The 1,055,000-nt window shown below is 39.7% G+C and overlaps 6 protein-coding genes and 1 pseudogene across 15 annotated transcripts in view; 4 read left to right on the top strand and 3 right to left on the bottom strand.

Annotated features, from left to right (window-relative positions):
- Nucleotides 1-9,881: 9,881 nt before the first annotated feature.
- On the top strand, nucleotides 9,882-13,299 carry irx3a (iroquois homeobox 3a). Its single transcript, XM_060837727.1, has 4 exons — nucleotides 9,882-10,377; nucleotides 11,003-12,032; nucleotides 12,719-12,785; nucleotides 13,005-13,299. The coding sequence occupies exons 1-4, from the start codon at nucleotides 10,165-10,167 to the stop codon at nucleotides 13,057-13,059; spliced, it is 1,365 nt and encodes a 454-aa protein (XP_060693710.1). The 5' UTR covers nucleotides 9,882-10,164; the 3' UTR covers nucleotides 13,060-13,299.
- A 98,561-nt stretch (nucleotides 13,300-111,860) lies between these two features.
- fto (FTO alpha-ketoglutarate dependent dioxygenase) lies at nucleotides 111,861-524,104 on the bottom strand. Its single transcript, XM_060837726.1, has 10 exons — nucleotides 523,980-524,104; nucleotides 436,688-436,765; nucleotides 430,879-431,524; nucleotides 429,259-429,408; nucleotides 412,023-412,102; nucleotides 401,064-401,207; nucleotides 377,898-378,017; nucleotides 349,067-349,191; nucleotides 132,608-132,753; nucleotides 111,861-111,994 (listed from the first exon to the last, which is right to left on the bottom strand). Exons 1-10 carry the CDS (start codon nucleotides 524,019-524,021, stop codon nucleotides 111,975-111,977), a joined length of 1,551 nt encoding a protein of 516 aa, XP_060693709.1. The 5' UTR covers nucleotides 524,022-524,104; the 3' UTR covers nucleotides 111,861-111,974.
- A 462-nt stretch (nucleotides 524,105-524,566) lies between these two features.
- On the top strand, nucleotides 524,567-764,796 carry rpgrip1l (RPGRIP1 like). 5 transcript variants are annotated; one of them, XM_060837720.1, is made up of 26 exons: nucleotides 524,567-524,602; nucleotides 567,771-567,858; nucleotides 573,344-573,488; nucleotides 579,977-580,275; nucleotides 588,071-588,176; nucleotides 597,451-597,594; nucleotides 606,811-606,916; nucleotides 607,869-608,015; nucleotides 611,049-611,122; nucleotides 619,332-619,471; nucleotides 625,193-625,299; nucleotides 625,561-625,611; nucleotides 635,074-635,253; nucleotides 645,959-646,076; nucleotides 649,101-649,553; nucleotides 655,646-655,797; nucleotides 660,958-661,306; nucleotides 663,972-664,177; nucleotides 665,696-665,770; nucleotides 670,823-670,924; nucleotides 686,139-686,277; nucleotides 688,927-689,006; nucleotides 719,523-719,709; nucleotides 727,969-728,053; nucleotides 736,890-737,023; nucleotides 764,476-764,796. In XM_060837720.1, the coding sequence occupies exons 1-26, from the start codon at nucleotides 524,582-524,584 to the stop codon at nucleotides 764,571-764,573; spliced, it is 3,786 nt and encodes a 1,261-aa protein (XP_060693703.1). In that variant the 5' UTR covers nucleotides 524,567-524,581; the 3' UTR covers nucleotides 764,574-764,796. The 5 variants fall into 5 exon arrangements, with proteins under 5 accessions (XP_060693703.1, XP_060693706.1, XP_060693708.1 ...); XM_060837721.1 differs by having other exon boundaries at nucleotides 524,591-524,639; XM_060837722.1 differs by lacking the exons at nucleotides 524,567-524,602; nucleotides 567,771-567,858; nucleotides 579,977-580,275 and having other exon boundaries at nucleotides 573,355-573,488.
- LOC132824089 (U6 spliceosomal RNA) lies at nucleotides 536,104-536,198 on the top strand (annotated as a pseudogene).
- A 67,149-nt stretch (nucleotides 764,797-831,945) lies between the features above and the next one.
- On the top strand, nucleotides 831,946-871,338 carry aktip (akt interacting protein). 2 transcript variants are annotated; one of them, XM_060837718.1, is made up of 10 exons: nucleotides 831,946-832,031; nucleotides 855,548-855,655; nucleotides 856,405-856,613; nucleotides 857,066-857,130; nucleotides 857,219-857,319; nucleotides 858,981-859,069; nucleotides 860,286-860,384; nucleotides 867,116-867,223; nucleotides 869,211-869,271; nucleotides 870,321-871,338. In XM_060837718.1, the coding sequence occupies exons 2-10, from the start codon at nucleotides 855,614-855,616 to the stop codon at nucleotides 870,426-870,428; spliced, it is 882 nt and encodes a 293-aa protein (XP_060693701.1). In that variant the 5' UTR covers nucleotides 831,946-832,031; nucleotides 855,548-855,613; the 3' UTR covers nucleotides 870,429-871,338. The 2 variants fall into 2 exon arrangements, with proteins under 2 accessions (XP_060693701.1, XP_060693702.1); XM_060837719.1 differs by having other exon boundaries at nucleotides 831,949-832,023.
- Nucleotides 871,339-873,498: 2,160 nt separating this feature from the next.
- On the bottom strand, nucleotides 873,499-1,017,637 carry rbl2 (retinoblastoma-like 2 (p130)). Of its 3 annotated transcripts, XM_060838134.1 has the most exons (22): nucleotides 1,017,346-1,017,637; nucleotides 1,006,586-1,006,716; nucleotides 1,005,416-1,005,619; nucleotides 984,133-984,197; nucleotides 952,527-952,655; nucleotides 923,126-923,286; nucleotides 922,124-922,188; nucleotides 921,124-921,310; nucleotides 916,464-916,630; nucleotides 911,994-912,106; nucleotides 906,703-906,806; nucleotides 904,609-904,746; nucleotides 902,937-903,101; nucleotides 896,823-896,934; nucleotides 896,103-896,369; nucleotides 895,309-895,568; nucleotides 894,862-895,038; nucleotides 893,527-893,598; nucleotides 882,160-882,262; nucleotides 880,640-880,854; nucleotides 878,359-878,523; nucleotides 873,499-877,264 (listed from the first exon to the last, which is right to left on the bottom strand). In XM_060838134.1, exons 1-22 carry the CDS (start codon nucleotides 1,017,484-1,017,486, stop codon nucleotides 877,094-877,096), a joined length of 3,312 nt encoding a protein of 1,103 aa, XP_060694117.1. In that variant the 5' UTR covers nucleotides 1,017,487-1,017,637; the 3' UTR covers nucleotides 873,499-877,093. The 3 variants fall into 3 exon arrangements, with proteins under 3 accessions (XP_060694117.1, XP_060694118.1, XP_060694119.1); XM_060838135.1 differs by lacking the exons at nucleotides 984,133-984,197; nucleotides 1,005,416-1,005,619; nucleotides 1,006,586-1,006,716; nucleotides 1,017,346-1,017,637 and adding an exon at nucleotides 978,143-978,182; XM_060838136.1 differs by lacking the exons at nucleotides 984,133-984,197; nucleotides 1,005,416-1,005,619; nucleotides 1,006,586-1,006,716; nucleotides 1,017,346-1,017,637 and adding an exon at nucleotides 964,102-964,172.
- Nucleotides 1,017,638-1,041,794: 24,157 nt separating this feature from the next.
- Nucleotides 1,041,795-1,055,000, bottom strand: part of chd9 (chromodomain helicase DNA binding protein 9) — a 250,190-nt gene continuing 236,984 nt past the window's right edge. For all 3 annotated transcript variants that reach the window (XM_060838133.1, XM_060838131.1, XM_060838132.1), the window contains 2 exons: nucleotides 1,049,593-1,049,697; nucleotides 1,041,795-1,042,959 (listed from right to left, as the gene is read on the bottom strand). In XM_060838133.1, the coding sequence (XP_060694116.1) occupies nucleotides 1,042,096-1,042,959; nucleotides 1,049,593-1,049,697 (969 nt within the window). In that variant the 3' untranslated portion in view covers nucleotides 1,041,795-1,042,095. The remainder of the gene's footprint in view (nucleotides 1,042,960-1,049,592; nucleotides 1,049,698-1,055,000) is intronic.

The following is a 1,055,000-nucleotide window of genomic DNA, read 5'->3' as shown; positions in this document are numbered from 1 at the left end:
CTTTATTTCTCTAAGTTTTATCCTGTTCTTTACTGAGGACTGGAGTACAGTTTGCCAGATGCTGACTACCCTCTGGTTCACCACTCAGTTAGTAATTCTATAGATATTGGTCTAACATAATAGGTGTCATTGGGCTATTTGACTTGATGAAGGGCTTTTGCTTAAAACGTCAATTTTCCTGTTCCTCGGTTGCTGCCTGACCTGCTGTGCTTTTCCAGCACCACTCTGATCTAGACTTTGGTTTCCAGCATCTGCAGTCCTGGTTTTTATCTATTTGACCATAAAGGTAAACTCAATTGAATCCAGTGGTTTCCTTGTCCACTGTCCATATATTCACATTTGTCGGCAGGGATTTTTGTGCAACAATCAAGTAAATGAATTTGTCCAGTGCTAACTAACAATTAAGTCTATAGTAATCTCAACATTGACCAAATAATGGACATTGGTTTCTGCATAACACAGTTAAATTTCTCCCTTTGCAGCAATGAAAATGAGAGCAGAGACTGAAAATTATATTCATTTTACTGAATCATTTTATAAGTCTAATATAATTCACACGCCAGCAGTTATACTATTAAAGCCACAATAGCACATCTGAATTTTTTTGCAAAAATGTTGAGATTTTCATTTACATATAAGGCCAGATTTGAAGAGAGTTCAGAGGAATGCAACCCATTGTGGTTATCAATGATGGTGTAATATGTACTTATATGTAGGAGATATGATATTCACTTCTTTGTTTATCATTTATTATTTGCCTCTTAAATGTGAATATATATATATATATAATACATAAAATGTATCATAAAATGGTTGCTTAAATTGCAAGAATCAGCAATTAATTTATTTTGATAGCCAGAATAGGTGAGGGATAAGTGTCAAAAAGTAATCACATGGTTCATTCTATTCTGTTTGATATAGAGGTATATAACTTTTTTGTGTGCATTTAAATTAGTTGGAGTTATATACGTATTTGGCTTATAATTGAAACTTACTTTCCCAAACAGATTTGTTCTCAGTGAGCTTGAAAAGAACCTACTTTTATTGCCCTAGACTATGTTGTCCATCATTTGGGGACTTGCCTGGTTAGAGGCTTGATTTACATCAAATTTACTCTTTACTGCAAGCTTATCACTCAGCTTAATTCCAGAAACACTCTTTCAGTGAAGCTTCAAAATTAAACTTTCATTTAACAAAGCAAACATACAAATACAATAGGGAGAATGAGGGGGTGCTCAATGTTTTGGAATAGAGGGGAAGAAATGAAGATATGAATTGTTCCAAAATTGGATTGACTTAGATTTCCAGTTTCTAGACAAGGAATTTCCCAGTTATAGATTTGTAATGGGCAGTTTAACAAGAAATCACGGAACAACAGGGTTTGAAGTATGGACAACCACCATCATAAACCCTAAAGCTTGCACCTATGCACTGTAGGTCTTGCATTCATGTTTGCCTTTATGTTATGTATGTATATATTTGTGTACCTGTACTTGAATATATATATCCCTATAGGCTGGCAAATGTTTGGTTGTGCCAATGCAGACTGTACGTATGTGTGCACATTTATGAATATATGATGCATCCCTGTACTGCCGATGTAACTTGTGAGATCTCCACAAACTGAATATCTGAACATGCTTCTGAAAAACAGAAATATAGAATCATAGAAATCAGAATAGTTTCAGAGATCAGTTTGCTTCAACGAAACTAGTTGATGTTTTGTCACAATCATAATCTTTATGGATTTACACAAATGTCAAAATGTATCAATAAACATGCCTAAAAGTTAAAGAATTGAAAGTGGACAGTTTATTGGGGTAAAAAGTGGACAGTCCAATGATGTTGCATGTAAGTTCAATCAATCAACAGTAAGTTGTTCAAATTGTATCACAGAATATTCTGGTTTTTCACAGAAAGATTTTCTTTTATCCAATCCCATCCAAAAAATCCAATATTTGCTTTGAATCTAATGAATAATATATATAAAACAAAGACGAATAATCATTAATAGACCAAAGGTAACTACCCTAAGTCTGGAAGGCACTCCCTACATTTAGATATTACTGGTAACTGTGTTGACCCTATGAAGTCTAGCAAATGAGACACTGCAAGGAATGTTCAGTTCTGGAAGAGTCAAAGGTTAAGTGATGCCTGTATCACAACAGAAATGAATCTACTAGGTTTTATTTGATTCGTGTTATAATTCTGGAAAATTTCGAATGCCAAACAGAATGGAGAAAGGTCCTTTTCTCACCTGGTCCTCCAAACCCATGCATTCTCTTGTCAACATTCATTCCGCAACCCCCACTGTTCAGCGTTCTCTCCTTAATTCGACCCATCTTTTGCATCCAAATCCACCTTTTACACGCCCTTGACCTCAGTTGATATCGTGATTTTCTGTCAGCTATTCTTAACTTTGCCTATTTCTTCATCCTCTTTTTCAGTTTCACTCGTTCATTTTCTTTATGTTTCTTTCTTGCGTACCAGCTCACCTTCCCTCTAATGCTTCTCTGGTCTCCTTCTGCCGGTGTTTTCTTTGTGTCTGTCCTCAAACGGTGTATTTGTTTCACCCCCACCCCCATCCCCACTCTCTCTCTCTCTCTCTCTATTTCTCTGTCTCCCTCTCTCTCTCTCTTCGTTTCTCTCTCAAGCACACACACATTCACTTTCTCTCTCACACACACTGGATTCAGGAACTCTCTCGTCCTAGCAGCCCACTCCTAAGAGCTGTGGCTAATAAAGGGATCATAACGAAAAAAGAAACGCTTGTCTAGGTGTCTGCTCTGAGAATGGAGGCAAGAAGTGCCATTGGAAATCAATTCATGTGATGACTTCAATAATGATACTGAGGGCTGTAAAAACTAGCCATGTAGAAAAGGGAGATAAATTGGGTCAAAGGCCGTCACTGGAAGGAGTCGAGTCACATTACTTTCTTTTCAGTGAAATCACTTTTCCCTTTTAATATTGTTAACTCCTAGGATTTTAAAGACCTCTATAAACTCAGCAATGATATATGTAAAATCCGGCAAAGGAATCCGGCATCCAACTAATCCAAGTATAGTTTGACGACTCCCAGGTATCGAAACAGTACCACGATAAAGAATCATTGTTCTAGATTATAGCTGATCTCTATCAGGACTCATTAAATTTGTAGGATAAAGGAGGCAGCCATTACACAAATATGGTATTTTCCCAACTGAATAAACTGTTGTCACTTAGCCCAGAAATTGCCAGTGTTAAGCCAGTTTGCATTTTAATTTGGCCCTGAAGTTACTTATTTCATTATTGATCAAACATAATGCTGAATCAATGTTCATCTTGTTACCTGGGACATTTCCATGTAATACAGTGATAGCACTGCCCGGAGTTACTCATTCCAATTCAAAACTGACTTTACGAGAAATCAATGGTTATTTGTTACTGATATAAGACTTTGTAAAGAGTGTTAAGACTCCAAGAAAACAAAAAAAAACCTGCACAGTCAATGAATTTACGTACTTTATGGGTTCGCACCACGAAACCGCCCAAATCAGCAGAATAAAGTCCCATTTCAAAATAGATTTCAACCTACTGGAAGGTTTTAGTTCAATCGATCAATAACTCTCTACACCCATCCATCTATCGGTGATCGTGTACAGTATCTCCGTTTGTAGATTAGACCAATTAAAACAGTTAGCATTAAATATTTCGCAAAACAACCCGGTAAAAGTTAATTACAGCATATATTTTTGTAAAGTTGATATTGTCAATAGGAGATGGGAGTAGATTTGAAGGTAAATAGGTGGACATGTGGGAGTCGCAAATATACCTTTCAGTTTGAAATCACGGTCTCCAAGTAGAAGGAAAAAGGTAGTAGGTTCGAAATCATTTTGTATTCGAAGAATGTTCGCAAACTTCTTTGTTTTAATATGTTTGTGCCAAGTTCCTTTTTTTAGATCAATTCTGTTTGGGGAAAAAAAAGCAAATCAGAGCAAGAGAGAGAGAGGGCTGTTTGTCAGGGTTTGGCTCTGTTTGGATTGATTAATTAACACGTCCCCGTGGCATTTGTCTAGCCAGAGAGCCCGCGAGTATGCGAGAGGAAGTATTCTCCAGGCGATCATTTTGCATTGAGATGCCCACTCAGTTCGGGCCCGGTTTCAGTGAGTAAAGGTTCAGTGTAAATAGCATTCAAATAATCAGACGGAAAGCCTATAATAAAACACATGGAAGCCCCCACAGGATCGACAGCACAATATTTACTGAAGATTCGTCGGCAGCGAAGCCACTAACAGCAGCCGGCTGCCTGCACCAGGAGCCCTGACCTCCCTAATCAATTACTATACAAACTCCAGAATTTAACCACAGGACCATTATTTATGTGTTCCTTTTAACGTTCACCTCGCAGTTGTTTCCCCTTCCCAGTCCCGTGCTCAGTTTTCATCCTTCCTACAATCTAATGACAAACAGCAAAGACTAGAGTCGTGTTTGCCTTGTAATTCCGCGTTGTGTTTTAGACAAGCTAGCTGTGCAAAAACAGTGGCTTACGCCATGAAACCCACAGCATTTAGTGAACAAAACAACATCGGATCAATCAAAGGCAATCTGTCACCATTATGCCATGGAGATATGATGTTTGTGGTTTGTAACTGCTAGCTGGTCATTTTGTTTCAGAAATCTCTTCCTTCTTGATTGCAATGTTGCTCATCTTACATCGAATCTAGTATTACAGGGAGTCACCGTTATTTCATTTCAAAGTCTAACGGTACATAAGAGTGTCCGGTTTGATCATAACTTCGAAATAACATTACATATCTGCGTGAGAGTTATCCTGCAACGCGCCATCCTCATTTAAAATAAGACGAAATCTGTGTGTGTTGAAGGGGACTCTGCGGAGATCTAACAGGAATGTCGATGCTGTGTTTGCCCATTCCTAATCCTTGCTTGCTGGTGTAAAGTCGCTCACAGGTGCCTGATACTGAGGCTTCCCATTCGATAGCGCCGCATGAGGCCAGAGACCATGCTACGAAAGAAAACTGAGCTGTTTGTCAGCGTGTTCCCATTAACCCGTTTCGCACGTCTTAAACTAGAATTTCTGCATTTTCACCTCAGATGGACACATTCTCCTGGGGCGCTAATTTTCCTCCCCTCGCAGAATAAGCCAAGAGAAACAGTAACTGCTCCCACCCACAAATCCATATGATAGAGAAGTGCCTAAGTTTCTATAATTCATCAACTTATCTTGGCGACATCACAGCAGCCCCATTGTACTCATCAATATTGTATATAGTTGTATAACTAATTATAAACACTAATTACTGTCACTAAATGTATAATATTTACTTTACAGTAGCTAAGTACAAGAGATAAAACAACCGCTCGTTAGGTGCAACCTATTTGAGGAAATCTTGCTGCCAGGACATAACTAGTTTTTATTCAGAAAAGCGAAGTAATTACATTATTTGAGCTCTCCGGTTGCCAATCTCCATTTTCCTGTTTGTTCGAAATGTTGAAAGGCTGAGTCTTATTTTGAACTCTGGGCAATGGGGAAGCAACAGCAGTATCTAATTTGAAATCCCTTGACACTAACACGCTGTCCCTTGGCTGCAATGAAACTTAAGATGTAGAGTCTTAGGAGACACCCCGGGCTTCCCAAACGCCCCGATTTTATTAACGTCTCCCTCCAAGAATTTGCAAATAAAAGTTCATGTTTTGAAGTAGTTAAAAAAAAGTAACCGAGACCCCGATTTTCAGCCCCATGCGTGCTCCAAACATTGAGGGCCATTAATTCTGTTTTCTTTTCAAATCAAATGTCGGTGCAATTAACAGATTTGATCAGAGAACTGCAAAAGATTGATTCCATACGCGATAAGGAATGTGCAACTTGTTATCTGTCGCCCCGGAATTACGGGAAAGCTCCAAACGTGTAATTGGAAGAGTGTTGGCTGTGCTTTTTTCAACACTTTGATCTCTCCAGCTCTTTTATTTTTCTCTCTAACATTTTTCACCTCGGCAGTTCCCACAGATTCTCGTTTGGCCGAACTTGCATTCCAACATTATTGTAAATTGAGTATGTTTCTTGATGATCGATTTCAACAATTATCTCGCAGCAGCGTTCAAACAGCTTTTTTGGAGTTTAGTCTTCAAAAAAAACATCCTATATGGTTCAGATTAAAACTAGCTGCCAACAAGTTTGATTTTTTTTGACACTCAGACAAAGCTGCAATTGAAACGGCCAACACTGGTTTCAGTTATTCGCTAAGAACGCGACAGGTTTAAGTTATATTGTAGGAACGATATAGGTGTTATAAACCAATCCTAAACTAAATATCTGGAAAGATATATCTCGCCACGGATTTGAATGTGACGGATCTATTACATACATGTAATGCATATTCCTGTGGGATTTTCCACCGTGGTGTTCAACATTAGAGAAATATAAATATTTTTAAATGGGAAAATAAAACTCAATCATGCTTTGCGATCATTAAAATCTATTTACAGTTCACTGCGGAAGTCTCAGACAGGGACAAGCATTGGTCCAACTTTGTTTTACAAAAAAAAAGGATCGGTTTCAGATTATGGAAGATTTTACTGCGCTCACTTTAACCACGACTTTTTTTTCCCCCATTCCCTGAAGAGGTTTATAAGTGTAAAAGGAGTAACGATTGTTAAAGAGGGGTAATAAATCAGCAGCCGGCCAGCGGGTCCTGACACCGCCCGGAGATGCGGCACGTGTCATGGCCGGGCTCCGAGTGCCTCCGAGCGGGAAACTGTCCCAGGCAGGTCCGCTGGTTGAGACAGCTTCATCTACTTGGCCGTTTTAGAGCGCAAACCAGGTCCGCCTGACCTTTTAACTTGCGTTCGGTACTGTTCAGAAGCCAATTTTACAAATGTACATGAAATAATAAATAAAGGTGTTTATAGTTTGATGGCTCCTCTGTAATGAAATCCCGACATGAAGCTTTTGCCCCGAAGCAAACATTGACCCTAATAGCGTGATAGCCTTCCTATTAGACGATTGACGAAAGTATACAACAATTTCTTGCTAAGCATGTGGACTGGTACCAAAGGTATTGTGCCAAATTAACTGAAGTATTACCGTTTTGGGGTTTTTTTGGAAAAAGTACTTAATGCTTTATTACTTAACAATTGTCATTATTCTTTGCACAAATATTTTTTTTCAAACGACAAGGTTTTGAAAAGCACAGTAATCTGAGGCTGGGACATCAAAGGGTTAAAGACAACAATATATTCAGTACCGTATGTCCCCTAAAATCAAGAGGCTGGTTTATTCACTTGACTAATTGATTTCTGTACAGTGTGTACTTCAGTCGGTAAAGTTACTCATTAAATTAATTGATTATTAGAGCGTTGGTGCTGTTGTAGACGTCAATGATGAGGAAACACGTTTCTTACTGAGCACATTTAAACCAGTCACAATCCACGTGTCTTGCAGTAAGTAATAAACATCTAAATTACTGATAGCACGATATGAAGTACGCTCAGTGACACGGGCCAAATCACATTAGCATTACAATATAGAATCTATAGAAAGGCAGCGTCCAAATGCTCGGTGCCGTGACCCCCAATTCTTACTGATCCTGCGAGTTGCATCACCTGAGTTCCAACATTTGCTCTTTCCGCCTTTTTTTGCTGCTTTTTGTTCACTGTCTTCGCTCATGTCGCATTCTCTCACCTTCCTATCCCACTAGTTTCCTAGATTTAATGCTCCGGACTTCTGCTCACTGATTTACACATTTGTTTGAATTCACTTTTAAGCGCTCCCCTCCATGTACTCCTTTTCTCTCCTTTTCCACTCTCTATCCTTGTGATCTGTTCTCTTTAATCTCGGTCTTTCAGTCTGTTTATTTCTTGTCCTTAGTCTGCTTCCCTAGTTCTATTTGCTTTAGATTATCATATTTTTCAGCCTGTGGTCTTGGTTTTTCATTCTTACTTTCCCGCCTGTCCTTTTATCATCTCTACCTTCTTTCCTTTCAGCGTGTTTAATCTTTTTTTCATGTTTCAAAGGATTTTCTTGACACTTTGCTCTCCATCACCACTTTCTCCTGCCTTTTATGGACCGATTTCTATTCTTTGTCCTCTTTCGCGCTAATCTGAACGCTCCCCTTTTTGCCCAATATTTACGAGTGAAGAATTTCCTGAATTTCCTGAACCACCCCTCAGTCTAAAGACGCGGGACGGCAATATTGAATTTTTTTCAAGATGATTAGAATTCTGTCGACATGACACACGGCAATGTATTTGAGGTAATTAATAAGCTAATAATCCTGCCCGCGCACACGCTCCCGCTGCCAACTCCCCCACTCCCCATCCACCTCCATCATCTCTGCCAATACTCCGCTCACAAACTGGACTGAGGTTGATTCCACCTCAATTCCTGTGCACTCAAACTTAAAGAGCACGCAGTTTACCAACGTGCTCCCACGCCGGTCTATCACCAAAGATGTCGATGGGTCTTTGTCCTTATAAGATCCCGAAGCTTCCAGAAACCCTTCCCTGCATCGAAACCTGTCCTATTAAAAATAATGAAGAGTTTAATCTAAGAATTTGGAAACTCTGCGGCACCAGGGATTAAGAGTGGGCAGCATCGCGGCCAAGTCACTATCGCATCATCGTGAGCACTGGGCTGGTGTTTAAAAACTTATGAGTGCAGATCACTGAGTTACGTTTTGTATTCTCTCTGGTTTAACTCCTCGAACCAATTAAAGAACAAAAACAAGTCTGATCCCCAACACCTTTCTCCAAAGGCAGTCAATAATTCGATTTCTAATTTGTATTTGCACTCAATTCAATAGACGAGTTTATCACCGACCGTCACTTAACAAGGCCAGAGAAAAAAACACAATCTCAAATTTTACTCTATTCTCCAAACAATGGGTGGGCGATTATCTAACATCAAATACCAGAATGATGAGCCATAAAGCGATTAGATGTGGTACATACAGATTTAATATATTGATTCGGAGAATTTCAATCCAGGGACTTGCTTCGCGCTAATCCGCATTTATTACAATCTCGTGCCTTGTTTTATCATGCAGACCTATCGTTTCAGAACACCACAGCATAGCACGGAACAGGGAATAAACAACGTGCGGTCATAAATTTGCTAATTACAGTTTAGGGACGGGACAGAAAGTGATAATGAGTTTGGTATGAAGGTGCTGGCGTTTGTGCAATTCACACCACTTCTGTACCATGTAACCACGGGAAGGGCAACTCCTGGATTTGCGCCGGGTTTCTTTATGTGTTTGAAATTAGCTCTAGTCCGCTTTGATGTGAAGTGGTGACTCTATAACCGTTTGAAGTCCATTATTAACAAAGAATTAACTGGATCCTGAACTGCGCTGCCCACTCTCAGCCTCCGCAGAGGAAACACCAGCTCATTTTAAATCAAACAAACGAACGCATTGGGGATGCCAAGCGAACTTTCTTTAATAGGGCAAATAGCAGAATGCAAGCCGATGTATATGCATTCGGTGTCGACGTCACCAAAAAAAAACTAAGCATCTGTTTAGCAAAGTTAAAACAATAGGTTAGCGAGAATAAAGTTTTGTCAAGCGAGCTGTGAAAAAAAAACTACATCAAAGCGATCTCAACTTGTTCAGATTCCGTTTTGTCTTACTGAGGTCGGCTTTCTTTCTCTTGTTTGCTTTTGGTGCCAATTATAGTTCTACAAATGCGCAGCTTTTAAAAGAAACCCCCGTGGCAAAAAAAAAGTGGGAGGCGAATGTTCTTCTTTAAAACATTTGGGGCGGGCGTGTTTTTTTTTGCCGGAGAACTGGTACTGATTGGCGATCGCAAACTGCGACTTGAAAGCAACTGAAATAAAAGATCGCGACGTCAGTAAATAGATTTGGAAAAAGACACGCTCTGTGACAAAGGCAGAGATTTGAGTAAAAGCTGCGGCGGACCCTGAAGAAATAGGAGGGGCTTAGCTCATGTCAGAAATGTCAATCAGGCCATCAACTCCGAATAATCTCTACGAATCTGTTAGGACCTGACCTGGGCACCCTCAGATCAATAGCAACTTGAGGGAGCGATCGGATCGGTTACAGTGTGTCTGCATGTGGAAACGTATACTTCCAGCTGAGTCTGTAGCGTTAAAGGTGGCTACCCCGGCTCCTTCTGCACCGCGATTTCTCCCCGCACTAGCCACTGGCCATGTCTTTCCCACAACTGGGATATCAGTACATTGCTGCGGCTAGGCCACTTTACCCCGATCGCCAGGGTCTAACATCTTCCAGGGCTGGGAGCGATCTCACGGCGTCCGGAGCAGCTTCCACTGTCCTCACCATGTATGGCTCCCCTTACGCCGCTCAAGGATACGGCGCCTTCTTGCCTTATGCCGCCGATCTGCCCTTGTTTCCTCAACTGGTAAGAACATTTACGTCAGTTTGCTCTCTCTCTCTCCCAGTCCCCCTGATCGCCGGTAAATCATTTCGATACAACTTCCATCAAACTCCACCACCACCAGCCCCTCTCAAAAAAAAAGTTTGCAAGCGATGAACAAAGCAGCACGCGGGGGCCAGGAACAGTGTGGGACAAGAGGTTTTTTTGGGGAGGGAAAAAAAACATTAAAAAGGAAATAAATAATTTATTTCAACCGCTTTTCTTTTCCCTGCTGACTTTTCTCCCGAAAAACTTTCCCGTCAGTTTCTGCGTCGCGTTTGTCAGTTTCACTGCTGCTACCTTGTCAATTTCACTTGTGGATTTGGGGGTGCTTTTTTTTAAACCATATGTGTGTGTGGGTGGGGGGGGGGGGTGAGGGGGATGGAAGCCCCATTTTTTTTGCTCGGCTTCTTGCGTGGTTTAACTCCACAAACTTTCCTCTGGCCCAACTTACTTTCTATTCACCTTAACACGGGCGTTTTGTGACTTTAGAATGTATTTGAAACCATTCCTGATCTTATTTTGGGTTCTAAACCAGCACTTTCGCTCTTCCTCTGCTTCCCCCCCACCCCCACCCCCCCCCACATCCCCCACCCCCTTTCCTGTTTAGAGTGCCCAGTATGAATTGAAGGAGAATCCGGGAGTACAGCACCCCGCATTCCCACACCACCACGCCGCCTATTACCCTTACGGCCAATACCAGTTCGGGGACCCGTCCAGGCCGAAGAACGCCACCAGGGAAAGTACCAGCACTTTGAAAGCTTGGCTGAACGAGCACCGCAAAAACCCGTACCCCACCAAAGGAGAGAAGATCATGCTGGCCATTATCACCAAAATGACCCTGACTCAAGTGTCGACGTGGTTCGCCAACGCCAGGCGGAGGCTGAAGAAGGAGAACAAAATGACTTGGACCCCGAGGAACAGGACGGACGAGGAGGGCAACTCGTATGGGAGCGAGCCAGACCTGGAAGGGGAGAAAAAGGAGGAGGACGAGGAGATCGATTTGGAGAATATTGACACGGAGAATATCGAGAGCAAGGAGGACGAAGACGGGCAAGACCCAGACTTCAAACTGGACGCCAGAAGTGACTCGGAAATCTCGGACACTTTCGACGACTTGAACGGCCCGGAGGCCGGCTTCCTGAAATCGGTGGTGGAAGACAGCCGGGTGGGTGAAGACAAACCGGGAGAGCTGTCTCCGCCGATCCCCGGGCAGGCCAGCGGCGATCCCACCAAAAACAGCAGCGAGAGGAAAAGCCCCGGCTCGCCCGCGCCCGACAGCAGCCTGTCGGTCAACCAGAAACCGAAGATCTGGTCTCTGGCTGAGACGGCCACCACGCCGGACAATCCTCGCAAGTCTCCCCAGATCAGTAACCCTCCCGCGGGCCCTGCTGCTGCTGCCGCCGCCGCCGCCGCCGCCTCCTCTCTCCTGGGCCAGCACAGACTTTTCGCCTGCCCCATAGGCAAATTTCAGAACTGGACAAACCGAACGTATTCTCACCACCCGCTGGCTTTAATTAATTCTAATCATTTCCTCGGACTTAGTACAGGCCAAGCTGCTCCGACTGCCGGCGTCCCCGCATTTTGTACAGTCAGGGGAGGCGAGGAGCGGGCGCAGTCTGCAGAACCCACGGTAACAGGTACATTGAACTCAAATCCTATGAAACATGCTCCAACCAGACTCTGAGAACACCTTACACAATTTGCAAAGGGACTCCATTATATATATAAAAAAATAACATTTGAATAATGCCGAATTAGCAGCCTTAACAGTTGGGCCTTTTTTTCCTAAAAAAAACAATAAAGTTCAAAGTTAAAAGGAATGATTAACTCAGCGATGAGCTCCAAAGGTATCCCAACGATTGCGAATTAATTATATTTGCTGGTTAATTTCTACACAAAGCCCACTTCTTCATCTTTTTCAATCGATCCTGAGAGATTTTCACATCCTGATCGCGAAAAGAAACGCTACCCCATTGTAACCAAATCCAAGGTAGAGCTACTCAAAGGTGCAATCAAAGTAATGGGATAATGATTTTTTGATGGTCAAAATTGCATTTATTATAAACTGATCTTCAGCACCAGTTGAAAATATAATTTATAATTTGATTATAATAACTTTTTCCAGTAAGTATTAGATGGGAAAAAAGGGACCGGTGTAATAAGATAACACTTACCCTGTATTGCATTGATATCACTTTATCCTTTAACTGGTCTAATTGGTAACGATTCCATGCAAAGTTGAATTTCAGCGTCTGAATCTAAGTAAAAGTGACCTCCATAAAGGCGAACAATACCAATTATCAGAACTCGTTATTATTTACAGATCGAAGCAGTGCCTTGGAAGTAGAGAAAAAAATAGTAAAGACAGCTTTCCAACCAGTTCCGAGACGGTAAGAAACATGTTTCGTTTTTGTCCGTATCTTCCCACCATTTTACACCAGCCTGGAGGTCTTTGCAGTAACAGGCGTGTAGGTTTTTGTGTACTCCTCACCGTAGTTGACCTACATTTAAAACTGAAAACCACACAACATCTTATACAAAATGTGGATGTCAAACGTTATGTTGGGAAAGAATCAAACACTGATCCACAATCATTTTATTCGTTTCAGACCCCAGAATCAACTCGATGCAGCCATGGTTTTGTCGGCGCTCTCATCCGCATAGTCAATTATGGCATTTTTTTTTAAAAAAAGAAACTTTATTTTGTAACCATTTTCTTGTTAAATGGTATGTAAAAATATTTTTTCCCTGTATAGTTTAACCTGTAAGCATGTATGTGTACTAAACTAAACCGGTAATGTATTACGCGCCGACAAGGCGTGTATCAATTAGTTGCATTTGTGAGATAAAAGTGAACCCAGTTTTTTTTTGTAAGTCCAGTGAGAATTAGTTATCACCTGGTGTTCGAGATGTTTTGTATATACTGCAAACAAAAAAAATGTACATACGTGTGAACGAAATTGTACAAGAAAGTATATATTTTTGGCTAATAAATGAACAGTTACGACTTTATCTCCGTCTTTGTATTTTGAAAGCTGCCAGTGTTGTTACCATCCCCACAGAACAGTTCAACACTCTGTTCACCAAACCTAGTGAGTTTGATGATTATGAATTGACAATTCCATCATCCCAAAATATATCTACTGTTCGGCTCCGAGTACTTTTAAAATATCTATTGATCCCAGCCAAAGGAAGATTGTCAGCGGCTTAACTCAAAACTTTTAAATATCTTTTTGATAAAAAGGAATTCTATCAAATCAAATGACATTTGATACAACCCTCGTCACTTTGTTTCCACCTACGGTTCCATGTGATGTCCTTTTCTTTAAAAATGAAACATGCTGGTTTCGTTTTTTAAGCGTCAACCTTCTGTCATCAAAAATAATCTTTTGTTTTCATAGCCAATACTCATAGTAGTCCCAAGTGTCCAAGCGGTGTTAAAATTAAACCGCCAGACTTAATTTTCAAATATTATAAAGGTTGCCAAAATATTGCACCCAGGTACAGTTTCGGCTTTTGATTTGGTACGATATCTGTAAAGCAATGTTTTGGGGATCACTGTGGTGTAGGTTTTAGTCGCTGCTTCACTGGTTGCAAGATATTTGACGTTATCGTTAAAAGTAGTTCAAACCACGACAATATTTTAATGCGGGCTGATTGTAGATGTTTGAGACTCTTATACAGTATAATGACTAAATGACTTGAATAATATCAGACCCCCGAAGGCCCAACACTGATGTGTTGGAGTTTGGATTGAATGGGGGAAGGGAAGAGTCGGGCTAAGAGCGCCTCCTACAGGCAGACATTCTGAAATGCCGTAGTAATAACCAGAAGGAAGCAACACAGATTAATGTGGTACATCATGGGGAGAAAGAGTCGTAAAACGCAGCTGTCTAATTTACTCCTGCTACGTTCAAACCGTTCATTTTGTAAAATTTGATGGTCTGTGCGAAAACTGTATTAACTTTCATTCACTTTACGGCTTATTTTCGAGCTGTGGGATTCGACCAAAACTGTAATTTTTCTTGGTGTTTTGCTAGCTCTGAATTATGAAAGGTTCCAAGTCAAGCTTTAATCGGTTTCCAACTTTGTACGGAAGTTGGCGAGTGTTTTCTTTGCGAGTAAGCCTGCGTCTTCCCTCCCATAGTCACTCACAGGAGAGGGAACATTTACACGAATGAAATGTACAGAATCTCTCCAAGAGCCCCTGACTGACACCTTGTAATTGTTGTGAAAACCATTTATTGAAAGCGAACTGTTCAGTGCGTTCGATGATGTGTTCGTTTCTATAAAAGAAAGCCTTCCGATTGAATTATGGCGTCAACGTAATTGCTCCAAGACCCATTTTCAAGAGAAAATAAAAACCGATGCAGGTCGCTTCCTTTAGAAGGAATCCATCATCAATAATAAATGATGCTAAAAGCTCTTTTTTTACATATTTATTCGAAGTTGTTGCCAGATCCTTTGAAATATTTCTGGTCTTTCGTTGTGGTTGCAAATAAGTCTCACTGTCATCAACCTAATGAATTTCGTTAATTATTCTCTCGTCAAATAATAACCTGATGACTCTCGAGTCAGAAATACTGTATCGTTAAGTGTTATGTTAAACAACAACAGGGATACCCCAGTCCTTCAGATGAGGCGGATGGTGGTTTGGCGGGGAGGGGGTCTTGGGGCGTGGAAGCATTGATTCCAACCCCCCACCCACCCCCCCATATCATTTAACGACTAAACTCTTCACTGGGCGGATCTTAAGGAGCATTCCACAGCTTGCATGATTAAAGCTTATTCAATAAAGTCTTTCGGCATCGCATTCATTCACAACATAATAATGTAAAATTGCTGAAGTGCAATTGATTAGGTTCAGAGCAGCTGAAGGTAAAATAGAAAACCATCAAAATAAAAACAGGTAAAAAATGAAATTTCTTTCTTGGATCATATAAGAGTTTTACAGTTTTCTTTGGGAGTGAAAAATGATCGTTTGGCTTAAAAGTGTGATCAAGTACGCCTTTTCCGCCTGCAGCGACATTGCGGCTTTGAACATCAACAGTCACTGGATCACGAACCATTGCTATTTTGCCCCTCTTTAATTCCTGCAGTTGGTTCACTAAGTGGTGCAAGCGAACTACATTTTAGCTTTGTTTCAATTATCCCGCATCTTGTGATAGTTGCGATTACGACATTTATTAAAATCATTTTTGGGGGGTACAAAATTAGTTCAGAGTTTTGCAATGCTGTTTTAATTAAACTATTTGGAAAATAAAGGTTTAGCTGTTTGGCCAAGTTCCCACTCCCTTTCATTACGGTTCTGTGATTGCACAGCTCAGTCAACAGGACAGCATTAAATGCTGAATCTGTGTCTGCTAAGGGTTTCCAACAACATGCAGTCAGGCTACTGACAGCTTCCCTTGGTTTGCTCAAACCGCATTGATACTTCTGTTTTATTTTCTGCGTCGTACTTTAGAATAGGTTAAATAAGGTAAATATATGAATAGGACTTGAGTTTTTGGACAATTTGCCAGATGAGGTTATAGGGGCTGACAATGGCTCTGTCTCTTGAAACACCCCTAAGCAGGACAGAAAGTTTCACAGTCTTGTGGCATCACTCGTGTCACATTCTGTGTTGTATTTGCACTTTCTGTTTTCTTTTCCGGATAACTGCTCACAAGTTCCCTTTCGAGAACACTCAGCTCCTTACAGGCGAAGGAACCGTTATATGTATCAGGGAAATCACAATTTACATTACCGTTGTTTCATTTCTTTCATTAAAGACGTTGCAGAATATATTGAGGAACTGTTTGTAAACCAAGGAAGTGATTATAAGGAAGCATAATCTGAGCTAGATTGGACTCAGGCATTTAGTATTTCTGTCCTCCTGCCGATGCATGGCATTTCTGAGCATGATAATTCTCTCCTTAAGTTCTAATGGCACCGATCTATATCAGACTTTCCCCATCTCCTCTCCCCCGAATACCCCTCCCCATCCCTTTCTTTCAGTAAGCTCTTTTCCCGTCTGATCAATTGTCTATCCACTCCTCCGTTCACAAGTGGTCATGACGCACATTCATAAATGATAAAGTATTTAATAAAAATACACGGATTTCAAGAGCAGGTCGGAATCAAAAGGACTTTAGCGGTCATAACTTTAACACTGGACACCAATCGAATTTGTTCAAACTTACGAGTGGCTGAGTAGTTAAACAGTTCAAACTTTGCAGCATGACCCTCGAACTTAAAACACCAACCTGGAAAGATTCGACCGCCATATTATTTCAATGTGTTGTATTTCGCCACAGTTAGACAACTTAGCGCCTTGACCTTTTTGAACACGGTGTTCCTGAGCTTTCCAGTAACTTTTAAAAACAATGTTTTAATACCGGCCACTTTTTACTTTGGATGAAATCTTGCGAGTGATTAAAAACATTGTCTTTTAATGTTGAAGTACCTCGAACGTTCCAGAGTGAAAGTCACCTGATATTTACTGCGAGTCGCAGTTTTGCCGAGAGAAAAAAAACTTGATCATCGTAGAGATTATATATTTCTTTTATAAAATGTGAAATTCTCCAGGCGGCACATGTGTTTCAGGGTAATGGGGGAAATTGAGACTAACCGGCAGATGTGCCAGCTACTATATTCCATCCCCCAGGTAACTACACACCTTCTAGGCCACCGGAACTTTACATCTGAGGGCCCCCCAGTTAACCAGAAAAATCTAAATCACCTCTTCAGGTCGCATGCAGCAGCCCTGGGTAGATTTGGTTTTACATTCTTGAATGCTAAACGTATTGCAGACGATTGTTCCAGTTCTGTTCGTTCAGCGCAAGTCACAGCTACATCTTGTATGTATCGCATTGGCAAGTCAGACGGGAGTGGAGTTGCTGATGGAAATAATTTAAAATCTGGTGTTTTTTTTAAAAAAGTATGTTAATAGGTTTTTGGCTTGGTTGGAATACTCGGACTGGGATGTACTCCTAGGTGCCATAAGCTGCCAGGCCTCTTAGCCACTGTTTTATACTGAGATCAGCTTAGAAGGCCCATGCCCAGAGGTTCTGTGCGTCATGTTGGTCGTACTTGGGGGATGTCATGACCAATTGTTTGGCACCAATCTATAAAGGGGAGTAAAAGTTTCGGAATATCAGTAGAATCTTGTTTTTTCCAAGTATATGTATTTTTCAGATGTTATTTATGTCTTTTGCTTATTGGGAGCATTCGGTAATATAAGATTTTGCTGCCTCTCCCTCCAGAAGTTAGATGTCTGTATTTCGGAGGTAGTGGAACCAATTGCAGGCTGCACAGTGTGCGTTACCCGGAAGAACGACTAACCCGTCTCTGCCCCAGTTTGGGTCTCTGATTGGTTGGAGATGAGAGGACTATCCTAAAAAAAAGGGGGAAAGGTATGATTTGGAGACGCCTGTGTTGGACTGGGGTGCACAAACTGAAAAATGACACAACACCAGGTTATAGTCTAACAGGTTTATTTAGTAGCACTAGCTTTCGGAGCGCTGCTTCTTCATCAGGTGGTTGTATGCAAGTCTACAAGAGTTTGCGAATAAGTTCACTTTCGATCGCTCCTTTTTCGGGATCCAAAACCAAAACAAGAAGCGACTGTGGTGCAAGTCTGATTTTGTTTGGCCAGAGAGCGCAAACTTAAGTTAAATTCGTGTGAGAACGGAATGGTGCTGTAAAGTATTTGAGTCTACAGTGGATAAGATTTGTGCTTATTAAAGATAATATTTCACAGCAGCTTCTGAATCATAATGGCTAAGCTGGATTGATTAAAATAAAATGCTCAGACTTCATTCCCAAGTTGAATTTAGTTGAACCCTCAACGAAATGATAACCCTATAATCTCTCTCATGGTTATTGTAGATGTAGGACTACAATTATAATTATACTTCAGGTTGCTAAATCAGATAATTGAGTCAGGAGCAATGGAGTGTATTACTGTAATGACTCCTTCTTAATTGTGAACACTAGGCATTGTGCCCTTATATGGTCCATGGTCTATTCTGGGTGAACATTGGTTTTAATTTTCCATTTGTGCTTTAGGTTTTCATATCTGTCAAGATTTATGTGGGTATAGTTTAATGTTGCTTCAAACAAGTTCAAAGCCTGGGATCCTCCGTGTTAGCTTATTTACAAGTTGTTTGTTGATGACTTCTTGTGAACTTCATTCACCTTCCCAAACTTCATCAAAGCTGAAGACACATTGTCAAAGACTCAAAGGAATGCAACATCAGTGTTCAGGGGGTTGTTGAAGCATAGTAAGATGGCATGATTGGCTTTAACTGTTTGATTCCTTTGCTGCAGTTGAAATGTGTATTGATTTGTGATTCAAAATATGTCACACATAAATGAATGTTTTGATGACTTACGAGTTTAGAAATTTCTGAATATATTAAAAAATCAGACTATCCAGTAAGTTTCAGTCTTGGCACTGTTGTGGCACTCTTACCTCAGGATCAGAAGGTCATTGGTTCAAGCTCTACGTGAGAACGTTTGACCATATAATCCAGGCCCGACACTCAGTGTATCATTGAAGAGTGCTGCATTGTCAAATGACACTCTAAACTCAGGCTTATCAGTCTTTTCAGGTATATGTAAAGATCACACAGCATTCTTTGAAGAAGAGCAACTGAGTTCTTGCAATGTTCTAACCAACAATCAGTGTATAAAATAGATGCTGAAAATGTGTTGCTGGTTAAAGCACAGCAGGTCAAGCAGCATCCAAGGAACAGGAAATTCGATGTTTCGGGCATAAGCCCAAGTTTCCTGATGAAGGGCTTATGCCCGAAACGTCGAATTTCCTGTTCCTTGGATGCTGCCTGACCTGCTGCGCTTTAAACAGCAACACATTTTCAGCTCTGATCTCCAGCATCTGCAGACCTCACTTTTTACTATAAAATAGATGGTCAAGTTATCTAGTTAACAGTTGCTGGATTTTGCTATGTCTGCATTGGCTGCCACGTTTCTGTCATTGTGAAAGTTAACATAAAAGAACTGTAAAACACTTTGAGGCACACTAAGGTTGTGTAAGGTGCTAGATAATTGTAAGTTGCTTCTTTCTGGTCAAACCAACAGGTGGCCCTCATGCACACACACACACACATTGTAATAATGAAAATATGCAGGGCAGTTCTTTATAAGCATTGTATTATAATTACTTAGCAAGACAAGTGAACTTGTAAGTCACTTGTATTTATCATTTAGTTTCCTGAAAGCTATGTCTTTAGCAATTGAAAGCAACAGGTCATCATAAATGTCTACTTGTAAAGCCCCCAAAACAGGGTCAGAAGTCAGATGACACCAGGTTATACTCCAAACAGATTTATTTGTTATCACAAGCTTCCAGAGCATTGTCCCAAAAACAGAATTTCAATGTGCTCAATTAGAAAGAGCTGTTCATTCAATAATTAATATATTTGCTTTGGGTTCAAGGTACGTGACCAAACTTTGGTGTTTGATTGGTTAGCAGTTGTATTCCATTGAATATTATTGCTCGTGTGGAAGATCATGAGATTGAGAATTGATGAGACTTTGATTTCTCATTGAAATATTTGTTGGTAAATTAATGTTGGATAGGCTTTCGATTGGTGTAGTTGCTTTCTATGTTAACATAAATTGAGATTTTGCACTTTAGTTATGCTTTGTCAAATAGTCGAAGCCATTTTCCAAAGCCACTAAATGCTGGTGAAATTTCAGTTGTGGTCCAAAGGCACAAAGGCTATATCTTTAGGAAGCTTGTGCTAGCACAGTAAAGGCTGACATGTTTGTGAAGAAGTACAATGTCATTCGTTGAACAATTGGGTGGAGTATTTGGATGAAACAGCACAGTGATTTATAAGAAAAAAATGAACAAAATCACTGAGTACATAATATACAGAATTCTCTGCAGTTAATATGGTCACCTTGGTCTGCAAGTTGAATTCCATTGTAAAAAGTGTTCCTGAAATTGTATCACTAAAACTTGGCTGCTCCTTGATATATAAAACTAATATTGTCATATAATTTATGGATATTCCTTTAATAAACGTAGCAGGACTACTGATGGCAGAATTAATAAAGTGCTACACATTTATTGCGGAGTCTCATAGTGCAGCAGAATTGAAGTACATGATAAAACATGTAGATATTCACGATTATACCCTCATAGTCTTTTCATTCTGGCAGCTTCACACTGGCAGCTCACCAGCCACAAATATTAGGTTTATTTAATCACACTGGTATTCAATGTGTTATTGTTTGGACTGTCGCATTGCAATAGAAAACAGTTAGAAGTTGCTTCACAAACAATGCATCCCATCCAGGCCTTTCCAAGCATAAGGTGCAAGATGACAGTATACGTTTCATGTGTGTGAATACTGTGTCAACAAGATCTGCTATTCAGATTTTTGTATCACTGATATCTATAGTGGAGTGAAGCTTCTACCTTTTTTGACATTACAATGCTTGTTTGCTGTTACAATGTTCTTTTATTTGTATAAAGACATCCCACACATCCTGTACATAGCAACCCAGCTTTGAGTTCTTTAAACAAAAACCAGACACATCATCTGATAACATGGCAATGACAAGAAGGCTTTCTAAGCACAATATGAAAAATGCGTCAAAATTCTATATACCTTACAAGTTAAATAGACCAGAAAGTAACAATTCAAAGGTTAAGGAGTTACTCTGGTTTTAAGCATTCCCTCAATAATTCATAGTTAACTTCATTGTTTGTCAGTTAAGAATAACTCAACAGTGATCAAGGAATGGCAATTTGGCCCAACCAGCTTATTCTGAATAATCAGAAGTATCAAGTTACTGCTTACTCTCAGTGTAAATTCAATACACTTGTTGTACCCTTTCTGGAATATATAAACTACATTGCACCTGCAGGCAAAGGCATGTGCTCTAAATACAATAGGACAGCAATAAGGCCTGACTTTTCTATTCAAGCCAATCAAGATTAAATTGCATCATTTATTATCATAGAAGCTGTTCAAAGATACAAGACATGGCACTAGTTATTCCATTTAATTTAATGTATATTGTCAAGTGGCAAGGCCTATACTTGTACAAATTCCACACTTTATTTCTATTGTTCAAAATTATTCTTAAATGCAAAGTTTCTCACTCAGACAGAAAGCCTTTTGGGCTTCACTGAGGGCTGGTCAGATTTATCAAGTGATTAAATTAACCAAAATAAAAATTGATTCATGGTTTATCTAACTTGGCAACTCAGTTGTCCTAACTGTTGGTTGATTTCAAAGTACTTGATCCACATCCTGCCAAAATTGAATGCAAGTGAATGGTGGTGAGAACTAAATTGGATCAACTAGACTACAATGATGCTATGGTCTGATATAGTACAATGTTCCCTGTAAAGTGCACACTTGTTCAGTTTGTAGCAAACTCAAAATTCCCACACAGCCATACAAAAATCAACTCTTTTAAGTTATCTCTTATATGTAAGCATGTAAAACAAATTTAAAAGATTCATGCACCTGAACAAATTAACCAAGAAACGAAGAAAAGGACAAGACATGAGAGGGGCCATCTAGGAAAGCATCACATGCCTACAGAACAATATTCCAATGTCAAGTGGATAACTCAGAAGTGGACGAGGATTCTGGGTAATCCAGGATGGAGGACGGGAAAAATTTCTGGCTGTAACTGCTGCTCCCTTTTTTGAGGTATTTTAGGTGCTGGAGGTGATTTCCTCGAATTTCAGGAGCAGCAATTGCTGTTTTATATGCTGTTGTATTGTCTTGGAACTTTGGAAAAAAAAGTCAAAACAACAGCAGTTTTAAAATGGAGAAGAACAGACCAAGGAAGCACATGGTGAGGACAGTACAGGAGAGAGAGAAAGAGAGAGAACCTGCACAGTTACTGCCTTTGCTGTTTTTGAATTCATGTATCGTTGGACATTAAAGTGCATCTGGGAAAATTAAGAAACAGTGATATTCACAGCTAATCTTGGAGGAACCTATTGGGCGAAGTTCACAGCACAGAATCAGATAAGTTAATCATTGTTTTAAGTCTGTCCAATAGAAAGGCTGCAGTAGTGAGTACAGTGGGTTCTTTCTCGATTATATGTTTTTGGAGGTAAGTCTCTTAATTAAACTTAAAATATAAGCCATAACTATTCATTTAACCTGGTGCAGTGTTTTGTAGAGGAATAAGACAGTGTTATTTTCTGGGTCTGTAGATTGTGAGGAACAAAAATGGCCTTTGCAATGATATATACTTCTTGTCAGATGTGGGAGTTTAAAAAGAGTTTAAGGGTTACTGAGGATTATATCTGCCATAAATGCTGTTGGATGAGAATCTTATCAGATCAAATGGATCGGTTGGAGACAGTTAGAAGCGATGAGGAATTTGCAACAGCAATAGAATGTGATGGATGGTAGTTATAGGAAGGGGGGAAAGTCTCAGATACAGTCACATAGGTGGGTTAAGTCCAGGAAGGTTAAGAGAGGTAGGCACCTAGGGCAGGAGTCTTTTGTGGATACACCCATTTCAAACAGGTATGCTGTTTTGGAGAATGAAGGGGGTGACGGATTCTCAGGGGAATGTAGCACGATCAGCCAAATTTCTGGTATTGAGACTGGCTCTAATGCAACAAGGGGTACGTCGGCTTCTGAGAGATCAATTGTGGTTGGGGATTCTGTAGTCAGAGGAAAAGACAGACGTTTCTGTGGCCAGCAGAGAAAAAGCAGAATGGTGTGTTGTTTCCCTGGTGACAGGATCAAGGATGTCTCAGAAAAGGTGCAGAATATTCTCACAGGGGAGAGGGGCCAGCAAGAGGTCATTGTCCACATTGGAACCAAAGATATAGGAAGGGAAAAGGTTGAGATTCTGAAGGGAGATTACAGAGAGTTAGGCAGAAATTTAAAAAGGAGGTCCTCAAGGGTAGTAATATCTGGATTACTCCCAGTGCTATGAGCTAGTGAGGGCAGAAATTGGAGGATAGAGCAGATAAATGCATGGCTGAGGAGCTGGTATGGGAGAAGGATTCGCATTTTTGGATCATTGGAATCTCTTTTGGGGAAGAAGTGACCTGTACAAGAAGGACGGATTGCACCTAAATTCGAAGGGACCAATATACCAGCAGGGAAATTTGCTAGAGCTGCTTGGAAAGATTTAAACTAGTAAGGTGAGGGGGGTGGGACCCAGGGAGATAGTGAGGAAAGAGATTGATCAGAGACGGGTACAGCTGAGAACAGAAGTGAATCAAACAGTCAGGGCAGGCAGGGACAAGGTAGGATTAATTAATTAAACTGCATTTATTTCAATGCAAGGGGCCTAACAGGGAAGGCATATGAACGCAGGACATGGTTAGGAACATGGGACTGGGATATCATAGCAATTACGGAAACATGGCTCAGGGATGGGCAGGACTGGCAGCTTAATGTTCTAGGATACAAATGCTATAGGAAGGATAGAAAGAGAGGCAAGAGAGGAGGGGGAGTGGTGTTTTGATAAGGGATAGAATTATAGTTGTGCTGAGGGAGGATATACATCCAGGGAAGTTATTTGAGTGGAACTGAGAAATAAGAAAGGGATGATCACCTTATTGGGATTGTATTATAGAGCCCCTAATAATCAGGGGGAAATTGAGAAACAAACTTGTAAAGTGATCTCAGCTATCTGTATGAATAATAGGGTACTTATGGCAGGGGATTTTAACTTTCCAAACATCGACTGGGACTGCCATAGTGTTAAAGGTTGAGATGGAGAGGAATTTCTTCAGTGCGTACAAGACAATTTTCTGATTCAGTATGTGGATGTACCTACTAGAGAAGGTGCAAAACTTGACTTACTCTTGGGAAATAAGGCAGGCCGGTGATTGAGGTATCAGTGGGGGAGCTCTTTGGGCCCAGCGACCATAATTCTATTCGTTTTAAAATAGTGATGGAAAAGGATACACCAGATCTAAAAGTTGAAGTTCTAAGTTGGAGAAAGGCCAATTTTAACGGTATTAGGCAAGAACTTTCGAAAGCTGATGGGAGGCAGATGTTCGTAGGTAAAGGGACGGCTGGAAAATGGGATAACTGAAATGAGATAACAAGAATCCAGAAAAAGTACATTCCTGTCAGGGTGAAAGGAAAGGCTGGTAGGTATAGGGAATGCTGGATGACTAAAGAAATTGAGGTTTTGGTTAAGAAAAAGAAGGAAGCATCGTCAGGATCTATCCTGTCTATACCTGTCTATATATCAGGTATAGACATGATAATCGAGTGAATTCTTAGAAGAGTATAAAGGAAGTAGAAGTATATTTAAGAGGGAAATCAGGAGGGCAAAAAGGGGACATGAGATAGCTTTGGCAAATAGAATTAAGGAGAATCCAAAGGGTTTCTACGAATATATTAAGGACAAAAGGGTATCTAGGGAGAGAATACAGCCCCTCAAAGATCAGCAAGGCAGCCTTTGTGTGGAGCCACAGAAAATGGGGGAAATACTAAATGAATATTTTACATCAGTGTTTACTGTGCAAAAGGATATGGAAGATATAAACTGGAGGGAAAGAGATGGTGACATCTTGCAAAATGTCCAGCTTACGGAGAAGGAAGTGCTGGATGTCTTGAAATGGGTAAAGGTGGATAAATCCCAGGACCTGATCAGGTGTACCCGAGAACTCTGTGGGAAGCCAGAGAAGTGATTGCTGGGCCTCTTGCTGAGATATTTGTATCATCGATAGTCACGGGTGAGGTGCTGGAAGACTGGAGATTGGCAAACGTGGTGCCACTGTTTAAGAAGACCGGATTATGACAAGCCAGGGAACTATAGTCTGGTGAGCCTGACCTCAGTGGTGGGCAAGTTGGTGGAGGGAATCTTGAGGGACAGGATGTACATGCATTTGGAAAGGCAAGGACTGATTCGGGATAGTCAACATGACTGTGCGTGGGAAATCATGTCTCACAAACTTGATTGAGTTTTTTTGAGAAGTAACAAAGAGGATTGATGAGGGCAGATCTATATGGACTTCAGTAAGGCATTCGACAAGGTTCGACATTGGAGACTGATTAGCAAGGTTAGATCTCATGGAATACAGGGAGAACTTGCCATTTGGATACAAAACTGGCTCAAAGGTAGAAGACAGAGGGTGGTGGTGGAGGGTTGTTTTTCAGACTGGAGGCCTGTGATCAGTGGAGTGCCACAAGGATCGGTGCTGGGTCCTCTACCTTTTGTCATTTATATATGATTTTGATGCCAGCATAAGAGGTACAGTTAGTAAGATTGCAGATGACACCAAAATTGGAGGTGTAGTGGACAGCAAAGAAGGTTATCTCAGATTACAACAGGATCTTGATCAGATGGCCAATGGGCCGAGAAGTGGCAGGTAGAGTTTAATTCAGATAAATGCGAGGTGCTGCATTTTGGGAAAGCAAATCTTAGTAGGACTTATACACTTAATGGTAAGGTCCTAGGGAATGTTGCTGAGCAAAGAGACCTTGGAGTGCAGGTTCATAGCTCCTTGAAAGTGGAGTCGCAGGGAGATAGGATAGTGAAGAAGGCGTTTGGTATGCTTTCCTCTATTGGTCAGAATATTGAGTACAAGAGTTGGGAGGTCATGTTGCAGCTGTACAGGACATTGGTTAGGCCACTGTTGGAATATTACATGCAATTCTGGTCTCCTTCCTATCAGAAAGATGTTGTGAAACTTGAAAGGTTTCAGAAAAGATTTACAAGGATGTTGCCAGGGTTGGACAAAGTTAAAAATCACACAACACCAGGTTATAGTCCAACAGGTTTAATTGGAAGCACACTTCAAGCCAGGTTTGGTGGATTTGAGAGGCTGAACAGGCTGGGGCTGTTTTCCCTGGAGCGTCGGATGCTGAGGGGTGACCTTATAGAGGTTTACAAAATTATGAGGGGCATTGATAGGATAAATAGGCAAAGTCTTTTCCCTGGGATGAGGGAGTCCAGACTAGAGAGCATAGGTTTAGGGTGAGAGGGGAAAGATATAAAAGAGACCTAAGTGGCAACTTTTTCATGCAGAGGGTGGTGCGTGTATGGAATGAGCTGCCAGAAGAAGTGGTGGAGGCTGGTACAATTGCAACATTTAAGAGATATTTGGATGGGTATGTGAATAGGAAGGGTTTGGAGGGGTATGGGCCGGGTGCTGGCAGGTGGGACTAGATTGGGTTGGGATATCTGGTCGGCATGGCCGGGTTGGATCAAAGGGTCTGTTTGCTGTACACCTCTATGACTCTATGAGTGGGAGAAGGTTAGCTAGAAAAATAAATGCAGAAAAGTGGTTTCATAACACCATTATGGCCCTATGATCTGTTTGTACATTTACAATGAGAAAGTGCCAACATAGCTAATCACTAAATATTTGGAAGACTAAAGCGAATGTATTTGGTTCCCATCATTAAATTCATTTTTTTGCTACTGATTGGTCCCTTTCCCTGGAAGCTGAAGCTCAATCTAACTGTTTGTAATCCTAGTGCCTTATTTCATAGTCTCATGGATCCATAATAATAGAAGCAGGAGTCAGCCATTTGGCCCATTGAGTCTACTCTGCCATTCATTAAGATCATGGCTGATCCATCCACTGTCTCAGCTTCTCCTACCTGCATTATCCCCAAAGCCCTTAATTCCCCTTTCATGCAAAAACCCAATTCAACTGGGTCTTGAAGTTGTTTAATGAAGCTGCCTCTACTGCTTCCTTGGGCAGAGAATTCCATAAATTCACTACTCTTTAGGAAAATCCATTCCTCCTCATCTCTGTCCTAAATTGTCTCCCCCTAATCTTGAGGCCTTGACCCTAGTCCGAGCCTCACCCACCAGTGGAAACACTTGTCTGCCTCTATCTTATATATCCCTGACATAATTTAGTATGTTTCTGTAAGATCCCCTCTCATTCTTCTGAATTCTAGAGAGTACAGTCCCAGGCGGCTGAACCTCACGTCATAGAGTAACCCTCTCATCTCTGGAATCAGCATGGTGAACCCCTTCTGTACCACCTCCAAAGCCAGTATATCTTTCCTCAAATAAGGAGACCAGAACTGCACATAATACTCCAGGTGCAGCCTCATCAACATCTTGTACAATTGCAGTAGAACCTCTCTGCTCTTAAATTCAATCCCTCTAGCAATGAAAGTCAATACTCTGTTTGCATTCCTGATTACCTGTCGCACCCTCAAATCAACTTTGAGCGATTCATGTACGAGCACTCCTCTGCACAACAGCATGCTGCTGCAATTTTTCAGCGTTTAAATATTATGAAGACCGATCATTTTTACTTCCAAAGTGGATAATCTCACATTTACCAACATTGTACTCCATCTGCCACACCCTTGCCCAAGTCTCCTCTTCTAAGTCATTTATATACTTTGTGAACAGTTGAAGGCCCAACACCGACCCCAGCGGCACCCCGCTCACCATTGATCTCCAACCAGAGAAACACCCATTTATCCTCTGCTTTCTATTGGTTAACCAGTCCTCTCTCTATGCTAATATATTCCCCGCAACTGCATGCATTCTTATCTTATGGATGAGTCTTTTTTGTGGCATCTTATCAAATGCCTTCTGGAAATCCAAGGGTGCAACATCCACCTGTTCCCCTCCATCTACCACGCTTGTTACATCCTCAAAGAACTCCAGTAAGTTTGTCAAACATGACCTTTCCTTCCTGAATCCATACTGCATCTGCCTGATGGAACTTAATGTTAGCCTCCAGCATTTTCCCAACTACAGATGTTAAGCTAACTGGCCTATAGTTACATGCCTTTTGCCTACACCCTTTTTAAACAATTGCATGACATTCACTGTCTTCCAGTCCAGTGGGACCTGCCTAGAGTCCAGTGAATTTTGGTAAATTACCACTAACGCATCTACTATAAATGCCACCATTTCTTTTAGCACACTGAGATACATTCCATCAGGACCAGGGGACTTATCTCCCTTTCATTCCTTAAGCTTGCTCAACACTATCCCTTTGGTGATAACAATTAAATTGAGGCCCTCACCTCCATCATATACTTAACATTATTCTTTGGCATGTTCGACACATCTTCCACCGTACAAGGCCTTGGCCATTTCAGCATTGCCCAATATTAATTCTCCTTTCTCAGTCTGCAAGGGGTCAATGTCCAATTTAGCCACCCTTTTCTGTTTTATATATTTACAAAACCTTTCCTACTATTTTTATATTCTGGGCTAGTTTGCATTCATAATCTGTCTTTGCTTTCTTTATTGCTTGCTTCATGGTTCTTTGTTGCTTTTAAAGTTTTCCCAGTCTTCCTGTTTCCCACTGCTCTTGGCTACATTGTAAGCCTGAGCTTTTAATTGGTTGCCTTCCTTTATATCATTGGCTATCTACCTTTGCTTTCCCTGCTTTTGACCAGAATATAATTTCCTTGAGCATTGTGAAAAATCTCTTTGAAAGTCCTCCACTGTTCCTAGATTGTTCCACCATATAACTTGTGTTCCCAGTCTAATTTAGTGAATTCCCATTATCGTCTCCCTTGTTTAAGCATCACACCCTGGTTTTAGATGATGCTATATCACCCTCCATTTGTATCCAAAAGTTAACCATACTCCGATCACTCTTTCCAAGAGGATCCTTAACTACGAAATCATTAATTTTACCTGTCTCATTACACAGCACCAGATCTAAAATTGCATGCTCCCATACAGGCTCAATAACATGCTGTTCAAGAAAATTATCACAGATGACCCATGAACTCTTCTTCAAGACTGCCTTTGCCAACGTAATTCGGCCAATTAATGTGCATGTTAAAGTCCCTCATGACTACTGCCATCCATTCTTACGTGCCTCAGATATTTCTTGATTGATTGCCTGTGCGACTGCAGCCCTATAGACTACTCCCATCAGTGACTTCTTCCCCTTACTATTCCTGATTTCCACCCAAATGTATTCAAGATTTTGCTCCTTAGATCCTATATTGTGTCTTCCTGTCGCTCTAATCTCATCCTTAATAAAGAGTGTGACCCCACCTTCCTTACCTTCCTGCTTATCTTTCCTAATTACCTGATACCTTTGGATATTTAATTCCCAGTCATCACCACCCTGCAACCACGTTTCTGTAATGGCAACTAAATCATAACCCTTTGTACTGATTTGCACAACAAGTTCATCGACGTTGTTTCAAATACTACGGGCATTCGGATAAAGTGCCCACACTCACTGTCCCTTGAGAATCTAACAATCTCCCCACATTTTGCATATGATTCTGTCACCCAATGATTTATTTTTCCTTACTTTTGCTCTGGTCTCTGCATTGCCTCCTTCTGCCTGGACTCCTATCCTCTTGCCATTTTAGTCCACCCTTCCTTACAGTCTCTCTGCTGGTTGCATCTACCATTCCACTAACTGTTGCATCTTCTGACCTGACGCTCTGATTCCCACCCCCCTGCCAACCCAATTTAAGACATCTCCAACAGCTCTTGCAAACTTGTCTGCAAGAATATTGGTCCCCCTGAGATGAGCAACAACTTTTTACACCAGCCTGTTTTCACCATCTTCTTTTGCCAGCCCAGCTTGCCACATCTGCTGCTAAACCCTTCATCCATGACTTTCTCCCACATTCTCACCTCTATAAACTTGAAGTCATCCAAAATTCTGGGCTGGCCTTGTCTTAATTCATATAAATTCTAATTCAGCCATCACTTCTATAAATGCTGGTCTATATTTGCTTTCTATTAAGCAATATGTGAACTTTAAACATTCTTATACATGTTTTTAAATTCCTCTGTGGACTCAGTTCATCCGATCCCTATATCGCCTACAGCAATTATGGTAATGTTCAGGAACTCACTGTCTTTGAGTGTGGTGAAAGCAGACACTATGAATGACTTCAATCAGAAATTGGATGGGTAGTTACAGGGTTACATGCAAGATTACAAAGATGGAGCAAGGGAACAGAACTGACTGGATTTCTCTACAGCGAGCCAACACATAATCAATGGACTGAATGATTTGTTCCCATGCCACTATGACTCAAAAACCCTCCTACATATTTCTACGCCAATGCTTGAGCATTCTGATTTGAATCAATCCATCACTGGCAGCTGTACATATAGACATAGAATTCCTTCTGCTCGATATCCACACCTCCCTCCTTCTATTTTCTTCTTCTGGACACTTTTTAACACCTTCCCTTCGATTACACTTTTGATTATCCCCCTAATATTGTTGTATGTGACTCAGTGCTAATCATTATTTTCTAATGTCCCGATGAAAATATATGAGACATTTTCTTGTGTTAAATGGACCTATTTAAATGCAAGTTATTGTTATTGCAGCGATTCCAATGAGATCAGCCAGGCGGACCTTATAGAATATGAGATCCATAATTGGGGCTGTTAACCTGATCCAATCAGAGAGTCCCGCTGATAGATATAAATAGGAGTGTCAGACATTCTATGCACTCTGAGAGCTGGCTCGAAGGAAGTATTATACACAAGTAAATAAAGTGTGAATTGATAATGGGATACCAGCTTCCTTAGAGTTATTTCAGTGGTAACAAGAGAAAAAAAATGCTCCTGAAGAAATTTGCTTGCTGTAGGGTAAGCAATAATGCTTTTACTTGGGAAACTTGACTTGTTCGATCCTGCCATTAATGACTATGCCCAGTATGTGGAAAGAATGTGTTATTTTCTCTGGGGAAATGACATTGGGGAAGATGAAAAGCAATGAGTAATTCTCCTGATAGCTTGTGGACCTGCAGCTTTTTTGGTCATTAAGAGCTTAACATTTCCTGAGGCACCAGATTCTAAAAACTTTTAAGAGTTGACGGATTTAGTTAACAAATTAACAAGTTTTGAGAAGATTTGTAGCTCAGTTTGAGATTCTCTATGTAAGTTTGCTCACTGAACTAAAAGATTCACTTTCAGACATTTCATCACCATACTAGGTAACATCAACAGTGAGCCTCCAGTGAAGGCCAGAGCTTCACCGTAGGCTCACTGATGATGTTACCTAGTTAAGGAATATTACGACCCCAAACCTTGTCTGATTCTGAGATGCTATCGGTTTTACTCGGCAGTTTGAGAACTAGGGAAATCCATGTTGGGATTTTTGACGAGGTTAAGAAGTTTGGCAGAGGCATGTATCTTTGGTTTAACCCTTAATGAGATGCCATTTGGTATGTGGGATTAATGATGTAACTATGCAAAAGTGCTTACCAGCTGAAGCCCAACTGGACTTCAGACAGGTACTACAACCAGTTTTATCATTAGAAAATGCACCAAATGGAGCAAATGAGTTACAGGGTGTGCTGATGGAAATGGATGCCTCCGTCAATCTGACTGAGTTTAGGACATATCCTGAACAGAGGGACTCTGGATCAGCTCACAGCAAAACCCCAAAACAAAGCCAAGTCTCAGCCAAGTGGTTAACATTTTCTTCAGGATCTGGGCTGGCAAGGGATTATAGTTGCTAAGTGAGGTTGTGAAATTGCCTTCACTCAAGTGGTGTGCCCCAAGCTCAGTCGGATTGGCGGAGGCATCCATTTCCATCAGCACACCCTGTAACTTATTTGCTCCATTTGGTGCATTTTCTAATGACAAAACTGGTTGTAGCACCTATCTGAAGTCCAGCATCTGCAGTCATTGTTTTTACCTAGTTGATTTTAACCCTACTGCGAATCCTCTTGCAAGGATGCCTGCCTTGAAGAAGTTTTCCTCCTTTCTCTACAAGAATCTCAGGGAGTCCCTCTCCCACTGCAACTCCCAGGTCATTTCCTCTGCCCTGAAACTCTTCAACCATGTCGTGAAACAAACTCGGTACCACAGCCCCCCATGACTTGTCCGGACTTGTCCAACCGGCTTATCTTCTTTTCCACCTATCCACTCCACCCTCTCCTCCCGACCTATCACCTTCATCTCCTCCCCCACTCACCCATTCTACTCTATGCTACTCTCTCTCCACCCCACCCTGCTCTAGCTTATCTCTCCATGCTTCCAGCTCACTGCCTTTATACCTGATGAAGGGCTTTTGCCGAAACGTCGATTTCGCTGCTCGTTGGATGCTGCCTGAACTGCTGTGCTCTTCCAACACCACTGATCCAGAATCCAGCCATAGTTTCAGGTCATCTTCAGCAGTGAGCTCTCATTTTAAGTGCTTACAATTACACATTGGAAGGTCATGTAGCAAACGTGGATGCCATGAGCCACCACCTGCTGGCATATACACCACCAATGGTGCCTCTACAGGAAAAGTCTGTTCTGGTTTCCATTCTGGACGCCGTCCCAGTCACCTCTGACAATATCAGACTGCCGATGCAAACAGATCAGTCCCGGCAAAACAAAAACAGCTGGTGGGTGATGGGGGGAACAAGTGGCCACAACCAGGACTGAAACCTTTCTGGGTGCAGTGAGATCAGATCACCATAGAGGAAGGCTTATGATTATGAAGAGCAAGAGTTATTTTCCCAAGCAAAAGTTGCCACTAGATACTGACTGAACGCCATCCAAAATGATGATGTTGGTGAGAAGTTATGTCTGGTGACCAGCATTGTATGCAGACATAATGGCATTGGTGAGACAATGCCTACAAGTACAAAAATTCACATCAGCAGCTCCCCCACATTTGTGGGAACGGCCAGTAAATCCTGGTTCTGTTGATATGCCAGCCTGTTCATGGGTTCATTGTTCTTGGTTATTGTGGATGTCAACTCAAAGTAGTTGGACATGCGTAGAGTTCATTTGTCAAACTCAGGGACAATAATCGAAAAGCTGTGAGCTAATACACAAACCCCTGGAAGTGTTGGTCACATGCAACAGGCTATCATTTATCAACAGGGAATTAAAGTATTTTCTAAAGTTGAATGGCATTTGGCATATAAGGATAGCTCCATGTCATCCATCGTCCAATGGTCTGGTGGAAAGATCAGTCCAAACTTTGAAGACAGACTTAAAGAAGCAGCCTATAGCGTCACTCAATACCAAACTGTCCCGGTTTCTATTTGATTATCGGACCACCCTTCATGCAATAGCAGGGATAACTCCAGCAGAGTTGCTAATGGGGAGAAGACACCAAAGCAGGTTAAATCTGATCTTCCTAGACCTGAGGGGAGGGTGAAACAGCATGAGGAATGCCAATATCAGACACAAGAATCTTCTAAGCGAGAGAGACACTTTACTTCAGAGGACAAATTTGATACTGAAACCATGGAAATGGGTAAGAGGCATGGTCGACATGAGGTCAGGTCTCGTGACGTACAAAGTTCAAGTAAGTGAAGCAGTCCTGAACAAGCATGTGCACCACATAAAAGGTGCAAAACACACAAATGGGGCAGGGGCAAAACATACCCAACTCCTCTGAATAGCCAGAAAGGCTGTCAGAACCCCTGGGTTCTCCCCCATCCATCTAGTGTTGAAGAATCCCCAGAGTCTAAAGTGGGTTTGGTGAATGTTGCAGTCTCAATGCCTTTATCATCTGAAGAAAAGGATGAATTTCATCTGAGATGCTCTGCGAGCAAGAGGCGGCCTATGGTCTGTACATATATCCAGAGCTGAGCCAGAGGAACCGGACCGGTGCAAAAATGCCTCAGGAGAGGCTACAAGAGAAAGAACAGGCCTATGTCCACACATTTAGAGGGGGGCAGATGGAATGATTGTAACAAGGTCAGCCAGGTGGACCTCGTAGAATATGAATTCCCTGATTGGGGCTCTTAACCTGGTCCAGTCAGGGAGCCCTAGCTGACAGATATAAGCAGGAGTGTCAGAGGTTACGTTCACTCTGAAAACTGGCTCTGAGGAAACTGGACCAGTGTTAAATACTATGCACATGTAAATGGTGATGGGCTAACAGCCTCTGTGAAGTTAATTTAGTTATGATGATCATTCTTGCTAAAACAAAAAAAATCCAATGTCTAGAATTCTAACGAAAACTCAAATCTAGTTTTTCTTTATGACAGAAGTTTGCAGATACAGAGAACCAGTGCTGCTTTGCCATGCAAGTTTTACTTTTCTTCCATGTATTAACCACAGTGATGACAAATAAAGACATTTTTCTTCCATGAACCATCTCTCTTTGCCCTATCTTCATTAGCAAGGATCAGTCCTGGAAGTTCTGTGACATCAAGCCCAAATTAGCAGTGTGTAATTCATTCATGCGCAACATAGATCCACATCAAGAAAACAATTGGTTTCCAACAGTGCATACACATTTGCAGGTATCGGTCCAGTCAAGGATAGTAGTGGGAAGTTGTGTGTGGAGGCGGAGGAGATTGGAGAGACACTAAATCAATACTTTTCATCAGTATTCACTCAGGAACAGGACACTGTTGCTGACGTGAATATGGAGTCACAAATGATTAGAATGGATGGCCTGGAAATATGCAGGGAAGAGGTTCTGGGAATATTGGAGAGGATGAAAATAGATAAGTCTCCTGGGCCTGATGGCATTTACCCTAGGATCCTATGGGAAGCTAGGGAGGAGATAGCAGAGCCATTGGCCTGGATTTTTATGTCGTCATTGTCAACGGGAATAGTACCAGAGGACTGGAGGATAGCGAATGTGGTCCCCTTGTTCAAGAAAGGGAGTAGGGATAGCCCTAGTAACTATAGGCCAGTGAGTCTGACTTCAGTGGTGGGCAAAGTCTTAGAGAGAATGGTAAGGGATAAGATTTGTGAACATCTGGATAATAATAACGTGATCAAGGATAGCCAGCATGGTTTTGTGAAGGGCAGGTCGTGCCTCACAAACCTTATTGAGTTCTTTGAGAAGGTGACTAAGGAAGTGGACGAGGGTAAAGCAGTAGATGTTGTGTATATGGATTTTAGTAAGGCGTTCGATAAGGTTCCCCATGGTAGGCTAATGCAAAAACTACGGAGGTATGGCATTGAGGATACATTAGAGGTTTGGATTAGAAATTGGCTGGCTGGAAGGAGACAGAGGGTAGTAGTTGATGGACTAAGTTCATCTTGGAGTGCAGTTACTAGCGGTGTACCACAAGGATCTGTTTTGGGACCAATGCTTTTTGTTATCTTTATAAATGATCTAGAGGAAGGGCTTGAAAGCTGGGTAAGCAAGTTTGCGGATGACACAAAAGTCGGTGGAGTTGTGGATAGTGAGGAAGGAAGTGGTAGGTTACAGCGGGATATAGATAAGTTGCAGAGCTGGGCAGAAAGGTGGCAAATGGAATTCAATGTAGCTAAGTGTGAAGTCATTCACTTTGGTAGGAGTAACAAGAAGATGGATTACTGGGCTAATGGTAGGCTACTTGGTAGTGTGGATGAGCAGAGGGATCTTGGTGTCCATGTACACAGATCTCTGAAAGTTGCCACCCAGGTAAATAGTGCTGTGAGGAAGGCATATGGTGTACTGGGCTTTATTGGTAGAGGAATTGAGTTCCGGAGTCCTGAGGTCATGTTGCAACTGTATAAGACTCTGGTGCGGCCTCATCTGGAGTATTGTGTGCAGTTTTGGTCGCCATACTATAGGAAGGATGTGGAGGCATTGGAACGAGTGCAGAGGAGGTTTACCAGGATGTTGCCTGGAATGGTAGGAAGATCGTATGAGGAAAGGCTGAGGCACTTGGGGCTGTTCTCTTTGGAGAAGAGAAGGTTTAGGGGAGATTTGATAGAGGTGTATAAGATGATTAGGGGTTTAGATAGGGTCGACACTGAGAACCTTTTACCGCTAATGGAGTCAGGTGTTACTAGGGGACACAGCTTTAAATTAAGGGGTGGTAGGTATAGGACAGATGTTAGGGGTAGATTCTTTACACAGCGGGTTGTGAGTTCATGGAATGCCCTGCCAGTAGCAGTGGTGAACTCTCCTTCTTTATGGTCATTTAAGCGGGCATTGGATAGGCATTTGGAAGTTATTAGGCTAGTGTAGGTTAGGTAGGATTCGGTCGGCACAACATGGAGGGCCGAAGGGCCTGTACTGCGCTGTATCTTTCTATGTTGTATGTTCTATGTTCTATCCTTTTACGTTTGGTCTCCGCGGATCTTTGTAATGTAAAATTGTCTTTGTATGCTCTTATCTTTAGTTGATGTAGTAATTACTTATTAATAACTTCTAGATACATAATAAAGAGACAGCTCGGGGCATAGAGCTTAGTACTGCTGCCTCACATTACCAGGACCTGGTTTGAAAGGGATGCTCTTGGAGGGTTGGTGCAGACTCAATGGGCCGAATGGCCTCTCTGCATTGTCGGGATTCTATGATTCAATTCTATGACAAAAAAAAAGCCACAGTCTCTTTACTAGTCTCAGTGTTAAAAGCTGTGAATAAGGCAAGATATCTATTAACTTCTGTAGGCTAGGCTTTCCAAGAAGTATTTAGGTGTCAGCTCCCACATAATGTTTGTATTGGTTTTAAGAAACAATTGCACTGTAGTTTACAGATTAGTTCATTTTCTGTCAAATCTGCTAAAAGTAATTTACCTCTGCATGAAGTCCAGATTACAATTCTGTATCTTGTAAGTATAAAACTCCATCAATTTTTAATCTTAAAAATGCCACAAATTATTTTTTTCAAATTAGAAGCTTTGCTGAAGGGCTGATGATTGTAAAGAAGGACTCTGTTTTATTCATTCATGGATCTTGAGTGTCACTTGCAAAGTTAGTGTTTATTTGTCCATTCCTGGTGGTGGCGGTGAAGTACGTTTTGAACCATTACAGAATGTATGGTGTAAATACATGTACTGCAGTTATGGAAGGAATTACAGTGTTTTTACCTGATGACAAATCAAGTTCCAAGTCAGGATGGTGTGTGATTTGGAGGAGAACTTGTGTGTAGTGATATGTTGCCCATGTTGCCCCTGTTCTTATAGGTGGTAAGAGTCACAGGTTTGGAAGGTGTTGCCAAAAGAACATTTGCAAATTGCAGCAGTGTATCTTATAGATGCTATGCAATATTACATTATTATATTATATGGCATTGTTAGAGGAAGTGAATCGTTATGATCGTGGATGAGCTGCCAGACAAACGGTCTGCTTTGTCTCGAATGGTGTTGAGTTTTTTGAATGACGTTAGAGCTAGCAAATGGAGAGCATTCTACCATACTCCTGAATAGAGCCTTGCAGATTGTGGACAGGCTTTGGGGACTTAGGAAGTGAGTTACATAGAATACCCAACTATAGCTCAGAACAAAACAAATATGAGTAAAAACAAGTTCCATTAGGAAGTGATAATTTAGTGGTGTTGAAAGTGATTTTGTTGATCTTGTTCATTCTGTGAGACAAGGGTTAAGATATGATTTTAAAATTTTAGAAATTTATTTAACGCAAGTCTAATACCCCAAAGAGATAAGTTTATGAAAAATAGCTATCTTTGAAAGATATGTCATAATTTTAAGAAGTGTTGCTGTAGTTTATCCATTAACAGCTGTGTTTGAGGTTCCAGAAAAAACTGCTGTAAATTATAGGGATATGGTTTACAATAATCTCCCACTCATTACAATAGATATACCCACTTATGACTCATCAATTGTGGCTTATTAATTATGATCATCTGTGAGATATTTTGTAAAATCATGGTTCTAAATTACATTTCTTTGATGTATTTTATGAAACATTGGAAGACTGTGGCAAGACTTGACATCAGGAGCTAAAGTAATTATTGCTATAATCACTGGTGCTGTGTTATCTGTCTTTGTTTTGGTTTGGGTGAGTGAACCTACAAGTGTGAAATATGCACAAAATATATATCATAAAAGGTCCAAACTGTGTGCTGAGCAGAGAGGTGCTGAAGGAGTTAGGAGTGGGGGATAAGATAGACTAACTTACCTTAATATCAGCAAAGCATTAGTTGCAGCTATTTCTCTATTGAATGGGATGGTGTGGATTCAACTTTCATTCCAGAAACTTGATATAACATTCATGTAATATAACATTGCAGTGTAGTTTTGAGGAATTGTTGGGGATATCATCTTTCCAATAAAATGTTACATCAAGGCCTTGGATTCACTTTCAGGTGTACTTGAGAGATTCCCTCGCCCTATTTTAGAAAGTAAAAGGGTTTTCCTGATGTCTTCAATTTGCCAACATTCATCCTTCGACTAACATTTACAAACATTTATTTCATTACCGTTTGTGATACATTGCTGTGTGAAAAAATAGTTCTATCACATCAGTAATGGTATTTCAAGAATACTTCTTTTGTTGTAAATTACTGAGGGCTGTTGTGAAAAGTGATATATAAATGCAAGTTTTTTTTTGTTCATTTGTTCCTAAGCTGAGACCCAGACTTCAAAAACATGTATGAGATTGTCATAAAAATATAATAAACTACCAATTGAATGTTTTGTTATTATGATTATCTGTTTGTGCAAGCAGCTAATTTGGCAGCCAGTTACTCTGAAATTCATTCTTTTCGTTGTGCAACAGAATATTTTCTGTTTGGAGATATTGTTGCACATGGCATTAGTTGGTAATGTCAACCCCTTCATGCATCACTCACAACATGGCACAAGATCAGAGCAGTCAGCCAAATGGGAAATTGGCCAAGAAAACTAAAAATTTTAAGAAGAAAAATCGCTGGGCAGCAAGTTTGATAAAAAATGTTTGCAGCTGTAATTTATTCTGTGAAATGTCTTTTGCTTTCCTAACATTGGAGCTTTGTTGGCAGTTAATTAGTGGAGGTGTTGATTTTGTCAGGCTGAGTAACTCTGCTGCCAAGCCAGATAGGGTCTATAACATCAGGAAGAAATCCTTTTCAAGGGATAAACACCTACTTCATGCTCTCGATGCTGTCTTTTCATGACAATTAATACAGAAAAAGACAGCAGTGTCAAGGCACTTTTGTGACATCAAGTGTCTCTGCATTTCAATAATTTGAACATCCATTGGATCAGTAAAGAAAGAACGAAATTGGATGTGCAATTTGGTTTTCAATTTGGATAATACACAAGTGAAGTTGATAATCTAAAACTAATTTAAATGTTTTCAAAACATTTGTCCTGGATAAAAATGTACAAAAGTTTAGAAAGAGACATTTCTTACTGTTGATTTTGTCGGCAATTACTGTATATCACAAGTTTTGAAAAAAAACTCTTCAAGAAATTGCACAGTTTCAGTTTTCAACTTTTATTGTTTGAGATGTCAAATTCCTTTGCCTCATGTGTTGAGGATGTTGTACAATTTTTTAAAAAAGTAACAACTCCCAAGTTTCAAAATGTCCCAGCCTTTGGTATTCCAGTCTGCTTCTCTTTGTCTGCTTCTCTTCATCTACCCATATACCACAGTGTTGAGGACTGCTAGTAGCGATGAGGGCACAGCAGCAATTAACTCAATCATTCATGTCGGTTTGGATTTTGCAGTCACTGGACAAGGATCAGTGTCTGCTGCCGTCCTTGAATCTGCCCACAAAGATCTAGCAAGCTCCATTTTGTCAATGTCCCCAATTCCAATGCCAATTTTATCCTGGTCCCAGCTACATTGAATCTCTAGCCTCAAGAACAGTGAAAGCATCAAGCAAACTGAAGAGCGTACCAGACAGAAGAATTCTCACAAACAGCAAACCAGAAAGCTGAATGTAATGATGAACATTTATTTTGTACTAATTTTTCAAGAAGGGAAAAAAATATTGGGACAGGCACATAAATAATATATTTTATTTATTATTAAAATAATAATAGTTTATTACTTTTAAAATCTATCAATTTTTTATAATGAAATGGGGATTATCATGTCTGATTGGAACAGTAGATTTTCAGGACCAAGGACAGATTGTGACTTCCTACAGTTTAAAATGTAACTACATCTTATACAATAAGATATGGCAATTTCAACAGATTACAGCAAAAATAGTGCATAACAAGCTGAAGTTCATGTCAAGTCATGTATTTCTATGTTTACTGCATCTATCAATACTCCAGTGGGGTGGCAGGGTATTCCTCTCAACCAATTTCCAGGTTTCTACAGGTAACTGCACATGTACGACTGCCAGAAAATGCTGCAAGTTCCACAGAATATTGATACAGAAGCCACTCCATTTTGTCAGCACTACAATTGCAAAATGTGAGCCAGTAAGAGTATTGGGTCAGATGGAGTTTCCAGCAGCCTTATTCCAGGGGTTTCCAAACTGTGATTCACAGCCCCAAAAGGGGTTGCATTAATAGCTTTTGAGATTGTAAGCAACCCTTCCACCAAGCCAGAAAAGTTAGCTGTTGGGGAAATTGACCCATTTCATAAGTGCTGGCAGGAGACTCCTGGATCCAATGGACCAATACAGCTGAACAGCAAGGTGGGACCCTTAGCCCAAAGAGCTCTTTAACCTCAGAAACCACTTTAGCAGTGAGAGCTGAGCAAGTCTGAGATTTTTGTGTAGTGACTTGATACAGGCAGAGGCCAGTATGTGTAGCTCAGTGTGCAGGGAAGTTGTGTGGCTAAGCAGGAAAAGTCAGTGCCAACTTCAAATATTGGATTTTTTCCCATTAACTTTAACACATTATATTTGCTTGATGCCTGTACATTGTGTTTACTGCATAAACTTCTGGCTTGTGCTCTAGCTCTGATGTTGGTGTGGCACAATGCCATGTAGTCATATGTCCACCCCATGTCTGATGGATAGATAGGCTTTTAATTGTCTCGAGCTACTTGCCTGTCTGTCTGTGACCGAGTTAAAAAGTAAGCTAAACTGAAGAGGCTGGTAGCCTGTAACTCAGTTGTAAAATCAGCGCATTCTAAAAAAGTAATGTGAAGCAGACAAGAGACTGGCAGCCCCCCCCCAAGTAAGAGCTGAAATGAGGGAACATTATGAAAGTGACCTAAAGCACATTAAGAGGTGTGTGTCCATGTCAGTGCAAAAGAATCCTGTACAAATGCATGAGAACGTGACTGTCCGTATGTGCAAAGCAGGAGAAAGTGAGGACTGCAGATACTGGAGATCAGAGTCAAGAGAGTGGTGCTGGAAAAGCACAGCAGGTCAGGCAGCATCTGAGGAGCAGGATAATCGATGTTTCAAGCATAAGCCCTTCATCAGGAATGAGGGGCATTCCTGATGATGGGCTTATGCCTGAAACGTCGATTCTCCTGTTCCTCGGATGCTGCCTGACCTGTTGAGCTTTCCCAACACCACACTCTCAACTATGTGCAAAGCGTCATGAAAGTAGGATGCAAGTCAGAGGGGTCCGTCAACACCAAAGTAAAATATTGAGATCTGAGTCACTCTGAGGACAGACATGACAACATGTTGAGGCTGGTGGTTTGTATGGATTAAAGATTGAGGATGATGGTGGCCATGGACGATGGAGGTACATTATGCAGAAGAAGCAGTTGGATGATGGCCAGGGCAGGCATTCAGTGAGGTATTAGGAAAGTGAGTTAGGAATTTAATGACATAATGATATAAATGCATGCAAACAAGATAGGCACCACTCAAGGTGAAATTCTGAAATTGGCATTTGAGGCTTGAGGGGAAGTTAGGACAATGTTCTTGATGCCAAGAATCTGATTTTTTTATTTTCCCCCTATTTTGTCTCCATATTCACCATGACTCTCGCCACACCAAGGAGGGAAAATTCCATGCACATTTCTGTCTATTGTACAGGAACTGACAGATAGACTGAAAAAGGGTTGGTGATGGTAGTGACAGTGGAGGAAAAGGGGCAAGTTTTCTTTTTCCTTTTTTTCTCAGAGAAGACAGGATGTCTGACACTTCTGTTTTTTTTAACCCCCACACTACTGCCTAACTGCGGTTGTGTTTATTTTTTCCCCAGCACCCATGCAGGTATGAGACACAGTGAAAGGCACAAGGTGCACGAATCTTTATTCAGTTTCCACCACCAGGAAGAAAGGAAACACCCCAGTGGCCTGTGACAAGCAGTGCCCTTCACATCAAATGGCAATGCTGTGTGATCTAACAGTGAAGTGGAGGGCAGGGATTAAATCAAAATAGAGTTGGAGGGGGAAATAATGCACTCCACTCCCTTCGGTGCCCACCTCTCCCTGAACAATTTCAGGGTGTTGGTGGACACCGCGTGCTCGTTCTCCAAGGACACCCGGGCTCTAACGTAACCGCGGAAGAGGGGCAGGCAGTCGGCCCTAATTACCCCCTCCACAGCCCGCTGCCTGGACCTGTTTATGGCCAGTTTGGCCAGGCCCAGGAGCAGATCCACGAGGGGGAAGGGGCAGGTTATTGAGTGTGTGGTGGAAATGGGAAGTCAGCTGATATTGAGTGTGTCAGGCAATGGAGAACTAATGATTTCATATAGCATATGGAAAGGATCGATTATCGTGGATGCAGAGGAGAGGGCTTTCACTGAGTCTTTTCTTACCAGGGAACATGGAGAGCTTGGCTGAAATATATATGAGCACATAAATATTTTTACAAAGTACTTTAAATGTACAGATTTTCATATTTATATGATGTCTCACTCTATGTTGATCCATAATAGGCACATTTTCTAATTATACACTGAATGTTATTATGCTTTACACTGTTTTGACCTTGCTGGCTATTGGGATCATGTTAATTTTCAACTGCTAAAATATGCATATTGGAAAATAGTTTGAGAAACACTATTTTAATCATTGTCTTTATAAATATTTCTTTAGCAAATCACTATTTTTGCTATAGCCCCAGCAAATCCTGTCTACTTTGTACTACATCTTTAATACTTGAACTATCCATGAACGGTTCACTGTGGTTATGAGGAAAGATGAACTTCCATTTATATGTAACCCTTGTACATCTTCATGATTTCATTAAATCTTCATTAAATTAATGAATTAGCTTATGAACAGTATTTTCCAATGCCTTGAGAGACGTAGACAACAGCCAGAAATATGGGAGTATACTCAAAGAACAAAAACACTGATTCTCAATGCCAAACAAATGCCAATTTTACCCTTGAGGTTTCAAGGATGAGATCAGAATCTCACTGATATGCAGTGATTACCTTGTTCCCATGTATTTACATATCATCAATACCCCAATTTGCCATATTTATGTGCCCTTGCAATTCTTCCCTATTCTCCTGAGAAACTAAACAGTGACAACTCCTGATTTGAAACTCAGAGCGGTTAAATGGCAGGTGCGACTTGCTGTTTGCTTCTCTTGGTTTCCAATTTAATGTCTCTTCACCAACACATTCCTCAATGCTCCATGGACAGCATTCTCCTCAATCCTTTGTCCACTGAAATCAGCACCACCAACTTTACCACATCATCCGAACTCATCTCAGACCGACTGTAAATGCACTTCAATCCTTCAAAACCTCGCTTTGGAGCTCAGGGATAGCTTGACTTTTATGTTCCATGCCAGGGCACTTTGTGCACAGGGACAGATAACAATATCACACGTCTACACATAACGCATCCTATGGCTCTTCACTTCGTTTGTTAGTGCTCACTCACTTTGTACTTAGTTGAAGTCTGCCAGTGTCTGTGGATTGCATATTTGTTTTTAGCCAGAGGGTAGGAAGCGCTTGTTGTTTTTCAGGATGAAGTGGGCGACAGCCATTGAATGGAGATGCTGGCTGCACTAGCAAGGTTGGTAGTCCACGACATTAGTGAGGTTTGTGTGCATTGGCAGACTTAGAGTCAGTGGTGACTCTGTGAGTGTGATGCTTGTGGAACATAAAAGACTATTGATCTCTATTAATCATTTTGCTATGCAGTCCTTCTGACCCAGAGAAAGCACTCACCAAGCTGTTATCTGTGTCCAAGACATCTGTGTTCAGTCCTCTCAGTCTCCACCCAATCAAATCTCTCCAGGATATTATGTGTTTCAATAAGGTCAACTAACATTCTTCTAAAATCCAATTTATATCCCCAACTTACTTAACCTTTCTTCAAAACACAACCCTTTTATTCCGGGTAGGAGCAAAATACTGCATGTGCTGGAATCTGAACCAAAACAACAAATACTGGAGGTCACAGTGGATCAGGCAGCATCCATGGAGAAAGACCAAGCTAATGTTCCGAGTCTTGGTGACTCTTCATCAGAGCTGATATGGAGTGTGGAGTGGAGGGAAGGTGTAGTGTGCTGGGGGAGAAATGATGTTGATAGTTCAGACTAAGTGACTGGAATGCAAGAATGGCAGAACAATGGTGTGTCTAACTGCCAGTTGACAATTTGAGGACTTCACAATTTGAAGGTGTTGATCTCAATATTGAGCCCAGAAGGTTGTAAACTGCCTAGTTTGAAGATGGGATGTTGCTCCTCCCCCAGTTTGCACTGTGATTCGCTGGCGCATTGCAGCATGCCAAGATCAAACAAGTGGACACGTGAGCAGGACACTGTGTTAAGATGACCAGCCACGGGAGGGCAAGGGTCATGCTTGCACTCGGAATTGAAGTGTTCCAAAAAGTGGTCACCCAGTCTGTGTTTGGTTTCTTCAATTTAGAGTAGGCCACGTTGTGTGCAGTGAATACAATATACAAGAATGGAGAAGGTGCAGGTGAAATGCTGCTCTACCTCAAGGTAGGAGAAAATTAGCTCATTGAGGCAGGAACAGGCTGGTACGAGGGGCCTACAGGAGCAGTCTGGTTTGTGGATTTTGGGAAAGAGGTAGAAGAGGACTGTCCAAGGTAGGGAGACAATAAGTTTGGAGGCAGTGAGGGGATCTCCAGAGATCCTGGTAACAATGGCTTGATGTATGGATGTGGGATCATGGTTCAGGAGGAGGTACGAAAAATTGTCAGAGAGTTGGCATTGAGCCTCTTCAAAGTAAAGATAAGTGCAGCAGACTACAACAATGCCATCTTTGTCAGCGGGTTTGATAACAAAGTTAGGGTTGGACCTGAGAGCGCGAAGTATAGCAATTTCAGAAGGGGTTAGGTTAGAATAAGTGAGAGGAGCAGAGACAGTGAAATGGCCAATGTCACATGGCAGTTTTCAATGAAGTGATTGAGGGCAGGGGAGAGGCCAGGGGAAGGAGTCCAAGTGGAGGGTAAGACTGGAGGCGGGTGAAGGGGTCAGTAGAATGGGAGGGGGGGCATCCTGCCTGAAGAAGTGATTGCGGAGACGGAGGCGGCGGAACAACATCATGGCCAGCCCCTAAATTCATAAAAGTGGAGTGTAGGGTTGCAAAATGAGTCCTTTGCCAAGGACAGTACATTCAGCCTCAGAGAGAGGAAGGTGGGGAGGTATGGGGAAAACATGACTTGGGCTGGGACTGGCGGAATAACCTCTGGAGGACAGAAAGGGATGGCATTAAAAGATTGTAAGGAATTGGCACTGATTGACGGGAGGGGATGAAGTCTGATAGGTGGAAAGGAGAAGGTGGAGCACAACACTGTTGGAGTCCAGAATTTGCTGGAACTTGCGCGTCTTGATGTCTGAAAGAAAAAGTATTTTATTGAGGCGATGGACGAAATGAAGGATGAAGTGAAACTGGGGAACGGCACAGCTTTGAGACAGGGCAAATCAATGTTGTTGCAGAGTGGAGTTGAGTCTGCACATATGACAGCGCATGGCATTGGTCGTGGATCATAAGAAGCGCGGAAATAGTGGCCCAGGGAAAGTGGTATGTCCTGGAGATACTTGTAATCCTGGATGGATTCAAAACACAAAGGGTGAAACTTAAGTTGAAATCCATGCAGGTTAAGTCTGAGCCATTGGCAATTATAGAGTCATGCTGAGAAAGGAATAACTTAGTGAAGATATCTGAATTGCCTACTATGCAAGTATATCATTCCTTAACCAAGAACTCTCATCAATATCCTGAACCATTGTAGCAAGACTTTCAAACTTTTATACTCCATTTCCTTTGCAATAAACCTTATTTGCCTTCCTAATTATTTACCCGACCTGATTTTTTTGATTCATGTGCGAGGACATCTAGATGCCTTTGTGCCTCAGCATTCTGTAGCGTCTTTCCATTCACATCATATTTTGCTTTTCCATTCTTCCTACCAAAGTGGACATATTTTTCCACATTATACTCCATCTGCAAAACCTTTGCAAATATTTAGCCTGCTATTTCAGGCTTTTGGTCAAAGGACCGGAGACATATTGCAACAGTTAACAAACAAACATGTAGACCAGCTTTCATAATTGTACATAATAATTTTTCAGTTTATAGTAAAATGACAATATATTACGAATTTCTGTTCACTAAACTGTCAAGATTAGAGTGGTGCTGGAAAAGAACAGCAGGTCAGGCAGCATCCGAGGAACAGGAAAAATGACATTTCAGGCAGGAGCCTTTCAACATGAGGCCTCATTCTTGATAAAGGGTTCCTGCCTAAAACGTATTTTCCTGCTTCTCGGATGCTGCCTGACCTGCTGTGTTTTTCCAGCACCACTCTAATCTTGATTCTGATCTCCAGCATCTGCAGTCCTCATTTTCACCTAGTTGATTTTAACCTTACTGCAAATCTTTTTGCAAGGATGCCTACCTTGAAGAAGTCCTCCTCCTCTCTGTACTTGCCTCATTCCTGGTGAAGGGTTCCTGCCTGAAATGTCGATTTTTCTGCTCCTCGGATGCTGCCTGACCTGCTGTGCTTTTCCAGCACCACTCTAATCTTGACTCTGATCTCCAGCATTTGCAGTCCTTACTTTTGCCCTGTTCACTAAACTTATCTACTCAAATATCTGCTTCTCAGGAAGATCAACAAAGGTAAATAGTTAATAATTAATGCCTCACCTCAATCATATTCACATTACACAGAGTTATTGAACCAAGTAACCATTTGGTCTGCATTATGTTTGATGTGACACCATAATTTGGGTGGCACAGTGGTTAGCATTGCTTCCTCACAGTGCCAGGGACCCAGGTGTCATTCTACCCTTGGGTGACTGTTTGGACTTTACACATTCTCCCCACATCTGCATGAGTTTCCTCCAGGTGCTCTGGTTTGTCCCACAGTCCAAAGATGTGCAGGTTGTGTGGATTGGCTATGGAAAATGCAGGGTTAGAGGAATTGGATGGGATGCTCGTCAAAGGGTCAGTGTGCATTTGATGGGCTGAATGGCCTGCTTCCATTCCATAAGGATTCTATGATTCTAATAGTATGAAGCCAGTGATTTTTATTGAAACAATGTTTCACATGCTATGTATGTGTTATGATCAGTCCTCGGGCAAAGATCCCCAATTTGTTATGGCTCCAGGTTGGATACCCCAAATTATTGCACTCCCATGTGAAAAGGGATGAACTGGCTCCCTTTATTTATTCACCTGCTCCCTCAAGGTGGTTGATTTATTAAAGATTCCTCCCTTGAGGATACCTTGCTCCCAGGCCTAAATGAATTCATGGCTTAAATGAAGCCAATTTGAAAAGGCTAGAAGATTCACACTGTTGATGCTGGGTATTAAGGGATTTTCTTACAGGGAGAGTTGGGCCTGTACTGTTTGGAATTTAGAAGAATGAGAGGCAATCTTAGGGAAACATATCAAATCGTTTGGGTTTGACAAGGTAGATGCCAAGAGGTTGTTTTTCTTGTGGGAGGGCCTTTGACAAATGGACATAATCTCAGAGTGGAAGGTCATTTATTTCTTCTCTCAGAGTGTAGTTAATTTATGGAATTCTTTACCATTGAGGGCTGGAGAGATTGGGTCATTAAGTATATTCAAGACTGAGGTAGACAGATGTTTAATAATGGATGTAGGCCTGCTCGCTGAGCTGGAAGTTTCATTTTCAGGCGTTTTGTCACCATACTAGGTAACATCTTCAGTGAGCCTCCGGACGAAGCACTGCTGATATTTCTTGTTTTCTATATATACGTTTGGGATTCTTTTGGTTGGTGATGTCATTTCCTATGGTGATGCCATTTCCTGTTCTTTTTCTCAGGGGGTGGTGAATGGGGTCCAAGTCAATATGTTTGTTGATAGATTTCTGGTTGGAATGCCATGCTTCTAGGAAATTTTGTGCGTGTCTCTGTTTGGTGTGTCCTAGGATGGATATGTTGTCCCAAAGTGGTGTCCTTCCTTATCAGTATGTAAGGATACTAGTGAGAGTGGGTCATGTCGTTTTGTAGCTAGTTCGTGTTCATGTATCCTGTTGGCTAGCTTTCTGCCTGTTTGTCTAATGTAGTGTTTGTTACAGTTCTTGCACAGTATTTTGTAAATGTCCTTAGTGTTGCTTGTTGTCTGTATAGGGTCTTTCAAGTTCATTAGCTACTGTTATAGTGTGTTGGTGGGTTTGTGGGCTATCGTGATGCCAAAGGATCTGAGTAGTCTGACAAACATTTCCGAGATGTCTTTGATGTAGGGGGGAATGGCTAGGGTTTCTGGATGTGTTTTTTCTGCATGTTTGGGTTTGTTGCTGAGAAATCAGCGGACTGTGTTCATTGGGTACCCATTCTTTTTAATACACTGTATAGGCGATTTTCCTCTTCTCTGCATAGTTCCTCTGTGCTGTAGTGTATGAGAATTCCTGGAAGCATGGCATTCCAACCGGAGTTCTATCAACAAACACATTGACTTGGACCCCATTTACCACACCCTGAGAAAAAGAACAGGAAAAGATATCACCTTAGGAAATGACATCACCAACCCAAAGACACCCAAACATATAAATACAAAGAAGGAAACATCAGCAGTGCTTCATCCAGAGGCTCACTGAAGATGTTACCTAGTATGGTGACAAAACATTTAAAAATGGACCTACCAGCTCAGCGAGCAAACCAACATCCAGAACCTCAACCTGAGCTACAAATCTTCTCAAAATTTGCTAAATGTAAGGAAATCTAGGGCTATGGGAACATGCAGGAAAGTGGAGTTGAGGATTATCACATCTTCCATGATCTTGTTGAATGACAGAGCAGACGTATTGGGTGAAATGAACTACTCCTGTTTCTATATCTGATCATCTTTCTTGAGTTAATATGAGAGTGAATTTATTAGTTACTAAACATGAGAAGAAATTCTAATGTATCACACTTACATGCAATTAGGAATAAGAAATGAGTGTTAAAAATAAATGTCAGTCAAAAAGATATACAGCAGTCATGTTTTTCATGAAAAGCAGAAAGTAAAACGTTGAGGCTGTTATAGTGGATGGTACCAACAATGTTTGCATCAATTACTAAACAGTTGGTTTTGAGATTCCTGGCTTGGCAGATTGATTGAATTATTTTGTCTTGAATCCTTTCAGTGGTGACTGGGTGTCATCATTCAGAGTGGGAGAGTGATTCTTTTCTTTCCCTACATTGTAAGGGTGCTATCAACCTGTGACCTTCACAGCACACTCAGCCAGACACTTGCATGTCAGGCCACTAACACACTTTGACCTGAGTTGACACTCAATTCTAACCCCTCATTCTTATATCCCTGTAAGGGTGAAATGCAAACATTTCTGCAGGAGATGGCTTCCTGTTGAGTGGGTTGAGGGGATTTAGTTAGCCACTGATTATCTCCTTTTCAGTCTTTTGTTGAGGTTTCCCTGACTCTCTATCAGTGTGACATTCCATGGCTCCACACAGGACTCTCACTAACTTTACAGCCACAGTTAACATTTGGTTGCAATAGTCCTATTTAACAAAAAACACACGCAAATTAAAAATTCAGTATGCACACAAGTATTTCAGGTCTCCTATCTGTTGTCATGAGCACAGACAGGACTAGGTCATGGAAATACACATTTATATTAGATTTTTTTAGATTAGGTTACTTACAGTGTGGAAACAGGCCCTTCGGCCCTACAAGTCCACACCGACCCGCCGAAGCGCAACCCACCCATACCCCTACATTTACCCCTTACCTAACACTATGGGCAATTTAGCATGGCCAATTCACCTGACCCGCACATCTTTGGACTGTGGGAGGAAACCGGAGTACCCGGAGGAAACCCACGCAGACACGGGGAGAACGTGCAAACTCCACACAGTCAGTCGCCTGAGTCGGGAAATGAACCCAGGTCTCAGGCGCTGTGAGACAACAGTGCTAACCACTGTGCCACCGTGCCGCCCACCGACTAATCATACATAATTAAATTCCATCTCAATTGGGGAGCCATGTGATTTTGTAGAGCTATTTGTTTCTGAACTCTCAATTAAATTACATTCTTAACAAAATACATCAAAGAAAAAGAGAGAGCCTATAATATGGCCAAGAGCACTGGGAAATCAGAAGATTGGGAAGACTACAAAAACAAACAGAGGATAACAAAGAGAGAAATAAGGAAGGAGAGGATCAAATATGAAGGTATGCTAGCCAGCAATATTAGAAATGATACTAAAAGTTTATTTCAATATGTAAGAAACAAACGAGAGGCAAAAGTAGAAATTGGGCTGCCCCAAATTGATGCAAGAAGGCTTGAGATAAGGAAAAAGCTGAAGAACTTAATAAGTAATTTGTGTCAGTCTTCACAGTGGAAGATATCAGTAATATCCCAAAAATTAAGGAGAGTCAGGGGGCAGAGTTGAGTATGGTAGCTATTACAAAAGAGAAAGTGCTACAAAAGCTAAAAGGTCTAAAGTTGATAAATCTCCTGGCCCCGATGGGCTACATCCTAGTGTTCTGAGGGAAGTGACTGACGAAATAGTGAGGCATTGGTTGTGATATTTCAAAAATCACTGGAGTCAGGGAAAGTCCCAGAAGATTGGAAAGTTGCTGTTGTAACCCCTTTATTCAAGAAAGGATCAAGACAAAAGATGGAAAATTATTGGCTGATTAGCCTAACCTCGGTTGTCGGTAAAAGCCTAGAATCCATCATTTGAGGATGAGATTTCTAAATTCTTAGATACGCAGGATCAGATTAGAACAAGTCAGCACACCTTTGTGACTGTGGGAGGAGACTGAAGCACCCAGAGGAAACCCAGGGAGAATGTGCAAACTTCACACAGTCACCCGAGGTTGGAATCAAACCTGGGACCCTGGTGCTATGAGGCAGCAGTGCTAACCACTGAGCCACTGTGCCACCCAATTATGGCCTTATCACACTGATATTTGTGGAAACTTGCTATGTACAAGCTATTGGCACATTTCTTACACCACAGCAGTGACTACACTTCAGAGATAGTTCATTGGATATAAAGAGCTTTGGGGTGTCCTAAAGTCATGCAAAGTGCTATGTAAGTACAAGTCTTCATTTTCTTTACATCATTATCCAATGAAAAAAAAGATTACAATTTAGTCCTGTTTTCGAGAATCAGATGACAAAATTTAAAAACAATACAAAATTCAGACATGACTTTTAATAAAAATGTCATACCATCAAACAAGAAATTAAGCAAGTTTGTTAAACATTGTCCATAAGGAATAAAAACAAACCATGGACTTAAATTCCAATTTGCATAAAATAGGATTCACTAATATTAAGTAATTGGAAATGCTAGATGGCATTTTGCTTAGAGCTGCAGGAGGACTATTTCCATCAGGGTATGGTGTCATTCATTTATTCACAGACAAAAGTATGTCCTTGTGGCTAATGAGCAATAACCAACACTGACTTGACTTTATTCCGTTGCTCCCAGCAATGTTAAATACTGTGAGACAATCCCTTTGCTGAGACACTGGAGAATAAGATTGAGAAGCAATGAAGCAAAGCCTAAATCCAAAAGCTACAGCTCAGGTTCCATTGTCACTCAATCCATTTTGTGCTTTTATTGCTTTTTGCTATAGTTCTGCAAGGCTCACCAATGAGGAAAATAATTTTAAACAGCATCCGTATGTTTTCTTACAGAGATAAACAATGATGGAACAACTAAGTTGAAAGATATATTCCTCATATTGTGTGATGAACTGTATGTTTATTTTCTCACAAGGCTTAAAAGAAGAAGAAGCAATCAGCAATAATTCAAATAAGGGAAAATTCTAGAGTAAATAAAATACTGCAGTTTCCAATACTTTGCTGCAAATGCCTTATCCATACTCAAAGAAACAAAGACTGATGTCTGGTGTTTTTCAACCTCTTTCCAACTTCACCCATTGTTTACTGGCACCATCACGAACAGCACATTCACCCAGTGCTTGCTAGAGCCTCAAAATGAACAAATGTCATCTCTATTGTGTTGTTGGTCTAGCTTTGAAACCACCGCAGTACTTTGTCTGCCCTTCTAATCCGTTTATTAGGCTCTCTTGATTGTTCTTGCTGAATATCACCACAAAAGCTCGTCTTGTTGTGAACAAAAATGTCAGTGTCAAAAGAAGGGATATCCAGCAATACTGAGCACAGAGGACCTGCAGTACAACTTTCCAGGAGTAGTTGGTGCTGAGACTGAGACAAAGGATGGATAAGATTCTATTCTTCTCTCCGAGCTCCTTTAAGAGAAGAGGACAGTGATTTTGTGGCTTTTGTTGATGAGGGAAGGGAGCAGGATTCTCTCACTGAATTGGAACAGTAACAAATGGGACTGGGTACCTCTTTGGCTTTTGTAGTGCACTCATCTGAGAGATTGTGCTTTTCTCAGCCCTTCAGATTTATTTTTCCAAAGTTACAGGGCAATTATGGAAATGTGCCCTTTGAAGCTCAGCCGATTTCTCTTTATTTTCTTCCTCCTGACAAAGCAAAGCTTCTTTTGCAGTTTCAATATTTTCTCAGCAAGTAGGCAATCATTTCATGAAGGTTTTGAGGAGTCACTCTAGCAGTCACTTAGCCAACAAAAGAAGTTTTAATAAATGTATGTTAAAATATAACATTTGAAGGTTGAGAAGGAAGCAAGAAAAACAGCACTGGCTGAGTGACATCACAGAATAGGTTCATGTAAGCTATGTGTTAGTACATGTCATCTTTCCTATGAACAGGCCCTAGTGATTTAAGATTGCTGATGAATGCCAGGCATGCAATATGTTTGGCAAATTCATCAGGTTTGCTGCCATAAGTACCTGCCATGCCAACATATTTGTCAGTGCTACAAATTTAGCAGGATGAATACTTTACTCTCTGTGCCATACATCTGACAAGCAGAAGGCAAAGAATCAACAGGTCTGTACTTTCCCATCTTTGTACATAATTTATCATTGTAGTACAGAATCTCGCCTCACCACGTGAACTAAGGGGACATATTTTCTCCTCTACTTGATATGTTAAAGTTTAGGAAGCAAATTGCGGGTTATTCTAGCTATCTCTAGGCTGAGAGCAAAATTGTGGAAAATAATGTTGCAACCATGTGAGGCATTTGTACATTTCCACTGTGCACAGCAATTATTCTGCAGCAGGGCTATGCAATGCTTTTGTAATTTGCTGCTTGTTTTTAAACAGTTCAAACTGACATTTCTCTGCAATGATTGAAAGGCAAAGAAAAGAAATAGTCACGTGGAAGGAGAACCTTGTCAAAACAGACTGAGATTTGTCACTATTACTTTTTGTTTTGCACTAGAAACAGCATCAAATTGTATTTTAAATAGTTTTCCAGGAGGTATTGTGAAAGTCTGCATGTTTTGAATTCGGATCAAATGTCCCTGGATTCCTCAACTGTATGTCTCAATCTTATAACTCACGTTTGAAAGAGCAGCAAGGGGTTGACAGCAAAGGGTAAAATTAAACTTCAGCAGCATTTTTGAATGGGAGAAGAACCACTGAAAACACTTGTTCCTAAATATAAAGCAAGGAAAGCTACTCAAATTCCATGTTATTCAAATATTAAGGAGACATGGGCTGCCTGTGTTTACTAGTGTAGGATTTTCAATTGTGGAGAGGGGTTTTGTCGGATCTGAAAACTGTGGGTTTTAAAGTGCTTTGGCAGGCAGAGGCACTTTCAGAGGTAACTTTGGGCAAAATCTTATTGGGGTGAGATGTGCTACAGTGAGATTTGTGCAAATGTCAGGTGAGGCCTGCCTCAATATTAGAAGCAGATTGCTGCACCTTTAACACATTTGCCGAGTGACAACACAATTTTCTTCCTAGGCAGCAGCCAATTGCCAATTAAGGGAGAATTATAGTTGGATAAATTCCTTATTAATAACAAACTCTCTTCAATTAATATTCACTACCATTCATCTTACCAAACATGCTGCACGAGCTAGACATTGAGAATTCTTGACATGGAAATCAGAATGGGTGACTTCAGCTCACCACTTGTTCTGAAGAACTTCCTTGTTGGATGCCACTGGGTTCCAACCTTTCAGTACACACTCATAGACAGTGCCAACACACACACACACCTCACGCTCAATAAAATTGACATCAGACATTTGTCAACTGCTAAGAATCCTCATGGCACATCTCTAATACACTTATAGTACACTTCCACACTTCAGTGCTGCCTCGGCCAGCTTCATTTTAATAACGCAGCAAGGATACTGTGCATTCAGGAACGCACACACAGCTCACAGACTGGACCAGTCTGAATCTCCAGGCTTTTTGCTTGTTGTCATAGCCAGTCATTCTAACCCCACCTGGATGATGACAGTATTCTTACATTGTCTTGTCTTTGTGCACTTTGCCCTTTCAGCCAGACACACCAGGCTCACGTTATCTTTGGTCTTGTTTTACTGTTTAGTGCAGATACAAAGCCAAGAAGCTTGTCCTGGTTGCCAGCAAGCCTCAGTCAAATCAAGGGAGGTGGCTTTTGTTCAGGAGGTGCTGGCACTGTAAGTCAAGGGCAGCCTCTGATACTTGTCTGGAGGCTTGGACACAGACAACCATTTGTGGTGCTCATCACAAATGGAATGAGGAGACAAATGTGGGACAGCCTACCTCCTGTGTGGGCTCTTTCTGGCCTAATGGGGGCTGTTTTCTTCCTGGAATGAGGGTGAGGCAGATTTTATGGGAAATAAAAGTGGGTAGCACAACTGTTAGTTTTGAAGAAGTGTCCTGAGTTGGAGCAGGGCAGTGGAGGGTTAGTGGTATATGGGTTGGAATGGTGACAGTGAAGGAAGATGTTGCAGGCAACAGAGAGAGGGGTAGAGCATGAGCCTTTGTTGGGGGATGGATATAGTAACAGAGTGTGAGGTATTGGAGAGAAGGTTATGGCACTCAATCTGGCAGAGTGCAGAAGGACATTGAGCTTCTACTCAGTGCCAGTCATTCCACTACATGACTGAGGCTGCCCTAAGCCAGGTGTCAACCTCAGACAAGGTTGGCATGGCCTGGTGTTATGGCCTGCACTGCTGGTCTTGGAGAATGAGGACATCTTGCCTGAGCACTTACCCATAAAGCAGGAGCTCCAGGTGTCTTCCCAAAAAGAAGGATGTCAATTTCCCCTTGTCTGCTATGCCTGGAACAAATGTCAGAAACTGTGCAGAGCAGCTCTGGATTGATAGTACTTGAACGTGCACACAAGAGGCTTTTGAATATGGCCCTCGTGCCAGGGATGCTTGTCATTTCCATGATACCTAGTGAGTGACACATTATTCCTTGTTGTGGTAGAGATGGCAAGGGTTGGAGAGTTGAGTAACAAATTATTTGCAGTGTTGTGAGGTTAATCATAGTTTTGCGGGGGGGGGGGAGTTTCATGGTCAAAAGTTAATTGGTGGGAGATGTAGTTCAGTGATCTTGGAGGCTTCCAATTTTGGGCGGTTGCTAATATCATGGGAATACAATTTACAGTAGAAGAATCAATAATAATAAGTGAGGGGGGAAGTGAGAGTGAATCGTGGGGATGCAGCAAGGTTTGCTAATATTGAGGAAGGTCAAATTATGGGGCAGGATTGCACATTTGCGGAAGGTGTTCTGCTTTTGGGGAGTTGATGTTAGTGTGTTGTACATTGACATCATGAGAGAAGAAAAAATTTCTGATATAATCAAGAGTGGTCAGTGATAACATGAGGGGTTTGATCATAAGGGGTAATCAGTGATCATAGAGGATCCCTATCGGGGCTCAGAGATGGGGTCAGTGATATTGTGGGGATAAATAGCAGAGTCAGATCCAGTGGCTAACTGTGCGAAGGTCAGCAGATCAGCTTGAAGGACTGAAGGGCAGCATTCCACAATCAGTGCTGTCAAAGTACTTACCTCTTTCATAGGTCTTTCTTCCAACTATGCTCCTGTTGAGCTGTTGAGTTTCCACAGGTATGAAACCTATCCAGTTAAAATGAAGCTAGAATCTAATGCATGCCAGCCTATTAAAGTATCTTGTTACCCACCCTCCCATTCTGAGCCTGTTCAATTCAAAATTAAGAAGTTTGGATTTGAGTTTGAGATCTTAAAAAAAATTAAATCCCAGCTGTGCAAAGCTACTCATCTTTTGGGCTTTAAAATTCCCCACATACAGCTAATAGCTGTGCTGTTGCGTGGCACGTGAGGCCAAAGTTGAAATAAGCTCCATTCTTATACATAGCCCCCATTATAATGGCCAATAATCTGCACAGCTAACTGCATTTTCCTGATCTCATAAGACAATTACCTCCCTGCTTGGAAACTCTAATAGTAGTCACATTGACTTCAGTTTAATCTATTTTAAGCATAGTTATTACCCATGTCATATCACAATATTTGTTACATATGATGGCAATTAAAGACAGATCCTCTAATAGTATATTAAGGCATTGAAACAGCTATTTTTGGATTATTTATGTTTAGTGCATCAAAGACTATCAAGTACCAAAGAAAATATGGTAACTGTGTTTTTTTAAATTACAGCTATCATCACATCAAAGGCCCTCTGGATCAAAACTCAGTGTATGTATAAACTGGCAGTATCTCCTTCTCAAGCAATTAGGGAGAAAGTAAGCAGACATTACTACCCCTGCCACCAGCAGTGTGTTTTCCAAAGTGTTGGTTTACAATTCGGAGTTTAAAAAAACCCTTCACAATGCTACTAGTGTGTTTCTTTCAATATCAAATTATCAGTGATAAATCACAGCTGTGACTTTTATCATTGGTGTATTTTGCAGAAGACCTATAGCATGTATAAAACATGACAAATTTATAACATTAATAAATGGCTTAACTAAACTAACTACCTAACAGCAGGGGGGATTCCACCTGTAAAACAAAATTATGATCTTTCATTTTCCAACATTTGTTAAAGTGACAAGGAAACTGACCCAAAGTATCAGCCTGCAGCACTGAGGATTGGGCCAATTACATTTCCCAATGGGAGTCTCTCACCCTGATTTGAATAGACTGCTGGTGAAGAAAAAGAATTCCAAACCTGGAATAATCTGCATGGTTCTGGTTTTCATAGAAGCATAAAATTGTAAGATGGTTACAGCACAGATGTGGTTTCAGAGAGAATCTCAGCTAGTTTAACTTCCTGCCTTTCCTTTTAGCTCTATTTAGATAATCTTGAAAGCCAAGATTGAATCTGCCTCCATTTCATGATCAAGTACTACATTCCAAAAATTAACCACTTGGTTTGATTCTTTTGTTGTTGACTTTTGATCGGTATCCTCTTATTCTTGATCCTCTATCAAGGGATCAGTTTCTTCCTAACTACGCTGTACCAACCGCTTTTGATTTTGAACACCTCTACTGAACTTCCTCTCAACATTCTCTTAAAGGAGAACTTTCCAGCTGCTCCAATCTATACATGTAACTGAATTCCCTCAACCCTGGACCCAATCTCATGAATCTTTTCTTCACCTCTAGTGCCTTCACTTCCTTCCTAATGTGTCGTTGTATATTAAATAAATGGGGAGTGCTGGAAAGGTAGGGAGAATATTTACAAGGATGTGCCTGCAGTGAAGGGTTAGGAAAAATTGAAAAAGCCAGGTCTCTTCTCTTTTCCTGGAATGGGGGTGTCCAGAACTAGAGCTCATAGGCTTAGGGTGAGAGGGGGAAGGTATAAAAGAGACACAAGGAGCAATTTTTTCACACAGGGAGTGGTACATGTATGGAATGAGCTGCCAAAGGAAGTGGTGGAGGCTGGTACAATTGCAACATTTAAAAGGCATCTGGATGGGTATATGAATAGGAAAGGTTTGGAGGGATATGGGCCGGGTGCTGGCAGGTGGGACTAAATTGTGGTAGGATATCTGGTCAGCATGGACAAGTTGGACCGAAGGGTCTGTTTCCACGCTGTACATCTCTATGACTCTATGATTCCAGAAAAGAGAAAGCTGAAGGGTGATCTAGTTTTGGTCCTTAAAGGAATGTAGGACTTGATAAGTTAGATATAGTTTCATGTTCTATTGAAATTCAGAATTATGAACAAAGTATCACATTGAGCCATGTAAGAAGAGTTTAGGTCACATGACCAAAAGGTTGATGAAAGAGAAAGCTTTAGTAAAGTGCCTGAAAGAAGGAAAGCGAGTTATAGAGGCAGCATAGCTTAGGGAAGTAATTTGAGAGTTTGGGGCCTTAGCAACTAAAGTCACAGTTTCCTGTGGTATATCAATTACATATGGGAATTCACAAGAGGCCAGAATTAGAGCAGCACAGATATCTCAGAGGGTAATGGGGTTGGGGGAGATTACAGAAATGAGGAGGGCCAAGGCCATGGACAGCTTTCAAAACATGATAATTTTAAAGCAAGACATTGCTTAACTAATCAGTGAGGAAAGCGATGATAAGGGAATCCATTTCTTGCAGATTATGATATGGGCAGCAGATTTTTGGATGACCTCAAGTTTACGGAAGGTGGAATGTGGGAGACTAGCCAGGAGTGCATTGATTTAGTTATGTTCAGAGGTAACAGATATAGACTTTAGCAGCAGATGAACTGAGACAGACCTAAGTTGAGTGATGTGATAGTCTTTAATGGATCAAGTAAGCATCCTGGAGAAGCCCTGCAGTACTTAGCATGTAGAACTTGCTACTATAAAGAGCCGTTGTATATAAGGGGGACATTAGATAAGTAAACAAGGGAGGTAAGAATGGAAAGATTTGCCAATAGAGTTGAATTGAAGTGAGAGAAAACTCATGCAAAGCTCTGACAAATGGTTAAACAAAATGACCAGTTTTGATATTGCAAATTCTACGTAAGTTCCCTGTACAAAATTTGGCTGGGAATTGGAACAAAATGCAGCACGTTAGCAGCTTTTTCAGGGGTTCTGCTGAAAGATGGTACCTCAAAATGACATTACTTGGGGCTGTTGACCACCTTGTAGTTGAAGAACAGCTGCTGGCTGCTTGGAGCAAGGTGGCAATTAAATCACTACAGTCATCCATAGTGATTAAAGTGATTGAGAATGTATAAGTAGGATCAGGTTCATAATAAAGTTTGACCCAAATTTAGGACAGGAATTTCCATACTGTCAAGCAGGCACACAGCCATTATTTTCGTGCGCATAGACTTGCATTGTGCTGAATGAGTTAATCTTCTTGCAGGTAGAGAGGTCAGTTATGGAAAGACTTACAGTCCAGTGCTTTCCTCTGTCATTAGACAGTGTCTGAGTGGGTTAACCTCAGAGATGTAGCCACTCTGATGCAAGTAAACAGTCAACCAACAAACTTGACAAGATTAGGTCACTGTTAGCATTACAGTGGCCCTCAGACAAGTGGCACTCATGAGATAAAAGGCCGGGGGAGGGATCAGAGACTGGGTCAAAAATGCAGTAATGATCAGATGTGGGCCATAGTGGAAAATGAGGCTGCTGGGGGCGTGAGCACCTTCTGTTCTTCCCAGCTCTTTACTTACAGGTAAGTACATTTCAAAAACTCATTGCAGCAGGTGATCACATATTGTGTTACTGAATACCTCATAGCAAATCCTTTTTTTGAGTGCTTTTGGCAAAAGCTGAGAGTCTTAAGGCTGGTGCAAATTTTGATATTTATTTTCTCTATTTTCCAAATATACTGGACCACAAACATGCAGCTGAAAATGTGTTAGTGCTTCCTGCTTCTTAATGGGGGCTTAGTAAGCAAACATGCCAATAAAAAATAACAGCCATTATTGGCCATTGATATTAATTCACTCACAACATATTTAAAATAATAAAAAAAAACTTCTTGGGCTATGAAAAGAATGTGAATGCTGAAAATCAATAGTGAAAAGAACCACTAGGATTGAAAAAAAGAGTCTAAGTATATTTGCAATGCACATTGGTATCACCTTCCTTTGATAATTTCTGAATCTAGAAGCCTCATTTTCTAAATTGTGTTGTTATGTGTGAAGCTCCCGTAGAGAAAGGGCTGTCCAGAGGGCAATCCTGATTTTCTTTTCTTTTAAAATATGAAATAAAAATGAAAATCATTTTTCAAATGCAGGAAAGATGTTTCAAACATTTTGGTCGGCCGAAAGCAATTTTAAAAAATAAGTTTTCCTACTTTATTGCGTTCTATTGCCAAGCTGCGTGAGGAGGTGGTATGTGCACATAATCAAAAGTGGAATACAATAGTTCTTTTCATTGAATGCAATGAATTGTTTGGAATATCAACCTTCACACATCTGTCTGAAAACATTCAAATTAACCACTCAACCAAGAAAATTCATCAAATGGTTATTTTCTCAAATCATAATTGACTATAATTGCACGTGCCGGACTCATTCCTTATCTTGTTTGTGAGGGTGCATCAAGCAGCAAGACAGCAAATATAAAGGAAGTTATTCTGGGCCTTCCAGAAGAAACAATAGCAGACTTGCTGACATTAAGATTAGATTCCCTACAGTGCGGAAACAGGCCCTTTGGCCCAACCAGTCCACACCAACCCTCTGAAGAGTAACCCACCCAGACCCATTTCCCTCGAACTAATGCACTTAACACTACGGGCAATTTAACATGGCCAATTCACCTGACCTACACAACTTTAGACTGTGGGAGGAAACCAGAGTACCTGGAGGAAACTCACACAGACGCAAGGAGAATGTGCAAACTCCACACAGACAGTTGCCCAAGTCTGGAATCGAACCTAGAATCCTGGCACTGTGAGGCAGCAATGCCAGGGATATACATATGGATAATAATGGAATGGTGTAGGTTAGATCGCATCAGATTAATTTCACAGATCGGCACAACATCGAGGACCTGTGTTGTGCTGTAACATTCTATGTTAAATGTTCTATGTTCTATAAATCTAATGCCTCACAGGCATAATTTTGTCTTTTTTAAAAAATACATTAGCTTGAATTTTACATCAGCAGTCTAAAACAAAATATTTGCAATAAGGTATTCTCATTAATACATTCAAAGTATCTGTCAGCAAGGCATACCTGGGTATCAGAATTTAAATACTTTGAATACTTTCCTGAAGCAAGAATTAGTTTTCTCCCTCTCCAATCCTCAATAAATAAGATGAGATTGTGCTTTCATGGGCTTTTCCAAGAGTGCAATCTCAATAACTACAAGCAGTGGCAAAGACTAGACAAGTTGAACAGCTTGTAGGTTATCTTGCCTCCTTTCTCTCATATTCTCTGTCCAGAAAGGAAAGTCAACCTCACAGTAGACTCCATACTACATTTTGGGGCCAGAGTCAGGATTACAAACTTACATTACTTCTTAGCACAGCTCTTCTTGTACACTAGTCACTGAATGAAAATTGAAAACGAAAGTCACTCATTTTTGGAAACTTCACCAGTCAGGTACATAACAATAGCAAACACCAGGAACAATCTTGCATGAGGCAAAGGCTATTCCTGGCTGATTTACAAGGGACTGGATTGAAAATTGAAAAATGATTGTACCCAACAGACAGTGTTAATACTGTCACCTACTCGAAATGATCTCTGTGCTTTCTTTAAGCATTTAGAATTTTGAGTAGTACAAACTAATTTCTGTGGATTGTACAGATGGCAGCTCATTACAGTGATACAAGCCTTGTCCTCTTTAGACTGATTTTATTTTTAAATCTGTAAAGCTTAGCATATTAAAGGAGGTACCTTTTGGATTCAACCCACATCTGCTTATTTGAAAATCTCCAGGTCTCTCTTTAAAGATGAAGCTACCCTTATTCCTCAGCTTTAGTGGTTTCTCCCGACCAGGAGCTCTGCATAAATGCATCAAAATGTATTTCAATTCAGCCAAGTCTATTTATATCTCTACAACCTTGAACATTTGTGTTTTTATAAAATCATAGTGTTACAGCTCAGAAGGAAGCCATTTCAGCCTATCCCACCTGTGCCAGTGTTCTGAATATTTACTCTTATATTCATGTCTGTTTCTCATACTGCTCTGAAATTCTTCCTTTTCAAATACGGATCTGCTTTCATTGTTTTCCCCAGTAGGGCATTCCAGATCCTAAAACATTCTGCAAAGTGAAATGTTCTTCCAATACCTTCCCTTATTCTGAATGATGGTATTACATTTCTGGCTCTACAACAATAACCTACATTTTATAGTGCCTTTAATGTTGTAAAATGTTTCAAGGTGTTTCTGATTTTTTTTTCATTTGCACTGTATTTTCTCAAATCTTTCACCATTGCCCACATCACTCAAAAAAATTCCACCCTAGTCTTCTCTCATGAGAACAATGAAGATTAAGAAGAAAGGCTTTATCTGACAATATTTGGCAGTGAGTCTTATATGGAATTGTTAGGACAGGTGATCAAAGCTTAGTCAAAAGATGTTTGAACAAGCCTCTTAAAATGAGGGGAGAGAATTGGAATAGGTTTATGAAGGGACTCCAAACCTTACAGCTAAGGCAGCTGAATCTCAAATAAACAGATATGGATTGATTTTGCATGGCATCCTTTTTATGATGCCAAGATTTTTAAATTTCAAAACTGAGACAAGAGTAAAGAGAACAATGGGATTGTAAGGAAAACAGGAATGTGTGAGAAGTCAGACTGGGAGAAGATCAGAGATCTTTTATACATAAGAAAATTTTAGACAGAGGGAGGAGCCCAGTGTCTAGTTACTGACTCAGAGTTAGATATTCATTACTTTCTTTATCAAAGCTTATCAAAACCTCTCACCATTTTGAAGACCATTTTTGCATCTCCTCCGCCTTCATTATCCTAATCAAAGGGGTTCAGGGCTGAATTTTCCCAGCTCCTGAACAAGGTAAGTCAATTGGGAAAACATGGCGAAGTTGGAAAAATTAGACAGTCAACTTTGGGGGAAAAAAAGTTTGATTTTCCACCCAAGGCTTGATTGGTGAAATGAGAGGCTTATCATTGAGCAGCAAGAACCTGTTTATGCATTAAACCTCATTGTTATCCTGTGCACACCTCATTTATATCCAGTTTGCTATTCTCCCGTATAGCAGAGAGAAACTAAAAGGTGACAATTCCCAATGTGAATGTCAGAGTGGGTACTCAAGTTTTCAACTTGTTACTTCCTCTTCCAGGCTCCACCTTGGCCACCTGCTCCCAACGTCTCAGGGTATTGTCCGTGGATAGCAAACACCTGAAGCTCCCCATCCTCAAGGTTGGCACTGGATATGGACCAGCCCAACAACATCCTCCTTTCGTTGGAAGGATTGGCCATAGTCAGTACTGTGGGGTCTAGTCACTGAAAGGCAAAGCAGGTTACCAAAGGGCCACCACTGTGTTAGGGAAGTTGGGATAGTCAGTGGTGGTGATTGCAGGCAGCATGTTGGAAGGCAGAGGGGATAATAATTGTGATAGGGGTTATAAAGGTTGGAGATGATAGTGCATTAGAGGACACAGTTTACTGCATAAGTCTCATCGACAGTCACCACCACACTAGCTTTGACAGGGGGCGACAGTGAATAATGAAGGTTGGCATAGCTACATCATAGGGCTGAGGCCCAGCTAACATTGGGAGATAAAGACATTAATGGAACAATTGTGTGAAATCTCAGAACTGATGGAGTTGAGAGGGTGCGCAAGGAAGGAAGGAACAAGAAGGCTTGTAAGGGGGGGATCATGTTGAGGCCCGGACTGAGTCAGTGACTCACTCTGTGAAACACAACCTGTTATCTTCCATTTTTACTCGAGTCACAAATGCAAATGGAAAATGGCTGGCACCACTCTCAAAAACTTCTGTCCGAACACATCTGTACTTGTGAACGATGCGAGGCCCTTCGGTTGCATTCAGTAGGCAGTGACACAATACAGGCTAAAGATGTCTGTAATCATGGTACCCTGCATATGAAGCACATACAGTGAACTGTATTTGCCACCATGCTCTTGTATGCAATGCTGCATTTCTTCAGTGGTGGGGCAGAGTAAGGGTGGGGCACAGTTTCAGTAATCATGGTGCACAGCTGTATTAACTGCATGAACTGTGAAGTAGACACAGAAAAAGGTCCACTTTGTTAAAGGTTCCTGTAAAGTCATTCCATGTCCATCTTGTCACATTCCTTCAGGCCCCACTATATCAAGGATGATAAAGTATCCTTTGTGTGTGATGTGAACTCTTAACTGTTCAAATTACAAAAACCTGTTCTGTTGCTAATATACCCCACATAGATTCATTGGAACTGTGACCAATGGAGCCAGCCACAGCAGGGATTATCATCATTGTTGTTCTGTTGCGATAAAGGTGCAGAACAAATTGAGGAACAAATGTGTTACAAACCCAGGACCTGCAGTAACTTCCAGTGGCTGCAAAATGGCCTCTACACGATGATACTGCAGCAGAAGATCCCGTCAGGATGAGGTGATGGTACTGGACAGTCAGAGTCTATCATCTTCAATGCCAATTCCTCCAGAGGAGTGAGACGCAATGTTGCCATAGATTGTGGATGTCCCAGACTCCAACACTGAGAACTATGTGAACTTCTGCAGCAATACCTGTGACCTGAGGGTGGGAGTAGCCATCCTACTCTGGCAGTTTTCAAGTTGATGGCTGCACTCAACTTCTATGCAACCGGCCATTTCCAAGGATCCTCTGGAGTCCTGTATCCAGATCTCCCAATTCTCAACCCACAAATGTATCAAGGCTGTTGCCGTCACAGTTGGTGCCAGATCACATAGCTTCATCTCATTTCCCTGTGAGGAGGTCAGTGCCGCAGAACAGACAGGAGCCTTTACTAACATAGCTCACTTCTCCTGGTGCAGGACATGGTAAACATTGTGAGAAGAGAGTTCAATATTGTAACGGGGAAGATTTCATCAACAGAAGAGGCCTCTATTCAGTAAATGTTTAAGTTATCTGTGATCATCGGTACCACACCTAAGAAGTCTGTGCCATGTACTCTGGAAGTTGCCATGATATTTATATCCTTGAGAACTCTCATGTTGTTTCAAGGACCAGATGCCTTCCAAGAACGGTCACTGAGAAACAGGGGTTATCTTCTGCAATCTTGGCTGATGATTCCATTACACACCCTCTGACTGAGGCTGAATAAATATACAATACATCCCTTTCTTCCACCAGGGTCACCTGAAAGAGATGTCAGGCCACTGGAAAATGAAATTCTGTTGCTTGGGCCAATTTTGGGGCCCTTGCGATATCGTCCAGTGCCAGGTAATCTAACTTCATAGATGGAGCAGACAAAGACGAGATGGTGATGGACTCCGAAGAACTGAGAGAGTGGCAACAGTTTTCCAAGAGGATGATGAGGTCAGACAGCATGAGGGGCAACACCTTCAGTATAATAAAGCAGTTCAGCACCAGGCACAATAAACCAGACAGGATTTAACTGACACCCGTTTCTTATCGAGATGTCTGTAAATTTGTTGTTACCCAAAAGGGAAGTAGTCTTAATTTGCTCCCAGAAGCAAACAGCAGTTTTTGTTTGTTTTTTCTTTCGTTAGTGTATTGTTGAATACAAGTTAAGATTTTTGATCATTTGGTGGCTTTCAAACATGGAATGCTCCCACACTGAACAATGACAAAACATCATGTTAGGCTGGTGTTAGGGAAAGAGTTACATTCCCCTATACACGATTCTATCATGATATGGTGTTAAAGGTGGGTAACCTGTGTAGCTTTATTTTAGGTGCAGCAGTTACAATGACAGTCAATCAGACACGTGACGATGTAAAGTGGCAATACCTTCACAAAGATGAGATTCTAGTAGGCAATGAAGGGTCACCTTTGCCATCAATGTGCCCTCAGAAACTTTTCTTTTCCATTCACTCCGTGTGTACAAAGGTTATCTATGATTTAACCCACAGCTGAGCTTTAAATATAGTGAATTCAAACTGAAAGAACGGTGGATGCTGGAAAGCAGAAACAGAAACAGAACTGAGGAAGGGTCACTGGACCCAGAATGTTAACTCTGATTTCTCTCCACAGATGCTGCCAGACCTGCTGAGCTTTTCCAGCAATTTCTGTGTTTGTTTTAAATATGGTGCCTGTGGCTGGAATCCCAGAAGGTCTGTGCAGGGTCGAGTACATTTGCCGTTGGTGAATATACTGTAGATAAGTGGCATAATGCATACACAATGAGGTGAACAATGTCACATTTTATGAGATGTAACTTGCTAGGACTCATGGAAAGAAATCATCTGCCAAACTCAGCAAAGTTGACATCTAGCCGATCTTTGGGAAAATTTAGCCCCCAGTTTCTTTGGCCTCTTATAAGTAAAATCTCACATTGTTGCTAGCCTTGAGTCTCTTCTGTAACCCACCAAAACATTAACATCATTCGTAAATTAAGCACAAAAGAAGGCCAATAGACCAATTGTGGCCAGACCAAATTGGTTTCACTATCCACCTCATCATTTGAAGTTACTTGATTAACTAGTAACTGTTAATAATAAGGGTAATATAACAAGAAGAGATGCTAAGCTGAAAATCTGAAATAAAAGTTGAAATGCTGTCAATACATTTTAGATCAGTCAGTAGCTAAAAGGGATTCGGTTTATGAAGTTTCAGCACTGTATCCTTCATCATGATGAAAGGTATGCATCCAAAATGCTGTAATGTGTCTTTTCCCTTTACACATGTTGTCTGATCTCTTGTACATTTCCAGGAGAAGTTGCTTTTACTTTTAATTACATTGCTTTAAACTCCATAAACCCCTATCTATCTACTACCCAGAAATTTTAAATTAAAATGAAACAACAGTAAACTATTTCTCACTTCAAAAATAAATTCAACTGTGCATGTATTTTCTGCAGACGTATTTGCATTTTGGTGCAACATCATTTTTATGGACTCCTTTTAAGTGCATGCTGTTAACTGTAAAAACATTGTGGAAAATTAGTCACAGACTTCTAAGGAATGCACTGTATTTTGACAAAGAATACCGCATGCAGTTGATTTAATCTTGTGTGGCTCCCTATGTAGCAATCTGTCAAGGTTGGACAGGTGGTCTTATGCAGAGTGGGGAAAATATCTTTAGCTTCCTTGCCATTGCCACCCTCCTGCAGTTTGATCCACTTCACCTCTCTCCTTTCTGCTGCTAGACACAGATGTGAAACAGATTACAGTGGTTACACTGGGGCTGGGGCTTTGGAGCTTCCGCAGTACTTCCATGCTAACTAGGAGGTGCCTTCCACTCCTCATACCCGAAGCTCAGTCATGCTTCATCATCACATGAACATTAGGTCACAGAGGCTGAGTGAGTTGCGACCAATGTCGAAGAGTTTGTAATGTTTGTATTTACCATGATCTGCTTTTTATTAAACCATTCGCATGGACCCATAAAATAGCAAAAATATCCTGCTGCAATTCTCAGCAATGTTTTCTGATGTCTCAGGTGTTTCACAAAAGCAAGCAAGCATGGGAGTACGTGCAGTTTGCAGTCAGAGCAGTGACAAGCACTTCCTAATTAAATGACATATAGGGGAAAGATGCTGAATTTCAACAATGCTGATCACACCATCTTCTTCATCTAATCAACTAAGAGCAACAGAAGGTTAAATTAGGCCAAATCCTTTTCGTCAGGCTGCTTTTCGAATCATCTGTCTCATTTTATGCTGTAGTCAGGGACTGCTCAATAAGACATTCTATGCAGACAACCTGTAGAAATCACTAATCCAATGTAAATGTAGTTTGAAATTAGGGTTGGTGAGAGGTTACAACAACACAAAGGGTTGTTGGAACTGATAGAAAATAGAGATTAAGTAGAAATGAGGCTCCAAAATGCTTTGGACATAAGGAGCTTCTGTTTTTTTTTATTATCCCTAAGGAAGTTTATTGGTTTCTTCATCCTTGATTTTAGTTAATGATTTCTGTCATGCTCTCCACTTGATTGGAAATAGGAACAAGGATATATATACCAGAGGCCAAAGTAAAGGAACGCGAAAGAAAGAGATGCATTTAAAAAGCGTTTTCATGACCACTGGGCTTCTCAATGCACTATGCATGAAATGAAGTACTTTTGAAGTGTAGTCACTTTGTAATGTAGAAACTGTGCCGAGCAATTTCACACAGCAAATCCTGACAAACATCAACATCATAAAAAGTTACAGCTCAAAAGGAAACCATTCAGCCCATCATTTCCACTCTACTTATAAAGTAACCATCCAGCCTCAACAAAATCTAGTCCATAGCCTTTTATTTTATGGCACTTCAAGTGCATACCCAAACACATTTCAAACGTTTGAGGATTTCTGCCTCTGCCACTCTTTTAGATAGCAAGTTTCCGATTGATGTCATCCTCTAGGTGAAATATTTCTCATTGAATTCCTTCTAAATCTCCTGTTGTTTACCCTGAATCTACATCCCCTGCGTACGGATACCTCAACCAAAGGGAATAGGGCGTTCCAGTCAACTCTACCTGGACACCTCATAATGTTATTATACCTACCTCATAGGTTTCCCCTCCACCTCTTCTGTTCCAGTCATAGAGTCATACAGCATGAAAACAGACCCTTTGCTCTAACTTGTCCATGCCGACCAGATAAAATAAATTTAGTCTCATTCAAACATAAAAGCCCTAACCTCTCCAATCTTTCCTAATAACTAAAATTCTTCATTCTAAAAACATACTCATAAATCTCTTCTGTACCGTCTCTGCTACAAACATGTCTTTCCTTTAGTGTTATGATCAGAACTGCATGCCAAATTCCTGCTATGGTATGACTACTGTTTTATAACCTCTTAGTTTTTATTTCCTTGGGGTCATAGAGTTCTCCACCATTCAGTCCAACTAGTCCACACCAACCATGTTCCCAAACTAAACTGGTTCCATCCGCCTGCATTTGACGCATATCCCTCCACAACTTTCCTATACATGTATTTATGCAAATATCTTTTAAACATTGTAACTGTATCTGCATCCATCACTTCCTCTGACAGTTCATTCCACACACTATACATTCTCTGTGTTTAAACTTGCCCCTCATATCCTTATTAAATCTTTCTCCTCTCAACATTGAATTCATGCCCCCTAGTTTTTAATTCCCCAACCCAAGGGAAAAGACCTTTGCTATTCACTTTATTTATGCACCTCATGAGTTTATAAACCGCTATGGGTCACTATTCAACTTTCTACACTCCAGTGAAAAAGGTCGCAGCCTACTTTTATAACTCAAACCCTCCAATCCTGGCAACATCCTTTTCTGAACCCTTTCCAGTTTAATAATATCCTTCCTATACCAGGGTGACTAGAACTGCATACAGTGCTCCAGAAGAGGCTTCACCAATGTTCTATAGAAACGCAACATGACTTTCCAACTCCTATACTCAAAGGTCTGAACAATGAAGGCAGGCATGCTAAACACCTTCTTAATCACCTTGTCTACCTGTGACACAAATTTCAAAAAATTATGTACCTGAACTCCTAGCTCTCTATGCTCTACAACACTACCCAGGGCACTATCATTAATTGTGTACGTCCTGCCCTTGTTTGGTTTTACCAAAATGCAATATCTCGCATTTCTCCAAATTAAACTCTATCTGCCACTCCTCAGACCATTGACCCAATTGATGAAGATCTCTTTGTAAATTTAGTTAACCTTCTTCACTGTCCACTGTACCACCAATTTTGGTGTTGTCCAGTCAGCTGATTTTTTTTGTGGGGGTGAGTACATCAAGGATAATATCCCTGCTCTTCTCCAAAATATCACCATGATATCATTTATATTCGCTCAATAGGGCAAACAGAGCTTTGGTTTATCAACACTTCTGACAGAGTAGCAGCTCCTCAATACTGCAGTGGAGTGTCAGTTTTTTTACACTCAGGCCAAGGAGTGGGATTTGAACAGAAAGGTAAGAGTATTACCAATTGAGCTGCTGCTGAATGCAATTATATTTACTAGAAAACAAAATAAAACCAATTTCTTAATTTTCATAGTTCATCCTAATCTTTTCAGAGTATTGCGAACTCATTTATTAATTAGGTCAAGAAAGAACGAATAACAAAGATTGTGCATTTCTCTTTGAAGTAGAATTCCTAAATTGAGTGTCTGATGGGCCCACCTTTGATGAGATAATTTCCATTTTGCAATGTTTTACTTCTGCATTTCTCATCTTAATGTTAGTCCTTTCTTTCACGGAACATGATGATTCCTGGCTCCATGGATATTTCATGAATGTTGGTCATTGCAATCAACACTGATCCCACCCCCATCAGATGTCTACCCACGTGCATTTTCTACTGGAAAATAATTAGGGTAAGAATAGACTAAAGTATTACCTATCTCTGGGAACACTAAGGCCAATTGGCATTATCCCACCTGTATTTGAAATCAAGTCTGGAATGTTCCTGAGCCCTGTGGCTCAGTATCAACCATCTTGAAACTTATTTGGCTCTCCCTCAGAACAAGCAAAAGGCCAGTCTTCAAACTATCATTCGGGGATTTAAACTGTGGAAACTTAACGAGAAGCCAGCCTAGAATCAAATGCATCTACAACTTGCACAAATTGGAGAAACTCCAATAGCAAAGCTCCCATCACATAAGGTAGACAAGCAGAAGAACACAGCAAGCCAAGCAGCATCAGGAGGTGGAGAAGTCAACATTTCAGGTGTAACCTTTCTTCAGACCAGGAATAAAGAAGTGTTCAGGACAGTCACAGGATCTCTGAAAACGTTCTAAAGAAGATTCATACCAGAGTCAAAATGACATCTCGGTTTCTATCTGCACTGATTTTGTCGGACCTGCTGAGTTTCTCCAGCATTTTCTGTGTTAGGTCTGACAATAATTTGGCACCAACTCATTTCACTGAAGAAATGTGTGCTTTTGTTTGATTGTAATATTCTAACAGTAAAGAAAGAACAATAGAGGTAAAAATGTAAACAACATGAAAGAATATATCACAGAGGTAAAAGTTTTTTGAGTGACTGAATAAACATTATCTCTACTTTTCAAATATGTATAATGTGGTGCATGTAAGATGTTTAGATAAATGCACCACTACAGGAAAAGCTACAAGTATTCCAGATCCTTAAAAAAAAGAAGGAAGCATATGTCAGGTGTAGACAGGATAGATCAAGTGAATCCTTAGAAGAATATAAAGAAAGTAGGAGTATACTTAAGAGGGAAATCAGGAGGGCAAAACGGGGACATGAGATAGCGTTGGCAAATACAATTAAGGAGAATCCAAAGGTTTTTACAAATATATTAAGGACAAAAGGGTAACTAGGGAGAGAATAGGGCCCCTCAAAGATCAGCAAGGCAGCCTTTGTGTGGAGCCACAGAAAATGGGGGAGATACTAAATTAATATTTTGCATCAGTATTTACTGTGGAAAAGGATATGGAAGATATAGACTGTAGGGAAATAGATGGTGACATCTTGCAAAATGTCCAGATTACAGGGAGGAAGTGCTGGATGCCTTGAAACAGTTAATCCCCACGACCTGATCAGGTGTACCCGAGATGACTGTGGGAAGCTAGAGAAGTGATTGTTGGGCCTCTTGCTAAGATATTTGTATCATCGATAGTCACAGGTGAGGTGCCGGAAGACTGGAGGTTGGCAAACATGGTGCCACTGTTTAAGAAGGGCGGTAAAGACAAGTCAGGGAACTATAGACTGGTGAGCCTGACATCGGTAGTGGGCAAGTTGTTGGAGGGAATCCTGAGGGACAGGATGTACATGTATTTGGGAAGGCAAGGACTGATTCGGGATAGTCAACATGGCTTTGTGCATGGGAAATCATGTCTCACAAACTTGACTGAGTTTTTTGAAGAAGTGACAAAGAAGATTGATGAGGGCAGGGCAGTAGATGTGATCAATATGGACTTCAGTAAGGCGTTTGACAAGGTTCCCCATGAGACACTGATTAGCAAGGTTAGATCTCATGGAATACAGGGAGAATTAACCATTTGGATACAGAACTGGCTCAAAGGTAGAAGACAGAGGGTGGTGGTGGAGGGTTGTTTTTCAGACTGGAGGCCTGTGACCAGTGGAGCGCCATAAGGATCGGTGCTGGGTCCTCTATTTTTTGTCATTTACATAAATGATTTGGATGTGAGCATAAGAGGTACAGTTAGTAAGTTTGCAGATGACATCAAAATTGGAGGTGTAGTGGACAGTGAAGAGGGTTACCTTAGCATACAAAAGGATCTGGACCAGATGGGCCAATGGGCCGAGAAGTGGCAGAGGGAATTTAATTTAGATAAATGCGAGTTGCTGCATTTTGGGAAAGCAAATCTTAGCAGGACTTATACACTTAATGGTAAGGTCTTCAGGAGTGTTGCTGAACAAAGAGACCTTGGAGTGCAAGTTCATAGCTCCTTGAAAGTGGAGTCGCAGGTAGATAGGATAGTGAAGAAGGCGTTTGGTATGCTTTCCTTTATTGGTCAGAGTATTGAGTGCAGGAGTTGGGAGGTCATGTTGCGGCTGTACAGGACATTGGTTAGGCCACTGTTGGAATATTGTATGCAATTCTGGTCTCCTTCCTATCAGAAAGATGTTGTGAAACATGAAAGGGTTCAGAAAATACTTACTAGGATGTTGCCAGGGTTGGAGGATCTGAGCTACAGGGAGAAGTTGAACAGGCTGCGGCTGTTTTCCCTGGAGTGTCGGAGGCTGAGGGGTGACCTTATAGAGGTTTACAAAATTATGAGGGACATAAATAGGATAAATAGACAAAGTCTTTTCCCTGGGATCGGGCAGTCCAGACCTAGACGGCATAGGTTTAGGGTGAGAGGGGAAAGATATAAAAGAGACCCAAGGGGCAACTTTTTCACGCAGAGGGTGGTACGTGTATGGAATGTGCTGCCAGAGGACATGGTGGAGGCTAGTACAATTGCAACATTTAAAAGGCATTTGGATGAGTATATGAATAGGAAGGGTTTGGAGGGATATGGTCCGGGTGCTGGCAGGTGGGACTAGATTGGGTTGGGATATCTGGTAGGCATGGACGGGTTGGACTGAAGGGTCTATTTCCATGCTGTACATCTCTATGACTCTATCTCATTTGATTTATCCCTTTAGTTACAAACATAATTGTTGCTCACAGAGCATTTGCATATTTTCTGTAGTGAGATTTGAGCCCACACTTTGGTGTTTACAAAGCTGCCAACTATTTCTTGTACACTTTTACAGGAGGTGGAGGGTTTGTTTTAAGAGCACTGTTTGTACTCTGTGGAAACATGTTGACAGATTTGAACAAATTCTAAATGGGTACTCTCATCAGGATCTTTTTTCATTTGGAGGCCAAAATTCCACAGAACAATAGAGCTACAAAGAAAACCTCTGGTGTAACAAAAAAGGCAATAAAGTTCAAAGCAACTCCCATGTCCACTTCTGGGATGGATTCAATGCACTCCAGATAGACTCAAAGTTATTTTTGATTTCTTTCTTTTCTCATATTATTATCAGGGGTCTTAAGTGAAATGAGCTTGAGCAGCATCTACCCAGTTTCAGTGATCACAAGAAAAAAGGCCATGATCTGGCATTCTCATTGACAGGATAAAGTACAGTACACACAAGGCTGCTCCTTTGAAGTATTCAGGTACATCGTCTGCAATAGCCGGGGAAGCAACTGACCTTTGCTATTCCAAATCTAGGACTATTTAATAATGATACTGCATAGAAAGAAAAAAAATGCTATATTTCACCACTTCCATTACTCTTCTCAAAGAGTAACAAAAGTAAATGTTATACATCAAAAGGTGTTAATCCAGAAATTACTGTGAGAAGTTTTGTTAGATTGTTATTTAAAGAAATATTAACTTATTTAAAATAAATGAACTTATGCCTCTGTTACAATAACAGAGATAGGCATCCATATGAACATTAAGAAAATGTTGATTAGAGCAATTTCAAGGCTCATGCTCCTAAATATAATGTAATTCTGAGTTTTTCCTGATCCTAATCATTTTCACATTCAAATTTCAGCAATTTCTGCTGTCTTACAGAAACTGACTAGCTGTGTTGGATAGCTGCAGGAAGAAGCTGAAATGTTTGTTTATGAGATTGAAACTTTTAGTGATGTACTGGTACAAAAAATAATTGTTAGAACAAGTGCAAGCCCATTAGATATGAAGTATTTGCAATCGATTGCGAATACTTCAATGTGAATTGCTATGCCAATATCTTCTATAATATAGCATGACGTTTAAGCTGAATGAGTGGCACTCACTATTTTCAGGATGTTCATGATTAACAGAAGAGGGTTAGAATACCTTCATGATCTTAAATTTAGAATTCAATATTATTGAAAGTTTGATTATTTATTGAAATCAAAAAATAATCATGTGAGAAAGTACAAATTTATCAAATTGTACTAGTAATTTTCTCCTTTGACTACTCGCTGTGGTATGATACCACATCACTTTCGAATTAGAGTCATTGAGTTTTTACCATCAGGTCTGTTTGGTTATCAAGCATCTATCGATTCTAATACCGTTTTCTAACATTTTGGCCTGTAGCCTTGTATCCTATTGCTTTTCAAGTGCTCATCTAAATACTTCTTAAATCTTGCAATTATTTGTATGTATGTTTGACTATGGGGAGCATCACATTTGAACTTGATTTTATGCAGACTCAATCTTTAAAAACAATGAGGCTGACTTTTACTTTGCATATGGACAAATATTCTGATATTTTATGTCTGGATAGTTGATTCATTCCTCATTGCAAGGGGAATTTGGGCAGAATGTGTGATGAAAGGCTAATCCTCAATTTTCCACTTCTGCCCAAAGTAAAAATTAACCCCGTGGAATTAAGAAAAAGGTCAATGGTTCAAGATAAGAACAGTAGCTGGTTTAACACAATGCATTGTTATACAATCCAGCAAAATTCATTAAATTAGCATATATTGGGGATTGAAGTTGGAACCCTCTTCTCTGTACTCTCAGCTAATCACTGGATAAACCCACCGAGCAACTAAAGGGAGCCCCAGGGGAATTACAGCTGAGTCAAAGTTAATGTTGTACTTCTTTAATTGGAACAATTAGAGATGATGAAGATAATTAGCTCAAAAACGCAAAGGGTTTCTTGTGATGGTGACTTTGGGAAATTTTCCAAATGGTATTTGCTAAGCCATATAAAGCAGGTTTTCAAATCCTTATGAATATTAAACTCTTGGTTGATTTTAAGTTACCTGACCATGGCCAGCTTGCTGATAGCCATTACATATATCCTCTGTGTGTCTCTAAGCCAGAGATTCAATCCTTGATTGCTAACTACAGATTGCTTGTGGAATGTGCATGTTTTTGAATGGCAGGTGAGAAGAGGATTAGCCTTGGTTGTGATGTCTCTTCACAGCTGAATAGCTTGCTGACAGTCCATGTTAACACTTATATAAAGGTTGTCAGTCTGGTGAGGAAATGGAGGAATTTTCAGTGTCCATAGAGTCGCAAAATGTACATGGTGGCAAAATTAATAAGCACATCTGCACAGTATAAACTTCCCAAATAATCAACCCTTGCAATGTAAAATAAAAAAAAACTTGCTTCTCTATCATGTTTTTCACAACCCCACAATGTTTTCCAGCTATTGAAGTGCTTTTGAAATAGTAGACATTAATTGTTTATCATGAAATTAAAGGTTAGGATTATCTTAATTCCTGTGAACAACTTTACAAACATCCATCTGATGGATTTTGTTTTCCTTGTGCAACTAAGAACTGAAGTTTTTGGCTGAAATATATCTTATAGCTTTTTTCATGTCATCATACATGAGCGGAACTATCTGTGCAACGTATTGTACTCCTGAATGTCAACAGTCCTGCATTAATGAAAAATGCCCAAAGAATTCACCTCTGCAAGAGTCAAACAGTGGCATACATCCAGTGTCCACACACCTCAGAGCTTTTGTTGCAGACCAGAAAAACAAGAAATATTAACATCTTCCTCTAATCTCCTCATTGCCATCATATTGTTTTCTTAAAGCCCACAAATGTAGCAATTCTTTTTCTTTAATTAGGAATTCAGAACTATTGTGTCATTAGAATTCTAACATTTCCAAAGAGATTACACAGAGTTTAGTGGCCTGAAAAATATTTAGATTCAAGACAGATTCTGGGCCTTGAACAGCCATTCTCAAACACATATGTCTGATGAAAGTGATTATGTGTAATCCACAGGAGAACATTTCTGACAACCATGAACACATGAATTTTAAATCTCCCCAAGTAAAAAAAAGCTTTTATTGCCTTAAATTCAAAAAACTTATTGGTTAAATTAAAAATATATTTGTATCTATATTATAAACAAATACAAGTATGTTGGTGGTGCACTGGGATGTATAAGCAGCGTTCTCTTGGGCTTTTAGGGTAAGTTTAATAAACTGAATTTTGAATACTAATAAAGTACACCTGATCGTCTTTGTTGTATCTCGGCTTTGTTATGCTCTAGTAAAGCAGAGATGATGCCACAGAGATCAGATTTCATAATGCATTCATGCTCTGTGAAATAGGCTGGAGGTGATCTGTTACAACATAGATTAGCTATGGAATTTTTGTTTCAGAAAAAAATTAAACTTACATTGTTTAATATAATTTCTCTTGGTAATATAATCGCATACACTTTGAGATACATAAAATATCCATTTAATGGAGATGGGATTATTATAATTTTAAAAATTGCCAGACGTGTTGTTAAAATTTGCTGCATTCAAAGTTCACCAATTTCAAAGTAATATCATAAATCTGGATAAATTAATATTTTAAAGATTTAAATTAATGGTGTCATAAAATGTTTAATAAAAATAGTAATTTAATATACACTGAGGCTCTTCCGTTTTACTGCATAGTCTGAGAATTCCATTTTTGCCAAATCAGAGATGCCTGATTTTTATAACAAGGGGAATATATTTTTTATTTGTATTAGATGTGCCTAAAGAACCACTGGGATATATTTCCATTTTCCAGAAATTGGAATAACATTTAACCAGTGGAGAGAGGCGGCATCGGTGGGATAAAAATCACATGACAGCAGAATCCTTTCTATTGGTTGAAAAATGACTCATTTTCCCGTGACTTTCTCCAGAACACAATCTTTGGTGTCAACAACCCTCAAGGTGCCCTATCAAACTGAGCATAAATCACTTGAAAACTATTCAACAGTATGAGAAATTGAAACAAGCCTCATTATGTTTGAACAAACACTTGTACAATTTGCAAGATTGAGTCACTGGATAGAATCAGGGCACATTTTTTGGCTTACTTCAGACCAGGTTCTTTAGGACAACTTTTAATTATTCATTGTGACCCTGAAGGAAAGCGGGACCAAAATTGGATCCTTTCTTATACACAAGACTAACTGTCATATTATAAAAAATGTTTATTTACTCACTGAATTATGACAGAGGCTGTTATTTTTACTTGAACTGTGTATATACAAATGCTTTTCTTGGCCATGTGATATGATTAATATCCAACAGCAAGTGATTCAAGGCTATCCAGTCTGGTTTATTAATGGAGATATTTAAGAAATGACAAAGGTATTCTGACATATGAAAATTTAAATGTTATAATTCATGTTGTATGTTATCTGTTAACAGTTTGGAGTCAGGTATATGAAAAGCGAAGCAGCTGATATTAGGCTTCAGTTGGTTGGGCCATGCGCAGAAAGTTTGGATAATGGTGCCAACTATGGAATAGCTGTCAAATGAAAAGAGGAATGGAAGGCCAAGAATAACTTGGCAAAGCACAATGGAAAATGGCCTTAGAGAAGTCCTCCCAAATTCATATGCCCATCACCTAGAAATATAAAAAGGCAGCAGGTGCAAGTGAACACTATCACCTCCAAACTTCCTCCAACTACACATCATTTAGACTAATTACTCTTCCTTCATTGTCATTGAATGAAATTTCTGAATGCCCCGACTTAAAAGCAATACAGGAATATATTCACCTCACAGACTGCAGAGTCCAATAATATGGCTACTTACTCAAGAACAACTGAGTATGGGCAATAGATGCCAATGACATGTCTACATTACAGCAATGAATTGAAAAAAAAACCGCAGTATCAGCTGGAGAGGTGTGCTGTAGCAAACAGAGGGGCACTGTTTTCAGGATGCCACATGATACACAAATATATAGCTTAATGTGCAGTTTTAAAAATCTATACAGTTTAGGAAAATCATTTTCTAAAGGTGACGTATTCCATGAAGCAACACAAAAGAACCATTTTGATATGGAGTGTTTGAAGTACTATTATCAGACGATACACTATAAAGCAACCTATTAACGTTGGTAAATGCTTGCAGTATTTTTCATGGTGAACATGAAAAATGAGCAATCCAACAGTACACCAGAGATAACGCACATCAGCAATTGTGTGTAGACAAGGTTATGTATTGCCTGATAAATAACAGCTTGATTTGTAGGTAAAAGCACTTGCTGTTAACAGCTAGTGAATAACTCTTAAGATGCCTGCAGATTAAGATTATACTTTCACAAAATGGTTTGCTCAGCTGTCATAGCAACACATCAACATATTCTTTTAAAGACATTGACACAGTGTCTTCATGGAAGAATAAAACAACGCAAAGGAACCAACATCCATATTTATTGAAAAAAGTTGCAGGCTGCTTTAGAATGGCAATATTTATTATTGTAAATTTCTGTGCATTAAAATTTGGTTTTCTCCAAGCAAATGTCTTTTAAGATATTAATTTCTGATTCTTACATTGTTAAGCTTAGCTAAGATGCTTTTAATTACTTAAGAATTCTATACAATTGAGTAGATTGTAGCACTTTAAGAGGAAAACATTGTTTGCTTTGGATTCCACTGAAATACCACCTACACAGACCATTAAAAAGAGGGTGTTCATATAGCAGCCCACAGGTTTTCTTTCGACTTACCAAAAAGGCTGTGCAGATTTTCGCAGTCATCCCAGTATTGATTGCCATAACTATCACACATCAGGCAGACAATGCTCAAAAACAAACAGAACATCTGCTTGATGGCATGAGCAAGATGATCAAAGAATTTTCATATGGCTTTGTTTGGATAGATTGGGGATTGGCCTGACATTGGTGGGGGTGGAGAAGAGAGGAAAGAAGAAGGGCGGGAAATCCAGCAGCTTGTGTGCAGAACCAAATCAGTGACCAGTTAAAAGAAGATGGGCATGAGAAAGATGGTACCAAGGGCACGAAGCAAAGAGAAACATTGATATGGGACCAGGAGACATGAATGCTCCTCCTCGTCCTACACAAACAAAATATTAGTGCCACAGATTTGTTCTAGGAGTTTAACTTTGTCTGCCTGCTGCTCTGTTCCAGCACAAACAGGACAGTCAGGAACAAAAATGAGAAGGTCAAGAAATTATTTCTTTTAGAGCCAGCAGCTAATCATAATCATAAGCATTACAGCTGAAGAGTCAAGCATCACAAAAAAGCAGAAGAAGTGTGACAAGAAAAGTAAAGAATGTAACAAGAAGAAAATCTAAAAGACAAGCATTTGAAGCACTCCCACAGAAATAGCAGGCTCTGGAGAAAGAACATCAGCCGAGGTATGAGCAGATACTGCAGAAAGTGACAACATCTCACATGCATATCATTAAGAGACCTGGATGCTTTAAAGGTAATTAATGAAACAAATATGCAGAGACTGATCAAAATGGGATAGACTAGAATTAGCACAGTTTTGTTGACCTTGGATATTGGGTCATTTGTATTTTCAACTGATAGTTTGTGTATTATTTTAATGAAATTGAGACATTTGCAGAAATTAATTAGTGTATAGAATGCTAGGCATAATAACAGCCTCTACCTCTGCTGCAACTTGCTTTCCCTTGCATTTGTGGCAGCTATTTAGTACATTATTTGAAACGGTAAATAGGACTGGATGTGGTGCAGCCAGAGTGATCCAACAAAAACAATAGCATACCCTGAAGATTAAACAGAACCTCCAGAAGTCAGCTATACTAAACAGATTGTAGTGCACACTAAGAAATTTGGAGCTTTTCCTTCATTCTACAACAGTTCCTGACAGACAGAATTTGAAAACTGACTTTTTGTTTCCATGATGAAAGGCAGCTGAGAAGTCAGAAAAGAGAGTGACAATAACCTTCAGATCTTAAGGTGAGCAGAGGGTGGGATAGCATGAACGTAAATGCTGGATGCCACAATGTGTACAAGAACCTGAGATCATATATCACACATGACACAAACAACGTAGATTTCAGAAACTTCTATTATGTATGCATGAAAATTGTTGGACATTTTCATTTAACCACTCTAGGTGGCAGTTTGAAAGTCAACAAAGCTGAACTTGAATGCAATGCCAGAGGATCCAGCTCATACAATCAGCTACCTTGACATCATGTTAATCAACGGGTAAAAATGAGGTCTGCAGATGCTGGAGATCACAGCTGAAAATGTGTTGCTGGTTAAAGCACAGCAGGTTAGGCAGCATCCAAGGAATAGGAAATTTGACGTTTCGGGCATAAAGGGCTTATGCCCGAAACGTCGAATTTCCTATTCCTTGGATGCTGCCTAACCTGCTGTGCTTTAACCAGCAACACATTTTCAATCATGTTAATCAAGAAGACATTCAAAAGCTGTAAGAACAGCTTCATAATCTTTTAGGAATTTATTCAGTAGTCAATGGTTTAGTGGCATATGAAATGCTACAGATCTCTATTAGGCATATGTAGGGTTACAAGTCCAAACTTTAGACTTGCTTCAACTGAGATGAGTGATGTTTACTAAACATCTCTTAAGTGGAATGTAAAATTTTCATTTTTCCCATTGCTTGAGCTCTTAGCTTCATTTGTTCTCTTGTGATGTGTATATTTTCATCAAATAGCCTCAACCTTACCTTTAAGGACTTCATTTACACAATTCTTGGAAGCTCATAACATTGTATGAAGCACCAATGAGTATCTGGCATGTCATATTCACTGATGCTCTCCTTATCTTCAGTTTGCCTTTGCTACTCCCCTTGCTCCAATGGAGGGACACCCCAATGGTTGTAAGATAGCTGGTGGAAGGGTGCTAATTTTAAATGGAGGAGATTATAGGTGGCTTGAAAATACAACTTGGGTAGCTTTGGGCCAAGCAGTTCAGCGGCAGGCTGCATCATCTCAGCATAGTTGGCAGCAGCCTGAGCTAACTGGCAGGCAACGGCAAGAGCATTGGCTGAGTGACAGTGATGGGAGGATAAATGCTTGCTTCCTGAGAGGTCTGTGCGCCACAGAATCACTGCTAATTTTCTGCAGCGGAATTCCAGTAAAATTGTTGTGACACCACATAAGCACCTTTTCATCTCCATGATGTTTAAGAAGCACAGGTTTACAGGGCTGCAAGTAAAGGGCATCTCACTTAGAGGTTGCTGACTTTGCGCCCACTTGCATGGTCATGGCATCGTTGCCTTGCCATGTCTTGCCAATTAGCACAGTCACATAACCAGATAGTTTGTGTTGCTGGCAGCAGTCCTCAGTCTAGGAAGCACACATCTTTCTGTACGGCAGTGTGCTACATCAGTCCAACACCTGCACCAAGTTCTGACAGCTTACGTGGTAAACACACTACCTGTGCAGTATATATATCCAGAGAGTAGTCCTCATATACAGCTTATGTGGCAAACACACTACCTGTGCAGTATATATATATCCAGAGAGTAGTCCTCATTGAAATCTATGGAGATACATTAAAGTGAGGTCAGCCTGTCATACTAATCTAGAGAATTAGCCACAATCAGGTGTCTAGTTGGAATGTTTGTGGTCAGAGGGTTAATGCCTCTCCACTCCAAGGGAGTAGGCCATACACCACAGTCAGTCAATTGGCTCCACATCAGCAAGTCCAGGTGGGGCAGGAGATATCTATTTTGGGCTTGCGGTTTGGGCTAAGTGATTGGGGAGATATCTATGCACAGGCAGAAGTCTGGGTACATGTTGCTAGGACCCTTGATCAGGCAGTGAGTGCCTTTGAATGATTTTTATAAATAGTGGAAGAATAAAGCTATTATATGAGCATTAGTTGGCCAATTAACAATGGGGAAGGAAAACTGTCTACCAACCTTACAGCCATGGACAGAAATAAGGAGAAACCTTTCTCTCAGAGGAGTTGAGAGTGTTTGGGTATTCTCTTCTACAGAAGGCAGTGAAAGAAGAACTTTTGAATATTTTTACAATGGTGGTAGGTAGATTCTTAATAAGCAAAGAGTTGAAAGGTTATTGGAGAAGGCGAAATATGGACTAACCAGATGAGTGGCTATCTTACTGAAAAACGGAGTAGGTTAGATGTGCCAACTTCTCTGGATCTGTATGTTGATATGAATTAAGTTGGATGGAAATAAGATGATAAAACCGTATATATATAGGAGAAATTAGGCCATTCAGCCCATCGATTCTGCACCATTCAATCATGACTGATAAATTTCTCAACCCCATTTTCCCACTTTTTCCCTATAACCCTTGATCCCTTTGACAGTTAAGAACCTACCTATCTCCATCTTAAATATATTCAATGATCTGGCCTTCACACCCTTCTGTGGCAGTGAATTTCATTGACTCACCACACTGTCTCTGAAGAAGTTTCTCTTTATCTCCATTCTAAAAGGTCTTCCCTTAACTCTAAAGCTGTGCTCTTGGGAAGGTTACTATCCACAACCCTCCCAACTGAATAAATGCCCATCTACTACTATACTTCCATGGAGAAATTTCACACGTAGTCCTGAGTTTTTGAACTTAGCTTAATTGAGAAAAAAGTGATTTTCTCAAACAAAATTAGTTGAGGAGGACACAAATTTGAGTGGGTTGTTTTAGTTTCAAAATCTCCTTCAAAATAATATGATGTTTAATTTTCAGAACTTGGGTCCTACTTGTGTGGAAACGTGCACTGATGAAATTACGCACAACAGAATGCTTCTCATGCACACATTTCAGCTCATCGCTACTTGGTGAAGAAGATATTCTGTGAAGAAACCTTGATCTGGAAATCCTAATTTAGGTTATTTATGCATAAAATAATCAAAAGCAATATTTGCTAGCCTGGAGGGTACATACTGACACAGACCAGGTGGGCTGAATGTCCTATGACTATGTTGCTACTTCTATGTAAGAGGGATATCTTAATATACCGTCAATCAAAATACGGTTCATGGCAATAGTCAGTTTGACAGGATTTTTGTAGTGTAAATGGACATTATATATTTGAAAAGCAACTTTAAAAAGGGTAAAGTTGGATTCTTTCCCTCCGATAAAGTGGCAAATCCAATAATAAGCTTTGTCTCAATCTTACAGACAGCTTACTAAAATTAAATACTAAGTCTATCCATCAAGGCAGAGTTGATTCAAGGGTGCGGTTTATTTTGGTCACTCAAAAGTAAAGTGGCTCCAAATAATCATTTGGTGACAGATCACAATTTTTCCTAATTTTCATTCCCTAGATGAGATTAAAGGCTGATGGAGCTATGTTTCACTGATGGAACTGTAGAGGTCAAAGGCTGCATCATTTCCTTTCCTCTGATGCCATGATTTGTTTCAGCATTACATCCATGCTTCCAAGGGCAACTTCATTTCAAGACACCCTACAATCCCTCACTTACTTCAGCAGCATGCATGTTTCCTGGTTGTACTGCCAGCCAGCATACTATTGTCTCCACAACTTCAGAAACCCATCCACCATCCCATTAAGGTAGTCGATTGTGAGAGAGCGCTTACTGCAGGTCTCAACATGTGAAAATAAAATCTCAGCAGAAGATTCGGCATCTGCTTTCTGTAGATTATTGATACCTAACTCTAAAAAAGAACCCCTGGACAGCGTGTTGTAAACATTAGCAATTGCGCTCTGCAATGATGATGTGCAGGGTGGAAATTAGTTTCCCAAGCAGTCCAGTTACTAAATGTGCTTCCAAATCTAATAGAACTATGCAAGCCACAATGGTTCTAAGTTGTGATGCATTTGTTGGGCTAGTCAAGGTTGCAACAAAACATGGAAATCTGAAAATCATAACTCCTAAGAAATTTGTTGACCATGTCCCATAAGAAAGGGAACCAGTAAGCTATGCATGGGCATACTGTTTCTTCATCAGGGGTCTCTTGTGGTACAGTGGTAGTGTTACTATCTCTGATCCATAAAGCCTGGGGTCAAATCCCACCTGCTCCACAGATGTGTAATAACATCTCTGACAGGTTGATTTTTAAAAAAATAGCTAAATGGCAAAATTATTTTGAGCCAACAAGACTCAAAGTAGTATCTTGAGTCTATAAAAAAGGACAAATAGTTCCAAAGTAGCTGAGAAAATGTCAGAATAACCGTGGCATGAGCACAATATTGCAATTTTCTTTCCTGTGGTAATTGGCATATTACTGTTCTACATGGAAACCTTACAATACATGATATTTTGTGATTGGTTATGATGCTTTCCAGCTATGTTCCCCGAAGTTCTCTGTCACCATGCAAAAATAAACAGTGAAAGTAAGTTTCCAAGAGTTACAGAAACAACGTGTTGCCATAAATTTGTAAAACTACAAAAGTTTTAAGTGCTGCCTTGGTAATGCCATCTGATATCAGCATAATCGAGATTTCAGATATCTCAAGTGACTAATGTATTTTTGAAATCTTTTCTTAATTAACGCTGCAATATTTGAACCAAAATTCCATCAGTCTGCATATGCCTATAATTGTATATAACATTGCATCTGGAACCCCCACTATGTTCAGAAGGAATAAATAATTTGAATAACCTTCCCAATGGATATAGCATGGAGGAAAATGAGCTCAGTAAGAAATTTCACTGTCAACTCCCACCAGGAAGGTCAATGTGTAAACCTGCTGTGGCCACTTTATTAAAAGCTTAAAAAAAGCAGCCTCGTCAGAATATCTAATAGTGGTGAAGCCCAGAACGTTTTGCCTCAGGCTACCATTCAAATTTAGCAATGGTTTACAGATCCTACAAAGCAAAGAGAGGCCATTTGGCCCATTGTATCTATGACCACTCTTTGAAAAAGATATCCAATATGCCCCAGCCACTGTTACAGTGTCATAGATTGTGTTGCTAACAACAAACTGAAAGTTTATAATCTAAGTAACCTCAAGAATTATAATCAAAAGTTATGACAGCAAGGTGATTTTTCAGTGAGCATTAAATTAAAATAGATCAATTTTCACTTCCCTTCCTGTTCAGAAATTCCAGTTTTGTCTGTAGGATCACTGAAAGACTAATGGGCTAAGTCCTATGTCCCTTGGTGGAGAGTTTCTCTCCATGAGGCATAATGGGTTTTCTTGTGCTGAAATCCAAAATCCATCCACTAACCTTGCCCCTTTCATTTGATGCTGGCCCAATTCTATTACACAGCTTGGCTGGAAGAACTCACCACTGCCCAGATATATCAGAATAGACTGGCATCTCTGCCAATGGTGCCATCTTTAAAAGCCATTGTGTACCCAATCAAGCACAGTCAGATAGGAGCTGCCCTGCATGGATTGTAGCTTATGCCCTGGACATGGCTGATCAGGGAAAATTGGTGCCCTGCTTTGCAAATCAGCATGGAGGTCCTTGTGCATGGGTGATGCAAGGAACAGCAGTCCTCTCCTTTCATGACTACCAGAGGCCACAACACCAAATCCTTCCAGCCTAGTCTGAGATTGCTACCAGGGTCAGTGTGGGCTCCGCATCTGGACAAATGCCCAGCAGGATGGGAAGAAGGTGAAGAAGGGTCCATCAGGGTATGCGCCACTATCTTCTCTCTGTTATGTCACACTCCCTCTATCTCTGTACCTCCCACCAAGACACAAGCTCTACTACTCTTACTGTTGCTTGTAACATCTTTCCTCACTTGCTCTCACCCACCTCTAAGCCCACAGCACTAACCCTACGTGCCCTCTGTGATGCCTACTCATATGCTCAGGATAATTCACCACCTTTCCTCCACCCAAACCAGTACTAACAGCTGAGCCACTTACTTTCATCTCCCTTATTAACCATTTATCTGTTTACAGGAGAAATAGCGTGTACTAGAGCAGAAAGAGCCATGACGGGGGGGTGGGCTGCTTGGCATTTGGCTCCTCACCATTTACGGTAAGAGGATCCTGACTCTGACCACCCCAAAGTGGCCATATCCAAGCCCCTGAACAGGTATCAGAGGCTGCACTTGTCTTACTGTGGCAGAAACCTCGTACTGAAGGCTATCTTCCTTGACTTGACTGATGACTGCTGACAGCCATGACAAAGCTTTCTGGCTTTGTGTCTGCACTAAGCAACAGATGTACTGTGAGCCTGACAGTTCTGGCTAACCATGCAAAAAGGCAACACAAGGCAGAGAAGCTGTGAGCATCCAGTTGGCTTAAAGTGAGCGAGTGCTGTGACCAAGTGATCAAGTCATAAAGTTGGGTTCTTGTCCCTGTGTGAAAAGGGTCCTTGCAGCAACATTGCAACGTTAGCTGTTGGTGCATCCAAAGTTGTAGCTTTAAAATGCAGAAGTTTCTGCTAAGTGACCATGGTGAGCCTGGCAAGTGTCCAATGCCAAGGTCCGTGTCATGAGGTACAAGCAGTTGCTGCCCATGGAGTGTGCCCTGGTGAGATGTGCTATCTGGAATCCAGAACAGATGTCCTTTGGAACAAACAATGAGTTGGAGTCACCAGGTATTTGCATGTCAACATTTTTCAGCTTCTAGTTTGTCTGTCTGTGGCAGAATTGGAAGTTGCATATTAATGAGGAGAGCCTGCGGTTAATTAGTTTGACAATAACCAATAATCCTCTTTAATAGGCATCTTAATGCTGCAGAGTGAAAAAATCGCACCTGAATGTTGGAAAGTGTGTTAGAAAATGCAGCTAGTTGCTTCTGATGTCAGGATGGACCTTGTTGGACTTCTCACTCAATTGTTCCAGACTTCAAACCATAGCTCATATCATTCGGGTCTATATAAGATTCCAACCAAGGTATAAATCAATAGACAAGCAAAAGGGACCCTTCAGAGCCTTTTCTTATTATAATGTCATTTGCGATCTATCTTGCTTGGATATGCCGAACAGCTACGTCTGCAGCCTCATAACAGGAAGACAGGAAGAATAGGCAAATAATGACTGTAACTCACTCAAAGCATAGAATGATACTTTCTTCTCTTTATATCCTCTCCAGGCTTCCCTTTTCAGTTTTCAGGAACCTACTGTAGAAATAGTTTATACATTTAGTTTATTCTTTCATTAGTTGAAAGCAGAGGAAATATTTGTACATTGATGTTTGGGTATGCTTCTTAGTGAGTGGATAGATCCTCTAACCTGATTCCAGCATGCTTTAGGGGTTTCCTGGGGGTCAGAACACAAGCTGAGAGGAGTAAATATCCCTCATTGTGCAAATGGACTGGTTTGCTTGTATGTTGTGCTCTCATTCATATTATGCATAATTACAAATGCAGTAGTAATACAAGGGTCACACCTGAGCAAGTGCAGTTTGAGCAATGTTAAAGAAGAGATCAGTGTCTCCATGGATCTCGATTGCAACGTACAGCCTAAGGCTATACATTTTAAGCACAGATCACTGAATGTACTTCAAATAAAGAATTTATGGAGCTCTATTTCAAAGTAGTAACAGATTTATAATACTGTTCAATAGAGTTAGCATATACAGCACACCAAGATATATAAACACAAAAGGGACAAAATTGAATAGAGCCTAAAATCAGTCACACGGATTGCAATGTGGAATTAACCAATGCCTATTCAATGCCATACAGACAGGAAAGTTCATAATGCCTGTTAACTACAAAGACTGCTGAATGCTCTGTTGAGTGGCTGCATGCCTCAGCAGGGACTAGAGTTAAAAAGGTAAAAACAAAGACTGCAGATGCTGGAAACCAGGGACTAGAGTTTGTTTGAGGCTAGCACCATTTAAATCTTGCTTGCACTGTTTAAAGCCAGTCTGCATCTCTTAAAGGCATGGTTCATTCTAGGGACTGGAACAGCTAGGGAAAATGTGGAAACTACATAAAAGGGGTATAGACCAGACAGCATGTTCTACGATTCCTAGATGTCATGCTTGAGACCTTGACGTACAAGTTGGACAGAGAGAGACGTCCCTTCCCTCAAGAGGGCTTCCAGACAAGTGCTGAGAAGGAAGTGGGTGCAGGTAGCTGTTGTCTTGCCAGAAGTCTCATCCAAAGTACCTGAGTGCAGTGTTGCAATTACTTTAATAGTCTCACAAGAGTGGTCAAGTCCACATTGTTGTGTTTCATATTCTACCAACTGTATCACATTGCACCCTTCACCACAGTCCTGGTACTTGCCTACCAACAGATCTTCTTGGTTTTGGGCATTTGTGTCACAGTGTTAGTGTTCCTCTCTCTGGATCAAATATCCAGGTTCAAATTCTTCCTGTTCTGGTTGTGTTTCAAACCATGTCTGAATAGGTTGATTAAAAAAACAACAGCAGGGGGGAAGCTGTTAGAAATAATAATCTGGGATGAAAACAATAATGACTTGGACAATTGGGGATTACTGAAGGAAAGCCAGAAAGAATTTGTTAACGGCAAACATGTTCATAATTTGTCTGAGTTTGACATCAAATTAGGTGGGAATATGAGTGATGAGGAGGATATAAAGAGACTTCAGAGTGATTTAGACAAGTTGAGTGAATGGGCAAATGAGTGGCAGGTGCAATATAATGTGGATAAATGTAAAGTTGTCCAGTTTGGTAGGAAAAACAAAATGGCAGTGTATTATTTAAATGGTGATAGGTTAGGAAAGGATGATATATAAAGAGGCAGGAGGGTCCCTGTACAAGCATGCAGAGGCAACAAGTAGATAGGAAGGCAAATGGCACAATAGCATTCAGTGCAAGAGGGTTTGAGTATAGGAACAAGGACGTCTTATTGCAGCTGTACAGCGTCTTGGTGAGACCACATCTGTAATATTATTTACAGTTTTTGTTTCCAACTTTAAAAAAAACTGATATATTTGCTATAGACAGAGTGCAGTGAAGTTTCACCAGATTGATTCCTGGATGGTAGGTTTGCTGTGTTTGGACAGATTGGATCAGGCCTGTATTCACTGAAGTTTAGAAGAATAACAGGGGATCTCATTGAAACATGTAAAATTCTGACTGGGCTGGACAGACTGGATACAAGGATGATGTTTGTTTTGGCTGGCAGATCCAGAACAAGGGTTCACAACCTCAGGATATGCAGTACACCATTTTGGACTGAGGTGAGGAGAGATTTCTTCACACAGAGCATGGTGAACTTGTGGAATTCTGTACCATAGAAATCTTTGGAGATTGAAGAAAGAATAAAGTAGGTTTCTAGAAGCTAAAAGTGTCATGGGTTAAGGGGACAGATAAGGAGTATGACAATGAGATAAAAGATCATCTATGGTCATGCCAAATAGCAGAGCAAGCAAAATGAGCCAAATGACCTACCCTATTTTCTATGTTCATATAATTCAATCAACTCTGAGGTATGCCTTATATGCATACGCTTTACCTCACGCTGACACTCATATCTCTCAACTTTCTTACATTGCCAGTTATTTAATGCAGGCAGGCATATTACTCAAACATATTGTACCATACTCAATGGCAACTTTATCCTCTTTAGCAGGATAATTTGCCCCATAATAGATGGTAGCAACAGTAAACTGCTTGGGGAGTGGGGAGTGGGGAGGGAGCATACACAGGAGATAGGAATAATTACAGTGTCCATTGCCAGCAGAGTGGCTGAAACCATCCATGGTAATGGCACATCCCTGTCTAATGTACCACTTTACACTCCACTTCCTCTTAACCCACAATCAGTAATGATTTACAAAGATGCAAATGATATAAACTCCTACTTTACCCACTTTGGTCAATCCAAACTGATCCTTGTGTCGTTGTGGTTTCAAATAGCTAAGAACTGCTGCCTGGCCAGATGGTGATGTGGGGAGACTAAATACTCGAGGAAGAAGAAATCAAGAGGAAGAAGCATTATCATTCAATCTGACACTCAAAGCAGTTCAGATAGAGCATAATGCAGAGACTCGATCTCCTAACTTTGTAATTAAGGTGAAAGAGAAAGCAGTGCTGTAACACTGAGAAATCTTGATATTGTCAGAGTTCTCAGATATAATCACTGGCCTGTACCTTTGCTTTGCACAGTACCACCGGGGAAGCAGCAGTCTGTGCTGACTGGCAGATAGGCAACAGTAAAGGCACTTACAGAGTGGTAGTGATGGAAGTATGAATGCTAAGAGAGAACAGCAGGTTGCTAATGCATGGAGCTAATGTCACTCCCAGGATGGGGGAGGAGGATCATTTGGGAACAGAAATTCAGCAACCCTAGTATATAGCTGGATCACAGATTGCTGGGCTGCTTTGAGACCCCACCTAATTCTCCAAAATGCCTTGTCTTTTTTTTAACAAGAAACATTCACCAGCATTTAAAATCTTCTGACAGGTCAGTGGTTTTGAGAGAGACTTGAACCTGCAACTTCCACCCTGGGTAGTCATACTGACATACCCTTAATTTTCAATATGCAGGCAATACAATACACCTGTTGTGAAATGGCCATGCTGGAATTAGCTAGGAAGTGATATGTGGGGAATTTCAGATGCAGTTATCCCCATTATATTTTGGACTGATGGATAACCAGGTTATCTCCTACCAATGGTTGTACTGAGATGCAGTGCGTGCTCCTAAATATAGACCTTACTTAAAATAAAATAACAATTTGTTAAAGAAGTTTGACATACATTCACAATGACAAGGTGGAACTCTGGTTAGTATACTATCCTTACACTGTTGGGATGTCAAATTAATTGTTCTCAGATTGGTAAAGTAACATTTCTTCTCTATCTCCCGGCCATCAGAAACATATGTGAAATTGATTTCATCAATTTAAATTCTCTTGTGAAAATACACAAGTTGGTGCAGTTTCTGAGGGAATGAGAAGGCTGATTCCCAAAGTTAAAAAATTCACAAAGGTATTGCTGGGAAGTTCTTTTGAAGCTGATACAAGATATATCCCTTGTACAAAGTAGAGAAAATATTACCAGCAATTGGCTGTGTTTAGTTGCTTTGGCAGTACTCAAGACTGGAACTGGATGTTCAGCATGGAAAATAATCTGTTCCTGAGCATCAATACTCCCCAGCTTGTTATCAGAACACAGTAGGAATTTTTAGAACGTGCATCTTCTACTCCCTACAACATTACGGTGATTTATTTATTCAATTTAATTATTGTGTGAGCATAATAATTCAGTCAGGGGCCAGGTACTTCTCTTCCACATTGAAACTCTGTCACTTTAATTACTAGGGAGAAGACAAGGATCTAAGTTATAAACAACCCGTTGGTTTGGCACTTTAAATGTGCACACTGGATAGGAATGAAAGACTGATTGCTCTCCAAATGTGAAAAGGGAGTTTCAGGAATAGTGCGACATAATGTCTGCTTACTCTTTGATTTATAAGCAGCTCCTGATTGTGGGCACAGGCAGTCTATGGAGGCCCCACAAGCTATGGCACTTTAAAGCCTCAGAGCCCCAATCTCAGACATTGTGAAGTTTTCAGAAACCATTGAGCTCGTGAACAGTTTAACAATATTGCCTCACAACTGTAGCACTATTAAATTGAACCTCTTGAATATAAATCTCTCTTAGGATATAAAGCTATCATTTCAAATTTATGTTAAAAAATTACAAAAATAGCCATTAATAGCTTGCTGTGAATGAATGATTGCATTGGTCCTCTCAGCGGTTAAGCAAAGCCTTCAGAAGTCACTCCCCTGCTCTTTCATACTTATAAGTTATGTATTTCTCACACAAATTAACTAAGCGACTGAGTTATCCTGTATTTATGCCATAGATATTATTTGAGAATAGAGCAGATACATTTCATATCGCCACATATGTTTGTCAGTTATGGGTATGACAGAAACCTTCACCTCAGTGAGGCCCCCTCCAAGTTGAAATCAGGAACTCAGGCATAAGTTATTACAAGCAATAACTGTTCCACCAAGGAGTAAAATATATTTGGAACTCTGACCTGCCTCCAAAATACTTGTGGATACTGAGACAATTGGTACTTTCAAGACTGAGACAGAATTTTGTTTGGTAGCAGTACTGAAGGATATAGAACAAAGACAAGTAAAGGGATTTGAAGCAGTTAGATCGGCCATGATCAAAATGAGTGGCAGAACAGCTTTGAGAGACTGAATGGCCTACTTGTGTTCTAAATGTTACTATCATTCTGTAGCACAACATACTCTACTGATGTGTTGCAGATATAGGCTTCCACTCATCATTTGAAACAGTACATTAGCAGAAGAAATCTTTATTTAAAATGTATTGTTGTCTACATATAGCACTGTGAATGTAACAATATGCAGAGCCAAAGGGGTTGGTTAATTTAGTGAGCTGATGGCAAGTTTGCAATGCTGAGTGAAGCTAACAGTGCAGGTTCAATTCCCAGACTTGCTGAGGTCAACTGTGAAGGTCCCACTTCATAATCCAAACCCTCACCTGAGGTATAGTGATCCTCAGGTTAAACTCACCTCAAGCCGTTGTTCTCAGAGAAAGCAGGAATATGATGACTTCACCTATGCATAACCAGTAGTGGAACATTATAGGTTGAAGAAAACCTAGAAAACAGATATATCAGAAAACATAATTAAAAATTGGAATTTGGAATCACGTTGGCTTAGAAACGTCATTTCAGAATCTGCCAGGAAAGAATGAGAAGCACCTATCAGCAGGGAGGTGTGGCTCACTCAAGATATGAGGGTGTGAGCTGCAGAGACACTCAGAGGCAATGAGACTATACTGCACCCAGCTCCTGAAATGGCCTCAAATTTTCCATTTGGGTCACCGTGTACTTCCATATACATGGATCAGAAGTGTGTTATTGTTTTCAGAAACCACTTCCATGCAATTAGACAAGTCGATTGCAATCACAGTCTGTCTGAATGACCATCATGTAGTCATGGAATAAGCTATTCAAGCTGCTACAGGAGAGAGTTTGTTGTAGAGCGTGCAGAGATTTAGAGAAAGTTCCCTGCACGTTTAGATGGACTTTATCAAAAGAGAAAGGCAATCAGCTGGTCTTTTGCCATGGAATACTATTGCTGAAAGCAGACACTAATTACTTATTTCTCTGACCTAACCTGATCTCTGACAAGTGGTCTCAATCCAGCTTCATCATACCTCATCACTATACATTCGAGCTATAGGTAGATCAACCTCAGAGTGAAAAAAAAGATAAAATCAATGGCTTCATTAAATGCAGAGTGGACAATTGGATGTCTGGGCATTCTTTTATATTTCAGAACTATTTTTGTAGTGAAACGTATCTTGTAGCTTTTGTGGTGCAGTACACTCATGTTGCTATTTCCAAAACACTTTCTAGAGGAATCAATTCCAAAAAAGTTGCTTTCTTTGGTTGTTAAGGAGAAATGCATGAATTGAAAATTGAACTTTTTCTTTCTGTGATGCACCTATGCTGTGAACTATTAATTGACAGCACTGATAAACCTGCCATGTCTGTATATTTTTCATTCCAAATGAACTGTACAGAAAGCCAGAATTGAAATAATTACAGTAGCACAGAGTTAGTCAAGAGAGCCTGCAGGCTAAGATTGACACTGCTGATTTTTTCTCCTCCCATTATTCCTCAATGTTTAAATATTCAGCTATTGTAAAAGTTTTATGTCAACTATCCCTGCAGCAGAGCAGCTATTATTTTTAAAAATTGTATCAATTCATAAAACTCAATAATGCTGCATCTTCAACTCTATGATTTACAGCTCAGAGGCTTTAAAGATGAAACAGAATTATGCCAACAGTATCCACTGCACTTGCTATCCCTGACATGTGTTTGTAATCAAAGTCTCCAGAATATGTTTAGTTACATAAAGCATGACATACAGAATCGAATATTCCTCACTATAATCCAAACTGTTAGAAGAATAGTCATCTTGCTTTTGCTATTGCAAATTATTATTCTTTCAGCTGAACTCGTCTGCGATTTTTATGCATTCAACAATGGAACTTTGTTCTTACATTTGTTGAAGTATGTGAAAAACCGAGATGGGATTACCTTTTTCAACTCAATTTACAAAAAAAAACACGCTGCAGTGAAAGGGATGTTGCCTTTATATCAAAAAATTGATGATTTGTGATTTTGTTTTGTGAAACAGGATGAACATGAGAACTGCTTTTAGGCATTACACAAACAATAGGGTTATTTCCAATATGTGTTGCATTTGCAAATACATAGAGAAAGCTTTATGCCAAATACTTATCCCTTGAAGATCTGAATGCCTTGTTAAATTGTGTATAAAATGCGAGTTAGTCAATAGCAATCGGAGGAAGAGAGAATATTGTAACACTGGCTGCGTGAGTGTCTTCAATTGTGCTTGTCAATGGATTGACCAAACATTAATATTTATGGAATCCATCGATATAGCAGCAAGCTGTCCAACTGAGGATCATTGGATGGACAAAGAAATTTATTTTGTGGGAAATCTGATAGTGATTTATAAGGAACCTGAAAGACTATAGTCAAAATGATTTTAAAAAACAGACTGGGTGATAACGGATTGGAAATTGTAAATTGCACAAAAATCTCTATCATGCAAAACATGTCCAACAATACCAGTGATGCAATCATACTTGACAAGTTTGGTTGATGTTGCTTTGAAGCCGCTGCCCAACCTACTATAGCGTTAAGGCCTGTACTGAGTCCAAAGGAGAGTGGAGTGAAACTGCCACAGGTATATTTTACATGAAGTGCTATTACTTATCCTCTGCAATAATAAAAATTAGATGTGAAGAATCCAACAGACATTTATTACAACTAACCTTTATGTACAGATATTGCTTTTCTCAGGCACATAAGTAGTTGGATTACAATTAAGCTATTAAAACACTATTGGGGAGTATGCTGCGAAGGGAGTGTCATGCTTCAGGTGATCTGAGATAAGATGAAAGAATCAGACCCTTATATTCTCTGGTCATATGAGGATATTATAAGCTTGCCTCTTAAAGGTATTTTATACTGACATATTGACTATAACACACAACAGAATAACCCCCTCCAAGAACTCTCTTGACCCTCTTTGTTTTGGAATCCAGATGAACTGTGACACCAAATACACACCTCATTAACACCATAACTGCAGCAAAGATACAAAGTTAAACCACACAGCAGCACGATAATTATGGTATAAATATGAAGAAAAACAAATAATGTTTTATAACAATCAGAGCATTACAACATGCATTGCACAATGTATTTTTGTATAGTACCTGGAGTTTACAAAATAAAATCTCACTCTGTTGGGTTGTTGCAATAGTCAGTGTTACCATTCCTCTGCTATCATCCTCCAGGCTTCCAATTATTGTGGCAGAACACAGTGGGAAACAAATGTACAAATACCTAGGGATGTCAAAACAGTAGAGTCAAATATCCAGGCCAGCGTATAGGCCATTTGCTTCAAAAAAAATCTTCACAAGCAATATTCAATCTCAGATTGGAAATGAAAGTTGAAAAAAATTGATATCATACAGGAATTAGATCAAAGTAACTTTGCTATATAATAAAAAATAACCATTACAAAACATGGACGTAAAGTCTAGTATTGTAGTGAAAGACTGAAGCTGGCACATTGCCAATGTTCCCAATACCATGTTCACAATATAATACTTTATTCTGCAAAGAATAGCTACTAATTTCTAAATTGCATGTGAAATGTTAACTTTTAAAATTACAGCAAAAACATATATGCTACATCTAGTAGTTTGTAGTTTCAGCGCAATAAATGTTTAATACTCAAATGAATCTATCAGCAGTCTTAAACAAGCATAACAAAGGATAGAAATAGCTTTTTTTTCACATTTTATGTCTTAACAAGTAAGCATTTGCGTTACTGAAAGAAGTGTGTATTTGAACGATGCAGTCTGCAACCAAGAATCGGCAAAAGCTTCAGGTGAACAGGGACCACTTGCAACCTGGTTTTGGAATATATTTGCAGTCAAACAATTTACTTGCCAGTTCAAGGTCAGGAGCAAAGCAGTCACTTGTGGTATCAAGCAAGCTTTTCGTTCAGCAGATACATTAGCCCTGAACTTCTTGTGAAGAAACAGGAGGAATAATGTAAAAACAGAAGCTACAATTGCACAGACAAATGCCGGATGAGAGAAAGGAAATTATTTGAACCTTTTAAGGCTTGTCAATGAAGCTCACATTCAGATTCCAGTTGTCATTAAAAAAAACATACATATATGATCAAATTAAGTCTTGAATTAACCTTTAATATGCTTACAATCAAGGATTTGTTGGTATGTGCATAATACATAAAATATTTAGCGTGGCAATAACACTTCCCTAGGCAGCATAGGGGAACAGCTATTACTGTATGAAGACTGTAAAACTTGAACAAATTAAAACAAATCTAAAGGAAAAGCTCTCACCAGATTTACCTATCCTGAATTCTGTAAAGCCTGATCCACCTGTTTTCATGGAAAAAAGTGAGTGCCATTCTGGAAAACGCAAAACATTTCATTCTAAAATATTGCATAACCTTTTCTCTTGTAAAATTAAAAATTGTTTCCAGCCCCAAGTTTGAATAAAAGGCCCTTAGTCCAAGACTTGCTTTCCACAAGCAAAAAGACAACAAGACTACATCATTATGCAGTGTGGAATGCAATAATACTCTCGACTCCAAAACAATGCTATAATGTGCTACTGCAATGAAATTGAACTCTAGGTTGAATTTTTCAAAACTTGCCTCCCTTGTACCTGCATATGAAGTAGGCAGTAGTCAGCTTTATCTTTAGCTCATATATGTTGGAAGAGAGAATTGGGACTGGGTCAGAAGATAGGTTACTGGAAAAGAACAAAAATTGACATCATCAAAGTAAACAGTTACATAGAATTTCATTGTAGAGTGTCATGCCCCAGTATATTATAAACTTTCTGTCAATACTTTGTATTTCAAAGTGGATATAAAAGGCTGCAAAAGATGGCTCCACAAGGCTCAAATGACATTTTTTTGTGGATCGAATCCCTTATCATAAGAAGGAACAAAGGAACATTCCAGACTGATCAGTACACTAATATAAAAGTTGGAAAGTATTGATGCAATTGTACAAGACACTGGTGAGCCTCCTCCTGGAATATTGCATGCAATTTTGATCCCCTTATTGAGGAGTGATGTAGCTGCAATGCAGACAGTTCAGAGAAAGTCCCAAGATTGATTCCAGAGATGAGGGGATGGGTTTGTCTTATGAAGAATTTAGGCCTATACTCTCTGGAGTTTAGAAGAATGGCAGGAGATCTAATTGAGGTACACAAGATGCTGAAGGGGATTTGCAAAGTAAATGTAGACAGGATATTTCCTCATGTGGGGCAAGCTAGAATGAGAGGTCATAGGTTCAAGTTAAGGAGCCACAGATTTAAAACAGAGATGAATATAAATATCAAGAGATGAAGAGATGAAGATAAAGAAGGTGACAACCACCTGATGAAGGAGCAGCACTCCAAAAGCTAGTGCTTCCAATTAAACCTGTTGGACCATAACCTGGTATTGTGTAATTTTTAACTTCATACACCCCAGTCCAACCCCAAATAATTTATTCTCTCAAAGTGTTGTGAATCAAGGGTTGGAATTCACCACCCCAGAGTGTGGTAGATGTTGGGAGATTGAGTGAATTTGAGGAGATTGACAGATTTTTGAATTGGGCTGAAGGGTTATTGAGACTGAGCAGGAAAGTGGAGTTGAAACCGAGCTGAGATTAGCCATGATCGTATTTAAAGGTTGAACAGACTCAAGAGACTGAATTACCCACTCCTGCTCCTAGTTCGAATGTTCTTGTGTTCTAATGCTCTTTACTGAGATGAATCCAGAATTGAATGAGTCATTCAAAAACAAAGATACCGATTGCCTCTAAACCTTCAAGGTATTAAACCAGAACACAGGACACTGCAATCCCTTCATTAGGAAAAGATCTTGTGCTTGTGAATAATTCACATAATCAAGGAGAAACTTCATTGACTGCTTTTAAATCAGCAAGAAACTTCACCTGAAAACCAACATTCGAGAAATCTAACTAAAAGAAACCTTACAGCTTGTTGAGATTTCTCCACTTTATAGGACCCTCATTTCATACTAAAGCATCAAAGCCATCTAAGAAAGTACAGGCTTGCCACAAAACAAACTGAGGTAAATATTTTCAATTACACTCTTCAGGCTTGCTGCAATCCAACTGGGACAAGATGGATTGAATCTAACTCTTTAAGCTTAGAAATAGGGACATTACCACAGCACTACAAGAGCCCTACTGATGTAAGTTTTTTTTCCCCTAACCCACATACTCAGAGATATTTCTTACATACCTCTGGGGCAGGTGGGGTTCAAACACAAATCTCCTGGCCCAGAGATAGAGACATTACCATTGCACCATATAAGTCATAGTGAGATAAGTATAGTTTTTTTAAAATTAGTTGCTCAGCGATGTTGTTACACACCTCTAGAGAAGGTGGAACTTGGATACAGGCTTCTTGGTTCAGAGGTAGGAACACTAATACTACACCACAAGAATCCCCTGAGATAAGTGCATATATATTCTAATTAACCTGCTCAGAGATATTATAAAATACCTCTGAAGCAGATCTTGAACCCAGGTCGCTTGGCCCAGAGATTGGGATGCTACCACTGTGCCACAAAAGCTCTTGTATCTTAAAATATCTTTAATTTTAATTAACCCCTGTTATTTATTACCCTGTATTACTTCTGAGAGAATTATAATTTACAATAGTACATTGTGTTCACCTATATCTAATCCTTGTAAATGTGAGGCAAGTGAGATGTTGTGTTAAGTTCAGGGTAATTGTGTGAGAATAAATAACCTTATTTGTATAATCTTATTCACAAAAAGCTTGCTCTTGAAAATATTTAATTTGGGATCCAAATTCTGTGGGTATGAAAAAACACATCACTTGGAGACAAAACATACTCACCAGAGTTAAGAAACATATAAATTATGTATGTGATAACAGAACACTTGCTATCCAGCCCACAGTGTCTCCACAAGTGCTTCTTTCCACCTTACTTCATCTAGCCCTGTCAACACATTTTTTTTTACTTTTTTCCTTGTATTAATCAATGGCTAGAATTTCGGTGAAGATTAATGCAGCACCAATTTATGCATTTTCACCTAGAACAGATGTACAAACACAGATTTGATAATTGACTTTATAGTAACAACCCTATCAACTTGATATCCTGCCATAATTGGACAATTTGTAGAAACCCAGGAGAAATAGTGGCTGTTTTTAGCTCTGTACACGGTAATGGCAAGGTACCAACCAATTTTCCAGAAAGCCTGTGATAGGAGATGTGTGAACTAATGTGAAAACTCAACCCTGCATTTTGATGTTGAGGTGAAACTTTGTGTATCCTGGTCAGAAAGATCAGGTTAGTTGCAGAATATAACTGGAGAATGATTGCTTATTTGTAAATTATTAGCTGTTTATATATCTTCAGTAGTACAAATTTCCTTTAAGTTTGTATAGAGCATGGAATTAGGTGAACCAGTGCAAAAGATCAGGGGAATTTAAAATGTGGGAGAGTGAAATGCTAAATCACCGACCTTTGTGTTTTTGGTGATCTTGAATGCAAGTTAAAGGTCTAAATTATCCCAGATCAAATCCCATCAACAAAACTGAATCTGTTTCCACTTCAAAATTACAAGTTTGCACTGGTTAAGTAAGGACTTTTTAGATTGGTTCATTTTCTTGGTGCAGTGTAATAGGTGGGCACACTTTTAAATACAATTTTTCTTAATTTACTAGAAACTGACCAGTGTATGCCAGTAAAATAAGGAAATGAATTAGTTCAGTGTTTAAGCAATCTTAAGCAGTGTTTTTGCACTGATTGGAGAATAGGACAACTTTATTAGTAAAACTAATCCCACTTATAACAATGTCAAGGATCCTTTTTAATGAAAAAACAGATTATTTCCTATTATGCTGCCAATTGCAAAGAACAGTTGTATGCTTGCTATTACCCAAATAGATTCAAGTTGATACCTGAAAAAAACCTGCAAACATTCGATTGAATTTTCCTAATTCTGTGGTGAGGGGCTTGGAGGTCAGTGGAGTGATTGGATAGTGCTGTGAAATGGGAGGGAGTGTGTTAAAGGGAAGGGGAAGCCATATCAATACAGCTCCCCAAAGCATTCCCTCTGCTGGAAAGCTTTCCCAGAGATACCTTTGAGATGCCTTTTGGTGAGGTGACCTTCCGGGCTCTGACCTGCCTCAGCAGAGTCCACCAGAGCTGCCAGCTCCCGAAAGGGCCAGGAGTGTTTGGAGGCCACCTGACATCCTTAATAGGACAGTGAGCACAGATGCAGCCAATTAGAGGGCTGCCTTAGGGAAGTCTTCTCTCCCTGACTTGCTGCCAGCGAGTGTAGGCTGAAGATTTCTGTTTGGTCCTGACATCAATGATCTGAAACTGACAGTAAAATCTAGCCATTGTGTCTCTAGCAGTTTATGTTACTAGAGAATTTTCTGCACATGGCAACTTATATCTTTTATTTGTTTATGGCTTTTTAAGATGTGACTCAGAAATTGCTAATATACGATGCTTGAAATGCAACAGACCGGAAGTGAGCACTTAGACAAAATCTCTGTATTATTAGTAGTATTTGCCTTTAGCATTGCCTGAAGCCAGTTGGTAACTATAAGTTCTTTTTATTTTTATAACAGACTGTGCTGAATTGGGAGAAGCTCACTTGCCATAGTCTGCAACTGCATTATTACAATTGACAAAGCAACTTACAATGGTAAATGTAAGTAATAAATAGATTATTCATGTTCTATTACAGGACAATCACACTTTGACCCTCAGCTGTAGGCGAAGGGAGAAAATAGCAACATATATTTTTCTTTGCAACTTGATTGGAATGATTCTCCATTCTCAGATATGTGCACATACATACATTTTAATAAAAGACCTGCACATCTGTCAATGGGCTGAAAGGATTTTAAATGTAAATGGGAGAAATATTCTAAGTAAACAAAATAAACCATTTATTTGTATCAATGAGCATTTACAAGAAATTATTTGCTAAAACGTTGTTTAATTTGCATATCTTAATACTTGTTCTAAAAAACAGTACTCATCCACTAACACCTTAACCTTGCTCACAGTCTCTGTAATGTTATTGTTGTATAGATATACCTTGATGCTTTGTGGAATTTGACACAAGTTTATATTTATTAAGGCTATATAATTTGCTGATATGGTACATACATAAAACCTCATCAATAGGAATCCATTGAAACTATTACAGACACTACTTTGATCATGGTACATGGTCAAGGTGCTCCTCATTGTAAGGGATATTAAGCTGACAGTGCAGTTCAGTGATTTGTCTTTTGTGCTGAGTTTACTTACAATTTTTGTGGTGCCTTAAGTGGTTGAAGGTTATATCAAATCCTCACTCATCTCTGAGCAAACTTCCCTCTCCTAGGGCTTGAGTTTTAAATTGTTTTCATTCTCACTATCTTCCTCTCGTTCCTTTTTTTCAACATTTCTACTTTTTAAAACATTTCTATACCTGTCCCCTTTTTCTGGTGGCGTTGAATATTAGTAAGTAAAAGACCAACACAATTTACTCTCATCATGCAAACTTGCTCTAGATCCATTGTGATTGGGAGCTCCAAGACCCTTTTTGATTTAATTATGTTGCTGAAGGCTTTATTTATAATGTACATCATTATAAATTGTAACCAATTCTTTGAACATCTTTGGTCTTATTTAGTCTATAATTTAAAGTGCATTGAACCGAATCTAGAATGAATGTGCTGGAGAAATCAAATTCTTGAATGTTTATCAGTTATTGAACAAGACTATAAACACAGTGTCTTGGGAACAAAAAGCAAAACCTGGCAGAACATTGTTGCTGAAATTAATTCACAAATAATTCTCCTCTTCCCCTTCTCCATGATAAAAACCTTACAGGCTGGCCAACAATTTATCAGTGAATTCATTCTGTGAGTTTGCAGGTTGGAGTTTGCTTTAATGAAGTTATTCATACTGTGTTTAATTTTAAATCAGCTTCTGGCTGGCAGAGACATTAAACCAGCCCCCTACTCCAACTTTCACCGCATTGAATGTGATCACTTGTTAGTTGACAGGCAGTGGGAATGGTGGAAGAGATACAGTAGCACCCCATCATGTCAAACTGCTTGAGGGCTCTTGTGATTCAGTGGTGGTGCCCCCACTCCTGGGTCAGATGTCTTGGATTCAAATCCCACCTGCTCCAGAAGTATGTAATAACATCTTTGAGCAGCTTGATTAGAAAAACATCTACCTGAAGAGATTAATTAGAAATATCTATTAAATGGCAAGAAGCACCCAAAACTTTGAGTGTCACCTATTATTTAATCAAAAAACCATGTCCACACTCTTATAATGTGGTGATTAGTCACAGACAAACAGCAAGCATTCAGTTCTATTAACACAGATACTTTGCCTTGACTCTTCAGCAATGGTTTTCTGCAGTTCAGACATCCTTCACGCTTTTATCTTTTATTGCAACAGATCTTGATAAAACTGCCATGTTGTTTTTCCACCCTGTCAGTCAGAAAATGGGATGGGCAGGACTAAAGTAGGAGAAGAATAGCTGAAAATGTTTATTTTGAAGATAATTTCATATTATCAAGGTTTCTCTGAAATGCTAACTGTATGTTTTGTGGAAATAATATGCTTCTTTATAAAAAAGAAAACTAGAATAAAAATATGATTTGACTGAATACCTTAAGCTATGACCATCTCAAGTTATCATACATATAAAAGCAGCTTCTCTAGAGTTCTGTCTTGCATGCTTTATAACTGAACTGGTTAGCCATTCCTTAATATATTCAATTTTACATTTATTTTTCTATTTACAGATTTTCATAGGCAATAATAGTGGTCAAAAGCATTTTGAGGATTGCACAAATTTACCTTGAATAAATGTAAGCAGACTCAGCCAGAACTAATCGTTTACCAAAGTCTAATTTACAACTATCAGTAAGATTGTTACATTTCTGCAAATCTTAGTCGATCATTGTGCTTGGGATTCTCTGTAGGGCTATAACTTTCTTCAACCAACATTTTCTTTTCTTTGTCTGATCTCTTCCTCTTGACATTCTTCTCATTGTTTTTTTTGGCATTGTCATAGCCAGCCAGTGCCATTCCTGTTCTTGATTTGAACAATTAATTACCCAAATTTCCATCTTGTTCAGAACTATGTATGGTAGTCAGCTGATACTTTCAAAGCCTTTTCTCCATGTCTGCCAAACATCCAAGGATATTCATGGTATAATAAGGAAGATATTGGATCAAAAAAGGACTTGGAAAGCATGAGCAAATGCAAAATACTCATGCTCATAAATCTTAAGAAAGAGATTTCTTTGAATTGCCAAGTCTATGTTTAATGAGTATAACGATCTTAACTTCCATAGCCACCTGATGAAGGAGTGGCGCTCTGAAAGCTAGTGCTTCAAATAAACCTGGTGTTGTGTGATTTTTAACTTTGTCCACCTCAGGCCAACACCAGCACTCCAAATCATATGCAGTTTGTACAGCATGAGAACAGGCTGCTGATTGGTTGGCCAAGGCTAGCACAGAGATACACGTAAAGATAATCACTAGCTAAAAGAAACTCCTCTGCTTTTGTTCAAGCAATGCCATGAAAACAATTTAATGGGGTATCAGTTTAAAGTTGAACCTGAAAGACAACAGCTACCATGGTGCAGCACAGACCTGTGGAGCATAAATAGTGTGCTCAGGTCTATACAGTGAAGTTTGAATTGGAATCTTCTGACACACAAAGGCACAATTCTCACTCCACATCGGTGCATGCATAAAAATCAGTACGGAACCAAAAGCAGACCTTAATTATTGTTTACAGACTTTTTTTGATGGGGAGTGGGGGGTGGTGGAGCAGAAATGGTCCTTGCCTTTTACCCCAGACTTAATGAAGGCAGTCATGGAATCAGACCCATCGTTCCAACTAGTTCATGCCAACCATGTACCCAAACTAGCCCCAGTTGCCTGCGTTTGGCCTAAATCCCTTCAAACCTTTTCTTTCATGCATTTATCCAAATGTTTTCTTTCATGCACTTATCCAAATGTCTTTTAAATGTTTCAACTGTACCTGTATCCACGACTTCCTCTGGCATTTCATTCCACACATATGAAATACATAAATTGGCAAGCTTTTGCATGGGGCTAATCAACAGAAAAGGTTTTGGCGTGACAGGAGTTGAAACGCAGGTGACGGGACGTGATCAACAGAGCACAGGTAAGGGCTGACATGAAGCTGGAAGATGATGGAGCATGAGTACTTCCCCTGATCCCACAAAAAAATCTTAACGTGTAAAAGGAAGCATCGACTTTTTATGAGCAGCTCCTGATATAACTTCCTCAGCTAGTCACAAGCTGAAGGTTTAAAGTATCAACCATGCATACCCAAATTGAGAACAGATCTACATGGCCGCATACCATATTATTTGCTCAAAAAACATTTTTAATGTAAGTTAGAAACCATTCCTGATGCTGTACTCAGATAGGTGTACAGTAAAGCACAGAAGAGATGAAATTCAAAAAGATCAGTGCACTGAAAGCCAGAGGTCGGTTAATGAGTGCACCATATACAATCAATCAAATAAATTGTTCAGGCCACAAATAATATCTCTCCCTGCAAAAAAAAGGACTTCTTCCCAGTAATAAAACAGCTGCTTTGTGTTTCCTGAACTAAAAATGGCACCCCAAGAAGGCATGAGACAACTTAACTAATGTTTGAGTCTTCAGGAAAATTAGCAGATTGCATTCCTCTGTTGGCAGACTACTAGGTAGAACCCTTAAAAAAATAGCTGTTGAGCTTTCATTCACAAATGAATGTTTGAAAATAAGAATCACCCTTATCATCCTCATCAAACAGAGATTAGGAGAGTTACTTTTCTCTTAGGAAGTCTTCTTCAAAAGGCAGAGTCTTAGAATATTTTTAAGGCAGTGGAGGACAGATTCTTGGTAAGCAAGATGGTGAAAGCTTAATGGGGATGGGCATGAATGTAGGGTTCCACTTACAGTGAGATCAACCCTGATTTTATTAAATTGCAGGGAGGGCTCAAGGGGCAAAATGGCCTACACCTGCACTTAATTTGTATGTTTGTATACTTATATGCATATATGTTGGAAAATCTGCAGGAAATTGTTTAGGAACTGCCAGGAGATTGCAAATTATATTATTATCACGAGAGGAAGTGTATTTTTAAAAAATAAATCATGAGAGATTGGTGGCAGAATTTCAACAAAACTTCTGAGCTGTACTTTATTCTTGAATACTTTCGAATTAAATGTGTATTGGCTTTGTAGAAACAACGTCACAACTCCATTTAGAGGCATGTTTGGGAACAGTGTTACAAGTTTGTTGACCCATTCTTTCATCTAATTTCTTTGGGTGCTATTCTCTCTGGAGACAGGGATATGTAACTCATATAACATTTAAGATTATAAATTCACCAACTACGGGTGAAGACGTCCTCCCGATACTCAGCGTTGCAATCAACTAGGCGAAAGTGAGTACTGAAGATGCTGGAGATTAGAGTCAAGAGTGTGATGCTGGAAAAGCACAGCAGGTCACACCTTTACCCCCACCTCCATCCACCGATTGTACTCTCAGCTACCTTCCCCCAGCCCCACCCCTACCATTTATCTCTCCACCCACGAGGCTCCCAGCCTCATTTCCGATGAAGGGCTTTTGCCTGAAACATCGATTCTCTTGCTCCTCGGATGCTGCCTGACCTGCTGAGCTTTTCCAGCACCACACTCTTGACTCAGTGTTGCAAGGTTTGTCTTCAACAGGTATGAAAGGAACATCAGCCAGACACGTTGCAATACATGGCCTGTCACCTCTCCCTCTCCCTTGCAGGACAAGGTGGCACATGGCATGAAGCAGCTGCTGAGAGCTGGTGGCGACAAACACAGCCCATCAATTTCCTGTCCGATGGAGGAGATGGTGTTGAGAAATACTGGTGCAATTATTAGTGAATAAATGGATATTTGCAATGTTGAATCTTTCAGAATGACAAAATGTTCCTGCGTCATGCACTTACTGAAATCTGACTTCACATTCATTTGTGATCCCAATGATGTATAAGCTACAGATTGTAAGCTACAAACGAACTTTCGATCGTTTGTTGTATTGGTGCTGTTTGAAAGCACTATTAGTGACACGTTCCCTCACTTCACTGATGATTGAAATTAGTTTGATATTGTAATAATTGATCATAGAGGATTTGTCTTTGTGGACAACATATACCTCGACTATTTTTCCCAGTGTTGGATGAATGCCAGTGTTGTAGTTACATTGGAACAGTGTGGCTAAGTGCACAGTTAGTTTAGGAGCACAAGTCCTCAGTACCCCAACTGGAATGTTGTCAGAATTCATAGACTTATCTGTGTGCTATACCTTTAGCTGTTTCCTGCTTTCATGTACTGCAAATTATATTGCCTGAACACTGGTGTCGTTCATGGGAAATACAGAGGAGAATGAGATGAGTCATCCAGTTGAATTATTGATTGAAAGTGGTTGCAACTGCTTCAGGCTTGTCTTTTGCTACAAAATGCTGGGCTTCCTAATCATTGAGCACCAAGATGTTCTTTGGAGCCTCCTTGTCTGGTTATAATTAAATTGTTTGCCACCATTCATAATTATAGATGGTAGGACAACAGAATTTTTCTCTGAGCCAACGGTTGTAAGATTGCTTAGCTCTGTCAATGTTACTTCCTCTATTGAATGTTAACACTTCACTAGGTTGTTATTTCTTTTTGAATATGCTCAGTACTGTACCTGGCATTAGGAACCGGGCTTCTGAATTGCATTTTTCCGATTTGTATTTTTCCATTGATAATATATGTCAGACCATCCGTCTTTTGTTTGTTTCATTTGTGAATGACTGTATTAGGGGCCTACAGTTGCATAGTTTAAGTCACATAGTACTAGATTAGTAATCCTTTCTTTTCCTTGCTATTTGTTCAAGCAATTTACAATGAACAGTTAATTTCTGTTATGGATGGTGTGAATAACTTTGTCCTGAATAGCAGTCAGTTAGCCAATTTGGCCATCTTGCTGGTCTAATTGAGTATTTACACATTTATATAAATTGTGGAATAGTGTAGTTCTATAATTGGTTCACTCTTCTCAGTTAATTTGCAACAATGGCATTAAAATTCAATTATGTCAACTACCCCAATTTTGGCACTAGTTCACAGATGTCAGTGGAAAAGACTTGGCAGAGCTGCATAGGCTTTGCAAACTTTTTGCTTTCTAGAATCTAAGTCAATGTTGGATAATCCATTGGTTTTAATTTGCATCACATTGACTGTTGCAATTTGATACAATGAGTGTTTTTCTAGGAGGTTTAGCAGGACAAGTAGGAGTCAACCACATTGCAGTGGGCCTGAAGTTACATGTTGGCCTCACTGAGTAAGGATGGCAGATTTTCCTTCCAGAAAAATTAGATCAAATTGTACAACTGAATTTAAATTACTTCAGCTGCCAGGGTATGAGATTTCAATTTATGTATCCAGATTAATGTCATTACCACTGTATTGGTTCCTCTGTTGAAGGACTTGGTAAAAACCCATTCTGAGGAAAAAGAACCTAATTGGTCTGATTTTCACAGTCATTAACTCAGATAATGGCTCTGTATGCTATAGAATTTTATAGAGTGGATTCTGCACATGGTAAATATTCAGGCGCAAATGTACTGCAGTCAACGTTGGGGAACCAAGGTAGCATGGGTTCTTCCTTGCCAGTTTACGAAGTCACACTCAATATGATTGAAAATGGCTCAGGTAATGGCTTTGATTGGTGTAATGGAAAAGGCTGATAGAGGTACGCACCAAAATATTTGTGTTAGCAGGGCTTCTGGAAAGCTTGATAAGCTCACACCTTCTTGAATTCTGTTTTAATATCTCTTAATGTCTTCTGAAAATGTTGATATTATACTTTTGATTCCTGAGTCTAAATCATTTACGTTAATGATGAACAACAGTACACTCCAGAATTGATTCCTGTGGAATATTGTTTCCCACCATTCATCAAGCTGAATAATAACCCTTCACCTTTGCTCTTTGTTTTCTGTTTTGCAACTGGTTTGTCATCCATCCTCTTACTGATTCCTTGACTCCACATGTTCTGAACTTACTCGTAAATGTGTTCCTATGAAAATGTTTGGAGTTTTGCTACGCTTTGCATAGAGGAAATCTACTCTTTCTATTGTGCCAGAATAAAGTCAGAAATTATAAATTACCATATATACTCAAGTAATAGTTAATCTCATGTAAATGTCAACCCCCTATGTTTGGCCAAATAATCTGGAATTTTCCACATATCTCCCGTAAAAGTCAACCCTAGCTCTTTACAGAGAACAGATCAATGTTTACGAGTCAGTGTGCTGGCCGTCACGTTCGACTCCAGCTTTCCAGTATGCCGGTTGTTCCATTCTGCTCCCGGTCTTCCAGTCCGCTGGCTGTTGTGTTCCATGCTGGATTTTCAGAATTACCATAATTCATTGTTTATTTTTCTTTATTCGTTTAGAGATCAATTGGGCTTCTGCTAATGATACGATATGAATTTTGACAGACATGAATTTTAGTCCCTCAAAAGTAGTATCCATGTCGACCCCATAAATTTAACTTTAAAAAGTAGTCAAAAATATACTCGAGTATAGTATATACAGTATTTCATAAAGTCAGAATTTATTGTGCTTTACATATTTTGCTTTATGCTGAAGTTACTACATCCCTTCTCCAAATTCAGCCAAAGAATCACATCTCTACATCCACCTAATACTCAGGCACTGGATAGAGCACCTTATTTAAAATTCATTCACTGGATGAGAGCATTGATGGCTAAGGCAGCATTTATTGCCCATCCCTAATTGCCCAGAGGGCAGTTAGAGTGAACCACATTGCCGTGGTGTCACATGTCGGCCAGAGCAGGTAAGGATGGCAGTTTCCTTCCTTAAAGGATATGAGTGAGCCAGATGTGTTTTCCAACAATCGACAATGGATTCATCCTTAAATTTCCATCCTTAAATTCACAATTCCAGATTTTATTGAATTCAATAATACCATTTGCTGTGGTTGGATATGAACCTGGGTCCTCAGAACACGTGGGCGGCATGGTGGCACAGTGGTTAGCACTGCTGCCTCACAGCGCCTGAGACCCGGGTTCAATTCCCGACTCAGGCGACTGACTGTGTGGAGTTTGCACGTTCTCCCCGTGTCTGCGTGGGTTTCCTCCGGGTGCTCCGGTTTCCTCCCGCTGTCACAAAGATGTGCGGGTCAGGTGAATTGGCCATGCTAAATTGCCCGTAGTGTTGGGTAAGGGGTAAATGTAGGGGAATGGGTGGGTTGCGCTTCGGCGGGTCGGTGTGGACTTGTTGGGCCGAAGGGCCTGTTTCCACACTGTAAGTAATCTAATCTAATCTCAAAAAAACATTACCAGATTAACAGTCCTAGTGATCATGCCACTAGGCCATTGCCTCCCCACTTAATCAACATCATGTTTCTTGGAGGCATACCTGAGGTTTGGCAATGTGGTTTCCCACCAAAACAAAAATGTCTGTGTTCTCTTCCTTGTCATGCAAAAGCACTTCTGGCTTTACAATGAGCATCGTTGTACAAACATACAATTACTCCTAAGAAGGAAGGAATTTAAGGTCAGTACTAAATTGAAAGAAAAACATACAATATGGCAAAGATTTGTGGTAAATCAGATGATTGGTAAAGCTTTAAAAGCCAACAAAAGATGACCAGAAATAATAATAAAGATAGAGTAAATGCATTATGAGGATAAACCAGCAAGTAATATAAAATGACAGTAAGACCTTCTTTAAATGTATAAAAAGGAACAGAGGGGTCAAAGTGAACAAAGACCTCTTGGAGAACAATACTATGAAAATAATAATTGGGAACCAGGAAATAGCAAAAGAATTGAATAAATAGCTTGCATCAGTCTTCAGGTGGAGGTCATTAATAGCATTCCAAAAATACGAAATACTCACGGGGCTAAAGAGGGTAGCGGGAAATAAACATGTAATATATTTGGATTTTCAAAAAGCATTTGATAAGGTACTGAAGATAAAGCTACTTAATGAGAAAAGAGCCCAGAATGTTGGAGGTAGTTTATTAGCGTGAACTGAGAAGTAGCTAACTAATAGCGGATTGAGAGTTGGGATAAGGGGAGCATTTTCAGCATAGGAACCTATGGAATGCCACAGAGATTAGTGCAGTGGTGACAGTTATTTACAAGATATATTAATGACTTGGATGATAGTAGTGAACATACTATTATCCAGTTTGTGGATGACACAAAAATAGGTGGGAAGGCAAGTCATGAGAGTGACACAAAGAGTCTACAGAGTGATAAGTAAGTGGACAAAATCTTGGTTAATAGAATACAACGTGGGGAAATATGAAATTATACACATTGGCAGGAATAGTAGAAGAGCTGAATATTATTTAAATAGGGAAAGATTGCAGAAAGCTCCAGCACAGATGAATTTTGGGGTCCTTGTGAATGAATCAGAAAGCTAGCAAACAAGTTCCATAAGTTTGTAACAGAAAAGGCAAATGAACAGTTGGCCAAAATAGCGTATAAAAATAGAGAAGTCTTGCTAAAATTATACAAGGCACTATTCAGACCTAGAATGCAATGACCAGTTTCCGTCCACTTATTTAAGCAAAGATATATTGGCAATGAAACAGCCCAGAGAAGTTTCACTAAATTGATTCTGGGAATGGAGGGATTTTCTTTTGAGGAGAGGTTGAGTAGGTTGGGCTTGTACTCACTGGAGTTTAGAAGAGTGATAAGAAAAATATAAGCTTCTAAGGATGGTTGAAAGGGCAGATGCAGAATGGTTACGTCCCCTTTCTGGGAGATCTAAGACCAGAGGGCATCATCTCAGAGTGACAGTTCGCCCATTTCAGATTACAATAAGGTTGATTTATTTCTCTTAGAGGGCTGTGAATCTGTGAAATTATTTAAAACAGAGCACTGCTGAAAATGTGTTGCTGGTCAAAGCACAGCAGGCCAGGCAGCATCTCGGGAATAGAGAATTCGACGTTTCGAGCATAAGCCCTCCTGATGAAGGGCTTATGCTCGAAACGCCGAATTCTCTATTCCTGAGATGCTGCCTGGCCTGCTGTGCTTTGACCAGCAACACATTTTCAGCTGTGATCTCCAGCATCTGCAGACCTCATTTTTTACTAAAACAGAGCACTGTCAAGGCTCGGTTGTTAAGCATATTCAAGGCTGAGGCAGACAGATTTTTAATCAGTCAGGGAATCAAGGGTTACAGGGATAAGGCAGGAAAATAGAGTTGAGGATTATCACAGTAGCCATGAACTCATTGAATTGCAGAGCAGAATCAATGGGACAAACGACCTACTTCTACTCCCACATCTATGTTCTTATAGATTTAACACATTGTCCCTGGCTGGATCTTTTCTTATTTAAATCCACCAAAGTATTTATTTCAGGGACTTCCTAATCCACCTTCCACTCGTAGTCCAGAAAGGCATTAATAAATTATTGGACCTTGGAGTGTAACTGATTTCAATTGTTTAACCAAATTTAGAAATCCATCCAGTTACATTTGCCCTTGGCTCATCCTGGACATACAGGTTCTCAGTTGGTTCAGAATAAAACAAATGTCGAGTTCACCTAAGTTTAATTTTTAAAATCTATTTTTAACCAATAACCAAGCAGACAATTTGTCTCTTTGTATCCAACTTTTATTAGAATGAAAATATTGACTTGAAGCAGCAAGTAGAAATCTGGATGGACTGGATTATCTCAGCCAAGGAATCTGAAAGACGTTTGGAAATCAGCTCTTAATGTCTCCATCTGTAACAAATCCAGAGACACATAATGAGGAATAATTCATAGTCATACCTCATTCATGTTGGAAAACCTCCTAGGAAGATAAAAGGGACACAGCAACATATCTTCCAAAATTGTCCAAATTTTCATCGATTAGTTATCACTTTTAACCAGATCACTGGAATAGCAATGTTTATACAACAAAAACTTGCATTTGTATCCCATCTTAAAACAGAAAAAAGTGTGGTCAAGGTACTTCGTACTTTTTTTTTCATCAAATCCCATTTGAACAGTTGCAATGTACCCTTAACGCAAGCATCATAGCAGGTATGTTAACCATGTCTCACTGATAAAGTATACTGATAGAGTATATAAGGACCTAACATTTTTGCTATATATACATTTATATGAGATGTGTAGGAATTATAAAAAAAACTACATTTTGAGCAAGAATTCATGATCAAACTTTGACCTACTCTATTCATTTCTTTTGAAACTGACAGTCAAATAGATGTACCCAGGACCCACAATATTGCTACAATTGCATAAGATGGCTGCATCCATAGCATGTCATAGTGTATTTCACAAATCTTTCTATTACAAATAATTGACATCATTTTAACATCTCATTAACTCTCAGATACATATAACATCCTGCCCAAACATATCTTTAATTCCTTCTAATAATATCTCTAACAAACATAAAAATAAAGTTTGCTCAAAAAACATCTTGTCTTTATGACGCTTTACAACAGTCCAGATTTTACATCAAATTGGTAACTTCTAGAATATTTCACAATGTTGCTCAAGATGTGTGCAGGGACAGATATATACACTCTGTTCCTATAGTACTGATTAAATTTTAATACAGCAAAATAAATAAACCTGTGATCTTGAATGCAAAATGACCAGAAGGATCCAACAGATTCAATGTTCAAGACTGGCCAAAATTTAACAGTCTTTAAGTAACTTTCCAGTCCTATTTAGTAGCATTAAAAAAAGAGAATAGCAAAATGAAATTTTAATCTTCAGTACAATATTTTGAAAATTAGCAATAAGAAAATAATTTGACATAAAAAACAATTGCCCCAAAAAAACTGAGGCATAAAATAAGCTTAATTATTTTCATGCACTTACTTGCTGTCAAATTAGATTATTACAGGTAGTTGATACATAGAGTGACATGAAATATGCAAACATCTATTTATAATACATTGCTGTTTATGGAGTTTTTAAAGACGGAGTTTGTTACTTCTAGTTTACAGGTAGAAGCACAAATATAATCCAAATCATCCAAGTCGTGGTCCATCAAAGCTAATCCAATCCAAGTCATTTTGAAAAGAGTTATCTGACAATGCACTTCGTCCAGCACTTTCAAACTTTAACATTGAGAAATGTTCAAATAAAATTAAGTTCATATTTGAGGACAATACATGACACAATTTCTCAGATTAGTTTGTCGCAATGTACTTCAGCAAACCAACTGAAGTTAATTATTACTAAACTATGGTACAGCACTTTGATTAAAAGTGCAAATAGAATAGCAATATTTTAGCATGCAGCATGGAACCATCAATGAGAGCTTTATTTTTATATGAAGAGCAACACTTAGGAAATTACTGGTAAGTTCCACTATATACTTAAACAAGCAGCAATTATTCAGTAAGTACAGGAACAGTAATTATAAAATTGCCATTTAAAAGTATTTATGTGCATTGATGTTATCAGTTATAAAAACCTTCATAACCAATGCATCGTTGGTATTGAGATGGTGTTTTGAACATCACTTGATAACTAGCAAGAGACTTGTTACTTAACAGTTATAATTAACAAATTTATTCTATATTATTTCAAACCCCCGTCATCCCCATGCATCCCACACAACTCCCCACAATTTGCTACACGTCTCAGTGCGTTTGGGGAAGCAATTAACCACAACATGAAGAATCCAACACATTCAAACTGGACAGCCTGTCAATATAATAAAAAAAAGGTCAATGCAGTTATTGATGTTCTGCTGCAAGCTGCCACCAGTACATTTACTAAGTACTACATCATAACAAATTCTACTAAAGATATCTAGAGGTCAAAAGTCATATTGTACCAATTCAACCAGAAAATATTATGACAAATTATTTAAACATATTTGTTTTGATAATCCTTTGGCCAATGTCATTGTTTCCTGGTTTATTAGCGGGAAGAGAATGAAAGGTCATTAAATGCTGAGTGGAGGTGAAACTGAATGATCCTGTATTATTTTCAAACTCTTCTATTTCTTTTAAACATTACTGAGCCCATTTTTTTAGCTGAAATGTCAAAGACTACTTGATACTGAATATTCATACTGAATAAAAATGGATAATTCAAGGTTAATTCAGTGCAATTGTGAATTCAGAGTTACAGCTCAAGATGTACTTAATTATGGAGGCAACCTTGAATCTAAGTATCAATACTTATCAGCCAAACACCTTTATTGCTGTTTCTATTAAATTTATTAACAGAACATTGGTGTCAAGAAAAAAATAAATGGCATTTTTTTAAGCTAACAAAGAATACCAGAACATCTCTTTGGTGATATTAGTTCACTGATTTTGGCATCAAACTGATTTCACTAGTTAGAACCCATCATTTCTGTTTGCTGTACAATGACATTTTTTAAATAAAAATGAACACAGTGGGTTTGGAATTACTAACCTTCCCTTTGTATTGCCCTTTGCTGTGGCTGCTCTACAGGTAGAGTAGCTCGCTCATCTGCCTATTCTTTTAGTATCAGTTTGCAAGACTATACTCAACTGCAGACAGTGTCCTAGGCAAACGCCATTGTGCCATTAACCAACAGACATACTCTTAAGCAATGAGTAACAGTGATTCAAGACATAACTCTGCTGTTTTCCACTTCCCAATCCCAGAAAACTGCCTGGTAGTCCTCAACAGCTGTCCTACCTATTATCACTAATTAACAATGGAGTGGGACAAGAATCCAGAATCGTCTGTGCTGCTATTAGACTGTATGGTGTTCTTTTACAGGTCATTCTGCTATAATGCATGTTTCGTCAACACAAATTTGATGTAACACTTTAAATGCTGTTTCTAAAGTATGATGTTTTTACAACATGGGATTGCACAACAATGCAACCATTGTATTATAGAAGAACTGTATCACAAAACCAGTAGGGAAACTCCTACTCTAAATTTAAAAGGGCATTTAAATGGTAGCAGTTGCTTTCCAGTATTTCAACCAAAAACAATTGCCAATGAATGGGCTTTAATAGTAAGGGCTGGCAAAATGTTTAGTCACAACAGTACTAAATCCTGTCCTTACCAACATCTACCTGCATATTCCCTCTAGGTACTCCCACCTAATTTTGACCAGAGCAGGAATCTTGCTAATTTTCTTACTCTAATAGGTTATGATTATAACTAGCATATGCTGTTAACCACAATTGACAATGAGGTCAATTAAAGCACAAAAATTGCTGTTTCAGCTAATTCAGTGACTTCCTTATTTATTATATTAAGTGATTTAATGCTTTAGATAATGCAAATATGATTATGATGTTGTGATTGCTAGAAAGTGCTATTTGAATTCAACATTGCTGAACCTCAACATAAACCCAACACCTGTCAGAATGTGGAACGATTTGTACCCATTTTAAATCTGACTGAGTGATGGCTTGAAAAACACAGCAGGTCAGTCAGTATCTATTGTAAGAACAAGTGAGTTAACATTTCAAGCCTACAGAGATATCACGCACACTTGAAACGTTAATCTACCTGTTTTCTCCACAGCTGCTGAATGACCAGCTGTTTCCAATATTTTCTGTTTGTTTCAGACATTCAACATTTTCAGTTTTTTTTTAAACGGAATGATTATTTGGCTTAATGGCTCAATAATAAGAAATTAAAACAATGCTGACATGTTTGCCTATTGGAACAAGTTAAGCCATTGCAGACATTTAATTCAGTCATAAGTAAGTTGTTTACTGCAAATTATTTAAGGACCATGCATAACTACATCATATGAAACCCAAAATAAATACAATTTTACAAATCCAGCAGTTCCAATTACATATTAACAATTGTAACTAATATATATTGAAACCAGACATAGAAAGAATACAGTCCAAGCAAAATGTACACCCTGTAGACTATACCTCTATCCTTACCAGGATCAGTGATCACCTTCCTTCGACAGTCAGAATGAACAAGTAATGTTGTAGGTTAAACTAAACTGCACCTGGCAAAACTAGCTAACAGCACGGTCAGTGTGAAAAGGTTTCAATTGTTTTCCTGCTGAAAGCTAACGTAAATCTGACAAGCAGTAACAAAATATGAAGATGTCAAGAACTGCAGGATAGCCTGATTTGAAACCAGCACAAAGGTCAGCCCAACGAGGGTCTATTTTGCTAGACATCCCACATGATTCTAAACAGCAGAAGTCTTTCATCAGCAAACATCTTGGTGACCTCTTTTATTAGTAAAATATATGAACCTTGACCCGATGCAAAAATTCAATATTTTCCCCAAATATTTTAAAAATTTATTCACATCCGTAGTGGAGTCAGAGAGTCTGCTAGATGTAATTTGACATCTGAATTATTTTGAGGCCAATATGGAAAGCTATTCAGAGCCTTATTTGAAGATGTGTCAATCAAAATATCACTTATGCTGCACAGAAGTACTTCCAAGATCTCCACAGTGGTGATATCCTTCAGACAACTACAGATAAGGTGAAGAAAACCTTTGATGAATCTGTCACATTTTAATGCTAAGAGGCTGTGATAAGAAAGATATTTCAATACCCTCTCGCCTTTCCTTTTAGCACCAACTGTTTCAAAATTCATCAAGTCCGATAGCCTCAGAACCTGTAACAATATGCAAAAGGTCTCATTTTCTTTTGTGCAGCACTGATTAAGATTTTAAATTATGTTGTTAAATCAAAATGGCAGGCCTGTCCTCAATGATGAGAAATTAAAGCTCTGCTCACATGTTTGCTTGTTGAAACAAGTGGCCTTTGCTGACTTTGGTGCGTGCAGGGGCCAGCTATATTAAGCACCCTTTCATCCATTTTAGATGAGATTCGGATGATTGAATTATGTGTGATTGTCAGCAAGATGTAGCATGAAATAAAAATGCTGGTGCCAATTCCTTTTGATTAAAACCTATTCTATGAATCTGAAGTTTGAATTTTACATTTTGTCTCTCTGCTGTAATTTCCTTGTATAATGAAACTACGTAGACATGAATAAAACTACAGAGTAGAATATGTTGATACAGGAAAATATGACCCATTCAGTTTCAGAGGCTTGTGATTTGCAGGCGAGCTATTTTACTAATCCAGTAATCTCCAAACCGGACTTAGGTGTGAGGGATTTTCTAGAAAATAAAACATTTTATTTCAAATGCAAATTTCCCTAGTCTAGTCCTTCTGAAATATATCACTGCAACACAGTAATGAACTTAGACACAGCCCATAATTCTGATCTATCCCCCCTTCTCCATTTGTTGTGGGAGAAAAAGGGATCTTTAATTAACTTCAGCATTTGAATAGGCACACAGTTTTCATCACGGGTAATTGCCTTTGATTGCCTTCCTAATTTACTGTTGCTATTGTAATATTGCTTGGCATATTCACCAGCTTTAAGCCTGTGACCTTCTCTGGTTTGCAGCATTCTGCATTAGGCATCAGAGTGTGTTCAGCCTTCATAAAAATTAATAAACTTATCAATTCAAAGGCCAAGGAAATTGCTGGAGAGTATAAACTGGATAAATATTGAAGATCTGCCTTGCAATAGCACCTAGCAGTGATATAATATTTAACTACATCTTCAACAACAATAATAGTGGGCAGCTGAAACAACCATGCAAGCCATTAGCTGATCTTCTTTAATAAGTTAATTACCATAGTTTGTAGCACTAATTATGTATTTAAATGCCTGTCTCACTTGTAAGCAAGGGATTAATTTATAAACACACTAGATGCACAGCCATTTAGAGATACTGCTTTGCTACTTCTTCTTGAGATGTTTTGCCATTCATGAAAGAAGTCTTGAGAGAAAACACTAATTTTAAAAGGCTGTGTGAGAATAGACATGTCTATTCAAAATCATTAAAGCCCCTCCAGCATAAAGTTGTCATTGTCAATGGCTGCTGTAGTGTTGTTCCCGGAAGAATTTACAAAGACTTCAGCATAAAAAAAGGCATGTGATTACAATTTAAATTGCAGAACCACCCAGTAGTAAATGCATATTAATTAATTGACTGGCAGGAAGGTTTTAAACATAAACCAAATCAAAATGCTGATCAAACCAAGAAAAGTGATGAATGCCAATGATTTACAGCTTCATCTTATCTGATTTGCCACACCCTGTCCAGTGGAATCAACCAACCACAAAGCAGGGATTGTGTCAAGTGATTATTGCTTACAATTTACTGGAAGGTAATTTTAATGAAGTACAAGCTCTGATATTACAACTGTGTAATTTTTTACAGGTAACTGAAATGGTACCGAACCACACCACATGCTTTATATAAATATTCCAGATCAGATCATCAAATCATGTTACAATTTGGTTAGGGACCAATACCCTTTCTTTCTAAAATTGACAAAAGGTAAGATCCAGGGCCTTACTAAAAGAATAAAGCCATAAGATTCCATAGTTTTGAACAAACAGTAATATTTTACAAATTCATCTCTCATGGAGAATTGGATCCATCAGTTGTAGGAGACGTCCTGGATATACCTTCAGATCTGTACGGCCATACACTACTAGTTACCATAGGTAGGCATTGCCACTCTAAGAAGTGGAGAAGACATTTGTTGTCCTTACCAAGCCTTCATTCAACTCTGCTAAGGGGGCGGGGGTTGGCATTTGGACAGATTATCTAGATGAACAACTGCTGCATGCATTTGGATGATCTTCTCATGGTAATCTTGACAAGTTGAGTGTGTGGGCAAATATATGGCAGATACAGTATAATGTGGATAAATGTGATGTTATATATTTCAGTGTAAAAAACAGAAAAATGTTATTTAAATTGTAATATATTGGGAAATGCGGATGTTCAAATGTGTCCTTGTACAATAGTCAGTGACAGTAAACAGGCAGGTGCAGCAAGTAATTGAAAGGCAAATTGCATGTTGGCTTTCATTGGAGAGAATTTCAGTTCAGAAGCAGGGATGTCTTACTGCAGTTATACAGAGCCTTGGTAAGATCATACCTGGGCATTGTGTACAGTTTTGGTCTCCCTACCTTGAGAGGATATACTTGCCATAGAGAGAGTGCAGCAAAAGTTTACCAGACTGATATTGAAGATTACAGGATTATCGTATAAGGAGAGATTGGATTGATTGGAAGTTCTGTTCACTGGAGTTTAGAAGAATGAGAAGAGGTCTAACTGAAATGTCTAAAATACTAACAAGATGAGAAAGACTAGATGAAGGGAGGATGTTTTCCCTGGCTGGGGAGTTTAGCACCAGTGTCACAATCTCAGGTTATGGAGTTGACCATTTAGGATTTAGATGAGGCAATCCTACTGCAGAAAGATGTAGAGGCCAGATCACTGAGTATATTCAAGAAAGAGACTGAAACATTTTTAGATTTTAAAGATATCAAAGATATGTACAGAAAGTGGAATCATAGCATTCAGGCATGATCTTATTGAATGGGGCAGTATGCTTGAAGGACTGTCTGCCCTCCCTCTGCTCCTTGTTTCTATGTTTCAAAGCTCCTGATTGTAACAGTGCCTCTAATGTCCTTCTCAGAAAGCTGAGATAACAGAGAAAGTCCTGCCATAGGGCAGGAGTCCCTCACAATGCCTGGACTTTCATGTCTTCTGGCAAGTGACGATACACACCAAGAACACCAGGACCAATGGGATACCAAGGTTAACTGTCTGCCTCCAGCTGGCAGTAAGAAGGAAAACTATGGAATAGTACCTGTTAAAAGACAAAATCCTTGTCAGGCCATCATAACAGACTGCTATATTTGTAATGTGAAATGTTATTTTGTTCACCTTCTATTTATTAAACATTTAATGCATACTAGGATTTTTGAATGTTTATGTTTGAACTGCAGACTATTTTATATCAAAAGAGACTGCAATGCCATGACACTTGAACAAATCAGAGGTTCTTCTAAGACATGTGAATGGCATTGAGCCTTATAGATGTCTTAAATGTATGCTTCATTGAGTTGGGCAGAAGTCAGATGGCACCTTCAGACTACTGTTTGGTTGGAGTTTGTAAAGCCACAGTTGCAAAGTCTTGTAAGCCAGGCTACCTCATTTCAAAAGTACCCAGGCTCTGATGGCCATCATGGTCAAATGCAGCCTCATGCTCCTTCTCTGGGTCACTGCTTGAATCATCACTTCAAGATATATGAACTCTTTCATGTCATCATCCATAAATTCTTTTCTCCTCCCTCCTGCTAATGCTGTATAGTGCATACTGTATGTCAATGATCAAAGATGCAGGACCATGTACATACTGAAAAGAACCAGTAGATCTGTCAAGACCACTAAATCTTGAGCAGACTGATGGTTCCCACTTGGTTTCCCAGGTGGAAGTATGTCAGGCATTATATATCTCCTCCACTTGACAGTGTGAATGTTTGATGGACCATGAGCTATTTCCTTAATGGATAGTCCTTGTCTCCTATATGAATCAGTAATCCAGATGAGATAGGGCTAGAACAGATATTGTAACTGGGCGTGCCTGAGAATACTCACATGATGCCACGCACATAGCTGCAGTATGCACCAGCAGTGATCACAGAAAGTCTGGATGTTCAAGTAGTGAAAACTTGCTTGTTAACAAAAGCTCGTGGCTGGCTCTCTCACTGCTTTAATTGGCATGTATGTACAATCAATGGCCCTTTATATTTTGCGAAAACCTAAAATAGCCCTAAACCCTTTCGCTTGGATTAGCTCCCATTGTCAATAGTGCATTTTATGAAGGCGCCCACTCTCCTGAAAAGTTTATTCAGCACTAGTTTGATATAGAAGTGGGTTGAAGATTGTGAAATGCTGCAAAGGATCCTGAGGTATAATAGTTTAGGACCACTCTTAACTTCAATGCCATTGACACTGAACATCGAACATAAAACAGTACAGCACAGTACAGACTCTTCAGCTCTTGATTGTGTGCCGACCTTTTATCCTACTCTAAGATCCAGCTAACCTACATACCCTTTATTTTACTATCATGCATGTGCATATCCAAGAGTCGTTTTAATATCCCTAATGTATCTGACTCTATTACCACGGCTGGCATGCATTCACCCACCCATCACACTCTGTGTAAAGAATCAACCTTTAACATCTCCCCTGAACCTTCCTACAATCACTTAAAATTATGGTCCCTCATGATAGCCATTTCTGCTCTGGGAAAAAGTCTCTGACTCTTCACTCAATCTACGCCTCTCAGTATCTTGTACACCTCTTATCAGGTTGCCTCTCACCCTTCTTCCCTCCAATGAGAAAAGCCTTAGCTCCCTCAACCTTTTTTCATATGCCTCCAGTCCAGGCAGCGTCCTGGTAAATCTCCTTGGACCACTGAATGGCCAGCCACACCACTGGAACATATCTCCCCAGCAATCATGTTGCAGATGGTGTCACCATGTCCCTGAAGAGATTCTGCAATACTGGAGTTTGATCAATTGGAGATAACTGAAGTACTGCCTGTTTACCCTTTATTCTCGTTGCTATGTTCCTCTAACTGACCTTCTGGCCCTTGAACATCGATACAATATTCATGTTGCTGGCACTTTCGTGATTGCCACTCCAGGCCTTCCCCTTTATTCTTCCTCACTGGAAAAGCCTCCACTAGACTGGACTATTCCCAAGGCACCTTTTGGCTTCCTTTGCTGTAAAAAATCCTGCAATTACTCATTCTTTGTCTTTGGCCTCTTTTCACAGTCAGACCCTCACAGACGGCTTCTTCACTGACTCAACAGCAAACCTGTTCACAAGGTAATCACATATTCTAGGAAATCATTAATTCTATAAGAAAGCATTTCTGTTAAATGCAAATATTTTTTTAAAAATGCAGAATTACAATAGTTTATATTGAACAGAAAGTAACTTTACCTGTGTGTTGGCTAAGTGATGCAGTTGAATAGTAACTGTAATAGCCAAATCTGAGTGATTTTATCTAGCCCACAAGTAGCAAGCTTTTTCAATCAAGTCTGCTACTGGACACAAAGCTTATGATGTCAAAGCAGGATGCCCTGAGGGTATAGTGTTTCCTAAACTCTAAATTGAAAGCGACCATAACACATTTTCACAGACACAAACACACCTGAAAGCCATGTTTAAAAAAAAAGGTATAAACAAAGGGCAGCAATAGCCTCTCATTTCCACATATCTGCATACTTCTCAGGTGCCATGTTTTACAATGGCACTATAGCTTGTCATCAGAACAAATTACCTGTCATATTTGTCGATAATATCTGAATATTCGACCTGACAACTCATCTCACCCCCCCAACTCTGACACACAACACAAACCTGTCTTCACTAAGTATAGAAGATGTAAGGTGGAGTCTTTGGCTGATAAAGCGAGTTTATTTCAGGCAGCCTTGGATTGGACTTTGGGGTCAAGCAATAAACAGAGATGCGAAGGGTTGATTTTGTTCCTATACAGCAAGCTCAGCCAAGCAATAGCTCTTTAAGCTGGACATGCTTTAAGAGGATTTTGAGTGCTCATAAAGCTGCAAGATGTGTTTGGAATTGTAAAACTGCTAACTAGTCATTCATTTCAGTTGGTACTTGGTTTTTAAATATCTCTGAAATCCTATATTAAAAGAAAATCACACATAGTAGATGCTTACAAACTATGGCTTCCAATATTTTATGAGTATAATGCTGTAAGTGTAAATCACGCATTTAATAAATTTTGCCATCACCATCCAATTGGCAGGAGTACCATTGCAATGCTTTTCTCTTTCCAAAAAGGCATTGTGCAAAAACAGAATGTTGTGTAAAAAGGATTTAAACTGGATAAAGAAATAAAACTTTGTAAATTCTTGAGAGTTTTTTTTCCAAGGCGTTAATACAAGATATTAGTGAGACCGCCCCTGAGTATTGCAAAGAGTTTCAGTCCCCTTACTTAAGGAGGGATGTAGTTGCACTAGAGGCAATTCAGAGGATGTTCACTAGATTGATTCCAAAAATGAGAGGTTTGACTTATGAAGAGAATTGAGCAGTTCAACTTAATAATCTCCAAGCTTTAGGAGAAGAAAAAGAGATCTAACTCAAGATAGTTACAACTATACAAGATATTAAAGGGGATTGACAAAGTAGACGTAGAGCCAAGGTTTCCCTTTGTGGAGCAATCCAGAATGAGAAGTCACGGCTTTAGGACAAGGGGTAACAGATTTAAAACAGAAATATAGAAGGAAGAAATAATTCTCTTAAATGGTTGTGAAGCTGTGCAATTCACCACCCCAGAGTGCATTGGATGCTGGGACACTGAATAAATTTGAGAAGGAGCTGGACTGTTTTTTTAATTTGTAATGGATTGAAGAATTATGGAGAGTGGACAGGAAAGTGGGGTTGAGGCTGAGATGAGACCAACCATGATCATATTTTCAAGGCTCAAGGAGGTTGATTGTCTACTCCTCTTTCTAGTTATTATGCTTTTATGTTTTTGTATAATTAACTGCTTAATGAAAATCTTTATTGGAAATATTACTGTGTGGAAATTCAATTAGATATTTCTGTAGCAGTGCATGGACAGAAGGCACAGTCGTTGTGCTTTAAATGATCAGAATGATACATCAGTGACAGAAACATGAAGGATGGAAATTGGTCCATGGGTCTCCCAGTCTATGGCAAGAATTTCATAGCAATCTCATTGGTGATTTTTTCCACAACTGGCAATTATGCAAATATTGTCAGTGATAATGTTAGTCAGAATTAGTGTGCACATAGGTGTGCATCCCTAGTTGGATTCTCATAGATCCAAAATGTTGATGACTGCGCACATATTACAATCTGTGCAACCACCAAAAGTATTTCTGCCAATGTACACATGATTATGAGGAGTTGTCATGATGCTTTCATCTTGCAGTTTTCCAAGTTCCTTAAAGAAGCTGGAAGTGGAACAAGAGGTGGCTGCTGGAAGAGAAGTGATACTGCAATTTAATGGTGACTAATGGTATCTGAAAGAAAAGACAGCAAATCTCCAGAGGATGACTATCAATGTCATTTGACTATTTAGTGTATGTTCAAACAAGTCATTGGTGTGCTGCAGATGCATTTCAATGGTCTGGCAACCAAGAACGGGAAAGATAGGCAAGGGTGCAAACTAATTAAATTTTTTTTTTAAAAAGGGTTTTCTCATAAACCCGTATGCATTTACTTGTGAAGCTACAAAGTTTTATCTTTTCCTATCACTCCTACATGATGACACTTTTGTGGCTTCATAAGATGCAGAGATCCCTGCTCTGAGTGTTGAGATGTTCTCAGTTGAAGTGCTCTGACTTTGGACCATGTGAGGACTTCACCAAGTACTGCTCTGCCTACATGAGTAGCATCAAAATATGAGACAGTCCAGGTGTTGACTGAGAGGAGAGGCAGACAACAGGTGAGAAGTAGGGGGCTTTTCACAGCAGTACGTAGCTAACCTTTCCCAAACTGCATTGAATGCTTCACAGTGCTCCTGCTGTTGATGTCCTCGGACACCTTCGGCCTCAGATTGTTGCAGGATTAGGCTTTTTCCTCCCAATTAGGAACAGACACAACTCAATTTACCTAACTTCTAATCTGAGTTAAAAGAATATACACATCAGGTTTTTTTTTATTAACAAGAAAATAACTATGTTTTGCAATTAAACTGTTTTAACCAATAGCAAAGAAAAGGAATATAAATTGCTAACTTATAAGTCTATAAAGTAAACTCTACCCATTTTTTTAAAACTCCCACACATACAAGCAGATACACAAGGAGGCAAGAGAAGACACAATCAAGACAAGACACAGACAAGACATAGTCATTATGGGTGGAGAAGGAACAAAAAAAAAGCAATTGAACACAGTTCTGGCACCAATTCAGATTACAGATGTCAATGAGTTGCTTTCTTTCGACTTTCTTCTGATGCTTTCCAAATCTTTGTGATGTGAGCTGATGGATACAATTATCGTTCATCTTTTCATTCACTGTTGGAAATTCACCCTTGTTCCTCTGAATGTGGTTATTCTCCTTTTCCATTCAACAAGGGGGATTTCCAGAAAGAACAGCTTTCAGAGAAAGGTGATGGAGAGTAGCTACCTACTCTGGATTTTCTGTTACTTCTCCATACACTAAACAGAGAGAGAAAAAAGTACATGCTTTCTCTTTGCAGACTATATGTTTCTGCTTTATTGTCCATACCCAAGGCTGTATTTTCACAGGAACCAATCAACTGATTGTTGCTACGCTGAGCCCACAATAATCAATCTTGATGGAAAAGTCATTTAAAAGCATCTCTGCGCAAAACTGTCCTGAACCTACACAGGCAAAGCCATCAGTCTGGAATACTCCCTCACTGCTTGAATAAGTCAATAGTGTAGAAACAACTCACAATGCGTACCATCTACTTGTAGATAAAGCTACAACATCATCTTACATAGTCTCCTTGGTTTAAAGAAATACCTTTTTCTCATTTTTATTCAACAATCAAAAAAACAAACAAAAGCAGTCTTTATAGAATAAGTATCTCTTTCCAGTTCCTCACAGCTCCAACAGCAGCACATCAAGGATGTTGTCATTGAAACAGGATTCAGCCTTTCAGCATGAAACCCATTACCATATCTCCAATTCTGAACTTCACCAACCTTCAGACTTACTTATTAAAAGATTGGAGTTGAGGTTCACACTGTACTACTATCACACATTTAACATTAACCATAAGTAAAATGAAAAAGAGCTGGCTCAGTTAAATGCTATTGACAAGACATGCTGAACATATTTCTAGGTTTCCTACACAATACTGGAGCCTATACCCTATCCCAATGTGCCTTTGAGTTAGATATTGTAAGGACACTATGGCTTTAAGAGGTGTATTTTTTTCTCACTTTTTTTGAAGAGAAGTTTTAAGACACAGAGATGAAGAGCATATCTACTTGAATGCAACTAAGTGAACAGTTTAAGAGGCCATTGCAATTTTTGTCTAATGAAAACAGTCTGAATGGGTAGGGTCAAGCTCCTCCAGAGTTAGGATTTTTAATTTTAGTTTTTCAGTAGCAGTTGCTGGGGTCTTAAAGCTAGGTTTGGAAGCTGCAGTGCATCTCTCCCTGCTACTCTCTCTCAGAGTTTTCTCTTGATGTTTTTCCTCCTGGATTGGAGAATTGCCAGTGAGACAATCTATTTTACTGAATTTCGTTTGCCAAGGGTGTGTTTATGGGTTGTTACTATATTTCAACAGTCACTGTTTAGTAGTTAAATAATCTATTATTCTGTTAAGTTTTTCAATAGAGTTCGGTTATTCCAATTTCTTCTTTCTTTTGTTGTATTTTAACTAGAGTGTATGAATAAAGTGTGTTTGCTTCAAGACTAGTAGTTTGACCAATAAAATTGCAACTGGAACACAATGTCTGGAAATTGCTATGAACATAAGAAAAAGTTCTTAAGTTCAAAGGCAATCTTCTTAATATACTTTGAGGGGGTTTGATCTGGTCCATAATACTGTGCTCTAGATAAATGTTTACGATATAAATAATGGCTTATTAAAGGGCTTCTAAGCTTATGTGGACTGTGAGAGTTAAATCATGGAGTTCAGAATGACAATTGCTGTCCACATTCTGTCTCCTTAGGAAGTTAAATAGCACTAATATGCAACAAACCTTGGAGTCCTGAGTGAATTAGAGAGTAATGGATTAGAAACATTTTTGTTGTGTAGCTGAAATGTTTCAAATATCTAGCTTAATATAAAGTGCACATGTACATACTTGGACTAGTGTTGCAGTGCTCATTAGGCTGTCTTTTTTACATCAACAGTTGGGTGAAAATATGTTTCAAAGTGTTTCAAATGCATTGGGTATCTCTTAAGTAGGATTCTAATCCCCTAGCAAATAGCACAGCCAAGCACTGATATAAAGTGTGGTGATATTTAGATAAGATTTAGTGCGAAGTCTCATGTGTGGCTGTTTGGATTATAATATAGATGCAAATCTTTGGGAAGTATTTAAGTTGGAGCAAACTACAAGTTTGTATTTCTTTCATTTAATGGTGTGGAGTATAAGCCATTAGAACAGAAGAGCTGAAAGTGGTCTTATCATTTTCATCTTTATTTGTTTTGGACAATTTCTTCTCCAACCAAGCATCCGTCAGCTTAGCTTCAGTGTTCAAATACAGTTTATATTTCTAGTACTTCACCCTCCACTGGAACACTTGACAGAAATCACACAAATAAGTGATTGATGGAAATGCACCAGAAACATCGGGTGTGGTTATCACTACCACTTCATTGCTTCAGCAAATCCAACCTGAAGCTCAATATTATAAAGTGGAAAAAAAAGGTGATCGAGAACAGAGCAAAGAGCATGGGGACTTTAGTCTCATACGATTGAGAAAAGGAAGATTAGATTTTTCTTAACAATGTGTCTTTGAATAGAAATATTTCTCCTAGTTGATTTAAATTGTTTCATTATTTTTAGATCATGATGAAACATTAGGTATGAGCATTTCCTTCACTAAGTATGCACCTTCTATGTGTCAACATATCAACACGACATCACCGTAAATACTTGGGATGAGGCCTACCGTTCAAACCAACCTGTTTCCTCAGGAGAATATATGTGAATGTAAGAATTTTCATTGGCACCAACATGTATGGGAGGTACAAAAATAGTAGGAAGAAGATTAAAGTAAGAAAACTAATGAAAACTTATATTTTAATACCACAAAACTGCACAGGATTTGGCACAAAAAGACAATTTACATAAAACTGATGTATATCGGCTGACTGCAAGTGCAGACAGGCAAATAGATCTGTATCTACTGTAATCAATGCAACTTGTCAAAAATGTAGACAACTTCAACTCATTCATCTTGGCTTGATGAAAACTAAAAGTAAGCAAAGGCATGTCCAAAACCATTTTTAAAACAGTTTTGTCCTTCAATATTAAGATATAATTTGAACCATTTCCCAACTCTGTCTGATCTTGGATTTGTATCAGTGCATACAGACAAAGAGAAGTTAACCCTCATAACATCACAGAAAAAGATGACACTAGTCCTGCGACTATTCACAGATAAGAAATTACCAGGATATTCAGTAATTGATAGGATGTTTCCAAAGCTTGATTAAAAGAAAGATAAGAGTGCTCCAAATATTAAGCTGACAAATAAAGATGTATTTAATCAGTCTGAAGTACGAGAACAGGCAGGTTGCTTTTGTTTTATATCCGCATATATATGATCTATGTTTCATATAAGACGTTTTGCATTTATCCTTCATGTTAATGAAACAGATGTCATTAATAATATGTTACTTGAGAGAAGTTCTTTTTCTGATTTATTGTTGTAGTAATTTTACAGCTTACTTTTGCAAGCAGCATTTTTAGAAAGGTTAAAGCCAAAATATGTTCCTAGCATCTGGGAAATTAAACAATTTACATGTTACCCAATTTTATTCAATTTATTTTCAACCTTCCTAGTTTAATGTCACTGTTAAAATTTTCTATGCGGCAATTTGCAAAGACTCAAAGAACTCAAAGGGTTAACATATTTGTTAGATTGTAAACAAATGTTTTGCTGTATATTTTTTCTAGCTGTTCCTAAGCCAAGTTCATTTGGGTTTCAAGGACAGATTGTTTATGATGGGTGGATTTTGTTAAATAAACAGGCTTCTTAACTACATTAAATGCTACACCATCTCAGCAAGTTTTGAGAAGATTTGAGTAGCTCAGGTTGAGGTTTTGGATGTAGGTTTGCTCACTGAGCTGCAAGGTTCAACTCCAGACATTTCATTACCCTACTAGGTAACATCTTCAGTGGGCCTCATGCGAAGCAATGTTGAAAGTTCCTGTTTTCTATTTATATGTTTGGGTTTCTTTGGGTTGGCGATGTCATTTCCTATGGTGATGTTATTTCTTATGGTAAAGTCACTTCCAGTTCCTTTTCTCAGGGGATGGTAGATGGGGTCTAACTCAATGTGTTTGTTGATTGAGGTCTGGCTGGAATGCCATGCTTCTAAGAATTCTCGTGCATGTCTTTGTTTGGCTTGTCCTAGGATGGATGTGTTGTTCCAGTCGAAGTGGTGTCCTTCCTCATCCGTATGTGAGGATACTAGTGAGAGAGGGTCATGTCTTTTTGTGGCTAATTGGTGTTCATGTATCCTGGTGGCTAGTTTTCTGCCTGTTTGTCCAATATAGTGTTTCTTACAATCCTTGCACAGTATTTTTGTAAATGACATGAGTTTTGCTCATTGTCTGTATAGGGTCTTTCAAGTTCATTAGCTGCTGTTTTAGTGTGCTGGTGGGTTTGTGGGTTACCATGATGCCAAAGGGGTCAGAGTAGTCTGACAGTCATTTCCAAGATGTCTTTGATGTAGGGGAGAGTGGCTTAGGTTTCTGGATATGTTTGGTCTGCTTGTTTGGGTTTGCTGCTCAGAAATCGGTGGACTGTGTTCATTGGGTACCTCTGCTCTGCGTAGGTCCTGTGTGTTGCAGTGTGTATTGGGGAACTTCAAACTAGCGTCTACAGGAAAACAACACATACAGACCAAATATTGAACTACAGAAGCAATCATCCCAACACCCACAAACAAAGCTGCATCAGAACATTATTTCAATGAGCCAACACACACTGCAGCACACAGGAACTATGCAGTGAAGAGGAAAATCACCTATACCATGTATTCAAAAAGAATGGGTACCCAATGAACACAGTCGCCAATTTCTCAGCAACAAACACAAACAAGCAGACAAAACATGTCCAGAAACATGTAGCCACTCTCCCCGACATCAAAGACTTTTCTACCGTGTGGCATCAACGTTGACATTGCCAATTTCCTTATTTCACCTCCCCCAACTTAACCCAGATCCCACTCTCCAACTCTGCACTGACCTCTTGAACTGTCCCACCTGTCCATCTTCCTTCCCACCTATCCGCTCCACCCTCCTCTGACCAACCTCCACCTGCATCTACCTATCACCTTCCCAGTAATCTTCCCCCCATACCCCAATCCTCCTATATCTCCCAGCAACCTTCGTCCAGTCGGCGGGTGGCTTGGATTTGGTGGCGGAGGTGGACCAGGACTTGCATGTCCGTGGCAGAGTGGGAGGGGGAGTTGAAGTAGTGGGCCACAAGGCAATGTGGTTGTTTGGTGGGTGTGTCCCAGAGATGTTCCCTGAAGCATTCTACGAGTTGGCATTCTGTCTTCCCAATGTAGAGGAGACCACATCAAGAGCAATAGACACAGTAGATGAGGTGTTTGGATGTGCAGGAAAATCTCTACTGGGATGTGAAAAAAAATCCTTTGGGGCCTTGAACAGAGATGAGGGGGAGAAATGTGGACATAGGTTTTACAGCAACAAGGGAAAATGTCGGAAGTATGGACCTAACGAGGGAGGCATGGAGGGATTGGTCTCTGCAGAATGCAAATAGGAGTAGGGATGGAAATATATCTCTGGCAGTGGGGTCTGATTGTAGCTGGCAGAAATGGCAAAGGATAATGTGCTGTATCTGAATATTAGTGGAGTGGAAGGTGAGGAACGGGGCGGGGGGGGGTTGTCTTATCCTTGTGGCGGTTGGAGGGGTGAGGTTCAAGGGCGGAGGTGTGGGAAGTGGAGGAGTTGCACTGAAGGGCATTGTTCCAGCACACTCTGTGTACATATATCTAATATTAATCTGTGAAGATAGTCATAGAATAATGCAACACAGAATTAAGCCATTTGATCTGTTATGTCAGTGTGGGCTACTTGAAAGAGTTCTCCAACTTAATTCTGCACTAACATTTTAACCTATAACCCTGAAAATTAGTACTAACCTATAATTTGTCGACGTTTAGTTGTGGGCTCTTTGTATCTGCATTCATTGATCCTATTTAAAAACCATATCAATTTGCCTGCCAACTTTAATATTTGTGAATATGCACTCAGGTCCTTCTGCTCTTATATGTTACTCAAAATACAGTCCATTTGAATTATACTTCAATCCATATTTTCTTCTGAAAGTCCATCACTTCATAGTTAGCTAGATTCAACTGCATTTGCCATTTTTCTGTCCATTTCAACAGATTCTGTATCCTCCTGAAATATGTTACAATACTGCTCATGATTTACTATTCTGTCAAGATTTTTGTAAAATTTCAAATCTATACGCTAAGAAAAGCAATACTCTGATTATATTAACTAGCTGAGGCCTTTCAGAAAATACCAGTTACATTTTATTTTTTTTCATTTTAGGCACTTTTAAAATTAGTGTCAGTGACTCTCCTAAAATTGATTGCTAGGTATGCTATCTACAAGATGTACCTCAAGAAGTTGTCAAGGTTCTTTCAAAAGCACCTTCCAAACTTGCAGTTCTACTCTCAAAAGGTACAAAGGCAGCAGGAACATAAGAACACCTCAACATCTCCAGGTTTCCCTCCAAGTCACAACCTAACCTTGATTTCTTCATCACTGGGTCAAAACTCCTTCCCTATGATCATTGTAGGAGTACCTATGCTCACATAGAGAGCAGTGTTCAAGAAGGCAGCTTACTGACACCCTCTCGAGGGCAATTAGAGATTATAAATAAACACTAAGCTTGCCAAAAATGCCCATATCCCCTTAATGTAAGAATTTAAGCAAATATGAGCACAGCTTGCCTGAATTAGGTCACAAGTTCAAGTCTTCATTAAAGTAACAAGCAGTGTTGTTTGCTCCATCCACTGACAAATGTAACATTTGAACACCTACACTCAAAACTCAGCAACAAACCAGAAAAACAGGTTCAAGTTATGCCAAATGGTTGTGACATTCAAAAAGTGTTGGTCAACTGAATTCATAGAATCACAGAAAGTTAGAAAAAAATCATAGAATCCTTAGAGTGTGGAATTGGCCATTCAGACTATCAAGCCCACAGTGACCATCCGGAGAGCAGCCCACCCAGATCTACCTCTCTATTTATCCCTGTAACCCTACATTTCCCTAGCCTGAACATCCTTGAACACTTTGGGCAATTTAGCATGGCCTATCCACCTGCACATCTTTGGTCTGTGGGAGGAAAATCAGAGCACCCAGAGGAAACCCATAGAGACACTGGGGAATATGCAGTATACACACTGAGAGTTGCATGAGGCTGGAATCAAGCCTGGGTTCCTGGCAACGTGAGACAGCATTGCTAACCATTGAGCCACCCCGGATTGCAAGACCGAACCATTTCCAACAATCAATATCACAACTGAGAACATGATGAATAAGTTTCCAAAAGTTTTCAGAATATAATAGGTATGATCAGATGATCATTTTCTTTCTCCCAACTCTTAATGCAAGAGGGGGAGAAGGGGCAGATAGTTCTTTTCTATTATTTACTTGGGTTAACTGCAACAAAGAAATATCGTGCATAATGAGCACAGCAGTACCAAGGAAATATGGTCAGAAAACAGGAAGGAAATGTATGATCTGTTTTCCAGCTTGTTACTGGAAATTTTATATCCCCGTGTTTACCTGCAGACATGAGTTGATTCCTCAAAAATGAAATATTTTCTTCCAAGTCAAAGGATAGAGGCATATCAAGGTCTTCGTTGGTCCAGTAAGGACGACATTCTGGCTGCTCATCAACTGGTAGGCTGTTGGCAAGTCTGGACTGACACCTGGAACAAAAATACAAGACTGTCAAAAGTATAAAGGTAAAGCAATTTCATCAGTATAACCAAATTAAAACAAATTATATAGGGACCAGAGTTAAAGTCAAAAAGAAAGTTTCTTCACCTTTATTGTAATAAACTCTTAAGTTAGTTTTGAAATAATTATCAATATTTTCCAACTGTTAATGCACATTATGCATGCTGCTGGAAAACAAAGAATGCACTGTTCCACAATCCCCTGAAGCAGACATGGCTTATATTGTTTCATAAGTGTAATTTTCACATTGGTTTCATTAAGTTGGGGAGTAGGAAGCATTTTAAGTTGTCACTTTTATTTTATGTGGCTCTTCAGTAAATTACTTAATCAGACAGAAAAGATCATTATTCAATTGTAAAACATTTGTCTTACATGAAATATACTAGATCTATGTTAACATGTCATATTTGTTAAAAGTAATGTTGAAAACAGTACAGCTCAAAAATGTACTTTGTGACTTGATAATCTAAGATGAAAGCCTATTACAACACAGATCTTCAAAGTTCGCTCATTAGAATGCCAAAGATGTGGTGCATTTCTTTTAATCACCAATTGCGATAGTGAGAAAGCCCCAGCTGTAGTACCATAATCTCCACAGCATCAGAGATTAGAAGCCAATTTACTTCAGTCTATTGAACATCATGAATTAAATCTCATATCCCTTACTCTTTTATGACAACTAAATGTCTTTGAAAAAAATTAACACACAAATATGAATTAATAAATATTTGAACTGTCATGAATAACTGAGATTTAAAACAGACAAATTAAAAAAAAGGAGTTACTAATATAACTATTACAAATACATGCATGTTTAATACTTTATGTACATTAAAGTGACTAGACAGTCAAAACATCTCTAACTGCTTCACATACATTTACAGTATTGAGGCAGACAGAACATTACATGGTGAGGACAGTATTAACATATAGCATACCAATATATCTTCAGTAGCGTACATCATTTCAGGATAATAGCATCTGTTAACATGCACTAAGCACTATTATGTAGCACATCACTTCATAAATAATAAGATTATCCGACCTCAGGGCCCTGAAAACAGCAATGTGCTTAAATGTTCTCATTATTTATTTAAAACAAGAAATTAAGGGAGCAAAAGCTAGGACATCTCAGTTACTATAAATGACTGGGTGAATGGATAAGCAAAATTGCAATTAGAAAACTTCATTGTCTCTGCATAAAAGTGGAACTTCATACCAACTTCTGGCATTTAAAAAAACTCAAAGTTAAAACATTGTTAAAGGAATTGTTAAAGGGTTAGTTAAACATGGTTAAAGGGTTAGTTACAAAACTTATAAAGCCGTAATTACCTAGTTTTGTTAAGATGTGGTAACAGTTTCTGAGCAGCTAAAAGAAGGTCAATGTAAAAGTCAGCAGATAAAATGTCTTTCAGCTTATCATCATACCGTACCAAATTACTTCAATATTGTGCTTAGTTGTCAAGGTCAACAGCCTATCACAATAAAACCATTTGACTGACTTTTAAAACTGCTATCTTTTCCAGTTGGGCTATGGTTCAAAATTATTACAAAGTTGGATCCACTCAATATAAATTCTCCAAGTTAAGATTTTTTTTACCAAATTAGTTACATCCTTCCTTCTTACAAAGTTATTTAGCAGTTTCTGTGAGAAAAAGAGATGCCTAGTGAGTATTAAGTACTATTTGAATATTCACTTTAGAGATAAAGCTAATGGAGCTGGATGAAACTTTGAACAGTCTTACAAATAAAACATAACACAATCGAATAATTGCAGTAACATTCAATTTTTTTTTAATTCATTCATGGGATGAGAGCATTGCTGGCTAGGCCAGCATTTGTTGCCTATCTCTAATTGCCCAGGTTGGCATGATCTGGTGTCAGGCCCACTCTGCTGGTCCTGGGGAAAGAGAACATCCCACCTCTGCCCCACTGTGCAGGCAGGGACCTGCAGGTTCTGCTGATTGGGGTGGTGCATTGGTGGGATGTTCTCTTTCCCCAGGACCAGCAGAGGGGGCCTAACACCAGATCATGCCAACCTGGTCCAAAGTTGCCACCCATTTTAAAGCAATCATAATTGTTCTGAAAAATACATAGCTCTGTAGGCAGAAGGTCAATGACTCTCTTCATTTCACCAGTATTAAGTTACAGCTGTACCAACTACTTTTATCTCCCTTAATACATGCTTCTTTCTCATTCCAGGAGAAAAGCAGCTCACAATATGACAGAAAGAGTCATGGTAGAAAGGTGTGTGATGGACTGCATGACATTTGATTCTTCATCCCTTATTTTGGGAGCATATTGACTCTGATTGCCCCAAGTGGCTGACTGGCCATGTCCAAGATGGTCTGGTAATGGAGGAGTCTCTTGACTTACTGTGCCAGGACCCCCTGGACAAAGGCCATCTCCCTTAACTTGAGTGAGGACTGCTAAAAACCATGACATATGTCCTGGCTTTGTGTCTTCACTAAAGGATGGCAATAAAGCAGAACTGTAAGCATGATATCTCTGACTGAGGGGGAAAGGACAAAGAGGTAATGCAGATTTAAGTAGGCTCAGAATGAGTTAGCACTTTAAGGTCATATAAGGTTTGAGATAAACACTGGTTCAGTCCATCAGCTGGGTGTATTGTCCCTGAGCATTTATCAACCTTGCAATTCATTACCATGATAGTTGCTGATGCAGCTTGAGGTACAGAAACTTCCTGTGTGTAGTTCAAAGATGTATCATTTTTTAAGTGATTGGCACATGTCAGATATCAATGCCCAGGGATGTGGGGTGTGTGTAGCCAGTGCCCATGGAGTGTGTCCTGATATGTTTGTGGCTGATGTCTAATATGGAGGTCACTTGGAGTGAGCGAAAGTCACCAGGTACCTGCTCTGAGTTTCATGTTGAAAATTCTTAACACTTAGCTTGTTTGGCGTGTTTGGTAAGATAGGAAGCTGAATATTAATGAGGTGAGTTGCTGTGTTAATAAGACATTTAATACACTAAAGCCCCCTCAATAGGCAACTCTGTGCTGCCTAGTGAACTCAGCAAACCCGTGAAAAATGCAGTGAGTTATTCCCAATACTGAAATAGGCCTTGCTGGAATTTTTATGTTTGTGCATAACTGACATTGTACAGACGCCTACAAGATTCCAGGCGAAAGTGAGGACTGCAGATGCTGGACATTAGAGGCAAGAGTAGATTGGTGCTGGAAAAGCTCAGCTGGTCAAGCAGCATCTGAGGAGCAGGAAAATCGACGTTTTGGGTAAAAACCCTTCATCAGGAATGAGGCTGGGAACCTCCAGGGTGGAGAGATAAATGGGAGCCCTCCCACTGAGGCAAAGGGTTCAGCTTTGGTATTAAATGATTAGAATCTGCTGCCCAAGCCATGAAGAAAGAGAACTTAATTCAATCACTAGAAGTATTTACACTTGGTGAGGGAGAGGAATTGGATAGCCTCTTTGGAACTAAAATTTATAAGGTACTGGACTGTATGAGATATATCCAAGGGTACTGTGAGCAATGAGAGTAGAAATTAGATTAGATTACTTACAGTGTGGAACCAGGCCCTTCGGCCCAACAAATCCACACCGACCCGCCGAAGCGCACCCACCCAGACCCATTCCCCTACATTTACCCCTGCACCTAACACTACGGGCAATTTAGCATGGCCAATTCACCAAATTGCAGATAGCAAACATTACACTCTTGCTCAAAACAGAGTGGAAAGATAAGCCCAGCAGTCAGTCAGTTAACTCTAGTGGCAGTGAGGGGTGAGATAGAGAGTAGTAGTTAATGGATGTTCTCGGGGATGGAGAAACGTTTGAAATTGCCAGGGATTAGTTTGCAACCGCTGAAAATGTGTTGCTGGAAAAGCGCAGCAGGTCAGGCAGCATCTAAGGAACAGGAGATTCGACGTTTCGGGCATAAGCCCTTCTTCAGGAATGGAGTTTGCAACCTTTGTTTTTCCTGGTTATATATTAATAAACTAGACCTTGGTGTATAGAATATAATTTCAAAAGTTATGGATGATATGGAACTTGGAAGCATTTAAAACCGTGAGGACGGTAGTGTTGTACTTCAAAAGAACACAGACAAGTGGTTGAATGATCGGACAGATATGAAATGAAGTCTGTTGCAGAGAAAGTTGAGGTGATTCATTTTGGTAGAAAGAACATGGAGCAACAATACAAAATACACAGTACCTATCTAAAGTGAGTGCTGTGGAGGTTACCTAGATGTATATGTGCATAGAACATTACAGCTGACAGGACGGGTTGAGAGAACAATTCATAAAGCAAACAGTATCCTAAGCTATATAAGGAGGGGCACAGAATACAAGAGCAAAGAGGTTATATTGAACTTGTATGTGACACTTGTTCAGCCTCAGCTGGAGGACTGCATTTAGTTCGGAGTGCCAGACTTTAGGAAGAATGTGAAGGAATTGGAAGGGACACAGAAATGGTTCCAGGGATGAGGAACAGTTGAGAAGTTAGGACTGTTTTCCATGGAAAAGTGAAGGTTGAGAGGACATGTGATCAAGGTATTCAAAATCATAAGTGTTCTGGATAGTGTAGTTAGGAAGCAACTTCTCCACTTAAAGGATCAAGAACAAGAAGACATAGATTTAAAACAATTGGCGAAGGAGGAAGGGTGATATGAGGAAAAGCTTTTCCATGGAGAAGCTAGGATCTAATAGCTGCAAATGCAGCTAGAATAATGGGGAGGCAAGATCAATCAATGTATTCAAAAAGGAGTTAGTTTGTTATTTGAAAAGGAACAGAAGATTATGGAGATAAGGTAGAGGAAAAAATTCCCATTTGGAAAACTGGTGCAGGCACATGGATCAAATAGTCTCCTTCTGTGTTATAATGATTCTGTGATATACTTGAGTACTAAAAGCTAAATATCAAAGAGATCTAGCCAAGATTCAAGAAAGGATAAAGATTAAGCGGATTGAGGTAAACCGATTGCATTTTGAAAGGCTAGCAGAATAAGAGATTGGTGGGAGGTTGTATGCAACACTGCTTATATATGTTTGGAAGTGACATTGACATTCCTTAATAAGATGAATATGATCTCATTGTTACATTTATAGAATAAAGAACTAGAACATCAGCCGTGCATTATTCCCTGTGTCAGCAGAACATGGTGTAGCATCTCAATATAGACACATGCTCTTAGTCCGTTTCAGCAAAGTCTTTGACACCATTAAATTGACTGCACGAGATTACACTGACACTTTAAATGCAGTGTCTGCCCAGTTGATGAACAAATTGCTTCATGTTTAAGTCTCTACCAACCACAAGAGGCAGACTGGCATTTGCAATGGTGTAATCTGCATATAGTCACCATGGTATGATTTAGCAGGACAATATTTATAACCTAGCTAACAAAAGAAACACTAAGGAGCAAGATGGAATGGCAATTATAGGTTTGTATAAGGTCATCTATCCTCAATGTGGCAAGATATTTCATAAGCAGTTAATTGCTGGCTTAGGAAAAAACAAGTCCTCTCAAACACACACACCAATCATTTTATGAGGTTTTGCCCTTGCCACTGCTTCATAAAATCAAACATTTACAACTTTTGATCAACTTTAACTTTCTTCTGTTTTCTTTTCCATTAATTGCTGTTGACTTTTAAAAATAGTTTAAATAGTTAGGAGCACTAGGAATTACTTGATCAGTAGGAATTACTTAACTCAGCCATGCGAAAGAATTGAACTAATATTAGCCAAGATAGAAATGCTAACCAAGGTTACTTCAGTAATCTTGTATTTGTAATGGTGTGCATGTTATTCCAGTTCATTTGTACTGTCAGGGTCAATAAATCCTGCAAGTTAGTCCCTAATGGGGTTACGAGTGCTCACTGTTCATGTGGTACTTAGGGGTGAAATTCTTCCTTTAATGAAAAATTGGACAATGCCTGTTCATTCCACAATTAATGACCTACTAATGAAATTGCAGGAATGTGCACATTTACCATCTGCAATTTCTGAGAATGTGATTTTGTTAGCAGCTGTTGATTATGGAGACAAACAGATTTCTCCTGTTTTTTTGTTAAGTATCATTCATTACTCCACATTATTTTTAAACCAAAAAGAGATAGAAAAATAATTTAAAAGTAAGGCACTAAAGGTTACCACTAATACCTTACAATGCTTGAAATCTTAAAACAGTGCCAAAGCAGTGGCCTAAAAACACATGTTATAGGGGTTTAAATCTAACCTTGTAGATATTTCATTTGATTGATGGGTTATTTTCATGTGCTCAAAGATGTGATATTTAAATTTTTTTATCCTGGTGTGACCATCAGTTCAGCATAATTTGATAATCATGGACTACCGCAAAGTGATCAGATTCAAGCACCAAGGATCCATCAGAATGGATCTACATATTCTTTCATTCACTGCCAGTACTCATGTGGAAAACAATGTTACAATTTGTAAATCATATGGTCTGCCTTTCCCCCAAAAAATGCATTAATTGCTGCACATTTAATTGATATAAATAGAATGGATTATTCAGACATACTATCTAACGTACAAATATGCGCAATACACATGGACTATAATGTGTGCTCTTCTCTTATCCTTTGCAAAATGCTAACTTAGTAGGAGTCAAAAGTTAACCAGTAAATGGAACAAAAATAATATGTCCAAGAGGGCACAGATAGAAATGCATCTTATAGTTGCTACAAAATACTTTATTTTTACAGCATTGATGAAACCTCGCAGTCAGTAAGGAAAGTTCACATGTAGAATGATACACAGACTGAGTGAGTATACAGTTTAAAGAATTTGGAGGCGGTGTAGAAATTTGGTGCAGAGGGAAGATGTACCTTTTGCTTTCCTTTTGACTCATAGGTTGTAAGGATGTTTTTTTAACAGGCTAAATTGAAGCCCAGGATTGAGGGCCCAGCACAAAACAAAGAGTGAGATCACAGAAAAAACATAAATGTGTTGGTTGGTAAAAGCTGCTAATTTGACTAATTTGCTAATTTATAGGTTACTTTCAGATTGAAGATAAATAGGAGAAATATTACAAATTACTAACTAAAAGACCAGTAGGAAATCAAAAATAAAACAAATTTAAAACTAAGTAAATAAGATAGAGATGCAAGGTCAGGCGATGTGTTGCTGGTGGACTATTGTGGTTCAAAGAGACCACATCTGTAGAAAATGTAGGTTGCTTGAGAAACTCTGGCTTAGAATCGGTGAGCTGGAGACTAAGTTTTGAACACTATGAGACATCAGGGAAGAGGAGAGTTACCTTGATGATGTGTATGAGGAGGCAATCACACCCCTTAGATTAACCACCTTGAATTCAGTCAGTGGTCAGGCATAGGAGGGTGCGACTATGAGTGAGGCAGGTAGAGATACAGCAGGTATGCTGAAGGACACTCAGCTCTTGAGCACGTCTAACAGATTTGAGATTCATGGTCCCTCTGTGGATGAAAGCAGGGACTGTAGGAGGACGAGCAAACTGACTATTGCACCATGGTACAGGGAGCTATTCCAGAGGTAATGAAAAGAGAAAAGTGATTGTAATTGGGGATAGCAGAGTCAGGGAATAGACACTTTTCCCATGGCCAAGATAAAGAGTCCCAAAGGCTGTGTGCTTAGGCTCAGGATCTCATCTGGGCTGGACAGGAACTTGGAGTGGGAGGGGAAAAATCCAGTTTATGTCAGTCCACGCAGGTACCAACAAAATAGATAGAAAGAGGAAGAAGGTTTTGCTAAAGGAATATGAGCAGGTAGGGACTAAATTGAAAAACGGAACCGAAAAGGTAATAATCTCCAGATTCCTACCTGATCCATAAGGTATTGGCACAGACTCAATAAAATGAAAGAGATATGTGCTCGAAGATTGATGTGAGACAAATTCATGAGACATTGGCATCATGGGGAAGGAGAGAGCTGTTCGATTGGATGACTCCATCTGGATCATGCTGGGACTAAAGTCCTGATGAATCTCTAGGGCTATAGATAGGGCTTTCAACTAAATAGTTGAGGGGTGGGTTCATTTGCAGGGAAAGTTAGAAAATCAAAATAAAGAAGAGTCAGGATTGCAGATTACAGGTGATGGTTTGATTGTTAGCAAAAGGGACAAAATGTGTGAACGTCCTATTGAACTAAGGAATCTTAACAGTGTAGGGAAACTCAATAATAGGACAAACTTAAAGCTTTTATCTCTTAATGCACGAAGCATCAGAATACAGTAGATGAACTGATGATGCAAATCGAGGTAAATTAATTGAATCTCATAGCCGTTATGGAAACATGGTTAGAAGGAAATCAAAACTAGAAACTTCACATTCAAGGATATTTGGCTTTCGGAGAGACAGAAAGGATGGAAAATGTTTTGGGGTAGCAATGTTAATAAATGAAATGAGCACAGCTGAGAGAGATGATCTAGGCTCAGATAATGTATATCCATGTGGGTAGAGGTGAAAATAGCAAGGGAAAGAAGACGTTAGTCGGAGTAGGGTACAGGCCCCAAACAGTTGTGACTCTGGGCTGGGCTATCAATCAACAATTAACAGAAGCATGTAAAAAAAGAATAGAACAATAATTACAGATGACTCTAATCTTGATGTTAATTGGATTAATCAAATTTAAGGATAGTTATGACAACAAATTCATAGTGTGCATTAGGAATAGTTTTCCACACAATAATGTAAGACAGCCAATCATAGAACAGGCTATTGTGGATCTAGTGAAAGTTGGCATAAACAGTATAATATGGGAACATGTGAAGTTTGGAAGGGAGAATTGAAGAACAAATTATTACTTAAATGGTGAGAAACTGCAGAAAGCTGCAACACAAAGGGATTTGGCAGTACTTGTGCATGAAACAGCTAAAGCTAGCATGCAGGTGCAACAGGTAGGCAGGAAGGTTGATGGAATGCTGGCATTTATCTCAAGAGGGTTGGAGTCAAGAGGAAGGAGGTTTTACTGTAACCCTACAAGGTGTTAGTAAGACCACATCTGGAGTACACTAAAAAGAGAGATGTACAGCACGGAAACAGACCCTTCGGTCCAACTCGTCCATGTCAACCAGATATCCCAGCCCAATTATATCCTACCTGCCAGCACCTGGGCCATATCCCTCCAAACCCTTCCTATTCATATACCCATCCAAATGCCTCTTAAATGTTGCAATTGTACCAGCCTCCACCACTTCCTCTGGTAGCTCATTCCATACACGTACCACCCTCTGCATGAAAAAGTTGCTCCTTAGGTCCCTTTTATATCCTTCCCCTCTCACCCTAAACTTATGCCCTCTAGTTCTGGACTCCCTGACCATAGAGAAAAGACTTTGTCTATTTATCCTATCCATGCCCCTCATCATTTTGTAAACCTCTGTAAGGTCACCCCTCAGCCTCCTACGCTCCAGGGAAAACAGCCCCAGCCTGTTCAGCCTATCCCTAAAGCTCAAATCCTCCAACCCTGGCAACATCCTTGTAAATCTTTTCTGAACTCTCTCAGGTTTTGCAACATCTTTCCGATAGGAAGGAGACCAGAATTACATGCAATATTCGAACAGTGGCCTAACCAATGTCCTGTACAGCTATAACACGACATCTCAATTCCTGTACTCAGTACTCTGATCAATAAAAGAAAGCATACCAAACACCTTCTTCACGATCCTATCTACCTGCGACTCCACTTTCAAGGAGCTATGAACCTGCACTCCAAGGTCTCTTTGTTCAGCACCACTCTCTAGGACCTTACCATTAAGTGTATAAATTCCACTAAGATTTGCTTTCCCAAAATGCAGGACTTCACATTTATCCAAATTAAACTCCATCTGCCACTTCTTGGCCCATTGGCCCATTTCATCAAGATCCTGTTGTAATCTGAGGTAATCTTCTTCGCTGTCCATTACCCACTATACCTCCAATTTTGGTGTCATCTGCAAACTTACTAACTGTACCTCTTATGCTCACATCCAAATCATTTATGTAAATAGCAATAAGTTTTGGTCCCTTTATTTAAGAAAAGATATTTCATTGGAGGCAATTTAGACAAGGTTCACAAGGATGATCCCTGGTTTGGACAATTTGTTTTATGAGCAAAGGTGAAACAGAGTGGGAATTTTTCCCTGCAGTTTAGGAGAATGAAAAATAATCTCATGGAAACATATAGGATTTTTAAGGGGTTTGACAGGGTAAATGCTGATAAGATATTTCCTCTTATGGAAGAGTCTAGGACCAGAGGTCATCGTCTCAAATCAAAAGGGTGCCAATTTCAGACTGAGATGAGGAGAAATTTCTTCTCTCAGTGGGTGGAGAGTTTTGGAACTCCTTGCCACAGAATGTGGGGGCACAATCTTTATAGGTGCCCAGCAATGCTGCATACTCAGCTCTGTACTATACTCCTTATGAAATCACAACTGTGTGGCCAAATTCCACCCCAACTCCATTTACAAGTTTGTTGATGACACGACCATTATTGGTTGGATCTCAAACAACAAAGACAGAGTACAGGAAAGAGATTGAGTGCTTAGCAGCATGGCATAAAGAAAATCATTTCTCCATCAACTTCAGCAAAATGAAGGAGCTAGTCTTTGACTTCAGGAAGCAGAGTGGAGGACAGGGCCCTGTCTGAGGTGAAAATGGTTGAAAGCATCAAGTTTCTGGGAATGACAACTACCAACCACCAACAATCTGTTTTGGACCACCCACATTGACATGACAGTGAAGAAAGCACAACAGCGTCCCTACTTTCTCAGGAGGCTAAAGACATTTGGCATGTCCATTTTTTATAATTCCACTGTAGAAAGCATCCTGTCTTGACGCATCATAATGTGATATGGCAACTGCTCTTCCCATGACTGCTAGAAACTACAGAGTCGTGAACATAGCCCTGTTCATCACACAAAACAGCTATCTCAGCGAAGCAACCAACATAATCAAAGATCCTTCTCATCTCAGTTACAGTCTTTTCTACCTTCTCCTGTTGGGCAGAAGATATAACATTTTGAATACACATATGAATAAGTTCAAGAACAGTTTCTTCCCCGCTGTTATCAGACTTTTGAATGGTCCTGCCAGCATCTGCCAATCCTCTAAATCCTTCCTATCCATGTACCCAGACTCTCCCAACCCAGGGAAAATGCCTTGTCTGTTTACCTATCCATGCCCCTCATGATTTTATAAACCTCTATAAGGTCAAATGGGACAAGATTAATTTAGGATATTTGGTTGACATGGATGAGCTGGCCCAAAGGGTCTATTTCCATGATGTACATTTCTATGACTCTCATTTGCTAATTCTAATCTCTCTCTCTGCACCTTTTCTGCAGCTGTAACATTGTATTCTGCACTGTTCTGCTGCCCTGATGCACTTTGTATGGTATGATCTGCATGTACAGCATGCAAAACAACACTTTTCACCGTATCTCAGTACATGTGACAACAATAAATCAATCATTTTAAGGCTGACATAGATTCTTGACTCAGTGAATCAAAGGTTATGGGGAAAGGGCAAGAAAGTGGACAAAGGAATGTCAGTTTACCCATGTTCCTATTGAATGGCGGAGCAGACTCAAGATGCTGAATGGTTCCTCTTTCTTATGGTCTTACTGTCTTATCCACATTTGGTCCTTTATCCAATTTAGCAAAACTACAAGACCAGGTTGCTGCATCCAATAAATTGGAAGAGAGAACAGAACTGCAGATTAATTAATGTCCTACTTTTTCATTACTCTTTAATTCATGATTCTTTTTTTTCCTCTTGCAATATAAATTCCCACTTCCTAATTTTTAACTGTTGTCAATGGTGATGAGAAGGTCTTGTTGTCACTCATTTGTCATTATCTTGACATCTTGTAGCTGATGTGTAGACTAACCTTAGCATCTCTACTCTTAAGGCTAGTGGTCATGTCTTGGAGCACATATACATCTTCAACCAATAAAACAATGTTGTATGCAAAATCAAGGTCTATCAACTGGTGATGTTGCCTCAGGATATCAAATTCTGCATCGATTATCACTTTCCTCAAGGTGAAATCAATAGCCATGAGAAAAAGGAATAGAAAGAGTCTGCAGCCATGCTGTACTCCTGTGATGATCCTTAAGGAGTATGTGGTGTCTGTGCTGGTCTTGATTCGCAACTGGACCTGTGGTATAAAGCTGTGAAGATGTTAATATAGCCTTGCTGGATTTCATATTATTAGTGGTACATCAGAGTAACTGTCAATGGCTGCTATCAAACTTTGTCCTGAAATCAGTGAAATTGATAACATTTGCATCTTTGTATGGTGGGCTCTGCTCTGTGATGTTTCTAAGTATAAATATCGTTTTGCATGGACTGTCATCCTGGAGACCTAACTGTACACCACTAAGGGTACTGTTCACTTCTGCTTTCAGTCTGCTGAGTACCATGCTGAAGACTCCCAACACCCAGGATAGCTTTCATAGTCCAGATCTTGTGGAATGGGCTTTATTTTGATGATGCTCTAGCCATGTTTCAATGGCTTTGTTGATATTTCGTCAATCCCAGTTGTCTTCTTATTCTTCAGATCCTTTGGATCTCTGACCTGATCATTTCTGCCATGATGACATTCAACTGATGAGTGCAGTTCTGTAACCAAACTCAAACAAGCAGCTGGGTTGGGTTACTGGAGGATCTCTTGAAAACGTTACAAACACCTCACCTCCTGTATCTCATTTGTCAGTACTGTCCTGCCATTCGAGCCTGTGATTAGAACAGTGGTGTTGCTTCTTGTGCAAGTCAGTTTTCACTTGATCTTGTACAGCGTCTAGCAGTCATTTCAATTTGCTAGTGTTTCTATTTCTCCTTTGTCGAGAACAATATCTCCAGAAAGAGTAATGTGGAGATTGATGTCCACGCAAGAATTGGCAAAGCAATACTGGTCTTCGCAACAGCTTCACGTGGTCTTGATATCCAACAACATTAACATCAACGATGAAGCTGCGATTCCAAATGAGCATAGTAGTACTAATCACATCATATGCCAGTGAGACATGGAAGAGAATTATCAATGTGTCATATAAGTTGCTTGCCTTTTAGTGGCACTGTCTTGATAAGATCCTGGACATTACATAGAGAGATAACATCACCAACAAAGAGGTCTTAGAGAGGAGTGGTCTCAGGCCCTGTGAGGCATTATGAAAGACAGATGACTGAAATGTATTGGATATGTATTTCACCTCCCATATATGCACCCTAAAGGAATGGCAATATAATCAATACTACTGGATAGAAAAATAAGCTGGGTCAGCCAAGTAAAGTCTATCAAAATATCTTTAAGGATGACCTTCAAGATTCAGTTATTATCTGGCCTGGAGCAAAAGGACTGTGGCTAGGGGCAGAATTTACTGCCCACTATCCTACTTTGGACAAGAGAAACTATTGCTAAATAAGTCCACCAATTTCAACTTTCCCTTGAACAGGTGCTTTCTTTTCTCATTTTTTTGCCCAATGTTTTCTTCTGTAATTTTTTAATCCACTTGACTTAACATTCATAAATGACTGTTCTTCTACCTCTTTCTCATAATCTTGTGGAAGTAATCAGACTAATACAAATATGTAAACTGGATGAGTTAAGTGTACAGTGGATTTTCTCCACAACGACAACATTTACTTGGGTCTGTCTCAGTGCAGGCAAATCACCCAAATCCCCAGTTTTCAGTAAGTGGATTCATGCCAAATTTATATTAATAGGAGCATAACTTTTGCATGAAAAGCCCACCATGTGCTTACAATTTGGAAAGGAAGGTCACAAGTGCTTTTATGGAGGAATTTAAAATATTGAAACAATGGGACAGGATAGATAGAAACAGTTTCCATGTTTGAGCAGTAGAAAACTGGAAATTTGTTTACACAGTGTGTTGTGAGATGTACTAATGAAGTTAGTGATTTAAGCAGCAGCTTTGTCCAAATTAAGAACAGGTTAGATGGCTAAAGGAAGGGCTGCAGATGAAATAAACAGATATGGGAATTTGATGACCACAGGGTTAGTGCTCATAAACATTTGAAGTATAAACACCAACACAGATGAGTTGAACTGAATGTCATGGTACCATGTGGTAATTTCTATTTCATTTACCACATTAGTTACAACAGTAACTAATTCTAAATTAAGTCATGAATAAACAGGAGGAAGACACCCATTTATCCACATACAGTTCATATTGAAAGAGGCTGAAATGAATATACTACCTTCAGGAGATGTTCTGAATGTTGTGACTGGTCAGCCCAATGGGCCATGCTTCACAAATTGTTTGGCCTGTACTGAACTACCTCTCCAGTGCACACTGCATGACAAATTGGTCCTGCCTTGAGCTCACATCTATTTTCTCTCTGCTCACATTAATCAGTAACTGTTCACCTTTATCCAACTCCCTCAATGCTAGCTCAAGTAGAAATAGAAGGTGCTCTTGGGTGACAGTTCTTGGCAGTCTTCTTGACTGCAACCATACTGTTGTAGAAGAACGTGAAGACTGCAAATGCTGGAGATCAGAGCTGAAAATGTGTTGCTGGAAAAGCGCAGCAGGTCAGGCAGCATCCAAGGAGCAGGAGAATCGACGTTTTGGATATGAAGAAGAGCTCATGCCCGAAACGTCGATTCTCCTGCTCCTTGGATGCTGCCTGACCTGCTGCGCTCATACTGTTGTAGACACAGATTCAGAAACTGGCATTTGCATACTTTATAGAGTCATGTCGAAGCGTTTACAGTGGGAGATTCATGAAGTATGAGCGAAAGGACAGGGAAATATGATGGTTCAGGAGCCAACTTGTTGGAGTGCATAGGCAATGGGCTAAATTCCACACTTCTTCTGGCTAAGTCTGACTTATACTAAAAAGTTTGGAGGGTTTTTTAAATTGCAAATGCTAGCCAATTTTCTTGCCAAAAATTATCAAATTTGTCACATTAATTATCCATCTCTCCCCTACGGTGTCCTTCATGTCCAATTCTGGCCCCATCTTACCATGTGCCATTCCCAAAACAAATCACCACTCACTGGATATCTGTCAAAAGACTGGTATCCCTTGCATCCATGCTATCTTTAAAAGGCAGTTGTGCACCTGGACAACATTCTGAAGCTGCCATGCTTGTTGACAGATAGAATATGAACATAGAGTCATGGAGGTCTGCAAGTGCAGAAAACGGCCCTTTGGTCCATCAAGTCTGTGTTGGTCTAAAACAAGCACCTAACTCTTCTAATCCCTATTTCCAGGTCTTGGCCCATAGCCTTGTATGCCTTGGCAGCTCAAGAGCACAGCTAAATAATTCTTAAATATTATGACAGTTTCTTCTAATATCACACTTCCAAGCAGTGGGTTCCAGGTTTTGACAGCCCTCTGGGTAAAAAGGCTTTTCCTCACATCCCCTCAAAACCACCTGTCCCTTCCCTTAAATGTATGGTCCTGGTCATCACCAGCATGGCAGAGATGGTGAGGATGGCACTGTTATTCTCCAAAAGCCGCCTGGAGTTCCCAGCGAATGGGGGTGCAAAGAGTTGGAGTCCTCTCTCCATAGGACCAGCAGAGGAGACCACAACACCAGACCATGGCAGCTGGGCTGAAATTGTCACCTGGGTCACTGCAATCTTCAGGATGCGAAGGAACAGCCAGCAGTGTTGAAAGAAGGTCAAATGACCTGCTCAGTTGTGCCAGAGTAAGTGCCACACTGTTCTCTCAGATACCTCGCACTTATTCCATCTTGATTCTTGTACCCACATCTCACCAAGGCTCATGCTATGCCTACCTCAGTACTGAGTACAGCATTTTCCATCATTTGCTCTCACCCACCCTCAGTCTCCCACATCTTTAAAGCCCACAAGTAGCACGCTTCAATCCACTGCAACACTCACAGTAATCCCGCTGTCAACATCAAATCATTAGCTATGATGCCCTCACTCTTTTTCTTGTGCCTCTTCAGTAATGGCTGCCTTACACTTCCCCCACCCCTGTCCTTTCCCCTTAGTTTCTGTGGATGGACCCAACAGACTGACCGTGGCCCATCCCCTTGAGTGAACTAAATGGACAGCTCCCTGACAAGAAGCGCCCAGACTCCTAGTGGATGTACATTTTTCCAACTGCTGTTAATCCTACTCCCCACACTAGCTGCTATGGAGCCACAGAATTGACCCTAACTCACTCCACAGACTGCAGAGTCATAGACTCACTGACAGGAATCATCTCAAGTAGAATCCTGACCATGGCCAATTCACTGGACTGATATTGGAGACTGTACTTGACTTACAGTGCCAGGAGCCCTATTGGCGGTTGCCATCTGTTTCCATACTATATGACTATATAACCATCATTTTCAGTGAGTTCTACTCACTTAAGTCTTTGAGATATGGTTGCCTGTTTTCCACACATGCCGTGTCTTTGCTGCATATGTTGCTGGTACATGGAGCAGATGTGAGATTAATGTAGCAGACTGGTGTGCAGCAAGATAATGCCCCTTGATTAAGGGTAAGCGAGGATGTGTGATTGCAATGTGGATGCCGCCGTGAGGATTCAGGTAGGTGCTAAGTCAGCAAGTGCTAAACGAACAAGTAAACTGTCTTGAGATGCAAACAGATCCAATCCATGAGCTGGTGTGTGTTCCTTTGCTCAAAGTGGTTCTAAAGCATTTTCAATGCTAGATACTGGTGCTCCTGCAATGCAGGCCTATGTTTCCAAAGGGCACTGCCAGTTTATTGGAGACATGCCATGATGGTTGAAAGGGGTTGACAGATACCAGATATCAATGTCTATGGGCTTGGGATGTCCATGGATCATGTTCTGATCTCTTCCTTTTTACCATAGGCAACATGGAGGTAATTGGATCAAGGGGTGAGCTGAATCCACCAGGTACTCTTTTTTTTTGTTTCCATGGTGAATTCACTTGACATCTAACTTGGCTGGCTACAGTAGTAAGGTAGAAACCTGAATATTAAATGGAGCAAGTTATGCTATCAACAAGGCATTTAACAAGCCTTGAAACTCTTCAACTGACAACTTGCTGCTCCAGAAGTGCTTAAGAAATGCTTAAAAGACACAGCAAGTAACAACCAACATCGAGATGGGCCTCACCAGACAGCTTACATAATTCTGCCACAAATCTCACCATAACTCACATCGCACAAACCCTTATAAGATACTGCCCAATGACTTTCAAGACACAATTTACAGAAGTACTTTGATGGATGTGTTACAACACAGGGTAAACTCTCCTGCTTAATTTAAAACCAGCAACACAGAAAAGATTTGTTTCGTGCAGTAATCTATAAAAATTCAAATGGCCAAGAACTATTTAAGATAAAAGTTAACAACTTTATTTCTTAAAGTATAACAAAGAATAATTAACTAACAACTATTTACACTTCCTTCCTCTAACCTATCTGTTACCTTCCCTTCTATAATACTAAGTTAAAAATCACACAACACCAGGTTGTAGTCCAACAGGTTTAATTGGAAACACTAGCTTTCAGAGTGCTGCTCCTTCATCAGGTGGTTGTGGAGGACACAATTGTAAGACACAGAATTTAGAGCAAAAGTTTACAGTGTGATGTAACTGAAATTATACATTGAAAAATATCTTGATTTTTTTGTTAAACCACTCATCTGTTACAGTGACAATCAAGGTATTTTTCAATGTATAATTTCAGTTATATCACACTGTAAACTTCTGCTATAAATGCTGTGTTTTACAATTGAGTCCTTCACAACCACCTGAGGAATGAGCAGTGCTCCAAAAGCTAGTGCTTCCAATTGAACCTGTTGGACTATAACATCATGTTGTGTGATTTTTAACTTTGTACACCCCAGTCCAACACCGGCATCTCCAAATCATGTCTATAATACTAGTCTGATAAAACTCCTAATTCCGATTTACAAAATAAAACTTCTTATCTGAAAACCAGGCAGCTTTCGTTTTCTCTGAATTCTGGTCTTCTTTTCTTCTTCTTAGGGATTTCTGCTTCACAGGTTACTGATCAATAAAGGTATCTTTTAAGAGAGCTATTTTTTCAGGCAGTCTTTTTACATGTTGGGGCTTGGTCAGTTCTCCTCTCAACTGTTCAATTTTCCCTGGTCTTATATTCTCAAAGCATCAGACTGTGTCATTGGCTTTTAAGATTGCCAAGATACTAAGTTCAAACTGGATTGGGGTTTGGTGTTTTTCAGGGTATAATTTAAACTGATTGGCCTAATTCAAATTGGTTTTGTCATTTCTAGGCAACCAGCTAATTGAGTTGTTTGACCAAATGTTACACTATATTTCTTTTCAGAACACTTGGTTCTGTCAGGTAGATCGGTTGCTTTTAACTCTTGTAAAGGTACAGAACATCCACATTATAACAATTGCACAAGACAAGCTACATAAGCTTCAATTTTTGTGGGTTAATCCAGAGCAATGCAAAGACAATGCAGTCAATCATGCAGCATGTGGTCAGTTGAGCAAACACTGGGCTGACAGTTTTTGAACTTCTGGAGTAAGCTCAGACTGCTGCCATCTAAGGTCTAAGTTCCACTATATCGTCTTTCAGAGCTGAAGAGACGCTACAAGAATGACTATCTAAAGTATGAGTGGGTGGAGTCAGGCTCACACAAAATCAAGAGATTTTATGTTTTGCTTTGTTGATTTGAAGTTAGCTTGCTGCTGTAGGTAATAGGCAGGGTTCTCTCTCTCTCTGCTGCAGTGAAGACTTAAAGTTCTTCCTCTTATAAATAAAAGAGGCAGATTCTTTTTCCAGTGTTCTTTCAGCTGGATTAGAGAAAGACAGCATGTGAGAATAAAATTGTTTTGCTAAATTACCTTGCCAAGGGTTTATTTATGGGAAGCTGCCTATATTTGAATAGTTGATGATTACTCGTTAAATAATATATTATTTTGCTAAGTATTTCATTATGGTTAAAGTTATGCCAGTTCTCCTGTTTGTTTGTATTTTAACTGTGTTGTAAGAATAAAGTGTGTTTTGCTTAAAGCTCAGTGTTAGACCAATTGAATTACATCTGGACCATTGCGCCTTACACTTGTTTTGAAACAAATATAAAAGTTAAGGTCTAGGCTAACTCCTTCCTATATTTTGTGGGGGTCTGATCTGGTCCAGACAATTAATATAGTGCCTTTAAAAAGATAAAACACCCCAAGGTTATTCACAGGCACATTATATAACAAAATGTAATATCAGACCACATTATGAAGTATTGGCTCAGAAGACCAAAGTTTGGTAAAACAAGTAGATTTTCAGTAAAGTCTAAAAGGGAGGAAGGTGAACTACTGAGAATGTTAAATGCAAGGAAGAAATTTTTGGAAGTTAGGGCAAAAGGAAATGAAAGTAAACAGTGGAGCAATTATAATTAGGATATTTAAGAAACTAGGAGTTGATGAGCATACTTTTCTGAGACAGCTATGGGTTGCAGTAGATCACAGAATTGAAGCCATGAAGGGAATGGAAGATAAGAATGAGAGTTTTAAAATCAGTTAAGTTGCTTGATCAGGAATTAATGCAAGTTAAAATACAGGGATGACAGGTGAATTGGACTTAGTGTGAGTTATAGCAAAAGCAGTAGAATTTTGGACCATTTCAAGATTATGGAAGATAGAATATGGGATACCAGTCAGGCATGTGTAGGAATGGTCAAGCTTAGGGGTAACAAAAGCATGTGAAGATTTTAGCAGTAGATGAACTGTGTAAATGGCTAAGTTGATAATATTAAAGACATGGAAATAGGTGATCTTAGGAACGGAATAACCATGTGGTCAGAAGCTTATCTCAGGATTAAATATGACACGGAGGTTGTGAACAGACTGGTTTGGCCTGACACTTGCCTGGGATAGAAATGGAGTAAGGAAGAGAGACTGAAAACAATGGCTTAAGTCCTCACAATAGTTAGTTGGGGGAAATTTCTATACATTCAGTACTGAATATCAGCTCAGCAGATAATTTATCAATAATTGGGAGAAGTGTGGTGTAAGTAAAGCTGGGCGTTGTCTGTGAACAGTGAAAGCTAATCCGTGAATTATGTTACTGAATAAGGACTAATACACTTTCTGGGAAGATTGAATGATGGATACCATTGCCTGAAGTTCCTTGCTGTTTTTGCCATTCAGTGCTCAGAGATAAGGGGCAACGAGGACATTGTTGTATTCATAGTCTTTCAGAAGTAAATTATGATTTGGTTTCAGAAGTTAAATCCTCTTAAAAGCAATTCATTACAAAAAAACTAGGAATAGAGAAATGCAAATAAAACAATGAATTGCTAATAATTCCAGATAGCATATTGAGTAACATACATGCATTTGAAGTTTACGAAGAAAATCAAACGTGGAACTTAGGAAAGCAAGTGCTCAGAGTTAATTGTGTTTGAGACAATTGTCACATCTCTCATTTCAGCAGGAAGAATCAAAGCTAAACAAAGTATTCTAAGCCCATTCACATTTGTCCTCAGAGAATTTAGACAAAGATAGGCAGTGCCTTTGCTGTCTTATTTTGGTACATTGTGATATTGCATGCCATCTGTCAAAACACCTGGCAAATGATACAATACATGTATCTCAATTTGTAGATACCAAGGGATGTCAAAGCTATATGTATTCAAGGGCAATGTCAGTGTGTTGGAAAGCTGCAGTGCTGGACAATTGTATTATGACTGTCACTTTAGGCTGCTGGTAAGTTTTAATGCAAGAGTCACATAAAACTAAGTGAGTGGTCTTCCTTTTGCCTATCAACCCATTGACCCAAGGTCTGAAATACTGCAGGACGAGAATGGCATAGGACAGCTATTTAGTGACCTTTAAGAGTTTCATCCAGCCTTTGTGAGTATTTTACTCATGGAGGCTGAAGCTGACAAACTGTGGGACGTTTACTAGCTGTGCAGACTGGTATCAAGCAAGGTGAGAAAGAACTCTTTATTTTGCAATACTGCTACCCGCAAGTCATAGCATAGTATTTTCTGTTGCACAGAAGAGTTGAAATAGCAGCATAACCCCACCACCAGTTTGTGATCTGACCCCAGTAGGAAACAATGTAGGAACGCCTGGATGATGTATACCATTTGAGGTTTTCATCAGATATGATTCAATTCCAATTCAATATAAGATTCAGCTTAGGCATAGTCAGGGAATCTTTACATCGATATAAACAAGATGAAATTTTTTCCACTATTGCCTCAGAAAATGGTTATTGAAAACCCTTATGCACATGGTTAAGTGAAGCAATATCCTAAAATGTCCACTTGGAGTCAGAGAGTACAAATCAACTACTAACAAGCTGAAATCAATTCCGCAGCTATAGTATAAACCCAAAAATGTAAATAACCACAGGTGATTAAAATCTCATACGCACATGCTGTGATTTAAAAATGCAGATTACAAGCATAATTAGATACATTTAGGAAATAAAGATCCTAAACGGACTGATAAAGATACAGTGGGGTGTCCATTGTTTTATTAACTTGGCTGCATGTCCACATGAAACCATTTATGAAAAACAAATGAGGTAACATACAATTTTAAAACCTTCCTTGCTAAAGGCACTTGTCTGTACCAAGGCAGCATTTAACACATGAAAATTTACGATCAGCAATTAAGGTTTTTGGTTGGCAGGTAATATGTTGAAAACATTTTATACCCAGGCCTATTTGTCTCACTGTCAGTAACATGACTGAGGTGATATATGGGACAAAATGACAGCTGAACAGTAAGTGGCATCTGACCTTTGACTCAAGTCACATGATAGGGTCACCTGAAACTTACTGAGTTCCCACCTGACTAAAGGCAACAATATGAAGGTCAAACAGGTTTGCTAATTATGTGGATTATGTCTGGAAACACCTAGATACAAGCTGTAGCAATAGCTTTAGGGTACACAGGCTTTAGTTACCCTGCTTTATGATGGGACAAGAGCAGAAAGCTAAACACAAAAGATCTAAAATTTCAAAGAGGTGCACATTAATCTGTCTTTAGTGTTAGATAATGGCCATATTGTTTCTTCAAACAATTTACAAAAGCTAACACGTTTAAAGTAAATTCCTTTCCATTGTATTCATAATATTTTGTAACAGTATTCAAATAGTCATTAATTATAAACATATGTTACGTAATATCAAATAATACAATTCTTGTTAATTATTATTTTAAACTACATAACTTGGCTAGATTACTGGGAACGGACAGTGAAAGTTGTGATACACAGATTGGATTGAATTCCCCTGTGATACAATAAGCTATAACCAAGTGATATGTATTACAACATATGAACTACCCAACCTCTTGTGAAAACTTTTACACATGTGCAGCAGTTGTCCAGAAATTTTATTTTATTAGCATAATTTTAGTTCAAAGTCTTTAGTTAACATATGATATCATCTAAAGGTCACTGAATATCATTGAAACAGTGCCCTAAAGTAGTTGTCTTACTTATTTTACTTTCACTGACCTGCTTACACTTTCCACTGCTTTGCCATCATTCCCATTGCTTTGCCATCATTTCCACATTTTTCTTACAGTTTCTATCTTAAATCATTCTTCCTCAGTCTTTTTCCCCCCCTTATTGTTTTTAGCTTTCATTTTTGTCCCTCATATGATTGTACTTAACCTTGGTGCACCAATACTTTGAGTAGAAAGTGAGGACTGCAGATGCTGGAGATCAGAGCTGAAGATCAGAGCTTTTCCAGCAACACATTTTCAGCACCAATACTTTGCCATCATTTTATGTTGCCAACTCCTTGTTCTTTTTTTGTATTTCTCTTGCTTGTTCTTGATTTTCACTCGACCAAATATATTATTCCAATAAGGACCTTGCATTGTCCCTCTCTTTCTATCTTTGTCTTATTATTACTCATATTACTCTTTAAGTCTTAATGAGAGCAATAAGACAGTTTTTGTATCAATATGAGCTTTCAACTGCCTCCCTTACAAGATTACTGTTTTCATTTCAACGTCCCTTCTCTTTCCTGATTTGCTTCAATCCATGTGCTGCAGAGCCATATCGTTTTGTTAGCAAGGGACGTCTAGGTGTTTGACCTAATGACTGGTGATGGAATAGTGAAAGAATTCCAAGTCAGGATGATCAGTGGCACTGAATGAAGCATGGTGTATTAATGTGTCTACTTCCCTGTCCTTCTAGGTGGTACAGGTCACAATTTTGGAAGGTGCTATCGAAGGAAACTTTGCACATTGGTGCAACATATCTCATAGAAGATACACACTGCTGCCACTTTACGTAAGTGGTGGAGGAAGTGAATAACTAAAATGATGGATTGAGGATGCAATTCCAAATCTGACACAATGCATCAGAATTAAGAAAATCCTGCAAGAAAACTGATTCTCAATATTAAAATAAATATAGCCACGCTATATTAAGTTGTGTGTCAACCATTGAAGGAAGTGAAAATACAGTGACATTTTAATTACTGTGCCTTGATGCTATACAGTACTTAGTTGTTCCTCCAAAAAAATGTTCTTTGACAGAGTTGTTGTCACAGTGAAATACACTGTTGTTCACCTTCAGTCCTGTCTCTGAATCACAATTCAGTATTTTGAGATTGTTGGAAGATTTGGTCCATTCTTTGCATTTACTTTGTATCACGTGGTGAATATAATGACCGAACTGCCAGAGTATGGTAAGGCATCGAAATTAGACTGTGCATCAATGCTCCAATGAAAAGTGTCAATTGGAGGTATTATGCCTCACTGAGGGAGTGCACTTGAAATCAAATCCCATTATTCCCAGAGATGTCACAAATGTTAAAGATATTATAAAAGTATGCAAAAATCCCTAATTTGCCTGTCTTTTTGACCAGATTGTCGGAAAGCATGAAATGGGTCTCTTTCCTTAAGAAGAATGACTTTATTACAAATAAACAACAGGTAAACAGCTATGAACCCTGTCCCTTATAGAACTTTTCCTATGCATAGACACAAAAAGACTAAAATAGATGTTGGTACTATGAAATGAGACTAAAGCTGGGAACACAGTTCAACAGTCCCTATCAGCAGGCTTAGCTGAGATGATTCTTAGGCCGCTCATCTTTCTTTTTCTTCAGGTACTTTCACTTCCTTGCAGGAGGCAGAGAGCACCATGTTCACAAGTTACAAGATCTCTGACTTCATGATCAAAGGCCAAAGCCTACAGCAAACCGTGAGGAAAAATAAACTGGCTTTCTTTATGACTAAGGCAAAGTAAAGGCAACTCCTTCCTTTTTGGAGATCCAATGGTTTCTCACTAATCATTCATGACCACAAGCTGTTTAGCTACCTGGAAGACAACCACATAGTTGTTGGCATGCAGAAGGCCTTTGTCATTGATAATTGGTCATCAGCTCACAGACCAATCAATTAGTTGTTACTGATCGAATCCTTGATAGTACACACTCCCAAACTCCAGTTGTTTTGCAGTAAACCTCTCATATCGTTTGAACAAAGAGCTGTGTGAAAAACTCTTACAATGAGTGTCATGTAACTTGCTTTTAAAAAGTTGCGGTCATCTTTTCCACAACCCTTTTTTCTTAAAACAATCTTTTTCCCATTTCAGTCCACAATCAAAATACAAAACAAAAAAAGATAAAGTTTTTACGCAGAATAATAACTGACCTTTTCCAATTCTGCTAATTTGACTCCTTACTTTGAAATTTGTTTGGGAGTAATGAATTGCAACACAAGCAGTTCATCAAATGGGCAACAGTTATGTTTGTTACAATGTCCAAGTTTAGGTTGATGAGTAGCAAGAGACATTTGCTCCGCACAAGTGCCAGACAATGACAATCAGAACCTAACCATTGTCCCTTGTCATTCAATGGCACTGCCATCACTGAAACCCCCACTATCAATACCTTGTGGATTACCATCGACCAGAAACTAAAATGAACTAGCCATATGAACACTTTGGTACAAGAGCAGATCAAGGAGTAGGAATTCTGTGTCAAGTAACTCACAGCCTACATCCCCAATATCCATTACCTACAAGCAAGGTTCAGGTGTATGATGGAATACTCTCCACTTGCAGCTCCAACAGCAGTCAAGAAGGTCAAGACTATCAAGGACAAATCAGTATGTATGATTGGCACACCATCCACCACTTTCAATATTCACTCCCCTCACCAATGACATACAAGCTCAGGATTGTGTACTATTTACAAGGTGCATTGCAACAACTCATCAAGACTCCTTCGAAAACATCTTCCAAAATCATGATCTATGCCTCATAAAAGACAAGGACAGTGGATGCATGGGAAGTCCACAGTTTGAAAGTTCCCCACTAATTCTCACACTAATCTGAGTTAAAATTATATCAATGTTCCTTCACTGTCACTGGATTGAAACCCTGGAATCCCTTCTTAAGTGTTGTGGGTGTACCTGCACCAAATGGATGCAGTAGTTTAAGAACTCAGCTCTCTAACACTTTCTCCAGGACAATTACGAGCCAACAATGCCAACATCTCAATAGTGAATAAAAAGATGGATTGATGGTGAAGTACAAAGGGATTTCCTTTCCGAAAATTACATGGCTCACACAGTGGCCTACTGATGGCAATCTGGTAACTGTAAAACTTGTGAACCAGGCATTATTGCTGGAGAACATAACCCTCCAATTGCTGCAGCCTGCTTGGTAGTCTCTGGTACATTACTTTGTTTTTTGGGCCTTTAATGGCATCTCATCATACAAGGATCCTGTCCTTCTCTTTGCAATCTCGCCAGGGGTATAAAACTATCTATCCTCTGATTGAGTCAGAGTCTTGGAGAGGAAAGGGTAAAAGATGAGGTCTGCAGATGCTGGAGATCACAGTTGAAAATGTGTTGCTGGTTAAAGCACAGCAGGTTAGGCAGCATCCAAGGAACAGGAAATTCGACGTTTCGGGCATAAGCCCCTCATCAGGAATGAGGAGAGTGTGCCAAGCAGGCTAAGATAAAAGGTAGGGAGGAGGGACTTGGGGGAGGGGCGATGGAGATGTGATAGGTGGAAGGAGGTCAAGGTGAGGGCGACAGGCCGGAGTAGGGTGGGGGCGGAGATTGCAGGTTAGGAGGGCGGTGCTGAGTTGAGGGAACCGACTGAGACAAGGTGGGGGGGAGGGGAAATGAGGAAACTGGAGAAATCTGAATGCCAACATCTTTAATGGAAGAGTGGTCTCTTATTTGGCTGACACTATAAAATGGTGGCCATAGTCGTGCTCTTCATTCACTACAGACAGTGGGTCCACATTTGAAACACACACCATAACAGTTAAATTCTGGCCCATAGCTCAGCCCAATTCTGATGCAGCCATCATTCATGTATTACCATTGATCAGCTGTACACTTTAGCTATCATACAGTGTGCCCAAGGTGAATTAGTTTGTGAGCTTATTGTGATGCCTATAATTGAAGGTAAAGTTGAATCTTTTTCACAGAAAAAAAATTGGATGACCAATGTGCTCTCAACTCCAGCTAATTCTCATGTCATGCAGGACAATACATGGCTAAGAAAGAAGTTGTAATTATACAGCATCTCTTACAGTCTAAGCATGATCCAAAGTGCTTTATAGCTTTTGAAAATACTTTTGAAATACAGTCGCTGTTCAAAATAATCGGTTGCATGGCTGATTGCCAGACATCTCTACTAAACCTTAACATACCTAATTAACCTAGCAGGTACAGGATTGTAACATATTTGCAACAAGACCAGTGAGAGAAAACAGAATAACACTGCTGTAATATTTTGTAAAATAATAAAATGTTTCGAAGACAAACAAGTATGTAAAGTTTTTGAGGGACGTTCTGCTCGAATAATTAATGAATGTGCCTTTGCATCACTCTTTTACATCATCAGAATGTTCAGAACTATGGATGAATCTTCTAGGGGTCTGAGCAATGGGGAAACATGGCAAGAGATGAGGAAGGCTCAGTCAAAAGTGCAGCAAGACCCATCTAGTTAACGGCAGCATCTGGTGTCACTTTATGTTTTCCACAAGCAGCACAGCAAGCTGTCAATAAAGGGCCAATCTCTGTATTGATATTCAGCTTTCTATCTTAGCAAAACAAGTTACATGTTGAGAAAACCTGAGGTGAAAATCAGAGTAGGTAAATGGCAGATACAACCAGCTGCCCATTCTGAATAATCTCCATGTTGCATTCAATCAAACTGCAGCTGAGGGTAAGATTCACAGGCTGCACAAATACCTTGTCAATGCACACTGGCACCCAGCAGTGCCAGCACCTCTCCAATTCACTCGCAGGCAGCTGAGGGAATGCAGACTTTCATTGCAGGGTGCACCAGCACTTGGCATTGAAAGGCTGCAACAAGGAGTTTTATACACAGGGACAGGCAACTAGCTGGTAGATTGGAACAGGCTGCATCTCAAATCCACCTGACTCTTCTTTCGCCAAGGTGGCTATGATGAGGATCCACCATACAATAAGATAAGAAACACTGTTTATTTGATTATCATATAACAGCAGTGAATAAATTGGATGTTCTGTACTTAGCCCAGTTTTCTTTCAAGTTGAAGTCAGTAGAAAAAAAATCAGACAAGGAGTGAAATGGGCTGTCAATTTGCATGTTGTGCAATATGCCCAAGATCAAATTCAGCATTTCACTGACACAAAGAGAGAAGAGAGACATGATAAATATGACATAATTTCAGAATTACAGTTGCATTTCAAATATTTCCATGTTGTGAGCTGCCACAGGCCACACCAACAATTTTCTTGGAAATGACAAAGGAAAACAGACAGACAATCTAACCACTGCCCTTGACATTCAATGTTATTGCCATCACTGAAGCACCAACCATCAACATTCTTGGAGTTACCATTGGCCAGAAACTCAACTGGACTTGCCACATAAACAAAGTGGTTAGAAACAGGAAAGGACAGGTCACCTTGTTGGGAGTTTTCTATAGGCCTCCGAATAGTTCCAGAGATGTATAGGAAAGGATAACAAAGTTAATTCTGGATAGGAGCAAGAGTAACAGGGTAGTTGTTATGGGGGACTTCAACTTTCCAAATTCTGTCTGGAAATACTATAGTTTGAGTACTTTGGATGGGTCAGCTTTTGTCCAATGTGTGCAGGATGGTTTCCTGACACAGTATGTAGACAAACTAACAAGGGGTGAGGCCACATTGGATTTGCTACTGGGTAATGAACTTGTCCAGGTGTTAGATTTGGAGGTAGGTGGGCACTTTGGTTATAGTGACCACAATTTAGTTTTGTTTACTTTAGTGATGGAAAGGGAAAGGGATATAATGCAGGGCAAGAGTTATTGCTGGGGGAAAGGCAATTATGATGCAATTAGGCAAGATTTAGGATGCATAGGATAGGGAAGGAAACTGCAGGGGATGGGCACAATTGAAACGTGGAGATTATTCAAAGAACAGCTACGCCATTTCCTTGATATGTATGTGTCTGTCAGGCAGGGAGGAAGTGGTTGAGTGAGGGAGCCATGGTTTACTAAAGAAGTTGAATCACTTGTCAAGAGGAAAGAGCCAGGAAAGACCTAAATAGAGAGCTAAGAAGAGCCAGGAGGGGACATGAGAAGTCAACAGGAGATAGGATCAAGGAAAACCCAAAAACTTTCTATGGGTGTATCAGGAATAAAAAAATGACGAGGGAAAGATTAGGGCCAATCAAGGATAGTAGGGGGGAAGTTGTACGTGACATCCGAGGAGATAGGGGAAGCACTAAATAAATATTATTCATCAGTATTCACACTGGGAAAAGATAGTGTTATCAACCCGCATACTGAGATATAGGCTCCTCGACGAGACAGGATTGAGGTTCACAAGGAGGAGGTTTTAGCAATTCTGAAAAGTTTCAAAATAGAGAAGTCTGCTGGGCCAGAAGGGATTTATCCTAGGATTCTCTGGGAAGCCAGGAAGGAGATTACAGAGCCTTTGGCTTTGATTTTTATGTTGTCCTTGTCTACAGGAATAGTGCCAGAAGACTGGAGGATAGAAAATGTTGTCCCCTTGTTCAAGAAGGGGAGTAGAGACAACCTTGGTAATTATAGACCAATAAACCTTCCTTCGGTTATGGGGGTAAAGTGCTGGAAAAGATTATAAGAGATAGGATTTATAGAGAGGTATAAATTGAATAGGGATAGTCAACACAGTTTTGTGAAGGGTAGGTCTTGCCTCACAAACTTTATTGAATTCTTTGAGATGGTGACCAAATAGATGGATAAAGGTAAAGTGGTTGGTGTGGTGTATCTGAATTTCAGTAAGGCGTTTGATAAGGTTCCCCACGGTAGACTATTGCACAAAATATGGAGGCATGGGATTGAGGGTGATTTAGCGGTTTTGATCAGAAATTGGCTATCTGAAAGAAGATGGGAAATGTTCAGCCTGGAGTTCAGTTACTAGCAGAGTACCACAGAGATCTGTTTTGGGGCCACTGCTGTTTGCCATTTTTATAGATGACCTAGATGCGGGGCACAGAAGGATGTGTTGGTAAATTTGTGGATGACCCTAAGGTTGATGGAGTTGTGGATAGTGCTGAAGGATGTTGCAGGTTATAGAGGGACATAGATAAGCTGCAGAGCTGAGCTGAGAGATGGCTAATGGGGTTTAATGCAGAAAAGTGCAAGGTGATTCACTTTGGAAGGAGCAACATGAATAAAGAGTACTGGGCTAACGGTAAGATTCTTGGTAGCGTAGATGAGCAGAGAGAGCTCAGTGTCCATGTACATAGATCACTGAAAACTGCCAGGTTGATAGGGTTGTTAAGAAGGCATACAGTGTGTTAGCTTTTATTGGTAGAGGGATTGAGTTTCAGAGCCACGAGGTCATGCTGCAATTGTACAAAACTCTGGTGTGGATGCACGTGGAGTCTTGCGTGCTGGTCTGGTCACCGCATTGTAGGAAGGATGTGGAAGCTTCGGAAAGGGTTCAGAGGAGATTTCCTAGGATGTTGCCTGGTATGGGCTGAAGGTCTTATGAGGACAGGAATTTGAGACTGTTTTCATTAGAGAGAAGGAGGCTGAGAGGTGACTTAAATGAGACATATGAGATAATCAGAGGGTTGGATAGGATGGACAGTGAGAGCCTTTCTCCTTGGATGGTGATGGCTATCACGAGGGACCACAGCTTTAAATTGAGAGGTGATAGATATTGTTCAGATGTCAGAGGTAGTTTCTTTACTCAGAGAGTAGTAGTGGCATGGAACACACTGCCTGCAAAAGTAGAATACTTGCTAACTTTAATGGCATTTAAATAGTCATTGGATAAACATATGGATGAAAATGGAATAGTGTAGAATAGATAGGCTTCAGATTGGTTCCACAGGTTGATGCAACATCAAGAGCTGAAGGACCTATACTGCGCTGTAATGTTCTGTGTCCCAACAGCAGGTCGGAGGCCAGGAATACTGAGGCGAGTAACTCATCTCCCCAAAGCCTGTACAAGTCAGGAATGGAATACTCCTGATTTGCCTGGATGGGTCCAACTCCAACAACACTCTAGAAGCTTGACACCATCCAGGACAGGGTAGCCTGCTTGATTGGCACCATATTCAGAGGCATCCACTCCCTCCACACCAATGCTCAGTCAAACAGTGTGTACTATTTACAAGATGAATTACAGAAATTCACCAAAGATCCTTAGACAGCATGTTCCAAACCCACAAGTACTTTCACCTCAAAGATCAAGAGCAGCAAATACATGGGAGCACCACCATCTGAAAATTCCCCTCCAAGCCACTCACCATCCTGACTAAGACATTTATCGCCCTTCCTGCACAGTCGCTGTGTCAAAATCCTGCAATTCCTTTCCTATGGACATCGTCTCCAAACCTCACCACATGGACTGCAATGGTTGAAGAAAGCAGCTCACCATCACCTTCTGAAAGGCAACTAGGGGCAGGCAATAAATGCAGGTGCAGCAGTGAATTTTAAAAAAACCTTTTGCCAAATTCCCCAAAAAATCATGTGCATTATTAAAGCCATACCAAAAATGAATAAGTTGCTGTCATCACAAGGTTTTTCACTATCTTCTGATGTCAGCCATTCTGCTGAAATGTTTGAAAATCAGTCTCACATAAGCCATTCTTGCTTGTTTCCTAGTAGCTTAAGTGTCATGTGGAAACACTAACTCAACCTATTAATCTGAGGTACAAGAGTCAACCTGATTGTGGATAACACAGAGAAACTAATGGAGAGAATAAGACATATTTACCTTAGAAATATTAATACATTATATGAAAATCAGAATTCCTCCATTCTTCGCTTTCTTACTCTCCGTTTAGCTTTGAGGCAGCCATTTCCCTTAACAGTATAACTATGACATTATTTATCAATCTAGCTTGAGCACTGTGTTCATAGCCTCAAGTTCAAATGTGACATTTGTTACCAGTCATTGGGGTAGTACATTGAAAATCAAGTTCTGGGAATAATGGTGATGTTTTGAACAGGATCTCATTTTCTGACTGCAAACTTCAGGAATCTGAGCATCATTTTTCATATTCTTTCCCATCCCACATACAACAGGTCTCATGATCACATGGGCTGCTTTCAGCTAAGACAACCCATTTCACCCACTTACGGTCTTCATTATTGGCTTTTCTTTCTCTCTAGCATACCATTATCCATCCCTTTGTTTGCCTAACTGTTGTTCTCTCCCTCTGGGCTCTGCCTCCACTATCTTCTTACTCCCTCAACTCACCCCTGTCTTCAGCATACATTCTACCGTTTCCTAGTTACTCCTAGTTCCGATGAAGGGTCATTGGACCCAAAATGTTGATTCTGCTTTCTCTCCACAGATGTAGCCAGACTTGTTGAGTTTCTCCAGCAAGTTCTGTTTATGCTTAAGATTTCCAGCATCTGCAGTTCTTTGTTTAATTCAAATCAGTTTCCTGTTGCCTAATTCTAGTTTTGTTGATTTACACTATTTTCAATTCTATTTGACTTTTTTTGACTTTTTCTTCACTTTGGCATTCAAACTCCAGTTTTTCCCTTTCTCTCCCCATGCTCAATCTGCTTTAACCATAACCAAATATAACCCAATTCTGTTGTTTCACTACATGGAATACTTGGTCTCCTCTGTACTTTCTCTCAACTTAAGCATCATGCAGCACCTTGATCATCTCTGCTTTCCTCCTGCCAGCCTCCAGTTTATTCACAAAGTTAATTAATCTGAGTTTTGAAAATTCCTGTAAAAAGTTGGATGATTCATACTCACATTACAAAAAGATAATCTTGACACTGGAAACAAACATACATGTTGAATACAAACTGTAAAACTTAGCTATATCCTGATCATATACAATTGCGATATGAAGATATACTTACATTCTTGCAGCACCAATGCTTTGAATGTGTTTACTGATATTAAGCATATGTTTACCTTTACTACAAACAAATACTTAACTGCTATTTGGAATTAATTAGTCATAGAATGTACAGCATGGAAACAGATCCTTCGGTCCAACTTGTCCATGCCAACGAGATATCCCAACCTAATCTAGTCCCATTTTCCAGTACTTGGCCCATATCGCTCCAAACCCTTCCTATTCATATACCCATCAGATGCCTTTTAATTTCTGCAATTGTACCAGCCTCCACCATTTCCCCTGGCAGTTCATTCCATATTTACACAACCCTCTGCTTGAAAAAGTTGTCCCTTAGGTCTCTTTTATATCTTTCCCTTCTCACCCTAAACCTAAGCCCTCTCATTCTAGACTCCCCCATCCCAGGTAAAAGACTTTGTCTATTTATCCTATGTGTCCCTCATGATTTTATAAACCTCTTTAAGGTCACCCCTCAGCCTTAGATGCTCCAGGAAAAACAGCCCCAGTCTATTCAGCCTCTCCCTACAGCTCAAATCCTCCAACCTTGGCATCATCCTTGTAAATCTTTTCTGAAACCTTTCATGTTTCACAACATCCCTCCATTATGAAGGAGGCCAGAATTGCACGCAATATTACAAATATGGCCTAACCAATTTTCTGTACAACTGCAACATGACCTCCCAACTCCTATGCTCAATGCTCTGACCAATAAAGGAAAGCATACCGAATGCCTTCTTCACTATTCTATCTACTTGTGACTCCACCTTCAAGGAGCTATGAAGCTGCACTCCAAGATCTCTTTGTTTAGCAACACTCCCTCAGACCTTACCATTAAGTGCATAAATCCTTGTACTGTTGAATAACACTGAAAAGAAGGATATGTCATTGAAGTTTTTCACTTTGCACTCATAAGGGCAGACACCAGAACATCAAATTTCAAATTATCACAATTTATTCTACAGCAGAAAAGGGTGCTGATTAGTTGGCAACTCTAATTGATTGTGACACTACCATAGTGAAAGCAATATGGAACTACAGACACCCTCACCTCCCACTCAGTAACTAATTAACTAACTAACACACACACACAACACACACACAAAGTGAGGACTGCAGATGCTGGAGATCAAAGTCAAGATCAGGAAGCATCTGATTAGCAGGAGAATCGATGTTTCGGGCATAAACCCTTCATCAGGAATGAGATTTGTGGGTGGGCGCTGAGAAATAAATGGGAGGGGGTGGGGTATGGGGGAAGGTAGCTGAGAAAGCAATAGGTGGATGGAGGTGAGGGAGAAGTTGATAGGTCAGAGGGTGGTGTGATGGACGGGTCCGGAGGGCGGTGCCGAGGTGGCGGCTTGACACTAGGATAATGTGAGGGGAGAGGAAATGGGATGCTGTTGAAATCCACATTTATCCCAAGTGATTACATGGACAAGGTGGAATATGAGGCGTTCCTCCTCCAGGCGTCGGGTGGTAACGGTTTGGTGGTGGTGGTGGCCCAGGACCTGCATGCCCTTGACGGAGTGGGAGGGGGAGAGGGAGTTGAAGTGTTCGGTCACTGGGTGGTGATGATGGTGGGTGCGGGTGTCCCAGAGATGTTCTCTAAAATGATCCTTAAGAAATATATTAAGGACAAAAGGGTAACTAGGGAGAGAATAGGGCGCCTCAAATATCAGCAAGGCGGCCTTTGTGTGGAGCCACAGAAAATAGGGGAGATACTAAATGAATATTTTGCATCAGTATTTACTGTGGAAAAGGATATGGAAGATATAGACTGTAGGGAAATAGATGGTGACATCTTGCAAAATGTGCAGAGGAGGAAGTGCTGGATGTCTTGAAATGTTTAAAGGTGGATAAATCCCCAGGACCTGATCAGGTGTACCCGAGAACTCTGTGGGAAGCTAAAAATTATGAGGGGCATGGATAGGATAAATAGGCAAAGTCTTTTCCCTGGGGTCGGAGAGTCCAGAACTAGAGGGCATAGGTTTAGGGTGAGAGGGGAAAAATATAAAAGAGACCTAAGAGGCAGCTTTTTCACGCAGAAGGTGGTACGTGTATGGAATAAACTGCCAGAAGATGTGGTGGAGGCTGCTACAACTACAACATTTAGGAGGCATTGGATGGGTATATGAATAGGAAGGGTTTGGAGGGATGTGGGCCGGGTGCTGACAGGTGGGACTAGATTGGGTTGGGATATCTGGTCGGCATGGACGGGTTGGACCGAAGGGTATGTTTCCATGCTGTACATCTCTATGACTCTATGACTCTATAAAGTGTCCTGTCTCCCTGATGTAGAGGAGACCACACCAGGTGCACCGGATGCAGTAGATGACATTGGTACAGGTAACTTTCTGGCAGATGTGGAAGGATCCCTTGGGGCCTCGGATGGAGATGAGCGGAGTGGTGTGGCCGCAGGTTTTACACTTCCCGCAGTGACAGGGAAAGATGTCAGGAGTGGGTTGTGGGCTGGTAGTACTTTCCTCCCCAACCCTATCAGCATTCCGAAAAGACCATTCCATGTGCGACTCCCTCATCGGGTCCACACCCCCACCAGCCCATCCACATCCATCAGAAATTTACCTGTACCTCAACTAATGTCATCTACTGCATCCGTTGCACTGGGTGTGGTCTCCTCTACATCAGGGAGACGGGACACCTTCTTGCGAATCATTTCAGAGAACATCTCTGAGACACTCGCACCCACCAACTCCACTGCCCAGTGGCCGAACACTTCAAATCACCCTCCCACTCCGTCAAGGACATACTGGTCCTGGGCCACCTCCACCGCCAAACCCCTGGAGGAGGAATGCCTCATAATCCACCTTGGGACCCTGCAACCACACAAGATGAATGTGGATTTCAACAGCTTCTTCATTTCCCCTCACTCCACATTATCCCAGATCCAAGCTTTCAACTTGGCAGCGCCCTCCGGACCTGTCCATCACTCCCCCCCATGACCTATCACCTTCTCCTTCACCTTCATCCACCTATTGCTTTTCCAGCTACCTTCCCATCCCATCGCCTCCCATTTATCTCTCAACCTCGACCCACAAGCCTCATTCCTGATGAAGGGCTTTTGCCTGAAATGTCGATTCTCCTGCTCTTTGGATGCTGCCTCACCTGCTATGTTTTCCAGCACTACACTCTTGACACACACACGCATGCATGCACACACACCCTCCCCTCCTCCAAAAGGCATACTATTGTGTGCTGTATGATTTAATGTTTATTGTTTTCATGAAATTCCCGTGCTGCAGAGAGTTCCATCACAGCAGTGAAGCTATATTTCTAAAAGAATTAATAGCTGTTAAGAATCTAATACTTTTAGTTAACCAATTAGTTACAGTTTTCACCTAGTTCCAATTTGTGTGGAAGCAAGATGTAACTCCGTCAATAAGGATCTCAATATAATTTCAAGAAATACTGTAACTAGTAGGGATCAGGTCAAATGTTATTTCTTCTCTCAAAAGTGTTTGACAAATCTGCCAAGGAAACCATCAGAAGGAAATTCAACTCATCGCATTTCTGTTTAGTCCTTTTGTGAACTGCTTCAAAGGTACTACTATGCTATTTAGACTAACTCAATATCACTTCTTGGTGATATAAATGACTTAATCCTTGAATAAGCTTGTTTGGTAGATTAGTCGACTATAAAACTGTCTGGTGTAACTGATATTAATTATTCTCTGAAGTGACAAATAAACAGGCTCATTGTTCGCTTATGGCACTCTATCCAAGATTACTAAGTTTTACATTATAGGAAGCACGAATTTGCCTATAGAAGTTGACTTGCATGTCAAATAGAAGTACATTGAGAAGGCCATATCATAATAGTCCGGCTGTACTTTGAAAAACAAAAATCCATTACAAGAAGGGAACGGGGCATTTTGAGACAATTCCTCCATTTCATTGTATCATGGTTTATCTGTGCCTCAACGTATTTACCTATACTCATAAGTAAATTATTTTATTCCTCTTATCATGTGCGTGAAAATACATCCCCTCCAAGGTCATTATACCCTTTGTCATAGACAGTATCCAGAATACAATGCAAAATCCCAGATAGGGTCTGACAAAGGTTCTACAGGTCTGGAGATTTCCTCATTGTTTGATTAAAAATGGGCACTTACAAAGTCCTAAATGTGTTTCATTGAGTTCAAATTGTTTGAATGGGGTCAAATTTCACAGGATTAAGTTTAGACCGGAAGTCTGGAGAAAGTGGACAGGGAGGATGCATAGTCCTTAATAAACTCCATTTATCATAGTCATTTGTTCTGTCCTCGAAGAGTGCTTTTCTTTTGAAACCTCCACTTATTGATGTACCTTGGTTCACACTGAAAACTGCTCTGGCTTTGATGAGCCAAGTATTACTCCTCAACTCATTTCAGATGAAATTTAATGTTGTTTTGGATCTCTATCAGTGAAAATAAACTCTAATAAATCCATTTATTTGTCAATCTTTTTAAATATTCAGCAATATTCAAGTTACCTATTCGGTACAAGCTTGATTTAATCTGCATTAGCCTCCTTGCATTGAGTGGAACAAATCAAAATTTCTTGCGTTTGGCCATTTGATGGATTTTTTTTTTATCAGGGCACAAGACCAAATATAATTCATTTTCAAATGGCCTATATCAAATACTCTCTGAAAAAATTAATGAACCTCAAAGCATATATTTCATATAGCCTAAAATCATATTTTTTAAATAATTCTGATCAGAAAATAGTTTGGCTTGAAAAATACAATTCAACATTTTAACTGAACAGAAAATAATAGGCTGAATTTTGCCAAAAATCGGCTAAGTGTTGGGGAGTTTCATGGAGACTTTCTCTCCAGAAGCTCCAATGACTAAACTCACACAAAGCTCCATTGCTCACATCATTATGCTTGCATCACACCTTTTTGGTGCTAGACCTATACTTTCATGCACTGAACAAAAGCAGAAGCACTCCTCACTGCCTGGACCTTCAGGAATTTCTGCTGCCAATACCATATTTAAATTTCAGCTGAGCAACAGTTCAAAAACTGCAAGCTAGAAATTGCCACTTAGAGTTACCATGTGGGAAGAACTTTCTGTGGAGATGGCCAACTGAGGCAGGTTGGTATTCCAATTTTCTAACAGGAACCTGAAGGTGCTGGTAGATGGGGTGCTGGAGAAGAGGACTATCCACTTTCTTAGAGATCAACAAAAGAGGCCAGCTAGTCTGGTCTAAAGTTGCTGCTCGTGTCAGTATAGTGTCCACAGTCCAGAGAAACACCCAGCAATATGGGAAGACGATTAATGACCTCTCCACTCCACAAGTATATGTGGCAATGTCTTTTCTCACTCTAAATCTACTGATCCTCACATCTCCCACAAAGGCTCAAGATCTGCCACTTTCTCATTGCACACAGCATCTTTCGTCAGTGGTCTTCATCCGCCCCATCTCCCAAACGACTAACGTCTGCCCCCTGCGTAGTCTACATAACTCAACATGTTTCCCCCACCTGTACCAGCACTAATAGCTGAGCCAGCCACTTTCTCCTCACTCAATCCCTCTCTTTCTCTCATTCAAGGAGAGAATGGCCCACAATAGGATTAAGGAACCAAGATGGATAGTGGGATGCCTAACATCCATTTCCTCAGCCCCTAAGAGGAGAAGTTCATTAAGCTCACAGAAGTGGATAAAGACTGCTCATGTGGTGATGCCAGTCCACTGTGTTCCAGCCACCAAATAAGGTTCATTGTAATCTGCTGCATTGCTCCTCCATTATAATCATTGAAAGTGTATGACATGAGAAAGTAAACTAAGAGCCCTGAGATGCACACTGCTCCAATGAATGAGATGTAGGTCTTTCCCTGCAAGCAAAATGGCTTGGCAGCATCATTGCAATAAAATGTGTCGGTGAGTTCCAATGCTTAGTATTAAAGTGGTGAAATAAAGTCGAGTCCAGAATGTGCCATGATGATGTGGTGCTTGCTTAACACCAACCTTCATGGATAAAAAATGCAGGTGGTTGTTGCTCATGGAGCCTTGAAGTAATGGGGACACTAAGGTGAATGACCAAAGATGGAAGTGACAAAGTATAGCCTCCAGTACCCACTCAGACAGTCATGTCAGGAATTGTTGCTGTCTAATTTCACCACTAGAGAATGACGAGCTGCATATAAATCAGGTGAGATATGGTAACAATGAGATGTTAATGCATTCAAATAGACCTTCCTTTACTCATTAGTGAGATTCTCATCTTGTCGTTAAAACCTTGGGTGCAAAATTGGACTTCATTTCTGGACATCAAAAAGTCAAACTTTTCCATTCTTGTCATATTTTTTCAATGGATTTGCCATTGCACACGTCACTGAGGAGGCCGAGAAGATTCTGCACAATGTTTGCGTAAATGTAAAATATAGTTGACTTGCTTTTCAAGTAAGGCTAAGAGTCACTTAAATCTGTCATTTTAAAAATAGGTTAAAATGTTCAGTCAGTTTTGATTAAAAAAAGGTAGACAGTCTGAATGTTACACAGGATGCTTTACTGTGAGGGAATTTATAGAAAGTTCATATTCTCTACTCTATTTACTGCGAAGTGTAAAATTGCTTTTTATCCCAAATAGTTACATCAATTGTTTAATTAATTTAAACAGAAATTCGGGGCACACTTTCTCATCATATTATTGTATTGACCATGACTAGTAATCTACATTGTCTCTTTCAGCTTTGTTTCAGCCTCAATGATTCACTTTTCCACTGCCTGAATATCAAGATTTTTAAGTTTGGTAGCAACAGCTGTTCAAGAGAAGGTCATACAGAAATAAAAGGACAACACCTATTCATTCAAAATGTCACTGTATAAGAGCATGGGAAAACTAGTTACACTGCAAGTCACCTTTTCAACTCCCACACATACAACTATTAATGGAGAAACCTAGTCACTAAAAATACATTAAGGAGCCAAGGTCACAAGGGAAACAAACAGAGCTTGCTGTTATGCGAAAGCAAAGAAACAACTTGGTCTCCTGCAAAAACCTTTCGACCTTGCAAAGTGCACCTATGAATGTTAAGCTCCTTTGGCAGACCACAAAGCTCCTGTTCACACTTCCTCCGTTAACAGTGCTTCATTGCAAAGAATACTGCAAGGGCCTTTAAAAACAATCTTCTGGGTCATATAATGTTACGCCAAGTTGCCTTTTGATGGATTATGTACATAGCAAACTTGGGATAAATACTGCACTCAGCGCATGAGATTGTTGGTTCAGCTTGGAAGTGGCAAAGTCAAATCAGGTTACAGAATAACACTGAGCACACAGTTCAAATCAAAATTTGTCTACTGCTGGAAAATTATTAGCTTACAAAGTAGATTTGTCATCACTTAGGTACAATGTTTGCAATTAAGATGCAGGCTTGAGGAAGGTTCGCAAAAAAAAGTAAGGAATTCTATTTAAATAAGTTACATGATTAAAAAGTTTGAACAGTAAATTACATTTCTAGTTTCTGTATATTTTCTGTCTCAATATATTCAATGTAGCTCTTAACAGGTTGGAAACCCATAATTTGGAATTTTTACTTTTATTGATAATTTATCATCCACAGAACATAAAACTCACAAAAGAGGAACAGAATTAAACCAGTCAGCCTCTCAAGACTGCTGCATCAATCAATGAAACCATGGCTAATCTGTTTGTGATTCAATTCCACATTCTCATCTACCTCTGATAACATTTGATTTCTTGCCTAACAAGAATTTATCCGCCCTTGTCTTTAAAATATTTAATGACATCCTCATCACCAACTTTTGAAGAAGAATATTCCAAAGTCACACAATCCTTATCTCTGTCCTGCAAGGAATGACCAATAATTTCAAATCACTGCCTCATAGTTCTGAACAGACCCACCCTTTGCATATCCACTTTGTCAAAGCCATTCAGGATCTTATACACTAAAGAAAGACACCTCTCACTCCTTTAAACTCCAGTGGAAACAAGCCCAACCATGTCCTCTGGAGACAACCCCCTCATTTCAGGTATCATCTATGGATTTCTTCTGAACTGCTTTGAATGCAGTTCCATCCTTTCCTACATTAGGAGACTAAAACTACACACAATAGTAAAGCTGTAGTCTCATCAATACCGAGTATAACTGAAACAAAATTTTCTTTCTTTTATGTTCAATTCCTTCCATAATAAATAGCATTCCAGTCACATTTTTAATTATGAGCTGTACCTGCACAGCAATGTTGTGGGATTCATGTTTCAGAAAATCTAAATCTTTCTGCACCTCAAAATTCTGTAGTTTTTTTCTCCATTTAATAATATTCTAATTTTTAGTTGTTAATGCCACAATGCACACTTAATATTTTCCCACAGTATATTCCAACTGCCAGATTTTTGCTCAGATTCTCAACCATCTATATCCATCTTCAACTTTCTTAGTCTTCTTCACAACATACTCTCCGAGTTTAATGTTGTATGCAAACTTAGCTACCATTCTCCTCATCTATATCATTGATGATGTGGCGATGCTGGTGTTGAACTGAGGTGGACAAAGTTAAAAATGACACAATGCCAGGTTATAGTCCAACAGGTTTATTTGGAAGTACAAGCTTTCAGAGCGCTGCTCCTTCACTAGCTACCTGACGAAGGACTATTACCTAGTGTTGTGTGACTTTTCAACTACATCATTGATGTAATTTCCATGACAAAACACTGCAGGATTTCGCTTGTCACATCCTGTGAATCAAAGACACATTTATGCACACACTGTTTTCTGCCAGATAGTTAATCTTCTATCTCTGCTAATATGAGTGTTTAGTTTCTGCAACAACATTTGATGCGGCACCTTATCAAATGCCTTCTTGAAATCCAAGTATAGTGTGTCTACAGGGCTCCCATTAATCTACAGTGCATGTTGTTTTTTCAAATCAATGCACTAAATTAGTTAAACCGAGTCATAGAAGCACAGAATTAGACCCTTTGGTCTAATCAGTCCATGCCAAACATAATCCCTAACTAAACAAGTCTCACCTATGTGCTTCTGGACCATATCTCTAAAAACCTTTCCTATTCATGTACTTATCCAAGTGTGTTTTAAATATTGTAATTGTACCCATATCCACCACTTCCTCAGGATGTTCATTCCACATGCGAACCACCTTCTGATTAAAAAAAAAACCTCATGTCTTTTTAAAATCTCTCTCCTCTCACTTTAAAAATGTGCCCCCGGTCTTGAAATCCCCCTTTTGAAGTAAAAGACACCTACCATTAAACATCATGATTTTATAAACTTCTATAATGTCACTTCTCAACCTCCTAGGCTCATGATTTTCCTTTGATAAAATTATTTTAATTCTTCCCAATTTCCTTGAGCTTTTCTAAGCATGTAGCTACAATCACCTTAATGAACAATTCTAACACCTTCCCCATGACAGACATCAAGCTAACTGGTCTATTGTTTTCTATTTCCTGCCCCCCTCCATTCTTGATTAGACGGGTTACTTGCTAGTTTGCAGTCCAATGGAATCTTTCCTGAATATAGGGAATTTTGGAAAATTAACATCAACACTACAACAACCTCATTATCAAACTCTTTTAAGAACCCAGGATGAAGTTCACACGAACCTAGAGATTTGTCAGCCCACAGCTGCATCAGTTTGTCTCGTACCACCTCCCTTGTGATTCTAATTTTACCAAATTCCTCTCTCTGCTCCAACTCCTAATTTCTAGGTATTACAGGATTTTTTTTGCATTCCCTATTGAGAAGACAAGCAAAATATTTGTTCATTTGCCATTTCCTTATTATCTACTATAAACTCCCATTCTCACTGGCTAGAATATTAATATTCACTTACTCCTTTATTTTCTTTACATAGCTTCAGAATTCTTGCTATCTGTTTTTACATTCCTAGCTAGCTTCCTCTCATATTCTAAATCCTTCCTTCTGGTTAACCTCCAATTTATAATTCTGACCAATCAGCTGACCTGTCATTAATTTTTGCACTTTACGTAATGTTTCCTTAAATGTAACGTATTCACTAACTTCTTTAGTTTAGCATGGATGATGGGTCTGCAACTTAAAAACGTTTCTTTATAATAGGAATATGCTCTGAGTATAATGAAATATCCCTTTGAAGTCTGGCATTGTAGAATAGAATAGAATCCCTACAGTGTGGATACGGGTATTTGGCCCCACATTGACCCTCCGAAGAGTATCCCACCCAGACCCATTCCCCTACCCTATTACTCTGTATTTTCTCTGACTAATGCACCAAACCTACACATCCTTGAACACTGTGGGCAATTTAGCATGGCCAATTCACATGACCTGCACATCTTTGGACTGTGGGAGGATCCAAAGCATCTGGAGGAAACCCACACAGACACAGGAAGAATGTGCAAACTCCACTCAGACAGTCGCCTGAGGCTGGAATCAAACCCGTGTCCCTGGCACTGTGAGCCACCTTGCTGCCCCCATTGTCTCTATTGATCTATCCCTGAGTCTAGTATGCCAGTTTACTTCAGTTAGCTCAACATTCATATCACATAGATGTCCATATGTAAGTTTAAAATACTAGTAATAGATCCAATCTTTTCCTTTGCAAAGTGGATGCAAAATTCAATCAGATTGTGGTCATTACTACATTGGAATATCTTATCGGTCAATAATTCATCTTGCCACATTGCACAATATCATGTCTGACATAACCTACTCTGCGCTCAGTTCCAGAATACACTACTCTGATAAACTATTTCAAAAGTATCCTTTAAACTCTTCATTCAGGTATGGCTGTCAATCTATTTTTTTCCAGTTTATTTGTAGTGTTTAAAGTAACCATGACTGTTGCTATCCCCTTATCACAAGCATTGGACATTTCTTCTGGTATACTTTGTCCCACATTGTAGTCACTGATAGGATGTGGGGTGTGTAAACTACGTCCACTAGTGATCTCTTTCCCCTATTATTGTTTATTGTCACCCAAATTGATTCTACATCCTGATCTCCTGAACCAAGGTCATCTCTAACCAGACTTCAGATCGGTTTCACAGATCGGCGAACATCGAGGGCCGAAGAGCTTGTACTGCACCGTAATGTTCTATGTTCTAGAGTCAGAGAAATAGAGAACTCATGGAAGAGATCGATGAACTGGAGACTGTTAGAGATAATGAAGTGCAAGGCTTTGAAGGGTTTTAAGTATAATAATCAGCATTTTTGATTTGAAGCATTACAAAACTCTCGAATCAACGCAGGTTACAAGTAAAATAGAAAATAATGGAAAGATTCAGGTCTTGCTGTGGCTACGGTAAAATCAACAGTTAACATTTTCAATAAATGATCTTTCATCAGAACTGAAAAAAAGATGCAACAAGTTTAAGGCAATAAATGAGGCAGGGAAATGGGAACTGGTGAAAGAACAAAAGGGAATGTCTGTGACAGACAGAAAATTGGAGAAATTAAAAAATACAAAGCCGATGTTGATGTAAGGCAAAGGACAGGAGTAATAGGACAAAAAAAAACAGAAGCAGAGTAAATGGAAAATAGCTTAGTCGCCTGAACACCTACAGTCCATAAACAGTAAAAAGCCAACCAAAGAAATCAAAAATTTGGGGCAGAAGTCAAAAACATTGAGGAGCTGAATTCATTGGGTGATAATGATTTAGGATACTGGAATTTGGTGTGCACTTAAGATTTGTGACTGTCGGCTGATAGAAGATAGGCTAGGAAAGCACTGAAACAGTGGACACTGCCGATGAAGGTGCACATTGAGGATTCCTATACCAGACAGACTGAGACACAAAGTGCAAAATGTTACAGAGATGGCATTAGGCATTCTTTGTGATGGAGAAGATAAGGGATTAGGAACTTAGATCCAGTCAAATAGTACATCAAGGTCATAACAATGTTAATCGTCCTGAGACTGAGGGCAAAGGAGGGGATAGAGTGGGAGGCAAGTACCAATTTGAAGCAGGAGCCAAAGCAAAGCTTTGATCTTTCTAACTTCTAGTTGGAGTGGAGTGTTTTCCCTCTGATTTCGATTGACGTCTTTCAGGTGCTTGATGCGTCTGTCAACTGTTGCCTCCATATCAAGAACAGTCATTCGTAACTCACCTCTTAAGTTCAACTGTTTTGTTTATATGGACTTCAAGACTATTATGAGTTTAGGAGCTGAGTGGATCTAGCAGAACACAAACTGAGGGTCAGTGAGCAGATTACTGCTGAATAAGTGTTGTTTGATTGTACAATTGATAACTGATTCCATCACTTTGTTTTGATTGAGAGTTAGACTTTGAGTCAGTAATTTGCTAGATTAGATTTGTCTTGCTTTTTGTCAAACAGATGCCAATGTTTCACTGTACTGAATTAACTTGGCCTGGGAGCTGGCTAGTTCTGGCAAAGCACTATTATTGCAATGTTGTCAGGGGCCATAGATTTTGGAGGATCCAGTGCCTTCAGGACCCTTTGATTTCATGCAGTGTGAATTTAATAGGCTGAGGACTGAAATATGTGATGCTGGCAATCTCAAGGGAAGGCCAAAACTGATCATTCAGACTGCACTTCTTGCTGATGATGGTTGCAAATGCTTCAGCTTCATCTTTTGCACTGTTGTACTGGGAAGGCGATGGCCTAGTGGTATTATCCCTAAACTATTAATCCAGAAATTCAGCTAATCTTCCTGGAAACTGGGTTTGAATCTTGCCGTGGTAGATGGTGGAATCTGAATTCAATAAAAGATATCTGCAATTAAAAATCTACTGATGACCATGAAACCATTGTCAATTATCAGGAAAACATCCACCTGGCTCACTAATGTTCTTCAGGGAAAGAACTCTGTCATCCTTACCTGGTCTGGCCGACATGTGACTCCAGAGCCCCATCAATGTGGTTGACATTTAATTGCCCTCTGAAATAACCTAGCAAGCCGCTCAGTTGTGTCAATCACTCCAAAGTCTCAAAAAGGAGAGTTCCACCTACACACCAGAAACAAAACTGCAAAACTGCCCAGTCGACCCTGCAAAGTCTTCCTCACTATAAAATTCAGAGAGCTGTTTCTTTCCACAGTTTCTTCCAGTTTCTTCCCACAGTCCAAAGATGTGCAGGTTAGATAGATTGGCCAAACTAAATTGCCCATAGTGCCCAGATCAAAAAAGGGAAAAATATTAACTGAGTAACCTGGCCTGTAGTGCAATTTACTTTGTAAAATATTGTATTGTAACCATATGGAATCTAACGGGCAACATTTCACACAAAGGTGGTGCGTGAATGGAATGAGCTGTCAAAGGAAGTGGTGGAGGCTGGTACAATGCAACATTTAAAAGACATCTGGATGAGTATGTGAATAGGAAGGGTTTAGAGGGGTGTGGGCAAAGTACTGGCAAATGGAACTAGATTAATTTAGGATATCTAGTCTGCATGGATGAATTGGATTGATGGGTCCGTTTCCGTGCTGTACATCTCTATGACTCTCTGTGAATAGTCCAGGAAAAGCAAAGTATTTTTACTGTTCTAAGCATTTATTTTGCGGTGTTAATAATGGATAGATACTAGACAGATCAAGATGAAATTTTAGATATACAACAAAGAACCAGCTCCAGTATCCTTGGCAGCAATGAAGTAGAAAGATGAACAATAACCTTAATACAATTAGACCCATCACCTCATAAACAGAAAATCTGACCTCTACACACAATTTCTTAACTATTCTAAGTGTTAACAAGGTAAATGACAATAAAGTTTGTATGGTGATGATAACTGATTAGAAACATTAAACATGACTTGCAGCCACGTGGTTCTTATGCACACAGTAATTAAATTACTATGTTACTGATAAAAGGTCAGAACATTTCATCTTACACAATCATGGGAAAAAGCAATATTGGAAAACAATTGCTTCAAATGTGATTTATAAAACTTACTTTCAAGTGATTAGAGGTTCAGCACATAGAAATAATTTCTTCAGGGCAACTCAGCTTATCAAAAATCATTTCATGTAGGCAAACCTACACTGTACAGTAAAACTTTTCTTACAAGGCTAAGGAACCAGGATGTAAAGATTATAAAATTTCCTTTCAACAAAAAAAACACTTTTTAAAAAATGAATATGGCACCATAATACACTTATATTGATAAACTATATCTACTGTCTTTTTGAAATCATCTACTACAACCTGGCCATATCAGGTGTATTCAGGATTGTTGGAGGCAACTATTTATTTTTATCTTTGAGGTAAATCAGCTCAGAAGGTTGATCTCTGGAAAAATTAACACCAATGTTTGCATTGCTGTCTTGCTAGTAGCACAGACCACAAAAAATATTTGGCTCCTTTTAACCAACTCATTTGCACAAATATTATAAAACTGAACTCAAACCATGACAAAGATATTGGACACTATCACAGATCTTCTGATTGGTGTATTCTATTTTTCACAAATGAAATCATTTTGGTGGTGATCCAAGGGAGACTCGCCTCACACAGATTTAGAAGAATTATTTGTCATTCGCTGGAAAACAATACAAGAAAGACTGCCATAGCTCCTGCACCAAAACAACTGAAGTAACACAAACACAGAAATTGCTGAAAAGCTCAGCAGATCTGGCAGCAGCTTTGGAGAGAAATCAAAGTTAATGTTTCAAGTCCAGTGACCCTTCTGCCAATTTTGAGGAAGACCCGAAACGTTAACTTTGATTTCTCTCCAAAGCTGCTGCCAGCCCTGCAGAGCTTTCCCAGCAACTTCTTACTTTGTTTCTGATTTACAGCATTCGCAGTTCTTTCGGTTTTTATTAAGTGAAGTAACACCCTGGTGTAGAAGCTGGTGGACAGTGACATTCCATTTTTTCTGCTCTCTGCCAATTTAAGAAACCGAGATGAAAGAATGACACTTTTCACTACAAAGCCAATCAGCACCTAGCAAAGCTTCTGCCTTCTTCACCCTTCATCGCTAGGGACTCTTAAGTATTCATCAAGGCTTACGGTTCTGCCACCCAAACAGTCGGTTTAAAATAAATGACAAATTGAATAGAATTAGGGTCAAATAAGAATAGATTCTAAACATGCAAGAATTATTCACTGAATCACAGAATGGTTATAGCACTGAAGAAGGCCATTTTGATTGACAGGTCTGTCACGACTCTTTACAGATCAATTTTGCCGCTGTTCCTTTTATTCCATGGGCCTCAGCATTGACAGAGAGCCTATTATGTGGCAATTTTTCAAATGACTTTTGGATGTGCATATACATTATGTCAAATACATTATCTTAATCAACTCTCTTTTTTAGCTAATCAAACACTTAAAGTTTGTTTTGTTTAAGCAAATCTTCACTTAGAATCTATAACACCTTGACAACAAAAGATGATATTATTTTAAGTTGTGATTTCTCCTGCCCATTTATTTTCACATCTACTGTTTATGTTCCAGCAAGTCACTCACTGATCACCATCATCAGAGATGATACGCAAGCAATTAGATTTTAGGAAAATGCCGACCTCATTGTTCATTTAGTTGCAGCATAATGCAAAGGGATCACCCAGACTCCACTCCTGAAGTCTACACTCCTTTACCTTGCTTTTTTTCATAAGATTCAAATCATCAATCACTGTCTAACTACATGCACAAAAATTGTATGTTGTTTCCATCTGAGAGATTAGACCAGCTAAAACAATGGATCATTGAGGATTCCTAATTTTATTTAATCTTAATCCTTTTGCTTGGAAATGTGGAGGACATTTTAATACCCCTGACTGCATTATTTGAGGAACTCCTCATCTTTCTGCTAATGTGACCAAGAACTTGAAAATCCACTTATTGAATAAATTAATAGGGCCAATAGTTAATTTTAAAAACTTTATGCTTCCCTTAGCAGAAAATGTTTTTGGTGCTTCATGAAATACCAATATTGAGTAATTATCTGTCATATTACCAACTCACAGTGAGCTCTGCCCCGATATCACTGAACCTAGCATTGACAGCTTGCTGAACGGGTTAGCAGAAAAATCATCCTTATGAGCCCATAGAATTAAAATTTAAAGGGAATGCAGAATGCAAAAACTTCATACGAAACAAAATTTGTCTTCTCTAAAGCTGCAACTTCATTAAATGTGTTTTTCAGTTTTTGGAAAGACAGAAAGGGACACAAAATAGGCAATGAAGCATCAAAGCCTCCTGTCTGATGTATGGACATGGGTTGATGTTGATTTAGGGTAGGTATTGGAGAGGGTTGCCTTGTTTTACAGTCCAGGGTGTCAGGTCCAGCGAATAGCAGCATGCAAACTTGGCAGGAGGTCATGCACAGGTTAACATTCTGCACTTGTCCACATAACTACAGAATAGATGCGCTAGAAAATTATACTCTTAATAAAGCAGCTACAGCGAGGCTATCCAACAGTATTATTACTTACTACTTAGATATTCAAATACACATGCCACAAATTCCTGCCTTTTATCTAATCCACATTTACTGCTGACCCTTGCCAAACCCTGGCATAAATGTGTGCCTCTTTCGCTGCCTCTTATGGCATACCCATAAACATATACCTGCCAGCTACAGTTTGCTATGAAAACTTCAGTATGCTGACACCTTCAAAAATTTTCAAATCTAAAATGAAATAAACGATATATGATTATTTGCTGATCTATTTATGTCACTGTATATGTCCACCTTTAAATTGCAATATGTCAAGACTATTCCACTGTTTTTGTTACTCTGGATGGGAGGTGGGTTTAAAAATTACAGGCCCCATACTTTGGAAGGGATCATCCTGGTCTTCCTTTCACACAAAAACGTGGACAGAGTACTGAAAATTAAAGACGAAGGTCACTTCACTCAGTACCATCTAGTCCTTATGTTCAAGTCACAATTGTAGTACTCTTATACTGAGCCTTATACTTGGCCAAAAGAATTCCATAAAATGATCCATCACCTAATCAAATTTGACCAAACTCTCTCCCAACACAACTAGTGGAACTCACCTTGTGAAATCGTTTGTCTCTCTCCCTTAGCAACTTGTTTAATTTCTTTCCCCTCTATCCTCACAGAAATGCTTTCACTTGCCCCCTGACCCCTACCCCAGCCAACCAATAAGTTGCATCCCTCTCAACTTGCTTCCCCCTCTGTTAACATAGGCCAGGATATTCCTTAGAGCTTCAATTCAATCACTTTTCTAGCAAAGTAGGTTGAGTTCCTTGAAATTTCTGATCTCAGCGTTCTGATCTTTATCCCTCTTTGAAACTCTCCATTTCTCTCATTCCTCACTTGTGTGACTTCTCACTGTTGTCATCCCCACACCTGCCTCTCCATGTCTTCTACTTTCCTATCTCTTTCCTTCCCTCCCCTTGTTTCATGCAATTATTCCTCATCCTCTAATCCTGCTTGCCTTGATAATGATACTTAGCCATGATTCCTGGGACTAATTTGTTGAATTTTAATGCCTTTTTTCAGTTGTTTAGAGAGTTGGACAGGATGCTAACTAATTACATTTTTAATACACTATAGAAAAACTCAGCAACTTAGTCACTGCCTCACAGTGCTTGAAAAAAGCTTATGTTTGCGTGTGCACATATGTACATGCAGCCCAGTACATTCATATGTCATATTTGTTTAGAAAGACTTTCAAACTTCACCTCTCTTTATCTCTTACACTTCTTGTTCCAGAAGACTTCGAGAAATCTGTGCTCCTTTAGTAAAGGCTTCTTCAGCATCCCTGATTTTAATTGCTTCACAGTTGATGGCCATACCTTCAATGCTTTGCAATTCCTTATGTAAATCCCCCTGCCTCTCTACTTTACTTGCTTCTTTTCAGATAATTCTGAAAATGTGCCTGTTTGACCAAGAGTTTGACTGTCGGTCCACATTCTTCCTTCTGTGTCCTTCAGTGACATATTTTGTTTTATCATTGTCCTGGGAGGTGCCTATAGATGTTTTATTACATTAAAGGCATGATATAAATGCAAGACACGCTACATACTTGCTGCTTAGATATTTATTTCTGTCCTATGATCTGATCAGTAAACTGTGCAAGGAAACAAACTGTAAAAAGATCCATAAGACTTAGTAGAAATGGGAAGGACTTATATTCAGTGAATACTCCTTTCCATTTTCGTCCAGCAATGAAATTAGCATGAATATTGGTCTTCCTATTTTATTTCTAGAGAATAAATTGTAACTGTGTTCCTTCTTCAGCATGCAGATTTACCACAGCAGAGAATGGTGCATCAATTCCTACATTACAGAACACATATGATGAAATCTGTGTGCTTCATTTTACAGGTGGACAAAAACAGGGCATCAACAAATGTTTAAAGAAAACCAAGCATGGTTTCAATTTAAAGAACTGTTATCTGGCTTAGAGCACAATCATATGATAAAAGTATAAGTCTAAAATAGAACAAGACAGTTTAAAAACTAGAGGTTTGCGGATGACATACTTTAACACGCATTATCTTATTTGCATTAAAAAAAACTTGACTGACTTGAGGCTTTGCTAATTCATTTACCACTGATTACACTTTCCTTCCATATTTCCTTACAGTATTTCCGGATTTTATATCTTAATACACCGACACATCCTCCTGACTTTACATCTTTATCCTACTGGTAAAATCCAACATGGTCTAGGTTTTATGCATATGGGGGTAAATTTGAGTTATGATATTTCCTCTGTATGGGCATCCATTGATTAACAATGTGAATGTGACAGTCCGGGGGGAAAATGCGTTTTGCCCCAGGCAGGGTGATATTCCTATGTGCATATTCACTATTTATTCTTCTGAAAGGAAAAGTACAAATGTCAGATGCCACCTGAATTAATCACATAACAAGCAAGAACTTGCCTGCATAATTAAAAAGATAAAAAATTAAGAATAAATACAATGAGGATGTTCCCAGGTTACTTATCAATAGAAAGCATTTACTACATGTTGTAAAGACTGACTGAATCAAAGGTACTCAATGGGTTAGTCGTTCCCTGCAATCTACTCTTACTCTTAAACTGTCTGAGATAAACTTGTATCCATATTCAAAATATGAAAAAAGACAATAAATTAAGATGTAAAACATTAGGTTTAACACAACTATTGTTGTGTTATTTCAGGTTTCTGTGAATGCACTTCTCAACAGCAAAATTAGTTTTCAAAATCAAATAATTTAATGCAGGGATTAAAGTAATAAAATGTACACTACTCCACAAATTCATTTTATTTCTGAGCAGTCACAGATTATTAGCTAACATTCTCCTTCCCCATCCTGAGGCCAGTGAAAACAAGTCCACAATTGACTGAGCTGCGAGCAAATGGTTGAGGATAGACCAATGCTCAAAGATGGGACCATACACATCTCTATAAGTTTCCAAAGGTCAGCCGCTGTTCCCTCATAATTTTAACTGCACAATACTCATAAATAGTGCAGGAATAAAATCCACTGAATCAGGTTTTATAGGTGAGAAATTTTAAGGAGTAAAATGGGATTCCCATCTGGGTTTCATTCATAGGAAAATTATATAAATAACTAACCAGCTTGACTAGCGTTCCCAAACATTGTAGGGTACATTCCACCTGTATCCTCTGTTCACAGATGTTGGTTTTGGAAAAGCACCAGCCTCACCAAATTATCATGGAAAACTTTGCACTCACTTATGATACATTTCAATACTGCACTTTGGAACTCAATGACACATTGCAGTGTTGAAGAAGGGGATAGTCCTGCAATTTGAGAGAAACCACTCCGGGTATTTTTGTTTATTTTCATGGCCAGGTAGGACTTGACCTCCTGCTTCAGAGGTAAGGATACCCGTATTGTACCACAACAGTCCATTTTTTCTCTCTCATAAATATTTCTAATCAGCCTCTCAGAAATGTTATGATATATGTCTGAAGCAGTTGGAGCTTGAGCCATTCCTGATGACGGGTTTTTGCCCGAAGCGTCACGCCGATTTTACTGCTCCTTCGATGGTGCCTGAACTGCTGTGCTTTTCCAGCACCATTAATCCAGAACTTGAACCAGGGCCAACTGGCTCAGAGGCCAGGGTGAGGATTAGCGCAAAGGAAACAAAAAATGGTTGCCACCACATGCAGACTGGGAAGGGGAGTAAGTGAGACTTTCGGTCAGAGTAAGTGGAATTTACTTACGGATGATGTGAGCATCTTCAAGAGGGAATTGCAGTAATATTGCACTGACACTTACCACTATAGGTTTACACATATCAGACTTCTACATGTACCTTAAGTAGTGACCAACTATGTCAAATAAAAATCTTGGCTACAAGCAAATCTGACCACCAAATTAATAATTACAAATTAATTGTGGTAATTGTTGTGAAACAGAAGTCCAACAATGTGCAAGTTAATTGGATTGACTAAATTATTCCTCAGTGTTCAGGGATGTACAAGCTAGATGGGTTAAGTATGGTAAAAGTGGAGCTCCGGGAATACTGTGGGATGCCTTTCAAAGGCTGTGCAGACTTGGTGAGTCAAATGGTCTTTATTAACACTGCAGGGATTCTTTGATTCTATGACAAACAGGCCATAAAATTTCACCTATGTTCCACTATGCACAAACATCTTCTATGGCCTCATAGGCTCCACCAGGTACCATAGCTGGCTTCCTCACAAATTAGGCTGTAAAATTTTCACATGATTTTCTTACATACTATGCTGGCTTTCTTGGGTCATGTGGGAGAGGGGGGGGAAGGTATCATTGCTCATACACTTTACAGTCTCTTACTGTATGTGCATGATATGGCTTGTGCAGCATACATCTGAATCATTATTGTAAACAATAAATGCAGAGGCAGCCATTACACTCATTGTCATAGGCCTCCTTGTGCCAATTTATGGAGGCTGGCAGGTAAATGTTATTTGTATGTGCTGTGGCACATTAACAAGGAGCTGCTTTGTTTCTGATATTCTGCACACAGACTCATTGGATCCAAGTACAAAAGCTGTTGTCATCTCTGTTACCGCCCCTGTATGACTGGCCACAGAAATTGATGAGGAACTTGTGTCTGAAAGCCAGAGGCCAGTAATAACCTCCGGGAGGTGATTAGCAGCTGTCAAATACAAAGTTTCAAGCAATGGGACCCCTCATGATGCAGATAAAATATAAGTGGTTCACGGTTTTTCTTCTTCAATGAAATTTCCTCCAGACGAGTGACATGCACTGGCATACCAAATGAGGATGTTCCAGAAAACCATAAGAAAACTATGTCATCTGCTGGAGCATGGCGCTATGAACATGTAGTAGAGAGTGTGCCATATCATGAGGTCCAGGTTATATACAAAGCAATGCCCACTTCCACTGGCTTTATCAAGGGCCACAACATGTCTCCTCAAAGAGCTGAAGCATCCTCAGAGCTGAATGTTCATTGCAATATCGTACATTACGCACCAGATAATTGAACAACTGGAAGAGAGAGAAAGAGAGAAAGACTATTTGATGGGTGATGAAGATTGGTGGAAACCAAGGCATTCCTCCAAGTAGCTAAGTGAAGACATTGATCAGAAGGAATACCATCTTCACAATCTCACAGTGTAGGAAAGTTAGCTACACTAAACCATTCAGGATGTCTTTGGCAATTTCTTTCAGTGGAATGAAATTGGGTGAAATCATCATTCATTGACTGTTAATGTATGGATGCTGGAAATGCGACTGAAGTCAATGTCCCTTGTCTCCCTGTCATCTTTCTATTAATGTTTACCATGCAAAGCTAAAGTGATGGAGTGCACATCTGCATATATATCCAGTAGCCAATGAGCACTCCGTTGGTCTTTGTTCTCCATGGTGTTTATTAACCGGCCCATGGAAACAGCCAGCTACAAGCAGAGCTAGCACTATACAGATGCTACTGGTGGATTCTCTCAAACCTTGATTCAGTTTCTTGGGTGTGTTTGATAAACCTGCCTGCTACTCTTGTATCAGTTTGTGCATTTTAACAAATTATTGATGGTTGACACCGTAAGGTCCTCTCCTGCATGGGGCTGAGCAGGTTCCTGGTCTCCAGCAGTGCTCCAAGTCCCAGTATCCTGGGATACTTTATTTCCTCAACCATCTTTAGTGAAACATCAGTAGTGTGCTCGTCGGACTTGCTCCTGACCAAGGTATTAGTATCTGACAGCTCTGGCGGAGGATACAGGAGATAGTCTTGCCAGTGCTTCCTCTGAGGAAAGTGTATCTTCTTGGTGGTGTTGGCTAGAGTCACCAAGCTGTTCATAGTGGAGGCTGTGTGGATGCCACTTGTTTCTGTTTAAGATGAGAAGGAACAAGTTCTGGAAAAGGGGCAGAACATTGGACGTGATAAGAATATATTTACATTGGTAGAAATGGGAGAGCAGCACTTGATAATGAATCTTATTGGTTGCCAAGTCATGTAGGTCGTTGCATTGCCAAGAGCCATCATGGTCCTCTCCCATTAATGCAAGGATTCTCTTTTCATAGCGGGTCAGCAGATGAATATTGGGCTCCATCCTTATCTTCTCTACTGGAATGAGGCAAGGATTGAGTGCAATTAAAATGGCTGCCATAGCTATGGTGATGCAGTGTCCTGAGTGAGTGATTAGTAAGCACTGAGAGGAAGACTTAGTAGCTTGGAGGAATTGGATGGGTGAGAGTGATTGAGGGGAAGTGCTGCTGTACAGCAATGGGTATAGTAGACTGTCAACCTTGGGGGAGGAAGGTGCAGTGGTGGAGTTAGAGTGAATGTGAGGTAGCAGAGAGAAAAGAGTAGCTGAGAAGGTAATTAACCTTCTTCCTGCACTGCTGGGCCTTTCTCTGGTCATGGACCCTGCAATTTTATTTACATTCTTCAAAACAAAATCATTATTCATCTGTTGAATAGCTGACATTCATTTCTTGAGCACTGCGCCTCTTATCAGGGGAAATTAGGAATCACAAAATAAATGGATTATAAAACTAGCTCACCCAAATTAGAGTCAGGCTTTAGGAAGTTTGATGGATTGTTTCACATCTACATCCATTCTTCTTATCCACAAGGAAACTTCATTCCCAACAGATAGAATCTGACATAAAGAAACCCTACTCAGACCAGAATACTTTCCTCCATTTTCTAAATCGTACAAAATATTATTTGCATCAAAATGTTTTACAAATAACTGGACTAAACAGCAGCTTATGTTTACATAGGTTAATGTTTCCTTTTGTATATATAGCTCAATGTAGAAAATGAAATAAAATTTTATTCATTAAAAATCCCAGCTACATCTGCAATGTAACTCGTTGTGGTTTTTGAAAAAATGAGACATGCTGGAGCTATGAAGTATTACATTTTGATGTTCCATATCAAGGCCTTTTAACCCGAAGATCCATAGCGGTAAATTCAGTCCTATCTAATCTTGCACACGCTTTGTGCTGGAAGTTAATAAATGAGCACAAGTTCATCTTGTCTCGCAACGAAAAGTAGAACAAACTGACAAGACTGTACCCTAGGCAAAGGCACCTGCCTTAGTTTATTATCTATAAATCAGTTTACTAAAGCATTTTTCACAATCTAATCTTATAAATGTTATTGAATTCTCCAAAGGATAAACGTGTGCTGGATGAATTTTTTTATTTCAATTGATCACTGTTGAACTGACTCTAAATATGCTTTATTCAACCATTAACCAATTTATACTTCTCTGAATTTGAGCAAACAGGCACAGTGAGGAATCTAGTCACCCTCACTCCTTCAAGTGATACAGCAGAACCGTAAAATTTACTTAACACGTACAATTAGCAACAGGTGTCATATTTAAGGGTAGCCCCAAGAATACATCATCAACTGTAACTTTTAACAATACTTCCTTTGAGGCATGCAGACACTTAACATTGTCAAAGTAATCTAATATTTGCTGTGGACATACATATCAACCAGTATTAAATATCAAGACCATCAAAATCATAAATCACAAGGTACACTTAGGAAGTGTTGCATTTTTCATTGTTACTTAACTTTTGCCTTTAATAACTAATTGGCAAAAATAAATAGTGCATCATTTTGACAACTAGTTTTTAATTGAAAGTAGATTTTCTAAGATCATTAATGTATACAGTGAAAAGTTGTATCCAACACTGACTCTTGTGGAACACCACTAGTCACTGGCTGCCATCTCGAAAAGGACCCTTTAATCCCCACTCTCTGCCTTCTGCCAGACAGCCAATCTTCTATCCATGCTAGTACCTTGTCTCTAACACCATGGGCTCTTATCTTACTCAGAATCCTTTTGTACGGCAGCACTTTGTCAAATGCCTACTGGAAGTCTAAGTAGACAATATCCTTTGTCTAGTCTGCTTGTTACCACCACAAAGAATTCTAATAGGTTTGTCGGGCATGACTTCCCCTTGATGAAACCATACCTAGTTTGCCCTATTTTACTATGCATTTCAAAGTATTCAGAAATCTCATCCTTCACAATTGACTCCAAAATCTTACCAACGGCCAAGGTTAGGCTAATCGACCTGTAATTTTCTGTTTTTGCCTTACTCCCTTTTTAAACAGGGGTGTCATGTTAGTGATTTTCCATTCCTCTGGCACCCTCCCTGAATCCAGTGATTTATGAAAGATCACCACTAACACCTCTCTATCTCTTCAGCTATCTCATTCAGAATTCTGGGGTGTAGTCCATGTGGTCCAGTTGTTTTATTCACCTTCAGACCTTTTCTTGCCATCCACTACCACCCTAATTTTCCTAGTCCATCTGCATATTGAAATCCTCCAAGATCACTGTAAACTTGCCTTCCTTACACACCTTTTCTGTCTCCTGAGGTATCTTGTGCCCCACATCCTGACTACTGTTTGGAGGCTTGTACATAACTCCTATTACGGTTTTTTTTTACCTTTGCAGTTCCTCAATTCTATCCATACAGATTCAACAGCATCTCAACCTACATTGTTTCTTCCTATTGACTTAATTTAATTTCTTACTAATAAGGCAACTCTGCCCACTTGCCTGTTTTTTCAATAGGATGTATATCCTTTGATATTTAGCTCCCAGTCCTGATCCCCTTGCAGTCACATCTCTGTGATGCTCACCATATCATACTTGTCAATTTCAATCTGTGCCATAAATTCATTTACCTTATTTCCTATATTGTGTGCATTCACATATAACACCTTCAGTCCTGTATTTACCTCTTCTCATTGTCATTATTTTATCCAGCATGCTTGAAGTTTGATTCCTGACCCTTTCCAAATATTCTGTCCCATTTTGTGTTGAATAATTGAATGTTGTGAGAATAGGGCGAATATTAGGAAATAGTGTCACAACTCAGATCCAATTCAATAGAAGAACAGAAAAAGAGAACGGATATTCATACGGAGAATGGGATACTGGACTGCCAAAAATCAGAATTCTTAAGGATAAAAAAGGGTTCTAGATCAAGACATTAGGAGTAGGAAGTTTTCAATTATGAAATTAATTATGTGCAAAATAAGCCTAAGAAGTATTAAGAAGAATGGCTAAAAGCCACATTAAAGAGATATATATTTAAGAAGAGTCTTATAGAAAGTTCGTTGAGATTTTGTAAGTGAAATCAAAACTCTAGGGTCACAATGAATGAAGACAAGTTCACCAATGGTGGGGATGAAAGAAATGGAGGAGATATAAGTAGCCAACACTACATGAGTGGTTACAGCACACTTAAGAAATCGTAAATTAGCAGTTGGCACTAAAGAGGAAGCATACTGTAAAGCATTGAAAAGTAAAGGGATAGTTAGAGAGGGAATAACAATGCAGATATGGAGGGTTGTGGTAACTGTGATAGATGAACAAAATGCAAATATTAAACATTTACAATCCATTTAAAATGACAATGTAAGTGAATTTACTATAAGCTAATAATGGGATAACTATAAAAGGAATTGGTTCAGAAAAACTGGCTGAACTAAAGTTGGAATATATGGAATAATGGTTTAACAGTATGAGTTTAAGTGACCATGACGTAATAATGATGTAAGTTCGTAAGTTCGCATAACTCGAAGGAAAGAGAGCATCTGATTTCATGGAGAAGACATTCTGAGTTCAAGTAGAACTCTAACATTGTCAACAGAACATCTGGTAATGAAAAGTTCTTGTTGAATTGAACAAAAATGTCATTTGACAGGCAATTAGAACCCTAGCACTCCAACAAGATGATGAATAGTCAACAGGGCAGCATATACTCTGGACTATTGTTTGAAGTCAGAGAGAAGATGTGATGTGGAGGTGCTGGTGTTGGACTGGGTGGACAAAGTTAAAAATCACAGGACACCAGGTTATAGTCCAACAGGTTTATTCGGAAGTACAAGCTTTCTGAGCACTGATCCTTTGTCAGGTAGCTACCTGAGAGAGAAGGTAGTGCCTCTGAGATGGATTCTTAGAACAGCTTGGACTGGAACCTGCCAGAGAGAAGGCAATTCTGGATCTGGTATTATGAAACGAACTGGATTTGATCAGGGATCTCGAAGTAAAGGAGCCATTAGGAGGTAGTGACCATAATATGATGAGTTTTAATCTGCAATTTGAGAGGGTGAAGGGAGAATCAGAAGTATCAGTATTGCAGTTGAAAAAAGGGAACTATGGAGCTATGAGGGAGGAGCTGGCCAAAGTTCAATGGTTCAATGCAGGGATGGCAATGGAACAACAATGGCAGGTATTTCTGGATATAATGCAGAAGGCACAGCATCAGTTCATTCCAAAATGCAAGAAAGATCCTAAGGGGATGAACGGGTGGCTGTGGCTGACAAGGACTGTATAAAGATAAAAGAGAAGAAGTATAATGTAGCAAAAATGAGTGGGAAGCCAGAAGATTGGGAAACTTTTAAAGAACTACACAGGATAACTAAAATGGCAGTACGCAGAGAAAAAAATGAGATACGAAGGCAAACTGGCCAAAAATATATAGGAAGATAGTAAAAGCTTTTTTAGGTATGTGAAAACAAAGAAAAGGTTAAGACTAAAATTGGGCCCTTGACGACAAATGGGTGAATTTATCATGGGGAACAAGGAAATGGCAGAAAGTTGAATAGGTACTTTGGATCTGTCTTCGCTGGGGAAGACACAAGCAATCTCCCAGACGTAATAGTGGCTGAAGGACCTAGAGTAATGGATGAACTGAAGGGAATTTATATTAGGCATGAAGTGGTGTTAGATAGATTGTTAGGTCTGAAGTCTCATAAGTCCCTGGGACCTGATGGTCTGCATCTCAGGGTACTTAAGGAGGTGTCTCTAGAAATCAAGGACGCATTGGTAATCATTTTCCGAAGTTCTGTCAATTCAAGATCAATTCCTGTGGATCGGAGGGTGGCTAATGTTGTCCCACCTTTCAAGAAAGGAGAGAGAGAGAAAACAGGGAATTATAGACCGGTTAGCCTGACATCAGTAGTGGGAAAGATGTTGGAGTCAATTATAAAAGATGAAATTACAACTCATTTGGATAGTAATAACAGGATAAGTCAGAATCAGCGTGGATTTACAAAAGGGAAATCATGCTTGACTAATCTTCTGGAATTTTTTGAGAATGTAACAAGGTCAATTCCCAGAATGGCGGGACTATCATATGTTGAAAGATTGGAGCGACTGGGCTTGTATATGCTTGAGTTGAGAAGGATGAGATTTGAACTGATTGAGATGTATAAGATTATTAAAGGATTGGACACTCTGGAGGCAAGAAGTATGTTTCTGCTGATGGGTGAGTCCAGAACCAGAGGACACAGATTAAAAATAAGGGGTAGGCCATTTAGAACAGAGTTGAGGAGAAACTTCTTCACTCTGAAACTGGTGGATATATGGAATGCTCTGCCCCAGAAGGCAGTGGAAGCCATGTGTCTGGATACTTTCAAGAAAGAAATGAATAGAGCTCTTAAAGATAGTGGAATCAAGGGATCTGGGGAATAAGTCATGAATAGGATACTGCTTGTGGATGATCAGCCATGATTATAATGAATAGTGGCGCTGACTTGAAGGGCTGAATGGCCTACTCCTACACCTATTGTTTCTTGGTTGCGAGGCACTGACTGTGTAGGTCTTTCTTTGTGGAGTCCTTGAGTCTGTTAAAACCAGTGACACAATGTGGTCACAGTATATACCATCTACAAGATGCAGTGCAGCAAGTTGTCAAGGATTGTTTGACAGCACTTTAAAAAATCTCATCTTTTACTACTTGAAACTATAACAGCAGCTGGCATGTGGGAACACCTGTGAGCTCCCCTTTCAGCCACACCACATAAGTCCTTTGTCAAATTCCTGGAACTATTTTTGCCAGAACTGCAGATACTATGTGATGGAATAGAATTAAACTGGAGGGCAAGTTGCATAAGCTACCTTAAGTAAAGGGGGCCATGTGGGACCAGATTAGGAGGAGGAAAGCAATTGGTTGGAGATGAGTATCGAGACAGTAGAGGCCATGACAAATTTAATGAGATTTTAGGGCATCATTTGGGGATAGGCAAGTGGGAGTTGGATATAAGCAACATTGTTCTGGATGGATCGAGTATGGACAGTAGAGAATAAGAGGCCAGGACTGGAATAATTGAGGCTGGATGTAAAAATGGCATGCACAAAATTAATGAATTGTTACGATGCAGAAGGAAGCCACTTGTTCAATTATGTGTGTACCAGCTCTCTGAACACTTTGAGAGTTTTAGTGGCAGTTAGGCTGAGATAAGTGTGGAGTCAGGCAACAATGCAGCCATGGAAGTAACCAGTCTTCATGATCTGGAGGACATCCGACTAAGAGTTCAGCTTGGAGTTGTAGATTACATCAGGAAATGATATTTTAAAGCAGCCTTTTCAGCCCAAGATAGTGGCTAGAAAAGGGGATACACTCAATGGTAAGCTACTGAGTTATTGCTGATGACTGAAGACAATAACTTCAGATAGGAAATTTGCAAGTTATGCCTCACATCAGGCTGGATGTCAAACAAAATTCTAGCAGGGATAGGAATAGGGTGAGTTAAAAAAAAACAACAGGTTGGTTTAACTCAGTGTCATCAGTGTGAATGTGGAAGCTGTTCATTTCCTGTGAACTTAGAAATACAGAATTATACAAAACAGAAGGCAGTCAATTGGCCAATCATGTCTCCACCCACTCCTTGAAAGAACAATATAATTACTCTCACTTCTTTCTCCACTCCCCTGCAAATTGTAGCTCTTGGGAAATAATCCATTTCCCTTTTGAAAGTTACTACTGAATGCACATCCACCACTTTTTTGGGCAATGTAATTAGTACTGTACAAAAACCTGTCATCCTTGTTTTGTTCTTAAGTCAATTATCTTCTATAGCTCTATTATAAAAGAGAAAAAAACATGAGGAAAAGATTGAGCTGATGATAAGTCCTTGGGAAAGCGATTAATAGATATGTTCTCTTTATGATTAGCAGATAAGAATAACACTAAGTAAGGGCAGTCTTACGGAGTTTGACAACATAGGATGAAATGGTCAACTGTGTCAAAGACTGAAGGTAGGTCAAGAAGCGTTAATGCATCAAGCTTATTTTTAGTTTTAAATTCATTTTGGTTCTATGTAAGGGACAGAAATCGTTTTGCAGAAATTCAAATAGGCAGAGGTGAGCAACAATTCAGGAGATTACACCAGGTCAAAGGATTTCTTTTCACAGGACAGTCGTTGGAGAAGACAGATGTTTGAAGTTTGTATTTCGAGGAAGGATTGGTGAAAGTCACTTGGAAAGGAAGGGGAAAAGTGTGTGAAAAGAAGAAATCAATTACAATGTCAGCTAGTGTAGGTCAAGGAAGGGAAGTTTCATAGCAGTTTCAAAGTTGGCACATTGGCTCAGTGGTTAGCACTGCTGCCTCACAGCCCCAGGCACTTGGGTTCGATTCCAGCATTGGGCAGATTATCTGCACGGAGTTTGCACATTCTTCCTGTGTTTGCGTGGGTTTCCTCCAGGTGCTCTGGTTTCCTCCCACAGTCGAAGGAGGTGTCGGTTAGGTAATACTGGCCATGCTAAATTGCCCATAGTGATTAGGGATGTGTGAGCTAAGTACGTTAGGGAAAACATAAAGTAATAGGGTAAAGAAATGGGTCTGGGTGGGATACTCCTTGGAGGGTTGGTGTAGACTTATTGGGCCGAATTGCATGTTTCCACACTAAAGGATTCTATGATTCTATGAAAGTCAATGGAACAGAAAGAGAATCATGTTGGCAAATATACTGGAAAAGAACAAGGAGGTGACAGGAGACAAATCATATAATGGAGAATAAACAGTGCAGAAAGTGAGATACAGTCTTCACAAAACACACAACAAAATGGTAGAAAGCCTAACGCATTGCAGTCTCCAGAATGGGGAGGTACCTCTGGTGATTGGTCTGAAATCTGGTAGTACAGCTGACCAAGCAACAAAACTTATCCATCTGAATACGGCATTTGATAGAAATGCTGTAACTTGCTTAAAAATAAAGTTTTGTTTAGAGCAGGAAAGGTTGAAGCACGCATAGTTGAATGAATAGTCTCTGTCTTGATGATATAGAAGTCCACGAGCACCACGCACTGTTGTTCGAGATAAATGTAGATGGACCAGGGAAATGATTGGTAGCATTAAAAAAATGATTATCGTTTTTTGTCAATGGTATGATCCTGCGACATAAAACAATTCTGCCAAATAGTCAAGGACCTTGATGACGTCTGGTGGTGATGGAAAGCATATGTCAGGAATAGACCGGACTGTTGGCTTCAGATTTGAGGTGATGAATTTGAGGTCCAAAAGAAGTGTTGCATAGTTAACAGTTTTACTGGGGACAAGGGCATTAAAGATGGAGAATAAAAATACTATAGGATACAGTGAAAAACCAAAAGAAAATGTGAGTAAAGGAGCTGGCATTAACATGTACATAGTGGCGCACAGTCTTTGCCTTAATTGTTTTTCTGATTCCAATCTAGGACAGATCACTTTACACAATGTCTTAAACAATGTATATACTTCAGTAAATAGTGGTTAAGCAAAGCAGCATCAGGAAGTGTTCTGTTTAAATATTTTCTTATCTTTCTTTCTAGCTTCTGATCTTACCACTGGAAAGTACTAAGCAAGTATGGTTTAAGATAACATGATTTTAAATATATTGAATATATAATAGAAAATATAAAAAGAAAACCTGATATAGAAAGGGCACTCAACACATTTAAAATATTTTTTAAAGTTTCCCATTATTGTAGCTCCTGCCTAGCACAGATACTCAACCAAGTTCAGTTTAATTCCACCTGACTCCAATGTGTCCAAATTACAGTAGAAGGAAGAAGACAACAAGCTGTAAATATAGAAAGAGACAGAAAATCATTGAGAATCATGCCTTTATGAATATTTGATGAGGAAAGGTTAGAGCTACTGCTGGTAAATTACTAGAAATTATGTACATCATGTGACTCTGTCAGCAAAGGTTAGTATAAATGGGTTTGGACTTAGTTGAAATGACAGCAAAGATTACAAAGATTTGTCCTGTCTGCACTGCAATTAGTCTGTGTGTGTTTTAAGGACAGAAGACATGTCATTAAGATTAAAGCAACACCAGCACTTTAGGAATGAAGCCATTTTGTTTACCATTAGAGATTTACTTTCAACAGTGAAAACATTTCTTCAGTACTAATCTACATCTTGGAAACACTCTCAGACGTTTTAGAATTTAAAAGTAATTGGTGTGTAAGTGATTAGAATTGGCGTGCTCTGCACAATCTGATCACAGACAGCCGGAGAGTCAGAGTCCACTGAGACCTGATGCTCTTGCTGCTCACACTCCTTCCACACTTACAGCCATGTGAAAAAAGGAAATTTAACACATCAGGGAACCTGCCAACTTATCAGATCAACTAATCAATACCATTGACTAAAAGCACTGTAGCCGGTCTTAAGTAAAACACAAGGTAAGATCCACAGGGCCTTTACCAACATGTTACTTTTATTCCACTGCCTTTTTGACAGACCCAAGGGGCACCTGACTTTCTTCGCCATCTCTTCCACTCAACTGCCTTTTACCTCCCTCGGTCAAAATAATGTACCCTTGGTTGCAACCTGTGACCCAGGAAAAGCCGGAGCCATAGCCATAGTCTCAAAGGCACCAGAAACAGTGATTTAAGTCATAATACAGCCATCCGGCTGTAGCTATCCCGTCATTACCATAGTTCAGGCCAGTGTAAATCTGTGCACTGTACTTGACATTGTAGAGACTCGGTGGGATACAAATGGGTTCTTCATGTACAATCCTTGCTCACAGCGATTTGATTTACCTGCACTGAATTAACTTTCATGCTGTTTGACATTCACCTGGCAGTCTTGGAAGACAGGCTGATAAATTTCAACTGAGTCAATTTAATGCTCCAAAAAACATTGAGCTTTCCTCCTGTTGTTTTAGAAGTTAACTGTAAAAGGTAGTAGTCAATGTACAATTTACTTAAATTCACCCAATAAAACATTGTAAATGAATAAAACAGTTTTGAATCACTACTGAAGATGGAAAATGCAAAGGTGCATCAAAAATAAAAGATTTAATCTTGTGTTTATAGCCTGTCACAGAACCGCCTCAGAAACTAAGTCAGCTCATTTGGTTACTTTGAACGAATTGTGACAGAAATGTTTAAAATCATCAGAAATATAAAGATATTTGCTTTTCAATTAAAAACTGGGTCATTCATTATTTGACAATTGATATGATTTGATAATTGATGCATGCATTAAAACTTTTCAAAGAATGACCGTAAAAGCTGAGAACAGAATATTGTGCAACTGTTTTCTGTTATCTCAGTATCCAGATTAGTATTAGGCTTGGTGGATTTACATGGACGAAGGCAGTTCGAACAATTCTTTGGATTAGGCACATCCATAAAACATACCCTACAATTGCAAACCAGATGGAGTTAAAATTAGATGCATTTAATAAAATAAACTACCTCATATAAAATGAATTTGGATATGGAGTTAGTCAAGTTCATATTGATTATGGCATGTTTTCTGTTACTATAGTTGTGGCAATTCAGTGTGTATGCAACACACACGCTGCTTCAGCAATGGTTTGTGGCTAGTGAAAGTATGAGCTGTTCTGTAATAATGCTGTTGGAGTATTGTGGTCTACCTTACAAGCAATATCATCCTCAAATTGTTCTTGTATAAGCACGCAATGACTCAAACACCCCAGGCAAATTTGGCACTTTGCTGAATAGATTCATGGTCGTGTCAGTACAGCTTATAACATTCCGGCTGGTAGACAGCAACAATGAGTTCTGAGAAGACGGTAAGTAATAGAACTTCCAGTGCACCACAACTCTGAGCTGAAATCGAATCTCAATCCAGAATTTACATTCTTTCACAGTTTGCATAACTGATCGTTAAAGACACGTCTTAATTAAGTGTTCAACAACAGATGTTCAAAGCATGGAATTTTGATGCTACACACTGCATCAAGGAGTAAGTGAAGGATGGTTACTTTCTGAAGGCATGGTAACCTTCAGTCTATAGATGACAGCTCCTTCGCACATCATGTCTGATCCTATAATCAGCTATGCCCACTGGGAAAGGGTACAGCTGCACCTCAAAAGTTTATTTGCTCATAAAAAATCATGTTTATGCAATAGGCAGCTCTTCTGCTCTGTTAATAATTTTGCCTCGCTTCCATTCCACATCCAACCATACCTCTTAAACATCCAGCGATGAAAAAAGGGAGAGGACCATGAGCTGGACATTGACATTCAGAAAGTCACCTTCCTATCTCTCTAATTTTTTTATGCTTGACACACCAAGAAACTTTATTGATCAGGTGGAACTGTTCAAGAAATGGAAAAGTCTACTTTCATATCAGTTCTCAAATAGTGAGAATTGTTTTCTGCTCAAAACCTTCTGTGGAAACAGGAATCAGTGAATGATAAGGGGATGACAATACCAACCTGGGAAAATAGTGTTTGCAATTTCCTAGCAGAGAGCGCTTGCGTTCTTGATGATGAAGTCTACGAATGCAATATTATGTCATGCATTATGAGCTTTGATTTACACAGCAGTATTTAACCTCTTCTGCATTTCTTGCCCATAACACCTTAACATACAGGTGTTGCTGAAAATGGACACAGAAAGGCTGGCTGCTGCAGAATTTAAAATATTTAACTTAAATATTGAAGCTGAAACCTGATTATGTCATTGAGGCAAGAACAGTATTTTCACTTTGGGCTTAGGGTTTGGCCCATGATCGGCCCGTGGGTCCCTGGTTGCAGCCTGGTGACTGTGAGTTTCCTTGTCCACCTCTTAGCACTTCCTGCTGGCTTCAGGCAAGAGTTTGCAGTACTGAGGCCTAGGAGTTAAACATCTCTGCTTTAGCTCCATATACTCAATTTTTTTCCCTGCATTCTAATCGATCCTGTGGATTCTTGCACCAGAACAAATACCCAATGTGTCATGAAGTAATGTTAGGGACTCTGCATTCTCTAACTTCGTTATATGATGCACACATATATGTATACACTCATATGGTAATATTGATTCAGAATGGAAGCGAGTGATTACAGTTGAGTGTTGCACTAACCCTGATTGCAAAATACTGATATCAATTTCTTTGACAACCAGTTTAAACTTAGTGAGGAGCAGAAAATATCATTATTCTAGCTATTTTAATGTTAGCTTCTTGCCATTTTTAAACAAATCTAAATGTTTCTGGCAATTGTTTAACTTATTAAGTCAAACCCAATTTATTAATGAAAACCAAACAGTTCTAATATCAATTGCATGGAAACAGGTTCTATTTATGCTATTAAATTGTAAATCACTACCTTAACAATTTTCTTTTGGATGGCAAGGAGTAATACTCAGAGAGTTGGTAAAAATTCCTGTAAAGCTACTTTCGACCTTTCTTATTTCATGCATTATTCACAGGAAATTGAGCAGGTGTATCCGGGAAATGCCTAGAAAAAAATACCTCAGAAACAGATTTGCTGTGGTACCCTAGAGTAGTTTTGGGTTTACACCAATTCTTCTGTTTGAGAGTCTGGCATGCCAATGTATTGCAAAAGTATGCTTTATTTACCAAATGCATATTTAAAATAACAGTGGAACTCTCGATCTTGGTGACACAAGTTCTCATATTACACAATATAGCATAGTAAACAATCATTAAAACCTTCAAACTACCAAGTTTGCTTTTACACAGTAGTCATCATATCAAAACTAACATGTTTATGTCCAGGTATTGTTATGTTGCATATCATCCATTTCATAAGACATTTTGGTGGACCTCCTTCCTTGCAAAGATGTATCTATTACAATATAAATCTAATATTAATCACCAGGAAGCAAGATGAGTTACAATACTCAAAGCGGTGGATTTCCACAAGCAAAACTGGGCCAAGCACTTTCCAGTAATATCCTGAAAATGTTTCCCTGGTACTGCAGAGACATTATTCTGTTAAGATTTCAAATGTAAATTCTTGGAGGCAATTGAGGGTCAGTCACCAGTATAGTTTTGTAACTAGAGAACTAGAAAAAGTAGTTGTCCATGTATGATTAACTGTCAGGTTTCTTTACAAAAGCTGAATTGATTTATGTGAACAACCCTGGAGTAACAGAGTCCAGTAAGAAGCAAAGTGATCATCGAGTCATAGTTATACAGCACAGAAACAGATCCTTCAGTCCAACTCATCCATGCTGGTCAGATATCCTAAACCGATTTAGTCCCATTTGCCAGTCTTGGGCACATAGCCCTCTAATTTCGTACTATTCACAAATACACCCAGATGCCTTTTAAATGTCATAACTGTAGTCACTTCCATCACTTCCTCTGGCAGCTCATTCCATACACACACCACCCTCTGCGTGATAAAGTTGCGCCCCGGGACTGTTTTAAATCATCCCACTCTCAACTTAAACCTGTGCCTTCCAATTTTGGATTCTCCCACCTGGGAAAAAAATCCTAGGGAGAAACCTCCATAAACCTCAGCCTCTGACATTCCAAGGCACAAAGCCCCAGCCTCTTCAGCCTCGCCCTATAACTCAAACCCTCCAATCCCAGCGACATCCTCGTAAATTTTTTTCTGAATCTTTTCACATTTAATAACATCTCTTCCATTACAGGGGAACAAGAATTGAATGCAGTATTCTAAAAATGGCCTCACCAATATCCTGTACGGCCACGTTATTACATCCCAACTCCTATACTCAATGTACTGTCCAATGAAGGCAAGTGTGCCAAATGCCTTCTTCACCATCTTGCCTATCTGCAACTCCACTTCCAGGGAACTATGCACCTGCACCCCCAGGTCTCTTTGTTTGGCAACATTCCCCAGGGCCCTAGACAGATACATGAATGGGCAGGAAGCAACAAGATACACACCCTTAGAAAATAGGCAACAGGTTTAGAAACAGGATCTGGATCAACGCAGGCTTGGAGGGCTGAAGGGCCTGTTCCTGTGCTGTCAGTTTGTTTCTTCTTTGTTCTTATTAAGTGCATAAGTCCTGCCATGATTTTCCTTACCAAAACGCAACATCTTGTATTTATCTAAATTAAACTCCATCTGCAACTCGAACTACTGGTCCAATGGCCTATCTGATCAAGGTCCTGTTGTACTCTGACGTAACCTTCTTCACTATCCACTACCCCACCTATTTTGGTGTCATCTGTAAACTTACTAAGCATACCTCCTACAATCAATCCAAATCAGTTATATGAACGACAAAAAACAGTGGACCCAGCACCAAACCTTGATGCACACCACTGGTTACAGGGCTCCAGTCCAAAAAACAATCCTCCACTACTACCCTCTGTCTCCTACCTTCAAGCCAACTTTGTTTCTAATTGGATAGCTCCCCCTGGAGTCGATGTGATCAAACTTTGCTAACTAGTTTACCACACGGAATCTTGTCGAATGCCTTGCTGAAATTCAGATAGACAACGTCTACCATTCTTCTTTTGTCAATCTTCTTTGTCACTTCTTCAAAAATGTGAGCAAGACATGATTTCTCACACAGAATGCCATGTTGACTGTCCCTAATCAGACCTTGCCTTTGCACATAAATCCTGTTTCTCAGAATACTCTCCAATCAGAACATAAACGAATATTGATGTTGCACTTTATTTCTAGTAAGGAATAAACTTATTGTTACTTGCATAACAATAGTTCAAATTTGAAGCATCCCTTTTTCTGAGGTTGCGAATAGTTGAACTTTTTCTTTTGAAGTGCTAGAGTAAAACCACTCATTTTAAGTCTCTAAAGCAGATCTTCATTGAACTAGACTGGAACAATGCAATTCAAATCTCCTGTGGGCAACATTAAAAAGACTAGGAAAAGATTACTTCTTTTGTAAAAGGTGGGCTATTTATTAAAGGAAATCAGTGGTATAACTTCAGTATGGTTTCCAGCACTGGAATATCAGGTGTAAATCTGAGCTTTGTTCTTGACATTTATTGTAGAAATGAAAACATACAGCAGTTATATTATTACTGCATCATTTCCTTACTTCTGATATTCATTCTTCAGATTCTGCAACATTTTAAGCAGTTTCTTTATTATTTGCTTCAGTCTGAAAACAAACTAGGTGCTCCCAACTGGAGTCAAAAAGTGGTGCTGGAAAAGCATAGCCAGTCAGGCAGCATCCGAGAAGCAGCAGGGTCGACATTTCGAGCATAAGCTCTTCATCAGGAATGTGGGCAAGTGTGCCAAGGGGACTGAGAGCTAAATGGTGGGGGGGGGGGGGGGGGTTTGGAGGGAAGGTAGCTAGGAATGTGATAGGTAGATGAAGGTAGGGGTTGTTATGAAGTTGTAGGTGTATACTGTACCTTTAAGACAGAGTGAAAGCTGGCAAAGACGTAAGCACTGAGTGTGCTGAAAAATTTAAAAAATGTAACATTTAGTTGTGAAACAAATAGCTGGGGCTGAGTTGCTATGTTACACAACAAATTCGAATTTGGCCAATCAGTTTACGTTATGCCCCAAGATACCAAAATCCAATCAAATTTGAATTTTAATGTTTTGACAACATCAAACCAATGAGACAATTCGATGTTTTGAGATATAACATCGGGCATTTTGAATAGTTAGCCAGAACGGCAAAGAGCACCAAACTGCCTGTGGGTCCTCCCTCTGAAAGGTAGCTTTTCATATGAAAGCTGTGCAGCAGACGATCAAAGAAAAGACAACTCAGGAAAATCTACAGAGGAAAATACAAAGGGAAGACCGACAGTTGGCTGGTTTTGAAATTTGATTTTTTTAAACTTAATTAAGGGTTTTATCGGATTGGTATATTGTTGTAGAGTGGGCGATACATAAATAGTTAGGGCAAAGGAGATTTCCAGAGTAGATAGTTGTTATTTAATTTTTTTTATTATTGGAGGTAAAGAATAAATTGTTAATTTTTTTATTTAAATAGTGGGATTTGGTAGTTCTTTGTCACTCATACTTTTACAGATTACAAGGCTATGTGAGTTTTTCTGCGTGTCTAGTTTAAATTAGCCGAAGAGTTTACGCCATGTCATAACAGGGTGATGGTGATAGGTTGGAGTGGAGGGTGAGCTGAAAATGTGTTGCTGGTTAAAGCACAGCAGGCCAGGCAGCATCTCAGGAATAGGGAATTCGACGTTTCGAGCATAAGCCCTTCATCAGGAATTCTCAGGAATAGGGAATTCGACGTTTCGAGCATAAGCCCTTCATCTCCAGCATCTGCAGACCTCATTTTTTACTCGGAGTGGAGGGTGAAGCAGATATGTGGGAAGGAAGATGAACAGGTAGGACAGTTCAAGAGGACGTTCAAGGTGGGGGGAGAGGAAATGAGGAAACTGGTGAAATCGACATTGATTCCATGTGATTGAAGGGTCTCAAGGCAGAAGATGAGGTGTTCTTCCTCTAGTCATCGGTGTCTAGGATTTGGTGGTGGAAGAGACCCAGGACTTGCATGTCCTTGGCAGAGTGGGAGGGGGAGTTGAAGTGATCAGCCAAAGAGTGGTGGAGTTGTTTAGTGTGTGTGTCCTGGTGATGTTCTCTAAAACGTTCTGCAAGTTGTTGTCCTGTCTCCCCAATGTATAGGAGAGCACATTGAGGGCAACAGACATGTTAGATGAGGTGTTTGGATGTGCAGGAAAATCTCTGCCGGATATGGAAGGATCCTTTGGGGCCTTGGCTGGAGTGAAGGGGGAGGTATGGGAGCAGGTTTACACCTCTTATGGTGGTAAGGGAAGATGCTGGAAGTGGAGGGCGGGTTGTGGGGGAACGTGGACGTTATGAGGGAGCCGCGGGGGAATGGTCTCTGTGGAATGCTGAAAGGGGTGGGGATGGAAATATATCTCTGGTGGTGGAGTCTGACTGCAGGTGATGAAATGGCGAAGGATGATGAGTTCTATCTGGAGGTTGATGAGTTGTAAGGTGAGGAGCAGGAATGGTTCTATCCTTCTTGTGGTTGGAGGGGTGGGGTTCAAGGTTGGAGGTGCGGGAAGAGGAAGTGATGCGCTGGAATGCATTGTTGATGATTTGGGAGGGTAAATTGTGGTCCTTGAAGTGGGAGACCATCTGGGATATGCAAGCCCTGGGCATCCTCCACTGCCAAATCCTGCCACACCCGACGACAGGAGGAAGAACACCTCATCTTCTGCCTTGGGACCCTCCAATCACATGGATTCAATGTTAATTTCACCAGTTTCCTCAACTGCCCTCCCCCCCCACCTTATCCCACATCCAACTCTCCAACATGGCACCACTTGCTTGAACTGTTCTAACTGTCCATCTTCCTTCCCACCTATCTGCTCTGATCTATCACCATCATACCGCCTTCATCTACCTATTGCATTTGTAGTTACCTTACTCCAGCCACACCCTCTTCCCATTTATATCTCAGCCTTCTTGCCCACCCCCTTCTCATGAAATATCAACTCTCATCGGATGCGAGGCAAAAGTGTGGACTGCAGATGCTGGAGATCATAGTCAAGATTAGAGTGATGCTGGAAAAGGACAGCAGGTCAGGCAGCATCTGAGGAGCAGGAAAATTGACATTTCAGGCAAAAGTCCTTCATCAGGAATGAGGCTGGGAGCCTCTAGGGTAGAGAGATAAATGGGACAGGGGTGGCGGTAGAGGGAAGGTAGCTAAGAGTGCAACAGGTGAATGGAGGTGGGATGAAGGTGGAGCGGATAAGTGGGAAGAAAGATTGACAGGCCATGAGAATGGTGCTGAACTGGCAGGTTGGAACTGGGGTAAGGTGGGAGGAGGGGAAATGAGGAAACTGGTGAAGTCCACGTTGATGCCCTGGGATTGAAGTGTTCCGAGTCTGAAGATGAGGCGTTCTTCCTCCAGGTGTCGGGCGGCGAGAGAGTGGTGGTGGAGGAGGCCCAGGACCTGCATGTCCTCGGCAGAGTGGGAGGGGGAGTTGAAATGTTTGGCCACAGGGCGGTGGGGTTGATTGGTGCGGCGGTCCAGGAGATGTTCCCTAAAGCTCCCAGGGCATCAATGTGGACTTCACCAGTTTCCTCATTTCCCCTCCTCCCACCTTACCCCAGTTCCAACCTGCCAGTTCAGCACCATCCCCATGACCTGTCCTACCTGCCAATCTTCCTTCCCACCTATCCACTCCACTCTCCTCTCTGACCCATCACCTTCATCCCCACCTCCATCCACTCTTAGCTACCTTCCCTCCAGCCCAACACCTCCCATTTATCTCTCCACCCAGGAGTCTCCCAGCCTCATTCTCTCTGGATGCTGCCTGACCAGCTGTGCTTTTCCAGTGCCACTCTTTTTGACTCTGATCTCCAGCATCTGCAGTCCTCACTTTCTCCTAGATGGTGTCAGTTAGCTGAGCACATAAGGTAAGTCAGTAGAAAAGCAACAATTTTTATGGATACAGTCCAGATCTGTGTGTGCTGCAGTTACAATAAATGAATACATTCAGTTTTCTTAATTTGCTGTTTTGAGTAGTTGAAGTGGAAGATCAAAATTGAGTAGATCACCTTCAATGAAACATGAAATGCTTTGGCCAATGACAAGATAAGGAGTTGGTAAGACAAACAATTTAAAACTCAGCTGCTCCTTTCAGTACCCCCTGAAATCTGTCCATTGTGAAATTAAACTATGATTATGTCCGGTTTCACTTTAATTTCTAGATAGAGCAAGTGGTAAATGTTTGTTAAAAATAGGAGAAATAAAACTTAATAGCCTTGTCATTCTGCAGTAAAGATTAGGAGGGGAGCAATATACAATGCACAACAAAAGCATGTGCCTGAAGAGATCTGTACAACAGAGAAGCATAGGGTTATGGTATCACACAGCATGGAAACAAACCCTTTGTCCAACTAGCTCATGTTGACCAAACTAGTCTCACTTGCCTGCATGAAATAACTGCACAGAGGCCGGTGTCTTGTCACCAAGTGCACAGTATTCTGGCTGTGGCCAGCCAGCTCGGAGTCAATCCCTGAAGTGAGGAGATTTTGAACCTTCTGATTATTTTTTTCTCTCATCACCAAATCACTTTTTATTTACACATGCATAGTCCTTGGCACTGACCTGGTGTCCTCAGATCCAGCTCTCAGATTGAACAGGATGTCTGACACTCTTTATTTTTCTTTTTTCTTGAAAGACACAAGGTGTACAAATCTTTATTTAATTTCCACCACCAGGAAGAAAAGAAACACCTAGTGGCCAGTGACAAGCAGTGCCCTTCACATCAAAGGGTAATGCTGCATGATCAAACAGTGAAGGGGAGGACAGAGATTAAATCAAATCTCCTGTTTATATGTCTTTTTCCTCAGCGCCAACTCTGAGTCAGTAGGATTTCTGACATGCCTGTTTGTTTTTTTTTGATGATCCTGTTTATTTTTTTCCACCCCCACACTACTGCCTAATTGCGGTAGTGCTTATTTTCCCTAGCACCCATGTCGCATATGTGCAGGTGTGAGACACAGTAAAAGACACAAGGTGCACAAATCTTTATTCAGTTTCCACCACCAGGAAGAAAGGAAACACCCAAGTGGCCAGTGACAAGTAGTGCCTTTCACATCAAAGGGCAATGCTGTGTGATCAGACATGTGAAGGGGAGGGCAAGGATTAAATCAAAATAGAGTTAGAGGTGGAAATAATACACTCCACTCCCTGCGGTGCCCACCTCTAATCTCTTGCTAATATCTATCACCCAGGGCTCCCTGATTGGTCCAATTTAACAACCCCAATCAAGGATCTCAGTCAATGAGATCCATATGGTTCCAGTCACTAAACTGGCCGAGATACCTCCAAACCTTTCCTATTTATGTACTTTTCTAAATATTTTTTAAATGTAACTGTACCTGCATCCACCACTTCCTCTGGCAGTTCATTCCACATATGATCTGCTCATGGTGTAAAAAAAGTTGCCCTTCACATCCTTTTTAAATCTTTCTCCTCTCACCTTTAAAATATGCCCCTTAGTTTTGAACTCTCCCACCCTAGTGAAAAGACTGTTGATAATCACCTTAACTATGCCCCTCATGATTTTACAAACCTCTATAAAGTCACCCCTCAACCTACTACATTCCAGTCAAAAATGTCTCAGCTTATCTTTAAAACTTTATAACTCCAATCCCATCAATATCCTGGTAAATCTTTTCTGAATCCTCTCCAATTTAATAATATATCTTTCCTATTGTAGCATGACTAGAACTGCACACAGTGCACCAGATGAGGCCTCACCAACACCCTGTACAATATCAATATGACATCTCGACTCCTATACTCAAAGGTCTGAGCAATAAAGGCAAGTGTGCTAAATGCCTTCTTAACTACTTTGTCTACATGTGACACAAATTTCACGGAATTATGTACCTAACTTTCTCTATTCTCCAACACTACCCCCAGGGCCCTGTCATTAACTGTATAAGCCCTGCTCTTGATTGTTTTACCAAAACGCAATACTTTGTGTTTATCCAAATTCAACTCCACCTGCCACTCCTCAGCCAATTGACTAAATTGATCAAGATCCTTTTGTAATCTTTGATAATCTTCATCACTGTCCACCATACCACCAATTTTGATGCCATCCCTATCAGAACATCCTTATCTAGGTTCTGTCTCACTCTCACAACTGGACAATATTTCATCTTAACCTCATATCACGCTGATTCAACTTTTAGTATTTATTCAATGTAACCTCTGTGAACAAAACAACGTAATAGGCACAAAACAGCACTAATAATAGAAGATGGAAAACTAATAATGGCATGTGAAATAAGCTTATAGAATTAGAGAATGTTAAGACCACATTCTGCCTGTTGTGTTCAAATCTATTCCCAAAAACAACTGCCAATCCCAACATATCACAGCACCTGCCTTAAAGCTGGTCAAAAAAACATTCATTTACATGGCACTTTAATATCTGTTAGTATCCAATTAAGTATCCAAATTACCACTATCCCTTAATTCCGTTTGCTTCTACCTTCTGAATAAGTCTGTTATTCTGTGCTTTAGCAAATGACTTGTGCTGCATGACAATGCCTATATTCCTCCATTTATGTCAGTTTCCAGGTACAGCAACGGGAGGTGGTTCTAGCCAATGTTTAACCTTATACTTACACTAAAGTATTCCACGATCTCTTACATTACGGCAGTGACTAAATATCATATGTACTTCATTGGCTGTAAACCACTTTAGGATTTCACAAGGTCACGAAAGGTATAATATAAATTTGAGTTCATTCTTTCGTGCTTCCTTGATGTCAATGGAACATTTTTTCTTGTAAAATAATACGCTTACGTGCCCAAGTGTCTTTTCAGGGTTACGCCTAACAGAAAGTCCAAGGTGTGCAGGAACCTGAAACGATCAGGATATGGCTGTTGCCTACTTTTATCCATTTATGGATTATTTGACTGAGTATTTTTGTTTTGATCTGCACTAAATATAAACATTACTTAATAAAAAAAAGGTGAAATTAAAAAAAAAGTTACTTTGCATTTCAGATGTTTCAATTTTTACTTGAATATGAATATTCCTGAATAGGAAACACCAGCCAGAGGGGTAAAAAACTTAGATATGTTAAACTGCTCAGTTCCACTTCAAGTGATTCTTAAGAATTATTCTAACTAAAACTGCTAATTAAACTTGCACTTATATAACATATTTAATGCAGAGAAATGTTTTATAATTTACAGAGAAACAGGTTAGATGCTGTGCTTTCAAATAACTCTTTACGTATCTCTCAAAGTTTAATACAAATTTCAAGTTTGGTTTCTGTGACATAATGGTTCACCAAAATGAATGATCAAAGCAACAATCATTATGCCCAGAACAATAATTCATTGTTAGTGAAATATGCCACAAAGTAGAATATATCTTTCATTGTAATCATTCTTGCAGAAATGTATTCAAGATTATTAACATAACCAAGCACTTAGCAGCAGAATTTGTTCATGTTATATCTTTAGGATTTTGAGATTTTAACCAAACAGGGAAATGTATTTTTTTTCTCAATATTTAAACCAGCACAAGTTTTAAACAGCATGGACAGAACTTCACTGAAGTCTTGTTCAATAAATGTGACCATTGGGATTTAATTTTGTGTCCAACAAACTAGCTACTGTGATTTTGTGATTTTAATAGCTCTAGTGGTCTGTGGGCACATCTTAACAATCATTCGCTAATAAAACTGTTATGCTTCTGACAATTACAATAAAAATGATGTTCAAGAGTATTAGAAGGAAGTGATTACTACAGAGATAATTTTATTCACACTTCATTTTGCCTTTTAAAATCATTCTGCTGGCTTGGAGTACTAAAATACAGAGCAAAGAAGTCAGCCAACTCATTGAAAATCCCAGCACATTGACAGTCATGGAGGCAGACCTTTGTTCAATGTTCACGTCTGTGTATAATGACAGAAGGCTCAAAATGCTGCCTTCTACTAAAGAGCAAGTACATGATCCAGCACGGTTAATCAATAAGTTAATGGAATGAATCGATAGCAAAGATTTTTAGGAGATCTTAATTAAAGAAACACTTGCAGAAACAAATGATGTATTCAATCTATTGATGGCATCAGGGTGAAGGGTTAAACAGGAACAAAACCATCAATGTTATTTTGCTGGCAAACATTTTGCTAAGCAGCCAAAATAGCTCATAGGCCTCAAAACCTGCCCATTAATCAGTCCCCTGTCAATTTCCACCTGAATCATACAGGCAAATTAGTTCATACTAAAAAATTTTAATTACTGAACAGCAGGGTAAAATATGGTGATGAAAAATAGATGCAAGAGCCTGCATCCGCTTTTTTCCTCTCTGTAGAAGAAACTGAGTCCCTTGAACAGGAATAGCTCAGCTGACATAGCCTCTTTCCAACTGAGAAGTGTATAACTAGAATAATTAAAGAACATCTAAATTGATGGATCCCATTAATGCAGAGGAATTCTCCTGTGGATGGTCTGCACAAACATGTTAAGTCAATATTTTTGATTCCCCTTGATGGTTCTGCACCAGGCACTAGTTTAAAGAGACATCAATCTGTGATGTCAGCATTTATCTAATGAACCTTCAAAAATCAATGTTCAAAATTGCCTGCTACATGTATGCACACAATTTGTTCGTTCTCAGAGGGCTGACAGCATAAAACTAAAACATCAAAATTGTAATAATCATCAGCTCAACTGACCACAGCTGACTTTCAAGTTAGCCATGGAGAAATTATACACAAAACCCGATTTCAGGATTCCTTCTTCACCAAAATCTGTTTCTCAGTGCCTATGTCAGTGTGATTACAATGAAAAGGAGTCTTGAGTAAATTATTCAGCAGTCAAACAAACCACTAAAATAAATGCATCACAGGTGGTTAAGAAGACCAGTGAGAGCTAAATGGAGTAAAATTTTCAACAGTAAATAAAGCCTCATCAAGATTCAGACATAATGCTAAGCAGCATTTGATACAACTACTTTCTAGGGACATTTAAGTCAATTTGATTTTTTTTATGCCTACAAGGCTCTGATAGGGGTTGAATGTCAACATATCACTTGCATATAAAATGTATGCAAGACTGACAGAGATTGTGATGTGGCAGCACACTGTCCAAGGCAGGTGGCTTTTCTTTTTCTTCTCAACTAAAGCACAACACATATGACCATATAGTACTGCCTTATTTAACCTCTACCATAAGAAAATTCCAATGTTATTGCTTCAGACTTTGCTAATATGTAAATGATAATTTACAACAGTGCTTTGCAGCATGGAGCAACAGTCTGCTCAAATTAGTTTAATATTTCTTTAGTCAGATTTCTTTTAAATTGCAAGGCTACCTCCCACACAGCTGCAGTATTTTTCTTGGATGGTTAACATTGCTCAAGGCATTTATAAGTGCACACACGTTTGTCAAAGATGTACAAGCAACATAAAAATTAAGCAGCCAACACAGAAATTAAACCTTTTTCAATTTGAACAAATAAACTGTAAATGAACATAATGAAAAGACATATGAAAGTGTTTCTCCTACTTAAATTGGTTTTCTCAATCAAGGATTAGTCAACATGCATCACCTGATTTCTAACAAATCAGAAGCTCTATGACTGCTGAAAAACTACCACACTGCTGAAACTACAAAAGAAAGCTTAGTATCTTCAAAAGCTATTTACCTTGTTATAAACATAAAGAAAAGACAGGCTAACTACTAAATTCATTGCTTCTTTAGGCGTTCTTTTTCTTTTATATGCAATAGCGCATACTACTTAATGCATAAGGGTAGGTAGGCAGTGTTTTATTAGGTTGGTATTGGTACGCAATTTTTTTTACAATTTAACTCTTAGTTTACTCACATACCTGGATCTATATTTGTAGATAATTTACATATAGATGGATTTATGCTGTAATTTAGGGATCCCGAGCCACTTTTACTTCAAGCAATTTTAAACCATATTTTTAATATTCTGTACACTTTTCTTCTTACATCAACATGAAAAACTGATTGACTAAAATTTTCTTCCTTTCACAGTCAATGGGGAATATTCCAAGAAAGGTATATGTTTTTAAAGTCTAAAATCACAAACTAAATGATGTTCCTCTAACATACACCAGGGCTTGGGTTGTATTGCATGGAGGCCCTAGAGAAGAAACAATGAAATAGCAGCCTAATCCATTAATGGCAACTGCAGAGCAGATTTTAATTATTTTGTAATTCATTCTTTAGTAGATGTATACTTTAGGACAAATATCACAACTGAGATAAAACTGTCGCCAAAATTTCCCTGAACAATGTATATTTTTATTGCATTCATTTCCATATGGCTAAAGAAAGAAAAAAGTGGCTGATTTTATAGGCTTTATACAACAGGGTAAGGAATGAGATTGGATAAGAACATTAGTGAAACCTTAAGTGCTACTCACTTTACCCAATCATAAAGATTTACCCAAAAATAAATCAATGGCCTCTGAGAGACTTCAGATTTAGTACAGCTTCAATCCCATTGCAGCTGCTTTCTAAACAGTATGCTTTACCTTTTGAGTACTACAGAGAACTGCTCAGCAAGACACACAGTGCCCCCTGGAACTGCAGGATGGGAAGCAATAATAGGATGGGTCACCTGGCATGATCAGTCATTACTGATGGAAATCACTGCTACACTAGTCATTTCTGGTTTCCTCTTTAACCCCTCCCATTCCATATATCCATCTTTGCAACATCTTCATGCTTTAACTGAGTCTCTAATAGTTTCTGTCAGTACAGGTGACTGGGTACCACTCTGCATAGTCCCTTGCCATTTACACACTCAGTTATCTGTCTTCGTGGATTTGTCCTGGACGTCAGGACCCTGATGTACAATGTTTATTGTCAGGATGACAAAACAATCTCTCACATGCCAAAGATGATTTTCTATCCACAGACTGGGTACAGACGGAGTCATGATGACACGTTCTATCTGTAAACCAGTGTGTGTTCGTAGGTGCTATTATTCCCTGGTAATCATGCCTGATTCACAGGAGGGATTTAACCTCAGTTTCCTGGTACCAAGAAAACAAACCTGAGAGCAATTTGAAAAAAAACACCTGCCACTGGTGTCAAGTAGTGGAATATCAAGACTTTCCTGAGCTTCACTGGCCTCTGAAGCTGACACGGTTTGATGGGAAGTTTAATGTAATAGGCTGTGAATGCCAAAAGGCCTGTTGTCAGCAATGAAGTCTGAAAGTTAGCAGAATTAATATTATAGTACAATGGAACTGCCCTCAAGGGACAGAACTGCCAAGGCAGGACAGAAAAAATGGCTTTAGCAGTCATTCCAGTATGACATTCTGTCAACGCTGCTAAACAGAAATAAAAAATCATTGAAATCACTGCATGCCTTTTATGTGGCCTTTTTATCTAATATAAAGTAATGACATTGACGCTAGTAGCCCCACCTTGGCTGGGACAAGGCCCACAAGGGAAAAGCACTCCATTTTGCATCGTTAAATGCAATAAGAATGAATGCAACCCAGAGTCTGTTTAGCAAAGAGTGATGCCTGGTTTGTAGCACATCAAAGGCCAATAAATCTCAATGCTTCAACAACAGATGAAAATGGTTATCTCATCATTGCAGCACTGAAGTGAAATTTTCTCTGCGCTGGAGTATTTTTATGCATGATTTATGTCAGGGTAGGGAATTATTTAGCAAAGTGGCAGATAATGATAAATAGAAAGCATAGAGGAGTCGAGGCAAGGGAAAGGGGCTTCACAACTACATTGGGTAGAATATAAAACAGCACAGGGCGACAGCCTAATGGGGCGCTTATTTAACACTAAAGATTACCCAGAGTGCACTGCCCACCCAAGCCCTGCGCTCATTAGTCTCGTAATTAACTTTATGACTGTCAATGTGAGCACCACCAAAGCTGACAGATAGATGATAATGATGAGGGCAATAATAAATCTGAAGAGGAACAATTGACACACAGACACACACATACAACAAAATGATGCTGGTGATGAAGAAATGTTGACAACAAATCTAATTAAGGCTGAAACAGCAACTACTGCACAATCCAGAGTAATGTAATGTTATTACTAGTGATGTGCCCCATTGGAACACCAGATCAACATTGTGTATGATTTAGTATTTATAGTTTGGTGTCATATTTAGTAAGGACAATACCAGAGGGGAAATGATGGGTGCCATGACCTTTGCAAGTCAATATTCTAATGATAAATATATGCTTAGCAAAGCAAACTAGATTATGCTTAAATAATGTTCAAAACAGGTTGATATATATCACATTTATCAAATATTTTCCCAAAAAATGTCACCAAGAGGAGCAATAGTCAGACAGAGAAGGGCCTCTGAATTATGCAGCAGTAATTGTCAATCATAACGCGACTTGAACTAAAAACTGCACTGTTTCATATTGAAATAGCATAAAGCGATTGTGGGAAAGCAATGGCTTCTTAATGCAGTGTAGATGAGTCTAATATTTGGATCATTTTTCACTCAGCTACTAGGTGGATAGTATTTCCTGCTCACAGCTGTCTTGACCTTGAGCAATCTTATGACCTAAATTTGCACTTGCTCTGAGCAAATATCCGCAAAGCACGATTTCTCATATTTTGGTATGCATAAAAAAGTGAAATATCTTTTATCATCTGTACTGTCAAGCTTAGGTTATAAAAAATATTAGTTTAGCCTCTACCAATTTGGTTCATTCAGCAAGCAAGACACCCGGATCTGCTAGGTGGAAAATATTCTAAAATCAAAACCATTTGTCTTGTGTGCAGTATGAATTACAGATAAACCAGACAATGCCACCCATTGCAAATTGCAAGGAAACAGTGAAGGTTTAATTGTGCAGTGTACAGTGCTTTCTTGGCAAAATAACTTATGTAGATCATTAATATTACTTATGAATTTTAACTGATGATTTGTGCAGTTGACAATTTCCCATTGCAGAAGAAAAACTAAGTTCTCTAATTTCAATGAAACCTATTTTAAACAGGAGGAACTTTCATTTGATTAAAAAACATAAAAATATCAAACTGACCTTGCATGCATGCAAAGGTTGGTACTTCAAACACTTTCTATAATAAGCATATTGCTGATATAAATGTGTTTTAAAACAAAGTTTGTCACATTACAGATGTCACAGTGTGATGCATATAAATTCCTGTATTATGCTCAAAATATTTCATTTCACTTAAAACAGCTGTACCAGTACAAAGTCTTAGTTAACCTCAAATGTTACATTTTTAAAAAGCACGAGTAAAAAGAAGTCATCAATATTTAGAAGAGAAAATTATTTTGTCATATTTTTTATGGGAACCTTCCTTAGTATTACCTAATCTGAAATATTAATCTATTTATTTTCTCTGTGACTAACTTGCTGTCCATTTCTAGCATTTTCTGTTTAATTTAAGATTTACAGTTTTTTGTTTAAAAATCACCAATAATAGCTGTTTTGACTACAAAAAAACATATCACAGAAAGAGGCCTATAAAACATTTGTACACCAAAATACTTCATCCTGTGAAACAGAAATCTACTTACTTAAATGAGAGACTCCAACAACTATTAATGCCTGGAGCTTTATGTGACTGATGTAGGCGAGGGACCACTTTGTGCACTGAAGTCTGAGGTTTTGTCACTTTGGTATAATAGTGCAGTGTGGTTAATAGTTTATTTTGACTGCAGAACCATTCTGAGCATTATGTTGCTGTATTCACCAAAGAATGTATGGGGTTTAGGTGTTTGTGTTTTGAGGGGGGGAGGAGGAGGGGGGGGGATGGTGTAGATGGTGGGAAGAGCATTATCCTACATGCACAATTAAGTCTGAAGATTATCTTACTCAGGCAGAAGACATACACAATTGGGCCATTTAAAACCTTCTTTGAAAATATGAAATCCTGCTTAACAGGAAACTCCAAACTCTAAACAACTATAGTGAGTAAAGAGAATGTGCTTTCAATATCTTGTCCCCAGCAGCAATTTGTTTCTTATCTCTTTATCTACACAGCAAAAACAAATTTCAAAATGAATATTTTCCACTGACCGAACATCCATTTGCTTCTTAGTGGAGGCACTTACCAGGGTCTTGATACTAGATGATTATGTTTCATAGCTTGCCATTACTGCCTACAGTACAGATAAACTATAAATGAAAACCAAATTAGCAATATATATAAACTAGGTATCTCCGTATTATTTAGCACAAGTGATTTCTATATGTTTGACTACCAAACCGCTGTCAGTGAAGACCTAGATTTCTAACCATCTTCTGCTAACCTTAAATTTCCTTATCATCAATATTGGAGACTCACTACGAAAAATGTCAGCTTAAATCTGGTCCCAACTGAAATGATGTGTTGGGGTGAAGAAGCAGCGATGGTCAGTGAATAAGGAGTTATTCACATTGGAGTACTCTCACACACAATGCTGGATTAGTTATTTTTCTGTACTTAGGGTCAGGTTTTGCCCTCTTTATCAGCTGTTAATCTTTCTCCCCAACAAGAAATAAAGGATCAGATGCTTAAGTGGTGACCACTGGGCTTTTTGGCCTATCAGATACCTCACAAGATAAGTTCCGCTCTGCCCGAAGCTGCCAGCCAATCAGAGGGTCAATGGAGGCTGAGGTGTACAACAAACTAAGTATTCTTTCTCTGTAGGATGGGAGCTACAGGCAGGGGTCTTAGAGGCAAGAGTACATGTTCGCTTTAAGCTGCCACATCACTATATGCCACCCATACTCCCACTTTGGTGAAAATGGTTACTCCTCCCCAACACAACAGGTATGTCACCATCATTTTCTTGCTCAGAAGGCAGCTCATTTTCTTGCTTGCAGAAATTCAAAATCCAAGCTGATTGCTCCTTTCCTCAAATTGTGATAACTGAAGGGAAGGAAGGGATCAGGATCTCCCTGGTGTCAACTGTCCTATTATCTTCACTTCCCACCCCTTGTCCTGCCACCTCAAGGAAGGAAAAATCCTGCACACAGTTCAAAAGACCAAATAGTCTACTTCTGCTCCTAACTCTTATATGCAGACACTTGAGGTTGCAGTCAATTTCAGCAGAGTAATGATGGTACATATGGTCAGTTTTGTTATTACCAATAGAAAGTAAGGCAATTGGTTTTCTGTTGCATTCAATCTTTATTTAAGATAAACCTTTTATTCTTCTTCTATGGATGGTAGTTTGATATTATGTATGTCATTTTATCAGATTTAAGACAGAGGTGTGGAAATGATAAATAAGTGATATGATAACAATGTGATAGTGCAGTGGCCCAGCATGCATCTTCCCTGTTTTTTCTTCTTATTTCTTCTCCTCCTAAGATGGATTCTAGATTCTCACAGGCAATATATTCTCATGGTGGCTATTATATCGAGGGATACAAAATCACCATGAACTTGGACACCTACTCCAGTCCTGTTTTTCTTAATTCATTTCTCTAATCTGAGCATTGCAGGGTCAGCATTTGTTGTTCATCCCTCATTGCCTTCAAGATGGTGAACATGCAGCAACAAGTCGTATTGAAGTGCTGTAGTCCAGCTGCTATATAAATAGCACCTTGCTGTTTGGAAGGGAATTCCACAGTTTGACCCAGAGACAGCAATGAAACTGATACAGCCCATATTCCTGATGAAGGGCTCGTTCCTGAAACGTTGACTCTCCTGCTCCTTGGATGCTGCCTGACCTGCTGGGCTTTTCCAGCGCCACACTTTTTGACTCTGATCTCCAGCATCTGCAGTCCTCACTTTCTTCTGATATAACTTCATGTCAACATGATGGGTGTCTTCTGGAGGAACTTGTCTATTCTTATCTTTGGGCTTCCCCGTTCTTCCAGGAGGCAGAGTTTCTTGGTTTGGAAGGCTCAGTTGACAGACCATTAGGGTAAGTAGATAAGGTATTTTCCCTGGGATGGGCATAGGTTTAGGGTGGGAGGCAAAGACTTAAAAGGGACCTAAGGGGCAACTTTTTCACACAGTGGGTGATGTGAGTATGGATTGAGCTGACAGGTGAAGTGATGGAGGTTGGTACAGTTACAACATTTTAAAGACATCTGGATGGGTATATGAATAGGAAGGGTTTAGAGGGATATGAGCCAAGTGTTGGCCAATGGGACTAGATTAGTTTAGGATATCAGGTCAGAATGGATGAGTTGGATCGAAGGGTCTATTTCCATGCTGTACATCTCTGTATCTCTATTTATTTCCTGTATGGGATTCAGACATGAGGAATTTTCTATGAAAGTTACACCTGGAATCAGAGGGTAAGTCTATCTTTAGCTGCATCTTGATAACCAACATGGGAGAAAGGTATCACTAATCTTGTAACTCTGCTAGGATGACTATGTCCTCACTGCTAAGAATGCAATCAAACTCAGTGACAAATATGCTAGTGTACAAAACAGCAACATATGCCATGGGTGGCTTTCAACTGCTGACATCTGTAAATACCATATCGCTGCTCACAATCCAAGATCCTGTTGTGTGGTTTGCTTGATGTCAGTTGCAGTGATTGCCTTAGGTGCAGAACGTTGAACTACAAAATTAAATGAATTCCTCAGCTCTCTCCATTTAATGACTTTTGGCATTTCACAGACCTGACTGTCATGACAAGTGGTTAGTAGGTATCAGATCTAAGATGTTAGTTAAAATTATGTCATAAGGGTAAATATGCAGCAACCAGGGCTGGATCCAAGAACATTTACACAATATGAAGCTAAAGAATATGTTTATCTAAGGTCTGTGATCTGTAAATACAATAAGTTGTTAACTGCAGTTGATACTGCTGTACAGCAGATAGATGTGGGAATGCTTTATATTTAGGCTGGCCATAATGCTGCTCTAAGGGATGGAGCGAGTGACTGTCATGGCTAATAAGTCTCAAAGTATAAAAACATCTTTTTGAAGAAACATGCACTCATGACCACAGACTTTCAATCAATAGATCTCAATTAGCTTACTAACAGTTAGGAAACCAAATTAGGAATTAGAAGTATAGCATGATCATTTTTTACTTATGTTATTTTGTGTAATCTCACTGAGCTATGCTTTTTCCTTAAATATTTTTGTAGATTTGGATGACTGATAATTAGATGATTTAGTTTCTTGCTTGCACAACAATCTCAGTTCTTCTCAGGCCAATTGCAATAAGATGGTATTCGTGGTGGTTGTGTGTGTATGGTGAGGGGGGGTGAGAGAAAATGTGTGAGTGGTATCATGGGTAGCTTCTCCTATTGTGAAAGGGTAATAGAAAAGATTGAAATGGTCCTGTGAAAAAAATCCAAACGGTCAACATCTGACAAATAAACAGAAATTGATGGAAATATTGAGCAGGTTAGACAGTATCTGTGCAGAGTAAAACCAAGTCAACATTTCAGGTCTTTGAAAAGTCACAGATGTGGAACATTGGTCAGGATTTTATGGAGTGATTCATCCACTGGCCTGAAAGTGAGAGATAACCCTGCCTCAGCTGTTCTCAGAGTCTCAACTGTCTGGTATGAGCATTAGGCGATGAACTGCTGACTTCAGTCTCTTTAAGTTCCATCACATCAGCTGTCAGCTAGTTACAGAGCTGGCAATTCTTCAATCACATCGCCCCAAAAGAATGGCTGCTGCTGGGACTACAGCTAACCAAGATGCTAAGAACATGTGAAAGTGAGTGTTTGGGTTTGGATAGGCATTTAGGCAGAAGACAGGAGCCAGAAAAGGGGTAGGGCTGGGGATAGTTTGTGAGGGTGTGTGGGTTCTTTCCAAGGGTAGTAATACACTGCTGGGGTACTCTCCATAGGCCACAGGTGTGCAATCAAAAGGACCTTTCTCAAAAGTGAGCCATCAGTTGCAGGAATGTGATAAGGCAGCCACCACTCATCACCCACATAGTTTTTTGCTCCCATCATTCTGTTTCTCTTGTTATGGATTTTGAGTATTTCCAACATTCCATAACGTTATTTCAGTGAAACTATACATTATTACTTGTTTAAAATCTGATTGAAGATTTGTAGCTCGGGTGTCCGTTGTTGTGGTTCTGCTCGCCGAGCTGGAAGTTTTTGCTGCAAACGTTTCTTTCCCTGGCTAGGGAACATCATCAGTGCTGTTGGAGCCTCGTGTGAAGCGCTGCTTTGATGTTTCTTCCGGTATTTATATTGGTTTGTTCTTGCCGCTTCCGGGTGTCAGTTTCAGCTGCAGTGGTTTGTATATGGTGTCCAGGTCAATGTGTCTGTTAATGGAGTTTGTGGATGAATGCCATGCTTCTAGGAATTCTCTGGCTGTTCTCTGTCAAGCCAGACAGAGAACAGCCAGAGAATTCCTAGAAGCATGGCATTCATCCACAAACTCCATTAACAGACACATTGACCTGGACACCATATACAAACCACTACAGCTGAAACTGACACCCGGAAGCGGCAAGAACAAACCAATATAAATACCGGAAGAAACATCAAAGCAGCGCTTCACACGAGGCTCCAACAGCACTGATGATGTTCCCTAGCCAGGGAACGAAACGTTTGCAGCAAAAACTTCCAGCTCAGCGAGCAGAACCACAACAATTATTACTTGTGAATGTACATGTGTGCAAAGAAAAATCAATAAATATATTCTGGTTGTGGAACCCAACAAAATAAGATTGAATTACATAATTTGTTTTAGAGTGAAATGATCAGTTAAATAATTGTTATGCTTATTAGAGTATTGGATAGCACATTTAATGTCTTTAGAAAATGTCCATCCTGGTTAGGTAAAAGCATAAACTTCTTTTAAGTAATATTATTGATACCAATTTTGATCAAAAAATTAAATCTATTTCTCCCACCCCAAGGAAACGGAAGTAGGTTCATTTATAAAAGTTGAATGGAGGTAAATGAAGCAATCCTGGAACTCTAATATTTGTAAAATTGCTTCATGCAATATATTGATATAAATATTTGGAAAGCAATCTAGAGTTAGTGACATATTACTTTCATAGACTTATGACTAAAGCAAAACCTTCTAATCAAACTCAGAACCCCTATTGCCAGAAACTCCATACACCGACTCCTAACTCCTGACAGCTCCCCTATGGTTCAATGCATTTAGTTGCCTTATTCTGAAAGTTCTGGAATTCCCTCCTGAAACCTGTTTCACATTTTTTAAGACCATTCTTAAACCTACCTCACTGACCAAGTTTTTGGTCACTATTCCTCCAAGATCTTATGGCTTGATGTTAATTTTCAACTGAATGTGCTCCTGAAGATGATTTCCTAAATTAAAAACTCTACCTAAATATGTTGTTATTATAATCACTCTGATGTAATTTCTGACCTTCATTTTACTTTATTTTAAAAATCCATGATTCTCTCTTCCATACTCTTCAATCCTCATCTTCATTGGCAAGAGATGGCGTTTTACAAATACATTTATTTGTAGTCATGATCCATCAATTGCCATCCATCAGGTCACTCTTGGGGTTCACTCTCTTATACCTGGATGCTACAAGCAGTGAGACAATTATAGCATTTCCAAAAGAACTCAAATTAGTTCAGCTAGCTTAACATAGACCAACTGGTCCTTTCTCCCTTCAGGATGTCCACAAAATTGTACTTTCAGCTTTATAAATTCAAAAAATAGTGTACATTATTTGGTAAGTAGCCTCATATTGTAAAACAAGAGCCCATATTTTCTGCAAAAGGTACAATCCTGACCTGAATGGCACATCTAGATTTGAACTAGAGTTAAAAATGAGCAGTCAATCAGTGGAGCACAGCTGCTACCTCCTTGCTTTAGTAACAAAGAAGCTAACCTCATTTTGAGGCCCTGGTTTCAAAGGAAACCTGTCAGTGAATTGCAGATATCAAATATGCATCCTGAAGGAGCACTACGAACATCACATAAATAACAACTTCAAACACATTGGGCAGAATTTTGGATTTTGGGTCAGGACTCTGACGTCAGGGCCAAATGTCAGTTCCAATTCTGCAGTGTGTCAGGAGCAGTATCACAGCATTCTGCTCTGAAAAAGGTCACTGGACCCAAAATATTCTTACTTTTTTTTTCCCACAGGTGCTGCCCAACCTGCTGAGTATTTCCAGCAATTTTGTTTTCGTTTTTGATCTTCCCTGATTGACCAATTAGTAATCACAAGACCCACTTCCCAATTAAATGTCTCCTTAAACTGGGGCCTAGTTATTGTAGGTAAGGACACCTACCTGCAACTTTGAAAAGTCTAAGATAACAAATGGTCACAGCTGCTGAGACTTCATCATGGAAATTTTCAGTTGACTGCTGATAATTGGTCTTATACTTGTGCCATTTGGCTACGAGTTTGCAGACATGTAGCAGTTCCAACTTCAATCCTGCCCCAAGCAACCTGACAATTGATTAGCAGCACAAAATTATGTGTCCACTCAAACTCCATACTCATCTCTAATTAGCACAAGCAACCAACAGGCAAACTAAATAAAAACAGTCTGTCTTTAGTTCCGAAACAATGGGATGATATGCTCTGGTGAGAAAGCTGGTACAGAAGAGCCAATAGTGAAAGTTAATTTGAGAACATATAATCAATGGTTGAAATATCGGCCCATACAAACAATAAGAAAAGTAAGTAACAAGTGCAGGTCTGGCAAGTGCACTATTGATAAATGTGTTCAGTTAAGTTCCAGACTTTCAAGACAATACCACTATATACTAGTTGATACTCATTTTTATAAATCGTACATAAACACAGCACATTGCACAACTGTTTTACCTCATCAGAACAGGTACATTGGCTTGCTTTTATTTTTAAAGGGTCATTTAATATCTGTAAGGTCCATTGAGTTAATCTGATTCAAGACATTCTTTAAAAATCTACATTATTGTTCATAATCAAATGATAAATCAATGATGCAATTTTGTGATGTTGCAGCTTTGAGTCAAATGTAAGTTTTCTGATTAAATAACATAGTAGAAATCCTCAAAGGACTTTTGGTATTTAAGCATTTTAGTTGTTCCTGGTGTTCATTTTTTGACAGTGACAGCAGCATTATTTCAGTAATGCAGTGGCATCTGGCTTGTGAAAAACCTGCAAACACTTTAATTAATTGCAGAGAGATTACATGGTCTTCCAACCGTGTAGTTTGTCATCAGTGCACATTACAGATTTATATTAATGTATCACCACAGTGTCAGTAATCATTTAAACAGGATAAGAAATGATGCCAAGCAGTAAAGCTGTATTGCCATACATCAACAATGATGTTCTAAATATTTTACCTCAAAAACCACTTTAAACAAATCCCATTTTCTACAGGTTTAGAGTGCTGACATAAGAGTTAGAACATAGCATTCGACAGAGAACAGATAAACAGAACTTAAATAAAATATATTACTGTATTAATCAATTCAAATTCCCAAGCACTAAATAAACCATCTATATATTCATCAAAGAACACTTGTGTGGACGACTGCTTCCAGAAGCATGCACATTGTCTAAGCTAGAATGGTTGGGGTTCTACTTTGCTATGAAAAAATAATTAATCCAGTAAATTAATTCCTAACCTGTACAAGCTGTGCAACAGTTAAAACATTTATTCTGTATTTTTTTGTGGGCATCAATTCCATCATTAATTGTCACAAATGTTCAAATCCATTTTTAAAACTTATTAGTCCTGGCATCTAAGTGAGTAGTTTACAAAGTAATGTTGGATTCATTATTCACTTCATAACATGAGCAAAAGAGACACAAGACAACTGGAATAAGGATGAGACACTAAGAATATGTCCTGTCTGATTTTGTCATGCTGCTTCAGTTCAAATCTTACAGATTTCAATTCATGCCAATTGTTGTTTTGACTTGACTACATTTATCAGCACGTCAGATAATATAACCATGAAGCACAATGGAAACTGCTGTCGTGGGATATTTCCTCTATTATAATTACAAAAATGAAAATAGTTGCATTTATATTTCATTGTTTGCTTATGTCAAAATATCGCAGACTACTTGTGTTTGCCTGCATAACAGTGTATGTTCACAGGAGCTAACTGCAGGAACAAAAGAATGAATATGATGTTATTACATGATTGGGGAATTCCAGACATGGAACTTGGTTTATAAGTTCATATGTTCACAAGATATAGGAGCATAATTAGGCCATTCCGCCCATTGAATCTGCTCTGCCATGCGATAATGGCTGATATGCTCCTCACCCCCATTTTCCTGCCTTTTCTCCATATCCCTTCAACCCATTACCAATTAAAAATCTGTCTAACTCCTCCTTAAATTTACTCACTGTCCCAGAATCCACCACATTTGGGATTGCAAATCCCACAGATTCACAACCCTTTGGGAGAAGTAGTTTCTCCTCAATTCTGTTTTAAATTTGCTACTCCTTATCCTAAGACTATGACCTCTCGTTCTAGAATGCCCCACAAGTGGAAGCATCCACTCCACGTCTATTTTATCCTCATATTTTATCAACTTGAATACCTCAATTTGATCTCCCCTCATTCTTCTAAATTCCAGAGTGTAAAGGCCTAAATTATTCAGTCTCGCTTCACATGACAAACCCCTCATCTCTGGGATCAATTTAATGAACCTACTCTGAACTGCCTCCAATGCCACTACGTCTTTCTTCAAATATGGGGCCCAAACCTGTGCACAATACTCCAGGTGCAGTCTCATCAGTACCTTGTATAGTTGCAACAATATTTCCTAAAATTTATATTCTATTCCTTTAGCTATAAAAGACAACATTCCATTCACTTCATTTATTTTCTGTGGTGCCTGCATGCTAGTTTTCTGTGACTCATGAAGAAGTACATTTAGATCCATTTGCACCGGAGCACGCCGAAGTCTCTCCACATTAAGATAATAGGTTTGTTACCTATTTTGAAGAATGGTATTTCTGACATTCCAGACTTACAGTTTAAGAGTTCCAGTTTAGACTATGAGCTCAAGCCACAACCTTCTGACTCAGAGACAAATGTGCTATCACCAAACTAATCAATTGAATATTGTTACCATTACAGAATTTTCTAATATACCAGCTATTATTGTTATTGTTTCTTTTCATGTTTAGTAATTATTAAACTCTTTGGTTAACTGAAGAAAGCATGGTTAAATTGGCTTATTTTAAAACATAAATTAATTTGCAAGTTTTGAGAAGATTTGTAGCTCAGGTTGTGGTTCTTGATGTAGGTTAGCTAGCTGAGCTGGAAGGTTCATTTTCAGATGTTTTGTCACCATACTAGGTAATATCATCAGTGAGCCTCTGGATGAAGCACAGGTCTCATGGCCCACTTTCTATATATGTGTTTAGGTCTCCTTGGGTTGGTGATGTCATTTCCTGTGGTGATTTCATTTCCCATGGTGATGTCATTTCCTGTTCTTTTTCTCAGGGGTTGGTAAATGGGATCTGTGAAACTTAAAACGGTTCAGTAAATATTCATAAGGATGTTACCATAGTTGGAGGATTTGAGCAATAGGGAGAGGTTGAACAGGTTGGGGCTATTTTCCCTGGAGTGTCAGAGGCTGAGGGGTGACCTCAATACAGGTTTATAAAATCAGGAGGAGCATGGATAGGATAAATAGACAAAGTCTTTTCCCAGAGGTGGGGGAGTCCAGAACTAGAGGACATAGATTTAGGGTGAGAAGGGGAAGATATAAAAGAGACCTAAGGGGCAACTTTTTCACTCACAGTGGTACATGTATTGAATGAACTGCCAGAGGGAGTGGTGGAGGCTAGTACAATTGCAACATTTAAAAGGCATTTGGATGAGTATATGAAGAGGAAGGGTTTGGAGGGAAATGGATCGGGTGCTGGCAGGTGGGACTAGATTGGGTTGAGATATCTGGTCGGCATGGACAGGTTGGACTGAAAGGTCTGTTTCCATGCTGTACATCTCGATGACTGTATGCTTGTTGATAGAATTCCAGTTGGAATTACATACTTTTAGGAATTCTTGTGTGTGTCTGTGTTGGGCTTGTCCTAGGATGGATATGATGTCCCAGTCGAAGTGGTGTCCTTCCTCATCTGTATGTAGTGGCGATAGACCCGATCCCACAACGAGAGAGCTGAATCACAGCCCTACTCAAAGAAGTTCAGAAATCTGGAGAAATAAATAAGACAAACTTCCAAAAAATGAAATCAGACGGATCCAACACACCACGGCTTCTATGGATTACCCAAAATTCACCAACCAGGAGCCCCCTTCAGACCCAAAGTCTTGCTACCTGGAACACCAACTTACAGGTTAACCAAGGAGCTACAAAGACTAAAACACTTAGTAGAAGACTCACGGCACTCCATCCACTCCACCCAAGAATTCCTGAAGACCAAAGGCACCAAGATAGAAGAGGATGAAATAATAGTCTCCTTTGAGGTAACAGCCCTGGTCACATCCATCAACATCAACCTGGCCAAAGAAACACTGACGACATTATTAGAAGAACCAAAGACACCTTTACTAAAGGAGAAAGTGAGGACTGCAGATGCTGGAGATCAGAGATGAAAATGTGTTGCTGGAAAAGCGCAGCAGGTCAGGCAGCATCCAAGGAGCAGGAGAATCGATGTTTCGGGCATGAGCCCTTCTTCAGGACTCTCCTCATTCCTGAAGAAGGGCTCATGCCAGAAACGTCGATTCTCCTGCTCCTTGGATGCTGTCTGACCTGCTGCGCTTTTCCAACAACACATTTTCAACACATACACCAAACACCACCAAGGTCAGCAAGGACAATGTCGTCAAGCTAGTGGACATACATCTTGCCATCCACCTCACCTTCAACAACAAAACCCACAGACAAACCAACAGAATACCCATGGGATCTCCGATATCAGGGTTCTTAGCAGAGGCAGTTACACAGAGACTCGAACAAACAGCTCTGCCAACTATCCAACCCAAACATTGGGCCTGCTACGTGGATGACACCTTTGTCATCACTAAAAGAAACAAATTAGAGGAAACCTTCAAGACCATCAATAATACCCTTACCGGCATAAAATTCACTAAAGAGGAGGAAAACAACAACAAACTGCCATTCCTAGATGTTGCAGGAGAGTGAACAGCCAATAGGGACCTTTAAACCAGCGTCTACAGGAAAACAACACAAACGGACCAAATACTGAACTATAGAAGCAATCATCCCAACACCCACAAATGAGGCTGCATTATAACATTATTTCAACAAGCCACCACACACTGCAGCACAGAGGAACTACAAAGAGCAGAGGAAAATCACCTTTACAATGTATTCAAAAAGAATGGGTACCCAATGAACGTAGTCAGCCAGTTTCGCAGCAACAAACCCAAGAAAGCAGACAAACACGTCCAGAAACCCTTGCCAGTCTCCCCGACATGAAACACATCCTGGAGATGACTGCCAGACCACTCAGACCTCTTGGCATCATGGTAGCCCACAAACCTGCCAACATACTAAAACAGCAACTAATGACCTTGAAAGACTCTTTATAAGCAAAACTAATGTCATTTACAAAATACCTTGCAAGACTCGTAACAAACACTACATTAAACAAACAGGTAGAAAACTAGCCACCAGAATACATGAACATCAACGAGCCACAAAAAGACATGACCCACTCTCACTAGTATCCTTATATAAAGATGAGAAAGGACACTACTTTGTCACATCCATCCTAGGACAAGCCAATCAGAGACATGCATGAGAATTCCTAGGAGCATGGCATTCCAACCAGAACTCTACCAATAAACATATTGACTTGGATCCCATTTACCACCCCGAGAAAAAGAACAGGAAATGACATCACTGTAGGAAATGACATGGCCAACCCAAGGAAACCTAAACACATAAATAGAAAGCAGGCCATGCCACCGGTACTTAATCTAGAGACTCTACCGATGATGTTACTTAGTATGGTGATGAAATGTCTTCCAGCTCAGTGAGCAAACCTACATCCATAAAGTAATTTGGTCTGGAAGAAAGACATCCACAAGGAAATCCTTTCCTTTGGTATAACCAACTGAGTGGCAAATGAATAAAGAAAGGGAGCCAGGTTGTCCTTCTTTACCTGGGAGCTTACAGATTTGGAGAACCCAATCTGGAATCAGAATAAACTGAGAACCTCATCTGGGAACTACCGTAACACCTTACCATTTTATGTTCAATTCCGCTTGTAATAAAGGATACCATACAATTAGTCTTTTTAATCACTTGCCTTGTCTGCACACTAATGTTTTTGTGGCTAATGCACTTGAACACCTGGATCCCTCTGCACCTCCAAATTCTGCAGTTTCACTCTGTTTAAATTGCAGTTTGTTTTTTTATTCCCCCTTCTAAAGTGATCAACTTAACATTTTCCCACATTTCAGTTCATCTTCCAGATTTTTCTTTTTAACCAACTCACTGAAACTTTCTGGATCTGTCTATAACCTCCATGTGTTATTTACACAACATACTTTCCTACTCATCTTTGTGTCATCTGCAAATTTAGCTATACACGTTCATTCTCCTCATCCAAGTCACTCATTTAATTTATAAAATGTTGAGTATTTAACACATACTCTGTTTTATGCCAACCAGCCTATCTTCAATTCATGTTCATAATAGGTTATCACATACACCATTAGCTTATCTTGCATAGTGACTTTTTAAATGGTACATTGTTGACTAGGACTTCTGAAAGTCCTAATACAGTATATTACAGGCTCCCCTTTATGTTCAGCACATGTTATTTCTTCAACAAATTCCTTTAAATAATTTAACTTGTGCCTACAATCAATCAAAATTGCAGTGGGAGATGAAAATTCAGACAATAGTCTTTCATGTTTTCTGGAAAATATGTATATAAACAATAACAACATTTTCCTGGACTTTAGGTTTTCCAAGTTCAATCACCGATATACTATAGTTGCTATGTTCAGGCAAGGAAATAGATGCCGCTGCGGCAATTGAATTATGCTTCTATAAGTCAGTGCTTTCAGGAATTGATAGAATAAAGTCAGATACTTGTGTGGATTATTTTTAACATACTTTAAGTTGACCACAAACTTATATTTTCAACAGGTGCTTTTAGTTACCTTCCCTCACTCCCTCACTAAAACTCTTAGTTGACTACACTGTAGTGCTAACTAAAAAGAATTTAGACCATCACACAGAATTACCTGACAGAACCTAATGTAGTAGAATAAACATTTCTCTGCATAATTTCTTGTTTTGTGAGATGTAAAAGTGGGATTTATATTTTTTAAACGTTAATTATTGGAAATTTGCTTTTCTGGGTTGAGTTTTTAACCAGGAGGGACTTCTATTTGTCTGGAGATAATAATTAACTTGTAAGTAATTCTGTTGCGGTAGGTTTATTTTAAAATAGTTTATGAGCTCTGGCTTTAGAGTGAATGGATTTGTATGCACCACCGTGGACTTTTGTTAATTTTAGATTGTTTTGTGACCCAGCAAGGTAAATAATAGGGCCTCGCAAATTGTTAGAAGCTTCTTGAATTGAGTTTTTTCTAAGCTTAAGGAAAACACCCAAAGCTTAGACTGAGAGATACTTCTGGGCTTCAGTTCTCAATTTGGGTGAAGCAGTTCCCTGAAGTCTTTGGAATAGGTTGGCTGTACAGACCTGTGCTCCTGTAAAGGGAAGGGTATACAGTGAAATAGATTTCTTTACAGGGAACAACAATTTCCTCTAAAAATTGCATGTGCACATAGCTGCTCCAAGGTATTGTGCATAGTGATCAGGGTCAACATGCTGGTTCCAGAAATTGCTGCCACACACTGATCTCGCACAGTACAACTGGCGCAGCAGATGAATATAGCAACTATAGTTATGTCACTGACTGACTTCGTAGGCCCATGAAGCTGGGAAGATTACAGGGAACATCAGTGGGGAGTTAGTATTACTCACAGACCGCAAGTATTGTGATAAAACTTTGAAGAGTTTACTTAAATCTGAATGCATTTAAGCAGGTGTCTGACAGTTTCAGTATGGAGCTATCTGGAGTTCCAGTCTAAATGTTGAAGTCACAAGTGACTTAAACCTACTGAGATAGCAGATAGTGTTTAGGTGTAAGTACCATATGAGTGATATGACAGTAGATGATGGTGTAGTGGCAATGTCACTGGATTAATAATGTAGAGACCCAACCAATGCTCTATGATCGAATGGTGGTGCAGACTAGATGGGTCAAATGCCCCAATTCTGCTCCTCTATCTTATGATCCAGGGACCATGTTCAAATCCCACTAAACTGGTCAATTGATAATTCTGGAATAAATGCTTGGTAGTATAGAATTTAGAAAAAGGAAACATACGTAAGGTTTAGGAAACTGAAATCAGATAAGGCCCTTGAGGAATATAAAGGAGAAAACATAAACAAGGAAATATGAGGGTGAAAAGAGGCCATGAAATATCCTTGTCAAGTCTGAGTGAGGAGAATTCCAAGGTATTTTATATATATGTTTGGGACCAAGAGGGTGGCTAAGTGGATCCATTCAAGAACAAAGGAGGGAATTTATGTGTGGAGCCAGAGAAAGTGGATGAGATCCTCAAAGAGTACTTTGCATCAGTATTCACAAAGGAGGAGGGCATGGTTGGTAGTAAGATTACAGAGACATCTTGATATTCTAGTGTATGTCAATATTAAGTAGGAGGTGATGTTGGTTCTTCAAAAATATTAGTGTAAATGCGCCTGATGGGATCTATCCCAGGATACTGAGGGATGCAAGGGAGGAGATTGTTGCAGTCTTGATTTAGATCTTTGTATTCTCTTTAGCTGGAGGCAAGGTCACAGAAAACTGGAGAATAGCAAATGTTCTTCCTTTGTTTAAAAAGGGCAACAGGAATAATTCAGTAAATTACAAGCTGGTGTGCCTTACATCAGTGGTAGGGAAATTATTGGAGAAGATTCTTAAGGAAGGGATTCACTCACATTTGGAAATGTATAGACATATTGGGAATAGTCCAAATGGCTTTGTGTAAGGGAGGTCTTGTCTCACAAATCTAATTGCAGTTTTTGAGGAAGTGTTATCAGAAATGACTTCCAAACTACTCAGACCCCTTGGCATCATGGTAGCCCACAAACCTACCAACATACTTAAACAGTGACTAATGAACCTAAAGGATCCATTCGTTACTACCAGCAAAACTAATGTCACTTACAAGATACCATTCAAGAACTATAAAAAAAACTACAATGGACAAACTAGCAGGAAAACTTGCCACCAGGATACATGAACACCAACTGGCCACCAAAAGACATGACCTACTCTCACTAGTTTCAATACATACAGCCAAAGAAGGACATCACTTTGACTGGGACAACACACAAGCAAAACAAAGACACGCACGAGAATTCTTAGAGGCATGGCATTCTAACCAGAACTCCATCAATAAATATCAACTTAGATCCTATCTACCTTCCCTTGAAAAAAAGAACGTGGATATGACATCACCCACCTTAAGAAACCAAGACCTATAAATAAGTGCTTACCACCAGCGCTTCACCAGAGACTCTCACTGATGATGTTACCTAGCATGGTGATGAAATGTCTGAAAACAAACCTTCAAGCTCAGCGAGCTAACTTACACACTTAGGAACAACTATGTAGTTCAATATCAAACACTTTAACTGACTTGCAGGTTCCCTCATTAGTCTCCATTTTTAGCCATTAAAAATAGGTTCACTTGACAAAGCAAATAGTTTTCTTGCTACATAAAGTACCAACCCTGGTTATTTAAAACTACATCTCAGGATTGATATATATGTACATGAAGTAATTATTTATTTAGTCAGTTAATTCATGACCACATTTATCTTAGAGACAATAACGGTCTTTATAAGTATAATCAGTTTTGCGTGAAATGAATGTTTTCACTAAGTGTTTTCTTAGACTAATCTCCTAAATGAATGATTGCACGAACCATGATACAAAGATTTACACATTGTCTTCAATCCCCAGTTTGTAGGATTTAAATTTAATTGACTTTTTTTTTCAGAAATTAATGATCTATCTGTTCAAGTGCATTCCTACAATTATTGCAGGTTTGTATTAAATAAGACAACCAATCTCTATGTATTTTATAGCCTTAAGAGTTTTCAGCATTATTGTGCCTAAAAACTAATGCATGGCCATATATCACAGAACAACATACTTATCAAAAATTGACTTGACATGATACTGCAAATGTGCATGTATCACCAAGATAAACATTACAAGAGCAGGCTAAAAGCAGTGGAAGATTTGTAACAAACACAGATCATGAAAAAGCACAGTCGTCTTCAAATTAGTGCATGCCTTGCCAGAGGCATTACCCAGGTGTTAGCGACACACCCATATCATAAAGATAAGTGCACAAAAAGTCATAACAGTTTGTTCATCTCTCACAAATCCTTAACTGTGAGCCCATTCTTTTTTTTAAAAAGACTCTGCAAATGTGGCCAGAGAAGCTCAGATTAACATTATTGGTATCAGATTTCCTTTTAAAGATTACACAAACATGAAGTAGTGTTGATGTGACTCTGCAAAAATGTTAACACTAAGTTCTGAAAGGGGAATGACATATCAGCACAAAAGTGATTAAAAGCCTGAAATATTTCAATGCAATACTTGAAATGTAACATGCTACTAAAAATCTACTTTTGCCGCTTGTTCTAATTTTGCTGCACTCGCCCACCACCTAAATCAAGGCTGGTCAGCTCCATTACTTGTCCTTGAATGGCAATGCCAAGAAATGCATTATAAACCCCTCTGCAATTTCTGATATCACAGCCCTTCTCGGGGGTACACTTTGGAAGGGGGCAAACAGATGATGCAGAAAAAGTGCTAGTCAAGAATAATCATTTCACTCTTGAGGAAACCCACCTTGTGCTTATAAAAATGACCAATTTATTACATTTGTGAACTCAGGTGTCAAGATTGGCACAGAATCCAATATTACAGCTATTGGCTATTACTTTAATAATGTTGTAATGGAACTTTAGTTTTTACAATGTTTTGGAAAAAACATTTAAGTTACTTAATATGGGAGAGATATAATTAAGGCCAGATAAAATGTACGTATTCTGTTCTTATTCTGCAAACACGCTGACTATTTTTATCCAAATATAATTAAAAGACTCAATACAGTATAAAGAAGTTAAGAGTGTACAATGAGAAACGGAATGTATTTCAACTTTTGTGGACATTTCTAGAATGGTTTCTTGAAAAGAGATAATTGATATTTCATTGTAGACATTAGAGATTATTTTTAAAAACACAGAAAGATAACAAATAGGAGCAGGGATAAATCATACAGTGCTTTGAGCCTGCTTCACTATTCAATATGATTGTGGCTGATCGTCATCCTGTTCCCTCTTTCTCCTCATACTCTTTGATCCATTTACCCGTAAGAACTATGTCTAACTCTTTCTTGACAGCACTCAATGTTTTGGATCACCACTCTCTGGTTGAAGAAATTTCTTCTCATTTTAGTCCAAAGTGGCCTACCTCATTCGTATCCTCAAATTTTGTCCCCTGGTTTGTACTCCTCAGTCATCAAGAACACCTTTCCTGTATTTATGCTGTCCTGTTATAATTTTGTAGATTGCCATGAGATCCCAACTCATTCTTTTAAGCACCAGTGAATATACACCTAAAAATCAATCTCTCTTCAAACAGTCCTGCTATCCCAAGAAACAGTCTAGTAAACCTCTGTTGCTCTCCCTCCATAGCTACAACATCCTTCCTCAGATAAAGAGACCAAAATTACATTCAATACTCCAGTTGTGGTTTTACCATGGTTCTGTACAAATGCAGCAAAACATTCCTATTCTTACACTTAAATGGTTTTTGAAGGCCAACATACATTTGCCTCCTTTACCACCTGCTGCAAACTTACTTTCTTTCAGTGTTTGGTTTATAAGGACATGCAGGTTCCATTGTTTTCTGCCCTTCCCTCACCAATCACCATTCAGATAATAAAATGTCTTCCTGTTTTTGCTACCAAAAAAGATAACCTCACATTTATCCACAGAATACTTCATTTGCCATGCATTTGCCCACTCATTCTACTTATCCAAATCAATATCTCTGCATTCTCTTCACAGATCACCCTCCATACAACTTTGTGTCACCTACTAACTTAGAGATAATTGTATTTGGTACCTTTAGATAAGTTGTCAATATAGATATTCGAAATAGCAGGGTTTCAAGCACTGATCCCCACTGATTCCCTGCCACTGGGAAAAAGACTAGTTTATTCTTACTGCTCGTTTCTTATCCATGTTAGTATATTACCCCAGTCTCATGTGCTTTAATTTTACATGCTAATCTCTTATGTGGGACCTTCATGAAAGCTTGATTAAAGTTTGGGTAAGCTACAACACTGGGTCCACTTTATCAACTCAACCAGATATATCTTTGAAAGTTTATAGTAGATATGTCAAGTATGAATTCCCTTTCATAAATCCATGCTGACTCTGTCTGATCATGTTACTTTTTTCTAAGTGTCTTAAATCTCTTGTATGGACGCAAGCATTCTCCCCTCTACTGATGTAGGTTAACTGATCTACAGTTCCCTGTTTTCTCACTACCTCTTTTTTGAAATGCTGGGTTACATCAGCAACCTTTAGGAACTGTTTCAGAGTCTACAGAGTCTTGAAAGATGATCACCAATGCAACTACTATTTCTTGGGCTACTTCTTTTTAACAAAATTTCTGAAAAATGCATGACTGGTGGTAACTTTTCTGCAAAGCCTACTGAGGCTGTATTTTGAACACAGACTGGCTCTTTGTTTTATCTGATTTTATTGGAGAAAAGCGTGCTATCCATAAGCTGCCCAGCTGATTTCTCCCATTTCTGAAAAACAAAACACTTTTTACATCAGTTCAGGGTGAAAACTTTACGCTTTTCTGAAACAAACGGTGATTAAAAGAACATCTCAAGATTATACTTCCTGAGCAGGTTGTATCTGCAAGATTTCAGAGATAACTATGCATGATTAGTGACTCGCTCACACATGCCAGTTCATCACAGCAATCAGCATCTTACGCTTTCCCATTTTGCCTTCAAGAATAATCCATTGGCCAAAGTTTTTTGTTTTGTTTCAGAAATCTAATCTCTGCAGAAAAATTTGTTTCTTTACCTCCTCGTTTTCGGAAGAGTGTGCCTTGTGGATAGTTAAATTGAAATGTATTCGTATTTCTATATTACTGACTGTACATATTAACCAATTGTTGCATCTTTATTGAAAGAGTTTTGAAAATAAATCCAAAACTGTGTTTATTAAGAACTCTGCTTGATATGTTTTTGTTTGAAACCTGTTGTAGGTAAGATATTTCATTGGTCATCTTGGTGACTCGAAATGTAACCTTTATGTTGTGATATATGAAGTAGTGGGACGAGAATGACATGCACTCCTCTAGTGTCAATCATAAAAACACAAATAAAAAGACTTGCAAAAGGCAGAGCGCTGTTTGGGCAAATCTATTAAAAACTAACCTTTCCTTTTTCAAAGTATTTTCATTTCTAGGTTAGTTTCACTGGTAACTTTATAATTCATATTTCCAGGGTCAAAAATGAGTCTTTTTTTCCCATTACTTTTGCTAGAAGTAATTTAACAAGTAATTGAACAAATTTGGAATTTTAAGATATATATATAGTGAGCTGGTTCTCCTAAACCAATTCTGGCCCCCTTTGCCTCCAGTTAGCACAGGAGTTTAGCTGAGATCAGGAAACACACCATGTGGGACTCTGGTTCTGATCTCTGTGGTGCAGCAGGTCAATCTAATAATCCACAATGTCACCAGGCTGTCTTTTTAATTTTTAATGTGTTATATTCTGAGCCCACATTTTTCACTTGTATAGTCACAGAGGAAAGCGGAGGTTTTCTTAAATAGACGTCAAGTGTTACCTGTCATAAAACATCAGGTGTTTCTCCCCTCTCCCCTTATGCTATGGTTTTGTTGACTGAAGTGTCTCTAGCTTTACTGGGAGTCAAAGGAGTCATTATTGTATCTTGTATCTCTTCCTGAAAAACATTACTTAACAAGAAAAATATGTCAATATACTGTGAAAGTTTTCATTTATGACATCACTTTGAGCTAACTGCTGCAAGCAGTACTGTAAATAGCATAAGATTGTGTAACTGGGCCCCTTTTTTTAAAAAGAGAAAGGACTAATGTGCGTGCCAGTAGGTACGACTAGATTTTACACAGCCTCTCATGTAATTTATTATGTTTTTTTCCTATTTTATCTCCCTTCTATCCTAGTGACCCTTCCAGCCCAAAGCAATTACTACATCTGTTCACATAAATCATCTTCTCAAATTTGTCAGACAATTTTATTTATCTCTTTTATTTGGGGAAATTACAAAGATGACTATGTTATAACTGGTCTCTGAAAATTGCTTTCACATTTAACAACAGAGATGACTACACTTTGGTGTTAAACTGAAACAAGTGATTGTTCTTTGTTGAACATCAATTATGTAGATGCTTCTGAATCTCATGCTGTAATCAAGGATGGTACCCTAATAGTAAGGCTGTAGCAAACTGATCAAAAACAGGTGTTAAGCCAAGTTAGTGTTCAGCTTCTAGCAGCTGTCAACTAATGGTAGATTAGACAAATCTGATTGTTCTATCAAACATGCATCTTGCATCTTGATCAGGTAGCCTATTGAATTATGATTAATTCACATGAGTGTTGCTGACAGATAAGATGCAGTTGCCTGCCTGAAGCAAAAAGACAACGAGTACTGCCGGTAAAATAAAAAGTATCAAGCAGTGTTGCATTTGAAATTAATCATCCACATTCACCTCCTATTTTATCAAATCCATTTAACTGTGAGAAGCCAATGATGACATACAAATAGATAATAAAGCCATTTGATTTCAAATTTGTATAAAATAAACAGAGATAATAGTTTCAAAAGAACTATGATGGGACTGTCTTGCCAAAGTGAAGTGGTCTGAAACAGACTGCATGAAAGTAATTAAGATAAAAAAAAATAATTTTACTATCTATTAAATCTTGGTGAATTCAAAATTGTCAAACTTTCACTAAGTCTCTTTACAGTAACTGTGTAAGACGAAGATCTATTTAAGTTTCAACTCTTAGTTAACATTAGATGGTTGTCAGGTTTTGGGCCAACACCAATTGCAAGCTCAACAAGGCACGTAAAATTAGGTTTATATTCAAGCCTTTTCACTAGCTGATATCTTAAAAGGTTGCAGCAACTAACCTACTCACATATACAGTCCACTCCCTCTTTGTGGCTATAATATGACAGCTTAATTACTTCCAGTCTGTGAGAAAATGGGAAAGATAATCAAACAGTACTAAGTATTTGCAAAATTTATATGGGAATCAATGAAACCCTTTTTCTTCAAAAAAGCTCAGGATGAGAAACTGCTGCTAATTAACTTATTGTAACCTTAATACTTTACAAAAACACTAATGTATTGTAATTGCATTTTTGACCAACAAGTGTTAACCTTTCCATGACTTACTTTTGCAGCCATAATCGATTCAGTACTGCTACTAAGGTCAAGGAGCTGACTAACTCCTTTCATGGCCTCTGTGGCTTCTAGTCATGGGGATAAAATGTTTTAAATGGAGTATATTCTAGAAACATCAATATATGATTACTGCAATGATTTGTATTGATCCCAGCAATGAAGTACAGCAAATGTTATCACAATATGAATTATGACACATCCACCATCAAATATCTTTTCCTGAATATATTTTATTGCTTTATGTAACGTATGTAAGTAAAGCAATGATGCTTCATGATTAGTTACCACACACCACCTCCTCTGGAAATCCAAATCAGTTTTCTATTGGAAGCCACAGTTAGGAAAAACAAGTATTTTAATTCAAATTCGACTTGCCTTTTGAAAACAATTTAATTAGTTAATCTGATTAAATAGATTTGTGCTCACTATACAGTTTGTATACCATTATGCTATCACACCTAACTGGGATACCGTGGTAGAAATCAAGCTCTACTCTTCCTAGTGTCATTTCAAAAGTTAAAGATTTTATCAAAGTATACAAAGCCTCCAATTACCTATCTTTGTAGACCTGGGTTAACGGAAAACATAGGCCAGGTTTTTGTACTTAGCAAGAATGACTGTTTATTACTAATAAATAAATTCTAACGAACTACAGTTGTCACATAACTCCATGAGTTAAAAATCTAAACCCCTTGTAAAACTGCTCCTACATATACATGCAAAGTAACACTCGTCTTCTGGATGGAGGGAAAAATTGGGAAGGCAGTTCAATTACCCCTGTCCACAAAGTTCACTGAGAAGCTAGGACATGTCATTCTTCAACCTCTCTTCTCCAGACACTTTTCACTTTCTTTCAGGAAGCAGAGTGACTGTTTTGCAAATTATACATATTTCTAAATTATAACTATTATATTCCTAATAAATTGTATGTGAGTATAGGTTAAAAGCAACACTTTCCAACAACAGGTGGGAGAAAATAACTGGCTCGCTTCAGGTATTTTATATTGCAAGGAGAGACACACCACTTATCTTTCTGGAGGTCTGAAGGCTTCTAGTAATATGGTCCTTCACCACAAACTGTTTAGCTACCCAGGAGCCAATCACATTCTTGCTGCAAATTGATGGCTTTTGTCATCAACAACTAGTCATCACTGCACAAATCAATCAGCTACAAAAACAGAAATTGCTGGAAAAGCTAATCACTTCTTAGAAAGGGTCACTGGACCTGAAATACTAACTCGGATTTCTCTTGACAGATGGTGCCAGACCTACTGAGCATTTCCAGCAATTTCTGCTTTTGAATCTGATTTCCAGATTCTGCAGTTCTTTCAGTTTTCAATCAGCTACATGTTGTTAGCTGAATTTCACATTGTATACATCCTGATGCCAGCCTATCTGCAATCAACGTCCTCCACTAGTTGAACAAAGCAGCAGGGTAAACACCACATACACGTAATTTTGGTAACTTCCTTTAAAATGTTAGCCAAATCCTTCCACAATCCTTGTGTTTTTTTAAATAAACCCTCTCACATTTCAGTCTGCATCAAAAATACAGAGAAATAAAAGATACAGTCTCTAGAATGCACAGGTTCCAGCAGATTAACTTTAGAATTTGTGTACAGAAGATTGTATGTGGGGCACATGACAATTTATTTAGAAATCACTTGAATAAAAACATGGAGTGGAATTTTCAAAGCCACTGAATTTCATGAATAGTGGCGAGTCAACTGGTAAAATATGACAAGAATAGAAATATTACACTTGTGATTCTTGGAGTGGAAGGAAACTAGACAGGGTGACAATTCTTGACATGAAATTCAGAAATGACTGCAACTCAGTTCATCCTCCTCTGGGCCTTCAGCTTGGTCAGCAATCTCCAACATCTCAACAGACACTCCATTTGTAACGACCAGTTGAATCATTCTTTTCAGGGTATTGGCATAGGACACAGACCAGCCATACCACATTATTATGGCTCATCTCCAACTCAAATGTAATACAGTTCACTGCTTTAACATGGAACTTTGGAGCACACCAACACCTTTCATTACAGTGCTGCTGACAGGATGCGTTGCGGGCAGGGACAGACACAATCTTATGAACTGGAACAACTTGCATCTCAAGGTTGTTAGCTTGCTCTCTTAAGCTCACTCACTTTTCACCTACTTGAAAGCTACTTCCTTAAGTGCTCTGGGATCTTGATTATCAGGCCACGCAAACACGGGGAGAATGTACAAATTCCACACAGTCGCCTGAGGTGGGAATTGCCCGGGTCTCTGGCGCTGTGAGGCAGCAGTGCTAACCACTACGGGCAATTTATCATGGCCAATTCACCTAACCTGCATACCTAACTGGAGGTCAGGTATGCCTACTATAGCTCAGCCTCCCCTGTGCCCTGTGCAATACAGACTACCACCTACCATAGAGTCATGGAGATGTACAGCATGGAAACAGACCCTTCGGTCCAACCCGGCCATGCCGACCAGATATCCCAACCCAATCTAGTCCCACCTACCAGCAGCCAGCCCATATCCGTCCAAACCCTTCTAATTCATATACCCATCCAAATGCCTTTTAAATTTGCAATTATACCAGCCTCCACCACTTCCTCTGGCAGCTCATTCCATACACGTACCACTCTCTGCGTGAAAACGTTGCCCCTAAAGTCCTTTTTATATCTTCTCCCTCTCACCCTAAACCTATGCCCTCTAGTTCTGGACTCCCTGACCTCAGGGAGAAGACTTTGTCTTTTTATCCTATCCATGCCACTCATAATTTTGGAAACCTCTATAAGGTCACCCCTCAGCCTCCAATGTTCCAGGGAAAACAGCCCCAGCCTGTTCAGCCTCTCCCTATAACTCAAATCTTCCAACCCTGGCAACATCCTTGTAAATCTTTTCTGAACCCTTTCAAGTTTCGCAACATCTTTTCAATAGGAAGGAGACCAGAATTGCAAGCAATATTACAACAGTGGCCTAACCAATGTCCTGTACAGCCGCAACATGACCTCCTAACTCCTGTACTCAATACTCTGACTAATAAAATAAAGCATACCAAACACCTTCTTCACTACCCTATTCACTGTGACTCCACTTTCAAGGAGCTATGAACTTGCACTCCAAGGTCTCGTTGTTCAGCAACACTCTCTAGGATCTTACCATTAAGTGTATAAGTCCTGCTAAGATTTGCTTTCCCAAAATGCAGCACCTCGTATTTATCTAAGTTAAACTCCATCTGCCACTTCGCAGCCCATTAGGCCACCTGGTCAACATCCTGTTGTAATCTGTGGTACCCTTCTTTCCTGTCCACTACACCTCCAAGTTTGGTATCATCTGCAAACTTATTAACTGCACCTCTTATGCTCACATCCAAATCATTTACATAAATGATGAAAAGTAGTGGACCCAGCACCGATCTTTGTGGCACTCCACTGGTCACAGGCCTCCAGTCTGAAAAACAACCCTCCACCACCAACGTCTGTCTTCTACCTTTCAGCCAATTCTGTATTCAAATGGCTAGTTCTCCCTGTATTCCGTAATATCTAACCTTGCTAACCAGTCTCCCATGGGGAACCTTGTCGAACGCCTTACTAAAGTCCATACAGATCACATCTACCATTGTGCCCTCATCAATCCTCTTTGTTACTTCTTCAAAAAACTCAATCAAGTTTGTGAGACGTGATTTCCCATGCACAAAGCTATGTTGACTATCCCTGCTATACCAAAGTCAATCATGGCATGACACAGATGAACTCTTCCTAAAGAGGGCAAAGCAGTAGCTACACGCGTCAAACTCCAAATTCTGTATCGTGCCTGGTGCACGCCTCTTCTTAGCAGTTGTGACTCTGAAGATATGTGTAGCTCATTATAGAGAAATTAATTAGGAGCGAAACTTAAGTGTGGCATGCTGATCCTTCAATTTGTACTGAGATACAAATATATGCAACAACACTTCACAATACTTGCTATTGTGTAGCCCTGTCCACTCTTAAAAGTTAAAGAATTTCCTGCTGTCCAGGAACTTGAATTTTAGCACTATCCAGCAATTCCACCCCATCCATCTTGTTTCTTGCTGTCAGGAGTAGCACATCATATCAGTTATGATGGACAGTCGCCCATCAGTGGTCTTCTTATTGTGGCCAATAAGTAGTCGGAGCGCAGGGGTTCCCAACTAAGGACATTTAGTGAGTTCACATTTATGGATGGCTGAAAGCCTTGAAAGAAGCATTCGGCTGCCTTTTAAAATCTGAGGGATGGAAAGGCAGCCATAGATGGAGACTAATACATCTGAATTTTAAAAGACCGTGAGCACAATGTATATTGGGTTTTGAGGAACAGCCACAGAAAAGGGCAGCATGTATATGTAGCTGAATATAAAAAAGGTTTAAGACAATATGCAGACCAACCATTGGGAGACTTCCTCCAGCCAGCTACATTGTATCCAAATACCTTAGGAGACCTGAAGGACTGACTTCAAAATTCCAGTTGGCTTCCAACAATAGCATTGTCAGTCCTAACAGATGCTTAACTAGTTGAATTGTTTACTTGCTACTTGAGCACCTTCATTCCCATGCCTCCTACCAACTGCATCTAGGAAAATGGCCTCGTGGTGAAATGCAGCACAGGAACTAGCATAGCAGCCAAATGTCTGTGCTTGCTGACATCCAGGTAGAAAACTTCTGACCATCAGAATGGTGCCAAAAAGAGGAGCTGTCATTTTTAGCCAGAACTACTTAAAACAGAAATTACACAGTTATTTTCATTTTAATTTATACATAATAAGTCCTTGTATTTTAAAGAAACTCACTATTTGGAACATTTTAAAATTGTTGGTTTTGCAAAATGTAGTGTACAAAATCCCATGCAAGGACTGCACAAAACACTACATAGGACAAACAGGAAGACAGCTGACGATCCACATCCATGAACACCAACTAGCCACGAAACGACACGACCAGCTATCCTTAGTAGCCACACACGCAGATGACAAGCAACATGAATTCGACTGGGACAACACTACTATTATAGGGCAAGCCAAACATAGAACAGCCAGGGAATTCCTAGAGGCATGGCACTCATCCACAGATTCTATCAACAAACACATCGACCTGGACCCAATATACCGGCCACTGCAGCAGACAGCTAGAACTGACAACCGGAAGCGGCAGAGACAAGCCACTATAAATGCTGGAGGAAACATCACAGAAGCGCTTAACAGGAGGCTCCCAACCACTGAGGATGTCACCTAGACAGGGGACGAAACATTTGCAACACAAACTCCCAGCTCGTCGAACAGAACCACAACAACGAGCACCCGAGCTACAAATCTTCTCCCAAACTTTGAACATTTTAAAATGGTTTGACAGCATTTAATGAGACACAAATGCAATTAATGCTATGTAATTACTAATCAAATTTCCACTAGAATACATTGCAAATCATCATCATCAGCTTGGTATCCTCTTAAAAAAAATCAAAATCAAAGTTCTAAGTTATTTAACAATTCATATGTATACACACAGAAAAGATAGATAAAATCTGTCATGATTTATTGAACCTGGCTATGCAGAGTTAATGTAATATTTCAAAATGGAAATCAATAAACAATATTGTTTGATTAGTTTCACGTCCTACCTAAATATAGCATTAATTTAGATCAGAATTTCTAATCGCAATCTAATGCACAAAAGGTATAGATTATATGGATTAAGTATTTTGAGTATAAAATGATCAATCAGGATTTGCTCTAAAAAGTTAAATATTAAAAAAAGTTAACACAGCTTGCTAACATAATGACATATTTGGTGTGGAAGTGAATGTACAGAGCAGGAACATTACCTTGTCAGTACGTGGTGTCTGCTGATTTAGCTGATCTCAGCTGTGATGGCTTCAACATTTAAATGTAACAATGCTAAAAAATCAGCAAGGGTTTCCATTCCTGCTAATCATTCGGTTTCCCCCTTGTCAGAATATCACACATTTCCAATGAGTGTAAAATTGGGAATAGCTTTGATGCTCCCCACCCATCTGTAGCTCACCAAAGGTCACTATCTAGGCCAACACTTGATCAATGCTATTTGGACAGAGTGTTTGAAGGTGGCCAAACAGGGGAAATTGTAAGGAGAAAGTGAGGACTGCAGATGCTGGAAATCAGAGTCAAAGAGTGTGGCGCTGGAAAAGCACAGCCGATCAGGCAGCATCTGAGGAGCAGGAGAGATGCCGTTTTGAGAATAAGCTCTTCATCAGAAAGATGACAACGGTATAATAGACAAGATAAATCCTTTCAGAACTTGCCAAAGGCCATGATCTGAAAACTGAATGACCACTGTCACAACAGATCAAATATAAAAGGTTAATGCAATATGACTATAATTTTTATGATCCATGTTCAAATGCAACAAGATCTGGACAATATCCAGGCTTGGACTGACAAGTGGCAAGTAACATTTGCACCACCCAAATGCCAGACATTGGCCATCTCTAATAAGAAACAATCTAACCACTGCCCCATGACATTCAATGGTGTTACTGTCACTAAATTCCCCACTATCAACCCCCTGGGTTACCATTAATTAGAAGCTCAATTGCACTCACCATATAAATACAGTGGCTACAAGTGTAGGTCAGAAGCTTAAAATATTGCAGCAAGTAACTCACCTCTTGACTCCTCAAAGCCTGCCCACTACCTACAAGGCACAAGACAGAAGTGTGATGGGATACTTCCCACTTGCCTGAATGAATGCAGCCTCAACAACATTCAAGCTTGACACCACCTAGAAGAAACCAGCCCACTTGATTGACACCACATCCACAAGCATTCACTCCCTCCACTACTGACGCTCAGCAGCAGCAGTGTACACAAGATACACTGCAGAAATCTGCCCAAGATCCTTAGACAGCACTGTCAAGCCCATGACCACTTCCATCTTGAAGGAAAAGAGCAGAGAATGCATGGGAACACTACCAAGCAAGTATCCCTCCAAATCACTCACCATCCTGATTTGAAAATATATCTCCATTCCTTTACTGTTGCTGGGGCAAAATCCTGGAATTCCCTCCCTAACAACATTGTGTGTCTAACTATACTACACTGAGTACTGCAGCTCAAGAAGGTAACCTCACTACCACCTTCTCAAGGACATCTAGGGAAGGACACGAACTGCTGGATGAAGGTCCAGTCTGACGTTGGAATGCTTGAACATCTCACAGCGCAGGATATGGGATCTGAGAATGATGCATAAAGCATCTCCAGATTAGAGGAGGAATCTCAGTAGGGATAGAGATCAATTCAGGAAGGAAGGATGGCCTGTCCACTTCCACAATGGATGATGGAGGAAGGTTCAATATTTACAAAGACAGTGTGCATTATGATGTAGGGAGGATGAAGGGAGATGGGGCAATGTGAAGTTGACAGAAGAGGGTGAAGGGTCATAGTTTGTACTTAAAGGGTGACTTGCTCATCGTTACTGACGATGTCCAAAACCTTACTTGTAGCTGCCTGGAATACAGATCCAAGTGGGAGGGGTGGAGTTTTGATTGTGAACAGTTGGAGACATTGAAAATTTCACTGCCCAGCAGCTGTATGAATAAAACTTATACGCACACACAGGTTCTCATTTAACTGTTTGCCTTTTTTACATATCACTTGGTGGAATAGGAGTTTCATAATATTCACACAATCTTTGGAGCAAAGAGGAAAGGATATGACAAAGGAAGAAAACAAAGGGTGGGGGGAGGGAGGGAGGGGAATGGGTGCTGTCATTGGTTAACACTGAAGCCACAAGGCCAGCAGGAGGGCAGTGCCAGAGGAGGCAGATAGTAAGGGGATAGCTTTCCAGGGAAGGACTTCTGAAGAAGGTCAATAATGAATCAGCTTTGTGCCAATGAGTTCATCAGGTTCACTACATTCTGGCAGCCAGGACAATGAGCTTTGAGGCATTGCTCCTTTCCTAAGGCTGAACGAGGTAGGTAAATGCACTCATGATATTATGAACGTGAACAGCCAGTGACACATGTGAAGTGCAAGATTTCCATTCCCTAAACATCCAATAACTCTGTGACAATAAGCAAAGAATTAAAATATGCAATTCTATGCTCATTTTCAAAGGAGTTTTCATGACTCATCTTGTGGAAGTCAAAGCTACATGAGATTTTCACAATTCTGTGACTATTTCCTCTGCCAGCCAGCATACTGCATATTGTCCAAATGATACATCTTAAGACAACATTGATCCTGCCTTCTAGATTTCTCATTCGATTTCTCTTCACTAATTGTCCCCATCACCGGAGATTCTAGTCCCATCCATCCCCATCCCTTGAATCCCTCTTCCAGATCTCTACTCTCAAGCCAACATCCCAACCCATCTCATCATTGGCTCACTCTTTCTGGCCTTTCATCCAAGCTGACATTTCATTGCTTCTCTCCCTTGAGCCACAAAGTTTCAATGCCTCAGATGCAACTGCATATGGCAGACTGCACTTATACACCACTTTTATATACTTGTGAATCAGACAATACGAGGTTCCCATGTGCCACTGACATAATCTTGAACGTAGGTCTTATGATAATGAGTGCCCATGGCAATCAACTCTATATAAGAGGAAATCACCTGTGGGATATTGTGAGGCCAACCTGTCTCTATCATACTGTTGTCTTAGTTTTTCAATCTAAATCCATCTTTGTAAGTTTTGGCTCGAGCATAACTGAATCACTCCACCCACCACTTTTACCCTCCCAGAAAAATCCTTGAATTCAGCCCACTGTGTTTTATTCTTGTGTTATTTCCACTCCATCTTAATCATTATGCCATTTATCTGTATTCTAAGGGATTGAAAGGAACATCCATTTGTAAATCAACTGCTTATGTGTCCCATTTTGTTACACTCTACGGCCTCTGTGGGTGGCTTGGAAGGAAAATCAGCATCACAGAATAAATTGAGCCACTGCAAGTGATTAAGCATTTTCAAATATCTAACCGGAAAAATCAAACATCACATCTTTATTTAATATTTAATAATTGGATGGTAGGAATAAGCAAACTGGCAGGGCCAAAGAGTGACAGAAGAATTCAGAAAAATCTGGATTCCTAAAATATCACTATTAGCCTCAGTCCTATTGTTGCCCCTGTACAATTATTGCATCATAAAATATATTATCACTGGCAGTTTTCTCAAGGCCATCTCCTGCTCCACTACTTTACTTCATGCAAGAGTCTCCTTATAAATGCAAACTAAGTTTCCACAGCAGCTACAATTGCAAAGCTGATCTTAGCACACTGAGAACACCGGTATTTTCTTCCTATTTAAATATCTCTTTTTAATGGATTGCCAATTGATGCATCGGAGGATAAATCTTTGCTTACAATTTACAATTTATTACAATTAACTCAGGAATGTAATAATACAAAATATTGGGTGACGTAGCAACCAGTGAGAAATTTATCATTTCATGTATTTTCTTCATGTGGTCTTGCGGTATTCAGATGTATAATCTTGTTGTATACATTTCCCAATGGTCCAACAAAACGTTCAGCAAATGCTGACTAGAACAAACTAAAAAGCAGTGCTATTGACAACCCGTCAGCCCTGCAGTAATGAACACTCTGTCTGTACTTTCACCTTATAAACTAACAGCTCTAAATTACGATATGGCAGAAGAGGGACCAGTTGCCACATTTATTGCACCATCACTGCAGTTCCAAATGGAGTAATTGGAAGGTCAACAGGCAAGTCTGTGGAACTTGGATTTAACAACAAGACTTGAGGGCTGTGTCCTATATGTAACACTGCATCTTACAGATGTGACAAACTCAATTTAGCTCAATTATAAGTGACATTTTGTATTCAGAATCAATTTAACCAGAAACTATTTTACTTCTTTGTTTCAGCCTTCATTTAAAGTGCTCTATACAGTAAATTATTAGACTTTTTGCCAATCATCAACTAAGGGTATCATTTGAAATAATAAAGGTTTAATTTCCTTATGATCACTTTTCTAAGTATTTGTAATGAAGTTTTTGGTACAATTTAACACTCGCAAACTGAGAGCTTCCTGTTTAATATGAAATATATTTTAGAACTGTATATTCAGCTTGAGGTCATCCCTAACAGTGCCTTTGTTTAACTTTCCCTGAAGTTTAAAATGTGAGTGAAGTGTCCAGGAATTAGACAACATCAATGTTTAAACATTCATTCATGCGATATGGCTAAGTCATAGTTTATTGCACATCTCTAATTGCCCTTGAGAAGATGATGGTGAACTACTTTCTTGAACTACTGCAACCCATATAGCGTAGGTAAACCCAAAACACTGTTAGGGAGGGAGCACTAGGATTGACCAAGTGACATTGAAAGATGGATTGTATGTGGCTTGGAGATAAACTTGCAGGTGGTGGCGCTCCAATGTTTTTGTTGTTCTTTTCTTTCTACTTCATTAGAGGTCATGGATTTGGAAACTGCAGTGCATTTTGTAGATGATATATACTGTTACCACTGAGTGCTCATGTTGAAGGGTGTGCTTTTTGGAGGAAGTATCATATGACACAGGCTACATCAACATACAACCAATATTGTATTGACAGGAAACAAAGCAACTCAAATCTAGCAACCAAGAGTTTCTGCTTTGGATGTGACCAATGTTCGGGGTGCAATTGTGTGAGAGTTTGGAATTTATTTTTCTCAAGTTTCCACTCAAACATATTTTCATATGGCCACATATAAAATATTTGAGGAACCAGTTCAATCAGGCCTTATTTAGAAACATTTTTTACAAAAAGTTTAATGAGTATCTAGTTAATCAACTGCTGGCAAACTGATTTCAACAGCTAAAAATGATTTTAAAACATTAAAACATGTAACATCCTGGTGCCTAAAAAAGAAATAACAGCTTCTTTGAAGGCCTGTAAAAGAGTACAATTAGTCAAAAATGCACAAATTCAGTTGGGGAACTACCAGTTTTATGAGCAGACTGAACATCTAGCTGAACATTCTTTTAAAATTAACACGAAAAATTATGAAAAACCTAGGCAATAGTAATAAATGGAAGCAATTTGTGCTTGAAATTAATTGCGTTTTTTTGGTGCTCATTTGGTCAATTTTGGTCAACTTCCGTCAATAACTTATTTCAGCAGAAATTTTAGACCAGCTTGGTAATGAATGTCTTGTCAAGGTAAATCTCATTGAAGCAGAAGATATATTGTAAACAGGACTTTCAAACAATTTCAATATTAACAGGGAGGTGATGGCTTAGAGGTATTACCATTGGACTATTAAACCAGAGAGCTAGGGTAATGTTCTGGGGATCTGGGTTTGGATTCAATGTGACCCAAGACCCACAGCCTTATGGTTGGCTCCAAACTGCCCCCTGGGCAATGAGGGATGGGAAATAAAAACTTATCAAGGCAACAGTGACCACATCACATGAATGAATAAAAAAGAAACAATTTAATGGCCCAGAGGTTGTGGTTGCAATGAAAGCAAAACTTTTAACATTCACTATCTTTCCTGACATCAGTTTTCTGACTTCTGCATATTACCAGCTAACATGGAAATGGAGAAATTTCTCTGAATGACACCCTGCTCCTCCACACAGTGCAGTTGCTTTGACACAAACTTCGACTTTCTATGCACTATTCTTCCTGTAAAAACTCTGAAAATATGAAGCCTTGTTCAATTATAAGGAACAGAGATCTAATGAAATTGTATGTCAGAATTACTCTTGGATAACCTGTCAGCCTCCAAAAATCTAATTTTATAAGTGAGGAGTCTCATTCCTGCAGTTAACATTTTAATAGTACACTATTGGTTAAAATTGTGAAAATAGTGGTTCTGTTCGCCGAGCTGGAAGTTTTAGTTGCAAACGTTTCGTCCCCTGGCTAGGAGACATCATCAGTGCTCTGGAGCCTCCTGCGAAGCGCTTCTTTGATGTTTCTTCCGGCATTTATAGTGGTCTGTCCTTGCCGCTTCCGGGTGTCAGTTTCAGCTGTCCGCTGTAGTGATTTGTATATTGGGTCCAGGTCGATGTGTCTGTTGATGGAGTTTGTGGATGAATGCCATGCCTCTAGGAATTCCCTGGCTGTTCTCTGTCTGGCTTGCCCTATGATAGTAGTGTTTTCCCAGTCGAATTCATGTTGCTTGTTGTCTGAGTGTGTGGCTACTAGGGATAGCTGGTCGCGTCGTTTCGTGGCTAGTTGGTGTTCATGTATGCGGATTGTTAGTTGTCTTTCTGTTTGTCCTATATAGTGTTTTGTGCAGTCCTTGCATGGTATTTTATAAACTACATTAGTTTTGCTCATGTTGGGTATTGGCTCCTTTGTTCTAGTAAGTTGTTGTCTGAGCGTGGCTGTTGGTTTGTGTGCCGTTATGAGTCCTAGGGGTCGCAGTAGTCTGGCTGTCAATTCAGAAACGCTCCTGATGTATGGTAGTGTGGCTAGTCCTTTTGGTTGTGGCATGTCCTCGTTCCGTGGTCTATCTCTTAGGCATCTGTTGATAAAGTTGCGCGGGTATCCGTTTTTGGCGAATACCTTGTATAGTGTTCCTCTTCCTCTTTTTGCAGTTCTGGTGTACTGCAGTGTGTTGTAGCTCTTTTGAATAGTGTCCTGATGCAGCTTCGTTTGTGTGTGTTGGGGTGGTTACTTTCATAGTTTAGGACTTGGTCTGTGTGTGTTGTTTTTCTGTGTACCCTTGTGGTGAATTCTCCGTTCGGTGTTCTCTATACTATCACGTCTAGGAATGGGAGTTGGCTATCCTTTTCTCCTTCTCTCGTGAATCGGATGCCTGTGAGTGTGGCGTTGATGATCCGGTGTGTTTTTTCTATTTCCGTGTTTTTGATGATTATGAAAGTGTCATCGACATATCTGACCCAGAGTTTGGGTTGAATTTGTGGTAGGGCTGTTTGTTCTAACCTTTGCATAACTGCCTCTGCTATGAGTCCCGAGATTGGTGATCCCATGGGTGTTCCGTTGATTTGTTCGTATATTTGATTGTTGAATGTAAAGTGTGTAGTGAGGCATAAGTCCAGTAGTTTAAGTATGCCGTCTTTGTTGATAGGTTCCGCCTCCTGTTTTCTGTTATGTATGTCCAGTAGGTTGGCTATTGTTTCTCTGGCTAGGGTTTTGTCAATCAAAGTGAACAGTGCCGTCACGTCGAATGAGATCATGGTTTCTTCTTTATTTTTTATTCTATTGGTGAGATAAGAAAAAGACAAACACATAACCTCAACACCAAGGAGAGGGAAGCACTGAAAGCACTAAGAAATGATAAGAACATAATCATACTACCAGCAGATAAAGGCAGAATGACTGTCATCCTAGATAAATCAGACTACATCAAAAAAGCACAACACCTACTAGCAGACACCAACACCTACCAAATGAAGGATTCGGACCCCATACCACAATTCACCAATAGAATAAATAACATTCTAAGGAATCTACAAAAAAACGGACAGATAACCAAAGCGGACCTACGAAGAATGAAACCGGAAAGCAACAACACCCCCAGATTCTATGGACTACCCAAAGTACACAAACCAGACGTCACACTCAGACCCATAGTATCACTACCAGAGACACCAGCATACAAACTGGCCAAAGAACTACAACAGAAACTGAAACACCTGGTCAGCGGATCCAAACACTCCATACAATCAACACAGGAATTCTTGGACGCCATCAGGAATACACACATAGACAAAGAAGAAACCATGATCTCCTGCATTCTATTTTGCAAATTGTGAGAATTCCTCAACCTGACTGCTTGCTTCCTATGTTGTTGGTGGAAGTCACAAATGGACCCTACTTTAATGTCGCATTAATATAGAGGAAGTCCATACGTATTAGTCAACTAAATGTTTGTAGACAACTTTTCTCAGGATCAAAATCAGTCACTTGGTCGTTACCTTTGACTGCACAATCCAGCCACTAGAACTTTTATTTAGAATCTGATTTCCTTGATAGCACTTTCATATTCTTTGATTTTAAATACTAATTTTTTTTTTAAGTACCAAAAGGTGTTGAAGGTATGGATTTAGTTAGAATTTTATGGTATAACTATAGTTAACTATAAAATTAAGATGTAATAATGAAAGCATTTGCAAATCAACGTGCAACACATAATTTCTGAGCCAAACACAGAGTAAAACTTTATGTCTTTCAGATGTGCTAGTGATAACAAGGTGTTAGCATTGAACGTCATGTGGAGATTTTTTTCAAACTCAGTAACACCATACCATGTCAAGTCCAACATTTATCGTCTATTACTATTAACTATGCAGCTTGCTTCACTCTTTCAGATAGGAGGGAAGTCAACCATATTACTGTGGTTCTCAAGTCATGTATGGATCAAACATGATAGAGTCTGCAGATTTGCTTTCCTAAGAAACATTAGTGAAAGAGATAATATTGCATGCTTTCATAGTCACCATTACAGACGGTACCATTTTTTCAAATTTCAGATTGATCGAATTAATTGAATTTCAATAATCTAGCTGTCAAGGTAGAATTTGAATGACTTTGATTATCAGTTTGGGGCTCTTACAAAATGTACAATATGAATAGAACAATAGTCTGTGCCACGAACGAATGATAACATTTTTCATTGAAAAGTAATCTCATGTTATTCCTTATTTCACTTAAATGTCATGATAGGAAGCATCAAGCACTAAGTGCCATCTAACTGTAATTCATCAGGAAAGTGTTTTTTCAGTCTGTCTCAGCCAATCACGTAGAAATAAACATTGGTTTTCATTCTGACAGAACTAATAAATAATGTGTAGCTTTGATTTTTTAAATATATTGAGTGCTTCAATATTTTAATTCAAATGTTACAAAGTTCTCTGCTTAGAATTCTCTGCTTTTCTAAGGATGGAACTGAATAAAGCCAGTAGAGAATCTACAAAGTTAAAAATCACACAACACCCCGTTTATTTGGAAGCACTAGCTTTCGGAGTGCTGCTCCTTCATCAGGTGGTTGTGGAGTATAAGATCGTAAGACACAGGTTTTATAGCAAAAGTTTAGTGTGATGTAACTGAAATTATATATTGAAAAAGACATGGATTGTTTGTTAAGTCTCTCATCTTTCAGAATGACCATGTTGGTTTCAGTTCTTTCGTATGTAAATTGCAGAACTTTTCTAAAAGATACATTCTTAAGTGAACTTTAACAGTTGGTGTCATGTCGTCCCAGATAATGCATTTAAGGTCTGAGCTGTCCTGTGTGAGACTGTCTGTGCCACAATGGTCAGACTGATTCTAATCTAAAAAACAGATTTACAGAATCTTACATGGATTCATACATTTTATTTTGCTCAAAAAGTGCAATTCTGCAAGTACAAATTCACCTCACAAACTTATATGTGTGTGTGCGCACGTGATTAGATTAGATTAGATTCCCTACAGTGTGGAAACAGGCCCTTCGGCCCAACAAGTCCATACCGACCCTCCAAAGAGTAATCCACCCAAACCCATTTCCCTCTAACTAATGCACCTAACACTATGGGCAATTTAGCATGGCCAATTCACCTAACTGCACATCTTTGGACTGTGGGAGGAAACCGGAGCACCCAGAGGAAACCCACACAGACAAGAAGACAACACGCAAACTCCACACAGACAGTTGTCCAAGACTGGAATCGAACCTGGGTCCCTGGTGCTGTGAGGCAGCAGCACAAACTACTGAGCCACCGGGTTGTGTGTTTATGAGTGTCTGTGAAAGTGTGTGTGTATGTATGTGAGTGTTAGTGTAAAGGGGTATACGTCTGTGAGAGGGTGCATATGAGAGTGTGGGCTTGTATGTGTGAGCATATGCGAGAGGGTCTGTGTGCGTATATGGGTCTGTAGGTGTGTGTGTGTGTGTGTGTGTGTGTGTGTGTGTGTGTGTGTGTGTGTGTGCGCGCGCGCGCGCTTGTGTGTAGTGCAGTAGGATCACCTGGAGTGTGACACGAACCCAAAGTCCTGGTTGAGGCCATCCTAATGGGCACCGAACCTATCAGCCTCTGCTCAGCTACTTTTCGTTGTCATGTGCTCCGAAGTCTGCCTTGGAGGACAGTCACCCGAAGGTCTGAGGTCGAACATCCCTGACCACTGAAGTGGCTGAGCAGAAGCGGATAGCCAAGTTCGGTATCCATGGGAATGGCCCTAACCAGGACTTTGGGTTCATATCACACTACAGGTGATTCCATTACACACACATACACACACACACACACACACTCACACACACTCACACAAACCATCTCTCATACGCTCACACATACATTCCCACACTCACATGCACCCTCTCACAGACCTATAATCCTTTACACTCACACACATACACACACTGTCTCACAGACACTCATAGCACTCCCCTCACCCCAACCCGCCCACACCACCACATGTGTGCATGTGTGCACACCCGTGCAAGTTTGTGGGGTGAATTTGTACTAGCAGAATTACATTTTATTTTGTTCAAAAACTGCATGAATCCATGTTATATTTGACAAATCCGTTTTTTAGATTAGAATCAGTCTGACCATTGAGGCACAGACAGTCTCACACAGGACAGCTCACACCATAAATGCATTATCTGGGCCGACATGACACCAACTGTTAAAGTTCACTTGAGAATGTATCTTTTAAAAAAGTTCTGCAATTTACATACGAAAGAACTGAAACCAACATGGTCATTCTAAAAGATGAGAGACTTAACAAACAATCCAGGTCTTTTTCAACATATAATTTCAGTTACATCACACCACACTGTAAACTTTTGCTATAAATTCTGTGTCTTATGATCTTATACTCCACAACCACCTGATGAAAGAACAGCGGTCCGAAAGTTAATGCTTCCAAATTAACCCGTTGGACTGTAACCTGGTGTTGTTGTAATTTTTAACTTTGTATAGCCCAGTCCAACACCGGCATCTGCAAATCAAAAATAAGAGATCTAGATCACTGGTTAAAACTGCAATGGGAAGCTTTTCTTAATTTGGAAAATCAATGCACGACTGACTCATCCTGTTTAAGATGGACACCAGAAGATTATACTGGAATGTGCTGAAATATTTTTGGCAGAGCAGCAATGAAGGCATCTCCAAATACTTCAGAGTACTTCAGCTAAAAATGGGGAAATTGTCAATGAGGTTCCTGTTTCTGGTTGTTTTCAGTGATTCCTCCTGTAAAGTTTCTGGAAGTCAGGTAAATAACAAACGTTTGTACTAGCAAGCACCATGCTCAAATAAACCAATTTCTTAAGCTTGGATGTAAAGAATGGTAAATTGGGTGAGCCACTGGTATCTATAATGTCAAAATTTGATGTCAGGCCAAGTAAACTGGAGAAGGAAAAGGACTACAGCTATGATTGAAGGTTAAAACAGATTAACATGGAAACATATCAATTGATTGAAAATATCAGCAGTTTTGTGAACCCATTCTCCAGCCAACTAGTCCAACCCACTTTGATAACTATACCAGTAGATAAGTAGCAAAGAAATACATTGAAGAAATAACATTGCAAGTTTACCCACAATGTTAAAATGATTTAATACTTCGTGGTTGCCAATAGGAGTGCTGCTGATAATTAAAGTCATAGTTTAAATGGAAACAGTGGCCAAGTTCTTCTGTAGTTATTGAGGTCCAAAACCTTTTTCAATTTAACATCTGAAGATGAATGCCATCCATTTATTTCCCACCACAGAATCAGGGAATCATAGAATGATTACCGAACAGAAGGAATATATTTGGCCTTTTGTGTCAATGCCATCTCTCTGCAACGGTATCTCAGCTAGTTCCAGCTCCCTGCCGGATTCCAGACACTAATTATGTTGTCATTGGATTTTTAGCCATTCATCTTAAATTTATGTTCTGTAGTCCTCTTCATTTCAACCCTCTGTGAATAGGAATGGTTTCTATTTCATGTCTTCACACACCTCATGATTTTGAAACCTCTGAAGACCGGTTCCAGATTCACCAAACGATCATATAACGTAAGTCCCTCAAACATGGAATCATTCTCACAAGTAGTTCATGTACCATCTTTAATATCTTGATATTCTTTCAAAAGTCTGATGCCTAGAATTGGACACAATATTCTGGTTGTTGTTGAACCAGTGTTATATAAACGTTCACAATAAATTCCTTGTTTTTGTACTCTATGTCTCTATTTATAAACATCAGAATTTTGTATGTGTTACTCATCACTTTGTAAACCTGCCCTGTCACTCCCATTAATTTGTGCCATCCAACACCACGTTCCTCTGCATCCACATTCTATTTAGAATTGTTTCCTTTATTTTGCGTTGCCTCTGATCATTTTTCCTCTCCAAATACTTCACTTTCAGTCATGTGCTGATTCATTCCACTGACATGACTGGGTCCTCAAATTCAATCACAACATTTCTAAGTTTTATATTATCTGCAAATTTCAAAACCATGCCATGCACATCCAAGTATTGGTGATTAAGTTATATCAGGAAAAGCAGTGGTCCTAATATTGACTGTTGGGGAGCTGCACGATACATCTTCTCCCAGTCCATGAAAACAGCTATTCAACACTGCTCTTTGTTTCTTATTATGTGGTCCATTTAATAACCCTCTTTCCACTGTCCCTTTTATTCCATGGGATTTCAGCAGTTTGTATACCACAGGAACTATATTACCCTCATCAGGCTCTGTTACCTCCTCAAAATATTCAAGTTTGTTTTGTTCAATGAGCCTTTAACAAACATCTGCTGGCTTTGTTTAATTAATACACATTTGTCAAAGCAATTGTTAATACTGTCTGGCATGGTTGTTTCTCAAAGCTTTCTTGCCACTGAGTTTCAATCAACTAGTCTATAGCTGCTGACCTTATCCTTATACCTCTTTTTGAGAATGTAACGTTTGCAAGCTTCTCTGGAAGCATCCTGAATTTAAAAACAATTGGAAAATTATTGCCAGTGTTTCTGCAATTTCCACATTTACTTCCCTAAGTATGTCTGGTTGCAGCTCATCTGAACCAGATGCCCTGACTATTTTTAAGTACAGCCAGCCCATCTAAAACCTCCTCTTTATCAATACTTAGCCTAGGGTCTCAAGTGTATCATCTTTCACTATGACTTTGGTAACATCTTCTTCCTTGGTTAAAAAAAAATGCAAAATATTCATTTAGTATCTCAACTATGCTCTCTACTTCCATCCATAAACTGCCTTTATGTTTCTTTATCAGCCCACCCATCCTTTTATAAGTCAATGTCATACAAAACTTTTGGATCCCCATTTACGTTAGCTATAAGTTACTTCTCATTCTTATTTACTTTTCTCACTTCTCTGCTGAACTTTCCATACTCAGCTTGGCTCACAGTTATAGTATTACCCAGGAAACTCTTACTTTGTTTGCTCTAACTTTTTCCTTCGAGGGCATGAAACTTGACTGTTCCTGAATCATTTCATCTTTAAAGGGTGACTATTGGCTTTTTAAGGTTTGCCTGTTAATCATTTGCCCTAACTTACCTGGAAAAATCACCACATTAAGCAATTCAATTTATTGACCAAATTCTACTCACCTGCAGGCTTTCTTCATCAGCTTTCCATTCCTCACTCTCCAGAAATGAGAGTTGTTCAAAATTCCATCTCATATCAGATTCAACATTGTCCTGTTCTCCTACCATCTCAATTACCTGCATACTAAATACATATATTTTTTATTTCCAACACATTGCCTTCAAAGTAATTTCTTTTTATCCATGGGTACCTCAGTGATCCTTTTATCCATGTACTGTAGTTATCATCAGCGTCATGTTCGATGCACTGAACTGTGTTCTTCTGAATTCAACCTTTTGTCTTGTCCCTTTCCTTCATTTTGTTTATTGTCCACCTTCATTGTCTACAGTACTTTCCTTGAATCCTTGCATCTTTCTATACCCACTTCCAAAGCCCTTCTCAGACTTAATCTTTTGGCAATGCATTTGGCTGCTCTCTATTTGAGGCACATTTCTACTTCTCTTAAATGGTAAAGTTATCATATCAATCCAATATGTTGCTCAATGTTTATATAAAGATTTGTATCTTGGGTGCTGGTTGCAGTTGTTGTGGGTATGTTTGCTGAGCTGAGATTTTGATTTGCAGACATTTTGTCCCCTATCTAGGTGACATCCTCAGTGCTGTGGAGCCTCCTGTGAAGCGCTGCTGTACTGTGTCAGTTCGAATTTATTTTGTTTCATTCCTGATGCTTCCAGTTTCCCATTGCAACTGGAATTGGAAACCAGAGGCAGTAGGAATGAAACGAAGTAAGTTCCAATCAACCCAATGCAGCAGCATTTCACAGGAGGCTCCACAGCACTGAGGACGTCACCTAGAAAAGGGACACAATGTCTGCAAACCAAATTCAGAGCTCAGCGAACATACCCAAAACAACTGCAATATGTTGCTGTTATTGCTTTTGAGTATAAAAATATAATTTAACTTCTTAAAGATGTGCTGCAGGATGAAAGACAAAAATCAAGTTTTCAGCCAGAATGTAAAGCTGGAAAAAGTGACTGTGCATACTTGTGTTCTCTAAGTACTCTGCAACAAATTACTGATCTAAAGCTTGTTGAAAGTAAAAAAAAACAGCTACCTTTATTGCTTTCAACTTGACCAGTAATAAGTGCTTGAATGCATGTGGTGCTCAAAGAGGCTAATAAATGGTGCTCTTGTGAGCAGATGCCAAAGGAAGCTGAACCATGAAGGCATTCCAATGTATGTGGAGCACATGGCCCAACTAAAATCCTTCAGTTATTTAATAGTAACTGACAAGTTATTGTTTCTAACAATTGCCTGGTAGCAATTATCAGGAAAAAAAATTCCACAGGGCAGGATTCTGTAATAAATGGAAGCAATTGAATTCATTTCCTAATGTTTTTGAACTGCATTCGAACTTCAAATTTGTGTTAAATGTTGTCACCTACACACGTTAGGATTGTACAAAATTGATGTAAGTCGTCAGCATGGTCTTTTTTTATCACTGAAATATATTTATTGCTTCACTTTTATCTTTCAAAAAAATGGAAAGAATGAAGCCTACTGCTCTATTCCATTCATGTCAAACACATCACGCGCTTTAATTGAAGAAGGTCTCAGTTAATTCCCAAAGAAGTATTTTCAAACTTTTCTGCTTTCTGTCTTCACTTTAGCTCCAGTATCTTTTTGTACTCAGCATCTACCAATTTAATGCAAAATTGGCAAATGTGTAAATGATTCATGCTGGATTTGCAGCTACAGAAAGAAAATGAGAGAGCAAACTGCTTTGTTGGCTTGTGCATAGTTCATCAGGAGCATTAATTTTATTATTTTTTTCCCTTGCAGGCTGCCTGTGCCTTCAAGCTGCAGCAGCTAATTCCACCCTCTCCCACAGTGGTGGTCCTGAACATGGGGCAAAATTTCAGTGAACTCTGCAGGCTTTTAATAGAGCAAAAGTCAAATTAGAATTTTGTTCACCAAGAAGAGGAAAAACCAATATACAGAGTTGTTCTGACAGTACAGTGTGACACAGTGTGGTAATTTAAAATACAAAATATACCTGTGTTTGGTCACTCTTGTTGCATGAGAAAATAATCATAAACACCCTGTGTGATCTTAAAATTGCTAAAGGAGCAATGAATATTGAAACAATTAGATATATATTCTAGTCAGGTCTGGGGGTATGTCCCCTTTCTCAAGATTGTTTCTCTTTATTGCACTATTTGATGTGTTTTCATGTATTTCCAGCCAGAAGTAACTTATTCTGGAACTATTAGATATTTTAATTAAAACTTAAATGAAATTATTTGCAGGGACTTAAAAAAACTATGTGAAGTTCTTTTTATTGAAAGTACAATCCCAAGTACACTAATGCTATTTTATGATATCAAAACGCTTTATAATGTGTACAGACAATATATAAATCAGCTGAGCACTTGATATTCACAAGGAAGAAGCAGCCCACTATTTGTGAAATCAGCATGGTTTTTTGAGGTTAAATATGCAGTAAGCACGGTGGGTTGAGAAAGGAGTTTCTTTGTTTTGGATTGCCTCAATTGACATAATTATTTAACTATCTTAAGTCTCTATCTGCCCTTCAATGAACTGACTGGTTTTGAAAGCCTTCAATCTCACTTTAGAACTAATTCAAATGGTCAATAATTTTCAATCCCAATGTAAAACAAAACTTTTCTTGGGATATGAAAACATAACAACATATGGATATGAAATTACAGCTGTTCATTTATAGCACTGAGAATTGGTCCATCCAGAAGCTGTTCTAGCATGCAAGGATATTTCAAGCCTGTGCTCTGGTATGTGAAATTAAATTTTGCATTTATCTGAAATAAGGTGCTCTTCTACAGGAATAGATCAATTAATTTACTATTTCTCAGCTCATAAATCACGCTATACTGACAGTCTCCATTGTTTTTGCTGGACACATGCTCTTCGTTATATATCTTAATGACCTACATTTCTTGTACAGTACGTAATTTCAAATTTGTGAGTGATGCGAAACTTGGAAACTTGGATCAAGAAAAAAAGGGGCACAGATTTAAGGAAACTATCGAAAAGGACTAACGACAACATGAGGAAGAAAACATTTTCAATCAGAAAATAATTAGGAATTGAAATGCCTATCTAAGTGTGTGGTAAACGTAGGTTCAATAAGGCATTCAAAAGGGAATTGGATTATTATGTGGAAGGGAAGAAAGTGCATGACTATGCAGAGAAACTGTTGGAGGAGCATTTGATAAATTGTTCTGACAGAAAGCTGACACAGATTGCCGTCCTTCCATGCTCTAAAGATTCGGTGTTTCTGGAAGTGTTGGGTTCCTCTCTGAGTCAGCCGATTCAATTGCACTTGGGTGAGACTTTTCTAAAAATCATAATATATAGCAATAATAGATCTCTCAAATTAACTGATATGGGGTTTTAAGAACTTGCTGTCTTAAAAGTTTAATTTTGAAAAGATGGTTGAATGTGAATTTAACTCTTCAAGGTTTTCCAATCTCTTGATATATAAAGATGGTGATAACCCATGTTGAGCAATACCAGTTAAGAATTATATTAAGTATTAATATTGTAAGGATTTGCTTATTGAGATATAGGGAGTTCAATTTCAGTTTGGAATTAAAGAAGAATTACAGACCTGAGTTTGCCAATGTAATGTACTTGTCTTGGCAGTTAATCAAAGAGATTAGGGATTTGGAAAAGAAAAGCCTACAGGTGATCCTTCAGGAAGCATACCAAATATTTATCTGAGAAGTTCAAGTTCAAAGCAGCTCAATTTTCATATGTAAAATGTCTATGGTTAAAGCCTCAGGCTTGTTTCTATCTGGAAGGTTGTGTTGAAACTGTTTATACTTGCATACATTTTCGATAAGCTATGAAGAATCACATGGATAAGCATTACCAGTTTGATGAAATATTGATGCCACACAATAACCAAGACTACTCCCAAGTCAGTAAAAGAAGACAAAGAGTTTATCCCAGCTATCTATAATATTAGTAATAGATAGTTTTCTGTCCAGATTGATAACTGGACAATGGATTAATTTGGAGGGTGAAACCTGGCCCATGAGGAAACATTGGGCACTGAAGCCTGTGATATATTTGACTACCAACAACTGGTGATGATGGTAATAGTGGAAGCAACCCAAACAACAGAAGATAAGGTAAATAAAAATGCAGAGCTGCAGATGCTGGACATCTGAAGCAAAAACAGGAAGTGCTGGAGAAACGCAGCAAGACTGGTAGCATCCATGGAAAGAAAACAGAACATTTTAGGTCTGGTGATCCCTTGACAGAACAGAGAGAGAATGGCAAATTAATTTTCCATGGAGGCACTATCATTTCCCAGGGTAGTGCTCCAACAATCCTAATAATCTGTTAGGGGGAAGATTGCTGGATTGATGTGACACTCTCAAGCCCCTTTTGCATGCAGTAATGTACAATCATGATGGCAATAATTTACACTTCCCTGGCAGCAAGACAGCCATATATGATTTCAGTCTGAGCTTCCAATGTGGAAGCTGCCATGCACTGCAAATACAAGCTGAGATATTTTTACTTCAAGCAATGTAGCCATCTGTGACACAACCGATATTTTTTTGCCCATCTTTAATTGCCTTTAAACAAAGTAAGTTGCTTGATCTTTACAGAGAACAGTTAAAGGTCAACTACATAGCAGTGGGTCTGAATTCACATCTAGGTCAAACCAGGTAAGGACAGCAGATTTCATAGATTCATAGAATCCCTACAATGTGGAAACAGGCCATTTGGCCAACAAGTCCACATCAACCCTCTGAAGACACATTCCCCAACTCTATTACTCTACATTTCCCGACTAATGCCCCTAACCTACACATCTGTGGATACTATAAGAAATTTAGAATGGCCAATTCATCTAACCTGCACATCATTTTATTTCCTAAGGGACATTCACGAATGATACAGATTTTTACAATAATCAATTATAGCTTCTCAGACACCAGCACCAAGTTTTAATTCCATATTTATTAGATGAATGTCCTGATGGGATTTTAAACCTTTTCCACAGAGCATTAGTTTCTCAATTACTAGACCAATGACATTACTACTGCACCATTATCTCTCCCATGACCATTAGAAGCTGCATCATGCTTGGATCTGTAACTCTATTGCTGTCCTTTCTATTATCAAAATGTTCAGATCCAAACATTGTACCAATTTGATTCAGGATTCCTGCATGTTCTTGGATGTTGACCATAGGCTCTCTGGCAGGTTTCCAATGCAATCAAGCATGTTATTGCAAATTTCTGTCTGTGTTCTTATGTAAGATGCTTCAAAGGGCATTCCCAAGTCTTTTGCACCAAAAATTGCGAGGTGCTCAAATCCAGCAAATTGGAACTTGCTTTATCCTTCTCCCTGGTCCCAACTGCAGGCCATTTGTAATCAGTGTTTCTTTATAATCATATGCTATGCTATAAATCACTCACACTGTCAGCACCTGAGCTGGTGGTTGTGAGCGTGAAGACAAGTGACATGATGTGTTCATCATTACTCTTACCCTGTTGTTCCATTATTTTTTGATTAGAGTGCATTTATGTGGCATCTAAAAAGGGAAATGTACAAGGGTCAGGTTGTGATACAAGGATATAGGGCAGACAAGACCAGAGATGCTTAATTGCAACATATACAGATTGTAGGCTCGAGTATAGAGTGGGAAGAGGTGAAATTAGGATGTAAGTTGGAGGATTAGATATGAAAGCTTTGTCATTTTCAATGGATTATGTGCCTCTCCTAGTCACAGTCTCAGCAAAGGATGACAAATTATTGACAAGTATTGACTCAACCATAGGTGACAGAGCAGGCAGGAGTTTCTGCTGCCCTCTGGTTAGGGCCTTCTGCATCTTGTTGTTAGAAACCCTGGTATGTAAGAGAGAATGATTTATGTCAGTTACTATCATGCAATCTATGTGACTTATAGTTGAATAGCTGGCAGCATGTGAAAACTGTGCCAGGCTGGCAGCTGTGAAAACAGTTTGGCAAGATAAAGGTGCCCTGATTCATAAATATTATTTATAAATATAGGTGAATGATGGAGGTGTAATGAATTAACAATTGCCTGAAACTAGTGGTGTAATTGGTAGGATATAACATTTGAAAGTTCATTCGTTGACCTCGGCTGCTCTTGTGAGTACCTAATAGAAGTCCTGAAAATTATGAAAGGCTTTGAATCAGTAAATACAAAGAAAATGTTTCCACTTCAATAAAGAGCACAACTACAGTCCATCAAAATATAACAGATAACAAAAAATTCAATAAGAATTCAGAAGAAACTTCTTTACCCAAATAATAGGCAGGCTGTGGAATTCACAACCACAGGGTCTTTTTGAAGCAAACAATATAGATATATTTAAGAGGAAGCTAGACACACATATGAAGAAGGAAACAGAGGTTCACAATGGGAGGTTTAAATGTGGAAAGAAAGGAGGAGGTTTGGATAGAGTTGAAGTGTCAGCATGACTTGTTCGACAGAATGGTATGTTTCTGTATTGTATATTCTATGAGGTAATTGAATTTCTAGCAGCATCGCATCCAGGTCTTTAGGATTTGACTCCCGTCACAATCCTGATAGACATCTCCCCCAATTACCTTTTGAGCATATGTATCTACAGGTCCTCTAGTCCAAATCAAAATACAACTTATCTCTTCTCCATTGCACCTCCTCCACCCAGGTCTCTAAAGTAGCAGCCAGAAACCTTGCGCATTGCTGTCTGCCGTGTTAGGCCATTCTCTTTTTTCAGATCAGAATTGGTTGTAGAATGATTTCCAGCAACTGTTCTGACCACATTGCATCTCTGCTTAAAAGAATTGCTAGCTGACTTTGAGAACTGCAAGCAAGCTTAAAGTAGTGCTTATTTGACATTGAGATCCTTGCTGAGACATGCAGAATTAGCATGTTTATTATCAGGCAGCAGGAATTTGGTGTAGTACCTGAGTTTCAATGTATGGGCATGAGTTAACTGCGCATCACAATCCCTGTGCCTGGTTGCAATAGTTACTGGAGTTAGCTTCCAATTATTCAGCATTACATTGAAGCTTGAAATACATCAAGCACTCTCACAAAACGTGCAAAACACCATGACAATACTACTCAATGTGCAGTTTCACTAATGGATAGCTATATCTCATATAGTCTGCTGTGCACTTGAAAAAGTGTGCGTAAACATGCAACAGACGGTTATAGTACTCTAGTACCAAAAGTTGTATGAGAAGACAATATATCCTCATAGGTTCAAAACAAAGACATACTTTTTTCTACAACCTGGAGTTGGTTTTAAAAGTATTAATTTGTCATCAAATTGTTCCAACATTGATCAGTGAAATTGAAAACAAACTAATGCTTCGTGAATACAAATTTGCAATACTATATTTAAATAAATTATAAATGACAATCAAAGTAAAGTATAAAACTATGAATTTTGTTACTTGTAGACACAAGTACGAACATAGCATAATGAAAGAATGGCAGCAGATTATTCAAGTGCTCATCTTGAAATGGGATATCCTTCAAACAGCAATCATCCAGTGTGGCTTTGTGGTTGGAGCTAAGAAATAAGGAGGGGATGGTGATGTTATTGGGGTTGTACTGTAGGCCTCCAAATAGTCAATGGGAATTAGGGAACAAAAATGCAGAGAGATTGGGGAGACTTGCAGTAGCAATAGGATTGTCATTGTAGGGGATTTTAATTTTCCTAACATAGACTGGGACTGCCTTAGCGTTAAGGGCTTAGATGGGGTGGAATTTGTTAAGTGCATTCAGGAAAGTTTCCTCAAGCGGTATATACAGGGTCCAACTTGGGAAGGGGCAAAACTCGACCTACTCTTGGAAAACAGGGCAGGATAGGTGACTGAGCTGAAAGTGGGCGTGCACTTTGGGACCAGTGACTGTAGTTCTCTTAATTTTAAGATAATTATGGAGAGGGACAAAACTTGTAACAAGCTTGAGTGCTAAATTAGGGTAAGGTGAATTTTGATGGAATTAGACAGGAGCTTGTAGGAGTTGATTAGAGCAGTTTGTTTGCAGGTAAAGGGACCTTGAGGAAATGGGAGGCCTTTAAAATGTGAGATAGCTAGAGTTCAAGTCTATATGTTCCTGTGAGGATGGAGGGCAAGGTTGGCAGGAATAAGGAACCCTGGATGACAAAAGGCTTTGCCCAGTAAAAAGAAGGAGGCATGGCTCAGGTATCGGCAGCTGGGGTCAAAGGAGTCCCTAGAGGTATATAGGGAATACAGGAGTTTACTGAAGAAGGAAATCAGGAGGGCGAAAGGGAGCAGGAGTTGGCTTGGCTGAGAAGATTAGGGTATCCAAAGAGGTTCTTTAAGTATATTAAAGGAAAAAGACTAACTAGAGAGAGAATAGGACACCTCAAGGACCAAAGTGGACACAAATGTGTAGAACTGCAGGAGATGGGTGAGAGCCTCAATGAATATTGCTCCTCTGTGTTTACCGTGGAGGAAGACATGAAGATTTGACAACTTGAGGAAGTTAGTGGTCATATCCTGGGGACAATCTATATCTCAGTAGAGGAAGTGTTAGATGCATTAGAATGTATAAAGGTGGATAAATCTCCTGGTCCTAACCAGATATATCGAAGAACACTGCAATAGGCTAGAGAAGAAATTGCGGTGGTCCTGGCTGATAGTTTTGCATCATCGTTAGCCCTGGATGAGGTCCTGGAAGACTAGAGGGGAATGCATATTGTGCCCATATTCAAGGTGCGCTGCAAAGAAAATTCTTTGCAGGAACTACAGACCAGTAAGCCAAACATCCGTGGTGAGTAAGTTACTTGAGAAGATTCTGAGATAAGATATAGATGCATTTGGAAAGACAGGATTTGATCAGGAATAGTCAATATGGCTTTGTGCACGAGAGATCATGCCTCACAAATTTGTTAGAATTCTTTGATGAAGTGACCAGGAAGGTTGATGAGAGCAGAGTTGTGGACATAGTCTATATAATTTCAGTGAAGCCTTTTGACAGGCTGCTCTGGAAAGTTAGATCACATGGAATCCAGGGCAAACTGGCAAATAGGATACACAACTGGCTCGATGGTAGGAAGCTGAGGCTAATAGTGGAAGGATGCTTGTCGGACTGGAGGCTTGTGAATAGTCGGCTCAGGGGTCGGTGCTGGGCCCATTGCTGTTTATTATCGATATCAATGATTTAGATGAGAATGTACAAAGCACGATTAGTAAGTTTGCAGACGACACTACAATAGGCGGTACTATGGACAGTAAGGAAGGTTGTCAGAAATTGCAGCAGGACCTTGACCAGCTGGGGAAAGGGCCGAGAAACAGCAAATTGAGGTAAATATAGATAAGTGTGAGACCTTGCATTTTGGAAAGTCAAATCAAGGTCGGAGTTTCATGGTGAATGGTAGGGCCTTAAGGTGTGTAGTGGAATAGAAGGACCTTGGAGTTCAGGTGCATAGTTCTCTGAAAGTGAAGTCACAGGTAGACAGGACAGTGAAGATGACTTTTGGCACACTGGCCTTCATCAGTCAGGACATTAAGTATCAAAGTTCAAAAGTTAAGTTGAGGTTGTACAGGACGTTGGTGAGGCCACTTTAAATATTGTGTTCGGTTTTGGTCACTTTGCTACAGGAAGGATGTTAATAAACTGGAAGGAGTGCAGAAGAAATTTACAAGGATGTTGCAGTACTGAACAGTCTGAGTTATAGGGTGAGGTTGGACAAGCTGGGACCTTTTGCTTTAGAGCATAGGAGACTGAGGGGGGACCTTCTAGAAGTGTACAAGATCATGAGAGACATGGATTGGGTGAATGCACTCAGTCTTTTCCCCAGGGTTGGGGAATCAGGTACCAGAGAGCATTTAAGTTTAAGGTTAGAGGGGAAAAAAGAAAAGGGAACCTGAGGGGCAACTTTTTTTCACACTGAGGATGGTACAAATATGGAATGAACTGCCAGCTGAAGTTGTTGAGGCAGGTACATTAACAACATTTAAAAGGCACTTATACAAATACATAGATTGGAAAGGTTTAGAAACATACGGGCCAAGTGCAGGGAAATGGTGATAGCGTAGGTGGACATTTTGGTTGGCATGGACTAGTTTGGACCAAACGGCCTGTCTCCGTGCTGTAGGACTGTATGACTCAGTGAAAGTAGCGAGTCTAATATCTGTTAGGAGAAATAGGCCAAACTGCATTTAATGTAATTGTTTCAGTGTCAGTACGTAGGTTTTGCTTTCATTTTTCCCAATTATTACACTGAAACTTTAATATAGAATTTTCCCTTTTTTATGAATGTTGTCATAATACAAAAACTTTTGTATGAATGATTAACATGAGGCTACATTTACCAGAAAACGCCATCAATCCAATATAGCGCATTTGAAGAAATAATCCAGATATCAGGAAAAGGTTTTCTTTACAAACAAGCAAAAAGCCAAGTATATGCACAAACAATTTTCAACAAGGGCTACATTTAGTAATAGACATTGAGTACAGACATTAAAAATAAGTTTGGTTATCAGCAACCTGATCGCTTAGTTTCCATATACTTAATTTGCAATAGAAGAAACTGGTGAAATACAGGATATCTAAACTTCCAGTTTACCTCATGAACTCCTGATCAGAGTCATGCCATTGTAGGGAAATATCTCCTGTGGAACAGGGAAGTTAATTTGAAGTTAATCTTCTTGTTGTCTTGAGGAATTAAGGGCTACGGGGAGAACGCTGGTAAGTGGAGTTGAAATGCCCATCAGCCATGATTGAATGGCGGAGTGGACTCGATGGACCGAATGGCCTTACTTCCACTCCTATGTCTTATGGTCTTAAAGCTAGACTTCAGGCTGTTACATACCTCTTAAATCTGTTACATTTGTTACTTCTGTAGTTTGGATTATATATCTAAAATTGCCCAAATCCCTGCATTTACATTGACATGGAGGTACAGCAAACCCATATGTCCTGGAATATTCAAGACTGGGTAAGAAGGAAAAACAAGTATTTTAGCACACCCAAAATAAGTAACTCAATGGAGGCCCTAGTGGAGTACAGAAAGTGTAGGGGGCTACTTAAGAAAGCGAATTAGGATAGCAAAGAGGAGACATGAGAAAACATTGGTCGGTAAAATTGGAGAGAATGTCAAGATATTCCGTAAGTATTTTAAGGGGAAGAGGATAAAAAGGGAAAGAGTAGGAGCCATTAGGGACCAAGGGGGCAATCTGTGTGTGGAGCCTGAACTCACAGTTCAGGTATGAAAACAAGTACTTCACTCAGGAGGTGGATGATGTAGGTACGGAATTTGGGGAGTGGGACTGGGAGTTTCTTGATCAGATTGACGTAGGAAGTGAAGAAGAATTGGAGGTTTTGATAGGCTGAAAAGTGGACATACCCCAGGGCCCAGATGAGTTGTATCCTATACTGCTGTGGGAGGTGAGGGAAGAAATTTAAAGTGACCTTGACCTGTATTTTTAATTTCTCTCTGGCCACAGGGGAGGTGCCAAAGGACTGGAGCACAGCTAATGTGGTTCCACTTTTCAAGAACAGCAGAAGGGAGAAACCAGGGAATTACAGACTAGTAAATCACACATCTGTGGTAGGGAAACTATTGGAGAAAATTCTGAAGGAGAGAATTATTCTCGACTTGCAGAGTTAAGGTTTGATCAAAGATAGTTAGCATGGTTTTGTCAGAGGGAGGTCATGGCTAACAAATTTGATTGAATTTTTTAATGAGATAATCAGATGCACAGATGAGGGTAGTACAATTGGTACAGTTTACACAGATTTCAGAAAAGCTTTTCACAAGGTCTCACATAGAAGACTGATAAAGAAGATAAAAGTACATGGGATCCAGGATAATTTGACAAGATGGATCCAAAATTAGCTTAATGGTAGGAGGCAGCAGGTGATGCTAGAAGGCTTTTTGGGTAACTGGTGGCCAGTGTCCATTGCAAACCATGGGGTCAGTGCTAGGTCCCTTTAGTTTGATATATGTACAGGAGGGCTGATGAGTAAGTTTGTGGATGATACAAAGATTGGTCAGATGGTTTGGAAGAAGCTCTACAGTTGTAAGAGGATATCCATGGTTAAGTTAGATGAGTATAACAGTAACAGATGGAATATAAACCTGAGAGATGTGAGGTGATGCACTTTAGAATAAGTCACAAGGCATAGGAGTACTCAATAAATGGCACAAATCTAGGTAGCTCAGAGGAACAGAGGTATCTTGGGTTGCTTGCCCACAGATCCCTGAAGGGTGACAAGATAGGTTAATAGGATGGATAAGAAGGTATGTGGGACTCTTGCCATTATTATTACTTTTCTTCAGAGCAGAAAATGCTGAAGAGAGATCTGATTGGGAATGTTTAAAGTTATGAGGGGCCTATATCATGTGGATGGGAAGCAGCTGTTTCCCTTGGTTAAAAGGCCAATAATGAGGGGCATAATTTTACAGTGAAGGGCAGGAGGTTTAGAGAAGATTTGAGGAAAGATTTGTTCACTGAGAGGGAGGTGGAAATCTGGTCTGCACTGCCTGAGGGAGTTGTGGAAGCAGGAAACCTCAAAACCTTTAAAAAGTATGTGGATGGGTACTTGAAATGTCATAACATTCAAGGCTATTGGCCAAGTGCTGGAAAGTGAGATTCATGTATAGAGGCTGAAACAGACTCAATGGGCCTTTCTTGTTCCGTATGATACTTGTTTCATCACTCTCACTGTTGCATGTAATCTTTTCTCACTCTGTTTCACCCATAACCCCAACATCATTCCCCTGTATGACCTTGCTTGGGACACCTCACCACTTGCAAAACAGTAACATCCATGACATCCATGTTCATCTCTCTTAATACTTGACTCTGTCTCATTCCAAGAGAATAAATCCCTACAATAGGACAAAAGACGAGTCAAAATGGATGGTTGTCTGCCTAACATTTGCTCTTTGTCCCTTGTGAGGAGAGGATCCTGACTCTGACTACTCCAAGTGGCTGACTGTGTCCAAGCCCCTGAGCTGGTAACAGAGGCTTCCCTTGACATATTGGGCAGACATCCCATGAACTAAGGCTCTCTCTATTGAATTGACTGAGAACTGCTGACAACTATGACAAATTTCCCAGCTTTGCGTCTATGCAAAACGACATGGCAGCAATAATATCAGATTTGTATCTCAGGCTGAGGCAAGGTATAAAAATACAAGGCAATGCAAGGCAGGGATACTAAGAGCATTCAGGTAGGCTCCAAGTGAGTAAGCGCCAACAGAGTGAGCAGGGATGCAGCCTGGTCCAGTCTATGCGCTGGGTACATGTACCTGAACACAAAGCATCTTTGCTGCAGTATTAACATGATAGTTGCTGCTGCACCATCACTAATATGCAGAATTGTTTCTGAGAGTGGATCAGAGATGTGCCATGGAAGTTCTCAGAGGTTGGCATATGTTGGATGCCTTCATCTTGGAGCATGGGGTACATGTGACAGCATCCATGGAGCATGCTCCAAGGTGTTGGTGCCTGGTGGCCAACATGGAAGTTCTTCAGAATATGCTTTCCATTTTGACTTCAGTGTTGGTAATTCTCAGCATCTAGTTTCCTCATGGAGGGTAGTATGGCAGAAAGAAGCATATTTAATGAGGTGAGATCAGCAGTTAATAAGGTCTTAAACAAGCAATAATCTTCCTTAATTGGCACGTTGTGAACTAAGTTGTTCTTGATGTCAAGAAAGGCATTGCTGGACTTCTCACGTGATTCTGCGATATTTCTCACCATATCCCTCATCACTCACGCCCCTATAAGTTTCCAACTTTAGTGTTTCACAGTTACAATTTCAAGACCAGCCAGTGTTTGCCAATTCTTAGTATTTGTGTGATATTTGCACTTATAGATCTTACTATTATCAACTGACTTTGTTGGTATTGGTGACTGTAATCTTGATTTCAAAGCCTTTATAAACAAAGTAATCATGCAAATATAGGGAGAAAGTGATGTCTGCAAATGCTTGAGATCAGAGTCAAGAGTGTGTTGCTGGAAAAGCACAGCAGGACAGGCAACATCTGAGGAGCAGGAGAATCGACGTTTCAGTCAGCCCAGATGAAGGGCTCTGGCCTGAAACATCGATTCTCCTGCTCTTCGGATGCTGCCTGACCTGCTATGCTTTTCCAGCAACACACTCTTGACTCATGCAAATACAGGCACAGAATGTCAGCAATCCAGACATCTAAAAGCATAAAAATCTTGCAAATACTACATCTCTGTTGGTTATAACCTTCACAGGAATGAATTGAAGGGTGAAAAGCAATACCAAGAAAGGAGCTCCAATAAAATGAGTCCGAACATTTTCATAAAATGACACAAAAAGAAGGAAAAAAAGACAGGTCTTATAATAATTTGAAAATAACTTGGTTTTGTTTCAACACATTACAACCATTTTAAATAACAGAAGTTTAAAACAGATGATTTACCAAATTTCAGACCAAAATAGGACAACATATTGGTCATTTACAGATTTAATGTTATTTTGATAAATCCTGTTAAATAAAGAATGCTGTAATATGAGATATGTTTCACACAGGAACAGTATCATGACCAGAATGGTTTATCTTTTCTAGTTACTTCTGCAAATTTAATACAGTCAACGGTTTTATGATATCTTGCAGTATGGAACACTATAGAAACCTCGTTGCTTGACTGTAAAAGTCAGTAGTGAATTTGAAACAGTGGTTTCATTACTTTTTCCTGTTTTATTAAATAATATGACTCATTAATGAATGCTGTAATATCATGTGGCAAGTAGAAATTTAGCAGTAATCCCTATTGAGTAGGATATCAAGAGATGGTTAGTTAGCTCTGGAGAAGTGTAATATGAAAAGCTCACTTAATATAATTGGAAATTTAAAGTACCCTCTTCCTCTGTAGCAATCCCCACTGAAACAGAATAATTTGTTAAGGATTAAACTACTCCACAGACTATCTCCACCCTGTGGCCAATCTGCTGTCAAAACCAGCTGGGCTGCACTGGGCCAACCAATTGGCTGAAGTATGGATTAACTCTCAGTTTCCTCTGTAGCGAGCCACCTGGCTTCCACAGACCACAACTACGCAGCAACAAACTGAGATCAGAACCCCTACCAGAGTGGGCACTGAACTTGGTCTCTCTCCTGCCATGTCCCATTTTCAAATAATCTCATTCCAAACAATTTACTTGGAATTCAGTTGATAAGTGCACTGCCTGCCGTGGAACTATGCTTTACAGACTGGAAACGTCCTGGTTTCATTCTCTGGTCTGTCCTTCTTTTGCTGATTCCTTCTTTTGTTCAACCCTCCATCTATGCATAGGAAAAATCAGCTACAGTTCTCACCTATTACTATCCAGAAAGCACGCGTATAATTACATTTTGTGAGGAGTGGCTCAAGATTGGCTGTGAAATAAAAACAGAACATTCTGGACATAGTGTACTGAAATATTGTGCTGAATTTTAGGGGCCTGTGTTCCCTAAATCCCTGATTAAGAAGTCAGTCGTGAATTTTACAATGAAGAAAAGACTGCCACGCAAATTTTACATTCAGGGAGTAATTGGCTCAGGATGAGATCTCCGAATCCAGTTGTGGATGAGGAACCACCTCAAGGAGCTGCAGCCCTATGGTGTCAGCGCTGCAATTGCAGGCTTGAGTGGTGGTCATTGCTTGGATTGCAACCAGTCCCCAAGCAGGTGATTGTGGAAACCAGGCTTCATCGAGTCTGCGGCATAGGCAGTAGCTGCAGTATGACCTTGGTAGCCAATATCTCCAATGGGCACAGAGGACTATCCCCATATGGTCCCCCTTCCTGCTTCACCCTGGCTCATACAACAAAGCCTACTGTGCTACAAAAATGATCTGGACGATGCTGAATTTAGGGATAATCTAAGTAAGCTTCAGCACTGGGTCTCAAATTATTAGGGACATCAAAATATATTTTAAAAAATTCAGATATTTACATAGTCAGTTGAAAAATAAGGAAGGGAAACATTGCCCTTTGAAATGGACATTTTCTGATATGCCAAAAATACTGATATGGGCTATGCAATTATATAAAGCAGTCCTATTGCATATTACACATGATCAGAAAGCTTGAAATGCAGTACTCAGAAGTCCTGATTCCAGCGTCTTACACTGATGAATTGGCGCATGGTGACTGAGGTCAAAAGCACCTAGACATTGCCACTTCTTTCCAATGATCTCGGACTGTCATATGTTCCATTTAGATGCTTCAGTCACTGGACAGAAGTGTTTTATGTGGATTTTCCAAGACAATAGAAGTAATATACTTGCAGAAAAAAGACAGAAGAGTGATTTGATGAAGGTATTGAAAATCATGATAGGTTTGCACAGAATAGGAAGAGAGAAACTGTCACCTTCGGTGGAAGGGTCAAGAAAAAGTGGGTATATATTACAGCAATTGGCAAACAGTGAGATGAGGAAACACGTTTTCACAAGCATGTGCTTGGGATCTGGAAACTATTGAGCAATGTGCTTTGAGGGCAAAGTCAATTAGGCTATCAAAAGGTAACTGGACCATTATTTGAAAAAGAAGAATTTCTTCTGTAACTTTCTGTAATCTTTCTCCATTAAAATAATATTCAGCTTCTCTATTCTTCCTACCAAAGTGCAAAACCTCACATTTTCCTACTATATTCCATTTATCAAATTTTGCCCATTCACTTAACATACTATATCCCTCTACAGACTCTTTGTGGTATCCCTTATCACTTGGCTTTCCAACAATTTTTGTGTTATCCATAAATCTGACTTTAAGGACATTCACCTTCCTCCCCCAGATCATTAATATACATTGCAAATAATTGTGGCCCCAACACCAATCCCTGTGGCATTCCACTAGTTACATGTTGTCATCCTGAAAATACGCCCCTTCATCCCAACTGTCTGTCTTCTGTTAGTTAGCCAATTTTCTGTCTGTGCAAATATACTACATCCTACACCATGGGCTCTTGTTTTATTAAGTAGCCTAATGTTGGTAACTTAATAAATGCCTTCTGAAAATCCAAAAAAAAATCCACTGTTTCCCTTTTATCTATCCTGCATATTAGCTCCTCAAAGAATTATAGTAAATTTGCAAGGCATGATTTTCCCTTCGTGAAGTCTGTTAACTCTGCTTGGTCATATTACATATTTCTAAATGCTTTTCTATTAGATCCCTTATAATAGAGTCTAACATTTTCTTTGTAACAGGTGTTAAGCTAACCAGCCTATACATACCCTTTTGTGGTCTCCTTCCCTTTTTATATAAAGGTGTCATTTTGGCTGTTTTTCAATCCTCTGGAACTTTTTCAAATTCTAAAGATTCCTGAAGGATTGCTATCAGGGAATCCAATATCTGCAGCAACTTCCTTTAATATCCCATCAGACATTTTAGAATAGAGATAAGGAGAAACTTTTTCACCCAGAGAGTGGTGAATCTGTGGAATTCATCGCTACAGAAGGCTGTGGAGTTCAGGTCATTGAGTATATTTAAGGTAGAGATGGAGAAGTTCTTAATTGCCAAAGGGTTCAAAGGTTACAGAGAGGAAGTGGGAAAATGGGGTTGAAAAACCTATCAGCTATGACTGAATGCTGCAACAGTCACAATGGGCTGAATGGCCTAATTTCTGCTCTTATGTCTTATAGTCTTATGGCAGAAGTAAGGAGTGCAGATGCTGGAGATCAGAGTCAAGATTAGAGTGTGCTGGAAAAGCACAGCAGGTCAGGCAGCATCTGAGGAGCAGAAAAATTGATGTTTTGGGCAAAAGCCCTTCCTGATGAAGCACCACTTTTCCAGCACCACTCTAATCTTGACACTTATGGTCTTATGGCTCAAGTTTGGCATTTCTGACCAGAACAGTGTACACTAAAACTTATGTCAGCACGTGCAATGCATCTACAAGTTGCTTTAGTAGATTCAAGTCTATGTTGAGAATTTTATTTTCTTTGAAATATACTAAATCATTGAAAGAAAAAGCCAGGTATCAAACCTCAAAAAGCTGAACAAAGGTACAACTCACTGTGACTTTTTTTTTCCAAAATGCAAAGCATCCTGTGTATTGTGGCTTGTGTTATTCCAAGTTTGTCAGAGAGAAAAAGAACCAGATGGTGTTATCATTACATAGGTGTAATTTTGTTTTGTGTTTTATAAAGTTCACAAAGAGGATGGAACTAAGCGGGAAGGAAATTTTCTGGAGTCAACGTAGGTCAGCAAGCACAGAAAGTTATCCATAGTTACAGCAATGATCTGCACGCCAACCAAAATTTAATTAGAATAGCATGTTGGCAGCAGTACATCATGCATGAAATGGTGTATATCTGGACAGGTAGATTCTGAAGGACACACAGTATAGTGGCAAGTCCTTCGTCCTCATGGCATATTTTCCTCTTTCAACCTCACTCTGCTAAATGAGTGAAGATAAAAATGAATGACAGAATGGAGGAAATATTCAATCATAAACAGGTGGGAAGTTTTGAGAAATTCCAAACTAAAAAGGTGATCGCAAAACAGTAATGAAACCTTCATTAAGTTGAAACAGACCTTTTCTATGCTGAATTCAATGGAGTTGACATGCCATTGGTACTGCTAACGAATCACAATGGAGAATTTGGTTCACTCCCAATTGCATGTTCAATAAAAAAAACATGGTGATGTTTACTGAATACAATTTTTTTATTTAAATAAACTCCTGCAGAGACTAACTTTACTGTATGCACACTTGAGTCAAAATTGAATGAGCAGTACTAGAGATAATAGGGTAGTATCAAAAGGAAACTAATGCACACAATTAGTTTTCCAGCAACACTCTGATATTTAGGGTGTTGAAACTAGTTCCAGCACTTCATTTCCCTGTATTTCAGGATAAAGCATTTCACAGCTGGCATTTTGGCTCATATATAGAACCACTGTGACTGATCTCAACAATGTGTTAGGTGATCTGATGTCATTAATTTCCCACAATGCTCTGTGATTCTCAGCAAATGAGACCACTGTAAAAGGTTTTGGTTTTATTTGTCAAGATTAAATCTTGAAAAACAGTATAAAACATGGTACAGTTAAGAACACAAGATGAATTTCACTTAGAAATATATCAATTAAACAGCCTACAAGAAACTTAAGGCTAGCTTTTACTCCTGATGGAACTGTGGCAGCTAAAACCATATTTAATTAAACATGGGCAGCCTTGATCTTTTTGCACAAGTAAAAAGAGAAACTCTTGAATTTGAAAAGTTATCTGTAGAAAGAAAAGGAACATCTGAGAATACCTAGAGCTGTGTACAATATACGAAGAGTATATGCTGTTTTTAAATGGAGAAGCCTTAAAAGCCCACCTGAGCCAGGAAATTATTGTACAAGCTTCTGTTCAAATGTACCTATTCCTGATTGCTGTATACTTTTAGCTTAAAAATGAATGATACAATATGATTTGTACTGGCATTTACTCTGTACCATTTCCCTGCTGCCCTCATGTGTTTTCAGGGAATAACTGCCAGTGATTAAACTGTAAAGGTGCAAGATTTATCCATTATCTTTTTTGGACTAAAGCTCTGGTGTAACCTTCTAAAGTGAAGTCATATAATTTATTTAAATATTAGAAAATTAAAACTTACAAATAATTAATCAGATAGCAAGCAAAATGTCATCAATAAAATTTAATTTGAAACAAAATTTATGAAGCAATGAGATCTGTTGAAGGTAGCCTTGACATCAAATCATACAGCAAACTGTACTAAGCTAGTTTGAAAGTAATGAGTCGTACAGTCATAGCATCATAGAGATGTACAACATGGAAACAGACCCTTTGGTCCAACCCGCCCATGCCGACCAGATATCCCAACCCAATCTAGTCCCACCTGCTAGCACCCGGGCCATATCCCTCCAAACTCTTCCTATTCCTATACCCATCCAAATGTCTCTTAAATGTTGCAAATGTACCAGTCTCCACCACTTCCTCTGGCAACTCATTCCATACACGTACCACTCCCTGTGTGAAAAAAATGCCCTGTAGTCTCTTTTAAATCTTTCCCCTCTCACCCTAAACCTATGCCCTCTCGTTGTGGACTCCCCAATCCCAGGGAAAAGATCTTGCCTGTTTACGCTATCCATGCACCTTATTATTTTGTAAACCTCAAAAGGTCACCCCTCAACCTCCGATGCTACAGGACAAACAGCTACAGCCTGTTCAGCCTCTCTCCAACCTTGGCAACATCCACGTAAATCTTTTCTGAACCCTTTCAAGTTTCACAACATTTTTCTGATAGGAAGGAGACCAGAATTGCACGCAATATTCCAACAGTAGCCTAACCAATGTCCTGTACAGCATGACCTCCTAACTCCTGTACTCAATACTCTGACCAATAAAAGAAAGCAGACCAAACGCCTTCTTCACTATCCTATCTATCTGCGACTCCGCTTTCAAGGAGCTATGAACCTGCACTCCAAGGTCTCTTTGTTCAGTAACACTCCCTAGGATCTTACCATTAAGTGTATAAGTCCTGCTAAGATTTGCTTTCCCAAAATGCAGCACCTCGCATTTATCTGAATTAAACTCCATCTGCCATTTCTCAGCCCATTGGCCCATCTGGTCAAGATCCTGTTGTAATCTGAGGTAATCCTCTTCGCTGTCCACTACACCTCCAATTTTGATGTCATCGGCAAACTTACTAACTGTACTTCATATGTTCGCATCCAAATCATTTATGTAAATGACAAAAAGTAGAGGACCCAGCACAATCCTTGTGGCACTCCCCTGGTCACAGGCTTCCAGTCTGAAAAACAACCCTCCCCCATCACCCTCTGTCTTCTACCTTTGAGCCAGTTCTGTATCCAAATGGCTAGTTCTCCCTATATTCCGTGAGATTTAACTTTGCTAATCAGTCTCCCATGGGGAACCTTGTTGAACGCCTTACTGAAGTCCATATAGATCACATCCACCACTCTGGCCTCATCAATCCTCTTTGTTACTTCCTCAAAAAACTCAAACTCAAACTCAATCAAGTTTGTGAGACATGGTTTCCCATGTACAAAACCATGTTGACTATCCCGAATCAGTCCTTGCCTTTCCAGATACTTGTACATCCTGTCCCTCAGGATTCCCTCCAACAACTTGCCCACCACTGACATCAGGCTCACCAGTCTATAGTTCCCTGGCTTGTCCTTACCGCCCTTCTTAAACAGTAGCACCACGTTAGCCAAACTGCAGTCTTCCGGCACCTCACCTGTGACTATTGATGATACAAATATCTCAGCAAGATGCCCAGCAATCACTTCTCTAGCTTCCCACAGAGTTCACAGGTACACCTGTTCAGGTCTTGGGGATTTATCCACTTTTATGCAGCTCAAAACATCCAGCACTTCCTCCTCTGCAATATGGATATTTTGCAAGATGACACCACGTATTTCCCTACAGTCTATATCTTCTACGTCCTTTTCCACAGTAAATATTGATGCAAAATACTCATTTAGTATCTCCCCCATTTTCTACGGCTCCACACAAAGGCCATCTTGCTAATCTTTGAGGGGCCCTATTTTCTCCCTTGTTAACCTTTTGTCCTTTATGCATTTGTAAAAACTCTTTGGATTCTCCTTAATTTTATTTGCCTCTAATGGAATTAAAGGTTTTGGGTGAAAATGTCCTTTACATCTTAAATTCTAGTGCAGTGTTTATTTCCTCTAAGATTTTCCATTATAAATTCCTACATCCACCTTTGTAACAGAATGCAACTTTGTGAAAATACTAACATGAAAACAGGAAAAGTAGTACAAACAATATTCCCGAATCTGTCTCTGGTGTGCAATGAATCTGCAATGATTATTGACTAATAAGTTAATATGTTCAATGTATTTTACTTATTTGTTATATTTCAATCCATAGTGTTACCATCTAATATACTTTGAAGGAATGCCAGAAAACTAATGGAACAGGTTATCGATATAGATATTTGCAATCAAACTGTTCAGACATGGTTTAACACATCTCTGGAACAGGTGTGTCTTGAACTTGAACCTTCTTGCCCAGAGGTAGAGACACCACCACTGTGCCACCAGAGCTCATCGGGTCTTGGATATATTAGCTAAAGGATAATTGGATGTGAATTGGTTTTATTAATATGGGGAGCTAGCATCAGTGGTGTTTAAAATTGAACAAAACCTGGTTATTAACTGTCAATCAGCATTAATAGATGTATTCTCCATGGTAACACCTATACCAATTAGAGCCCACCTGGTTGGTTTAAAATTTAAAAAAAAACTGGCTGTTAACTGTCAATCATTATTAATGATAACATTCTCCATGGCAATGCCTATATCAATCAGAGACTATTTTCTAAACAATCAGCACTATCCTTTCATGCAGTATAAGTCTCGGTTTACCCATTTAATTTGTGTTGTCACAAAATATCCTGATAAGTGCAAGATGAAACGCTTTGACAAAAGGTATTTTTTTCTCAGCAATGCCCAGGAATTAAAAAGGAAAATATAAAAATTACACAATGTATACTCTTTAAAATAAGTATGAAGCAAATCTGTGTCCCTGTTTCATTCACTTTTTGGTCTCTGATCCCAACCTTGTTCGGGTTTCCATATGCAACATTACAGGAAAGCAATCTAAATACAAATAAATGACCAGAGAAAAATGCTGAGTGTGCATGCTTAAACGTCTGCATGTACTTCTGATAAAATTAAGTGGCAATTGAATCTTGATTTTGTTAGCTCATATTAAAATGGCAGTCCAGCGTTTGCTAACACTTAAAAGAGGAAGAATGTAGTAATTTGCGAGCGACCCATCAGTTTGAAGCTTAAATAGCACAACAAGTTTGTTCATTGTTGTCCTAAACAACTTGCCAAAACAGCTTTCCAATCATTCACAAGGTCCAGTGGTCCTGGAACATTGATCTTATAATTGCTACACCTTTATTTTGATTGGTTAGACTTCCATTCAAAATCATCAAAAAGGGAACAGCTAAATAATTAGACAGAGACAAAAACTTGACAAACCTGGCACAGAGCCCAGCCAGTATGGACAATCAAAGTATTAGACAGTGGAGTTTGGGGATATAGTTTGGGTGATCCCATAGGAAAACTGGGCATCAAGAAGGCAGATTGTTGAATTACTGGAAGGCAATTTAATGCTTTTTCTGACTGCTCACAAGTCAACTTGCCTTTTTGGTAGCTTAATGAAGGTAAGTGGAGTGTGTGTGTGCTGCAAGCATCACCCATTCATCTCGTAAACTGCAAATGGAGTATCCTACTGGCAGAGCCCTTCTGTTTTAGGCAGGTTTGCTGGCTGTTCATTTTGATTGTTTCTTGGAAAATCATGTCAGTAATTCTACAAGCAACCAACTGGCAAGCAGTATTTTCCTCCATGAATTACTGAATTAAAAAAACACACTGGTTGCAGTCTCCAGAATCAGGGGTCAGAGGCTAAGGACTTGGGATAAGCCATTTAGGACTGAACTGAAGAGAAATTTCTTCATCTGGAAAGTAGTAAGCTTGTGGAATTCTTTGCACAAAAAGTGGGTGAGGCCAAAATATTGAATGTTTTCATAAATGAGTTAGACATAGTCCTTAGGGCTAAAGGGTTCAAAACTGTATGAGGAGAAAGCAGGAACAGGGTACTGAGTTGGATGATCAGCCACGATCATATTAAATGGCGCAGCAGGTTTGAAGAGCTGAATGGCCTACTCCTGCTCCTATTTTCTATGTTTCTATGATTGAGCACTTATGTTTGGAAATTTGCACGATGGCTCTTGATGTTTGTTGAGCAGGAATGCAGACTGGATGTACAGCAATACTTCCCAAACAGTGGGTCATGATGGCTGCAGATTGCGGAAATAGGGGATGAAGTCAAGAGCACTTCCTCCTCCTCCAAGATTGTATTAGAACCAAGGTGCAAGTGGCATCTGACCTGTCCTTGCCCTGCTTCTCTCACAATCTCTCCCCAAGGTAGAATAAAGGGGACTGATGGGTTGAACAAGTAGGCATCATAATCATCTACGTAAAACCCAAAAACAAGAATCTGTTGCACTCTTTGCACCAGAGGAGCAGCTTCCAAGGTTAATAACTGCCATATTTATAGGAAACAATGTGCTGGAGGATACATGTGCAGCCACCATCTTTGATCTCCACACAGCCCAATAACTTTTAATAAGATATTTGAATTTCCAGGTACTGATTGAAAGTATACAACAGGATTTCAAATTTTTACTGTCACAAGCAAACTAAAAGAAAGCTGGACTAAACATTATTTTGCAAGCCACTTATACTCTAAACTACAGAAAGGAAAATCTTCTTTTAACTTCTTAGCCTGACTGTAGGATATGTGGAACAGTCCATCTTCCGCAGCTACACCGGCACCATCCCCCATCTTTTCCTCTGCTACATCGATGACTGTATCAGCGCTGCCTCGTGCTCCCATAAGGAGGTTGAACAGTTCATCCACTTTACCAACTCCTTCCACCCGACCTCAAATTTACCTGGACCGTCTCAGACTCCTCCCTCCCCTTCCTAGACCTTTCCATTTCTATCTCGGACGATCGAATAAACACGGACATTTTCTATAAACCAACCAACTCCCACAGCCGAATCGACTACACCTCCTCCAACCCTGCCCCCTGTAAAAACACCATCCCATACTCCCAATTCCTTCATCTCTGCCGCATTTGCCCCCAAGAGGACCAGTTCCAATACCGTACAACCCAGATGGCCTCCTTCTTTAAAGACCACAATTTCCCCCCAGACGTGATCGAAGATGCCCTCCACCGCATCTACTCCACTTCCCGCTCCTCCGCCCTTGAGCCCCGCCCCTCCAATCGCCACCAGGACAGAATCCCATTGGTCCTCACCTACCACCCCACCAACCTCCATATACATCGTATCATCCATTGTCATTTCCGCCACCTCCAGACGGACCCCACCACCAGAGATATATTTCTCTCCCCTCCCCTATCAGCATTCCGAAAAGACCACTCCCTCTGTGACACTCCCCACCAACCCAACCTCCACTCCTGGCACCTTCCCCTGCAACCGCAAGAAATGCAAAACTTCCGTCCACACCTCCCTCCTTACTTCCCTCCAAGGCCCCAAGGGATCCTTCCATATCCCTTACAAATTCACCTGCACCTCCACACACAACATTTACTGCATCCGCTGCACCCAATGTGGCCTCCTCTATATTGGGGAGACAGGCCGCCTACTTGCGGAATGTTTCAGAGAACACCTCTGGGACACCCAGACCAACCAACCAACCAACTACCCCTGGCTCAACACTTCAACTCCCCCCCCCCACTCCACCAAGGACATGCAGTCAGACCGTAGCAAAACGACGGCTGGAGGAAGAGCACCTCATCTTCCGCCTCGGAACCTTCCAACCACAAGGGATGAACTCATATTTCTCCAGTTTCCTCATTTCCCCTCCCCCCATCTTGTCTCAGTCAAATCCCTCGAACTCAGCACCGCCTTCCTAACTTGCAATCTTCTTCCTGACCTTTCTGTCCCCATCCCCACTCCGGCCTATCACCCTCACCTTGATCTCCTTCCTCCCAGCGCATTTCCAACAGCCCTCCCCCAAGTCCCTCCTCCCTGCCTTTTATTTTAGCCTGCTGGACACACTTTCCTCATTCCTGAAGAAGGGCTCATGCCCGAAACGTCGATTCTCCTGCTCCTCGGATGCTGCCTGACCTACTGCGCTTTTCCAGCAACACATTTTCAGCAAAGATTCCCCACCAGGATTGTACTTTACACTGTCTCTTGAATAGTCAATTAATTTTCTCAGAATTAGTCCAAAATTATTCTCTGCATACTGTGGCTTGCTTCCTTTTTCCTTTTTAGGGGTATAGTCTGAGAATTATGGTCAGAATGCTCAGGAGAGATACTAGGAATTTCTTCTATCCACAAAAAGTGGTAGATGTTTGGAACTCTCTTCCACAGACAGCATTGGATGCAGGATCACTTGTTAGTTTTAAATCTGAGATAGATAATGTTTTATTAAGCAAAGGTGTTAAGGAATACAGGTCAAAGGCAGATATATAGAGTTAGGCCACAGATCAGCCAGGATCTCATTGACTAGTGGGACAGGCTCAAGGAGCTAAATGGTTTACTCTTGTTTCTATGTTCTGTGGTCAGGTTAACGTTTAAGCTTGTAATTGACTTTCACTTTTCTTCTTCTAGCCCAAGTCAAATGAACCTTTGGCTTTGAATCCTTTAAATTCTCATAAATACAGTATCTTCAATCTGAGCAGGAGCTTCCACGTGCATTCTGTGAGATGAACAGCATTTTCTCTGCTTTAGTGTCCAAATCCAGCTGAGTCCATCTCCTGTTGTCAGTTTTTTTAAATGCTGCACACTGACTTGTGTCTGGGAATTTCAAGGATATCTTAGAAAACTTAGAAAGATATATTAACCCAATAATAATACAATGGCTTATAGAGTCATAGAGATGTACAGCATGGAAACAGAACCTTCGGTCCAACCTGTCCATGCCGACCAGATATCCCAACCCAATCTAGTCCCACCTGCTAGCACCTGGCCCATATCCCTCCAAACCCTTCCTATTCATATATCCATCGAAATGCATCTTAAATGTTGCAATTGTACCAGCCTCTACCACATCCTCTGGCAGCTCGTTCCATACACGTACCACCCTTTGCGTGAAAAAGTTGCCCCTTCAGTCTCTTTTATATCTTTCCCCTCTCACCCTAAACCTATGCCCTCTAGTTCTGGATTCCCTGATCCCAGGGAAAAGACTTTGTCTATTTATCCTATCCATGCCCCTCATAATTTTGTAAACCTCTATAATTTAGACATTTTTCTTCCCAAAGGTCATCCCTATCTCAGTGTGAATCACATGTAGAAATTTTAATTAGCTATGTTCCAGACCTCTCCTCACAACTCCATTCTACCTTAAAATTAATTGGCAGCCTAAAGTATAGCTATTTTTAAATCTGACATTTAAAAAATCCTCCTATGAAACTTCGAGAATAACAGTTTACCCACTGTCAGCACGACAGTTCTTGCTGTTAGCTATAGGAGTGAACATCCACCATCTTTTTCCCAGTCAGACAATCCGGATCTCCTTTAACCAAAGGAGCCATTATGCCCTTAATTCATCCCATTTATCTTACGGTACAGAGACAATTCCAAAAACAAACATTCTAGAAAGATTGTCTTCGTAACAATGGGGCAACATACATGTGGGTAGATATGCTGCCACCATCTCTTTTTTGGTGGGGATGCTGCGAAAAGAACAAAAGGACAAAGGTAATGGGATGGAAGACAGGGGACAGTGACTGAGAAAAGAGTTAGTACAGAGCCAAAGGAAGCATTAATCAGACAAGTAAAGAAAAAAAAAGATGTGTCTGGAACAGATATGAACAACAGAATGCTGAACCGTTGCTATTTAAAACCAAAGTTGAAGGAATAATAAGAGAAAGATGACACCTGCAAAGGCAAAGGAGAACAAAATGGAGGCAGAGATTATGAAATTTTGAAATTAAAGTTGAATCCAGAGACTGCAGGGTCTCTAACTGAAAGATAAAGTGCTTGAGTTCCTCAAGTTTGTAGAGAGTTCAGGACACCACGAAAGCAAGGTAATGATAGACACTGGAAGCTTTGGGTCATGAAGATTAAACATAGATGTTCCACAAAGTGGTCACTAAATCCATATTTGATTTTCTCAAGTTAGGAAGTCCACATTGCGCTAGTGAATACAATAGACTAAAATGAAAGAAGTACATGTAAATTACTATTTCATTTGGATTGTGAGGAGAGGGGAGATAAAAATGCAGGTATTCTAAGTCCTCCACCTACATGGAACAGTGTGACCAAAAACTATGGAGACAATGGGGGGTGATGAAGCAGTGAACCATGGAGGGAAACAATCCTTTCAGAATGCTAAAGGGGGAGGGGAGAGGAGAAGAGTGTTGTGTTTAATGATGGCATCACATTAAAAATGGCATGATCTATTGAAAATGGAGGTTAGTGAGGTGGATAGTGAGGCTAAAGTTCTGGGGAGGGAGGGGAAGTGAGATAGCAGTATTGCAGAAATGGGATAGACACAATCAAAAGCTTTGTCAGCTATCATGGCAGTTGTGGGCAGTTGATTGATGAAAAAGGAAAGCATATCAGAAGTGTCAGTAATCACTCTTGTTTTCATAGATCTGAAGCTTGTTCCTTTTCAACCACTCCCAGTTTTAGTTGCTTAAAACCTGTTACATTTTAACTTTTCCCAATTACGATCAAATTTTACTAAACTGAATCAATTCCTTGTTTTCTCTTTCCACAGATGCTGCCGGAGTATTACCTGTACTTTATGATTTTTTTTAACAGATCTCCAACATTTGTGTATTTGCTTTTGCATGACCAACCTCTGTATTTTTGTTTTCCTCTTTGCTGTTTTTTAAAACTCGAATATTACGCTGTAAATACAGCAAAGGGAGACAGAAGTATTTTAAAGTATTAAGGTTTTATTCAATAGCTTCAACATGATCCAGTAGGTCATGGAAGAAACACACCCTCACACTTTTGTGGTTTAGATCAGTACATGAACGCTTTAGAAATAGAAATATTCACCAGGCACAGCAAATATTTTAGGTACAACTTTGCTGTTTACACAGAGATTATGTGCAAAGAGCACTTGTAAATATTGCTTCAGGTTCAAAGTTCAGCTAATCAAGCATCTGATGACTGGATACAGAGAAGTTAGTAATAAACTTCTCATGTGCCAAGGTACAGAGTGTGCAGACAGGCACTGTGCTTGAGTCCCCCTGCTGGCTGAGCCAGTTAGTATAAAGTGACAACCCTCAGTGAGAGACACTCGTTTACTTCACGGGGTGTGTGCACTTACTACATCAATAGCAATCGATGAAACTGAAGTCTAGTGACAGTGCAGTAGAATAGGAATTGATACTAACACTATTCACTACAATTATATATAGTCATAGAAGTATACAGCATGGAAATTGATCCTTCGGTCCAACTCATCCATACTGACCAGGAATCTCAATCTACTCCAGTCCCATTTGCCAGCACTTAGCCCATATCCCTACAAACACTTCCTATTCATATGCCTATCCAGAAGCCTTTTAAATGTTGCAATTGTACGAGCTTCCACCACTTCTTCTGGCAGCTCATTCCATACACGACATACCCTCTGAATGAAAATGTTACCCCTTAGGTCCCTTTTATATCTTTCTCCTGTCACCCTAAACCTATTCCCTCTTGTACTGGACTTCCCTACTCCAGGAAAAAGATTTTATCTATTTACCCTATCCATGCCCCTCATGATTTTATAAACCTCTATAAGGTCACCCCTCAGCCTCCGATGTTCCAGGGAAAACAGCCCCAGCCTGTTCAGCAGCTCCCTGTAACTCAAACCATCCAACCCTGGCAACATTCTTCTAAATCGTTTCTGAACCCTTACAAGTTTCACAACAACTTTCCGATAGGAAGGAGACCAGAATTGCAAGCAATATTCCAACAGTGGCCTAACCAATGTCCTGTACAGCTGCAACATGACCTCCCAACTCCTGTACTCAATACTCTGACCAATAAAGGAAAACATACCAAATGCCGCCTACACTATCCCATCTGCCTGTGACTCTACTTTCAAGGAGCTACGAACTTGCACTCCAAGGTCTCTTTGTTCAGCAACGCTGCACCCTCCCCCCCACTACCACCACCACAACCTTCCCATTCAGTGCATAGGCCCTGCTCTAATTTGATTTTCCAGAATGCAGCACCTCATATTTATCTAAATTAAACTCCATCTGCCACTCCTCAGCCCACTGGCTCATCTGATCAAGATCCTGTTGTAATCTGAGGTAACCTTCTTCGCTGTCCACTACACCTCCAATTTTGGTGTCATCTGCAAACTTACTAACTATACCTCTTATGCTCACATCCAAATCATTTATATAAATGACAAAAAGCAGTGGTCCCAGCACCAATCCTTGTGGCACTCCACTGGTCACAGACTCCAGTCTGAAAAACAACCCTCCACCACCATCCTCTGTCTTCTACCTTTGAGCCAGTTCTGTATCCAAAAGGCTAATTCTCCTTGAAATCCATGATATCTAACCGTATGTGCTTTTATATGCTTTTACAGTAAAAACTAATGCAATATACCACCTAGAGAAGGGCAAGAAGTTAGGTGGACAGGCAGGTATTAATGAGGATCTAGACAGTTTAGGAAAGTGGTCCAGGAAATGGCTGATGGAATTCAACGTGAGCAAATGTGAGGTCTTGCACTTTGGAAAAAAGAATACAAGCATGGACTACTTTCTAAATGGTGAGAAAATTCGTAAAGCCAAAGTACAAAGGGATCTGGGGGTGTTAGTCGAGGATTCTCTAAAGGTAAACATGCAGGTTGAGTCCGTGATTAAGAAAGCGAATGCAATGTTGTCATTTATCTCAAGAGGGTTGGAATATAAAAGCATCGTTGTGTTACTGAGACTTTATAAAGCTCTGGTTAGGCCCCATTTGGAGTACTGTGTCCAGTTTTGGTCCCCACACCTGAGGAAGGACATACTGGCACTGGAGCATGTCCAGTGGAGATTCAGATGGATGATCCCTGGAATGGTAGGTCTAACATACGAGGAATGGCTGAGGATCCTGGGATTGTATTTACTGGAGTTTAGAAGATTAAGGGGAGATCTAATAGAAACTTACAAGATAATACATGGCTTGGAAAGGGTGGACGCTAGGAAATTATTTCCGTTAGGCGAGGAGACTAGGACCCGTGGACACAGGCCTTAGAATTAGAGGGGGTCAATTCAGAACAGAAATGCGGAAACATTTCTTCAGCCAGAGAGTGGTGGGCCTGTGGAATTCATTGCTGCAGAGTGCAGTGGAGGCCGGGACGCTAAATATATTCAAGGCAGAGATTGATAAATTCTTGATGTCACAAGGAATTAAGGGCTATGGGGAGAATGCTGGTAAGTGGAGTTGAAATGCCCATCAGCCATGATTGAATGGCGGAGTGGACTCAATGGGCCGAATGGCCTTACTTCCACTCCTATGTCTTATGGTCTTAAGAGCAAACACAAGGGCCCACCACCACCACCTAAGAATTCCCCTCTACACTACACACCATCCTAAGTTGGAACAGTATTGCCATTCCTTCACTAACATTGCATCAAAATCTTGAAACTCCCTTCTGAACAGCACTGTGGATGTACTTACCTCTAATGGAGTGTTGCATGAGAAGACCTTCTCAGGTCTCAGGACTTCATTGTTTTCTCAGGTGTGATTCAAAATGGTCAATAAAAGCTGGCCTGCCCAGCGCCTCCTACACCCCCAAAATCTTTAAGAATATAATCGTGGTTAAAATGCAAGCCAAAACAAAAATGTAAATTTCAACCAATTGTGTTTTCATTGGTTGATGGTCTTCCCTGCTGCCATGCATTTTTTTGAAATTAATTTAATTGTAGTAATTGTTTCTGCTTATATGTAGCACTCATTGCTGCTTACAATGGCATACTCCAGCTGTACGATTCTGTGTACAATGAGTGACCTCAAACAAAATACTTCCTGCAGAGACTTTTTTTAGAATATTTGCTGCAAATAAACATGGTCTGAAAGTGATATTGATTGTAGAGTGTGAGTGATTCCTTTCAAAGGGGTTAATCTGATGCTGATGTAATGCTGCTTACAGGGACTGCCAGTAGTAATCAACTCCAGCAGTCAAGGGATAGGTTTGTTATAACTTATTTTTATGAAAATCCATTTTGAAATCAATAAACATTAATAAATATGTTTTTTTTTCCTTTGTAAATCAAAACCTATGCCTGATAGTGAGCGGACAATTCTAATCTGACAAATCAATACTAAAGCCTCACATTGAGATTAGCAGGCTTACCTACTCCTAAATATTGGAGAAGATCTTTGCACAGTTCTTCACCTTAGCAATGGCAGTGCCAGAAGCCTGGATTCCGAAGAGGGTGGGCAGTGAAGTGATCTTGACAGACCCAAAGTTTTATATTTTTAATTTTTGCTTACTGTTGAGTTATAGAGTCATAGAGATGTACAGCATGGAAACAGACCCTTCGGTCCAACCCGTCCATGCTGACCAGATATCCCAACCCAATCTAGTCCCACTGCTAGCACCCAGCCCCATATCCCTCCAAACCCTTCCTATTCATATACCCATCCAAATGCCTTTTAAATGCTGCGATTGTACCAGCCTCCAACACTTCTTCTGGCAGTTCATTCCATACATGTACCACCCTCTGTGTGAAAATAATTGCTCCGTAGTCCCTTTTATATCTTTCACCTCTCATCCTAAACCCATGCCCACTAGTTCTGGACTCCCCGATCCCAGGGAAAAGACTTTGCCTATTTACCCTATCCATGCCCTCATAATTTTGTAAACCTCTATAAGGTCACCCTTCAGCCTCTGATGCTCCAGGAAAAACAGCCCCAGCCTGTTCAGCCTCTCTCTATAGCTCAAACCCTCCAACCCTGGTAACATTCTTGTAAATCTTTTCTGAACCCTTTCAAGTTTCACAACACTTTTCTGATAGGAAGACCAGAATTGCATGCAATATTCCAACAGTGGCCTGACCAATGTCCTGTACAGCCGCAACATGACCTCTCAACTCCTGTATTCATTACTCCGACCAATAAAGGAAAGCATCCGAAACGTTTCACTATCCTTTAATTCACAAAGGGCAGCCAATGTATTTTTAATTAAAGAACCTAAACATTCATTGCACAAACAAGTAAAATAAAACAATATTACATTACACCATAATGACTGGAAAGACCAAATTACAAATGTCAGAAAGAAGGAGTCAACTCTTCTACCCCAACTGTAATATCAGAGATACTGAAACCACATTGGAGGGTCACCTTTATCTCCACGCTGAAGTTCCTTGTTCAGCTAGCACGATGCAATCAATTTCCTTTTTAGCAGAGTTCTGTACATTCAGTCCATGCTAGCCTCTTTCCCTAATGCCTCTTCACAAGAACTTTAAACAAGTTGCTAACTCAGCTCACTATTACTACTGAACATGGGTTCCTTAAATTCATGTTTTCAATAGCCCCAAGGGATGTCTTCCTCATTGACACCACTTCAGTCTTCTGCTCCTAAAAAAACAGACTAAAGATCTGGGGACATGAGTTCAATTTCATCATGGCAACTGATTGAATTTACATTCAATGAATATCATGTTAGAGTCAGTAATGAGGACCTTATATATAACTTTGATTGTCATAAAAATCCATCCAGTTCTGTTGTCCTTTCGAGAAGCAAGTCTCCCTTTCTTATCAGATCTGGCTAATGTAATCCCAGACCCATGGCAATGTGGTTGATGCTTAATTGCCTAGTGAAATGACCTGGAAAATCATTCAGTTCATGGGCATTTAATACAGGCCTTGCAGTAACACCCATATTTTATGAACACGTGAAGAAAACAAATGAAATGGGGCATGGGCAGTATATGCAGGGCGGTGGGTGGCGTTGAAGGGAAAGTATTTTTTCACTACTACCTTTATACCAAGTGGAAAGAAATCTCAGAGCAGTAAGGTATACCATTTACATGGTCCACTTTGGTACTCAGCAGCACATGCGGTAGCCTCTGCACTGCTTCACTGTGATGACCCAACTCCAGCATATACCAACACATCGCTCCAACTTGTGGTTACCTAGTACCCCATTCTCACCAGTTCTTACTTCACCAATGAACAGTTGACATAAGGCGGCATGGTAGCTCAATGGTTAACTCTGCTGCCTTACAGTGCCAGGGACTCAGGTTCGATTCCAGCCTTGGGTGACTGTCAGTGTGGATTTTGCACGTTCTCACCGTGTCTGCGTAAATTTCCACTAGGTGCTTTGGTTTCTCCCACATGGTTTCTCCAAAGATGTGCAGGTTAGGTGAATTGGCTATGCTAAATTGTCCATAGTGTTCAAAAAAGTGCTGGCTACGTGGTTTAGCCATGCTAAATGCGTGGTTATGGGGGTGGGACTGGGTGGGACGCTCTTTGGAAGGTTATGCAGACTCAATGGGCTGAACATCCCCTTCCAATACTGTAGGAAGTTTATGACTTTTTGACATTGGACTGTGTAATATTATGCCTGGCCAACCATATTAGGATGCTGGACTAATAAGTTCAGTACTACCATTTAAATGAGGCCCAGGTCTCAAAATAGCTCCATCTTATTCACTTACGATGCAGACAAGTGGCCAGTTAGTTTCAGTGGATGGCTACCCAGAAAGTAAAATGGACTCCAGTAAATCTAGCAATGGTGCCATTTCTCACCAGGCTGAATTTTACCGTTTTTGGCAAAGTGCTTTCCTCAGAGAGATTCGAGGTGAGTGGTCTACAATGGCCATGTTGACCTTTCTCACGCAACTTCTGTCCTTCAACTCAATAATCATATAAGTTGTTTCTATGGTACTCGGATTGTGGGATTATATACAGGAGAGATAAATGCATTCACTGATGCTGGAGCTTTGCAATGGATACACCACTGGTGCCATATTTAAATCCTAGCTCCATAGCACTTCAAATGATACATACTAGAAGTCCCTTTCATACTTCACTGTTCTAACCAAGCAATTGGCTCAGAAATGAAAGCTAGCAAACATTTTGCAAACAGGGACCTGGAAGTGCTAGTGGATAGGGCCACTAAAAGTGGCAGTGTTAGTTGCTGCTGACCAGCAAAGGAGGCCACACCACCAGATGCAGTCGGCCTGGATGGAAATAACTGCCCAAGTTATTGTGATGTTCAGAGTCAAATGGATTGTTTAGCAGTGCCAAAAAAGGTTAATAACCTTCTGTGCTTTCTGCCACTACACAAATCTCTCAGTTCATCTACCCAAATTAGTAACCCTTCCTGTCCTCTGTGCTTCCTTCTCAATCACTTAGGACATCTTACCATCTCTTCTGTCCCTGCATTACTACTAACACCTCTCCCTATCTCTGGAGTTCTTTTTTTAAAATTCATTCACAGGATATGGTTAGGTCAGCATTCATTTCTCACCTTGAATTCCCAGAAGGCAGTTAAGAGTCAACCACATTGCTGTAGGTATGAAGTCACATGTAGGCCAGACCAGATAAGATGGCAGATTTTCTTCTTTAAGGGGCATTAGTGAACCATATGTTTTTATTTGCTTGGGTTTTGGATTGTGAGTCAAGTGGCACAATGTAGGGAGCACATTACTGACACATCTCTGCAACTGGTTGATGCAGAAATATCCCAGGCCACTGGCAATCAGAAGACTGCTGGAGACCACCACCTGCACAGCCCCAGACAGAAATCCCATGGTCTCGGCCTCCATTTTGAACAGAGAAGCGAGGAATGAGGGCAGAGAGAAACAAGGGCTGCCGGGAGATTTTTAAGTGGGCAAGAGAGACATGACACATGTGTCTGCTGACCACATCTACGGGAAGTGCACGCAATTCTAACTCCTCGAAAACCCTAGTTAGGGAACTGGAGCTGGAGCTGGATGAACTGTGGAACATCTGGGAGGCTGAGAGAGAAATTGAGAGGATGTACAAGGAGGCGGTCACTCCTCAGACACAGGATAAGGACAGCTGAGTTACAGTCAGAGGGATGAAAGGGAACCAACAGATAGTGCAGGGATCCCCTGTGGCCCTTACCCTCAGCAATAAGTATATCGTTTTGGATACTGCTGGTGGGGACGGTCTGCCAGAGGATAGCCATAGTTGTCAGGTCTCTGGCACTGAGGCTCAGAAGGGAAGGGAGGAGAATAGAAAGGTGCTAATGGTAGGGGACTCAATTGTTAGACGGATTGACAGGAAATTTTGTGGTCAGGAACAGGTCTCCCATAAGGTATGTTGCCTCAGTGCCAGGATGCAGGATGTTGCCGATTGGGTTTACACGATTCTGAATGGGGAGGGTAAGCAGCCAAAAATCGTGGTACATATTGGCACCAATGATATAGCCAGGGAAGGGACTGAAGATCTGAAAAGTGACTACAGAGAGCAAGGTTGGAAGCTGAAGAGCAGGACAAGTAGAGTAGTGATCTCTGGTTTGCTATCAGTGCCACGAGATAGTGAGGTGAGGAACAGTCAGCGAGTGCAGCTTAACACGTTGCTGCGAGGCTGGTGCAGGAGGGAGGGCTTCAGATACTTAGACCATTGGGATGCCTTCTGGGGAAGGTGGGATCTGTACATAAGGACACGTTGCACCCGAACTGGAGGGACACAAATGTCCTGGCTGGGAGATTTGTTCATGTTGTTCGGGAGGGTCTAATCCAGTTTGGCAAGGGGGTGGGAACCAGAGCTACATATCTGAGACACAGGTAGTTGTAGATGGGGCAGTGACAGGATGTACTGAATCTAACGGGAAGATTTTTCACGTGATGAAATAAAGGGATTGGTTAAAGTGTGTCTGCTTTAACGCAAGGAGTGTAAGAAATAAGAGTGATGAATTTAGAGCATAGACTATACTTGGGACTATGATGTTGTGGCCATAATGGAGATGTGGGTTTCACAGAGGCAGGAATGGGTGCTAGATGTTCCAGGGTTTAGAACATTTAAAAATAACAGGGAGGGTGGAAAAAGAGGATGGAGTGTAGCATTGTTAATCAGAGAGTGCATCACAACTACAGAAACAAAAGTTGTTGAAGAACATTTGTCTACTGAGTCAGTATGGAAGTTAGGAACAGCAAGGGAGCAGCTACCTCATTGGGGGTTTTCTACAGACCCACTAATAGCAGTAGGGAAACTGAAGAACTCATAGGCCAGCAGATATTCAAAAAAATGCAGATATAGCAGGGTTGTTGTTATGAGTGACTTCAACTTTCCCAATATTGACTGGAACCTCCTTAGTGCAGATGGTTTGGATGGAGCTATTTTTGTCAGGTGTGTTCAGGAGGGTTTCCTTACTCAGTATGTAGACAAGCTGATGAGGGGAGAGGCCATTTTGGATTTGGTGCTCGGCAACAAGCCAGGACAGAGCTCGCGGTGGGAGAACACTTTGGTGACAGTGACCACAACTGCCTCACATTTACCATAGCCTTGGAGAGGGAAAGGAGCAGTTACCAAGGGAAGATATTTAACTGGGGAAAAGGAAATTATGACACTATCAGATAGGAGTTGGGAAGTACAGATTGGGAGCAATTGTTTCACAGAAAGGGCACAACAGACATGTGGACACTGTTTAAGGAGCAGTTGTTGCGAGTAATGCACAAATTTGTTCCTCAGAGGTAGGCAAGAAGGGGTAAGGTTAAGGAGCCTTGGATGATGAGAACAGAGGAGCTTCAAAAGGGAAAAGGCAGCTTATGTAAGGTGGAGGTAGCAAGGATCTAGCACAGCTTTAGAGGATTACAGGTTTATTAGAAAGGAGCTCAGAAATGGACTGAGGAGAGTCAGGAGGGGGCACGAAAAAGGCTTGGCAGGAAGGATTAGGGAGAACCCAAAGGCATTTTACTTATACATGAGGAATAAAAGAATAATCAGGGAGAAAGTAGGGCCCGTCAGGGATAGTGTAGGGAAAACTTGCGCGTCGAGTCTAAGCACATATGGGAAGCCCTAAATGAGTTTTTTGATTCGGTTTTCATTAAGGAAAGGGTCCTTGTTGTGAATGAGAACAATGAGGAGCTTGGGAAAGTCTTGAACAGATAAGATTGATGAATTTGATGTGCTGGAAATTTTGGCAAACATTAACATGATAAATCCCCTGGGCAAACCAGATTTATCCTAGGTTGCTCTGGGGAGCGAGAAAGGAAGTTGCTAAGCCACGGATGAAAATCTGTGCTTCCTCACTCTCCGCAGGAGTCGTACCGGAGGATTGGAGAGAGGCAAATGTTGGTCCTCTTTTCAAGAAGGGGAATAGGGAAATCCCTGGCAATTACAGACCAGTCAGTCTTATGTCTGTGGTCAGCAAGGTTCTGGAAAGAATTCTGAGGGATAGGATTTATGATTATTTAGAAAAACATAGTGTGATTAAAAGCAGTCAGCATGGCTTTGTGAGGGGCAGGTCATGCCTCACAAATCTTATTGAGTTCTTTGAGGACATGACGAGACAGGTCGATGAAGGTTGAGTTGTGGATGTGGTGTATATGGACTTCAGCAAGGCATTTGATAAGGTACCCCATGGTAGGCTCATTCATAAAGTCAGGAGGTATGAGCTACAGGGAGATTTGGCTGTCTGGATTCAGAATTGGTTGGCTGACTGAAGGCAGAGAGTGGTTGTAGATGGAAAGTATTCTGCCTGGAGGTCAATAGTGTTTAGTGTTCTTCAGGGCTCTGTTCTTGGGTCTCTGCTCTTAGTAGTTTTTATAAAAGACTTGGATGAGGAGGTTGAGGAATGGGTTAATAAATTTGCCGATGCCACAAAGGTTGGAGGTGCCATTGATAGTATTGAGGGCTATTGCTGGCTGCAACGCAACATAGACAGGATGCAGAGCTAGGCTGAGAGATGGCAGATGGAGTTCAACCTGGCTAAATGCGAAGTGATGCATTTTGGAAGGTCGAACTTGAATGCTGAACATAGGATTAAAGACAGGATTCTTGGCAGTGAAAGAACAGAAAGGTCTTAGTGTTCAATTGCATAGATCCCTCAAAGTTGCCACCCAGTGGATAGGGTTGTTAAGAAAGCATATGGTGTTCTGGCTTTCATTAACGGGAGGATAGAATTTAAGAGATGCGAGTTTTGCTACAGCTCTACAAGACCCTGGTGAGACCACACTTGAAATACTGTGTCCAGTTCTGGTTGCTCTACTATAGGAAATACATGGAGGCTTTGGAGAGGGTGCAAAGGTTTACCAGGCTGCTGCCTGGACTGGAGGGCTTATCTTACGAAGAGAGGCTGACTAAGCTCGGACTTTTCTCTCTGGAGAGAAAGAGGAAGACAGACTTTTCCCCAGGGCAGGATTGACTGGCACAAAGGGTCATAGTTTGAAGATATTAGGAAGAAGGTATCGAGGAGACGTCAGGGGTAGGTTCTTTACACAGAGAGTTGTGAATGCATGAAATGCGTTGCCAGCGGTGGTGGTAGAAGCAGAGTCATTAGGGACACTTAAGCGACTGCTGGACATGCACATTGACAGCAGTTAATTAAGGGGTGCGCAGGTTAGGTTAGTTTGTTTTAGATTAGGAATGATCCTCGCCACAACATCATGGGCCGAAGGGCCTGTTCTGTGCTGAACTTTTCTATTAATGACTTTGTCAAAATGTACAGTCTCTCTCAGGGACATCAGACAGGTTTGTCAGAGGAAGTCAGGAAATTTATTCAAGGATGAAGGAGTTTACCAACATTATCAATTTTTGTTGGCTCTGGCATGCACATTCCTGGCTGCCTCCATGCAGGCTACTGCCATGGAAACCTAGGTGCAGCACATTCAGTGTCTACTGGATATGTGCACAAACCTGAACTCCATCACTCTAGCCTCAATGGTGCTCATTGTCAATGGCAAGATGAGAAGATGATGATGAACCTTGGCCTCATTTCAGGTGTCCCTCTTTCTCAGGGAAATGGTGATGCCTGGAGGCACTCATAGGGAGGAGGAACCACATACAGGCTCCCTAGAAGCTTATTCTCAGGACACTCCAGAGGTACCCAGCCCTGCCTACATCTGGGCAGGACATGCTCAGTGGGCTTGTGCCCTCTATGCTGAAACGACACGTCTTCCAGGCCAACTAGGAAGCAGGCTTCCCTCCACCTTAGCTGTGGACTACACTTCAGAGTAGCAAGAGAGAAAAGGAGAAAATATCTTACCAAGGTCATATAAGTCCTACAGGTGACACTTGATTTAAATGATCTTGCACTTTTGTATATATGTTCACACACTCTTGAAATGCCTGCTCTAAAGTCTTTGTCACTGATGGACCTGGTAAAGTTATACCCATGTGACAAATGAGTAGACATCTTCAAACATCCCAAGGTTGAAAGAAGTTGTAATGGCCAAGCATTACTCGTTTCTCACAAGTAACTGACTTCCTGACTGAAGACAGTTTCAGACACAACAGAGATCCTTGATTCATCAAATTGTTGACTGGAATTTTAGGGCTGCACTGAGGCTGTCTCCTTCCCAAATGTGGAAAGGATACATATAATCTGTTGAAAATGACATCTGAAATCACAGATGCATTTATATGCGGAGGTTTAGGAGATGTTGCTCCTTGAAGAAAGCTGCTGGCATAAAAATTCAGGGATAGTGTGACCTTGACCAGTGCTAGGATGGGTTGATCACCAATTCCTTCAGAAGATGCATATTTCAGTGATAACGGCCCAAAATAGAAAAACAAAAAACTTACTCTACTCACTCGGCATGTGATAACAGCCATTTTTACCTCATAATTGAGTAGTTTAGTTTGGAGGGAGGGTGGCAAGTTTTCAATGTTTTGCCACTGTGAATGAGTTTCAGGTTTTGTCCTGAGATGAACAATGATGCCCACCATCCTTTATCCTCTCTTTGGTATTGCTATCCCAATGACTTTGGGATCATGTGAACAGCCCAACCCCTGACAAATGTCTTCAGAGCACCACAAATTGATCCAGCTCCCTCAGAGTCAGGTGTCAGAGTGTGAGGATGTCTTACATTCTTTTCTTATCTGGCATCCAGAGCTCGCTGACTGGATTAACAGCTCCAATTAGGGAACTCATTCTGAGATTCACCTGGTTGACTGCATTACAATCACTACAGGTCTGCCTGTAATTCCCAGACTGGTTCCCAGTGTGGCACAGTAGCTCAGTGTTTAGCAATGCTGGCTCACAGTGCCACGGACCCAGGTTCGATTCCAGCCTCAGGCGACTGACTGTGTGGATTTTGCATATTCTCCCCGCATCTGTGTGGTTTTCCTTCAGGTGCTCCAGTTTCCTCCCACAGTCCAAAGATGTGCAGATTAGATGGATTGGCTATGCTAAGTAGCCCATAGTGTCCAGGGATGTGCAGGCTTGGTGGATTGGCTGTTGTAATTTCAGGGTTACAGAGATAGGTCAGGGGGTTGGGTCTGGGTGGGATTTTCTTTGGAGGGTCAGTGTGGACTTGATGGGCTGAATGCTTCCACACTGTAGGGATTCTACGGTTGCACTGACTACAGCCAATCCCCAGACTGCAAGGACACTGATACCTAGACTCTGGTAGGACCAGGTGCTCTACTGACCAGGGACATTGCCCAGACTGAAATCAGGAGAGCCCTTGACTGATTGTGGCAGCATCCTCTGACCGACCTTAGTCCCCTGACTCCACGAAGGATTGATGTGCTTTGACATTCACACATGGCCATTTAATTGAAGTACATAGATTATGCCTGCTGCCTAAGCTGCTGGCACTTGCTGCAAGTGTGACGTTTATGCACTACGATGCTATACTGCAACAAATCTGTCCCATTGACTGTTCAGTAGTTTGCTGTTATGCTGCCTCTCCATGTCTATTAAAAAGCAGTGCAAACCAGAAAGAGTGATAGCCTGGAAGTTTGGTCTGAAGAGTCTTTGCACTAAAAAACAAAGTAAACCCGAAGGCCTGCAGCCTCCACATAAAGTGTAAAGTGAGTCAGCACTAAGAAGGCAAACTAAGAACTATAAGATGCGTGTCAATGTATGAAGTGTACTGTATTCCCTGCTTACAAAATGACTTGTCAGGCACATGCAAGCCACAAGGGTCCCTATGCTCCAAAGTGGAGTCTGGAAGGGCTGAAGTATTGCATGAATTGATCCAAAAGCAGCCATAATGATGTAGTGAGGCTGGTAATTCGGCAATGGATGAAAGATTGAAGAGGATAGGGTTCGTGGACTGCACAGAGAAATGACAATGAAGAAGCAGTTGTCCGAAACCCCACAGATGCTCCTGTCACCAATAACCACTCTGACTTTCATGTGGGGAGTTGACACCATCAAGTTTCTCAGGGAAGGAGGGCAGAATTGAGAGATGCAAAGAAATGAGATGGGTTAGATTAGATTCCCTACAGTGTGGAAACAGGTCATTTGGCCTAACCAGTCCACACTGACCCTCCGAAGAGTAACGACCCCAGACCCATTTCCCTCTGACTCATGCACCTAACACTATGGGCAATTTAGCATGGCCAATTCACCTGACCTGCACATCTTCGGACTGTGGAAGGAAATTGGAGCAACTGGAGGAAACCCACGCAGACACAGGGAGAATGTGCAAACCCCACACAGCTGAAATTGAACCTGGGACCCCGGTGAGGCAGCAGTGCTAATCACTGAGCCACCGTGCCGCCCCGCTAACAGTCAGCTACAAATGCACAGAAATAATGTCGTTTCGGCTTTTTGGAACTCAACAAGTAAATCTTATGGAGAAAATTAGAAATTTTTTCTTGTTGAGAATTTGATTTTTCCATTTTTGCCACTGCTCATGCTGCTCAAAAGAGAAGAGTAGTCTGCCCCTCTGTTTCCGTCAAGGGATGGAATCTTATTCAGAAATATACCCAATGGAAATATTGTAAACTTTATAATGAGCTTTTTTTTCCCTTTTAAGATGCACACTTCAACAAACCTAGTTATGAACCTTCCAGTACAGGCTGGTCATCTCTAAAATTAAAAATGAACTCTTTCAACTTCTGATTATTTTTCTAACTAGAGTTGGAATAACCAATGTGTTTTGCAGAGGACATCTAGGCTGCACTTTCCACATCAAGGAGTAAAATTTAATTAATTTAATAATTCCTTTCCTCTCAGAAAGAATTCTTAGTATGTGTAGATATATCATTAAGATACAACATTCAGGAAGGTCTCCCCATATATTAATTCAATTATTCAAATGTCAGTTACAACTGTCAATTACCGATTCCCATAGTACAGCAAAAAATGTTAAAAATTAAAACTGTTTTAGTGCATTTAGTCTATTTGCCTTTTTAATATAAAAAGCATAGTGTTGACAAAAAGTTTGGGGATTTAGCAAGGAACACAGATGGACTCTGGCTCCTGTGTATATACATAATTTACAGCAGAAATTTCTATTTAAAAATTTACCAAAATATGTACTTTTAAAATGCTAATTCCAAAGCAATACCTTGTAGCTGTCACCATCAGTTTTGAAAATGCAGTTAAATACAAACCGTGTATTGCTGGATGTGGAAAGGGAAAGTAAATGGAATCAGAGCATATAACTGTCCTGAGCACAAAGCCCCCAGCTTCAGACTAACTGACAGCACTGAATCCCAACAACATCTAACATGCTCTTCCTGTGGAGAAGACAGCCTGTTCTCAGAGTCTTAATTACATCCCAGCTGACTGCCCAGCTTTGCAAGAACAGGCAACAAACGACGCACCTTCACCAGCAATATGGTGTGTTAACTGACTCCCACTCAACAGAAAAAAGGTTTCACAATGAGCAGAGGAAAATAAGTGAGGGGGTAAACAGCAATCAGCTGTATGAGAAACAACCTCACCCAGATTCCTTCAAAACTGACATGATGTCGAATGAGATAAACCAGCCAGACTAAAATTTTAAATATAAATTTAAACGCAAAGCATCTTACAAAACACTATTCTTCTCAAGTATAAACCAGTATGCCTAGTTATAAAGGTGGCAAGAGAAGCACCAAACTGCTTAGACCATTATAATTACAGACTAACAGCATGCCACAGTCTGCATCTGCAAATGTTATCATATGTATTCAGGACCATTTGTCAGGATACCAGAGTTATTTAATTCTCAAAGGCCTATACGCATTCTAGTCCAATGCATAGCAAGGACAGAATTTGAAATTTATTGGAAAGAAAATCAATGAGGAAAGGCTCATGGGTTGTAAAATTACATCTTGTGATTTTACAGGAAAGCACTTTGCTACAAAGATGAAACATTAAACCAACTGCAAAGAGAGTTAAAATCCCTAATTTTAATAAGATGTATTTAAATAATGTGGTACTCCAATGACCTTGTAGTAGTGTGTGTTCTCTGATGTGGTTGTGTTAGTTCTGTCTCATACATATGGTTGCAAGATTAAGTCCAATTGCTTGAACTCTTCATCATTGTTCTTTGAATAGGTTAAACATTATTGACTATTAACTAAGCTCCCAGGAGGGACTGTTCTGTCAAGTTAGGTAGAGCATTCTACTTATGGTGGAGAATAAGATTTTATCCATCTCAGCCTATAATGAACACGTTTGAGTGGGCTAAGTCATGGTGCAAAGTGTGATGAAGAGTCTGTTGACTACCTCTCTAGTGAAAAAAGGATTATGTACTAACATTATAACTGCAGTTGGGAAGAAAATGAGAAAATATAATACATTTGGTAAAATTGATGGACTTATGGTACTTCAATCAGATACACAACATATGTTTTACTCAATATTAAACACTAAACCTATGTTATTCAAACAGAAATATGCAATGAAAATAATCTGCATTACAACTGCCATGTCATCGCAGCTAGACCACTAACAATGTTAAATTATTAATAAATGTACATACTAATTCTAATTATATAATACACATTAGAAATGATATTTCTGTAATCTGCTTTTAATCATAATTTAGCTCTTCTGCTTTCTACAGTGAAATGAAGACTTTATTAAACCTTGCACCCCTCAAACAGCTGATGATTTATTTGCTCCTGGAAAGCCAGAGCAATCTCTTTCTTTATTACTGGCACTATTTTTGAATATATTGCATGTCATAAGGAAATTTTACCTTAGGGCTGTGAAGCCAAAGTTTAATCTTCATCTTAATGATGAGATCCTATGTGTGCCATAATTATTTGTAATAGACCTAGAAGCAGCCAAGGAATGTACTTACTGCTGAATTGAATCTCCTTCACTGCAAAGTGTGAACATTAAAACTAGACAATTGGGTGTTGTTAGAGTTGGAAGGCAATAATAATCAGGATGGCAATTAGATTAGTTTTCCATTCTAGGTTCATATTGAAGAGTTCAGCTGTTATATAAAGGGAATCCCTTAGCCAAGTGAGTTAAATAGCTTTCCTTTTCTTAGGAGAGAAGTCACCAAACCCAAATAAAATACGTAATTTATTATAGTAGCTATTTAATAGACCCTGTATTAATAAGAATGCATATTTTAAGGGAACATTCATTTACCTCCCTGATAAATTATGTTCACTTGAAGGTGAACATTACTGATCAAATCAACATAAAATATTGAATTCTTTGGGATCTTTGAACCAATTTACATCAAAATCAGAGTAAATATGGTGTGAAAATCATAGTGCACCACTGTCAAAACCTAGCTGAATCATATATCATGTCTACAGAAGTCACACAAGTACTTGTCCAGAAGAGCTTTGTGTCTGACACAAAAAATTCTAGTCTGACACTGAAACTGCTCCACTTTTATTTCCACCTTTCTTTTAAGACAGTCTCCAAAACCTTCTTCTTTGAGTAACTTGTGGTCACAAACCCTAACAAAGGATGCCAATTTAAGACTGAGATGAGGAGGAGTTGCTTTCCGTCAGAGGGTTGAAAGTCTTTGGAACACCTAGCTTCAGAGAGCTGTGAGGTTGGAGTCTTTACATATTTTTAAGACTGAAATAGGTAGACTCAATTAGGGAATCAAGGGTTATGAGGAAAATGGATTAAGGTGGACTTGAGCTATGTTGGATTAGCCATGATCATGTTGAATGGCAGATCAGGTTCAAGGGTCCAATTTCTTATTCCTGTTCCTATTTCTTACGATCAAATGTCTAATATCACCCTAGGTGGTTTGGTACCATGTTTTGTTTTCTAATGTTCCTATGAAAAGCCTGGGAAAATTGTATTACTTTAAAGGTGCTACATAAACAGATGTAGTTGTTGTATCTGAAGTAGACAAAAAAAACAATGACCCAATGCATATCGTGTTCCTGTAATATCACAAATATACTAAGGCTACTCTTTACACAACGAATGGTGCCAGAAGATGGTTTTCTAGACTAAACAATCACAAGGACTGGGTGCTCCAACTTCCTAGGAGACTCAAGTAGCCATTAAGCAAGCTCAGTTGTGTTTGGCACTTCAAAGGAAGCTGCACCACCTGACCCTGTGTGACTTGCCAAACTCGCTGAAAGAGCAGGCCAAAATTATTCAAGGCATCTCACTCACACCAGCAGGTGACAAAGGCATTATCACATCCCTGTGTCTCACACAGCCTTTTTCTAAACAGTAAGTCTATTAAACAGCTGCCAGCGTTTGAGAGACAGGACAAGGTCTGCTGGGTCCCCTCAGGGAGTATTTGCAATAGGAGCAGAGGTTTACCATCTTTTTTCATTTCTACAAGCTGAGCACTACTGCAACCCACACCTTTAACAAGTAATAAGTCAATAAAATTATATTTTGCACAAGAGTCTCTTAGTAAAATACATCCATTGGATCTGATTTATCTGGGAGGAAATGTAGGAATTTTGGAAGCACAAAATTATCCAACGAATTTCCTGTTTTGAATATGTTTCATTACCATATTTTTGCTTTCACAGCACATCCCTATATTTAGCCAAAAATGCATCTAATTATTTATTGAATATATTTATTCCTCATGTTAAATGTTTCGCAGGATAACATATTTTAAATATCCTGTATATTTTTCCATAGATGACTCTGCCTGATTTCTGTTTATCTTTAAATTACAATTATATTTATGTCCTGCACTTTGTAAACCTTATCCAAAAGTATTTAAGTTTTAAACCTTTGCCAGATAACCTTCATTTCTCTAGGTCCTCTTCAACAAGAAAAATAGCTTAACTCCCTTAACATTTATTCATAACTGAGTGCTCAAGATCTGATATTATCTGTTAGTTGTGTTATTTGTACTGTGTCAATGTCTGTAATTTTTTCCTATGGTTTGTTGACTAGCAACACTACAAAGCTGATGGAGTCAAACCAGTGACTTAGACAATAATATCACTTCTCTTGATCTTTACCAATTGAATCTTGCACCTTGAATCCTTTTTCTCCTTATTGTAAAACAAGGAAACGACCTATTGATTTCAGTGAGCCCAAATCACTTTCCTATCAGCACATGACAGAGTTTTTCATCAACTTGCACTCGATATGAATCCCTTAGTCATAGAGTCATAGAATCAAACAGCAGAAAAACAGACCCTTTGGCCCAATCAGTCCATGCCAAACATAACACCAAACTAAATGAGTCCCACATGGCCCATATCCCTCCAAACATTTCCTATTCATGTATCTAACCAAAAGTCTTTTAAACGTTGTAATCGCACCCGCATCCACCACTTCCTCAGGAAGTTCATTCCACACACAAACCATTATCTATGTAAAAAGATTGTCTCTCATGTCTTTTTAAAATCTCTCTCCTCTCACCTTAAAAATGTGCCCCCTCAAAAATGTAATCCCTGATTCTAGGGAAAAAACAACTACCATTTATTCCATCTATACCTTTCATTATTTAATAAACTTCCATCAATTTGTCTCTCAACTTTCTCCGTTTCAGTGAAAAAAGTCCCAGCCTATCCAGCCTTTCCTTATCACTTAAACCTTCCTATAACTGGGCGACCAGAACTGGACATATTACTAGATATTTGAAAAGTGTTATCTTGGGAGACATTTAATTTGAGAATTTTTTCAAATCTGAATATCTTATGATTATCCGCTTTAGATTGTATTCGTCATTAACTGGGCCAGTTTTTCCAAAAAATTTTAAAATGATCTAGAATAGTTGCTACCAAATTTACCATTATCTGAAATTCTGGGGAGTTTAGAGTCGTGAGACATTTTACTACATTAAAGCTATCATATAAATGAATGTTGTCATTGCTTTTCCTGCCATTTATGTATCCGAAATGATTTCCTGTGGCATTGCACCCAGACAATCTCAGGTCCAAATCATCGGAAACTTTGCTACCTGGATGGATCAACATTTAATCTATCCTGTAAAAGCTACTATTCATTTACTTCCTGTGGAGAAGTGATTTAAACAAGTATATCCAAACATCAGTAATGGGTCAATTTCTGAGGCATTTCTTTGTATTTGGGAGTAGTTTAAAGTCACTAGATGGTCTTGAAAAAAAAAGCTCAGGTTATCAAGATCAAAATAACTGCCCATTTTGCTTTGGCACTAGTACATTAAATGTAAGACTTGCATGTATGGATATTACAAACTGGAGGTACTCCAAGGCAGCCTTGGGAGAATAGAAGATTACAGAACTTAGAAGTACATGGAGGTCCAAAGGGAAGGCAAGCGAAGGTAATTTTAACTAAAACTGCAAGGTAGCAAATTAATGCATTCAGTTCAACTGAAATGTACAGTCCATTGAAAAAGAAAAAGATATAAACTTCAAAAATATTTACCACATGGAAAGATTTAACAATAACAAGACACACACGCTAACAAGATGATCTTTCTTGCACAAAAAGTGAGGATATTCAAAAGCCTTTTTTTGTGTGCATCTAATGAAAGTGAATTTATAAGGCCAAGAAGAAGAGATACCTCGTCCATCTCCACCTCCGTCCCCAAGACCTTCTCTATTTTATCTACACAGTGTTCCAGTATGCCAGCAGTCTGTGGCAGGAGCAGAGACAATGGGTAAGCGTGCCCATGCTCATTTGCATTTAGGAAACATTGGAGATGCTCCCACATGGAAGCAGTCTGGAAACAAGTAGACCCTGTGGAGAATCTTCAATTTTAAGGCAGGGGTTCTCTGGCAAATTGAGATCCTTCTTCCATTTTCCCAGATATCCTCCCATACTTCAGAAGAGATCTCAACATCCAGCTGCATCTCCCATACCTTACAGAGCCGTTCAGTCTCGTCTGAGGGACTTTCTCCCAATAGATGATAAACATTGCGAACACAAGGTGTACCCTCAGCACTCAGCACCCTCTTCTCCATATCGGACCTATAAGAGTCAGTTGGAAGCGTGGTCTCTTTTTGTATGAAATTTCTAATTTGAGAAAAACAGAAGAGATCCCTACTAGGCAACTCATATTTCCAATCCAGCTGGTCAAGACATCAGTATGTCCCCTTTGAATAAAACACCTAGACAAGACACACCCTTAGCTGTCCATGGTTTAAACCCCAAGTCCATCATCCCTGGTTGAAAAACCTGCATACCAACAATGGGTGTAAAAAATGATGTTTTGGCAATATTGCCCTCACTCTGACGCATTGCCCTCCATGCCTTGACAGTATTGATGACTATTGGGCAATGGCAATATTCCTTAACTGTTCTCATTTTGTCTAAGAACAGCAGGCTAATAAGGGGGCATCTTGCCTAAGATGCTTCGATGTCCAATCAAAGTGAGTGAGGGTCCCCTGGGCCCAGTCATTCGCATAAGATAGCAGTGAGCTTAACTCATAGTTTTTGATATCTGGGAGGCCCACTCCTCACAGTCTGTAAGTAACTGCAGTTTAGTCAATTTAATTAGGGGTCACTTGCGATACCAGATAAAGGAAATGAACTAGCCGTTCAGTCTTCTAAATATTTGCTTAGTGAAAAGCCGAGGAAGCATTCACATAGGATTCAATAGGCAGGACAGAGTGTTCATTTTAATGAGGGTTATCTGACTTAACCAAGAGATCAGAAGTGCCTCCAATCTAGGAAGGTCCTGTTTGATTCTGTCGAATAAATGGACAAAATTAGTTTTAAATAATTGATCAAAGATGGGAGTATTAAATATACCTAAGTAGAGAAAGCCCTCTTGCGACCATCTAAAGGGAAACTGAGATTCGCCCTGAGGATCAGGCATTCTCGGGAGACCACACATGAGCATGGCCTCTGATTTCACAGAGTTGATCTTGTAACCCAAAAAACCACCAAATAAATTGATGCATTGTATCAGATGAGGCACTGAAACCGTTGGGTTTGATAAGAAGACAAGAACATCATCCGCATACAATGCAATCTTTGTCCCCACTTTCAAAGCTGATCTATTGGGATCCCTATGTATTGCCTCTGTCAGCAGTTCGATCACCAATGTAAAGAGCAACGGTGATGAGGGACAGCCCTGTTGACTGCACCTACAAGTATGGAAATTGCTTGACCACACACCGTTGGTGAGGACCGTGGCAAGACCATGGCAAATTGCTACTCATCTGATGAAGGCCTCGCCCAAGCCAAACCCGTTTAAGTATAAAAAAAGATATGGCCACTCAACCCGGTCAAATGCCTAAAGAAATCACTAATCCTTGTACCGATCGCTGTAGACATACTTGGATCATATTAAGTAACTTCCTGACATTATTTGATGATCTGCAACCTTTTATGAACACCACCGAGTCCTCTTTAATGATGGAGGGAAGTACAGTTTCTAGCTTTAACGCCAAAGTCTTCAGTAGAGTTTTGAAGTCGACATTCATAAGTGAAATGGGGCCTTTCCTTTTTTAAGGATGAGAGAGATGTTTGCCTCTCTTCGAGATGGTGGGAGGAGGCCACAACTGTGTGAGTCATTAAACATACTCAGCATCAGTCCTGACAACATACTTATAAATTCCTTAGAGAACTCATTGGGGAGCCCATCAGGACCAGGCACCCCACAGCCTCCTGCACCAATTGCTCTGACAACGGGGCATTGAGGAGAGACTCTTGCTCAGGGGCACTCCTGGAAGGTCCAAATTCTTAACCCACCCATCCTCACAACTTTCAGATTGGTATAGTTCAGGGTAAACTTTTCGAAATACTGCATTAATCCTTTTAGAATCATGGGTTAAATTTCCAGTGTCCGGGTCATGACTTGGGGAGCACTCCTGTTCCTGGCGAGGTACGCTAAGTACTTGTCCAGCTTATCCCCATGCTCAAATGGCCTTTGACTTGCAAATGTAAGCTCCCTCTTGGCTGTCCATGTGAGCAGGGAGTTAATGTAGACCGAATAGCTGTGATTCTCTGTAGTTTAGCTAGTGAGACCCTGTCAAAGTATGCCTTTTCAGTTGCTTTCAGACATGTCTCGAGTGAACGTTGCTGCTCACCCATCTGCCGTTTCTTACTGGCTGAATAGGAAATAACTCCCAGCATAGACTTTAGTAGTTTCCCAGAGAATGAATGGATTACTGGCCAGACCTGAATTAATTTCTAAAAAAGCCCTGAATTCAGTAGAAAAGAATTCCATGATCTTGCTATCCTGGAGGACGAAAAGGTCCAGTCGCCAATGCCTCAAGCCTACTTTAGTATCCTTACTCTTGACCAATGAATACACTAGGGCGTGATCAGAAGTAGTGGTATTGCCAATTGTACGTGACACCACCAAGCCCAGATGCCGGGGTCAGAAAAAGATCAATCCTGCGAAGGTATTTATGTGGATTAGAGAAGAACGTGAAGTCCCTGCCAGTAGTGTGAAGGTGCCTCCAAACGTCTACCAATCCCAGTTCAGCATACAAATCTCTTAATTGCTCAGATCATGTAGAAGATATCAGAGGGCCTTTGGGCAATCTGTCCACTGTAGGATCTATTAGACAACTGAAATCGCCCCTACGATAATATGTTGAGATGCAAGGTTAACTTTCTGTTTAGAAGGTGTGTCTATCAAGAACTTAAGTGGGTGGGCCGGGGGACAGTAAACATTTAAGATCCCATATTCTTCCCCATGTATCAGAGCTTTAAGGATTACAAATCTCCCGTGTGTGTCTTTAATACACTCTAACAACTTAAATGGGAGATTCTTTTTGTATTGAAAGATGAGAAATAAACCTGGTCATACCCATTCTGTTGCAGTTTCAAATGCTCTGCATCATTTAGGTGTATTTCTTGTAATAAGGCAACATCCACCCTCGCCCTTTTCAGACTGGAAAGTACCTTCTTCCTGTTGACTAGTGAGTGACTCCTCTTAATATTCCAGGTACACCACTTAAACACATCCTTAGCCATAACCTTCTACAGCACCATTTAGACAACAGAGAGGAAGAACCCGAACTACAGATCGCTGAGATTCAATGCAAAAGAATCTACAAAATCCAAAAACTGCATAGTAAATTAAGTACAGTCAACAAATGTACAAAACGTACAAAACTACATACAGCAGAAACAGAAAAACAAAAAAAAATCACCCAAAGGCACTGAACAGAGGAATTCATCCCCCATTCAGAGGGGACACCTACACATCCCACAACTCTAATTACCATCACAACCTCCCGCTCAACTTCTACCAACTAGGGTCATACCACATATACCAGCAACACGGAAGGAGAAAAAAAACAAGATTGTACTATAAACAAGTAAGTTAAAAATAAATATGTCACCTATCTCTTGATATAACTCAGCTTAGAGATTAAAGATAAATACTCTATCCATCCTGGACATCATTTGATGCAACTTATTACTCCACCAAGTTCTCTTAAAAGAACAACCCCGAACCTCTACGCCTATTCAATCGTCCGACTTAAGTCAGCATGTCCACAAAGTTCCTTGCTTTCTCTGGTGAGTCAAACAAATGTATAGATCCACTATGATTGATCCGAAGCACTGCTGGATATCTTAAAGAGTACTGGATCCCAAGCTCTCTCAATTTCTTCTTGACGCCATTGTAGGATTTCCTTTTCAGGACCAATACCACCAAAACATCTTGAAAGAACATTACCCTGGAGCCTCCTCACACCATCGACCTTGGATCCCTCCCCTGGTCTCTGGAAGCTTCCATGACCCTCTGCTTGTGTTTATAATGATGGAACCTTATCAGGCAAGGGCAGGGGCACTGATTCGTACCTGGCTCTCATATCACAATCCGATGTGATGTCTCAATCTTCATGCTTCCCTTCTCAGCCTCCAAACTAAGGAATTCTGGGAACTACTTCTCAAAGAACTCCACCGGTCGCTCACTTTTCATCCCCTCTGGTATGCCAACAACACACAGTTTCTTTCTTCTGCCCCTGTTTTCGGGATCATCCACCAGATCTAACAAACCATGGACCTGTGTTTCCAGGGCTTCAGTCCAGCTCTTAAAACAGTCAGTCTCTGCCTCTACCCCCGCAGCCCGGCGCTCGAGCTCATCGGTCCTTTTGCCTATAACAGACATTGGAGCCAGCTTCTCCTTTGATCTGCTTCCCCAGGACCTCACAAGATTTGGCCAGCTCCTCAACCGAGGTATGGTGAGTAAGCAAGCTCGCTGCTTCAGTGGGCTGGGCCATGGCCCGGACCCCAGACGAGCTTCCTCCTTTCTTTGGCATTTTCCCCACAATAAAAACAAAAGTAAGTAATTTTTACAAGTTTTCTAGCTCATTTACTATGTTTTTACTCACAGTAACGTGAATGGGACAGGTTCCAGCTCTGTCCTGTCGATGTTGTGGCACGGAGCCCAGCAAGTGCAATCCTAGCAGGATGCTGCCATCTTGGAATCCCTGTGCTCTGTCTTTTAGTTCATTCAATGGAAGAACTTGGATTTATAAAACATTCTTTATAACTTCAGGATGTTCCAAAGTTCTTTATAGCCAAAAAAGGTTTTTGAATTGTAGGACAAAGTGTTCTCCATTTTTAGCAAATGTTTTTGAGAAAGATTCAAGACAAGCGATCTACCATGACCCACATTCATTTTTCCCATAGAATTGTCTGTCCTTCACCTCTTTAACTGTGCAACAGGCTTCTCCAACGCTTGTCGCATGGAATCATGCAGTGGGAGTGATGGCATAGCTTGCTGGCAAGGTAAGACATTATCCTTGTTGCCCTGTAAGTACTTACCTCTCAATCAGTGTCACTGTTAACAAAGCAGGAGTATTGGTCATCAACGCTTTTTTTAAAATTGCAAATGGTATACTTTACTCATTAAAAAGAATCATTATCTCTATTCACAGGTATTAAAGCAGTTCTGTACAGTCTTTGCAGATGAAGAAAAACAAACATTGGAATTTGACATTCCCTGCAGCTGCAAAAATCAAAAGCATTTCTTACTTAAGCAAGTTTTGTTTGGATATTTACTTTATTTTATTTGGATATTTCACTTAGATATTTACATACATTCAGACAACGAGAGAGTCTGATAACTGAACAGACCCTCATTCAACTTCAGCAGAAGGCACTTAGATAGTGGGTCTTTCCCTGCTGCACTTTGGAGGCAGCTGCACCAGCTTTAATGAGTCCAACATGTAGTCCTGGACCTTAGAATGTGCAAGTCTGCAACACTCAGTAGAGGTCAACTCTTTACAATGGAAGATCAACAAGTTTTGGGCAGACCAAAGAGCATCTTTCAAGTTGATAGTCTTCCAGGTGCAGTCAATGTTGACCCTAGTGTGTGTCCAGGAAACAGACCTTAGAGCACAGAGTTCTGCATCACGGAGCTGCTTGAGACAAACTTCAACAAGAATCACTGCAGCTCCCTTCAGACCTTCATTGTCAAGGCACATTCCAGCAGATGTGTGACAGTCTCATCACCAGCACAGCTACTCTTAGGGCAGCATGTGGTGGCACACAGAGACCGGGTGGGCATGAAGGATTTGATGGGCACCGGCTTTCTTTCCACCACACCAAGCGATGTCGTGATGCTTGTTAAAAAGTTCTGGTGATGAAGCATTCTGGAAAATAACTTTGACAGTCTGCTCAGAGAACCACATAACAGTATTCACCCTCTCATTTATATGCAGGATCTCGAGAATACTATGTGCTGACCACTTCCTGATGGACTTGTGGTCAAAGGTATTTCTCTAAAAGATTTTCCACAATGGACAGGTGATCTGCTTGAAGCATTGCACAATACCAAGGCCAAACGTATCCTTCACAACACCAGGGACAGGTAGAACCTCAGTACATAGTGACACTTGGTGTTTGATGCAGCCACATACAAAGATGGCCATCGAGGGTGGTGCAGGGTACGTCGTCCTTATCCAGAGCTTTGTACATTTTATCCCTGCAGACATGGTCCATCTTTGACCACCAGATGAAGTGGAAAATGGTTTGGGCAACTGTAGTGGCTCAGGATTTGGCAATAAGCTAGCAACACCAAGATTACTTCATTCCTGATGACCAGAATTTTTTTTACTGGCAATGGAGAGAGTGGTCCTCCCATAATCCCAGTTTCTGGCTCACCTTGCCACATGCTCCTCCCAAGTTTTTGCATACGCCCTGGCCCCTCTGAATCATATATCCAATACCTTCAGATAATCTGTCCTGATGGTGAAGGGGACACAGGCTCAGTCAGCCCAGTTGCCACCTGCTTCTCTGGGCCTTCAGACAAGTACAACTTCACTACAGTGTCTCTACATGCTCTGTGAACACCATCCTCTTCCACACCTTATCTACATAAGTGGATATTGTAAAACTACAGTTACCATATCATCACGCTTACTTTTGGACCAATGCATATACCACATTAGCCCTTCAGGGCTTCACTACGGAACTCAGGGAAACTTAATAACTTGCATGGTTCTGGCTATTGCTTTGCCTGCTAGGACACATATGCGTCTCATGCATTTACACAGGATGCACCTTAAGGCATTTAGCTGGCTTGCTTAGCACTTACTTACTTGGTACTTTGATAGCCATACTTTCAGCTACATTGTCTCTATACCTCTAACATACTCTCCCTACACATCTCAGCCTCTACCTTTTTTTTCCTTTAAGATATTCTCTGAGGCCTACCTTTTTACAAGTTTTTTGGTTCATCTAACTTTATGTCTCCTTAGTGGCTTGGTATCATACTATCTTTTATAATGTTCCTATGAAGTGCCTTGGGACGTTTTATTACATTGAAAGTCAACATCTTCCCTAAAGCCTTTTTCTCCATAGTAAATCCATTATACAATAATTTATGTAACTAATTACAGTTATTACCACCTAATCTCCTTCATGTCTCTGATTTTATAAATGCAGGTTCTGGATGTTTCTCACTTCTCTCAGAAAACACTTTTCTCAGACTTGGAGGAACAGTGGGTCGCTTGTTTCAAGACTGTAGATTTGGATTCTATTCTGTGGATCATTTCTCTGTGGATCATTTTACAAGAGAATACTTTATCTCTTGTAAAATCTGTTCTGAAGAAAGTATTTCTTTATAAAAATGGTTGTGATTCATTATCCAAAAAGAAGGAATTTAATTTCATAAATTTCCTTCACAGAGAAACTCCTCTCAGCTAATTCAGATAGCTGCCCCATATCATCACCTGGGATTGCTTCAATCTTGTGAATGTGCATCCTGGAAAACAGCTTGTCTGTTGGCATAATTAGCTTTTTGCTGAATTTCTGGATGAGGCAATTGCTTTCTAATAATAAAGGTAGCCTTATTTTTCAGTATTTTGGATGTTTTTACAAGGCAGATTCTTCTTCTTGACTGTGTCCTCAATCAGGACAAAGTGAGGACTGCAGATGCTGGAGAGCAGAGTTTAAAAATGTGTTGCTGGAAAAGCGCAGCAGGTAAGGCAGCATCAAAGGAGCAGGAGAATCGACGTTTTGGACATAAGCCCTTCTTATGCCCGAAACGTCGATTCCCCTGCTCCTTTGATGCTGTCTGACCTGCTGCACTTTTCCAGCAACACATTTTTAAGCTGCGTCTTCAATCAGCTGACATTGGTTTAGCTCACATGAATTCATATTCAGACAATCCTAGAGTTGTTGATCAGGCTGAACATGCTCAGTCGCCCATTGTAGTTGTTTGGTGAAGTAAACCTTTACAGACTATCAGCCATGTTACATAAAGATTGCTGCTCATCTAGCACCATTTTTGTCACTGGCATTGACTTTACTGTCATCTGAAAATGACCAGTGAAGATTCCTGAATGGTCTCAATTGAGTTGTGTTCTCATGCATTCTAGTATTTGTTTCCTCTTGCACATTTCGCTGAGTTTTTGCTTTTGATTTGTCTTCGGTGATAACAGGAGCATTTTCCAGACTTGTCAATTGTTTATAATTACAGACTTCACATTTAGAAATGGGATTTTCAATCTTTTTTGAGCTCTTTGGCCACCATACTGCTGACTGAGCTAGGACTGTAACACCTGCAATCCATGTGTCCTTGCTACTTTCTTTCAAATACATGTTTCTGAAGTGAATCTTGAAATTAAAGTCTTTTGTCATACAATAGTAAACCATCCATGGTTTTGTAATGCTGTCAGTGCTCAAAGAATGTGCTCTCGACAACTCGCTGGACTTTTGATCTGGCCATCCTTCAATAAAGTACTGCTGATTCTTCTTAATTTGGTCACTCCTCTGTTCTGGCCAAATTTGGTTGAGCTTCTTTGGAGTTATTGGCCACTGTTTCCTCTTGACCATAGGAAACATTGCTATTAAACGCCATTACCACTAAATTCTACCCATTCAACAATACCCTGGACATCTTCTTGATCGTATTTCTGTAGCTGACATCAAAAAAGATTAAGATACATTATGTCACCAATTGTGCAAAAAATCACAGAATCCATTTGATCAGGTTTCTGTAGAAGCTGGTGCCCTCAATTGATTGCATACTGAGAAGCGACCACAGTGGCTAGCACTGCTGCCTCACAGCACCAGAGACCTGGGTTCAATTCCTGCCTCAGGTGACTGTCTGTGTGGAGTTGCACATTCTGCCCATGTCTGTGTGGGTTGCCTCCCGGTACTCTGGTTTACTTCCACAATCCAAAGATGTGCAGGTCAGATGAATTGGCTATGCTTAATTGCCCACAGTATTAGGTGCATTAGTTGGGGGGAATGGGTCTTGGGTGGGTTACTCTTTGAGGGCCGAATGGCCTGTTTCCACATTGTAGGGAATTAAATCTAAACCTTAAATTTCACTACCACAGTGATACCCGGGGGTAGTCCCAGAGCAAGACATCCAGCCTGTAGACATATGTCAATACTGGAGAGCCTCCAGCCACTTCTGATTTTTTATGAAGGGGTAAATCTGAAAGTCAATAACCAAGCTTGATTAGATGATGACTGTGCACACTTTTGGCCCTAGCTGCTTCTCTAATTCTTAAGCTGGATGAAAACATTATCAATCTTCTTGAAACTTCCTTGGTATGCTTTATCCTTGGTATCAGAACTCACTTACTCATTTTACATGCTGCTCTTAAAATGATTTTGCCACTTACCTTTTATGTCCTGACCTATTTGTGCTGAATGTTATGGACTATCATGTTTCTCGTTTTAATCTCCTTTTTTCGGTCAATGGCTAAGTTTTACAGACTCATCAAAATTTCTTGAACACTCCTCAAATGCTGAGTAAATTTAGTTAGGAAGTCTCAACACATACAATCGAAAGATCCTCAATTTGCATGTTACATGCTGCTGCACTTGGTAACATCAACCCCAGGTAAAAACCCCAGAAACTGTTTGCAAATGCTATTTCGTGGACTTGTTGGAAAGGTCTATATCCATAAGCATAAGCACACATACAAACTGAGAATAGGATCAGATGAACCTGAGATGGCCTTTCTGAGAAATAGTCTGTACATTATGAGTTCTGGCAATTGTTTTCAAACACTTCTCCCACAGCACCTTTGTTAAAGTAGTAACTTTTGCCATTTTTAATCCATGGTTTTAAAAAAGAGGTCTATTCCAAATTCAACTTATATTTTTATAAACATTGTTCACTATATAACCAACCAAAACCTATAATGTGCATTATGGCAACAAGAGATCATGCTAAGACACTGTTATATTGTGCTCGCAGCAGTGGAGGTTGTTATGTTATCTTAAATCACCTTGCTGTGTAGACTGCTGAGCAGAAGTCAGGCAATGAATCAGAAAAGTGTTATGGTGCAGAAGGAATTCTTCTCCAAAGTCAAACCAAAGATATGCAAGTTAGGTGAACTGGCCATACTAAATTGCCCATAGTGTTCAGGGATAAATATCAGATAACTGGGTAGGGGAATGGGTCTGGGTGTGTATTACCCTTTGGAGGATTGGTGTGGACTTATTGGGCTGAAGAGCCTGTTTCCACACTGTAGGGATTCTATGATTTCAGCCCATTGTTTCTGTACTAGCTCTCCAAATAAGCATCAATGACACAGCCAGTCTCTTGTCTTTTCCCCATACCCTTGCACATTGTTTGTATTCAAATAATCATCAAAGGCCTTCTTGAATCTCTCAGTTGAACCTGCTTCCATCAAGATTTCAGGCAAGCATTCATTGACCTGAACTGCTCATTGTACCAAAAAGCTTTTGCAATTCACACATTTCTTTTGTGAATCACTCTAAATCTGTCCCCTCTTGTTCTTCATCCTTTTATGAGTGAGAACTGTTTCTCCCATCTATGCTCACTAGCTTCTTTTTGATTTTGAACATTTCTACTAAATCTCCATTTAGGCTTTTTCTCTTGACCGAAACAGACGCAAACGTGCCAGTCTATCCTTACAACTTAAATTGCTTATCCTTGGAATCTTTCTCATGAATCTCCTCTGAACTCTTTCCAATGTACAGTGGAAACTCGATTAGCCGAACGTGACGAGTGGGCACCATTTCGTTCGGATAAATGCCTTTCCTCTAGGGCTTGGAGTTTTAAAGTCAGCTGCCTATGCAGGAGACTGCAGCAGCACACAGCATGTGAGACCTGCTCCCAACACCGTCCCCTCTCACTTCCCCCATCCCCCACCCTCCCCTCCACCCCCCACCCCCGACTCCATCCAACACTGCCCCCTGCCCATCCCCAAATCCGGTCCAACACCGCCCCCACCCCCAACACAAAGCACACAAGCCCCTGCCCCCCTGCCCCAACCCTGCCACCCATTGCCAACCCGGTCTAACCCTACTCCCCAACACTGTCCAACCCGCACCCCCCCACCAAACCCAGTCCAAACCCACCCCCTCGCTCCCTCAGCACAAAGCGTGCGAGCCCCTGCCCCCAACACAGCCCCAATTAATAAAGTCCAGGATACTTTCTGCTTTTTAACATTTTTTTTCCCTTTCCCCCACACTACCGCCTAACTGCAGTAGTGCTTAGTTTTTTCCCCAGCACCCATGTGGTGTGTACACAGGTGTGAGACACAGTGAAAGACACAAGGTGCATGAATCTTTATTCAAATTTCCACCACCAGGAAGAAAGGAAACACCTGAGTAGCCTGTGACAAGCAGTGCCCTTCACATCAAAGGGCAATGCTGTGTGATCAAACAGTGAAGAGGGCAGGGATCAAATCAAAATAGAGTTGGAGGGGGAAATAATGCACTCCACTCCCTGCGGAGCCCACGTCTCCCTGAACAACTCCAGCATGTCGCTGGACACCACGTGTTCCTTTTTCAGAGAGACCAGGGCTCTAACATAATACTGTATGCTTTATTAACTGCTCTATCCATCCATTGCGCCATCTTCAGTGATCCATGCATATTCCAATCAAGTTTCCTCTGCTCCTGCAGCTTTAGAATTATGCCTCAGATTTTGTATTTTCGGTTTGTGTTCTTCCTACTAAAATGCATCACCTCAGATTTCTCCATATTAAAGTTCATTGGCCATCCATCTATCCATTCCATCAACTTATCAATGTCTTTTTGAAATTCTACAGTGTATTCCTCACAACATACAATGCTTCTAAGCTGCATATAACTTGCAAACTGTGACATTGTCCCCTGAACATCAAGATGAAGATCATTAATAGATATCAGGAAAAAATAAAGCCCCAATACCAAACCTTGGGGAAGTCCACTACAAATCTTCTGCCAGCCCAAAAAATATTATTAACCATTATTCTCCGTTTCCTATCACTCAGCCAATTTTGTATCCACATTGCTACTGTCTGTTTTATTACCTGAGCTATAAAGTTTGTCTATTGTTCATCACTGTATCAATCACTTCTGGAAGTCCATTTATATCACATCAACAGCATCAACTTTATCAACCTTTCCGTTAGCTCTTCAAAAAACATCAGCAAGTCCATTAAATATTATTTCTTCTTTAGAAATCCATTATGGCTCTTCCTCATCAGCCCACCTTTTACCGCAGGACTACTAATTCTATGCACAATAAATGTTTCAAGAAGCTCCTCCACCACTGAAATTCTAAATCACAGAACCCCTACAGTGTGAAAGCAGGCCATTTGGCCCATCAGGTGCACACTGACCCACTGAACAGAATTCCACCCAGTCCAATCCCATCCATGGTTAAACCTTGAATGCATCAGATCTGGTTTAGATGTGTTGTGTGATAATGCTGCTCCTTTAACAAGGTTATGTTGTCCTTATTTTCTTTTTCAGGAGGTCAAAACAGACAGGTTCCGAAAAGTCAGGCAATGGATGTATTTCAGAGCCAATTTGATTATAACTAACAGATACTGCCTCAGTCAAAAGGCTTTCAAGTTTAAAAAAAAACATTTGTACAATGAAAGGGGAGTGGCCACTTCTCTCAGCTCAGCTTTTCTCTGATTTAGTTTGTGGCAGTCTGGCTATTCACCGAAAGTAGTCAGGTAGTTTTGAAGCCACTGGACTCAAATACGCAAGTCCGTGTTGATCCACCTCTTCTGAAAGACGCTGTGCTTGATTTTACCTTTCGTGCCTAGGGGTGTTTACGGGGATTGCTGCAAGTATTTGGAACAGCATCTTTAAGTTGGGATAACCTGTTGGGTTTTCAATAAGTTATTCGGTACTCTGTTCTCTTTTGCTTGTGTTTCATTCAATAATCTTGTAAATAAATTTTGTTTTGTTTAAAACTAAGTAGTTTGATCAGCTGCAATATCCACGTTACACCTGCTTAAAACAACTAGGTTAGGGTCTGGGCTATTTTCTTGAATTGTTTTGAGGGTGTCAGACCAGACTGGGGGCTCTATGCGGGAATTATTCCAAATTGACATTGAGGTTGTTGGACTCAAAGTGATAGGTGTTAGTGTCTTTTGTTCTGGATATTGAATTTGGTTGGTTTAAACAGTACTTGGGATAGTAATGGCTCTTTCAGTCACCAAGAGTTTTCTGGGAGTACAATAAGTGATCTTGGGTGTTTTACAAAAGGTGATTAAGGCCAAGGTGCTGGAATTAGCCGGCAAATTGGGGTTAGAGCTGCCTCCTTCTGTGAGGAAAGGAGAGATAATTACAGCAACAGCTCAGCATTTAAATTTGATGGAAATGCTATCAGAATCTTTAGAGATGGCTAAAATTCAATTGAAAATTAAACAGCTTGAGTTAGAGGCAAAAGACAAGGAAAGGGCAACAGAAATGAAACAGTTTGAATTACGATTAAAAGCAGAGGAATGAGAATAAGAATGAATCACTTTAGCAGAGCAAAAAGAAAAAGAATGAACTGCTTCAGCAGAACAAAAAGAAAGAGAGAGTGAACAGAGAGAGGAGAGAAAGCGAGAGAGGGAGAGAAAAGGAGAGAGAAGGAAGAAAGGAAGAAAGAGAGGGAGCTTGAATCTCAGAAATTGGCACTTAGGAGTTCAAAAATCCATTTTCTGAAGTAGAATGAACTCATGTGGAAGAGCAGAGAGTTAAAATGGCAAGATTAGCTGAAATGGCTGATGGTTATGAGTTGGTCCATAAATCAAAGTTTGGTTTCCAAAATCAATTTCAATCCATGAGGGATAGAAATTGGAGAAAACAGAAATCCTTGCATGGAAAGGGAAAGATAGATCTCGGTGAAGATCTTAGGGATAACGTACCACAGGGTAAAAAGGAAACCCTTGAAAGGAAAAGAGTAGTTAAAAAGTTCTGGCGTTTTCACTGCAATAAAGTAGGACATACGAAATCAGTGTTGGTGAGTTAGGAAAAGCACTGGGAAGCCAGGTATAAGAAAACAAGATAAGCCAATGAATTTTGTTACAGTGGTAATGGAAAGCACAGTAGAAGCTAGAAAGCTGCATCAGAATGTACAAGCTGGTCTAGGGTTGGTTAAGAAGGAAGTGCCAGACCTTTCTAAACCATATACCTGCAAATGTAAAATTTACTCGCACAGGCCAGGAGCAACAAGTAAAGAGGTTATAATATTAAGATACAGGATCTTCTTGATCTTTGATGTTGAAAGATGAGGAGATATGTACCTCTGAAGGACTATTTCCAGAGAAGGTGCTAGTAATGGGAATTCATGGTGAGACAAGAAGCGCTCAATTATGTAGAGTGAGGTTAAGAATGTCCATTGAAGAGTGGAGAAGTCGTGGTAGGAGTACTGGAAAAATTCTCAGCTCCAGGAACATAATTTATCCTTGCTAATGATATAGCTGGTTCACAGGTAAGAATGTTGCATACTGTGGTCGAAAAGCCAGTAGAACTCCAGGCAACTGAACTATTGCAGGTAACATATCCTGGGATTTTTCCTAACTGTATGGTAATGAGATCACAAAGTCACCAGTTGAAACAGGAGAGATCAAAGAGTATAGGAAGAAAGTTAAAATAGAATGGGCAGAGACCTGTTTGATCGGATGGTGGACAGCAGCTAGGACCAGATAGGTAACAAAGCAGACATCTTCAGCTCAGATAAATTAACTGAGTTACATCAGAATGATGAAAATTTAAAACAATTGTATCAAAAGGCATACACAAAAAGAATCTGAAAGCATCCCTTAATGTTATTATCTTAAAAATGATGTCTTAATGAGGAAATGGAGACCATCACATATTCAGGCAGATGGGAAATTAGCAGAAATTCATCAAGTTACCTCGCCAGTGGGTTACAGAAAGGATGTGTTGCAGGTAGCACATGAGCTACCACTAGGGGGTCATTTAGGAATGAGAAAAACTCAAGCTAAAATACAAAAACATTTTACTAGTTTGGACTGCACAAGGATGTCAATGAATTTTGCCAGATATGTCATATATGTCAGGTTGTTGGAAAACCAAAGGCAGTAACTAAATCACACCTTTAATACCTATTCCTGCATTTGAGGAACATTTTACAAGAGTCTTAGTTGATTGTGTAGGACCCCTACCAAACAAAAAGTGGGAGTCAATATAGGTTCACAATAATGGATATGTCAACTAGATTTCCAGAGGCCGTTCCATTACGCATTGTTACAGCTAAAAGGATTATAGAGGAATTACTAAACATTTTGAGTATATATGGACTACTCAGAGATACAATTAGATCAAGGGTCAAACTTTACAATAAAATTATTCAAGCAAGTTATACAGACAGCTTAGGAATAAAACAATTCAAATCTACAGAGTACCATGCAGAATCACAGGGAGTGCGAGAAAGATGGCATCAGACATTAAAGACCATGGTGAGAGCTTATAGTCATGACTACCCAGATGATTGGGATAGGTAATTCCGTTTGTGCTTTTTGCAATCAAAGAGGCAGCAAATGAATTGACCAAATTCAGTCCATTTGAATTAGTTTTTGGGAATGAAGTGAGAGGCCCACTAAAATTGATTAAGGAGAAATTGTTAAGTCATAATTCAGAGACCACATATTTGGACTATGTGTCAAATTTTAGGGAACGATTAAACAGAACAGGTAAGTTGGCTAGACAGCATTTAAAAGTATCACAGCATACAATAAAACAGGAAGCAGACAAGAAATCAAAAACTCGCAATTCTGCTATCGGGGATAAGGTGTTAGTGTTACTTCCAAGGATAGGTGAACCTTTAAAAGCAAGGTTTAGTGGATCTTATCAAGTCAAAAGGAAATTGAGTGAGGTGAACTATTGTTAAGGACTCTGGCCAGAAAGAAATCTCACAGAATGCGTCACGTGAATATGCTCAAAATGTATTTTGACAGGGAAGGAAAGCCAAAGAAGACCGTGTTACTGGTTACAGCACAGAGGGAAGAACCAGGTTCAGAGGATTCTGAATTGGACATTCCTGAAAATTAAATTGGACAAAGAGGAAGCTGTCAAAAGTTGGGATAAACTATTGAGTTATCTTCCAGAGGAAAATCGAAATGACCTGAAAGAATTCTTAATATCACATAGGAAGATACATGAAAATAAGCTGGGAAGTACTCACCTAATTGTGCATGATGTAAATATAGGTGATGCTGTTCCGATTAAGCAACATCCTGATAGGCATAACCCTCTAAAGTTGGCACAGGTTCAAAAGAAGATTGAAGGCATGCTCCAAGACGAGTTATAGTGACTGGAGCTCACCCATAGTAATGGTGCCAAAACTAGATGGTAGCCAGTGGTTATATGTGGACTATCACAAAGTCAAAGCAGTTATAAACACAGATGCATATCTGATTCACGTTTGGAAGACTGTGTTGAAAAGGTGGGACAAGCAACTTACATTTCTAAGGTGGACTTGCTCAGAGGATATTGGCAGGACAGAAAGAGTAAAGGCAATTTTGGCTTTCATAATGCCAAATATACTGTATCAGTTTAAAGTCATGCCATGTGGCAAGAAAAATGCATCAGCCACATTTCAGAGACTAACCAATAAAGTCATTGTTGGAGTACCCAACTGTGTAGTATATATTGATGACCTGATGATTTTTAGTCAAACATGGAAGGAATATTTGCAACATTTATCAGACTTGTTCAATTGATTTCACAAGGCAGGCTTGGTGATAAACCTGGCTAAAAGTGAATTTGCCAAAGCCAAGTCACCTTCCTGGGCCATGTTATTGGATATGGACAAATGGCCCTATGGGATACAAAACAAATGTAATTGGGGAGTTTCCCTTTACACTGATAAAAAGAGCAGTACTATGATTCCTGGGATTGAATGCAATTTATCTTACCAAATTATAGCAGCGAGGCTGCTCTACTCACTGTACTCCTAAAGAAAAGCAAGTTTCAGTGGACAGTGGACAGTCAGAATGCATTTGACAGCCAGAAAGCTGTGTTAACCACTGCCCTGGTATTAGCCACACTTAATTATGCAAAGCCAGTCAAGGTTGCTATCAATGTAAGTGATATGGGTGTCAGTGCTGTGTTCTCGCAGAATGACAAGAAGAAGGTAGGAAGACCTATCGGGTATTTCTCCAGGAAACTGAACATTCATCAGCAGAAATATTTGACAGTTGAGATGGCGGCTTTGAGCTTAGTGTTGGCATTACAATATTTCAATCTTTATGTAACCAGTAACATATCTGGGACAATCATATACACTGTACATAACCCATTGAAGTTGCAGAGAAATCTAAGGACAAAAATGCCACACTGTCTAGATGGAGCTTGTTGTTACAGCCATTCAATTTGAAAATTATGCATTTGGCAGAATAAGAAAACATGACTGCTGATGCATTGTTGAGGCTTGCATGAGAAATGGAGTTGTTTGGTCGCAGGAGGAAACAAAATGTAGTAGTGCATATTTGCACGATTATTGTCAATATAATGTATGTGGGTGCTGTAGAGTTCTAACAGTATAAGATTAAGGGGTTTTAAAATGAAGTCACCTTTGGATATTGATCTTTTAAGAGGGAGGTGTGATGATGACGCTCCTCTAACAAGGTTATGTTATCCGTGTTTTCTTTTTCAGGAGGTCATAAAAACACAGGTCTGGCCTTGGATGTATTTTAGGGCCAATTTGATTATAACTAACAAATACTGCCTTAGTCAAAAGGCTTTCAAGTTTAAAAACAAAACATTTGTACAATGAAAGGGACTGGCCACTTCTCCCAGCTCAGCTTTCCTCTGATTTGGTTTTTGGCAGTCTGGCTATTCACTGAAAGTAGTCAGGTAGTTTTGAAGCTGCTGGACTCAAAGAAGCAGGTCTGTACTGATCCACTTCTCTCTCTCTGACACATCTCCTGTAAGACCGTGTGTTTGATATTACTTTTTGTGCCTAGGGATCTTTACGGGGATTATTACAAATATTTGGAACAGCATCATTAAGTTGGGTTTTCAGATAGGTAAAGTTATTTGGTATTCTGTTCTCTTTTGTTTGTGTTTCATCTGTTAATGCTGTAAATAAATCTTGTTTTGTTAAAAACTAAGTGATTTGACCAGCTGTACCTCTCCTGGAATAAATATGTTACACCTAATTGAAACAAAGTTAGCAAAGTTAGGTTCTGGGCTACTTTCTTGAATCTTTTAGAGGGTATCTAGCCTGATCATAACACCTGTCAACTTTAAGTACTGAATACCTATTCAACACTTCTTTCATCCATTAAATGGCAGAGTTTCCTTCTCTTTCACCATTTCCTGACAGAATATCCTTCCTTAGTAAAGACAGGTGCAAATCATTCACATATTTCCTCAACTATGCCCGTAGCCTGCATACAAAAATCCCCTTTTTGGTTACAAATTGGCCCTACTCCTCTCTTTACCATTCTTTTATTACCCATATGGTTATGGAAAGCTTTGGGATTTTCCTCTTTGCTTCTCTAATATGCCTTTTTCACCTGCCATTGAGCATTCTCTATTCCTCTTGGTTCTTGCTTGGAGTTTCTACTTGACACGCAGCATAAGAACACCTTTTCTTCTTGATCTTAATTTCTACTTCCTTTGCCTTTCAGAGTGTTCTGGATTTGGTTGTCTTAACTTTCCATTTTGAGGGAATATACATCCACTGTACCTGAACTGTCTCCTCTTTTAAGGTAACCCATTGCTTAGTTGCAGACTTTCTCACCAACCTTTCACTCCTATCTGTCCTCCCCAGTTCTGTTCTTGCCCCATTGAAGTCAACTTTCAACAATCGATTATCCTTACTCTGTACTGACCATTGTCATTAGCTACCATCATCTTAAACCTTAGAATACAAGGATCGCTGTCTTCTAAATATCCTCCCATTGACAACTGATTCACGTGGTAAAGACAAGGACTGCAGATGTTGCAGGCACTCTGCTTCTATTCCTGATGAAGGGCTTTTGCCCGAAACGTCGATTTTCCTGCTCCTCAGATGCTGCCTGAACTGTTGTGCTTTTCCAGCACCACTCTAATCTAGAAACTGATTCATGTGGTCCAATTCATTTCCAAGAATCACTTCCAACAGTGCATCTTTCCTTGTTTGATTGGACACACAACACTGCAGGAAATTCACCTGAACAAAATCCAGGCTTGTTTCCCCCTCGTTGCCTCTTACGCTATCAGTATCCCAGTTTATTTAATGGAAGTCCTGCATTATAACTACTCTATAATTTTCCTGCAGATTTATTTCCCTACATTTGTCCCACTAGTTGATGATCTATAGATCATACTGGGCTGTGTGATTGTACGCTTTTTGTTCCTTAGCTCTAGCCAAACTGTTTCTGACCTTGAGACATCCTCTTTCTCCAGTACTGCAATACTGTCCTTAACCAATACTGCACCCCTCCTTTCCTTTCTTTTCTGAACACCTTCTTACCAAATACTTAACACCCAACATGCAGTTTCCAAAAACATATATATAAAGGGACTATTCTAAGTGTAGATGCATTATTATTACATTATCCTAATATATAAAAATTGACAAAATACTAATGACATAAACATATTAATATTGCACAGCAAAATACATTGATAAAAATACTAATAAATTAAAAGTAATAATTGAAGAGACCTCACAATTACGTACATTGTTGTATAAGTAAAATATACGCCTTTTGTAGCAGAGATACCATGCAACTGCACAGTATTTAAGATTGGATGTCTTGTTCACAACAAATATGTTAATACTAAATAAGAACATCAAAAAGAGCAAATGAGGAAAGGACATTCAACCCATCCAGCTTGTCATCTAAGTTCATGTTCAGTGGTGGTAAAGTTCATGCAGGGTGCTTTCAACTCTCTTTTACACTTGTATCAAAGATTGACAAATTTTCAAGCTTTCACAAAGGAGTATAAATGCAAGTGTCAAAACATTTCAACAAATTCCCTGTGCTACCTCACAAATATTAGTTACTATTCTTTCCCTTTAGCTTTCATGAGTCAGAGGACAGACAACATCTTATCTATTAGCTTCTGATCTATGCTCCCCTGTCTAAAAGTAGTTTATAAGTGCATGCATTGATTACCAACTTCCTGCTTTTCATTTTAGAGAGTGGCACAATTCCTTGAAAATTAACTTAGATCAAAGCAGTTCACATGGAGAATTCGTATACATCCCAAAATGCTAAAATGCTGTACTACCAAACAGGTGTAAATCCAATTGAAACAGTTGAATATTTAACAAATCCCTGTTATAACTAAAAGTGTTGTTACAAAATAATTGTTATTCTTACAATACAAGTAAATGCTGACCTCCTGGAGGCTTCTAAAGATCCTTGAACTTTTATAGTTAAGAGTCTCATGACATAGTGCTGGCGTGTCCATCTTTGAGCCAGGAGATCTGGGTTCAAGACAATCTGCTCCAGAAGTGTGTAACAGCATCTCCAAACAGGTTGATTAGAAAAAAATACAAATTTAAGAAGAACATATTTCACAAAGGATGCTTTCCCTGTCCTTTGTTGGAAATTCTGATTCTGATTGATCGTGATTGTCAAAGAGGAATGTCTTCATAATGAATGATGTGATATTGAAAAAATTTGAAAAAGACAGTTTGTTTCTAAATGCAGGAGGCTGCATTTGCCACAAGTAGGAAGCTCAGGATGTTGCTTGTCTGTTGTATTCATTAGCCTGGAGGGCAGGGAGTCCAGTCATGAATAATTTTCAACAGATACTGTCAATCTTCTACTTTGATCAACTCAGGACGAATTGAGGTTGAAAAGCATTAAAATTCAGCTATCAGTTGGAAAATCTTTCCCTTTGGATTTGTTTGGTATGAAGATGGTTGACACCAGATTTGAACACATCTCACAGTTTACTCTGTTAGAAACCTGAAGTCTAACATTCCTAATCAGAATCTGTGATGTAAGAAAATTCATGATATTAGGAAGTAATGAACAAGTCCCAGGTTTCCCAATTACTTTGATCCTAACTCTATGGTCTGTTATCCTTAAGAGGATTTGACAGTCTATCTCTCTCTGTAAAATGTAGGACAATAATCTTACAAACTACTGTTTTAATTTGTTTAATTTCAAACATTATTATAATTATCTACATTATGAAGTTGAGAAAAATCATTTTCAATGAGAAATCATTTCGCTTTACAGTAGCATGGCTGAAGGGTCTAATTCATTGGATTTAGGCTTTAGGCTCTAGTGTCTATGGAGGTGTGGGTTCAAATACCGTTACTACTGCATGTGCTGCTAGTTTGTCATTCCAAACCTTTACAGGAGGCATGGTGGCACAGCAGATAGCACTACTGCCTCACAGCGCCAGAGACCCAGGTTCAATTCATTGTCTTTGTAGACTTTGCACATTCTCACTGTGTCTGCATGTGTTTCCTCTGGGTACTGTAATTTCCGCCTATGGTCCAAAAATGTGCAGGTTAGGTGGAATGGCCATGCTAAATTGCCCTGTGGTATTGAGGGATGTGCTAGGCTCATTGGATTAGTCATGGTAAATGGAGGGTTAAGGGGACGGGAGGACACACGTTCTGGGTGGAATGCCGTTCAGAGGGTTTGTGCAAATTGGATGGGGTGAATGGCCTCTATCCGCACTGAAAGGATTCTATGATTTGATATTTTAGTTATGCCTACAAAATCTTTAGCAAACTAACATGTATTTTAAATATCTGTTTAATTTTACATCATAAATATCATTCCCATTGAAAATGAAGAAACTGAACAACAGCGAATTTCTGAGATCTGCAATTGGTTATTTACATCATGCTGTTGACATTTAGAACCTTAAAGGAAGCAGTTCTGTAGAGTTACATTCTTACCTCTTATCTTTCTCCTGAGATTCAGGTTAAAAGAAGTGTAAAATGAACTCAGAATGAGTCAGTCAGTGGATTGCACACCTCCAACGTCCTTTCATAATTAGTTCTAAGGATCGTAACCAAATTTGGAAATCCTAATATTAAAAACAATCTGGCAGTAAAATAACATACAATGGTATTAATCCTTACAATTTATAATTTTGAAACATGGGCATGATCCTTATCTCCTGAAAATATATTTTCCATCTCTAAGTTCACTCAGTTGTCTGACTTGAACAGTTAGAAATCATACAAGTTGAACATAAATGTTAAAGAGTATGAAATCTGACAATAAATATAAAGCATACAGTTATTGTTAAACATGCTAAACTCATATCATAAAGATTTGACAATACAATTCTGATATGAACTCATCTGCGCTCGTGTCTGGTGCAAAGGGATTGTATGGACTTTGATTGTTTAGTTCAAATGGCAGTAATTTCAAAATTCCCCCATAAATTGAACATCCAATAGGTCAGTGTGATACAGTAGTATGTTTATTTCGAATGATACCAAGTAATGTTTGAAAAAAATCAATGCAAGTTCAAGGGAAGGAGATAATTTAACGGTTTGATATTTAATATCTTGGAAATGTCAGCCGTTTTTACAATAAGATAATATCTGTCAAAATATTCCGAGGCCAGTGAAGTTATAACTTTATTGATGTTAGCAACAAATTCTTCAGCAGCCACTGACAGATTTCATTAATGTATTGGCAGCACTAACCTTTTACCAATGGGATAAAACACTAATAATGCTTGAATTCATTACCACAGAAGGCTGTGGAGGCCAGGTGATTGAGTATATTTAAGATAGAGGTAGATGAATTCTTGATTGTCAACAGGATCTAAGGTTATGGGGAGAAATCAGGAAAATGGGGTTGAGAAAATGTATCAGCCATGACTGAATGGTGGAGCAGACTCAATGGGCCGATTGGCCAAATTTCTGCTCCTAAGTCTTATGGTCTCACATTGCTTCAAGATAGAAAGGCTGAGGCTAGGAGTTCCCTCAGAACTGCTTGAACCTGATCACTCTAACATCTCCAGAAGTGGAGCAAAGGTCCTGTGTGCACACTCTTATTACAACAACATTGGAGGTTTCCAGTCTTAGAGAATTCACATTAGGACATGAAAAGTCAAATATCTGATCCATCAACTCTCATGCAAGCATGAGGACTTGTACCTTGTGCAGCTTGGTTTTGATCTTTCCACTTAAACCTTTAATAACTATAATCAGCAACAAAGGGTGAAGTCTTTAACATCAACAACTAATAGTTTTCTTATTTTAAAGCCTCATTAACCTTGATGTACATAAGGTTAAGATCCCCATTGAAACCAATAACTTTTAGAAAGATATTTGATTTTCTATGCCTACTTGGAAGGATCACAAATCAAATTTTCAATTTTTTAGACTTTCATTGTAGTAAAAAAATTAAAAGCTATCTTGTCTAAGCACTATTGAGTAGGTAACTTAGATTCTAAACTACAAAAAAAGTCCCCACTTAATCAATAAACCATCAGAAAAACCCTCTCCATGGCTATACTTTCTCTTAATTGTAAGTATTACTGGTTTTCTGTGGATTGTTAACTTGGTTTGAGTGTTTCATTGATCCTGGGTGCAATGCTATCAGGAGTTCTCAACTCTGGTAGGGACACCTATGATGGTAAGTTGGAAGGTGAGGATCAAGACAAAATGCAATCCAAAACAAGTCCTCAATGGCAAATCAGGTGGAAAATATCCATACAATGTCAACAGTTTGATGGTGGATGACGTTTTCAGCAGTAGGGAGGACCCCAGTCATCAAGGTTCATTTGCTACTGGCACTGGATCTTTTTTCTGTCAAGGGTTGTGCATTGGTTGATGCCGAACAGCATTCCTACATTAAAAGATGTCCCATTCAAGACATCTATCTAGAGGAATTCAACACCCCCACTCACATAACACAAGCCTTACAACAATCAGTGTGAACTGACGGGGACTGGATTGGGAGATCTCGAAATGCCTAGCTTTGGATCGGCAAGTGCATTTACAGGTATGAATTAATGGCTCTTCTTCCCAGCACAAAATGCTCACCATCCCAACCTCCTGGAATCTTCAACAACCAAACCATCCATTTAGGCAAAATTTTCAAAAGGTTACATTGACCACTCTCTCTTTCCACTTGAACCTATATCAAAGGGATATTCCAAAAACATAGCAATCTTATGAACTTCATAAAAGCTCAACAATAACTTCCCTCCATGCAGTCTCATCTCACTATGACTGACAGATCAATGGACACCATTAAAGATATTTTGATTGAACTGCTAAACATCACAGTTAAATAGTTCATAAAGGATCTCATTTCATGCATTTGACTCCCTCTCAGAAATTGCAGTTGTAAGTTGGGGAAGCTCAGAATTTAAGGGAGGCCATTGTCTAGCAATAAAACAAAAATTAGTGTTCAATACAATCTGTTATTGTAGTCTACCATATAGCTGATACAGTGAACAAAATTCTGGTAGAAAAAGGAGCTAAAATTAATAGAATGACATTTTGGATCCAGAATTGTAATACATTATGCAATGTGAAAAATTTGAAAATGAATTAGTGTCAAGAATCATGCTCAATATAAAGATAGCAATCTCTAACAGTTGAATTTATTATTACCATTCTGTAATTACCATTAGAGTTCCCCTCTTACTTGGGAGAGGTCGGAGGCTGAGCACTGAGTAGTGTGATGTGTTACACAGACAAGGAAACCATCAATTTAAGTATATAGGCTGGTCAGAGAGCTAATCTTGGCTGTGTGTGTTGGTGTGTGCGTGTGCGTGTGCGTGTGTGTGTGTGTGTGTGTGTGGGGGGGGGGGTTATGCTGGCAAAAAGCAAGCATATGGAATGGGGTAGATCAGAAACACGCTCAATTGTGATTGCTCCCATTGTCAAACACACCTATGACACTCACACATGAAACAAAGTTGTGAGGTATTGCAGTGTGAGTGGCATCAATAGATCTGCACACTCTGTGTGAACTAACCACTTCAGAAGAAAGACAATAAGAAAAAATGAAAATGCACTCACATTCTTAAAATCAATGTGAAATTGCATATTATATCCTACAGAATAATCACTTTTAACATTCCTTTCATGAACTTGTAAAAAGCATGACTTTTCAGTACAAATGCCAATCCTATTAATTTCCAGTAATCAACTGGTGATTATTGCTAGCTGAGTATGTGATTATTATGCCAAACATTAATCCTTTATCATGAATAGCAGCACAAATCAACAATATGAAGTAGCATCCTACCTAGTTTTGTCTGACATGATAGCCGCACATGAAAATAAATTACCAAAGTGAAAGAAGATCACAGTGCAATTTCACAGTGTTAGGTTATAAAATAGTACACAGCTTAAGTTCAAGACTGGGATCTTATTTGAAAGCCCAGCTCCCATGGTGCATGTTATCCTTTGAATTTCTTGAGGAGATTACAGTTATACTATCAGACCTACTATCTGTTGTTCTGTCACAAAAATCCACAGTGTAATCCTCAATAAGTTAGACTATCACAGAAAAAGAAAAAAACATACAGCTCAGAATCTCAGGACAGACCAAATTGCCACTAGCCAATTAAATACATTTAATTTATAACCACTGTTGAGATACAGCAAAAGTAGCAGCCGAGCTGCACACTAAAATACCTGACCATCAGCAATGTGATCAACGATCACTAGGTCTATTGCAGTTGGTGTTGTTAGAGGGGAAATATAGGTCTAAACAATATGCATACTCCCTAATCCTAAGAACTCTTGTCATGTAATGGTAGTGTCCCTATCTGTGGGCCAGAAGGTCTGGGTTCAGGTCACAGCAGCTCTGAAGGTGTATCATAACATGCCCAAACAGGTTTAATGAAAATAACCAGAAACATATCATTCGGGGTCTTAGTACCACCTGTCCCAGCTGTGTGTCATAACATGGATGCACATTGATTCAAAAATGCTTACTGATCATCTTGGAGTGTCATGATCTCTTCTACATTCCCAAGAATATTTCATCCAAACGTTCTGAATATATATGTCATATAGTATTGCATTGACTGGTAAATTAGAGGCTGTTCAAATTATTAGAAATTTCATTCAGACTTTTTGTTCACTTGAACGGAAAAAAGTGGAGAATTATACAAGTAATGCATAATAAGAAGGCCAAAAAGCTAGCAGTGCTAAACATTTGCATTTTTGCTCCAAATGGGTGTTGATAAATTTGTAGAATTTGAGTTTGGACATGGTGGGCTCTTGTTCCTGGGTAAACATTAGATGAAGAATTAAGGATAGAGATAGATCCCAAGGCATGCATCTACGTGCAGTCAGGTTAGTAATTGCATTCGGGTCATAAATGTCAACCATTCATGTTTTATGTAGTCAAGGATTTGGAGAAAGTGTCTGCTCTGTCTATTTCCACTTGGAAATCAACGTCTTAGGTTCTAACTTCTGAGTTACTGTATACATGCATCCAAGGAATAGCTTTACCTGTCACCTCAGCTCTGTGTTTCACATGAGTCACTATGGTGCTCACAGGATCAGCAGTTTAAATAGCGTTTTTAAAATAATTCTCTTGTATTAAGTTTGCGATGCTTTAGATTAGGGTCAGAACACGATATGAATAAAATAGTCATGCATTACTAACTGGAAAGGATAAACAATATGAAAAAAAATTATCACAGATACTTCTTATTCTGTTACGAGGCAAATGTCAATTGAAATACCATAAACCAATGATAATACATAATGCAACTCAGAAAACTCAACACGGCATATGAAATATTGAGCGCTGTAACACAGAGCTTCTATACCATTTCACATTATTTAATTATTTTACCACATAATATTGTATTATCCTAGATATGTTTCAATGTCTACCTTATTGTAAGAACAGCACAAAAGACCTTTTCATTGTTACAATGAAGTGTGTGCCTGTTTTTTTCAGGGGGGAGAGTTGCTGGGGTTGTAGCAGGGCTAGTATTGGTGGTGTAGAATTTGCTACCGAATCTTACAAGAAGGGATCCCCTCACATGACATAAGTGACTTCCAGTTGAATGTCTCAGCAAGTCAGTCCTTTAGGAATCTAACATGTATCTTCCATGTGTGAATGGATTAGCCTAGCTGAAGATGGGAAATAAACTACAAACATAAAATAGCAATCAAAATTTTCACAGGTAAGCAACACAAGCAGTAGTTCACTTATAATCAAGAGGTACTCTGAAGCTTCAAGTATTTATTGAATTTGCTGATTTGTGTAAATTGCAGCTTGAACTTGATTTCTTTTATAAAGTTAATGACAACAATGCAATAATGACCTTCAAAAATTATTGCTGAGCTGACCTGGCTACTCAAGTGCATTGGATTTGTATTCAAACTACAAGATACCTTAATATTCAAGGTGCTCATCAATTCTCATGTGAATGATAAACTATGTCAGGACAGATTAGAAAAAAAAAACTGAAAGGGCTATCAACACACTGACAGAAAAGAAAAGCAAAGAGTTGAAAAAATTATACATTAGTAGAACTAAATGACTGAAATTTAAAAGTGTGCATTTAGTAGCTTGAAGCAAATACTAATGAGTTTCATAGAAAGCATTAGTACAGCACACTTTCAATTAACTGACACATATAAGACCAGGTGCCTTGGTTGATCAAGAGGTCTATATAATCAATATAAAAACATATACAGGAAGTAGACACATCATTATTATACTTTATTTACAGCATAAATAACTTAAATAATAATGCAACTTTACCTTAAATAAAACTTACAGCTTCTCACTTGCATCTTCAACCAACTACATGGACATCGTGGAAATGGCAATAATAGAATAAACTTTGTGGCATTTGAGGTACATAATTTTCATCTGTTTATCAAGAGTGTCAGTTTATAAGATACCAGTTAAAACAAAGTTTGCTATATAGGACTTAAGAAGCAGAAAAAACATGCTGACACTTCCTGTGTTCCATTAAAGTAACATCTAATTCCTTCCTTCTGCCTACGATTCATAAACCTTTCTTAATTTCATCTGCATTTTTTTTCCATTGAGTCTCAAAGCATTTTTTTTATAATACTTAACTTCCCCAGATGCAGTATATATAATCTTTCACCTGCCAAACATCAACCTAGAAAGCCTCCCAGACCTACAAAAGGGGGCAATATTAACCAAATATTAAATGTAATAGTTAAACAAACATAATTATGAAGAGTACTGGTTTATGCTATTCATAAAGTTGTACAAGATCATAGAATTCAACTCTTCAAAAACTTAATAATTCCACAATATTCCTCAATTAAAGCAAAACCACATTTAGCGTTGTGGTACAAGACAACTCAGCCAATGCTTGTACAGAAAGATCGAACTTCAAGCCCACTGCCTAGAGTCCTCCAAAAATATTTTTATGAGTTAGAATCAGACGATACATTGGACGATACCAACTCATATGACTTAATATATAGGTAGGAAACATTAGAGAGATTAAAACCTGCCCTAATTCCTTGGTAACTAATAAACTAACCCCTCAATTTACCACTGATGCCCTCACATTGGCACCCAGCCATCTCCACGAGCCCTAGAACTCATGCACACTCAACCATCACTTCACTGACAACAGACACGTGGACACCCAAGGTCATCCCCCATCTTTCCACCAAGGGCTCCTTCCACCCTGTCCCCTCTGTAAACCCCCCCCCTCCCTCTCCACAACCCCCACCACCAATCCAACTCCACCCACCTCTACACTCCACTCAACCTATCAAGCTCTCACCCACGTACCTAACAGCTTAGATCTTACCTTCTGGCATTCTACATCTCCCACATCCCACTTTCTAAATAACCTGCCACCCTAACCTCTCAACCACCTGGCACCTTAACCCTCCAAATATCTCCAACCAAGCCCTTCTGCTCCCACACAATTGCAAACCTGTCTCCTCACTTAGACTCTTATCTTCTCTCAACAAAGTAACTTTAGGTCCTATGCACATGAATACAGCAGGTAAATAGTAAAGATGGGGTGCAGAATGGATAACCCTAAGCTTTGTTTTCTAGAATGCATAATAGCCACCTAGAATGCATTATCTTAACTTGGTTGTTAACAGAATTGTGGGTGCTTTGCAAGTGTTGTCCAGCTGCAAAGGCACATTTAAATTTAGACTCTAGTTTTGCAAATATGTCTGGTTGAGTACAGTCAATATTCTTACTTTTATGAATAGCCAAACTGCTGTGCTATTTGATGTGATACACCAGTGGTTGGAACATATAGCTTACATACCTGGCATCACACTATCATTGAAATTCATTTACCACAATACTCATTTTGTGCTTTTCAGAATGTCTTTTTGGCTTGATGATAGTATCCTGTTGTGGAAAAAAGTGCTCATGTTGCTCATGCATCGTGCAGTCATTGCCCTAGAAAAGAAGACGGTGAGCTGTCTTCTGGAACCACTGCAGTCTATTTGGTGCAAATTTGGTGCAGTGCTGTTAGGAAGAAAGTGCTAGGACTTTGATCCAGTGACATTACTAAATGGCAATTTAGTTTCTAGTTAAAATAGTGTGTAGCTTAGAGGGGAATTTGCAGGGTGGTGGCGCTCTCATGGTTGGTGCTCTCATTCTAAATATTACCTAATAAATGTAATAACAATGTTGACTACATCTTCCATCACTTTACTGATGACTGGGAGTAGACTGATCAAACAGTAATTGACCATTTTGGATGTGTCCTGCTTTTTGCATACAGAAGATACGTTGACAATATTTTACAATTAGGTCAATGTCAGCATTGTAGCTGTACTGTTATAAACCTTCTGGGAAAAAGTGAGGACTGCAGATGCTGGAGATCAGAGCTGAAAATGTGTTACTGGAAAAGCACAGCAGGTCAGGCAGCATCCAAGAAGCAGGAGAATCGACGTTTCGGGCATGAGCCTGAATAAGGGCTCATGCCCGAAACGTTGATTCTCCTGCTCCTTGGATGCTGCCTGACCTGCTGCGCTTTTCCAGCAACACATTTTCAGCGCTGTACTGTTATAGCTTGGCTACGGGCACAGCTAGCTGTAGAGGACAAGTCTTCAGCACTATTTTGAGATTACATTGGGACCCACAGCCTTTGTAGTATCTAGCACCCTCAGTCATTTCTTTATATCATGCAAAGTGAGTTGAATTGGACCAAGCCTACTGATATTCCCAAACAGAATTTTGCAGGATCAACAGCACTGGGAATTGTTGTTGTTTCTGGTGCCTAGGTTGATGCAAGGTTGTCCACCCATTTTTAAAAATTCTTGACTTTTCTGTAGGCCATTTCATAGGACAATGCTTTGGGCCTGGAGTCACACATTGGCCAGAGCAGGAAAAGATGGCAATTTTTCTTCCTCAGAAGAACTTAGTGAACCAGAACCAGTTTTTACAATGATTGACAGTAGCTTAATCATCACCATTACTTAAGGTAGCTTAAAATTTCTGAATTATTAATTAATTGAATGTTGTTAATTAAGCAATTGAATTGTAGTCATTAATTCAATTTAAATTTCTAATTGTTATCATGGAGGAAATAAAACCCATGTTCCCAGTGCTTTAGCTTGGGTCTCGGAGTTAAGAATCCAGTTAAGCACTACCACCTTCCTGATTTGATACGGTATGATAAACCAACAATGAATTTCAGTTAATAGTCAAGTGATATTGTTCACAAAAATCTGTGACGTAGACTTCCCTTTTTGATGTCTAGGCATCCTGAGATATTGTTAAGCGACCAATCACAGTGAAGTGTACTTTATGGGGAAGCAAAGAATCACTGACAACACATTTTGCCTTTCCCTTTAACTGCACATGTGATGTACCTTCATGTTGCTGCAGGGTTGGATTCACTCAGTTGGCTGGTTTGCAACTCAGAGGTGCATTGAACCTCAGGTTAAACCACCACTAGTCGTCTGTCTCTAGTGAGAGAGCAGCCCTATGGCCCACTAGGACTGTAGCAATTTGACCTTTACATGTTGCTGTCTGATAATAGTAAATTGATTTCAGTAGATTTTGAGAAACAGTTATGTTTGCTTGTAACCAATCAAATTGGTTTGACAGGGTTCATCTTGATCTTAATCAGCAAAAGGCAAAAGGTAGAAAGAAAATTCTCAGCAGGTTGTTGCAAAAACTGATTTGAAGACAGTACTTTCTGAAAAGAAACTGTAGGCTACGAAAGCCAATAGAAGAAAACATAAATAAATGGATGTTTTAAACCTTTTTTTTAACATGTATAATGTCCTGACTAAGTAGATAGGAAGATAGCTGCTACCTACAGAAAACTGCATGGCCTCAATTCCGAGTCTTTCCTGAGTATAGCTTAGATCACAAACATATTCCACAGAGGATTACTCATTGTAACATTTTGTGATGCAGTACACTGATACAATAGCACATCTCATTGCTACGCTGCCTTTGAGAAGTCCTAACATTTTTTCCATGGGAAAATACATTGAATATGAACTGAAACTCTCAGATTGTAAGAATATAGAAATAGATCTTTGGATACTTCAATAGGTCTGTTAAACAGATCCCAAGTTTTATGCAGAAATTGATGGGATAGTTTTATTTACATTTTTACAATATGCATTACATTTATAATGGATATAACAGATAGTTGTTTTATGGGAATTTTTCCTCTGATCTCTATTATCACTCTTTACACAGAGAGTAGTAAGGGTATGGAATGCTTTGCCTACAACAGTAGTAGATTTGCCAAGTTTAAGTGCATTTAAGTCGTCATTGGACAGGCATATGGACGTACATGGAATAGTGTAGATGGGATGGGCTTCAGATTAGCACGACAGGGCAGTGCAACATCGAGGGCCGAAGGGCCTGTATTGCGCTGTAATGTTCTATGTTCTATGACTCAGTATGAAATAATCAGTAAGCTGAAAACTTATAAAGCTAAAAGTATAAGAACAAGTGCGAGTGTATTTCTGTATCATGCTAGAAAAATTGCCAACACATAAAAACATTTTCTTTTCATTTTACCTTCCTGCCAGAGACATGCTGCAACTAGCTTCAGTATTTGGAAATATCTTAGTGAGATATCATAAAGGCAGCCAATTTAAGGCAGACAGAGACAGTTTAATTAAGTTCCTTGGTATAACTTTATCTAAAGCTTCAGGCATCAGGATCAAAACTAGTGCAAAAGTGCACTTGACACTGAATGGCAGCAGAAGAAGAGTATTGTCTTGACAGCAACTTCTCCCATTTACACTGGCATCAGGTTGGCTACAGGTGAATAGCAGCAATATAAGCATCACAGCAAGAGGGGTGAGGAACTGAGCAAAGTTCAGGGAACAATCATTTATCTTATATTGATTTCTAGAAACTTTGTCCCAGATAAATTACTAACCAAAATGACAATGCTCTAATTTCTGTCTGTAAGAAAAGAGGTACCACTGTCTTTGTTTTACTGTCGTGTTTCACTTTAGAAACATGTCACAGTTGGATTTTTCCAAACATGAAAATCTAAAAGCTTTATCAGTATGACTTAGAGCTGGTAAAGGTATCACCTACTTGCTTCGCTGCAGCATGATTTGAAGTCAAAGGGTCAGAACCAAGCACAATTGGACCATTTGGTTTTATCCCAGGTAACCTTCTTTCTCTCATAATTGAACCTGCTCAATTCACTCAGAGATTCTGTCAGTCATAGCTATTGTCTGTCATTACTGCAAAATGCTTCTTGTCACAAAACATTGACAGAACTGCTGCTGCCACAAGACTCTGAAGAACTCTGTGTACCCAGCATATAATGTTGCAGAAAATGAGCCTGAGTCCATTTCTCCAGGCACCATGTTCCAGTACAAAATTAATGATGTTCGAAGCTGTGGCCTAGCAGGTGAAAATGTGCTGCAACAATTATTCTAATGCAGGAATACCAGTGCACCAAATGTTGCTGTCAAGGAATGGTTTAATTACCCTGGCACCCATGCCACTTATAATCACCTGTCATTAGTAACAATGCTCGCATCTGTTTACACGTTCTGTCAGAAATGCCAGTCTGCCTCAGCCTAAAGAGGAGACAGATTTCTTAATGACAGAATGTGAAGTTAAAGGTCTCCTCATTGTTTCTGACCAGTACAGGATTGAATCGAAGCCAGAAGTTCTCTTTTCATCAGTGCTAATTATATAAATGATGAAATCCAAACTGGCCTCAGTTACTTACTATACTGTTTACAGTGTATAAGGTGCAATTGCTCAGAACAGAATAAAATAGGTATTTCAAAATTCTAAGTCATATACTTCCAATGGTTCAGTACAGCTGCTTTGGCTTTAGTCTTTGATAATAAGGTGCCATGTAAAGATCTATTATGCAAAGTAGAAGCTCTTGGTTTAGCAGGATAAATATTAGTATGCATAAAATTGGCTGACTAGCAGAAAATACAGAGTATGCAGAAATTGGATTGTCTGTTTGGCAGGATATAATGAATGGAATCCAACAGGGGTCTGTGCTGAGGCCTAAGCTTATCACAACTTCTATCCTTGACTTATATGAGGGGAAAGGAGGCGTGACAGATAGATTTGTAGATGACACAAAGATAGGCAGAAAAGGAGTTTCTGAAGAGGACATACGGAGATTGCAGACAGATTACAGTTAAGTTGAGAGAGTGGGTAAAAATCGGGCATATGATGTATAAAATAGAAAACGTGAAGTTGTTCACTTCTGTGGGAAGATTTAAAAAAAAGAGTATTACTTTAACCGAGAACTACAGCAGAATTTCAAGGTGCAGAAGGATCTAGATGTTTAGGTTTTCTAGTTCATGAGTCACATAAGTTACTATGCAGGTACAGCAAATAACTAAGAATACTAATGAAATGTTATCCTTTATTACAAGAGGAATTGAATATAAAACTAAGGATGTTTGCTCCATGTAGTCCAATGTAGATTTACTATCTTGTTTCCAGGCAGGGAGTCAGGGGGTTGCCTTATGAGGAAAGGTTGGATCAACCAGGCTTGTTTCTATTGGAGCTTAAAGTGCAAGGGTGACATGATGAAAGTATATACAATCCTGAATGATCTCAAGAAGCTGAAGCGGAAAGGATGTTTCCTCTTGTGGGTCAGCCTTTTAGGACAGAGATAAGAAGAATTTTTTTCTCTCTCAGACAGTTGTGCCTCAGAAGGATGATGTTACTGAATAAATTTAAAGCAGAGGCAAATAGATCTGTGTCAGGGAAGAGGATCAAAAGTTCTCTGGGTTGGTGGGACTGTGACACTCAAAACACACAGGCCAGAAACGATCTGATTTGGCTTCTGCTTTTAATTTGCATGTTTATAAAATATGCCCCACGTTCTAATTTACGAACATGTTGTTCATTGGGTTCCAATACTTAAGAGTTAAAACCTCCATTAATTGTATATATACTGGAACCATTAAAAAAGTGTTGCAACTCAATAAAAATTGTACTTACAAAAATAGTCGAGTGTAATGAACGCTCATTTTATGATATGCATTTAGTGAAGGTTTTTTTTAAGGTTTTGATATATATCCCACAAAGAAACAATGAGATGAATATCCAGCCAGTCAAACTGTTTTTAAGTCATGTTGTTTGATAAAGAATATTAGCCCGACCTGGATTAGGAGAACTTCCAGCACTTCTCCAACAGTTTCACTGGATCTTTAATGTCCACCTGATTCAACAAAACCATATCAGGATATAGCAAGATATTCAAAAAGCATCAACTCCAGCTACAAAAATGCCTTCAGCCTTGCACGTGAGTGCTTACACTTCAACATGAATGTGGAGCCCTAGCCTACAATGTTATAATCCAGCTGTGAGAATAATATCAAATCAGATAGTACAGGAAAATAGGTGACATATTATATTTGAAAAGTTATATTAACAATGGTCTGGGAACATGTAATCCTCTGAGTTACAATCGTTAAGTAGTGTTTGTGAACAGAGGAGGAAAATAAAAATAAAAATGCACCCTTTTTATAGCTTAGGTATTTTAAATAAGACTGAAGTACTCTTGCAACATTAGGGAGTTCTTTCTTTCAAATATTCTAGCGAACATGACTGCTTTTAAACTTCTTCAACTGCATACATGTATTATATTGTTTAAAAAAGTTTAAATCATTGCTCCAGTCAGATAGAAACACATGTATAACAGCACACTCCAGTTACAACTGTGCAGCAATGGGATGTTATTGAGATAATAATAGGAACATAATATAAGAACATAAGAAACAGGATCAGTAACAGGTCATTCAGTTTGAGTCCACTCCACTGTTCACTGAGTTCAGGGATGATCATCTACATCAACACCATTTTTTTGCACAATCTCTACAACCCTTGCTGTTTCTACTATGTACAAATTTATCGAACTCAGTACTGAATATAATCAACAAATGATTCTCTCGAGCCTTCTGGGACAAAGAATTGCAAAGGTTTGCCACACTGTGTGTAAAGAATATCCTCCTGATTTTAATCCTAAATGGCCAGCCCTTATTCTGAGACTGTGTTCTGTAATGTAAATGGAGGGTACAACTGCACATTTATTAGACAATAAATTAACTTGCTTAGCCCACCATGTTCAAAAAAAATTGAGAGAGGAAGGCTGCACAAATATTAAGACTCCTTTGAAATTATTTAACTCTAGTAAACCAGGCAACATCAATATTATTACATCAGGACAGACAATAAAAAGTGGGCTTCCAAATAGTTTAAGGAAAACAAAGTTTCACAAATCTCCAAACGCTGGAGTTTTGTTACACTGCAGCACTTCAGCATTAAAGTAGCACCTCACATTCTTTGTCTTTTCTAAAGGAAATGTACTTTTTCATTCTAGGTCTTTAGGATTGGTAAAGTGTCTACTTTAGTTCTGGCTTGCTTTTGTAGTGGTGGAATAGGGCATAGAGAGATAAGTAAGGAACAGGTACAGGTTGATGCGTTAATCTGCACCAGGTTCCCTATGCCAGATAGAACATTCTGGAGCACTTATTACATCTGAGAGTATAGACAATGATTCTTAAATTTTTCTTTCAATGCAGCAAAGTATGCATTTAAGAATGCACAGAGAGTGCTGCTTTTGATCCACGACATTCTATTTAGGAAAGTGGGTTTTTGCACACATTAATGTTGATCTTTGACTCAGTTAGATTGCTTTTTTTGATTAATTCATACATCAACATGAATTAAACATGTTTTGTGCTATAAACATTGCTTCTTTTTTCCAAGTTACTTTTCTTTATTGGTACCTTTGACTAAAACGTAGCTAATTGGGCAGGTTGGCATCATAATTTAGTGGCACTAGAACATAAGCAAAATTGATATGGTAGGATACATTCTCTCTTTAATCCTCAAATCATTTTGAGAGTTTCATTTTATGATTCTTTGCACATATTTTAAATCAGGTACACTGGAAATGTGGCCAATTGTTGCCTGTATTTTCCCAATTGTTACATGAAAGTATGAACTACAAATCTGTACATTTATAATATGTGTGATGTGATAGCAAAGTTCCTCATCAGCACACAGATTTGTAACATAATCCCCTTCAATTTCACTCGACAGTCTTCCCCAAGTAGCTGTCCACCTGGGAAATTCATTGCTCAAGTAAACATGCATCATTAGAAAATAAGAAATGCTGAACATAATAGAAGTCCATGCAGCTAGTCATGAACTGTCCCACTAACCTGAAAGTTCTTCCTACATATCAGATGTGCCTGCGAAGGTCTCTAATGTTTTGTCATTATGATCATCTCTGGTAAATGTATTTTCAACATTTGACATTTTCTGAGTAAACTAATTACTAAAAATGTTGGCTTTATCTTTAATTTTTACTAAATTTTTTTCCAAGTAAGTTGGTGGGCCTTAAACTGCATGAAAAATGATATCGTTCCAAATGCAGATATTTTGAGAAACTCAATCTTCCTTCCCCCCAGTCTCCCTAGAATATTTTCTATTGTGTAGCCAACTTTCATACCTTGGATTCATATAGTTGTTAACTGAAATAGAAGTATTCCACATGATACTTGTCAAATAATCTTCTGAAAAACTAAATAAACAGCATGCAGAAAATTACGGTATCCATTTTATTCATTTTGCCAGAGTCTTTCAGCTCTTATCCATATTGGTTGTTCCTTTCTTAAATTATATAGCTAGAAGAAAAAGAAGCCTAGAGTGAATCGTCCTCTATTCTTCATTCCTTGTTGTACATGGCTGATACATTTGTGTTCTAAATAATTTTAATCTTACATGTTTTTGCGTAACTGCATGCACTGCAGAAATTGACTGGTGCTTTATCAAGAGTTCTCTTTTCCGTTTTCTTCTTTTCATTCAATTTTCTTTCTTATTCATATTCTGTTGTACAAAGCACCAAACTTTGTCCACTGGGTTACATCCATTTTTAAACATATACATACTTTTTAACTTCAATATATATATTAGCTTTAAAAGTTAAGTTCTCCCTCAACTGGAGTATTTTCAGCAGTAAGCCCCAGATTCTTTTCCGCTTAGTGAGTTTTAACTTTGAAAAAAATCTAGCATTTCCATTCAAATCAATAGGTACATTGGAACAGTAATAGTAATGGTACCAACCCTTATTCTGGATTGTTTCAGAGGTGATGCTGTTACCTGTCTTACTATATTTTAATAACTATGGCTGCCTCCAATTACATTGTTAGCCATGCTCTTAATCCACTCCTGAGGCTCTACCACACCCCATCTGTACAATAATTTTATTTTTATCTGGGTCTTTATTGGTACCGATTGCTAAATCACATTTAATTACACAGTTAGTCATCCCTAGAAGTTCTATTTCTGTTCTATGCATGCCATCCTGATTTCATTTTAACTACTAGATTTAGATATAAGCATTCTAAGTGTGATTCTTAAAAGATTGGGATAACCCAATAATTAATTCTGATTATGTTGCCTCACTTCCATTAGGAATACCTGATAAAATATTTACCGACTTGTCTGAAATCATCCCAAACAATAATTTCCAGTGGTATGCTTTAGTGGTCACGTTATCACATATATCCTTCCAGTAGGGGTCTACGTTTCAGTTATAATTCCTGTTTGAGGCATAACTTACACCTCACTAAATCTCCCTCAATTCTGATAGAATTCAAGTGTAAAAAACACTCAACAGTGACTATTGTCAGAAAATTCCCAATGTCACCTATCACTATGAGGTCCACTTCTAGGGAAGGTTGTTCATCTTCTTCACTCCCTCACACAGAGGCACTGAAAGCAATTGCAGTATGCCTACTAACACTACCATGGTAACCTACTAATTCAGCACTGCAGGTCACAGGAAAGAGAAGTACAACTGGTGTTACATAGCCCCAGCATAGAGCAACGTAATAGTACTCAAAGTATGGGATGGAGGACACTAAAATGCCCAGGAAAATTCAAGCACAGACTCACAATAAGTTGAATGGAGGAAACCTCTGAGGATTTACTTCATTAATCACACACTAAATCTCTTCATGTTTACTGCTGATTTGTTGAGTAATGTGGGAAAGCACCAGCCTCTGATGGGAGAATCAACAAGAAAGTACATGGTGGTGAGGAGGGGTTGTGGGATGCAAGAGGTCAGACATGGAGAAGCGTGTGTCACCAAGCCAGGCAGGAGAGTGAGAGACAGAATGAGAGAGAGAGAGAGAGAGAGAGAGAAAGAAAGAGACAGACAGACAAACAGATAGATAGATAGTTTGTAGGAGACTGCAGCTGTTGGGTGGGGGAAAATGAACAGAGAAAGGAAGCTATTGCAGGGAAGAGAGGTGAATGCTGCACCAGGACAAGGGAGGCTACAGAGCTAGGGAATGGTGTCAGACCTCAGGAGTCAGAAGGAGAGAGGCAAGCCACAGGGCTTAGAGGAAGAGAGAAACAAAGGGAGGCTGCAAGGTATGGATGGAAGAGAAGGAGGGTTGACTGTAAATGGAGCATCAGAGAGAGGGGAACTGTCGGGATAAAGGGGAGAGGGAGAAGTGGATAGACTGAAGCTGGTGGGGGAAAGTGAGGACTGCAGATGCTGAAGATTAGAGTGGTGCTGGAAAAGCACAGCAGGTCAGGTACATTCAAGAAGCAGGAAAATTGACATTTTGGGCAGGAGCACTTCATCATAAAGTTGCTGGGTTCAGGGACAGGGAAGAGAGAGGCTGTCGAGATTGATGAAGATGAAGATCAAAAGAGGGAGAGTGTGGGGGGGACAGACAGAAAATGGATAGAGGGGGAGGCTGAGTGAGGCAGAAGATGGACAGAAGGCCTGCAGATGTCATGCGCAGAAGAGAGTGCGAGATGGAGGCTACAAAGGGGCAGTGAAGAATGGTACAACAAGGTGCAAGAAGGAGTGAGGAAGAGGTCGGAGTGGATAGAAGAAGGCTGCAAGGGAGGGTGGAGTAGATGATACCTGCAAAGAGAGATACGAGAGAGAAAGTGCAATGGGTAGAGAGAGAGGAGGTTGCATAGGTGAAGAGTGAGAGGAAGACTGCAAGGGTGGGAGAAAGAAGAATTTAAAGAGAGTAGGAGATTGAAACATAGACTTCAGGGAATGGAAAGGCTGCAAAAAAGAGAAAGATGGAGCGCAGTTTCAACATGCAAGGAAAGGTAAGCTAGAAAAGATAGCGAACTGTTTTATATCTGTTAACAAAGGAATACACATGCTGAGGAAAAATGGAAGTTATGGAGATAACGTGTTCCTTGCAAATTTATGTGGAATGTCTAACTCAAGGCTGCACGTGTTCAAGTGCAGCGTTATGAGGCAGAAATGAGCTTGATTTTGAGCTTTAAAGGTCAGAAATAATTTAAAATAATCAATCTCAATTAGAGTCATAGAGATGTACAGCATGGAAACAGACCCTTTGGTCCAAACCGTCCATGCCGATCAGATATCCCAACCCAATCTAGTCTCACCTACCAACACCCGGAGCGTATCCCTCCAAACCCTTCCTATTCAGATACCCATCCAAATGACTTTTAAATGTTGCAATTGTACCAAACTCCACCACTTCCTTTGGCAGGTCATTCCATACATGTACCACCCTCTGTGTGAAAGGTTGCCCCGCAGGTCTCTTTTATATCTTTCCTCACTCACCCTAAACCTATGCTCCCCAACCCCAGGGAAAAGACTTGCCTACTTACCTTATCCATGCCCCTCAATTTTGTAAACCTCTATAAGGGGGTGCCATTAGACATATTAGCAGTAGTGTTCAAATTAATCATATGTTGGAGTTTTTAAACACAACCAGAATGTCATAACCCCTTTACTAGAAAGAACGTGCATGCAAATAATGGGCAAAGAGAGGGCAGAATCAAGCTCTACTTGTGGTGCTTCCTCACATCCGAATAACCCATTAACAGTCAGAATCTGAGCTTGCAGGTAAGGTTTATGCAGGAATGCATTTAACACTATCAGTTTAATCTCTGTTTTGCAACATTACTCAATTGGCAATGTAAATCTGAAATCAAACACCAATTTCTCTCAGGAATAAAATGTCGTTAAGTTTACCTGGAAACTGTGTTTTCAGATTGTTTCAGTTTGACAACGTATGGAATATGAATCTTGCACTGCATCAAACCTGGTTTGCAAGATGTTTAGGGGATTTATAGGATAAATGGCAATTTGAACACTGACAATATTCCAACATTCAGAGAGTAAAGGTTTTTGTGTAGTTATTCTAAACATTTAAAGTTCCGACTACTGAAATATTTCTGTGCATGTGTGTCCTGGGATTCACACATTCTTCCCTAAAGAGGTCTGTAACAAACAGGTAATGTAAAGAGAGGCTGCCTTGCTAGAACACAAACTGTTAAAGCACCCAAATGTACCATGCCTGTAAAATCACTACTCAGTTAGAGAACAAAAAACAACTGAAAGTAAAATTTTTAAAAATGTATGGATGATTATAAATCAAGAGAAGAGCATCTCCGCACAAAAAATAGTTGGCATTATTGTACTGTCAAGATTTAAAACAGGATCCTTTATCTGTTTGACTTGGAGAAGTTGGGGGTGAGGAAACATAATGCTGTATAACAAGTTGTGTACCTCAACCTCAGTAATACCAGTCCTCGTCATGACAGGAGTGAGAAGAAGGTCTTCGTACCTGCCTACCTAAAGAAGGTTCCTGTTAAATAACGAACATAGACAGCTCTGGGACCATACACCTGCACAGCCTGCCTTTTACTGCTTGAAAGGAGAGGCCACAGGGGATAGGCAGAAGGTGCTTGTCTGACAGGGCCAGGACAGGCTTCCTCTGTGGTGACAGCCTGGGCCCAGCCTCCTAGGCCTGACCCACCATAATTCCTTCACAATGCAGTGGCAATGCAGCTGACAGTAGCAGCTGCGCCTCCTAAGCGAGATGGATGGAATTTTCATAACTATTTCCCCAAGTTACATTTCACCTTCAAGATAATTTATGAGCTGCTCGGGAGCCTTGAAGAGACAATATGCTTGCCATAAAATTAACTGTAACAGTCTTGTAGGTTATAATTAACAATGGGAGGGTAGCACCAACTGGCTGAAACACATGGCATAATTGATGATGAAACTGGGAAATTAAGGAAGCTAACACCATCATTACAGCACACGTCACTCTAGTAAAGCTTGAACCTTCCGAGTGTTAATTATAGCCCCCCCAACCTCCGCACCCTGATGTGGGGACGAGCCTCTGAGCTGGGAGGAGACATTTTATTGGCAAGGCTACCTTGCACCTGGACTGACGTACATTGTATATATTGCCTGGAAGAGAAATATGAGTCTAACCAACACGATCTCCTGAACATCTGTCGACAAGCCCGCCGTTACTTCCAAATACCTGTATGTGGCTCCTTAGGTGCTTTGTAAGCCAGCTAGACTTGTCCATTCAGGGTTTAGAGCCTCACTCTGCCTTTCAGTGAGCCAATAGCAATTTAACTTAATGAAAAATCTCATTAGTAATGAACGAGGAACAACTGTTCTTTTTCTAAGCTGCTTTCATTAGGCTTCTCTGCACAATTAATTTTAGCAAAGCAGACAGAAGCTCTTTTCACCTCTACGTTAACACTCCTAATTCTTTACTATAAAGTCCCAGCTTTCTGAATCCCAGGCCTTCATCATTTTCTGTTGCCTGCCGATTTCTCCAAATTTTTGCTTTCTCCAGTGCATTCTAAAATAATCTCACAGCTTAGTTCTAAAACATCCATTGCAATGTCGTTCACAAAAATAACACCCATCACAGTGAATGATGTAAAAAAAAGCATCCTATTTATCCTTGAAAAGAGAAAGCATAGGTTTCAAAAAGGGAGAGGAATTGAGAGGAAAATGTTCTGGAAGGATCAAACAATAACTGGTGGCTGTTAAAATGTAGCATTTAATCAAACAGAGTTTCTATTGTTTCTAAGAGAGCTCACAGCTATTCAGTACAGCCCCGATTTGTTTCAAAACTAACAGACGAAAATGACACAGGTGAAGGACGGAGATAGGGAAGAATGAAGGGTCACACCAAACAAAAGAGCCTCAGTATAACTTAAAATGCACTCGGGTCACAGGGCTTCGTGGGCAGCTGAACATCAAGCACAACTAAAAGTCCAACATCTTCATTTAGAGCTAAGTTTCATTCTCAGCATTTCAAGGCTGTGCTCCCAGTTTGAGCATGGTCTGCCTTCCAACAATCAATCTCCTCCTATTCATCACAATGTGAACCTCCCTCTCTCATTCATCATATATTCATCCCCTACTAGACTGGCCCCTTTTCCTTGCACTTTTGCTTCTTGATCTATACTTTTGATTCATTATGGGTCAGTAGATCTACATCCACCATGCCTTTTTTTCTGAATCTGTCCTCCCCTAAAAAGGCAGCCTAGAAGCCAGATGGGCAACTTTACAGTCCATTTATCAAGTCCAATGCATCCTGCCTCAATAAGCATTCAGCATGTTTATTGCGTTAATGTGGTAAAGCCTCAGTGTAATCTGTAAATAATTTTCATTACTGTATTCTGACCTTACCAGTCTACAGCAGTTCGGACACAAAAACAGACAGACAAATGTGTTCTAAAATCTCACAGCTGGCAGTTTTAATGTTTGCTTGCCATCCATAACACCTCTCATTTTATTGACCATGTAATGACCTTTTCTCAGAAAAGGTCAAGAATGTTCACTTCAAATGGCCTGAGCACCTCTTGAACAGCAATAACAGATTGCCCATCAGAAGCTATGTTCTGGCAAACAAACTGCGGTCTTTACCCCATATGATGTAGTCACTTCAATACATTCAGGAAACTGGAAGTTGAGGGTTACCCTTATCAAATCCAGCTGATTCCCTTCACCAGTGAAAGTAAATTAGCGAAATACAACTGCCTGTTTTTCTTTAGAAAAACACAAATGCTTCTTATTTCCTCCTTTGGCACATAGCCTTCCACATAATGACAATATATACCATGGCATGATCTCTGTTGCAGCTGCATGTAAGAATGTTTTATTGCTTTCAACATTGGGCAGTTGACAGTATTGTTAGTGGTTAGTTCAAATGACAGAGGTTGTCTCAGCATCATAACTATCAGTCAACCTAAAGTTTCAATGAGGTGTACTTAGGTGTATGGTAACAATCTCTTGGTGCTACTCTCATGCATCACATGTTCAAGATGGGTCACTGGGTAAGGAAAACATCAATCAAAAAGAGGTCATAGGTATATCATCCTCAAGGCAAACTTTCCAGCAAAGTATCAAGACAATTAGTAAAGCCACACTTCAGACATTTTTCTTCAGCATTAGCTTTAAAACCTATATTCTGCCTGCTACTGCTAAGCCTTCATATGCACTTCAGCATTTTATTAATGATTATTCTTCATTTCTTCAGCAATGGCTCCCCCCTTTGATTGAAATGTCCAATGTAAATAAGGGTCAGCAACATCTGTAGCTAGTTTCTTTAATCCCTGCAGCAAAATCCCCTCCCACAAAACAAAGTCAATAAAATTGTCGACTTATTTTAACATTTATTGTCTTTATTGATTATTTTCATTCAGAAGTTGTTGCTGTAGTTAAAATATACACTACCAGGATCAGTGGTTACTATAAATATCTGATGACTCTAAACAGATGCCTTACCTTGCCATCCAGCTCTTTCTCAGTTCCTGGCGCTCCTCAAGAAATGGTAAAAGACAGCGTACAACTTGGTGTTTTCTTTCTAAAGGCCATTCTGCCTTATTGATTTCAGACAGCAAAATCTTCGTCTAAAAAAAATTAAAAAGAGCTGGCAATAAAACTAAAAATTAATAAAATTGTCCACTGGCAAATAAAGCCAGGAACAAAAAAAAATCAATATCATCTTTATTACTCTCCTCTACTACAGACAGATCAATAAAGCAAATGAAGTTAATGATGATCAAAATGGATAATATATTTATTTCCAGTAAATCAATTTAGATGGTGCACTTGGGGTGAACCTTTTCATTTTTAAATACATGGCTGCAAGTTGGCCAACACAGCAAAGTTAAGGGTCAAAAGGTTCAGGTAATTTGGAAACCCTGAACAAAGATGTTATCAGAACAGATAGATACAGAAAAACAAAACCATTCTTTACATCTCAATTGCACATCTCACCTAAAACAACGGAATCAACAATTACTATTGGTGCTTGCTGTTTTAAGCCACACCAACAATTTTCTCTCGAAGATTGTCTGTCTTTTTCTTTATTAGTTTAATGAAGGTTAATGATAGATAATTGTCTGGAGGCCCCTCGTTCATCTGTTGCTGAATGAAGCTTTCACATTTAAAACTTGCATTGCTCTGACTGCAGCTGACAGTATGTTTGAGGCTACAGGTCAGGAGAACAAACAAACAGTTTGGGCAGACTGATTGCCGGTCTTATCTCATCCTTCTGTTAGCAGAAGACTTGAACAACACAAATGTTTACAGGCTGATGAAAATTTCTTTCCTCTATTTCCTGAAATCACCAAACAAGCATCAGGATGACCTCTTCAGTTCCAAATACCACAGACATAAGTGAACACTGGCCTACAGGAAGAATAGGTGGAGGTATGCAGTTTGTCCAAAATGTAATCTCACTGTGAAAAATTCAGTTGCGCAGTGCAATGCTCCCTCCAGTTTGTACAACCACATAATATCTTGAAAGACCCACATTTGCCACTCGCAAGTCAATCCCTTGAAATGAATGTATGCCCGCAGTTCTGCTAGAAAATCTAAAAGCGCACATTGGCAGAGTGTCTATATTTTCCATGAGTGTCACTACAAATCCAAAATGGTACCTGTTGATTGCATACTTAGCAGCATTTTGATCAGGTTATTAATGTCAGCACAGGCACACTGTGTGCCAGGAATAGCAGATCATAATGTCAGTCTATGTGTGTAACAATGATTAGGCAACAGTGGTGCCATTTTTGGTCTGGATGGTCCAGCTATCACCTTATTTCATTGTCATGAGTTGAATATATGAAGAAGGGGGAAGGACATTGATTCCTCCTCACCAACCCATCTACCAATGCTTTTTAATGACAAACTATTTTCCAGTTAGTTGTTGATTGCTTTCTACCAGCTCCAGTTGAGTGAGAAGTAGTATTTGGAGATTTATACTGCACTTTGAATTGAAATACAGAGGAAGTAGTGTGATACAAGGTGAAGGTTATAATTCAAGGAATCTACTCATATTATTTCCTGTCAGTCATGGGTGCATTAGTCACTATTCCCACTGGCCTCTATGTAGAGAGAATAAATCAGAGCTAACAGAGAGAAGCACAAATTGATAAAGAAGGCAGGATCACCAAAAGGAAAAAAAGTCTTCAGTTATCTGCCCAGAATATTCAGGGAGCAATTTTTCTATCTCATCTTCAGCAAAGAACAGTACATTAGATGCTAAAGTAAAACAAAAATAAAAGGGGGTTCATTGGGCTTAAAATGTTATTTCTTTTCTCTTCACAGATGTTATCAGACCTGCTGGGTTTCTCCAGCAATTTCTGTTTTTGTTAGTGCATTAGATGTGTCCACTTCACTAAGGGGATGTTCACAGAACTTTGCCTCACAGCAGGGTGAGGATGGAATCATCAACAGCTGTGCAAGTGAAAATTCCCATAAATTGGCTCCTTCCAGGCTGGAATAAGATTTATTTGCAATACCACTAAGGACAGCAGTATTTAATAGAGCATAGGAAAAGGCCGTTTAGCCCATCAAGACTGTGCTGACACATGATGTTCCAAACTAAAAATGTTTTGCCTCTACACAGTCGGTATCGCTCTATTCCCTGTCTATTCATATAACTATGAAGATGCCTCTTAAATGTTGCTAATGTATCCGTCTCTACCACCTCCTCTGGCAGCACATTCCAGGCACTTACCACACCCTCTGTAAAAGACTTGCTTCTCAAGTCTTTCTTTAATCATATCTCTTTTTACCTTAAATCTATGCCTCCAATTGATTGATGTTTCTACCCTGGAGAGGAAACTCTACTACACTTATTTGAATGGTAAAAGTTGCAGCATTCTGTTGTGCAGAGGGACCTGGGTGTCCTTGTGCATGAATCACAGAAGGTTGGTCTGCAGATGCAACAGATAATTAAGAAGGCAAATGGAATTTTATTCTTCATTGCTAAAAGGATTGAGTTTTAAGCAGGCAGGTTATGTTGCAGCTTTATAGCGTGCTAGTGAGGCCACACCTTACTTGAGACAGGATGTACTGGCACGAGAGGGGTTGCAGAGGAGGTTCACTATGTTGATTCCACTATTGAGAGGGCTGACTTACAAGGACAGATTGAGTAGTCCGGAATTATATTCATTGGAATTTAGAAGAATGAGGATAGAAATGGAGAGGACGTTTCCACTGGTCGGTAAAACTGGGACTAAAGGGCATAGCTTCGAAGTTACAGGGAGCAAATTTAGGACCAAATTGAGAAAGAGCTTCTTCACCCAGAGGGTTGTGAATCTGTGGAATTCCCTGCCCAGTGAAATAGTTGAGGCTTCAACATTGAATGTTTTTAAAGCTAAGATAGAATTTTTTTTGAACAGTAAATAAATCAAGGCATGTGGTGAGAGGGCGGGTAGGTGGAGTTGAGGCCACAAAAGGATCAGCCATGATCATATTGAATGGCGGAGTGGGCTCAAAGGACCAGATGGCATACTCCTGCTCCTCATTCTTATGTTGCTACTGAATGCGAGGTTTCAGTCCTGATGGGTAAATTGTTGACAGATTAGTTGTGGCTGTGTTGAGCAAAGACATTTTTAATTCATGAGATAGGTTATTTGAAGATGTAATACATATTTGGCTACTTAGTGAAGGCATTGAATTTATTTCAAGACTGCATCAAGGTCCTCAGGACAAGACTCCTGGTATTGATTTCAATAGCTATCAATTTCCACTGCCTTTTGATTTATATGTGGGTGTTTATCGGAGGATATGGGGTGGGAGGGAAGGGGGTGTCTGCTGGGTCCTTGCATCATATTTGACCCTCCTTCACCAAGGTCTCCAGTGCAACATCAGTAAACCTCGGCACTGTCTCTCTGTCTTATTGCATCATTTTTCAGTTTCTTTCTTATTCAAACTCACTACTACAAACAGTTCTTATATCTACTTTCTTTTAAAGAAGTATGAGTCAACTTTAAACAGTGCAGACAATTTTTAAAGTGGTGCTAACCTCTTATGAATTTACCACCCTTCCTCAAACATGTAGCCACTCAAAAGCTTCTGTTATACTGGCTGCATGTTACAAACATTTACATGAACAGGCAGCATGGACATTTTGCTACTGGATAATGGATGCAGGTTAATCACATTTGATGCACTTTTTTGGCCTTTTTTATTTAAGTCAATTCTAAAGAAAGGGCAAAAGAGTAAGAAAATATGGCTTGGGACAATACAACAACCCCAATTTTACAAACAGAAGATTCATGGAGGTCTTGAGGAGACAAGTTTGAGTAGAGAAGGCTGGGTAGACCTGACAGAGTGGTACAAAGTTATGATGGGCATAGGTAGTATAGGTAAGGAATAAAACTCTTCCCTTAGTACAGGGGTCAATAACCAGGGAACACCATTTCAAGGTAAGGAACAAAAGATTTACAGGAGATTTGAGAATTTCTTTTTACCCAGGAAGTTGTAGGTATTTGAAATTCACTGGCTTAAAACTGAGGTAGAGGTGGGAAATCTCAAGGCATTTAAGAAGAACTTAATGAACAATTGAAATGCTATGGCATATAAGCCGACAGGCCAAGTGCCTGAAAAATGGGATTAGAATAGATAGAGGCTTGATGACTGGTGCAGACACCATAGGCTGAAGGCCTTTTTCCATGTTGTAAAACCATGACTCTAAATTACATTTTCTGTTTGGATCAAAATGCTGCCTAAGATTGTTTTACATTTTATTTGTTATCAACCAACATATTTTTACTACAGTAAACATTCAACAAAAAAGTGGAAATTATTAATACTTTTCTAGATTTTCTCCTCTTCTTTTCTGTAGACAAGGGACAACAGTCAAGAGATGTTGGTGGCACAAAAGTCCTGGAGCCAGTAGCTTAGAAGTCTTAAAGCCAGCTTATCATTAAGACTTGGTTCCAATGATAGTGTAATGAAAAGTTCATTGTTATGACATAGCTTAGAGGCAATGTTGACAGGTTATGGCTTAAATATTAACCACTTAGGTAATGTGCTTTGTTTACAACTGGACACCATGAGAAAAAAAGAATTTCAAGCTGCACTCAGTAATTTGTCTGCTTTTGACATGAGGAGAAAATAATGCTTCTTTCAGGAAGAAAAACTACACTAGGAAGAGTTTGTTACAAAGGCCAGTTCCTTAGGCTTTAGAGTCATCAGTGCATTGTTCCAATGTTGTGTGCCTACAAGCCCTGTATCTCAACTGGCACAGTTACAGCTCAACACTGACACCAATGCATTTGGGATTATTCTCTGATTCTGTAATGTGATTAATTGCCAAAGACATGAGTGACCATATGGAACACAGGAAACATCAAATAATTCATACTTCTGTATATCATTTGGTCCCTAACATTTGGATATACAAGTCGAGTGTTTTGTTCTCATCTGGCTATTTGGGTTTGGTATGTGTTTAGTGAAACGATCGGCATGCATAGCTGTTTGGCTTTCTGAAACATCTTCAATATTTCATGCAAAATGCAGAATTACTACTGATGAAGTAATTCCTTTTTTTAAGTCAGGAAATGGGATTTGATGTCTGGTGTGTTCACTGCTGCAGAAATTATCTGACTGGTCTGTCACATACGAAGCAACATTTTTTCTGTTCTTCTCCATATTTCTCAGCTTCCCACATTATTAAATATAAGGTATTTATAAAAAGGAGTTTATGTTATTCAACAAACTACTGTTGTTACTCTGGTGTCTCTACTGGGAATGTATTAGACGTATAAAGCTATAGGGAAACAGCAGTGACAATATTATAAATTTTTAAGAGTTGAAATAGTTATTATTCTTTTGTTTTAGGCTGTTTTGCAGCTAACTTGGTATTATCACTGAGTCTCAGCTATCAGATGGGTTGATTAAAGTATCTTGCTTCTTTGCTCACTAACTTCACTTTGAATATAAAATATTTAATAAATTAAATGTAAATTGTTATTCCCAAAACAGAAGTATTTTCTGATTTGTCTCCTAGTATATTTGATTACACTTCTACTCTAAAGTTTAAAGGTATGCCCCATTTCTCCATTTTAACTTCAGTGCCTAGAAGCACTCCATTTTTCTCCCTTCCTCACTTCATTAGGAGATCTTGAATTTCTGAACATTTGACCAAGTTGCATTGGTCCTCTGTAAAAGGATCTAATGTTGGTGTAAATCTAGTTCTAGTCTTTCATCCAGTCACTTCTTTATTTCTAATAATGCAGAAGCAGTATCCTCAGATACATGCTGGCTGTTACCAGTGTCAAGGGAAGCTGCTACTCCTTTTGGCAGCAGCTGTTAAGACCCTACAGTGGTTTACTTTAACTTTGGGTTAGAGAGCAACTGACCTCTCTTCAAAAGAGTTCAGCGTCTGTTAAATGTACCCATCTGATTTCATGAATGTTGGATAAAGATTGGACCCCTTTCAAGTAAGACCAGCAAATTAAGTTAGCGACCCTTGTGTAATCTATCGAGGATCATAGAGGGATTGGATTCTTGCCAAGTGTTGGCAGTTTTTATTTAATGCTTTGAAAAGGAAGGAGTAATTCCTTCTTTTTAGCAGTTAACTTCACTTTTGCTCAAGCCAATTTTTCTCTTCCATAAAACAATTGATTCCTTACACCAACAGTAAGTATATAATCCCTGTATCGGCTGAGGTCACCATGAAGTTCCCACCTTCCAGTGTCATTCCTTTCTGAGGCTTGGCGACCTTCAGGTTAAAGCCACCATCAGTCATTTCTCTCTAAAATAGAGCCGCCTATGATCCTTTGGGAATATGATAACTTTCGATTCAATAACTTTTTCAAGGGTGTTAGCCACTCCCTCTGCTTGCTTACACAAATAGACATTACTCACATGAACAAATTGACAGTGCACATCAACAAGATGTACACTCACTGGGTAGCACTTTGAATACCACCCCATCTTAGGAGAATTATCAGCATGGACTCAAGATTATATCTGGGACTCTTGTGGTCTGTTTGACTTAGATATTCACTGAATAAACTGATACACCCTTAAGTTTATTTGAACAACGGTATTGGTTCAAATCTTAATATAATTTTCAACAACTTTAACTTTAAAGTAGGTTAGTTTATCAGCACTCTTTCAAGAGAATGATCAACTCCATTCTGCGAATCACATTTTATCAGTGTGGGTTAAGGGAGACATTGATGAAAAATCTAAAATATTTCAGTGTTTAGCCAGATTAATTTGATAATGATACTTCCAATTAATTTATTTTTAAAGTAGGCATGAATAGATGCAAGTCATAAACAACCAAGGATATTGCAAAATGGATATTACTTTAAAAGGAATGATTGAAAATGTTTCCTACTTAGAGGCAAAGTTTCAATTTTCATTTGTCATATTATATTTAATTCTGTTAAATCCTAAGTAATACATTCAGATGTGGTTTGTTAGAGTTTATACGACATTTTGAACAATTCTTCATCATTTGGTTGTCAAAGCTTATGCACTTTCACACAAACTTGCTAACTTTTCAGCTCACAGGAATGTAGACAACAGTCTTGCGTACAATGTGGAAGTCTGAAGTGGCGTGGAGAAGCAGGGGTACAGTCCTAAACTCTTATTTTTAATGAGCTTGAAAATTTTGTTTCAGCGTTTTTGCACTGAGCAAACTTAACTCTGTTTTTACATTGTTATGAGCAGATATTTTATTCCTCAGGTTCATTAATATGGTGTGGTTATTTCAATGATTCAACCAATTACAAAAAAGACAGCTTTAAGAATGACCTAGAAACAATAGAATCAGTCTAAAATTATTCAATTTTTCTGCGTTAACTCAACTCTTCAATTTTAAAAATTGTACCTTATGATGCCAGGATTGCTTGCCCACTCGGGTTCTTAAACTTACAAAAGTGGCTTGGCACCCTCAAAAGCACGGGTGATTTACCTCGGAACAGGCTACATCTTTTGCATGACATCAATTATATCAGGACAGAAGTAGGATTTCCATACATGACAGATTATAAGAAGTGTAAAACATTAGCAAAAAAAAAGTGCTCTTGAAGAGAAATGAAAGAAATTACACTTGCAAAAGGAACCAGCTGACTGTCTAGTCCGAACAAGTGAATATGCTTCAAACCATTGTGAATGCAGGAGCAGAGACTATCCTTTGTATTCTTTTCCTTAGTGTGTCCTTAACCCAACAGTTGCCTGCACTGCTGAACATATGTTTTTGCAGAAGTACTGAGGCAGAAAGGAAGTCTTTGTTGTATTTCAGTCTTTTGTATTTAATTCTCTTCTCTTTTTGTCAGATCCAAACACAAGTTACAGCAAGCACTTATGGTCTTTAATGAATGCTGAAGAAGTCCGTCTGCTACATGCTTCAATAATGATTCAGAACTACAGGACAGAATCAAGCTACAAAAGCACACAAGCAAATGCATTTCATTGTGATGGAGGGTACATTCCACAAGTACATTGCTGAAACCGAATGTCACTTAAAAAGGAAAGTAGTTTGTTGGCAAAGACAACTATGCCACTACTATTATTTTAATGACTTTTAATATATATAGTCCTATAATAATATTTAGCATATGTTTATTAAGTGCAAAGAGCGAGTAAAATAATAATCAAACTTTTTTTCAATAACTGAAACACGAATAGCCAGAGGAACGGGGTTAGAGATCATTCAAAAGATTGCAAATAAGTGCAAAAGAGAGAGAGAATTTCTAATGGGATATGCAGGGGTCAGTGCAAGCACCAAAGGTCAAAGGGGCAAAACTCCCCCAAAAATACTCACTGTTAAATGAATAAACCAGTTTGTGGTTGGATGCACAAAGCTAAAGCTAAACAACTGTGCTATGGAGACACAAATAATGTGCTTCCATTGTGACACTTCGACAATAAGTTATTTAGCTTAGAGGGCTCTTGCATCTTCTCCACATACAACTCCTGTAGACATTAGCAAAAACAAAAGGAAGCAATTTAACTTGTAACCATGTAGTATGACTGTAGATGTGACCTCAAAGAATGGTCCATTTGTGGCAGTTCACAAAAGAATTACAAATGCAACTTAAGATCTAAACAACACAAACTAGGAAAATATGTAGTAGCAACAATAGAAATGTCAAATATTAGATAAACTGGAGGCAAAAAAATACTTGTCATGCAAAACCAACACAAATTTTATATTTCCAAAATCATACAATTTTCTCCACAAATAACATACAGAACCAGGTTTTACGAGGCCTGTTAAAAACAATCCATGATACATGTAATACAGTTGGCTTGAGTTTCAGCTCCACCTGCCCTTTCAGTGGAAGTTAATAAGAAAAAAGAAAAAGGGGAGAGGAAAAGAACTGTAACACACCTCATTAAGAGAGATCTGGTAAGGTTTGTGAATATTTACAGCTTTGTAGACTTGAAATGATCATTCTGGGATGATCCCAGAAGCATGTATTTATTATAGTACTTGCAGCAATGTAGAGACTGCTGATACCATGAGTACTCCAGTATGATGTCGGACTATCAAACACTGGAGGTCTGTGCCTGGGTTAGGGTGCTATCATCATTCCTACTTCCTATGGACTAATGGGCTATTCAATAGTTTCTCTTGAGGAATTATGATGTCTTAGCAATCATATACAGATTACATTAACTGGGGTTTACTAAAAAAAATACAAGCAAGAGATGTAGAAGACATGCGTGTCTCCATCAGGAAACTGTGCCAGACTCCAACTGATTCTCCACCCAGAGGGTTGTGTGACATACTCAGACTGGGTGAAGATCAGCATTGTCAAACATTAACTATTTAAGAAGCTTAAAGAACACTTACAAGATATCTGGTGCAAGCTGTTGAAAACGTTGAAGTGCTTGGAGGAAGATCAAATGAAATAAAACTGAGTGAAACTCTATGACATGGAAGTGATGTCTGTCAACATAGAACACCACAGCACAGGAACAGGCCCTTTGGCCCACCGTGTCTGTGCTGACCATGATGCCAGTCTAAACTAATTCACCAGCCTGCACATGATCCATATCCTCCTATTCCCTGCCTGTTTATGTGTCTATCTAAATGCCCCTTAAATGTTGCTATCATATCTGCTTCTACTACCACCAATGGCAGTACATTCCAGGCATTGAATACCCTCTGCATAAAATACTCACCTTGCACATTTCTTTAAACTTTCTCCCTCTCACTTTAAACCTATGCCTCCTAGTATGTGACATTTCCACACAGGGAAAAAGATTCAGACTATCCACTCTATACATGCTTCTCATAGACCTTTAATACTTCCACCAGGTCGCCCTCAGCTTTTGATGCTCTAGTGAAAACAATCCAAGTTTGTCCAATCTCTCCTTTTAGCCAATACACTCCAATTCATGCAACATCCTGGTAAATCTCTCTTGCATGCATTCCAAAGCCACAACATCCTTCCTATAGTGTGGCAATCAGAAGTGCACGTAATATTCCAAATGTGGCCTAACTAATGTTTTATACAGCTGCAACATGACTGGCCAACCTTGATACTCAACACACAAACAACAAAAACAAGCTTGCCTAAACCTTCTTTACTACCTTATCCACACATATTGCCACTTCCCGGGAGGTATGGACTTGCACCCCAAGATCCATCTGTATAAGGGATCTGCATAACTGCTCCTAAGAGCCCTGCCATTTACTATATACTTTCCACTTCAACTAGCCTCCCAAAACACATTCCCTCACAACTGTCTGGATTAAACACTATCTGCTTTTCTCCACCTAAATTTCCAAATGATCTAAAGAGGAACCTTGATTGTCCGAAGGACACGGGCAGGGAGAATTTCATTTGGTTCATCGAATTTTGGATAATCAAATGCCAGATAACATTATTTAGCCAATCATTGGGACCTTGCGATCTTGCCGGATAATTAGATAGTTGGATAAGCGAAAGCCAGATAATTGAGATTCCTCTGTATATTCTGCTGTGTTCTTGGTCCATTTTCCTTCTTATTCACAACTTCACCAATTTTAATGTCATCTGCCAACTTACTGATCAGACCATCTACATTTTTATCCAAATTGCTTACAAAAATTATCAACATTAGATGTCCCATCTGGTCCCAGGACCAGAACACCAGTGGTCATGGATCTCCAGTAAGAAAAACACTCCTCCATAACTACCCTACGTCTTTTATAGCCAAGCCAATTTTATATTACCAAAATACCAACTCAGCATGAATTCCATGTAACTCAATCTTCATACCAGCCTACCAGAAAATCCCAAAAATACAAAAAAACAATGCAAACTTTAAAGTATAAAATTTGCTCTGAACTGAACAAGATACTGATCATGCTCTTAGAAGAAATTGAAAGAATTAAACAATAAAAATTATTGAAGACAATGTTGCGGAAAAGAAGCACAAACGTCTTCAGGCAGCTGAAATGCCAAATTTGTTGGAGAAAATTAAACCGAATAGGAGGCATGTGTAAACTACTCACCTAGAGGCACAATATATCATACCCCTTGAGTTAACTTCCATGCAATACTGGATTACCTTAATTAATCCTTGGTATTTTCAGGATAACAAATGAAGATGAAATTAATTTGGCACCATGTGCAGGAGACAAATAAAAGTGAAACTAGGTTCTGCACATTTTTTTATAGGAAAAGAACTACAATTTTGGGAATGTATAATTTGTGGTTTTGCATGTCCAGGGTTCACTTTGGCTGTAAGTGCTTTACGATGTGGCACTTTCAATGCTGCCAATACACACTATTTAAATAATAATTAGCATGGTTTATGTTATTTTAGATTTTATATTGTGTGAATTGGTAATAAATCTGGCTGCACTGTATCCAAAAGTTCTGAAAATAAGTAAAAAAAACTGACCTGAAGTTGAAAGAGAAAACATTTGAGAGGTAGTGTAACACATTGGAGCACTGATAGCTTGTGCCGCTAAGTTATGAAATCCAATTCCTAAACACAAGGTAATCTCAGTTTTCGCATACAGCAGAGACCAGGACCTGAATCTTAAGATCTGGGTTGGAATCCAATTTCTCACCCATATCAAATAAGAAACAGTGTACTTAAGTATATATTTTGGGGTAAATGTCCAGACCAGGAGACTCCCCAGTGTAGTAGTGTAGATAGGTCCAGGAGTTCTTACAACCAGAAGCGAGGCAGATTGGTGCTGAAACTCTTTTCAACAGTAAGTGCTGTTTTCTCTAATTTCAATGTCCTTAACTCACTTTGCCAGCTGGTGTCAGAACATAAGTATGTAAGGTCTGTGAAGGAGAAGACGGTCATTTGGGTAAATGGGGGATACTTTGGCAGATAGGTGGTGTAAAGTTGGTAAGTAGGTGAGGAACACCAATGTGTGGTATAGATTAGAAAGTTGGAGGGTTTGGAACTGACAGCAAAGTGGTTAAGTGCTTATTGTAGCATACGGAGTCAACTAAGGCCAGGTTGGGAGAGAGTTGGTGGGGACAGAGTCAGTGAACGTATGTGAATGCATGTATATACATGTGTCTGTCACAGTGCCAAATCAGGACATGTCTGGGGGCATTTCAGTTCTTATGGAATTGGTTTGGCCAAAAGGGACTTCTCACGTCAGATCCAGAGAGTTGGTGGGTGAATCACAGATGAAGTGGTTTTCTGGGGTAGTGGGGTGGATACACAGAGCAGATCAGGGGGCTATCGCTTCTGTGAGGGTCAGAGAGATAGGGGAAGCTAAAGTATAAGAGCGTCAAGTCAGAGTGGGATGGTTTGGGGGGGATACAATTATCCACCGGAGACCAGTGGGAGTTCAATTTTATACCTAGTCAGGAGATAGAGAAGATTTTAATTCCTCTCGCCTTTCCTGGCTGGATTTTCTCTTAATTTCGTTCCCAATTATTATTGCATATGTATATTTTATGTGTATATTTTACCTAGTTATTACTTGCACGTGTCTATTTCACCTGCCTTGCTTTAAAACCTGCAATCCCCTCAATGTTGTTTCTCTTTTACAGCTTTAACAAAAAGACAGTCAAGGGCATTCTACCTGAATGCACTCAGCATTCACAACTGTTGTGGACCAGGTCAGACCCCCTCAAAATATTTTAAGAAGACAGCTCACATCCTATTTTTTTCTTATTTTAAAGGCAAATGTGAAGTGGGTATTCCAGGTTTGGTCCAGCTGGTCAACCCAATCGGCTGTAAGCAAAACAGAATTTATTTAAGTTGAAACACAAACGAAAGAAAGTGGAATTTAGAATAACTTAACTATGGGATACCTTAACCGACTCAATAGATTAACGACTACTAATTAACTGTTCCAATATAGTAGTAGCGCATAACACACCTCTTGGCAAAAAGGTAAATTCAAACACAGATTCTCACGGGCAGCTGGGAATAACTTCCAGAAAGATTTCAGAAAAAAATCAGAGGAATTCTTTACTGAAACTTCTTACTCCCCTGGATTCATATAGCTTGTGACTGTTACAGCTACAACAAACTAGAAAAAACCTGAACTAGGAGAACTGGGCGGCACGGTGGCACAGTGGTTAGCACTGCTGCCTCACAGCGCCAGAAACCCAGGTTCAGTTCCTGCCTCAGGTGACTGACTGTGTGGAGTTTGCACGTTCTCCCCGTGCCTGCGTGGGTTTCCTCCGGGTGCTCCGATTTCCTCCCACAATCCAAAGTTGTGCAGGTCAGGTGAATTGGCCATGCTAAATTGCCCCTAATCTTAGGTAAGAGGTAAATGTAGGGGTATGGGTGGGTTGCGCTTCGGCGGGTCGGTGTGGACTTGTTGTCCCAAGGGCCTGTTTCCACACTGTAAGTAATCTAATCTAAAAAAAACTGGTCACTCCCCTTCCATTGTTAAACTGGACTCCTCGACTCCTCTGCCTTTACGACCTCTCTTCAAGGAAACCTTTTCAGAGTGACAGAATCATCACACAACAAAATAGATGATCTGTAGGCACAAATAGAGGTGAATGGTTACAAATATAATTGCTATTACAGGAATGTGGTACATCGTAATCAAGACTGGGACTGGATATTCAAGGATATTTCAAGATTAGGAAGACCAGATGAAAAGGAAAATGTGGTGCATTTGCATATGTATCACGAGAAGGGATCAATACATTAGCAAGGGAGAATCTCAGACTGAAGAACAATATGTGGAATCTATTTGAGTGGAACTGAGAAACAGCAAGGGATAGCAGACATTGTTGGTCAAAAAAAAACTAACCAAAATGTTAATGATAGTATAGGACATGGTATAACTCAGGCAATGAGAGAAGTTTATAGCCTGTGAAACACAGTAATCGTGGATGACTTCAATCTGCAAATATTGTGAGTAAATCAATTGAGCGTTAAGGCTGTGGAAACATATTTCTGGAGTGACCTAGATTTTTTTTTACAGCAACAAGTTGAAGAACTGCCTGGACGACAGATTATTTTGAAATCAATAACGAAAAATGATGGATTAATCATATTGTTCTTAAAATAACCTTTACGGATGAGTGACCACAGTATTATAGAATTTTGCATTACATGTGAGAATGAGGTTGTTTAATTTGAAACAAGGGTGTTAAATTTGAATAAGAGAAATGATGAAAACATGAGACAAAATTTGGCTGAGCTGGTTTGGGAAAACACGTTAAAGATTGTCCATTACCTATGTACAGTTATTTAAAGAATAATTGCATATCTCACTGGAACTGTACATTCCTTCAAGTTGTGAAAAATTTTAACAATTCAGTCAACCGCGGTTGACTAGGGAGCATAGAGATTGTTTAAGATTGAAAGAAAAGACTTAAACAATGGCCTGAATATAAGGTTTGGGAAATTTTAGAATACAGCAAAGGAGGACCACAAAACTACTAAGAAAGAATAGATTATATATGTAATCTAGCAGAAACATAAAAATGACCATGAAAGCTTCTACAGGTAAATAAAAAGAAAATGTCTTGCACAAGTGGAAGTGCATCTATGAAAAGCAGAGTCAGGAAATTACACAACAGAGAATAAAGAAATGGCAGAGAAGCTAAATTATTACTTTGTTTCAGTCTTTTCTGAGAAAGAATAAGAAATTTCCAAGAATTAGAGATCCAAGTAACTAATGTTATGAACTAGGTCAAACCACTCAAAACATTCTTAAGCAGGCAGCCCACACCATAACTTTGCAATTTGTTTCGGTACGTGTACAGTGAAAATTACCCGGATTAAGTTACCGTGGTTGACTACCAGGTTTAAAACAGACAAAAAAATTTATTCACAAGATTACACAATGAAACACGAAGAACAGAATGAAGAGTCCCTACAGAACTCAGTCTATCCAAACTAGACTTAATTATGCGGTTCCAAATATACACAACAGCCCCAATAAGCAAACCTCTTTAAAACTCAATATAAAAAAGGGTCAGATGCTGACAGGTTGAAGTTAGAAGGGTAGGAGAGAGAGTTTCCACGCAGCTCACTGTTGAACTCCCAACCAATTACCCAGAGTGAGGTAGTAAGGTTGATTACCAGGTTTTAAAACAGACAAAAACTTATTCACAAGATTACCCAATGAAACACAAAGAACAGAATAAAGAACCCCCACAGAACTTAGTCTATCCATCTAGACTTAATTATGATGTTCCAAATATACACAACAGTCCCAATAAGCAGACTCTCTTGAAAAACAGTGTAAAAAAATGGAACAGATGCTTATGGGTTAAAGTTAGAAGGGCAGAAAGAGAGTCTGTTCACACAGTCCACTGCTGAACTCCCAACCACTTCTGGACTGAACTAAACTGCTCGGCTAGAAAGCTGACCACTCCCCTTTCATTCTACAGGTCACTTCTAAACATGATCACTTTGGTCTGAAGTCTCATCTGTTTACATATAAACAAAAGGCCTCTCAAAATCCTTTTCATCTCTGTACCAAACCAGTCTGATCGGAGCCCAGCCTGGTTTATTACCTCTCTGAAAAACAGAGTATCCTTGAGTCAAGGAACAGCTTTAAGAAAAAAAAGGTCTAGCATTGTGACACTAAGGAAAATGAAAAGTTGAAGGAAATTAATATTATGAAGGTAGTCCTGGATAAATGAATGGGTCAGAAAGCTAATAAGTCACTGAGGCTGGATAATTACATCCTAGTGTGTTAAGGGACGTGGCAATAGAGGTAACCATACATTGGTAATCATCTTTCACATTTCCACAGATTCTGGAGCAGCAGAGAGGAAGCTTACAAAAATCAGTCCACTATTTAAGAAAGGGGAAAAGCAACAGTGATACAACTGACAGCCTTACGTCAGTGGGAGGAAAAATCCTAGATTCTGTCATAAAGGATGTAATAAATGGACACTTGGATAAAAATGGTCTGACTGGGTAGCATGGATTTGCAAATGGAAAATCATGTTTGATGTTGAACCTTTTTGAGGACGTTACTAACAAAATTGATGAGGGGGAGCTGATGGATGTGCAATATTTGGATTTCCATAAGGTTCCTGGAAAGGCCCCCCGTGAATGTTGGTTAGCAAGGTATAGGAGACAATGTATTGATGTAGATTAAGAATTGATTAAGAAACAGAAAACAGACAGTACAAGAAATGTCAAACTCTTTCCTCGCTACATTCGTTCTGAGAGAGGGTCACTGAACCTGAAACATCAACCCCGATTTCTCTCCGTGGATGCTGCCAGACCTCCAGCAATTTGGTTCTGTACAAAAAGAAAGGGGTCATTCTTACGTTAGCAATTTGGGATTAGTTGGTCACAGCAAGAACCTTGACTTGGGTTCCAGTTGTTCACAATATATTGTATACATCAATGATTTGGTAGGAAACCAAATACAATACTTCCAAATTTGCAGTGGTACAAAGCTGGGCAGGAAACTGTATTATAAGGAAGACACAATAAAATATTTCTAAGAGGATGTGAACAGGCTTCATGATTGGGCAAGAACATGGCTGTTGGAGTATAAATGTGAGTTTATCCACTTTAGTAGGAGAACAAATGTGCAAAGTATTTCTTAAATAGTGAGAGGTTGGAATGTGTAGATGAGCAAAGGCATTTGGATGCCCTTGTCAATAAGTCACTGACAACTAACAGGCAGGTGCAGTAAGTGTTAGGAAATTTAATGGAATTTTAGAATTTATTGTAGCAGGATTTAAGTTCAGGAGTAGTGAAGTCTTACTTCAATCGTACAGGAAATTGGTACTAAGGAGCCTGAGTAGACAGTGACCACCCTTAATGCTATTGTCACACATAGTGTAAAAATCCATGTTAATATATACCTAGGCATTTATTTATTGACTGTTTTAAAAAGACATTAATCAGCAAAAAGAGTCATGTTGGCTGCTGCAGTAGTCTTCCAGAAAATTTTCATCCACCAAAAACAAGCCAGACATGTACACTTCATGTACCTCTTGATGGGTCGGGAATGCTAAATATTGTGTTATAATCTGTCACAGAAGTAAAAAGGATTCCAAAAAAGATCATAATAGAATTACTGGTTACACTTATCCTGTAAGATGTCTTTATGACGTTCCACTTACATTCTGAAATGTGATATAAACAGTCAGTTATCAGCAATGCAAGCAATTGTCTTAATGCTAATTGCCCCAAACAGGGAGGCTTAGTCACATTGAATCTCAGTGTACAGAATCTTTGGCCAGAAGCACCGACTGGATGATACACCTCAGCCTCCTTTGGACCTCCCCAGTGTCATAGACGCCAGTCTCCAGGTAATTTGAATCACTCTATATGATATCAAGAAACGGCTGAAGACACTGGATACTTCAAAGGCTATTCTGACAATAGTACTTGAGAGGTGTGCTTAGAATGTGGCATACCTCGAGCCAAGCTATTCCAGTCCAGCTACAACACTGGCATCCACCCAACCTTGTGGAAAGTTGCCCAGGATATGTCCTGCACACAAAATGTAGGACAAGTCCAAATGGTCAAATCTGCCTTCAGTCTACTCTCAATTATCAGTCAAGTGATGGAAAGGGTTATCAACAATGCCATCAAGCAGCACTTACACAGAAATAACCTGTTCAAGTCGGGTCAGTGGTTAGCACTGCTGCATCACAACACTAGGAACCCATGTTTGATTCCAGCCTCGGGTGACTGTATGGAGTTTATGCATTGTCCCCGTGTCCACACGGGTTTCTTCCTAGTGGTCCCGTTTTCTCCCACAATCCAAATATGTGCAGGTTAGGTGGATTGGCCTTGGAAAATTGCCCTGTGTGTCCAAGGATATGCAGGCTAGGTAAATTAGACATGGTAAACGTTTGGTTAAAGGGATAGAGTGGTGAGGTGGTTCTAGTTGGGATGCTCTTCAGAGGGTTGGTTGACTCAATGGGTTAAATGGCTTCTTTCTGCACTGCAAGGGATTCTATGATTCACAGGTCTCTTAGACTTGCTTCAATCTATTATCAGGTGATCATGGCAGCTGTTTGAGGTCAGTATTTGTCCTCAAGACCAGGGAAATTGTGAAACAGTAATTACAAATATACACACAGAAACATATGAATTAGGAGCAAAAGGTGTACATTCACTCTTCAAGATCATTTTGTCATTTGATAAAATCATGGGTGATCTGACTGCAGTCTGAACTTTACTTTCCTGCCTAACTCTACACCCTTGACTCCATTGTTAGTCAACAATTAAAAATATTCAATTAACCTGTCTCTGTTGTTCCCTGAGGAAGAGAATTCCACAGTATCATGACCTCATGGAAAGTTTCTCATTTGTCTTAAAGGGGAGATCCCTTTGTGCAGAATTATAGACTATCTTGAACCGCAGACAAAAGCAAGAAAGTTGGGAACACACACCAATATTGGAAAAAACTGTTAAGAAAAGAAATTCCTAATTTCCATGTAGAGTTTAAATAGAAAGGTCTGACCTTTATGAATGAGCAGAAATTACTTAGCTTCCATGCAATTTGTACCTCATTATTATCACCTTATTTCTATGCAGCTCACATTCTTCCTATTTTCCTTAGAACCAAATGGGGCCAGTTGTCTGGGGAGCAAGCCTCAGTCAGTCCTTCAGGTCAAGCGCAACCTCTCTGGGGATCACAGATAAGCCAGTCAGAACGCTGTGCATACACTCATCCAGGCAGTGGGCCAATTTTTCGTCCAATGAGAGCGAAGGAAGAACTGAGTATGACAGATCAAATTGTAGTTAGTGGCAAGAGCATGAGCAGGAGAGGAGATAAGGTATCCCCAGTGAGCTAGTAGGAAGCGTAGAAAGTAGGACAAGCTCGTAGCTTGGAAGGATGAGGAGGGTGAGAGCTTTTGAGTGGTGTTACGAGTGCCAGAAAGGCCAGTTGCATAATTAATGAGCCAGTGATTGAGTGAGAAAAGCCAGTTTAGGCCATGGCAAATCTCACTAAGAAACCACCAAAAAATGAGAACATTCAGTCTTCCTTTCTAGTCTCTCTAATAAGTGGAAACATCCTCACAGCATATCCCTCCGATTCTTCTAGACTCAAATTTCCTTACGACAGATGTTAAGCTAACTGCCTGTAGTTTCCTGCTTTCACTCTTAGCCCTTGAATACGGAAGTTACATTTGCTATGTTTCAACGTAATGGGACCTTTCCAAAACCTGAAGTACATTGGAAAAGTCAAACCAATGCACCTATTATTACAGCAGCCACTTCTTTTAAACGCTAAAGGATGAAAGCCATCAAGATGTGGGGACTTGCAAAGTTTTAGTTCCAATAATTTTCTCAGTATTCTTTTCCACAGAGTTTTAAGTTCCTCCATCTCTTATTAACAATTATTGGTGGGGTGTTATGTATATCCTTAACAATGAAATAGATGAAAATAACCAATATTCACATCACTTATCACTTCCTTTTTAAATACATATAGAAATTCTTACTATTCCTTTGCCCCCATACTCTAATTTTTCTTTTTTTTAATTGTTTTTAGTCAGCTTTTTGTTGCCTTTGAATTTTACTCCAATTTCTTGTCTGCCACTATTTTTCACCAAATCACCAATTTTATTATATACTCAGCTTCCTTCTTTAGCCATGGATGGTCGACCCTCTTCATAGAGTCTTGCCTTCTCATGAAAACATGCTCTTAAAAGGCCAGGTATACTTGATTCAACAAGGAATAACTTCTATAAAAGGATCTTTATAGTATGACAAACATCATAACATCGGAAGTTATTGTGTGTTAAATGATTTCTAATCAATTGCACCCTGCAGGAATTTCAACAGCCAACCCTGTGCTGAAGAACAAAATCACTGATTGCAACTTTTAGATTCCTCATTTAACTCCACGTTAAAGATTATACAATCATTTCAGTCTTGTTGGGCTCTTTTTGTTAAATAAACATTTGTTTATGTTGATGGCATAATTGTGACAATTATCTCACAAGCCATACAAAATGCAACTGTCAAACACCAATACATTGGTATTAGTGGATAATAAGTAATCCTAGGAGCTAAAGGAATCTTGTCATTTTAACTAAGTATCCTAACTCTGTCCTTCACAGAATCAGTGCTACTGCTTTCCTCCACTAGTTCTTAAAATGCGATTCAAAGAAAAACAGAAACAAGAAAGAAATTGTGGAATATGTTGGAGGCATACGGAGGACAGGTTTTCAAAATCCCACTCAAGCATAAAAATGATGCCATGGGGTCATTATAGAAAACAGTGGATTTTCACTGTTCCATCATTTGAAAACCAGACTATTTCTAGATTAGGCTGTTGATCCAGAACACCGGTTTTACAGCCAATCCACAGTATTGGTTTGTTTCTAGTCAGTCTTTCCAAAACCAGTTTTATAGTTGATCTATAGTGCTAGTTTTACACTAGATCCATAGAACTGGTTTTATAGTCAATCTACAGTGCTAGATTTATAATTAATCCACCATGCTGGTTCTACAGTTGATCTAAAGTGGTGGTTTTACAGTGGATCCATTATGCTGGTTTTGCAATGGATCCAGAATGCTGGTTTTGCAATGGATCTATAGTTCTGCTTTTATGATGAATCAACAGCACCAGTTTTACACTCAAGCTATAGAATCTATTTTACAACCAGACCCACAGCATGTGTTTTATAGTCAATCCACAGCATGTGTTTTACAGTCAATACACAGTGTCAGGTTCACAGTCGATCCCACAGTGCCAGTTTTGCAGTGATTCCATGACACTGACAGTCAACTCCACATTGTGAAGCAGCAGCAGGGGAGCCTCAACAATCACTTGGAGGTCTCCATTTCTATTATGGCATATTAAAATGCAAGTAAATGTGACATTTATGAACAATCAATTCAACTTAAAAAAATGAGTGTACCATGGAATTTTACTTCATTGAAGTGTGCCTTGATTGTGAAAAAGTTGGGAACCTCTAGTGTACAGTACTATTTTTACAACCACAGTTTTGGTTTTAGCAGCTGATCCACAGCATCAAATTTGTGACTGGATAGCCAGTTGAAAATCTGTATTATGTTAATAGATGAAATTATTTTATTCTATGTGATAATTAAATTTATTTCAGCATCATTGGTAAAGGTGTTATATTTTGCAACAGCCATTTCCTTTTTTTGCTCACAGAATATGTGTGCTTCCAGAAAGGTTAATGTGAGTACAAAGTCTGAAAAAGATGCATTAGACAGTATGTGTTTATGGACCAATAGGTCAAGTAGAAAGGCCAAGGCGCTTCACCTGAAGCAATATTTCATTGACTACCTCTCCATCTTTCCTTCGTGTCCATTCTTGCAACATGATAAGCATCAAGCTCTGAGGTAGTCATCTACAACAATGTCTTCCCTGCATGACATTTCCTGTTTCAAGCTTTTGGTTTGCTTATCCGCATCTCTAGCAGTCTTTTTTAATCTAGGCTCATCATCAGAAAAGCACAGGGCACACTGCATCCTTGCTCATGATAAGAAAAAAATTGGCTTGAAAGTTGGCTGTGATTCTGATCTCACTGTTACCTTTTCTTGTGTTTTAAGTTCAGTGATTACACTATTAGAGGGATTTGTACTTTTCAAAACCTCACACAAAATCTTTTTAATTTAATACAGATAAAGACAACATTACTGTTTCTATTTAGACAGAGTACAATTTACCTTTTCATTTAAAGCTAACTATTAGACAGCTTGAAAATCCTTTAAAAATGCAAAAGAATATTTTCTTTTCAACATGTCAGGAAAGGGCTTACACAGAAAAGTATTAGTGCCAATACTTAAAGGCAACAAGAAAACCCATATCAGTTCTTCCACTAGTACAAGAGTACTGCTTTGTGTCTACAGTGGGAAAACCTGGTCAATCTCATATTCTTCCCTGGGACCTATCCAAAGTGCAAACAGTAGCTAAGCTGGATATTAATACACCCTCAACCATCAAATGCCGTCAGATATATAAGGGCTGAACCATTTTAATCAGTACTTTCCTATCAAGCTCAATGCAAACATTTTAAATGACACTATTTTTGGTAATGAGTTGTCAATCTAATTTGGCATGCAGTGTATCTCTGAGTCATAACAGTTGACCATTATAGTTTTGATGACTCCATATTCTTTGTGACCTCAGAATATGGCTATCAACCAGAGAACTAAACAATAGAAGTCAGCTGCATGCAATAGTTTGCTCTGATGCCTTTCCAGATATTGTCATCAATGTATTCTCAGTGGACAAGTACTCAACACCCTGTCTAGAGGTCCAAAGCTGCAGACTACAACAGTTTAAGGAGACAAGTATTTACTTTCATATTTTTGTTAACAGAGGTGTGTTTGAAATGATATTTCCACATCTCGCCTTCTTTATTCATGTATCATACTAGCAGTCATTTCCATAAATTGCATCTTCCTGACTGAACTGAGAAACAATGCACAGAGGCTCTGCTAATTTTCATTTGACTGCAAAGAAGACCAATAACAATGAAGAAGTAACTTGTATTCATCAAAAATCTTAATGTAAATTAAACTAAATATACCCATATTTATTATGTCATACGTAAGAAAAATGGAACTGAAAATCAAAACTTTTTCTTCTGTGGACAAGTGTTAACAGGTCTTCAGGACAAAGTGGTGGAATAGGCAAATGCATTTCAACACTAAATATTTAAAGATGGTAAAAATTAATTTTTTTAGTAAACAAGCTTTTGCTCATTACAATCAAAAATATTTAAATTGGATTTCATTTTTTTAAACAGACACAGAAGTTGTTTTTAAGCTCTGTGGATTTTATACATTTTGCAGCTGATACGAATTTTAGTTGCCTTTAGGATTGCATGATTTCAGACCCTGGGAGACAGGCTGCTATCCGATGCATCTAGGAACAGCAATAGCAAGTCTCAATCATCTCACAAGAGATTCTTGGCTTTTTATGTTACCTCTTTTACTCAGAAAGCAAAGCTTGTATAGGTTCTTTTGAAAAGTAACTGTATCTTTGAACGGTGTTGACTGCTATCTTAATCTCACACCTGATAATGCTTCAATCTCAGATGCCTTTTATGAAACACAAACATTTACTTAACCTTCATCTTTCAATAAATGCAGCATTCATCTAATAGCTCATCATTTCATAGGGTAATATTTTGCAAAAATGCTTGATGCTTTATCTGGATGTCATTTTAATGGAAGGTTCAACATTTACATCACAACAGTGAAAACTGTGGGGGGAAACTGTCCACAGGGAGATAAAATGCCAGGAATAAATAGTGCCATTAGAATATGGTAAATATAAAAGATCTATTCTTGACTTGTGCTTTCAAGAACCATGGCACCTTGAAATTAGAAATTTAATGATAATTTTCACCCAAACAAATAGTTGAAACCTATCTTCAAAGCACAGGGTTTTTCTCACTATAACCATTCTGCTGCATTTTTTGAGTTAAGGTGATTTGAATATATACATACTGATAACAATGAAATCTGTCCAAAATACCATCAATGCAATGACAATTTTATATTTTAAATTAAAACATTTATTAAAAAGAAAGTTTAAAAATGTTAGTGAGATCTAAACATTACTGAAGAACTGCTTTCATTGTTATTGCTTCAGAAATTTCCTTTACATTGAGTCTCATAATGTATTGTGCACATCTTGACTTGGTAAGCTTTGAAATAAAGGCTCCTAATGTTGGGCTCAGAAAATAGCTGCTCTCAGTTTTTTGTTTGTTTTCTGCATTTATATTTTCCTTTCAAATTTAAATGTTCATTCTAAATCCTTTTTAAAAGTGATTTAAGGTAATGTAAAAAAAACTTGTCAAAAACAATCGTCAAAATACATAGTGAAATTTATTTGATATTCTTTCTTCAACTGCACAGAAATTATGAGGCAAATTGAGGAATGTATTTCTGTAGAAATACATTAACTTTAGGAAAGGGGTATTGTTGGCAAAAAATGGTTTTCACATTATTTAAAATAATATTATGGTATTCTGAAAAGTAGTTGAGATTGACCAATGAAATTCAGAAACTGTCATTAACCCAGGGAGACTACGTAGCATTTCTGCACCATTACCAGGCTCGTTCTATTTGTAAAGTTCACCTACAAAATACTGTTGAAATTCTTATTGATACTTGGTACTGTAGTTCATCAAATACAATTCTTCAAGATGCTGTGCAACAGAAAACAGGTTTGTGTTCAGCAAAATGTCAAGAAAATTCAGAATTAAAAGGATAAACATGAGACATTGTGTAGGATTGGTAAACCGGAGGTAATTGGCCATTTCTTTCCCAGCATTCCTCAAAAAAATCATTTCTCCCTCCTGAAGGAATCTGAAATTTTTATAAATTGTACAATGCAGAAAAACATGTTTTCATATAGAAATAAAATGGCAACTGTTTAGTCACAGTGAAACCTGTTCTTTATCCAACCTTTTAGTATATTAGTCCCTTTATTAACGTAGGATTTTGAATATTTTCTATTCATTTGAGCACAACTGATCCCTCTTTGTGTCATAATATGATCAGTTTTAGTGAAATATTGACTTCTTGGTTAAAAGTGCCCCAACGAACCACAAAAAATCTGATATTAGATCATATATTAATATCAAAACACATTAAATCATAGTAGGCGCGTACTTCTCCATACTCACCTGATTTCCAATATTTTTAGAGCTTTCCTTATCTAATTTCTGAGCAAATCCATTCATTTTTCTCTTTCATTTTTAAATATACATAAACCTGTTCAGCTACAGCTGTTTAATATTATACGTGCTGGTTGGCAAAGACCAGCTGCCATCATTGTACTGTTGGGTATGATAATAAGAAGGCTTCATTCTGCAAAACTGACTTTACTAAAGCAATCTACAATACGGCACAAAAATTGTAAGGCGACTGCGACATGTGAAACACGGGTGTGTAAATTTGATTGATGATGGTTTTAAAAATTCAGCAAATGTAGGTCAACAAAAGAGATGGTGAACTTTTAAACCTTTCCTGTAGCATAGAAAGAAGAAAAGCATGTAAAGCAGCATGTGGTTATCATACAGCAGCTCGCTGAATTAGCATAATGGCTTCTTCTAATGAATGTGTTTGAAAGCACCAAATGCTTGTGAGAGCGCCAAACCCAATATAAAGCTCTGCACGGGCACTGTACCTTTGCACAAATGTGTCACTTAAAGCTCACATGTCATCTCAATGGTTGTTTGAGAGCATGTCCACAATTCTCATGGCATACAAGGTAAACTATCAAGTGTGGCAGCAAATGTAAGTACACAGCAGTTAATACAATCATTACACCAACCGATGTGAACATGGATATTCTTTAAAGAATCAGTGTCGTAAATGGTATATCTTATTTAATACAGATAACTCTGGTTACCTCTGTAATCGCTTCTCCCTTTATTTTTTAAAAAGAATACTTTTCTTTACAAAATGTTTCTTATCACACCACAAGGTTTGGGAGGAAGTACTCAGACTGACAGTGTGAGTAGGAAGTGCAAGGACACGCGTATCCTTTACAACATGACAGCTAAACTCCCTCAACACTGTCGGTTACTTAGAGACTCTTCAAACCAATTATGTCATCATTGTAAGCAAGAGTACCATGGAAGTTAGTTTAAAAAAAAGAAAAGCAATTTAGATTAATGATTCTTGATAGTTTTGATTTTTAAGAATTAAATTTGGCATAAATTTGAACAGAAGGATTATGTTGTGATTCTTTTCAGCAAGGATAATCGACTTCATAATTTGTAAAGTCACGTACCATGGTGTGCATTACATATCCTATAACAATATTGCTTATGTGAATGTATTTTGACAGTCTCACTAAAGACAGTTTCACTTGCGTCATTCTTTTACGATTCTGTTACCTAATTTTGCAGGATATGCATCCCAGAGAAAAAGAAGTTGCTGTTTGAAACAATTGTTCATTGAAATGTGATCTCCCTGCTATAGGAAAGATGTTGTGAAACTTGAAAGGGTTCAGTGAAGATTTACAAGGATGTTGCCAGGGTTGGAAGGTTTGAGCTATAGGGAGAGGCTGAATAGGCTGGGGCTGTTTTCTCTGGAGTGTTGGATGTTGAGAGGTGACCTTATAGAGGTTTATAAATTCACGAGGGGCATGAATAGTGTAAATAGACAAGGTCTTCTCCCTGGGTAAGGGAGCTCAGAACTAGATAGCATAGGTTTAGGGTGAGAGGGATACATGTATGGAACGAGCTGCCAAAGGAAGTTGTGGAGGTTGGTACAATTACAACATTTAGAAGGCATCTGGATGGGTGTATGAATAGAAAGAGTTTAGGTGAATATGGGCCAAATGTTGGCAAATGTGATTAGGTTTATTTAGGATATCTGGTCAGCATGGATGAATTGGACCAAAGGGTCCGTTTCCATACTGTTCATCTCTATGACTCTATGTTCATCTTTATAATCAGTCCTGAACTCCAAGTAAGGGCTGAATAAACTATGTTTGGAAAAGTACAGCAAATGACTTGAAAACTTGGAAAAGAAATATGATTTTGTTTTTACATCTGACAGTAATACAATATTAGTGATGAAAATACTATTAATTAATACAAATCAAACAAAATAAGTGCTTTTGGGCAAGTTAAATTGTGTGCAAGACTTTTGCTAATGCAATATGAACCAAAATTTCAGTAATCACAAAGAAAATGATTACAAATAGAAATTAAAATATCAACATTAGACACATGTCTGGTTGCACAGAATTGCTAGGAGAAAGTGAGGACTGCAGATGCTGGAGATCAGAGCTGAAAATGTGTTGCTGGAAAAGCGCAGCAGGTCAGGCAGCATCCAAGGAGCAGGAGGATCGATGTTCAGGGCTCATGCCCGAAACATCGATTCTCCTGCTCCTTGGATGCTGCCTGACCTGCTGCGCTTTTCCAGCAACACATTTTCTGCACAGAATTGCTGTAGACAATTTTGTGTATATTAAATGAAGGCTTCATAAACTTAAAAGTGATAAATACATTAACTTGCTTTATTGTAGGATGTATACGGATGTTGCCCTTTAATTCCGCTCTCATTCTTCCCTTGCTCTGGTCTCAATGGCTAAAACACTTTCTGTAGCTAAGATGACAGTCAGGCTACTGGCCAAGTCTTTGGTTTTGAGCTGGCTAAATGAAAGAATCAGCCCAAGAATGATACACATTCTCTCTCTTTGCATTTTTGTGATTTACTTATTCACTTTTTTTTGAAGGAGTTCTCAAGCGCTTCTCCACAGTAGTGCAACTAAAATGAGTCTGTGTGGAACTTGAAATTCTATTCTATCCATCATATTGTGGTGCTCCAAACTATAATGCCACCCCGACAAATCAGTTCTTGACAACACGATGTGTGTGTCAAAAATCAGAATGATTTACTTGCTAGCAGATTAGAGAAGATGTCGATAAAATATTTTGAAGTTAATTACAAGTTGCCAAAAATTTTAAAATAAATTATAAATGTATCATGACTCACAGCGAAGCACAATAATATACAGACTACCCTAGCACACAGTAACACATGGATATAAACATTGATTGCAGCAGCTACATATTTTTCTCAAGTATTTCTTTTTCAATCATTTTAAATACTAGCCTATTACCGTTGAAATTAAAATTTTAACAATCTTGAATTAGTTAAATTTCTAAGAATTAAATCTGCAATCCCCATTAAACCTGAATAGAGCCATTTATGATCATTTTTGGAACCAGATTATTTATATTACTAGTTTCCCAGAAACCAATGGACATACTTGTGACTGAATCGAGCCAAAATGCACATCCAAATCTCTATAAATTTCCTTTTTGAAACAAAATCTACTTTTGTCAGTCAATTTAATCATTTGATTTATTGCAAAATTTAGGATCACAGTAAATGGACATCCATGTGCAAATGAAAGTGAGGCTATTTTCCAACGATAAGTTACATTGTCCTGTTAAACGCTGTTGATTGCTTTCCTGTTTTCTGGCCATTGCGGCTTCTATATACTGCTGATGCAATAGTACCCTCTGCTGTTTTAATTCTTAAACTACACTGGCCACTGCAGGTGACTTAAGAATTCAAAATGACTAGCCATGTGCGTGAAGCCACATTCAGAAAACCCTACTCGAGTATCATCTGGTGGTACCAAGGTTTGTTGATTACTTCCAAGAGATGATTTTGGGGGGGACAAGGTAATTGGGACATTAACTTCTGTCTTAATGAATTAAACACTTGCATGTGCATAGTGCTCTCAATACAGGGGCTTCACAGAAGTTGTATGAAACTAAATTTGGACCAAAAGCTAAATTTTAATGAATGTCTTAATGATGAAAAGCAAGGTAGGAAGGTACAGGAGTAATGTGGGGTTGGCAAGGGGAAGAATTCCAGATCTTGGTAGCTAGAGGAACAGTTACCAATCATGGATAGATTACAATTAGGAATGCTTAAGAGGCCAGATTTCTTGAAGAATATATAACTTAGAGACTATAGGACTGTAGTAAGTTTAAAGTGATGGGGAGAAGCCTTAAAAATTGAGCTGTTGAGTAACTAGGAGCCAATATGAGTCTTTGACAACATGAGTAATGGATTAACAGAATGTTGTGCAAGTTAAATTAGGATCATAAATTGGCTTCATCTGAGACATTTTTTTTAACCAAGTTCTTATTCAAGCGCCATCCAGAGAATGTTTATGATACCACTCTATTTCAAAATAGAGTCATAAAGCTTTGTATCAACTGCATTTAATAGGGTTCTAAAATGACTTTATTCTTCCATTTTTATATTTAATTCCACGTGCAATGCATTTTCATAGTTTTAACCAAAGAAAGAAACCATAGCTGTCACAGTCATTAGTTTGAGTCACAGACTGGACATTTAGTTTGAATAAATTAATACAGGAAGGAGCATGCTTCCTAACTAACATTCATTATCCACATCTCAATGCTGGATCAGTAAAATACAATAATTTACATACCATTTGCTCCATCTCTCTCCAAGAGTTCTCCAGCAGAATCATTGGTCCAAACCACCAGTTGCTTGCCTTTGCTGAACGTTTCCCTTGAAACCAGAATTGTCGCAACCACTCAAATTCAACCTATAGCAAGAAATATAGAAAGCCGAGATATCTCATCATTTGGGCACTGTTATGCACAGTATTTGCTTATTTTAGTAAAGCTGAATATTATCCATCAACAATAAATAAATTTGCATATTTCTCTCAATATTAGTGTCAATAGCCTGCACCTCAATGTCCTACATAGCAAAGACTACAATACTCAGAATACTTTGGAATATTGTAACATCGAAATAAGATCAGGCCCATCAGTATCTGCGAAGAACAACACAGGTTAACATTTCTACATTGAGACTCCTGAGGTAATCTGAGAAAGGGTCCAAACCTGAAGCATAAACCAACTGTTTTCATCTTCACAAATTCTGAAAGACGCATGTGCATTTCAAGCATTTTTCTGTTGTAATTTAAGATCTTAAAGCTGATATCATCATTCTTGAAATCCAAGCCTGTGGGCAAGTCATCTCCTATCATTGATCATTTTGCTAAAAATCTGGCTTGTGTGATTAACTCTCACATTTTTTTTAGAAAAGGGTATCAATGGGTACATATCAATGGTGAGTAAATGGATTTGAGGAACCGATCAGACATGATCAAACTGAATGCGAAATAGGCTCAAGGGACTCCTGTTCCTTTGTTCCATCATGGTTATAGTTCCAACTGACCCTCATGAATGCCTGATGTAGCTATTTTCTAATCAACCTGCACAAGAATGCTACTGGAGCAGGCAGGAACACTACCGCTATTCACAACAGCCCATATAAATGTCTAGTATAACTGTGTTCATCAAATACAAAATAAGATCAGTTCTGGACAATAAATTTATGTGAATATGTAATATCTACACTGTATTTCATGGGGTTTTTCCTACTATATAATACATGAATTCATGGTTTTGCTGATTACATATCTCGAAACCAAAATGTCACAAATGATTAAATTTTGTCCATGTGAGCCTGCAGTTACAAGTTTAGAAAATAAACTAAAATATCTGATTGCTTTGGAATATAGAGACTGAAAATATCATACAGTAGCTACTGAAGAAATTCAATAGATAATTTCTTAGCGTGTTTACTGAATGTTATGAGCATTATAATCTATTTGATTTCCACAGAGAACATTCAAACAACAGAAATAAATTGAAATGATTGCTAATTTATGAATAGTTTCAGAAGCATGAATCTTGTCTTCAAGACAAACGATTCATTGCTGTATATTACACACAGCCCTTGAATATATCAAACGTGCAGACATTTAATGCTATCTGTCCTGCATTGTTTGAGTTTACATTAAGAATATATTCAAACAAAGAAATGAAATTGGAAACCACTAAATGTGCCTTCTTTTTCTGCAGTTAATGAACAAAAAAATTCACAAGACAATAGCTTCTTATTAACCTGTATTTTATAAATCTCACGCAATCAAACTATCAATATTACTAGAAGAAAAAAATTGCTATGGCAGGCATTTGATGGTCACTTCAGATCCATGCACGAGTCAAAGGAAAATACTGGCAATGACATTTGTGGTTCTGCACGTTGGAAGGTTGGGTGGGTGAGGGCGGTAGTGAAGATGAGCTTTTGGAAGCGAAGTTGGTGTGAACATCTAATCTTTTCTATACCGCATTGCATTTTGGGAATTAATACCTGTGAAAATGTGACTACAGAAACACAGAATTTACATTATATTACTCTGTTTTTCCCAGTTTTGTGTAACCTTCAATATAGTAAAAGTATCCAGTCATTCTATACCTGACAAAACAATACCCTGAGTTATAGTTAATATGCTAGCAGAAAGTAATCAAGATTTAAAGATTGATCAACGTGGAGCCAACACACAGTCAAACATTAGTCTCAAAACCGGAAACCGCAGTCTCTAAAGATGTTTACACATGATGATCTACAATTATCTGTGGGATGAGAACTGACTATGCAGGCCAAGACGTAGGCTACCTTCGCGTATTGTATCATACAGATGCCTGAAAACTCCACTGTGTTTTGACGGATTGCAGAGAACAGGAGTTCACAGGGTCTTCTGGTATAGAAGGACAAAAACAATGACTAATGAAATCACAATAAATAGAGCTTCAAACAATTCAAATAAAAGTATATTATTATATTAGAAACGGGAATTTCACTGGTAAGATATTCCCTGCTTGCTAACTAAAATTAAAGTTAACAGAGGTCAGAAAAGTTATAGTTCATGGAATGAAAGGGACAGTAGCAACAGGGATACAAAATTAGCTGATGGATAGGGATAATTAGAAGTAATGGTTAATGGATCCTTTTCAGGTCAGAGGAAGGTTTGTAGTAGAGCTTTCCAGGAATGTATTTTAGGACACTTACTTTTCCTGATTGATATTAATGGTCTAGATCTTAGTGTGTAAGGAATAATTTCCAAGATTGCAGATGATACAAAACTTGCAAGTTTTGTAATTCTGAGAAGGTTTGTGTGACATCCACAATTTTGTCCTGATTATGGATGGAAGGCTATTGATGAAGCAGCTGAAGATGGTGAAGAGATGAACCATCTCCTTTTGTGCCATGTGTGACTCCAGTGGAGAGATTACCCCCAATTCCCACTGCACCCAGTTTTGGTAGGACTTCTTGATGCCTACTCAGTCAAATGTGGCCTTGACATCCTGAGCAGTCAGTATCGCCTTTTGCCCATGGTTAGTCTTTTTTCCCTATCTGAATCAAGATTGTAATGTGGTTTTTAGTTAAGTGGCCATGGTGAATCCAAAGTGGAGCAGATTCCTTCAAAGCAAGTGCTGCTTCTTAGCACAGTTGATCACCACTTCCATCATTTTACTGATGATCAAGTTTGGAGAGAGATGAGTTTACAATGAGGCAGATGCTGATATGATTAAATTGCTAGTTATAGCTCATCACTTTAAATTTTAAAGAAATGTAAAAATACTCAAAGGTTTGCTAGAACAGCTGCAATGTTTCATGCAGCTTGAACTTGCAACAATTTGGAATCCATTTCCAGTTCTATGCAACTTTTATGATATAGAAATAATGCTATATTCCGAGAAAATGAAGGTAACTTTGAACTGCAGTGTTGTTTGCTCATTTAGATTTGTTATAAAATATATTTTACATGTGTCATTTATTTCCGATCGTGGTGGTTCTTTGGCAGTGCTAAATATTGCATAAAGAAAACTCAGTACAAAATAACATGATGCAAGCACAGTGGTCGGAGGAGCAGCATAGTTCACTGTAACACTGCAACATTACCTACCTTTTCTACTAATACCCTGCTTCTGCTGTCATTATGGGAGCATGGTTTTTGGAAGAGCAGTAGAATTTAGATAGAAATGTAGAAGAGTATACCCTTCATGATTTCACTACTCTGTGTGCCTGAGTAGAATGTCAAATATTTCACAAAAAAATCTAATATCTATGTAGAATTTTAATGATGTAACTGAATAAAGCATCCATCAAGCCTCATAAGATGGAATCTTGAAGGGCTCTGAATTATGTGGGCTATGGTGATAAATCTAGAAGAATCATGAACAGTCAAGTGAAGCCCATCTTCACTAATGGCATTTTCCAGCAGAGTTCCAGGCTTCAGCTGAGACTCTCATTGGTAAAAATGAGATGCCTACGAATAGAGATTATTGCTTATTGTTAGTCTCATTAACTGCACATTTCGCCTCATTAATATGTAGTCTCCTATAATCTGAACAGCTACAGACTTCTAGATAGTGAGAACCTTCAACAAAAAAGCCAGAATACCTAGCAACTCCAACTCGCTCCTTGTTCTACCATATGTTCATCTTGGTTACACAACACCTCAGGGCATGTTCCAGGGCACTGTCTGCAATCACCCCATTCATGAATTCTGGCATCTGTCAACTGTCAGCCTCTGGGGACCTTCATGGTACCTCTCTGACCTATTTCTGCACTTTAAAGCTGTACTTCAGGGTGCACTAGCAATTAGCATTGAAATGTTGCCTCAAAGAGATTACACACAAAGAGATAGGCACATTCCTCACAGAATGAACCAAGGTGCATGTATTGGCATTTTCACTTGCCTTGTGAATGCTTCCTCACTATGAGCCTATCTTAAATACTCAGAGCATCCCTGCATGAGCTTGCCTTGCAGACACTTTCCTCCTCTTCCTTCCCAACCAGAGGTATTAGGGCCACAATACTTTTACCTTGCATTGCTGTTTAGCACAGAGATAAATCCACGAAATTTATCATGACTGTCAACAACCTTTGGTCAGGACAAGGGAGATATGGCATCCCAGCACAATAAGTCAAGGGCAGTCAAGAGGCTAGGGTACTGTCAGGCAACCACACAGGGTAGTCAGGGGTCAAGATTCGCTCTTCAAAACAGCTTAAGGTCCAAATGTCAGGCAGCACACACCAGCCACCTTGGCTCTTTCTGACCTATGATGGCCTGTTTGTAGAAAATTTGATCTTGGGCGGTGAATTGTTGCACTGTTGTGGAATCACATTATGAATTGTTGGATTAAAAAACTAACTAGGGAAAACTTAGAAGTTGAGCGTAATCTAATTAGAAATGTAAAAATTATTAGTTGGAGTTTCCATGAGCACTTACAAAGGATAAGAGTAGCTGAAGTGAATGTTGGTTCTCTGAAAGATGTGGATGCACAATTAATAATGGAGAGTAAACAAATGAAGGAAGAATTCAACTGATATTTTGTGTCAGTCTTCACTACAGAAGACATCCGAGAACTAATTGTAAACCAAGATAAAAAAGGAGGAAGAAACCTAAAATAAATCAAACAGCAAGGAAAGGGTACAGCAAAAGTTATTAGAGCCAAAGGCTGAAAGTTTCCTGGTTCCAGATGGACTTCATCCAATAGTCTTAGAAGAATTGGTACACAGTCAGAAGGGAATTACCCTGTAAGTCCTTAATGTTGATCTAGACCTCAAAGTCTATTAGCATCAGGTTAAACATAGGCAAACTAACCTCCTCCTGACTACCACATACTGTCTCCTATCAACTGATGAACACCACTTACAGGAAGCACTAAGGTTGGCAAGAGTGAAGAATGTACTCTGGATGGGGACTCAATTTCACCACCAAGAGTGGCTGGGCAGTACCACTACTGACCAAGCTAGTCAAATCCTACAGGGCATAGCTGATAGACTGGATATACAGCAGGTGGTAAGAGTCATCCTCCACAATCTGCATGATACAGGTGCATCAGTCCTGATAGTATCGGTAAGTTTGGCCACCACATACTCCTTGCAGAGACAGAGTCTTGTCTTCACATTGGAAATACCTTTGAATATGTGTCTGGCATTATCATCATACTAAATTGGTCAGACTTCAAACAGATCAAGACTGGTCATCCATATAGGATCTTGGACCATCAGCAGAATTGTACTCCAACTAAGCTGTACTAAATTGTACTACAACTAAATTTTGCATTAAAAATAATCCAGTATACAAATATTACAGCAGCAGTGTTTGGAGGAGCAGTATAATCTGGCACAGAATAATTAATTTCTGTGGTAAAGACATCAAACTGGTTGAAATCTGTTTATACTTGAGAGTGGCATTAGGTTATTTGCAGAAACAGTTTGGAAGCAGGAGCAGTTTAACAACACAGCTGCAAAAAATATGGTTGGCAGCAGGCTAATAGTGACTTGGTTGAAGATTACCGCAGAACTAGCTTTTTATTTCATAGAACATTGTTAGATTGATGGAAAAGTTCATCTGGACACACCCAGGGTTTATTTCACTGTACTTTGGGAATTAAGTTTAAACTAGGGGGTCTGGTGGTTTTAGGAAATGGAGGCAGCCTGCTAATGGGGTAGGACTGAAATCAATTTGGATTAACAAACGTCTCCTGCAAATCTATAGATTAGGTACACTTGATTTTCCATCATCATTTTCCTGAGTACAGAACATAAATGTAAAACACAATTTTGAAATTAGACATTTTGTTTCGTGACGTCAATGCCGTGGGAACTAAGTTAACAAAGTGGTCTTGTTACAGAAGGCGCCTGTCCGAATTGCCTTTTATAATACACTGAAAATAACTTAGCCATAATAGTGAATATTTTACACTAAATTCCCGTTGGAACACTTCCGACTAAACTAGCACTGATGGATACCATCACAATCTTAACATTTTTAAAATTCATATGGTATTTACCATTACAAAGATTATCAGACTTGGTGTTACAAAATATTAGTTATGTGGACTATGCATCAGTATTATGGATAAATTATTTAAAATAAAATCATCTTAACCATCTTTCCTTACATATCATCACAACTTTCTTTAAATACCGCAATTAAGTTTAGAATATTAGGAGCTATGATGACTTGACAATATGTGGAAGGCACACCTGCAGAAACTGCATTATCATCGTAAAATAAAAGCATGTTGCATAAAGGTCAGGCAACCAGCAATGCCTATATCAATATGAAGCCATCAAAACAAAGATTGTGTCTGTCATTCACCACCAATTAAAGCACTGATTTCAATTATGCTTCAAGTACCAAGAGGCTCAATGGCACTTCCCCAAAGGACGTGAAGGAATCCAAACTGTTACAATTCAGTCAGCAAGAAATCAAAATTTTCTGCTTTAAAAGCATGGAATGCACCACAAGGTTTTGCATTTTATTTAAATGTAATTATATATAAAGGATATGGCGATACCATGGCTTTAAGTGGTATATTTTGAGCTCTGAGATTTTACGAAGAAAGGTTGAGTCAGAGGTGATGAGCACTCAGCTAAAAGCCAATAAAATAAACAGCTGTGAGCCCTTGGGATTTTTTTTTAAAAAATTGAAACAATTGAAGCAGCCAGAATGGATAGGATCAAGCTCCCACAGAACCAGGATTTTAGTTGTAGCTTTCTGCAGTTGCTCGGGTCTTGAAACTGGATATGGACTCTCTTATTTCTGTCTCTGTTACGGCTAAAAGCTGGAGTTCTCTTTCTAAAGCTGGAATTGCAGGTGAGGCAATCTATATTCCTGAATTTCTCTTTTCCAAGGGTGTGTTAATGGGATGTTACTACATTGGAACATCAGTAGTTAATTAATAGTAATTGATATGATATATATACATATACACACACACATATATAATTTTGTTAAGCATTTTGACCGCGTTACACTCAAGCCAATTCTGTTATTTTCTTTTTATTTTGACTGTATTTTAACAAGTGTGAAACTAACGTGTGTTTTGCTGTAAGTTGTGTAGTTTGATCAATCAAATTCCATCTAGAATGCAATGCTTTACACTTATTTTAAAGATAAGTGAAAGTTTAGGTCTACTCTATCTTCTTAATATATTTTGAAGGGATTTGGACTGGTCCATAAGAAGGATTTAAACACAACTAGCATTATTAGCAATATAATTTATAACACTATGTGCTATTATTCAGTTTATGCATTCAGTTTACCTCTTATTCCCTCAGCCCCATCAAATACTGTTGTAAGACACATTAATTTTCATAGTTATTACATCTGTACAGACCACCTATAAGTATGCTACAGCCCTCTGGAGAATTCTCCCCAGCTGCAGATATTCTCAAAGGTAAACTTTATTCTACCATCTCTTAACTGTGGATGATTCAGTCCCTAGTTCTGTATACTTTTCCTGTACTTCCATGCTAACCTGTTTGGCCTTTGTTCACAATAAGCCACTGCAAGAAACCCATTGTAGATTCCCCTGTTTCAAAAGAGGCAATCTTCTGTTCCCTCACAAAATTCAAACGGAGACTAGGCCTCATCTGCCTTCCATAAAGTCAAAGTAGTTAGTATTTTACTTTAATTAGAACACAGATTTGTCAAACTGTCATTTACCTTGGCTATCTTCTCAGTAATCTGCAAGCTATGATGTCTAAACTGTAACTAACTTTTCCAGCAAACACTCAATGAGTTGAAACTTGGAAAATGTTCTTAAGTTCCAAACATCTTCATGATGATCCAACTTGCTCTGAGCTGTCCTCCATAGAACCATAGAAAAGTCTGCAGCGCAGAAACAGACCATTCAGCCAATTGTGACTGCACCCATTAATAAAAAAAGCTAGCTGTCTATTATAATTCCATGCACGAGTACCTGGTCTATAGCCTTGTAGATGATAACAATTCATTTTTAGATTCAGGTTATTTTTTAACCAAGTTTAGAGTTTTTGATTCTACCATCAAATCAGGTAGCAAATTTCAGACACCCGTCACTCCTTGGGTAGAAAAAAATTATTCTGTCTCCGAAAATCCTTCTGACTATCACATTAAAACTGAGCCCCTGGTAACTGACCCCTCCGCAATGGGAAACAGGCCTTCCTTTGTACTCTTTCAACGTCCCTAATATTATACATGTCCATTAAGTCAACCTTCAGCCATCATAATTAAATGGAACATAAGCCTAGTCAATCCAATATTTCTTGATAGCTGCAATGTTCCAAACCTTGGTAACATTCTTATTAATCTCCTCTGTACATTCTCCAGCGCAATTGTGTCCTTCCCTTAACATGTGACCAGAACTGTATTTCAAACTGTATTTAGGGCAGCACGGTGGCACAGTGGTTAGCACTGCTGCCTTACAGCGCCAGGGACCTGGGTTCAATTCCCGCCTCAGGCGACTGACTGTGTGGAGTTTGCACATTCTCCCCGTGTCTGCGTGGGTTTCCTCCGGGTGCTCCGGTTTCCTCCCACAGTCCAAAGATGTGCGGGTCAGGTGAATTGGCCATGCTAAATTGCCTGTAGTGTTAGGTAAGGGGTATATGTAGGGGTATGGGTGGGTTGCGCTTCGGCGGGTCGGTGTGGACTTGTTGGGCCGAAGGGCCTGTTTCCACACTGTAAGTCTAATCTAATCTAAAAAAACCCGACAGATTGAGAGTTTTAAAACACATCTCCCTTCCCTACTCTCACCACCTGCTCATAAACTGATTCTGAATTCATTTTCTTGAAAGATAAAAACTAATACTAGTGCTATTTCACACATTAAATGGCAGGGTGGGGAAAAGGGGTTAGGGGAGTGAGGGGGAATACTTCGTGACACACAGTATTAATCATTGGAATCCACTTGTCACCATCTATGATGCTATCAATGAGATTAGCAACATTGGAAAATAAGCCCAATTGAAAGATTTTGAACAGTTAGGAGCGAAATAAAATAACAGAACCGCCAAGATAATAACCTCAGGATTACTATCTGAGCAACAGCCAAAACTGTTTTCTTCAATTCATTCATGGGATTTGGGGATCGCTAGCTGTCAGTATTTATTCCCCATCGCCAGTTATCCTACAGAAGGTGATAGTGAGCTGCCCTCTTTAACTGCTACAGTCCATTTTTGTTAAGAAGACCAACACTGTCATTTGAGAGGGTGTTCCAAGATCATGACAAATTGACATCAAAGTAATGGTGATATAGCTCCAAGTCTGGATAACGAGTAGCTTGGAGGGGAATTTGCTGGTGGTGGTGTTCACTTGTACCTCCTGCATTTGAACTTCAAGATGGTAGAGGTCATGAATTTGGATGAGGTTATCTAAGAAGCCTTGCTGAATTTCTATAGTACATCTAACAGATGGCAAATACTGTTGTTATTGAGCATCACTTGTCGAACGAATGCGTGTCTTTTGATTTGGTGATTATCAAGCAAACTATAAAACAGAACTTTCCTGATCCAGGCAAGTGGGGAATGTTCTATCATATTCCTGACTGTTCTTTGCATTGTGGACAGGCTTTGAGGAGTCAGGAGATGATTTATCTGCTGCAAGATTCCTTGTCTATGATCTCCTCTTGAGCCACAGTATTGTATGACTAATCATACAGTCAGTTCTTCTATAACACAGTGGTTGCACTCTAGTGCAACCCCACGTTATAGAAAAATGGCACTAAAGAAACAGCACTTCAACTGTTTGGCACTGTAATCATGTTACAGCCAATACACACTTTAAACGTTCATGCTGTAGAAACCACGTCCCCAATTCGTTAATCACATTACAGCAAATTTGTTTTAACGAAACGCATGTTAGAATGATCTGAATTCAGTTTCTGATCAATAGTAACCTTAGGATGTTAATCATGGGAGATTCATGACGATAAAGCCATTGAATGTCAAGGAAGGATGGTTAGATTCTCTCCTGTTGGAGTTTGCTATTGCCTGGCAGTTGTGTGACGTAAGTGTTACTTGCCACTTGTCAGCCCAAGCCTATTTATTGTCCAGGTCTTGCTGCATTTGGACATACAGACAGTTTCAGCATCTGAAGAGTCATGAATGGTGCACGCTTTAGTGAACACCCCCTCTGCTAACCATGTGGTACAGGGAAGGTCATTGACGAAAAAACTAAAGGCAGTTGTTGTGGTTCTGTTCGCTGAGCTGGGAATTTGTGTTGCAGACGTTTCGTCCCCTGTCTAGGTGACATCCTCAGTGCTTGGGAGCCTCCTGTAAAGCGCTTCTGTGTTGTTTCCTCTGGCATTTATAGTGGTTCGTCTCTGCCGCTTCCGGTTGTCAGTTCCAGCTGTCTGCTGCAGTGGCCGGTATATTGAGTCCAACTTGATGTGTTTGTTGATAGAATCGGTGGATGAGTGCCATGCCTCTAGGAATTCCCTGGCTGTTCTCTGTTTGGCTTGTCCTATAATAATAGTGTTGTCCCAGTTGAACTCATGTTGCTTGTCATCTGAGTGTGTGGCTACTAAGGATAGCTGGTCGTGTTGTTTCGTGGCTAGTTGGTGTTCATGGATACAGATCGTGAGCTGTCTTCCTGTTTGTTCTATGTAGTGCTTTGTGCAGTCCTTGCATGGGATTTTGTACACTACATTGATTTTGCTCATGCTGGGTATTGGGTCCTTTGTCCTGGTGAGTTGTTGTCTGAGAGTGGCTGTTGGTTGTGTGCTGTTATGAGTCCTAGTGGTCGTAGTAGTCTGGCTGTCAGTTCAGAAATGCTCTTGATGTATTGTCACGTTACCTAGACAGGGAACGAAACATCTGCAACACAAATTCCCAGCCCAGCAAACAAACCACAACAACGAGCACCTGAGCTACAAATCTTCTCACAAACTTTAAAGGTAGTTAGGCTTAGGACACTGCCCTGAAAAATTATGCCATGTAGTAATTTTCTGGAATTGAAATGACTGACCTCCTACAATCACAATTATTTTCCTTTGTAACATATACAACATCAACAACAAAGCATTTTTCCATGATTTGCATTGACTCTAGCTTTACTAGGGCTCCTTGATGCCATACTCGATCAAATGCGGTTGTGATATCAAGGTCAGTCAATCTCACATCACTTCTAAAATTCAGCTCTTTTATCCATGCTTGATCTAAAACAGTAATAGATCAGGTGATAAGTGGCACTGGTGGAACCCAAACCAGTGTCAGTGAACAGGTTACATGAGGCAAGTGCTGCTTGATCACTTTCCTGATGATCAAGAGTAGACTAATAGAGCAGTAAGTTGAATTTGTCCTCTTTCTTGTGTACAGAGATGGGCAATTTTCCACAGTCAGTGTCGTGTCAGTGTCATAGATGTATTGGTACAGCTTGGTTAGAGGTGAGTCACATTCTGGGGCACAAGTCTTAGTATTATTGCAGGAATGTTGTTGGAGCAATAGTGTGACAAAGGTAGTCCTTTTTGTTCTAAAAGTTGTTATTTGGTTCAAGGATACCCTGTCCTTGATTTTTTTCAGAGAGGTAATAAACTAGGCTGGGCTCCGAACAGACTGGTTTGGTACAGAGATTAAAAGGATTTTGAGAGGCCTTTTGTTTATATGTAAACAGATGAGACTTCAGACCAAAGTGAACATGTTTTAGAAATTACCTGTAGAATGAAAGGGGAGTGGTCAGCTTTCTAGCCGAGCAGTTTAGTTCAGTCCAGAAGTGGTTGGGAGTTCAGCAGTGGACTATGTGAATAGACTGTCTCTCTTTCTGCCCTTCTAATTTCAACCCATAAGCATCTGTTCCACTTTTTACACTGTTTTTCAAGAGGGTCTGCTTATTGGGACTGTTGTGTACATTCGGAACATCATAATTAAGTCTAGTTAGATAGACTAAGTTCTGTGGGGGTTCTTTATTCTGTTCTTTGTGTTTCATTGGGTAATCTTGTGAATAAGTTTTTGTCTGTTTTAAAACCTGGTAATCAACCTTACTACCTCACTCTGGGTAATTGGTTGGGAGTTTAACAGTGAACTGCGTGGAAACTCTCTCTCCTACCCTTCTAACTTCAACCTGTCAGCATCTGACCCTTTTTTATATTGAGTTTTAAAGAGGTTTGCTTATTGGGGCTGTTGTGTATATTTGGAACCGCATAATTAAGTCTAGTTTGGATAGACTGAGTTCTGTAGGAGTTCTTTATTCTGTTCTTCGTGTTTCATTGTGTAATCTTGAGAATAAATTTTTGTCTGTTTTAAAACCTGGCAGTCAACCTAACTACCTCACTCTGGGTAATTTTCACTGTACACTTACCGAAACAAATTGTAAAGTTATAGTCTGGGCTGCCTGTTTAAAAAGTGGTCTGGCCTAGTCCATAACAATAGACTTTTCAGTATCAAATGACTCCAGTAGTTGCTTGATTTAGAATCAGAGCATCCCTGCAGTGCAGTAAGAGGTCATTTGGCCCATCGACTCTGCATCAACTGTCTGAAGAATATTCTACCCAGACCCAGTCCCCCACCCTATCCCTGTAACCCCGCATTTACCATAGCTAATCCACCTAGCCTGAGCATTCCTGGAAACTAGAGGCAATTTTGTATGGTCAATGCACCTAAACTGTAGATCTTTTGACTGTAGGAGAAAAGAGTCGAAAGTGTGGTGCTGTGAAAACACAGGTCAGACAGCATCTGAGGAGCAGGAGATTCAACATTTCTGGCATAAACCTTTTATCAGGACCTGCTGTGCTTTCCCAGCATCACACTCTCCACTCTGATTCTCAGCATCTGCAGTCCTCACTTTCTCCACTGTGGGAGAAAACCAGAGCGCCCAGCTAACAGTGAACCACCGTGTCACCCAATTCATGTGGATTGATTTGAATGAACTGAAGGCTGGTATCTGTGATGCTGAGGATCCCTGCAGGAAGTGGAGAAAAATCATCCACTTAAGGTAAATCATGTCAATGAGTTGAAGGTGTGGTTGAATGGCTGGTATGGGAGGAATAGGCTTCAGTTCAAAGATTACCTTGGCAGTACTGAGGTAGAAGGATGCTGTTCCAACCAAATTGGGATCAGTATCCTAGCAAATCAAATCGATAGGACTGTACAGGGGCTTCAAATAAATTAGGAGGTGGAGGTTTCTGGATAGGTGATACATAGGCTGACAAAACAAGAGAAGCTGCAGAGCAGCTATTGGAAAAATCACACCCAGGGACAGAAAGGGATGGAATACACAAACATTAAACAAAAAGCAGTAAATAGAGCAAAAAGGACTGGAGCTATGATAAAAAGGTAAAATTAATGCCTCTTTTCTTGAGTGTTCAGAACAAAAGAAATAAACTGATGGCACAAATAAAAGTTAATAAATATAATCTTTTAGTCATCACAGAGATATACTTACAAGGAGATCAAAGCTGGGAACTAAATATTCAGGAAATACTGACCATAAAGTGGACAAATTTAGCATTCAGTTTGAGTGTGATAAACCTAATTCGGAAACAACTGTGCTAACCTTAAATAAGGGTAGCTATAGAGGAATGAGGGCAGAGTTGGCTAGAGTGGAGTGGGAAAGATGTTAGCAGAAAGGACAATTGATGAACAATCGCAGACACTTAAGAAAATAGTCATAACTCAGAGAAAGGGTATATCCCAATGAGGAAGAAGGATTCATGAAGGGGATAAACCAACCATAGCATTTAAGGATGATATCAAATTGAAAGGAGTTATTAGATCAGCCATTATCTCAATGAATATGGCTCCGTTTTTATCCAGCTCTTCCCATTTTCCAGATTCTGAAATTTAAAGATCCAGTCAGCCACTTTCACAGTTGGTGTCAAATGCTAAATGTATAACCTAAGTGTGAAGTTAAGGTGCTGAGAAGGTAGAATGCCGGATGGATAGGGGCATATGGTGTCTGATAAGTAAGAAGCCAGGTACATAGGGTGCTAGCTGGGTAGAAGTTAGGCTGCCAGGCCATCAGATTTGAGATAGAGAGGGGGCAGTTAAGTAGATGCCAGGAAAGAAGACTACCAGCTGGTTAGGGGGTAGGGTGTCAGGTAAGCAGAATGCCAAATGAATAGAGCACCAAGTGGGAAGAGGGTAGGGTGCGAGGACACAAGGTGACAAGGGAACCAGGTAAGTGATGCAATGTTTAAGGTAGGGTGGAATGAGTTAGAAAAGTTCAGTCTGGGATGGATAAGGGGTGGCATGTCCAGCAACATGAAAAGGAAGACTAGGTGAGGTCAGATTGGGTCTGCAGCATTGCAGTTAAATTTGAATGAATCATATTCACTAAAGTAGGGAACCTTGACCATTCATAATCAACGGACATTTTGTGATCAGCAGTGAATAGACTGCTTGAGCCTTCCTGGTTAGCTGATCCTGGACCATTTTTGTATGGCAATTGTAACTATCCTGTTAACTTTTTAAATGTAGTAAAGAAGGACTTCTCACAAATAAATTTGGCCCAAAGGAACCAAAATTAATAAAAGTCCAAGTATAAGAAATAAGCCAAAATTAACTTGCTGGAAACCAAAAGAGAAACATTGGATGCTGAAATAATTTGTAAAACAAAATAAAGTACCATAACAAAACTTTCTTGCTCTAACACTAGAAATATTCACATCTTGTTTCAAATGCATTTGTAGAATTTTTTTTCACATCTTGGTATAAACCGAGTGTACTTAAGGGCCTCAAAGCTTTGATCTGGGCAGATAAATTTGGACTATTCCTGGGAGGAGGGGTGTATTTCCCTGAGCAGCTTCCATTCTTTGACACTGTAACTCCACTTCCAATTTCTGAACTGGAAAACCATCTTCTTTTCTGTCTCTAAATTCTAGCATATTTTAGGTTATTCCAGCTCTAGTTGGGTTATGAGATGCTGAGCAGTTTCCAGTTTAAATTCCTCATCTACCTGTTCCAATAGTGGACTCAGGCCCAAGTACTCAGCCAGCACTTTAAGAGTTTCACTCCTTTCTCCCTTTTGCTCATTTGGCTAATATTTCAGCAGATAAACAATTCTATTCTACAAACACCTTTGAGCCAAAATGTGGTACTTGCGAATAATAGGTTAAGAATGTTTTGTTATGCTCATTTATTTCATTTTATAATGTGTTTCTGTTATCCAATGTTACCCTTTTGGCTTACAATGAAGTTATTTTGGTTTGATTCTCATACTTGCAGCATGCTTGTTAAATTTTGTACCTTTATTCGAAATTTTTGTGGCTCATTTTATTTGATCCATTTCTAGGTGTTCATTCTGTTGATGTTGTGTGGAACAACACTAGCCTTTAACTCTCTGTTGATTCAAAATCATACGTAACCAACTGTCCTTTGGTGGGTGGGGAAATGTGTTGGGAGAAAGAGAGAGAGAGTATAAGACGTGGGAGCAGAAACAAGCCATTCAGTACACTGCATCTTCTCTACAGAGGGATGCAAATATTATTAAGACAAAGACATGCAGTATAGACAACCATTGCAGGGTTTAAATGGAAGGTTATTAACACACTTTCTTGTAAAATGTGCATAATCAGCAATTCTATTGTCTAAGAGTTTCTCTTGGAGATTATCGTTTCTGTAGCAGACTGTAACACAAAGAAGAATGCTCCAGCCCCATCAGAAAACATTTGGATGAAGGTTACAAAAGGTTATGTCCAATGATATTATTAGTATAATCTGCTTTGTGGGCTGTTTACTGTATTGTTAAGATATACACTACATTTATATAAATATGCATTAACAATTGTACTCCATTTGTGATAATGACTTGTACATTAATTATTCCTCATTTACAATTTCTTTTTTGATCTGATTAAGTAAATTGGTTTTACAACCACTCAGAATCCAATATGGCCTACTCCATCCATGTAGATGCTACAGCTAAGAAAGCACAACAACACCTCTACTTCCTCAAAAGGTTAAGAAAATTCACCATGTCCACAATGACTCTTACCAATTTTTATAGATGCACCACAGAAAGCATCCTATCCAGATACATCACAACTTGGTACAGCAACTGCTCTTCCCAACACCACAAGAAATTACAGTGTTGTGAATACAACCCAATTGATCTTCTGCCTTCTATTGACTCCATTTATATTTTCTGCTGCCTCAGGAAAGCAGCCAAAATAATCAAAGACCCCTCCCACTCGAGTTATGCTCTATTCCACTGTCTTCCATAAGGCAGAAGATATAAAAGTTTGAAAACATGCATCAACAGATTCAAAAACAGCTTCTTCCTTGCCGTTATCAGACTTGTGAGTGGACCTCTCACACATTATGTTCCGAGGAAGGGCTACTTGACCCAAAACATTAACTCTGCTTACTCTTCATAGATGCTGCCTGACCTGCTAGGCTATTCCAGCAATTTCTATTTTTGTCTCTCATATAATAAAGTTGATCTTTCTCTGCTCTTCCTTTGGCTACAACACAATATTCTACATTGTGTTCTATTACCCTAATGTACTTACATATGGTTATGATTTGCATGGTTATCATGCAAAACAATACTTTTCACTGTATCTCAGTACATGTGACAACAAATCCATCAGCAGTGCTTTTCCCACATCCTCCAAATTTAACTGTCAAATGAGCACTAGTGTCCTGCTTGAAAAAAAATCTACACAAGCATTCAAGTAAAACTCATTAAAATTGGCTACAATATAGACTGGACACTGTGATTAGATGGCCGAAAATATCTCCCCCAAGCTTGTCCTGTTCTCTTAAGATAACAAAAAGCCAGTGCTACAAGGCAGCACAAAAAAAAGGGTTTTAAAGACACTGTGAAGCTCTCAATGAAATGCAAACATCTTCACTAATGATGGGACAGAGCTAGCAATAAATCAGTCAAAACGATGATAATTTGACCAATAGGCCGCAGCTTAAAGTCTAAACACTACATTAAACAGACAGAATAGTGGCAGCAAAGAAAAAGATGCAAATCCTGTTCTCTGGCTCATACTACTTCAAGGAAAATCTGCCCAAAAATCTATTGATCAATGAATTGGGAATTGGCCTATTCAGTCAGATGAAGACCCATGGCAGAAACCCACAACCCTGAAAAAAATGTTGCACTTATATCAAAAGACAGCCAACAGCTGACAATTCTACCATTAGAATTCAGGAATTAGAAATCAGTTCCAACATATTTTTAAAAATACAGGGTGGCAAGCCTAGCATCTAGTAACATGATGGTTTATGATGAGGTGGTTAGCTGTGTACGAAGTATCGCCAGATGAAATTTAGGAGCCCCCCCCCCAATTACATAGCTGTCTTTTTGCATTTACTGCAGAGAAACAGTGAAAAGGTGTATGATTTGTTGACCACTTTCATTGGGATCTGTTCTCAGCCAGCTGAACCTTTAGCAGGACTTATACACATAACGGTAAGGTCCTGGGGAGTGTTGTTGAACAAAGAAACCTTGGAGTGCGAGTTCATAGCTCCTTGAAAGTGGAGTTACAGGTAGATAGGATAATGAAGGCGGGCTTTTGGTATGCTTTCTTTTATTGGTCAGAGTATTGAGTACAGAATTGGGAAGTCATGTTGCGGCTGTACAGGACATTGGTTAGGCCACTGTTGGAATATTGCATGCAATTCTGGTCTCCTTCCTATCGGAAAGATGTTGCAAAACTTGAAATCGTTCAGAAAAGATTTACAAGGATGTTGCCGAGGTTGGAGGATTTGAGCTATAGGGAAAGGCTGATTTCCCTGGAGTGTCGGAGGCTGAGGGGCGACCTTATAGAGGTTTACAAAATTATGAGGGGCATGGATAGGGTAAATAGACAAAGTCTTTTTCCTGGGGTCAGGGAGTCCAGACCTAGAGGGCATAGGTTTAGGGTGAGATGGGAAAGATATAAGAGAGACCTAAGGGGCAACTTCTCACACAGAGGGTGGCAGGTGTACAGAATGGGCTGCCAGAGGAAGTGGTGGAAGCTGGTCCAATTTCAACACTTAAGAGGCATTTGGATGGGTATATGAATAAGGAGGGTTTGGAGGGATATGGGCCAGGTACTGGCAGGTGTGACTAGATTGGGTTGGGAAATCTGATTGGCATGGATGGGTTGGATTGAAAGGTCTGTTTCCATGCTGTACATTTCCATGACTCTAAGCCCTACCGAACAGTTAGCCTTCCAACGGTAAACTGTCAACATCTTACTTGCATTTGTCCTTGCAGTGGAAGTCTTGACCTAGTGGGTCATGATTACTGTGCAGAAGGTTTCTGGGTATAAGAACTTCATCCATCTGAAGGACATCGCCTCGCCAATGGAGACCTTGCCTGAGCAATGATTATATGCTAAGCAAATTAGCACACTCAAGGATCTTTATATCAGTGACCATTGCTGCCAATACATGACAAGGATCATCTGAGACAATAAAAGGTGGAAAACGTTCAGCCTTTCGCCCAACTATTACATAGCATCCAGGTTTTACCACTGTTGAGAATGCACTGGAGATACAAGCTTGCATGCGTCACTGTTTAGAGTTTCCAGTCAAGTTAATGCAGTTCCAACTTCTTTCTCAGCTTGGACATAATAACTATGCTTCAGCAATGTGCATGGTGATTTCAGTTTCAAGTATCAGATTGCTGGTGATTACAGACTCTAAATATATGGATATATTGTTAATCTTCAATATCATAATTGTCAATGCTGACAGATAGCAGTAGTGTGATACCATCTTGGTCCATGTTATTTATTTTCCTGATGCTGATTCACAAACCAAATTCTTCAAAGGCATGACAGGATTTATCTATTTGCCACTTAAGGTATTCCTCAACAAGGAGTGTCATGAGATATTGTCAATGTAGAAGAATTCGTGTTTGCTCCACCTTTGTTTTGGGTCACATAGCTTTCTATCAGTTCTGTTATCACAGTAGAAACATTCTGTCTACAATCTAAAGGCTAATGCTATACATATCTACCTTTAAAACGAATGGTTGAAGTTGGTAACTTCAGAGTAAAGGAATTAGACTCTTTGTATACTGATATATCAGTTTAGTGGCAGTAACTAAGCATTTGAACTTTTATCTGTCATCATAATGTATTTTGAAGTTAACCAGTGTCTACAAGAAATGCTCCAAAAACACTTGAAAGGCTAATGGCTGAAACATAGATTGTTGAACTTATTTGAAATGTGACTCATCTATTTTGGTATCAGTTTGCAGTTGTCAAAGAGTGTTCATTTGCTACATGATTGTGTCGCATGTTAGATTACATATGCCAGCCTGCAAACAGACATGGTTACTATTGAAGATGTACACAGATACACTGTAAACATCACTCACCCAATTAGAGTTCTCAACATGAAATGTAAACACCTACCTAATTTTCTAAACAACACCAACAACATGCAGAACAGAAGTAAACACTGATTAAAGACAGGAGCTCAGGTTTTTCAACTGGACTAAGTTTCGAAGGTCAGCTACAATAGTACCTGTCATTTAGTGTGCACGACATGCTGAGTAAATTACATACAAGACAGTGAATGAAGGCCACCTGTTCAGGTAATCCATATTTAATTTTCTCTGTACCTGGCAAACTATCAACTGCATCAGCATTCTATTCTGACATGCTGAATCATACATTACCCTTGCTGTGACTGTTTGCACACCAATATTCTTAACACAGACCCCAGAGTCAAACTACACTAACCCCTTTCATCTTAAGCAGCTGAGCTTTTGCTACATTGCATGGCTCACAGACTAAACTCAATCAATTTTCAGAGGACCACAAGGTGGTATCTGCTGACTAACAAATCAATATCTAGCATGCGCTTAGCTATACCCCAGAGCAGTAAGTTGGCTAGGACCAGAAAGAATGGTCCAGCTGACTCAGAGGTCCTTCAATCAATCAAGCCTGCCAGATCATATATTTTTGTGTGACTTATTACTGACCACATAATCACCTGCTAGCTGCACGGATAACTTAATATATTCTGTAATAGTGTGTTAGTATGCCTTGCTGCAAGTATCTCAAGGCTAGCCAGGTAATTGATTCAGTTTGCTGCATTTCAATGCTCACTCACATAGACTAAGAGTTTTCTGTGCAAAGCCCATCAGCAGGACAAACTGTTAAAGTCTAGAAAAAAAATACCTAAAACAATGCCTAGTTAGCCACCAAAAATCAATAAATCAAGAATCAAAAATGTGACTCTCATGGGTAACCTGCAGCAAACAGCCCAATCTGTCATTTCCAACAATGCAGAAATAACTGGTGACCTTTCAGTGCGAGTCTGCACTTTGTCATATTTCTAACCACTGTCCAAGGGCCAACTTCAATTCAAGTTAAAGAGAGCAATATATAAAAAGCTCATGATTTGAACAGCCATAAATGTGACAGTTCAGACTTGAACACTTGAGACAGCAATATTATTTGGTTTCACGGTTGTTCAAAAATACTGTCATTTTATCATAGTTGTGGCTAAGGCATTGTGAAAAAATTATCCTCAGAGGAGATGTCAGTCACCAGGGTAGTTCATTGTTATCATGTTGTGACTTATCTGTGACAATTACTAGCTTATTTGAAGACTTCTACTATTTAATTGCAAGCAACAATGACATTGGCTCTTGCTCTCTTCACATAAGACTTTTTCTGTTCCTCTACAATTTTCCAGACCTTGAAACAACGTAATGCACTGAAAATACACAGTGCTTCAATAAATCCAACAAATAAGAAAAAAATCTTTTATTCAGCTATGTATTCTGTAGAGATTGCCCTTGACTCCATCAGAGAAGGTTTAATGTCACAATGAACACTATACTCAAAGTGACTTTGACATACAGTATAGACAAATAGTCATCACAAATCAATGGTGTAATACGAGAATTACATCGTAATATCCATATTTCCAGCAATAATTATTATACTACATTTTCATTAGGTTTTACACTAGCATCAGAAATCTCAATAGCAATAGAAGAGCTTTTATAGCAAAGAGATTAAAAAAGGGTAGGCAGTGAAATGTATCTGCATTTATTGAAACATTTCCACAGGCAGAAAACTTTAGCTTAATTATCTTGGTAGGCAGTATTTAAAAGATATTAATCCTAATTTTAACCCTGCACACCAGGTAAATGTAGAGATGTCGAAATTGAGTTTGGGAACTTAGTATGTAGCATTATTGAACTGTTTAAAATGGCTACCATTTTAACTTGCAATTATATTCTGAAAATTAGGAGTCACCCCGCACAATTATAATTAATCATGATCTACGTCAATATTTGGAGTCACGTACAGTTTTAACTGAAGCTTGACAAAACCCCGCTCAATCCTTTAGTGACAAGCTGGATTGTGGCCAGATGAAGCTCGTGTGAAGTTTTGCTTTTATTTCCTTCTGGATGTTCAGTACATACCCCATGCCAAGGATTGTCCTATTCCATTTTCACCTGGCCACCTCTAGCAATAAATTATTTACATGAGATCTGCAAGTTAACATCTCCAATGCCTGAAGCTAAGGCATGAACAGACTATTTGCTACATGAAGTGGCCTCACCATACTGTGCTCCCACCTTCATTAAAATTAGGACTCTTGTTTCTAAATGTAACTATGCATTTGTAACACCTTTAGCTTCTTACACAGGACAACATTTTAACTAATATTATCCTGTCATTGTTTTGGAGGAATATAGGGAGAGCAGTAGGTCCTTCAGTCCCTCGAACCTGTTCTAATACTCAATGAGATCATGACTGATCTTTGGCCTAACTCCATATATCTGCCTTTGACCCATATCCCTTAATACCCTCACTTCAAAAAAAAATCTACCTTAGATCTAAAATTAGTAATTGATTTAGCATCAACAGGCGTTTTTGGAAAAGAGTTCCAGACCTCTACCACCATTTATGTGCAGAAGTGCTCTCTGAACAATCTGGCCCTACGTTTTAGACTATGCTCCCTCGATCTAGAATCGCCAATTAGTGGCAAAAATTTATCTTAACCCTGTCTTTTCTTGTTAACATCTTGGAGACTTCAATCAGATCACCCCTTAACCTTCTAAATTCTAGAGAAAAATAGCCTAATTTGTATAATGGTTTCTCATACCTTAACCCCTAAGTTCACGTATCATTCTTGTAAACATGTGTTGTACTTGCTCCAAGACCAGCATATTCTTCCTAATCTGCTCACAGTACAAAAATACAAGGGTGGAATATCAGAGCAGAGGCGTACTGCTGAGCCAGTATAATGCTCTGGTCAGACCACATTTGGAATAACGTGAGTAATTTTGGGCCCTGTATGAAAGGAAGGATGAGCTGGCGTTGGATGGTGTCCAGAGGAAGTTTACAAGAATGATCCTGGAGATGAAAGGCATGTCATATGAGGAGCAGTTAAAGACTCTAGGTCTGTACTAGATGGAGTTTAGAAGGATGGGGAGGGGGGGAAATCTCAGTACAGTTTACAACATACAGAGAGGCCTGGATCAAGTGGTAATGGAGAAGGTGTTTCAATCCTAGAATGAGAGACTAGGACCTGAGGACACAGCTTGAGAGTGAAGGGACAACCCTTTAGAACTGAGATGAGGAGGAGTTTCTTGAGCTAGGTGATGAATCTGTGGAATTTGTTGTTCCAGAAGATTGAGGAGGCCAAGTCATTGAGTGTATTTATGACAGAGAAAGGCAGGTTGTTGATTAGTAAGGAGATCAAGAGTTACAGGGAGAAGGCAGGAGAATGGGTTGAGAAAGATTATCAGCCATGATCGAATAGCAGAGCCCAATTCTATTCCTGTATCTTATAGTCTACTGTGAAATCTTCCAAATAACATTTTATGCTAGGGATGTACATCTGACACAAAGACAATCATATCATATAGTCTTAAAAATATTTTCTTTCTTGTGGGTTATCTGGACTTACAGAGATACAGCAATTTGACAAACATCTTAGTACAGTTAATTCAAAAAAATTCAATTTTGCTTCTTTCTGGGGCAATCAATAATTAATATGATTAACCATGGAAAGATAAAGCCAACATGCAGTGAACTGCTTTTACCTCATTATGAATCTCTTCTGTTTGTCTCACATAAACAAGCTCTAAAGAAACCAGGGAGGAAATGCCTGATAATGGATCCTTTCGCAGGTTCTTCATAGCTACGTCACAGCGCCCAAAAATATAATCCAACGTACCACTTGAACACTGTAAAATACATAGTTTGATTATGTAGCATTTAGATAGTCACATACAATCTAATTTCGGAGAATAAACACAGTATTCAGTTTTCATTTAGTCATTTTTTTCTCTAGATTTCAAATGGATAATATTGTCAAATCATCGTTAGTGCAAAATAAGTTACTTCCACATATGCAAAACATTATCTAGAAAAATCCTAAACCAGAAAATTAAAACTTACAAGCCATGAAATCTTTTCAAGAATAATGTCACCATATTGAAAACAAAAAAATACTGGAAATCATAGCTGGTGGGGCAGCATCTGCGGAGAGAGAGCATCTAACGTTTCGGGTCTAATCAGAGATTAATCCACACGAAAGAAAATATTTTAAGACTATATCGTCTATAAAGATAGAAGATTATCCTTGTGTCAGATGAACATTCCTAGCATAAAATAATATTTGGAAGACAGCCATAAACCCTAAGATATAGGAACAGAATTAGACCATTTGGCCCATCGAATCTGCTCTGCCATTCAATATGGATGAAATGTTTCTCAACCCCGTTCTCTTGCCTTCTCCCCATAATTCTTGATCCCCTCACTAATCAAGGACATGTCTATCTTTGTCTTAAATATACTCTCAACAACTTGACCTCCTCAGCCTTCATCACCAGCTCTGATGAACAGTCATCTAGACGTTAGCTTGCTCTCTCTCCATGGACACTGCCTGAGCCGCAGTGATTTCCAGCACAGACTCCAGCATCTGCAGTAATTTGCTCCAGCATCATATTGACTCTGGTATTGTTTTCATGACTTAGGTATTGTGGTATGCACAAATTTGTTCTATTTAATCATAAGCTTTTTTAATAATTCAGACTGAAATACTGCTAATACTTTATGTTACAAACATTTCAGTTCATCCACTGCTGTATCAGGCTAAGTATATAACTAGTATGTTATGAGCTATTTCCCACAGGTATACATGACATTAAATCATACATGGGTGCACATTTTCTCTAACTGAACTAAGACAATCATCTTCAGCCCCTGACATAATTTCTTACCGTGTCACGACCTCTGTCTACCTTGCTGACCATTCTCTCAGAAATTAAAACTGTACAAATTCTTGGCATTCTGTATGATGCAGAGTCAAATTTGAACAGACTCTACCCAACATGGAAAATACTTCCTTAAATTCCCTTTTTTGTAACATTATCCATCTCTAATATCACTTTTAAATTTGATACCTCCAATGCTCTTTACACTCCTTCCCATATGAACTCCAAATCCTATAAACTTTATAATTTACTGCAGTGAAATAAATACCCATGTATTATAACACAATTAATTTTAAATCAACAAACTCTGCTACAAAGCCCTTCAGACCTTTAACTCACCTAATCTCTGCAATTTTACATACCCTCATTTTCAGACTTTGGTCTTTTCAACATGCTCTTCCCTTTGCCCCAACAGTCAAGAGACTGCAACCCTTTGGTCCTGGTTTCTGGAATGGTCTCCCTACATGTCTCCACTTCTCTTCTCTTCATACCTTTGAACTTATTAAAATCAATTTATTTAGCAAGGTAACCAGACACCTCACCTCATTTTCCTATCATGACTTAACTTTCATCTTTTAAAAAATATTTCTATTCCTAAAGTGCCTTCTAGCAACAGACTGTTTACGTGCCCCACCTGAGTTACAGCCAGAAGTTGGCAAACTGGAGCCAATTTCCAGATATGTTTGCGTTATTTGTGAATTAAACCCAAAACTTGCATTTCTGTGTTAAATTGCTATCCATGATACAGAACTGTAAGTAAATGGTCCTCACAATTTATAGAATGAACAGCTGTGGTGTGCCTTCCCTGAAGCAATGAAAGATGCAAATCCATTACTGCATTTAAAAGAGAAGTAGCTAAATATTTGACAAAAAAATTTAACAAAATGGTGTTTGGAAAGGGCATGTAAAGTTCATCACAAAGACATCACTTTAAAGGAAGCTAGTGCAAGTGAAATGAGTTAAATGGCCTCTTTTGCAGTGTAACATTCTATGACAAGTGTTTACAAGGCTGACATATAATCTCAGAAGTTGGTGACTCTTACAATGGCACAAATATTTATGAATGCAACATCATCTGAAATAGTATAACTATCACAGATATTGTTTAATAGTTGCTGTAATTAAATATATTGTGCATAGCATTATTGATTTTTGTGTTTTAACTTGTGCTGCTTATGGGGAAAGGGGGTCCTTCAAGATCTGTGTTGCAGTTGCTCATGTAAAAGCTCTGATAGCTGGAAAAGATTTTTTTAAATTCAAAAAAAATAGGCTCTAAATTATGATTTCCAGAGTTCATGACAAGTCATCCAGACATTACTAAAATGGCCTATCAAAACAGCATGACATCCTTCCTCAGCAAATGAATTACTAAGTGTAAAAATGCAAACCAAGTCATGCTCAAGGTTTTATTTGAGTAGAAAAATCCAACAACGTCAGCATAAATACGAACATTCAAGTCCCCTTCAGTTAAAGTTCACACAAAAACATGGTGAATCTCAATCTGGAATGAAGATTCCAGTTGACAAATGTATTAAATAGATAAATAGTTATACCAACAGCCCGGTAGCTATGGTGTCAGATTAGCAGCTCAAAGGTTGCGAATTCAGTTCAAAGCATTACAGGTTGTGAAACTTTGATCAGTAAATCTGATCGTAAGTGAGCTGGGCACCAGAAAAATAATTATGAAACATACAAACTATCCTTGGAAACTCTAATCTCAGATTATACAGCTGATTCATAATGCTTTTTGAAGTGACATAAAACAATCATTACTATGTGTAAAAATATTTTAAAAGTCATGTAGGGACAATCCTGGTTTAACTAGAACTTAAGCTATGTTAGCCTGGTAATCTTGCAAACTTCTCCTCACTGACATCTAGAAGTCAGGGTTATGTAACTGATAGCCTTGATGAACATGTAACTTGCTTGATCTCACCCTGAACAAATTCTCATTGAAGGCATACCTATACATGACAACACATGTAGGTTATTTCCACAATAAAGACATCTTCAATTTGGAGTCTCATGGCTCTGGACGTCCCTCATTCTTAAAGTGTCACCAAGCCAGCAGACCAACCATGGTTCACCGCAGAATGTAGAAAAGCATATCTTAAAGTCAGATGAATCCAGTGAAGTTACTAAACAGACCTTCTCTACATGCAAAATACCAAAAGCAGCGAGCTATATCTTTTAAACAGTCCCACAACCAAGATGTTAGTGATCCTACTATATTCCATTTAAGGATGGCAGTAGATAACAGGTAAAATTCAGGATGGAGGCTGAATGACATTACTACCTTCAATTTGGTTGCCCCATAACAAATACAAGAGATATGATGCAGATGTTTCCAAGCTAGTGGTACAAGATGGGCAATCCTGCTATGCCTCTTTCCATGGTCTATTCATTTTATCGTCGATGAAATTAAAGAACCACTGAGTGCATTTGATCTAATTAGGGTTTGAACAAAATTTTAGATTAGCTGCTGAAGACTTGCACACCAGAACTACCTAATTTCAAGTTGAGCAGGTCCACTACAACTATGCTAATGACAACTACCTGGACAAGGGGTATTCTATCCATAAAATCAATATAAAAAAAGAGATCTAGCCAACACTGCACCATCACCTGCCTTTATTTACTTACTGCAAAATAAATTGAATACAAAACTACAGAGATTATACTTTAGCTATACAAGGCACCAGTGAGATCACATTTGGAGTAATCTGTACAGTACCAAGGATGTAAATACATTAAAAGCAGTTCAAGGAAGGTTTATCCGACTAAAACCTGATTTAGGCAAGTTGTCTTATCAGAAAAGGTTAAGTTTGTACCTGCTGGAGTTTAGAAGAGTAAGCAGTGATTTGATTGACGCATAAAACATTCTAAGGGATCTTGACAAGGGAGATTGGGGAAGATACTTACTCTTATGGAAGAGTCGCGCATGATGAGGTAACTGTTTAAAAATAAGGGGCTTTTCATTTAAAACAGAGATCATCTTTTGATCTTGTGGAACTCTTGCTGAACATACAGTGAGAGCAGGGTCTTCAAATATTTGTGAGGCAGAAAGGATAGATTTCTTACAAACAAGGGAGAGAAAGATTACTAGAAGTAGGCAAGAATGTGGTTTTGAAGTTATAATCAGATCAGCAATTTTTCTTCAAATATTGGATCATGCTGTAGAGGCTGAATGGCTGATTCATGCTCCTTTTCATATAACCTCACAATCATCAGGAAAGTCATGAAGCGAGTCATCGACGGAACAATCAAGCAACCTTCACTCTCCAATGCTCAATTAGGTTCTTACAAAAATGACACAACAAACTCATTCTAGTTTTGCTTGAGATATGGATACAAGACTTTACATGCACAGGAAAGATGAGAGCAATTGTTCTCAATGGTAAAGTAGCAGTTATCTCACTAAAACATCAAGGAATCGGAAAAAAAGTTTGATAACAATAAAAAGAACAGAGCACTTCATTGGAAGCACAGCCAATGGACTCAATGTCCAAATCTCCATCTATGGTGCATTGTGGTTGCATATATGTTAAAAGTTGCATTATCAACTTATCGAGGTCAGACAGAATCATCTTCACCTGCAAAGGGCATCATTAGATTAGATTACTTACAGTATGGAAACAGGCCCTTCGGCCCAACAAGTCCACACCGACCCGACGAAGCGCAACCCACCCATACCTCTACCCCTACATTTACCCCTACCTAACACTACGGGCAATTTAGCATGGCCAATTCACCTGACCCGCACATCTTTGGACTGTGGGAGGAAACCGGAGCACCCGGAGAAAACCCACGCAGACACGGGGAGAACGTGCAAACTCCACACAGTCAGTCGCCTGAGTCGGGAATTGAACCCGGGTCTCAGGTGCTGTGAGGCAGCAGTGTTAACCACTGTGCCACCGTGCCGCCCACGGTGATAAGACAAGAAAATCTGTGGAAACACAATTGTCTCCGTGTCACATGCTGTGTTAGGTAGATATCTCTATTCCTTAATCGTCATTGAGCCAATGTCTTTGAAGTCCTTACCTCAATAACACTTTGGGATCACTGCCACCAGAAAGAACATAGCAGACCACCATCTTCTCAGGGCAACTTAAGATGTGCAACACATCCAACCTTGCTACTAACATTTGAAGAATTTGCTGAAATGTTTAGTGTTCATTCTCAAAGTGAGAATAATTTCAAATCACATGCAAGTACTTGCAATTATTTTAAAATCTGATCGTCTGCCTACCATGTGGGAAAGTAGTACAAGTTCATTAAGCAGTTCAGAGTGGAATGGCAACTCCCAAATGATTTTCATCAATTTCAAGTCAGCTGTCTGAACTGGGAAATGAGTGTCAAACTACAGCAAGGCTAATAAATAGCAGTCCTGCATAATCAAAACAAATTGAATTGACAGGATCAGTCCTTGCTTTCTGTTGCTATCATGAAAGTTTTTGATAACAGTCATGGAACAATCATAATTCCAGATTTCTGTCCTTTCACTTATAGAAGGAAGTGTGCCAACTGAAATCTGTAGGATCAGCTTTCAGGGCAGAAAGAAGCCCAAAAGAGAGAGTTTAAGTGCTGACAAAGAGGAAAACATAAATAGCATATAGCTCATAATTATGATTTTACATGGACCGTATGCCACATATTTATAATGTCAAAGACTACAATTTGACAATCTGGTTTGAGGTCACGCTGAAAATGAATGTGAGACTGTTCAGCTTCCTTTTGATGACTAATTTTACTTGGTAGAAAAGCAAACAACATTCCAAATACACCAAATCTAAACCATGTGAGATCCAATCCATGATTCAAATATTTATTGTAGAGAAAATGTGGAAATTGAGTATTTCATGTTCCAAAATGTATGCTTCCTCATCACAAATGGTGCCAGATCTATTCAGTATCTTTAGTTTCTATTTTGTTGGTTTCAGTCCTCCAGCATCTGCAGTTCTTTGTTTTATCACAAAATATCATTTTTTACAGTAATTTGTAAATCTGAAATTATGTTTTTAATTATCTGGTGCTACAATTCAACAAATGTCTCATTTCAGCTGTGTCCAAGTTCACAAAACTCTTTCTTTTGACTTCCACTCAGAAAATGGAGCACAAACTTTGGCCTACACTCCAGCAGTGTATTGAGGGATTGCTACATTTCAGATAGATTGCCTGCCCTCTTAGGTGGATTCAGAAGATTATACAGCATAATTCAAAGAGGAACAGGGGAGATCTCCTAGAGCTCTGGACAAAATAAATTCCTAAACAACATCATTTAAACAAATGTTAAGTTATAAAAGGTTAAAGAGTAAATAAAGAGTTAAGCAGAAACATATTTTGTCAAAGTGAAAATCATTTATAATTCACTCCTGTATTTTACTTTCAATTCTTTAGCACCGAATTTTATAAACCTAAAATATATCCAATAAATAAAAGCCTAGTCACTCTACAACTTTTAAAATGAATTCTTTTCCTTATGATTATGAGATGGGGTGTAACTGGCTGGGGAAGCATTTATTGCCCATCATTAATTGACCTTAAGAAGGCTGCAGTGAACCAGCTTCTCGAACTTCCAAAATGCAAATGGCATTGGTACATCCTCAATACTACTGGGAAGTGCATTCCAGGATATTAATCCAATGATAGTAAAGGAACAATGATCAGAAAGGACAGCATGTGGCTTGAATAGGATCTTGAAATGATGGGGCTCCAATGCATAAGTTGTCTTTGCCTTGCTGGCTGAAAGAGTTTGTGGTTTAGAAGGTGCTATTGAAGGAACTTTAGTGGATTGTTGTTGTGCCCCTTATACATAGTACACACTGCTGCCATTGTGCATTGCTGGTGGAAGAAGTGAATATTTAAAAATATAATATTTAATTGGAGTGCCAAACAAGTGCATGGTATCGGGTCTTTTTCAGTGCACTTGCAGAAGTGTTAATTCAGGCAAGCAGAGACTATTTCATCATGCTCCTGGCTTGTGTCTTGTTGATACTGGACAGGTTTTGTGGAGTCAGGGCATAAGCTGTTTGTTCCAGAATCTCTGGCCTCTGTCCTGCTCTTGTAGCCAAAGTATTCATATGGCTGGTCCTGCTGAGTTTCAGGTCAAAGGTAACCACATAACCACAATAAGTTTTATATAGCAGTTATAAATGCACTCAAAAACATGGCCTCCACAGCCTGCTGTAGCAATGATCTGCACAATATGTTGATAGAAGCGGAATCAGCAATAGTAATGCTATTCAATGTCACAGGGAGATGGCTAGATTTTCGCTTGTTGGAGGTGGTCAGTGCTTGACACTTGTGTGACACAAATGTTATTTGCCACTTATCCATCCAATGTTGAAGGTTATCCAGGTCTCGCTGCATTTGGACACTGCATGCTTCAGACTCTGAGGAGTGTTACTGACCATTACACATAGTCAGCGGAGATTCCCAGTACTACAGTTGGTCGACAGAAAGTCAGTGAAGAAGAGTTAAGATAGTTGTCATAGTATATAATACTCGGACAAACTGAAACGTGTCTTTGGATTGATATGGCCTCAAATAACAACAATCATATCTTCTTCTGTATGTGGAATGGTTCCAACCAGTGGAGAGTTTTCTCAGAGTTCCAGTGACTTCTGATTGCAAAAGCTCCTTCACTCAGTCACATGCTGCTTTGATATCAAGTACAGTCACTCGAACTTTTCCACTAATTATTCTCTCCTATTATCAACACATCTCAGATTAGTCAGCTCAAGGTGTATTTTGATTTTAAATATTTCTTCAAATGAGGTTAATCATTCAATACAACTCAGCTTGTAAATGATGCTAAATATCTTAATTTGCGTCTGGAAAGAGTTTGATAGAATTTGAATTCTAAAAAAATTCAGCGTTTTGAACTGTAAATAACCAAACTCGAGTTTAATAACCAAACTCTGGAGTGTTTGTTCTAAAATATTCCAAATTACACTTTTGAACTATGATGCTACCAAAATTGGCCAAAGTACTGTTATGAGGATATGTTTTTCTTTTAAAGACAGAAATTTTAATTTTCATCCTCCTTACTGGATTAGCAAAAAAAACTGACACCCTGTATAGACAATGGTCAGACAAGCTAAGTACACAATTTCACATTTTACCACATGAAATCCCTGAGGAATGTGAACTACCTCATCTCCTACTGAATCATACTGCCCTGAAACTTGCAATATGCATCTGAGATGGGACATCAAAATGCAATTACTTGTTTTGAAGCAGTAACTGCTGTAGTCATGAGCTTTATATATCTGGAATATACAAAGGGCATTACCAAGCAGGAAGAGACGGAGACAATGCAGTATTGAAGGCACGCTGAGAAACTGTCGCTTATCTCTTTCTCTCTCTCTCGAAGTGGTGTGCCCAGTTCTGCAAAAGTCATCATCCCTAAGAGAAAACTGCTGCAAACAGATCTTTTAAAATATGCAATTCTGCTCCATGCAACTCCATCCAGGAGAATGACTAAAATGTCACTATCCTGACTCACTACATCAAGACCAGGTAAGGAACAGCTAACCTTTCTATTAAGCTACATGAACTGTAAATCCTGTAAGACAAGTTTTACCATCTGTATGAATGGTTTTGCGTGACCTAGTCTTTCTTCGGTGGGAAAAAAACAGAGCTCCTTGTAAGTTACCTCCTCTTTTTGTGGGATATTGGCTGAGCACAACCACACTAAATTTTAAAGTATAAACCTGCTACAGTCAAATAAGGAGTGGGACAATTCCTACTTCATCCCTCCTCACCTGCTTAAAATAGTACTGCCCGACTATTAGTGGGGTAATGTCTTCCTCTATTCAGGAAGGCAATCCAACATGAATCCACTAAATAATGGTGCTCAGTTTTTTGCAGCACCAGTTCAGTGGGAACTTGCATCAAGTAAAACCTTACTTCTCTTTAAGATGATTTATATAGATATCATGCCCATTTGTAATCTTCGTTTCTAATTGAATGGGCTGTTTGCCTCTGCCAGAAATGCATGGACAGCCAATCAATGAATTTTATATAGGTCATTCTTCCGATAACGTGTTTATTAAATGCGATTTGGCTGTAATGCAATTAGTGAATTACAGACTTTTTTATATATAGAGCGAACTCCTGTTCGCTGTTACGCGATTCCAACCCCAACACTATTTGAACAGCAAAATACAGCCTCACGATGGTCTGTCTGCAAAATGCAAATTCAGTGTGTTCAGCTAAAACAGGAATGCAATCAGCTCTGCAAGCCTTGAAAAGTAGCTTGAAATGTAGCTTGAAACTGGGAATTGTAGTCTACGTTTACAAGGAACTTTATTTCAAATCGGGGGAAAATCTTAAGGAGGACTGCACTTCCGCGTTAGCATCATTTGGTCAGTCGGCTCGTGCAATTTCTGGTGAAGAACCTCATGGAAGGAACAGTGCTGTAGTCAGTGATTTTAATATTAAAGTGTTAAATCCACTGTATATTTCATTAAAATAAATTATTTAAAGATTTACGTAGCCTGTGCTATTGATGGTGTTCGGCTAACTATTATTTTTGTTTTGATTTTCACTGATGTTTTGGCAGTTCACCCCTAACCCTGATTTTCCCATAGGCCCCATTATTTACATTGTGCGATTTCCTATAGCACAGTGCTGCAAAGAAATACAACTACTATATTAGGAATACAAGAGAACTCCCTGTATTCAGCCTGGCTAACAAGATGGCTTAGGCCTCAGACTTACGGTATTACTTGAGTGTCCCAAACATTGGGACCAAAAATCACCATTGTCAAAATCCAACACGATTTCTTGCTGTCACAGAGCAAAAGAAGGTAACATAAACTGCCATATATTTAAAGGAATTCCTTATTATACATGCAAACAATTTTGAGTCTTAGATTTACCTCTATTTTCCACCTTTACTTTGCGTGGTTTTAAAAAATGTAGACTCAGTCTGGGGTTAAATGAAATTCATGTGAACCTTGATTACGTAAGTGATCAAATAAAAATAAAATATGGCAGATGCTGGAAATCTGAAAAAAAAAGAGAATACTGAAGAAACTCAGCAGATCTGGCAGCAACTGTAGAGAGAGAAAAAGAGTTAGTGCTTTAGTCCAGGATGACTCTGGCCTGAAGAAGAGTTATACTGAGCTCAGAACATTAACTGTTTCTCTCTCCATAGATGCTGATAGCCTTGCAGAGTTTCTTCAGCACGCTGTGATGTAAGTGATCACATGACTCAGACAGCAGTAATTAGACACTATTCTAGAATAAGCAGGTAAACAGAGAGATTTTATACACTACATCTCGAGAGTTGTATTTAATAATCTATTATGTACAGACATAAATAAAGGTTTGTTACAGTACAGAAGGAATTGAAAAGCCTCACATAGAGATAAGGAGTAAGCAGCCTCAGGGACAGTATGTGCAGACACCAACAGCAAGATTGACTCAAGTCTTGAGTGTATGTGAATGCAGCAGTACTGGCTTAAAGCACAAGATAAAGCAATGTTGGAAGATTTCACAAAAACTTATGTTTTAATGTGCAACTTGTTCAGTGAAATATTTATAATATATTAAATCTTTCAATTTAATATTGAACAAAATAAAGCATCAAAATAATTTTTGATTCAGTTTTCAGTCTCCTATTGTATTAGGTCACAGAGGAATAAAAAGACTTCAGTATTTCAAACCCAAATAGAAAATTTAATCTGTGAATGGCACAGCAACTTAACAATAAAATAAAATCATTTTATTAAAAGAACAAAACTAAACCTAGAATGCTTTGTCATCAAATCTTACCTCTGCCACTCTGTGGGTAGAACTGAAGCGAGGCTGAATTCCAGACAGCACACAATGTTGATGGGTCATATTAAAATCATCTAAGAACACATTATGAGGCACAGTCATATTCAGTCCATATAAAAAATATTATAATGAAAGTTAATATTTGAAGATAGAAAATTACAGTGCACAGATCACTAATAAATCATGAAAGTCACACTTCTAGATTCATAAAAAGAAATATAAATTATACATCAGAACCTGTTGGATCAGTGATGGAGAAAATCAATAGAAAACTAGAAGCAGAATTATTATTGGAGAGGCATATAAAAACAAATGCATAAAAAAAGCAAAAGATGCTTGTGTGTGCTGTTAGGTATATATATAAAATCTACTTTGAACTTCAAACTAATATGATGTGGATTTCTATTTTAATGATTAACTTGAAAATCTTTTAAAAGCAATCTGAGAAGAGAGTTTTGGTGGCTAATAGGAATTTGTTTCCACGAGGAGAATAAAATTTACAAGTAAATAAAGTAAACAATGTAGTGCATAAAATTTACAAAAAGAAGATTCTGGACTTAGGGGGAAAAAACCCATAGCTTCGAGAAAAAAAGAGCTTTTTATTAATTTCAGTTGGACAGTTTTGCAGGATTCTTAGATGAAGTGGGATGTGTAAAACAGTTGCTCCTGAAAAAGGGACAAGTTGCTTTGGAATTGTTAAAATTAAGGTACCTTAGTGTAAGGAGTTTAGTCTTTCAAAAATTCCAAATCAAAAGTGTTTGGTTAAAATTCTGAAGGGGTTATTTGAAACTGGAGAAGTGCAAGTTCAGAGCCAAGAGGTCAGCAAATTCAACTGGGAATTGAAGCTGCAGCAAGGTCAAACTGTACGTGGGACTGAGAAGAGATTTCTTTCTCATCTTTAAGTTCTATAATGGGATGCTGTTGGCATTAACGGAATTGCACAATAACTGGTTTTCTTTGAAATCCTTAAATGTGTTATATGTAAATAGTTTAATTTATTCTACTTAATCTTAATTGTGTAAAAATATCCAGTTTTACTGTTAAAACTAAACCGCCAATATTGAGTGCTTGTGTTTAAGTGTAAGACCACCGAGTTAAAACCAAAACAATCTATCTCAAGAGATTTCAGTCTAGGATCTGACTTAACCAATAACAACATCAACTGGGATCATGACAATGTATACACAATGGGTTTCATCAATTATCATAAAATTGCAGAAACTACAGATATTTTCAATCATATCAGCGTTTGACCAAGTATAGTCACAAGGATCCCTACATAAGAGACCTCACATTTTGTTTGGGGACCATATATTGAAATTGAAGTTAGTGTGTTGCATAGTTTTGTGACTTGAAAATCAAATCCTGCATATTTTTGAGCTCTGCATTACAATGCTACTTCTTCAAACAGTAAGGGAGAAAATTTGACACTGAGCATCATCGACATTTTTTTGTGTTAGGAAACTCTGCAACTTTGATTGGCTGAGCTACAGAATGTTACAAGCTGTAAGTGCCAAGGCAAGAGAGAGAAACTTCCAGAGCTCTCAGACTGAAAACATCCATTCCTCACACTTCACTCCAGGTGGGTAAAAGACAGAAGCCAAGAAAACTTAAAATAAATAGTATGCGTCATCCTACTGACAGTAGCATGTCATCAGTGCTAAGACTCAAAATCAAAAGAATTATGAGACAATTTAACCCACCCTTGAAATCTGAATTTATGATCTTTGGAAATTTGTTTACCCTGCCTATATCCTGTCTTACCCATAATATCTATTTGTGTCTTTGGTCTGTCCTAATTGTGAGTGTCTATGCACGTATTTGAGGTTTTGAGTTCAAGTTCCATAGTAGCAGATTAAAAATGCTGTCATTTTTGATCTTTCTTTGTTAAATCAAGTGTGTTACAATATATAGACTTTTTTTCTGTTCTGGATAAAATCTGAACTGAAATGCTTTTGTCCTGAATATCATTAGTCAGGCAAATTAATTATCCTGGTTATCTAATTGTGGTTTTAAACATTTTAGGACAGGTTGTACAAAAGTGGGGCATGCTTATCAGTACACTCATCCTAATTACGTTATAACACTTAGAAAACTGATGTCCTAGGAATCAGGAAGAAATCTCTCCACTGGTGTGATGACTGCCCTCCACCAATGAAGACGGTTGTGATTGGTGGAGGTCAGTCATCACAACTCCAGGGCATCTCTGCTTGACCTGCTCAAAGTTGTGTCTGAGGCCCAACCATCTTGCACAGGTTTATCAAAATCTTCCCTAGTCACAACCCTGATCATAAGTATGCATTGATAATTAAGCCTGACTATTTCACGAGTTGTCACAATTGTTTACATGACCAAATGAATCATTAGGATGATTACCTTGCTGACTTTGACTACTAAGGTAAAAGAAACCTACACCAGGTCTCATAAATGCGCAAGAAACCAAAACATATTTATTATGACAACCCTATCCTTCAACAAGCAAAATCACAGATTATAATTATTATTGTGCAAGCTTAAACTAGATACCTTTAAAATCCCAACACCCACGCACACTCATTCATAAATATGATGGACAAGAGAGAGAGGCCGATCTGTAGAAGGATCATGGGTGGAAAAGTAGACAAACAGGAACAAAATCTGTGGATTAAGAGTCCACACCACAAGTATAGAATGAGGTAACCTCAGTACTTTTGGTTTCTGATGACAATATTAAGTTATTATCAACTACAGCAGTCTTCAATTTGGTAGCTAAGTTGGATGTACATTTCTGCTTTTTGGAGTCTTGAGCGCTGTTTTTCTGCCATCCTCAAAAGAAGAAAGACAAAGAGACAAAATAGAGATCTCTCTTGGTGCCACTTTGGTGCCAGTTTGTCTTATACAAGTATCAAATTCAGGTTGTCCAAACATTGCATGACCTCATGTAACCAATAAGTGAACTTCGCACAGTTCTAGCTTTCTTTCAAGTTATAAAAATAAGTTCATTCTCTGCATCACAGCAGTATCCAAACTTCCATTTTCCAATTTATATTTCCAAATAAAGATATATGCAGTCCTTACATCCTTTATTAGAAGGTTGGGAGAGGGAAACTTGCTGACAGATAGTGTTTGGTAATATTTGTGACCATTCAGACATTGAAACAGTAAGACCTAAATAACATTCAGACATGGTCTGATAACATTTGCATCACATTACTGCCAGACAAGGATGATAGATAGAAGTGAGAATCAGCCTACTTCCACTTGACATTCAAAGGCATTACCATCTCTGAATTTTCCAACATCATCACACATCACCATAAATATTACTTGAATGGCCATATAAATACTCAGCCTTTAAGAGCAAGCTGGAGTTCAGAAATCTTGCGATAAGTAACTCAACTCCTGACTCCCCAAATCCTGTCTATAACCTATAAGGCACAAGTCAGGAACATAATGGAACATTATGGGTGGCACGGTGGCACAGTGGTTAGGCTCAGGCAATTGTCTGTGTGGAGTTTGAACATTCTCCCAGTGTCTGCGTGGGTTTCCTCCCACAGTCCAAAAATGTGCAGGTTAGGTGAATTGGCCATGCTAAATTGCCCATAGTGTTAGGTGAAGGGGTAAATGTAGGGGAATGGGTCTGGGTGGGTTACTCTTCGGAGGGTCGGTGTGGACTTGTTGGGCCAAAGGACCTGTTTCCACACTGCAAGTAATCTAATCATTCTCCATTTCCTAGAAGAGTATGGCGCCAATTCAAGATGCATACTTGCAACAAATGAACTGCAGCAATTCAAAACAACGGTTCACCACCACTTTCCCAAGGTCCAAAAAGGGATAGATAACAAATTCTGGCCTTGGTTATGACACTAAGAGTACTGAAAATTATGTTGTGTATTTTCTCCACTCTAGGCTACCATAACCATATATATGAATATATATATGAATGTCTAGAAAGAGAATGAAGGAATCCATTAGTACATTCAGTCCTGATTCTTCAAGTTCCTTGTTGTTTCTTATTGTTCTTACTGTTTCTTCACCAACCATGAAAGAATAAAAAAGTCTTACGGGTTTCTTCACTGATTAAATATGCCTATACAAAGACTTATATAGAGCTCTGCATTACAGTTTTGAAATACTCTCATCTTGGTTATTTTTATACTATTGACAATCTATTTAATTACATCCAATTTCACAACTTCACATGGAGAACAGACTGATGCATGATATATTTAGGTGATGAGGAGCTCACACTTTGTCTCCCCTATCAATTTCCAGTTTGTAAGTAAAATTGTAGAAAAATCAACCTTACCTACATGTAAATTTGGTGGAAAGGATCGATGAACCAATAAACATGTCTAAGTCAGGCGATGTAAAAGTTAGAATGTACACCAGAAATGGTTAAAGCCAGATCTGAAATTAACAAATGTACAACTAAGATAGTCAAGTTGGTTACCACATACTAACATTGTATAAATTACTGTTTAATCCTGGTTTTAGTGGTTCATTTTGAAAACACAGAGAGACAACTGTCTCCTATGCTCAAGTAGGATATTGTCAGATATACTCCCTCATCAAAGCAAAAGTTTTTATATCATTTCTTTTCTCTATTTGCTTATTACTTTGATCAAGAAATAAAAATATATGTTTGGGATACCATTAAAAGTAGCTTGAAATCAGCCCAAAATCTGATGTGAGATTTATTTCATCTTGCATCGTGAAGTATTACGAGTATAAATTGTTAAGGACTAATAAAACATTTTCTAGGCTTTAACGATGAATTATGACAATAAATGTAATGTTTTTTGAAGTAATTATTATAGGTTTTTAAAAAGTTATCTTTATTTTGAATTATAAGAGAAATTGAGTTTTTCACAAGTTGATTTATGATGTGCCATTTTGTAAACACAAGTTGGATTAATTAGTTGTTAAAGCTCAATGTTTGCTCATCTCCTTAAATTACAATCCCCAATTGTCTATTCTTACTACAAACATAAATACATGTTTACATAAATGTGTTGGTATATTACCCTTTTAAACTGAAACATAAATTGTGATTGATTAGAGTTGACATTTGTTTAAAAATATGTTTCACTATTTCCAACTGTGAAGATCCCTTATAGGTTTGAAAAGAGATTTCCTGATTACTGACCCCAGGAAACTGTTGTCTTTAAGAGATGATGTCAGCAAACAACTGAAGACAGAATAATTGACATGACTAAGCACCTGCCCATGAAAATTTAGTGAAAGGTTTTGACACAATGGTTAAATATGGTACATAGCTACATGTTGAGAATGAGCTGCTGTGTCACGAAAATGACCAGCAATCAATTTTTTTGGTAAACACCCAATTGTGAATTGGTGTTAAAAGTATTTTCAAATATGTGTTTTGTTTTCTCTGTAGATATCACTCCTTTTTATTACTACGGCTTAACAATAAATAAAAGTACAAAGACAGAATGAAACAAAACATTTACCCATTTAGTGCTAGAAAGTAAACATTAGTTCACATGATAGAGAAAGAAATTTACAAGTATAAAATAATCCTCTTGGCCTGTGTTACTTTCTTTGGCAGAATGATACTTATCCTGAATATTAAGTGCTAACAGATGATCAGGTTCCTTAAGTAAATAACAGTTTGAAAATTTTGATGGCTGGATAGCTGTTGGAGCAACACAGACTGAAGTTGTTATCAAGACCATGTGTGGAATCCCAGATACAACAGAGTCCATAGGAATTCCTTAGGAAATTCAAGATTCCGTTGGACAACTCCATTGCCTTTCCAGTAGAGAATTTGAAGGGGTAGATAGTTACGGAGGAATAATTAGATGATTAAAAACTTGGTCGAACTCCTGGATAACTGTAAGGTTGACTCTACAACTGACCCGCACAATTGACAAGTACACCTGCCACCCCAAGAACTACAGCATTCCCTCATCCGATTAGATCCCTGTACCCCCTCAACCCAACAGAATTCCAACTCCCCATCCGGCCCAATACAGCCAGCCCTGACAGCCCCTTCTCCTGCTTACAGCTCTGACACACACAGCATTGCTCATGACTGACCCTAAACACTGTCACTTACCTGGAACCCTATCACATGGCACCTTACCCTGGCATTTTGGTATATATGTACATACTCTTTCATAGCAGGTGCCAAAAGTGACTTTATGCTGGTGAACATTTAAATATCAGCATACACAGCATTGATATTACAAAAAGGGAGCATGCTTAACTTCCTTTAATTATCCTGCAAGACAGGCAGACTCCACCTTTCTGAAGGAGCGGGATCAGAATATCCAACTGGAAATGCAGAGCTTAGTACGAATAAAAAAAGAGTAGTGACAATCTGATTGTGATTGTGGTTCCCCAGAAAATCAAGGCCAATGACCCTCCTTTTGTAAAATGCCTGTCAAGTACAACTTCAAACCTAAACATCAAGCAAAGTGGGCGGCACGGTGGCACAGTGGTTAGCACTGCTGCCTCACAGCGCCTGAGACCCGGGTTCAATTCCCGACTCAGGCGACAGACTGTGTGGAGTTTGCACGTTCTCCCCGTGTCTGCGCGGGTTTCCTCCGGGTGCTCCGGTTTCCTCCCACAGTCCAAAGATGTCCGGGTCAGGTGAATTGGCCATGCTAAATTGCCCATAGTGTTAGGTAAGGGGTAAATTTGGGGTATGGGTGGGTTGCGCTTCGGCGGGTCGGAGTGGACTTGTTGGGCCGAAGGGCCTGTTTCCACACTGTAAGTAATCTAATCAAATGATACCAGATTAGATTCTGGTTTTGATGACCAGGGCATCCTTACATTTGCACTTCTGTTCCTTGGCACTAACTGGTGACCAGAAGGTGAGAAATTAAAAGTTTGCTTTTTGGTTCATGACCAAAAGTAACACAAATTTGGTAATTTATGCAAAACATAATACCTCTGGAGTCTCCAAGACGAAGGATCACCTGAAGAAATTTCACCTTGTTATACTTTCCCAAAATATTCAATACATGCAATACTCCTTCAGAATTATGTATTTCCCCTTTCCCTTCCCTTTGGTACCAAGAGCTATGACCTCACTGAAGTGCCAATAAGGATGAAATAGGACAGAGAACAGTCAATGGCATGCTCTAGAAGGCTACGTGGATTTCCATCCATTTTATTCCCCACAAGACATTGAACAGAAATTATAGCTTGCTACTATGTAAGAGTTGCGTGGACAGACAAACAATTGGGAGACAGAAAACAGACAGTTAGGATAAACACAGCTTTTTCAAATTGATAACCTGTCACTTGTAGAGTATCATTAAGATGATGTGATAAGCTTCAACTATTTACAATGTGTGTCAATAAAATGGGGTTAGAAATTTACATGCTTGTTTTTGACTGGTGCCAACTTTTCTGTGTTGCAAACCTCTATGATTCTATGCTGAATCGTGAATTATGATCATTAGGAACAAAATTCCTCCTTGCTTTATTTATAATCAGGCTGTTGGGCAAGTTAAAGTTGCAATCTCCAAGTGAACATGGAAAATAAAGAAGTCTTCTGTAGCACATCATTAAAAATATATGTAATTCAGAACCTGAAACTGACAACTGGCTGATCTCCAAAGAACACGTCCCTCAAACATAGCACCCTGTCCAAGCTCTTGAAGTCAGGTAGACACAAAGGACAGAACTTTTTTGACACAGATGAGGTCAGGCATGGAGGAAGTGCAACAAGAAAATTCACAGTGCCAGCCAGCATCCTGGTGTCTGTATGCTTGCATGTCTGTTTTTTTTCATGTCCACTTGTAGGTTGCAACTTCAACTTTTGTCCAACAGCCAGATTTTAAAGGAAGGGAGGAGAAATTATGTTCATAATGGTCATAATTTAAAATGCAGCAGAGAGTCATAGAGCTTTACAGCACAAAAAAAGTCTACACTGGTTCAAAACAAGCAACTAAATTTCTAAGCTGCAAATGTGTTGCTGGTCAAAGCACAGCAGGTTAGGCAGCATCTCAGGAATAGAGAATTCGACGTTTCGAGCATAAGCCCTTCATCAGGAATAAGAGAGAGAGAGCCAAGCCGGCTGAGATAAAAGGTAGGGAGGAGGGACTTGGGGGAGGGGCGATGGAGGTGGGATAGGTGGAAGGAGGTCAAGGTGAGGGTGATAGGCCGGAGTGGGGTGGGGGCGGAGAGGTCAGGAAGAGGATTGCAGGTTAGGAGGGCGGTGCTGAGTTGAGGGAACCGACTGAGACAAGGTGGGGGGAGGGGAAATGAGGAAGCTGGAGAAATCTGAATTCATACCTTGTGGTTGGAGGGTTCCCAGGCGGAAGATGAGGCGCTCCTCCTCCAGCCGTCGTGTAGTTGTGTTCTGCCGGTGGAGGAGTCCAAGGACCTGCATGTCCTCGGTGGAGTGGGAGGGGGAGTTAAAGTGTTGAGCCACGGGGTGATTGGGTTGGTTGGTTCGGGCGGCCCAGAGGTGTTCTCTGAAGCGTTCCGCAAGTAAGCGGCCTGTCTCACCAATATAGAGGAGGCCACATCGGGTGCAGCGGATGCAATAGATGATGTGTGTGGAGGTACAGGTGAACTTGTGGCGGATGAAATTTCTAACCCTATTTTATTGATACACACTGTAAATAGCTGAAACTTTCACATCAACTTAAATGTATGCTACAAGTTACAGGTAATCAACTTGAAAAAGCTATGTTTATCCCAAATGTCCATGTCCTGTCTATTAATTGTTAGTCTGTCCACCCAACTCAATATGGCTTTACTTTGCTATTAGCATATTTAAATTTCTGTTCAGTGCCTTATGGGAAGTACGAAATTAAAAATCACACAACACCAAGTTGTAGTCCAACAGGTTTAATTGGAAACACACTAGCTTTCGGAGTGTCACTCCTTCATCAGGTGATAGTTGAGGGCTCAATCCTAACACACAGAATCTATAGCAGAAATTTACAGTGTGATGTAACTGAAATTATACATTGAAAAATTGATTGTCTGTTAAATCAATTTTTCAATGTATAATTTCAGTTACATCACACTGTAAATTTCTGCTATAAATTCTGTGTGTTAGGATTGAGCCCTCCATTATCACCTGATGAAGAAGCAACGCTCCGAAACCTAGTGTGCTTCCAATTACACCTGTTGGACTATAACCTGGTGTTGTGTGATTTTTAACTTTGTACAGCCCAGTCCAACACCGGTATCTCCAAATTATGGGAAGTAGTGTGTGGGAGTCCATTTAGGGTGCATTAGGGCTATGTGCCCACAAGCAGGCAGAATCTCATTCAAATAATTACAAGCCTCTTATGTTAAGACATACTAGAATTTTACAGTGAGTCTGCAGCTCCCCAGAAACATTTGGGAGTAGAACAGCTGCCTCAAGGCTAGTTCTGGTGACAGACTAGGGGTGCCAGGTTCCAGCTGATCTAGCAGCATCTATGGAGAGAAAGCCGTGTTAATGTTTTGAATCCAGTGACCCTTATTCAGAACAGGAGGTACCGAAGGTTGTTGGAGATTTTTTTAAATGCAAGTTTTTTTCACCTTGAGCTTGTCTCAACTCGGTCTCTGAATTCAATAAACTAACCCCCACTTTTCACCTTCGGTATCTGATCTAATATTAAATTTACCACTCTAATTTACAATTTCTTCTCCATTATTTGCTACTAATTTTACACTTTTTCAATGAGTGTTTAAGGAGATATACATAGTTGGAAATCCTATTCATTTGGATTTTGGATTCCCTGTTTCAAATACTGTTCTGATATCATCTTGAGCCTTTGACAGCTGGCTGCATAAAAACATAAAAAAAACATGCAAGCAGACTAATTGAGAATGCTGTTAAATACTCTGCTATTTCAAACTATAATCCGTTATCTTTCTGCTACATATATTTCTGTTTATACCAGCATATTAAAACTATAAACTCTATTTGTCTTTTTATGACTCAGAATTTTTTTTTTATTTGGATATACAGGTCTGTTTATTAAGCACACACATTGTGGGACAGGTTGCATTTGGTAACCACTTCACAGGGTAGCTTGTGGCACCAGCTAAATCCTGGCAGGAAAGGAAGGTCTATATGTTTGCTTGGAGCTTGGTAACCTTTAATGAGAATCTTCAAATACTCTCTCTCTCTTTCGAAGATACGAATGGCTACGCATGCCATTTGGCATTTCCACTGCTCTGGAAGAATATCAATGCAGACAACATGGGACAGTTGGTGATTTTCCTGGAGTAGAAGCTAAAAGGGATGGTCAGCTAGTCTATACACTAAGAAACACAATGGAAGAAACAATTTCTGAGATAGATCAAAATTTAATGCAACCGCTTAGCAGAGGTGGTTGGGTGAATCTAAAGTTGAAGAAAAAAAAATTTAAATGCCCAAATTTAAAAATGTACATCGGCCACAAACTGACTGAAAAAGGTCTTGACCCTGTTCCCAAAAAAAAGAGAGCTGTAACAATGATATAGCGACCAACAAATGTGAAAACAATGAACCAATTTGTTGGATTTATCAAATATTTGGCAAAATTCTTGCACAATTTGTTGGCAAAGTGTAAAACCTCATTACCAAGAATGTGTAGTGGGATTGGGGCACAAAACAAGAAGCAGCATTCACTAAAATCAAGCAGCTAGTGACACCAACGTCAGTGCTGAAATGCTGCAACATAAATAATGAATACACCCAGCAGTGTGACACCAGCAGGCAGTACTTGGAGCAATTCTAATGCGACAAGGTCAACTGATTACATTCACATCCAGGGTGCTGACACAAACAGTGCCTATGAACATTTTTATCAGTATCAATTTGGAAGAGACATAGTGACAATTGAGTCTGACCACTTCAAAACATCCTCAAACTGCTATTAGCTCCAAGGTTTCTGGTCTCTTGATGAAGAAAGTGGAGGATACCACCACAGAGTGTGAAATCTTCCAGATATAATGTGAAGCAGCAGTTTGCCATGCTCTGGAAATCATTAATCTAGCGTATGCACTGAATGTGACAGACAAGTGCCTTGTTAAAATCAAGCAAACTACCCAACTCAGCATAAGGGTTTTGTGGCTCAATGGTAATGCCATTACCTCTGGGTCAGAAGGTCTATCTTCAAGTCCTACACGCCTTTATTCCGGATGAAGGGCTTATACCCGAAACATTAAATCTCCTGCTGCCTGACCTGCTGTGCTTTTCCAGCACCACACTTTTAGACTCTGATCTCCAGCACCTGCAGTCCTCACCTTCTCCATGCCACAGACATGTATCATAACATATCTGAACACATTAATTAAAAATAGTCATTTTATAGTCTTGTCACACAGTGTTAGCATCTCTGCCTCTGGACCCGAAGATCCAGTTTCAAATTCCACCTGCTCTGAATAGCTGTCTCAACACATTGAGTGAAATAATTGTAACAAGATGCAAATCTCCAACTTTCACAAGAAGTAGTGATAAAAGGATAGCCAAAGACTATACTGTTGCAAGAAGAACATACTGGGCATATAGGTCTGAATTGACAGCACAAGATAATGTCTTATACGATAGACATAACCATTTATCCTAAAGGAGTTGAGGGGTGAGACGCTAAATCACATTCATGCAAGCCATTAAGAAATTGAATCAAATTGGAGGAAGCATGACACGTGCTCCGCTGGCCCAACATCAACAACAAAATCAAGGATTGTTTGGAAACACACTTCAACTGGTAAGTGATTCCCAACATTGTTGTGGGTAATAACAGCCTTCAGTTCACTTGAAGAATTCAGTCGCTTTATAAAAGATTGAGAAATTTAACATCACACATAATTTCCACACTAGAGTCCCAAATGGAAAGGCTAAGATGGCAGTGAAAATTGCCAAAGGAATCATGAGGGATTCAAGCAAATCCCATCCAGATGTATATAAGGCAACCATTGAATGGAGAAGGCATTGAAACGTAGTCCAGCACAAAGACTAATGCTACAACACACACAAACTACACTTTCAATAGCAAAAGGGCTACTGAAGGCAGAAGTAAATGAAAAATCAAGGTGAAAGTGCAGAAAACCAAAATTCATTTTGACAAGACTGCTAAACAACTGTCAGAGTTGAGTATTTGAGAGTCAGGACTATAGTGGGACTATAGTGTGGAAATTATGTGTGATGTTAAATTTCTCAATCTTTTATATTCCTGAAGAAGGGCTCATGTCCGAAATGTCGATTCTCCTGCTCTTTGGATGCTGCCTGACCTGCTGTGCTTTTCCAGCAACACATTTTCAGCATACAAACATTCACAACATTAACAAAAGAATGCTCATACAGCAACGTAGGATCCAGATAAAGCAATTATTACTTCAACCATGCAATCATTACTTCAATATAACATCCCAACCACAGACACATGCATCCAACTGTAGAAGCCATTCCTTGTCTGTAGGTAGCTGATCAGTAAAAAGTGAACGTAGCACATACACAGAACACACATCAACTATCAGACCCAGAGGTCCACTGCAACACAATGACAGAAGAACAACAACAAATGATGCAGGAATACTGTTTGATGAACCAACATCACCCAGATAAACAGCCAACCACACAACAACACACAAGAATATCAATAAGTAAACAGCATCATGTAAGGACTGTTTGCGCAATGTTTACAGAGAGATCAATAGAATTAATTAACCACAAAAACTTGAGAACAGTACTCATACAAAGATGGAAACTTGGGTAATTAAAAATGTACATGATAATGCATGCCTTTTTTTCTCATTTTTGTACCAAAAGGATATGTTTGATTGAAAGGCAATCATGTACAAATATCTGTCCTATAGGGTGGCATGGTGGCTCAGTGGTGAGCAAAGCTGCATCACAGTGCCAGAGACCTGGATTTGATTCCAGCCTGGGTAGACTGTGTTTGCACATTCTCCTGGTGTCTTTGAGTGTTTCTTGGGTACTCCAGTTTCCTTCTACAATGCAAAAATGTGCAGATTATGTGGATTAACCATAGCAAATGAGGGTTATGGGGATAGGGTGGGGGCTGTATGCTCTTTGGAGAGTCAATGTGGATTCAAATGGCTTTTTTCTGTACTACTGTATAGAAATGTATCACTTCTAGTCCGCTGTAGTCATGTGACATCAACTATAAGGCACCCATGCTGCAGGCATCCTTTAAAGTCCTCATGTCAACACACTGCTGTGTTGCATATCTGAAATAGCAAAGAAGGTAGTTGAGTCTTTTCAGGCAATGATAATTAAAGATTTGAAGAAAATGAAGGTACAAAACTATAAAAATACAGCAGAGAAATTATTCACTTTCTATTACCATAGTAAATCGATAAGACAGACAAGATGGGAAGAATACTTCCTTCTGCTGTAAACAACAATGATTTTATGGGCTTATCTATGAGAGAGAATTTTTTTTGGCAGATGATACAAGTTAAGCAAAAATACATAATTTGAATCTATTAAAAGCACACAGTTTTCAGGCGGTACAACTATTCTCCAGTAAAACAACAATTTAAAGTGCAGAATGCAAGAGTGTGGAATGCAGTGTAAAAATCAACTATAGCAATTTAAGTAGTTAAACATGGTGCATTGCTTAAAACTAAACATTTGACAAGAGTTTCATGTTAACTGCATTAAGTTCTATCCATAGTTGATTGATTTAAAAGGAGATTGTTTTAACTGAACCAAAAGGTAGTTTCCAAACTTAGAGTCATACAGCATGGAAATAAACCCTTCTATCCAACCAGTCCATGCCAAACATAATCTCAAATTAAACTAGTTCCTGATCCATATCCCTCCAAACCCTTCCTACTCATGTACTTATCTAGGTATCTTTTAAATGTTGTAATTGTGCCCACATCCACCACTTCCTCAGGAAGTTCATTCCTCGCACAAACCACTGTGTAAAAAAATTGTCTATCATTTATCTTTAAATCTCTTTCTCCTTTCACCTTAAAAATATGCCTCCAGTCTTAAAATCGCTCATCTTTGCCTAGTAAACTTGCTCATCTGTCACTTTGTATCAATTTATCAATATTCGAAATGTTTATTTAAATGGTTCTATCAAATGGCATTTTAATTCACCTCCAACTTGAAGAAATCCAAAGAAAGAAGCTGGCAGTGTTAAAATTTAGTCTCTCTTCAATTTTCATTAGTATTTTCAATTTACATATTTAACTTAATAAGTTAATGTTGTCAGCAGTGAGATGCAAAATAGATTTGAAATTAGAGTTCGTGGATAGTATGGTGAAAATAAGACAGATGTGCAAATTTCCTCACACAGGTGCATAAGAGGTACAATTAGTAAGTTTGCTGACGACACCAAAATTGAAGGTGTACTGGACAGCGAAGAGGGTTACCTCAGATTAAAACAGGATCTTGACCAGATGGGCCAATGGGCTGAAATGGTAGATGGAATTTAATTCAGATAAATGCAAGGTGCTGCATTTTTGGAAAGCAAATCTTAGCAGGACTTATACACTTAATGGTAAGGTCCTAGGGACTGCTGCTGAACAAAGAGACCTTGGCGTGCAGGTTCATAGCTCCTTGAAAGTGGAGTCGCAGGGAGATAGGATAGTGAAGAAAGTGTTTTATATGCTTTCTTTTATTGGTCAGAGTATTGAGTACAGGAGTTGGGAGGTCATGTTGCGGCTGTACAGGACATTGGTTAGGCCACTGTTGAAATATTGCGTACAATTCTGGTCTCCTTCCTATCGAAAAGATGTTGTGAAATTTGAAAGGTTTCAGAAAACATTTACAAGGATGTTGCCAGGGTTGGAGATTTGAGCTATAGGTCGAGGCTAAACAGGGTGGGGGCTGATTTCCCTGGAGTGTCGGAGACTGAGGGATGGCCTTATAGAGGTTTACAAAATTATGAGGGGCATGGATAGGGTAAATAGGCAAAGTATTTTCCCTGGGGTCGGGGAGTCCAGAACTGGAGGGCATAGGTTTAGGGTAGGAGGGGAAAGATATAAAAGAGACGTAAGGTGCAACGTTTTCACACAGAGGGTGGTACGTGTGTGTAATGAGCTGCCAGAGGAAGTGGTGGAGGTTGGTACAATTGCAACATTTAAGAGGCATTTGGATGGGTGTATGAATAGGAAGGGTTTGGAGGGATATGGGTCGGGTGCTGGCAGGTGGGACTAGGTTGGGTTGGGATATCTGGTCGGCATGTACGGGTTGGACCGAAGGGTCTGTTTCCATGCTGTACATCTCTATGACTCTATGCGAAATGTTCTCATCCAACAAATTTCTGTTCTTGAACAATTGAGCAAAATAAGTGATGGACAGAGCCAAAGTAGGGAACATTAACCTTAGGGATGTACAGCAAACGGGTGTTTAAAATTCTGAAATTCAACAACAACCTAAGTCTCCCACTTTTAATGAAGGCAAATCTTCGGAGGTCAAACAATCCACTCTTAATGAATGTTAATTGGTAAAATCTTTTTAAGAGGCTGCTTGCCTCCATTTTAACTGCATTAATTTATGTAACCATTTTCTGGGGCTCAAAATTTTGGCAGCACAAAAAGACAAAACCTATAAGCTAAATGTCTTTATTGCTCTTGAGAGGCTGAGAAGCTCAAGTGTTTCCTTGTTCTCTTTTCACCTCATTTTATTCATAGACCCTACATTTGAACCCCACAATGACTAAATGCCAACACATCACCTCATCCACATTATGTAACTTCTCACCACTCTACAACCTTTGAACATTTCCAACTCCCTCAACCACTAATGCAGCAATTTCCCACATACATGACACCTGCTCCTCCACAACCTTACCAGCCAATCTGGCTGGCTGGTAGGGGGAAAACTTATTGAGAACGCTTAAAACTTTAGCACAACAAACTGAATCTCTTTGGGTTTCCCTTCTGAAAATGCTGTTTTTTAAAAAATGTCTTCTCCCCACAAATCATATAAATATCAAAGTCTGGCCTCAAAATGTGAAGAAAATTATCTCTGTCCTGTTTAGTAAAGAACACCTTGATTAGTTAAAGATTGGCAGATTATCTGCACAGCCTCTAGATAATGAAACTTTGTAGGAAAACAAACTAACGAAGAATTTGATTTTACTTGTTTTGTTCTAAATTTTACTTTTAAAAAAATGTATTGAAGTTCCAATCTAATGAGAACTACATTTTCCTATAACTGTAGTTTATAAACAAGATTTCATTGTTTAATTCCACTGTGTTAATTTTCTTTGTAAAATATGAGGACAAACAGCAATAATTTTTTTAAAATAAAGAAATAAGCAAAGTCAATTCAGAGTGATAAGTTTCTCATTTCATTAAAAAGGACTTTACTAGAAACCTGACTTGTGCTCGATATCTGGTAGTATAAATGTCACCAAAAGGGTCATACTCAGGGTAAGCATATAGTCATCAGTAGATTACCACTCTGAAACCTCTTTACCTTGGTTGCCTTTTTAAAGGACTAAATGTCAATATGGGAAAGTATAGATGAAGCATCATTGTCCGAAATATTTATGGACGGGCAGGATTCACATTCTTTAGTACTGAAACAGTAACAACTTTATTTAACTAGACTTCTGGGCACAGTAAGCATTAAGCTTTTCATACACCTTCTTAGCGTGTGCGTAAATTTATGACTTTCACAGAACAACTAATGTATCAGACACCCTGGAACCTGCATTTGAGACAGCAAGGCCCAGTGCACACTTCCTCTGCAGACCAATATTTTATTGTTAATTAAGTGAAACTGTTTCCTTCTTCTAAAACCATAAAGTTCAAATTACACTGGTTTCAAAGCAAGAATTCTATCTATAGTGTGGCACAGCAGGACAATTTTATTTTGCCTCATATCCCAAGTAGGTACACACATACACGCACGCACGCACTTTATGGGGATACACATATCAAACTGTCTCATTTCAACTTGGCTGCTGTTTGACAATGTTAGTTTCCAAGGAACTAACATTTATTTAATTTACTGAAGGCATTTAACCAGGCAAGTGTGTACTTCTTAATAAAAGGATCTCACCTTACTTTATGAAGAAAATTTCATTCAGTGGAGATCAAAACAATGTTTTAAAATGTTTAGACTCATTATAATCAAAGAATTTCCCTCACAACAAGGGTTTGGAAGATAGAAGTAGTAACCTGCAAATTTAAGTTCATTGGACACATTGTAACAGCATTTCCAGAAACTTTCAGATAAAAATATTATTTGAATGCCTAGACACTATATACAAAATACTATTTGGATTTCCTGATGTGCACCATTCCAGAGTGCCTCATTGGAAACTGAATAATTAGAGTGCGAAACAAAAATTACCAAGCATAAAGTAACAGTCTCCAGATTCTAGAGGCAATGCCAATCCTGGTGTAGCAATGTCCCAGGCAACTTTCATGCCGACATGCCAAAGTGCCGGATCTCTGTCCTTTATTGACGTCTTGTTGCTTTCATCTACAGTAGGTATTAAATCTATAAAGGAAAAAGAGTAGGGGTTCGGTAAAAGTGATTTGTCATAATCACAGTAAATTTTATTATAATAAATCTGTTTTCCAGAGAGACAACCCCCATATTCAGAAGATAATATAAAATAGACTAATGAATTTATCATACACAGTCAGTTCTTAAGTGATGAGGGATTTCATGCATTGCAGAAACCCCTCATCAGTATGTCCAACTGTCTGACACAGATGCACAGTAATCTGTCAAGTGACTTCAATTGTGCTGAAAATGTGGAAAGAAAAGGAAATGTAATGAAAAGCCTCAACTGTCTTGGATACTCCATTTCAGGCTGTTCGATCAAAGTACACAAATTAGAAAATAAGACCTACTGAAGATTCTAAGGGAGAAATAAAATCAATACCCAATCCCTGACAGGGATATTGTTTAAAAAATTTACTCATATGAATTGGTAGTTAAATTTCACAGTAGTACTTTCAAAATTCAGGAAACAGCATTACTTTGCAGGGATTTTAACATAATGGAGCTTAATAAATATAGCAAAACACCTCTATGGGCTAACTGAATGCCTGTTTGACAGAATTTCCTCAACTTTTGGCAAACATTATCAAACTGCAACACTGTTCCCAATGTGTCACCAATAAAATGTAGAACTACAATCAAAAGAAGTAATTTCAATCAAAGTTTCCTGGGGTTTCCTACTAAATCATTTGGAATGTGCACATTAAAGTGACTTTTTTTTGAGTTTTAAAAAGATGGCTTATTGCCAAAACCTAAAGTTCAAGCAGGACATGTAGGTTAGACATTTAAATATGCTGATTATCACTGGTAACAAATGAGTTTGATTATTAAGATCACTTAAGTTGAAGATAATGTAAAACTAAAAGCAAATTATTTTGATTAACGCACGTCATTAACACAACACAATGCTACTAAAGAAACCAGAGAAAACACATTACAAACAACAACAGAAACCGAATGAAGTACTTCTGTTCAAAGCTAACCCCAGTAGTATCTTGAAAGCAAAGTATATGGTAGTAAAATCAGCATGCGGCAACAGGGAGTTCATTTTTGACAAATCACTCCAATAGAGACGATGATGTCAATGACAATAAAAGCATTTATGTGAGTGGAAATGTGCACCTGAGGGATTCTGCAATGAACTTTTTTTGTTGCAGGTTTTATATCCTTGGCATCCTACCAGTTAGTTAATTACAATACACACAAGCATTGCAAGCCAAAAAAAAGTCCAGGGCAACTTATATAAACAAAATGGATTCCGTAAAATACAGAAACATGAATGCCCACACGTGTCGATTTAACATTTCTACAGTGCTCTAAAACAATTAGCAAACAGTAAATCTAAATTGGTGTACAAGTTTGCAGGTGTGCAGCCTCAATGTGTGAAGAAAGCTTCAGGGGGTGGAAACATTAAAACAGCAAGTAGTAACCCTGTAATACTCCACTCTTTTCCATACTTACCATCACAGCTGTAGTTATACACAGCAACTGTTGACCTTTCCACCAGGTTTTCATCATAATGCCAACTCACAGCCATCTTTCCCATTCCAAAGTATGGTTCCTCTTTCAGAAATTTCATTCTTGAAGGATCCAAGTAGTTCAATAGGGCCACATTAAAAGAGGTTCTATCCTTTAACATAGTTCTGTTGTTGCTTTGTTTATTGTGACAAGTTCTATCTTCCATATATCCCGAGTCCTTAACCACCGTGGAAGTTGCTGTCTTTGCCTCAAATCCAATTTCTTCAACATCAGCTGAACAATGATCCAACAAAATTTTCATTGCTTCCACATGTAAGTATTCATTAAGATCTTTAATAGCTTGGCAGGCTTTACCTATTTCATCACTGTTGTACTTCACCTCAACACCATGAGAAGGCCAAGGTATTGTAAATAGTCTTGTATCCAAGTAACGATATGTGCAGCCAGGATCTCCTATGAGTAGTCGACATACTGGTGTAAGCACATCTTTGCCTTTTATTTGAACAAGATCTTGAGAAAAACACTTACAGTCTTGAAGCATTGTCAGTCCCTGTTGGACATTTTGGTGAATTTCCTGAGGTACACAGCTGGCCCGTTGCAAGTATAATTTGGAATATTTGGCCTTTAACTAAACAGAGCAGAAAAGACTTTCTAAACATTTTTATACTTAATGCATAACTTCTAAAATCTATTCAGTACAGTGCAGGCTACTCTATATATCAAAATTATAAGATTTAGTGGTCTATGACCTATGTAACACATGGATAAATATTTAATAACATGGTAATATTATTATTAAGCATATACTCAGTATGAAATGTGTAAAGCATTGTGAATAAAATATACTTGCATTTACATAATGCCTTTCATCTCAAAGACATCTCAAGGCACTTTACAATGACCAAACAAGATAAGAGTGGCAAATTTGCTTTGAAATAGGACATTAGTGAACCAGACGGGAATTTATGATCAGCAATAGTGGTTACATATTTGCCATTAGGCTAACTTTTAATTCCATATTTTTATTGAATTTGAATTTCACTATCTCCCATAGTGGAGTGTTTTCACTGTTGTAATGTAGGAATTTAATGGGAAGCAGCTGTAATGTCACTGGACAAGTCCCAGTCTAATGTTCTGAGAATATGGGATCAAATTCCACTATGGGAGATAATGAAATTCAAATTCAATAAAAATATGGAATTAAAAGTTAGCCTAATGGCAAATATGTAACCACTATTGCTGATTATAAATTCCCGTCTGGTTCACTAATATCCTATTGCAAAGCAAATTTGCCACTCTTATCTTGTTTGGTCAACGTCTAAATGCAGATGCAAAGCAATGCAGTTGACTTGCAGAGCCATGGTAACAGAGGACTCCATAGTGAGAGGGACTGAAAGATGTTTCTGCGGCGGGATTTGAGGATGGTGTGTTGCCTTCCTGGTGCCAGGATTAAGGACATCGCAGACAGAGTGCAGGAGATCCTCAAGGGCGAAGGTGATGAGCCAGACTTGGTGGTGCATGTCGGCACAAATGACGTCAGGAAGAAGAGGAGGGACATTCTACAGAGGGACTTTGGAGAACTCGGAAGAAGGCTGAAAAGCAGGACATCCAGGGTGGTTATGTCCGGTTTGCTTCCAGTTCCTCGGGCTAGAAAGGACAGGAACAGGGAGATAATGGACTTGAATGTGTGGCTGAAGAACTGGTGCCGGAAGCAAGGATTTAAATTCTTGGATCACTGGGATGTGTTTAGCTGTAAGGATAAATTATTCAAGATGGACGGGTTGCACCTTAATAGGTGGGGGACCAGCATTGTGGCAGGTAGGTTTGACACTGCAACACAGCTGCGTTTATACTAAATAGCGGGGGGAGGGGACAAACTGGAAGTTTAAGAAGGAAGTTAAAGGGAAAGTTAGAACAAGAGAAGTTAAGACAGACAATGGAATCAATGGGGCAGAAAACTTTAAAAAGTTTCATGCCGTAATGGCAAGTGAAATAGGGATTGATAGTAAGGGTGTGGGGAGGAGCAAATTAAAAATATTATATATGAATGTGCGAACATTAGAAATAAGATGGATGAGCTTAAGGCTCATTTAGAAATTGGCAGTTACGATACTGTGGGGATAACTGAGACATGGCTTCAAGTGGACAGGGCCTGGGAAATTAATATTCAAAGCTATACGTACTATCGTAAGGACAGACTGACCGGCAGAGGGGTTGGGGTGGCCCTGTTGGTAAGAAATGATATTCGGTCCCTTGCGCGGGGGAACCTAGAATCAGGGGATGTAGAGTCAGTATGGATAGAGCTGAGAAATTCTAAAGGTAGAAAGGCCCTAATGGGAGTTATCTACAGTGCCCCAAACAGTAGCCTGGATGTAGTGAAGTTGAATAAGAAGCTGAAATTGACCTGTCGCAAAGATATTCCTACAGTTGTTCTGGGGGATTTCAACAAGCAGGTAGACTGGGAGAATCAGGATGGTATAGGACCTCAAGAAAGTGACTTTGTGGAGTGCCTCCGATATGGATTCTTAGAACAACTTGTGTTGGAGCCTACCAGAGAGAAAGCAATTCTGGATCTGATGTTGTGCAACGAACCAGATTTGATTCGGGACCTCGAAAGTAAAGGAGCCATTAGGAAGTAGTGACCACAATACAATGCTTTAATCTGCAGTTTGAAAGGGAGAGGGTACTGAAGGAGGTGGCTCTAGAAATCATGGATGCATTGGTGATCATTTTCCAATGTTCTATAGATTCAAGATCAGTTCCTGTGGATTGGAGGGTGGTTAATGTTGTCCCACCGTTTAAGAAAGGAGGGAGAGAGAAAACAGAGAATTATAGACCAGTTAGTCTGACCTCAGTGGTGGGAAAATGCTGGAGTCAATTATAAAGGACAAAATTACGACACATCTGGATAGCAATAACGGGATAGGTCAGAGTCAGCATGGAGTTATGAAGGGGAAATCATGCTTGGTTAATCTTCTGGAATTTTTCGAGGACGTAATTCTGAAGATGGACAAGGGAGATCCAGTGAATGTAGTATACCTGGACTTTCAGAAATCCTTTGATAAAGTCCCACATAGGAGGTTAGTGGGCAAAATTAGGGCACATGGTAAATGGGGACAAAATACTGACATGGATTGAAAATTGGTTAGCTGACAGGAAACAAAGAGTAGTGATAAACGGCTCCCTTTTGTAATGTGCCGCATGGATCAGTGCTGGGACCACAGCTTTTTACAATATACATTAATGATATAGAGGAAGGTATTAAAACTAATATTAGCAAATTTGCTGATGACACAAAGCTGGGTGGCAGGGTGAAATGTGAGGAGGATTTAGGAGAATACAGGGTGACATGGACAGGCTAACTGCAGATGCAGTTTAATGTGGATAAATGTGTGGTTATCCACTTTGGTGGCAAGAACAGGAAGGCAGATTACTACCTAAATGGAGTCAAGTTAGGTAAAGGGGCAGTGCAATGAGATCTAGGTGTTCTTGTACATCAGTCGTCAATGAAAGCAAGCATGCAGGTACAGCAGACAGTGAAGAAAGCTGGCCTTCATAACAAGAGGAATTGAGTATAGAAGCAAAGAGGTCCTTCTGCAGCTGTACAGGGCCCTGGTGAGACCACACCTGGAATATTGTGTGCAGTTTTGGTCTCCAAATTTAAGGAAAGACATTCTGGCTATTGAGGGAGTGCAGCGTAGGTTTACGAAGTCAATTCCCGGAATGGTGAGACTATTTTACACTGAAAGATTGGAGCGACTGGGCTTGCATATACTTGAGCTTAAAAGGCTGAGAGGGGATCTGATTGAGACGTATAAGATTATTAAAGGATTGGACACTCTGGAGGCAGGAAGCACGTTTCCGCTGATGGGGGGAGTCCCGAACCAGAGGACACAGTTTAAAAATAAGGGGTATGCCACTTAGAACAGAGTTGAGGAAAAACAACTTCACCCAGAGAGTGGTGAATGTATGGAATGCTCTGCCCCAGAAGGCTGTGGAGGCCCAGTCTCTGGATACTTTCAAGAAAAAGTTGGATAGAGCTCTTAAGGACAGTGGTATCAAGGGTTATGGGGATAAGGCAGAAACAGGATACTGATCAAGGATGATCAGCCATGATCATAATGAATGGTGGTGCTGGCTCGAAGGGCAGAATGGCCTACTTCTGCACCTATTGTTTATTGACTTTTCACCATCATCCAAAAAGTCCTAATAATCCACTCAGCTCATGGAAAGTAAGGGAGACCCAATAAATATTGACCCAACCAGCAATGCCACCAACCCCACCCACCCCCATGAAGAAAACAATGTGGCAGCCAATTTCTTCACAGAAAGGTCCCACAAAGCAATGTTAACTGGGTAATGTGATTTTTGTGATGCTGATTGAGAAATAAAAATAGTCAGTACAGTGCACTTCTTCAGAATAGTCACAGAATTTTTCATTTATTCCTAAGAGGTCAAACAGGATCTTGGTTTAACATCATCTGAAACATGACACATCTGACAGAATCACTCTTCTTCAGTACTATATGTAAGTGTCAGGTTAGATTTTTGTTTTCAAGTCCTGGAATAAGACTTGAATCTGGACTCAGAAAAAAGCATGCAATCACTGATCCAAGACCGATACTCCAGTTCAATCACTGGAGATGAGTAAAATCCCAATGGCAACATTTCAGATTGGCAGCAAAAGTATAGAGGAGATACTTGCTACCATATCATTATTACATCTCTGCGTAATAACAGAAAAATTATGAGTAATAAATTGTACTAATATATCTTACATCTATTGACACAATGTAGCAATAATTAAACAAGTGGATATATACCTGTGAAGCTAAAAGCAATGCAGTTCATAGTACACTGAAAACAATAAGAACTCTTAAAACTGACATCTAGAAATTAAAATGTCAATATTTTGGCAACTTGATCAGGGCCAAATAATGAGAGATCTATTCTCAAAGAGGGGCTGATCTAGTTATTACTAGATGATAGGAGTCACAGATTACTGGAGGCAAGCTATAGTGGATGCTGCATCTTGCATCAAGACTTGAATAAAACAAATTCCAATGAGGTGTGCAAGCCAGAATAACCAGCAGTCCTGAAAATAAACTCACAGGACAGTGGTGAGGAGGCAGGTGTTTGCAATAGTAAGACTTAGAGTCATAGAGATGTACAGCATGGAAACAGACCCTTCAGTCCACCCTGTCCATGCCGACCAGATATCCCAACCCAATCTAATCCCACCTGCCAGCACCTGGCCCATATCCCTCCAAACCCTTCCTATTCATATACCCATCCAAATACCTCTTATATGTTGCAATTGCACCAGCCTCCACCACTTCCTCTGGCAGCTCATTCCATACACGTACCACCCTCTGCGTGAAAAAGTTGCCCCTTAGGTCTCCTTTATATCTTTCCTCTCTCACCCTAAACCTATGCCCTCTGGTAGTGGACTCCCCAACCCCAGGGAAAAGACTTTTTCTATTTATCCTATCCATGCCCCTCATAATTTTGTAAACCTCTACAAGATCACCCCTCAGCCTTGAATTTCATTTCGTAACATTATGGTTGTGTTGCAAAAATCCTATCAGAACCCACAGATTGTAGATTTAGGACACTTCATATCTTCATTCATGATTATACTAAATTTGCTAAAATTAAAGATGGAAGTGATTTTTGAAGTCACAAATTTGTATTTTATCTCAGTATGATTATTAGGAATGATGGAATTGTTTGCAGTAATTAAATGGGCTTTCATGGCTTCAGAACCAATTAGCATTTAAAACAGGTTTACCAGTTGTTCAAACTCCACATGTCTAGGTGTTAAATAGGGAAGCTTTCGGTCTTCAATTTCCTTTAGCAGCTTCTGTCTCTGTTTGAAAAGTACACCATAGAAGAAATTAGTTTCAAACAAAAAGGACACAAAGCATTATCATTTTTTAACATTAAGAAGCCAATATTTCCTCCCATTATCATTTCAAATTATGTTTTACAAGTGATCTTTTACAAATGATCTTTTGCAAAACTTCTAACTATTTATGATAATATGATGATAATAATTATGGCAAAGCTTCAGACCTTTAAAACCTCCTTACATTGTTGATTTAAAAGCATGGATTATTGCAGAGACTTTTCAATTTTATTTTTTTTGCACCAAACAACAGGAGAATATCAATTCAGGGACCATGGTCTTAGAATAATTTCTGAAGAAAATCAATAAAGAACTTTTGTTATTTTTAATCACTGAAAAATGTGACGATGAAATCACAGTCAAGCAAATTGACAACTCTTAAAATATGCACACTACGCAGCCCTTATAACAGCCTCAACAGCACTTCCAAAAGTAATTTTATCACAACACAGTCAAACAATTTTAGAAGGGAAACATTATTAACATTATTGTGTTATTGGCGTGGTATTGTGATAATTGCATGAAATGGTTTCATTGTGTTCATTATATCACAGTAGTTATATGCTGATATTACAGATTAAATAGGATGACCATTTTAGATCTAAGTTTTGGAACAAAGGCAGCAATTGTTTCAGAGGGAGGCATCAATATTCATGATAAAATCAGTATTTCATACCCAAAGCAATATGAGAATCTATTAGTGATAATAAATAACATCTGATTTTGAACTTTCCACATTTGTCCTTGTATTCTTCAAAATTTAACTTTCCAAGTATTGCATTCTTAAATTATTTACATGATTACATTTTATCTAGTAATTTGTGTTCAAGTGCAGTTCTGATTAAATGACTATATGCAGGATCAGAATTGTTGCAAAAGATGAAAATGTTATTAAAAATGTACAGTTTCTCATATTACCTGACACAAGCGGCGATCAAGTTTTTGTACTGAACAAGAGTTACTATTCATTTCCATTAATTCGATTACAGCAACAGGTAAATGATTATAGACTATCAGCATATAATGTTACTAATTAAAACTCTAATCCCTTTATAAACTTTGCTCTTACATGCAAACAGCCAAAGAAACAGGTTTTAATATATTATGGATAGCAAAGCTAGTTGAATAGTATTTGTCCCTATGTATTGTGATTGAGGTGACTTTTATGACTCTTCTACTGGCCAGTGCATTGCTTTAGTCATCTTTCTTCGGTTGCTTCCATTAGATGGTCGCAGACATGAAATGGCTGGTTCTCTTATATAGTCTGATTTATCAGTTAAAAGTCACCACACATGATAACTGTTAGAGGAAAGGTAAATTGGTTTTCTACGTGCTTATACGATTTTTTAATGCAGATAACAGGGAGATGGCTGCTGAACTGAACACGTTCTCCCTGCAACCTTTTTACAAGCTCCAAGCTATTCAGTTATCGGAGATCTCATCACACAATTGTTGGCCATCAAAAACATCTCTGATAACCAGTCACTTGTTCATAGACCAATCAACTTCTTGTTGCCAACAAAAGGTGCATCAGTACACCCACCTCAGCTCTAAATGTTCTGTAACTTGAACTTCAATTGCTACTTCTTCAACAGCTGTTTATATGATGCTTGGCATCAGGGTCAGGTTACATACCCTCAAAACTGAAGCCACATTTTTAAACTTTTTTTTAAAAACAACTCTTCCTCATTTCAGCGCCAAGCTTTTCAAAACAGAAAATATGTCCTCGCATGATGTTTTAAAAAATCACGGAAATGTATATTTAGATTGTAAACAGAGCTGACAAGGATTTGGATGTGGTATTCATAAACAATACAGCAAAGGAAAACAGCACATTCTGTACTATGTTTAATACATGGCAGTAGAAACAGCAAAGGATTTTCTGTAAATGGCAAAGTCATAACTGACAGTCTAATAGGAAATTTCAAAACAAAGTTTGATTGATTTGACAGGTAAACTGGAGTCAAATTTGAAAATGGAAACGAGAGAATAGGCAGATAAACATTCAGCAACTAGAGTGTTACAAGTGAGAGATGAAGAATTGATATTGTTACATTTACAAGGTGAACCTCAAAGTTAAATTCAGTCAGAGAGTCATAAAGTCATAGAGATGTACATCACGAAAGCAGACCCATCCATGCCGAGCCGTTATCCCAACCCAATCTAGTCCCACCTGCCAGCATCCAGCCCATATCCCTCCAAACCCTTCGTATGCATTTACCCATCCAAATGCCTTTTAAATGTTGCAACTGTACCAGCCTCCACCATTTCCTCTGGCAGCTCAGTCCATATACATACCATCATCTGCGTGAAAACATTGCCCCTTAAGTCTCTTTTATATCTTTCCCCTCTCACCATAAACCTATGCCCTTCAGTTCTGGACTCCCCTAAGCCAGGGAAAAGACTTTGCCTATTTATCCTATCCATGCCCCTCATAATTTTGTAAATCTCTGTAAGGTCACCCCTCAGCCTCCAACACTCCAGGGAAAACAGCCCCAGTCTGTTCAGCCCCTCCCTATAGCTCAAACCCTCTAACCCTGGCCACATCCTTGTAAATCTTTTCTGAACCCTTTCAAGTTTCACAACATCTTTCCGATAGGAAGGAGACCAGAATTGCATGCAATATTTCAACAGTGGCCTAACCAATGTCCTATACAGCTGCAACATGACCTCCCAACTCCTACACACAATACTCTGACCAATAAAGGAAAGCATACAAAACATCTTCTTCACTATCCTATCTACCTGCAACTCCACTTTCAAGGTGCTATGAACTTGCACTCCAAAGTCTCTTTGATCAGCAACACTTCCTCGGACCTTACCATTAAGTGTATAAGTCCTGCTAAGATCTGTTTTCCCAAAAATGCAGCACCTCGCATTTATCTAAATTAAACTCTATCTGCCACTTCTCAGTCCATTGGGTCATCTGATCAAGATCCTGTTGTAATCTGAGGTGACCTTCTTCGCTGTTGACCATACGTCAAATTTTGGTGTCATCTGCAAACTTACTAACACTACCTCTTATGCTCACATCCAAATCATTTATATAAATGACAAAAAGTAGAGGACCCAGTACCAATCCTTGTGTAACTCCACTGGTCACAGGTCTCCAGTCTGAAAAGCAACCCTCGCCTGTGACAATCGATTGATACAAATATCTCAGCAAGAGGCCCAGCAGTCACTTCTTTAGCTTCCACAGAGCTCTAGGGTACATCTGATCAGGTCCTGGGGATTTATCCAGCTTTATGCGTTTCAAAACATTCAGCACTTCCTCCTCTGTAATATGGACATTTTTCAAGATGCCCCATCTATTTCGCTGCATTCTATATCTTCCATATGCTTTTCCACAGTAAATACTGATGCAAAATACTCATTTAGTATCTTCCCCATTTTCTGCGGCTCCACACAAAGGCTGCCTTGCTAATCTTTGAGGGACCCAATTCTCTCCCTAGTTACACTTTTGTCCTTAATGTATTTGTAAAAACCATTTGGATTCTCCTTAACACTATTTCCCAAAGCTATCTCAAGTCCCCTTTTTGCCCTCCTGATTTCCTTTTAAGTATACTCCTACTGCCTTTATACTGTTCAAAGAATTCACTTGATCTATCCTGTCTATACCTAACATATGCTTCCATCTTTTTCTTAACCAAACCCTCAATTTCTTTAGTCATTCAGCATTCCCTATACCTACCAGCCTTTCCTTTCACCCTAACAGGAATATACTTTCTCTGGATTCTCGTTATCTCACTTCTGAAGGCTTCCCATTTTCCAGTCATCCCTTTACCTGTGAATATCTGCCCCCAATCAGCTTTTGAAACTTCTTGCCCAATACTGTCAAAATTGGCCTTTCTCCAATTGAGAACTTCAACTTTTAGATCTGGTCTATCCTTTTCTATCACTATTTAAAAACTAATAGAATTATGGTCGCTGGCCCCAAAGTGCTCCCCCACTGACACCTCAGTCACCTGCCCTGCCTTATTTCCCAAGAGTAGGTCAAGTTTTGCACCTTCTCTAGTAGTTACATCCACATACTGAATCAGAAAATGTTCTTGTACACACTTAACAAATTCCTCTCCATCTAAGCCCTTAACACAATGTTTGGAAAGTTAAAATCCCTTACCGTAACCAGCCTATTATTCTTACAAATAGCTGAGAACTCCTCACAAATTTGTTTCTCAATTCCCCCTGACTATTAGGTGGTCTATATTACAATCCCAATAAGGTGATCATCCCTTTCTTATTTCTCAATTCCACCCAAATAACTTCCTTGGATGTATTTCCAGGAATATCCTCCCTCAGTACAGCTGTAATGCTATCCTTTATCAAAAACGCCACTCCTCCTCCTCTCTTGCCTCCCTTTCTATCCTTCATGTAGCATTTGTATCCTGGAACATTACAGTCATCTACATGTAGTATCTGGGAGGGTTAGTAAAATGACTTATCTAATAAATATTGGTCATCTTAGGAAGACGAATCAATTATATAATATAAATGTACTTCAAAGATATTATCGCGGGGAAGAGGATAAGGAGGAACAAGTGTCAAGGTGGTAAGAGTAGTGGAAAATGACAGAGATAATGAAAATGCACCTCCTATAACATTGAAATACTTGGAGAGTTAGACATAATTTTTTTTTCATATTTAAAGAAGAACAACTGAAAAATCAGACTACTGAGAGAGTATGAGGTCATCTATAGAGATACCACCTGGATGTACTACATTAACTAGATATGATTTGCACATAGGAGAGTCAAGACGATAAAACAACATCCTTATCAACTAAGCCCAGAAAAACAAGCTCAGGTGGAAATATATTCATTCAATGTACGCTGATAAACTACTTGATTGAAAGCAACTGGAGTTCACCAAGTGTTGGTTCCTAAACCAGATGGATAAATTAGATGGTTTAGAGATTATCGAAAGGGGAAAGCAATTCGCAAACAGATGTGTACCCAATTCCACAGTCAGTGAATGCATTGATAGAGTTGGCAGTGTCTCATTCTTTTTAAGATTGATCTGTTGAAGGGATATTGGCAAGTGCCATTAACATCAATGGTTAAACAAATTTGTTACATGAAATTGGTGATGCCACTCGGATTAAAGAGTGTCCCAGCTACATTCCAGAGGCTTATGACTCAATTTGTAGCTGAGGTTCATAACTGCCAAGTATATTTAGATGATGCTGTAGTTTATAGTAGCCCTTGGAAAGAGCTTGTAAGACAGGTCAAAACCCTGTTTAATCAATTACATTTAACTGCTCTAGTGATAAATTTCGCCAAAAGTGAAATTGTGAAAGCAAGGATGAATTACTTTGGCCATGCTGTTGGGCAAGAATAGTGAAAATGAAGGCCTTAATATAATTCTCTGTGTCCTAAAGTTAAGTGAGAAAATTAGGGTTTTGGAATGTGTGGATTTTACTGGAAATTTCTGTTATAATTTTATTAGGATAGAGTACCTTTAATAACTGGTTAAAGAAACAAGCAAAAGTGGTATTGTCAGCATATGGCCAAGAAGCATTTGAGAAAGTGAAGGCTATTTTAATAAATGACCTTGTGTTGGCGCCGCTGATTTTCCAGATATTTCAAAATGGCAATTGATGCTAGCGATTTGGGAATGGATCCTGTCTTGTATAGGATAAAAAGTCAGGGATAGAGAAGCCAGTAGGGTACCTAAGAATATAAACCCGTATCAGAAGAAATACTCTACCATGGAAAGAGAGACCTTTGGACTGATGTTAGCTCTTCAGCATTTTGATGTCTACATACTACATGGAATCCACAAAACACATACTTACTTTGATCATAATCCATTAACATTCATTAAAAATTTTAAAACTTGAATGGAGTATTTTTTGAAATCATTTAATATACAAATAGACATCAAATATAGCACAATAATCACTCCACCACAATGGAATGTGCATCAAAGTTGGAAGTTTTTACTTCTAAAGTATAAATATACGTTAAAAAATGCAAATAGCTCTCACAGGGATAGATTGTTCCACTGCACACTAAGACAGCAGATTATTGGCAATAATTCAATCATAAATTACACTTGTATTTATTCCTTAGGATGTAGAGCTTATCGCCTCATTTTCATACAAAAGCAGTACTAGGGTAGTTAGATCATATTCTTTACTGACTTTTACTTGGTGCTACTTAAATTCTCTATTGACCTACATTGTTGCGCTAAAACAATGACGTGAATGGACTCGTATATTCAGTCAGTCAGTCTTAATTCTGCATGTTTTAAGTACAACTTTGAGAAACAACAACTGAGTATTTGAATTAAAATATATTCAGTTTTGCTTCTTTCCTAATCTTTGAAAGAAATCCATCCACAGTATAAGCCAACAAATTTTCTTAAGGTCATAAAAGTGCCACAATACCACATTTTATCATTCTCACTACAACTGAGGTTGGCTGATTTTTCAAAGAAGGTTTTTACTAAAGTTTATTCATATCGCTTTGAATAAAATCCTTTTACCTCATAAAATCTGAATTGAATGTCTGACACCTGTTTTGAGCAGACAACTAGCTGGCAAAATGTTAATAATGTTTGGCTGTTAAATTGGATCAGGCATTGAATTGTAGATTACAGCTGGGCAGCCCAGATGACCAAATGGCTTTCCATCCAAAAGTTAAAATTCCTCCTTAATTATTTTGAGGATAGTTCAGGAAATAAGAAGTAAAAAGGATGTTGACAATGAAGTCCTAATCACTTTATGAGATAAAATAAACATCAAGAGGGGACATATAAATATATACACCGAATGTGGTGTTAAACTGATAATGTAAAAACAATCAGATTATTAAGCTGCACTGTGACCATTGAACTCTAGTTTTGTTATAACCCTCTTGGGGGTGGGGGAGACTGTAAACCAATGTAACCAAATTTATTGAATGAGCCCCAGATGTAGAAATTACCAGCAAGATTTTACTTTTTTATGGCTTTTATTTTCATATAAATCAGAACTATTACAAATTACATGCGAATTAACAAGCAAATGGTGCCTCAAATAAAAAAGGTAAATGTAATTTTAAGAGTCAATCAACAATTTAGATGAGGAGAATGAAGGCATGGTGGCTGTGTTTTCAGATAGCACCCAGATAGGTAGGAAAGTATTTGTTAAAAAGACATAGGGATGTGTCAAGTGGATATACAGCAGATAGGTTGAATAAATAGGCAAAATCTGGCAGTTGGGAGTAATAATATGGGAAAATGTAAAGTTGCTCATTTTCGCAGGTAGAATAAAAAGTTAGGGGCAGTATTTTAAAACTGGGGTTATCTTTTCAGAACAGAGATGAGATGATCTTTTTTCTTTAAGATTTGTACAACTTTGACACTCTCTGCCTCAGAAGATGGTGGGGGTGGGGGTCATTGAATTTAAGATGAAAGTGTCCAAATTCGTGCTAGACAGGGAATTGCAAAATAATAGTAATGTGAAATTCTAAACGCAAACAGATTGGCTATGATCGAACTGAATAGTGGAACAGGATCAAAAAGCCAAATGGTCTACTTCTGCTCCTATTTTATATGTTTACTTGTCATTCTTTTAAACTTTAATGGGTTCAATTATTCTTCATAAATTAAGCACAAACAAAAACAGAAATTGCTGGAAAAGCTCAGCTGGTCTGGCAGCATCTCTGGCGAGAAATCAGAGTTAACATCCAGTGACCCTTCGTCAGAACCGATGGTAACTAGGAAAATATTAGTATGCAGAAGATAGGGAGGGGGTAAGGAGTAAACAATAGGTGTGGATAGAGCCCAAAGAGAGAGAACAGTTGGAGTAGATAATGATCTGGCTAGAAGGATGAATAGCTATTTATGGGGACAGTTATTGGCTAACAATGAGTTGTGTGTAATAACAGATTTTGTGATATCAAGGCCTAATGTGTGGAGGTTGGGGTAAGGACACAGGAGAGCTCAAGCCCAAAAGTTATTGAACTGAATAGAGTCCAGAAGACTGCAAGGACCCAAGGAAAAAATGAGGCACTGTTCTTCCACTGCGTTGAGCTTTGCTGGGGCACTGCAGCAAGCCTGCAACAGACATATTGGCCAGGGAATAGGGTGATGTGTTGAAGTGACAGGCAACTGGAAGTTCAGGGTCTTTTTTGCAAATAGAACATAGGTGTTCCGCAAAGCGATCACCCAGTCTATGCTTCATTTCCCCAATGGAGACCATATTGTGAGCAGTGAATGTAGTAGACGAGATTGCATAAAGTTCAGGTAAAGGTGTGTTTGGACCCTTGGATACTAGGATTCATGTAGTGAGGTCCATGTAGAGAAGTGTTGGAGTACAAGAGGCTCTTCAGCCTATTATGTTTACATTGGCTGTTCAAACTTGCATCATTAATGGCAAAACTTCTACTTTAATGAACATCTAATGACTTTTTGAATGCCTTAATTGAACTTGCCTCTACCAAACTTCCAGGCTCTGCATTCCATTCACTGTGTGAAACCATTTATTTCCTCCAAATCACACTTGCTCCATTTGCAAATCACTTTAAATCTGTACCATCTGGTTCTTGATCATTTTACAAGCGGGAACAGTTTCTTCCTATCTACTCTATTAAGCTCACTGATTCTGCAAACCTCTACAACAATGCCACTTAGCCTTCTTTGCTCCAAGAAGAACAGTCTCAACTTCTTCAATCTATCCTCATCATTGAAATTTCTCAACCATGGAATCATTCTTGTTAATCACTTTCTCCAAAGCTTCCATATCTTTCCTATAATGAACATCCAGAAATGTATATAATAATTAAATCTAACAAGTGTTTCGTGTGTATGTTTGATTCACATTACATGGAACAAATGCTAGATAACCAAAGGATTTTTGTAATTAAACAGCTAAAAGATATCAGTATTAGTAAAGAGGTAGCACTTGAAACATTAGCTGAATGCAGGGTTGATAAAACACCCAGGCCATATAAGCTTCATCCACGACTGTTGAAGTGGCAGCAGAGCTATCGTATGCATGGGTGGTTATATTTTGTAATACTGTAGTTTCCGAAAAGGTTCCCTCTGACTGGAAGGTAACAAGTGTAACCCAACAATTTCAGAGAGGAAGAGGGAGAGCAGAGAACCATAAACCTGTTAGCTCGATGAGCGTAGTAGGAAAATTATTAGAATTTATTGTCACAAAGAGGGAATGCGGCTGAATGTAAATCACAATTGCTTTTCTACTCTTAAACCTAACATAACAAAGCATTAATTGTCTTACAACCCTTCCTTTCTACCATTTATCCCTTAGTGAGGAGGCTGAATTTCCTGGTTTTCAGATTCCAATTTTTTGAAAAGTGAATAGCTATGGCAAATTCTTTAAAGATAAAATCAAAGACTGAGTTCATTTACAAGACCATCAGAACTCAGGTGAATTGTTTCATTATTCTATACACATGCACACCATGCACTCAAGAAATTAAGGAAGACTGGATAGGTGTTAAGACCATGTGTCAAAACTACGAAGTACTGTGGACATTTTTAACTTGTAAGCCCAAAACATGTTTAGTATAACAGGATTGATACGTGCAAAAATGGCTATGGATGTGAATGATGTGGCTGACCAGGAGGGGACAGCCATGGAGTGTCACGCTTGTGGATGCAGAGTCAAAACAGACTAGAATGATCTCTTAAGATTTTAAAAAAACAATGATAAGTTGACAACTTCCTGCTCAACAGCAAGCCACCCCCATAGATTATGTGTCCAACTGCAGATATATTTTATGTTTTTCCCTTTGAAGATACAAAAGAACAGCAGTTAAAAAGCCACTTTGAACTTTATTAGAGTGTGCTAGTAACACTGAACATTCTTGTGGACACCAGCCTCAGTTTGAGAATTAACTGTGAAGGTTACAGTTGAAGAAACATTCCCCAGTTATCCCTGTACTGCACGTCAATGAAAACACTCTCTCACTCCAAGTGTTGCAAACCAGACGAAGGAAACAAGATGACAAAAGGACTCTCTTCCATCATGGATACTGCAATTTATTCATGGTCAAAAGGAATCAGAACAATATAATCTTAATCAATCTGTAAAACTATGGATCCTGAAGCCAAATGTTCATCTGACAATTATAAGGATACCAGTAACCTCTACTGCAATGGCCATAACATTCAACAATCCACTCTTCATGAAGAATTCAGAGACTGATCCATCAGTAATGTGATAAAGGCAGAATCTTCACCTCAATGGGCTTATCGGAAGGTCATTAAACAGTTTATTTTACATCCCCAGAGTTATGCTACACAAGACCATAACAATTAGGAACAAGCGTAGGCCCTTTGGCCTCTGAAGCCTGGTCTGCAATTCAATAGATCATGAAGGTCCAAGAAAGTGATGAGGTAGTTGTAAGAGCAATCACACCCATTTTAGCATAATCAGTCATGATGCTTTCCTTTGTCCAGAACTGGCTAGAAACAGATGGTTCTTCACCATATCCTTTGCGTTAGCTTTGTTGGAATGTCAATATAATGCAGAGTCCTGAAGCTTCGAGAAATATGATGTAATCAGACTTGGCCATTTTATGAGACCTTCAAGATTGTCCATTTTTAAAAGAAACAGAATATAAATACAACAATAATTTTCTTTCAGTTTTCTTTTCATGCCCTTAGCCTATTTTAAAACATGTAATAACTGTGTATTTAGGAGCAAAAGGCAAAATTCAGCACAGTCAACATGGATTTATGGAAGGGAAATCATGTTTGACAAACATGTTGGGAGCTTTTTGATGATCTTACATGTAGCATAGGCAAAAGAGAATCAGTGGATTTGATATATTAGGATTTTCAAAAGACTTTCGATAAGATCCCACACAAGAGCTTTGTAAATGAAAATGGAATTGGGCAGAATATACTAGTAGGTACGAAGAATTGATTTAAAGTTAGAAAACACACAATAGAAATAAATGATAATTCTCATGATTGCAGCCAGTTACCATTGGTCACTGCTAAGTTGATAGTTGTTCACAATCATAGAATCATACAGTATAGAAAAGGCCATTCACCCACTAAGTCTATACGACCAATCTATACAATTGATTTGGAATGGGAACTAATTGCAAGACTTACAAATTTGCTGATGACACAAAACTAGATATGAATCTAAGTTGTGAGAAGGGTGCAAGGAGGTTATAATATGACTTGGATAGGCTGAGTGGACTAGAATATTGAATATAATTCATTAAATGTGAAGTTATTCACTTTGATAGAAAAAAAAGGCAGAAAAATTGAACACGTAGTTTGCATTCATCTTTGCAATAGAAAGCACACAAGAAACAGCGGGGCAATGTAGGGTCAATAAAAATGAAGAAATTAAATTATTCATATCAGAGAGAAAATACTGAGATTAAAATCCAACAAGTCTCTCAGAACTGATGACCTATTGCCTAAAAATCTTAAAAGAGATAACCTGCGGAGAAAGTGGGTGCATTAGATATGATTTTCCAAAATTCCTGGATTCTGGAACATCAGAGTTGATTGGAAGTTACCAATTGAAATACTGTTGTACAAGATGGAGTGCGTAAACAGGGGAACTATATCAGACATGATGCAGTTTGGCATCAGCCATTATGGAAGTGCTGGAAACTCCAGCGAACTTTTTATTAACCAGCAACTATGGGATCAGGAGTGTACCAGATGATCAAATATTTCAGTTGATCAAGAAGTCCACATAATCAATATAAAAAACACACACTAGGCAACAGAAACATAAAACAGAGGTTATATACATCACTGTGTTTTTTATTACATAATGGCTCAGAGGTTAGCACTGTTGCCTCACAGCACCAAGGACCCAGATTCGATTCCAGCCTCAGGCAACTGTCTGTGTGGAGTTTGCACATTCTCCACACATTTGCGTGGGTTTCCTCTGGATGCTATGGCTTCCTCCCACAGTGCAAAGGTGTGCAGATTAGGTGAATTGGCCATACTAAATTGCCCATAGTGTTCAAGGATGTATCGGTTAGGTGCATTAGTCGGGAAAATGTAGAGCAATTGGGTAGGGGAATGGGTCTGGGTGGGATACTCTCTGGAGGGTTCGTGTGGAGTTGTCATGCCAATGGCCTGAGGAATTCTATGATTCCAAGAAATCACCTGAATAATAACGTAACTTTGTCTTAAATAAAATTTACTGGCAAACAGCGTTCTTACTTGCACTCTCAACTGACTACTTGGAAATTGTGGAGATCACAATAATATAATACAGTTCAGGTATTTGAGGCAAATATTTTTGCCAGATTATCAAGAGTGTTGGTTCATAAGGTGCTGATTGAAACAAAGTGTGCTATATAATCTAGGGAGACAGTGCATTTTAAAGGCTAGTATTGTTAATGGCATTTTAATTATGCTAAGATAAACAGCTGAAAGGGACTACTTATAAGTAATGTTATGATCCCAGACCACCAAATTATGTTGTTTGGTTAGGAACCAGTAACCTTTTTCTTAAGTAGACTAAAGATGAGATTCAGGGGACTTGATTTTCAACAAACAACAATACTTAATTAAACAACGAAACAGTAATAGAATCTACAAGACATGCACAATTCCGGTCTAATACCCAGAATTAACATATGGTTATCATTGGTGTCATATCATGATTGCACATTCTACACAGCACACAAAGGATAGCAATTGTAATCAAGATAGATTCCACAGATGTATAAATAACTTTCTGCCAGACTATAATGTCACAATGGGTCATCAAATCTCATGAAACTTCATGAGAGATTATAATTCATCATTTGTGCTGACGTGGTATTCAAACTCCCTCTCAAGAATTGTTTTGTCATAAACTGTATCATGACTGCTCCTGTTCTGCTCAGTCACACCCCTTTGCTGGGTGCATACTTCCATGGACTCTGAAAATTGCACTCCAGTACTTATTCACAGGCATAATTCCAGCTGTTTGCTGCCAGTTTCACCAATCTCTAACTGCCCTTGTGCTTTCCCTGAGTTTTAGTCTTACTCAGGTGCATCAAGCAAATGCTTTTCACTTCCAAATCCCATTCTCAAGTTTACTGATCTATTAGTGGCACACAGTTTCTTGTGAGCGACCAAACCCCCAGGATACTTTTTAAGCCCTGGCAATAAAATCCAACTGTATTCAAACTCCTATATAACTTGCCTGAGTTCTAACAAAACTGAGATATCTTAACTGTCATTGGGACTTAACATACTGAGTGCCTGCAGTTCAGTTTCCTTCCTATGTCTAAAGGTCAGCATTCTTAATTTGAGTCTACTTTCTGTCTCCTTCTGAATTTTATGCTTTTTTGGTTAAGTCTGAGCTGAGTTTTTTGGAGGATGTCTGATGTCCAATTTTCTTCCCATCAGACCAAACACCATTCCAGAGACAACTCACTGCTCAGCAGATACCTCAGAATTCACCATATGTCTTGCATCTGTGCCATATTTTAAAACCATTGTGCACCCAGACAAGCAATGCCAGATGGTAAAAAGTATCGTCCAAGGACCTACTGGATGGTGTAGTGGCGTCACAAAACTTCCTCTTCCCCCAGGGCCAGCATTGGAACCCATAAAACCAAGGCAGGCTTGCCTGGTCTAACACCTGGGTTAAAATGCACTCAACCATTTGAAGGAATGCCCAGCACTGTAGGAAGAAAGTGAGCGACCTTCTCTACTCCAACAGGGGATGTGTTACCACCTTCTCACTGATACTTTGCCCTCATTCTATCTCTGTGACTGTATTCCCATCATGGTTCATTCTCACGATTACCTGCAACATCATCTCCACTCACAGTCAACCACCCCCAACCCCACAAATCCTGCATGCTCTCTGCGCTGCCTACTCAGTCACCTGGGAACTTTCCCACCAGCACCAAAATTGTGCCACTCATTTTCACTTCCTTTAATACACACTTCTCTCTCATTTCATGAAAAAAAACCAGACTGCAAGAGGGGAGAGTTAAGATGGCTGTATTCTATCAGTCAGTGATTTAGCTCATTAGTCCTTATGAGGAGAATGTTCCGACTTTGGCTGCCTCTGGCAGGACCTGGACAGGTATGAGAGGATGCTCTTGACTTACGGTGCCAGGACCCCCTGAGAGAACACTATCTTTGACTTGTCAACTCTGCTAATGATGACAAGCTTCTTGGCTTGAGTCTGCACTGAATGGCATCACAAGACAGCAGTAATATGAACCTGGTTGAGGAGACAAGGTGCAAAAAAGCAAGGCAACTAAAGGCAGAGATGCAGTCAGCATCCAGATAGTGTCAGAATGAATGAGCATCACAACAGAAAGCAAAAAGCCTACTGACGCAGTCTGGTCTAGTCCCTGAGCAGGTATGTGTCCCTGGGTGCAAATTGTCCAACCTTCAGTATTACAATGATAGTTGCTGGTCCAGCCAGTAAAACAGCACTAAAGTGCAAAAGTAAACTTTGCCTGAATCAGAGATTTCCTGTAAGAGTTCTTAAAAACTGGCATGTCAGATGGCAATGACTGTGTAGACGGAGAGAATATGGCCAGTGCCCATAGAGCATGTCCTCAGATACTGGTGCCTGACGTCCGACAAGGGGATCTTTCAGAACAAGTGGCAAACTGAATATGGCAGGTGCACACTCCAGCTTCCTTGCCAAATTTTCCCAACTTCTAACAACTGAACGTTACATTCTCAGAGAACACTGGTTTCCATGGTACAACTGGATGTGTGGAACATGGATTTCATTACAGTATTTACAACTGAAGACGACTCCTGAGACACTAGGTGAGTAAATAGGCAGCAGGCACATGTAATGCTGTATTCTGTAAATAAACAAACAAACAATCAAGAAAAGGATTTGAGCCGAGTTGCACACTCCAACAGCTGGAATCCAGTTATTAAGGATGAGTGTGACCAGTCAATATGGTTTTACAAAGGTAAAATCCTTTTTGACAAATCTATCAGATGTTCTGAGGATGTAACACGTAAGGTGCATGAAGGAAGTCACTATGTAAAGTATATTTGCAATGTTAAAAGGAATTCAATTTGGTACCACATAAAAGATCCCAAAAAGATAAGAGCTCCTGCATAGAGGATTGATTTATGGACAGAAAGCAGGTGGTAGGGATAAAATGGACAAATTGGTAGGATGTCTCCAGTGGAGTGCCATAGAATCAGTGCTAGGGGGTTATAAACTGGAGAGAGATGATGGAATAACTTTTCTCCTTGCTCCTCACCTTTTGGTTACAATGTGTATTTTAGACGGAGTATATAAAAAAATGTTTTAATGTTGTGATTTAACCATAATTGAGGCAAGCTTTCTGGTAAATTTAAATCATAAGATAAATGTTTACTTACATTAACACCCAAAATATAAATATAGCAAGAAATAGTCACTCCCTCAAACATATATACACATGAAAAATTAAATTCTCGAGATGAATCATGTATTTAGGTTATTAATGGAATAACAAGAATCAAAAAATCATGTGCCATCTGCACATTTGCAATTAAATGAAGGAATCAGAAAGCTGCTGTCCCAACTTGTTTGGTTCCTCCAGAATCCACTACAGTAGCTCACTGGAGCACAAAAATAAAGTAAAAATCACACAACAGGTTATAATCCAACAGGTTTAATTGGAAGCACACTAGCTTTCGGAGCGACGCTCCGATGAAGGAGCCTTGCTCCGAAAGCCAGTGTGCTTCCAATTAAACCTGTTGGACTATAACCTGGTGTTGTGTGATTTTTAACTTTGTAAACCCCAGTCCAACACTGGCATCTCCAAATCAAAAATAAAGTATACATTCTAAGGAAATGAGAAATACATTCTGCCTTTGAAAAATAACTAACCCAAACTAAAGTACATCATATTGAGTTGCATTTGAGTCTTCGAACTTGCTCACATTTGATCGTCAGTCATAGCTAAGTTCTGCTCTTCAGTTTGATGCACAGACAAATATACACAGCTGGGTTGCTGCAGCACACTGCACCTCTTACATACAAGGAAGCGGTCATGCAGATGTCAAATACATCAAGCTGCTCGCAAATTCCACAAAAAAAATGTAAAGTCAAGCTATACCAGATGGGCAACAGAGTAAATAAGTAATAGTTCACAGCTTCAGAGACCAACATATATTTTCATATCATGGAAGTCAATATGGCAAAGAACAAGAGCACGAACCTCACATAACAGCTTTGCAAATATTCTAAATTGCATCTGCAGCAGTGATAAGATGCAAGATTAATTTACCACCAATAACTTCAGATTTAGTATCTTTGAAATGTAACAAACATTATTTAATTTTTCAGTTAATTTGACTAGTTGATGTCCTGTTTCTCACTGATCAAAACAAAACTCATGTAATTGTGGTCTGTGTTTAAAGGTTTTACCTTTAATTTAAGTTAAAGATAATTCCGGCTTTTTCTCTTTTTGTGTTAGGCTGTCATGGACCAGCCAATTCTCAATATTCAGCTTGTTTTTGGCTCTTGTCTTTCTCCTACCTTTCCCACTTCTGTACATGTTGGATTGTCTCCCTGGATCTTATACACATTGATTTCCTGAGTCACTTTCCTTAAGCCTATGACTGAAAAACGACAACTGACAGATCAAAGGCAGTAGACTTTGGCAAAAAGAAACTCAAAAACACGAATGTAGATGATCTTTGAGGTGACAAACATGGGATGAGATACAAACAAAAGGCTGGGATTGACAGCAAGAGGTAGTAGCAGAGACAAGATGGGCTTGCTCTCAATAGGGTTTGGAAAGAAAATTTGCTGTGGACCAATTCCACATTCTTATGACCCTCTGAGGGAAAAAAAACTCTTCATCTCTGTATTAAGAGGGAAAACTCACTCTTAAATTGTGTTATTTATTTATCGTCTCTTCAACAAGCAGAAACATCCTATCAAGTCTCTTCAGAAACCTATATATTACAATACAATCGTTGCTCATTCTACTAAATTCCAACGGGCAGAAACACAACCAGTCTTTATAAATAGGTTCTTTATCACAGGAATGAGTCAAGTGAACCTTTCTGAATTCCTTCTCATACAGTTCTAATAATTTTCAAATAAGTAAACCAAACATATACATAATTCTCCCAACGTAGTCTCACCAACACCTTGTCCATCTGTAGTCAAACTTCCCAACTTTTACGCTTCATGTCCCTTGTAACAAACACCGATGTTGTATTTGCTATCCTAACCACTAGCTGTATCTACATAACTTTTTACAATTCATGTACTAGTGCATCAAGACCCCTCAGTACCATAGAGTACTAACTCTCACCATTTGAATAGTATGCTTCTTTTTATTCTTCCATTCACATATTCTATATTTTACCCTTCTATAAAGTTTCTGCCCATTAACTTTACATTTATCACTTTGCAGGCTCTTTACCTCCTTTGGACCACATACTCACCCTACCTATCTTGCAATTATCAGCAAATTAAGCTCCTGTAGATTTCTCTTCATCCAAGTAACTAATATAGATTGTAAACAGTTGCGGCCCCACACACTGATCTTCCAAATGTTATAATCTTGAAACTACAAACTTGACAAACCATACACTTTGCTTTCTGTTAGCTAACCAGTCCTTCATCCTAATACGTTATCCCCATATCATGTGCCCTGTATTGCAACCTTAGGTGTGGTATGTTATTGAATGTTTTATGGAAATACAAACAGAGCTGAAAATGTGTTGCTGGAAAAGCGCAGCAGGCCAGGCAGCATCCAAGGAACAGGAGATTCAACGTTTCGGGCATAAGCTCTTCTTCAAAAAACACAAACATACAACTACCGGTTCCTCTTTATCAACTTTGCTTATTATTTACTTGAAGAATTCTAATGAATTAACTAAATATAATTCCCTTTCAAAAATCCATGTTAACTCTGATTAATCTCATCCTGATTTTTTAAAAAATATCCTGTACAATGTCTTCAATACTGGCCTATATTCTCCTTTGTCTCCATTCTTTCTTAATTAATGATGTTACAATTATTGCTTTTCAATCTGCTGGGCCACTTCCAGAGTCAAAGCTTTTTTTGGAAGAATATAACTGATGCATCAGTTTGCAGCCACTTCTTTTTAGACATGTGCAGATCATCTTGTCCTGGGCACTAATCAGCCTTTAGGTCAAATAGTTTGCCAGCTTATTTTTGTTGATAATCTGATTATTTTAAGTCTCTTCCTTCTATTCATCTCTTGATTTTCGCAATATCCTTGGAAAGATTTCTAAGACTTCCACAGTGAAGACCGACTCAAGATACCTGCCTATTGCCTCTGTTTTCCGTGATTAATTCCTCAGACCAGTTCTCTAGAGGATCCACATGAGCCTCAGTCACACTTTTCTTATTTAAATCCTTGTGGAAACTCTTATAATCTACTTTTATATCACTAACCATCTTTCTCTCATGCTCTACATTCTTCAGTTTTATTTTTATTTGCTAGTTCTTAAAATCTGATGTCATCCTTAACTTCTGGATTTAGCCATGAATGATGATCTTTCCCAAAGAATCTTTCTTTCTTGCTAGGATAAATCATTATCAAAACTTATTAAATATTTTCATAAACAACTGTTACCTCATCTTTATTGTCCTACTTTTTAAATCTATTTTACAAGCTCACTTCAGCTATCTCTGGCTACATACCACCAAAATTACCTTTATTCAAGTTTAAAACATTAATCTTAGGTCCATTTTCCTATTCAATTTGAATAGGAAATCCTTTCATCTTGTAATCCTGGTCACCTCGAGGCTACTTAAAACGACTTTACTGATTAGTTCTGTCCCAATACTATGACCACAATAGCTTGGTTGACTCTAAGATATACTAGAGTTGAAAAGTGTGGTGCTGGAAAAACACAGCAGGCCAGGCAGCATCTGAGGAGCAGGAGAATCGACGTTTCAGGCATAAGCCCTTCTTCAGGAATAAGGCTGGTGTGCCAAGCGGGCTCAGATACGAGGTGGGGGGAAGGGCGCTGGGAATACGATAGGTGGAAGGAGGTGAGGGGGAGGGGGAGGGTGAGGGGGATAGGCTGGAGAGGAGGTGGGGACGGAGAGGTTGGGAAAAAGATTGCAGGTCAAGAGGGCAGTGCTGAATCGGGGATTGGGACTGAGATAAGGTGGGGGGAGGGGAAATGAGGAAGCTGGACTGAGATAAGGTGGATATAGGATATACTACTCTAATGTATTTCTCCAAATTTTCCATTTTCTAAACTATTTTGTCTGAGCTATATGTAGGTTGAACTTGCATTTGTTTGTTACAGATATAATTCAAAGAATACTACCACTGAAGTTCTGCTTTCTAATTTAGGCCCTAGATGCTCCCAAACACTAAACAGAATCTCTTTCATAATTCTATGTTGTTGGTAACAATGTGGACCACAACTGGATCCACCCCTCACACTTCAAGTTCCTCCCCAGCCCAGAAAAGATGTCCCAAACCCGGCAGTAGCAGACAATGTAGGCTTTTGGCCACTTACTCTCAGCCCACAGAATGTGCTTATCTTCCTGATTATGTTGTCCTCTATTACTACAACTTTCTCCCTTACTCTGCCCACGTGAATGTCTGCCAGTGCACCTTGCTCTAGTCAGCCTGCTCATCCATCTTGCAGGCTCTCTCTCATCCATACATGCTGAAAGAGTCTAAAACCTGTTGGGCAATTATAGGAGCTGAGGGTCCGTCATTCAAGCAATTGTACCTTCCTGGCCCTGACCAAACCAGACAATTCCAAAACTCACTGCAGCCTGGTCTGATGTTTCCATCTGGGTCTGAGGCATCTCCAGGATGCGGAGGAACAGCGAGCAAAGCAAAAAGGTCAAAGAACTTCTCCACTCTATCAGAGTAAATGCCACACTCTATTCTCTGCCACCTCACACTTATTCCATATATGCTCCTGAACTCATCTCCCACCAAAGTTCAGAGTTTTCCACAATTAATATTGCATGCAAAACATTCTCTCACTTGTTGTCTTTCCCTCGCCACTCCTGACAGGCTCCCACATTAATAACTTTGCATGCTCTCTGTGCTGCCTCTTCACAACTTTCCCCCTCATACATTAGCATGAACAACTGCGCCATTTACAGTAATCTCACTCATTCCCCCCTTTCTCTTATTATACGAGGACACAGCCTATAACGTGGCAGAGAGAGGCCATTTGGGCGGAGGGGTGCCCGACTTCCATATTCTCACCCCTATGAAAAGAATCCCGACCTTCCTAGAAGACTTGGCCTCTTGGAATTTGAATTGGCTTGCCAATAGAAGGCACAGGGTAATGGTGGAACAGTGTTTTTCTGGCTGGAAGTCCATGATTAGTTATGTTCCACAGGGATTCGTACTGGTACCTCTGCTGTTTGTGATATATATAAGTGACTTGGATAAAATTGTAGGTGGGTAGGTTCGTACATTTGCAGATGATACAAAGATTAATCGAAGGTAGTGTAGAAGGTGTCAAAAGATACAGCAGGATATAGATCAGTTGCAGATATGGGTAGACAAAGGGCAGATGAAGTTTAATCCGGCTAAGAGTGAGGTGCTGCACTTTGGGAGATCAAATGTTCAGGAAAAGTTAATGGAATAAAGGACCCTGAATAGTAGTTATGTACAGAGGGATCTTGGGGTTCAATCCATAGCTCCTTGAAAGTTGCCACACAAGTAGAGCAGTAAAGAAGTGAATGGCATGCTTGCCTTTATTGGTCGAGGAATTGAGTACAAGGGTCAAGATATCGTGTTGCAGTTTTATAAGACTTTGGCTAGGCCACACGATTGCGTTCAATTCTGGGCACCCCATTACAGGAAGGATGTGCAGGCTTTGGACAGGGTGCAGTAGAGGTTTACTAGGATGCTGCCCGGATTAGAGGGTATGAGCTGTAAGGAGTGGATAAAAAAACTCAGGTTGTTTTCTCTGGGGCGTTGGAGTCTGAGGGGAGACTTGATAGAAATCTATAAAATTAGAAAAGCCAGAATATTTTTCCCAGAACTGAAATGTCTAATACTATCGGGCATGCATTTATGGTGAGAGGCGGTAAGTTCAAAGAAGATGTAAGGGGCAAGATTTTTTACAGAGAGTGGCAGAAGTCTGTAACATGCTGCCAGGGGTGGTGGTGGAGGCAGATACGATAGGGATGTTTAAAAGACTTTTAGAAAAGCAAATGAATATGCAAGGATGGACAGGACATGACCAAGAGCAGCCAGAAGGGACTTTGGCATCATGTTCAGCACAACATTGTGGGCAGAAGGGCTCATTCCAGTGCTGTACTAAGACTGGGACCGCTCTTGAGCCAACGCTGAAACATCCATGCCTTACCAAACAAGTACAAGGCTGTTTTCCCTGGAGCGTTGGAGGCTGAGGGGTGAACAGAGGTTAATAAAATCATGAGGGGCATGGATAGGATAAATAGACAAAGTATTTTCCCTGGGGTGGGGAGTCCAGAACTAGAGGGCATAGGTCTAGGGTGCGAAGGGAAAGATATAAAGAGACCTAAGGGGCAACTTTTTCGTGCAGAGGATGGCATGTATATGGAACGAGCTGCCAGAGGAAGTGGTGGAGGCTAGTACAAATGCAACATGTAAAAGGCATCTGAATAGGTATATGAATAGGAAGAGTAAAAAGTGAGGTCTGCAGATGCTGGAGATCAGAGCTGAAAATGTGTTGCTGGTTAAAGCGTAGCAGGTCAGGCAGCATCCAAGGAACAAGAAATTCGACGTTTCGGGCATAAGCACTTCATCAGGAATGAGGAAAGTATGTCCAGCAGGCTAAGATAAAAGATAGGGAGGAGGGACTTGGGGGAGGGGCGATGGAGATATGATAGGTGGAAGGAGGTGGGGTGATAGGCCGGAGTGGGGTGAGGACGGAGAGGTCAGGAAGAAGATTGCAGGTTAGGAGGGCGGTGCTGAGTTCGAGGGAATTGACTGAGACAAGGTGGGGGGAGGGGAAATGAGGAAACTGGAGAAATCTGAGTACATCCCTTGTGGTTGGAGGGTTCCCAGGCGGAAGATAAGGCGCTCTTCCTCCAACCGTCGTGTTGTTATGTTTTGGCGATGGAGGAGTCCAAGGACCTGCATGTCCTTGGTGGAGTGGGAGGGAGAGTCAAAGTGTTGAGCCACGGGGTGGTTGGGTTGGTTGGTCCGGGCGTCCCAGAGGTGTTCCCTGAAGCATTCCGCAAGTAGGCGGCCCGTCTCCCCAATATAGAGGAGGCCACATCGGGTGCAGCGGATGCAATAGATGATGTGTGTGGAGGTGCAGGTGAATTTGTGGCAGATATGGAAGGATCCCTTGGGGCCTTGGAGAGAGGTGAGGGAGGAGGTGTGGGTGCAAGTTTTGCATTTCCTGCGGTTGCAGGGTAATGTGTCGGGAGTGGAGGTTGGGTTGGTGGGGGGTGTGGACCTGACGAGGGAGTCACGGAGGGAGTGGTCTTTTTGGAACGCTGATAGGGGAGGGGAGGGAAATATATCCCTGGTGGTGGGGTCCGTTTGGAGGTGGCGGAAATGACGACGGATGATACGCTGTATACGGAGGTTGGTGGGGTGGTAGGTGAGAACCAGTGGGGTTTGGGAATAGGAAGGGTTTGGAGGGATATGGGCCAGGTGGGACTAGATTAAGTTGGGACATCTGGTTGGTGTGGACAAGTTGGACCAAAGGGTCTGTTTCCGTGCTGTACTTCTCTATGACTCCATCACTCTTCAATCCACAGCAACTCTTGCATTAATTCCACTGACAATCCAATTGCACACCACATCTAATCAATTTCTTCTCTATCTTTTGTCTTATAGTTTCGCTAATTTGCTCACATTCTCTGTGGAGGATTGCCCAGCTCCCCCAGAAACTCTCTCCTGGACCTCTGCAAACATGAGTGCTGAGGCCTCAGAGAAAGCATTGACAAGGCTGCCTCCTGCACCTCCCACAAGCCCAGATACTGACATCTTGGGGCAACCCTAGGCATGGAGAGTTTGGGACAATATTCTGAGGAGCACTTCAATGTGACAGCTCCGCAGCTGGCCAAGGAAGAAACTGCTGAGGCAACTAGCACTCACAGCATATGGAGAACAAGCATTTGCTCAGCTGCAGGCAGAGACTCCAGTCCAAATGCTACATCTTCATTAGGAGTTGGGTGATGCCATGACATATTCAGCCAGACATGGAACTGTATACAGGCCCCTCTGCCCCTTTCCACTCAGGGAATTGCAGAGATGGCTGGGAATTATCACTCCTGCCTATTCCCCTCCAACCCTTGAAAGCTGAAGACAAGGTGGATCAACTTGCCTCTCACCTATCTGGCCCATCGAGATTCAAGCACTCAACTCAACTTCCTCTGTCAATCCTCAAGGATGAAGGTGCCTATCCTCTGGATCATCCCTCCAGCAGGACCTCCAGGTCGGTGAATCACTGTGCCATTGTTCACTTCACTGGCATTTTAAAACTCTATCATTTACTGAAATTCCAGTGCTCATCCTCATGCGCACCATCTTTTAAAGATGGTGCGGATGTAAGGGATGCTGGTGTTTCAGCAAATATCCACTGAGTGCAAGTTGTTCCAAGAATGGTATGTGGTAAATTGGGGCATAAACTGGAATACCATAGGAGCGTGGTACATAATTAATGAGATGAGTTTGGTGAGATGAGATTGGTAAGATAGCACAAGAAATTCTATTAGGCCTCGCAGAGAAAAGCCCTCCAAAAATATTAACACAATTCCAGTTTAATCAAAGAAAGTAAGATTCAGCTCTATGTTATACTGTAACTATGCATCACTGTTATTCTAAAATTAGACAACTAGATTCCAATCATAACCGCACTGCCTACTGAATTCACAAATTTTCCTTTTTTGACAAAGTACAATACTTCCTTCTGGTAGACTTATTTTCAGCAAATTGATGTCGTATTACCAAGGGATGGGGGAGTAAGGAGATATGTAACAGGGACATCAACAGTCATGTGCTACTCTCTGACAGGATAGGAGGAACAACCTATTCTGGGAGGAGATGTACACCTCACAGTAGATAAGCATAATAGTCCAAATTAAAGAAATATTGTAGAAATGTACTAGAGTCAGATGATAGTCACTCTTAGGTACAATAACCATATATGCGCACTAGGTCACAAGTTACCTGAAGATTCATCCAAATAGAAACTAAAACTAAACCAAACCACAATACAGATATAATGCCAGTACAGTTATTTTTGGCGAGAAAAAAACTTCAATCTCTGTTTCACTTTTGTCCTGAGATACATATGTGCTATTGATAATTTCTGGTTTTGGTTTCATGTACACAGTACTGCACTGCTCAAATTGATGTTCTAGTATTTATATAGTATTTCTGGCAAAACCCAGAAACATCACAGAAGTAGAACATGGCAAATGTAACTTGGAGAAGGTCCGCATCCTGCTTTCCAGGGAATGACATGTTTGCTACAGCAATCTGGCCTTTGGCTATACTGCCTGTATTTTTGAATATCCACACAAAACATCTTTTTGTTTGAAACTGCTCGTGCAGCAGCAGATTGAAGCGACAGCATGAAGTTTCCCCAGGAGGTGAAAAGCACAAAGTTTTGGGAGTAAGCATTCAGCTATCGACCTGTGGGCCTGATATCAGTTGTTGGAGGGAATCCTGAGAGACAGGATTTACATGTATTTGAAAAGGCAAGAACTGATTCGGGATAGAAGCTTTGTACATGGGAAATCATGTTTCATGAACTTGATTGAGTTTTTTGAAGTAACAAAGAGGATTGATGAGGGCAGAATGGTGGACATGATCTACATGGACTTCAGTAAGGCGTTCAATAAGATTGCCTGTTGGAGATTGGTTAGCAAGGTTAGATCTCTCAGAATAAAGGGAGAACTAGCCATTTGGATACAGAACTGGCTCAAAAGTAGAAGACAGAGGATGGTGGTTGAGGCTTGTTTTTCAGACTGGAGGCCTGTGACCAGTGGAGTGCCACAAGGATCGGTGTTGGGTCCTCTACTTTTTGTCATGCATATAAATGATTTGGATTTTAGCAAGTTTGCAGATGACACCAAAATTGGAAGTGTAGTGGACAGTGAAGATGGTTACCTCAGAGTACAAGAAGATCTTGATCAGATGGGTCAATGGGCTGAAGAGTGGCAGATGGAACTTAATTTTGATCAATGCGAGGTGCTGCATTTTGGAAAAGCAAATCAGAGCAGAACTTATACACTTAATGGTAAGGTCCTCAGGAATGTTGCTGAGATCTTGGAGTGCAAGTTCATAGTTCTTTGAAAGTAGAGTCACAGGTAGACAGATAGTAAAGGTGTTCAGTTTGTTTTCCTTTATTGGTCAGAGCACTGCGTATAGGAGTGGGAGGTCATGTTACACCTGTACAAGGACATTGGTGAGGCCACTTTTGGAATATTGTATGCAATTCTAGTCTCCTTCCTATTGCAAGGATGTTGTGAAACTTGAAAGGGTTCAGAAAAGATTTACAAGGATGTTGCCAGGGTTGGAGTCTTTGAACTATAGGGAGAAGATGAATAGGCTGGGGCAGTTTTCCCTGGAGCATCAGAGGCTGACAGGTGACCTTATAGAGGTTTATAAAATCATGAGGGGCATGGATAGGATAAATAGACAAAGTCTTTTCTCTAGGATGGGGGAAGTCCAGAAATAGAGGGAATAGGTTTAGGGTGAGAGGAGAAAGATATAAAAGTGGCCTAAAGGGCAACATTTTCACGTAAAGGGTGGTGCATGCATGGAATGAGCTGCCAGAGGAAGTGGTGGAGGCTGGTACAATTGCAGCATTTAAAAGACATCTGGATGGGTATATGAATAGAAAGGGTTTAAAGTGATATGGGCCAAATGCTGGCAAATGGGACTGGGTAAGGTTAGGATATCTGCTCGGCATGGACATGTTAGACAAAGATTCTGTTTCCGTGCTGTACTTCTGTAATGACTCGAGAATTAGATGCATGAAGTCAATATATGTATCACACATGAACGTTTCATTGTGCATCTAGACTTGTTATGAAAAGCAAAAAGATAGAGAATCCTACAATGTGTTCAATGGACTTTAAACTGATAGAAGACACTTGAACAAATTTACCACAGCCTCAGGCCCTTGGAGGTCCGCAAATCTTTGAGTTACAATCTTCAGAGTCATTCAGCTCAAGGAAGTAGGTGCTGTCAGGTCATACTGGTCATCTTTATATCATTCAATCAAGCAACAGATCAACAGTAAGCTAAGAAAACAACACTTCATATTATTTCCTGTGCTCCAGGACTCTGTGCTCCAAGTCAAACAGGCTTTGCAGCCTCCCTCCCCCCCCGCCCCCCCGCCATTTATCAGAAGCTTCAGTTTTGGTTCCAACACAGACCTATCATACATACGAAAATCATGTTTAACGTATAAGTGGAATAAAAGTTCATCTATATTAAGAACAATTTAGTTTAATATGAAAAATGTTTCTAGTTCCATCAACCCGACTCTGAGACTCTTTATGTTAAAGAGCTCCTAATTGTTGTTTTAACCTTAGGGACCACCATTCATTTACCTTGCTGCAGGTTAATGAAACAGTCCTGACAATCTTCTGAGCTAGTTCAGTGTTAGATTTGTCACACGTGATTTAACACTTTAAGTAATGATAATAGGAAGTTGAAATGAAAGATAATTTTTATGAGACCTCTTTTTGCTGGTAGTATGCCCCTGAGCCTCACCCCAACAGACTCTATCAATAAAACCATGGCATTGTTCTGAGTATCATGACAGGGTAATCTATTTTCAAGTTCCCTTCACATTTGTGCATCCTCTTATAGCAGGTGCACTGCTTTTCTTAACAGAAGCCTTGTGCCTTCTGTAAATGTTGGAAGCAGGTGCATTTCCTGTACTAGGAAAATTACTAACCTCAAAACACCAAGCCAATTTCTCATTTTAAAAAAATTAGAAAAGCATGGGGATATGTTTAATTCCCATTTGAGCTGTGTACAGGGAAATTTCATTATTTTTTTCTAATTATTCAGACAGCAACTGAAATTACAATTTCAAAGACAATTCGTTATTAGTGAAACAATGGGAATAAAGGATAAAAAGCTTCACAAACCACGTTCAGCAATGACCAAATTAATGTTCCATTTGACATCAAATTGTTAACATTTGCAATGGATACTGTAAACATACAAATGATTATGGTTGAAAAATATTTCCAAATAACGTACCTACGACATGAATGACAAAACTTGCCTGCACCTACTTAGAATGTACATTGAGTTCTGACGTGTTTATATCACAAAATACAGAAACATAGATAATCTAATGGTGCATAACTGTATCCTTAATGTAAAAGGTTAGAATGACTACTGCACAAAATAAATTCATTGCATTCTCATTGTATTTTTATAAATTAAGAGCTTAATGATCTATGTTGAATATCATTCAAGTAAATAAGTGAGCTTGCCAGTATCTGGTTCAATAATGTTACAAGAGGACTGCAATGTAATTTACAAACAAAGTCAAATTCAGTTGCTAATGATAAAATACATCAAAATAATGTCTGAAAATACAGTGGGAAGTTAAAACTGTACAACTAACTTTAATTAACACAGCCTTTTGTCTGTCACTCATTGTAGATGGTAATTTGCGTTTCCTAAAATCTTGACTCAGAGTGAAAAATACTAATCCATGGAAAACATTCTGTGCAAACTGCATCACGTGACATTTAGAGACAAGTTTACAACAATACATGATTCTTCCAGAGGTAGTGTCAAAGACAATTGGTTTGAAGAGCAAATAACTGTGCCCATTTTACAAGGTAAAGTGAGGATCAATTTGTTGGGGAGTGGAGGTGTGATAACCATTAAATTTTGACCACTGTACAGATTCTGGCATGTTTGTACTGCCACTCAATGCAATCCCACTTAGTGTTGCTATATAATAATGCTGTTGACACTATAATTTTTTAATATCAAATTTCAATTTATTCTTTTAATCTAAATGAAAAGGTACAACGTGAATTGGAAGACCGGTGAAAGACAATTATTGTCTAAAATCTGTGGTAGAGTACATGAAGTTATTTATCCATTCCTCAATTAGTTGGACAAGGATGATTAATTTTAAAATTTACACAAAATGTAAATTAATTAGAAAGGTAGATACTAAATAAAAGAAAAGCAGGGTAACAACCCAAAAAGTGCTAATTGTAGTAGCTGTCATATGAGGTGTGTGAACTGGGAAGTTCTTCTTGCAGGGAAAATTATTTATATATGTAAATTGACAGTTCCTCAGTAAACGGTGCACTGCCAATTATCTGTATCCACAGGATGGAAAAAACTTTAAAGTAAAGTAAAATAGGTGTTATATTTCAGGTTAAATTTTACCTTTCAAACAACCGTCAATGAAGAAAGATTAACATGACACTGTCTTTGAACATGAATTACAGTCCACACAGACTGAAGCTGTGGAATCTTAACACAGATATAAAAGAAAGTTAATATATTTCTTTTAAAACAATGATGCAGAAAATAGTGTTGTAGACATAAGGTGCAGGTTTCTGACCTCCTTAATTTATTTCACAGAATGTACACTCTGTCACGTACTCAAAACAACAGGAAAATTTTAGGTGTTGCTTACTAGCACTGTTCGCGTTGAATCCAGCTAATTATTACACCAAATCAGTTTAGTTAACAGGGCATAACTGTGAGAAGGGCATGTTCTGGGCATTTAATGGCAGCCTTGGATGGAGACGAATAAATTATACTTTGCCCTCACTAATAAAACACAATCCTTGATGTCCAGAACTCAATGAGCTGACTAAGTGTGCAAAGCATGACACTAAGCCATGATGTTCCAGTGCCCTCTAGTGACGCACATAAATTCATTTTAATGGGAGTCTCTGAGTTTAAAAATGAAATTCATACCGACTGGATTATCTGTTCCCTGGGTTCTGTACATATTACACTGACAGCAAGTCTAATCAGGAAACAGCAAAATCTTACAACCCTGTGAATGAAGTTTAATTCATGTTTGGGCTTTTCACTGTTAACAAAGCAGCAATGAAAAGAAAACCTGTTATAATATTGGAAATGTCCCAAGTGTTTAATAAAGTTAGAGAAATAATCAGTGAGCTTTGTAGAATAATATTTGAGACAGTGAGAAATTATGGTCACATAGGTTTTGGGGAGACTTCTGAAAATTGGCAGAGGGCTATCAAAGAAAATTGGGGGAAAGTCACAAAATAGCGGACTAAGAGAGCTGAAGGAGCATCAGAAAGGAGTGAGGGAAATACAGAATTTCAGACTCAGAGAACCATACACTGACATCTGACATTTCATTTCCCTCATCTGCCTACTTTTGGGATTCTCTACAATAAATATTGGTCTTAAAATATTTTCTGCTTTGGATCCAGTTCAAACTATTGGAGTAAAAGTACTTACTCCCCTTGAAAAGTGCATGTCTTACATGGCTTTCAGAAGTTGACCTCCTGTACTTGATGCCAAAGCAGAAAATTGCTCAGAATTTGACATTGAGCAGTCCAATCATGGATGACACCAGAATAAGAAGGGGATGTATGAAACTGAGGTCAGACTTCGATTTTGGACAAGCGTTAAGGAAGTGTTACTCTAGTTCTCATTTGATATGAAATTGTTTTCATTGAATTTTAAATACATAATAGGAAAAAAATGTTGAATTTCAATCCACATTTCTCTCACCTCAAATGATGGAAAGTTAACACACAAATCCATTGCAATGTTGTCAGATAATTGTCTATATCATTGCTAAAACCAGTGCCTCTCATTGTTAAACTCTTGAAGAATTCTTAACATTTTTTTCTTTATATAGAATAAAAGAAATTAAGTAATGGGAAGATAATAGCACAGACTTTGCAACTGAAATAATTGCTGTGACTGCAAAACTGTCCTTATTTGTTGTCAACGTTCTCTAAAATTGACAGGAGATTCTAAAATTTGCACATGAATTGTTAAATAGGGAAATTCGGTTCCTTCACAAGGTGTTAAGGTTCTCACAGGTGGAAATTTTCTGGAATAAATTAATTAAAGAGAATTTCCCCTTATATACTCTAACATTACCTTTAAGTTTCCATCCAAAACTTCCAACTTGTTGATAAAGTGTAACAAAAAAATTAAACAATGTAATAAAATAATGCAATAAAAATATATTTCTTAAAGCTTATGATACATCAGCTTTAATAGTTAAGTCTCAATCTTTATTTTGATCTCTATAAAATGTTTAAATACATGATTAACAATTAGTGTATTTTACATCCTAGTCTGATGTTTGAGGATTCTTAAGTGTGATGATTGGCTGATAATCCTCCTTGTTAATATTGCAAATACTGGATGCCAGGAGATCTCTTTGACTTCAAGGTGAAATCCATAGGGATCACTAAGATCTTAAATGGCCATTTTCTTCAAATTCAGCAGCAAGTGACATCATTTCACTACCGACCACAAATTCCAGGCCAAAGTTTTGCATAATATAAGTGTGTCTTATAAGTATGATTTAATCATGGAAAGCTAAAAGTTATAGTTTATTAACAAAAGAGTACACCGGTCTTTTCTATAGCAATTATTTTTACGACCTTTCAGCACCATCTGTGCTCATTTTTCTCTCAACCCAATTCATCTGTTCCTGTTTAGAGCACATCTGACTGTTTATATCTCATCATCCAATGTTTAAAGTTCTGCAAACAGTTATAGAGCTTGTACACAGAGTCCAATAGAAAATGTTTTTCCTTGCACATTATTACACCATGAGTATTTTCTTTGATGCCTGGCCCACACTGAGCCTGGGCTGGCAAAATGATCTAAAAAATGTCTGAGTTTTAACAACAATCTATATACCCAAAAGTAAAGATGGCACCTGGGTTTTGCAGATCTCCTGCCTTTTGATCAATATTGTACATATTTGAATGCAATTATAAAATAAACTGCCTTATTCTAATAAATATTTTGAAGAAGTTTCACCCTCCTACAGTCCATCAAAAATATTTCCCATTTAAAATTGAAAATAAAACTCATATTTGGATTTATTCTACGCATGACACCTTGTCTGGAAGCCTGCATTACTGAATATCACTTACATGGATAGCAATACACACTCGATTATTCCTTTTACCTTCAAACATTATAAAACACATGCTGGAAACTATAGAGCCCCTCGCAAACAAATTAAAACTTTTCTAGGGTGCAACTATGTTAAACATATGCATCTCTGGGGATAAACTGGATGCCATAACTCATTCAATACCTACCCCTAAATGATCTGTTTTATTACAGTGGATATTTATATTAGCTGATTTCTGTATTACATTTGGTATGTAGTTTAAGTTACTGCTATGTTTGAAAACTATATATCCAGATTTGGTAACCAGAGTTATGATACAGACTCCTTTTTGTTTAGAAACACTTAACAAGATCATTACTGTTGTCACCTCAGCAGCACAGTTTTATGACTATAATATACTGTATTGAAATTCACATTTTACCAGTACTCAATGTTTAAAGCTCAAAGTAGTTTTCTTCAACAGAGCATCATTCAACCAGAACTTTGATAAAGTTAAACAACAACCAGAGCGCATCCAAGAGAACTTGAGTTGTGTCAGATGAAGTGGAAAGTGAGTTGTTACTTTTTCCAGCTGAATGAATTGTTGGTTTGTATAAATACCACCACCTGAAGCGCAAATTAAAGTGGAAAGAAATACATATCAGGAAGCTAAACGACACAATGACAAAACTTTTTTTTAAATGCAAATCACTATTGAGAGCAGGTTGGTGCAATGAACAATACTGAGAAATACAAAAGTGTTAACTATCAAAATCTCTGTGGTCAGTTTGCTGAAACTAGATTTTTATCTCAAATTACAGTTACTACTCTGCTCCCCAAACAAAAAGTGTTGTTTTTAAACTATCTCTTACATTTTTTGCAGATTGCTCTTTTCTGGCAGTATGCGCTTCAATCTAAAGCAAAACCTTACCTAGCTCATTAAAACTGACCTTTAACCTTTCTGATGGCAAAACAGACATAAATTACACTATGTTATAGCCCAAAGGTGAGCAAGATGAGGCTTTGGCAAATAAGGAGTAATACTACAGCCAGATGGGTCAGACTTCCATTAAAGTGTTTTCAGAAACTATTAATCTTGCTTGTAGTCAGTACGGTAAAAATAATTACTTCATCTAACCTATGTAATACAGCATGACTGCCAATTGGGACAGGTCAACTTTAGCGCTGTGGAGCCACAAATCATCATAATACCTACAGCTGATAGATAATAATGTCATTTTGACATTATTGAGGCACTTGAAAATAAATCCACATAAACAAATATAGTTTAGCTAGAAACTAATCTAACATTTGTCCACATACTTGGGTGCTCTGTGTGCTACTGAAATAAAGCCTGACGCTTTTTCTTTCATACTGATAGTCTATTGTACTTACCTACATGGAGCAGCTGACGAGCCTGACTGGCAGCTAGTAATAACATTCCTAACCAATATATAAACCTCTATCGTCTTGTACCAGACAAAATACCTAGTAAATACTGCTTAAGGGAATGGTTACCCAAAATCCATTGTACGAGGGTTGGTATCCCAGGTGCAAATTTAATTACTTCAGATGAACTATCCTGCCTTGTCTTGGAATTCTTCAGAATGCAACTGTAAACAACCTGTTCAATGTAATCAAGTGTCATTAGTTTGTTTGATCTCTGACAAAAGATGCCACAAATTCATGGCAGTTTGTAGGTTGAGACAAAGAACAAAAGACAATACCTGTCAGAGAACTCTGCAGAAAATTATGTGAGTATGTCTATTAGTACTCTACATTCTCATACACCTGTCTCATGCTGTCCATACAAAGTGCTATTTGTCTGACAGAGCACTGAACTGCCAACATGATCAAACAGAAATAAGCGACAGCAAGATAAATAAATTACAATGCTTCTTTACTGAACCATTAGAATTTTTCATTGTTTGATTTTGATAAAATATTAAATATTTTAAACCATTACAGTAACATTACTGAATACAGCATCTGGAAAAAAAGATAAACTATAGCAACTACTTTCTCACTCAATTTTCATTTAGAGCAACACTTGCTTCAGACAGTAACAGTTAGCTTTTCCCTAACAAAACCAACACAAGAATAATAACAGTGAAAGAACATCAATGTTGAAAATCACTACTGCCTACTTAGACAGTTAGGACTTCAGTGACAAGAAACCTACATCCAGACAGTCCCAACCTGATCAATGGTATTCAAACCTGCTCATCTTTAAAATTTTGACATTTCTGAGATAAAAGCAAGGTGGAAGACTTTATTATAGTAAACCACACCACCTTGCACATCTTTATTTCGAATGTGAGATGGGAAAATGGAACCTGACTAAAACCCACTTATGTAAGATAGTCACAGATTAACAGAAAAGTCATGTAAAGGACTTTCTAGAGGAGTGCTGATAGTAGTTGCACAGCAGAAAAATAAGCAAGACACCAAGAACATAAACACAAAAGGCAAGAATTAATCCATAAGCATTTATATGGAACATGATGGTATTTTAATTGCCACAAATGTAGTTAAAATATTATATAATTTGAAAAGAAAGTTAATCGGTCTTTCCTGAATAAAGGTCCTGATGTGAAACATCGAGTCCTCTGATGCTCCTTGAGTTGCTGTGCTTTTTCCATCTCTACACTTTATTAACTTTAAAATAAATATGCCGTTTTACAAAATGCGTCCCTGAAGTCACATGACTTACCTTAAGGATTCAGCTGTTGGAACCAAACTATACTTGTCTCAGCAAGAATCACAAGCGGCCTTTTCACGTTCAGTGAACATTTCCAAGGATAAACATGAACTCATTGACAATGATTTTCCCAGAGATATGAACAGATCTTCCTATCTCATAAAAAAAACATTGAAAGAATGAGAGTCAATCAAACCAATGGCTGAGGAAATTAATTACCTCAATCAAAATATAAGGAATGGGTTCACTGCATTAAACCTAGCAGTAACCCAATACCTAAGATGAAATGGTGATTTGACAGTTTAAAAAAGCAGCTGTTTGAAGTGCACAAAAATCTGACTGTGAACACCAATTTTATGCCGAGGTCTCAGGAAACTTACTTGAACACAATGATATGGACATCTTGAATGAGATCCTGCTGTTCATCAGGGAGACAGAGGAAAAGCATCTTAACCAGGCTATCAACATGCAATGATGTAAAAGCAAAACAAAAAGAACTTTCCCTCACTCTCAAGACCTGTTCTCCCCAATCCACCTGTGATACAACCCCTAGAATATACAACTAGAGAAACCACCTAAGCTGCTGAATCTAACTTCCAAGTTTCGACACTCACTTCAGAAAAGCAAACTTTCCAACAAGACAGGCATGCAACAAATAGGAAAGACAATCTTATTTTCATATATAAATACATAAGTGCAGGAAATGGTCATACATTGAATCTTTAAAATTACATCACTGTTTGGGATCACACTCATAAGTATAATCATTTACAAATTGGATATTTGTACTTCTGGGACCCCTTGTAGCTTGCAACATCCTTTTTTGTGTAGGAAATGTAGCAGCCAATATATGCACTGTACCGTTCCATAACACAACATGATAATAACCTGAAAAACTGCTTTTCGAGACAATCGCTTAAAGAATAAAGGCTGGCTTGAACACCATAGACAATTCATTCCTCTTCTCTGAAAGAGTGCCATGTGCTCTTTTATTTCCACCCGGGAGTTCCGACAATTCTGTACTTCTTCAGAAATGTGTTTAAGTGTCAAGCCTAGATTGTGTGCACAAGATTATTGGGTGGTACTTGAACCCATAAGCTTCTTTTCCAGAGGCAAGAGTGCATACAATGGAACTACAGCTGTTATCATACTTAAATAAATATATAAACATATGAACCTGTAGCAGGTTAATATGTATCAATGTTAATATCTCAACTATTTATTTTCCACAATGACCTTTTATGTAGTACCACATCAATTCCTTCTGGAAGTCTAAGTTCAGTGTATTCAGCAGACTTCATTTATCTCTAGCATGTCCCTTCTTAAAAGAAGTTCAATAAGTTTGTTAAACATGATTTTCCCTTCACAAAACCATGCGTTGTTACCTTGAGCTTCTTTAAATGCCTGACTGTAACATCTTGAATAATAGCATCTAACTTTTTTTATGACAAATGTCAAGCTAATTGGTCTGCAGTCCCGCTTTCTGACTCCTTCCATTTTTGAATTATAATAACTTTTTTTTCAATTACATTGACTCTTTTCCAATCTAATGGAACCTTTGCCAAATCAACGAAAGTTTGGAAAATTAAAACCACTGAATCAACTACATCTCTAGGCACTTTTTTTTAGGACCCAAGAATAAAGTCCAACAGGTTCCAGGGAATTGTCAGCTTGTACCTTCCAACAATTTACTTTCTACCACTTCCTTGGTCATTGTAAAATTCTCACATTTCTCCCTCCCTTTCTGCTTTTTAACTATTTCTGGGAAGTTACTTCAAAACCAATGCAAAATACATGTTCAATTAATCTGCCATCTCCTTATTTCCATTATTAAATATCTAGACTCACTTTCTAAAGTCCAAAGCTCACGTTGTTAATTTGTTTCTTTTTAAAAATATCTATGAAAGCTGTTACTGTTTCCATAAACCACATTCTCTCACACTACTTTCTCCTTCCTTACTAACGTTTTTTTGTCATTTTTGCTTTCTTTAATGTTGTATCTAATCTTCTGAACTGATAACCATCGTTACGCAACTATATACTTTTTTTCCCCCCCAAGTTGGATACTATTGGCAACCACAGGCAATAGGTCAATGCCTTGAAATTTTTCTTATCTGTCAATTCACTTTAGCTAGCCCTGTTTTCATAGAAACATGGAAAACAGAAGCAGGACTAGGCCATTTGGCTCTTTGACCTTGTTCCACCATTCTCAATAATCATGGCTGATCATCCAGCTCAGAAACCTGCTCCTGCTTTCTCCCATAACCTAGCTCTAAGAACTGACTCCTTCTTAAAAAAAAATTCAATGTTTAGGTCTGAGAGATCCACTAGCTCACCACTGGGCGATTAAGAGATTACACCTTATCTCAGTCCTAAATGGTCTACCCAGTATCCTTAGACTATAATCTCTGGCTCTGCACTTCCTGGTCATCACAAATATTCGTCCTGTGTTTAGTCTGTCCACTCCTGTTAGAATTTCATGTATTTCTATGAGGTCCCCCCTCATTCTTCTAAACATCTGTAGATATAGTCCTTACTGATCAAGCCTGTTTTCATATGTCAGTCCTACCATCTCAGTAATCAGTCTGTTAAACCATAGTTGCCCTCCATCCATAGTCAGAACATCCTTTCTCAGATCAGGAGGCCAAAGCTACATACAGGTGTGATCTCACCAAGGTCCTGTACTATTAATTACAGCAAGACATCCCAACTCCTGCTTACTTTTGGTGACTAGTGTACTAAGAGACACCCACGTCTCTTAGCAACTCTCCCTTTCTTAATCTATTGCCATTCAGATAATAATCTGCTTCCTTATTTTTCCTACTCCCTATCCACTTACCCAAGTGGATAACCTCACATTTATTCACATTATAACTCATAATTCTGTGCATTTGCTCACTCACATTTTGTCTAAATCACACTGGAACAACCATGCAGCTTTGTGTTGTCTGCAAACCTGGAGATATTACATTTTGTTCCTTCATCTAAATCGTTGGATTACATATTTAACAGCTGAGGTTCAAGCACTGATCCCAGCAGTACCCCACTAGTCATTATCTGCCACTCAGAAAAAGGCACTTTTACTCCTATTCTTTGTCTCCTGTCTCCCAATCAGTTCTCTTTCCATGTTAGTATGCTAGCCCAGTCCTATGAGCTTTAATTATAGAAACTAATCTTTGATATAGGGCCTTATCAAAAGCCTTCTGAGAACTACGTCCCACTCGTTCAAGTTCACTAGTTATATCCTCAAAAAATTCCAATTGATTTGTCAAGCATGATTTCTTTTTCATAAACCCAGGTGTACTCTATTCAATCCTGTCACTGTTTGCCAAGTGCTTTGCCATTAACTCTTACAAAAGACTCTAGAATTTTCCCAACTACTGATGTCAGGCTAACCAGTCTACAATTTCTCTGTTATTTCTCTACCTCTTTTTTAAAAATTGTCGTATTTTAGCTACCATCCATATCCGAAAGGAACTGTTCCAGAGTTTATAGAATCTCGAAAGATGGCCACCAATGCATCCACTATTTCTAAGGCCACGTCCTTATGTACTCTGGCATGTAACTTATTAATGAACCCTGGGGATTTATCGGCCTTTAAACGCATCAATTTTTCCAATACCATTTCCCTACTCATACTGATTTCCTTCAATTCCTGTGTCTCACTCGACCCTGTGCTCGCCAACATTTTTGGGACAGATTTTGTGTTCTCCTTTGTAAAGCCAAATCCGAAATACATACTTATTTGATTTTCCATATTTTTGTTCTCCGTTATAAGTTTCTGTTTCTGATTGTAAGAGCCCTGAGTTTGTCATCGTTCATCTTTTTCTCTTCACATTCCTGTAGAAGCTTTGATAATCAGTTTGTGTATTCCCCACAAGCATACTTTCATACTCTGTTTTCCTTCTCTTAATCAATCCTTTTGACTTCTTTTACTGAAATCTGAACTGTTTCCAAACCTCAGGTGTGCTGCTTTTTTGGCCAATTTAATGCTCCTTCCTTGGATATTATATGATCCCTAATTTCTATTTTTGGTTTTAGTGGGGCCACCTTTCCCATTTAATTGTGTGCCAGACAAGAATGAACAATTGTTGAGATTCATCCATGCTCTCTTTAAATATTTCCCACTGACTAACAATCGTAATCCATTTCAGTAACGTTCCACACTCATACTGTTGATGCCTTCATTTACATTCAGGATGTTAGTCTCAGAATCAATTATGTCAATCTTATTCTTCATGAAGAATTCTACCATATTATGTTCACTCTTTCCCAAAAAAGCATCCCACAACTAGATTGCCAATTATTCCTTGTTCATTACAGAATAACAAGTGTAAGATGACTTGTTCTCTAGTTGGTTCCTCAACCATCTTGCATACACACCAGGAATTCTACTTCCAGGACACTGTTACTGATTTGTTTGCTCCAGCTATATGCAAATTAAAGTTACCCATAATTCTAGCTGCACCTTTATTACAAGTGTTTAATTTCCTGTTTAATGCCTTCCCCAATGTTACCTGGAGCACTTTTACAACAAGACAACTAATTAATGCTATCTCATTGTCACTCACCATCCTGAATCATAGAATCCCTACAAGTGTGGAAGCAGGTCATTCAAAACATCAAGTCCACATTGACCCTTTGAAGAGCATTCCACCCAGACCAAACCCCCTTCTATATCCTTGTAACCCTGTATTTCCCATAGCTAATCCACCTAGCCTGCCTATCTCTGGAGCTATAGGCAATTCAGCATAGCCAATCCACCCAACTTGAATATCTTTGGACTGTGGGAGGAAACTGGAGCACCCGTGACAATAGTACTAACTGTGAAGTGATAGAATGCATAAATACAGAGATTAAGTATTATAATTATAAGCTTATTAAGCAAAGGTACATTAGCTTTAACGTGGGCTTTAACTTTCTTATGGATTGGGACAAGCAGACCAGCTCATGCCAGAAAGGTAGTGAATTTCTTGAGTGCATTTGGGACAGTTTTCTGAATATATGGTAGAACCAACACAGGGACTTGCTATAAGAGGTTTAGTAATGAGTAATGAACCAGATACATTTAACAGCATAACAGTGCATGAATATTTATTAATAGCAGTAATCACATGATCAAGTTCACATGGAGTTTGAAAGGGAGAAATGCAAAACATCTGAGATCTAGATTTAGGTAAAATAAATTGACTAATGTCAATTCAATGAGATAGAGACTGCCTGAAATAAACTGGGCAAATCTGATTTCATATAAATTAACAGATGATTAGTGGGGGTGTTCAAAAAATTGTGGCAAGACTTCTACTCTGCAAAAGTAAACACCGTGAAAGAATAATTTAAAAACAAACTAAATGAAAAAGCATAAGAAAAGCAAAACAAAGTTACAATTCTTGATACATGAGAAATACAATAACAAGAAAAAAATGACAAAGTGTTAAAGGGAGCCTAAAACAAAATTCGTAAGCAATACAAAAATCAACACCAAAACCTCCTATAATGCTATAACAAAACTAAGCATGATAGGGAATATTATGATTGTAAGTTTGAAAACAAGATGGCAGATATAAGGAAACTGCCAAAGGAACAATGGCAACATGATGACATTTTTTTCTGAATTCCAGGAACAATCAAACCATTCAATAGAGAATTAGATTGCTATCTGAAAAAGAAGAATATGCACAGTTTTGGGAGAAATTAGGAGTGGAAAGCCAACTTCTGTGCTGCGAAAATTTTGTGATTCTGGAATTACTCTGTGGTAGTGTTTACAGTAGTGAAATTGATGGGGTTTCTGATATCCCCAGGAAGTTAACACCGAATCAATGATGGCACTCACCAAAATTAGCACATGCAAAGTATTAGTAATGAAGTAAACAAACACCATATCCCTTGGACAAGACCGTCTCCACCACAGCGTTTTAAAAGTTAACAATGACAAAAGGGCAGATGTCTTAAATATAACTTTTCAAGTTTGTCTTGATTCTTTAACTGTTATTTTAAAATTGGAATGTTGTGCATCCTACTCTGTTATCTAAGAATGGCTACAGAGAAAAACCAGGCAACCATGGCACAGTTAGACTAACACCTGTTGGAAGGAAATTGCTACAGTCTATAATTAGAGTTTTTGAACACCTTGAAAATATTTAGCTGATCAGTAAGAATCAACCTAATTTTGCAAACAGCATCTTATCCCCCAACAAGACCAAGGATGGCTCTAATTGGCAGATTGACCAGTGATGTCCAGCAAGAATGCGTGCTCAGGGCTCAAATATTTGTTTTTCTTCATGAATTGGGTCATGAGATGGTTAGCAATATTTTCAGGTTTCCAATGACACATAGATAAAAAAGCTACAAGAGAATACTTTACAAATCACGAAAAGCTAGAAATATTCAAAGAAACCTGGGAGGTCTGGTACACAAGTCATCACTGTCATAAATAGGTATAAAAAAAATCAAACAGGCTAAAAAAAATTAAACTTTATTTCTAGACGATTACAGTACAAAGAAAACCAGACCTGGAAAACTGTAAGGATTCCAAGTACACATCTTAGAAAGATTGCTTTGGCCTTGGAGACAGCAACGTAATATTTCCAGAATGATACCTGGGCTCCAAGGGTTAGATTACGAGGATACATAGACTAGGTCATTTGCTGAAAAAGCGGAACTAAAGAATTACGTAGTGAAAACCTTTCAGTTGAATGGGGAATCTAGCACTAAGCATCATAGAGTTTAAAAGTTAGAGCCAGATCTTTCTGCAGGGAAACTAAGAAACATTCCTATACACAAATGGTGGCAGAAATTTCAAACATTCTTCCACAAACTGTAATTGATTGGAGATCAATTCTTAGTTTTATATCCAAAATTGGTAGATTTTTGTTAACCAAAGGCATTAAAGGACACAGGACAAATTCTGTTCTATCCGGTTAGGTCACAGGTTCGTCAAGATCTCCCTGAACAGCAAATATTTTTGGAGACATCTTCTCAGTATTTTTTTTGCACAGGAAGAAATGGATAGGTAAAGCTATGCTGAGCATCTAACAACAAACCCACATATAAAAGTTATTTTTCAAGCTTCCATTTGTATTGCAGTTTAACACAGCAAACAAGTGTACTACTTTTCTATTCTGTATTTTCTGTAACTCCCAAAATGCCATTTGCATCAACACAGTTATTCATTTTCTTTACTCATTCACGAGATGAGAGTACCGCTGACCAGGCAGCATTTATTGCCCGTCCCTAAATGCCCACAGGACAGTTAAGAATCAAACACATTGTTGTGGGTTTGGAGTCACATATAGGCCAGACCAGGTAATAATGGCCGTTTCCTTCACTAAAGGACATTAGTGAACCAGATTGTTTTCTGACAATCACCAATGGATTCACGTTCATCATTAGACTCCCAATTCGAGATATTTTTATTGAATTCAAACTCCATCTGCTGTGACAGGATTTGAATTTGGGTCCCCAGACATGATCTGGGTCTCTGAGTTGACAGTTCAACAATAATACCACTAGGCCTCATCTCCTCGTGTTGCTGTTAAATTGGTTTGGCAGTCTTTAATCAAAATTGGTCTAATTAAATGTTTATTCTACTGTCTTCCAGAGAAGCACCTGAAATACGAAAACAAAACAAAGCAACAAGTATTTTCCTGTTTGATTCCTAAGTTAACTACAAACTATCCAGCTGCTCGGCAGGCAAAGGCCTTCCTCAGGTAATACAAACAAGGACTCAATTTAGAATAATTTTTTTTTGAAAATCCTCACTTCACAACCATTCATCCAAGAAATACAGATATCTCAAAATATCAAACGCTCATCCCATAACTTTCCCACCGAAACCAATATTACAGCTAAGTAAGAACAGGCAAGATCTAAGCAATTCCAAGCTTTTAAGAGCAGCCCATACAGGGTAAAATCTATCAGAATCATTGATGTTTTACGTTGGGAATTAAAATCAACATTCATAGAATCTTACAGTGTAGAAGAGGCCCTTCGGCCAATCAGATCTGTACCACCAAAAATTTACTACTATCTACATTAGCCTAATAGTGTCAAATGTTACGATACCTCAGCGAGGTACTTTTTAAAGGTTGAGGTTTCCCATCTCAAATACCCTCCAGTCCCCCACTACCCTCTAAGTAAAAACATTTTTCCTCAAATCCCCTATGAACGTCTTTCATTTTCAATTAAAGTTATGCTCCGTTGTTATTGACCCTTTGACTAAAGGGAGCAACTGGTTTCTATTCACCCTGTCCAAGCCCTTCAATCTTACACATCTCTATCAGGTTCCCCCAACAACCTTCTCTATTCCAAAGGAAACCTGAGCCTATCCAGCTTTTCTTTATAGCTGAAATACTCCATCCCAGCAACATCCTTGGGAATCTCCCCTATCTGTCCTCCAATGCAATTACATCCATATAGGGCGGTGACCAGAGCCATACACAGTACACCAGCTGTGACCTCACCAAATTTCTGTACAGCTCCAAAATGACCTCTCTGCTCTTATATTCTATGTCACAACTGATAAGGAGGCATACAGGACACTTGTCATTAACTATCATATTAAACTGGCTTGCTACATTCAAGATCTGTGGACAAGCACCCCAAGATTCCTCTGTTCCTCTTAAATTCATAGTGTCCTGCCATTCCTTGAACACTCCTTTCTCTTGTTCCTTCTTCCAAAGTGCATCATCTGACATTTATCAGGATGAAATTCCATCTGCCACTGATCCACCCATTTAACCAAGACCTTTATAACCTCCTGTAACCTTACACCTTTCTGCTCACTGTCAACCATCCAGCTAATCTTTGAGTTATCCATAAATTTACTTATCCTTCATCCCCACATTCTCACCTATATCATTCATTAACGTCACAAACAATAAGGAAGCCAGCACTGATCCCTGCACACTGGGCTTCAATTTCTAAACAGATTTCTACCACCACTTTCTGTCTCCTGTCACTAAACTTATTTTTGACCCAACTTGCCAAATTAATCTGGATCCTCTGAGTTTTTAACCTTCTTTATCAGTCTCCCGTGTGTGACTTTGTCAAAGCCTTGCTGAAGTCTGTGTAAAGTACACTTGCCCTAAGCTCATCCAAACACTTGGTCACCTCCTCAAATAATTCCCCCAGATTTGTTTGGCACAACCTCCCTCGGACAAAGCCATGACAATTATCCCTGATCAAACCATGCCTCTCTGAATGGTGATTGATTTTCTCCTTTGTTATTTTTTCCAGTAGTTTCTCTCCCATTGATGTTAAACCCATTGATCTATAGTTCCCTGTTCTACCACTATCATCCATGAAGTGGAACTACATTAACTGCCTTATCGCTCTCTAGCATTTCCAGGTGGCAAGAGGTGATTAACATGTTGGATCAGAACCCCCATAATTTCTCCCTTGTCTCTCACAGCAGTCTAGGATACAACTCATCTGGACCTGGAGATTTGCCCATTTTTAAATTCACCAAATTTTCCAATACTCCCACATTCTTATATCAATCTGCTAAAGAACTGCGAGGTCCTTCTTCTCCAATTCCATGTTTGCATTCTCCTTCTCTCGAGTAAACACAAATCTGAAATACATTTTGAATACAAAACCAATGTCCCCCAGCTTCACGCATGAATAGCTCCCTTGGTCCCCAATATGCTCTACTCTTCCCTTGGTTATTTTCTTCCCGTTGATAAACTTGTAGAATATCTTAGGATTCTCCTTAATATTGCCCACTAGCATTTTCTCATCCCCCCTCTTTACACTCCTCAACTCACCCTTAACAAATAAAGGTTTATGACATAGAATTCTCTGGTGGAACTGGAAACATATAATATAGACAATTCAAAGGAAATGATAAAAAGGAAAATGAAACTTAATTTTTAAAAAAAAATCTGATAATAAGATGGACTGTTGACCCCATTCCCTAGAATTAGTGTCAAGTTTGACATATATATTTGTTAACAGCTGAAAATGTGTTGCTGGTTAAAGCACAGCAGGTCAGGCAGCATCCAAGGAACAGGAAATTCGACGTTTCGGGCATAAGCCCTCCATCAGGAATGAGGAGAGTGTGTTTGACATATATATTAGTTAACTGTCTTTACATTTGATATTGTGCTACAAGGAGGTGGTGAAAAATTTCCTCCCTAACCATCTAAGTGCCACAATAATATAGACGTTTTATTATTGAATATTTCTAAGAAGCTTTAGTGGGGTCTTATGTTGTACAAACCACATTTTTTCAAAATTCAGGGAACTATAGACCGGTGAACCTGACTTCGGTGGTGGGCAAGTTGTTGGAGGGAATTCTGAGGGACAGAATGTACAAGTATTTGGAAAGGCAAGGACTGATTCAGGATAGTCAACATGGCTTTGTGCGTGGGAAATCATGTCTCACAAACTTGATTGAGTTTTTTGAAGAAGTAACAAAGAAGATTGATGAGGTCAGAGCAGTAGGTGTGATCTATATGGACTTCAGTAAGACATTCGATAAGGTTCCCCATGAGAGACTGATTAGCAAGGTTAGATCTTATGGAATACAGGGAGAACTAGCCATTTGGATACAGAACTGGCTCAAAGATAGAAGACAGAGGGTGGTGGTGGAAGGTTGTTTTTAGACTGGAGGCCTGTGACCAGTGGAGTGCCACAAGGATTGGTGTTGGGCCCTCTACTGCTTGTCATTGACATAAATGATTTGGATGCGAGCATAAGAGGTACTATTAGTAAGTTTGCAGATGACACCAAAATTGGAGGTGTAGTGGACAGCGAAGAGGGTTACCTCAGATTCCAACAGGATCTGGATCAGATGGGTCAATGGGCTGAGAAGTGGCAGATGAAGTTTAATTCAGACAAATGTGAGGTGCTGCATTTTGGGAAAGCAAATCTTAGCAGGACTTATACACTTAATGGTAAGGTCCTAGGGACTGTTGCTGAACAAAGAGACCTTGGAGTGCAGGTTCATAGGTCCTTGAAAGTGGAGTTGCAGGTAGATAGGATAGTGAAGGCGGCGTTTGGCATGCTTTTCTTTATTGGTCAGAGTATTGAGTACAGGAGTTGGGAAGTCATGTTGCAGCTGTACAGGACATTGGTTAGGCCACTGTTGGAATATTGCATGCATTTCTGGTCTCCTTCCAATCAGAAAGATGTTGTGAAACTTGAAAGGGTTCAGAAAAGATTTACAAGGATGTTGCCACGGTTGGAGGATCTGAGCTACAGGGAGGGGCTGTTTTCCCTGGAGCGTCGGAGACTGATGGAGGTTTACAAAATTATGAGGGGCATGGATAGAATAAATAGGCAAAGTATTTTCCCTGGGGTCGGGGAAAGCAGAACTAGAGAGCATAGATTTAGGGTGAGAGGCGAAAGATATAAAAGAGACCGAAGGGACAACTTTTTCACGCAAAGGGTGGTACGTGTATGGAACGAGCTGCCAGAGGATGTGGTGAAGGCTGGTACAATTGCAACATTTAAGAGGCATTTGGATGGGTAAATGAATAGGAAGGGTTTGGAGGGATATGGACCGGGTGCTGACAGGTGGGACTAGATTGGGTTGGGATATCTGGTCGGCATGGACGGGTTGGACCGAAGTGTCTGTTTCCATGCTGTACATCTCTATGATTCTATGATTTAACATGGAGAAGCAGCAAGTCAGATCATAAGTTGAAGATTTTAATTTCTGTATTCAATATATTGCTAGTACAATCTCAACCACAGACAAATGTGTTAATATTTATGCAAATGCTATTGCAAGCAGTGGATAATACAAGTAATTGGAAGGCAGGAAGTAGCTGTGCAAGTCACTGCAATGGTTCTGGGAAAAGACGTTAATTATGTTAAAGTTAATACCCAGTCCTCTTAAATGTTTCTATAAAAATGAATAGGAAATTCAATATCATTACTATTTAATTTGCCAGGGATTTGTTAATTTATTGCTTGAGAATTTCTGCTTGCTTTCCAACTTAAATTTCCACACTCCTAGCTTTAAATATACAACCAAAGGAACTGCATGATAAAGACGACCATTAAACTCTGCTTCAGAAGAGTTATTTCACTGCATGGAAATTCACGTAAATAATGTTTTGTTTGCAATCAAAAAGAACCAAAGTGGCAGGGCAAAAAGGAAAGTGAAATGACCAAGTGCACTTGTGTTACAAGTGGAGCCTTTGAACTTGATGTCAGTGATAATGGCAAATGATTTGTGCTATTTGCCCAATATAGGCAACTGTCCATGTTAAGTATGCAAAAATGCACCAATTGAACATCGTCACCATTTAAATATTAGCAGTAACAGTAATTACTATTGCTATTTAAAATGTACTTGAGAAAATTTAAAGGACAGTTTGTGTTTTCTTGTAAAGTAATTTAAATGTTACATTAACTTGTAGGATACACTAAAAACTAAACAGCCTTATTTGAAAAAAAATGTTCTTTGGCCAATATTACACTATCAATTCAAGATCAACATTTTATTCTTCTAGAAAACTTTTAACTATAGTAGACCTACTATTTTGCAGCTTGTTCTGACTCGTGATAGCAGATAAAACCTGTGGGCAACAATAAAATCCTTAACTGACCAAATTTTAATGGAGGTGTGTATTATTTGTTCCATAGGAGACAAGAAGTCAGACTTTGCCCATCAGCCACATCTGAATTGCACACCACAATATAGGTCAGAATAAACTTAACAAATGTCCTCCTATAAGGTGATGGGAAAAATGCAACCAGTGCCAGTCTTTCTTTAAAATCTACTGTCTGATCTCATCCTTGACAGGGTTGGATACTGAATCTTCAAAATTATGCACAAAGGTTTTAGCCTTGATGGCGTCTAATGCTAAACAACTTTTCACAATCAAATAATGACAAGCACACTGCTGTCTGATGCCAGTCATTCACAAACATCTTGGTCTGTGGTTACTGTTGCAATGGCTGAGTGAGAGGTCAAAGGGCAAGTACAATAAAAGACAGCGGTAAAGGGCAACTGTCATGCACCAGTGCATACTGTGAGGCAGTGAGGAGTGGTTGTCTTCTACAGAACATGCAAAGTGCTCACATCCTGTCTGGGCAGACACATCTGAAAGTCCTAAATGAGACCGTTGCCAATTCATGAAACACAAAACTGACATCTTGACTCTTCTGCTGTCTTGCTGAAACTTGACTTATTTTTCTATTTCAAATCAAATATATGCAAAGCACAGACCCTGTCTATTGTATGTAACAGCAGAATTTTAAAGCAAGTTTTAGATTAAAAAATGAAACATGAAGAAGAAACAATAGTTTCCACATTTAAAAGCCCAATCCTTTTAATAATTGTGGAAAATTCAAAGCTTTTTAACTCCACAGCTGTAAAGTAATAACGGAGCATTAATTAAATTTTTAATCATAGAATACGCTAATACCAAATGAACCCAATGGGAATATAAAGAGCTATTTGCGGGGTCAACCATGGTACAGACAGATACTGAAGGATTCTTGATATTGATGGCAAGGTGGAAAGGAATTACCAAATATACCAGATCAATACCTAGTTTCAGTGCTGCAGCCGTCCCTAGACATAAAATATATCTCTTTACTGCTACAAAAATGGTGATAATGAAAGTGCAAGATAAATGTTTCCCTCAAGGTAAGCTATTTGATTAGCTAAGGGCAGAGGTGATAACAGCAGAGTTGGGGAAACTTCACAATGTAAAATAAATGACTAGGTTAGGCTATAAAGGTCAACATTGCCATAGAATGGTCGTGTTGTTACTACTGCAGGTGAGCATAGTATTTGTGATGGACACAGTCAGTCTGCTGGTACTGATAAATAAGTTGGAAGTGATCACTGGATTTGCAGCATTTTGTAACAAATCTGACATTTTAAAATATTAATATATAAGGTATTTTTTTAATTTTGAATCTTTATACTGCAATATTAAAATTCACAGAGAAGAAAGGCAATGATAACATTGCCCTTAACTAAATTAGATATCTATTTAATGGCTGGCATCAGACAGCAGTGTGTTTGTCATTATTTGATTGTGAAAAGTTGTTTAGAGTAGAAAGATAACCAAAGGTTGCAACTTAAAAAAAACATATTGGCTATTCAACATAGTGAAACAGGAATAATGAATTATCACTTAGGAATAACCTCAGGCAAATATTCATGTCAGTGAAAGGCTCAGCATTTCCACAGATGGGATTTTCTATTTTTAAAAAAGTCATTTTACAAGTATTAATAACTTAATGATTAGATCAATACGTTGTATTATGTATCCCGTACCACACTCCCTCCCCAGCCCAACCAGGGTCATGAAGTATGTGGTTTGCTTCTACTGTATTTCATTTGTTGTGTCCATTTTTGTAATAATATTGAAATTATGGGCCAAAGAAATCTTAGCAACAAGGATCTAACTCAGACTTGAATAGAGTTTTACCTGTGTTTTCATGGTCGCTGCATATTGATTCTTGCAATTTAAACTGCTGAATATGGGCAGTCACTACTTTTGTTCAATTATTGTTCATTTATATTGACCACAGCCAATATTGTGGTTGAACTGCACCTACTGCTGTTGGCATAAGGGTTGTGCTGATTTTGCTGAACACTTATTCAGGCCAAGGAGTCCTAAGATTACGTGCCCACATTACAATCTATAAGTTCTAACAGTTTGTGAAAACTTCCAGAATATTTTACTTGTAAATTACTATCCTTTAATATTACAAATCAGCTACTTGAAAGAGGGCCTCCCCTTTCAAATTTTGAATATAACCAACAGTTTTGCAGCAATCCTATAAATATGTGAGGGAACACATTAAAATGTTTGCTGAAGTGAGACTTAATGGAACAGTAGCTTGTTCTGTTATAATGGACAAGGACACAAACATCAAATTTAACCCTTTTCATATGTTATTTACAAAATTAATTTCCATTGCCATGGCAAATTACTTTTGGTTGCTCATAGTAAAGTGCAATCGTAAGTACAGATCAATTACTTTGGTGAAAAAAAATCCGGTCTCATGTATCCTTAGATTTAGTATATTGCTTAATAAAAGCAAATAATCATGATTGAAAAAGTCTGGTGTTATAATTGATTTTCTTCTGAGTGCATTAGTCTATTTATTAGTTTCGAAAATACTGTGCTCAATCAGACCTAGTTGAAAAAAAATGTCCTCAGAAGGTTTATTTAACAATCCAATATTAAATAATGTTCCAATACTAGATGCCATTTAGAACTAAAGTGCAAAGAAATTAAACATCGACAAAGTACAATATATCCAGTTCTCACTTAATTTTCCAGATATACTTTCCCCAAATGAAACTAGCTTAGGATGACAAGGATTCTGCAAAGTCAGGAAACCATTCCTGTGTAACAATGATCAATGCCAAACCATTATTTCTCTGAATGATCCAGGTGTGTAAATAATAAGAGATGAGAAAGAAAAATGCACTTTAGCCATGAAACAGAAAAGATTTTTAAAAATGTGGATCATAGGTTTTTCTAAGGGGTTCCCCCAATTCTATTGGGCTTACAAACAGACCATTGGTGTGTTCACAGATTCATCAGAATTCTGCATTTCTGTCATTATATTTTGGTACAACATAGCACTGGCAAAACATTTCTGCTGTTGTAAATTAATATCAAACACAACACTTTGATTTGGAAAGAAAACAAAATCTTTAGCAGGTGTGCTGATGTTTGGACAACAGTCCCCACAATAAGCAGTTTGAAAAACACTAGGGTATGGTTGGATGGTTCAAATATAAATTTCCTGGTCATCTATAACCCAGAATAAATTAACTTGTTTTAACGACCCTGTAATCTTTCCAGTCCAGAATATTTGGGCCAAAAACATTTCTGGATTTCAGAATTTCCTGCGTTAGAGAACAACATGTTCCTAGAATGCCTCACCAGAAGTGAGAGAGCTGAAAAGTACCGCAGACATATTTACTAAAAGTAAAACATTGTTCAACAGTAATGAAAAAAATTGTTCATGCAAATACTGCATCTTCCATGTTTCTGCTCGAAGAGTGCTGCACCAAAATGGTATTGAGAGTCGATTGAGACTGCTCAAATAATTTCTGGACAATTGACATTTCAGACCAATGGATTTCAAGATGACCGTATTATATTTTGATACATTTCCATTTAACACTGAACAATTCAAATGTTATGTTCAAGACTGGATAAAAATAATCAAACGTGAGGTTTATCAGCAAGCAAAAGCAAATTCTACACCTATTAGTCCTGGATTATATACAATGATCTGGATAATATACAATGAGAGGTAAACAAACACTGTAAAGTATAATTTTTTGTCATAGTTCATACCTCATAATAAATTTTAAGTCAGTTAATTCACTTACCTGCAGAATTAATTTGGAATATTATTTCTGATCCTACACAAATAATCATCTGCCATTGTATCTGTACCTCATCCTCCATTAACTGCTGCATCATTGATAGGCTGTGTCTGTTTCACCTCAAATTTAAACTGCCCTTAGTGCTACCCACCAGAGAGGATTGGTAGACAACTTTCAGAAATGAACAATGGACTGATCACAAGAAGCCAAAGTCCTGTCTGTGCACCAAAGACACTCTTTATTGTGCAAAGTGGGTCTGAATCAGAACAGGTCACAGTAATTGAAAATTTATCCACAGTGCAAATCATTTGCCCAAACAGTCTCAGATGCACCTGTTCTCTCAGTCACCACTGCAGACGTCAGATCGGCCTTTTTGGGGGTGAACCCACAAGAAGCTACTGGCCCAGATGGAAACTCCGGCTGTGCATTCAGATCCTGTTTGGACCAGATGGTGGGAGTATTTGCTAATATCTTTAACCTCTACAAACCTTCTACAAACTGAAGTTCCCACCTGCTTCAAGAAAATCAGCATCATTCCAATGCCAAAGAAAACTCATGCAGCATGCCTCAGTGACCATCACCCATTGGCTTTGACTTCCATAATTATGAAGTGTTTCAAGAAGTTAGCCATGGTTCACATCAACCTTAGCCTCCCAGCCTGCCTTGATCCCTTGCAATTCGCTTACTGTCGCAACAAGTCCATTGCAGATGCCATCACTCTGGCTTTACACTCATTCCTGGACCATCTGGATAACAAGGATACCCATGTCAGGCTCCCACTTCTTGACTATAGCTCTGCCTTCAACATCAGAATTCCAACCAAACTAATCTCCAAATTTCATCCTCTGCAATTGGATCTGATATGCGCATAAGAAGTATAGTTAGCACGTTTGCAGATGACACCAAAATTGGAGGTGTAGTGGACAGTGAAGAAGGTTACCACAGATTATAATGTGATCTTGATCAGATGGGCCAATGGGCTGAGAAGTGGCAGATGGAGTTTAATTTAGATAAATGAGAGGTGCTGCATTTTGGGAAAGCAAATCTTAGCAGGACTGAGGCACTTAATGGTAAGGTCCTAAAGAGTGTTGCTGAACAAAGAGACCTTGGAGTGCAGGTTTATAGCTCCTTGAAAGTGGAGTCACAGGTAGACAATAGTGAAGAAGGCATTTAGTATGCTTTCCTTTATTGGTCAGAGTATTGAGTACAGGAGTTGGGAGGTCATGTTGCTGCTGTACAGGACATTGGTTAGGCCACTGTTGGAATATTGCATGCAGTTCCGGTCTCCTTCCTATTGGAAAGATGTTGTGAAACTTGAAGGGGTTCAGAAAAGATTTATGGTTGTTGCCAGGGTTGAGGGATTTGAGCTGTAGGGACAGGTTGAATAGGCTCGGGCTGTTTTCCCTGGAGCGTCAGAGGGGTGATCTTATAGAGGTTTATAAAATTATGAGGGGCATGGATAGGATAAATAGACAAAGTATTTTCCTTGAGGTGGGGGAGTCCAGAACTAGAGGGCATAGGTTTAGGGTGAGAGGGAAAAGATTTAAAAAAGACCTAAGGGGCAACCTTTCCATAGGAAGGTGCTACATGTATGGAATAGCTGCCAGAGGAAGTGGTGGAAGCTAGTACGATTGCAACATTTAAAAGACATCTGAATGGGTTTATGAATAGGAAGAGTTTGGAGGGATTTGGGCTGGGTGCTTGGAGGTGGGACTAGATTGGGTTGGGATATCTGTTCGGCATGGACAAGTTGGATCGAAGGGTCTGTTTCCATGCCATATATTTATTTGAATCACCTTCCTGTCCCACAGATCACAATCAATGAGAATAGGCAACACATCCCCACCCCACAAAGCTCCATACTGTACACCCTATACACTCATGACTGTGTTGCCAAATTCCGTCTTAACTGCAGCAACAAGTTTGCTAACAACACCACCATTATAAGCTGGATCTCAAACAATGATGAGACAGAATACAGGAAAGACAGTGCTTGGTGGCGTGGTGTAAAGAAAGAAATCTCTCCCTCAGTATCAGCAAAATGAAAGTGCTGATCATTGACTTCAGGAAACAAGGTGAAGATTGTCAAGGACATGAAGTTTCAATGAGCAATGATCACCAACAATCTGTCCTGGTCCACCCACGTTGAAGCTACGCTTAAGAAAGTACAACAAATGCCTCTACTCCCTCAGGAGGGTATGGAAATTTGGCACGTCCATAAAAACTCTTGCCAATTTTTATAGATGCACCATAGAAAACATTCTGTCCAGATGAATCAATCTTTGGTATGGCAGCTGCTCTGCCCAGGACTGTAAGAAACTACAGAGAGTTGTGAACATAGCCCAGTCCATAACACAAGCCAACCTTCCATCCATTGACTCCATCTATACTTCTTGCTGCCTTGGGAAGGCAGCCAACATAATCAAAGACCCCTTCCCATCCCAGTTATAATCTCTTCAAACCTCTTCTGCTGGGCAGAAGATACAAAAGCTTAAGCACACATACCAACAGATTCAAGAACAGCTTCTTCCTCCATCTTCCCCTCCTTCTGAATGGATCCCTCAAATTTCAAACTTGATTTTGATCTCTCTCTTTTGAGCACCATCGCTGCAGCTGTAACGTTGTATTCTTTGCTCTGTTCTATTACCCTAATACATGTTGTACAGAATGATCTGCCTGCACTGCATGCAAAATAAAACTTTTCACTGTACCTAGGTACATGTGACAATAATAAATCAAATCAAAAAGAATGCCTTCAACTGAAACAAAGAAGCATATTATCAATCAATCATTAACAAAGTGGTAGAAGGTATCATTGTTAATGCCATCAAGTGGCAGTTACTAATAACCTCATATTTAAGCTATTTTAGTTCAAAAATATACTTTAGTCATAAAAAACCTCTTTCTACATATATTGTCACTAAAACAGTTTGGTTCTGTACAGTCTTTGCATATGTGAAACAACCAAATATTGGAATTTGACTTCCCTGACAGTTCCAACAAACGTAAAGGTATTTCTTACTTTTGTAAGATACTCTTACATGCACGGTGGCACAGCGGTTAGCACTGCTGCCTCACAGCGCCTGAGACCCGGGTTCAATTCCTGACTCAGGCGACTGACTGTGTGGAGTTTGCACGTTCTCCCCGTGTCTGCGTGGGTTTCCTCCGGGTGCTCCGGTTTCCTCCCACAGTCCAAAGATGTGCGGGTCAGGTGAATTGGCCATGCTAAATTGCCCGTAGTGTTAGGTAAGGGGTAAATATAGGGGTATGGGTGGGTTTCGCTTTGGCGGGTTGGTGTGGACTTGTTGGGCCGAAAGGCCTGTTTCCACACTGTAAGTCTAATCTAAATTTGAGGCACCAGAAGGGTCTGATAACTGAACAGACCACCATTGTACTTTGGCCAAAAGAACTCAGATGGTGCTCTTTCCCTCCTTGACAGCAGCTGCTACTCCATTTGAATTTTGCTTGGATCACTTAGCCTTGCAACTCATCATAGTCTTGGTCAAAAATGTTTAATTCCAGAGATGAGGTGACAGTGGCTGTCCTTGACGTCAAAGCAGCAATTGCTATGTAAGTGTCACGTGATAGTACTGTCTATGACACTTTCCATTGATGAATGAGTGACAACTGATACTGATGACCGAGTGAGAACTGATTGGACAATAATTTGCTGCATTGGATTTGTTTTACTTTGTATAAGCAGGACATAACTGAGAAAGTTTCCACTAGTTGGGTAACTGCCAGTGTTGTAAGTGTCCTGGAATACCTTGGCTCGGAGTGCAGCCAGCAGAAGTTCCACTGCATGGTTGTCGTTGGATCCAAAGCCTTTGCTGTGTTCACTGCTTTCAGCTATTTATTGGTATCATATGGAGGAAACCACAGAAGGATACTAACAGTGATTATTCATTCAGCATTTATGGGCTGAAGATGGTGGCAAATTCTCAATCTTATCTCTTGCACTGATTTCCCCATCATTAAGAATGAAACCTCCTCCTCTTTTCTCTAGTTGTTTAATTTACCACCAGCATTCACAACTGAACATGGTAAAACTGCACAGCTTATGAGATCCCTTAGTCCTATTCATAGCATGTTGCATCCACTGACTTCACACCCTGTGTTGGAGCATCAGCAGGTTGGAATCTCATTTTTTGGTTTGTTCTCTTACACTGGCTTAAAGGTAATACTAGAGTGAAGAACATGTGGAACTGAGAGCTTATAGTTTATGGTTCAATACAGTTCTGCAGGTGCTGGCATACAGCATCTTATGGATGCAAACTTTTCAGCTACCAGATTTGTTCTGAATCTATAACAAAATAAACAAAGAACTGCGGAGGCTGAAAATCTGGAACATAAACAGAAATTACTGGAAAAGCTCAGCAGGCCTGGCAGCATCTGTGATGAGAAATTAGAGTTAATGTTTTGGATCTGGTGACTCTTCCTCAGAACTCATGTTAGTTAGAAAACTGCTGGTTCATATGCAAAAAGATAGGGTGGGGCAGGGGATTACGATAGGTGGGGATAGAGCCCTAACAGAGAGAAGGACAATTGAACAAAGGAATTGATAATGACCTGGCTAGGAAGGTGAACAGCTGATAATGGAGTAGCTAATGGAGTAACTAATGGAATAGCTAACAGTAGGTAGTTCGTAATAGCAAGCTATGTGATTACCAAGCTTGGCACGAGGCGGGGAAGAAGGAGAGTACAGGCCCTTAAATTATTGAACTCAATATTGAGGCCAGAGGGCTTCAGGGTCCATAAGCAGAAAATGAGGTGCTGTTGGAAGACCAACTTGCACGGAGCTTCACTGGAACACTGAGCAAGCCTGAGACAGAGATGTTGGCCAAGGCATGGTTGTGTGTTAAAGCGGCAGGCAACTGGAAGCCTCAGAATCTTTTTTGTGGGCAGAACGTAGAGGTTCTGCGAAGCAGTCACCCAGTCTATGCTTTGTTTCCCCAGTGTAGAGGAGATCACATTGTGAACAGCAAATGTAGTAGATTAGATTGTGGGAAGTGCAGGTAAAGTGCTGCTTCATCTAGAAGGTATATTTGGGCTCCTGCATACTGAGGAGGGAGGAGGTATAGAGGCAGGTGTTTCAACTTCAGCAGTCGTAAGATAAGGCACCATGGGGCTATGGGGTTGTTGGGAGTGAAAGAAGAATCGACCAGGGTGTCCCGGTGGAATCAGTCCCGGTGGAAGGCAGACTCGGGAGGGGAGGGGAATGTGTGACTGGTGGCGGGATCTAGAAGAAAGCGAGGGCTGCTGATGCTGGAGATCAGAGTTGAAGAGTTGGCACTGGAAAAGCACAGCAGGTCAGGCAGCATCTGAGGAGCAGGGGAAACGGCATTTCGGACATAAGCCCTTCTACAGGATCTCACTGGAAATGGCAGAAATGGCAGGTGATGATCCTCTGGATGTGAATGCTGGTGAGATGGTAGGTAAGAAGAAGGGGAACCCTATCACTGTTGCGGGAGGGAGGAGATGGGGTGAGGGCGGAAGCGCGGGAGATGGGTCAGACTCATTTGAAGGCCTTGTCAACAATGGTGCTGAGGAATTCTGTTGAGAAAGAAGGTAGACATTTTAGAGGCTCCCTTGTTGATGTAGGTCTCATCAGAACAAATGCAACGGAGATAGAAACTGAGAGAATGGAATGGAGTCTTTACAGGAAGAAGAGTGCAAGGATGTAAAGTCCTGGTAGCTGTGGAAGTCGGTGGGTTTATAACGGATATTAGTAGCCATAGAAGTAGCACCCATTATATCATCAACATATCAGAGAAAGAGTTGTGGGTAGAGGGCTGGAATAGAATGTTCCACGTCGCCCATAAAGAGATAGGCATAACTGTTGAGAGTTCTAAAATTCTCATGGGTTATTGGACCAAAAACATTAACTTTGCTTTCTCTTCACAGATGCTTCCAGACCTGCTGTATTTCTCCAGCAATTTCAGTTTTTGTTCTGAATTTAATTGGTTAGTGATTAAGACTCATCTCGTTTCAGGTTTCAAATTTTTGCAGGCAAAAACAATTCAGAATGCAGGCCTGACCCAGAGTCCAATACCATATCTTGGCAGAGTGTTACAGCTAGTTTAAATGAGACTGAAATTTAGATATTTTGAGTACTAATTGACTTCAGCACAGTCTCAGTAATTTGTTCTGTTTAGAACACAATTTCATTGTTCCCCTGGCTTTATAATTGGATAAAAGAAATTGTGATAGTCCAGATGAAAAGAAGGATCAATGTCATGTCACATTTATTTTTATTTTCACAGTTACTAGTACCTTCACATAAAGTAATGCTTAATGGGATTTTTAAACAAAACTGCAAAAATCAAATAAAAGAACAGTAAAAACAGAATATGCTGGAAATATTCAGCAAAAAATAAACAAATTAGTATTTCATTAGAACAGGGATAAGATAAAAGGTTATATCTAAGAGGCTATCCTGCCTTTTCCTATCAATACTGATTGAACTGCTGGGTGATTCCACCAATTTGTTTTGTTATTTATTAAAGTTCACAACTTAATGACTCAGTTGCAAATAAGAGGTCACTCACTCTTGCCCTAACGCTAAACTTACAATGGTCTAAATTCTCTCATCTCCCTTCTTACCTGCTCTATGGATTCACAGAATTAGAAGAAAACAGCACGGCAGAAGGCCATTTGGATCAGTACCTCCTCCAGGAGATCTGCCAGTTGCTACATCATCCTAATTACCACCAAAATGCTGATCACACAATCTTTCTTGTTGGCTGCCATGTTGAATAATAATCTTAATGGTTCCCTCTCCTTAGATCCTGTACCGTTCTTCTTCAAGAAGGAATCAACAGCTTAATGGCATAGTATAAAAATAACAAACTCCCTCAACATCAGCAAAATGAAGGAGCTGGTCATCGTCTTCAGGAGGCAGATTGGAGGACGCACCTTTATCTGCGTCAATGGTGCTGGTCCTCGGGGTGAGTATCACCAACAATTTATTCTGGTCCACCCACACCAATACTATAGTTAAGAAAGCACACCAATGCCTCTAATTCCTCAGAAGGAATTTCGCATGTCTACAATGACTCTTACCAACTTTTATAGATATATTATAGAAAGCATCCTATCTGGATACTTCACACCTTGGTATGGCAACTGCTGTGTCCAAGACTGCAAGAGATTATAGAGAGCTCCACCATGAAAGTCAGTCTATTGAAGTAAAGAGTCACCATCGGTTTACAGAACACAGCATGTCGTCATGTGCTAAAATTCAAAAGGAAGTATAAGAAACAATTTAATCCACCCTTGTGATCTGGATTTTCTGAACTTTTGATCTTCAGAACTTTGTTCCCTGAGAATAGATTTTCTCCACACATAATAACTGTTGAAGAGTATTTTGTTTGGTTTCATAAGTTAGTGTGTGCACTTTGGGTATTTGAAAGGGTATGGTTTGAATATATTTAGATGATTCAAAATGCTTTCTTCTGCCATTTGTCCAAGTTAAGTGTGTGAGAATGAGTTATTTTCATTAATGATGAAATCTGGTGTGAATTTCTTTTTTCCTGCATACCACCAATCAGTCAGACAAATTGGTTAGTTTGGCGGTCTAGTTGGAACTTTAGACATTTTGTGACAGTTAATGGAAAGCAAAGTACGATTATTGGTGCATTATTCCCAGTTAAGTCATAACACTTTGTCTTAATTTGTATATCCTATATACCCATCATCCAGCACTAACTGATGTACCATCATGCAATAGCACTTATTAAACTGTTTCAATTGTCTCAAAAGCTTTCAAAAAACCCTCTTCCTATCTCTGTAACCCCTTCCATTCCACGACAGTTCAAGGTATTTGTATTCCTCCACTTTTGGCCTCTTGAGTATCCACAATCTTAATCCCTCCACTATCGAACCAGTCTTCATCTCTGGAACTTCCACTCACATCCAAAAAACTCCTCCAGTTTCCTTCTTTAAGACAATCCTGAAAATCTACCTCTTTAATCAAGCTTTTGGTCATGTGCATTAATACTTCTATATGAGCCTCAGTGTCAAACTGTGTGTGTAATTTTTTCCATTAAAAGTGTTATAGAAATGCAAGTAGGTGCTGTGGGATTTCAAAAAGAGCTCAATTTTAGAGCTAAAAATTGTAGAACCAAGAGCTCAAAATATCTCAAGCCACAATCAGAAGCTTTTGATTTAGGTGTAGCTTATAGAGGCTATGGTGTCCAATAATGTTGAACTGACTTCTAAGCTATGCTAAAGGGATAGTGATATGAAGTACTATATGAAAGTGAATGTTGGGGAGAAAGGACATACAATCTTGAACCACGATTCCCTGATCAGAGATCACAAAATAACTCTGGTTATCATTAAGTGTACAGCAATGACCCAAAAAAGGTTGTACATATACAGCTAAGCAGGCTGCAACCAGCAAAACAAAAAGATAATGAGAAAACTAAATCTAACGGCAAAAATAAACCATAGTGACTGCAGTGAAAGCTGCTTGAGTGAAATTTATAAATATCTGTATTGTTTTTGACATTTATGTGGTGTGTTAACCTATGGAGTCCCTGTTTATTCAGCAGGGAAAAGAACTAATTAATAAATCAAACTGCACAATTAAAACTGTCAGTCTCTGAAATCATTATATAATTCCAAAAAATGCAGTGAAAGAAAAATGCTACTCTGGTGTCTGCATTGCCTCTGATTAAGCAACCAAGACTACAACAGACTGGAGCCTTAGGAAATAAACATTTGGAAGTCATTGGGACCTGCACAAATCTATGTTCACATGGTTTCCAGTATACATGGGAAGTCACATAAAGGCAAGCTTTGCTGCCGTCTTACATTTTCCAAACACATGTATAACTGAAAAATATGGTTAAATCATTTTACTGTAAAACATGCAGCTACCTGGTACCTGTTGTTTCAAATGGTAATTCATATCCTGTAACACAGATCTGGAACAGATGAGCTCGCCAAAATGTTGATCAAACAATGTGTTTTGATCCTGTGCAAACATCAAGCGAAAGTTTGACTTTGAAAAGTAGCAGATTTTAACATTTGTTTGCCGGACACAAACATTAGTGATTCTAGCACTTTACATAAAATCACTTGCATATGGTCATTAAACAGTAAGTAAAGAGCGTTAGACAAAAGCTCTATAGTACAGAGATTAAGTTATTTATTAAAGCAATTTTTATGTTGTACCTTAGGGGCAAGTTTTATTCCTCCTTTTTCCTTGCAATGTGCTGCTAATCCTGATATAGGTTTTAGGGAGGGTTATACTTTATGGCTCCTTCCGTAACAAGACTAATGAAAATGAAGATGAAGATCTAGGATGTCATTAAAAATGTGGAAATACAGTTAAGTCTTCAACAACAGGAGTAATGTGGGCTTCAGCACAAGGGCATATTATCAAATTTAAAATAGTAGTAGATAGGAATGTAAATTACTGAATCAGAACTTGCCAGATTTCCTCCTTTACTATATTTACCAAGAAAATAGCTAATATAGGAAACTTGCCTAATTCACTTTATTTTAGAAGCATACATGAATGACCATAAGAAGACAACATTACACTCCACTTTCCTTAATGAATAAGTTATAATAGGTTCAAGTCTCACACAATCTTCTACATTACTTTGTTCTCTTTTATTTATAAGATCAAACTTCACTGCTGATTTTCTTTTTGCAAGAAAATACCTCCTTTCCTGACCCATATTTTCAGAATTTGAGGAATATCCTCAATCCATGTTGAATTAAGTCAGAGGAGACTTTGTCATGGATTATGCATGCAGGCACCACTGTAATTGGGAAGGAAAATAGAACGACAACTTTTATTGCAAGGTATTTCAGAAGGAATGGAGAGCAAAGCAGGGCACAATTTGAAAACAGTTTAGTTGAAGAGAATTCCTTCTCGCAGAAGGTTGCTAAATTTTGGAATTGTCGGCCCTAGAAAGAAGTGGTAGTTGGGATATGGAATATATTCTAAGTTGAGTTAGATGGTTCTTTTAAAGACAAACTCTGAGGAAGGAGTCATGTGACCTGCTAGTCCAATCAGGGACAGAGTGGGGAATCTGCACTAAACATTTGGGGACTTGCCCAGCAGTTGAATTGGGGAACTAGGCATGTTAGTACCATGTAATAAGCGTTATCACTTTTATTAAATTGTGTTTTATAAGTTAACCAGCAATCTTAAGCTCTGAGGTTATGAGAGATATTTGAACCACAGGGAATCAATGGTTATGGGGGTCAGTCACGAGAATAAAATTCCGGACATGATCAAATCAGCTATGATCTTATTGAATGTGTAGCTGGTTCAACATGTTAAATGGACCACTCAGCTCCCATTTTTCACATTCTTATGAATTGATAGGAGCAAATCAATAAAAGTTGAAAAGACGAAGGTCGAGCAGAACCATCAGGGAAAGTGTAGGGTGGAAGAGCAATGAAAGAAAAAAGGAGAGGAAGTAAATTGTGGAATAGGTATTCAGGTGATTAGACGATTTAATTTGGAACGAGGGTGCATGGACCATTAAGCAAGCAGGAGTACGAACATTTAAAACAGTAGGCAAAACAGGAAAAGGGAAACAGCTGGAGGAAGATGGTATGAAAAGGTAGAGTCACACAATAGGAAGGAAAGGAGGAATTTGCCACTTTAAAAACTGAGCTGTGGCATAATCGAGAACAGGACAATATATTTAAAGAAAACTTCTAGTGGGCGGCACGGTGGCACAGTGGTTAGCACTGCTGCCTCACAGCGCCTGTAGACCCGGGTTCAATTCCCGACTCAGGCGACTGACTGTGTGGAGTTTGCACGTTCTCCCCGTGTCTGCGTGGGTTTCCTCCGGGTGCTCCGGTTTCCTCCCACAGTCCAAAGATGTGCGGGTCAGGTGAATTGGCCAAGCTAAATTGCCCGTAGTGTTAGGTAAGGGGTAAATGTAGGGGTATGGGTGGGTTGCGCTTCGGCGGGTCGGTGTGGACTTGTTGGGCCGAAGGGCCTGTTTCCACACTGTAAGTCTAATCTATAGTGATTATTTCTGAAAATAGCAATTGGACATAACCGGTTTAGCTTTACAGAATTTAAACAAAATAAAATGATTTTGATGGCAGAGCTGCAAACTTTAAGATAAAGCTGAGGTAAAATGGAACAGTGAAGAAGAAGTTGCATTCCAGTGAAGTATCACAGGAGTAAGGAGTTTCTTATGTTAGCGGGTGGACATCCAAAAGCAATAGCAAGAAAAGGAGGAATGGTTGCGTTTGAAGAATTTTAAAAAAATTTTTTTATTTTAAAACTGGGAGATTTCTGGAAGGAAGAACAGTTGTAATGATATACAGGTGTGTACATTTCAAAAATGTTGGTATTTGCAGGAACTGGGTGACTACTAGAAAAGATTAGCAGCAGAGTTTGTTTTAAAGAAAAACTAAAAACTTTTAAAATAAAACTGACTTAAAAAATTAAATGCAAAAGGGTAAAATTTTATAAGGGGAATAGACAGGGCTGGGAGGCAACATAAATCCATGCAGCCATGGAGCTAAAGAAGTTTGGCCCCCGTTCAAGATGTTCCACAGTACAAAGTCAAGATATGATAGCCAACTGTGATTAGCAAATTGCTACCTACTGGCAACAGCTAAACGTGCACATCTTGATAGAGGAATGTTCATATTGTTGACATAACAGTTCTTAATCTTTGGCAGCCTGTGTAGTATTTAAATACAATATATATTATTTTATAAAAATTAATCAGTAGAATGTACAACTTTCAAACTGAAAATTGGATACAATTAGTTAATAAAGATTGCACTTTAAGATGGTTTGTTTTAATTTCTTTTGCAAGTCTTTACCAGTATGTTTTCATCATTAAAACAAAAACATATTTGGCAAATCCATGATAATTTCTTATTTAAAGCTCAGAATAACCTCAGAATATTAAATTACATTTCTGAACCTCAAATATTAAATTACATTTTTGAACTGAAAACATAATTAAACAAGTTTCTTTACTATGAACATGGCACAACAAACTGAATTAAGATTTCATATTTAAACTTTACAATTTTACTGTAATTCAAATGGACATTACAGGAATTACCATAAAGTTATAACCAAGTGTAGAAATACTGTTGAGGATAACAATGTCACAGGTATATAATGCAAGTATCACAATTGTTTTGTAATGCAACAGTTTATATTGAAATAGCTTTTGATATTCTCACCATTGCCTTGAGCTCCCTCTTTAAAATCTACCTTTTCAACATTTTCTGTCACCTTTCCTAATTTGTTCCCTATTACTTGCTGTCTGTTATTTTCTTTCATGAACCACCTTGCAATTTTTTTAATATGATGCTTTAAGTTAATATGCAAGAAGACAGTAATTGTCACATTGTAATGCTTGTAGCAGGTATTATTTGGGCTCACATTATGTACAGAAACTGGAGGAGTTCAACATTTTATTCAGAAATGAACGCAATGAAAATACACATAGTAACATTATAAACTGTATTCTGGCTAATTGCACTTGCTTTTCTTTTCCCTCCTGCTTGTGCTCACTTCTAGGTTCAGACACCCCAGCAGTCCTCAAGTGCCACATCAAAGATATTCTTCAGAAATGAGCTTCGAGGAATGGTGAAAGCTATCACAAGTACAAACCCAAACTGGTCCTCCTGTCACTCTACCTTAGGAGATGCTGAGGTTATCTTTGCTAATTGATCCTCAATCTCTTTAGTGTACTCAATCTACACAAACTTTTCTGTTCGTCTTGACACGGCTGATTTGGGAGCTTATGTCCTATCATTCCACCACATGATGCAATGCACACCAGTATACCATGCTTTCAACAGAACAGAATACCTCATTCAGCAGAGGATGTACTATCAAGTCATAGACTGAGATCATAATTTCTTAGTTAGATTATCACAAACTCTGAAATGCAGACTGGTGCTTACAATAACAAATTGAGACAGTACTGCATATGTTCGAAAATGCAGCACACTGGTTCTTACAATGGCCAGTTGTTTTGACAATATCAGGGTGTCACCAATAGTGTAAGATAAACAACTGACTGTTACCGGACAATACAGCAAATTCAAGTCCAGTTGAATTGTTAAATTAACTTAAAATTTAAAAAAGCATCTTAAAACTGAAAAATAAAGTCTCACTAATTCAAAAAATTGACCACATATTCCATTTGAGTTGAATAAGATGTAAAGCAGACTGAAAATGTTGCAAAACAAAGTAGCGTTCCTATGCTGGATTGCTTCCTTTATTTAAACTGAAATAAATGCCTGTAAGAGATGTGTGAAACAGATTCAGAAATTATACATATTAAGTTTCAAAATCCTTCATCTCATCATAATATATACTTTTTAATAAGAGAACAAATAATGTCACAAGACAAACTGTACAAACTATTCTTAGATTAAAAATATCCACAATTTATCATTGCTTTATGGCTGTTCCAAGATTATTATTTATTGCTTCTGCATCAGTATCATGGTCAAGTAGCATAAAAGTGCAAATGCAAACATTACAACTAATTTTAAAACAACTAATACATCAATTTGATTCTTTTGTTTAAGTTGGTACCATGGATTAAAACAGAAATGCAGAATGTCTGTCAAAAATCAGAAAATAAAAAAAATACAGCTTTGAATCTAGATCTTGCATCAGAAAACAATCCAGAAAAGTTGAATAGAATTTACAGTCTAGAAAAAAGCCATTCAGTTGAATAGCTTTATGACATTGTTTATACTGAGACAAGCTTCTCCAAGCTCACTTCACCTCACCCTATCAAAATACTATTTGACTCCTTTATCCTCATGTACTCATTTAAATTTTCAATAAATGCATGTATGGTATTCTCATGACTATCACAGTGAAATCATATTTCCAGAATTCCTGATTAAATTTATTAGTGATAATAAAATATTTATAGCCGCGAATTTTGATTCCCTCAAAAAATGTATAAGTACCTTTTCCACATTTTCTCCATTGAGCAGATTTTTAAAATTAAAATATCAGGTCAATTTTAAATTTCCTTTTTCCTTTCTTGAATATGTATTTAAGGAAAGGAAAACACAAGGAAATGCTAATTCACAAATAGCTTTGAAGATGATCATTTGTTTCATTCTGCAATCTATCGACACAATAACACGCAGATATCATTGGTTAAATTTGTATTTCTCATTACAAAGAATGAAATCTGAAATCTGGGGGTTAAGGAATTAATTTTAAAATCTAAATCCACTATACAAACTGCAAAAATAAATCACTTCAGTCTTCAACCTGAAACATACATGAAAGTATATACAAGAATATACAAGTCTATTAAAATGCTCAACTGCTCTATTGACTGGATGGCAGCAGATTACCATAGCTAAGTTTTCTGTTCCACAAATAAGAGAGCTTGGAAGCAAATTGTCGGCTACTTTTGTAGTTCACTCTTCCGATTCAAATTCTTTGGTGATACAGACTGGAAATAGACCAAGAGCCAGTTTTGTCTAAATTACTTATATAGAGATATTACACAACTTGAAATTGAAGATAGGAGCCAACTGTGAACAATCAATGAAAAAAGAGCAAACCACAAGGTGTGAGAAATGTGCAGAGAACTCAAATATATCAGGGTTCTTAGCAGAGGCAGTAATGCAGAGATTCGAAAAAAACAGCTCTGCCAACCATCCAACCCAAACATTGAGTCCGTTACATGGATGACACCTTTGTCATCACCAAACAAAACAAAATAGAAGAAACCTTCAAGACCCTTACAGGCATAAAATTCACTAAAGAGGAGGAAAACAACAACAACAACAACAACAACAACAACAAACTGCCATGCCTAGATGTCACAGTAGAGCAAACAGCCAATGGGGAACTTCAAACTAGCGTCTACAGAAAAACAACACAGACCAAATATTGAAGTTCAGAAGCAATCATCCCAACATCCACAAACGAAGCTGCATCCGAACATTATTCCAACGTGCCACCACATACTGCAGCACAGTGGAACTACGAAGAGCAGAGGAGAATCACCCATACAGTGTGTTCAAAAAGAATGGGTACCCAATGAACACAGTCCACAGATTTCTCAGCAACAATTCCAGACAAGCAGACAAAACGCGTCCAGAAACCCTAGCCACTCACCCCTACATCAATGACATCTCGGAAATGACTGCCAGACTACTCAGACCCCTTGGCATCATGGTAATCCACCAACAAACTAAAACAGCAGCTAATGAACTTGAAAGACCCTATACAGACAACAAGCAAAACTAATATTATTTACAAAATACCTTGCAAAGACTGTAACAAACACTACCATTGGACAAACAGGCAGAAGACTAGCCACCAGGATACATGAACATTGACTAGCCACAAAACGACATGACCCTCTCTCACTAGTACTAAAACTGTGTTGCTGGAAAAGCGCAGGTCAGGCAGCATCCAAGGAACAGGAAATTCGACATTTCGGGCATAAGCCCTTCATCAGGAATAAGCCCTTCCTGATGAAGGGCTTATGCCCGAAACGTCGAATTTCCTGTTCCTTGGATGCTGCCTGACCTGCTGTGCTTTTCCGGCAACACATTTTCAGCTCTGATCTCCAGCATCTGCAGACCTCACTTTCTCCTCTCTCACTAGTATCCTTACATCCAGAGGAGGAAGGACACCACTTCGACTGGGACAACACATCCATTTTAGGACAAGCCAAACAGTGACAGACATGAGAATTCCTAGAAGCATGGCATTCCAACCAGAGCTTATCAACAAACACATCAAGCTGGACCCCATCTCCTACTCTATGAGAAAAAGAACAGAAAATAACATCACCACAGGAAATTAGGTCACCACAGGAAATGACATCACCAACCCAAAGAAACCCAAACATATAAATAGAAAGCAGGAATTATCAACAATGCTTTGCCCAGAGGCCCACTGAAGATGTTACCTAGTAGGGTGACAAAACATCTGGAAATGACCCTTCCAGCTCAGTGAGGAAACCTACATCCAGAACCTCAACTTGAGCTACAAATCTTCTCAAATCTCACTAATCAACAGCAGAGTTTTAGGAGCAGGAACAGATTATTTAGCCTAGCAAGCCTACTCCTCCCTTCAATTAGATCGTTGGTAATCATCTACTTCAATACCATTTTCCTGCATTATCTCTATGTCCGATGAGAATTTTCCTTTGCTGTGCACATCCTATTTGATGCATTGCAAAATCTCGTCAAGATTGTCACGTGGCCATACATTTTTAAGGTAGCATTGTTGCTTAGCTCTGTGCAACATTTGAGGGAACTTTGCTCTGACTTCAGAGAAACCGCCTTATATAGAACTGTGTGACTGCATAGCATGATGTCCCCATTAGAAACCTAGACAATCCTATATTTTGAGGTTCTTTCCTTTTTTTTGTTTAACTCCTCCAATTAGGAATCAGGGGCAGGTGATTTAACAGGGTACGATGTTGGTTTTATTTGTGACTTTTTCTTTAATGTTGCATCCTATTTTTATGATTTCATAAAGAGTCTTAAACAATCACTGTATCTCTGTCAAAAACTACGCAATATTTTCAATTTCATCTGCACTGATGTAAAGAAATGCAAAGTGTGATCAATAGTTATCAGAAGCAGTCTGATGTAAATGCAACCTATTTGCAAACTAAACAGTGCAGCTGTTTGGGACATTTGCCATTAAGATGCACAAACCCAGTTGGGTATTTTATCTTTAGTTCAACCTTTGTTGTTCAATGTTTGGCCAAGACCTGAAATAAAATCATTTGGACAGAACATATGTTGTGCAACTCCACTCTGGACTGATTGTAGTAGTTAATGCTGCATATTTCCGTTGAATACAAATTATGTGGCACATAAATTCTAGATCTGGGATTCCAAATGTTGCAATGTCAAGATTGAAGGAACTTGTAAATTATGCATGAAGCACGGTAATTCACAAAAAAAAGTCTTAATAATCAGCTGACAGAAAAACTTGGGAGTGTCACAAAATCCAATGTCATTAAGTCAAGTACTCTATTCCTCATACATTCCAAATGACAAAGTAAGGAATCAATCACCCATGTTTGTCAGGTATGTGGAAATATGATACAAAAATGCATGAATTTATTCTTATGGCAGATTTATCCAAGATGCTTATATGTTTATTTCACTTCTTTAAGTGACAACTTGACATGTTAATGATAATTTATTGTTTCAGATGGATGCCAATACCTTTACTGATAAATTGTTGATGAAAGCTGCAGCTTCTAAAAAAGAATCTACAGAAATTCAAGATTCATGTTATTTTGCATAGTAGCCACAATGCCTCCCAAAACATTAAATCTGCTGAGATCATAGTTTGATACTGTGGCTTCTTTGGCATATTTTCAATTGACTTCATTTCAATGCTCCAATTAGTAATGCAAACTGTAAAATATAAAAGACAAAAAGAAAATACAAAAAAATGGAGAAAAGGAACAGATTAGGATGTGAACAATCATTAAGGGTTTTAGGAGACAACATTAATTTTTATTCTGTAATAGGATATCATAGGATAATAGATGTAAGTTAGCATTGGTGCTGTTATTACAGAGACAGACAGCCTAACCAAATCAGCCTGCCTCTGTATTCACAACACAATAAAATTAAGACCTTCAAAGACCCTCAAAATTGGTTGCTAATCAGACTTTTTCAATAACCAATCCCTTTGGACATGGTGAATAATCAATTCTCCCAGCTTGTAGCCTAAACAAAAACAAAATTAGCAACACAATAGCTTTAGTAGAGCAAAATTAAACAATAAAATAAGCTAATTAATGCATGCTAAAACCCAAAAACCTTTGTTACTCGACAAGACCATAAGAAATAGGAACACTGGTAGGCCATTCCACCCCTTGAGCCTGCTCTGCCATTCAACAGCATCATGGCTGATCTAAATCCATTTCCTGTCCTTTTCCATGAGCTCTGATTCTCCACTGATCAAACTTATCTGTCTCAGCTTTAAAAATACACAAGAGCTCTGGTCCCACAGCACTCTGTGGCAAGAAATTCCAAAGACTCACAACCTTCTAAGTGAAAAAATTCCTCCTCATCTCAGTCTTAAATTGGAACCCCTTTATTCTGAAACAATGCCCTCTGGTCCTAGACTGCTCCATGATGGGAAACATCCTCTCAGAATTACGCTGTCAAGCCCCTTCAGAATCCTACATATTTCAAAGGGATCAACTTACATTCTTCTAAAATCCCAACCTGTTTAGCCCTTGCTCAGAAGACTATCCCTCCATACCAGGTATCAGCCTGGTGAACCTTACCTGAATTGCCTCCAATGAAATGATATCTTTCCTTAAATAAGGGGACCAAAACTGCACACAGTACTCCACATGTGGTCTCACCAAAACCCTGTACCATTGCAGTAAGACTTCCCCACTCTTATACTCCAATGCCTCTGAAATAGAGCCAACATGACCTTAGCCTTCTTGATTACCTGCTGCAGCTATGTGCTAACATTCTGTGTTTCCTGCACAAGTATCCCAAACTACTTTGGTTGCAACTTTCTGCAATTTCTCTTCATTTAATAATATTCCATCTTTCATTCTCCCTCCCAAATAAAGAACTTCTCATTTTCCCACATTATACTCCATTGCCAACTTTTTGCCCACTTACTTAATCAATATCTCTCTGTAAACTACTTCTATACCTCTCACAATCTGACTTTCCACCTAGTGTTGTGTTGTCTGCAAATTTGGCTACAGTACATTCACTTCCTTCTTCCTTCTGCAAACAGTTGTGGTCCCAAAACTGATCCCTACAGAACCCCACTGGGTCATGGTTCGCCAACCTGAAAAAGAAATCCTTGTATCACTCGATATTTCTGGCCCATGAAGTAATTCTCTATCCATGCCAATGTACTACTTTCAACATCGTGGACTCATTATTGAGACTCATTCATGCAAAACACAGACAGACAAACAAACAGACAGAATTATGGGATAAATGAAAGAAAATAACAATACTGATCAGATTTATTTATGTGTTTTCACATGTGTTATTCCACAGACATACATAACTAATTGGTTGACTTTCTAAAGATGTTGATTAGGGTCACTTTTTCAGTTCACTCAGATAAAAATCAGTAAGATTTATGACTTAGTTTTCTATTTTCTAGGCTTCCACAAGCTGCTAAAATTAGGCAATTAGGCCAGTAGCTTTCAAACTTTCATGCCTTAGTACCAACAGTGAGATTCTTTACTCACAAAAAACAATTCTAAAACCCATTTCAAACATTGACCACTCCCTGACAAACTGATTGTCTCCTCCAGGAGGTCCCAGTTACCATTCAACATCTGCCATCGGTTTGAGTATTATATCTTTTCCAGACTTGCTGGAGCTAATTCCCAGCTACTGACCTTGTTAATGACAAATATTGGCTCTGTTTAAACGTAAGGTGGTTCCCTGGTGACAAAGTGTCTGCAGAACCTTTTGATCAGGAACCTATCTCAATTAACTTCTAGTCCTGGCCTACAAATAAGCAAGATCTTGTTTAATCTGTTTTCCTTTTAACACAAGCTGTTACACCCAGTCCAAAAGTCACCTTTAGTAGACCGTTCCCAGTTCAGAGCTCCAAATCAAAATTGATAAAAGAATATTATAAAAGTTTTGAAAACCAGCAAGGATTCAAACATATTTATCTTACCTGCGATACTAATCCAATTATTATTACATTTGATGAAGGTATATATTTAATTTAAAACTCATTGTAAAAACCTTCTGTCAGTGGCACTATGTTAAGTAGGCAAACATGTCTTCTATTGAATTTAGATTAAAGTGTATTTAACAGAGGAGAAAAAGGGTGAGAGCACAGGATTGGTAGGGAGAATAGGGAGATCAGTCAACGTAGTCTTTCAGACAAAGTTTGTTTATTTGTCCAAAAAACACCAATTGAATGCTGAAGCCAATGAAATCTCCTGTTTTGAAAGGCCTATGCTAATTATTCACTCCTGTAAAACAGACTATTTTTTAGCACCTATGACAAGAGGGAGTAAAGAGAAATGAGGTCTGATAAGGGCTAGATGGGCAGTATACTTTTACTTTATTTTATTTTCTTATCCTATCGGCATTCTTCCAGCTACAGCAGGTGATGGACACAACGAAGAATTCATTTCAGATTCAACCGAAGACCAAAGAAGCCAATTCTCAAGAGGCACGTCCTGCCAAATGTACCACACTGGAGTTACAAGGTCACACTGCGCCCTGTTGTTTTCAGCATTGGTGTCTGCTGGCAAACTGAGGTAGCTACTGTGGTCATTGTGGTGGCGCTTGCAAAGGTGTCACCATTTTCCTGTATCATCAACCAGTTACTTCCATAATTGATGTTTAAGGCTTTATGTCATGTTTTGCAAGCATCCGAGTAGTAGTACTTGGAGTGTCTGATTTTCTGACTCCAGATATCTCACCATATACAAAGTCCTGGACTGTGTGACTGTCTTTTACCCTACAAAAATACTTGACCAATCAAGCTACCTTAATTTGTTCAGTGTTAACCAATTTGGTAACTCTGCCTTTGAAGGTACCATCACATAGTTAATTTTGTATTATATCAGAAAGTAAAAATGGAACTTGTTGAATAGGAAGAGTAAGTGCTGGAGCACTCAGCAGGTCTGATAGCATCTGTGGAGAGGGAAATGGATCCAATGACTTCTTCAGAACTGAATGGCTCTGAAAAATTATGATTTTATGCTGTTGACAAAGAAGAAGTTGGAGTGAATAAAACAGATTGTGAGGGTGCCCAGAGAAAAACGCAAAGGGCATGCTAATGGCAATAAAAGTGCAATTGTGTGAACGATAGAAAAAAGATCAACTATGGGCGGCACGGTGGTTAGCACTGCTGCCTCACAGCACCAGAGACCCGGGTTCAATTCCCGACTCAGGCAACAGACTGTGTGGAGTTTGCACGTTCTCCCCGTGTCTGCGTGGGTTTCCTCCGGGTGCTCCGGTTTCCTCCCACAGTCACAAAGATGTGCGGGTCAGGTGAATTGGCCATGCTAAATTGCCCGTAGTGTTAGGTAAGGGGTAAATGTAAGGGTATGGGTGGGTTGTGCTTCGGCGGGTCGGTGTGGACTTGTTGGGCCGAAGAGCCTGTTTCCACACTGTAAGTCTAATCTAATCTAATCTAATCAAACCAATTCAAATGACACATGAGGGCACCTAATCAAAATGAAAGACAGTGTTCATGCTCTGAAGTTGCTGAACTCAATGCTGAGTCCTGAAGGCTATAAAGTGCTAAAGTGGAAAACAAAGTACTGTTTTCCAAGGCTTGTGCTGAGCTTCACTGCAACACTGCAATTGGTCTAAGATGGAAATGTTACCACGGGAACAAGATAGCGTATTGACGTGGCAAGCAACAGGAAAGTCCGAGTCATGCTTATGGACAGAACAGACGTGCTCCACAAAGCAATCACTGGGTTTGTGTTTGGCCTCACCAATGTAAAGGAAACTGCACTATGAGCAGCAAGTACAGTATATTAAATTGAAAGAGACACAAGTATCCACAGCTTCACCTGGAATGTACATTTGGGTACTTAGGTAGTAAGGAGGGAAGAGGTAAAAGAACAAGTGTTATCTTTGCCATGATGCAAGAGAAAATACTATGGGAGGGATGAGGCAGTGTTAGGAATGATGGAAGAATGGCCCAAGGAGGAGCAGTCCCTGAGGAATGCTGACAATGGAGGAAAGAGGAACATGTGTTTGATGATAGCATTCGACTGCAGATAGTGGATATGCCAGAGGATGATCTTTTGTATGTGTAGGCTGGTTAGGTAGAAAGTGAGGACAGGGAGAACCTATTTTTCTGGTAGGGAGGGGAAGACATGAGGGCAGAACTTCAGGAAATATGTTGGATACGGCTAAGACTCCTGTCAACCTTGAATTCCTTTTCTTGAGAATTGCAAGTCATCCATGCTTCACAGCCATACAAACGATGTGTTGAGAATGCATGCTTTAAAACCAGTTTTGTCTTAAGGGTCTGCTTAATGGCGTAGCATGTTTCATAAGTCTGACGAAAAAGGTAGCAATTTTGTCTACATGTATCAAGTTCTACATCATGGACCCAAGATAAAGGATTTACAGGGTGAGGGTAACATATTGTCCCATGACCAGTACAGCCATTTATAGTCAGGGTCATACACATGGGAGAGACTGTCTTAAGACTTTGCACCTGGACTTCGGTGTGGCAAAGAGCACAGCAACATCAGCAGACTGAGGAGACAGGCAGCACTACAGCTGTGGTTAGCACTGCTACTTCACAATGCCAGACCCAGGTTCGATTCCAGCTTCAGGTGACTATGTGGAGTTTGCACATTCTCTGTGATTTCCTCCCACAGGCCAAACGTGTGCAGATTAGGTGGTTTTGCCATGCTAAATTGCCCATAAGATCCAGGGAAGTGCAGAATACGCAGATTAGCCATTGGAAATCAAGGGTTATAAGGGTATGGGGAGAGGGGGGCTAGGTTTCGATGGAATGCTCTTCGCAGCACTGGTGTGGACTCAATAGGCTGAATAACGTCTATCTCCAGTGCAGGGATTCTATGGCAGCAAGATCAAACAAAATGAGAGTGGAGAGTTCCCAGAATTTCTGGAATAGTCTTGTATAGGACTGAGGATCTGCAGCAACAAAATAAAAAGGGAGCATCGAGAGCAGTTTCCTTTACATTGGTGAGGCCAAACACAAAGAAACAGTGGGCAAAGTTGCTTCAACAAAATCGACTTGTGCCTTCGCAAGTGACAAATGGATGCTGACTTAAGTTTAAGCCACAAGTGCAGCTTAAAAGTTTTATACAGATAATTAATATGTTAGAATTTCAAAACTAAATGTTTTCATTTGCTGGAGTTAAGTATTCAGTTTGTTTGCCTAATGTAATCAGGAGTCAGGGAAAAATAAAAACAAGGGTCCATGTTTTTTCAGTTCCGAAATATTTGGGGAGCTCTGCCCCACGATTTGTTTATCCTACACACTCCCAGTGCATCAAATGTGCAGGAGGTTACTCCAGCTGGAGGATTTCAAAGCTGAGCAGCAGCTGGGGACACTACAAGTCATTCACGAAGCTGAGAGGATTGTGGATAGCATGTTTCAGGATATGTTATACAGTCATCAAGTCACAGAGTTTACAGGATAGAAACAGACCCTTCAGTCCAACCAATCCGTGTCAACCATAATTCCAAACTAAAATAGTCCCACCTGCCTGCACTTAGCCTATATCCCTTCAAACATTTCTTACTCATGTACTTATCGAAATGTCTTTTAGAAGTTGTAACTGTAACAACATCCACCACTTCTTCTAGAAGCTCATTCCATGCTCTGTAGAAAAAAATTATCCCTCATGTCTTATTTAAATCTTTCTCCTTTCACCTTACATTCCTCCAGCAGCTTAATGAAATATAGGCAGAGAGAAAATGGGTTGAAAATGTGTTGCTGGAAAAGCGCAGCACGTCAGGCAGCATCCAAAGAGCAAGAGAATCGATGTTTCGGGCATGAGCCCTTCTTCAGGAATTCCTGAAGAAGGGCTCATGCCCGAAACGTCGATTCTCCTGCTCTTTGGATGCTGCCTGACGTGCTGCGCTTTTCCAGCAACACATTTTCAGCTCTGATCTCCAGCATCTGCAGTCCTCACTTTCTCCAGAGAGAAAATGGGTGACTGACAGACCCAAGGGGAACAAGCACTCAGTGAAGATATCCCCCCAAGTGCAACTCACTTACAAACCATTTTTCCATCTAGGAAAACAACAAGAGTGAAGGTTCCGCTGTTAAGGCCAGCCAAAGCCATATGGGGCAATTTAGGTGGTCCAGCAGCTCAGGGACAGAGAAACAAGTGTGGAAAGGCAACAGCAGCAAGGAATTTGTTAATAAAGGGAGTAAACAGGCATTTCTGCATTAGTAGGCATAACTCTAGGGGGCTATTTTGTTTTCCAGGTGCTAGCATCAAGGATGTCATGGAATGGCTGCATGGCATTCTGAAAGAAAAGGGTGAATAGCAAACGTCACAGTCCATGTTGGGACCAATGAAAAGAAGAAAAATGAGATCCTGCAAGCAGGAATTTTATAGACAGTAGGTTGAAAATTGAAAAGCATGACTTCAAAAGTAGTAGTCTCGAGTATACTTCTCGTGCCACAGAGTGCATAAGAATAGGAGAGAGCAGATGAATGTGTGACTGGATAGATGAGGCAGGAAAGAAGGCTTTGGATTCCTGGGCCATTAAGATCAATTCAAGGGAAATGAAAGGGGTTACATCTGAAGAGGAATGGGAGGTAAGCTGTTGGGGTGGATTTAAATTACGTTGGTAGGATGATGAGATTCTGACAAGGATGTCAAAGGGAAGAGAAGCTGAGATGGAATTTGAAGTTAAAACACAAGTGAGTCTGGAAAGCAGAGGACACAAAGGTTCGGTAACAAAGAAGTGAGTTTAGCACAGCTAAATGGAATATATTTTACTGCAAGGAGCCCGAGGAATAAAATGGAGCTGTGGGCAGAAATCGGCACTCAGGAGTATATTATAACAATGATTTGGAGGTGCGGGTGTTGGACTTGGGTATGCAAAGTTAAAAATCACAACACCAGGTTATAGTCCAACAGGTTTATCTGGAAGAACTAGCTTTCAGAGCGCTGCTCCTTCATACCACCTCATGACGGAGCAGCACTCTGAAATCTGGAGCTTCCAAAGAAACCTGTTGGACTGTAACCTGATGGGTGATTTTTAACTTTTATATTACAACTAAGTCAGCAAAAAGACAGGCAGGATTAGCAGCTTAATGTACTAGGTTATAGAGTATTGAGGCAAGACACAAAAGGGGATAGAAGAGGACCAGGGTCACAATATTGATTAAGTAATTAATTGTACTAGTAAGGACGGATGATGTCTTGAATAAATCATTAAGACAGACCATGCAGGTAGAAGCAAAAACCAAAATGCAAACAGGCTGTTGCATGTGTACTACTGGCTCCAAAGAGTTAGGGAAAGATAGAAGATCAAACATTTAGAGATGTACAACATGGAAACAGACCCTTCGGTCCAACCTGTCCATGCCGACCAGATATCCCAACCCAATCTAGTCCCACCTGCCAGCACCCGGCCCATATCCCTCCAAACCTTTCCTATTCATATACCCATCCAAATGCCTCTTAAATGTTGCAATTGTACCAGCCTCCACCACATCCTCTGGTAGTTCATTCCATACACGTACCACCCTTTGCGTGAAAAAGGTCCCCTTAGGTCTCTTTTATATCTTTCCCCTCTCACCCTAAATCTATGCCCTCTAGTTCTGGACTCCCCAACCCCAGGGAAAAGACTTTGCCTATTTATTCTATCCATGCCCCTCATAATTTCGTATACCTCTATAAGGTCACCCCTCAGCCTCCGACACTCCAGGGAAAACAGCCCCAGCCTGGTCAGCCTCTCGCTGTAGTTCAGATCCTCCAACCCTGGCAACATCCTTGTAAGTCTTTTCTGAACCCTTTCAAGTTTCACAACATCTTTCCAATAGGAAGGAGACCAGAATTGCATGCAATATTCCAACAGTGGCCTAATCAATATCCTGTACAGCCGCAACATGACCTCCCAACTCCTGTACTCAATACTCTGACCAATAAAGGAAAGCCTTCTTCAGAAAAGTGCAAGAATAAGAAAACTTATAGCAGTTTTTAACTTTCCAAATATTAACTGGGGATTTTTTTTTTAAGTTACATCCAGCAGAATCTTTTTAACTAACACAGAGAAAGCCCAAATATAGAGGGAGCAGTTCGGGACCTAACATTTGAAAATTAGCCCAAGCAAATGGACAACACATCAGCATGGTTGTATTTTGGAAAGAGTGATCATTACTGGGTTAGATTTAGAATAGTTGTAGAAATGAATGGACTGGGAATAAAAGTTCTAAATTGTGGAAAGACAAACTTTAATAAGATATGATTTCGTCAAGTGGACTGGGAGCAATTGCTTATAGAAAGAAACTATTAGAGCAATAGGATGCATACAACAAGCAAATGGGCAAAGTGTGGGATCAAGCCCAGAGAAAATTGGATGCGAAGGGATATAAAGGTTAGGATTAAGAAGAAAAAAAAGAAACTTGAGAGATGGCTTTTAAAGGCATCAAAGTGTATAGGGAGAAACTGAGAATATGGCATTGAGATAGAAGAGCATTCATGATCATTCTGGATAGCAAAGCAGATTCAAAGGACTGAATGGCCTAAACCTGTTCCTATCTGTAATGATTATGTAATATGGCAGAGCTCCTGGAGAAGAGCAAGGCGGAACTTAAAAAGCATATTAGAAAGCTCAGATAATGATAAAGTATTGGTAGGTAGAATAAAGGAAAAATGTAAAAAGGGCAAGTGTATATCCACAGAAAGTAATGATAAAGAGATCCGTTGGGAGCCATAGAGGTCAGGTTTGTGTAGACTCAGAAGATGTGGGCATCATCTTTTATGAATATCTTGAGAATCTTCACAATGGAAAAGGATGACATCAGAGTGGAAGACTATGAAATATCAGTATAAATCAACAGAAGGAGCACTACTACTCAGTTTAACAACCTTAAAAGTGGATAAATCTGAGGGTCTGGTTTAGATGTATCCCAGGCTTTTGAGGGAGGCAATGGAGGAGACATCAGGGGCCTTGGCATTAATCTTCAAATCCTCTCAGGCCGTAGGTGAGGTTTCAGCTAACTACGAATGTCCAATTATTTAAGAAAAGACAAAGGAATAGATCAAGAAATTACAAGCCAGTCAGTCTAACCTCAGTGGTTGACAGGTTATTGAAAAATGCTAAGGCACAGAACATAACTGCTCTTGTAGCACAATCATAACGTCCCTGCCTCTGGAATAGAAGGTTTGGCTTCACATCTCACCAGCCCCAGCACTGTGTCACAACATGTTTAAGCAATTGATTCAAATTTTTTTTGCGCTTAGAGGGAAACAAATTAATCAGGCAATCAGTTTTGGAAAACAAAACCAGGAATGTTTAAGAGAGTAATGCATTTGATGTGGTCTACACAGATTTTGGCAAGGTCCCTCATGGCAGTTTGGTAAGGAAAGTAAGAATCTTTGGGATCCGTTGGACAGAAAAATTGACTGAGGCAGGAAGCAAAAGGTGACGGGTGGGAGTGGCGGTAGTACAATGTTCCGGTGACTGGAAGTCTGTTTTTAGTGCGGTTCCACTAACTCACTGGCAAGGCCCATACTATGGTGGTGTACATGAAACATTATGATTTAAGTATAGGGGTATGATTAAGTTTGCAAGTAACACAAAAATATCTGAGGTGGTAAATAGTAAAGAGGATAGCTGTAAACATCAGGAGCATATCAATTGACTGATTAGATGGGCAGTGTATTGAAAATGACATTCAACTTGGAACAGTGTAAATTAATGCAATTGGGAGGGCTAACATGACAAGGGATTGCACCCTGGTAGGATGCAATGGTAGGACCCTGGAAACTAATGAAGATTAGAGGGACCATGGTGTGCATATACACAGATCCCTTTAGGTTGCATATGGGATAATTGCCTTTATTAGCCAAGCCATAGTATTCAAAACCACTGGAGGCAGTTATGCAGGAAATGTATAAACCTGATGGTAAGGCCACAACTGTAGAGCTATGGGCAGTCGTTACATTATACGAAGTTGTGACTGCATTATATAAGATGCAGAGGAGATTTACCATGTTGCTGCCTGGGCTGAGGATCTGAGCTATGAGGAAAGATTGGATATGCTGCTGTTGTTTTTCTTGGCGCAGTGAACATTTAGAGGGTAGCTGATGGAGGTGTATAAGATGATGAGGGGCTTAGATAGGGTGGATAGAAAGGTACTTTTTCATTAGCAGAGGGAGCACAGATTTAAAATGAAATAGAAGGCTAACAGGATCACTGAGAATATTTTTACAAAATATATGACCTTGAGTCTGGAATTCTCTGCCAAAAAAAGGGTGGTTGACCCAGAAAGTCTCGTAATATTTAAGGAATATTTAAATATTCATTTGTATTATCATAGTCTCCATGGCTATGAGCCAAGAGTTGGAAAATGGGATAAGTGCAATCAGATCTTTATTAACCAGAGTGGACACTGGTTGCCCAAATGTTTTTTTCCACTGTGACTGAATTTTCAAGGAATGAAAATTATTATGAACCCTCAGTGAAAAATCAGGATATGGATTGGCGAGGGTTATAAAAGGTGGGTAATGTATTTAAAACAGCACAACTATTACAACTTTTGTTAGAGCTCCACAGCAGGCACCTTAGAACTTGGGACCCCACTTTGGGATGAAAACGTGGTATTGGAAAAGCGCAGGTCAGGCAGCATCCAAGGAGCAGGAGAATCGACGTTTTGGGCATGAGCCCTTCTTCAGGAATGAAGAGAGTGTGCCAAGCAGGCTAAGATCAAAGGAGGGACTTGGGGGAGGGGCGTTGGAAATGCGATAGGTCTTCCTCCCTCTACCCTCACCTTAACCGCCTTCCACCTATCGCATTTCCAACGCCCCTCCCCTAAGTCCCCCCTCCCTACCTTTTATCTAAGCCTGCTTGGCACACTCTCCTCATTCCTGAAGGGCTCATGCCCAAAACATCGATTCTCCTACTCCTTGGATGCTGCCTGACCTGCTACGCTTTTCCAGCAACACAGTTTCAGCTCTGATCTCCAACATCTGCAGTCCTCACTTTCCCCACTTTGGGATGCCCTGTTGAACTTGCTATCTGGCAATGACCTTATCAGCAGGGGAGGAAGACATCAGGAACACAGAAATGAGGATGCCTGAATAGGATCTAGAGCACAGCCGTGTTGCATTCATTCAATTTATCACATTGAAAATTTGGCAGTGAAGCCAATAAACTGTACAGCAGTCAATGGAAGGGGCAGATGAAACTGGAGGGCTTTACTGAATAGCCCATTCTTTCCAAAGCCTTATATGGTCATGCTCTGCTCACAATATTGACACTGTGGAAATTAGACAAGAGAGAGGTATATACTTTCCTTTTTTCTTTTCCCTAGCTTATAGAGATCACATTCACAGTAGATCTGCATGGAAACTGTACAGTACTACACTGAGGTACATTAATTCAGTGCAATGTGCAGTGAAGTCATGCAAAGTGCACAGCCTCTTGCAATTTAGAATGTTCCACAGAATGTCACCAAGGGAGTCAGAGAAATGCTCTTTGTTTGACATGCTGGCTGTCATATGATGTTGGTGCTTTGGCACATATGATATTAACTGTGTAACTGTAGGGATATGAAGTCCTCAATGGTTGGTATTGACTACTCAAGTAAGTGTCAACCAACCTCCCCTGTAAAAATCTTACTGTGCATGATCTTCAGTGCTCTTTCCAAGTCTATAGAAGATGTAAGTGACCTCACAAATATAACCTGTGATTGCATCCTCCAAGTGTGTTGTTCTGTGGCCCTTTGCACACTAGCAAGTACCTTTCCCTAACCCCTATCAGTGAAATGCTGCTTAGCCAGAAATGCCCTCAAGAGTGCCCCAACTTGATAACCTAAAGCTCCTTATAAACGCCAGTAATTTAACCTCCTCCATAAAATCCACATAAGTACTAAACCACCTCAGTAATCCTCACAGCATTAAAACCTCCCAAAAGGGTCCAAATATCCACACCCAAAAACCCTCAACATAGTATTAGTAATAAATGCTCCAAGAACTCCTCAGTAAATCTCTTACCACAGATGTAAGTTTAGGGTTGCTAGGAGAGGCTTCACTGATTAAATGGAGGATGCATGTTTTCTGACCTTATAATTTTTCCTTTGTTAAAAAGGAGGATATTCTCAAGGTCGCCATGAAGCATAGGTACCATCACAACAGACCGAAAAAGCCATCGGTTACTTGACAGTGCACATCCTGCACCATCAATGCATAGACTACTCAGTACCTTGACTGAAAAGTGGAATATCAGTATAGGAAGGAGTCATCCATCTTGGTGTTGCAAAATCCATTTCATCACATAGCAAAGTGCCTCCACCTCAGAAACATTTATGGAACCAAAACTGGGGTCTTCAGTCAGACGTATAGCACGGAAACAGACCCTTGGTCCAACTCGTCCATGTCGACCAGAAATCCTAAACTAATCCTGTCCCCTTTGCCAGCACTTGGCCCATATCCCCCTAAACCCTTCCTATTCATATACCCATCCAGATGCCTTATAAATGTTAGAATTATACCAGCCTCTATACTTACTCAACAGCTCATTCCATATATGTATCACCCTCTGCATGGAAAAAGTTGCCCCTTAGGTCTCCTTTAGATCTTTCCCGTCACCCCAAACCCATGCCCTCTAGTTCTGGACTCCGCCAAGCCAGAGAAAAAAAAAGTCTATTTACTCTATCTATGCTCATGATTTTATACCCTCTATAAGATCACCCCTCAGCCTTCAACACTCCAGGAAAAAAACAGCCCCAGCCTGTTCAGCCTCTCCCTATAGCTCAAACCCTCCAACACTGGCAACATTCTTGTAAATCTTTTCTGAACCCTTTCAAGTTTCACAACATCTTTCCTATAGGAGGGAGACCAAAATTGCACGGAATATTCCAAAAGTGGCCTAACCAATGTCCTATACAGCCGCAACATGACCTCGAAATTCCTATACACAATGTTCTGATCAAAAAGGAATTCATCTAAAGACGCATCTAGCCTAACAACCACTATAACCAAGCAAGGCCCTCAATAACAACACCTTTTAACTATATTCATACACATTTCATCTCTTAGCTCAGATCTAGCATCTCAAGACAGACATTTGTATCATATACAAAATGAATAAAAGTTCAATTTTGTATTGTGCAACTTGAAAGGTAAAGTTTAAAAATGAAAACATTTTGAACAAAACTTCAAAAACTTTTTGGATGGTGCATTGGCTCAGTGGTTAGCACTGCTACCTCACATAGCAAAGGACCCAGATTTGATTCCACCACTGGGTGACTGTCTGCATAAGGTTTGCATGTTCTCCGTGTCTGCATGGGTTTTTCACCAGGTGTTCCAGTTCCTCCACATAATCCAAACATGTGCAGGTTAGGTGGATAGGCTATGCTAAATTGCCCTGTAATATCCAGAGATGTGCAGGTTAGGTGGGTTAACTATTATAAATGCAGGCTTACAGGGATAGGATGGTGGGGGTGGGTAGGTGGGGTTCTGGGTGGGACGCTCTTCAGACAGACTCGACGAGTCAAATGGCTTCTTTCCACAGAATCCATACTATGATTCTATAAAACTGGTTTAATGAGCATCCTACATGTCTAAGGCATATGATTATGGATAAGGAAGATCATACAACATAAATGAATTCATTGATTCAGAGCATTCTGGAATCCCCTCCTGTAACATTCAATTCTTTCTTAAATGGTACATTCCCAGAAAAAGCTGGTAATTATTTCAGACCTTCAAAGCTATTAGGAAAATCTAATATTCCTCTGAAAATCAAGTGAGTAGTGCCAGCTTTAACAAAAATCAACAAAACCAGACAGTAATTGATTCTTAAAAATTTATTTGAGAGATGTTGATTCAGCCAGCAATTGGCTCTCATCCCTAATTTCCCAGAGGACAATAAAAAAAAAATCAACCACATTGCAGTGGATCCCATCCCTTTGACATTGAACAACACAACAAAACTTCTGGGAACCACCACACCAGAAGCTTAACCAGTTGTATAATTATTAACAAAGCAAGAATAATACTGTCATTCATGCCAGATCCAAAATATGTCTCCTCACTCCCCCTCACCCCATCTTTCGTATTCATGATGTATTTGCATATACCTAAATAAGTGCTTAATTTATTCTGGGGTATATGAATTTCAGAGATTACTGTCTCTGCTTTAAATATTTACCACTTGTGCTGCTATGGCTGCAGAATATACTACTTAGATGGAGCACTGTAGAAATTTATCAAGCTTATTTCAATGCTACCACCCAGTCCCATCAACATTACCACAAAAATGTGCAACTACATTAAGGGACCACTATCACCTCCAACTCAAAGCTTTGTTACTGGAAAGCCATCTTTCTTTATCAGAGCTGACTCAACACCTTAGAATTAACATTCTGGTGGGAGCAATGACTACAAGAAATACAGGATCCCCAGAAAAGGGGATAAGAATACATGAATTTTTGATGACCATTGTGGGCATAATAGGCCAAAGAACTTCTTTCCATGCGTAAAACTCAATTACAACAGTTTGAAACCCAACAACAATTTCTCAGGAGAACAAAAGTGTGGTTTTGCCAATTATGAATGTAGAACAATGGTTTAGTCCATCAACTCTGTCTGCCCTTTTAAAGAGCAATTGTTAGTCTCACTCCACTCCCAAAAAAGAACTGCAATTTCATTCTCTTTATCCAAATTGCTTTTGAAGATTACTACTGATTCAGCGAATCAGATATTAAATTCCAAATCTAGTGGACTTATACAAAATTTCAGCCTATTATTTCTGCTTCTTTAACTTAAGTCTGAGTCCTCTCGTAATTTATCCTTTGGCCATTGGGAAACTTCTATTTTCTACAAGTATATGAACTAAGAGAAGTAGGCCAATCAGCCCCTCAACCTTTTTTTCTGCAATCAGTTAGATCACAGCTGATCTGATTGTAATCTCAAATCCACTTTCCTGCCTACCTCTAATAGCCTTTCACCTCCTTGCTTAAAAAAAGAATCTATCTACCTCTACCTTAAAAATAACTGAAGACTGCTTATTCTGCATTTTCAGCAAGAGAACTCCAAAGATACTCAACCCTCAGAAAACATATTTTGCATTATGTTTTAAATGAGCAATCTAATTTTTAAACAGTGAACCCTGATTCTGATTCTGCCATAAAATGAAATATCCTTTCCACATCTAACCTCAAGAGCACTCACAAACGTACATATTTCAATCAAGTTACCTCTTACTCTTCTAATCTTAAGCAAATACAGGCTGAGTCTGTCCAACCCTTCCCTGTAAGGAAAGCCATTCAGTCCAGGTACTAGTCTGGTAAACCTTCCCTGAACTCAAAGGTTTGTGAGAAGATTTGTAGCTCGGGTGCTCATTGTTGTGGTTCTGTTCGCCGAGCTGGGAATTTGTGTTGCAGACGTTTCGTCCCCTGTCTAGGTGACATCCTCAGTGCTTGGGAGCCTCCTGTGAAGCACTTCTGTGATCTTTCCTCTGGCATTTGTAGTGGTTTGAATCTGCCGCTTCTGGTTGTCAGTTCCAGCTGTCCGTTGCAGTGGTCGATATATTGGGTCCAGGTTGATGTGCTGATGAACAGCCAGGGAATTCCTAAAGGCATGGCACTCATCCACAGATTCAATCAATAAACACATTGACCTGGACCCAATATACCGACCACTGCAACAGACAGCTGGAACTGACAAGCAGAAGCGGCAGATTCAAACCACTATAAATGCCGGAGGAAACATCACAGAAGCGCTTCACAGGAGGCTCCCAAGCACTGAGGATGTCACCTAGACAAGGGACGAAATGTCTGCAACACAAATTCCTAGTTCAGCGAACAGAACCACAACTTCCCTGAACTATCAATACATAGAGACTTCCTTAAATAAAGATGACCAACATGGTGTTCAGTTCTCCAAATACTATCTCACTAGTGCCCTAAGTGAAGCATAATCTTCCTAACTGTACACAATTCCACTCACAATAAATGACATTCTATTGACAATCCTAACTATTTTCCATGCAGATGTACACGCCTTTTGCAATTCACACATTAGAATATCCAAATCCCTCTGCATCTCACGCCATTTAGACAATATGCTTTTCCAAGTTTCCTGACAAGTTCACATTTTGACATTTTATACTCCATTTGCCACATCTTTGCCCACTCACTTAATCTATTGATATCTTTTACCACATTTAAAGGTTTCATGTCATCTGCAAATTTCAAGAGTTTTTCAAATTATTTTTCTGTTTAAAGCATTTTAGAATTATCATTGCACTTTGAAAGTTTATTATTTTAAGAACATGAAATTCAATTTGCATATGTTGTTCCTTAACTTACATATTCAAAATACTATATTTAGGATAAAAACAAGGACAATATGAGGAACTCACAAATGAGATTAACAGTGTTAAAATCAAGGAAAGGCTCGGGTTTGAACAGTGTCTAATTAAAGCACTGCTGAAAAACAAAAGTTCAGAATTTTATAACATAACAGCAGAACACAACATTAAACACTGAAGAATTTTGCTTGTTGAGACAAGAGATATTCATACTCAAGAAAGTGTCATGACACTGATCCTGAATTGTCACAGTGCAGAAGGTGACTATTTGACTCATCATGTCCACTTCCCAAATGAGCATTATAACATTATGCGTTTTCCCTGTACACTACAAATTCGATCTAAATAATATAATGCTTTCTGTAATGCCCTGACTCAAATCCCACCCTAATTACTTGTGAAAATGAATTTTCGCACGTCAAATTTGTTTCTTCTGCAGATCGCTTTTAAATATGTGCCCTCTCACTACAAGTCCAATTCTAAGATGAACTGTTCCACCTCACCAATATTTTCCAACAATCTCATGATTTTAAAAATCTATGAAATTTGTCCTTGAAGACGACTTCTCCTAATAGGAGAAGTCCCAATTTCTCCAAATTATATTTATAACTGACTTCCTCATTCTTGGAAACTCTTCTGCACTTTCCCTAAAGTTTTCACATCCTTCCATCTGAGGTGTAGGTAGTCACTTAGACGAGTTCAGCTCAATCTCCTTGCTCATGTATTCTATGCCCCTATTAATAGAGCCACAAATATTGCATTTGTAATTAACCACTCCCCCACATGTCCTGCCACCTCAAGTGACTTATGCACACATACACACCAGGTTGTTCTGCTTTTGCACCCTATTTAGAACTGTACCCCTTATTTTATATCGTCTTTCAAAGTTTGCTCTGTCAAAAGATACCACTTCACATTTCTCCAAATTGAACTTTACCTGCCACCCATGTACCCATTCTTTTGAATGCCTATTGAAAACTCAGGATTATGACAAAGAATGAAGAATGTTCAGCTTTTTAGTTGCAAAGCAACTTCAAAATAACCTCTGAAATATGACATAGTCCATAAAATTTACACTGCTAAAGCTAATTGATAGTACACAAAGTGACCAATTTAAATGAATAAAATCTCAGCTTTATATGAAGAACCTTTTCATACACTAGTGATTAAAATGATATGTGGATTAAACATATATCTAAGTTGGTGGTGGAGAAAACACTGAAATTATTCAATAAATACTTCAGGCTGTGATGGTATAAACCGTATGGTGTATTTCAATGGATCGAATGGTATCCCTCATTTGCACCTCCCTGGTGACCAAAGATTATACTTGATATGCCACTTGAAAGGAATACAAGATTAGAGATATTGCCTCAAAAAAGTTACTGATCACAGAAAAATGCTGCTGATTTTGTGTGGCTGTAGCCACTGTCATTTCAATACTGAACAAATCTTGAAATTTTGGGGAGATACCAGTATCAGTTAAGGTGTACTTTGACAAATTTTCTGCTGCAGGAAAAATGGTTATTGATATATTTTGTCAATAAGTAGTTAGTTTTGGTAATCCAGCATTAAGGGACAATTTTACCCATATCATAAACATTACTTTAAAATGTCATTCCTTTAATCAATATTCCATTTATATAAAAATTTCAAAACATACATGGATTCCATAGACAGTATTTACATTTTTTTCCCCCCCAAGGGTCTGTGTCCATGCTGTATGAATCCATGATTCTATTCAACCTTTTCAAAGTTTCACTTATACTCAATGCAAAAGACCCCAACTAAGAATTCTGGTACAGGACTTCCAAAGTAGGGAGCAAGACTCCAACTGGAAATCACAAGCTGACTTTCTGGGGTTGTGAGCTCCGTAGTAATCCCATGGCCAACTCCCCTCTGTCCATTTTCACAGGTCTTCACTTTCACCCATCTTTTACTAGGGGAACATGACAATTTTTAAGCCTCAAAATGGGGTTGTCATAGAAGAAAAAGTTTGGGAAGCATTGCTACAGCTCATCACAGAAATCTCAACATCTAAAAGCCCACTTCCAAGAGCTATAATTCCACCCACAATACAATTGGAATGAAAATAATTGCAACTTCATAATGCATCAAACAGTCTTCAATCTGATGAGAACCATGTGACCAGGAGATTAGATACTTCAGGAGCATCTTATAGAAATGTTATAACCTGTAGTAAGGAAAAAGATTTAGTACCAACAAGAAAGTGGGGTCAGTCATGATCTTATTCAATGGTGATGCAGGCAAAAAGGGCTGACTCCTGCTTCTATGTATTCAAGCTTCTAATAACCAAGTGGACTCAAAGAGGCTCAAAAGCCTTCACAAATTGCAAGAAGGCTCAAATCATTTGCAAGCTGAAAATGTGTTGCTGGTTTAACCAGCAACAATTTCAGCTCTGATCTCCAGCATCTGCAGACCTCACTTTTTACTCAAATCATTTGCAAGTCATTATTAATCAAGTATTATATTCAGAATTTACACCATGTACTTTAGGTTATGTAACTGCCCCACTAGGAGTGGGGAAAACAACACCAGAAACATTCTTTAAGCAGCAACTGAAAGAGAAGCAGTTCAGTAACTTTGTTGCTCCTCAGATACTAGGGGCCTGAAAAGAATACTTCCAACATTTTGTTTTCTAATCTTCCACCAAAAACAGTATTTTCCTTTTGGCTCAACTGACAAATGTGATGGTCCTACAAGAATTAACTAAGATAAAATAATTAACAAATCACCAGACTTTGGCATTCACTGAGTCAGAATTATGGCACAGGTAGAAAGCTAACGACTAGTGATGGATGATTTTTCTGTCAATATTATGCATGTGCACGATTATGTTCCTCGTGGTCAAGTTGTTTGGAATGACAGGACGGTTTAGCAACGCATTTTCACGAACAGTTGTGTGATTAACTCTTTTCTTTCCCCTCAAAGATTAACAAATATGAAGAGACATTCCAGCAGGACAGTCCAGGTGGTTTTTTTAAAATTCTGTGACAGAAGCTACTAAACTCCGACTGCAAATAGTAACATACAGGGCTCAAGGCCTAAACTGAGGCGTGTGCACCTCCAAGTCATAGCAACCCCCTGTAATTAGGAACAGTTTGTTTGCCGAAAGACTTGCTTCCACCTCCTAGGACATCCAACACACACACTGACCCTGTCAGAGTTCTAAATGCTCGAGCTGTACCTTACTCTCTTTCGCTGTGTCGTATTTACTGAACCTTTTCATTCTCGACCCGTGTCCTGCCCGCGGTCAGTTTCAACACGCTCACCATTAACATCCCAACATACACCGCGATTCATGCACCCTTTCTACCTGCTCGCTCGCTCGCGCCGTCCCCCTCCCCCCGCGCGGGAGAAGAACTAACTATCACCCGTCCCTGTTGAGCGCCGACACGGCGCACTCCACAGGCGCCTGCCTAGGCCTGTATACCAAGTAACCTAACCAACATCTTTGCTCCCACTTAACCAACGCGCGCACACTTTTCCGAACAGGCAAATATACTGTCCGTAGGTCTGACTGACGTCACTCCTCGCCAATCCCGAGCCAGAATTTCTCGTAAACTCAAACCAATCATCCAGACAAAAACCAGCTAGCTTGACTGACATTGAATATATCCAATCGGATCAAGGTCGTCGAACTATGGTATCCGGTTCGTCCCGCTTAGACCTCTGGGAATTGTAGTCCCATCAATACCATTCGATTTGAGGACGATCCGGAGACTACAAGAACCAGCATGCCTCACGCTCGAAAGTCGCCGCTGTCGGAACGGAACCGGAAATGGACGTATGCTAGCAACTGTCGTTGAGGTAAATGAATCCGTAAATTGCTTGTCAATTGTATTTGGTAAGTTTCATAGTCTTTGTTTACTACCTACAACAGGGGTTGAAGTACCATCACTGAGATTAAACGATTGGTTGACCTGTACGCACAGTTTAAAGAGTATACGCATTTAAATTCAATTTTTCACACACGTCCCCAGTTTATGAGTGTACTGGGAGAGAGTGAGGACTGCAGATGTTGAAGATCAGTGGCTAAAAGCGTGGCGCTGGAAAAGCACAACTGGTCTGGCAGCGTCAGAGTCGACGTTTCGAGCATAAGTTCTTCATCACGAATGGAGGGCAGCTGAGAGATAAATAAGAGGGGGTTCGTAGTGGGAGGGAGCGGTCGGGCTGTGGGGAAAGGTAGTAACAAATACGATCAGCAGATTAAGGTGGGGAATGATGGTGATGGGTCGGAGTGGAGGCTGGAGCGGATAGGTAGATCAGACCAAGATGGCAATGCCAAGTTGGAGTGATTTATCTAGGATAAGATTGGGGGATGGGAGATAACGAAACTGATGAGATCGACGTTGACTCCTTGTGATTGGAGGTTCCCAAGACTGAGGATGGGGTGTTCTTCCTCCAGGTGTTGGGTGGCTAGGATTTGGTGGTGGAGGAGGCCCAGGACTTGCAAGTCCTTGGCAGAGTGAGCGGGGGAGTTGAAGTGCTGGGCCACAGGGTGGTATGGAAAAAGTGAGGTCTGCAGATGCTGGAGATCAGAGCTGAAAATGTGTTGCTGGTTAAAGCGCAGCAGGTCAGGCAGCATCCAAGGAACAGGAAATTCGACAGGAATTCCTGATGAAGGGCTTATGCCCGAAACGTCGAATTTCCTGTTCCTTGGATGCTGCCTGACCTGCTGCGCTTTAACCAGCAACACATTTTCAGCACAGGGTGGTATGGTTGTTTAGTGCATGTGTCCCAGGGATGTTCTCTGAAACTTTCTGCAAGTTAGCGTCCTGTCTCCCAATGTAGAGGAGACCACATCGAGAACCATGGACACAATAGATGAGGTGTTTGGAGGTGCAGGAAAATCTCTGCCTGATGTAGAAGGATCCTTTGGAGCCTTGGATGAAGGTGAGGAGGGAGTTGTGGGCACAGGTTTTACACCTTTTGCTGTTGCAAGGGAAGGTGCATGTGGGAGGTGGTGCCGATACAGTCATTTTCTGCAGTAACGCCAGCACCATTCCCCACCTTTTCCTCAGTTGCGATCACTGCCAGAACCGCCACTGAAAACACCACAAAATGACCCATCACGTCACTTCCGCCCCCATGGTTGCCACCGCCTCATCCACTTCTCCCCCCACTGGCGTCACTTGCCAGAACACTGCTGACGAACACGCAGACACTGCTGAAGACATACGGACCGTCACTTCCTTTGGTGACAACCCCCACAATACTATGACCACACCCACTCCAGAGACAGTCTTCGTCCCACACCAGCTCCTAGCCACCAGGCCTGTTGTGTTTTTACCATCCCCCCAGACCTCCCCCCTCATTGAAGATGAATGATCAGTCCTCAGTAAAGGCCTCACCTTTATCCCATGACACACATCAACAAAGTTTTATTCCTCCACCTCCATGCTTACTTTTTCCATCAGCACTCCCACCTACCCTCCAAGGACCCCTTTGTTTGCCTCCAACATATTCCATCCAATTGGACACCCTATGTTGTCTGTTACCTGCCCTCGATCTCTTCATCTCCAACTGCCGCAGTGACATTGACCACCTCAACCTGTCCACCCCTCTCACCCTCACAATCGCAGCTTTCCACTCACTCTGCTCTAACCCCAACTTCACCATCAAACCAGCGGACAAGTGGGACACTTGGTAGTATAGAACACTGACCTGTACACCGCTGAAGCTAGGTGCCAACTCACAGACACCTTCTCGATCATGACCTCACCTCCCATCACAAAACTATAATTTCCCAGACCATCCACAATCTCATCACCTTAGGGATTTCCCATCCATGGCTGCCAAGCTCATTGTCCGGGAACACCACACCACCCGGTTCTACCTCTTACCCAAAATTCACAAACCTGACTGCCCCAGTCGATCCATTTTCTCCACCTCCTCCTGCCCCACCGAACTTATCTCCGCATACCTTGACAGCATCCTGTCCCCCTTGATCCAGGATCTCCTCACATATGTTCGGGACATCATGCATAACCTCCACTTTCTCCATGACTTTAAGTTCCTTGGCCCCCAAAGCCTCATCTTCAACATGGACATCCAGTCCCTGTACACACCCATCCGCCATGACGAAGGCCTCCAAGCCCTCAGTTTCTTCCTCTTCCGCCAACCCAACTGGTACCCTTTCACTGACACATTCATTCAATTGGCTAAACTAGTCCTCCCACTCAACAATTTCTCCTTCAAATCCTCCAACTTTCCTTACACCAAAGTTAGCCATGGGAACCTGCATGGGCCCCAACTATGCCTGCCACTTCATTGGATATGTTGAACAGTCCATCTTCCACAGTTACATCAGCACCATTCTCCAACTTTTCCTCCGTTGCATCGATGACTGTAGCGGCACCACGCTGTGCTTCCACGCGGAGGTTGAACAGTTCATCAACATCACGAACACCTTCCACCCTGAACTCAAGTTCACCTGAACCATCTAGGACACCGTCCAAAAACCTTAGCCACTCTCCCCTCCATAAAGACATCTCTGAAATGACTGCCAGACTACTCAGGCCTCTTGGCATCATGGTAGCCCACAACCCACCAACACACTAAAACAGCAGCTAATGAACTTGAAAGACCCTATACAGACAACAAGCAAAATTAATGTCATTTACAAAATACCTTGCAGGAACTGTAACAAACTCTACATTGTACAAACTGGCATAAAACTAGCCACCAAGATGAATGAACATCAATTCGCCACAAAACAACATGACCCACTCTCACTAGTATCCTTACATACAGAGGAGGAAGAACACCACTTCGACTGGGACAAGCCAAACAGACATGCATGAGAATTTCTAGAAGCATGGCGTTGTAACCGGAACTCTATCAACAAACACATTGACTTGGATCCCATTTAACACCCCCTGAGCAAAAGAACAGGAAATAACATCACCAACCCAAGGAAAGCTATACACATAAATAGAAGGTGGGTCATAGCACTAGTGCTACATCCGGAGGCTCACTGATGATGTTACCTAGTATGGTGACGAAACATCTGAAAACGGATCTTCCAGCTCAGTGAGCAAACCTACATCCAGAACCTCAACCTGAGCTACAAGTCTTCTCAAAACTCATTCGTACCTCCCACCCCTTCCTGGACCCCTCCATATCCATTTACGGTGACTGACTTAACACCTCCCACACCCCCGTCTGTAAAAATGGTATCCCTTACTCCCAATTCCTCTGCCTCTGCTGCATTTGTTCCCAGGAGAACTAATTCCACTCTAGAACATTCCAGATGACCTCCTACTTCAAGGACTGCAAATCCCTTCCTCCATGATCAACAATGTCCACCAATGCATCTCCTACATTTCCCGGACCTCCGCCCTTGAATCCCACCCTTCCAACCACAACAAAGATAGAACTCCCCCCCGGGTCCTCACCTTCCACCCCACCAACCTCAGGATACAATACGTCATCCTCCACCATTTCCATCACCTACAGTCAGACCCCACCACCAGAGAGATATTTCCTTCCCCACCTCTTTCAGCATTCCACAAAGACCATTTTTTTCTGTGATTCCCTCATTAGGTCCACCCTCTCCACTCTTAGCACCTTCACTTGCCACTGCAAGAGGTGTGCACTGTAAAACCTGTGCCAACACCTCTCCCCCTCACCTCATCCAAGGTCCCAAAGGATCCTTCCACATCCGGCTGAGATTTTCCTGCACCTCCAAACACCACCTCAGCTACTGTGCACATTGCTGCCGATGTGGTCTCCTCTACATTGGGGAGATAAGGTGCCAACTTGCAGAACGTTTCAGAGAACATCTCTGGGACACATTCACTAAATAATCCTACTGCTCTGTGACTGAACACTTCAACTCCCCTTCCCACTCCACCAAGGAGTCCTGCGCCTCCTCCACCATCAAATCCTAGCCAACTGACGACTGGGGGAAGAACACGGCAACTTCTGCCTTGAGACCCTCCAACCACATGGAAGCAATGGCAATTTCACCGGTTCCCTCATCTCTCTCCCCTATCTTATCCCAGATCCAACACTCCAACTCTTGACCTGTCATACCTGTCCATTTTCCCATATACCTATCTGCTCCATGCTCCACTCTGACCTATCACTGTCAATCTTCATCTACGTATTTTTTTCCTAGCTATCTACCCCCAACCCTACCCACATCCTATTTATCTCTCAGCCCCCTTGGGTCCTCCCCACATTCCCGATAAAGAGCTTATGCTCAAAATGTTGACTCTCCTGCTCCTTGGATTCTGCCTAATCAGTTGTGTGTTTCCAGCACCACACTTTTAGACTCATGGGTGTACTGGACACATTAGACCATCTGGCAAATCTGGTTTTATAGTTTAACTTTGAAGTTTAATAAACACAGGGGTCAGTCATTGAACATGTTCCCTAGACCCTGTCAATTTTCTTTAACAAAGGAACTCATTATTAGGAATGCATCACACACTCCGATTACAGCGCAATCTTGATCAAATGGGCCAATGGGCTGAGAAGTGGCAGATGGAGTTTAATTCACATAAATACGAGGTGCTGTATTTTGCAAAAGCAAATCTTAGCAGGACTTATACACTTAATGGTAAGGTCTTAGGGAGTGTTGCTGAACAAAGAGACCTTGGAGTGCAGGTTCATAGCTCCTTGAAAGTAGAGTCGTAGGTAGATAGGATAGTGAAGAAGGCATTTGGTATGCTTTCTTTTATTGGTTAGAGTATTGAGTACAAGAGTTGGGAGGTCATGTACAGGACATTGGTTAGGCCACTGTTGAAATATTACCTGCAGTTCTGGTCTCCTTCCTATTGGAAAAATGTTGAGAAACTTGAAAGGGCTCAGAAAAGATTTACAAGGATGTTGCCAGGGTTGGAGGATTTGAGCTATAGGGAGAGGCTGAATAGGCTAGGGCTATGTTCCCTAGAGCATCAGAGGTTGAGGGGTGACCTTTATAGAGGTTTATAAAATCATGAGGGACATGGATAGGATAAATAGACAAAGTCTTTTCCCTGGGGCGGGGGAGTCCAGAACTAGAGGTTTAGGGTGAGAGGGGAAAGATATAAAAGGGACCTAAGGGGCAATCTTTTCACGCAGAGGGTGATACGTGTATGGAATGAACTGCCAGAAAAGTGGTGGAGGCTAGTACAATTGCAACATTTGGAAGGGTATATGAATAGGAAGAGTTTGGAGGAATATGGGCCCGGTGCTGGCAGTTGGGACTAGATTAGATTGGGATATCTGGTCAGCATGGACGGATTAGACCAAAGGGTCTGTTTCTGTGCTGTACATCTCTATGACTATATGACAAAATGGTTATATATAAATGGCAATTTTGAAAGGTCTGACCACAATCTGCAAAAAAAAGCAATCATATCAAACAAAGAATTGCAGATGCTGGAAATCTGAAACAAAAACAACTTGCAAGAGAAGCTCAGCAGATCTGGCAGCATCTGTGAAAAGAAAATGGACTTAACATTTCAGATCCATTGGCCCTTCTTCAGAACTAGTAGTAGCTAAAAAAAAAAGCAGGGGTGAGGGAGATGTAAAGGAGTAAGCAATGGATGGAAAACAGAACCCAGAGGCAGAATAAGGCAATTAGATAGACAAAAGGATTATGATAAGGCAGGGAGAAAGACAAACTGTGAATAGAGACCATAAGTATACAAAAATGGTTTGGTTGTGCTCAAAGCAGCCAATGTGACAGATATGGGTATGTATAAACGGCATGGAAGATGTTCAGACCCTAAAATTATACAACTTAATATTGAGTTCTGAAAGCTGCAAGGTTGCTACACAGAAAATGAGATACTGTTTTTCCACCTTGTGCTGAGCCTCAATGGAGCACTGCAGCAATACAACCTTTCTCCCCAACATTCTTTTTTAATGTCACTCAAACCCAGTGAAATACATATCACTGTTTTTATTTGTATCCTTCCTTTTTCAATGACTTTTTACAGTTTTGTGGACCCCAATTCCTTTTCAATTCTGGCAGCCAGAAGACGTCTACAAAGTCTAACAATCTGAAGATTCTACAAACAAACAAACTGCCCTTCCATAGTTACTGCTTCTTCAGGATGCACTCCATGTTGTAAGAAAGACACAACAGGTCATGACCATTTGAGATGTTTTTGAACTCTATATTGCAGGGTGTCACTGGAACAAACATGACAGTGAAAATGCATCTTGAGCAAATGGCCTGCTGAATGAGTGTTCTGGTGCACACTTGGTTCTCATCATAATTCTATGGAGTCATTGTTTATTTCTCCAGAAAGGGATGAGAAACCCTGTGCCAAGCATAGCCTTCTCCCCTCCGGAGTGGTGGGGCAATGGGCATTGGAGGTGGTTTGAATAGGTGCTGCAGATTAGATTGATGCAAATGGACTAATCATGGGAGCTATCAAGAAACTGTACACCAACATAAAGTTCCTGCTTTTATTTACTTCTTTCATGGGATCTGAGAATTGTTGACATGGACAACATTTGCTGCATGTTGAACTAAATGGCTTGCTAGGCCATTTCAGAACATAGTCAGAGTCAGTCACATCACTATGGGTCTGAGTTCTCATGTTGGCCAGACCAGGAATGAAAATCAGACGTTCTTCCCTGACAGACATAGTGAATGCAAAGCAGCTAATATTCTGGGGGTGGTAGGCCTTCTTGTCAATAAGTAGTCACGGCTGTTCCATGGGTGCTGTGATGACAACATGGGGACAGTTAACAACAATCCAGCTGTACTTTTGTGAATCCAGTGATGATAGTGAAAACATGTGCTGTCTGAACAGCATTATTCCTTCACTTCTGAATCTGATGTTTAGTGCAGCCTTGGAAACGTGCAGTGATGCCTCCACTGGCTTCCTGATATCCAAAGCATTTGAGTTCTAATCAGATTATTGATTGTTCCTGCAAAAGCTTTCTTTGTTTCATGCACCTATCCTGGTTCATCAACATATGTGGCTGGTGTGAGGAAACAGATCCTAAATCCTGTACACCTCTGTGATAATTTGGAACAGGTAAATTGTTGGACTTAGAACAAGCCCTTTAACAATCTTGATTGATCTTAACTATATGTGGGTGACTTTGCAGGTCCCCTGTTCCCCCACTTTTATCAAGTTTTCCAATATCATGAACACTGACAGGAAGCTATCATGTGAGATTTTGGCACTATTTGCTTTGGGCACCTGCCTCCATTCAGATCGGATCAGCAAAAATCTGACCCCTAGAGCTCATGAATTAATTCCTCAATGGTGTATACATTTCACTTCAATGACCTGACATTGCTTTGCAAACAACAATGTAATAGTTTTGTATTTCTTGAGACATGTAGTGCTTTGGAAAGAAAATATCTTTTTTTTCAAACTCTTTAAAGACTATTTTAAAACAAATATTCAAAGTATGAGGCACTTACATCTCGCCTTATAAACAAAGTGCAATGGCATAGTGGTAATGCCACTAAATTAATAATCTGGAGGCCTACCTAATGCTCCAGGCACATGTATTTAACTCCCACAAGAAAAACTGGTCGAATTTATCTTGAATTGATAAATCTGGAATAATTGGTAGTGTGGTATAGAATTTGGGTTCTGCTAAGATGAGGCAAGAAGTTGAACCTTTTCATCTTGCTGTAATCAGGGCTAGGATGCAAGGAGCAGAATTGAAAAAAGGGACACCAATTCATAAAGCATGAGAAGAAAGTACTGTTTGGTTGAGTGATCTTTATCATGGAGGTGTAGTAGGAACAGTTGACAGTAGATCTTGTTCTCAGAACAGGCAAGTAGACCCTGCCTAGGCTATCTGTTATGGGAATACTGCAAAGAGTGGCAGTATCCATGACCCTTTATTTACCAGCCAAAAAAGGTGCAATGTATCTATGAATTTCCTCTATTTACAGAATAGTCATGACAAACATTGATCAGCAAGTTCGAGAGTAACATTCCATGATATAACTCTTAATCCCCAGGTTTCCTGGCAGAATTGCACATTTGTAATGTCCACAATCTTGAACATGGTCTTAGTTTTCAAGCAACATCCTGTCCTTTGGTATTTATTGAGTACATTCAATTTTAAATTCACAGCGGAGACCACATAATTGTTGAAGTTATATTTTTGTGTTTTGCTTTTGTGCTTTGTTATCATGGTACAATGTCCACATGGTGCAGGGTGTACCTTTAATATCAATAATTTTGCAGAATAACATTTATTATTACCTTGTAACTGAAAATCATGTTTTTCAATCCATTGCTGGTTGTCATTTCCATTACCAGAAAAAAGTGTTCTTGTCTTATTAGGGGAATTTTAAATTATATTACGAAGTCTCACAATTTGAACAAGAAAATATAAAAATGTTGCAGTAGAATGTAATGCCAAGCTGAAAGAAAAGGAGTCTAGGTTGATTAAAAAAAGTCAATGTATAATTACAAGAAAACAAAACAAAACAATGGATGCTGAAGATCTGAAACACGCTAAAACAGAAATTGCTGGAAAAACTCATTGAGTCTGGCAGCATCTGTTGAAGGTTAACGTTTTGAATCCAGTAATTCTTCTTCAGAACTGATATGAAAGGTTTAATGTGTAAGTACAATTACATAAAGAACTTAGTTACTATCTTTGTACAAAAAAGTAAAATTATTTTGAAAAATTTTGACCGGCACTTTGAGATGCTGCCTTTAATAGATTCACTGCAGTCATGTATTTCTCAAAAATATCAGACACAAACAAGAAAACTTTTAATACAATTAATGTAGTTACTTTCTTAATTTTGATAATTTTTTTGGTTAATTGTGATAGTGATCCAATGGTAACTGTAAGGTACTTTGTTTGCATATATGTAGAATTGAATTTTGTGTTTTCATTTTCTTTTAATTTATACCAATTCTTCCCAGAATCTTCCTGGAGTCATGCATTTTCATGCTTCAGATTTTGTGTGACCCCGGCTAAAAAAATTGGCAGTGTGGGAGATTGAGTTGTAGAGGTGAGGATGCAGTGCCCCTGTATCACCCACCCATCTCTCCTTTCATTCACCACCACCCCAACTCTCCCTCCCTTTACCATCTCCCTATCTCTCCCCCTCCATCACGAGTCCTATCCATCCCTTTGTTCACCATCATCTCATATCTCCCTTCCTTCATCGCTTCTCTAATCTCTCCCTGGCATCAAATTATCCCTCCCTTCACCATCTTCACATCCGTCCTTCTCTTCCCAGCCTTCCTTTCTCCCTTCTTCACCACCTTCATATTTCCCTCCTTCACCGTCAACCCCATACCTCCTTCCCTTCACCACATTCCCCTCTCTACCATCTCACACCTCCCCCCCCCCACTCCCCTCCCCAATACAGTGGTTAATGAAAAAACATGGAATCTTCCCATAAAGGCTGTTGCACAGCAGGAATCTGGCACCATCAAATAATCAATTAAGCCATGCCCTTCAATGAATGCCTCCACAAAGTAAGCATTTCAAAGGTGCCACACAGCTGTCCGGGATCAATCTGATCTCCACAGCTGTCATTGCTGCTTCAGAGCTTGGTGACCCCAGAGTTTTGCGTCTCAACCCCATTTGGGAAACCTCAACTAGTAGATTTGAATTTGGACTGTAGCAACAAGAAATGAAATAGTTACAAAAACAGAAGTTGCTGGAAAAGCTCAGCATGTCTGGCAGCATCTGTGAAAAGAAATCAGAGTTAACATTTCAGATCCAGTGACCCTTCCTCACAACTGATGCTGCCAGAACTGCTGAGCTTTTCCAGCAACTTCTGTTTTTTGTTTCCAATTTACAGCATCTGGAGTGAAATAATAATATGATTAGCTCAATTATAAACAAGTTCATATCTGAAATTTTATCCGGGCTACCTCAATTCTGGACATATTGTCCATTATAACTCTTCTTATTATTAAGAGGATTATAAGAAATACAAATTGGATTGAACTATAACGTTCCTCAGCATCGCAGGCCATTTAATAGAATCTTTTGCTATAAATTCTGTGTCTTGAGAGATCCAAGAAGGCAATGATCCAGTAAGTCTGTCCTGATGAGCTCTGCACCAGAACCCAAACAAAGTGATGCATTCACCCTCCCTTTCTTACCTTTTGTGGTAAAAATTGGTAGCTTTTAATCCCCAGAATTGCTGTATGTTAGTTTTAAGTGAGTAGGAAAAACGATTAAGGGAAAAGGATGACAAGAATTGTAACCAGCAGGGCATTCCTCTGCAGCAACGGATATGCCTGCGGCCGCAGCATTCAGCTCTGTGAATGCCCCAGGGGACTTGCCTGTGGAGTTGAGCCTAGTCTCGGAATTCGTGAAACTCTGAGAGAAGATTGATGGAGGAGACTGGACCCATGCTGGAACCAATCTCAGCCGTGCTATAGAAGCATAACCAAAAAATCCAGCGTCTCAGGCAGCGCGTCATGCAGGTGGAACAGCGGAGCGCGGCTCCTGAAACTGTGGCAGAATCCTCAGCGGGTCGGATCCTGACCTTGGAGCAATAACTACAGGCCTTAGTAGAGCAGGTTGATGACCTTGAAAATCGAGGCCGTCAGAAGAACGTCTGCTGGTTGGCTGCCGGAATGGGAAGAAGGCCAGTTTGTCAACTTCTTGGAGCAATGGCTCCTGCAGTTTTTGAAGCTGCAAGTCGGAGCGGGCCATGTGCAGGTCGAGCGAGCCTGCCGAGTCACAGTGCACGTGCCCGGATTGGACCAGCAACCCTGCCCGGTCCTAGTGCGACTCTGGCACTATAGAGATAAACAAATGGTGCTGGAAACTTCGGGAGCACTGGGGAAGGACCCACAAGCTCTGATATACAAAGGATCACGAACTATGTTTTTCCAAGATGTTTCTGCGGCTGTGGTCTGCAAGAAGAAGACCTTTGATGAGGTAAAAGAAAGCTGAGGGATCTGAATATTCAGCAATCCGGAAGATATCCGGAATATTATGTTTCAGCCTAAGAGGGTCAGTTTTTAATTTTGACTCACCGGAAAAGGCAAAGGAATCCCTGGACACCTTAAAATAGACTGGCTGGTTCAATAATACTGACAATAGTGTTCACTTTGTTTTCTCTGTAGTTTGCCTGGTTCACCTGGTTTTAATATGTAGGGTTCCCATTTTTTCTCTCTTTTCTCCTTTCTTCCTCCCCTCCCATTATCCTTTATTTTTCTATCATTTCCTTTTCGTTTCTGTCTTTTGTACGGGATAGGGGTGGTGGGGGGTTGAGGGTTGGGGGAGGCAGGGGTTTTAATTTTTTTTACCAGGATTGCTTCGTGTCAAAGTATGGATGGGATGGATTGAATGGCAACTTCTAATTTTCTTGTTGTAAGACAAGTGTAATTTTTTAAAACTTTGTTTTGCCCAGGTTTGGGGTGTGGCTTCAGCTGGAAGAATTAGATTAGCATGGCCCCTGCGCAAGGATGACACGCAAATTCGTGAAGCGTTCCAAATTTTTACCTCTCCGTCCCCACCCCACTCCAGCCTATCACCCTCACCTTGACCTCCTTCCACCTATCACATCTCCATCGCCCCTCCCCCAAGTCCCTCCTCCCTACCTTTTATCTTAGCCTGCCTGGCACACTCTCCTCATTCCTGATGAAGGGCTTATGCCCGAAACGTCGAATCTCCTGTTCCTTGGATGCTGCCTAACCTGCTGTGCTTTAACCAGCAACACATTTTCAGTTCAGCTAGAAGAAACCATGGAGGGGTTAGTGTGTAAAAATAAGCACCACCTGTGGGCAAAGGGGAAAGTCTCCTCTTATTTATATTATATGTTGGTTCATTGTAGAAGTAGTTATACAGTCATAGAGTCATAGAGATGTACAGCATGGAAACAGACCCTTCGGTCCAACTCATCCATGCCGAACAGATAGCCCAACCCAATCTAATCCCACCTGCCAGCACCTGGCCCATAACACTCCTAACCCTTCCTATTCATATACCCATCCAAATGCCTCTTAAATGTTGCAATTGTACCAGTCTCCATCACATCTCATTCCATATATGTACCACCCTCCGTGTGAAAAAGTTGCCCCTTAGGTCTCTTTTAAATTTAAAGTCTGGTTGAAGATTTGTAGCTCGGGTGTCCGTTGTTGTGGTTCTGTTCGCCGAGCTGGAAGTTTTTGCTGCAAACGTTTCGTTCCCTGGCTAGGGAACATCATCAGTGCTATTGGAGCCTCCTGTGAAGCGCTGCTTTGATGTTTCTTCCGGTATTTATAGTGGTTTGTTCTTGCCGCTTCCGGGTGTCAGTTTCAGCTGTAGTAGTTTGTATGTGGGGTCCAGGTCGATGTGTCTGTTGATGGATGTTCTTGCCGCTTCCGGGTGTCAGTTTCAGCTGTAGTGGTTTGTATATGGGGTCCAGGTCCATGTGTCTGTTAATGGAGTTTGTGGATGAATGCCATGCCTCTAGGAATTCCCTGGCTGTTCTCTGTCTGGCTTGTCCTATGATGGTAGTGTTTTCCCAGTCAAATTCATGTTCCTGGTTGTCTGAGTGTATGGCTACTAGGGATAGCTGGTCGTGTCGTTTTGTGGCTAGCTGATGTTCATGGATGCGGATTGTTAGCTGTCTTCCTGTTTGTCCTATATAGTGTTTTGTGCAGTCCTTGCATGGTATTTTGTAAACTACGTTAGTTTGGCTCGTGCTGGCTATTGGGTCCTTTGTTCTAGTGAGTTGTTGTCTGAGTGTGGAAGTTGGCTTGTGTGCTGTTATGAGTCCTAAGGGTCGCAGTCGTCTGAACTGACAGCCAGACTACTGCGACCCTTAGGACTCATAACAGCACACAAGCCAACTTCCACACTCAGACAACAACTCACTAGAACAAAGGACCCAATAGCCAGCACGAGCCAAACTAACGTAGTTTACAAAATACCATGCAAGGACTGCACAAAACACTATATAGGACAAACAGGAAGACAGCTAACAATCCGCATCCATGAACATCAGCTAGCCACAAAACGACACGACCAGCTATCCCTAGTAGCCATACACTCAGACAACCAGGAACATGAATTTGACTGGGAAAACACTACCATCATAGGACAAGCCAGACAGAGAACAGCCAGGGAATTCCTAGAGGCATGGCATTCATCCACAAACTCCATTAACAGACACATGGACCTGGACCCCATATACAAACCACTACAGCTGAAACTGACACCCGGAAGCGGCAAGAACATCCATCAATAGACACATCGACCTGGACCCCACATACAAACTACTACAGCTGAAACTGACACCCGGAAGCGGCAAGAACAAACCACTATAAATACCAGAAGAAACATCAAAGCAGCGCTTCACAGGAGGCGCCAATAGCACTGATGATGTTCCCTAGCCAGGGAACGAAACGTTTGCAGCAAAAACTTCCAGCTTGGCGAACAGAACCATCTCTTTTAAATCTTTCCCCTCTCACCCTAAACTTATGCCCTCTAGTTGTGGACTCCCCAGCCCCAAGGAAAAGACTTTGTCTATTTATCTTATCCATGCCCTTCATAATTTTGTAAACCTCTATAAGGTCTCCCCTCAGCCTCTGACGCTCCAGGGAAAACAGCCCCAGCCTGTTCAGCCTCTCGCTGTAGCTCAGATCCTCCAACCGTGGCAACATCCTTGTAAATCTTTTCTGAACCCTTTAAAGTTTCAAAACATCTTTCTGATAGGAAGGAGACCAGAATTGCACACAATATTTCAACAATGTCCTGCGCAGCTGCAACATGACCTCCCAACTCCTGTACTCAATACTCTGACCAATAAAGAAAAGCATACCAAATGCCTTCTTCACTGTCCTATCTACCTGCGACTCCACTTTCAAGGAGCTATGAACCTGCACTCTAATGTCTCTTTGTTCAGTAACACTCCCTAGGACCTTACCATTAAGTGTATAAGTCCTGCTAAGATTTGCTTTCTCAAAATGCAGCACCTCGCATTTATCTGAATTAAACTCCATCTGCTACTTCTCAGCCCTTTGGCCCATCTGGTCAAGACCCTGTTGTAATCTGAGGTAACCCTCTTTGCTGTCCACTACACCTCCAATTTTGGTGTCATCTGCAAACTTACTAACTGTACCTCTTATGCTCGCATCCAAATCATTTATGTAAATGACAAAAAGTAAAGGGCCCAGCAATGATCCTTGTGGCACTCCACTGGTCACAGGCCTCCAGTCTGACAAACAACCCTCCACCACCTCTGTCTTCTACATTTGAACCAGTTCTGTATCTAAATGGTTAGTTCTCCCTGTATTCCGTGAGATCTAACCTTGCTAACCAGTCTCCCATGGGGAACCTTGTCGAATGCCTTACTGAAGTCCACATCTACTGCTCTGCCCTCATCAATCTTCTTTGTTACTTCTTCAAAAAACTCAATCAAGTTTGTGAGACATGCTTTCCCACGCACAAAGCCATGTTGCCTATCCCTAATCAGTCCTTGCCTTTCCAAATACATGTACATCCTGTCCCTCAGGATTCCCTCCAACAAGTTGCCCACCGCCGAGGTCAGGCTCACCAGACTATAGTTCCCTGGCTTGTCTTTACTGCCCTTCTTAAACAGTGGCACCACATTTGCCAACCTCCAGTCTTCCGGCACCTCACGTGTGACTATCGATGATACAAATATCTCAGCAAAAGGCCCAGCAATCACTTCTTTAGCTTCCCACAGAGTTCTTGGGTACACCTGATCAGGTCCTGGGGATTTTTCCACCTTTAACCGTTTCAAGACATCCAGCACTTCCTCCTCTGTAATCTGGACATTTTGCAAGATGTCACCATCTCTTTCCCTACAGTCTATATCTTCCATATCCTTTTGCACAGTAAATACTGATGCAAAATATTAATTTAGTATCTTCCCCCATTTTCTGTGGCTCCACACAAAGGCTGCCTAGCTGATCTTTGAGGGGCCCTATTCTCTCCCTCGTTACCCTTTTGTCCTTAATATATTTGTAAAACCCCTTTGGATTCTCCTTAATTCTATTTGCCAAAGCTATCTCATGTCCCCGTTTTGCCTTCCTGATTTCACTCTTAAGTGTACTCCTACTTTCTTTATACACTTCTAAGGATTCACTCGATCTATCCTGTCTATACCTAACATATGCTTCCATCTTTTTCTTAACCAAACCCTCAATTTCTTTAGTCATCAAGCATTCCCTATACCTACCAGCCTTCCTTTTCACCCTGACAGGAATATACTTTCTCTGGATTCTTGTTATCTCATTTCTGAAGGCTTACCATTTTCCAGTCGTCCCTTTACCTGAGAACATCTGCCTCCAATCAGTTTTCAAAAGTTCTTGCCTAATACCATCAAAATTGGCCTTTCTCCAATTTAGAACTTCAACTTTTAGATCTGGTCTATCCTTTTCCATCACTATTTTAAAACGAATAGAATTATGGTCGCTGGCCCCAAAGTGCTCCCCCACTGACACGTCAGTCACCTGCTCTGCCTTATTTCCCAAGAGTAGGTCCAGTTTTGCACCTTCTCTAGTAGGTATATCCACATACTGAATCAGAAAATTGTCTTGTACACACTTAAGAAATTTCTCTCCATCTAAACCTTTAACACTATGGCAGTCCCAGTCGATGTTTGGAAATTTAAAATCCTCTACCATAACTAACCTATTATTCTTACAGATAGCTGAGATCTCTTTGCAAGTTTACTTCTCAATTTCCCTCTGACTACTGGGCGTTCTATAATACAATCCCAATAAGGTGATCATCCCTTTCTTATTTCTCTCTCAGTTCCACCCAAAATAACTTCCCTGGATGTACTTCCGGGAATATCCTCCCTCAGCACAGCTGTTATGCTATCCCTTATCAAAAATGCCACTCTGCCCTCCTCTCTTGCCTCTCTTTCTATCCTTCCTGAAGCATTTGTACCCTGGAACAATAAGCTGCCAGTCCTGCCCATCCCTGAGCCATGTTTCCATAATTGCTATGATATCCCAGTCCCATGTTCCTAACCGTGCCCTGAGTTCATCTGCCTTCCCTGTTAGGCCCCTTGCATTGAAATAAATGCAGTTTAATTTATTAGTCCTACCTTGTCCCTGCCTGCCCTGACTGTTTGACTCACTTCTGTTCTCAGCTGTACCTGTCTCAGATCAATCTCTTTCCTCACTATATTCCTGGGTCCCACCCCCCTCACCTTACTAGTTTAAATCCTCCCAAGCAGTTGTAGCAAATTTCCCTGCCAGTATATTAGTCCCCTTCCAATTTAGGTGCAATCCGTCCTTCTTGTACAGGTCACTTCTACCCCAAAAGAGATTCCAATGATCCAAAAATGTGAATCCTTCTCCCATACACCAGCTCCTCAGCCATGCATTCATCTGCTCTATCCTCCTATTCCTGCCCTCACTAGCTCATAGCACTGGGAGTAATCCAGATATTATTACCCTTGAGGACTTCCTTTTTAAATTTCTGCCAAACTCTCTGTAATCTCCCTTCAGAATCTCAATCTTTTCCCTTCCTATATCGTTGGTTCCAATGTGGACAATGACCTCCTGCTGGCCCCTCTCCCCTGTGAGAACATTCTGCACCTTCTCTGAGACATCCTTGATCCCGGCACCAGGGAAACAACACACCATTCTGCTTTTTCTCTGCTGGCCACAGAAATGTCTGTCTGTACCTCTGACGGCAGAATCCCCTAACACAATTGATCTATTGGAAGCCGACCTACCCCTCGTTGCATTAGAACCAGTCTCAATACCAGAAACGCGTGCTACGTTCCCCTGAGAATCTGTCACCCCCTTCATTTTCCAAAACAGCATACCTGTTTGAAATGGGTATATCCACAAAAGACTCCTGCACTAGCTGCCTACCTCTCTTACACTTCCTGTAGTTAACCCATCTATGTGACTGTATCTGAGACATTCCCCCCTTCCTATAACTGCCATCTATCACATACTGTTGCTGTTGCAATTTCCTCAACGCTTCTATCTGTCTCTCCAACCCGATCCACTCGATCTGATAAGATTCGCGTCCAACAGCGTTTGTGACAGATATAATCCGCAGTAACCCTTAAACTCTCTTTAAAGTCCCACATCTGACAAGAAGTATATATCACTGCAAAGACCATTTTTGCACCTTCACAATCTACCCAGAAAATAACACCGTCTTATTCCTCTACAAACACTGCCCCAGGTTAAATTAATAGCTATGACTTATATTCTTAAGTTTAATCAAGAGACTTATCTCCAAAAACATACCATCAAGAAAGAATCCACTATACTCCATTGTTATAAGTTTTGATTTGGTAGTTTTGATAGTTGTATTTTCAAGTTTATATGAACTGTTTACTGTTTTGAATCGACACGCTATAATGGGATTCTTCCTCCTGCAAGGTCACGGACTGTTTTGGACAGCTGCAGCTAACCGTTCGTTTAAATGGTGCACCTGCAATGTTAAGGGTAGTCATTCACCAATTAAGAGAAGAGTACTGTGCCCAGTTCTGGTCACCCTGTTTGATTAGATTAGGTTAGATTAACTACAGTGTGGAAACAGGCCCTTCGTCCCAACAAGTCCATACCGACCCTCCGAAGACTAACGCACCCAGGCACATTTCCCTACCATACATTTACTAATGCACCTAACACTAGAGGCAATTTAGCATGGCCAATTCACTTGACCTGCACATCTTTGGATTGTGGGAAAAAAAACAGAGTACCCAGAGAAAACCCATACAAACATTGGAAGAATGTGCAAGCTCCACACAGACAGTTGCCTGAGGCGGGAATCAAACCCGGGTCCCTGGCGCCGTGAGGCATCTTTTATTGCTTGCATGCAAGCAGACCCAAGCAGCAGGATCAGAGAGCCCTTGCCTGGAGAGTCTGAAGCAAGCAGTTGCAATTACACTTTTATACGTAAATCGGCATCCCCTTTTGTAGCAAAACATTTTTGCTATAAATTCTGTGTCTGATGATCTTGTTCCACAGCTATCTGTTGAAGGAGCAGTGCTTAAAAAGCTAGTACTTCCAAATAAACTTGTTGTACTATAACCTGGTATCATGTGATTTATATGGATATGGTTAGCCAAGTTGGTGATTTCCTCTGAGTTATCGGGGATTCCTGACCTGATGAGGGCACAGGTGCCACCTTTCTCGGCTAAGATTCAGTCCAGAGCTATGTGATTCTGCATAGTGGTGGCAGGTATAGCAACCATTTCATCATTAATCTCACCAAGGGCCTGAGAGGTGTCATTGGCTATCTGTTCTAGGATAGCTACCATATTGATAGATTCTCGAGCTAACTTGGCTGTACTGTATGGGGGAAGCAAATTAGCAAAGAATAGTTCTGATTCTGTAATTGCCTTCTGTAGTAGTTTGTGAACTGCGGACTGAACTTCAGAGAAGTTATAAAAGTGACGCACGAATGGCTCTACAAAAGCACGGTAACAAGAACCTGCCTATAAGGGGAGCAACCAGCCTTGTGTCCACAAACAAAATACATGTCATTGTATGGGACAAACAGTAATATAGTTAGAAAACCAGACATGGTCAAACGTTTCTGATGACGTGAGGATGGAAGTAAGTTTAGGTGGAGGCCAAGGGTAAGGCATGACTTTAAAATATTGAGTGCAATTGCTGTGACCTGCAGATCAACCCCTAGGATCAGATCTAATGAGGCAAATAGAGCCTGCAGTTTTCCCACCTTTTGATGTATTAGTCATGGTGGTAAATGGCGTGTATGAAAGGTATCAAACTTGAGTTGATACCAATTCTTAAAGACAGAATGCCAATTATTTTGGGCATGATTAATGTCTACCCAATATATCCCTCTCTCCACCAACACCCTCGACGTTTTCAGGGAGAGTTGGGCACTGCAGGGTATGTTTTATTTCCCTCTTCAGTTCTATTTTGATTTACTCCCTGCCATCCTTTCACCTTTTTTGATCACGCAGCATTGCCCTTTGATGAGAAAGGCACTGCTTGTCACTGGCCACTCGCGTGTTTCCTTTCTTCCTGGTGGTGGAATATAAATAAAGATTTCTCCACTCATTCTTCACTGTGTCCTAACCTGCACACACATGATATGGGTGCTGGGGAAAAAAATAAGCACTAACATTGTTAGGCGGTAGTGTGGGTGTTATATATGTATATGTAAAGCTATGAGATTAGAAAAAAAATCCCTCTCTCTGCAGAAGATATGACAGCCATGCAAACCCCAGTCATCAGGGATTCATTCTGGCAAGTGACCCATTCTGCCACTTCAGATACATTGAAAGCAATGGGTCTGAGGGGGATGCCGCCTTTTGAATATATGGAAACATGTGAGTAAACCCAGCAAGTGGAGCTGATAAGTACGACTAGAATACATACACGACATATACAAAAAGGTATTGATGCCTTTTAATCAGTCCTTTCCCCACGAGATGAATCAGTGTAGTTATAAGTCCCAAAAATAACATCAGCTTTATGGTAAATCAGAGATCATGGTTCTCTTGATGAGAGATATAGTGGAAGTGTGACAGTCTGTGTGTGCTGCTCATTTTGCCTAGCCCTTCTGGGGATGGTGTCAGTGCTGGCTTAACATGTGATGCATGGATCCATGTGGGCTTTCCTTCTATCTTCACCTCCATGTGGGTCACCAATCATATTCGTAATGGCCCTTCCCACCTGGACTCCAAACAGTTGTTTCGGCAGAATGAATTCACAAACACAGTTCTCAGGTTGGTATATGTGACAGCTTTCTTTTGTAACTTCTTGTTGAGCTTCAATAATCTGTGAAAACTTTAAAAAATTTGGTTAATGTTATGTAGTAGTTTAACAAAGTTTCATCCATGCTATAGATGTCATTGGCTAACTGGTAAGAGGAGTATTTATTGGCAGTTTCAATCAGTCTACCCATTATTATCTAGTGAGAGGACAGTCCTGTTACCCTGTTAGGACTTTCACACACTTGACATCAAGTAGGAGCATGACAGGTGATGTTTGCTCAGTAGTCCTTTTGAGCAGTTCCTTAACCACCTATCCAATAAAATGTGGACTATTGTCACTTGATATTTGTTCTGGCACTGCGAAACGTGGTGTGACCTTAGCTACCATTGTAGTGTCATTTTTCCAGATAGGATAAGCTTCCACTCACTGGAAAATGCATCTAGAATAGCTAACACGTAATTAAAGCCCATGAATTTAAGCATTTGAATAAAGTCCATTTGCAAGTGCACAAAGGGCCCCATGTTTGGGACTGTGAAGCAGGCTGGACTCTTGGAGTTTTCCTCACATTATATTTTTGAAATACCACGCACTTATCGTTTCAGCTATCATTGCGAAACCATGCCAGGATTGCTGTATAGTACTATCATCCACCTCCCCCCCCCCCCCCCCCCCTTTGCCCACATGCCTAAAATGGTCACACGTGCAAACAAGCAGGGTAACAAGGCAGAGCGTGCCACCACGTGGCAATCATGGGAGACCCATAAGCCGTCTGGCTATTGGAGATATCCTGCAACTTGCCATGCAGATTGTTCAGTAGTGCTGGATTCTGACTGAAGGGTGTAAATATCTGCAAGGGAAAGGGTGAAACTATCAGGGGCAGCTGGACAAGGCGTAGGTGTACCACAATACCAGAATGTCCTGCGGCTGCTACCTTGGCTCCAAGATCAGAGTGAGAATTTCCTAAGGAGACATTGTCAGTGGAATTAATGTGAGCCAAGCATTTAACAATAGCCAGAGCTGTTGGAAGTTGTACGGTCTTCAAGAGGTTCTAAATAAGTGGCCCATGTTTAACGGGAAGTCCCAAAGAGGTGAAGGATCCCTCAGCTTTCCAAAGTTTACCAAAGCCATGCACCATCCCGAAGGCATAGCCGGAATCCGTAAAGATGGTGGCCATCTGACATCTAGCGAGGATACATGCATGAGTGAGGGCAAAGAGCTCTGCCTCTTGAGACAAACATGTAGGGGGAGGTAAGATTTGACAATCTGTGTCCAGATAGTATCACCAGATTGCAAACCCACTGTGGGAGAAGTCATGCAGAAGCTGTCCATGTAATATGATGGCCGGGTTGAAGAGCAGGTAATCCTGCAAAGTTGGCCTCTGACGGATAGTTGCTTGGATGGCCACTTTAGTCATGCAAGTCCCCATCATCTTCAGTGGGCAGAAGAGTTGCCGGTTTTAGGATGGTGCAGCACTTACTAATGATAGAGGGATCCGACTAGTGCGCGGCTTCTTACCAGGTAGTTTGGGCTACAATGAGATGTTGAGTAGCTAAGGAGGTAAGTAGTGAGTCCACAACATGTGGAACATGTAGAGTGACCTTCTGGCCCAGAGTGATGGATTGGGATGACAAGACGCATGATAGGATGCCGCCACTGCTCCCAGGCAGGCAGGAAGTTCTCTGGAGACCAGATCCAGCTGAGTGCTATAATAGTCAACGGTGTGGTATCTGTTGCCATGTAACTGAGTCAGGACTGCCTGAGACAATCTTTTCGACTTGAAGGCAAACAGATGGAAGGTCTTGGCATAATCAGGTAAACTCGATGTAGGTGTGCTGGCGAGGGTGGATTTAAGACAGTCAGAGGCTGACTCCACTGCCAAAGTCCATACGAGTTGGTCCAGGGCAGAATGACCAAATAAGTCTTGTAGAGTTCGGCTCAGCTCAGCATACCCAGGAGTCCACTGTTGGCAGTAACCTGTCATTCCTAAAAATTGTACTAAGTCTCTTTTGGTGGTAGGTTTGGGAATCTTGAGGATAACTTCAATGCATTGACAGGACAGCAGTCGCTTGTTTCCGTCCAATACATGGCTAAGGTAGGTGACTGTGGTTTGACAGAATTGTAGCTTTTCTTTAGATGTCATTGGCTGACAAGGGTTATATTGAAATTACCTCAGGAGGGTGAGGTTGGCAATTTCAGAGGCCTGGTGATTAAGAGGGACAAGGAGGAAGTTATCCGCATACTGGATAAGGATAGAGCCACAGGTAAAACTGATGTCACCAAGGTCCTGCTTCAGGACACGTGAAAGGATGATGGGACTCTCCATTTAAGCCATGGGGAAAGCAGGTCCAAGTGTATTGCTTGCCTTGATTGGTGAAGGTGAAGAGGTATTGCGAGTCCTGGTGGATTGGAGTAAAGAATAATGTCCCATAGAGGTGCACAACCATATAGTATTTCGAGTCAGGTGGAATACAGTTGAGAATTGTGGCTGGTTTTGGGACCACTGGGAAAGCAGGGATGACAGAGGAATTCATGGCCCTAAATGTTTGGACGAAATGCTGGGTTTCTTCACTAACAAGTTGGATGTATTGCACAATCTGTCTGTAAGGATAATGACATCTTGCTGGAGGAGGTCAGTGGTGGGGCCGATCCCTACCTCAGCTTCCCGACTGAGTGGATACTGGGGCCTTCCAGGGTGTGGCTTGGCGGGGTCAATTATAATCTTAAAGAGCTCAACCAGTAAATTGCGCCCTACCTCGTTGGGGCAAGTTGCCCGTAGGATACTGGGGAACTGGGCCAGGAGATTAGAAGAGAGGTGGTGCTGGGAGCACTTGAGATGATGTGGCATTCAAATCTGAGTGTCATGGCGTACCTTTTAGCGGGTACAAGTGTCAATTGCAGGAAATGTTCAATGAGCGTATCTACTGTGCTGTCATCAACCTGCAGGGTGGCTGTGATTGTAACGTGTAAATCATGGGGCCCAGATCCTCTACCTCGAATCAGAGCGCGACGTTAAGAATATAGTGGAGCGGTGTTGAAAGAGGCATTGGGAGGCAGAAAGACGCAGAAGGCAATACCTTCCTTTCAGACACAAAAAAAAAGGAAAAGTCATAAAGAAAGATTCACTGATCTTGCCAGTGGTCCTTGCCTCATATTCCTAGTTTAAAAATTCCTGAAGAAGGGCTTATGCCCGAAACGTCGAATCTCCTGTTCCTTGAATGCTGCCTGACCTGCTGCGCTTTTCCAGCAACACATTTTCAGTTCATAGTTCTGGTGGTAACCAAGAATATCATAATACGCAGTACAGTGGAAGTGGCAGTGCCATGTGGAAGTGTCCAGAATGTTTAACTGCAAGTGAGACCAGATCTGAGGGAGATCCAACAGTCATAGAAGTGCCTGGAGAATGGATGGAGGGAAGGTCTTATTAATCACATACCACCAGACAATGGGGCATGAGCCACTAATAACTTACTATAGAAAGAAATAGGCATTACTGTAATGTTGCAATGGAACCTGCAACTCCATGCCCGTTGATTGCAAACAAGGGAACATTCTAGTTTGTAGAGCAGATCTCATCCCAGGAGATTGCAAGGAACATTGTCTGCAATCAAAAATTGGTGTTCCCCAGTCCAGCCTGGTATGCTGGACATGGGTAGGTCAATGGCTGTCCTGTAGCCCCACAATCGTAACAGTCTTATCTGTATGACACAGAGAAGGGCAATCCATGATTTTCAGAGTAGAATAGGCGGCTTCAATGTCTACCAAGAAAGTCAGAGGTTTTCCCTTAACAGTGACAGAAACAAATGGCTCCTTGGGTTGTAATGATTCACGTTGAATGAGTTGAAAGGGTGACATTCTATCTTTTATCTGGGAATGGCACCTTTTATGGTTGCTATCATAGGTAGTGAGGGTGGGGAAAAGGGTTGGTGATAGTAATAGGGACGACATTCCCCTCTGAGCCATTTGGGCAATACCTTACCCACATACAGGTTGGCCACATACAAAGCAATTTCCATCCTGTGGGCTGGGTCTTTGGGTCTATCCACCCTCGTTCCCGACCTCAGTGATTCCTTGGATGGTCATGGGACGGTTTAGTGGCCCCAGCAAGAAGGTTGCAATCAGACCACTCCTTATCCTTTTGTTGCTGATGCTCTAACTGGCACTGTCCGCATTGCAAAATACTTGAGATTTCATTCAAATTAGCTATAGCTTCCCATCCAACAGGGTGCAAAACATTTGCTTCATACATGATTGCAGCCTGTTTACAATAATACTTACAAGGGCAGGTGTCCCCACTTCTCGCTCAGTAACCAAATATTGCTCAAAGGCTACGTGCAGCTGCTCAACATAGTCACCCACATCTTCATTTGTCTGTTGCATAGTTCCATGAGTCTTTCCCTAATGTACACTTTTTGGGTAGCTCTCACCCAAAACTTTCTTCAGACCTTCCCACAATTGTGTTAAAAGTTCCTCATTACAGGGGCCCTACAGCCAGTTACTTTTACCCTTAACCTGTCTCCATTTATTGGTGTCCAAATAAGCGTCCATCATCAATTCAATATCTTCACAATTTGGGTTGTAATATTTACGTGAGCTTTCTAACTTTTGTAGGAACTCTTCAATGTTTATTTTTGGTTGGGCACACTTTCGACAATTCTTGAAGTTCCCCCTGAGATTGCTAACCCTTTGGCTTGAAGCACAGGTCTTGGGTCCGTGCCTTGTCAGTAAATGAACCAGCTGTGACATAAAAAAGGTAGAGACTTTTATCCCTTTGGTTTGTTTGCCAGTAAGATTTGGGGTTTGTGACCTGTGGTCAAGTACGAGGCAAGCCAATCAGTAGAGACGTTAGTAAAGAAGTAAGTACGGTGAGTGAAGTTACAGAGAAAAGGGTTTAGAGTCCCCTTAATCAGACAATAGGGCATGAGCCACTAGTAACTTGCTGTAGGAGGGCATAGGTATTGCCGTAATGTTGCAATGGAGAGCAGCCAGAAGTGACGGTATACATCGGTACCAATGACATAGGTAGAGAAAGGGATGAGGACCTGAAGAAATAATATGGGATGTTAGGATGGAAGCTAGAAGGCAGGACAAGCAGAGTAGTAACCTCAGGATGGATACTGATGCCACGTGCTGGTGAGGCTAGGAGTAGAGAGTAAGTGCAGGTGAACACATTGCTACAGGGCTGGTGTAGGGTGGAGGGCTTGAGATATGTGGATTGTTGTGATACCTTCTGGGGAAGGTGGAACCTGTACAAGAAGGATGGGTTGCACTTGAACTATCTTGGAGGGGCACCAATATCTTGGACGGGAGGTTTGCTAGAGCTCTTCGGGAGGATTGGCGGTTGGGTGGGAACCGGAGCTACGAATCAGATGATGGAGTATGTAGTGAACAGCCAGATACAGTGAGCAAAGAGTCTGTGAGGACAGATAGGCACTTGATAGAACAAAGGTGCAGTCAGTTTGATGAAGATTGTCTACTTTTGTGTAAGAAGTATCAAGAATAAGGACGATGAACTTAAAGCATGGTTCAGTACTTGAAATTGTGATGTTGTGGCCATCACAGAGACTTAGATATTGCAAGGGCAGGAATGGTTGTTGAATGTTCCAGGATTTAGATGTTTCATATACTTATATTCAACTTCCGCCACCAGGAAGAAAGGAAATCCCCAAGTGGCCAGTGACAAGCAGTACCCTTCTCATCAAAGGGCAATAATGCGAAATCAAAAAAGTAGGGTAGTGATTAAATCAAAATAAATTTGGAAGGGGAAATAAAGCACTGCACTCCCTGTGTTGCCCACCTCTCCCTGAACAGCTCGAGGGGTTTAGATGTTTCAAAAGGAATAGGGGAGGGGAGGTAAAAGAGGTGGAGGGGTGGCATTGCTAATTAGGGATAGTATCACAGCTGCAGAAAAGGAGTCATGGAGGAGGGTTTGTCTACGGTGTCAGTATGCATGGAAGTCTGAAACAGGAAAAAAGTAGTCACTTTATTGGGAGTTTTCTACATACCCCACAATAGCAACAGAGACATGGAATAGAAGATTGGGAGGCAGATTTTGGAAAGGTGCAAAAGTTGTCATGGGTGACTTTAATTTCCCTAATATTGATTGGAACCTCCTTAGTTCAAACAGTTTGGATTGAGCGGTTTTTGTCAGGTGTGTCCAGGAAGGGTACCTGACTCAATATGTAGATAGGCTGACTAGAAGGAAGGCCATATTGGGTTTGGTGCTTGGCAACGAACCATGCCGAGTGTCAGATCTCTCGGTGGGAGAGCATTTTGGTGGTAGTGATCACAGCTTCCTGACCTTTACTATGCTTATAGAAAGGGATAGCAGCAGACAGTGTGGGAAAGTATTTAATTGGGGGAACCTAAATTGGGAACAGATGTTCTCAGGGAAATGCATAATAGAAATGCCGAGGTTGTTAAGGGAGCACTTGCTGATCGTGCTGGACAGGTTTGTCACACTGAGGCAAGGAAGGGATGGTAGGTTGAAAGAACCTTGAGTGACCAGGGGCGTGGAACATAAAGTCAAGAGGAAGAAGGAAGCTTACTTAAGGTTGAGGAAGCAAGGATCAGACATGGCTCTAGAGGATTAAGACATAACCAGGAAGGAACTGAAGAATGGACTTTGAGCGATAGAAGGAGGCATGAAAAAGCTTTTGCAGGTAGGATTAAGGAAAACCCTAAGACATTCTACACTTGCGTGTGAAGCAGGAGGTTGGCCAGAGTAAGGGTAGGGCTGATCAGGGATAGCGGAAGCAACTTGCACCTGGTGTTGGAGGTGATAGGGGAGGTCCTTAATTAATACTTTGTTTTAGATTTCATTACTGAGAGGGACCTTGACATTCCTGAGGACTGGTGTGTTTGAACAGGTTGATGTTAAAAAGGAGGATGTGCTGAAAATTTTGAAAATCATTAAGGATTGATAAATCCTCTGGGCCAGATGGGATATACCTAGGTTACTACAGGAAGCGAGGGAAGAGATTGCTGCGCCTTTGGCGATGATCTTTGCATCCTCACTGTCCGATGGAGTAGTACCAAATGATTGGAGGATGGCACATGTTATTTCCCTGTTGAAGAAAAGGAAAAGGAACGATCGTGGGAATGACAGATCAGTCAGTCTCACATCTGTGGTGGGTAAAGTATTGAAGAGGATTCTGAGAGAGAAGATTTATGATTACTTTAAAAAACCATAGTTTGATTAGAAATGGGCAGAATGGCTTTGTGAGGGGCTGGTCATGCCTCATGAACCTTATTGAATTCTTTGAGGACGTGACAATACACTGATGAACGTAGAGCAGTGGACGTGGTATACATGGATTTTAGCAAGGCATTTGATAAGGTTCCTAATGGTAGGCTTATTCAGAAAGTAAGGAGGCATGGGATACAGTGAAATTTGGATGTTTGGATACAGAATTAGCTAGCCCATAGAAGACAGAGGGTGGTGATTGTTTGATAGAATGTATTCAGCCTGAGGCTTGGTGACCAGCGGTGTTCTATAGGGATCGGATCGGGGACCTCTACTCTTTGTGATTTTTGTAAATCACATGGATGAGGAAGTGAAAGGGTGGGTTACTAAGTTTGCCAATGACACGAAGGTTGGTGGAGTGGTAGATAGGTTGGAGCTGTTGGTAGGTTACAGTGGGACATTGACGCGATGTACAACTGGGCTGATAAGTGGCAGGTGGAATTCAACCTGGAAAAGAGTGAAGTGATTCACTTTGGAAGGTGGAATTTGAATGCAGAATACAGGGTTAAAGGCAATATTTGCAGCAGTGTAGAGGAACAGAAGGATCTTGGGGTCCACGTGCATAGATTCTTCAAGGTTCTCTCCCAAGTTGGTAAGGTTGTCAAGAAGGCATATGGTGTGTTGGCTTTCATTAGCAGTGGGATTGTGTTTAAGAGACGCGAGGTACTGCTGCAGCTCTGTAGAGCCCTGGTTAGACCACACTTGGAATATTGTGTTCGGTTCCAGTCGCCTCATTCTCGAAAGGATGTGGAAGTTTTAAAGAGGGTGCAGAGGAGATTTATCAGGATGCTGCCTGGACTGGAGGGCTTGTCTTATGAAGTAAGGTTGAGGGAACTAGCACTTTTCTCATTTGAAGCGAAGAAGGATAAGAGGTGACTTGATCGAGGCGTACAAGATGATGAGAGACATAGATATCCAGAGCCTTTCCCAGGACAGAAATGGCTGTGGCGGTGGGGGCATAATTTTAAGGTGATTGGAGGAAGTTTCAGGGGAGATGTCAAAGGTAGGTTCTTTACGCAGAGTGGTGGTGCGTGGATTGTACTGCCAGCAATGGTAGTAGAGTCAGATACATTAGGGACATTTAAATGACTCTTGGATAGGCACAAGGATGATAGTACAACAAAGAGTATGTAGGTTAGTCTGATTTTTGAGTAGGAAAAAAGGTTGGCACAACATCAAGGACCGAAGGCCCTGTACGGTGCTGTACTGTTCTATGTTCTTTAAAGGGGAGTGCTTGGAGCCCACCTGCGGGAAAAGGAGTCAGGGGTCCCGATTTTGGTTAGACTGCATGGAGGCTGTTGTGGGACCTGGGATCCAATAGTTTAATGGACCTGGGATCTGCCCACTGGATCTGAGACCCCAATATATGATTTTACTACTAAATTAAATTTAATAACGAAGAAAGGACGTGCAGTTTGAATGATTACATGATCGCAACAGTATGGGCACGTATGAATTTGTCTGTCAGCTCTCAACAGAATGGGGATCGATGTCTCTCATGAGGCGCACCCTCAGAAGTGAACACATTTGGCATGCATGTATGCCCATTACAGGCCTGATTCCATAAAATTTGTTGACAAATGGGTGAAATGGATACAGAAGACAGAGAAGCTATTTCCCCAAATGGCATGTTTAATTCCGATTGCTTAATACATCTAGCAGATATCCTAGGACAAAGGGAGAATGAGAAAAAGAAAGAAATTGGGTGGTCAGTTTATCATTTCTGGCTGACCAAATCTAAACGAAAAGAGGAATCAGTATGGAAAAGTAGAGAAGTTGGGAATAGGAAGAAAATTGAAAAGGACAATAGGGGAGAGCCAAAGAAGATATAATAAGTCCAGACCCAAACATCAAAATGATGAAAAGAGTCAGACTTGAGATTGGGAGGACTGGCATCAATGGTACAATGTAAGACAGAGACAGGCCAAGATCAACAACCCGCTGACCCTTCTCCCCCAATCTCAAGTTCCCAAATTGTTCCTCCTCCACCTTCTGACCCTGACCCCATGGCCAATCCACAGGGTCATCAACCTGCCTCGACCACCATACCTGGGTGAGGGAATGACGCCTCTTACCTGGGTAACAAGTCATTCTTTAGCCCGGTTGCAAAACATACCTGTTCCCAAGTGACAGGCAGAAGCAGACTGGTCCGTCACTCATTTTTGCATGCATTTCCTGGTCCAGATGGCCAGACCATCCAGGTCTACCAGCCCTGGACACCCTCCAAGTTACAGGGTATAGTCGAAAATAAAATTCAATACAAGGGAGGCCAATAGACACATCACTGTACTGCAAGGGCAGGCAGACACATCAGCTGAGGTCAATTTTATTTTACCTGACAGGTACATGCTCACATTTTTATGATGCAGAATATTATTTTGTTCACTTTGGCTTCTGGTAGGGTTTTGGAACCTTTTAGATTAATCGACATGTACCTGAAACTCTTCTGTACTTTGGATATGAACGGAGTTTGTGTGCTTGGTCTCTACATTATTCATTTAGCAGTCCTTCTCTGACCTAGTGACTGCCCTCTAAAGTGGTACAATTCTTCAACAAGCTGAAATTTGAAGTCGTAGTTTAGTTATTGTAGTTTATGAAGTGAAACAACCACCTACAAATGAAAGAGTAACCGAAGGATAACCAGCTGAAAGGAAACTTACTGAAGATGCAAGAATACTTTAGTATGTGAACTTAGGCTACTTTAGCAGACTTTTGAACATCTATGTATTAGACATTAATTTGTTAGTGCTTTCCAAAAAGTGTTCAATCTAACTATTTTCACAATTCCTGTTACCATTCAAATTAGTATTAGCAATAAGCCCTTTGATATTGTTGCCAGAGATCTACTTGATGAATCCTACAATATTATTAATAGCTAGATTTTATCATGCCTTACAGGAAGTTTCATGTGAAAATGTTTGTGAATGTGCATATCAAATATACAGGCCTGTTTGCCAGATTTAGCAGCACAGTTTTACTGTACTTTGCCTGTATTAAAGTTAGTTGTGCAAGTTGATACATAATCTAAGAGAATTACAGAATGCCTCACATTTTTGTGGTTAAATACTTGGTTTGTCACTCAAAATGACCACAGATTTTCCTTGCTTAAATCTTTTCAGTGAACATTCTTAATTGCTAGATCACAAAGCTTTTTTTTTGGCAAATGAGTCCACTTCAAAATTTTCGATTCCAATCAATATTTTAAATGACATGTGGTCCATGACATTAACAATAATCTTGAAGTAGTACCACACACAAGCTTACTTGCTGTCACATAAATCTCAGAGGGTCTGGCTTCGTGGAAAACAATTATTGCACAGTGTTCCGACCATATATAAGGTCTTAATAACCATAATATCTGGTAATTCTTGGGAAATTTTCATTCTTTAGAGATTCATATTTGCAATTAGTTTGAAGATAAGTCCATTCTAGTCCATTATCAGTCAGAAAATGTAAATGAATCCTGGTACTAAAAATTATGACTTTTAAATCTCAAGGGCGAGTAACTGAGCTCCTTCTGCGAGATGAGTTAGTACCCATTTTTCTTGTGTGATTCATACAGCGAATTAAAATTGTATTGATTATAATTTCTTGTCAAATTTCACTTTTTGGAAGGATCTAATAGCTCCTACGCTATTTCATCAAAACTCCTTTTTCCCTATCCTATGACTTTTTGCCATGTGACTGTTTACTATCCCTTTTCCCTGCTCCACTATTGATGATGGAGAATTCAGACATCTCAGTAATACATTCTGACTTACCTCTTTTAAAGCAAGTGAACTTTTTTATCTGTTTTTAAAATACGTCTCAAAATTTATCTTTTTAACATATTGAAGCCCCTTTCAACACTTGCATCAAGTTCATTATTTCCTTTCTTCCTCTTTGCACACAATGGAACATTTCTGTACATAAGTTCCACTATATAAATGCAAACTGTTATACTTTGCTGGAATTCTTGAGCTCATCAATCTCCTTTCAATGTTCAGGCCTATGCTAACATCTTCTTCTAATGCATTACTGTTTTGCTAAAAATATAGCACTTAGCATTACTAGAAAACCTATTTAAAGATAAAACTAAAATAAAAGTGTGGGCTATAATCTCAATTACTTAATTTCTCAATTATTTGATAGAATTTTAACAAAACATTCTTGCATTAATTATTTAAGAATTTCACAACACAGGAGGCCTGCTGACCCAACCTGGCTGTGCTTTTCTTTGAAAGCGCTATTAATCCCACGCTTATCTTTCCCAGATCACTGTCAATATATACTTTTCAAATATGTTTTCAATTCCCTTGTTGCTACTGAATCTCCTATCACACTTCCTTGCAATTCCTTCTAGGTCATAGCAACACCGTGTAAATGTTTTCTCGAGCCTCTCTAGTTCTTTTGCAAATTATTTTCAAACAATGTCTTCCTGGTTACTGATGCATGCATTAATGTATTTATTTATACTTGTCTTCAATGTCATGTTGCAGGTATTGAACCATATTTGTTGAATAATAATTATTTGTTAATTGCATTGATCATTGGGAACACCTGTTCTCCCCCTACTCCCATTATGAGTAAGATTGTACTCCTATAAGGCAAAGAAAATAACTGAGCAAGGGTTACTGGACCCAAAATGTTAACTCTGCTTTCTCTCCACAGGTGTTGCCAGATCTGCTGAGTTTTTCCAGCAATTTCTGTTTTGTTTCTAATGTTCAGCCTCCGCAATTCTTTGGTTATTTGTTTACTGCTTTACTCCAGTTTAGTAAGATATGCTATTTGCTACCATTTGATTTTCATCATCATCTACTGATAGATTGGGAGTATACTCCATCAGACCAAGGTTCAGGGTATAAACCAATTGATTATTTATTTAATATAGAATATTTTACGTGCAAAGTACTCCGTCCAAGAATATATTGACAAAATTTTATATTAAATTAATTATTTCAAATACAACAACATACTTCTCTCCTAAATTCAGCATTATTTGAACTTGGAAAATATTTCCTTAGTTACATTTACACATGAAAACAAAAACAAAGTTCTCTTGACTGACTGCAGAATAATTCCTGTCATATAAATTCATCCACAGAATTTTATTCCAAATCCTTCGAGGGCGGTCTGAAACAAAATTCCATTAATACAACGTGCATTTCCATGTAACTGCAATGAGATTGAATAATTGGTCACTAGATTTGATGGTTTGTACAAGTTAAAAGTGACTTTTATTCATTCAACTAATGGTAAGAAATTGATAACATGCCTGTGCATTCAATGTAAATTAAATTCCTGTTGTATAAATTAAGTTCGTGCAGGAACAAGTCACAGACTTGGTAATTGTAAGTGTTAAACTACAGGTAGTTCTCCTATAATGCTGTAATTGTCTTCCCACATGACGGCATATATAGAAAATCATGCAGTAGAAATAATGGGGCCTATGAACCACCAAAAATACCAATAAAAATCGAAACAAAAATAATAGTTAGCCTAACACAAATGATAGCACAGTCTTAAGTAAATTTTGACCTACTGTAACTGACCTGTTGAATGGTACCATATAGTGCTCTTCATCAGAATCTTCAACTGATACTATCAATTAGCATCTATATCTGCTGGCTGCACTACATTCATTCCAGCCAATCTCCTGATCCCATCCAGTGGTAACGCTGCACAAGTCAGATCGCAGAATGAAAACTGGCTTGATAGATCATGGGCTGAATCTTAATTTCTTTCACTAAGTATCAATTTTGTCAGGTTTTTAAGATGGTTTCACATTGTGATGCTTGGGGACATCTATCACCCTATTTTACAAAACCCACCTGATTTATTACCTAACCCACCCTTTGGTGCCCCTCCACACATTCTAACACCATTACACCATGTGCCATTTCCAAAACAATTCACCACTTCCTGAATATCCCAAAACTGACCAACATCTTTGGTACAGCACCGTCTTTAAAAAGGTATTGTGCATCCAGACAAGAGCTGTCAGTCCACAGCTGCCCTGCATGGTTTCTGATATTGGCCCTGGATGTAGCAGACAATGGAAATGTGGTACCTCGCTTTTGTGGGCAGGGACATGGAGATGCTGCTGATGGGGATGGGATGATGCAGAGACAAGATGTCCTTTTCCCCCAGGCCAAGAAAAAAACCCACTCTACTGGAACCACGCCAACCTGGACTAAGGTTACCATCCAGGCCAGTGCCATCTCAGCCATCTGAAGGAATGCACAGAACATAGGAAGACAATCAATGGCCTTTTCCACTCTGCCATGGAAGTGCCAGCATGTCCTTGTTGATACCTCACACTGACTATCTCTGCTCCTGTACCCACCATTTCCAGCAACATCTTCCCCATTCACTCTCAAGCTCACTAACATCTGACCTTGACTAGCCCTGAATCTGTTCTGATCAGACTGGTGCTGGAAAAGCACAGCAGGTCAGGCAACATCCGAGGAGCAGGAAAATCGACATTTCAGGCAAAAGCCCTTCATCAGCAACTCTGGTTTCCAGCATCTGCAGTCCTGACTTTTGCCTAGCTGAATCTGTTCTGCACAGCCTACTCACCCTCTCAGGACATCACCAAACATGCACCAAAAGTAACAAATGTGCCATCCATCTTTCCCACCCTCACCCACTATGTGTAGGGTTTCCCAACTCTGACTACCCTGAGCAGCTGACTGACCATGTCCAAGCTTCTGTACTGGTATTTTTGTTTTACAGTTGGTTAGCATAGTGATTAGTCGCTGAAACAAATTATAACATGAGTCTGCAGATATTTCTTAATATCTAAATATATTTTTAACCAAAAAGAGGGAAAAACGTTCTTAGTACAAATAACGCCATGCTTCAAATTACTCCTCTACGCTGTCTTTTTACTGTTAGTCAATTCAAATGGAATTCCACTCTTTAAGTTTTCAAATTAACAGATTGCACCAGCTTCTTGTCATCAAGCTATAGAGACATTTTCACTGTTTTCCCTAGAACATCGGAGGCTGAGGGGTGACCTTATAGAGGTTTATAAAATCATGAGCGGCACGGATCAGATAAATAGACAAAGTCTTTTCCCTGGGGAGGGGAGTCCAGAACTAGAGAACATAGTTTAGGGTGAGAGGGGAAAGATATAAAAGAGATCGAAGGGGAAACTCTTTAATGCATATGGAATGAGCTGCCAGAGGAAGTGGTAGAGGCTAGTACAATTGCAACATTTAAAAGGCATCTGGATGGGTATTTAAAAAGGAAGGGTTTGGAGGGATTTGGGCCAGGTGCTGGCAGGTGGAACTAGATTGGGTTGGGATGGGAACAACCTCTCAGTCCAACTCGTCCGTGCTGACCAGATATCCCAACCCAATCTAGTCCCACCTGCCAGCACCCAAACCCTTCCTATTCATACACCCATTCAGATACATTTTAAGTGTTGCAATTGTACGAGCCTCCACTACTGTTTCTGGCAGCCCATTCCACACACACCTCTCCCTATAGCTCAAATCCTGCAACTCAATCAACATCCTTGTAAATCTTTTCTGAACCCTTTCAAGTTTCACAACATCCTTCCAATAGGAAGGAGACTAGAATTCCACGCAATATTCCAAAAATGGTCTAACCAATGTCTTGTACAGCTGCAACATGACCTTCCAACTCCTGTACTCAATACTCTGACCAATAAAGGAAAGCATTCCAAATGCTGCCTTCACTATCCTATCTACCTGCGACTCTACTTTCAAGGAGCCATGAACCTGCACTCAGCACCACTCCCTAGAACCTTACCATTAAGTGTATAAGTCCTGCTAAGATATGCTTTCCCAAAATGCAGTACCTTGCGTTTAACTTAATTAAACTGCATCTGCCACCCCTTAGCCCATTGGCTCATCTGATCAAGATCCCATTGTAATCCGAGGTAACCTTTTTCACTGTCCGCTACACCTCCTATTTTGGTGTCATCCACAAACTTACTGACTATACCTCTCAAGCTCACATCCAAATAATTTATGTAAATGACAAAACATAGTGGACCCAGCGCCAATCCTTGAGGCACTCCACTGGTGACAGGCCTCCAATCTGAAAAACAAACCTCCACCACCACCTTCTGTCATCTACCTTTTAAGCCAGTTCTGTATCCAAATGGCTAGCTCTCCCTATATTCCATGAGATGTAACCTTGCTGACCAGTCTCCCATGGGGAACCTTGTTGAAAGCCTTACTGAAGTCCATATAGATCATGTCTACCGCGCTGCCCTCATCAATCCTCTTTGTTACTTCTTCAAAAAACTCAATCGAGTTTGTGAGACATGACTTCCCACGCACAAAGTCATGTTGACTATCCCTAATCAGTCCTTGCCTTTCCAAGTAATGTGTACATCCTGTCCCTCAGGATTCCCTCCAACAACATGCCCACCACTGATGTCAGGCTCACTGGTCTATAGTTTCCTGGCTTGTCCTTACCACCTTTCTTAAACAGTGGCACCACGTTTGCCAACCTCCAGTCTTCTGGCACCTCACCTGTGACTATCGATGATACAAATATCTCAGCAAGAGGCACAGCAATCACTTCTCTAGCTTCCCATGAGTCCTAGGGTACAACTGATCAGGTCCTGGGGATTTATCCACTTTTATGTGTTTCAAGACATCCAGCACTTCTTCCTCTTTAATATTGACATTTTTCAAGATGTCACCATCTATTTCCCTACATTCTATATCTTGCATGTCCTTTTCCACAGTAAATACTGATGCAAAATACTCATTTAGTATCTCCCCCTCCCCTCCCATCTCCTGGCCTGCACACAAAGGCCGCCTCGCTGATCTTTGAGGGGCCCTATTCTATCTTTAATTATCCTTTTGTCCTTAATGTATTTGTAAAAACCCTTTTGATTCTCCTTAATTCTATTTGCCAAAGCTATTTCATGTTGCCTTTTTGCCCTCCTGATTTCACTCTTAAGTATATTCCTACTGCCTTTATACTCTTCTAAGGATTCACTCGATCTATCCTGTCTATCCCTGACATATGCTTCCTTCTTTTTCTTAACCAAACCCTCAATTCCTTTAGTCATCCAGCATTCTCTATACCTACCAGCTTTCCCTTTCACCATAATAGGAATATACTTTCTCTGGACTCTCATTATCTCATTTTTGGAGGCTTCCCATTTTCCAGCTGTCCCTTAAACTGCGAACATCTGCGCCCAATCAGCTTTTGAAAGTTCTTGCCTAATACCATCAAAATTGGCCTTTCTCCAATTTAGAACTTCAGCTTTTAGATCTGGTCTATCCTTTTCCATCACTATTTAAAAATAATAGAATTATGGTCTAACCCTCCTCTAACCAGAAGAAAAAGACTCTGTAAATTAAGGCTTTTATTTTTTCTTTTTCTTTCTTTTTCAAATATTTAAGTGCATTGTTTGGTTTTATTTAGTTGATATGATGAAGGGCTTTTGCCCGAAACATCAATTTCCTGCTCCTCAGACGCTGCCTGACCTGCTGTGCTTTTCCAGCACCACTCTAATCTAGTTGATATAAAGCTAAGCTTACAAGGGCAGGGGACCTCAGACCCGTGGCATGTGCCTCTTGCTTGATATGAGAGCTCAGGAACGTGGTTGACATTCCTGACTTTTACACTTGCAAGAAGTGTGTCCAGTTGCAGCTCTTGTTTGACTGCATGACTGCTCTGGAGCTGCGGATGGACTCACTATGGAGCATCTGCGATGCTGAGGATGTCATGGATAGCATGTTGAGTGAACTGTTCACACCGCAGTTTAGAATTGCTGAGGGAGACAATGAGTGGGTGACCAAAGACATAAAAAGAGTATGAAGGCAGTGCAGGTGTCCCCTGGGGTCATCTCCCTCCAAAACAGGTATATCGTTTTGGATACTGTTGGGGGTGATGACTTACCAGGAGAGGGCAGTAGTTGCCAAGATCATGGCACTGTGGTGGGCACTGCTGTTCAGAAGGGCAGGAAAAAGACTCATAGGACCATAGTCATAGGGGATTCTATTGTGAGGGGAGTAGGTAGGTGGTTCTGTGGCCGAAAACCGGACTCCCAGATGGTATGTTGCCTCCCAGGTGCTTGGGTCAGGGATGTCACTGATCGACTGCAGAGCATTCTAAAGGGGAGGGTGAACAGCCAGTTGTCTTGGTGCATTTTGCCACCTACGATATAAGTAAAAAATGAGATGAGGTCCGGAAAGGACAATTCAGGGAGCTAGGAGAGAAGTTAAAGAGGAGGACATCAAAGGTACTGATCTTGGGATTACTACCAGTACCATGTGATAGCCAGGGTAGAAATGAAAAAATAGGCAGGATGAACACGTGGTTTGATGGAGGTATAGGAGGGAGGGATTCAGATTTGTTGGACATTGGGACCAGTTCTGGGGAAGGTGGGAATATTACTCAAGGGACAGTCCATATCTGAACCAGACTGGAACCAATGTCCTTGGGGGAGTTTTTGCTACTGCTGTTGGGGAGGTTTGAAACTAATGTGGCAGGCAGCTGGGAACCAGAAGAGAAGACAAGTAGACAGCGAGGTGGAAACTGGAGACAGTAATAATCATGAAGATAGCATTAATAAAGGCAAGAGTAGGCAGACAGCAGATGAACGCAACAGAAATGGTGGCCTGAAGTGCATCTACTTTAATGCAAGGAGTGTAGTGTGTAAGGCAGATGAACTTAGGGCTTGGATTAGTGCCTGGGAGTGTGATGTTATTGCAATCACAGAGACTTGTTTGAAGGAAGGGCATGATTGGCAACTAAATGTTCCAGGATATAGACACAGGGAGTGAAGTAAAAGTGGGTGTGGAGTTGCATTGCTGGTCAGGGATGATATCACAGCTGAACTAAAGGAGGACACTATGGAGGGCTTGGGTAATGAGGCATTATGGGTGGAGCTGAGAAATAAGAAGGGTGCAGTTACACTGTTGAGACTGTATTATAGGGCTCCCAACTGAGCGTGAGGTAGAAGAACAAACTGGTAAACAAATTATGGAAAGATGTAGAGGCAATAGGGTAGTGGTGAGGGGAGATTTTAATTTTCCTAACATTGACTGGGATACATTTAGCGTCAGAGATCTGGATGGGGTTGAATTTGTAAGAAGCGTCCAGAGAGTTTTCTAGAGCAGTATGTCAATAGTCCGACAAGGGAAGGGGCCATATTGGACTTGGTATTGGGGAATGAGCCAGGTCAGGTGGTAGAAGATGCGGTGGGGGATTTCTTTGGGAACAGCGACCACAATTCTGTAAGTTTTAGAATATTCGTAGACAAAAAAGAGAGTGGTCCTAAGGGAAGAGTACTAAACTGGGCCAAGGCCAATTATATCAAAATTAGGCAAGAGCTGGGAAATGTGGATTGGACACAGCTATTTGAAGGGAAGTCCACATTTGATATGTGGGAGGCTTTCAAAGATAGTGCAGGATAGGCATGTCCTGTTGAAGGCAAAGGATAGGAAAGGCAAGATTCATGAACCATGGATGACAGGAGAAATCGTACAACTAGCCAAGAGGAAAATGGAAGCGTAAATGAGGTCCAGGCAGCTAAGAACAGAATGGGCCCTGGAGAAATATTGGACAAGTTTTGAACAAGGAATCAAGTGGGTCAAAAGGGGTCATGAAGTAAGACTATAAGACATAGGAGTGGAAGTAAGGCTATTCGGCCCATCGAGTCCACTCCACCATTCAATCATGGCTGATGGGCATTTCAACTCCACTTACCTGCATTCTCCCCGTAGCCTTTAATTCCTCGAGACATCAAGAATCTATCAATCTCTGCCTTAAAGACATTTAGCGCCCCGGCCTCCACTGCACTCTGTGGCAATGAATTCCACAGGCCCACCACGCTCTGGCTGAAGAAATGTCTCCCCATTTCTGTTCTGAATTGACCCCCAATTTTAAGGCTGTGTCCACGGGTCCTAGTCTCCTCACCTAACGGAAACAATTTCCTAGCATCCACTCTTTCCAAGCCATGTATTATCTTGTAAGTTTCTATTAAGTCTCCCCTTAATCCTCTAAACTCCAGTGAATACAATCCCAGGATCCTCCGCCGTACCTCGTATGTTAGACCAACCATTCCAGGGATCATCCGTGTGAATCTCCGCTGGACATGTTCCAGTGCCAGTATATCCCTCCTGAGGTGTGGGGACCAAAACTGGACACAGTACTCCAAATGGGGCCTAACCAGAGCTTTATAAAGTCTCAGTAGCATAACGGTGCTTTTATATTCCAACCCTCTTGAGATAAGTAACAACATTGCATTCGCTTTCTTAATCACGGACTCAACCTGCATGTTTACCTTTAGAGAATCCTCAACTAGCACTCCCAGATCCCTTTGTACTTTGGCTTTACAAATTTTCTCACCGTTTAGAAAGTAGTCTATGCTTTTATTCTTTTTTTCAAAGTGCAAGACCTCGCATTTGCTCACATTGAATTCCATCAGCCATTTCCTGGACCACTCTAAAGTAGCTTTAGTGAGCAGAATTAAGGAGAATCCCAAAGCACTTTATTTTTATATAAGAAGCAAAAGGGTAACTAGAGAAAGGATTGGTCCACTAAAGGATAATAGAGGAAGGCTGTGTGTCGAACCTGAGAGAATGGGTGAGATTCTGAATGATTACTTTGCATCAGTGTTCACTGAGGAGAGGAACATGATGATTGTTGAGATTAGAGGTAGAAGTTTGAGTAGTCTGGATCACATTGATATAAGTAGGGAAGATGTGTTGGGTAGGTTAGAGGTTATTAAGGTGGACAAATCCCCAGGACCGGATGGGATCTATCCCAGATTGCTTAGGGAGGTGAGAGAGGAAATAGCTGGGGCCCTGACAGATATCTTTGTGGCATCCTTAAACATAGGTGAGGTGCCGGAGGACTGGAAAGATGCTCCTGTTGTCCCCCTGTACAAGAAGGGTAGTGGGGATATTCTGGGTAACTACAGACCAGTGAGCTTCACGTCAGTGGTGGGAACATTGCTGGAGAAGGTACTGTCGGATAGGATCTATTTATATTTAGAAAAGAATGGGCTTATCAGTGATAGGCAACATGGTTTTATGGGGGCGGGGGGGGAGGGAGGGGCGAGATCATGCCTTACCAACTTAATAGAGTTCTTTTGAGGAAGTGACCAAGTTGATAGATGAAAGAAGGGCTGTTGATATCATATACATGGACTTTAGTAAAGTATTTGATAAGGTTCCCCATGGTAAACTAATAGAGAAAGTGAAGTCACATGGTTACAGGGTGTTTTAGCTAGGTAGATAAAGAACTGGTTGAGCAACAGGAGACAGGGAGTTTCTCGAAATGGAGAAAGGTGACCAGTGATATTCCACAGGGATCAGCGCTGGGGCCACTGTTGTTTGTGATTTACATAAATGATCTGGAAGATGGCACTGTTGGTATGATCAGCAAGTTTGCAGATGACACGAAGATTGGTGGAGTAGCAGAAAGCATTAAGGGACTGTCAAAGAATACAGGAGTATATAGACTGGAGAGGTGGGTGGAATAGTGACAGATGGAGATCAGTCCAGACAAATGTGAGGTGATGAATTTAGGCAAATCTAATTCTACAGCGAATTATACAATGAATGGAAGAGCCTTGGGAAAAGTTGATGAGCAGAGAGATCTGGAAGTGCAGGTCCATTGTACCCTGAAGGTTGCTGCACAGGTGGATAGAGTGGTCAAGAAGGCATATGGTATGCTTACCTTCATCAGACGGGTATTGAGGATAAGAGCTGGCAGGTCATGTTAAAATTGTACAAGACATTGGTTCGGCCACATTTAAAATACTGTGTACAGTGCTGGTAACACGTTACCAAAAGGACGTGGATGCTTTGGAGAGGGTGCAGAGAAGGTTTACGAGGATGTTTCCTGGTATGGAAGAGCGGTTGAGTAGGTTAGGTTTGTTTTCATTAGGAAAAAGGAGACTGAGGGGGGATCTGATTGAGGTTTACAGATTCATGTAGGGTATAGACAGGGTAGTTAGAGGTAAGTTTTTTTCCCAAGGTGAAGGATTCACTAACGAGAGGTCAAACTTTTAAGGTGAGAGGTGAAAAGTTCGAGGGGGATACACATGGCAAGAACTTTACACAGAGGGTGGTGGGTGTCTGGAACGCGTTGCCAGCAGAGGTGGTAGAGGCAGGCATGGTAGATTCACTTAAGGTGCATCTGGACAGATACATGAGTGGTGGGTAGCAGAGGGATACAGATGCTTATGAAGTGGGCGACAGGTTTAGACAGTAGATTTGGATCGGCTAAGGTTGGAGAGCCAAAGGGCCTGTTCCTAGGCTGTTAAATTTTATTTGTTTTTTTTGTTCTTTGTTCTTGGTCTCTGGCCCCAAAGTGCTCCCCCACTGACACCCCAGTCACCTGTCCTGCCTCATTTCCCAAGAGTAGGTCAAGTTTTGCACCTTCTGTAGTGAATCAGAAAATTTTCTTGTACATGCTTAATAAATTTCTCTCCAACTAAATCCTTGACACTATGACAGTCCCAGTCTATGTTTGGAATGTTAAAATCCCCTTTCATAACCACCCTCTTATTCTTACAGATAACTGAGATCTCCTTACAAATTTGTTTCTCAATTTCCCTCTGACAATTAAGGGGTCTATAATACAATTCCAGTAAGGTGATCATCCCTTTCTTATTTTTCAGTTCCAACCAAATAACTTCCCTGGATGTATTTCTGGGAATATCCTCTGTCAGTACAGCTGTAATGCTATCTCTTATCAAAAACACCACTCCCCCTTCCTCTCTTGCCTCCATTTCTATCCTTCCTGAAGCATTTGTACCCTGGAACAATAAGCTGCCAGTCCTGTCCATCCCTGAGCCATGTTTCTGTAATTGCTATGATATCCCAGTCCCATGTTCCTAACCGTGCCCTGAGTTCATCTGCCTTCCCTGTTAGGCCCCTTGCATTGAAATAAATGCAATTTAATTTCTCAGTCCTACCTTGTTCTCTGCTTTGTCCCTGCCTGCCCTGACTGGGCTTGCTTCTTTTCTCAGATTGATCTTCTTCCTCACTATCGCCCTGGATCCCACCTTACTAGTTTAAATCCTCCTGAGCAGTTGTAGCAAATCTCCTTGCCAGTGTATTAGTTCTCTTCCAATTTAGATGCAAACTGTCCTTCTTTTAATTATTTTTAAACTGTATCATGAGATTAGTGTAGATTCTAGTTATCGAAAGGTAAAATTTGAACTGCAACCAGAAAGTTTTTGTTGAGCCTTAAGTATATGGAATATGCTTCCAGAAAGAATGACAAAGGAACCTTAAGAACCTTTTAAGAAACAGCTCATTGCTAAAATGGACGATGTCTGGCATATTTTTAGATACATCAATTAAGATCCAGCAAAGGCATTCTTTATTGTTGTAACATGCCATATTCAGATAAACTATTGAGGTGGTAAGCTGGTATATTTTTGAAAGGTCTGATAATACTCAGCTCACTTTCTGATCCTTTGTAGCTCCATCTATGTTAATTGTTCTACTTAACAGTGTTGATCTGGAAAGTATCAAGAAACTAAAATGTTTCTGTTACCACAAAAATCCATTGCCACTAATAATATTATGTCACCCACCAGCTCTATTAAATAAGATTATGTGATAAATTAACTGCTTCAGTTGTTAAAATGTATTATTATTGTGAGCTATGTGAATTAATGTTTGAACATAGCTTTGCTTGGAAACAATGCTTGTATATTATTGTAATCTCTAATTACAGTTGCCAATTACTGCGTAAATTTCAACATTGGGTGCATATTTTTGACTTTGCAGGGGCTTCAGTATGAGGGAAAACATCTTGTAAAGGAAGAAACACCTGGGTTGGCAAATATTTAACAAATTTACTTGAGAGTAAGTGTCCAGATGTACAACAGGTGGTAAAGGCTTTAAAGCTGGAGTTAGTTATTTCATAATGCAGAACAAAGTGGCTCTAAGCTTTGTATCATAACTTATCTGCATCACAGATGAAAGGTTTTAGACAATGTAAGGATTAAACTAAATTTTTTTTTATCACCACTTTTAATATTCACAATATGTTTTGATTACTTTAACAACCTTAGCTTCAAAACACTGAATTGGAAGAAAAGCCATAAAAGTCAGATGACCCCAGCTGCTTGGTGATTAAATCCTAAAATGTTAAGGTACAAGGTGTGGATTTAAAAACCACTCAAATGTAATTTGTTCTCTTTCTTTCACAGACAATGTCGGGCCTATCTGATGAGACAGCAGGAGACCTCCCTGTGAAGGATGTCGGCATGAACCTGGCTGGAATTGGTGGCTTGCAAGGTTGGAGGCACCTGCTTGTCATTACTACAACATACTTTGATCAGTGGATCCATTAGTTTTACTTCATAATCTTTTCCTTTTATGGTATCATTGATCCAAATGGTCAGGGCTTACTGATTAAAGCCACTACTGCACATCAGCTGGTACTAATTGTGCCCTTCACGTGCCTTATGCAAGTAGTGATTGAGTCCTGTTTCATGATTCTCTGTCTCCATAACATCCTGTTACCATAAACAGAAGTCATTTTGATCACTATTTTAAAACTTACATTTCCTTTCTTCCCTTTTCTGTTCAGGAATTTTTATATGAAAAATGTTAAGATGACGTTCACTTAAAATGATTCCACATGGGATCAAGTTATTCTTGAATTCTTATTCACAATGAGTTGCCTAAAGCAACAGTGGAGTCAGTACGTGAAGTCAATGTATTTTTGAAACTTGTTGTTTGGTCTTATATGGTATCTTTGTTAAGTATATGATACCAACTAAATTGTGTAGCTTGCTTGTGATTGTTAATGTTCATGTCATAAACAATATCAGATAAGAATTACTAAATGGATATTGAGCTGCATTGAGGAAAGGAAGTGTGAATGTCTGAAAGAATGTGGAGTTTAACTTCAGAATTTCAACTTTTGGTGAGGTTCATAATTGAACTGCAGTTTGAAGAAAGACTTTGTTTCCATAACACGTATGTGAAAAGAGGGAAGAAGTTGTTATATTTGATGCGGATGGGAAATCAGACTGTGTATATTTTTAAGCTAGATGCAGAAAGATTGTATGGTTGGGGATTAATGAAATGTCCTAAAGTACACGTGGATCAAGAGAAATCTTTACCATATTTAAACACTTCCCTATATCAAAACTTCAAATCTCTTGAGCAAATCTGTTGAGTCTAATAACCAAGTCCCAATTTTCATGCCCACTCAAGTGTTCATAAAAGGATAACCTGAATGGGAATTTGTTTGGACTTCTGGAAAGAACTTCCTGAAACAGTCATAAAAATTGCTGGAGAAACCCAGTAGGTCTAGCAGTATCTAGCAGATGAAAGTATGTTGTATTAATGAATTGATGTTAATTGGCAGTTTTGAAGAAGGGTCACTGGACCCAAAATGTTCACTCTGCTTTCTCTCCATAGTACAAGATGATTAGGGGTTTAGACAGGGTTGACCATGAGAATCTTTTTCCACGTATGGAGTCAGCTACTATGAGGGGGCATAGCTTTAAATCAAGGGGTGGTAGATATAGGACAGATGTTAGGGGTAGATTCTTTACTCAGCGAATCGTGAGTTCATGGAATGCCCTGCCAGTAGCAGTGGTGGACTCTCCCTCTTTATGGGCATTTAACCGGGCATTGGATAGATATATGGAGGATAGTGGGCTGGTGTAGGTTAGGTGGGCTTGGATCGGCGCAACATCGAGGGACAAAGGGTCTGTACTGTGCTGTATTTTTCTATGTTCTATGCTGCCAGAGCTGCTGAGTTTCTCCAGCACTTTCTGTTTTTGTGAGTTGGAGAGAACTGTTGACTTTGCTTGATTGACATCTTTATGGTGATAAAATGAGTTATCTTTTTAATTATCTATTTTACTAGTGTCTCATAAGACATAGCAGACTTAGGCAGTTCAGCCCATCACATCTGCTCTACCATTTCATCATGGCTGATATGGTTCTCAACCCAATTCTCCTGCCTCTCCCATAACCTTTGACTCTTACTAATTAAGAACCTATCTCTATCCTCAATACACTCAATGTCTTCTACACAATGAATTCCACAGAGTCACCACCCTCTGGCTGAAGAAATTCCTCTTCATTTTACACCCACTGGCTCTCTCTTGTCTAACTTGCTCATTATCTCCTCAAAGAATTCTAATAGATTTGTCAGACAAGACCTCCCTTTGACGAAGTCATGCTGTCTCTGCCCTATTTTACCATGCACTATCAGGTACTCCACAAATTATTTGAAATGGACAGTAATATCTTACTAATGACTGAGGTCAAGATAATGGGCCAATAGTTTCCTGTATTCTATCCCCCTCTCTTCTTAAACCTAGAATTACATCAGCCACTTTCCTGTCCTCTGCAACCCTCCCAGTCTCCAGTGATTCTGGAAAGATCACCACAATGCCTCTATAATAAATTCAGATATCTCCTTCAAAACTCTCTGGTGTAGTTCATCCTTCTAGGTCTTTTATCCTCCTCAGACTTTTCAGCTTCCCCAGCACCTTCTCCTTAGTGATGGCCACTATACTCACCTCTGCCCCCTAATTCTCTTGAAGTTCTAGTATGTTGCAGGTGTCTTCTACTGTGACAACTGATCAAAAGTACCTATTCAGTTCCTCCATAATTTCTTTCTTCCCCCTTTTACTACTTCTGCAGCCTGATTTTCTAGTGGTCCAGCATCCATTCTTGCTTCTCTTTTACTTAGATATCTAAAAAAGAACCTATTGCAATCTTCTTTTATATCACGAGCTTGCTTACTATCATATTTCATCTTATTGCTTTTTTAGTTATCCTCTGTTGGTTTTTCAAGGCTTCTCAACCCTCTGGCTTTCCACTCATCTTTACCACATTTTATGCTTTTTCATTTGCTTTTATGCTATCCCTCACATACCTTGTCACCCATGGTTGCCTCATCCTCCCCTTTTATATGTTTCTTCTTCCTTTGGATGAATTTCTGCTGTGCGTCCTAAATTACCCCCCAGACAGTCCTGCCATTGCTACTCCACTGTCTTCCCTATGAGGCACCACTTCTAATCAACTCTGGCCAGCTATGTCTTCATGGCTTTGTTGTTACCTTTACTCAATACTGTTACAGATGATTTCCATTTCTCCCTCTCAAACTATAAGGTGAATTCTATCATATTATGGTTACTACCCCCTCAGGGTTCCCTCACTTAAGTTCCCTATTCAAGGCTGCCTCATTACGTATCACCAAATCCAGAATTTCCTTTCCCTAGTGGGCTCTAACACAAGCTGGTCCAAAAACACCATCTTGTAGACCTTTTCCTTTTTTTGACATCCACTAGCAACCTGATTTCTCCAGTCCACCTGCTTATTGAAGTCCTCCATGATTATTGTAATAGTCCCTTTCTATCTTCCGATTTGTTTTTCCCCCACATCCTGACTACTGCTAGGATTCCTACACACAACTCTAAACATGGTCTTTTCCCCTTTGAAATGTTTGTTTCAATGTTTGTTTGCAAAAGATTAATGAGTGTGAGTTGTTTTAAATCTCTTATTGAATCTTTAATAGCCTGTTCCATTGATGTTAATAGAGTTGTAAGAAAATAAGTTGGTTTTTGAAAGGAGAATTGCAAATGGGTTTTGTTTTTAAACAATTCCACTTGTGTCATTTGGGTAGTTCTTATGGTTTCTGGTGCACTAGGGAAATGTCACTTCTGCTCATGCCATTTCAACATGTTGATTCAAACATCATCTGGCTATCAGACATTGTGAAGACAGGCTCTGCTCTGTCGAGCATCTGTGCAGAAATCTGGCAGGTGCCGTGAACTAGACGTCACATTCAGCAACCAGTTGAACCAATTCTCCTTCCCTGTCATTCTGTTCATTGATCTGTTAGCCTACAAAAACTGAACAAATAATTTCTACTAAAAAGCCAAATGCTGCTGCTTTTAGCAATCGACCTTGCCACAAGCAGCCATGGTTCCATTTGCAGACTTTTTCATTTGCTCTCATGCCATTTTTTCTTTTTCTGATATATCTTGCTTTCAATGTTTTTCCATGCAGCAAACAAATTTTGTGGGCCACAAAAAAAACTTTAACACCTCACTACCTTTTTTTTTCAATAGGCATGTGGGCTTCTGACTTTGGCACTCACTCACCTACTGTAGGCAGATGGTATGATGTTGGTTAGCTCATCTAACCATCATGTAATATTATATGGAAGCCCAGCAAGGGATTGGAGGTTTGAGACTGTAAAATCCAGTGAACATTAATGATAGGATTAATTAATTCTATACATATGTATATTATGATGTGGAGGTGCCAGTGTTGGACTGGGTTGGACAAGGTCAAAAGTCGCACAACACCAGGTTATAGTCCAACAGGTTTATTTGAAAACACTAGCTTTCAGAGCATTGCTCCTTCCCAGAGTGTTAGTGAGAGAGGAAGACCTTAGACACAGAATTTATAAGGAAAAGATCAAAGGGTTATAAAACTCATGTGAACAAATTGAATATACCTAATATGGCTCTTAAATCTTTAATCAGTTAGAATGGAGGTGCAGGTTGCGATTGATGAATATGCAAATCCCAGAATTTTTTTCAGGTCACTGCCCTGAGGTAACTTAAGGTGTTATCAATATAAAGGAGGTGCACTGCTGACGTTACCGAGTATGGTGATGAAACAAACTCACCAGCTCAGCGAGCAAGCTAACAACCTCCTCCACAACCTAAGCTACAAATCTTCTCAAATACTCTGAAGGGGCACTCATCCTAATTCTTAGAATAAAGGAACAATTTCTAGGATTAGGTATGGCATCAATTTAGTGGGAAAAGGAAGGAAAATACTGGAGAGGAATTGAAATCCGGGTTGTCTGACCTTTTTGCATGGGGTGGCCACAAGTCAATTTTTTTTCTTATTCAAGCATCTAGTGATTACATTTCAGAAAGCTGAGCTATGAGGCAACAATAAACACGAATTTCAGAGCGATGTGCGATTAATTAAAATAAATAAATAAATAATAACGGCCAACAAAAAGAGCCCAGCAGCAGAGATACCTGATCAAATTTTTTTTTGCCTTTTTGGTTAAGAAGCAGATCCAAAGTTCTGGACACCAGGGAGGTGGATGAGGCAGCAGGCTGAGCTGAGTGGTTGGATTTAACTAATTCTGACTTTGTTCCCTTCTGGTGGGCAAACATCAAGTTAGCCTCAGTGAAATTCACATGAAAGTGGGGATCATGAGTGGGTTGCCTTTCACCCTGGTTTCATCATGCCATTGAATGTCAAGGGGCAATGGGACAGATTTTCTTTTGCTGGTGATGGTCACTGCTAGTACTTTTGGTGTGAATATTACTGTCCACTTGTCATCCCAAACCTGGATATTGTCCAGCTCTTGCTGCAGTATTAAGCTTCAGTATTAAGGGATCACAAATGGTGCTGAACCTTGAACCATTCATCAGCAAATACCCCACTTCTGACTTTATGATGGAGAGAAGGTTATTAATGAAGCAGCTGAAGATGGTTGGGCCCAGGACAACACCCTGAGGAACTGTTATGATAAATATTGTGCCAATTGATTTTTGCATTTTTCCTTCTATTCTTCTATTAAATTGGAATAACATAGAATATATCACCACAGCAAAAGCAGAACTCAAGTCAGGAACGCACTGTCTTGGGAGACTCAGTCAGAACATATTGCGGTTAATATTGAAATTGAGCATTAGCAATAGATAATTGCCCTACTGTACAACATTTAGTAACCATATAATTATAGTATGTGACTGAATGTATTGCTTTGTAATCACAGAATCATCTGGTGCACAGAATACTAGAGCTCGTCAAGCCGTGTCTCGTATTTGCCGTGAAGAGCTGGAAGATCGCTTTCTTCGGCTACATGATGAAAACCTTTTACTCAAACAACATGCACGAAAACAAGAAGATAAAATTAAAAGGTTCGAATTCCTGTTATTTCATTCTGTAATAGTCAAATATTGTTTTCTCTGCTATCTGCTATTTAACACTTAGATGTCTTACTATTGTTGATTAATGTGTTTAATTTTTAAGAAGTTAATTGAAGACATTCATCATCTAAAAACTTTTCTTTTGTTATCATGCATCTCTCCCTCTCCTATTTTTGTTTCCTCAAAAACACATACACAGATTATGTTCTGTGAGAGCTGGTAATCGATGAGCATCTCTTTCATGTAGAGATTTTCTGCATGCTTTCTTAGTGATTGCTGACAAGTTATTTGATCATAGCTGATACATTCTGGTCCTCACCTAATATGCATATTTGTCAGTAAAAATCACTGCTTGCGAATGCAAAGGAACTCTGGTTGATTTTTATTTTTCCCCCCTCCCTAATCCAGGAGCACCAGGACTTTGACAATCCTCAAATTGCAACTCCAGTTGAGCTCAGCATACTGAGCTCATAATGTAAATTGAACATTGAACCTTTCTTGCTTTATGAGTTCAATTGCTTATGAAATCATGTAGTGGTAACCAAACTGGCTATACCTCCAATGTACTTAAAACAAGCAAAGTCATTAATTGTGTGCTGTGTATAAACAAAAGAGTACTACACACATCACCAAAATGACCAGAATTCAGGAAGAACATTGGGACTCTCCTGAGCCAGCATTATTCAATAAAATGAAACTGCCATATCTGGACACTCCAACTGTACATCAGAACCACTTGGAAACATTTAAACAGAACAGATATTGACAGAAAATAAAAATGTTGAAAAAAACTTAAAAAAAAGTTTACACGTGATGAAACCTCGCCACACTTGCCTTTTTTTTAATTAAAGGAACATTTTGAAGGCCACAATCTAACTGAAAATTGGACCTGCCTAGACTTGTGACATTTCTAGTTTAATTCAAAATAATTGGCTTGATCAAATATAGTCCATTTCCTGAGGATACATTTGTGTCATTTGATAGTCAGGCTTCTGGAATATTTACAGTTCCCAGCAATTCAAAATTTTTATTCAAAACAGACAACCAATGTGCTTTTATAAAATCAAATAAGGATAGTCTGCTTAATGCACACCTGTGTAAATTTTACTTTGAGTTTTGTAAACTAGAGAAAAGAATGCTTTTGGCACAGTAGTGGCCACAAGATCCAGGTTTAGTAACTGTGCAGAGGTGTGTCAAAACATATCCAAATACAGTGAATAAAAATAACCATTCAAGAAAGCTCATTAGGGACAAAATTAAAAAGCAGAACCATGACTGACCTAGCCACAAGCAGACAGATCTAAAATAAGAGAGGTAAATGCATGGCTGAAAGGTAGATGTGGGAGAAGTGGCTTTCAATCCATGATGTACAACCAAGATCATTGGGGAAAGAGGAGACTGTACCACGGGGGTGATCACTGTTGAAACCAGTGTCCTTCTGAGCGAATGCTTCATCTGATGGGGAATCTAGAACCAGGAGGCATAGCATTAAAATAAGGGGCTTCTTATTTAGGACAAAGATGAAGAGGATTTTTTACCCTGAAGGTTGTTAGTCTTTGAACTTATCATGCACAGAGAGCAGTGGAGGTGGTATTGGATTACAGGGAGCTCTTTAAAGTAGGATACATGTTATTTGAGAGGAAATTCAGAAAGCTAATGAAAAAGGACAGAACAATATAGAGTGTAATCCATGAAAATATGATGCTACCCACTTTGGTAGAGAAAATAGAAAGAATGAATATTATTCAAACAGAGAAACAGCAGAATGTTTGGTACAAAAGAATCTACGTGGCCTTATCCATGAATCATAGAAAAGCTAACTGAGCATGATCTTAGAAAGGCAAATGGTACACTGGCCTTTATGGCAAATGAGATGGAATACAAGATAGGGAAGTCTTGCTACAACTGTACACCTGAAGTACTATGTACAGTTTTGGTCTCTTTACTAAAGAAGATATGTTTGCATTGGTGGTTAGTTCAGGAAAGGTTCAGTAGGATGACGAGTAGGGTTAAACTGGTTTTGCCTTTATTCATCAGAGTTTAGGAGAACGAGAGGCCCTCTTATTGAAACGTTTAAAATTCAGAAGGCTTGTGAAAAAAGAAAGCTTCCCCCTGTAAGGTATCTGGCACTCGGAGACACAGTTTAAAAATAAATGTTTCCCTCTTAAAATGAAGATGAGTAGGAACTTCTTCTTTCAGAGAGTCATTAGTCTTTGGAAATCTCTTCCACAGAGAGCAGTGGTGGGTTGAGTCACTGCATATATTCAATTCTGAGAAAAGGAAAGAAAGAAGAGGAAAGGCCACGATCATATCAGCTACTACCTTACTGAATGGCAGAAAAAGCTTGAATGACTAAATGGCTAACTCCTGCATCTATTTCTTAAGCTCTTCTGTTCTCATTAAACTGTGAGATGCAGAAATCTTTCCTCATCCAAATTTGAGAAATTAAGTTTATTTATAGACCGGGTTGCAGCTGGTTTGGTGTCTCATAAATAGTGAATCTAAATAGAGGCAAGTATGATAGTATGGGTACTTAAAATGCCAGGGCATAATAGGCTATGGACCAAGTGCAGGTAAATGGGATTAGTGTAGTTTACTGGTTGATGTTCAGTGTAAACATGGTGGGCCAAAGGGCCTGTTTCAAAGCTGCATGACTCTTTGATTTATCAAATAAAAACAAATCATTTGAATTTTGAAGCAAATTGCCTCTAATTATCATATCATTGCTACTTGTGTTCTTTTAAAAATGTTAATCTCTAATTAGTTACAAAGAGAAAGTCTCTAATTTTTACCTGATTATTACCTTTTATGCCAATGTTAAATAGCATTACCAGCTTAATCAGTAACATCTGTGAGGCACAGAGCAAGGTTTTGAATAGAAATAGAGGGCAAATAAAGTGACTTTCCCAAACTGATTACCATATGCAAAACAGAGGCGGTAATCAACATTTTCAAAATGTTCTTAACAGCTGTCTATGCGTGCGAATTAGAAACAATGGGGCTGGATTTTATGGCCCTCCATCTGCATCTTTGAAGGTGGGGGCTTGAAAATAAAACAGATGGCCTAGTCACCACCTTCCTGCTCATCCTGTAATGTCTCCCATATTATGTTGAATGGCGAAGGTGTCAGTAGTCTGGCTCACCCATAGTCAGTCCTATCGAACTCCTCAAATGGAAATTAAGAGCCTCATTCTACCTTCGCTACAATATTATATGTGGCAAGGAAGGTAAAGGCAAGGCAGATGGCCTGGCAGCTTTTTACTGTATGGGCAGGGAGACAATGTACATCCTGTGGGCTGAACAATAGGGATCCCTACACTCATTGAAGACAGCCGCCCCTCCAAGTTAGGACACTTCCCCTGCTGGGGTCTGTTAAGCTGGCCCATCCAAAATCCCCAGACTTGTCTGAAATCCTCAATCTATGTGGTCCCAGCAGTGGCCACTACTTAATTCTGGTGCAGCTGGGACTATGTCTGGAACTGTTCACTAACCAGATTGGCTAACGGTTCTGTATAGTGGAATTTCCACCTAAATAGTGGTAAAAGTCCCACTCTATCCAAATTAGGACTATATCACCAGCTTAACATCACTGCTGGTAGCTGAGCTGGCTGACTTGGGACTGGGAGAATGAGGAATACATGTACCTCCATACAATCTATCCCATAGTGACACCAATAAAGACACACAAAGATGTATTAAGAACCAGTCAGAAGTGTCTAAATTCAGTGTTAATAGTGACACTTCAGAAAATAATAATCCAGTGCTGCTAGACAGGGGATCCTCTACCAATTTTGCCAGAATTATCTTTGCCTCTCCAAATACTGTTGAGAACCACTATAATTTTTTTAGTGATCTTGAGTTTGACTTTCACAGTCCTGCCTAACCAAGGATATATCATGCACAGTTGTACCAGATTATAGAGGCAGATAAGCCAAAATTCAGCAGTTCCACTGCAGTACTGTTAAGCTCGGAATGTCCATTCCAGTTCCTGAAGAGTCTTCCTCAGCATTAGTATATCCCTGGGCTAACATTTGCAATGCAATGCTAATGTCCAAGACGTACCTAGAAGTATAGTTAAACTTCACCCTTTTTACCACAATGGGGCAGTATTTACTGAGGTGTTTCCCAATCTCTCTCAATAATTTTGGGAAAACAGCAGTGGAAACCATGGCAAAATAATGTGAACACCAGTTGTGCACTTTCTCATAGTTTCCACCAATCCTCTGCCAAATATATGGCTAGAGATTAGGGAACAGTCCACGCAGAAGTTTGTCTTCGAGTGGTTAATCTTGCACACCACAGCCTAAGTGGACCAACTGAGTAATGGCTTGACATCAGAAGGAAGTGCTTGTCACCAATATGCATGGTGGACAACAGGACTTCACTCTAAATTTTATAGATGACAACCATCCAATTCATGATAGCAGTCTGCTCCAGAGAGCTGCTAGCCTAATCAAAGGTCTGGAAATCCAGTAGCTTCAACACCATTGCCAGAAGCATTGGCCAGTGCTGAGGCAAGTAAAAGGAATGAACTTTTTGTAAGAAAAAAGTACAGGGCCAGGTTCTGGCAGGGGCGGGGATTCCTCCTGGGAAATCTAGAACTGTGGTGTTACCCTCCCTATCTGCAGCTTTCCACAGACTGCCTCTGCAACACCATCTTCATTTAGCTCACATCCTCCTCACAAGCTGGGGATTGCCCCGGTGTTGGCAAAACACCCAACGAGAAAATAGATGGACTCTAATTGAGCTTTTATTTATGAACATTGATCATCTTGGGGTAGAGCAGTCTGTCCTCTTCTGGTCTCCCTGTCAGCGATTGCCCTGATGGTGGGCCAGAGTCTGGGAATTGTTTCAACATATCTTCAACTCCTCCTCCTTGGGGTCAGTCAAATTCAACCTCATCTTGCTGTTTGTACTTGGCTTAAACAATGGAAGGGGATAAAATATATACAAGACTACTGTTAAAAGCATATTATTTCATATTAAATCACTGCTCTGATGTCATTTCATTTGAACTCTAAGCATCTTAATACTCTGACATGAACAATATTACAGAGGTAAATTAGATGTAAAGGCATATCATGCTTAATGTCAACAATAACATTGTGTAAAGACACAACAACTTTGTTAAAATAATGTCCTTACAATTAAAAACATTATTTCTTGGGGTGTTTAACAGCTGTGAACCACATTGAGTGTGCAAGGGGTTAAACGCTAATAAAAAGTTCAATAAATTTTGCTTAATCCTGTGAACTACCATTTCCAAGACCCAAGGATTTATGTGAAGTTCTTTGCATCTCCAAATTTCCTGACTATCTTCAGAAAAAAAAGTCTTTCAACAAAGAGGATGTGTTTAATTATTTTTGTTTCAAACGTAGTTGATGTTTAGAGGTAATGCAACATATGTTTTCCTTCCACCTCCTCTGATGTATATAAATATATTTGGTTTCACTGTTTCCCACTTAAATCCAGCACTTGACATATACCACATCATAGCAAATCACCCACCTTAAACAAATAAACGGATACATTGCTTTATACATGTGACAAGCTCAGTGCAAAAATCAAGGCTTGCTATTAACCAGGCACAAAATCCTGGTGTTAGAGATGTGTGACCAATTTTGTAAGGTCTGCAACTTGTCCTATTCATCAAAGCCACCTTTCCTTTCTTTGTGTGCCAAGTGTTTTACATTCACTGATATGTATGTTTTCTGTTACTCTATTATTACATCACTCGCATGTGCCCTTTGATAGACTTTTGTTCCCAGTTAGTATTTCACATCAAAACTGGATGGAATCAAAGGTACAGTTGATCAAATGCCAACATTAAATTCTGAGAGTATTTGGAAAAAAAAGATGAAAACCAGGATGGCCTGTCTTGAGTTTAAAATCAAACTGTGTCTGAAAGTCATTATTTGTTCAAATCCATTTCTTCAATTGTTTCATTTAAGGTTGCAAAGCAAATCTAAAGTTAGGAGCTTATAATTAATAATGTGTTCCATATTGAATTGGTTTTATAAGGACCACCTAAACTTTACAGCTTGCGAGCTTTTAAAATTTCAAATTCTTTACGCTGTATGTGGTACAGTAAAAGGAGCAAACACAATGTTAAGGTATGAGATTAAAACCTTGCATTCCTCCTACACCCACTCCTTGGAACTATTCTTAGGAACTTATGGTGTGCTCCATATATAACTTCCTTTGATTTGTTATTCATCAAGCATATGGAGTAAGTATGTGTTGCCTGTGCAGCAAGCTAGAATGATAAGCCTTAGGAAACTGCTATTTGTCAGTGTTACACAGCAGATTGCTCTTCTGTGGTTTTGATTAACTTCAAAGAATTCTTCACAGGCAGTAATAGTTATTTCAAAATCTGAAATGTATTATTCACGTTCCAAGCTAGAGTCTTTAGCAGTGTTTATGCCCTTTTCAACAAAATAGTTTCGCTGACTTTTCATATTCTTTTCCTGTTCCGTCAGGATGGCTACTAAGCTAATTAGGCTTGTTAATGATAAGAAGAGGTCTGAGATGGAGAGTGGCGGCACCAAGCGGATAGGCAGGGACATTGAAATGGAAGAGATGATTGAGGAACTGCAGGAAAGAGTTTGTGAATTGGAGAAGCAGAATGATGGGCTGAAGAATCGACTGGTAGCGACTAAACAGCAGCTACAAGTGCAAGGCCGTAGAAACACACCATACAGTTATGTACAATCACGTGTAAATACTGGCCTCAGAAAAGTTCATGAAGTTGCCTTTACACAAGGAAATCTTAAAAAAGGTACCAGACAGCTGGAAGTATGTACGTTTTCAGATTTCCAACTGTACCATATCCTGTAGTGCTTTGAATTATTTTTACCTAAAAATTTCATTCATAACATTTTAAAATCAAAGATGCACATTAAACTTACAGTAACCCACAGTTAATAATTATGTATATTTTTGTTTATAATTAAGAATGAATTGTAGCCCATTTATTAATATATGTCTCTAGTGCTAGTCGTTGTTCATATGTTCAGATTATAAGGATTAATTTCAATGTTTAATCAAAACTATGATTCATTGAAATGTTTTTCTTACTGTTCAATTATATTATTTTAATAAGATCTAATGCTTATTTATTTCACCTTCCCTATCCAACCCTACTGTGATTGCTATTGAACATTTAAGTGGTTGACGTTTCATGTTTCCCACCACTTACTTCCTCTATGTCTACCTAATAAATTCCTGGACATTGCAAAGGGACTGACTAGGGATGAATGATCAATATTTATACCAAAATTGCTTAAACTATATATTCCTGATAGCTTCACAGTCAAAGCTTTTTGTCTCCTGTCCGGGAATTGCACAAAAAGAATCATTCTCTGATGGTCTCTCTTGTCCATCAAAATAAATTTCTTTTTCAGTGCCAACCTAAAGCAGATTTTCCAAGGCATAGCAATCATGCTGTCCCTTGATTGTTATGAAAGAGGAGAGTTCTCCATTTCTGACAGGTAATTACAATCAGCTTCCTTCAGAAATGTGGACAAGCGCTTCCATTCTGACTGTTCTTTCATAGGGCAGAACTGTTGGGGGAAGACACACGCACACACACACACACACACACACACACACACCCCTGCATTTTCACAGAAGGGCGCTGCCCCACTCTGGAATTTAAATTTCCAGAATCACAGATGCCCGTTTTGACACTGCTGTACATGGTAAGTGTATAAGGTAAATGTGGAAGTGGGGTGTCAAGGGAAGTGTGAAGCTAGAGTGCAGGAAGGATAGGGGTTTCATATGCCAGGTAGATTGCTTGCCAGATGGGTGGGGTCCCTGCTGGATACAAGGTAGGATTCCAAGTGGATAGGGTACATATTGACAAGGAGACAGGTGAGTGATGCAGTATCTCAGGTAAGTCAGATTGGGTGGGAGAAATCAGATCTGATGGAGGCTGAGGAGGGTCAGTGTTGAGTTGGTTCATAAGTTCAAAAGATATAGGAGCAGAATTAGGCCATTCGACCCATCGAGTCTGCTCCACCATTTGATCATGGCTGATATGCTCCTCATCCTCGTTTTCCTGCTTTTTCTCCATATCCCTCCAACCTATTACCAATTAAAAATCCGTCAAAATCCTCCTTAAATTTTCTCGCTGTCCCAGCGTCCACTGAACTCTGGTGTAGTGAATTCCATAGATCCACGACCATTTTGGGAGAAGTAGTTTCTCCTCAACTGTGTTTTAAATTTACTACCCCTTATCGTAAAACTATAACCTCTCATCCTAGAATTCCCCACAAGAGGAACTATCCACTCCATACCTCTACTTTATCCACATCTTTTATCATAGAGTCATAGAGATGTACAACATAGAAACATACCCTTTGGTCCAACCAGATATCCAAAATTAATCTAGTCCCATTTGCCAGCACTTGGCCCATATTCCTCCAAACACTTCCTTTTCATAAAACCATCCAGATGCCTTTTTAAATGTAATTGTACCAACCTCCACCATGTCATCTGACAGCTCATTCTATACATGCATCACCCTTTTAAATCTTTCCCCTCTCATCCTAAACAAATGCCCTCAAGTTCTGGAGTTCCCCAACACAGAAAAGATCTTGTCTATTTACCCTATCCATGCTCCTCATGATTGTATAAACCTCTATAAGGTCACCTCTCAGCCTCTGATGTTCCAGGGAAAACAGCCCCAGCCTATTCAGCCTCTCCCTGTAGCTGAAATTCTCCAACCTTGGCAACATCCTTGTAAATTTTTTCTGAACCCTTTCAAGTTTCACAACATCCTTCCTATAGGAAGGAGACCAGAATTGAACATAATATTCCAAAAGTTTCCTAACCAATGTCCTGTACAGCCATAGCATGACCTCCCAACTTCTATACTCAGTGCTCTGACCATAAAGGTAAGCATACTAAGTGCCTTCTTCACTATCCTATCTTCCTAAGACTCCATTTTCAAGGAACTATGAACTTGCACTTCAAGGTCTCTTTGTTCAGCAATACTCCCCAGGACCTTACCATTCAGTGTATAAGTCCTGCCCTTTCCAAAATGCAGCATCTCGCACTTATCTAAATTAAGCACATCTCGAATACCTCAATTTATCTCCCCTCCTTCTTCTAAATTCCAGAGGGAATTGGCCTAAACTGTTTAATCTCTCTTCATATGACAAACCCCTAATCTCTAATGAACCTCCTCTGAACTGCCTTCAATACCACTATATATTTCTTCAAATAAGGGGACCAAAACAGTGCACAAGATGCCAGGTGCAGTCTCACCAATACATAGAAACATAGAAAAATACAGCACAGTACAGGCCCTTCGGCCCTCGATGTTGCGCCGACCAAAGTCTACCTAACCTACACTAGCCCAATAACCTCCATATGCTTATCCAATGCCCGCTTAAATGACCGTGAAGAGGGAGAGTTCATCACTGCTACTGGCAGGGCATTCCATGAACTCACAACCCGCTGAGTAAAGAATCTTCCCCTAACATCTGTCCTATACCTACCACCCCTTAATTTAAAGCTGTGTCCCCTAGTAACAGCTGACTCCATTAACAGAAAAAGGTTCTCAGTGTCTACCCTATCTAAACCCCTAATCATCTTGTACACCTCTATCAAATCTCCCCTAAACCTTCTTTTCTCCAATGAGAATAGCCCCAAGTGCCTCAGTCTTTCCTCATACGATCTTCCTACCATGCCAGGCAACATCCTGGTAAACCTCCTCTGCACTCGTTCCAATGCCTCCACATCCTTCCTATAGAATGGCGACCAAAACTGCACACAATACTCCAGATGAGGCTGCACCAGAGTCTTATACAACTGCAACATGACCTCAGGACTCTGGAACTCAATTCCTCTACCAATAAAGCCCAGTACACCATATGCCTTCTTCACAGCACTATTTACCTGGGTGGCAACTTTCAGAGATCTGTGTACATGGACACCAAGATCCCTCTGCTCATCCAGAGATCCCTCTGCTCATCCAATACCTTGTATAGTTGCAACAATACTTCCTTACCTTTATATTCTATTCCTTTAGCTATAAAAGCCAACATTTCATTCACTTTCTCTATTATCTTCTGTACCTGCATGCTAGTTTTCTGTGTCTCACGAACGGGTACACCTAGATCCCTCTGCACCAGTGCACCCTGCAGTCTCTTCCCCATTAAGATAATAGGTCATCTTCCTTTTTTTGACCCAAATGCATGACGACACACTTATCCACGATAGGGAGGGTGTTGGGATTTTGAATGGCAGTAAAAGAAGTGTCAGATCCCATGGAATGCAGAAGCTGATTGCTTCAGAGCATGGAAGTGGGGTGTCAAGGGAAGTGTGAAGCTGGTCTAAATCAGGTGAAGAGGTGATCTCGTCCAAATTGGAGGAAGGTAATTCAGACCTGGTGCAGCTGAAGGGGTTTGGATCTGAAACAGGGGTAGAAGCAATTGGGTCCAGAGCAAGTGAAGTGGTTTGGGTCACATGGGTGTCAAATGGGTGTAAATGGTCTAGTGAAGGTGTAGTTGTAGAGGGAGGTTTTGAAGTAAGTATGGATCACTTGAATAGTTACTCAGCAGTTAGATAATGTATTTTGTATTCAAACTGCAGCACTGCTGCCTCACAGTGTCCGGGAGCAGGGTTCAGTTCCCACCTCGGGCGACTGTCTGTGTGGAGCTTGCACATTCTCCCTGTGTCTGTGTGGGTTTCCTCCAGGTACTCCGGTTTCCTCCCACAATTCAAAGATGTGCAGGTCAGGTGAATTGGTTATGCTAAATTATTCAGTGTAAGGTGTGTTAGGGATAAATATAGGGTGGGGGAATGGCTTTGGGTGGGTTGCTCTTTAGAGGGTCAGTGTAGGGCCAAATGGCCTGTTTCCGTACTGTAAGGAATCTAATCTAATCTAAGTTTTTTTTCTGAGTAACTGCATACATGTTGCCATTGGAATCTTCCATAGTCTCAAATTTAAATTGAGTGTTTCAGAAGGTTCCAGACCGAGGAATTGCCCAATGGAATCTTCAGTTTCCCAGCAAGTCCTTTGGTGTCTTCTACAATGGGTATTCCATATGGTCTCCATACACAACTCCCATCAATGCTGGAATAATGATTGTCTGACCATTGGAAGATCTGCCCCAAAAGTCTTTAGTTAAATATCTAATTTTTATTTAATGTGCCAATTACACTCTGAGACTATTGCAAGACATTCAGATGCATTTTAATTCATAAAATTGTTGCCATGAAGAAAATCTAATGGGAACCTGCAAAATCTTGGACAATTACAAAAAAAAGCTAGACTCTCCTACTTTGATTATGTCACTGAAATATTTTGTGACCTATATCAGTGTAATGACTGGTAGAAGAGGTCAAGCGAATCACGATGCAACAATCTTGATGGTTAAGGGATTTACAGAATAATAACAAAACTGAACTCGTAACTGATAATATGCAATAAAAAATGCACTGGACCCCAAAATACAATAATCCTTTGTTATCTGTATTATTTAATCCAAGATAAGCTTTAATTTGAACAATTTGAACAATCATGGTTATCAGCATTCATCTGAGATCATTTAGCTTAGTTTTTTTGAATCTATTTGGATGGGTAAATTAATAAGAATGATTTTGAGGGATATGGGCCAAATGCTGACAAATGGGATGAGGTCAGATTGGGATGTCTGGTCAGTGTGGACGAATTGGACCAAACAGTTGGTTTCTGCGCTGTATGATTCTGTGACTTTATTTAATTCCTTTGGAATTTGTTTGGGAACTCCACAAGCAACTTATTAGTTTTTTTTAAAGTCAGGTTGTGCACTTAGAGAAGCAAAGTAGTTACACAAAATACAACTGCATTTGTTTCTGAGGAAGGGTCACTGACCTGAAACATTAACTCTGATTTCTGCCAGACCTGCTGAGCTTTTCCATCTATTTCTATTTTTGTCCACGTGTTTAATTACTATCTGTCATGGAGTAATATAATCAACAAAGATAGTGGCATGGACAGGCAAATTTATGAAGTTCTCAGGAATTTCATAATAAGGTGTTAATTTCTCCAATGTAGCTTTTAGCACTTCATTGGATTGCAATGAAAAATAAACTTCCACAGTTGTTTTACTAATGTATTGTGTTAACGTTATGCAAGTTCTTCCAAATCTGCAAATAGCAGTTTTGCTGTCCCTTTATTATTGTCTGTTGTAAACACTTTAAATTTTGCCAGGAAGCAAAAAGGAATTTAATTACTCGTGTAGTTTACAGAATTTTAAAAACTGACTATCTATAATTAGAATTTAAGATATTAGGTGGATAAAGAAAATAATTATTATTTTTCACAATCACCTTTTGGATTATCATTCAAGATATAATTGCTGTCTAATGTTAGCATGCCAAATCAGCTGTGTAGTGGACGAAACTGCAACACAATGCACCAGCTGGACAGGAAGTACAATACATTTTAATGTTGCCTCAGAGCCAGCAGCATTCCACAAGCATGAAGGTCAAAATCTGTAGATGAAAAATAATGAAATCACGTTTACATGGGTAAACCAACAAGACACTAAGATTGTAGGCTCAAAATGAGTACTTTCTTTTTAAAAAAAGGTGTTGAAAGAAAACTGGTTTTAGTATTTACTAAAGTCAGTAGTCTAAAAATAGTTCATTACTGTGGAATGCTTCAGCAATGTTATAGTGGAGCTTGTATATTAGGTATCCATGGAGCTCAATTTGAATTCCCAGCTGTGAATGCTGTGAAGGTAATGACCAAATCAGCACTCAATCTGTATATTTAAGGAGGACTTGCCAATTTGGCCGAGTGCACTTAAACTTATTCTAATTGGGAAACAAATAAGTGGGTGGGTCTTAACAGGAGTGAGTTTTGGGAATTAGAAATCTCTGCCCATTGATAACATGGCATCATCAATAGGAATAATAACATAAATTACTGAATATATCTCTTCTACGCATTGCCTGTATCTAAATGGAGGGCCACACAAGTGTGTTTTTTATTACCCTGGGCCATTCAGAATGATATCAGCCATTTAACCCTGAAATCAGATGTAATCACTTATTCTGCTTATTCCATAAAATCAGCACTAACTGTTTTAGCTAAATGTTTTTGCAAAGAATCAACAGTAAGGAAATATTATTTGAATAGGGGGCAAAGCTTTTCATCTTGAATTCATCTGGGCTAATGCATAAAAATTTTGAATGATCACAATTTACAGTATATGAGAAAGGAAAGTACGGCTTTGCCCTGTAGAAAACAGTGACAAGTATTGGCTCCCCAACTCCCAAGCAATTCCAAAAAGGATTTCTTATTCAAAATGACTCCAAGGCAGACAGTACATTTTGTTAAACACTAATTTGAAACTTTATCCTCAACTGTTCAGTACGTATTATCACTCCAGCTTCTTCAGCTGTTTAGCACTTGCCAGAATTGCAGTTAACTACTTAGCCTGGCTGACCGGTTCAAGCCACAAGCTGAAAGCCACATGTGCAAAAAACAGTGTTGATTCCCAACCTTGTTTTTTTGTTTTCTATATGCTCTGTTCAAATTTAACTTTCTGAATAAAATAGAAAACAAAACACCTCAGATATTGGAAATCAGAAACAAACCCAGAAAACGCTGGAGAAACTCAGCAGATCTGGCAGCATTGGTGGAGAGAAAAACAGTTATCGTTTCGAGTCTGAACTGACTCTAAGAGACATAGAGATGTACAGCATAGAAACAGACCCATTGGTCCAACTCGTTCATACCAACCAGATATCCTAACCTAATCTAGTCGCATATGCTAGTATTTGGCCCATATCTCTCTAAACCCTTCCTATTCATATACCCATCCAGATGCCTTTTAAAAGCCGCAGTTGTACCAGACTCCACGACTTCCTCTGGCAGCTCATTCCATACATGCACAACCCTCTGCGTGAAAGCGTTGCCCCTTGGCCCCCTTTTATATCTTTTCCCCTCTCACCTTCAACCTATGCCCTCTAGTTCTGGATTCCCCCCCACCCCACCCCAGGGAAAAAACTTTTTCTATTTGTCCAATCCATGCCCTTTATGATTTTGTAAACCTCTCTTTGGAACAAAACCTGAAGTTTTGACTGCTTCTGTTTCCTACGTTTTTGCTTCCCCATCAGGAGTTTTTCACACGAATTTGTTCTAACTCTGATTAGATCCTACAATTTCCAGAGAGAAGTTTGAATCCTGGTTATTTGTTGAAAAATTTAGACAATAAAATTGTTTTGAGCATGATTTTGAGCAAATAAATTTTACGGCACAAGAATTAAGTTAAGCAAGCATGAATTAAACATTGCCTTAGGGAATTACTTATTCTTTACATCAAAAAGCACAATAATACACAACACACGTTTTAGACTGAAATACTCAACTGCACCTCTACTATAACTCCCTCGACAGTCTTGGCCACTTACAAGGTTTTTAAAGATTCTCGACTTTTTAGGCCCAATGCCACATTTTTCCACAACTGCCTTCTAAGATCTCAGGACTTTTCAACTAACTGACCAATGTTTTGCTTACTTTTTTTGTTTAGTATACATGGTATCATTTTAATCTTTACATATGATTTGTTTAGGAATTAGAGTTCAAGATCCAGAGTTGACAACAAGATCTACCCACCCTATGTTTCCCAGATACGGACATAGCTTGCTTGAAGATGCCAGGGCTGAAGTGCGAAATCTGTAAGATATTCTTACTTTACTACATCTCTCCATTGTCATCCGAATGGGTGGAACTGCTCTCACTTGGTTCCTTGTTCATCTATCTCATTATGTTCAGAATATCACTTGCAATGGTTTCTCTTCCTTCTCCCACACCATTTCCTTTGTGCCCCGAATGAAGTGAATTGAATTGGCCAAAGACTGGTGTTTAAGATGTGAGAGACCTATGTTCCTACTACTATTTTCTTAGTTTGCACAACTTCCCAAATCAGATGTCAGTGCTGCAAACGATGTCAGCAACATGATCGCCATGTGGAGACCATCAGAGTGTGTGTCATGTAGAGCACACAGCTTCGAAAAAATATTTTTAGGGACCTCTGCATTTGGCCAAGATGGATCATCAGCTGTACACTTCTGGCTGAAGATTGTTGCAAATGCTTCAGATTTATCTTTTCTCCTAATGTGCTGGTCTGCTCTATCATTACATATTGGGATATTTGTGAAGTCTTCTCCAGTGAGTTGTTTAATTATTTACCACAATTAACAACTGCTGATCATAGTATCATAGAATTGCTACAGAGTGGAAGCAGGCCAGTCAGCCCATCAAGTCCACAATAACCCTCCAAAGAGCATCCCACCCTGATCCATACCCCCCTAGCATTCCCTGTTACCCTGCATGATCCACATGGCCTGTAGGAGGAAACCAGAGCACCCGCAGGAAACCCACGTAGACATGGGAGAACGTGCAAACTCCACATAGTCTCTGAAGGATGGAAGCACTGCCAGCTGAGCCACCATGCTACCCCATGCCATTTTGCTTATGGCAGGACTGCAGACCTTAGATCTGATCCATTGTTGTGGAAGCACACGTACCTATCCACCTCCTGATGCTAATGTTGTTTGGCACACCGAACATCCTGTTTTATAGCTTAGCATGTTGACACTTCATTTTTAGGTGGGCATTGTGCTGTTCCTGGTGTTCCTTCCTGTAATCTGCATTGAAACTTGGTTGATCCTCTGACTTGATGGTAATGGTGGAACGTAGGACATTCCATGATTTTGTGCATTGTGATTTTGTGCTGATGGCCCACAGCACCTCATAAACACTTAATGTTGAGGTTCTAGATCTGTTCAAAATCTATCAAATTTAGTATGATTGGGTGCCATAGAATATGGTAGAGGGTATCTCAATCTAATGAATAAGGGAGTTGAAAGAGAGATTTTGTTTTTTTGACTGAAGTCTAGCTTTTCCTTTACTTTGGCAGTTAACTAAACATCACACTTTAGGTGAAGAGAAGTTGTGTTTATTGCAGCCTTTCTTCATGCTCTGAGAGGAGCTGTAACAATTTAATTAGTCGATAGTTTACTCAGTTTTTTTTTAAGCTTGAGTCAATTGTTTTTGGGACATAAAACTCACCTCTCTGTATTGTCTGCACTGAGTGCTGCTTTGGTTTTATAGAACATGAAATGGGAGTTTGCTGAATACAAAGTTTGGTAAAGGAAAGACAGTGTTGCTCCTTTCTTTTTCCTTCTGTTGTCAGTATACATTAGTTGGCTTTTACTTCAGGACAAGGGAAAAAGCTGACGGGTGCGCACTGGTCATCTATTACAATGAAGATAGCAGAAAGAATGGTTTTTAACGTTGTGGGATGGCAGATCAGAGTGGAATGTGTGTCCTGCAGTATGTGTGAAGACATGGATACACCATTTGTCTCAAATGAACACATTGGCAGGAAATGTCAGCTACTGCATGAGCTTACGCTTTAGGTTTCGTAATTTGAGTGGTGGCTGGTGTCACTGTTGTGCTTCTATTTGGCAGAGGACTGCATGGATAAAATGTCAGGAAATAGGTCAGTCACATTCAGGCAGCAAGGGAATGGATAACCACCTGGCAGTCTAAGAAAACCAAGCCAGCAGGAGTTACATGAGTCCAACATGCTTGCCAATCAGTATTTGATTTTAGATTTGGCAAGGGTGATGGTTCCTCAGGGGCATTGCATCCAGAACCAAGTCTGTAGCCTCATAGGCAGTTCAGCGGTACAGGGAAAGTAGAAAGAAGAATGGAAGAGCAGTAGTGATTGGAAATTTCACTAGCAAGTGATCAGACCAGTGTTTCTGTGACCATCAACCTGATTCTGAGATGGTGCCTCCTTGGTGCAAAGGTAAAAAATATTATTGAGTGTTTACAGGACATTCTCTGGAGAAGGGTGATATGCCAAAGGTTGTGATCCACTTTAACATAAATAATTTTGTGGGAATAATGATGAGGTCTTGATCACAGCTAGGTAGGAGATTGAATGGCAGGATTATTAAAGCAGTTCTGAAGAAGAGTGCACTGGACTCAAAATGTTAACTGCTTTTTTCAATCCACAGATGCTGCCAATTCCACTGTGTTACTCCAGTATTCTCTGTGTTTGTTTCCGATTTCCACCATCCATTGTATTTTCCGTTTATTCTTAAAAGCAGTAGCCTCAGGTCTCACTTACCAGTGAGCATAGAAATAGAGAATTGAGTGACTGAACACATGGCTGGAAAGCTGGTGGAGGAGGGCAGCTATCAGATTTCTGGGGCATTTGGATTGATTGTGGGGAAGATGGGATCTGTACAAGTTCAATGGTCTACACCAGAGCCAGGATAAATATTCTTGCAGGGAGTTTTGCCAGTGCAAGGATTTAAACCAGATTAGCAGAAGGATAGAAACTTGTGGATAAGTTCAGAGCATTAAACTGGAGGCAGAAACTTACTACATAACTGCAAATATAAGAAACAGAGGTTAACAAATGTATAACACTGAAAATTGGCAATATTTAAAGGTATATATGTAAATTCAAGGGGTATAGTGAGGAGACAGAAGACTCATTGCAGCATAAAATGGCTTAACAGAAACTTGGCTTATAGATGGACAATGATGGCAGCTCAACCTCCCTGGATACAGAGTTTTCAAGCAGGATAGAGAAGGTGATTAAAAAGGGTAGGAGTGTAGCATTATTGCTTAAAGTATCAATCACAACTGTGAGAAGGGATGTTACATTGAATTAAATATCAAATGAGGGCATATAGGTTAAACACTGAAACAAATAAAAGCAGTAATCAAACTTCTAGGTATGTACTATTGATCCTCCAAATAGAGATGGGTTGGATGCAAATATGTGGGCAAATTTCTGAGTGTGCAAAGGTTAGAACAATAATAGTTGGGGACTTCAACCACCAAATATCATTTGCGATGCGAATACTATGAAAGGCATGGAAGGCACAAAGCTCTTGAACTGCGATCAAGAGAACTTTTTCTAGCCAGCATGTATCAAACCCAGTGAGAGAAAGCACAATTTCTGATTTACATCTGGAAATGAGGCTGGGCAGCTGCATGGATTAGCAGGTGACCATTTTCGAAATAGTGATCATGATACAGTTAGATTTTACATCTTTATTAAAAGGAATAAAGATAAAATGGGGGAATAAAATTTCTTAAATTGGATGAGGGCAAACTTTACAAAGCTGAAAGATGGTGGCTAAGGAGGACTGATTACACTACTTGAAAGGAAGTCATGGAGGCATACAAAGTTAGACTTTATAAGCACAGTGTAGTCATGATATTAAGAATACCAATGCCAAATCTAGGTTTCTTGGTTATCCAGAAGTATACAGGCTAAGATAAAGCAGAAAAGTAGAGCTAATGACAGTCTCAAAAAAGTAATACTTTTTATACTCTAAACTTCTTAAAGTACAATAGTGAAATGAAAAAGGAAATTAGGAAAATAGAGCAGATTTGAGGAAATGTTGGCCAGCACAATTTGGGAAAATCCTAAATTGTTTTATCACTTCATTAACAGCAAGAGGATGACTAAGGAAATGGGTGAGTTCTTCATGAGTATCTTGTCTCTTTATTCACAATGGGGAAGAATAATGCAAACATTCTAGAAAAGAGGAAGACTGTTAAATATTAGATTAAAGAACGTAATGAAATGGGAAGTTGTGGAGGGAAAATCTTGAAGCTCAATAAATCTCCAAAGCTGGATGAATCCTAGAAAGCAAGGGAAGAATTCTGGAAATAAGTGACCTATACAAGAAGGACTGCACCTAAATTGGAAGGGGACTAATATATTGGCAGGGAGATTTGCTAGAGCTGCTAAGGAGAATTTAAATTAGTAAGGGTGGGGGGAACCCAGGGAGATAGTGAGGAAAGAGATCAAGCTGAGACTGGTACAGTTGAGAACAGAAGCAAGTAAAACAGTCAGGGCAGGCAGGGATAAAGCAGAGAACAAGGTAGGACTGATAAATTAAACTGCATTTATTTGGATGCAGGGGCCCAACAGGGAAGGCAGATGAACTCAGGAGATTGTTAGGAACGTGTGACTGAGATATCATAGCAATTACAGAAACATAGCTCAGGGATGGACAGGACTGGCAGTTTAATGTTCCAGGATATAAATGCTACTGGAACGACAGAAAGGGAAGCAAGAGAGAAGGGGGAGTGGTGTTTTTGATAAGGGATAGCATTACAGCTGTATTGGGGGAGGATATTCCTGGAAATATATTCAGGGAAGTTATTTGGGTGGAACTGAGAAATAAGAACGGGATGATCACCTTATTGGGATTGTATTATAGACCCCTATTTGTCAGAGAGAAATTGAGAAACAAATTTGTAAGGAGATCTCAGTTATCTGTTAGAATAATGGTTATGGCAGGGGATTTTAACTTTCCAAACATAGACTGGGACTGTCATAGTGTTAAGGGTTTAGATGGAGAGAAATTTGTTAAGCATGTACAAGTAAATTTTCTGATTCAGTATGTGGGTGTACCTACAAGAGAAGGTGCAAAACTTGACCTACTCTTGGGAAATAAGGCAAGGTAGGTGACTGAGCACTTTGGGGCCAGCCACCATAATTCTATTAGTTTTAAAATAGTGATGGAAAAGGATAGAGCAAATCTAAAAGTTGAAGTTTTAAATTGGAGTAAAGCCAATTTTGACGGCATTAGGCAAGAACTTTCAAAAGCTGATTGGGCGCAGATGTTCGCAGGTAAAGGGACGGCTAGAAAATGGAAGCCTCCAGAAATTAGATAACGAGAATCCAGAGAAAGTATATTCCTGGCAGGGTGAAAGAAAAGGCTGGTAGGTATAGGGAATGCTGGATGATGAAAGAAATTGAGGATTTGGTTAAGAAAAAGAAGGAAGCACATCTCGGGTATAGACAGGATAGATCGAGTGAATCCTTAGAAGAGTATAAAGGCAGTAGGAATATACTTAAGAGGGAAATCAGTAGGGCAAAAAGGGGACATGAGATAGCTTTGGCAAATAGAATTAAGGAGAATCAAAACGGTTTTTACAAATACGTTAAAGACAAAAGGTTAACTAAGGAGAGAATAGGGCCGCTCAAAGATCAGCGAGGCAGCCTTTGTGTGGAGCCACAGGAGATGCGGGAGATACTAAAATGAGTATTTTGTATCAGTATTTACTGTGGAAGAGAACATGTAAGATATAGAATGTAGGGAAATAGATGGTGACACCTTGCAAAATGTCCATATTACAAAGGAGGAAATGCTAGATGTCTTGAAACACATAAAGGTAGATAAATCCCCAGGACCTGATCAGTGAACTATAGAACTCTGTGGGAAGCTAGGGAAGTGATTGCTGGGCCTCTTGCTGAGAGATTTGTATCATCGGTAGTCATAGGTGAGGTGCCAGAAGACTGGAGGTTGGCTAATGTGGTGCCACTGTTTAAGAAAGGTGGTAAGGACAAGCCAGGGAACAATAAACCAGTGAGCCTGATGTCGGTGGTGGGCAAGCTGTTGGAGGGAATCCTGAGGGACAGAATTTACATGTATTGGGAATGGCAAATATTGAATTAGGATAGTCAACAAGGTTTGTGCGTAGGAAATCATGTCTCACAAACTTGAAGATTGAGGTTTTTGAAGAAGCAACAAAGAGGATTGATGAGGGCAAGGGGTGGACGTGATCTGTCTGGACTTCAGTAAGGCGTTAGACAAGATTTCCCATGGGAGACCGTTAACAAGATTAGACCTCCTGGAATACAGGGAGAACTAACCATTTGGATACAGAACTGGCTCAAAGATAGAAGATGAAGGGTGGTGGTTGAGAGTTGTTTTTCAGATTGGAGGCAACTCTCCAGTGGAGTGCCACAAGAATTGGTGCTGGGCTCACTACTTTATGTCATTTATATAAATAATTTGGCTGTGAGCATAAGAGGTATAATTAATAAATTTGCAGATGACACCAAAATTGGAGTGTTGTGGAAGGTTACCTCAGAGTACAATGGAATCTTGATCAGATGAGGAATGGCAGATGGAGTTAATTTAGATAAATGCGAGGTGCTACATTTTGGGAAAGCAAATCTTAGCAGGACTTGTACGCTGAGTGGTCAGGTCCTAGGGAGTGTTGCTGAACAAAGAGACCTTGAAGTGCAGTTTCATTGCTCCTTGAAAGTGGAGTTGCAGGTAGATAGGATAGTGAAGAAGGTGTTTGGTATGCCTTCCTTTATTGGTCAGAGTATTCAATACAGGAGTTGGGAGGTCATTTTGTGGCTGTACAGGACATTGTAAATAAATGTGTATATCTATTTCAGGACTGTGTCAGCTCAGGAGCAACTACTTAGGAGCTTGGAAAAAATGCAGTGGATCCTTCCATAATGAACAAATTAGCATATAAGCAGTTTGCCAATCTGCTGGAACACTCCAGAAATCCGGTGAATTCTGGAATATTTCAGTCAATGCCTCCAATTATCTCGTAACCACTTCCCACTTCATAACTCTTGATTGCAGGCCATCAGGTCCTGACCACTTGCCTATGCTTAGATCCATTAGTTTGTCAAAAACTTTGTTCTTCATGATAGAAACATTTATAAGAGCTTCCCTCCGATTATTATCTTGTTTAACTTTTATCTTAGGATGTTTTCAGGATGGAAAGCATGCAAAATATTGATTTAAGTTACAGCCACGTCTCTGCCCCCTATTACCAACTCTGCATCCTACAGGGGCCCCAGACTTCCTTTAGCAGCTTTTGTTTTTGTATATCCAAAGCATCACTTGCTGATAGTTTTTTATATGTTTTACCAATTTACTTTCACAGTCAATTGACTGTCAAAAAACAAGTCTGGTTCACTAATATCCTTTAGGGAAGGAAACTGTCATCCTTACCTAGTCTGGCCTACATGTGACTCCAGGCCCACAGAAATGTGGTTGACTCTAAACTGCCCTCTGGTCAATTAGGGTGGGCAATGAATGCTGCCTAGCCAGTGATACCCTCGTCCTATGAATGAATTAAAAAAACAAAATTCTCCTTCTTTATTACCTTCATGTCATCTACTACTGGTTCCTAAAAAAAAATTCCCAATTCTCTGATCATTAGTTTTTGCCATTTGTATGTCTTAGTTTTTCATTGGATCATCTATGTGTACTTTAGTTTTTGAATCGATATCGATATCGATGAAAACCCTATCATCAAGTCATCTGTATTGTATAGCATGATTAATATACCTCCGTGAGTAAAGAACAAGAGACCGCCAGAGTATTGGTTTGTATTTTAAAGTTTAAAATCCATGTATGAATTAAAACTACAGGCTGGTCAAGGTGTTTCTAAAGTAAACTTTCTAAGTTTCTTCACTGTACTGTGTTGATCATGAAAGGATGATGACAAAAACCTTGTAACTGTTGATGTTTTGTCCAGAGTTTAAAGTTCAGGCAAAGGAAAAACCATTGGCACTCAGTTATGATGTTTAAGTCTTTCTTTTACAACTTGTTCAATGTGTTTGCTTTTGTTTAAGTTGAGCTTTTATTGCTTTGTTAATGCAATACTCGATAATGTAAGTTAGACATCAGTTAGATCATAAGACCATAAGATTTAGGAGCAGAATTAAACCCATTTGATCATCACTGATATGTTTCTTAACTCCATTGTACTGCCTTCTCCCCGTAACCCTTAATTCCCTTAACAATCATGAACTTATTGCTATGTTAAATACAGCCTATTATGGTCAATCACTTTGGCAATGAGTTTCACACATTAACTATCTTCAGTCTGAAGAAATTCCTCCTCATCTTAGTTCTATAAGGTCGACCCTTCACTCTGTGGCTATGCTCTCGGTTCCTGGTCTCTCCAACTAGTTGAAAGATCTTTTCCACATCCACTCTATTCAGGCCTGTCAGTTTTCTGTAAGCTTCAATCAGATACTCCTTCATCCTTCTAAACTAAATCAAGTACAGACTCAGAGTCTTCAATCGTTCCTCATATGACAAGCCCTTCATCCCCAGGATCATACTTGTAAACCTCCTCTGACAGTATATCCTTCCTCAGATAAGGGACCCAACACTGCTGACAATATTCCAAGTACAGTCTGACCACAGTCTTATCCAACCTCAGCAACCTCCTCTTGTATTCTAGTCCTCTTGAAATGAAGCTGAAAAATGTGTTGCTGGAAAAACGCAGCAGGTCAGGCAGCATCCAAGGAGCAGGAGAATCGACGTTTCGGGCATAAGCCCTTCTTCAGGAAATCTTGAAATGAATGCAGGCATTAACTTTGTCTTCCTTACCGCCAACTGAACCTGCGAGTTAACAGTATGAGAATCCTGAACAGCAACCCCCAAGTCCCTTTGTGCTTTGGATTTTGAAGCATTTTCCTGTTTAAAAATAGTCTATGCATCTCATCTTCCACCAAAGTGCATGACCACACATTTTGCCAGATTGCATTCCATCTGCAACTTCTTTGCCCACTCGCCTAGCATGAGCACATCCTTCTGCAGTCTTCCCACTTCCTCAACACTACCTGCCCCTCCACATATCTTTATGCAATCTGCAAACCTAGCAACAACACCCTCAATTCCTTCGTCCAGATTGTTAATGTATAATGTGATAGATGTGACCCAATACTGACCCCTGCAGAACTCCCCCAGTCACTGACAACATTTTGGCAGAAGTCTTGACAATTTGCACATGAGAACTAGATATCACCACAAAATATGTCATTTTGAAAGAAAGTAGAAGGCCTCCAATTATCCTGAGTATCAACTGTGATTTTGTGATTGTTGGGAAACATGAGCATTATAATTAATGACCAATAACCCTGAGATATTGCCTCCAATGTTTATTTCAGTGTCCTTTTATATCATTTTTCAAATTGTTTACTTCTGAATAACATACTTGGCATCTTTCATTTTATTTTGAAAATGTTAACACATTTGCAGTATAGTCATAAGACATATGATAAGGTAATCAATCAGAATCAGTTGTCTACTGATTGCTTAATGAATTAATTAATTCGTGATCCACTGGTATGATATTTAGGGAGAATTGCATTGAATCCCAGAAGGTGCAGATGGAAGATATGGAACAGTCTATTGAGATATTGAGAGAACAGATGAGGAAGAAGGATAAAGAATATGAGGAGTCCCTTCTGCATCTCAGAGAGGATCAGGCAACAGGACAGAGGTAAGAAGAAACTGCTTTTTCTCAGTTTTTAAGACAGTTAAACTTTTAATTTTGTAATTCTGTCGGTCGGACATTGGCTCAGATTTTGTCATGAACAGCCAGGTGATAGTGCTCACTGCTAACTTTGAACAAAGCTGATCATAAAGATCTAACAATTCCTTTACATTGGATTTCCCCTATCTAAATATTAATTGAGTACTAAGCGAAGGTATCTAGCAACAGTCATCTCATCTTAGGGTAATCGGCATAAAGAAATTGTTACAGACAACAAACCAAGCAGTAAAATCCTTAATCTATTCAAGTAAGAGAGCAAAATAAATGGCTGGATAATTTCCATAGGATTAAAGTAGAAATGAAGAAGGGGTTTGATATGCTTACCTTTATTGGTCAGTGCACTGACTATAGGAGTTGGGTGGTCATGTTGTGGCTGTACAGTACATTGGTTAGCCCACCTTTGGAATACTGCATTCAATTCTGGTCTCCTTACCAAAGGAAAAATAATGTGAAACTTGAAAGGGTTCAGAAAAGATTTACAAGGATGTTGCCAAGGTTGGAGGGTTGACCTGTTAGAGTGGCTGAATAGGCTGGGGCTATTTTCCCTGGAGTGTCAGAGGCTGAGGGATGACCTTACGGAGATTTATAAAATCATGAGGAGCATGGATAGAGCAAATAGTCAAGATCTTCTCCCCAGGGAAGGGGAGTCCAAAACTAGAGGATGTAAGTTTAAGGTGAGAGAGGAAAGATTTAGAAGAGTCCCGAGGGGCAGCTTTTTCACACACTGGGTGGTGCACGTATGGAATAAACTGCCAGAGGAAGTGGTCAAGGATAATACAATTACAACATTTAGAAGGCATCTGGATGAGCATATGAATAAGAAGACTTTAGAGGGATATGGGCCAAGTGCTAGCAAATAGGACTAAATCAATTTAGGGTATCTGCTTGGCATGAACAAGTTGGACCGAAGGGGCTGTTTCCATGCTGTACATCTTTATATGACTCCAAATTTAAATAGTATAAACTGGGAAAAAAAAAATTTAAAAGACATTTTTAACAAGTATGGAAAGTTGTGATTCCATAAAAAATATGTAATTTTTTGGAACTTGAGAGGCTATTCAGTACTAATTATGAACTTAGTGGGTTTTTAAATGCTCAGTTACATCTTATTCAGCAGCAAGACTAATATTCTGAAAGTTCAAGTTCTGGTTAGTTCAGGGTTTTTGAACTGACTGCAATCTACTGGGTGTCAACAGTGCATACAACAGAAAAAAGGTAGGATAACTGACAGAAACTTCTGAACTTCTGCATTTAACACCACGAATGCAAAGTGATAGTCTCTCAGGTCCACGCCCCCCTACAACCCACCCTCCCATCCTGGCACTTGCCCCTGCCACCGCAGGAACTGTAAAACCTGTGCCCACACCTCCTACCTACCTCTATCCAAGGCCCTAAAGGAGCCTTCCACATCCATCAAAGTTTTACCTGCACATCCACTAATATCATTTATTGTATCCGTTGCTCCCGATGCAGTCTCCTCTACATTGGGGAGACTGGGCGCCTCCTAGCAGAGCGTTTTAGCGAACATCTCCGGGACACCTGCACCAATCAACCACACCGCCCCGTGGCCCAACATTTCAACTCCCCCTCCCACTCTGCAGAGGACATGGAGGTCCTGGGCCTCCTTCACCACCGCTCCCTCACCATTAGACGCCTGGAGGAAGAACGTCTCATCTTCCGCCTCGGAACACTTCAAACCCAGGGCAGCAATGTGGACTTCAACAGTTTCCTCATTTCCCCTTCCCCCACCTCACCCTAGTTCCAAATTTCCAGCTCAGCACTGTCCTCATGACTTGTCTGGACTTGTCCGACCTGCCTATCTCCTTTTCCACCTATCTATTCCATCCTCTCCTCCCTGACCTATCACCTTCATCTCCTCCCCCACTCACACATTGTACTCTATGCTACTCTCTCCCACCCCCACCCTCCTCTAGCTTATCTCTCCACGCTTCAGGCTCACTGCCTTTATTCCTGATGAAGGGCTTTTGCCCGAAACGTCCATTTCGCTGCACTTTGTATGCTACCTGAACTGCTGTGCTCTTCCAGCACCACTGATTCAGTCTCTGCATATGACTACTGTAAGCTCTGAGTCACCCAGAACCAGGTGAAATGCAACTAATGCTAATAAAGTGGTAAGATCAAAAGTTACTTCCATATCCAATATATATGATACGGGAATTAAGGAATCATAACTCTGGTTTTAGCTATTATTCTTTTACAAGAGTGAAAACAATGTAACATACTCTTTTGCAAGCCTCGGTAATAATCACAAAATAACTGAATTATTGCTAGCAACCTATTTGGTTCATGTTCTCTGGGAAGAAATCTATTGAACTTATCCAGTCTTGTCTATAGGTGACTCCAATCTGGAATTGTAATTGACTTTTCGAATGGCCCAGCAAACTACTCATTTCAAAAATGCCAGTGTGCTAGCAATGCTTACTTCACAAGTATGAATTATGAAAAAAAATTGTTCACGTTTCTCTTTGTTTGTATACAAAGATGCTTAAACCTCATTTAAGGCTTCCGATACCACAAACTGGGATAGATTATCAATTTGAATTAAAAAGTTAAATAGCATTTTAAACATGGAAATATGTAACAAATATAGAAAAAGTGAATCTAATACATTACTTCAGAGTACAGTCTGACTTTAGGACAAGTTATGTGGCAAATGTTAACTTTACGATTGAGCAGGAGTTTGTGTTCCAAAAAGTGATTACGACTGGAATAGACTTTCAGTGGTACAGGAGGTACACTACACTGAAATCATCTAAGAGATGCTTAAATGTCACGATGAGGAGGACTGTGTATTTTTCTTGAGAGATTTCAGGCTTTGTCAAATTATTTTAATTGTGTTAATAAACAAAGAAACAAAAAATGTCTGAATTCAAGTGTCCAATGTCAGGACACTGGATTCCTACACAGAAATGATCCAGTGTTATTGCACCAAATTCAAATGATCAGATTGTTCCTGATTCAGTTCACCAGTCTAGCCCCTTCAATTTCAGTCACCATGGACAATAAACTAGACAGGTAAAATGCTGACTAATCTTAATGGTGCAGGGCCGTCATTTCAAAAACATCCTTGATATCCATGTAAATCAGGCATAAACTGGCATTCTTCTAAATTCACTCCTGCAGCTGTCATAAACCAAGCACAGCAATATTGAATATATAGCCCTATGTTTATATATACATGTAACATCTATATGCATTTAACTTGTGTGTATTTATTACTTGCATATTCATAGTATCTCCTATGACATCCTCCAGTCCCACAGCCTTTTGAGTTTCTGTCCTTCACTAATTTGATCTTCCTGTGCATCCCCAATTTTACTTAGTCTGTCATCCTGGCCATATTCTCAACATCTCAAGATGTCACAGTAAAGTGAACAGCCAATAGAGAGCTTCAAACCAGCGTCCACAGGAAAACAACACCTACGGACCAATACTGAACTACAGAAACAATCATCCCAACACCACAAACGAAGCTGCATTAGAACATTATTTCAATAAGCCATCACACTCTGCAGCACAGAGGAAGTACAAAGAGCAGAGGAAAATCACCTATACAGCGTATTCAAAAAGAACAGGTACCCGATGAACACAGTCCACCATTTTCTCAGCAACAAACCTAAGCAAACAAACAAAACGTGTCCAGAAACCGTAGCCACTCTCCCCTACATCAAGGACATCTCGGAAATGACTGCTAGACTACTCAGACCTCTTGGCCTCATGGTAGCCCACAAACCCACCAACACACTAAAACAGCAGCTAATAAACTTGAAAGTATAGCAGTCAACAAGCAAAACTAATGTCATTTACAAAATACCTTGCAATAACTGTAAGAAACACTACATTGGACAAACAGGCAGAAAACTAGCCACCAGGATACATGAACATCAACTAGCCACCAAAAGACATGACGAAGATGAAGGTGAGGACTGCAGGTGCTGGAGATTAGAGTCAAGATTAGGGTGATGCTGGAAATGCACTACAGGTCAGGCAGCATCGGAGGAACAGGAAAATCTACGTTTTGGGCAGGAGCCCTTCATCAGGAATGAGCTGCTCATTCCTGATGAAGGGCTCCTGCCCAAAACATCAATGTTCCTGCTCCTCAGATGCTGCCTGACCTGCTGTGCTTTTCCAGCACTATTCTAATCTGAACAAAAAGACATGACTCCCTCTCACTAGTATCCTTACATACAGATGAGGAAGGACACTGCTTCGACTGGGGCAACACATCCATCCTAGGACAAGCCAAAAGAAACACTCACGAGAATTCATAAAAGCATGGCATTCCAACCAGAACTCTATCAACAAACATATCGACTTGGATTCCATTTACCACCCTCTGAGAAAAAGAACAGGAAATGACATCACCAACCCAAAGAACCCGAAAAACACAAATAAAAATGGGTCGCTAACACCTGTGCCTCACCAGAGGCTCACTGATGATGTTACTTAGTATGGTGATGAAACATTTAAAACTTAACCTTCCACCTCAGCAAGCAAACTTACATCCAGAACCTCAACCTGAGCTACAAGCTTCTCAAAGCTCACTAGTATTCTCAACTGGCTACAAGCTAAATTCTGGAATTTTCTCCCAAAATTCCTCTGCTTGTCCACAATTCACTCCTTTAAGATGTTCCTCAAAACCAAACGCTGATATCTTACTGAATATTGGTGCAAACTTTTGATTGGTAGTGCACTTGTGAAGGACTCTGAGACATTTCACTATTGTAAAGCACTACAATAAATGCAATTTTTTGTTTGTTGCTATACCTGGTCTAATTTATTTCATATGCTTCAAATGTAGTTTCTGCACTTACTCAATTCTAAATTTGGCATCCAAAATCCACCATTTAAGTATCATAGAGTCATAGAGATGTACAACATGGAAACAGACCCTTTGGTCCAACCCATACATGCCGACCAGATAACCCAACCCAATCTAGTCCCACCTGCCAGCACCTGGCCCATATCCTTCCAAACCCTTCCTATTCATATACCCATCCAAATGCCTCTTAAATGTTGCAATTGTACCAGCCTCCACCACTTCCTCTGGCAGCTCATTCCATACCACCTCTGTGTGAAAAAGCTGCCCCTCAGGTCTCTTTTATATCTTTACCCTCTCACCCTAAACCTATGCCCTCTAGCTCTGGACTCCCCAACCCCAGGGAAAAGACTTTGCCTATTTACCCTATCCATGCCCCTCATAACTTTGTAAACCTCCATAAGGTTACCCTTCAGCCTCTGACGCTCCAGGGAAAACAGCCCCAGCCTGTTCAGCCTCTCCCTATAGCTCAAATTCTCCAACCCTGGCAACACCCTTGTAAATGTGCTCCCCAAAGTTGATAACTGAAGTGCTGATTCATAAGAAATGATAATTTGTCATTTCTGTAAATTTTTAACATGATATCGAAGGGTAAAATCTTCAAAGTTCTTTTGAATTTAGTAAGTTTGCTTTGTATGCTTACCTGTCCACTTTAGTTTGCCTTTAGTTATACAAACTTTAAAGTCACTATGAAGCAGTGTTGTAAGGTAATTACTGTTTCAGTTAATCAAATTGGTCAATGTTGGTGAGGCAGATGGTTAGGATGTCAGATATGCTATGGAGTGTTGTTTTGGCAGTTGCAAGTGGTTAGTTTCAGTTTAACAGTTTTTCAGGAGTTAGAGTAAGTTTATAATCTTCTAATATTTCTTGGGTAATTAATACACTTAAATGAGTTTGGAACTCTTTGAATAACCTGATTTTGAGGGGCATTTTGGAGAGTTCCACGGATAGCGGAATTGCTCAATGGAATGTTTAGTTTCCCAGGCAATTCCATCAGAGTCAAAATTTCTTCATAATCCTTTCACACAACTCCAGTCTACACTGCTGTAACAACTATCTTCCCATCGGAATTTCTAGGCAACTATGTTTTACCAGATAACCACAGCAATTAAGTTGGGATTCGCAGATCGTTTTTATTTGTTTACTACATGTAAACAATCTAGAAATCTGTACAGGAATACTGTTTTGTTCTGATGCCATATACAGCTCTCAGTGAAAAACATTCTGCAGTCATGTGTTCCGCACGTTTTTCATTTCCTCCTCTTAGGCAAGTTTTAGAACACATTTATGGCCTTGTGGTTCTTGTGCTAGCAACTTACTTAACCAGAAATTTATTTTTGTCTCTGACATATATATAACATATGTTTATTCAGATATATATTCTTTTGCAAATGCATCGATCCTGTAAGCATAAGTGCACAAAGTAGATGCATTCTTTCTTTCTATGTCAGTTCACAATACAAATATCTGAGTTCAATTCCAGAAATTTGCTAAACTAAATTTCAAAGAATACAGTGGTTACTGCATCTTACACAACTAGATATACATAAATTTGTTACCTGTGAGGTTTCTTTGCATTTTAATATTTGGAACAAAATATTGTCAATTCTCATTTTATGAATGCTAAGTTTTTAGAGTAGCTATTTACTAATTAGTTATGTGGAATAAATAGTTCAAGCAAAATATCACCACCAATCCCATAAGTGGCATCAGTCATTCATATATGACTGTCAATAAAACACTAACCATGGAAAAATAATTTTATTTTCTTTTAATAAGGTTGCCAGAATTGCTTCTGGTCAGCATTTGTGCATCTATACCTGAACAGTGGATTTTGTATGAACATAACAATTAAGAGCAAAAGAAGACCACTTAGTCTGGTGCTGTCCGATTGCAGAGCAAGAGTGGGGAATGGTCAGGTTGGATTCAGCACTTGAGTAAATGGAGATTGGGGGTAGAATGGGGCAGGTATGTTCTGGTTAGAGTCTGAGGGAGTGTAGTTGGTGTGTGTAAAGTAAGTGGAGGGTCTGATCAATTGTTACTCTGGAGTTAGACTGTGTACCTAACAGTCAAAGATTTCACGAATAACTATTTACTTAATTATATCAGGACCCTCTGAATTTCCCAATTTAAGAGGAGACTTTCCGAGAATTCCAGGGATAGAGATATTTTCCAGCAAAATATTAAATTTCCCAGGCAATTCCTTCGGAGTCTGTAATAATGGAACTTCCACAAGGTCCTCATGTGCGCCTCCAATCAATGCTGGAATAATGACTGTTTGCCTTTGGACAATCCGGAAAAACTTGAGGCATTGTTGCATTTCAGATTATTAACAGTGAAACCTTGCATTTTCAGGTGGTTTGCAGGTGTGTTTTCCTTTTTGTTTAATATATATTTCTGTTGCAGTTTTGAAATCATTTTTTTCAAAGAATGTATATAAAATATGTAATGAATTTGGCAAGAGAAAAAAACTTGAAAAACTTATAAGCATGTTCCAGTATTTCCCTATCACATATATTTATCATAGAACATTCACAGTGTGAGGAAACAGGTCATTTGGCCCAACAAGACCACACCAACTCTCCAAAGAGTAGCTCATCCAGACCGTAATATTCTACATTTACCTCTGGCTAATGCACCTAACCCACACATCCCTGAACACTATGGGCAATTTTAGCATGACCAATTCAACTGGCCTGCACATCTTTGGATTGTGGGAGGAAACCAGAGCACCCAGAGGAAACTCACGCAGACACAGAGAAAATATGCAAACTCCACACAAACAGTCACCCGAGGCTGGAATTGAACCTGGGTCCCTGGCACTGTGCTGCCCAAATGTTGTATTTAAAAACCCAAAACAAGTTGTGTTATTTGTTGTTTGAATTCTTCAAAGACAATTGTAATTTCAAAAAAACTGTATAGCATGACTATCTGATCAGAATGGTCAACCTTTTTTTGATTGATTTGTAAGGGATATTGAAAACATATTGAGGAAGCACGGTTCAAATTTCCAATAATAACCTGACCAAACCAGTTAATATATTGCACAGAAACCGAATAGTATTTGGTACAGTATATTTTATACAATATTCTTATAACGCACAACAAATCTGCCTCAAAGCAAATACAAGCATTCTGCCCATTATATGCTGTCTAAAATCCATTTTTCATTTCTGTGTTACACAGCTAAAGAAACATTTCATAAAATATTTAACATTTTGGAGATAACAGCTCTATTCTATTAGGTTCGATATTTTGGGTAATAGGATTTTCTTCCCCAGGTGAGATTGTCTGCTTTGGGGCATGATGCACCTTTTGTGATTTTTTTAAAAAAAATTAATGCCAAGGAGAAGAAATCACATAGAGGCATGTCATAAGCCTGATGTAGAGCAAATCTTTCCCTTCCTGTACTCCTAACAGAAGTCAACTTCAACCACAAAAGAACATTGCCTACTACTTCAGCAGGACACTTCCACGGCAACCAGCATTTGTCTTATGGGTTTTCTGATTAAGGTAGTCAATTTACAGATAGTTTTATCCTGTGTCTATTCAGTAGCAAGAACCAGTCTGGAACTGCATTTCACATGGGACCCTTACAGTTGTCAAAAAAATGTTTGTCTTATCAGCCTGAATTGAATCCAAGCCAGATCCTGGATGTGAAATGAAAATGTGCTAAACTCTACTCACTACTAAATTCTCCTGCCTCCACACATTCTTTTTTGCCTGTTTATGTACTTTACATAAAAGAATCAAATCATTACTCTTAAAAGTGTAACCTAAAGAAACACTAGACGTACAGGCAATTACACTTAGATTTAACTTTCAGGTTTCCTGAAATACATAGGATTGGAGTAAAATCTTACAAAAGTTCCATTTTTCTGTAAATCATTTGGTTTAGTTTGATGATGCACTTTGATACAGCTAGTTAAAGTATTACATATTGCCATGGCAGCATGCTACTGACAAATATCTAGTTTTAAACAACACTTGTGGTATGGACATTTCATATAACAAAGCGATATTATGTAAACATGAGGAAAGTCATTCAAAGCACCAATTCTCTCCTCAGTGCTACAGTTAAAAATGTCCATCCTTCTAAGGTTTGGAACATGTATCTTTCTATTCACATATTTTTCATGTTTTCTTATCAGACTTATTTTCTTGGCAGTTGTAATTTCAGATAAATAAAGGTTAACAGTGTGTTTAACTCCTCAGAGGGCTGGTAGGAAAGAAATTGTGATATAATCTGTTTATACCAAAAAAAAGTCTATTCTCAGTTCAGTATTGTCCATGATGTAGTGCAACACTTTTTATCTTTATAGGACAGCAATCAAAGACAATGTGGAGATGATAAAGCTACAGAAACAGCTTGTGGAGAAAGGAGCTGCACTTACTGTCTTGGAGGGAAAATATTTGCAAATTCAGGAGGTAAGAGTTCTATAGTTAAAAGCAACACAGCTATTCCCAAGACACAATGTGTCTGATGCAACTACATGTATATAATTAAGTTAAAAAAGTAAAGGTTTGAAAACTCACAGAAAATGCATTGTGAAGGTATGTGGTAAAATAAATAATAAGCAAATGTAGAAGGAATAAGGAAATGCTTAAAACCTGTCTGACTACTTTTCCTCATTGGTATCTACCTACAGCACCCATGCTGATTACTTAACCTGCCTGTTTTCTCTGTATCAAACACATAGGAGAAATTGCACCACTGCTACATTAGAAGATTATCTGTCCTTAATGCTTTCAGTGTGTGCTACTTTACTTCATAAATGGTAACGTGATAGTTTAGTTCATAAATTAGAGGTTTACAGGTGAGGAAGTGATTTACAACCGATAAACTGACATGGTTTTTTGGCTCAGCAAAATTGTGTATATTTTACTTGATGCTCTCTTTTACTTCATTTATTCCAGGAATTGTCCACCTGCTCCCTTAACCCAATTTCTGCTAAACAATTGACCATCTCATTTTTTTCCCTTACCCAATGTTAGATCACATTGAAAATGATTTGCTGTCATCAGGTACTAAATTACCTAGCTTGCAAACCTTGTTTTAAATGACTTATTTAGCTCAGTTCTTGTACACGGCTAACATTCAATTTCTTGGCATGGCTTGTGAATGGGTCTTATCACAGAGTCAAATGTATTGTCTTTTATTTCAGCAGACCATGCCAAAAAACAAAACAATGTTATGGAGAAAAGTGTATCATTTTTGCCACAAATGGAAAAAGAAATTAACTGCATGTATAATATCAAACTTCATTAATTGCCAAGTGAACTGTGCATGTTGACAGACTAAGTTTGTGCAGTGACTCTACATAATATGTAATGTAATACGTAATGAGTCTACTGTTATTCAGAATGTATTGTCTTACAGAACCAGAAAACCATGAAAGCCAGTCACAATGCTTTAATGAGTAAAGTTGATGAACTGAATGCACAGCTGAAAGAAGAACGTTCTAAGTGCCTTTTTCTTGAAAATCAGCTCCACTCAACTTCATTTTCTCAACAAACAACTGTAGAGGTAGGATTCTTTACAATTAGCATTAGTAATAAATAACAGAAGATAGTGAACATTATATGAAATAATAAGTATTGAAATGTATATTAGAGTATAATTCACCTTTTGGAATCAAGCAACATACTAAACCACAAGAATTGAAACAGAGTGGTTTGTAACCATAATCCAAAACTAGGTACATGAAGTACACCTTCTAATTCCCACTTTATACGGTACTTTATAAATCAGAATGTGGTACATGACATAGTTCCTTGAGTCATTTTGGTGTCCTATCTTGAAACGCCAATGATTTAATCTGTTGTACCCAATGCAGAGTCACTTCATTGACATTTTCCGGTTTTTTTTGTAGATATTTTTATTGAAATTTAACATTTTTGCAAATTTACAAAAATAAACAAAACTCTCAAATACAAACATTGATGTACAATTAAATCATATATACAATAGTCATAATTTAACAAAGAAAAGAGAAAGAAAGAAAACAAAAAAAGAAAAAAAAAGAAACGAAAAAAGAAAGAAAAAAAAACTCAACTTTCTACTAATCTAACCTATAACTAACCAGAGTGTATACCTAAGTCTCTTACATGCTCGGAATGTATAAACATCAAATATAATAAAACCCGTATTCGCGCAGGATTCCTCTCCCAAGGGGCCCCGGAGCAGCCCGGTCTGAAATCTTCACTAAATAAAAGCCCTTGTTAGGATAGCCGAAATATCTGCATTTATATAATTCAAAAAGGGCTGCCATATTTTATAAAATAATTCAGTCTTTCGGTGCACCATATTTGTGAGGAAGGCAAGGGGGATATATTCCATAATTAATCTGTGCCAATTTGAAAGTCCAGGGGGGCCCTCAGCCACCCAGTTCACCAAAATATTTTTCCTTGCACAGAAAGAGAGAATAGAAAATAGTCTCTTCCCGTGCATATCCAGAGATGAGAGGTTCGAAAAGCCGAAAAGGAGAGATACAGGGTCCACCCTAATTTCCGTTCCTAAAATTTCTGTCAGGGTATTTGCCACTTTAGTCCAGTATCTGCGGATTTTCTGACAAGTCCACAGACAATGTACAAGAGTACCCACCTCTATTTTGCATTTAGGACACATTGGAGATGCTCCTGCCTTAAATTTTGCCAGTCGAGCCGGAGCTATATGGGCCCTATGAAGTATCTTTAGTTGGATAGCCTGAGTTCTGTTACAGATAGCAATTCTTCTAGCATTTTCCCAAATGTCATTCCACATATCCTCAGAGATTTCTAGCCCCAAGTCCTGCTCCCATGTTTTAAGCAGGTCATCCATGTCTCCTGAGACTCCATCATGTAGCAAATGGTATATAGTACTAACGGAGGATGCCCCCGCTGGTCGTAAGACATTACGTTCTCTGTCTGATTTATAAAGACTATCTATTAATGTAGTCTTCCTCTGTATATAATCTCGAACTTGGAAGTATCGAAAGAGATCCCCATTAGGTATTCCGAATTTCAGACGCAGCTGCTCAAAGGACATCAGGATCCCATCTTTAAATAGGTCCCCTAAGCATGAGATGCCCCTGGATCTCCAGAGTTTAAAGGTGGCATCTGTAATCCCCGGTTGGAATCCCCATGCGCCTACTATTGGTGCATGGGGGGATGTTTTATGTGAGTTACCCTCATTTTGCCGCATTATATTCCAGGCCTTAATTGTGTTTAATATTATGGGATTTTTACAGTGGTCTGTAATGATTTTCCTCTTATCTGAAAATAAAAGGTTAATAAGTGGGTATTTTCCTTGGGAGGCTTCGATATCCAGCCAAATTGATTGTGGATCAGATGAAACCCAATCAGCTATGTAACTTAGTAGGGAGCTTAACTGATATTTCCTAAAGTCTGGGAAGTCCAGTCCTCCCCTTGCCTGTGGAAGCTGTAGCTTCTTCAGCTTAATAAGGGGCCGTCTATGGTTCCAAATAAAGGAGCCCAACTAGCCATATAATTTACGTAGGGCTAGCCTTGGCAGCATCAGCGGGAGCATTCTCATAGGATATAAGAGACGGGGCAGAACATTCATTTTAATTAATGCTATTCTCCCTAGCCAGGAAATCGGAAGGTCTCTCCATCGCTGGAGGTCCTGCCTTATCCTTTCCATTAATTGTACAAAATTAGCCCTATACAGCTGATCAAATACTGGCGTGATAAAAATACCTAAATATAAGAAGCCCTCCAGGGACCAACGGAAGGGAAAAGGGGATCCGTCCATTAAGTGGGGTATCATAGCCAGACCACCCATTGGCATGGCTTCCGATTTTGAAAAATTAATTTTATAGCCTGAGAATGCACTAAATGTATTAATAACTTGAATTAGACGAGGCACTGACATTAAAGGATTACTGAGGAATAAGAGAACGTCATCTGCATAGAGGGTAATTTTGTGTTTACCTGTACCAATCCTCGGGGCCGTTATATTAGGATCAGTCCGGATGGCTTCTGCTAATGGTTCGATTATCAGTGTAAACAACAATGGTGAGAGAGGACATCCTTGACGGCAGCCCCTACCCACACTGAAGCCATCCGATCTTAACCCATTAGTAATAACAGCTGCTTTGGGGTCATTATACAATGTTGAAACCCATTTGGTAAACACCTGTCCAACGCTAAACCTTTCCAATGTGTAAAATAAATATGACCATTCAACCCTATCAAATGCCTTTTCCGCATCCAATGAAATTACTACTCCTGGTATCTTTCCCTGATGACAGGCTTGGATGTCATTTTCCGTTTTAATATAACTTTTTCAGAAACAGTAGGGACAACATATTAAAACGTGCCTCATGCAATTTTCAAGTTACTGGAAGTGACTTCATTGGAGATCTATTATAAACTAATATCATTAAAGATAGATCATGCTATAAAATTATGATTGTGCAGTTCTACAAATTAATTACATGAAGCTTTAAAGTGAGAGAATCCTCATGTACACTAATAATAAATAAATAGATTTTATTTCATTTTGTTTTTGAGGTAATGTTGTGCTGCTTTGTAATTTGTAACGTTTTTATTTGACTAGTTACAAGAGAGAGTCAGCGACTTACTAAAGGAAAGAGATCTTTTGAGGGAAAATTATGACAAATTATACAACAGGTACTACTATACAATTTCAGTTTTCTTTGATATGATTTATCTTATTTTTATGAACATGGTTTGTGATCTTTTAAACGGATTATCTCCGAGTCCATTGATTGTCCAATACAGTCATGACAGGAAGAAAACACTGCAGATACTGGGAAGCTGAGATGAAAACAGAACAATCAGGATGTTTTGCATTACCTGTCAGAAGAGAAAAGGAGTTAGTGAGCTAACTTTCATGTAATAGGCTGGAAGTAGTAATTAGGAAATTTCTTGCCTTTGGGCACTGACCTTAGAGGAACAATTCCTTTAACTTCACCATTTTCATTCTCTGAGAGATGTTGTTGGTCCCATTGATTCCAGAAATCGTTCAAGGACTGCCAAGGCTGAGGCAACTTGTTAAAATGCCTGCATTAAATCTCTGGGAATTAATTCCAGCTGTTTTGTTCAATATTAGACCCTTTCACCTTCATACCTCAAATGCCTTCACCCCGTTGATCTTTCTTGGCTTGTGCACTGAATCCAATTGACTCAACACAATTCTGGTTACACTTTTGTGTGCTTCTTGGCCATTACCTCTTTCCCTACCCACGAAAATGATCTGTGCCAAAAATAGGAGCCAGAACCTCTAGATCTGTTCCTATCTGACATTTTGAAACATCTCATGACCGTTCTCAACACCGTATCAATATTTCAGGTCTGTGATCTTAGTTTCTTTCTCCAAAGGTGGTGCGGACCTGCTGAGTATTTCCAACTCTGAGACTGGTAAACCTCCATGCAACTTTAAGATATCTTAATTTTCTATTCTTTTTTCTGCATGTAATCTTACTTAAGCATTATCCCTTGCAAAATTAAAAAATACTAACTATTGAACTCCTTGATAATCGTGAAATTTTCAGCATGGAATTTTTTGCATGGGATGAAATGCTGATAATGCCAATATTGTTACCAATCCTTAAAAACAGTTAAAAGTCAACTACATTGCTGTGGCTCCAGAATCTCATGTGAGCTAGTTCAGGTAAGGATTACAATTTTCCTTCTCTAAAGGTTATTAGTGAGCCAAATGGATTTTCTGGCTATCAGTGATTCTTTCATTACAGATAATTTCTTTATTGAGACTAGCTTTCAGTTCCAGATCATTTACAAATAATTGATGTTCATTCCACAAGCTGCACTGGTGAAATATGAACCCTAAGTCTGGGCCTCTGAATTATTATTCCCCTGACATTACCCCGCGCAACCATCTCCCCATAATTTGAATAAAGACAAAATACTGCAGATGCTAGAAATTTAAAACAAACTCAGAATTCTGTAAAACTTCAGCCAATCTGGCAACATCTGTGGAGAGAGAAACAAAATTAATATTTCAAGTCCAGTACAACTTCTCTAGAACAAAAAGGTGTTGAATACAGGACTTTGTGTACAGAGGTCGAAGCTCAATGCAAAAGACAAGGCGTTGTTAATGGTGGCGAAAGAGAAAGAGTTGCAAAATTAGTGTACATTTCAGTGTAAAAGGGACATAATAAATCCTTTCTACCGAAAGCAAAACACACAAGACACAAAGAAAACAAAACTATCTAGATGGGGCGAATGTAAGAAAAATGGATAGCAGACATAATGCGATCAGTTTCTGAAGTTATTGAATTCAATATACTGAGATCTTGTAACTGTAAAGTCCTGAGTGTTAAATGAGATGTTTTTCCTTCAGCTTGAGTTGCGCTTCATTGAAACATTGCAGCATGCCCAGGACAGAAATGTTAGCATAAGAGCAAGATGGCTTGTTGAAATGGCATACAACCTGGAGTTCAGAGTATTTGATTCTTAGGAATTCTAGCTGCAATTCCCCAGCACTGTGGGAGTTCAGGTCGAGGAGGCTAAGTCTCCATCAGGGCAGGATGCTTAGCATGTCTGTGTCTTCTAGTCACAAATGCCCCCAGCGTCATCCATCAAAACTCCAAAGTCAGCAGACTTCCTTATAGGGCAAGCCCCCTCCATGCCAGCTGTCGACCCCAGGACTGCAACCAGACGTAGTGGGAGGAAAAGGAAAAAGGGCACGTAAATGGGGGTATAAGTGAAATTTCATTGTAAATGCATTATCATATTTGTAAATACATGTTCAGTTTTCACCATCAGCTTTGTGAGAGACTACTATTGCTACTCACCCTGTCCATGCCCCTCATGATTTTATAAATTTCTATAAGATTATCCCTCAGGTTCCAATGCTCCAGGGAAAATAGCCCCAGTCTTTTCAACAATTAAGTTAAGTCTTTGCCTCTTGTTCTTAGCTTGCTCTGTTAGCCTTGAAATGAGCCCTTCTGCAATCTGGGAGATGATTGACTGTCCCTGCACTCAAAATGGCTTTGCAGTGGAATTTCAATGCACGTGGCGCTCCAAAGTGCAATACAGAAGTGGAAAACTGTATTCAATGTGACATTGGTGCATGTCTACTGCAGAACTTCATGGATGAAGAATGTAGACAGTCGTTGCTAATGGAGCATACTGAGAGATTTCCAGGTGAAGTCTGGAATATTCAAGCAGTGAGCTTGAGCCATGAGATACCTGCTCAGACTTGTACATTAGTAACTGTTGCTGTCTTGCTTCTCTTTGTATGAGGAGAGAATAGAAAATGTGAAATTAATGCATATAATGTAACCCTCTCACCACTCACTCACAAGATTTTTGTCTTTAGGTTAAAACTTTGACTGGAAATCAGATATTTTTGTCAATATCAAGCATCTCACGCAGAGGGTGTTACGTGTATGGAATGAGCTGCCAAAGGATGTAGTGGAGACTGGTTCAATTGCAACATTTTAAGAGGCATTTGGATGGGTATATGAATAGGAAAGGTTTGGAGGGATATGGGCCAGGTGCTGGCAGGTGGGACTAGATTGGGTTGGGATATCTGGTCGGCATGGACGGGTTGGACCAAAGGGTCTGTTTCCATGTTGTACATCTCTGTGACTCTATGACTCTATCTCATTTGTCTGCTCTTGCCGTATTTTACCAACTGCCTTGCCATTTCCTACATGGGTTGGGAAGATTCCATCTATGGTTTTAATTTCCTCAACTTCTAGTCATCATTTAATTGGTTTAATCAAATAATGAAAGGATTTGATAGATTTTCTGTTTCCACCCTGTGTTCTTTGGTTATGGAATATAGAGTAAGGGATACAAATTTAATGTTAGAATTCAGCCATTTAATAGTGAAATCAAGAGGTATTTTTTCACATAAAATGCAACATAAATCTTGAACATTCTGTTTAAGTATCTTTAGATATTTGGCCAATTGAAGCTTTCTAAATTATATTTTAAGTTTATTTTTAAATTAGTCACTTGTGGGTGGGGGGCATAGCTGGCTGGCCAACATTTATTGCCCCTTGAGAAGGTGGTGATGAGTTGCCTACTTGAATGCTGCAGTCCATGTGCTGTACGTTGAAATGCAATGCCCCTAGGGAGGGAATTGCAGGACCTTGAAAAAGGAACTGCGATGTATTTCCAAAGATATTTGGTGGCTTGCAGAGGTACTTTCAGATGGTGGTGTTCCCATGCATCTGCTGCTCTTGTCCTTCAAATGGAAGTGGTCATGGGTTTGGAAGATGCTGCTAAAGGACCTTTGATGAATTTCTGCAGTGCATCTTACAGGTAGTAGACTATGTTACAGCAATACCATTGAATGTCAAGGGGAAGCAATTATCTCTTATTGGAGATGGTCATTGCCTGGCATTTGTGTAGTACAAATGTTATCTGCTACTTGTTAGCCCAAATTTAAATATCGAATTTGAACATGGATTGTTTCGATATCTGAGAAGTTGTGAATGAACATTGCACAATCATGGTGAAAATACCCACTTCTGACCTTATAACGGAGGAAAGATCATTGATGAAGCATATGAAGATGGTTGGGCCTAAAACACTACCCTGAGAAACTCCTGCTGAGATGACTGACCTCCCCTCCAGCAACCACAGCTATCTTCCTGCGTCTTAGGTATTACTCCAACCAGCGAAGAGTTGACCCGAGATACCCATTGATTCCAATTTTGCTCAGTCTCCTCGATGCCACAGTCTGTTGAATTTGACCTTTAATATCAAGGGCTTTCGCTCTTACCTCACCTCTGGAATTCAGTTCCTTGGTCCGTGTTTAAACAAAGCTGGAATGGGGTCAAAAGCTGACTGCCAGAGCAGAACACAAACTGGCCATCACTGAGCAGGTTATTGCTGAGCTGGTGCTGTTGATGACATCTTCTGTCACTTTGCTGATGATTGAGAGTAAACTGATGGGGCACTATTGGAAGAACTTCGCTAGGGGAGCTAGGAGTTCTGGAGTACAGGTCATCAGTCCTATTGCCAGAATGTTCCAATGTCCATAGTCTTTGCAGTATATAGTGCCTCCAACCATTTCTTGATATCATTGAATTGAATTGAATGAAGACTGGTCTCTGTGATGCCATGTGGAGAAGGTGGAGATGGATCATCCAGTTGGCATTTCTGACTGAACATTGCTGAAACTGCTTCAGCCTTATTTTTTGAACTGATGTGTTGGCTCATCCATAATTGAGGATGGGACATTTGTGGAGCATGCTCCTCCAGTGAATTGTTTAATTGTCCATGACCATTCATGATTGGATGTGTCAGTACTGCAGAGCTTAAATCTGATCCATTGGTTGTGGGATTGCTTTATGCTGTTTGATATGGAAGCTACCTGTTTGATGGTTTCATCAAATTGACACCTCACTTTTGGGTGTGCCCTCCTGTACTCTCCACTGAATCAGAGTTGATCTTCTGGCTTGATGGCATTGGTTGAATGAGGGATATGCCAGACCATGAGGTTGCAGATTATGCCAGAAAACAATTTTGCTACTGTTGATGTTCTACAGTGCCTTGTGAATGCGCAGTCTTGAGTTGCTAGATCTAGTCGAAGTCTGTCCCGTTTAGCATGGTGATAGTGCCACACAACACAATGGAAGGTATTCTCAATGTGAAAGCAGGACGTTTTCTCCACAAGGATTGTGCAGTAGCCAGTCTTATTAGTGTTGTCATGGACATTTGCATCTGCAGACAGCAGATTTTTAAGGATAAGATCGAGTATGTTTTTCCCTCTTGCTGTTCCCTGATGACCTACTGCACACCTAGTTTAGCAGCTATGTCATTTATGGGCCAACCAGCTCAATCCATACTGCTGCTACCAACTACTCTTGGCAGAGGGCATTGAAATCTCCCACCCAAAGTATATTCTCTGCCCTTGTTACCCTTGGTGCTTCCTCCAAGTGTTGTTCAACATGGAAGACTACTGATTCATCAGCTGAGGGAGGATGGTAATACAAACTAACATTAGCAATTGTTTTTATACTTAAGAATTGGGCGGCACGGTGGCACAGTGGTTAGCACTGCTGCCTCACAGCGCCAGGGACCTGGGTTCAATTCCTGCCTCAGGCGACTGACTGTGTGGAGTTTGCACGTTCTCCCCGTGTCTGCGTGGGTTTCCTCCGGGTGCTCCGGTTTCCTCCCACAGTCCAAAGATGTGCGGGTCAGGTGAATTGGCCATGCTAAATTGCCCGTAGTGTTAGGTAAGGGGTATATGTAGGGGTATGGGTGGGTTGCGCTTCGGCGGGTCGGTGTGGACTTGTTGGGCCGAAGGGCCTGTTTCCACACTGTAAGTAATCTAAAAAAGAACATAAAAGGATATGGATAAAAGATGAGGATGTGGAGTTGCGAGGTACATATGTGCCATAATCCGACTTAATGAATTATTCTTAATCTTGTGTTCTTCTTTTTCTGTTGATATCCTCCCAGTTTTTCCTTGAATTCTATCTTTGACAATACTTTCTCTTCCAAAATATAAAGGTGGCAAAGTTTGAGTTATGGAATTCTTCACAGCAACCCTTAATAATGCTTAATGATTACAGTGCAGGAGGTGTGCTGCAAGATTGACCATGGAAGTTATTTGTCTTAGTGAATCTGGCGGTCTGGATACAAAAATACAAAACCTGATATGAGACAAATTCAAATCAAGACTAAAACTTGCATTTGACTGCTCTAACACAAAAACATGAAGTCACTGTGAAACACCAATAAAAATTAAGTGAGAAATGTGTTCATTTTTGACCTCCTGTAGATACATTTGAAAAGCTACCTTGCATGTACTCAGTGAAAAGTTTCTCAGTGAAATTTTTGCTGCCTTTTATTACACTCATTTAGTGCTAAATGTAAAGATTTCTACAGTTGAAAGATTCTAACACATATACATTAACTTTGCACTTTTTAAAAAAAGGTCTGTTTCATGGAAGTGTCAAAGCAAACGAACCTCTTTTAGATAAAAGGCAATTTACTTCTACTTTAAAATGGCAAATTCGATTTTCTGTTTATACCAAAGCCATTTTGTTTACTCTGAACCACATATCACTCGAGTTTGTGTACACAAGATATATTTCACAATGTAATTGCCCATACCGTTAGGGAAATATCATTACCTTTCTTTATCTCATTCAAAATATAGACACCTTATTTAGCAAACTGTTCATGTGTAATGTTCTCTGTCCGAATTCTGTGATAATATTATGATCCCACCGTTGACTGGACAAGTCAGATTCCAGACTGAAATCTAGCTTAACAGATATTTTTAAATTTAATGTTGTGGTCTTTCACTGACACATTTCATCTATCCTAACACTATCGCTGTACAGTACTCAACTAGCAGACAGAGAGTGAATGTTTCTGATACATCTATAGGTTTGACTGAACAGGTTCTGTCTTAAGAGCTTCATAATCTTTTCCTTGATTATTTACACAACAGAGATCAAACTTTCTGGCTTCAAATAAAATATTCAGGTTTTTAACTCAACACTTCTGGCCTTGATTTTTCAAACTAAACCCCTCAATACTAAGGTATCCTATTTCATAACTACAAAAGCCCATATGCCAGTAGTAGAAAATCTAAACTCAAAAATGAATAATAATAATAATACATATAAATAATAATACATATCAAAGGCAACTACAGCTATACAGCACAACACAGCAATGATTATCCAAACTGTAAAAGAGAAAACAATAATGGTACATTTTTTGAATTCCAATTTTTGTTTAAGGCTGAAGTTCACTGTAACCTAACACCATATAAATGGAATAGTTGCTCAAAAACTTTGTTTGCAAGTACACATTTAAACGATGTATCTTTCTTAAATGGAGTGCAGTATTTCTTTTAACTTTAAAACAGAATGACTTACTTGCTTTTTGTAGTTGAATTTAGTGACAGTATGAAAAGCCATATCCATAAAATATTGCTTTTAGAAACTGATTTTTGTTGCCTCTGTGTTTCTCAAAATCTTCTTTTGTTGTTTTTGCCAAACTGCAGTTGATGTACAGCTCATTATTTACCTTTGAATGTTCTTAATTGGTTTCCCTAAACTCGATTAATAGTATAACTTTTTTCTCTCATTCAAGTTATCGGCTGATGCAAGAGAAGGGTATTTTACTAAGCTGTTATTTTAATTAACCATTCTTACTGATTACGGTAACTCCTTTGCAAAAATGTATATAATTTGTACTTCTACCCTCTTTTGATGATTTCTAATTACCTGTTTTACTCCTGTGTACAAGCTCATTTTGCCTTCTAATTGCATGCTATAAAACAGCATCCTCTAAACTATACCTCTTCATTTCTGCCATTGTTCATAATGGCTGCATTATATATGCACAATAGTCATTCTGTGGTCACAGTGTTTAAAATGTAACAACATTAGTGACTTGTGGTTTCATTTCGTTGCAACCAGGCATTTTTTTTTAATAATGCGACTGCTACACACCCCTGAAAAGAGATTAGATGTCATTTAAAGTCATTTAAATTGAGGGAATATTGGCATTTTTTTTGTGGAAAGTTTTGTGCCTCCTCTGTTGCTTGATAATTTTGATCTATGTATTCCCCTGGTGTACATAGATGAATTCCTTTCCTTGTCCCGCAGATCCAAGTGATGCCAGGTTTTTTTGGCCATGGATCTCTAAATTAAGGCCAGTGCCTTTGCTCATCCCACAAACTCTTTCATGTGATTTAACCGCAGCCTGAGCAAGGCGCCTTGGTTTCAACAGCAGCAGACCAGCATATGTTTGCTTAATTCCTGAGACATGATGACAGCAGTCTCTGTGCCACTAAGGCTTTTTTGTTTTAATTATTATTCTCTGTGGAGGATTACTTCCAATAGTTCTTCACATGCCACATGTTTGGTTACAGTGCTTTTGACATGACCCATGAACAAGAGTGGAAGTTGAAGGAACAGCAGCTGAAACTACAGATTGCACAGCTCGAGACCGCACTAAAATCTGACCTGGCTGACAAAAATGACATCTTGGACAAAATAAAACTGGAAAGAGGTATCTTTGCTTGTAAAGTAAATGAAGCCTACAAAATCTGCATTCATGAATACATACCACAATGGTGATTAAATTTCAGGAGTTTTTTTGCTTACATCTGCTTGGCATCGTAAATAATTTCAATTGAAGCAGTAATGCAAATTATATGTGAGCGGGTGGTACGCTATGGAATTATAGTCTGCAATCCATTACAAGAAGAAACTTAAAATTTCTAGAACAACTAAGAGATACAAATTTGAGTGGCTTAACCTTTTTTTAAATCTGCCATCCAATTTTAAAGGTAATGATTAGTTCAGGGTAAGACCCTATACCCTCCCTGTGTAGGAGCAATGTTGGGACCATCCAACCAAGGCAAATGCACAGTGTTCCAAGTCCACCACAGATCGTGAGCAGATCCACTAAATGATAGATTATTTTGTGAAGTATCTTTGTATGACTTATTATGATCATGCCATTTCACCATGAGGAGTGTATGGATTTGACACAGGAACAGTGAGGTAGCATTTAGTATTATTGTCCATTAAAATGTAGGAATTTCTGAACAAATTTTGATATACGGCTACCACTGGGCAATTGCTGCTCTTGTCCAATGTATTACAAATAAGAATTTGAATGGAACTAAATTAATTTAAGATATCTGATCGGCATGGATGAGTTGGACCGGAGTCTGTTTCGGTACTGTACAAGCCTATGAGCCTGTGACTCTGGCCTTCACCTATGAGTATGGGCAGGATATGTTAGCTGAGATTTGCACAGAATTATTCAGCAAGTATGACAATCGCAACTGGATACTCTCCTGACTTAATTTCCTGTTTATTTTTAACTTACAAATTCATTCTGATTATAATTACACACCATTTTAATTTTCATCTCAGTTTCTAATTGTCAGTACTTCACAACCCTTATGCAGAACCATATATTTATTGATTGTTAAGGAGCTTCAGATACTTGTGATAAAATTGTTTAATGGCAAATTTGCTGGTTTTAAATTGGAAATACTTTGAATTATGAGATGTGGTCCTGTGGTTTTGAAATGTATTACATGTGTAATCGTTTGAATAATTGTAGACAAATGCTTCAAAATTGTTTTTTTATCATTTCCCAGTTATGCCTCTTACTAAATTGAAAATATTGGAGTGGTTGAAAACCAATTGCAAACAGATAAACAGAGTGAGTCTTTGTTGGTTTTTCAGCTTCCAAGATGGGCATCAGTTAGCACACAAGATAAATAACTCACAAGATATGAAAAACTATTTAACATCTAAAAAGTACTAATATACAGTTGAGATACGTATTAGATGAAGTAACATTAGCCATGGTCTTTTCCTCGCAAATACCATACATTTTCATATAACATGTCCCAAAGAGACAGTTTCTTTTTGATGGTCATTACAATACAAAATGCTTGTGGTTTCAAAATGTTATATTTAATAGAATGGACTAAAAAGGGTTAAGAAATGAGCATCTGTAAGATGTTAGAGTTTTCCAGAATTACACTGTAAGCAAAATAATACCCTGCAGTTGTATCATGTTTTTAATTGTAGTGTCGCTACAGAACAATTATGATGTATTATTCTTTAAATAAAAAGGTCTGTTAAGGAAGTGGGTAAAAAACTAAAATGCAGACTACACAGAAATTCTACAAGTTAGGAATGATAATTTTATGACCAAAGTAACAGTAATTGCTGTAGAATTTTATATTGACAAATATGTAATGATTAATTAAATGAGCATTTTAAATGATAAGAGAAACAATATATTAACTGACAAAAAATGTGCAAGTTCAATTCTAATGCAAAATTACTTAAAACATATTCAACGGACTTTTAAAATGATATTTAAATGCCATTGTAAATTTATGTATAATTTCTCCAATGTAGTACTTGTTATTTTGTTAGTTACTTGTAGAGGCAGAAATTAAATGACCTGTTATTTATGTACATATGTAAGGGACTTAACATGCCTTATCAGGTAGTTATCAGGGATTCTTGAAAAATGGCATAACTCAATATTGATTAGGATGTTTTTCAAGTTTCTTTGAGGGGAAGGACATGACAGCCTTAAATTGAATCCTGTTGTTCCCAATTTTCACATGTAAAATGGATGCAAGGTCCAATTTCTAATCTATCCTTTATTGACAATTTGCAATATGCATTAATCTTGAAACTAATTTGAAATTTTGTTACTCATTCTTCGGAAGTGGGCATTGCTGGGTAAAACAGCTTAGTTGCCTTTGAGAAAACGGTGGTGAGCCATGACCTTAAAACACAGCAATTGATATGGTGAGGCTAGTCCCAAATTGTTGTGATGATAGACCATATTTTCTTTTTTAGTTTAGTTAAAATAATCGTCAATCGCTGAAACACAGTTAAGCAAGGCTACTGAGTTTCTTTAACGACAGTGGTTTATTATAGAAAGACGAAAACAAAACAAAAACAAGCTATCTAGATATAGAATACAGTTTAGAAAAATCTTAAAACAGAGCTTTCAACCTACTTCCTCTCACCATCAATTTACAGAGATTAATTTCTCGAGAAATTAGTTCTCTATCAAATTTTTAATTTCTATCACACTATTTTTCCCCAGTTTATTTCTTGTGAACTATGCAATTTTCCCACATCAGTACTCACATACGGAGAGCTTAAATCTTCTCAGCTTCTAATAACCTGCAGATTTCCACCAAACTTCGGGAGTTCACAAGGTATCTTTCCACTGAGGTAACTTAGACATTTGGATGAGTATATGAATGGGAAGTGTTTGGAGGGATAGGGGCCAAGTCCTGGCAAATGGGAGTGAATTAATTAGGATATCTGGTCAGCATAGATGAGGTGGACTACAGGATCTGTTTCCATGTTATATATCTTTATGGTTTGATAACTGCTGTGACAAAACTCAACTCCAGAAGAGAAACTATGCTTGCTTCTAACCACTGCTCTGTTGTTTTATAATTGAACTGAAAAATACTTGCTTCTGAACCGAATTAATGGTATTGCATGTTTACTGGACTTGTTGTTAGCCTCATAGTAAAAAGATCTTATTCGAATAACACTCCAGAGCTTCTCTGAAACTATGAATGGAGTTACCTGCTCTCTAACACATATTGGCTCAGATCATTATTCTGGAAAGTTTCACTGATTTTGTTTATTTTACAAAGAAAACCCTTAACAAAACCAATAAACACCCACATGCCGCCACTCTAAAATCAAAACTCCAAACTGATACCTGGAAATTCCATAATGTTCGTCACGTATCTAAAAATGTTTGCTGAAGTATCAAATAGTGATGTTTGGAATAAAATGGCTTCAGTTTTACATAAAGCATTATTTTCCTTGCTTTCATGCAGTTAGTAATCAAAATGTTGGAAAACACTACTTTTAACTTGCTCATCTGGTAGGATTACATTGATCCCACATCAGCGTGTCCCTGATTAGTAAACCAAAATCAAGGGAGCCAAGCCACTATCCATATTGAATCAATTAATATGTTTAGTTTTAAATTCATGCCAAACAAATACTTTGGTGCCTCGATTATATGTTGCTGTTTTCACAGGTCACATTGCTCAAATTTGACTATGCTACGGAGTAGAGGAGACATGCCTGTAAAATTGGCAGCATTAGATCAGCCACTCATACAGCACATCTTAAATTCCTCTCCAATTGCTTACAGCTGATTGGAAAATTGTATGAGGAGCATCCAATCCAGTATCACTTGTTTTGTACTTCTATGGAAAGCTCCAATGAATATACTTAAAACAATACTGATGAGTCTATGATATCCATAAAAAGGAAAGTTAGACTAGGTCTGTGGGATGAATGTGCCATACATTTTTTTATGTTTAAAATAACATCTGCTACTTTGCAAAATAGTATTTTAATTTATTTCTTGTATCATACGAGATGTTTTTATTACAATCTCCACAGAGGTCATTAATGTTTAAAGAGAAATTCAAATACTCACTGATCAACTGAAAGCAATTACACTACAATGATTTCACTGTTCAAAACAATTAAATTTTACTGTAGAAGAAACAAATAAAACAAACATGACTAACTAAACATTCCTTTAAGTGAATGCTATCCTGTATATTGCAAGGCATTTAAAAAAAACAGTGGCATCTAGTTTAGAGTAAAATTATGGAAGGAGCCCTTGTTTTCTTTCTGACTTCCCACCACAAAGGCTTTGGCTGGTTATCAAGCCTTTCACCATATCAAAGTTCCACAGCTCTTAAGAATTTGTTTCAATTTCTTTTCAATGTTCTAACTATTCTCTAAAGTATGCAATTCCATTTGGATCCTTCCAACATTTCTTCAAAGCCTGTGGACTTCTCAGTTGAATGTACGCTTCACTACGCTTCATGGGCTAACTTCTTAGTACCATCAACTCAGAAATACACTTGATTTTGATAGCACATGTATCAGGGCTGCTTTTCAAATCTTTGCAGACTCTTTCCTTCTCTGAACTCAACATAAGTGCTTTTAGATCAAACTCAAAACATTTCTGGACAAATCCCACAGACATCTTCCCAGAGTTCCAACCAAGGCTCCACCTGAATTACTCATATTCGTGGTAACTGACATTAATTGAAATGTCTCTTTAACCTGTGGCTTCAAAATCCCATCTTTTGACCCAAAGTTTTGTATGAGTATTTTAACTACCTAATGAAGTCAGGGGAGTTCTTCTCAGACTTGTTGTCTGCAGTTCCCTAACTAACTGAGGACAACCTGATGTTTTTCAGGCTTTCACCATCCTAATTCTGACCTCTAAGTACAGGTGGAACCCTATTTGAGATTTCTGAAGTCTAACATTTTAACTCCATAATGCTTAAAAATATAACCTTGCCAAACTAAAACATGCTCCTAAAATATTAATATGAACTTGCTGATTATGAGTACTGGTTTTGTAACAATAATTTCACTTTAGATAGATAGTAATCAAAGCGGGAGACTGGAAGAACACAGCAAGCTAGGCAGCATCAGGACATGGAGAAGTCATTGTTTCAGGTTAGAGGGGTTACACCTGAAACATTGATTTCTCCACCTCTTGTTGCAACTTGCCTTGCTGTGTTCTTCCAGCTTCCTGCTTGTCTACTTTGGCTTCCAACATCTGCAGTTCTTTTTGCCTCTAAGACAGTAAATCAAGATGACTATATTGTAATTTCACACCCTTTCAAACAATTTTCATGACCAGACATTGAAATATGTTTAAACCTTAAGGATAAATACTCCTCAATCATAAGATTCCAGTTGTCATTTGCAATATATATAGGAAATTTCCAATTACTCACATAGACAGACTTGCATTTATATTGCAGATTTCATGCCCTCTGAATGTCTTCAAGTGCTTTATATCAATGAAATGTTTGTGATGCTAGCCTCCATTGTAATGTAGGAAACAACTCATCTTAACAAATGGCAAATTGCTGTAAATTTATTCTTTTTTTTATTATTTGTAACACATTTGTAAATCTTCTGAACAACATTTTTACTGTTCTGTTACATAAACGTATAGGATTTTTTCTCACAGGATTTTAAATGAAATTATAGAAAACATAAAATGTTCAGCTCTTCCGGACAAAATCTGGATTCCTTGCATGCTTCTTTTGAATACACTGATATTAGATACATCCATTGTTACATTCTCCATTGTTACATTCTTGTTTTCAGACATTGTCGCCTGATTTTGTTTCTCTATTATTTCCATTTATTGTATAACGAACGTCAGAAAAAAATGAACAACTCTCCCAGGAGAACAAAGAGCTTCAGCTGCACTATCTTGAACACAAGCAACAGTTGGATGAACTGAAAGAGCGCATGAAGTTCTTCACCAAAGTAAGATACTTACCTGAATTGCATTTATATCTGCCAGAATGTGACAATGGAATGCATGAAATGTTTTATGCATGGCGTAAATATACCAGCTTTCTGCTTCATCAAGTCTTGGGAAAAAGAATGTAGAATGCACTGGTTTATTTATTCATGATATTCAAGCCAAATGTCATATTTGGTGAGAATCTAGTATGTCATTTTCAGTTATCCCTGTATTATTCATTTCCATTTAATAATGCTCTTTATTGACCATTTTAATTTCAGGAGAGTGATATTGATGTGACTGAACTCAGCGAAGCACTGATGCTCATAAAGGTAATGCAAAGAAGTTGATCCCTCTTCCAATTTGTGTCTACTCTGTGAACTAATAACAATCTGACCCTCATATGCCCTGATTGGAGTGACTTGCATTTTAAAAGGTGAATTCATCGGTGAGCCTTCAAGTAGCTAATGTAGCTTAAACGTAAGAAAATGTCAGAAAGAGCCAGGAGCACAAAGTCAGAAGAGGAATATGAAGTTTATTTATTTTGTTAATATTTTATCTTCACAACATAGTTTAATTAGTCTACGTATAGATATATTTTTTCAGGGTTTGGATCAAATTTTAGTAGTAGAAATTAACAATGCATAAGGAAGCCAATTCCCTCCTGCCTCTTTCTGCATTTAACACCAATGTGTTAGTCTGCTTTCAAGAAAAAGCAAGTCTGGTCTGGTCAATTTTAATATGTTAATTAGTTATTTCAAGAAATGTAGGCTTGATTTTACTGTTTGGTTGTGAATCCATAGGTTTGTTATGCTATCTGGAATTTGACAATGAAATGAAGATGAAGACACAATTGATGGGCAAAGATGGCAATAGTTACTGACACCTCATTCGATACCTCCTTGTGTTTCATTCACAGAACTTGTGCTGAGCTAACCTTTACAAGTTTGGGGAGACAGTAGCACAATGGAATTGTCACTGAGGCTCAGGCTAATGTTCTGGGTACAAAGGTTCAAAAACCACCACAAAAATTTAAATCTGTATGATCTCACTAAAGACCTTCATTTAAAAAACTGAAATTCAGTTTACTGACTAAATGAAACAACAGGGTTCCATAGTTTAAAACAATGAGTATTTTCTATATATGATGCAAGCAAAGCAAAAACCAAGTGCGAATTTTGCCTAAACTCTGACAGCCAGACTCAACATAAATTAAACACACATTATCAGCTAGACAGGCCCAACAGTTTAACTAGGAGAAAGTGAGGACTGCAGATGCTGGAGATCAGAGCTGAAAAACGTGTTGCTGGAAAAGCGCAGCAGGTCAGGCAGCATCCAAGGAGCAGGAGAATCGACGTTTCGGGCATAAGCCCTTCTTCAGGAATGAAGGGCTTATGTTCGAAATGTCGATTCTCCTGCTCCTTGGATGCTGCCTGACCTGCTGTACTTTTCCAGCAACACATTTTTCAGCACCAACAGTTTAATTGGTCAGTTTAACTTTAGTGGTGGAGAAATTTTCAGAAACACTATTCGGATAGAAATATATGAAACAAGGAAAAATTGTGAATTCAGAAGAGTCAGGATCGATTTAATGAACTTGCTGGAGTTTTTTGAAGAGATAACAAAGAGAGCGGATGAGGAGAACCCAGTAAATGTGGTTTATGTGGATTTCCAAAAAGTGTTCAATATAAAGCTACACAACAGGCTTATGTTATCATGGAGTAAAAGGGAAAGTAGCAATGTGGATGTAAAGTTGCTTGAGAGATTGTACACAGAGATTAATAGTTGGTATATTTTTCAGGCTGGAAGAAAGTTTGTAGTGGGGTACCCTAGAATTTGGTGTTGAAACCCTTTGTATACCTGATTTTTTTTATATATAAATGACTTAGATCTTGTTGTGTAGGCGACAGTTTCAAAGATTACAGGCCACACAAAACTTGGGATAATTATCAACTTGATGACAGCAGTGTAGAATTTAAAAATGACATTGAAATGATGGTGGAGTGGGAGGAAGGGTGGTAAATGAAGTTCAGTATGGAAAACTGTGAGGTGGTGCACTTTGGCACAAGGATCACAGTCTGGCAATACAAAGGATACTTTTCTAAAGGGTGCACCGGAGCAGAGAGATTTGTCAATAAGTAGATAAGTCAATAAAAATAGTTGGACAGGTACAGAGATGATTTCTAATGCTTGTTTAGCTGCTTGGAGAATTAGTCAATAGGTTTGTCTATCCGAGATTCATCTTCCTGAAGGAGCACCCAGTGGAGCTCCACCCCATTCACATCAATGGTGACTTTAAATGTTTAGTTAAAGTGTGGAGATACAAACATAGACTCACATATTAAACGACCGTCAGCTTTTCAAAAGCTGTTAAATAACATTTCTCTGTTCATATTATTTTGGCTTTTTTCTGTCATAGCTGTGTTTGTGGCACACCTACTATGCTGGAGTTGGAATAAACTTTCAGCAGAACCCACACATCCCTAAAAACCTCATGATTTCACATTTTGTTGTGGGAATGGGGACTTGTGTTTCCTTATACCTTTATGACCTAGGCAGTACTTGTGCTTGACCCACAGTGTCCTAGATAGGCCACTTGGACCAGAGTGAACTTGTTATTTGTGAAATTGACCACTAGGTTAGCTGACTTTACTTTCTGGAAGAAGCATTCTAGGCGTATTATGCAATTAGATAATGCTACCACTGTCTGGTTCATTGGCCTTTGAGAGTTGGCTAGAGTATTTTAGGGCCTGAATAGCATGTCTCAACAGTAAAGTAGGCTACTTCACCCAGGCATAGTATTGGCAGGGGTTGGTTCTAGTCACTTTATTAACCTTTTGGTAGTCAATGCAGAGCTTTGAGGAGTTGTTCAGCTTGGACATAAGCAGAGGTATGGAGCTCCAGCTGTTACTACTTGGTTTGATTAGTTATTGTCCAGCCTGTAGTTATTCTCCTGAATTTGGGCCAGCTTTTCTTGGCCTAGCCAGTGGAGGACCTCTTCCATATCCCTATCATGTAGAGCGAGAATCATGCATGCTGATTTACCTCTGCATAAATCCTTGCAGTGAGCAGTCTTGTTAAGTCTGCTTGCTGCTCTGCATCTAATGGACAAATCAGGAGTATAAATTCATTAATATTCCTGATTAATTAGCCGGGTAGTAGAGGATTCAGTGTCAACCTCACTAATGTCCCTCTTCAATTCATCTCCGTTGCTACCCTCATCCTTTAAATCAATAGCAATGGACCTTTACTTTTTTGACCCTTCTCAGCAATTGTCTTGCTTTATCATGTTGACATGATGTAGCCTTTGTTTTTTGCCCTGATCTGAAGTTTCAGTCAGATAATGCACTTCTCCAAGTTTCTTGTCTACTCTATAGAGGCCACTGAACCAGGCTTTTTCTGGTGTTCTGAAGAAGGGTCACTGGGCCCGAAACATTAATTCTGCTTTCTCTCCACAGATGTCGCCAGACCTGCTGAGTTTCTCCAACAGTTTCCATTTTTGTTTTACTGGTTTTGCCTGATATGGGGAGGACCACAAACATAGCTGAAGGGTTCAGGCCCTAGCATGCTTTTCTACATGTTTTCTCATTGCTATCTGGGAGATTTTCAAGTGATCTTGAGCCTCTTCACATGCTTTTGAGAATCATTTTTGGAACTTTATTATTTCCTCCTTCTGTTCTAAAATTCTGTCCTTGATTAGTTTCAGAGACTCTTGTACTTGGTGCCCCTGAGCTAATTCAAATGGAGTAAAACTGATGGACTTATTAAGTGAGTCACTAGTGTAGAACAGAATAAAATCTAATACTTTACCCCAGTCATGGGGGTATTCTCATGGCAGTAGGCCCCAATCACACCTATTAGGATTGGTGGCATCATCCCTGTGACCACTATGACTGTAATTGATGTGCAGAAGACTTCAGCTGGGACTGTTTTGGTGGAATGGTTTGGGTAAGAATCTGTTAGGGTAGCATGGTGGCACAGTGGTTAACACTGCTGCCTCACAGCGCCAAGGACCCAGATTCAATTCCAGCCTTAGCTGACTGTCTGCAGGGGGTTTGCATATTCTCCACGTGTTGGCTTGGGTTTCCACTCAGTGCTGCAGTTTCCTCCCACAGTCCAAAGATGCACAGTTTAGATGGGTTGACCATGCTAAATTGTGTCATAGTGTTCAGAGATGCGCAGGCAAGTTGGGTTTTCTGTATTACAGCAGTGCATACTCATCACTTTTTTTGCTTCTTTTACAAATCACTTCAAATCTGTGCCCTCTTATTCTTGGTCATTTTACAAGCATGAATAAATTCTCCCTAGCTACTTTATCTAGTCGCCTCATTATTTCAAAAATGGCAGTCAGATTACCTCTTATCCTCCTCCTTTCCAAGGAGAGTAGTCCCATCTTTGCAATCTATCCTCATATCTGAAGCTTCTCATCTCTGGAACTATTCTTGGAAATTTCTAATGCGCACTCCCTATTAGGTTCACTTCTTTCCTGAAATATGGTGCTCAGAATTGTGCACAATTCTACAGGTGATGCATGTTTAGCATCTCCTCTTTGCTCTTGTATTATGCCCCTATTAATAAAGCCAACAATATTGTATGCTTTATTAACTGCTGTCTCCCCATCCTGACACTTTTTAATGTTTTGTGCACATATGAACTCAGGTCCCTTAGCTCCTACAGCCCCTTTACATTGTATCTCTTACTTTATGTTTGTCTATCCACATTCTTCTGACTTCTTCACTCTTCTCTGCATTAAACCTCATGGAACCTTCACCGATCTGCTCATCCCATCAACTTGTCTAAGTTCTTTTGAAGTTCTACTCTGAGCTCATCACAATTAATAATATTTCTAAGTTGCATATTATCTGCAATATTTGAAATTCTGCCCAGCACCCCAAGATGTAGATTTTTAATGTTTATCAGGAAAAGCAAAGATCTCTTTACCAAGCCCTTGGGAACTTGATTGCAAATATTCTTCCACCCCAATAAATATCCACTGACTATAACTTTTTGTTTCCTTTCACTCAGCCAATTTTTGTATCCGATTGCTGCTGTCCCTTTTATTCCATGTGTTATATCTTTTCTCAACTGTTTAGCACCATACTGAACTTCTTTCATTAAGCTTCTTCGTTATGTCTTCAAAAAACTCCAGCAAGTTTGCTAAATATTATTTACCTTCAAGAAATTCATGCTGGCTTGTCCTAATCAACTTACCTTTTTCCAAGTGACTACTAATTCTGTGCAGAATAAGATTTAGATTTATTGTCACATGTACATAAAAATACAGCGAAAAGAGTTTTTGCTTCCATATTATGTCTGAAGTGTCGCCACACACTGTTGCCATTTGAAACACTGAATATATTGCAAGACTTTGTTGCAATAAAGTTCATCTTTCCTTCTTGTTCTTCCTCTACTGGTCCTCTGGTCGCTGCTTGACATCAGCTGGAGTCTCTGAAACGGCCGCCTGACTCTCTGTAACAGGCACTGGGGTCTCTGTTACATGTCTCTGACACCATCACAATTGTGACTATCGTGTCTGAGCTGGAGCCATGGGCCTGGGGGTGGTTGAGTTCTGTACTTTCTGTCCCCCATCCAATGTTCCTCCATACACTGCCGCTATGTCATTGGTCATCGGAATACTCCACCATCCCTTTTGCCAATGCTTTTGCTCCTTCAGGCACCCGAGCCTAGCTGTAGACCTGAAACCTCATGTCAGCCTGTGAGTCCAGGCCAAAGGAGTCAGCCCAGGACCTGCTTCTTGCTTGCCGGGAGACTGGAGACTGAAGTGGAACCATGTTCAACTGGTCCTGGCATTGTTGCCACTTCTGCCGCCGGCTTCCTCCTTCACCTGCCTTTCTCCAGATTTTAAAGAAAAGAAAAAGAGCAAAAGCAAAAAGAAAAAAGACAAAAGGAGAAAGAAAGCAGATGGGAGTGGACGAGCCCCAGACTCAACCCTGCTAGTCTGCCACCAGCTTGAACATTAATAAATATTAATAATCATTGTTGTGGTTCTGTTCGCCGAGCTGGGAGTTTTTGTTGCAAACGTTTCGTCCCCTTTCTAGGTGACATCTTCAGTGCTTGGGAGCCTCCTGTGAAGCGCTTCTGTGCTGATTCCTCTGGCATTTATCGTGGTTTGAATCTGCTGCTTCCGGTTGTCAGTTGCTGTCCGCTGCAGTGGCCGGTATATAGGATCTAGGTCGATGTGTCTGTTGATAGAATTTGTGGATGAGTGCCATGCCTCTAGGAATTCCCTGGCTGTTCTCTGTTTGGCCTGCCCTATAATAGTGGTGTTGTCCCAATCGAATTCATATTGTTTGTCATCTGAGTGCATGGCTACTAGGGATAGCTGGTCGTGTCGTGGCTATCAATAGACACATCGACCTAGACCCTATATACCGGCCACTGCAGCGGACAGCAACTGACAACAGGAAGCAGCAGATTCAAACCACGATAAATGCTGGAGGAATCAGCACAGAAGCGCTTCACAAGAGGCTCCCAAGCACTGAAGATGTCACCTAGAAAGGGGACGAAACGTTTGCAACAAAAACTCCCAGCTCGGCGAACAGAACCACAACGAGCACCCGAGCTACAAATCTTCTCACAAACTTTGAATTAATAATCATTTCTGGAAGCTTCCCCACCACTGGTTCAACCTGATTGATTTTTAATTACTAGGCTTATTGTGTATGCTTTTTTGAACAAAGGCAAGATATTTGCATTTTTCCAGTTTTCTGCTCCTCCCATAAAGTCTAAGAAAAACTGAAAGGTTATGGCTATGCAATTTTTGCTCTCACGTTTTTCAGTATCTTTGGATGCATCTCATCCAATTTTGGAGCCTTGTCAACTTTAAGTACCAACAATCCATCCAGTGTTGTCAATTTTGAAGCCTTCTAATGACCGAGTTTCTGCCTCTGCCATCAGAGACAGATGCAACATATTCATCTCATACGTCAGCCATGTTTCAGCCTCCAGGTATAAATCGCCTTTTGATGCCTCATGGGCTACTACTTCTTCTAGCCCCTTTTTTTACTATTTTTATGCTTGTGAAAGACTTTGGGATTCTCCTTCATGTTGGTTGCCAGACTTTTCTTATAATTCCTCCTTATGTGTTTTTCATGTTTCTTTTAACCCTTCCTTCTACATTCGTCTTAGCCCTCAATTGTATTTTCTACATGGCACCTGTCATTAGAATGCTCTTTCTTCTTTATCTTAATTTTTATCTCCTTTGTCATTCAGAGTGCTCTGGATTTGTTTAGGTTTTTTGAGGGAATATATCTTTACCCAACTCATCACCTCTAAAGGTGATCCATTGCTTAGTTACAGTTTTTGCTCAGTCTGTCCTGCCCACCTCCCTCCTCCATTCTTGCCTTATTGAAGTTGACTGTCAATTAATTTTTCTTAGTTTGGATTGACCATTGTCATTCTCCACCATCATCTTGAACATTATGATTCAATGGTCACTGTCTTCTAAATATACATCCATGGTCACTTGATCGACTTCATCCATCTTGTTTCCAAAAAACAGATCCAGTAGTGTTGTCTCGTGTTCGATTGGACACACTGCTGTAGGAAACTCTCCTGAGCAACATCTCGGAACACGTGCCTCGCTATCGTTTACACCGCTGGTTTCCCAATTTATGTTTGGATAATTAAAGTACACAATAATAACTGCTCCACAATGTTGGCATGTTTCTCTACTTTTGCTGCAGATTTGGCTGCTCAGATACAAGAAATACCCACTTAAAATATGATTGGTTGAGTTCCTCAGATGTCATCAATGAGGCTCAACAGCGATACAATGCAAACTATGTGACAACTGTATATATCTTTGAACAAGCCAGTAGTACATTAAAAATGCTTCAGAGACCTGAACGAATTTGGTGGCACCTGCAATATGCACCAGCTAGAGTCTCCAGAATGGTTCTTTTGTTCTGCGCTCTGCACAGCACTGAAAAGGAATAAGCTTTGGGTGTGTAAGAGGAAAAGGCACAGCCTCTTCAAACAACATTAGGAGGAGATACAATGTGATGTACTTACTACGCATACTGCGCAAGGTTTCCTCATTATTGTGACATTCTCTTAGTTTCCAACAATTCACCCATCTCCAACCACATTGCAAAAGTCCCTGTATTTTGCCTGGCCATCATTTCCCCAACACAAAAAAAAATACAAGCATCCCTTTGACAAATTCTATTGCTTTTTTTGAATAGTTTATCTGGTGTTTTGATCACAGGAAGCCTGTGATGGTGCACCCTGATGGCGAATGATTTCCTCTGAAGGGTCATTACTTTCCTGGACCATATCTGGTGGGACTCCTGAATCCTCTGTTGGAGATTAAAAATATGAATTAAAACTGTTCAGATAAGAATATTTTAAGGGAATGTTATATGCATTATACTTCACTCATTGGCATCAAGCCAACTTGAATGAGTTTGTATGCTCTGATGCTACCTGGTATTTTATTTTGTCACTAGCCACCTAGGAAGCCCTATCTCCAATGGCAAAGGGGTCACTGGATTGAAAATGTCAGATCTAATTTCTCTCCACAGATGTTGTCAGACCTACTAAGCTTTTCCAGCAATTTCTATTTTTCCCCTTCAAATATATCAATGATTAACATTCATTAAAAGGCAGTTGCAAGATGCTGCATTCCAGATGTAATGTGAGTGGTCATACTCCTCAATTTTAAGCAAGACGCACTTTATACTTACATCCAGTTAAACTATAAAAGAAAGGAGAATTGATGTAACTTTAGTTCTGTTAGAATACTTAACAGAAAATTAGCTGATTTAACTACTAAACAGCAACTGTTGCAATATAATAACATTCCATAAACCCACTCTTAGCAAAGGCCAAGTAGGTTGTCTCACATGTGATGTTTCTCCAATCCAGGAGAAAGGAACAGCAAGAGAAAACTCTGGCAGAGGGAAAGGTATGGCAATTTCCACAAACAACTTTAAAACCCAACAACTGAAAACTAAACTAAAAAAATGGTTGAGTAGGAGCCTGACTTCCCACAATCACACTGCTTTGATTGTTCTAACTTAAAAGAAAATCCCAGGGTCTCACAAGCAGTTTATTTTATTGGCTTTGAAGAGACAATTCGGTATCTCTGTCTTATAACTTCCCTTCAAAAAAAGTGACAAAATACACCTTTTTAAGCCATAGTATTGTCACACTGTCATGTCTTCTAAATTGTCCTTCAAAAAATGGTAATTCTACTGTGTAGCAAATCTGTCAAATCTCACAATGTCCCTTTAATATGGATGGGGATTGGTTAGCTCAGTTGATTGGACAGCTGGTTTGTCATGCAGAGTGACACCAACTGTGCAAGTTCAATTCCCATACCAACTGAGATCGCCATGAAGGTCCCACCTTCTCACCTGAGGCATAATAACCCTCAGGTTAAATCACCACCAGTTGTGTCTTTCTAATGAGAGAGCAGTCCTATGGACCAGTAGGATGATGGTGACTTTACCATTAATATTGGAGTTGAAGTGATTTAATTGGGTGATCATCATCTGATCATGATATTAAATGAGTTTGAAGGACAGGACAGGATTATAACCCGGTGATGATGCAAAAATACTTAGACAAAACTTGGGGAAGATTTTTCTTGTTCAGGCATGAAAACCAAAATTATATAAAAATTAACACATCTGGTACTAATCTTTTGCACATTATGCATTTTGCAATTAGTTGGCCATACCGTAGAGTTTTGTGTCTGTATTGAGGAGGAAAAAGCTAGAAGAGAAGGTGCATATCGACCAGTCATGTGTTTTTTACATTTATTGCAGGTTCGTAAACACGAGAAAAATGGACATGTTGAATTCCTGGAGAAAGTGGAGGATGACATTAAGAAAGATTTGGAATACTCTGTGCGAGAGCTTCAGGCAACACATGCAGAGACTGTTCAAGAACTTGAAAAGACAAGAAATATGTTACTAATGCAGTACAAAATCAATAAGGATTATCAGGTAACTGTGTATATTTCAGTGATGCAACACATATTCAAAAACATTACTGTTTCAATAGTATGAACTATGGGGAATAATATTGTTAGAATGAGCTGAACCTGGTTAGAAATAGTCAAGTAGGGAGTAGTGGGTGAGATGGGTGGTTTATAAATTGACTGAAGGAATTTGAAGAATTAAAGCAGATTGGAATAAAGTAAGTTAGATAGACTGAGGGATTGAGGTTGCTTGTTGGGAGGGGGATTCTGATGTCTATTTTGAAAAGTGGCTAAAGAGATGGAACTAGTTACAATGTCAGCATGGAAATGAGTCGAAGTGGGTGGTCAGCAGTTTAGTGACAAAGGAAATGTTGTCATGGCTAATGTGACAAGATCAAAGTGGAAGTTGACACAGAAACTGGAGAAAGAAGAGAGATAATTACTAAGGACAGGGATTTCTAGGATGTGTGATTTTATGGAGCAAAGAAGAGGACAATGATTGTGATTTACACCGAGATTCACTTGACGGCATATTCTCCCAGTGCAATTTATCTTGTTCATAAATTTATGAAGTTTCCTTTTGGGAAAAGGAACATTTGCTGATATTTTGATTGTTCGCGCTCTCTTCTTACCTAACCTTACATAATATTCCATCATATTCCTGACTTCTGCCTTATATATGGTGGACAGATTTTGAAAGTTAGAAGACTACAGAAGTTCCAGCATCTGACATGTTCACGTATCTACAGTATTTATTTGGATGTTCCAGTTCAGTTTCTGACCAGTGTTAATCCTGTAGATGTTGACAGTTGATTCAGCAATGGTAGAGCCAATTGAATCTCAGGAGATGGTTGGATTCTCTCCTGTTTGAAGGTGTAATTTATATGGTGAATGTGAACTTGCTATGTATCAGCCCAAGCCTGAATGTTATCTTGGTCTTGCTGCATTTGGACATGGACTGACTGCTTTAGTGTTTGAGGAGTTGCAAAAGGTGCAGAACATTGTGCAAGCATCAGTGAACCTCCCTATTTCTGACCTTCTGATGGAAGGAAGATCATTTATGAAGTTGCTGGTAAAGGAGCAGTGCTCTGAAAGCTTGTGATCTCAAATAATCCTGTTGGATTATAACTTTGTCTTGTGTGATTTCTGATCCTGCTGAAGATGGTTAAACCTAGGACACTGAAGCTGAAGCTGGCAAAGTTGGTCGGATTTGTTGAATATTCATTATTTCAGTACTACTTGAGATTGCTCCCTTGTCTCTTTTTCTAGTACATTAATGATGTATCAGTGCTACCTATTGCTCTCACTGTGAACTAGAAAATTTAATTGACTTGTTTCCAAATTCCAAACTTCTCTCACCTTATCTGGTCTCTCTTTGACTTCTCTTTTTCCAGAAATAGAAATAATCGATTGACAGTTATTGTATGCCCATGAACTGTCGTCTGTTAAATATGAAATATATTTCTTTTTAAAACCCTGGATTTTACTGTTTTTTGTAACAGCTTTAGTAATTCCAGAAAATCTGGATATTGAGTTGAGTTCATTAAGTTGAATGCATTAGGTGTCGATGCAGTCCTCCTGATATTGGTATCAATTGACCTTTGGGAGATTTCCCATTCTGCTTTTATAAGATTTATCACAACCATGTGAGAAGGAATGAACTGGCTCCCTTTACCTTTCAATCTTCTTGGTTGGTTGCAACAAAGATTTTTAGCACAAGACTATCCTGTACCTTTCTCCAATAAAAATGTAGTTAGCAGCAGAGTTGTACCAAAGCAATGAGGAACAAATTAGAAGGTTTTCATGGGTTTGATAAAAAAAACAAGTTTATCACTTACTAACCCAAGCAAATCATAAACATGTAACATCAAGTACGCAGCCTTAATGCATTCACTTGGTCATTATACACACCCACATAGATGCAAAGTTAAAAGGACATTGTGTGCAATACAAAAAGAAGATTAAAGAATATGCAGAGTTGTTATGGTGCCTTTGAGACCGTAATTGTTTTCATGAACCATCAGCTATAGCAAATATTGCAGTTATCCTTTAAGTTATTGGTTTCCTAATGTTTCTTTTCAGTAAATGTTGTCACCAGGTGCTTTCCTTAGAGCCTTTTCTGCTAGTGTTCAATTCTGCATCAATCCATCTCCTCTCTTCTATCAAAGAGAGACCTCTTGAAGCAGTAGCCTATTTGTAGTTTCCATCTGCTGAAGTTATGCTTTTCAAGCTTGATAATTGTACAGTATGTGATACTTCATCTCCGACGTATGAAAATTCACATAATGATGATAATCAAATAGGGGATGAGGACCCTTCCACACCTCTGGTTGGCAAGTGGGTGATGCATGAGCTGATCTATTTCATTACTCTTAGGTAAATTGTTCATTTCAACTCTGACTGTCTTTGAGATAATAGACTGATTTTATGACTTTACCAACCTGCATCATAAGGAGATTCCATTGACCATTTTGAAGTCTATGTTTTGTTTCTTTTTAAATTAGTTTCAGCCTATGAATGTCTCAGGTACTATGTTTCCTGGAGGAATTCAAATATCAATTGTCTGTATTTTGTATCATCATAACAAATTCCATCCTAGTCTTGGTGTTCTTATATTGACAAGAACTTTGATACCGGGGATGATAACCCGAGACAGCAAGAATGTCTCTGGAGATAATGATTCAGTTCTTTTGCCTTGTTTAGATAGTTGAGAAAAGTAGGTTTGAGTTACATTCTGATAAATCTCACCATTGCCATTTCTGGGGGTTGCTTGTTTTGGACAGCACGGTGGCACAGTGGTTAGCACTGCTGCCTCACAGCGCCAGAGACCCGGGTTCAATTCCCGCCTCAGGCAATTGTCTGTGTGGATTTTGCACATTCTCCCCATGTCTGCGTGGGTTTCCTCCGGGTGCTCTGGTTTCCTCCCACAGTCCAAAAATGTGCAGGTCAGGTGAATTGGCCATCCTAAATTGCCCGTAGTGTTAGGTGTAAATGTAGGGAAATGGGTCTGGGTGAGTTGCTCTTCGGAGGGTGGGTGTGGTCTTGTTGGGCAGAAGGGCCTGTTTCCACACTATAAGTAATCTAATCTAATCTAAAATAGAATTAACTATGATCCATGCATCAAAAACAAGGCATTTTATTTTCTCGTAAAACCCATTGCACAATTGCTTCTACATTACAGTTGACACATTCATAGTTGCACATAGTGTGGTCTGAGCAATGGATTGATAGTTGTTGACCAGGAGGGAGCAATACGTCAGGTCACTATATAGCTATTAGTTTATAATCTTTGAGGCTAGTTAGCTCTTCTAATTGTTATGCTGTAGGAGATATTCCTGCAATATTGATGTGCTTGAGCTTTGTGCAAGCCTGTTGAAATAACATGCTAGATCATTCTTGGGTTGGCTGTTACTAGTAATTAAGCCAAAACCTGTAATATGTTTAACTCGGAAATGCATGTTATCTGGGTTGCTTCAAGGAGCACAACATTAATGCTGTGTTTCTTGAGTAATGTTTCAAGGTATTTATATTTCAAGCAAAAATGTATTTGATGTTAAATTCATACTTTTAAATAGTTAAATAGTCTACATGCAGCTTTCTTTGGTCCTGGGGAAGATTGTTCAATTTGCTTGATTGCTATTCTCATAGGGAATTCAATTTCAGGCCAGCTGCAGTTTTCTGTGAAATGAATTCACTTGTGATAATAGCTGGGCTGCAGGAACACTGTCATCATTTTCCCCTGCATAATTATTTACAACTCCAGGTGCAAACTCAAATACTGGACAATAACACATTGAGGAGAATTATTCTGTCCGACTCAATTTAGAAGGGTAGGTAATTGAAGGTAAGTGCCATATATAAGGGATAAAAACTTAACAAACTTCTGAAAAACATGAAAGTCCATCTGAACCAACAATTACCTTTACCAAGACAGAAGAATCAAGGGTTTGCCAATTTGTAAGGCAAGTTGAAACTCTTTTGTGCATGTGTGAGTCTCCAGCCTAACACCAGGCATCTTTGCTGATGCCATGTAAGATGAGGTGCTGCTGCTTGATGGTAAATTTTCAGATGCCATCTCTGACAGCATGGTATTTGTTGTGGCTATATCCCGTGAAGATTCATTGACACTAATCTATATTACTTGTATTACTCTAAGTTACTGATATCAAGTGAGGAAACATGTCCACACGTAAATGCTTTGACAGAAGATTCAGTTTTGATAAATAGAATGGATTAATTACAGAGTTATTAATAGTGATTTACATTACATCTGAGTTACCTGAGACTCCTTTTTAAGTCCTCCATTATATTTAACAGTGAAACCTCATTGCTGTTAACTCCAAGGAGTTCGCACTCAGCTGGAACCAAAGGAGAACATTGATTAGCTCCTCACTGAAATCTTTATGTTCTGATGGATGGAGTTTATCTCATGACTTCAGTTTGCCCTTTCAACTGCTTTATACAACATCTGAGACATGACACTTGGAGCAGCTTATTCTTTGGTATTTCAAAGCAAAGGCCACACTATCATGTACCTGAAATAAGGGCCAATCAGTTTCAGAATAAAACTGATTGTTAATATCCCTGTATATGTTTGCATTTTATGGTAGAAATTGGTGTCTTTGAAGCACATGAAACAACTCTTAATCTGCTCCTCTGCCATTCCGGACCCTGTGATGATGAGTTAGTACAGTCAAACATGGCTAAGTCTGGTGCTGTCCACAGAAATTGGACAGCACCAGACTTATGATGCTAACAGACATCATGAACTCCTAATTTCTTTGGCACACCTTCCTTTATGTCTCTGAGTTGAAGAGACCCAATGCAGACTGGGTGATCACTTAGGAAAACCCCAAGCCTAACCCATTCCATCCACAAGCATGACCCTGAGCTATGAATCACTTAACATTTTACTTCTCCACCTTGCTTCCATGTTGGCCTTTCTCTTCTTGACCTGCTACAATGTTCCAGTGAAAGTCAACATAAGCTTAAGGAACAACACTTAATCTTTTGAGTTTTTGCCCTATACTTTGAAGTTCAGAAACCTAAGATTATAACTTCTACCTCCACCATTTTGTATGTATCATTGTTTAGTTTTGGTGGGTTGGTTTTGACCTGTTTCTTTCTTCATCCCTTTATGTTGCATTCAGATGGTACAGCCATTCATGCCTCATCTTGAAACACTTTTTTTTATTGCATCATTAAATCTTCAGTTATTTAGGTTCTCTAGTCCTCCTCCCTATGGTAGACATTCCCTTTTGTTATTCATGCCCTTACCCTCATCCACTATCTTAAAAAGTCTTGCATTTCCTACATTTCTTTCTTTCTTCAATTCTGATGAAAATTCATTTCAATTTAAAATGTTGGGTGTTCTCTTCCAGGCCTGGAGGTGGGCAGTTAAGCAATGGAGGAACAGAACCCTATCACATTTCTGCCATTACCATAACTAAGTGTTGGACAGATTGATCCAGGCCCCCGCCTTCATGCTTCCCTGCTAGTTAAGGTCCATGAGTGGTCAATTAATGACCACTCAAGAGCTTCTTCCTGCCTGGGCTACAATTTTTTTCAGTTCCAAGCAGAGAAGAGAATTAGGGAGCCGAGCTAATTAGTTATCCAATGTAAGCAGGCTGTCACTTTGTGGTAGGGTAAGAGTGAGGGGCTTGCAAGAAAGGAGTGGATTTTCTCATTCTGGGCATGATTGAGGGACTGGACATGGCTCCCTGATTGGACCAGATTAACAGTTGCCATCAGGGAATTCCTTCTACAAGATCTGCCTGGCTAAGCTCGTTACAATCACTACATTCCGGCATTGGGTGGCACGGTGGCACAGTGGTTAGCACTGCTGCCTCACAGCGCCAGGGACCTGGGTTCAATTCCCGCCTCAGGCGACTGACTGTGTGGAGTTTGCATGTTCTCCCCGTGTCTGCGTGGGTTTCCTCCGGGTGCTCCGGTTTCCTCCCACAGTCCAAAGATGTGCGGGTCAGGTGAATTGGCCGTGCTAAATTGCCCGTAGTGTTAGGTAAGGGGTATATGTAGGGGTATGGGTGGGTTGCACTTCGGCGGGTCGGTGTGGACTTGTTGAGCCGAAGGGCCTGTTTCCACACTGTAAGTAATCTAATCTAATCTAATCTAATTCCCTTACTTCTAAACTCCTTGCCCCTCCTGTCCCTGCAAACCCACCACTCCCCATCGCTGTCATTTCCCTGACAAACAACACAACCCTTCCTGTGGGCAGTCTTCCCTCAGAGTCCAGGAGATGTTCCCCAGCAGCAGGTGTGATGGTTGGGACATCCTCCTCCAGGTTCCTAATTCTAGCAGAAAACTGCCTGATTGCCAGAAGGTCAACATTGTTTCTCATCTTTCCAACAATCCACTATTACTGATCACTTCTGAGCTTTTCTGTCCTTTAGTTGCTAAGATGATGAAAACAAGGCCTACTATTCGGATCCACATGAATTACACTGTGTTTTTGGATTTAGAGTCATACAGTCATATAACATGGAAGCAGACCATTTTGTCCAACCAGTCCATGCTGAACATAATTCCAAACTAAACTAGGCCCATCTGCCTGCTCCTAGCCCATATTCCTCCAAAACTTACCTATCCAAATGTCTTTTAAATGTTGTAATTGTACCCACATCCATTACTTTTTCAGGAAGTACATTCTGCATGCAAGCCACCCTCTGTGTAAAAGAATTTGCCTCTTATGTCTTTTATAACTCTCTTTCCTCTCAACTTAAAAATATGCCCCCAAGTCTTGAAATACCCCATCCAAGGGGAAAGACAACTACTATTAACTCCATCTATCTGAGTCATTATTTTATAAAATTCTATCAGATCGCCTCTCAACCTCCTTTGCTCCAGTGAAAAAAATCCCAGCCTATCCAGTCTTTCTTTATAAATCAAATATTCCATACCTGGGAACATCCTGGTAAGTCTCTTCTGAATTACCTCTCCAACGATAATATTCTTCCTATAACTGGGCAGCCAAAACTGGACTCAGTATTCCAGAAGAGGCATCACCAATGTCCTGTATAACCCCAACATGGCTCCCCTATTCCCATACTCAAAGGACTGAGCAACAAACGCAACCGTGGCAAATGCCTTTTTCACCATCCTGTCTGTACGTGACACAAACTTCAAACGTTATGTACCTGCTTTCCTAGGTCTCTGTTCTTCAAGACTTCCCAAAGGTCTACCATTAATTGTATAAGACCTACCCTTATTTGTGTCCCAAAATGCACACCTTGCATTTATCCAGATTGAACTCTATTTCTTTAACTTGGACATTTTGCAAATGCTGAATTATGTAAATGCAGAATACAAACATCACATGATTCACAGAGCTTCAATGTGGATTTGTTTCTTTTTTTTTAGTTAGAATATTTTTCATGTCATTGCACTCAAACATTATAATAAGTTTTGACAGAAAGTAAAGAAAATTCTGTTTTACACCTCTCAATGACGAATTGGGGAAACAAAGAACAAATGCCTGAGGTTAGTTACAAAACAAATCAATTTTCCATCAGCGCAGTCTATATTTTCTCAGTGGCTGATATAATAAATTGTGGGTAGGAGAAGAGCCTGAGAAGTGTAACTGCCACATATTGTGGTGAATGTGGAAGCAATTACCATTTAAAAGTGGTAATTCAGAATATATTAAAATGCCTTAAAAATGCTGCTGATTTTCTACATTTACAGATGAATGGAAAATAGATCTGACTATTGCTAATAGCTACAAAATGGACATATTCAGGTGTTAGTTTTTGTGTAATTTACAGTGCAGCTATAACTTGTGTTCTGAACCAGAACATTTTTAAGAAAGCAATTAAGAGAAAGAATGGTAATTTTTCCTGGTGAAATGAGAATTGAATGCAACAGTAAATTACAAGTTGCAGCTGTTGCTTTAATAATGAAAACCCACTTTTTTGTTATTACACTGGATACCATATAAAATTGCTATATAGCAAAAAAATAATAATTTAATTATGTGAAAATTGTTTGTAATGAATTTGGATTTATTTTTCTTAAGAGATTTTGGACAGATTATATAGGTGTGGATATTAGAAACTAGGCATATTAATCATCTCTTTTGACTTTCTGCAGTCAACCTGATCTATAAACCATGTGAAAGGGAATGAAAACCATCTTCAGTTGTAACTATTCTTATGATAAAACGTAATTTATTTTTGGGTTCAATTTTCTCTCTACCGAATCCCATCAGTGATGCACAATATTAAATATGGTGTATCTAAGAGATGAGATAACTGAATCCACGCATCATCATGAAAACAGCTAATTTAATGGGGTTCTTGCTGAATATGAATGATGTTTGTTCATAAGAATACTGAAACTCAGGGATTCAGTCCTTTATGTAATAATTCTAATGAAGAGGAAGATGTACACTCTAAAGGAATAAGAAATACATTTCAAATTAAATAAGGCAAGCAATTTAATTGTTGCTCAAATTTATCATATGTTGTGATGTTTTGTATCTTGTAAATTGCCCATTATATCCAGGGATGTGCAGACCAGGTAGATTTAGCCATCTGAAATGCAGGAATATTGGTCTAGAGGAGATGGATATGGGTGGGGTGTTGTTCAAAGGATTGTATGGAATTGATGGGCCAAATGGTCTCCTTCCAAACTGTTATGATTCTAACTAATTGATTCTATTTCTTATGTCAGAGCTAGCATTAGCTCAGCAATTAACTGAATTACTTGTCAGTCATTTGGCTTAATACCATAATTTATATATTTTATTATGGGGAAAAAATATCAAATTCACTTGCAGCTGTAGTTGAGATTGATTGAAAAGTTTATGCCTGAATTTTTGCAACATTGAGGTGATACACTGGACCTGCCAAAATGGCGATCAAAGAGTCCAAACTTCTTGTTTTCAGTACGGTGGCTCAGTGGTTAGCATTGCTACCTTACAGAGCCAAGGACCTAGGTTCAATTCCCACCTCAGGCGACTGCGTAGAGTTCGCACATTCTCCCCGTGTCTGTGTGAATTCCATCGGGGACTCTGGTTTCCTCTTACAATCTAAAGATGTGCAGGTCAGGTGAATTGGCCATGCTAAATTGCCCATAGTGTAAGGTGCATTAGTCAGAGGTAATATAGGGTCGGGAAATGGATCTGGGTTACTCTTTGGAGGGTTGGTGTTGACTTGTTAGGCCAAAGAGTCTGAAGGGAGTCTAATCTAAAACCCCACCCTCCATTTCTGACAGGCCCCATTTTCACCAGTACATAAAAAGAGGCAAGGCAGGAATGATACATACCGGAATTCAAAAAGGGCCATTTGAATGTAGTTTTGAGTTTAAATAGACTCTATTTTCATTGTAACAAGGCTTTTAACATGCAGTGTGGGAGTTATAAATATTTAGAATAGATGTAAGTGATGTTGAAGGGTTGAAAAGATCTTCAAGACAGTCAAACTCTGAAGACTCTTAAATCCCCAACCATTTGAAAACAAAAAATAACTCCACTTGTGTAAGAGATTGAAAAATACCCGGTCCAGCAATTACAATAGTGGTTTGTTGACATTTGCTTAAAGGGTTATCATTATGTCATTATTTCGCTTGGCTGCTTTTAGCAACCTGTCATTTTTGGGAATGGGGTCTGAAATTCACAGTTTGATTGACAGCTAAACAAGATTATTAAAGAACTAGCTGTTTTTCATGTGGAGTTAGAAATAGAAATTTATTGTTTTAATAAGCCATTAAGTATTTGAGGGGATTTAGAATTTTTGAATCAGCATTCATGAATGCAAGTTTTTTTTACAATATAGTGAAGGCTGTATTAGATATTTCGAACTTTATTTTATTTTATTTCATCTCAACTTGGCCTTTGAGTTTTGAGTTGTGCCAGTATGGATCTAGGTGAGTTGGAATGGCAAGAATAAGAGGAAAACAAGATAGTAGGTGGATTGGCATGTATTGGAATTAATTGTCTTGAGGGTATTAGAGCCTGTGGGAAATGGAGAGGGGAATGAGTTGACATGGTGGGTATATCTGTCCATTTAGGATATATGGAGGACATGAGTTAACATAAGAGGAGATGAATGCCCATGGGGAGGTGGTGGGGACTATGAGTTGGCTTTTAAAGTATGAAGGCCATTGGGTGGCATATGTTGACATGTGGAATGGATTGGCATAGTTGGGGTATGGCTGAATGGCCTAACAAATAAACAAACAACTGGGACAATTTTACAAGGAACTGGGGCACACCATTTAAACAGCTTGCCTCAGCATCTGACAGACCTTTTGGTTGCCTGTGATATGCACCCAGGGATGAAGAAGCCCAATTCCATCTTGTACTTGTACCCGTGCCCTCACCTCTGCAACAAACAGCTGCGTCCTGGGGTAGTTTCTCCTGAAGCAAGTACAGTGTGCCAGGAGATTTCCCCACTCACGCTAACCTGCTCAAAATTGAAAACCTGTGCTGCACAATCATGACAATACTGTTGACCATGATTTTGAATTAAATGCTCTCAAAAATCAAAGAAACGTAAATACACGGATAATCACAATGAAAGTTAACTCTGTTCAAATTTTATGCTCCGTATGTCTCTTGTGAATGTTTGGAACTAGAATTGTGCCAGAGGCTGCTGCAAAGTAGTATCTTTAAGCATAATTTATTTTTAGAGTAATATCTTGACCATACATTTCACGAATACGTTAAGAGAGTATGTAGTATTTTACGTATTGGCCTATTGTTTCAATTTTAGACTGAAGTTGATACTGTGACACGGAAGATGGAAGATAATAACCGAGAATATGAGATTAAACTGGAACAGTATGCACAGCTGCTTGACATTAGGGCCGATCGAATCAGAAAACTTGAAGGTATGAACAAACAACTTTTTGAAAGCAGCCTTGTGTATAAAATTATGTTTGATTCTAAATATAACCATTTTGTTTAGGTAAAGTACAGCTATGTTCCCTGCCCCCTGGATGAACTGTAAAACTGTACAGATTCTGTGCTAGTATCATTAGTTCATTTTTTAAAAAATCATTGTGTAGTGTTTGGCACATTTCAATCGATAATCAACGTAGTTTCTGTAAAGTATTGAGTTCTGTATATTGCTAAAGAAAAAAATGTGAGAAAGTATGGAACAGTTACTTTGATTCTGCAATTTTCAGAGGACCAGTTGTGATTAATAAATGACCATTAGGCTTCTGATTGAAAACAATCATATTGGGACAGCCCTATCTATACCATGCTGCTGGAACAGCGGACAGCCTGAATGGAGGAAAGGTGTCCTTCACAAAAGTGGGGAGGTCCAGTGAAGCAACATCCATGGTTGATTATGCACACCCTAAAATAGCACTTCTGCTTCTTCTGCCCATATAGAAAATAAATAAGCGATAATCCTTTTGAGTTAGACCATCAGCTGAAACTGCATAGTACATGCTTTGGCTTCTTGAGCCTGAAAATGGGAATCAGGGTCGTATGCATGCCATTAGATTGTAATTCACATCAATAAAAAGCTTGATGTTCCCAAGCCAGGTCAGTGATATGAAACCAGATTTAAATCCTTTTATTGATTATTGGTTTATTTACAGAATGTAGGTATTTTCTCAATAACCTTTTCAAAAATGTTATTATGCACTCTAGAGCAGCTGAGACCTGAACCCGGATCTCCTCAGAGGTAGGGACATTACCATTGCACCACAACAACCCTATAAAAAAAACTTGAAATGATTCACTACAAACAGTCACTTGCAGACTTTCGTTTGTAGATATTTTCTAATGATCTATTCAGAGATGTTATGATGTATGACTGAGCAGGTGCGACTTCTGCCGTGTCCTCCTTGCTCAGAGATAGGGGCACTACCATTGTCCTTCTCAATTTTTTAAAAACCTATTTCACCTATTTTTCGAATCAACCTGTTCAGAGATGAAATTACACGCCACTGGAGCAAATGGGACTTGAACCCTGGCCTCCTCGTCCATGGGTAGAGACTATACCACTGTGCCACAAGAGAGCCCCACCAATGTCCTTCTGTCTGCCGTCTTTATAAATGGCCTTTGTAATTAATCAATGACTTTCACATATGTATCTTGACAGTATAATTAATGCAGCTTTCATAGAGTTTACCACATAACCAAACTCGGTACCTGGCCTCCCAGCCAGGGGTATGTGTCAAGTGCAAAGCTGTAAACATGTGTTCAGCCAGCTATCATCCCACTTTTCCCATACAGGAGCCCCGAAAATCTCTCCCTGTCAGTTAAAATAAATATCACAGTAAATAAACTCCATTTACAAGCAAAAATACTGCTTATAAATAAAATCTGAATAATTCAGGATCCAAAAGTCAGAGTCTCTTCTCTGCAGCAGTTGTGGGATCCATGTAGAAATGGGAACAAGTATCTTTCTCTAGGCAGTGGCTAAGAGTCACTTATTCTGTGTCATGTACATCAAAGTTAAGTTACATTTACAGTTATTTGTACGCTTTCACTGCAGACTATCTGCTGTTGAATATGTTGAATGCTCTTGCGCAAATTATAACATTTACTTTCAGATAATATGAGCCATCAAACCACAATATAAATGTAAATAGTTGCAGCACTCTGAAAATTGGTTGACTATGTAACACACTCTTCAGGACTTCCTATTCTTTTATATCTAAACTTTAACTGAATTGTCAGAGCCCAGACCAGAAAATATCACAAAGGGCAAGAAGACTGGAGCAAATGGGGATGAAATAGTCTACACCAATGGAGAAAAATAGGCACAATGCAATTGTGTAGCCTTGCATTAAAAAACACATTTTATTTTCCTATATTTAGTTTTAAAATCTTATGCATAATTATTAGCCTTATTTAGACATTTCATTTTCATAATTACACTTGATTTCTGAGTAAATAATTGGATTGGTAATTAATTACTCTTTAAATTTGCTCCTTATGAAAACAAGTGCTAACCAAAAGTATTAAAGCCACCTGCAAGAACTGTGAAAGTAATGCTTATGAAAGCATTGTAGGAATAACTTGCAGGAGTTGTTTTCTTTGCAGTGGTTAAGTAACTACACATGAATTTGTTATTCACCACAACTTTTAGCTATTATCTCGCTCTGAGTTAAATAAGAAACCTTCACCAACAGTAGGTTAATCACTCTGTTACTCAACAGAAGTTACCCAATAACTACTCTTCTTTGCAAGAAAAAGATGTGTTGTTTCTTCACTGCATCTATCTTTTCTCAGACCAGTCAAATTTGGGAATTCACTGTGAAGGAAGATTTCCCCAGCATAATTTGTGTTATAAAGGAATAAAGGCATGTATTAAAAAACCTACTTGCAATTTTGTTAGCAATAACAAAACAAGAATACCTTTCCCAATGTGGAAAAAGAATCTTACAGCTCTGTGACACCAGGTTGCATTTAATATAGTTTTATATTTATAGTTTTAATATATTTATTGAACATTGTTTTTTGAATGTCTTGAAAGAGTTTTAGTGATGAAATCCTTTTTTGTCTATTTTGATACCCACACTATTTTGAGTATACTATGGGTTAACTACCTTTTAAAAGCAGTATCAGCAGCAGACCAGCATCATAGTAATTTCCTGTTGGAAGTTTTAATTAAGATGCCCTTACTGTGTGTTAAAAAGACCTTTGGTATGCAGTGTTTCATTTGATTTATCCCAAAATAAATGTCAAGCTGTAATCCCTGCATGCTGAGTAGCTCATATTCTAGGAATTTGCAGGGCTATTTTCAATCTTCCATACTGAAGAACTTGTTAAAAAAAAACTGATAACAATGATGTTTATATTCTGGACCATCTGTTTTCCACATAGAGAAAATCTTGTCCTCTATTGCTTTAGTGAAAATATGGAAAAATCGCATCTGTTTTCATCTATTTCAGCCCAACTCAAAGACATAGCCTATGGCACCAAACAATTCAAATTCAAAACAGAAATAACAACCGATGATGAAGTTGATGAAATTGATGAAACTGTCCATTTAGAGCGTGGAGAAAATTTATTTGAGATCCATATCAGCAAAGTGATCTTCTCTTCTGAAGCTATTAAGGCTTTTGGAGAACAAGAACCTGCTATTTTCTGTACCTATGCTTTCTATGACTATGAACTCCAGTCCACCCCTGTAATACATGGACTACAGCCAGTATTTGACTTCACATCTCAGTACGTTGTCCGAGTGGACGATGTCTTCTTACAGTATTTACAGCAAAACACAGTAAAACTCGAGGTACAGCTTGCATATGGCACAGACTATGAAACAATTGCAACATGCCAGTTGAGAATGCATGAAATCCTCGAAAAGAATGGCAGAATTTTTGGCACTGCATTTTTGGTTGGTAAGTAAAATGCACAACTAACAGATTATCTTATTTGTTTATGATAAGTATACAAATTTTATTGAATTAAAGTAATACTCTAAATTTGTGTGTAGGCCATACTAATTGCATTGTACAAATAATGCATCTTAGTTGCAGCCTAAGCCATTATTGGGTGTAGTACTGTTATGAATTAAACTCAACAATCCCACGTATGCTACAGCTTTCAGTTTTTTTTTGCTAATATTAGCAAGAATTTATTGAAGTGTTACAAGATTTTTGGTTATGGAAATATGGAGATGTGATTTTACATGATGGCATAGGTCATACTGATTTGAACGTACTTCTTTCCTGTTGGAAATTATGTTCAATGTTATAGTGGAATAGGAGGAGGAATAAGTGGTTATGGGAATTGAAGTTATGCTGCTCTTCTTTGTTTCAACCGCAAGTACTAATTTACAATGTTAATTATTAAATAAATTCCATAACAGTTTTTCAGCAGAATTTTAAAGAAACTTTAAAACTATTCTTCCAGCAAGCAATAGGCCTCTTTTAAAATATGCATGTTCTGATTTGTCCATGCATCCACTTCATGTAATTCATGTTGTACTCAAGAAAGTTACTAGGTTGCATTTTATGTTTTCTTTACGCAACAAAGAACCATTAAAAATACGTATCTTTGAGTTTATATGGCATGTGACACTTTCATTATACTTTATCAATCTGATAACCAGTGTCAAACTCTAAAATGGAAAACTTACTACACATCTGAAAATGAAGATTTATTTTTGGTAAAATGCATTTTTTTAATAAATGATATGCAGATCGCGTTAACAAAGACTTGTTAGCATTAGTTTAATTTACAGTGAAATAAGACATTCCTTTAAAAAAGTTGAGCATTACGAGTCTGATTTAAAATTACTTTCTGCATTTGTGTGAAATGCCAAAATATATTACAGGAGAAGATTAATATGTTTTAGATCAACAAAATAGAGCTCATATTGTAAAAGGAAAAGTCATTTCACTGCCAAAGAGAAACAGAGATAGACCATGTGTTTTCTGTTCTTCTATTCTGTTTCTAGGCCCTCGTTTTTTAACCACTGGGAAATAATAAGCAGTTGTAGGTCTTTTTATAATTTTGGCAGTTATAGCTCAAAATTTTTGTATGATTGTTCCAAGTTGCATAAAACAACTTGTTTATCAGTAGATGTTTGGACGTTTCTATATAAACCTAATTAGCATTATGGATTTAATATAACTGGTATTATATACAGAAAACATGTTTGGTATTCTGTCACAGCAGATGGAAGCAATCTTTGCGACAGCAATACAGTGGAATCATTTTGGTTCTAAATCATCAAATATTAACTCTCTCTTTGCAGCACCTTTTTTAAAATATCTGGCTTTTAAAGTTCGCCCCCTTGTAAAATTAGCCTTTGTCACTGTAGTTAAATCTGTACAAAGTATTAAAATGACAATTTTTCTGACTATCTAAATAAAAGCTGAAATGACTTGCTCCAAACTAAACTGATGTTGAAATTGCATGCTGAAATTTCCATCATATTCAAGTCTTGAGCCCAAGGAGGTCACAAGTCCCATATAACCACACGGACATCCTGGAGTTGGTCACTTACTACCATTTCCGAGAGACTTGCCCAATTAGGGACAGCAGAAGGGCCTTGCAGGCCAGAGGGACAGTAGGAGTGCTCAAAACTAGGCATCTGATGTCACTGTTGGAACTTCAAGATTGTGAGGACACCTCAAGCTGGAGGTACCATGTGACAATTTCTAAAATTGTAAATATGAAGTGTTGCTACAGCTGCCAGACCATCATTGTGGAGAGGAAGCCCTTCCATGGCATGGAATGTGGTTGTGATCCATTGATCTGGGGTTGCAATTTTAAGGGGTTATTGATAGGATCCTTTGCTCCCAACCTACCACTGCTGTAGCTAAAGAGATGACACAGCTCTGTCCACAGTGGGAGTGCTCCCAACAACAGAAAGATACCTTCTCTATCATGAAATGGTCCTTAATTGGGCACTAAAGTAGGGTTTTGACTTTCACTGAGAAATTTCCCTGGAGACAAGAATTTATTAGGGAGCTGCATGCAGCGTCTCCACCTCTCCAAGCCATTTCCCCCACCAAGCACTTCCACCAACCAGTCTACACAGGGCTGGAGAAATTCAACCCAACATTTCAGGACTATTTTCATAGACTCAATATACATTGTTATTTGCAGTTTAATGTATAAGTGGAGAGCATTTTAGCAACCACTTTCCCTTTCAGAGTGTTTTATGCTTTTGTGAGTTCAGTTTTTAAGTTTCATTAATGTCTAATAATTGTGGGTAATTAGATTAGTCACAATGAATCATTCAATATATTTGGAGGTGTGTGTTGCCAAAAGCGTCACTGGTTTATTTTTGTACACAAATTGTTTTACTTGCAATTTGTTTAATGTGTATGTTGTTATAGAATAAGTTACTGAGTTTTTCAAGATCTTGGGTAAAGCATGGTTTGGTTATGTCTACATATTGGTTAATCACAACTTAGATATTCTTAGAACTTCTTTAAGTGATTCCTGTATCACTACATCCATGCAGAGGACAGATTCTTGTTGAACAGAGTATCACATTGTTCTGTTGATAATCAATATCGGCCTAACATCAAGACGTTATAAAATCCAAAAGTCTCAAAGGGTGAAGATCAATATCTCAGCACTAAAGCAGCCCAACAAAGAGAGGGATTCCAAGTACAGTTCACAACCAGTGTAGAAAATGTTCACACATCCAACTCAGTTTCAGATCAGTTGGATCAAATAAAGTCAGTTGTGCTAGATTCCTGTCTTCAGTGCATCATCACCAAGACCACTTTGACAAAAATGATGCAGAAATAAATGACCTCCTGAAAAAAAACTGAGCAGTATTTATTGCTTGACAGAAGCAAAGAAGGTTGCAAGGCAAAAAGGTGGCATTCCAAAAGCTCTAGATAATGCCCACAGATAAATCTAGAAGATAAAAGACAAGTGTAGTAGAAAAATAAAGCCTAAGATATCCAACAGTATGTTAACCATCATGATATGCAAAGCTTTTCTGAAGCCACCAGTCATTTCTGAATCAGAGCCAAATGGGTAAAATTTCCTTCATTCAGAGAATGGTGCCTTTCTCCTTTGGGTAGTACTGTCCATCAACACCAGAAAATATATTTCCAACTAATTGTGAATTCACAGTGGCAGCTGATATTTTCCAGGCAGTACCCAAGTACCCTGTGAGAGAATTCATGGGAGTCACCCCATCAATGGGAGAGCTACAACAAGCAATCAAACAGATGAAAAATACAGTCTCAATGGTAAACTCTTCAATCTCAGCCACCTCGGTGCCGAAGCTAAACTGATGATGATGTTTATATATAATATGCAGATTGTAAATGGCTATCGTTGCCCATTCTTCAATAGATTTACAAGCTAATCTTGGTTTCTTAACATTTGCATGCAAGAATCTGCTGAACATTGACTGTTCTTAAAACAAAGCTTGTCTATCAACAGAGATCTTCTCAGTGAAATATTCCACCATCCATATATATTGAAGGGCAGCATTTCTCAAACCTTAGCATCAACTTCTCAAGATTGACTGACTAGGAGATCCAGCATTGGATCAGCTGCACCAAATCAACCTAGGACAAATTCTACAGCAAGTGTTTGTTAACAAAACCTTCACAAGTTGACAAAATCTTCATGTACAGAGCAGTTGTCACTCCACATTCCTGTACTGCTATGGGATCTGAATTGTATGTCAACTACACAGAAGAGCCTTATAGATATTCCATTAACAATGCTTTGCCTCATGTTCTAGATTTTATGGGAGAATCATTGAACAAATGCTAGTGTCTTTCTTGAAGCAAGCTCCACAAGCTTCAAACTCTTGAAAATGAACTATGCTGGATTGGATATTATTTTTGTACAGGCAATAAAGCGTCTTCCCTTCTAAGTCTAGTTTCCTGAACTGGCGATTTGCCAGCATTCAAGGGGTGAACAACAATAAATTCCATCAAAGACACTCTGAAGCTTGGGAACATTGGCATCACTGACAGGGAGAAACTTACCATCGAAAATTCAAAATGGCAACAACCTCAAGTTGCATTATGCTTTGAGTCCAACAGTCTTAAAGATGAGGCAGGTCAGTGGCAGATAAAGAAAGAAAAGCAAACAATTCCAATATTCCAGATCCCACTATCTAATTGAATGTTCTGCGGAAATGACCCAAAGAAATGTGGACCTAGAATCAGCCTGGTCAGTCACATCAAGACTGCTTGGCAGAAATTCATGACCCTGAGCAGATGTCATGCTTGAATTGGAGGAAGCTACCAACTTTCAGTATTATTTACTTTGTATGTCATGGTCATAAGAGAAAATTACTGATTTTTCAATGTTTTATGGAAAATATTGTTGTCTATAAATAGATATTTTGTTTTCATATTGGTCAATCAATAATTAGACAATGTTTGCAGTTTCTTTTCACAACCCACTAAGAGTTTCGTTGTCAGACATATTTCTGTGAAGGGGAGCTGGATCTCAAACAACCTTTCTGTTACATACATGGAAAAACACACAGTACTAATGCTTTCTTTTAGTACCTGGAAAATTACATTTCATGCTCTAGAGTTTCTTGGAAATCCATTAGAGCAATGCTTGAGATTTTGTCATCCAGCAAGGACACTGCATAGAATTCCATGTTTGAAACTTGACTTGTTTCGAAATATACTGCCTGATGTGTCTCTCATGTTTCCTGTTTTTGTCACAAAAAGGCACTTTTTAAGTTATTAAGTTTCTTGTGGTTAAAGAAAGGTAACAGTTTCAAATACATGGGAGGACAAAGTCATATTGATGAGAAAAGTAGAATAACTGATGTAAAATGAAAGAGGATCTTTGCTTACCAAGACACTGTAGGTTTTTTTAAGACGTGGCTTTTAGTAAATCCTCCAGTTTCAACGGTTTAATTTAAAAAGTGCTTGCTATGACACTCTTGTGATATTTTCCATTTTCTACATCTGCCATCTATGACATCTATAAGCGCAATTTGCTAATTTGTTGTTATTCCAATTTTGTTCTGCAAGTATTTGCCTACAGGGATTGGCCAGAGACTGTCCAAACCTCCTAAAGTAGTCTTACTTCCAACAAGGAGTTGAATCTTTTATTCAATAGCTGCTGGATTGAAAAATCTCTTTGGCATACGTCTTAATTGAGGTTTCTATGAGGCAAGCATTCTGCTTAGTTCACTTAGCAACAGGTTTAAACACAATTTAAATTACTACTTCCATTAACCAAGCAACAGAAAAAGTCAGTTCCTCAGATAATGTATAAAGAAAGCATTAGAGAAAAAATATTTGGTTACAATGTTGTAAACATGTTCAAAATATTTTTTCATATGAAAGTAAAACACTTAAGATGCTGGGAATCTGAAATGTGAATAAAAAATGCAGTAAATACATAATAAGTGTGACAGCAAAGAGAACAGTTCAAGTTTAAGGTTTCTAAATTTTCAGTAGAACCATGTGTTTGAAACTGGTGGGTTTTTTTTAAATTAAAACAAGCTTATTAGGTTCAGAATTATCTTTGTTTTGTGACAAAACAGGAAACACTGAAGACACTCAACAGGTAAAGGCAACATCTGTTAACATAAGTCAGGGTTTTGAACATGGAACACTTTTCTTATGCCTGATTGTTCTGGATATATTTTATAATTCATCTGCAAATGTTATCAGGAGCAATGGAAAATTATTTGATATTTTTAATGGAAATTCTGCCTCAAATGTGTAATAAATCATAAATTACAATAAGTGTGTTTGTACTATCAATCAACACAATTTGTATTCATAATTAAAAGGATATTGTGCAAATTACTGATTGTCCAGGATTAATATTATTAATTCCAAAACATCATGGAGATAGGGAAATCAAAATCCAGGGACTTATACTATTAAAAGTACAGCAACTATTTTGTCTATATATATAGGCAATATTGCATTTATCATGTTCGTAACTTCCTTCAGTATGAAATGCATTTTAATGTTTCATAACTGCTCTGACTGTCTTAAACCCAGTCTCCATTTGAATGTAGGTGGCAGACAAGATTCTGAAAATTATGGAACAATTGAGTATTGGTTTCGTCTACGTGTGCCAATGGCTCAGGCTATTCGGCTTTACAAAGAACGAACAAAAGCACTAGGATATATAGCTTCCATTCATCATTCAGATGATCAAATGCAACAGGTGAACTCTTTGTCTTTATACGTTTTCACTGCATTAACAGTTATTCAGTTTGACATTTCAGAATGTTTTGAAAAATATTTGTTATAATAGAGCTTTTCTAAATGAATACAGAGATTTTTAATCCTATCACATTGGTCAAAAAATACAGACTTAATTTTATGATGCTGTAGCTGCCCGAAGACAAGAATGGTTAATAATTAGCTGTTGTAAATAATGCAGAAGAATTTAACTGAACTTCAATTATCTCCTGATTAGACATATGGCTCTTTGAAAGTATGTATGTTAGAACCACAAGTTTGTGTCTTCATTTAATGTGGCTTTATAATAGATTTAAAATGGAAAATACTCTGTCTTGGTAAGTTGCAAAATTGAAGGTGTCATATCTTGAACATTTTGATTCAAATTGATTTTATCTTGGCCTTTGATCATTATTGTGTTCCAATTTTAAACTCTATGGCCTGGATTTTGACTCCTAAGGGAGGAAATATCCCAACTGTCTGCACACCTGGGATAAAGCTAGTCCTGCCACCCCTAGGTGCAAATCTGTGAGACAGGATATTTGAACGCCATGCTCCAATTACTTAGCAACCTTGTACAGTTGTTTTCTTAAACGCTAGACCCTTTAATCCTGCTTTTATACCCCCACCTATACATGAGAACTCATGCCAATGCAGAGCTTTCCTTCCCAACCACCCTTTGCCCTTACATCTTCCATGTTATTTCACCCAGTATCCACCATAGGCAGACATCAGGAATCATACTGAGATGAAATAAAATAACATTCTAAAATCTATTATAGACTTTACAATTCTTGAAAGTCCACTCAAGACATTTAAATCCTTTCAAGTATTTAATTGAATATTTGTATTCAGAACTACACCTCAAAGATAGCTCATCATTTACCAACTCTTTTAGCTGTCAAGAAAACTGTGAACTCTAAGGCTCCCAATCAGATGTTTAAATGTTGTAGATAGCACAGAAGTATTAATACTGGTATAATGATAGCTCTCGGGACTATTGAAATTACTAAAACAAACATTTTCTTGATTTTCAGGTATTGGCACGCACCTTTTCTATTTTTAAGCATTTGGGATGTCACTAATTTGATAGCTTGACAGCTCAATAGAGCGTATCTGCCCTTCAGGAGCATTTATGACTTCACTAAAGACTCATACACAATGGACTCAGCACAGAGTTCAGGTTTCCCACATGTGAGAGTCACATCTCTAACTTACTTCCCTCTTCCCCTCAACCCAACGTAAATAAGGCCTGGTGGAAACTGGGTCAGAATCCAAGCTTCTTCTATGAAATGTCACAAATGTTTCATCCTGGCCAACTGACACTGCAAACTTCTACTATCCCATTGCCACCACCACAACTTCCTCACTACCAACATTACTTATTGATCCCTGAGTGTTAGCACATAGGAACTTGATTTTTTATTTTTTAAGAAAATGTCCCAGTTGCCAAATTGTGTATCCGTTCAGGGACAATGCAGTATCACCTAAAATTAGACATAGGCATTTCCAAATTTTTTGTTTTAAATTGAACTAATGTCATCTTACACCAGTTATACCACTGTGATCAGAGAGCACAGAAATACTTTTATTCAAGCATTTCAATGTAATTTGCAGCATCACTGAAAATGTAAAATTTGATGTTAGTCAAAGTCAACTCCGACTACAAGGACTGAATTTTCCTAGCCCAAAAGTGACAAAGGTATGAAAAAGTAACTGGAGCTGCTTGTTAATACTTTGCCAACTCTGGGAGAATTCCTCAGGGATGCACTGGAAGCTTGGTTGGCTACCTGGTTCACAGAGGTGGATAATAAATTAATCCAATTAAGATATGGTTTTAGAATAATTTCGTGTTGGCATTGATATACTACTGATGCCTGAATGGAACCAAACAATGTTTGGAGCTCACCAGCTCAACCAAGATGAACAAGAGGCTGCACAACTCAATGACTGGATCTTAGGGGTGCAACACTGCAGGCCCATCCAAGAGTAGGCTCATGGAAGTGTTCTCGTCAACTCCAATGGCCTTATTGGCTTCATGCATCTGTACACGATAGTTTCTATGCAGACAGCCAAAGGCGCCTCCATACTGAAGAACTCTTCTGCTCGCATGCTTGCTTCAGCAGTGCTTACCTGTCCCGTAGGGAGCCACTGCAGTCCCTATGAATGAGCCTGCAATCTTGTAAGCCTGCCCACTATTTGTAGCTGAGCAGATACACTGATGACATGGACAGGCTCATGATCCCTATATAGACCCACCAAAACTTTGAAACACAAACCTCAGAAAGAAGCACACTTCGGCATTTAATCTGGCTTACATCATGTACAAAATGTGGAGTTAGATTAGATTCAGACATTAATATTAATACCATATTTATCCTACATGCAGTGATGCAGTATTAATTTTCACAGTGATGAAATAAACAACTACGCTGCTAATATATGCTCACAAGACTGTAAAGTCAGGATGGTCAAACTCTATGTTCACAAGGATTACTGTGCACCAGGCTTCCATTATGAGTTAAAACTTTGAGTTTTAAAGCAGCTGACAAGTATAGTTAGCTTTCTAATCATTTACGTGGCCAATATAACAATTGTTTTCTTTGTTGGACTTACCTGACTATGTTTACATGAGTCAATTCCTAATCTTGCTGATAGAAAACTAACACATCCAGGTGTGTTTGTTGTCGAGTGATTAACTCAACACCCTTCTTGGGTAATCAAGAAAAATGAATTACTGGCTTAACCAACAAAGGAAAAACTCAGAAGACCTGCATAAACAATAATAGTATAGTAAGAGCCTGGTTAACCATTTTGGGCTAGTTTCAACTGCAGTTGCAATATTTTAAAACATTTTAAATTTACCTTTGGAGATGCACTAGCTATTCTCTCTTTGTGTAATGTTATTAACCTTCCTGCTGCATTGCTGCTATTTCTATTTCCGTGGCAATGGTCTCCTTTGCTATAGTTTCCTGGTCACTTTTCTGGAGAAATGTAGATTCGGCACATCAGTACTCTGGCTACTGAACACTGGAGTTGGCTCTAGATATTTCAGACTTGCTTGAGCATCTGCACTGACGACCCAAGATTCTGTACTAGGACTTTGGGTGGAGGTGGTTACTCAAATTGATTCTCCCGAGAAGAGGTGCAAGCCATCTTTAAATAGCATAGGTCTAATTTGGCACAGTGGTGGTACCCCTAACTCTGAACCAGAAAGTCAAAAGTTCAAATCCCACCTCCAGATATGTGTCATAACACCTTAATTAAAAATATCTTGCATGTATATAATTTTACAGCCAACTATAGCTGAACTGCCAACAAACAGGTTAACTACTGCTAGTATTCCATTTATTTAAGTACATGAGCCAAGGATTCCAGTTTGGTAGAATCAGAGAATACCTACAATATGGAAGCAGGCATTTAACCTATCAAGTCTACACTGACCTTCTGAAGAACATCCAACCCCTCTAACCCTGCACTTTCCATGACTAATCTACCTAGCCTGAAAATTCCTGGATGCAATGTAGCATGGCCAATCCACGCAATCTGCACATTTTTGGACTATGGGAGGAAACCGGAACACCCAGAGGAAAACCATGCAGACTCAGGAAGAATGTGCAAACTCGACATAGACAGTCGCCTGAGGGTGGAATTGAGCCTTGGACCCTGATGCTGCGAACAACAGTGCTAAGCACTGAGCCGCTATGCTGCCCCATTTCTCTACTTAATTGTACTCGCACCTTCAGGCTCTGGCTGCATGAGCCAAAAATGTTGCAGATTTTTTTGTAGATTTATGCAGCATGGATAGCTCTGCTGCTGAGTTTTACAAAAGTCATCTACTACTGCAGCAGGAATAATCAATATTTACCAGGGAATGAAACTATAATAGCAAAGACAATCAATGGAGTTTCAGCATTTTCTGACAATATCAAAGGAAGAGATTAACTAGACATTACTTCTTTGCTGTTTGAAAGAAGCTGTATAAATACAAATTGTTTCTTCTTTCTTTTTAAGACACATAGAAGTGTCAAAGGGAGAATTGTTCCCAACTTCCCACTGCTCTATTAACATCATGTAGACAGTATTCATGTAAGAACTTTGGTGAGACAGGAAAATTACTCAAAGAATGGTCCAATCCACAGTAATGATGTACATGAATACACCAGTTGATGTTAAGCTTACATACAGTTAGCATTTATTTTCTGTACAGTCACTGATCAGTTATTAGAAGGTTTGACAAATTTAATGTAAGCTGCTGTGGAAGTAAAGAACAATGCTTTTGTGTTTACAAGCGTGTTCCTACCTACTTGTTAGCATTGCAAAAAAATCAGGAATTTTGCTGCTGGAGATGGGAATTCTGTTTAAAAAATTACCAATTGCCTGACCTACAATTATTTGTCAAATCACTCAGTCTCTTCAGATATAAATTGGAGGCCACCATGTACATGAGGAATTAATGAGTTTAATGTACACAGAATCAACTTCCTGGCCCACAATATCATCTCAAACCTCCAATTGCTCAATGTCCAACATTTCCCATTTATTGTTCGTCCAGTCAGAATTCGCAATGACGCTCCCTAGGGGAATCTTAGTCACTCCCCTCCCACAAGCTGTTTGGCAAAAATATACCATCAGTACATGCATCATGGGGCCTCAGAACTGGTACCAGAATGGAGATTCTTCTTCACAGCTACAGTTATGGTGTCAAACATTACTACCCAAAATTTCATACTGTAACCCACACTTAAGGAAGCTCTGACCTAGAGAATTATAATGTGCTGTATTAAGTTACGTTATTTATGGTTTTTTTTGTCCTTCCCACTTCTATCATGAATGTTTCTGTTCTATTGGGCAAATATTAACATGACAACAAAGGTAAGGCAATTTTAAAGTAACCTGACAATGGGACACTCATGGGGTTAGATGGAGCCTTGATTTTACACCGCATCCAAGATGATTTTCCACTAATTTCAATAGAGGATAAAATCAGGCATAGTCAAAGGCCAGCATTGTACATGATCTCATCAGTTCCTAAGTGAGTGGGTTGAGTTAAAATGCTGCCTACTTCTTTAAGCTTATAGCTGCTTGCAAAACCTGAAGTAGCCTTTGATTAAAATGTATTTTTCTCTCTATGAACCCTTAGGCACACACTACAGCTCTGACAGATGGTAATCTGAATGAACTTCATATTATTATAAAATCCTGTGACAATCTGCAAGCCAGAAGGAAGAATCACCAGCCAAATCCTTATGCTGTCTACAAGTTCTTTGATTTTGCAGATCATGATACAGCCATTATTCCAAACAGCAACGACCCACACTTTGATGATCACATGAAATTTCCAGTACCAATTAATACAGAACTTGATCGATATTTAAAGTCAGAATCATTAACTGTTTATGTGTTTGATGATGCAGAACCTGATGATACTTTTTACCTAGGAAAAGCGAAAGTTCCCCTTATTTCATTAGCTCACAACAAGTATATCATAGGTAATAATATAAATACTTTGCAATTCTTGATATGTAATCTTTTTTGTGTCTATTGTAGTCATCTGAGATCCCACAGTCCCTATAAAAGCTGCCTTGACCCAGCAGCTGGTAACTATAATCAAGAGACCCTGGTGTGACTCTGATTGACTTTAGTGCCCTTTAATTGAAAGGATTAACTTGGTCCTCTTTCTTATACCCTCTTTGTTTTAGACCTGGTATTATGCAGTGAGAAGGGGATAATTAGTAGTCATAGTATCATACAAACTTTAGGGAAGAGTGACCAAATTGTGCAGGAATTTTCCATCAAATTTGTAAGCTATGCTGTTCAATCTGAAGCTGTCATAAATCTAATTAAAGGATACTATTAAGGCATGAATGACAAGTTGGTCGTGGCGAACTGAGAAAATACATTGCCTTTCTATCATTGTAAATGGTAATGGCTTATATTTAAAGAATTATTACATGGTTTTAAACAAGTAGACCTTCCTTTAAGGCATTAAAAGCCAACAGGAAAGTGAGTCAACAAAGGGAGTAGAAGATTATATTAGATCAAGGGAGGAGGCTTGTAATGTTGCCAAAGTAAGTAGTACTGTAATCCTGAATTTTAGAATTCAGCAAAGAAGGACCAAGATACTCCTAAGGAAGGAGACAACAAAATATGAATGTAAATTAGCAGGAAACATAAAAATGGGCTGCAATAGCTTCTATAAGAATATAGAAAGGAAAAGATTATCAAAGATGTTTGATAACTTGGTTGGTCCATTGGAGCTGAAAATGTGTTGCTGGAAAAGCGCAGCAGGTCAGGCAGCATCCAAGGAGCAGGAGAATCGACGTTTCGGGCATGAGCCCTTCTTCAGGAATCTTCAGGATTCCTGAAGAAGGGCTCATGCCCGAAACGTCGATTCCCCTGCTCCTTAGATGCTGCCTGACCTGCTGCGCTTTTCCAGCAACACATTTTCAGCTCTGATCTCCAGCATCTGCAGTCCTCGCTTTCTCCTGGCCCATTGGAGGCTGGATGAAACTGGAAAATTTATAATGGAAGTAAGGAGGTGTTGAAGAAGCTAAATTAATTTTTGTTTTTATGGAAAAAGATACAATAAGTCTCCCAGAGATATTAAAGATCCAAGAATGAGTAAGAATGAGGAACAGAAATAAATTGATGCTAATAAAAAAAAGTAGTATTGAAGAATTAATGGGATTAAAAATTAAGAAATCCCCAGAGCCCAATCATCCGGTGGCTTTGGAGATGATGGATGCATTGGTGGTCATCTTTCAAAATGCTACAGATTCTGAACGTCCCTACAGTTTACAATGCTATAAATGTAACCCCACTCTTTAAGAAAGGAGAGAAGGAGAATACAGAAAGTTCTAAACTTGTTAGCTTGACATCATTAGGGAGAAGATATTAAAATCTGTTATATAAGATGAAATAACTGGATAATTGGAAAACAATGGTACGATTGATCAGAGATATTGTGGTTTTATGAAGCAGACTTACTGTTTGAGAAACCTATTCAAGTTCTGTTAGCTTGTTTCTAGCAAAGAGGGGGGAATCAATGAATGTATTCAACCTAAAAGGCTGACACAGATTGAGAATTCATTGATGGAAAGAAAACAGAGTAAGAATAAATGGGTCATTCTCAGTTGGCAGCTATAACTGGTATTGGAAAGATCAGTGCTTGAACTTAACTGTTCACAATCAATTTCCATGATTTTGATGTGCAAACCAAATGTAACATTTCAATTTACAGATGATTAAAAAAAAACTAGATGTGTTATGAAAATGCTGAAAAGAGGCTTTGAGGAGATTCAGGCAGGTCAAGTTAATTGACAACAGCATGGCAGATGGAATATAATGTGGATAAATGAGATTTGGCAGGAGGAGTGGAGGTGCAGAGTACTTGTAAATAGTGAGAGATTGTGAAGTGTTACTGTCCAAAATAACCTGAATATCTGTGTTTGTAGTTCACTGAAAGCTAATGTACAAGTGCAGCAAGCAATTATCAAGGCAAATGGTATGCAATCTTTTAAGAGAATTTGAGCATAGGAGTAAATATTTCTTACTTTAACTGCATAGAACCTTGATAGGAACATTATGTTCAATTTTGTTCCTTTGCCAAGGGAAGGTATGTACTTTTCAGAGGGGTAGTACAACAGAAGTTCAACAGATTATTTCGTAAAATGGCAGAACTGTCCTATGGAACAGAATGGGGCTATATTCTCAAGTGTTTAGAAGAGTGAGAGGTGATCTCATTGAAACTTACAAAGCTCTTAAAGACTAGATAGGGTAGTTGCAGTAAATATATTTCCTCAGGCAGAGGCATCAAGAACCAGAGGAACATACTCCGAATAACGAGCAAGCTATTTAGAACTGAGATGAGGAAAAATATCTTCAGTCTGAAGGTAGTGAGTCTTTGGAATTCTTTATCCCAGAGAACAATGAAAACTCAGTAATTGAATATGCTCAAGACAGTGTTTGTGAGATTTGTAGATACTGATGACATCAAAATACATCAAGATAGCATAGCAAATTGGTATTACATTCGATGATAGGCCATGATATGGAATAGTGGAGCAGCTTGACTGGTTGGATGATCGTCTCCTATGTTCTACTTTCCTATGATTAAAAGTGTCCTATTATGCGTCTTAATTCATTTATTTCTAGGAACATTTGAACTCATGAATCTTGAAGGACTAGTCAATGGCACAATAAATGTTGAAATAAAATGGATGGCTTCATACTTGCCATCAAATGAATCCATAATGAGAGTTGATCAACATGAGGTAATCCCAAAGGAAGACCGAGAAAAGTTGCCAGTAAAAGAGGAATTCAACAAATCTTCACCTACAGTATCTGAGGATCCAGTTTTGGTACCTAATTTCATTCAGTTGAATGATTTAAAATATTGCTTGATTTTCTCCGTTTATCAAAGTTGTTAATACTTCCATGAGTTGTAGTATGATTAATTTATTCTTGATATTGTTTCTCTGACAGAAGAATTATGTAAGGGAAAATATCTGCTTCATTAGCTGTAGAAAGCCATTAAAATGAATGGATGAAAAATTATTGTTACACACACATGATTTCTCAATGGGTAAAAATGCACAACAGGAACAATTAGAAAATTTATTCTTGTGTTTAAAATGCAAGAGAGGAGTAGGTGCAATGATGTAGAACATTGGAGCATTGGCAGCTAAGATCAGGAAGCAGTCTAAAATAAGATTCATTTTACCAATCCACTCAGTCCTTTATTTATCTGCACTACTACAAAGATGTGAAGCAAGGATATCATCTCTTGTGGGAAAGGGAAAATCAAATGGACAGTTTTCATGAATTGCTTTCATGATTTTTTTGAAAATTAGTCAATAGTTAAGAAAGTAGTATGTTTACCGTAACCCCTGGATACATAAACTATATAGGTGGAGGTGGGTATTGCAGATGCTGGAGATTAGAATCGAGATTAGAGTGGTGCTGGAAATGCACAGCAAATCAGGTAGCATCTGAGGAGCAGGAAAATAGTTTCAGGCAAAAGCTCATCATCAGGAATGAGGCTTGGAGAGATAAATGGGAGGGGATGGGACTAGGGAGAAGATAGCTGAGAGTGCAGTGGAGAGGAGAGTGGAGTAGATAGGTGGGAAGGAAGATTGACAGGTGGGACAGGTCATGGCATTTATGTGGAGGGGAGACTGGATGCCTTCTCGCAGAGTGCTTCAGAAAACATCTCTGGGACACCCGCACCAATCAACTCCATCACCCCGTGGCCAGACATTTCAACTCCATCTCCCACTCTGCTGAGGACATACAGGTCTCTGGCCTCCTCCATCGCCACTCCCTCACCAACCGACGCATGGAAGAAGAATGCTTCACTTTCTGCCTCGGGACCCTTCAACCCCTTGGCATTAATGTGGACTTCACCAGTTTCCACATTTCCCCTCCCCCTACCTTACTGCAGTTCCAAACATCCAGCTTAGCACTGTCCTCATGACTTTTCCCACCTGTCAATCTTCCTTCCCACTACCTGCTTCACCTTCCTCTCCGATCTATCACCTTTACTCCCACCTCCATCCACCTATTGCACTTTCAACTGCGTTCTCCCCAGCCCCACCCCACCCCACCCCCCCCCACCTCCCATTTATCTCTCCACCCTCAAAGCTCCCAGCCTCATTCCTGATGAAGGGCTTTTGCCCAAAACATCGATTTTCCTGCTCCTTAGATGCTGCCTGACCTGCTCTGCTTTTCCAGCACCACTCTAATCTTGACGACCAAAAGTATATGCCTGGGCACTAACAAGGGAAAACTATTAAAGTGAATAATTGATAAATTCTTAGTAATGTAAGAATAAATACCAAAATCTTTAAAGATTCATGGAATGTGTTGTTTTGGTGCAGAAACCTCAAAAGCAAATACCTGATCGTGAAGAAAGAAGAGTGTCATGGGCAGATATGGATTCTTCTGAGAGTCTCGTAAGTGAATTACATTACTGGCCATTTTTTGCTGCAGTGGGCTATCAAATATCTACTGTAATGTGGAATTCTAACAAGGTTCAGTAGTCATAACTAGTACTGACACAATGTTAAAATGGAACCTGAACTCAGAAAGACATCTTAACTTCCTGTGGCGATTTTAATTTCTATCTACCATGCAACAACATGAAAATCATGTTGTGTAATGCATTTCAATCACGAGATGCCATTTTCACTAAGCTAATGGCAGACAAAATATGAGTAATTATAAATTAATTTATTCAAAGCTTGTAAGAAAATGGAATATCAAAAAAGAATTGCAAATACAATTCAGAAAGGTCTTTTCGCCTTACAGATTCTTTCCTCTAAGTATTTACAGTCACCAGAGTGATTTAATTTCCCGAGAAATTTTGCCTGCATCAATTCTGTCTGAACCTCTAGGAATGTGGAACAAATGTCACATTTCTACTTTCGAGTCTTAAGCTTCTACTCGCCAAATAACGTTTGGCATCCGAGAAATACATAAACCTTTGTTTTTACTTTCCATTAAGTACTTTATCTTCTTAGCATTGACCTATCTCTCTTGCTGCCAATCCTGCCTGCAACCAGATATTTATCCACCTCCTTTTGAAGAATTTAATGAAGTACATTTCCTGAGAGCATGTTTTGCATGTATTGTGTGAGAAAACATTTTTCTAATCTATGATATCAATTGAGACTTGTTAATTAAAGCTCTTTACTCTAGTTCTCGGCTTACAGTTTTGGTCAGACTTGATTGGTTCTGCAAAGTTAGGCACTTCATTAGTTTGGGAGTGTGTGAGGATGTGAGGGACCTGAATTGGGATGCTGGTATGTTTTTCCCTCTCTTGGTTACTGGTGACCTGCGTAAACTTGCAGCATTTCTCTTTTTATTTTAAATTTTTTTCCGTTGCAGTTATTTCTGAAATTTTCTTATTATTTCTCATGTATTTCCTTTTTCCATTGATCTTTGTATAATTTTTAATTGGTTAACTGGGTTATATCACTTACTCCTCTTTGAGATTTCCAAAATATTTGTTTGACCATTCCACACAATAACTGTAATATTTAGCAAAGTACCATGGAGGTCTCAAATGTCTCACCATATTTCCAAGGTTATGCTCTGATTTGGGGCAGTTAGGTACATTATATTGGAAGAGGGTTGACATGGGCTGCAATTAGCAAAGGGAGGCAAAATGATTAGCTTTGCTTATGATTAGATTCCCTACAGTATGGAAATGCCCTTTGGCCCAACAAGTCCATACCGACCCTCCGAAAAGTAACCCACTGAAACCCATTTACCTACCCTATATTCACCCCTGACTAATGCACCTACCACTATGGGCAATTTAGCTTAACCAATTCACCTGACCTGCACCTCTTTGGACTGAGGGAGGAGACCGGAGCACTCAGAGGAAACCCACGCAGTCACGGGGAGAATGTGCAAACTCCACACAGACAGTCACCCGAGGTGGGAATTGAACCCAGGTCCCTGGCACTATGAGGCAGCATTGCTAACCACTGAGCCACCTTGCCCCCCAAAATGTTACCTTGAGAAGCCGGGGAGCCATGGGAAATGCTCTAAATATTCATATTATTCTGTGTCAGCATCTCCCACCTCCTTTTATGGCTGTGTTTACCTAGCTCTGAGAAGATCTCTGATTGCATAGTATAAGCCTAATTTAAATTTCTAATCAGTTGTTTTGTCTCTCCGCAGCAGTACATTAGATTGCTGTGAAAATGGTGGCAGGAACACATATGGGCTTGAAAACATGTTTCTTGTTTAAAAAATTTACACTCTTCAAGCTTTCCCTTCCCATCGTGTGAGGTCCATATCTCATCTTGATGCCTTCATTCCCACCAAGAACATCTGGCTTACCTTTTGCTTTTGACTGTTGAAGAAAGATTGAAGAAATATGAACCTGTCTTTTGTCCTTTCAAAATGGTGAATGGACATGTTGAATATTTCCAGCACTTTCTATTTGTATTTCAATTTTATGATTTCTATTTGTTTCAAGCAACAGCGCAACAAAGTCAGATTAAACAAATCCTTACAATCAATATCCCAGATTTTTCCATCATCATCCATTGGTATGTTCTTTCCCACTAGCAGGACAATCTCACCAGTAGTAGCAAATCTCAGGGATTAGCCCTGAGAGTCAATTAATATTGATTTCAGACCTCAAGAACCTTCATAGTATCAAATCAGAGACAGTCAAAGAAATCCCCTATAAATTCCGATATCCCATTCTCCTCCAACCACCCCCCATTAATATATTAGTGCAAGCGTGCCTCAGTAGCACTAGTACAGATCAAATTGACTGAGACTAAAGGACACGACGGCTAGACTGAAACTGCAGTAGGTGGTGAAAAAACAAAGAGAAAGGAAAAACCTAATAGGCCTTGAATTTGAAAACCCATCTGTCACAGTACAACTACCCTTGGCAGTGTTAGTAGAAATGACCACTTCAAAGTCTGTCATCATGTTGAAAACCCCTATCCATTGTCTAATTACATTAGATTCAGAACAGATCCAGCATGTCTAAACAGGGTATCTATGCTGCACTGTAGAAAATCGACACCAGAATTGTATTCAACCATGATCAATCTGTAATCTCATGACCTGGCATATTTTGTACTCTGCCATTATCACCAAGCCAAGGAATTAAACCTGATCTATTGAGGTCAGCAGCAAAGCACATCAGGAGCAGCAACAGGATTTTATAAAAATGTAATACAGCTAATTAACACATGCAGATATAATGTCAATGCTATCATGGAGACATGATTGAGAGAGGGGCAAAACTGGCAGCTTAATATTCTCGGATATACGGTCTTGAACTGAGACAGGGAAGGGGGTAAAAGAGGAAGGGGAGTGACAGTTTTGATCAAGAAATCAATTACAGCAGTAGGTGGGATGGCATCTTAGAAGGCTCCTCAAATGAAGCCAAATAGGTAGAACTTAAAAAGCAACAAGGAGGAATCATATTGCTCGGAGTGTACTATAGGCCCACTAATGGTCCAAAAGAAATAGAAGAACAGATATGTCGGCAAATTTAAGAGAAATGTAAAAGTAATAGGGTAGTGATAGTAGAGGATTTCAACTTCCCCAACATTAACTGGGGTAATGATAGTGTGAATGGTTTAGAGGGAGCAGAATTCGTAAAATGCATCCAGGAGATTTTTTAAAGACAGTATGTAGAAGGCTCTATGAGAGAGAGAGAGAGAGGGCAGTCCTCATCTTAATTTTAAGTAATGAGACCAAGCACATCGTTGAAATATCAGTGAGGTAACATTTTGTAGATTGTGATCATAGCTCAAATAGATTCAAGGTTGTCATAGAAAAAGACAAGGATGGATCTGAAATCCAACTTTTAAACTGGAGGAAGGTCAATTTTAAGAAGATCAGATATGTTTTGGCCGGCATGGACTGAAAGCAAATATTTTTAAGTAAATCAATGTCAGGACAGTGGGATGCATTCCAGAAGGAATTGGGGAGAATATGGGGCCAACATGTTCCACTAAATCCAAAAAGTAAGATCAACAAAGTCCGCAAACCCTAGATATCAAGGGATACACGGTATTAGATAAAGCAAAAAAGAAATACTTATGGCAGATACCCAGGGCTTAACACAGCAGAAGCCCTAGAGGAGTACAGAATGTGCAAGGGGAAGATTTAAGACATCAAAGTTAACTAGGGAAAGAGTAGGGCCATTAAAGACCTTATTGAAAACCTTGGTGAAGTCCAAGTAGACTATGTTGAATGCCTTGCCCTCACCCATACACCTGATTACCTCTTTGAAAAACTCAATCAAATTGGTCAGACATGCCGATTAATACTAAATGCTAATTTGTGCATGGAGCCAGAGAACATAGGTAGGGTTCTAAATGAATACTTTGTCTCTCTCACTCATGAACATTGACACAATGTGGGTATAGAAATCAGGGAGAAGGACTGTAATATACTTAAAGACGTTAGCATAGACAGGAAGTTCTGAATGGTATGGCAGGCTTAAAAGTGGGTAAATCTCCACCAGATGAAATATATTCCAGGGCTGTTAAGTGAGGTAAAGGATGAAATAGTAGGTGTATTGACAATAATTTTCAGTTCTTCCCTGGCCACAGCGGAGGTGCCAAAGGACTGGAAAACAGCCAATGTGGAACCATTATTCAAGAAGGTAGCAAGAGATACACCAGGAAACTACAGATCAATCAGTCTAACCTTGGCAGTGGGAAATTGTTGGAAGCAATTCTGAGGGACAGAATTAACCTGAACTTGGAGAGGCAAGGATTAATCTAGAGGTGGGCATGTCTAATCTACTTGGCTGAATTTTTTGAAGAGGTGGCAAGGTCTGTCGATGCTGGCAATGCATTTGATGTGGTCTACTTGGACTTCAGCAAGGTTTTTGATAAGATCCCACATGGGGGACTGATAACAAGGGTAACAGCTCATAGGATCTAAAGAAATTTGGTAAATTGAATACAGAATTAGCTGAATAGTTGGAAGCAGAGCAGTGTTTTTGTGACTTGAAGCCTGTGTCTAGTGGGGTTCCGTTGTGTTGTCAGTGTCACAACCCTTGCTGTTTGTGGTTATACAAATAATTTTAGACTTGAATGTGGAAGGTTATTTTTTTCCTAAAATGGTAGTACGCTCTTGAAATTAATGACAAGGTAAGCGAGTTAAAGCAAACTCAATGGGACGTTGAATTTTATGTGTATGCTCAGATGAGTGAGTTGCAATGCTAGGGGATAAGGTGGGTTAAGGGATTTTTCCATCCTTTACTTTTTACATTTACTATCCAAAGTGCTAACTTCTCTTTTGACATTGAAGGACTTGCTGTACACTTCGCTTTCATTTCAATTTTCTGTCATTTGCATTGTTTTATTCAGTAGAACTCTACTGCCTTACTTTCATACCTTGCATTGAAGTCAACAACTTGCAATAATTTAACATAATTGTTTTAAAAATGTTACGAATTACGTCAGTCTTTGTTGGATGTGTATCTAACTCATTTGTGTTTTATCAATTTGAAGCTAACTAAAGGAGCAAAACGTTCTGACGTTCATATTGCTGATGTTACAAGCAAAACAAATGAGGCAAAAATTGCTACAACAGAGCCGGAACCAATTAATCAGGTATGTGAAAAAAATCTTATTCTGACTTGGTGGAGTTCTATACGTTTTTATAGCTTGTTTTAAAGAGTTAAATCATTGGGGTAACTTTCTTTTGTGTTAATTGTGAACCAGTTCCTTCCTTGTCTGACTATTATTATCAAACTTGGCCTGATGGATGGTATTGATGGGCTGTGTTCATTGTCCTGAAAAGCGATTGCAATAAGAGAAGAAATATTGCCTTGGCAGATTTTTTTTTTCATTCTGCAGATGACAACCAGAAAAGAAGAATACATAAACAGCTTTACAAAGCCTTACTTAAAGAAATATTTATAAAGTTTAAAATGAAGTTAGTCCTGCATGTCCCAAAGCTCAAGTTGTCACTTTTGGCCATTTTCTTACATTCTGATTTCAAGACATGAGATTTTGTTTCTGTTCATCTTTAGTTGGAGAATAATGGAGAATCTTCATGAATTGTTTGTACCAACAAGCGTATATCTTCAGAAAATAAACAAAGACTACAAATTGGTTCAGGCCACTTTTGAAGCTTAAAAGAGGTGACTTGCCTCAGAACATGTCCAATTTGTAATTTTGGCTTTGTCAGCAAAGTTCTGGTGTGCTGCAGATGCCAAAAGGCAGCCATAGCTGCTTGACTCCTAACTTATTTGAGTGGGTCACATTCCTGACAGCAAACTTTGGAAAGATGGTTCTGGGAAGAAAGTGGAGAAAACCTGGATTGGGAGTATTTTGGATAATGTTGGCTGACAGCAGCCCCTAAGGAGTCAGCATTAACAGTACTGCTTCTTGACTATAGGCTTTATTTCGAAAGGAATGAAGTGTAAAAATAGGGAGGTTTTCCTGTAATTATGCAAGGTACTAGTCAGACTACAACTGGAACATTGTGAATAATTTTGATGTCTAATCTGAGGAAAGAAAGAGGCAGTCCAGATAAGGTTCACTATTGATCCTAAGTTTTGAGGAATTATGAGGAAAGGTTGATTAGATTTGTACTCATTGGCATTTAGAAGAACAATAGAGACCATATTGATGTAAATAAATTTGTTATGGGACTTGACAGGGTGGATGTGGAGAGATAGTTCCCCCTTATCGGAGAGTCTAGAACCAGAAGGCATAATCTCCCAAGTAAAGAGTCACCCATTTAAGACAAAGATAAGGATTTTTTTCCTCTGAGGATGATGAATGTGTGGAGTTCTTTACTGTGGAGGGCTGTAGAAGATGAGTTATTAAGTATATTCAAAGCTGAGATAGACAATTTTTGATTAGTAAGGGAATCAAAGGCTTTGTGTGGAAAAGAAGATGAAGATAATTAGATCAGCCACGTTCTCATTGAATAATAGAGTGAACTCAATGGGCAGAATAGCCTACTTCTGCTCCTATATCTTATGGTTTCATGGTCTTAAATGGTGCATTTTGACGTCAACCCACAGTCTCTCCTAAAGATGAGAAATTACCATGGCTGAAAACCCCTAGTTTCTTAAACAACCTTTTCTCCTCATTATGCTCTTAAAATGATTGGCCTACTTCTGCTTCTATGTCTTATTGGGTTCTACTGTTTCAAAATGGAGATAAGTTAAACAGAAGAAATGTTCCTTTTCATTGTCAACTCCTATTGTTCCTTTAAGGACTTTTGGAAAACCTGCTTAGTTTTCAGTGGCTGGGGTTCTTGCTCAGCATGAAGACCCTCATGAGCATGTTCAAGGGACGAATGCTTTTCGGTTCTCTTCCTTGCATGCTTGAATATTGTATCAATGAAATAGACCACTGAACACAGACCCACAAAATTACACAAGTTTGTAATGGAGAATAGGAACACATGGTCCAATTTCTTGCCTGTAGAGAGTTTTTCTCCATATTGTAGCTTTTTTCATATGGACCTAAGTCCATGTAAATGGTCTCAGCCAAGAAATCTTTTCTCAGTATTCAGAAACAACTGAAATCTTACAACTCAGAGTACAGATCACAGCCAGTACTTCAAGCCCAAGCATTGAAGTCAACAGCATAATGACAAGCAAATTCCCTGCAACTGAAACTTTTGGAATAGCATTTTCCAAAAGACTGTCAAAACCAATGGATGGAATCAAAAATTTCTACGCGCAGAGTGGTAACAGCATAGTAGTGTTTCACTAAAATGTTAGTATCCAAAGATATTAATAGGATGCTAAATACCTAGAAGATAAAGGTACCAAGGCAGGCAGGTATTGTGAGCTAGTTAGTTAATTGTATTCAAATGTATTGGACTCCCAATAGGCCAACTGCTATTCTACAGAGTCCATGGACCATGTAAACATTGATTGTAGGAGATTGTACCTTTTTTTTTCATTTAAGGAGCGGTTTGTTGAATTTTACTTTGCACTTCATCTAAACGCACCTTATCTTTGAGCAGCCTATGCAGTGTGATGCAGGCAAGTTGTAGGATCTCTGCATTGGTCTGTGCCTGGTCATAGTAGGCACTTATCAGTCTAAACAATGAGCTGTGGAGGGAGTCATAATTCCTGATTGCCTTCCCTCTTTCGGGGTTACATATGTACCTGGGTGTCCTTGAAGAGAACTCGAGGGTGTCCAGAGATTTCATAGGCCATTAGGCACAGATGGGGATGCACTTATTTTAATTTGATCTCCTAGTTTTTTTTAGTTAGTGTGCTAAATTGAGCTGTTTGTTTGCTTTATAATTCAGATCCAATTGGTTTATCTCTTTTCCTAAAGAATACTCAAATATGTAGACTCCATTGTGCAGTGTTAATGCATCTATCTCTGGGTCAGAAAATTCAGGTTCAAGCCTCACCTTGCCACTGAGATATATCATTACTTTTCTGAACAGATTTATAATGCTGAAGGAGCTTTCAAATGCTTGAGTTTTATGGTTTGTGGTTCTAATTAACTCTAATTAGAAAGTTCTGCTTGGACTTTATCTAAAACTGTTTAACATTGAGTGAATAACATAAGAAGAGAGCCACAATCCTGTTCATTACAGCAGATTTCTTTCATTGTATCTGATTACCATATCTTGATATCTAGTGATCACAGAAATGATTGTTCAAATGAACATCTTCTGCACAGTATGGTCATATAGTCATTTTCATAATTTCAGTGCTACTTCATTAGAAAAGTATTAAGAGCTGGCTGTTCAATTGAAAAAAAGAAGTGCAGGATTAACAATTGCATGTCTTTTTGTTTAAATGTTGACTTGTCTGCTGACGGTCTTTGGGTACTTTTGGTTTTATATTTCAGATTTCTTGCATTGACAGTGTTTTGTTCTAGTAGAATTAAGAACAATTTGTCTAATAATTACTTAGTAGTTCTCGACTTGAGTGTTAAAGTAATATGAGACACATTGATGTTTTTCATCATGTACTCATCAGGACAGATGCAAGAATCCCAAATCTCAAAGGGAGCAACAATTTATACTGCATGGTAAAAGCATGCTGATTGGTTGGCACAAAAACTTAGTTTCAGCAATTAATACCATTAAGGGCCTCATCCTACCATCACTGGTATTAACTCAGGAGTTTGCAGACGAGGTGGGTGCCCACCATACAGGGAACAAGATACATACAATGTTGTTTTCAGGATCCCATGTGAAACTCCTCTTCAAAAGCTTCAGTATCTAACTGAGGGATCTGGCATCAGGAAGTTGGGAGGCCTACTAAGCTACTTCTTCCTTGTTGCTCACCATCTTCCCCGACCACACCATCTCTGGCCTGAGATCTAGCAACAATCCAAGGCCTCAGGTGGGTATTGTATCAGTAGCTGGTGCCATCTACTCCGTGGTGCTACTGTTCAGTAGAGCTACAGGCCTCTGATTGGCTTCTTGATCCTGGTAGGTGGCCTGATACTGGTCTGCTAAGTACATTCGTGGCACTTAGGTGGTAGTCTTCCCTAGAAAATACAGCGAGTGATCTCCAACCAGTGGCCAAGATCCCCATCACCTCCCTAAGATTCTGGCCCAAGATCTACCTCTTCTTAAGACAGCACTGCTACAGCTACAACTGCAACTGCTACCTCAAAGTTACACACCGTGGCTGTCAAGGTGACTATGGCTCTAACCTCTGTATATCTGGCTTCCTCCAGTTTACTGCTGAAAGCATAGGCAATATCTCATAGTTTGCAGCATAGTGCTGATCAAGAAAGGTAATTGGGTGTCTCTTTTGATTTTCTCTTATCAGAGACAAGCAGGCCCAGCATGAGAGTTTATGTCAATTGGCTTCTTTATTATGCACATTGGTAGTGCCTTAGGTGAATTCTGAAACCTTCTTGAACTAAAAGGAATCTTATAGCTTCAAATTGAAACTGGTGTGTCATTACAAGTAGTGCATTGTCCATAATGTCTGCATCCTACCAGTAGTGATGACTCCTTAGATCTGTGCCAGTTCTTTGTTCTATCTGTATTTCATCTACCACAGCAAATCGAAGGCTGAACAGTAGTGGTTACCTACTGATCATATAGATCGTGATTCTGGTGCATGAAACCATGCCCATGTTCATAGTACGCATACAATAAAAGTCATGTTGCCACAAGGAAGAGTATAGAGCACATCATCCATTGCCCGGAATGTTCAGATTTCTTCATATACCCAGCTAAGCTGCAATCAAAATTTATGGTGGTATACTGCATACTGCACTGCTTAACTATTATGGGGTTTGAGTCTGAAGAGGAGGTGAACAAGGATGTAGAAGAGAAAGAAATGCAGCAGAAAGGGGAGGTACAAAAATAGGATGAGAGGTGCTGTGTGATCAAATAAGTAATAAAATGTGTCAGTAATTTCAGCACTTTTCCCCATTCACCAATAGTTCTATACTACTGTAAACACAAAATAGAAAAAAGCTGAAAGTGCACATTCCAATCTAAATGCATAAAGTAAAACACGCGATGCTATATTATACAATAAACTAATCGCCACCATGTAGTTTCCTTAACTCCTATTTTCAGTATGCCTTTGCCTCTCTCAATAGTAGCAGAGTTTGGGGTAGAAGGTTATTGGTTTCTAATTAAGGAGACTTGGACTTGGAGAAGAAACATAACATAAAAAAGGAAAGGAATTGGCTATTTCAGTCCCTGAAGTCTACTATGCCATACAGTCAGATCACAGCTGATAGTGCCTTAATTCCTCTTTCCTTCCGTCTGCCACCTATCCCCCTCCCCAACCTAACCCTTGATTTTCTTGTTGATCAAAAATCTGTTGAAATCAGCATTGAATATAATCAATGACCCACCCTCCCAGTGCTCTCTGTAGAAAAGAATTCCATAGACTTAAGAACCTCTCAGAAAAAGAAATATTTTGCATCTTAGTCTTAAATGGATGACTGTATATTTTTAAATTGTGCCTTCTAGTTCCAGATTCCTCTTGAGGGGAAGAATTCTCTCATCATGTACCCTGTCAAGGCTTCTCAGAGTCTTATGTGTTTCAGTAGAAGCATCACTCATTCCAAATAGCACTGAGCTAACCTCAACCTTTTCTCGCATGTGTTACAACTCAGTGACGTATAGTCATAAAGCACGGAAATAGATTCTTTGGTCCAACTAGTCCATGCCGACCATAATCCCAAACTAAACTAGTCCCACCTGCCTATCCTTGACCCCATATCCCTCCAAACATTTGTTATTAATGTACTTATCTAAATGTCTTTCAAACATTGTAACTTTACCCACATCCACAACTTCTTCCGGAAGTTCATTCTACATGCTAGTCACCCTCTGTGTAAAAAAGGTAGTCCCTCAACCTCCTACACTCCATTAAAAAAAGTCCCAACCTCTCCTTAAATCTCAAATCCTCCATTCCCAGAAACATCTTGGTAAATCTCTTCTGAACCCACTCCAGCTTATAACATCCTTCCTATAACAGAGTGACCAAAACTGGACACAGTACTCCAGAAGAGGCCTCACCAATGTCTTGTACAACTTCAACATAATGTACCAATTCCTGCACTCAAAGGTTTGAATAATGAAGATAAGCCTCCCAAATGCTTTCCTAACCACCTATCTATATGTGATGCAAACATGTATCTGAACACTCAGGTCTCTCTGTTCTCCAACACTACCAAGGTCCTATGTTTAATTGTTTAAGTCTTGCCCTTGTTTGTTTTAAGAATATGCAATACCTTGCATTTATCCAAATTAAACTCCATCTGCTACTCTTCAGCCCAATTGATCAAGATTTCTTTATACTATTAGATGGAAACTTAAAAGATAGGAACAGGAGTAGGCCCTCCAAGACTGGTCCACAATTTATCATGACCATGGCTGATCATCCAACTCAGTAGCCTAATTCTATTTTCTCCCCATGATCTTTGATCCCATTCACTCCAAGTGCTTTAGCTAGCCGCCTCTTGAGTACATTCAATGTTTTGGCATCAACTACTGCCTGTGGTAATGAATTCCACAGGCTCACCACTCTTTGGGTGAAGAAATGTCTCCACATCTCTGTCCTAAATGGTCCACTCAAATCCTCAGACTGTTTCTGAACATATCAACCATCGGGAACATACTCCCTGCATCTACCCTGTCTAGTCCTGTTAGAATTTTACAAGTCTCAATGAAATCTCCCTCACTCGTCTGAACTCCAATGAAAACAATCCTAATCTAGTCAGTCTTTCCTCATACGTTAGTCCCATCATCCCCGGAATCAGCCTGGTAAACCTTCACTGCACTCCCTCGACAGCAAGAGCATCATTCCTTAAAAAGGAGACCAAAACTGAATACAGTATTCTAGGTATGGCTTCACCAAGGCCCTGTATAACTGCAACAACACATCTCTGCTCTTGTACTTGAAAGCTCTCACAACGAAGGCCATCATACCATTTGCCTTCTTTATCGCCTACATGCTTATCTTGAGCAACTGGTGCACAAGGACACCCAGGTCCCACTGCATGTTCCCCTCTCCCAATTTATAGCCATTCAGGTAGTAATCTACCTTCTTGTTTTTGCTTCCAAATTGAATAATCTTACATTTATCCAAATTATACTGCACCTGTCATGATTTGCCCACTCACACAGCCTGTCCAGATAATGCTGAAGCATCTCTACATTTTTGTCACAGTTCACCCTCTCACCCCATTTACTATCATCTGCAAACTTTGAGATGGTACATTTGGTTCGCTCATCCAAATCATTCATATATATTGTGAATAGCTGGGTCCTAGCACTGATCCCTGTGGTACCCGACTAATTACTGCCTGCCAATTTGAAAAGGACCCATTAGTTCCGAGTCTTTGTTTCCTCTCTGCAAGCCAGTTTTCTATCCATCTCAAAACACTTACCCCCAATCCCAAGTGCTTTAATCTTGCACAATAATCTCTTATGCGGGACTTCGTAAATGCTTTCTGAAAGTCCAAATATACCACATTGACTCCTTCCCCCTTGTCAACTCTACTAGTTACATCTTCATAGAATTCCAACAGATTTGTCAAGCATGATTTTCCCTTCATAAATCCGTGCTGACTCTGTCTGGTTCTTCCAAAAGCTGTGCTCTCTAAATGCTCTGCTCTGAAATCCTTGATAACAGATTTGAGAATTTTCCCCACTACCGATGTTAGGCTTACTGGTCTATAATTCCTTCGTTTCTATCTACCTCCCTTTTCATATGTTGGAGTAACATGAGCTACCCTCCAATCTGCAGGGACTCTTCCAGAGTCTATAAATCCTGGAAGATGACGATCAATACATCCACTATTTCTAGAGCCAGTTCCTTAAGTACTGTGGGATGTAAATTATCACGTAGATTTATCCACCTTCAGTCCCTTCAATTTTCCCAGCACCTTTTCTCTACTAATATTGATCCCCCTCAGTTCTTCCCTCTCACTAAATCTTGCGTTCTGCATCATTTCTGGTGTCCAACTTGTGTTCTGTTTTATAAAGACAGAACCAAAGTATGTATTCAGTTGCTCAGCCACTTCTTTGTCCCCTATTATATGTTGCCCTGTTTCCGTATGTAGGGGACCTACGTTTGTCTTCACTAATCTCTTTCTCTTCATGTACTTATAGAAACTCTTAGTGTCAGTCTTTATGTTCCTTGCAAGCTTACTTTCATACTGTATTTTCCCCTTCTTAATCAATCCCTTCATCCTTCTTTTATGAATTCTAAGCTGCTCCCAATCCCAATCCTATTATTTTTCTGGGCCAATTTGTACGCTTCTACCTTGGACTGGTTACTATCTCTAATTTCCTTTGTAATCCATGGATTGGCTTTCTTTCCTATTTTGCTTCTGTGCTGGACAGGAATAAAAATTGTTGCAGTTCCCCATGCATTCCTTCAATGTTTGCCATTGCCTATCCATTGCCATCCCTTTCAGTAACTCTCCCCAATCTATCAAAATCACCCGTGGTCACCAATATTCCCTTATCACATGCGTCTCTAATTTTCGATATAGTGCCATTCCCAATATCACCACTGCAGTTTGGGGGCCTTTATATGACACCAACTAATGCTTTTTACCCCTTGGTATTTTTCAACTGAACCGTTACAGACTCACGTTGTCCGAGCTAATATCCTTTTGTCACTATTGTGCTAATTTCTCTTTAACCAGCAATGCCACATCACCACCTTTTTCTTTTTGCCTGAATACCTTACTAGATAGCCTCCTTCACTGTCCACCATACCACACATTGAGGAAATGTGCTGTAAATTGGACCCTGCTATTCCTCAAATCAAACCAAATGTTAAAACAGTTGTTTTACGCACAGTATCCCAATGTAGATTTTCAGACTAAGATTGATAGAAAGCAGAGACCAGATGTCTACACTAATCAAGAATTAGTAATTAGACTATAGCCATAGGTAAGCAGATGTAAACTAACTAAGACATTAATCTCCTTATAAACTTCCCCATACATACACAGACAAACACATTGTGAAATAAATTACTTGCCAAGGTAGAAAAACTGGAAATTAATTTCAGTGGTCTTTGCTTCACTGTTCCAACATTGAGATGGTCCTTCCTCAGCTAGCAAGACCCCTAGTTTTTCAGATGATTTTCTCTGGATGCTTCCGCTCATTTGTAGGAGGCACAGAGTGACTGATTCACTTCAAAAATGCCTCAGATTTATCAATTCAAAAGTCACAATTGCAGCAACTGCTGCAGGGAAAGTTACTGTTTTCTTCAGATTTAAACGGAGTTTTTGGCTGCAGAGAACAGGCAGGTTCTGGGCTGGTATAAGATTGTAGAATCAGACATGTACAGCATAGAAACGGACCCTTCAGCCCAACTCGTCCATGCTGACCAAATATTCCAACCCAATCTAGTCGCACCTGCCAGCACCCGGCCCATATCCCTCCAAACCCTTCCTATTCATATACCCATCCAGATGCCTGTTAAATGTTGCAATTGTACTAGTCTCCACCACTTCCTCTGGCAGTTCATTCCAGACACACACCACCCTCTGTCTAAAAAAGTTGTTCCTTAGATCTCTTTTATATCTTTCCCCTCTCACCTTAAACCTATGCCCTCTAATTATGGTCTCCCTCATCCCGGGGAAAAGACCTTGTCTGTTTATCCTATCCATGCCCCTCATGATTTTATAAACCTCTATAAAGTCGCCCCTCAGCCTCCAAAGGTCCAGGGTAAATAGCCCCAGCCTATTCACCCTCTCCCTATAGCTCAAATCCTCCAACCCTGCCAACATCCTTGTAAATCTTTTCTGAACCCTTTCAAGTTTCACAACATCCTTCCAATAGGAAGGAGACCAGAATTGCATGCAATATTCCAAAAGTGGCCTAACCAATATCCTGTACAGCAGCAACATGACCTCCCAACTCCTGTATTGAATACTCTGACCAATAAAGGAAAGCATATCAAACGTCTTCACTATCTTATCTACCTGCGACTCTACTTTCAAGGAGCTATGACCCTGCATTCCAAGGTCTCTTTGTTCAGCAGTACTCCCTCAGACTTTACCATTAAATGTATAAGTCCTGTTAAGATTTGCTTTCCAAAATGCAGCACTTCGCATTTATATAAATTAAACTCCATCTGCCACTCCTCAGCCCATTGGCCTATCTGATCAAGATCTTGTTGTATTTTTCCTCTCTGTCTCTAACATTTTTTCTGCTACAAGCTGATCATTCACCTAAGAACCAATCACACACTTGTTGGCAAGCAAAAGGTCTCTGTCATTGATAACTGTCACTAGTCCACAGACCAACCAACCAACCTCTTGTTACTTCCCAGCTGCATCTAAATAGAGAACCATTTAGTTCCTCTTCGTTAGCAACTCAGACTTCAGTGACAGCCTGATCAAACAGTTGTTTACAATGTCTGCCATGAATATCAGGTTAGTTGCTTGCAAACCTCCAGCCACTCTTTCAAAGTCTGATTTTTAAACAGTTCTTTCTCATTTCAGTCTCCAGTTTTTAAAAACACACAAGAAAAGATACAGTTCTTACATATGGCAATAACTTTCATCCCAGGAATCAGCATTATGAATTGCATAGTTCACGATAGCAGTTCACCAATACATAATCAAGGGCAGTGTGGGATGGGCAATAAGTGCTGACCCAGCCAGTGAAACCCACATCTCCTGAATGAATTTTTAAAAATCTTCAATGAACCCGATCCAACGCAAGTAAGGAGACCAAACCTGCATACAATCTTTGAAGAGCTGAATTGCCAATATTCTACATCATTGTAACAGGCCTTCCTGACTTGCCTTCCTAATAATGTTCTACATCTGCATACTAATTTTTTGTGATTCATGTACAAAGCCACCGTGATACTTCTGCACCATAACATCCATGGAGAAAGTAATTTCAAAACTTAATTTTTTAATGACAGAAGTATTACTTTTTCTCACAAGTAGAACATTTAATATGGTGTTGCCTTTATATAGGTTTTATTGCAGAAAATGCATGAGTAGAATATTCCCATTTTCAATTTGTGGTTTGAGTGAAATACATTGAACAGTTGGTTCTGATATAATGCGATAGTTCAGTTCTCCTGCACTCTCATATTATAAGAAAATTGCACAATAGCCACATCATTTAAACTAATGGAACCCGAATCACATTATAGCCAATACAGATAAGGAAAGTTTGCATTCTAAAAATAATGGTCTAAATTCTTCCATCGCATTAAAGCCAATTCATGTTGAAGAAACATGTGTTATAGCAGAATCGACTGTACTAATTAGCCATGGACCAGAGTGACATTTTTCATGCAATCTTCCACCCTTCCTCTCATTAATTATTCAACTGGGCTGTTAGCTGCCCTTCTGGAATTACGAGGCATGAGAGGTGGAAGTGCACGCCAGTGTTAATGCCTTCTTGTATTCATACCATTGGTGCCATATTTAAAGCCCATTATACACCATCTCAGAAACTCCAAGCCAGGCTCTAATACTATGATCCTGCACCAATTTCCAGACCAATGACATGGCCAGAAAGCCAAGCTCGCTGTCGTCTTTGCAGACAGGTGCCCAGAAGTGCTCGTTGATAAGGTGCTCAAGAGGAGAAGTGTTCTTCTTCCTGAAGGCCACCAAAGGAGACCATGTCACCAGACATTGCCAGCCAGGACACAGGTAGCAGTCTCAGTCAGTGCAGTGTCCCAGGTTAAACAGGACATTCAGCAGCACAGGCAGATGATCAATGCTTATCCGTGTGCTACAAAGTTAAGTACCAACATCCTCTTTCCAGTACCTCACACTCAGGGCCACCATCCACTTTAACTCTGCCATTATATTCTCATTTTACTATGGCTCTCACTATTGTTACAGTCACTCACTATTGCATATACCCTGCCCATGCAATGACTCCCAATCACCTCATCCACCAAAATTACAATGTCTTTCTACCTTCTGTGTTTCTACTCACCTCATGGGGCCGTCTCACCCCTCTCCAGCTCTTGTATCACCACTAACCAATCTTGCATCCACTTTCATCTCACTCAATCCTTCTTTTATCTCATTGCAAGAAAACCTGGTCCCCATAATGGGACCAAGCAGGTCAAGATAAGTGAGGAGCAGATGGACATCCAGTTTCTAACTCCTTTTGAGGAGTTTGACCAGAGAAGAGCAGGACTGCTTATGTGTGGACAGGAGCGCTTAATGGTCAACCAAACCAGGAAGCTTTGTTGTGCTGTGTTGGCTGTTTTCCCAATAATATCAGTACTAATTCATTCTTAATCTGCCTAAGAGTTTATTTACCTTAATCAACAAATTACCTCACCTCTACATTTAAGGCACCAGTATTAGCCAGCAACTTCTGCCAGGAAGAAGACAGCACCAAAGACCCTCATTTCTACCTTTTTGGTGATGAAGCCACTCAATCTAAGAGGATGCACTGGCAAGAATTATACCTTCAATTTCCATGAGTGTAAAGACATCCACCATGTTGGGTACATGATCAAGATTAGACTCAGGAATGCAATCTGATGAGTACATCTCTGTTACATCTTTACAGTTGGCTGAGAAAGAAATGCCAAAGTCTCTGGCACTCAGAAAACTACTGGAGACCAGACAACAGCTCAACCGCAAGCAAACAACAATCCTGTGGTCTTAGTCACTAATGACTTTGTCAAGTGAACGGACACAAACTTGATCAAAGCACAGAGGAATTCAACAATGTTTTCATACTGTTCTGACTCCAGAATGCAGGCATCTATCTCTCTCTATGAAGAGATTGGCAACTGCCATGGAAAAAGTGAGGACTGCAGATGCTGGAGATCAGAGCTAAAAATGTGTTGCTGGAAAAGTGCAGCAGGTCAGGCAGCATTCAAGGAGCAGGAGAATCGACGTTTTGGGCATGAACCCTTCTTCAGGAATCCGGATTCTCCTACTCCTTGGATGCTGCCTGACCTGCTGCGCTTTTCCAACTGCCATGGAAACCAAGGTTCAATCAGTGTTGGTTGAATATATACATGGACCTGCACTCTATTGCTCTAGCCATATGTGCTCTGCATCAATGGTAAGAGAGGGGAAAAGGACCTTATCCTCACTGCAGTTGCTATTCTCTCAGATAGATCAGATGGTGCCAGGTAACACCTACATGGAGGAGCAGCCAAGCAGATGTCCTCAGAGGTTTCTTTTCAGGACCCCAAAGGTGTCCAACATCTCAGTTTCCCCACTGCCTATACTGCCAAAGCCTGCAGAAGTCCAAGTCAAAGATAGTAAGCCTGCTTCTGGGCAAGCCATTCTCAGGCCATCTATGTCCTGTAGGACCAAATGCCTCTAAGGACAACTGCTGAAGTCTTCCAGGCCAAAAGGGCCAAATATAAAGCAAGGTTTCCTATCTCACCTGCAGGCATCAGGACTATCTTTAGACATTGTGAGAGGGGGAGGAAACAAAATTATGCTGAGGGCACAGAGGTGACACGGTTGAAATAATTGTCAATGATTTTGCACTTTTGTAAATATATTCTCACTTGAACACTTAAATCGTCTACTCTTGTGTCATCTTTGCCATTGGACCCAGTGAATTTATGCACATTTGATAGATGGTCAACCTCTTCAGACATCCCAATGGTGAAAGAAGGTATAAAGATTGCTCATCTTTAACAGCAACAGACTCAAGCATCAGGGACCTTTGACATTGATGACTGCAGCCAGCACATTGCACTTGTGGACAATGCTGAGACTCAATACAATGTGCAGAGATTGTGCTCAGACCTGGCCTGATACCACACTTATAACCACATTGTTAATGAGAGTATGGAATCCATGATGAAAGGTTCATTCTGTGCATGAGTTTTTAAAAGGAATGTACTGTCATTGAAGGTGGGGAAGATGTACAATGAAAACTCCCCCACACGGTGGACTATTATACCAAGAAGAGCTACAGAAAGCATTCCACTCCCCCACCCCCGCCAACACCCCCACCCCAAATCTCCAATAGTCCTCAGACTATCAAGCAAACCCACAGGATTGACTTTGTAAAACAGCACCAAAGAACCACAGTCGAGTTCCCAGATTAACATCTCCTCAAAACCTCGATTAGCCTACCTGTAATTCTCAATTGCTTGCATTTGACTTGCAGGACAAACTGTGGTCTAATTCCTGCACTGCAAGGACATAGATCCCCCAAACACTGGGAGGACAAGCGCCTCACTGACGATTGTCAAAACCCTGGATTGAAATCTGAAATCTGCTGACTTATGGCGATAGTACCCCGTGACTAATCCCATTGCCCCCTCTGACGACTGTTCACCTTTGACGTTCAGACGAGGCCTGAAACACATAGTGTATTTACTGTCTCAGCTGCTGGCATATGCTTCAGGTGTAATGTTGACATTGAACAGTGCCATACAGCAATATGTCCACCTTTTTGACTGTTCACATTCCCCACTATGACAAGTTGCCTCTTCCTCTGCACTAAAAAGCAATGCAAACCACAGAGATTGACAGCCTGCAGGTAGGAGAAAAATGAATTACCAGTTAAAGAGGCAAGCTAAGAGACCTAAGATAAATCCTGTGTAGATGTGTGTATGACCCTTGCATGCAAAACAACTTGTTAGAAGCATGCAAGGCATTGACGTTGCTGAGCTCTAATGTGTTGAAGGCCAAAATGTTCCCTGAGTTGGGCCAAGAATAGTTATCATGATGTGATAAGGTTGGTAGTTTGCCACTACAAGAAAGGAGAGGAGAAGTGGAAGTGACATAGAAATTATACAAATTACGCTAAAAATTAGGTGCAAATGTTTGGAAATAAGATATTGCTACTCAGTTTCTGAGATTCTGAATTTGCCAGTAAAAGTTTAAAGGCAAAATCAAAAAACGTTTTAATCAATGTTGAGATTCTGATTCTTCTTTCATTCTCACCATTACCCCTGCCACACTGAGGAGTGGAAAATTCCATCTTATTCGATTCCCTACAGTGTGGAAACAGGCCCTTTGGCCCAACCAGTCCACACCACTCCTCTGAAAAGTAACCCACCCAGGCCCATTTCCCTCTGACTAATGCACCTAACACTATTTAGCATGGCCAATTTACTTGACCTGCACACCTTTGGACTGTGGGAGGAAACACACACAGACACGGGAAGAATGCGCAAATTCCACACAGACAGTCACCTGAGGCTAGAAATGAACTGGGATCCTGGTGCTGTGAGGCAGCAGTGCTAATCACTGAGCCACTGTCCCGCCCATTGTATCTCTTGTATCAACTAAGTAATGATCAAGTTCTATGTTGCATTTCAAATTGGTGTACAATTTTATCTTGAATTTTGTAAACACTGTACACATTTAGTGGTGTTATCTACATATTATTCTAAAATAAGTATTAAATAATGTTTTAAAGACACAGATTGTCACAGATGCAGAGTTGGAAAATGCACAAGGATCGGAGAATGATGAGGAGAGCTCAGATTTCTCTGCAGAGCTGACTTCCACTATTTCTGGAATAACTGAAAAACTAGATGATACAGAGCCTGGCCAAGGTTGTATCTTTAATTTATTGGTGTTGTCTCGTAAGTGCATTGTATCATAGAAGAATTACGGAAATGTTATGTCGCATAAGGAGGATATTCAGTTCATCATGCCTGCATGAGCTCATTAAATAAAGAGCATTACCTAGTGCTACTCTCCTGCCTTATCACCCATACCCTTGCACATTATTTTTATCCAAATAATCATCCAATGTTTTTTTGAATGTCTCAATTGAACCTGCCTCCACCAGACCACCAGCAGTGCTTTTCATATTCCAATTACTCATTGAATGAAAATGTTTTTACTCAATTCATCCTTGGTTTTTTTTGCAGAACACTTTAAATTGGTGCCCTCTATTTTTTTGTTATCCCTTTTACAAGGAGGAACAGTTTCTCCCTATTCTACTCTGTCCAGCCCACTCATAATTTTGAAAGCCTCTGTCAGATCTCTTCCTAGCTTTCTTCTCTCCACAGTGAACAGTCCTAAAGTTTTTCATCATGGAACCATTCTTATAATCTGCTTCTGCACCCTCTCCAATGCATTCATATGCTTTCTATGATTTACTGCCCAGAATAGTACACAGTACTCCAGCTGAGGTCAAACAAATGTCTTACATAATTTCAACAGCACCTGTTTTCTCTTGTACTCAATGACCCTATTAATTAAGGTCAGCATGCTGAATGCTTCACTTATCCTCTCTCTCCCTCTCCTGCCATTTTCAATGATCTGTGCACATATACACTCAGGTCCTACTACTACTTCTGCACTCCCTTAGAATTGAGACACTTTTTTTATCTTGCCTTTCAATGTTCTTTCTACCAAAATCACTTCCCAACATTGAAATACATCTGCCATCTGTGTGCACACTCCATCAACTTGTCTGTATATTTATGGAGTTCTACACTGTCCTCCTCACAGTTGACAATTGAACCAAGTTTTGTATCATCTGAAAATTTTGAAATTTCCCCCTACACACCAAGATCAAGATCATTAATATGTATATCAGGGAAAGCAAGACTTCCCAATACCGATGCCTGGGTGACTCTACTACAAACTTTCTCCAGCCTGAAAAATATCCATTGACCATTAGTGTCCATTTCCAATCACTCAGTCAATTTTGTATCCATGTTATTATTGACTTTTTTATTCCATGATCTATAACTTTCCTCAAGTCTGCTATGTAGCAGCATATCATCTCAAAGTTCAGAAACACCACATCGATAACATTACCCGTATCAAGGCTTTTGTTATCTCTTCAAAAATTTCCAGCAGGTTCGTTAAACATGATTTCTTTTTTAGAAATGGCTTTTCCTAATCAACTCAGCTTATTCCATATTACAATTTTTGTATCTCAAATAATTGTTTCTGGAAGCTCCCGAACCACTTAAACTGAACGGTCATAGTTGATGGGCTTGTCCTTCCAAACTTTCTGGAAGAAGGCAATAATGTTTGCAATTCTCCAGACCTCTGGCACCTCCCCGAACTCTAGGGAAGACTGAAAGATTGTGGCTAGTGCCCCTGAAATTTCCAGTCTCACTTCCTTCAATATCCTTGGGTGCATCTCATCCAATCCTGGTGTCTTGTCAACTTAAAACATCATTAGTGTGTAGACAGACAAAGAAAATAAAAACTTTTTGCCCAAAGAAACTTTGTAAGGTAAATAATGATAGCCTGCTAAACCAGATGCAGCAAAACCTTGTACAAGTAATAATTTGTTCTAATGTTTTTGAGCAAATGATTGCTGCTTTCTCATAATTTTATACCCTCCCTCATCCTTCAAGGAAGCGAAACTTGCCATTTTGAACCATTGTCGCCAAAAACTGACTTTAGTCCCATAGCAATGTTAAAAGTGACCATGCAAGCTACTCGATTGCATCAAATTTCCAGCAATTAAAGATGGTCGACATGCTGATTGTTTTGGCCGTATTTTGTGAATGATAAAGAATTTTTAAAAATCTGATGTGAAAATGGCACATATATAAACAGACTATTCATTCTGCCAGGTACTATGATCTATGGATTTTTCAATGGAGTGTCCTTTGCAGTGACTGGAAAAAAAAGACTACTGTAAAGCTTAGATAGAAACCAGACTGATTTTCTTCAGAACCTTTCAATTGATTCTCTATTTCTCCAGTGATATTTAGCATTATTTCTGTTCTGTTAGAATGAGAATTGTTATCAATAGTACTATATTTATTTTCTTAGTTATGGAACAGTTTTATTATTTCATGTTAATTTAGTTGCCCTCAAAAGCAGGTAAAGTAATAGCTTACTATGACTGTGTTTCAGTCTGTACTTCATATCTATTGGTTATTGTTTTTGCCTCTGTGTAGTCGTATCATAAGATGAAATGAAAGCTGGTATCTGATAAAGCTCTAATCTTGGCACATATTGTAGGACAATATGCAAGACCTAAACAAATAATTTGTAAGTTTAATGTAATTTACTGAGATACTTAGCAGTCATCCATGTAACTAAACTATGTTCTTTAAATATGCAGTATAGGCCTACAACTGTTAACGTTTGTCACAACTCTTATGAAGTTATATGATTGCTTCATCATTTTTATCACAATATTGTGTGGCCATATGTTCCAACTATAAAATTGTAAAAGAATATTAGTCTATTGTTTTTAAGCATTGAATTTATTTCTTTCCCAGTTGATGATGATGTTGAGGAATCAATAACGGACAGTGATGATTGTATTGTCCCAGGCCGGCTGTCAACACACATAAAGCAGGTTAGTCTATTCCGTTAAATGTTTGAAATTTGATTATGTGATCTATAGAAAACAGTTTTAATGCAAGGCAATATAATGTTTAGGACAGAGATAGTATTATTCTTTTAACACCAGATTATTAAGCTTTATTGCTGATCAAGGGATACAGTTAGTGGAGAAAGGGAACAAAAGTGGAATGACATAAAATCAGATGTGGAAAGGGAAAAAAATGGGATAAGAAGAAGCAAGGCAAACAGAATCAGCAAAGTTGATTCAAACGGCTGTGTATCCATTGTTAGCATACTCCTTTTGTTCAACATTTGGTACCTGATTTCCAAGTGGAAGGGAACCCCTACCCAGTCTTGCAATTATTATGCAATCTCAAAATATTTTATACACCTAATTTTGCAGTGACATTTCTGAGCTTCATCGATCTGTGTTAAATCAAGAAGTTGAATTAATACTAATGGAGAAACTGAAGCCTGTCATTTACCAATCACAGCTATCAACACAAAATCTGAATATTTTTAGTTCGCACTGTGTTGTTGCTTGTGTAAATGTGGTTTAATGCTTTTAGATATGCAGGCTTATTTTGGAAGATTAACTAAATTAGTGTTTACATTTTTCAAAGAAAATTTAAAGTTTAAATTTGAGATTTTCATTTTGTAAAGTAGGCAAATTCCGACTAAATTTTCTTACCGTCGAGTTGATAATGTATATAAGCTTCTCTCTACAGCCTTGCAGGTCTGTACTAGATGAAAGCTGAAAGTAATATTTTATCCCAGAAGTGCTACATTTCAAACCTGAATTGGAGAAGTATCATTGAAAAGGTTTTTTCAAAAGATAACTTCTAATACTTTCTGTATACATTAATGGTTTGTTGAGAGCTATCAGTTATGGAGGATTTCTCTACCTCAGCTTGTTGTCTTTATTGAAAACATCTGATTGATTCATTTATCAAGGCTAAGTGCAGAAGGTCATTTGCACGAATCTTTTTCGATGTTCTCTTCTCTTGCATGTTCTGCATTTCTAGCATTAAGTAGTATAACCGCTACATTAGTCAATAACCATTCCTGATTGGCTTTCAATCCCCATCCAGTCCTTAAATAAAGTAAGTCTGACATCTCATTATGTGACCAGCTACACTAAGCAATTGCCCATGGGTGATTGGCTGTCAGTCTACTTCTCTGTCTCCAGAGGGGTGTAAAAATGTCACCACCAATTTCAAATAGTGGCACAGATGCCTTTTTAACTAGAAGAATCCATAGAATATTTAATTACATGTTCAGTGCACTAAAGAATCAAAATTTATGACATTTTAAAGTGACGAATGACTAACTTCTTAGCAAAGTACCCACATTGCATATTATGTTGAGTAGGAATCAGAAATATGCTTGCAATTTTAAAGTCTTAATCCATCTGTGATATGATAGAAAATTACATATGTGTAATTTTTATTTTAGGAGTGGTAAGTAACACTTATTTAACTTGACTTTAAGTTCACTCAGCAATTTTAATGTGTATTGAACTGAGGCAAACGTTAAAGATGTAATATCATAAGAAAAACTAACTACCTTTAACAGACTCGTTTGTGAACTTGAGGGTGGGAGACTGCAGGTCGAAATACTGCCAGATAGTAAGTGTAATTATAGGATTAAAAACCATGTTCTCCTGTTGACTGTAAGATAATGAAAAATATAAATTTCCAGAATGCTTAAGGTGGCGAACCCAGCAGATGTAATTAAACAATAACTCAGCAGATCTGCAATTAATTAGGAATTCACAGTACATACTGAATTGTGTTTTAAATGCATGTATGTTTTCATGTCAAGTGTTGTAATTAAAGTGGCTTACCAATTGCAGTATTATACCAATAGTATATCACACTTCAAAGCAATTTTTTTGGATATTTTAATCGAAAAATAAATCCAACAGGTCTTCTAGACCATGCTTTACTGTAGGTCCTGTCTCTTTTTGCTGCCTGTGATGTATAATTAAACACAGATTACTTCATTTCATTTACAACATTTATGAGCTGCACTTTGTCAGAATGAAATGCTTGTCCCCTCCTTTCCTCACCAAAGTGGCGTAATTAGTGTTAGCATCTTCCTTAACAGTCTACATAAAGTTTAGTGCTTGTATTAAATCAAGTCATTAACATAATGTGCTGTACAATTTGCCCCTATCTCTTTTCGTTTCCACTACATCAAAGCTCTTTGGAGCAGCAGTGTAATTGGGCCGTGCCAGCTTGTCAAGTTCAGTCAAGCTGATGGCTGCTTCTCCTCTGAAAAGCTTCCAGGCATAATAATTAGTGGAGAAGAAAGTCAAGAAAATGTAAAAATTTGTTCTGTTATCTATGAATATTTAATGTATTTGAATAATTAGGAGTTAAGATTATCAATTCGATGTATAATACATTGATTAAAAGCTGTGTGCAGAGCCCAGAATTAGATATAAAAACAGACATTTGAATTCTGTTGGCAATACTTAAAAGCCTCTACACTTATGCCTGATCACCACATTTTCAAATTGAAGTAATGAACAATGTATTAATGATTTTGTAATGATATGGTGAGAAAATATATTTATAGGAAACAGTGTTTGATTTCAATAATCATAAAATATGAACTTCTTTGAAAAAGCTAACACATTTTATTTCTAATTCAACATTGTGCTATTATCTAATCATAATATCTAAAGTGATAATCCTCCATATCTTTCAATTATGAGGTTTTGCCAATTTTACAGCTGGTAAAAAGCAACCTTTATTTCTTCCAAAATTTATTTTATTTTGATGTACATTCAATGTGTAAAAATAATGCAACACATTCCTGCATTGTAAAATTAGTGTCCCTTCCTTCTAAGGCAACTCTGAATTTTAGTGTTGAACAATGACCAAGTTAACATTTTCAAGAGCTTGCAATCAAATGAGCATTATTATCTACTGAATGTATCTTACTTTTTTGTAATGAGGTAAATTTGCTGTACTTCATACAAAGACTGAATATTTACTGGACTACTGAAATTTCTGCTTTGGCATCTTTGATATTCATAAAGGGGGTTGAAGAAGCAACTTGGCAGTTCTTTATCTGATCTACAGCTTCCTTCTCACCCTTTCTGGGTTTAGCTTTATAACCTCCCAAACTCATGTGAATTCCCATCTGATCTCAATAATTTCTAAACTAAGGGGCAGCCTTCTATATTGATAGAGATCAATACAGATATCAAAATCTGAGTTGAATCTTTGGAAATGAGATTTTGCCCAGGCCCTCTTGGAAGACATAAGTGGAGGAGCAATGAATCTGTCCAGGATTTCGAGGGACTGTTCTGTTTAAGTCATGGCAAAAAAAGAACTCTACCTTAGTAGGACAATAGCAACATAATGCAAATGATAGAAATCTAAAATATAAACAAGAAGGTCTGGAGAAATTCTGCAGATCTGACAGTATATTTGAAGATACAAATAGAGTTAACTATTCAAGTCCAATATGACTCTTGCTAGGAACTGAAGGGAGAGATGGAAAAGTGAGGTGTTTTATATTAGAAAAAAGTGAAAAGGAGAAAATGGAACAGAAGGGAAAATCAGGAACTGATAGAAAATAGCGGCCATAGGTATCACAGAACAAAAAAATCAAGAGAGTGTTAATGGTTGTAGAGAACTCTTGCCATCTGACCTTCCCTGACCTTCACTTCTTTTCCACTTGTTTCTCCCCATCTTTTTCGAAAATATAAATATTATCACATTCCACCCATCTCATCAGTACTGAAAAAGAGTTATTGGATTCAAAATGTTAACTCTTGTTTTTCTTTCTTGATACATGTTACCAGATGCACTGAGTTTATCCAGCACTGCAATGTTTACTCTATTCAGTGGGATTGATCTAAATTATTTTGCATTGTTATGTGAATATAAGTTGTGCTGATTGAATAAAATGAACCTAATCACATCTGTTGTTAAATGTTTCACAATAATGCAACTTGAAATCTCAAACTAAACTTTGTGCCATTTATTGTTGGTTGATTCCATTGCTATAAAGGTTGAAAGTATACAAATGTGAAAGAAACCATTAGCTGGTCCAAGTTGCAGGTGGATTTAATTTTACATTGTGCCTGTGCTGATATTCAAGTAGATTTAAATTAAACAGTGAGAGTCAGCTCCCATAAAAGTAACTTGTTCAGACACTTTCAAGAAGCAATTAATGCCACTAAACCCCAGGTATTTATGCCACAATAGACATTCTATTGCTACCTTTTAAAAAGAGTTCCATAGGCCTGTGTATTGTTGCAGAAAGATACCACAATTTAAAAATTACAATTTGCATATGACTTTTTGCATATTTGGTTAACTGAGACAGAAAGTATACTTTCCTAGCGCACAATAATCAGCCTTTTTCTAGATTTTTCTATAAAAATGGACAGTGAGGCTTACATAACTCTTTATAGAATCCAACTTTGATTCCATATGAATTGAGCTTGTATGCCACTCAAGGGGAAGTATTCCAACTTCTTTTTCTTCATCAAGCATTCTTTATCCCTTAACAGCTTAGCTGAGTCCAGCAAACATTCCCTGAAGGATAGTTAAAATAAGCATATTAGTTGAGGTCCAATTCAAACTTGTCTCTTTGATGTTGTGCTCTTGTCAGCACCTTGCGGACATAGTTTGCACTTAAAGTGCCAAGATTTATACAGCTATTTATGGATGCATTTTTGTGCTTACAATCTAGGGATAACTCGTTCTTCCAGCATAATGACAGCTTTCTTTTGTACTGTATGAAATAGTCAGCTCCCTTCAGTCTTTCAATTGTCAGGAATCAAACTAGTAGAAATTCTGCCTCCCAGTTTTTGAGAGGCAATCAGTAAAAATGACACTTAGCAAATATGATTGCTGAATGAGGCCAAAAGTGAAAACATAAAGTCTAAGGAGATTCTCAGAAAGCAAATAAAAGGAGTACAAGTAAAATCAGAAAATGTTTCAGTTGTCGTAGCTACTGAAAATGACATTTAAGTTCTAAGGAAAAGTGAATTTTGTTTAATTTCGAGGGCACCACTTAACAAATAGAGAGAGAAAGCCATTGGGATGAGTAGTGGAATTTAAGAGCCATCAAAATGAAATGATTTTCAAAATAAAAATTCTAATGAAGAATTTAATAAATTAAAATTAATATTTTATGGTTGAAAAGCTACAAATAAAATGAAGTTAAAAGATCTGCTGTAAAATACAATATATACCATTTGATAGTTGCCTTAAAATGAAAGACTCTGTCACAAGTGAAACTGAGGTCACTTTTCGAATACTGTACACAGTTCTGGTCGGCCTTCTGTGGGAAGGCTGTTGTTAAACTTGAGAGTGTACAAAAGAGATTTACAAGGATATTGCCAGGACTGAAGGGCTTGTGTTACAGGAGAGGCTTTTTAGGCTGGGACTGTTTTCCCTGGAATGTCAGAGGCTGAGGGGTGGCCTTAAAGAGGTTTATAAAATCATGAGAGGCATGGATAGGGTGAATAGCCAAGCTCTTTTTCATAGGGTGGGGGAGTTCAAAACTAAAGGGAATAGGCTTAAAGTGAGAGGGGAAATATTTTAAAAGAACCTGAGGGGTAACATTTTCACACAGAGGCTGGTGCTTGTATGGAATGAGCCGCCAGAGGAAGTGGTGGAGGCTAGTACAATTACAACATTTAAACGGCATCTGGATGAGTATATGAATGAGAAGGGTTTAGAGGGATATGGGCCAAGTGCAGGCAAATGTGATTAGTTCAAGTTGGGATGTCTGGTCGGCATAGATGAATTGGATTGAAGGGTCTGTTTTTGTGATATATGACTCTATGAAAACCAGTTCAGAAATTAACTCCACAGCCACCTGGTGTTATGTTTGTGTAATTATGGTGTGACATATTTACTTAGGAAGTTTCTATTGTTAATGGGCTCACAGATATTTTACTAGAAATTTTTAATCCAAAAATGAGACAGAAGAAAGCATTAAGTTTATATACTGCCTTCGTGATTTTTGAGAAGATTTGTAGCTCAAGTTGATGATAAGTCTGTAAGTTAACTCACTGAGCTTGAAGCTTTGTTTTCAGACATTTCATCACCATGCTAGGTAACATCATCAGTGACAGTCTCTGGTGAAGCACTGGTAATATGTCCTGCCTCTCTATTTATAGGTCTTGGTTTCTTAAAGTGGGTGATGTCATTTCTGGTTCTTTTTTTTCAAGGAAAGGTAGATCAATCTAAGTCGATATATTGATTGATGGAGTTCTGGTTAGAATGCCATACCTCTAAGAATTCTCGTGAGTGTCTTTGTTTCGCCTGTCCTAGAATGCGTGTGTTGTCCCAGTCAAAGTGGTGTCCTCCTTTGTCTGTATAAATGAAAACTAGTGTGAGTGTCATGTCTTTTGGTGGCCATTTTGGTGGTCCATGTGTCCTGGTGGCAAGTTTCCTGCTAGTTTGTCCATTGTAGTATTTTTTATAGTTCTTGCATGGTATCTTGTAAATAACGTTAGTTTTGCTGGTGGTATCTAATGGATCCTTTAAGTTCTTTATTCGCTGTTTAAATATGTTGGTAGGTTTGTGGGCTACCATGATGCCAAAGGATCTGAGTAGTCTGGAAGTCATTTCTGATAGGTCTTTGATGTGGCGATAGTTTTTGGTTACGTTTTATCCACTTGTTTGGGTTTGTTTCTGAGGAATCGGCAGGTTATGTTTATTGGGTACCCGTTTTTGTTAACATTATTTCAACGGGCTACTTCACACTGCAGCACCCAAGAACTACAAAAATCAGATGAAAACTATTTATACAATGTTTTCAGGAAAAACAGGTACCCAATAAACACAGTCGTTGATTCCTCAGAAACAAACCCAAACAAGAGATAGTCACTCTAGAGATAGAGTGAGCAGTTTAAAATAGCATACAGTATCCTGGACCTATTAGACAATAGACAATAGCCATTCTGCCCTTCGAGCCTGCACCACCATTCAATATGATCATGGCTGATCATCCTTAATCAGTATCCTGTTCCTGCCTTATCTCCATAACCCTTGATTCCACTATCCTTGAGAACGCTATCCAACTCTTTCTTAAATGAATCCAGAGACTGGGCCTCCACTGCCCCCTGGGGCAGAGCATTCCACATAGTCACCACTCTCTGGGTGAAGAAGTTTCTCCTCATCTCTGTCCTAAATAGTCTACCCGTATTTTTAAGCTGTGTCCTCTGGTTCAGCACTCATCCATCAGCAGAAACATGTTTCCTGCCTCCAAAGTGTCCAATCCTTTAATAATCTTATATGTCTCAATCAGATCCCCTCTCAGTCTTCTAAACTCAATGGTATACAAGCCCAGTCGCTCCAGTCTTACAGCGTAAGGTAGTCCCGCCATTCCAGGAATTGACCTCGTGAACCTCCGCTGCACTCCCTCAATAGCCAGAATGTCTTTCCTCAAATTTGGAGACCAGAACTGCACACAGTACTCCAGATGTGGTCTCACCAGGGCCCTGTACAGCTGCAGAAGAACCTATTTGCTTCTAAACTCGATCCCTCTTGTTATGAAGACCAGCATAATATTAGCCTTTTTCACTACCTGTTGTACCTGCATGCTGATCTTTATTGACTGGTGTACAAGAACACCCAGATCTCTTTGTTCTGCCCCTTTACCTAAATTGATTCCATTTAGGTAGTAATTTGCCTTCCTGTTCTTGCCACCAAAGTGGATAACCATACTTTTATCCACATTAAACTGCATCTGACCACTCACCTAACCTGTCCAGGTCACCCTGTAATCTCCTCACATTTCACCCTGCCACCCAGCTTAGTATCATCAGCAAATTTGCTAATGTTACTACTAATACCATCTTCTATATCATTAACATATATTATAAAACGCTGCGGTACTCTACTGGTCACTGCCTGCCATTCCGAAATGGAGCTGGTTATCACTACTCTTTGTTTCCTATCAGCCAACCAACTTTCAATCCAAGTTAGTACTTTGCCCCCAATACCATGCGCCCTAATTTTGCTCACTAATCTCCTATATGGGACTTTATCAAAAGCTTTCTGAAAGTCCAGGTACACTACATCTACTGGACCTCCCTCGTCCATCTTCAGAGTTACATCCTCAAAAAATTCCAGAAGATTAGTCAAGCATGATTTCCCCTTCATAAATCCATGCTGACTCTGACCTATCCTGTTACTACTACCCAGATGTGTCGTAATTTCATCCTTTATAATAGACTCCAGCATCTTTCCCACCACTGAGGTCAGACTAATTGGTCTATAATTTCCTGCTTTCTCTCTCCCACCTTTCTTAGTTAAGAGCATTGAGTACAGAGGTAAGCAGATAATGCTGGACTTGTATAAAACATGAGTTAGGCCTCACTGAGAGTGTTGTGTGCAGTTCTGGGCACCGCACTTTAGAAAGGATGTGAACACATTGGAGAAAGTGCAGAAGAGGTTTACAAAAATGGTTCCAGGAATTAGAAATTTCAGTTACAATGACAGATTGGGAGAGTTGGAACTGTTCTCCATAGAGGGAAAAGGCTAAGAAGGTTCTAAATCACGAGGGGGCAGGATAGGGTAGATAGGAAGAAATTATTCCCTAGGATTGAGGATGATAGGTCGTAGATGTAAGCTGATTTGCAAAAGAAGCAAATGTGAACTGAGAAAATATCTTTTTCACACAGCAAGTGATTAGGATCTGGATTACAGTGATGGAAATGTGGTGGAGGGAGGTTCTATTGAGCTATTCCAGAGAGCATCTGAAAATAATTTAAATAAAACAATATTCAGGGTTATGGAGAAAAGGCAGCAGAATGGTATTAAGTAATAAAGCTCATCCAGAGAGCCAATGCAAATACAATGAACATCTTTTTGCACCATAACAATTCTGTGATTCTGTAAGAAGTCCATGAGATAGGAACATAAGAATGAGGAGCAGAAATAGGTCATTCGGCCTATTGAGTCTGCTCTGCCATTTGATCATGGCTGATATGTTTCTCAACCCTATTTCCTGCCTTCTTCTTATAACCTCTGATCCCCTTAATAATCAAGAACCTATCCATCGCTGTCTGAAGTATACTCAGTGACTCGCTCTCTCAAATACACTCAGTGACTCACTCTCCTCAAACCTCTGCAGCGATGAGTTCCATAGTTAACCACACTCTGACTGAAGAAATTCCTCCTCATCTCAGTTTTACAGGGTCATCCCTTCATTCTGAAGCAGTGCTCTTGGACCCTAGCCTATCTACTAGTGGAAATATTTTCTCCACATCCACTCTCTCCAGGCCTCTCATTATTCCGTAAGTTTCAATCAGAATTCCCCCTCCCCGCCCCCACCCAACCCCGTCCTTTTAAGCTCCATTGAGTACAGACCCGGAGTGCTCAAATGTTCCTCCTATTATAAGCCCTTAATCCCTGGGATCATTCTGGTAAACCTCTTCTGACCCCATCCAATGCTCGCACATCTTTCCTTAGATACAGGCCACAAAACTACTTGCAAAATTTCAGATGCAGTCTAATCGGAGCTTTATACAGCCTCAGCATATGTTCCTGCTCTTGTATTCTATCTCCCTTTCCTATCTGCCAACTGAACTTGCATGTTAACCTTAAGAGTATCCTTGACTAGGACTCTCAAGTCCCTTTACACTTTAGATTTCCAAAGCCTTTCCCTGTTTAGAAAATAGTCTACATCTCTATTCCTCCTACCAAAATCCATAACCTTGCACTTTGCCACAATGTGCTCCATCTGCCACTTCTTTGCCCACTCTCCTAGCCTTGTCAAAGGCCTTTTGGAAGTCTAAATACATCATGTCCACTGATTCTGCTTTGTCTAACTTTCTCATTATCTGCTCAAAGAATTTTAAAAGATTTTCAGGCATTACTTCCCCTTGATGAAGCTATGCTGACTCTGCCCAATTTTACCATGTATTTCCAACTACTCATACTGGTATTTTAGTTTGTAGCCTGTAAATATTTCCCCTATTTACCTTCAAACTGATAAATGATGGTCAAATTAGTAGCAATCAGCAACTTACAGTTTACTACTGACATCACTTTTTTGTGTTGTTCCGAGGATTCGATTTATCTTGTTAAAACAAATCTCACAACTATGAGCCACAAAATAGCAAGCAAAGTGCACTACTTCCTCTTTACAATGAATCCCTCCCATTGCCTCCAAATTTCTCAAAATATATACTCGAGCTGTATCTTACTTTGGATGTCATCTCTCCTTCCTGATCGTGTGGAGCATTCTGATCCATGATCAATGATTTATCATTTAAAAAATGCTGAATAAAATTACATTGAATAAAACTGAAATGATTTTCTCTGAAATTGTCATTGTTATCATAATGATTTAATACTGTGGATGCAACTACAGTTTATTACTACTTGCTGCTTTTCAGATTTATCAGAGCAGTTAGTGTGATTTGTGCCTTAGACAGATCAAACAGTGGATGTCAGTTACATTGCGCACTGTATTTACATGAGATGCTCATAAGTATTTTCAGACACTGGAGATAGATATATGCTATAAATTAAACACATCTACTATTGATTTACAATACTGACAAGACTGAGGTCATCAATATCACAGATGCCAGTCTTCAACCAAGTTGATTCACTCCATGTGATATCAAGAAACAGCTGAAAACACTGGATACGGTAAAGGTAATTCATTCGGCATTCAGATTGATTACTTATGTTCCAGAACCTTTAGCCAGGCTGTTTGAATATAGTTACACACTTGTATTCATCTGAAAATGGCTATTCTGTCCTGTGTACAAAAAAACAGGATAAATCCAATCCAGCCAATCACCGTCCTGTAAGATTATTCTCAATCATCAGCAAAATAATTTAAGGGTTTGCCAAAAAGGAATATGCTGCTCACTGGTACTCAGTTTAGATCCTGCCAGAGGCACTGAGTGCCAGGACCTCATTGCAGCCTCAGTGCAAATATGGCTAACTCTTGAGATGAGATGAGAATGACAGCCTGTGACATTAAGGTGCCATTTCACTGTGAATACAATAAGGAGCTATGGCAAAGAGGATAGGAATTCTGCAGTGTGTAACTCACCTCTGACTTCTCAAAATCTGACTTCCAATTATAAGGCGCAAATCAGGAATGTGATGAATGCTCTCCACATGCCAGGTCAAGTGCAGTTGCAACAACACCCAAAGCTTGGCATCATCCAGGACAAACCATCCTATCCACCATCTTCAATATTCAGTCCCTTAACCACCAAACACAGTAGCAGAGCTGTCTACCAACAAAAAGAGGCACCAAGGATCCTCTGACAATGCCTTCCAATTCCATAATTTCTACCACCTAGAAGGGCAGCAGCAATAGATGCTTGGGAGCACCACCATCTTCATTTTCCCTTCCAAGCCATGCACATTCTTGGCTTGGAACCTTATCACCATTCCTTCACTATCATTGGGGCAGAATCCTCAAACTCCTAACAGCACCCCAAAGGACTGCAGCAGTTCAAGCAGCAAGCTCGCCATCATCTTTTCCAGAGCAATTGAGAGGACCAAAACTGTACACTCTACTCCTGGTGAAATCTCAGCAAAGCTCTGTACAACTGCAACACAATAAAGGCCAATATTCCACTTGACTTCCTATTGATCCCTACAGTCATTCACATTTTCCAAACTCTCACCATTTTAAAAATATTCTTTTTTATCATGCCAGAATGAGTAACTTTGCACTTGTATTCAATATGCCATTCTAACCCATTTAATTAGGCTTTGCAAGGCCTCTTAAAGTCTCCTTGAGTCCTACTCAACTATGTTCCCATGCAATTAGTTAGCATTAGCAAATTTAGCAATATCACAATGGGTCCTCCAAACAATTTATGTAGATTGTATATGGCTTTGGACCTAGCACTGGCCCTTCTGGTAATCCATTAATAACAGCCTGTCATCCTTGAGAATGCTCCAATTATGTCTAATTTGTGTCTTGAAGCAATTCTCAATCCATACAAATATGTAACCCCCTCATCCCGTATGCTCTGATTTTACTACTGACATCCTTATGAAAAGCCTTCTGAAAATTCAAATACATCGCATCCATTGGTTCCCCTTTGAGGATGCTACAAGTAATGTCCTCAAAAAACTTAAAATTTGTGAAACATATTTCCCTTTTATAAATCCGTACTGGCCCAGTCCATTCTGTTCTACATGTCCAGTTGTAACATCCTTTGCAATAGATGTTAGTGTTTCCCCACTAGTGGAATCCAACAAATAGGGCTGCAGATCTTCATTCTCCCTTTTCTTCACTTGTTAAATCATTGGGTTATATTTGCTACTTTGCAATCCTCAGGACCCTTTCCATAATCTGTAAAGTTTTAAAAGATAAAGACCAATGCATTCACTGTCTTTCTAGCCACCTCTTTCAACTCTTTGAGGCAAAACACCTTTCATCTAGAGGATCTGGGTGGGATAGAGGATCAGTGCAGACTCGATGGGCTGAGTGGTCTCTTTATGCACTTTAACAGTTATAGTGTCATACCGCACGGAATTAGACCTTTCAGTCCAACCATTCCATGCTGACCATAATCCCAAACTAAATTTGTCCCACCTCCCTGCACTTGGCTTATGTCCCTCCAAATATTTATTTTTCATCTATTGATCTAAATGTCTCTTAAAAGTAGTAACCATACCCACATCCACCACTTCCTCCAGAGGTTCATTCCACACACAAACCACTCTCTGTATAAAAACATTGCCTCAATATCATTTCAAATATTTCTTGTCTCACCTTAGAAAAATACCCTCGAGACTTGAAATCCTCAATCCTAGTGAAAAGACACTTGCCATTCACTTTATCTACCCCCCTCTTTATTTTATGAATCTCTATAAGGGCACTTCTCAACTTCCTAAGCTCCAGTGAAAGAAGTCCCAGCCTATCCAGCCTCTTCTTATAACTCAAACATTCTATTCCCGGCAACATCCTGGTAAATCTCTTTCGAGCCCAAATTCTGATTCTGTGATTCTGTCTCAGTTTTGATACAAGTCCCAAAACGTTTGTAAGAATGTGTTGTAGGTTTTACTATGGGCAACTGAGTTTCCCAGCCGTCAAGAAATCTGGCAATTCAATAAGGTGATGACAGATTTGCACTAAGTTGTGCCTTTCCCCTGATGCTTGTGAGTGAAGAGGAACAGAATTGTATCTTACTACATCACCACATTCCCCCAACAATGAATCCAAGATATACCCCCCTCCCCATTCAAAATTCCCAGTGTTGGGAATCACAGCTGTACACCACCACCACTACTCTGTTTCAAGCTCTGGAATTGAAGTCAGACTGCACAATTGTGCTTTCTGCCCAATTGGAAGCCTATCATTAAGCTAACTTCCACTTGGTGAGTGAAATCTCCATGGCATACACAAAAATCCAGGCTTCTGAGTTTCCTCTTCCAAATCTTCATCTGATTTTTTGTAATGTCATTGTGAAGATGATGGCAGAGGTCAAAATTTGGAAGTCCCAACCCCAAAAAAGCACCTATAATTTTCTCAGTGGGGGAGAATATGGAGACAGATTCCAAATCACACATCCATACGTCACAGAGGCAACTTTCTATATAAAGCAGTAGCTGCCTCCAGTTATGTCTGATTAGCATGAACAAGAAGTAGGAAACACAGTTTTTGCAGTTTCAACCTGGTAAATATTGCAGAGTTCTTTGGGGAGGCAAGGTGCCTATTTGGTATGATCCCAGGACATCTTTGGGGGAGGTCAGGTCAGGGATGAAAATTATTTTCATGAAGATTCCTCTTGAGTTTATTTTGAGGACTGCTTTTAGATTTTTAGAGGCTACTTTTCTATTATCTACTATTAAATGATGTACTTACATAATTAGTTACGTACTTGGTTTTATCGGGGGGGGAGTTATACAAATAAATCTCCCATGTTCAATATTTTGTTACATATTCACTGCAAGTATTAAATGCATACCTTGTATAAACAGATGAATTATTAATGCTTATTTTCCAGGAATAATTATATGTGTAACTAAGAAAAATATAATTTGTTTCCTGAAAACATCTGTCAAAATTAAATGTAGCATTTTTCTGTATTATGTGTATGTATAAAAAATATTTAAGGCTTCAGCTACCCTGATTTCCTTCCGTTAACAGAAAGTTCTACTGTATGCCCTTTCCTCTCAGCATGTTGAATCATGACAGTGATTATAACCTCCAACAAACTTGGTCAGTATGGATAAACTTAGATGATACAAAGTAACTATGGTCCTACCAGCCCACACTACAGCTGGTCAGCTGACACTCGGACTCTGCTCACCATTCCCACCACCATCCTGGTCCCAGCCAACACTGTGTGGTTGGAGGAGGAGCAAGAGTGGAAGAGAGGGAAGTTGTGAGGATGGAGTTGGAGAGATATTGCATCTTGACTGGAGGAGAAGCTTTTCACAGGTGTGGGTGAACAAATGGTGAGTTAGGGCTGCCAGGTACCCACCTTGATTGTCACAGTCCAGACTGTGTCAATAGCCACTATATCTGCTGTGTGAGAAAATAGGAAACTGCATATCAATGAAGTGAGATAAAGTAATAATGAATGCTAATGCATACAAACAAGTGTAAATAGGCCCCTTGCTGCTCAAAAGTGCAATTTTTCTCACTTCGTGGACAATTGAACTTTTTGTTTCTCAAATAAGGCAAGAACCTCAGTTCTACATGTCTCACCATATTTTCCCAACTGATTCACCAATACTTTCATTGTTCAGATGCTGGCAAGATTCCTCCATATGTCTCTGTAATAGTGATCAGATCAAAACTGTTCTTACCTTTTCATGCAACTAATTCACCTATCAAATCTTGATTGCTCTACATATTCAGATGAAGTGATTTTAATGTTTTCTTTCAGCATGGACTTTACTGTCTGATGCACTGGTATCATTTCACTGTCCATCCATCCACATCCCACTGTTTGCCTTTACCCATATCAACATGCTTCATAGAGTCATACAGTACAGAAACAGACCCTTCAATCCAACCCTCCATGCCGAATATAATCCCAAACTAAACTAGTCCCACCTGCCTGTCTCTTTTATCTTTGGATTTTTAAATATTTCTTCATCCAAACCCTCAATATTTGTATGCTATGTTTGTCCGATCTGGTAAATTTTCTGGTCTTATGTATCCAGTGACAGTTTTTTTTAATGGCTCAGACAGTAATCCAAAGACTATTACTTTTGTGCTTCTTTTCAACTTACCCTTCAGCTATCCTACACAGTAAGCCCTCCTGTAACATTCTAGATGCATTCCTGAAAAGTGTAATCCTAAAACATGCAACAGCTTTGGGCAAATCAGTTTTATTTCTCCCTATAGGCGTTTAATGTTGCCCCATTCATCATTCTTTCACTTTTATACTATTTTAAGATTAGCTTCCCTACAGTGTGGAAACAGGCCCTTCGGCCCAAAGGGCCACACTGACCCTCTGAAGAGTAACCCACCCGCACCAAACACTATGGACAATTTAGTATGGCCAATTCACCTGATCTGCACATCTTTGGAATGTGGGAGGAAACCCATGTAGACACTGGGAGAATGTGCAAACTCCACACCAATAGTCACCCAAAGGTGGAATTGAACCTGGGACCTGGTGCTGTGAGGCAGTAATGCTTTCATGCTGCCCACAATATATTGTTCTGTTGACTGTGGGCCACAGCTTTCACAGGGACTCCACAGTTCCATCTGCTGTGTTGAGGGGGGAGCAGATCTACTGAGATAAATCATGACTGTGACCCTGTGGACCAGGAGATGAGGAAAGTCGGTAGTTCTGAGGAGAGAAAATTCATTGAGTGTCATGTGATATGTCCTAATATTGATTATGATGGTAGACACAATGGCACAATCTCTTCCTTTCAGATGCAGATTCAAAGGCATTCCGGCCTTTCAAATTGTGACCTCTCTCAATTTCAAACTGTGGTCCAATGTCTGTAGCAGGGAGTCCCTACCAATAGGCCCCAGGCCATTTGCTGGAACTGTCACTTGCCCCAGCCAGCTACTATTAGACAGCATCTCCCTAATAGCCCACTATCACTCCAAATGATCACAATCACCCTGGAATCTGCCCAAACATGACTGAGCCTCACCCCAGGCACCCTCCTGTTCACAAGACATCAGCAATAACAGAATCTGGCTGTCTCTCTCCCCACTTCCCTGATTCAGGGGCTGTTGTGCACAACAGAAATGACAGCGCTCTACCGTCTTTCCTCATCTCCTGGTCCACAGGGTCACAGTCATGATTTATCTCAGTAGATCTGATTCCCCCTAAAGACATCAGATGGAACTGTGGAGTCCCAATGCAAACTGTGGCCCACAGTCAACAGAAGAATATAACTGACCCACAGAACCTCATCCAGATGATAGCAGTCATCACCCTCCTTTTTCTGTCCCTGCCTCTGCTAACTTAGACAAAATTCAACAGCTCCCCTGCACTGCCAACCATGATCCACCATCAGAACAATGTGGTACTGGCCAATATTGCAGAGAAGAGAATGAAAATCCAACAGGTCCACCCACTACTGACATCTTGTCAGCCAGCAATAAGGCACAAGGAGTAGCACTCCTGAACCCTGGCCTGAATGGCCAGGAAGAAGGGATGCCACAGACCCCAGAAAAGTTGCTAATGGCAGCCTAATGAGCAAATGTCCATCAACCAATACCCAGCTTCTCCTATTTCTCCACACTCTGAAGAATCCCAAACCTCTGGTTTTCCCTCTCTCCCATTCACCAACCATATTGTTCAGTGCCAGTCATGCTAACTGACCATCTCTCTCATCGAACTTTTTGCCAAAGCCACCTCCTGCTGCCTTTCACATTTGCCACTTTCATCTCCCAAACCTTTGCTGTCTGCAAGGATTGCACAATGAGAAGCAAGAGGCAAGAGCAGCTTTGAGTCACAGAGATGGGTTGCAATCTGAAGATATGGCACAAGGGCAGGTTGACTAAAAGGTAAATCAATAGTGACTAGGACAGTTGATGGTAGGGACAGTTGGCAGCAACCAGAAGTTTCAATGAAAAAGAAGGTTGTCAGAAGAGGGAAGGTCAGTGGCAAAAGGGAGAATCAGGAGTAGGTAAGTCTATCAAACTAGCACCATTCAGGTGACAGAGACTTACAATGTAGTAGTTTATCATTAATAAAGTTTTATTTACACTAAATTCCCAAATTTAAATGCAAATACCAACCTAATTAGTTTAACAACATGACAGTGGATTGACTTAGAGTCACAGACTCATATACCAAGGAAACAGACTCCTAGGTCCAATTTGACCATGCTGATCAGACATCTCAGTCTGACCTAGTTCTATTTGCCAGCTTTTGATCCATATCCCTCTCGGCCCTTCCTTTTCACAAACCCATCCAGATGCCTTTTAAATGTTGTTATTGTACCTGCCTCTACCAGTTCCTCTGGCAGCTTATTCCACATGTGCACCACCCTCTGCATTAAAATGTTACCTTTTTAGACTCTACTCCTCTCACATCTTGGCTACTCCCCTTATCCAAGCCCTAAGATTTTATAAACTTCTATAAGGTCACCCCTCAGTCTCCAACACTCCAGGGCAAAAAGCCCAACCCACTCAGGCTCTCCTTATAATTGAAACCATTCAATCCAGGCAACATCCTTGTGAATCGTTTCTGCACCCTCTTAAGTTTAACAACACCCTTCCTATAGAAGGATGACCAGAATTTTGTACTGTATTCTAAAAGGGACCTTACCAATATCCTATACATTATCTTGGACATTACAACAAATTCTTCTTGTTTAAACCCATTTCAACAAAGAAATAATTAAAATTGTTTCAAATCAAATCATCTTTATCACAAATTATTAATTTGGAACTCACAATTGATTTTATTTTGCCAAATAAGCGGAAGAATATAAGGTATTTACTTTTTGTGTAAGTTCAATGGCATATTTCACCTGAGTAATTATCATCAGGCGTCAAGAAACTTATTCAGCAAGATTGAATTTATTGTTTTGAATAAACATGAATGTTTGATAGATTGCCATCAATGCTGCTTTGCTTTCACGAAACCCAAATATTTCTTTCAGAATTTATTGAAAACATCCATCAAGTTTTCTGTAGGGGCCATTTTATAGGGAACTGCTTTTTGATTTTGAGAAAAAAAAGTTGACATTGTAAATCACAACATTATGTGTCAGAAATTACAGCCCTTTGATTTTGTAAAACTATAATCATGTGGTTTCATTCTTTTCTGTCTGATTGGTACCAGCAAGGAATCTTGCTTTAAATTAGATTTGGTTAAATCTGTGACCACTATATTTTCTTCTGTATGATAACAGCTTGCCTGATGCATGCCACTTACTGTTTAACTAACTTGGCAATGCTGATTTAATCAATGAATTGTTATCTATTAGTGAGTTTGATCAAAGATCTACCAATGGTATTTAATTGACTTGATGATCATTACTTACGAACTAAAATTAAACTAAAACAGAAATTGCTGGAGAAACTCAGCAGGCCTGGCAGCATCTGTAGAAATAAAATAGAGACAATATTTTGGGTGCAGAGACACTTCTTCAGAAATGACTGTAGCAGAAGAATGTGGTGTATATGTTGAAAACAGGGGGTGGGGCGCAGCTAAAGAAGTAAACGATAGGCACAGATGAAGCCCAGAGAGAGACAGTGAAAGACAACAGCACTTGGACAGACACAGGGATGAGTAATGGTGAGCTGAAGAGGAAGAAGAGCTGATAATAAGGACCATTAATGGGTGAAAAAGGGTTGGATGTGATGAAAGTAAGCCCATCTGATGATAGGACCAGGGAACTGAGAGCTTGTAAAGGACATGGAAGGAAGTGTTCATGCCCTGAAATATTGAACTGAGTATGGAGCCCTGAAGGATTCTCAAGCAGAAAATGTCCTTCCAACTCACTAGAGCACTGCAGCAGGCCCAAGACAGAAATGTTGGCCAGGTAACACAGTGGTGTATTGAAGTAGCAGGCAACTGGTTGTTCAGGATCACTTTTGCAGACAGAATATAGGTGTTCTGCAAAGCAATTACCCAATCTGCGATTCCTCCCCCAGTGTGAAGGAGACCACATTGTGAGCAGCAAATGTAGTAAACTAGATTGAATGAAGTGCAGGCAAATTGCTGCTTCACCTGGAAGGTGTGTCTGGGGTAGTCAGGAAGGAGGGAGTAAATGGGCAGGCAATATATCTTCTGTGATTGCAAGGGAAGGTGCAATGGGGTGTGCGGACGTGTTGGGAGTGTTGGGGGGAATGGACCATTGCCTCTATGATTATTAACCAATAGATTTAATTGCTCAGTAGGGCAATGAGCAGCAGGCTTAATGTACAGAATTGGCCATGTTTGTCTGTGTAATATATACATTTTTTAAAATTTGCGCTTATTTTATGCTCGTCATGACCTCAGGACATCTTGAAGTATTTTCTGGTCATCAGGGCCCAGAACAGAAGTGAGTACATCAGGGCCCAATAACTTGGGCACAGTTGTACAGGGGCTTGCTGTGCTAAGATTGGAGGCTGGGATTGCGGATTGGAGGCTGGGATTGCGGACAGGAGCTGAGGCCTTGAGCATCAATGGAGCTTGTGATATCTGTGCCTGCCACTGACAGTGAAGTACTTTTGACATGTAATCACTGTTTAAATACAGAAAATTCAGCAGGAATTGCAAAGAGCCAGGTTCTACAAAAGAAAATGTGGTAATGACCAATTCATTTATTTTCCATATTGGTCAGGACACTGTGGAAATTTTTCTTGCTTTCTTTAAATTTTGTTGTACCTTTAGCCATCTGAGTTGGCTTTTGGGCCTTCAGTTTATCATTTCTGCAAAAGCACAATGGATGCAATCTTATATAGACCTCAGCAATATGGGCTGCAGTGGGATTTATGCCAGTATTGGATGAAAAGTCCAATGAGGTCAATCTTGAAACCAATAGCAACTTACTGCACCTTCATACATTTGCCAAGTGGCGAGGTGAGTTTCTCACAAAGCTTATTAAAAGCCTTATTAATGCCACAGCTTGGGAAGGTAATGGTATAGTGCTATTATCACTGGTTAATCCAGAGATCTAGGTCATGTTCTGGGGATCCAGGTTTGAATCCTGCCACAGCAGATGGTGGAATTTGTGTAAGATAAAAATCTGAAATTAAGAATCTAATGATGACTATGAATCTATTGTCAACTCTCAAAAAAAACCCATCTCGTTCACTGATGTTTTTTAGGAAAGTGTCATCCTTTCCTGGTCTGGCCTAAAAATGACTCCAGGCCCACAGCAATGTTGTTGACTCTTAACTGCCATATGGGCAAGTTTGGGATGGGAAATAAATTATAGCGATGCCCTCATTTTGTGATCATCCTGTGAACAAATATGAAAAGAAAAATCTCATGTCATTAATATTCAACTTCCTATTGTACTAAACAAACCAGCCTCCATGTTGCTCAACACCAAAAAGCAGCTGTTCACCATGGCCCATGGCCACCAGCTACATATACCCCTTGCCAACATACATTAGGATCTGACTTTTGTTAATTGCTCCTTGCACCTCTCCAATCCATTTGAAGGCTCCTTAGGAAGCACAGACTTGATTTGCTGGATATACTGGCAAGTACCATGGAAATGTTGCAACAGGGATACTTTGTGCATATGAGGCATCCGGCTCACGCGTTGGGCCAAGCAGCATTTCAGGGCTTCTCACTTGCTCTGTTAGCAATCACTCACTTAGCATCTACCTGTGAGCTTGTAGATCCATGTCTTGCCTTGAAGGGACATTGACCATAATTTTTCATAATCCTCTTTAGATACAGGGCTAGTGCCAAAGGATTGCACATGTTATACTCTTATTTTTAAAAAAGGATTTGCAGGAACTGCAGGTCAGTTTCCTTTACCTGAATGGTGGGGAATTTTTAGAAATGATCATTTAGGTCAAAATTTGGATCAAAATTAATAGTCACTTGGGACGATGGGAGTTCATTAAACAAAGTTAGCAGGGATTTGGTAGAGGCACGTGGTATTAAGATAACTTGGTTGAGAATACCATTGATACAATGTATAAATTTCTGAAGAAACTCCATAGGTCTGACAGCATCTGTGTCGAGAAAGCAGAAACATTTCCAGTCCAGCGACCATTCTTCAGAAAAGTTCATTCTTCTTTCTCTACACAGATGCTGCCAGACCTAATGAGTTTCTCAAGTAATTTCTGTTTTGTTTCTCAGATTTCCAGCATCCGCAGTTCTTTGTTTCATATTGACATAATGTACATTGACTTCCAAAACCTGATGACTTGCCACACAACAGATCTATGAAAAATATTAGAGCTCATGGGATAAAAGAGACAGTAGCAACATGGATGTGAAATTAGCTGAGTGACAGAAAACAGAGTAGTGATTAATGGATCGTAGAGATCTACCACACAGAGAAAGGCTCTTTGATCCATCACATCCACAACAGCCAAAACAACCATCTAACTGTTCTAATCCCATTTTCCAGCACTTGGCTCATAGCCTTTTATGCCATGACATTGCAAGTCTGCATCCAAATATGTCTTAAATATTATCAGGGTTTCTGCCGCTGCCACCTTTATAAGCAGTGAGTTCCAAATTGCCACCTCTGGCTGAAAAGCATTTTCCTCACATTTCTTGACATCTTCTAATTCCTTATCATAAATCTATGTGCCCCGTCATTGATCCCTCCATCAAGGGGGAAAGTTTCTTCCTGGCTACCTGATCAATGTCTCCCATAATTTTATGTTTCTCAATCATACCCTCTCTCAATCTTCTCTGATTCAAGGAAGTCAACCCCAGTCTCTCTTCATAACTGAAGCTCTCCAGTCCTGGCAACATCTGGTAAATCTCCTCTGCTCCTTCTCTAGTGCTATCACATCCTTCTCAGAATGTGGATTCCAGAACTGCGCACAAGACTCTAGTTGTGCCTAACCAACATTTTAAATAATTTCAGCATAACCTTTTAAAGTCTGTGACTTGGCTAATAAAAACAAAAATCCTGTATGTGTGTTGAACCAATTTATCAACTTGTCCTGTTATGGTTTGTGGTTTGCAGGAATTCTCCAGCGGTCAGTATTAGGACCAATGGTCTTCCAGATGTAAATACTAATGACCTAAATATTTTCAGGCTTGATATTTGCTAATAATATTTATATCAACAGGTGGATATTTTCATAATAATGTAAATCAAATAGAAGATGAATACCTTTTAACATTTCCTTGAGAGACTGGCTGACTCATTTGTCGCCCTTGGGGAAAGTGTTAATTTCTGCTCCAAGTAGCTCTTGTTTAATCCATGCTGGTTTCATGAAACTTGACCAATTCTGTGGGTCAGGTGACACTTGTAGTCATTATTTGTGGTGATGGGGAGAATAGTGTTTCACATACTGTGAAAGGGAATGATAATGGGGGTAAAGGGGCAATGACTGCTGTGGTCAGGAATAATACAGTAAAGGAGAACACAGCAAATAGAAGCAATGAGAAATGGAAGAATAATTTACAGTGAGTAGTGAATTTCTGTTGACAAAAAATATATGGAAAGGCAGAACATTACAAAAGAGAACCCCCCCCCCACCCTCACCAACTAGAGACTGCAGAGAGCTAAAGCTAAAAATGTACAAGAATAAAAGGGAGTATTTGATTGCCATCACCCATATAAGAAATATTCCAAGGATAGACTATGTAGAAAATGCAGAGAAACCTTAACCATTGGGTATAATGGCGCCAGCAGCTCGCAGATACCAAACAGCTTCAAGCCTCAATGCAAAACCCAACAAAGACCAGGCCAGCGCATTGTGATATGCAATTGTTGCCAGACGAACTACAGAGAAGGAAGCTGCAACATTTGAAAAGATAATTAAAGTTTTCAACTCTTATTTCCGTTTAAAATGAAACATCTTACAAACTAAGCAAAGAATGACCATACAGGGAAACCATTGTCAGCTTTATAAATGGTTCATACTATCTGGTGGACAATTACCAAAATAGTACTTGAAAGAAGAAATATATGTGAGACATTCCAAAGCCCTTTCAGACATTTTAGTTTAAAGAAGACCTTATGTAGCAGTGCAGTTCACCAGACAGGGTGAAATTCACAAGCATAACAGACTTCTCATAGAGTCATAGAAATGTACAGCATGGAAAAAGACCCTTCGGTCCAACCCGATCAGATATCCTAACCCAATCTAGTCCCACCTGCTAGCACCCGCCCATATTCCTCCAAACCCTTCCTATTCATATACCCATCCAAATGCCTCTTAAATGTTGCAATTGTACCAGCCTCCACCACATCCTCTGGCAGCTCATTCCATACATGTACACCTTCTATGTGAAAACGTTGCTCCTTAGGTCTCTTTTATATCTTTCCCCTCTCACCCTAAACCTATGCCCTCTAGTTCTGGACTCCCCAACCCCAGGGAAAAGACTTTGTCTATTTATCCTGTCTATACCCCTCATAATTTTGTAAACATCTATAAGGTCACCCCTCAGCCTCTGACGCTCCAGGGAAATCAGCCCCAGTCTGTTCAGCCTCTCCCTGTAGTGCAGACCCTCCAACCCTGACAACATCTTTGTAAATCTTTTCTGAACCCTTTCAAGTTTCACAACATCTTTCCAATAGGAAGGAGACCAGAATTGCACGCAATATTCCAACAGTGGCTAACCAATGTCCTGTATAGCCGCAACATGACCTCCCAATTCCTGTACTCAATACTCTGACCAATAAAGGAAAGCATACCAAGTGCCTTCTTCACTATCATATCTACCTGCGACTCCACTTTCAAGGAGCTATGAACCTGCACTCCAAGGTCTCTTTGTTCAGCAACACTCCCTAGGATCTTACCATTAAGTGTATAAATCCTGCTAAGATTTGCTTTCCCAAAATGCAGCACCTCGCATTTAAAAGAATTAAACTCCATCTGCCACTTCTCAGCCCATTGGCCCATCTGGTCCAGATCCTGATGTAATCTGAGGTAACCCTCTCCGCTGTCCACTACATCTCCAATTTTGGTGTCATCTGCAAACTTACTAACTGTACCTCTTATGCTCGCATCCAAATTATTTATGTAAAGACAAAGAGTAGAGGGCCCAGCACCGATCCTTGTGGCACTCCACTGGTCACAGGCATCCAGTCTAAAAAACAACCCTCACCACCACCCTCTGTCTTCTACCTTTGAGCCAGTTCTGTATCCAAATGGCTAGTTCTCCCTGTATTCCATGAGATCTAACCTTGCTAATCAGTCTCTCATGGGGAACCTTATCCAACGCCTTACTGAAGTCCATATAGATCACATCTACTGCTCTGCCCTCATCAATCTTCTTTGTTACTTCTTCAAAAAACTCAATCAAGTTTGTGAGTCATGATTTCCCATGCACAAAGCCATGTTGACTATTCCGAATAAGTCCTTGCTTTTCTAAATACATGTACATCCTGTCCGTCAGGATTCCCTCCAACAACTTGCTCACCACCGAGGTCAGGCTCACCAGTCTATAGTTCCCTGGCTTGTCAAAACTGCCCTTCTGAAACAGTGGCACCACGTTTGCCAACCTCCAGCCTTCTGGCACCTCACCTGTGACTATCGATGATGCAAATATCTCAGCAAGAAGCCCAGCAATCACTTCTCTAGCTTCCCACAGAGTTCTCGGTACACCTGATCAGGTCCTGGGGATTTATCCACCTTTAACCATTTCAAGGCATCCAGCACTTCCTCCTCTGTAATCTGAACATCTGATGGTATAGAGGACTAACCTGGAGTGAGCCCACTGACTTTGACTTGGTCCACTTTATTAATCTGAGACCAATTAAGAAATTGGAAAAATAGAACTCATTAAAAGTAGAGGGTGCATCTCCAGCCATTACTGTTCCATCATGTATGGTGGGAAAACTCACATTAGCACCAGATATGCCCAGTCATTAATACCCAGTTGTTTGCTGAAGCAGCATTGGGAAGTTTCAATTCACAAGCAAGACAGATTTTAAAATGGTAAAAACAATGACTGCAGATGCTGGAAACCAGATTCTGAATTAGAGGTGCTGGAAAAGCACAGCAGTTCAGGCAGCATCTGAGGAGCAGTAAAATTGACATTTCAGGAAAAAGCCCAAAACAGAGATTTAAAAATGGATCACTCAGTCTGCAGCTGCCTAAGAGGTAGATGTTACAAAGAATGAAGAGACATTGTTCTTGGGAGATGTAATAGTTCGCCTCAGTAACTCAGGAAAGGCATTCCAGCATAAAAGGGAGATTTCAACCCAGATCGGATTATGCTCATGTTGAAAGTTCAAAAATTGTTCCTGTACAGTAAAGCCATCAACAGTCCACTGCTGAAACCTATCAGCAACTTAGGGAAGCACTGAAAATTTCTCTTAGGAGAAAGCAACAACAACCAAACTACGGAATTTCTAGAGAAATAGAAGACTGTGGTGAAGATTAAGGTTGAAAATGGAAAAGAACTCAAATGGATCAAAGAATTGCAGCAACCTTATTAACTACAGAGACTGCTCAACTAAAATCTAAACTATCATCAGCTATATGCCTGCCCCTTCGTAGGATATGTGGAACAGTCCATCTTCCACAGCTACACTGGCACCACCAACCCAGCCTTGGAAGCTAAAGAACAATAGACTATAGCAGGTTTTAGAAATCCTCTACAGTCCAGCAGCATTTTTAACCAACTGACACATCAGCGATACATACATTGGAGCAAAAATGTCTCTCTGTCACAACAAGATCAAAACTAAGTAAGTACTGTGATTTGTTCATTGAGACAAACTTTCACCTGCAATGCTTAAGTGATGCTTGCCAGTTTAAAAAGGTCACTGTTGACAGAGAGATCAAAACTCTTCATCTCAGTTCACACCAGACTATCAAAGAGAAGCAAGACATTGTGAAGGATGGAGATCTGTTATGGAAAGAGAATGAGCACGAGGAAAGGCTTAGAAACAGATGGAGAAATCACCCACTTGGCCATCCGGTGTGCCATCTACAGTACAAAGCAGGAAAGTCTTATAGATTCTGTTCCGGAACTTTATCCCCTCATGTGGCAGGAGAAAACATGTTTCTGTACCCTTGCAGGCACAGACTCCAGTTATAAAGAAGGACCTTTCTGGAATTCCATCAGGAAGTGGTGTCTTCCCCATGCCTTGTAAATAGTTACATGAATAAAACATTAATATTCATTAAAATGAGTGCAGACTACATCTTTCTACAGTGGTTCTACTGATGATATTATTAAGCTACATAGATGGATAAGAGAAACTGAGACTTGGAGAAGAAATGTTAAAAGAAGATTTGATTGAGGTATTCAAAATTATAATGGAAATTCTGTAGGTCAGACAAAAGAAACTGTTGCTATAGTGGAAGGATAGAGAGCTAGTGGGTGCAGGTTTAAGATAATTGGCAAGATAGTGAATGAGCTGACAGAAGGAAAACCTTTACTTCACAGCAAGCTATTAAGCTGTGGATGCTTTGCCTGAGAGTGTTATGAAGGCTGGTCCCATCATGGCATTCAAAAGGAAATTCAACCATTCCCTATAAAGAAAAATATTTGAAAAATTTATAGTAAAGGTGATTTGCTCCTACAGAGAGTCAGCATGGGCATAATGAACTGAATGGTCTCCTCCAAACGGTGCTTTAAAAAGTGCAGTAAGCAGGAACATCCTCAGTTTTGACCTCATGTTGGAGAAGTTATTATTGACACAACTAAAGATGGTTGAGCTGAGGACACTGTCCTAAGTAACTTGTCATGGGTAAGAGATGATTGGTCTCCAGTAACTATAACTGCCTTTCTGTTTGGTTTGACTTCAACAAGTGGCGAGTTTTCTGCCTGATTCTTATTTATATCTTTCGGAAATCCTTGATGCAACACTCAGTCAAATGTTGCCTCGCCGTTGGGTCTCTCTCTTTCATGTCACTTCACTAATTCAGCTCATTTGTTCTTGTTTGGATCAGTTTGGACATTCTGGAGCTGAATGGCCCTGGTGTATTCCAGCTGAAAATGTGTTGCTGGTCAAAGCACAGCAGGCCAGGCAGCATCTCAGGAATAGAGAATTCGACGTTTCGAGCATAAGCCCTTCATCAGGAATGAGAGAGAGTAGCCAAGCAGGCTAAGATAAAAGGTAGGGAGGAGGGACTTGGGGGAGGGGCGATGGAGGTGGGATAGGTGGAAGGAGGTCAAGGTGAGGGTGATAGGCCGGTCTGGGGTGGGGGCGGAGAGGTCAGGAAGAAGACTGGTGTATTCCAGACTGAGTATGTGGTTGATAGTGCAGTTAACAGCACTTTGTCACTTTGCTGATAACTCAGAGTAGACTTCTTTAAAATTGAATCAACGTTCCTTTTGAGAAGGAGAAAGTGAGGACTGCAGATGCTGGAGAACAGAGTCAAAGAGTGTGGCGCTGGAAAAGTAAAGCCGGTCAGGCAGCATCCGAGGAGCAGGAGAATCAATATGAGCTCATTCCTGATGAAGGGCTTATGCTCGAAACATCGAATCTCTTGCTCCTCGGATGCTGCCTGACCAGCTGTGCTTTTCAGCACCACACTCTTCATTCCTTGTGAGAGGTTGAGTTTCAAACATTGCTGTGAACCTGGAGTCCTATACCGGGTAAAGTTGTCAGATTTCCTCCCTATAGAACATTAGTGAACCAGATGAGGCCTCAGGGATGCAACTCCACTGATGATACCGCTGTGTCATTTGTCTTTCCCTTGAATGCTGACAAGTAGTAATTGGCTTTTTAAGGACCCAAGTAATTTTCCACATTTTAAATGGATGCCCAGTGTTGTAACTCAACTTTAAAAGTTTGACTATGGCCACATCTAGTTCCAGAGAACCAGTGTTCATTACTGCAACTGGGAATTTGCTTATTAATATCAAGTGGAATGAACTGAACTGGCAAGAATATAGTTGTGAACCGCAAGTGGACGTCAAGATAATCATTGACTTACGTCTTCTGAAAGAATATGGTGGCAAATGCTTCAGTATTATCTTTGCTGACACTCCAGTGTAAGTGCTGTTGTGTATCTAACAGTGCTGTGTTTCCCTATACCTGATCTATGTGCAATTTTGGGATTCGTGTATATATAATTTTTTTTATATAAAGAAGTATGTAGAGGCTTTACAAGTGGTGCAACACAATTTCTGGCTCAAGTAGGTGATGCATCTAGAATGACAGGCCATAGGTACAATATTAAACCAAAGATTTGGGATATAAAGAGAAACAGTTTTACACAATGAATTGTGATGCTGTAGCATTCACTTCAAAAGTTGCTCTTTAAGGCAGAAATTATGTCAGCATTCAAATTTAGATTGGACAGCTGCATAAAGTTTAAGTGGATATGTGAACAGGCTAGATAAAGCCAATTGGAACTACATTGCACAAAGAGGATAGATACCATTGAGCACTGCTTGGGCTCATGACCTAATTCTGTGTTTTTACTTTTTTGCAGTGCTATGAATCAGTTACCACCACAGCCTGAATGTCTGTGTTAGGCATGTACAGAGTACAGCAGGACACTTAATATTTTTCAGTCAATTGTTTAGATATTTTGTGACACACCTCTGGAACAGGTAGGTCTTGAATCAAGGCCTTCTTCAGCCAATGACCACATGACCCTTCAGGATACTGTTGGTAATGGATCAAACAGCTTAGCTCAATAAAGAGGGCTAAAATAGTATACATCTGATACTGATGGCTGGGGTTCATTCCACACAGCTGGTGAATACACTAGAAACCAATATGCAAATAGATGAATCTGATCATATTTGCAATGAGAAACTTAACAAATTTTGTGTGCTGAATCCTGGTTTGGAGGTTCATTTGCATTGCCATGGATTTCTGTTGTTAGGCACATATTTCCTTAAGTGTAAAAATCAACAAGAATATTCTAAAAAGTAGTCATAGACTTTTATAAGTTGTATTATAGTAATATTTTTGTTGTGGTTCTGTTCGCCGAGCTGGGAGTTTTTGTTGCAAACGTTTCGTCCCCTTTCTAGGTGACATCTTCAGTGCTTGGGAGCCTCCTGTGAAGCGCTTCTGTGCTGATTTCTCCGGCATTTATACTGGTTTGAATCTGCCGCTTCCGGTTGTCAGTTGCTGTCCGCTGCAGTGGTCGGTATATAGGGTCTAGTTCGATGTGTCTGTTGATAGAATTTGTGGATGAGTGCCATGCCATAGGCCCTATATACCGAACTAGACCCTATATACCGACCACTGCAGCGGACAGCAACTGACAACCGGAAGCGGCAGATTCAAACCTGTATACATGCCGGAGGAATCAGCACAGAAGCGCTTCACAGGAGGCTCCCAAGCACTGAAGATGTCATCTAGACAGGGGACGAAACGTTTGCAACAAAAACTCCCAGCTCGGCGAACAGAACCACAACAACGAGCACCCGAGCTACAAATCTTCTCACAAACTTTGAAGTAATATTTTTATTGTGCTGAATTATCTTCGACTTCTTTTTGTTAGGTTTTTTTGATGTCAGTCTCAACGCAGTTCTCTTGTTTGAACCTGACATTCGTGGGTTCAAACTACAAATCGTAGAATGGCATGCTAACACATATATGGGGTGCCGAAAGATTGCTCACTGTCAGAGATGCCAGCTTTTGGAGAAGAAATTAAAGCTCAACCCCATCATCCCATTCCAGTTTATATAATCATTTCCATGGTATTATTCAAAGAAAAGCAAGGCAATTCTCTTGATAGCCTGACCCGTATTTGTCCCTCCTCCAGCATTACAAAAACAGACTATCTAGTAGTTGTCTACCTACTGTTTACGGATCCTCCTCTGTGTAATTTAGTTTCTTTATTTCCTTAAATCTTAAGAGGCTACACTTGAAAAGTATTCCACTGGCTTTGGATGGTCAAAGTAATGATAGTTCTTTTTTACACTTGTTCTTATTTTTCTTGCCAACAAATTGTCATGTCAGACTAACCTAGTGGCTAAATGGATTACTATGTATAAATATGTTATTAGGATAAAATTTAACACCACTATCATTCTTAGTAGCTGAGCTCTGGATTATTTGGGTTATTTGCTAAACCTTTCATTGCTTCTATGTCTTTTTTTATTTCTAATTTGAATATGAAAAGCTTATTCAACTCAAAGGCCATCACTTTAATGACACTTGGCAGTCATTTGATTTATTAGGTTTAAAGAAAAAAAAATCCACTAAATATTTCATCATGTCATGCTAATCCTAGTAATATTTCCAGATGAAGCCTTGTACCTGTATTAACAGAGACAGAATAGTGCGTAATTTTCTTGTCATCTTTGTAAAATTTCCATGAATCTACTGAATAATAAAACAGACTTCTTGAAATATTCAGATTTAGGTTTGCTGTAAAAGTACCTGAAAATACATAATGAAAGAAGAAGATTCTTGGTTTAATGTACATTTCATGGGTCCTAAAGGTAATAAGTAGAAAATTAACTTTTCACTAGAATGCCTCAAGTCATTTTACAGGATGAGACACCCACTCACTGAAATTTCGATAACTTTGTAACCTACTTCATCTTTTATGTTTTAAAAACTTACAGCCATCAGAAAAGATCCGGATTGAGATTGTATCTCTCACTCTGAACGAAGATACTCAAATCCTGAAGGATGAAACTATTCAACGATTGTTTGTTGAATACAGGTTCTACAATTTGCCAGCTGAGGAAACGCCAATGTCTCTTCCAAAGCCATACAATGGACAATGGATTTATTACAATCACAGCAATGGTAATGACATTAGACGTTAAAATAGGTTACATGGGGTATCTGAATGTGATGTCTCTAAGGCTTGCATATGAACCATTTATGACAGAAGCGAATATTAATTTCCAGTTTAAAACTGTTTCATTTAGCCACCTGTTGGGAACAAAGGTGTACAGTTTTTAAATCTACATGATATTTTATAGAATTTTTAAAAAAACCTTGTAAACCGAAAATATCAGCACTGGATTTAAGCTTTGGTAAATGATAGACCCCGCAATCTTTTCACTCTCATTAATTCTATTAAATTATTCCTTTACAGCAAGCACCTTTTATGAGTGATCTGAAAACCCTTTTTAAAATGATTGTTGAAATGTTATATAATTATTTGGAACTGCTCCACATTCTTTTAACAACATGAATCAGTAAACCAAATTATACTCATCATTAAGCACATTTTTGATCATCTTTGTAGTTCATTCATTATATTGATTGAATAACATTAAACTAGAATAGGAAATTGCCTCAGTAGTTCACATTTTTAGATAAGACTAGAGTGGGGCTGGAAAAGCACAGCAGGTCATGCAGCATCCGAAGAGCAGGAAAATCGATGCTTTTGCCCTTCACCATTCTTGATGAAGGGTTTTTGCCCAAAAGGTCGATTTTCCTGCTCCTCAGGTGCTGCCTGACCTACTGTGCTTTTCCAGCACCCCTCTAATTTTGACTCTGATCTCCAGCATTTTCTGTCCTCACTTTCACCCATATTTTTAGACAGTCATAATAAGGATGGACTAAAAAACATTATCTGAAGCTCATTGTTATTAAATGTACAAAAATAATTTATTTTTAATGTGAAAGCAGATTTTCATTAATGGAATTAATTAACACGTGAACTTGAAGAAATAAGTTGGTTTTAACTTACTTGGACATAATGTACCGAGAAAGGTCTTTTAACAAGTTTACACCATAGACAAGTTACCTACAATTAGAGTTGTTAAATATTCTATTCTGACAAACTTCAGATCTTTTACAGTACAAGATACTTCAATTAATGTTTTCTTTTTTTGTTTGTGCTTATTTACTGTATTGAGATGCCTCAGATTAAATCCTGTCAGACTGCATTGCACTACACCTTGGATTGGTACATAAGATTCTGATATATGCATTGCAGTCCAAACTTTACTGCAGAGTGCTCATTTTTAAGACAGAGTTCAGTCAGAATGAGGTTCTGCATTGCATACTTTTACACATCTAAAGCAGAAATAAGTTGCCTGACTAAAAAAGTTTCAGTGCTCAGCAAATTACTTAAAGATGCTCTTACTCCATAACATTATATTGCTGAAAATGTGGTGGAAATTCTGCTCATGGCAGAGTTGGAGCAGTTCCAAAGAATTTCCCTGATAATCGCCCAAATCTTATGGTATCCAGATCATCAAAATCTGGACTTGAATTGGGTGATGCAAGTTAGAACCCTCATTGAAGTCCTGCAGTGTACACATGTTTAAATTCCGATAAATTCATTTTCACTGGCAAGGATACCCTGCAAATGTTTCTAAATTGAGCACAGTGTCAAGAGGTTTGGGACATAAGCAGGACTTAGCCAAATGATTACTCGGAGAATAGGCTGGTTAATACCTGATGTAGCTCAGTGATTAACTCAAATAACTGAACTGAGGACCACAACCAATCTCCCCCAGTCTTCAGCCCCTCCACTAACCTATTCAGCATCAAATTAACGAACCACCCCAACCTGAAGCCTGACCATCCCTTCCCGTCAAGTACCACCTCACAATTACCACACACTATGCACCCAATTACTCCTCCATCTAGCTATCCTCCCACATAACTATCCCCTTCAACAACACACTAGCCCCCAACTACACCCTGCATTGACTACCCCTCAAAATATCTATCTCCACCTGAGAATCCAATCAATTATCCAGCTACCCAGTCACTCAATCATCCACCTTCCTACACTCACCAATTCATCCACTCACCACCCCACTATACATACGTACACACACAGCCACCAACTCACTCACCTACCCAGTCTCAAACTCATTGTTGATACACTCAGTAACCGACTGAAAATCTTGAAATCTTCAAATGTGTACCAAAAATAGTAGTTCTTTGTCCATTTTCTCCCACAATAATCACTCTTTCATGGGGACACCTGTGTTGCAGCCAGCATTAGAGGTCCTGTTTAAAAAATCAGGAAAAGATCTGCTCTTTAAAGTCTTCACAGGCAGTGGAAGTCCATGCACCATCATACTGACTGGAAGATCCGGGTGTGGTTTTCAAAGTCCCGTCAGGTAAATCATATAAAATGAAATGGATTTGATTTGTTTATGGTGTACACTTTCAAACAGGAGCTTTACACTGGATTTAAGTTATGCTAGCCGTGGTGCCAATCTTTGGAGTGATTGTAGACTCATTTCATATTCCAGTGAGTGCCACAGAGTTAGATTGTTAATTTTGTTGTATTTGCGCCAATTTTGCACAAACACAGAAGTGATATTTCAACAGATCTTAATGGCTGGTAACACAGACAGGTTAGGAGGGTTTTTACACCAGACGATAAATCATATTTTGTTACATTTGAATTCATCATGCACTCAGCTGTATTTGAATATCTGTACACAAGGGACATTTTCCAGACAAAGCTGTGATTTAAAGAGTACTAAAAGCCAAAAAAGTATTATGAACTTGTGCCTCCTATTGTATGTTGAGGTTTGGAATATAAGATGCATTTTCTGTAGCTGATAAATTTGTTGAGCTGATTTAATCATCTGTGCAGTTCTAGGCACAATCATGTAAAGGACAACCGAGGTTGCAGAGGATGAGTTTTATCATGATGTCAGCCGCCCTTAGATTACCTGATTCATAACTGTACTAAGCTCAAAAGCAACACTTGAGTTTCTTGCTCTATCTGCCAAGGTACACTAAGAGCATAACTGTGCAAACTGTATCAACAGATAAGTTGTAAATGGTGATATGTAACCCAATTTTTGTTGAGCATGCACATTCTTCTATACACTTTTTCTTTAGTACAATATACTTTTTACCTTCTTAGCCAACTCACCAAAGCAAAACAGGTTCCAAACATACAAGTTTTCATACACACTTAGTCTGAGGATGAGTTCCTGAAGAACTGAAGTGTTTAACTTCTTCTGAAGTTGCCCCAAATACAGTCTGAGATCAAACATTTTGGAACATTAAAACATAAAATTTCATTTTCTTTTAATGCAGGCTTAAATTTAAGCCTGAATATATTGCCTAACTCTGTCCTTCTAGCAACAGATTTCAAGATAGCGACAAACAATTATTTCCAAAAAGCTTGTGTCACTAACTGCCAGATCAGCACTATGATTTGGTGCAACAATTTCTCTTTTTATAGGCCAATGCTAGTTTAACTGATCATGGGAGATAAATGAACATAGTAACATAATGTGCAAATAATAAAATAAGGGTCACGTACAAGAGCAGAAGGACCTGGGTGTGTATGTGTGTGAGTCCTTGAAGACGGCCGGACAGGTTGATTGGAAAGTTAATAAAACAAACGCTATCTCATGTATTATTGTGATGATACTTTGGCTTTAAGACGTGTATTTTATCCCTTTTTTTTAAATGAAGAAAAGTTGAGACAGAGGTACTAAGCTGTCTGCTTCAAAGCTAGTAAAATAAACAGCTTGTGAAGCCTAGTTGTTTTTTTTAATGTTGAAACAATAGAAGCAACCTGAATGAGTAGGGTTAGGACAGACTAGGAGAGTGAAAAAAGTATTGGCGATGTAATACAATGGAGAAAAGTGTGAGGCCACGCACTTTCGTAGATAGAATAGAGGCGTTGATTATTTTCTAAATTTGGAAAAGCTTCAGAAATCTAAAGTGCATAGGAACACAGGGGTCCCAGTCACAATTCTTTTAAGGTTAACATGCAGTTTCAGTTGGCAGTTAGGAAGGCAAAGGCTAGAACTCAAGAGCAGAGGTGTACTGCTGAGGCTGTATAAAGCTCTGGTCTGGAATATTGGAAGCGGTATTAGACCCCATATCTCAGGAAGAATATAATGTTATTGAATAGGGTCCAAAGGATGATTACAAGAACGATCCTGGGATGAAGAGCTTGTCATATAAGGAATAGTCGAGGACTCTAGACAGGATGGATTTTAGAAGGATGAGAGGAGATCTCATTGAAACTTAGATAATATTGAGCTGCACTGATAGAGTGGGTGTTTGAAAAATGTTTCCACCAGTAGGAGAGACTAAGACCTGAGGGTTAGCCTCTGAGTATAAGAAAAAAATCTTTAGAGCTGAGATGAGGAGGAATATGTTCTGCCACAAGGCACTTAAACATTGAAACTCATTGCCACAGAAGGCTGTGCAAGACAAGTCATTGGGTATATTTAAGATAGTGATAGACAGGTTCTTGATTACTGAGGGGATCAAGCGTGACCAGGATTAGGCAGGAGGATGGGGTTGAGACTGGCTGTGCTTTTCCAGCACCTACTCTTGGACTAAGAGCTTTAAAAGTCCTCATCACCAAAGAAAATAGTCACCATTTCTTCAGTCCAAGTTATCACCCTCGTCTCCTTGTATACAGTTTCAGGAGACTTCTATAAATGCCTTGATCGTGGAAACAAAGTTTTCTGAGTTTTCAAACCCAGAGGGAGAACCAGTAATGTTTGGAACTGAGCTGGAGCTCCATTTTGAGGTATACAAGTTAGGTCAGACCAACATGCATCACTTGCAGATTTTGTTGGTTTTTCCTTCAATATAAAGCTTAGCCTTTGTGGGACACCTTGGCCCAGACTTTCAGTTTGAAGACATTTCTGTCTGGAATATGGGGCCTGCTTTCCACCACAGAAATTTTGCAGAGCCCCAGTTATATTTCAAGCCCCATGTGAACTGTAAAGTGGGAGGCCAGTGATTATTTGCAGTATCAAGCCTCAGGACTGTGCCACAGTGGAAGGAGGAAGGCAATCAATCACATGCCTATGTGAAGAGAGAAATGTATGTAGTTATGCATTTGAATTGAAACTTTTAGGTTGCTGATGGGAGGTCAGCTGTACTCTTGTACAAGCCTTTTATTTGAATCACCCAAAGTCATCTTCACTGTAGAATGCTGAATGTATCTGTTAAATGAGTACTGCATAGGCATAACAGTAACTATAAACTTGGTGCCATTTTCAATCTTATGTTCAAAATTAGATAGTAGGTAGACACCACCACAGGGAAGGAAAATTAACATGGAAGTTATCCCAGTATACTTGAACATATTCCTATCAAATGGGCTACAGGAAACAGTTATGCATTTTGTGTTTTATGTATACATTTCTTAAGTTGGTATCTCAATTTGCAATGTACGGCAAACAGTCAAATTTGTGAAGTTAAAATAACTCTGTTATGTTCACATGAAAACGATGCGTACAAAAATGTAAAATAAGTGGAGGAATCCTTTGTGTGATTATTATGCTCATGAGGATTTCTACCAACAATGACTAACCCCAAGGAGTGGTGATACTATTTAGATATTGGCCACTTTGAGCAATGAAACTATTACAAATGCAAACTCTACCTTTTTTTTTTGAGAATACAATTTCTGATATAAGATATGGCTAAAATTGTAAATGTTCAGTTGTCAGGTTTTTTTTCTGCAACATGTAGGATCATTTTTAACGTAACAAACCTTTTCGTTTGTGGATGGTACTGAAATCTGGCTCACAAACTCCAGACTAAGTATTCTAGAAAAGTTTGATTGGATTCTTTCCAAAACAAAACTAAATAGACATGGTGTTTTTTATCCCATAGTTTTTGTGGTGTATTTTATCAAAAAAGATCATTATCATAAAGTTTCCTACTGAGAGCATTTAGAAAATCAAAAAAAGTCCCTACAAATAATGGCATGTATACTTTTCCCTGTGATTCACCATCTTTACCTACCAAAGTCACATATTGGAACTAAGGCCAATTATACTGTCAACATCCTCTTGGCATGTAAGGAAATGCAGTCCTGCTTCTAATAATTGATGATTGTCAACATTATTCTAAAATAATGTAACTAAATTATGATGACAGGAAGTCATAAAGCATATTTGCCCAACATAATTAACTGAACTTTGTGATATTCCTTAAAACAAAAGGTCTAGTTTTATTCTGATTCTTTTGCACGAGTACTATATCTAGAAGGGTGTCCCACATTTAACTTTTTTTTTGTCAAATAACCATGTAGTAATTCGAAATTAAATAAGAAGCACACCAATGAGTTTGTAGCAATACTGGTTAATACTGCAGTACTGAATTGTTCCTAGTTCTGACAAAATGCCACGCTGTAAGCTTTAGTTAGTGCATAATGCTACACCTCTGTCAAAGCAGAGTTGTGGCAGATGTGGAGGATTAAATTACTTGCAATGTCAGGAAGGACAGCTACACTGCCATATATTATCATTATCACCAGTTCCATGGGTGAAAGAACATGCAGTAAATCCCGTTAAATATACAGCAATAAATGGTGCCTGCTTTTCCATTTGACGCTGCCAGTGCCATTAACAGAAAGTGACAGTTATGTGGCACAGTCAAACATTGCCTGTATCATATTTTGACAGCGTGCATATAAAACTGCCACCAATGTGACATGTGATCCTAGATTTAATATGACGATACCTTTTCAGCTTGCTATCTCTTGCTAGGTAGGGAATGGCAAAGAAATTGAGACCTGCTTTTATATTTTTCTAAATACAAGACAATAAAGCACAGGAACTGGCCATCAACTCACCAAGTCTGTACCAGTTCATAGTCCTTATTTAGACCTGCTACTTCTTTTCCATGCATGGTTTCTATCTGAAATAACTGCACAGAGGCCAGTATCCTGTCACCTAGTCACCCTTTATTTACGTATACACTTTACACTGGCTGTGACCAGCCAGCTCGGAATCAGTCCCTGAATTCATGGGATTCTCTTAATCCCCTGTTTATATCTGTCAGACAGGGCCCCCGATTGGTCCAGGTTAACAACCCCATTCAAGGATCTCATAGTCAATAAGATCACCTGGTTGCACTCACTACACTATCCCTCTGCTCGCCTCCCATTCATGATTCTGTCAAGATACGCCTTAAACGTTGCTAATCTGCCTGATTCCACAACCTCCACTGGCAATGTGTTGCAGGTACCCACCATCCTCTGTGTGAAAAATTTTCTCTCCATTTTTCCCCTAAACTCTCTCCCTCTCATGTTGAACCTGGTCCCTCTTATGGTTGACCTTACCACCCTGGGAAAACAGCCACTCATTATACAACATGTGCCTCTCACAATTTTGTAGACCTCTATCAGGTCATCCCTCAATCTCTTTCCAGTGAAAACAATCCTAGTTTATCCAACCTCTCCTCATAAGTAAAACCCTCCTTTAACATACTGGTAAATCTTCTCTGCACCCTCTCCAAAACATCTGTGTACTTCTGTAAGGTGGCAACCAGAACTGCACGTAGTCTTCCAAATATGGCCTGACTCATGTTTTGTAGGGCTGTAACATAACTTGCCAACTTTTACATTTGAAGCCCTTGCCGAAAGAGGCAAGTGTTCTATATGGCTTCTTGACCACCTTATCAACCTGTGTTGCCACTTTCAGGGATCTGTGGACCTGTATGCCCAGATCCCTCTGTATATCAGTGCTCCAAAGGGATTTGCCATTTATTGTATAATTCGCACCCAAATTTGATCTTCCAAAATGCATTATCTTGCATTTGTCCAGATTAAATTCCATCTGTCATTTCTCTGCCCAAATCTGCAAAGTATCTATATCCCATTGTTTCCTTTGACAATCCTCCTCATTATTTGCAACTCCACTAATTTTGGTGTCATCTGCAAACTTACTAATCAGAATACCTACATTTTTCTCCAGATTATTTATATAGGTCGTTCTGGTATAGAGCGCATTTCGTTAATGCGAATTCAGTGTAACGCAATTAACAAATTGTGGACACTGTTTCTAAAGTGCAAACTTTTAAAATGTGTTGGCTGTAACGCAATTACATCACCAACACTTTAAGTGCTCTTTCTAAAACGCAATTTTTCTATAATGCAGGGTTGCACAGGAATGTAACCATTGCGTTATCGAAGAATTATCTGAATATATTACAAATAACAAAGGTCCCAGCACTGATCCTTGCAGAAAAATACTAGTTACTGATCTCCATTTCAAAAACCACTCTTCCACCACTACTGTCTGTATCCTATGGAGTGTAAGCATTGATTTCAGTTTGCATCAAATAACTGTGCATATGTTTTCTTGGCAGTGATCTATGTGGATCAAGAAAATAACCAGCAAAGGAGGCAATTCCTTTGGTCAGTACTCCAGGGATTGGAGTTAAACCTCGAGAGGTAAATATTGATGGTAGTTTATGATACCAATGACTTCTGGATGTAAGTATCAATATTTGCCATGCATCATCTGAAAGTGCTTTATATTATTTAATACTGAATGATGCGCACTATTCATTGTTCTGAACAATTTAAATAAATACAATTCTTTTCAAGGAATTAAAGTAAGAAATAAAATAACTTGCATCAAATGAATCACTCCCTGTTTCTATTTATATTCCATACAATAAATATTCACAAAACTTTCACAAAGTTATTGAGTCCATTTTCTTACCTCTAGCTGCAGTTCTGGACAGATAAATAGCTGCTAAAGTCTTTGCACATATCAGGTGCATTTTAGTATAAATTTGTGGTTCTGTCTGTTAATATTTCATTACCAAAATAATACCAAAATAATTTTTTTTATACGTCCTGGAATTAGGAATAAGAGGCAGATCAATTTCTAGAAGCTAAAGGTGTCAAGGGGACTGACATACTCCTTTTCCTATTTACTGTGTTTCTCATGTCATAGTTGGAGTCATGCCTGGTACATAGAAAGATGGTTGTGATTGTTGGAGATCAGTCATTTCACCTCCCAGGACATCTCTGCAGAAGTTCCTCAGGGTAGTGTCCTAGGGCCAACCATCTTCAGCTGCTTCACCAATAACCTTCCCTCCATCATAAAGTCAAAAGTTGGTATGTTTGTTGATATTTGCACAATATTCCTTTTGCAACTCCTCAAATACTGAAGCTGTCCGTGTTCAGGTACACAGTACCTGGACAATGTCAAAGTTTGGGCTGACAAGTGGCACATAACATTTGAACAAATGCCAGGCTATGCCCATCTCCAATAAGAGGCAATCTAACTACCACTTCTTGATATTCAATAATATTACCATCAATGAATCCCCCATTATCAATATCCTTAGGATTACCTTTGTCCAGAAACTCAACTGAACACACCATTTAAACACAATGACTATAACAGCAGGTCAGAGGTGAGGAAAACTGCGATGAGTAACTCACTTCCTGACTCCCCAAAGCCAGTCCATCATTTACAAGGCACATGTCAGGAGTGTGATGGAATACTCCCCACTTAGCTGGATGGGTGCAGCTTCAACAATATTTAAGAAGCTTGACACTGTCCAGGACAAAGCAGCCCATTTGAATGTCACCATATCCACAAACTTCCACCTCCTCCATCACCATCTACTGAGTGTGTACTACAAGATACACTGCAAAAATTCACAAAAGGTCCTTAGTACCTTCAAAGGCCAAGCAAGATCCCCTCCAAGCCACTCACCATCCTTTATTCCTTCATTTCCTCTGGATAAAAATCTTGGAATTCCCCCCCAACTGGCATCGTAGATCAACTCACAGCACATGGATTGCAGCAGTCCCAGAAGGCAGCTCATTGCCACCTTCTCAAGGACCATTACAGATAGATATGAAATGCTGGCCCAGCCAGCAATGCTGACATCCCATGAGTGAATAAACATGAACAGAAGGTGATGAGCATCTTGACCAAAGGCTAGAGAGCTGGTGAGTATCCTGTGTTACCTTTTTCAGAAAGGCACACCCCATCTCGTGCGATTCATGGACCTGACAGACCAGTGATAGACTTTTCCTGAGGATCAAGGACCTTGGGGCTAAAAGATCCAAGCGCCAACAGCTGGCTAATCTGAGACCAGCAGTTATATAAAACAGCAGTGCCATGAAGGAAGTAGTTAAAAATCACAACACCAGGTTATAGTCCAACAGTATAAGCTTTTGGAGCGCTGCTTCTTCATCAGTTAGCTAGTGGGCGGGATCGTAGGACACAGAGTTTATAGTGTTCAAAGTGATCAAAGTGTTGTACAACTTATGCAATGTATTGAACAAACCTAGATTACTGTTAAGTCTTTAATCACTTAGAATGGGGATCCCCAAGTAAATAAGCCATGTTTATTTGCCAGTCTCCCTATAGGATGAGTTCCCTGCCTGCAGTGGATTAACACTGGGTAAAGTCCTTAAGTATGCAGTACAGGGCGACCCCCATATCCGCGGACTCATTTTCCGTGGAATCGTTTACTGTGGCCCAAACATATGATTGGGAAGCTTCCAGAACCAGGGACAACGGGTCTGCCAGGGAGGTAAATTTCCCATTTAAATGAATGGGTTTGCTCCCATCCATGGTTTAGGGCTTCGTTGGTAGGTCTTGGAACGTATCCCCCGCAGGTATAAGGGGGGACTACTGTAATTGCCCGGTTAAAGGCCTCAATTGATAGACTAATAAGACTGTCTGTGTGCTTTCCTGTCACAGATAAAGGTGGAAATGCTCCCACTCCATCTGACAGTTGACTCCAAGTAACCAAATGGTGCATGAGACGCCAAATGCTTCCACCCCTTAGATTACTTTTGTTACATGGTGTGACAAGTTTGTTTAGAGTCGATATGATATAAGGTGTGTAACTTATATATAAATGTCAACGTCATTAATTTTAAAGTTTGGATTTTGAATTAGTAGCAAATGGGTTTGATCCGTCAGTGTGAAGTGGTTTAATGATTCATGTATCAATATTTTCGGAGCCATTATTTTACTTTAAACCACTATGACAAAGAGAGTCCCTGTTTTGGTCATGGGAATGTTTTGTTTGGGAGAGTTTTATTAGCAGACAAAATAAACATTGATAGCGTTAACTTACTTTCAGTTAGAAGAATCAGGATTTTCTTTTGCCTCAGGAAAAACCCAAAACATAAAAGGTTTTGTTTTTCAGTTTCCACACATCTTGCTTGATGTGAGATATATGAAACAGTTTCTCCTAGAGAAAGGAGATAGTTCAGAAAAATTAGACATTGAATATCTGTAAATATTTTAGTTTGCAAGTTTCAGAACAGAAATGTTTAGTTAGAACTCGGAAGAGATTATTCAAAGCAGAAAAAGTTGAAGCTCAGTCGTGGCAATAATCAAGGAAGAGGCTATCACACTTTAAAGACTAGGAATTGAAAGAAGGAGTGAATTTAAACCAATTGATGTGATGGAGAAGCAAATTGATGGTGTTGAGATAGATGGGGATTATATTTTTATCATATATTTCTAAAACATTCAAATTGTGTTAAATGTAAATAGTTTGGTATCTTCTCTTTTATATTCATATTCTACAGACACTGTTCTCTGTGGCCAGGATGGAGAGTTCTGAAAGCTGTGTTGTCTGCCTGGTGTCTTGCTTCTGGGCTGCAGAGGGATTTGGAGTGGGAGGGGAGAGATCCAACTATCGTGATCCACACAGATACCAACGATATAGTCAGAAAGAGGAGAGAGGTTCTGCTGAGGGAGTATGAGCAATCTGGGGCTAAATTATAATGCAGAACTATAAAGGTGGTAATCTCTGGATTACTACCTGAGCCACAGGTTCCAATTCATGGGACATTAACACCAGTACTGGGAAGGAGGGAGCTGTTCTGATCAGACAAGCTCCACCTGAATCATGCTGGGACCAGAGTCCTGGCGAATAATATAAGTCGGGTTGTGAATAGGCCTTTACACTAAATTGTGGGGAGATGTGGGTTCAATTGTGTGGAAAATAATAGAACAAAAATTAAACATTGGGAGGGCTGAAAAGAAATAATTAAAATTTCCAGAAAAGGCAATAGAATTTAAGGTGAAGGAACCCCTAGGGCAGTGTGGCTATAATATGACAGAATTCACACTGCAGTTTGAGAGGAAGAAGCTGGAAACAGATGTAGCATTTCTACAATTGAGTAAAGGTAGCTGCAAAGACATGAGATGGAAGCCCATCAGTGGAGCAGTTTTGGCAAGAGTTTCTAGAGTAATTCAGAAGGCACAGCAGAAATTCATCCCAAGCAAGAAGAAATATGCCAAGGAGACAATGAAGCAACCATAGCTGACAAGGGAAGTCATGGTGCAGCACAAAAGTAAAAGGAAAAGTATTGAGTGTGGTGAAGATTACCGAGAAGGCAGAGAATAACTTATTTTTAAAAAGCAAAAAGGGAGGAGAAGATAAAATATGAGGGTAAACTAGCGAGTAATATAAAAGAACATTGCAAGAATTCAGTTTAAAGGCCTATTCACAGCCCTCCTTATGTGATTCGCAGGACTCTGGTCCCAGCACGATTCAGGGCTATTCAGAACAGTTCCCTCCTTCCCAGTACTGGTGCTAATGTCCCAGGAATGTTAAGAGAAAGGCAAAAGTGGACAATGGACTGCTGGAGAAGTAATAATGAGGAATAAAGAATTGGCAGAGGATTTGAATAGGTACTTTGATTCAGTCTTCATAGTGGAAGAGAGTTCAGGGACACATGTAGTGGCCATCACTAAGAAAATGCTGGGAAGCCAATAGGTTTGAAAGTAGATAAATCATCTGGACCAGATGGACTATACCCCAAAGCTGTAAAAGTGATAGCTGAGGAGATTGTAGAGGCATTGGTGGTGATCTTACAAAAATCACTAAAGTCATAGATTGTCCCAGAGGACTGAAAAATGGCTAATGTAATACCCCCGTTATGAAGGGAGGGAGGCAGAAGACCGGAACTATAGGATGGTTAGCCTGATATCAGTAGTTGCTAAGACTTTAGAGTCTGTTATTCAGGACTGCATGGTAAAATAAGGCTGGGTCAACATGGTTTCATCAAGAGGATGTCATGCCTAATAAATATGTTAGAATTATTTGAGGAGGTAATGAGCAAGTTAAACAAAGGAGAGCCAGTAGATGTGATGTATTTTGGTTTCCAGAAGGCATTTGACAAGGTGCCATACGGGAGGCTGCTAAATAACATGACAACTTCGGGATAATGTACTGGCATAGATAGAGGACTGGCTGGCTGGCAGGTGGCAGAGAGTGGAGATAAATGGGTCTTTTAGAATGGCAGCCAGTGACTAGTGGAGTTCCGCAGAGGTCCATTTTGGGACTACAACTGTTCACATGGTACATTAATGATCTGGACAAAGGAACTAAGGGCATTGTTGCTAAAATTTCAAATGTCACAGAGGTGGAGGGGCAGATAGTGCTGAGGAAGCAGGGAGGCTGCAGAAGGACTTGGACTGGTTAGGAGAGAGAGCAAAGAAATGGCAGATGGAATACTATGTGAGAAATTGTAAGGTGTGGACTATTTTCAAAATGGGAAATGGCTTCAGTAATCTGAAGAACAAAGGTACTTGGGAGTTCTTGTTCAGGGTTCTTGTAAGGTTAACAGGTTCAGTTGGCAGCTAGGAAGGCAAATACAATATTAGTATTCATTTTAAGAGGGTGAGAATACAAGAGCAGAAATGTATGGCTAGGGCTGTATAAGGCTCTGGGGCAGTCCCCAGGTTATGAATGGGTTCCATTTCTGAAAATGATCAGTAATCAATTTGTACGCATGTCAGAACAAAACACAGTACAATATAAAATAGCTATTCATATATATGAACGAATAATCACATATTGAATCTTTAAAATTAATATTAATGTGGGATCTTGTTCACAATTATGCATATTTGTAAGTCAGTCATACAACACAGAGACTGATCCTCAGGTCCAACCCATCCATGCCGACTAGACATAACAATCTGACCTAATCCCATTTGCCAGAATTTAGCCCTTTTCCCTCAAAATCCTTCCTATTTATCCATCCAAATAATTTTTAAATGTTAAAATTGTACCCACCTCCACCACTTGCTCTGGCAGTTTGTTCATACAAGCACCACCCTCTGCATGAAAAAGTTACCCCTCAGTTCCTTTTTTAAACCTTTCCCCTCTTATCTTAAATCTAAGGCCTGTAGTTTTGGACTCCCGTATCCTAGGAAAAAGACCTTGACTATTCGGCCCATCGATGCCCCTCATGATTTTATAAACCTCAATATGGTCACCCTTCAACCTCCAATTCTCAGCTTTTCCCTATTACTCATAAATCGAGACCACTATTAAGTCAGAATGTCTAAGGAACCTTCAGAAAAGGCTCATTAGGAAAGGAAGTGAGTATTAAAACTGTAGTGGTAATTTTAAAGAGAGCATATTTCCTTAGAATGAAGATGTATGGAGAGATGGCTCAGGACTGTCATGAAGATTATATTTTAAACATTGACAAGGAGAGTCATACCACTGAAGGTTTTAATTATTTAATCACAAACGAGGTAATTATTTCTGTATGTTTTGAATTAAGGAAATAATCAATAAAAGTCATTGATGCTGGCTATTATATTATTTGTCTTCTTGAAGGGTTAGTGAAGGAGAAATTATTGGAAGTATACATGGAGGTTATAGTTTCATTCTACAGAATTGGATTAAAGAGTGATTTGGTAAATGGACAAAGTTAAAAATCACACAACACCAGGTTATAATCCAACAGGTTTATTTGGAATCACTAGCTTTCGAATCGCTGCTTCTTCATCAGGTAACAACACCTGATGAAGAAGCAGCACTTCAAAAGCTAGTGATTCCAAATAAACCTGTTGGACTACAACCTGGTGTTGTGTGATTTTTAACTTTGTCCACCCCAGTCCAACACCGGCACCTCCAAATCATTAGTAAATGGAGAAATTGTATTGGAAGTAGACAAACAAATTCCTATAAAAGGAATTAATTTTACTTTAGGATATGACCAAGGGTGGTAGGACAACCAATGGAGGTCGAGGAAACTGAAATGTTAAGGAGGAACATCTTGGATTGTTTCCTGACTGTGTTGTGACTAGATCTTGGATGCATAGAATTACACAGGAGGTTAAGGAGTTTATGAAGCAAGGAGATAATTTAGAAATTCAGTTATTAGATTATTTTTAATGTAAATGACAGTAGAGAGAATTGAGTTTGGCAAAGACTTGTAGCTCAGATTGATGCAAGTTTGCTCGCTGAACTGGAAGCATTGCTTTCAGACATTTCATCACCATACCAGGTAACATCATCAGTGAGCCTCCGGTGAAGCACTGGTTTTATGGCCCACTTTCTATCTACAGTACATGTTTAGGTTTCCTTGGGTTGGCGATGTCATTTCCTGCAGTGATGCCATTTCCAGTGTTGATGATGTCATTTTGTGTTCTTTTTCTCAGACAATGAAAGATGGGATCCAAATCAATGTGTTTGTTGATAGAGTTCTGGTTGGAATGCCATGCTTCTAGGAATTCTCATGCGAGTCTCTGTTTGGCTTGTCCTAGGATGGATGTGTTGTCTCAGTCAAAGTGGTGTCCTTCCTCATCTCTGTGTAAGAATACTAGTGATTGTGACCCACTACCACTAGTATCCACAACCACCTGATGAAGGAACAGCACTCTGAAAGCTAGTGCTTACAATTAAACCTGTTGGACTATAACCTGGTGTTGTGTGGTTTTTAACACCAGCATCTCCAAATCATGACCTCAAATATCAGCCAGTGAAGAATGGGCAGTGGTCCATCAGATGCTACCCACCTGAGTGTCATTACAATTATCATGAAATTCTAATGGCAGGTCGTTTAGGGATTAAGAAAATCCAGTATAGATTATTAAAACATGTTTATTGGCCAGGATTGCATTGAGATGTACTCGTATTTTGCCAGATGTGCCATTCATATCAGGTAACAATGAAACTCCAACCCTCAATTAAACCTGTATTTTTAATTTGATAGCAGCTTTTGAAGTAGGGCAGTAAAACTAAATAGGATCCCAATCGAAAGCCATGAATCGGAAGCAGAATTAATTTAACAATTGAGAATGTTTCCACGAGATTTTCTGAAGCATGGCCTTTAGGAAATATTACTGCAAAGGTACTAGTTTTTTTTACAAGGTATGAATTATATGGAGGAGTACAATGAAATCAAGGTTCAAATTTTACATTACAAATATTCAATTAAATGATTATTATTTGGAGAATAAAGTAATTTACACCTTTGGAAGCAGGCCATTTTTCCCGTCGAGTCCACACCATTTCAAGGTGCATTGGAAAGACCATAATTAGAGCTATTGTCAAGAACGATTTAATAATTGGGATAAGGGAATTCCTTTGCTACTTTTTGCCAGTAGGGACACTCATAATGAGTCCACAGGATTTACTCCTTATGAAAAAATATATGGGAATGAGGTAATTCAAGGAAAATTGGCAAAACCAAGCTCAAAGTTGATGCCTCTAACCTATATTTCAAATTTTCAATAAAAACTGATCAAAACATGTGAGTTTTCTATAAACAATGAAAACTAAAGCAGATAAAAAGACAGAAAAGAAAGGCTGTTCCTGGGGGACAAGATGTTAGTGTTGCCACCCGTCTCTGAGGAACTTTAAAAGCAAGGTTCAGTGGAACTTAACAAATCAAAAAGAAATTCAATAATGTGAATTCTGATGTGAGTATGCCAAACTATAAAAAGTTCAGTGTGTATTATATTCATATGTTAAAGAGATATTATCACAGCGATGATAGCCAGGGAATTGAAAAAAACAGTTAAGTCAAACCTATAGACGTGATAGAAAAGGGATTTCTCTCTGGTGTTTGATTTCTGTAAAGTGACAGTGTGGGATAGGTGAGATTGTATTTGTATTGCATGTATCCAAATCTTTCAAATCGTGTTGTATATAAATAGCTTGGTTTATTCCATTTTATCTTTTCTCTTATATCATAATTTTATTATATTGTTAAAACCAAATCTACAGACTCGCCAGCTTGTGTTTCAGTGAAAGGCCATTTTATTAAATAAAAATAAAACCAAATATGATCTATAAAGCAGATTTCATTCTGGGATCTGAGCTGTCCAATAATAACAGCAACTGGAATCATAACAACCAACAAAAAAATTTAGAAGGCATGTCTTTTGAAGCATTTATTGTGTGGAGATCAGAACTTCACATAAAACTCAGGTTTCCACTTCCTCCACTGGGACATTTCTTGAAATCTTTGCTTCTATTTTTTTCCCTAGTGTAAAATTTACAATAGTCAGTGATCCACCCGAAGATGAGCAAGACTTGGAGTGTGAAGATGTCGGCGTTGCATATGTTAATCTGAGAGAGCTTTTCCAAAAGAAAGAAGACATTATTGAACAGGACATTGACAGTAAGTACACTGAAAATTTGACATTAAGAGTTAAAGCTACAGAGCTTCAGCTGTTGTTTCTTTTTATCTGTTCTGTAAGCCTTTGAAATGTTGTTTGTACTTTGTTATAATTGATTTCAAATGTTTTAATTAGTCTAACAAAACTACACATGATTTTACATCAAAAATGGCTGGCACCATGACATATACATTATTAGTTAATATTGGTATTACTACTCAAATGGTTTAGAAAAGATGACATCAGTGTTCTCCATAAGACCATAAGACATAGGAGTGGAAGTAAGACCATTCGGCCCATCAAGTCCACTCCGCCATTCAATCATGGCTGATGGGCATTTCAACTCCACTTACCCGCAATCTCCCCGTAGCCCTTAATTCCTTGTAACATCAAGAATTTATCAATCTCTGCCTTGAAGACATTTAGCGTCCCGGCCTCCACTGCACTCTGCGGCAATGAATTCCACAGGCCCACATTCTCTGGCTGAAGAAATGTCTCCGCATTTCTGTTCTGAATTTACTCCCTCTAATTCTAAGGCTGTGTCCACGGGTCCTAGTCTCCTCACCTAATGGAAACAAGTTCCTAGCATCCATCCTTTCCAAGCCATGTATTATTTTGTAAGTTTCTACTGGATCTCCCCTTAATCTTCTAAACTCCAATGAATACAATCCCAGGATCCTCAGCATTTCCTCATATGTAAGACCTACCATTCCAGGGATCACCGTGTGAATCTCCACTGGACACGCTCCAGTGCCAGTATGTCCTTCCTGAGGTGTGGGGACCAAAATTGGACACAGTTCTCCAAATGGGACCTAACCAGAGCTTTATAAAGTCTCAGTAGCACAATGATGCTTTTATATTCCAACCCTCTTGAGATAAAAGACAACACAGCAACTCAACCTGCATGTTTACCTTTAGAGAATCCTCGACTAGCACTCCCAGATCCCTTTGTACTTTGGCTTTATGAATTTTCTAACCATTTAGAAAGTAGTCCATGCTTTAATTCTTTTTTCCAAAGTGCAAGACCTCGTATTTGTTCACATTGAATTCCATCAGCCATTTCCTGGACCACTCTCCCAAACTGTCTAGATCCTTCTGCAGCCTCCCCACTTCCTCAGTACTACCTGCCTGTCCACCTAACTTCGTATCATTGACAAACTTTGCTAGAATGCCCCCAGTCCCTTCATCCAGATCATTAATATATAACGTGAACAGTTGCGGCCGCAACACTGAACCCTGCGGGACACCGCTTGTCACCGGCAGCCATTCCGAAAAAAAACCTTTTATCCCAACTCTCTGCCTTCTGTCAGACAGCCAATCCTCAATCCATACCAGTAGCTCACCTTGAATACCATGGGCCCTCACCTTGCTCAGCAGCCTTCCGTGCAGAAACTCTGGTTTTTCTCCAACTCTGGTAGTACCTTATACAAGTCAACTCTGGCTTGAAAAAGTCAGGGAGATTATAATTCTCAGAGTGGACACATCATGACAACCTTTAGGAAATGCAAAATTGACGTTGACATTTGTCATATCTTGGAAAAGCAAGTGGCATCTCTTAGAGTAATAGAGATATACAGCATGAAAACAGACTCTTCGGTCCAACTCGTCCATGCCGACCAAGTATCCTAACCTAATCTAATCCCATTTGCTAGCACTTGGTCCATATCCCTCTAAACACTTCCTATTCATATACCTATCCAAATATCTTTTAAATGTAGTAATTGTACCAGACTAAAATCTGATTGAAGATTTGTAGCTCGGGTATCCGTTGTTGTGGTTCTGCTCGCCGAGCTGGAAGTTTTTGCTGCAAACGTTTCGTTCCCTGGCTAGGGAACATCATCAGTGCTGTTGGAGCCTCGTGTGAAGCGCTGCTTTGATGTTTCTTCCGGTATTTATATTGGTTTGTTCTTGCCGCTTCCGGGTGTCAGTTTCAGCTGCAGTGATTTGTATGTGGGGTCCAGGTCGATGTGTCTGTTGATGGACGTTCTTGCCGTTTCCGGGTGTCAGTTTCAGCTGTAGTGGTTTGTATATGGTGTCCAGGTCAATGTGTCTGTTAATGGAGTTTGTGGATGAATGCCATGCTTCTAGGAATTCTCTGGCTGTTCTCTGTCTGGCTTGTCCTATGATAGTGGTGTTTTCCCAGACTGGGAAAACACCACTATCATAGGACAAGCCAGACAGAGAACAGCCAGAGAATTCCTAGAAGCATGGCATTCATCCACAAACTCCATTAACAGACACATTGACCTGGACACCATATACAAACCACTACAGCTGAAACTGACACCCGGAAACGGCAAGAACGTCCATCAACAGACACATCGACCTGGACCCCACATACAAATCACTGCAGCTGAAACTGACACCCGGAAGCGGCAAGAACAAACCAATATAAATACCGGAAGAAACATCAAAGCAGCGCTTCACACGAGGCTCCAACAGCACTGATGATGTTCCCTAGCCAGGGAACGAAACGTTTGCAGCAAAAACTTGCAGCTCGGCGAGCAGAACCACAACAATTGTACCAGACTGCAAACCTTCTCTGGCAACTCATTTCATAGACACACCAGTTTCTGCATGAAAAAGTTGCTCCCTTAGGTCCCTTTTGAAACAAACTTGTCTATTTACCCTATCCATGCCCCTCATGATTTTATAAACCTCTATAAGGTCACACCTCAGCCTCCGATGCTCAGGGAAAACAGCCCCAGCCTATTCACCCTCTCCCAAAAGCTCAAACCCTCTAACCCTGGCAATTTTTATGTAAAACAGTTGAATGTGTCAACTACAGAAGCTAGCATAGAATCATAGATTCCCTACAGTGTGGAAACAGGCCTTTCGGCCCAACAGGTCCACACCGACCCTCAGAAGAGCAACCCAACCAGATCCACTCCCCCATTCCACTACTCTTCATTTACGCCTGACTAATATACCTAACCTACTTATCCCTGAACACTATGGACATTGCCAACCGTCAAAATGCAGTATCCTATATTTTGGGAAATCCAACATGATAAAAATGGCTTTGCTTCAAAATGCTGTTTAATGCTAAGCTGAATGAATTTTCCAGTATACCAGTAACATTTGATAATGGCATGACAAATATATCCCTGAATAACACCCATGACTGAAATCAACCTGGGACACTAAAGTTAAGGTTGGTCACTTGGATAACCACAAATTTAGCAGTCCCACAATTAATCATGTAAAGGCGTTGATGAAGTAGCTGCATAGCTCTCTTGACTCTTTGAAGCATGCTTTTTCTCACACACATCTCCTCACTGAGATCTTTCTGCATTGTATATGAGCTGTTACATTTTTTGTCTTTGAAAAGAAATAACTTGTAGAGTGAGTCTCTGACTGAACAAAATTAACCATGTAATGTCTTTGACCCTTTATGCTGTCAAACAAAAGCCAGCTTCATCCAAATATAAAGAAAATCCGAGGCCAGAATCTTACCATTTTTAGCTCCAAAACTCAGCAGTGCCATGGCAGAGGTCCTGGCAGCTGTCGTAACAATATTTTCCAGATTCTCAGAACAAAGGATCACCCATATGAAATACATGCTATTTGTGATGAGACAGGGAACTATGTGGGTCAGAAGCAAGGTCTGAGAATGGCTGTCAGCAGCCACACTGCTGTCTTTGGTCTAATCCCTCGATCATGTACAGATGACTGCAAATTAAGAGACCATCCCCAAAATTGTCAGACTGTCAGTGTTGGTTAACCATTTAGGTAAACTGTCCAAACCTAAATTAATTGCAGCCTAGATGGGATGAGGCCCTTAAATTGTCACTAATTGGCCATTTAAGGGCCTTAATTTACAGTGGGCTAGGAAGGTTGAGCTTGGGCCTTCCAACCGAGATGCTAGACTTCCAGCTCTCCTCTGATCTCTCACATCTTGCTGGTGCTGTGCTTTTGACACGATCATCAGACCTCTCTCCTAGAATATCAGAAACCAAAGTCATTCACCGAAAGATACGTTTTCCTTGTCAGCAGGTATACTTCTAACAATATACGTCTAACCATAGCAAAGGAACCAACTAGCACTGTCTCTACAGGTTGACGTAGTTGTGGGAGTTACTTCAGCAGCCTGTGAGGATAAATTTCCATTTTCCCACATCACACTTCCAGCATTCCTGCCATCTCTGGAAACTGGAACAGAATTCAGAAAAAAGACTTCTGAACTATAGCACCTCCAGATCAGAATCTGGAACCAAGAAGGATGCTGATTTGTGGAGCTACTCTCTAGCAGACTTCTATCTCTGTCACAAGTTGAGCAAACCCTAAGCAGCTTGAGGGTTGGTACAGTTGATGTCAGCGAGGTGAAGACAAAGACATAATTTCTTCTACTAAGACAAAGTTATTTTAACTAAGGGAAAAGTGCAAAGTATTTTCGATTGAAAATATATACCTGACCTGCTGACCCAAGTCACATTCCTTTTGAAGAAGAGGTGGAAAACCCTTAGATTTTATGGTGGAGGTAGTAAAGTAGTGAGATTGGGCATCCATGAAGATCACATCGGCCCTACCAGCTTTCATCCACTTCTGCCTGGCCAAACTTCTTTTCATATTGAGCTAATTCTCTTTTACTCTGCTCACTTCTTCCAAGTAATAGGTGTTCTGGGAGTCTACAAGAGTCCCAACTATATCTCTTTTTGTGGAATGTATGGACCATTCTTTGCTCCAGTTCTACTATGGCCTCATCTCTACATTTTCAGCTATGTTGACGTCTACTAATTTTAACTGCATTAAAAAATTTCAGCAATTCTGCTTCCAGTTTTCTTTCTCCTCTCACCTTCATGTGATCTGTCTCTAACTCTTTGTTTTCTAGATTTCCCTGTCTCTATTTCTGGGATTGCCTATTCATCAATGTTCTGTTTGAATTCACCAACATCCATGGCTACCTTTACTACAGTAGCTCACCCTCTGCTTCTACTCCAATCATCCAGTTTCTCCTTCTCCATCCCATCTGCATGGTGTAACCTTGCATATTAGCAATTTCAAGATATCTTTATTTGTCTTCTGTTAAGTATTACTGCTCCCCCTCCAACCTTGGATTGACAGGACACTTGACCATATTTGTTCAATTTTACATGCATCCACTCTTACCCCTTCCTTTCTCTCTCTCATAACAATGAATAGTTCCCTTTGTCCTTACTTTTCATTTTATCAACTTCTGTCTTCATTGGATCATCCCATCATTTCTGCCACCTGCAGCATGATGCCACAATAAAATACACCTTCCCCTTCCTTCTCATTTCAGCATTATAAAGATCCCATCTTTTCTCTGATTCACTTCTAATTTACTGTTTTCCTTTCTCACAGCATCGCTTATAAGTGTACCATCCAAGACCCAAATACACTTTCCAGGTGAAACGTTGGTTTACTTGATTTTCATTTTAGTTTACTGTACTTTCTGCTCATCATGCAGCCTCCTCTATACTGGGGGATACCAAATGTAGAAGGGGTAATCAATTTACCGAACATCTCAATTCTGTCTGCAAGTGACAGAAAGGAAGGCAATGCCCTCGTGGCACGATCACTAGATTATTAATCCAAAACCCAGGTATTGGTCTGGGGGACTGGATTTGAGTCCTAGAAGGTGGTGAAACTTAAATTCAATAAAAATCTGCATGTCTTTGAAACTGTTGTTGATTGCTAGGGAAAGCCCATCTGCTTCACCAATGTCCTGGTTTTCTTCCCATAACCAACTGTCTTTACTTGGTCTGACCTCCACGTGACTCCACACCAACAGCTATGTGGTTGATTGTTGACTGCTGTCTAGGCAATAAATGCTGACTTAGCCAGCAATGCCCATATTGCATGAATCAATCTTAAAAGAAAACATGATTCCAAGCTTCCAGGTACCAGATAAATTCTGCTGTTTGCTCCCTTCTTGTCTTCAACCTCCTGCAGTGTACCGGTGAAGCTCAACATCAGCTCAGGAAACATTTCATCTTTTGTTTTAGCATTGACAATTTTTGATCAGAACATCCACCTTTTTTTTTCTTTCTTTGCTGGCTTTAGTTTCCCTCTCTTGTTTTCCTCTTTATTTGACTTTCGAATGATTGCTTTTAATGATTCTGCCATTCACCCCTCCCCAGACCCACCCATTTTAAAATTGTTGCATTCTTGATTCTTTTGGTGGAGCACCATGAACATTTTCGTCATTTAAATTCACCTGTCTTTCACCCTTATACACACCTTCCCTTGTTTATTCCACCCTCCCTTATTTATTCTACCCTCCCCATTTCACTTGCAGTAAAGTTGTCCCCAAGTTTTTTTTTGAGATGTGATGACAGATTATTGATCTGAAACTTGAACTCTGTTTTGCTCTTCACAGATTTTCTATGTTTTTTGGGTTTTCTCTAACTGTTGATTATATCTGATTTTTCTATGGAGCAAAAGTTACAGGATATTAGCCAACCCAAACTGCATTTAATGCAAGCCATATTATGCAATACCAGCATTGCCTGTTTAAGAAGAAAAAAGAAGAAAGAACACTACAACACAGAAACAAGCCCTTTGACCCTCCGAGCCTAGGGGCCCCTCTGTTCTTCAAAAAAGCCACATACTTTCCACTCTGTCTATGTCAGTCACAATCTTTTAAACTTCGATCAGATTGCCCCTCAACCTCCTGCATTCCAGTGAAAACAAACCCAGTCTATCCAACTTTTTTTCATTGCTAAAATCCACCATATCTTGGAGCATCCAGATAAATCTTTTGTGTACCTTCTGCAAAGTATCCACATCCTTTTGGTAATGTGGTGATCAGAACTGTACATAATATTCCAAGTGTGGCCTTACTAAGTTCTAAAAAACTGCTGCCTAACTTATCTATCCTTACACTCAATGCCCCTTTCAATGAAGGCAAGCATGCCATAGGCCTTTTTTAAACTACCTTTTCTACCTGCTCTGCCACCTTCAGTAATCTGTGGGCCTGCACACCCAGATCCCTATACATATCAATTCTCTTAAGGGTTCTGCCATTCACTGTCTAATTTCCCGTTTCCATCACCTCACGTTTGTCCGGATTAAACTCCATCTGCCATTTTTCTGCCCATGCCTTCTTCTGATCTATATCCGGTTGTATCCTCTGACAATCCTCCTCACTATCTGCAACACCATGAGTCTTTGTATCATCTGCAAACTAATTAGACCAGCTATGTTTTCCTCCAAATCAATGATTGCGTTAGGGAACTATCTAGTCAGAGGCACAGACTGATGTTTCTGTGGCCAGCAGTGAAAAATCAGAATGATATATTGCCTCCCTGGTGCCAGGATCAAGAATGTCTCAGAGATGGTGCAGAATGTTCTCAAAGGGGAGAGGGACCAGCAGGAGGTTATTGTACACATTGGAACCAACGACATAGGAAGGGAAAAAGATGAGATTCTGAAGGGAGAATATAGAAAGTTAGGCAGGAATTTAAAAAGGAGGTCCTCAAGAGTAGTAATATCTAGATTACTCCCGGTGCTACGAGCTAGTCAGGGTAGGCACAGGAAGATAGAGCAGATTAATGTGTGGCTGAGGAGCTGATGTATGGGATTCACATTTTTGGATCACTGAAATCTCTTCTGGGGTAGACTTGACCTGTACAAGAAGGATGGATTGCACCTGAATTGGAAGGGGACTAATATACTGGCAGAGATATTTGCTAGAGCTGCTCGGGAGGATTTAAACTAGTAAGGTAGGGTGGTGGGACCGAGGGAGATAGTAAGGAAATTTGAGACTGGTACAGTTGAGAAAAGAAGCAAGTCAAGCAGTCAGGGTAGCAGGGTCAAAGAAGAGAACAAGGTAGGACTGATAATTTAAAATGCATTTATTTCAACGCAAGAGGCCTAACAGGGAAGGCAGATGAACGCAGGACATGGTTTTGAACGTGGGACTGAGATATCATGGCAATTACAGAAACATGACTCAGGGATGGACAGGACTGACAGCTTAATGATCCAGGATACAAATGCCATAGGAAGGATAGAAACAGAGGCAAGAGAGGAGGAAGAATGATAAGGGATAGCATTACAGTTGTACATAGGGAGGATATTCCCAGAAATACATCCAGGCAAGTTATTTGGGTAGAACTGAGAAATAAGAAAGGGATGATCACCTTATTGGGATTCTATTATAGACCCCCTAATAGTCAGCAGGAAATTGAAAAACAAATTTATAACGAGATTTCAATTATCTGTAAGAATAATAGGATTATTATAATAGGGGATTTTAACTTTCCAAACATAGACTGGGACTGTCATAATGTTATGGGTTTAGATGGAGAAGAATTTGTTAAGTCCATATTACAGGGGAGAATTGCTCGATGTCTTGAAACACATAAAAGTGGACAAATCCCCAGGACCTGATCAGGTGTCTCCTAGAACTCTGTGGAAAGCTAGGGAAGTGATTGCCTGGCCCCTTGCTGAGATATTTGTATCATCAATAGTCACAGATGATGTGCCGGAAGACTGGGGGTTGGGTAACATGGTATCACTATTTAAAAAAGGTGGTAAGGAAAAGCCAGGGAACTATAGACAAGTGAGCCTGACATTGGTGGTGGACGGGTTGTTGGAGGGAATCCTGAGAGACAGGATTTACATGTATTAGGAAAGGCAAGGACTGATTAGGGATAGTCAACATGGTTTTGTGCATGGGAAATCATGTCTCAGAAACTCGATTGCTTTTTTTGAAGAAGTAACAAACAGGATTGATGAGGGCAGTGCGGTAGACGTGATCTGTATGGACTTCAGTAAGGTTTTTGACAAGTTTCCCCATGGGAAACTGGTTAGCAAGGTTACATCTCGTGGAATACAGGGAGAACTAGCTATTTGGATACAGAATTGGCTTGAAGATAGGAGAGAGGGTGGTCGTGGTGGGCTGTTTTTCAGACTGGCCTATGACCAGTGGAGTGCCGCAAGGATCGGTGTTGGGTCCACTACTTTTCATCATTTATATAAATGATTTGGACATGAACATAGGAGGCATCATTAGTAAGTTTGCAGATGACCCAAAATTGGAGGTGTGGTGGACATCGAAGAAGGACATTGACCAGAGGGCCAATTGGTTAAGAAATGGCAGATGGAGTTTAATTTAGATAAATGTTAGGTGCTGCATTTTGGAAAAGCAAATCTTAGCAGGACTTATACACTTAATGGTAAGGTCCTTGGGAGTGTTGCTGAACAATGAGACCTGGAAGTGCAGGGTCATAGCTCCTTGAAAGTAGAGACGCAGGTAGATAGGATAGTGAAGAAGACATTTGATATGTTTTCCTTTATTGGTCAGAGTATTGAGTACAGGAGTTGGGAGGTCATATTGCGGCTGTACAGGACATTTGTTAGGCCACTTTTAGAATATTGCGTGCAATTCTGGTCTCCTTCCGATAGGAAGGATGTTGTGAAACTTGAAAGGGATCAGAAAAGATTTATAAGGATGTTGCCAGTGTTGGAGGATTTGAGCTATTGGGAGAGGGTAAATAGGCTGGGGTTGTTTTCCTTGGAGCGTTGGAGGCTGAAGGGTGACCTTGTAGAGATTTATAAAATCATGAGGGGCATGGATGGGGTAAATAGACAAGGTTTTTTCCCTGGGGTGGGAACTAGAGGATATCGGTTTAGGATGAGAGGGGAAAGATATAAAAGAGACCTAAGGGTCAACTTTTTCACACAGAGGGTGGTGTGTGTATGGAATGAGCTGCCAGAGAAAGTGGTGGAGACTGGTACAATTGCAACATTTAAAAGACATCTGGATGGTTATATGAATAGGAACGGTTTGGAGGGATATAGGCCGTGTGCTGGCAGGTGGGACCAGATTGGGTTGGGATAAGTGGTTGCCATGGACGGGTTGGACCGAAGGGTGTGTTTCCGTGCTGTATATCTCTATGACTCTATGTCTGAGAGAAAAGTGGCTAACCTGCATACGGCCTAGAGGAAAAATCTTCCACCTTGCCCTCCAACCACACGGCATCAATGTGGACTTCACCAGTTTCCTCATTTCCCCTCTCCCTACCTTATCCCAGTTCCAACCTTCCAACTCAGCACTGCCCTCATGATCTGTCCCACCTGTCCATTTTCTTCCCACCTATCTGCTCCACCCTCCTCTCTGACCTCATTACCCCCACCTCCACCTACCTCTCATCTACTTCCCCCCCGCCCCCCATTCCCCTCCCATTTATCTCTCTGCCCTCTCGGCTGAGCTTATGAAGAAGTTGAACAGTGATTTAGTCTGTGACAATTATTATGTGGTATGGAATTGGTGGCCTGGATGCCGAATTTGTAGTGTGAAACAACGACAATTGTTCTGTTTTATCCAAATTGCATGTAATTTTGTAATAGAACATTACAGCACAGTAATGGCACTTCGGCCCTCAATGTTGCATTACCCTGTGAAACCAACCTGAAACCCATCTAATCTATACTACTCCATTCTCATCCATATGCCTATATGACCATTTAAATGCCTGTAAAGTTGGCAAGTCTACAACTGTTGCAAGCAGTGTGTTCCATATACAGCACATCAGCAGCTTTACTACTCTCTGAATAAAGAAACTAACTCTGACATCTGCCCTATATCTATCATCCCGCAATTTGAAGTTATGCCCCCTCGTGCTAGCCATCACCACCCTAGCAAAAAGGCTCTCACTGTCCACCTGATCTAACCCTCTGATTACCTTATATGTCTCAATTAAATCACCTCTCAACCTTCTCTCTAACGAAATCAGCCTCAAGTCCTTCAACCTTTCCTTGTAAGACCTTCCCCCCATATCAGGCAACATCCTAGTGAATCTCCTCTGAACCCTTTCCAAAGCTTCCACATCCTTCCTATAATGTGGTGACCAGAACTGCACGTAATACTCCAAATATGGCCACACCAGAGTTTTGTACAGCTGCAGCATGACCTCATGGTTCCAAAACTTGATCCCTTTATTAATAAAAGCTAACACACCGTATGCCTTCTTAGCAACCCTATCAACCTGGGTGGCAACTTTGAGGGATTTATGTACATGGACATCACGATCTCGCTGCTTATCTACACTACCAATAATCTTACCATTCACCCAGTGCTCTGCATTCCTGTTACTCCTACCAAAGTGAATCACCTCCTCACACTTTTCTGCATTAAACTCCATTTGATACGTTTCAGCACAGCTCTGCAGCTTATCTATGTCTCTCTGTAACCTACAACATCCTTTGGCACTATCCACAACTGTAGCGACCTTAGTGTCATCTGCAAATTTACTAACCCATCCTTCTGCGCCCTCATCCAGGTCATTTATAGAAATGACAAACAGCAGTGAACCCAAAAACAGATCCTTGCGGTACACCACTAGTAACTGAACTCCAGATGAACATTTCCCATCAACCACCGTCTTCTTTCACGCAGTCAATTTCTGATCCAAACCACTAAATCAGCCTCAATTCCATCCCTCCGTATTTTGTGCAGTAGCTTACCAAGGGGAATCTTATCAAATGCCTTACTGAAATCCATATAAAGCACATCAACAGCTTTACCCTCATCCACCTGTTTGATCACCTTCTCAAAGAAGTCAATAAGGTTTGTGAGGCATGAACTACCCTTCACAAAACCATGCTGACTATCCCTAAACAACTTATTCCTATAGAGATGATTATAAATCCTATCTCTTATAACCTTTTCCAACCGAAGTAAGGCTTACTGGTAATTAAATACCAGGGTTGTCTCTACTCCCCTTCTTGGACAAGGGGACAAGATTTGCTATCCTCCAGCCTTCTGGTACTATTCCTGTCACCAATGATGACATAAAGATCAAAGCTGCAAATGTGTTGCTGGTCAAAGCACAGCAGGTTAGGCAGCATCTCAGGAATAGAGAATTCGACGTTTCGAGCATAAGCCCTTCATCAGGAATAAGCTTATTCCTGATGAAGGGCTTATGCTCGAAACGTCGAATTCTCTATTCCTGAGATGCTGCCTAACCTGCTGTGCTTTGTCCAGCAACACATTTGCAGCTGTGATCTCCAGCATCTGCAGACCTCATTTTTTATAAAGATCAAAGCTAAAGGTTTGGCAATCTCCTCCCTGGCTTCCCAGAGAATCCTAGGATAAATCCCATTTGGCCCAGGGAATTTATCTATTTTCACACTTTCCAGAATTTCTAACACCTCCTCCTTGTGAACCTCAATCCCATCTAGTCTAATAGCCTGTTTCTCAGTATTCTACTCGACAAAATTGTCTTTTTCCAGTGTGAATACTGACGGGAAATATTCATTTAGCGCTTACCCTACCTCCTCTTACTCCACTCAGATTGGCCCTAATCTTACTCTCGTCATTCTTTTATCCCTTATATACCTATAGAAAGCTTTAGGGTTTTCCCTGATCCTATTTGCGAACAACTTCTCAAGTCCACATCTCACTCGTCTTAGCTCTCTTTTTAGGTCTTTCCTTGATACCTTGTAACTCTCAATCGCCCTGAGTCTTCACATCTCATTAATGATAACAAGAAAAATGGCATTTACTTATATCGCACACTTAATGTGGTAGAAAATCCTAAAGTGCTTCAGAAAAGATTTATCTGACACATATGAAGATGTTAGAGCAGATAGCCAAAAAGATAAGATGTAAACAGTGTCTTAAAGGAGAAAAAGAAGACACTCTGAGTTCCACTAAGGGAATTCTAGAACTTAGGACCTTATTCACATGGTAGGTGGAGGTTTTTGAGTCCAGCATGATCTCAGCTTGGACTTTGGCCTTAAGGTGAAGCCTGGCGTAGTCTGGAGTCAAGGTCCAATGTGGACTAGCAGCTAGGTGTCAGTGTGTATTTGACTGGAAGGACATTGTTCTGAACTTTTTATTTCTCTTTTTTTTTCAATTTATTCCTACAATCTGTAATGCTGGGCTTTTTATTTCTTTATTTTTCTAATTTTTTTCCTAAGAACTTGTACTGATAAGATGGCACCGTAAGTGGTAACTTGTAAACTTTTCCCTGTACTCATTTGAGTTAATTCTATTAAATAATTCAAAACCAGAGGTAAGCACCACTTTGAATGCAGGTGAGGTGAATAAGGTACATGAGAGATACATGAGAGAAGGTTTTTGTCATAAGGGAAGAATTTTTTTTAAATGATGCCATTAAAGGGGCACAGTGGAGATAATCAAATACTTTTGCTGGAGAAGGATATAGTTCTTCCTCCAAAGAGTGAAGTGAAAGCTGAAGTGTTAGTAAATCGGGGGGTGGGGGGGAGGAGGGAGGTGGTGGTGGGAAGCATATCCTAGTTCCATTTAATAAAGCCCAATTGGAGTGTGACTGGTTATCTGGACTAATAGTAGTCAGGATAGTTAAGAAATTATCTGTGGATGAAGTTGATTTGCTCCTGGAGGATGATTTAACAAGAGTGAAAGTTACAGCTTTGCCTATAATCAGAAAATCTATTTGGGACTAAAGAAATGGAACACTTGCAAGAATAGTTTCAGGGTATTTTTCTATGTTTTTACATTTATTTTCCATCCAAAGCAATAGCTAAACAAAGTCCTTTGCCAGAGATTACAGTACAGTTGGTTCTGTTATAATGCATGTTTTTTCAACGGAAATTGGCTGTAACATGATTGAAGAATTTACACCATTATTTATAGAACGCGAACTTTTCTTACCTATATTGGCTATAACGTGATTCTGGCGTCAATAGTTTAAATGGCACAGAAATTGCGTGATTTTCTTATAATGTGAGATTGCACAAGAACAGAACTATTACGTTATATCAGAATCAACTGTATTCTGTAATCAGAATTTCGTGGAACTGAAACCTGCTTTAAGGATGAGAACATCTTCATTAAGTGAGGCTGAGAAGGGAGATCCAGAACTAAGTTAATGCAGACAGCTTACACTGAGGCTGAGGTTGAAGGAGCTGTAGAGTTTTATTCTATCCTATGGAAGGACATGTAGGAATACAAAGAATTCGAGCATTGATAAACAGACATTTTACCTGGTCATGATTTCATAAAGATGGAGTGTAGCTCTATGGGAAAACCTCAACATGCAATCAAACTAGCATCTTTAATACTCATACCAGTTCTTGAAGATCTGTTATGTCGAATGTTAGTAGATTGTGTCAGACCATTACGAGTAACGAAAGCAGGACTCCACTACATCTTCACAACTATGGATATGATGACCTGATTTCCAGAAGCTAGTCATCTGAGGACAATTGCTGCTTTGTCCAAAGGGGATTATAATGTAAAATTTAGTCATGATCATTGAAAGTTTTGGTTGATGCAAAGGAGATATTCTTCAACTCAGAGGAAATCTATAATTGTGATCAAAAAAATCATTTTGCGAAGCAAGAGGTAGAAGTTTTGGATCTAAAGGCCCAATCATGGCTTGTGGAATGCAAAACCCTGTCATATAAATGATGGACAATTAAAGTCTGCTTAGTTCAAAGAATAAGAAACAACTATTCGGTGTTGAACAGCAGATTCATTGATATCCATAAGTTTACAGCTTGATTGCTGTGCTCAGGAAGTAGTGATTTTGTTCAAAGTGAGAAGAACAGAGAAATACAGGCAAACTTCATGCAATTAACTTAATATAATATCTTTGAACATCTTTTTATAGTCTCTATGTCTAGATCGCTCATAGTATAGCAACATTGCCCAATGAGGGGGAGACACAAGAAATACAGGCAATACAGTTTTTACAGTTGGAAGAATGCAGAATCCAGAATCCGGTGTAGAACTGTCAGGCAATAGTCGGAATTTAACAGTGTTTCCCAGAGTGCTAATGTGGACTTCGACGTGGCAAAATTCCCTGATGGTTTTGATGAAGAGGATCAAGGCCTACATTCAAATTGAGGAAGTAGGAACTGTATTGAATTTGAAAAGCCAGAAAGCTACATTCAATTAGAATCATCAAACTTGGAACTGGAACCTGAAGTAATTGTGATTCAGATTTCTCAAACTGATTATTGCACTTAGAATTACTTCAGTTTGAGCAAAAAGATTTAATGATTTCGATGAAATAAAATGGTAAGGAAGTTGCTGTTGTTTCAGATATTTTGTCACATAGTGCTTTGAACAACAAATAGAAAGTGAGCTTCCAAAAATAGATTTTGAGTCAGTTGCAATAGATTTCCCACTGAAGTGCTAGTGCTTAACATGGATACTGATCAGCTACTTGAAGCAATCAGGTTTCTCTTCTCATCTGAAAAAGTAGGTATTAGTGAAGCAACTGTGACAGTATTTGTAACTGGTTGATAAAAGTAGGAGAATAAATCTGAAAGCTGATGTGTGGGAAAATGTTTCTAGCTATTGCCTTGAGGATCACTTTATTGAAGCAGGATGATTAGAGTATTCATTGGAGTTAGGATCACAGAAAGAATGCAATGACTCTAATCCAATGTTTCCTTGAAACTAGGTTAACTCAATGTAATTTTTAGACATTGATGCAGAGGAATTAATTGAAATTTTTTATTTTGTTTCAAGTGAAGAATTGGACACGATATTGAGTGTTTTATCCTAGATAAATGTTCATTCTATTTGGAGTAACAGTGGAGTGCATAAAACTAACAGCATTTTCTGTTTGAGAAGTACTTTGTGTTGCAAAATTGTAGAAGAGTTCTACACTGTAAATTTTCACATTTGTGGCAACTCCAAGAACTGTGTGTCTGATGTTGATGCACTCTCTCAAGCAAATCTTGACAACAAAAATACCAAAGGACTGCAGATGCTGGAGATCAGAAACAAAACCAAAATTCTAGAGAAACTCGGTTGGTCTGGCAATATCTGTGGAGAATCTGCATTCTGAAGAAGGTATACTGGACCTGCAATGTTAACTCTGCTTTCTCTCTACAGATGCTGCTAGACCTGCTAAGTTTCTCCAGCAATTTCTGTTTATCAAGATTGAGACTGCCTTTACTGAAGACTTTCTGTGGGCATCCTTCCCCACTTTGTATCACTACCTGAAACTAATACCAATAAGAAGGATATGTAGTAGTGAATCTACCCAAGACTTCTCACTTACTTTAATTTAATAACTGAGAGCTCAAAACCATGGCCAAATCATAGAAAGTGCAGAGGTAAGTGAATTAGAAGATGTTTTTCAAGAAAGGAATATGAAACGAAGAGTGGGAAGACGGTATAGGTTTGGAGTAATACAAGGATGTGATTAGAGAATATAGTTAGAATTAGAAAGAATCCCTTTTCCCTAATCTCCTAAAATTAGAAAGAATTTTACCTGCAATTAATGCAATGGGATTAAAAAGGCCATCTAAAATTGCAAGATCAAAGAGGTCTCTAGAAGTGTCAGTAGGGGAGCTTTTATAATGGAAAAATTAAGTGCAGGTAACACAGCCTTGGTCTTGCATGTAGAGAGAATGAGGTTTTGAGATATTAATTGGAAATCTAAATCATAGAATGTTCTCATGGATGGCGCGGGCTTTGATCAAAAGTGAACCAGTATTTTGGAGAGATATCCAGACAATATTGATTCTAATTGATTCACTGACAGAGTTCACAAGCTCATCTTGGGAAGGATTGAATTGGACAGGGAGGAGGTTGGTAAGACTAGCCCTCAACAAGGATACTGCACAGAAAGATTGAAATGAAAGTAGGATGGTGTTAATTGAAGGCAGCAACTTGTACCTAATTGGAGGATACCAAGAGAGGTAAGTAGTTTGTACGTTACTTGAAGAGGGAGTCACTCCTGGAAGTGGCACAGGAGAACAGGCCAATTGAGGAGAGCTACTGAAATGGAGTTCGATTTGGGTGTGGACAGAACACATCTGAGGTTAGAAATACGAGGAATATTGACAGCAGGAGAGAAGATCCAAAGCGACAATCAACATATACATGCAAATCAAGCAGGAAAACAGAAGTCACAGAGATCTGGTTATTTTGCAATTATTTGGATACATGGAGAATGCATGGAAATTGGAGTTCAATCCTAGGTTCTATATTGGCACATATTTGTTGATGGATGTGAGAAGTGGACACACTGCTTGGAATTCAGATCCAGGAGGAGGACAAAATAATTGCAGGGCAAAACAAAAGGGTGATTAAATTAGTGCTTATAGAAATGGCAGAGAACAAGAGCATTTTTTTTATATTTATTTTCCCCCACTTAAGGGGGGGAAATTCAGGGCATGTTTTGCAGACAAATCCAGATCTCAATTCTGCTGTTTATTGAAGATTAGTTTTCTACATCTATGTGCCCAGAAATTATTTTATCCATGGACAGAAGTCAAAAGCATTGCTTGATAATAATCATAAATAAATGTGTTTTCTTGTTTTAAAGTCATAATTGTAATTCACATTGTTTTCAGAGGAAACATATGGATTCTATGGGCATTTGTCCACATCTGGTACTATTCATCAACTTGGGAGGCAGTGAGTGAGAGGATAGTAACATTCAAACTATCCAACATAACGTGATGTACACGCACATCACAACCATGATTGTGTTTATATTATTTGTTAAAGGCTTTTAATATAATTAAAATGCTTTAGGTTGCAATTCATATAGGTTACTTTCACAATTATTAGACTAAGAGCATGGAAATATATGTTATACAGTAATAACATAATTTGTAGTAAGGATTCTTTCTGTAAATAAGTGGTTGGGCCAATAAACTACAGGTTGACTGTTTCTTTCCCACCCATTGCTAAGACAGCCAAATATATTTGTGAAACAGATTAAAGCTCTGTCCAAAATGCAGATCTTGTTTTTTTTGATTAAGGTTCATGATTTGTTTTTTGTCATTGAGGCTGAAATATCATCAGTGATGTTCAGTTTCCTCTACATTGCTCAACAAGGATTGATCAGACAACATTGCCAAATCTCTCAGACAAGAGTGTGGCAGGCATGCATTCATCATCCATTCCCAGCAGCAATGTTCTTCACTCCGGATGAAGCCAGTGGTATGCTGGATTGCTGAGTCAGTGGTAGAACACTGGCAAGTGAATGGAAAACTGACTGGGTACCTATCGAGAGAGCCAGCTGTGCTGTGATATTCTGTCATTCCTCACCAATAGTTCAGCTGTTTCTGCCAGCTGATTTTTCATAGGTGATTGTACTTCATTTCAAAGGCACATCTCATTTAGTGTGACTATCTGGTTTGAACAGGGATAAAGTGTCACAGTTGAGGGTTGAAGCAGCTATAAACCATGTTTTAAATTTTTCACATGTAATTAATAAGCATGAGGATATCAGTGCACATATTTTGCTCCTCCAACCAATGCTTCAGCCAAGGCATAAAGCTATGGGCTCCAAAGAATCATGTCCCATCATCTCGGTTAATACTTTAGTATTGAGGAAGTGCTATACTATTGCAGGTGCCATCTTTCAAATGGTATGTTAAAATGAACACCCCTGCCCTCTCAAGTGAACATAAAAAAATCCCACAGCAGCATTTCAAAGAATAAACAAAAGATTTAGAACAGAAGTAAACCATTCAGCCTGATAAGCTTTTTTAGCCATTCACTGAGATTAAAGCTGACTTGTATTCCAACTCCATGCACCTGTCTTGGCTCCAAATCTTTAGATATCCTTGGCTCACAAAAATCTATCAATCTCAACGCTTCAATTGATCATTTTAAGTGTAATCTGTAGCTTCTACTGAGATAAATTTTCATTCTTTGAAAAATGTTTCCTCCTAACTTTGCTCCTGAATGGCATGGCTCTGCTTTTTAAATTACATCCCCTGCTCCCAGACTTACCCTCCAGCTCACGACGTTTCTGTCAATTCCTTTCAAAATGCTTAAAAACCTCAGTCAAATCATCCCTTAATGGAATATAGACCAAACTTGTGTGTTCTCATTCTAATTTATCTCTTTGAATTCTGGTAATGTTGTAGTGATTCTGCATTACACACTTTCCAAAGCCAGTGTATCTTTACTGAAGAACAGTAGCCAGAATTCTACACATTAGTCCAGATTCGACCTTGTTGAGGCTGCAGAAAACATATCTTCACTTTTTTATTCTAATTATCTAGTTAAAAGTCGAACACTTCACCAGTGTTTTTGATTACTTCTTGCAGCTACTGCAATTTGATGATCTGTGTACATGGATCCTAAATCTCTTTGGATCCTCAGATACTGAGACACTTACAGCAAGGAAGGAGACAGTTTGACCCATCGTGTCCATGCTGGACAAACAACGAACTGACAACACTAACCAATTTTCAACATCCATAGCCCTGGAGACTACAGCAATATAAGTGAATATCTAAATACTGCTTAAATATTATTAGCGTTTCTGTCTCATCCCCTTTCGGGTGTGAGTTCTGGACTCCTAACACATTCTAAGTGGTAAGTTTTCTCATTAGGATCCCTGATGTTGCCATCTTTTTGCCATGCAAATAACACAAACCCATTAGTTTTTAGTCCAAAATAGATTATCTTACACTTACAAATGTTGACATTTTTCTACTGTGGTTTTGCCTACTCATGTAAACTATTAATGTCTCTTTGCACAGTAATGCGATGTTCTATCTATACTTTGAATTGTAATGGTTCTGTGATGTGTCTTGGACATATTATTACATTATATAAATCGAAGATGTTGCACTTTCTTATGCTAAGTTCATTCTTGTTATAATAGAATTATTTGAGTTACAGATTTAGCCAATGATTTTGCTTACTTTCAGCCTAATTTGTAACTGATTCGTCTTTTTTTGATTACTTATTTTAGTATCCCCTAATATTTATTTGATATTTATGTATATCAGATTTTTGTCTTGGATAATTCAAACCCCTTAAATAATGAATGTCATATGGAATCATACAGCACGAAACAGACCCTTCAGTCCAACTCATCTGCGCCAACCAGACATCCCAATCTGACCTAGTCCCATTTGCCAGCATTTGGCCCTTATCCCTTTAAACCTTTCCTTTTTGTGTAACCATCCTTTTAAATGCTGTACTTGTACCTGCCTCCAGCGCTTCCTCTGGCATCTACGCACCAGACTGCATAAAAAAGTTAACCCTCAGATCCTTTCAAAATCTTTCCCTGCTTACCTTAAACCAATGCTCTCCAGTTTAGGACATCCCATCCTAGGAAAAAGACCATGTCTATTTACCTATCCATACCCCTCAGGATTTTATAAACCTCTATAAGGTTACTTCTCAGCCTCTGATGCTCCAGGGAAAAAAATCGCAGCCTATCCAGCCTCTTCCTGTAACTCAAACCCTCCAGTCCTAGCAACACCCTTGTAAATCTTTTCTGCACCCTCTCAAGTTTAACAACATCCTTCCAATAGAAGGGTGACCAGAATTGTATACTGTATTCTAAAAGTGGTCTCACCAATGTCCTACACAGCTGCAACACAATGTCCCAATTCCTGTACTCAGTGTTCAAAACGATGAAGGCAAGTGTACCAAAACCTTTCATCACCCTATCTACTGTGACTCCATTTTCAAGGAACAATAAGTTTAGTAAATTTAAAATTAATCTCTTTTTATCGAATGAAATACTCTCATTATTTGTATATTTACTTATTATTATTGCCACTTATATAAAAACATAGAAAATAGCAGCAGGAGTAGGTCATTCAGTCATTCAATATGATCGGGGCTGATCATCCAACTCAGTACCCTGTTCCCGCTTTCTCCCCATTCTATTTAATCCATTATGCCCTAAGAGCTATGTCTAACCCCTCTGAAAAACATCGTATTTCACCATTAGTCACTTTGTGTGGAAGAGAATTTTACTGCCTCACCACTCTCTGGATGAAAACATTTCATGGAGTCCTTACATTGTGGAAATAGGCTCTTTGGCCCAACAAGTCCGTACCGACCTTCCGAAGAGTAACCTACCCAGACCCATTCCTCTACCCTATTATCACCCCTGACTAATGCATCTAATCTTCACATCCCTGAACATTATGGGCAAAAGCATGGCCAATTCACCTAATCCCCACATTTTTGGATTGTGGGAGGGAACCAGAGCACCCAGAGGAAGCCTACACAGATACGGAGGGAAAGTGCAAACCCCACACAGTCATCGGAGGCTGGAATCGAACCCGGGTCCCTGGCGCTGTGAGGCAGCAGTGCTAACCACTGAGCCACCATTCCACCCCAAAATCTCCTGATCTCAGTTCTAAATGGCCTAGCCCATATCCTTAGACAGTGATCCGTGTTTTTATATTTCTTCCTACATTTACCCTGTCTAATCCTGGTAAAAGTTTATAGGTTAAACTGGGTGGATAGAGTTTCAGTAATAACAGTAAGCAAGCAATGGCAGGCATTCAAGAAAGTAATTCAATGCTTTCAGCAAAAATACATCCCAGTAAGGAAAAAAGATACAGAAAAGGATAAACCAACCATGGCTAAGAAAGTTAAGGAAAATATTAGTTGAAAGAAAAAGTGTATAATAAGGCCAAAGTCAGTGGCAACCCTAAAGACTGGGATAAATTCAGAATGCCACTGTTTAAGAAGGGTGGTAAGGACAAGCCAGGGAACTAAAGACCAGTGAGCCTGACGTCAGTGGTGGGCAAGGTGTTGGAGGGAATCCTGAGGGACAAGATGTACATGTATTTGGAAAGGCAAGGAATGATTAGGGAGAGTCAACATGGCTTTGTGCGTGGGAAATCATGCCTCACAAACTTGATTTGAGTTTTTTGAAGAAGTAACAAAGAGGATTGATGAGGGCAAGTAGTAGATGTGATCTATATGGACTTCAGTAAGGCGTTCAACAAAGTTCCCCATGGTAGACTGGTTAGCAAGGTTAGGTTTCACAGAATATAGGGAGAACTAGCCAATTGGATATAGAACTGACTCAAAGATAGAAGACAGAGGGTGGTGATGGAGTATTGTTTTTCATACTGGAGGCCAGTGACCAGTGGAGTGCACAATGATCAGTGCTGGGTCCTCTACTTTTCATCATTTGTATAAATGATTTGGATGTCGCCATAAGAGGTAGAGTTAGTAAGTTTGAAATGACACCAAAATTGGAGGTGTATTGGACAGCGAAAAAGTTTACCTCAGAGTACAATGGAATCTTGATCAGATGGGTCAATGGGCTGAGGAGTGGCAGATGGAGTTTAATTTAGATAAATGTGAGGTGCTGCAGTTTGGAAAAGCAAATCAGGGTAGGACTCATACACTTAATGATAAGGTCCTGGGGACTGTTGCTGATCAAAGAGACCTGGGAGTGCAGTAGATAGGACAGTGAAGAAGGCATTTGGTATGCTTTCCTTTATTGGTCAGAGCATTGCGTACAGGAGTTGAGAGGTCATGTTGTACAGGACATTGGTTAGGCTACATTTGGAATATTGTACACAGTTCTGGTCTCCTTCCTATCAGAAGGATGTTGTGAAACTTGAAAGGGTTCAGAAAAGATCTACAAGAATGTTGCCAGGGTTAGAGGATTTGAGGTATTTGGAGAGGCTAATAGGGTGGGGCTGTTTTCCATGGAGCATCAGAGACTGAGGGGTGACCTTGTAGAGGTTTATAAAACCATGAGGGGCATGGATAGGATAAACAGACAATGTTGGCACGGGCAGCATGGTGGCTCAGTGGTTAGCACTGTTGCCTCACTGTGCCAGAGCCCTGGGTTTAATTGCTGCCTCGAGCAACTGTCTGTGTGGAGTTTGCACATTCTCCCCGTGTCTGTGTGGTTTTTCCCTGGTTTCCTCCCACAATCCAAAGATGTGCAGTTCATGAATTGGCCATGCTAAATTGCCCAGAGTATTAGGTACATTATTCAGGGGTAAACAGAGGAAAAGGGACTGAGTGTGAGTGGGTTACTTTTCAGAGGATCAGTGTGGACTTGTTGAACCGAAGGACCTGTTTCCATGCTGTAGGTAATTAATCTAATCAGAGAAGTATGTCTTTTCCCTGGATGGGGGAGTCCAGAACTAGAGGGCATAGGTTTAGGATGAGAGGGAAAAGACATAAAAGGGACCTAAGGGGCAACATTTCCACATGGGGGTGGGGCGTGTGTGGAATGAGCTGCCAGAGGAAGTGGTGAAGGCTCATACAATTATAGCATTTAAAAGGCATTTGGATCAGTAAATGAATAGGAAGGGTTTAGAGAGATATGGGTCAAGTGCTGGCAAAGGGAACAGGATTAATTTAGGATATGGACGAGTTGGACCAAAGGGTCTGTTTCTGTGCTGTACACCTTTATGACTCTATAAACTGCGAGAGCAAACTAGCAAGGAATATATAAAAAAAACTAACAATAAAAGCTTCTTTACATTATAAAATAGAAAAGACACAGTGGACATAGGCCCCTTAGAAGATTAATCTGGAGAGATAGTTTTGAAGAACAAGGAAATGGCAGAGGAGTTAAACAAGTATTTTGCATCAGTCTTTATGGTGGAAGATACTATGAACATTCCATTAGTATTAAAAAATAAGAGGGAGAAATTAAGGACCATCAGCAGAGAAACAGTATCAGATAAATTAATGGGGCTAAAGGATGATAATTCCCCTTGCCTTGATGGCTTATATCCTAGGGTCCAAAAAGAGGTAGCTACAAAGATAACGAATGCATTAGTTGTAATTTTCCAAAAAAGCACCAGAGGATTGGAAAATTGCCAATGTGACACTCATGCTCAAAGAAAGACGGCAACAAAAAGCAGGTAACCATAGGCCAAGTAAGCTAAAATATGTTGTTGAGAAAGCATTGGAATCAATTACAGCAAGCATTTTATTAACCGGCACCTATGGGACCAGGAGTGTAATGGTTGATCAAGAGGTCCACATAATCAATGTAAAATCACACACTAAGTAATAGTAACAAAATACGTAAGGGGTATACACATTTTGTCTTAATGCAACTTTGCCTGAAATAAAACTGTCTGGCAGAGAGTTTTCTTACTCATACCTTCTACTTGGACATCTCAGTGATTTTGATAATACAGTAAATGTCCAGTATTTCAGGTGTATAATTTTTGCTGGTTTATCAGAAGTGGCAGTTCATAAGGAGCTGGTTAAAATAACGTTTACTTTTTTTAAAAGAAGTAATAGCAGAAAATTTGTTTTTGATTGAGGAATACATTTTGTTCTTGATTACAATGCAAATTGAGAAGGATATCTACAAAACGACAGAACTATAGCTGATCTGCTTGAGTAACTAAATAAAGTGAATGCTAAATAGAAAAATCATAATCTGATCAAGCAGTCAGCATGGCTTCATCAAAGAGAAATCATATCTAACTAATTTATTAGAGTTTTTTAAGGAAATCTCAACCAGAGTGGTTAGAGGAGACTCACTAGATGTGATGTTTTGGGACTTCCAGAAAGTATTTGACAAGATATCTCACAAAAGGTTATATCATACGTTAAAATTAATGGTTTTGGACACAATACGTTGGTATGGATAGAAAATTAGTTCAGGGGAAAGAAACAGTGAGTGGAGATAAGGTTTTTTTTCATGTTGATGAACCATGACCTAGTGGGATTTCACAGGGATCAGTGCTGGGACCACAGCTGTTTACAATATATGTTAATAAGTTGGAGGAAGGAAGTTAATGTGCTGTAGACACATTTGCAGGTGACACTAAAATAGATGGAAAGGCAGATCGTGAGAGGAATACAAACAGTTTACAAAACAATATTGTTAGATTAATTAAGTGGCAAAAAGTTAGCAAATGAAGTATAATATGGGAAAATGCGAAGAAAAGAGCAGAATATTCTATAAATGGAGAGAAATTATGGAAAGCTGCAATCCAAAGGGACTTGTGGAACATGTGCACAAGACATACAAAGCTAGCACACAGATGCAACAGTTAATCAGGAAGGTTAATGGAATGTTGACTCTTATTTAAAGCGGTTTGGAGTATAAGATGGGGAAGTCTTACTGCAACTGTATATGGTGCTGGTAAGAGCATACCTGGAGTACTGTGAGCACTTTTGGTCCCCTCATTTAAGGAAAGATATTATTTCATTGAAGGCAGTTCATAGAAGGTTCACTAGGAAAATACCTAGTATGGAGGAATTGTCATATGAGCAAAGAATAAACAGGTTGGGATTTTTCTCATTGGAGTTTAGAAGAATGTGAGGTGATTTCATTGACACATTCTTAAGGGATTCTTAAGGGGCTTGCCACAGTCAATGCTGAGAGGATGTTTCCCCTCATGGGAAAATCTAGGACCAAAAGGCTTAGTTTCAGAATATGGGAGTGCCAATTTAAGACTGAAATGAGGAGGAATTTCTTCTCACAAAGGGTGTTATGTCTTTGGTACTCCTGACTACGGAATGCTGTGGGGGCAGACTCCTTATGTATATTCAAGGCTGAGATAAATAGATTCTTGATCAGTAGGGGAATCAAGGGTTACAGGGAAAGTGCAGGAAAGTGAATGTGAAGTATGTTGGATCAGCCATGAAGAGCAGAGCAGGCACAAAGGGCTGAATGGCCTATTCCTATTTTTTTATTATGGTCGATAGTTTCTGTAAGATTTCCCTTCATTCTTATAAACTCCAGTGAATATAGTCCGAATTGATCAGTCTCTCTTCATTCATTAATCCTGCCATCCCAAAAACCAGTCTGGTAAATCTTCATTGCAGTTCCTTCATACTGGGATATCCTTCCTCAGATAAGGAGACCAAAACTGTTCACAGTACTCCAGTAGTGGTCTCACAAAGGCCTTGTACAATTGCAGCAAGGCATCTATTCTCCTGTACTCAAATCCTCCCTCGATGAGAGCCAACATATCATTTTCCTTTTTCACTGCCTGCTCCACCTGGCAGTGACTGGTGTACAAGACCATCCAGGTCCCATTGTACCTCCCCCTTTCTCAATCTATTGCCATTCAGATAATAATCTACCTTCCTGTTTTTGCTGCCAAAGTGGGTGGATAACCTCACGTTTATCCACATTATACTTAATGTGCCTTGTATTTGCTCACTCATCCAACTTGCCAAATGACACTGAAGCATCTCCACATTCTCTTGACATTTCATCCTCCGATACAGTTTTGTGTCATCAGTAGACTTGAAGATATTACATTTAGCTCCATCTAAATTGTCAATGTGTATTGTGAATAGCTGGGAACCATGTACTAGTCCCTGCGGCATTTGAATAGTCACTGACTGTCATTTCGAAAACGACTGGTTTAAGTTACTGAGCAACTTACCCCTCTAGACTTAGTTCCCGATCTCACCAAAATCCCACTTTGTTCTATTTAGCATTCACTTTATTTAGTTACTCAAGCAGATCAGCTATAGTTCTGTCGTTTTGTAGATATCCTTCTCAATTTGCATTGTAATCAAGAACAAAACGTATTCCTCAATCAAAAACAAATTTTCTGTTCATTTATCTCATTGATGTTTATGGAACCTTGTTATTAATCAATTGACTGCTACATTTTCCACATAACAACAGGGACTACATCTCAATAGGTACTTCACTGGCTGTGAATTACTTTGGGATATCCGAGAGATGTAAAATGCACTATATACAGTAAGTGCATTTCTTCCCTTTTCACCAACATTCAGACTGCCACTGTTTATGCCTCTTCCAAACTATAGAAAGACGCAGTGAAGAGAAATAAAAACAGAACAATAGGAAAAATGGTGAAATGAATAGGTAACTCTTTGAACACTGGTGCCAAATAGTATTCGAAGAATTTGCCTTATATTCTTTTGTCACCTGTTATGTATACATATTTAGTTTGTCTCTTTAGATTGCCATGTTTATTAGGATATTGATTGAGAGAGTAGAGACATGTTTTCTGAGACTAACTGATGCTCTTCATGCTGATAGAAGTACAAATATAATCAATGAATTCTTGTTGCATCCTCCGTACTACTGAACACCAAACTAACTTACCGAAAAAAGGTATAGATAGAAATTACAACAATTAATTTTTGAATATGTGTGTAAGTAGAAACATATGAATTAGGAGCAGGATTAGGCCACTCAAGCCTGTTCCACCGTTTTATAAGATAATGACTGATTTGCTAGTGTCCTGATCTCCATTCTCCTACTTACCCCAATATCTTTCTGAGGAGGAGAAAGTGAGGACTGCAGATGCTAGAGATCAGAGCTGAAAATGTGTTGCTGGAACACTTTTCCAGCAACACATTTTCAGCCAATATCTTTCTAACCCTGTTAGTCAAGAATCTATCAACCTCTGCCTTATAAATCAGTCATGCTTCCACTATTCTCTGGGGAAAAGAGTTCTAAAGACTCATGACACTTCCTGAGAGAAAAGAAATTTACTTTTTCTCTACCTCAAATGGGAAATGCCTTAATTTTAATCTGTGTCTCCTAGTTCTACTCCCACAAGGGGAAAAAATCCCCAACATCCACTCTATCAAGTCCCCTCAGGATCTCATGCATTTCAGTGAGAACAGTTTTCAATTTTCACAACTCCAATGGATATTAGCCCACCCTGTCCAACCTATCTTCATATGATAGCGTCCACGGCCCCCACCCAAATCTTAAGTATCAGCTGAGTGAACATTCTGCAAACTGCTACACAGTTAATGCCTTGCAATCTTATTTAAAACTAACCAATGAATCATTTAGGATATGACATTTTGGTTTCTTTGCAGTTGTTGATTCACAGGACAGCACATTGGTGATTGGGAAATTAAAAGTGACGGTGGAGGCATTGGAGGCACTGCTTTCAATCTATGAAGAGAACAAATAAAGGCAATCGGAAAAACACACAGTACTAGATGTTTTGATATGGATAATGTTTTCTTGTAAGACACTGAAATATGTTTATTTCCATATCTGAGCACCATAATTAAGATCAACAATGGTTATTTGATATTCTTCACTTTCATCTTCTGTTTTCTTTGTTCTTTATTCATTCCATGGAATTTGTTTCTCTGATTTTTATTTAATATAGTTGAACACTCAACCTTACACAGGGCTTTGTTAATAATTAATAACTGTGTGATTGAATGATCTTAATCATTTGCATTTTTGAACTTTTTTTCTACATATGTATGTGAGATGGATATTAAATTTTTAATAAAGTATTTTTAAGCATACCATTCGCTTGTAAGCCTTTGAATAATAATCAGAAATAAAGTTCTTATATTGCCCATTATCACTTAACTAAGTAAAAATAAAACCCAACGATTAGGTTCATTAAGAGTTTCACACTGTGAAGATTTTAGTTGTGGCAGAATATGAAAATTGCATACCAAAGCCTGGATTAATGTGTTAATCTGCCTCTTTAAAATGCTAATACCTATTTTATGCACATTAAATCTCAGTTCAGCTTTCCTTTGATGCATGCACAGCTTATAAATTAAATATAAGAAATAGTTGTAGGCACCTATCAATGCCTTTTACTGAGAGCATTTTATATATGCTTAAAGAATCATCCTTATATGTGGATATTTATAGCAGATCAAGGTCTATTAGATTCATATAAATTGAAATGACTTGTATTTTGCACCAAGTAAGCTTGGAATACTTATACTGGTTAAAAGTATTAATGGAAAAAGACTTAAAAAGTGAAGTCGATTGAAGACAATTGATATTTATGCATGAAGGTGAGATTTCGAAGAGAGCCAAAATGAGGAATGCTGGAGGCAAATTTGCTTGCTTTTTAGAGGAGATGGTTCTAAAACGCCTAAGGGGTATTTTTTTGTATTTGAAAAGAGATCCTTCTTTCTTATAAGTGTACTTAAATTGAGAAAAAGGGATGCAATTTATTAAAATCTTCCTAATTTTTGCTTCAATGATTATGAGTCACTTAATTTAACAAAATAGGCATTTACTTATTGTATGACTAAAACTCTGGAAAATTGAGTTCTCTCCACAGATTTGAGAACATTGAAGTCTGCTAATGGAAAAAAGATGGAATTGATTATAAAACAACTTATTACAATTCAACACTAAAGTAGATATAATACGTAAAAGCACGAATGGGTATCTGCATGAAGTTTGAACCATCTGCTTTAGTGGTCTCAGTAATGGATTACTATCTTTGTGAGCCTTTGAAATAACATCCATGCAATATTAATTTGTTGACGTACAAAATGATGCCATTGGAATAACCCCTGACCACAGGCATCTGTAATCCTTACATTGCAGTGAATTATCTTTATTATTGGTTTGTTGCTTTGAAAGTTTTAAGTAAGGTGGAAAGACTGTTAACCAGCAATGTACAAATACACAGCTCTAAGATTTAACCACATACATCAGTAAGCTAACAACACCATGCCCACTAAACAACTAAAACAAAAGCAAAATACTGTAGATGCTGGAAATCTGGAATGAAAACAGAAATGCAAGAAATTTTCCATGGTACAGAGGGGATCTGTAGAGAGATGCAGTTGATGCGTCAGACTAGTGTCAGTCTTTCTCTCCACAGATTTCCTTGACCCGTTGATTATTTTCAGCATTTTCTGTTTTAGAATGGACTATTGTACAATACATTACGCTAGATAGATAATTTTCTAGTTTTGTATATGATGAGATTTCTTGGCAACCATCACTATCTTCTAGGAGAAAGTGAGGACTGCAGATGCTGGAGGTCAGAGCTGAAAATGTGTTGCTGGAAAAGCGCAGCAGGTCAGGCAGCATCCAAGAAGCAGGAGAATCAACGTTTCAGGCACCTTACACGTCGATTCTCCTGCTCCTTGGATGCTGGCTGACATGCTGCGCTTTTTCAGCAACCATCATTATCTGCCAATGGGTGGCACAGTGGCTCACTGGTTAACACTACTACCTCACAGTGCCAAGGCCCCAGGTTCAATTCCATCCTCTGGCAGCAGTCTGTGTGGAGTGTGGACATTCTTTCAGTGTCTGCATGGTTTCCCTCTGGGTGCTCAGGTTTCCTCCCACAGTCCAAAGATGTGCAGGTGGACTGGTCACGCTAAATTGCCCGTAGCGTCCAGGGATGTGTAGGTTAGGTGGATTAGCCATTGGAAATGTGGAATTATGGGAATTGGGTAGGGAGAGCTGAGTGGGATGCTCCTCAGAGAATCAGCATGGACTTGATAGGCTAATGGCCTGCTTCCACAAGATAGGAATTCTATAATTCTACCTTGCAGTTACTGCAATGTTTGTTGTCAGAACTCAGAGAAAACTTTGCTTAGCTGGTTGTGGAAAAGTCCAATGACTGTCTGTCAGATTTTATCCAACTGAGGTAGACAAAGATAAAGATGGCCTTGGGAAAAGATATAGTGAAAGATTGCAAAATTATAAAAAAATATATACTGCACATTCTAACTCGCTGCTTATCCAGAAAATCAGATAAAGTATCGTAAAGTTCCACCATGCACTATCACAACCTTTAGTATGCATCACAAAGAATTTCTGGAACTATAATAAAATACTTTGAAATTGAATAATTTTAGAAGTGTAAATGATTGATTAAAGTACGTTTGCACAATCTAATCAGAAACATTGTAACTTTGTGTAGTACGACTATAAAATACAGAAACCAATGTTGTGCTGCATTCCTGCACAAAGTGTGAGGCCTCTACTAAAGAAATGATTACAAGTGAGATGATGAAATATGTTTTTAAAAGTTGTAATTTTGTATTCAAATGTGGGCATAACTGTCTGGGTCAGCGATCCTTACCCATCCCGAGTTGCCCTTGAGAAAGTGGCGATGAGTTGCCTCCTTCAATCACTGCAGTCCATTTACAATCTAAATAATACTCATCAATATTTGCTCTTTTTAAAAGAAATACCAACTGCTTTTATACTATTGTTTACAGAAATAGTGATGAATATCTCAGACTCTGCAAATAAAGTTAGTGTGGAAGGATGTCACGTGAGCTATTGCCAGTTAGAACTGATTCTTTCATCAGGCAGTATTTCACAATAACAGAAGAGCTAACTTATGGGTACAAGTATTTTATGTGAATGATAGTCATCCCCGTCGAAAGGAAACTCTTCTTCAATCTGGTGAACTATTTGAGTATTTTTTCTCTTTTACACATTTTTCTGAAAAGCTATTTGATGATATGTTCAATCAGCTATCCTTCATGCATGAGTTTGTATTATAAGTGATTAGAATGGGCCTTTGCACTCAAGCCACATCCTGCCCCTCCTCAATATGCACATTTATGCAATTGCATCAATCGTCTAGGACAGCACTTAGAAATGGGACCTTGACATTGCTTCCATGCTCTCTCCTTAACAGACTACAGATGGCCGTCAGAGGGGATGGAGGGCCTTCCATTTTAGGTACTCTTCAGTCCAAAGGTGACTTCTGGGTGCTATTGGCTACTCCCCTCCCCCAATAGCAATGGCACCTCCTGCCTTCACCAATCATGCAACTTGCCCCGGTGCCCCTAGAACCCACTTACTGGATTTTGTTGCCATCATGTTTTTAAAAGTTGTGCTGTACATAATACTCATTGATATCAATCCTTTATGCCAATTATTGGCCTTTGATGCAATCTCGTTCTTTAAGTGCAATTCCAGCAGTGAGAAAACAGTAGAAGTGAGGTTGGTGACACTGCTCTGCTGACAGTTCTCTGATTGGTCAGTGGCTCTAGTGGAATGGGTGGTATCTCTAATAGGGAGGAGATGTAGCTTCATGTCCCAATGACGAGTAAAGTACATTTGACATTCCCCCAAAGCCCCGAAGAGCATTCAGCAATGACCATGGACCTCTGCACCTCCATAAAGTGTAGCCCACCATTTCCAAAAGTAAGGAAACAGTTAACCTATGAAATGATACCACCAGCATTTCATAAATCTATTACATTGGCAACGGAAATCAGGTGCTCTATATTGCTACCAGGAGCATTAGTTCAATTGATTCTGTTGATATGTACAACTGTGTCTACACAAAACTGAATGCAAATACACAGACAATTATCAGATTGAAATTCTTGTGGATTTGGAAGAGAAGTGAGCATCTCAGTTAAATTGGACCCCCCATTGCAAGGAAAATTATTTCCTCATGTAATAATACTAAAGACAAGTGGTATTCCTTTGAATGCAGACAACCAACATTAAGGGAGTTGGTGAGCATATGTTTATACCACCAGAACTCAAAAATAAAATCCTCAATTATTCCAAATGCCAAAAGAAATGACCAGATTGTTATCATTTAAGAATTATTTGACTAACACGTACCCAAAACTGTTACATAGGAAGATTGGAAGGAAATCAGCAATACAATCCAAAATACTTCTAAGTACTAACAGGAAGTCAGTCACTTTAAAGGAAAGCTCCACTTTCATTCTAATTGATGACATCAAAAAGACCATTTATTATTATTGTCAGATTTTCTTTTATCCAACAGAGCAATGCTATTATAAATAATTGTACACAGACCTCCAAGGTTTTTAACAATTAATTCAAAGCTGTAACATTCCCTTCAATATGTGGCCCTTTAGCTAAGAACCGGAAGGTCCTGTTGCATGTGCCTTATATATTTGCACGGTCAGTCTTCACTGGTTATTCCGTGGTACCATGCAACAGGCATCACTGGCATTGGCATATTATGTGGCACCATTTAATACATAATTAGGAGAAATGTGACCCACAACTTTACATTTGTCCACAACTATGCCAACCTATTCCGAAATCTGAAAAGTGTAATACTTTATCTTAATTATGTATTTTTAAATATATCTGACGTGAAATGTATTTTGTAAAAGGCACTAAAAGCTTTGTCAAAGGGTCTAGAAATTTGTACATGACACCATTAGCCAAAGAAAGATTTGGAACTAGAATAGTGTGAGCCTTTCATCAACAACCTGTGAGGCCTGTGGGTATTTTCTGGCAGCAGTAGCCCTGGATGATTGGAGAAAAAAACAAAATGAAATCATAACATCTGACCCATATAAGTGAGGTGAAAGTCACACTACCCAGATCTCATGATGTGGAACAGAGTTTGAATAAGACAGCAAAATTGTTTAAGGGTGCATGCTGAAACTGTTTGTTTTTACTAACAATAACAATTTCATTAATATTGGCTGACCAATGCAGAATTTAGTTGAACTTAAGGGCAAACAGGAACTTTCTTTCGCAACAATAAAATACCTGTTGCTGCAAGGCATATGCAATTAAATTGTACACTTATGCTTTACCGCGTTGTAGGAGGACCTTGTTTACAGATTACTGTACTTGTTCTTGAATGTGTAATCAGGGAAAGTATCAAACTTGTGGCTAGCTACAATCCCCACAGTAAAGTGATGAAGTTTGAATGTGAGCATGAACCTTACTTTCACATCTATTACTGACTATCAAAAATCCCTTGGTTGGTGATCTGGAATCGTATCCCCTAATTTATAGGCCAAGGAATTATGGAGGAGATTTTTTGGAGCCCACAAAAGTAGAAAATGTGGCATGTGGGGTGTGTTAATTAGGTATGGTACAATTTTCCAAAAGTTTGTGATGTAGCAACATAGTCAGTGACATATTTTGTATCATACCAAGCCTTATGACAGCCTGTTCATATTTGTAATACATTGACATGCAATACATTCTCATTAACATGAATTAAACAGTTTTCATCCTACCTTCAAAGCAAAGTCACAGGAATCTCATGGCACTGGATTCACAATCATGTAATTTTGGCATGGATTTGTCAGCTTTGTGCAGTTGTGAATAGGACAAGCTGTCAGCTTTACAGTACAAGGGAGAGGAGCAGATGAATGCACTCTCGCATGGATGCTTGAGACTGGCAAGGTTGACTCAGTGAAATTTTGGTGTGGGGTCAGGGAATTGGAGGATTGGAAGAGGGATCCAGGGAGAACAGAGGCAGGTGTGGAGTCATGGAGTATTGAAATTGGAAGGCTCTGGCATCCTGGATGTGGTGGGAGGTTTAGTGAGGGTAGTGGGACAAGGGAAAAAAATTAAGGTCCTGAAGGTCAGTGACTGTCTGGCTGTGTATCCATCTAAGGGTGTTAGCTGGAAAAATCCATACAAGGCTTTGAGTTGACTTGTAACAGTGCAATTAACCTTGCTGAGTTTTCTCTAAAAAATTTAATTACAATGCATTGAAGAGAGGACAAGATGCATCCATTTTGTTCAAAGTTAAAAATCACACAACTCCAGGTTATAGTCCAACAAGTTTATTTGGAAGCACTAGCCTGCTTCATCAGGTTGTTGTGGAGTATAAGATCATAAGACCATTTTGTACAGAATGATAATTTCAATAAAAAATGAAAGCAAAAATACAGTATAGTTTCTTTTCCCAATGAAGAATTGTCCAGAATTCCCCTGTAGTTGTCAATGTGTGGCAACCATAAGGAGGGGTGACAATACATTTAAGTCCCCGGCTACGTTTGTTTCGATAAATACCAATGATGCATTAACAAAGTGAAACTAATTCATTGTTGAATAATTAGAATTGAAATTTAATTCTGAAGAACACCAATTTACACTGTAAAGTCTTATCTTAATGGCACTGACGCTGAGCAGGAAAGTTGTGGTCGTAATGCAGAACCACATTGTTTTATCCAGGAGACTCTTTAGTAAGTTGCCTGTAGCTGCAGCATGGTGACCTGGTGTGCTCCATCAATGAAAAGCTTCTAAATCAAAAATGTTTTGCATACACATCATTTGTCATTTGGAATCTTAATTATAAAAGCATAAGGAAAGTAAGTGATGCATAATTTGGTCATGTCATACTATTGACACAATCTTAGTCTATAAAGATAGCTGTGTGTGTGTGTGAACTGGCTTTAATTAAACTGGTGTGGATTGCACTCATTAATTGCCCATGTTACTTCAGTGGGTGAGGCCTGACCAAACCAAGTGTCTCTCAGACACTTCATGAGGATCACAATGGCAGAAAACAAGAGATCTTTATTACAAACAGTGCCACCAGGATCAGTGACCGCTGCTGGTAATATCATGAGGAAAGCAGGGCAGGTCAGGATAAATAGAAATGGATGGGATGCAAGCACACTCGCTTGGAGGATCTAAGGGTTTGGATCTGAGCAGACACACACTTTCCTGATGTTAAGTTCTGAGATAGAGCACTAAGTATCTTGGAAGGTAATGCTGGGCAGCCTTCAGGAGAGATAAGAAATCCATGTGCATTCAGGAAAATCCCTGAGCCACCACTAAACTCTGGTATGATGAGCATAATGATTTTAAGTTGTTCGATAATGATTCTAACCAGCCAGCAAACAACTCCCTGCAGCCAATCCAGACTGTTATTTGAAGAGGATGAGTTTTCCCACCAGCAGCAGGAATGGGATGCACAACCTCTGCTGAAGTTATACAGCTTTGCCCTCCCCATTACATAGCCCACTCCAGCCTCATATCTCTATATGTGACTGTATATGTGAAGGTGTATAGTGCAGTAAGAAAGAAGGAACTAAATAGAGAAAGAAACAGAGAAGTAAAGCAAGTTAACAAAACACTTGAGAATAAAATATTAAGAGGAGTTTTTGATTGTGTCAAGCATAATTGGGATATATTCATAACTCCACTACAGGACCTTACATGGCAGAAATACATTTTAATTTAGGGTGTGCTTTCTAATATAATACAACCTCAATTATCCAAACATCAATTATCCAAATTCTGGATTATCTGAACGAAAACTCAAGGTCCTGTAAAAGCATTAGATAACTTAGCATTCACTTGTAGGTTAAACAGCATTATGGCATGTATTGCTGGATAACCAAGAAATGTTCAATTACCGGCACTCAAATTACTGCTTGTTTATGATAGATCAGTTATCGGTTAAATGGCATTATGGCGTGCATTGCCAGATAACCAAGAAATGTTCAGATAACTGGCACTCATAAATTATCTCTTGTTTACAATCAGATCGATTATCAGATCAATTATCCAAACAAAATTCTCCTGCTCCCATCACGTTTGGATAATCAAGATTCTACTGTAAAAGCAAAATACTGCGGAAGCAAAAATCTGTTTTAAAAAAACAGAGAGAACACTGGAGAAACTCAGCAGGTCAGCAAAACTACCAGTTCTGAGGACAAGTCTTACACGACTCAAAGTGTTTAACTCTGTTTCACTATTAACAGACGCTGCCAGATCTGTTCAGTTTTCTAGCATTCTGTGTTTGTCCCATGATTTTCTACCTGATCGGTGTGTTGGATGGAAAATTCTGAGGATCACCTACTCAAGGTCACAATTCATGTTCTCGCTAGAAAGGCTATTAGCAGACTTGGAAAATTGCCTCTCCTGTTTCACTAACATTGCGATCACAAGCTGAGTTCTCACCAGAGCTTATGCAGTGAACAGTAAAGTTATACCAGTCAGGAAAGCCTGCATTTCAAGTGTAGTTTGTGCTGATTTAGTCAGTCTTGCTGGAATGGGTCTGAGAACCCACTTCCCAATCACTATCTAGCATTCTGCTAGAATTGTACATTTGTGGATGTTGTACTAGGATAGGAATATCCGATGCACACCATGGGTTGACATTCACCAGCCTGGTCCACTGATGAAAGAAGAAGCCATTGAGATGAGGTGGGAGGACTGTCCTCATTGGGATTCCTGACACTTTAGGAAAGTAAAAATAGATTCAAGAGGGTCATGAGAATATTGGGAGGAGACAAAAGGGAAGCAAGATTTTTAAAGAAGGATGATGTGAGAAAAAGAAACTTCTTCACCCAGCAAGTAGTTAGGAAATGAAATGCATTGTCTGGAAATGTGGAGGTAGGCTTAATTGAGGCATTCAAGAGGGCATTGGATGATTATTTGGATAGAAATGGTGTGCAGGGATATGGGAAAAGGCAGGAGATTCGTCCTAGGTATCAGAACTAGTGCAGGCATGATGGGCTGAACAGCCTGCTTCTGCACCATAAAAATTCTGTGGTTTATATTTTTTGGTGTAAGGTGTATGAAGGTTGTGAATCTGTGGAACGCACTGCCCCAGAGTGCAGTAGAGGCAGAATCAATCAACAGATTCAAGATAGAAATAGATGTGTCTCTGATGGAGAATAGGATAAAGGGCTATGGGAAGCAGGCAGAAAATGGTAGAGTAGACTCGAAGGGCTGAATGGCGTGTTCACGTTCCTAATTCCTATGTACAGCACTTGTTCAATGAACATGTTGTTTTGCTTTGTTTTTCATCCCATGCCACGCCATGACCCTTCTGATCAGATTACACAGCAATGCTAAATGGAATTTTCCACCATTTAGCATGTTCTTAAGGGACATATTTGGTGGCTTCTATCAAAAGCTATAAAATCTGGAAAATGTTAGATTTCAGTGCTCACAAAGGAATTCATCACTGACAGGGAAGTTATTAGCAAACTTTAGAAAGACTGCTATTAATAAATCAATTTTCTTTATGCTTTTACTTTCTAACTGCAAAAAATATTCAATATTTTCATGTTGGATAGAAAATGAGTCTGCAGGGGTAATTTATTATTTCAAGCATATGAACACTCAAATTTTGAGTGGCTGAGCTGTCTGTCTCTGGGATGAGATTTGTTTATTTCCATGTGGTTTTATAGAGAAGAAAAGCATTTTATCAAACGTGGCCATGTATCATTTAACCCACCCAACTTGATCTACGTATAAGTAAAGGTGTCCCCTACAGTCTGAAAGTAGAGCGTTCCTATGAAACCGTTCAGGAGCTGAAATGGCGTAAAGTGAAGAAGCAATTACCATTAATTTATATGGGGAAAATTCAAAGGTAGCTTCCAAACTGGGTTACACATCAATGTTGAAAAATAATTTGCCGTTTTTAACCAACGTGAAGCCTGAACGATATTAAATCTCTCCTCTCCAACTTCTGCCAGGCTGACAATTCCTTTATTATTTGGGTAGTACTGAACTTAAACACTGCTAAAAGAAGATTAGAAATTGAAGGTTTAAATTTTACATTCATCAGAACTAGCATGCAAGGAACATTGGAAAAAAGAAGACACCATTTTATACAGAATGGGAAGAGGCCTCTTTGACACGGAGATACAGCAAGAACAGTTATCTGTCAATCTTAATTCTCAGATTAAGTAGGATGTAGCCATGGGGCTGCAGCAGAATTCGGCTGTTTCTATAACCCCTGCATGTTCACATACATGCCATTGCCACGGGATCCCTTTCAGGCGCAACTCTTTCTAATATCTCTGTTGGCTACTAGGAGGTGCATCTTCAAAGGAAAGACCATTAATCTCCTAACCCTTGCAAATTTCTGATATGTAGGTGGCATGATTGCAATATTTGAATCGCAGAAGTATCAAAGAATTTATTTATGCAGCTGAATAATTATTCTGTACACAAATTTATTGTTGAAATGAAACAATTGAGCTCCCTTTCCTTGTTATAATAGTTGAGAAGTTGGAAAATAGATTCTTAGGTATCACCAACCAAAATCCTACATTCACCGTCAATTTCCACGTTGGGATTCCTACAACCCTATATGCTACAAGATCAATCTTACTCGCAACCTTATAAATAGGGTACTAGCCACCTTCTGAAGATTGATGCTGAAACAAGGCATATCTAAAACTATCCTGTGTGATAACAGACACACTGATCAAATTATTTTTCATATATCATGAAAACTCATGATAGTGCCCAACATCCATCACTTTAAGCATGGAAGGGAAAGGTGTCTCAAAAATTGAAAGAACAGGTGAAGCTTACTATCTCACTCTGTTGGACAACACAAGTGGTTTTCTCCAGTAGGAGCAAGTGAGGCCTGCAGATGCTGAAGATCAGAGTTGAAAAGTGTGACACTGGAAAAACTCAGCAGGTCAAGTAGCATCTGAGGAGCAGGAAAATCAACGTTTTGGGCACAAACCCTTCATCCTGATGAAAGACTTGTGCCCGAAACATCGATTCTCCTGCTCCTTGATGCTGCCTGACTTGCTGTGCTTTTCCAACACCACAATTTTTAACCCTGTGCCTACCCCACAAGTCAGTAACATCATGTATGAGTTTCAGTGCTAGTGTGATGTCAGGTATGTATGGTTGTACTTCTCAAAGATTGGTGAACTGTATCAAACAACATGTTTCATTGGCCATTTGCAGCTAGCAACAGGCCACACATGCTCACCCAGCTCATGCTTCCAAGCCTCAGAAAAGTATAGCCACCATTAGATGTGATTCTGCTGTTGGGAATCATTTACTAAATAATCTGAACTGCACCACACATTACACTCAAAATCCATTTAAGATCATCATCTGGGACGGCAGTGTGATGCCTTTGCATATGCTAGAAGCTAGATACATAAATAACAGGCTCCTCTTTTATGTAAGTAAAAGGTATTTGTAAATACATTGCACCTTTTTTTAAAAAATGGGGTCATGGAGGCAGTCAAACATAGCTGCATTCCCATTGCAACAATCAGAACCTAGTCTCAGAGTTAGGATTCACAGTGTATTGTCCTTGTTGAACCTCCACACCAATTATGGCCCAACCAAAGCACCCTCTTCTCATCTGTATTAAATGATATCTCTTTCGTCACATCTGGTTCTTGTCCTGATAAGTTCAAGTTCTTCTAGTTTCCTTTTAGCATTTGAAGTATGTGTTAGCAGAAGATGCACTTAGTGTTTGCCTAGCTCCCCTGTGTTACTTAGAAAGTGCCAGAGAGAAAATAAAACTCATATCAAATGTTTGACAATAGAACCACTCCACCATGAGTTCCTTATGTGCAGTGTGGTGTGACTTGATCTTCCATCAGCCAAACATCTAACCTCCATGATATAAATTCTCTAACACTGACTGTGCACAGCAAATAGGGAGAAAATAGTTCATTCCTATAAACCCAGATTGTGGCATTGTCTACTATATTCTCCCAATTGCTATACTGTCCATATGCTAGTGTTAGTTTCTGTGGCACTACTGTCCTCTTTTGTTCTTCTCCCCATAATATAGTCACCACTATGCATTCGCTAAGTCTGATACTTTGCCAAAGACTCTTGATTCGATTTGATAGCACAGATTTGATGTTGAAAAATCAAAAATCACCAGCTTGATTTTTGACAAACCTAAACTTAACCAATGCAGCACCCAATCTTTTGGAACCTTGCCAAATCCTGTGTAAGTTGATGCTTTGTTCAAAGTCCAATCCAAAATTCTAACATTCCTCACTTGAATGTGCAGCAGATGGCGCTACAAGCTACGATAATGTATGTTCAATGACACACTTGAATCATTGGTTGGTAAGTAACCACACTAAAATTAGAATAATATGAATAGTTTGCACAAGGAAGCAATCTCACCGCCTCATGAGTTTCCAAGACAGGCATCTGTTCAGGATGAGAAGCTTTACACATGCAACAATACTGCCCCCTGCTGTATAAGAATCTTCCCCAAAGCTATTGCAGTTTCAAACGCGAAACAGCCGTCCAATCTGCAAATGTTAACATTTCTGCTGTTTGTGGCAGCTTCTCAAGAAGCAATGTGTTCTTGTCATTTCAGTTTGTTTACTCTTTCTGGTTCTGACCATGCAATACTAATTTTTAAGGCATCGTATGCAGTAAAAGAAGCTGCCAATTTCACAACTGCAATAGTCCCAGTGGCATCAAAAAGACTAAATGGTGCAGGATCTCAATTTCGGTGATAAACATTTATACATTGAGTCTCAAAAGCTGGTAAATTGCTTTCTAGTGCTTTCATTTAATTTAACAGTTCAGCTAAAAGGATGTCTTTGATTTTGAATCCCCGAAGGACTTCTCATTCACTTGGCTGCACAAACTGGAGAAAGCTGTCAAATGCTATTTTTTCCCACAGTAAAGTTAGCTCATTCTGGTTGATTTCACATTTACAAAGACAGCAAGATGATAGCAATTATTAATTCGAGCTAAGAAAATGCATGTCATTTAAACTTGTATTAAACAACTTACACACAGATTAACGCCATGCCACAGATTATTATGAAGGTTGTTCAGTTGCTGTATTTACCGAGGGTAAGAGTCTATGAGCTACAGTTAGTGTTCAAATGTAGAATGGCGGGTTTCTCTGACCGTTTCATGGTATGTTTCTGATCAAAAAAGCCGGCACACGAAATGGAAACCTCAGCAATTAATTACGGGCCACATTTATTCCAATAACTCTAACCCAAGTCTGGCTTACTTTGAATGTGCCTTCTAGTAGATACATAAATCAAGAGTGTGCCCCAGCTTTCAAGAAATCGATTATGGAGTACAATCTCTTTCCTAATATGAACAATTGTAATACATCATCATCACCATTTACAGTGTTAATGTGAGTAAGGCTATTGTATAACATCTGCTCAGAGAACTGAAGGAGTGTTTGCTTCCTGTTAATAATTACGTTAGTAGATCTTTGCTAACTTTATTTAGTAAGGTATTTTAGATCCAAATGAAATTTTAAAAACAGCAAAATTACATCATAGACCAACCTCAGCACCTTTTTAAGTAGCGCAGTTCAAAGACATTTTGATGGTTTCAAAATTTTGCTGAAAGATTCATCTGCATTTGCTGAAACTGCATGAAACCATCTTGCTGAGAAAATTGCTTCCCTCACCACAACCCTAATAAACAGGGATTGACAGTCTCTCTGACTTGTGAAATGTGCAGTAAATCACCTCTGAATGTCCACAGATGTCCTTCGCACAAACTAAAAACTGTAACGTAATGCAGTCCAGATAATTTCAGTACAGCTTCTTTTTGATAAATACAACGATTAACATCAAACATTTGCATCATAAATGAATGTGTAGGGAGTTCGGGAACAAAATGCAATCACTGCAAATGAGCATTCGTCAACATCCACAGATTCCCATAACATTGGGACTGCCTAGGGTACTATTTCAAATATGTTTCTTATTAAGTTGCTATCTGTGATTCTACTATTTTCATGTATCAGTATAAAGTTTGCGATATTGAAACAATCGTAAATTCCATGTCCCAAAAGGCAAGCTAGTCTAACCAGGTCTTCCCCATCTTCATAGAGTAGCCTTTGATGTAACTAGTAATGATTAATACAAGTTCTGATTAGGCTGAGTCAAACATTATTTAGTGAGTGCATTCAATTTTGAACATATTGATTATAGCAGCCAAGTACATGCTATCTTCATCATAGCTCCTCATATGGACATTATTATCTCGGTTTCCAATTTGAAAAATTGTCCTCGATGTTGGAATCAGTTACTAGTGTCATAGCGCCCTCCCGAGTCTGAAGCTGGACACTGCAAACACATCAGCTCTGAGCCCAAAAACTCAGCCAGTGTTGGACTGGGGTGTACAAAGTTAAAAATCACACAACACCAGGTTATAGACCAACAGGTTTAATTGGAAGCACACTAGCTTTCGGAGCGACGGTCCTTCATCAGGTGATTGTGGGGGCTCGATCGTAACACACAATATATAGCAAAAATTTACAGTGTGATGTAACTGAAATTATACATTGAAAAATTGATTGTCTGTTAAGCCTTTCATCTGTTAGAATACAGTGATAGTTTCACTTCTTTCATGTGTAAATCACAAAACCTTTTTTTAAAAGTTGCATTCCCGGGTTAGCTGTTAACAATGATGATAGCTGGACAATATGTTGAAGGTGTTAGCCCCCTGTCTTCTCTGTCTATGACCTGATGTTTAGGTTGATTCTAATCTAAAAAGTGAGATAACAGAGTTTTACATAAATTCATGCAGTTTTTGAGCTCAGAGTTCTTCATGAATGTATGCAGTTTTTGAGCAAAGTGCAATGTAACTCTGCAAGTACAAATTCACCCCACAAAATATATGTGTGCATGTGGGTCTTTGTCTGTCTGTGTGTGTGTGACTGTCTGTCTGGGTGGGGGTTGTGAGTGTGAGAAAGTATGTGTGTGTAGTGGGTGCAGAGTGTCTTAAGTCTGCGAGGGGGTGCTTGTGTGAGCATGGGAGTGTGTGTGTCTATAAGGGTGTGTGTGGGTGTCTGTGTGCGCGTCCGTGTGTACCTGTGTCCGTGTGTATGTGAGAGTGTATGTGTGTGTGTAGGAATATCTGTGTGTGTGTAGTGCAATGGTGATCACTTGTAATGTGACATGAACCTAAGGTCCCGGTTGAGGCCCTCCCTATGGGTACCGAACTTAGCTATCAGCCTCTGCTCGGCCACTTTTCTCTGCTGCCTGTCCTGAAGTCCACCTTGGAGGATGGTCACCCGAAGGTCCAAGGCTGAATGTCCTGGACCACTGAAGTGTTCCCCAAATGGGAGGGAACCCTCCTGTCTGTTGATTGTTATGCGGTGCCCATTCATCCATTGTCGTAGCCTGAGGCATGGGTTCATGTCACATTACAGGTGATCACCATTGCACTACATACACACACAGATATTCCTACACACACACTCACATACTCACAGACACAGGTACACACAGACGCACACACAGACATCCACACACACCCTTATAGACACACACACTCCCACACTCATACATGCACCCCCTCACAGACTTAAGACACTCTGCACTCACTATACACACACACACACTTTCTCACACTCACAACCCCCACCCCAGACATACACACACACAGAGACAGACAAAGACCCACATGCACACATATATTTTGTGGGGTGAATTTGTACTTGCAGAGTTACATTGCACTTTGCTCAAAAACTGCATACATTCATGTAGAACTCTGAGCTCAAAAACTGCATGAATTTATGTAAAACTCTGTTATCTCACTTTTTAGATTAGAATAAATCTAAACATCAGGTCATAGATAGAGAACACAGGGGGCTAACACCTTCAACATATTGTTTAGCTATCACCATTGTTAACAGCTAACCTGAGAATGCAACTTAAATAAACAGGTTTTGTGATTTACACATGAAAGAAGTGAAACTATCATTGTATTCTAACAGATGAAGGGCTTAACAGACAATCAATTTTTCAATGTATAATTTCAGTTACATCACACTGCAAATTTTTGCTATAAATTCTGTGTTACGATCGAGCCCTCCACTATCATCTGATGAAGGAGCGTTGCTCCAAAAGCTAGTGTGCTTCCAATTAAACCTGTTGGACTATAACCTGGTGTTGTGTGATTTTCAACTTAGCACTAGTTTTCTTTATTCTTGAAATTCATTGGAAACTTTAAAATGCAGTCATGGATGAATGTGTAAAAATTGTAACAGCATATTTATCTTTAGAAATACATAGCAAGGAATGATTGATGGAAAATTTTATCAGGATAATTAAAGTACTCAAATTATGTGTGAAGAAACTGTGAACAAAAGGTTCCACTGACTTCTGTATAGTTTTGAATGTAATTGTGATCGATTATCAGCATTCTTATCAGTAACACAGCGGGTTAATGAGTGGTTTGATCTGCTCAGTGGTAGGGGATACTGCTTTCATGAAATGTGAATGATAACTTTTGCTCATTATTTATTTTAATAATTTGAACTTATTTGATGAGCTAATTTTTGTTTCACCTTTTCCCTCAACTATTCTTTCCTTCATGTTTCCCACCAGAAAGACATTTGACTTGCTGAACTGTGGTCCCATAAATTCCTCTGGTATCTCATTTGATTGGCTACTCAGCATGTTAGAATTTAAACTCTGAGCATTGGTAACCCAATCAACCAAATGGCTATTTGTCAACTAACTGACAACCAAGGAGTGGAAAGCCAACTGATTTTCTCCCAAATGTCAATAGAGCCAACTATGAAGTCCTGCCACCAGCCTGATTAACATTACCTGTGTCCGTCATACAACAGGGCTTTAACTCATAGTTTTTTGACTACTTGAGTAAACATTGCACCATAAGCTGATCATCAGCAAAAACTTTCTCCCTTTTTTCCTGCAACCCAAGCACTATACAATGACAAACCTGTCTAGTTTCCTCGTTAAAAGTGATGACCCCTATATTCATGAAGTAAATTTGAATTAGTCTGTATGCTTTTCTTTTATTAGTTCTCATGTTATTAAATGTGAACACTACTGACTAATATACGGCAAAGCTCAGGCTGTAGCTTCAAGCTGTTATTCAAATGAAATAACATGTACCTTACTTGTCCATAGCACTAATAACTGCCAACTTTGAAACATTTGGAGGCTGTTGTCATTTATATTAAAATGGGCAATCCTGCTAGCCATGTTTCATAACTAGACTGATTGTGAATAACTAAATTCAATAATTTATTTTTTTAATTCTATAATTTAAACCCTTGAGTATCAAAGGCTTTGCACTTGCCCACACCAGTTATTTATTGTGTAAATTATCTAGGTTATGGCTGAAATTAAATAATGCAATTTCAGAGGAGGTCAACAAAGAATATGTGTGAAATATTCACATTTTACTTCTCTGATCACAAAGTATTTTGGAAAATTTACCAGAACTTATAAAAATTAATTCATATATAAATGAATATGGATTTATTTTCAGTGTTATTTTTCATTTACTGATTCAAATGAGGGTGCTAACATATCACAATGGGCATTAACTAGCTACATGCTGTTGCTACAGGTACAATTGCAATGCGATCATTCTGCAAGAAATAATTTTGAAAATAACATACTCATCTAATCTCTGCATACCTTAACTAATCAGTCAGAAAGATGTTTCTCCCAAAACTAACGAGTTTGCAACTCTTTTGAAGTGTTGGGTTGTGTAACCAAAGTTACTGAGAGATTGGTACATTACTAGCCTACCAGATGCAAGTTACATTAAATATTTATCTATCTCATAACACCATTGTAACCACAGTTCCAAACTGTTAATGTGAGGCAAAATGGCGTGGAAACTGTTGCTTTAACAAGTTTCAGTAAGCATCATGAAATTGATCTGAAGTTTGCTGCCAGTAAACAAACTAAATAGAAACAATAATTTTGCTACAGGCAGAGAGGGAACAAACATGAAAGTCCCTGGCCATCACATGTAGCCTGAAGAAGGGCTTATGCCCGAAACGTCGAATCTCCTGTTCCTTGGATGCTGCCTGACCTGCTGCACTTTTCCAGCAACACATTTTCAGCTCTGATCTCCAGCATCTGCAGACCTCACTTTCTCCTCCATCACATGTAGCTCCAAGTGAATGCCATTGCACAGACAACTAGACCATTGAAGGGAGGGATTGGTCCAGGAATGACTTACAGTGGAAGGGAGGCATACAGTTAAAGGAAACAAAAGAAAATGATCTTGTTATTTGTAACTAGAATATAGTTACATATGCTTCCTTTAAAGGATGGAAAAATTCAATGTAGTTGAACAGCAGCCCATTGGCTAGGTTTTGAGACCAAGCCAAGCTGATGGAATGAGAATGTCTTCAATCTAATTGAATTTTCTAAGTGGTATTTAAAATTATTTTAATTTTCCTAAACTTGGTTCATAATGGGCCTCAGCCCAGAAATCAGAACTGACTTCATTCAACACTAATTTACCAAGAGTCAAAAATAATTTCTGTTGTGGAAAATGATTAGGAGCATTTCTTAAGAATGTTTTCACTAATGCTATGGACATTTTGAATGTAAATGTTCAATATGCAGCCAATTGCCAGTGTAAACACATTTGTTCTCTACTCAAATTATTTTTCATGGTGAGGAGATTTGCTTCCATAGCAACAATAGGACAGCAGCAGTTGGGACTCATTTCAGCAATAACTTGTCAATTATAGATAGGACAGCTGGTCAGGCAGCATCTGAGGAGCAGGAGAATTGACATTTAAGACATAAGCACTTCATCAGGAATCTGAATGCCTGAAATGTCAATTCTCCTGTTCCTTGGACGCTGCTTGACCTGCTGTGTTTTTTCAGCACCACACTCTCGGCTCTGATCTCCAGCATCTGCAGTCCTCACTTTCTCCCAATTATAGATAAGTACTTGTCAGGATACTGTTACAACAGGAAGCATAGGTCATTACTGCCATTGATGGAAGTCCATTTGGGTTTGTTGTCAATACAGGTAGCTCACCCTCTGTATCTCCTGCAGTTGCTGAGGCGATGATGCAGGTACATTGCTATACCTTAACCTGGGATATGCGCTCATATTGTCAGGCACATCCACAAACAGCAGCAAGCACAATAGGTAAATGGTTTGAGAACACATATTGAGCTTGTATATCATGTCCACAAGTTAACAAATTTCATTCACTGCCATCATATTCTGCAATTTTTCATTTATTGAACAGAACATAAACTTTTCTAAAGGAAAACAAAATGCCCTGTTGTCAACATAGCTTCAGAATGGTACTTAACTTCACTACAGACCTTTGTGATTCTAGCAATACACCTAAGTTTCATCTTGCCCCATAAATCCAATTCTCCTCTTTTGAGCTCTCCCTGCAACATGCTTGCATTGTGGAATTTCAATTCCTACCTGGAATAGCAAACACAATTAAGTACTTCCAGTCCTGCTGCATGTCCAAACTACAATTCCCTGTTCCTTCATGATGTGTCCTCCCAATGCCTGTCACATGCACGATTTCAGAGAGACATTCCAACTCTGATCACTGCTATATTGATATCTTCCTGTCGACTAAAGTCACTAAAACCTGAGGTAAAATATTCACTTTTTTGCAGTTCTGGAAGACCTCAGTCATGTCTTATTCACAGACTTTAGCGAGAAAACATAGCCTTTTTCATGCTTTTTTTTTGCTAACATTTGCTTGAACTATTTTTGTAGAAATCATCCAAGCAACACTGAATCTGTGCAGTTCAATATTTTAACCATTGGTCACATCTGGCTACTTGGGAGTCCACATGTGCAAAGTTGCATATTTGTTTAACAGATAAAGAAATGAGTGTGTTTGGGCACAGAATCTCGTCATCAGATTCTCTCAATGTAAGAGCCACTGGTGCGAAATGTTAACTCTGTTTTTCTTTCTCCACAAATGCTGCCAGATCTGCTAAGTTGCTCCAGCAATTTCAGTTTTTGTTTCAGATTTCCAACATCTGTAGTGCTTTGTTTTATGTTATTGCACCCTAACTTTTCTTGTGTTGAGTGGTAAAGTAGTAAGATGAAAAGAACAGGGAGCGAGTATTTTCTGATCATTGTGCAAGCCTTACATCTTGTTTACTTTTTATTGGCTATCTACAAAATTGCAATATGAGTGGAAACTCTTGGACAAACAGGAATGTTGTGCGGAGAGGGGAGTGGTCATCATCAATCAGAATAACCTGTCAGCAGGAGGAAAATAAACCAGCAACGAGAGGCAAGCACCAATGGTCCTGATGGAGCACAGGAGCAAAATAATATTCTTACCATTCTGGTGAAGTCCAATAGTTCTTTGTAATTGCTGGACAAAAAGCTAGGAACAACATTAAGGTATTTCATAGAATCCCTATAGTGCTGAAAGAGACCCATCAAGTCTGCACTGACCCTCTGAAGAGCATCTCACCCACACTCTCATCCTATCCCTATAATCCCACGTTGCTAATCCACCTAGTCTACACATCCTACAACACTATGCGACAATTTAGCATGGCCAATCCACCTAGGCTGTACATCTTTGGACTGCAGAAGGAAACTGGAGCATCTAGCGGAACTGCACACCGTCATCTGAAGCGGAATCAAACACAAGTCCCTGGCACTGTGAGGCAGCAGATTTAACCACTGAGTCACCATGCTGTCCTATTCTGACAAAGTGGAATTGCAATGAAAGAGAGGCCACAAAGCTCTGCACTAAATGACAGTAGATGGTTTTGAGGTGAATATATACAGGGGGTTCATCCTCTTCTGTGTATATAATTTGCTGACAAAATTAGTGCATGTGGTTTAAACTCTCACACGAGTCACTTCTGCGGATATTTATTTGATCATGTACCCTCATTTCTACCATTTGCACTTCTTACCACTTCCACAATTTTCACCCTTTTGATTTTTTTTTATAAGAAAAGACAGAAGCTTTCATAGTGTTGGATCTGCAATAGGAGACTCTGTGCATTTTTGAATTTGGGTTGCATTTCAGCACCTTCTATGGGCTGACAATGCAACCGCGTTGCTGGAATCAGGGAAAATAAGATGGTCAACTGCTCACTATACTCCTGGCTGAAATCGAGGAAGTGATACTGCAAATTGAAGAAAATATAAATAAATATCATCAATATAACTAACTGACATTTCAATAATTATTTCATGTGTTTTTTATTGTTTTCAGAACAATTAGACATAATATGAAATCACAAACTACTATTACAGTATATTATTTGTGGTTTTGGCTTATGTATACAAGAGTAACCTAACTCTTCTACCTCAGCAAAAGAATGCAGGCTAGTGCTGCCAAAGATTTGCTGATTACAGCTGCCTGTAATTACTAACATCCCCAACTCACTGGAAAAGCTAATTCCAATCAAGTTAATTAGAGCTCAAATCTGACCCTGTGAATAGGACTGTAGAAAGGTTGAGAACGCATTTTCTTTTTTCTTTGGATGGGTGGTGAGGGTGGTGGGGGAGGGTGGTGAAGGGGTACTGTGTCTAGGCTATATTTAATGGCTATCCCTGAGAATATGATGTTAGGCCTTCTCCTTAAATTGCTGCACCACTTGTGTTAATGTGCACTCAAAATGATGTTAGGTAAAAAAGCCAAAGATTTTAGTCCAAGATAAATGTAAAAAAACGGTAATCCACGCCTAAATCAGAATGATTGAAGCTTGAAGAGAGCTTTGGAAGTGATGGTGTACCGATGATATTGCTGACAATTTCCTGCTCAATGATAGACATTGTACTAACTGCACAGAGGCCGGTATCCTGTCACCAAGTCACTCTTTATTTACTTGTGCACAGTACAGTGACTATAGCCAGCCTGCTTGGAGTCAGCTCCAGAGGAGATTCTAAATCCCTTGTTTATATTGGTCAGCCAGGGCTTCCTCATTGGCCCAGGTTAACAACACCAATAAAGGATCTCATCGTCAACGCAATCCACCTGGTTCCAATCACTAGAGTTATGGCGTTACTAGAGTGTCTTAAAAAATTATTAATGGAAGTAGGCACCTCTGAAAAAGCCATCATTTGGTGGGTACATAATATCGAGGGGCAGAAATGAACTATTAGCTCCTCGAACTCACTCTGCTATTTAATATGACCATGGCTGATCCCATCCTGACATCAACTCCACTTTTGTGCCACTCCCCATAAACCTTTAAACCATTACTAATTCAAAATCTGTCTATCTTCTCAACTTTATTCAGTGTCCTGGCGTCCACCGCACGCTGACATAGTGAATTGCACAGATTCAGGAGCCTTTGAGAGAAGTAATTCTTCCGCGTTTCTGTTTTAAGTCTGCCACTCTTTATCCTAAAACTATGACCTCTCATTCCAGATCACTTCACAGGTGAAACATCTATTTTATGTCTACTTTATCAATTCCCTTTAGCATCATATATACCTCAATTACATTTCCACTCATTCTTCCCAACTCCAAGTATAGGTTAAACTGTTCGATTTCTTCTCAAAATACAAGCATTTCATCTCTGAAATTAATCTAGTGAAATTTCTTTGAACTACCTCCAATGCAATTACATCCTTCCTCAAGTAAGGGAACTGAGGCAGTCTCACTAATGCCTGTACAATTACAATAAAACTTCCCTGACTTTATTCTCTATTCCTTTCACAATAAATGCCAAATTTCTATTTGTCCTCATTATGACCTGTTGTACCTACACGTCAACTTTCTGTGACTCACGCATGAGGACATCCAGATCCCTCTAGACAAAAACATTTTGAACATTTTCTCTACTGAGATAATAAGTTGCCTTTTTATTCTTCTGACCAACCTCATACTTACCCATATTAAACTCCATCTGGCAATTTTGGCCCACCCATCTAACCTGTCCATTTCCACTTGCAAATTCCTTATTTCTTCAATGCAATTTACTTACCCACCTATCTTATTGTTACCTAAATGTTTGGTGATAGTACATTCTAGTAAAAAATGAGGTCTGCAGATGCTGGAGATCACAGCTGCAAATGTGTTGCTGGTCAAAGCACAGCAGGCCAGGCAGCATCTCAGGAATAGAGAATTCGACGTTTCGAGCATAAGCCCTTCATCAGGAATAAGAGAGAGAGAGCCAAGCAGGCTGAGATAAAAGGTAGGGAGGAGGGACTAGGGGGAGGGGCGATGGAGGTGGGATAGGTGGAAGGAGGTCAAGGTGAGGGTGATAGGCCGGAGTGGGGTGGGGGCGGAGAGGTCAGGAAGAGGAATCCTCTTCCTGACCTCTCCGCCCCCACCCCACTCCGGCCTATCACCCTCACCTTGACCTCCTTCCACCTATCCCACCTCCATCGCCCCTCCCCCTAGTCCCTCCTCCCTACCTTTTATCTCAGCCTGCTTGGCTCTCTCTCTCTTATTCCTGATGAAGGACTTATGCTCGAAACGTCGAATTCTCTATTCCTGAGATGCTGCCTAACCTGCTGTGCTTTGACCAGCAACACATTTGCAGATAGTACATTCTATCCAAGTCATTCATATAGACAGTAAGTATTGAGGCAAACCTGTAGCAACCCCTAGTGACAGCTTGTCAACCATAAAGACTCATTATCCTGACTCTCTGCTTTCTTTTGATTAGCCAATCCTCTATCTAAGCTAATATATTGCTATTAACCCCGTATGATCTCACCTTGTGTATGGATCTTTTGTGCAGCACATTATCAAATATCTTCTGAAAGTCCAGATATACTACATCTACAGGAGTCCCACTATCCAGTTGACTTGTTACACTTCCAAAGAATTGTAGAATTTAGTCAAACTTTATTTACCCTTCACAAAAATATGCTGACTCTAATGGATTGCATTTTGCCGTTCCAAATGGCTTTTCCTACTTCCTTAATACCCTTAATGGTCAGATCCCTTGGAGTGTAGAGAACGTTGGTTAGGCCACTTTTGGAATACTGCATTCAATTCTGGTCTCCCTGTTACAGGAAAGATGTTGTTAAACTTGAAAGGGTGCAGAAAAGATTTCCAAGGATGTTGCCAGGGTTGGAGGGTTGAGCTTTAGAAAGAGGCTTAATAGACTGGAACATTAGAGGTTGAGGGGTGACCTTATAGGGTGAATAGCCAAGGTCATTTTTAGGGGAGTCCAAAACCAGAGGACATAGGCTTAAGGTTAGAGGGGAACAATTTAAATGGAACCTGAGGGGCAACTTTTCATGCAGAAGGTAGTGCATGTATGGAACAATCTGCGAGAGAAAGTGGTGGAGTCTGGTACAATTACAAAATTTACAAAGCATCTGGATAGGTACATGAATGGGAAGGGTTTAAAAGAATAGGGACCGAATGCTGGCAAACAGGGCTAGATTTATTTAGAATATCTGGTCAGCATGGACAAGTTGGACTAAGGGGTCTGTTTCTGCGCTGTACATCCCTATGACACTATGATTCTATATTAATGGATTTCAACAATTTCTCCAACAATTTTTCCAACAATAACAATGGACATTAAACATTGATATAGTTTCAGTGTCCTCCGCAGTGAAAACTGAGGCAAATTGATTTAGTGTCCCAGTCATTTCTGTGTTCCCCACTATTTCATTCTCCAGTCTCAACCTCTGAAGGACCAACATTCCATTTAACTATTCTCTTACTTTTTATATAGCGAGGGAAGCTCCTGCTATCTGTTTTTATATCTTGCGCTAGTCTTCTTCCATAATCAATCTTTGATCTTTTTATTACTTTTTCAGTAACATTTATTGGTCTTAAAAAGTTTCCGAATCATCAGCCTGCCACTGATCTTTGCAATATTACATGTCTTAGATTTTGCTCTTATATTATCGTTACCTTCCTTGCTAACTATGGATGCTTCCTCCCTTGCTTGCAACCACTCTTCCTCTTTGGAATCCTTCTGAGTTAGGAGGAATTCAATATCTCCTTAAATGTCTGCCACTGCTCAACAACTTTTCGTCTTTCCACCCAGTTCACTGGGACCAAGGCTGTTCTTATGGCTATGACCCTTTGTCAATCAGCTCATAGCTCAGGACTAATACTCCAGAGGTCATTACATTTTTGAACTATTCTTTTTAATTGAGTATCTAGCTGCTCACATTCTCTCAGTGGCAGACGATAAATGTCTCCAACAAGCGACAATCTAGCCATCTCTTGATATTTTAATAGCATCCCGTTGGCTCTATCCTACACTATCTACATCCTGGGAGTTACTTTTGACCATAAATTGAGCTGGATCTGCCAAATAAATACTGTGGTTAGTAACAGGATAATGGCTTCAAGAGGTTTTTTTTGTCCTTTTTTTAATGAAGATTGAGACAGAGATGCAGAGCAGTTTGCTCAAAGCCAATAGAGAAAACACCTTGTGAGGCTTGGGTTTTTTTTTCAAAGTTGGAATAAATGTAGTCTGAATGGGTGAGATCAAGCTCCCACAGAAACAGGATTTTTAATTGCTGAGGTCTTGAGATTGAATGTGGAAGCTCTTTTTCCTCACTCTGTTACTGGTGAAAGGCTGGGGTTCTCTTCATGACTTGAATGTAAGTCAATCTAATTTGCTGAATTTATCTTTGCCAAGGGTGTGTTTATGGGATGTTAATATATTGGAACAGTTAATTAGTAATACATATATATATATAAATAATTTTGTTAAGCATTTCAATAGAATTACAGTTCAGCCAAGTTTTCCTTTTATTTTTATTTTGTCTGTATTTTAACTGTGGTGTAAAAGTAAAGTGTGTTTTGCTTAAACTTGAGTAGTTTGACCAATTGATTTGCATGTGGAACTCAATGCCTAAGGGACCTAAGGGGCAAATTTTTCACACGAACCTTTAAAATAAGAAAAGGTTGGAGTCGGAGCTATCTTAGTATATTTTATGGGGATTTGGTCTGGTCCATATCAAGCTACAAGATCAGGCCAAAGGCTGGGAATTCTGTGATGAGTAACTCAACCTCTGACTACTCAAAGCCTGACCACCATCAACAAAGCACAAGTCAGGAGTGTGAGAGAATATTCTCCACTTGCTAGGATGAATGTAGCTCTAAAAACAGCTAATATGCCCAATACCATTCAGAACAAAGCAACCTGCTTGATTGGCACCACAACCACATTCACTCTCTTCACCACCAATGCACAGTAGAGTAGTATCTAAAATCCACAAGATGCACTGGAACAACCCACTGAGGCTTTTTCAACAGCATATTCCAAACCTGTAACCGCTACCATCCAAAAGGACAAGGGCGGCAGATATGTGGCAACATGCAGGTTCTCCATTCAGGAACACACCAGAGCAAACAAATTTGACATGGCTGTGATTTATTTTGTTTATTGATGCTACAATCTGTGTTAGTGCCTTATGGAGGTTTACAACATTATGAAGGGTATGGATAGGATAAATAGACAAAGTCTTTTCCCTGGGGTTGGGGAGTCCAGAACTAGAGGGCATAGGTATAGGGTGAGAGGGGAAAGATATAAAAGAGACCTAAGGGGCAACTCTTTCACACAGAGCCTGGTACGTGTATGGAATGAGCTGCCAGAGGAAGTGGTGGAAGCTGGTACAATTGCAACATTTTAAAGGCATTTGGATGGGTATATGAATAGGAAGGGTTTGGAGGTATATGGGCCGGGTGCTGGCAGGTGGGACTAGATTGGGTTGAGACCTCTAGTTGACATGGACAGGTTGGACTGAAGGGTCTGTTTCCATGCTGTACATCTCTATGACTCTATGACTTTATGACTTGGAAACATGCAACTGATTCTTTGCTGTCACTGGGTCAAAATCCTAGAATTGGTCCCTCCCAGCTTTGTGGGTGGATCTACGTCAGATGGACTACAGCGATTCAAGAAGGCTGATCACTGCCACCTTCTCAAGAGAAATTCGTGACAGGCAGTAGGTGGTCCAACCAGTGACACCACCACCAGGCTGTGAATGAACAAAAACAGGTTTAGGAAGTGACTCCAGAAACAGACCTAGTGTCAAGAACATTTGGTAAGCTGGCACTGTGCAGCCCGTAGATAATAAACACTCATGTCATAGTGCACTAGTGGTTTGTTTTTATTAAGTGACTGAGAGCTGATCACGTGAACTGTTCTGAGCTAGATATTACCACATAAATCTTTTTGAGCATTGCTGCAGCTGCACTCAAAGTCAATATGACTGACAAGCATAAAAATGAGTTTACTTATTCATTTGTGGTATATGAATGAAAGTTGGAAAAGCAACATTCACTTCTCATCTCTGACCCTCCATTCCTGGAGAAAATGCTGGTAGCAACTGAATGGCTTGTTTGGCTATTCTGGATAAGACAAGAGAAAGTGAGGACTGCAGATGCTGGAGATCAGAGCTGAAAATGTGTTGCTGGAAAAGTGCAGCAGGTCAGGTAGCATCCAAAGAGCAGGAGAATCGACGTTTCGGGCATGAGCCCTTCTTCAGGAAGGGCTCATGCCCGAAACGTCGATTCTCCTGCTCTTTGGATGCTGCCTGACCTGCTGCACTTTTCCAGCAACACATTTTCAGTTCTATTCTGGATAAGACACATTGCTGTAGTTTGGGTAAATCCTTCTCAAGTCAGCCATTTGTGATTTTACAGCAATCCAGTATTCATGGTCGCTATTATTGGTGCTGTCTTTTTATTCCAGATTAATGTATTGAACTGTATTTAAATTTGCAAGATGGAGTTTGAACTCGTGTCTTTAGATTATAAATTCAGGTTGCTGGATTACTAATCCATGAAGATAACTACTGTGCCACCATACCTGGTAACCTGGGACATAAGAACAAAGATAGGCCAGTCTGCGCCTTCTCCTATTAGGAGACAGTGAGGATTGCAGATGCTGGAGAGTCAGAGTCAAAAAAGCACAGCAGGTCAGACAGCACCTGATGAGCAGGAGAGTCAACATTTGACATTCCTGATGAAGGTTTTATTCCTGAAACATCAACTGTCCTGCTCCTCGGTTGCTACCTGACCTGCTGTGCTTTTCCAGTGCCCCACTTTTTGACCCTTCTGCTATTAGCATGGCTATTGAATCATGGCTCATCTATAACTCATTTCTATTTATATGTAACTTGTCATGTCCTCAATGTCCAAAAGTGCTTTTTTGATTTGCTTTATTATTGTCACATGTCCTTATGTACAGTGAAGAGTTTTGTTTTGCATGAAGTACGGGAAGATCATACCATACAATGTACATAGGGTAATGGAACAGAGCGAGGAATACAATGTTACAGCTGCAAAGAAGACGTACAAAGAGTGAGGCTGACATTAAATTTGAAATTTGAAAGTTCCATTCAGAAGTCTAATAACAGCGGGCAAGAAGCTGTTCTTGAATCTGTTGGTCCATGTGTTTCAGCTTTTGTATCTTCTACCCAATAGAAGAGGTTTGAAGAGATTGTAACAGGGCAGAAAGGGTCTTTTGTTATGTGACCTGCCTTTCTGAGGCTGCATTAAGTATAGATGGTGTTTCACAGCCAATTCATTATTTTTGATACTGAGTCTTATTTACTCTATAGAAAATAAGGTAACCAATTTGTGCACAAAAATTGCCACACCATCCATTTTGGTGGTGTTGATTCGTTGATAAAACTTGACCCAGTTGCTGCAAGAATTCTTTTGATTTTTATCAAATAGTACCATTTCATGTTCACTTGAAAATACAGGTGGCTCCTCAATTTAAGATTTCATTCCAAAGTTGTATATCTGACAATGCAATACTCCTTCAGCACTGCACTGAATCTTCTACTGAGATGATCTGCTACAATACTATCATGGGGTTTGAATTCACAACATCGACCTGAGGGGAGAGTGCTACTACAGGGTACATATCAGAATAGACGATGAGTGTACACAATTTTAGGGGGAAGTGAAAAATATAACAATTAATTACATAAATTATGTATTATTGCAACAAAATCCAAAATGCTTGCTCTAGATATACTAAGTTTCCACCCTGGGGTAGCAGGCACACAGCAATGTCCAGGATTAAGGGTGAATGATAGGATGCCTCATTCGGAAATAACACTTTATATTTGGGATTGGTAAACCTGCTGTTAAGCCTGTTCTCCAATTTTGGATCAGTGATGCCCTTCACAATAGAATCCAAGGGACGTGAGTTTCCAACATTTATTCAAAATGTGTGTTAACAAGCATCAGAACCAATCAGGATGTATACTGTCAGCTTAATTTTCTGTCCACTGTGTGAATAATTGTAGGGCAAAGAATGACAATGTGAAAATCTTACATCTGCTGTTGATGATGATAATGATACTGATGATAAAGTAGTTGTGAGTCAAGAATAATAAAGTACAAGGCCTCAGTGGGGAAGCTGGTAAAACAGTGTGATATCATTCCTCTTAAACAGTATGAATACAAAATGGAATTTAGAATTTAGGGAAAAGCTAGTTAATTATATAATTCCTGTGAAGATGCATGCTGTGGACACTTCAACAGTTAATCTTTAAAGATATTCCAAGTGGATGACCAGGTTGAAATGAAGAGAACAAGGAATGGATGTAGTCACCAAAGTTCATTGATGGTAATGGTATCTCAGAAATTTAAAGCTTTTCAAGTTAAGTTTACAATTATGAAACTCCTTTGTAGTTGAGAGTGATTTTATTTTAGGAAGTCTTGTCAAGTCCAGCTATTTTAGGAAATATTCTCAAGGATACAAAGATTATTAAACGAAGTGGGAAGCATATTTAATGAGCTGATCCTCTTTGACAAAGAATTTGGTAAAAGCAGAATGTTCCAAGCAGTGAAGGTCACCCCCTGTGTCAGTGTTACAACTGGATGTGCTCAGAGAAAGGGATGTATTTCATTGACTCCAGAACTCATTAGTGTCTTTATCCATCAGAAACTTTAACAAAACAGGCTAGAAAAACTCCATCTGTTTTCACTGGAATGGCAGAGCTTGAGAGGAGACTTGATAGACGTCGATAAAATTATGAGATGTATAGACAGGGCTGACGGTCAGAAACTTGTTTCCAGAGTTGGAATGTCTAATGTAGGAGCAAATTACTGCAGATGCTGGAATCACTACTGAAAACAACAAATGTTGGAGATCACAGCAGATCTGACAGCATCCATGGAGAGAGAGCATGCGGACATTTCCAGTCGAGATGACTCTTCATTATAGCAAGTCATTTAGACTCAAAACGTTACCTTGCTCTCTCTTCAGGATGCTCTTCGATTGTGATCTCCAGCATTTGTTGCGTTCAGTTAAACTCTCTAATATTAGCGGGCATGTACTTAAGGTGAGAGGGGAAAAATTCAAAGGCGATGTGAAGGACAAGTGTTTTACACAGAGTGTGGTAGGAGTCTGGAACACGGTGTATGGGGTGGTGGTGGAAGCAGATACAAAAGGGGCATTGAAGGAACTTTCAGATAAGCACATGAATATGCAAGGAATGGACAGCTATGGACAAAGGCGAAAGTGAGGACTGAAGATGATGGATGCTTGATTCCTGACGAAGGGCTTTTGCCCTAAACATCCTTTTTCTAGCTCCTCGGATGCTTACCTGACTTGCTGTGCTTTTCCAGCACCACTCTAATCTTGGATATGGACCAAGGGCAGGCAGGAGCGATGCATTTAATTTGGAGTCTTGGTCGGCAGAACCTTGTGGGCCAAAGGGCCTGTACCTGTGCTGTCCTGTTCTATGTTCGAGGAGTTGATAGATAAACAGGGATATATACTCCGTGGAGTCACAGACTGTTTCTTCTAATTACACTAGAATAATTTTAATTACAGTTCCCTTATAATGTTAATTTTTTTCTGTAATGTTATTATTTACTTAGATGTAAATTTTTAACAAATGAGCCATGTCCCTTAGATGAATTTCTGTATGGACAATAAAGTTAAGTGAAGTCTTAATAGGAAGTCAGTGCAGAAGTTTTGAATGATTTCTAGTAGTTCATCTGGTCAGCATTTTAATTTTGACTTATTTGCCTTACCTGCTTATAGTCGTTTCCTTACTTCTGATATTTCCCATATGCTTTGAAAGAATATGGCCTACAGGCCTGTGTTGGCTTGCAATGTATAATTCAGAAATTACTTCTCCTTTGCACCGAATTGAGTTTGCCAAAATTTATGAAGGATTCCTGAATCTGAGCCAGTCTCCAAAGACCAAGGCTAAATTCAGGAGATTGTAATTCAAGTGGACTACCATTACAACAAGTTAAATCTCCTGTCTGTCTACTGCTATGAGATTCAATAACATTTCAGACAGAGAATGAAAACAAGAGAGGGTGTGGTTGCTACATACCAAAGGATTTTAAAAAATCATTCTTACTAAAATTGCCCTAAAATTCAATTTTTATGTTCCAATTTGGCATTTACTATTTTAGGGGAAAAAGACCTTGTATTTGCTTCAAGAAATGACATCAGATATCAAACCCATTTGGAACTAGACTAATATAGATACAAAGTCTGAAGTCAAATCTAATAGGGAGATATAGTAATTCTATTCACATAGTGCCATTTATATTGGCAAGAACATCATACATAGCCTCAGGTGGTTTTAAAATTACATCTACATGTATCTTACTAACTCCAGTTTAAATAACAAATACCAGGAAGTGAGTTCAACCATACTAACTTAATGAAAACATCTTGCTGCCTAGTTTTTTCTTTCTTATAGTCAATATCCGGTCTTCAAGATTTGTCTATTGTACCACGTATGAAGAAACACGATACTGAATTCAGATCTGTAGTAGGTAATTCTTCCCTGAGCTTCACAGAGATTAATATCAATGTAATTTTAATGGATAATGAAGCTATTCTGAACCATTTGTCACAAAATATGCAAAATATTTTCTTTCAGTGAAATAGATGCTAGCAAAGTAATTCTATTGTATTATAGTTTAAACATCATTGAATTTGTAAACATATAAATGCGAAAATACAAATTAGGAGCTGGAATTGGCCATATGGCTTCTTAAGCCTGAACTGCCATTCAATAAATTCATAGCTGATCTATTAATGTTTCAACTTTCCATCTACTGCCAATAATCTTTGATTCCCTTACCTAAAAAGAGTCTGTGTAACTCCTTCTTTAAATTATATAATGACCCTGCCTCTACCGTCTTCTGAGGCAGAGGCTTCCAAAGTCATAAAACCCCCTGGAAGAGAAAAAAATCTCTTAATCTCTGTTCGAAAAAGCTAATCATTACCTTTTCAAGCAGAGCCCCTTGTTCTGGATTCAGTCACGTTCCATTCAGTTTCTTATACACTTAAATCAAGGCACCCTGAATTCTTCTAAATTCTAGTCCAGACTGTCTAACCTTTCATTATAAGACAACTTGTTCATTCCAGATTCAAAAACAGAATTGCTGGAAAATCTCAGCAGGTTTGGTGAGGGCGGCATGATGGCACAGTGGTTAGCACTACTGCCTCACAGCGCCTGAGACCCGGGTTCAATTCCCGACTCAGGCGACTGACTGTGTGGAGTTTGCACGTTCTCCCCGTGTCTGCGTGGGTTTCCTCCGACTGCTCCGGTTTCCTCCCACAGTCCAAAGATGTGCGGGTCAGGTGAATTGGCCATGCTAAATTGTCCGTAGTGTTAGGTAAGGGGTAAATGTAGGGGTATGAGTGGGTTGTGCTTCGGCGGGTCGGTGTGGACTTGTTGGGCCGAAGGGCCTGTTTCCACACTGTAAGTAATCTAATCTAATCTAAAGTAATAGCAGTCCATGTGGTAACAAGGCCTGGTATGCGGGAGTCGTGGTAAGGACATGGGAGAAGCTCAAATCATAGAATCATAAAGATGTGCAGCATGGAAACAGTCCCTTCAGGCCCACCAGTTATCCTAACCTAATCTAGTCCCATTGCCAGCACTTGGCCCATATCCCTCTAAACCCTCCCTTTTCATATACCCAATCAGATGCCTTTTAATTACTATAATTGTACCAGCCTCCACCACTTCCTCTGGCAGCTCATTCCATACACGCACTACCCTCTGCATGAAAAAGTTGCCCCTTAGGTCCCTTTTATCTCTTTCCCCTCTTACCCTGAACCTATGTCCTCTAGTACTAGACTCCTCCACCCCAGAGAAAAAACCTTGTCTATTTATCCTATCCATGCTCCTCATGATTTTATAAATCTCTATGAGGTCACCCCTCAACCTCCGCACTCCAGGTAAAACAGCCCCAGCCTATTCAGCCTCTCCCTATAGTTCAAACCCTCCAACCAGTGTCACTGAACCAGACGGCCTGAAACTGCAGGACATAAGAACAATCCATGAGCAAGAGGAACTGGTCTACCCCGCCTCTTCTCCCTATGGCTAAAGTCAAGCACGATACCCGATTCACTAAAAAGAGTCGAACGGTCCTGATTCCTAAGTGCGAGGATAAGGACCACTTGAAAATCATTCTCAACTGGTGACCAATAACTATCGGCTCAATGCTGCTGCGACTGTTCATGAAAATAATGGCAAAATGCCTGAGTGAAACAGTCGAAATAAACCCCAGGCAAAAGGGGTTCCTAGCAGCCACTCCTGGATGCAATGAAAACATTGTCATCCTTGAAAACATCATTAAGGGAGCAAAACATAACCGCAAGGACCTCGCAGTTGTCTTTGTCGATCTGGCGAAAGCATTCAACTCGGTTGGGCACAAGCTATTGATCAAATCCTTGCAAAGACTGAAACTACCCAAAGCCTCAATGAGTCTCATCGAAGACCTCTACACTGGCAACACAACAGTGGTGGAAGGGAACGGAAACTTAACCACTCCAATAAACATAGAGAGGGGCGTAAAGCAAGGCGACCCACTCTCGCCAATATTATTTAACATCGCTTTGGATCCATTGGTATTCTCTCTGGAGAGGGCCAACTCAGGGGTCTCCATGTCCCTAGGCAGCAGAAGAGTCAACTGCTCGACTTTGGCCTTCACGGATGACATTGCCCGTCTAAGTGACTCACACACTGGTATGGCTAGGAATCTGAAGCTGCTCCAGGCACACTGTGACCATACAGGCCTCAGTATTAACATAGCGAAGACAAAGGATTCCACTTCACGTTTAAAAGGAAAATCTTCTTATACAATCACTTCGCAAACTGGAAGCTACGGGATGAGTCTGTAGCCTATATACCCCCAGGTGACACAGATAAGTACCTGGGTGCCCGTATCGATCCATGGGCAGGTGTGGCAGAAGGGGAGTGGGAGGAGAAGCTTAAGTCCTGGATTAAGCTTCACCAGTCCGACCACGAGGTGACACGGTGGCACAGTGATTAGCACTACTGCCTCACAGTGCCAGAGACCCGGGATCAATTCCTCAGGCTACTGTCTGTGTGGAGTTTGCACATGCTCCCCGTATCTGCGTGGGTTTCCTCCCGGTGCTCCGGTTTCCTCCCACAGTCCAAAAATGTGCAGGTTAGGTGAATTGGCCGTGCTAAATTGCCCGTAGTGTTAGGTGCAGGGAAATGGGGCTGGGTGGGATGCTCTTTGGAGGGTTGGTGTGGACTGGTTGGGCCGAAGAGCCTATTTCCGCTCTGTGAGTAATCTAATGTAAAACCCTGGCAACATCCTTGTAAATCTTTTCTGATCCCTTTCAAGTTTCATAACATCCTTCCAGTAGGAAGGAGATCAGAGTTGCACGCAATATTCCAAAAGCAAACTAACCAATGTCCTGTATAGCAGCAACATGACTGCCTAACTCCAATACTCAATGTTCTGACCAATAAAGGAAAGCATACCAAACACCTTCTTCATTATCCTACCTACTTGCGACTACTTTCAAGGAGCTATGAACCTCCACTCCCAGGTCTCTTTGTTCAGCAACATTTCCCTGCTAAGATTTGCTTTCCCAAAGTGCAGCACCTCACATTTATCTAAATTAAACTCCATCTGCCATTCCTCAGCACATTGGCCCACCTGATCAAGATCCCATTGTACTCTGAGGTAACCTAATTCACTGTCCACTACACCTCCAATTTGGTGTCATCTGCAAATTTACTAACGATACTTCCTATGTTCACATCCAAATCATTTATATAAATGACGAAAAACAGTGGACCCAGCACTGATCCTTTTGGCACTCCACTGGTCACAGGCCTCCAATCTGAAAAGCAACCCTCCACCACCACCCTCTGACTTCTACCTTCGAGCCAGTTCTGTATCCAAGTGGCTAGTTCTCCCTGTATTCCATGAGTTCTAATCTTGCTAACCAGTCTCCCATGGTGGACCTTGTCAAACACCTTACTGAAGTCCATATAGATCACGTCCACCACTCTGCCATCATCAATCCTCTTTGTTACTTCTTCAAAAACCTCAATCAAGTTCATGAGATATGATATCCCACACACAAAGCCATGCTGACTATTCCTAATCAGTCCTTGCCTTTCCAAATACATGTGCATTCAGTCCCTCAGGATTCCCTCCAACAACTTGCCCACCACGGAGGTCAGGCTCACCGGTCTATAGTTCCCTGGCTTCTCCTTACTACCCTTCTTAAATAGTGGCACCACGTTTGCCAACTTCCAGTCATCCAGCACCTCACCTCGTGACTATCGATGATAAAAATATCTCAGCAAGAGGCCCAGCAATCACTTCCCTAGCTTCCCACAGAGTTCTAGGGTACACCTGATCAGGTCCTGGAGTTTTATCACTTTTATGCATTTTCAAAATATACTGCACCTCCTCCTCTGTAATATGGGCAGTTTTCAAAATGTCACCATCTGTTTCCCTACAGTCTATATCTTCCATGTCCTTCTCCATAGTAAATGCTGATGTAAAATACTCGTTTAGTAACCCCGCCACCCCCCCCATCTCCTGCAGCTCCAGACAAAGGCTGCCTTGCTGATCTTAGAACAAAGAAAAAAAAATTACAGCACAGGAACAGGCCCTTTAGCCCTCTGTGCCTGCGCTGACACAGATCCTCTATCTAAACCTGCCACCTATTTTTGAAAGATCTGTATCCCTTTGCTCCCTGCCCATTCATGTATCTGTCTAGATGCATCTTAAATGATGCTATCATTCCCACCTCCACCACCTCCACTGGCAACACATTCCAGGCCCCCACCAATCTCTGCATAAAGAACTTTCCACGCATATCTCCTCTCAACCTTTCCCCACTCACTTTGAACTCAGAACCCTAGTAATTGAGTTCTGCACTCTGGGACAAAACTTCTTGCTATCCACCCTGTCTATATCTGTCATGATTTTGTAGACCTCAATCAAGACCCCCCTCAACCTTTGTCTTTCTGATGAAAATAATTCTGATCTACTCAATCTCTCCTCATAGGTAGCACCCTCCATACCAGGCAACATCCTGGTGAACCTCCTCTGCACCTTCTCCAAAGCATCCACATCCTTTGGATAATCTGGCATTTCAGAACGTATGCAGTATTTCAACTGTGGCCATACCAAAGTTCTATTTAACTGTAACATGACCTGCCAACTCTTGTACTCAATATCCCGTCCAATGAAGGAAAGCATGCCATATGCCTTCTTGACCACTTTACTGACCTGCGTTGCCACCTTCAGGGAACAATGGACCTGATCACCCAAATCTCTCTGCACGTCAATTTTCCCCAGGACTTTTCCATTTACTGTATAGTTCACTTTTGAATTGGATCTTGCAAAATGCATTCTCTCAATTTGCCTGGAGTGAACTCCATCTGCCATTTCTCTGCCCATCAATCTACCTATATCATGCTGTATTCTCAGACAGTCCCTTCACTATCTGCTACTACACCAATCATAGTGTCATCTGCAAACTTGCTAATTAGGCAACCGATACCTTTCTCCAAAGAACAGTGGTCCCAGCACGGATCCCTGTGGAACACCAATGGTCACAAGTCTCCACTTTGAGAAACTCCCTTCCACTACTCTCTGTATCCTGTTGCCTAGCCAGTTCTCTCTCCATCTAGTTAGAACACCCTGAAACACATGTGGCTTCACCTTCTCCATCAGCCTAGCAGAGGGAACCTTATCAAACGTCTTACTAAAGTCCATATATATGATATCTACAGCCCTGCCCCCATCAATCAACTTTGTCACTTCCTCAAAGAATTCTATTACGTTTGTAAGACATGACCTTCCCTGCACAAAACCATGCTGCCCATTACTGTTAAGCCCATTTTCTTCCAAATGGGAATAAATCCTATCCCTCAGTATCTTCTCCAGCAGCTTCCTGACCACTGACATTGGCTCACCAGTCTATAATTATCTGGAGTATCCCTGTCAGCCTTTTTAAACAAGGGGACAACATTAGCAATTCTCCAGTCCTCTGGGACCTCACACGTGTTCAAGGATGATGCAAAGATATCTATTAAAGCCCCAGCTATTTCCTCTCTTGTTTCCTTCAGTAACCTGGAGTAGATCCCTTCTGGACCTAGGGGCTTGTCTACCATAATGCATTTTAGAATACCTAAAGTGTCCTCTCTCCATATGCCGACTTGACCTAGAGTACTCAAACATCTATCCCTAACCTCAACATCCATCATGTCCCTCTCTTCGGTGAATACTGATGCAAAGTACTTATTAAGAATCTCACCCATTTTCTCTGACTCTACACATAACTTGCCTCCTTTGTCCTTGAGTGAGTCAACCTTTTCTCTAGTTACCCTTTGCTCCTTATACATGAAAAAAAGACTTTGGAATTTTCCTTAATCCTGTTTGCTAAAGATATCTCATGACTCCTTTTAGCCCTCTTAATTCCTCATTTCACATTCCCGATATTCTTCCAAAGCTTTCTCTGTCATCAGTAGCCTAGACCTTATGTGCACATGCTTTTTCCTCTTAGCTAGTCTCACTGTTTCACCTGTCATCCATGGTTCCCATTTCGTTCCCTCATTTTCACAGGAACATAGCTCTCCTGAATTCTAATCAACTTCTCTTTAAAGTCCTCTCACACATCGAATGTGGATTTATCTTCAAACAGCTGCTCCCAATTTACATTTCCCAGCTCCTGTCGAATTTTGCTATAGTTGGGTTCTCCCAATTTTGCACGCTTCCTTTAGGACTACTCTCATCTTTGTCCATGAGTATTCTAAAACTTATGGAATTGTGATCACTATTCCCAAAGTAATCGCCTACTGAAACATCAACCACCTAGCCGGGCTCATTCCCTAACACCAGGTCCAGTATGGTCTCTTCCCGAGTTGGACTATTTGCATACTGCTCGAGAAAACCCTCCTGGGTGCTCTTTACAAATTCTGCTCCATCTAGACCTCTAACACTAAGTCAATGTTAAGAATCCCAGTCAATGTTAAGAAAATTAAAATCTCCCATCACCACCACCTGTTGCTCCTACATCTTTCCATGATCTGTTTACATATTTGCACTTCTATCTCACGTTCGGTATTGGGAGGCCTTTGATGCAGCCCCAATATTGTTACCACACCCTGCCTATTTCTGAGCTCTGCCTGTATTGCCTCACTGCTCATGTCTTCCCTAATGCCCTCTTTCAGCACAGCTATGATATTTTCTTTGACTAGTAATGAAGCTCCTCTCCACCTTTTACCTCCCTCTCTATCCCACCTGAAGCATCGATTTCCTGGGATGTTTAGTCGCCAAACATGCCCTTCCCTCAACCAAGTCTCAGTAATAACAATAACATCATGCTCATTACAACAAGCCCTAAGTTCATCCACCTTACCTACTATACTTGTTGCATTAAAAATAAATGCTCCTCAGACCACCAGTCCCTTTGTATTCATCATCTGCTCCCTGCCTCCTCTTCCCCTTAGTCACACTGACTTCATTATCTAGTTCCTTACAGGCTTTTGTTACTACTTCCTTACTATCCTCTAACCTCCTTTGGTTCCTAACCCCCTGTCATTGGATCCCATCCAGCCCAGGTGGAGACTGGATTTTGGAATAGTCCCACCTCCCCCAGAACCAGTCCCAATGTCCCAAAAATCTGAACCCCTCTCTCCTACACCATCTCTCAAGTCACATATTCATCCTGCTTATTATATCATCCCTACTCTGACTAGCGGGTGGCACTGGTAGCATTCCTGTGATTACTACCTCTGAGGTCTTACTTTTTAACTTGGCTCCTAACTCACTAAATCTTGCTTGTAGAACCTCATACCATTTTCTTTTACCTATATTGTTTGTGCCTACATGCACCACAACAACTAGCTGTTCACCCTCTCCCTTGAGAATGTTCTGCAGCCGATCCAAGACATCCCTGACCCATGCACCTTGGAGACAACATAACATTTGGGAATCTCATTTATGACCACAGAACCGCCTATCTACTCCCCTGACAATTGAATCCCCTATGATTATAGCCCTTCCACTCTTTCTCCTGCCCTTGTGTACAGCAGAGCCAGCTACGTTGTCATGAAGCTGCCTTCCCCTGGTGAGCCATCTCCTCCAACAGTATCCAAAATGGTATACCTGTTTTGGAGGGAGATGACTGCAGGGGTTACCTCCACTGCCTTTCTGCTCTTTCTCTGCCTGTTGGTCACCCATGCCCTTTCTCCCTCAGCAATCCTAATCTGCTGTGTGACCAATTCACTAAACGTACTATCCATGACCCCCACGCCATCGCGTATGCTCCAAAGTGAGTCCATCCATAGCTCCAGAGCAGTCATGAGGTCGAACAAGAGCTGCAACTGGACACACTTTCTGCACGTGGAGGGGCCCTATTCTCTCCCTAGTTACCCTTTTGTCGGTAATGTATTTATAAAATCCCTTTGGATTCTCCTTAACCCTATTTGCCAAAGCTATCTCATGTCCCCTTTTTACCCCCCTGATTTCCATCTCCTAGTATACTCCTATTGCCTTTATATTCTTCTCAAGATTCATTTGATCTCTCCTATCCATACTTGACATATACTTCCTTCTTTTTCTCAACCAATTTCTCTCATCATACAGCTTTCCCTGCACATACCAACCTTTCCTTTCAACCTAACAGGAATATCCTGTCTCTGGACTCTCATTACCTCATTTTTAAAACCGTAAACTTGTTGAACTCAATACTGAGTCCAGAAGGCAGTAGAGTTCCCAAGCTTTTGCACACACCCATTGTCAGCCATTAATAGTCCCCATTAATAGCTGTTCACCCTCCTAGCCTGATCATTATCTACTCCTATGTCTGTCCAACTGTTCTTCTCTCTCTTTGGACTGTATCTCCACCTATTGTTTACTCCTTATCCCTTCCCCCACCCTATCTTCTGAATAAAAAACATTTTCCTAGCGACCATCAGTTCAGAGGAAGGGTCTCTGGACCTGAAATGTTAACTCTGATTTCTCTCCACAGGTGCTGCCTGACATGCTGAGCTTTTCCAGCAATTTCTGTTTTTGTTTCTGATTTCTAGCATCCGCAGTTCTTTCAGTGTTTATTTTATTCATTCAGAAGTTAGGTGAGTACTTGCCCTCTGACCTGCCTCCAATTTATTTACATTCTACTGTAAATAAGGTTATCAAAATTGCCCACAGTATTCGAGATATGGCCTCACCGATGCTCTGTATAACTGAGGCATGACCTCCTTACAAGAGAAATGTTCAAATCCTCTTGTAAGAAAGGATAGTATTCCTTTGGCTGTCTCAATTTTTTGTTCCTGCATCCTAGCCTTATGTGCCACATGTGCTAGAACATGTTCTCTGGATGTTCTCCATTTAACAAACAATCTTTATCTCCCTGTCTTTATGATGAGGTTGCTGGCCAATATAGACATATTAGGTGAGTGGGCAAAGGCAGACAGGGTAAAATGTCGGGTTGCTCCAAACACTAGAGCCAACAGGCTCCACAATGGGGCAGGCTTCCTCCACACTAGCTGGACCCTGGAACAGCACCGAGCAATTGAGGGTGAGAAAGGAAAAAGAATTTCCTGAAAAATGTGAGGGTTATGGACAGGATGAATAACCAAGGTCTTTTTCCCAAGGTAGGGGAGGCCAAAACTAATTGGTTTAAAGTAAGAGTGGAAAAGATTTTAACAAGTTACCTAAAGGGTAACTTTTTCATTAAGTGGGCAGTGCATGTATGGAATGAGCAGCCAAAGGAAATGGTAGTGGTGGGTACAGTTGCAAAATTTGAAAGACAGCTGGATAGATATATGAATAGGAAGGTTTTAGAGGAAGATGGGCCAAATGCTGGCAAATAGGACTAGATCAGATTGGGTTGTCTAATTGACATTACGGGTTAGACCAAAAGGTCTGTTTTTGTGCTGTGTGAATCTATGATCGATATATTTTTGCTATAAATTCTGTGTGTTAGGATTGAGCCCTCCACTACCACCTGATGAAGGAACGACGCTCCGAAAGCTGTTTGCTTCCAATTAAACCTGTTCGACTATAACCTGGTGTTGTGTGATTTTTAACTGAATCTATGATGCTATGCTAAGAAAGCAAGCTCAGAGCCCTGAGACGCACCCTGCTCAGATGCATGAGATGGGTCCCTGTCCCTCTATGCAAAATGCCCTGGCAGCAGCATTACAATATAAATTGTCAATGAGCACCAAGGTATAGGCTGGAAATGGTAAATGGTATTATAAGTGAGTCTGAGATGTGCCAATGCCAGTCTCTGTGAATGGATGGTGTCGGGAATTGCTGCTCATAGTACACACCGAGTTGTGGGCATGAATTCCCATGGGAGGTGTTGGCACATTGCAGCCATCGGGTGACTGCTCTGACTTTTCAAGTCAGGATTTGAGGCCATCTCATTTCTAACAATTGCCTGGGAAAATATCAACCTGCATATAAATGAGGTCATAATGAGGTGTTAATGCTTAAACATAGGCCCCTTGCCACTCACTAGAGAGCTTCTCATTCAACCATTGAAAACCTAAACTGGAAAATAAAGTTTTCTGTTTTCAATGCTGAGAATCTCATCTTTTTCATTTTTGCTGTATTTACCCAACTATCTTGCCATTACCAACATTGTTAGGCGTTTGAGAAATTTCCAGCCATGGGGAGAGATTGCATCTCCCAGTTTACAGTGGAAGTGAAATAATTTATTGTATTGTTATTTTCAACATCCATCAGGTTTGTTCAAATATCCAGTATTTGGCTGGATTTTGCAGAAGAAGTGAAGCAGCACTCACCACTGGCCTTGATGAAGGCTGTTCACAAATGTCTCACATTCTCCCTTTAAATTTGCCACAAGTCAAAAGGTGTGCAGCAGCAATGACATTAACAAGCGGGTAAGTAGCCAATTATATTCAGGTATCCTCACAGATAACAAACTATGAAATTAAAAGCTTTCTGAGATAGCTAAATAAGTGATTAAAATTGGATTTGGATTAAAGCAAACACATTTTTTTTAGATTACTTACAGTGTGGAAACAGGCCCTGCAGCCCAACAAGTCCACACTGACCCACCGAAGCGCAACCCACCCAAACCCATTCCCCTGCACCTAACGCTACTGGCAATTTAGCAAGGCCAATTCACCTAAGCTGCACATCTTTTGGACTGTGGGAGGAAACCCACACAGACATAAGGAGAATGTGCAAACTCCACACAGACAATCGCCTGAGGCAGGAATTGAACCCGTGTCTCTGGCACTGTGAGGCAGCAGTGTTAACCACTGTGCCACCATACCACTCACTTGTATTAAACGATATGTGGAATCCATCATTATAGACAAATGCAACATTCCCAAACATTAAATTAGCTTTTCAGGGCCAGTGAGTATATTTTGCAGCAATTATGAAGTTACGGAATTATTAAAAATTTTCTCATACAACATGGTGCCTCTTTCTCATAGGCCTTTGCAGCAAGGCTAGCAGCTCAAGAATGGATCTTCTCATCAAGTCTTAAGATTTTCTATTATTTGAAGTCTAGAGATGCCTCAACAGACTTTTCCCCAGGGCAGGATTGATTGGAATGAGGAGTCATAGTTTTAAAATATTAGGAGAAAAGTATAGAGGAGACGTTAGAGTAGGTTCTTTTTTTATGCAGAGAGCTGTGAATGCATGGAATGCATTGCCAGCTATGGTGTTGGAAGCAGAGTCATTGGGGACATTTAAGCGACTGCTGGACATGCACATGGATAGCAGTGAGCTGAGGGGTGTGTAGGTTAAGTTATTATATTTTACATTAGGATTAAACCTCGGCACAACATTGTGGGCCTAAGGGCCTATTCTGTGCTGTACTTTTCTATGTTCTAACAGCATATTGTCCGGTGAGGTCTAGAATCACTGACAGCTACTGCTGGATTTCCATGTTATTCTGCATATGTGCAGACTCACTGCAACTTGTTGTTAGTTTCAATGGAGTAACGATGATGAGCACTGACAATCTTACTGTCACTCAGCCTTTGTTTCAGTATGTATTGCAGTAGCAAATGAGAATTTGCCTTTAAATTTAGATTGATACTGCAATTGATCATATGGCAATTTAAATATGATACAAACATATCCAAACTATTATTCATTACTGAAGATATAAAGCAAGGTAGGCAATAGCTGGATTCAAATTGGCATAGCAAACTGTAATTTAAAAAATAGGAAACTAACTTTCAATGAGTAGACAAGAAGGCAACACAATTATAAAGGGAACTAGAATGGTGAGAAATAAACAAAATACACAGTACACACCTCATGAAGTTATATGGAGGCTTTACAATGTAGTAGTCAGACCTCATTGTTATATGTCGAACTCTGTCTACTTCCCCGCAGGCATTGACAACAGTACAGTAAAAGCCACTAAGCTGATTGCAATTATAAAGTGAATGAATTATGAGGAAAGGTTCAAGAAGCTCTTCCTGTTCTGGTTTGAAGGAAATTTGATTGATATTCGGGAACATCACTTTCTAAAATAAACATAAATAACTTTTTCACCCAAAGCCTTGAAAATGCAATATGAAACCTTATGGATTTTTATTTTTCTGAAACCACTACTTTAGCAGCAATGTTGACCTATTTATTTTAAATGGATTATGGTCTCAATTAAGATATTTAAATATTGCATGTACATCTATTAAACATTGACTATTAATCATTTATAAGTTATTATTTGCATAGCAGCACTGAGCTCAAAGAGGGATGCATGCTTGGAGTGTTCTGCCAAGTGGGACAGTAAAAACAAAAATAGTGAAGATATAAATGGATACACAGGAGGAAGAATTATGCTATCTTGTTTTTTTTTCTTTTACTTATTCTGTTATGAATCAATGATTTATGGTCTCATAATACAATCTGTTTGTCTTTTCCTTATCTTGGTACAGTATGTGATTTTACTCAAGGACATTTATGAAGGAATACGCATTGCTGAAAATAATTTTGTGACGATAAGTAAAATAGTAACATAGTAAATGACAAAATAAGCCTCTTTGTTACAATCGTTGATGCTATGTGCAGATATATAATTAGAAATCTTGCAGCTAGTGCTCAGCTGTAGTGCCACACTGCATAAAATTGATATTGCTGGAAGCGTTGTGGGGGCAAATTCCAGTTTTTGCAGGAATGCAAAACAGACATAAAGGGTCAGTGCCTATTTTACCTTTTGCCCAATAAAAATTAAAATAGGATGGAGTGCATTTATAGGGAGCTCATCATCCAAAATAAAGGATTATTATTTTTGACCAGTTTCTGTTGTGTGTTAATGTTTCATTTTCATTTATTTCCAGCTCATTTGTTCCTTGCTAAGTAATCTTGAATAGCTCCCATAAATGTGTTAAATAATTTCTTCATTTGACATTTACCTGAATAGTTCCACTTCTCTCAGATTGTTAGGTAAAAAGAACATTTCTAATGATGAGAAAACAGCTAAATAAGGCAATAAAATAGCCTTGATAAAGCAAAATTGGTTCCAATAATATCCAATAAAAATTGGTCAGTATGGTGTTTGAAAGAAATGTTCCCTTCCAGGATATGTCATCCTTTTCAGGGCCTGGAGTTTTGTTTGGAAATTTCTCCTGAGTATTGGGTTATTTTCAAACTGGTGTAAGCAAATATTGTGTATGAGAAAGAAATGCATTATATGTGCTGCCGTCTTCATTCCCTGCTGCTATGGAACTATACACTCACAGCCGACCATGATGTCTCCAATTCCCTTGCTAGCCAAGTAGTTGTAGCTCTACAGGCAGACTGTAATTTTCTCCATTGTGGTGAAAACTCCAGAAGAAATTGGTCATCTCATGTTCTGCTCAAACACTTGGCATTTCTAATTTGTACAGGGCCAGGATTCGGAATGGGCCAAAGCTCATGTGCTCCCAGTGACAACAGATTATTTATTTAAATGACCAGTTGCTACCACTGTAATTGAATATTGGGGCCCCTGGTTTCTGGAATCCAATATGTGAAGATTTTTCCAGGTAAATGACAGGTCTGAACTCAATGCATTTCTTTTGGGTCACCCAGGTACTCCTTTGGAGAGCTAAGATATCTCTGTGGCTATGGTCCCATGACACCTCAGTGATGGGTTAAAAGGGTCCTTTGTTGAGGAAAGTCAGGTATTCTTTAGGGGTGAGGATCAGAGATCCTTTGGTATTGGTTATTTGTTCTTTGGGGAGAAAGTGAGGTCTGCAGATGCTGGAGATCAGAGCTGAAAATGGGTTGCTGGAAAAGCGCAGCAGGTCAGGCAGCATCCAAGGAACAGGAGATTCGACGTTTCGGGCATAAGCCCTTCTTCAGGAATGATTCCTGAAGAAGGGCTTATGCCCAAAATGTCGAATCTCCTGTTCCTTAGATGCTGCCTGACCTGCTGTGCTTTTCCAGCAACACATTTTCATCTACTTGTTCTTTGGGACAATTAACTGTGGACAAAATTGTGTATAAACAGAACTATCCTACTTGCCAAGAATTGTCAAGAAGCAACAAAATGTATTTTTAAGAATGAGGGTACTTTTTGTCAATGGAGTATAGAGTGCAATAATGTTTTTTCTCTTATGTTCATGGTAGATTGAGAATACTCAATGAGTTAGCGTTGTGGGCGGAGGGAATGTGGGTGGAAGGAGGCACAAAGTTAATATGGGTGCATGACAGGCAATGGGAATGGGTAGAGGGCATTAGGTTGCAGCTATTACTATGCATAGGGCATGAGGAGTACGTGGGGATAAGGAGAATGAGGGGAGTGTGAAGGTTGAGAGGAAGTGAGGGGGAGTGAGGGGTAAAGGAATGTTCTATTTATCACCCCTTTTGCCTCTTGTCTGGAGTAGAGTAAGCCATGGTTTGGATTGTAAAAAGACATGCTAACCCATGAAGGGTGCATGAACCCATTGAAAACGCCAAAAGCTGACATTTGTTCCCAATCTCTAATTTTCCAAGAACTGAGCCATTTTTCTAGGTAGATATGAATCAATTACATTGCTGTTGGTCTACAGTCACAAGGAAGCCAGACCAGATAAGGATAGCAGATTTCTTTCCTTCAGGGCATCAGAGAACCAGATGGGCTTTTACTCTGATGGATTTTGGTATAATGGCTACTGTCACTGAGTGTAGTCTTCAACTCCAGATTTATTGTTTGAATTGTAATTCAACAAGCTGCCACAGTTAGATTTGAACATTTGCCCAGATCTTAGCTTCGGTCTCTGCATTACCAGTCTAGCAAATTACCACCATACAATCATCAACCACTGCTGTCAAGGAACTGTGCAGAAAATGTGGGGTATTGCTTTGAAGTGATAGGTATTTCAGGGCTTCTGTTCACATAAGACATTATAGGATTTGTACTGCATGACTGGTTTCCCAAACTATCATTATCACAATGAGATGTCTGTTAAGTGAGCATTTTGTTGGCCAGCTTCAATTGATTATTGAACCGAAATACTTCCTTATGGATTAAGTATGTCATTGTTTGTTTCCATCAGGGATTAATTGAAGAAATTCCTATTTTTCCCAATAATGTGATCATCAGTAGACACTTCAGCATTTTGCCTGAGCTTTGCTCATGAAAAATACTAGGATACTAGCTGAGTTGGCAAGGGCAATAGTTGATGGGTAGAGAAGTATGAATTGGCGTAGAAGCCATGAAGAACAATGGAGATTATTAGGGGAATATATAGCCAGGAAAGGGATTGAGGATCTGAAAAGTGACTACAGAGAGTTAGGTTGGAAGCTGAAGAGCAGGACGAGTAGAGTAGTGATCTCAGGTTTGCTACCGGTGCTACGAGATAGTAAGATGAGGAACAGTCAGCGAATGCAGCTTAAAATGTGGCTGCGTTAGCAAATGCAGGATGGAGGGCTTCATATACCTGGACCATTGGGATGCCTTCTGGGGAAGGTGGGACCTGTACATGAAGGATGGGTTACACCTGAACTGGAGGGGCACAAATATCCTGGGTGGGAGATTTGCTTGTGTGATTCGGGAGGGTTTAAACTAGTTAGGCAGGGGGAGCTGGGAAGCAGAGCCACATATCTGAGACAGGGACAGTTGCAGATGGGGCAGAGACAGGATGTATTCAATCTATCAGGAAGGTTTCGCACGCGATGAAACAAAGGGATTGGTCTGCTTTAATGCAAGGAGTGTCTGAAATAAGAGTGACGAACTTAGAGCACAGATCAGTACTTGGGACTATGATGTTATGGTCATAACGGAGATGTGAGTTTCACAGAGACAGGAATGGTGGCTTGATGTTCCAGGATTTAGAATGTTTAAAAAGAACAGGGAGGGTGGAAAAAGAAGAGGGGGTGTAGCATTGTTAATCAGAGAGTGCATCACAGCTACAGAAATGAAGGTTGTTGAGAAAGGTCTGTCTACTGAGTCAGTATAGGTGGAAGTTAGGAACAACAAGGAAACAGCCACAGCATTGAGGGTTTTCTACAGACCATCTAATAGCAGTAGAGAGGTCAAAGAACTCATAGGCAGGCAGATTCTGAAAAATGCAGAAATAGCAGGGTTGTTGTTATGAATAATTTCAACTTTCCCAATATTGACTGGAACCTCCTAAGTGCAGATGGTTTGGATGGAGCTTTTTTTGTCAGGTGTGTTCAGGAGGGTTTCCTTACTTAGTATGTAGACAGGCTGATGAGGGGAGAGGCCATTTTGGATTTGGTGCTTGGCAACGAGCCAGGACAGGTGTCAGATCTCGCAATGGGAGAGCACCTTGGTGACAGTGATCACAACTGCCTCACATTTAGCATTGCCTTGGAGAGTGAAAGGAGCAGTTATCTAAGGAAGATATTTAATTGGGGAAAAAGAAATTATGACGCTATCAGGCAGGAGTTGCGAGTGATGCACGCATTTGTTCCTCCCAGAGAGATAAGAAGGGGTAACATTAAGGAACCTTGGATGATAAGAACAGAGGAGCTTCTCATCAAAAGGAAGAAGGTAGTATACATGAGGTGGAGGAAGCAAGGATCTAACACAGCTGTAGAGGATTACAGGCTTGCTAGAAAGGAGCTCAGAAAAGAACTGAGGAGAGCCAGGAGAGGGAACGAAAAAGATTTGGCAAGAAGGATTAGGGAGAACCCAAAGGCACTTTACTCATACATGAGGAATAAGACAATGATCAGGGAGAAGATAGGGCCAATCAGGAATATGGAGGGAACTTATGCATGGAGTCTGAGCAGATAGGGGAAGCCCAAAATGAGTTTTCTGCTTCGGTTTTCACCAAGGAAAGGGAACTTGTTGTGAATGAAAACTTTGAGGAGCTGGGATACAGTCTTGACCAGATCAAGATTGATGAAGTTGATGTGCTAGAAGTTTTGGAAAACATTAAGCGTGATGGTCCTCAGGGCCAGACCAGATTTATCCTAGGCTCCTCTGGTAAGCAAGAAAGGGGGTTGCTAAGCTGCTGGTGAGGATATTTGCCTCCTCACTCTCCACGGGGGTCGTACTGGAGGATTGGAAGGAGGTGAATGTTGTTCTTCTTTTCAAGAAGGGTAATAGGGAAATCCCTGGCAATTACAGACCAGTCAGTCTTATGTCTGTGATCAGCAAAGCTTTGGAAAGAATTCTGAAGGAAAGCATAGTGTGATTAAAGGCAGTCAGCATGGCTTTGTGAGGGGATAGTCATGCCTCACAAATCTTACTGAGTTCTTTGAGGAGGTGTCAAGACAGGTCGACAAAGGTCGAGCATTGGATGTGGTGTATATGGACTTCAGCAAGACATTTGATAAGGTTCCCCATGTAGGCTCATTCATAAAGTCAGGAAGTATAGGATACAGGAAAATTTGGCTGTCTGGATTCAGAATTGGCTGGCTGACAGAAGGCAGAGAGTGGTTGTAGATGGAAACTATTCTGCCTGGAGGTCAGCATTGAATGGGGTTCCGCAGGGCTCAGTTAGAACATAGAACATAGAAAAATACTGCGCAGTACAGGCCCTTCGGCCCTCGATGTTGCACCGATCCAAGCCCACCTAACCTACACTAGCCAACTTTCCTCCATAAGCCTATCCAATACCCGTTTAAATGCCCATAAAGAGGGAGAGTCCACCACTGCTAGTGCCTCAGCCTTTCCTCATATGATCTTCCTACCATACCAGTTCTTGAGCTTCTGCTGTTTGTAGCTTTTATAAATGATGGAGGAGGAGGTTGAGGGTGGACTAGTAAATTTGCAGATGACACAAAGGTTGATAGTATAGCGGGCTACTGCAGGCTGCAGTGCGACATAGACAGGATGCAGAGCTGGGCTGAGAAATGGCAGATGGAGTTCAACCTGGATAAATGCGAAGTGATGCATTTTGGAAGGTCGAACTCGAATGCTGAATATAGGATTAAAGACAGGATTCTTGGCAGTGTGGAGGAACAGAGGAATCTGGGTGTGCAAGTACATAGATCCCTCAAAGTTGCCACCCAAGTGGTTAGGGTTGTTAAGAAAGCATATGGCATTTTGGCTTTCATTAACAGGGGGTTGAGTTTAAGAGCCGTGAGGTTTTGCTACAGCTCTACAAGTCCCTGGTAAGACCACACTTGGAATATTGTATTCAGTTCTGATTGCCCTACTATAGGAAAGATACAGAGACTTTGAAGAGGGTGCAAAGAAGGTTTACCAGGATGCTGCCTGGATTGGAGGGCTTGCCTTATGAAGAATGGTTGAATAAGCTCGGACTTTTCTCTCTGGAGAGAAGGAGAAAGAGAGGAGACCTGATTGAGGTAAACAAGATAATGGATGGAATAGATAGTCAATAGCCAGGGCAGGATTGAATGGTACGAGGAGTCATAGTTTGAAAATATTAGGAGGAAGGTATAAAGGAGATGTCAGAAGTAGGTTCTTTATGCAGAGAGTTGTGAATGCGTGGAATGCGTTGCCAGCTGTGGTGGTAGAAGCAGAGCCATTGGGGACATTTAACTGACTGCTGAACGGGCACATGGATAGTAGTGAGTTGAGTGCGTAGGTTAAGTTATTATAGTTTACATTAGGATTAAACCTTGGCACAACATTGTGGGCCTAAGGGCCTGTCCTGTGCTATACTTTTCTATGTTCCCTATGTGGCATGGGAGATGCTAGGCAGTATGAGGAATGAGTAGATGGCACAGGGACAACAAGGATGCAAGGAATCGGTCAATGAAATAGGGTGGCATAGGCCTATGAGGACAAAAATGGATCTCTAAATAGGCATTGTGTAGTACAGAAGGTATGAGATGCCGTGGACAAAGGATACATTCACATAGGTTGGCATAGAGAATATGAGGAGTTATGGGGAGAGGTAGAAAGGAATAGAGTGGCTAGGATGGGGCACAGGAAGTGCGTGTAGTTGAAGGGAAATGAAAAGGATTGGTGTTTTATGTTTTCATTTTTATTTTGAAACTTTGGACACTGTGCTAAAGTCCCAAAACAGGCAGTCCACTCTGGGAATGTTGTTATAACTGGCACCCTATTAGGGTCATCCAGAACCTCCTGGCCAAACTACTCATTTAAGCTGTGCCACCCTCACCAAACACCAGTCCAAAAGTTCAAAGTGCAGGGAGCCAATGTTTAAAGATTGAGTTTTCGGAGCAGAGATTTTTTTCTTATCTCTGCGCACCTAAACCAGCAATAAAAATCAGGAACTAAAATGAAATGCTTTCTGAAAGTTACAATAATAAAAAAAGTGCTTGCATATTAAGAAACCACTTTAAACCCACCTTGGGAGATATTGCAAAATAATGTTATAATACACAAACATCTTAATATCTCCAGCCTGTAATGTTTGGGACCAAGTCATTTTTTTGGATTTTTGAACGTTTTAGATTATTGAATGGCACCAGAATACCTGATCAAATTGTATGAATTGGGAAACAAATTATTACAATTATTCAAAAATTTAAAATATAATTAATTAATAAAAATATTTTAGATGCAAATATTTGCCTAAAATGTAAGACAACAACAAAATATAATGAAGTAGGAATATATACTTTATTTATTCATGTTTCTGCTCCCAAAGTATAGTATAAAATAACACTTAGGTATGCTCAAAAGATTTCCAGACAACTGATGTTTTTGAACAATAGATTTCCATGTCGGAGAGGTTGCAGTATATAACTTTTAATAATTTATCAGATTTTGGTAAGAATAACAAAGATTATTTGAATATTAATGTATTATTTCCAATAATGTAGCTGAGGGACCATATTTTCATATTGATCAGAGTGTATTATTTTTACCTACATTAGTCATGTAATCTACTACTTCAATCATTTAAAAAGTTATAATGGCAGAAGAAATTCTCTAACATTTATGTGCGACAATATTTAAGTAATCAGAAATAACACTCAAAATCAGGATAATTCATGAAATTCATCAAGGCTCCTTCTAAACCCATTATCATTTCCATCTAGAAGGACAAAGGCTGGTAATACATGGGAGTACTACCACCTGCAATTTCCCCTCCAAGCCACTCACCATCATTACTTGGAAATATATCTATTCCTTAAACACTGTTGGATCAAAATCCTGGAATTCCCTCCTTCATGACATTTAGGGTCTACTTACAGCATATGGGCAGTAGCAGTTCAGCAAGGCAGCTCACAACCACCTTCTCAAGGACAAACCAGGAATGAAGGAATTTCTAAAAAAAGTTTGCAGAAGGTCTTCAATATGTATTAGATATTAGGTAGCACTGACCAGACCATAAAGCAAGGTGCTTGAATGGGCCTACATTATGCTGCAGCAAACCTCACCCGCACCTCACAGCCACATTCAGACAAACTGAGCCCATTTGTTCTTTTGCTTGATTCACAAAACGTGAAAAAAAAACCCGTTTCCTCATACATGTCAACATCCAGGAACGAAATTTGAGGAAAGAATGTGTCAGAAATTTCTTGAATATTACCCAATGTACATTCTCAGACAATGACAAGTGACTTTGAGAAAACTAAATTTCCTGATGATCTCCAGTTCTGAAATAATATAAGCAACAAAATATTCTTTTCAAGCCCTGGATAAAATGAACAACTTGAAATGTTATAGATCAGAATCTATTTAACAAACAATGAAATTATTTTAAACATTCAGCAGCTTTATTTTTTAAATACCATGTATTGATAGTACATGCAGCACCTATCCCTTTATCTGTTACTATTAACAAAGAAGTGTATTAAGAGTCTGCAAGAGAAGGCAATCAAATATGTTATGAAGTGCTGTCTATGAGTTTTATTATCTATGTATCTGCAATGTCATTGTGGCACTGAAATAAGTGATATACAATTGCAAAGATCAGAAGAAATAATGATCATAAGGTCTGAAAATAAATAGCAGATTGAAACATTTCTCTGACATTTTGTCAGTTTGCTAACGATGTGAATTAATATGCATCATCATCGCTTTTATTTTCGCACAGAGATTTGCCGAGTAACTTTATCAGCAATAACATTATCAAGAGTCTTCCTTGGAGCACTGGTCTATCACATTTACATCTGTGACTCCTCAACACTTGTCACTGTCAATCAAATTGCAATAATGTGTAGCTGATTTGCTCATTTGGTTTAATAAAATCTCATCACTTATTTGCATTGCAGTCATTATATCACATAATTGCTGTACTGAGGTGCAAGTCAGGCAGTTGCCCAAGGGGATGAAAAGAGACTATTGCTATATGAAGAATTGCTTTTTACCTCTGATTCTCCCAGTCACTTGTATACTTAAAATTAACATTATATTTTCAATAAATTTTGCCTTTTCTCATACAGACCAACTTCGTTATTACTTATTAGCATGGTTTGAATTGACTTGTTTTTTAGTCATATTCAAAAGCGTCAACAGCAAATCAATTTGCATCTGGTATGCAAATTTTTACAGCTGCTTTAAATAAATGGAAATTTAAATCCAAGGTGAAAGTTTTTCAAGGAAGTCGAATTATATAAAGTAATGTTGCATTACAGTTATCTCCAGTGGGAGTACTTTGTCAGATTGGTGTACAATAATCATTATCTTGCAATTGTTCCTGATCTAACCAATAAACCAATGTCTACAATGAGTAGGAGAATGGAACAAAAACAGCCGTCTCAGAGATAAAGTCACAGACAGTCACATGTGATGGCAGCAGTGGGCAAGGATATAAAAAGCATGACAGAATATGGAAATACAGATGAGACAGCTGCTGAGGGTAAATCTGTGCTGCTCATTAGTTTGGATTTATAACAGCTTTTCTACCATAGTTAGTCCATTAACATTTTTGAAAAAAATAACAGGATAGAATGAGGCAAACAATCAATTAAAACAGCAGTCTGTAGGATCTGTCCTCAGATCCACCACAACAGATGGATGAAAGCTCAGCTCCCCTTAAAATTAAGAGCTCATTTTTCAAAGTTTTGTAATTTTCCATAATTTTGTTGCATTGCCACTTGTGTTGTGATAAAGTATTATTTTGTTTTTGTTTCTTTTCTGGAAAACTATTTTATTTGTGATATTAACAAAGATCCAACTTATTATCACAAATGTGATGCCACTGTTTAAAAAAGGTCAACAAAAATTGGGGAATTCTTGACCAAGTAAGCTTACGGGGCGGCACGGTGGCACAGTGGTTAGCACTGCTGCCTCACAGCGCCAGGGACCTGGGTTCGATTCCCGCCTCAGGCGACTGACTGTGTGGAGTTTGCACGTTCTCCCCGTGTCTGCGTGGGTTTCCTCCGGGTGCTCCGGTTTCCTCCCACAGTCCAAAGATGTGCGGGTCAGGTGAATTGGCCATGCTAAATTGCCCGTAGTGTTAGGTAAGGGGTATATGTAGGGGTATGGATGGGTTGCGCTTCGGCGGGTCGGTGTGGACTTGTTGGGCTGAAGGGCCTGTTTCCACACTGTAAGTAATCTAATCTTAACTTCTGTAGTGGGGAAAATGCTTGAGTCTATTATCAAGGAAGAAACAGCAAGGTTAGATGCTGGATGGGTTCATGAAGGACAGGTCATGCTTAACTAATCTATTGGAATGCTATGAAGACATTATGAGCATGGTGGCTATCAGGGATCCAGTAGATGTGGTGTATCTAGATTTCCAAAAGCTTTTTCAGAGACTAGTACAGCGACAATGCGCTGAGTGGGCTCTACCAGTGCTGTCAGATTTGATACCAATTTCTCCCTCTTGCCAGTAGGAACAAATTACTGCAGATGCTGGAATCTGTACTGAAAACAACAAATGCTGGGGATCACAGCACGTCCGACAGCATCCATCTTTAGATTAGATTACCTACAGTGTGGAAACAGGCCCTTCGGCCCAACAAGTCCACACCGACCCGCTGAAGCGCAACCCACCCATACCCCTACACTTACCCCTTCACCTAACACTACGGGCAATTTAGCATGGCCAATTCACCTAACCTGCACATCTTTGGACTGTGGGAGGAAACCGGAGCACCCGGAGGAAACCCACGCAGACACGGGGAGAATGTGCAAACTCCACACAGTCAGTCGCCTGAGGTGGGAATTGAACCCAGGTCTCTGGCGCTGTGAGGCATCAGTGCTAACCACTGTGCCACCGTGCCGCCCTCTTCTCAGAGCTAAAGTGAAGTGTGGAGGGGACAACATTAATGCTATAGTTGGAGGGAGGTGCAGCAGTGGGTGTAGGGTGCTGATGGACAAAAGATGTTGACAGTTCAGATTAAGTGATCAAAATATGGAAATGGCAGAACAATCATGTGTCTCCTGCCAGGTTTGAAAGGACAGACACTGGGTTTGGGGGAGGGGACAAAGGACATGATAACAAGCTAAAAGGAAGGGAAGAAATGGGAATTATTCACTATTTAAAGGTGTTGAACTTAATATTAAGTCCAATATAAAGTGTCTAGTCTGAAGATGACATGTTGTTCCTCCAGTTCACACTGTGTTTCACTGGAACACTGCAGCATGCCAAGGACAGACATGTGGGCATGATCTTATTGAATGACGGAATAGGCTTGAGGGCCAGATGGCCCACTCCTGCTCCTACTTCTTATTTTCTTATTAATCCAAGGAACTGATATGAATTACAGAAACAGCCTATCGCAACCTTTATACTCCTAAACAAAATGCAAGATGAAATAATGTTCTGCAATGCATTTTTTCTCTTGCCAATAGATTTTATAGAGTTGACCAAAAATTATAGCCATGTTGTTAAGAAATTAATTCTGATAGGCTGCTACAGCAATGTAGCATCCCAATAAAAAAGGACAACTAACCAAACCAAATTGGGGTCGAGACCATTCAACAGGAAACACCGACCCAGCCCAAAAGGATTTACAAAAATGTTCTAGAAAACCTCAGTGCTGACAAAATCTCTGAATTAATTTTCTTACATTCCCCACCCTCCCCCAGCTTTGTCTTGTTTCTGTCTTGTTGGCTTTGCTGTCAGCAGAGCACTTTCCATTTTATTTAAAAAGCACTAAAGAAGATTAAGACAATAAGACATAGGAGCAGTATGCTGTGCCATTCAGTGAGATTATGAGTGATCCAACAATCCTCAATTCCACTTTCCTGCCTTTTCCCCATAACTTTTAATTCCCTTATTGATAAAAAAAAGCTGTTTATCTCAGCCTTGAATATACTCAATGGTCAAGCCTCACCGGCCCTCCCTGGTAAAGAATTCCACAAATTGAGTGAAGAAACTCACCTTTCTTTCCATCTTAAAACATGACTCTTCATTCTGAATTTATGTACTCTGGTTCTGGACTCTCCAACAAAGGGAAACAATCTTTCAGCAACTACCCTGTCAAGCTCCTGATAATCTTAGATGTTTCAAAAGATGACCTCATTCTTCTAAACAAACAAGTGACACCAAATGTGATCTAGTTCAGAATTATGAACCCAATACCTTTCACATTACACACCATTAAACAAGAAACTTATCCCGAGATCAAAAAGCCAACTGGTTCCTTTCTTGGATGAAAGTTAGATAACTTAAAAATCATGCTTTCATGATGAGACTGTGTTTCATATATTTGCCTGGAGAGCGAATCAAGTTACTCTGTTGAATCTACAAACTGGGCTGGTGAATGTTTAAAATTGTCACATCCCTTCTCTGCATGGAGCTGACCCTGCCACCTGTTTTCACCTGTTGTTGAGAACAGTCAGAGAAGATACATACCCAAAGCAATTTGGCCATCTTCAAGACTCAACTGTTATTTGTATCAGGTCTGAGTGGGAGATGGTAAATTTCATTGGGTCAATCCAGTGAGAATGAAAGATCAGAGGAGCTGAGCCCCCCGAACAGTACATTTTAAGCTTGCTTTCACTTTCCTTACAGGTTCAGAAGGAGAACAGGAATTTTCTGCTACACCTCATGTGGTATATATAACTCACTTCTCCTGTGATTTAGCATCCCAATAGCGTGGTGAAGTTTGTGTGAAAGCTTGTCAGTCATTCACATCTTTCATGTTTTGGCAGGTGATGTACAAATCACCCAAATATCTGTTGCTTCCTATCAACTTCCCAAGGGAAGTCATCTGAAGGCATTTAACTGAGGACCCTAAGCCTCTTGTAAATACCTTGGATGAACTTCATCAAACACATGCATTGCAAACTGGCCTTGAGTTAAAATGCATAATGCTAGTCTCTAAAGTGACATCATGAATCACAATGTCTGGTAGCCTCAGGTTAGCACAAAAGCCATCTTGATAAAGGTATTTTATTGATTTTAATCAACCTGTTCCAATATGCTATTTCACATCTCTGGGTAGATGGAACTTGAAGCTGGACCTTCTGGACCAGAGATAGAGATGCGATTACTGTGTCACAAGCATCTTCAATATACAGGTTTATTTTGGGAGTTGTATATTAGCAAGAGCTGATCAAGGATGATTAAGTCTCTGATTATGAATTAATTTGGCTCCAATCACTCATTAAAAAGTCTGCACAGCGTTTTGCTGCAACTAACGATATCTCTAAAAATGGCTAGCTGCATAAATAATAGTAACAATAGTGTTCTGTCTCATATCAAATATACCTCTAAGGGACATATCAATGATGTCATCACACATCATGGCATATAACCTAATAGTATAAAGCTTGTAGTCTTCATTTCATTGGGCACTGTACTCTTGCTGCGTGACATGCGTTAAATTGAACCCAAATGCGCAAGTGCCTGAGATTGTAATGAACACGTGTAGGTGTGCTATAGTGTGCACAAACATCATTGATGTCTTCTTTGACACGAAGAGCCACCGAGATGAGATGCTGTAGCACCTACTGATGATCTGCTGTTATCACGCAGTGACGCTTACAATATTTCCTGCAACATGAGGACACGATATTTGTCAGGTCATAATTACAGCACATCTACACATGTTCATTACAATCTCAGGCACTTGTGTATTTGGGCTGAAAACCACAAGGTATGAATTCAGATTTCTCCAGTTTCCTCATTTCCCCTCCCCCCACCTTGTCTCAGTCGGTTCCCTCAACTCAGCACCGCCCTCCTAACCTGCAATCCTCTTCCTGACCTCTCCGCCCCCACCCCACTCCGGCCTATCACCCTCACCTTGACCTCCTTCCACCTATCCCACCTCCATCGCCCCTCCCCCTAGTCCCTCCTCCCTACCTTTATCTTAGCCTGCTTGGCTCTCTCTCTCTCTTATTCCTGATGAAGGGCTTATGCTCGAAACGTCGAATTCTCTATTCCTGAGATGCTGCCTGGCCTGCTGTGCTTTGACCAGCAACACATTTGCAGCTGTGATCTCCAGCATCTGCATACGTCACTTTTTACTCAATTTAACGCATGTCATGCTGCAAGAGTACAGTGCCCAATGAAATGAAGACTACAAGCTTTATAATATTAGGTTATATGCCATGATGTGTGATGACATCATTAATATGTCCCTTAGATGTATATTTGATATGAGACAGAACACTATTGTTACTATTGCAATTATGACCTGACAAATATCGTGTCCTCATGTTGCAGGAAATATTGTAAGTGTCACTGCGTGATAACAGCAGATCATCAGTAGGTGCTACAGCATCTCATCTCGGTGGCTCTTCGTGTCAAAGAAGACATCAATGATGTTTGTGCAAATTATTTAAAAACCATTTACAGCTTTCACTGGTCCTTTAGTGTTGAGCTAAAGGGAAAGGACAATGAACTAAGCTCAGGAGAACCACTAGATGTAGGTTTGCTTGCTGAGCTGGCAGGTTCATTTTCAGACATTTCGTCACCATACTAGGTAACATCTTCAGTGAGCATCCAGATGAAGCCGGCTTCATCTGGAGGCTCACTGAAGATGTTACCTAATATGGTGATGAAACGTCTGAAAACCAACCTTCCTGCTTAGCGAGCAAACCTACATCCAGAACCTAAACCTGAACTACAAATCTTAAAACACGCTATCAGGAGAACCACCTTGACCATTGTGTTTTCAGTATGCTGGAAAAGAGATGTTGCTAGATCTAGAACTGGGGAATGAATTGCGTCAAATAGACTAAGTGCCTGTAAGAGAACAGTTGGTAACAATGATCGTGATATAAGCTTTAAACCACTAAGGGAGAAAACCAAGGAACAATCAAAAGCATAATGTCTAAATTGGAAGAGCAAATTTCAATGGGATGAGAAGTGATCTAATTGGAACCAAAAACTGACAGAGGACAACTGTAATGGAATAATGGGTGACCTTTAAGGAGTAGATGCTGTATGCAGGCTGGGTACGACAGGCACAAGGTGGGGAGACATAGCCAAGACTCCTTAAATGATGAGGAAATTGGAGAATATAATGAAATATAGAAGATACATGTCAAGTGAATTTGTCAAGCAAAAACCAAGTCAAATGCAACAAGTTGAGAGAAAAATATACTGACAAAAATAGAATAAGAGTGTACAATGGCAGTTAATATGAAAAGAAAGCTGAAGATTTTCTAATGGCATGTTGATGATAAGTGGATAGTAGGAAACAATAAATCCTTCGAAGGACAAGGAGGGCAATATACAGGTCCTTCTGTTATAACATGCGTTTCATTAATGTGAATTTGCTGTAACATGATTGATGAATTGGGGGTACTGTTTCTAAAGCCCCATTGTTTAAAACATGAGATAGCTGTAACACGATTACACCACCAACACTTTAAGCACTGTTTCTAAAATGTGATTTTTCCATATTGCAGGGTAGCACAAGAACTCAATCAGCACATTATAAAAGAACTACCTGTATGGCTCAAAGTAGGGTAAGGTTAGAATACTGATCAGAACATTACATCACTGATTACTAAAGAAAGGAATGATGTAAAATCATCAGTAGAAGCAGAAGTGGTAAAAGTAATAGATGGAATGAAAGTTGAGAAGTAAAATATTCCAGAAAGGCTGGCTATGCATCCCAATTGCTGAAGGAAATGAGGTGAACAAAATAGAAGGACTTGTTATAATATTACAATCTACCTATGAAAAGATCATATAGTTAATCATGGACTGAAGTTTTAAAATGTTTTAAAATCAAGGATTGCTTTAAGATTACTGAACGCTATGAAAGCAAGTAACCTAACCTAACACTCATTGGAAGCACTGTTTACATAGCTGCTTGTTTGAACAGAAGTAAAAGTGTAATTGCAGGCAGATCGAAGTAGAAATGTTGGATCCAGATGAAGTTTTGATTAGTAAAAGTAGCTGATTTGACTGTTTGCTCATGACCAGTTAGCATGACAATAGCCTTCTGTTTGTGATGTGGCCTATCTAATTGGTGCTCGGATAACTGAAGAAATTGGGACTATGGAATAAGATGCAGAGAAGCCTTCAAACCAATGCTGTCTCTGTCCTCTGCCGTAGAAGCCACTAGAAGCCTGAACAAATCCAATTTATTTCCTCTCCAGCAATTGCAGTGATTTTTAATTAAGATGTTAGAGAGCTTTTAAAATTAATCAGCCATCCTGTGCCTCTTTCAAACTAGTGGAAGTATCAGGAAAAGGAAGACCAAGACACAACACCAAGAATTTGCAAACACAGACCACTGAACTATTTTTCTAGATTAGATTCCCCATTCAGCCCAACAAGTCCACACTGACCCTCTGAAAAATAATCCACCCAGAGCCATTCCCCTATATTTACCACTGACTAATGCATCTAACACTACAGGTAATTCACCTCATCTGCACATCTTTGGACACGGGGAGAACATGCAAACTCCACATAGACAGTGGCCCGTGGCTGGAATTGAACCCAGGTCCCTAGCACTATGAGGCAGCAATGCTAACCGCTGAGCCACCATGCCACTCTTAAATGATAGGTGTCTGTTCCTTCAGGGTAATGATCCTTTGTTTGAGATATCAATTCCCAAGCACTTAACAACATCAACATATTTAAACTGAGTGGAGGTTGGCAATAGAGCTAAATGCAAAGCAGCCCCAGCAAGATTTGAACATACAACCTCTGAGTTACATGATCAGTGCTCTAACCACTGACCAATTGAGCCTGTGATTTTCCCTCTCTCCATAACACTTTGTTTCTTCCCCATTTATGTTGGGGATGGTTTTCATATGTAGGGTGGAGCTTACAAGGAGATTAGAGTTCTATTTAGTAATTCCATGCAACGCTTCATAATTTTAGCTAAAGTCCAAATATTTGGAATCAATGGTCTTTTTTTGTTAAGTACAGAAACTTGGATTGTGCTTTCTGTCAACCCTGGGCCTGAAAGATAGGTGAATTGTGGAATTCTGTGTATTTTATAAAATCCTTATCTTTTGTGAGGACTCCAGGAAGAGCAGACTTGATTTCCAGTGACCTTTCCTCCCACCCTGCCCCCTGTAAAAACGCCATCCCATATTCCCAATTCCTTCGTCTCCGCCGCATCTGCTCCCAGGAGGACCAATTCCAACACCGCACAGCCCAGATGGCCTCCTTCTTCAAGGACCGCAGATTCCCCCCAGACGTGATCGACGATGCCCTCCACCGCATCTCCTCCACTTCCCGCTCCTCCGCCCTTGAGCCCCGCTCCTCCAACCGCCACCAAGACAGAACCCCACTGGTTCTCACCTACCACCCCACCAACCTCCGCATACAATGTATCATCCGCCGCCATTTCCGCCACCTCCAAACGGACCCCACCACCAAGGATATATTTCCCTCCCCTCCCCTATCAGCGTTCCGCAAGGACCACTCCCTTCGTGACTCCCTCGTCAGATCCACACCCCCCACCAACCCAACCTCCACCCCCGGCACCTTCCCCTGCAACCGCAGGAAATGTAAAACTTGCGCCCACACCTCCACACTCACTTCCCTCCAAGGCCCCAAGGGATCCTTCCATATCCGCCACAAGTTCACCTGTACCTCCACACACATCATCTATTGCATCCGCTGCACCCGATGTGGCCTCCTCTATATTGGGGAGACAGGCCGCTTACTTGCGGAACGCTTCAGAGAACACCTCCGGGCCGCCCGAACCAACCAACCCAATCACCCCGTGGCTCAACACTTTAACTCTCCCTCCCACTCCACCGAGGACATGCAGGTCCTTGGACTCCTCCACCGGCAGAACACAACTACACGACGGCTGGAGGAGGAGCGCCTCATCTTCCGCCTGGGAACCCTCCAACCACAAGGTATGAATTCAGATTTCTCCAGTTTCCTCATTTCCCCTCCCCCCACCTTGTCTCAGTCGGTTCCCTCAACTCAGCACCGCCCTCCTAACCTGCAATCCTCTTCCTGACCTCTCCGCCCCCACCCCACTCCGGCCTATCACCCTCACCTTGACCTCCTTCCACCTATCCCACCTCCATCGCCCCTCCCCCTAGTCCGTCCTCCCTACCTTTTATCTTAGCCTGCTTGGCTCTCTCTCTCTTATTCCTGATGAAGGGCTTATGCTCGAAACGTCGAATTCTCTATTCCTGAGATGCTGCCTGGCTTGCTGTGCTTTGACCAGCAACACATTTGCAGCTGTGATCTCCAGCATCTGCAGACCTCATTTTTTACACAAAGATACAGGGGCTGGGTTGAGAATGGCAATTGTGACCTATTATTTAAAGGAATTGTGCAAGAACATTTCCAATAACTGCAGGCAAATTAAAATAGTTCTTCCTAACAGGGTAAATCTTCCCCCTCCACTCATGTGCCTAGCCCCTCGAAAGGACATGTTTCCTTGGATATTTAGTTCTCAGCGTTGATCCCCTTGCAGACATGTCTCTGTAATACTCACATCGTACCTTCCAATCTCAGTGTGCGCTACAAGCTCATTTACTTTGATTTGTAGACTGAATGGATTATGATACAGAAGCCCGTGTGGTCTCAATGGGCCAAATGGCCTCCTTATGTGCCATAATTGACTCTACGATTAATTGATTGGGATTGACAACTTGACTCAAGGGTTGCTGGAGACCAGACATCTGCTCAACCACAATCAGAAGAAGAATCTGTAGTTTTGGCAATTCGAGATTTCATACAAACCCACAAACAGACACAGAAGCATAAGGCAGACCTATGGGGAGGCAAGGGCTATCATAGTACAATGACAGCAGGAATGCAGGAAAGCCATGGGATCCTGCTACCTCTGGCATATGTTCATCTAGTTGCATCCATATATAGGTTGCTGGGTACCGTGAAAAAAAAGCCCCAATGGTCCCAGGTTCTGCTGGATGTCATTGCCCTTACTATTTGCCCTCAAATCCAGGGTGACAGGGCAATGGGAGCCTTAACTTCACTGTAGGGATCTCGTCCTCTTAGGACACAAATCTGGGCTGGTACTCACACATCCAGAGAATGAACCACAAACAGGCCCCCTGGCAATTGTGACCCACTAATCTTTCAGGAGACAATGAAGGTAGCCAAATCTTCCAGCTCCACCCTTCCTGACACAAAGCCTTGTGGGAATTCCTGCAGAGGAGAAGAACCTGCCTCTGGACACATCAGCAAGACCCCTAGAGACAAAACACCCAAGGGATACTGAGTCAAACCTCCAAGGCTGACAGGTTCCTCTAATGGTCAGGCACCCTCCACACCAGCAATGGATCATGGGACCGCACTGAGAAGTAGTGGGAAGGAAAGAAAGAACAAAACCTCTGAGGGCACATTGGTTTAATGGGTGATATCTGTCTGTAGGTACGTTATCATGCCTGTATGTAAATATCACCATTTCACAACAATCTGTGCAAATGCCCATGTAGCCAGAATGGCAAACCATGAAGGGATTAATCCTTATCTCTAAACTTTAACCCATGAACAAGGTGTGAAGTGCGCAGCTGCACCATGTGCAGACAATGGGTGAAATCACAGGTGACTGTAGCTTTAGCAATTTGACTCCATCTCTCCATGTACACAGAAATTGGTGTTGCATTATAGGTATGAGGTTCAGCTATTAGCCTACCTGAAGCGGTCAGGAGTGTTTGGGTGAAGGAGTAGGTCTACCCACAGTAGGTTAGTGCTCAAGGAATGATGAGCCTGCATCTGTGTTTCACCCTCATTGTCCAGGTGTGTGTTTACAGATTTTGCTCTTAAGTACGGCCCATGTAGCTGTAATTTGCAGACCCCTCCATTACAAATTGCAACACTTATCTACCCACTCTGGGTGCGGTTGAAGGCATTTTCATTTCCATTGCACACTTGAGGTTTACATGATGATGGATGGTACCATCAACCATTCTTTCGTTTGTGAATTCCAGGCTCCACCTTGCCATGAAGGTGAACCCCCAAACATCAATATCCCTTTCATTGGCATTGCACCTCTTCAATTCTCCACCCAACCCATTGTTCTGAGAGTCACCTTCCAGGCAAAAGGCACATCAAATGAACATGCAGGAAGGAACTCACAGCATTGTTGCTAGGTTTGCAGATGACACAAAAATAGGTGGAGGGACCAAATGGTGTTGAAGAAGTGCGAAGACTGCAGAAGGACTTGGACAGGCTAGGTGAATAGGCAAAGAAGTGGCATATGGAAAACAATGTGGGAAAATGTGAGGTTATGCACTTTAGTAGGAAGAATAGAGACATGGGGCAAGGTTTCAGAAATCTGAAGCACAAAGGAAATTATGAAACCTAGTTCTCTTAAGGTTAACATGCAAGTTCAATTAAGCATAAAGAAGCCAACTGCAATGTTATATTCATTTTAAGAGAGCTAGAATACAAAAGTAGGGATGTACTGCTGAGGCTGTACCAGGCTCTGGTCAGACCACATTTGGAATATTGTGAGCAAGTTTGGAACTTGTATTGAAGAAAGGATATTCTGACATTGGAGGGAGTCCAGAGGAGGTTTATGAAAATGATCCCATGGATGAAGGGTTTGTCATGCGAAGACAGGTTGGGAACCCTAGAGACATACTTGATGGAGTTTGGAAGGATAAAGGGGGAATCTGACCACACACACAAACACACACACGCACACGCACACGCACACACACACACATACTCTCTCTGAAGAGCATATGCGTCTGCGCGTGCACAGTCTCTCCCTCACTCTCACAGATGCGCACACATGCGTACATATAAATCTATGGGGTGAATTTACACTTACAGATTTGAATTTGCGGACACATTCTATTTTGTTCAAAAAGCACACAATCTGTAGACATGATGTGAAGGTGCCTGTGTTGGACTGGGGTGGAGAAAGTTTTGATTTTTAAATCTGTAGATAGTCAGTCAATATGGCATTTTATAAATTCCTGCATTTGAAATAAGACCAGTCCGGCTCCAGGATGAGATTCAAACATGGCCTCATACCTGAAATGCATTGTCTGACCTTTACCTGTATTCTGATAAAACCTGAAGTTATTTTGGGGCTGGGATCTACACATTAATCAATCAAAATCTGCACCTCCTTTCTAACTGATTAAAGACTTAATAACCATCTAGGTTTGTTCAATATATTTGCATAAATTGTTTGACCCTTTGATCTTTTACTACCAATTGTGTCCAATGTATTCTCTCTCACTACCTGCCTGAGGAAGGAGTGGGGGCTCCAAAAACTTGTGGTTTCAAATAAGCCTGTTGGACTATAACCTAGTGTCATGTGATTTTTGACTTTGTCCACCCCAGTCCAATACTGGCTCCTCCACATCATGAGAAAAGTAACTGAGCACTAAGAGAACAAGTGGGAATCTTTGAGATGCGGCCTGGTACATTGCATGAAATAGGTATCTGTCCCTGAATGCAAAGTGTTCTGGGGGATTGGGGAGGAGGAAGCCTGGTGTCTGTGACAGAGCTCTTCTGCGTCAGGTCCTGGAAGCGAGATAGTACTTGAATGACAGCTGGTTCCAGTAGATAGAGCTGGCTACAATCGTAGACTTAAAATATTTGCTGGTCATGATACCGAAATCTGATTTGCACTGTTAGAGTAAACTGCAACCAATATCATATATCAAAAAACTGCGGATGCTGGAGATCTGAAACAAAAACAGAAACTGGTAGAAAAAGTAAGCTGGTCTGGCAGAATCTGAGGGGAGAAAACAGGGTTGATGTTTTGAGTTGCAGTGACCTTTTTCGGAACCACCTAACTCTGCCTGAAAAATATTCAATGACACAGTTTCTGCTATTTTATGCAGATGATAATTTCAAATGCTAACAATCCTCTGAGATAAGGAATTTGTTGTCATCCCGTCTTAAAAAGGAGGCCCCTTGTGCCCTCTAATTCTAGGTTTGTACAAGAAAGAAAAACACCCTATCAGCATCTCAGTCCTCTCCTCTCCAACTCTCCAGCACACCATGCATGCAGAGATGGTAATCTATTGCATGGAATGAACCAAGCTGCATCTCAGGGGCACTTTTCTCTTAGCACCTAATTACTTTGCCCATATCTAGATGCTGAGAAAGTCACTGCCTTGCCTTTATCAAACTTTGCCTCCTTTGCCAGAGTGTAAAGGTACATAATACTGCTATAATTGCTTTTCTGACTAGTGCTGACACAAGGCACAGTATGCAATGGCTATATGGAGAGCCAGTGGATATGATGCATTTGGATATCCAGAAGATCTTTGACAAGATACTGCACAGACGACTGCTAAATAAGAACCCATGGCCTTAGGGGCAAGATACTGGCATGGATAGAGGATTGGCTGACGAGCAGAAAGTTGGGATAAAGGGGTCTTTTTCAGGATAGCAGCCAATGACTAGTGGAGTTCCTTGGGGTCAATGTCAGTATTCACATCATGCATTACCAAAGGAACTGAAGGCATTGTTACTAAATTTGCAGATGTCACAATGTGGAGGGAGAGGAAATGGGGAGGCTGCAGAAGGGCTTGGATAGAAGAGGAGAGTGGCAAAAGGCTGTGGAAGCCAAGTAATTGAGTGTCTTTAAGACAGAAATAGTTTCTCGATTAGCGAGGGGTGCAAGGGTTATGTGGAAAAAGCAGTAGAATGGGTCTGAGAAACTATCAGCCATGATTGAATGGTTGAGTAGACTTGATGGGTGAAATGACCTAATTCTGCTTCAAGATGATTTTGCATAATTCTCAACTAGAATGAATGTAGAACTGACCTGTGAGGAGGGTGATGCCAAGCTTGGCTTGAGCCTAACCAGTGTGGGAATCTCATTTATCTGTGATTTTAATGATCTTCTCATATTTGGACTTTGGTCTTTAATGCATTTGGGAGATCCAGCTTGCATTTGAGAATGGAGATTTATACATCGGTGCTTAGTTTTTCAAAACTTGTCTTGGACAGCTCTTGAGTTCAAAACTAAGGGGCATATTTTTCAGGTGAGAAGAGAAAGCTTTAGAAAGAATGTAAGAGACCACTTTTTTTACACAGAGTGGCTCAAGTGTGGAATGAACTGCTGGAGGAAGTGATGGGCATAAGTACAGTTATAATATTTAAAAAACATTTGGATAAGTATATGAATAGGAAAAGTTTGGAGGGATATGGGCCAAACACAGGCAAGTGCGACTAGCTTGCTTTGCGTGGACGAGTTGGACCCAAGTGTCTGTTTCTATGCTGTGTAAATCTATGTGTGGCTGTATGACTTGAAGAGTTTGGTGGGATGGCCAGTGGGATGACCACCATCCTCCAGGGTAGTTATTCTGAGCACCGCCAGGTGGAGCTCTCATTTTGTTTATCGGAAATTAAAAATGGCGTCCGTGACAACCGGTAGGTCACGTGATCCATCCGAGCGCCACAACCCGACCCAGTGATGCTCATGATTGACACGGTCATTCACCAATGCCAGCAGCCCTCTCTGCGCGGTCGGACCAATGGGAATCCCAAATGCGTGGGGAGCTGCGACGGTAACCGGAAGGGAGCGGTCCTTCCGGTCCGGGAGTCTTTAATCTGTGGAGGATGGTCGTGGATTGGCGGCTGGGTGAGGCAACCTGGTAGGAAGGTGCGGAGTGTTTTGAGCGGACGTGTGACGTGCCTGATATTTTAATGTTCGCTTCAGCCGTTGTGTTATGGCTCGGCGGCCGGCCGGTAGTTTGACCGTGTTGCTGGTGTTGTTTCCCCCAGGGTGGGCGGGTTATTCTTCGCTCTCCTTTTGAGTGACAGCAAGCTGAGCTAATCGGCCGGCGGTCTATTATCGACGTCAGTGTTCCGCTGGCCAATGGGAGTGGGCCGTAGCTGTGGCTGTGCGCGAACTGTTTCAGTGCGCTTGCGCCGTGTTACCGGGGCGGGGGGTGCAGGTGCGGAGCCACCGGGCCAACTCCTCTCCCCCACCCCCCACACCCGAGCCCTGAGCAGGGCCTTCACCTAGTGCTGTCCCATTCCCCACATCCATCTCCAACCGAGCACAATTCTCCCCGTGCCTGAGCCCCCTCAGGGCTTTAAAACCTGACTGTGACAGCAATAGCAACTTGCATTTAATCACGGCCTTTGCTGAAAACGTCCGTGTGTGTGTGTGTGTGTGTATGTATGTGTGTGTGTGTGTATATGTGTGTGTGTGTATGCACTGTGTAGTGTCAAACAAAATCTGAACCTAGCTTTGTAAAGACTTATTTGACAGCTCAATGAGGTTTTTATGAAGTGGAATTGTTGACCTCTGTCGCTTGGTTATTCACTTCTTGAAGTGGTTGATATCTGGTTTGTACGATTTCTGAAAAATCATGAAAATATGGTGTTTGTGAAATTCTGTACCTGTGTGTGTACTTGTGACTTGGTCATAGAAACTTCAGTCCTATATGGAGTGTTGTTTCTTTATACCTCAGTGCTCTGTCTGTGGTTGGTGGGTGCCTTCTTAAATTGTTCTTAGCAGGTCTAAATTGTGAAACTTATTACCATCTTATTTTGGATCTGTTTTTCTACTCAGGTTTAAGAATGATGTGATCATTTCTAAGTGGTTTGAGCTTGTAAATAGTTTTGTAATCTTGTGTAATTTTGTGTGTATTGTGGATTAGGTTGCAGTCTGTACCAAATACCTCCCAATGTGGGTGTAGGTTGGAATTTATAACCCAGGTCAGAATTTTAGAATAGAAGTGGCTATTTATTCCATCAGTTGAAGGTTTTCATTCATATCAATTGATGCAAAGATAATTTGCTGTTTCCTCCAACTTGAATATTGTGTATTCTGACTTATTGGTTAGATCTTTTTGTTTGTTAAAAGTGGTTGTCACTTATTTGCATATAGTGTCATTGTTTTAAAATAGAGGAAGTGGTCCATTGGCCAGTTGGTCTGTGTTGGCCATCAAATGTCCATCTATTCAATCACTTTCTAGCATTTGGCCTGTAGCCTCGTGTGCTATAGTGTTTCACGTGCCTATCTAAGTAGTTACGTCTTGAGGGTTTCTGTCTTCTACAATCTTTTGTTAGTATACTACAGCTGGAGAATTGTGCAGTTCTGGTTGTCCCACTAAGTGCAATTATTTTCTTGCTTGTCAGGTGAGTTGAAATTCACCAGGATGTTGTGTTGACTGGAGCTATTCTTTTATGAAGTGACACTGGATAAACTGTTTTTTTTCTCTCTTAGGAAAGAGAAAGGTGAGGGATTAGTTGTGGTGGGGGTGGGAGGGAAGTAGTGTAAGGGGATTCTGAGGGAGGTGCAATAATTGAGGGGCATGGACAGGGTACATTAGGAGAAACCCTCTGCAAAGAGGTGTCAAATGTGAAGGACTGTAGTTTTAAGGCAAGATGGTGTATTAGTGGGATTTGAGGAAGAACTATTTCACCCAAAGGCTGGAGTGTATCTGGAACTCTGTCCAAAAAATAACACAATATGCGGCTTTGTCATAAGCACCTTGCTGTTGTGTTCAGTGCCCTCACTAATCAAGGCAAGTATCCCACAGCCACCTTAACCATCTCATTTGCTCGTCCTGCTACCTTAGAGAATCTATCATTCAGGTACATCTTATATCCTATTTCCAAGGATCCTACCATTTAATGTATATTCCCTTGCCTTGTCAGTCTGCCCAGAATACACTACCTTATACTAAACTAACCTGTTCAGTTCATCTACATTATTGTTTTCTCTTCTTTATCACCAATTTTCATGTCATCTATGAACTTAATGATCATTGTTGTGGTGCTGTTTGCTGAGCTGGGAATTTGTGTTGCAAACATTTTGTCCCCTGTCTAGGTGACATCCTCAGTGCTTGGGAGCCTCCTGTGAAGTGCTTCTGTGATGTTTCCTCCGACATTTATAGTGGTTTGAATCTGCCGCTTCCGGTTGTCAGTTCTAGCTGTCTGCTGCAGTGGTCAGTATATTGGGTCCAGGTCGATGTGCTTATTGATTTGAATCTGACAGGGGACAAAACTTTTGTAACACAAATTCCCAGCTCGGCGAACAGAACCACAACAACAAGCACCCGAGCTACAAATATTCTCCCAAACTTTGAACTTAATGATCGTACTTCTGGTAGTCATGTCTAAATCAACAAACAGTTAGGGACCCTGCAGAGAGCCCTGTGGTACACACCTGGATGCTGGTTTCTAATCACCAAGTGACCATTACTTTCTGCTTCCTGGCACTGAGCTGGTTAGGATCCAATGGGCTCTTAGTTTTTTGACAACATCTTGCATGTCACACTGGTTAAAAGCTTTCCTGAAGTCTGTCTCCTGCATCAACTCAAAATTCAAACAAATCTCCTTCCTTAAAAAGCCATACTACTCTGGATTAACAGTGCTTTTCCAAGTGGAGATTAATTCAATCCCTCAGTGTTTTCCCATTGTTTCCCTATCATTGCTGTTAGACTCACTGGCCTAATCACACTTCTTGACTAATGGTACTATATTAGCTGTCCTCTGGCACCCCTCCTGTGACCAGAGAGGATGTGAAAATTCAGAGCCCTGCTGTCTCAAGCCTTGCCTCCCACTGAAGTCTTGGATAATAATCTCATGTCTGGACATTTATCCACTTTCAATCCAACAATACCACTTTCCCCTCAAATGTTAACTTTTGTTCAACTATATCGCAATCCTCTGCCTTGATTTCTACACTTACGTCGTCCTCCTTTTGTTGTGAATACAGACTTAGATTTACATTTCTTATTTTAAACCTTATCAATCTTCTGGCTCTGCACACAGGTTATCTTTTTAGCTCATAATGGCCTTTTTCACTGGTTTTTCTCTCACTCCTAATATACTAATAAAACTCCTTTTGGATTTTCCTTATTGTTACCAGCCAGTGTTTCTTCGTGTCCTTTTGCTATTTTCATTTCTTAGCAACCCTTCGCATTTTCCTTATTCTTTCAGGGCATCTGCTGTTTTTTTAGCCTTCTGTATCTACTGTAAGCTTTCCTTTTTTATAAAATCCTTAAGTTCCTTGACGTCCAGAGTTCTTTGTACCTATCAGTCACGCCCTTTGCATTTATAGGAATGTTTGGCCCAGCACACTAGCTATTACCATTTTGAGTATTTCCCAGTGCTCTGTGGATTTTCCTGCAAGTAGCTGTTGCAAGTCCATTTTGAGCAGATCACTTTATTAAAATTGGCTTTCTCAATTTTCGTCAGGCCCATTTTTTTCCCTTATCCAAAATTACCCTTCAATTTCAGTGACATGCTCCCCACTGCAAATTCTAATACTTGCCTGGCTTTTTTCCATAAAGTTAGGTCCAGCAGCACTCCCTTTCTTGTGGAACTTGGTTTGGCTTAAAGAGCTCTCCTTGATACAACTTAAGAACTGCAGCTTCTAAGCCTTTCATACTTGTCAAACGCAGTTAATATTAATAGTCCCATACCATTAATATCCTTCTGAGATTTGCCTGTGTGTCTATCTTGCTCTGACTGCTGTGGTGTACTCTTAAACCCTCCAACCAAAGTGATTGCCCCCTTTTTATTAATTTCTACCCATATAGCCTCATTCAAAGAACCCAAGATATCATCCTTTCGCACAGTGGTAATTGACTCCTTGATCACTATTATGACATGGCCACTTCTCTATAACCATCCACCCCAATCTTGCTGAAATGCTGTGTATCCTGGAATATTGAACTACCAGGTCTCTCTCTCAGTCATGTCCGTGATACAATGTCCCTCTCCAATAGGACTTCCTATTTAAGTGTTCTTGTGGTGCACTACCTGAGCTAGGAAGCCTGGGTTGAAAACCCACCCATTCTGTAAGTGTAAGAACATCACTGAGCAGAATAGATCAGAAAATGTCTAAGACCTTTTATACTGGCTTGAAAAGTTCTCTTGGACACGTTTCTTAGAATTTTGTCTTCTCTGAACTTTTCACATGCTGGATGCTCCAAACGCTGGAGCCGAAGTATCTTTATGCTTGTGCATGCAGAATATATAGTTAAGGAATTACACCATTTGGCAGGTTTTTTAAAAAAGTGTGATTTAAACGGTTGGTTTTAAAGTGAACCTTGGCAGAAATGGAGAGATGTTGGTAGTGAATTGCTGAATTTGGGGGACACAGGCTATCAGTGATCGAGTTGAGAGAAGGTTTTTAATTTGGAGATTTTCTCAACCTTGGGTTTTCCTGAATTGCTGTACTTCTAAACCTTTTGGTAGTACAGTAACTGGTGTGAAGGAACATACTAGATAATCTGCACATTGAAGTTTGAATAAAAAACAATCCAATACAAAGTAGGTAATCAGATCTGTTTGTCGGTTTAAGGGATTGATATTGACCAACATACTAGGAACACCCTTTCACTTTTTTAATACCTCCATGGATTTTTTTCATCTACTCTATGAAAGAATAACACTACTGTCCTTTGCTTTTTCTTAAAGCAACATTCCATTGGAATTACTGCTGTAGTTGTCAATATAGACATAAGGATTTTTTGATGCATTTTTGTGTGGAATATAACTTTGTGGAATATAACAGTTGAGCTTATTCTCAACTGTTAAATTTTCAGATTCCAGATTTACATAGTGAGAGTCTCTTTAGTGGGAGTGATGTGCATTTTCTCTAAAAAAAAGTCTTTTTAACTGTAGCACTGAAACTACATTTTGATAATTAATAATGTAGCATAGTTGTACTTGTGTTTTCTGCATACTGATTAACCACTGTAACCTTTTTGTTTCTGTATACAATGAAGTTACTTTTCAGATTCTGTTAACTAACCTGGATTGTGATGTAAATTTCTGCAAGAATGCCAATCTTTGCTGCTTCTGAAATTGTGTGGAAGAATGATGCTCATTTGGCAGCTTAACATGCTTGCATTGTTTTAAAAACAACTACCGTATGCTGCCAGCAGAATGACAGATGTAAAAGTGCCTGTAATTTTAAAGCTTTTTGAATGGGTCAAGATTATCTAATTCCAGTATATTATACTGATGTGGCATACCATGACAGTAAATCTCCTGATGGGATAGCTGCAAGCAGGAGCAGCAGCGCTTGTTTCACGTGTGCAGCAGATAACTAAGAATGATTTATGCGAAATGAAATGGCACATGTGCATAATGAATAAATTTGGGGTACTTTATAATCCTAAAAAAGTGAATTGTTTTTGATGGCGGTACACACAAATTAGTGTTGTGAACATTGAGAGATGTAACTTTGATTCATGTTTGAGGACTTCCAAATGCCTCTTCTGCAGCTGTCAGCAAACTTTCTCCATTTAATTCCCCTCTTTTTCTGCCGAAGTGCACAACCTCACATTTTCCTACATTATATTCTGTTAGGTTTTTGTTCACTTGTTTTATCTCATCCTCACTGCTTGTCTTCCTACCTATCTTTTGTTATCTGCAAACTGGATTAGAGTGCATTCACTCTTCTCAACCAAGTCATTAGTCCTAAAACTATTACCTCTTGTTCTAGATTGCCCCATAAGACAAACATCTCTCAAATTTTAAAAAAAACTGTAGATGTTAGAAATCAGAAAAAAAATTGCTAGAAAGAGCTGTCTGGCAGAAGAGTAAATTATTATGTGACCCTTCAGAACAGCAGAAACATAATCTGTACACTTACCTTGTCAAATCCCTTTAGCATCTTGTATACCTCAGTTGATCTGTCATTCTTAAAAATAGTTTTTATGATGCTTGTCATGGGTACACTTCAAAACATGTGCTGTCTTCTCAATGCTGTTCTATCTCAGCCTAATTAAGGATTTAAAACCATTTTTTCTCATTTCAGTCCACAATTTAAAAAAACAATACTAAAAAATATCCTTGCTGCTAAGAGTCAAATGGAATATAAACATGTTTCTCTAAATCATCAAAAAGTGTGGATTGTAAAGTTATAATTACTACTTATTCTCATACTCAAAGTTCCATTTGTAAAATCTAAATGCTGTTGCCATGTTTTCACTGCTTTATTGATTTTGTATTACACTTTTTTTCAGGGAATTATATGTTCAAACACCTATACTTGAAATTCTCAAGTTTACACTTACCCAAGGCTAGAAATCTTATCCTGACTGCCACATCTAACTAGAAAAAGTGATGTCTTCTGGGGCCCATCAGTGGCAGCTCCATGCTGTCCTATTGTCAGCCCATTTCTGTTTTCCAGACAGCTTAACTCTTTGCCATACCTGCTCATACCCTTACTCTTTATCATTGCATTGCAAGAGGATATCTAAGGCTCCAAATGGGAAGAGTAAAATAGACTTTTTTTTCACCTCTACCTCAGATTGGATTTTCCTCATTAGGGAAGGACAGGACTTTACAACTTCTGATATGTGCCCTTTTACACATGTAGTGATGGATCTGTCCACGATGGCTCACAACCCATCAAACAGCTTAGTTCAAATGAGGCAGAATACCCTTTTTATAGGGCATAGACAGCTCAAAGATCCACTACCATGACAAATTCCAGGAAAAGGAATAGAAGGCTGGATGAAGGTATAGAATAAAATAGGAATGTTTTGGGAAGAGAACTACTGAATGCTATAATAGTTCAAAGTAACAAATATGCAAGACTTTTGAGTACAATGTGTGGATAGTAAGATTTTAACCAATTTAGATTTCATGCATTGAGAATTTTGTAAATGTAAAAGATAGTGAAGATGGTGTTTGGTATGCTTTCCTTTATTGGTCAGAGCAGTGAGTAAGGGAGTTGAGGTCTTGTTGCAGCTATACTGGATATTAGTTAGACCACTTTTGGAATATTGTGTGTAAATCTGATCTCCCTCCTAGAGGAAGGATGTTGTGAAATTTGAAAGGGTTCAGAAAAGATTAACAAGGATATTGCCACGGTTGGAGGATTTAAGTTGTAGGGAGAGGCTGAATAGGCTAGGGTTGTTTTCCTTGGAGTGTTGGTGGCTGAGAAGTGACCTGCAGAGGTTTATAAAATCATGAAGGTCATGGGTAGGGTAACTAGACAAGGTCGTTCTCTGGGTTGGGGGAGACAAGAACTAGAGGGAATAGGTTAAAGGTGAGAGAGGAATGGTTTGAGAGACCGAAGGGGCAATATTTTCATGGAAAAGGTGATGCATGTATGGAATGAGCTGCCAGAGGAAGTGGGGCTGGTACAATTACAGCATCTAAAAGGCATCTAGATGGGTATATGAATAGGATATCCAAGGCCCTAAAGGATCCCTCCCACTCTGCCAACAACATGCAAGTCCTGGGCCTCCACCACTGCCAATTCCTAGCCACCTGACGACTGGAGGTAGAACACCACCTCTTCCGCCTTGGGACTCTCCGATCACACAGCATCAGTCAATTTTCACCAGTTTCCTCATCTCCCTATCTTGAACTGTCCTACACATCCATCTTCCTTCCCACCTATCCATTCCACCCTCTGGTCTGACCAATCACCACCATCCAGGTAAAAAAAGGACTGCAGATGCTGGAAACCAGAGTCTAGATTAGAGTGATGCTTGAAAAGCACAGCAGGAGAGGCAGCATCCAAAGAGCAGGAAAATTGATGTTTTGGTAAAAAGCCCAACATCAGAAATTCCTGATGAAGGGCTTTTGCCCGAAACGTTGATTTTTTCCTGCTCCTTGGATGCTGCCTCACCTGCTGTGCTTTTCCAGCATCACTCTAATCTAGAATCACCATCATTCCTCCTCTTCTCCCCACCCCTCCACCTTCATCTACCTATTGCATTTCTAGGTACCTTCCTCTTCCCTCAGCCCCATGTCCCTCCATTTATCTCTCGGGGTGGGGGGGCACATTGCTGCTGATGAACTTATGCTTGAAACATCAACTCCTGCTCCTCTGATGCTGCCTGACCTGCTGTACTTTTCCAGCACCACACTTTCAGACACTGATCTCCAGCATCAGCAGTTCTCACTTTCTCCTGGGCTATTGGGCTGTGGAGTGGCAGATGGAATTTAATTTGGACAAATGTGAGGTGTTGCATTTCGGCAAGGCAAACCTGGGCAGGACTTCTATAGTTAATGATAGAGCCCTGGGGAGTGTTGCTGCACAAAGAGACCTAGAGTCTCGGGTAGACAGAATAATGAAGATGGCACTGCTATGCTTGCCTTTTTTTGGTCAGTGCATGAAGTATAAGAATTGAGGCCATGTCATGTCTGTACAGGACATTGGTGAGGCCACTTTTAGAATAGTAGTGTTCAATTCTGGTCACCCTTCCACAGGAAGGATGCTTAAAAGGGCTCAAGTTTTTTTTTGTTTAGATTCCCTACAGTGTGGAAACAGGCCCAACCAGTCTACACCAACCCTCCAAAGAGTAACCCACCCAGACCCATTTCGCTCCAACTAATGCACCTTTCATGATGGGCAATTCAGCATGGCCAATTCACCTGACCTGCACATCTTTGGACTGTGGGAGGAAAACTGAGCACGTAGACACTGGGAGAATGTGCAAACTCACACACACACACACACACACACACACACACACACACACACACACACACACACACACACACAGTCGCCAGAGGCTGGAATCGAACCTGGGACCCTGGTGCTGTAAGGCAGCAGAGGTAACCACTGAGCCACCGTGCCCCCCCCCAAGGATTTAGAAGGTTGTTACTGAGACTGGAGGATTTGATTCTGAATATACTGAGGCTGTTTTCTCTGGAACATCGGAGGCTGAGGGGTGACCTTGGAGACCGGTTTACAAAATCGTGAGGGGCATGGGTAGGCTGCACAGCCAAGGTTTTTTCCCCAGGGTGTTTGAGTTCAAAACTTGTCATAGGTTCAAGGTAAGAGGGGAAAGATTTAAGTGACCTGAGAGGCAACTTTTTCAGTGTGATGCTTGTATAGAATGAGCTGCCAGAGGAAGTGGTGGAGGCTGGTACAGTTTAATGGGTATATGAATAGGCTGGCAAATGGGACTGTCTGGTTGGTGTGGACAGTCTGGACTGCAGAGTCTATGTATTGTCTGACTGTTATATTCCCTTTTATTTATTCTGCTTGTTAGCACCACAAAATTCTAGTAAATGTCTTAGACATGACTTCCCCTTGAAGAAGCCCTGTTCACTCTACCTGATCATACATATTTTTAAATGCTTGGCTATTACATTCTGTATAATAGAATCTAACATTTTCCCAACAACGTTAAACCTAACTCTCTTTCTTGTCTGTTTCCCTTTGTTAAATAAATTTTCTGATATTTACTGATGTTTCTCTTTCTTTTAAGCCTTGGTTGTTTAGGAACTTTGGGATGTTATTCATGCCTTCTACTGCGAAGTGTTTACTCAATTCCTCTGCCATTTCCTGGATCCTGTTGTTTTCCCCTGTCACCACCTTAAAGGGTCTGTGTTCAATTTTTGGCTTCTCTGCATTTTTGTATATTTTTAAAGAAGCTTTTGATGTCTGTCTTGACTTGACTTCTAAGTTTACCCTTTAGTTTATCCTCTCCCTCTTTATTATATTTGTATATCTTTTGGTTTTTAAAGCTTTCTCAATCATCTGGCTTGACACTAATCTTTGCCACATTTGTTTTTTTATCTTCTAAATTTGATGCTGTCCTTAACTTCTGTGGTTGGCTTATCCCTTCCTAGAATCCTCCTTCCTCACTGTTTAAAATCTTTACTGTGAACTATTAACTGTTTTCTTAAAACATTTGCCATTATTGCTCAAATGTGTTTGCTAAACTCCTTTCCTTGTCCACTTGAGGCAACGCTGTCCTCATTTCTTTGTAATTGCCCTTACTTAAACATAGCAAGCTTTGCTGACCCAAGTTCTTTCCCCTTGAACTGAATATTATGGTCAGCGTTTCCTCTGGCTGCTTTTACTCTGCTTTCATCTATTAAAACTGACTCATTACATATCACCAAACCAAAATAGGCTGGTACCTGGTTGAATCCACAACTTGCTGCTCTTGGAAACGGTTAACGAATACAGTCCAAATTCTTCCACGGTTTCCTCTGCCAAATGAGCTATCACAATCCACACTAAGATTAATGACACCAGTAGTTAATGTAGTGCCTTTGTTACATATCTCATTATCACCTGACTTTTTTTTTTCTCTGTAAAGCTAATATTCTGGCGTCTATAGATTACTGCTACTAGAATTTGGAGGACCATATTATCTGCATTGTCAGAATGTAAAAGTAAAAAGTCTTAACATGCACCATAGCTCAGATTGGGTAGTTAATATTGCACACATCTAGTTCGCACAGCAATGGTGGATACTACTTGATCTGAGTGCACACAGTTAACCGAACTAATTAGTACATTTCAATTGTCATGTTGACTCTTAATGTCTTTTTTTACAGGCCTGTTCACAATCTTTTGTCAAACCCCTAATCATTTATGATTTATGATGGGTAGCTGGTGTTGTCCTCTGGTCCTGCCGATTTCTCTTTATGCTTTTTTGACTTCTTCCAGCTCCCGACTGTTAAATCTTGTGAATTATTTCTATTTTTGAAATTAATTAAACTTGTGTGCTTTAAATTGTAAAGCTGCACTGAACTTCAGCAATCTCATTCAATAAAGAAGTTAAATATTCTGTTCTTGTAGGTTAAATGTTTCATGTCAAACCATGGAGAAAAAAGCTGCTTTTAGAAACTTTAAATCCTTAAATAAGGAGGCATTTGTCAGTGGATCTGTTGGTGTGGTGCTCTTTGAACAAGTGTTCTTAAAATAGTTTATTTTTTGGATAGGCAGGGATACAGTATTAGTTTCCCATGACTTCAAATTATTGGAATGTTTTGGAGCCTGCTTCTCCCTTTTTAACTGTTTAAACCACTGTTAAACCTTCAGGCATTTTTGGATTATACAGAATCTCTACTGATGTTCCATGACAAATATAATACAGGAACATTCACCAGTGGTGAACGATATCTGACCATATAAATAATTGAGTTGTAAATGTTGTAATATTTAAGACTTAGATCAAATTTCAGCACTTGGTTTGTTCCCAGCTGTGTTGTGTTTTGGGCATGCCTGGAATGGTTTGCTGATAGCCTCAAATATGAGCTATATTATTGTATAACTGGTCCTTTAACTTTGGGATTATGCTCGCAGTATTGTGCACTGTAGATAACCGTCCTGTTGCTGGGGCAACTGCATGTCTTGTCTTGTTCCAACAATGCTTATACTCTAGTTCAATGTTTTAGTTTGAAAATACACATTCCCAGTACTTTTCCTGTTCCCAACCCACTTACAATGTATTATTTTTAACCAGTTTCAGCAATGATTATACACTTTTTCAGACAGTTGTGACACTGAGCTGAAAATAGTCTTTCTTTTTTCTGCACTAGATGATATTTGTTGTTGTTCTTCAAAAATGTGTAGTTTTGATAAATGTATACGTCAATTATAAGATGTGGTTTTTGTTAAGATAATTGTCGAAGTCACTAAAACCGTACTTATAGCATTCACTACCTGAATGTCAGTTTTATAAGTTGCTTTTGGATTAAGAAGTTGTTTTAGTTAATTTTATACCAGGCATGTTTGTTGCCAAATAATTGCTGCTGATACTGGGAAGTGTATTGTTACTTCTCTCAATTTGATTTCAACAATTGCGTGTGCATATCGTGGGAGGTTGACAATTTATTTAAAATGCTAATTCACATAATTTACAAGTAAATTGACAGTAGTTTAGTGTTTTTGATATTAGCCGCTATTTAGCAAATACAAAATCTTAACATGGCTGTACATGGATTTGGAACAGCATGCGGCATCTGGAATGCGTAAGTTGGCTGTAAGGGAAAATAATTAATGACTGGCTACTATTTTTCTGACAAAGGAAGTATTCACTATTATGGGTCTCCAATTCTGTCAGTCTATTCTTGAGAATCTTGATAGAAAATAAATTGATAGAGAGTCCTTCTAAACTCTGGTCTTATGGAGAGTAAAGGGTGATCTTACTGAAACGTGCAAGACTGAGGGAACTTGACCAGGTAGACATTAAAATATTTCAACTTGTAGGAGAATTTTGAACTAGGAGCCATAGTTTTAATTGACAGTCTCCTTTATTCTGTGACTGAAATGCATAGGAATCTCTTCTGAGTGGTGGTTGACTGTCTGTCTGGAATTGTCATGCAGAAAATTGTATGAGATCAATTGAAGTTTTTTTAAAGAGGATATTGACTTTTAAGAGTTAAGGGCTATGGGGAGCTGAGCTCGAGGGCAGATCATTCATCATCCATCATCTTATAGAATGATGGGCAGGCTTGAGGGTTGAATGGCCTTACCATAGGAAACCCTGTTCGTTCATTCTTTTCAGGAGGAATGTTAAACCTAGCCAAAGTGTTGCCCAATCTTTTTAACTTTTCACTTCCCAGTTGAGATATTTATATCAATTGTTTCTCTTGTGCTTTTTGCATTTCTTTCTTGGGGTGTTGATGTCACGGTTATGGAATACATTATTTTTCATCTGTCTTTGTCCTGAAGGTGGTGTGTTGCCGCCTTGAACTGCATCTGATGTGGTTACACCCACAGAATAGTTAGATTAAAAATACTGGAAACCCTCTGTCACCAGTGCAGCAACAGCAAGATAGTTTAAATGTAAATAGGAAAAAATTTTTGTTCATGCCTAGGTGGATTGTCTTACTGACTATATCAAAGATTACAGGGAGAATAGGAAGACTGAAAGAAGATAATGCCTACTGTTAATGAGTACAGAATAGAGAATGTTGCTTGTGCCACAAAGAAGTAGCCGGAGATACTCTGGTCTGGCAGCATCTGGAGAGAGAAAGCTGAGTTAATGTTTCTGGTTCAGTGGCAGTTCTTCAGAATGGCTGTGATTTCCAGCATCCACAGTTCTTTGGTATTTCATTTTTAATGTTTGTGACTTTGGATTAGGGCTATTTTACTGTAAAAGGATGGGGTTTTCATTTGGAGAGTTCAGAGACAAGGATTGATAAGTTAAAGAATGCTTAAGTTGAAAATGGAAGTGGATTTTGCAGGCTGAATTATGGTGGGTTTTTGAGATGAATAGTTAAGAGGTGTATAGTTAGGGTGGATGCTGGGAATTTGATTCTGTTAGGCGGGGATACCAAGATCCGTGGGCACAGCCTGAGAACTAGAGGGGGTCAATTTAGAACGGAAATGAGGAGACATTTCTTCAGCCAGAGAATGGTAGGCCTGTGAAATTCATTGCCACAGAACGCAGTGGAGATTGGGACTTTGAATGTCTTCAAGTCAGAGATTGATAAATTCTTGATCTCACCAGGAATTAAGGGATATGGAGAGAGTGGGGGTGCATGGCATTCAAATGCCCATCAGCCATGATTGAATGGTGGAGTGGACTCAATGGGTCAAATGGGAGCAGAAGTAAAGCCATGTCTTATGGTCCTAACTACAATAAACTCTTACCAAGCAAAACTTCAAGACATCAACATCCACACTCTACCTAAAATCCATGTAAAAATACACAGTAATAGCAACTTAAGGAAGGCGCTATACACATCAGTTATAATTTAATTTACAGAATAAATATTCTGATTATTGTGGTAGATCGCAGTATTTGAGGCATGTAATTTTTGCTAGTTTATAAAGAGTCCTGGTTGATGAGGTGCCAATTAAAACAAAGTTAGCTATATTTGAATGGTTAGGCTTTGGGACATTGAATGCGAGAATAATGATTCATAACACTTCTCGGCTTAATGTTTACTTGAAAGGTATGTTTAGAATAATATCCTTTAAAGATCAATCTTTGAGGGACTTAGCTACTACTCTTCCTAATTTTCAAATGTTTGAGATTTAGTTTAGGTGCATCAGCTTGCAGCTATTCACAACCTTGCTGTTCCAGCAGAAATGTGTTCATTTTCAGGAAGTCTTTAGATATAGATTCTAAAATATGTTTCAAAATTGTTAGGTATGCATTTTTTTAAGGTCATGTGCATCAAAGGCATAAAACTCACTGACCAGTAATGTAGGGCTTCTTGATTCTGCTTAAATTAGGATAAATTTAAACGTGCAAAAGCTTTTCATAAAGGAATATACTAGTCCCATGTCTTAATGATCAAGTTTCATGGTTGTTGTTAATAGCTTGAGTTTCAGCAAGGTAACATTTGTATGGGTAGAATAATTTAAAATGCTTGATTTCAGAAACCCTTTGAACATCAAATAGTAATAGTTCTGGGATGACCTAATATTTAGTTAAGATCAGAATTAGAAGGAGAAAACTTAATCAATAGATGACCCATTCCTGACCATGTGATAGAATCTAGGCGAAAGTGAGGAGGACTGCAGATACTGGAGATCAGAGTCGTGAGTGTGGTACTAGAAAAGCACAGCATATCAGGCAGCATCCAAGGAGCAGGAAAATTGATGTTTCAGGAAAAAGCCCTTCATCTGGACTGTTGGGCTTTTGCCTGAAACAAGATAGGATCTCTGTTAATACTTACCTCAATAAAACTTTAAATTCTGCATGGAATTTCTACACAAAAAACAATTTGCAAAATGTGTCTTAGTAGAACCTGCAAATCTGCAGGAAGTTTAATAACTTGCTTAAAGAAAAATTCATTAGTCTCAATCAAAGATTCAGTTTTGAAGTGAAGAGTTAATGTAAATTTCTGTTGCAAATGGATTGCAGGGTGCTAATTATTTTTGCATGGAGTTTTTTCTTTCTCGTAGTCAAGTAATAAGCTTTTTTTTGAAAAAGCAAAAGGCTTTGAACTTAAAGTTGGAAGCTACCAATTCGTACTTAAGCCCTGAGTTGAGAAGGCGGTGGAAGAGAATTTGCCTGGCAATATTAGAAACTGGGACTGTTCCACATTTTTGTTTAAATTCTCCGCAAAGGAATTGTGAGTGAAGCATAGTCTGGAGTTGAAAAGTCTCAGACGGGGGGGATTCAAGATGGCGGAGACCCAGCAAGTCTGAGTCTATAGTGCTCCTCCCAAGACTTGGGCAAAGTGGATCGCCCACCCCCACCACACTCACCAAATCATCTAAAATAGCTTTTATTTAATATAATTAGTTGTTTGGTAGTGTTAGTATTAAATTTAAATAATCTAATCTCTTAGGAAAAATGACTAAAGGGAGGAGAGCCCACAGCTCTCAGCAAGCAGGAACCCCTGCCCCACCCTCTCCAGCTGCAGCTGAGGCGTCCATAGCCGCCCCGGGGGACTTACCGACAATAACAAGCCTTGTGGAGATGATCACCAAGCTGGACGTGAAAATCAACGCATTTATCGAGGAGTCCCGAAATCGCTGGGAATCACTCTCGGCCGAGACATCCAGGAACTCGAGCGCCGAGTCGGAGAGGCGGAGTTAAAGGCCGCGACCTCCGACTGCAGCTCAATCGGCCGCGGATCAGGTCCAGACTCTCAAACAGCGAGTCCGGACCTTAGAGAATTACGTCGACGACCTTGATAATCGAGGTCGCCGAAAAAATATTTGTTTGCTGGGCCTTCCCAAACGGGAAGAGAAAGGCCAGCTCACAGCATTCCTGGAGCAGTGGTTGCCACAATTTTTGGATCTGGAGGCTGGATCAGGCCAGGTGTGGGTAGAATGGGCCTACCGGGTCGCAATACGCAGGCCTGGCTCGAATCGGCGCCCATGCCCGGTCCTGTTTCGGCTGCAGAGCTATAGGGAGAGGCAGATACTCCTAGATGCCTCTAGAAATCTTGGAAAAGATCCCAAAGCCATCATCTATAAAGGATCCAAGATCATGTTATTTCAGGACTTCTCCCTGGCTCTGGCTCGAAGGAGGAAGGCGTTTGATGAGGTGAAGAAGTGTTTAAGGGACTTAAATATTCAATACTCATGCTACCCAGCGACGCTATGTTTTAACCACGAAGGATCCGGGTATAATTTCAGATCTCCAGAAAAGGCTAAGGAATTTTTGGAGACTCTTAAATAAATCGTAAGAGACAATGTATGTTGGCTTGCCTTTTCCCCACTCCGATTTATATACCCTCCCCTTTTTTTCTTATCTTACTGTTTATTATTATCGGGGGGGGGAGAAAGAGAGGGAATTATTTATTTGCTCTCCATTTAATGGTTTTCTCCCCCCCCCCCCCCCCCCCCTTAGGGTTCTTTTTATTTTATTATTATACGTGTATGTATATATAATACACACACGTACACACACACGTTTAGTTAATGTTGGTGGGGAGAGGTGGTTACCTTATTCTATTTTACTTTTTGTCTCTAGGAGCGGGGTTATTTTCCCTTGCTATTTTATATTATTATATTTAATTATAATTTTTGAAGTTGTAATTTTATAGCTATATATGTTTATACATGGTATTAATACTACCAAATATACTCAGGTGTGGGTTGGGGTAGGGTGCTCACTGTTAACTCTAGCTCTGTATCATATCTGAATTCTCCACATCCTATTAAGGAGCGCCTGGGTCAAGGGTGGGGCACTGGTTGGGAGAGGATATGATGGACCGTTGGAAAAGAAGTGATACCCCCTGGGAACAAGAGGGATAATCTCCATTCAAATGTTTTTTTATTATTTAGAAACTGTTTTTTATTATACTGTTGAGTGTATTAGAGAACCTTTTTATCTTTGTAAATTCTATATGCTCTATGCTCAGGATGTTTTAGATAGGGTTTCCCCTCCCGAGGGGTCTCGGATTTACTCGGATGATTATGGTTGATCAGTCGGTTAAGTGGTGCACCTGGAATGTCAAAAAGGAAGAGATTTATTTTCTGTTCTCTCTTTCCATATAAGGAAAAATATTTTGGTGAACTGGGTGGCTGAAGGTTCCCCTGGACTTTCAAATTGGCCCAGGTTAATCATGGAATGTATTCCCCCTGACTTCCTTACAAATATGGTGCACCGAAAGACCGTATTATTTTATAAAATATGGCAGCCCTTTTACACAGATATTTTGGCTATCCTAACAAGGGCTTTTATTTAATTGAGATTACAAACATGGCTGGTCCGGGGCCCCTTGGGAGAGGAATCCCGCACGAATACGGGTTTTGTTATATATGATAACACATTCCGAGCAAGTATTTCAATATCCAACTTCTATATTAACCGTTGGGGTTTTTTTTTCTCCCCCCACTTCTTTTTTTTTCTCTCACATCTTTCAAATAAGTGAAAATGAATGTGACTCAATTATACACTCTGGCTAATTGTAGGTTAGATTAGTAGTTAATTGAGTCTTGTTTTTTCTCTCTCGGTATATTTCTCTTAAATTTTGATTATTGTATATTTAAGATTTATTTATATATCAATGTTTGTACTTGAGAGTTTTGTTTATTTTTGTAAATTTGTTAAAATGTTAAATTTCTAATAAAAATATCTTTTAAAAAGAAAGTCTGACTTTTCAAGGGAGCTGTGTAGAAAGCTTTTGACCTTCAACCTTCAATGTCATCAAAGACTTCCTGCAAGAAGTCATAAAAGGGAGGTTCAATAGAAAATTTTAGTCTGGAGAATGAGATTTTTGTATTTTCTTTTTGCTGTAATGTTTGTCATAACCTAAGACTTTGGTTTGAGTAGTGTTTGCCTTAATTTATGTATTTGAAATTGTGTGCAATACTGCAGCTTCATTTTTTTTCTCAGTAAACTACTCCAGTATTTGAATTTTTCCATTTGACTATTAACAATCTCTATGGGATTGTAACACCCGGGCACAACTTATCACAATCTGATAGTGACTTAACAAGTAAAGATAAAGCTGTTGAACTGGAAAAAGGCAAAGGTCAGTTAAATATGAAGAAATATGAGCCATGTTAATGGGGCAAGTGTTAGCAACTGTTTAATTCGTAAGCACTGGGCAGAGATATATAGAGCATAAAATAACTACATTTCAACTGGATGGAAAAGTACATTGGCAAGTAGAGTTTGAGAATCAGATTTATGTCAATAAAAAGACTCCAATGATTTGGCGATAATTTAGCTTTGTAAAAAATGATAAAGTACAAAGCGATTAGCTAAATGTGCAAGATTGTGAACTGTTGATAGCGTAAATAAAAGGCAACTGTTTCTAGGAGCAAGTAGGACTTGCAGGGGAACTTGTTTTTGAATGGCCATGAAAATGGAAGGTGGTATGGGATAAATATGCAACAAATTCAGTGAGTTGATGGCATAGTACTTTGCTAGATTATTAGCCCTGAAACCCAGGTTTAAATCCCACTGAATTTGACAAATTTAATGACCATGAAAAAATGACGATTTTTGGAAAAAAAAACTTCTATCCTTACTTGATCTGGCCTACATGTGAACTCCCAACTCATAGCAATGTAGATAAACATTGACTGCCCTCTGTGGCCTATCAAGCCTCTCCATTGTAAGAATCATATGGCTAACGGGGTTGTGCCTAAATGTGTACATATACAAGAAAATGTAAGTGAGTTTGTAGTGGAGGTTGAAGTTTGCAGGTTCAATATTGTGGCCATATCTGATGCAGCTGGGAACTAAATATCTAAAGACTGGTATATGTGCATGGGGGATTTCTTCCTTTTTGTTAAAACCAGTTTAATTTCATTTCTTGCTCACTTGTAGAGTCAGAAGGCATAGAATCTGTGTGGGTAGAGTTGAGGGGGCGGGGGAGGGGAAACACCCTGATAGGAATTATGTTCAGGCCCCCCGAGCAATAATCAGAATGTGGGACAACACAGAATTCACCCAACAGTTTGAGAGGAAGAAGCTGGAATCAGATGTAACAATTACAGTTGAGTAAAGGGAGCTGGAGCTGGAAGGAGAGCCTCACAAGAAAGGTGGGAATTTTTGGAAGTAACCAGGGAGACACTGCAGAAATTCATCTCAAGGAAGGACGAACATAATAAGGATAATCCTTAGTATGTTTGATGGCTGATGGAAATCAGGGATTGTACAAAACCAAAAAGAAACTATTTGAAATCTTTTTTAAAAAATAAGAAACCAGCAGAGGACAAAAGCAAAGGGTGGGGTGAGGGGGAGAGAACAAAGAGTAAGCTAGCTAGTAATATTTTTCTTAAAAATTGCAAGAGAGTTGTCATCTAAAAGATTAGAAGCAAGGATTGGGAAATTAGACAGTTGGAAAGTGAGGCTGGTGAAGTAGTAATGGAGGATGTAAAACATGACGAAGAAGGTGTTCTGCATCAGTCTTCATGGTGGAAGACGCCAGTAACAACCAGAACTTGAGAGTTGGGCAGAGGTGAGTGTAGTGGCTGTCATTTATTTTTTTAAAAAAGAGTGCAGGGAAGCTGAAAATGTCTGAAGATGGATAGGTCATGCAGACTGGATGAAAGGAGGTGGCTGGGGAGATTGTGGAGGCATTGGTGCTGATCTTTCAGGAATCACTGGGGACAGAAAGGGCCCCATAAGATGGGAAATTGTGTGTTAGCCTGATCTCGGTCTTGGTGTTGGTAAGATTTGAGAGTCCGATGTTAAGGATGAGATTGTGGAATACTTTCAAGTGTGTGATAAAATAGGGCTGAGTTTGCATGATTTAAGAGCTCATACAGCTGTATGGCATGGAAACAGACCCTTCAATCTAACTCGTCTATGCTGACCAGATATCTTAAATCTAGTCCCATTTGCCAGCATTTGGCCCATATCCCCCTCAACCCTTCCTATTCATATACCCTTCCAGATGTCTTTTAAATGTTGTAACTGTACCAGCCTTCTGCACGAAAAAGCTGCCCCTCTGGTCTCTTTCAACCCTTTTCCCTTGCATCGTAAACGTAGTTTTGGAGAAATCCCCATTAAAGCTGTAAAGTTGCAAGGTCCCAAGGTAGAAGGTGAGGTGTTCTTCCGCCAGCCGTCGACCCCATGGGATTAATGTGGATTTCATCAGTTTCCTCATTGCCCTCCTCCCACTGTTTAGTCTGATCAGTAGCACTTAAACTTGAAAATGAGCATAAACTGTACAAAAGTTTTTAAAAATTATTTTGGTCATTAAAACTTTAAACAACTTTTTTTAAATTTGAAACCCTAAAAATGCAAGCTGGATACAAAATTAAATGAGATATTAAATAGGCTACCAGACATTTTTGGCAAATTCTGTGTGGCTGAGAGAATATTTCCAACTGCCAGAAGTTATCAAAAGTATTTGCTGTCTGAGTAAGTGTTTTTGAAGTTGACAACACTTCCAGGGAGGAGCCCTTTTTTCCCAACAAATCAGCCTGACCAGACATAATGGCTGTATAGTGACTTCCCAACTCAAAGGTTTTTTCAATTTTAACCTTTTTTTTCTCTATCAACCTGTTTAAAGATGTCATTACCTACCTCTGGAGGAGGTAGGATTTAAACCTAAGCCTCATGGTTCAAAGGTAAGAATGCTACCCACAAGAGGGCTCCGTAAAGCTACTGCACTTGATTATAGCCAGGTGGTCTCCCATCCAAGTACTAACCATGCCTCAGTCTGCTTAGCTTCGGAGATCAAATCCGATTGGGTTTTTTAAGACTAGTATGGCCTAAGGGAGGACTCTAATGCAATATTGTTTATGGGTCATATTAATTTCCTGATGTGTTCTTTCATTTGTAAAAATATATTGAGCCACTATGACAACAGTGATCCAGCACAATAGTTTTCAGTGTGTGCATCTGATTTGATAGACCAATTTTATTAACTACTGCCACGAAAGTTTGTTTTCTCCTCTGCTAAGGCACTAAGTTCAATTCCTAATCATGAATATTTTCAGTGTTCTCATTTGAACAGCTATATTGATCTTGATCCAATAGTAGCACTTTGACCTGAGTTGTGGGTTTAAGCCCCATTCCAAATTTTTGAGCACAACCCAGGCTGATACTTCAATATTATGCTGAGGAAATACTGCATTCAGAGGTGCCATTTTCAAGATGCAACTTTGGAGTTTCGGACTGCCCTTCTGTCGAAGAGGAAATACATATTTCCTCTGGTGGAAGTGTGTCCTGACCAATATGTAGCTCTACCAATACCAATGTAACATTACTGGGTCCTAATTCTGTGTGACCTTGCAAACTTTCTGCAAACTGATTCACTTTTGTTTGTAATTGTTAGTACATAATTTTCCAAGGCAATTCATAAACAATTTTAAAACCATGCAACGCATGTTGATATGTTGCTCAAGATGTAAACAGTGTTTCCAGCATGAAAAATGGATAGCCATTATGAAAGAGACTCTGATCCTCGTGGTTGGCTGACTATAGCAGCAATAGAATGCTTATTCTATGCAAGTATTCTTTGATCTTTGCCTCCTCACTTTGCTACCCAGTTGCAGTTCGTCTGGAAGTAAATCCTATTTAAAGGAATTGAGTTAGGAAGAAAATTTACAGATGCATTGTATCTAATTGCAGCTGTCCTTCAAAGAGAAGATTTTCCTAATTCAGATGAAGCCTCTTGAGAGCACAAGTGATGTAACTTGTAATGTTTAATAGCCAGAAAATGACATTCTATGGATTCTGAAATATTTAGAATTATAGTTATTTAATGCCCACCTTTATACAGTTTAAAAAATTTGAATTTAACATGCCATAAAATGACTACCATGGTTTAAATGTTACTACTGATTTTAGATGAACAATTTCATAAGTTGTAAGGGCAGTGTCTCTCATGTTTCTGTAACTTTAATTGTGGACTGAAATGGGAAAAGAACTGTTCTAAGCCAACGTTTACTGAAGGATTACTGCATGTTTTTGAAAACTGGTGGCCTGATGACCCTAATAGGCATTCCACATGGTTGTGGTCCAGGTATTGTTGACAAAGGTCTTCTGCTTGCCAGCAACCATGTGATTGTTCCCTGATAGCTGAACAGCTTGGGCTTGTGACCAAGCTGGGGAAAAGCCATCATATCTCTATCCAAGATGGAGGACAGAAAAACATTGTAACTCTTCAAACTGTTTTCTTTAAGGTATTTTCAGTGTTGAAACTGATTTCCTTGAATTCTAGGAACAGTAATTACTGCATTTGTGAGCTGTTGCATTGTTTTGGCACTTTAGAAGGAAAAGAGAGCAAAACGGCTCTTTACAAAGGACAAAGAGACAAATCAGTGACCGCATGGGAAGTGAAACAAACTGAGGTGAACCTGCCCTGCTGTCTATTCTGTGTGGAATTCTGGCCTCCCTTCTATAGGGAGGATGTTGTGACCCTTTGAAAAGGTTCAGAAAAGATTTACAAGGATGTTGGAGGGTTTGAATTATAGGGAGAGGCTGGTTGGCTAGAGCTGTTTTCCCTGGAGCACCTAAGGCTGAGGGTTGACCTTTTATAGAGGTTTATAAAATCATGAGGGACATGGATATAGGGTAAATAGACAACATATTTTCCAAGGGTTGGGGGAGCCCAAAACTAGAGGGAATAGGTTTAAGGGATGAGTGGCAAGATTTAAAAATGTCCTAAGGGGCAACTTTTTACGCAGAGGCTGGTACGTGTATTGAATGAGCTGCTAGAGGAAGTGGTTGAGGCTGGTACAATTACAGCATTTAAAAGGCATCTGGATGGGAGTATGAATAGGAAGGGTTTAGAGAAAAATGGGCCAAGTACTGGCAAATGGGACTAGATTTATTTAAGATATCTGGTCAGCATGGACAAGTTGGATTGAAGGATCTGTTTCCATGCTGTACATCTAAGTTTAAGAACTCTGTTCACTATGCTAAAAGCCTCTAAATCTGGAGAAACCTTTTTTCTCCAATTGCTATGATGTCTAAAAGTTGTCTGACTCACGGTGAACCAGTCGCCTGTACCTCTTATAAACCAGTGAAAGTTTCTAAAGGAGGAATACAGAGAATCTGTTCTGATCAGGACAAAAATCAGCTCTGCAGGTCTGGTCTTGTGAACAGGAACCCAAAAATTGTTTTCCTTGTCTTTCTCTCTCCCTCTAACACAATGTTTGTTTGATCTGTATGTGCCCTTATAATGGAATTTAAAGGGCTAGAAGTTTTTCTGTAGAGTTGTATGCCATTGATTCATGATTTCTTCCCATTAGCTCTAGTCTATATGTGTAAATAGTTGATCATCAAAGCCAAAACCAACCTCTTTTGTCAATATTGTTCTAAAAGACACTCAAATTGAGGAATTCTGCCTACGTTTGAGTCTTTCACTGTTCTGACAACTGGGAATAGCAAGGCTTGGTTTTCAATGCTACCCTAATGAAATGTAATGAAGTTACCAGAAATGAGTTCTGTCCACCTCCACAAGAAGCATTCTGCTCTTAATCCAAGAACCGTACCAAAGCAGCCTCTTTACGGATTCCTAGACTTAACTGCTGTGTGGAGAAACGGAACTGTATCCTGAAATTCTTGACCTAGGTACCAATGTTTTATAAACTTAATGTTTTAAAATCTTTTCCAGAATATAAAGTGGACAAAAGGTTCGAGTAGGGTTACAGTTGACTTGGTTGTGAAGCTGGTACAAGTAATGAACCCTTTCTGGAGCATGTCTACAAGTTCTGCTCGAAAGGTAATAGAATATTTGTCACAAAGTGATAGAATAAAATATGCTGCAAAACGACAGGTATTGGATGAAAGTAAGGAAAGCGCAAAATCAGGCCAAGTGTTAAAAATATCAGTAAAAACTTATGCAAAGTATTCTGCATTTAAAGCTTAATTATTTATCCAATTTACTAGATATTAAAGCTGAATTGTAAATAAAGTACTTTCTGAAATTAACCATTAGCAATGGATGATATTTTTAGACCTAGAGTTGCAGTAATTTGCATGACACTGGTAGTAAATCGCTGACAACTGATCACATCCAGGCTGTTTGACCTGGCTAAAATCCATCTAATTTCATTTCTCTTCCCTGCTATGAAAACTAATTCGAACAGGTCTACTGAATGATGGGAAGTACATTTTTGGTTAGTCGGGTTAATGGAGATTTACAATGTATGAAGGGCACCTAACTTTGCCATTAAAGAGTTTTTTAATGATGGCCTACTTTGAGATTTCCATGTGTTGCTACTAGTTAAATGAAAAAAGATGGGGATTATTCCATCCCTGCTGACCTCCAGGAATATGCCTATTTCCTACTCAATGCTTATCTGAGTGCGGCATTCTAAGGTGAATGCTCTGTAATATGTTTGTCCAATCTGCAAAGCTAGTTTTATTTACAATATTATGCATGAATATTATGTAACATTTTACATTAGCACCTATGAGTGATGTAGAGCACTGAAGTTTAAAATCTGCTTTTTCATGATTGATGTACAGAAATCAGACAGTGAAGAAAGAGGTTTGTCTGGAGAACAGAAGACCAGCCCTCCACGTTCTTCTTCAGCTAAGAAACAGTTGCCTTCTATACCAAAAAATGCTGTTCCTGTGACGAAACCCATTTCTCCTGTCACACCTACGCAGTCAACGAATGGGACGCATGCTTCCTATGGTCCCTTTTATCTAGAATATTCTCTTCTTGCTGAATTGTAAGTAGCACCTCTTGTATCTTTTGTGCTTCCTAGTGTGCAGAGGAGTGCATTATTATATGATAGTATACTGTGTCCAGCTTTACAAGATTTAAAAAAAACTGCAGATATTGGAGACCTGAAACCGAAAACAAAGTGCTAGAGAACTTCAAAACTGGAGTTTTTAATCTGATACTCCCATTGAAATGAGCGAGCAAAGATTCAGTTGAGAAAGTTGTGTACTGACTCAATAATAGCAAGTTTATTCGTGGTCCTTTTAAGCAGAGTTCTAAACCTTAGCCAAATCTTCAGAGTAGCCCTGAAATCCCAACTTTTCAAGGAAAATCTGAACGTGGGTTACAATAAGCTCTATAATTGTTGCATTAGAGTTGAAGATTTACTTAATGAGCATTTTGGTTAATAGAATTCCTTTTGATTTTGATAATGAAAGTAATTTGTGCTTGAAATTACAGTACCTTGGTGGTAAAGCAGAAACTGCCTGGAGTCTATGTACAACCCTCCTATGGATCTGCTTTAAGTGAGTTGCATAATCTGTTATTGGTTTTGTTTCTTATGTATTTTGCTTTGCAATTTTGTGAAACTAATTATTTTGCATCTGTTTTCAGTGTGGTTTGGGGTGATCTTTATAAGACATGGCTTATATCAGGATGGCGTATTTAAGTTTACTATTTATATCCCTGACAACTACCCAGATGGTGACTGTCCTGTAAGTAATGAATTTTTTTCCACTTCATTTTCTCAACGTATTTTTCACATTATACCCACAACAAGTGCACTGGAAGCCCAGAGCAATTTATGTAGTAGGTTACAATGCAGTGTGTATTTTTGCAATGGCTTTATTTGAATGTTTTAATATGCTCTTCAGGGTCAGCTAAAGTAAGGAGGTTAACTTGTCTAAGTACACTATACCAATTTCAAAACTAAGACTGCAGCTATTAAGTCAATTCTTCCTCCTACTCATCCAATTTTGTTGTTTGTTTCTCTCCTTGCCCCTTCCCCTTGATGTTCTTGGGATGAAGTCTTGTCTCATCTTTCCAGTGCATAAGGAGCAGTATCGTCTTAACCAGAGTAGTCTTGTATTAGTTGTAATGTAGTCATGTTGATCTTGGTTTGCTGCTACTCTAAACCAAGAAAACTAGTTGTCCTATCTAGCCAAATTAAAAACTGAAACTGTGGATGCTGTAAATCAGAAACAAAAACAGAATTGCTGGAAAAGCTCCAAGTCTGTCAGCATTTGTGGAGAGAAATCTGTTTTTGGTCCTATCCAACTAGTTTAGAGTCTAATTACTACTGCCTTGGAGTCCTTTCTACAATGGCTTATGTAATAAGGGACGCAGCGAAAAGCTGGTAAGTGAAATACTTTCTGCTTCAGGGCTTAGAATGCATTATGCCAAAGTCCAGTTGGTTCGTACCGATTTGAAATCGTGTTGATGCTACTTCAATTCCACCTTATGAAATTAAAGCTATCTTAGTATCTGCAGAGGACTGTCTGCTGTGTTCTGAAATATATGCAATTTGAGTGATTGGCTATGCTGTCTGGGTCGGATCTCAAAACAGCTTAAGCTTAAGTGACTGCTTTTTAGTTGTACCATCTGGGAACCTTTTCAAATTTGAGCTTCATATTGAATGTGCTATATGGCATCTTGTGCAGAGCCATGTGAATACAATCTTCCACGTTGGAGTAGTTTTATGCTCCCAGCTTTTGTGGTATATTGATGTTGTCGAGGAGTCAATCTCGCATCTAAAAGTTTAAATGTGTTTGATCAAAATGTTGTAAATGATCTTGGCTACTATAGTGGAAACTATAGTGTCTGTCTGTAACTGACAAGAAATTTCAATTAACATCTCAACTGGGTTTTAAAATTTTTTGACATTCTGGTACATAAAGGGAAGAATGCAGATTTTTTAAAAAAAAGAGTTGCAGAGTTCAAAGGTTGACTGCTGAAACCAACTATTCTGTATGATTTTTTTTTTTAAAAGGTGAAAACTATTGGTGTTGTAATAAATCCAATCTGAACTCAAACAGTGAAACACACTCAGGTGCAACCAAAAAAAAACCAGGTGGCTATCTGATTGCAGCAGCCAGTGCAGAATTGAAGCATTCAATATATTCACAAGCATTAAATATGCACTTCTGCCAACCTGAGCTACAGTTAACATCACTAATTTTCATTGTTTTTATTATTGTTCTAACTCTCAAAACCAACAGTTATCAGTCTCAAATCAGTAACTGCAATGTGAAACTTTAAATGTTGGGGGGAGGAAAAACTTCTTCCAAGCAGAAGAACCACTAACTTGGCAGAAGGATTTTGAAACAATGAAGTGACTAATTTGGATGTTTACCTTTTTTATTTTGCATTCTTTTAGCGCTTGATGTTTGATATGCCAGTCTTCCACCCACTAGTAGATCCAACAACAGGAGAATTGGATGTAAAAAGAGCATTCACAAAGTGGAGGTTAGTCTGAGATGAGCATCTGAGTACCACAACCATCACTAAGATTGTATATCTCCACCTTCTAACATGGCTTGGCTATGCTTAAAAACCCTCCATGCCTTCATCTCTAGACTTGACTAATCTAATACATTCCTGACTTCCCATGTTGCTCCAACATCTTTGTATACTTCCCTCCATTCCTCAGTCCTACCAGATGTGCTTTAATTTTGACATTTTACGGCTCTGACTTTTGACTTGCTTCAGCTCCGTAGAAGTGAATCAATAACCAAGATTTTGGGTGTTAGCCTTCTATAGCCTGCTATAGATTAGTATTAAATTTTGCTTTATGATGCTCCTGTGAAGTACCTTGGTACTTGGTTTTTTTTTCCCCCATTTAAAGGTGAGGTATAAGTAAAAGTTAAGCTTTATAATTGGTTTGAGATGCTGACTAATCTTTTTATTGTTGAACTAAAATGGGATAGTTTTTGGTTTGCCAATAAGTGAATATTTATATTGGTTGCTTTAGAAAAAACAAAGCAATTTTAGTGAATTTTGAGAATATTTGTAGCTCAGGTTGAGGTTCTGGATGTAGGTTTCCTCGCTGAGCTGGGAGGTTCATTTCCAGAATTTTTGTCACCATACTAGGTAACATCTTCAGTGGGCCTCAGGCGAAAGTGTACATGATTCCTGCTTTCTCTTTATATGTTTGGGTTTCTTTGGGTTGATGTTATTCCCTGTGGTGCACCAATAACATCACCAATCCAAAGAAACCTAAACATATAAATAGAAAGCAGGAATCGTGCAAACTGCATCACCTGAGGCCCACTAAAGATGTTACCTAATAGTGTTGAAACGTCCACAAATTAACTACCCAGCTCAGCGAGCAAACCTACATCCACAAAGCAAATTTTTAAAAAAACTTTTAGCATTGTGTACTGATTTCTTTAAGTCTGTCACACTGGCTTCATTTGCAGGGCCATATGTTTGTTTCTATTCATGCAAATCTTGAAGTAAGCTGTAGATTTTTTTCATTTTTAACAAAAAGCTATGTAATTTCTTATCACTCCCACAAGTAGATCAATCTAGGTTATACACTTGCAATGCTATGCAACATGTATGCATGAAAATGCCTGAAGGAATCTAGGAGGAAATCATTTTAGAGGTAAATGGTAAAGAACTTGGTGACTGCACAAATCTGTCTTAATGCTCTCTTACTATGATACTGTTCTTCCCATAGACGGAATCATAATCACATCTGGCAGGTACTGATGTATGCTCGTCGAGTGTTTTACAAGATTGATACAGTTAATCCCTTGAACCCTGAAGCTGCAGTACTGTGAGTATCAAAAAGAACTTACAACATTATCTAGGATCTTTCTTCTAAAAGAATGTTTGTTTATAGCTGGGCTTTTTTCATTTGATGCTGAAAGAATGGTGGTGAGCAAGTTTCACTTTTGTCATTTCCAATGTGGCCCAGGGTGAATTACCTGACCCCTGATCACGCTATCTGTACGGCTGATTTTAGGCCTGTTGTGAGGTAAGAGAGAAATCTGAACTGCTGTTAGTTGCATTTTTTTTTGAGGAAACCAACCAATCTTTTTCAGGTGCACTGACAAAGCATTCACCTGCCGCCTCCACCAGTGTAAGATATCAACTGAGGTCCAATTCTCTGTTAGACTTGGGTGCGTAATCTGGTGAGTGTACCATTGACCGGTCTGCACAGCCAATGAAGAAAGAAACGCCGGAGGTCTCTGGAATTCAGGATTGCTGAAGACCAAGCACCTGATCAGTTCAATGCAGAAGATGTGCCTCTGTTCTTGGCCATAAGTGGTATGCTCATCCTGCAGCGATAGGCAGAGTAACATTGGAAAGGTGTGGCAGATGTACTCGGATTAGAATGAAAGATGGTAGACGCCTACTATTTTTAGTACTGTGGTGGCTCTGACATACAAGTATCTTGCCATCGCCAGGAAAAGATGGCAGCTGGCTTGAAGATCCAAGACCTACAGAATGCTCAGTAGCTGCAGTAGACATTTGAACCTCAATGCCATCACTTTATTCCTGGTTTAGCATCAGTAAGGAGGAGTGAGAGACGTTTTGATCTTGATCCTGATGCCCCTCCCTCTCAGAAGCAGGATGGTGATGATGAAAAGCACCTTAGGGAGCGGGAATGATAAACCTTGGGCATCCACATATGAGCATGAAGCCTGCAACAGTTCAAACCATGGAGGGTGACCTTGGAGGGCTAGCCTGGGCTTTCTAGGCTGAAAGGCAGCTGGGGTAGCTACCAAGTCTTTTGTCTAAGTAGGTCCAGGTCCCATCATCTAACTGCGGAAATTGGGTTGCACCTAGGAGGGAGAGGATAAAGTGTACCTAAGGCACACATGTGGCACTGATGCTACATTGTGGGAAATAAACCATTACTCTAATATACTTTTTTCAGTTGCAATATTATGTCTGCTGTACTATTCGCTTTGCTAAAGAACCTGATGAAGTCTGACCTGGATGAGTTGAGGATCATCTTCATGCATCTCAAGGATGTTAAGTTTGAAAAGGAAACTTCTCCCAGTAAATATCCACGTGGGGGAGAAAACCTTGGACAGAAACTGACACCCGTGAGTGCTGCAGTACGAATGAGTTTGACACCTCCAGCATATCTGATGCTGATCCCCAAATGTGACTTTGGTCACAGATTATTTGAACATTTGAGAGTGGACTCCTTTTCCTGTTCTCAAATGTCCTTGGCTGGTGGTAGGGAGCTGTATAAACATTTGTATAATCCGTAGCACCCTGCATATGGGGGAGGCCCCTCAACTTCAAGCATAACTTTGGGGAGGTGGGCACTCTGATATGAGAATAGTCTCGGCTCTCTGCTTGCTTGCTTGCTTTTTAAAAAAAGCCTGAGCTGTCCCTGTCCTCCAACACCACTTCTCCCCCTGTTGAAGCTCATCCTTCGAAGAATTCTTTTTAACTCTTCTCACTTTCTTCAGGTCAAAAGTAAGTGCCTGCATGGGCCTCAGTTGATCCTGACTCTTTGTGGAGTACATGAAACACTAATTTCTTTTTTGCCCCAATCTTACTTGAGGCCTCTTCCCATAACTTTCTCCACTGCAATAATTACATCATCAATACTGCTTCCCCTCGATCTGAAAAAGGTATGTTTTTCCAGTTCACTTCCAATTTCCACCCTGCCCTCATGTTCACCCATCTCCAGCTCTTCCCTTCCCTACCTCCACATCAGATTCCATTTCTGGGGATAAGCAAGCCACTGATTATACACCACAAATCCACTGGCTGTATGGCTAACTTGACTACAAATTCTCCCTGCTTCCTGTAAAACCGTTCAGTTTCTTCATTGCCATTGCATCTGGTCTGGTGATGCCACCTTCTGCAGCGGCGCCTCAAAAATATCCATCTTATCAACTGAGGATTCCCTGCTACAGTGGTTGACAAGCCCCTTTACCCGCGTTTGGCTTATTTTCTGCCCTTGCCCTTTTTCCTTCCTGCAAGAACAATGTAGTCTCATGGTCCTCATTTGCCACCCTAACAGCTGTCAAAGGATTAAGATGCAATTCCTGTTATCTCTATTGGGATGCCACAACCAGATGCATTCCCTTCCCCTCCTTCGACATTCTGTAGGGACCATTCCTTCTGAGGCACCATGGTGTGCTTCTCCATCCCCAAGCACCTTCTCACTTAATTGCAGAAAGTGTGACCTGCATGATTACTTCCTCCCTCATTGCCAAATAAGGTCCCAGTCAAATCTTCTAGGTGAAGCAGCGATTTATCAATGCTTCATTTGCTATTCTGTATAATCTCCGTTACATTGGAGAGATTTAACACTGGCTTACCACTTTACAAACAACTATGCTTTGTCTGTAAAAATGACCAAGAGTCTTCAGCCACCTGCCACTTCAACACACCACTGTTCCCACATCACTATTTGTGTTGCGTGCCTGCAGTGTTCCAGTTAGCTCAAAGAACAGCATCTCCTTTTTTCCGCTTGAGGGCCTTCAGCCTCTGGAACCTGACATTGAGCCCAATAACGTTAGAGAGTGCCTTGCCCCCACCCCACCCCAGTATGACTTGGATTGCTGTGGGGTGAAGGGGGAGGTGACTAGTTAAATAAAGCTGATATCAGTGACTGGACTTGAAACATAGTTCTTACTGCCAGAACTCTGAATTTGCCAGCAATTTGTTTTTGTTTAAGACAAATGCATCTCTACTCACTCCACCTCCTGGAATTCAGCTGTTCCGTCCAAGGTTGAATGAAGGCTCTAAGGCCAAGATGTGAGTAGCAGCCCTGGCTGAACCCAAACTCTGCATCAGTGAGCAGGTTATTGCCAAGCAAGTGCTGCTTGACAGCATTGATGACACCTTCCATCACTGATAGGGTAGTAATTGGCTATGTTGGATTTGTCTTGGTTTTTGTGTGCAGGCCATACCAGGGAAGTTTTTTTCCACATGATCAGGTAGATGTTAGTGAAGGTCACACTATCAGCTAAGCCTATTACTCTGAAAGTTCTTGCACCCTTGCTGCCCCATACTCACCCATGTATAATACAGATCTGTTCAAACCCCACTGAGTTTGCTGTCCCTTCCCACTTACTAAGGCTCCATTCATAGAATTTGTAATTTGTCAGTGATTACTATCACTATTCTGTGACCTAGTATGTTGAAGTGCCTTCCCTGACTTGATCTGATTTTGTTTTCCACCTCACTAATCATTAGTGATCAATCCCCTTAACTGTGGCCCACATCTATGAACTAACTTGTCAGGGTAGTCAAATTCCCATTAGCTGCATCCCTTCATCCAGATGGATTTCTTAACAGCACCTTGACTGACCTACATGTAATCTCCAGATTGATTGATTGCATTTGACCTGCAGAACTAACTGTAGCCAGCCGTCTGGACTAATCTGACTAGCCCCATAACTGGCTGTTTGACAGTACTGCAGGACTAACTGGAGTCCACTTTCTGGTCCATAACAGTCCTTCCCTTTGGCTTTCTCACGCTGGCGTTCAGTCTGAGCATGTGCAATATGTTCGCTGCAAAAAACTGCATATGCTATAGCTCTGTTAACATGGCACTGTGCCAAATAGTGATATGTCTGTTCTTCCAATACACTTTGCTCCTGGGTACTTTTCGCCGCTGTTGGGCACCTTGCTTCTGTACAAAGAACCAGTGGTGGCCTATTTCTAACCTGGTATAAAAAGGCAGTATGACACACACTATACCTGGCTGCATGCAAGCATTTGTTATCCTGTGTAGGTATGCAAGTTTGTCTGACTATGATGGAATCCCTAGAATGTGGAAACGGGCCATTTGGCCCCATCAAGTCCTCATCACTCTGATGAAGAGCATCTCACCATATCGCTGCATTTCCCATGCTAGCCCACCTAACCTATGTGTCCATGGACACAGCAATTTAGTTTGGCCAATCTGCCTATCTTTGGACTGTGGGAGGAAATCAAAGCACCTGGAGCAAGCCCACACAGACATTGAGAGATTGTCAGTGTGAGAGAGCTTGCTTGGTTGCCTGAAGGTGGAATCAAACTCCGGGACTGAGGCAGTAGTGCTAGCCGCCCTGCTGCTCCGGTAACTAAAGAAGATGATCCGTAGTGGGGACTGAAGTCCATTGCTTTGGTCTTGTCAATATGTAGTTGTAAGAAAACTTGGTAAACGCTGGACATCAACAGGGTCTGACAAGTCAAACAGTGGAAAATTTGAGAGGAGTGGTGGTGAGATAAAGCTGGATTTCATGTCCAGGCAGCATCTAGATAAATAGAGAGTAAAGGACAGTCATGAAGGAAAACGTAATGGTGTGAAACTGCAGTCGTTGTGACTTTCTCAGCACAACTGATCTATAAATATATGGAGGTGCTGGTGTAGGACTGGCGTGGACAAAGTTTAAAAATTGCAACTCTCAGATTATAGTCCAACAGGTTTATTTGGAAGTGCAAGTTTTTGGAGCTGGTGGAGTATGCAGTCCTATTGGGGCGCCTCCCCTCCAAAGCAGACACCTTGAAGTCACTTTCAAGTTGGGCTGAGACCAAACACATTGGCATGCTGGTGGTGGTTTAATATTGTCTGAAGAATCCAGGAGGAATCTGCTTGTTGACTCTGAAGTCACTTTGTTCAGAAGAAATTATTCTAAGAGAAGCTAGATGGCCAACACGTCTCATTCTCTTGCAGAATTGCTAAGTTGCCAGGTACCTGCTGTTTGTTGCCAGTCAAGTTTTTGTGCCATTGACTTTTCCTTTGTGGAAAGGAAAGGTGACAGTGGCAGGTTGGGCACGTAATGCAGTGACAATATATGCTTATTGCATCTAAGAACTGAACTTTGGCTTTTTTTTTAATCTAAAGTATTCTCACCACCATTCTTGTCATCACCGATGGAAAAATTCCTCCCTGTGTAACTACTTTAACAGCTATATTTAAGAATAATTGAATTGTTTGAAATGAAGCTTTCATAACTATTTCTGTAGTGTCAGATTTGGACTGTATTTTTCAAAAGTAGTAGGTTAGAAAAATATTGCTAATTATTATGAATACTTAATTTTACAACATTGTTGAATAAACCCTAGGCATGAAATGAACAAATTAGTCTTAACATTGCCAAAACTTGCCTCCACTGTGGATGTTGACTTAATTTTCTTGGGATGTTATGATGCAACTTAAACGTTGAGCTACTATGCCAGGAAGTTGGTAAATGGGGATGCACTGTTTACATTGAGTTCCATGGAAAGTGCAGTTTCACTTGAGTCAGGTTGTTAGTTGAATGCAGAATATATTTCTTTATCTAGTAAGGCTCGGAAGATTCTTTTAAAGCTGGGAAATCTATTGTGAACATGAAAAAGTAACGGTCAAAGATAGACACTACCAACTTTTCTGTATTTCTCAATTCTTGACAATGCTGAGTTTGCAAAAAGTTGCAGCACAAGGATTTTGGGATACTTGTGTATTAATCTCACTTAAAACTAGCCTACCATCAGGTTTAATAGGTAATAAGGAAGAGGTGTGGAATGTTGGCCTTTGTGGAAAGGGACTAAAGTATTAAAGATAGGAAAATCTTGTTAAAACTATATAAAAGATTAGTTAAACCACACCTAGAATGCTGTGACCATTTTTGGTCCCCTTTTTCTAAGAAAACGTGTACTGGCACTGAAGGTAGCCAGAAAAAATGAACTCTTGTGAGGAGAGGTTGAATAGATTGGGCTGTACTTTATTGAAGTTCAGGAAATGATAGTGTGATCATATTGAAATGTTGTTGTGGTTCTGTTCGCTGAGCAGGAAGTTTTTGTTGCAAACGTTTCGTCCCCTGGCTAGGCGACATCATCAGTGCTCTGGAGCCTCCTGCGAAGCGCTTCTTTGATGTTTCTTCCGGTATTTATAGTGGTCTGTCCTTGCCGCTTCCGGGTGTCAGTTTCAGCTGTCCGCTGTAGTGGTTGGTATATTGGGTCCAGGTCGATGTGTTTGTTGATGGAGTTTGTGGATGAATGCCATGCCTCTAGGAATTCCCTGGCTGTTCTCTGTCTGGCTTGCCCTATGATAGTAGTGTTTTCCCAGTCGAATTCATGTTGCTTGTTGTCTGTGTGTGGGGCTACTAGGGGTAGCTGGTCGTGTCGTTTCGTGGCTAGTTGGTGTTCATGTATGCGGATTGTTAGCTGTCAAGATTGAAATGTTTCAAGATTCTTGAGGAACCTGATGAGTGGTGGCTCTCCCTTTTGTGGGGAGTGTAGGACCAGTGAGCATAGTTCTGAGGAAGGGGTCACCTGTTTTAAGACCGATGAGGAATTTCTTTTGATAGTAATGAATGTGTGGAATCCTTTTCTGCAGAGGGCTGTTGAGGCTGGCTTAAGTATAGTCTAGGCTGTGGTAGATTTTTAATCGTACGTTAACAATGTTACAGGAGCAAAAACTTGACAGTGCTGTTGAGGATTATCCAATCAGCCAGGAGAAATGGAGAAATAGACTCAATAGGCTGAATGTCTTGTTACTTCATCTTGTGGGGTTTTTTGAACAAAACCACTGCCAAACTGAACTTTAAATAAATTTATTTCCAGATATGAAAAAGATATTCACTTGTTCAAAAGCAAAGTAGTTGATAGCGTTAAACTATGCAACAGTCGACTTTTCGATCAACCTAAAATGGATGACCCTTATGCAATTAGGTAAGATGCACGGAGTTTCTATGGGATATCGTCGTAACAAGATCATGTTTTATGTCCACTGCTTTTCAAAACATTTTAGTGCTTTGGCTTCTGGCTTCATAATTATAATATTTGGAACTACTTTACCTGTTTAAATGGAGGCAAGAGTCTTGGGATTTTGCTTGAGTAGTATTCTATTAAAGTATAGTTGGAAGCTTGTTACTTGGCTTAGTATTTCATTACTGCAAAAATTTGTTTTTTGTACACTCTATTCCATTTTAAGTTTTTAAAACAGCTGTGTAAACCTATAACAAGATTTTAATTTTTCTTTAAGGCAAACAGTGGGGAAATTGCCATTTAGAGTGAAGTTTTAAACATAAAAAATTAACTAGATTTTCAAATCACTTTTACCTAAATGTTTGGTAAGTACCAGCTCCACTTGGCTCCAGACGTCATTACTGGCTTGGTCCAAACTGACAGCCAAATTCCAGGGTCGAGTGACTGCTCTTGACATCAAGAATAGTCTTTGACTGACAGGAGTATGGCATTATGGAGCCCTAGAAAATTGTAGGCTAAGAATCTAGCAACAGTTTCCAATAACTGTAGACATACTGAGCACAAAGGAGGGTGGATTGACTTTGTCCTCAGGAGCTCCTGCAGCACTCAAGATATTTTGGCTGTTCAAAGCCAATGTCCTTGGCCCAACCATATTCAACTGCTTCATTGATGATTAATCTCTTCTTAATACACATGATCAGGAATGGGCATGTTAGCTCATGAGTTGTGTTCAGTCACGGTTGTAACTCTTGAGTTATATGTCCACATGTAGCAAGACAAGGAAAACATTTCATAGGTATATGAATAGGAAGGGTTTGGAGGGATATGGACCAGGTGCTGGCAGGTGGGACTAGATTGCGTTGGGATATCTGGTCGGCATGGCAGGTTGGACTGAAGGGTTTGTTTCCATGCTGTACGTCTGACTTGGGCTGATTAATTTGTGGCATTTGTGCTATGCAGTGACCATTTCGAAGCAGAGAGGACTGTCACCCCTTGATACTAAACATGCCCTCTGTGAAGCCCCCCAACTTTTAAATATACTTTTATTCATTGACCAGAAAATTAACTGAACCAGCTATGGGTACACTGGATACAAAATCAGGACAAGGAGCTCTGATGAGGAGCTCTCCTGATTCCCCAAAACTCTACCACTATCTATAAAGTGACAAATTGGGAGTATGATTGAATGTGATTCACTTGCCTGGATAATTGTAGTTTAAAAACAAAGTAGTTTCACCCTAGATGGAATTAGGCTATTTTGTTAATCTGCCATGCCATTTATTGCCTTTAAAATTCATTCACTATCATGGGTTCATGTCACCACTATGACCCATCTGCAAGCTGTGCTTCACAACTCACCTATGACAATCTTTCCAAATGCAACGCATAATGTCTACCACCTGTAGAATGACAGGCAGCAAATGGACTTCACTCAGCAGTGTTTACACACTGTCCTGACTAAAGCATATTGTCGTTCCCTTTGCAGTTAGCTAGCTTAACTTAGTGTACGTACTAGATGACAACTTGTTTCAAAAATGTAGCTCACCACCACCCTCTTGTGGGCCATGAGTGACTATTAAATGCTAGCTTTGTCAGTAATCCTTACGTTCCATGCATGAATTGAAACAAGTTATTTCTATGGTGCCTTTTAACACTCTGAAATGTGCAAAGTGTGAAATCAAACTGTATGACATTGAGTCAGATGACACAAAACTTGGACAAACTTTTTTGTAAGTGATTTTTGTAAGGCATTTGGAGAGCTTGGGGTCTCAGGAACTGAAGGTGCAGCACAAATCAGGGTATTGAAACATGGGTACTCAAGACAACTTTTCAAGGGTGTTGTGTAGAAACCTACTCCATGAATTCAAAATTGAAATTCTAACCCTTGTATGAATGGTAGATAAACTGGATTGTATCTTCTCACGGAAATGTGCTGGTTTTTCTTCCAAAGCTTTTCACCATGGAATCCAGCAATACATGAAGAAGCCAGAGAGAAGATGTTGACTCCAAAGGTTAATTTGTTTAATTTGTTTTTGCAACAGTGATATAAAATATTTTTTCTTTCCACTACATGCCTAGCTATCACTTTTTTAAGTCCGGTTTACCATTTTCCCATGGCAAGTAACTTGAACAGACCTTCAAGTCAGACCCTTCTGATCTTAGGGTCTTGTGTATCTAACTTGATGATATTCAATGGAAAGCTGACTGGTTAATTGTCTTTAGCATTTTTTGATGTTTTGAGCTTGAGTATTTCATAACTGCAAAGTCAAAACAAAAAGCTAACCTTCTGCACAAACTCTGTTAGCAGAGCATGAAAGTCAGTTGGTCTCATTGCTCCAAGTTCTTGTTTTTATTTTCCATGACTATGTTCCTAAAGGGCTTTCCACCACAAATGATAAATTGGCTACCATCAATCTGTGATCTGCCCTTCTGTTTAGTGCCTAATACTTTTTGTCCTGTAACCTCTGGGTTACTTCCTTGTCCTGCTGAACATTCTGCATCCTCTTTTTTTTCTTTTTAACCAGGGAAGCAGCAATTTTGATATTATGACTTCACTCACCTTGCCTATCAGAGGGTGTATTGACAGCACAGGTGGAAACAAATCTTCACTTCATGGACTTATTCCCCCCTCTCTTTTTTTTTCCCCAAGATACTTAGTTCCTGGCCAAGGCAATGAACGTACTGTGACCCTCAACTGTTCTTATGCCTAGATCTCAACTGTTATTCCTTCACAAATTTTGCTTTATAATTTTCTTGTGACATTTCAGATTTCTGAAATGCTAAACAAATACAAGTTGCTGATATTGCACGCATCAGTATTTTCTCTTTCAGGTCTACTATAGTTTCTTTCTCCCAATTTAAGATTTACTCCAACTGATTTTATCTTTTTCAATTTTTTCTAAACTTTGTGTGTATAGTCATAAATGCTTCAGGGCATTTCTGTTGCATGAAGAGTAACTTACAAATTTTGTGTTTTGCAGTATTGTACCTCAAATTACTACTTTGGTGTACATTTTTCTATATACAAAATGTAATAAATTTTAATTTTTGTTTTGTCTAGAGGAAACCTGATGATCAGAACAAAAGTGTGCATATGGCTGGCCTTTCCTGGGTAAAGCCTGGTTCCACACAACCTTTCAGCAAAGATGAAAACACCGTGCAAACCTAGGATGCCCTGTCAACACCACACAAGGCACTTTCTAACTGTGAATCACAGATCAGGTCAATTGGAATATAACAAGTTTCCTGTTGGTGCACATGTTGGACTTTATTTTAGCAGTGAATGTAAAAACGAAGTTATATATAAAGTTAGAACTGCTGAAAGATCGGGTTCTTTTGTGTAGATTATAACATTTTAATCTAGTGTTCAAATTCAACTTTTAACTCAAGGTTTATAAAACTTGCGTTTTGAAGACCTCTGTCTATACAACCTAGGCAATCTTGGCAATACAACTATTATCAATTATGTTGGGGTGGTTAACTGAATTGAATGGTATGTCATAAATGTGACACCACTTTGTAATATTATGGTGTAGAAATGTTTTTGTGTTTTGGGGCTGGTCTGTAGAGATTCAGGTGAGTTTAGGCATTCAGTGATTCATTCAAAACTATTTTACATTGTGTATGACAATATTTAGCAGCTTTCATAAGTCATTTGAGTTTTCTATTGTAAATATGTTGGTGTATAAATTTTGTAAATAGCTTGTTTGACCTTTACAGTTAGCACTTTGGAGGTGAAAATTGTGCTAAAAATAGTAAGAGTCTGCTGGCATACATTTTGGACAGGCTGATCTGTGCCAAAGTAACCAACTTGGTACAGTGAGCCCCAAGTTTTGTAACTTCAGCAGTCTTTATATACTGTATGAATGTATAAAGTAATTCAAAGAAGTCTTCTCTTCCAATGTTAAAACATTTTCATGTTTTATAATTGTGCAGTACAACAGCAGGTAATGCATAAAATGCTGCTTTGTCACATTGGATACCAAAATTGGGATGAATTTTGAGGGGAAATAGCTGCTGTCCTAGCAAGTGATGTCATAATGGCTTAACCCTTAAAATAAAGACAAGCTAAAATTGTACCAACAATGTTTTTGCCATTTGTCTGTGCATATTTTTGATATGTCATGTCACATTGTTAAAAGAACATACGAGGCCCTTTGGCCTTGGGCACATTGATAATCCTATTACAAAAGATTGTTCCAGTGTTTTGTTTTGTGGTACAGGCCATTCTGTATGAAATTTCATTATGAATTTGCAATTGATGAACCGGGGACAGTTTCTAACATGCAAACTTTTAACATATGCATTGGCTGTAACGCAATTACATCACTGGCATTAAGTACTGTTTCTAAAACATGAGTTTTCTATTATATGGGGTTGCACTAGAATGCAACCACTGCGAAATAGAAGACCTACGTATATGCTGATTGCTGTAGTTGTGTGTGCTAACTCCTCCGGTGCATTGTTTTGGAGCTGAAGCCAATCTTTTCATTTTTGTTTCTCAGGTAAGTGAGCTCTTCAAGTAAGTTCTTGATTTGTGTTAACAAAAGCTAAAAAGCTTTAAATTGAAGGCTTGCTTTCTCCCCATCCTTGGCCCAACTCTTCTGAGTGAAGTCTCCCTTACCCTCCCCCACTGCTGCCATCTCTGATAACTGGTGGCTTCTCTCAAAAACCAACACTGATGCTCCACTTGTGCAAAATTAATAACGTAGGGTTGTCTGTAAAATGCCCTTATCTATTAACAATAAGATGGCAATATTCTCATGGTTAAACCATTGTTTATTTGTTTGTGTCCTCTTCGTTTTTTAGGGGTTTTTTCTCTCCCCTACTCCTCACCAGACCTGCTATGATTTCTGACTTTGCTACCTCCACTTTACTCTTGCCTTTGTTTTAGTCTCTTGTAGCCTTTATTGCTGGAATCATCTTTTTGCTCTGGTTGTATTAACTTCATTTATACTCCCATTTTACCAGAAGCAATTGGACTATTATATAATTCCATGTGCAAATGCCCAGAGATGGGTTACTCTGACAGTCTCTCAAAATGATTCTGATCAAACAAAACCAGATGACAAAAATTTTGAGATCACTCAATGAAGGCCAAATTCCACAAAATATTTATGTAAGTTTTTGACCCAGAACTAATTCTTGATAACTTTTTACATAAAATCAATGTCTTTTATCAGAGCTAATGTTGCTAACACATGACTCATAAGCATTTTGTATCTGTCATTCTATAAAAATCTAGAATCAGCAGCATTATTTCCTTTTTGCCTTAAATTTGCAACCTGTAGCAGGATCATAATGTGATTAAAACAGCTATGGTTGAGCAGCAATGCACTTTCTACTTTTTTTTTTCAATCATTTGTCAGGGTGCATAGGGAAAAGACTGCCTGTCCAATAAGGAAACTGCACTTTGCTAAGCCTACAGGTAAACTATTCCAAACTCTACAGTAGACAAAAATGCATCATGAATATAGGCTTAAAACCTCTAAATTCCAAATCCAGAATTTTTCCTTAACTTCTTGCGCGCTCTTACATTTTCAATAGGTAACTTCCTTTCTCTGAAATGCTGCTCAGCATTGCCCTGTTTCCAGCTAAGCAAAATTTAGATTTAAATTAGACATGACAAATACAATGTTCTTTTCTAAAAATATGTTTCGCAGCTCAGCAGGTTAATTTTTTTTTAAATCTGAAAGATTAAAACTCACTCTGTGCACCCAAGGCTTCAGAAATCATCAACTTGTCCTATGCCCAAAATATTTTCCCTTCTGCTGATTAGCTGCCGTTACTTCTAGCTTTTTGAAATTTTCCATCAACTATTGTTTGTTCAATTTAATACCATTTTTAATAAATTTGATCAGTTACTTTTGCAATTTTATTCACTTTTTTCCAAACCTGCATCGAAGTTTAATTGTATACTTTAATACTGTTTTGATTCATAATTATAACTGGAAATGTTTTCTTAATTGAACAATTTTATAATTGTCACATGAAATACAAAAATGAGTTTTTGTGATGCGCAAACTGAGATGCAGAAACGGTCTTCATGTTTCAGAAATGCATAACTTGTAAACTGTAGCTATTTTGACTCAATGTATAGTTTTCGATTAATCCTAACACTTTTTTTTAAAAAAAACTTTTTTGACAAACTCCCTTTTATAAATGAGCACTGACACAAAATATATTTTTAGAAATCAAATTTCATATTTCAAGTTTTCACCTTTACAAAGTGGTACAACGCAATGACAAGTAGACATTTAAAGTGAATCAGTTATAATTAGCATAAATTAAGCTGCAAAAGGTATTTAATTTTTGAAGCAATTTTAAAGATTTTTGGATACCTATCTAAATGGTAACCAGCCATATTGCAGTATTCCCATATTTTTGGGTTCAATTAATCATTTGTAGTACAATTAACTGAAGAGATGCATCCTAATTTTTTTAAACACTCCTTGCAATTTTGTAAAATGCGATGCTGAATTCTTTTTACAATATGAAAATGGATTCTTGCATTCACTGAATATGTAACCACATCAATAAAAATTTTTAATGCTAATATTTTGCATTAATTTGAACACCAAATTTACGGAATGTTAAGTTTGGCAAAACACTCTCATTTGTGATTGTGAGGTTGCATTGTGTATATTAATGGTTGTCTCACATTTTGTTTATGCAGTGTTGTGATCGTGATTTGAATTTTAAAAATCTACAAGCTGTTCAGACATGTGACATTATATCTGGGGCAGGTGAGCCTTGGAATGAGGATCTCCTGACGCAGAGATAGAAACACTGAGTCACCCAAGCCCAAAATTAGTTCTTTAATTAAAAAGCTGTATATTTGGAAGGGTCATTGTATGTATGACTGTGAACATGAGTCCCTCCCCAACTTTGTTCCCCTGTCCCACTACTTCCACACTAAGTAAAATTTGTATTAGGTTGAGCATTTGTTGAACATTTTGAATTGTCAACTTCTTATGGAAAAGAAAATTTATTTTTGTGAATTTCCTAGCAACCAACTGAAGTATTACAGGCAAAGATCTGGGAATAGGCTGTATAGCTGCAGTCAGTAAAATCAAACTTAACAAAGAGGCTTGCTCAACCTCATTTATTTAAAAATGTTTTGACTGTGAAACATAGTTTACATTAGAGGCAGATTCATACTTAAACATGTTTCAAACAATAAAAGATCTTTGATACAATTTTACTATGGCTTCCTGGTTTCCCACCATTATGGCTGTGGAAACTAAAGTCCATGCTTTCATTATTTGTGTTGTTCATTCTGAAGTAATGGAAGGAAATCAGAAATTCCAGCATGGTAATTATTGCTTCACATCTGGCTTGCATTAATCTATGATGGACTGGCTATCAATCAGATATTAAGTATTTGATTTGATTCCCTGCTATTGTATATGATTTTTTTTCCTCATCTTGTGCCATTAGGGCTGAACAGCTGGATTGTAACCTGTTGTTGGTTGAAACATTGGTAAATTATGCCTGCACCTAAATTCTACTTTTTTAGTTTGCTGATTAGTGTTGTAATCAACAGCTTTTGTCAATTAGGTGTGCTTTAAAAATTTAATGCTAAAATGTTTCCAATCTGAATCCAGATATTTCTACTTCCAGTCTTTTGATCTGCTGATAGCAATGGGCATCATTGGTTTGTTTGCACATCAATATTTATTCAACTGCCTGAATTGTATGTATTTTTCTTAATAGTAAACCTGATATAATTTCAAAATGCATTGGCGTGTTAATACATACTGGTTTGGTGAGTGGACTTTCTGGTTGCACTATAATTGTGCTTGTTCTCTCTCTGAATTCTGTGGAATTCTTATTGGGGAAAAATGTGCATGACACTTTGAATAGTTGGTAGCCATCAAACTATTACACTACTATCTGCAGATTCTGTCGCGTTCACTTGCATAATGGATAAAAATTAGTTGTCAGAAACTGCCTCCACATGGTGAACAGAGTAATTGTTATGAATGTGACCATGTTTGAGGGATTGTTTGTGCTGATGGGACTGCAATGACTGAACTTGAGAAACTTGTTTATTCTGCCCCAACGTAACGAATGTGTATTGGATAGTAACCAGAGTGGGACCGGAGGAGATATAGTTGAATTCCCATCTAAAGGACTGGATAAAGACACATCAGTCCAGGTTTAGAGGTATACTGAAACATGTTCTCGGCTACTCATGTCTTTTACAGTTTGTAAATGGTTCTAGTCTAGTTCATGTTCATGGGAGTGATTTTGAGGCCAGACAAACTAAGGGTGAGGTGAATGTCCTGCTGTATATGATTGCTTCAGCTAAGAAATTGGCTAGGTGACCCTGGACATCCCATGTGCAAGTCTACAACTGCTGGGCTGGAGCTAGTGATGGTATGTTTTGACTAATGGACTAGCCTGGGCAATTTCAGAGCAGCTATGATTCATGAGACTGCAGTAAATGTGTCAACATATTGCTGAAGTGGAGAATAACTCATAGAGCTTTTCACGTAAAATTCTAGAATTTTGAGCCTCAGCATTGTCACATCGGTCCAGTCAGCAAGCTACGTTTTCTCACGTGCAAGGCAACATAGGTAAAGGATTCTCTGAGGGTGGAGAAATTTTTAAAATCTATTTGGTCATTTTTATAAACCATAACTGACAAACCAGCATTTTATTAATTGCTGAAATTAAAATCAAGTCTGGATATCCAGATTTTTATTCTTTTTGAATTACAAGTTATGCGTGTCACTATCCGGGTCTAATGCAAATTTGGAATTTTTAACAGTTTATATTCTCTTGTATGGTTTTGAATTGAAGTCCTGATCTGTGGATTGGCACTGTTGAAGAGAACCAGTGGTGTTTAAACCTACACACTGTTCCTATTTCCAAATGATTATATTCACTTGGTGTATAATCAACCCATTCGATGAAGATGAAAACATCACAATGTATCCTATTAAGTTAGAATAATTCCTTCTGCTCTACTGAAGTCTTGCTCCTATTTACTTAGATATTCAATTGATGAAAGTACACTGATTCATAAGGAATGACTATGACCTTTTTACAATATGATAAAACACCATATAGCTATTAGGATATTCCCTTGAATATTTTTAGTCTACTGTTTAATGTTCACAATACATCTCATGTATTTGCTGTAAGGATCTTTCAGCACTTAGTGCATCAATAACATACTACTTCTACATATACTAATCTTACAAACTAATTGTATACAAGTAGCTGCCAATTTTGTGCACACCATAATAGTAATCATAACTATACATTAGTACACAGTCTATTTGTATACATAATACATGGCCTTGTTTTGGAGTGCTGTGTGGAGATGAAAATGTCCCTCCAAGAGTTTCTTCCAGTGTAACAAAAGTACAACGTTGGCACACATTTTTTTCTGGTTTTGACAGATTTTTATAGTTTGTTTTCAAATACCCAGTTAAATTTTAATTTTCAACATGAAAGTTAATGCTATAATTAAATTTGGTATGATGTGTGTGCTGTTCTAAACCTGCTTTAAAAGCTTTTAAATCAATTGGAAATATTTTTAATGCTTCAGCAATCTTTCTCAACCTAAAAATCCACTGTCTTCAAATGTCAGATTTGTAAAAAAAAGCACAAATAGCTTGTCAAAGCAAGAGATTGGTATGTTCAAAGGATCAAAATCTTGGTCACTTGCAATTTGTGATTTTCCTATGCTGTGTTCATTGCCTGTATAACCTTCACAAAGCTTTAAGCTGAGCTGTAATCTTTTGTGGTTTGCTTTCCAGGTTAAGATTCTTAAGGAAAGGAAACTATTCACAGCAACTGAGGTTGACACCCCACACTGGATCAGTGAGATCCTCTGTCATTGGCTACATCCTGCAAACGCCTATACAACGCAGTGTGATTCTCCTGACAAATCCGCTTAGCTGGCAATTCATTGCTGTCATCCAATGATAAGCCACGCTTCTTGGTTGGTGATTCACCAGACTTTATCATGCTGTTGATGTCTCTCAGTCTCTGAAGATAAACAGAATTTAAAGAACATTGCTTTTTAGGGTGCAATAAATAGTTTTTTTTCTTAAATGAGCTAAACTTTCTAAGTGTCAAAATATTTGCTATAAACGATTAATGGAGGGAATAATTACTGAGTAGAGTTTAAGTAACTAAACAATGGCACAGATTTATTGAACTAAAGTAATTATTCTAATGGCTATTGCAAGACTAACTTATTTCTAAAATGTGCCTAAGGATTACTTGTTTCACACTGTGATCTTAAGTCGACTTAACCAACTTCTGTTGTTGATACATCTGTTTATAAAAGCATTTGCCACCTGTGTTTTTTACATTTTTAAATTCATTTTGCTGCTAGAAGTTTGAAGAAGACTTCTGAAGCACTGGGGAACTTTCTGGGTCATTTTTGCCAAGATATTTAGAATAACTGTTACAATAGTGAAGTTCTGTAGCACCCTCTGAGAATCCTTCACAGTTAGGTGTTGTGGCTGGGTAGAGCTGTGCCAGCTTCTACAGGACTAGCTGGAGTCCTCTTGACACCTCTTGGTGTCCTCTTGGTCACCTCCACCAAGGATTTTCCCAGTGTTGTGTCCAAGAGCCTGAGTGCTCTCTTACTCAATACCATTCAGGGTGGCTCAAGAAATGTCAAACAATCCACTTCATGCTTTTGACAAAGGGTCAGTTAGACTCGAAACATCAGCTCTTTTCTCTCCTTAGATGCTGCCAGACCTGTTGAGATTTTCCAGCATTTTCTCTTTGGGTTTCAGATTCCAGCATCCACAGTAATTTGCTTTTATCCACTTCATGCCTTCACTGGAGGTAGGTGTGTGGTGAGGAAAGTTGTATCTACTAGAGTGATAAATCTTCAAGTGCACCTTTTTTAGGATTTCTAGGGAAGTTTAATTTGTGCTAGTTTAAGCCATGTTGCATGCTAGAACCAGAATGTGTCTCTCGTGTCTATTGCATACTACCAATTTAAGACTTTGCTTACATTCTTTCATGAAATAAACTCTAACATTTGTGATTGCAAACTAAAGGATTGTAACAAATATTATAACACAATGTAAGTGTAATATGGAAAGTTCATTACTGTAGCTTACCTTTGATGGACTTTTGCTAAAACAGTAAAACATTTTTTCTCTTGGTGAGAGTGAACCCCCGTTCTTGTGAGGTGATATATAGATGGAGTGATGCTGAGATAGTAAGACTCTGCGTGGTGATCCCGTCCTTACAGATGGGAAGGGTGATAAAGTTGGAGCTTCATTCTATATAAACAAGCACATTTACATCAGTATTTCTTTTCCTTCATCACCCTCTAAATACTTAAATATTTGGTATCCTTGATTTCACACCACTTGTAACTTTTCCTTCAACTTAATTACTATAAAACTGCAATAATGCTATCTTATGAGTAGTTTTCAGAAAATGTGCAACTGGAATTGGATATCTGCAATAATTCAAACAGTGATTGTAATGGAAATTCCAGTGTCTCCTCTGTCATTTCCAAAACATCTACAGTTTGAGGAGGATCAAACTTTTGAGGTTTACTCAGCGTAATGACTACATCTAATACTCTGTTCAGTGAGCCACATCAAGGTAAATTTTAATTAACTAAATTCTGAACTATAACTGCTGCAAACAAATGTTGTAATGTGCCCACCTGTATAAACACAAACCTGCAATTGTTCAGATTATTTTAATTCCTATCCTTCTCAAGTAGACAAATTTATCAAAAATAACTTGTAGTCTTTGAACTATGTTGATAAATTTGTTTGTGGCATTTGTTTTAATTAATATGGCTACTAATTAGCCAGAAGTGCAGTAATGGAACCACTTCAAAATCATGTTTTGCAAATGTAAAACATGTAAATGCACATTGCAAGCAATACTAAATTTGTAGGCATTAAAACAAAAATCAGTTTATTTATAAACTGTAGGAACTTTAAATATTTAAGTGGATACAATGTAGGCTTTTAAGAATATGACTATACTATTTTTAAACAAAATGCATGCTGTGGAGAATCCAAAGTAATGGTTGAAATGTTCATGACTTAATTCAGAAATCTGGGTTTGACTCCAAATTGTAGACTGGTTACTAAGGAAACTTTCAGACATCCTTAGCTGACTTCTAAACTGGGACTGGGTCTCAAAGAAAAAAAAATTCCATTCCAAAACAGCAGAACTACGTAAAACGGTGTCTCTAAGTTATCAATGTAGTATCTAGTGTCTATAAAATGTTTTGAAGACACTTGATGAAATGAGTTCACATTGGTACAGTTGGAGTATTTCTTTTGTTAGGACAAGAGAAGAATCTATAATGTCACATCTGTTAGTGAGATCATCTCCTTGTCTTCCACCCCATGGATATCCTTTTCATTGGTACAAAGTGAAAGTTTTTTGTTTGGTTCTGTTAAGATTCCGTTTAGCACATGAAGATGTGTTTTTATAACATTTCCTATCCCTAATTATACATGTTTCAATGCTCTCTGCTGGTACAATATGAGAACTACACCATACAATTTAACCACATACAGGAATGTAAAAGTTGCCAAACACAGGATAAATTGTGATGTGTTATTGCTGTTTTTGATCTGCTGCCTAGTATGAGCATGGAAAAAATGGTCAGACAGTAGTGCCAAAAAATTTACATAAGGATCTAACTTGGAATAAAGAACCCAGCAGACTAAAAGATGAGTTTCAGGTGCTCCAGGATGTTAGTTTCAGAAATGTGAATGTTTCCCACAGCTCTGCATCAAGTTAGGTACATATAGTTACATTTGAATGGGTGTGGAATTGTACATTTGTGAAACAAATGCTATTGAGTTGTAGGACAGTTAGCTTTTTTTCTTATGCTAGCTATTTGGCTGGTATTTTTCTTCAATCAAGAATAGTATTTTCCTCTATATTCACCTGCTAACGCAGACTAAGCTTCAATTTAACACAGAATTCTAAGAAAGGCAGTGCACCTTCAGAGTTGAAAAGTGTGGTGCTGGAAAAGCGCAGCAGACCAGGCAGCATCTGAGGAGGAGGAGCATCGACGTTTCGGGCATAAGCCCTTCAGGAATCTGCAGTCCTCACTTTCTCCTAGTTGATCTTGACCTACATTCTCCTGCTCCTCAGATGCTGCCTGGCCTGCTGTGCTTTGTGCTTTTCCAGCACATTTTTCAACTCTGATCTCCAGCATCTGCAGTTCTCACTTTCTCATCATGCACCTTCATTCTGTAATGGAATGTCCACCTGGATTTTTGTGATCATTCCTTGGATTGGAATTTGAATGGACAAACTTTCAACTCAGAAATAAAACTGCTGTCATAATTGTACAAAGTACAATACCACACCATTTTAAGTTTAAAACCTCCACATGTACAAGCTCCATCTTACCCCATTCTCTATATTTGATGAGGAATATTTCAACGCAAATGCTTTGACTCTTCTGATGTAGATATTATTGTAGAATTGAATGAGATCACCCCTCTCCTCCTCTTCCATATCACTGTTTGCTCCAGCTAGTCGCGTTGGTGTAGGTGGTGCACTGCTAGGTTGAGGTACAGGAAGTGTACTACTAGACCTCATGTTTGGGCTAGAGTCTCTGCTAGCTGTATAAAACAATTTGCAACAAAAATGACCAAAGAAATTTTAACTTTCAAAACATTAGTTGCATGGTACTAATATCAGTAGCATGATTGGGGGTTGGGCTGGGGGGGGGGGGGGGGGGGGGGGAGAGAGAGAGAAATGGGGAGATAGGGAGATATTGATGAGGGAAAAGATGATTTTGTGGGAAGAGAAAAATGTGCTTTCATTGGGGTACAATGCTAATGGTATCTACATCTTCAGGCAGAAAATGCTGCGTACTATCTTTTCAGGGCCTGTATGGCATTGACTATAATGAACGTGCAAAATTACATGAGGCCAGCAAGATTAAGTTGATGTCAGGAACAACTGGCTGCATCATTTAAATATGCTGGGCATCAAGGTGAGGTTCTGCCTGGGATATGGCTTGTTGCTGATTTCAGAGGGATTCAGGGTTAGTGGTAGTGCAACAAATGTCAAGAGACAGCAGTAGGAGGCAGTTCCAGCCTGGCAATGCTTGTCCAGGTTCATAACAGCCTTCAGCCAATGGGAATATCATTCCATTTTGGGATATTCAACCAGTAGAGTGGTTCCAGGTATAGTGAATGGTAGAATGGGGCTAGAATAGGTGAGGGGCCCAATGGGGCAGGGTAGATACAGGAGAAAATACAGATTTGCAGAGAACCTTTTTAAATGAAACTTAACTCAAAATTGACACTTAGCCCACTGCCTTCAAGAATGGTGTGCTTAGAAAAAAAACATTGTGCAGGAATAGGTGAAAGAAGTGATTGAGGCAGTGAGAAGGATGATAAATTTCAGCTCAATAGAAAATTGCTTTATTTTCTCCAGTCACGTGTGTGTGATATTATGTACTCAAATGACAATCAGGGAATACCTCCTGTGCAATATACAGGATACTGGTGAAATGAATCAACTGCAACTAGGGCTAATACTTAGAATAACTTTGCTAATCAAGGTTCTTGGAAGCTACATCAGTTTGTCTTTTAAACAAGATTATGTAAGCTCATTCCTGAAACTAATTTCAGCTAACTTTTTGTATGATTACAAGTGCAGGTTCTGAATTCTACCTCTTCATGTAGTGACTAATTTAAAATGTATCCCAGGAGACAGCAAACCAGTGATTTACAAACCATGATACCCTAAAGTTGTCAGAACATGTGTACAGATCTGCACCAAAGGCAGAACAATATTTAAAATGGGCATGTTTATATAAACCCTGTCTTGGTTTATGGCAAGTTTTTTTAAAAAATTCTGAAACCATATATGCCCCATTTGTACTTATGAAAAGGATACATGTTTGAAATACTTACTCCTGTCTCTGCTAGTCTCAGTTGGCGAGCCCTGGCGACCACTACTGTCACTGCTACCTGAGGTCCGTCGTCTTCGAGCTTTTAGCAGCACACTTCTGTAAATCTACAGACACAATTTTATAACCTATATAAAGGCTTACTGTGTGTTGTTACATGCAACAACTTAACACAAAAACCAGTTTATTACATTTTGGATTGCAGTAATGTAAAAGTGAACATTATTTTCACCCTTGAAAGGCTTTTGTTGTTCACCAATAGCTAGGTGGGTAGGATTTAGTGGTAAGGAAGGTGATTTCAATTAAATATGAAGCATCACTGCATATGATGACAAACTATTCTTTTGTACTGTACTTACAAGGTCTGGCTACTGTCTTAACACCTCTGATTCCTCATGCAAGAAAATGCTTTTATTTTCCATGTATATTGTGTAGCTTTTAACATCAGGATCAGCATGGTCAGTGCCCTTTAAACTTCACTCTTCCAATTTAAACTGCAGTTACTCCAATCTTTTTATCCTGTTCTCTTAATGTAAGGGTGGAGCGGATCAGAGAACACCTCTGGGCCGCCCGAACCAACCAACCCAATCACCCCGTGGCTCAACACTTTAACTCTCCCTCCCACTCCACCGAAGACATGCAGGTCCTTGGACTCCTCCACCGGCAGAACATAACAACACGACGGCTGGAGGAGGAGCGCCTCATCTTCCGCCTGGGAACCCTCCAACCACATGGTATGAATTCAGATTTCTCCAGTTTCCTCATTTCCCCTCCCCCCACCTTGTCTCAGTCGGTTCCCTCAACTCAGCACCGCCCTCCTAACCTGCAATCCTCTTCCTGACCTCTCCGCCCCCACCCCACTCCGGCCTATCACCCTCACCTTGACCTCCTTCCACCTATCCCACCTCCATCGCCCCTCCTCCCTACCTTTTATCTTAGCCTGCTTGGCTACTCTCTCCTATTCCTGATGAAGGGCTTATGCTCGAAACGTCGAATTCTCTATTCCTGAGATGCTGCCTGGCCTGCTGTGCTTTAACCAGCAACACATTTGCACCTGTTCTCTTAATACCAGACTTCAAAACAAAAGATGCAATATGTCGTCTTGTTCATTCTTTTTAAGTTCCACAAAGGAATTTCTCCATCTGTCATAACAGCTTGTCAATTATTGCACAGCGTAAAAAATAATTTGTTAATTCCTGTTCTTTTTCATTTGGTCATAATTAAACTAGTTCCATAAAAGCAAAATACACTGGTGTGGATGATAAATTAACAGATTGCTGGAGAAAAGTAAATAGATCTGGCATAGTTTCTGCTTTTCTTAATCTTAAGTCTTAAATATTGGCAGTAAAGTCTTAGTTAAAGATGTGGCTGATTATGACATCTCAGTTTTTAAAAAAAATGAAAAAATGTTACACGACTATCTTGCAGATGTCACAAATAAGATACAATAGCTGTCAGGAAATAGTCTTCATCCATTAATGCATAATGGTGAGCTATTTTAATCTAAAATCAAATGTTCCTGACCCCTGCACACTAGTCAGACCCAAGGCTTATCCCACTTATAGTCTCTCTTCAATAATGTTGCGTTAGGAAGTTGGTCATGAATGTAAATCATGGTCCATCAAAGTGAACCTTTTTGCTTTTGAGTAGAAGATAAATTGTTCCCTATTTCTACACACCAGTAGGCAGTTGTTTTATAAATGGCTACTGTTTCACAGGTATGAGCAGTGTCCCAATGCTTCATTGAAATGGCTGTTTTCTTTTAAGCCTTTAATGCTGGTTAGTTGGAAGGAAGAGCACAGCTGAGGCTAATTCTGTTCTCATTCAATGTTCATGCATGCATATTCCCCACAGGGATAAATAGATAGAGATCAGGTTTGGAATCCTAGATTGTTTTCCCTTTTGTTGTTTTGAGGATACTGAGCCAATAAAACTGTCCCAACTGAAATCCCTTGATTTAATACAGGCTGGTGATCAGATTTGCTTTGCTGTACATTCAGTGCATTTATGCATTGTCTGGTTTAATGATAATTACTAATGCAATGTTGATGCTTTAATTATAAGCTAACTGACTTGGGCTGGGAGTTGGATTTCTGTATTTTTCCTAAGTGAACAGCCCATAGCTTGGACATGGAGTTGTTCTGTGAAGGCCGACTGGCAAACCAAAGTTTTAATTTGGGTCCATTTTCATGTAGTCCCTGATGCCATATACAGTATCACTAGGAAAGGTATATGTGCATCAAACTTCCTAGCTTCTCAGCTGAAGTTTGTGATACAAGTTCATAGGCATTTGTCGCATTTTTAAATAAGTTTTTAATAACACCTTGACAATTGTACCATGTAGCATCAATTGTATTTAAAAATAACCTTGTTGGTTATTACAAAAGTCATTGTATGTTTGTAAGCAGTATCTATCAATTTATAGTTTATGCTTAAATCAGTTTCAGCTACATCTCGAACACATGAACTAACATGGAAAGAATGTAAATGTACTGCCAGTGATTTTAAATATTATTTTCCCAGGTGTCAGTCCTTTGTGCTTGTTATAAGAAATAAAAGAGCCAAAATAAACTGTTTCCAGAAATGTGAAACCTTCAGTTCACCATATGAACTGAAATAATTCCCCTAAAGGCTCAAATTCATGCTGTATAAAGTATCTCACTGTCCTTTCAAAATATACAAGCATTTTCACCAGGCTTATTTTATAAGATTCATTAAACATGATTTAGAACATTATTAATGCAATCCTGAACTAGTAACTTCAGAACCAGTGACTTTCACCAAAAAAATTGACTTAAAATACTTCTACAATTAAATAGCAGAATTGCAGTGCAACTGGTAAACTTGATTGAAAATAATGATTTTCCAATCAAATAAAACATCCATGGTTTTACCTGAAGTAGCAAAGCGAGAGATTGGAATCTAATTCAATTCAACAAACCCAATCCAAATTTTATACTGATTAATCTTATTGGTCAAGATCATAACCTACTACAAATCATCAGGTTGGATTTAAAAAAAAATAAAATCCACATCTTTTGTTTTCCCTCTAGATTTCTCCTTCCCCCTTTTTTTTTAAAAAGGCTTTCTTATATTTAGTTTTTTCAGTTTTTTAGAGCTCACCAGTTTCTGGTAATTTAATGTAACCCCCACAAGCCTCTGCAGGAACAGTACAGTATCACACTCCAGTTGTGTCACGCTGACCTGGGACCAGTGCTTTAGAGTAATTTAGCTAACATCAAAAGGAGACTAAAGAAATGTGTCTGTTCTGAAATTAATCAAAAATTGAATTAAAGGAAGGTACTCTTGGCAAGTTGCAACGAGATGTTTGTGTCAGCAAGAACAGTAATTCAATGAATGCATTACTTGTAATCCTAGAAAATAACAATGAGGTGTGGGGCATTACATTTAAGTATATGAGGAACATAATGTGTGAACCTTCAAATAATTTTTAGATTGCTAAAATTATCAGTACAAAATAAATCGGTTTAAGGTACAAGCATGCTCGTAGTCAGAGATGTACAGCATAGAAACAGACCCTTCAGTCCAACTCATCCATGCTGACCCAACCCAATCTAGTCCCACCTGGCCCATATCCCTCAACCCTTCCTATTCATATACCCATCCAAATCCTCTTAAATGTTGCACCACTTCCTCTGGCAGTTCATTCCATACAATACCATCCTCTATGTGAACAAGTTCCCCCTTTTGATCTCTTTTATATCTTACCCCCCCCACCCACCCTAAACCTATGCCCTCTAGTTCTGGACTCCACAACCCCAGGGAAAAGACTTTGTCTATTTATCCTATCCATGCCCCTCACGATTTTGTAAACCTCGATAAGGTCACCCCTCAGCCTCTGACACTCCAGGGAAAACAACCCAAGCCTATTCAACCTCTCCCTTTAGCTCAAATCCCCCAACCCTGGCAACATTCTTGTAAATCTTTCCTGAACTCTTTCAAGTTTCACAACATCTTTCCGATAGAAAAGAGACCAGAATTGCACACTATATTCCAACAGTGACCTAACCAATGTCCTATACAGCTGCAGTATTGGTCAGAGTATGGAGTACAGGCAATGGGAGGTCATGAAGGAAAGCATACCAAACGCTTTCTTCACTAGCCTATCTTCCTGTGACTCCACTTTCAAGAAGCTATGAACTTGCACTCCAAGGTCTCTTTGTTCAGCTACAAGTTCTGCTAAGATTTGCTTTCCCAAAATGCAGCACTTCAGTTAATCTGAATTAAACGCTATTTGCCACTCCTCAGTCCGTTGGGCTGTCTGATCAAGATTTCATTGTAATCCAAGCTAACTTTCTTCACTGTCCACTACAACTCCATGCTCTGGGAAAAATTTTCAGAGCTTGTTCATGGCAAGGAAAATTATTATAAGGCCCTTAGAATATATTAGTCTTTTAAAATCCTTGGCAGCTTTAGCCAACCGCTGTGCAAATTGTCCTGCTTTGTGTCTTTTTTCTTTCTCCCAATTGAATTCAATTCTCAGATAAAACCCTGCTAGAATTACTTCAAAACTAGTTGGACCACTCCTGGCTGAGGGGATGACAGGAGCAACAGCAGGCATACCTAAAAATGGAGGAGTGAAGCTGGTGCAGCTACAACACAGGACTACTTACTGAACAACCTGCAATAGACAGGTCTAAACATTCTCTACACAAATGATCAGTTCTAAACGTACAGATCTATGACATACAATTGTGAATAGTGGTGGATAATTTAAAGAAATACTAATAGCTATGAAGGCACTACAAATATCTTAACTTCAATGAGGGGGGAAGCTGAGAGCAATAGTGATAAAGGTCTGGTTCTATCTTCAGCCAGAACAGTCAAGCGGATGATCCAACTTGGCCACTTTCTGAGGTCCCCAGTATCATTTATGCCTTCATTAACCAATTCAATTCAATTCACTTCAAATGATATCTATAGGTGGCTGAAGGCACTAGGTACTGCTAAGGCCTTAAAAATAATGTGAAATCAGTCCTGAAGTCATCTGTTAGAGCCCATACCCTTTGCCAAGCTGCAGCACTATTTTAATTTCAACGTTCCACATCGTTGGGTAGATAACCAAACTGCTGGAGAAACTCAACAGGACTGGTAGCATCTGTAGATGTTTCTCACTTCCAGCTTTTATTTTAGCTATCCAGTATCTACAATACTTGGTTTTAATGTAGAACATAGGACATAGCTGGGCAATGTAGATAAACAGAAGGCTGGAAGAACACAGCAACCCCTTCAGGATTTGGGTTGGGGGGTGGGGGGGGGAGAGAGAGGTGAGGTAGGGATAGGTGAACACAGGTAGAGGGTATAACCTTGTTGGTCAATGAGAGGAATGACTCTTCCACCTACCAACCCGATTCAGAGGAATGGAAGGGAGAGGGAGGGGCTGGGAAAGGAGTCTGGGCATGAGAACGGAGGTTAATTGAAATTGGAGAACTCAATATTGAGTCCTCTGGGCTATAAGCTATCCAGGCAGGAGACGAGGTGGTGTTCCTCCAATTTGCAGTTTGATTCAAGGATGGTCATGTCGGAAAGGGAGAGGGAAGGGGAATTAAAATGAGTGGCGACTGGGAAGTCAGGTCAGCCCCTGTGGGTCTGACTGAGATGCTCGCCGAAATGTGTCCTGAATTTACACTTGGTCTCCCCGGTGCAGAGAAGATCACATCGGGAACACCGGATACAATGAACTAAGTTGGAGGAGAGGCAGGATTGTTTGCGGCCCTCGCTGGAGGTAAAGGGATGCTATGCAGTAGCTTTTGATTCTTTTACGGTGCAGAGGAAAGCTTCCAGTGGGGGTGGGGAGAATGGCACAAACCAAGGATTGGGAAAGGTAGAGAAGGATGGGGAGGGGAAGATGTTCTCGGTGGGGTCTAATTAGAGTTGGCGGAAGTGTGTAAGGACGATACATTGGATGGTAGGTCTTTCTTGCACTATGTCCTATGCACAACAAGCAGGTCAAAACCAAGCCGACCAATTACTGTGCTATGTGTGTATACTTCATTATCAGGAATGTGGACAGGGTTGTCGACAATACTTTCAAGTACCTGCTCACTGACTCAGTTTGGGTTCCACCAGGGCCACTCAGTTTCTGAGATCACTTGGTTCAAACACTGCCAAAAGAGCTGAACTCCAGGGATTCCTTGCAAAACTGCAGTGTATGTTGGAGACATACCTGGCAGAAAGGAAGGTGGCTGTGGTGGATGGATGCCAAACATCTCCACCCCAAGACATCTCTGAAGGAGGTCCTCAGGATCATATGCTAAACTCAACTATCTTCAGCTGCTTCATGAATGATTTCTCCATCATAAAGTCAGAAGTGGGATGGCTCATTGATGATTGCACAATGCTCAATACCATTTGCGACTTCTCAGATACTGAAGCAGGCCTGATGGAGGAAGATCTGGACAACATTATGCTAAATGACAAATAATATTCATGCTACACAAAGGGCTCAGTAATAACCATCTGCAACAGATGAGAATTTCCTGTTGATGTTCAATAGAATTATCACCATCAAATCCACCACCATCAAGGACCTGGTGGTTATCAGTGAGCAGAACCTGAACTGGACTAACCATACAAATACTGTGTCTACAATAGCAGGTCAGAGGCTGAGAGTTTTGTGGCGAGTAACTCACTCCCTAACTCCTGTCCACCATCTACAAGATGCAAGCCAGAATGTAATGGGATACTCTTCATTACCTGGGTGAATGCAGCTCCAACAACATTCATGAAGCTTCACACCGTCCAGGACAAAAGGAGCCCAACCACCACCTTCAACATTCACTCCCTTCACCACTGACACATAGGGGGCAGTGTTTACCATTCACAAGATGTACTGTGCTAACTCACCAAGCCTCCTTTGACAGCACCTTCCATATCCACAACTGCTACCAAGTAGAAGGACAAAAACTGCAGACAAATGGGAATGTAATGACCTGCAAGTTCCCATCCAAGCCACTCACCATCCTGACTTGGAACCACATCGCTATTCCTCCACTGGATCAAAACCTTGGAACCACTGGGTGCATAAGTGCACACTCCAGGGCTGTACAGGTTCAAGAGGACAGTTCAACAACATCTTCTCCATGGCAGTTAGGGATAGGTAACAGAAGCTGGCTTAGCAAGCAATGCCTAAGTCCCATGAATGAATAAAAAAAGACAATTCAACCTTACTTAATGTGCAAAAAACACATACAAATGTTTCAACAGCCAGGGGAACTAATGCAGTAAAACCCTTTAAGCAGATCATGATCCCTCTTAGTTGTGCTGGCACTAGCACTTTTAATATTGTATTTAGCTGTGAAGTTGACTGAGCTGCATCATAATCGTTTTGCATTGCATCTTGTTGGTGCTTATTAGATCTGGCACGTAAACCTCACCTTGTTCAAGAGATTTCATGCATTTCCTATTAGAAATCAGTTTATGGACCTCATTTTGAAGTGTTGACTGACTATGTAGCACCCAAAGATTTGTGCAATGCATTGTTCAAATTAACTCTCAACAGATAGTAAATTTTATAAGTCATACAGACTATAAAGCAATATAACCCTAAAAAAACTGTATCTAACTTTTTCTTGCTCTTTTCAAAATTGAATTATGAATTCATCCATATAAGTAGTAGATCACTGCAGACAAATTGCCCTCCTTGCATCTCACCAAGTATAGTCGCAAAGTGTAATTCTATACTTATAATTAGAACATAGAACAGTACAGGCCCTTTGGCCCTCAATGTTGTGCCGACTTCTTATCCTACTTGAAGATCAAACTAACCTACATACCATTCATTGTACCATCTTCCATTTGGCTATCCAAGAGCCGCTTAAATGTCCCTAATGTATCTTTGACTCTACTACCAATGCTGGCAGTACATTCCAAGCAACTTACCTCTGACATCACCCCAAAATCTTCCTTCAATCATCCTTGTGATAGCCATTTCCACCACGGGAAAAAGTCTCTGGCTATCTATCTATACCTCTCATCATCTTATACACCTCTATCAAGTCACCTTTCATCCTTCTTCACTCCAATGCGAAAAGCCCTAGCTCTCTCAACCACACTTAATAAGATATACCCTCCAGTCCAGACAGCAACCTGGTAAACCTCTTTTGCACCCTCTCTAAAGCTTCCTCATCCTTCCTATAATGAGTCGACCAGACCTGAACACAACATTCCAAGTATGGTCTAACCAGGGCTCGACAGAGCTACAGCATAACCTCACGGCGCTTAAACTCAATTCCCCAGCTAATGAAAGCCAACACACCATATGCCTTCTTAACAACTCTATCAACTTGGATGGCAGCTTTGAGGGATCTCTGGACATGGACCCAAAGATCCCTCTGTTCCTCCACACTGCCAAGAATCCTGCCTTTAACCCTGTATTCTACATTCAAATTTGACCTTGCAAAACGAATCACTTCACACTTTTACAGGTTGAACTCCATCTGACACTTATCAGCCCAGATCCCCCAATAGCAACAGAGAAATGGAGGAGCAGATTGGGAGGCAGATTTTGGAACGGTGCAGAAGTAACAGGGTTGTTGTCATGGGTGACTTTAGCTTCCCTAATATTGATTGGAACCTCCTTAGTTTAAATAGTTTGGAAGGAGCAGCTTTTGTCAGTTATGTCCAGGAAGGGTTCCTGACTCAATATGTAGATAGGCTGACTATGGGGCAGGCTACATTGGATCTGATGCTTGGCAATGAACCATGTCCAATCTCTCAGTGGGAGAGCATAGCAGTGATAGTGATCACAATTCCCTGACCTTTACTATACTCATGGAGAAGGATAGGAGCAGACAATATAGGAAAGGATCGAATTGGGGGAGGGACAATTAAAATGCTATTAGTTAGGAACTGGGGTGCCTAAATTGGGAACAGATGTGCTCAGGGAAATGCACGATAGAAATATGGAGGTTGTTTAGGGAGCACTTGCTGATATGGCTGGACAGGTTTGTCACACTGAGGCAAGGAAAATTAGATTAGATTCCCTACAGTGTGGAAACTGGCCCTTCGACCCAACCAGTCCACACCGACCCTCTGAAGAGTAACCCAGCCAGACCCATTTCCCTCTGACTAATGCACCTAACACTATGGGCAATTTAGCATGGCCAATTCACCTAACCTGCACATGTTTGTCTCTGTGGGAGAAAACCAGAGTACCCGGAGGAAATCCACGCAGACTCTGGGAGAATGTGCAAACTCCACACAGACAGTCGCCCAAGGCTGGAATCGAAGCTGGGACCCTGGTGCTGTGAGGCAGCAGTGGTAACCACTGAGCCACCGTGCCATCCCAAGGATTTAGAAGGTTGTTACTGAGACTGGAGGATTTGATTCTGAATAGAATGAGGCTGTTTTCTCTGGAGTATCAGAAGCTGAGGGGTGGCCTTGGAGAGTTGTTTACAAAATGATGAGGGGCATGGTTAGGATGAACAGCCAAGGTTTTTTCCCAGGGTGTTGGAGTCCAAAGCCTTTGCTGTATCACTACCTAATGAAACTGCAGTGCACCAAAAGCTAGTACTTTTGAATAAACCTGTTGGACTATAACCTGGTGTTGTGTGTTTTTTCACTTGGTAAAGGCTGGGGTTCCTCTGAAGAGTTATAGGGATAGAAATGCCTCTGAGTGATATCACTCTGTACACCAATTATACAGTTTGCATGATATTCAGTTTTTTGAAGTCAATGGAATCAGAAACTGAGTAAATTGCATTACAGGTGAGTAATTAAATTTAATTAATTAAAATTTCCTGCTTTGAACTACTATTCCTGATTGAATTTGACTTTACAGCCTCTCTCATGTGTTTTTTTAAAATCCTGCAAGCATCATGTTATGGGTTAATAATCAGAAAAAAATATTAATGCTTAAAAGAATTATAAACATATCCAAACAAAACTTAATCTCAATGAAGATATTAACGGCCAACTCCTGGTTAGATTGAATCCATTTCCCACTGGCTACTAAATTTATAGAATTAGCCTGATCAAACCCTCCATCCTAGCAATGTGAATTTCCTAGGAAACAATCAAAAACCTAGTACAATTAAACTGATTGACCCCCACCCCGCCATACACACACATTTGCCCCAAACACTTCTTCCTGACCAGTGATGCCCCTGGCTAAATGTCATTTCCTTGCCTGCAAACAATGCAGACTGTGCACTGACATTTGCTAATTTCCAGTTAGGGAGTGAATGTTGAAAAGTGACAGAAGCAGTGTGATACTGACTATGTGGAATGGCTCATGCAAGTTGGAAACAGTTTTGTAAGAAAGAGTTATCACACTGATTTAGAGGCATCAGCTTGAGAGAGTTTGTTTAAAACAAATATTTTATAACATCTATGGATCCACATTTGTTTATTTTGAGTATGGATTAAGTCATTCTGAAAGAGATGGTTGTTTCAGAAATCCATGTAGCTGTGACGCTATTCAGCATTGGCAGCTGGCTTTAACATAATGTGAACAGGTTTGTCCACTCACTGTTAAATATTCCATTGTCAGCACAGTAATGTTTAGAGCATCATTTGTAATATGTAAATCTTTATGCAGAGCTCTGCTTGTAGTCATTAATCATCCATGAGATTTTCACCATTAGTAAAGACCACACAGGTTTGTTTCATTAACATTAAAAGTTTAGTGACAGTCCAGAGATGGTCCTGCTTCTACAACCTTCCTCTATGTTTTCTCAATAGACACACATTACTTAAGAAATCGTAGGAATAACCAACACAAGGTAAATACACACACAATTGTTCAATGAATCAGAAGTTGGGAATTGCTAAATAAGCCAAACTAGTTTCATCTTGTTCGCAACAGCTGCATGATACAAAAGGTAATGGAACTGTGGACTGAGCTTCACAATCAGTGTGTTATTTCTGGATATGCTGTATGCTGCAAAGAACAATATCCATGGGGTAGAAAGTACTGGTGATCATTGGTTCAAAGTCATCTTTATCCTTTCATGTGTGCTATACTTGACACAAATTAGATTAGACTGGATGATATTATTTACAGTATGGAAACAGGCCCTTCGGCCCAACAAGTCCACACCAACCCTCTGAAGAGCAACCCACTCAGACCCAATCCCCTACATTTACCCCTTCACCTAACACTACGAGCAATTTAGCATGGCCAATTCGCCTAACCACATTTTTGGACTGTGGAAACAGAGGAGAACCCGGAGGAAACCCACGCAGACATGACGAGAATGTGCAAACTGCACACAGACAGTTGCCTGAGGTGGGAATTGAACCCGGGTCTCTGGCGCTGTGAGGTAGCAGTGCTAACCACTGTGCCGCCCACCATAACTTCTCAAATTACTCCTATAATGTATCCCAAAACTTTATTAACAATACTTACATTGCTGCTGGCCTGCGGTTGTGTTCGATAACTACGCATAATGTTCTGGAAGGATCTATCCTCTTTTGTTACCTAAAAATAAAGTGTTGTTTTATATTGACTCAAAGCACAGTGCACACTACTATTTTTCTAACATATGAAAATCAACGGAAATAGAAGTAGAGTTGGAAAACTGGTTGACAATTTGCCAAGACCCCTCTTTACAAAGTCAAAATTTAACCCCTGCCACCATGCTGAGCAATTGCAGAGAACCTGCAAATAAGGTTCAGTAATTTGGGAAAAGAGCTATTAATATGATTGAAATGTGTTTGGGCAGAAGGACGAAAATGCAATGGAAAAAACATTAAAGCCATTTGGATGCATTGTACCTTAGTGTATAACCCTCAAACAAAACTGACATTTTAGGCCACGTTTTGACTTCTGCTCAGAGTGTATCTCTTTACTTAAGAGTGCATGAACGATAGTTGGATTATGTAAAACTCTTAACTTTCGTATTAAAGAGCAACATATGCTGTATGTTTGGCACTTGCCTCAGGCCCTGATTGTTTATGGAATTTTGAATTTTCTTACAGCCAGATTTATATTCCATGTTTTATTAATGTGATTAGCAAGTCATTTGGTGCAAACAGATATCAGCAAAAGGCACATTCAAAATCTGGATGTGTTCTCCCATTGTGTGCCCACTGTCAGTTCTATTCCAATATATGGTAACCAAATCTACACACCTGGAGAAAGGGAAGGTCAAATATGCTTTACTAACAACTTGATGTCAAACAATACCATGTGTTATTGAGTGCAACAGGCTTATTTTATTTTCTTCTAAAATACTTAAAATGTATTTATTGCAACAAGACTTTTTTTTAAAATCACAAATATTGGTAGGGAGGTATGTATGTTTGAACAGACTTGAAGACTTTGTCATATTTTGTGACACCATTTTATTTCAATGCTAAATCGGAGGGATTAGGGCATACGTACTCAACAGAGTCTACAAGGATGGTGACTACATTTTTGTCTCATACAAGGACAGTAGGCCCATGTGTTGGAGAGAGGATCAATAGATCAGTTGAAGCAGGCTTCACATTGTTAACTAACTTTACAACTGCAATGTTTAAAAAATAGCATACTCTTGCTATATCAGAAATGCAACAATTATAGGATGTTGTAGAATGTTTTTCAGAAATATTACATCCTTCATTGAAAACATATAGATAATCGGTCATTAAAATAACATATTTAAAGATTTTTTAATTAATAAAGGAACCTTAAAACATAAATCTCCATGTATGCTATTTATTCTAATTTTTCATTGTGTCACATTCAGTGAAATTTTACCTTGGACATTATGTAAACAGCACACATCAGCAGCTGATCTAAGTGCCTATCAACCATCAGATCAGTGCAGTTGACCAAAGAATATTCAAAACATGTCCAGATTTTCCTCCTCAAATCATCAGTAATATCCAGTTTTGCACAGAGATCACGCAGACGAATACTTGCCAAATGATAAACCTAGTTTAACAACAGCAGAAACAGAATAATCTGAGACATGAAAACAGTATCAAATTCCTTCCCTCAACAACATCACAGTTTTTCTAGCCTCCTCCTCCCTAGACTACATTAATGACCTGCACCTGTGACAAATAACTGTTGTCCAATTTTAATTCAGGATAATTTACCATTTAATTTGTGACAAATGTTGCTCATCTGAAGAGAAAAGGCACAGTACAAAACCTGATTGCTGCTTGAAACGTTCACTCTCATAACTATAAAGAAACATACCTTTCTAAAGAACAGAGCTACTGAGCCGGTCTTTTTGGGTTTGCTGCTCATTGCTATTTGGCATTGATTTTGTCTCTGTCCTGGGGATTGCTGCATTGATACCTGTCCAGCAATCTGCACTGGAGTTCCGGGTAACTGGTGACTACTGGCAAGCGTCTGAGCAGTAAGGGGTTGAATGGAGTTTGTCACAGACTGGGCCTGTCCTGTAACACTGAGTTGAACTGGGATGAAAGTAATTCCTCCATTTTCATTTGCAATACCTTTGAATTTAAAAAAAAAAGCAGTTTGCTGAAAACAAAGCAAGAAACAAGTGCCTTTTAACATTGCTTAACAATAATACTTCAACTAATCACAGTAAAGGTCCTCAGAAATGACCTGAGTTATTTGAGATCGGGACTTAGCAAACTGGTTGAAAGAGCAGAAAGGATGATTTGCTCTTTGTTAGCCCAAAATTTCCAACTTTAAGTCCAAATAAACATTTTTTTCCTGCAATTGGAACACTTCAATTGAAATGTAGTAGAACGTACATAAACAAAATGTCAAATATTCCAAATATGGTGCCCAATTGAATTTTCTGAGCTAGTAATCATTTTGTCCTGGTTTTAAAACCTAAATAAACACCAACTATCTCATCCTATCCTTAGTTCATAATAGTGAAGGTAAAAAGATTCATATTTGAAAATCCTGTAAGATTTTATTAAATTACCTATAGTCCTGGGGTCAAGGTTAAATATTCATCATAAAAGTAGGGAAGACAAGAAGAAACAATATAATTTTATGTAAAAATCAATTACCTTGAACTGGTATAGTAACAGTTTGTCCATTGGTAGCTGTAACAGTTGCAGTTGCCATGGTTACTAAAGTCTGACCAGGGACATGTGCAATAGAAACAGTCTCACTAGCCACATTCTGGACTGGTACAGTTTGTTGCTGGGAATTTCTGAGGGAGTTGCTTGAAGGGTCAGGACTGTTGTCACTGTCCATGAAGAGTCTCCTCCTTGCATTACTTGCTGTTGGAGAGCTGTATCGATCATGCAATGTGGTGGGCGATGCAATGGTTTCTAGAAAGAACAGCAGGGAAACACCCGAATAATAATTGTTGAGAAAACAGAGGAGTTTCTTCTGACAGCAATCTAGTGGTTTTATAAAGAGAAACCTTTTCTGAGAAAAAGATTGGGATTTTCATGTTGGTATTTTGGAAACTGTAATTGTATGCCCTCCTGCCCATAATCACACAATTCAGAAAACACTACACCCTCACATCTGAATGGGGAATTGCATCATTTGACATACCTGCCTATTAAACTAAGATGAAGGACCAATATCAGGGAACCGAGCAGCTGTAAATTGTAAGTCTTTAGCACTCAGTATGCAGAGGTAACAGAAAATACAATTAATGTATCAATTAGAATTGAAGGGTGACAGTGTTGACACCCAAATTCCTAAAATGCGCTTTCTGGGCAGGATGCTGTGCAGCAATAGAGCTAAGGGAATGGGGTGTGAATTCATCATACCTTTCTTGCCACTCTCGGTGTGAACTTCCTTAAGTCGTGTAGGGGTAATGGGAGAATACATCTCACTGCTTCCTGTGTTTTCCAGATTTTCAAAGTAATGTGGTGGCATCACCTGGAAGAATTTACAAATTCTAAATTGATTCTATAGTTCCATTATGTTACTACTTCAAACCTTACACAGTTACTTCTAATTATTTTCTGTTAGTCAGAAGTAGTATTAAATTATTTGCGAAAAGAATACATTACGTTGCACTTCATCCTCTTTTTCTGCTGAACTATTGTGTAAAGCTCTAACTTACTGTTTTAAACATTCCCATGTTTAATTCTAAGATTATTATTTTGAAAAAGTTAACAGAGGAATGCCAAACATCCGTACAGCAATAAAGGAAGGATACATTTCTGGACTTCAATCAACTGTAATGAACAGTAGTGGAATCTAACTGCTATATTGTTTTAAAGACACTAATCATTTAAAATTAAAGTCCAGTGAAGCCACCTCCAGCTCATTGTGTTCAAAAATTAAGTGTTCCCAGACTTCGGTAAATTTCTACTGTGCTTTTTTTCAATTTACTACCATACCTTCAGGTAAATCTGAGGAAATCCTAGAAAAATCATGCAAACATCCCAGAAAAATCAACAGCATAACATCTCTAGCTGCACTTTCAGTGTGGTTTGCAGCTGGTCTTTATAAAAACTGCTGGTTAGGCATATCTGTACCAATGTCTGAAGAATTCACATTGTGGGAAAGGCACTGTAAGTTCTGCCTGGCAATCTTCAGGTTCTTTCATAGTAATAATCTTTTAACCAGTGTTAGGTTCAGAGTAGGTGCTGGAAGCCTGGAGAATTGCAAACATTGTGGGTCTTGTTCAAAGAAGGTTGTAAAGATGGGCCCAGCAATTACAGATCAGTCAATTTAACTTCAGAAGTGGAAAACCTCTGGAGAAGGTTTTTGGGATAAATGAATAGTTACATGGAAAAATGTAGCTTAATTTGGAAGAGATGGTGCAGTTTTGTTAAGGGAAAAGAATGTTCTAATTAACTTGCTGGCATTTTCCAAAGAGGTAACAGAGAGATAGAGTCATAGAGATGTACAACACAGAAACAGACCCTTTGGTGATGATTCCTGATGAAGGGCTTATGCTCGAAACGTCGAATTCTCTATTCCTGAGATGCTGCCTGGCCTGCTGTGCTTTGACCAGCAACACATTTGCAGCTGTGATCTCCAGCATCTGCAGACCTCATTTTTTACCCTTTGGTCCAACCCATCCATGCCAGCCAGATATCCCAACCCAATCTAGTTCCACCTGCCAGCACCCAGCCCATATCAGTCCAAACCCTTCCTATTCATACACACATCCAGATGCCTCTTAAATGTTGCAATTGTACCAGCCTCCACCACTTCCCCTGGCAGCTCATTCCATACATGCACCACAGGTTAGGTGAATTGGCCTTGCTAAATTGCCCCTAGCCTTAGATAAGGGGTAAAAGTAGGGGTAGGGGTATGGGGTTGCGCTTCGGCGGGTCGGTGTGGACTTGTTGGGTTAAAGTGCCTGTTTCCACACTTTAAGTAATCTAATCTAACCACCCTCTGCCCCTTAGGTCCCTTTTATATCTTTCCCCTCTCACCCTAAACCTATGCCCTCTAGTTCTGGACTCCCCCACCCCAGGGAAAAGACTTTGTCTATTTTTTCTATCAATGCCCCATATGATTTTGTAAACCTCTATAAGGTCACCCCTCAGCCTCCGATGCCCCAGGGAAAACAACCCAAGCCTGTTCAGCCTCTCCCTATAGCTCAAATCCTCCAACGCGGACAGCATCCTTGTAAATCTTTTCTGAACCCTTTCAAGTTTCACAACATTCTTCCAGTAGGAAGGAGACCAGAATTGCACGCAATATTCCAAAAGTACAGCCGCAACATGAACTCCCAACTCCTGTACTTAATACTCTGACCAATAAAGGAAAGCATACCTAATGCCTTCTTAGCTGGCCTATCTACCTGCAATTCTATTTTCAAGGGGCCATGCACTCCAAGGTCGCTTTGTTCAGCAACACTCCCTCGGACCTTACCATTAAGTGAATAAGGCCTCCTAGTTATGACAAGGGCAAGACTGTTGTTGTGTTGTGCTGGACTCCCAGAGGGTGTTCAATACCATGACATGCAATAAACCTGTGGGAAAGTGATATGTTGTGGAACAAAAGAGACGGTAGCTACATGAACATAAAATTGGCTGAAGAATAGGAAGCAGTATGGGAATAGGTAGTTTTAGGACTGGGATAAGGGTTTTAGTGGAGGTCCCCAGGGGTTGATGTGATGTTAACAGAATAAAACCTACTTAATGTATTAATTTGTGTTCACTACTTTTTCATTTGTCCTGATTTTGTACAAGTAACTTGTATCTATAATAAACGGTGATACACGACATCATCTTTTCCTGTAGATTTTTCTTTGAAGTTGAGGTCGAAGTTTGAAGCAAAGAACTCTTATTTCTCTTGAAAATATATAAATTATGCAGACCTTGCACGCAAAGAACACGTTCAAAGTTTGCAGGTGGCACAGAACTGTAAACTGTGAAGACAGAAGAGAATCACAGTCTCCAACATGTAAATTGTGATCGACTGGTTGATCATAGAGTCTCTGACAGTTCATCTCATCACCCATCTATGTTGCCTCTTTGCAATACACCCACCATCACACCTCTGCATGAATTCCACTTCCAGAAGCTGAGCAGCAAGAGAAAAATGCATGCTCTTAATAGGCTTTGCTAGCTTGTTTTATCATGTTTCAATTTGGTCCAAATGGACAATCATTGCAGTTCAAGATAAGATTGGTGGTCACGCTGGGTCTGTAGTCCTCCCAATTGAAAATAAAACTCCACAATACTGTCTGGAGAAAAAAAAAATCAAAGACAAAGAAAATTGGTCCCACCCAGGAAACTTCTGTGCATAGCTGAGGAAGTTAACTGATGACTTCATCAGGCGATTTCAGGAATTAAATGTGATGGAACAGATCATCACATAAATCTCAAATCCATTCCTTCAAATTGGCTACCAAAGTCTATCAGGTATTTGATTCACAGAGTAGTGGAGTTGGTATAGAGATAATTATAATGCAAAAAGATATTGAGCTGAAAGTCAGGTCAAGGGACATCAATAACTGGGGCCTCGCAAATGAATAAAACTACCCAATCCTGTGTTTTTAAGTGGAAGCTTACTTTGGCTCCACATACATCTGAGAGTCAGGATTGTTTCAAATGAAGATAATCAAATCCAGGTATTGCATCCGTTACACAGATAGCTATTTGACAGACTATATGTAACCAGCAGACCTAACCCAAACTTCAAGACAGGCAGATAATATGCAGTCACAGAGGTCATTGTGCTTAAAAGGGTGATAACTACCAGTGTAGAACTTCATAAAGACATTGACAAATTGGTGAAGTGAGTGGATAGGTGGTAGGAGAAGTTCAATGCAGAGAAGGAAGATGTATTATATTTTAATACAAAGAACACAGACAGTAAAAATTGAAGGGTACTGCAGGAGCACTCATTTCTGTGTGTATATACAGGAGAATACTGAGGAGAGGTTTGAAAGGTGTTTCAAAATCACCAGGGGTCTAGATATGGAGAAACTGTATTTACTCGTAAAAGGAACAAGAAACGGAAGGCATGGTTTTAAAGTACTTCGCAAATGTGAGGTGAGAAAAATCCTTTTCACAGAGTGTGTGGTCTGGGTTTGGAATATACTGTCAAAATGAGGCAAGGGCAAATTCAACTTAATCATCCAATGTCTTCTTGAATGCCTATTTAAACAGAAACAGTAGGGCTACGGGGAAAAGGCAGGAGTTTGGCATTAAGTCAAAATGCTCAGACAGCCAGTTTGATATGATAGGCTGAATGGCCTTCTATATCAAGACAGTTTTATAATTCTGTATTCAGGTTATTCATTGTCAAGTACCATGTACCCTTTTCTAGAGTGGAAAGATACATTAGAGAATGAATGTTACCCTATACCTATGCCTTGCTCATTTACTGTTTCGGGAAAATTTAGCAAAATAATGTTGGCCACATTGCACGGAGGTACAGAGCTTAAGTCCAATAAGTTAACTCCTTCTAAAGCCAGAAAGTGAAGGAGGAAACCAGGTGCGAGTCTCTTACTTCACATTAGATTTATTTACAGAATGCAATGTTACATATGTCAACTTCATCCCTAACTAACATCCAGAAGTCTCTCTTTATACCATTTCGATAAATGAACTCAATAGATGAACAAATAAGCAAATCACAAATCAACCCCTTGAAGAGGCTTTTTCAGGATATTGTAACAAAAAAATAAAATTTAGGAAAAGAAACTGATCACCTCTTAAAATATTGTTTTGGGGCTTGACAATGCACTTTAAATCCTGAGGCACTCAGCAATCGCAAAAGGCCTTAAGTATTCTGGTGGTCATAGCATTCTCCCTCTCCAGGGAGACTTAGGTTCAGAAATAACCATGTGGTAAAGAGATAACTATTCAGCTCATATGACCCACACCCATCAAACACCTGGACACCTGGACCTTTCAATTGCCACCTTAAGAGGCTTAAGTGCACTCTGACAAGGAGGTCCAAATTTCTCTTTTTGCTCTTTTATGTGTTAATTAACAAAATTTGTTTCTGGACTCTTAGCTTTCTCTCCTATGACAATGATAAGGTTGTTTTCAAAGAATGGCTAAAAGCTATTAAACTGCAAGCAGACAGTGTTCCTGAACTTGAGAATTGGGGCTATGTGGAAAAGGCAGAGGCTTGGCACTACATCAAAATGCCCAGACAGCCGGTTCAGATGATAGGCTGAATAGCCTTCTATGTCAAGATGATTCCATGATTCTGTATTAATATTATTCATTACCAAGTATGAGATGCCCTGATCTAGAGTGGAACGATACATTAGAGAATGAATGTTACCCTATACCTATCCCTTGCTCATTTACTTGTTGGGGTAAATAGCACCAAAACTTAAGAGAAAGAGAGCAGGCTGCAGACAAGTGAAAGCCAAGATCCAACAAAAATAAATAGTGATCTGAAGAACAGATGATGAGCAGAAACAGCACAGAAGATGCAGCAAGTTGCTGACAGCTGTGGCGTATGTGGATTCTTCACTGCAGTCCAGACTACCTATGGCCCAGGAATCTAAGGACCGACCTCATTGAGAGGCAACAGCAGAATGGCACAAGACAGTGACAACTTGTGGGAAAGAGCACTTTGAGGATTTCCTCATTCAAGACTCAGTCCTTGATGTGAGGACCTGACCATATTTCACAGCACACTACCGGTCACCATCTCAGCACAAGCTGAGACCAGCAGAATTCCAAATCCTGAAATTCTTATGTTGCATTAGGAAGCAAAAACATGTCAGAGATTTATAAGTGATTTACTGTAAATCTATAGTTTAGGATAAACTTATCCCCTTTGGATCAATACACCACTAGGGAAGATCTCAGCTCTTTTCTGATTTCAAGCAAAACAAAAATCTTAAAACAAGAACTGTCCATCAGAGGCAGCATAATGAAAACCCAAAACCAAAATGGGAGAACTGAAGGGAGCTAAATCAGAATATGATGGGAGAAAGGAAACATGTACACCAAGATTTCAGCTCTATTTTAAATAAACCAAACTGCAAAAGAACAAATAACATACACTAGAATAAGGTGACATCAACTAAAAATCAAAAACTAAAAAACCAAAACAAGGGAACACAAAGTGAGCTAAATCAAAATGACTTTTTGAGGCGTAGATAATGTACTGCAGACCTCTTGAGTTTTCTTATATATTTTCTAATCAACTTGTTCAAACAAGTTACTACACACTGGAGCAGGTAGGACTTGAACCCAAGCATCCTAGCTCAGAGGTAGGGATACCACCATTGCAAGACAAGAGTCATTTCCTTGTGAGTTTTAAAAATGTATATATCCAGAAGCACTACTGAATGCGTTTTTATCCACCACCAAGTCACCCATGTTAACTTCCTCCTTTATAAATAGAATTCATTTCCCCAAAAATCAGAATGATGGTGATAGCTTATGATGTAACTAATGTAAATGAAAAAAATGAACAATCAATTTAAGATGGATACTTGCCTCCTCACATGTTGGAACCTTGTTTTCTGCATCTTTAATTCCATCCCAAAGGGGTGATTCTTGTTTCCATGCCATATTTTCCAGAATCGTTTCCTCAATATGATTTAGGTGTTTCACTACCTCCCTGAAGAGACCATCCTCTGCCCTTATAAGTACTTCTATCACCTGTAAAGGAGGCAATCAACTTTAGAAATCTCATTTCAAAATATTCTTTATATAAAATCCATTAAAAGAATTTCCAGTTGCTGCCACCACATTAACATACCAGAATTTATGATAAAGCTCTTTTCCCCTAAGATGGAATAATTTCAGATAGTGCTTTCTGACAACCAGGAACAATTCAAGATTGGTGCCTCATTTTGCATTGCATTGAACAGATTTACGTTAGGGATCAGCATATGGATTGATTCAGAGTTAAAAAATGTCATTGCAAGGCACTTCCAGATTGGGAAACAGTCTGTCAAATTTATTCACAGACTAATGGGGAAATAATGGATCTCTCCTGAACAGTTTGTTTGAAAAATATAGCCTGGATTTGATTTAAACAAAATTATTAATGTCCTTGTCTTTAGGTGGAAACAAACCTGCACTCACTTTACTGGGAAGTAGTCAACATCTACAGCAGGATCACTGAATTCTCAGTGTTTTGAGGCTCAGCCACTGATATGATGACAAGTCTTTGCTTATCCTTGGCTTGAGCATCCTCTTCTGCTCCAATAAATCAAAGCGAAGGTTTCTGGCAGCCATGCTAAGAAAAGACAGAAGGGCTCTTCCTATGCCTGCCATTGTGTGTGCACCAGCACCTAAGCCCTCAAAGAGAGGCCGTAGGATCAGAGATCTGTATTGTTGGGTCCCCCAGCACTGTGTGCAGTTCGTCACATATCATCAATGCGGACCAGAGTGTGGACGTTCTATGTAACTAAAATGTGATGGGATATTATTAACTTCATTGACATCACCGGTGATCGCACCGGGCAGCATTTTCCCTGAAGACCACCCAGTAAAACTGGGAAATAGACATTTCTCACTGTTCCATCAGACTGATGATTTTGTAAGATAAATGCAGCCACTGAACATTAAACTCCCTGGCATGGTTTAGTTTTCTCCTTTAAAACTGCAGCAGCATGCATTGGGGTTTAGTGAACCACTTGTTTCTCACTGTAGCAAGCTTATCAAAGTACTGTCAGGAACTTGTGCTGATTTTAAGAGCTGCAAGAGTTGCACAGTACCTTCTCCCTAATCTTATGTGAGAATCAGGCAGTAGCCCTGCATGTTGCTCACACCAGGCATTTCAGAGAGCTGAAAAAATAAATACGGCTAGACTTACCTGACTTTAAAAGGTCAATTTAAAAAGTTTAGCACTGCATACACATTGCTGCGGGGGGGGGGGGGGGGGGGGGGGGGGGGGGGGGGGGGGGGAGTCACTGAAGGAAAATAAGGCTATCTCATTGAAAATGTTGAAACATTTTTAAAAATTGATGACGGCAAATGTGAAATAAGACTACAATGTCATTGATAATAATAACAATACAAAGTAATTACCAGCAAAATAAAGTCAGAATCTTCCTTCAAGCAACTACTCATGGAGAAGATAACCCCGTGAGGCATCATTTTAGGGTAATAATTTAAAAGGGCTCATAGAAGGTGAATTAGTATGCTCTGCATTGTTTACCTTGTAAAAGTAGTAGGGTGGAAGGTCATAGATGTCAATGATCCATGAATAGTCCCCTGGAGGTTTATACGAAAAGATAACTATTTCAAGGCAGCAAGCCAGAAGAGATCGGTGAAATATATCTTGTTCCAATATACCCTACATAGGAAACAGAATACAAAATAAAAGCTTCAAGCATTCATTTGATTAATTGATCCTTAATCATAAAACAATATCTAATAAATTTGCTAATCTGCAGTTCTAACTGGCCATCATGACAACACATGCTAATGCTTTATTTCCCATGGCCATTTGTTCACGACATTCACATTATTTTCAAGAAAAAAAACACAGGAACAAAATCAATTGTGACAAAAAAAAATCAAAACTCCTTAAAATGTGAAGTAAAATAGGATTGTAGAATAGTTATATTAGCTTAAATGCCATTCAGTTTATCGTGCGGATTCTGAACAAGAACTACTCATCTAGCGCTCCCCTGCTCTTTCTTACATTCCTTCATTTCTTTCTTCAGGTGCTTATCCAACTCCCAACTGATTCCATATGCCTCCACCCACTCCCAAGTAGTGAGGACATCCTAACCACTCACTTTGAAAAAGATACTTTTCCTTAAATTGATGCTGTTCTTTTGCCTTAAATCCAAACCTCTGGCTTTCTCCTGTCCCAGTAATGGAAACAATTTCTCCCCATCTGCACTGTTTAGACTCTTCATTATTTTGAGCACTTCCACCTCTTAACTTCCTCTTCTCTAAGGAAAACAATTCCAGCTTCTCCAATTTAAAGAGATAATTGAATCCCTGGAAAACCTTGTTGTGTATCTCTTCTGCACCTTCTATAATGACTGCCCATGCTCACTAAAGCCAGATGTCCACAATTGGACAATACACCACACTGACCCAGATAATAAAGGTTCCTTTCTTTTACCTTCTGTATCTATTTATCAAGCCCAGTATAATGTATGCTTTATTAATCACTTTTTAACTTGCCCTACCACCATCTAAGAATTAGTGCATACAAAACCCCAGGCCTCTTGTTCCTGTACCCCTTTTAAATTTTATATTTCCTCCTCATTCTTCTTATAGAAATGTAACTCTTTACATTTCACTTCATTAAACATCATGTGATTGCCCATTCCACCAGTCTATTCATGTTCCTACATTTTGAAATTACACCCTATACACCAATCTAGGTTATTCATACAGATCAAGAAAAACATTGGTCCCAAAATCAACCCCTGGAGAACATCACTGTATATCTTGCCCCAGTCTGAAAAATAACTATTTACCACTACTCTGCTTCCCATCACTTGGTCTACTTTGTATCCATTCCATCTTTTTGACTTTTATTCCATGGACTTCAACTTTTCTCACAAGCTAAATGAAAGTTTGCATATACTACATCAACTATGTCATCCTCATCAACCATGTGTAATACCTCATCAAAAACTGAGTCAAGTTAAACGTAATTTGCCTTTAATAAATATATGCTAACTTTCCTTAATCCATATTTGTAACCTGACATTCAATATATTTCGAATCCAGTGCAATGGGCTGTTTATTGGGAGCCTTGCCACTTCACCAAGGCCATTTTTAACACAAAGGAACCTATTAAACTTTCTAAACTTTAAACACTACCAAAAGCAACTTTCATGTTGTATCTTTGACTATATTCCCCCCAGTTCCAGGAAAGTCATCAGGTAGTAATGCCAACAACGATACTGAAGGATTGATGGAGAATTAATGGCATCAAACAACAAACATAGCTCAAAGGAATTCACTCCTCCATAGCCACAACTTTTAAAATTAAAGTCCTTGACAACAAGCTAAGAAAATTATGAAACCAGCAATTAAAGATTCATGTGTAATATTACAAGTACTGTGAGCGACAAGGGATAATACATGGAGAAAATGCAGATAGAAAACATTTTACCTTTGACATATTGCTAGTGCTGAGTTAATACAAATGTTACACATTTAATACAAAAGTTCAAACTAGAGTTACTCTTCTGTTACGTTCGTGCATTAAAAGTTACTGTCAATATTACAATTCACAACTTCTAAGTTTGATGTTTTTTAAAACATTTTAATTTGTACTTACAGTCAGATCTATATCTCCTAACCTCCTCTTTTCTTGCTCAATAACTGTCTCCAGGACTTTATAGTAAAGAACTTCCGCAAGTCGAAGGCGCCTGATAGTACTGTCTGTCGGCCATGGGAAATAAAGCATTAAAAACCAACCATATTAGCAGGCACACTTTTCACAACAAAAGCATTATTCATTACACTCTTTCAAAGAAACAATTTACAACCAGAGATCAGGAATAAGGAGGAGTCAATATATTATATATAGACAACTGGGATCAAGTGAATCTCTTGAAGAATATAAAAGGTGTGGGAGCATTCTTAAAACAGAAAACAGAAGAGTAAAAAGGGACAATGAGATAGCCTTTGCAGATAAAGTTTAGGAGAATATGAAGATATTCTACAAGTACATTAAGAGCAAAAAAGCAACTAGGAAGAAAATAGGACCCCTTAAAGATCAACAAGATGATCGATGTGTGCAACCACAAGAGGTGGGAGAGATACTAAACAAATGTTTTGCGTCAGTTTTTACTGTGCAGAAAGACATGGAGGCTAGGAAATTCAGGGAAATAAACACTGATGTCTTAAAAACAGTCCACATTACTGTAGAGACAGTGCTGGAGCTCTTAAAAAAACAGAGGTGGATAAATCTCCAGGAGGTGATCAAGTGTATCTCAGGGTATTGTGGGAAGTTAGGAAAGAAATTGTGGGGCCCCTACCAGAGATATTTGTATCATGTACAGCCACAAGTGAGGTATCAGAGGACTGGAAGGTGGCTAAAGTTGTGCCTTTATTTAAGGAAAGTTGTAAGGAGAAGCCTGGGAACTATAGACTGGTGAGTCTGACATCATTGGTGGGTAAGTTGTTGGAGGAGATTCTGAGGGATAGGATTGACATGTATTTAGAGAGGCAAAGATTGATTAAGGATAGTCAGCATGGCTTTGTATGTGAGTAATCATGTCTCACAAACTTGATTGAATTAATTGTAGACAAAACCAAAAGCATTGATGAGAGCAGAATGGTAGAGAGTCTAATGGACATTAGCAAAGCCTATGACAAGGTTCCACATGGTACACATGGGATTCAGAGGTTGTTAATTGGATACAAAATTGGCTTGGCAGTAGGAGACAGAGGGTGATGACGGAGAGTTGTTTTTTTGGACTGAAGGCCTGTGTATAGACCAGTGAGCCTGATATCTGTGGCAGGCAAGTTGTTGGAAGGAATCCCGAGAGACAGGATATACATGTATTTGGAAAGACAAGGACTGATTAGGGATAGTCAACATGGCTTTGTGCATGGGAAATCATGTCTCACAAACTTGATTTTTTTGAAAGGATTGATGAGGGCAGAGCGGTAGACATGGTCTATATGGACTTCAGTAAGGTGTTCAACAAGGTTCCCCACGGGAGACTGTTTAGCAAGGTTAGATCTCACGGAATACAAGGAGAACCAGCCATTTGGATACAGAACTGGCTCAAAAGGTAGAAGACAGAGGGTGATGGTGGAGGGTTGCTTTTCAGTGGAGGCCTGTGACCAGTGGAGTGCCACAATGATTGGTGTTGGATCCACTATTTTTCATCATTTATATAAATGATTTTGATGTGAGCATAACAGGTATAGTTACTTAGTTTGCAGATGTCACCAAAATTGGAGGTGTAGTGGACAGCAAAGAAGGTTACCTCAAATTACAACAGGATTTTGATCCAGATGGGCCAATGGGCTGAGAAGTGACAGATGGGCTTTAATTTAGATAAATGCAAGGTGCTGCATTTTGGGAAAGCAAATCTTAGCAGGTCACATACACTGAATGGTAAGATCTAGGGAGCATTGCTGAACAAAGAAAGCTTGGAGTGCAGGTTCATAGCTCCTGAAAGTGGAGTCACAGGTAGATAGGATAGTGAAGAAGGCGTTTGGTATGCTTTCTTTTATTGATCAGAGTATTGAGTACAGGAGTTGGGAGGTCATGTTGTGGCTGTACAGGACATTGGTTAGGACACTGTTACAATATTGTGTGCAATTCTGGTCTCCTTCCTATCGGAAAGATGTTGCAAAACTTGAAAGGATTCAGAAAAATTTACAAGGATGTTGCCAGGGTTGGAAGATTTGAGCTATAGGGAGAGGTTGAATAGGCTAGGGCTGTTTTCCCTGGAGCTTCGGAGGCTGAGGGGTGATCTTATAGAGGTTTATAAAATCATGAGGGGCATGGATAGGATAAATAGACAAAGTCTTTTCCCTGAGGTGGGGGAGTCCAGAACTAGAGGGCATAGGTTTAGGGTGAGAGGGGAAAGGTATAAAAGAGACCAAAGTGCAACTTTGTTTACACAGAGGGTGGTACGTGTATGAAATGAGCTGCCAGAGGAAGTAGTAGTACAATTGCAACATTTAAAAGGCATCTGGATGGGTATATGAATAGGAAGGGTTTGGAGGGATATGGTCCAGATGCTGGCAGGTGGGACTAGATTGGGTTGAGATATCTGGTCGGCATGGACAAGTTGGACCAAGGATCCATTTCTGTGCTGTACATCTCTATGACTCTATGACCAGCTGTGTTCTGTAGGGATCGGTGCTGGGTCCTCTGTTGATTGTTATTTATGTAAACAACTTAAATGACAATTTAGGAGGTATGGTTAGTAAGTTTGTGGATGCCACCAAACTTGCTGGCATAGTTGACAGTGAAGAAAGTTATCGATGATTACAGAGGAATCTTGACCGACTGGGCTAATGGGCTGAGAAGTGGCAGGTGGAACTTAATTTGGATAAGTGCAAGGTACTGCATTTTGGTAAAACAAACAATGCAGGATTTATACATGTAATGGTAAGACCCTAGGGAATGTTGTCAAATAGAGAGACCTAGGATGTTCAGGTACATAGTTCTTTGAAAATTGCATCATAGGTAGATAGGATGGTTAAGAAGACATTTAGCACGCTTGCCTTCACTACCCAGACCACTGAGTGTTGGAGTTGGAATGTCATGTTGAGGTTGACAGGATGTTGATGAGGCCACATTGGAGTATTGTGTATAGTTTTGGTCACTCTGCTATAGGAAGAATATTACTAAATTGGAGGGGGTTAAGAAAAGATTGACTGCGGTGTTGCTGGAATGGGAAGTTTTGAGTTATAAGGAGAAGCTGGGATTTTTTTCCAATGGAGCCTAGGAGGTTGAGGGGCGACCAGAGAGTTTTTTAAAACCATGAGGCATAGATAGGTAAATAGCAACTGTGGGCAAGGGGGGTTAATTTTAGGGTGAGAGGAGAAAGATTTAAAAGGGACCTGAAGGGCAACCTCTTTACAAAGAGCATGGTTCTCATGTGAAATGAACTGCTAGAGGAAGTGGTTGATACAGGTACAGTTAACATTTAAAAGACATTTGGATAGGTACATGAATACGAATGACTTATATGAATATAGGCCAAACACAAGCAAGTGGAACTAATTTTGTTTGGGAAATAAGGTTAGCATGAACGAGTTGGACCAAAAGAGTCTCTTTCCGTTCTGGATGACTCTAACTACAAATACTTGTGTCTTAAGGGGTAAGCAACTCAGGTCTGAGACAAGGAAAGATTTCTTCACTCAGCGAGCTCTGAAGCTGTGAAATTCTCTACCACAGAAAGATGCTGGGGCTAGTTTACTGGGGTTATTCAAGAGGGAGCAGGACTTGGCTCTTGCAACTAAAGGGATCAAGGGGTAAGGAGAGAAAGCGAGAGCGGGATAATGAAATTTCATGATCAGCCACGATCTTATTGAATGCAGGATGGTGGAGGGTCAAAGGACTAAATGGCTTACTCCTACACCTATTTTCGATGTTTCTATGTTAATAAAACCTGCTTCATTATTAGTGCCATGGAAATAGCAAGATCTGGAAAGGACTTAGGTGTGAGTTCATTCACATAGTTGATGCAACCAGCAATGCATCTGATCGAACTGAAGTAACATTTTGAGGAACATGGTGAAGTTGGGCTGAGAATGGCAGGAGATGGATTGGAACTTGCAGGCAAAGGACCCTAAATTGGAGGGAAGGGATCTTCCAAGATTGAGATGGGCTGGAGGTCATGCTGACTTCAAGATATTTGTAGAAGAAATTGACAACAGAACAATTGAATAACTGAGGCTACAGACAAGAATCATCACCTTCATGACAAATGGAATTTTCAAACAGGTTCTGACAAGAACCTCTTCCAGTCATGTCTCCAGTATTACTTTCTCAAATACAAACTTCATGTTCATTTTTGTATGGAAAAATGCATCATTCATACAAAGGTAAAGGTAAACACGCCATGGCCCTACAGGACTCACTGGACAGGGCCAACTGGTGGTGATTAACCTGAAGATCACTATGCCTCAGGAGAGGGGAGAGATTGTAAAGGAGAGCCCTTCATAGCAATATAACATAATATGACACACAAAAGAAAAATAGCTCTTTTGCATATCCAGGGAAGTAAGCATTGCTGAAAAGGCCATAATTTGTTGCCCAATATCTGATGGATGTACTTCAGTTCATGTAGTGCAGTTGGGAAAGGAGTTCTAGGATGTCGACTCAGCAACAAAACACAAGCATGATACAATTCATGATATCAAAGTGAACATCGTCACCTCTAAGTTCTGTTCTGAGCCACACACACCATCTCAACTTGGAACTACATCACTGCTCCATCAAAGTTGTTGGATCAAAATCCTGGAGCTCCCTTCCTAACAGCACTGTGGGTGATATCTACACCGCATGGATGGCACCAGTTCAGGAAGACCGCTTATTATTACCTTCTCAATGGCAATTAGGGATGGGAAACACACATTCAGTGAAAGAATTTTAAAAATATCTAAGATAGAATAATGTGTAACTTTCAGGGAAATTTGCAGCAGTTGGAAAGTGCTGCTGAAGGTGGCTTGACAAATTGTTGCAGGTGCATTTAGTAGTCAGTATACTCTGCCACTGTGGGTCAGTGGTGCAAGTATTTAAAGGTCTGAATGGTATGCCAATCAAATGAACCTTTTGTCCTGCGTGGTATCAAGCACCTTGAGTGTTGCTAAACCTGGACTCATCTGGGCAAGTGGAGAGTCATTCCTCACATTCAACTTGCACTTATGGAGTAGTAGTAGAATTTTGGAAATCAGAGGGGAGTTATTCATCATATGATACTCAGCCTCTGATCAGCTCTTGCATTTATGTGACTGGGATAATTAACTTTCTTATCATTGGTAACTCCATCATTGACCACGGATACTCATGCAGCCATTATTCCTCTTACACTTCAGTAGTGATTTTCTCAGTAACTAATAGTCTTAATTGTGTTTAACATCATTTGCACTAACCTATTGAGAAGCCAGAGTGATCCTTGGTAGACTGTGTGTAATGATGACAAAATATTTCACCCATCTCTTTGACTCTATTAAGGACAGACTGCGTGGGATCTCTGGAGCAAGACCTGACAGAAAGGTAAACATTTTGTTATGCATCTTAACAACTGTGAATAAAACTGATTTTTCCAGGGTTGGATTCCTGTGTCAGCTGAAGTGGAGATGGAGGAATGCATATTTTTCAGCCTAATAAATTACATGTGAACTAAATTGCAGAGAATCTACAGTTTTGTTAGCAGGCTGTTAATTGTGAAGTAGAATAGAGAACTTCTCTATTTTACTTAAAAAGATCACCTCACTTGTGTCTTAAAATTACAAGTGTGCAAGAAGTAAGGAAAAAAAAACAATCACCAGGTCATATAACTTAATGACAGTGTAAAATGGAGCACTGTCAATTATGTCAATTTTTCATCATGCTATTCCCTTAATTTCACGCCATGTTGCGTTTCCCTGGGAAATTCTGACAGACATGCCTGTGACAACCTTTACTGATGCTGATTTTAGTAATTCTCCAGTATCTATCTTCAAACATGACTCAAACATTTTGTCAATTTGCTGTCCTCCATCATACACTGTTGTCCAAAATCAAAATTAGCACAAATTGTTTTATGTGATATATACTGCACACATTGTCTTGACTGATGATTGCTTCATTTTTGTCTTCAGACCAGTCCACAATGTCACTGTTAGATGTATAATGTCAAGGATCTGCTCTCACTTTCTGGAAAAGTGGTTACTCTCCAATTTCTCCTGAAATATTATATCAGTTGCAAATATTATTTAGTCTTTGATAAATAATTATTAAGAATCTCTATTATGTCCTGTATTTCTGACTGGTTCACTGCTCTTTAATAGTTTTCATTAAGAATATATCTCAAGATTCCATCCTTATTCCCACTTTCTTAAGATCATAAGACCATAAGAAATAGGAGTGGAAGTAAGGCCATTCGGCCCATTGAGTCCACTCCACCATTCAATCATGGCTGATGGGCATTTCAATGCCATTTACCCACACTCTCCCCATATCCTTAATTCCTTGCGAGATTAAGAATTTATCAATATCTGCCTTGAAGACATTTAATGTCCCAGCCTCCACTGCGCTCCGTGGCAGTGAATCCCACAGGCCCATCACTCTCTGGCTGAAGAAATGTCTGTTTATTTCCATTATAAATTGGCCCACTCTAATTCTAAGGCTGTGCCCAAGAGTCCTAGTATCACTGCCTGACGGAAACTATTTCCCAGCATCCACCCAAGGTTTTGTCGTAACATCCAGCAAGTTTTCTCACCGTATCTGAACAAATCTGTGTTTTAATTACCTACCTCACTCCAACGGCATCTGTCACATCCATCCACTTTCCACCCCATCTTACCATGTACCTTTCCTAGAATAACTCACAGCTCAGCTGATATCTGCAGAAAGACTGGCATCCTTTGTGTCTATGCCATCTTTAACAGGTCACAGTGTACCCAATGAGCACTGGCATTGGAGCAGGGTAAGATGGCACCTGATTCTCCAACAGGGATCTGGAGGCTGTGGTAAAAGGGGTATTGCAAAGGAGAGGAATCCTCTTCCCAGAGGACTGGCAGAGGAGGGTCTGCCACTGGACCCTGGCACCCTTCTCCAAGGTTGCCACCTGGATCAGTGCCATCCCCAGAGTGCAAGCACCAACCAGCAAAACAAGGTGTAAAAACATGGTTAATGACCTTCTCTGTGCTGCTAGGGTAAACGCTACACTCGCTCTCTGCCACCTCACACTCACTCTATCTCTGCTAATGCATCCATCATCCATCTCCCTCCAAGGCCCAGGCTCTGCCACTCTCACTATTGTCTGCAATACCTTCTCACACTCACTCTCATGATTCCCCAACCTCTCACAAGACTAAAAAAAAGCTAAGAATAACCAATGAAGAAACAAAGACTTGTGGATGACGGAGGTCTGAGACAAAAACAAACTCAGCAGTTCGGGCAGTATCCATGGAGACAGAGCAGAGTTAATGTTTCGGGTCCAGTGACCCAGTTCTGGAAAAATTCTGAAGGGTCACTGGACCCAAAACATGAATCTGCTTTCTCTCCACAGATGCTGCCAGATGTGCTGAGTTTCTCCAACAGTTTCTATTTTTGTTTTCTGCCACAATGCTCACATTCCATACCTGCCTGCGACTTCCTTAATCCCTTGGATCACCTCAACATTTTCCCCTCCCGTGCACCAACACTAACAGCTATGCTGTCTACTGTTATCTCACGCATTTCCCAACCCCCCGCTTTTCTGTCATTACATGGGGGACTGTTCATACATAACAAGGCAGAGTGATGGCCTATGGGTGGGTGGGGGGAGGGCACTGCCTGACACTTGACCCTTCTCCCCCTCCTCAGAGAGAATCCTTGCCGTCAGTGGGGAAGAAGGACCTGCTGCTATGGGGGAGCAGAGACAGCCATGTCCCACCAAACAATGAATTCCTTTGCCAATCTCCCATTAACCCAACTCCCACTCTCATTCATTGCACACCACCTCCCTCACCTCCATCCAAGGTCCCAAAGGAGCCTTCCACATACATCAAAGTTTTACGTGCACATCCACCAATACCATTTATTGTATCCATTGCTCCTGAAGCGGTCTCCTCTACATTGGAGAGACTGGACGCCTCCTAGCAGAGCACTTTAGGGAACATCTCTGGGACACCTGCACTAATCAACCACACCGCCCTGTGGTCCAACATTTCAACTCCCCCTCCCACTGTGCTGAGGACATGGAGGTCCTGGGCCTCCTTCTCCGCCGCTCCCTCACCACCCGACGCCTGGAGGAAGAACGCCTCATCTTCCGCCTCGGAACACTTCAACCCCAGGGCATCAATGTGGACTTCAACAGTTTCCTCATTTCCCCTTCCCCCCACCTCACCCCAGTTCCAAACTTCCAGCTCAGCACTGTCCCCATGACTTGTCCTACCTGCCTATCTTCCTTTCCACCTATCCACTCCACCCTCCTCTCTGACCTATCACCTTCATCCCACCCACATCCACCCATTTTACTCTTTGCTACCTTCCCCCACCCTGCTCTCTGACCCATCACCTTCATCCCCACCCCCATTCACCTATTGTACTCTATGCTACTTTCTCCCCACCCCCACTCTCCTCTCATTTATCTCTCCACCCTTCAGGCAATTTGCCTGCATTCCTGATGAAAGGCTTTTGCCTGAAACGTTGTTTTTCCTGCTCCTCGAATGCTGCCTGGACTGCTGTGCTTCAGAGTGCTGCACCATGTCTAACCACTGGTCATGACGCTGTCTTTCTCGTGCCTTGGGAGGTACATTCAGCATCACCACGACCCTCAAGGAGAAATATCTGGCTCCCCCGGAAGCCACCTGAGGAAAAGAGTCCAGAGGCCTCAGAGAAAGCATCTGCAAGGCTGCCTCCTGAAGCCCCTAACACTGACACCTTGATGTAAATGTTTGATGTGGAAGCACAATGTCACTGTGCCACAGGCATGTAATAATAATCCTCCTTAATTGGCAACTCACCACAGCCTAGTTAAAACTTGCCATATCATTCAGCAAAAAGCATAAAATATCGAGATAAATACTCCTAACTTCAAGATGGCCCTCCGTGGACTTCCCTTTCAATTGCACCACAAATCTTGCCATAGCCTACATCGTTCAGATCCCTGTAAGATTCCACCCATCTCAACTGAATTTAGCACTTAGACTGGCCACAATGTTAGATGGTGTTCTGGCAATAGCCAAAGGGCCTTCGCTTATTCAACGGTAGCCATGATGTGGAGATGCCAGTGTTGGACTGATATGAACAAAGTCAGAAGTCACACAACATCAGGTTATGGTCCAACAGGCCTATGTGAAATCACCAGCTTTTGGAGTACTGCTCCTTTGTCAGGTGAAGTGACTTCATCTCACGAAGGATGTTGGTAAATGTCTCCTTCCAGGGCTCCTTTCTCCCCCCGATCAGAGGCCTCTTGCCCAGGTTTCCTCTCCCATCAGGCTTAGGCTGGTAAACCAGATCCTGCAATCTTTGTCCTCCTGACCCCAGAGCCCCTTCTCTTGGCTTTACTGAGAAACCCACCAACCCACACCCCATCTCTCCCCATGTGTACCTGTCATCTTCTCCTTTGGGTTTGAATGCAGTCCCAGCAGTGTTCACTGCTCCAGGTGGCACTGCTGGGACTAGAGAGCTCACAGAGGCAGGGCACCCTCCCCAGATGGGGACATGCTGAGTTGCTAAATGTCCTGTTAAACAGACACCCGTTGCATTGTGGGTGGGTTTTGTGGCGATTTCTTCAGCAGCAATTCGAGAAACCCCCACCACTAAATTGTAAATTTTTGAGCAAACATTTAATAATAAGGCTATTACTTGGGGATATCACTCTAATTGCTACCTTAAGGAATACAAGCCCCATCTCAACGTATATAGCTTACCTGAAAATCTGTAATAATTTCTCACTTGGGGTATTTTTCAGCCCGGTTAGTATAGCATGAAGACGGTTGACACACTGTGTTGCAGAGGATACTGGTGTCACACACAGGTTACCTTCCTTCATGTACTTGCGACCAGTAAGTGGTGTTGAAACTGAGAGTGCCTTGGACTGGTGAAGAATATTAATAATATTAAGATATTTGCAATCTTTCAATATAATTTATTTCAAGCTTGTTCTAAACTCAAGAGAAAATTAATCTCCCTTTAATTTCTCCAGTACTATTTTTTAAATTGATGGTAAGTTCCCTCAACTCCTCACTTTCCCATGCCACTTTTATCTCGAGTTTTGGGAGCTTTCTGGTGCCTTCCTCAGTGAAAACAGACACAGAGATAATATTTAGCTTCTTTGCCATTTCTTTATTCTCCATTATAAATTACTCTGACTCTGCCTGCAATGGATCTACATTCATTTTATCTGTAAAAGCTTTTATAGTCCATTTTTGTGTTTTGTGGCTAAATTTTATTCATATTCTATTCTCACTTTCTTTATTCATTTCTCAGCCCTCCTTTGCTGTATTTTCGAAACTTCCCAACCTTTAGAATTACTGCTATTTCTAGTAACTTTATAGGTCTTTTCTTTTAATCCTGTACAATCCTGAAGTTCCTTTGTCAGCCATAGCTGACCGATCCTTTTTGAGTTTTTGGGTGTTGACAGAATGTATAGTTGCTGCAAGTCATGTGACACTTCTTATAGGCTACCATTTCCTACGTACTTGATACCTTTTAATGCACTTGCCCAAACCACTTCAGTTTTGGCCCCATATCATCATAAACTGCTTATTCAAACTTAATTCTTTCAGAATTAATTACCTAATTTTCAAACATAATGTAACATTATTATTGTGGTCAGAATTGTTAATTAGGTCTTTTTCATCACACAATACTAGATCTAAATTTGCCTGTCCTCTATTTGTCTCCTTCATAAAATGCTGTGTTGCCCATGTGACATGTTTCCCTCAATTCCTGATTAATACCATGCCCCACACTAGAAATACTATTTCGTGACCTGTAAATAACCCCAACCAACGTCTAATGCCTCTTGCTGTTTCTTAATTCCACCCAAACAGATTCCACATTGTTCTTCTGATCCAAACTCCTCCCTCACATCCCATCCCATCCCTACTATTAGTGCAAATTCACCTCCATTTCCTCCTGTACAGTCTTCCTAAATGTTAATATCCTTAAATATTAATTTCCTAGTCCTGGTCATCACATGTCTATTTTCTGAGATAACAATTAGATCATGGCTATGTACCTGTCTGTGTCTTCAGATCATCTCTTTAGTTTTGAATACTGTGTGTGTTCAGGTAGTGCGCACTTAACTTTGTCTTTTTAACATCATTCTGCTTTCAAAGCTTTCTCGATGCTCGTCTTTGTTTCTCCTGGCTTCTAGTCTCGCTAGTATCTTTTTGACATTCTGCTCTTAACCTTACTTTCTTCTAACTTGGGTTTCGCCACAGGTTCCCATCTTCCTGACAGTCTTGTTTAAATACACCCCAATAGCATTAGCAGATCTTACTGAAAGAATATGAAACACATCCAGCTTGGAGGAGTCTCATCTGCCCCAGAACCAGTCCCAATTTCTCAGAAATCTGATGTCCTCCCTCCTAAACCAGCTCTACAACCATATACTTAGTCGATTAATCCTTCTTATGTTCACTGGCACATGGTCCTGGAAGTAATCATGAGATTACTCTTGAGGTACTGCTTTTTAGTTGCCTTCCTAATTCCCTGAAGTCTTCAGAACCTTATAACTCTTCCTCCCAATGTCATTGTTACCAATGGGACCATGGTTTCTGGCTGACTCCCCTGTACCAGAAAGATGTATTCTGTGACATCATGACTCTGGCACCAGGGAGGCATTGCACCATCCTGGAGTTCATTACCACAAAAATACCCATCTGATTTCCTGACTATGAAATCTGCTATAAATTATTGCTCTTCCTTTCTTCCTTTCTTCTTCCTCCTCTGTCCAAATATTTCCAGGACGTGACGACTACATCCCAGGGTTCCAGATAGCAGAAATAGTAAATGTGTTGTCATAATATCCCAAAATGACCAAGTCAAGAACAGTCCCAGCAGCATTGGAAGTTTGGAAATGTAACACTGCTATTCGAGAATGGAAAGACAAAGACAACATAGACCAGTCAACCAGACTCAAGTTGTCAAGAAAATGCTGGAATCTATTATCATGGAAATCTTAACTGTGCACTTAGAAAGCTTTGCACGGTCAGGTAAAGTCAACATGGTTTTATGGAAGAGAAACTGCATTTGACAAAGTTATCAGAGTTTTTTTTGAGGGTGTAACTGGCTAATTAGATAAAGGGGTATCAGTAAAGCCTTTAATAAGGAACCACATAAAATCTCTTAAGATAAAGATTCAGGAAGTTGAAGGTCTACATTAAAACAGGCAGAGGACTGTCTAACTGACAGGATCAAAAGTCACCAGGTAATAGTCCAACAGGTTTATTTGAAATCACACGTTTTCAGAGCACTGCTCCTTTGTTAGCACTTCACCTGATGAAGGAGCAGCGCTCCGAAAGCTTGTAACTTCAAATAAACCTAGCTACAAATCACACAACACCAGGTTATAGTCCAACAGGTTTAATTGGAAGCACACTAGCTTTCAGAGCGACGCTCCATCAGATGATTGTGGAGGGCTCGATCGTAACACAGAATTTATAGCAAAAATTTGCAGTGTGATGCTATAAATTCCAGTGTGTGCTTCCAATTAGACCTGCTGGACTATAACCTGGTGTTGTGTGATTTTTAACTTTGTACACCCCAGTCCAACACCGGCATCTCCAAATCAAATAAACCTGTTAGACTGTAATCTGGTGTCGTGTGACTTCTGACTTTGTCCACCCCAGTGCAATGCCAGCACCTCCATACCATAACTGACAAGAGGCAGAGATTAAGATTAAGCGGAGCACTTTCCAATTGGCAAATGGAGTGCCATAAGAGTCAGTGCCGAGGCCTCAAGAGTTACAAATTTTACTAAGACTTAATTGAAGAGATGAGGTAATGTTCCATGTATATCTGGTTCAATTTCTTATATACTTATGTTCTTTCTCAACAGTCTGGTCATGCTGCGTCAAACTGAATGTCATTGAAATTCAAGCTTCTCATTCTTGACAGGAAATCCAAGGCAAGGATATGTAACTTCATGATGTGTGTGCCAGCTGCTGCCAAGAACTCTCAGCAGGAATTTATTCTTTTTATAAATGGTTCAGTTTCCCATACAGAAAGTGTAAAATGCATAATGATCTCAAATAATTAAAAGCCATTGCTAGGTTTCTCAGAATCTTGATCTTCAAAAATGATTAATATAAATAGAATAGAAAATGTATTAAGTTAGATTAAGTGCATTTGCCTGCTATTTAAATTAATTTAATTTATATGGCTTATAACAATTCACATTAATATATACAGAATGGAATTTCATCTGAATACAGAAAAGTTGCTAATGTCTTGCCATGCAATTGTAGCCAACTAATGTAGTCCAGACACAGGGATCTATTTTCATGATTGAGATACTCGGCCATCAATCAATAAATGTGTATCCTTTCAATCACGTTTCATTGTATGATTCTGGCTCATCTTATATTTTCATAGTGCACACTGAAGTGTCTCATTGATAGTGTTCAGCATAATTTCAACCTTAAAGGAGTTTGTTTGGTCCGTTGACTTCAGATAATGAAAGTAATTAAAATAGTACATTCAAACTATAGTAGCTCAAATCAAATAATTCAAATACATAGACTACACGGAATGAAACAGTGCTGTTGCACATTCACAACTATTGCTGCAGTATTCAAGAGAATTCTGAGAGGGGTCTGGGGTACAATTACTGCCACTCCTAGCCTCAGTGAAAAAATCCTGAGCCTTACAGGCAACCAATGTCAGAGAGAACAGGGCCGGAAGCTGGACTCCCTATTCAGGGGGTGCCTGCTTTCATAAGGAGTAAAATGTGAGGTCTGCAGATGCTGGAGATCAGAGCTGAAAATGTGTTGCTGGTTAAAGCACAGCAGGTTAGGCAGCATCCTAGGAACAGGAAATTCGACGTTTCGGGCCAAAGCCCTTCATCAGGAATTCTGAGAGGGGTCTGGGGAATTCCTGAAGAAGGGCTCTGGCCCGAAACGTTGAATTTCCTGTTCTTAGGATGCTGCCTAACCTGCTGTGCTTTAACCAGCAACACATTTTCAGCTGCTTTCATAAGGAGCCCAGCATAAAATTAGAAGTCCGAATGCTGAGCGAGTTAGTACAGTAATCACCAGAATAGCAGAATTCAGACATGAACAATTAAGAAACCTGGACCATCAAGGATTGTTTTTTTAAAAATAAAAACAAACATCCATCTCCTGCTTACAATGGAGCAGACTTTATTAGGTTCTGGTCCAAGTCCTGGGCACACAAGATGTGCCTGTCATTATGGGGGATCCATTTATTTCATACACACGAGGTGTCCTTCAACTGACCCTGCAAAGTCTGGAAATGTCAACACTGGAGAATACCAGTGGATGCCATCCAATTTCATTTTCCAAAATCATTAACTATATGTTTCCAATGTGACAACATTCAACTAGAAAGCTCAATACCTACATTGTCAAAATGTTGTTGAAGACTGTGCTCCACTTGCATCCTTTCAGTGGTTTCTGCATTTGACATGTTGCTCAGAAACCTGTTTGGGGTTCCTATCTCTTCATTTGCATCGTCTCCCAAAAAAATCCTTTCATCAATGTTTCCCACAGTTAACACATATTCTTCATAGGCCTTGTTAATAGCTTTTCTGTAACAAAAGAAAGAAAAGATAACAAGATACTCTAACACATGCAGACATTCATTATTCAGATATTTTTCATTGTTACAGATACTTTCATGCCCTCAAGGTGTCACAAAGTGCCTCACACAAAGAAGTATATTCCAAGTGCAATCAAAAATTTAAATATAAAGAAACACCAGCCATTTGTACACAATGAGGTTCTACATTCACCAATATGATAACTGATCAGATAACGTATTCTAGCGATGTTGGTCGAGGGATAAATGTTGGCCAAGACTTTGGGATATTAAACTAGTGCTCCTCAAAATTATGACTAGCAGATTTTCCAAAAATTGTATAAAAAGCTCAATAAACCTTTCCCTCAACCTACACCCAAATGAAGCATAAAGTGTTGTTCGACAAGCAAATGACAAGGTGATGATGACAAAGCATTTTGCAAAGTGTTTTAATATTGTTGCATATACTTAATCTTACAACTGCTGTCCAGAAGTGTGTTACAACCTAAAAATGCTTTCAGTATTTTAGCATTTGCCAGCAACACAGCCTAAGCACGAATATTTTTTAAAATATGGATTATTCAGAATCATGATCTGTGTGTCAATTTTTCAGCTGTACCAACTTTCGTAGCTGTTAAGTCTGATTTGCAATTCCAAGTGAAGGTGTAATCAAAAGAATTTGGAAATTTTGTTCATCAAAAACTTCATGGAGACCCAACTCCAAACCAGTAGGGTTTCCTGCTTCTCACATAATAAATCCTTTGAATTTAAATGGGAAAGAAATTCTTTGAAGCCTGAGAGATGGAATATCTTCATGACTTACACACTTTCCGTAAAGTTCCCAGGGTCCAGAAAGCCAGTTAGAGTTTCTGCTTTTCCCTTTAGGATCTATGATCAATCAGAAATGCACAATTTTCAGTAACATATGTTAAGAAATGTTAAATAATTCATAATCTTACAAGTTGCCTATTTTGAATTGGGTAATTAGGATTTCTTCTAGAGTGTGAAATGTGACAAATGAGTGATGAAGTGGGGTTGACATTAACCTACCTTCTCTCGGATAAAACAGAAACTGCTGGAGAAACTCAGCAGGTCTGGCAATATCTATAGAGAGAAAGCGGAGGTAGTATTGAGTCCAGTGACCCTTCCTCAGGGCTCTGAATATTAACTCAACTTTCTCTCCACAGATTAGATTAGATGCTCCCTCATCTTCTGAGTTTCTCCAGCAATTTCTGTTTTTGTTGCAGATTTGCATCATCTGTGGTTCTTTGTTTTATTTTACTATCTCTTGTATCTGAAATACAGCCTATAATAATAGTCTCTGGCCTACTCTCTGTATCTTCTATAGTTTCTGCAAGTAGGTAATCCTTGTTCCATATCTTATGCACAGAAAACTAATTGCTACCTCTGATTTAGAACTAACCAGTTCCAGAGCTGGCAAGGTTGCTGCATTAAACAGGCAAGTGTTTTAATGGCACAGCATAGGATTCATATATGAAGTTGGAATGGAGTAGCACTATTGGTACAATACATCAAGTTTTACTCTGCATCAAACAATATCACACTAGATTCTGCAGTACTTTATACCAGCAGTGAACACAATAAAGAATAGCTTCCCATACTCAGTATCGTGACATATCTGCATTAACACCAGTTCTCTCGTCAATACATGCAACACAAAAGGTTGACAGTGCAGCAGTAGCAGCTATGTGAATTCTGACCTCAGCATGCTGGTTTACAGATTGTAGTCTGAATTTAATATAAAGGATAAACACTATCATGTATAAGTGCTAGTTCTCTGAAGAATGCAATTCACTTGTCAAACCTTTCTATCAAAAAGTTTCCTGATGTACGGCTTCCAGTAATGTTCTTTAATACCCTTTGCCTCCAATTCCAATCCGTCATGTACGGAACATAACCTATCAATAATACATGGAGGCTCTGAAGGTGGTTTGTAATCTTTGTTGTGGAAATCTTCTGGTAAACCTAGAATAAATAGAACAGTGCAACTGTTAGATTACACCATAAATCACCATCAGTAAAACCTATACTGTTTTTTCATAATGTTGGCCCTCATAAAAAGAGAGATTGCATTGAATTAGCACCACATCATGTCTTCAAATCAGTGGGTTACTAACAGAAAATAATATTTGCAATTTCGTAGGTAATCACAGCAGCCAATCTGCAGTCTGCTAGGTACCACAAACAGCAAACAGGTTTGTAGTGGATTGAAGGAAGAATAATGTTCAGGGCACGAAAAGAATGTACTCTTTTTCACATGATATCACAGTTCCTTCCACTTGAACTGGTGACAGATGTATTGCCCCATATTTCTACCAGAATGATGGAGAGCCTCCCCATTATGGTGAGGAGGGTAGAAGTGGCCAAAATTCAGGAATCCTCCCCACACACAGCTCTTCCATTTTCAAGGATAGGAGTGGAATCAGGCCAAGTGTTTGTTACAAAAGCAGCTGGTTTCTTCAATTATCAGCTGCTTAAAATGAAATGGGATTTTAGCATTTCTGTTACTTGAAACTCAGAATGTGCACACTAGATCTCGGATCAGGTACCCTGTTGTGCAGGTGGGTGAATCGGGTACCCTTTACAGAGACGGGACCAGGTATCCTTTACGATTGCTAAAAGTGGGCATGAGGGTGTCTAAAAGTGAACAAGCTCATTGGAAATGCCAAGCTGTCAATGTTGTCCAAAGAACTTCAAGCAGCCAAAAGGACCTGTCAAGACATTTAAAGTTCCAAGCTTTTTAACCTTTAAACAAGTCTGGAGAGTTAAAATTGCTTTCTAATTCAATCTGTCTGTTATTATTAGTCTGAGGATTTCCATTACTGATTTCATAAAGATCCATTACTCCAGCTGGGTGTCTTCCATTTCATTGTTTGATTGACAGCTACAATGGTTTTGGACTCTGATGCAAAAAACAGATGTGGAAAACCTGGCCCAATTCCACTCCTGTCATGTGGAAATGGAAGAGCTGTGTTTGAGGAGGATTTCTGAATTTTAGCTTCCACCCTTCTCACTGCAATGGGGAGGCTCTACACCGTCCTAGTGAAAATCCAGGCCCATATAGCTGTCTAACAGCTCAGATGGACATGGATGATCCCATGGTACCATATGAAAAATAGCAACTTCTTTTGGTACTCTGGACAATATTTGACCTTCAATCCATTAAAAACAGATTTTCGTGTTGCCCACTTGCTGTTTTTGGGACCTTGCAATGTGCAAATTGTCTGCTGTGTTTACTTATGAAATTGCAAATATTTCTCTTTGATAATAATCCACTGATCTGAGGACATTATAAAGTGCTAATGCCCATTGAAAGGTTTATCAAGTTTATGAAATGTAGTAGAGTTTTTATGAATCAGAGACTATTTCGATGCATTGAAGTTTACAATACATTTAAAATTTATTCAGTAGAATGTACTTTTTCACATTTTTGCCTATGGTGGATACTAAATGAGTTGCCATGGTAGGCAAAGGCATGAAGAATGTTAAGGATGTTAAGTAAGGGCATAAGTTAGCATTTGTTAGCATAAGGGCTATAAAGGACCTGGGGTAGGTATAGGATGGCATGGACTATGTGGGGATGCACTGGGAGCTTTGTGCAGGGCATTAGGTGGCATGGAGTCTAGGACATGTGGTTGCAATGATAGGTGGGAGATATTATGGGGAGTACATTAGGGATGGTAAGAAATGAGAGACAAGGACTGAAAGGTTGTTTTTGGTTTTATTAGTTCTTTTTTGATCTTCTACATAATACTGGTGCACAGACACAGATCTTGCACCCAGTCTGCATCCATGGCCAACAAACTAAGCTCTCACTTTAAGGTTGCCCAGCTCACCTGCCAGGAAACCCACCAGAGAATGAAAATCCAAATTTCCCTGATCATTGTAATCCTGGACTAGTTTCCGGAGGTAGGAAACGTCTGGTCTCTGTGCACCTGACCTGCAAAGGGGACATGGATAGGGTGAATATCCAAGGTCTTTTCACAAGGTAGGGGAGTCCAAAACTAGAGGTCACAGATGAGAGGGGAAAGATTTAAAAGGCACCTGAGGAGCAATTTTTTCCATACAGAGGGCGGTGAGTATATGGAACAAGCTGCCAGAGGAAGTGGTGGTATGATTCAGTACAATTACGACATTTAGAAGGCACCCGGATGGGTACAACAATCGGAAGGGTTTAGAGGGATTTTGGCAAAATGCTGGCAAATGGGACTTGATCAATTTAGGATAACTGGTTGGCATGGACGAGTTGGACCGAAGGGTATGTTTCTGTGCTGTGTAAATAAGCAAAAATTAAGGCCCCAGTTTAACATCTCGCCTGAAAGACAGCTTGGGTAAATTGGTCGAGGGTTGCAGTGAAAAATGAATGATAGCAAACCAGTTACTCCTTTTTACACACCTCTCCATACTTTTCTCCACTGAAATCAATCCACTAATGCCATGTTTTCCTTTGACAAAAATAATGACTGCACTTTACCAATAACTTCAGGACACGATGAGGTGCTAACTAAATATAAGCTGACCAGCAGCATCTCTGACAGCAGCCATCCTTCTGTACTGGAGTAAAATAACCTAGATAGTATTCCATGACCATAATGGAACCGGACGGTATTCTAAATGCTATCAAATAAGCCGAGTTGACACCTGTGGTAAACGGAGTTTAGAAATTGTTGGATGCACCTTTTCTGCATAAACCGAATTTAAAATAATTTAAATGAATCTGATGCTGCTTTTTTACAGGGTGCAATAAATGGAAACTTCTGAACATTTCTCTACCTAATGATGCTGAGGTTGATCTTCTGTTCTTAAACTGGACTGGACTGAATTGGATTAGCATAGCAAATGGAGAAAATTGCATAGATAGGATCTCGAAGGGTTATGTACATGATAATTTCCTATATAGCTAGGCATAGGTAAGAGAAAATCTGACCCAATGTCTCAAGATTATATTTTATTCTGTTTCCAATAATGAAATTAAAAAGACAGTTATATGAATAATTCATATCCGACATAAATGCTTTAATTAATCAATGTTACCTCCACTTGATTTGTCTAAATATTGGAAACTTTATTTTTACATTATTATCAACTCTTATTCAAAAGAAAATGAGAGAAATGCACAGAACTGAGCGTGTAGCTGCTGTTTTATTCCAAAACTAACTAATCATGAAAAGTGTCTCTTTAAAAACTGCAAATAGAACAAAAGCATAAAACTGAATACAAACCAAATAACAGACATTTATGTATTTTACAAAACGTATCTCAAGGCGTTCAAAAAGCGTGTGGGAAATGGTAGTCAAAAGAATAGAATATTAGGAGCAGTGATCAAATGTTTGGTCAAAATGCTAAAGACAGCTACCAAAGAGGGAGGAGGAGGATTTGGGTTTTAAAGGCTAGCTGGTTTGAGGGGAGCAAGGAAAATTGAATCAGCAATAATTTTAATGTATCATAACATTCCCACTAAAATATAGCAATATGACATTTGGATAACCACAAAGGTATTCCTAATTGTAATATCACAATTTTAAGAAGACATTTTTTAAAAAAAGTCATGCTGCATTTAACAGAGGCTAATAGGTGTTCACAGCAATTTATGTCATTTTTAGCTAAGTTCCACTATGGCTTAATATTACAATAAAGACCAACACTGAAGTCATTGTTATCACTTAGTCTGAAGGTTAGATCATTTGAAGAGACCAGAGTTGAAGAGAAACAACCTGATATTCCAGGAACTAGAGTTTGAAGCTAGTAAGTTTCTTTCAAAAATGAGCCAAGTGAAGATTAGCCTTAGTTAAATTCAGCTTCACTTCTTGCTGCGAGATGGACCCCATTCCACAAGTCCATTTGGTGGCTGCTGGAGAAACTACAGATGTGATTTTGGAATCCTACTTTGTCCTGATGCAATCCAAGAACAAGTCAACAAATTGGGCCCGGGAAAAGTGTCAAAGAAAGTTCAGGATGTCAGAATGTAATGGTCGGTCACTTAAAGATGCTCTCAGATATCTCCTAGCATACAGTCCAGAGCAAAGATGGCAGGGAACACTACTCCTGATAACCACAGCATGGTGGGTCAGTGGTTAGCACTGCTGCCTCACAGCGCCAGGAACTTGGGTTCGAGTCCAGCCTCAGGTGACTGTCTGTGTGGAGTCTGCACATTCCCTCCGTGTCTGTGTGAGTTTCCTCCGGGTGCTCTGGTTTCCTCCCACTGTCCAAAGATGTGCAGGTCAGGTGAATTGGCCATGTTAAATTGCCCATAGTGTTCAGGGATGTGTAGGTTAGGTGTATTAGTCAGGGGTAAATGTACAGTAAGAGGGTAGGTGAATGAGTCTGGTTGGGTTGATGTGGACTTGTTGGGCCAAATGCCCTGCTTCCACACTGTAGAGATTCTATTCAATTCAGAACCCTAAATATGGAAATACTGGGTTAAAAAGAAAGGAATCAAATGAGAAAAGTTTATTAGAAAAATTAAAACATGACAATCTATAAATATGTAAAGCAGAACATATAATTAGAATATGGAAAGCAATGCATGGACAATTTGGTGTATAACATTTTAGGAAAATTTAAAAGAAGTTAGATAGTCCATTGTACAAGTGAGTGACTGAAAACATGGCTGGAGATTCCAATGATCATCTGACTCACAACCAATGTTTCTGATGTCTGGACAACACCGACCTTGCTCATTTACATAATTGCTGCATGCAGCCAATCGGAAATTCACCATTGAACAGCTGCCTATCCCAGCAGGAGCCTCAAGTTAGTGTAGGGCTAACACCCATTAAAACTGGCCTGTGCTAATTAAAGAAGGCCTCATGTCCGAAACGCCAATTCTCCTGCTCCTTGGATGCTGCCTGACCTGCTGCGCTTTTCCAGCAACACATTTTCAGCTGTGCTAATTAAAGGTCAGGTACACTTAGCTTGGAGCAGTTGCTCAAACTGTTTAATAAAAGGATTATGAACACATTAGAGGACTGAAATACGATACGGTGTGGAAAGAGGTGATGCCCCAATGCTCTATGATGCTGCGTCTGACTCCCTGGCGAAAAGGGGACGAGTACTGCACTAAGCACAGATGACCAGGAGACTCTCCAGACAGGGTCTGAGAAAGGCATTGGATATAGATAGTTGTGGCACCTGTAAAACAATGAACGAACAACCACTTGCACCATCTAACTGGGGCAGCCTGTGATCCTTGTGATAGCATGGCAGTTCTGAAAAGGAGTCAGACCAGATTCAAAACATTAACTCTGTTTCTCTCTCTATAGATGAGTTTCTTTAGCGTTCTCGGTTTGTTTCAGATTTCCACCATTTACACCATTTTGCTGCTATTGTGATGCCAAGTTTTTGGGAAATGAAATGTAACCGGATCTCATGGAATACAGAGATAGCATCAGTGACCTCCCTTATATAACAATAAATTGGGAGAAGTTATACAAGCTCTTGATCACACAGTCACTCTTACAACTACTGGAAGTACCATCCTTGCCTAACAGGATAACCTTAACAAGACAGAGACATCTGGCACATTGTTGCAGTCTGAGATTGATCCTGTGAACATTCTGGGACAGAAGTGTTTCCTGCCAAAAACTCTTCTCTCTGAGGTTCTCTAGCACAGCTTTTTCTGCTCTGTGTTGACTATGACAATGTTCCTTTTATGTAATAGTTCAAAGGAGATGCAATCTACCTGGGCTCAGGTCTGGTACCATGACCATTGCAGAATCCTTGAAGACAGGGCAATGCCACGCCACTACCTGAAGATTCCAGTAAGTCTAAAAATCATTAAACACTTCTATATCTGCAGCACCAGCCAGTAGAAATCAGTCAGCAGCTAACCTGAAGGCAGTTGTTGATTCCTTTAAATAGCTGGGGAGACCCTTCACCTGCTCAAGACACATTCAGTTGCCTATGTTTTAGAGATTAGCTGGAGCTACATGCTGATTGACATCACAATCTGTTTATTTTGCATACTTCCATAGGACACTACATGTGCTCATGCACGCTAATACTTGCATCAAAATGTTTTATAGCACATCTCGCACCAGAGGTTTACACATATGTTTCACATGCTATTTTAATATCTAAATGGCCATTTGTATCAACAAACATCTGATCACCAACAGAGCCAAATTTTGCCACCTTAAATGTCAAATGTCAGAAAATACACTTTTGTTACAAATGTCCAATATTTTCTATTGACAAAATGTCCTTCATAAAACACCATGCAAAGGTTCAATAAAACTAAAAGTTTAGCTGAAAACCAGTATAACAAACAAACAGCAAACTTACAAACTGCACATTCTACTGACCTCACAATCTCCTGAATGAAGATTGAAAGAAGCAGCACACAACAGAGAATACTTCTTCGTGTTCAAACTGGAGGCATTTTGGAACTATTCGGAGATCATTCTGAAACTTTTAAACTGCAATGCTCTGCTAACAGTTAGGGATCAGTTGAAAACAGCTAAAATTTACACTGCTGACTCAATGGAGATTTATTGCACACTAATTATTTGCACATGCCTTTATCAGGTCAGTCCACAGATTTCTTCCATACAAACTCAAGAGAACTGACTGTTGCACTGGCTGCCTGCCACTCTGTGGTTCAAGCAAGATTTATAACTAACCAGTTTATCATACTGTCACGCCATCCTGCTTTGAGACTCAGTTTTTTAAAAAGTGTTTATCTTTGGATTATGAAGAGGCTAAACAACTTATGGTATCCTGCTACACTGGAAACATTCATTGGAGCTTGCATTTTCTAGTGAACATAATTCATTTCATTGTGTCTGTTCTTGTAGCACACATGAAAATGAAAATAGAAGCAACTGCAGAGTTGTTTGATTAATCAGCATGAGATTAGTATGCGGCACAGCTTCAATTAAGTAACAAATATTGTGATGGTGCCAGAGGTGGGAAATTATCATTATGGGAGAGACTGGGGATACTGGGACTCCTCCTCTCAGACAAATGATTGCACTGAAACCTACAAAATACTTAAAAGGAATATATTTTGTAGATGCAGGTAAAATGTTTCCCTTGATCGAGGGATGTAAAAATCAAGGGACATAATCTCAAAGTAAGGGGAAATCTAGAGCATAGAGATTAGGAGAATTCTTTTTTAGTCGAGGGTTTTGAATCTTTGGAATTCTCTACTGCTGGAAGGCTGTGGAAAACCCAGTCATTACGAATGGTTAAAGTAGAGCGTACAAATTTCTAAATATCAATGATGCAAATGGATGGGAGATAGTTTGGGAAAAAAAGGACAGTGAAGGTGTGATCAGTCACAATTAGACTGAATGGCAGAGCATGCTCAACTCGTTGAATAAGCTACTCCTATTGATAGGTTCCTACATCCTAACAGCAAAATTATGATAAGACTAAACTTAATATTAATTAATTGCTCTAATAGGTCATTTCCTCTTGGGTGTTAAACAGTCAATTCAAATTTCTTACTGAAGCAGTAGGAAGAGACGTTAGCAGAAATATATTTACACTGATGCTCCTTGGAGCTAAACATTTTGCCAGATGAAGTACTCAAGGTTTATTCCATTTTGTCTTTTAAAGGTAAAGTTGGATTTGAAGCAGAACAGACTGGGCTACAAAGTGAGAGCAATCCTCCATCACTTACAAAAAATATACAACAAATCTGAAACAAGCATAAAATGCTGGAGAAATGCAGCAGACTTGGCAGCAGCTGTACAGCGAAGAAATTGTTAAAATTTCAAGTCCAATCGGTCTTTTCAAACTGAAAAGGGTTGAAAAATGGTGGGTTTTTTGTAATACTTTTGACCGAGGCCAAGAAGGAGAGATGGTGTGTCGGCTTAGTGCAAGTGATGAATTGTTAATGGGGTGAAAGAGAAAGTCAGATGTAAAATGGGTGTAAATGAAGACATTTACAGTTTAAAGCCAAGCAATCAAGACAATCCCACGTGTGTGGGGTGGGGAGGGAATCGTGTGTGTGTGTGTGTGTGTGTGTGTGTGTGTGACAGAGACAGACAGACAGACACACACACACACACACACACACACACACACACACACACACACACACACACAGAGGGAGAGAGAGAGACAGACAGACAGAATGTAAGAAGAATGGAGGATTGATGATATGAGGTTAGGTTCTGAAGTGGAATTGAATATTAGGTTCTTGAACCTGTAAAAGTGCCTCAGCAGAAAATGACGCGTTGCTTCTCAAGCTTGTATTTTGTTTTTTCAGAACATTGTAGCAGGCTAAGGACAGAAATGTTAGCCTGAGAGCAAGGTGATTTATTGAAAGAGCAAGCAACTGAGAGATCAGTCTCACATAAAGACAGAGTGGGAATGTTCCACAAAACGGTCACCCAGTCTGCATTTGGTTTTGCCAATGCAGAGAGGATTGCATTTTGAGCATTGAATAGAAGGTCATAGAATCCCTGCAGTGTGGAAGCAGGCCATTCAGCCCAATCAGATCCACACAATACAAAGACAAGACTGAAAGAAGTACTGTTTTCCTTGGAATGTGGGTTTAAAGCTTTGGACAGTGAAGAGGGAGGAGATGAATGGTCAAGTGTTACACATCTCCTGTGAGAGTATGGGAAGGTGCAATCGGACAGTAAAGAAGTGATAGTGATAGAGGGGGCCTGGGGTGTCACGCAGGAGAACGTCCCTGTGGAATGCCAACAAGTGGAGGGGAGAGGAAGATGCATTTTGTGGAGGCATCCTGCTGGAAGTAGTGGATAATGCTTTGAATGTGAAGAGTAGAAGGGTGGAAAGTGAGGACAAGTGGAACACTATCACTCTTCTGGGAAGGATGGGAATGGATTAGCACAGAACTGTGAGCAGTGGGTTGGAGGCGGAGGGTCCTGTCAAACACAATTGGGAGGCAGGGTGGGGGAAATCATCAGTTGAGGAAAATGGTTCTGTTTAAGGTACCCCAATCGGAACAGACGACAGAGATGGAGAAAGTGGGAGAAGGGAGTGCAATCCTTGCAGGAAGCAACGTGTGAAGAAGCATGGTTGAGGTAATTGTGGGAGTTGGTGGGCTTGTAATGGATATCAATGGGCAGCCTATCCTTTGAAATGGCAACAGAGCAGTGAAGGAAGAGAAGGAAAGAGTCAGAGATGGACCAGGTGAAAAGGTGAAGGAAGGTTAAAATTGGAAGCAAATTGATCAATTTTTCCAATTCTGAAAGACAGCAAGAACCATGTCGATGTATCAGAGAAAGTTAAGAATGGGGTTCGAGTAGATTTGGAACAAGGAAAGCTTCACATACACAAAATAGACTGCATAGCTAGGACTTTTTGAGTATTCATGGTCACACCTCTGATTTGGAGAAATTGAGACAAGTTAAAAGGAAAAGCTGTCCAAAATGTTCAACCAGGCAAAGGAAGGTGGTGGTGGATCAAGACTTCCTTTCAAGAAAGGCATGGAGAGCCTTTAGACCATTCTGATGGGAAATGGACATCTAGACAGATTATTCATTCAGGATGAAGAGGAGGCTTTCATCTATTGCCTAAAGCATCAAATAGGGTTACCAACTGAGATCAAATTCATTCCCAGAGGTCTCAGCATGTGACATGTACCCAAGCTTCAGTCAGCAAACAATAAAAACACCCATCCTTGTGACACACTGCCTATGCCAACTGGAAAACAAAATCACTCAGTACCCAATTGGATGATGCTCAACTATCCACGAAACAGCTTTCCCCCCCCCCACCCATTTTCACAACTTTTATATTTGGTAAAGAGAAAAGGTCAAAAGATAATGTCAAACCTCACACCGTTTAAAACATATTCTACCTTTGTACAAAAGTGAAAAAGGTCACCCTTATCTTCATTGTATTCCATCTACTATGTCCCAGCCTATTCATTTAACCCATCCATGTCCTCTTGAAACCTCCTCATAATTTACATTCCCACACTGTTTGGTATCATCAGCTAATATGGAAATATTGTGGTTGATCCCAACATTCAAATAATTTATAGATTGTGAACCGTTGTGGACCTAGCACTGAATCTTCTGGAACCCCAATAGTAAAAACCTACTTCCTTTAACCCAATGCAATCTTCAACTTGCTTCATTAACCACGATTGATTTAACTTTGGTGAATGAGATCACTTTAGTCTAGGTTTGCCAGTACCGTTGCCACATCTTATAAATGCTAATGAAACAATAGAACAAAGATATTGAACTACAGAGAGTGTTTCTTTCTTCTAAAACCTGGTGGTTACTTGCTAACTTCAACAACCTGGAAAATGTTTTGACACATGCATAAAAATGCATAGTACATTTGGTTTCAGTAGCACTTTCACATACAGCTTTCACAAGACTTTCACATAACGGCTTTCTTTCTTTGCTTCAAACCTAAAACCCCTAATGGAGCTTGCATTTTGAGACTGGGATTGAATGTGCAAAGGCTGCAGGTTTAAATATTGGGCTGTATTCACATAGTCTGAAAAATTCCATCTTCCTTTTCTCCTTAGAAATAATATTTTCTAATTTGCTTTAAATGCTGCATGCATCATATAGTTGTCAAAATCCAATTCAGACAGCTTCTCAATATTAGGGAGGAGGAAGTGAGGACTGCAGATGCTGGCGATCAGATTCAGGAGTGTGGTGCTTGAAAAGCACAGCATGTCAGGCAGCATCTGAGGAGCAAGAGAATCAACTTTTCGAGCAGGAGCCCTTCATCAGGAAAAGAGCCCTTCCTGATGAAGGGCTTATGCCCAAAATATCGACTCTCCTGCCTCTTGGATGCTGCCTGACCTGCTGTGCTTTTCCAGCACCACACTCTCGGCATCTTCTCAATATCAGATTTATTCTCTTCATTGTTTAAGGACAGGACTGACATTTGTTTGAAAGTAGATGTCTCTAAAGCAAACCACTTTATAACGTATATAATGCAACTTGAAGGACTCTTACCTGCTTCATTTTCAATACAGAAACATTAAGTAGAATTTAATGATTGTGGCAGTTAGCCCAACCATCAGCTTGAGAGTCAACATCAATCCCTCAATGGCTGTTCAAACCACCCACCACCACCACACTTCCTGTCCCTACAGCGGAGTTCAACAGCAAACAGGCATTTACCAGGTTGGTGGTAGGCCCACGGAGCTGATATCCTGCTTCAAAAGCAGCTGCCAGTAGGTCAACAGTGCCACAAAGAGCACTGGCTACAGCTAGTACTGCAGTAGGTCCAGGCTGAAGATCATTGCTGGAAGAAATGTAGGTGAGGTGGGATCACCAGGAAGCTCCAGTCAGGGAAGTCAGTTTAAAAGGGGCAGGTGAGTGCCTTCCTGCCATCTCTCCTTGCCATCATTGTGTTACTCTGTTGACATGGGCTGCCCAAATAGAAGGGATGATCTCAAACTGTAGTCCACAGACACACTGACCACAGCTTACCTGGCACTTTGCCCATGATGTGCCACCTATCCACTGCTGGAGAACCAGTGGCAATAGAATCACACCCTTAAATATCTGCTTAAGGACCTCAATCATCTATTGGGTGGGGTGGATTTTCTCAAGCTTTCTTGCCCTGAACTTAATCTGGGGAAGTCAGGAACACATTGGGATCTCCACCCAACACGTGGCTACCTGATTATATGGTTCCCTGCAACTTCCTAGCTCACTTTTGCAGGGAACATGAACATTACCCATTGTGTAACACAGTCTGAGCTGATGGTCATAAGAAGTTGTTCTCTTTTCCATTCTGGAATAGAGAAGGAAGACTATTCATCGCAAAATGTAGCTCTGTAGGAGGTATCATTGCACAGCAGCTTTTGGAGTGCATCAGGAAATATTACCATTGGTTATGTCAGTTTCTCTAAAATTGAAAATGAATAGAGACAGTGCCTTTGTTGTTATACACTTTAAAAACACAACAGGATGAAAAGGTTTATACAGCCATTCTCTTCCAGAATGCTTGCTGGGTACGTAGCAGTGGAATGATTTTTTCATGATAATGATGAGGAAAATTAAGTAAGCCATGTGTAACCCCTTACGTCCTTAAAAAAAACTTAAAAAAAAACTTTAATTTCCCTTATTTGAGGCATTCATTCAAACTGAGAATTAAAGTGTCTGTGATTTCAGAACTAAAACATTTTTTAACCTCTGGTATTGTGTTCACAAGACGTATCTTTTAGCAATTTCTCTCTCTGGTAGAATCTTTATAAACTACCCTTACCACGGTTTTGATTTAAGTAACTTATGATGGATCACATCTTTCTCCTATCTCTGCTGTTGTCACAAGCCTTTCCCTAGTTTTGCTCCTGAATGTTTGTTTTTGATTTTATCATATCTTTTAAAAGCTTGCACACTGCCATGCATGGTAATGGCTTTTAGCCCTTCATACTTAATGGAAAATCACTGATGACACAATGTGCATTCAACTGCGAATTCATTGAGTCTATGAAACCAATTTCAATATCTGGGATTATCCTATACCAGTTGTCGTAAGTATGACAGTATGCTTTCTGAAAGAAAAAGCTCGTTAAAAGCTATTGAGTTAAAGGGTCAGCACCGATATTATCCATTGAAAATTGCAGCCATTTCCTAATATTGCTCATGAACCAGAGTTAAGCTTGGCTCAGAGGATAAAATGAAATATCACTGCCGTCACCATTAGCATTGAGAGTGGTACAGCAGTCAGACCACACAGCGGGATTCTCCAGACACACGCACACAGCACAACCAGTTAGTTGCTCCTAATCAGCCAAGCTCCTTCAAACAATAATTAACAAGAAGAACTCAAAACATTAAAGATGACAACCTGTCGCAGACCTTTGGGGTGGCTAGCCTTCACTGAAAGAGCCCTGCATTAATTTCAGCAGCATGATGGCTGAAGTAACACTGCAGGAAAGAAATCTTACAGAGGTGGGAATGGGCAATCTTTATCATACAGAAATCTGATAGGTCAGTGAATACAGTACACAATTCAAAGGCAATGGTTTCAAACTTGTCAATGTTAGATTAGAAGGTGTTGAAGGCTATCTCAGCCTGCATGTTGAAAGATAATTTGACAACTGCAGGAGTTCTTAATCTAAATGAAAGAATTTACAGCAAGTGATGACTCAATTCCAAATAAACATTCCCCCTGTTTTGCAAAAGGCGGATCTTACAATACAAAGTGTTGATAACAGCAGACTCTTGCAAAAACCAGGAGAGTTGAGAACCTTAACTCCAAGCTTCACTCTTCTGCTAATGAATGCATTGTGGAAATGCAATGACACAAACTCACTTCCCCAAGTTAAGCAGGATTTGAGAGTTTCTTTTTAAAAAAACAGTTCATTCAAGAGATGGGAGTCCCACTGGCTGAGCCAGGCTTTATTGCCCATCCCTTATTACTTTTGAGAAGGTGATGGTGAGTTGCTTTCTTGAACTGCTGCTGTCCATGTGCTATCAATTGACCCACATCCCATTAAGGTTGGAATTCCAGTACTTTGACCCAATGATACTGAAGGAACAGCAACATTTTCAAAAATTTACTTGGAGGATGTGAGTCTTGAATGTTCCCCTGTATTTGCTGCCTTGTCCTTCTAGATGATGGTGGTCATAGATTTGGAAGGGTGCTGTCTGTAGGAGCCTAGGTGAATTTCTGCAGCGCATCTTGAAGATGGTATACACTGATACTACTGAGCACTAGTGGTGCAGGGAAGGAAAGTATGTGGATGTGTTGCCACTCAAGTGTCTGTTCTGTCCTGGATGGGCCTATACTTCATGTGTTCTTGGAGCTGCACTCAACCAGGCAAGTGGATAGCATTCTGTCACTGTGCCTGACTTATGCCTTTGGAGAGTCTTTATGCACTCTCAAATTTCTCCTCTGTCAATCTGAATAACAATAGCAACATGGACCAGGTATAAAGAATCGTAGAGTGAATGCAACTTAAATCTTGTAAAATATAACAGAATTATGTATTTCATTTGGCACAGTGGGGATAAATTCTGCTTAATGAAGGTATAACACATTTATAAATCAGTGTTATAAAGTTACCACAAGAGCGGTGATTATTTGCCTTTTAACAATACGTTCAAAATTTGAAATCCCTTGGCAAAATCTAGACACAGTCCAAGGGGAGTTACTCCAAGCAAGAGTAACGAAATCTGACCCAACAGTGAAGTGCAGGCCAGAAAATAAAATATTCTTTCTCAAGCACAATGTTCCCAACCAATGTGGAAACAGATGGTTGGATTCCAGCCCTGTTGAGCATGAGTTTCAGAAAAACAATGGACGCTGCCAATAGGTCCAGTAGATAAGTGCACATTGATAAGGGAAATCTCAATTTTAACGCCTGATCCACATTGAGCTAAATGACCTGCAGTGTATTTACTGACTTGAGTGAGAATGTAGTAAGGGCTGTTCCAACAACGCAGTGTCTCAGGGCTAAGGAAGAGCAAGTCAAACAGAGATGGTGCTTCAGATTGCTATCCTGCTGGGGAGTGCGTGCAGTGGGTGAGGATAGGATTGAATTTTATTGCTTACAGCCCTAACTCATTTCCTGAACACCATATGTTTGGCCCTTTTTATATCAGGAGAAACACATTCAACTTTCAGGTTCAGTTAGCAACAGCCTCTCTATCCTATACACCATGATTTTGGATTTCTATGGTACTGGAAACATGGTCAATTGTCTCCCATTTCTATAGCTGATAACTCACACTGGGATATGATTCTATTGACATTACAAATCCCCTATTTTTCTTTTCATATGGTTGATGATAAACTGTATAGTATAGAATGCATATTTATTATATTTCTTTTATGTTGATTCATTAGTTATTCCCTCACCTCTTCTGGGTAAACAGTTGCACAAGGGAGAATTTTAATGTTCACTGAGTCAATTATGCATAATTTTAAAAGATTTGTATAGATGTGGTTTGGGGTTTGCAGAAAATGAAAGTCTTGTATCAGGTTTTTCCAAGAGGCATCTGTAGCTACCTGTGAACTCAATTCCGTTTTCAAAGTGCAATGTTGAAAGATATGCATGTGTTGCCAAAACAGTTTGTATAATTTCAAGTGGTGTTGAGTGTCATAGAGTCATAAAGACCTTTTGGTCCAATCAGTCCATGCTGACTGTAATCCCAAACTAAACGAGCCCCACTTGCCTGCCTTTGGCCCATATATCTCCAAACATTTCCTATTCATGTACTTATCCAATTGTCTTTTAATTGTTGTAATTGTACTGGCATCCACCACTTCCTCTGGAAGTTCATTGCACACATGCACCAGTCCGTGTAAAAAAAAAAGTTGCTCATGCCTCTTTTTAAATTTTTCTCCTCGCACCTTAAAAATATTTCCCCGGTCTTCAAATCTCCCCACTCTAGGGAAAAGCCACCTGCCATTCACCTTATCTATGCCCTTCATGATTTTATAACTTTCTATAAAGGTCACTCCTGAACCTTCTACACTTCAGTGAAAGTCCCAACCTATCCAGCCTTTCCTTAGAAATCAAACCCTCCATTCCCAGCAACATCCTGGTGAATCTTTTATGAACCCTCTCCAACGTAATAGTATCGTTCCTATAACAGGGCAACCAGAACTGGGCACAATACTCCGAAGAGGCCTCACCAATGTCCTGTACAACCTCAACATGATGTCCCAACTCCTATATTCAAATGGTGTGAGCAATGAAGGCAAAGCTAAACAGCTTCTTAACCACCTTGCCTACACGTGATGCAAATTTCAAAAGAATAATGTATCTGAACCCCCAGGTCTCCCTGTCCTACAACACTACCCAAGTCCTTACCTTTAATTGTACAAGTCCTGCCCTTGTTTGTCTTACCAAAATGTAATACCTCACATTTATCTAATTTAAACTCCATCTGCCACTCCTCAGCCCACTGACCCAACTGATCAAGATCTCTTTGTAATCTTAGATAACCTTCCTCACTGTCCACCCACAAACTTACTAACCATTCAAATCATTTATGTAAATGACAAATAAAAGTGGATCTAGTACTGATCCTTGTGGAACACTGCTAGTAATGGGCCTCCAGTCTGAAAAACAAACCTCCCTCACCATCCTCTATCTCTTACCGTCAAGCCAATATTGCATCCATTTGACAAGGTCTGAATCTCAGGTGATCTAACTTTGCTAACCTGGAGGGTGGGTAACTTGTTTGATTTGCTGCACTTCTCAAAGGATTGCAGCATCATGGCAAATGACTGAATAATGTGCCACAGGAGGGGCAGCCAGCATACTGGGGTTAACTTGGAGGGTAACCAGCAACACCCCACCTTGCAGTGTTGGACATCTGGTCTATATCAGTTAAAACAAAAGTTCACAGAACATAAATTAATTAAAACTCCTTGGTACCATGCATGCAGAAATCATGCACTAAAATTGCACCAAAAGTCTAAATGTTCCAATGAAAAACTATTGAGAGCTACTAGGTCACAGATTGCAGAAGTATCGAATTTAGAAGTTCAATATTACTCACACACGGACACAGATTTTGCACAGAACTGACCAACTTATGTTAATACCACTTCTCAACGTGGACACTGAATTGTAGAAAGGTCACATAGGGTTCCTCACCTAAACATTTGGTGCTGCATTCCTGAAAAGCTCACATCTTTAAATGAAAAGACTTTAAGTTAAGCACCACTTGTCCTTCAAGTTTTTATCTGGCAAATGAAATAACTGTTCAATAAATTGACCAGAAAGAAAAATACAAATTCAATGGTACTCTCAGAATGATCATGCTCCCTCCAGTGGCAGAGTTTGGTCTGTGCAGCTGCAATACCAATATGAACGTCTATCATTAGTTTTGATTTGGAGATGCCAGTGTTGGACTGGGGTGAACAAAGTTAAAAATCACACAATCTCAGGTTATAGTCCAACAGGTTTAATTGATAGCAATAGCTTTCGGAGCGCTGTTCCTTCATCAGGTGGTTGTTATTAGAGCATAGCTAATAGTGAAGGGAAGATCAGACATGGAGCCTAAAAGAGAAATACAGCCTGGGGCAAGGCAATACTGGCAGGAGGTAGCCTGGGATTTTTTTGGGGGGCAGGTTGCATAATTCGTGAGGTGCTGGAAGTGGGGTGACCAGCACAGACAGCAAGGCCCAACGGGGGAGAACCTGGGAAGCACGATCTAGGGGAAGTAAGCTGCGACAAGGTTGAGACAGTAAGGCCATGTTGGAGGCAAGATCCTTTATCTTGGGCCAGAATAAAAGAGTGTGTCTGGGATGCAGACCAGGCAGTACTAGCTACTGATTTGTGATGGGGACAGTTGCCTACAATGCTCACAAACAACGCTAAAACAAAAGTGGTGATGCAAAATGAAGAAACAGAAGCCCCAAAGAACACTCAATGTTAAAATGAAATAACGTTATGCAGGTCAATGTGAAATGCGGAGTTTCTGTAAAGAAGTTACCACCAATAACATTCCACTTAGGCAACAGGTCATTCTTTTCAGACATGCAGTTCTAAGAGACAATTCAATAATCAGCCTGGATGGATTATTTTTAATGGAAGATGCATTGTTTGGTAAGTTTAAAAGCAATCATTATGGGTTTCTTCTCACATTCAGCATGCTTTGAGACAGACTTGGAAAATAAAAATAAATGAAACAAATTAACCCTGACAAGCATCTCCTGATCTACTTGCACAACTGAGATAACGGATCAAAAGAAGTCCTTAAAAAACAATATAAATGACTAAAAGCATTTTACCGGATGCACTGTTGAAATATTATCAGAAAACACGTGGAAATTCAAAGCAATTATCACACGTTCTTGATGCAGAGATATCATCAGCCTAGGATAGTTGAGTTCAACAGGTCGGAGCATTGATAGGACAATCTTTTCCAGCTGCTACAATATTTATACTGATACGAAAACTGAAAGAACTGCAGATGCTGGAAATCTGAAGCAAAACAGAAATTGCCTGAAAAGCTCAGCACATCTGGCAGCATCTATGGGTGAGAAATCAGAGTTAACGTTTCGAGTCTAGTGACCATTCCTCCAAACTGATGGTAGCTAGGAAAAGATTTTTTTTAATGCCAGAGATAGGGTTGGGAGATGGGGCAAGGAGTAAACAATAAGAAGAGATAGGGCCCAAAGAGTCAGAAGAACAGTTAGACAGAAGGAGGAATGGATTACCATCACCCAGGAGAAAGAATGGCTACTAATGAGGACAATTACTGGTTAACAATGCATTATGTGTAACAGCAGACCATGTGATAACAAGGCTTGGTGTTGGGGGGTTGGGGTAAGGATGTGGGAGAAGGGGTCTCAAGCCCTAAAATTGTTGAACTCATTATGGAGTCCAGAAGGCTGTAGAATTCCCAAGTGGAAAATGAAGTGATGTTCTTTCAGGTTGCACTGAGCTGCACTGGAGTACTACAGCAAGCCTGAGACAGAGATATTGGCCAGGGAACACAGTGGTGTGTTGAAGAGGCTTTAAACCGATATCATTTCAGAATGGACAGTAGTGAATCAGATCACACCTGAGAAGGGTCCTAAAATGGTCTGGTCCCTAGTGCTACAATCAATCAACAGGTCCATTACCACATTCACATGGGAAGCTCAATTTTCATCTCACTTAAAACAGCCATTTAGAAAACAGTGCAGGAAGGTTGGTGTCAAATTGCCTGTTCAACATTTCAATGACCCGTGAGTTAATGCCCACCTCAAAAGAAAGAACATTGATTGTAAAATGGTGCATGATAAATCTGTGAAGGGTTACAATAAACCCAGGAAATAGATAGCAAACTGATTCAAGTCCATGAAATGATAAGCACTGTTTACAGCAGTTATTTCCGAGTGTGTGTGTGTGTGTGTGTGTGTGTGTGTGTGTGTGTGTGTGTGTGTGTGTGTGTGTGTGTGTGTGTGTGTGTGTTGGGGGGGGGGGGGGGTACAATTGTTTCTAATGTACATAAATGAACTACAGAAATTTCAAAAACTTGCATTACTTGCTGTCTTGAAAGTTGATAAATTGTCCAAAAAATGCTACATAGAATTGCAAGGAAAATGTGGGTGTTGAGCCATAATAAAAATTGTAAACGGTAAAGCTGCCATAGTCTGAGAGGACTGCTCTCTCATTAGAGAGAGAGACAACTGGTGGTGATTTAACTGGAGCATAACCGTGTCTTAGTAAAAGGGAGAGATTGAAAAGGATGGTCTTTCATGGTAACCTCAGCCAGTATGGGAATTGAACCTGCACTGTTGGCATCACCCTGCACTGCAAACCAGTCATCCAGCCAACCGAGTGAACCAACCCTGGAGTAAAACCAAAGTATTGGCAGAATTTGTGGTTTAAAGCATCACAATAAAAGGAGGAGGTCTAAGCAACAAAAGTCACAGGAACCTATACTGGGGTGAGTGTGTGATGACGTGTAGACTCAAGTCACAGAAATAGAGAAGAGTAATTGCGGTTTACAGAGATATGCAGGGAAAAGATCCTGAAAGAAATCTAACGCAACACTGAAAATCAATTCAGATCAATAAGAACAGAATCAACATGGCATGTGACAGAATAAGGAAGGGAAAACAGAGTTTTGATGCACTGAAGTTAGTGGAGAGAAAAGTACTGCAACTATGAGATGATACTTTTCCAAAGGATCATCCAGCATCATATGCAGATCCAGACCTTATCCTTGACATCAAGCACAAGATGGAGCAACTTTATGTAAGACAGCCTCCAAATGAACACTCAATGAAACCCATTGTTGATTTCAGCAGATGGTTGAACTAATGTTTGGAGAAGGTGAAAGGAAGACAAGGGCCTTATATGGATCAGGAAGAGGAGGTGCCAAGTGGAGAGAGAGAGATGAAGGACCTCTTAAGTACAAAGTTGGACAGGGACAGAAGCTATTGGTGAAAATGTCCAAGCCATAATGATGGATGTGGCAAACATACCAAAAGTTGAAGTGAGAGTGAATTTGGATTAAATAAAGTCAAACGTTCACAGGATGACATTTCTGAACCTGATTCAGGTTATTTCAGTGCTACGGGCGAAGTGGAAACCTGTTTGGAAAGATCCAAGCAGGAAGTTGCAGAAAAACAGATAAACTAGTTAAATGTATGGATGATTTCATATTAGGAGGTAAGAGCTAGAATTAAATATGCAAATTTTAAAAAAGCCAAAAAGGTTGAACAGAGGATATCCTCAGTTAAAGTCAGGGTTGCATTCCTGAAAGTCACAACTCTAAGTAAAAAGACTTTGTTTACTTTGGGTGACCACACTTCACAATCTTAAAGACGGAGTTAGGTTCCAAAGTATGATTATTACCCAGGCAAACCAATATAGAATGTGAAATGCAGTCCTGCAGTGGTGTGCTAACAAAACTTACAAAATAAAAACAAAAATCACCAAAAATAACAAGGGTATACCCAAATTAGACAACTCTTCTCAGTCTCTCGGAGGCAAAATTGCCTGTTTGAGAAGGATTTGTTTTGCTCTGGCTTGTGGATGTGGAAATGTGTAATAAGTCCACTGAGCAATCAGTAGACAGATGTGGCTTGGAAGGTCAATTTTTTTTTTGTTGGTGCTCTTTGAAATGAACCTTCTTGCATTTTGGTTGGTCGTAAAGGGTTGCTGGGGTGTTTGATATCTTCAGAATTACCTGAGGACATTCACAAGGCATTTGAGCGGAAGTGACTTTGAAGCTCTCTAAATCACTCAATGCTGGATATTTTGGCTTGGGGATGCCCATACTATTCCACCATGTTTCTTGTCATTGGAGTTTGAAAACCTTTTGAAAACACTGCTGGTTTTGAATTGAAGGCATGTAATAGTAAGGTTCTGGTGAAGTTTGAGAGAGGAGGGGTCAGGATTACCAACAGCTTTGAAAAATGTATCCAAGGACTGATGAACAGTTCACTTTTACTTATCCTGGTACATGTCCCGTAACAGCTAATAGCATCATTGATCAATCTGACATTCCACTCTGTTTGGATCATCCTAATTAAAAAGGATTTCAATTACCTCATCCATAAATTGGAAAATTCTTGCCAGACAACACTTGAATGGGCGCGGTATCTCATTAGTTTGTTGATTGTCTGTCTCTGTATTATAGCTGCAAATGTGTTGCTGGTCAAAGCACAGCAGGCCAGGCAGCATCTCAGGAATAGAGAATTCGACGTTTCGAGCATAAGCCCTTCATCAGGAATAAGAGAGAGAGAGCCAAGCAGGCTAAGATAAAAGGTAGGGAGGAGGGACTAGGGGGAGGGGCGATGGAGGTGGGATAGGTGGAAGGAGGTCAAGGTGAGGGTGATAGGCCGGAGTGGGGTGGGGGCGGAGAGGTCAGGAAGAGGATTGCAGGTTAGGCTGTGGTAACGAGTCTGTTTGAGAACGTGGCTGAAGAGTTTCTGTGCAGAGGAGATGACCTGGGGGGGTGCAGTGAGAGAGGGACTCACTGAAATCCTTGTAGAGGGAGGAAGAGAGCTTCTTCAAGGAAGGCATCCTTGTAAGAGGATTCGCAGTAGGTTAAAATCTTCGAGTAAAAAATGAGGTCTGCAGATGCTGGAGATAGTCATCATTAGACAATTCTTTCCCATAGGGTGTAAGCAATTCCACGTCAGCATTATCCACTTTAACAAAGCCAGTCTGCCTCTCAAAAGGACAAAACTTTACATGGACCTTCAGGAGAGTAGTACACGATTCTTCTCAACCACAGACACACTCGGGCCAACACTGCTGCCACACACTGTTCAGACACATTGTCATAACTTCATCCCATCAGAGATATCACTGACACCCTTGGAAAGGTTGTAACTAGGTTGAAATAACTTGCCTGATGGGCATATTCTCACCATCTATTGTATTGATGAGTTGGGAGAAGCAATAGACGAGGCACTGAATGTTGCTACTACACCCTGATCCATGTGCTGTATCGACAACTTTATGTTGGGTGGTCGGAAAAGCACTTTCATATTTTCAGAGCATTCATCAAGGCAAATGGACAATTATCCGATGAAACCACAATTGCAATGGCAATATGTGCTCTGGCATTAAGTGCCCTCCGGGCAGGAATGGCATATAGAGAGAACCATTCGTGAAAAAGAGTGCTCCTATCATTCAGGCTTTTTCTGGTGCTAAGTAACACACAAATGCTCTTGGAATAACCCTCCCCAATGCACATGGTGTCTTGGACTGGTAGACCACTAAAATCACAGGCTTAAAATCTCTTGCAGCGTTCCCACCATGCAAAATAGCCAGGTGATCTAGTCAGCTTTGAATCCTGGCACTGTCTTCTCCTCTTGCATAATGTGCCTTCGCATTTCCAAAAATCACCCCATTCCCACGAACACTAGAAACCTGTTTTACCAAGGTCAATGCCTCTCTTCAAGTGGGGAGGGAATTCATCAGCATCCCCTGTATCAGCAGTAGCTGGCTCACCAGACAGACATTCTTGTGTTGTGCTTCAGGAAAATAGTAGAATCACCTACCACTAGCAAGAAAATTCTGACTGTGAACTCCTACTCTAGTCATTCTGTATGTTCCTAGACAGGCTTCTCGCGTTTTCTTGAATCGCTGTCAAAATAAGAGACATCAGCCGCAGGATTTGGCTTTTGATCCAGGATGGCCAAGAGTTCTCCTACACTCCCCATGACGTTGGCTCCAGGTCGTCTGACGTTTTGCTGCAGCACCACAGATAGTTCTCACCAGTGTTAAGGGCTACCCCTTTGATTGCTCTCTCTCTCTCTCTCTCACTTACAGCCACCTTAAAACATTGTCTTACTGCAAGGCAAATGGTTTTTCTTGGTCTCCTTGCAGCAGCAGTCTCAATGCTCCCACTTTCTGGGCGGTTAAGGCTCATGTTGAAAAGGGACTGCAGCACAAATCTCAAATAAGGAATTTTAAAATTGTTCTCTGCCTCTCCAACAGACTCCAAAATCACTCCTCACCTTCGTGCAGTAAAAGCAACAGCCTAGCAGCAAAATCAGTTCCTGCTCTCGACTGCCCGTGTGGTGTGGAAAAACCAACTCAAAGAGTCTCTAAATGAAAAGTCACAGTCAGAGACTCATTATACCTGCAAGCAATGTTCCCTCAATCTGGCAAAATTGTGCCAATACTGGGCTCCGATGTTGTGCTTTAAACCCAGAAGTGCTCTAAAACTCCTTTAAACTGGAGCCCATAACTTTCAAAAAGGAAATGGAACCCAGAAATAAAACAGCATTGAAACAAAAACTTAATAAAAAGCCGCTAAACAGCACAACTTTCAAAGCAGTGTACCCATATTTGTGAATGACCCGGACACTGGCAGATAAAATACAATGCAGATAGTAGGAAGTGCCACACACTGAATGGAAAACCAGACAATGGCATACTGCACAAATGGAGTTGTTACAACCACACCTAGGGTGAAACTCCCCAATTTACTACAATCCCAGGTGGGATCTCCAGATTGCCAAACTCCTCTGTGGGGAGGGATGAACTAGCTCCCTTTCTTTAGCTACTTCACCCCTTGGGTGGTTGGTCACAACAAGATTAATTAAATTAGGATCCTCTCCTTGAGAATACCTTTCCCCACCAAACCAAATAAATTGATGCTTAAAAAAGGGGCCAATTTTACCTTGTTGAGTTCTTGAAAGAAAGTTTATTTGTTCTAAACACAAGAGGAAATAATAACTCAACACATACATAGATTAGGGTCTCTACCTCATCGACCAAGGTAGTATGAGAGTAGAAACAGGAAAGGAGAGGTCACCCTTTTAGGAGTTTTCTATAGGCCTCCGAATAGTTTCAGAGATTTAGAGGAATGGATAGCAAAGATGATTCTCAATAGGAGCGGGTGTGGCAGGGTAGTTGTTTATGGGGTACTTCAACTTCCCAAATATTGACTGGGAATACTATACTTCAAGTACTTTAGATGGGTCAGTTTTTGTCCATTGTGGGAGGAGGGTTTTCTGACATTGTATGTAGACAGGCCAACAAGGGGTGAGGCCACATCAGATTTGGTACTGGGTAATGAACCCAGGCAGGTGTTAGATTTGGAAGTAGATGAACACTTTGGTCATCATGACCACAATTCAGTTATGTTTACTTTAGTGATGGAAAGGTATAGGTATATACAGTAGGGCAAGGGTTATAGCTGGGGCTAGGCAATTACGATGTGATTAGACAAGATTTAGGATGCACAGAATAGGGATGGAAACTACAGCAGAGGGACAGACTAGAAATGTGGAACTTATTCAAGGAACAGCTACTGTCAGACAGGGTGGAAGCTGTCGAGCGCAGGAGCCGTGGTTTATTAAGGAAGTTGAATCTCTTGTCAAGAGGAAGAAGAAGGCTTATGCTAGGATGAGAATGTGAAGGCTCAGTTAGGGTGATTGAGAGTTACAAACTAGCCAGTAAAGACCTAAAGAGAGAGCTAAGAAGAGGGAGGAGGGGACATGAGAAGTTATTGGTGGATATGATCAGGGAAAATCCTAAAGCTTTCTAGAGGTATACAGGGATAAAAGAATGATTAGAATAAGATTCAGGTCAATCAAGGATAGTAGCAGGAAGTTGTGCAGAGTCAGGAGGAGATAGGGACAGCGCTAAATGAATATTTTTCGTCAGTATTCACACTGGAAAAAGACAATGTTGTCAAGGAGAATACTGAGAAACAGGCTACAAGGCTAAATGGGACTGAGGTTCACAAGGAGCTGGCGTTAGAAATTCTGGAAAGTGTGAAAATAGATAAATCCTCTGGGCTGGATGGGATTTATGCTAGGAATCTCTGGGAAGCCAGGGAGGAGATTGCCAAGCTAGGAGAAAGTGAGGACTGCAGATGCTGGAGTACCAGAGTTGAAAAATATGGTGCTGGAAAAACACAGCAGGCCAGGCAGCATCCGAGGAGGAGAATCGACGTTTCGGGCTTAAGCCCTTCTTCAGGAATGAGGCTGGAGTGCCGAGCAGGCTGAGATAAAAGGTAGGGGGGGACGAAATTTGGGGGAGGGGCACTGGGAATACGATAGGTGGAAGGAGGGGAGGGTGAGGGTGATAGGCCGGAGAGGGGGTGGAGGCGGTGAGGTCGGGAAGAAGATTGCAGGTCAAGAAGGCGGTGCTGAATCTGAAGGTTGGGACTGAGATAAGGTGGTGGGAGGGGAAATGAGGAAGCTGGAGAAATCTACATTCATCCCGTGTGGTTGGAGGGTTCCTAGACGGAAGATGAGGCGCTCTTCCTCCAGGTGTCGTGTGGCCAGGGTCTGGTGATGGAGGAGGCCAAGGACCTGCATGTCATTGGCGGAGTGGGAGGGGGAATTAAAGTGTTCTGCCACGGGGCGGTTGGGTTGGTTGGTGTCGGTGTCCCAGAGGTGTTTTCTGAAACATTCCGCAAGTAGACGGCCTGTCTTCCCAATGTAGAGGAGACTACATCGGGTGCAGCGGATACAGTAAATGATGTGTGTTAAGGTGCAGGTGAATTTGCGACGGATATAGAAGGATCCATTGGGCCTTGGAGGGAGGTGAGGGGGGAGGTTTGCACTTCTTGCAGTTACAGGGGAAGGTGCCGGAAGTGGAGGTTGGGTTGGTGGAGGGTGTGGACCTGACGAGGGAGTCACGGAGGGAGTGGTCTCTCCTGAATGCTGATAGGGGTGGGGAGGAAATATATCCCTGGTGGTGGGGTCCATTTGGAGGTGGCGGAAATGACGGAGGATGATACGATGTATCCGGAGGTTGGTGGGGTGGAAGGCGAGGACCAATGGGTTTCTGTTCTGGTGACGATTGGAGGGGCGGGATTCAAGGGCAGTGGTGCGGGAAGTGGAGGAGATGTGGTGGAGAGCATCGTCGACCACGTCGGAAAGGAAATTGCGGTCTTTGAAGAAGGAGGCCATTTGCGTTGTTCGGTAGTGGAATTGGTCCTCCTGGGAGCAGATGCGGCGGAGGCGGAGGAATTGGGAAAATGGGATGGCAGCTTTTACAGGGGGCAGGGTGGGAGGAGGTGTAATCTAGGTAGCTGTGGGAGTTGGTCGGTTTGTAGTAAACGTCTGTGTTGAGTCAGTCCCCCGAGATAGAAATGGAGTGGTCTAGGAGGGGAGAGAGGAGTCTCAGACGGTACAGGTAAATTTGAGGTCGGGGTGGAAGATGTTAGTAAAGTGGATGAACTGTTCAACTTGCTCATGGGAGCACGAGGTAGCGCCAATACAATCATCGATGTAGCGGAGGAAAAAGTGGGGGGGGTGGGGTGTGAGTGTAGCTACAGAAGATGGACTGTTCTACATATCCGACGAAGAGGCAGGCATAGCTGGGGCCCATACGGGTGCCCAGGGCTACTCCTTTGGTTTGGAGGAAGTGGGAGGATTGGAAAGAGAAGTTGTTAAGAGTGAGGTCTCCTCTACATTGGGGAAAACGGACCGCCTACTTGCGGAACGTTTCAGGGAACACCTCTGGGACACCGACACCAACCAACCCAACCGCCCCGTGGCTGAACACTTTAAGTCCCCCTCCCACTCCGCCAATGACATGCAGGTCCTTGGCCTCCTCCATCGCCAGACCCTGGCCACACGATGCCTGGAGGAAGAGCGCCTCATATTCCGCCTAGGAACCCTCCAACCACACGGGATGAGTGTAAATTTCTCCAGCTTCCTCATTTCCCCTCCCCCCACCTTATCTCAGTCCCAACCTTCAGATTCAGCACCGCCCTCTTGACCTGCAATCTTCTTTCCGACCTCTCCGCCCCCATTCCCTCTCTGGCCTATCACTTTCACCTCCTTCCACCTATCGTATTCCCAGTGCCCCTCCCCCAAATTTCCTCTCCCTCACCTTTTATCTCAGCCCGCTTGGCACACCAGCCTCATTCCTGAAGAAGGGCTTATGCCCGAAACGTCAATTCTCCTGCTCCTCGGATGCTGCCTGGCCTGCTGTGTTTTTCCAGCACCACATTTTTCAACTCAGGAGATTGCCAAGCCTTTGGCTTTGATTTTTATGTCATCATTGTCTACAGGAATTGTACCAGAAGATTGGAGGATAGCAAATGTTGTTTCCTTGTTCAAGGTGGGGAGAGACAACCCTGGTAATTATAGATCAGTGAACCTCACTTGGGTTGTGGGTAAAGTGTTGAAAAGGGATATAAGAGATAGGATTTATAATCATTCAGAGAGGAATAAGTTGAGTAGAGATAGTCAGCACGGTTTTGTGAAGGGTAGGTTGTGCCTCACAAACCTTATTGAGTTCTTTGAGAAGGTGACCGAACAGGTAGATGAGGGTAAAGTGATTGATGTGGTGTATATGGATTTCAGGAAGGCGTTTGATAAAGTTCCCATGGGACGCTACTGTACAAAATACAGTGACATGGGATTGAGGGTGATTTAGCTGTTTGGATCAGAAATTGGCTCACTGAAAGAAAGCAGAGGGTGGTAGTTGATGGGGAATGCTCATCCTGGAGTTCAGTTACTAGTGGTGTAACACAAGGATCTGTTTTGGGTCCACTGCTGTTGGCCATTTTTATAAATGACCTGGATGAGGGCATAGAAGGATGTGTTAGTAAATCTGTGGATGGCACTAAGGTCACTACAGTTGTGGATAGTGCTGAAGGATGTTGCAGGTTACACAGGGACATAGATAAGCTGACATAAGGTCAGATGGGTTTCAGATTGGTTCCACAGGTCTGCATAACATTGTGGGCCAAAGATGAGAAGTGAGATCAGTCTTTGCATCATTCATGAAGTGTAGATAATGGAACGTAAATAGTTGAATTATCAGTTTAGAGATTCTAGGCTTTGCAGATTAGTTGAAATTTTTTTGTCTGTTTTATTTTAACTGCTTCACTGCCTGACTTTCCTGACTCAGAGACAGTATCCTACTTTTGTTTGGTTTCCTGTCAGAGGCTGTAGGATAGATTCAAGGCCTGCAGAATCAGCCATAGGGGTTGCTAAATGCACAGGCAGGATGTTTAGAAACCTGCTCTGGTTGACTGGAACTTTGTTGCGGTCACTTTGTTAAATTTTAGGCCCTCTATCCCTCATCCTTCCCACCTATTCCCATGCTACCTTCATTCTTCATGATAACTTGATGCCAACCTGTTACTCATCCTTGGCTCTACACCAACTCACCCAGCGTCAACCATGGTTGGACCTCACAAGCCATGCTGACATGATGTCAAAAACTAAATATCTATTGCAGGCTTTACAGCAGTAAAAACTCACATTCGTGATAGGTCAGTCAGAACTTTCAAATCCTTTAAACTACTAATTCCTTATAAAACCAAACAGACTTGTATTCATAACTGTCAAATCAAACCATGAACTTGGGACACTTCTATTGAGACAATTATAGGTCATGGAAAGCATCCACATATTAGTATTGGAATAATTACTGCCCAAAGGGAAACATCAACAATTAGTTATTATCAGTGTTGGAACAGACTCTAACTCTTATTGACCAGAGCAAGCTTATTTTTATTTGAAGGGTGGGATTTAAATACCTTCACATCATGACAGTTCTACAGATCACATCTACCCTTCAATGAGCATTCACACTTACCTTACAGAGTTGTGACTCCCATACTAGAGGTGAAGGCCCTTATTAAGGTGGACATAAGGTCAAATCATTGTTAAATGTTAGATCCCTTCACATGGGAATTAACTCTGCCACGTTTCGCCTACTGATTAAGATGGCAGCTGTCAAATGGTGGAAGAAATTTTTTAAAGGTTCATGGAGATTTCATGATTCTGCAAAAATCTGGCCCCCAGAACACAATTTCTCTCCCAAACACTCCAACAGACAACGTATCAGAAGCTACACTCTTCTCACATGGTGTTAAAGATACAGCTTACATCGCACGTGGAGCCAAGCTCCACCTAAAACAAAGCACCTTTGCACAGTTATCTTCAATCCAATATGCTCAGTCGCTATGTGAAACACCAGCCAGTCAGTCAGCTGTCCACCAATGTGTAATGTCAACTGGTCCTGCAGGGTCCCAACTGGCAAGCTAAGCGTTAAATCAAGGTTATCTACTCACTGATCTCAGACTGTATGTTTCCTGCACTAGAACAGGATCCCCATGTCATCACCCTTTAAAACACATGATCGGCACACAGCCTACTTGAAGTGATTGGGAGTGGCCAGCCTCCCCCCATCGTTTCTTTAAACTTGCTCTTCCTAAAACATCAAATCCCCTGATGCTACAGAACCAAACTGTGCATACACGTTTTGAGAGACTGTAGTTACATTGTGTATAGATTCCTCACAGAAATAATATTGTATTCTTAAGAAAAGAACTCTACGCATAAGAATCTTCATTTTTTGGCACAAATTATTAATTGACTTGAAGGTCGTAGCATCTGAAAGGACTCACCTTTGAAATTGGGATTCAGTAAGTCTTTACGATGAGCACAGAATAGTGCACTCCCATATACCAGATCAAGTGCACAAAGCAGAAGATGATAGGAGTTAACAAGATCATCACTGATCATAGGGAAATTTCCTATTAAAAAGAAAAAAAACAAAACCTGTTAACACCCATTATAAGCACAACTATTTACATTATTGGGTCTTTATAAATCTGAACCAAACTTGTTAGCTTTTTGCTGTGTGAATGCTTTCATGAACTATTAAATCACGTAATTTCTTATTTGAAGATTCGGACAAACTATTCTATATTTCTTGATTAGGAAATAACCTTTTAGCAAACTAAATACATATACGCAATAGATGATGAATCTCAGTATCCCCATCATGACAGTAATGACTTCATGGGCAGAAGGTTTTGAGTTTTGTAATTCCCAATTCTGGCTGGCTATGGTCAAATTTAACATTTCTCAACAAATGCAATTTCACTTTTAAATAATACTCAGCAATGGGACTGGAGCAAGTGTGACACAGTTTCAGCTTTCTGACTGAGGGTAAAATAGACAGCAACACTGATAACATTATTCGGCCCCCAAAGAGAAAAGTAAATCTTTTAAACATCAATCCATTGATACGTCTCCGAATTGCAATGACATTATCTTGAATATCACCACTGTAACAAAAACACTTATCAAGTTCCGGCATCTGTGAACTAATGTTTCAACTGAAACAATCGGCTCATTGTCCTTCTGAAATATGGATGTTTTGTTGCCTGGTGAATTGTTGCTCACCTCTCTCGTACTACTTGCTAGCAACACTTCCACAAGTAATTGACTTCTTCATTCACATTGTGGCCATTCTTTACTCATTTGACAATGTTTAGTGGCAATTATGTTGCTGTCTGATGGTGGGTTGAATGGTGGGAAGATATCAATTGCCATAGCTACTCTTGTCCACGACTTATGTCCCTTCCTAGCAGTCATGAGATGCCATTCAGTGGTGATTGAAAAGGGTTGTTAAATGTGTCATTACTACAACAATTTTTTGCAGCACAATCTTCCCAAACACTTTGATTCAGTTTGAGACTCAGCTGTCCATTCACTAACTGAAGATACCTGAACTTTTCCTTGCTATTTTTTTTCTTTCATATTCCTAATGAATTCACTCTAATGACAGAATGCTATAGCCAGAAAATACACTATGCTCCTCAGTCCCTCCAACTGCCAATTCAATCTCCTTTGACAAATAAATGAATCCAATTCATTTAGAGAGTCATAGAGATGTACAGCATGGAAACAGACCCTTCGGTCCAACCCGTCCACGCCAACCAGATATCCCAACTCAATCTAGTCTCACCTGACAACACCCGGCCCATATCCCTGCAAACCTTTCCTATTCATATACTCATCCAAATGCCTCTTAAATGTTGCAATTGTACCAGCCTCCACAACATCCTCTGGCAGCTCATTCCATACACGTACCACCCTCTTCGTGAAAACGTTGCCCCTTAGGTCTCTTTTATATCTTTCCCCTCTCACCCTAAACCTCTGCCCTCTAGTTCTGGACTCCCTGATCCCAGGAAAAAGACTGTCTATTTATCTTGCAGCATCTTTCTACTGCAGAAATGTAAATACTGCATTGGATCGTGCGTCGAGGTGGCAGGATAGTGTGCTTATAGTGAATAGAAAGAAATATGGCACAAGAACTCACCACAAAAAAGCGAGGAGAAAAATGGTGAGTAAATGGCCCTTAGCCATACTTGTCTCTTATTGTGACTCAGCCAACTACTGGAGCAGAAATAATGGGATGGGGACATATCAACATTGACTTGAGTAAAACTATTTTGCATTCTACACAATGAGCTCATGTAGGAGCGCGTATGTACGGGCACGGAGCTTTGATGAGCCAAGTTAAAAACTGCACTCAAAGTAAACATAGAAGAAAGAAAAGATTTTCCAAAATGGTTACTGATATGTAATAAATTTCTTTTAATCTGTATATAAAGGGTATTTAGGATATCATGATTTGCATGAGAACCCTTATCTCTCAGGTTTGTATCGTATATGTGTTGCTTACATTTGAGATGCTGCCCATTGTTACAACCAGAAAACAAAAGAAGAAAAAACTAGTCAGTCATTTTCTTGATCTTGAAATCTACTCCTGTTACAAAGTACTCCCGAAGGACTTGAGTTTACAAGCTGATTTAGCTATCTAGATTTCTTTACCTGATCCTTACCTTCTATAGGCAGATGATGAGCAAAAGTCTTAGACCACAATATCATGTCTTAAAAGAGCACAGGCCACACAACGGTAGACCAGACCCCAGACTAATTCAAAATCAGTGCCAGTACAGTTCAGCTGATAAATACACATTGGCTCAAGTATTAGACTATTAAAATAGTAACTAATGACACTAAACAGATAGTGAACACACAGACATCTACCTCAGTGTGTGTGGCTTGGTTAGAGGCATGCAACTGGATATCCTATGTCTTACTGCAAACAATGACATTGGATACCTTTATTTTTAATGTTTGGTTTTATAAAATATAAAATTTGAAACCTTCCTGCTACACAAAACATCATTTAACAGATAAAACATTCAGCGCAACTCATCTGACCGAATTCTCACTCACTCACGAGCAAACTTCCTAAAAGAGACAGCAGCTGTTTGAGTGATTGAAGAGTTTCGACAAATGCACTGAATAAATTATGTATGTTCACATTTAGATTGTACCAAGCATGTGCCTTTTATATACTATATACTGAATCTGAACAGATTAAAAATTCCACTGCAGAATGGACAAAACTAAACCATCCGTAAAGACTACAGAGTAAAAATGTATTTCTCAAGACCACAAGCATTCCCACAATATACTGGCACCAACCCTGGAACAGTGCATTTGATGTAAAACCAGCCATCACCTACATATAGATGAAAAATTTCTACTCTGCTAAAACTAGATAGGCAACAGCAAGACAATGTAGGGCTGTCAACATTGAAACTTGGATTAGGGGGTAATTAGTTCAGGACTCCGGAATGTGGTGTCAGTGAATGGACAATTTTCCATGAACAATTAGATACAAGGGGACAAAAAACTTTAAAAATTAGACTAAATGCCCAGTATCCTTATAAAGGACACGATACCTTTAGTTTGTCCCAGTACCATCACTATGAGAAATGTGGAGATGGCTACTGGGTGACAAGTCTATCCATTGACTTATATGGCTCTTGACTCTGATGCATATCCTGTGCACAGATGACGAAAGCCATATTGCCACACAAAACATGATCAAACCAATTACTGGTGTCCTTGGAAAATACTTCAGCTCTTTGGACTGCCTTGGAGGAACACTGTTGTACTAGACAGTGCATGTGGTTGTTGCCTGGCGTAGAACCTCACCATCATGAAGGAACAGTCTTTGCCATTTGGTAATATGTCACTGCGAGGTGTACCAGGTTTCTCACCACATCTTAGAATACCCACCCCATTAGTGGCCTACTTTGTCTGCTGGAGTCTCACTCATCCCATTTCCATTCATCTTTCGCACACACCATTCCCAAAACCAATTTGCCACGTAGCAGATATCCCAGAATTCACTCATCATCTTGAAAAGTCCCTAAGCACCAGGACAAGCTCTATCTACTTCTCTCTCATTAAAGAGTAAACAAAGCACATTCGGACAGAAAGAGTCAAGACAGGCTGACAGGGCTTGGACTGGCTTGAGAAACTGCCTTTAACTTATTGTGCTTGGCCATCTTGAGCGAAGGTCTGATGATAACCATGACAAGCTTGAGAACTTGCTTTCTGTGCTAAAAGCCACAGCAAGACAATGGTGATATGAACATGGTATCCTTGGCTGAGGGGGCAAAGTGCAAAAAGGCAAGACACTGCAGCGAGCATCTGGGTAGAGTCAAAGCATACTGTCATTGTGAGCAAAGTGCCCAGAGATACAGCCTGGTCCTGTCAAGCGGATGCATATCCCTGGCCACAGTGTCCTTGCAGTTGTATTTCAATAATAGTTACTTGCACAGCATTAAAGTGTAGAAGCATACAGTATGTGAATGGAAGCTATGCCATGAGGGCTCAAAGGGGCTAGCAAATGCTGGAAGCCGACACTCATGCCCATGGGGTGCACAGGGCTGAGGCCTGTGGTGCAGAACCTGAAGGGTTGGTGACTAAGTTCCAAGATAGAAGGTAGTTTCGAGTAAGTGGTGAGCAAACATTACCAGGTACATGCACTGCTTTCCTCGTCAAGTTTCCCAACATTTAGTTTGTGTCACATGTCTGTTCAGGTGAAAGTCTAAAGATTAACGAGGCAGCTTCTGCCGTTAATAAGCTTTAATTCCCAGTGTCTTACTGCTGTTGAGTGAGAATCTCACCATGCTGCTTCTAAAAAGCATGGAGGATGATACGAGATGGTGTCAACATCAGGATGGTCCTTACCACATTTATCACCCTATTCTACTACACATCTCACCAGAGGCCATGTGGTGATTCCACCATAGTGATCAGTGGAGGAAGGGATGAATGATATTAATCAAGAGGAGGCAATCATAACAATTCACTTCTGGCTAAGCTACCGGTGTTGAGTAAATTTGATCATTGTACCAATGGATTCAATCCAAATTCCCATCACCAACAGCACCAGATCTTCACTTCCTTAGTTTACTGAACATTCTGAGGTGACAACCATGCTAAAATCAACACAAAACAAATATACTAACAAAATTTATCAATCAAACCATCCCATATTTCATACAAAAGTTGTCCCTTTTGCACATTTTCATAGCATCCATTTTACATGTTGCCTTTGTTATGATCCTACTGATGGTACTACTGGAAAAGTTAGATCCCAGAATGAGATCCGGAATGATAGATTTTGTTTTGAAATTAGTTGACATGATGCTAAGTCACTGAAACAATCATACAATACTGCAAACTTTCTTAAATAGAACAGAACTTTATTACACAAAAGATTAAAACAAATAAAGGCACATCTTGATTAGCATACCAGATACAGAATATAGTTGGAAACACAGCAAAGCAATGGTTGTTTTTTTCCTAACAGTATTAGAGAGATTCAAAACCAGAGAAATTATTGCTCCCTATAAATGTTTTAGTTGTACTTGACTGATTCTTTCCATTTGGTTTCCTCTGAACTGATTTGATGTCTTACATGAATACTCACAAAACTGAGAGCTGAAAACTTCCTCAGCTTCTAACAAACTGCAGATATCTAACCAAGCATTCCTGGCCTGGGAACTAAACAAACTAAAAACTTTTCTACTGAGTTAGCGTATTCCTTTAACTGCAGGAGGTGGTTCCCATTGCAGAAAGGGGTAGTGTGTTGGCACAGGCTTGGTGGGCCAAAGGGCCTGTTTTTGTGTTGTACTGTTCTTTAACTTCCTTCTTGCACTGTTCAGAAGTTCGCAGACTGCTCCCTTCTCTGGTAATGTTAACTACCTGTCTCAGTTCCTCACTTCACTTGCTCTTCTAGATGATGCTGACTAATGCCTTCCATTGCTGGCTCTTACTTCAGTACAGGGAAAGAAACTGTTTTTCAACCAACCTAACTGCAATAAAGTTTTTTTTTGAAGCTACCGTATAACAAGTCAATTCAGCCATGTGGAGTGGTATGCGTGACATCACAGATCTTCAATTTGCTCTCTTTAACTCTTGATTAACTTCATGATTTGGTTCCTGCTTTTCGCATACAGAGTCTCTCAACAGTTCATTTTGTAATGTGAGCAAGGATCACAAAATTTGTTCAGTCCACACTGGAAGCAACAAGCGCAAAATTATACTGCAGCATAAATCGGTACATTCACATTCAGGTCTAATCAGCTTTTTGCAGGCTTTGTTCTGTGAAAAAAAAATCAGCAAACCAATGTGGGGACTCAAATGTATTCAACCTGAAAACTGAACAAAGTACTTTTGATTGCTCTTCCATTGTTTGTGGAAATAAATTTATGATTTTAATGATGTATATGTAAAATCAACAAACATCAATACTAAGTGCTTAGACATAGGAGCTTTGAGGGTTAAGTATTGCTGATGATGGATAAAAAAAATATTGTGGGGATGACAGATGGTTCAGAAGTGTTACATATATTTCGAGAGAGGCGGATGAATGGTGGAAACATGTTGGGAAGTGCCTAATGGCCCAAAGGAGGTTCTGCAGTTTGGGTTTGATGTTAAGCTGCTCTCTAAGTCAAAAGGGTGAAAGACTGAAACAACGATTTTTTATTCTTGGCATCTCCTTGGCTCACTGATCCTTAAATTACCTCAAAAATAATTGTAAACCATGAGACACCCCTCCACCATTGACAGACTTTTGGCTTCCTTTCCACCAGTCCCACATTCCAAAGCCATCACCCAAGTAATTCTTCAGTTTCACAAATAATATTACTTCACCTATATTGTTCTTACAAAATCATCAACAGGAACAGCACAGCAAGTTAGCCATTTTCATTATAAAATTGATTTCTCTAGTTTGTATTCCTGTCATATTTTCCTGGCACATCTCAATAATTATGTTCAATATTATCACACTTTGAAGAAAATAATTGTTATGGACCAACCCCTCCTCAAAATATTCAGAAGTTAGGGTCTTGGCCCTAACATTTCTTATTTTATAGGTAAATGTAAAGTGTTGTGTTACAGATGCAATTTGCTTGGTCATATTACACAAAGAAGTTGAGCAAAACATAATTTATTCATACACTATTGTTAAAATACAAGAAAAAATTAAAAATGGCTTAGATGCAACAATCAAAATGTTTAACAAAACAATAGATACAGTAACTATTACTAATTAACTGTTCCAATATAGTAACATTCCATAAACACACCCTTGGCAAATGTAAAATCAATAAAATAGATTGTTCCACATGCAAATTCTAGTAGCCAAAGAAAAAAAGCATTTAAAAAAAAAACTGAGTATGGCAAGGAAAAACGTTGGACCCCTCAGTCCAATTCATCCATGCTGACCATATAGCCTATATAAATCTAGTCCCATTTGCCAGCATTTGCCCCATATCCCTCTTCATATTCCCATCAAGATACCTTTTAAATGTTGTAACTGTACCAGCCTCCACCACTTCTTTTGGTTGCTCATTACATACACACATTACCCTTCATGCAAAACGGTTGCCCCTTAGGTCCCTTTTACATCTTTCTCCCTCAGTTTAAATCTATGCCCTCTATTTTTGGACTCCCTACCCTGGGGAAAAGATTGACTATTTACCCTACCCATGCCCCACCATGAAGGCCACCCCTCAGCCTCCAACTTTCCAAGGAAAACAGCCCCAGCCTGTTCAGCCTCTTCCTACAGCTCAAATTTTCCAACCCTGGCAACATCCTTTTAAGTCTTTTCTGAACCCTTTCAAGTTTCACAACATCTTTCTCATAGCAGGGAGACCAGAATTAAACACAGCATTCCGGGAGTGGCCTTACCAACATCGTGTACAGCCGCAATGTGACCTCCCAACTCCTATGCTCAATGCACTGACCAATACAGACAAGCCTATCAAACATCATCTTCATTACCTTGTCTACCTGCAACTGCACTTTCAAGGAAATATGAAGCTGCACTCCAAGGCATCTTTGTTCAACAACACTCACCAGGTCCCGATTATTGAGTGTGTATCACACAATAAGAAAGAAAGAGAAAAATATATTCTTCAGGAACACAACTTACTGTAGCAAGAATGTCTTTTGACTGAGCTCCATACGTGCCCTTGCATCTGGAACAGCAATGAGATTTTATAGCCTTGAAGCAACACACACATCACATATTCGAATGTCCCTGATATTATAATCTAGGATAATAATAGTGGTTCTACCAATACATATTAAAAAATAAATCTTCTGAATTAACTAATTTGTTTTACAAAAACAAAAACGAGCCTTCTAAAACATCACTTGGCCACATCTATAAGTTATATTAAACTACAGTGATATGATCACAACCTATCACAAGAATTCAAGAAATTATTTTCTAAGTTCCACTGGCTGCCTAACAAATGCAGAATATAAGAAGGTGGTTGTTCTTATAAAGGAATCAGGAGCAGAGGGAAGCCTTTCAGCTCACTGCATTTGCTTTACCAATAAATTAACTCATAATCTTCAGTGCCTTTTCCCCCACCCCCTCAATTCATTATGTGATTAAAAATGTCTACTTCATGCTTGAATATACTTAATGACCCTGTCTCAACAGCCTTCTTCTGCAAAGAATTCCATGGATTCACCACCCTCAGAAGATAAATCATCATCTGTTTTAAATGTGCTATCCCTTAGTTAAAGATTATGCCCTCTGCTACCAGGCTCTCACATAAGGCAAAACAACCTTCGTGTCCACCCTGACAATTCTCCCAAGAATCATACACCTTTCAATAAATATTGCCTCTCTTTTTTCAATATTCCAATTAGTACAGGCTCAATCAACTCAACCTCTCTGCATATTACAGGCCCTCCACTCCTGGTATCAGCCCAGTGAGCTTTCTATCAACTGCTCCAATGCCAGTATATCTTTCTTTAGATAAAGGGGCCTAGAACAGTCCACAGTATTCCAGATGTCCTCTGATTTGTGCCTTTTATAATTTTAGCAAAACCTCCCAACTTCATTCCCATTGAAATAAAGGCCGGTATTTATCTTGCCTATTACCCACTAAACCTGGCTAATTTTCTTTGTGATCCATGCATGAAGACACCTAAATCCTTCTGTTCTTAGTTTTCTGCAGTCTTTCTCCATTTAAATAATATTCAGCCTCTCTATGACCCCTGCCAAAGTATATAACATTCCAATTCCCCACTTTATATTTCGTCTGCTATTTCATTTTGCTTACTTATCTAACCTGTGTCTATCTCTCTGCCGACTTGAACATCCTCACCAATTGCCTTCACACCTATTTTTGTATCATCCACAAACCTGGCTACAGTAGATTAGATTAGATTACTTATAGTGTGGAAACAGGCCCTTCGGCCCAACAAGTCCACACCGACCCGCCAAAGCGAAACCCACCCATACCCCTACCCTTACATTTGCCCCTTACCTAACACTACGGACAATTTAGCATGGCCAATTCACCTGACCTGCACATCTTTGGACTGTGGGAGGAAACCGGAGCACCCGGAGGAAACCCACGCAGACATGGGGAGAACGTGCAAACTCCACACAGTCAGTCGCCTGAGGCAGGAATTGAACCCGGGTCTCTGGCGCTGTGAGGCAGCAGTGCTAACCACTGTGCCACCGTGCCACCCACTTTCACTTTCCTCATCCAAGTCATTAATTTACATTTTAACTAAGTGCGGACCATCATTGATCTTCTTGGGAATCTGCTAGTTTCAGCTAGCCAGACTAATAATGTCCCTTACCCCAACACTCTGTCTTCTACTCGTCAACCAATCATGTATCCATGCTATTTTACGACTGGCACCATCATGGGCTCTTCTCTAAAGGAGTTGAATGTTTAACATCTTATCAAGCACATTCTGAAAATCCAAATCCAGGACCACTTAGACCCTCCAATCCATGACAATAGATTTCAGATGCAAATTCCACCACCTGATTTCTTGGTCCATTCCTCCATTTAGATACACCACTGATAAAATGTGAGAATGACCAAGCAAAGAATATTCCTACACTGGACCACTGCAGCAGCACTAGTAGTAACAACAGAAATGAGTCCATAAAACCTCATCTAATAGTTCCAAAGAGTTGTATCAGACTCAAAACTTTAACTTTATCTCCATCTTCACAGATGAAGTCATACAGCATGGAAGCTGACACCGTGTTCCAACCAGTCCATGCCAACCATAATCCCAAACTAAACTAGTCTCTCCTGCCTGCACTTGACACATATCAGTCTAAACTCTTCTTATTCCTGTGCATTTAAGTGTCTCTTTAATATTGTAATTGTATCTGCTTCACCATTTCCTCTGGCAGTTTCATTCCACATATGAACCACTGTGTAAAAAAGTTGCCCCTCATGCCCTTTTTAAATCTTTCGCCTCTCGTCTTAAAAGTTTGCCTGCAATCTGGAAATACCCCACCTAAGGAAAAAAGACACCTGCCATTCACCTTACCCAAACCCCTCTTGATTTTAATAAAGTCACCTCACAACCTCTTGCTCTCCAGTGAAAGACGTCCCAGCCTGTTTTTACAACTCAAACCTTCCATTCCCAGCAACATCCTTGTAAGTCTTTTCTGAACCCTCTGTAGTTTAACAATAACCTTCCTACAATAACCTTCCTACAGGACACAATATTCCAGAAGAGGCCTCACTGTTGCAAACCTTGCTGAGTTCCCTCTGCACTTTGTCACCATTTTCCTTATTGAGAATTGACACAGTATACAGATTCAGTTGGCAGTTAGGAAAACAGATGCAACATTAGCATTCATTTTGAAAGGGCTAGAATACAAGAGCTGGGTTATAGTGCTGAGGTTGCATAAGGCTTTGGTCAGACTGTATTTGGAACATTCTGAGCAGTTTTGGGCTCTGCATCTAAGGATGAATGTGGCCGACCTTGGAGGGTGTCCACAGGAGATTTACAAGAATGATCCCAGGGATGAAGGGATCGTTACAGGAGGAGAGGTTGAGTATTGTCCTTTTTTTGTACTCTGAATCTGTACTTTAAGTTTAGAAGGATGAGAAGGTATCCGATTGAAACTTAGAGAATACCAAGAGGCCTGAATGGAGTGAATGTGGAGAAGATGCTTCCACTAGTAGGAAAGATTAGAACCGGAGGGCATAGTCTCTGAGTGAAGAGATGACTTTTTAAGAACTGAGAAGAGAAGGAGTTTCTTCAGCCAGAGAGTGGTGAACCTGTGGAACTCTTTGCCACAGTAGGCTGATGAGGCAAAGTCATTAAGTGCCTTTAAGATAGTGATAGATTAGATAGGTTAATCAAGGGTTACATGGAGAACTCAGGAGAATGGGTTGTAAACATATCAACCACAATTGAATGGCAGAGCTGACTCAATGCATTGAATAGCCTAATTCCGCTCCTATAACTCATGGTAATATGGTCTAACATAGAGGAAATCCATAGCTACCATTGCATCAACAACTAAATACCATTAGTAACATATCAACGTCCATCATTTCTCAGCAGCTATTTTGGGGGCAGAAATCCACAAAGGCTAAAGTATTGCAAAATGAACTATCAAATATACTTACACATTACTTTGAAAGATCCAGTTGCGATACAGTGCCGATTTCAATAAAAATCAAGTTATAACCAGTAGGCTTCAAGTTACAGAGAGAATCCTGCAGACAAGTCTGGACTTGTTGTGTACGTGGTGTTGTTAGATGATAAAATTCAGAAAAGGCCGGTGAAATAGAAACAGGAAACTATTCATACTACCATACGTAACGCAGACCTCATTGTCAAATCATCACTGGGAAATAGTCTAAAAAAAGGTCAAGAGAATGCAACTACTGATCACGCTTAACATTTTTACTGAAGCGAGAAATAAATTTAAAAGCCTGCACAAATTGCCACTAGTCCTCTGCTGACTCTCTAACATTAATCAACAACAAATGTCAGAAATGATTGCAGTTGACAACAACTTACGTCAATAAGAGCTGAAAATATGTAGAACAGTCCAGCGCTTCACCCCCGACCAGTACAGACATCAAAAAAGTAGTTTAATTAATTATTCACTAATTCTTATCCAATAAAAAGAAGTTGTAAAAAAGTACAATTAGGAGAACACATGGTGTGTTAGCAACCTAAGGAATTCCTACTTGGCAGTAATTGGGATTGCTCAAAACAAATAAAATGAAACATACTGAGTATACAACAAAAAGTAAGTTAGTCCCTCATCTTTTCTCATAAACTTGGTGACAAGGAATGAAAATCTGCTTTCCTGTCCACATTGTGGTACAATTGGGACAAATCAATCGCTATTATCACACCCACAATGACGTGGCAAAAACAAACAAAATGTGCTGTCTGCACGGTTAGATGTGGTTGAAGCATTGTACCGGATTAAAAAGTCACACCGTGAGTTGCAAACTTCTGGAATTTATTGGTCAATTTATGCTGCTTCACTGTTTGCTTTCAACAAACAGCATCTTGCCCTTAGTCTCCCTGTTTTTTTTAAGCATTGAGTTTATTTTAAATTAATTGCCAAACAAAAATCCCACAGTAGTTAGGTTTGGTGATTAACAGCAGAAGAACACTTTTAGAATCAGGCTGATGGTTAATTCAAGACCAATCAACCTCTCTGGTCTAGAAATTAAATATTTCTTCAAATGCTAAATCGTACTTCGAGATTTTATTAATGTCAGTTTTGTTAGATGCTTTTCTTACTTTTCCCTGGTGCCTTTTGAGTTTCCTTTTTCTCCAAACTAATTCTGTTTCCCTCTTTTTGTATACAATTAGAATTCTCTTTCTTCTCAGCCGATCTCTTTATTTTGTTTTCCTCAAACTTCAAAAATGTTACTGAAATAAAAGAAAAAATACTGCGGATGCTGGAAACCCGAAATAAACGCACACAGTGCTGCAGAAGCTCAGCAGATCTCACAGCATCTGTGGAGAGGAAACAGAGTTACATTTCAGGTCCAGGATGACACTTCTCCAGAACTGAGTTTTTCCAGGATTTTCTGTGTTTGTTTAAAATGTCACTGGCTGAGGACAGATGGATACACCAACAATTTGGATGGAAAGGTGCTCCCATCATACCATTCTATTTCCAGCATTAGGTTCTTGCAGCATAGTGGTAGCATCCCTATCTTTGTGCCAGGAGGCCTGGGTTCAATTCCCCCTTGCTCTAAAAGTGTATATTAACAAGTCTGAACAGATTGATAAGAAATATCTACATTTCCAGTGATTTATGGCATAACTATTTTTAAAGTGAAAGGCAATGAATCATGTGTAGCCTAAGCATACTGTGAGAGGCTCCTTTCCAGCAACACACTGCCCTACAAATTCAAAGAAATGTTATGGTGACTTTATTAAGAATTATGAGACTTCATGGACTAAACTTAAAATAGAGATACAACTGAAAAGATTGAAAACGGATGCAGTAGAGGTGGTAACACAATGGTAATGCAGCCACAATGCCATGGCTTAATACTCCAAGCAATCTCACCAAAACAATAAAGGCAAATTCAAATAATTGATAAATCTTCAAATGAAATATTAGACTCATTAGTAATGACCATGAAACTACCAGATTGTTGTTAAAAAAAAGACTAAAACTCCTCTGTCCCTTAAGGAAAGATATCTTCCAATCTGACTCAATCTGGCCTGTATGTAACGTCAGATCTACAGCAGTGTGGTTGACTTTTAACTGCCCTCTGAAATGACCTCGTAATGGCAATTAATGGACAATAAATGATGGCATTGCTAGTAATGCTACATCCATAAATCAAAACAGGGACAAAAACAGTTAAGTTTCGTGAAAACAATCACAAATTTCTGAGATGAATGGAATAATGTGTCCTGCACAAAGCCAGAGGACATTGCTCCAGATTAGAAAGGAAACCATTATGAGCCCAAAGGATAATTACCATTAACAATGTGTAGTTCTGCCACCACTGAACACAACAGGAAATCACAACATCCTACCCAAGATTTTCTATGTTTGACCTCTGCATGCACTTCACAAACTCTCATGAAAGTTCTGACCTATGGATAGTTTGCCAAACAGCATGTTAATTATTTCAGTAAAGCATTCAGAGAGACAGTTTAAAAACAGGGATACTCTCAAGAAACAGATGAGGTCCTAAATTCAAAACGAAGTACATTGGCTACATTCAAAGGTCTGCTGGTGTGGTATGGTCCTTTTGTTACTCTGGGAATAGTGCTTAACTTGCTTCATGGTAATAAATGATAGGGCTAACATTGAAAAGCTGACATTATAATACTGATGGAAATCAGGTCCTGACAACCTATACTCCTGAGTCAAAAACAGAACTTGCTGCAGAAACACAGCAGGCCTGGTGGCATCTGTGGGGAGAAGGCAGAGTTGCGAGTCCAGTGACCCTTCACCTGATGCCAAGAACAGAACACGGACCTCCATGCCATATTTGTTTCTCTGACCAGTCAGGAGAGCCCTTGGAAGGTAATGGCAAGTCTGGTTGCCCTGAGAAATTCATCACAATAGTTCAACGGTTTCCTGAAGACTGAGTACTCTGGCCCATTCTCAGTCATACCTTCCGACGCTTGCCATACCAAGATTACCAATTTCACGTAAATGAGAAGCTGCTCAATCTGAGACAACTTGAACTAAATTAAAATCAAGTTCGCCAAAAGGCATGCTGCAAGATTTTATTACCAATAACTTTGTACCAGCTGCTGATGCAGAGTTGGACATGCAATGTAGCATGGAATTGTTCTCTGATGCATGCAACCACTTTAGCCTCATGATCAACATCAAGAAAGCTTGAAGCAATGCTCCAGAAAGGTCCTGTCGAATCCAAGTCTTCAGTCCATGGCCAAAAATAACCAGCAGTGGACAATTTCGCTTCTCTCTGCAACATGCTGTCTTAAACTGTCTGTCTACATGGACAATTAGACACATGCAAGATTACCAAAGCAAATGTAGTCTTCAATAGACTTTGAACATCAGTGTGGAAACAAAAGTGACAGAAACAGACCTATCAAACCGAAATTCTATCAAACAATAGTGGCATGGACCAGGCCAGACTCCTTCAAAATATTTCAAGAAGGTAACCCAGACCCTGACTTTTCTAGCTGTAAGGTGGATATTCCAGGAGGGATGCAGCTGGTCAAACCACTCAGTTTCAAACAAAACAGAATATATTTATAGACTACCGAATGAAACACAAGCAAAAGAAAATAGACTTTAGAACAACAATTTCCTACTGACACAATACCCCCTGCAACTTAAAGAACTGTTCCAATTTCCTGCAACATCCCATAAACATACCCCTTTGCAAAATGGTAACAAACACAGGTTCTTACAAGAGAGAGAGATTGGGGAGAGGATCAGCCAGTGATCATTGGCTGAAACATGGAACCTCATTTTTTTTCTCCAGTAGCTTCTTGGGGTCCCCTGCCAAAACTAAACCAAACTAGAAAAATCCCCGAATTGGGAGAACTGACCACTCACCTTTTTTTGTACATAAAGGCCACCTCTGATTGTTGACTTAGACTATATCTGTTAGCCATTATTAAAGTACCCAGTTCAGCCATAATCGGCCTTTACGATCTCTCGCTCAAAAAAAAAGCACCAAGGGCAAAATAACCTTGTTAAAAAGGGCAGCATCAGCACAATAGTGCCACCCACGCTGCAGTACACGGGAGACAGTTTTCTGGCATCACGCCAAGAAACTCAACTACACTCACTCAGTTTGCCTTCAGAAGCTTCTGAAGATCAGGTGATGAATGCAAAACACCAGATACTGAGATGTCCACATGAGCTGACATGCCAAGCATTCACACCATACCATGACAGTCACAACTTGAACAGTCAGGTGGCCAGAATGCCAGATACTCGCTTGCCAAAACAAATCTTCTGCAGAGGGTTGACTCAGGGATGTGCTCTCATGGCTGTCAGAGAAGGCAATAAAAGACAAATATGAATGCTTCACTTCGGTATTATTGATCCAAAACTGGGGGAATCTCAAGAGGCATTGCCGTACCTGACATAAATTTAAAAAAGGTATGGCTTTTTCAAAGCAAGTGCATGTCAGAGGCAGAGGGAAGGCACAAGGGGAGGAAATCTCAAACTTAAACCTCAGTTATCTGCCGTCTCTTGTCCTATTTGCAGAAGAGCCATCCAGGCCTTGGCACTCACTTACATACATACCCACCAGAAGCATATAGATGATGCACATGGTCGCCTTTACAATGAAGAGAACATAATACAGTGAATGAATGCTGCGGTCTTTGAAAATGACTTAGTGAATCATTTCTGAGTTTGCAGTTTCACTTCTATACAAAGTTATTGGTCAAGCACTTGATAGAATGGCAATATTACTGGAAAATACCATAAATTAAGGATTGTTCTACTCCCTGCTTCTCCAATGACACAGCTTGCTCTAAATTTGCCTCCGTGAGCAGTGTGGTAGGGTGCATGTGGCCAAAAAGAAAATTGCTATAGCATGAAATCCATACCAGCAATGTTTAAAATAGATGATCGAAGGTAAAGGGAGTTGATTGCCTTAAGGTCTGTTTTATATCTATTTAGTTTGTTCATTAGATAGAAGGAAGGCACCCTTTTTCTTTGAGGTTTTACAAGTGACATAGAAACCAGAGGCTGCTTGCTTTCTAATAAAAGGCAGAAAATTAGAACACCAGTGATCACCAACAACTACAGGATTAAAGATTGGGATTACATATAAATGACTCACAATAGGATGGCAGTATAAGACAACCTGCTCCCTCCAGGCATATATAGTTTGCCTGGCTTTCCAGTTTGAACCACTGAACCTAGCAGCCAAAGAACTGCATCATTCAATAATTAAGCAAAATTACCAAGTGAAACAACATATTCATTTCTGAATTTAAACAATGAACTACAATTCCTAAGGTTGCACCAAACATACTGAGCTCATCGGTGAACTGTGCAATGGTTCAAAAAGAAAAATTGATTGTGACAACCATTGATGTTAATTCAGGAAACTTACCAGTGCTTCAGAAGTAAAGGTACAAAATGGCAGGACCATGTGCTATTTAATTGGGGACTGGGGGTGGGGGTGGGGGAAACGGACAGGGAAGAGTTATTTGGATGATATGTTTCAGGAAGTTGTCATATCCTTTTGAATAACTACCTCAAATTTGGTCAGGGACAGGAGGGTGTGACTCCAAGTGAGGCAGGTAGAGGGTCCCAGGAGGTAGTGCTGAAGGAGCCTCAGCCCTCAAGCTGTCCAACAGATTGGAGATTCTTGCTCCTGTGCAGATAAGAGTGGGGTTATAGGGAGGATGAGTAAACTGTCTATAACACCTTGGTGAGCGGACAGAAAAGGGAAATGTAGTCATAATTATGGTTAGTATAGTCAGGGGAATAAATGGTTCCCTCTGGCCAAAAGGCTGTGTTGCCTGCTTAGTGGCCAGGTTCATCTGGGCTGCAGAGGAACTCTGAGTGGGAGGGGCAATTTCCTCTTGTCGTGGTCCACAGGTACCAATGGTATAGGTAAAAAGAGCAAAGAGGTTCTGCTAAGGAAATATGAGCAGCTAGGGGCTATATCAAAAAGCAAAACCAAGAAGGTAATTATTTCCAAATTTCTACTTGAGCCATGAACTAATTGGCACATGGTCAACAAGATTGAAAAGGAAAACATGTGACTCAAAGATTAGTGTGGGAGAAATGGGTCCAAATGTCCCATGAATTTGAACCAGCACTGGGGAAGAAGGGAGCTGTTCCCATGGGATGGGCTGCACCAGAGTCGTGGTGGGACCAGGGTCCTACTACATTGCACACCTGGGACTATGGATAGGGCTTTAAACTAAATAATGTGGGGGGGGGGGGGGGGGGGGGGGGGGTTGCATGGAACATTACAGAAAAAGTTCAAAGGGAGAAGGGCTCGGGGGGTTTTAAGTTTCCAGAATAAATAATTCGGACAGACAGAATGAATGAAAGAGGTCAGGACTCTTCAGGCATGGCATATAAGAAGGGGGAGGTGGTGTCAACTCAGTCCTAAGTGTGTTGTACTTAAATATATAAATGAGCACAGTCTACAAAATGAAGTAAATGAGCTTGCAGCAGAGTTTGAAACAGATGGGTATGATGTTGTGAGCATCACATATAGTGGGTTCAGGCTGGGAATTATCCTTCAAAGGATATCGGTCCTTACGAAAGGCGAGGCAGATGGGCAGAGGGAACAAGTTGGCTTGTTAATAAGAAATGAGGGAATACAACGGAACCTCGATTACCTGAAGTGGATAATCTGAATATTGGATTATCCGAAGGGGATCTCAAGGTCCCGATAGAAATATTACGTCAAAGAGCGGTTTCAACCCTGATCACATCATTGTTTACAGGTACACTGAAATGCTGCTGAGCACAGTCCTTGGTAGTCCAGGTACCGTCGCTAACTGACTGACCTCCTACCCTCTCTCTCCCACCACTTTCCCTGGAGTTCTACCTAGGGGTGAACCCTAAACCCCTCCCCCTCCACCCCCCTCCCCCTTCCCCACGTAATCTCTCCAGCATTGTCCTGTACAGGACAAAGGTGGAACCTGGCAAAATGTTGCAGTACAAAGTTGTGAGTGTGTGCACGTGTGCGTGTGCGCTATTTGGAGACTTACTCCACAAAGGCAGTAGCAGTCTTACTGTTGGTATCCATTCTGGCTGCCCCAGTGATGGCAGACGGGGTTTGGATGGTGGGTGGGGGTTGACGGGGGTGCAGGGTTGGGGGGCGGAGGCTCGCAGGCGGTGTGCTGCTGCCTAGTCTCCTGAATGGGGAGCAGACTTCACAGAAAGCTCTGAGACCCAGAGGAAATCAATTAACTGAATAATCAATTATCCAAATGAAATAGTGCCCACCATCTCGTTTGGATAATCAAGGTTCCTCTGTATAGGGCCATAATGCTTAAAATCTTCATGTAGATAGAGTTGAGGATTCACAAAGGAAAAAAAAAACCAATGGGAGTTATGTACAGGCCTTTTGGTAGTAGTCAGCACATGGAAAGACAATAAGTTAGGAGATAGAAAAGGCTTGTAAGAAAGGCACTATAATCATGGTGGACTTCAATATTCAGGTGGAATAGGAAAATCAGGTTGGGAGTGGATCCCAAGAAAAGGAATTTGTGGAATGTCTACAAGATGGTGTTTTGGACCAGTTTGTGGTACAGCCCACTGGGGAACAGGCATTTCTGGATTTGATTAGATTAGATTAGATTACTTACAGTGTGGAAACAGGCCCTTCGGCCCAACAAGTCCACACCGACCCGCCAAAGCGCAACCCACCCATACCCCTACATTTACCCCTTACCTAACACTACGGGCAATTCACCTGACCCGCACATCTTTGGACTGTGGGAGGAAACCGGAGCACCCGGAGGAAACCCACGCAGACACGGGGAGAACATGCAAACTCCACACAGTCAGTCACCTGAGGCGGGAATTGAACCCAGGTCTCTGGTGCTGTGAGGCAGCAGTGCTAACCACTGTGCCACCATGCCGCCCACATTTGGTGATGTGTAATGAGGCAGAATTTATTAGGGAGCTGAAGGTGAAGGAATCCCTAGGGGGCAGTGACCATAATATCATAGATTCCATCCTGCAATTTGAGAGGAGGAAGACTGAATTCAATGTAATGAGTGTAGAGAATTACAAAATCTCGAGGGGAATAGTTGGTCAGAGTTGACCGGAAGCAACGTCAGTGGACTGGCAATTGCAGGGGCTTCTGAGGGTAATTCAAGAGAAATTAATCCCAATGAACAAGAAACATCCGGGGGGAGTTGGAGATGAGGCAAACAGAGCTGACAAGGGAAGTAAAAAAAAGCATGCACTATGGTGAAAATTAGTCAAAAGACAGAGGATTGAGACACCTTTAGAAACCAGCAGAGGTCAACTAAAGAAAGTAAGTGGCATGAGGAGAAGATGAAATAGGAGGGTAAGCTAATTAGTAAAATAAAATTGCAAGAGTTTTGCAAGATATATTATAAAATTGAGATATATATTATATATGTATGAAAAAGTTAAGGTGAGAGAGAGAGAGAGAGAGAGAGAAAGATGAGAGTGGACATTGGACTGTGGCAAATGAGGCTGGAGTAATAATAATAATAATAAGGAACAAAGGAACGGCAGGGGAACTGAATAGATATTTTGCATATTCGTCATAGTGCAAAATACCAGAACTTCAAGAGAGTTAGAAGGCAGAGGTGAGTACAGTGGCTATCGGAGCTGAAAAAGGTGTTGCTGGAAAAGCGCAGCAGGTCAGGCAGCATCCAAGGAGCAGGAGAATCGACGTTTCAGGCATAAGCCCTTCTTCAGAGAGATGAGAGTGGACATTGGACTGTGGAGAACGAGGCTGGAGTAGTAATAATAATAATAATAAACAAAGGAATGGCAGGGGAACTGAATAGATATTTTGCATATTCGTCATAGTGCAAAATACCAGAACTTACTAGTGAAAACCTGAAGAAGGGCTTATGCCCAAAACGTCGATTCTCCTGCTCCTTGGATGCTGCCTGACCTGCTGCGCTTTTCCAGCAACACATTTTTCAGCTCTGATCTCCAGGATCTGCAGTCCTCACTTTCTCCACAGTGGGTATCACTAAGGGGAAGGTTCTGGGGAAGCTGAAAAATCTGAGGCGGATACATCACCCAAACTGGGTGGACAACACACTGGAGTTCTGAAGGAGACAGCTGAGGAGATTGTAGAGGCATTGGTGGTGATCTTACAGGAATCGCTGGATTCAGGGAGGGTCCCAGATGACTGGGAAATTGCTAATGTAACATTTCTGTTTAAGAAGGGAGTGAGGCAAAAGACAGGAAACTATAGACTGGTTAGCCTGACCTCAGTCACTGATAAGATTTGAGTACATTATTAAGGATGAGATTGCAGAGTACTTGGAAGTGCAGAGTAAAAATAGCGTGGAGTCAAAACAGCTTCAACTACAGGAGCTCTTGTTTAAAAACCTGTTAGAATTCTTTGAGAATGTAACAAGCAAATTAGATGAAGAAGAGCTGGTGAATGCGATCGATTTGGATTTGTAGAAGTTCTTTGACAAGGTGCTGCTCAGGAGGCAGTTAAATTAGGTAATAGTGTTGGGCAAGGCACAGGGATAGATAGAGGACTGGCTGACTGACAGAAGGTAGAGGTGGGGATAAAATGGATTTTTACAGGATAGTAACTGGTGACTAAGGAAGTTCCTCAGGGGTTAGTGTTGGGACCACAACTATTCACGTCATACATTAATGATCTGGACGAAGGAATGGAGAGCATTGTTGTCAAGTTTGTAGTTAATACAAAGATAGATGGAGGGACAGGTAGTGTTGACGAGCTGGGAGGCTGCAGAAGAGGACTTGAACAGGCTCAGAGAGTAGGCAAAGAATTGGCAATTGGAATACAAGGTGGGGAAGTGTGGGGTTATGCACTTCACAGACACTCACAACACCACCACCACCCCCAACCCCAACACACACACATATACAAGTTCATGCACAAACTTATGTATTTGCAGAATTACATTTTATCTTGCTCAAAAACTGCATGAAGCCATGCAAGATTTTGTAAATCCATTTTTTACATTAGAATTGGTCTGACCATTGTGGCACAGACAGTCTCACACAGGGCACTTCACACCTTCAATGCATTATCTGGGCCGACATGACACCAATTGTTAAAGTTCACTTGAGAATGTAACTCTTAAAGTTCTGGGATTTACATACAAAAGAACTGAAACCAACATGGTCATTCTCGAAGATGAGAAACTTATCAAACAATCCAGTTCTTTTTCAATATATAATTTCAGTTACATCACACTGTAAACTTTTGCTATAAATTCTGTCTCACAATCTTATACTCCACAACCACCTGATGAAGGAGCAGCACTCCGAAAGCTAGTGCTTCCAAATAAACCTGTTGGACTATCACCTGGTGTTGTGTGATTTTTAACCTGGGGACGAAGGGCTCAATGGAGTTCAGAAGAACAATGGAGGATCTTCTTGAAATGGAGATGCATATATAGAGTGGCTGTGAAGAAGATGCCTCCACTAGCAGGAGCAATTAGGACCAAAAGGGTACAGCATCAGATTAAAGGGTTGACACTTTAAATCTGAGATGAGGAAAACTTTCAGCTAGACAGTGGTAAATCTGTGGAACTCTTTACCACAGAAGACTGTGGTGGCCAAGTCACTGAGTTTATTTAAGACAGAAAGAGATGGGTTCTTGTTTGGTAATGGGATCAAAGGTTACAGGGAAAAGGCAGGAGAATGGGATTGGGAAACATGTCAGCCATGATCAAACAATGGAGCAAACTCAGTGGGCTATCTGGCCTATTTCTGCAGCTTCTACGCAGTCCAGCACACTTCAGAAATCTAATATAACAAAGGCAGATATAAAAGATTTTAATTTCCATAGGTGAGTGCCAGAGTCTAATTTTGTCTAATTTTGAGAGATTGGGACCCTCCAACCACATGGCAATAATGTGGATTTCACCAATTTCCTCATTTCCCCTCCCCCGACCTTATCCCAATTCCAACCTTCCAACTTGACACCGCCCCCATGACCTGTCCATCTTCTTTCCCACCTATCCGCTCCACCCTCCTCTCCAATCTATCACCCCTGCCCCCATTTCTGTCTACTTATTGCACTCTCAGCTACCTTTCCCCCAAGCCCCACACTCCCTCTCATTTATCTCTCCATCCCCTTGGCTCACAAGCCTCATTACTGATGATAGGCTCTTGTCAGAAATGTCGATTCTCCTGCTCCTCAGATGCTGCCTGACCTGCTGTGCTTTTCCAGTACCCCACTCTCGACTCTGATCTCCAGCATTTGCAGTCCTCACTTTCTCTTGAGAGAAATTTCCATCAGCCACAGGTTCTCTATCAAATGGCAAACGTAAATAGCATTTTGTGTCCATACTTAAGTATCACCTTTAGTTTTGTGTACTTAAATATCTGCCAAAGACTAGTTTGATTTGGTCTTGAAGGTCATCACTTGATGGTTTGAGTGGAATTCAGATATTTCAGTTAGCCATGCAATACCCCCAAGTGTGGGTTAATTTATTTTATGGTTAATAATGCAGCAGTCAGAAACAGGTCATTAATTACACAAAGTAGCCTACAATGCTCTCAATGGTAAATGATTTACTCCATATACCGGCATTAAGTCTGTCAGCTTACAGGGAAAACATTCATGTATCAAGGAATTATGAGCATGATAAACCCTAGTTCGAGGGATATAACTATTGAAATGATTTCAAAGCCTCCACAGCACTCTATTCCCACCCTTAGGCGGGTTGTAAGGAGATGTCAGAGCTGAGATATTTAGGAGGGAAACCAATCAGGAAATTTATTTCTGCACCCCACTCACATATTCGACAAAATTCTTCATTCTTTCAGTTTGTATTCAAAGTATCAATTTTTAAGTACATGATTTGTTAAATAGTTCATTAATTAATTTCATATAGTTGCTTATTTTACACAAGAAACTTACTAGGTGCTAATTCCAAATGATATTGGATTGAAGTCGTGTGGCTGCCCACTCAAGTGCAGCTGAAACACTTGAGGCAGCAGGGAGGAAACATGCCATTAAAATTGGCAGAGATACAAGTAAAAAGGTAAATTAGATTCTACAATTATCCTTTAAATTACTGGAGAAGTGCTTTCAATGTGGAGAACACTCTTTATTTAATTCATTTCTATCTGGTTGGAGAATTTATTTTACTAGTATGTATTAAGCTATTTATTGAAGAGCGCTGAATCAGCAAATTTAAAAGACATACTTAAGGTGGAACTTGTATCACTGAGAGTTTCCCAGCATATGCCTATCCAGGATCTGTGATGCTGTGACAATGTTAAAGTAAGCACCCCGCATTCTCGAAAAGGAGAGAAGAATGTATGGGTCCCTGAGTTGTCATGTGTGACTCCTTGCTATCATTAGTCCCCAACTTCATTAGTTGCATTAGATAGGCTTCAGTCTTATTTTTTAATTATTTTACATGATGCAGACATCACTGGCTAGGCCAGCATTGTCGCATATCTCGTACTGTTCGAGAAAATGGCAGAACTGCCTTCTTCTACTGCTGTACTCAATGGTGGTCACAGATTAACCCTCAAGCTGTTAAGAAGAGAGTTCCAGGGTTTTAACCCAATGACATTAAAGAAATGATGATCTGGTTCCAAGTTAGGATGATGTGTGGCTTACGGGGGGGGGGGGGGGGGGGGGGGATCATATGAAGGGTGGTGTTTCCAACGTATTTGCTGCTCATGTCCTGCTCGATCATGGAGGTTGGGTTTGAAAGATGATGTCAAATAAGCTCTGGTCAGTTCCTGCAATGCATCTTAAAAGTTGGCACTCAACTTTGCCATGGTGGAGGGAGGGAATATTTAAAATGATGGATGGCGAGCCAATCAAACAATCAGGTCATTTCTTCTTGGATGGCATCAAATTTCTTGAGTGTTGTGGGAGTTGCAATCATCCAGGCAAATGGTGAACATTCCAACACATTCCTGACCTGTATCTTATAGATGGTGGACGTTGGGGAGTTACTGACTGCACAACTCCTAGCCTCTGACCTGCTTATGTTGTCACAATGTTTATAAGGCTGGTCCAGTTCAGTTTCTGATCAATAGAAACCCCAGAATATGTATAATGGACAATTCAGTATTGGTAATGCCATGGAATTTCAAGGGGAGATGGTTAGATTATGTCTTGTTGGAATTGATCATTGCCAGGCATTGCAGTATGAACGTAACTTCCTACTTACCAGTCCAAGCCTGAGTATTGTCCAGGTCTTGCTGCAAATGGAAATGGACTGCCTCCAAATTGGGGAAGTTGCAAATGGTAGTCAATATTATCAAAAAACATCTTCACTTCTGACCTCACAATGGAGGGAGGATCATTAAGGAAGCGATTGATATAGTGTTTCGGTCTTGGACACTAGACGGGGGTATTTCTCTAACAATGTCCTTGTGTAAAATTCCAATAACCACAGCCATCTTTGTTTATGCTCGGCACAACACCAACCAGTGGAGGGCTTCTCCAAGCCTCCCAAGGACTTTGCTTTGTTATGCCTCCTTGATGCCATACACAGTCGCTCTCAGTTCACGTCTTGAACATTCAGCTCTTTTGTCCATAACTTTACCAGGCAATCCAACAACAACCTTTCACCAACTTAACATTTCTCAACTCCTGAACCAAAATAGTTTGCATTAAAGATAGTGAATCACTTTTATGTTGCAATCCTTTTTTACAACAAAACAAAAGAATTGTATATAAATAAATAGGAGTTTATTCTCTTCCTCAACAAGTTTTCAGGACTTAGAGAAAATTAGTACAGTTCTAGCTAAAGTTCAGGTTGAGCTATTGGAGATTGAAAAAACAAAGTTGAGGTGAATGTTTTCACAGCTGTTGTTATGCAGAGCCAAACATTGAATTTTATGATAATGTACACATGTTTAATATGAAGCCTTGGCACTATCTTGTGGTTTTCATAAAAATCAAAAATGAATAGACATCATTTACATTCAATTTCCTGTTTAAATCAATAGGAATTCCAGCATTAGAGTTCTATTTCCCCCAAATGATTCCCCAGGCAAATTATTTTCAAAGATGTTACTTACTACTTGATTTATTCTCTTTAGTTGCAGCAAGAAAATGTAATTCTCACTTATTTCCCTTTATTACAGCTAACTGTACCTGCGTCACCACCAACAAATTATATACATGAAGCAATGTATCTACTAAAAGCCTCCATCAAAACTACTCATTGCAAAACCAAAGTTGCAAAAAATAAAGAACTTGCTACATAGCAAGATTTTACTTTGCAAGCCCAAGCATGAAAAGAACAACATTCTCTTCAAATTCCTCAAAATGCATAGGATTCTTTCAAAAATATTTGAATCATTAGCATTATAAAAGCGATATTAAGCAACCGCTGCTCATCCGTTTCATTGCTAATAGTTGAATTATGTTCAAGGTGGTTTGATGAACGATGCTTTCTGCAAGCCCGAAAATAGTTTCCTTACCTCAGCAACCAAGAGCAGTCAGAGCTGTTTGCATCCCCTGCAGAATATTAAAAATAATGAACTCAGGTTTACAGATTGAACCTTTCTTTGAGACCAGATACTGGAAGAGAATTAGTGAATCAACTGTGAAGTGGAAAAAGCTGAAAAGAGTAGCTCAAGCTTTCAGCGCCGACTACAACTGGGCTGAACCCTGTGGCAGAAACGAACAGGTCTGCACAAGTTGAAACAAATCTCTGTAAATACAATTAGCCATCACTGCTGACTCCATCCAAGTTCCAGCATGACCAAACATTGCTTATGCTCAGAGAGTCCCAGCTGGAATCTGCTAAGGCTGAAGCAAATTACCTGGCAAACGGTATTGAAAGGTCATTGTACAATTAAGTCTTTAGCTGCGTATTCAGCCAAAAGCAAATTCCCGATCCAAAGTCAACAAAACAGTGACATTCTGATCTCTGTAACCATGCTGATCAGATGGCAAACAATTTTCCAGAAGAGTTCATTACAGAGAAACCAGATGGATTATTCTGGATAAGGTACCAACATCTCAGCAGCACAGCGCCTTACTGATATGGGTAGTAACCAAGTGTACAATGGTGTATGGTTGATTTATTGCTGTGATTGTGCAAAATGTATTCCTTCTTGTTAAACATCCTCTTAATAAAAATATTCTACAATCTTTGGGAAAGTAAAAATGAAGTCATCATTGTCCCATAGGAACTTTGCGTTCTTTGTCATGAGAGAGCAATAACTGGTAGTAGTTTAATCGGAGGGTCACCACATCCCAGGCAAGGGGTAGGGGTTGAGAAGATGAGTCCTTCATGGTAACCTCAACTAGTTCAGGAACTGAATCCATGCTGTTGGCATCATAAACGTTGGCCAACTGAGCTATACGACCCCCTCTCAGAAAGATACTAGAAATGCCAAGTACTTAATCCAGGATCAGCTTGACAAACAAACAACCTTGTAAAATCACATTTAAGATCCATTCTAGAACAATATATTGATTCATTGTAATTAGGAAGTGCATTTATTACAGGTGGTGCAAGGGAATAAGAGTCTCCTGAAGTCTGCTTGCTTCATGCCAAATGGTATAAACGAAAGCAATATCTTTTCAGATTGTACGTTGCCCCTTTTATTCCTATTGAGCATTTATAAACTCAGAACAGGAAAAGACCAACCAGCCAAATCAAGCCTGCTCAATTCTTTCTAACGGTGCAACCCAGACATACCATTGATCACCTATTTCCCCTCCTGTTAGCCCCAGAGTCTCAAGGGAGCAATTTTCTCATCTCCATCTCAGCAAGAAACATTGTGGTCGGTGTACCCAAAGAGAAAAATGCTGGAAAATCTCAGCAGATCTGGCAGCATCTATAAGGAGAGAAAAGAGCTGACGTTTTGAGTCTGACTGACTCTTTGTCAAAGCTCGTCGGTATTTCTGTCAGGACTTGCTCACTGTGATCTGCCACTTGTTTCAGAAAGACATGCAGCTTCAAAAGTAGTCGGAGATAGTTTTGCCACTGCCGAATGACCATTGTGGCTTTGCAGGATGGAGCAGGCAATGTTTCCAAACTCTCTTAGTTCAACATAGACTGCTGAATAAGAGAATATGCAAAACAAGGGAAAAAGATTGCATCACAATGGCTTCCCCAAGATGCAGGGTAATACTGATTACACACGTTACTTTGTGGATATGGGAGCAATTGCAGACTGCTCGATTCCCTTAATGTCCAACTGGTATGAGACCATGGACAGCACATCATGCAGATCAATGTCTAGCATTCTAGCAGGGATCATAATGCCTTCACTCTGTACCAGTCCATATTACTAACAGATCTTCAGCCATGAGAAATCAGAGATGTGACCAGAGCTAATCATCGATCACGTGGCTCATGATTCATTCAGTGTACGACTCACATATAAAAGGCCATCAAGCAGACCCAGAGGTGCCTGCCAACACTTCCACCACCTGGACCACTCTTGAGGAGCTTTCCTGAACTGTTCAGAGTGCAGCGCACTATTTGTTGTGCAGCATACAGCAGAACACAATGTCACTATGAGGAGGACTCAGCCTTTGTCAGCTTCTCCCTGTGTACCTGATGGCAAGAAGAGAGAGAAGCAGAAGCAGAAGCAAGAGAGGGAAGACGTGGAGGAAATGCAGGACAAGGAGTAAACAATCAACTTTGTGATCAGGATATCACAGAAGTTCAGAACAAGTGTCACAGAAAGGGACTGGCAAAATATACTATTGACAGGGCCAAGGAAAACAGTAACATCAAGCAAGTTATTGAGTGGACACAATGACCTGGAGTGACCATCGTCATTGCTCCTGGAAATCTAACCACAGACTACCAACAAACTGAAATAAGGATGAAACTGATGCAAACCCCACTCAACACTGACAGCCTTGCCAATATATGTAAACATTGTTGATGCTGGACATGAAGGGACAGTTAATAATATCCTAAAATGTTTTAGTAACAAGGTCACAAGACAAAATTTGTCTGATGCTAAGCAGTGGATAAGAGAGCAGATGGACTGAAACAGAAAAGGTGAGAAAACTGCCTTCAGTTAGTACCCATGAGCACTTGTAGCAAAGGATATTTCCTGAAGTATTGCCTGTAGCCAATAATATTGCACATCAGGTTTTTATACACTGACAAAATGGCTGCATACATAATCTGGGATTTTACAATTGTCTAATTTTCAGGCAATCATAGTTAGTTACCAGTTAGTACAAAACTAGAAAAAAATGTTACTTTTTTAATTAAAAAAGTCAAGTTTTCATTCACTCATGCTCAGTCACAGCCAAAAATATGATCCACATCCCTCTGTAACTGACAGTCATTCACTTTGTCCTTTTCATCTGGAGCCTTTCTACGCTGCAAACTTTCTCTGACAGTAGACTTCCCTCTAGAAGGGAGGCAGTCAGGTTGATGAAGCTAGTGTAACAGTTTTCCTTTTCTGTCATTGTGAAAACCAGGCCTCAGCTCTGTACATGTAGTATACTAGGAACTCACCATGCACATCATCTTATTTCCTATTTATCTGGGTACAATACACTGAAGCACCAATGAATTGTGCCAACCTAGAAAATGCAATTTATCCTTTAACAATATTTAGCAATTTCAGAAGCTAACTTTGGCATAAAAACTTCAGATTTTATTGTTATGTGTTTGTCTCAAACTCTGATTAAGACAAAAAGATTTTCCAAACAGTGCTATTCATGGGGAGGACGTCGATTGACAAAGGAGAGAAATGAACTAGGATCACTAACAGTGGAACACCAAAATGTCCACAAGCAGTATTGGAAGCAGGAAGGGGTTCTTGTTTATTGCAGTTGGTAATGAGAGGTGGTGTGTGTGACCTTCACACTCCACTACACATTACACATTTCTGTGCAGTTTGGAAATGACTGACAATAACTGCAGTAGCAAATTAAATTCCAAAACTGGCTTCATGTTTTCTTATAAATAAACTGAGCAACTGCCATTGCAAAATATAAATGAGTGAGCTTGGATTGCTTCAGTCAGAGATAAGAGTATGTGAAACATTAATTGCACAATTTAGCATCAAAACCAGTCGCTTTTTAATCAGTGGTTTAAAATGTACCCAAACATCCCTTTAATTGAATCCATAACCAGCTCATTTGATTATCAAAAATAGTTAGTACAGTTCAGTACAAAAAATAATTTAAACAAAGAGTATCACAGTTATAGAAGAAAAGAGAAAATGTAACTTAAAGAAACATACACCATTTAGGTTTCAAATTAGTTCCCAGATTTCAGCCATGTAAAAACTACCTGAAAAGGGTTCAGAAAAATATCTCACTTATTTATTTTTTTCTTTAGCATAACCAAATGGACTACATCCAAATCCGGTTACTGTCATTTTCAACATGAGATACAGGTTTCACCACCTCAGTAATTAGATTACTTACAGTGTGGAAACAGGCCCATCAGCCCAACAAGTCCACACCAAGCCGAAGCGCAACCCACCCAGACCCATTCCCCTACATTTATCCCTTCACCTAACACTACGGGCAATTTAGCACGGCCAATTCACCTGACGTGCACATTTTTGGACTGTGGGAGGAAACCGGAGCACCCAGAGGAAACCCACGCAGACACGGGGAGAATGTGCAAACTCCACACAGTCAGTTGCCTGAGGCAGGAATTGAACCCGGGTCTCTGGCGCTGTGAGGCAGTAGTGCTAACCACTATGCCACCGTGCCGCCCACCAATTATGATGATGGAGTCTTTTCAATTTTCAACATTATTCACAACGAAGTCACAATTTCAGTTTTACAGTCTGATCAGATTTAGCAAGAGGTTTGGAAAGATCTTTTGTGAAATAATTACAAAAAAAGACATCTTTTGGTACCAATTTATCCCTTCCCTCAGAAGTAAGGCGCAAAACTTCACGTGCAACGAATTGCTTCAACATACAGTGATTGCTTTAATGTGAGAAAATGGGGGGAGGGGTGGGGGCGAAGAGAGAGGGGGTGCTTACATATAGCAAGATTCTAAGGCATACTGATTAATGAATGGGCAATTAAATTTATTTCAATAGGTATGGAGTGGAGGTGCACACTGGCAGTACCAAAAATAGATGGTCATGGGAGAACATCCACATGAACCATTAGTGTTTCCTGGAAAAATGCAGCAATCCCTTCCTAAGCACAAATGTAGATAACGCCCTGAAGTACAATGTCAGCACTATGTGACTTATGTTACACTCTTGCCACTGTCAGGGTTGAAGTTTTATTCCAGAGATTTGAGGACAAAAGTAGGCTTATATACCACAACAACATTGAGGGAGCTCTGCACTGTCAGAGGAGTGGTCTTTTGAATGAGATGTTAAATGGGAGCGCTTCTCAGGTGTATGGAAAATATCAAGTTTGAAGAAGAATAAAAAGAATTTCTCTCAAAGTGCTAACCAACATTTATTTCTCAAGAACAGAACTGATCATCATCACATTGCTGTTCTTGTGGGATTTTTCGGTACACAAATTGTTTGCCTGGTTTCCTTTACCACAATACTGACTACAGCCATCTTAGAAGCATTCATGTGTTCGTGAAAAGTGCTTTATTAAGGAAAGACTGGAAAGAAAATCAGATGGAGAGGTTTAATTGGATCCTATAAAGGCTTTAGTGTGATGCAACAGCTTAATATAATTTTGGGAACTATGGCAAGGATATGTAGTTTGATTGTTATATTGTAGCCAAAACAAATCCAATGGGCAGCAAAAAGCCACAGAACTAAAGTTAGTAATGAAAACAGTAACCACAGGCAGTCCAAACAGTTTCTTCCCCAGTGTATTTAGACTTCAGAATGGATCTCTCAAACTTTATGTTGATCTCGCTCTTTGTGCCCCTTCTCTGCAGCCGTAACATTATATTCTTCACTCCATTTTATTATACCAATACACTTTGTATGGTATGATCTGCCTGTATTGCAGGCAAAGCAAAAAACTTTTCACAAGCAAGGTACACGTAACAATAATAAATCAAATCAAAAACAAGCCACCACATAAAAGTTGCTTGATCAACACACTATATGCAATGGAAACAACTTTTGATGGTGTGCTTTAAATTAAGAACAATTGCAATATGAAAATCAAACAGAAGAGATTACAGTAGCTTAAAATAATTGATGGAATTTAAGAAACTGTAGATTCAGCAGGTAACCTGACTATTGAGAAAGGTCAATATTTTGAAGATGTGTCAGCAAAACAACCATATAGCAGCTTTCAAATTCAATAAACATCCGTTTGCAAATCCTGATATGAAATAAAAAGAGTTACATATTGAAGCACACCTGATGTATTACAAAGCTCATGAACTATCTTTGAAACCATGGATTATAAGATATCCAAGTTAACACGCTTTGAATTATTTACACAAAATTATAAGAAAATGTTTTACCATTTGTTTCTAAATTATACTGAACTATTTTTTGCACTAGATGCTCACAATGATTTGCCTACTTACCTTTGGTCTGAACAAACAGCACCCAGCAGAAGTTGAAGACTTCAGAAACTGTACAAGGTTGTCGTCTGTTGAGAAAGAACATTTAAAAATCAGTACTTGTTATATAATTTACTATGCATCAAAAGAACTCACAGCAAGTGACCAGCATTCTTTGAGAAGATTGTTTTAGAAAATTGCTTTTTTGACTGATTTTTGTTTAAACCCAATAATTTGTTCATTTCACCATAAATATTTACAAGTTTTCCTAAATTCAGTTTGAAATGGACAGAAGAACAAAAAGTCCTATTCTGGCAACATTGACATAAAAACTGGTCAAAGAAGTCAAACGGGTTATTTGTCACAAATATTTGTGACTATGGACAAATCATTCAATTAAAAAAATGTCGATCTATATGTTAAGTATTTTCCACTCATATCTGCTTATCCATAGATAAAGTATTTTCATAACTTAGGAGTCGTTGACTTCATAGGTTTGTGAGACTTAATTTAATGTAACAACTGTTCTTGACACTTTGAAAACCACTGTACTTTCGAAAAGCCAAGGAAGAATTGATCCCTTATACTTCTAAGACAACAGTTGGGCCCGATTTAATCTCAAAGCAAATGGGCTTTACGTGAGTTTAAAATTGAACCGAACAAGTTCACTGATGATTTTGAGGTTGACCGCATTTGATTACTATTAATTTCTAACAGCAGTGATCAGAAATGTTGCAGCAATCTGTACTACAGCTCCTTGCAGAACTTAGAATTACTCAGCTTTCCATGAATTAATAACACATCATCCAAACAACACCAAAGCACTTGGCTAATATAAGAACTGACTGCAATTTCTCAGTATAGTCCAATCATGAATTCTGTGGGGTGGTAAATACCATCCTAGCAGCAAGATTCAGAAAAAGGGACTGACAGAGTGCGAATGCAGAGTGAACGGTCAGAGACGAATGGAGGTGAATAACAGAAGAAAGAGGAATAAAAAGGCAGCAAGGCATAATAAAGCAGAGTGGGATCAAGGATTGTTTGGGACAAGTGATAGAACATGGAAACTGCTGGCAGAGGAGGAGATCTTCCATGATTGGTGAGCATCACAAGAACAGGAGTCTATACTGGACACAGACAGAAACATTAGTAATTAAATTGTTGAGTTTCCTTTGCCTTTCTTATGAACAGGGTTTTTTTCATTGCGATCTTCTCAATAACAGGGCCACTTCTGCCAGAACCTACATTCGATAACATTAAAATGACCTTAGTGGATGTCTCCTGTACTGTCCAATTAAAAGAGGTATCAATACAGAAAAAATAATTAGCGAAGTTGGGACAAATTAGCCAACTATCACTGACCGTTTATCCACACTGAACAAAATTAGGAAACATGGCTCTTGTATCAATGATTAAAGTGTGATTTTTTTTTATAAATGCTGATGCTCAGAGAGACTGGCGTGTGCTCAAATAAGGAACACAAAGCTAGCATTCAGGTTCAGCAAGCATGCAGGTAGGCAAAGTGCACATTGGCCTTCATTGGAAGGGAATGCAAGAATAAGAAACTTGCAAAAAAAATCTTGTCGGCTTTGGAGAGACAACACCTAGAGTGCTGTGCACAGTTCTGGTTTCCATATTTTAAAAAAAAGAACTTCCACTGAAGATAGTGCACCAAGAGGTTCCGAGGATGAGAGACTGCCCGAGGCAAAATGCTGAACAAATGTGCACCTATGTCTTTGCAGGTTAGAAAGATGACCCGTGATCTCATTAAAACAAATCAGATTCTGAAGAGGATTGACAGTGTTGTCACATAGTAAGTTTCCCCTGGCTAACAAATCAAAAACCTGGGGTCACAGGATAAGGATCAATCATTTAGGACAGAGATGAGAAGCAATTTATTTACTCAAAACACTCTGATTCTTAAGAATTCTGCATTGGATTACATGTTGTTGAATATATCCAAGGCTGAGATACATAGATGTTGATCTCAGGGAATTAATAAGGTTCAATATAGAAAAATGACAGGCGCCCTTATAAAAATATACAGGATTCATAGGGGGCTTGACAGGATAGAGCCAGAAGGTGGTTTCCCCTTGTGGTACTACATAGCATATCCAGAGTAAAGGGTCACATTTAAGATGGAGACGACTGTCAAGATGGCGGCAGAATAGGAGCTCCTCTGCTCTGTTTATTTCTAGTTTTCATCACTTATTTCCCCTTTGTCCCCCTCTTGGGGTTCTCTCCTAAGGTACAGCGGGCTGGTGACATGTAGCGGAGCGGGCTGGGGGCCCCCAAGCAGAGTGAGATGGTTATCAGACTGGGGACCAATGTGGGCAGTCAGCAGCTGGTAAGCCCAGGCACACCATGTGTGGAAACCCCTGCGCTGATCTACTGAAAGACTATATTATCTTTTTAACTTACTAATTTTTCTAAATCTATACTATGAACAACTGTAGGTAATGTAACTTTTTTTCTCCCGTCTTTTTCCCCTTTTATTTTTATATTTTGTATCTAAGATCTGTGCCTTGGTACTTTGCACTTAAAATGGCGCCATATGGGGCAATGTTGTACATTTTATCACATGTGTAGAAGTACAGTGAAATAAAAGGTTATTCTATTCCACGAGGAGGAATTTCTTCTTTCAAAGGCTGTGAATCTGTGGAATTCTGTATTGCTAGGAGCTGTCAAGGCTGGATCATTAGGTATGTTCACGGCTGAAGCAGATAGATTTTTAATCATTAAGGGAATCAAAGGCTGAGGGAAAAGGCATTTACAAGATCAGCCATGATCTCAATGAATGGCTAAGCAGACTGGAGGAGCGAAAATGGTCTACCTTTTCTCCTATGCCTTTGGCCTTAGGGGGCCATAAAACAGAGCAGGTCAGCTGTGGTCATACTGAATGGTGGACCAGGCTTGAGGTGTTAGATGATCTTCTGCGGATATCACATGGAATGATTTGGATTGGCTGAAGACTGACATTTCAGCTGATGTGGATCTCAAGAGGAGCAGGTGTTGGATTATCCATTTGACAATTCTGGCTGATTGAAAATTTTTCAGGCTCATTTTTTGCAGTATTGTGCTAGGTTCCCCTTTCATTGGGGATGATAATATTTGTAGAGCCTCCTGATCCTATTAATTCTTTAATATCCATCACCATTCACAACTGGATGTGACAGGACTGTAGGCTTAGAACCCCATCTCTTGTATGCTGCTTCTGGTGTTTGCCAGTAGTATCAACACCTCATTTTTAGGTATGCCCAGTGCTGCTCCTGGCATGCCCTCCTGCACACTTTGTTGAACTAAGGTTCATCCCTAGCTTGGTTGTAATGGGGTAAACTGAACCAGGAGGTTACACATTATTAAAGTTGAAACAATTCTTCTGCTGCTGATACCCCATTGCACTGCCTGGACACCCATTTTAAATTGCCAGATCTGTTCAAAATCTACACTGTTTGCCTTATCTCTCCAGATACTTGCCTGGCAGTTTTTTTTTTCTCCCCCTGATCCTTTGCAGCTTGTAAGTACAAGTAAAAAGTACAGGTACAGGTGACTGTATCGGCGCTGCCTCGTGCTCCTACGAGGAGGCTGAACAGTTCATCAACTTTACCAACACCTTCCATCCCGACCTCAAATTCACCTGGACTGTCTCAGACTCCTCCCTCTCCTTCCTAGACCTTTCCATTTCTATCTCGGGCGACTGACTCAACACAGACATCTACTATAAACCGACTGACTCCCACAACTACCTGGACTACATCTCCTCCCACCCTGCCCCCTGTAAAAACTCCATCCCATATTCCCAATTCCTTCGTCTCCGCCGCATCTGCTCCCAGGAGGACCAGTTCCAATACCGTACAGCCCAGATGGCCTCCTTCTTCAAGGACCGCAGATTCCCCCCCAGACGTGATCGACGATGCCCTCCACCGCATCTCCTCCACTTCCCGCTCCTCCGCCCGTGAGCCCCGCCCCTCTAACCACCACCAAGACAGAACCCCACTGGTTCTCACCTACCACCCCACCAACCTCCGAATACAGCGTATCATCCACCGTCATTTCCGCCAACTCCAAACAGACCCCACCACCAGGTATATATTTCCGTCCCCTCCCCTATCAGCATTCCGCAAAGACCACTCCCTTCGTGACTCCCTCGTCAGGTCCACACCCCCCCACCAACCCAACCTCCACTCCCGGCACCTTCCCCTGCAACCGCAGGAAATGCAAAACTTGCGCCCACACCTCCTCCCTTACTTCTCTCCAAGGCCCCAAGGGAACCTTCCATATCCACCACAAATTCACCTAAACCTCCACACACATCATCTATTGCATCCGCTGCACCCGATGTGGCCTCCTCTATATTGGGGAGACGGGCCGCCTACTTGCAGAACGCTTCAGGGAACACCTCTGGGACGCCTGGACCAACCAACCCATGACTCAACACTTTAACTCTCCCTCCCACTCCACCGAAGACATGCAGGTCCTTGGACTCCTCCATCGCCAGAACATAACAACACGACGGTTGGAGGAAGAGCGCCTCATCTTCCGCCTGGGAACCCTCCAACCACAAGGGATGAACTCAGATTTCTCCAGTTTCCTCATTTCCCCTCCCCCCACCTTGTCTCAGTCAATTCCCTTGAACTCAGCACCGCCCTCCTAACCTGCAATCTTCTTCCTGACCTCTCCGCCCCCACCCCACTCCGGCCTATCACCCTCACCTTGACCTCCTTCCACCTATCACATCTCCATCGCCCCTCCCCCAAGTCCCTCCTCCCTACCTTTTATCTTAGCCTGCCTGGCACCCTCTCCTCATTCCTGATGAAGGGCTCTGGCCCGAAACATCGAATTTCCTGTTCCTTGGATGCTGCCTGACCTGCTGTGCTTTCACCAGCAACACATTTTCACCTTTGCAGCTTGTAACAATGCAACAGTGCTCTTGGTACTTTCATTTTGTGACCAACAGAAAAGTCGGTTTTTACTGGAAAAGCTATCAGCACATTACGATATGCAACATGAGGAAAAAGTGAAGACTTGCACTGTCTTTCAAAACCTCAGGACATCCCAATGTGTTTTACAGGAAATTAAGTGCGACAGTATCTCAATGTAGAAAATCCATCAGTTTCACAGAATGATTAGGGGACAGAAGCCGGCTACTCAGCTCGCTTTGTCTGCACCGGTTCTTTGAAGGAGCAAAGTCACCACTTGCTATTCCCCTGCTAGCACCTCAATCCCTGCACGATCTTCCCTTTCAGTTCCCGCTTGAACGCAGCTGCTTCCACCACACTCTCAGGCACAGCATTCCAGAGCCCAAATACTCACTGTGGGAATGTTTTTCCTCATGCCACCGTTCTTTCTTTGCTTAAATTTACTTAAATCTGTTTCCCTCGGACTTTCAATCTTGTACTAATGGGATCAGTTTCACCCTCTCTTCTCTATCCAAACCCTTCATAATATTGTATACAAATCTCTCCTCTCAATGGTCTCTTCTCTGAAACAAAATACAGTCTATGTAAATGAAGCTCTTTGTTCCTGCAGCCATTCCTGTCAATTCTTTGCGTGCCCTTTTCCTCACATTGTTCCTGAAGATTCTGGTCAAAACTAGATGAAATATTCCAGTCACAGCTGAACCAGTGCTTTATAAAGTTTAACATCTTCTTCCCTCCTTCTGTGCCCCACGCCTCAATTATAACAAGAATCATTGAATTTACAGTACAGGCCCATTGTCTTTGTACGGACTCCCATAAAAGGGCTACCCTGCTTGTTCTATTCTCCAGCCCTATTTTTGTAGCCCTCTAAATACATCTATATATGGATTTTCCACCTCATACCTTGAAGAAATATTCTGCACATCTGTTTCAAAGTGGATAACTTTACATTTTCTCACATATATTCCATCTGCCATTTTCTTGCTCATGCACAAAGCCTGTCCAAGATATCCTGAACTCACTTTACATCTTCCTCATAGCACACATTTCCACTTAGCTTCATATCAGCCACAAGTGTGGAAATATTCTACTTTGTCCCCAACTCCAAATTATTGTGGACGATGGGGGGCCCCAAGTACTGATCCTTGAGGTGCGTCATTGGCCTGCCAACTCAAGAGTGGCCCATTTAATCCTACTCAGTTTTCTATCTGTTAGCCAATCATTAATCCATGCCAAAACGTTACTTCCCTTCCCACGTGCTTTCTAACTAACATTCTGCGGGGAATTTTACCAAGAGCCTTCTGAAAATCACAAGTATCCAATGCCAATCAGCTCTCCAGTATCAATCTTGAATGTAACATCTTGAAAAAATGCTAACAAATCAAACACAATTTCTCACTGGGCATAGCATTAATTTGCAAGTCAGGTCATTACTGATTAGATGTCTAATTATGTCCATCTTTTATAATGTATTTTAGCAATTTCCTACTAACAGGTCTGAGTGCTCAGTCTTTTCTCTTGCTCCCTTGTAAAATAGCAGGGTGACATTTGCTACCATCCAATCTGCAGGAATCATTTTACAATCTATAGCATTTTGGAAGATAATCACCTATACAAAAATGATCACCATAGCCACCTCCTTCAACACTCACGATGGTATGTACAGCATTTTTCTTGGTAAAGACAAATCATGCCTATCTCATTGTGTAACCACCCCTTTGGTTTGTCATCGATCTAACTTCTCTTTTTAGCATCCATATATGGGATCTGATTCTCTATTAGCTGTTAGTCTCTTCTCAATCTAGCGATTCGCTTCTCATCCTTACCCCCCTCCCCTCCCCTCCCCCCCCCATGCCAATTCCCCTCTGAACTTTCGATATACAACCTGATTCTTAAAATCTGTTATCCTCCTGGCATTTACTATATGTAAGGTTTTTCCGTCTTAATTTAAACTTTACATCCGCAAGGAAGCTCTGGATTTGCTTGCCCTGTGTTTCTCCTTTGAGAGAATATAGTCAAATCGCAGGGGGTCCATGCACAACTTTGTGTCAAGTGAAGCTTCAAGATAGCCATGGAGATCCCAGCGTAACTCAATTTGCCTACAATCATACTCGAAGACCAAAGAAAATGAAACAGGGATACACTAAATATGAAACATGTCTATCTTACAATGACCTGACCTTGCACAGTACAAGGCATTGGGAGTCAACAAGTGTGGCACTGGAAAAGCACAGCAGTTCGGCAGCATACGAGGAGCAGGAGAGTAGACGTTTCCCTTCATCACAAAGGGCTCTCCTGCTCCTCAGGTGTTGCCTGACTTGTTGTGTTTTTCCAGCGCTACACTTTTTGACTCTGATCTCCAGCATCTGCAGTCCTCACTTTCTCCATTGGGAGTTAGGAATAGAGAAGTTCTAATTTTTTTCTGCTTTGTATTGTCTTTGGAAGCATGTGATACAGTCAACCAGGACAGTGACACACTGAAGCACAAAACCATGGAAAACATGTTTAGTGTGAAATCCCAGATCAACTCCACATCCTTCGTGGCTTTAGTAAAGATACAGGCAAGTGTGTGAGCAAGAGTTCATCGAGTTCTTCAGGGCCATCAGCCTCCTTGATTAAATAATGTTCTGCAACTGACTTCCTCATCTATCAGTTTCATCATACAGCACTGTCCACCTCGGAATAGATTTCCAAATTTGTCTCTGCTGAAGTTTCTGTGCTGGCATCCCACAGGCAGGTAAAAAGAAGCTCGTTATCAGGTAGTTGGCCTGAACCGTCTCCTTCTCAGCGCCCCAACTGCCAATCGTAGCCCACTGGAACCTGGCATGGCTTCCATCACAAATCTTCCAGACCACCTCCATTATGAACAGTTGGTAGCATTCAAGCTTCTTAAATCAATGGCTTTTCTGACTGGAGAGATCAGCTGCCATGAGTAGTTTGCTTTTAGATTCCTACTCATCTCCTTGTCCATTTGCTGGAAGTTTGGTCATGGTGTTGGGAGCCAAGAACATTGCTGGGGTACACGAGGGAGTTCTTTGTTATTTATCATTTCTGTTGATACATTTTATTCACTTTCCTCTTCTGCTCTTCAAAATGCTGGAGATCATTCAGGTAATTTTGGTAGGCTCACACTAAGTGTAGTGTCACAACATTCGCACAACAACATAACTTCTTGTGCTTCTTGTGATGAGGAAGCTTAAGATGCTATCCATGTTGCTGCAGTTCATAGCACTGACACTTCCTACTTCACTCTCCACCATTAATATTAAAAGGTGGAACAGGTAAACAGCAATCTCGTAAAACAGAATAACAGCCTACTTTTGTCTGTGATAAACATAGTTCAGTACACATTCATTCAGGATGTGGGCTAAAATAATTAGCAGTCAAATTATCTGTTGTTGCTTGGCATAGCTGCTGCAGTCACGCTATCTGTATGGAAGAGAATGCTGTGCCTTGTCTTGAATTGGTTCAGCCATCTTTGCAGGGTGATTCCCCTTTCCAGCAGGATTGTTCAGAGACGGGAACATTCTCTGCTGGAGTTGCCTTGAACCATATTAGCAGAGCTTCACCAATGTCAGGATAGACAGCTGTTCTCATCCTCTTCCCAGATGGAGAGAATGCCTCCTTGTCAATCTGTTCGCTTTGTATCCAGAATAGTCATCCAACTCGACAACAGAATTTCCCATTCCTTAGCTACGCCCACATCATGGTTTTCACTGCGGTTTTCCTCTTGCGGCATGAGTTCACTCAATTTATAGGCTTTTTATATTCATCTCTATTCAAGATGCTGCTTTAAAACATTAACCTCCAAGTTCCTTTACCACATCATTTAATATCTCTCAATTTATAATTAAAGTAAATGCGTCACTTTGTACTGGCTGATATTAAATTTCACTCGTCACTTCTTCAATCATTCCAACATCTTATAAGATCATTAGAAATAGGAACAATAGGCTATTCATCCCCTTTAGCCTGATCCACCATTCAATAAGATCATGGCTGATCCAATGTTCCTCACATTCATATATGTTCTTTTACCCCATAACCCGTGCTTCTCCTAATGATTATCTGTTAATCTCAGCCTCAAATATCTACTAGGACTCTGCATATAAGACTTTAAGACATATCACTGATTGTTCACAGGGTCAAGAGCCATCCCTTGGTCAGAACAATGTGGGACCTGGGCTAGCAACTATGTATTCTCTATTCCTGAGATGCTGCCTAACCTGCTGTGCTTTGACCAGCAACACATTTGCAGCTGTGATCTCCAGCATCTGCAGACCTCATTTTTTACTAGCAACTATGTAACTGTCATTAAATTCTACTGTGTCCTTCCTTCTCACAATTTCAATACAATTTGTCACCCCAGCCCCACAGATCTCTTGTGGTTGCCCATGCGCACCCTGGAAGGTTTTTTGAAAGCCCACACAAGTTAGATCCACCATATTTCCTCCATATGTGTAAACAGGAAGAGCTTGTGTGGATCAAGTACAATATTTTTAAATCTTCTCCATATAATATTCAATAATTTATCAAGCTAACTATCTATCATTACCCAGTTACCAGTTTCTCTTGCTATCATTTTTACTATATCCTGCTGATGTTGCTGTTCATGAACCAAGAATGAAAATTTCTTTATCTCTTTCAGTCAGATCTAAATGCTCAGTAAACCTTTGGACTAATATCTCATCATCATGTCATGTGCTTTTAGAATTTCCAAAAATGTTGTTGAGTTTGCTTTTGGAATCTTCCGAATTAGAAAAACCATTTGGTTTACATTGGGATCATTTCTAATAAACATAGAACAGTTTAGGACCTGAGCACTAAACAGGCAGGGAACCACATTAATATGTGACTAACGTGTGAAATTTTAAATGATATTTGGAAAACTAAGTGCAAAGTGCTTATTTTCAACAGTGGAGTTTCATAGAACAGTACAGCACCGTACAGGCCCTTCGGCCCACAATGCTGTGTTGCGCATTTATCTGAATCTAAGAACAACCTAACCTACACACCCCTCAATTTACCATGTGCTTGTCTCTGGCTCTACTACGACTGCTGGCAGTGCATTCCATGCACCCACCACTCTCTGCGTAAAGAACCTACTTCTGACATCGCCTCTATACCTTCCTCCAATCACCTGAAAATTATGACCCTTCATGACAGCCATTTCTGCCCTGGGGAAATGTCTCTGGCTATCTACTCTATCCATGCTTCGCATTACCTTGTACACCTCTATCAAGTCACATCTCTTCCTTCTCCAATGTGAAAAGCCCTAGCTCACTCAATCTCTCTTCATAAGAGAAGCCCTCTAATCCAGGTAGCATCCTGGTAAACTCCACTGCACCCACATTCTATATTCTAAAGCATCTACATTCTTCCTATAATGAGGCAACCAGAACTGAACACAATATTCCAAGTGTGGTCTAACCAGGGTTTTATTGAGCTGCAGAAAAACCTTGTAGCTCTTAAGCCAAAATATCATACGTCTTCTTAACAACCCTATTAACTTGGGTGGCAACTTTGAGGGATCAATGTACATGGACTCCAACATCCCTCTGTTCCTTCAAACTGCCAAGAATCCTGTCTTTAACCCTGCATTCTGCATTCAAATTCGACCTTCCAATGAATCACTTCGCATTTACCCAGGTTGAACTCCATCTGCCATTTCTCAGCCCAGCTCTGCATCCTGTCAATAGCCTGCAACAGCCCTCGACACTATACAACACCACCGACCTTTGCGTCATTAGTAAACTTACTAACCCAACCTTCCACTTCTTCATCCAAGTCATTTATAAAAGCTACAAACAGCAGAAGCCAAAAACAGATCCCTACAGGACACCACTGGTCACCGACCACCAGGCAGAATACTTTCCAACCACTGCCATTCGCTGTCTTCTTTTGGCTAGCCAATTCTGTATCAGACAGCCAAATTTCCCTGTATCCCATACCTCCTAACTTTCTGAATGAGCCTACTGGGGGAACCTTATCCTCACGGTGGCTCATGGGGCAGCATGGTGGCTCAGTGGTTAGCACCCGGGTCGCAAGTTTCATTCCAGCTTTGGGTGACTGTCTGTGTGGAGTTTGCACATTCTCCCCGTGTCTGCGTGGGTTTCCTCCGGGTACTCCAGTTTCCCCCCACAGTCCAAAGATGTGCAGGCCAGGTGAATTGGCTATGCTAAATTGCCCATAGTGTTTAGTGCATTAGTCAGAAGGAAATGGGTCTGGGTGGGTTACTTTTCGGAGGAGTGGTGTGGACTGGTTGGGCCGAAGGGCCTGTTTTCACACTGTAGGGAATCCAATCTAATCTACTTTACTGAAATCTATATACACACCACATCCACTGCTTGATCTTCGCCAACTTGTCTCATCACATCCTCAAAGAATTCAATAGGGCTTATGAGGCATGACCTGCCCTCACAAAGCCACGTTGACTATCTTTAATTGGACTAAGGATTTATGACTATTTGGAAAAACAATCTCTCAGAATCCTTTCCTGTACCTTGCTTACCACAGATGTAAGACTGACTGGGGTATTTCCCTATTCCCTTTCTTGAACAGAGGAACAACATTTGCCTCCCTCCAATCATCCGGTACTAATCATGTGGAGAATGAGGATGCAAAGATTATCACCAGGGGCACAACAATCTCATTCCTTGCTTCCCCTCGTTACCTTGGATATATCTGGTCTGGCCCTGGGGACTTATGTATCTTGATGCTTCCCAGAATTTCCAGCACACTACTTTCTTAACATCAGTTTCTTAAATGTTATTTGTAATAATGGGTAACTGGCTAACATCTATGTGCAGCATGAATTGGTACCTTTGGAAGCAGTTGAACACCTTTTCCTGTGTAGAGCTATGTGGCTGTTCTCAACCTGGTTGGTAAAAGGGCACAACTCAACTCACTCCTTGTTCACATGGCGCGACATATTGTGGGCATTGCATCAATGTACATTAAAGGAATTTCAGTAAATCGAACATAATCTGAGAAAGTCCGTGTAACAACTTTATCAATGTGCTTTCTCAATCACAGCTACACTTATCTAATGGGCAAGAGAACAGATAGAATCATACAGTACCAGGACAGCCCCTTTGTTTCAACTTGTCTATATTGACCAAGTTTCCCAAGCTAAATTAGTCCCATTTGTCTGCACTTGGCCCACATCGTATTAAATCTTTTCTTTTCATGCACCTTTCCAGATGTCTTTTAAATGTCATAATTGTACCTTCATCTACTATTTCCACTTGCAGTTCATTCCATATACGAACTACCTTGTGTGTACAAGTTGCCCCTCAGGTCCCTTTTAAACCTTTCTCCTCTCACCTCAATTATACCCTCTACTTTTGAACCCCCCTACCCTAGAGAAAAAGGAAAGTGACCCTTTCACCTTATCCACACAATACTCCAAAAGTGGCCTCACCAACATCCTGGATAACTGCACGTGACATCCCAACTCCTATACTCAGTGGTCTGAGCAATGAAGGCAAGGGTTCCAAAACCCTTCTGTATCACTCTGTTTACCTTTGATGAAACTCTCAATTAATTATCTACCTGAACCCCTAGATCTCTCTGTTTGACAACACTTCCCAGGGCCCTACCAATTACAGAAGCCTGAATGCACTAGCAAGTTCAGGAACAGCTTCTTCCTGGCTGTTCTTGGACTGATGAATGGACTCTCTAGCCTGCAATAATGCTGATCTCGCCTAGCGGGCGGCCTGTGCAGAGTAAATACCTGTCTTTTTGATCTGTACATCCTTGCTATGATCTGCTTGTACTGCTCATAAACAAAGCTTTTCACTGTACCTTGGAACATATGACAATAAAAATCAATTACTGTGTAGGTCTTCATCAATATGATGTTTATTTTCGCTCAAAAGAAGATCAACAGGGGATCCAATATGGGAAGATCGCTTTGCAGAGTTCCATGCTGCATCATGGGCAGGCAAAGCCCTCACCCATCTTACCCAGGTCGTTGCTGTATTCTCGGACTCTGAAAAGGTTGTAGAGTCCTAGAAAGGTCAAAGAAGGCACTGACCTGCATTTCCGCTGTCCAGGGATACCGAAGGTGGTAGCAGGCTCACCCGAGGCCTGAAGCTGCAGAATTCTCAGGCTCTATTTCTTACCAGAACCTGGTATCAGAGCTCACGAAATCTCGCAAGATGCTTGGGAAGCAAATTGAAGAGAAGCTGGCCTGATCTCAATCATACTGCAGCTGGGAGACCTCGGGAAAAGGTCAGACAAGGTCAAACACAGGGTCACAGTGGTGGAAGCTGAGACCACTTCCTTCAAGGTTAGGATCCAGGCCATGAAGACGCAGGTCAGTAATTTGCTTGACCAAGTTGATGATCTCACTAACAGCGGCAGGAGGAAAAGTATTCAGATCATTGGTTTGCTGGAGGGAAAGGAAGGTGATCGACTAGTGGAATTTATTGAGGATTGGCTGCCGAAGTTCCTTAGCTTAGAGTCTGGAATGGGAAGTCTGAAGATGGAGAGGGCTCACTGGGTCACGGCACAGAGGTAGGGTCTGGACCAACGTCCTCGCCATCTCCTGGTGCGGTTCTACAATTATAGAGACAAGCAGAGAGTCGTGGAAGCTTCCAGAATCTAGGGGAAGGATCCAACGGCCTTAGTGCACAAGGGCTCTGGGATCATATTTTTCTGGGACTTCTCAGCAGTGGTGATCTGGAAGACGAAATCTGATGACGTCATTAAGGAAATACTGAGGGGACTTGGGATCCAGTACTCTCTAAGGTACCCAGCGGTGCTTCGGATTACCTTGAATGGATTTGTACACTTCTTTGACTCATCAGAGAAGACAAGAGATTTTGTGGACAAGCTAACTTAGTCGGAATGATTTAATATGCACAGAGAACAGAGTTATTTGAATAAGTCTTTCTTTTAGAAAAGGAAGTTGTGTTGGCTTTTCTTTTCCCTTCTTTTTGGCAATAATTTGGGTTTAAAGATGCTCAGGAATTGAAGTTAAGCTTTTTCAGGGGATGGGTGGGGTACTTACTTACTATTCATTATTAAATTCTTTCTTGTATTTTTATGGTTGCTTGCATTTGCGGTGCGGCTCTAGCTAAGACAGAAAATAGGTGGGATGGCTAGACCCTATTTACGGGCAGTTTCAGCCTGGTTCAGGCATTTAAATACCATGGTTGCTGTATTGGCAGCAGGGCAAGAAGTTGAGTTTTGGGGTGTGCAAGGTTGAACTCCCCTATCTTGTGCCATTGGTGCTTTATATGTGGTTTTTTGGGGATATACAAAGGAACCTCGATTATCTGAATGAGATGGGTGGGCACTATTTCATTCGGATAATTGATTATTCAGTTAATTGCTTCAATGCTTCTCCTCTGGGGCTCAGAAATTTTGGAAATTTCTTTTTTCCTTCCTCTGCCTGCCTTGCTCCCTCCCTCTGTCTCAGGGTTGGTTTCTGAGCAGACACTCACTTGTGTGTAAGGGACCTGCAGTATTGCTGAAGGACCCCCCAATCAGTTCAATGGGATTGACAAGCAAGCCCTTGCTAAGTCCTCTCCCTGTTCAGGAGACTAGGCAGCAGCACTCGGTATGCAAGCCCCCACCCTTCCGTCTGCCCCCACCCCCCAGCTCTTTCCAAGCCCACCCCCGTCCACCGCTCCACGCACCTCCCTCCCCCCAGCAGCCAGACTGGATGCCAACAGCAAGTCTGCTGCTGTCTTTTTTTGTGGTGGTGGTGGGGGGAAAAGAATGGTGGCGTGAGTCTCAAATAACACACACACACACAAACGTTTTACTGTAACCTTTTGACAAGTTCCACATTTGCCCTGTAGGGACAATGTTGGAGAGATTATCTGGGGAAGGGGGTTGAGGGTACACCCAGTATAGAACTCCAAGGAGAATGTGGGGAGAAAGAGAGGGCAGGTGGTCAGTCATTTGGAGATGTCCTATTGATGCCAGGATGTTCTCGGCAGCATTTTAGTTAGCCAAGTTCATTTTTATCCATTGTAAACAAAAGACACGATCAGTGTTGAAACACCTCTTTGATATAATGTTGCTATTGGGACCCTGAGATCTTCTTTGGATTATCCAAAATTTGGATAATTGATATTCGGATAATCGAAGTTCCTCTGTAGTCTTTGATCATTGACTAGGTTTGTCAACTGTAGTGTTTTAGCTTGTATAGTTTTTATGTTCAGTGGATTTTCTTTTCTTAAGGCTCAGCGATTTGTAGTTCAAGTTCTTCCTGTCTGGAGTGTAAATGTTACTGCAGAAAGGTATGGCTAATGACTCTTTTAAAGAGTGTACCTGGAACATCAAGGGGAGTCACCCACCAATTAAGAGGAAAAAAGGTACTCTCGAGTCTTAAAAAGGAAACGGTGGATATTGCTTTATTGCAGGAGACACAGTTGGATGATAGGGAACATTTGGAATTGCAGCAAAATGGCTCTGATCAGGTTTACTTTTCATCTTTCGATACTAGGAGTAGGAAAGTGGCCATATTGGTTAGGAGGAATCTCCCACTTAAGTTATTACGGTGTGTTAAAGGTTCGTAATCCTTAAAGCCTTGATAAATGGGGAAGAATATGGGATTTTAAATGTCTACTGTTTCCCCAACCCATTCCCTCAAATTTCTGGTAGATGTGTTCTCTAAATTGATTAGCCTTGAATCTCAGCATATCAGCATAGGGGGAAGATCTTAATGGTCTTATGGATCTCGCGTAGACAGAATGCTCAAAGGCCACGCCCCCCCATACCTTCTTTACAAACTAAGCAATTAGTGAATTAGTGTGTAGAGTTAGAGTGGTGGAAGTCTGGAGGCATCTCCACCCTATAGACAAGGATTTTATATTTTCTCCCAATCTGCACAGGTACCACACTAGGATTGATTTTTCCTTTGACCCCCATGGCATCCTTGGACTTGGTATGATTGGTAATATTGCCATCTCCGATCGGGCTCCAGTGAACTTGGTTAAGATTAAGGACACCGTAGCAGGTCCGAAACACTGGCGAATGGATCCCTTTATCCTCAAGGATAGTAAGTCAGTGGAGTATTTCTCTAATGAATTCAGAGCGTTCTTAGGCACAAGTCATGTTCGGCTCGTAGCCCGTCTGCCTTTTGGGAAACTGCTAAAGCTTATGCCAGAGGTTTAATTGTCTCCTATTCGGTCAGTAGGAAGTGGCAGAAGGGTGAGCAGCAATGTCTCCTTGGAGCACGGTTGAAGGCAGCCAAGAAGGCTTACTTTGACAGGCCCTCCGTGGCTAAGCTATAAAGGATTGCAGCGCTGCGGTCTACAGTGAATTCCTTGCTCATGCAGACAAAGAAGGAGCTTACTTTTGCAAAACAAAGGCTATTTGAGCATTGGTGACAAACCAAGCAAGTACTTACCGCATCTTGCCTGGAGAAAAAAAAGTGCCCCTCAAACCATTACATTGATCAGGGAAGGTGCTGGAAACCTAGCCGGTGATTTTAAAAAGATTAATGCGGCATTTCAGAGACCTTACTCTGAATTATGCCAGTCTGAAGGTTTTGAGGATGGACTGGCTAGGTTGGAGTCTTTTTTTCAAGAATCTGGTGCTTTCGGGTGACTGAACAAGAGTTTTTTCTCAATGTCCCGTCAGAGCATGAGGTGCAGGAGGCTGTGAAGCAGCTTCAGAACGAAAAGATGCCTGGTCCTGATGGACTCCCTAGTGAATTTTAAAGGAATTTATAAGCACATTGTCAGGCCCAATGCCCAACATGTTGAATGACTGATACACAGTCATGATCGTCTCCAACCATCTCTAAGAGAGGCGAATATCTCTCTTATTCTTAAGAAAAAGGACGCCCTGGAGGACTGTGCTTCCTATAGGCCCATTTCACTTTTTAATGTTGATTTTAAAATCTGTCCTTAGACTGTGGCATTAAGGCTGGAAACTGTGTTGCCCCCAATTATTAAAGACAATCAGATGGGTTTTATAAAGGACCGCAGATCTTCCAATAATGTTAGGAGATTGCTTAACGTAACTTAAGTATGTCAACAACAGTCTGTACAGGAACTGGTGGTCTCTGTAGATGCAGAAAAGTCATTTGATTGGCTCGAGTGGCTGGACTTTCTTTATAAGATAGGTAAAGGTTCTTTCTAGTGACCTCTCGCCACGGTTCTCACCAATGTTGTGTGATCAAACAATTTTAATATTTTTAGGGGCAATTAACAGGGCGGTCCCCTTTCACCACTACTTTTTACATTGGTGACAGAGCTGCTGGCGAAGGCCATTCATAGTGATCCTAGTATAATCGGTTCCAAAAGTGGGTCAAAAATCACATAACATTACATTGTGCGTGGACGACGTCTCATCTTTTTGTCAAACCCAGCGGTTTCAGTGCCTCGTTTGATACAATGTACAAATTCACTCGGCACCGTTTAGGCTGTGCCTATGGATGGTCTTATGAAAGCACTAAGTTTTGAGGGCGAATCTAGATTCCCTTTTAAGTGGCCACTGTAGGGCTTCCTGTATTTGGGTATATTCATTAAACAACCGATCAAAAACCTGGAGTAAAGCTAATTTTGTTCATTTATTTGACAAAAATCGAACAAGACCTTTAAAGATGGGAGACCCTGCTGGTGTCTTTGTTAGGTCGGATATCCCTCATTAAAATGAATATTCTCCCCCATCCGTTATACCCTATACGAATGCTCCCCTTGATTTTCACTAGGCAAATGTTCAACAGACTGGTTCAGCTCTTATCTGGCATCATAAGCAGCCCCTTTTGGAGTTAGCTAAATTGCAATTGCCTCACAGACTTTGAGGGTGATGGGGCGGAATGTGGTGTGCACATCTCCTGGACATTTAAAAAAACAACTATCAACTAAGCTTGTTTCTATCTTATGGGAGTGATTGGGTTTGTGTGGACCCTCTTTCAATATAGTCAGATATAGAAACCTCTCAGTCAAGGTGCCCCCTTATTAGTTTGCAGTTTCTGGACAAAATGAGGACAGTTAGGGAATTTTGCCACAACCCAATATTTATCAATACTGTTAAAGTATGGAGGGCAATGCAGCAAAGCAAATATTGCCAAACCACCTTTTTTCACACCTATAGTTGGTATGCTGGGTTTTCAGCCAGGAATGATGGACTAAGGATTTAAACGTTGGGCAGGTAGGTGTATGCTTGGCATGAACGATTTATTTGAGGGGGACACAATGGTGTCCTTTGACCAGTTAGCTTGGACATATGAGCTATCTAGCAGGGATTCCTTTCGTTTTTTTCAAATTACGGATTTCATTCAAAAAAAAGGACTACACTTTTAACCAATCCCTATGGATCTGCCATAGAGAAGGGTCAGTGCTAAGAACACACTTTCTGTCAGCATGCTTTATCATCTGTGTGTGGAGGTAGTGGTGGTGGGTGCGTGTGGATGGGGGCTCCCTCACCCCGCAGATGAGATCAAACAGCGTTGCAGGGTGTGGGAGAGAGAGTTGGGTATTGAGATCTCCTCAGAGACATGGAAAGATACAAAAATGTGAGCAGGATCTTGATTTGCAATAGGACCCATGCTTTACCATTGAAGATTCTCTACAGGGTCCACTTGGCCTAGATCAAAACTTTAACCAGGTATATCTTCAGCATGTCCCAAGAACAAAGTGAGTACGGGCACTCTCACTGCCGAAAATACTGGAGTGCTGAGAGGATCTTGGGGATAAGCACGAAGATAGACCTGATTTCTCTTCTTCTTGGCCTGCCCAGTGTATTCCCCGTAGATGCACATAAGATAAAGCTTTCAACATCCTTTCTTTTGCACAAGGAAGAATATTCTGTTGTTAGGTTGTCAGGGTGGCGTAAGATTGTTACAGAACATATCTCACTGGATTTTCTTATAAGTATGGTGCAAAACTGAGAATGTTTATAAGACATGGCTGCCCTTTTTGGACTACCTGGACACAGGTCTGTCCAGCACACTCATAAGGGCTTTTATATAGCTGTAACAATTGTGTTTTACGAGTCTAATATCCAGAGGGCGAACTGCAAACATATGAATGTGTGTAAATTAATGCTCTCGATAGTTCAGAGCTAGTGTTTTGACTCACTGAGCCATGTTATCATTATTATTTATTAGTTAGTGGTTAGTTATTAGAGATATATAAATAAAATCTATATATAAAACAAACACATATATATTATATATAACATGAGTGCAGTTTTTTTGGTTCATTCTTTGTACTTTTTGAATTGTATTGTGTTGCATTTGTAATAATGTCAAAAATCTATTTTTGCATAAAAATATTTAAAAAAGATTAACACCGACCTTGCTGCAGCACTGCAGTTTGTGAATTTTAGTTTGAGTCACACTACAGTTATACAACTGGTACTTTCTCATGTGCTTTCAACCAATACTGTCACCTGCACATTGAGATAACAGTCTGGAGGATCTTGGGTTGTGGGTGACTGCATATTTCCTGTTCCAGAGGCTGCTTGCTCCTTATCTTCAAGTTAGGCTCTTCAACTCTTACAGTATAGTATTGCTCATTTATTTATATATGTACAGCAGGGTGGCTCAGTGATTAGCACTGCTGCCTCTTGGCTCAGGGACCGGGTCTCAATTCCACCCTTGGGTGACTGTGCAAACTCCACACAGACGACATTCTCCTAGTGAGTGTATGGGCTTTTTCTAGGTGGCCCCATTTCCTCCCTCAATCCAAAGATATGCAGTCTAGGTGGATTGCTTGTAGCATCCAGGGATGTGCAGGCTAGATGGGTTAGCCATGGGAAATGCAGAGTTCCAGGGATGTGGAGAGGGGTAGGTCTAGGTCTAGGTCTAGGAGGGGTGCTCTTTTGGAGTATCAGTGTGGATTTGATGGGCTGAATGGCCTGCTTCCACATTGTAAGGAGTCTAATGTTTCTATGATACCAGACCTCACTCTTCACATGTTTATTGTAGATTGGTGACATTTCTTATTGAAGTCAGAACTATGCAATCAGTTACATCGTAGATTAGATGAATCTCTTTCCATGACATCATTAGTAGGAGTTGAGCAGAGAATAAATAATGGGGTGAACCTTTCCACTTGCACTACCTCCACTGGGAAGGTCACGAAGTTTTTGTTTTTGAACATCTATGCACTTGATTATAAAATGCACAGGTATCGGAGACCAAATCCTTGCTTTTTGGTTGTCAAATTTCAGACAAGTAAAACAATTAAAGTCAATTTCTGAGAAGCTATCCTGTGCTGCAAGACGGTGTATGATACTAACACTGACTATTGATATGGATCCATCATTTTTATACTAACTCTGAATTGCTTCTATCAAACACTTCAAAATAAAGTCAGCAAAACATTACAACCTATTTTTCTGTTATAGGTGGAGAAGACCAGCTCTCAAATTCCAGCATTTCATTTGCTTTGATGGAAGCACTTACTATTGATCCACAATTTCTTTGAAAAGCATTTTGTAATTAAAGCTGCGTAGGAACAGTCTCTTTCTTTTTTTTGTGGGTTAGTGGTGGGGAGAGGGAGGGGGCTGTAAAGAGAGGAAGAGCGACAAAGAAAATCAGCTTGCATTAAAAAGGAGGCTAGATGAAATAATGCGATGTAAATCCTTATAACCAGGATTCCTTATAAATCAAAAATGCTGCAGTTCCTATGCAAATCTAATTACTCATTTAAATTTGTATCAAAGTGTTGTGAAACATTGAGAGAGAGAGAGAGAGAGAGAGCGCGCAGAACTGCACATTGAGATAAACAGGTATGTATACTATGACTGCTGGAATTACTGATAAGTATGTATTAGATCAGAATGAACTTAAGGGACTGTAAAGTTCTGCTCTGTCAATGGGTTTGCAAACTGTGCAGGTCTGTAAAATTGCCTAGTTAATCTTCCCTACACCCTCCTGCCGACAATATTATGGTGGGATGGGGAAGGCCTGCTTGTTCTTACCACAGCTGAAACCATTAAGTGGACAATTAAAATGATCAAAAAAAATCTCTTCCTTATCATTTGTAGAGAATGACCAACAGAGATAGAGGGGGATATTGTGTTTTGCCCCAGAGCTTCAGGATATTGCTATGACAAGAATAAGTGTACCTACCTTTCAAACTTGACAGCTATGTTCTTCAACACTAATTTCAAATATATAAATTAGTTAAACTTTACCTACTCCTAAAAATGAAATTGCTGACAGAAAATTACAATTGTAAACAGCTGCCATATTGAGCATGTGCAGAAATTAAATATAACATCAAATTGTTAAGCAACACACAAGCTATTTGTAAAATGTCCTATTTACTGAAAGAAACCTGCAATTCCAGCTTAGTTGAATTGAAGGTAGTTTTATGCCAATTTGCAGTTGCAAATTAGGTCATGCTTAAATATTGCACAAACTGCAACTTGAGTAGAAGATAGATTTCTTTGGCTAGCTCAGATCTCACCTTTGCTTCCGGCCCCTGTGCTGTCGTGGTGGCTGTTCTTCTTGAGGGTCTTTAAAAAGGTCACGGAAAATAGGCGCACACTTTTTGAAGATGACGGCAGAAACTGTGAAGTTCCTCTCCAGCTTTTCTGTACGGTCCCGGAATTCTTGGCACAGATCTGCCATGTCTGCCCATTTTTGCATCTTATTGAAGAATTCGATCAAACTGTTCCACACACATACAGAAGTCAATCTGGTTAATACTTTCCTTAGTTACATCTGTAAGCTAATACTTACATTATGTATCAACATTCAAATGTGCTGGTGTTACAATTCCTCATAGTGAGGAGGTTTCAGAGCAGGATTCTCTTCTCTTGGGGGGGACAGTGGTCTGAAGTGGGTTGGGTGAGGTTTTACCCATGATGCTCACCTAGTGCTGACCTTAACAGCTTCATTTAAGTTGCATAGACAGATCCCAAAACTGTCAACTTTAAGGTAATTTTTCACTAAAGGTTTTATTTCGAAGTCATCGACATGGGTTTCACTCCTGAGGTGTCAAGCCAGTTTCTATAACAGTTAGATAGGAAGGAACAGGGACCATATTCAGATCTAAAGGACTCGGAGATACTTTTCTCTGACTAGCTGTAGATATTGCACATCTTGGTGCTGGATTTTCATGGATGAAGAGTTTTAAAATCACCAAAATGTGATTCGCATCGACATAGCAAAGTTAGCTCCTGGCCATTTTTGTACCAAATCTGTGATTTTATTATTCAGTGTTAGATAGTTACAACATTATATTATGAATTCCTATTTTAATGTTGAAACACTAAATATCTGAAAAGGGAAAAAAGAGTAATCCTCCTCTATTACTTACTGATAGTTGTACGAAAAGAAAAATTGTAAGGTCGTATGAGCAGTTTTCTCCTCCAGTTTGCTCTTTGTGGAAGGCAATTCAATATTCTGATCTACCTAATTCCTGATGCTACTTCTCCTCAGCACAGATGTAATAACAGTGATATCAGTGTCACTCTACATAACTGACAGAAGCTAGGCCGTTCAAAGAATGTACTGTGGACATATAAATCTACCCTCAGTACGAACACAGTAGATGAACTGCAATTAAGGCGTTTTAATTCAGTAATTATATTAACCAATTATTGTTTCAAACAAATCTATTACACATTCCTACCTGAGTTCAGAAGAGCGCAGGATCTTTGTCAAAGAGACACAATTCCCTTCTACAGTTCCTCTTCCCACTGAGGGAATGGCTTTTCGACATGCTACATACAGGGCACAAGCCAACCAGTGAAGATCTTCCCCCTAAAACAAAACAAATCTCCTTTCATTTATACACCAATGTACAGGCATAGAGTCATACAGCATGGAAACAGACTGTTCAATTTAACAAGGCCACACCAACCATGTTCTCAAACTAAACTAGTCCCACTTGCCTGCATTTGGTCCATATCCCTCCAAACCTTTCCTATTCATATACTTATATAAATGCCTTTATAACTTTTCAATTAAATGGCCTTACAAGTGACAGTCTCGAGTTCAGATAGCTCTCATTGTTGAGTTTGTGTTTTTAAAAGCAATACATTTTATTGAGACTGAGTGCAGAAAAGAAACTTTGGGTTTCAGTTCTCAGGCATTTAATTCAGGACAATTTGGCTTGATCATGTTGAAAAATCAGGTTGTTTATCCTTAGCTTCTGGAAGAGATGTTTCAAAAAAAATTTTAAAAACACAAGATTTGGCCCATCATAGCACAGTTAATTATTTCCACTCTGCCTTGGATTTTCTTTTGTCTGAACAGAGATTTACTTCAGAGCATAAACTAAATTTATCTTTCAATAAATGTACACTGCAAATGGTAAGCTTTAGCAGAGTTTTTTTTTGTTAAAAACATGAAACAGAACACCTAATTGTCAATAGTCAGGTATGCATTTTTGATTTGGTGGGTGCACATATTCTAGAAATTAAGTGCACATTTCCAGTCTTTTTTATTATAAAGTTATACTTTATAGAATAGGAAATCAAAAAAAAATCTGGAAAAAACACTGTGGTAACCAGAGGGCATGAGGCAGAGAAAAGCACAGAAATAGGAGGTAGGTTGGTAAAGAACAGAGAGTCAAGACACAGAAATCAAAACAGCACTGAGAATGATGCACCATCAGTTATTTGCTTTTAAAGACATCTGTTTCACTATCGAGGGGATGGTTTTGAAGGAAATGTAGGAAGTGCTCAGGCCAAAGATTTACTTGTCCCTTTTGATCTAATCTTTGTGTGAACTGGCCCAAGCATGAACACAATGCCTTTGTACTTTGCAATACAACTATATACACAATCAGACAGCACAGAAGCAAGCATTTGTCCCCATTGTGCCTGTGCACTGTGTCTCTTTGAATGGCCTATCCAATTAGTCCTACTTATGTTCATGCCAGAATCCTGCAGATTTTCAAAGTATATGTATTACATCACTTTAATAAAGTCCTTTATGATTGCTTTTCTAGCAAGACTTAGTGATCTACTTAATAGATTAAACTAACAGTATACTATGATCATCATTCATACCAATTTTTTTTGGAAAGAGGGAGAATTTTTTTTTCCCTGATCATACTCAAGATATCACAGATCTAGATATCCTACAATCTGTCTCTATCAATTTTAACTGGAGCATAAGAGGTTGAGGGGTGACCTTATAGAGGTTTATCAAATCATGAGTGGCATACATAAGGTCAACAGCAAAAAGGTCTTTCCCACAGGTCTGGGGAGTTCAAAAGCTAGAGGGCATAATATTAAGGTGAGAGGAGAAAGAGTTAAAAAGGGACCAAAGGAGCAACTTTTTCCACACGGAGGTTGGTTTGCATGTGGAATGAACTGACAGCAGAAGTGGTCGATGGAGGTACCGTTACAACACGTAAAAGACATTTGGACAGGTACACAAATAACAAAGGTTTCGAAGGATATGGGCCAAATGCAGACAAAGGGGACTAATTTATTTTGGGAATCTTGGGTCAGTATTGAAGAGTTGGATGGAAGGGTTTCTTTCCATGCTGTATGCAATCTATATGGATTTCAGTAAGGCATTCGACAAAGTTCCCCCATGGGAGACTGATTAGCAAAGTTAGATATCATGGAATACAGGGAGAACTAGCCATTTGGATACAGAACTGGCTCAAAAGGTAGAAGACAGAAGGTGGTGGTGGAGGGTTGTTTTTCAGACTGGAAGTCCTGTGACCAGTGGAGTGCCACAAGGATCGGTGCTGGGCCCTCTACTTTTTGTCATTTACATAAATGATTTGGATGAGAGTATAAGACGTACAATTAGTAAGTTTGCAGATGACACCAAAATTGGAGGTGTAGTGGACAGCAAAGAGGATTACCTCAGATTACAACAGGAGCTTGACTAGATGGGCCAATGGGCTGAGAAGTGCCAGATGGTATTTAATTCAGATAAATGGGAGGTGCTGCATTTTGGGAAAGCAAATCTTAGCAGGACTTATACACTTAATGGTAAAGTCCTAGGGAGTGTTGCTGAACAAAGAGACCTTGGAGTGCAAGTTCATAGCTCCTTGAAAGTGAAGTCACAGGTAGATAGGATAGTGAAGGAGGCATTTGGTATGCTTTCCTTTATTGGTCAGAGTATTGAGTACAGGAGTTGGAAGGTCATGTTGCGGCTGTACAGGACTTTGGTTAGGCCACTGTTGGAATTTTGCGTGCAATTCTGGTCTCCTTCCTATTGGAAAGATGTTGTGAAATTTGAAAGGGCTCAGAAAAGATTTACAAGGATGTTGCCAGGGATGGAGGATCTGAGCTACAGGGAGAGGCTGAACAGGCAGGGGCTGTATTCCCTGGAGCATCAGAGGCTGAGGGGTGACCTTATAGAGATTTACAAAATTATGAGGCTCATGGATAGGATAAATAGGCAAAGTCTTTTCCTGGGGATCAGGGAGACCAGAACTAGAGGGCATAGGTTTAGGGTGGGAGGGGAAGATATAAAAGAGGCCTAGTGGGGAAACTTTTTCACACAGAGGATGGTACATGTATGGAATGAGCTGCCAAAGGAAATGGTGGAGGCTGGTACAATTGCAACATTTAAAAGACATTTGGATGGGTATATGAATAGGAAGCTTTTGGAGGGATATGGGCCGGGTGCTGGCAGGTGGGACTAGATTGGGTTGGGATATCTGGTCGGCATGGATGAGTAGGACCGAAGGGTCTGTTTCCATGCTGTACATCTCTCTGACTCTATGACAGTAGACTATATGGACAGTCTCTTTAAATCATGACAATAAAGGTACATTCAATAAGTTTATTTTTTCTGTCAGGAACACAGAACCAGATGTTTATGTTTAAGTTGTGTACTTGGACTAACTCCTTGATAGAGCAAATTCCACTAACATTCAGGGAGATACTGACATGTAAGACTAATACAGTGATTGAGGTATAATACGAATGACTGGAACAGTGAAAATAATCAATTGCCAACAATACCGGCTTCCCACACACCAGAATGTCCGCACACAGGCCTTTCATAAAACAACTGCCAGTGAGTATGATCAGCTTGTATTATATTTGCTACAAAGTGGTGTCATCTGAATTTAGGAAGTGAAAATGATAACTAAATACATTTAAAACTACCATCCATTATTTGAATACATGCACAAACAAAATTCCACAATGACTATTGATATTATATATTAAAACTCTGATAAAAGAAACCTGAGCTCCATTCATTATGCTTCTTGTGGGACACTGCGGTATCGCATCATTGTTGTTCCAGCTCCTAAACTTTATTTGATAAAACTGTAACGAACACAGCTTGCAGCAAGTGAAATAGTCCATTGGAAGGATGAAGAAATAATAGTCAGAGCAGGGCTCTACTTAGCCTCCGTCTGTTTTGATAAACGAGATTATGTTAAGTTTTTGTAAAATTAGGTACGCACACACAAATAATAAAAAAAAAAATTTAAAAAAGAAATTGAAGCGAACTGAATGATGCGGAGGTAACAATAAAATGAATAGGTATGGCCTTATACGGAGGAACTGTATCAAATGTAACAGCAATGTTCCATTTTCTCACTATTTATGAAGTGGTCTTAGCGTTAATTTCAAACATGCTTTTGCATACTGGAAAATTTATTTGCTTCCCCAAAAATTGACAAAGTGAAAATAATCTGAAGACCAACCTGCTCAACAAAAGATAGTTTCCGTGCTGAGAAGGTTTGATTGGCTTTCTTTACCAAAAAAAAACCTCAAACAAAATAGTGACAAGGTAACTAGTAGCAGTTCACTAACTTAAAATTAATACGTATTAAATACTGCACCTCCATGCAGCCATAACCTCGTCTCCTTTGTTCTGTTTAAACACTATGATCTGGATGTTGTATGTTACGATCTGCCTGTCCTGCATGCAAAACAAGAAACTTTTAACTGCACTTCGGTACATGCGACAACAATAAATCAAATCAAAGTATACAAAAAAAAAATTCCTGAGGGCCAAAACATGTTCATAATAGTTTTGGGTTTCTACATTGGCAATTCACTAATTTAAGCAGTTGCATCATATTAACAATCGTTTTGCACATTATTAAACACCAACACCTTTGTATGCATTTTCCCATTAAACTGTCCTTTTCAGGAATATTCTGTCATTCTTAGATAGAGAAATTCTCTTTCTCATCCCTCAAGTTCTCACGAAAATGTCTCTCTTATTTTCTTTGCTTCAACACAGTTCTTTTCATGTATGTTTGGATATCTCGGAGCCCTTTATTTCTCATGTCCGACATCGTCTTCCATTGGTTTTGTCACAGCACAATTAGCTTAATGCATCTGAAAATTCTGCAATTCTGAAATCTATTTTTAGCCCGAGTTGCTAAATCTGTACTAACCAGCTGTTCGTGGGTTATACATGCATTTTCCAGGACAATGGTCTGTTCTTTGGAGGCTAATAGAGTGGGGAGGATCCACCATTAATAGGTGAAAATGTGTTGCTGGTTAAAGCATAGCAGGTTAGGCAACATCCAAGGAATAGGAAATTTGATGTTTCGGGCACAAGCCCTTCATGATGAAGGGCTTGTGCCCGAAACATCAAATTTCCTATTCCTTGGATGCTGCCTAACCTGCTATGCTTTAACCAGCAACACATTTTCAGCTGTGATCTCCAGCATCTGCAGACCTCATTTTTTACTCCACCATTAATAGGGACAATATTCTGAACAGTTACTCAGGTAAGCTGGGAGTAGAGAAACATGATCAGTTGTTAAATAAATTTAGGGACAGCAGCATTTTATATGACACACTGGTGAGATCACAGGAGGATAGCAAAGTGCTTGTATGATCAAACATAATCATGCACTAATCAGGAAGTCATGGCATCAGAGATGTACAGCATGGAAACAGATCCTTTGGTCCAACTCATCTATGCTGACCATCAAAAGTCGTCCCATTTGCCATATCCCTCTAAACCATTCCTAAATCATACACACATCCAGATGCCTTTTAAAATGTTCAATTGTACCAGCCTCCACAACTACTTCTAGATAAAAAGGGGAAGGCAGAAGCAGGGTGGTGAGGTGGGAATAGGTGAAGACAGGTAGAGGGTATGACCTGGTTTGTCAGTGGGAGGAATGAGTCCGGTTGGTGACAGGAAGGGAATCGGTGGGGGGTGGGGGGTTATTACAGAACTCCATTTCAAATGACTTCCCTCCCATCCCCTGACTCTCTCCCCAGCACCTCCTTCTCCCTTCCATTGCTCTCTGCCACCAACCAGACTCATTATTCCCACTGACCAACCAGGTTGTACCTTCTACCGATCTTCATCTATCCCCACCTCACCTGCCCCACCTCCTCTCTCTCCCCACCCCGACTTTAAAAATCTGCAATTCCCTCACATTCACACACAGGCCTGAAGAAGGGTTACACCTGAAATGTTGACTTCTATGCCTCTTGATGCTGCCTGGCTTGCTGTATTCTTCCAGCCTCCTGTCTGTCTACTTTGGATCCCACCACTTCCTCTGGCAGCTCATTCCATATATGCACCAGCCTCGGTGTGAAAAAGTTGCCCCTTAGGTCTCTTTTAAATTTTTACCCTCTCACCTTAAACCTATGCCCTCTATTTATGGTTCCCTTACCCTGAGGAAAATACCTTGTCTATTTACCCTTTCCATGCTCCTCATGATTTTTATAAACCTCTATAAAAGGTCACCCCTCAGTCTCCAACACTTCAGAAAAAACAGCCTCAGCCTGCTCAGCTTCTCCCTATAGCTCAAACTCTCCAACCCTGGCAACATCTTTGTGAAACTTGAAAGGGTTCAGAAAAGATTTACAATGTCTTTTCTATAGCAGGGAGACCAGAACCAAGCACAGTAGTCCAGAAAAGGCCCTAACCCAACGTCGTGTACAGCTGCAACATGACTTCCCAATTCCTATACCCAATGCACTGACCAATAAAGGCAAGTGGTTTCTTTACTATCCTATCTATCTGCAAATCTGCTTTCAAGGAACTATGAACCTGCACTCCAAGCATTCTGTTCAGTAACACTTCCCAGGATCGGATCATTAAATGTATAAATCCTGCCTGGATTTGCCCTACCAAAATGCAGCATCTAACATTTATTGTACGGAGGAAGAGAAACTCCTAAAGATGGCTATCAATGGAGGAAAGGAGGCACAGGTAGGTGCTGGGGAAATCACTGGACTAACAAACGATTAGTGGAAATAACAAAAAAAAGGAACAATTCAGCTGAAAAATATGATGTGGAGATCTGGTGTTAAACTAGGGTGTACAAAGTTAAAAATCACACAACACCAGGTTATAGTCCAACAGGTTTATTTGGAAGTACTAGCTTTTGCAGTGCTGCTTCTTCATCAGATGAAGACAAAGGAGCAGTGCTCCAAGAGCTAGTGCTTCCAAATAAACCTGTTGGACCATAACCTGGTGTCGCGTGACATCAGACTTTGTCCAACTGAAAAATGGGAAGAAATAGGAGACGAGAGATTGGAACTTACTGGAGGTGAAATTAGAAAGGAAAAGCAGAAACACATCAGACATCAGCTGAGATTAAGAGTTGACATTTCTAGGAATGACTCCTAATCAGAACTGAGGAAAAATGGAAATGCCAGACTTCATATATTTTCCCCAGCACCCATGATGTGTGTATGCAGGTGTGAGACACAGCAAAATACAACAAGTGTACAAATCTTTATTGATATTCCACCACCATGGAGAAAAGAAACACCCAAGTGGCCAGTGACAAGCAATGCTCTTCTCATCAAAGGGCAAAGGGCAATGCTGCATGATCAGACAGTGAAGGAGAGGGCAGGAATTAAATCAAAATAGAATTGGAGGGGGAAATAATACACTCCACTCCCTGCAGTGCCCACCTCTCCCTGAAAACCTTGAGGGTGCGTGCTCCTTCTCCAGAGAGACCAAGGCTCTGACATAACTGCAGAAGAGTGGCAGGCAATTGGCCTCGAAAACCCCCTCCTTGGCCCGCTGCCTGGACCTGTTTATGGCCAGTTTGGCCAGGCCTAGGAGCAGATCCATGAGGAGGTCCTCCGACCTACCCTTCCCCCTCCGCACCAGGTGCCTGAAGACCAGGAGCGTGGGACTGAAGTGCAACCAAAAGCAGAGAAGGTTTTTAAGAAAATCAAAAAGGGAGTGCAAGCGCCCACACCCCATATATACACGGTTCACGGATTCCACAGCACCACGGAACAAGCAGTTGGGCTGGGCATCCGTGAATCACTGCAATCTGCGGTAGCAGGGGACTGCAGCATGCAGCACCCTCCACCCCAGATCCCCAAGAGAAAGGGGGAAAGACTCCCGTGCAGACAGACAATCTTCCACTGGGGATCCCCACCGCCTAGTGGCAAATGAACACAGCAAGGTGTGTCCAGGCAGTGTATGAGGGAAAACACGTGGACTATGTGCAGCACAGTCTGTACAGGGCCCGCCACTTTACGTCCCTAAAAAGGGGCAAAACTAAAACTCCAGAGGCAGCTCAGGTTGTGGGCACAGGCTCCTGCAGGAAGTACGGGAACTTGGAGCCGATGTGAAATTCTGTCCGAGCAGCCAGACTTCATTTTACCTGTGTATTTCAGAATAATAGCCCACTACTTCAGTGTTTAATGATGATAGTTATTAGGTCCTCTTGCATGGGTGATGCAACTTTTAATTAACTGCATCCAATACATTATTTCAGAGGGAATGATGGTACAAAAGTGTGAAGCCAGTGAATGGACATATAAGAAAAGGTCCTGAGAAAAATTACTTTTTAATAAAACAAAATCACAGCAACAGGGACATTTTTAATTGGAGTACATTTATGTACCTGAATGAAAAAAAGTTCATTGGTTCCATCTAGAAAAAAGAACATGTCAATGAATTTTGTCCAGTCTGCCCCCATTTGTTTCTTATAGCTGATAAAAATACATTTCCATTCCAAGGACAAGTCGTATCAAGTTGCAGTAATGAAGCGCAAGAAAAAAATGGCCAAAAGCAAGGGAAAATGATAATGTACTGTGGAAAGGTTTAACCACAGAGAATGGTAGTAAAACAAATGGTTCACAGAAGCAGCTGATGACTGTACTAATTTTGGCAATACTTGGAATGAGCTTGCAATACAGGAGAAAGATAGAGTTGTACAGCTACTAAGCAGGTAAGTAGGAGTTTGTAAGATATAATGGAGTATTTCAGACATTTGTAAATGTAGTAAGTGTTTATCTTTCAACTTATGGGAATAAGGGAAGTGAAATAAGTTGCAGTGGGAGCAAAGCAAGATAGTTTCCATCTTTTTCAGAATCCTACTGGAGAAAATTAGAGCTCAAGCATGTGTTAATTTCAGATAGGCAGGCTGACAGAACAGAAATGACTGTCGAATGAACCCATGAACTCAATCACTAAGTGGCATGTCAATAGGGAAAAGTTTGTCAAGTATATAGCCAAGTTCTACAGAGTAACTGTTGAGTTAGTAGAGAAACCAATACTGGAGAGGCTACAGTTGACATTGAACAGATGGCCTTGTGAACATAGGCTACAAAGAAGACGGTGTGAGAGGTGAAGGAGTGGGCTGATGGGGTCAAATACAATGGATCCATCGCAGAGTAGATGTAAAGCATGTATTTATTTACTTTAATTTGGATGGTTTTCATTGTTGACAGAGCAGAAACCAGACTGAAGTGACAGAAATTGAATTGTAGGAGGGTGAGCACGATGCTTGTAAATAAGAGTAAGGAACTCATAGTTCCTTAGGCCATTTGCCCCTCTGAGCTTGTTCCAACATCCAATAAGGTCATAGCTGACCTCATTTTAACTTCAACTCTATGTTTTCCTGCATATCCCCAATAATCTTTCATCTCCTTGGTAATCAAGAATCTACTTTAAAAATACTTCCAAGATTCTGCATTGACTCTTTTGAGGAAGGGAATTCCAAAGTTACACAGGCCTCAGAGAGAAACATGTTTTTCTCATCTGTCTTAAAATAGTTTAACAATAGTGTGTTGCCTATGATCAGTAATTCTAGCTGCTCCCACATGAGGAATCCTCTTCTCCACATCCACCTACCAAGTCCCCTCTAACCTTTCTAAAACCCAGAGGATGCAGACTTAGCCTGTCCAGCATTTTTTTTCAAAAGACAATCCACTCATTCCAGGTATGGATCTAGCTAAATCTTCTCTGAACTGCTTCCAACACATTAACATCCTCCTGCAAGCAAAGGTGACCAGTACTGAATACTGTACTCCATATGTGGTTTCGCCAGTGCCCTGCAGAACTGAAGCATAACCTCTCAACTCTTGCATTCAATTGACCTTTGCAATCTTTCAACATTTAAAAGAATTCAAGAAAATTGAGAAAGATAGGTAGAGTCTTGAATGTGTCAAGAGTACATTTTATATGAACACTTGCAATAAGCAACCTAAAAGATAATACTGCATTCACTACGAATCAGAATCACAAACAGATGGCTGCGAATTGACTTTCCAATGCCATAACTTCTGCATGTTACTTAGAGCGATAGATTCGATTGGGTCTGAAGTGGATTGGTAGGTCATTTGACCATTGCACTAGGCAACACAGATCATGTCTGCATTTCTACTTGGGCTGCAAAATAAAAACATTTCAATAGTTTGTGAAACCTGACCTCGCGACAAAAACTGATTGGCTGCAAGATGTTTTGCGGTATCCCCAAAACATGAAAAGCACGATAAAAAAAATACAAGTTATTTATTTCAAACTAAAGCGCGAGTGTAAGACACAGGGTCACAGCTAAACTGGTAAGACTCGAACTTATGACTGACATCGCAAAATAATTTGCTAGCCGTTAACAACCAGGGCTCTCCTAGGTGAGGTATTGTGTGCGTAAACACTAAAATTGATAGAGAAATATTGAATGTTGTGGCTGTCTGATTGGCCTTCCTCATTCGTACAATTATGTCACATTCACAGCATAAACAGGCGACATGCTCTTCCGGTGCTGCTGCTTCCACCACAAGGCTTAGTTGTTTACGTGGACGGTTTAAAACTTTGCTTTTGGCACGGTGGGTCGGGCAAGGCACTGCTGAACGAGACAGTACAGGTTTCTCGAATTGGAGCGAGGACTTTAAACTACTTTAAATGGCAGCACCGAAGGGCAGGCCTGCCCCTAGTCTGCAATGGTTAGCGGCAGCAAACCCTCTCAGCCTCTCGTGAAAATAAAGCAAAACATTAAAACTTTCAAACGAATGGATTGCAATAGCTTGATGTGTGTATTCCTTGTATGCTGAATTCCGATGTTGCAAACTAATGCAACGCAAAGAATTACCTCTGACCCTCCCCATCCCCCTCAGCTGTCAGTGGGTACTTATTTAGTCGGCAGATGTCACCTCGGGTACACGCCCCCTTAGTCAGGCAGCTCTCAGTGTGTGTGTGTCTCTCGCCCTCTGTCCCACACCCTGTCCCACTCACCTCCAGGGTGTATTTCCTTCTGATGCTCTCGTAACTTGCCCAAGCCTCACATTTTGCACCCTCGTCCATGTTCAATTTCTGACAAAGTTCCTCAAACCTCTGCTTGGTCGGGCAGCCGCCCTGCTCGTCCTCGCTGGCCATGGTGGTTGGTGATCAGCGATGGCCGGTCGGGTTGCGGGTTGGTGGATTGTTGCTGCTATTGCAGGAGAGCAGGAGCAGCAGAAACACCGCTACCGCTACAGCTGCAGCTGTCCCCGGGACGGCTCAGGCAGCGCTCGCGGGCCGCACTGTAGCCATTTAAAAGCCGCTTGATTGACAGCCCCACGCGTGTCCCGCCCTTGCCGCCGTCTGATTGGCCCAGCTGGCTGCCCGTCGGAACGTTCGATTGTTGCTTTCTGGCCGCTAATTGGCCTCGCGGCCACGTCAATCACCGCGCTTCCCGTACCAGGCCCCGCCCACTCCTTGCCAAGTACCTGGAAGCGCACAGCGGAGGCTTTGTGAGAGCCAGGCAAGGGGGATGCCTACTGTTTAGGCTGGCAGCTGGCAACCCCCCTATTCATGGGAAAGGATGTTCCCCAGCACCTCCCTGACACGTCCACATCCCTGACAGCTTGCAGAGAAGATTTAATACAAAGGTTCCGGGGTGGGGGCGAGACAGGGGATGAGGTTAGAAAATAATCGGGGCCACTCTCTGCTTCACGTCAAAGGTGTTTGAGAGGATTTTCTGATGGAAATGTATACCGCAGCACGTTTTAGATCAAGTAGGCAAGGTGAAGCTGCGCTCATTAGCTGATTGCACAAAAGGCTACAGTTTTGAGCAACATATGTAGAGGTGATGGGAGGCAGAACCCCAACGTGGAACAGGGATCTTCCTGCTTACCAAAGTATGGGAAGCTGGGATGCTCAACACGTACACTGGGAAGTTGGATAGGAACTTGAGGGCACGGAATTTGTAAAGGTATGGGGATAGAACGCGCTCTACAGCAGTGCTTTTTAGCAAATACAGAAATTGCTGGGAAAACTCAGCAGGTCTGACAGCATCCCAATATACTGAAGAATCGTCACGACCCAGAACATTATCAGAAAATTGAGTTAATGTTTGTGGACAGAAAACTGAGCTAATGTTCTAGGTCATGACGCTTAAGAACATTCAGATACCGTCAGACCTGCTCAATTTTCCCAGCAATTTCAATTTTTGTTTCTGATTTCAGGATCTACAGTTCTTTTATTTTTTTTCCTTCCTAAACCTTTGCCTTGCTGAAACCCCATTTCCAGATCTGAAAATTACTGCAGTTTTTCAGTGAGAAGGAGGCCTGTGAGATTGGGGTTTCAGAACTCTGCCAGTGTTGCATAGGAGCCTCTGTTGCCTTAGAGTTCCTTACCTTCCTTGGGGTCTTAACCAACCCCCCCCACCATAGTCTACAGAGAGCAGGCATGGAGCTGATGGGGTCATTGTCCTTGCCAGTTTGACTCAATTATTTTATCTGTTGGAGACAGAAAAAACAAATTTCTCCACAGAAGGTGCTCAACCTGAATACTTGCTAGCATTTATTTTATTTCAGATTTCCAATATATGTATACTTTTGCTTTTGCTCCATTAATTTGAGGCTACAACTCTTACATTGAACTTTTCTAGTAGTGGGTCTGCAACTCTACAGTGTCATGCTGTATATATAGTAGATATTTCTATAATTTGAAAAAGGGTCTTGCCCTGGCTGAGATTGCAAACCTCAAGAAAGTTACAGAGTCATGGAGCCGTAGAAACGTACAGCACAGAAAAAGACCTTTCAGTCCAACTTGTCCACGCCAACCAGATATCCTAAATTTGCCAGCATTTAGCCATTATGCCACTAAAGCCTTTATATTCAAATACCCATCCAGATGCCATTTAATTGTTGTAATTATACAAGCCTCCAAGACTTCCTCTGGCAGCTCATTCATACACACCTTTTAGGTGCCTTTTACATTTTTGCCCTCTGACCTTAAATCTATGCCTTCTCATTTTGGTCTCCCCCACCCCAGGGAAAAGACTTTGTCATTTTACTTTATCCATACCCCTCATAATTTTATAAACTTCGAAAAGGTTGCTGCTCAACCTCTGACAGTTCCAACAATGAAGCCCATGTTTCTACTGATAGGTACTCAACACCCCTTTCATCCACATGTCCATGAATTTGAACCTTGAAAAGATTGTACTAGCCTGGGGCTGCATCACATGGTTTGGTAGCAATAACAATTTTTCCTATAATTTACATACTGTGAAGAAATACTTCCAGGAATGTTCACAGGCTGATGCATCTATTACTAAGTGTTGTAATCGTGCATTGTTCCAATTCTACCAAATTTTACCTTGATGCAAAACCTAGCTCCTCATGACCTAACCCACAGCAAGCCAGTTCACCATAACCCAAGGATCAATGACATATAATTGCGCCCAGATTAGAAACACTTCAAATTTAAAATTCTCATTCCTGTTTTCAAGTTTCTGAATGGTCTCAACCCTCCTTATTGCTATCATCTCTTTTAGTCCCATAGCCTAAGATATCTGCATTCCTCCAATTTTGGACTCTCAAGCATCCCACCTTCAAACATTCCATCATTGGAAATTGTGCCTACTGTTGTTAAGATCCCAAGCTCCGGAATTCATCTCTAAACTTTTTTGAATCTCTAACTCCCTTTCTATTTCTCTTTTAAGACATTGCTTAAAACTTGGCTGTTTGATCAAGTGATCATGCCCAAATATCTTACATGGCTCCATGTCAAATTTTATTTGATTACTTTTCAGTAAAGTACCTTGGAATATTCTAGTATCCTTGAAGACCACATGATGTAGAAGGAGGTCACTCCACCCATTGAGTCTGCTCTACCTTCAATGAGATCATGGGTAACATGATTATCCTCAACTCCATTTTCCTAGCTTACCCCTATTACCCTTGATTCCCTTACGGATTAAAAATCTGTCATGGCCTTGAATACACTTAATGACCCAGCCTTGACAGAATTCTGCAGTGAAGAATTTCTGCACATTGACTGCCCTGACCATATATGTTTCCATAAGGTTTGTACTAATTTGTCTAAACTCCAAACAATCCTCACAAGAAACTCCCTCTATATCCAATATTAAACTAACAAACCTTCTCTGGACTATTACTATGGAAAATAAAGAGCATGTAAGTGTGTGAAGGATTAAAACATGAAGACCCCTGGCGATCTGTTTCAACGGATCTGTGGAAAGCTACACTAGTCAAATGGTCACTGTGGCAGGATGGGGCCACTGTTGCAGGATGGGATAAGAATAGTGGAATGCTCCTATACCAATTAGCAGAGTCAGGTTGGGGCTGAACTGTCACTATGGTGGGATTAGATAACAACAATTAGTAAAGTCACCCTCACCTGCTAAATATCATCATGGCAGATTGGAACAGGTCGTGACAATGAATATTTAATTAATAGTGAGGACAGTCAGCTTGGAACAGGAGACTATTGTGGTAGATGGGGTAGTAAAATATCTAATCATGACATTAGAATATTGAGTAGGGTCTGGGATGGAAGACCATTGTTGCAGAGGCGGTAGTAAAATACCTAATCGTGACATTGGAATAATATTAAGTAGAATGTAGGAAAAACTATAGTGGCAGAAGTTGAGAGATAATGGGAACTAACATTATTGGTTTATTGTAAATCTAGAGTGAGGTAATTCTGACTAACACAGTTGGGCTTACTGATAAGCTAACAAAAACATGATAACAAAAAGGTATAAAGAGCTACGGACCCTGAGGTTCGGAGGCATTCAAGAATTCGCTTTCTATGTGTCACGGTTTTTTGATTGCAAATAAAAGACCTATTTCTTGAAGAACTTTCTGCATTTCCAGATGATTCTCTACATTTTCTCCATGACATTACCAATGCCAAAATATCTTTTGTTAGATGAGTTCACAGTGTTTCAGGTTTAGTTTGACAAATGCTTTGTATAATTTTAGCAAGAATTTGCTATTTTTACACTCCATTCCCTTTGGAATAAGGGCCAACATTCCACTTGCCTTCCCTATTACTCACTAAACATGGATGCATGTGTCAGGATCCCTGAAACCCTTTGTGTTGCAGCTTTCTGCAAGCTTATCCCATTAAACAATGTTTTGCATTTCTATTCTTCCTGTCAATGCAAAAACCTCACATTTTCCCACATTATATTGTATCTATCAGCATTTTTGCCCACTTGCTTAACCTATCTATATCCCTCTGTACACTGCTTGTGTCATTCTCACCCCTTACTGTATCCTTTTTTTTGTGTCATCTGCAAACTTGGTGATAGTACAGTCACTTCCTTCATCTAAGTCATTATTATAAAGTTTTGTAAATAAATGTGGTCCTAATACTAATCCTCATATCTTACCACCAGTTTATACATTGCCATCCTGAAAAAGCCTTCTTTGTCTAAAATCTCTAGTTACTATTAGTTACTCAAACCTCGATCCATGCTATTATATTCATTCCAATATCATGGGCTCTTATTAAATAGCCTGATGTGCGATAGCTTTTCAAAAACCTTATAGTATATTATATGCTCTGATTTTCCCATATCTATTCTGCTTGTTCCCTCTTTAAAGAATTCTAATAAATTTGATGGGGATAATTTCCCTTTCATGAAGCATGCTGACTCTGTTCAATGATATTATGTATTTCTAATACATATTTCTGCTTCTAACATTTTCCCAATGACAGATGTTAAGCTAACTGGTGTATAGTTGGCTGTTTTTGTCTCTGTCCCATTTTAAATAAGTATGTTACCTTGGCAACTTTCTAATCCTCTGAAGATACAAGTTATTGTTAATAATTCCGTCTGTAATTTGGTTCTGGTAGAATCACCTTATAGCTTCCTTCCAGGATTTGACACATTAGCGTGTGCTTTAAATGCACTGTTAATTGGATACCAATTCAAGTTTTATAGTAAATCCCGTTTAGACAATATGCTGAGAAATATTCTTTTGTTTTGGCAGGAACCCCCAGCTGAGAACATGATTACTAGGCCTGCCCCTAAAGTTGAAGAGCCAGGTAAATATTTAGTAGATGTTTATTTTGACCTATTACAAGAATATATGACTGACCCCAAGATGTTTTCTGGATCACCTGAATCGTGGCACATTTAGAGGAGCTCGTAACAGTTGAAGAGGGTATGGCTCCAGCAACCAGCCAGATGTACAGAATTGAAATATTACTGTCATATGTAACTTGCTTAAAACAAGAGCATTGTGTGAGCTGACAGTGTGACCCATATATCTTGATACCACTGATGGTCACAGATTAGCCGAATTTTAATGGACTGCGCCATTTCCTATCCATACATGATGCAGCCTCCATGAATGGGATTCTTCCTGTCCTGTCAAGTATCAGGAGCACGCTGTTCTCGGACGGGAGTGGGGGGGAGAGAGAGCCAGTCACACTGTAGAAAACAACTTTGTAACAAGGGATGTATTCAGATGCATTTGCAACACTGCTTTTTTAGATTAGGTTACTTAGTGTGGAAACAGTCCACACCGACCCTGCCGAAGTGCAACCCACCCAGACCCATGCCCCTCCATTTACCCCTTCACCTAACACTATGGGCAATTTAGCATGCCCATTTTTGGACTGTGGGAGGAAACCAGAGCACCCGGAGGAAACCCATGCAGACACAGAGAGTCGCCTGAGGCGGGAAATGAACCCGGGTACCTGGCGCTGTGAGGCAGCAGTGCTAACCACTGTGCCACCGTGCCGCCTGTGTTTAGCTTTGTGCTTTAGACCGAGGCACATTGCAAATGCCTGCATTTACAACCTGGAAGGATCCAGATACATTGCAGCTTAAGGCTTTGGGGATCTTCTGAAGAAGGCATGCACAATGCAAATACTTCCTCTACAGTCACAACAAATGTCATCTCTCTAATTCAACTGCCCCTGTTTCTACATGGCGATCAGCTATTGGAATTATTGGGAAATGGATAACTGAACATTTTAGCATTTTGAAAGAAGACTTGAGAAGTTTAGGAGAAATGATGATTGACTCTTCTCAAATGATAATGCTAACATTGGATCATGTGAAAAATGGAGGCTGACTCACTAATAATGGAAGGAAGAATGAGTGACAACAAGAGAGATAATCAGCACAAACAGCATCAATATAAATATCCAAATTGGGCAGCACGGTGGCACTGCTGCCTCACAGCGCCAGAAACCCGGGTTCAATTCCCGCCTCAGGCGACTGTGTGTGGAGTTTGCACATTCTCCCTGTGTCTGCGTGAGTTTCCTCTGGGTGCTCCGGTTTCCTCCCACAATCCAAAAATGTGCAGGTTAGGTGAATTGGCCATGCTAAATTGCCCGCAGTGTTAGGCGAAGGGGTAAATGTAGGGGAATGGGTCTGGGTGGGTTGCGCTTCGGCGGGTCGGTGTGGACTTGTTGAGCCGAAGGGCCTGTTTCCACACTGTAATCTAATCTAATCAATAGAACTGCATCCAATGGTCTTACTTAAGCAATCAATCAATCTGCCCCAGAACAATACAAGTAGCAAGCCATTGCACATGAAACCATCATAAATGTTAACAGCTTGTTTAAATCCATCCTTGCATCATCCAGTGGGTGTCTACTTCTCTGACATAATATAATGACAAGCAGAAACAGCCCTCCTGCACTCAGAGGTTCTGCTGTCTTGCTGCGCAATTTGTCCCAAAATGTGTCTCAACCAATCTACTTTTCAACCTGCTGGCCTTCGTCCAGATGTGAGTACTCTGGCTTTTGAGTCATAAGGTTTGGAACCAAGTCCTGTATCAGGTGTTGGGCACAAAAATCGTCTGACATTCAGTCCAATACTGAAGGAATGTTACACTGGAGAATCAGCCTTGATAAATCCCTCAGTATATTTTGAATAGTACAGGAAATACTCCCAATAGCAGGGCCCATATTTATCCCTCAATCAATAATTCAGGTTATCTGGTTATTATAAAATTGTAGTTTGTTGAAGTTTGTGGTGTATAAATTGTATTCTGTCTTTCATTCATTACAACAGCATTTAATTGGGTCTAAAGCACTTTAGGAAGTCCTGTGTCCATGAAATATGCTGTACAAATGTATGACTTTCAAGATTAGGAAGGATTGTAAAGTTGCCATAGTCCTAAAAGACAACAGTGTTGTGGTCCCATTGATTGTGGTTTACCCTGAGGTCACTATACCTTAGGTGAGGGGAGAAGTTGAGAAGGACAGTCTCCCATGGTAACCTCAGCTGGTTCAGGAATAGAACACACACTGTTGGCATCACTCTGCATCACAAACCAGCCACAATATCTCTCTGAATGCTTTATGTAGATCCGGGAAAAGTTACAGTTCTAGTTCAGGTTTCCTAAAATAATGTTGAATGAACCGCAATTTCTCAACATTACATGAAAGCATGCAAAATGATGAGATGATGCCACTATAGCTAACCTGAAGTAAAACACCTTCAAAGTTTGTACACCTCCTCCTATTTAATTTTTAATCACAGTAAATTGTACACGCATATTTTTAACTTGTCTCTGCTCTTCTGAGTCATTCACAATCTACCTACTTCTATTTCATCACTGATTCCAACTTATGATCAGCCATACATATGAAAAAGTTTGAGAAATAATTCCTACGGTAGACCAGTTTTAACCTTTAAAATCATGGCATGTATTTTTTTTGAGGACAGTAGGAAAGTGACGATACTTTTTGCTGACTTTGATGAAAATTACCCACTAAGATAGAGTCATAGAGGTCTACAGCACCAAAAAGGCTCTTCAGCTCATTGCTTCGACACCGGTCAAGTCTTACTGTCCTATGTGGATTTTAACTGTCCTATGTGGATTTTAACTGTCTTGACATTAACTGTATCCGAATATCGGCTATGGCAGTGGTAATACTGGTGGTCGTGGGGAAGCGGTGATGCCTGTTCTCCAGCAATGATGATGTCATCAACCAGCCGAAGCAGTGAATCAAATTGAAAAATTCTCATAGCAAACCCACCAATTATCCTTTAATTATTTAATAACCGAAAAGAGATCAAAAGAAAAATCAAGACATGCACATGGGGTTTGAATAAAAACTGAAACGTCACTTTTAAAAACAATTTAATCAATAAATAAGAATGATGCGTGGTCTTTAGTTCAAAGGGATTTGAGTACAGAAATAAAAATCTTGGTGCAGTTATATCTAGAATACTGCATAGAATTTGGTCTCTATTTAAGGATTACCAGCATTGGAGGGGTTACAGTGAATGTTCATTAAATTCATTCCTGGAATAAGAAGATTTTCCAATGTTGAGAGGCTACGCGAATTGTGCCTATATTCCCTGCATATAGGAAGAATAAGGTTCGATCTAATTGAAACATACAAGAGACTAGGGGCTCATTGGAAGAGCAATCGCTTCACATATTCTTTCACAAGAAATAAATATCGCAGGCTAAACCTGCATTTATTGCTCATCCCTAATTGCCCTAATGGTGGTGGCACACATTCCTGAACATAAGCAGCAGTTCCTAGAGCATAAAACAGTACTGTACTGGAAACAGGCACTTTGGCACCCTCCATGTCTGCACTCACCACGATGTCATTCTAAACCAATTCTATCTGTTTGTATATGGTCCTTGTTCCTCTATTCCCTGACTGTTCATGTGTCTTTCTAAATGTCTCTTACCACCCTCAGTATAAAATACTTGCCTTGCAAATCTCCTTTGAACTTTCCTCCTCTGACCTTAAACCTATGCCCCTCAGTTTTTGACATTTCCACCCTGGGAAAAAGATTCCGACTATCCACCTTATCTATACCTCTCATCATTTTATATATTCTATCAAGTTGCTCCTCAGCTTCTGACACTCCAGCAAAAACAATGCAAGGTTGTCCAACCTCTCCTTATGGAAAATATATTCTAATCCAGACTATTTTTTGGTAAAACTCTTTTATAGTCTCTCCAAAGACTCCACATTCTTCCTATAGTGTATTGAGTGCAACTGCTCACAATACTCCAAATGTGTGCCTAACCAAAGTTTTATACAGCTGCAACATGATTCATAAACCTTTATACTCAATGCTGGATTAGTGGTGCTGGAAGAGCATGTAAACAGCTGCCTATAAAAGAAACAAGGTGTTGCAGTTTTCAGGGAGCTAAAGACTTGCACCCCAAAATCTCACTGTACATCGATGCTCCTCAGGGTCCTTCTCTTGCATTTGACCGCCCACATTGCAGCACCTCACACCTGTCTGGATTAAATTAGTCTGCCATTTCTCTGCCCAACTTTCCAACTGACATATATTCTGCTATATTCTTTGCAACCTTCCTCACTATCCACAACTCCACCAATTTTTGTGTTCTTTGCAAAATTGATCAGACCACCTATGTTTTCATCAAATTCATTTACCTATATTACAAACAACACGCATTGTAGGTGCACCCACAGTACAGATAGGAAGCAAGTTCCAGGATTTTGACCCAGCAACAATAAATGAACAGCGATGCAGATCAAGTCAGAATTGTTTCCGGCTTGGAGGGGAACTTTCAAGTGATAGTGTTAGTATGCACTTGCTGTCCTTGTAGGTGGTTAAGGAAGTTGGTTTGCAAAATGTGGTAAAAGGAACCTTGATGAGATACTGCAATGCATCTTGTAGTTAGTACACACTGCTGTTACTGAGAGATGATGTGGAGATGCCGATGTTGGACTGTGGTGGACAAAGTTAAAAATCTCACAGCACCAGATTTTCGTCCAACAGGTTTATTTGGAAGTACAAGCGTTCAGAGTGCTGCTCCTTTGTCAGGTAGCTAACTGTCTGATGAAGGGGCAGTGGTCCAAAAGCTTTTACTTCCAAATAAACCTGTTGGACTATAATCTGTTACTGAGAGAGAGAGAGAAAGTGAGGACTGCAGATGCTGGAGATCTGAGTTGAAAAGTGTGGTGCTGGAAAATCACAGCCGGTCAGGCAGCATCCGAGGAGCGGAGAATCTATGTTTCGGGCACAATCCCTTCATCAGGAATATTTGGGTGGGGGGCAGTCCCCTTCCCTTAACCCCCATATTCCTGATGAAGGGATCGTGCCCGAAACATCGAAGCTCCTGCTCCTGAGATGCTACCTGACCTGCTGTGCTTTTCCAGCACCACACTTTTCAAAACTGCTGTTACTGTTTGGGCAGGAATGAATATTTCAAGTAGTGGATGAAATAACAATGAAGTGGGCTGCTTTGTCCTGGATAATGGAGAGTTTCTTGAGGGTTGCTGAAACTGGACCCATCCAGCCAACTACTGCAAATGTGTTGCTGGTCAAAGCACAGCAGGCCAGGCAGCATCTCAGGAATAGAGAATTTGACGTTTCGAGCATAAGCCCTTCATCCAGCCAACTGTAGAGTATTGAAACACAAAGTGCTGGTGAAACTCAGCAGGTTTGGCAGCATATGGAGAGAGAGAGGCAGAGTTAGTGTTTTGAGTCCAGTGATTCTTCATCAGAACTGAAAATAGCTGGGGTATGGTGGTATCTATGCTCATGATGAGGGTGGGAAGAGACAAGACTAGAGGGACATAGTGCCCAGAAAAAGAGAAAAAAGGAATAGGAAAACATGGACAGAAATGGTTCAAGAGGCAGGCCACCACATTTTTGAGGGCAACTAGGGATGAGCAACAAATGCTGGCCAGTCAGCAATGCCAAACATTTCACATCATCTCTCAGTAACAGCAGTGTGTAATAACTACAAGATGCACTGCAGTATCTCACAACATTTCACAACTCAATACAAAAAAAAGGGATTGCCGATGATAAGCCGGGAGAGAGATAATTATTAGGAGGGTGGTCACAACAAGTGTAAGTGTTTGAGAATGGGTTGGCTGTCCTCATGCAATGCACACACAACAATTCTAAAGAGGGGTCACTGGACCTGAAGTGTTAAGTCTGATTTCTCTCCACAGCTGCTGCCAGGCCTGCTGAGTTTTCCCAGGAATTCCTGTTTTTGTTTGAGATTTTCAGCATCTCAGATCTTTGATGTGTGTTTTTTTATATACACAACAGGACTTAGAGATTTGTGGGAAGGAAACAAACAGGGAAAGGGGTATTCAAGTTCTGAAATTAATAAACTCAACACTGCGTACCGAAGGATGTATAAATACCAAGGCCGTGAGGTGTTGTTCCTCCAGTTTGCATTGAGCCTCGCCGGAGCACCGCAGCACACCTGATGTGGAAATGTTGGCATGGGAACATAGTGGAGTTTTGAAGTTACAGATAACTGGAATCTTGGTCATTTTTATGGACAGAATATAGGTGTTCTGCAAAGTGGTCATGCAGTCTGCATTTCATCACCCCACTGTAGAGGAAACCACTTTGTGAGCAGTGAATACGGTAGACTAAATTATAGAAGTTCATAAAATCATGAGAGGTCTGGATAGGATGTATAACCAAGGTTCTTTTCCCCAGGTTAGGGGAGTTCAAAACTAGGTTTAAGGGGAGAGGGGAAATATTTGAAAGGGACCTAAGGGGCAACATTTTCATGCAGAGGATGCTGTGTATGGAAATGAAATGCCAGAGGTGGTAATAGAGGCTGGTGCAATTACAACATTTAAAAGGCATCTGGATGGATAGGAAAGGCTTAGACGGATTTGGGCCAAATGCTGGCAAAATGGGATACATTAATGTAGAATATCTGGTTGGCAAGAACGAGTCGACCAAAGAATCTGATTCCATGTGCCAGTAAATTGCTGCTTCACCAGGAAGTTGTGCCTGGAGTCTTGAATAGAGGGGAGGCTGGAAGCATTGTGAACACTTGAAATTCCTGATCCCAGAGGCTACATTGTTAAATGCTTTCAAAGCTGGGATGAGATTTTTGGTGTTTCAGGAAATTAAGCAAATTGGCAATGGGTGTGAAAAGTAGAGTTGCAGGATAAGATTGTAATGAGTGGCAGAGCAAAATTGATGAGATGTATAGATTACTTCTGCTCCTTTTCCTTGTGATAATTTAAAAAAATTATTTTAAAAATAAAAATTACTGAGATTTGGCATTCCATAAATATTAAGTTGACACATCAGGGGGTCATCTTCTCTGTTCAAATTTCAGATATACCTTTCTAAAACATCTCATTTCACTGCACTTCTAATTACTCCAGTTTCATAATCATTGCAACTTCAGATTCGAGACTAATATTTCTCTTCAATTTTGATCAACATTGTACACCTTGTGCTTACCTGATCATCCAGCAGAGGGAGCAACATGTCAACTTCTTCGTTTTGCAACTCGCAGACAGAACAGCAGACTGATGGGATATTCTGCCAGTCAGAAATGTATACAGTGACCTACATTTCTGAACAAGAGGTAGATTTTATTTCACAGGAGATCTCTTTGGAAGTCACTCATTTTCATCTATGAAAATCAATGAACAGAAAATCAGAGTTTGTGTTCCTCCAGTGCACTTGCTTTGAATCAAGCTCTCTATTGGGAGTGCTGAATTACAGGATTTCCACTATTATCTGACCTTTACAATTATTTGATACTGCTGCACGGCAAAAGCTATTGGCAACATTTTCTGTTGAAATTACAATGGCATTAAGCTTTTGTTACTTAATATCGCAATGAAACATCATGTGTGTATTTGATGAGATTGTCTTGTAGCTCACAGGAGAAAGGTTGGTTTCTAAAACATTGCAGTTGCTTGTGCTTTGGAAGCCTCAAACTGAAGAGAATCTGTTCCAGATGCTTTTGGCCACTTCAGGCATGGCCTCACAATGACTGTGAGCTCGAGCCCTAGCATGCCTCGTGCATCTACTAGAAAAATTAGTCAATGGACCAGTATGTAAAATATCCTCCAATAATGTGCACCAAATTAGTCTCCCCTTCTGGGGTTTGCTCAGGTCCAATTATTGTCCTCTCCCCATTACTCCCACTGAATCAGAGCTCAGCTGATTCTTGCACTTGGCAGCAGCCACAATACCTTCAACCTGAGACAGTGAACTGTACGTATAACCCTTGGCCATTATGACGAACACTCCATTCCTGGCCTGACTAGCATTCAAATAAACATACAACATTAAAGGTAGGAATTTTGACTGACCTCTGCAGTTACAGATTAGTGGAGGTACTGTACTCTATACTTTTGGAGGAGTTTTGCTAACATTTTGCACTTTCAAGGGAGTGGGTCAGATTTTCAAAAGGGGGCTAGGGAAGTTGTTTGGCCCGTCAGGAACAAGTCTGCTTCAGTAAAGAGGATAAGAGTTGTTTTTCGCATTGGGTTGCAATGTGGCAATAGGGATTAAGTACAGGCTGCACAGACAGGAACAACCACACAGAGAGAGATGAGGAGTAGAACACCTATTCTTTAGAGATTTTCTCTCTCTACCTCAGCCTAGAGAAATGAGTGCAACACCTGTGTTTCACCAAGGGGATAACATTAAAAACATAGAAAATAGAAACAAGAGTAGGCCATTCCACCCCTCAAGTATGCTCTGACCTTTATTATGTTCATGGCTGACCATTAAACTCTTTACCCTAATCCCAATCCTCCTTTCCCCCATATTCCTGATTTCCTTAGCCAAAAGAGCGACATCTACCTCCTTCTTGAACAGGTGGTGAGTTTCATCACCTAATACGACCCGACCAACATTCACACAGCAATGTGAGAACAGTGTTGCTTGTGACCATTAGGGTCACCATTGCCCTCAATTTTTACATCATTAGCAACTTCCAAGTACACAGGTGACAGGAGCAATATTTCAGTTTATCAACCATATTGATCCATCAGGCAGATCACAGATACTCTATATAGGAGACTGCTCAACTTTTTCATTAATTAAACAGAGCAGGTAGATGGTGTTTGTAGATATATTAAGGCTGTAGGATTCCCAATGGTGTAGCGTTGAAGTGATACCCATACAGCCTGATGAATGCTATCACGTGTCAAAGGACAAATAATCACTGGTTACCACTCTAGTTGTTGTGAGATCTTGACTGAATATTCCCACTGAACGTATTTTGTCCTGGTAGCAGCAACATTCATTCATGCTGAGATTGTACCTACAATTCTTGGGCCAGTATTAAGAATGATAGGCTGGTGGCTGGGAAATGAGGGGTTTCCAGTAAATACTAGTATAAAAACTCGACTCTGTGATCCAAACATATAAACAGCTGCCTATAAAAGAAACAATCCATCAGGTTCCCTGAAGCAACAGCTCCCCCTGCCTGAGCCAATTGAAGATGTTCTACAATGCACATTAAGTATTACTTAACCTATGATGAGGGCACAGCCCCTGTCACCAGACACATGGAGGCACAACCAAGAGGAGACAAGGAGATGTAGTGGACTGATACTTCCAGACATTCATGAGTGAATTACAGAGATGCTGGTTCTGCCCAGATCTCAATTCAGCTGCTCCACAATTCCCAGTTTTCAATCTGTCTTGGGCCAGCATAGCGACTTTGGCAAAAATACTTAAGTAATAATCACCAGCCAAAAGAACAATCCATAATAACTTTATCCAACAGCCCTGATGATAATATCCTCAAAACCTAACAGGTCACACTGTCAGGCCAAGTATTTCTTTGCAATGCTACCCTAGTGTTTACAGCGTGGCTAGTGGAAGGCTGCTAACTTTCAATGGGCGAGGGCTGCAGAAGGTCCGTCCAGAGGGCATTGTTCCAAGATCAATTTGAATAATGAGTAACTGTCAACATGTCATTTGATGCTGTACAAAGTGATACAATGAGCTTTTGTTCATAAAGTAATCACTTTTACTTGGACCTGTACAGAAAGAAAATTGAGAACTTTCTCATTTCATTAGTTTTTGATTCAAACCTAGGTTCCTGCAGCAAAAAACATTCCAGTCGACTTTGCTTTCAATTGCTTGCTACGAAGAAATATGCAATATATACAGACTTGTACAATTTTTTTTACAACAGTATATAACTAAAACATTATTGACAGAATTTGAGGTCTGCAGCCAAGCACCAATACCCTGAGAAAGTTCTCTTCAAAGAAGTACAGATTTCTGTAGCATAAATTACTGTTATTGACATTGATTTGAACCTGGCATCAAATAAATAGACCTCCTAGAGTCAGGAAAATTATGTCATCAAGTAGACGAAAAAGCCAATATTTTAAAGTAACAGAAAAAAAAATGATATTTCAACTATTTTAATCCATATATCAAAATAGAGAAATTTGAAATTGAACAAATAAAGAAGTTGTGTTTCAGTGCCAGACTGTTTAGCAGTAAGCATAAGCATAATACACCATTTAAAAACAGTTCCAGTGCATTCAACAGGATGAAACTTTATTAAAGTTTATTACAGTAAGATGAACAGTCCGAAAGGGCAAGTTTTCTCCAATTTGGTGGTTTTTAATTGCAATTCGACAGGAATTCAACAGCACACTCTTTGAGAAGTATACAATCACTAACTAACTTCTGTATTTAACTTTGCAAGTGTAGTCTCTTTAATTTACCATCATTTTAGAGGGTCAATTCCAGTGGATTTTAAGATGGATGAGTATTGCTGGTGAAATTAAGGCCAAAAGTATAACAGGTAAATGCAGTTCAGCTACAAATAAACAACAATCTCAACGAATAGAAGACCAGGCTCAAGAGCCAAATGGATATTTTGGTTTCTGTGTTCATAGTATTTACCTTGGTACTAAACTCAGCAATGACGACTTCACAGAATCATTACAGAATAGGAGGTGGCCATTGGTCTACCGTGCTTGTACTGGTTCTTCAATTGAGCATTACCTGGGTGCTAATTTCCTGCATTTTCCCACACTCTTGTTCACTATTTCTACCTAAATAACCATCCAGTGCCGTCAAAAACCTTAATTGAACCTGGTTCCGCTACACTTCCAGGCAATACATTCCATACCCTAACTCCTCACTTAGTGGAAACGTTTTTTTCTCACATCACCTTTGTTTCTGATGCACATCCCTTCAAATTTATGTCCCCTCATTTTTAGTCATTTTATGAGCAAAACAGTTTCGTCCCATCCAACCCGCTCATGGTAAACCTTGATCAAACCTTCTCTCAGCCTTCTTCTCTCCAAGGAGAGAAGTCTCAACTTCTTCAATCTATCTTCGTAACTGACGTTTCTCATTCCTAGAACCATTGTTGATGGATTTATTGCAGGAAGATTTACAGTCGATAAAGTATTGTTCAGTTCAGTACTGTTCCAATTTCTCCATGTCTATTTAACTTATTAAACATGTAAGGTTATACGTTGACTCAGATCTATATTTAGAAATTTTAAATAAAACTTTCATTGAGGTAATAAGGTATTTTCTTCCCTGTATAAATCAGGTCTCTGTGACAGCAGGATACAATTTCATAGGAATTTAGGATTTGAGAGCAGGACTAGGCCATCTGACCTTTTGAGACTGCCCCACCATTCAATAAGATTATTGCTGATCTGGTGCAATCTCATATTCACTTTTCTTCTCTACCTTGTAACTCTGGACTCCATGTCTATCTAAAATCTTTCTAACTTAGCCCTAAACAAATTCAAATAACAGCATCTCCACTGCAATTTTGGTGGGGGTGGGGTGGGAATGAATTCTAAACATTCACACCTACTCAAAGAAATTCCTTCACATCTCAGTATTGTGTCCCTTATTCTGTAACTTGGTCACTTAGTTTGTTTCCACTAGTGACAGAATCACATCTTCTCAAAAATCTAACATCAAGCCGCCACAGAATTAGATCACCCCTCATTCTTCTAAGCTCTAACAAATAACGGCCTAGCTTATAGAGTCATGCAGCATGGAAACAGATTCTTCAGTCCAACTAGTCGATGACAAACATAATCCCAAACTAAACTAATCCCACCTGCCTGTTCCGAGCCACATCTCTCCAAATCTTTCCTAGTCATGTAAGTTTTCCAAACGTCTTTTAAACATTCTAATTGTATCCACATTCACCACTTCCTCATGCCACACACAAACCACCCTTTGCGTAAAAAAAATTACCCCGCAGGTCTTTTTAAATCTCACTCCTCTCACCTTGTTTAGCTGTTCCCAATAAATCAACCATTGCATCCCAGGATTCAGCCTAGTGACAGTCTTTTGAACTGGTTCCAATGCCAGTCCATTCTTTCTTAAATATGGGGCCCAAAAATGTACACAGTGCTATAGGTACAGCCTGACCACTACTCTGCACAGTTGTAACAACATTGCTGGAATTTTAAATTCTAACTGCTAGGTTTAACTCCCTTGGATCACAATGTTTGAGTGCATACTCTCTATGCACTATACCACTGAAACCCTCCTTTATAAACAATACAATCCCACCTCCTTTACCTTTTTTTTGGAAGTCTGCATACTCATGAACATGGAGTTTCAAGTACTGGTCACATTGCAACCATATCTTCATGATAACTAACAAGTCACACTCATTCATTTCTATTTGTGCTGTTAACTCATCTGTCTTGTTCCAAATGCTGTGTGCATATTAGAGAGACTAAGCTCTGAAATTTTATCCTTGCAACTTATTATGGTTCTAATTTCTACTGCACTCTTCTGCATACATTATCTAGCCCTCCGGTTACACTTTGATTATTTTTACCTCTTCACTACCCACTGAGAAAGTATAGTTCGCCATGATACTGATGGCGAATAGAACAGCTTTCTTTGTCCCCAATAGTGCCAATGCACCATTAATTGGTACAGAGATTATTACCTTTGTTATTCTACATTTTAATTTCACCTTAAGTTGCTTGTAATTCCTCAGTAGAACTGCTTCTTTAGTTTTTATCTATGTTGTTGGAACTTATGTGGAGCACAATAACCAGATCCTTCCCTTTGCACTTCAAGTTCCTCTCCAGCTCAAAAGAAACATTCTGAACCTTGGCATCAGGAAGGTAACAGAGTCCTTTGGATTCTGTCTTTGCTGTGAAGAACAATATCTATTCCCCATATGCTGTCCCCTATTAACTCCAGAAACCTTCAAAACGAAAAACAAAATTCTCCATCACCGTCTTAAAATTAAAGAGTCCTCAAACCTTGCCCCCAGTTTAAGTTTCCCTTATAAGAAACATCCTTTACATCTCTGCCTATCCAATCCATCCAGTTTTTTTTATTTCTGGAAGATAACTCATTTATCTAAATATTAATAGAAATACATCTAATTTATTAGAACTTTCTTCAACCCAGGAATAAGACAGCATGAACTTTCTCTAAACATTTATAAAGAAAGATACCAAAACTCTACAGAATACTTCAGATGTGGTCTCACTGGTACTCTGTACTGCTGAAGTAAAACTTCCTTACTTTTCTATTTGGTTCCCTTGCAATAACATAACATTGCCACCTGAATCAATTTGCTATTCTGATATTTTGCAATCTGATATTTTCCCACTCACAACCAATCTACATTCCTTTGGAGACTCTCTATCACCTCTTCACAATGTTTCTTTGCCCCCACTTATTTTGACATCCACAGCTACCATGTATTTAGTCCCCTTGTTAAAATCATTGATAGGTCCTCAATTATTTGCAAATTCTATCACTCATCCGTTTGGTATGCAACTAGTGACAGCTTACCAACTTGAAAAAGATCCATTTATCCCTATTCCCTACTTCTTGTTAGCTAACCAACTGTTTACGTTTCCCTTTAAACCATGTGCTCTTATATTGTGCAGTAACCTTTGATGTATGTATGAACATATCAATTGGGTTATTTAAAGGGGCCATTTAATAAGAGTACAATTCTAAGTGTACAACTGATTTGTTTATGCAGCTTATCAAATGCCTTTTGGAAATCCAAATACACCACATCTAATGATTACCCTTGTTTTGACCATGAGAAATTAAGATGCACCTTTTTCAACACTCCCTCAGTTGATCACAGTAAATATTTTAAATTTTTTTTAGTATGCAGCTATCGCATTTCAATTAAAGGTTTGCCAGATCAAAAAGCAACAAAATTACAAGGTTTAATTAAGTGAAAGAAGGACTTTATTACCTACTATCCCCAAAATAATAATAAACACATATACAAACCCAGGTATAAAGTGTTTAAAAAGTAGGGAGGTACCTTAGTACAGGCAGCAAGGTAAAGACAATTGCATCTTAGAGTCCTTAATATGTAATATTTTAATTGAGGCAGTTGATGTGGACTCATATTCTGCTACAATGGCAAAAATTTCTAGATCTGGAGCTTGGTGAAAATGGATTGTTCCAAGATTGCATTTTCACTGTACTCTAACTTTGAAGTCGAGACAGGGAGGGGTTTCCAGCTTCTTTTTGTGATTAATTAGTTTTTTTTCCTCCCCTTTCCATTTTTAGAAGTCTAGTTCCAATTCTCTTCTAGTTCAGTTTTAACTTATCTTTCAATATCTTGAGTTTCTACTTCTAGATGTTCCACCACCATTTTGTAATTTGTGTTTCCTGACTTTCGGGCAGAACTTTGCTTCAAATTGCTTAGCTATCCTCCTTAATTTTTCTAAGGACAAGGCTTTCACTTCTTCATAAGTTATTTAATTTGTGCTTTGAAAGCATTATCAACTGGACATTTTAGCACTTTTAACCTTAAGACACTTGAGAAAACCTTTTTATAGTTTGCTTTTAAAACTGCTTTTGGAGGAACTATTTATTTCCTCATTCCAATTCTTCCTTTAGTGGTTTCTAATTGAACAACGAACTCCCAAATTTATTTTTGAAAAATATTACATTTGCTACTTTGCAATGTGCTGGGACCCTTTCTGAATCTAAAGAATTTTGGAAAATTATAACCAATGCACCTATGCCCTAGAATGCAGGCCATCTGATCTTGGGGATGCTACTTTAGGTCCAAGAATATTTCTAGCACTTTTCCCTTGGCTTTAGCGATGGGTTACAAGTTCATCCCTCCCACCAACTCTTGATTTTCAGATTCCTTTGGAAGACTTATACTGAGTAGACAGACAAATTAACTGCTCAAAATCTCAATATTCTGGACTCATTTACTTTCTCTTTCCAGGACCATTTCTGCCATTCTTTTCCTATCCAAATAAATTTAGAAGCTTTTTAAAAAATATTACTATTGAGCTTTCTCTCATTCCCTGCTTTCTGCCTCTAATTTCTTAGTGTAACTACTGCTTATGGGCCTATAAGCTATCTTCCTGTATTCTTGTTTCTGCTGAGCAAAATCTCCAAGGTCTGTGTGATGCAGTGGCTTCTAGCACTAGTCAAGATGTCAGCATGGCAATCAGTCAATGCAGAACCTGAGCAGGCTCGCACCCCAATGGAAACATGGCCCACAATTTAGCTTTATAATTGATCTCCTCCCAAACTGATTCTATCTTAATTTTTCAAATTCAGTTCATCTCTCAATAACGAAAACACACATTATTTAATTAACAGAGCAACCCTACCAACATTTCCTAGTTTATTATTTGGATATCAAATATCCTTCAACATTCAGGTTTGGTCACCTTTCAATTATGTTTCTAATGCCAGAACTGATCGTCCAAGGAGTCACGTTTGACTTGAAACACTAACTGTTTCTCCCCCCAAGATTCTGCCAGACATGGGTTTTTCTAGTATCTTCTGTTTTTATTTCAGATTTCCAAAATGTGCTGTAATTTGCTTTTACCTCTGTAATGCTTCTTACGTCATACTGTTTCTATCGGTGCTGATTATTCACTCTTCTCGTTACCAATGCTGTGTGTATTCACATACAAGTCTTTAAAACTTATTTTGAAAGCATTCTTGCTTTCTCTGGGCTTACTAATCCTACACTAGCTTTTGAACATATCTCTGAGGATGATACTCCAGTTGAGGTATAATTGTTAAATAATTTTGTGACCAGAGCAGGGATTGATCTAAGAACATCACGACTTAACTGAGAAGTGGATATTGAGGCATCAAAGGGAACAAACACCAGACTCAGAATACAACTGAACTTAACTGACTTGACACAACTCTCTTCCAAATCATTTTCATCAATATCCACTGGATGAATCCACAAATTGATACTAATTTATTTTTTTCCCCACATCGGGGGAGATTGTAACAATGCTAACATGGTGAAATAAAGGAATGCATTATTGAAGATGGGTCCTCTTTCAAGGCTGGGCTAAAGGAGTAAAATGGAAAATGTTGTAAATCTATTACCAAAAGTATTTAACTGATTATACAATAGAAACAACGAAAAAGGAAAAAGGTATTTCACATTAGATCTTGCACCTTAAGCATTGAAACATTACAGTAATAGCAAAACATTATGTTTAGATAACTCCACGAACCAAAAACAGATGGTATGATGTTAGAAATGTTCATCTTACTACTCTAGGAATGTGACCAGTGGTTTTGACCACCTTGGGAAATTATTGTACCAGGGCTTGGAAATAGAAACCCTAAAGGCAACCCTAAGATAGTTTGCGATGCAATTACCTGATTACCCATGGTATATATGGGTAGGAAAATGAATCTCAGGTTTTAATTCCACTGTATAAAATTCTCAGCAATACTCTAAATTACAGCATTGTTACTGACATACAAATCATCGTACTTTGCATTTAAATCTTTTCCCCAGTTTGACTACCACTGGGTTTCTCACAACTCAACCGATATCAAATTTCCATAGTAATCAAAAAGAGGTTGTAGAAAATTCAACTGAAATTTTGCACATTACACAATTTAGAATGAGTGTACACAAACATACATCATGGGTAGTCAAAGAATAGGTTTAATAAAAATAATTAAACTTCCATTTGCTCTATAGAACTTCATAGAAAGTAATTCAATAAATTACAAATGACTTTTTAAGACTCATTGTACTACAGAAAGCCAATTCAGACTACACAGAATACAACCTGCAAGTACTGCAATTGTCCAAAATAAAAACACACAATCATCAAGCCTCCAGCAACATAATTAAATACATGGTCAGAGCAGCTACCAAAGTTTGACTTACAATAACTACAAATACACATATTCAATTTACCAACTCATCAGTGATCCTGCTAATGGCAGCACGTATTAGTGTAATTCTTTTGTGTGTTTGTTCATGTTGACTAATGCTACATTGGTGCATCGCATCAGCCACTGATTGTTACACATTGTTGTCTCCTGCAGCTTTAGTTTTGTGGGCATTTTTTAAATATTAAAAAAGCAGGACCAATGTAACACCACCTGAACACAATTATTGAGAGTCAGTAAAAATAAGGGAAACAGTTATTAAATCTAACCTGGAGGCAAACGGAGACAATGTGACATTTTACATAGATGTTTGAAAACTGTGGTCTGTCAGATCTCACCATTGTAAGAGAATAATGACAAAAATAGTTTATTACTAGACATCAGGGAAATATATGTTTATATACAGTAATGCTTCATTTCAGACAGAAGGAGCAATTCGGTATATAAAGAAACCAGCACTGTATAATTTAGTTTAATGCTGCCTGTGTTTAGCACTACAAAATTACTGTAAAAATATTTTAAAGTATTCACTTAGTTTGCATACTTTTTAAAGCTGTGGTATCCTTTTAGGTGGCATGTACAAACTATATTTGAAAATCTAAATACTATCCTGCACATACACCAGTCTTCAAAGGTACCAGTCATTGTTAACTTGAATATTAAAATCAGTGCTACAATTAAAAGTTGCACTGTTTTCAAAGATTCTTCCGTTTGTCGAATCAAAAATGCAGTGGATCATACGCATGTTTTTGTGAATTATTTTTTAAATTGCCCCATCTAGAATAATGAAATTTCATTGAGGGCGTAACAAAGCCCAAATTTCTAGATGAAATACTTAAGAGTACAACCAAACCCGGACACATTTTCAGAGAAATTCAACAGATTTATCCACGAAGTTCTGTGCATATTAAATATCATACTCTAGGCTGGTTAAGCATTCTGGAAGAGCAAGCTAAAAATCAATTTGCTTCTGTGCTGTAATGTGTGTTTCTCTTACATCTAATAAAAAGTATTCAATTACATACCTATACACCATACAGCAAAACTGGGGACTGTACCTGTTTTTGATATGGAATTGGTCTATGAAAGCAAGCAAAAAAGTGGGATACAACAGCTTTAAAAATGACTGCATATTAAACCTCTCTTTGTAAACTGTTGCCTCTAAATACATTTCTAACTGTGAAATCAACAAAATCTCAATACTGCAAATGGCATTAATTGCCTTTGCTTCTAGCATATGGGTACATGTGCATTTTAACACTGCTTTGCAATAATTTCACACCAGCTTTTGACGATGATTTTTTTCCAGTCTATTACTGACAGCAGAGAGGAATATTGTGTATGAAATTAAAACTACTGCGCAAATACAATATGTTAGTGTAACAAACAGAATTATACAAACAAGTCACAAGTATAATAATTCTGCAATGCACACAGTCAATAGTGCTCTGCTTTGTTAGTTCTATCATCCTGGTGAGCTTCTTATATCAGAAGACATTTGTTTAGTTTTCAAATTCAGTACTGAATGCCCAATGTAAAACTGTAGTTCAGTATTGATTAGTATGACGCTGGTAGGCAATAGTTGCTGGGGATCCATGTTTAAATTGGATCAGCACTGTACCCACAGCCCTTTCCAAATAGAGGTTGGCATGGTTCCTATGGAAAGATGATAATGTGCGCCAAACAATATTTCACTGCAGTGGAAACAATTTTATTTTTCAATGCAGCGAACTAATACACTGCTCTGCAGTGATAATGAACACTGAAAACTGTATAATAAAATGCATCACTTCCTCTTCTATTTGTATACTTTTATTTGATCAACACAATGATTCCTATAGTGGTTTTTGGCAGGAATGCACTGTATATTCAATTTACTAAACCACTCCTTAAATACTCCCAAAGAAGCAAGGTAATGTAAATTGGGATCAAAGAACCCTTTCCGGACAGAATTCCTATTTCTGTTGCCTATGTTGGAACACCAACCAATCATTCCCATGAAATGAATAACCAGGCAAAATATACTGCACGTATCAATGTGACTTCCCATGGCACCTTGCCCCCTTTTAATAATTTGCAGAGAAAGAACACATGCAAAGTGAAAGCACTCACTACAACCAGCTACATAATGTGATAAATGAGACATCTTGCAAACTGCGAACAAAGCAAATATTATACAACTACTTCTGTAAAACTTCTAAACTAGCACTGCTGAGGTAATAAATAAATAGCCAGTTTTACGGCCAATTGGGAAAAAAAAATCTTCCAAATAACTCAGAAGTGTACCTGAATTTTAAAACTGACAGTGCATCACAACACTTTAGCAATAAAATGCAAACTTCCATTTTGACTGTTGCCATGTTGCATTATCAAGATGTATATTCTACAGTTTTAATGACATTCATTAGCTGCCAGGGTTATTGCTGTGTCTCCTGCAGTTTGATCTGAGTACTGAAATGAGCGTCAAAGAGTTTGTGGATTTATATACAGAAAGTTAATACGATATGCATAAAGGTATCCTCATTTTCCCTAGTTCACACCAAATATATTAAATATACGGCTCTCATGGTGCATATTTATTTTATTAAAATTAATTCCCTAAAAAAAATTAACAACTAGCACTGTGATGCTTCAGTATTTGTTACAACTGAGAGCACACATGGATTCTGTTTAGCCTCCCAAAACAACTTTACATGCAAGGTACCATTAAATACTTTGTACCTATAAATAGATACTGAAATCCTCTCAGTTAATCACAGATGAGTACTTTTTTCTGAATCATCACTGGACTATTTACAGAAAAGAACCATTTATACTAATCAATGAAGCTGTTCCAGTGTTAGATTAAATATATTATTTCAAGTTCAGTCTTCTTCACTGGAATCTGAATCATCTGGTTGAGTTGTATCTTCACTAGTAGACAATGATGTTGCTTTTTCAGATGCATCATCTCCACTATTTTCATGTGAAGAATTCTGTTCTGTTCCCTCTTGATGTTCTACTGTTTCCTTTGTAGGCTTGGGCTTGGTTACATCTGTATTTCTATTAGTCTGTACATCAAAGATATTAGTCTGAGGGAATCCTGGAATAGGTATGTTAAGGCCTGGAGAGAGTAGAATGCCTGGATAAAGCATACTGGACAATAACAGTGGATTAATAGCCAGAGGACCGCTGGATGTTACTGAGGCAGAAGCACTTGTGGTTGGCGTAACCTTCCTAGGAGAAGACGCAGCAGAACTTGACACTGAGATTTCATTACAAACATCCACATTTTGTTTCTCTGTCCTTTCATTTGATCCATCTGTTGGCTTGAAGGAATCTATAGTGCTACTTCCCTTTCTGTCCTTGGGACCAGTCTCTGAGGATTTAGTTAGTAAATCTCCCATACCAAATATATTAGGTAACCCTGCTATATTCGAATGCATCATAGGAAACATGGAAGTCAGGGATTTTGTCTCTCCACCTGTAGATGGAAGGCCTGCAGGGAATCCCATCAATCCAGCTGTCAATTGTAAAGACTGTAAATTCTGGAGATTCTGTTGCAAACTTTGGAGGCTGTTTAAGTCCATCCCAGCAAGAAGGCCATTGGCGACTAAGGGGTTAACAGTCATAGCTGCAGCAGCAGCTTTGGTGAGCTCACTTTTTGGACGTCTACCCCTTCGACTAACCTCTTCTCGCACAACAGGTCCTGTGAGGATGCGGTCAAACATATTTTCCGGTAAATACCCCTAGGAAAGAAACACAGTCTATATTAAATACTTGCCATATTTATATACTACAACAAGCCAAAATGGCAAAGTTAGATCACCAACTGCCCTTCTTCCTACTTTGATCTATTTTCTTCCCTGCTCACCTGAAACCACTAAGACGTTGGTTTACAGGTATCAAACCTCCTCAGGAAACTGAGCATATCAACATTCTTCACTTGTAAGCATATCAAATGAGTGTCACACATTACAGTCACAAGAAATGTCATAGACTATGATGTTTTCTTGCAAGAGTTATCATTAGAGATCTTAGGAACAGGAGTGGACCACTTAGCCCATTGAACATGTTCTGCCATTTAATATTATTGCTGATCAAACAATTCAATGCCTCTTACCCACACTGTCCCTATAACTCATAACACCTTTAACACACCAAAATCTAGCAATCTCTACTTTAAACACACACAACAGTCCACAGGTTTTCACCCTCTGAGTTTTAAAACAAAACTGACTTTGGCCCTAAATGGTATCGCACTTACGTTGAAATTGTGCCCCACTGGCTTTAGACTCCCCAACCAGAAAAAAATAGCTTACCTGCATCTACTCTATTATCATAGAATCCCTACAGTGCAAAAAGAAGCTGTTCGAGCTAGCACTGACCCTCTGAACAGCATCCATTCCAGACTCTGTTCCCCCCATCCTATCCCCGTAATCTAGCATTCATCACGGCTAAATTTAGCTTGCACATTCCTGGACACTACAGAGTAATTTAGCATGGTCAATACACCTAACGTGCACATCTTTGGGCTGTGGGAGAAAACTGGAGCACCCGAGGGAAGCCCACACAGACACGGGGAGAACGTGTAAACTCCATACAGTCACCTAAGGCTGGAACTGAACCTGGGCAGATTTCAATGAGATCACCTCTAATTCTTCAAAACACTACAGGATACTTGGACACAATATACATTCTTTCTTCATGGGACAATCCCATATCATGGAACAAATCTGGGTGAACCTGTTGCATTCCTTCTATGACAATAACATTCTCCCTGAGGTAAGGAGATCAAAACGGCATATTTAATCAAGGTTCTATACAAGTGAAGCAAGGCTTCACTACTCTTGTACTCAAATTCTCTTGCAATAAAGGATAACATTCCATTAGTTTTCCTAATAACCTGCTGCATCTACATGTTAGCGTTCTTCGACTGATTGACAAGGATACTCAGGTTCCTTTGTACATCTACACTTTACAACTTCTTCCCATTTAAGAAGTATTCTGCATGCCCGTCCACCTATCAAAGTGGATAACCCCACTTATTTCAGAAATGGGATCACTTTTCCCTAACTAAACACTGAGCTTAAACCAGATGACTAAATTCAGCCACAGAACTGGAATCAAAACTAGGAGAATCCTGCTGAATAGACAAACTACATTTTACCTTAAACAACTTAGATCTAGTAGCATGCTTCTTTGCATACTGCTCATTTTCCAAATACAAATAAATAGGTCAAATGTGGTCAGCAATACTTACAGAAGTTACAATACAGAAACAGGCTTTTTGACTCAACCCATCTATTTCATTTTTACCATCCACAAAATTATTGTTCTAATTGTGTTTACCCATCCTGTTCCCTACGCTTTCAAATATTTTCATTTCCCCTCCATGCTAATTAAATCTTGAATGTCAAGTTTTTGCTTTAACCACCAATCCAGAATATGAAATTGAAGGTCTTCTATGTTATATCAAGAAGTTTTTCCCAACGTCAGTTCTAAATTCCTTGCATTGGAAGTTCTATCTACACCCCTCACATCATAACCACAAGAAACAGTCCTATCAACCTGTTAATAATTTGAAATACTTTTAATTTTCTATCCGCAAATGAATATTGCTGTTATGGAAAAAAAATCCTTCATATCTATGTTTCTAACAAGTGAATCTATTTCCTGACAAAATGGACAGTGTGGATATTTAATTAATGTAATTGGAAAGACTAATTTCAAACATACATAAGTGTAAGGTGCTGCACTTTGATAAAGACATAAAGAGATCATGCATTGCTTAAGTAACAAATCTGAAGGGAGGTAAAGAAGAAAAAGCACAGATGCACAAAAGAAGTGAAGCAGATTAATTGGGCCATTAGAAAATCAAATCACTGGGATTCATTTCTTGTGAAGTGCAGCAAAATTATATTAAACACAATTGAATGTTAGTTAAGCCAAAGTGTTGCACACATTTTTGGTCTCTGTATGATAAAAACATATGCACTGAATAAGATGCAAAAAAAAAAGTTCTCAAGAATGATATAAAAACTTGAAGGATATATTTATTGAAGACTGAGCAGGCCAAGGCTGAGGGGTGACCCGAAAGAAATCTTTAAAATTATGATTCGTTTGATAGGATAGATGGATAGAAAATGCTTGCACTTGTGGGTGAAGTCCAAAACCCAAGGACATTAAATCCAGTAAGGAATTCAGGAGAAACTTATACAACAAACTTTTATTAACTAGCATCTAGAGTGCGCCGATTGATCAAATGTTGCAGATAATCAACAGGTACACATAACCATAGTCAACCTTAACCAAGCAAAACTTTGAGGCATTAACCTCCCTCAAAAATCTTTGTTAAAAAAAAATCAATACACCTCCTAAAATCAATGTAAAAACACAGAGTAAGTATTAGAAATGTAATGCACATCACTGTTATACTTTACTTACACCACAAATCAAATAATAATGGAACTTTGCATATGAAAACATTGGTAAGAATATAGAACTTGCTGCTCCCAGTTGAGATTGTTAGATGTATTCAAAAGTGGAAGCTAGATAAGCACCCAGAAGGAAGAGGAGAAAAAATGAGAGAGTACACCAACAAAGTTTGAAGAAAAAGGTTGAGCAGAGGTTAGTGTGGAGTTTAATCCAACAAATTTTAAAGAATTTAAAGGGTAACCTAATTGAGACACTTAAAATGATATAAAAATTGAATAGATTCTGCTAAGTGCTGATCTCTATTGCAGGAATCCAGACAATCTGTAAACAAAAAATGCTTACTGTTACTTCACGAATTTCTTCCTTATCCTCACTCTTTGCATTTCAACACTCACTTTAGTTCTTTAATTATTCTTATAGCTCTCATTAACTTCTGTCTTTAATTTAATCAATTTCTCACCACTTAAACTATTCGATGCCATCCAAAAAGAACTGGGAAAGTGAGTTTATTCTGTAATTCGTCTACCTCATCCTTTGAGAAAAGCAAAAAAAAGCCAACTGTTCATGCATGATGCTACATATGTATCCCTTTGCATCATTGCTCAATTAGATGACTCTTCAACATTTATGAAATATGCCCCAGACCAAATCTAGTTTCCAATCAATTTATTTATTAACTTTATCCTTTCTGACTCATAAACTTCATAATATTTTGATCTGATCTGATCCAAGTCAGTACCCATAATTAAAATTACCCTGACCTACTGGGTGCACCATTCTGCTTGCATGAGGTTTCTACCAATTTTAAGAATCCAGTTTCCTTTCCAGCATTTACTCACTTTCTTCCCAACTTAAGAGTGCATTACCAGAATTTTTCAGAACAATAATTTAGTTTTCACACTCATCCTCTCATCCAATTGTCAGGACTGGGTTGAAGACAACTCCGTAGATAATTAAAAATAAAAGAGTTGAACAGGTGTCTAAGAGTGAGGTATTTTACAGGGTTAAACGAACAACAGGAGGAGTGGGTCAAAGCACAAATGCTCATTCAAAGTACTGGCACAATGCAGCAAGTGGTTTTCTCCTGTGTTGTAAAATTCTATGATTCAGCTCTATAACACGATTGCATATTTTTTCTCTATAATTTAAAGGTATGTAAACCAACTCAATGTCAGAAACCCTTTCAACGAAATAATCAGTTCCAGTACCCCACGTGTATTTCCTATGTATTGCAACGAGTGCATTTTAACAGATGGTCATGAAACAAAATTACTCCTTCCTGACTATTGTTTTAGTATGAGATAACTTCCAACCTTTCCCTGTTTATATATTTTTTCTAATTAATTCATATGACATTAGTGTTGCTGGCTGAGCAGGCATTTGTCATACTGCCCTTTATCATGTAGTGATGAGCTGCATTCTTGAATTGCTGCAATCCATGTGCTCTATGTAGACCCACAGTGCTATTCAGGTGGCAATTCCCAGATTTTGACCCAGTAACACTGAACAAACTGCAATATATTTCCAAGGCTGGATGGCAAACAGTTTAGAGAAGGACTTACAGGTGGCGATGTTCCCATGTATCTGCTACCCTTATCCATTGAGACATTAATACATTGAATTTGGAAGGTGGAAGAAATCTTGGTGAATTTCTGCAGTGGTACACACTACTGTTACTGAGGGTCATGGGTGGAGGGTGTGGGGATTTGTTGAAGTGATGGTGATCAAAAGGGCCGCATTGTCGTGGATGGTGTCAAGTTTGAACAGAATCCTTACAGGGTGGAATCAGGCTATTTGCCCATGGAGTCCACATTGACCCTCTGAAAGGCATCCCACACAGACCCACGCCACCTTATCCCTGCAAACCTGCATTTCCCAGGGCTAGCCTACCTAGCCTGCACATGCCCGACAAAGTGGGCACAATCTACGTAACCTACACACCTTTGGACTTTGGGAGATAACTGGAGCATCAGGAGGAAACCCACACAGATTTGGGGAGAATTTGCAAACTCCACATAGACACCAGAAGGGCAACAGTCATCCTGAGGAATTCTGGCAAAGAGCTGAGATGACAAGCCTCCAACAACCACAATCATCTTCCTTTCTAACATTCATGATGCAAAGAGTCTTCTCCCTGATTACCAATAACTCCAGTTTTGCTAGGGTGTCTTGATGCCACACACTGTCAAATGTAGCCTTCATGTCAAGGACAGTCGGTCTCACCTTACCACTGAAGTTTAGCTGTTATGTTTAAATTTCAACCAAGGTTGTAACGAGATCAGAACTGAGTGACCCTGGTAGTACCCAAACTGGATGTCATGAACAGGTTATTACTAAACAAGAGCTTCTTGTGAGCACTGTTGATGACCCCTTCCATCACTTTACTGATGGCCAAGAGTAAATTAATGGGACTGTAATTGGTCGGGATGGATTTGTTCTGCTTTTTGTGTACAGAACACACCTGGGCGATTTTCCACTTGTTGGGGAGATGTCAGTGTTTCAGCTGCACTGGAACAGCTTAGTTAGGGGCATGGCAAGTTCTAGAGCACATATCTTCAGCAGCATTGCTGAAATGTTTACAAAGTTCACAGCCTTTGCAGCATCCAGTGCCACCAGCCAGTTTTTTTTTTTAAATTACAGGGAACGAACCCAATTGGCATCTGTAATATTGGAGAACTCTGGAGGCAGGCAGTCAAGATGGATCATTCACTCAGCTATACTGCCTGAAGATTGTTGTGAATGTTTTCAGACTGCTCTGAAATTTCTAGTCAATGTCTTAATTATGTTTAAATTTCACAGAGCAGATGACCTAATTATGAGAAGTCACAAATCATCTCGGGCATCTAAACTACGGACTAAATTGATGAATTGATGAAAGTGTAAAATAGCACTTTAGCTTCCTATTACAAAGTTAGAACAAAGAACATTATAGCGCAGTACAGGCACTTCGGCCCTTGATGTTGCACCGACCTGTGGAACCAATCTGAAGCCCCTCTAACGTACACTATTCCATTCTCATTCATGTGCCGATCCAATGACCACTTAAGTACCCTTAAAGTTGACAAGTCTATTGTTGCAGGCAGTGCGTTCCATGACCCTACTGCGATGAGTAAAGAAACTACCACTGACATCTGTTCTTTATCTACCACCCCTCAATTTAAAGCTATGTCCCCTCGTGCTAGCCATCGCCATCAGAGGAAAAAGGCTCTCACTGTCCAACCTATCTAATGCTCTGACTATCTTATATGTCTCAATTAAGTCACCTCTCAACCCTCTTCTAACGAAAACAGCCTCAAGTCACTCAGTCGTTCCTTGTCAGACCTTCCCCCCATACCAGGCAAAATCCTAGTAAATCTCCTCTGAACACTTTCCAAAGCTTCCACGTCCTCTCACGTGGTGACCAGAATTATGCGCAATATTCCAAATGTGGCCGCACCAGAGTTTTGTACAGCTGCCGCATGATCTCATGGTTCCAAAACTCAATCCCTCTATTAATAAAAGCTAACAAACTGTATGCCTTCTTAACAACCCTATCAACCTGGGTGGCAACTTTCAAGGATCTATGCACCTGGACACAGATCTCTCTGCTCATCTACACAACCAAGAATTTTACTATGAGTCCAGTACTCTCCATTCCTGTTACGAGATGGAGTAATATAATTGAAAATTATGATTTCAAGTAGTCGTGATCCACAACTAAATGAATCTCAACAAATTGATAATCCAATATAGTGGATTTATGATTGTACTTGAATAGCTTTGAATATTAAATTGCTGATGAGATGATTAGATTCTCACAGTCAAACTGCCAGGTTGAGTTATTGAAAGACAGCAGTTAATTACCTAGTGGTCTAAGCTTACACTTTTACTATTTCAAAACAGAGTACAAATTACAACATCAAACTTCAACATGAAACCTTTCAAAATTTTATTGCATTACTTACCGACTGCTTTACTACACTTGCCCATTCTGGAGCAATTCCAAAATCGGGATTTTCCTGCAGCCACCTCTCCAAGTCTTTAATCGGAGGAGCCAGTGAGCCACCCACCTAAAGCAAAAACAGCCTTGTAATTTACAGAACTTTACAGAACATGGTTTAGCTTTTCTCTCCCAAATTTCCCATGTACCAAGTTTGAAAACAGCAATATTGTAAAACAAATAGAGTCCATACCCAGGACAAAGTATTAGCAGTGCTTTATGAAAGGTAAACCTGATGCTTGAAATCTAAAATATAAACAAAAAAGGCTAGACATATTGAACAGATCAGGTTGCAATTGTAGAGAGAACGAGAACAATGTTTCAGGTCTGTGACCATTGGCTAGAATTCAAATGTTCCAGATGTAACTGGTTTTAAGCAGCACAGAATCCAAGAAAGCAGAGCAGAGGAAAGATGTTCACCAGAAGTAGCAGGAGCAGTAGCTGCAAATAGAAACTGTGGAACTTGATATCAAGTCTAGATGTTTACAAAGTGCTTAGTTGAAAGATGATGCACTGACCCTCCAGCATTCATCCAGATTCATTAGAACAGCGTAGGAGTCCAACAAAAGGGACAGAGTAAAACAGAAACTTAAAATAAGAAATAGCCAGAAACTTGGGATCACTCTTGCAGATTGAATGGAGGTGTTCAGCAAAGTGATTGCTCAATCTGTTTGGGGTCCCCAGTGTAGAGAAGGTCATATATGAAAGCTGTATATTTAATCAAAAGAAGTATAATTAAATTGCTGCTATCTTTGAAATTATGAAATGGCATCCCAGACTGTGGGAATGAAGAAGTTAACAGGGCCTGTGTTTTATCACTTCTACATAGAGATGCAGTGAATAAGGAAGTAGGGGAATTGGCCTTGATGGAAGACTAGGCCAGGATGTTGTGTGAAGAATGGTTCACTGGAATGCTGAAGGTAGGGGGGAAATAAAGATGCACTCAACACTGATATTGGATTAGATACAGTAGAAAAAGCAGAGGATGGTCCATTCAGTGTTGGTAGACAGGAAAGCGAGGACAAGGAGTCTCATTGTGGCTTTGTCAAGCAAGGGAAGGAAGGAGAGCGGTGTATGGGAAATCAGAAGGACGGTGTTGACCATATTGTAAGGGGGTTATGTTTTGAACGAAAAAGACAAGATATATCAAAATTACTGGTGTGAAAGATGGCATCGTCAGGACATCCAGCAAAGAAGTATGAACTGGCAGAACTGAATAGTGTCTTTAGGGATGTGGAATGGGAGGAAGTGAAAATATATTTTAAAGCTTTGTTATAGAATCTTTGCATGCCAATTCAAATTCTCAACTGAAGGAAAATGATTAGCCTATCCAGGAGATAGACTGTCAAAAATAGGTAATAGGATAAAACATTTAAAGAAATAGAAGGAGCAGCCATTCAGCCCTGAATATGCTCTGCCATTCAATAAAACTATGACTACTAATCTCTACTTTCAACTTCACCTTTCTACAATTTCCTCAGTATCACAACCTTTTGGGTGAAGATATTCTTCACTTTAGTCTTAAATACCAATTTCTAACCTAAGACAACATAGTTGTAATAGTTCTGTACCTCCCGTGTACTAAACAGTTCAACCTGCAGGGCAACATCTAACCTGGGTTAAGCTTGGGGAAAAAAAAAAATCGAGAAGCAATATCACACAAAAGTCATAATTACTTGGCTGTAAAGCAACTGACATTAGGGACAATGTTCCAACACCTGTAATTTTGATAAAATATAAATTTCTAAACTAACACAGGGAAAATAAGAATTTAAGTAGAAGAGAGGGAGCCGATTTGAAAGGGCAAAGATTTTCTACATCTTGCTAGTCTCCAGGTTATGGTTAATAGTGTAGGAGTAATATTAAGGTAAGTTGAAGTAAATAAAGTGATCTGTAAAGTTTAAGGCATGTCCGGTCAGCTCGGCCAAACAAAATGAAACTGTGACATGTTGGGAGTGGAGGACTCTTCTCATGATCTGGACAAGTCAATGTTGGGGAATGCTTACTGGCTACAAAAGATTGAGCTCTCAGTTTTCAAAGGTCTATCAGTAACTAGAAATATGTGAGGCAGAGAACTACATGGATTGCATGATTACAGAGGCGGTCATATCACAGATGAGCAGCAAGCAAGAGATAGGGAACGGGTACCCTTGCAAAAGGTTATCCAGAAAGTCAGGACAAAATGGCAGAAATGTTCAGAGGTCTTTCTCACTAACTGGTTAGACTTGCCCTTCTATTTCTGTTGTTCTTAACATTTAGAACATAGAACAATACAGCGCAGAACAGGCCCTCGATCTTGCGCCGACCTGTGAACTATTCTCAATTCATCCCCCTACACTATCCCAAAATCATCCATGTGCTTATTTATGGATTGTTTAAATCTCCCTAATGTGGCTGAGTTGACTAGATTAGCAGGTAGGGCATTCCAAGCCCTTACCACTCTCTGCGTAAAGAACCTGCCGCTGATATCTGTCTTAAATCTATCACCCTACAAATCTATCATTTGTAGTTATGCCCCCTCGTACTCCCTGATGTCATCATTCTAAGAAAAAAAAGACTTTCACTGTCTACCCTATCTAATCCTCTGACCATTGTGCATGCCTCTATCAAATCCTCTCTTCACCGCCTTCTTGTCAATGAGAACAGACCCAAGTCTCTCAGCCCTGCCCATAAGATCTTCCCCCAAGACCAGGCAATATCCTGGTAAATCTCCTCTGTACCTTTTCCAATGCTTCCACATCATTCCTGATATATGGGGACGAGAACTGTACACAATATTCCAAGTGTGGGCACACCAGCGTTTTGTATATTTGCAGCATGATATTGTGGCTCCGGAACTCAATCCCTCTGTGAAACCTAACATACCGTATGCCTTCTTAACAGCACTATCCACCTAGGTGGCACCTTTCAGGGATCTATGTACATGGACTTCAAGATCCCTTTGCGCATCCACACTACCAAGAATCTTTCCATCAACCAAGTACTCTGCCTTCCTGTTATTCTTCCCAAAGTGCATCACCTCACATTTAGCTGCATTGAACTCCATTTGCCACCTCTCTGCCCAATTCTGCAGTTTATCCAAGTCCCCTGCAACCTGGAACATTCTTCCACACTGTCCACTACTCCACCGACTGTAGTGTCGTCTGCAAATTTACTAACCCATCCACCTATGCCTGCGTCTAAGTCATTTATAAAAATGACAAACAGCAGTGGTCCCAAAACAGATCCTTGTGGCACACCATTAGTAACCGGACTCCAGGCTGAATATTTTCCATCAACCACCACTCGCTGCCTTCTTTCTGAAAGCCAGCTTCTAATCCAAACTGCTAAATCGCCCTCAATTCCATGCCTTTGCATTTTCTCCAACAGCCCACCATGTGGAACCTTAGCAAAGGCTGTACTGAAGTCCATGTATACCACGTCAACTGCCTTACCCTCATCTACATACTTAGTCACCTTCTCAAAAAACTCAACAAGGTTTGTGAGACATGACCAGCCCACGTGACGAAACCACGTTGACTATCTGAAATCAAATTGTTGCTTGCTAGATGATTATAAATCTTATCTCTTATAATCCTTATCAAAAACCTTTCCTACAACAAAAGTAAGGCTCACTGGTCTATAATTACCTGAGTCACCTCTACTGCCCTTCTTGAACAAGGGCACAACATTTGCAATCCTCCAGTCCTCTGGTACCAAACCTGTAAACAATGACGACTCAAATATCAAAGCCAAAGGCTCTGCTGGCTCCTCCCTAGCTTCCCAGAGAATTCTTGGATAAATCCCATCCGGCCCAGGGGACATGTCTACTTTCACTCCTTCTAGAATTGATAACACCTGTTCGTAACTAACCTCGATCCTTTCTAGTCTAATATCTCATACTTCATTCTTCTCAACAATATTCTCCTTTTCCCGAGTGAAAACTGATGAGAAATGTTCATTTAGCACCTCTCTGATTTCCACAGGGTCAACACTCAACTTCCCACTTCTGTCTTTGATTGGGCTTATTCCTACCCTAGTCATCCTTTTATTCCTCACATACCTACAAAAAAGCTTTAGGGTTCTCCTTTATTCTATTTGCTAAATACTGCTCGTGTCCTCTCTTTGCTCTTCTTAACTCTCTCTTTAAATCCTTCCTAGCCGATCTATATCTCTCCATCGCCTCATCTGAACCATCTTGCCTCATCAACACATAAGCCTCCTCCTTCTTTGTAACAAGAGATGCAATTTCTGTAGTAAACTACGGTTCCCTTACCTAATCACACCCTCCCTGCTTGACAAGGACTTACCTATCAAGGACACACAATATCTGTTCCTTAAACCAGCTCCACATTTCCATTGTCTGCATCCCCTGCATTTTGCTACCCCATTCTATGCATCCTAATTCTTGCCTAATGTCATTATAATTGCCCTTGCCCCATCGATAACTCCTGACCTGCAGCATGTACCTATCCCTTTCCATCACTAAACTAAACATAACTGAATTATGGTCACTCGCTCCAAAGTGCTCACCTACAACTAAATCAAACGCCAGGTTCATTACCAAGCACCAATGTGGCCTCCCCTCTTGTCGGCCTTTCGACATACTGCGTCAGGAAACCCTCCTGTACACATTGACAAAAACTGATCCATCCGATGTACTGGAGTTATGGCATTTCCAGTAAAGTAATGGGGGAAGTTAAAGTCCCCCATAATGACCACTCTGTTCCTTTCACTCCTACCCAGAATAATTTTGCTAATCCTCTCTTCCACCTTCCTGGAACTCTGCGGAGGCCTATAAAAAGCAGAGCGACCTTTCCTCTCCTGTTTCTAATCTCAGCCCACACTGCCTCTGTAGACGACTCCTCATCAAAGGTTCTCGCAGCCACCGTTATACTATCCTTGACTAACAAGACCACACCTCCCCCCTCTTTTACCGCCTTGCCTGTTTATAATGAAAGATCGAAACCCTGGAACCTGCAACATCCTTTCCTCACCCTTCTCTATCCATGTCTCTGAAATGGCCACAACATCGAAGTCCCATGTACCAATCCATGCTGCAAGCTCATCCAACAAGTTGTACAAAATGCAAGCTGAGGGAGACCAGGAGCTGAGAACTCAAGCGAACAGAGCATGCAAAAGCATGTAACGCCTTAACCAGTTTGAAGGGCTGTGAAATTGACAGTCCAAGGAAAGCGAACTGTAAATTAGGATGGCGTAATTCAATGCCAAATCAGGAAGAGAGAAAGAAAGTATGTGTCATGGGAGGATGGAGGAGGGTCGGGGAGGGGGATAAGAGAGGGGGGAGACAGAGTGAGAGACAGAGTGTGGTGGGGGGGGGGGAAGAGCGCATGGGGGGCAGAGCGCGCGTGGGGGGGAGAGCGCGCGCGGGGG

Source organism: Hemiscyllium ocellatum, chromosome 17 (assembly GCF_020745735.1).
Source record: "Hemiscyllium ocellatum isolate sHemOce1 chromosome 17, sHemOce1.pat.X.cur, whole genome shotgun sequence".
Lineage (NCBI taxonomy): Eukaryota > Metazoa > Chordata > Chondrichthyes > Orectolobiformes > Hemiscylliidae > Hemiscyllium > Hemiscyllium ocellatum.
The sequence above is the reverse complement of the archived record's forward strand: the minus strand, read 5'-3'. Positions and strand labels throughout refer to the sequence as shown.

Excerpts from the sequence above, each read along its gene's own strand:
- irx3a (XM_060837727.1), top strand. The coding sequence starts at position 10,165 with ATGTCTTTCCCACAACTGGGATATCAGTACATTGCTGCGGCTAGGCCA. Across the intron at positions 10,378-11,002 it reads TGCCCTTGTTTCCTCAACTG|AGTGCCCAGTATGAATTGAA; the intron begins GTAAGAACATTT and ends TTTCCTGTTTAG. Across the intron at positions 12,033-12,718 it reads TGCAGAACCCACGGTAACAG|ATCGAAGCAGTGCCTTGGAA; the intron begins GTACATTGAACT and ends TATTATTTACAG.
- fto (XM_060837726.1), bottom strand. The coding sequence starts at position 524,021 with ATGAAAAGGTTCAGTAAATACGACACAGCGAAAGAGAGTAAG. Across the intron at positions 412,103-429,258 it reads AGACTGTTACTTTATGCTTG|ATGATTTTAATATGACCCAT; the intron begins GTAATTTTTGTT and ends ATGTGTTCTTAG. Across the intron at positions 401,208-412,022 it reads CTACCCACAGAGTGGCAGAG|TGTTCAAGTGGTACGTTGGA; the intron begins GTAAGATTTGAT and ends TGTATTTTACAG.
- rpgrip1l (XM_060837720.1), top strand. The coding sequence starts at position 524,582 with ATGCTAGCAACTGTCGTTGAG. Across the intron at positions 573,489-579,976 it reads CAAGAAGATAAAATTAAAAG|GATGGCTACTAAGCTAATTA; the intron begins GTTCGAATTCCT and ends CTGTTCCGTCAG. Across the intron at positions 728,054-736,889 it reads TTGGAGTTAAACCTCGAGAG|TGTAAAATTTACAATAGTCA; the intron begins GTAAATATTGAT and ends TTTTTTCCCTAG.
- aktip (XM_060837718.1), top strand. The coding sequence starts at position 855,614 with ATGAACCCTTTCTGGAGCATGTCTACAAGTTCTGCTCGAAAG. Across the intron at positions 856,614-857,065 it reads TATTCTCTTCTTGCTGAATT|TACCTTGGTGGTAAAGCAGA; the intron begins GTAAGTAGCACC and ends TTGAAATTACAG. Across the intron at positions 859,070-860,285 it reads AGAGCATTCACAAAGTGGAG|ACGGAATCATAATCACATCT; the intron begins GTTAGTCTGAGA and ends TTCTTCCCATAG.
- rbl2 (XM_060838134.1), bottom strand. The coding sequence starts at position 1,017,486 with ATGGCCAGCGAGGACGAGCAGGGCGGCTGCCCGACCAAGCAGAGGTTT. Across the intron at positions 952,656-984,132 it reads GCTGTTTGTTCAGACCAAAG|GAAATTTCCCTATGATCAGT; the intron begins GTAAGTAGGCAA and ends TCTTTTTAATAG. Across the intron at positions 878,524-880,639 it reads CATCAAATATAGAGAATGGG|AATGAAGCTCCAACTTTATC; the intron begins GTAAGATGGAGC and ends TTGTTTATATAG.